The 1,153,433-nt window shown below is 40.7% G+C and overlaps 5 protein-coding genes, 1 non-coding gene and 1 pseudogene across 9 annotated transcripts; 5 read left to right on the top strand and 2 right to left on the bottom strand.

Moving 5' to 3' along the window:
* Window positions 1-966: 966 nt before the first annotated feature.
* On the top strand, window positions 967-93,809 carry GABRA5 (gamma-aminobutyric acid type A receptor subunit alpha5). Of its 2 annotated transcripts, XM_070357985.1 has the most exons (11): window positions 1,066-1,262; window positions 2,602-2,660; window positions 3,027-3,186; window positions 16,466-16,587; window positions 17,379-17,446; window positions 17,539-17,759; window positions 64,405-64,487; window positions 82,190-82,333; window positions 84,704-84,856; window positions 87,437-87,648; window positions 92,539-93,809. In XM_070357985.1, exons 3-11 carry the CDS (start codon window positions 3,101-3,103, stop codon window positions 92,836-92,838), a joined length of 1,389 nt encoding a protein of 462 aa, XP_070214086.1. In that variant the 5' UTR covers window positions 1,066-1,262; window positions 2,602-2,660; window positions 3,027-3,100; the 3' UTR covers window positions 92,839-93,809. The 2 variants fall into 2 exon arrangements, with proteins under 2 accessions (XP_070214087.1, XP_070214086.1); XM_070357986.1 differs by lacking the exons at window positions 1,066-1,262; window positions 2,602-2,660 and adding an exon at window positions 967-996.
* A 38,853-nt stretch (window positions 93,810-132,662) lies between these two features.
* Window positions 132,663-971,903, top strand: GABRG3 (gamma-aminobutyric acid type A receptor subunit gamma3). Of its 2 annotated transcripts, XM_070358244.1 has the most exons (10): window positions 132,672-132,979; window positions 141,287-141,435; window positions 200,237-200,304; window positions 683,687-683,907; window positions 686,322-686,404; window positions 805,268-805,405; window positions 951,598-951,750; window positions 959,265-959,461; window positions 960,171-960,230; window positions 968,212-971,903. In XM_070358244.1, the coding sequence occupies exons 1-10, from the start codon at window positions 132,927-132,929 to the stop codon at window positions 968,491-968,493; spliced, it is 1,404 nt and encodes a 467-aa protein (XP_070214345.1). In that variant the 5' UTR covers window positions 132,672-132,926; the 3' UTR covers window positions 968,494-971,903. The 2 variants fall into 2 exon arrangements, with proteins under 2 accessions (XP_070214346.1, XP_070214345.1); XM_070358245.1 differs by lacking the exons at window positions 951,598-951,750; window positions 959,265-959,461; window positions 960,171-960,230; window positions 968,212-971,903 and adding an exon at window positions 837,428-838,059 and having other exon boundaries at window positions 132,663-132,979.
* On the bottom strand, window positions 207,193-208,331 carry LOC102275851 (small ribosomal subunit protein eS1-like; annotated as a pseudogene).
* LOC138984549 (U6 spliceosomal RNA) lies at window positions 578,483-578,585 on the top strand. The gene has a single exon (XR_011461833.1). It is a non-coding gene; the product is annotated as a U6 spliceosomal RNA (small nuclear RNA).
* Window positions 971,904-1,007,891: 35,988 nt separating the features above from the next.
* On the bottom strand, window positions 1,007,892-1,008,257 carry LOC102281349 (SKA complex subunit 2). The gene has a single exon (XM_005899795.1). The coding sequence runs from the start codon at window positions 1,008,255-1,008,257 to the stop codon at window positions 1,007,892-1,007,894; it is 366 nt and encodes a 121-aa protein (XP_005899857.1).
* Window positions 1,008,258-1,019,039: 10,782 nt separating this feature from the next.
* SELENOS (selenoprotein S) lies at window positions 1,019,040-1,028,148 on the top strand. Of its 2 annotated transcripts, XM_070358142.1 has the most exons (7): window positions 1,019,040-1,019,211; window positions 1,019,849-1,019,983; window positions 1,022,029-1,022,135; window positions 1,025,439-1,025,528; window positions 1,025,630-1,025,708; window positions 1,026,488-1,026,594; window positions 1,027,530-1,028,148. In XM_070358142.1, the coding sequence occupies exons 1-6, from the start codon at window positions 1,019,136-1,019,138 to the stop codon at window positions 1,026,547-1,026,549; spliced, it is 549 nt and encodes a 182-aa protein (XP_070214243.1). In that variant the 5' UTR covers window positions 1,019,040-1,019,135; the 3' UTR covers window positions 1,026,550-1,026,594; window positions 1,027,530-1,028,148. The 2 variants fall into 2 exon arrangements, with proteins under 2 accessions (XP_070214243.1, XP_005899856.1); XM_005899794.3 differs by lacking the exon at window positions 1,026,488-1,026,594 and having other exon boundaries at window positions 1,019,042-1,019,211.
* A 31,053-nt stretch (window positions 1,028,149-1,059,201) lies between these two features.
* Window positions 1,059,202-1,149,310, top strand: CHSY1 (chondroitin sulfate synthase 1). The gene is made up of 3 exons (XM_070357917.1): window positions 1,059,202-1,059,817; window positions 1,075,260-1,075,755; window positions 1,146,407-1,149,310. The coding sequence occupies exons 1-3, from the start codon at window positions 1,059,495-1,059,497 to the stop codon at window positions 1,147,997-1,147,999; spliced, it is 2,412 nt and encodes an 803-aa protein (XP_070214018.1). The 5' UTR covers window positions 1,059,202-1,059,494; the 3' UTR covers window positions 1,148,000-1,149,310.
* The last annotated feature ends 4,123 nt before the right edge of the window (window positions 1,149,311-1,153,433 follow it).

A 1,153,433-nucleotide genomic window follows, 5' to 3' on the forward strand; every position in this document is an offset into this window, starting at 1 on the left:
AATTATTCTGTTAAGAGTGACTGTAAACAATTCAGTCAGAGTCCTTTGACTCTTGACTCTCAAAGTGTTTCTTTGTCTTTTGTCAGAGTATGACAAAAGACATAGAAATGGTAATACACTGCCCATCAGGTTCTTGCTCGGTTTATTTAAATATTGAACATCTCCCCCTGGGTGTTCTCATAGCCAAGAAGCATCCGGTCCGGAGAAAATCAGACGCTGCCATCTTAAAACCACAACTGTGCTTGCTTTGCTTCCCTATCCTGCCCGAGCGTCATTTGTGCCAGCCAGCCTCAGCACTCAGAGTAGGCACGCTGAGGCAGAGACGAACATGACCTCAATAATGAAATTTCACGTGTTCGTGGGTGCGGGAGGTAACGCCCTACAGCAGAATTCAAGTCCGATACCCACTCACAAGTCTGCAGACCCTAAGTCCTCTTGTCACTGACAAGAAGGCTTCTTGTCAAGAAAGGGAACTTCCCAGCCTCCCCAAATGTACAGAGCAATTAGGTAAGCGTTTAATTCTAATTAATCCATTTTACTGACTTTACTTCCCATAGCAATGAATTACAATTCTTTAAAAAGTAGCCTCAGAGGCCAGTTTCTTCCTGTAGAGAGTAGGAGCTGCAGACACAGGGGCCTGCGTGGAGGACTGAGGCAGGACTTAGGCCCGGCCAGAAAGGCGCTCAGGGCTGGTCCTGAGACAGGAAAGCTCTCGGCACCCCGGCCTTCGGCGCCTTGCCTGGACACCCCCTTTCCATCTCAGCCCTAAAAAGAGGGACACGAGGCACCGATACACTCCGGCAGGCTACCAAGAAACTTCATCAGAAACGTGGCCTGTCCCAGAACTGGCCAAGCCGGGGACCCCGAACGCCCCCACTTCCTCGCAGCCGGCCCAGGGCCAGGGCGCGTTTGGTGAGAGTCTGGCGGCCTCTACCGGAGCGCCTCCGCAGAGGAGCGTTTCTCAGAGCCGGAGCCGACATGTAGCGCTCGGGCGAGGTGAGAGCGCGCGCCGGCGCGCCGGGGGCGCCGGGGGCTCTGCAGCGGGGCGGCGCGCGGCCTCGGGCGCGGAGCTGAGCCGCAGGGCGGCGGCGGGAGCGCAGGGGGTGCCCGAGGCGCTCGGCCCGGGAGCACCGGGGAAGTTCGCGCTGGCGGCATGGGGCGGTGACGCCGCACCGGCCTCCGCGCTTGCCAGCCGGGGAGAGCAGACGGGGGAGGAGGATGCGCCCTCGCCGACGGCTCGCCTTCCCGGGCCGGCGCGCGGGGTAAGCCCGGGCGCGCGGGACCGGGGCCGTGGGGTCAGAAGCTGCGGACGGCGGCGGGAGGGCAAGAGGACCCGGCTCGGCCCGCATGCCTCTCCTCGAGGGTGCCTGGCTCAGGGAGGGCGGTGGAGGCAGGCGGGGCCCCGCGGGCGGCCAGGAGCGCAAACTTTCCCCCGGCGACTGCGGAGGCGCAGCCCGCATGAGAGGGCAGGGGCGTCCAGAGCAGCGCGGCGCCGCCGGACGGGGCGCCGGGGCGCAAGACCCACGGACCTGCCGGTAGGAACTGGGGCACGAGGCTCCCGCCGCGGTCACCGGAGCCGAGGGCCGAGAACGCCCCCCGGGGGCCCCGCCAGCCGCCGGGCTCCGAGGCGCGGCGGGCTGGGCGCTTCCTGCAGGGTGGGCGCGGGCTCGGGCTCGAGACTGGGGGCGGGGGCGCGAGCGGGTCGCGCTGGCGGCTCGAGGCCGGGAGACACGGAGCCGACGCTGCACCGCGCGCTCCGGGCCGAGGAGGAAAGCGCCGCGCGGCAGGACGCTCCGCTCGGACCCGGGGCGGCAGCAGGGCAGGTCTGCCGGGGCCAGAAGCGAGCCGGGAGGGTGGGCAAACGGTTGGCGCTGGGCGCGCCGCTGCGGACCGGGCGGGCGGCCGACTCTACCCGGCCGCGGGCGCCCGGGCGCGGAGGCTGCAGCTCTGCAATGCCACCCCCGCGCCCGCGAGCCCCCGCGGCGGTCCCGGGACCGTGGGAGACAGCCTGTCTTTGGGGGTCCCGACTCCCCCAAAGCCTGTCCAGACTGTCACCAGGCTGAGGGCGGCAGGAGGTGCCGCCCGGGTTTCCCGCATGCAGCGCCGCGTGCTCGCCGCCGGGACTCCGGCCCGGGTTTGGAGAGCAGCCCCTGGACGCACCCAGGCAATCCCCGCCCTGCGTTTCTCGACTCGAGGGCCTTGGTTTCGGAGGTGGAAGTACCTGTTGTGTGTTTCTCTCTTCCGGAGTTGGCCTGGGGTCTCCTCGGGAAAATGTTGCTTTTGAACACGCGGTGCTCCTTTATGATGTCTATCCATTTGCGTTATGCGCATATTGAGAAATATATCCCTTCTCTAGGGTTAGTTGCAGAGCCCAGGGATTGTGCCTGCTTGGATTTCAAATGCATTAATTAGGGCCCACCATATAATCCAGAGCCGAGAGACTTTCCAAAATGCAGTGATTACTAAGTTCTTTAGTCATGGGGACAGACTGCTGAGAAAGTGGCAGCCTTCTTTTATAAGCAGTTCTTATATTGTCGTGATCTTGCAGAAGACTTGTTTAAATGTGCCTTTTTCCCCCTCTTTCCACATACTTTCTCATAGCACCTTGCAGAACAAGGAGTAGCTTGCTGGCTTTGACGCGTGGCAAATATTTCAGAAAGGTAAAATTATTGCACTTGTGGATTTGACAGATGTAAAATACAGTTAGATAACTTCAGGCATTGATTCTAATAATAGGACTAGAGGGTCATTTGATCACATGGAAAAAGTAAAACAAAGAATTTGCAACATGGGAAAGATAAATTAGGAGAATGATTCTGCACCCTGAGTAAAGGTGAAAATCAAGCCTACTGTAATTTCTTTTTACACCCCAACTTACTGGCCAGTGAACACAGATAATTCTGATATGGAACCGTGATGGACAAGAACAGCCAGGCTCCTTTATGCATTGTGTATGTTAGCAGTGTGATTTGATTCTAGGAACTGTTTCATGGCAACATTCATGTTTATGTTTTTTCCCCTTTCAGCTTCAAGATCAAGGTGGAGAAAGGAATAGCAATTCTTCCAAATTCATCTGCTTCAGCTGTTTTTCTTACTGGGAATGGACAATGGAATGTTCTCTAGCTTTATCATGATCAAAAACCTCCTTCTCTTTTGTATTTCCATGAACTTAGCCAGTCACTTTGGGTAAGTTATCATCTATGCTTTGATTTTACAATTTTCAGGGCACAAGTACCTTTTAGAAACTTTGTTGAGCAGTGTATCAGCAAACCCTCATTGGCCACCTTTGCAGTCCCACAGACTTATAAGAGTCCTTGCCTTACCCCACGCTTAATTCCGAGCAAGGCTGCTCCAAGTGTAAGGTCTCTGAAGTCAGTCAGAAAAAAGAGGCAGATTATGTTTTCAGAAGTGGAAGCCAAGATGGTTTCAGAGTAAGCTGTGTTTCCTCCCACTCAGGTTAAAGCAGGATTGAAAAGCTGACCTGCATGAAGGACATTTATTGCTTGTTGGACAAAGCAGTGGGCAACATTCTTTGTCGTCCTTAGTTCCAGACAAACTAAGGATTGTTGTCCTTAGTTCCATTCTGTAAAGGAATTTGCCTTTAAAGCCAAGCCTACTGTAGGTGGCACTGACAAGGACTCGCAGTGGTCCTGACTTGAGCCAAAGGCCTTGAACTGTGGCCATCGGAATGCAAACGCAGATACCAGAAACTGCATGTGTCTGATGATCTGCAGGACCCCAGGGCATTTGGTGTTACCAGTGCCTTTAAGTTCTTTCATCTTGGCCTTTAGTATCAGTGTACTGATTCTAATAGTTTTTCATCAAACTAGTGATAACCCAAGTTCCTGACAAACTTCTTATGAGGTGCTGACTCTGTCCTCTTCTTCCCAAAATTGCTCTGGCTAATCACAAGGATTGTAACTTGAAGTTGGTGGTGTGTTTAGTCGATAAGTCATATCCGACTCTTTGCAACCCCTTGGACTATAGCCCGTGAGGCTCCTCTGTCCATGGGATACTCTAGGCAAGAATACTGGAGTAGGTTGCAATTTCCTTCTCCAGGGGATCTTCCCCACCCAGGGACTGAACCTGTGTCTCCTGTCTTGGCAGGCAGGCTCTTTACCCCTGAGCCAGCAGGGAGACCCCAACTTAAAGTTGGTGGAGTGTAATTAAGAAGTTAAATTTTAGGACAAAAGTTGCCAAACACCCCTTATGTGAAAATCAGTGGTGAAGGTTGCCCTTGTGTGAATCATGGAGGCACCTGCAGGGCATAGTGGTTCTGCAATACATCCCCACGAGTCGGCAGGAAGGAGGCCTCTCCAAAGTCCATGACCCTCTCTCTTTGTTCTCAGGTCATTTTCTGTACTTCTGACTTCCCAAGTCTGTACAGACGAGAAAGCAGAGAGAGAGAGGTCTGTGACCACCCCCAGGTGTGTGGCTGGTACATGACGGCATGGGGCTGCGTTCCAGCTCCATCAGAGACTTGTCTGGCCCTCAGCACCGTGAAGGGGACAGAGTGTACGTGCTACCCATGCCTGTGGGACAGCCTCCTAGCCAGTCAGGGCGTTCCCTTGGGACACAGTGTTGGTTGTTATTCTTACCTTGCTGCTCGTCTTGAATGGGTACTTCCCTATTTGTGCCTTTGGTTTCCTTATCTGTTCAGTGAATGTCTTCCCTTCCAAGGGCTCTCCCTGCTGCTAAATCTTCTAGGATTTAACCATAGTGTTCCCACATACATCCTGCATACATCCCTCCTGCATGAGAAGTGTGTTTAGAAGTGAAATCAAACACAATATTTTAAATTTCCAAGTTAATACATTAGGTAGGTAGTTTGCTTACTGATATATTGCATACATTTATCAATATTTCAGATGTAAGAAATATGCTAGGATTGGAAACATGTATTTTTTTCCTAAGATTTTAGTCAAATATATTTCTGTGAATCTGCATATTCTATAGTCAAGAAGGTATTATGCGTACCTGGTGGATAAAAGTCTGAAGTATGAAAAAATGTGCATATGGAGTTTGGCCATTAGAAGCAGCTGTACTTGATTTCTTACTCAATTTGATGACTTTCTGATGTCATCTTCAAAATAGAGAGATAATTCTTAGTTTCTAGAAGCTAATACAGAACAAGTAGTAGAATGCCCCTTAATCTCCTTTACAGTTAGTTGTTGGAGAAGTTTTGAACCTGTCAGATACAAGTTTAATAGTCCATCCTAAAATGATACCTACTAACTGCAGAAATTAATGAGACACAGAATAGGATGTGAAAAAGGAAGATATCCTTAATTCCACCACACAGATACAATCATCCTTCCCATTCTGGTGTGTTTCTTCCTCTTGCTTCTATGCCTAGCTCTATACAGTTGGGATCATACTGTGTTTTCAGTTCTGTAATTTTTGTGCTTTCTTCACACCAATACTTTGTTACCACAAAGTCTTAAAATGTATGACGTAAAATGGACAAGTGTATTGCTGTGCATAAATGCTTTGTCATGGGCTACATCCCTAATTAGGGCTGTTTGCATTGTTTCTGATTGTGTTGTTTTCCTACATATGTGTGAACATATCTGTCCTACAATGGCTTTAAGTATTTGAGTTCATTTCTATTAAAAGATGTTTCTGTAAGTGGACTTTTACGTCAGCCTCCCTGAGTGCTTTTAGCTCTTGGTTTTATGCGTCCAGTTGCTTCTGGGGACCAAGATCTGTAGCAAAGTGGGAAGTCAAGTAGGGTATGGTTTTCAGCAGAAGGCATCTTGACGTCTAGGGGCACAAGGGCCTATCGATTGCCTTTTCATACAAGGCTCCTCTCACTTGGTTATTACTGTAAATGAGCTTAAGAATAATTTTGTCAAATTGCAAAGGGAGTTTCAGAACACTTATTTGATTTAAAATCTTGACAAAATAATATGTATTGCAATATGAAGTGCCTATTGTTACCATGTCTGTTTTAGAAGACACTTATGAGCTGAGCATCGTTAGCCCTGGCTTACAGTCAGGGAGACAAGAGAAAAAGAGGCTACTGGTGGGTTTACCACGCTGGTCGTGCTGGGGTTCTGTCCTCAGCCCTCCTCAGAGGGAACCTGCCGGGTAGTCCTGGGGTTCTCGTCTTGACTTCACATGGTTTGCAGGGAAGGTCTTAGTCAGACTGACCTATAGAGGAAGGGGGCATAATTTTGAAAGGAATTCTCTGCATCAGGGTAGAGAGAATTTTCCGTTCTGAGATTACAGAAAAAAAGAGCTTGGTAAGCTCTGTTATCTTCTTCCAAAGAAAGAGTTTATGTGATTTTGTTCTAAAGAAAGGTGAACAGGGAAGCATGAAAGGCCGTAATTTGCACATTGTGGGACAGAAGAGATGTGGATACCTGTAAATGCATAAAGAAAATCAGACAACTGGTGAAGGGTAAAGAGGGATAGGAAACTGCTCTCAGTCAGAGAGCAGAGGAAAGAGGCAGGACGCTGTGCTTCTGTGCAATACAAAATCATACACTGTTTGCGAAAAACATGTGGATCTGGAATCAGGAAATTTATATGTGATAAGTAAAATGTATTTGGTGATTATATAAGATACAGCGAAATTGCTTTGAAAATATGAGTCTCATGTCTTCTCCCTTTTATTTTCTAAATTTGATCAGAGCCACCAGTAGCTCATTTTCAGTAGCCTTTGTAATTCTTCTGTTAGTTTTAAGTTATATAACAGAGCATGAGTCAAGTGTATAACTGAGCAGAGACATATCTGACTGTCGGCCTTGTGTGATGTCACATTCAGAGGCATGGCATAATTTGAGGCATTATAGTTATTTTAACCAGTAATCACACATACGTGGTATAAAGATGCCAGCACAGAAACAATGTTTGCATCAATGTAGGGTCAAAACATAATTTAATCTGAAGTTACTTTATCATCATCTGAAAAATCATACTTTTCAGACTTGATTAGATCAGTGATAATTGCAAGATAAATTTGAGGATTATCAACTCCATAATATGGTAAAATCTAATTCCATTCATTTAATAATGTTAAACACTGTTTAGAGGTTTATCTATTGGAAAGTAAAAAATGCATTAGAATTTTATCACATGGGAGCTATAATTCAAATAGACTTTGGAAAACAGTACTCTGTAATTGGCAATTATAGGCAGGTTCTTGTAGAAGTAGCTTAAGAAAAGGAACATATCAGGTTCTTTTTTATCTGTCTACACAAGCATGCTAACCGGGACTGTTGGTTTCATGAAGAGGGCCTGTTCATACACGTTCTCAAGGACAGTTCTCTTCTCTTAACTAGAGCAGAAAGTGCACTCTCTCTGAGTCATTCACGTACTCATGATGTCTTTTTAAATGGCAAGAGGGAAATTCCCATATGGAAAGTTCTTCCTGCTTGTTACCACAGATTCAGAAGACCAGGACTGATGGTCATCATGACAATTATAAAACCACAGAGAAGTGCTGTGAAGCAGATAGGACACTCACAGGTGAGGAGGCACTTATGTGGAGGCTGCAGGGATAGCCAGAGACCTTGCATATAGTAAACATTTCAGGTGACTAAGACCCTGTGCTGTGCTGTGCTTAGTCACTCCGTTTTGTCCAACTCTTTGTGACTGCATGGACTGTAACCCACCAGGCTCCTCTGTCCATAGGGATTTTCTAAGCAAGAATATTGGGATGGGTTGCCATTTCCTCCTCCAGGGGATCTTCCCTTCGACCCAGCGGTCAAACCCAAGGGTCCTGCATTGCACGTGGATTCTTTACCATCTGAGCCACCAGAGAAGCCCAAGAATACTGGAAAGGGTAGTCTATCCCTTCTCCAGTGGATCTTCTTGACCCAGAATTGAACTGGGGTCTTCTGCATTCCAGGAAAGCCCGACTAAGACCCTACTACAGAGTAATGCCAACATTTTTTTAAGGCACCAAAACAAAATACTTCCAAATTACCTGCTTCAAAACTTAAAACTGCTAAGCAAAGCTTAGACGGATAGCCAGCCAGAGTCCACCCAGCCAGCCTTTCTCTGGCCATCAGATCCAAGAGGAGTAACTGGCTTGGTTCAAGGGGAGAAGGAGAATGTAGGTTTTTGGATTTTTAAAACAAAGATACAATTGCATAACATGCGTATTTTAATTGGTGTGAAATTTCAAAGGAAAATATTAGAATCAAAAGTAGAATTCTAGTGGCAGCAACAATACTTATAAGTGCTTACATGAGTACTTCTTCATTTCCAGAATGCATTTTCAAAAGAAATGTACTGTTTAATTTTCACAGAGTCCTCTCTCTGTAGGTGAAGAGAGTTAAGGTGATAGAATACAGAGAAACATGTCTAAGTTTCATCATTGAAAAGTAGGAAAGTCAGGGTCCATCTCCAGGGCCTGAGCTCGCACCATCAATGCAGGAGCTTCTCCAGAATGTCTGCATATTTAAGCTGCAACGGAAAGGGATAGAAGGGGGGGGAAATCTGTACATTGAAATCTTCTAACCTAGAACTCAAATAGCACTGCTCTAAAGATAGTATTTCATAGCCTGAATAAAATCAAATACAAAATATATACTATGAAATATGATGTAATAGAGAGGGGACCATCTTATAGGAAAATTAAGATAGACAACGAAACAGACTTTAGCAGTTCATTGAAAATTCTGTTTTATTTGTATTTATTTAACAATTTATCTCAAGATCAAAAGGCAAACCTAAAAATAAATGAAACCCAGGAGCAGTTCATTTTCACTTTTAACCACAGGAAGAAATTGGGCCATCACTCCATAATCAATCTAGTTCCTACTTCAGGGATGTAGGTATCATTTTGACAGGAAAGTGAAGTTGTTTGTTGTGGCAGCAGTTACTAAGCCTGCCTGCAACTCAAGCTTCCTAATCTCCAAGTTAAAGTAATAACAGATCCTATGCCACAGAGTTGATGTGAAGGATAAATGCACGTATGCTAAATGCTGAAACATGGCCAGGTAAGGAGGGAGTGCTAAGTCCAGGCTAGCACTATCCTTCTGGGTGTTGTGACCAAGAAGCGCCAAGGTTTGCTAGACTCATGGGCTGGGCACAGCAAAGTCCACAAGCTTAGTCCCATTGGCAGAGTCTCCCTTCTGTGTAAGGACGCACATTCACAGTTATAGGTTCTGGATCGGGGTTTGGGCATTCTGCAGGATGGTACCCTGCAGCTGCGTCAGGGTCTGTTGAGTCCTTCCTACATGCCAGGCACTGTCCTAGGTGCTGAGATCCTGTGATGGGCAGAGCAAAGCCTGCCTTCCAGGAGGGCTCCTTCTGGTGCAGTAAGTAAACATGTACTTATCAGTTGGGTCACAAGGATTGCTGTGAAGTAATTCAGAGTAGGAGGTAGTGAGTGTGCTGGGAGATGTACTCAAGCAGATGTCTGAAGAATGAGCCTGTCTTGGTGGTGATGATTGGACAGTTGAGAGGAGCAGCAGAGGCAGGGTGACTGAAGAAGCCAGCTTGAGGATGGGGAAGGTTGGTGGGAGGCAGGGCCAGAGAGGCAGCATGGGTGGGGGATAGTCAGATCGTCTGTAGGCCATGCGGGGTAGCATTGGGACAAGCAGTTGGCTGTTGAAGAGTGAAATCTGATCCCACTGAGACCTGCAGTCAGTAAGGCTGACTCTGGCTGTAAGTGGAGAGTAAACTCAGAATCTGGGTGGGGAGGCTTAGTAAAGGAGGTGCCAGGAAAAGGCAGTAAGGAGGCAAAGGTAGTGCCCCAGGGGATGGGCGTTTTGGCCAGCAGGATCTGTTGATGGGCTGCCGTGGACTTGAATGAACACCTGAAAAGGTGATGGGTTCAATAGGCTGTTGTTGAGCTGGAAGAGACAGCAGGGGAGGAGGCCGCTGAGAATTATCAGCACAGTTCTGGACCTGTGCGAGCTTTGTTAGATATCCAAGCGGCCAGGTAGGCCATTGGGCATACAGGTCTGGACTCAGAGAGAGAGAGAGTTTGGGACTGGAGACATGAACTTGAGAGAGATATTTAAAGCCATTAGATTGAATGAGATCAATTAGAGATTGAGTTTAGACTGAAGGAGTGTCTCTAGACAGCCCTGGGAAATGCCAGGTTTAAGGAGAAGAGGCAGGGGAAGATAAGAAGAGACTGTGTCCTGTGCTGTAAGAAGGGGACGGGCTCAGCTGAGGGCTGAGACTGGACCAGCGGGTTTGGCACTGGGAGGAGCAGCCCCAGAGGATTTCACTGGGATCCTGGGTGAGATGGGGGCAAGAGCAGGGCAGAGTGACAGCAGAGACCTTTGAGCAGACAGATCTTCAGTGAGAGGGCCTCTTCAGACGAGAGGCTGAGGATGGAGCAATACCTGAAAGGGAATATAGGGTGAATGAGAGACTTTTCAAAGACCTGATGTAATTACTGATGGGAATGGTTAGGGAGGGAGGGAGACCCACGTGTAATAAGCACCGGGATGATTCATGTGCTTTATAACCACATTTGTGGTGCATCCAGCGTGGCTGGGGGAAAGGAAGGGGATGAGTCTCTGGAAGTCTGGGGTCAGATGACGGGGGTGTGGCCTGTAAGGCAGGCACCTGGGTCCTACCTTGCAGGTTGTAGGATTCTGAACCAGGCTGCAGTCTTGGGGACAAGAGTGGAGCATCTACCTGAAGAGTGGTGTGCAAGGGTGGGGTGGACTTGAGCTCTGTCTGGAGAGGTGATGGGCAGGACCAGGGGCACTTTTGACGTGGAAGCCACCTAAGAGTTCTGGCATAAAGCTTTATGGACACAACTTTATTCACATAAAGCACACGTGCCAATCAGTCCATATTTTCCATCATAAGAGGAAACAATTTAATTGGAAACTCAAGTTTTATTTTCATGTCTGGTTATATCCACCATGGTATTTTAAAATTTTTACCTATTTTAATATAGTTAACTAAAGTGGTGTGTAATGGAAATTTGAGGAAAACATCACAAAACTGCCATTTAGAGGTACTTATTTCGTGAGCTTAAAGTAATGAGTGAATAAACTGAAGATACTTTTCTCAGAAGTAACAATATACTGGAGAAAGAATGCAGAAAGAAATGCAGTTCAAGAAGACAGATAAGCTGTTGCTTAAAAGCAATTCTGTTCAAGTCCCAAAGTAAGTTCACATTAAAGCTGGTCTGCAGATGCAATTATCTATACCATTTTATGGAAATCGAAAATGACTGTCAGCATAAGCAGAGATCACAAGAAATGCATCACATATTGCCATCAATAGCACCATTTGTGGTACGAGACTCAAAAGATTTTTCTTCCCCAGAAATGATGATGTAACTGTTCAACGTGAACCATTTAAAATACTGAAATAAGGAGGCATCATCAAGCATCACTTGGTAAAGTGAAACGCATTTAAAATGGACTCCACTGCATAGTGTTATTATTACCAGCAGAGGCATTCATACTGATAGAAAAGTTACGTTGGAGTAAAGTTTCCTCAGAAACAAAAAGACTCTTAGGTTTGACGCCTAATACAACTCTCCCCTTTCAGAGTAATGCATGGATTCTACTGCAGGTTTCACCCACCTTGATACCTGGTTTTGGAGAAAGCTTTCTTGGGATCCTTGTCTTGCTGCTTTCAGATTGCTCCCTCCCCATTCCTCCCGTCATTCCTTGCTCCCATTCCTCCTCGTCAGAAACCCTGCTGATGGCTTGTCCATCCCACCTCTGCAGCCCTGCTTGGCCTGAACACTGGCCCTCTCCACCTCCAGTCTTGCCTCCGATAAGCCCATCATCCCCAAGGTGCCTGGGGCCACAAGGAAAGACAATGCCCCTGTTGAGGTGCTTTGCTTTCCCACCACCTTCAGGCCAGATCCTGGAGGTGGAGCTTGTCACATGAATATGCCGTGATTTGACCCCCCACAGGGCTCTTCTCACTAGGGTTCTTACATGCCCACTGCAAATGTCAATATTTTTCTTTTTTTTTTTTTAATTTTTATTTGAGTATAGTTGATTTACAATGTTGTGTTTCTGCTGTACAGCAAAGTGAATCAGTTATACATATATCTACTCTTTTATAGATTCTTCTCTCATATAGGTCATCACAGAATATTGAATAGAATTTCCCTTGCTATGCAGTAGGTCCTTATTAGTTATCTGTTTTATATATAATAATGTGTATATATATCAATCCCAATCTACCAATTTTTTTTCCTAGTGCTGCTACTCACAGACTGCTTCCTTTGGCTTGAGACCTGATCTTCATGCTTGAAGGCTCAGGTCTGCTTTCCTTTCTTCTGACCTCATACAAAGCTTGATCCCTCTACTTTCGGGTCCTAGGATGCCCTGCATATGAGACTCCTGAAGCAATCATGTTCTTCAGGAATCCTCTGGGAGCATGGCCCATTCTTTTAGATCCCAAGGTTAGGGATGCCACCTTTATCATTGTCACAGTTCCCGCCACAATGCCAGGCACACAGTCGACACCCACAACGCCTTTGCTGAGCTGAGCTGCTGGGATAGTGAACCTCTGTGAAGATGTGATGAGAGAGGTGCTCTCTGGGGTCATTTGGAGTCACTCTGGCAGCTGGTTCACAGAGCAGCCTGTTTCCGACTTAGCTCTCTAGTCTTAAGACAGTCCCTCTCCCCTCTGACTTCACATGAAGATCACTTGGGGACCTTAAAAAATACCAGTGCCCATTCCTCCTAAGGCCGAGTCTCTAGGGTCTAGAAATCCGGAAGAAGCTAATGCAAAAGTCACAGATTCAAATGCCCTGAAGACACCAGAAGTAAGACCACAGGGACAGGTGGGAAATTTGCACAATTACTAGAGTTGAGCCTTTCTAAAGTCATGCATATTTTTTGTTCTGAAAACTCTGTGTGAAATAAAGCCTTTAGTGGACCACATTTTACGGCTGCCTGTTCCCTACTCCACCTCATCAGAAGTCCCTGAAAGACCCAGACCTTTAGGCCTGGCGGGGGCCAATCACAGAGCGTGAGGAAGTCCTTCCACCACCTGAGCGTCGGGTCCCATTTGGTCCCTGCCCAAGTCCCAGCCATCACCTTCCCTCCTCCGCCTGGAACATGGGGCTCAGCGTTCAAGCTTAGGGATCGAGTCCTTGTGCCTTTTGTATAGAAGATGTAAAACATGAGGATGTTTTAACATGAGTGGTTGGATGTATATTTCCTTTATTGTCCCTTTTCTGGAACATCAGTAATATGAAAATGTTGCAGCTGTTTCACGGGCATTATTTGTAGAAAACATGCACTAACTTTAAGAAAATGGTTCAAATTTTCAGACAACCTAGTTTATTAATCCTGATACTGAAGGGAAAATTACCAAATTTTTCAAGGATTTCTACTTTATATAAAATTGTTCTCAAAAATAATGGCTCTAGTCTTAGTTCACAGAATCTGCTTCCTGCAAGAACAGAGCTTTCAGCTTGCCTTAGAAGTGGCCATGCACTCACAGCTGCCCTGAGGGCCGGCAGAGCTCTTTGGTTTTACTCAGAACCTTAAAGATGCAAGCTGAAGCCTGCTCCCTGTACCCCGGAGGGCTGGGGGGGTCTTGTGTTTCCACCTGGAGGCCTTGTGGATTTGCTCACTGCATGGAACTGCTCACTGAAGGCACAGCCCCATATTGTGTGTCGTTTTGTTTTCCTAGCCCAAATGGAACAAAGCAAGCTGAAGTCACTCTGTATGTTAGAAGCAGTCTGTAAAAATTATACAACTTGATGTGCGTGAGAAAGTTCACCAGGCCACGCTGAGAGTCTCCTGTGTGCTGGCACACTGTTTGCTTTCGGTCATATGGGAAGGCCTTCCTCTCCATAGCTGTGAAGAGAGTGCGTTTTGTAACCACCAGTTACAAAGGAATAGTTTCCTGAAGAGGACTTTCCAGTTGTTCATGAGAGGACCCTCTACTCCTGCCTGCCGTGACAGGCATTTTTAAGGACTTCTAAAGAAACTGTTTGCGACGTCCTAGGGCCTACCTTCAGTAAATACAGAGAAGAAATCATGGCAAATCCGCAGCAGGGCATCTATTTTTTTTTTTAAGTCCACAGATAAATGTAAGAAACAGTTGTAGCAAAAGAGGACAAATGCTGAAATTCCTGCAAGGGTGTCTAGGAGGCAGCGCTTCTGGAGACATGATAGGACTAAGTGGTCTGTGGACATCTCCATGATCTCTATCTCCTGACAGTCAAGGCTATTCAGAGCAATTATAGTTTAAGAGTATTTTCACAACAGATAATGTAATAGTTTTTAAAATGTACTTGAAACATTAAGGTATGCTTTTTCTTTTCTTTTTTTTGATTGTGACTTTTATATTTTTTGTTGATAGAATTGATATGTAACTTTGTGTAAATTTGAGGTATGTACCATGTTGACTTGATACATTTATATACTGCAATGTGATTACCACCTTAGCATTAGCTGACACCTCTGTCATGTCATGTAATTATTAAGTCATTTCCTTTTTGTGATGGAAACAAGATCTAGCCTCTTATTAACTTTGGAGTTTATAACATAGTATTATTAACTAGAATTACTTCGTTGTGCATTAGATTCCCCCAAATTATTTTTGTTCTAGTTGCAGGTTTGTAACCTTAACAGCTCCCAAATTCCATCACCCCAGCCCCTGGTTACTCTCTGTCTCTACGAGTTGGCTTTTTTAGGTTTCACATACAGGTGATAGCTTTTCTTTGCCAGTTTGCATGCTCTCATCTCTCTTCTGTTAAAGAGCCAACCGGGACCTTCCAAAAATTGGACACTTGGACAAAACCTAGAATTGAGTAACCAAAGTGGTTATCGTTGAGAGCTTCACGTGAAGTGGACATTGAGGCCAGACTTAGTTTGAGCAATAGTTGCTCTGTTGTTGCTCAGCTGGGCCCATGCACAGACTTTCTTTCATAAATTTGGAGGACAGTATTAAGGCCCTTCATCCTGACATTAGGTTTCCAAGGCTGAGTGCTTTGTCTTCCTGTGTGAAACTAAAATGGATGTCAGAGAAAAGGGAATTCAGTATTTTAAAATACTAAGTCACAGAGTAAAGAAGAAAAAAAAAAATGTGTCTGTGGACTCCAAAGGTACATAATTCAGTCTTTAACGGGACTGAATTTTAGGTTGTTTGAGCTTCAACTATATGCATTTTAATGGTGATGAGAAAATTAGATCCAAAGAACATTATAGTCGTTCATTCAAAAAGGAGACACTTTAGGCCATTAGAGGATTGATCTGTTAGCTGCCGTCGGTGGAAATGACCGATTTTCGAGAAGCGGGTGGGGCAGGCACACATCTGTGCTGCCCCGAGAACCTCCTGCTGATGGCGAGGTTCAGCTTTCACTCCAGCTACTCTGAGCAGAGTGGGGCCCACCGTGACACTTCAGAGGGGCCCCAGGAGCCCCGTGTTCTCATCCCAAGTACCACGGGTGCTGACTTCATGGAGCCACAGCCGGCTCTCAGCAGGATGAGTTCCCTTTGAAGCCGAGCCAGATGCAGGTCAAGTTCTTGGTAATAACATGCATTTTGCTATTTGCACATCTGAACAGGTAGCAATGGATGGACATTTGAGGTGGAACCCATGTGTCAATCATCTTCTGGACTGTGGCTTTCTTTCCCTGCTGATAACTTCTTTAGCTTTTCCCGTATCTGCTCAGGGCCGATTCTCATTTCCACCTGCTCCGCTGGCATACACTTTTTTTTGACATAGACTTTTGAGGCCTGAGTAAGTTTGTTGCTGAATTGTACAAATTAGACCGTTCTTCCTGTGAACCTCCTGCAAGGTCCCACCTGCTCTTCTCAGCATTTTATTGTAGGTTGACACGTTGGTCACAGAACACTGTGCTCCCTGAGTCTCTGCTCTGGGGCCACATCACGTAAAGTCGAGGTTTTCAGCCTGGGCTTCACAACTCCTGCTGGGCCGGCCTGTGCTCTGACTGAGAGGAGCGTGCCAGCAGAGCTGACGGTGCGGAAGTCCACCGCCATCCCTCACCAGCGATCTGTCCTGGCATAATGCTCACAGCACGAGTGCTCCCAGTCAAGAATGCAGGAAAATGTGGGCACACCAATCTTACTTTCAAATTAGATAGAAGCTCTAATGTCCCCTGGTACCGCAGAGCCCGTTGCAGTGAAGTAACTAACAAAATGAAGGCTCAGTTTCTCTGTATTTGAACCAAACTGCTGAAATGCCCCACAAGTGGGTGAGGCTCTGCCAGTCCCTGTGCAGTGACTAATATGTCTTAAAAATGGCTACTCTATCAACACAAATAGTTCTCCAGAGTCTGGGAGGGATGGAGTTTGCTTTGATGGGTGACCAGCCCAGAGCCAGCATTCTCAGACTGGGCTATTTAAGAATTAAGTCTGTTTAAATTTCAAGAATAAGGATCATGTAAGCAAAACAGCCTGGATAGTACAGGAGATCATTCTTAGATGTCCTGCCTCCAAGACAAGTCAAAATATCATTCCCTGTTTCTCTATTTTGAGAAAAAATTGTAAGAAACAAGAAAGTCTGAACTCTTTCTTTTGTTTCTCTGTTAATAAAGCTTTTCACAAATGCCAACCAGCTCTGTAAAAGCTGAGACCGATGACAACATCACGATATTCACCAGGATCCTGGATGGGCTGCTGGACGGTTACGACAACAGACTGAGGCCCGGGCTCGGAGGTGGGTGTGGGCCCTGGCTGAGGCCCTTGGGCCCAAGGCACATTTCTGCTTAAACCCAGTCTCAAGCTTACGTTTGCTGTGATTCAAACAACTCCTCAAAGGGCTTCCCTGCTAGGAGTTTGACTTGGTGGTGTTGCCAAGGCTGCTGCATGTTGTCATTTTCCAGATGCAAGAGGCCAGGGGAAGTGAAAACTCCTGTTCTCCCCAGATAATGGTAACATCCATTCTGGTCCACTTGAGGAGAAACCACTTCTTAGGTGATACTGAAGCTGAAGTTACCCTATGTTAGGAAATACTTTATCATCAACCTCTTACCCTCCTGTCTCTGCAAGTCCTTTTCAGAAATCCACTATTTAGTGCAAGTCTTCTTTACACATTGCATATTACAGGTTTAATTTTTTACTAGAGCTGTAATTAGTTTTTACTTTGACCCTAAAAAGCTGATGAAACTAAATGAATAGTAAAATATGCTTTCAGGGTACAGCTGGCTTGACTTTGTGCTGGGAATCCCGTGCGTTTCAGGTGTGTGCGGGGCGTGTATATTTGAACCTGCTCCATTGAGTGAGGAGGGACCCCCTAGCAAATCCATTCCCAGAGGAAAATGTTTAGTTCTTCTTCATTATTGGCATTTTTTATCAGGGGCATTTGCTGAAACCATGGGTTGACCCTCTCTACCTCTTTGACAAGAACAGTCCACGTAGGCTCCCTGACCCCATTTTACTGTGCCCTGAGTTATGTCCCTCTGAACTGTGAGCTGAGGCCCTGGCGAGGAACCTGTGTCTGTGTTTCAGAGCGTATCACTCAGGTGAGAACAGACATCTACGTCACCAGCTTCGGCCCCGTGTCCGACACGGAGATGGTGAGTGCGCTTGCGGCCCCGCCGGGACCACTGTAAGCCGTGACGCACCGGCCCAGGGCTGCCCTAACGAGCCTTGCCTCCCTTTGTACTAGGAATATACCATCGACGTATTTTTCCGACAAAGCTGGAAAGACGAAAGGCTTCGGTTTAAAGGGCCCATGCAGCGCCTTCCGCTCAACAATCTCCTCGCCAGCAAAATCTGGACTCCAGACACGTTCTTCCACAATGGGAAGAAGTCCATCGCCCACAACATGACCACGCCCAACAAGCTGCTGCGTCTGGAGGACGACGGCACGCTGCTGTACACCATGCGGTGAGTGCCGCCGGCGGGCGCTGCCGTGCCGAAGCTGGCTAGTCTGAGGGTGTGTGTGTGTGTGAGAGAGAGAGAGAGAGAGATGGGTGCTTTTTACTTTCTGACTTGCCCATACTGATGTCTATGTAGATTATTTCTTTGGGCTACTATGAGTTCATAGTATTTATCTATACTTGCTTATTTGATTCAAGATCAAGGGCATCTTTAGATGCGTGGTAATGTAAGTTAGGGAAACTTTAACAGAGATTTTATTTTAAAAGTAAGGAGACCCCTTTTTTTTATTAAGATTGTGCAGTATTTTGAAGTTTTAAAAGTCTATTTGTTGTGTGATTTGATAACATTTCCAGCACTGAGGTTAAATTTTAGCATTTGTCATTTAAAATGATCATTAGTCATTTTTTTGAAAATTCTGAATTATTCATTGCGTCTGAGTAAATCAATACATTGACCAGTGAGAAAGACTCCTTTATAGCTTTTCAGCTTCCATGGTGGGTCTAAGTAGACTTTAGAAGATATTTTTAAATTAATGAAAAAGAGAAAAGTAAAGAAAAAAGCACAAAAGCCAAGTTTTTAAAAAGGTACATTCATTTAGGTAGCTGTTATAGATATTTTCTTAGTTATAATTATTCACAATAAACTTTATATTTAACAGGATAATTGTAGTGGAAAATAATGTGAATACAGTCATCTTCAAAGACTGCATGTCCTAACGTAATTCTGAGGAACTCTTTGGCCTATTGTGTCCCAAACCTGGTTGACAACTGACCATGATTTTTCTTATACCAGCCCAATAAGAATTCTGATCAGTGATCTGCACACACACCTTGGTGTTTTGTTCCAGTCTTTACTCTTCCTTTTTCCCTACATTGATCTGGAAGGTGTTTCACCCGAAGATGGAGATAGGAGTTGTGAGCATCACATCAATGCCTTCCCCATGCAGAAAGCATGTGGAAAGCTGAGGAATATCTCGAGGACTGATGTTCAGTCCTCGGTCGTCATACTGTGGGATGGAAGGCTGGGGAATATCTCGAGGGCTGACGTTTAGTCCTCGGTTGTCGTGCCGTGGGAAGGAAGGCGAGGGAATATCTCGAGGGCTGATGTTCAGTCCTCGGTCGTCGTGCTGTGGGAAGGAAGGCTGGGCAGTGAGACAGAGCACTGTGCTCAGCCTATGAGCAGGGAGTAGTGTGGAGACGAGTCCCGCATTCTGGCCGGTGCTGGGGTTCCCCCCAGAGGGGGCCCTGAGTGGGCCTGCCGTGCATCTGTGTTCTGTCCCTAGGTTAGACATACCCCAGTCTGCATAGATTCTTATCCTTGATTCACACTTGGCTCCCGTCCTGCAGGGGTCAGTTCGGTCCATCACCTAAGACGATGGGATGCCTTCGTCTTGGGCACAGTTGCATGGACAGGGTGTGAGAGAAGCCTCTTGTCCAGAAGGGGAGGAGGCAGCAGAGGGTCCTTTTACCAAGTGTCTGTATACCAAAAATGTCCCCAATACACACAGTGCTTCAGACCTCCCAGCCAGGGGACAGCATTTCCACCAACCAACAAATAGGCAGAGGCTAGAAATGTTTGGTAATCAGCCCAAGGTCACAGCTATGAAGGGGGTGGTGGCAGCAGGAATTTGGGTTCTGGTATGAGCAATTTCCTTGTTTAACCCACCGCATTTGGAAATCGGAGGGATCCAGCATTATTAGACACGTAATGGCCTTCTTACCTTTAGGAAAGTGTCATGCCCAGAAGGAAGTGGTGAGAACCAGAGCAACTTAGCAGTGATTTATCCTTATTTATGCAGAGGAAGCCTGCTGCTAATGAGTTGCAAAGTTGATAACCAGTTTTCTTTTTCAGTCTTATACAACATATGGAAAGTAGAACTATCTACACTTGAAAGCATTAGGAATTCTAGTATGATGGATCTATAGCTATAATTTGATAGCATTTTAGTCTACAGATTTAGCAGAGATGGTGAGATGGCAATCATAATTAACTGGACAGGGCACAGAGCCCCATCCAGGCCTCACCCCGTCACTGGGCCTTTAGAAGTACAGCCTTTCTGTCTAGCACTTTGGTCACTCCCACCAAATCTTATAAAAGCAGTGATATACTTTGACCCAGTAATTTCTATGTAATGTCCATCTTCAGGAAATAACTAGGAGTAAGGACTAAGCTTTATGCACAAAGGTTTCTACTCTCGTGTTACTTATGATACCAAACACTGGGAAAAATATAAAAATTCTGCACATTTTTTCAACTAAAATTGTATTTAAAAATTTTTATTCAGACTTTGGATCTAATAAAAAAGATGAAACATGAACATGAAGAAGAAATTAGGGTTCACATCCTACACTTTTAACCTGAGATACATATTGAGAAATATTTGAGAAGTACTGTTACCAACTTCTGAAAAGTAACTCTATAGTGATTATTGTACATGGGAGGGATTCATTTATATAACATCCCCACCATGCTCCAGAAATCATTTAAGGTAATATTAGGTATTAAAAGACACACACAATTCAGATGGATGAAATTCCTTAGGTGATTCCAAAGAAGCTAAGGGAACATAAGCTATTGATGTCATTTGCTCCCAAAATGTCTTCTAAAAAGCCTTTGGTGCTTGCCTAGAGCTGATCTACAATTTCAGTTCCGGAGAACTTTCTACCACCTATGCATAATCTGTTTATAGGATCTAATGATAAAAAGGTAAGTCCAAAGAGAGCCATAGACATTTCCTGTTAGACCATCAAAGAGAGGACCCTTAAGACGCTCTGCAGTTTCCTTCAGGATGACCTTGTAGCAAATAAAAGATATAAGTTTTACAGAGCCATACCCAGAGGTGTACTGTGGACGCCAGGCCAGTGGCCCGGCATCGTCAAGGGGACCCTCAGCTTAGCAGTTTCCCTGGGTTGAAGAGGCACAGAATCCAGAGCACGACTTCTGTCCACCCAAGGACTGAATCACTGCCCTTCTGGCCGGCCTCACTAATTGCCTGGGGTTTTTCCCTGGGTGGAACTTTAGGTCACCATTGAGTAGAAGAGAGTTATTTCACTCCCCTGCAAGCTCGGACATGACCACAGGAGGGCATGTGCCATACCTCATGACACATTTTCTTTATAACAGGTAAGCGGGGAGATAGTGACCAGCTCTCATCTCTGTTTCCTGCGTGCCTTCTGAAGGTGCAGACTTGTGAGGACCACACAGGGCTTAGTTTCCTGGTCTTTGGGTCCCTGACGGAAAAGCCAGTCTCTCTAGTCTGTGGTGTAGGAAACTGCAACAAGCAAGAAAGCACTGACAAGGAAGCGGGCTCTGGTAGTATCACATGGTGTCAGAGAACCTGGCTGCTGCTGGACCTAGGATCACTGCGTCCACGCCCATGGGCAGGTGTCTGAGAGTGCCGGTGACTGCCTTCGTGGTCACAGAATGCCCTGCACTAGGAAAAGAGCCCTGAGAAGACCAGAATCACTCTGCAGCCACTCTGGCACACTATGTATTTCCCTGTGCTATTTTTATTTTGAGAAAGGCATATTTTTATGATTGTTTACACCCTGTTTGGATTTTCATTATTAGTAGACATCACTGCTTTGGATTGGAGCTATAGAAAGAGAAAGGAGCATGGATTTTGGAGTTAGCCTCACTTAAGTTCAGATCTTGACTTGATCATTTAGTGGTCATGAACACTTGGCCGTTTTACTTTAATCTCTTAGAACCATTGTTTGTTATTGTTTATTTCTTTCTTTCAGTACAGTGTACCTGCAGGCTCTGAGAATGTCAGTTTGAGAACATCATCATATGTACAGCTGTTCCTTGAATGGCCACTGGGAGGCAACGCAGTCACATTTTTGCATAGTGATTGGCAGCGACCATTTAGTATGATGGTAAAGCTGAAACTCCAGTACTTTGGCCACCTCATGTGAAGAGTTGACTCACTGGAAAAGACCCTGTTGCTGGGAGGGATTGGGGGCAGGAGGAGAAGGGGACGACAGAGGATGAGATGGCTGGATGGCATCACTGACTCGATGGACGTGAGTCTGAGTGAACTCCTGGAGTTGGTGATGGACAGGGAGGCCTGGCGTGCTGTGATTCATGGGGTCGCAAAGAGTCGGACACGACTGAGCGACCGAACTGAACTGAACTGAACTTACTTGAATGAGATTATATACACGTTACATATGTTTGATTTGTGGGTAATATATTTGAAGGAGATCATACATATATAACTAGAAGTTTGTAACTAAGCACTGGTATGTGTTTAAGAGTGTCTACATCCCTACATGTAAACCAGTGTCCTTCATGACACCAGTAGATATATTGGCCAGATCTTGAAATTTTTAAGCTAACATTTATTTTAATGATTAGAATCAATGTATTATTTAAATATTTGTAAAACAAGGCAAATCACCAAATATGGAATACACTTATGACACCGAGACCAAAGAAAATCAATGTTAACGGTTTGGTCTGTATCGCATATACGTGTCCACATGTGTGAGCACACCTGCATACACGTGTGTATATCTGCATGTCTCCACACATACTCTCCTATAGATTTTGAGTGGTCTCATTCTTTGAAAATTGTTTTGTAAATAGCTTTATGATAAAGTATATTGAGCACCTTTTCCCCTCATTAAACATTGTTCTCAAGTTTGTGATCCATTACATCCATCAGGTCGGTATCGTGTCATTATATAGTCTCTAAAGAAATGCATGTCATTTTAATTTTTTTTACTTTATGATAAACACTGTAATCAGTTCAGTTCAGTCGCTCAGTCATGTCCGACTCTTTGCAACTCCATGAACCGCAGCACACCAGGCCTCCATGTCCATCACCAGCTCCCGGAGTCCACCCAAACCCATGTCCGTGGAGTCGGTGATGCCATCCAACCATCTCATCCTCTGTCGTCTCCTTCTCCTCCTGCCCTCAGTCTTTCCCAGCACCAGGGTCTTTTCCAATGAGTGAGCTCTTCGCATCAGGTGGCCAAAGTATTGGAGTTCCAGCTTCAACATCAGTCCTTCCAATGAACACCCAGGACTGATCTCCTTTAGGGTGGACTGGTTGGATCTCCTTGCTGCAAGCACATAATTCTATCCATTGCATAAATTCCAGTATTGGTCAAAAGATAAGCCTTTCAGTACATGTTTCCACGTTACTCACTCCCTCCAACAGGGCAGGAGGGGTGGTCCCTGTTACTTCCTTGCTGACATTTTCCCTGTGGAACTGAAAACAAAGCAGCACCCCTTGGTGCTCCATGGGATGCGATCAGCGACAGAAAAGTGCATGTGTCCCAGTGAGTCTGAGACTTATACTCACACCAGCCTTCTTCTTTCCCTTTGGGAAATGCATCCCACAGAGCAGCTTGTGAACTGAATTGAGCAAAGATGACCTTTCCTCCCGAGTGAGGGCCTGGGCACCTGGCTGCACAGCTCCACTCCCGCCCCCGCCTTCCTGTCAGTGTGCACCTTCAACTTCCCTTGTTTTCCCCTAGCACTGGGCCCCAGACTTCCCCAGATGACCCCCCACAGCCGCCTGCTCTCCAGCTCACTGGCCCCGGCTTATCTCAGAGTCCCCCGCTCACAGCCCCTGAGTAATCTTGCCTGAAGTGTTTACCACCTGCATCTGACATCCCTGTTGAACTTCGGAGCATCTTTGGGGAAGGGCCTATATCTTAATCATGCATGATTCTCTGTGATTTCTTACAGTCCGTGGACTCTAGAGGCCTGGCTCCTGGCCCTCAAGAGGAGTTTATGTTTGTGAAGAGTAAACCATAATGACTGGAGAAGGAAATGGCAACCCACTCAGTATTCTTGCCTGGAGAATCCCATAGACAGAGGAGCCTGGTGGGCTGCAGTCCATGGGGTCACAAAGAGTCAGACACGACTGAGTGACTGACACACACACACAAGCCATGGTGAACAAAACACCTTCCTTAATCTCGCCTACATCACGGCTCAGGCCTTAGTTTGACAGATTTGGAAGGGAGACCTAGAAAATTTCCACAGACATGCTCAGTGCTTGGGTGTCTGCCAGTTTTATACGGATTCAAGTTTATGTGTGGCTAACAAATTGTACTTTGGGGCTACATGAGGCCGTCTTACTACAGGTTTCTTGGCTACTTGGTTTGAAAACGTGACTGGAACGTGATTATCCTGGGTCAATTCACTGCAGTTAGTGTCAATTTTTAGACCATTAGATTGGATTACGTCATCCTTTGCAGATGGACAACTCCAGCACGTTTTTGTCTTCTTAGGTTCTGAACCAACAAAGGCTGTCAGGCACTCCCTTCTAGGCTCCTTCCACTGTGCTCTTATGGGCTGGAGTCTCGGGCTTCCCTGTCCAGGCAGGGACCTTAAGTTCAGGCCACAGCTCCCACAGTCTTGAGGAATCTTTATGGCCTCTCTTTGAAGGCAGTGGGTGGGAGGCGGTGGGCTGCAAGTCCCAGGCAGCTGCTGGCTGGTGACTTGGTCCTAGACCCCATTACCAGCCTCACAAAGGTAGGGCCCAGGCCCTAAGTAATGTTGAGTGGAGAACACCTCTTGACCTGGGCTGCTAATAGCTTTTCAAAAAAAGTATGTAGCCTTTTTTATGTGCCAAATACTTTAGAAATATAAATTCATCTAATCCTCAAATCACCCTAACAGCTTGGTACCATCATTATCCCTGTTCATAGATGAGGCAAATGAAGCAGATGAAAATGAACACACAGGAATTAGCCCATCAATAGAGTTCAAATGCCCAACTCACCCACCTATACCTACTTTAACACCGTGTCTGAGAAGCACGCAGCAGTAGGGTATGCATGCTGTTCCGCCGACCTGCATGAAAAGTCTCCACCAGGTGGCGCCCTATGCACTTGCATTTAGGGGGAATGGGCTCAGGAGTGCCTTATGTGAGACACAAGAGGGAAGCTCTGGTCGCCCTGAAGCTCATTCAGGGAGAGTAAAGTGCTGCATCTCTGAGCAGTGTTGCTGTGAGATGCAGGTGGTGAGTCTGCGACTGGCCTGAGGTTTCTCACAGCCAGGAAGCCTGTCCTAGCACCACTCCCTCGCTGGCACACAGCTGGCCTGTACCTCCTGCCATGCCACTGGGACACCAGGGTGCTGACTCTAGAGCTGAAGGGCTCCTGAAGAAGTGCTTCTGTCTCCTCACCTGGGGAAACATGAAGGGTCCTTCTAGGACGCTGTAATTGGTGGTCTCATCTCAGACGTAACCTGTGCATAATCTCATCTCACGCATAATCTGTCAGATGGCGAAGAATTCGCCTGCAATGCAGGAGACCAGGGTTGGATCCCTGGGTCGAGAACATCCCCTGGAGAAGGAAATGGCAACCCACTCTGGTATTCTTACCTGGAGAATCCCATGGACAGAGGAGCCTGGCGGGCTACAGTCCATGGGGTCACAGAGTCAGACACAACCGAGTGACTAACACTGCCACTTTTCACTTCATAAATGTCAGACAAGTACCTTGCGTATCACATAAATCAGAGAGGTCTTTTAGTTATGTGGATAATGCCCTGAGGGTTTCTGTGTCTGATGTTTATGGAGAAGAATGAAGACACCGAGTCCTCACTGCTGAAAATATTTCCCAAGGGGTGTGGGATCATGAGTTTTGGGTTTTGTTTTTCCTGTAATTGTACTTTCTCATACAGTAGCCACTGCATCTTGTTGTTAATTTTAAGGTTAAATAAAATGGAAAATTCAGCTTCTACATCATACTGGCCATATTTTAAGTGGTCAGTAGCTAGTGTGAAGTAGGGCTTCAGTATCAGACAGCACAAATATAGGCCATTCATATCATCACAGAAAGTTCAGGTGGAAACCCAGCCTAGTCCAACAGAGCTGAAATGTTTCCCAGGGGTCGTATTTTTCCATTGGCCCTGATAGTTGCACACAGCACTGTGGCCAGCATTAGCCAACTTTCTGCTATAACACATACAAAGAAGGGATGACAGAGGATGCCGAGAATCCTCGGACTTAAGTAAAATTTTAGAATAGCTTTGAAAAAGTTAAAGCATTTATGGTACAATATTTTTATAACTGTATTTTTATATAGACAAATATATTTTTTTCTAGTTTTAACAGAATAATTGACATATAATGCTGTGTAAGGTCAAGCCATACAGTGTGTTGACTTGATGCCTTATGTGTTGCAACACGATGACCACCACCATGTTAGTAACACCTGTTGTATCACATAATTACCATATCTTTTTTTTGTGGTGAGAACATTTTAGGTCTACTCTCTTAGCAACTTTCAAATACGTCATGCAGTATTACAACTATAATCACCATCCTTCCACTCTAGATACCTAGAACTGATTCATTCTTAATTAGAAGTTTGTACATTTTTACCAATATCTCCCCAATTCACCCACCCTCCAGCCCTGATCACCACCAGTCTACTCTCATTTCTGGAAGTTTGGAGTTTTAAACTCATACAATATTTGCCTTTTTCTGTCTGACATAATGCCTTGAAGGTTCATCCAAGTTGTTGCAAATAGAAGAATTGTCTTTCTCATGACTGAATAATATTCTCTTGGATGTGTAAATATGAGTATATATCACATTCTTTTTATTCAGTCATCCAGAGATGAATACTTAGATTGTTTTTATAACTTCTCTTTTTTTTTTATAACAGGATTTGTGAAAAATCCTGCAATAAGGATTGCAGGTAGTGCAAGTATCTCTTGTAGTTAGTTTTCATTGGAATTATTCCCCAAAGTTAGATTGCTGGATCATATGGTAGTTCAATTTTTAGTTTTCTGAGGAACTTATATTCTTCTTTTTCTGTAGTGGCTACACCAACTTACATACCCACTATCAGGATAGGAGGACTCCCTTTTTTCCACACCCTCTCCAAACTTTTTATCTCTTATCTTTTTCATGATAGCCATTTTGACAGATGTAAGGTGGCATCTCGTTGTTTTGATTTGTGTTTCCATGGCAACTAGTTGTTGAGCATCTTTTCATGTACCTGTTGGCCATCTGTTTGTCTTCTTTGGGAGAATGTCTTTTCAGTTCCTCTGCCCATTTTAAAAGTTGGATTTTTTTTTTTTTTGCTATTGAGTTGTATGAGTTCTTTATGTTTTTTGGAAAGTAAACCCTTATCAGATATATGCTTTGCAAATATTTTCTCCCATTTTATAGGCTGTGCTTTCACTTTGATGATTATTTCTTTGGATGTGCAGAAGCATTTTAGTTTGTTTGTCTGTTTCTTTGTTTGCTTTTGTTGTTATATCCAAAAAAGGGTTGCCAAGGCCAATGTCAAGGAGCTTTTCCCCTATGTTTTTTCCTAGCAGTTTTTTCTTTTCAGGTTTTGTGTCCAAGTCATTGATCTGTTTTGAGTTAATTTTTATGACTAGTGTGAGATATGGCTCTGATTTCATTCTTATGCATGTGTTTATCCAGTTTTCCCAACACTAGGTATTGAAGAGATTATTCTTTTGCCAGTGAGTATTCTTAGCTCCCATGTGAAACATTAATCGACTGTATGTTAGAAGGTTTATTTCTGGACTCTCAGTTCTGTTCCGTTGGTCCATGTTTCTGTTTTTAAGGCAATGCCATACTGCTTTGATTACTATAGCTTTGTAGTATAATTGAAATCTGGAACCATGATGCTTCCAGCTTTCTTCATCTTTCTCAGGGTTGCTCTAACTATTCAGTGTCTTTTGTGGTTTTATACAAATTTTAGGATTGTTGTATCTCTGTGAAAAATGACTTTTTCAAATTTTGAAAAGGATTACATTGAATATATAGACAATCAGGTAATATGGACATTTTAACAATATTGATTTTTCTGATTCATGAATGTGAAAATTTTCCATTTGTTTGTGTCTTTTTAAATTTCTTTCTTCAAAATCATGTTCTTTTCAGTGAAAAGAACTTTCACCTTCTTGGTTAAATTTATTCCTAAGTATTTTATTGTTTTTTGTGCTATTCAAAATGAGATGTTTTTATTTTTCAGATATTTTGTCATTAATATATAGAATTATAGCTGATTTTTACTTGTGATTTTTGTGTTTTGCAACTTTACTGAATTCATTGATTAGTTCCAATAAGTTTTTGATGGAGTTTTTAGGTCTCTGTATATAAGATCATATCATCTGCACATAAACACAATTTTCATTCTTTCCAATGTGGCGCCTTTTATTTCTTTTTCTTGCCAGATTGTTCTGTATAGGATGTGCAGTAACTATGTCAAATTAGAGTGGTGAGAGAGAGTATTCTTGTCTTATCCCTAATATTAGAGGAAAAGACTTTTAGTCTTTCTCTGTTGAGTGTGAGGCTAGCAGTGGTCTTGTCACATACGTGTGCTAAGTCACTTCAGTTGTGTCTGATTCTTTGCAGTCCTATGGTTCTCTGTCTATGGGATTCTCCAGGCAAGGATACTGGAGTGGGCTGCCATGCCCTCTTCCAGGGGATCTTTCTGACTCAGGGATCAAACCCAGGCCTCTTACGTCTCAAGCACTGGCAAGCAGGTTCTTTACCATTAGCGCCACCTGCCAAGCCCCAGTCTTGTCATATATTCCCTTTATTACATTGAAACATACTGTATACTGAAGTTGTTAAATGTTTTTATCGTGATAGTATCTTATTTTTATCATGAAAGTATAAATTCATCTTCAGTGAATACTTCTATTGAGTTAATTGCAAGATCCTTATCTTTTATTCTATTTACATGATTGTTGTTGTTCAGTCACTCAGTCATGTCCAACTCTTTGCAACCCTGTGGATTTCAGCACACCAGTCTTCCCTGTCCCTCACTATCTCCCAGAGATTTCTCAAACTCATGTCCATTGAACCAGTGGTGCCATCCAACTATCTCATCCTCTGTCACCCTCTTGTCCTCCTGCCCTCAATCTTTCCCAGAATCATGGTCTTTTCCAGTGAGTTGGCTCTTTGCATCAAGTGGTTAAAGTGTTTATGTTATGTATCATATTTAATAATTCCTTGCATCTCTGGAGTAAATCCCACTTGATTATAACGTATGCTCCTTTTAATATGCTGTTGAATTTGGTTTGCTAATATTTTGTTATGAATTTTTGCATCTAGATTAATCCAGGACATTGTCTGTAGTTTTCGTAATAGTATCCTTGTCTGGCTTTGGTATCAAGGTGATGCTGACCTTGTGAAATGAATTTGGGAGTGTTCTTTCCTCTTCAGTTTTTTGGAAGAGTTTGAGAAAGATTGTTTTCATTGTTCTTTCACTGTTTGGTAGCATCCATCAGTGAAACCATCTGGTCTTAACACTTTTCTTTGTTGGAAGATTTTCCATAATGATTAAATTTTCTTGCTAATTTTTCATCTGTTTATACTTTTTATTTTTCCTATAATAGTCTAGGAAGGTTGTATGTTTCTGAGAATTTATACAGCTCTTCTAAGTTATTCAGTTTTTGGCACATACTTGTTTATAGTAGTTTTTTGATTCTTTGTATTTTGTGATATTAGTTATAAAATTTTCTCTTTCATCTCTGGTTTTATTTGAGTCTTTTCTATTTTATTCTTAGGCTAGCTAAAGGTTTGTCAATTTTCCCCCCATTTAAACATAAAACCCATTAGTTCTGTTAATCCTTGTTATTTCCTGGTCTGTCTTTTTAATATTTCTGCTCTGATCTTTATTATTTCATTCTTCTGCAAACTTTGGGCTTACTTTGTTTTTTATCTAGTTCCTTGAGGTATAGAGTTAGGGTATTTATTTGAGATATTTCTTTTTTCTAGTTGAGGCATTTGCACGCTTTCCTCCTAGCACTGCTTTTGCAGCATCCCATAGGATTTTTTTTTTTAATTTATTTTTAATTGGAGGATAACAGCTTTACAAAATTGTGTTGGTCTCTGCCATACATCAGCATGAATCAGTGTTAGATATACATATGTGCCTTTCCTCTTGCACCTCCCTTCCGCCTCCTGCCCCGCCCCACCACTCTCGGTCATCACAGAGCAGCAGCTTGAGCTCCTGTGTCATATAGCAAAGCTTGTGGACCGTCTGTTTTCCCTATGGTAATGTGTGTGTCTCAGTGCTACTCTCAGTCGGTCCTGCCCTCTGCTTCCCCTGCTGTGTCCACAAGTCTATGCTCTATGCCTGTGTCTCCTCTGCTGCTCTACAGATAGATTAATCAGTGCCATCTTTATAGATTCCATATTTATATATATATATATATGCATAGATTATATATAGACTCCATATATATATGCATAGATTATATATAGATTCCATATATATATATGCATTAATGTATGATATGTTTTTCTTTCTGGCTTACTTCACTCTGTATAATAGGATCTAGGTTTATCTGCTTCATTAGAACTGACTCAAATGTGTTCCTTTTTATAGCTCAGTAATAATCCATTATATACAGGTATCACATCTTCTTTATCCATTCATATGTCAGTGGATATCTAGGTTGCTTCCATGTCCTAGCTATTTTAAATAGTGCTGTGATGAACGTTGGGGTATATGTGTCTTCTTCAGTTATGGTTTCCTCAAGACATATGCTCATTCATGAGATTTCTGGGTCGTCTGGTAGTTTTATTCCTAGTTTTTTAAGAAATCTCCTTACTGTTCTCTACAGTGGCTGTATCAGTTTACATTACCACCAGTAGTATGAGAGTTCCCTTTTCTCCAAACCCTCTCCAGCATTTATTATTTGAGGATTTTTTGATAACGGCCATTCTGCCCAGTGTGGGGTACAATACCTCATTGTACTTTTGATTTGCATTTCTCTAATAATTAACAATGTTGAACATCTTTTCATGTGTTTATTAGTGATTTGTATGTCTTCTTTGTAGAAATGTCTGTTTAGGTCTTCTGCCCACTTTTTTTTTTTTTTTCCTGGTGTTGAGTTGCATTTCCTGCATGCATATTTTGGAGATTAATCCTTTGTCAGTTTTTCATTTGCTATTATTTTCTCCCATTCGAAGGGTTGTCTTTTTCACCCTGTTTATAATTTAAAGCTTTTATGTTTAATTGCTGCCTGCCAAGTCGCTTCAGTCGTGTCCGACTGTGTGACCCCATGGACTGCAGCCTACCAGGCTTCTCCATCCATGGGATTCTCCAGGCAAGAACACTGGAGTGGGTTGCCATTTTCTTCTCCAATGTATGAAAGTGGAAAGTGAAAGTGAAGTCACTCAGTCGTGTCTGACTCTTAGCGACTCCATGGACTTCAGCCTACCAGGCTCCTCCATCCATGGGATTTTCTGGGCACCAGTACTGGAGTGGGGTGCCATTGCCTTCTCCCTATGTTTAATTAGGTCCCATTTATTTATTTTTTGTTTTATTTCTATTATTCTAGAAGGTGGGTCAGAAATCATTTGTGCTTTATTTCAAAGGGTGTTTTGACTATATTTTCCTCTAAGAGTTTTATAGTTTCTGGTCTTATATATTTGAGTTTATTTTTTATATATGGTATTAGAAAGTGTTCTAATTTCATTCTTTCACATGTAGCTATCCATTTTCCCCAGCACCACTTATTGAAGAGACTGTCTTTTCTCCATTGTATAGTCTTGCCTCCTTTGTTAAATATCATTTGCCTATAGGTGCATGGGTTTATCTCTGAGCTTTTCCATATAGTAAAGTCTCAGGATTTAATAGTAATACACAGAAATCCATTGCATTCTTATACACTAACACTAAAAAATTAGGAAGAGAAGTTCTAGAAACAATCCCATTCACTATTCCAACAAAAAGATTCAAGTACGTAGGAGCAGTTGGTAAAGAATCTGCATGAGATGCAGGAGACCTGGGTTTGATCCCTGGCTTGAGAAGATCCCCTGGAGAAGGGAATGGCTACCCACTCCAGTATTCTTGCTTGGAGAATCCCATGGATAGAGGAACCTGGCATACTTAGTCCATGGGGGTCACAAAGAATCAGACACAACTGAGCAACTAACACTTTCACTTTAAAACCTATTTAAAGAGACAAAAGACCTGTATGCAAAAAACAAAACAAAACTATAAAACACTGGTGAAAGAAATCAAAGACAACACACACAGATGGAGAGATACACCATGTTCTTGAGTTGAAAAAAAAAATAAATATTGTGAAAATGACTCTACTACCTAAAGCAATGTATAAATTCCATGCAATACCTGTCAAACTACTAAGGGTATTTTTCATGGGACTAGAACAAATGATTTCACAACTTGTGTGTAAACACAAAAGACCCCTAACATCCAAAGCAGTTTTGCAAAAGAAGAATGGAGGTGGATGTGTCAACTTTCCTGCCTTCAGACTGTACTGCAAAGTTATAGTCATCCAGACTGTATGGTACTGGCACAAAAACAGAAATATAGACCGATGAAACCTGTTAGAAAGCCTGTAGGATTTTGTGTGTTATATTTCCATTTTCATTTGCTTCAAGATATTTTTGACCCTCCTTTTGATTTCTTCTTTGACCTCTTGGTCATTGAAGAGAGTGTTATTTAATTTCTATATACTCATGAGTTTCCCAGTTTTCTTCCTGTTGTTGATCTCCAGTTTCATACCATCATGAGAAGAAAGACACTTGGCGTGATTTCAGTCTTCTCAAGTGTGCTAAGACTTGGTGTCCTGTCCTGGAGACTGTTCCATGTGCATCATGGAGAGTGTGTGTCCTGCTGCTCTTGGGTGCTACGTTCTGTATGTGGCTGTCAGGTCCATTGGTCTAAAGTATATTTCTAGTCCAGCTTTCCTTATTCATTTCCTGTCTGGATAGTGAAAGTTGAAGCAATGGTGTTGTTCCAAGTGGGGTATTGAAGTTCCTTACTATTATTGTACTGTCTATTTCTCCCTTCAGGTCTATTAGTATTTGGTCAGTATATTTAGGTATTCTGATATTGGGAGCATATGTTGATGCATTGAGCTGTTATTGTTATATAAAGACCTTGTTTGTTTCTTCTTACAGTTTTGGTTTAAAGTCTGTTTTTTCTGGTATAAGTACAGTTATCTCTGCTTCCTTTCAGTTTCCATTTTCATGGAGTATCTTTTTCTGTGCCTTCACATTGAGCCAGTTTGTGTCCTTAAAGTTAATATGAGTCTCTTACAGGCCACGTATGACTGGGTCGTGTTTCTCTGTCCATCCATGTGTTTTGTACCTTTTGATTGGAAAATTCAGTCGTTTACATTTACATCAAGTAATTGTTGTTGGAAAAGGACTTGACAATTGTGGTGGTTGCCAGAGCTGGTGGTATGCACACACTCAGCTGCAGGGGCCAGCTGCAGACACGTATGTAATGATGGAGGGGCAAGGCCAACCACGGGGACCCTGAATGTCCGTGTGCACTAGTGATTGCTGGATCATGCCATGGGTGTGGCATGACGGCCAGGCTGGGGGCGTGGTGGCACACGGCGGGAAAGAAGGGGCCAGCGGCAGGGGAGTGCAGCGGCATAGGTCAGGGGCAGAAGACAGGGCCCAGTGCGGGCCCACCGGGTGTGGTGGGGCCCTGGCTCTGGTGTGCTCCCCTGTGGCCTCCCTGTAGTGGGGGCTGACAGTGTTCACAGGACTGCTGGGTGGGCTGGCCTCAGTGCGTACATGGTGGTGGGCATCAGTGGTGATGTCTCGGCAGGAACTCATGCAGATGCAGAGGCCTGGGCTGGCTGCTGGTGTGGTGCCCAGGCTCTGGCAGGGACACAGGAGAGGGACTGGGGAAAGACTCAGGTGGCTGGTGTCAGTGAGATGCCTCTGGGGTGAAAGCTGGAGAGGTCTGCAGGGTTTCGACAGTGGCCGCACTGCCTTCGCTTTCCTCTCTGGTGACTGCCAGTTTTGTCTACAGAGCAGGCCAGTGTGAGACCCGGTCATTCCGCTATGTGGCTGCTCCTAGTAGCCCCTGCTTTTCTTCCTGTTTGTAGCCATGTCATACATCAGTTTGGCCAGTCTTCATTGCATGCAAGTGAAATAGGACCTTTGCAAAGTGTTGAGAACAGCTGTGGAACCTTATCGCTCACCCAAATCTTTGTATCCTAAGAAGTGGAGCGTGGGCTCCAGATCTCTCAGGGCTGTTTTTGCTCATGAAGGGCAATTCAGCCCTTGGTCTTTGTGGAGGGAAAGGGCCTGGGCCTTCAACATGATGATGTCACTCCTCTTTTAATAAACTGACGTTTAAAAAAGCATTTAAACATACGAGAAATCAAATAGATTCTAAATATTTTTAAAGGCATCCAACAAAAAATAATAAGCATTGCAGATCTGGTTTTTATTATTGAACCTGTTTTTTTCAACTGAATCCAATTTCTTCCCTACAGTGCTTCAGACAGTACTAATAAGGTCAGTAATGTGTGTGCGCTTAGTTGTTTCTGACTCTTTGCGACCCCATAGACTGTAGCCCGCCAGGCTGCTCTGTCCATGGGATTCTCCAGGCAAGAATGCTGGAGTGGATGGCCATGCCCTCCTCCAGGGCATCTTCCCAGACCCAGGGACCTAACCCATGTCTCCTGTGTCTCCTGCATTGCAAGTGGATTCTTGAACACTGAGCCACCCTGGAAGCTCACACCTTTAATTATAAACCTAGAAAATGTTATTTTCTGTTAGTATTAAAACAGAGAAGAAAAAGAACATGGGAGAGAATAACAGGAAAGACCCCTTAGATTGGGGGTGGGCCCAGGAAAGGCTTCTCTAAGTCACTTTGCAATTGCAGCCAGAAGGACAAGGTGGCACTGGCTTGGTGTCCTGAACCAGCGTTTTAAGGAGTGGAGGAAAGACTGAAGCAGGGAGTGAAGTGCAGAGGTTTAAGCTTAGGTATCTGCTGTCTTGCAAAAAGAACAGGGTTTAGAGGAATCAGACTTCCGAGTGGAATCACACAGTGCTCTTAGGGGGTTTGCCACATCGGGCAGGAGATGAGAACAGATCTTTGGGAGACAAAACCAAAGAAATGAGGTGAAACAGTCATTTTAGAGGAGAACTTGACAGGACTTGCTGGTGGAATTGAAACGGAGAGATACGTGCATGACAAGTGTCAGCAATGACCCCCAGATTTGTCTTGCAAAGCAGCGCTGTTTCAAGGTCATAGTGTGAAGGAATGCATGCATGAAGACATCTGAAGGGCACCAGGGTTTCCTGCAAGGGTCAGAGGAAGGCTGAATTCCATTTTCATTACACTCAGACCGTGTGGCTCTGAGGCTGCACACGAAGATGCGATTGCTCGACATTTTGGTTTGACTTTCAACAGGTTGTTAAACCCTTTCCCGGGGTGCTGATCAGCAGAGGCCATGCCCTGAGCAGTGGGTCTGAAGGGACGGCAGATGACAGAGCTGTCCCGGTGGGGTTCTGCTGGCCTCCCCACCCCTGCACGCAGAGTGATCCTTCCCCACCAAGCGCACAAGCTGTACTCATCCCCCGGCTGGAAAATGGACAGTTGTACAGGCATCTGGAGGTCATTCTCCTCCTCCTCCCCTACTCTCTGTTTTCCTGGTGTGAGACTGAGCTTGCGGAAGGACGCTACAGAGGCTGTCAGTGCCAGAGTCAGAGCAGCGTGTGAGCTTGTGTGGGTGTGTGGGAGGCGGTGAGGGGATGAGCCTTAGTCTTCCAGCTGAAAGTGTATTATTAAACTATTAAACAGGAGGGGGAGGTGAGATGAAGGTCGGTTTCGCTCATCTCCCTGTGTGTTAATTTAAATAAGTAAGCGGTGATCACTGGAGCTGACCTGTCCGCCAGTCTGTCTCCTGCCCTTCACCCCGTGAGCTCTTCGCTGAACCATCCTTTTCTCCCCTTTTTCTCTCAGTTGATGAAGGGATGGAGCAAGAGGGGAGAAAAAGATGGTTCAGTGAAGAGCTCACAGGGTGGAGGGCGGGAGACAGACTGACTGACAGGCCAGCTCCAGTTTAGATGGCGCATAAATAACATCGGTACCCTGGATGTCATGGAGATGGAGGCAGGCGTATTTGGGAACAGGTCCGTGGGGACCTGCCTTGGGCTGGTGGGCAGGAGGCAGGGTTAACAGAGGGAGTGATGGAAGACTGAGCTGAGTTGTGGGGGGACATGGCTGTGTGGGTTGAGGGGGAGATTTGCAAGCGTGCTCTAGACATAGGGACAAAAACGTGCAAAAATATGGAGCTAGGCGTCCAAGTGAAACAGTATTAAAAATGTGTGATGATATCTCAGAAGAATAAAAGGCGGGCAAGGAATGATTCTCTGTATACAAGGCTAGTTCCTTCTACTTTGGGCCCCTGGGAATTCTATGGCAAGAAGCAGAATCTCTCCTGAGCCCTTGACTGGCCAGCCTTCTCCTTTCTCAGATGCCTTGGAGTAGGGACCGCTGCTCTCTGCAGCAGATCAGCAGCATGCCGAGTGCGCGGCTCTAAGCTGTTGCCCTCTGTCACATGTTTATAAAAGCCGGTCCCTGATTGTTGAGGATGAACTGGGTGAGACCCACTTCCCCTCACTGGCCTTCAGCTTAATCCCTTGGCCTCTGGACGCTGCTGCATGATCCCCCTCTGCAGGCATTCACTGTCCTTCTCTGTATAAACCTGTGCTTCCCTGGGCCCTGTGCTCATCAGACTCTTCCTTTCCTCCCACATTCAGTTTAGTTCAGTTCAGTCACTCAGTTGTGTCCGACTCTTTGCGACCCCATGGATCGCAGCACACCAGGCCTCCCTGTCCATCACCAACTCCTGGAGTTCACTCAGAGTCATGTCCATCGAGTCAGTGATGCCATCCAGCCATCTCATCCTCTGTCGTCCCCTTCTCCTCCTGCCCCCAGTCCCTCCCAGCATCAGAGTTTTTTCCAGTGAGTCAACTCTTCGCATCAGGTGGCTAAAGTACTGGAGTTTCAGCTTTAGCATCATTCCTTCCAAAGAAATCCCAGGGCTGATCTCCTTCAGAATGGACTGGTTGGATCTCCGTGCAGCCCAAGGGACTCTCAAGAGTCTTCTCCAACACCACAGTTCAAAAGCATCAATTCTTCAGTGCTCAGCTTTCTTCACAGTCCAACTCACATCCATACATGACCACAGGAAAAACCATAGCCTTGACTAGACAGACCCCACATTAAGAAGATGCTAATACCTGTTATTTTAGCCATTGGAGGTACGTGTGCTCTCCTTTAGAGATGTTAGGTGTATATTCCCCCCTTTTCTGTAGAGCTGAAACAGACCCAGGGACAGCCTGGCCAGCAGAGCATCAGGCCCTTGGGTACTTCGTCTTATTCCCAGGTTTCCTCTCTGAAAATTCTTCTGTTTCCATGGCCCAGCCTGTCTATTTGCTGATGTTCTGTAAAACACAGGCCTTGATTTCATCTTGTGTGGTCCCGCGTTGACCACACAATGATGACCTATAGGACATCTGTCGATGTCCTATATGACAGATGACCTCAGGCTCATCTGTCAAGGTCTGAAATGTGGCCCAGAATTCTTCCCAAATAACAACTGCTTCCCTAGTGTTTTGTTGGGTTTTTTTCAGCCCTGGCTACCAGGGGCTGCCTATTCCTCCTGTCCTGCCCTGCCTGCTCGGTCACGTGGGCCCTTCACCTCCACTGGAATGCTGCCTTGGCACTTGGTTGGCTCCTGGCTCTCAGGGAGTCCTTCTGAATACAGAACCCAAGACAATTTGAAGCACTGAGTGTCTCTTGTTAGGGATACAGAGCTTGTTAACTAACTTGCAAATTCCTGACTTGACGCCAACTTGTGTGCAGACTCTGGAACTATTCCACTTGGGTTGGAATCCTAACTGTGCCACTAACTGTGTGACATGGGAGAGATTTTGTAACTTCATTTGTAAATGGGTATGAGAATAGTACCCGTGTTCTAGGGTTTTTGTAAACACAAGTGAAAAAAGTTTTTTCACAGCATTTCAAAAGCTTTTTTTTTTACTGGGCAGAGGAGAAACTCATTTAGTTGTCAGCCAGGCTGGTCAGGGTGTCTAAGAAAACCAAGCAGACCCTGCTCAGGCTTTCCTATGAAGGGATGGAGGGGCCCCCAACTACCTCCCTTTCATTATATGTTTTTCCTCCAGAGTTATCCATTTACATCCTTCCCACCCTTGGCCATTCCTCGATCTTGAATTTGCTCAGAACCCAGCACTTCTGGGGTCTCCTTCTCTTGAGTCATACAAGAGTAGAAAGGCTATTTGAAATAGATTGCATATAAACTCTGAGGTGTTTCTGGGTATGTGCATTAATTTTGGCCCCAAATGAACCAAAAATTTCTTGGTGTCTCTGCAAAGCAGCCATAAAATAACTGTTCAGAAGATCTCATAAAAGGCATATGAAATGAAACATAATGTCTCACAAATGCCAAATCTTCACCCCCTTTGTAAAGTCACTTTTCAACAATACAAATTCACAAGTTCAGGTAGATTTCCTTATTGTTTTAGTCTGTATGCCATAATTTTTGTTAAGTCAGAAAGGTGGGGGAGGGTGTTGCAGGTAAGAAGCAAGTGATTTCGTTATTGTTGTGGGACAAATTGTGTCCTTCCTGCCAAGTTTATGTGTTAAAGCCCTAAGCCCCAATTCTTCAGAATGTGGCTGGGTTTGGAGATAGGTCCTTTAAAGAGGTAATTAAGTTAAACAGAGGTCTTTGGAATGGATCCTGGCCCACTGTGACTGGTGTCTTTATAAGAAGAGACGGGCACACAGATAGGCACAGAGGCTGTGAGGACACGGGAGAAGAAGGCATCTGTGAGGTGAGGAAAGAGACCTCAGTAGACACCAGCCCGGCTTCGGTCTCACACTTCCAGCCTCCAGATCTGTGAGAAAATTTATTACTGTGGTTTTGCCCTTGAATCTGTGACACTTTGCTTTGGCTCTCTTAGCAAACACACCCAGACATCAATGAAAAGCTACAGCACCGTACAAACCATCCCAACTCACTATGCACGGCTTCCTCACCACACTCTCAATTCCTTACAAACCTGGAGAAGTACAAGTTACTCACTGGTAAAATCTAGAGTTTCAGAATGCATATGTCTTTTATGATAAGTCCGCTAATGGCAGGCAGAACCTCTTGTTACTTTTCCTATTTTATGCTCAGCTTCTGTGCTACACGTTTCTCATTCTCTGCTCTACAAACTTGCATCCTGAAGACCAGTCAGCGTTACTTATAGGCTATTCGCCAGTGTGCTGCGGATAAAAACTAATCCAGAAAGGGACTTTCTGGGCACATTTTATCATACTGTTTTCTAAAAGTAATGCACTTTCCCTAAGTTGATGACACTTGGGGACTGGTAGGCTTGAGCTCAGACATTTAAATGATAGAAAAACCTGAAACTCTTACTGATTCACAGAAACTCCACAAAATATTTGTCTGGCCACTTACTGGAAATGCTAGACTGTCACACAATGAGTTGCCAGAGTAGACAGTAGAGCATTCTGAAATGTGAAGTGAAAAGAAGAGAGTGATGGCCAAAGCACAGTCATGGAAATTGAGAGGAATGATACTGATGGGCAGTTCTGATAGGCAGAAAGTTAGCAGAGAGCGAGGAGAGGCGGCCCCTTCAGCTAACCATCCATTGCCACCTAATCCCTCCAAGTAATTTACCAGCCCCACCCCCAAAGCAGTACTCCAGAGATAGTCAGGGGGCCGGAATAACCCCTGTGGCCAACTGGCAGGACTTTCCCTACTCTAGCACATGTGCAGGCCTCACACTGTCCTGACTAAAGTAACCTTTGGCAGCCGTTGGACTTATTAACTGCTCATAAATATGCCATGAATAAATACATCTAATTATAACAGACTGAGTTATTGGAAGTGCATGTATGGGAGAGCATCCTGTTGTATAACATGCAGCTGTCAATCAGTGACCCCCGTGGACTATGCAAATAACCCTGCATTAAAAGCTCTGCACCCCAGCTCTGCAGGGCCATTTGCCTCCCTTGGCCTGGCGCAGTTCACTCTTAAGGTGTTCTCCCTGTTCTTTCTCTGTGTGTGCTCACTCACTCAGTTGTGTTGGACTCTGTGGCCTGCTCTTTCTTTCGTTTCTGTTAATAAGCTTTCTTGCATCAGGTAAAGGCCTTAGATTCTTCTTTGTGTCCTTAGCAAAAAACAAAGCCCCCAGGAGGAAGGGTCTCCAGACTCTCTTTCCATGAACAATCTAGGAAGAAAATCCCTGAGTCTCTAAGTCTGGACAAAGAAATCCCCACTGTTCAGTGAGGCCAACAGAAAATCTAATAACCCAATCCTCGCTTTAAGGAGGCTGCAGCCACCACTCAGATGGTGCTCAGCTGTCGAGCATCTGCTAGTTTAGCAAGTGTCTCGTCTACTTACCCGCGTGCTCCAACATCACCCTTTCTGTCAGCTCCCCAAAGAAGGATGTGGTCATTATTTGAAAGATTCGGGGTTGTTAAAATGTGTTAAATAACATCATAAATCCTGGTCTAATGTCCATTATTCACAGCATTTAGAATTCTGGAAGAAGAGATTCAGGCATGGAAAACTACAGCATCTGTGGTGGGGAAGACTGGCACTGTGGGCCTCAGTCACTGCACAGTGCACCCTTTGGCTTCTCTGTGAGAAAAGCTGAGATTTTTGTATTTTCTATTTCACTTAGCCAGTTTTTATTATTTCGTTTCTTCAGTTAGCTTTGGGTCTAGTTAGGTCTTCTTTTTCTGGTTCTTTAATATGTAAAATCAGGTTATTGATTTGAAATCTTTCTTTTTTTTAAATGCAGACTATTTGCAGCTCTGAGTTTCACTCTGAGCACTCTTTTTAATGCATCCCGTAAGTTTTCAAATGCTGTGTTTTTGTTTCCATTCATCTCAAAGTTTTATCTCATTTCTCTTATTTATTCTTTGATCCATTTGTTATGTAGGATTGTATTATTTAATTTTCACATATTTGAGAAATTTTCCATTTTTCTTCACTTACTGATTCCTAGTTTCATTCCATTCCATTCCCCATTCCATTCCATTCCATTGGGAAATGCTCTGTATGATTTCAGTAGTTTGAAATTTTTGAGACTTGTTTTGTGGCTGTTTGTGTGGTCTATCTGGGACAGTGTTGTGTGTGCCTTTGAAAAGAGGGCTATTGTTGGATGAAGTTCTCTGTATAAGCCTGGTAGGTCTACTAGGGTTATAGTATAGTTTAACTGTCATCAATCTCTCTGGTTTTCTAACGTTACTGAAAGTGGAACATTGAGATCTCCAAGTATTATTGTGAAACTGTCTATTTTTCCTGAATTTTGTCAGTTTGTGCCTCATATATTTTTGAGATTCATTTTTGTTTATAATTTCTATATATTCTTAACTGATTGAGGTTTTTGTCATTATATAGGGTCCTTCTTCATCTCTTGTAAAAATTTTTACCTTGAGCTGTCTTTTGGCTATGTTTGTTTTTTCCCATCCATTCACTTTCAATTACTGTTAACGTTTTTGGAACTAAAGTGAATCCCTTTGAGACAGTATGTAGTTAGTTCTATTTCTTTATCGATTCTACTCATCTCTTCCTTTTAATTGAAGTGTTTGTTTCCATTTAGATTTCATATAATTACTGACAAGGAAGGACTCAAAATAATGTAGTAAGGGATGTTGTCACAGGCTGAACTGTGTCCTTCCAAATTCGTATGTTGAAGTCCTAATCCTCAGTAGCTCAGCATGTGACTGTATTCGGGGATAGGGTCTTTAAAGAAGTGGCTAAGTTTATTTGCTTTCTTTGTGCCTTAATTTTTGTTTAGTTCCTCAGCTCTTTCATTATTGCTTTCTTGGTATTTAGTTATTTTTTATAACACACTATTTCAGTTCTATCTCACTTCTCTTACTGTATATTTTTTAGTCATTTTCTTAAAGGTGACTCTGGGGACTTACATCAGCCTCTACATTTATGACAATCTAGTTCAAATTCACACTGACTTAGTTTCAATAGTATATAAAAGTTTGATCCTACAGTTCTACCCTCCTCTTATGCTGTTTCTGTCACAAATTGCATCTTTAAATAGAGAGTACCCAGTAACGTGGATTTGTAATTACCATTTTATGCATTGTCTTTAAAATCATCATAGAGAGGTTATGAACCAAAAATACAACTAGTACTGGCTTTTATGTTTTGTTTACCTGTGCCTGTATCAGCACTGACGTTCCTCGTGTTTTCACGTGACTCAGTTACTCCTAGTGCTCTTTTGTTTTCACTTAAAGGACTACCTTTAGTGTTTATAATAGAACAGATCTATCAACAGTGAATGCCCTCACCTTTTGCTTATCTGTGATATCTTAATATCTCCTTCAGTTTTGAAGGAGACTTAGTTTCTTACAGCACTTTGAACATGTCCCTTCACTGCCTCTGACTTCCATGGTTTCTGATGGAAATCAGTTGTTAACCTTAGTTAGGATATCCGGGGCAAGATGAGTTACTTCGACCTTGCTGCTTTCAGAATTCTCTCTTCATCTTTGGCTTTCAGCAGTTAGATGATAAGGTGTCTTAGTGTGGATTGCTTTAAGTTTATCCTACTTGGAGTTTTTTTAACTTTGATGTTGATATTTCTGATTAAATGAAGACATTTTTGGCTATTATTTCTTCAGGTATTCTTTCTGCCCCTTCCTCATTTTGCACTTGTTCTGGGACTCTTATTGTGTGCACTTTGGTATTCTTTTTAAAAATGTCATCAGTTTATTTGTTTGACTGTGCCAGGTCTTGGTCGTGTGAGTGGGATCTTTGATCTTCGTTGTGGTGTGAAGGATCTTAGCTGCAGCATGGGAACTCCTAGCTGCAGTGTGTGGGATTTAGTCCTCAGACCAGGGATTGCACCCAGACCTCCTGCACTGAGAGAACAGAGACCTAGCCTCCGGACCAGCAGGGAAGTCCCTATTTTGATATTTTTGATGGTTTCCCAGAGGTCTCTTGGGCTTTATTCATTTTCATTCCGTCTTTGTCTTTCTTTTCTTGAACTGGATAATTTTACTTGATTTATCTTCAAGTTTGCTGATTCTTCCATCTCATATCTGCTATTGAAACCCTCTTGTGAATTTTTCCTTTCAATTATTGATATTTTTTGACCTGAAGAATTTGTTTGATTCTTATTATACCTTCTCTCTCTTTATTGATATTTTCTCTTTGTTGAGCTGTTGTTCTCTAGGTTTGCTTAATTTCTCTGTCCATTGTTTTCTTTAGCTCCTTGACATTTAAGGCAATTGATTTTTTTTTATCTTTTTTTTTTTTTTGAATTTTATGTAATTTTCTTTTTTTTTTTTTTTGCCAAATATCAAAATGAATCCACCACAGGTATACATGTGTTCCCCATCCTGAACCCTCCTCCCCTCCTCCCTCCCCATACCATCCCTCTGGGTCGTCCCAGTGCACCAGCCCCAAGCATCCAGTATCGTGCATTGAACCTGGAGTGGCATCTCGTTTCATACATGATATTTTACAAGTTTCAATGCCATTCTCCCAAATCTTCCCACCCTCTCCCTCTCCCACAGAGTCCATAAGACTGTTCTATACATCAGTGTCTCTTTGCTGTCTCATATACAGGGTTATCATTACCATCTTTCTAAATTCCATATATATGTTAGTATACTGTATTGGAGTTTTTCCTTCTGGCTTACTTCACTTGTGAATAGGCTCCAGTTTCATCCACCTCATTAGAACTGATTCAAATGTATTCTTTTTAATGGCTGAGTAATACTCCATTGTGTATATGTACCACAGCTTTCTTTATCCATTCATCTGCTGATGGACATCTAGGTTGCTTCCATGTCCTGGCTATTATAAACAGTGCTTTTGGGGTACACGTTCTCTTTCCCTTCTGGTTTCAGTGTGTATGCCCAGCAGTGGGATTGCTGGATCATAAGGCAGTTCTATTTCCAGTTTTTTAAGGAATCTCCACACTGTTCTCCATAGTGGCTGTACTAGTTTGCAAACTCAAAATGGATTAAAGATCTCAACGTAAGACCAGAAACTATAAAACTCCTAGAGGAGAACATAGGCAAAACACTCTCTTACATCACAGCAGGATCCTCTATGACCCACCTCCCAGAATATTGGAAATAAAAGTAAAAATAAACAAATGGGACCTAATTAAACTTAAAAGTTCTGCACATCAAAGGAAACTATTAGCAAGGTGAAAAGACAGCCTTCAGAATGGGAGAAAATAATAGCAAATGAAGCAACTTAATTCAAAATATACAAGCAACTCCTATAGCTCAACTGAAAAATAAATGACCAATCAAAAATGGGCCAAAGATCTAAATAGACATTTTACAGATGGCTAACAAACACATGAAAAGATGCACTTTATCAGAGAAATGCAAATCAAAACCACTATGAGGTACCATTTCACACCAGTCAGAATGGCTGCAATCCAAAAGTCTACAAATAAGGCAATTGATTTAAAGGGATTTTTGGTAAATCCAGTGTCTTTGCTTCCTCAGGGACTACATCTGTTCATTTTTTCTTTCCCTTGTGAATGGGATATCTATTTTTGTGGGGTCTGTTTTTATGCCTCTTAATTTTTTGTTGAAATTGGATGTTTTGATTATCTTAATATAGTAACTCAGGAAATCAGATCCTGCTCCATCAATAGAGTGTCCTGTTTTGCTTTCTGTGGTATTGTTTAGTGAGTTTTCTCAACAACTTTTTAAAGTCTGTATTCTTTGTCATGTGTGGTAACTCATTAGACTAATGGCTAGCAAGTAGTTTGATAGAGATTCCTTAATAACCTGGAGTGAAAAAACAGAAAAACTCTCAGTCTTTGTGAATCGCCTCATGTGTATGTCAGAGTGCTTTTTAAAGCTTAGCCAAGCAGTCTACATCTTTGCCATAGTTTTCACTTCCTGTGTGTTCAGAGCCTGAGGGTCAGCGGGAGATGAGAACTCAGGGTCTTCTCGGGTCTCTTCTGAGCATGTATTCAGTCCTGTGTATGCACATGGCCTTCTAGAATCTCTGGAATATGTGGGCACTTTTCACCTCCTCTTTCCCCAAGTATCTCCTTCCTCAGCTTCTCCTTCCTAGGCTTTGAGTCTGTTTCTTGCTTGCCCCATCTATATCCATTGCCCCTGTGACCATGCCGAATACCTTTACCTGCAGATGTTTTCAACCCAAATACCCTAGGAAGACATCTCTGAGTCAGTTGAAACAAAGGCAAGCCTTTGAGCCAGTCTTTCAGAACCCACAAGACAGATCAAAACAAACAACCAACATTCTGTGAGAATAAGGTCCATATCATTCCTGTTACCAGCAACCTGCACCAGGAATATGAGTTCCTATTTTCAAGACCACTGCAGAGCTGGAGAGGGGGTGCTGGTACCAGGGTAAATTACAGTGCTACAGAACTTGCTTACTGGTTTTCAGGCTTTTTTTTTTTTCTTTACAAAATATTCTCTGGCTACTTTTTATTTTATAGATGCCAGAGTTGCATAAAAAGTTGCTGCTGACCATTTTTGCAGCTTATTCACTGTGTTGTTCCCTAGTCCCTCACTTCTACTGATGTTACCTTTACTTCTCCTCTAGAACTTTCAAAGCATTTACTGTGTGTCAGGCTTTGTACAACACATCTGTATTGGTATTTGGTACGTTGGGACTTAACACTATAAGATAAGCTTTATATCAGTACAATCCTCTTTATAGGGAAATGTGGGCATATGGAGACTGAGCTGAGCTTTGGAGCTGGGTCTGTTCCATTTTACTATCTACTCTCTCCCCCATGACACTGTTGATTGCATTATGCCTTATGATTAGAGATGTACTTGAATTTCACTTTGAGAAAGGAATGTCTTTGCATATCTGTGCTGTTTCTTTTTTGAAGCATTATTTTTATTGCCCAGGCTTGTGTTTATTTTCCTACATTTGATTTATTAAGATGGTTTGTTGCTGGGTGTGTGGATACACATAAAAAATTAACCAAATTTTCCATTCTCACATCAATCATAGTGTTTTCCTGAGAAACACAAGCATTAAAAAAGAAATAGCTATGTTAATCAAAATAGATCAATGAAGCTTATATCCCTTTTTGCTAAGAAATATGACTGTAAAATTGTTACTCATCTACTAGTTTTCCCAAAAGACAGAAGAATTTCTGGCATCTTTCCAACAGCTGAAGGGGAATGATAGTCCTAATGAACAGTGCAAGTTCAGAGAGGATTTTTAGCAGAATAATTCTGATAGCAGGTCCCTTGTACATTCCTATTACATTGAAGAGTACAAAATAAATCAGTTAGCTTTAGGATGACATGAAATGTGTAACTCAAACTGGAAGTAAGTTGTGGAATTTGATTTCATTGCTAAAAGGAAGAGTTTCATTATGTTATTTCAATAACAGGTGTTTTGAAGCATGGAACTTTACAGTTGTAGAAACAAAAACACAGGTCATTTTAGTATAGTATTATTGGAACTTTCAGATAATGCCTGGGTTTTTCTTTCTACAAGGCTGTCCTTCACTGAATTTGAATTCTATTGCCTTTAAACAAGCCATTGCACCCTTTGTTCACTGACTGCTCCCCACCCCTTCCTGGACTGTACCTGCTAAACTTGGTGTCTCTTCTCATCTTTATCACAGACCAAACCCCTTTAGATTTGGTCAGGCCAGGGTAAGTGCTAAGGCGAAGATCCCTCAGGAGGGCAACTTACCAGGACAGGCGTCATGGCCAGACCCTGAATAAAACTAGGCTTGCACTTCTGATTTGGATCAAACACAATTTCAGTAGGTCTACAACAGTTGCCGAAGGGACCAGTGTGCACAGGTTAGTTAGTAGAAGGACAGAGTAGGGGCGACTGCACCTGGCAGTGACCTTTGGGTTCAAACATACATTGCTCCCAATTTGTCAGTGTTTAGATTTTAGAAGTTCTGTTTTTATAGAACTGAGCTTCAGTTTTATATATATCTATATATATGTTTTATATATATGAGCATTAGAGTGTGTTTTCCTCAAAACATTATTATGACTCATATTTAGTTTCTGGGAAAACCAGCAATGCCTAAGTGACAGATCGTGAACACGGTATTTCACTGTTTATCACAACACGCAGAACAGTGATTGTTCACAGGAAGAGAAATGCATCCATGTATTCTTTTATTTACTGAAGAAGCTTGCAGTTCTTCTAAGCATAGGAGTATAAGGGAGAAACCTCCAAAAAATAAGATTTTGACTTTAAGCAGGGCTCATGGGGAAGTTTCTGAAGGAGTAGGGCTATCTGTACCTAGCACCAGTGACTTAATAAATACATAATGTGTGGACATGTAAATAAGCACATATTATACTAATAAAAAGACCGACTGTTTGTAATACCTGAGTAAACCTCTGTTATTTGCCAATCTAGAGGTAAATCAAATATAAGGAAAAGAAGCATATAATCCTCAGTGGTAGGCTTCTTTCAGAGACCTCCCTGTCTCTACCCAGCGCAAAATGTGTTCCTCATGCAGATATGAATCTGCAGCTTTCTGTCTGAGGATGAGACGCAGGTGCAGAGCAAGGAAGAGTCTCCGGAGTGTTGAAGGGGCCCTGCATAGCCCCACCCAGGCAGAAATAACCAGAGCAGCACAGGGGGCCACGGAACAATGATGGTGCTGCATGCAGTAAAGCCAGCTGGCAGTGCCAGACCTCTGCCACCTCCAAACCCAGCAGTGCTTCAGATGGGTGCAGCCACAGTCAATAGAAAGTTGTGTACACTAAGCACTTCTGTGTTCCTTCCAAGGGGCTTCTCAGTTGACACTAGTGGTAAAGAATCTTCCTGCTAATACAGAGATGGGAGTTTGATCCCTAGGTTGGGAAAATCCCCTGGAGGAGGGTATGGCAACCCCACTCCAGTATTTTTGCCTGGACTATCTTATGGACCAAGGAACCTGGTGGGCTAAAGTCCATGGGGTCGCAGAGTCGGACAGAAATGAAGCGACTTAACACACACATGTATGTCCCTTCCGAAAGCTCACTTGGAAACGTATCACAGCCAAATTAAGCCTCGCCTCTTCCCCATAACACCGATCAGTAAGTACTGTGTGAGTAATGAATTTCAAGAGTCCTCAAGTAAATTCCATATATTGCCTGAGAGTCACTGCAGTATCATGATAGGAAGGTGATGCTTCCACTGAGTGACCAGTGGAGGCATATTACTCAGCTGTAAAAAAGAATTAAATAATATTATTTGCAGGAACATGGATGGACCTAGAGATTGTCATACCGAGTGAAATAAGTCAGACAGAGAAAGACAAATACATACGATATCACTTATGTGTGGAATCTAAAATATGACACAAATTATATTTAAGAAACAAAATACACTTAGTGATATAGAGACCAGACTTGTGGCTGCCAAGGAGGAGGAGGAGGGTAGGGGTAAAAAGGGAGGAGGTGCAGCCTGGATGTTAGTCGCTGATCAGGCCAGGGTACTTTGCATGAGGCTCCAGTCCATTTCATTACCCAGGCTGTGATTTTCATGGTAGTGAACACTTTGTGCCAAGGGGACATTTCATGCAAAGATGGGCTCAATAAAGGACAGAAATGGTATGGACCTAACAGAAGCAGAAGATATTAAGTAGCGGTGGCAAGAATATACAGAAGAACTATACAAAAAAGATATTCACAACCCAGATAACCACAATGGAGTGATCACTCACCTAGAGCCAGATATCCTGGAGTGTGAAGTCAAGTGGGCCTTGGGAAGTATCGCTATGAACAAAGCTATTGGAAGTGATGGAATTCCACCTGAGGTATTTCAAATCCTAAAAGATGATGCTGTGAAAGTGCTACACTCAACATGCCAGCAAATTTGGAAAACTCAGCAGTGGCCACAGGACTAGAAAAGGTCAGTTTTCATTCCAAACCTAAAGAATGTTCAAACTACCACACAATTACACTCATCTCAACACCCTAGCAAAGTAATGCTCAAAATTCTCCAAGCTAGGCTTCAAAAGAACATGAACCGAGAACTTGTGGATGTTCAAGCCGAATTTAGAAAAGGCAGAGGAACCAGAGATCAAATTGCCAAAATCTGTTGGATCATAAAAAAGCAAGAGAATTCCAGAAAAACATCTCCTTCTGCTTCTTTGACTACACTAAAGCCTTTGACTGTTGTGGATCACAACAAACTGTGGAAAATGCTTAAAGGATGGGAATACTAGACTACCGTACTTGACTCCAGAGAAATCTGTATGCAAGTCAAGAAACAACAGTTAGAACCTGACATGGAGAATGGACTGGTTCCAAACTGGGAAAGGAGCATGTCAAGGCTGTATGTTGTCACTCTGCTTGCTTAACCTATATGCAGAGTATATCATGTGAAATTCTGGGCTGGATGAAGCATAAACTGAAATCAAGATTGCCAGGAGAAATATCAATAACCTCAGATATGCAGATGATACCACCCTTATGGCAGAAAGCAAAGAGGAACTGAAAAGCCTCTTGATGAAAGTGAAAGAAGAAAGTGAAAAGGCTGGCTTAAAGCTCAACATTCAGAAAACTAAGATCATGGCATCCAATCTCATCACTTAGGACAAATAGAAGGGGAAACAGTGAGAGACTTTTTTTTCTTCTGTTCCAAAATCACTGAAGATGATAACTGCAGCCCTGAAATTAAAAGATGCTTGCTTCTTGGAAGAAAATCTATGGCCAACCTAGATAGCATATTGAAAAACAGAGACATTACTTTGCTAACAAAGGTCCATCTAGTCAAAGGCTTTTCCAATAGTCATGTATGGATGTGAGAATTGGGCCATAAAGAAAGATGACTGACGAACAGTTGATGCTTTTGAATTGTGGTGCTGAAGAAGACTCTTCAGAGTCTCTTGGATGCAAGGAGATCAAACCAGCCAGTCCTAAAGGAAATCAGTCTTGAATGCTCATTGGAATGACCGATGCTGAAGCTGAAGCTCTGATACTTTGACCATGTGATGCGAAGAACTGACTTCTTGGAAAAGACCCTAATGCTGGGTAAGATTGATGGTAGGAGGAGAAGGGTTCAACAGAGGATGAGATGGTCGGATGGCATCACCAACTTGATGGACATGAGTTTGAGCAAGCTCTGGGAGTTGGTGATGGACAGGGAAGCCTGGTGTGTTGCAGTCCATGGGGTCACAAAGAGTCGGACTGAGTGACTGAACTGAACTGAACTGAATTGAACACTTTGTAAACTATTTATAAGTTGACGAAATCAAATTTCTTTTTCAACTTTGTGAAGATCATTTGACAACTGGTTATTGAATTAGTAATATTATTATTATTTTATTTTATTGAAACTAATCTGTTAGTTTCCTGTTGTTGTTGTAACAAATTACCACAAACTTAGTGGCTTAAAACTGTACAAATTAATTATCTCACTGTTCTGGAGACCAGAAGTCTGAAACATGTCTTACATTGGGAGGTTTGTGTCCTTTCCAGATTCTCTAGTGGAAAGTTATTTCCTTACCTTCCCCAACTTCTGGAGGCTGCCTGCATCCCTTTATTCATGTCCTTCATCACTCCTTCCACATCACATCTCCCCCTCCAACTCAGACACTCCTGTCTCCTTATAAGTAGCCTTTGTGCCTACATTGGGCCCACCCAGATAATCAGGGTAATCTCCCCATCCCCAAATCCTTAATTTAATGTCATCTGAAAAGTCCCTTTTGCCATGGTAGGTTTTGTGTTCATAAGTAGGAAGAGGAAGGATTAGGACATGAACATCTTTGGCAAAATCATTGTTTTGCCTACCGCAGTTTATGGTCTGCCCCCGAATTCATGTCTGTCACACATGAAAAAAATATTAATCTCATTCCAGTATCCCCAAGTCTTAAATTATTACAGAAGCAAATTAAAGTCCGTAATCTCAACTAAATTTTATCAGCTCCAAAGTTCCAGGCCCGAATCATCTAAATCAGCTATATGATCTTCCCTGAGGCACAGTTCTTTTTATCTGTGAATTTGTGGAGCTCAAGAAACAAATTTGTTGTTCATTGTCCTCAGTTGCTAAGTCATGTCTGATTCTTTGTGACCCCATGGACTGCAGCACACCAGGCTCCCCTGTCCTTCATTGTCTCCCAGAGTTTGCTCAGAGTCGTGTCCACTGAGTCGGTGATGCTATCTAATTTCTAACCATCTCATCCTCTGTCACCCCCTTCTCCTGCCTTCAACCTTTCCCAGCATCAGGGTCTTTTCCAATGAATTGGCTCTACTGCATCAGGTGGACAAAGTATTGGAGCTTCAGCTTCAGCCCACAAGTTATTACCCACAGAATACAGTGGTGGGACAAGCATAGGATAACAGTTAAAGATATTGCCATTTGAAAGCAAAGAATCTAATAGGACAAAAGGAAGCAGTGTTCCACCCAAATTTCTAAATCCAGGTAGGCAAACAGCAGTCGATTTCAAGGCCTGGGACTAATCACCTGTGACTAAAGTTCTATCCTTGGAGTCATCCTTTCTTTTTCATTAAGGATAGCACATGTTTCCAGTTGAGTGGTTTTTCCCTACCTATTTCCTGCATGTAGAATGTTGGGGTTCAGACAGCCTTCTTTCATTTTGGCTTCTGTCCGTCCTTTTCAGTCTAAGCTGACAGTGTTTCTGCTGGTAAAATTTTTAAGAATCATGTAGGTCTCCTGCATATGTCTCAAGAATTTATACCACTAGACCTCCTCCATATATCTTTCATGAATAATTCATTCCTTATTCCTGGCTTTTGTTAACATGGCTGAGACAATCCATGAATCACACAACTCATTTCCTCAAAGAGTCTGAAGCAGTAGCAGAAGGTTGTCCAACCACACCCTTGGCTTCCTCTTAAGCGTTTGTTTTCCTCACAATGAATCGCCTAATTATAATGTCTTTTGTAACCTGGATAAACTGAGAATTTTCCTAAATCAAGTCCTGGTCCCTTTTTCATTGGCAGTTCTTACCTTAATCTATTTCGTCTCACATTTTGCTGTAAGCAATAGGAAGAGGCCACAACACTTCGCTTGCACTCTCCTCATCTAAGGGTCTAATTTCATTATTGTATCAGTTTCCTGTAGCTACTATAAAAATTTTACCACACACTTGAGGACTTAAAACAACACACATTTATTCTGTTAGATTTCTGGAGACCATGAGTCTGAAATCTGTGTCACTGGGGCAAAATCAAGGCTTTGGCAGGGCTCCGGATGCTCTAGGCCAGAGTCTGTTTACTTGCCTTTTCCAGTCTCCAGAGCTGCATACCTGCATTCCTTGGATCAGGACACCTTCCTGCATCTTCAAAGCCAGCAGCACAGCATCTTCAAATAGCCGTGCTTTCATCCCATCCCATTTTTTTTTGTCTCTGCAGTCTCCTTTGCCTTTCCCTTATAAGTGTCTTTATGATGCATTTAGTGCCCATCTTGTCAGTCTCCCCATCTCAAGACCTTTAACTTAATCACATCTGCAAAGACCCTTTTTCCATATAAGGTAATGTTTCAACTTCCCAGAATTAGGACCTGATATCTTTAAGGGGCATTGTTTAGCTTACTATCATCTTTTATAAGTTCTGCTTTCCACATGAGCCTCTGTCGCTGTATAGCGAGAGTCTTCTGTCCTCCAATTTCCAGTTTCCTGATTTCCTTCTGAGCCCTCATTATTAGGGCCTTTAATGTTCATGTATGGATGTGAGAGTTGGACTGTGAAGAAAGCTGAGCACCGAAGAATTGATGCTTTTGAACTGTGGTGTTGGAGAAGACTCTTGAGAGTCCCTTGGACTGCAAGGAGATCCAACCAGTCCATTCTGAAGGAGATCATCCCTGGGATTTCTTTGGAAGGAATGATACTAAAGCTGAAACTCCAGTACTTTAGCCACCTGATGTGAAGAGTTGACTCACTGGAAAAGACTCTGATGCTGGGAGGGACTGGGGGCAGGAGGACAAGGGGATGACAGAGGATGAGATGGCTGGGTGGCATCACAGACTCGATGGACGTGAGTCTGAGTGAACTCCAGGAGTTGGTGATGGACAGGGAGGCCTGGCGTGCTGCGATTCATGGGGTCGCAAAGAGTCGGACGTGACCGAGCGACTGAACTGAATGTTCATATTGCTAGGAACAGTGTGTTTATTAATATAGGTTTTAACTACCTTGCTTCTCACTACAAATTCTCATTACAGAACCATCAACATTCACATTTCAAGTACTAGTCTGTTCAGTGTAGTCCAGGTGTTTTCTGTGATGAATCTCAGAATTCTTACAGCCTCTTCCTATTGTCCAGTTCCAAATCGTTTCCACATTTTTTAGGTATGTTACAGTAGCATCCTACTTCTAGGTAGCAGATTTTGTATTATTTTCCTATTGATGTTGTAACAAATTATCACAAATTTATTAGCTAAAACACAATTTATCTTAAAGTTCTTTGGATCAAAAGTCCAAAAAGAGGCTAAAAAAGGTCTTAGGCTGAAATCAAGTTGCAGGCAGCAGGACTGTATTCTTTCTGGATTCTCTAGGGGAGAAGCCTTTCCTTGCCTCTTCCAGCTTCAAGAAACCACCTGCATCCCTAGGGTTCATGACGGCAGTCCCATTAAATTCTGCTTTTGTCATCACATCACTTATTTTGGAGGGGAGCAAGTTTCAAGTTGTTTATTAGGAATTAACCTATGAAGAAAGCAAGAAGCAGGTTTGGGCACAAGAAGTCAAACTGCAACATGAGCCTGATAGGGAGTCAGCCAGCCTCATGAACATTCAGAGTGGCCCACGTTGAGCCCAAATGGCCGAGCCTCTCTCTGTCCACTCCTCTGCTTAGTCACAGACACAAACTTCCTTGGGAAGAATATGGCCTTGAGGAAGTTGGCTCCCTGCAGCTCAAGTGGATCCTCCAAGAGCTGACAGCAGGGGCTGTCCGCTGACTGTACCCCTGCAGCAGGGCAGAAGAAGGCCTTCCTTGAGGGGGATCTGGACAGCACAGATCTGCACACACCACATGCTCTCTGAGTTCATACTATGCTGTCATCATCTACTGGTTTTTGTTTTTGTTTTTTTTTCTACTTCAAAAAATAAAACCTCTGTGTACAGAGCTGAGCCTGACCTGGCAGATATCAAAAGCCAGTGTTTGTGAGCAGAGGGAAACTAGCTGGGCTTAGTCAAGTAGGCCTGGATTCTGATGGGTCTTGGAGTAGAAGGAAAGTCTGGATTGGTTATCTGGTACAATACTTTTCTTTCGCTGTAATATAATAACAAATGACCACATGCTTGCTGCTGCTGCTGCTGCTAAGTCAGTTCTGTCCGACTCTATGCGACCCCATAGATGGCAGCCCACCAGGCTCCCCTGTCCCTGGGATTCTCCAGGCAAGAACACTGGAGTGGGTTGCCATTTCCTTCTCCAAAGCATAAAAGTGAAAAGTGAAAGGGAAGTCGCTCAGTCGTGTCCGACTCCTAGCGACCCCATGGACTGCAGCCTACCAGGCTCCTCCATCCATGGGATTTTCCAGGCAAGAGTACTGGAGTGGGGTGCCATTGCCTTCTCCTGACCACATGCTTAGTGGCCTAAAACAGCACAAATTTACTATCTCGTGGTTCTGTAGGTCAGAAATCTAGTTCCTCTGTTTTGGGTCTCCCAGAGCTGAAATCAAGATGTTTGATGATCTGGCCTGTTAGCCAGAGACTGTGGGGGAGAATCTGTTTCCAGCTCACTTGGGTTTGTGGGGAGAGAGCAAATTGGCCAGGATGGCGTGTTCTGCTCTCTCACCCCACGTTTTGTAAATGATGACTAGGTAACAGCTGAGATCATTTATAGCACCACGCATGCACGTCACGAGGTACTCGCTTGCTCACGAGCTACTCTGTGCTATTGGCACATGTGAGCTTCACCTAGAAAACAGCGGCATTACTGCTGCAACACGCCGTTCCTGTGGCTCCTCGAGTTTCCTTCCAGCCTCTTAGATGGCGCCTTGTCTACCTGCCTTCAGCAAACAGTGTAAACAGCAAGACAGTGGGCATCACGAACAGGATCAGCAGTGTAAGGTTGTTGGCAGAATTCAGTTTCTTGTGGTCGCAGTGTTGAGGATGTATTCTTGCTGTCAGCTGGATTCCTCTCTCAGCTCCTTCAGGTCACTTACATTCCTCATCATGTTTCCCTTTATCTTTGAACCAGCAATGATGACGTTGTCTTATGTTTTGAATCACTCTGACTTTCCCTTCTGCTACCTTCTTTAAAAAAAAAAAAAAAACTTTTTATTTTGTATTGGAGTGTAACGGATTAACAATGTTGTTACAGTTTCAAATGGACACCAAAGGGATTCAGCCATCCATATAAATGTGTCCGTTCTCCCCCAAATTCTGCTCCCATCCAGGATGCCACATAACATTGAACAGAGTACAGTAAGTACTCTGCTGTACGGTAAGGAGATCCTTGTTGATTATCCATTTTAAGTGCAGCAGAGTGTACCTGCACATCCAAACTCCCCAACTTTCCCTTCCCCCCAACCGTTTCCCCCTGGCAACCATAAGTTCGTTCTCTAAATCTGTGAGTCTGTTTTATAAATAAGTTAATTTCTATCATGCCTTTTTAGGTTCCACATAAAAGCAATGTCATATGATGTTTCTGCTTTGTCTTATTTCACCGCGTATGCAGTCTCTGCATCCATCCATGTTGCTGGAAATGGCATTATTTCATTCTTTTTTGATGGCTGAGTAATATTAAGTAATATTACACTGTATATATGTACCACATCTTCTTTATCCATTCCTCTGTTGATGGACATTTAGGTTCCTTTCATGTCTTGGCTATTGTAAACAGTGCTGCAATAAATATTGTGGTGCATGTATCCTTTCAGACCAGTTTTTCTCCTCTGGATATATGCCCAAGAGTGAGATTTCAGGGTCATATGATAGCTCTATTTTTAGTTTTTTAAAGAACTTCCGTATTGTTCTCCATAGTGTCTGTACCAGCTCCATTCCCACTGACAGTGTAGGAGGGTTCCCTTCTCCAGCATTTATTGGCCGTGGATTTTTTGATGATAGCCCTTTTGACTGGTGTGAGTTGCTATCTCATTGCAGTTTTGATTTGCATTTCTCTAATTATTAGTGATGTTGAACACTTTTTCATGTGCCTCTTGGCCATCTGTATGTCTTCTTTGGAGAAAGATCTTTTTAGATCTTCTGACCATTTTTTGATTGGCTTGCTTCGTGAGCTGTTTGTAGATTTTGGAGACTAATCCCTCGTCAGTCAAATTATCTGCAGATCTTTTTACCCAGTCTGTGGTTGTCTTTTTGTTTTGGTTGTTGTTTTCTTTGTTGTGCAAAAGCTTTTGAGGTTTTTGAGGTCCCATTTATGTTTGTTTTAATTTCTGTTATTATGGGAGACATTTGAAAAGATATTGCTGTGATTTATGTCAGAGTATTCTTCCTATGTTTTCCTCTAGGAGTTTTAGAGCGTCTGGTTTCACATTTAGGTCTTTTCGGTCTTTAAACATTTTGAGCTTACTTTTGTGTGTGGTGTTAGAGAAGGATATGATTTTGTTTTTTACATACAGCTGTCCAGTTTTCACAGCACCATTTGATGAAGAGACAGTCATTCCAACATTGTGTAGTCTTGCCTCCTTTTCAGAGCTTAATTGACCTTAGATGCATGGCTTTATTTCTGGGCTTTCTACCCTATTCCCTTGATCTATATTTCTATTTCTGTTCCAGTAGTATACTGTTTGGATAACTATATCTTTGTGGTATAATCTGAAGTCAGAGAGCCATTCTGATTCTGCCACTTCTGTTTTTCTTTTTCAAGATTGCTTTGGATACTCAGGGTCTATTGTCTCTCCATACAGTTTTTTCCCCTAATTCTGTTAAAAAATTGCCATTGGTAGTTTGATAAGGATTGCATTGAATATGTAGATTGCTTAGGCTAGTATAGTCATTTTGACAATATTGATTCTTCCATTCCAAGTACACAGTGTATCTTTCCATCTGTTTGAGTCTTCTTCAATTTCTTGTAGTTTTCAGAGTACAGGTCTTTAGTCTCCTTAGGTAGGTTTATTCCTACTGTTTTATTCTTTCCTATGTGATGGTAAATGTAACTGTTTCTTGAATTTCTCCTTCTGGTCTTTTCTTGTTAGTGTATAGAAATGCAGCAGATTTCTCTGTGTTAATTTTGTAACTTGCAGTTCACCATATTCATTGATGAGTTCTGGTCATTTTCTCAGAGCATCTTTAGGATTTTCTGTGTATAGTATCATGTGTGCTATGTTGCTCCTGTCATGTCTGACTCTTTGAGACCCCATGGACTGTAGCCTGCCGGGGTCCTCAGTACATAGGATTCTCTAGGCAAGAATACTGGAGTGGGTTGCCATTTCCTCCTCCCAACGCAGGGATTGAACCCATGTCTCATGTTTTCTGCATTGTCAGGTGGGTTCTTTACCACTGGCGCCACCTGGGAAGCCTGTCATCTGCAAACAATGACAGTTTAACTTCTTTTCCAATTTGGATTCCCTTTACTTCTTTTTCTTCTCTGATTCCCGTAGCTAGGACTTCCAAAACTATGTTGAATAAAAGTGGCAAGAGTGGATTTCCTTGTCTTGTTCCTAATCTTAGAGGAAATGCTTTCAGCTTTGCACCAGTGAATGTGATGTTAGCTGTAGGTTTGTATGGCCTTTATGTGTTGAGGTATGTTCCCTTTATGTTCTTTTAATGTATTGCTAGATTTGGATTGCTACTATTTTATTGATGATTTTTGCATCTATGTTCATCAGTGATATTGGCTTATAATTTTTTAGGTATCTTTGTTTTTGGTATGGGTGATGGTGGCCTCATAGAATAAGTTTGGGAATATTCCTTCCTCTGCAGTTGTTTTTTCTATTTTTATCTTTGTCTTTAATTTTTGCCAGTTTGCTTACTATGTGTCTCAGCGTGTCCCCCCTGGGTTTATCCTGCCTGGGATTCTGCACTTCCTAGACCTGGCTGGCTGTTTCCTTTTCCGTGTTAAACAAGGTTTCAGCTATTATCTCATCAAATATTTTCAGTTCAGTTCAGTCGTTCTGTCATGTCCGACTCTTTGCGACCCCATGAATCGCAGCACTCCAGGCCTCCCTGTCCATCACCAACTCCTGGAGTTCACTTAGTCTCACGTCCATCGAGTCAGTGATGCCACCCAGCCATCTCATCCTCTGTCATCACCTTCTCCTCCTACCCCCAATCCCTCCCAGCATCAGAGTCTTTTCCAATGAGTCAACTCTTCGCATGAGGTGGCCAAAGTACTGGAGTTTCAGCTTTAGCATCATTCCTTCCAAAGAAATCCCAGGCTGATCTCCTTCAGAATGGACTGGTTGGATCTCCTTGCAGTCCAAGGGACTCTCAAGAGTCTTCTCCAACACCACAGTTCAAAAGCATCAATTCTTTGGCGCTCAGCCTTCTTCACAGTCCAACTCTCACATCCATACATGACCACAGGAAAAACCATAGCCTTGACTAGCCGGACCTTTGTTGGCAAAGTAATGTCTCTGCTTTTGAATATGCTATCTAGGTTGGTCATAACTTTCCTTCCAAGGAGTAAGCGTCTTTTAATTTCATGGCTGCAGTCACCATCTGCAGTGATTTTGGAGCCCAGAAAAATAAAGTCTGACACTATTTCCACTGTTTCCCCATCTATTTCCCATGAAGTGATGGAACCGGATGCCATGATCTTTGTTTTCTGAATGTTGAGCTTTAAACCAACTTTTTCACTCTCCACTTTCACTTTCATCAAGAGACTTTTAAGTTCTTTTTCACTTTTTGCCATAAGCATGGTGTCATCTGCATATCTGAGGTTATTGATATTTCTCCCGGCAATCTTGATTCCAGCTTGTGCTTCTTCCAGTCCAGCGTTTCTCATGATGTACTCTGCATATAAGTTAAATAAACAGGGTGACAATACACAGCCTTGACGTACTCATTTTCCTATTTGGAACCAGTCTGTTGTTCCATGTCCAGTTCTAACTGTTGCTTCCTGACCTGCATACAGATTTCTCAAGAGTCAGGTCAGGTGTTCTGGTATTCCCATCTCTTGAAGAATTTTCCACAGTTTATTGTGATCCACACAGTCAAAAGCTTTGGCATAGTCAATAAAGCAGAAATAGATGTTTTTCTGGAACTCTCTTGCTTTTTCCATGATCCAGCGGATGTTGGCAATTTGATCTCTGGTTCCTCTGCCTTTTCTAAAACCAGCTTGAACATCAGGAAGTTCACAGTTCACGTGTTGCTGAAGTCTGGCTTGGAGAATTTTGAGCATTACTTTACTAGCATGTGAGCAAATATTTTATCAGGTCCTTTTTCTCTTCTCCTTCTGGGACCCCCTAGAATGCAAATGTTGGTTTGTTTAATATTGTTCCAGAGACCTGTTAGGCTGTCTTCATTTCTTGTCATTCTTTTTTGTTCATTCTCTTCTGTGGCAGTGATTTCCACCATTCTGTCTTCCCGGTCACCTAGCCATTCTCCTGCCTCAGTTATTCTACTATTGATTCTTTCTTGTGCATTTTTCATTTCAGGTATTATATTGTATTTTTCATCTCTGTTTATTCTTTAGTTCTTCTAGGGCTTTCATAAACATTTCTTGCATCTTTTCAATCTTTGCCTCTATTGCTTCCATTCTTTTTCTGAGATCCTGGATTATTTGCATTATTCTTATTCTGAATTCTTTTTCTGGAAGGTTTCCTACCTCCGCTTCATTTAGTTCATTTAGTTGAAGTGTTCTCTTGTTCCTTCATCTGGGACATAATCCTCTGCCTTGTCATTTTGATTAACTTTCTGTGATTGTGGTTTTCATTCTGAAGGTTCTAGTAATTTGGCCTTGATTCTGCTTTCTGCCCTCTGGTGAATGAAGCTCCTGATGGGACAGACTGACCATGGATAGCACTGGTTCTATCTGGGGGGCAGGACTTTGCTTAGTACAATTTTAATTTAGTTGTTTACTGATGGGTTTGAATTGATCTAAGGCAACCCAGCCCTGGACTCAGCAGGCTTTATTGTAGGGACAATGGTGACAAGCTCCATGAGGGCTCATGCCTACAGGTACATCTGGAACCGCTGCTGCCAGCACCCTTGTCCCCTAAGGGGGCTCTGCCAACCATGCCTCTGCAAGGGATGCTCCAGCACCAGCAGCCAGGTTTGGTTCCATCTCCTGTGGGGTCACTGCTCCTATCCCCTGCGTCCTGGTGCACAAGATTTTGTGTCTGTCCTCCAAGAATGGAATCTGTTTCCCCAGCCCTGTGGAAATCTGCACTCAGATCCTGCTGGCCTTTAACGTCAGATTCCCTGGGGATTTCTAATCCTTTTGCCAGATCCCCAGGCTGGGAGTCGGACCTGGGGCTCAGTACCTTCACAACAGTGGGAGAACCTCTGTGGTGTAATTGTCCTCCAGTCTGTGGGCCGCCCACCCGACGGTTATGGAATTGGATTTTGTTATGGTTGCGCACCTCCTACTCTCTTGTTGCGGCTTTGTCTTTGGGCGTGGGGTATCTCTTTCGGTGGGTTCCAGCACCCCTTGTCGACGAGTGTTTAGTGGTTAGTGGTGATTTCAGTGCTTTCACGGGAGGAGGTGAGCACGCACCCTTCTCCTCTGCTGGCTTGAACCAATCTCCCACTGCATGGCTTCTGACTGACACTCCTGCCTGTACGATTCTGCTGGGCCCATCTGGATAATCCAAGATAATCTCCCATCTCCCAGAGGCCTTCACTTAATCACATCCTCAAAGCCCTTCTGCTATTTAAGGTAACATATTTACAAGTCATGAGGTTTGGGGGATTAGGACATGGACATCTTTGCAGGACCATTATTCTGTCTGCCACAACACCTATTGTATCCACGCAGTATTTTCATGTAAATGAAGAAGGCTTGGCTCTGAAGAGCATATTGGGTAGAAATAGAAATCTCTATTCACACCTATTAACTTTTGTTTTTTTTTTCCCAGAGGATAAAGCAGCTGTTACTATTTTCTTTTCCATTTGGATAAGCTGGATCAGAGAGGTTAGGCAGTTTACAAAGGTCTCACAATTCTTTAATGGCAAAGCTACTCTAGAATTTGGCTATTTTAACATCTTAAAGCATGCTGCACTGTGGGCTGCCCCTGTGCAAGCAAAGAGCTCTCTAGGGAGTTTACATCCAAGTTGAAGCAAACAGCTTAAGTCACAAAATGCCCTTTTCCCGGCCCTAAAATTAAGATATTAAAAATGGATCTTACATTCCAATAAGTTACTGCTTGAATGTCTTTAGAAATTGGAAGCAAAACAGAAATATAACCTTTGGGGAAGAAAACCATATCCTTGGATCTACCAATAATTCACTGAAGTTTTTCCATAAAGACATTCATTAACCTTTTAAGAAAAGTGTTTCTATGAGATGCCCTGGCTAGCTCCTTTGCTATGACAGTCCATATTCTATGGAGTGCTTTGATCTCAATTTTGTGTGAAGGAGGTTGATTATACATTAAGGGACACTACATTTTAAGGATCCCATGAATGGAAGGGTCTCTCTTATCTAGAGATGTTGTTTGAATACTATAAAAGCCTTTTTAAAAAATGTTCAAAGAGATCAAAATTTTTAATGTTCTCTTACTAAGGTTGAAACATTTGCTATTGGGAAATTTATCTACATTGATTCCTTAGAGGAGAGATGCTACCATAAATGAAGTATATTTTTTTGATGTTTGGAATTCTAATTCTAAGGAAATCTATTAAATTGGGGAAACAATCTCAGAGGCTCTAATGATAACACTTATCGAGATGGTAATTGTAGAATCTTTTTTATGTTTTTACTTCTTTTTATGTTTTACTATGTTTTATGTTTTTTCTTCAAAAGAGTTTTATTTTTAGATCCACTTAAATTCTTCCTACCTGTCTCTACCCACACTTTTCTCCTGCTGTATGCCAAAAGCAGACTCCTTGGTATACATTCCTTGCCATTGTAAAATGTCAGTGCAGCAGTCTTGGCCTAGATCTCAGGGCCAAACAGCCAGAATAAAGCAAGACATGAGATGCCAAAACCACAGTTACAGAAGGGATGGCTCCTCACCTCTCTTATAGACACACGCTGTTAGCCAAGAAAAAGGAGTATGTGAAGAAATGGACAAAAAGTCAGGAGTGGGCAGAGTGATAAAGGTGGGAGGCCAAGTCTCCCTGCGGGGGTCTTCTCTGATAAACAGCAGGAATGCAGGTGCCCACCATGGCCATGGACACTGAAGCAGAGAACCAGCTCCAAGCAAGGGGCAGAGGAGTTAACCATGACTCACCACATTGTCAAGAACCCGGCCAACACATGTGGCTCCAGGGCAGCCTCCAGACCCAGTGGGCCGAGGGGTGTTTTCCAAGGGACAGAAGCCCAGTTGTGTGAGCTCCAGCCATGCTAGTGTCTCGAGAGGAGATTCTGCCACAGAAGGACCCTCTCTATGTTACTCTGTGGTGGGAGTGCAGCCAGTAGTTGTTGAGCTGGGTGGGGGCAACGTGACGTCTGCAGCGCTGTGTCTGCTGGTTGGGGTCTGCGAGCCCTGCAGCAGGGCTATGCCAGTCGGTTGCACCTGAAGCACCCCACTCACTGCCCTGCCGCGTTCCCACGGGCTGAGCCCAGCATGTTCCTTACAACAGGGCCATCAGCTGTTGGAACGGAGGCTGCGTGTGAGACAGACTTTCCTGGTCATCAGCATTCTCTGTGCTTCCATACGACCGTTTCTTCATGTGCTTATTTTCACAGTTACTGCGTTGTACATGGCACTGTAGCTTTGTATATGCCTTCTATTTCCCTACTATAAATTTGTTTCTGAAGAAAATTCTAGATTTACTGGGTCATTGTGATTTTATTCTCCAGAACATATTTGACTCACTTAAGTTTTTCTGTCCCACTATCTCTTTTAACAAATGGCTTAAGTTTACTAACAACTGAATAGAGTAACACTGTTTTCTTTTATGTTGGCTGAATGTCCTCCTCACAGGCTGTGGTTTTTAAGTCCTGTTTTCTTAGTTCTACTAAATAAATATTCCTTTACCTTACTTATTTCATGGTCTCTAATAATAATCCATTTTATATAGTTTATGCTTGAAGATGTCCACACATATACAGATATATCTATATCCTACACATACTTACACATCTGCATGCTACAGTTAAATATTGCACCTTTCAAAGTCATGATTCTGTAGAGATTTTAATGATTTGGGGAATACCTCTACTCTAATGTTGGGTAACCAAAAGACTGAATTTTATAAACCAAGAAGAATGAAATGAGAACATATGTACCTGTGAAAAAATCTGGACAACATGCATGAGGTGAAATTATAAGTGAAATGATATGTATTTGTAACTTTTTTACTTATAATTCTTCTGCATTTTCCATATTCTTCTATGAACATAGGTGGCATATAATTTTAAATATCATCTCCCTGCCTGAATGTGAAACTTTTATGGTATATTCTCACCCACCTGCACTCACATCCCTTAGAACTGACCCCATTTGGGGGAGAGTGGTCCCCCCAGACCACCAGAAAATTTCCTCTCTGTGATGGACACACACCTTCCTTCCACTGACACATGTTTTAGCTCCATTCAGAGAATACATGCATTGACCACTCCATCTGGAATTGTCAAGTGTGAATTATGTGCCCAATTAAAGAGCAAAAGGTTAATCTATCTTGAAAGAAGGAAGCAGTAAAGACAAAAATGATTGTATATTTTGACTCTCATCCCAGGCACATAGGCAAGATCCAGACTTAATATAACAAAATAGAATTGTAACATCCATTTTAAAATTGAAAATGGTGCAATTTGGTTTCATTTTAGGTAATTATTTTTCATTTTAAATAATAGAATTAAACATCGAGAAACAGAAGATTAACTCCTAAAGAAATTTAGATTTACTACCTAATTAGTAGCTCTGTAAAAAAAATAAAAGCACCACAGGGACAACTCTGCAAATACAGCCAGCCTCAGGTCACAGAGCCTGTGGGAGGACTTGTCGTTAGGATCTGTGAATTCATGTCCGGATCCCTTAATATCTGTGTCTGACTTTCTTACCTTGAAACTGGGATGATAATAGCAATAAATCATGCTATTCTATAGATGTGTTAATATAGGTGAAGCTCTTAACACAGTGCCTGGCAAAGACCAGCAGTTCTTATGCCCAGTGCTGTTTTAGTCATTAGTGACGGTGGTAGTGGATGGGATTATTATCTGGAAGACCAGACTTGGATTAAAAACAGTAGGAAAGTTGCTATTTCACTTACTCTGAAGTTTCATGGTAGCAGCCCCACACCTGATAATTATAGCCAGCTTTTGGTTAAAGCTTGTTGCTGTTGTTCAGTCACTCAGTGGGTCCGACTCTTTGCAACCCCATGACTGCAGCATGCTAGACTTCTCTGTCTGTCACTATTTCCTCAAGTTTGCTCAAACTCATGTCCATTGAGTCGATGATGCCATCCAACCATCTCATCTTCTGCCACCCCCTTCTCCTCATGCACTCAATCTTTCCCAGCATCAGTCCTTCCAATGAATATTCAGGGGTCAAAATATGGACTGTGCATTTATTCCACATTTATATTTTTGAGCTTATAAATTATTTCTGCAAAAATATATTTTAGGCCTGGTCAAGGGAAGTTTTTTAGATTACTCTTGGTAAGTGATGCGAGAATAAAAGAATAAATTATTTTTAAAGGCATCTCAAATTGCTTTACAAGTGGTAATGTATGTACAGACACATCAAGCCACGTAACTCCTGAGTAGATTTGATTTAAACCTTATTTCTAAATGATATTCACCTACAATGTAATCCTATGTAATTTGATGCAACAGTTTAGACAATTTCATAAAAGACTTTAATTAAAATAATGAGTGGAGTACTTAATATGCCTTTCTGGAACATGGTGTCCAATAAATAGAGTTGACGAGTCATTGAAAGGTCCCCATCTCTTGTTTTTCAGCTTGACCATCTCTGCAGAGTGCCCAATGCAACTTGAAGACTTCCCAATGGATGCCCATGCCTGCCCTCTGAAATTTGGCAGCTGTAAGTTATTTTCACAAGTAAGAACCATGGATATACTTTGGGGTTATTTCCACATTTATTCAGAAGCATTTAGATACTATATGTAAATAAACTCAAGATGCGCTTCAGTGTGCTTGGGAAAGCTGGAGAGGCAGTGGGGCACACACACTTGTCCTTTCAGAATGATTTCCCTGCCTGTAACTGAGAGAAAGCAAGTGAGGGCTTTTGCCCTCTAGGATATGCTCCTGGGGAAACAGCTCCTTACCCCTAGACGTGCACCAGGCGGTTCTTTCTTGTTTTCACTTCTCAGATTCCAGGTCACCTCCTCCAGGAGCCCTTAATGACCCAATTTCCATTACCCACCTCGGAACTCCTTATTTCATGGTAGTCATTGCTATGTTGAGTCACTTTTTCTCAGATGTTCTATATGAACATTTGATTATTTAGATGTGGTTATTTAATTTTTAAACAGTTTGGGATTTTCCTGTTATCGTTCTGTTATTGATTTCTAGTTTAATTCCATTATAATCAGAGGACGCCTTCTATATGATTTCACCTTTCTTACATTTATGGGAGTTTATTTCATGACCCAGAGGATTCATCTTGGTATTTGTTCTTTGAACACTTGAAAATCATGTATATTTTGCAGTTACTTGGTGGAATGCTCTACAAGTAGTAATTAGATCCTGTTGACTATGCTGTTGTGAATTCTATATTGTTTGCTGATTTTCTGTCTACATCAGTTGTTGAGCAAGAGGTGTTGAAGGCTCCAACTAATTGTGCAATTAACTATTCCTACTTTCAGTTCAGTACTTTTTTGTTCCATGTATTTCTCACTTGTTCTTTGGTGCACACACATTCAGGATTATAGTCTCTTCTGGGTGAATCAACCCTTTTTGATTGCATAATATTCCTCTCTGTGGTAATTTTCTTTGTTTTAAAGTCTACTTTACCTGAAATCTATATGGCCACTCCTACTTTCTTTTGATTATATTTGAATGATATATGTGTAGGAGTGAGTTATTTCCATTTGCTTAATCATCATGTTAAAATGAATTTCTTGTAGTTGGTGTATGTTTGGGTCATATTTTTAAATTCGCTTTGCCAGTCTCTATCTTTTATTTGGTGTATTCTCATAATTTACACTTTTTGGAAGGCTTGTCTGCCACTTTATTTGATTTTTTGGCTTTCTGCTCTCTGTTTTCTGTTTCTTTATTTTCCTTTTCCTGACTCCATGTGGGTTAGCAGAACATTTATTATGATTCCGTTTTTTTTTTTTTTTTAATTTATACTGTTTTGTTTGTATCTTCTTGTACATCTTTTAAGTTATTGCTGTAGATATTACTTTATATATACATGACTTATTACAGTTTACTGTTGTTCTTATTTTATCAGTTCATATGAAAGCTATGTTCCTTTATCCTAAAATAGTGAAAATATAGTTGTCTTAAACATTTTGCCTGTATTCACCTAGAATCACGTCAGAGAGTATTGTGGTGTTTATTTGAACCATCAAACTTAATTTTGAAATCTCAAGAGAAAAAGGATATTTTTTTTTCTCTATTTTTGCTTATGGTGTTCTTTTATTGTACTCCCAGTGTCCCAAGATTTCTTCTTTTATAACTAAAAATTATTTTATCATAAAAATAAAATAAAACATTTTGAAATAAATGTTGTATTAAAACTGGGCTTCCCTGGCGGCTCAGATGGTTAAGAATCTGCCTGTGATGCGGGAGACCTGAGTTGTATCCCTGGGTTGGGAAGATCCCCTGCAGGCGGGCATAGCAACCCTACTCCAGTATTTTTGCCTGGAGAATCCCCATGGACAGAGGAGCCTGGAGGGCTACAGGCTCCTTTATAACTGCTTAGCAAACTTCCTTTAACCATTCCTTTAGGATAGACTTCTGGCAATAAATTCTCTTAGTTTTTCTTCATCTGAAAATACCTTGATTTCTCTCTTCATACCTGAAGAACATTTTTAATGAATATAAGATTCTGTTCTGACAGTTCTGTGGCATTTGAAAAATGTGCTACTTTATTCTTGCCTCCATGGTTTCTGATGAGAAATCTGCTGTAATTCAAATCATATCTCTCCTCATAGGTGAGATATCTTTTCTCTTTGTTGCTTTCAGGCTTCTTTTTTTTTGTCTTTAGAGAAGTTTGACTATGATGTGTATTAGTGTGGATTTCTTTGGGTTTATCTGATTTGAGATTTGCTCTACTTTTTGAATCTGTAGGTTTTTGGTCAAATTTAGGAAGTTTGAGCAGTTATTACTTTGAATACTTTTTCTGCCCCATCCTCTTTCTCTTCTTCTTTCCTGATTTCAATGACGTAAATATTAAATCTTTTGTTGTATTCCCACAAGTTCTGAGGCTCTTTGTGTTTTTTTCGGTTGCATCTGTGTGTGGTCAGGCTCCTCAAGATGGCTTTTCTCTTGCTGTCTGTATATCCTCTGCCTGACCAGTGGATATACACCTACACCCTACTCACATGACTGACTTAGATACTTGTCCCAGGCCCCAGCTAACAACTCTTCTAGCTTTAGGTCAGAACTCTCCTCTCTTCTCCTCTTATCAAAGGGTTGGTAAGGACTGGGCCCCTCTGGTGGTCTCCCTGGTAACTGATGAGCCAACTTGGTACCATTTCCCCCTGTAATTGGCAATCTCCCCTACCCCCTGAGCAAAGGTGGCTACCATGTCCTGCCGGCCACCCAGCTAGGACCTTGCTTCAGACGTGTAAGCTCCCTCATCCTTTAAACCATTGACACCTCTGTCACTGACTGTTTCTCCAGTCTAGAGGATGGTTGAGTACAGGCCTCTTAGGCCTAATAGGTGCAACCCAATACTCTATTTTTCAGATAAACTTAATTTTTATTGTTGTATATTTAATTTTACTGATACTTTCTTTTGTTCCCTCCATCTTGCTGATGAACCCATTTAGTGAGCTTCTTATTATGGTTATTAGTTATTATTTTCTTTAATTTTATGTGTCACCTTGACTGGGCCACAGGATGCCTAGAAACTTGTTAAACATTATTCTGGGTTTGCATGTGAGGATATATTTTAATAAGATTAACATTTAGATTGGTTGACTGAATAAAGCAGATTGCCTTCCCTAATGTAGGTGGACCTTGTTCAATCAGTTGAAGACCTGAAATAGAACAGAAGGGCTGACTTTCCCATGGGTAAGAAACCCCTCCTACCTAACTGCCCTGAGCAGGAATGTTGGTCTTTTCCTGCCTTTGGATGCAAACTGAAACAGCTCTTCTTGGGTCTCCAGCCTAACAGTTCTCAAACTGGAACTGCACCATCAGCTCTCCTGGGTCTTCAGCTTACTGACTGCAGATCTTGGGACTTCAGGCTACTATTACTTCATAAGGCAACACCTTATAATAAATCATATACATAACTGTGTATATCTTATAATAAGTTATATATATGTGTGTGTATATATAGAGATGATATACACACACATATCCTATTGTTTCTGTTTCTCTGGAGAACCCTGACTAATTCAGATTTTGGTTATGAGAAGTAGGTGTTACTCTGGCAAAGGCCTGAAAATGTGAATGTGGCTTTAGAACTGGGTAAGGGATAGAGGCTGGAGAGTTTTGTAGTGAATGTTTAAAAAAGCTGAGGTTGCTATGAAGGGACTGTTGTTGGCTGAAATGAGGATATTGAAGATACTGGTTAGGGCTCCAAAAGAAAAAAAAAAAAAGCACTAGAGAGAAAATTTTCATCTTCTTAGAGAATACCCAAATAATCATGAATAGAATGCTGCTTGAAACTTGGATGTTAAAGGTTTTCTGGTGCGGTCTCAGAAAGAAATGTGAAACAGGTTTTTGGAAAATGGTGGAAAGATGCTTCTTGTTATGAATCGGCAAAGCACTTGACTAATTTGTATTCTAGTGTTTTGTAGAAAGTAAACCTTGTGAGTAATGAAATTGGGTACTTAGTTGAGGAAATTTCTAAAGTGCTGGAGGAGTTGTTTGGTTCCTCTTGAGAGGCAACAGATGAATTAAAGAAGGAATTGTTAAGCCAAAACAAAAAAAAATGAAAATAAATTCCAGAACTTAAAGATTTGGGAAATTCTTATATTGCAAAAATGAGGAAGTTTGTTCATGACGGAACACCCAAAAAAAAAAAGGTTACCATGGTGTTATAAGCCATCTCAACAGAAGCAGGAAGAATGAGCCCCAAAGTGGTTCAGAGCTGCCAGTCCTGGCCCAGGTGCAGCGTGCATGGGCCAGGGAGTGAGACGGCCTCTCTTCTGCCATCAGCAGAGTCCTGAGTGCTACTCCCTGCAAGGCAGTGGGTGTGAGGCTGCTCCCCGAACACTGAACCAGAGAGGATTATGTTCGAGCTTTAAGATCTAGTGGAACTTGCCTTGCTAGGTTTTGGACTTGCTTGAGACTTATCAGCCCTTCTTTTCGTTTTGAAAGGGGAATGTCTATCCTATACCCATCCCACCATTATATTTTAGAACAAAATAACTGGTTTCACAAGTTCACAGCTGGAGACAAATTTTGCCTCAGGATGAATTGAATCTAACCAATATCTGATTTAGATGATGTTTAGATGAGACTGGACTTCAGACATTAGAGTTGATGCCTGGAAAGAGTTAAGACTTTGGGACTTACTAGGATGGAATGAATAGATTTTGCATGTGAGAAGGACATGGATTTTGTGGGGGCCAGTGGTAGAATGTTATGAACTGAATTATGCCTCCCAAATTCATATTTTGAAACCCTAATCCTCAGTGTTACTGCATTTGAGCATAGAGCCTTTGTAACTAAATTTAATGGAGGTCGTAAAGGTACAACCCTCATCTGATGGGATTAGTGCCTGTATAAGCAAAGGAAGAGAGATCTCTCTGTCTCCACATGCATGCAACAAGGAGAGGCCATGTGAGTACACAGGGAGAAGGCAGCCCTCTGTAAATCAGGACAAGAGTCCTCACCAGAATCTGCTAACACCTCCATCTTGGACTTGCCAGCCTCCAGAACTGTGAGAAAATAAATTTTGATTTAAGTCGACCAGTCTATAGTACTTTGTTATGGTAGCCCAAGCAGACCAACACAAATACTAAAACTTATGTTTGAGTTTTGTTTGTCTCTTTTATTTCTTTGCTGAGACTTTCTGTTTTTTTTTAATTTGTTTCAAGCATGTTTGTAATTGATCATTGTGGCGTTTTACGGTGGCTGCTTAAAAAACTCTTTGTCAGGTAATTCTAACATCTCTGTCATATCTTCCTTGACATCTATTGATTTTTCAAAAAACCCAGTTTGATCTTCCTGGTTATGATTAGGACACATGTGTTTTTATTGGAACCTGGACATTTCGTGTGTTATATTATGACACTCTAGATTCATTGAAACCTTCTGTTTTAGCTAGACTTAAAATCACTGCTCTGCAGGGAAAGGTGTACCACAGCCTTCTTACTGCCAGGTAGGCTTCCCCTCTGATGCTGGTAAAGATTGAAGGCAGGAGGAGAAGGGGACGACAGAGGATGAGATGGTTGGATGGCATCACTGACTCGATGGACATGAGTCTGAGTAGACTCCAGGAGCTGGTAACGGACAGGGAGGCCTGGCGTGCTGCGGTTCATGGGGTCTTGAGGAGTCAGACACGACTGAGTGACTGAACTGAACTGAACTGAGGCTTCCCCCCAGCTTCCGTTGACAGAGGGGGCCCTGGGTTCTGGCTGCTGCTGGGTAGATACAGGACCTCGAGCTCCGTACCAGTGTCCCCTGACACTGTGTGGGTAGCCTGGCCTTGGGGTGGTAGGAGTCTCAGCTTCCACTGGGCCTCCTTTGACGCAGCCCCAGCAAGTGTCAGGAGGACTGCTTCTGCTCGTCGCTGGGGGTCCAGGCTCCCCTCGCCCTCTCACCCCTGCAGAGAGTGGGTGTCAGTGCTGCCGACATAAGGCCCTGCCCTCAGGCTGGACCTGTCCTCATAGCTGCTGAGGGGAAAGCCTAGCTCCCCACTCTCTTTGTGGGCCTGGGCTGGGGCAGAGCAGCATCTTTTCTGTGGTATTTGACTGGAGTCAAGTGATTATTTTCTATCTTTTTCTTTTTTAAAGAGAAGCCATTCCCTGCATCCAAGTGCCAGCTCCTCTCTGGGTCCCTCCTGCCCTTGTTCACTCTCCGTTGCCTTCAAGGAGTTATTTTTCATGTGGTGTCCAGAGTTAATAGTTATTACCTACTAATAGCCACTCTGCCATTACTGGCAGGGAACTTCCTTTAATTCTGAGGGTTTCCTTAAAATTAATTTCCTTCTTTAATTCCAAAGGGATTTGGGGGATCAGAAGTATGTGTGTGATGAACCAAAATTAAGTTGGATGGGAATAAATCATTTTTTTTCAAATTATGATCTTCAAATGCCATGTAGAGATAACACATACATTTACTTGGGGAAAGTAGTGTCATAGAGAGGGACTCTCACTAGAATTTATTTAAACTCCTACTGCCGTCAGTGGCTGTGCACATCAGTAGTTGGGACAAACCATTCAAAAGGTCCCTGGGGCACCTCATTTAGGAAACACTGAGTCATTATGGCACTTAAAATTATGCCACTCTTTGCACCTGAAAATTACGCTCTTCATTTGATCAAAGGTAGAACGCTAAAAGTCAAAGATTGTTATTTTTCATCATTATCTAAATAAATTCAAGTCAATGTGATGTTCAGATTTAATGGCAGTGGTGTGCAGGGCAGGCAGCACAAAGCAATTTTTGGTGAAATAAAGTATGTGAGCTTTTAAATGGTCTTTATATCATCTCGTATTCAGTGACTCCCCAACTACGGTTATATAATTCAAAGCTAAAAAATTTATCTAATAGGACCTCTTCATTTCTACATTCAGCCAAACAACATCAATTTATATATGTGTGTGTATATATATATATATATAAATTTGTGAATACACAAATGTATGCATTTCTTGAACTTCACAGAGACAAAACCAATATAAACATTTCTTGAACTCAGTAGAGATACAGAACTCTCATACCAAATTTATTTATATCTGCCTGATATTGTAAGATTGGTTTGAAATTGATGCGATCTCTTATTTATGTTTGCTGTTACTATCATTACTATGATATGCAAGGCAGCTTAGAAGATTTTCCTCGTATGTCATGTTTGCATACAATTAACCAAAAGCTAGAAAACCTCATAGACTTCACTTTTCCTCAGCTCCTATGGTTTCAACTCAGGACTAAATAGTTTTAGGAGGAGAAATACTATTCAATGAAGTGTTTTTCTTACTGGTGTTTTATCTTTTGGATTTACTAAAAATAGCTGCTTGGTCAAATAGCTCACTTCTACCCTTGGCATCCAGGGCTGCAGAGGCTAAATGTGATAATATAATGATTTTCAAATTACCCAGTCCAACAACTCTCTGCTATTAGGAGACAAAGCAATGCAGATAGTCATCTTTATTCTGATGAGCCACATACTCTGGCTTCTCTAATGCAGAACTGAATTAACATACATTTCTCTTATTGTTATATCTACTCTCAAGAATTCAGTTATTGAAATCAGCCCTGGCTTCTAGACCTATATTTCCCAGTCTGTAAGGAAATTCCTTAAAGATAATTCAGTTCAGTTCAGTCGCTCAGTCGTGTCCGACTCTTTGCGACCCCATGGACTGCAGCACGCCAGGCCTCCCTGTCCATCACCAACTCCCGGAGTTTACCCAAACTAATGTCCATTGAGTCAGTGATGCCATCCAACCATCTCATCCTCTGTCATCCCCTTCTCCTCCTGCCTTCAATCTTTCCCAGCATCAGGGTCTAATGGCATGGCTTAAATTTGGAAGCAAGTGCTTAAACAAATCAAGACTATTTAGAGAAGGAAATAGTCCTTTTTTTGTTGTTCATTTTATTTGTGAAGTTATGCCTTAAGTGGTAGACCAAGTTTCATGAGAAAACATCTGAATTGATGAGAATATACCCTAAATTAGACGTGAACCCTATTTTGGTGGATCTCCAGTAGACAGAATTTCAGGCCATCATAAGTATCATGAGGTTGAGCTGTTAGAGTGTTCAGACATGTGAGATTACAGCTCTGCTGCTGCCTTGGCCACGCCAGTATGGAGTGACTCTGCTGGTCTGTGGGAGTCTGGAGTGCAGGTTTCAGAGAGCCTGGCATGAGGTCTTGGAGACACGTTGGAGCTCTGTCTGTGTTGTGCGTTGGTTGACCTTGATTATCGTCTGGCGGCTGTGTCAGGGGTGCTCTGCTCTCAGCACCCTGCGAGGTACAGTGGGAAACAGGCATGGCCAGGGTTCCAGGAGCAAATGCTGGGCAGATTAAATAATTCGGTGAAAACCCTTGTGAAACTGAGGGCTGTTTGGGGAAGCTCATGGGGGTCATATTTTGAACTGAGCCTGGAGGATTTGGATGGAAGAAGGCATAACGGATAAAGGATAAAGCACAATCGGCAGGTGGTCAGTTTGTGGAGGCACCGGACTTCCCCCTTTGGGGAAGAGACACGGCAGTGTCACCGTTCAGATGTTGTTATTGTTGTTCAGTCGCTCAGTCATGTCTCTTTGTGACCTCGTGCTGCTGCTGTTGTTGTTATATGTTTTTATTGTTGTTTAGTCACTAAGTCAGTCCCCATGGACTACAGCACACCAGCCTTCTTTGTCCTCCACTGTCTCCCAGAGTTAGCTGAAATTCGTGTTCATTGAGTCAGTGATGCTATCTAACATCTTATTCTCTGCTCCCAGTAGGAAGGGCCTTAAATTCCAAAATGTATAAATAGACAGAGCAGTGATGTGGACTAAGGGGAGGATGTGCTGAAGTCACTGTTTTGGAAGTGAAAACAAGTACTTGGAATGTCACGAAGCAGTGGAGGTGATGAGAGCTGAGAGCAGGGTGGTGGCCGGTATGACAAGTGGATTCTGAGATGGGCTCTGGGCCCATGTATAAGTCAAAGATGGCATCGTGATTTAAGACCAGATGACTTGCAAAATGCTATTTTCTATGAGAAATTGGAAAGTGATTGGAAGGAGCTACTGGTATGAATGTGTAAAAAGCTAATTGGTTTATGAAGGGGACAGAAGAGTATGTGGACGGGTTCGATCCTCATATTTCTGGCCTTTGACTTGCTTCTCATTCTTCTTCACAAAGGAAGCAGCCCTTCTACTTGGAGGGTGACAGTCCTTTGTCTTCTTCCCTGATTTGGTTCCACTTAAGTCTATAGACACAGAGCACGGTCTCTCAACTCTCCCTCAGACCAGCGGGCAGTCAGTGAGCCCATGTAATTTTACAGGGACCCAACTGTGGGGTGGTGATGGGCCATCTGACTAGCAAATCTCAGTCTTCCACTATGGCTTTCTGGGTAACAGAGCAGCAATGTTATCTGTTCATCTCCATCTGCAGAGAGCTGCCCTCACTTCTCAGCTGATTCTGGACAGGGAAAGAGGCCTGGCAAAGCCCCACTGATCTCATTGGTACCTGCTTGATTGAAAGCAGGGATGCGGAGTGTCTCATAGGTCATTAGAGATCATGTATCCACAGACATTTATATTTTACAAAGTTTCTAATTTAGATTATGGAATTGATGTGTCGGGTATTGACTTGGTTTTCAGTTCAGGAGACTGATGGGGCAGTTGAAGGCAGGTGGGTCACACAGGTGATGGTTGGTGAGGTGACCTGGGACAGGTACTCTGCCGATTCCTACCTCAGTTTTAGAAGAAGGAGGAAGACTGGGGACACGGGCATCAGAGAACTAAAATCCTATAGAGTTTGCCAATCATCAAAATTCTGATCACCTCCTAACCTGTATTTCTTCTAACATAGGCAGTGAATGCACAGAGTAGAAGGGGCTTCCTCACTGCCTCATAGCCTGGCACGTAAGATTAAGCAGTGGTTCCCACACACTCTGTTTGCTTTTGACAATTAGAAAGTGAATTCATGTACAAAGATCTTCTCATGAGACTGGATTTGACACCAAACAAAACTTCTGTCCAACCTATGGCTCTGTTCCTCAGTCGCTGTTTACTGAGGATCTACTGTGTATCAGGCACATGGTGAATACTTGGTTGCCATGAGTTCATGTTGCTCTGAGCACCTCCAGGCTGTTCCGCTCAATCTGCAGATGAGAGAGCAGAGCTTAGAGTAGAACAGTGAAGGTCGGGATCATGGCAAAATGTTTCTCTCATCGTTAGACAAAAACTCGCGGCTTCTAAAAGGCCTTGTAAATGAGCGGTTGATGTGCCGTTGTGGCTGTTTATTCAGGATTTGCAGAGCCAGAAGAGGACACATAGGAGGTGTCAGCCTGGGGACAGAGCTGCTCGGAAAGCAGTGATGAATTGCCAAGTTGGCTGTGGGTGAAAATGTTTCAAACCTTCTTGCCTAGCTCTGCTGATGTATAGTTGGAGGAAGGCAAGCGTTATGTTTCTGGAGCTCTAAATCATGACAGATAACGGTGGTATGGCAAACTTGATGGCCTCGTTTACTGTTGTCCCAGCTAAGAGATTGTTTGCCACGCATCTGACACAAAGAGCAGAATTTAGGGCTGCTAAATGTCATTGATATCAACAGGCCATTTAATACTAGCAATTTGAAAAACAAGACGATATGAATGATTAGTGTGCATTGTAGTTGACATTCATACATTACTCTGTGATTTCAAGTAACTTTTATCTGGTTACAATTCTGATTTTCTGGGGTCCTTAATGTTGGATTATGGTGGTCCATAATCCATCCGACCCCATCCCCATCAGCAGTGGAGAAAGAGGCGTGGAGGCTAGTGAGCCTGCAGGTAACAGAGGCAGCCTCTCCTCAGCCTCTGATCCTTGAAGCACAGACAGGCTTTCCTGGTCTGCATGCCACTTGGCCCCAGAACTCAAGGACAGCCACACCCAGTCCCACGGAGAGTCAGGACCGCGTGCCCAGCCACAGCCAGTCCCACGGAGGGTCAGGACCGCGTGCCCAGCCACACCCAGTCCCACGGAGAGTCAGGACCACGTGCCCAGCCACATCCAGTCCCACGGAGGGTCAGGACCGCGTGCCCAGCCACACCCAGTCCCACGGAGGGTCAGGACCGCGTGCCCAGCCACATCCAGTCCCACGGAGGGTCAGGACCGCGTGCCCAGCCACAGCCAGTCCCACGGAGGGTCAGGACCGCGTGCCCAGCCACACCCAGTCCCACAGAGAGAGTCAGGACCGCGTGCCCAGCCACACCCAGCCCCACAGAGAGTCAGGACTACGTGCCCAGCCACACCCAGTCCCACAGAGAGTCAGGACTGCATGCCCAGCCACACCCAGTCCCACAAAGAGTCAGGACTGCATGCCCAGCCACACCCAGTCCCACAGAGAGAGTCAGGACCACGTGCCAGGCACACCCAGTCCCACAGAGAGTCAGGACTGCGTGCCCAGCCACACCCAGTTCCACAGAGAGAGTCAGGACAGGGTTCCCAGCCACACCCAGTCACACAGAGAAAGTCAGGACTGTGTGCCCAGCCACACCCAGTCAGTCCCAGCCACACCCAGTTCCACAGAGAGAGTCAGGACAGCGTTCCCAGCCACACCCAGTCACACAGAGAAAGTCAGGACTGTGTGCCCAGCCACACCCAGTCCCACGGAGAGTCAGGACCGAGTGCCCAGCCACACCCAGTTCCACAGAGAGAGTCAGGACAGCGTTCCCAGCCACACCCAGTCACACAGAGAAAGTCAGGACTGTGTGCCCAGCCACACCCAGTCCCACGGAGAGTCAGGACCTCCTGCCCAGCCATACAGCATTCCCAGCCATACCCAGTCACACAGAAATTCAGGACCTCATGCCCAGGCATACCCAGTCCCATGGAGAGAGTCAGGACTGTGTGCCCAGCCACACCCAGTCCCAGAGAGACTCAGGACCGCGTGCCCAACCACTCCCAGTCCCATGGAGAGTCAGGACCCTGTGCCCAGCCACACCCAGTCCCACAGAGACTCAGGACCACATGCCCAGCCACACCCAGTCCCGCAGAGAGTCACAACTGCATTCCCAGCCACACCCCGTCCCAAGGCAGTCAGGACCGTGTGCCCAGCCACACCCAGTCCACAGAGAGTCAGGACCGTGTGCCCAGCCACACCCAGTCCACAGAGAGTCAGGACCGTGTGCCCAGCCACACCCAGTCCCACAGAGAGTCAGGACCCTGTGCCCAGCCACACCCAGTCCACAGAGAGTCAGGACCGTGTACCCAGCCACACCCAGTCCCACGGGGAGAGTCAGAACCATGTGCCCAGCCACACACAGTCCCACGGGGAGATTCAGAACCGTTTGCCCAGCCACACCCAGTCCCACGAGGAGAGTCAGGACCATGTGCCCAGCGATCCAGTCTGTACCCCACCACGTCTGCACCCCCACCATCCCACAGCTCCCACATGCATGCCTGCATCGTGGTCAGCTTCTCTCCAGGCCACCCAGGCGGGCACCCTCCCCCTCCTGAAAGCCTCATTCTTCCCAAAGGCCCCCCTCTTCCCTGTGCCCCCTGCTCTTTGCCCTCTTCCCATCTTCCTTGAGGACACTGGCATTGAGTAGGTAGCTCCGCAGTTGGGGGAGGAGGGATGGTGCATCGTTTTCTGTGCTCTCTGCTCTGATGCATGTCTCTGCACCCAGTCATTCTTGGCTCTCAGAACCGCCCAGGTCACAGACCTATTGCCCCAAGGTTTGTGCTCCTTTCTGAGCTTTGGGATTCACAGTTCCCAGCTGGCTCACATCTTCCAGGGGTCATGGGGGCCTGCATACTTCTTTGGGCCAGGGGACAGACTCACAGCCCGTGGTGTGTGGATTGGGAGCGGAATGAGGGGTGCTGGTGGGACATGAGCAGCCCTCCTCCCTGTGAACATGGCCAGAGTGGGGCCAGCCTCACAGAGCAGCAGCCTGGCCTGTCCTGGGGCACAGTGGCTGGGGAAGGACGGGGCACAAGACCGCAGGATGCTAGCTGCCTGCGCCAGTCTGGGGACAGCAGGGAGCCTCATCACCGTCCACCACCCACTCCACACTCAGCCCTGGCCAGAACCCGGCGTGGCCACTCTGCTCCAGTCCATGTCTCAGCGCCACAGCCCTGCAGTCTTCGGGGTGCTGTGCTGTGTGAATGATAGAAACAGGGAAATCTCACCTTGTTTGTGGGAAATTCAGGGAGCTGCCAGCACAAGCCTGACTGTCTGTGACCAGACACTTGGAAAGCAGCTTGCCAGGGCGGAGTGCACCGTCAGCCCCCAACACCACCCCAGCCACATCTCCCGTAACAGAGAAGGGAACTTACAGCAGAACACACTTGTGCTGGAGGGCTCCAGTGCAGCCCATGTGCAAACACGCTTCTGCAGTATCTGAGACTTGGAAGGTCATGCTAATTTAAAACCACATGACAAGAACACTCAGCCTCCACTTGCCATGTAATTCAAGTGCAGCATGTGTGGTATCCCATTAACTGGTGAGCACGTCTGCTCTGTTTACATCATTCTGTTTGATATCTTACTGATACAGATGGCACTGGAATCGTGTCACTGATTCTCAGGGTTCTAATGACCCCCTCGCCGAGGAGCCTCCTGAGAAGTAGGGTTCCCAACTCTGGGAGCTGCGGCTTTGCTCAGAGACAGGACACACTGGGTTTTGGAACCGTGTTGACTAACACACGTCTGAGGGGAGAACACCCAGTGAAAGAGGAAAGTGATACGACCTCACCTAGAGATGTGTGCACCTAGAGCACTGTTCTGTGTTGCCCTCAGGTCATCATCAGCCGTCAGACACACACTGTGGCTAGGAATGCTTGGGGTGCCCATCTGGGCCTGTACGAGCCATGGCAGCCCACTCAGACATTCTCTGACGGGAGCCAGTGCTGACGCTGGACAGGCCTTCCTGGTTCCTGTTATGACTGCATGACACACTTGGCAGGAACTGCCAGGAAAAGGGAACTTTGAAAAAACCAGGTTATCACTCAGAGATCTGAGAGGACACATAGCACACCCAGGGCCACGCAGCACAGTCATGGGTGAGGGAAAGAGGAAGACCATAGATGTGGGGCTCTGCCTTTATTGGGGTCCAGGGTGGGGTGCTTAGGGTTTCACCAGTTCAATTTTTATTGGCAAATTCAAAACATAAGAACGGGAATTAGGTGTTCTAACTAGGGAGAATTGGGGTCATCAGGCGGTCAGTTATCTAGGTCACCTTGGGTTTTCTTGAAGGGGAACTGCATGGGTGGGTTGGTCCTTTATCTAGTGGAGTATCTGGGAATATGCTCATGGGAGGTGAATGCCTTTTTAAACAGGTGCCTTGGCAATCAGCAATTGAAAGCCTGATCCCAGGCACTTAACACTACAATTAAAAAAAGCGTATTATCAGTCACTTGCACTCCAGAGACCTACATACACATCATGTCCCTGGTAAAAGGATTCTATACCTAAGATGTGATGTCACCCCAATCTAAATCTGTAGATCCGGTTCAGGTCCAACATAAATCTCGTCAGAGTATTTTGGGGAAAGCCTGATTCTAACATGTGTGTGGGTGAAGATGAAAAGGGGACACCTTGCTCTTCCAGCTGCTGGTGTCTAGAGTTCTGCACTCTGTGTGGTTAAGGCGAGGGGCTTGAAATCGCAATAGAAAAAGGAAGCAGAACAGACAATTCCACAGAGAGAGCCTGTGCCCGCAGGAGACCTTACTTGTCAGAACAGGCCCTGAAAGGATGTGGGTGGGAAGAACGGCTTAATGATTCCTGTGGCAGCACAGAAAATCTCATGGAGAGGGTGCAATTGGATACTTATATAGGAAAATATGTACAGAAGTCAGCTCCTTATATCAAGGCCCTAATGGTTAAAGATGGAGCATTCTAGCTTTGATCAGGAGGGCCTCTGAAATAAGATGCAGAGATTAAAAGGTTGATAACTTTAACTCACTTAAGCTACCATTTATAAATTTTTTTTTAAGTGAGCAAAGTTATATAGGCACAACTTGAAGATGTTTACAACACATGGAACAAAAAAATTATGTATATCAGAATATGTAAAGAATACATGATTCAAACGGGTAAAAAACACAATCAGATTTTATGAAGAAAACAGAAAAAAAAAAAAAAACAACCTGTGTTTAGTGATGTCTGTAAAACTACAGAGCAAACAATGCAGTGATTATGTGATTATTGTTAAGTTTGAAATAGAACCTGTGGGGGGAAAGTGAGTTCACAGAGGGCCTGGAAGTTTCCTCTGTATTAACTCAGTGTTTGCTCTATACTTGTTTGTTTTATTATTTTTCAAATATTAGGAATGCTCTTTCGCACGTAAATGAAGAATAAGGGTAGTGATGTGCACTAGCAGAGAAACTTCCACACTTGGTAGGAAGGAGTACTCATCACTGGCGTGACTCTTCTTCTGGCACCTCTGTGGAGGCCTGTGGCCACACAACACTCCTGCCCGTCTGCGCAGCAGTGGCTGCACCAGGCCCATGAGCCGTGCACCGGGCCCTGCCTGGTGGAGTCCCGGAACCTGCCGCCCCTCCCAGGGACGCCTTCCCTACCAGCCCGCCTGTCTCCTGAGACGCCTGCTGAGGCCTCCCTGTGAGGGCACGCAGCTCTTTGCGCTGGGGGTTGATGCCAGGCGGGGAATCCAGCGCACAGGCTTGTGCAGAAGGCGCTGGGGTCTGGGTGTGGCAGCCGTGCAGATGCTGTAGGTGTGTGGGTTCACCGTCGGGGGCCTCGAGAGACATGAGGAGCACTCCAGCGGGCAGGTTCCTTCATGCCATCCGCTCCCCGGGAGCCGCTCTCCTCAAGCCTGTGACCCAGACCCCCGGAAGCATGCTCACCGTCCCCGCAGTGCAGCGGCCGCCGCGCCAGTGCCTCTGCTGCCTCCTCACCTCTCAGGCCTCACCCTGCGGGCCCCTCCCCTCCACCGACACACACCCCAGCCACTGCTTCCCATGACGTACGTGTGCTGACGCCCCTCGATCTCACCTCCCCAGACTCCCCCACTGCACCTCTCCCCTCGGCAGAGCGTGTGTCTCCCTGTAGCACTCACTGCCACCTCACATATAACATGTTCATGTATATTTGTCTCCCTCCTCTGGGATACAGTCTTCTGTTTATTTTCCATCCACCTGTTCTAGTGTTCTGCTGCCGTGACATGTTATCACAAACTTAGCAATTTAATTGAAACAACATGTTTATTAAGTAGCCTTATTGTAGTCATCATTTTATAATATATACATATATAAAATCATGACATTGTACACCTTAAACTTATACAATGATATGTGTCCATTGTATCTCAATAGTTAAAACATTAAAAAATAGAACAACACTTGTATCGTCTTCTAGTTCTACAGGTCAGACAGTGAATGTGCCTGGTATCCCAGCTCTGGGTTTCCCATGGCCAGAATCGTGGTGTCACCAGGGCTGCCTTCCCTTCTGGAAGCTCTGGGGGCAAGTCCACATCCAGCCCCTCAGGCTGCAGGCAGGATTCAGTTCCCTGATCTGCAGGTTGAAGTCTGTTTCTTGCTGGCTGTCACCAGGAGTCATTCTTGCCCATAAAAGGGCTAACTCCATACCCTGGGTCATGGCCCCTTCCTACACCTCTAAAACCAGCAATAGAAGTTGAGTCCTTTCTTTCTGCTTCACATCTCTCTAAACTGGGTCTCTATGACTGGCCTCAGCTTGAGAAAGTTCTCTGTTTTGAAGGACTAAAGTGGTTATATTGGGTCCACTGGGATCATCTAGGAAATCTCCTGACTTTAAGGCCCATAGCTTTCATTCCATTTGCACGGTGCCTTTTGCTGTGTAAGGTAACAGTCACAGATATGACGCCAGGGTTAAAGTTCCTGCTGCCTGCATCACCTGCCTGCCAGGACAGTGCAGTCAACCAGACAAGTGCCTTCTGCAAAGTGAAACCCTTATAGGAGCTGATGTAGTCAGACGCTGCTGCAAGTTGTTAGAATCACAAACAAATGGAGACCAGACATGAAAACTCACTGAGCAGACAGCCAGTTTCATCCTACAAATGAAGCTTAATTTAGCTTATTTTCTAAGGCTAACTTGACCTGGGTCATTTGCCTCTAAGAATTAGAAGTAAAACTTAAACTGTTTCCTGGGGTTGATATGAGGCAACTACTGACCAATTCCATATCACTTAAGAAAATTCTAATATTGTAACCACTTTGAATAATAAACCATCAACTCTTTCCTGCTATACAAGGTGCTTTATAAGGGTGTACCCCTGAGCCTCAACCCATGCTTTGGTTTGAGAGCTCTCGGTTTGCAAACTGTCTTTTTGGTGTGTGCACAGTGAACTTACTCATTGCTTCTTGTGTACCTCATCGTGTTTACTTTGACTTTTAATGAACCATTGACACCGTGATGGAGCTCTTGTCATGTCCACTGTAATAGTGGACGGCAGACATTGTCACAATCCCGTTCTCAGATAGAAGCACTGAGCACAGAACAGGAGACTTGCCCCAGAGCGTGGAGCTGGGAGAGCCCCAGGCCCTGTGGTCTCGGCCCATGCGACGGTGCACCCTGAAGAGAAGACAGTCCGTGGGAAGCACTGGGCCTGACTTCTGAGGGCTCCGCCCTGTGGAAATGATAAGGGCTTCGACGGTGGAGCTGTCTGCCCTGGTCTGACTGCCCGTGCTTTCTGTAGGTCATTTGATTCTTCAGTCATCTCTCTCACTACTCTCATAAACATGTGTGGTTGTACCAGGCTGCAAACGTTCCCAGGCTTACACTGCCTTCTGTCCCCCGCCGTGCAGACGCATATCCTAATTCCGAAGTCGTCTATGTCTGGACCAACGGCACCGCCAAGTCAGTGGTGGTGGCAGAAGATGGCTCCAGGCTGAACCAGTACCACCTCATGGGGCAGACCGTGGGCACGGAGAACATCAGTACCAGCACAGGTAGCCCTCCTCTCCCGCACCCCGCACGGGCGCACGCCTGGGGGAGCCCCGGCTCTCCTGAGCCGCAAGGAACCGCCACGTCCAGCCCCTCCTCCGGCCGCACACGGAGGCGCAGCTGTGGCATCCCGGGATTAAGGGTCATGAGGGACGTTAATCCGAGGTGCGTTTGCCCCCATGTGAGCATCAGTGACCGCGGGCCCTGCTTATGTAACAGTCCTGCCAAGCACCAAGATGCCAGCAGCAGCCTCTGCAGCCAAGGCAGAGAGCTGCCTACACATTCTCCCATTTACCTGCTCTGCTGTTTCCCTGTTTGACCATTTCAGGGATTCCCCTGGGGTTGAATTTTGGAAAGCACAGCGAGCCGCGTAGAAATCACCACGGCCTTCGAGGGTGCAGTTAACTCCCTCAGGCACAGGGCTGGCTTGAGCCCTCAGGGCAGCACAGTCCTGGCGTCACCCAATGCCAAGTGGGCAGGGTCTTCGAAGGAACCCCCTGGCCTACAGCGACAGGGGGTGTCCACAGACCCCAACCCCAATGGTCACGATCACTAGCTTGGCTGTGAGCAGGGCAGGGTCCTCCAGGGCACCAAATGGCAGGAGAAATGTGGGACAAGGATGGAGTGAGTCCTGCTCGCAGCATGAGTTCTAAGCCCCAGATGGTCCCCCGGTCAGCATCACTCTGTCAGCATCACCACCCCTGGGAGCTGGCTGGAAGCAAGGGATGCACATTGCAGCCTTCCACTCAGTGCCCATCCGCTGGAGAGGGTTGGTGTCCTCAGAAAGGGCCTGGCAGGCCTGGGAAGAGGCTGCTGCAACATACTGTTGCTGCATTCAAGGGAAAGGAAGAGGAAGCAGGCCTGGTTTTATAGGAACAAGTGGGAAGGTGGCATGGCAGATACTTGGGGTTAAGGAGTGCAACACTAATAAACCCTGTTTCATGTCATTCTGTAGACATTTTTAAATGGGATTCTGCCCCTATTTGCATTTTAAAAAATGACCTTTTTTGAATGTTATCTTATATTGCTATCCTCGACTCAAAAATAAAACAGAATGAAAAGAACCATAACAGCAAAAGAATTTATAAGTAGGAGAGTAACTTCAAATCCGAATGCAAAGAAACAGAATGGTGTTTACCCTCCTGGCAAAATCAGATCATGGCAAAGATGTCTTTGCTACTAGCATACCTTCCCCCCTTCTCTGTGTCCCTGTCTCCTTCTATGGGACGGAGCCAAGTCCCTCCTCTTGCCTGCCTGGGGCTGTGGGGAGGGCGTGTTGGCTCTCGGCCCTGCAGGAATTGTGGTCTCCTCTTCTGTAGGGAGCAGGTTTTGCCACACATGATCTTAATTCATGCTGTGAGGAAAGGCACCTAGGGACACATCCGCAGCTGACCTTACTGAGCACTGGGCTTTGATTCCAACAGCAAGCATCCACGCTTTAACCAGTCTCAAACGCCTCAACACTGAGCCCATGCTGCAGTCTGACCACCCTCAAACAGATGGCCCATCTGGGGTCCACTTCAGCAGAGGCCCCCCAACCCACATCCATGGTTCTGCCAGACTCGCTGACCACACCGTCTGATTCTTCCAATCAGTCAAAGGGCTCTTGTCCTCAGATCAACTCAGCTGTGCCTTCACGTCTGGAAGCATCCTTCCCGTCTCCCCAGGGAGAGGCAGACTCATGCAGCAAAGGAGCCCGTCTCACCCCACTGCCCATGTAGCCACCTTGGCTCCTTACCAGTTCACCGTCAGTGCAGCGTCATTCTCCGCAATGAGGGGAAGGTCGGCGCTCGCCTCCCACACCACCAGGCAGATCCAGAGAAGGCACTGGGGCATCGCCAAAGAGATGCCCTCGCTGTCCCTGGAAGGCGCGGGGGCTCGGCGCAGTCAGGACCCGCCGCCTCCTGGGTCTGCTGCTTCTCACCTCCCAGCCGAGGCGGGGCACTGAGCCTGTGGGGGCCTGGAAGCCCACCGCCCCTGCCAGCCCTCTCTGGCTGGGAAGTGAGGAAAACCCCTCCACCCGCGATAGGGCTCTGTGATGTCCTGAGTTATATGTAGAGAGGCTAAATCCTGAAATCCTGAGGGCAGTAGCAGTGAGGGGGGCAGGTGGAGAGTGGCACAGATTGTAACCAGGGATTAGGAAAACACACAAATCTGATTTTCCCCAGAAAAGCATCCCCCCACAGAGGCTCTTCAGAGGCCGGGAGTCAGGAGACTTAACAAAACAACCAGCCTCTCCTTCACCCAAAGAACACAATTGAACGCTTGTGCAGAGGGAAGGTGGGGAGAAGGGAGCTCCCGAGGAGACGGTGACCGGGGCAGGAAGCACAGGGATTCCTTTAGGTGGCTGACTGCACTGATTTGCTTATTTGCAGGTGAATACACAATCATGACAGCTCATTTCCATCTGAAGAGGAAGATTGGCTACTTTGTCATCCAGACCTACCTCCCCTGCATCATGACCGTGATCTTGTCACAAGTGTCCTTTTGGCTGAACCGAGAATCAGTTCCTGCCAGGACAGTGTTTGGTGAGTGTGCCTAACCCAGCCTGCAGACTGTGTTCTGCCTAGTCTAACATCGCAGAAAACAACAGCCTAGAGCTGCCTGTCTATTCTGTGACCTTGAAAACAAATTCAGTCTTAAAGACTAGATTTAGGGCTGCTTTCTGAACCAGGGTTCAGAGCAATTTGATCATCGTTTCCCTCCTGAAAAGCCTTTCACCGGTAGCCTGTTATTTTTTTTCCTTTTTTTGGGGGGAGGGGCAGGGCAGGACAGTGTTTTTAAAATTTCCAGCAATCTGTCTTACATGAGATTTTGCTACAGTATTTTTACAAAAGAGCCTGGCAGGCTAAAGTCCATGGGACCACAGAAATTCGGAAACAACTGAGCGACTGAGCAAGAATAACAAATGTATAAATAAACACATATATGAGATATATGCATGTATGATATGTGTGTATATGTACACATATGTATGATAAGAATCTAGAATATTATCTGACATCCCTGAGACATAAATCAAGTTTAGCCAGATCTAGCTAGCTAGTACCTTGACACAGCAGACATGATCCAATGTTTTACTCTTACTTGGGAGCTCATTTCATCAAATTCAACATTAAAAGTAATTTTATGGGTCAGTTGTAATGGATATTCACATCTTTCTAAACTGTCAAGTACTGTTCCCACCTCAGCTCTTCCTACTGTACTTTTTGTTCAAAGAAGGAAAGGTGCCTTGCATTTCCTGCCAAAACTCCTGTAGGTGGAAGAAGCCGGAGATCCTGGAGATTTCCAGGAAGGGCCCAGGACTGCTTCTGTGCAACCACCTCTCTGCCTCCAACCGCATGCTTCGTCTGCCTCCTCTGATTTAGCATCAGGAAGGTGTGGGGGTTGGCTTGTGGCTAGACAGTGTTCCCCCAGCTGTTTAGGAGAACATTAGTAGGTGGACAAGGAAAAAAAATTTAGTTTGGAGGATGCCTTGTATTCCAGTCTGCTTCCTCGTAGAGATTTTCAACTAGTGTTAGGATGTTAAAAGACTCAAGGAGACAGAAGAAGCCTGTTTAAGGTCATACACAGAGCACTGCTCTCTAGCACAATGATGAACTGGATTTCTAAGAAAAATCAAAGGTGACCACTGATTTCTTTAGCATCAGTTCCATGCATAGTGCCATGTTCGATGAGGGTATGTAAATATCTCTGAAGGATGACACTGAATGAACACTAAGCTGCTATGACGACCAGCAACATTACAGTCTTTTGATGCTGTTTGCTGGGGCTGCCTTAGTACAGTTCCTCCCACTGAGGGCTTAAGCAGTAGAAGTTAACTGCCTGAAGTTAACTGTTCTGGAAGCTCCAAGTCCCAAATCAGCAGAGTTGGTTTTCTCTGAAGGAAGGCTCTGCGTCTGGCCTCTCTCCTAGTTTCTGGTAGTTTCTTGGCGTGTGGCAGCATAATTCTGGGCTTCACATGGGGTTTTCCCTGTGTGTGTGTGTGTGTGTGAGAGAGAGAGAGAGAGAGATACCAGTGATGTTGGATTAAGGCCTACCCTAATAACCTCATTGTAACTTCATTACTTCTGTAAACACCATGTTTCTAAGTAAGATCTGGAAAGTAATACTGAGTTCCAGAGATTAAGACTTCAACCTCTGAATTTGGGGAGGGTGGGACACAGTTCCACTGGAACAGCTGCATTGCACTCACACCCCGTGCATAGACATGCACCCTTATGCAAGCAAAATTATGCTAAGAGGAAGGACAGAGCTTGTGGAAACTACATGGGCTGTAAGTGTTCAGCAGACCTGGGTCTAGTATTGGCTCTCATTTGCCAGCTGGTGAATTTGAGTGCAGTACTATTTTTAAATCTTTAAGCTCCTCACCTGCCAAATGTGAATATTGACACCCATCCAGAATGTAGCTTACATCAGGGGCTGGCCCCTAGCAGACGCCCAGTAAAGGTTCAACAGCTCCCTCTGAGGATCTAGACTTGCTGTATGCTCACTGCAGATTTCCCTAAAAGACAAGGCAGATGGCTACAGGCATCTTACACAGCAGCCTCAAGGTGACCCAGTTCTTTCTTAGAGGGAGTGCCAAGACCTAGATTCAAATGTGGTACTTCTGTTGCACTCGGGTCCTTGGAGTCTGCAGGCTCCGTTAGTCCATGTGAAAACAAGTCTGCTTTATGAGTTTTCTGGAGCCCACAGTTTGTCAGGGGCACCATGAGTCTTTGTGAAGTGCTTCCCCAGAGCCGTGGGAACATCCCTGCCCGTCTCAGCTCGACTTTTCTGAGGAACACAAAGATGCCCCAGTCTTCTAACTTATCTGTGTTGGGCATCCGCTCTCTGCAGGGCTCAGGTCAGGACAACAGGGACACAGGGTGTGTGTACAAATCAGACCCAATCCCTGCCCGCCTCGATCCATATTCTAGCGGAGACAACTGACAAGATAAGGAAACTAAGCAGTGTTTAAAGGAACGTGTTGTGCTATGAGAATCGTAGAGAGAGACCTGGGCTGAGAGACAGTTTCTTTCTGTCTTTGTCTCATGCAGAGGTGTTATCCTGAGGTCCGGTGCTAGAGCTGACTCTTGTTCCATTGTCCTCCCCTTATCGTTGACCAGGGGTGACCACGGTGCTGACCATGACGACCCTCAGCATCAGCGCCCGGAACTCTCTGCCCAAAGTGGCTTATGCAACAGCCATGGACTGGTTCATAGCTGTGTGTTACGCTTTTGTGTTCTCTGCGCTGATCGAGTTTGCTACAGTCAACTATTTCACAAAGAGAGGCTGGGCCTGGGATGGGAAAAAAGCCTTGGAAGCAGCCAAGATCAAGGTACTGACTTCATTTTCCTCCTTACTCCAAAGAAAACGGGCCTGACTTTATGTCCAACTAAAAGCCCAAGTGTTTCTCTTCCCTACATCCCTTCCCCTGAAAAATGATTCCTTCCCTTATATTCACAGACCTTACAAAGTCTTATAACAGGTCCTGTTTTAACTTTATTTTCAATCACTAGCTTCATTCAAGGGAAAGATCTGATTTCATGTTCATGGTTTCGGCTTGTTTATCCTCAGGCCTATTACTTTTGATGAAGTACCTTCTGTCTGTTCAGGGACTACTTACCCAGTTTTGAATTGTACAGTCAATGGTTCTGCTCATTCTTTTGCCACTTCACCATGCAGTGTCTTCTGCAAGGTGGCTGAAGGTCATAAAGGGAGCGTTTGAATTATTGAAAGCAACACAACAGCAAACACACCTAATTCTACTCATGGGATGATCCGGCTTGCTTAAACAAGGCAAGAGTTATCTTGGGAAGCATTTTTCTGTGCAGAGCAATTAAGTGCTGAGTATATAGAAAGAGATTGGTGCCTGAATCTAAAAAATATTTGAAGAAAAAGGTTGTGCAACATTCCAACTTGAACGAGGTCCTTGGGGAAAAGAAAATAACATACATGGAAGTTTTCATTCAACACAGCTGTTCTTTTCTTACGAAAAGTCCAAAGTTCTGACTTGACCTGGCCCATCGGATTTTTCCTACTTTCAAGCACCATGAATCCACTCCCACGCCGAGGTTTCAGTCATACAAGAAAGACCTGCTTCTAGGCCCAGCTCACCTGTATGAAGATGGAGGAAAGCCTAGTGGGCCCGTATCAGGCCCCTGAGGGCAGGAGGGGTGGGGAGAGGTGCCGGGGGAGGTGAGGGTCTTGACAGGCATGACGCTCCCAGACGGGTGTTTCTGTGGGAGGTGACGGGGGCAGGAGCCAGCTGAGCAGAGCCGGTGGTTGGCAGAGAGCTGGGAGAACACTGCAGAAGCAGGGGACTGTCGGACTGGGGGCTCTTGACTGAAGGGTCCCAGTAGGCAGAGCCATGGGGGTGTTTGTACCCCAAAAAATATGAAGTCTGGGGAGAGGAGCTTCCCAGCACCATGTTGCAGGGAAGTAAATGTTTGCTATGGGCCTGGTGATGGTAGACTGGAGGTGGCCCCCTTGAGTGGGACAGCCAGCTGGGAGGTGCAGCAGGAACTGAGGCCATCAGGCTTGTGTCTGTGAGCCTAGGAGGAAGGCGGAGCGGCCCTGAAGTAGTGGGCTATCATCATCGTCAGCCACCTCATTCTCCCGCACGTGGCCTCCCTGTCCTTCCCACTCATCACAGGTCTGAACACAGACCAGAACGGAGAGGAGGGCTTGGAGGTAAAGTAGCTTGTCTCAGTCCAGACTAGCACTGATCTCCTGGAAGACTGTGTGTTGCCCCCAGAGGTTGTGGAGCAGGGGGTCCCATGCCCTCGGCCAGTGAAGGCATCAGGGTATCTGCAGGCATCCCAGCCAGCAAGCCCTACTTTAGTCGTGGTGGTGAGCATGAATGAGGAAGTGTATCATTACTCTTTTTGCATGAACTGGCTTTTACTTACAAGCAGAGAAAACTTGAACACCAAACTGTTTGGCATCATTACCTGTTGGGGTCTTCAGAGTTGGGGCTGCCAGGCAATTTTTAGGGGTGAACACCTGCATAAGGGTACAGAAAAAAGGTTCAGGTTGACTGTGAAGGGAGCAGTCTGCTGGCCTCTGCGCCCTGCGCTGGGCAGCAAGTCTTCCCTGACAGAGCACCAGGGGCCCGTCTCCAACCACTGTGGCGGTCCTAAGGCTTGTGCCCCGCCTGCCCAGAGCAGGACACCTGCGCCTGAGACCACCCTGCTGTCCTCCAGTGTGTGCTCTGCCCTGCTTACCCCAGGATGTGAAGGCTGCATGAGACACTGACAGAGCTAGTCTGTCAGGCTGGTGGCAACCCCGCACAGGTGCGCATGGAGCCACTGGGTCTGCAGAGAGCCCTGCTGCACAGCTGCTCACAGGCCTTGCTCTGCTCTGAGGCTCATGGTCATCCTCGCCGCGGGCCTGAGTTCTCATGCTCCCTGGGTCTGTGCACATGCTCAACCTCGCTTTCCACCACTGCTTCCTGCTCCCTCTCCATGCCCTTCCTCTCTGCTTTTTACCTTTCACATATTTTTAATAGTTAATGTATTTGCTTTTCTTTTTTAAAACTATAGTCACCAGGCTGTGCACTACATTTCCTCATCTTATTTATTTTAAAGCTGGAAGTTTGTACCTTTTGACCACCTTCATCCACTTTGCTCCCCACCCCACCCTGACCTCTGCTGACCACCAATCTGCTCGCTGTATCTATGAGTTCAGCTTTTTGTTTATTTGGATCCTACATATAAGTGAAGTCATACGGTATTTGTCTGATTTATTTCACTTAAAACAGTGCTTTCAAGGTCCATCCCTGTAGGATTTATGGCTGAATAGTATTTCATTGTGTGTGTGTGGTATATGTGTGTGTGTATATAGTATAAGGCTTCCCTGGTGGCTCAGCAGTAGAGAATCCACCTGCAATGTAGGAGACACAGGATCGATCCCTGAGTTGGGAAGATGCCCTGGAGGAGGAAATGGCAACCCACTCCAGTATTCCTGCCTGGGAAATCCCATGGACAGGGGAGCCTGGTGGGCTGCAGTCCATGGGGCTGCAGAAGAGTGGGACACAACTTAGCGACCAAACAGCATTCATATATATATATATATGTGTGTGTGTGTGTGTGTGTGTGTGTGTATGTATAAATGTATATTCATGATCAGTCACTTCAGCTGTGTGTATATGCATATATATATATATATATACACACACATATATGTGCATTTTGTTTAACTATTCATCTATTGATGGATACTTGTTGTTACCAGTCTTTGCTATTGTGAGTAATACTGTCTTGGATGTGAAATTCTAGAACCGGCAAAATAGTTTATGGCATAAAAACTCAGAATAGTGGTTCCTTTTGCTGGGGTGAGGATGCAAATGGGCTTGGAAGGGGCATGGTGACCTTCTGGAGTGCTGATGGTGTTCTGTCTTGATCACCAAGATGGTGATATATTATCTTTAATGTATTCGTGTGTTTTTCTAAATTTAATTCAATGAGACTATGTTAACTTGGTAAAAGAACAGAATTTTCCCCAACATTCTATCATGCGAATTTGCAAGCATGTGGAAATGTTCAAGAATTACACAATGAAAACCTCTTCCATTAACATTTTACTATGCTTGTGTCATCGCTACCTATCTGTCATTTATGTTACCTAGAGATGGGAATACCAGACCACCTGACCTGCCTCTTGAGAAATTTGTATGCAGGTCAGGAAGCAACAGTTAGAACTGGATATGGAACAACAGACTGGTTCCAAATAGGAAAAGGAGTACGTCAAGGCTGTATATTGTCACCCTGCTTGTTTACCTTCTATGCAGAGTACATCATGAGAAACGCTGGACTGGAAGAAGCACAAGCTGGAATCAAGATTGCCAGGAGAAATATCAATAACCTCAGATATGCAGATGACACCACCCTTATGGCAGAAAGTGAAGAGCAACTAAAAAGCCTCTTGATGAAAGTGAAAGTGGAGAGTGAAAAAGTTGGCTTAAAGCTCAACATTCAGAAGACAAAGATCATGGCATCTGGTCCCATCACTTCATGGGAAATAGATGGAGAAACAGTGCAAACAGTGTCAGACTTTATTTTTGGGGGCTCCAAAATCACTGCAGATGGTGACTGCAGCCATGAAGTCAAAAGACGCTTACTCCTTGGAAGGAAAGTTATGACCAACCTAGATAGCATATTCAAAAGCAGAGACATTACTTTGCCAACAAAGGTCCATCTAGTCAAGGCTATGGTTTTTCCTGTGGTCATGTATGGATGTGAGAGTTGGACTGTGAAGAAAGCTGAGTGCCGAAGAATTGATGCTTTTGAACTGTGGTGTTGGAGAAGACTCTTGAGAGTCCCTTGGACTGCAAGGAGATCCAGCCAATCCATTCTAAAGGAGATAAGCCCTGGGATTTCTTTGGAAGGAATGATGCTAAAGCTGAAACTCCAGTACTTTGGCCACCTCATGCGAAGAGTTGATTCATTGGAAAAGACTCTGATGCTGGGAGGGATTGGAGGCAGGAGGAAAAGGGGATGACAGAGGATGAGATGGCTGGATGGCATCACTGACTCGATGGACATGAGTCTGAGTGAACTTCGGGAGTTGGTGATGGACAGGGAGGCCTGCCGTGTCGCGATTCATGGGGTCGCAAAGAGTCAGACACAACTGAGCGACTGAACTGAACTGAACATCTATCTATCCATTCATCCATCCAGCCATCCTCAGTCTGTCAATGCTTCTTAATTCTTGATGGATTCAAAGTAAATAATGCATTTCCCACTAAATAATTCAGCAAGCATATCACTAATTAGAGTTCAATATTTGTTTATTGTTTGATTCTTTTGAAGCAAAAATTTACATAGTATGACGTGCACAAACTCTAAGTGTACCCTTGAGAAGGTTTGACGAACATGCTCACCTGTATCTTGAGAAGGTTTGACGAACATGCTCAGCTATATAACCCAAATCCCTATGACGACAGAGCACGTCGTCACACTCCAGAAGGTCACTGTCCCCCTTCCCAGTCCATTCCTGTCCTCACTGCTCCAAAGGGAACCATTTCCTAACGTTTCTACCGTAAACTATTCTACCTGTTCTAGAATTTCACATCCAAGACTGGCCACGTGGGGTTCTAAGCCTAGAAGTCTGTGGAAGGCTGTCCTCTGCCAGGGATAAGCTGATCCCCCTCTCTGTCTCTGTCTGTTTTGAGAACTGATAGTTGCTTGCAAACATCATGCCCTTACATTCTTCTTGTATTTTGCAGAAAAAGGAGCGTGAGCTTACAATAAATAAGTCAACAAATGCTTATACTACTGGGAAGATGACCCACCCCCCGAACATCCCAAAGGAGCAGACCCCTGCAGGGACCACAAATGCCTCTTCAGCCTCAGTAAAACCTGAAGACAAGGCTTCTGAAAACAAAAAGACTTACAACAGCATCAGCAAGATTGACAAAATGTCCCGAATTATATTCCCACTTCTGTTTGGCACTTTCAACCTAGTCTACTGGGCAACGTATTTGAATAGGGAGCCAGTGATTAAAGGGGCTACCTCTCCAAAATGAGCTTTCATGCTCCCAAACTCCAAGAGAGCCATACGTCAGTGACGGGCACCAAGGAGAGGTTGAACTCGGGGGGCCTCCCTTATCTGGGCACTATCTTTCAGGAAATTTTTGCATGTTTAATTATATGTACAAGTAATATTGCCTTGATGTTTCTATATATAATGTCAGATGTTTCAGAGATGACACATTGATAAATAAATCAAGCCACTTTCTAGAAAAACAGGAGAAATGGCACTGACACTCAGATGCTCAGCACCTTACACTGAGAGTTTACAAACAAGTATATTTTTAACTGTTCCAAGTGTTACCTAACAATGTTTTTTATACTTCAGATGTCATTTCATACAAATTTTCCCAGCAAATAAATATTTTAGGAAATGCTCCATGATTATTACTTGACCAACTCTCACAAGAAACAGATATCACAAAGAGCACATTTTGCATTGAAAAATTCAACTGTGGGCATTTATGTACAAACTAATTGCCTTTGATAATTCTTTGAAATTAAAGAATTTAATTGCTCTGAAATTAAAACTACTGCATGATCTTATGTTAAGAAATAAAATAAATATTTATGCAGACATTTAATAATAGAAGCAGATAGTATGTTAGATTAACAGATAAAATATTTCCCCAAGGAAAAATTTAACTGCTTAAAAATTTTTTTTTTGGTGGAGTGGGAGTGAAACATACTTCTCTCCCTCTGACCACCCACCCCCCACTGACTAACTGAACAATGACCAAGAAAGAAAAGATCTTAAAAAGTAGTGTTATGACAGTCTTGGCATCTGACCTGAGCATACACTGTCTGGAACACTGACCACAATTCACTGCAGCCAGAGTATAGTGCTTCAGTGGTGAGAAATTGTAAATGAGTTATTTTCCATTTTATTTCCCTGTATGTTATTTCATGATTGACTTATTGCTCTGTTAGCTTTTGTATATGAACCTTAAATGTTCATTAAAAAATAAAAACGAAACTGATCTTGTGGAAAATATGTCATTTTCTGAAAATATTTCAAATTTTGGTGGGTGTACTGACTCATTTTCTAAAGATGATATAAAGGAAACCCATCATGAAAGTGCTCGGGAAGAAAGCCTCTTACTTAGCTGTTCATCTCTGCTCTAGTCTGATTCTTCTGGGTAGCATGTAAAGAGAAAGCTGACTTCAACCACAGTGAGGTGAATAGGTGGAACCAGAAGTTCTTTCTGTCACATACATCTCCATGATACAGTGCTCCACTGGTCTCTGCTCAATAGAGTCCTCCCTGAAGGTAAGGTTACTGCTCAGTCCTCCACACCTTTCCTTTTGCTGTTTGTGAAGAGTGATACAAAGAACTGCATGTAGACCATCTACTTACTGTTAGAGTGATAACATGTGTGAAAGAAACAGTTTCTTTTTCCTCTCAAAAGGGATTTTATGACCATTAGCAAATGGTATCAAAGTTCAGTTCAGTGACTCAGTCTTGTCAACTCTTTGTGACCCCATGGACTGCAGCATGCCAGGTGTCCTTGTCAATCACAAACTCCCAGAGTTTACCCAAACTCATGTCCATTGAATCAGTGATGCCATCCAACCATCTCATCCTCTGTTGTCCCCTTCTCCTCCTGCCCTCAATCTTTCCCAGCATCAGGGTCTTTTCAAATGAGTCAGTTCTTCATATCAGGTGGCCAAAGTATTGGACTTGCAGCTTCAACATCAGTCCTTTCAATGAACATCCAGGACTGATCTCCTTTAGGATGGATTGGTTGGATCTCCTTGCAGTCCAAGGGACTCTCAAGACTCTTCTCCAACACCACAGTTCAAAAGCATCAGTTCTTCAGCACTCAGCTTTCTTTCTAGTCCAACTCTCATATCCATACATGACTACTGGAAAAACCCTAGCCTTGACTAGATGAACCTTTGTTGACAAAGTAAGGTCTCTGCTATGCTGTCTAGGTTGGTCATCACTTTCCTTCCAAGGAGTAAGTGTCTTTTAATTTCATGGATGCAATCACCATATGCAGTGATTTTGGAGCCCCCCAAAATAGTCTGACACTGTTTCCACTGTTTCCCCATCAATTTGCCATGAAGTGATGGGATCGGATGCCATGATCTTAGTTTTCTGAATGTTGAGCTTTAAGTCAACTTTTTCACTCTCCTCTTTCACTTTCGTCAAGAGGCTCTTTAGTTCCTCTTCACTTTCTGCCATAAGGGTGGTGTCATCTGCATATCTGAGGTTATTGGTATTTCTCCTGGCAATCTTGATTCCAGCTTGTGATTCTTCCAGCCCAGCGTTTCTCATGATGTACTCTGCATATAAGTTAAATACACAGGGTGACAATATACAGCCTTGACATATTCCTTTTCCTATTTGGAGCAAGTCTGTTGTTCCATGTCCAGTTCTAACTGTTGCTTCCTGACCTGCATACAGGTTTCTCAAGAGGCGGGTCAGGTGGTCTGGTATTCCCATCTCTTTCAGAATTTCCCACAGTTTATTGTGATCCACACAGTCAAAGGCTTTGGCATAGTCCATAAAGCAGAAATAGATGTTTTTCTGGAACTCTCTTGCTTTTTTGATGATCCAGCAGATGCTGGCAATTTGATCTCTGGTTCCTCTGCCTTTTCTAAAACCAGCTTGAACATCTGGAAGTTCACAGTTCACGTATCAAAGTTATACCCGCCTAAACTGACTACTTCATGGAACTTAGTTCTTAAAAACTCATACACCTCAGCATGTTTGATGGACACAGATATGGTCATGGCCATGGACACACATATAAGCACATATTCAGAAGTCCTTTATCTTGAATAACTATATAAATGCCTATAGCATCCACTCACTGAAAACTCCCAAGTACTATTCTGAGAAATCTTTCCACAGGATTCAAGATCAAGTATTATATTTTCCTCTATGGATTTATGGATGTGAAAGTTGGACCATAAGGAAAGCTGAGCATTGAAGAATTGATGCTTTTGAACTGTGGTGTTGGAGAAGACTCTTGAGAGTCACTTGGACTACAAGGAGATCAAACCAGTCCATCCTAAAGGAGATCAGTCCTGAACATTCATTGGAAGGACTGATGCTAAAGCTGAAACTCCAGCTTTGGCCACCTGATGCGAAGAACTGACTCATTGGAAAAGACCCCTGATGCTGGGAAAGATTCAAGGCAGGAAGAGAAGGGGACGACAGAGGATGAGATGGTTGAATGGCATCACCAACTCAATGGACATGAGTTTGAGCAAGCTCTGGGTGTTGGTGATGGACATGGAGGCCTGGCATGCTGCAGTCCATGGGGTTGCAAAGAGTCAGACATGACTGAGAGACTGAACTGAACTGATTATATTTTATCACAGTAGTGTGAGAGATGCACAGAACTACTACATTCTTCAAAAAGACTGGTGCCCATTTATGGCATCCCTGGTTCATTAAATATATAGAGGTTCCATTGCCCCTTCTTTCTCTGCCTTGTTTCAGGATATCATAATAGAAAAGTAAAGGTCAACAAAAAGGATGCTCTTAAAACTTCACACAAGAAGCATTTCTGTTTTGCAAATGGTGGTATATTTGTAGAATTATGTGTGCTTTCCATTATACCCTGATAGCTCAGTTGCTAAAGAATCCACCTGCAATGCAGGAGACCCTGGTTTGACTCCTGGGTCGGGAAGATCTGCTTGAAAAAGGATAGTCTACCCACTGCAGTATCCTTGGGCTTCCCTTGGAGCTCAGCTAATAAAGAATCTGCGTGCAGTGCAGGAGACCTGGGTTCGATCTCTGGGTTGGGAAGATCTCCTGGAGAAGGGAAAGGCTACCCACTCCTGTATTCTGGCCTAGAGAATTCCATGGACTGTATAGTCCATGGGGTCACAAAGAATCAGACACGACTGAGAGACTTTCACTTTCATTTTCATTTTCCATTGTACCACAGCACAAAATCAGCAAAAACCAAAGGCAAATCTGATGCTGACTATGCAACTTTGTTTTTATTTACTGTTTATTTATATTTGTTTATGTAGTCTTCACATTTTAGCTTTGCATTGTAGTTTGGAGAAAAATATAGTATAGGTTGGATCTAAAAGGCTACACACAAGAACTCACTTTAAACATCTCAATCCTAACGGGAAATGTTATCTTCCATATTAGGTTGCATTAATTTTCTTGACAAATTCTAGCCTTTGTTACAGGAAACCATCAGAACCCTGCTAGGGGAATTCCAATTTGAGGATACTGCTGCATTTATATGCTGCTCAGCCTTAAATGTGAGCAAAATTTAGTGGAAAAGATCACATTAGTTTTCTGTTAATTTTGTATTATAGATATTTCAGTGTTTGTTATTTTTAATGAGGATACAATGACGAATCACCTTGGGAAAATGATAATAAGGTAGGAGATAAAAATTTTGAAAATGATTATAAATTACACTGCCCTACTTTTAGAACCAGAGTATTTAACATATCTCTTTTGACATCACCATAAATACAAAGAATATTCTAATAAGTCAGCAATCAGTATTACTTCTGGAGAAGGCAATGGGAACCCACTCCTGTACTCTTGCCTGGAAAACCCCGTGGACAGAGGAGCCTGGTAGGCTGCAGTCCATGGGGTTGCTAAGAGACACAACTGAGTGACTTTACTTTCACTTTTCACTTTCATGCACTGAAGAAGTGGCAACGCATTCCAGTGTTCTTGCCTGGAGAATCCCCGGTATGGGGGAGCCTGGTGGGCTGCCCTCCATGGGGTCGCACAGAGTCGGACATGACTGAAGCAACCTAGCAGCAGCAGCAGCAGTATTACTTCTCTCTTTCTCAGCAAGAGATGGGTCTATTTAGGGCAGGCTGTGGTGAAAGTTGACCTAAATGCTTATGTACAACAATTTGGTTCAGACATTTCTAGAGAAACTATCTAAATTAAAATGGTACAGCAACACTTTGCATTGAATATTGGCAGTTCAGTTCAGTCACTCAGTCGTGTCCGAATCTTTGCAACCCCATGAATCGCGACACGCCAGGCCTCCCTGTCCATCACCAACTCCCGGAGTTCACTCAGACTCACATCCATCCAGTCAGTGATGCCATCCAGCCATCTCATCCTCTGTTGTCCCCTTCTCCTCCTGCCCCCAATCCCTCCCAGCATCAGAGTCTTTTCCAAAGAGTCAACTCTTCGCATGAGGTGGCCAAAGTACTGGAGTTTCAGCTTTAGCATCATTCCTTCCAAAGAAATCCCAGGGCTGATCTCCTTCAGAATGGACTGGTTGGATCTCCTTGCAGTCCAAGGGAATTTCAACAATCTTCTCCAACACCACAGTTCAAAAGCATCAATTCTTTGGCGCTCAGCTTTCTTCACAGTCCAACTCTCACATCCATACATGACCCCTGGAAAAACCATAGCCTTGACTAGAAGGACCTTTGTTGGCAGAGTAATGTCTCTGCTTCTGAATATGCTATCTAGGTTGGTCATAACTTTCCTTCCAAGAAGTAAGCATCTTTTAATTTCAAGGCTGCAGTCACCATCTGCAGTGATTTTGGAGCCCCAAAAAAGAATCTGACACTGTTTCCACTGTTTCCCCATCTATTTTCCATGAAGTGATGGGACCAGATGCCATGATCTTTGTCTTCTGAATGTTGAGCTTTAAGCCAACTTTTTCACTCTCCTCTTTCACTTTCATCAAGAGGCTTTTTAGTTGCTCTTCAGTTTCTGCCATAAGGGTGGTGTCATCTACATATCTGAGGTTATTGATATTTCTCCCGGCAATCTTGATTCCAGCTTGTGCTTCTTCCAGTCCAGCGTTTCTCATGATGTACTATGCATAGAAATTAAATAAGCAAGGTGACAATATACAGCCTTGACATACTACTTTTCCTATTTGGAGCCAGATCGTTGCTCCATGTCCAGTTCTAACTGTTGCTTCCTGACCTGTATACAGGTTTCTCAAGAGGCAGGTCAGGTGGTCTGGTATTCCCATCTCTTTCAGAATTTTCCACAGTTTATTGTGATCCACACAGTCAAAGGCTTTGGCATAGTCAATAAAGCAGAAATAGATGTTTTTCTGGAACTCTCTTGCTTTTTCCATGATCCAGCAGATGTTGGCAATTTGATCTCTGGTTCCTCTGCCTTTTCTAAAACCAGCTTGAACATCTGGAAGTGCACTGTTCACATGTTGCTGAAGCCTGGCTTGGAGAATTTTGAGCATTATTTTACTAGTGTGTGAGATGAGTGCAATTGTGAGGTAGTTTGAGCATTCTTTGGCATTGTCTTTCTTTGGGTTTGGATTGAAAACTGACATTTTCCAGTCTTGTGTCCACTGCTGAGTTTTCCAAATTTGCTGGCATATTGAGTGCAGTGCTTTCACAGCATCATCTTTCAGGATTTGAAATAGCTCAACTGGAATTCCATCACCTCCACTAGCTTTGTTTGTAGTGATGCTTTCTAAGGCCCACTTGACTTCACATTCCAGGATGTCTGGCTCTAGGTCAGTGATCACACCGTCGTGATTATTTTGGTCGTGAAGATCTTTTTTGTACAGTTTTCCTGTGTATTCCTGCCACCTCTGTTTAATATCTTCTGCTTCTGTTAGGTCCATACCATTTCTGTCCTTTATCTAGCCCATCTTTGCATGAAATGTTCCCTTGGTATCTCTAATTTTCTTGAAGAGATCTCTAGTCTTTCCCATTCTGTTGTTTTCCTCTATTTCTTTGCATTGATCCCTGAAGAAGGCTTTCTTATCTCTCCTTGCTATTCTTTGGAACCTTTCATTCAGATGCTTATATCTTTCCTTTTCTCCTTTGCTTTTCTCTTCTCTTCTTTTCACAGCTATTTGTAAGGCCTCCCCAGACAGCCATTTTGCTTTTTTGCATTTTTTTCCATGGGGATGGTCTTGATCCCTGTCTCTTGTACAATGTCACGAACCTCATTCCATAGTTGATCAGGCACTCTATCTATCAGATCTAGGTCCTTAAATCTATTTCTCACTTCCACTGTATAATCATAAGGGATTTGATTTAGGTCATACCTGAATGGTCTAGTGTTTTTCCCTACTTTCTTCAATTTCAGTCTGAATTTGGCAACAAGGAGTTCATGATCTGAGCCACAGTCAGCTCCTGGTCTTGTTTTTGTTGACTGTATAGAGCTTCTCCATCTTTGGCTGCAAAGAATATAATCAATCTGATTTCGGTGTTGACCATCTGGTGATGTCCATGTGTAGAGTCTTCTCTTGTGTTGTTGGAAGAGGGTATTTGCTATGACCAGTGCATTTTCTTGGCAAAACTCTATTAGTCTTTGCCCTACTTCATTCCGTATTCCAAGGCCAAATTTGCCTGTTACTTCAGGTGTTTCTTGACTTCCTACTTTTGCATTCCAGTCCCCTATAATGAAAAGGACATCTTTTGGGGGTGTTAGTTCTAAAAAGTCTTGTGGGTCTTCATAGAACCATTCAACTTCAGCTTCTTCAGCGTTACTGGTTGGGGCATTGACTTGGATTACTGTGATATTGAATGGTTTGCCTTGGAAATGAACAGAGATCATTCTGTCATTTTTGAGATTGCATTCAAGTACTGCCTTTCGAACTGTTTTGTTGACCATGATGTCTACTCCATTTCTTTTGAGGGATTCCTGCCCGCAGTAGTAGATATAATGGTCATCTGAGTTAAATTCACCCATTCCAGTCCATTTTAGTTCGCTGATTCCTAGAATGTTGATGTTCACTCTTGCCATCTCTTGTTTGACCACTTCCAATTTGCCTTGATTCATGGACCTGACATTTCAGGTTCCTATCAGTATTGCTCTTTACAGCATCGGACCTTGCTTCTATCACCAGTCACATCCACAGCTGGGTATTCTTTTTGCTTTGGCTCCATCCCTTCATTCTTTCTGGAGTTATTTCTCCACTGATCTCCAGTGGCATATTGGGCACCTACTGACCTTGGGAGTTCCTCTTTCAGTATCCTATCATTTTGCCTTTTCATACTGTTCATGGGGTTCTCAAGGCAAGAATACTGAAGTGGTTTTCCATTCCCTTCTCCAGTGGACCACATTGTGTCAGACCTCTCCACCATGCTCACCTGTCTTGGGTGGCCCCACGGGCATGGCTTAGTTTCATTGAGTTAGACAAGGCTGTGGTCCTAATGTGATTAGATCGACTAGTTTTCTGTGATTATGGTTTCAGTGTGTTTGCTCTCTGATGCCCTCTTGCAACACCTACTTGGGTTTCTCTTACCTTGGACGTGGGGTATCTCTTCATGGCTGGTCCAGAAAAGCACAGCCACTGCTCCTTACCCTGGATGAAGGATGAGGGGAATATTGGCAAGGATTATGTAAATCTCCTAATATATTTGTTATGTTGATGCTTTAGGAATAAGGCTCTGTGTCTCCTTTGGGATAAGTTAGGGGAAATAGGTAAGGTAAATGAGAAATCTCTATTTTACAAATAAGGATCAGTTCAGTTCAGTCTCTCAGTCATGTCTGACTCTTTGTGAGCCCGTGAACTGCAGCACTCCAGGCTTCCCTGTCCATCACCAACTCCTGAAGCTTGCTCAAACTCATGTCCATCAAGTCAGTTAGAATATTGAAGCTCAAAGAGGATAATCCATTGGCTCAAATCTTATCAAATATTAGGAGAAAATATATTTCAATTCTCATATTTTCTAAATTTGACTTCACAACACCATGCAATTGCTTCCAGGTGGAAGGTGATTTAGAACAAAAATGTAATCTAAATTGGAAAATCTTGCTTTAAGCACTGTTTGAATGATTATCTGATTATCTATTACGAATACTCTGGAGAATATTTTTTTATACTGAAAATGTGACCTTTAAGTCTGTTCCTTCTTATATAAGATTTCTGTGCTTCTGTTATCTTAGAAACTCCTCTTGATAGAATAGACCTGTCATGGTAGCACTCTCCTCACCTGACAGAGAGAGAGAGAGAGAGGAACGAGCAAGGCTGCAGGGAGCAAAGAGAGAGAAGCACTGACTGACTAGAACCCAGTGTCTGGATGTGATTGCTCCTTGCCGAGCACCCGTGCAAATAATTAAGGTGACTGGAGTCGGGGGTGGTGTCTGCTCAAGGGGAAAGCAGAACTATGATGACACAGAGTCTCCAAGCAATACAGCTCCACTGTAAGAACTAGCTTCAAATCACAAAAGAACTTTATTTTTTTTTTAAATTGGAAATGCTATAGTTCTGTCAGTGAAAACAGTATTTTAAATACTAAAAAATTATTCTTAATGTCTCTTCTAAAATACTAGCACATCTGGGACTATCAACACTATAAACAAACATGGTGAATATTTGAATATGAATTACTCTGATCATTGCAATTACTTGCCAGGTTTGCAGTGATGTAAGGTAATGCTTTTGAAGTGTGCAAAAAGGTTCATTTCATCAAAGATTTACATGATTATCTGTTTGTTGATACCATTTTCAATAGATATCTCAACTCCAATCTAAATGGCTCTGTAGCTTGTTTTAAAATGAGCGTGGGTTCTTTATGAAAACTCATGATTGAAAAATATTTACTGCTTGCTGCTGCTGCTAAGTCACTTCAGTCGTGTTTGACTCTGTGCGACCCCATAGATGGCAGGCCACCAGGCTCTGCCGTCCCTGGGATTCTCCAGGCAAGAACACTGGAGTGGGTTGCCATTTCCTTCTCCAGTGCATGAAAGTGAAAAGTAAAAATGAAGTCGGTCAGTCATGTCTGACTCTTCGTGACTCCATGGACTGAAGCCTACCAGGCTCCTCCGTCCATGGAATTTTCCAGGCAAGAGTACTGGAGTGGGTTGCCATTGAGTCTGAAGAAACGGTTTTCCTTAATTTTTCTGAAGTCAAGTTGAAAGACAAGTGAAGGAGAAAGAGATGGTGGGATGGCATCACTGACTCAATGGACATGAGTCTGAGCAAGCTCTGGGAGATGGTGAAGGACAGGGAAGACTGGCATGCTGCAGTCCATGGGGTCACAGAATTGGACACGACTAAGCTTCTGCACAACAACAAAAAGCCAAATATCAGATACTACATTTTCCAGTGAACAGCCTTAAAAGGAAAATCTGTTCTCTGTGACAACCTAGAGGGGATGGGATGGGAAAGAAGGTGGGAAGGAGGTTCAGGAGGGAGGGGACACATGTACACCTTATGGCTGATTCATGTTGATGTATGGCAGAAACCATCACAATATTGTAAAGCAGTTATCCTCCAATTGAAAATAAAATAAAATTTTTTAAAAAGGAAAATTTGAAATTAGTTTAATTGACTCAATATAGTAATTTAAGTCTAATTTATTCTGTATTCTTTGTGTTGTCTCCCTAGCAGGGAACACTATACCAGGCCAGTGACAGGTGCTCAGTGACAGTAAATTGATGAAGGGAAAGAATACCGGAAAGTAGGTGGACTGGATGTGATGAAATCTCTTTGGGTAGGGGTTGTTGTATTCCACCCAAGGAAAATATGTCTGTAAGAGTTTATAAAATAAAACTTTTGAGATTTTTGCTGCTGCTGCTGCTGCTGCTGCTAAGTCACATCAGTCGTGTCCGACTCTGCGCGACCCCATAGACGGCAGCCCAACAGGCTCCTCTGTCCCTGGGATTTTCCAAGCAAGAATACTGGAGTGGGTTGCCATTTCCTTCTCCAATGCATGAAAGTGAAAAGTGAAAGTGAAGTCGCTCAGTCCTGTCCGACTCTTAGTGACCCCATGGACTATAGCCTACCAGGCTCCTCCGTCCATAACCTATTCATATTCCACATAACAACGCTGGGAACACCGCCCCCACTCCCACCCCCACCCCACCCCCCACCCCCGCCCAAACAGCAACAATTGGCTTGGCCTGAGTAGCAGGAAGATGCTTTAGGTAAATGACCATATAATTTACTATGCAGAGGTGAAGCAAGCACCTCAGTAAATCATCTCTCCTCAAAACGCAGTGACAACCCTGGCAAGATTGTTAAAGCAACCATTTCAGAACTCTGGATATTTAGCTAAAGGCACACAACAAATTAAAAGTGTTTATTGAAGAAAACTACTGACCCTCAATGAGAGCAGTGGAGTCTATGACACTTTAACTCGGGGATACTCCTCTCTTCCTGCCAGTTGCTTGTGTGGTCCTGTAGAGACCAGCAGCCAATTTTGACCTGACTTGCAGCTCCACAGAAAAGCTTCATTCCCAGGGTGGTGTTGACAACAATAAAAATCAGTAGCAGTTAGGGAAGGTAAATTGCGCAGGTTCCTAGGGCTGTGATGTAAGCTGGGGCTAAAAAGAGTCCAGCCAAAATTTAAAAAGATAGTGTAGGGATTCACATGTCCATAGTGGACTATGAAAACCTCTTACACATTGCTAGATCTGGAAATCTGTGTGCATGTTCAGGGCTGCATGAACAGTAAAGAAAGAGCACAGAGAGCTATGCTGATCCAGGGAAGACACCTACAACGCCAAAACTAAAAATTAAACAAAATTGAAGTTCATACTACAGGAAATACAAACACTGGTCAAGGGAAATTACTAAACAATAGCAAAAAAAAAAAATTCTAGTTTTCAATAATAAAAAAATACAACAACAACCAGCAGAGCAGAAGGGAGGGGTGACTGGATTTCAAAGTTACTAAAATATGTTAGTATGCCCAGTTTTCAACAAATACTGTGAGAAGCAGGGAAGTATAGCCTATGTATAGGAAAGAAAACGATCCAAAGAAACTAGCCTTGGGATACTCAGATGTTCAGCATAGTAGGCAGCCTTTAAATCAGCTTTTATATATATGTTCAAAGAACTAAAGGACACCAAGGTCATGTATGCACTGTTACACTTAAAATGGATAACCAACAAAAACTATTGTTTAGCACATGGAACTCTGCTCAATGTTATGTGCCAGCCTGGATGGGAGCGGGGTCTGGGGAAGAATGGATACATGAATAGGTATGGTTGAGTCCCTTCACTGTTAACCTGAAACTATCACAACATTGTTAATTGGCTATACCTCAACACAAAATGTTTCTGGTGTTCAAATTTTAAAAAAAATTAAAAATTAAAAAATAAAATAAAAAACCTAAAGAAAAGTAGGACAGCAATGCCTCACAAAATAGATAACAGCAATAAAGAGAAATAACTTTTAAAAAGAACCAACTAGAAACTCTGTAGTTTAAAAGTACAGTAACTGAAATATTCAGTGTTGTTGTTTAGCCACTAAGTCGTGTACAACTCTTTTGGAACCCCATGGACCGTAGCCCACCAGGCTCCTCTGTCCATGGGATTCCCCAGGCAAGAATACTGGAGAGGGTTGCCATTTCCTTCTCCAGGGGATCTTCTGGACGCAGGGATCAAACCCACATCTCTCGCGTCTCCTGCGTTGGCAGGCAGATTCTTTACCACTGTGCACCTGGGGATTTGCAAGATACGTGTAAAACACCATCAAATAGATCAATGTGTGTGAAAGATTAATGAGTCCTAGAAGGAGAAAGGAGAAGGCACTGGCACCCCACTCCAGTACTCTTGTCTGGAAACTCCCATGGACGGAGGAGCCTGGTGGGCTGCAGCCCCTGGGGTCGCAAAGAGTCGGACACGACTGAAGTGACAGCAGCAGCAGCATCAGCAGCAGCAGGATAAAAGAGGTAAAGAAGAAAAATACTGAAGAATAATAGTCAAAGTTTCTAGGGACTTCCCTGGTGGTCCAGTGAGTAAGAACCATGCAGGGGACACAGGTTCCACCCCTGATGGGAACAAAGATCCCACATGCCGTAGAGCAACTAAGCCCATTCACTGCAGCTACTGAGCCCGCACACCACAACTCGAGAGCCTACCACAACTGCCTGCGTGCAGCAACTACAGAGCCCACCTGCTCTGGAGTCTGAATGCCAAGGAAGAGCCCTCGCACCACAACTAAGGTCCGACACAGTCAAAACTAAATAAATATTAAAAAAACTTCTATATCAAGCAAAATTATCCTTCCAAAAGGCAACTGAAGTAAAGACATTCCTGGGTAAATAAAAATGGAGCAATTAATCTTCAATAGACCTATTCAACAAGAAATATCAAAGGAAATATTTCAGGTGGAAAATAAATGTTAGATGGTACTTGAATCCATACAAAGAAAGAAAACCCGTAAAAGTAATTATGTAAGAAAATATAATAGAAAATATGAATATATTTTTAAATAGTTCTCAGCTCATTTTAAAAGGTAGTTATTTGAAACAATCATTATAAAACTGTATTGTTGAGTTTATAAGCAAAAAGTTGTAAGGTAATAATATCACGATGGGGGAAGGACAGAGCCCTATATTGGAACAAAATTTATGTATACTTTTCAAACTAAATTAATAATAATCTGAACTATGTTGTTTTTAGGTAAGATGCATGTTTAATCCCCATGCTCTAAGAAAACAAGTAAAATCAAAAAAGAGTAAAGAATCCAACAAAGAAATTTAAGTGGTGCCCTAGAAAATATCTAGCGGAAAAAGAATAACACAGGAACAAAGAATATATGAGGAAACAAAAAGCAAAACAGGAGATGTAATTCAATCATATCAATGATTATGTTAAAAATGCATCTGGTAGTCCAATCAAAAGGTAGAGATAGTCAGACTAAATTTTTCAAAATGATCCCCCTGTAGGCTGTCAATAAGAGACGGATTTCAGATTCAAAGGCACAAATAGGTTGAAAGCATAAAGATGAAAAAGATACACCATGCATGCATACAGAAACCAAAAGACTGCTGGAATGATTATACCGGTATTAAAAAAAAACACAACTTAAATATAAAAGTATTACTAGAGACAAAAAGGACATTTTATAGCAATAAAACCATCAGTTAGTTCATCAGGAACATCTAAAAATTCAAAGCAGATCCACACCTAAGGACAGAGTCCTAAAATATATGAAACAAAAAATGACCGAACTGAAAGGAGAAATAGACATTTCAACAATAATAGTTGAAAACATTAATGCTCCTCCACTCTCAATAACTGATAGGGCAACCGGACAGAAATTCAGCAAGGAGCCAGAAGACAGGAAGAGCACCACTGGCCAATCTGACTTCCCTGCTATTAACAGAACATTCTACCCAGCAACAGCAGAATACACACACCTTCTTTACAGGTGCACCAGTGCTGTTCTCCAGGATAGGGCGCGTTCTGAGCCATGGAAGAAATCTAAATACACTTTAAAAGATTAAAATCATATCAAGTACGTTCTCAAAACATGACGGGAGTAAATTAGGAATTCATTGTTCAAACTAGGACACTTATAAGAGGACTCAAGACTGATAATTACACCATGAACACAGGCATAAATCAAAACTGACTTAAGCAAATTCAGACTTGTGTTCATTCTGCCTTGAGCTGGGAATCCACCATTGAGTTCCTACAGTTCCCAATCCCTCTGCTAATGCTAACCCTACAGACTTTGTCTGCAGCACCTTTTTTAGACGAGTTTGAACTGGGGTATTTCAGAAAACGTGCACCTTACTTTCAAATGAGTTAATTTTAAATTCCACTATGTCCCATTGCTATTTTAAGCCATTTAAAAAGCATAGTTTGAATCAGAATTTTTTTTTTTCTTGACTCCACATGACAAAAGGTGAGAATGTGGGCTATGGGAACTCTTTAAGAAAAGCTTGGCTATTTTCTTTTGTTGCATACAGCTACTGACCATGTCTTGGCCTTGAGAATACCTCACATTTAAAATGGTTAATTTCTAATCTTAATTTCTTCCTGGAAGTTCCATGCTTTACTAGAAACTATACCAAATCTTCAACATCCTAAAATTTTCACATGGTAAATAAGATAAGGGAAAAGAAATATTTCCCACTTTCCCCACCTGTTGTTTTTGCTTACAGGAGTGAGTCAATAGATCCTGATTGTATGGAGGGGTTTTCTTAGCAAAGTATCTGGGCATCAAAGAGGCAAAGGTAAGGCAGATTCTGGTCATTGGAAACCACTCTTCTGAACTCCTGAGCACTGGCTGTTAGAGGAAGTAGTTTGAATATTTTTGTGACCCCTTTGACATGATTTTATATTCTTCAGCAATAAACCAGAGAAGAAAACCTATAAGAGGTACAGATATAGATTTATAAATATATAGATGTGTGTGACTGACATACATCGGTATTGCTCACACACTGCGGGACCTGGCTAGGCAAGTTCAAAGTCTGCAGAGCGGGCCATTAGGAAGGGACCGTCAGGAGCAGGCTGGGACTCCAGGGACATTGGGCGAGGATGTTGCCCACAGGTGGGAATCTTTTCTCTTTCTCAGTTTCTGTCTCTCTCCAGAAAGTTTCAACCCATTTTTCAGGGCTTTACACCTGATTATATCAAGGCCCACTGAGGAAAATGTCCTTAACTTGAATCAACTGATTAGGGATTTTAATTATGCCTACAAATTCCTTTACAACAGCACCTAGATTTATGCCTGTCTGATTAAATAATTGGGGGCAGTAGCCTAACCTAGCTGACAAATCACAATGCTGCTTACAGTCTTCCCCTCATCAATTTGGCACCCATGTACATCTCTTATACCGTATTTAATCTCCAAATAAAGACAGTAACAAAGCTGTATATCTGCCTAAAATGATGCAACTAACATACCTACATTTTAGTAACGTTGTTACTGTCTTTATTTGGAGATTAAATAAATATGGTTTAAAGAGATGTGTATGATACAACTAACCTACCTACAGAGGCTTCCCAGGTGGCAGAGGAGTAAAGAATCCACCTGCAATGCAAGAGACACAGGTTTAATCCCTGCATCAGGAAGATCCCCTGGAGGAGGAAATGACAATCCACTCGGGTATTCTTGCCTAGAGAATCCCATGAACAGTGGAGCCTGGTGGGCTACAGTCCATGGGGTCACCAAGAGACAGACACGAGTGAGCACACATGTATGTAACATACCTACAACCCAAAACATGCTAACACTTTCTCCAGAAGAGAACATGAAGTCTTTGAGTACTGTTCACTTATCCTTTGGTATCTTATAACCTAAATAATGAGACATAAAATTAACTATTATTAACAGCCTTGTCTAACTCAGTGAAACTAAGTCATGCCCGTGGGGCAACCCAAGACGGGCGGGCATGGTGGAGAGGTCTGACAGAATGTGGTCCACTGGAGAAGGGAATGGCAAACCACTTCAGTATTCTTGCCTTGAGAACCCCATGAACAGTATGAAAAGGCAAAATGATAGGATACTGAAAGAGGAACTCCCCAGGTCTGTAGGTGCCCACTATGCTACTGGAGATCAGTGGAGAAATAACTCCAGAAAGAATGAAGGGATGGACCCAAAGCAAAAAGAATACCCAGCTGTGGATATGACTGGTGATAGCAGTAAGGTCTGATGCTGTAAAGAGCAATATTGCATAGGAACCTGGAATGTCAGGTCCATGAATCAAGGCAAATTGGAAGTGGCCAAACAAGAGATGGCAAGAGTGAATGTCGACATTCTAGGAATCAGTGAACTAAAATGGATGGAATGGGTGAATTTAACTCAGATGACCATTATATCTACTACTGCGGGCAGGAATCCCTCAGAAGAAATGGAGTAGCCATCATGGTTAACAAAAGAGTCCGAAATGCAGTACTTGGATGCCATCTCAAAAATGACAGAATGATCTCTTTTCGTTTCCAAGGCAAACCATTCAATATCACAGTAATCCAAGTCTATGCCCCAACCAGTAACACTGAAGAAGCTGAAGTTGAATGGTTCTATGAAGACCTACAAGACCTTTTAGAACTAACACCTAAAAAAGATGTCCTTTTCATTATAGGGGACTGGAATGCAAAAGTAGGAAGTCAAGAAACACCTGGAGTAACGGGCAAATTTGGTCTTGGAATATGGAATGAAGCAGGGCAAAGACTAATAGAGTTTTGCTAAGAAAATGCACTGGTCATAACAAACACCCTCTTCCAACAACACAAGAGAAGACTCTACACATGGACATCACCAGATGGTCAACACCGAAATCAGATTGATTATATTCTTTGCAGCCAAAGATGGAGAAGCTCTATACAGTCAACAAAAAGAAGACCAGGAGCTGACTGTGGCTCAGACCATGAACTCCTTATTTTCAAATTCAGACTTAAATTGAAGAAAGTAGGGAAAACCACTAGACCATTCACGTATAACCTAAATCAAATCCCTTATGATTATACAGTGGAAGTGAGAAATAGATTTAAGGGACTAGATCTGATAGAGTGCCTGATGAACTATGGAATGAGGTTCGTGACATTGTACAGGAGACAGGGATCAAGACCATCCCCATGGAAAAGAAATGCAAAAAAGCAAAATGGCTGTCTGTGGAGGCCTTACAAATAGCTGTGAAAAGAAGAGAAGGGAAAAGCAAAGGAGAAAAGGAAAGATATAAGCATCAGAATGCAGAGTTCCAAAGAATAGCAAGGAGAGATAAGAAAGCCTTCCTCAGGGATCAATGCAAAGAAATAGAGGAAAACAACAGAATGGGAAAGACTAGAGATCTCTTCAAGAAAATTACAGATACCAAGGGAACAGTTCATGCAAAGATGGGCTCGATAAAGGACAGAAATGGTATGGACCTAACAGAAGCAGAAGATATTAAGCAGAGTGGCAGGAATACACAGAAGAACTGTACAAAAAAGATCTTCACGACCCAGATAATCATGATGGTGTGATCACTCATCTAGAGCCAGACATCCTGGAATGTGAAGTCCAGTGGGCCTTAGAAAGCATCACTACGAACAAAGCTAGTGGAGGTGATAGAATTCCAGTTGAGCTATTTCAAATCCTGAAAGATGATGCTGTGAAAGTGCTGCAGTCAATACGTCAGCAAATTTGGAAAACTCAGCAGTGGCCACAAGACTGGAAAAGGTCAGTTTTCATTCCAATCCCAAAGAAAGGCAATGCCAAAGAATGCTCAAACTACCTCACAATTGCACTCATCTCACATGCTAGTAAAGTAATGCTCAAAATTCTCCAAGCCAGGCTTCAGCAATACATGAACCGTGAACTTCCTGATGTTCAAGCTGGTTTTAGAAAAGGCAGAGGAACAGAGATCAAATTGCCAACATCTGCTGGATCATGGAAAAAGCAAGAGAGTTCCAGAAAAACATCTATTTCTGCTTTATTGACTATGCCAAAGCCTCTGACTATGTGGATCCCAATAAACTGTGGAAAATTCTGAAAGAGATGGGAATACCAGACCATCTGGCCTGCCTCTTGAGAAATCTGTATGCAGGTCAGGAAGCAACAGTTAGAACTGGACATGGAACAACAGACTGGTTCCAAATAGGAAAAGGAGTACGTCAAGGTTGTATATTGTCACCCTGCTTATTTAACTTATATGCAGAGTACATCATGAGAAACGCTGGACTGGAAGAAACACAAGCTGGAATCAAGATTGCCGGGAGAAATATCAATAACCTCAGATATGCAGATGACACCACCCTTATGGCAGAAAGTGAAGAGGAACTCAAAAGCCTCTTGATGAAAGTGAAAGAAGAGAGTGAAAAAGTTGGCTTAAAGCTCAACATTCAGAAAATGAAGATCATGGCATCTGGTCCCATCACTTCATGGGAAATAGATGGGGAAACAGTGTCAGACTTTATTTTTGGGGGCTCCAAAATCACTGCAGATGGTGATTGCAGCCATGAAATTAAAAGACGCTTACTCCTTGGAAGGAAAGTTATGACCAACCTAGATAACATATTCAAAAGCAGAGACATTACTTTGCCAACAAAGGTCCATCTAGTCAAGGCTCTGGTTTTTCCAGTCGTCATGTATGGATGTGAGAGTTGGACTGTGAAGAAGGCTGAGCACTGAAGAATTGATGCTTTTGAACTGTGGTGTTGGAGAAGACTCTTGAGAGTCCCTTGGACTGCAAGGAGATCCAACCAGTCCATTCTGAAGGAGATCAGCCCTGGGATTTCTTTGAAGGGAATGATGCTGAAGCTGAAAGTCCATGTCTTTGGCCACCTCATGCAAAGAGTTGACTGATTGAAAAAGACTCTGATGCTGGGAGGGATTGGGGGCAGGAGAAGAAGGGGACGGCCGAGGATGAGATGGCTGGATGGCATCACCACGTCGATGGATGTGAGTCTGAGTGAACTCCGGGAGTTTGTGATGGACAGGGAGGCCTGGCGTGCTGCAATTCATGGGGCCGCAAAGAGTCGGACAAGACTGAGTGACTGAACCAACTCAACTGAATAGAAGGAAGAAAACAACAATATTTTTATTTACACAAAAGCATGCTGCTGCTGTTGCTAAGTCGCTTCATCTTGTCCGACTCTGTGGGACCCCACTGATGGTAGCCCTTGAGGCTCCCCCATCCCTGGGATTCACCAGGAAAGAATACTGGAGTGGATTGCCATTTCCTTCTCCAGTGCATGAAAGTGAAAAGTGAAAGTGAAGTCACTCTGTCATGTCTGACTCTTAGCGACCCCATGGACTGCAGCCCATCAGGCTCCTCTGTCCATGGAATTTTCCAGGCAAGAGTACTGGAGTGGGGTGCCATTGCTTTCTCCACATAAAAGCATATTTATACCAAAATAAGAAATACTCATACCTGTTAGACTAATTTTTTAAACTGGTCACATCATTATAACTAGTATTTACAAATGCCACCTTCCACTAATCATTTCATAGTCACTTTACCCTCAGCAAACATTTCCGTTGGTGATGGTGGTTTACCTGACAGGCTGACCCAGATGCATTTCGGTGAGTTTCTGCTGAATTGTTGACGTTCTTCATCACAGAACATGAAAATACTAAAAGCCTCCTTAAGAGATCTCCTACATTCCAGACATACTCTTCCTAACCTCTGTTGTGGAGCAGCACTCCAATTCCCCTGTGGTTGTCAGGGTTAATCACCAAGCCAGCAGAGTCGATCTCTCGTTTCGCCTGTAGATCCAGAGGCCTGAGCTCCAAATGGATGGCCAGTCTTATTCTGTTTTCAGCGGAATCCTTGTCATGCCCCCAGGTGGAAGCACTCGCCTCTTTGGAACTGAGACTTCTAGATCAGCAGAGTATAAAATCAGGAGATAGGAACCGAATTTTTTCTAGGTATTGCCACTTGGCTGGTGTCATAGGTGAGTTTTTGAAGGCTGCTGTAACTAATTACCATAGAGTGGGTGGTTGAAACAACAAACATTCCTTTCACAAAATTCTGGAGGATGGCAGGTCCAAGGTCAAGGTAGACCCCGTATCTGACAAGGGCCCGATTTCCAGTCTTCAAATGGTGGTCTTCCTGTTGTATCCTCACACGGGAGAGAGCAGAGACAGAGAAAGCAAGCTCTTAGGAGTCTCTTCCTAAGGGCACTAACCCCATGGTGAGGGCTCCACACTCATGACTCGTTTCACACTCATGTGTCACACTCACGGCACAAAGGCCTGGTTTCCCAATACCATCACAGGGGGACCTTGGCATGCCAATGTATACTTGGGAGAAACATGGATATTCAGCTGAGAACACTATTTCTCTGTTCTATCAAGAAGGCTGCTGGAGGATAAGGGAAAACATAGTAAGACCAGTGAAGTCCATGAGTTGGGCCCATTGTCACACTTTATTTGTCATGAAATGAGTTCCTTGATCAGAGCAATGGTGTGTGGTGCATGGAATAACACTGGGGTGGAAAAGGAATTCTCTAAGTCCATAGAAAGTGGTTTTGGCAGAAGAGTAACTGCATATCCAGAGTAAGCATCTCTTCCATTAAGAGTGAAGTTGCACCCCTTTTGTGATGGAACCACTCCAGTTTAACCGTCTGGCCACCAGGTAGCTGGCTGCTCACCATGAGGAACTGTGCCATTCTGGGGCCTCGGTGTTGCCCTCTGATGCTGGCAGGCTGGGCCCTCAGCAGGGGCCACAGCCAGGCCAGCCATACTGAGGGAAGTCCGCATTGCTAGGCCTAGGCAAAAACTCAGTCCCTGCTACCACGGCCACTTTGCTCATGAGGCCCACTGGGCTATGACAGGGTGGATAAAGAGGCTGACTAGCATCCCAAGCATGGGCCAAACTGTCTAGTTAACTATTAAACCTCATCTCTGCTGAAGTCATTTGTTGGGGAGCATTCATAAAGGACACATCTTCCTTCTGTGCACACAGAAAGGCCTCCCCACATATTCCTTCCTCAGGCCGCCCTTTCACCACCATTCCAACTGTGTTCTCTCCAAAACTTTGACCATCCAGCCACACCACTGGCCAAAGCCCATGACAAAGAATAGACTCATACCTCTAGACTTCTTTCCTTCTAGGCAAAACGGACGAGACATATTGCTTGTAGTTCCGTTGAGTCAAAGGATCCCCCTTCTCCTTGTGCTTCAGGGGTGTCCCAGAGAGTGGTTATAGTGCTTCTGCTCTCTGCTTTCAGGTGCTGCCTACATGGTGTGCAGAATCACCTGGAAACCAGGCTAGGGTCATTTTCCTTCACCCTTCAGTTTGCAGGGAATCGCCAGGAGGCCACAGCTGTGGCTGAGAGGCAGAGTGTAATGTAGCAAGAGCAGGCCATGGCATTTGAGTCACCCCTCTCTTCCGGAAGGGAAAGGTGATCAAGGTTTCTGAGGTGTAAATTATGACACAAGACTAAAGAGTGGATATACCGGGGAGATGGGAGTGTGTGGGTTTGGCTGTAAAAGGGCAACATGACAGACCTTAGCAGTGATGGAACTGTCCGTTGTCTTGATATATCAATGCCAATATCTTGCTTATGATATTGTACCACAGTTTTTTAAGTTGTTACTTTTGGAGGAAATTTAGTAAAAGTTGTGTGGGATTTTTCTGTATCATTTTTACAAGTTTGTGTTGACTCTACAATTCTTTAATTTTTTTTAAAGTTTAATTAAAAGTTACAGTGACTTTCAAAAAAATGCAGAGGGAAGAAAGACCAAAATAAAGTTAAATTGATACCTTCTCCATATCATATGAGAGACCAGAGAACAATGACAACTAAGAGAAAATAACTTTCAAATTGAATTCTATACCTGGGATAACTATATTTTAAGAAGGAAAACACAGTGGTGACATTTTTAGGTTAATAAAAATCTGAGGATGCCAAACGATCCTCATTAAAAGGAATTCTAGACGGTGGAAGGAGATTCTAGAAAGAAGCTTTGATACAAAAGAAAGAAATGTGAGCAAAAATGTTGCAAACATGCTGATAAATCCAAACTCACACTGAACACACAAAGCAATTAAAAATCACCTAGTGTGCATGAATTGGAGAAGGAAATGGCACCCCACTCCAGTGTTCTTCCCTGGAGAATCCCATGGATGGAGAAGCCTGGTAGGTTACAGTCCATGGGGTCGCACAGAGTCAGACACGACTGAAGCGACTAAGCAGTGTGTATGAATAAAATAAAAGATAAACATGAATTCCTGGATATATCAGAAAGCAGCTGCCTGATTAGAGTTAACATATTCTTGTGTGTTATGTTATACATGTAATATAAAATCATATGTTGCTGCTACTGCTGCTAAGTCGCATCAGTCATGTCCGACTCTGTGTGACCCCATAGACGGCAGCCCACCAGGCTCCCCGTCTCTGGGATTCTCCAGGCAAGAACACTGCAGTGGGTTGCCATTTCCTTCTCCAATGCATGAAAGTGAAAGTGAAGTCGCTCAGTCATGTCTGACTCTTAGCGACCCCATGGACTATAGCCTACCAGGCTCCTCTGTCCATGGGATTCTCCAAGCAAAAGTACTGAAGTGGGTTGCCAAATCATATGTTATATAATACTTATTTTTGATGGAGTAAAGCGTTTGTAACTTAATCCTGGCAAGCCTCAGGGAAACTTTAATGTTTAATTGTGGATCCAAAATGAAAAGGCCGGAACGAGGACAGAAGTATAGGGCACAATCTTGAATGCTGTGACAGAGCACAAAGAATTGTGCTGGTAAGCGGAGGAAGGAGAAAATGAAGGGAAAGGGGAAAACAGGGAAGAAGTGGAGAAAGGGGGAAATGAAGCCAGTCCATTGACTGCTGTAGAGACAGCAGGTAAAAGTCAGCATAGGGCATTCAAAACAGACAAACTGCTGAAAGGTTAGACAAGAAAAAGGATTGCAAACACCAGAACAAAACTGCAAAACTTGTTGTGTTCCCAAATGAAATCCAAAACAGCAAAGAAGATATATAGAGAAAGATGAGACCTGGTACCAAATAAAGTCTTATCATAAAAGTGAAGAACTTACCTCTTCTATCAAAAGGAAAATATTTTTAAATAGGTTCATAAAGCAGAACTCAACTCTGCAATACAGAAAAACACACACACAGAACCCAGTGATCCAAAAAGGCTATCGGCAAATATATACCTGGCAAATGAAAACTAGAAGAAAACAGAGCTTGAAATCCTAACATCAGGCATGGTAACATTCAGTTATAAAGAGATTTAACACAGCAAAACATATTTAAAAGCAAAGATATAACAGAACAACTAGAAATACACCAAAAAGTATGGCTATCACCTATACAAAGTAGAAATAACAGAAGATGAAAGGAGACCAATAAATATACATACATATATATATTGTATATATGTATATATACTAATATACATACATATATGTTAAAGATTTTAATATTAGGATAAATAAGGCAAGAGAAGAAAAAGTAAGTAAAGATACAAAAAAATTAAACGGCCTTATGATTATTTTGACATTACATCTCATAATTAAGACTAGACTTCCTTTTCAAATTCACAAGGACCAGTCACAAAATTAATCTCATATTAGTTTATTTAGTAATATTAAGAAATATCAGTATATTTATAAAGTAGATATTTCATAAATAAAGATAAATATCTGATGATAAATCTCTGATGATAAAACTAGAAAATAAAAATAAAATTTAAAAATTCTCTTCTAACAGGAAACTTAAAAATTTTTCTATTAAATAACACAAGGTTGAAGGGAGATGCAAAAATTGTCAAAATTTCTAAAACTCAAAAGTAATATGTAAAATTACACATAAAAATTTATGGTGTGCATTTAAGGCACATCAAAAGAAAATTCATTTTCTTAAACATTTATATCAATACAAATGGAAATTAAAAAATAATTAAATTCCCACTCACAAATCTAGAAGTAGAAAAATGAAACAAACCAAAAGAAAATGCAAGGTAAGTAAAATAAAGATAGAAAGCTAAATTTAATTGTATAGCACATATAAAAACAGTGGAAACAATGAATCAAAAGTCTGGGGATTAACAAAATGAAGTTTATAAGCCACTGAAGAAAAAAGGGGGTAACACACACAAAATAAGAAACAAATTACATAAAACCAAGAAAAGCAAGCAGCAGTCATAAAAGACTACTTAGCACACCTTTGTTCAGTAATATTGAAACATAGATGAAATGGACAGTTTCTTAAGTTTACTAAAATTGACTCTATTATAGATACAAAGTTAAGGAGGTCAAATTGCCATAGAAGAAAAAAAGAGAACTTTATTAAAAGAAACTTCACACATACACACACACACACACAGGTACACACAAAGGGCCCAGATGTCTTCATAGGGGAATTTCACTAACCTTTTGGAGACCTTAGAACTTCATCTTAAATAAATTGTTTAAGAACATGGAAAATGAAAAAAAGTCTCAGTTTATTTTCAATTGTGGAAGAATTCAATATTAGGAAATTTAATAATTTAATTCTGTTATTAATCATCTATGGGAAACATCATTTGATTAACCCCACTGATGCTACATATATGACAAATTTCAATACTAATTTCTGATTTGTTAAAAAAAACACTCAATAATAATTATTTATGGGCGTGTCTTCTTTCCTCTTCTATCTGTTTGTCTCTCTCTCTGTCTCATTAAGAGACCGTAGAGAATTTTTCACTGTGATTTGAAATAAGAAATTTCCTCCACTACTTTCTCTATTCTTTATCATCATACTTAAATTATTAGCTCCTGGAATTAGACAAAAATGAAATACTGAAAGCATAAAATTGGATGACATTGAATTTGTCATTTGTAGATACTGTGATATCTATTTGTAGATACTGTGATTAAAAACTGGAGAACACTAGAGAATCAATGATCAATTAACTCAGACCTCAGGAGAATTCAGAAGCAAGTAGGCTATAAAAGTAATATAAAATAAACATTTATATGCATGAATAATAACTAATTTCTATAATATATGTAGACATTTAGTATATGATAAAGTATTTAAAAATAGTAGGGTGAAGTTGAAATTTTGACTTCCCAGGTGGCTCAGTGGTAAAGAATCCACCTGCCACTGCAGGATATGCAGGAGAATTGAGGTCAATCCCTGGGTCAGGAAGATCCCCTGGAGGAGGAAATGGCAACCGACTCCAGTATTCTTGCCCAGGAAATCCCATGGACAAAGGAGCCAGGGAGGCTAGAGTCCATCGGGTTGCAAAGAGTTGGGCATGACTGAGCAACTGAGCACAAAGTTAAACTTTTGAATGAGTAGTGTGTGGAGATCTGGATAACAAGCTGGAAAATGTCAAAATACAACATGCCTCACATAATACATCTGAATGTGCTCCAAATGGATTAGAGATATGTAAGTGATCAGAATAAATCATGAGTGAATGTTTTTATAACTTGAGTGTATGGGGAAGGTTTCCAACTATTATTTATTTATGTATTTAAATAGAGATGCAATAAAATACTGATAAATCTGACTACAGGAGAACATTTTAAATTTGTAGGATGAGAAAAATACAAACAAATCAAATGAAAAATGACAAATGGGAAGAAATTACTTGCAACATATACTGCAGAAAATCAGAAAATCTCAAAATTTGAGGACAAGATATGAAGAAATCTTACAGAAAAAAGTGCAAAGGGCATGAAAAGATAATTTCCTAAAACAGAAATTAGCCACAAATATTTTAAAATGCTCAATACTACTCATAACAAGAAAAATGAAAATTAGAACTATGTTGAGGTATTTCTCACATCTAAGTTCAAAAAAATGATGTTTTAAAACAATTAAATCTTGTTTTCTAAATATTGTTGTTGCTGTTGTTTAGTTGCTAAGTCTTGTCCGACTCTTTTTGTGATCTCAAGTACTGCAGCATTCCACCTTCCCTGTCCTCCACTATCTCCTGGAGTTTGCTCAAGTTCATGTCCATTGAGTCAATGATGCTATCTAACCATCTTATCCACTGGCACCCTCTTCTTCTTTTGCTTACAATTTTATAAGTATTGTTTTTAATTAAAAATAATAAGTGTTGTTTTTAATTAAAAGAAACCAGGGAGAAAGTATGACTTAAGGGCTGAGAAAAGGAAATTATAAGTCAGCCTGGAAAAACCTCTTGTACAAGAAAGTAAGGATGTGCTCAGAAATAGATACCATCAGAAAATTACTGGAGCTAATCAGTGAATTTAGCAAAATTTCAGGATACAAAATCAATGAATAGAAATCACTTGCATTCCTATATACTAACAATGAAAAATCAGAAACAGAAATTAAGGAATCAATCCATTCACAATTGTAAAAAAAAAAAAAAAGTATAAAATATCTAGGAATAAACCTACCTAAGGAAACAAATTCTTCAAGAGATGGGAATACCACACCACCTTACCTACCTCCTGAGAGCAGGTCAAGAAGCAACAGTTAGAAAAGGACAGGGAACAAGAGACTGGTTCCATAATGGGAAAGGAGTATGTCAAGGCTGTATATTGTCACCCTGCTTATTTAACTTATATGCAAAATACATCATGCGAAATGCTGGGCTGGATGAAGCACAAGCTGGAATCAAGATTGCTGGGAGAAATATCAATAACCTCAGATATGCAGATGACACCACCCTTATGGCAGAAAGAGAAGAGGAACTAAAGAGCCTCTTGATGAAGGCAAAAGAGAAGAGTGAAAAAGCTGGCTTAAAACTCAACATTCAAAAAACTAACATCATGGCATCTGGTCCCATCAGTTCAATACAAATAGATGGGGAAACAATGGAAACAGTGACAGACTTTGTTTTCTTGGGCTCCAAAATCACTGCAGATGGTGACTGCAGCCGTGAAATTGACGCTTGCTCCCTGGTAGAAAGACTATGACCAACCTAGACAGCATATTAAAAAGCAGAGACATTACTTTGCCGACAAAGGTCCGTCTAGTCAAAGCTATGATTTTTCCAGTAGTCATGTATGGATGTGAGAGTTGGACTATAAAGGAAGCTAAGGGCTGAAGAATTGCTGCTTTTGAACTATGGTGTTGGAGAAGACTCTTGAGAGTCCCCTGGACAGCAAGGAGATCCAGCCAGTCCATCCTAAAGGAAATCAGTCCTGAATATTCATTGGAAGGACTGATGCTGAAGCTGAAGCTCCAATAGTTTGGCCATGTAATGTGAAGAACTGACTCATTGGAAAAGATCCCGATGCTGGGAAAGACTGAAGGCAGGAGGAGAAGAGGGTGACAGAGGATGAGATGGTTGGATGGCAACACCGACTCTGTGGACCTGAGTTTGAGAAAGCACTGGGAGTTGCTGATGGACAGGGAGGCCTGGCATGCTGCAGTCCATGGGGTCACAAAAAATCAGACATGACTGAGTGACCGACTTGAACTGAAGGAGACAAAAGAACCATATACAGAAAATTATAAGACACTGATGAGAGAAATCAAAGACAACATAAACAGATGGAGAGATATTCATGTTCCTGGGTAGGAAAAATCAATATTAATAAAATGATTATTCTACCAAATGCAATCTACAGATTCAATGTGATCCCTATCAAATTACCAATGGCATTTTTCACAGAACTAGAACAAAAATTTTCACAATTCATATGGAAACACAAAAGGTCCTGAATAGCCAGAGCAATCTTGAGAAGGAGGAATGGAGCTAGAGGAATCAACCGTCCTGACTTCAGACTATACTACAAAGTTGCAGTCATCAAGATAGTATGGTACTGGTACAGAAACTGAAACATAGACCAATGGAATAAGTGAGTAAGCCCAGAGATAAACCCACACACCTATGAGGAACTTATCTTTGACAAGGCAAGAACATACAATGGAGAAAAGACAGACTCATCAATAAGAGGTGCTGGGAAAACTGAAGAGTCACATATGAAAGAATGAAATTAAAACACCTCCTAACACCATACACCATCCCCAAGAAAAAGAAATGCAAAAAGGCAAAATGGCTGTCTGACAAGGCCTTACAAATAGCTGAGAAAAGAAGAGAAGCTAAAGGCAAAGAGGAAAGGAAAGATGTACCCATTTGAATGCAGAGTTCTAAAGAATAGCAAGGAGAAATAAGAAAGCCTTCTTCAGTGAACAATGAAAAGAAATAGAGGAAAACAAAAGAATGGGAAAGACTAGAGATCTCTTCAAGAAAATCAGAGATACCAAAGGAACATTTCATGCAAAGATGGGCACAATAAAGGACAGAAATGGTATGGACCTAACAGAAGCACAAGATATTAAGAAGAGGTGGCCATAATACACAGAAGAACTGTACAAAAAAGATCTTCACAACCCAGATAAACACGATGGTGTGATCACTCACCCAGAGCCAGACATCCTGGGATGCAAAGTCAAGTGGGCCTTAGGAAGCATCACTACAAACAAAGCTAGTGGAGGTGATGGGAATTCCAGTTGAGCTATTTCAAATCCTAAAAGATGATGCTGTGAAAGTGCTGCACTCAACATGCCAGCAAAGTTGGAAAATGCAGCAGTGGCCACAGGACTGGAAAAGATCAGTTTTTATAAAAGACACTGGCTCCTTGGAAGAAAGGCTATGACCAACCTAGAAAGCATTTTAAAAGGAGACATTACTTTACCTAGACAAAGGTCCGTCTAGCAATATGTGAATCGTGAACTTCCTGATATTCAAGCTGGTTTTAGAAAATGCAGAGGAACCAGAGATCAAATTGCCAACATCCGCTGGATCATGGAAAAAGCAAGAGAGTTCCAGAAAAACATCTATTTCTGCTTTATTGACTATGCCAAAGCCTTTGACTGCGTGGATCACAATAAACTGTGGAAAATTCTGAAAGAGATGGGAATACCAGACCACCTGGCCTGCCTCTTGAGAAACCTGTATGCAGGTCAGGAAGCAACAGTTAGAACTGGACATGGAACAACAGACTGGTTCCAAATAGTAAACGGAATATGTCAAGGCTGTATATTGTCACCCTGCTTATTTAACTTCTATGCAGAGTACATCATGAGAAACGCTGGACTGGAAGAAACACAAGCTGGAATCAAGATTGCCGGGAGAAATATCAATAACCTCAGATATGCAGATAACACCACCCTTATGTCAGAAAGTGAGGAAGAACTAAAGAGCCTCTTGATGAAAGTGAAAGAGGAGAGTGAAAAAGTTGGCTTTAAACTCAACATTCAGAAAACTAAGATCATGGCATCCGGTCCCATCACTTCATGGCAAATAGATGGGAAAACAGTGGAAACAGTGGCTGACTTTATTTTTCTGGGCTCCAGGATCACTGAAGATGATGATTGCAGCCATGAAATTAAAAGATGCTTACTCCTTGGAAGGAAAGTTATGACCAACCTAGATAGCATATTCAAAAGCAGAGACATTACTTTGCCAACAAAGGTCCGGCTAGTCAAGGCTATGATTTTTCCAGTGGTCATGTATGGATGTGAGAATTGGACTGTGAAGAAGGCTGAGCACTGAAGAATTGATGCTTTTGAACTCTGGTGTTGGAGAAGACTCTTGAGAGTCCCTTGGACTGCAAGGAGATCCAACCAGTCCATTCTGAAGGAGATCAGCCCTGGGATTTCTTTGGAAGGAATGATGCTAAAGCTGAAACTCCAGTACTTTGGCCACCTCATGCGAAGAGTTGACTCATTGGAAAAACTCTGATGCTGGGAGAAATTGGGGGCAGGAGGAGAAGGGGACGACAGAGGATGAGATGGCTGGATGGCATCACTGACTCGATGAACGTGAGTCTGAGCGAACTCCAGGAGTTGGTGATGGACAGGGAGGCCTGGCATGCTGTGATCCATGGGGTCGTAGAGTCGGACACGACTGAGCGACTGAACTGAACTGAACTGAGTTAAAGCTATGGTTTTACCAGTAATCATGTATGGATGTGAGAGTTGAACTACAAAGAAAGCTGAGCCCTGAAGAATTAATGCCTTTGAACTGTGGTGTTGGAGAAGACTCTTGAGGGTCCCTTGGACTGCAAGAATATCTAACCAGTCCATCCTATAGGAAATCAGTCCTTAATATTCATTGGAAGGACTGATGCTGAAGCTGAAACTCCAAAACTTTGGCCACCTGATGCGAAAGAACTGACTTATTAGAAAAGACCCTGATGCTGGGAAAGATTGAAGGCAGGAGGAGAAGGGAACGACAGAGGATGAGATGTTTGGATGGCATCACTGATGCAGCAGATATGAGTTTAAGAAGGCTGTGGGAGTTGATGATGGACCTGGAAGGCTGGTGTGTTGCATGTAGTCCATGGGGTTGCAAAGAGTTGGACACAACTGAGCGACTGAACTAATAACACTATACAAAATGATAAACTTAAAATGGATTACAGACCTAAACATAAGATCAGAAACTATAAAACTCTTAGAGGAAAACATAGGCAGAACACTCGATGACATAAATCAAAGCAAGATCCTCTATGACCCATGTTCTAGAATAATGGAAATAAAAACAAAAATAAACAAATGAGACCTAATTAAACTTAAAAGCTTTTGCACAGCAAAGATACTATAAAAAGGTGAAAAGACAACCCTCAGAATGGGAGCAAATAAAAACAAATGAAACAACTGACAATGGATTAATTTCTAAAATATACAAGCAGCTCATACAACTCAATAGCAGAAAAACAATCAACACAGTCAAAAACTGGGGAAAAAGTCCTAAACAGACATTTCTTCAAAGAAGACATACAGATGACTAATAAGCACATGAAAAGATGCTCGATGTCACTCATTATTAAAGAAATGCCAATCAAAACTGTGATGAAACATCACCTCACACCAGTCGGAATGGCCATCTTCAAAAAGTCTACAAACGATAAATGCTGGAGAGGCTGTGGGAAAGGGAACCCTCTTGCACTATTGGTGGGAATGTAAATTGATGCAGCCTCATGGAGAACAGTACGGAGAGTTCTTTAACAAACTAGGAATAAATCCACCATATGACCCTCTAGTAGGCATATCCCTTGAGGAAACCAAAGTTGAAAAAGACACTGTATCCCATTGGAGCACTATTTACAATAGTTAGAACATGGAAGCAACCAACGTAGAGTCCATTGACAGATGAATGGATAAAGAAGCTGTGGTACATATATATAATGGAATATTACTCAGCCATACAAAGGAACACATTTGAGTCAGTTCCAACGAGGTGGATGTGCCGAGAGTGAAGTAAGTCAGAAAGAGAAAGATAAATATTGTATACTAATATGTATATGGAATCTAGGAGGATGATACTGATGAATTTTTTTAAAATTTTATTTTATTTTTAAACTTTACATAATTGTATTAGTTTTGCCAAATATCAAAATGAATCCGCCACAGGTATACATGTGTTCCCCATCCTGAACCCTCCTCCCTCCTCCCTCCCCATACCATCCCTCTGGGTCGTCCCAGTACACCAGCCCCAAGCATCCAGTATCGTGCATCGAACCTGGACTGGCATCTCGTTTCATACATGATATTTTACATGTTTCAATGCCATTCTCCCAAATCTTCCCACCCTCTCCCTCTCGCATAGAGTCCATAAGACTGTTCTATACATCAGTGTCTCTTTTGCTGTCTCATACACAGGGTTATTGTTACCATCTTTCTAAATTCCATATATATGCGTTATTATACTGTATTGGTGTTTTTCCTTCTGGCTTACTTCACTCTGTATAATAGGCTCCAGTTCTGTAGGGTAGCAATGCAGTCATGGACGTGGCAGGGACAGGGGTGGGTGGAGAAGGGAGTTGGTGAGCTGTATGGAGAGAGTAACATGGAACTTACATTACCATGTGTAAAATAGGTAGCCAATAGGAATTTTCTATATGACTCAGGGAACTCAAACAGGAGGTCTGTAACAACCTAGGGTGGTGGGATAGGAAGGGAGATGGGAGGGAGTTTCAAGGGGGAGGGGACATATGTATACCTATGACTGATTCATGCTGATGTTTGGCAGAAACCAACAAAATTCTGGAAAGCAATTATCTTCAACTAAAAAATAAATAAAACAAATACATTGGAGACAAGCTCAAAGGAGCCAGGCGTCAGGTTAAAGAGGCCCCTGCTCTTTAAACCTTGGATACCTTGAGTATAACAATAAATAAGAACAGTGAGAGATTAAAATGCATTGAGTAAGACAAGTCATGAGTTCATATCAAAAACAGTAGTAGAGGAAGCAGGGTAGTGCTTCCTCACCATAAAACACCAATTCATAAATGCAGAAGAAACAATTGAGTTAGCAGTTCTCCATTTTACAGCTAGCAGACAAGAATCATCAATGAAAGCTAAAACTAAAATGCTTAAATATTCTTAAAGAATCCCCTCCAAAGAATATTTAGCAATATAAGAAGGAAAAAGCAGCTTCACAGGGGAGAAGGCTGGCAGATACTAATTTAACCAAGGGATTAACATGACCCGCAGTAGGACAAACCAGCATTACTTGCCCGTGTTATGGTGCTCTGAGAAAAGCAACATTACTTACATCGTATCTCTGCCCAAAATACATAACCTGAATCTGATCATGAGGAAACAGCAGACAGACTCAAACTGAGATGCATTCTATAAAATCACTTGTCACTATGGAAACTGTCATGATGCTATGAAAGGCCAAGCAATTGCCCTAGATTAAAAGCAGACTAAAAGGCATGATAACTGGCAATAATTGTGTTATCCTGTATAGGAATTTGGACCAGTGGGGGGAAAATGATATTGAAGATATAACTGGAACAATTAACAAAATTAGACTGTGGACTGTATAATATATGAAAATTTTCATATGATTCTTACACATTTCTTTTTAAACTTGTGAATATTTCATATTAAGTAGTCTTTTAAGATTTGGGGAAACTTTACAAGCTGACATTCAGAAATGCAGAATGAAGAAGAGCCAAAAGGATAAATTCAGAGTACTAAAAAGTAGATATTAAGAACAATTTTTAAAGTTATACTAATAAAAAAGTGGTAGTGATGCAAGTATAGACAAATAGATCAAGAGAACAGCTAATAAAAATGCATTCATATATGGTCACATGATTTATACAAACTGAGTGGTAAAAAGATAGCATTTTAAATAAGTCACGTTAAATCAATTGGTTATCAGTATGGAAGTAAATAAAATATTGACTCATAAATTAAACCATATATTCAAATTGATTCAAAATGAAGCTTAGACCTAAAAGGAGCTTTCTTCTAAAGCTTCTAGAAGAAAATACAGTAGACTATTTTTATAACCTCTGGATAGGCAATGATTTGCTAACTAGCATGCAAAGCAATAAGGTTATTAAAAGACTATTTGCAGAGAATAAAGGCAAACTATCAACTGACAGAAGATATTCGTCACACACATTGAAAGACTCATATCAAAAATGCCAGAATCTTCTACAAACAAAAAGTAGACAAACAGCCTAGCTTAAAAATGGGAAAGAGACTTGAATGATACTTTCTAAAAGGAGATATTATAGAATCCACCTGCAATTCAGGAGACCCTGGTTTGATTCCTGGGTCAGGAAGATCCACTGTAGAAGGAATAGGCTACACATTCCAGTGTTCTTGGGCTTCCCTCATGGCTCAGCTGGTAAAGAATCCGCCTGCAATGCGGGAGACCTGGGTTCAATCCCTGGGTTGGGAAGATCCCCTGGAGAAGGGAAAGGCTATCCACTCCAGTATCCTGGCCTGGAGAATTCCATGGACTGTATAGTCTCTGGGGTCGCAAAGAGTCGGACACGACTGAGCAACTTTCACGACTTTGAAAGGAGCTCAATGAAATTAAAGCCAGAATGAAATATCAGAATGGCTATAACCAAACAAAACTGATCTCAGAGAGACGGCAGTGAGCATTTCTGAAGGGAGGCCTTAGTTTCCTGCCCAGGAATTGAACCTGGGTAGCCTGGATGAAAACCAGGTATTCTAGCCACGAGACTACCAGGGCTGAGAGGGCAGAAGCAAATTTCCCTGGCTCTTTCCTCCATTTGAAAGCAAGAATGTCTCAAGGAGGTAAAAACTATAAAAACAGGTACAAAGTTTATGATTAGAGGCACAGGACAATGTATGGGAGAGTACACAGAGAGACTATTTATTTAAGACACAAGCAAGGCAGAAATACACACCCAGTGAGGAATGCAGGCATCCTGAATGGGGAGGAACATAACCAGAGAGGAGTGTGGGTGTCCTCAGTGAGGAAGGCACTAAATAGTTGATTTAAATCACTTACATTGGACGGTCCTTCTGGGTCCTGTTTACCTTCGGCCGATTATCTTGTTTTTTTCTTCACATCTCACTAGTCCTAGGACCCTCCGCAAGATGCTTGCACAACTTTTTTCTAAGATGGATTTCAATGTAGAGGCCTGTGGGTACATGTACACACTTATAATAGGGTGGGCCCTCTCCCCTTTTGACCCCGAAGAAGCCTTCCTGCACATGTGCAGACAGGGAAGTCTTCCTGGACCTCAGGAGTGGGCATCTTATTTCTTTAGCAGAACTCAACTTTTGCCACTAGCTTTGTCCTTGAAGTGCTTGGGTGAGAACAAAGGCTTGGTTTTATTCCACTCAAACAAACACCAGGTGCCCAGCTCAGGCGCACATCTATCTCCCACCTCAGGATGAGGAGGTCACATTTTACAGTTATATACGAAGCTCAATGATGCTTTTGAACTGTGGTGTTGGAGAAGACTCTTGAGAGTCCCTTGGACTGCAAGGAGATCCAACCAGTCCATCCTAAAGGAGATCAGTCCTGAGTGTTCATTGGAAAGACTGATGCTGAAGCTGAAACTCTAATAGTTTGGCCCCCTGATGCGAAGAGCGGACTAATTTGAAAAGACCTTAATGCTGGGAAGGATTGAAGGCGGGTGGAGAAGGGGACAATAGATGATGAGATGGTTGAATGGCATCACCAACTCAATGGACATGAGTTTGAGTAACCTCTGGGAGTTGGTGATGGAAGGGGAGGCCTGGGGTGCTGCAGTTCATGGGGTCGCAAAGAGTCGGACATGACTGAGCAACTGAACTGAACTGATGGAGCTCATACACAGACAATGGGTGGTAATGGATACTGCTACTTTTGAAATCTCTAGTAATGTTTATTATCACTAAACAAAAAAGCCCTCCCTGTGATCTAAAAAGTCCATTTAGGTCAGATAGCCAAGAGAAATCAGCACATATGCCAAACCAAAAGACATGCACGAGTATGTTCATGTCAGCTAAATATTGTGTGCCATACTGAATACCACAGTGAAATACCACATGCAGAACAAGAAGTAATGGATGCTTGCTACCTGAGACATTGTGGATACATCCAGAACACATTATGTTGGACGAGAGAGCCAGAGGTAATATAGGACACACTACACAATTCCATGTGAGATTCAAGAGCAGGCAAAACCAGTCCATTGCGATGGAACATGAAATAGTGATTACCAGAGTTAGTGTTGGCAGCAAAGCTAGCTTAGCACTCAGGAGAGGGCTTTGGGAAAATGTTTTTTATCTTACTCTGGGCTATAAACACATGCTATTCTTATACATATGGTATATACATGTGTAAAAATACATTGACCCATACATTTAAGGTGAGTGCATTTTGTTTGTGTGTATTGTTGCTGTTTTTCATTCACTCAGTCATGTCTGACTCATTGAGACCTCATGGACTGCAGCATGCCAGTCTTCCCTGTCCTTCACTATCTCCCAAAATTTGCTCAAATTCATGTCCTTTGAGTCAGTGATGCTACCCAACTGTCTCATCTGGTTGCCCTCTTCAATAAAAACAACCTACAGGGGTAGGGTGGGGAGGGAGGTGGGAGGTAGGGGACTTAGGTATTCCTATGGCTGATTCAGGCCAATGTTTGGCAGAAACCAACACAATACTGTAAAGCAATTGTCCTTCAACTAAAAATAAATTAACAAAATTATTTAAAAGCTGAGCAAGAACTTAAAAAAAAAAACATGAAACATCATAATGCAATTCAGAAGTATACTTTTGAGAGTGTGAGAGATTTTATTCAAAGAGAAAACCCAGAAGCAGTAAAAAATAAGACCAGCTGATGCAGCAGTTCAATTATCCTCCATAGCTGGCCACCTTCTTTGCACCTGTAGGAGGTGGAGTCAGGCTAGGCAAGGGATTCTGAAGTATTTGTTGGAGAAGCTACAAGATGGTCTCAAGTACAGGTAATCCAGTTTCGCCACCATCTAGGGCTCTTCCTTCCAGTCTCCAGCCAGACGCAGCGGCCACCCCAGGTCTTCCCCGGAAGCCTTGAATCTGGATCAGATGCCAACACTTGAAACAGACAGCACGCATCACCGGAGAGTGTTCCATACTCTCAGAAGTGCATGTGCTCCAACCCTTACCTCTCAGGTTACTTTTTATTTCCCCTTTCCTACTAACTAGGGGAATGGAATGCAAATGCTGCTCGCCCAAGTGGAACCGAATTGTCAGCTTCTTTAGAACTGAGGACAGAGAGGGCTGAGGCAATAAAATCCCTACAAAAAACCGGAGAGTGAGCACTGCACATGCTCCGTAAAGCATCTTCGACGCCCCCCTCTCCCGCGGCAACCCCCACCCCCACACCTTTCTCCTTCTCTCACTATCTGCCCCTCCCTTTCCCGCCTGCCCCACCACACGATCCCCTGTCCCCATGCTGATTAAGCTGGGCAAAGCAGGAAAATCAAAGCCAGAAAGATTTTCCTTTGAAGAGTGTAGATTCTTGACCTTGAATTTTGCTTTCACACTTCTGCCCAGGAAGCTTGCTTTGAATTTGCCTTTCCTTAACTCACTTAGCTTTAAAAAAAAAAAAAAAATCTTTTTTCAGACAGCACCATGGAAGGGGGTACTTTCTATGGTAAAATATTCAAGCCTGTCAAGCTGACCGGTTAAGTCTAATAAATGGAGTCAAGAGCCGGAAGAGATCATGATAACAGATTGAAAATATGCAAGAAAGGAAAAGAATAAACAATAAAGAGATGTAAAAAACGCATCACATTTTCTTTTCCACTGTTTGTATTGTAAAAACTTCCCTGGACACTTGCCATTATACTGAAATTTTGCAAATATATTCAAGTATCCGTCTGTTTCTATTACAAACAACTTGAAAGCATCTGTAGTCATGTTCAAATAATACAGAATACAGCAAGGAGTCTGAAATATTGGTCGAAGAACCAAGCAACAAATGTTTACTGAGCTCCTATTCATCTGAGAAGCAGTATGACATAGTGATTAAGAGATGTTGGCATCTGCTGCTGGGGTGTTAACTCCAAGTCCTCAACTTCCTAGCTGTGGAATAACAATTTCTCTGTGTGTTTCATCCATCTTTGAAATGGGTATAGTGTTGTGAGAATTAAAATTAGTTCATTTATCAATGTCTAATAGTTATTTTACTCAAGTTCCTATTACTGTGTTTAAAACTGAGGCATAGATGAATTGTTTCTTTCTACATGCTGTTTTCTCACAGCACACATAAGTATTTGGAGACAACATATTTCAAAAGCAATTAACAAATAGATCATCATCTAACTGATTTCTGAAACACTCAACTTCATTGTTGGATAGAGAAAATGAAATATTAGAGCTGCTGCTGCTGCTGCTGCTGCTAAGTCACTTCAGTTATGTCTGACTCTGTGCGACCCCATAGAGAGCAGCCCACCAGGCTCCCCCGTCCCTGGGATTCTTCAGGCAAGAACACTGGAGTGGGTTGCCATTTCCTTCTCCAATGTATAAAAGTGAAAAGTGAAAGTGAAGTCACTCAGTTGTGTCGGACTTGTAGCGACCCCATGGACTGCAGCCTACCAGGCTTCTCTGCCCATGGGATTTTCCAGGCAAGAGTACTGGAGTGGGTTGCCATTGCCTTCTCCAGAAATATTAGAGTATGATAAATGTTGATATTCCCTTGAAGCTGGAAGAAGTGTTGAAGCTGTTGAAACTGGCAGAATGTAGGAAGATTGGGAGTCTTCTTCGTGTCATGACCTGAGTGAGAAAGATGTGGAAGGCAGTGGGGAATGTCATAAGGACCCTGGGAAATGATGAACTGGAGCAAGCTCAAGGCACAGAGACAGACAGAGATAGGAAGATGACAATGCAAAGAAGGCCAAGGGCTTGACTGTTAAAGTGTATCTGTATACACACTTTATGTAAGTTGCTTCAGTCATGTCTGACTCTCTGCGACCCTATGGACCATAGCCCGCCAGGCTCCATGGGATTCTCTCTGTCCATAGGCTTCTCCAGGCAAGAATACTGGGGTGGGTTGTCATGCCCTCCTCCAGGGGATCTTCTCTGCCCAGGGAGTGAATGGTCTCTTGCATCTCCTTCACTGGCAGGTGGGTTCTTTACCACTAGGTCTACTTGAGAAACTCCCTATATATACCTACATCTGTCTGTCTATTTATCTATGTGTGTGTGCTAAGTTGCTTCAGTCATGTCCAGCTCTTTGCGACCCCATTGACTGTAGCCCACTAGGCTCCTCTGTCCAGATTCTCCAGGCAAGAATCCTGGAGTGGGTTGCCATGCCCTCTTCCAGGGGATCTTCTTGACCCAGGAATTGAACCTACATCTCTTATGTCTCCTGCACTGGTAGGTGGGTTCTTTACCACTATTACCACCCAGGAAGCCCCTATGTATCTATTATATATCTATATATCCTCATTATCAACAACTTTACTCTGTAACCACGTTCATGTTGGTGAACTCAGAAATAAAGAGGAAAAAACCAGGCAATTTCCTACTTGCTGCTGCTGCTGCTAAGTCGCTTCAGTCGTGTCCGACTCTGTGCGACCCCATAGATGGCAGCCCACCAGGCTCCCCCGTCCATGGGATTTTCCAGGCAAGAGTACTGGAGTGGGGTGCCATTTGCCTTTTCCGATTTCCTACTTACCCTTGCATATATCCTATGAACACAGCTGTTTGACAATATATTAAAGAAACATGATATCCTTATAATTCTATGAACAGTAGTTCAGAATTAAAAAAAAATACTTTCTAAGACCTATTTTTTTCTCCAATATAAAAGCCAACTTCTTAGTGAATGTAGTCTAAGGTATGCTGATTTGTAATATGGTGAAAGATTTACATTCTGAATGGTTATTACTAATGAAGGAGGTCTTGGTCTCCAACCTTCAACATTCTCTTTCACTACTGCTGCTCATTGGTATGTATTAGTTGCTCTGTGTGTGAAAGGTACACTCGGGGGTTGCTTTTTTCAAAGTACTGCCCAGCAAGCCACTTTTCCATGCACAATCTCAGCAGTGCGCTGAAGGGGTTCAGTCGATTTAACACGACGGGTTGCTCAGCCGACCATCTCGCGCCTTCGCCAGGGCGCCTAGGTGGGGACGTTCTGGGAGGTCTGGGAGCGCAGAGAACCACAATGCGGTGTTGAAGTGCCTGAAAGAGCGCATCCTTTCGGGACTTCTAAACCAAGGGGTCTTTCTAGACGCAGGGATCTTTCTAAACCCAAGGGGTGCCGATTCTAGGACCCTCTCTTAGGCTCCCGGCGGGATCCCAGAGCCTCCCCGCCCCCTTCCCGGCCTCACGCTCCGGGTCCATTGAAACCTCTCTTGGCCTCGCGAATTGTCGAGCGTGTAATTGGGGGAACTCCTCCCCTCCCAGGCCGCCTCGGAGGCGCTGCCCGCTCGAGGAGCGGCCGCCTCCCCGCCCCACCCCCGGGCGCGGCGGCCGCGCGGCCGGCGTAGAGCCCACCGCCCGGCATCCGCGCGCGGCGCGGTTCTAGCTTCGGGCGCGGTGGGCGGCGCGGGGCCGCGGGTATCCGGGCCGCGAACCGCCCGCGCCCGCCAGCCCGCTGCGCAGACCCGGCGCCGGGGCGCGGGCGGGGCCGGCGTCCCGCGTGGGCCCCGCGGAGGCGCGCGCAGACCCGCCGGCCGTCGGGGGCGCGGCCGCTGCCCGAGTCCGCACTTGTCCCGCCGCAGAGGCCCGGCGCCGTCGGAGGCAGCGAGGGCCAGGAGAAGCCGCGGAGCGGAGGCCCGCGCCCCACAGGGAGCCTCGCTCGGCCTGGGGCCGCCGACCCCGCGCCCCATTCCGCGGCAGCATGGCCCCGAAGCTGCTGCTGCTCCTCTGCCTGCTCTCCGGCTTGCACGCGCGGTGAGTGGCGCCCGGGGTGCGGAGCCTGGCGGGCGGGCGGCGGCGCGCTCTCCGTCGGTCCCCAGTGCCCGGCGCCCCCGGCCATCGTCGTCTGGGCTGCGGCGTCTCCCGCCGGGGCCGAGCGGGCAGGAGACGGGGAGTCGCAGGCGCTTTACCTGTCCCGTCTCCCTCGGCCACGGCCGTCTGCCTCTCCGGGCTAGGCGACCGCAGCCTTCTCTGCAGCCTGAAGCGCGGGGACTCCGAGACTAATGGGCTCTTCTCCTGAACCTTGTAAGGTCTGGTGGGTTTAAGGGATTTCGAAGCCCAGCATCACTGGGGGAAGCCGGTGTCTACCTCTTTATCTCGCTCCTCCCCCTCCCCCAAGTGTTTCAGGGTTCCGCGCGCGCCCCCGGGCGCGCGAATACACACACACAGATACACACCAACATTCTGTATGTTCCACACACACACATCAACGTTCTGTATCGTTTCCCTCCTTGAAATCTCCCGGGACCCCGGAGTCAGGTTTCCGAGCGACCCGGTTTAAACCTGTCTTTATGAGGAGTAGCAGGGTTGGAGGCAGACGGAGGAGGATGGGGGCATGGTGGGCAGCCAGGAGCTCTGCTTCTCGGAAAGGATTCCCCTCCCAGGTTCTGTGAACACACGCACGGTACACATAAGCACCCCTTCCGTATGAGCCATTTTCACATGCAGCAGCATGCACAAACCTCCCCGTATGAAGCAAGCATACTGAAGTTGATAATGAGGTTTCTACCTAATACCTGTGGGAAATTACCTTACCATAGACACCCTTACCCTTCCTCCCAGCACACCAACCGGCTGATGGGAGCTTAAAAGTAATTCAGAAAGAGATGAAGATGACTCATGAGGATGGAAGGACAGTGGGACCAGAAGGGTTAAACCCTGTTGCTGTAAATATAAATGGAGATTCTGGGTTTGGTTCCTTTAATTCTGTCTCGGATTTGATCTCTGGTCAAGAGCCTAGAGATTGCCCCGTGCTTTAAAAATTAGAGCAGCTGCCTTCCTTCTTCTCCCCTCATGACCCCAAGAATCTCCAAGCACCTCAACTCCCCAAACACTTTTGATACCCTCTTCGTTTCCTAGGTCGGGGAGCTTGAGAGCCTTCCTGTGGGTCATAAGCTCTGCAGGTGTCAGCGTGCAGTGCTGGGAAGTCTTGCATGTTCATTCAAATCCGTGAAGTACTGAGGAACTTGTTAAGTCGGGCCTGACTTTTGTGACGCCATGGACTGTAGCCCACTAGGCTCTGTCTGTGCATGGGGTTTCCTAGGCAGATATATTAGAGTGGGTTGTCATTTCCTTCTCCACGGGATCTCCCAGAACCAAGGATTGAACCTGCATCTCTTTCATCAGCAGGCGGGTTCGTCACCACTGAGCCACTGAGGGAAGCCCCCTGAGGACCTAGGAAGGCACATTAACAAATCCTACAAGATGTGAATTTGGAAGGGTTATACTGTGAGGAAGAGAGTCCTGTTCCTTCCTGCCACAAACTGCTGCTCTTTGCAAAGAGTTGAGAGTAAGAAAGGTGAATTGTATGTGCTGGGGAAGGCAGACTCACTGGAAACTCTCTCAGCCAGGCAGCACACTCCTTGGTCCTTCAACTGAAGTTGCTTCCTGTCTAAGGAACGAGCTGGGAAGGAAATGGAAGTGTGCTCTCCGAGGCTCACCCTGCTTGGATGTATCTCTGTTTAGAAACAAACAACACCAGGCGTAATGTAGATGTCCCAGGTCATATCTCAATCTGAGATTATGTCTAATTGAATTTCCTACTGCTACTGACTGGATGAAGTGACCTGCAGTTGCAGGTTAGAAAATCAACTGTTAAGATCTATAGATACTTAATATGTTAGAAGGAAATCTGCTTATTGTTCTCATTACTTTATGTGCTTAGTAGGAAGATACCTGGGTGTCTGAAGCACTCAGGTGTCTAGGGGTTCCTAAAGACACATACAGTCTCTGGGTATTCTTCATTCTTCCATTTTGCAAAGGCAGATGTAACAACTTTAATATATTCTTTGTCTGGGTTGATAATAGATGTTGCATATCCATTGAAAATAATCCAAGTTTTAAACTAATGTTATTGCTATATGCCTCTTCTTTTATCTTTGCTCTTTGAATGGGTTACAGACATGTGAAGTAATCCAGTGACGAGCATCACCTTTCAAATGTTAGTCACTCAGTCCTGTCTGACTCTTTGTGACCCCTTGGACTAAGACCACCAGGCTCCTCTTCTCTATGGAATTCTCTAGGCAAGAATACTGAAGTGGGTTGCCATTCCCTTCTCCAGGGGATCTCTCTGACCCACGGATCGAACCTGTGTCTCCCGCATTGCAGGCAGATTCTTTGCCATCTGAGCCACCAGGGAGCCCTCACTTTTCAAAACTGTTATTAATTCTGAGAGTTGTCATTTGTGCTCTGGCCTGCCTTCCTGGTGTTTAAAAGCCCCAGAGAAAGTTCTGACAGTTGTGCTGTGTGGTGATAGGTTAGCAGCTCTGTGGAGAGCAAAGCACCCCATTCTGACACCCTTGGAAGAGCTTATCCTACATTAAAAACACTCAGTCACACCTGGAGCTTAGTGACACCTTAAGTGAATGCCTAAGTGCCGTCTGAAGTTTAGGAGCTCCTTTTTATCTTTACGGATACATCCAGCTTTGTCTCTGCCCTTGCAGTTGAAGAGAAGGTGTAAGACATGAAAATGCCATCTGAGGGCTGAACTGTAAGTTTGTTGCCGATTTGTTTTTAAGAAAAAGCTAATGATGGCATTTAGGATCCAACAATCCTGATAACAGAACACTCGTGAATATAGCCAACTTGGAATTTAGAACAACAGAACATTTTTGTTTTATTCATATTCTGGTGAGTCCTTGAGATGAGATTGGGTTCTCTACAAAGGGAAGCTTTTCTGTAGGGCTGGTGGTCTGGCCCTAGTGCTGAGAAGCTTTGATTTCCTTTTCTGAAGTCCTGCACAAACTGATGAGGCTTCAGGGTTGGGAGGAGCCCAGTGTTGGCCCAGAGCATCTCAGCCTGTGCCTGCCTGCTCTCCCCCCAACCCAGCCACAGAACTGCAGGTGCCCCATTTCACCTTCTGAAGGGAAGGTGCTGAAGAAGATGTTGCTGTTGTTTTTTTCTTTGTCTCCCCCTTCACCTACCGTGAACCAGGAAGCTTACGCAATTTCAGGAAAACACCCATCACCACTTCACCGCTAGAGGGAGAATTAGTCACATTATAATACCTGTTATTGAAGTAGCTCAAAGTATTTTTCAGAAACCAATGCTGTGCATACAGAGAACTGATGAAGAGTTAGTGTGCTTCTGTGCACATATGAGTGTTGGGGCAAGAGAAGATGCATAGCATGGAAAGCATGGTCTGGTCTGTACTAGTAAGCTGTCTCTGGGGGAGGGCAGGAGGGGAGAGACAGAGAGACCCCAGAGGGGCAGAGGGCTGCACTGTGGGCAACTTGGAAGGAGTCCTGAGGGTGCTACACGTGATCCTGCCCAGGTGAGCTGTCCCTCTGCCCACAGTGTCCCGAGTGCCTTTGCTGTGGACTGAGCTGCCAGGCCTGTGGGCAGTGGTTGGCTCCCAGCAATCCATGTCCTTCTTCAACCCACTTCTTTTAAAGATGATACAATTAATATTCTTGATAAATTAAATATTCTTCTGTAACATTTTAGATTTGATAATGTTATTTATAAAAGTAAAAAGTCTTACCAGTAATTAAATGAAACATATCACTTCTTGAATATCAGTCCCAATTTTTTTAGTTCCTATTGATGGTGAATATTCAGTGCAAAAAATCCATGGCAATTTATAGTTCCTATGGATGATGTATATATTCTAAGCTTTCTGTCAAGAAATAGAATTATAGTTTAATATTGTTGTTATCATTTAGTCACTGAGTTGTGTCCAACTCTTTGTGACCACATGAACTTTAACCTACCAGGTTCCTCTGTGGGATTTTTCCAGGCAAGAGTACTGGAGTGGATTGTCATTTCCTTCTCCAGGGGATCTTAGCCAAGGGAAAAGTTAAATGAATTCAGTCTTCAAGATATATGCCATATACTATTATCAAAACGTCATGTATGTGTATATATTCATACAGAACTAGGCTGATACTGCTCTGATCTATGTTAAAGCTAGTTAACACTCATTAAAAGACTCGTACATACCATATGACATATACATAAGATTTTAAAGATGTTATATATTATAGTTATATTATAATATTATATTATGTTGTTGTTTAGTTGCTAAGTTGTGTCCAACTCTTTTGCAACCCCATGGACTGTAGCCCACCAGGCTGTTCTGTGCATGGGATACCCCAGGCAAGAATACTGGAATGAGTTGCCATTTCCATCTCCAGTGGATCTTCTCAACCCAGGGATCCAACCTGTGTCTTCTGCATTAGAAGGAAGGTTCTTTACCACTAAGCTACCAGGGAAACCTACAGATAATTTAGACTATACTGAAAATTTACATCCAGACATCCTAGAACATAAAGTCAAGACGGCCTTAGGAAACATTACTATGAACAAAGCTAGTGGAGGTGAAGGAATTCCAGCTAAACTATTTCAAATCCTAAAAGGTGATGCTGTTAAAGTGCTGCATTCAATATGCCAACAAATTTGGAAAACCTAACAGTGGCCACAGGACTGGAAAAGGTCAGTTTTCATTCCAATCCCAAAGAAGGGCAATACCAAATAATGTTCAAACTACTGCACAATTGTACTCATTTCACATGCTAGCAAGGTAATGTTCAAAATCCTTCAAGCTAGGCTTCAACAGTACAAGAACTGAGAACAGATACACAAGCTAAATTTAGAAAAGGCAGAGGAAGCAGAGATCAAATGGTGAACATCTGTTGGATCATAAAAAAGCAAGAGAATTCCAGAAAAACATCTGCTTCATTGACTATGCTAAAGCCTTCTGACTGTGGATCACAACAAACTATGGAAAATTCTTAAAGTGATGGGAATACCATACCATCTTACTTGTCCCGTGAGAAACCTGTATGCAGGTCAAGAAGCAACAGTCAGAACCAGATATGGAAAAACGGACTGGTCAAAACTGGGAAAGGAGTACATTCAAGGCTGTACATTGTCACCCTGCTTATTTAACTTATATGCAGAGTGTGTGTGTGTGTGTGTGTGTGTGTGTGTGTGTGTTGCTCAGTTGTGTCCGACTCTTTGTGACCCCATGGACTGCAGCCCATCAGGCTCCTCTGTCCATAGAATTCTCCAGGCAAGAATACTGGAATGGGTTGCCATTTCCTTCTCCAATATGTAGAGTTCATCATGTGAAATGCCAAGCTGGATGAATCTCAAGCTGGTATCAAGATTGCTGGGAGAAATATCAATAAATTCAGATATGTAGATGATACCACCCAAATGGCAGAAAGTGAAAAGGAACTAAAGAGCCTTTTGATGAAGGTGAAAGCAGAGAATGTAAAAGCTGGCTTAAAAATCAACGTGCAAAAAACGAGGATCATGGCATCCAGTCCCATCACTTCATGGCAAATAGATGGGGAGAAAAAGGAGACAGTGACAGATTTTATTTTCTTGGGCTCCAAAATCACTGAAGACAGTGACTGCAGCCTTGAAATTAAAAGATGCTTGCTTCTTGGAATAAGAGCTATGAACAACCTAGACAGCATATTAAAAAGCAGAGATGTCACTTTGCTGACAAAGGTTCGTATAGTCAAAAATATGGTTTCTCCAGTAGTCATGTATGGATTGGAGAGCTGAATTATAAAGAAGGCTGAGAGCTGAAGAATTGATACTTTTGAATTGTGGTGGATAAGACTCTTGAGAGTCCCAAACTCTTGAGAGCTCAAACTGTTGAGAGTTTGAGCTCCCAAGGAGCTCAAACCAGTCAATCCTAAAGGAAATCAACCCCGAATGTTCATTGGAGACTTTGGCCATCTGATGCGAAGAGCTGATTCTTTGGAAAAGACCCCAATATTGGGAAAGATAGTGGGCAGGAGGAGAAGGGGGCAACAGTGGATGAGGTGGTTGGATGGAATCATCAACTCAATGGACATGAGTTTGAACAAACTCCAGGAGACAGTGAAGGACAGGGAAGCCTGGTATGGTGCAGTCCATGGGGTCACAGATAGTTGGACACGACTGAGCGAGTGAACAATGACAAAAATTAACATAAAAATATATGTCCCAGAAGCCAACTGCCTTGTGAGGTTGTTGCCTTTTTAGGTCCCATCTGAAAAGCTAAACAGAAATCAGCTTATACTTAATCAGGACAAATAAACCTCAGTGCAATGTTCTGTTTTCTATTTTGTTATCTTTTGTGAAGGAAGATATGTCATTATGGTGCACACACTGACAAGCCATGAGGGAAGAAGTTTGCTTGTTTTTTTTTTGTGTGTGTGTGTGACAGGCTTTTTTGCATTGGTAAATGGCAGGCCTCCTGGAAGTGCTACTTTGAAGAGGAAACTGTGCTCTTTTCAGGCCCAAATTGCTGAGCTGCTGAGATGGCCTCACTCACTAAAGAAACTACCTTGCCATTTTGAGGCCTTTCCATTCAAGTACACCCGGGAGAGGTGGCTGTCAGGCTCAGCCCTTCTTGGGACAGATTCTGATACTCAGCATTCATTTGGATTCATCTATTAAAGGGCCAGATGCTAAAGACATGTTAGAAAGATTTTAATTTTTGTAATACCAGACCACCTTACTTGCCTCCTGAGAAACCTGTATGTAGGTCAAGAAGCAACAGTAAGAAAAGGACATGGAACACTGGACTGGTTGAAAATTGAGAAAGGAATACGTCAAGGCTGTATGTTGTCAACCTACTTATTTAACTTATATGCAGAGTACATCATGAGAAACGCTGGGCTGGATGAAGCATAAGCTGGAATCAAGATTGCCAGGAGAAATATCAATAGCCTCAGAGATGCAGATGACACCGACCTTATGGCAAAAAGAGAAGAGGAGCTAAAGAGCCTCTTGATGAAGGCTAAAGAGGAGAGTGAAAAAGCTGGCTTAAAACTCAACATTCAAAAAGATGAAGACATGGCATCACTCTATGGCAAATAGATGAGGAGACAATGGAAACAGTGAGAGACCTTATTTTCCTGGGCTCCAAAGTCACTGCAGGTGATGACTACAGCCATGAAGTTGAAAGAGACTTGCTCCTTGGAAGAAAAGCTGTGACAAACCTAGACAGCATATTAAAAAGCAGAGACATTACTTTGCCAACAAAGGTCCATATAGTCAAAGCTATTTTCCAGTAGTCATGTATAGATGTGAGAGTTGGGCCATAAAGAAGACTGAGTGCCAATGAACCGATGCTTTTGAACTGTGGTGTTAGAGAAGACTCTTGAGATTCCCTTAGACTGCAAGGAGATCCAACCAGTCCATCCTAAAGGAAATCAATCCTGAATATGATGCTGAAGTTGAAGCTCCAATACTTTGGCCACCTGATGTGAAGAGCTGACTCGTTAGAAAAGACCTTGATGCTGGGAAAGATTGAAGGCAGGAGGAGAAGGGGATGACAGAGGATGAGATGGTTGGATGGCATCACTGACTCAATGGACATGAGTTTGAGTAAGCTTTGGGAGATGGTGAAGGACAGAGAAGCTTGGTGGGCTGCAGTCCACAGGGTCGTGAAGAGTCGGACACAACTGAGTGACTGAACAATAACAAGCCTACTCTGTACGAGGTGAATCAGTTTGTGTGGTAGGAGGTATGTGAAATCACCAGAGAGTATTTACCAACCAATATCTCTTCCTTGGCATGCCACATGGGTGCTGGCCAAGGATATCATCTCCTTATGTCCCTATGTCTGCCTAGACCAAAGGCGTTCCATGAGAAGCACAGAGTCAGACTCAACTATTTTCAATGAGTGCATTCTGCAGAAGCTGTTCACCTTAAGCTAAAATGAGGTCTTGGAAATGAGAAGTGGAAGCTGCAAGTTGTTTTTGCCTTGACCTTCAGAAGATCTCAAGGTTGATATTAGGAAGGCTGACTCTCTGCTTGTTGGCCTTCATGTATTGGATTACTTATTATGATGTCTATGGTTTAACATGGACTTGGACTTTTTTTATGACATTTAATGAAAGGATCATGTTACGTTAATAGCACTGGCATTCTTCTTATTGGATTCTTTTTTTGTGTGTTTTGTTTTGCTTTTAAGATTTTAGAGGTAATTTTTTGAATGGACTGAGTGTACTGGGGATTTTCTACCTATTTCAGTGGTGCTTGGGTGGGCCAAAGCTTAAGACGTTTCCTGGAATCATTGCTACAACTTACATGTCACACTTTGTGCTGTAATTACAGGACCAGGAAGGTGGAAGAAGATGAATATGAAGATTCATCATCAAACCAGAAGTGGGTCTTGGCTCCGAAATCCCAAGACACAGATGTGACTCTTATTCTGAACAAGTTGCTAAGAGAATATGATAAGAAGCTGAGGCCAGATATTGGAAGTGAGTGATGATGTTTGCTATTTTAGTAGGAAACATAGTGTGATATATTTTTAAAGGTTTTATTTTAAATAATTATGAATTTGCAGGAAGTTGCAAAGGTAGTGCAGAGTCACGCAATTCATGGGTATTGAACTAAGAGTTGACGTTGGGAGAGTGTGTGTACATGGCTCCACATTGTCACATGCGGATCTGTGTAATGATACTATAATTGAGATACAGAACGGTTTCATTACCATGAAGTTTCCCTTCCTGCTCTTGCTTTAGAGTCTCATCTGTTCACTCCTCCAAAATTTCTAACCTGTCAACCACTAATTTAGTCTTTATTTCTATGATTTTGTCATTTTGAGAATGGAGCCTATGTGCAGTCATTTAGTACATGACTTTTTGAGATTGGCTTTTCTTTGCTCAGCAAAGTGATTTTGGGATCCATTCAAGTTGTTGCATGTATCAATAGTTTGTTTTACTTATTGCTAAGTAATCTTCCATGCTATGGATGGATCATAGTTTTTTAATGTTTATTGAGGAACATATTAGTTATTCCCAGTTTTTGTCTATTACAAATAAAATGACTGTGAGTACTCTTGCCTGGAAAACCACATGGACAGAGGAGCCTGTTAGGCTGCAGTCCATGGGGTTGTTAGGAGTTGGACACGACTGAGAGACTTCACTTTCACTTTTTACTTTCATGCATTGGAGAAGGAAATGGCAACCCACTCCAGTGTTCTTGCCTGGAGAATCCCAGGGATGGGGGAGCCTGGTGGGCTGCCGTCTATGGGGTCACAGAGTCGGACATGACTGAAGCGACTTAGCAGCAGTAGTAGCAGTGCATTAGTAAGCACACAGTTCTTTTTCCTCCAATCTATGTATTACTTTTTCACTTCCAAGGTATATTTTGAAATATAAACTCTATGAATTTTAATATAGTTGAACATAATGATCATTTCTTTAAAATATTATCTGCACTAATAACATGAAAATATTTTCTTATGCTTCAGAAGCTTTATTGTTTATTTTTTATTTATTTTATTTGGAGGCTAATTACTTTACAGTATTGTAGTGGTTTTGCCATACATTGACACTAATCAGCCATGGGTGTACATGTGTTCCCCATCTTGAACCCCCCTCCCACCTCTCTCTCCATCCCATTCCTCAGGGTCATCCCAGTGCACCAGCCCTGAGCACCCTGTCTCATTCATTGAACCTGGACTGGCGATCTATTTCACATATGATAATATGCATGTTTCAATGCTATTCTCTCAAATCATCCCACCCTTGCCTTCTCCCACAGAGTCCAAAAGACTGTTCTATACATCTGTGCCTCTTTTGCTGTCTCTCATATAGGGTTATCATTACCATCTTTCTAAATTCCATATATATGCTTTAATATACTGTATTGATATTTTCCTTTCTGGCTTACTTTACTGTGTATAATAGGCTCCAGTTTCATCCACCTCATTAGAACTGATTCAAACGCATTCTTTTCAATGGCTGAGTAATATTCCATTGTGTATATGTACCACAGCTTTCTTATCCAATCATCTGCTGATGGACATCTAGGTTGCTTCCATGTCCTGGCTATTATAAACAGTGCTGCGATGAACCTTGGGGTACATGTATCTCTTTCAGTTCTGGTTTCCTCGGTGTGTATGCCCAGCAGTGGGATTACTGGGTCATATGGCAGTTCTATTTCCAGTTTTTGAAGGAATCTCCACACTGTTCTCCATAGTGGCTGTACTAGTTTGCATTCCCACCAACAGTGTAAGAGGGTTCCCTTTTCTGCATACCCTCTCCAACATTTATTGCTTGTAGACTTTTGGATAGCAGCCATTCTGACTGGCGTGAAATGGTACCTCATTGTGGTTTTGATTTGCATTTCTATGATAATGAGTGATGTTGAGCATCTTTTCATGTGTGTATTAGCCATCTGTATGTCTTCTTTGGAGAAATGTCTGTTTAGTTCTTCGGTCCATTTTTTGATGGGGTTGTTTATTTTTCTGGAATTGAGCTGTAGGAGTTGCTTGTATATTTTGAGATTAGTTCTTTGTCAGTTGCTTCGTTTGCTATTATTTTCTCCCATTCTGAAGGCTGTCTTTTCACCTTGCTTATAATTTCCTTTGTTGTGCAAAAGCTTTTAAGTTTAATTACATACCATTTGTTTATGTTTGCTTTTATTTCCATTACTCTGGGAGGTGGGTCACACATCCTGCTGTGATTTATGTTGGAGAGTGATTTGCCTATGTTTTCCTCTAGGAGTTTTATAGTTTCTGGTCTTATGTTTAGATCTTTAATCCATTTTGAGTTTCTATTTCTGCTTTATTGACTATACCAAAGCCTTTGACTGTGTGAATCACAATAAACTCTGGAAAATTCTTAAAGAGACGGGAATACCAGACCACCAGACTTGCCTCTTGAGAAATTTGTATGCAGATCAGGAAGCAACAGTTAGAACTGGACATGGAACAAGAGACTGGTTCCAAATAGGAAAAGGAATATGTCAAGGCTGTATATTGTCACCCTGCTTATTTAACTCATATGCAGAGTACATCATGAGAAATACTGGGCTGGAGGAAGCACAAGCTGGAATCAAGATTGCTGGGAGAAATATCAGTAACCACAGATATGCAGATAATACCACTCTTATGGCAGAAAGTGAAGAAGAACTAAAGAGCTTCTTGATGAAAGTGAAAGAGGAGAGTGAAAAAGTTGGCTTAAAGCTCAACATTCAGAAAACTAAGATCATGGCATCCGGTCCCATCACTTTATGGGGAAAGAGTGAAAACAGTGTCTGACTTTATTTTTTTGGGCTCCAAAATCACTGCAGATGGTGACTGCAGCCATGAAATTAAAAGACGCTTACTCCTTGGAAGGAAAGTTATTACCAACCTAGATAGCATATTCAAAAGCAGAGACATTACTTTGCCAACAAAGGTCCGTCTAGTCAAGGCGATGGTTTTTCCAGTGGTCATGTATGGACGTGAGAGTTGGACTGTGAAGAAAGCTGAGTGCTGAAGAATTGATGCTTTTGAACTGTGGTGTTGGAGAAGACTCTTGGACTGCAAGTCCCTTGAACTGCAAGGAGATCCAACCAGTCCATTCTGAAGGAGATCAGCCCTGGGATTTCTTTGGAAGGAATGATGCTAAAGCTGAAACTCCAGTACTTTGGCCACCTCATGCGAAGAGTTGACTCATTGGAAAAGACTCTGATGCTGGGAGGGATTGGGGGCAGGAGGAGAAGGGGACGACAGAGGATGAGATGGCTGGATGACATTACTGACTCGATGGACGTGAGTCTGAGTGAACTTCGGGAGTTGGTAATGGACAGGGAGGCCTGGCATGCTGCGATTCATGGGGTCGCAAAGAGTTGGACATGACTGAGCGACTGAACTGAACTGAACTGATGGTGTTAGAAAGTGTTTTAGTTTCATTCTTTTACAAGTGGTTGACCAATTTTCCCAGCACCACTTGTTAAAGAGATTGTCTTTTCTCCATTGTATATTCTTGCCTCCTTGTCAAAGATAAGGTGTCCATAGGTGTGTGGAATTATCTCTGCGGTTTCTATTTTGTTCCATTGATCTATGTATCTGTCTTTGTGCCTGTACCATACTGTCTTGATGACTGTTGCTTTGTAGTAGAGCCTGAAGTCAGGAAGGTTGATTCCTCCAATTCCATTCTTTTTTCTCAAGATTGCTTTGCCTATTTGAGGTTTTTGGTATTTACATACAAATTGTGAAATTATTTGTTCTAGTTATGTGAAAAATACATTTGGTAGTTTGATAGGAATTGCATTGAATCTATAGATTGCTTTGGGTAGTATACTCATTTTCACTATATTGATTTTTCCAATCCATGAACATGGTATATTTCTCCATCTATTTGTATCCTCTTTGATTTCTTTCATCAGTGTTTTATAGTTTTCTATATATAGGTCTTTTGTTTCTTTAGGTAGATATATTCCTAAGTATTTTATTCTTTTCATTGCAGTGGTGAATGGAATTGTTTCCTTAATTTGTCTTTCTGTTTTCTCATTGTTAGTGTATAGGAATGCAAGGGATTTCTGTGTATTAAGTTTATATACTGCAACTTTACTATATTCGTTGATTAGCTCTAGTAATTTTCTGGTGGAATGTTTAGGATTTCTATGTAGAGGATCTAGTCATCTGCAAATAGAGTTTTATTTCTTCTTTTCCAATCCGGATTCCTTTTATTTCTTTTTATGCTCTGATTGCTGTTGCCAAAACTTCCAAAACTGTTGAATAGTAGTGGTGAGAGTGGGCACCCTTGTCTTGTTCCTGAGTTTAGGGGAAATGCTTTCAGTTTTTCACCACTGAGGATAATGTTTGCTGTGGGTTTATCATATATAGCTTTTATTACATTGAAGTATGTTGCTTCTATTCCTGGTATCTATGTGGATGTAAGGTTTTATTCTCTGGGATAAATGCCCAGGAATATGATTGCCAGGTCCTATGATAAATATTGGTTTATTTTTTAAAGAAGCTGTCAAACTCTTTTCTAAAGTTTATATACCATTTTCGAGCCCACCATCAAGGTGTGAGAGATCTAGTTTCTCTGTAACTTCAGCAGCAGGTGGTACTGTCACAGGTTTTTGTTTCAGCTGCTCTACTATGTGTATGTCCAATAGTTTGATATTGCCTTGTTGTCTTGATTTACATTTTCCTGATTGTTAGTGGTATTGAATTCTCTTTATGCACTTATTTGCCAATAGTATATCTTCTTCATCACAATGTCTCCTCATATTAGTTGCTGCCTTAAAAATTGGAGTATTTTGCTTTATTTATTTTTTTCTCCTGCCTTGTTAAGTGTTCTTCCTATAGTCTGGATATGATTCCTTTGCCAGATGAAGTGTTCAGATATTTTTCCCTCTTTGTATGGCTTTTTTCCCCCCATCCTTTTAGTAGGGTCTTGCAAAGAAGAAAAGTTTTTAATATTGAGGAAGTCCAATTTACTTATTTTCTTTTTATGGAATATACTTTTTGTGTGTGCGGCAAGTATTTTTTTGGTTTACTTTTAATTGGAGGATAATTGCTTTACAATATTGCGTTGGTCTCTGCCATACATCAGCATGAATCAGCCATAGGTGTACATATGTGCCTTCCCATCTGAAGCCCGCTCCCACTTCCCACCCTATGCTGTCCCTCTGCTGCTGCTGCTGCTGCTGCTAAGGTGCTTCAGTCGTGTCCGACTCTGTGCGACCCCGGAGACAGCAGCCCACCAGGCTCCCCCGTCCCTGGGATTCTCCAGGCAAGAACACTGGAGTGGGTTGCCATTTCCTTCTCCAGTGCATGAACAGTGAAAAATGAAAGTGAAGTCGCTCAGTCGTGTCCAACTCTACACGACCCTATAGACAGCAGCCTACCATACTGTCCATGATAGGCATGGACAGCAGCCTGTCCCTCTGTCCATGGGATTTTCCAGGCAGGAGTACTGGAGTGGGTTGCCATTGCCTTCTCTGCTGTCCTTCTAGGCTGTCACAAACAGTGCTGCAATGAACATGGGGATATGTATGTCTTTTTAGTTATGGTTTCCTCAGGGTACATGCCAAGTAGTGGGGTTTTGGGGTCGTATGGTAGTTTTAATCCTAGTTTTTAAAGGAATTTCCATACTGTTCTCCATAGTAGCTACATCAGTTTACATTCCCGCCAACAGTGGGAATGTATACTTTTCGAGTAATGTCTAATAGCTCTTCATAAATCCCTAGCTCCTAAAGATTTTTTTCCTCTTTTCTTCTAAAAGTTTTAATATATGTTTTACATTTAATTCATTTTCAGCTTTGAATTAATTGTTATATAGAGCTACGTTTGTTTCTTTTCTTTTTGCTTATGAATCTTCCCTGATGGCTCAGACGGTAAAGCGTCTGTCTACAATTCGGGAAACCTGGGTTCAGTCCCTGGGTCAGGAAGATCCCCTGGAGAAGGAAATGGCAATCCACTCAAGTACTATTGCCTGGAAAATCCCATGGACAGAGGAGCTTGGTAGGCTACAGTCCATGGGGTTGCAAAGAGTCAGACACGACTGAGCGAATTCAATTTCACTTATGAATCTCTAGTTACTTTATTATCACTTGTTGAAAAAAACTATCCTTCCTCTTTGACTTATGTTGCACATTTATCAGAAGTCAGTTGGCTCAACTTCTGTGGGCTGTTTCTGGTTTCTCTAATTTCTTCCGTTTATCTGTCTGTCTATTGTGTCAATCTGCAGTCTTGATTATTGCAGCTATGGATAATAAGTCTTGGAATTGGGTGGAATTAATTCAGTCACTTTATTTTTAAAAATTATTTTAGTACATATTTTCTATATTAATTTTTGAGCTATCTTATCTGTAAGTGCAAAAAAATATCTCATGTTAAGCCTTTATATCAGTTTGGGAAGAATTGACATCTTTATTGTGTTGAGTATTTTAATCCATAAACATGGTATATCTTTCTGTTTATTTAGATCTTGTTTATTTTCTTACATTCAGTGTTTTGCAGATTTTAGTATACAAGTTCTAAAAATATTTTGTTAGATTTTCACCTAAGTGTTTCACAGTGTTGGAGTGCTTGTAAATAGTGCTATATTTTAAAATTTATTTTTCCCTGTGTTCATTGCTAGTATACAGAAATATGGTTATCTTATATAAGTTAATGTTGTGTCCTCTGACTTGCCAAACTCACTTACTAATTTTAGGAAATTTTTTTTTGATAGATTCCTTGAGAATTTCTGTGTACATCATCATATCATCTGCAAATGAGACCTATTTCTTGCTTTCCAATCTGTATGCCTCTTATTACTGTTCTTCTTGCCTTTTTTCACTGGCTAGCACTTCCAATGCTACAGGTATAGTGGTAATGTACGTGGACATCTTGCTTTGTTCCAGTTAGTAGAGGAAAAGTATTCAGTCTTCACAATTAAGTGTGATGTTAGCTGGATATATTTTATGTATATTCTTCACTAAGTTGGGAAAGTTCCATCTCTCTCTAATTTTCTGAAATAATTTTTTTAAAATCAGGAATGGGTGTTCAACTTTGCCAAATGCGTTTTCTGCATTAATTGATACACAGTGTGCTTTTTTTTTTTTTTTAAGGCAGCAAGTCCCCTACCTATGAACAAGTTTCATTCTGAGCGTGTGTTCATAAGCCCAGTTTGTTCATAAGTACAGCAGTATTAGCCTAGGTTCCCAACTAACACAATTGGCTATATAGTACTGTACTGCAATAGATTTATAATACTTTTCACACAAATAATACATAAAAAACAAACACACACACAAATAAAACAATTTTAATCGTACAGTACAGTACAGTACCTTGAGAAGCACAGTAGTTCAGTACAACAGGTGGCATACAGGGCGTGACATCGAGTGAACAGGCAAGAAAACATTACTGCCTGGAGGAGTATGAGAAGCGGGGAGACTGTAGAACTGAAAGATCGTTAGCAACAGAAGACTGAGGGAAAGCTGCAACTTCACATATGCCTAATGTTGATGGAATACACACTTGCATTTTTGAAAGTTCGCAATTTGAAGGTTTATATGTAGGGCTCCTGCTGTGTGGTGAATTACGTTGGTTGGTTTTCAGATATTGAACCAGCCTTGCATCCCTAGGATAAACCCCACCTAGTTATCATGTTTAAGAATAAATATTTTTAAAAACTCTTTTTATATGTTGCTGTATTCTATTTGCTAATCCTTTATAATCCTTTTAATATCAGTGGGGCCAACAATAATATTCCTTGCTTCATTCCTGATACTGGTAATTTGTGTTGTCATTGTTTTCTTTGTCATCTTGCTGGAGGTTGGTTCCACTGACCTTTTTGAAGAACCAACTTTTGTTTCATTATTTTTCTATTTTCATTTTATTACATTTTGCTTTGAATCTTTATTATTTACTTTCTTCTTCTTGCTTGGATTTATTTTGCTCTTCTTCTTTGAGGTAGCATTTAGAGTCTCAACTTGAGACTTCTAATGTAAGCATTTAGTGCTCTAAGCTGCCTGCTCTGTCCTATTTTAGCTGTATCTCACGGGTTTTGATGTTTGTGTTTTCATTTTCATTTAGTTCAATGTATTTTTGACTACCCCTGAGATTTTTTCCCCTTTAATTCATGTACTATTTAGAAGTATATTTTTTATTTCCGAGTGTCTAGAAGTTTTTCTGTTATCTATTACTAATTTCTAGCTTAATTCCATTGTGGTTACAGAACATACTCTTTTTAAGTTAAAAAATTTTTATAATTTGTTGCTATTTAATTTATGACCTGGGATATGTTTTTTTGTGACTGTTCCATGGGTGCTTGTAAAGAATTTGTGTTCTTCTGTTACTGGAGGAATTGAATCTTGTTGTTTAATGGTTTTGTTGAGTTTTATATCTTTGCCAATTTTCTGTCTAGTTTTTCTATCATATTTTTTTTTTTAACAATTGATAGATTAAAAAAGACCAAGACAAGAATAGTGTTCTTGGCCAGGAGAGAGATGCATGCCTGTTGATGGTGATGGTCAGAACGCTGAGGTTGTTGCGGACACATTTTTCGTAGAGTGCATTCTGGACTATGGCCTGTTTCCCTCTTCTCCTTGGAGCTCAGTTTTATTTAGAGCCCTGCAGCTTGCCAGCCCTCATACTACCCTAGCTGCTGTCCCTGTGTTTTTCCAGATTTGAGGCTTACTCTCCAGTTTATCTGTATCAGGACATAGAATTACACCAGTCCCACCCAGTAAGCATAGAATTTCAAAATCCGTATGTTGTAATGTGCAGGGGTCTTGGAGATGCATGTCCTATGCAGTCTTGGAGCTGTCTTACTACCTTCCTGTGTCTCAGTTGCCTCTTCCGTATGATGAAGCAGGGGAACAAAATACTCTTAAACTTCCTTCTTGTTTTAAGGTATTTATTTAGTGAGCAATACATCAAATTACTATTGCATGGGTTCATAAATTCAATTGTGACCACAATTTTCCCATCATAATTACATAAAAGGCCTACCCAGTATGGAAAGTGTGCAGCAATTATGCATTTATATGGAAAGGGAAGACTGAGAAAATGTTACTAATTTCCTCATTAATTTTCAAACTGTGCTTGACCTTAGCACAAGGATAAATAAGACTCACCCTTTGCCCTTCTGGGTAAGTTTAGTCCAATAGTCCTTTGCTTATCTTGTGTTAGAACTCAGCAAAGGGCCTTCCATACATGGTGTTATTCAGTACCACGTTCATCATCTGAGAGGGAAAGTTGGACACGGATAGAAAGTGGGTGAGTTTGGCATCCAACCCAGATCTCTCTGACTGTAGTTAGATCACTGCTGTATTTATAGAAATTGCAAGGCAAGCCCATTCAAAATTGGATTCCCCATTACACACTCATATGACAACACTTTGAAGGGAATATACTAAGACTTTGTCATGTGCAGCAAGCAAGCAGAAATCACAATTAAAAGATTTCATTTTTCCTTTATTACATAAAGAATCATGAATTTTCCAAATGAAACAGCATAATGAAAAGAATGGATATTTCTTTTTTAGAAGGCAGCTCTTCTAAAGCCTCATGTCATTTGGTCCTTGGAAGTCATCTTCATATATGGGAAGAGCTGTGTGGTTTTTGCGTGAAAAAGATTTAAAAAACAACTACATATAAAAACTATATAGCAGATGCTCTTCTTTGGTTTCCTGACTTGAAAGTTCACCATGCACACCGTCATGGCCCTGGGGCAGCAGAGTGACCTGAGAATCTCTGGGTTCCTTAGGACTCCTCTTCCTGTCTCACGTAGATGCTAAATAACATCTGAATGGCAGAATCCAGCAACTCGCTGAGACTCAGTAACTGCCCAGGAACACAATTCCCCTGTAACTCTTTAGTATTCAAAAGATACCGAATTAGACACCATTTTAATTCATGGTTTAGAAGGGCTTTAAGGGATAATGTACTGCAAATATATGAATTTCTCTTCACACTATTTTAATTCACATGCAGAATATTTTGTTTGTTGTAGCCATTGTGTCTCCTTATCAAGGTTCAGTCAGTTTAATCCGTGCAGTGTTGTGCATGGATTTATCAGTTGTTTGTTGTAATTACCAGTTTATTTGCTCCTCTTCCTTATCGCTCCTGCCTCCCTCAGCCAGCCAGCCCACATTTTCTGGGCATCCACTCTGCATGTAGCCCTGGCCTGTGGACAGGTGGGGAGCTGCCCTGACACTGCCTTCACTGAGGTTCTTCTGAGTGGGAGGGGGAGAAGAAGGGGTTCTCAGGTCGCATCTAGGATTGGTAATGTTGTTGCCACTTTGGAGTAAAGCAGGCCTATTAAGGCTCTCCCTGGCTTAAGCTCCTTGAAAATGCCACTTGTTTGTAGGATAAAGTCTAAGCACCTTCAGATGACAGAGCGAGGTAAGCCTCTCTCTGGCCCTTGCCACCACTTTGATGGGTCACACCTCCCATGGACACCTAGCCTCCCGTCTTCTTCATCTGCATTCTCTCTCCAGCCTGTGATTCCCTTACCCGCCTCCTGTTTCCTGTGTGGGGCACATTCCTGCCTCCCTTCCAGCCTTCATGTTTTCATCTATGGCCTACACCCCCTCACCTTCCTGCCAGGCTGGACCAAGTACTTCTCCTTTGATTTCTTCTAGCATCAATTTTTCATCTTTTCAATGGGATTATTAAATTTTGAAGGACTGTCCTGAGGATGGCGTAATGTGGTATAACCGTGAAATACTTTCTGTAACATTTTTGTGTGCTTTTCACAAGTCTGCAGCTGAGAACTGTCCCCTAGGACACAGTTCCTAATTCCTAACTTTAGATGCGTTGGTTTATGTTGCCATCTCCCAGCATACGTAGTCCAACTGCATCAACAAAGATATAACATCAGGAAAAAAATGGCTCAACAGCAAATAGAATCACAGAGGCTCATTTATGTTACATAGAAGTAACATGTCCACATGTTACTGTAATTAGTTTTCATAATACAAATACAATAGTTTTCGTAATACAAATTGTGATCCTTGTGTTTTAAAAATACTATTTTCCCAACTATTGTCTTTCCTCACTTCTCTAAATTGTGGATGTATCTGTTTTAGCTCCACATCTTTAACTATCCATCACTCTAAGTAATACTTCAGCTGTGTCCTTTGCTAGTTCAGGGCTATGCAGGGTGTCATTTATCTCAGCAACAAATCTTGTCAGGTGGCCTCAATAAGGCTGGAGGAGGATAAACCTTTTAATAAGACAATTGTGAAAAAGAAGGTTTAACAACCTCAGTAAAATTTTTCCCCTTCAGGGTTTCAAGAAATTTGAGGCACTCTCCTGAAAATAGATTATTATAGTGTCTTGCTGCTCACACTGGTCACTGAACCCAGGGTGGATAAGGTGTGACCGAGGAAGCTGGAAGAAGACTCAAGGAGCTGTGGGAACTGCAGACATGTTCATTCTCTCTGTGCAGCAGCAGCCAGGAGTCTCCAAAGACTTCTTAAATACTAAGGTGGACAAAAGTGGCCCATGGCCAAGTGGGCACACAGGCCAGTGCGACCAAGGTCAGCAGTGTCATTGTTTACAAGACGTAAGGTATGAGGCCGTGAGAGAGTGGGGCAGGAAGCCTGACTGAGGCAGTGTTGTTAGTTAATTTCTCCACGTGTAGAATACAAATTGCCTCCCTGTCCATAATCTGTCAGTCTGTGCAAAATGGGAAAAATAGAATTGCCTTTGGAAGGTGAATGAACACGATGAAGACATGCACAATGCATAGAGATGACCCACAGGCTTATTTCATTCAGGCAGAACATTTGAGAATTCTCCTCTTGGCTGTGTCCATAGCCAGAGGGATTTATTTTTGTCCCTCTTCTTCAGGTGTTTGCACATCTGGATGTCTTTTCCTTGCTTTCCTAAAGCTTATTTTCTGAGTTTAATGAGAACTTCTTCTAAATGTGGATCGAGGAGCATCTTGTATGAGAAGAAGCTGATGGCATGGGTGAGGACGTGCCTCAGTGGGGGAAGACAGGCCCCCCCAACTGCTCCTGGTTGAGGGTGCCTGTGGGCCCCACTGGGGTCAAAGCCAGAGAGCAGACGCCACTGGCCTTTCTTTCCTTCGGGCTTGTGGAGTGGCTGTGGCAGCCTGGCACCGACTCAGGCACTGCCGTGACCCAGGCAGACTGCGTGGAGCCCTGTATGAGGAGCTGCTGCCCTTGCTGGGGTCATGTTCTCAGTAATGTAGGAAGAAGGGAAATTACTAAATGATGGGAATGTGATCCCCCATGGGATAGCAGTTGGTTCTGTTGCAGAATATCTGTGTTAAAAAACAAAATAAATCATAACTGGACTTTAAAGTATAATTTTTAAAGCAAGCCTTATCATGGTTTTCTTTAATCATCTTTCAGTGAAAAATTATGAGCATAACTGTGTTACCATAGAAATATGAATTGAATATCTCTGAGACAGGCCTGGCTCAGCCCATGAAAAGCCAGAGAAAGTTCCCATCTCTTCCTCCCCTGGTTCCTGGGTTGTGTAAATGCGAAAACTCCTGCCAAGCCCTGCCAAGGCTTTGAGATTGATCACTGAATTTCAGAGAATTTTGAAATGTGTGAGTTTGGTTCAGTCGCTCAGTCATGTCTGACTCTGCGACCCCATGAACTGCAGCACGCCAGGCCTCCCTGTCCATCACCAACTCCCGGAGTCCACCCAAGCCCATGTCCATTGAGTTGGTGATGCCATCCAACCATCTCATCCTGCGTCATCCCCTTCTCCTCCTGCCACTGATCTTTCCCAGCATCAGGGTCTTTTCAAATGAGTCAGCTCTTCACATCAGATGGCCAAAGTATTGGAGTTTCAGCTTCAACATCAGCCCTTCCAATGAATATTCAGGACTGATTTCCTTTAAGATGGACTGGTTGGCTCTCCTTGCAGTCCAAGGGACCCTCAAGAGTCTTCTCCAGCACTACTACAGTTAAAAAGCATCAATTCTTGTGCAGTTAGCTTTCTTTATAGTCCAACTCTCACATCCATACATGACCACTGGAAAAACCATAGCCTTGACTAGACGGAACTTTGTTGGCAAAATAACGTCTCTGCTTTTTAATATGCTGTCTAGGTTGGTCATAACTTTCCTTCCAAGGAGTAAGCGTCTTTTAATTTCATGGCTGCAGTCACCATCTGCAGTGATTTTGGAACCCAGAAAAATAAAGTCTGACACTGTTTCTACTGTTTCCCCATCTACTTGCCATGGAGTGATGGGACCAGATGCCATAATCTTGGTTTTCTGAATGTTGAGCTTTAAGCCAACTCTTTCACTCTCCTCTTTCACTTTCATCAAGAGGCTTTTTAGTTCTTCTTCACTTTCTGCCATAAGGTGGTGTCATCTGCATATCTGAGGTTATTGATATTTCTCCCGGCAATCTTGATTCCAGCTTGTGCTTCTTCCAGCCCAGCATTTCTCATGATGTACTCTGCATATAAGTTAAATAAGCAGGGTGACAATATATAGCCTTGACATACTCCTTTTCCTATTTGGAACCAGTCTGTTTTTCCATGTCCAGTTCTAACTGTTGCTTCCTGACCTGCATACAGATTTCTCAAGAGGCTCGTCAGGTGGTCTGGTATTCTCATGTCTTTCAGAATTTTCCACAGTTTATTGTGATCCACACAGTCAAAGGCTTTGACATAGTCAAATGTGTGAAGGAAATGTGTGAAGGGCCATACAAAAGTTAAATATTTAGGAGTTATGATTTACATTGGTTCTGTAGAATTGTCCCTCATCCTGATGGGTTTTATATTTTAAGAAATTCAGAGGAATGAAGTACGATGTTGATGGGCAGGTGCTTGTATGTCAAAGGCAGAGGGAGTTGGAGGTAGGGTGGGGAATACTTTGAGGTCTCTAAAGCACAGCACACTGGTAGGTCACTGTCTGACTGCCTCACCAGGGCACTGATTTTTGGACGACTGCTCTAACTCAAGCCAAGCTATCTTTTTCCTTTCTTGTGGCACAGCAGATGACTGTCTCAACTGAACATTTAGGTTAGCCTGGGTATTCCTCACCTAAAAAAGCACAGCATACTCTACAGACGGGTGAGTTGTCATTTCCGAGCAATTACTGTGTATCCAGAAAATAATTCAAGTGTATTCACTCCCCTCTCAGCACAGATGTGGGAGGAGAGGAAGCAGGCACTCTTAATTGCTGTGCTTGAAGCAAGAGCTATTACTGTAGCCTTAGCCAACTCTCGCTCACAGAGTTAATTCAAATGCATAAAGGAGGTGGAGAACAAGGTTTCTGGAGAAATTATACCTGTCATCTCCTGGAGAGAATGTTTAGGTATCAGGAGGATGCTGAGTGAAGGGCCATTACCTCACCCCAACGCACGCTGGCAGGCGACCCTTCCCTGTGTGTTCCCCGCCTTCACACACATACCTCACCCCCATGGCACGCTTACCTAAGACTTCATTCTGTGTAAGACAAGACCGTATGCATGCAGTTTGGTAACAATGCTTTTTACTAAGCTGTTTTTTTTTTTTTTCTTATAGAGAACATAGAATGAGGTTTCAATGTATAAGTGTTTCATTTTTTCTCCTGTGTAATTTGCTAAATAACTCAGGTCACATGTCCCTAGGAATAATCTAGTGATTGCACTTGATTTGAATATGCAGTTCAGCTTATAGACTAACAAATTATTTATTTCTTACATTTATTCATTACTACTGCAGGAGTTGAGCAGATTAGCTTCATGTAGATTAGAGAGTGTTTGAGTGAGAAAAAATCTGAATTCAGTGGGTTCTTCTAACAGTTACCAGCAGACTCCCTGACCTCAATGATAGAGGTTTCCATCTCTAAATGGAATAATTAAAATGACATCCGAGTCCTGTTGTAAGAGTTATAGCCTGTAAGTCCTGGCCTGTAGAGAGAACAGAAAGTAACCTGTGCCTTGTGTCCCCAAACCCACACGCTGTCACGACTGTGGTTTCAGCTTGGTCTGTGAGCTGCCCTGTCGTGACAGCCTGTCTTACACTGAGACTTCTGTTGAGTGTCAGCATTGCCTCATTCTGTAACTAATATCCCGATCCAAGAGATCTCACAGACACTCTTATAAAGTATTATTGAGCGATGCTGATGAGGTCATTCACCTACTAACTCACATTTGAGGGCAGATTCAGATGCAATAGTCACAGTTTTCACGTTGATCCCCTTTGCCTGTCTCACTCTCTGCTTGCCTTTGACTCTGGTAACCACTGCTCTGTTTTCAGTATCCACGTGTGTGTGTTTGTGTTGTTTTTTCTGATAATTTATTTATTTTTCTTTTTTATTATGGTTTATTACTGGACATTGAATATAGGACCTTGTTGTTTATTTTACATACAGTACTATTTATCTGCTAATCTCAAACTCCAGATTTACTCCTCTTCCACCCCCTTTTGCCTTTGGTGACAGTAAGTTTGTTTTCTGTGTCTGTGAGTCTGTTTATCTTTTGTGAATAAGCACTTTCGTATCGTATTTTAGACTGCACATGTATGTGGTATCCTGTGGTATTTGTCTTTCTGTCTGACTTGTTTCAGATAATCTCCAGGTCCGTCTGTGTTGTTGCAGATGGCGTCATTGCATGATTTTTGTGGCTGAGGAACATTCTTTTGTATATCTGTGCCACATATGTGTCCATTCATCTGGCAGTGGACATTTAGGTTGTTTCAGTGCCTTGGCTGTTTGTAAATAGTGCTGCTGTGAGCACTAGGGTGCATGCATCTTTTTGAATTAAGAGTTTTCTTCATATATATGACCAGAGTTAGGATTGCTGGATTTTATTGCAACTCTATTTTTTGGTTTTTTGAGGTATCTCCATATTGTTTTTCATAGTGGCTGCACCAATTTACATTCTAACCAGTAGTGTAAGAGGATTCCCTTTTATCCACACTCTCCAGAATTTATTATTTGTAGACTTTATGTTGATGGCCATTCTGATAGATATAAGGGGATACCTCATTGTGATTTTGATTTGCATTTCTCTAATAATTAGCCATGTTGAGCATCTTTTCATGGGCCTGTTGGTCATCTTTGTATCTTCTTTGGAGAAATATCTATTAAGGTGTTCTGCCCATTTTTTCATTGTTTTTTTTTTTTATGTTACTGATTGTATGAACTGTTTGTATATATTAGAAATTAATCCTTTGTTGGTCACAGTGTTTGCAAATATTTTTTCCCATTCTGGTTGCCCTATCATTTTTTTTTTATAGTTTCCTTTGCTGTGCAAAAGATTAAAAGTTTTATTAGGTCTCATTTATTTATTTTTGCTTTTATTTCATTGCCTTAAGAAGCTGACCTAAGAAAGCATTGCTGCGACATATATCAGAGAATGTTCTGTGCATGTTCTCTTCTACAAGTTTAATGATATCATCAGATCAGATCAGATCAGATCAGTCACTCAGTCATGTCCGACTCTTGTGACCCCATGGATCGCAGCACGCCAGGCCTCCCTGTCCATCACCAACTCCCGGAGTTCACTCAGACTCATGTCCATCGAGTCAGTGATGCCATCCAGCCATCTCATCCTCTGTCGTCCCCTTCTCCTCCTGCCCCCAATCCCTCCCAGCATCAGAGTCTTTTCCAATGAGTCAACTCTTCGCATGAGGTGGCCAAAGTACTGGAATTTCAGCTTTAGCATCATTCCTTCCAAAGAAATCCCAGGGCTTCATCTCCATCAGAATGGACTCGTTGGATCTCCTTGCAGTCCAAGGGACTCTCAAGAGTCTTCTCCAACACCACAGTTCAAAAGCATCAATTATTCAACTCTCAGCCCTCTTCACAGTCCAACTCTCACATCCATACATGACCACAGGAAAAACCATAGCCTTGACTAGACGAACCTTGGTTGGCAAAGTAATGTCTCTGCTTTTGAATATGCTATCTAGGTTGGTCATAACTTTTAAGCCATTTTGAGTTTATTTTTGCATATGTATGAAGTGTTCTAACTTCACTGATTTATATGTAGCTTTCAAGCTTTCCCGACACCACTTACTGAAGAGACTGTCTTTTCTCCATTGTACATTCTTGCCTTTTTTGTTGGAGAAGGCAATGGCAACCTACTCCAGTGTTCTTGCCTGGAGAATCCCAGGGACAGGGGAGCCTGGTGGGCTGCCGTCTATGGGATCGCACAGAGTCGGACACGACTGAAGCGACTTAGCAGCAGCAACAGCAGCAGCCTTCTTTGTTGAAGATTGACTGTAGGTGTGAATTTATTTCTGGCATTTGTTTTAAAGATTACAATTATGAGTGAAATCATACAACACTTGTCTTTCTGTCTGACTTATTTCACTAGGCAGAATACCCTCAAGGCCCATCTGTGGTGTCACACATGGAAAGATTTCATCTGTTATTTTGGCTATGCCCTGCAGCTTGTGGGATTTTAGTTCTTTGACCAGGGATTGAACTTGAGTCTGCAGCAGTGACAGCACATTGTCCTAACCACTGGGCTGCCAGAGAATTCCGAGATTTCATCTTTTTTTAAGGCTGAGTAGTATTCCATTGTGTATATGTATATATGTATGTATCCATCTGTATGCACATGCTATATCTTCTTTATCCACCTATCTGTTGATAAGCACTTGTTTCCATATCTTGGCTACTATAAATAATGCTGCAGTGAACACAGTGCATACATTTTTCAATGAGTGCTTTTTGTATTCTTTGGATATATACTTAAGAATGGGATATCTTAGTTTTTTGAGGAATTTCCATACTGTTTTCCATAGTGGCTACAGCAGTTTACATCCCCACCAACACTTTTCTCCATATCCTTGCGAACATTTGTTATTTCTTGCTTAATGATAATGGTCAGTTTAACCATCTAACCAGCATGAGGTGATATCTTCTTGTGGTTTTGCTTTGTATTTCCCCATTAATTCGTGATGTTGAAAATCATGTTGGCCACCTGAATATCTTCTTTGGAAAAATGTTTATTCAGTTCCTCTGCTCATATTTTAATCAAGTTGTTTTTGTTGGTTTTGAATTGTATGAGTTCTTTATATATTTTAGATATTAACACCTTCTTAGATATATGCTTTGGAAATATCTTCCTATTCACTTGTCTTTTTGTTTTGTTGATTATTCCCTGTGCTGTGCCTTTTTAGTTTGATGTAATTCCATTTGTTTATTTTTGCTTTTGTTTCCCTTGCCTGAGGAGACATATCTTGAGAGATTTTACTGAGAATGATGTCAAAGAGCATACCGTCTATGCTTTCTTCTAGTTTTATTATTTCAGGTCTTCCTTTCAAGTCTTTAATTCATTTTGAGTTGATCTCTGTGTATGGTGTGAGATAGCGGTCTCAGTCCATTTTTTTTCTTTTTTTTGTATGTAGCTCTCTAGTTTTCCCAACACTATTTATTGAAGAGATTATCTTTTTCCATTGTATGTTGTTTGCTACTTTGTTGTAAATTAGTTATCCATATACGCCTGGGTTATTTCTGGGCTCTCAGTTCTGTTCTGTAGATTGTTTATCTGTTTTCCTGCCAATACCATGCTGTTTAGACTATGATAACTTGTAGTATAGTTGGAAAACAAGGAGTGTGATAGCTCCAGCTATATTCTTTTTTCTCAGAATTTCTTTGGTTACTCAGAATTTCTTGTATTTCCATGCAATTTTATAATTATTTATTCTAACTTTGTGAAAAATGCGATTGATATTTTGATAGGACTTGCATTAGGTCTGCAGATTACTTTAGGTATATAGACATTTCAGTTATGTTAATTCTTTGAATCTATGGGCATGAAATATCTCTTCGCTTATTTGTCATGTTTCAATTTCATTAAACTTTTCAGTGTGTAGGTCTTTCACTTTCTTTGTTAAATTTCTTTGTATTTTATTCTGTCATGATTGTACGTTGTTTTCTTAATTTCTCCTTCTCATTGTTAGCATATAGAAATAAGACAGATTTTTATATGTTGATCTTGTGCCCTGCAACTTTATTATCTCAGTTTTTTGATGGAGTCTTTGAGATTTCCTATATATAAAATCATGTCATCTACAAATAGTGAGTTTTACTATTCCTTTAGAATTTGGATGCCTTTTTTTCTTTTTCTTGTCTAAGCTCTCTGACTTACTACATTACGTTGAGTAAGAGCGGCAAGAGTGGACATCCTTGTCCTTTTTCTGATTTTAAAGGGATAGCTCTCAGTTTTTCACCATTGAGTGTGGTGTTAGCTGTGGTTTGTCATTGTATGGCTTTTACTATGTTGAAGCTCATTCATTTTATATCCATTTTATTGAGGATTTTTATCATAAATGGATGTTGAATTTTGCCAGACACTTTTCCTGCATCTACTGAGATGATCATCATGTTTTTATTCTTCATTTTTTTGTGTGTGGTGTATCACACTGATAAATGGATGTTGAACCATCTTTGCATTCCTGAAGTAAATTTCACCTTATCATAGTGTATGATCATTTTACTGCATTGTTGTATTCTCTCTGTTAATATTCTACTGAGGATTTTTGCATCTGTGTTCGTCAGAGATACTGGCTTGTAATTTCCTTTTTTAGTTGTTGTCTGTGTCTGCTTTTGGTATCAGGGTAATATTGGCTTTGTAAAATTAGTTAGCATGTATTCCCTGTTCTTCAATTTTGGGGAAGAATTTGAGAACAATAGATATCAAATCTTCCTTGAATGTTTTTTAGAATTCACCTGTGGATCTTATGGTCCTGGACTTTTGTTTTTGGAGGAGGTTTTTTTTTTTTTTTATTTATTTTTCTTTTTTTTTTTTTTAATTTAAATTTATTTTAATTGGAGGCTAATTAATTAGCAATATTGTATTGGTTTTGCCATACATCAACATGAATCCACCATGGGTGTGCAGGTGTTCCCCATCCTGAACCCCCTTCCCACCTCCCTCCCCATACCATCCCTCTGGGTCATCCCGGTGCACCAGCCCCAAGCATCCAGTATCCTGCATCGACACCTGGACTGGTGATCCGTTTCTTATATTATACATGTTTCAATGCCATTCTCCCAAATCATACCACCCTCTCCCTCTCCCACAGAGTCCAAAAGACTGTTCTATACGTCTGTGTCTCTTTTGCTGTCTCACATACAGGGTTATCGTTACCATCTTTCTAAATTCCATATATATGCATTAGTATACTGTATTGGTGTTTTTTCTTTCTAAATTCCATATATATGCATTGGTATACTGTATTGGTGTTTTTCTTTCTGGCTTACTTCACTCTGTATAATAGGCTCCAGTTTCATCCACCTCATTAGAACTGATTCAAATGTATTCTTTTTAATGGCTGAGTAATACTCCATTGTGTATATGTACCACAGCTTTCTTATCCATTTGTCTGCTGATAGACATCTAGGTTGCTTCCATGTCCTGGCTATTAGATCTAAACATAAGACCAGCAACTATAAAACTCCTAGAGGAGAACATAGGCAAAACACTCTCCGACATAAATCACAGCAGGATCCTCTATGACCCACCTCCCAGAATATTGGAAATAAAAGCAAAAATAAACAAATGGGACCTAATTAAAATTAAAAGCTTCTGCACAACAAAGGAAACTATAAACAAGGTGAAAAGACAGCTTTCAGAATGGGAGAAAATAATAGCAAACGAAGCAACTGACAAAGAACTAATCTCAAAATATACAAGCAACTCCTGCAGCTCAATTCCAGAAAAATAAATGACCCAATCAAAAAATGGATGGAAGAACTAAACAGACATTTCTCCAAAGAAGACATAACAGATGGCTAACCAACACATGAAAAGATGCTCAACATCACTCATTATCAGGGAAATGCAAGTCAAAACCACAATGAGGTACCATTTCACGCCAGTCAGAATGGCTGCGATCCAAAAGTCTACAAGCAATAAATGCTGGAGAGGGTGTGGAGAAAAGGGAACTCTCTTACACTGTTGGTGGGAATGCAAACTAGTACAGCCACTACGGAGAACAGTGTGGAGATTCCTTAAAAAACTGGAAATAGAACTGCCATATGACCCAGCAATCCCACTGCTGGGTATACACATCGAGGAAACCAGAATTGATGGAGGAGGTTTTTGATAACTGTTTCAGTCTCTTTGCTAGTGATCAGACTATTCAGATTTTCTATTTCTTTATGATTCAGTCTTAGAAGGTTGTGTAATTCTAATAATTTGTCCATTTCTCCTAGGTTGTTTAATTTATTGGCATGTAGCTGTTCATTATATTCTTTTATATTTTTCTGTATTTCTGTGATATCTATTGTTTCTCTTCTTTCATTTCTGGTTTTATTAGAGCCTTGCCTCTTTTTTGTTACTAAGTCTAGTTAAAGATTTGTCAGTTTTGTTTACCATTTCAAAGAATCAGCTCTTAGTTTCATAGATCTTGTCTGTTGTCTTTTTAGATTGTGTTTCATTTATTTCTGCTCTGATCTTTATTATTTTCTTCCTTCTGCTCAGTCTGGGCTTCCATTCATTCTTATTTTTCTAGCTCCTTTAGGTGAAAGGGTAGATTGTTTATTTGACGTTTTTCTTGTTACTTGAGATAGGTCTGTACTGCTATAAACCTGACTCGTAATACTCTTTTGTTGCATCCTGTAAATATGTTTAATTCTCCATTTTCACTTGCCTTCAAGTATTTTAAATTTCTCCTTTGATTTCTTCTTTGATCCAGGAGTTGTTCAGTAGCAGGTTGTTCATTCTCCACATATTTGTGACTTTTCCGGCTTTCTTCTTATAGTTGATTTCTAGTTTTATACCATTGTGATTAGAAAGATGTTTGAAATGATTTTATTCTCCTTAAATTTATTGAGACTTGTTTGATGTCTTAACATATCTATTTTTGAGGAAGTTCCATGTGAACTTGAGAAGAACGTGCATTCTTTTGCTTTTGTTTTTGTTTTTTTTTCTCCTTTTTTTTTCTTTTGCTTTTGGATGGAATGTTTTGTACAAATCTGTCAAATTTCATCTGGCCTAATGTTTCATGTCAGGCCACCGCTTCCTTGTTGATTTTCTGTCTGGATGATCTACCCATTAGTGGGGTGTTAAAGTTGTGTTGCAGTCAACTTTCCCCTTTGTGTCTGTTAGTAAGTGCTTTATATATTTTGGTGTTCTTATGTTAGTTGCATTTATATTAATAGCTATTATGCCTTCTTGATGAATTGTCCTCTTTATAATTATATACTGTACATCTTTGTCTCTTGTTAGCTTTTTTTGACTTAAAGTCTATTTTGTCTGATTTGAGTATGGCTACCCTGCTTGCCAGCAAAGGTCTGTTTTGTCAAGGCTATGCTTTTTCCAGTGGTTATGTATGGATGCGAGAGTTGGACTGTGAAGAAAGCTGAGCACCAAAGAATTGACGCTTTTGAACTGTGGTGTTGGAGAAGACTCTTGAGAGTCCCTTGGACTGCAAGGAGATCCAACCAGCCCATTCTAAAGGAGATAAGCCCTGGGTGTTCTTTGGAAGGAATAATGCTAAAGCTGAAACTCCAGTACTTTGGCCATCTCATGCGAAGAGGTGACTGATGGGAAAAGACTCTGATGCTGGGAGGGATTGAGGGCAGGAGGAGAAGGGGACGACAGAGGATGAGATGGCTGGATGGCATCACTGACTCGATGGACGTGAGTTTGAGTGAACTCCAGGAGTTGGTGATGGACAGGGAGGCCTGGCGTGCTGCGATTCATGGGGTCGCAAAGAGTCGGACACAACTGAGTGACTGAACTGAACTGAACTGACCCTGCTTGCTTTTGGCTGCAATTTACTTGGAATATCATTTTACATGCCTTTACTTTGAACCTGCAAGGGGTCTCCTAAGTCACAGGCTTGTTTGGGTGGGAGATGGAGGATGGGAGGAGCTGGGTCTAATTTGCCTCTGCCATGTCTGGTGTTGTCAGGTTTATGGGCACCCCCATTGCACTGGTGTGGCCTGGTGTGTTTGCAGAGGTACCTTTATTGAATTGTGAGTTATTGGTTGTAGATTTAAGAAGAGAGACAAAGAGGACATCTCATTACATATACCACGATGCTGATGTAACTCCTGATTTGCTGTATCTTTAGTTTCTTAAAACAGAAGTTGACATCATTACTTTAATATCCTCTTTCCAATTTTAGTGTTTAGTGCTATAAATTTCCTCCTAATTATTGCTATAGCAGCATCTCAGGGATTTCAATATTTTTATTTCATTTACATTCAGTAAAAAAAAAATACCTATTAATTCCCATTTTGATTTTTCCTTTGGAAAATGGTGAAGGAAAGGGAAGCCTGGCATGCTGCAGTCCATGGAGTTGCAAAGAGCTGGACATGACTGAGTGACTGAACAGCAACAACAGCATTTTCCCTTTGATCCATATGTGGTATTCATTTAGACGTGTAGTATTCATTTTTCAAACACTTTAGATTATTCCAGATACCTTTAATATATTGATTTATAATTTATTATCACTGGGGTCACTGAACATACTTTGTATAACTTGAATTCATTTATATTTGAGACTTGTTTTATAGCTCAGAGTATGATCTATATTGATGTACACTTGGAAAGAATGTATATTATGCTATTGTCAGATGGAGGGTTCTTTAATTCAGTTAAGTGAATGAAGTTGGTTGAGACTTTTGAAAAATCCTGCTTGCTGATTTTTTTAAACTATTTTTATCAAATACTGAGAGTAGATGATCAAAGTCTCTGGCAGTAACCATGGATCTGTTGATTTTCTTTTTTAGTTCTGAAAGTGTCTGAATCATTCATTTTGAAATACTGTTATTAGGGGTAAGAGCATTTAGGATATTTATGTCTTCTTGATAAACTTACCAATTTATCTTTTTAAAAATTTTTTAAAATTTATTTATTTTAATTGGGGTCTAATTACTATACAGTTTAGTAGATGAATACCTTTATACTTGGCAATAATTATTTGCTGTGAAATCTACTTTGATATTAAAGTAGACATTTAGCTTTCTTTTGAGTAGTGTTAGCATGGGTTATGTCTTTCTGTCATTTTACTTTTAACCCGTATTTATCATTGGGTTAAAAGTGTGCTTCTTGTAGGCACCCTGTAGGTGGGTCTTGCTTTTTTAATCCAATCTAAGAATATTTCCTTTTTATTAAACTTCTAATTTTACATTGGAGTATAGCAGAAAGTGAAGAGAAACTAAAAAGCCTCTTGATGAAGGTGAAAGAGGAGAGTGAAAAGGTTGACTTAAAGCTCAGCATTCAGAAAACTAAGATCATGGCATCTGGTCCCATCACTTCATGGGAAATAGATGGGGAAACAGTGGAAACAGTGTCAGACTTTATTTTTTTGGGTTCTAAAATCACTGCAGATGGTGATTGCAGCCATGAAATTAAAAGACGCTTACTCCTTGAAAGGAAAGTTATGACCAAGCTAGATAGCATATTGAAAAGCAGAGACATTACTTTGCCAACAAAGGTCCGTCTAGTCAAGGCTATGGTTTTTCCAGTGGTCATGTATGGATGTGAGAGTTGGACTGTGAAGAAAGCTGAGTGCCAAAGAATTGATGCTTTTGAACTGTGGTGTTGGAGAAGACTCTTGAGAGTTCCTTCGACTGCAAGAAGATCCAACCAGCCCATTCTAAAGGAGATCAGTCCTGGGTGTTCATTGGAAGGACTGATGCTGAAGCTGAAATTCCAATACTTTGGCCACCTCATGCGAAGAGTTGACTCATTGGAAAAGACCCTGATGCTGGGAGGGATTGGGGGCAGGAGGAGAAGGGGATGACAGAGGATGAGATGGCTGGATGGCATCACCGACTCAATGGACATGGTTTTGGGTAAATTCCGGGAGTTGGTGATGGACAGGGAGGCCTGGCATGCTGCGATTCATGGGGTCACAAAGAGTCGGACATGCCTGAGCTACTGAACTGAACCGAACTGATAGTTGATTAGGGCTGATTAACAATGCTGTGATAGTTTCAGAGCAACTCAGCCAACATTTAAATATATCCATTCTCCCCCAAACTCCCCTGACATCCAGTGTCACATAACAGTGAGCACAGTTGCCTGTGCTATACAGTAGGCCCTTGTTGATAATCCATTCAAATATAGTAATGTATACATGTCAATCGCAAACTCCCTATCTATCTCTTCCCCCCTGGTAACCATAAGTTCATTCTTTATGTCTGTTTCTGCTTTGTAGATAAGTTCATTTGTATTATTTCTTTTTGAAAGTGAAAGTCGCTCAGTTGTGTCCAACTCTTTGTGACCCCATGGTCTTTATAGTCCATGGAATTCTCCAGGACACCCACTGGAGTGGTATTCTGGAGAAGCCTTTCCCTTCTCCAGGGGATCTTCCCAACTCAGGGATTGAACCTGAGGTTTCCTGCATTGCAGGTGGATTCTTTACCAGCTGAGCCACCAGGGAATCCCAAGAATACTGGAGTGGGTAGCTTATGCCTTCTCCAGTGGATCTTCCTGACCCAGGAATTGAACCAGGGTCTCCTGCATTGCTGGTGGATTCTTTACCAACTGAGCTATGAGGGAAGCCCTATTTCTTTTTAGATTCCCCGTATAAGGAATATCATAGGATATTTTTCTTTCTCTGACTTCACTCAGTATGACAATCTCTAGGTCCATGCATGTTGCTGCAAATGGCATTATTTCATTCTTTTATGGCTGAGTAGTATTCCATTATATATATGCACCATATCTTCTTTATCCATTCCTCTGTCAATGCATATTTACCTTGCTTCCATGTTTTGGCTATTGTAAGCAGTGTTACAGTGAACACTGGGGTGCATGTATTCTTTCAGACCGTGTTTTTCTCTGTATACATGCTCAGGAGTGGGATTGCAGGGTCAAATGGTAGCCCTCTTTTTAATTTTTTAAAGAACTTCCATAGTGTTATCCACCATGGCTGTACCAATTTACATTCCCACCAACAGTGTGTGAAGGTTTCCTTCTCTCCACAACCTCTCTAGCATTTATTGTTTTTGGATTTTTTTATGAGAGTCATTTTGGCTGGTTATATCTCACTGTAGTTTTGGTTTGCACTTTTCTCATAATTAGTTATGTTAAACATATATTCATGTGCCTTTTGGCCACCTACATGTCTTCTTTGAAGAAATGTCTAGGTCTTCTGCCCATTTTTTTTAAGTTGGATTGTTTGTTTTAGTGATATTTAACTTCATGAACTGTTTGTAAATTTTGGAGACCAATTCCTTGTCAGTCACATCATTTGCACATATTTTCTCCCAGTGTGTGAGTTGTCTTTTCATTTTCTTTATGTTTTCCTTTGCTGTACAAAAACTTTTGAATTTTATTAGGTACCATTTGTGTATTTTTGTTTTTATTTTCATTATTCTAGTATATGAATTGAGAAAGATATAGCTACGGTTTATGTCAGAGTGTTCTGCCTATGTTTTCCTCTAGGAGTTTGATACCGTCCAGTCTCACATGTAGTTCTTTAATTCATTTTGAGCTTATTTTTGTATGATGTTAAAGAATGATCTAATTTTATTATTTTTCACATGTAGCTGTCCAGTTTTCCCAGCACCATTTGTTTCAGAGAGTGTCTTTCCACCACAGTGTAGTCATACCTTCTTTGTTACAGATTGACCATCTTGTTGTTGTTCAGTCGGTAGGTCATGTCTGACTCATTTGCAACCCCATGGACTGTAGCCTGCCAGGCTCCTCTGTCCATGAGATTTCCTAGGGAAGAACACTGGAGTGTGTTGACCTTTCCTCCGCTGGGGATCTTCTGAACATAGGGATTGAACTCATAGCTCCTGCACTGGCAGGAGGGTTCTTTACCACTGAGCCACCAGGAAAGCCCATAATTGACCACAGGTATGTGGATTTATTTCTGTGCTTTCTAACCTGTTCCTTTAATCTGTATTTCTGTGTTTGTGCCAGGGTCATATTATTTTGACAATTGTAGCTTTGCAGTATAGTCTGGATTCATAGAACCTGATTCCTCCAGCCCCATGTTTCTTTCTCAAGATTACTCTGGCTATTTGAGGTCTTTGGTGTCTCCATAAAAAATTTAACTGTTTTTGCTCTAGTTCTGTGAAAAATGCCATTGATAATTTGATAAGGATTGAAATGAATTATAGTTTATTATTTAGCCTTCATGGGTTTGTGTTTTCATATAGTTTTTTTTTCCTTGTAGTTTATTCCTAATCTTATAGCACTGTGATTAGAAAATGGGCTTGATATGATTTCAGCTTTCTTAAATTTACCAAGGCTCATTCTGACGCCCAGCATGTTGACAATTCTGAAGAATGTTCTGTGTGCACTTTAGAAGAATGTGTATGTTGCTGCTTTTGGTTGGAATGTTCTATAATGTCAAGTCCATCTGGTCTAATGGGTCATTTAAAGCCTGTTTCCTTATTGATTTTTTTCTAGATGATCTGTCCATTGATGAATTGGGGCATTAAAGTCCCTCACTGTTATTGTGAAGTAACACAAGCTGATTCCTCCTTACTTTCTTCCTTTATGGCTTTTAATATCTGTTTATATATTGAGGTGCTTCTGTGTTAGTTGCATATGTAATTACAGTTGTTATATCTTCTTGGATTGATCCCTTGATCATTATGTAGTGTTCTTCTTTGTCTCTCATAACAGTCTGTTTTAAAGTCTAATTTTTTCCTGATATGAGTATTTCTACTTCGGCTTTCCTTTTATTCCCATTTGTGTGGAATACCTTCTTCCATCCCTTCAATTTAAGTCTGTTCATGTCCATTAAGTCTGAGATGGATTTCTTGTAGACAGCATGTATATGCATCTTCTTTTGTATCCACTCAACCAGTCTTGTCTTTTGGTTGGCCTGTTTAATCCATTTACATTTAAGGTATTTATCAATATATCCCAGTATGTGTATTCCCTTTGCTATTTAAAAAAATTGACTTGGGTTTGTTTTTGTATGTCTTTTATTCCCCTTACTCTTTTGTTCTCCTCTCTTGTGTTTTGATGACCATCTTTAGTGTGTCTTTGGCTTCCCTTTTCTTTTGTGTGTGTATGTATTGTAGTTTTGGGGTTTGCTATTCCATGAGGTTTTGATATAGTAGTCTATATATGTTAAAGATATTTTTTAAGTTACTAGTCTCTTTCCAGCCTGGAGGAGTTCTTTAGCATTTGTTGCAAAGCTGGTCTGGTGTTGCTGAATTCTCTTAGTCTTTGCTTGCCCATAAGGTTTTCTCTGTAAAATCTGAATGAGAGCCTTGCTGGGTAGAATATTTTTGGTTGTATGTCCTTATGACTGAGCGACTGAACTGAACTGAACCTTTCATCACTTTAAATATATTGTGCCACTCCTTTGTGAATGCGGCTCAGCTGGTAATCCACCTGCAATGCGGGAGACCTGGGTTTGATCCTGTGGTTGGGAAGATCCCCTGGAGAAGGCAAAGGCTACCCACTCCAATATTCTGGTCTGGAAAATTCCATGGAATACAGAATTCCATGGATCTCTGCAAGGAGATCCAACCAGTCCATCCTAAAGGAAATCAGTCCTGAATGTTCATTGGAAGGACTAATGTTGAAACTAAAACTTTAATATTTTGGTCATCTGATGCAAAGAACTGACTTACTAGAAAAGACCCTGATGCTGGGAAAGATTGAAGGTGGGAGGAGAAGGGAATGTCAGAGGATGAAATGGTTGGATGGCATCACCGACTCAATGGACATGAGTTTGAGTAAACCCCGGGAGTCGGTAATGGACAGGGAGGCCTGGTGTGCTGCAGTCCATGGGGTTGCAAAGAGTCGGACATGACTGAGCAACTGAACTGAACTGACAGTCCATGGGTGGCAAAGAGTCGGACACGACTGAGCGACTTTCGATTTCAGTTTCTTTGTGAATTTTCTGCTGAGAGATTTGCTCATAACCTTATGGCAGTTCCCTTGTATGTTATTTGTCATTTTCTCCTTGTTGCTTTTAATATTTTTAAATTTTTGTTTAGTTGATAACTATGTGTCTAGGCATGTTCCTCCTTGGGTTTATCCTGCCTGAAACACTCTGTGCTTCTTGAATTTGGTTGACTGTTTCCTGTGTTAGGGAAGTTTTCAGTTATTATTTCTAAAATTATTTTCTCAGGTTCTCTCTTCTTTTTCTGGCACCCTGATATTGTGAATTTTGATGCATTTAGTGTTGTCCCAGAGGTCTCTTAGGATGTTTACATTTCTCTTTTTTTCTGTATTCTGTTCCGTGATAGTGATTTCTTCCATTCTGTCTTCTAGGTCACTTATTTGTTCTTCTGGCTTAGTTATTCTGCCATTGATTTATTCTTTTGTATTTTTCATTTCAGTTATTTTATTGTTCATTTCTGTTTGTTTGTTCTTTAGTTCTTCTCAGTTCAGTTCAGTCGCTCAATCATGTCTCACTCTTTGCGACCCCATGGACTGCAGCATGCCAGGCTTCCCTGTCCATTGCCAACTCCTGGAGTTTACTCAAACTCATGTTCATCGAGTTGGTGATGATATCCAACCATCTCATCCTCTCTTGTCTCCTTCTCCTCATGCCTTCAATCTTTCACAGCATCAGGGTCTTTTCTAATAAGTCAGTTCTTCACTTCAAGTGGCCAAAATATTGGAGTTTCAGCTTCAACACCAGTCCTTCCAATGAATATTCAGGGCTGATTTCCTTTAGGATGGACTGGTTGGATCTCCTTGCAGTTCAAGGGACTCTCGAGAGTCTTCTCCAACACCACAATTCAAAAGCATCAATTCTTCAGTGCTCAGTTTTCTTTATGGTCCAACTCTCATGTCCATACGTGACTACTGGAAAAACCAGAGCTTTGACTAGACGGACCTTTGTCACTAATGTCTCTGCTTTTCAATATGCTGTCTAAGTTGGTCATAGCTTTTCTTCCAAGGAGCAAGTGTCTTTTAATTTCATGGCTGCAGTCACCATCTCAATGATTTTGGAGCTCAAGAAAATAAAGTCTGTCATTGTTTCTATTGTTTCCCCATCTATTTGCCATGAAGTGATGGGACCAGATGCCATGCGTGATCTTAGTTTTTTGAAGGTCTTTTTTAAACATTTCTTGCATCTTCTCAATCTTTACTTCCATTTCCCACCCCCATCCAAAATCCTGGATTATCTTCTCTATCATTATTCTGAATTATTTTTTGGAAGGTTGCCAGTATCCACTTCATTTAGTTGTTTTTCTTGGATTTTATCTTATTCCTTTATCTGGAACATAATCCTCTGCCTATTCATTTTGTCTAACTTTCTGTGATTATGCTTTTCATTCTGTAGACTGCAAGATTGTAGTTCTTGATTCTTCTCTCTGCCTCTGGTGCATGAGGCTAAGAGGATTGTGCACGCTTTCTGATGGGAGGGACTTGTGGTGGGTGGAACTGGACCTTACTCTGGTGACTAGGGCTGTGTTTAGTAAAAGTTTAATCCACTTTTCTGCTGATCATTAGGGCTGTGTTCCCTCCTTGTTCATTGTTTTCCCTGAAGTGAGCCCGCACTGAAGCATACAGGCTGTATGGTGGGGTTAATAGAGGCCTCTGAGAGGGCTCACACCAATTAATGTTTCCCAGAACTGTTTCTGCCTTAACCCTTGTCCTCTGGGTGAACCACAGCAGCCCCCATCCCCTGCAGGACACCCTTCAGTGGTCTAGCAGACAGGTGTGGTTCAGTCTACTGTGGGATCACTACTGCTGGCGAGCACAGGACTTTGTGTGTGCCCTCCAAGAATGGAGTCTTTGTTTTCCTTAGTTCTGTGAAAGTCCTGTGATCGAATCCACTGGCTTTCAAAGTCAGATTCTCCGGGGATTCCTGCTCCCATTGCTGGATCCTCAGGATGGGAGGCCTGACATGGGTCTCAGAACCTTTGCTCCAGTGGGAGAACTGTCGTATAATTGTTCTCCATTTTTGTGGTTTGTCCACCTGGCAGTTACAGGATTTGATTTTATTATGATTGTGCCCCTTTTACTGTCTCATCATGGCTTCTTCTTATTCTCTGGATGTGGGGATTCATTTTTGGTGCATTCCAGAGTCTTCCTGTTGTTCAGCAATTAGTTGTGATTTCAGCGCTCTTCACAATAAAAGGTGAACACGTGTCCTTCTATTTTGCCATCTTGAACCAATCTCTTCAAATATTTGCATTTTAATTGGAGTCTTTAGACAATTTGCATTTAATGTGATTATTGGTGTGGTTAGATTTGTCTGTCATATTTTTATTGATTTGCTGTAGATCCTGTCCCTTGTTGCTTTTCCCCTCTTTCTATGTTTCCATTTTATTTGCTTTATTATTAGCTATAAACTTTTATTTTACTTTTTTAGTGGTTGTATTAAAGATTTGTAGTATACATCTTTAACTTAGTCATAGTCTACCTTCAAGTAATATTAAACTATTTCACACATAGTATAAAAATATTACAGTTACATATTTCTGTCTCTTTTCTAATAGACTTTATGGAGTTGTGGTCATTATTTCACTTAAACATATGTTATGAATGCTACAATATATTGTTGTTATTTTTCCATAAACAGACATTTATCTCTTAAATAGATTAAGTGAGTGAGTGATAGTTGCTCAGTTGTGTCTGACTCTGAGACCCCATGGACTGTAGCTTGCCAGGCTCCTCTGTCCATGGAATTCTCCAAGCAAGAATCCTGGCATAGGTTGCCATTTCCTTCTCCAATAAATAGATTCAATTATATATTAATTACACACTCATATCATTCTTATTTTAAGTGCTTTCCCTTTTTGTGTGTAAATAAGTATTTTTGTCTTTTATCATTTTCCTTCTACTTAAAGGACTTTCTTTAGCTATTCTGTCAATATGAATGTGTTGGTAATGATTTCTTTCAGTATTGTCTGAAAGTGTTTTAGTCTTTGTTCTTACTGTATATAATCCTTACAGCACAAAATCCATCCAATTAAAGTGTATATATAATTTACTGGTTTTTAGATATTCACAGAGATATGTAGCCATGATTTTTTTAGAACATTGTAATCACCCCTAAAAGGAAACAAGTACCTATTAGCAGTCACTCCCCATTGTTCCCACCTCCTGTCCTTGAGCCTGGGCCACCATCAGCCTGTATATCTGTATGGATTATATCTGTTTGGATTTGTCCTTTCTGGAACTTGGATGAAACTCATAAAATACATGGACTTTTGTTTCTGACTTCTCTTACTTAGCGTGATAAAAAACTTATGCTAAGATCTAGTTGTGATACAATATATCAGTATTTAATTTTGTATTGCTGAGTAATATTCTATTGTATGGCTATGCTATATTTTGTTTATCCCTTCATTAATTTATAATAATAAAGTTTAGTAAAGCATTTTGTTTATTTTCACTTTTGGCTAGTCTGAATAATGTTGATATGAATATTTGTGTATTTTGTGTGGACAAATATTTTGATTTCTCACAAATGTACATACAGGATTGGAATTACCGTTGTTTATTTAGTAGTGTATATTTATCAAGATTTTTTTGTTATTTCTGATATATTTCCATTATGATTGGAGAGAGCATACTTTGAATAACTTCATTTCTTCTACATTTGTCAAGGTTTGTTTTATGGTCTAGCTCATACATTATCATTTAGAATGTTCTTTATGCCCTTAAAAATATGTATTCTGCTACTGTTTTATAAAAGTCTGCTGCTGCTGCTGCTGCTAAGTCACTTCAGTCATGTCTGACTCTGTGTGACCCCATAGACGGCAGCCCACCAGGCTCCCCTGTCCCTGGGATTCTCCAGGCAAGAACACTGGAGTGGGTTGCCATTTCCTTCTCCAATGCATGAAAGTGAAAAGTGAAAGTGAAGTCGCTCAGTCGTGTCCGTCCCTCAGCGACCCCATGGACTGCAGCCTACCAGGCTCCTCCGTCCATGGGATTTTCCAGGCAGGAGTACTGGAGTGGGGTGCCATTGCCTTCTCCGAGAAGTCTGCGACATCTTGTGATTTTATAGTGTTATTCAAGTCTTCTGTTACCCTATAGATCTTCTGTGTAGTACTCTTGTTGAATGAAGAGACTTGAAGTCCTCAAGTATATGTTGAATTCTCTGTAACTTCTTTCATTTCCTTCTCTTTCTCTTTTAAATTATCTTTAATTTGATAGTAACATTGATATTTGTGGCTTCAGCCATCATCCCTATGTATTAACATTTCTTTTCCCAAATCTATTACTTTGACCTTGACCACCACTTAGATATATATTTGCAGTTTACTTCTAGATATTTGAGGTTCATGGCTCCGCTGTCAGACTCTAAGTTCACATGGACAGCTTTTAAAATCAGTTCCAACTGGCCTGGTGATTATATATCTGATCCTTATAGTATTTCCATTATAGCCAGAACCATCTGGATAAAATCCATAGTGATGCAGAGCCTTTCCTTGTTTCCTTTGTTAAAAATTCTTAAACGTGAAAGTTAAACTTCTTATTCAGAGAAACATTTATAATAATTTTTATAGTAAGCCTTTCTTCTAACATATCTGCCCTTCTTTCTTTCATGTGTGCTAAATCCCAGTTAAGGATAAGGATCATGTTAATGGCCCCACTCTGTATTTAGTGATTTCTCTACAGCTGTTCCTGCTGTTTGACTGCCTAGGTTACTTGTTTCTGTTACTGTAGCCTCACTTCAAAAGATCATGCTGTACATTGAGCTTTCTCTGCAGACCGTGGTATAAACTCTACAATACACATGTAATTTTAATAAATATATCACTTTCAACTTTGTTCTCTACTCAGACCTATATATCTTATTTTCTTTACTTCATTGTAAGAGTTTCAAAGGCAATTCATCTAACTTCTCCTTATGCTCCCCCTGATATAACATTTTGTCATAGTCAGACCACAGTAGGTTTGGATTGAACTAAATCGTCTGGTAATGACTTTACCAGTTTTGTTCTGGTGTTCCTCATTCCTTCTTTCTGATGTTAAAATTTATTTAATTTTATGAGGAATTTCTTCTAATTTTTTTATAGTGCAGATCTCCAGTGAATAAATTATCCCAGGTTTTGTCTGGCTGAAGACATATTTCAGTTCTGTTTGGTTCAGTTACTCAGTTGTGTCTGACTCTTTGCGACCCCATGGACTGCAACATGCCAGCCTTCCCTGTCCATCACCAACTCCCAGAGCTTGTTCACAGTCATGTCCATCCAATCTGTGATGCCATCCAACCATCTCATGCTCTGTCATTCCCTTCTCTTCCTGCCTTCAATCTTTCCCAACATTAGCGTCTTTTCTAATGAGTCAGTTCTTCACATCAGGTGGCCAGTGTTCTGGAGCTTCAGCTTCAGCATCTTCCAATGAATATTCAGGACTGATTTCCTGTAGGATTGTTGGTTTGATCTTGCAGTCCAAGGGACTCTCAAGAGTCTTCTCCAACACCACAGTTCAAAAGCATCAATTCTTTGGCACTCAACTTTCTTTATGGTCCAATTCTCACATCCATACATGACTACTGGAAAACCATACCTTTGACTAGATGCACCATTGTCGGTAAAGTACTGTCTCTGCTTTTTAATATGCTGTCTAGGTTTGTCATAGCTTTCCTTCTAAGGAGCAAGTGTCTTTTAATTTCATGGCTGCAGTCACCACCTGCAGTGATTTTAGAGTCCAAGAAAATAAATGTCTGTCACTGTTTCCATTGTTTCACCATTTATTTGCCATGAAGTGATTGGGACCGGATGCCGTGATCTTCGTTTTTTGAATGCTGAGTTTTAAGCCAGCTTTTTCACTCTCCTCTTTCACTTTCATCGAGAGGCTCTTCAGTTCCTCTTCACTTACTGCCGTAAGAGTGGTGTCATCTGCATATCTGAGGTTATTGATATTTCTCCCGGCAACCTTGACTTCAGCTTGTGCTTCTTCCAGCCTGGCATTTGCATGATGTACTCTGCATATAAGTTTAATAAGCAGGGTGACGATATACAGTCTTAATGTAATCCTTTCCCAGTTTGGAACCAGTCCATTGTTCCGTGTCCAATTCTAGCTGTTGCTTCTTGACCTGCATACAGATTTCTCAGGAGGCCAGTATGGTGGTGTTGTAATCTTATGTCTTTAAGAAGTTTCCACAGTTTATTGTGATCTACACAGTCAAAGGCTTTGGCATAGTCAATATACAGAAGTAGATGTTTTTCTGAAATTCTCTTGCTTTTCTATGATCCAACGGATGTTGGCAATTTGAAATATCCTCTGAGCAAGACTCTGTTGGACTCTGCCCCTGGCTTTGTCCTCAGTTTCTACTGCAGCTGCTTTGGACATCTACAGAAGTTCCCCAGACACACACTGGGTTGATGTGGCCTCTCCTAGGCACATAAAGAATCCCAGTTATACAGCTTGGGTATTGATAGCAGTCCATAAGCCACAATCCATCAGTGTTGAAATTGAGTGGGTTGGTCTTTGGAATCTGGTTACTTTTCTTCTCAGTTTTGTCCTGTGAAATACCAAGTTGGTTGTGAAAATTAGAAGGTGGTATTCCTACCACCATATTTGAGTTTTATTGAATAATACAGTTAGATGAAAGAACTCTTAGGTGCCAGTAAGTAAGTACATGCCTATACACATCTGATACTTTACTTCCCCTTTATTTTTGAAGAACATTTTTTGTGTATAGAATTATAGGTTAACATTTTTTTTCTTTTAATGCTTTAAAAATCATATACCATTGTTTTCTATCCTCCATTATTTCTTACGATGTAACAGCCATAATTTTCCTTCTGTATATAATTTACCTTTCATTGGCTGCTCTTAAGGTTTTTTTTTTTTTTTCTTTAATGGCTTTCTTTAATTGTTTAGGTAATAGTTTTCTTTATATTTAAGATTCCTGAGTTTTGATGAATTACTTAAATCTATGCTGTGAAGTTTTTCATCAGTTTTGAAAATTTCTTGACTAAAATATCTTCCCAGTCTCTCTTTCTGGAACTCTAAATGTTTATAACTCATTGGATGTAATTGGGCTGTATGCTTATCCGAAACCAGTTCCAGCCAAGGCTGCGTGGCCGTGTGTAGGGTGTAGTGAATCTGGGGGAGGAGCCAGTGTAACTAAGGTGGGCTTCTGTCCCTGCACCACAGTCACTCTTCCTCAGTGCCTGCTTCATTCTGTTCACAGTACTGACCATTATCAAAACATCTGCTTTAGGCATCAGTTTACTTATTTCTTATCTGTTTAACCCACGGAGATTTAAGCTCTATGATGGGAGGAGCTTTATATGTTGATTATGGACTCCTCAACTTCTAGAATCCTATACCGCTTGATAATCTTCTTTTGATTACTTTTTGAATGAATAAAGAGTGATAAGTAGGAAGGCAGGAATAGGTAAATATTAAAAAACCTTTAATTGTAGTACTGGAAAATTGAATTGTAAAAGTAGATTTATTTTTACAAAGGAAAGTGAAATAAATTCAAAATAATTCAGGGAAAAAATGTTTCTATTTAGGCTTAGCCAACTGCAATAGAATCATAAAATTTCACAACTGGCTTTTGACAACTTTAGACGATATTAAAGAGGAATCATACAGTATTTGTCTTTTTGTGACTGGGTTATTTTATTTATTAATATTTTATGGTGATGGAAAGTACAGTGTTTATTGCCTGACTCAATATGGAGTCAGGCAAGGAGAATGGGCAGCTGATGCTCAAAAGACCTGAACTTCCCAGTGACTTTCTGGGAAGAGCATTAAAAAAAAAATTTTTTTTTTTACTTGCTTTACAATTTTGTGCTGGTTTCTGCCATACAACATGAATCAGATATATATATACACACACACATATATGCATATATACGTATATACATATATATGTATGTATGTATATGTACCTCCCTCCTGAGCCTCCATCTCCTCTCCCCATTCCACCACTCTAGTTTATTACAGAGCATCAGACAGGGCTCCCACTGTTTTACACAGGATAGTGTGTATATGGCAATATTGCTTTCTCAATTCGGCCCACCCTCACCTTCAGCTGCTGTGCCCACAAGTCTGTTCTCTACTAGGTTTATCAGTACCATTTTTCTAAATTCCATGTATATGCATTACTATATGATACTTTTTTTTCTCCTTCTGACTTATTTCAGTTTCTGTAAGAGGCTCTAGGTTCATCTACCTCACTACAGCTGACTGAAATTCGTTTCTTTTATGGCTGAGTTAACGTTCGTTTGTATGAGTGTACCATAGCTTCTTTATCCATTCATCTGTAGATGGACATCTACACACTTCCATGTCCTCTGTGTGTGTATGTGTGCGCGCGCGTGCGTGCGCGCTCAGTCGTGTCTGACTCTTTGATCCTCTGTCCATGGAATTTTTCAGGTAAAAATACTGGAGTGGGTTGCCATTTCCTACCCTAGGGGATCTTCCCAACCCAGGGATTGAACGCGTGTCTCTTGCGTCTCCTACATTGGCAGGCAGATTCTTTACTGTGCCACCTGTTCCTGGCTGTTGTAAATATTGCTACAATGAACACTGGGGTACATGTGTCTTTTTTAGAGTTTGGTTTTCTCAAGGTATATGCCCAGTAGTGGGATTGCTGGGTCATGTGGTAGATTTATTCCTAATTTTTTAAGGAATCTCCATACTGTCTTCCATAATGGCTCTGTCAGTTTTTATTCCCACCAACGGTGCAGGAGGTTCCGTTTTTGCCACATCTTCTCCAGCATTTATTATTTGTAGATTTTAACAATGGCCATTCTGACTGGTGTGAAGAGACATATCATTGTAGCTTTGATTTGCATTTCTCTAATAATGAGCAATGTTGAGCATCTTTTAATGTGTTTATTAGCCATCTGTGTATCTTCTTTGGAGAATGTCTTTTTAAATCTTCTGTCCGTTTTTATAAGTGAGTTCTTAGTTTTTCTGATATTTAGCTGCATGAGCTGCTTATATATTTTCAAGATTAACCCTTTGTCAGTTGCTTCATTTGCAGCTATTTTCTCCTGTTCTGAGGCTTGTCTTTTCATCTTGTTTATAGTTTCCTTTGCTGTACAAAACCTTTTAAGTTTTATTAGGTCCCATTTGTTTATTTTTGTTTTCATTTCCATTAATTTAAGAGGTGGGTCAGAGATTATCTTGCTGCAATTTATGTCAAAGAATATACTTCTTTGTTTTCCTTCAAGAGTTTTATAGTTTCTGGCCTTACATATAAGGCTTTAATCCATTTTGAGTTTATTTCGGTGTATGGTATTAGGAAGTGTTCCAGTTTCGTCCATGTACAGGTAGCTGACCAGTTCTCCCAGCACCACTTATTGGAGAGGCTCGTGGTCTTTTCTCTATTGTATATTCTTGCCTCCTTTCTCAAAGATAAGGTGCTCATAGGTGTGGGGGTTTATCTCTGGGTTTTCCGTCTTGTTCTATTAGTCTATATTTCTGTTTGTGTGCCAGTCCCATACTTTCTTGATGACTGTAGCTTCATAGTAAAATTTGAATTTAGGGAGGTTGATTCCTCAAGTTCCATTTTTTTTTTCTTTCTCAGTAATGCTTTTGGTATTCAGGGTCTTTTGTGTTTCATACAAACTGAAATTTTTTGTTCTAGTTCTGTGAAAAATGCCATTGGTAATTTGATAACGATTGCATTGAATCTTTAGATTGTTTTGGATAGTATAGTCATTTCAACAATATTGATTTTTCCAATCCAAGAACATGGTATATCTCCCCATCTGTTTGAGCCATCTGAGATTCTCTCATCAGTGTCTTATAGTTTTCTGCAAATAGATCTTTTGTCTCCTTAGGTAGGCTTATTCCTAGATATTTTGTTCTTTTTGTTGCAGTGGTGAATGGGGTTGTTTCTTTCATTTCTTTCTGATTTTTTCATTGTCATTGTATAGGAATACAAGAGATTTCTGTGCATTAAATTATATCCTACAACTTTACTACACTGATTAATCAGCTCTAGTAGTTGTTGGTAGCTTCTTTTAGGGTTTTCTATGTGTAGTATCATGTCATCTGCAAACAGTGAGAGTTTTACTGTTTGCAGTAAAGGAACAAGGCACCCTTGTCTGGTTCCTGATCTTAGAGGAAATGCTTTCAGTTCTTCACCATTGAGAATAATGTTTGCTATGGGCTTGTTGTATATGGCCCTTATTATGTTGAAGTTGGTTGCTTCTGTGCCAATTTTCTGGAGAGGTTTTATCATAAATAGGCATTTAATTTTGTTGAAAGCTTTCTCTGCATCTATTGAGATGATCATATGGTTTTTGTCTTTCAATTTGTTAATATATTGTAGCACATTGATTAGTTTGCATATATTGAACAATCTTTGCATCCCTGGGATATAACTCACTTGATCATGGTATATGATTCTTTTAATGTGTTGGATTCTGTTTGATAGAACTTTGTTGAAGATTTTTGCATCCATATTCATCAGTGATATTGTAATTTTCTTTTTGTTTGTGGTATCTTTGTCTCTTTTTGATATCAGGGTGATGATGGCCTCATAAAATGAGTTTGGGAGTATTCCCTCCTCTGCAGTTTTTTTAAACAGTTTGAGCGGGATAGCTGTTAGCTCTTTTCTGAACTTTTGATAGAATTTGCACCTGAAGCCATCTGACCATGGACTTTTGTTTATTAGAAGATTTTTATTTTTTAATCACAGTTTCAATTTTTAGTGCTTGTCATTGTTCTGTTCTTATTTTCTACTTCATCCTGGTTCAGTGTTGGAAGATTGTACCTTTCTAAGAATTTGTCCGTTTCTTCCAGGTTATCCTTTTTTTTTTTCCATACAGTTGCTCATAGTAGTCTCTTATGATCCTTTGTATATCTGCGTTGTCTGTTGTAACTTCTTTTTCATTTCTAATTTTATTGATTTGAATATTCTTTTTTTCTTGATGAGTCTGGCTAATGGCTTGTCAATTTTGTATATCATGTCAAAGAACCAGCTTTTAGTTTTATTGATCTTCGCTATTATTTCCTTCATTTCTTTTTCATCTTTTTCTGCTCTGAGGTTTGTGATTTCTTTCTTTCTCCTAACTTGGGATTTTTTTTTGTTGTTGTTCTTGTTTTTCTAGTTGGGTGTAATGTTAGGTTATTTGATGTTTCTCTTGTTTCTAGAGGTAGGCTTGCATTGCTGTAAACTTCCCTCTTAGCACTGCTTTACTGGATCCCATAGGTTTTGAGTTGTGTGACTGGCTCATTTCATTTAACCTAATGTCATCAAGGTTCATCCATGCTGTAGCATATGACAAAATTTCCTTCTTTTCTAAGACTGAGAAATACTCCATTGTATGTGTATACCACACTTTATTCAGTCTTGGTGCATAAATAAAGATCTAATGCAATAAGTTGATGGATGTTTAGGTAACTTGATTATTGTGATTTTTTTTAAGTTTAATGTAATCCCATTTATCTATCTTTGTTGCTATCCCATCTAAGGAATTATTGCCAAATCCAGTGTCATGAATCTTTTCCCACATGGTTTTAAGTCTAGGCATCTTAAAGTTTTGCCTTTCATTAAGATCTTTGATGCATTTTGAGTTAATTTCTCTAAATGAGGTTAGGTAAGAGTCTAACTTCATTCTTTTGCATGTAGATATCTATTTTTCCTCAAATTATTTGTTAAAGAGACTGTCCTTTCCCATTGGAATGATATTGATGGTAGTCTTGACACTATTGTCAGAAATTATCTAGCCATGTACACCAGGGCTTATTTCTGAGTTCTTTATTCTGTTCCATTGGTTTAATATCCATCTTTATGCTGGTACCATGCTGTCTTGGTTATTGTTGCTTTGTAGTTGTTTCAAGTTGAGAAGTGTGAGACAGCTACCTCTTTTTTTTTTTTTTTTTTTTAAGAAAATATCTTTACTCCTCAGAGTTCCTTAAGATGCCATATAAACTTCAGGAGGGGTTTTTCTGTTTCTGCCAAAAATGTCATTGGTATTTTGATAGAGATTACATTGAATCTTAGAACACTTTGGGTAGTAATGGCATCTTAAAAATATTAGGTCATTCCCTCCATCAGCCCAAGATGTCTTTTCATTTATTGGTGTCTTCTTTAATTTTAGTCAGCAATAGTTTGTAGTATTTTCACCCTGCAAGTCCTTTGCCCCCCTTAGCTGAATAATTCAATAAGTATCTTATTTTTTCTGTGCTCTCATAAATGAAACTTTTTATTTAATTTCTTTTACAAATTGTTCATTGTTAATATATGGAGACACAGCAAATTTTTATTGATTCTACATCCCAAAAGTTTGACAAATTTTAAACTAGTGATGTAACACTCTGTGTGTGTGTGTGTGTGGAATCTTTAGAATTTTCAGTTTATAACATAATGTTTCTGTAAGTAATGCATTTTCCTGTAAACTGATAATTTGCAATATAGATGCTTTTTACTTCTTTTCAGGTTAGCTGTGAGGTCTTCTTTTATGGACTTTAATATAATGAGGTAGTTTCCCTCTGTTGCTGGTTTGTTGAATGTTTTTCCTAATGAAATTGAAATTCTATCATGTTTCTTTTTTGAATCAATTGAGATAATCATGGCTTTTTCTTAATTCTGTTACTGTCATGTATTATATTAATTGTTTTTAATATATAGAACCATCTTGCTTTTTCAAGAGTAAATCCTACTTGGTCATGATGTATAATACTTTTAATTTGCTGTTGAATTCTGTTTACTCGCATTTTGTTGAGGATTTTTCATCAGAGATATTGGGTCTGTACTTTGCTTGTCATGTTTTTGTCTAGTGTTAGTACGAGAATCGTGATGCTGACCTTATAGAATGAGTTTAGAAGTGTTCTTCCTCTTTGAATTTTGGAAGAGTTAGGAGAGATTTGTTGTTAATTCTTCTTTTTCTAGAAGTCATCAGTGAAGCTGTCTGATCCTGGGCTCTTCTGTGTTAGGTTTTTATTACTAATTCAGTCTCCTTAGTAGTTAATTGTCCTGACTTTTTATTTCATCATGCTTCAGTCTTAGTAGGTTGAATGTTATTATGAATTTATCCAGTTTCTAGATTATCCAGTTGTTGGTGTATAATTGTTCATATTAGTCTCTTATAATACTTTTTGATTTTGTGATATCAGTTTTTTAAGATTTATTTACTTTTTAAATGAAGGATAATTGCTTTACAGAATTTTGTTGTTTTTGATATCAGTTTTAATGTCCCTGTTTCATTTACAATATTTTTGAGTCTTCTATATTTTTCTCCAAGTACAACTAGGAGGGTTTACCAATTTTGTTGAGATTTTTAAAGAATCATCTCTCTCTTTTTTTTTTTTTTATAATTGAAGTACAGCCGATTAACAATGTTGTGACATTTTCAGGTGCATAGTGAAGGGGTTCAACCATACACATTCATGCATTCTCCCTCTGTCTGTCATAGTTCACTCAGTTTGAAAGTCTCTTGATCCATCCATGTAGCTTTAAATGGCATTATTTCATTCTTTTTAATGGCTGAGTAATGTTCCATTGTATGTATGTACCACAGCTTCTTTATCCATTCATCTGTCAGTGGACATCTAGGATGCTTCCATGTACTAGCTAGTGTAAATAATGCTGCAATGAACTTTGGGGTACATGTGTCTTTTTCAATTTTGGTGTCCTCACAGTACATGCCTAGTGGGGGTCATATGGTAGTTTTATTCCTAGCTTTTTAAGAATTCTCCATAACTTTTTCCATAGTGGCTGTATCACTTTACATTCCCACCAGCAATGCAAGAAGGTTCCCTTTACTCCATACCCTCTCCAGAATTTATTATTTGTAGACTTTTTGATGATGGCCATTTGGACTGGTGTGAGGTAGTATCTCACTCTAGTTTTGATTTGCATTTCTCTAATAATGAATGGAGGAAAACAACAGAATGGGAAAGACTAGAGATCTCTTCAAGAAAATTAGAGATACCAAGGGAACATTTCATGCAAAGATGGGCTTGATAAAGGACAGAAATGGTATGGACCTAACAGAAGCAGAAGATATTAAGAAGAGGTGGCAAGAATACATAGAAGAACTGTACAAAAAAGATCTTCATGACCCAGTTAATCACGATGGTGTGATCACTCATCTAGAGCCAGACATCCTGGAAAGTGAAGTCAAGTGGGCCTTAGGAAGCATCACTATGAACAAAGCTAGTGGAGGTGATGGAATTCCACTGGAGCTATTTCAAATCCTAAAAGGTGATGCTGTGAAAGTGCTGTACTCTATATGTCAGCAAGTTTGGAAAACTCAGCATTGGCCACAGGACTGGAAATGGTCAGTTTTCATTGCAATCCCAAAGAAAGGGAATGCCAAAGAATGCTCAAACTACCACACAATTGCACTCATCTCACATGCTGGTAAAGTAATGCTCAAGATTCTCCAAACTAGGCTTCAGCAATACATGAACCATGAACTTCCAGATGTTCAAGCTGGTTTTAGAAAAGGCAGAGGAACCATAGATCAAATTGCTAACATCTGCTGGATCATCAAAAAAGCAAGAGAGTTCTAGAAAAACATCTATTTCTGCTTTATTGACTATGCCAAAGCCTTTGACTGTGTGGATCACAATAAACTGTGGAAAATTCTGAAAGACATGAGAATACCAGACCACCTGACCTGCCTCTTGAGAAACCTGTATGCAGGTCAGGAAGCAACAGTTAGAACTGGACATGGAACAACAGACTGGTTCCAAATAGGAAAAGGAGTACATCAAGGCTGTATATTGTCACCCTGCTTATTTAACTTCTATGCAGAGTACATCATTGCCGGGGTCCAGCCCCGGTGGATCCAGGGAATTCGAAGCAGGGACGGCATCAGCGAGGATCAGGAAAAATTGCTTAATTAAACGTTAATTAAAGATATAAAGAGTGGTTAAATAAGGATAGCTCAGTGAGGAAATTCAGTGGAGAAAAGAGGCTGAAATAAGGATAGCTCAGTGAGGAAATTCAGTGGAGAAAAGAGGCTGAATAATTCAGCCAGAAGGTGAGAGAAAGAACGACATGGGGAGACCAAGTTTCGGTGAACAAGGCCCGCACTTTATTTTCCAAGTAGTTTTTATACCTTAAGTTATGCATAGAGGATAATGGGGGAAGGGGTAGAGTCATGCAGCAAGCCAGGCTTTCTTCCTGCAAACTTATCATATGCAAAAGTTTAGGTGATTTGCATCATCTTCTGGCCCAGAGGCCTGTTAACATTTTAAGACCCTTTCTTCAGAAAACGTATTTTTCTCTAAAGGTGATTAGTCAAGCGCCACCCTCCAAAAGCATTAGATAAAGTTGCATTCCTATAGCGCAAAGGTGTGGTGGGCTATAACAAGAAAAAGAATTAACTCAAGGGTCCCAGGTTACAAACATTAAAGCTACTACTTTCACCAATTATATTAGTCAATACACTGCCAGGGACACAGCAGGTAAGGGATATGGAAACTTAGCAGCAAACATTGGCCCAACAAGTGAAAAACCCTTCACCAATACAATTTCTAATCAATCTTTTAACTGCTCAAAGGAATATGTATTTAGACAGTTTAGAACATCTCATGCCTCTCACAGTTGGGAGGCTCTGAGCAATCACATGTGGCTGGAAAAACCTATTCAGGCAGGCTAGAGGACTTCCAAAGGAGTTTGTAAGTTGAAACATTATCACACCCAGGAACTTTATTAACCGGAGCTGTAAGTTAACTCTTTTTTCAGAGAGACGTAGTGGGGGACAGCCCCCCGCCGCCATAAAGTCAGAGGGTAGGTGAGAGCACAAAGCAGAAAGTAGGCAGACTCTGATTTTGGGGGTAGATGCTCGAGAATTTCCAGGGGGACTCCTGAGGCTCGATCCCATCTTTGCGTATGCCGAGCCTCCTTCCTCATGACCTTTGCTATGGGTGGAGCTCCTGCTCCTGGCACATCATGAGAAACGCTGGGCTGGAGGAAGCACAAGCTGGAATCAAGTTTGCGGGGAGAAATATCAATAACCTCAGATATGCAGATGACACCACCCTTATGGCAGAAAGTGAAGAGGAACGAAAAAGCCTCTTGATGAAAGTGAAAGAGGAGAGTGAAAAAGTTGGCTTAAAGCTCAACATTCAGAAAACTAAGATCATGGCATCTGGTCCCATCACTTCATGGGAAATAGATGGGGAAATGGGAAACAGTGTCAGACTTTATATTTGGGGCTCCAAAATCACTGCAGATGGTGACTGCAGCCATGAAATTAAAAGACGCTTACTCCTTGGAAGGAAAGTTATGTCCAACCTAGACAGCATATTCAAAAGCAGAGACGTTACTTTGCCAACAAAGGTCCGTCTAGTCAAGGCTATGGTGTTTCCTGTGGTCATGTATGGATGTAAGAGCTGGACTGTGAAGAAAGCTGAGTGCTGAAGACTTGATGTTTTTGAACTGTGGTGTTGGAGAAGACTCTTGAGAGTCTCTTGGACTGCAAGGAGATCCAACCAGTCCATTCTAAAGGAGATCAGTCCTGGGTGTTCTTTGGAAGGACTGATGCTAAAGCTGAAACTCCAGTACTTTGGCCACCTCATGCGAAGAGTTGACTCTTTGGAAAAGACTCTGATGCTGGGAGGGATTGAGGGCAGGAGGAGAAGGGGACGACAGAGGATGAGATGGCTGGATGATATCACTGACTCGATGGACATGAGTCTGAGTGAACTCTGGGAGTTTGTGATGGACAGGGAGGCCTGGCGTGCTGTGATTCATGGGGTCACAAAGCGTCAGACACAACTGAGCGACTGAACTGAACTGAACTGATGGTGGCTTTATTTCTAGTTTTTAAGGAGTCTGTATATATTGTCTTCCATAGTGTTGTATCAGTTTACATTCCCACCAGAAGTGCAAGAGGGTTCTCTTCTTTTCTCCCCATCCTCTCCAGCACTTGTTATTTGTGGATTTTTTTTCATGATATCCATTCTGACTAGTGTGAGGTGACGTCTCATTGTGGTTTTGATTTGCATTTCTCTAATAATGAGCGATGTTGAACATCTTTTCATGTGTTTCTTAGCAATTTATATATCTTCTTTGGGTTTCCCTGGTGGCTTAGAAGGTAAAGCTTCTGCCTGCAATGTGGGAGACCTGGGTTTCATCCCCAGGTTGGGAAGATCCCCTGGAGAAGGAAGTAGCAACCCACTCCAATACTCTTTCTGGGACGATTCCATGGACAGAGGAGTCTGGTAGACTTACAATCCATGGAATCGCAAGGAGTTGCACATGACCGAGCAACTTCACTTCTCGTGAGTAATAAGATATGTCTGTTTAGGTCTTTGGCCACTTTTTGATTGGGTTGTTTGTTTTTCTGGTATTGAATTGTATGAGCTGCTTGTATATTTTGGAGATCATCCTTTGTCAGTTGTTTATTTTGCTATTATTTTCTCCCATTCTGAGGGTTGTCTTTTCACCTTTTTTTATAGTTTCCTTTGCTGTGCAAAAACTTTTAAGCTTAATTAGGTCCCACTTGTTTATTTTTGTTTTTATTTCCATTATTCTAGGAGGTGGGTCATGGAGGATCTTGCTGTGATGTATGTCATACAGTGTTCTGCCTATGTTTTCTTCTAAGAGTTTTATAGATTCTGGTCTTATGTTTAGATGTTTTATCAGTTTTGAGTTTATCTTTGTGTATGGTGTTAGGAAGTGTTCTAATTTCATTCTTTTACACATAGTTGTCCAGTTCTCCCAGCAGCAATTATTGAAGAGACTGTCTTTTTCCCATTGTATTTTCTTGCCTCCTTTGTCAAAAATAAAGTCATTATAGGTACATGGGTTTATCTCTGGGCTTTCTGTCTTGTACCATTGGTCTATATTACTGTTTTTGTGCCAGTCCCAAACTTTCTTGATGACTGTATGTAGTTCTGTAATATACTCTGAAACCAGGTAAGTTGATTCCTCCAACTCCATTCTTCTTTCTCATGATTGCTTCGGCTATTTTGGGTCTCTTGTGTTTCCATACAAATTGTGAAATTTATTATTTTAGTTGTCTTAAGAATGCCATTGGAAATGGACAGATTGTTAGAAAAGTTCAACCTTCCAAGGCTGAAACTCTTCCAGAAAATTGCAGAGAAAGGAACACTTCCAAACTCATTCTATGAGGCTACTATCACCCTGATACTAAAACCAAAAGCATCACAAAAAAAGAAAATTATAGGTCAATATCATTGATGAGCAAAGATTCAAAAATCCTCAACAAAATTTTAGCAAACAGTATTCAACAACACATTAAAAAGATCATACACCATGATCAAGGTGGTTTTGTCCCAGGGATGCAAGTATTCTTCAATATGTGCAAATCAATCAATGTGCTACACCATGTTAACAAAATGAAAGATAAAGAACATGATAATCTCAATAGATGCATAAAAAGCTTTTGACAAGATTCAGCACCAGTTTATGATAAAAACTCTTCAAACAATGGGCATAGAAGGAACCTACCTTAACATAACAGATACCATATAGAGCAAGCCAACAGCAAACATTATTGTCAGTTCTGAGAACCTGAAATCATTCCCTCTAAGATCAGGAACAAGACAAGAGTGCCTACGCTCACCACTATTATTCAACATAGTTTTTTATTTTATTTTATTTTATTTTATTTTTAAACTTTACATAATTGTATTAGTTTTGCCAAATATCAAAATGAATCTGCCACAGGTATACATGTGTTCCCCATCCTGAACCCACCTCCCTCCTCCCTCCCCATACCATCCCTCTGGGTCGTCCCAGTGCTCTAGCCCCAAGCATCCAGTATCGTGCATTGAACCTGGACTGGCATCTCGTTTCATACATGATATTTTACATGTTTCAATGCCATTCTCCCAAATCTTCCCACCCTCTCCCTCTCCCACAGAGTCCATAAGACTGTTCTATACATCAGTGTCTCTTTTGCTGTCTCGTACACAAGGTTATTGTTACCATCTTTCTAAATTCCATATATATGCGTTAGTATACTGTATTGGTGTTTTTCCTTCTGGCTTACTTCACTCTGTATAATAGGCTCCAGTTTCATCCACCTCATTAGAACTGATTCAAATGTATTCTTTTTAATGGCTGAGTAATACTCCATTGTGTACATGTACCATAGCTTTCTTATCCATTCATCTGCTGATGGACATCTAGGTTGCTTCCATGTCCTGGCTATTATAAACAGTGCTGTGATGAACATTGGGGTACATGTGTCTCTTTCCCTTCTGGTTTCCTCAGTGTGTATGCCCAGCAGTGGGATTGCTGGATCATAAGGCAGATCTATTTCCAGTTTTTTAAGGAATCTCCACACTGTTCTCCATAGTGGCTGTACTAGTTTGCATTCCCACCAACAGTGTAAGAGGGTTCCCTTTTCTCCACACCCTCTCCAGCATTTATTATTTGTAGACTTTTGGATTGCAGCCATTCTGACTGGTGTGAAATGGCACCTCATAGTGGTTTTGATTTGCATTTCTCTGATAATGAGTGATGTTGAGCATCTTTTCATGTGTTGAAAGTCCTAGCTATGGCAGTCAGAGAAGAAAAGTAAGTAAAAGTAATCCAGATTGGAATGGAAGAAGCAAAAGTCTAATTGTAGATGAGTATACTTGTATACTGTATCTACAATATTTTTGTATATACAGTATATTTTTATACTGTACATAGGGCTAAACCCTAAAGATACTTTCAGAAAATTATTAGAGCTAATTGGTGAATTTAGTAAAGTTGCAGGATACAAAATCAATACACAGAAATCACTTGTATTCCTAGGTACTAACAATGGAAAAAAGAGAAATTAAGGAATAAACCTCATTTACCATTGCAACAAAAAGACTAAAATACCTCGGAATAAACCTACCTAAGGAGAGTTTGGGTGAACTCCAGGAGTTGGTGATGGACAGGGAGCCCTGGTGTGCTGCAATTCATGGGGTCGCAAAGAGTTGGACATGACTGAGCGACTGAACTGAACTGAACTGAAGGAGACAAAGGAGCTGTATACAAAAAACTATAAGACACTGATGAAAGAAATGAAAAAACCACATAAAAAATGGAGATATTCCATGCTCCTGGTTGGGAAGAATCAATATTGTGAAAATGATTGTGCTACCTAATATAGTCTACAGATTCAGGGTATCAAGCTCTCTGGGCTTCTGTGTGTATCCCGATTCCCTGTCAGACTCGCTGGGCTTCTGTGTGTGATGCAGTTGAAGAGGTTTGCTGATTTGACCCTGGAGTTGCCCCTAGTGTCTGTCTGCCTTACTGCAGACTCTACTGAGCGGCCACACCTATGAATGGCTTTTGTTCTCAGTAGTCCTCAACCTTGTGTCCCTATCCTGTCAGGGCTTAAGTTCAGGCAAGACAGAAACCAGTCCAGGTGGTCCTCCCAGGAGTCAGAACACTGGATGTGTGTTGGTTACACTTCTCTCTTCCCTTCCTCAGGGAGAAGTTGAGACCTGGGCGTTTTCACCCAGTGTTTCTGTCAGTATCAGGGAGCAGGGCCTCCGTGAGAGCATGACCTGAATTTTTCTCCTGGGCCCCCTTGTGGTTGACGTCAAGTCTACCTGGGGTGCTGCAGTCTTTTAATGGCTTTTAGATTCCTTGCAAAGGCAGTTGGTCCAGGTACTGTTAAGTTAACTTCTCTGTGTAGACAAGGATCAGGGCTTCTATTCTGCCATCGTGCTGGTGTCAGTGTTAGGAATTTGACATACAATGAGATCTGCCAAGTATGACCGGAGAAGGCAATGGCACCCCACTCCAGTGCTGTTGCCTGGAGAATCCCATGGACGGAGGAGCCTGGTAGGCTGCAGTCCATGGGGTCGAGAAGAGTCGGACGTGACTAAGCGACTTCACTTTCACTTTTCACTTTCATGTTTGGAGAAGGAAATGGCAACCCACTCTAGTGTTCTTGCCTGGAGAATCCCAGAGACGTGGGAGCCTGTGGGGCTGCCGTCTATGGGGTAGCACAGAGTCAGACACGACTGAAGCAACTTAGCAGCAGCAGCAGCAGCAGCCAAGTATGATGCTCCCATGTCATCCTCAGTCTTTTCACTGTTTAAAGGTGTGGTGCAGCTAGCTTTTCATGTGTGCTACAGACTGAAAACCCTGTTGATAAATGCAGTCTGATATTGCCAGTCAGGTAGTAGAAAGGAGAAAGTGCCATTATGAAGGGAGTCCATAGTGTTATCTTTCCTGTTACAGTCCATGGCTGGAAGGAAAACTTACTTCAAACACTCAGTTTGCAGTGGGGAAAATGAGTTCCAGAAAACTTAAATTACTTTCATAAAGTCATATGACTGCTTCAGAGTCAAATTTGTGACATTATAAGAATTTTTAAGGTACTTTTTCAATTCTCTTATATTCTTATTACCAAACTCTTTTAATAGTTGGAAATGTAGATATGAGCTTTGAAGCACTTACCCATTGGAACTGGTGGTTCTGAACTTTATGGTTCTGAACTTTAACCCCAGTGCTCTTTTCTTTCTTCTGAGAATGTGAATTCTCAAATTGCCTGCTTTAGTAAAACGTTTTATTTGAGTGTATGCAAATGTGGAATCTCACTGTTTACCTTTTTCCATATTACTATCAGGTCTGACAAAGGTCTGAGGTGATGGCAGTTTTTTTCTTGATCTTTGTAAGCTCTGCTTGGCCCTCTTGAGATCACACATCTAAAGGATGATTGAAGAGAAGTGAGAATTTAGAGTTGAATCCATAGTTCTGGGATTAGTGGAGGTGGGATTAGTTCTAAACACTGTAATCAAGTCAGAACTGACCAGGTAGGAACCCTAAGGGAGCTGAAATGGGACCTATAATAGTGACTCATCGTCTAAATTCTCTTGCACTAAGCTATGTCAGATGCTTTTGCATGAACCTAGGGTCTTGGCAAAAATGTAGTATTAACAAGCTTGCACATTCTATGAACCTCTTACCCAAATCCTTTCATCCACCCATCCTTATAACCTAATATTCTCCAAGCTGGAGAAGAGCATTTGAAAACACATCTCCATTGAGATCGTATAGATTAAGTTAATATAAGCCTCGGAGACAGAGTATTTGGACTTTTCAAAGAGCCTGGAAAGATTATTTGTGATAGTAGTGGTGGTGGTGGTAAGCTTGCACTGAAGTCATTGTTCCCCAGAATCCCTTTAAGCTTTATTACCAAAGTTAAGTCTCTGGGAGGTTGAGAGTGAAACTCTGGGAGTTTGTGTCTGTGAGGCTGCAGAATCCTCTGTAAGTCACTTCCTTAATCATGTTTTAGCTTCCTGTCCTTAAATGGAAATAAAAATAGTGTTATATAGTAATTAAATGAAAAATTCTTACTATAGTGCCATTTAATATGTATTAACAAACTTTCGTCTGTGGGCGTCAGCAGAAGGATGGGAGGAAGTACTTACAGGGAAGTTGACGATGGAGTGGGGGAGTCAATCTGCTTCATGCATCACCTTGCCCTGGGAGACTCTCAGTTCAAGTAAAGGAAGTGGGCAGTAAGGTGGAGGGACCAGCAGCAGATGAGCCCCACTCCCTTTCTTCAAAAGCAGAGGAAGACTGGAAGAGATATTCCCAGTATTTGAAGAGCACTTCTATTTAACCTTCGTGGGCATGAGAGTTGGTATTATTTATATCTCTTTTTTCTATTGATTTGTTGCAATGTAAAGTTTTCTATCTGTATATTTAAATTTATGAAAAGTAAAACTTTAAGAGACCAGAATGACATTTAGGCATAAATATTATTTGAAAGAATGACAAATGCAAGATGTTGGCTTTCTTTTGTGTATAATTTTAGAGACCTCCCCCCCAGAAGCCAAAGCAAAAAATTAACTGAGTAACTACTATTTACTTGACAATAGTCCAACCACTCACTCTGAGCCCCCTTCATAAATTGGGTTCTGCCATCGGCTCCTCTTTGATACGGGGGGAGTAAGGCACAGAGATCTTAAGAAGCTTTTCAAGATTATGGAACTGGTTAGAACAGAGCCACTTTTCAGGCTGATGGCCAGGCAGTGTTCTCCCCTGCCTATTGCCCACGTAGCACAACTGCTCAGCGTTCTTTGGGGTCTCCATTCCTCACCCCTACTGTTGCCAGTCTGGAGTAGCTCATTAGGATTGCCTTCTGTGGACAGCTACAGTCACTGCACATCACAGTTCTGTCCCTGTCAACACTGACCAGCTCTATATTCTGCCTAAATTGTGTCTGTCATTGTCTATTTCTTGCTTATTTCTAAGTGAATATGAACGGTGTGTTCTCCCAATGTCACTTTCAGCTTTTCCACTTTCAGTGAACTAATGTAAGTTCTGATATAACAGATGCCTATTTTCAGCAATGTCTTGTCTTAGATGGTCTCTTATCAGCCTTTTGCCCATCTGACCACTTGAGTCAGCCAGTAATGACTGTCAGTTTCCAAGAGACCTTAAAGAATTAGTCTTCTTGTTGCAGTATTTAATTTCATGTGAACATTTAACATGTAAATTCCAAGTAAATATGATAACTTAAAATCATGATTTTCTATATATAGAGTACATGATACTAGGTATAGATAACATTAAGGTTTGCATAAAAACTATTAAACTGATAAATGAATTCAGCTAGGTGGCAGGATATAAGATTAATATACAGAAATCTGTTGCATTTCTTTATACTAACAATGAAACATAGAAAGAGAAATTAAAAAATAATTCTGTTTAAAATTGAACCAATGAAATAACTTCAAGACCTGGAGGAATAAGTCACCCTCCTCCCCACAGATACATCAAAAATTCATCTGCATATGGAGCAACTCCTACAGGACATGTTCAGAACACTGGCAGAAGATCCCAGACTTCCACAAAAGCAAGCCAATCTCCTTAGAATGAGGTAGGGCAAAAGATAAAGATAAAAAAGAGACAATATTCTGAAAGAGTTTCAGAAGGATAGGCATTAGCTCTTCTCTAAATATTTGACAGATTACACCTGTGAAGCCATCTGGCCCTGGGCTTTTGTTTTAGGGGAGATTTTTTTTTTTTTTAATTACAAATTGTTTTGATTTCAGTGCTTGTAATTGGCTTGTTTATAATTTCCATTTCTTCCTGGTTCAGTTTTGGAAGTTTTAATTTTTCTAAGAACCTCTCCATTTCTTCCAGGTTGTCCATTTTATTGGCATATCGTTGCCTGTGGTAGTCTCTTATGATCTTTTGTATATCTCCGTTGTCTGTTCCTCTCTTTTTTGCATTTCTAATTTTGTTGATTTGAGTCTTCTCCCTTTTTTTCTTGATGAGACTGGTTGTTTGTCAATTTTGTTTATCATCTCAGTGAACCAACTTTTAGCTTTATTCATCTTTACTACTGTTTCCTTAATTTATTTCTGCTTTGATCTTCATGATTTCTTTCCTTCTGCTAACTTTGGAGTTTTTTGTTATTCTTTTTGCAGTTGTTTTACGTGTAAAGTTAGGTTGTCTATTTGATGTTTTTCTTGTTTCTTGAGGTAGGATTGTATTGCTATAAACTTCCCTCTTAGAACTGCTTTTGCTGTTTCCCATAGGTTTTGGGTCGTCAGGTATTCATTGTCATTTGTTTCTAGGAATTTTCTTTCCTTTTCTATTTCTTCATTAACCTGTTTGTTATCTATAAAAGTATTTTTTAATCTTCATGTGTTTGTGTTTTTTACAGCTTGTTTTCCTGTTATTGACATCTAGTCTCATAGTGTGGTCAGAAAAAATGCTTTGTATGATTTCAATTTTCTTAAATTTACTGAGGTTTGATTTGTGACACAAGATGTGGTCTATCCTGGAGAATGTCCCATGTGCACTTGAGAAGAAAGTGTATTCTTTGGCATTTGAATGGAATGTTCTATTAGGTCCATCTGGTTTGATATGCCATTTAAGGCTTATGTTTCCCTATTAATTTTCGATTTTGATGATCTGTCCATTGGTGTAAGTGGTGTGTTAATGGAGATTCCTTAAAACAAACAAACAAACAAACAAACTAGGAACAAAGTTATCATATTACCCAGCAATCCCACTACTAGGCATATACCTTGAGGAAGCCAAAGTTGAAAAAGACACATGTACCCCAATGTTCATTGAAGCACTATTTACAGTAGATAGGACATGGAAGCAACCTAGATTGGTCATTGACAGATGAATGGATAAAGAAGCTGTGGTACATATATACAATGGAATATTACTCAGCCATAAAAAGGAACACATTTGAGTCAGTTCTAATGAGGTAGATGAACCTAGATCCTATTATACAGAGTGAAGTAAGTCAGCAAGAGAAAGACAAATATTGTATATTAATGCATATATATGGAGTCTAGAAAGATGATACTGATGAACCTATTTTCAGGGCAGCAGTGAAGATATAGACATAGAGAACAGACTTATGGACACAAGGCAGAGGGAGGAAGGAGAGGATGGGACTAATGGGGAGAGTAGCATGGAAACATATACACTGCCATATGTAAATAGATAGCCAGTGGGGACTTGCTGTATGCCTCAAGTAACTCAAACTGGGGCTCTGTAATGACCTAGAGATGTGGGATGGGTGGAAGGTGGGAGGGAGGTTCACAAGGGAGGGAACATATATATACCTATGGCTGATTCATGTTGATGTATGGCAGAAACCAACACAATATTGTAAAGCAGTTATCCTTCAAATAAAATAAAATACGTTTTTATAAAAAAGGGGAAAAGAGGGGAAAAGAAGAGACAGAGTCTTTCAGGATGAGAACCTGTGCCCTGGGGAGGGAGTTGTGGAGAAGGAGGAAAAGTTTCCATACACTGGGAAAGCCCCTCAAAGGTGAGGACAAGAGGGAGCTTTGGAACCTCAGAGGGGAGCACAACAGTGATTGCCCCGAAGGCAAAATGGAGAGAATTCATCACAGACCTCATTGCTGAACAGCATTTCCTAGCTGAGAAGCAGCTCAGATGCTTGAACCCATGGCAGAAGTTAGGGGCAGGGTGCCAAGGCTCACGCTCAGGTGTCAGACCCCAGGGAGAAGACCAGTATTGGTTGCTTTGAGGATCCTTTAACGGGGCTAGTATGATACAGCTGAGGGAGTCCAGAGAAAAGACTGGGCATCCCAGACAGACAAGATAACATTGTCGACAGGACACTCTAACTCCTTGCATTCAAAGATGGTGGCTGTGCCCCAGAAACTGCCAAAACCTGCAAAACCAGTAGGAGCACCAGCGGTGGAATTAGACTTGACTGTAGTTTAGTGTCCCAGAGTGGGAAGCATAAGCCACTGCTGCTGCTAAGTCGCTTCAGTCACGTCTGACTCTGTGCGACCCCATAGACGGCAGCCCACCAGGCTGCCCCGTCCCTGGGATTCTCCAGGCAAGAACACTGGAGTGGGTTGCCATTTCCTTCTCCATGAGAAGGTTCAGGATTGGGCAAAGAACAGCAACCAAACAAAAATCTGCATTGGTATTGTGGCAGAGGCAAGTAGAAAGTATAGTCCCTGTAATTCCTCTTTGGGTGCCGTCAGTCTTTCGAGGAAACAAATGTGGTTGACTCTTAGCAAAACTTACCCTAGGCAGCTCTGCAGTGTTCATTTATGTTGCACAGGTTATGAGAATGATTCTTCTCAAATATACAAATTCTGAGTTTTTAGGAAATAGTGATTTCCAAATAGAATTGCATGACAGAATTTCCAAATAGATTTCCAAGATAGAAATGAAATGAAAACTTGAAAGCAAATTCATTTTTGAACTAAATGCAGAGGACTCAACTCCATCAGTCCTATTTTATGCTCTTCTTCAATAGAATCTGTTCCTTTTCACTCAGAAAATTGCCATCCCTTCTCCCCTCATTCCTGACTTTCTTGCATCTGTGTAACCCTTCATCCTTCTCCCAACTACCCAGAGCTTAATGTTTTTAAAAAATTTCTGGTAAAATGCACATAAATTTGCGATTTTAACCACTTTCAAGTGTGCAGCTCAGTGGTATTTAGTACATTCAGATTATTGTGCAACTATGACCACCATCCATCTCTAGAGCTCTTCATTTTGTGTAGCTGAAACTGTAGCCTTTAAGCACTGACTTTGCATTGTCTCTGCCTTCCAGCTCTTGGCAGCCCCCATTCTCCCTCCTACCTCTGTGAGTTTGACTACTGTAGTTGCCTCATATAAGTGGAAGCACAGTGTGTCTGTGATTGGCTAATTTATGTTTTTTAAAAATTTAAATAGCAGTCATCATAATGGATACGAAGCTGTTTTGATTTGCCTTTCCCCAGTGACTAATAATGTTAAGTATATTTTCATGTGCCTATTGGTCATTGTTTGTCTCTTTTGCCTTAAGTCCTTTACCCATTTTTAAGTCAGGTTCTTTTGCTTATTTGTTGTTGAGTTTTGGGAGTCTTTTTTATTTTTTGGATATCAAACTTACAACATACATGATTTCCAGATGTTTTTTCCCATTATACAGGTTGCCTGTCCACTGTGTTGGGCTTCCTATGTGACTCAGTGGTAAAGAATCTGCCTGCCAATGCAGGAAATGCAGTTTTGATCCCTGGGTCGGGAAGGTCTCCTGGAGAGGGAAATGGCAAACCACTCTAATATTCTTGTCTGGGAAATGTCATGAATAAAGGAGCTTGGCAGACTACAATCCATGGACCACAGAAGAGTCAGACATGACTTAGCAACCAAACAACAACAACAACAGCAATCCACTATGTTAATTGTGTCCTTTGATGCAAAAAAATATAAACTGAACTTTTTAATCTTGATGTAGTCCAGTTTATCTTTTTCTTTTATTGCCTGTGCTTTTGGTGTCATATATAAGAAATCATTACCAAATTCAGTGTCATTAAGCTTTTCTCCTGTGTTTTCTTCAAAGAATTTTGTAGTTTCAAACCATCCTTTTGGTTTCTGATCCATTTTGAGTTAATTTTTCTATATTGTGTAAGGGTTCGACTTCATTTTTTTGCTTGTGGGTATCCAGTTTACATAACACCATTTGTTGTAAATACTTTTTCCCCACTGAATGGTCTTGACATGCTGTTGAAAATCATTTATTATGGCTTAATCTCTAGTCCTTGAGTTGTAAATCTTGAGCCTCCTGTGGCCGCCCTGTTTCCTGAGTACCACTGTCAGGGCCACATTCCTAGATTCTTTTTACTTTAGCATGACACTGCTTAAAGGAGAAGTTGCTTAAAACAGCTTTTCTCCCAGGTTTTGTGTGTGTGTGTGTGTTTTCCAAACTCTTCTCTTAAAACCTTTATTATACTATTGCACTTAATACTTATTTGATACTTCCCGCTTCAAGTTGTTAAGGCTTTACATCTGTAGATCCTTTTTATTTAATAAGATTAAAAGCTCTGGAAACCTAAAGTCTGGTAAATACCTGAAACAACCAGAAAAAATCTCTTGCAAAAAGTAGGTCCTCAACTGACTGACTTAACACAACCTTTGTATAACATTAATAAGGTTATGCAGCATTTGGAGACAGAATATTTGCTGAATCCAATTAAGTTGAAGAAAGATGCTACTTGCTGTTCAAAGTAGTTAGCAAAGCTCAGTTTAAAATGCTGAATAGTCCTTTAACAAAATTTAAACACTATGTGCATAGTTCATAGAATCATATTGGGGTGTTTTCCAAAATGCCAACAGCTCTGAAGCTAACATGACTTGGTTGTGCTGACAGAATAGTTGACTCCAGTTCATTATCATTATTTTTATTTTCATGAAGGTCTGAATAACATGGCTCAGGCTGCAGACTGCTGGGTATGTAATTGAACAACAGACTTGAGCTGACAGGTGCCACTCATCAATGATTACTTATTTAGCAAAACTGGAGGAAGCTTATTGTAATAATTGCTGATACAAACACTCTTGTTTCCGTAGAAATACCTTGCTTATATGCAGAGGTTCAGGAGTCTTATTTGTGTTCCTCCAGGCCAGAAATGGAGAAAGCAATGGCAACCCACTTCAGTACTCTTGCCTGGAAAATCCCATGGACGGAGGAGCCTGGTAGGCTGCAGTCCATGGGGTCATGAAGAGTCAGACACGACTGAACGACTTCACTTTCACTTTTCACTTTCATGCATTGGAGAAGGAAATGGCAACCCACTCCAGTGTTCTTGCCTGGAGAATTCCAGGGATGGGGGAGCCTGGTGGGCTGCCGTCTATGGGGTGGCACAGAGTCAGACACGACTGAAGCGACTTAGCAGCAGCAGCAGCAGCAGAGCAGAAATACTCTGAAATTGGTGTTCTTCTCCCCATACCAATCAGTTGCTTAGTGCTGGGGAAAGGAAGCCACCTCCTTTCTGGTGGCACAGACCCCTGACTTGGAGTTTGTTTCGGGAATCTCATTACTGGTCTTTCAAGTTCCATTTCTGCCAAGGAGAGGGGAACTGATTTTCTTTAAGGTTAAATGAGCTAATTTTACCTCTGATGCACAGTTAGATATTACAGTTTTTTGTTGTATGAATTTTACTACCTCATAGTTGGAATGGTAATTCCTTGATTTACTGAAGTGTTATTCTTTTCTGAGTTGCAGAATTTGAAATCTGTGATATGCGTATGTGTCTTTACGTAATAATGATAACAATGAACATTTCTTAATCTCTTTTGGTATATGTATTCTCCAGATCTTTGCTTTGAGTTCCACCAAAGTAATGGATAAATAACTTGAATTGTCCCTGATATTACTCATTGTGTGGGTGTGTATTAGTTGCTCAGTCGTGTCTGACTCTTGGTGACTCCATGGACTATAGCCCACCGGGCTTCTCTGTCCATGGAATTCTCCAGGCAAGAATACTGGAGTCGGTTCCCATTTCCTTCTCCAATATTACTCATTACTTAGGTTTGATTTCATAGCATAACTTTGACATTTCTTATGTGATGTCTTATATTTAACCTTTTTATGTTTTCTCTGTCGTATAATCAGCTAAACAAAGACTTTTAGAGTATCATAGTCATCTGTCACTGGCAACTTGCAGTGTATAAATATCCTGTTTTTTCACAATTAAATTTACTAACTGTAAGAATCCTTCATCATTTAAAAATTGTAACTGCCATGCAGATCCCAAAGAAAAATCCACCACTTTTCCGTATGCTGTTGAGCTGTCAGTGTGTGACTCAGAGGAAGTTGAGGCGCTTTCTGGCACAGAGTATTAACTAACATACGTGTGTTTTCTCCACAGTAAAACCCACTGTAATTGATGTTGACATCTATGTTAACAGCATTGGTCCTGTGTCATCGATAAACATGGTAAGAAGCTTCTTTTCTGATCTGACGGTCTTTGTATCAGTTCTTGCTTACGCTCTTATTGTGGATTTCTGTTTGAGATCTATCATGCAAGTTTAAGTTCACAATTGACTTCTTAAATATGTAGCATTTATTGAAAGTTTAAACACTGAAAGTGGTAAAACTCAAGGAATAGAGATTGTGACATCAGTAGTGATTAAAAAGTATCTCATCCCATGTTTTTCTCTGGATATATGCCCAGGAATGGAACTGCAGGGTCTTATGATAGCTCTATGTTTAGTTTTTTAAGGAACGTCGATACTGTTCTCCATAGTGGCTGTACCAGTTTACATTCCCATCCACAGGAGGAGGAGTCTCTTCTCTCCACACCCTCTCCAGATTTACTGTTTGTGGATTTTTTGATGATGGCCGTTCTGGCTGGTGTGAGGTCACACCTCATTGTGGTTTTGATTTGTATTTCTCTAATAACTAGTGATGTTGAACATCTTTTCATGTACCTCTTGGCCATCTGTATGTCTTCTTTGGAGAAATGTCTGTTTAGATCTTCTGCCCATTTTTTGAGTGGGTTGTTTGTTTTGATGCTGTAAGTGTCATGAGCTGTTTGTAAATTTTGGAGACTGATCCTTTATTAGTAACATCATTCACAAATATTTTCTCCCAATTTGTGGGTTGTCTTTTGGTTTTGTTTATTGTTTCCTTTGCTGTGCAAATCTTTTGAGTTTAAGTAGGTCCCATTTAAAATTTTTGTTTGTATTTCCATTATTCTGGGAGATGGATCAAAAAACGTATGTTGCTGTGGTTTATGTCACAGAGCGTTCTGCCTGTGTTCTCCTCTAGCAGTTGTATGGAGTCTAGTCTCACATTTAGGTCTTTAATCCATCGGAGCTTATTTTTGTGTATGGAGTTAAAGAATGATCTATTTTCACTTTTTTACATGTGGCTTTCCAGTTTCCCCAGCACCATTTGTTGAAGAGACTGTCTTTGCACCATTGTGTAGTCTTGCCTCCTTTGTCATAGGTTAATGGACCATTAGTGCATGGTATTATTTTAGGGTTTTCTATCCTATTCCATTGAAATGTTTCCATTTTTGTACCAGAACCGTATTGTCCACCCGCATCTTGTCCACGCGTTGTTTACTGTGTGTAAATTTCCAGGTGATGTTATGTGCAGTTGTGCAGTCATTGGCTATGTCTGACCTCATTAAAACTAGGGATGAATATAAATGACAGTTTTTAAATTTTAGTTCATTTTTTCAAGGACCAAAAGACCTGCCTTTCAGTGTTTCTCAGGAAAGAATCTGAGAATACTCAGCTTATACTTCTGTCTTCCTGGGGGTAAATAAACAAGAAAAATAAAATATGGGGTCAAGTACATGTGTGATTTCCCTGAATAAAATTTTAGTATATTTTCACATACTTATAAGCAAAAAGGCTCCAGAAGTAACTGTTTATAGTGTAGAAGTCCTTTCCTGTACAGAGTGCTTGGCTCTTAGGAAGGTGCTGGAATGTTGGAATTCACTAGTGTCAGGGTCCCCTCACAGGCACCGTGGGCCAGAGCGGGCCTCCCTGACCAGAGTGTGCAGATTCTAGGAGCAGGCCCTTGCTCTGCAGGCCAGTGACCTAATGCTGGGCTCGTCCTGTGCTTCCCTGCTGCACAGTGGCTCCTGGATTCAGGGGATGCATGATGCTGAAGGGGGATTGCATAATGCCAGCTTAAGAAGCCTTCCTTTCATTGCAGAGTTCTGTGGATGGAAATAATCCTTCCAAAATTCATAGCAAAATTGTTTCTTTTCATTGCCCGGTATTAAAAGTGCTCATCTTTTCTCTGATGATAGAAAGGTTCCATGTGGGGCTGAAATTCTATTTATGGGTCACTCAAAAAAAATCCCCTATGTCATCCACACAGTGGAGATGGACCACTAACAAAGAGGGGAAATGAATAAAAGAAGATTCACCCTACACAGATCGTGAAAGGTAAACTGTGACTGCAAACTGTGCCTTTCCCTGATTCAGTAGTCAGTCTCTCAGGGTTTCCTGTTCCGGAATTGTATTTACTTGTATTAGTTCCGTAATGCTTTATTCAGACACTGCTTTATGTGTAACGCTAAAACAGAATGCCTCCAAAGATACATAGTTGTAAAACTGTTTTAGGAACAGTTGCTTGTATTTGCATATCTAGGGATTTTCATGAACTCCTGCCACCTTGAGATCTACTTTGTGCCCGGAATCAGTCTTTGCTGCTGGAATTGATAGACTTTTCTTTGTGAAAATCATAGGCTGCAGAGGAGGCTAAAAATAAGTGACAGGGCTCTGCTAACGGCCAGCACCCCCTTGGAAGGCTCACTGCAGGTGGGTTAGATTTCTCTGATGAGGGCTTTTCTGCCTGAGGTGAAGCTACTAGGCGGGGCTCGGACAAGGTGGGACAGGTGGGAAGTTGGCAGGAAAAAGCAGGATGGCAGATACGTGACGTGACTGGGGACCAACTGACTTGATGTTTGAAGCCATGGGGTGCGTGGGCTAGGAAACTGTGGGGACTGAGACTCGGAGGCCGTGCGTGCTGAGAGCTTCAGCCTTCCCTCAGCTCTGCCCTGGACAGACCCTGCACTGGGGAGCGTGTGGACACTCCCGTTTGAGTAAGTGCAGGTCTGACTTCACGAGAGATTAGCTCAAATCCAGATTCATGAACAAGCCATCCTGATGCCCAGGGGGTCAGAGCAAAGACAGATTCACTTTCCTGAAGGAGGGAATGTGCAAAACCCCTGAGGGAGGTTTCAGAGGCCTCGGGAGGCAAGGGCTTCCTTTTTTTAAATTTAGATTTTTAGTTGTGAAAAGACATTTTTAGGTTCACATCAAAGTTGAGAGGAAGGTGCAGAGATTCCCTATATTCTCCCTGCCTCCATTCATGCATGGCCTCCCCAACTGTGAAAACATTTGTTACAATCAGTAAACCCACATTGATACATCATCATCACCCAGAGCCCATGGTTTACATTAGGAGTCCCTCCTGATATTGTACATCTGTGAGTTTGGACCAATCTGTAACAACATGTTTCAACCATCACAGTATCATGCAGAGTAATTCCACTGCCCTAAACATTCTCTCTGCATCTGCTTCCTGAAGGTTGAGTACTTCCAGCCTTTGTTTTCCTAGCTCTATGCTTAGAAGTCAGAATGACAGAGGGCTTCTTCTCACATTGCCACGTACATCACATTTACCCACTGTATCTATGAAAGCAAATGATACAGTTTCAAAAGTATTATAAAGTGCTTTAATGTGGACCTCATGAAAAAGAAAAGCAATTTAAAAGTAGTGAACTGACTGTTGAAGTGGGAATTGGGGATTGAGTCAGCAATAATAATAGAAAAAAGAATATGAGAGAGACCAAAACAAATTAAAAAACACATTGTGGGAGAAAGGCACAATTTAGAGATGTGTACAGGATTTAACGATGGACATTTTTATTGCAGTTTTGACCATAGCTAAATCCTGATAAATTTATGACTTCCTCTAACTATTCATTTAACACTCAAGGAAAGAGAGAAAACGATTTCTTCCTCTTCTTCCTTTTTTCCTTCCAGCTTTTCTGCTTCTTTTATTGATATTATTCATACTGAAGTTCCAGTCTCAGACATTCTCCTCCCTGCTAAATAAAATGAAGTTGCATTCAGTCACTTCCTTAACAGAGTGTTTTCCATTGTCTTGTCTCTCCTGAAGTTGTTTATGCTTTTTCTAGTTACAGAGATTAGAAGCGATTCAGATGGGTTGAAGAGAACCTTTTTCTATTTTTCTGTAAGCTTCAATCACATCCTCTGTCTTTGTCTTTGTGGCAATTTTAGCATATCTAAATGTGCACAGTTCCTCATAGAATTACCCATGATTTGTTTCAAATAAATCATTTCAAAATTTGTTTCAATTGTTTCCTTGTATGGAAGCTGCATATAAGGGAGCTTGAGAGTTTATTTTTGAGAATATTTACCATAAGAGACCTGACTGGAATGGAACAAAGAAAACTGCTGTTTTGATGCCTCCTCCGTGCTATCAGCCTGTCTTGTGTGATCTTCTGTGAGGTCACGGTAGAGAAGATACTGCCTTTCACACTTATTTGTGAGGAGGAGCTGGAGCTGACCGGATGGAGACCCTGGAGCAGTGTTTCTGACTCCAGCCCACTCTGTCTGTGGTCATCAGAACATGCAGCAGCGACACCTATAGAGCTACAGCTCGGGCTTGAAACTTGAGATGGAAAGGGCTCAAGGGTGAGTCTGATGCTGGGATGATTTTCCTTTTATTAAAAATACTAATAGACTTTGTTTTTAGAGCAGTTTAAAATTCTTCCCAGCTCATTGAGATATAGTTTATGTAAATATTACATAAGTTTAAGGTGATTGTGTGTATATATGTATTGTAGAATAATTGAAACAGTAACATTAGTTCATACTTTCATTGCCACACATGATCATTTTTTTGGTGTGGGTGATAAAAATTTTAAGATCTACTCATTTAGAAACTATTAAGTGTATAATAACCATATTGTTAACTGTAGTCACTGTGCTATATATTCTATCCCTGGGACTCACTTATCTTAATTCTGGAAATTTATACACTTCAACCAACATTTACCCATAAGTACCCCCTGCCATCCCTGGAAACAATGGATCTGCTCTGTTTTTATGATTTCTGGTTTAAAAGATTCTACATATAAGATGATCATAGAGTATTTGTCTTACTCTGACTTATTTCATGTGGCATAATTTTAAATGAGATGGCTGGATGGCATCACTGACTGGATGGACATGGGTTTGGGTGGACTCCAGGAGTTGGTGATGGATAGGGAGGCCTGGTGTGCTGTGGTTCATGGGGTCGCAAAGAGTCGGACATGGCTGAGTGACTGAACAGAACTGAACTGAATTTCTTTTTTTTTAATTCTGAGACAGTTTATTTAAAACCAAGAAATCGAGTAAGACTATTTTTAGAAAGAATATTGGTAAACATAAAAGGCCTAGGGCTCTTCAACACTGAGGCCTGAAACAAACTAGTAAATAGTAGCTAGCAACCTGGGAGGAAGACTTTGAGGTCCAATTCCAGAATACAGTTAAGAAACACAGGAGAAAAGCAACTGTCAATTATCACTGTTACAGAAGTAAAATGAAAGCTAAGGATGAACCACTGGCTTAGCAATGACATCTGTTAATTCTAACAGCAACAGCTTCCTTAACAGTGGAGTGTAAAAAAAAGTGTGAAAGAGAAAAAAGCCCAACTGCGATAGATTCAAGCAAAAGTAAAATTACGTGCAAGAAATATGGCTAACTCTTTTGAGCTTTGCTATAAGCTTGAATAGGGGTGTATCTGGAAGGGCAGAGGACTTACTTGTATGCTGAGACTGGCAGAGGAATAATGAAAAAGGTGAGAACTGATGGAGCCAAGAACAGAGGGTAGAATCTGATGCTTCTATGTCTGACTCTGCGCCCCCACGGACTGCAGCACACCAAGCATCTCTGTCCTTCACTATCTTCCAGAGTTTGTGGATTCATGTCCATTGAGTCAGTGACAGTATCTATCTCATCTGCTGCCACCCCCTTTCTCCTTTTGCCCTCAGTCTTTCCCAGCATGAGGCAGGGTGGAAATAACAGGAAATTCTGAGGTTCTTACTCTCAAGAAGCAAGACCATCAGCTGAACTGAGAATGAAAAATTAGAGATTTGAGCGGAGAAGGTACAGAACAGAATGGGTGAGTGACTAGGAAACACTGGATGGCAGACGAATGCCCACTTAATAGGAGACCAATAACCTGTTTCTCTACTTGTCTAGCCAACTTCAGCTTGACCATTAAGGTTTTCAGGGGGGGGATTTACCTCTAGAGAACAGAAGACAGCATTTATATTTTTATTTTTATTTATTTTTTTTTTTACACTGTTTCCACTGTTTCCCCATCTATTTCCCATGAAGTGGTGGGACCAAATGCCATGATCTTCATTTTCTTTTTTTTTTTTTTTTTTTATACCTCAACTGACTTTTTCACTTAATAACATGTGGACATACTTCCAAGTTCATGTATCTAGATCTAACTCATACTTTTTAATAGCTGTATAATATTCCATAGTTTTTTTCTCCATTCATTCTTTTTTTTATTTTTTTTTTTTATTTAATTTTTATTTTTTTTTTTTTTAATTTTTTATTCCTTTATTTCTCATGTGTTCCCCATCCTGAACCCTCCTCCCTCCTCCCTCCCCATACCATCCCTCTGGGTCGTCCCAGTGCACCAGCCCCAAGCATCCAGCATCGTGCATTGAACCTGGACTGGCATCTCGTTTCATACATAGCATTTATATTTTTAAAAGACAAACCCACAAAAACCTAAATGGCAATATGCTCTTTTCTTTCCACTGCGGGATTTAGGACAGTGGTTCACAAAGTATGGTTCCTTGTCACCAGAGTCACCTGAAAATTTGCAAACTGCAGACTTGCAGACTTCATCCTAGATCTACATCAGAAATTCTGGGAGCAAGGCCCTGCAATGTTTTAATAAGCCTTTCAGAGATTTGAGAACCACCTTGGCTTCCGTGGTGGCTCAGATGGAAAAGACTCTGTCTCCAGTGCAGGAGACCTGGGCTCAGTCCCTGGGTTGGGATTATCCCTAAAGGCTATGGCAACCTATTCCAGTATTCTTGCCAAAGAGTCAGATACGACTGAGTGACTTTTGCGTTCAAAACTTCAACCATGTAAAGAAAGGGTTTCCTTTTATTCACCATCTATAATACTTTCAGACCATTCCTGCTTAAAATAGATCTTAGCCTTTCTTGGCTACTTAGTAACTAAATAAAATACACACAAAAGGTAAGAAAATTTCACCACAAATCAGAACATCTTAAAAAAGCTGTCAGGTTATTTAAAAAGAATGATCAGGGAAAAAAATACCACAATTAAGATCTTTTATTTGTCACCATTAAGAGTCTGCATTTTAAACCGATTCTTGGACTGGTGGCTCGTATCCATCAGCTCGTTCAACTTTAGCACCTGTCTCATCCCCGGTAGCTTTTCCAGAACTACTACCTTCACCATGTAGCTCCATGAGTTTTCCCAATTCAAATTTGGGCTTCTTCAGCATTTTTACTTTTCTAACAAAGACATCATGGAGCGGATAAATAGATTGGCAAGCCTTTTCTATGTCTTTTCCAATGCTATCTGGAATCAATTTATTGACCACCTCTTTAAAGTCATTTGTCTGCACCTCTCAGGTCATGATTTCCATCATCTTCTTGCGGATCTGGTGCACCTGCTGGTGCTGGGCGTAAGAAGTCTTCTGAATCTGATTGTTGCGCTTTTTAGTAAAACCCACACTGAACAGACGAAGCAAGTAACCATCGGTAGTCTTGACATCAATGTGAGCTTCAGTCATGGTCTGCCATCTTTTGACCATGGAGCACATTTTGTCACGGGTAAGATCCATACCCAGAGAAGGCAATGGCACCCCACTCCAGTGCTCTTGCCTGGAAAACGCCATGGATGGAGGAGCCTGGAAGGCTGCAGTCCATGGGGTCACTGAGGGACGGACACGACTGAGCGACTTCACTTTCACCTTTCACTTTCACTCATTGGAGAAGGAAATGGCAACCCACTCCAGTGTTTTTGCCTGGAGAATCCCAGGGACGGGGGAGCCTGGTGGGCTGCTGTCTGTGGGGTCACACAGAGTCGGACACGACTGAAGTGACTTAGCAGCAGCAGATCCATACCATGAAAATTAGTCAGGCAGTTTTTGCCCTGAACATCCTCAGTAATTAGCTTGAATTTTCTAAATGCTACTTCATCATTTTGCAGATCAGCAAGACTCATTTCAAAAACACGACCTTTGAGGCCATCAGATGTGATTTTGGTTCCTTGAGTTCTCGTGACCAATGTTTTCCCACTATTCCTTATATTGAACATAGCTGGTGCTCTCACATCATACCGATCTTTTTTAGAAAATGGGTCAACCAGTTTCTTCTTGGCTCCCTTTTTGCCTCCTTTCGTAAGGCACTTGTTCTTGCTGACCGCCATGGTGCCGCTCAGAGAGCCAAAAGGGGTAAATTTTAAATTTATAAAAAACCGAGTGGGAATCACAGAGAGTTCTCATATACTTCTACATGCACATACACAAACACACATGTTCCTCATATTATTATCTTGCCATTACTGTGGTGCATTTTGTTGTGAGTGATGAATGGATATTGACACATTATTATTATGTGAAGCTCATAGTTTACATGAGGGTTCACTTTGGTGGTGTTCCTTCTTTGGATTTTCACAAATGTATGATGACATGTATAATGTACTCACCATAACTGTATTGTATAGAGTATTTTCACTGCCCTGAATATCCTCTGTTCATCACTACCCTCCATTTCTTTAAATATTGCTTCAGTAACCTTCTATTTCTCTCTTTTCATGTTCTAGGGCTCCAGTCCTGTGACCATTAAGAATTTCTCCCAAGTCCCATTTGTCCCTTATGCTTATGGTTTTATTTCCATCCCTTTGATCTCCATGTTTCAATCAGTGGACACCTTTCAATCTACCTTCAGTTCACTTGAGTCGCTCAGTCACGTCCAACTCTTTGTAACCCCATGGACTGCAGCACGCAGCCTTCCCTGTCCTTCACCAACTCCTGGAGCTTACTCAAACTCATGTTAATTGAGTCGGTGATGCCAAACAACCATCTCATCCTCTGTCGTCCCCTTCTCCTGGTGCCTTCAGTTTTTCCCAGCATCAAAGTCTTTTCAAATGAGTCAGTTCTTCACATCAGGTGGCCAAACTATTGGAGTTTCAGCTTCAGCATCAGTCCTTCCAATGAATATTCAGGACAGATTTCCTTTAGGATGGACTGGTTGGATCTCCTTGCTGTCCAAGGGACTCTCAAGAGTCTTTTCCAACACCACAGTTCAAAAGCATCAGTTCTTTGGTGCTCAGCTGTCTTTGTAGTCCAACTCCCATATCCATACACAAATACTGGAAAAACCATAGCTTTGACTTGATGGGCGTTTGTTGGCAAAGTAATGTCTCTGCTTTTTAATATGCTGTCTAGGTTGCTCATAGCTTTTCTTCCAAGGAGCAAGTGTCTTTCAATTTTATGGCTGCTGTCATCATCTGCAGTGATTTTGGAGCCCCCCAAAATAAGGTCTCTGTTTCCATTGTTTCCCCATCTATTTGCCATGAAGTGATGGGATCAGATGCCATGATCTTGGTTTTTTGAATGTTGCGTTTTAAGCCAGCTTTTTCACTCTCCTCTTTCACTTTCATCAAGAGGCTATTTAGTTCTTCTTTGCTTCCTGCCATAAAGGTAGTGTCATCTGCATATCTGAAGTTATTGATATTTCTCCCAGCAATCTTAATTCCAGCTTGTGGTTCATCCAGCCTGGCATTTCCCATGATGTACTCTGCATATAAGTTAAATAAGCAAGGTGACAATATACAGCCTTGACATACTCCTTTCCCAATTTGGAACCAGTCTGTTGTTCCATGTCCAGTTCTAACTGTTGCTTCTTGACCTGCATACAGATTTCTCAGGAGGCAGGTAAGGTGGTCTGGTATTCCCATCTCTTTCAGAATTTTCCACAGTTTATTGTGATCCACACAGTCAAAGGCTTTCGTGTAGTCAATAAAGCAGGGGTAGATGTTTTTCTGGAACTCACTTGCTTTTTGATGATCCAACAGATGTTGGCAATTTGATCTCTGGTTCTAATTTGACCAGACATCAAAAGGAACCAGAAGAACCAGAAGAGATCAATCTACCTTGCAGCATTGTAAGTCACTCCTCATGTATCCCTTATCTGTTCAAGCCATCTATTGAGTTTTTTATTTCTTGAAATTTTATTTTATAAATTAATATAGAGTGATTTAACTTTTTCAGTATATAGTTTCATGACTTTTAAAATCTGTATAAATTTATGTACCTACAACAGTCAAGATAGAGACTGTTGTAAGTCTCTGTCCCAAAAGCTCCCTCACACTTTCTGTTAACAGTCACAACTGACCCTCACCTAAATACTTGGCAACCACTGGTTTGTTTTCTCACACTTCAGTCTTGTTTTTGAGAATTTTGTGTAAATGGAATCACATAATTAGTGATATTGGTTCCTTTGAAACTGGTTCCTTTCACTCAGTGGATTTAAGATTCATCCTCTTTTAATGCTTTTAGCAGTATTTTTTATATTATTACTGAGATACTGAGTAGTTATGTAGTTATATTAGTCAGGGTTCCAGAGAAATAAAATCAATAGGATATATACGTATATATATATATACGCACACATATATAATCATATCACATCATATTATAATCCCTCAAGGGAAAGGCAACATATTTTACTGAGTCCACCAACTCAAATGTTAATATTTCATCTGAAAACGCTTTCACAGATTCACCTAAGAATAATGTTTAGCTAAAATCTGGGTATCCCATGATACAGTCAGGTTGACACATAAAATTGAACACAAAAGTATTTTTCATTTCTAAAATTTTAGTTTGACAGTTTCTTGTAGATATGCAGTCTCTGATGGATTTCTCCATCTTACAGTCTTTTTGGGGGACAGACTAATCATTAAATTCACAGCTGATGGCTGCAGTATCTGGCCACCTAAGGTGCCATTTCTGTTGTCTCTTTGGTTGCTTGGCCCCGTGTTTTTGTTTCTCCTTGATTATGTACAAAAGTTGTAGAGACTTCAGTCAGCGTTCCCTCTGTGTCTGGAGGTCACTACTGTTGGGGGGGCTATTTTGCTGTCCAGCTGAGGCTCAGCTGGGCTCTGGTTCCAGTCTACCCTGCCCCCAGTCTTAGGGATAGCTCTGCAGGAGTCCCAACTGACGGCTTGGGTTGCTTCCCAAGGCAGCTTCAAAGTGCTCCAAAATTCTAGTTTTTATATTTCTGACAGCATAAAATGGCTGGAAATTCTGCTCTTCTTTTTAAGCCATCTCTTACCGTGCAGCTTAGTCTGTGAGTGTGTTGAGGGAAACCCCCGGCCTTTGGGCCCATTTCTTTGCCATCCCCCCTCTCTGAAGGCTTGCCCCTCCTGGCTGGGCTGCTTGGCTGCCCCAGACTTGGCTTCTGCTCCAGCTCTGCCAGGTCCCGCGCTCCTTGCTGCCACTCCACTGGCTCCTGCTGCCCAGAGGCAAGTTCTAGGGAGAGGGGCTAAGTCCTGGCCCTGCTGCCCCTGCTGTCTTGGTGTTGGACCTCTTCAAATCAGTTTCTAAATGTGTATTTTATCCAGCTTTTCTGTTTTTGCTTTGTGAGAGTATTGGTCTAGGACAAGCTTTCCCATCATAGCCACACACCTTTGATTTAAAATTTTCTTTAGATGGAATAAGGTTTGATTTCTAATAGTTGAAAAGGAAATAATTTGGAGCCATGAGTTAAGCCCAGAGGAAATTTTCATTTTCATCAAGAACTTCATTGAACAACATGTCCACCATTTTGTTCCACTACCTTCTGCCATTTTCAGGCAACTTCATGATTCCATCTTCCCAAAACTTTTAATCTTTTTGAGCAAACAACTGTTCCATGTACTTTTTACAGTCTTCCAGAGGATTGAAATTTTTTTCATTAAGATAATTTGTAAAGACCGAAATAAATGGAAGTCTAAGATGTGATGTCTGGTAAATATGGTGAGTGACTCAGAACTTCCCAGCCAAGCTGTAACAGTTGTTGTCAGGTCAGCAGAGAAACATGCAGTCTTGCGTTATTCCTATGAACGTCTGTGTTTTCTGTTGACTAATTCTGGACGTTTTTCATCAAGTACTGCTTAGAGTTGGTCTGATTGGGTGCAGTACTTGTTGGAATGAAGCATTTGATTTTCCAGAAGGAGCTCATAATAGAGGACTCTCTTCCAGTCTTACCGTATTCCTTCTTTGGATGACGACTGGCCTTCGGTGTAGTTGGTGGTAGTTCATTTCGCTTGCCCCCAATCTCTTCCATTCCACATTATTGTACAGTATCCTCTTTTCATTGCCTGTCCCAATTTGTTTTAAAAGCAGAACATTTTTCTTACACTTAAGTACAGAGTTGCATGTAGAAATACAATCAAGAAGATTTTTTTCACTTAACATATGTAGAACCCAAACATCAAAGCAATTAACAGACTCAAACACGTACAAATGATTTTCAACAGTTGATTTGGATATTCTGAGTTGTGTCAGCTATCTGCTGCATGGTATAATGTTGATTGTTCTCAATTAATATCTAGATTTGATCACTGTCAACTTAAACGGGTCTACCAGGCTGTGGAGCGTTGTCCAACAAGAAATCTCCAGCACGAAACTTTGCAAACCACTTCTGACCCATTCAGTCAGTCAACAGCACCTTTTCTGTATGCTGTACAAATCTATTTTTTGCATTTCAGTTGCATTTTTCCCTTTCTTGAAATAATAAAGCATAATATACCAAAATGTTTCTTTTTTCTTCCCTGTTCAGTATTAAAATGGCTACACAAAAATTCACTAATTTTGATAAGTTTTTTTAAGTGCATGCTGATATGACAGCTGTCATGATAGTCTAACAAAATTGTTTCAAATGAAGTTAAAGACAGCTAAGCACTATAGAGCCATCTTATGGGAAAACCAAGCAAACTTTTTGGCTAACCCCATATTTATATATATTTATAAAGTGTGTGATTTTGAGATTTGGTTCATCACTAGATGTAAAGCCCTTTTCCAGTGTAACAGCAGTAGAAATAATAGTGTGTATCTTAAAATATACACATTATTAAATAAACCAATAGAATATGTTGAAAGAGCCACACAGTATAAGTGGAAAAGATTTCTGAAACTTAAAAAAAATTCCCAAGAATGAGAAAGAAGGTGGTATTTAAAGGCTTTAAAAACTAGTAAAGGCTTTTTAAACCAGAGATCTAGTGAACCTGTCTGTAGCAGGTTCCCATTTTACTGTGAGCCCTTGAAGGCCAACACCTACAGCTCTTTTTGGCCCCCTGGGACTCAGCTGAAAGGCCCTTATGAGTGTCTGTCAAATGAATGAATGAATAAAAATCATCTTCCCTTCTGCCTGTCTACATATGTACCCACTGTGCATCCTTGAGTGTTAATGTGCACATCCTGCATACCCATACGCTTCCCACATCTTAGGTTACATTTTCATTAATGAATAGGTCTTGCTCTAATTGTATTAGTTAACACCTGCCTTGCTCTAATTGTATTAGTTAACAGTTTTTCAGTGCTTCCATTGCTGCAAGAGTTTAATCCTGACAATAAACTTACGGAGGCTATTGATATCTTCAGCCAAGTTTATGGCTAATAGAGCTTAAGGTGTAGGACCCTTACGTCCTGTCTCAAAGACTGCATCTGGAAAGATGATAGAACAGACACCCATACTTTAAAGGAAATCAGTGGGAGCTATGCTAATAGGCATGTGCACGCGAGAGAGTGTGTGTGTGTGCTCAGTCATGTATGAATCTTTGGAACCCCATGGACTAAAGCCCACCAGGCTCCTCTGTCCAGGAAATTTTCCAGGCAAGAATACTGAAGTGGGTTGCTGTTTTCTAATCCAGGGAATCTTCCTGACACAGGGATCAAACCTGGCTGTCTTGTATCTCCTGCATTGGCAGGTGGATTCTTGACCACAGGCCGCTTGGGAAGCCCATGCTAATGGGCTTGTCAGTGTAAAACTAGTGCATTTTAAACAGACTGTTTTTCCTCTTTTGTTTATCCTCCCGTGTCTTGGAACTTTTCACTACTTTATACAGAATGTCTTAAAATGCCTTGTTGCATGGAGCAGTCATGCCCCTTTGTGAGTGAATGTGAACTTTTCAGCAATTCAAGCACACTGCAACAGCTCTCGTAACTTCAAAATTTCTGTTCTTTGTCAATTGCGATCTTGCACACCAACTCCGTCAGATGTGTGGGTAGCTTATTTTTCTTTTCCTCTTGAACTTTTTTCATTCTGCTGGTTATTTCTCAATTGATATTCCTCATTCCCCATAGTATGGGCTATATCATGAACCACTGAAAAGAGCACCATCTTTAAGTTTAATGTAAAAACTGTTTTCTGAAAGGGAGGGCTCCTCAGCCCTGCCAACTCAGAGTCATATGTTGAAGTCTTTCCCCCCATACATTAGAATGTGAACTTATTTGGAAATAGAGTCAATTTAATTAATTAAATTAAGTTTAATTAATTAAGATGAGGTCATACTGGAGAGGGTGGCCCTAAACTGATATGACTGGTGTCTTTATAAAAAGGAGAAGTTTGGAGACAGACATGCGCATGAGAACACCATGTGGAGATGAAGGCAGAGTTCTATGAGCCAAGGAATACCAAAGATGGGCAACAAACCAGCAGCAGCTGGGAGAGAGGCCAGGACTAGATTCTCCCTTATGGCTCAGATGGAGCGAACTCTGCTGACATCTTGATGTTGGACGTCAGCTTCCAGGTTCTAAGATAATAATTTCTGTTGTTCGAACCACTGAGTTTTAGGTGCTTTATTATGATAGCCCTAGCAACCAAACACAGGGCCTGTCCCCTTATTTTGCAGTTCAAGCCATTTTTGGGTCACTTTTCACGTGGCGCTGACCTGATGCTGGATGTAACTCACCCAGGGCCCTCGCCCTTTCCTGGGACTCAGTGGCCGAGCAGGCTCTGCATGCAGGTTAGGGGGACACTCCCTCTTTGTCCGGCTGCTCTGCTGGTTAGGTTCTGTTTCATACTGTTGCCCTAGTCTCAGAACAGCCTGGCAACTGAGGGATTCCTGTTCTGCTTGGAAGCGAGAATGTGAAACGCATCCACACAAAGAGAATGAGTGGAAGCAGAGCTTGAATCCGAGGCTGATCTGGGGCTGTGAATGCCACTTCTTGAATTTCCTGCACTGTTGACTTGTTCTGGAAGGGCCACGCTGGGTCCGTAACCAGGCTGACAGCTGTTTTCAGTTCCCAGTCGGTGAGGCTTCCTCAGTGGTTGTGAGGGCTGTTGAGGAGGAACAGTGAACAGGACCCAGGGCTGGGAAGACCTAATGCAGAAGAGAAAGGAGTGCTCCCTTCCAGGGAGATACCCGCTGGGTCAGGTCCTTCTGACCACTGTACCCCATGTCATGACTAGGGATTGTGAGTCCCAAAGTCAAGATGAGCCCCACATGTGTGAAAAGATGCTGCTGCTGCTGCTAAATCACTTCAGTCGTGTCCGACTCTGTGTGACCCCATAGATGGCAGCCCACCAGGCTCCCCTGTCCCCGGGATTCTCCAGGCAAGAACACTGGAGTGGGTTGCCATTTCCTTCTCCAACGCATGAAAGTGAAAAGTGAAAGTGAAGTTGCTCAGGCAAGTCTGACTCTTTGCGACCCCATGGACTGAAGCCTACCAGGCCCCTCTGTCCATGGGATTTTCCAGGCAAAAGTACTGGAGTGGGTTGCCATTGTTTTCTCCTGAAAAGATGCTAATCATTGTTAATTATTAGAGACATTTAAATCAAAACTGCAATGACCTTACACCAGTCAGAATGGCCGTCATTAAAACGTCTAAAAATAACAAATGGTAGAGAGGGTGTGGAGAAAAGGGAACCCTCCTTCACTGTTGGTAGGAGTGTAAATTGGTTATAGCCACTGTGGAGAGCAGTATGGAAGTTACTTAAAAAACTAAAACTGGAGTTACCATATGATCCAGCATCCTCACTCTTGGGTGTATATCCAGACAGAACTCTAATTTGAAAAGATACACACACCCTGTGTTCATAGCAGCACTGTTTCCAGTAGTCAAGACATGGAAGTAAATGTTCATCAAGAGATGAATAGTTAAAGAAGATGTGTATATATACAACGTAATACTACTCAGTCATAAAAAATGAAACAGGCCATTTGCAACAACATGGATGGACCTAAGGATTATCATACTAAGTGAAGTGAAGCCAGAAAGACAAAAATACCATATGACACCACTTAACATGTGGCATCTAGGATATGACACAGATGAACTTATCTACAGAAACAGACTCATGAAGAAAAGACTTGTGGTTGTTAATGGGGAAGGGGGACATTAGATTGGGAGTTTGGGATTAGCAGTTGCAAGCTATTGTATGTAGAATGGAACAACATGGTTCTAGTGTGTAGCACAGGAAACTATTCAATGGAGAAAGAATATGAAAAAGAATATATACATGTGTATATGAATCACTTTGCTGTGGAGCAGAAATTAACAACATGCTGTAAATCAAATGTACGTCAATGAAACAAGTTCTTAAAAAGAGGAGTGTCACATATTATGGCACCCCCATAACCGCTGTGACCGGGGCACCTCCTCATGAATGATAACCGCTTGTTTCCAACTCTGTACCTCTGAGAATTGTAAGTCGGAGGGCACAGATCAGTGTTCTCTCATCACCTGACCTAGCACAGATGTATGACCCACAGCAGGCTTCCAGTCAAGGCCTGGGGTGCTGAGGACCAAAGAGGAGGGAACGGGGCAATCTGAGAAGCAGCTTAACGGGACTGATGGGAAGCAGTGGAGGTGGAGGTCTTGGGGGCAGGACCTTTAACACCTTGGTCTCTAGCACACCCTGGTGTCTGAACAGCGCTGGGCACAGACAGTGCATGCCTGTGTTGCCTGGACATGCGCACCTTTATTATTTGATTCACATTTGAAAGGCCCATCTTCATAGGGTACTTTCTCACCTCTGTGCCTATTTTTCCTTTCAGTTTTGTTGAGACATAATTGACATACAGCCGTGTATAAGTGTGAGGTGTAGAACATAATGATTTGACTTAATGTACACCATGGAATGATGATCACAGTATATTTCATACACATCCATGTTCTCATACATATACAATTAAAGGAAAAAAAGTTTCCTGTGATGAGAACTCTTAGCATGTAGTCTCAACAACTGTCATATACAACTCACAGCAATGTTAGTTATATTAATCCTGTTGTACATTACATTCCAAATATTTACTTAGCTTATAACAGGAGGTGTGCAATTTTGATCCAGTTCCCTCTTCCCCGCCCACCTCATCTCTGGTAACCAGAGATCTGATCTCTTTTCTGAGTTTATTTCTGAAGTGTATTTGACCTACAATACTATGTTAGTTTCTACTATGCACCCTAGTGAGTTGATATTTCTATACATTACCAAATAATCACCACGATAAGTCTAGTTACTGTCATCATACGTAAATATTAAATTAGTACTGGATGTATTCCCTACTCTCTATGTTTCATCACTGTGGTTCACTTATCTTGTAACTGGAAATTTGTGCCTCTTAATCTCCCTCGCCTATTTCCCTCATCCCCAAGCCCCCTGCTCTCCAGTAACAACCTGTTTGATTTCCATCTATAACTCTGTTTTTTTTTTCTTTTATTTTTTAACTTTACAATATTGTATTGGTTTTGCCATATATCAACATGAGTCCACCACAGGTATACACATGTTCCCCATCCTGAACCCTCCACCCTCTTCCCTCCCCGTACCTTCCCTCTGGGTCATTTGTTTTGTTATGTTTGTTCGTTTCTTTCACTTTTTGAACTCCACATATAAGTGAAATCATACTTGTCTTTCTCTCTTTGACTTATTGCATTTATCATAATATCATATAGGTCCATGTTTCGTGGGCTGGTATGTGATCTATCCTGTAGAATGTTCCATGTATGCTTGAAAAGAATGTGTATTTTTATATTTTGGATGAAATGCTCTATTTATAGCTATTAAATCTATCTGTATAGTTTAAGGCCAATGTTTCCTTATTGTTTTTTTTCTCTGGGTGATTTGCCCATTAATGTTCAGTTCAGTACAGTTCAGTCACTCAATTGTGTCTGACTCTTTGCTACCCCATGAACTGCAGCATGCCAGGCCTCCCAGTCCATCACCAACTCCCGGACTTCACTCAGACTCACGTCCATCGTGTTGGTGATGCCATCCAGCCATCTCATCCCCTGTCGTCCCTTTTTCCTCCTGCCCCCCAATCCCTCCCAGCATCAGGGTCTTTTCCAATGAGTCAACTCTTCGCATGAGGTGGCCAAAGTACTGGAGTTTCAGCTTTAGCATCAGTCCTTCCAAAGAACACCCAGGACTGATTAGTGGAATGTTAAATTCCCCTGCTACTGTGTTACTGTGAATTTCTTCCTTTGTGTCTGTTAAGATTTGCTTTTTGTATTTAGGTGTTCCTATATTGGGTGTGTGTGTGTGTGTGTGTGTGTGTGTGTATACAGTTTTTATATCTTGTTGGATCAGTTAGTCCTTTTTTTTTATTATGTAATGACTTTCCTTGTGTCTTGTGATGGTCTCTATTTTAAGGTCTATTTGGTCTGATACGTCTGGTTTAAAGTCTATGTGGTCTGATATAGCCAGCCCAGCTTTATTTTCATTTCCGTTTGCATGGAATACTTTTTTCTATCTTTTCATTGTCAGCCTATGTGAGTCTTTACTTCTGAAGTGAGTCTCTTATTGGCAGCATATATATGGGTCTTGTATTTTTCATCAATTCAACCTGTCTATGATTTTATTTGGAACAGTTAGTCCATTAACATTTCAACTGATTTTTAATAGATATTTGCTTATTGCCGTTTTGTGAACTTTTTTCAAGTTGTTTTGTATTTCTTTTTTGATTATTTCTTTTTCTTTTGGTCTTTTCCCTGTGATTTGATAGCTATCTTTAGTTTTATGTTTAGATTCCCTTTTCTTTTGTATGTGTAAGTATCTATTATAAATTTTTGGTTTGTGGTTAGCCTGAAGTTCATATATGACGATTATATATATACATTCTCATTTCAACCTGATGATCTCTTACATTCAATTGCATTCTAAGAGCCCTGCGTTTTTACTCATACGTTTAGTGTTTTTGACATCATATTTTTATATTTTTTTGTTTTGTGTAACCCTACCTACTTATTATAGATATATATGATTTTACTATGATTGTTTCTTATCCTTCCTAGTAGCTATATAAGTGGTTGATTTACTACCTTTACTGTATATTTGTCTTTACCAATAGATTTTTCCTTCATAAGTTTAATATTTCTGGTGTTTCCTCTTCTTTTCCACTTAGAGAATTCCTTTTAACTTTTCTTATAAAGTTGGTTTGCTGGTGCTGCACTCTGTTAACTGTTGCTTGTCTGTAAAATTCTTTACCTGTCCTTCAGATATGAATGATAGTTTTACCAGATAAAGTATTTTTGGTTGTAGGTTTTTTCCCCTTTCATTACTTCACACATACTGTGGCACTATCTTCTGGCCTGTAGAATTTCTGCTGAAAGTCAGCCATAGTCTTATGGGAGTTCTCTGTTGCTTCTCCCTTGCTGCTTTTAATTTATTCTCCTTAATTTTTTCCATTTTAATTGCTGTGTGTCTTGGTGTGTTCCTCTTTGGGTTAATCCTGTATGAGATTCTGCACTTCCTGGACTTGGGTGACTTTCCTTTCCCAGATTAGGGGAGTTTTCAGCTATTTTGTCTTCAAATATGTTCTCTTCCTCTTTCTCTCTCTTCTCCTTCTTGGTCCTCTATAATGTAATGTTAGTGCAGTTGATGTTGTCCCAGAGGTTTCTTAAATTGTCTTCAGTTTATAAATTTGTTTTTCTTTGTTCAGCATTAGTGATTTCTGCTCCTCTGTCTTCTAGCTAGCCGATCTGTTCCTCTGTATCATCCAAGGTACTCTCGATTTCTTCTGGTGTATTTTATTTCAATTACTGTATTCTTCCACTCTGTTTCTTTTTCTATTTTTCTAACACTTTGTTAAAATGTCTCACTCTGTTTATCCATTCTTCTCCTGAATTCATTGATGATCTTTATGATTATTACCTTGAAGTCTTTGTCAGGTGAATTGCTTATCTCTACTTCAGTTAGTCCTGGGGTTTCATCTTGTTCCTTTGTTTTGAACATACTCCTTTGTTGCCTCATTTTGCCTGAGTCTCTGTGTGCATTAGGCATGTTGGTTACATTTACCAATCTGGTACTCGTGGCCTCATGGAGGAGATGTCCTACGGGGCCCAGCAACACACTCTCCTCTGGTCTCCAGCGCTGTGTTACCTAGGGATGCCCTCTGGGGCTGTGCGGACCCTCCTCTGTGGCAGGGCTGACCGCTGTGGCTGTGGCTGTGCCCTGGCTGCCTACCTTGTTGGCTGCTAGGCCCTGCCCTCTGTGGAGTCTAACAGCCACTGATGGCCTGGGTGTCGGCATGGCTGGCTGTGGGGCCTTGGGCCCCAGGGGTGGGTGTCGGCCTGCTGGGGGTTGGGGCTGGGTCCTGAGGATCCGCTGCTGGACAGATTCAGATCCCGTCAGTCCCCTGGTGGGTGGCACTTGGTCCCTGTACTGCTGACTGCTTGACTTGGGAGGTCTCAGGACTGGTGCCAACCTGCTGTTGGGAGGATGAGCCCCCAGTACTAATAAGAGAGAGGACTCCAAAGTGGTATTTGCCAGCACCAGCAACCCACTCCAGTATTCTTGCCTGGAGGATCCCAGGGACGGGGGAGCCTTGGTGGGCTGCCGTCTGTGGGGTCGCACAGAGTCGAACAGGACTGAAGCTACTTAAGCAGCAGCAGCAGCAGCAGCAGCAGTGTCCTCATGGTAGAAAGAGCGCCCCCAAGTGGCTGTGCCCACGTCTGTGCTCAGGGTGAGCTCCAGCTGCCTCCTGCCTCTCCAGGAGATTCTCCAAGATCAGCAGGTGGGTCTGACCCAGGCTCCTTGGAAATCACTGCCTCTGCCCTGGGTCCTGGAGCATGTGAGACTTTGCATGTGTGCTGTAAGAGTGAGTCTTTATGTCCCACAGCCCTTCTGAAATTAAGCCCTGTGGGTTTTCAAAGCCAAACATTCTAGAGGTTTGTCTTCCTGGTACAGGATCCTTGGGCTGGGGAGCTTAATGTGGGTCTTGGGCCCCTGGCTCACTGGAGAAAACTCTGCCATGTAATTATTTCCCTGTGTGGTTGCCCACCCAGGGTGTGGGTCTTGACTGTGCCATGTCTCTGCCTTTCCTAGCTGTCCTATTGTGGTTCCTTCTTTACATCTTTACTTTTGGAAAATCTTTTCTGCTAGTCTTCAGGTCATTCTCACAGACAGTTGTTCTGTAAATAGTTCTGTAAATAGTAAATAGTTGTAGTTTGGTGTGCTTGTGGGAGGGACATGAGCCCAGGGTCCCCCTACTCCTCTATCCAGACTACTCCAGTCTGTGCTAGCTCTTTTTAACCAGGTAGATGTGCATGTGCCTTGCCTCACTGAACAAGTTAGAAGGGGTGAATCAACAGCATGCGTAATGTGGAAGAGGATGAAAAGAAATGAATTAATCTGTAGTTCTGTCCAGATGCTGTTTAGTCAGTTCATACTACTGGCGTGGTTTGGGCTTTTGGAAAAGATACAGCAGTTGGGCTTCCCTGGTAGCTCAGCTGGTAAAGAATCCACCTGCAATGCAGGAGACCCCAGTCTGATTCCTGGGTTGGGAAGATCCCCTGAGAAGGGATAGACTACCCACTCCAGTATTCTTGGGCTTCCCTTGTGGCTCAGCTGGTGAAGAATCCGCCTGCAATGCAGGAGACCTGGGTTCGATCCCTGGGTTGGGAGGATCCCCTGGAGAAGGGAAAGGCTACCCCAGTGTTCTGGCCTGGAGACTTCCATGGACTGTATAGTCCATGGGGTCAGAAAAAGTTGGACATGACTGAGCGAGTTTCACTTTCCATTTCACAGCAATTCAAAAGTGAAATCATGTTCCTAACACCTGTTTTAAAGTAATTATCAGACCTCGCGGGCTTGAAGGAGTGCTGACCTTCACACATCTCTCGGGCCACCGCTGACAACGGGTGGTGGTCCGGTGCAGCTGCTGCTAAGGCTCAGGCCAGCCCTGAAGTCCTCTCTTGGAGTTCCCTTGCACTTCTTACTCGCCACTTACCCACGAGATTCTGCTTCTTGTCTTACACCCCCGGGATGTCCGTCCTCACTGGACATTTCCCTCCCTGCCTCTCTGCATCCTCACTTTGTTCAGCTTGGTTCTGCTTTGCTTGTGTCACGCCCTCGCCCTGGCCTTGATGGCTCAGCTGCCCCATTCACGTCCCTGTGCCTGTGTTGTCCCGTTGTTCACGACAGCTGAGCAGGGGTGGGTGTGTGTCCTGGTGGGTTTAGAGTCCCGCTGCTCTGCAGCGGTCTGCTGAGCACATTCCTCAGGCTGCTCCACATCCAGGCTGGGAGGATCCTGAGACACGCTCGAGTCCGCACAAAGCACGCTGCCTGCTGCTTTGTCCCCTGAAGAGCATGTGAAATTCTGTAAGGGGACAGAACTGGAATAAAACAAATGGCTGGGCCTTGCAGGCAGGCAAGTTTTACCTTTCCCATAGTGCAGAGCCACCTGCTCCCAGATTACAGAGCAGAGCCACCTGCTCCCAGGTTATGGAGCTGCCCCATGGACACCGAGGTGCTGGGCACATGGATGTTCTAGGGCAGAAGAAACCTGTACACTGAGGCCTCTCTGGTCTCTTTCAGACCAAATGTCCTATGATTTTAGGACACAGCAGGGAAATTTGATTTTATAAAACTGAAGAAACTTTAAAATGTAATTTCCAATGAAAAATTACTTTTGCCAATGATTTGCAAGATTTGCAATCACTCCTCTTTTGTTTCTAGACTCTCTAATCTGCCCATCCTTCTCTTCCATAATATTGAAGTCTAAAAATATGCTTGTCCTTGAGCTATGCAAAGAAATAAAAATGAGCTGGAGTTATGGAAGAAAGCCGTAAAATACTGTTTTCCTTTATTTTTTTGGCTTCAGAGTTATGTTAGATATTTCAAGAAAGACATTTAAATTAAAAAAAGAAGCAATTAAGTTTTAGGCATCTGAAAGGACTTTACATGAGATAAAAAAATGTGATGCTGTGAATTCAGTTGTCTTTTCTTCTCAAATTGTTCAGCCTTCTTTGAGGCACTCTGTTCTGTTGAAACTGACCAGTCAAAACCCCCTTCTCTGTGAGGAGCTGGCCTTTCTGTAAGGTGCCCTGGTGTGTGAAAGCTCTTCCAGTATGCAGCATTCAGGCAGCATTTGTAGACTATTTGCTGAAAATCTCTCCTCTCCCTTGCTCTCAGCAGGGTTGGACAGGCTAAACACCACTGAAGAGAGAACTTTAGATGTTTATAAGCACGATACATCATGTTCCTTTTTTGAAAATTTCATAATTGGAGTCTCTTCTGTTGTTGTTGTTTTTTTTTTTTTTCCTAAGCTTCAGACATGATTTCTGATGTCTTTCTAGATCTTGTGTAGGCTATCTAGTTACTATTCCTCAGTCAACTAATTCCTAACTGAACATTCTATTTTGGCCATCCAACTTCCCCTTCTTGGTTACCATAAATTTAGCAGCATATTCACTGATGAATCATCCAATCAAAACAACCCTGCAGATAGTCAGAATCATCTTAGATCTGTGTCTTTTACTTTCTCAGTCTGTCTTGTGTCAAGGTGTGCTGGCCCGGTGACTCTAGCATAGTGGAGTAGTGGAGTTTGAGCTCTGCACCTGCAGAAGGACATGGCAGCAGGAGCAATGCTGCTTGTCTCAGGACTTGCCCTCCACAGTCCCCCGGGCAGACTGTCCTGCATCCTGACCTGGTACAGGAGCTCTTCCCGTAGGTCTTCATATCCGTGCAGGAAGGATGGCCCTTGAGGCAGGTCTCCCGTTGTGGGTCTAAATTGGTGGTGTTTGATTTCTTTAGAGGAAACTGAGGTAGAGCAGCGTCGGTGACCTCAATGAGTGCGGGTCCCAAAGACCAGATCTGTTTATGGGGACACAACATCCTGGTGGCCTCACTTGATGCAAAAGACAGCTCTTCTGGGCCCCCTCTGTATCCACACTCTCATCTGTTAATGGAAGATCTCATCCTTCACTGATTTCCTCAGCTGGGTAAAGTGAGTCAGCCTATCTTCTGCTGGAAAAAAATGTTTCCATCTGAGTTTATTTCTGTTTTGAAAATAAATTCATTTGTGTGTGTGTGTGTGTTTTTAGATTATACATATAAGTGATGTCATATATTTTTCTTTCTCTGTCTGAGTTAACTTAGTGTGATAATCTATAGGTTCAGGCATGTTGCTGCAAATGACATTATTTCATTCTTTTTATGACTTAAAGAAGATATATATATCTTCTTTATCCATTCCTCTGTTGAAGTTTATTCCATGCTTGGCTATTGTAAATAGTACTGGTGCATTTATCTTTTCAAATTAGTTTTTCTCTTTTTCAGATATATGCCCAGGAGTGGGATTGCTGGATCATATGGTAGCTGTATTTTTAGTTTTTAAGATTCCTCCATGCTGTTTTCCATAGTGACTGTACCAATTTACATTCCCACCAACAGTGTAGGAGGGTTCCCTTTCCTCCACACCCTCTTCAGCATTTATTATTTGTAGACTTTTTGACGATTAGCATTCTGAGTGGTGTGAGGTGATACCTCATTGTAGTTTTGATTTGCATGTCTCTGATAATTAGTGATGTTCATATTTTCTTTGTCTTCCTGATTTAGTCTTGGGAGATTGTGCATTCCTGGAAATTTACCCATTTTTTACTAAGTTGACCATTTTATTGGTATGTAATTGTAGTAATTTTTTGTGATCCTTTGTATTTCTATGGTGTAAGTCATAACTTTTCCTTTTTTATTCCTAATTTTGTTGATTTGGATCCTCATTTTTTTCTTTATGAGTCTAGCTAAAGGCTTATCAGTTTTGTTTATCTTTTAAAAATCAGCTCTTAATTTCATTGATCTTTACTATTGTTTTTAAATCTCTATTTCACTTATTTCCACTTTGATCTTTGTGATTTCTTTCCTTTTACTAACTTTGGGGTTTCTTTGTTTTTCTTTTTCTAGTTCATTTAGGTGTAAGTGATACCTCTTTGTAGGTTTGATTTGCATTTCTCTGATAATTAGTGATGTTGAACATCTTTTCACTTGCTTTTGGCCATCTATAAGGTAGCATAGTAGCCAAGAATCCACCTGCCAATGCAGGAGATAATGGAGCCATGGATTTGATCCCTGGGTTGGGAAGATCCCCTGGAGAAGGAAACTGCAATTACTCCAGTATTCTTGCCTGGGAAATCCCATGGACAGAGGAGCCTGATGGGCTATAGGCCATGAGTGGGGTTGCAAAGAGTTGTACACACACACACACACATTTTCTTTGGAGAAATATTTCCTAGGTCTTCTGCCCAGTTCTTGAGTTGTTTGTTTATTTTGGAGATTAATTGCATTGTTTGTAAATATTTTCTCCCAGTTCATGGGTTGTATTTTTCTTTATGGTTTCTTTGTGTGTGTGTGTGTGTGTGTAAAAGCTTTCAAGCTTACTTAGGTCTCATTTGCTTATTTTTGCTTTTGTTTCTGTTACTCTAGGAAATGATCCAAAAACTATTTTTGCAGTTTATGTGAGACTATCCTGTCTATATATTCCTCTAAGAGTTTTATAATATATGGTCTTACATTTAGGTTTTTAATCCACTTTGAGTTAATATTTATATATGGTCTTAGAGAATGTTCTAACTTCATTGTTTTACATATTTACACCTTTTACGTGCCCAGTTTCTCAAGAGACTGTTTTTTTCTCTTCCCATTTTATATTCTTGCTGCTTTTGTTGTAGATTAATTAACCACAGGTGCTGGGCTTTGTATCCTGTCCTGTTGATCTGTAAGACTATCTTTGTCCCAGTACCATACTGTTTTGATTACTGTAGCTCTACAGTATTGTCTAAAGTCAGGGAGTGTGATTTCTCCAGCTCCATTCCTTTTCTCAAGATTCAGGATCTTTTTATATTTCCATACAAATTAATTTTTTTTGTTTCAGTTCTATGAAAAATGCCTTGGTAATTTGATAGAAACTACATTGAATCTGTAGGTTACCTTGGGTAGTATGGTCACTTTACTAATATTGATTCTTCCAATCCAAGAACATGGTATATCTTTCCATCTGTTTCTGTTGTCTTCTATTTCTTTTATCAGAAATTTACAGCTTTTGGAGTAAAGGTCTTTTGCCTCCTTAGGTAGGTTTATTACTAGGTATTTTATTCTGTTATGTGATGGTAAATAGGACTGTTTGCTTAATTTCTCTTTCTGAAATTTCATTGTTAGTGTATAGAAATGCAACAGATTTTTGTGTGTGAATTTTGTATCCTAAGACTTTCCCAAATTCATTGATGAGCTCTAGTAGTTTTCTGGTGGTATCTTTTGGATTTTTGTAGTATCATGTTATTTGCAAACAGTGATGGTTTTACTTCTTCTGTCCCAACTTGGATTCCTTTTGTTTTTCTTCTTTGCTTTCTGTGGCTGGAACTTCAAAACTATGCTGAATAAGAGTGGTGAGATTGGGCATCCTTGACTTGTTCCTGACCTTAAAGGGAATGCTTTCAGCTTTTCAACATTGAGTATGGTGTTAGCTGTGAGTTTGTTGTATATGGCCTTTTTAATGTTCCCTCTATGCCTGTTTTCTCTAGTTTTTTTTTTTCATAAATGGATGTTAAATTTTGTCATAAGTGTTTTCTTCATCTGTTTAGATGATTACAGGAATAACAACCTTATTCTTCAGTTTGTTGATGTATCATATTGATTGATTTGGGAATATTGAAAAGTCTTTACATTCCTGGAATAAATCCCACTTGATTATGGTGTATGATGCTTTTAATGTGTTATTGGATTCAGTCTGCTAGAATTTTGTGTCTATTTCCCTCTCAGATATTGGCCTGTAATTTTCTTTGTGGTGTCTTTGTCTGGTTTGGTATCAGGATGATGGTGGCCTCGTGGAATGAATTTAGAAGTACTCCTTCCTTTCATTTTTTGGAATAGTTTTGAAAGAATAGGTTTTGAACATCTTTTGAGGGTGATTCCTTGCCCCCTTCATGTGGCTGTGTGATTGTGGCAGCTCCCCTTCCTTGTCATTGTCCCTGCCCTTCTCTCCCCTTCCTCTAGGCCCAGTGCATCATCACGTATCACTGGCATGGTGCTTTGGGAGGTTCCTTGGCCTGGTGGCTCCTGGTCCCTCCTCCTGGTCACCTGTTCACATCCCCTCAATATTTCTTACAGCTTCGGGGCTCAAATCCAGGCTTCTTGCCATGGACATCAAGCTGTCCACAAGGTATTTGGGACTTTGTCCCGTGGGTCATGCCATTGACTCTGAAGGGAATGCTCAGTTCCTTTTGTCCATGTAACTTACTATTTCTACTATTTTATACATAGCAGTGTGTATCTGTTAATCCCAGATCCTACCCTGGGAAGTTTCCTGCTCTCACTCCAGACTCGGCAGAGGCTGTCTCCTGCTGTGTTAGACACTTAACATACGGCGTTGTTGATTTTCTCTCTGTGCATCTGTGTGTTGGTCTCACTCACAGCCATCCAGGGTGGGGTCCTGATTTGTGCCTGAGCCATAGCATGTGCTCAGTGACTGTCTCGTGCTCTAGCTTCTGCATGCGAGCCCACCCCTAACGGTGGACTTTCTGTCTTTCCAGCCCAACCCTCACATCTACTGGCTCTTCAGTAAATCTTTCTGTAACAAACCCAGGAAGAATTGTTGACTGAACTCAATTTGGTGAATTTCTTTTTCTGCAACTCAGAAAAACACCCTATCTTTTTTCCTGTTGCTTGGATGTAAATATGTGTTTCTCCCTTTGGTTCACAGTATGCAGTGAAGTTATTTGTTATCCCAGCACTCAAGGGCTTAAAGTGACAGATTTTTAAAAATATATGGTACACCAGGGAAGTCGCCTAATTTTCTTTTTAAACAAATTTCACTTTATTTTTAACCATTAAAAATGGATGTATAGTCAATTTACAATGTAGTGTTAGTTTCAGGTATACAGCACCGTGATTCAGTTATGCCTATACATATATTGTATATATGTTTGTTTATATATTTATGGATAGTCTTTTCCAGATTCTTTTCCATTATAGGTTATTACAAAATATTGAATAGTTCCCTGTACTATCCAGTAAATCCTTGTTGTTTATTTTATACACAGTAGTGTGTATCTGTTAATCCCAGACTCCTAATTAACCATTCCTCCTACTCATTTCCCCTTTAGTAAGCATAAGATTGCTTTCTATGTCTGTGAGTCTATTTCTGTTTTGTAAATAAGTTCGTTTTTATCATTTTTTAGATTCTGCTTACAAGTGCACAGTGAGGCATTTCTTATTCACAGTTCACCTGGTTATGTGGGTGTGACGGACCTGGCACCCCTGTTCTAGTGCCTCTTGCAGGCTGCAGATGAGGCTGGGGCTGCGGTCATCTCACAGCTTCACTGGGGCAGAGTCCGCTTCCAGGATCCTCAGGTGGCATCTGCAGGACTCAGTTCCTTGCTGGCTGTTGGGCTGGGTATCTCAGTTCTTTGATGGCCTTTGTCTGGTGCTTCCTAGATCCTGCTACACAGACCTCTCCAGAGGGCAGCTGGTTGTATTAGAGAGAGACTAGAGACAGCCAGCCAGCCAGAGGAGAGGGAAGAGAAGGGAGAAGAGGGGAGGCCTCATGGGCAAGTTTTTATAGTCTAATCTAGAAGGAGTGGCCTGTCACTTCTGTGTTCTCCTCATCAGGAGCACATCGCTGGTTCCAACCCACAGAAAGAGCATCTCCTCATGGGCTGGCGTGTTGGGTAGGGGAGATATTTGGGAACCATTTTAGATGTTGACAACCACATGCATTTTTATGCCAAAGTAGATGTGATTTCTGAGATCAAAGTGATTATCTTGGAAGATCAAATTGTTATTAATTCACATAAACACCAAAATATATTACTACACAAGTTGAGATAGATTGTTTGAAGAAATGGAATGAACAGCTTTGGAGTGATGTCATGACGGAGCTTGGCCTGGATCAGAGATCATCGGAGGATTTCTTGGGGGACTTGTGAAGCTAAGGGGGTGAGTTGAGTCTAACCCAGCAGCAGGTGGCAGAAGACTGATGGGTGGCATTGGGCATCCTGAATAGGAGGGAAAAATAGGTGCAAAGACCTTGTGCTGAGCGCTACTGCGTAGCACATCCCATATATGCAAAGAGGGCAAATATCCCACCAGCTCCGGCCAGAAAATAAACTTTAGGTCAGTGCTTAGAAGATCAGTGCCTTATTCTCCATCCTTATTGATTAGCACACAGGCTCTTCTGTTTCTTCTTTCTGGATGTACCTACTGTCTCCTGCAGGATAAACTATCTAGAATGAATGAAATGATACATGATTTGACAGCAATCAATTTAAGCAGATTTTAGCTACAGCATAAAACCACAAATCTACCAGAATTGCTGGGTATCAAGGAACATTAGCAACTGTACTGCTTTGCTCTAGCAAAAGTATATGTGTGTTCAGTGAAGGAGAAAGAAAGAGGAATTAGCTTCTGCTGAGTTCCCAGGACTTACCAAAGAATTTACCCATATTATCTCATATAGTCCTTACAGAACAGTATGAAGTCAGTATTCTCAGTGTCTTTACAGAGAACTAAGTGCAATTAGATGTGGCCTGAAGCACCTTGTGCTCTACAGGTGGGGTCCTCTTCACTTTGTAGCAAAACCAAATTCCCACCAACCGGCCAATTAATTCCAGTTGCACAGAGAAATCCTGGCTGACTTTGGAGCAGAGTTTTAGCCTCTCCTTCTGCAAATGGTGGTGCTAATTATGTGTGCTGTGTCAGAGCAGGTGGCAGATGTCAACTTGACTTGAGAACTGCAGCAAGTTCCAAGATCAGAGTAATGAGAAGGAGCATCCAGGCTCTTACACGCATCTTAAAATCATTTCTTCTTCCACCGTGGCTCTCTGGTTCATTCCTGTGTTCTCCAGCAGCATGAAAATCACTGTGTTTTGGATTGCCGCAAACCATGCTCCTATATCCTTATGCATGCCCTGGTTCCCTTTTGGTCTTTGATTTGCAGCTCTGTGTTACAGGAGGAACTGGTCCTTTGTACTTCTTTTGCTCTTTAAATTCGTGATAGGAAGTTCTTTGAACTCCAGTTTCACAGTTACCTCATGTTCGTGTTTCATTGCTCTTGCATATGGGAGGCATGTGTTTCGGAGGTCTCAAAGCAGGCACGTGCTTTTAAAATATTAAAGAGTGGAAGAGAACACTCAATACAGTTTTGTCTTACAGCTTTTCTCATTTTGGATTTAGAATATAATCTGGCACATCTGCAACTCACAAACACTTAGAATAATTTGACATCTTGGGGCAAAACCATAGCCAAATGCAACTGTTATCATGGCTACATCAATAGGTCTTGTCTTTCTTGTTTTACATATATTGTTATTTATTTAAATGTCCTGTTAGTGTCTCTTCCCTTTGATACTCTGTGGTGGTGAGAGATGACATCAGATATGTCTGCAGTGGGACATATGGTGTCAGTTGCTTACTCAGCTAGTTGTTGCACAGCTCTTCATGCTTGCTTCCTTTCCAGAGATAAACCACCATATGTTCCTTTAAAATCCAACAAGTTGGGCATCGTTAGGTGGTTGTGTTCTGAAGGAACACTCTGTCAAGTTGTCTTGTCCTCAGTGCTACCTTCCAGTCTTGTGGTTCTTACATCACTGGCATTACTGAGGAGTAAAAAGCCCAACATTATCCTGAGTTGGGTGAGGGATCCATACCTCTCATGGGTCATTACTTTTATAAGAGAATCACTGGAGAACTGTGGGACCCAGTACCTCTGACTCTGTAAGACTTAGGCATGACTGTCACACCCATTGCCTGGCCTAGAGGGAGCCCTAAAAAGACTGTCATGATTAACTATACAAACCAGATGCTGTTACTGAGCCATATTTGAGTCTGCTCACCTGTGCACAGTAAAGCCAGTCTACTGAGACCAGGTTTGTGGTGAAGCGAAGCACAGAGTTTAGTGTAGGGCTCCCAAGACCCAAACACCCCTGCGGCTTTCAGATAAGGGGTTTTAAAGGCAATGTGAGTGAAGGGAGTTGTGGAGTGTGTGATCAGCTTGTGCTCAGTTGTTGAATGGCTGGCATCAGGGTGAAGTTTTAATCATCATCAACCTGGTGGTTTCTACCAGTCTGGGATCTCTGTGCTTGCAGTCAGCAGTTTTCATCTGGTGGGGGTCTTCTTCCTGTAAAAACAGTTTAGGAATGTGTGTTAGGCCTTTATCTGTCTCTCAGGAACTGGGAGTTGAGTGATTCTGCCAGGTGTGATCTGAATTGTTACCGGATTCCAGTCCAAGCACATTTCCTTATCATTAACTCTTGTACTAGTCTTCACAGGGGCTGGTATGTGTTTCAAAATGTGTTCATGATTCTCAGTTCTCATATATCTGTTGCATGTGAAAAAGTTCATCTAAAAGATAAGGTTAGTTCCATTTGTATAGATGTTCCATTTACTGAATAAGGAAAAGGGAATTTTCAGTACTTGAAATGCACTTGGCAATGAAAGTGAAAGTGTTAGTCACTCAGTTGTGTCCGACTCTTGTGACCTTGGGGACTGTAGCCCTCCAGGCTCCTCTGTCTGTGGACTTTTCCTGGCAAGGATACTGGAGTGGGTAGTCATTCCCTTCTCCAGTGGATCTTCCCGACCCAGGGGTCAAACCTGGGTCTACTCTGTTGCAGGCAGATTCTTTACCATCTGAACCACCAAAGAAGCTCAATATTTGGCAATGGACTCTTAAAATTTTTTGTTTTGCAGGCATCCTTATTCTTAGCTTCTGAGAATCATGGTCAGACTCTGTTTTATTTTTTTTTTTAATTAATTTTATTTTATTTTTAAACTTTACATAATTGTATTAGTTTAACAAATTGGAAATAATATTATATTTGCTATCAAGCTGCTAGCAAATTTGGTGGTCAAGGAGAGGCAGAGTGAATTTGTTTGGGGGCTAAAAATGGAGGCAAGATGGATGAACTTAATCTAGGAGGTGATGTTTGTATACTTTATCTTTATTTGGGTCTCCTAGGTTTTAGGATTTTATCTTTCTTTAGGCTTCCCTGGCAGAGAAGGCAATGGCACCCCACTCCAGTGTTCTTGCCTGGAGAATCTCAGGGATGGGGAAGCCTGGTGGGCTGCCATCTATGGGATCACACAGAGTCGGATACGACTGAAGTGACTTAGCAGCAGCAGCAGCAGCAGCAGGCTTCCCTAGTGGCTCAGATGGTAAAGAATCTGCCTGCATTGCAGGAGACCTGGGTTAGATACCTGGGTTGGGAAGATCCTCTGGAGAAGGGAATGGCAGCACACTGCAGTATTCTTGCTTGGAGAATTCCATGAACAGCAGATAGTGGAGGGCCACAGTCCATGGGGTCGCAAAGAGTCAGACATGACTGAGTTACTGACACTTACACTTTTCATTAGGTTTTAATCAAAGTCATTTTGCTAAATGTTTTGAACCCAAATAAGAATTTAATTTGTGAAACAACTGAATTACAGAAAAAAGGAGAATCAGATGAACAGAGGTTCAAGCAAAGGAATTGAGAATAGCTTATTTACGAACTGAGAGGGGGCAAGTTGACACCCTGGAAGGGCCTTTGTGCATTGGGGAGGGGATGGACAGAGGGCTGCATCTGGGAACAAGGGTCTTCCTCCAGCCTGGGAGGAGGCTCTGGCAAGGGGCATGCGAGTCACGGGACAGAAGGGCCCATTCCCCCGTCTCATGTGCTCATTGCTCTGCTGAAGGCCTGGAGGCTCAGTTTCCTCTCTGTTCCTATGGAAGGCCATCAGCACTGTTTCTGGGCCAGCCCACTCTCTGATCCAGAGCTTTTGGACACAGACCAGGTAAATGTCAAAATCTCCAGGGAAACCCATATAAATTCCACGTGCCAAGCCTATAGCTGATATTGTAAGCAGTCACTAGACAGAGGTGTGTTTAGAAAGGCCACAGAGAGTTGATCTGGCCCTTGGCAACTAGGCCCCGGGAATGTGCACAAGACAGTGAAGAGTGTAGCCCCTCTGCGGGGCGTAGCAGGCAGGGTGCCCGGGGCCCTGCTTCTGTTTGCCCCTGCGCCCTATCACAGTGGAGTAACACCTGGATTTTAGATGGTTGAGAAAAAATGCAGGTTTCAGTGTCCTGGGACTGCCATTTATGCTATCAACGTAAAATCAAAGCCTCAGTCAGTTCTCTGAGAACTGGCATCATAATTCTCCTTTAAAAACAAAGATGCCTTCCTCTTAAACAACTGCTTGCAAGTCACCTTTGAAAGCTTTCCTTGGAGATGTGTGAGAGGTTGAATACTGTCACCATGATATGACTTGTGTGCTCAACCACTTGTGGTTCCTCTGGGCTCAGAGTCCTCCAGCCAGGCAGCCAGGCTTAGGATCAGCCCAGAGTGCTGCTTCTGCCCCCCCCTCCCCCCCACAATGCCTGTCTTCACTGAGTGTAACATCCTCCCACCAGCGCCTCTGTTCTGCCACAGCCAGGCACCTCAAGACTGGCTCCTGTCCTTTGCCTGGATTGCACAATGCTTCTGTCATAATCTTCTGAAGATGTTTGCTGAAATGGCCTGTTATTGAGGACTTCCCTGACTGCCATCTCTCTCTCTCATACTCTAAGACGCTTGAGATGTTTAGGGTGCAGACAGTCCCTGACCTTCCTACAGGAGCGCCTGGGCTGCCTCTACCCACTCTATATCACTGCCTGGGCTCCTCAGGACACATGACCTGGTGGAGGAAGTCTACACGCAGACACCAGAGAAAGGGAGAAGCTCTGAGGTCAGAGACTGATGAGGAAATTCCCAGCCAACTTCAGCAGGGTGGCCGCAAAGGCAGGTGTCCAGGCAGCCATGTGGGGCTCTGTAATCCCAAGACCCCACCCCATGGGTTTAAAGCTCTGGTAGTGATGTTTTGTTTTTTCATTCTTAAGTTGTTTCAGAAAGGCTAGCAGCATGTACACAGCCTTTGGTGAATCTCGGGAGTCTTTGTTTTTGTTGTTTAGTCGCAAAGTCGTGTCCGACTCTTTGCGACCCCATGTACTGCAGCATGCCAGGCATTCCCTGTCCTTAACTATCTCCTGGAGTTTGGTCAAACTCATGTCCATTGAGTCAATGATGACATCCAACCATCTCACTATCTGTTGCCCCCTTCTCCTCCTACCCTCAATCCCTCCCAGAATCAGAGTCTTTTCCAGTGAGTTGCTCTTCACATCAGGTGGCCAAAGTATTGGAGCTTCAGCTTTAGCATCAGTCCTCCCAATGAAGATTCAGGGTTGATTTCCTTGATATCTCCAGTTTTCTTGAAAAGATCTCTAGTCTTTCCCATTCTATTGTTTTCTTCTATTTCTTTGCATTGTTCACTTAAGAAGACTTTCTTAACTCTTCTTGCTGTTCTCTGAAACTCTGCATGCAGTTGGTTATATCTTTCCTTTTCTCCTTTGCCTTTCGCTTCTCTTCTCAGCTATTTGTAAGGTCTCCTCAGACAATCGCTTTGCCTGCCTGAATTTCTTTTAGGGATGGTTTTGGTCACCACCTCCTGTACAGTTACAAACCTCCATCCGTAGTTCTTCAGGCACCATGTGAACCAGCTTATCCCTAGAATCTATTCGTCACCTCCACTGTATATTCATAAGCAATTTAATTTAGGTTGTACCTGGATGACCTAGTGGTTTTCCGTGCTTTGTTCAACTTAAGCCTGAATATTGCAATAAGGAACTGATGATCTGAGCTCCAGGTTTTGTTTTTGCTTATAGAGCTTCTCCATCTTTGACCACAAAGAATATACTCAGTCTGATTTCCATATTGAGCATCTGGTGACGTCCATGTGTAGTCATCTCTTGTGTTGTTGAAGAGGGTGTTTGTATGACCAATGTGTTAAATTGGTAATTAATGAGCTCAAAAAGTCACATTTTATGATTCTATACTCCAGAAGAACATGATGAAGAAATATTTATAAATGTTTAAGAATGTGTATTTTAAACAGTTTTCTTTTACTGTATCCTTCAAAGGATGTTAAGATGTGATTTTTTACTGACATACAATTGATATAATATCAGTTTCAGACAAACAACGTGAGTTGATGTTTCTATATATTTTGCAATGCTCACCCCAGTTGCATCTAGTTAACATTCATCTTCATACAGAGTTAAAATTTTTATGATTAAAGCTTTCAAGACCTTCTCTCTTAGCGACTTTCAAATTTGCAATACACTAGTACTAACTATAGCCATCAATCTATGCATTACATCCCCAGGACATTTATCTTATATCTAGAAGTTGCACCTTTTAACTGCCTTTACTCATTTCTACTGTTTCTATTGGAGTCTGTGGCTTGATTTTTTTTTTTTTTCGCATTTCCTTCCAGTGTCTGCATATTGGGTGAGCCAAAAATTTGTTCAGTTTTAATAGCAAAAACACAGTTTTCATTTTCACCAAGAACTTTATTGAACAATGTATTCACTAACTGAATGAACTTTTTGATCCATCCAATATTTTATTTTTAATTGAAGTATAATCAACCTACAACACTACATTGGTTCCAAGTGCACAACATGGTGATTTGATATTTCTGCACATTGCAAAGTGATCAACATGATGTGTCTCGTTAGCATCTGTAAGCATACAAAGACACTGCAGTATAAATAACTGTATTCCACATGCTGTGCATTTCACCCCCGTGACTCGTTTACTTTGTAACTGGAAGTCTGTACCTCTCAGTCTCTCTTCCCTATCACACTATTTCCCTGTTTCATGACCCTCTGATAACCACTGATTTATTCTCTGTATCTCTGAGTCTGTTTCCATTTTGTTACGTTTGTTCATTTATTTTTTAGATTCTATATATGAGTGAAATTACATGGTATTTGTCTTTCTCTTGGTCGACTTATCTCACTTGACCAAATACCCTCCATGTACATCCTTGTCACAAATGGCAAGAAGTAATGCCTGAGTAATGCCTATATGTCTGTGTACATATCTTCTTTACGCATTCATCTGTTGATGAACACTTTTGTTGCTTCCAGATGTTGCCTGTTGTAAATAGCGCTGCAGTGGCTATAAGTGCGTGTAAGTGCTCACTATTTCTGGGCATTTCTTCTGTTCCTGTGATCTATGCATCTGTCTGTGTGCTAGTACCATACTCTTGATGACTATAGCTTTGTGTATAGAAATTTGACAGATTTTTGTATATTAACTTGTGTATTGCAACTTTATTGAATTCATTGATGAGTTCTAGTAGTATTTTGGTAATGTGTTTAGGAACTTTCTATACATAGTGTCATCCATAAACAGGGACAGTTTTAATTCTTTCTTTCCTATTTGGATTCCTTTTTTTCTTCTCTAATTGCTGTGGCTAGGACTTCGAACGCTATGTTGAGTAAAAGTGGTGAGAGTGGACATCCTTGCTTTGTTCCTGATCTTAGAGGAAACACTTTCACTGTTGAGTATGATGTGAGCTGTGGGATTGTCATATATAACCTTTATTATATTGAGATATGTATTCCCTCCCAACCAACTTTGATGAGAGTTTTTTATCATGAATGGATGTTGAATTCTGTCAAATACTTTTCCTACATTTATTGAGATAACTATATGATTTTTCTTCAGTTTGTTAATTTAGTTTATCACGTTGATTGATTTCCAGATATTGAATCATCCTTGCAATCAGTTCAGTTCAGTTCAGTCACTCAGTCGTGTCCGACTCTTTGCAACCCCATGAATCATAGCACGCCAGGCCTCGCTGTCCATCACCAACTCCCGGAGTTCACTCAAACTCATGTCCATTGTATCGGTGATGCCATCCAGCCATCTCATCCTCTGTCGTCCCCTTTTTCTCCTGCCCCCAATCCCTCCCAGCATCAAGGTCTTTTCCAGTGAGTCAGCTCTTCGCATGAGGTGGCCAAAGTATTGGAGTTTCAGCTTCAGCATCAATCCTTCCAATGAACACCCAGGACTGATCTCCTTTAGAATGGACTGGTTGAATCTCCTTGCTGTCCAAGGGGCTCTCAAGAGTCTTCTCGAACACCACAGTTCAAAAGCATCAATTCTTCGGCACTCAGTCTTCTTCACAGTCCAACTCTCACATCCATACGTGACCACAGGAAAAACCATAGCCTTGACTAGACGAACCTTTGTTGGCAAAGTAATGTCTCTGCTTTTGAATATGCTATCTAGGTTGGTCATAACTTTCCTTCCAAGGAGTAAGCGTCTTTTAATTTCATGGCTGCAGTCACCATCAGAACTGATTTTGGAGCCCCCCAAAATAAAGTTTGACACTGTTTCCACTGTTTCCCCATATATTTGCCATGAAGTGATGGGACCAGATGCCATGATCTTAGTTTTCTGAATGTTGAGCTTTAAGCCAACTTTTTAAAAAATATATAAATTTATTTATTTTAATTGGAGGCTAATTGTTTTACAATATTGTATTGGTTTTGCCATACATCAACATGAATCCACCATGGGTGTACATGTGTTCCCCATCCTGAACCCTCCTCCCACCTCCCTCCCCATTCTATCCCTCTGGGTCATCCCAGTGCACCAGCCCCGAGCATCTCTTTGACTTTCACCAAGAGGCTTTTTAGTTCCTCTTCACTTTCTGCCATAAGAGTGGTATCATCTGCATATCTGAGGTTATTGATATTTCTCCTGGCAATCTTGATTCCAGCTTGTGCTTCTTCCAGCCCAGCATTTCTCATGATGTACTCTGCATATAAGTTAAATAAGCAGGGTGACAATATACAGCCTTGACATACTCCTTTTCCTGTTTGGAACCAGTCTGTTGTTCTATGTCCAGGTCTAACTGTTGCTTCCTTGCAATACTGGGATAGAGTCCACTGGATCATGGTGTTGCTCATTGTTGTTCAGTTGCTCAGTCGTGTCCAACTCTTTGCCAACCCCATGGACTGCAGCACACCAGGCTTCCTTGTCCTTCAGTATCCCCTGGAGTTTGTTCCAAGTCACATCCATTGAATCGATGATGTCATTTAACCATCTCATCCTCTGTCATCCCCTTCTCTTCCTGCCTTCAATCTTTCCCAGCACTGAGGTTTTTTCCAGTGAGTTGAATCTTCGCATCAGGTGGCTAAAGTATTGGAGGTTCAGTTTTAGTATCAGTCCTCCCATTGAAGATTCAGGGTTGATTTCATTTAGGATTGACTGGTTGGATCTCCTTGCTGCCCAAGGGACTCTCAAGAGTCTTCTCCAACACCACAGTTCAAAAGTATCAATTCTTCAGTGCTCAGCCTTCTTTATGGTCCAACTCTCATATCTATACATGAGTACTGTAAAAACCATAGCTATGACTATACAGACCTTTGTCAGCAAAGTGATGTCTCTGCTGTTTAATATATTGTTCAGGTTTGTCATAGCTTTTCTTCCGAGGAACAAGCAAGTGTCTTAATTCCATGGCTGCAGTCACCATCCACAGTGATTTTGAAGCCCAAGAAAATAAAGTCTGTCACTGTTTCCATTGTTTCCCCATTTATTTGCCATGGAGTGATGAGATCGGATGCCATGATCTTAGTTTTTTGAGTGTTGAGTTTTAAACCATCTTTTTCAACATCCTCTTTCACCTTCAGGAAAAGACTTTTTAGTTCCTCTTCACTTTCTGCCATTAAGACGGTGTCATCTGCATATCAGAGATTATTGATTTTTCTCCTGGCAATTTTGATTCCAGTTTGTGCTTCATCCAGCCCAGCATTTCACATAATGTACTCTGCACATACGTTAAATAAGCAGGGTGACAATATACAGCCTTGATGTACTCCTTTCCCAATTTGGAACCAGCCCATGTTTCCATATCAGGTTCTAACTGTTGCTTCTTGACCTTCATACAGGTTTCTTAGGAGGCAGGTAAGGTGGTCTTCATGAATTTTCCATAGCTTGTTGTGATCCACACAGTCAAAGGCTTTAGCATAGTCAATGAAGGAGAAGTAGATGTTCTTCTGTAATTTTCTTGCTTTTTCTGTGATTCAACAGATGTTGGCAATTTGATCTCTGGTTCCTCTGTCTTTTCTAAATCTGGCTTGTACATTTGGAAGTTCTCAATTCACATACTGTTGAAGCATAGCTTGAAGGATTTTAAGCACGACCTTGCTAGCATGTGAAATGACTGTTATTGTGCTGTAGTTTGAACATTCTTTGGCATTTTCTTCTTAGGGATTGGAATGAAAACCGACCTTTTCCAGTCCTGTGGCCACTGCTGAGTTTTCCAGATTTGCTGGCATGTTGAGTGTAGGACTTTAAGATCACAATCTTTCAAGTTTTGAAATAGCTCAGCTAGAATTCCATCACCTCCAGTAGCTTTGTTTGTAGAAATGCTCCCTAAGGCCTGCTTGACTTCACACTCCAGGATATCTGGCTCTAGGTGAGTGATCACACAATCATAGTTGTCTAGGTTATTAAGACCTTTTTTGCATAGTTCTCTGTATTTCTCCCAGCTTTTAAAAATACCTTCTGGTTCTATTAGGTCCATAATATTTGTGTCCTTTATTGTGCCAATCTTTGCATGAAATGTTCCCTTGCTATCTATTTTTTATTGAAGAGATCTCTAGTCTTTCCTATTCTATTATTTCCCTCTATTTCTTTGCATTGTTCGCTTAGAAAGCTTTCTTATGTTTCCTTGCTCTTTGAAACTCTTTATTCAGATGGGTATATCTTACTTCTCCTTTGCCTTTTACTTCTCTTCTTTTCACAGCTATATGTAAGGCATCCTCAGACAATTGCTTTGCCTTTTTACATTTCCTTTTCTTGAGGATGGATTTGATCACACCCTTCTGTACAGTGTTACAAACCTCTGTCCATAGTTGTTTGGCCCTCTATCAGATCTAATCCCTTGAATCTATCTGTCATTTCCACTGTTTGGAATTTCCACTGTAAGGAATTTGTTTTAGGTCATACCTGAATAGTCTAGTGGTTTTCTCTACTTTCTTCAATTTAAGTCTGAATTTTGCAATAAGAAATTCATGATCTGAGCCGCAGTCAGCTCCCGGTCTCATTTTTGCTCAGTGTATAGAGCTTCTCCATATTCAACTGCAAACTGGTCAGTTTCATTACTGACAATTAGTCTGTTCCTGTTTTCTATTTCTTCCTGATTCAGTCTTGGGAGGTTGTACATTTCTAGAAGTTCATCTGTTTCTTCTAGGTTTCTTCTTCCATCTTATTGGTGTATAGTAGTTTATGGTAATGTCTTAATTATCCATTGTATTTGTGCGGACATTCTTAATTGTTTTGGTCAGGCATCCTGCACTTCTGTTCTTATGCAGGACCCAACAAATTACATAGGCAGCCTGGCTTCTGGTGAATCTGAGCCTTCCAACTGTGCATTGTTTTCACGTGGTGTGTTTATACAGGCCATAATCCCACAAATTAGAGCATCACTCATACAAACTGTAACACATTTCAAGACACTTTCATAGGGGTTTTGATTTACATTTCCCTCATGATTAAGGATGTTGAGCATCTTTTCATGTGTCTGTTGGCCATCTGTATGTCTTTTGAAACGTTTATTCAGGATCTCTGCCTGTTTTTTTAATCAGATAGTATGTTTTATGATGTTGAGTTCTGTGAGTTCTTCATATATTTTGGGTATCAACCCCTCAGAGACATTGTAAGTGTCTTTTCTCATTCAGTAAGTGACCTGTTTTGTTTTGCTGATATTTTTTTTCACCATGCAGAAGATTTTTACCTTGATTTAGTCCCATTTTGTTTATTTTTGCTGTTGTTTCCCTTGCCTGGGGAAACATAACCAAAAAAATATTGCTGAGACCAATGTAAAAGTGTATACTGCCTATGTTTTCTTCTAGGAGTTTTATGGGTTCTGGGGCTAAATTTAAGTCTTTAATCTGTTTTTAGTTTGTTACATGGTGTGAATGGGGCTTCCCTGGTGGCTCAGCAGTAAAGAAGCTGCCTGCAATGCAGGAGACGCAAGTTTCATCCCTGGGTCCAGAATATCCTCTGGAGGAGGGCATGGCAACCCACTCCAGTACTTTTGCCTAGAGAATCCCACGGACAGGGGAGCTTGGGGGGTTGCAGTCCAAAGGAATGCACAGAGTTAGACAAGACTGAAGTAACTGAGCAGCAGCAGCAGCAACAGCAGCAAGCAGCATGGTGTGAAGAGTCATCTAGTTAGATTCTTTTGTATCTTATGTTACTACACCTGGCAGCTTGTACACCTTCATCTCCTACCCCTATTTTGTTCCTACCCCTCCATCTCCCTGCTGATAACCACTGATTTGTTCTCTGTATCTGGGAGTCTGTTTCTGTTTTGTTATATATGTTTATTTGTTTTATTTTTTATATTCCACATATAAGTGGAAACATACAGTATCTTTCTTTGTCTGACTCATTTCAGCAAAAAGTAGAATACCCTCTAAGTTCATCTATGTTGTTGCAAATGGCAGTATTTCATTCTGTTTTATGGCTGAGTAGTATTCCACTGTGTATGCATACACACCACATGTTCTTTATCCATTCAATTGTTAATGGACACTTATGTTGCTTCACTATTTTGGCTATTGTAACCAATGCTACCGTGAACGTTGGGGTGCATGTATCCTCTGAAATCAGTGCTTTGCTTGCTTCAGATTATATATATATATAATCTGAATATATATGATATATATATATATATATATATATATATATATATATATATATATCCAGGAGTGGAATTGCTGGATCATATGATACGAGATTGTCCCTTTAGTTTTTTGAAGAGCCTCCATATTGTTTTCAATAGTGGCTGCACAAGGTTACATTTCCATCAAAAGTGTATGAGTGTCCCTTTCTCCAAATCCTCACCAATATTTGTCTTTTATAGTCTTTTTGATGATAGCCTTTCTGACAAGTCAGAGAAGGCAATGGCACCCCACTCCAGTACTCCTGCCTGGAAAATCCCATGGATGGAGGAGCCTGGTAGGCTGCAGTCCATGGGGTCGCTAAGAGTCGGACACGACTGAGTGCCTTCACTTTGACTTTTCACTTTCATGCATTGGAGAAGGAAATGGAAACCCACTCCAGTGTTCTTGCCTGGAGAATCCCAGGGATGGGGGAGCCTGGTGGGCTGCCATCTATGGGGTCACACAGAGTTGGACACGACTGAAGCGACTTAGCATAGCATAGCATTTCTGACAAGTATCTCATTGTAGTTTTGATAATTAGCCATGTTAAGCATCTTTTCATGTGTCTGTTTGCCATCTGGATGTCCTCTTTGGAAAAAATGTATTTTTAGGTCTTCTGCCCATTTTTTGATTGGGCTCAATATTTGTTGATGTTGAGGTATATGAACTATTTATATATTCTGGATACTAACTCCTTATATGTCATATCATTTACAAATATTTTCTCCAACTCCATAGTAATAGAACTGTCTTTTCATTTTATGAGAGGTTTCCTTTGCTGTGCAAAACTTTTGTTTAATTAGACCCTATTTTTTTATTTTTGCTTTTATTTCTTTTGCCTTAGGAAATAGATCCAGAAAGATATTTCCAAGATTTTTGTCAAAAAGTGTTCTGTGTTTTCTTCTTGAAGTTTTATGGTTTCTATTCTTACATGTAGGTCATTAATACACTTAAAGTTTATTTTGTAGATATTGTGAGATGTTTTAATTTTATTATTTTACGTCTAGCTGTCCAGGTTTCCAAGTGCCACTTATTGAAGAGATTGTTTTTTCTCCATTGTATAGTCTTGTCCCTTTGTTGTAAATTAATTGACCATGAGTGCCTGGGCTTATTTCTGGGGAGAGCCCATTGATCTTGGTGTCTGATTTTGTGACAATAGCATACTGTTTTGATTTCTGTAGCTTTGCAGTGTAGTTTGAAGTCTGAGAATGTAATACCTTTAGCTCTGTTCTGTTTTCTCAAGGTTCCTTTGGCTATTCAGGGTCATGTAATTTGATATAAATTTTAGGTTTGTTTATTCTAGTTCTGTGAAGAATGTCATTGGCATTTTGATAGGGATCAATTTAAGTCTGAATCACTCTGGGCAGTATTAACATTAATTCTTCTAATCCATGAATGCAGGGTATCTTTCTATTTCTTTGTGTCATCTTCAGTTTCCTTCATCAGTGTTTTATAGTTTTTAGAACATAGGTCTTTCACTACCTTGGCTGTTTATTCCTGATGCATTATTCTTTTGAATGCAATTTCAAATGGGATTGTGTTCCTTGCTTTCTCTTTTTGATAGTTCATTGTTTGTATATAGAAATGCCACCAATTTCTGTATATTAATCTTTTATCCTGCAACTTTACTAAATTCATTTATTTATTAAATAAATGTATTTATTAAATTAATAAATTTATTAAATTCATTTATTCATTTCTGCCTTTTTTTTTTGGTGGGACTTTACTCTTCTCTCTATATGCTGCAAAGTCACTTCAGTCATGTCCGACTCTGTGTGACCCCATAGACGGCAGCCCACCAGGCTCCCCCGTCCCTGGGATTCTCCAGGCAAGAACACTGGAGTAGGTTACCATTTCCTTCTCCAATGCATGAAAGTGAAAAGTCAAAGTGAAATCACTCAGTTGTGTCTGACTCTTCACAACCCCACGGATTGTAGCCCACCAGGCTCCTCTGCCCATGGGATTTTCCAGGCAAGAATACGGGAGTGGGGTGCCATTGCCTTCTCCATCTCTCTATATAATGTTATGTTATTTGCCAATAGTGAGTGTTACTTATTCCTTTCCAACATGAATGACCTGTGTTTCTTTTTCTTGTCATATTGTTGTGAATAGACTTCTAGTACTCTATTAAATAGATGTGTACAGGGTGGGCAACTCTTTTCCATGATTTTAGAGGATATGTTTTCAACTTTTATGTGTTGAATATGTTAGCTATCAGTTTTTAGAAATGGCCTTTATCATGTAGGGATTTGTTCCTTCTTACCAGTTTTGATGGGCCTACCGGTTTTTGGACTTCCCAGGTGGCACTAGTGGTAAAGAACCTGCCTGCCAATGCAGGAGACAGAAGAGATGCAGGTTTGATCCCTGGGTCCGTAAGATCCACTGGAGGAGAAAATGGCAACCCACTTCAGTATTTTTGCCTGGAGAATCACGTGGACAGAGGAGCCTGACTGTAGTCCATAGGGTCACAAATAGTCAGATGTGACTAAAGCAACCTAGCACCAGTTTTGATGAGAGATTTTTTAAATCATAATCATTGTTCAATTTTGACAAATGCTTTTTCTGCATATATTGAGATGAAGATGTGGTTTTTATCATTCCTTTTGTCAATGTCATATATTCCATTGATTGATTTGCATCCCTTGTATAAGTCCCACTTGATGTATGATCTTTTTGATATATTGCTGGATTCATTTTGCTAATATTTTGGTGACAGTTTTTGAATATATATTCATCATAGTTTTTTGCCTGTTATTTTCTTTTTTTATGGTATATTAATCTAGTTTTGCTATCAGGGTAATGGCAGTTGTAAAATGAATCTGGGAATGTTTCTTCCTCTTCAGTTTTTCGGAATAGTTTGAGAAGGATAAGTATTAACTCTTATTTATGTATTTCTTAGAATACCTCTGTGAAGTTGTCTGTTCATGGACTTTGATTTACTAGGATTTTTTTGGTTACTAATTCAATTTCAGTGATGCTGATTAGTCTTTTCAGGTTATCTATTTCTTCCTAATCCGGGTTTGGAAAATGGATTATATATTTCTGGAAATTTATCCATTTCTTCTAAGTTGTCCAGTTTGTTGTTCATTGTCTTATGATTTTGTATTTCTGTTGTATCAATTGTTTTTGCTCCTCTTTCATTTCTTATTTTATTTGGGTCCTCTTCCTTTTTTTGTAGGTAAGCCTGGTTACAAGCTTATCAGTTTCGTTTGTTTATTTTTCCAAAAGCCAGGTCTTAGCTTCATTGATCTTTTCTGGTTTTTCTTTTTGGTCAATTTTATTTTTGTCTATGATATATATGATTTTCTCCTACTGACTTTAAGCTTTGTTCTTAAAGTCAGTTTGTTCTTTTTATATTTTATTTAAGTGATAGGTTAGATTGGTTATTTGAGATTTTTGTTTGCTTGTTTCTTAAACTAATCATGTATCAATATAATCTTCCCTCTTAGAACGGCTTCTGCTGCATCCAAAGGATTTAGAAAGTTGTGTTTTTATTTTCATTTGTCTTGAGCTATTTTATGAATTCATTTTTGATATCTTAAATGACACATTTTTTTTTAGTACTGTGTTGTTTAGTTTCCATGTTTTTTTTTAATTTGTTAATATTTAATTGAAGGATAATTGCTTTACAGAATTTTGTTGGTTTCTGCCAAATATCAACATTAATTAGCCATAGATATACATGTGTCCCCTCCCTCTTGAACTTCCCTCCCACCTTCCTCCCATTTACCCTTCTAGGTTGTTACAGAGCCCTTGTTTGTGTTCCCTGGGTCATACAGCAAATTCCCATTGGCTATCCATTTTACATATGGTAATATAAGCTTCCGTGTTACTCTCTCCATACCTCTCTCCCTCCCCTTCTTCCCCCACCTCGTGGCCATAAGTCTGGACTCTATGTCTGTGTCTCCATTGCCTCCCTGCAGATAATTTTGTCAGCACTATCTTTCTAGATTCCATATATATGCATTAGTATATGATTTTTATCTTTCTTTTTCTGACTTAGGTTCTAGGCTCATCCACCTCATTTGAACGGACTCAAATGTGTTCCTTTTTATGGCTGAGTAATATTCCATTCTATATATGTACCACAGCCTCTTTATCCATTCATCTGTTGATAGACATCTAGGTTATTTCCATGTCTGAGGTACTGTAAATAATGCTGCAGTGAACACTGGGGTACATGTGTCTTTTTCAGTTTTGGTTTCTTCAGGGTATATGCCTAGTAGTGGGTTGGCTGGATCATATAGTGGTTTTATTTTTAGTTTTTTTTAAGGAATCTCCATACTGTCTTCCATAGTGGCTGTTTAAATTTCATTCCCACCAACAATGCAAGAGGATTCCCTTTTCTCCACACCCACTCCAGCATTGATTGTTTGTAGGCTTTTTGATGATGGCCATTCTGACTGATGTGAGGTGATATCTCATTGTAGTTTAGATTTGCATTTCTCTAATAATGAGCGATGTTGAGCATCTTTTCATGTGTTTGTTAGCCATGTGTATATCTTCTTTGGAGAAATGTCTGTTTAGGTCTTTTTCCCACTTTTTGTTAGAGATGTTTGTTTTTCTAGTATTAAGTTGTATGAGCTGCTTGTATATTTTGGAAGTTAATCCTTTGTTGTTTCATTTTCTATTATTTTCTCCCATCTGAGGGTTGTCTTTTCACCTTGTTTATAGTTTCTTTTGCTGTACAAAGCTTTTAAGATTAATTAGGTCCCACTTGTTTATTTTTGTTTTTATTTCCATTACTCTACTGGAGGGGTCATAGAGGATCTTGCTTTGATTTATGTCATTGAGTGTTCTGCCTATGTTTTCCTCTAAGAGTTTGATAGGTTTTACATCTAGGCCTTTATCCATTTTGAGTTTAATCTTTGTGTACGGTGTTAGGAAGTGTTCTAATTTCATTCTTTTATACATAACTGTCCAGTTTTCCCAGCACCACTTACTGAAGAGGCTATCTTTGCCCCTTTTTATATTCTTGCCTTCTTTGTCAAAAATAAGGTCCCCATAAGTGTGAGGATTTATCTCAGGCTTGCTATACTGCTCCATTGATCTATATTTCAATTTTTGTGCCAGTACCACACTGTCTTGATGACTGTAACTTTGTAGGATAGTCTGAAGTCAGATAACGTTGATTCCTCCTGCTCCATTCTTCTTTCTTACGGTTGCTTTGATTATTCAGAGTCTTTTCTGTTTTCATATGAAATGTGAAATTTTTGGTTCTAGTTCTGTAAAAAGTGCCATTGGTATTTGATAGGGATTGCATTGAATTTGTAGATTGCATTTGATAGTTTGGTAATTTTCACAATATTGATTCTTCCAACCCAGGAACATGGAATATCTGTCTATCTGTTTATGTCATCTTTGATTTCTTATAATTTTCTGTATACAGTTATTTTGTCTCCTTTGGTAGGTTTATTCCTAGATATTTTATTCTTTTGTTGCAATGGCAAATGGGACTGATTCCTTAATTTCTTTTTCTGACTTTTCATTGTTAGTATATAGGGATGCAAGTGATTTCTGTGTATTGATTTTGTATCCTGAATTTGTATCCTCTGTTTTTTTTTTTTAAATTTCTATTTTTGTGATTGATTTCTAGTTTCATATCATTTTTTTGGGGGGGGGAAATGCAATATAATTTTTATCCTCCTTTATCTTTTGAGACTTTTTTGTGGCCTAACGTGATCTCCATGGAGGGCATTCCATGTGCACGGGGGAAAATGCAATATAATTTTTATCCTCCTTTATCTTTTGAGACTTTTTTGTGGCCTAACGTGATTTCCATGGAGGGCATTCCATGTGCACTTGAATAGGATGCTCTTTTATTTGGGTACGGTGTCCTGTAGTTATGTAATTCCAGCTGTTCAGTTGTATCATTTAAGATCACTGTTTTCTTACTGAGTTTCTGTCTGGAGAATCTGTCTGTTGATTTAAGTTCATGTATCAAAGTCCCCTACGGTGGTCATATTGTCAGTTCCTCACTTCATATCTACGAATACTTGTACATATAGTTAAGTCACATTCTGAAAGATCTACATTTTTATTCTCCTCCCTCACATTTCGTGTTTCTGGAGTCATATTTTATATCCTTATGTTTATCCCTTCATCATTTGTCATAGCTAAAATTGATTTTACAGTTGTTATCTTTTAATTTTTGTAGTAGCTTATTTGACTGATTGATCCTAAGCCTTTACTCTATATTTGCTTTTACTAGCAGATTTTTCCTTTCTATACTCTATTAGAGGACTGTTTATCATTTCTTTTAGTGTCCATTTAGCATTGATGAACTCTTTTGGTTTGCTTACCTGAGAAGTTCTTTATCCGTCCTTCAATTCTAAATGACAGTCTTGCTGTGTATTCTCGGTTGTAGGTTTTCTGCTTTCACAGCTTTACGTAAACCATGCCACTTTCTTCAGATCTGCAAAGTTTTTGCACAAATATCAGCTGATAGACTTATGGGAGAGTTTCCTTGTATGTGACTCTTTGCTTTTCTCTCTTTGCTTTTATGGTTATCTCTGTTTCTTTAATTTTTGCTGTTTTAATTATGGTATAGCTTGGCATGTGTCTTATTTAGTTCATTTTTGTTTGGAATCCTGTGTGTATCATGGTCTGAATATCTGTTTCCTTCTTTAGGTTTGGGAAGTTTTCAGCCATAAGTTTATCAAATACATTTTCAGCTGTTTTCTCTTTGTCTTCTCCTTCTGGAACCTCTGTAATGCAAATGTTAGTACACTTTGTATTGTCCAAAAAATCCCTTAAACTGTTCTCATTGTTAAAATTTTGTTTTCCTTTTTGTTGTTCTCATTGTGTGATTTCCATTATTCTATCTTCCAGATCACTTATGTGTTCTTCTATTTGACTGCTATTAATTCCTTCCAATGTGTTGTTCATTTCAGTTATTATATATATATATATATATATATATATATTTTATTCTGACTAGACTTTTTATATTTTTTAGTTCCTTGTTAAACTTCTCACTGTGTTCATCCATTCCTTTCTCAAGTTCAGTTGGTGTTCTTATTGCTAATGCCTTGAACTCCTTTTTGTGTTTTCATACTGTTCATGGGGTTCTCATGGAAGAACCCTGCTTGCTCCTTGGAAGAAAAACTATGACAAACATAGACAGCATATTAAAAAGCAGAGATGTTACTTTGCTGAAAAAGGTCCATCTAGTCAAAGCTATGGTTTTTATAGTGGTCTTATATGGATGTGAGAGTTGGACTATAAAGAAAGCTGAGTGCTGAAGAATTGATACTTTTGGACTGTGGTGTTGGGGAAGACTCTTGAGAGTCCCTTGGACTGCAAGGAGATCAAACCAGTCAATCCTAAAGGAAATAAATCCTGAATATTCATTGGAAGAACTGACGCTGAAGCTGAAGCTCCAGTACTTTGGCCACTTGATGCCAAGAACTGACTCATTGGAAAAGACCCTGATGCTGGGAAAGATTGAAGGTGGGAGGAGAAGGGGACGACAGAAGATGAGATGGTTGGATGGCATCACTGACTCAATGGACATGAGTTTGAGTAAACTCTGGGGGTTGGTGATGGATAGGGAGGCCTGGCGTGCTGCAGTCCACAGGATCACAAAGAGTCGGACACGACTGAGTGACTGAACTGACTGACTGACTGAACTCCTTATGTCATAAATTATCTCTGTTTCATTAGTTGTTTTTTCAGGTTTCTTTCCCCCTTGTTTTTTCATTTGTAACTAATTCCTCTGTCTTATTTTGATTAGCTTTCTCTATGAAATTGGGTGAAATGGTCACCCACTTTGGTCTTGAGGGAGTGTCCTTGTGTGGGAATAGCCCTGTGCAGTTTGCATGTGTCCAGTGGCTTTTGTGGGAGAGCTGGATCTGACAGGAGCATGGGGTGATACTTTCCCTGAGTGTGCTAGCGGCTATCATCTTGGTGAGACTGCTCTACTTGGGGCTGGAGATGGAGGGGCCAGAGCCGTATGTGAGCTGAGCTTTTCATTTGCTCAATGGCTGTCACTGTCCCCTGAGGGGTGGTTCAAGCCCCACGATGCTGGAGCAGAAGCACTGAGTGTTGGGTCTGAGCTTACTCCATTCCTGTGTGTGCTCCATCCTCTCCCAGCAATGGTACATATACCCAGAGTAGAATAGCACTGGGAGTAAGAGAGTCTGGACTGTGTATCAGGTGTGGGCCAGAGTGCACACTGGCTGGTCCTGGCACCAGTCAAAGCTCAGTTTAGTTGCTCAGTTGTGTCCGACTCTTTGCAACCCCATGAACCACAGCATGCCAGGCCTCCCTGTCCATTGCCAACTCCTAGAGTTCACTCAAACTTATGTCCATTGAGTCAGTGATGCCATCCAACCATCTCTTACTCTGTTGTCCCCTTCTCCTCCCACCTTCAGTCTTTCTCAGCATCAGGGTCTTTTCCATTGAGTCAGTTCTTGGCATCGGGTGGCCAAAGAATTGGAGTTTCAGATTCAGCGTCAGTCCTTCCAATGAATATTCAAGACTGATTTCCTTTAGGATTGACTGGCTGGGTCTCCTTGCAGTTCAAGGGACTCTCAGGAGTCTTCAACACCACAGTTCACAAGCATCAATTCTTTGGCGCTCAGCTTTCTTTAGGTCTCTCTAAATGCGAGTGATAGCTGCCCTCACCCCATTCAGATGCAGTGCTGGGCCCCATCCCACTCTTTTCCCTCCAGCTGTTCACCTCCCTTGGCAGTGGCAGCCTCTATCCTAGTGTGGAGCCGGGTGCACAGCCTGGGCCAGGGTGTACTGGGGGTGGTCACAGGAAACTGGAGAGAGTCCCAGACAGTTTCAGTCTACTTCCTCTGCTTTGTTTTGAGAGTAAGAAACCATCTGTGCACTCCTCAGGAGTGGAGTCTAGGTTTTTATAGCCTTCCTGTTAGTTCCACTGGTTTTCAAACCAACACCTGGGCATGAAACTAATCAAAGTTCAGTAATTTACAGCCTATGGGCCAGATGGGGCCGAGACTAATTTTTTTAAATTGCCTGTCAGCTAAGAAAAATCTGTACATTTAAAAAACATTGTAAAATAAACAGCAGCAACAGCAAATCTAAAGAAACAAAACAATAATATGTGAGTTTCTATTCCATAAAGCCTGAAATATTTTCTCCCCAGCTCTCTATAGAAAAAAGTTTGCCAACACTCGTTCTAGAACCACCCTAGTTTTCTGTCTTTACAGGCACACCACAGAGGTACTGAATGTTTGATTCCAGACCACCAAAATAAAACAGATATCACAATAAAACAAGTCACATTTTTGTTTCTGTGTGTGGATAGTTATTTTTACATTATACTGCAGTCTGTGATGTGCACAGTTGCACTGTATCTGGAAAAACAATATGTTTACCTTACTTAAGAAATAATTTATTGCTATAAAATACTCATCGTCATTGAGACTTCAGTGAGTTGCAGTGACAACATAAAAGACCACTGATCACAGATCACTTTAACAAATGTGAGGGTGATGAAAAAGTATGAAGTATCGTGAAAGTTGCCAAAATGTGACACAGAGATGCAAAGAGAGCAAATTCTGTTGGAAAAATAATACCTGCTCAATGCAGGGTTGCCACAAACCTTCAGTATGCAAAGCACAGGAAAGCAAAGTGCAATAAAACAAGATGGCCATTTAACAGTTTTTTGAATGTTAAGATCAACTAAGAGTCCCATGGGTATGATGTGGCATAACTTGGAGCTCTTTGTTCTAAAATTGTTTGCTAAGTTTTTTGATTGTTAAGATCAACTAAGAGTCCCATGGGTACGATGTGGCATAACTTGGAGCTCTTTGTTCTAAAATTGTTTGCTAATGATACGATTTTATATTTAGGAGACTGAAAAGAGACGAAACATTAGAACATGATAGAGATTCCTAAAGGTTTGAGAGTAAAGACAAAACTGTTCTCAAAAATGAATAAGAAAAAAATCCGCCATTATCCCAGAAGTACTGGAAAAAATATTTTTGTAAAATGCACAACACAAAAATTAAAAAAAAAAAAATTATTCGTTTGCAAAACCAATACAATATTGTAAAATAATTAACCTCCAATTAAAATAAATAAATTTTTAAAAAGAGGAAAAAAACATTTAAAATGAAGAATCACAAATATAAAATAATGATACAGGGACTTACCTGGTGGTCCAGTGGTTAAGACTCCATGCTTCCACTGCAGGAGTCATGGGTTTGTTCCCTAGTCAGAGAACTAAGTTCCGATATGCTGTGTGTCATGGCCAAAAAAAAAAAGAAGAAGAAAAAATAATTAAAAAAAGAAAATAATGATACAAAACAATTTTTGAATCAGTAATCAAAGAAAGTCACTCATTTAATAAATATCCATGAGCTTCTTCTCTGGGTATGGCATTGTTTTAGGTCCTGAAACAAAATTTAACACCAAAAATTCACTCTGGGAATTGGCAGAGACCTTCTGACAGTGCTGGAAAGGCTGTGGGAAGAGGCCAGAGGATCATCCAGTGTCGGTGAGAGAATAAACCTGGGGTTTGTGGAGCGCAGTTTTGAGAAGGCCTGTCTAGAAGCCTATCATGTCGTGTTTACTGAGTCCATCTCACACAACTGGACGGGAACCCTGAGTCCCCACCACAGTGGCATCCACTGTAGACAAAACCAGTACATGTGCCAGATGGCGAATGAGGTGTTTTTAATTATATTTGTCATATTTATTCTATAATAAATGAAACTCAGTTTTCAAGGAGTCTAGCACATTCCTCTCCATTCCTGCACCGATTCTTCTCAAGACTCAAGACTTTGATCAGGAAAAAGCTGCAAATTAGCCGGTATACAAATGCTGGAACCTTCATCAAAGAAGCACATCATAAACTCACTGTTTATTTCTCCCTTTTACTAGACTCTGTACTCTTTCTTCGGAGAAGGCAATGGCACCCCACTCTAGTACTCTCGCCTGGAAAATCCCATGGATGGAGGAGCCTGGTGGGCTGCAGTCCATGGGATCGCTAAGAGTCGGACACGACTGAGTGACTTCACTTTCACTTTTCACTTTCATGCAATGGAGAAGGAAATGGCAACCCACTCCAGTGTTCTTGCCTGGAGAATCCCAGGGACGGGGGAGCCTGGTGGGCTGCTGTCTATGGGGTCGTACAGAGTCGGACATGACTGAAGTGACTTAGCAGCAGCAGCAGTACTCTTTATTGTTTCAAAGGATTGAGGATCCAAAGACAGAGTCTAGAGTACACAGTTCTTCTGTATCCATTGTTCAGATGGTGGCCAGGAGACCATAATCCTGGCCGTGCTTTGAAACATTAAGTACTTGAGCCCAGTTTTCTGGCCTCCAGATTTTGGGCTTCTGATAATCCCAGGGGCACTTCCTCCTCCTTCCGTGAGAGCACATAGATGTGAGCTGTTCTGCGAGATGCCCTTCAGCTTTCCGTACCCCAAAGTAACTGAGAACTTCAATAAAGACTTTTTCTAATTGGTTTCTTTGCACAAGCTTTGTCAGGACAAGTCATCAGACACACAGTTTTTATGGGATTAAACCATTTTTGCTTTTGTAGTTCCAGTAGAGAATGTTTTTTGAATCTAGTTAAGCAACTTGGATTTAACATCTCTGGTCATTTATGCTTTTGGTTTTTAGGAGAAAATGGCAAATGACAAATAACTAGAGTGTCTGAAATTTATCAAAACCAAAGGATTCCAGAGGATGTGTCTTGTGGGGCCATTGAGCTTTGTCTGTGCCTTTCTCATCGGTGGCGCTGCACACTCCTGGAGGATGCTTCTATGCTGCCTGGACAGATTGGGCGGTAGAGGGTGCTGGTCACGGGGAAAGTCTTAATCACTTAGGGCTCCCACTGCATGCCCTGGATGAGTGCCATGTGTAAAATGTGATGTTTTAAAGGGATTATCCCATGTATTTATTCTTTGGAAAATTACCATCCTGATTGGTAAGGTGTAAGACAACATAGTTTAAAATGTTTTCCATTTACTCTAAAAACAGACCAAACTTAACTTGCCTAAATGAAGCCTGGGGGACAAGGAAATAAAAAAGAAGTCACTGTGTCCATCCAGAGAGTTTCCATATATGTCCAGGTAGAAGATTATTACCTCCAGCTTCCGTTGCAGTACCAGGAGGGCCTTTGCCCTGTGCTGTGCAACCAGACTTGTTGCATGACATGAGAGTGTGTGGGTTCAGCTGGGAAGATGCTTGTTCATTCATGTCATGGTGAACCTTTGGAAGATTTACATGCAGAATTTTACAAATGGTTGCATGAAGAGGCTATGGACTTTTACTGAAGTATGCTAATCTGCTCTATCTGCAAAGACAGGCTTTGAATATAAAGTCTTACCTTATTGAATTCCCATGGTGACTCACAATGATAAGACATCAGACCACACAGATCTTAAATATGCCAGACTAAAATGAGAGAACTGTTGATTTCCCCCAGAAGTCCAGGGTTTCAGGTTTACTATGCATCTGAGAATGGAGCAGATGGTGATAAGAGTTTATATAGCTCCCTCAAGATAGTTGTCTTCAGTTTGGTGTAATTAATAAGTGGCAGAAAAGGGTAACAATTTTTTATGCTTTTAATTTTAAGATTTTTAAAAAACATTTTTTATTGGGGTCTAGGCAATGGCACCCCACTCCAGTACTATTGCCTGGAAAATCCCATGGACGGAGGAGCCTGGAGGGCTGCAGTCCATGGGGTCGCTGAGGGTCGGACATGACTGAGCGACTTCACTTTCACTTTTCACTTTCATGCACTGGAGAAGGAAATGGCAACCCACTCCAGTGTTCTTGCCTGGAGAATCCCAGGGACAGGGGGGCCTGGTGGGCTGCCGTCTATGGGGTCGCACAGAGTCAGACACGACTGAAGTGACTGAGCAGCAGCAGCAGCCGATTAACAATATGATAGTTTCAGGTGAACAGCAAATTGGCTCAGCCATACATATACATGTATCCATTTTCCCCTAGACTCTACTCCCATAACACTGAGCAGAGTTCTCGGGGAAATTCAGTAGACCTTTCTGGTTATTCATTTTAAATATAGCAGTATATACATAGCCATTCCAAATGCCCTTACTATCCCCCCTACCACTGGCAACCATACAGTGGCAACCCACCACTGCCAACCAACTCTAACTCTCTGAGCCTCTTTCTAAGTTCATCTGTATCATATCTTTTAGATTCTGCATATAAGGGTGTCATATGATATTTGTTCTTCTCTGTCTGACTGACTTCACTCAGGATCACAATCTTTAGGCTCATCCGTGGTGCTACAAATAGCATTATTTCATTCTTTTTAATGGTTGGGTAATATTCCACTGTATGTATGTGAGACATTTTCTTTATCCATTCCTCTGTCCATGGACATTTAGGTTGCTTCTACGTGATGGCTATTGTAAACAGTGCTGCAGTGAACATTGGAGTGCATATATTCTTTCAGATCATGTTTTTCTTTAGGTATATGCTCAGGAGTGGGATTGCACAGTCATATGGTAGCTCTATTTTTAGTTTTCTAAGGAACTTCCATACTATTCTTCATAGTGGCTGTATCAATTTACATTCCTACCAACAGTGTAGGAGACTGCTCTTCTCTCCACACCTTCTCTGGCATTGTTTGTGGATGTTTTGGTGATAGCCATTCTGGCTGGTGTGAGGTCGTATCTCATTGCAGTTTTGATTTGCATTTCTCTAATAATTGGTGATGTTGAACATCTTTTCATGTGCCTCTTGGCCACCTGAATGTCTTCTTTGGAGAAATGTCTAGGTCTTCTCCCATTTGTTGAGTGGGTTGCTTGTTTTGATGCTGTTAAGCATCATGAGCTGTTTGTAAATTGTGGAGACTAATCCCTTGTCAGTCACATAATTTGCAAATATTTTCTCTCAGTTTGTGGGTTGCCTTTTCATTTTATTTATTGTTTCCTTTGCTTTGCAAAAGCTTTGGAGTTTAAGGAGGTCCCATTTGTTTATTTTTGTTTCCATTATTCTGGGAGACAGAGTGAAAAAATATGCTATGATTTATGTCAGAGAGTGTTCTGCCTATGTTTTCCTCTGGACGTTTTATAGTGTCTAGTCTCATATATAGGTCTTTAATCCATTTTGAACTTGTTTTTGTGTATGGTGTTAAAGAATGAGCTAATTTCACTTTTTTACATGTAGTTATCCAGCTTTCCCAGTACCATTTGGTGAAAGACTGTCTTTCCAGTATTGTGTAGTCTTGGCTCCTTTGTCATAGATTAATTGACCATAGGTGCATGGACTTATTTCTGGGTTTTCTATCTTCTTTCCTTGATCTATATTTCTATTTTTGTGCCAGTACCATACTGTTTTGATGACTGTAGTTTGTAGTATAGCCCAAAGTCAGGAAGCCTGATTCCTTCAGCTCTGTTTTTCTTTCTCAAGATTACTTTAGCTATTTGGGGTCTTCTGTGTCTCCATACAAATTCTGGGACTTTTTTCCTTCTAGTTCTGTGAAAAATGCCATGGGTAATTTGATGCAGATTGCATTGAATCTTTAGATTGCCTTGGGCAGTATAGTCATTTCAACAACGTTGATTCTTCCAGTCCATGAACATGGCATATCCTTTCCATCAGTTTGTGTCTCCTTCAGTTTCTTTCATCAGCATCTTATAGTTTGGGGATACTGGTTTTTGTCTCTTTAGGTAGGGTTATCATTAGACACTTAATTCTTTTTTATGTGATGGTAAATGGAATTATTTCTTGAATTTCTCTTTCTAATCTTTTGTTGTTACCTTATAGAAATGCAACAGATTTCTGTGTGTTAATTTTGTAACCTACAACTTTACCAAATTTATTGATGAATTCTAATAGCTTTCTGGTAGCATCTGGGATTTTCTATGCATAGTATGATGTCATCTGCAAACAGTGACAGTTTAACTTCATTTCCCATTTGAATTTCCTTTACTTCTTTTGCTTCACCGATTGCTGTAACTAGGACTTCCAAAACCATGTTGAATAAAAGTGGTGAGTGTGGACATCCTTCTCTTGTTTCTGATCTTAGAGGAAGTGCTTTCAGCTTTTCACCATAGTGTATGATGTTAGTTGTAGGTTTGTCCTATATAGTCTTTATTTTGTTGAGGTAAGTTCCCTCTCTGCCCACTTTCTAGGGAGTTTTTATCATAAATGGATGCTGAATTTTCAAAAGCTATTTTTAAATCTATTGAGATGATCATGTGGTTTTATTCTTCACTTTGTTGATCCGATGTATCACATTTATTGATTTGTGGATATTGGAGAATCCTTCCATCCCTGGGATAAATCCCACTTGATCATGGTGTATGATCTTTTTAATATGATTTTGTTGAGGATTTTTGCATCTATGTTTGTCAATGATATTGGCCTGTAATTTTCTTTTTTTCTAGTATCATTGTCTGGTTTTGGTATCAGGGTGCTTGTGGCCTCATAGAATGAGTTTGAAAGTTTTCCTTTCTCTGCAACTTTTGGAAAGAGTTTCAGAAGGATACATGTTAACTGTTTTGTAAATGTTTGATAGAATTAACATGTGAAGCCATCAGCCAAAAGTTTGTTGGGAGTTTTTAAATTATAATTTAAATTTCAGTGCTTGTGATTGGTCTGTTCATATTTTCTATTTCTTCCTGGTTCAATCTTGGGAGACTGTAACTTTCTAAAAATTTGTCCATTTCTTCCCAGTTGTCTATTTTATTGGCATCCAGTTGCTCATAGTAGTCTCTTATGATCCTTTGTATTTCTGTGGAGTCAGTTGTAACATTTCCTTTTTCATTTCTAATTTTATTGATTTGAGTCCTCTCCTTTTTTTTTCTTGATGAGTCTGGCTAAAGGTTTATCAATGTTAACTGTCAGCAAGGTCTGAATCATTTGATTTTTCAATTTGAGTAAGTTTTGAGAAACTTACTAAACAGTACGTTTTATGCGATGCTTATCCAAAGGTCGCAGTATATTTGAATTTGGAAAGTAACATATGTATCTTAAACTTTGTGGCTACACATCTAGTTTCTAGGTTATTGTTTTTGATCTGTTGCTATTTGTCAAAGTACTTAAAAATAAAATTGCCATAATGGAAACTAAGAGCTAGCATTTCATAAATAATCAGAGTAACTGTACAGATGACTGTCTGAATGCATCCTTGTATCCTTGTGGTGCTCAAAACTATTTAGCCCATTAGATTTCAGTAAATTCCTTGAGTTGTTCAGAATTGATAAGTACTAAGTCTGAAACTATGCCATAAAATATAATTGCTGTTAACTGCTGTTGTATTGCAAGAAAGTATGTATTTTCTTTGTTTTTCCAGCTTTATTGAGATATAACTGACAAAATAGTGTTCAATTTAAGGTTTTTGGTGGGTTGGTCTGATACATTTATAAATTGCAAAATGATTGTCATATTTGCTACCACTTCCATTACATCACATCACATAGATACCATTAATTTTTTTTTTTTTTTAAGCTCTTAGGCTAAATGCAGTCATTGTCACCAATAAAAGCACTGGTGAAGTCTACACACAAATGAATTTTGGATCCCATCAGATCAGATCAGTCGCTCAGTCGTGTCCGACTCTTTGCAACCCTATGAATTACAGCACGCCAGGCCTCCCTGTCCGTCACCAACTCCCGGAGTTCACTGAGATTCATGTCCATCGAGTCAGTGATGCCATCCAGCCATCTCATCCTCTGTCGTCCCCTTCTCCTCCTGCCCCCAATCCCTCCCAGCATCAGAGTCTTTTCCAATGAGTCAACTCTTCGCATGAGGTGGCCAAAGTACTAGAGTTTCAGCTTTAGCATCATTCCTTCCAAAGAAATTCCAGGGCTGATCTCCTTCAGAATGGACTGGTTGGATCTCCTTGCAGTCCAAGGGACTCTCAAGAGTCTTCTCCAACACCACAGTTCAAAAGCATCAATTCTTTGGCACTCAGCCTTCTTCACATTCCAACTCTCACATCCATACATGACCACTGGAAAAACCATAGCCTTGACTAGATGGACCTTTGTTGGCAAAGTAATGTCTCTGCTTTTCAATACGCTATCTAGGTTGGTCATAACTTTCCTTCCAAGGAGTAAGCATCTTTTATTTTCACGGCTGCAGTCACCATCTGTAGTGATTTTGGAGCCCAGAAAAATAAAGTCTGACACTGTTTCCACTGTTTCCCCATCTATTTCCCATGAAGTGGTGGGACCGGATGCCATGATCTTCATTTTCTGAATGTTGAGCTTTAAGCCATAGACACTGTTAAAATAATTTCAGACCTCCATTTGTTGGTTAGGGAACACCAAACTGCTGTAAGAAGAAACTCAAGTAATTCAATGATTTGGAGAATATAGACATTTCTTACTAGGGATTCTGAAATGAACATTTTGTGTTGGTAGGCTCCTCTGCCCCTGGGGCATTCGGGGAGGAGGGCTGACAGTGAGTGCCCCATCGTTCCCAGCATGTGACTGCAGAGCCCGGAGGGTACGTCTTACTCTGTTCACATGTCCCTTTGCAAGCTCCACTCTGCCAAGCTCGTTGACTACTTTGTGTGTTTGAAGCTCCAAAGTTTCCTCCTCTCTGTAAAAGGATTGCGATCTTAGGTCTGATCCTTATATTTCTCTCTTTACAGACTTGAAGCTCTGACTCTAGTTTCATTTGTTTCACCTATGTAGTCCTAGTAGGACTTTCATTTCTAAAGAAGATGCTGCTGCTGCTCTTTAGTTGCTGAGTCATGTCCAGCTCTTTGTGACCTCACGGACTGTAGCCTGCCAGGCTTCAGTGCTCATGGGATTTCCCAGACAAGAATACTGGAGTACATTGCTATTTTCTTCTCCGGGGATCTTCCTGACGCAGGAATCGAACCTGCATCTCCTACATTGGTAGTCAGATTCTTAACCACTGAGCCACTTGGGAAGCCCGTGGAAGGCACTAAATGCTGTTAAATATTCTGTAGTTTATACTCAGCAGCAATGCCTCAATACAGTTCAAATGATTGAAGCCATAGATAAAGCATTTTGAGTTTAATAGAGGGGAAGGTCATGATGCAAAGTAGGAATATTATTAGCAATGAGGTAACTTGCTGTTGTTCTGGTGGGTTTAGTTTTTTTTTTTTTTTTTTCCATTAAAGGTAAATAACTTACAGACAAGTGTGTCCATGCTGGCAGGAAATGAAAGGCTACATTATGGAGATGTTATTTTGTACTTTTAATGATGATGGGAGCTTTCACCAAACGTATGCTCTTATATTTCTGGTGCAGTAAACTCCCTAATTTCATTGGTCCCTCAAGGAAGCCCCTGTGTGGCAACATCACACACTTTGATCTCATACCCTATACTGTGCTGGGTGGATGCTAAAGAGTCATTATGCAGCTGAAAGTTTTTTATGTTATGTTTTCCAGTTAAATGATAAAATCTGAAGTTTAATTTTAACAACAGCAACTCTTTAGATATAATCTCATCTCTCCCAATTTTAAACGATGTGCTTATTAGTTATGTCCTTATGTGCCAGTCAGATGCAGCTAAAGATTTAACGTCAGTTCCAAAGAAAATGCTAGGATTTTGATTTATGGAGCCAGATTTGATTGATTTATGGAGCCAGACTCCCTGTCTTCTATTTGTCTGCCTTTACCTCACACCAAAAAATGGAAAAAAAAAAAAAAAAAAAAGGAAAAGAGAGCTGTTTCTCCTTCAAACTAAAACTCCAGCTCTGACCTCAGTTTAGCTGATAACCTCAAGTAACTTGGTTCCCAACAGCAAGCCCATTTTAAGAAGATAACTGGAACTTGGTGAGAGCAGGGAATCAATTCTCCCTGGGCACAAAATGTCAGAAGATCCACCTACTGCCTGCTTTTGCATTTTCACTGGAAGACACTTAGATTTTTGAACAATCCTAATTATGGAAAAGTTCCTCTCATGCAGCTATGATAACGCCTCTTTTACTTCTGTCCTCTAACTGTATTTGCTTTCTGGAGTCTTACAGAACAAGTCTGACCCATCACTCATGGCTGCTTTTCAGACATTTAAGTCAGTCGCTGTGCTCATCTGCCCTGCCCCTGCCCCCAAATGCTGGGGTTTCCCTGCCCCCGAGCACACACCTACTGTCTCTGAACGTCTGTGCACTTGTCTTCATGGGGGTGCGGGGGTGGTGCATGTCATTGAACCTGGCTGTTTTTAAAATACTGGGAATATTTCAGTCTTTAGCTTGAGACTGCTGCTGCTGCTGCTGCTAAGTCGCTTCAGTCATGTCCGACTCTGTGGGACCCCATAGATGGCAGCCCACCAGGCTCTCCCGTCCCTGGGATTCTCCAGGCAAGAACACTGGAGTGGGTTGCCATTTCCTTTTCCAATGCATGAAAGTGAAAAGTGAAAGTGAAGTCTCTCAGTCGTGCCTGACTCTTTGTGACCCAATGGACTGCAGCCTACCAGGCTCCTCCGCCCATGGGATTTTCCAGGCAAGAGTACTGGAGTGGGGTGCCATTGCCTTCTCCGTTAACTTGAGACTAGGAATACATATTTTTGACTGGATACATAGTTTAATTAGGTATTTTATACTTATTGGTAGGCCCCTTAAGGACCAAATATATTGTTAATATTTACTAATGTTTAATTCATGTTTTTTGAACTCAAAAAGGACCTTTTAAAGAAACAATAAACAGTAAAAGAGAAATTTAACAATTACTCTCTTATTTGTACATTTAAGTGGATTCTCCTCAAGTATAGCTATAATCTCTTTAAACTCTAATATTGCTGATGACTTACCTATAAAAGGAACTGATATATTACCATGAGTTTGGTCTCATGAGTAGTTGTATTTTGCACTGCATAATGTAAACAGCAGGTGGGGCCTTACTTTTCTCCCTCATGTGGGACAAACTCAAGGGGTGTAGTCTATACTGTACTGTAATTACTGACTTGCCCACGCCTGCCTAAACTGTTGCAAAGCAAAGGCAGAGTTGGAACCATGGCAAAATGAGAACTTAAAACAAGTTTCATATTTAGATGTCGTTGATGTTTCTGTCACAGCAATGACAGGACGTTAATATGCTGGGAATTGAACTCATTGAAAACGTGCTTTTAGACATACATCTGTACTTTTGAGAGTTTGAAATGATATCAGGGTGTTTCATGGCAGTAGGAAGATATTGGAGGCAGAGTGTCAGGAATGTACAAGTTTTCCTCTGGTAGGTCAGTGGTGTTTATTAGTGGTGAAAACACGGGGCCAACTTCCCTCCTTCCTGTAGATCCCCTGAGAGATACTCTGTGGAACAGGTGGATCTCTGTTCTCTTATTTGTGATGTCCCATGGGTTTGGATCAGCAGTTTAATGTGGATTTGAGAATCAAATCACCTTTTGGTGCTCTTTGTTGCTTTGATGTGTAGTAGAAGATCTTTTCTAGGGAAGTAATGAGAGAAGAGAAGAGGACAAAACAGGACTTAGCTGTCTGCTGAGTAATGATCAGGCAATTGCTGGGGCCAAAATACAGTGTGATAGATCTCAGCAGTTTATGTGTTTTTTTTTTTTTTTTTTTTGAGAAACAGTAGAAAAGGAACCTGAGTGTATTTGAAGCTTTTATCTCCACTGGAATCCTCTGTGGGGACTTTAACTAGACAGCCACAGTATCGTTTGGACTTCTCCTTTCACAGAAATGAAATCCTGGTCAATTTAGGCAAGTCAACTTGGATTTAGATTTTTAAAGGGGAAAGCATTCTCTTTGGGAAGGTGGCTTTTCCTTGCTACGTATTAATACTTTCCAAGAAAATAATTTTGCATGATCACATTTCTATGATGTTGCTCCACAATAGCAGAAATAAAAGAACTAAAGTGATAACAGCTGTTTGCAATAACTAAAGATTAGTTTTCTAGAAAAATCCTTTAGAAAATTGTATTTTAGATTTCCCTAACCTCTGATAGAGCTGGCAGTTCTTGCTGTAATATACATATGTTCACAGGAATCTTGCTTAATACTAACCATGTATCTTTTGAACATCAAATATTTAATCTGTTTCATTTATTCCATCCTTTTCTAAATATTCCTGAAATCATAGTGCCCTTTTATTCTGTGTCTCTGGTTTTTGGACATACAGTAGTGCTTAAATATTGATGCTAAGTGGTCTGGAAGACCATGGGCTCAAACTTTAGGCAAGAAAAAGCATCTCACTAAACTTTTGGAACAGTTGGGACTGCTTTTAATGAAATGCTGATTTCAGCTATGTGTGTTTTCAGCTATGATTCAAATATTCCAGGTAGAAAAAGGAGAGGTGCCACCAGAATGGACGCATTTAAAACTGGACTCAGGCCACTTGAAGGACTTTCGGGAAGGACTAGTGCTGTCCACACTTACATGGAAAGCTTCAATTTCTTGGAAAATCTTAAAATAGTTTTCAGTCTGAAGATCACTCAACTTGAAACTCTTAAGTCTTCCTTCAATGACCCTTCTTATGCCATGCGTTTTCCCAAAACAATCTAAAGAAAAGAGTTTATGACTTCTTATTAGTTGAAAGGAAATCTTTTCCCTTCCTGCTAGTCTGTTTTTCCTACCAGAATTCACTAATCTTGAACGTCTGTAAAATTGAATTTCAAATGCAGAGTACTTGACTTATTTAAATTTTGTTACTGATTTAATTATAGATTGTTTTTGTAAAGACTTTTTTTCCCCTGTCAAAAAAAGCCTTACTTCTATCTGTGTGGAAAACACAGTGAAACAAATCCTTGTTGGGAAAAAAAAGACCCTTTAACCTCGGAGCAGGTATAGTAGGTGTTACAGATGGAGGCGCAGCTGCAGGGGCAGGGAGAAGGAGGGCCAGCTCATGACTCAGGAGGCTGCACCCGGGTCAGTGTTTCTGGACTCCCATTTCCCTTCATCTTGGGAGACAGCACCATTCTCGTGTGTGTGCTTTGAAGATAGTCCCTTTTCTGATTTTATCTTGTTAATTCTACTCTGGTTTTATCCTGTTAATTCTGCACTTCAAGTGAAGAAACTGGTAACATTTATTTAAAATACTGGCATAGCTAAACTCGGAGTACATGCTGAAATGTTGGGAAACAGCATGTCAAGGGCAAGTGAGACAAAGGGAATCAGAAACAAGCAATGAAGAAACACACAGACCTCTTCCATGTGAGTATGACTTTGGGGAATATAGGAACTATATGACTACTAGCGTCTTCCAAGGAAAATGAAACAATTGACATATACATGAATATTGCTAGATTTAAAAATTTCCCAAACACATTGAACGTTTTACAAGCCCCATGGCCTTCCTCTCTTCTGCACTTCTTTCCCAATCAAGGAGGCATATGGTTTGCTCTGCTCCAGTCCTCCCAAGCCAGGGGGTCTGCAGCTTAGTGAGACAGGACATGTTTTGGAATCAGATGGAATTGGGAGGATTCATTCAGATGAAAACAGCAAACAAGGCTTGGAAGTGCTTCAGCTGTTTGCATTTTCCTGCCGTCTCACTCCCGTGTTTCATCTTAAAGCTGCTGTGGCAAGATTGTGGTGACGTCTGCCCCCATTCAGAGGGTGATTCCCTGTGTCTATTTGAGGCTCCTGTTTCTTTCCTTACTTCTCTTATGATGTCTTGGAAGATGCTGCTATTGTGTTGCTGGCTTAGCAACTTTCCAGAGAACATCCCTTGGCTGAATGGAGCCACTCTGCCTGGAGGAGGGCTTGCCAGTGACAGCTAGTGCAAAAGCCTGGCCCTTTTGCCTAGAGGAATAATTCTGTCATTGTGTTTGTGCTCCAGAGTGCCCCCACGGGGGTCAGTCTGCCTCCAGCTAAGACCCTGCTCAGCTCTCCCTCCTGCCCTCCCTTGCTTCCCTGCCTCCCCTACTCCTGGGCACTTCCTGCACATGTTACTGGCCCGTAGCACCTTCCAGGTTCAGCTTTAGGGAGGCTGACCCTGTCAGGCCCTTCCCATCAGCTCTGGCACCTAGAACCCTCCATCTGCCAAGGTCTGTCTCCTTCTGAAGCCTGGCCTCCATGCCTTCCCTCCATCCTGTGAACTGCTGCACCTCCTGCACTGAACCCTCTACGTTCTCAGCTGAGTTAGTATATACTGTCTGCAGCCACAGAACTTTGATGGCTTGGTGCCTGTGTCTGTCAGGTCAGCTCAGGAGAAAGAAACTACAGGGTAGTTTGAGGGGGAAAGTGTATGTGCTGGAAGCTTTAACTTTTGTTTCAGATTCAAAGGATTTCTTAACAAAAGAAACCACTCATTATATACAAATAAATGATTTTAATATTTAATAGGGAATATTTATCATACTTGCAGTAGGCAATCATTAAAGTAAAGAGAAATAGAATAGTAAAGGATAGTAACAGTACATGCATCATAAGATTGGGTTTTGACTGGCATCCAAGCAGCATCTCAGACTCAGACAGCAAACAGCAGTCTGGAGTCCCATTTGGGAAAAGGTCCCAGGCAGCGCCTCTGCTCCACTGTTGAGACTTCAAAATTGCACTTTGGGGGTTCCTGCTTATAATCCCAGGCTGCAAAAAAATTGCAGCTCTGGTTTTATGTTAATCTTTTTTTTTTTTTTTTTTGAACATTGTTATTTGTTTTGTCTTACAAATCTTGAAAAGTTGTTAAGCCCCAGGGCGGCTGGCCAGTTCCCTTGTAGGGGCTCAACAATCCCAGACCCACGTCCTCTCTCATCCGCAGCGCTCCTTGTTTTGCACTCACGGTGGGCACATTTTCAGGTGTGCCTGGTCAGGCAGGTCAGAAGCGAGGTCAGAGGCCTGCTCTGCTTTCTTGTCTCTGAAGCCTGAACAGGACAACTTCCATGTAATTTTCCTAACAGTATAGTACAAAGAATTGCAACTATAACAGAGTTGATGTAAAGGGGATGGGCTAGTATGAAGTACAGAGAACACTGATAAATAAAGTCATAGCATGTAAAAGGAGGATAGCTACCCCAGGAAGAGACCCTGGGCTGAGATGCAGACATTGTCAAAGCGGCTGTGCCCATGGCTCGCTGGACAACAAAGGCGTCACTGTGGTCCTGTACCAGTGGAACTTGCCAGAAACCCACCTTCCAAGCTGCTGGGGAAATCCATTTAACCAAGGAGTCATTCTAGTACAAAACCACCCAGGAAGGGTGCTGTGAAGCTGCTGGCCACTGGGTGCCACTGAATACTGTACACTGTGGAGCTAGGTGCTGCAGGAGCCGGGCACAGGGGTGGGGGGCTGTTCCTCTGGAGCCTGGAGCTCGAAGGGCCCGTGCACCAAAGCAGCTGGGCCCTGGAGATGTGGCGGTGCTATAGCAGCTAGCTCAGGGAGCATTCTGGAGCCCAGAAGCAGAACCTCCACAGTGTCTCTCCAGCATCCCCGATGACAAAACTTACTGTCAGTTGGCCAAGGAATCATTTATAGGGCCCAGCTCCACTTTCATGGATCAGGCAATGGAGAAATTCAGAGCTGAGAGGCAATACATTGATAATTGGCACAATGCCATATTTCCTCATCTGATGCATCAACAGAAGCTTTACTGGTCACAGATAGGATAGGGCATTGTGTGATAAACATGCAGTGGAACTGCAAAATGGCAAGACTCTGAACAGGCTGATTTTAACCCTTTCAAAAAGGAAAGTGAAAAACATTTCCTCAGAGGTGTAGTGAAGACTTTAATGTAATCAGTTCAGTTCACTCGCTCAGTTGTGTCCGAATTTTTGAGACCCCACCCATGGACCACAGCACACCAGGCCTCCCTGTCCATCACCAACTCCTGGAGTCCACCCAAACCCATGTCCATTGAGTCAGTGATGCCATCCAACCATCTCATCCTCTGTTGTCCCCTTCTCCTCCCACCTTCAATCTTTCCCAGCATCAGGGTCTTTTCAAATGAGTCAACTCTTCGCATCAGGTGGCCAAAGTATTGGAGTTTCAGCTTCAACGTCAGTCCTTCCAGTGAACACCCAGGACTGATCTCCTTTAGGATGGACTATTGGATCTCCTTGCAGTCCAAGAGACTCTCAAGAGTCTTCTCCAACACCTCAGTTCAAATCTAATCAGGGCCCCTAATCTCTCACTCTTCCAGACTTTCTGAATCTTCTGAAGTGTCCAGCACTTGGGGGTCTGACTGCCATGTTATTACTGAGTCCAAACTTGTATTGCTCACAGTATGACAGGCCAGTAATCAAGAGATAAGTTGTTGAGGCAAGGAATAACTTTATTTGGAAAACCAGCAAACTGAGAAGATGGTGGGCTCATGCCCCATAGGACCATCTTACCAGAGTTACAATTCAGGCTCCTCTTACACTAAAAGGGGAGGGAATAAAGTGAGACACTTCCTGGTTCCCATCGGCCTCTGGAGGAGGTGTTAATTTCTTCCTTCCTGTAGCCATTCCACAGGTGGACCTGGTCAGGATGTCTTCTGTGAGCTGAACGGTGTTTTAGCTTAAGGCTTATTACCTGGGAAACAGAGTTCCTAGAGATGGGCCATCATGTGAAATATAAGCCTATAGGCAATATCCTTTAAGTGATTAGCTTATAATAGATTACAAAATGTTCTTCCCTACAATTCTCCACTATCAACATCCATTCCACCATCTTGTGGGGAAAGAAAGGAAGGCCATTCTGTTGAATGAGGGTAACGGATATTCCTTAGGACCTTTAGTTAATCCTTTATATTTCATGACTGTTTGAACCCAATGGGACCGCTTAGCATTTTATTTAATTCATAGTTGAACTTAGAGTTTTGGTTCCAGTTCCCCAAAGGTATACTAAATTCCTGCACTATTTATTTGGACAAAATTAAAGAACTATGGATGGAGGTTCGTGACATTGTACCAGAAGCAGTGATCAAGAAAGAAAAAGAAATGCAAAAAGGCAAATAATGTTTGTTTGAGGAGGCCTTATATAGAGGAGAAAAAAAGAGAAGCTAAAGGCAAAGGAGAAAAGGTAAGATATACCCATTTGAATCCAGAGTTCCAAAGAATTGCAAGGAGAGATAAGAAAGCCTTCCTCAGTGATCAATGCAAAGAAATTGAGCAAAAAAATAGAAAGGGAAAGACTAGAGATCTCTTCAAGAAAATTAGAAATATCAAGGGAATATTTCAGGCAAAGATGGTCTCAATAAAGGACAGAAATGATATGGACCTAACAGAAGCAGAAGATATTAAGAAGAGGTGGTAAGAATACATAGAAGAACTATACGAAAAAGCTCTTCATGACCCAGATAACCGGGATGGTATGATCACTCACCTAGAACCAGACAACCTGGAATGCGAAGTCAAGTGGGCCTTAGGAAGCATCACTAGGAACAAAGCTAGTGGAGGTGATGGAATTCCAGTGGAGCTATTTCAAATCCTAAAAGATGATGCTGTTAAAGTGCTGCACTCAGTATACCAGCAAACTTGGAAAACTCAGCAGTGGCCACAGGACTGGAAAAGGTCAGTTTTCATTCCAATCCCAAAGAAAGGCAATACCAAAGAATGTTCAAACTATCTCACAATTGAACACATCTCACACACTAGCAAACTAATGCTCAGAATCCTCAAAGCCAGGCATCAACAGTATGTGAACCATGAATTTCCAGATGTTCAAGCTGGATTTAGAAAAGGCAGAGAAACCAGAGATCAAATTGCCACCATCTGTTGGATCATAGAAAAAGCAAGACAGTTCCAGAAAAACATCTACTTCTGCTTTATTGATTATGCAAAAGCTTTTGACTGTGTGGATTACAACAAACTGTGGAAAATTCTTCAAGAGGTGGGAATACCAGACCACATTACCTGCCTCTTGAGAAATCTGTATGCAGGTCAATAAGCAACAGTTAAACCTGGACATGGAACAACAGATTGGTTCCAAATAGGAAAAGGAGTACGTCAAGGCTGTATATTGTCACCCTGCTTATTTAACTTCTGTGCAGAGTACATCATACAAAATGCTGGGTTGGATGAAGCACAAATTGGAATCAAGACTGCCAGGAGAAATATCAATAACCTCAGATATGCAGATGACACCACCTTATGGCAGAAAGCGAAGAAGAACTAAAGAGCCTCTTGATGAAAGTGAAAGAGGAGAGTCAAAACGTTGGCTTAAAACTCGACATTTAGAAAACTAAGATCATGGCATCTGGTCCCATCACTTCATGGCGAATAGATGGGGAAATAATGGAAACAATGAGAGACTTTAGATTTTGGGGCTCCAAAATCACTGCAGATGGTGACTGCAGCCATGAAATTAAAAGACCCTTGCTCCTTGGAAGACAAGCTATGAGCAACCTATCAGTATACTAAAAAGCAGAGACATTACTTTGCCAACCACGGTCCATCTAGTCAAAGCTATCGTTTTTCCAGTAGTCATGTATGGATGTGAGAATTGGACCATAAAGAAGGCTGAGCACTGAAGAATTGAGGTTTTTGAACTGTGGTGTTGGAGAAGACTCTTGAGAGTCCCTTGGACTGCAAGGAGATACAAACATCCATCCTAAAGGAGATCAGTCCTGAATATTCATCGGAAGGACTGATGTTGAAGCTGAAGCTCCAATCTTTGGCCACCTGATGTGAAGAACTGACTCATTTGAAAAGACCCTGATGCTCAGAAAGATTTAAGGCGAGAGGAGAAGGGGACGACAGAGGACGAGATGGTTGGTTGGCATCACTGACTCAATGGACATGAATTTGAATAAACTCTGGGAGTTGGTGATGGACATGGGGGCCTGTCATGCTGCAGTCCATGGAGTCACAAATAGTCGGACATGACTGAGTGACTGAACTGAAGTGAACCAATTTGGTTACCACTTCTCCAGCTGTAATGAAATTATTATCTACTTGAGTTGTGGCAAACTTATAAATAGTATAGTGCCCAAAAGTTTTAATATAACTGGCAACCTCTAGGTCTTTTAGCATTGATTCTTCTATATGGGTAAAAAAGGAAACAGTGACAGCCTTTATTTTCTTGGGCTCCAAAATCACTGCAGGTGGTGACTGCAGCTGTGAAATTAAAGGACACTTGCTCCTTGGAAGAAAAGCTATGACAAACTTAGACAGCATATTAAAAAGCAGAGACATTGCTTTGCCAACAAAGGTCCATGTAATCAAAGATATGGTCTTTCCAGTAGTCATGTATGGATGTCTGAGTTGGACTATAAAGTAGGCTGAGCACCAAAGAATTGAACTGTGGTGCTCAAGAAGACTCCTGAGAGTCCTCTGGACTACAGAAGATCACACCAGTCAGTCCTAAAGGAAATTAACCCTGAATATTCATTGGAAGGACTGATGCTGAAGCCCCAATACTTTGGCCACTTGATGCAAAGAGCCAACTTATTGGAAAAGACCCTGATGCTGGGAAAGATTGAAGGCAGGAGGAGAAGGAGATGACAGAGGATGAGATGGTTGGATGACATCATCAATTCAATGGACATGAATTTGAACAAACTCCAGGAGAAAGTGAAGGGTAGGGAAGCCAAGTATGCTACAGTCCATGGGTCACAAAGACTTGAACACAGTAGAGCAACTGAACAAGAACAAGTACCTGGGCAGATACCCAGAATACAATATTTTAAAGGGGCTTAATGTAAGCCTGCTTCTGATCTGTAGTGGGCAGTTGGCAAGGTCTTATCCCAAGTTAAATGATTCTTGACATTTTAGTGACATTTCTTTTTAACATATGATTCATTTTCTCAGCTTTTAATATATGATTCGTCTTCCTGTTGATTGTGGTCTGTAGGATGAATGTTGTGTTAACACCTCAGTCCAAAGCTGGATAATTTCCCTAAGTGGAACCACTTCAGAGATTTTACATCCATGTGGTTCGTGCTTCCATCTGTCCTGAAAATGTGTCCATACAAACACTAGCAGGTTAACTGCAATTTTTGCGGTTTGGGCATTTCAGTAAAGCCTATATTTCAGTCCTTTGGACTCTGATTCAAAGTTTTCTGGTGAATAACTTCAGGATGAAGTAATCAGCCCATTCCCCAATGTCAGTTTTACCTGAGGCTTCGGTGGGGAACTAGGTCCCTCAAATCCAAGGGAGCCCCCTGGCCTCTTCATTCAGAGTGTTCCTCTCTCTCTGCCATACATGAGGTTCCTTCATTGTTCTGCTTTAGTCTAGGGGATCTGTTTTCCAGTGTCCCTCCTCCTTATAGTAGGTGCCTTGTTCCTTCCCCACTAGAGCCTTACTTCAAGTTACTTGCCTTTTGGGAATCCAGTGCCGCTGCCAAAAAAGGTGATGTTTTGTCTCGCATCTTCTTTCTTCTATTGCTATCCTCTGTTGAATACTTTAACAGTAACATCTACCAGTTGAGAAGGGTTCATTCCAAATGTACCATCTGATTTTTGCAACTTTCTCCTGATGTCTGAGGCATTTTGCCCACAAAGATCAAATCTACCATCCTAATATTTTTAGGGGCCTCAGGACTTGCATTAGTATGATGTCTGTAGGTCTCATAAAATTCTTTCCAAAAATTCAGAGAGGTCTTCATTTGTTTTGCTAAATTTCTTGAATTTTGTTCAACCACTTTTGCTTGGTTTTCCTTTTCAAGGCCTTGCCACCATGGAAGCCCAACTATTAAAAGAATGTCTTTTTGTTTTGGCATCAACCAAGTGGAATTACAGTGCATGTCAACAGAAATTTGACTACTGCTGTGACAATGGACTTCCCTTGTGGCTCAGCCGGTAAAGAATCTGCCTGCAATGCAGGAGACCCTGATTCGATTCCTGGGTCAGGAAGATCTGCTGGAGAAGGGATAGGCTGCCCACTCCAGTATTCTTGGGCTTCCCTTGTGGTTCACCTGCAATGCGGGAGACCTGGGTTCGATCCCTGAGTTGGGAAGATCCTCTGGAGAAGGGAAAGGCTACCCACTCTGGTATTCAGGTCTGAAGAATTCCACGGACTATCCATGGGGTTGCAAAGAGTCTGACACGACTGAGCAACTTTCACTTCACTGTAAATTATGACTGATCATTTACCAGAATATACCAGAATTCTAGGAATCCCATACAATTTCTAGAATATGTATATTAATAATATATAATACATATATTAATAATGTTTACCCATATGATACAGTCTAAAAAAGTTTTATCACTGATTTGATGATACCTCCCATGCAATTCAACACACTGAACAAACTCAAAGTTTAATATTCCTGAGATGGAGAGAAAACGAATAATTTCAGGTATTGTAGGGGCCCTCTGGAAAGCCTCAAAGTTAGCCAGAGGTCAAATGAACCTCATTTAGAACTAGATAAGTTTGTCAAAAATATCAAAAAATTTTAACCAGGGATAATAAAAGATCTCAATGAGTAAGTGAGAGAGTGAAGTCGCTCAGTTGTGTCTGATTCTTTATGACCCCATGGACTATAGCCTACCAGGCTCCTCTGTCCATGGGATTTTCCAGGCAATAGTACTGGAGTGGGTTGCCATTTCTTTCACCAAGGGATATTCCTGACCCAGGGATTGAACCCAGGTCTCCTCCATTGCAGACAGATGCTTTACCCTCTGAGCCATCAGGGAAGTCCCTACAGATCACTTAAACAAACTCATAATCTTACCAAAAGCAGTTCAATATTTTAAGAAAACTTTGTCCTCTTAGAGAACCAAATTCAGGTTTTATATCACTATATCTTTAAGATTTATTTTCTTAATTAATTTAAATCTTATTTTAGAACTTAGTTTAGCTTCAAGTTTTGAAAATCTGGAGAGGCTGTTCTAGATAATCATTCCCAAAGTATTATCCACATAGAGTTTACCCCAAAACTCTTTGCTTCATTCATCTTTATTTTACTTACTTAAAAACTTTGTCACATTGTTATTTTCCTGTGGACAAACTTTGTAACAGGAATAGCGTATTATGTGGTTTCTAGTCAACCTAGATACAATGGAAGCATTATACTTAATGTTGATGACTCTAAAGAAATCTATATCAACCTGACATGCTTAAGCTATCTTTAGCAATGGATATTAATTCAATATTGAGTATTTCCCAGATCATGTGGACCTGAAACTCATTCTGGCCAGTTTCCTTTAAATTTATGTATTTATAAAAGCAATTTTCTTTAAGGCAATTATATAGAGCTCTTTTACAAATTAATTTTGGCAGTGCCACGCATCTGTAACACACATACGAACAAACACAGGGAACTCATAGTTCCCATTGCAAAAGTTAGCTGTGAATTAGGTACAACAATGTAAAACCCATGAGTTATAAAAGACATTGGATTCAAATTGGGCTTTGGGTAATGGGATGAATCAAGGTCATCTGTCTGCATAGCTAAATCCTTATACTTGTATTTATGGAAAAGACACTTCTATTTCTGCTTGTATGTTTTGGTGATTTTAGGAATGAAGTGAAACCTTTCTGTTGTTCCTTGGACTGTCCCACTTTTGGGCAAGAACAGACTGGTTTTTTTTTTTCCCTATTACCTTCTTCCATCTGATGTCAGTAAAAGTTTGAAGTATCAGAGAACTGATTTGGCTGTGAATGGCGAAATAATACCACATGAAATGAAACAAAAAAGCCAAAGAACAAATAGAAAATTCTAAATAAACCCTCAGGTTTGGTCTTGGGGTTTTAAATATACCAACAGCACAGGAGACCATGAATGGTATAATTAACACAGCAAGAACAGCAGCACATGGTGCACAGGGTCCCAAGATAACCCTTCCTGAACCCCTGTGGGGATCTTCACAGGCACTGTGGCCACATATTGTTATGGTAAGGTATCCTCTTCCTCTCACCTGTGAGTTCAGAGCTATAATCAGGTCCCTTATCCAAAATGTGCCTCAGAGGCCTTTCTTCAGGTGATAGTTGGAGCATTCCGCCCCTTTCAAGACGAAACACAAACACGTGCCAGCTTCCAAAGAAACAAACAGGGCAACAGAATGGGTAGAAGTCCAGCAACTCTTTCCTCTCTCCAATGGGCTACCCCACTCAAAAACAAAACAAATTGGCTTTTTTCCATAGAAAAAGCAGTAAATGAAGAGGAAATAGAGTTCCTGGCTGTACACACCAGAGTGACTTACCCTACTGTATGGAGCCCATTGTCTCCTAAATGATGATTCCTTGTTCCAGCTGCCAAGCGCTGGGACAGCCACTGCTGCATCAGGGAATTTTGGAGGGCAGATCCTCAGTAAAAGTGGTCCTGGTAGCTGCTAAGACCTTACCTGAGAATTCCCCAACTGGGGCAGGCTGACCACAAGCAGCAAGGCTCCTGGCTAGCTTCCCCAAATTTGTTACGGAGTCTAAATTCATACTGCTTGCTGCAAGGCAGGACAATAACCAAGAGACGAGTTGTTGGGGCAAGGAATAATGACTTTATTCAGAAAGTCAGCCAACTGAGAAGATGGTAGGCTTATATCCCAAAGAACTAAATTGCCTGAGTTAAAGGGGAGGAAGTAAAATCAAACACTTCCTGGTTTCCTTCAGCCTCAGGAGGGCAGGTGTTAATTTCTTCCTCTCTGCAGTCTCTCACGGTGGGCCTGTCAGGATGTTTCCCTTGAGCTGAACAAAGGTATTTCTTTTTTTTTTTTTAGTTTAATGCTCTTTACCTAGAAGGGAGGGTTCCCAGAGATGGGCCATTATGTATAGTTTAAGCTTATGGGAACCGTCCCTTTAGTGATTAACTTGTAATCGATTACAAAAGGTTTTTCCCTATTACAATATCCTACTCTTAAAGCAAGGACACAATTCAGGCATCTTGCAGAAACTCCCCACTTTCAAAAATAGGTTGTTTTCCCCCTGGCAAATGGGATTCCCAATCTCAAGGGAAAGTGTTGTCTAAGAGGAGGCCTGGATCAAATTACTTTCAGTCCTGTATCTTTGCTGTCACAGAAACAGCTGAATGGATACAGTGTTCCTTTGAGCCTTGGGTCTGCTCATGGAGCCCCTAAGCAGCTCCAGGCTTTTTAGCAGTGTATCATACTTACGGATTTGTGTTTGTGATATTCCCAAGGTCTAGAGAGTCCCTTGGACTGCAAGGAGATCCAACCAGTCCATTCTGAAGGAGATCAGCCCTGGGATTTATTTGGAAGGAATGATGCTAAAGCTGAAACTCCAGTACTTTGGCCACCTCATGCGAAGAGTTGACTCATTGGAATAGACTCTGATGCTGGGAGGGATTGGGGGCAGGAGGAGAAGGGGACGACAGAGGATGAGATGGCTGGATGGCATCACTGACTCGATGGACGTGAGTCTCAGTGAACTCTGGGAGTTGGTGATGGACAGGGAGGCCTGGCGTGCTGCGATTCATGGGGTCACAAAGAGTCGGACAAAACTGAGTGACTGAACTAAACTGAACTGAGTGTCAAGTTGCAAGGAGACACTTCTCCTTAACTTTCAGGGCCCAGTGGAGAGATCATTGCACTCAGAGGCAGACTGCTTCCCTCCACGGGTAGCTGGGTCATTATGAAAATCCTCTCCCAAGCACCTGTCTCAATTGCTGCATCCATCAAATTGAACGAGTTACCTCAAAAAGTTCTTAATACCAGGTATTCTATAGTTCTTCTGTGTATCAAAGATGTGTACTCAGAGAATACACAGACTGTGTACACATCCATGTCTTCCCTTTCACTTCTCTCTGTGCATATATGTGTGTCTGAGTATATTATATGTAAATAGTGAGGGAAAGACTGACATGGTGTACAGTAGAAGGTTCACTGTAGTTATCCCAGGATTATGGGTGATTTAAATTTCCTTCAGCCTGCTTTACCAAGGCTTCATTCAAAATGTTGCACAATCAGAATGCATCACACTTATAATTGGAAGAAATAAATGTTATTAGAAGTAATACTCACCTAATAATATTGTAGATTACATATACCAGTGCTCAGTTCAGTTTAGTTCAGTTGCTCAGTCATGTCCGACTCTTTGCGACCCCATGGACTGCAGCACATCAGGCCTCCCTGTCCATCACCAACTGCCGGAGTTCACTCAGACTCACGTCCATAGAGTCGGTGATGCCATCCAGCCATCTCATCCTCTGTCATCCCCTTCTCCTCCTGCCCCCAATCCCTCCCAGCATCAGAGTCTTTTCCAATGAGTCAGCTCTTCGCATGAGGTGGCTAAAGTACTGGAGTTTCAGCTTTAGCATCATTCCTTCCAAAGAAAACCCAGGGCTGATCTCTTTCAGAATGGACTGGTTGGATCTCCTTGCAGTCCAAGGGACTCTCAAGAGTCTTCTCCAACACCACAGTTCAAAAGCATCAATTCTTCAGTGCTCAGCTTTCTTCACAGTCCAACTCTCACATCCATACATGACCACTGGAAAAACCAGAGCCTTGACTAGACAGACCTTTGTTGGCAAAGTAATGTCTCTGCTTTTCAATATGCTATCTAGGTTGGTCATAACTTTCCTTCTAAGAAGTAAGCGTCTTTTGATTTCATGGCTGCAATCACCATCTGCAGTAATTTTGGAACCCCCAAAAATAAAGTCTGACACTCTTTCCACTATTTCCCCATCTATTTGCCATGAAGTGATGGGACCAGATATCATGATCTTAGTTTTCTGAATGTTGAGCTCTAAGCCAACTTTTTCACTCTCCTCTTTCACTTTCATTAAGTGGCTTTTTAGTTCCTCTTCACTTTCTGCCATAAGGCTGGTGTCATCTGCATATCTGATGTTATTGATATTCCTCCTGGCAATCTTGACTCCAGCTTGTGCTTCATCCAGTCCAGCGTTTCTCATGATGTACTCTGCATATAAGTTAAATAAGCAGGGTGACAATATACAGCCTTGACATACTCCTTTCCCTATTTGGAACCAGTTTGTTGTTCCATGTCCAGTTCTAACTGTTGCTTACTGACCTGCATATAGGTTTCTCAAGAGGCAGGTCAGGTGGTCTGGTATTCCCATCTCTTTCAGAATTTTCCATAGTTTATTGTGGTCCACACAGTCAAAGGCTTTGGCATAGTCAATAAAGCAGAAATAGATGTTTTTCTGCAACTCTCTTCCTTTTTCTATGATCCAGCAGATGTTGGCAATTTGATCTCTGGTTCCTCTGCCTTTTCCCAAACCAGCTTGAACATCAGGAAGTTCATGGTTCACGTATTGCTGAAGCCTGGCTTGGAGAATTTTGAACATTACTAGTGTGTGAGATGAGTGCAATTGTGTGGTAGTTTGAGCATTCTTTGGCATTTCTTTCTTTGGGATTGGGATGAAAACTGACCTTTTTCAGTCCTGTGGCCACTACTGAGTTTTCCAAATTTGCTAGCATATTGAGCGCAGCACTTTAACAGCATCATCTTTCAGTATTTGAAATAGCTCCAGTGGAATTCCATCACCTCCATTAGCTTTGTTCATAGTGATGCTTTCTAAGGCCCACTTGACTTCACCTTCCAGGATATCTGGCTCTAGATGAGTGGTCACACCATCGTGATTATCTGGGTCATGAAGATCTTTTTTGTACAGTTCTTCTGTGTATTCCTGCCACCTCATCTTAATATCTTCTACTTCTGTTAGGTCCATACCATTTCTGTCCTTTATCGAGCCCATCTTTGCATGAAATATTCCGTTGGTATCTCTAATTTTCTTGAAGAGATCTCTAGTCTTTCTCATTCTGTTGTTTTCCTCTATTTCTTTGCATTGATTGCTGAGGAAGGCTTTCTTATCTCTCCTTGCTCTTCTTTGGAACTCTGCATTCATATGCTTATATCTTTCCTTTTCTCCTTTGCTTTTTGCTTCTCTTCTTTTTCACAGCTATTTGTAAGGCCTCCCCAGACAGCCATTTTGCTTTTTTGCATTTTTTTCCATGAGGATGGTCTTGATCCCTGTCTCCTGTACAATGTCATGAACCTCTGTCCATAGTTCATCAGGCACTCTTATCTATCAGATCTAGTCCCTTAAATCTGTTTCTCACTTCCACTCTATAATCATAAGGGGTTTGATTCAGGTCATACATGAATGGTCTAGTGTTTTCCCTACTTTCTTCAATTTGAGTGTGAATTTGGCAATAAGGAGTTCATGATCTGAGCCACAGTCAGCTCCCTGTCTTTTTTTTTTTGCTGACTGTATAGAGCTTCTCCATCTTTGGCTGCAAAGGATATAATCAATCTGATTTTGGTGTTGACCATCTGGTGATGTCCATGTGTAGAGTCTTCTCTTGTGTTGTTGGAAGAAGGTGTGTTACACATGTGCAAAAATGGACTGCCTGTACAGCTCACACTCACTGCAGAAATGAGCACACAGAGCTTGCATTCTGTGGGTCTGTGCTTTCTTGCAATGCTCTTCTGTCTGCTAGACAGAAGCCTGTTTTCAAACATCCTCAATGGTCTCTGAGCATGGTGATTACTCTATTACTCAAAGATGTTTCAAGCTGCTGTTTCCAGAAAAAGAGGAACAGGTTAGAAGAGGAATAGTTTTCCAAGTATGTTGAGGAAGCAAGAAGGCCAGGAATCAGAGGTTGGAAATGCAGACCCCTGGGCGGAAATCATGCCCATTTGAGGAGGGGGCATCCTGTTTACACTTGTGCCACCTTCTCTGCAAAACAAGTTTCCGACATCCTGAGTGCTTTTTAAATCTTGCTTTGTGTCTTTAGTGCCAATATAAAAAGAGGCAAAAAATCAATTTAGGGTATTGCTTCCTGTTGGTAATTCATCATTGCCTTTGATGTGGCACAGGGATATTCTGGGGCAGTATCGAGTAGTTATGGCCATCTGTCGAGTAGTCAATATCTATTTTTCATCATCGAGAGTGACTTTGGCCCCATAACACCTGTTACTATGCCATCATTTCCTTTTCTGTTCCATTAGACCGCATCCTTCTTAGTGAGTAAAATCGATTTTAAAAGAAAAGTCTTAAAAATATAAGTTTTGCATCCACAAAATGTCCTGCATGTTTGGCAATGGAATTGTCCTTACCAACAGTCTGAAAAATGTGTGGTCAGTTCACATCCTTGTTCTTTCTTGTCTTAGAGATTAAGATTTGATGAAGTTTTAAGGCTCATGATAATTGGTATAAAGGAAGAAGCTGAAACCTGTTCCTGGTTGGCCCTAAACCATCTGGCCCTAAACTCACCCTGGGAAGCCAGGAATGGACTGAACTGGTAGCATATATTTATTTAAGTATTAATAAATAGAAAATTTTGTATTAAGAGCATGAAGCAAATGTCTCAGAGATAAGTGGTTATATTTTATGCTGAGTCTAGAAAAAGAGAACTACCCAATTAATGTTTGTTTGTGTTCAGATAGTTGTTCAATCTCCCACTGTCTGGCTGAAACTGCTTTACTTTGCAAATGCAAATGAATTATGCAAGGCCCTTTCCCACCTCAGGAAGTCCTGAAGTATTGGAGAATCCCCTTGCATATTGCATTCTAATTTTTCTCCACCTAACTAATTTGAAAGATGTCTGATCTTGATTCAGTGTCGGCATTGTTTTTCAAAATCCGAGCTCTCTTGCATCCTAGGCAAGCATTTACAGCACAGGTAATCCAAAGTGGGAGGCTGCTTGTGTGTTTCTGTCATAATCCCTACTCCAGATTAGTAGCAACGACTTTGGTTTTATCGTTTTGACCCTTAGGGTCAGAGCTGCCAATAGCCTGTGGCATTTGGTGGTGCTGCATTGCGCATAGAGGCCAAGGAAGGAACACATCTATGCTTTCACTGCCTGCAGCTTCCCTGCCCTCTTTTCTCTTTAGTTCCGTCTTCTCAGATGGATTTGTGCAGAAGCAAGGAACAAGGAGGGACAGTGCTGATTATACAGTTAGTAATACACAACCCAGTCGCTGCTTTCTGTTCTTACTGCTTCATGCACTGATGACTCTGCAAACTTGAGTGTTGTTAGTTAGGGAAGCCTGTTTATCAGTCATGATTTGGTGCTGTAGCTTGATAAATCTCTGATTTTTAGCCCCATGTCCAGAAAAACAATCTCTCTCCATTTACTGGGCAATGTGCAAACTGTGGGAATGCCAAGACAAACGTATTACATGGCACTGGAATCTCTCCCTTCTGGGGATAGCGTGGCAGGAGTGGGTTCTTCCTCTTAGCAGTCAGGCAGTACCCACTCTAAATATGCTGAAGACCTGTTTCCTGGAAATGCCAAAATTATGTCTACAGTCAGATATGGATAGTTACTCTGAATTTTGGTTTTAAGGTGTAACTGGCTTAATGTCAATCTTAGACCATGAACAGTCTTTTCAGGAGCTCTAGAATAAGTTTTCTGATGAATAGCAATTACTTTTCTCCTTCACAGTTTTGGGAATACAGAAAAATGATCTTGACACTTCCTCTCAGGCTGTACCAATTCATGTAAATAAAAAGTCACAGTTTTCTCTGCCTGTTGGCCAGCCTCAGGGCACAGACAAGAAATCAGGGTCACAGCTAATAAATCAGGACAATAGCTAAGCCATGTGCAAAGCTGGATCTCAGTTAATACTACCTTGCTTTTCTCATCCTACCCTTAGAAACAAGAGCCTTCTGTTACAGCACCTCATTCCCAGTGTTGCTGTTTGTGATGTCAGTCTCTTCTTGTCTATGTCCCTGAAGGCTAGATACTTTCCTTGAAAGCGTTCTTATGATCTGAAGAACCTTATCTGTAAGAAAAGACATTATTTGCTTTAAATTTTATAAATGGAACTCCTGTCCCCAGTCTGTTTTCTAATACTATGAAATAGATTAAGTTGTCTCAGCATCTTACCACCTTATCTTAAAGCACCCTTCTTATTCTAGAAAACTCATTCATAGCCAGCCAGGGATTCATCTTATTTTAGGATTCTACAAGGCAGTCAAAATAGAGTGCTCATCAATCCCAGGGACATTTTTACTCTGTGGAGTGGAAAATGCGGACTTCTGGTGGATGGTTAACTATTTCTGCAGCAATCCACACCTCTCATCACCAGATAATTTTTGAAATGTAGAACAAGGACATCACTGCTGTCCTAAGCAAGCAACTATATTCCTGTCAAAGACTGCATCTAGCTTAACATGCAAAGTGTTTGGCCAATTTGTCTAGTCTGAGGTGACTCCTTGGATCCAGAGATTTATGAGCCCTGCAGTGTCTGTGCACAGAGACATTCATACGTGGTGGAGAAGCAGAGCCAGAACCATTGCATAGAAACCTGCTTCAGGAGAAGAGAAGAAAGGGTGCACACAACCCACAGAACCTAGCCTCAAGAGGTCCCACCTGGCAGAGGAAGCATCTCTGCACTGACAGAGGAGGAAGCCGTGGCATCTGTTCTGCCTTCTGGAGGTTCCACCTTGTCTGTGGTCCACCGAGGCCTCATGTCAGGTGGGTATCAGCAGGTGCCTTCCTTGAGTGCAGTATGTGCTCCCGCTACATGGTGGCTACACTTATTATATGAAACAAACCTTGGTTGTTAAGCTTGTTTTAAAGACAACAGTGTCACCTGATCATCTATGAAGTCCTGAGTCCCCATGTTTGAGAATTATTATTATTATTTTTAAAAGGAAAAAGAAGTGAAAAGATTTTATTTATTCATTGTTTTTTTTTCCTTCTAATTTTATTGAGATATAATTGACATACTTTCCTGGTGGCTCAGCAGAAAAGAATCTGCCTGGAATGCAGGTGATGTGGAAGACGAGGGTTTGATCCCTGGATTGGGAAGATCCCCTGGAGAAGGAAATGGCAACTCACTCCAGTGTTCTTACCTGGAAAATCCCATAGACAGAGGATCCTGGTGGAGTACAGTCTATGGGGTCTCAAAGAGTTTGACATGATTCAGCAACTAAACAATAACAACAGCAAATTGAAATACGGTACTTCTTAAGTTTAAAGTGTACAGCATAATGATTTGACTTAATATGTCATGAATGATTATCACAATAGGGTTAGTGAACGTCCATCACCTCAATGAGATCCAAAATAAACAGGAAAAACTTTTTCGTTGTGTTGAGAACTCTCTTAGAAAGTTTCATATACAAACATACAGCAGTGCTAATTTTATTTGTTATGTTACTTATTATATCACTAGTACTTAATTTATCACATAACTGGAAGTTTGTATCTTTTGAGCACCTTCATCCAGATCCCCCCTCCACACCCAGCATCTGGTAACTGCTAATCTGATTTTTTTTTTTTTCTATGAGTTTGTTTGTTTGCTTCTTTGTTTCTTTGGAGTATAATTGACCTGCAGTACTATGTTAGTTTCTGTTACACAACATAGTCATTTGATATTTCTGTGCATTTAATAATGCTCATCATGATGTCTAGCTATATATCACCATACAAAGATATTACATAGTTGTTGACTATATTCCCCACACTATACATAGCAATCTGTGTATATGTGATTATTTTAAGTTGCTGGTCGTAGATTCCAATGCATTTTAACAAACGTACATTTTTACTCCCTTCCTATGTTTACTGTTTTGTTATCATGTTTTGTATCTTTTATGTTTCCCTTAACTGTTTATTGTGGACAGAGATGATTTTGCTGCTTTCCTCTTTTAACCTTCCTACTAGCTTTATACATTGCAGATTTACTACCTTTACTGTTTATTTGCTTTTAGCAATGAGATTCTTACTTTTGTAGTTTTCATATTTCTTGTTATGGCCTTTTTAAAATTTAAATTTATTTATTTTAATTGGAGGCTAATTACTTTGCAGTATTGTATTGGTTCTGCCACACATCAACATGAATCCGCCATGGGCATACACGTGTTCCCCATCCTGAACCCCTCTCCCACCTCCCTCCCCGTATCATCCCTCTGGATCATCCCAGTTCACCAGCCCCAAGGATCCTGTATTGAACCTGGACTAGTGATTCATTTCTTATATGATATTATACATGTTCCCATGCCATTCCCCCAAATCATCCCACCCTCTCCCTCTCCCACAGAGTTCAAAAGACTGTCCCATACATCTGTGTCTCTTTTGCTTTCTCGCATACAGGGTTATCATTACCATCTTTCTAAATTCCATATATATGCGTTAGTATACTGTATTGGTGTTTTTCTTTCTGGCTTACTTCACTCTGTATAATAGGCTCCAGTTTCATCCACCTCATTAGAACTGATTCAAATGTATTCTTTTTAATGGCTGAGTAATACTCCCACTCCAGTGTTCTTGCCTGGAGAATCCCAGGGTCAGGGTAGCCTGGTGTGCTGCCGTCTCTGGGGTTGCACAGAGTCAGACATGACTGAAGCAACTTAGCAATACTCCATTGTGTATATGTACCACAGCTTTCTTATCCATTCATCTGCTGATGGACATCTAGGTTGCTTCCATGTCCTAGCTATTATAAACAGTGCTGCGATGAACATTGGGGTACATGTGTCTCTTTCAATTCTGGTTTCCTCAGTGTGTATGCCCAGCAGTGGGATTGCTGGGTCATAAGGCAGTTCTATTTCCAGTTTTTAAAGGAATCTCCATACTGTTCTCCATAGTGGCTGTACTAGTTTGCATTCCCACCAACAGTGTAAGAGGGTCCCCTTTTCTCCACATCCTCTCCAGCGTTTATTGCTTGTAGACTTTTGGATTGCAGCCATTCTGACTGGTGTGAAATTGTACCTCATTGTGGTTTTGACTTTCATTTCTCTGATAATGAGTGATGTTGAGCATCTGGTGTGAAATCGTACCTCATTGTGGTTTTGATTTGCATTTCTCTGATAATGAGTGATGTTGAGCATCTTTTCATGTGTTTGTTAGCCATCTGTATGTCTTCTTTGGAGAAATGTCTGTTTAGTTCTTTGGCCCATTTTTTGATGGGGTTGTTTATTTTTCTGGAATTGACCTGCAGGAGTTGCTTGTATATTTTTGAGATTAGTTCTTTGTCAGTTGCTTCATTTGCTATTATTTTCTCCCATTCTGAAGGCTGTCTTTTCACCTTGCTTAAAGTTTCCTTTGTTGTGCAGAAGCTTTTAATTTTAATTAGGTACTATTTGTTTATTTTTGCTTTTATTTCCAGTATTCTGGGAGGTGGGTCATAGAGGATCCTGCTGTGATTTATGTCGAAGAGTGTTTTGCCTATGTTCTCCTCTAGGAGTTTTATAGTTTCTGGTCTTACGTTTAGATCTTTAATCCATTTTGAGTTTATTTTTGTGTATGGTGTTAGAAAGTGTTCTAGTTTCATTCTTTTACACGTGGTTGGCCAGTTTTCCCAGCACCACTTGTTAAAGAGATTGTCTTTAATCCATTGTATATTCTTGCCTCCTTTGTCAAAGATAAAGTGTCCATAGGTGCATGGGTTTATCTCCGGGCTTTCTATTTTGTTCAGTTGATCTATATTTCTGTTTTTGTGCCAGTACCATACTGTCTTGATGACTGTGGCTTTGTAGTAGAGCCTGAAGTCAGGTAGGTTGATTCCTCCAGTTCCATTCTTCTTTCTCAAGATTGCTTTGGTTATTTGAGGTTTTTTGTATTTCCATACAAATTGTGAAATTATTTGTTCTAGCTCTGTGAAAAATATCATTGGTAGCTTGATAGGGATTGCATTGAATCTATAGATTGCTTTGGGTAGTATACTCATTTTCACTATATTGATTATTCCAATCCATGAACATGGTATATTTCTCATCTGTTAGTGTCCTCTTTGATTTCTTTCACCAGTATTTTATAGTTTTCTATATATAGGTCTTTAGTTTCTTTATGTAGATATATTCCTAAGTATTTTATTCTTTTCGTTGCAATGGTGAATGGAATTGTTTCCTTAATTTCTCTTTCTATTTTCTCATTATTAGTGTATAAGAATGCAAGGGATTTCTGTGTGTTGATTTTATATCCTGCAACTTTACTGTATTCATTGATTAGCTCTTCTTTTTTACATAGAGAAGTCTTTTCTTGTAAAGCTGGTTAGGTGGTGCTGAACACTTTAAGCTTTTGTTTGTCTGTAAAATTCTTTTGATTTCTCCATCAAATCTGAACGAAAACTTTGCCAGGTAGAGTATTCTTGGGTGTAGGTATTTCCCTTTCATCACTTTAAATATAGCATTCTACTCCCTTCTGGTCAGCATTTCTGCTGAAAAATCAGTTTATCCCCTTATGGGAATTCCCTTGTATGTAATTTCCCTTTCTGCTTTTAATATTCTCTCTTTATCTGTCATTTTAATTCACTGTATGTCTTGATGTCGTCCTCTTTGGGTTGATCCTGTTTGCAACTGTCAGTGTCTGTGACATTTCAGAAAACCTAGATGGCTGTTTTCTTTACCAGCGGAAGAAAGATTTCAGCAGTTGTATCTTCAAATGTTTTATGCCCCTTTGCCGCCCTCTCTTCATCTTCTGGGACCCCTATAATGTGAATAATAACACTTGATGTTGTCCTCGGGGCTTCCTATATTGTCCTCCTTTATTTGTAGTCCTTTTTCCTCTTTAGGTTCTGCTTGAGTGATTTCCACTTCTCTTACAGCTCACTGATCCATTCCTCTGTATTATTTAATCTATTATTGATTTATTCTAGTATATTTCTCATTTTAGTTACTGTATTTTTCATCTCTGTTTAGTTATTCTTTATATTTTCTAACTCTTTGTTAAAAATTTCTGACGCTTCACCCTCTTCATCCATTCTTCTCCCAAGTTCTTTGATCATGTTTATAGCCATTACATTCTTGGATAGATTGCCTATCTCCACTTCACTTGGTTTTTCTGCTGTTTTTTTTTTTTTTTTTCTTATTTCTTTATTTAGAGAACATCTCTAGTCTGCTCCTGGGTGCTACTGAATCCCAGTGTGGTTGACTGGGAGGCCTGTGGAGTCTTGGGGCTCGTGTTGGCCCGCTGTTGGGTGGGGCTGTTGCCCAGGAGGTCCCAAGGCTGGTTCTGGCTTCCTGTTGTGTAAGACTAGTCCTGGGGCTTGTGCTGAAGGCCTGGTGTGCAGGACCAGGTTCTGAGGGAGCTCATGGGCTCAGGGGGTCTTAGGGCAGCAGGCCTGCTGATAGATAGGGCTGTGTCTCTGCCATGCTGATTTCTTGGCTGAGGCATCCCAGTACTTGTGCTCACAGGCTGGCGGGCGGTTCTGGCTACTGGGACTAATGAACCAGAGGGAAGGTTCCAAAACGGTGCTTGCAAACACCAGTGTCAATGTGGTAGAGAGAGCTCCCAAAATAGCTGCCACCAGTGTCTGTGCCCCCAGGATAAGCTCCAGTTGCCACCTCCCTCTCAAGGAGTTTCTCCAGGATGAGCAGGTGGGTCTGACCCAGGCTCCTTTCAAATCACTGCCCTACCCGAGGTCCTAGAGCAGGTGGGACTTTGTGTGCACCCTTTAAGAGTGAGTCTTTATTTCCCACAGCCCTCTGGCTCTTCTGAAGTTAAGTCCCTCTGGTCTTCAAAGCATGACTTAGCTGGGCTGTCTGCAGGGCTGAGATCAAGGTGTCAGCCAGCATTGTGTTCTCATCTTGTGGCTTGACTGAGGAAGGCTCAGCTCCCAATATCTTGTGGTTATTGTTCATATGCAGTTAAACTGAGGGCCTCAGTTTGTTACTGTGGCCAGAGACTGCCATCAACCTTTGCTGTAAGGAAGGACCCATCCTGTGTAGCTGTTTGCTCCCTCAGAGCCGGCCAAGGAAAGAGTCCCAGCAAGATGAAGACATTACAGGAGTAACATCTGGTCACTTTTCTGTATGTTCTTTGTTAGAAGCAAGTCACTGATCATGCCTATGCTCTGGGAAAATGGATTATACAAGGGCTTGGGAACTAGGAGGTGAGAAAAATTCAGGCTGTCATATAGCCTTTATTGAGGATCTTCTGAATGTGGCACTTACTGTATACAACAAAGTTCAAGGCATCTATTGAAGTTTAGATCAGTTAGTAGCCTGATACTACATGGTACAGCAAGAGATCAAATTTAGTATTTAGTGAAGCACAGTGTGTGTGTGTGTGTGTGTTTGTGGGGTGGCTGGGCAGGGAAATGCAAGGGACAGGTAGAAAGTGGAAGAGACTAGAAGGTGGAGCTCGAAAGACAGGCTGGGGATAGTTTGTAAAGGAAATGAATGTCACACTGAGGCTTCATCCTGCAGTTCCAGGAGTAACCGTTGGGTTCAAAAGGCTGAGATACTATTTACACCCTTTAGGTATTTTTCAGTAATCATCATAGTCATACCTAACAGATTATGCTCAATGTTGACATTCGGAAAAGATGTTTTTGCTGTATCAGTGTGTGAATCTTAAATGATCAGCTTCAAATTAAATCAAGCATAATTTTTATTAATAAAATAATTTTTAAAACTTATATTGGCTATTTTGATTATCATTTCTTCTCATTTGTTTAGAGTAATAACACTTGCTACTAATAGCACTTGAGGTTATGTGAAAAATTATTTACCAGAAAGACTGCCTTCTTTTACTGAGCAAAATATCTTAGAAGTATTTAGGGGGATAAATTTATGTTAATTTTAAGGCATATTCAACTTTGAAGTCGATAGGTTCTGCCTTGACTGAGTTGCATCATGGATCCCTGAGGAAATAAACTGAATTGTGCTTGCTTTGGCAGCCCAGCCCCGAGCATCGTGCCCACTACAGAGTGGGAGCTCAGTGCGGATCTTGAGAAAAAGTGAGTTATATAATTCATCCTCAACCAAGTGTATAAATGAAGGCAGCTCCCAGAAGATGACTGCTTTGGGCAGCCAGTGAAGAGTTTTTACATGGTGTTTGTACAAGAAATCCCTCTACCCTCTGAATAATTCACTGAAGATGAAAGTCAAACCATTTAAAACATGCAAGATGAACTGCAAGCAATGTTCAAAGTTATATAGTTAGACTAATTTTTTAAAGTCACATCACAGGAAAATGTGATCTTTGCTGTCCAAGGAATTTACAAATCATTTTGTTGAGCTTAATTTTCTATGATAAAGCCAGGTTGGCTTCCTGATGGAGGTGATGTTTGTGCTGAAAAAAAGTCCCTTGTCTGTCAGACATTGAGAGTTGCAAAAGATTCCAGTCTAGAGAAACCATAATATGAAGGTCCGGATGCAGGTGATTGCCAGCCAGATACATGTCTGTATTGTCTGCCATCTACAGTCCCTTCAAGAATGCAATGAAACTTGGAGTTTCAGCATTGAATTCTGTGGGTGTTTTATTTTCAGGTGCTGCTTCCCAGTCCTTAGCTTGCTAGTCTTAGACCTCAGATGCCCTTCTTGCAGGCCCTGCACTCGTTTCTTTCTGTCTTGGTTTCACAAGGATGCTGGGACCACAGCACTTGTATTTATTGGTTCAAAGTGTGAGCATCAGATATGTCTTATAGATGATCTCACCTTGCACTTCTGTGAAAGAATGAAGAACATCTCAATAAGAGATATCCATGTTCAATCCCTGGGTTTTGTGAACAATGCCTTATTTGTAAAAGGACTTGTGAATGGGATTAATTTATCAATCCTGAGATGACGTCATCCTGGATTTTCTGGAGATCTTTTAAATCCAGTGAGAAGTGTCCTTATGAGAGGGAAGCAGGGAGGTTTGAGACAAACAGACGGAAAAAGAAAGCAGAGACTAGAGTGTAGTGCCACAAGCCACGGAATGAGACAGCTACCCAAAGCTGGAAGAAGCAAAGAAGGTCTTTCCTAGAGCCTCTGGGGAGAGAGAGTCCCTGCCAAAGTCCGAATTTCAGACTTCTGATCTCTAGAACTGTGAGAGGAAAAAATTCTGTTGATTTAAGCCACCAAATTTGTGATATTCTGTTAAGTCAGCCCAGGAAGCTTCCCTTGATAAATGACAGGATTGACTTGGGAGTGTTCAGATGGTCTGCCCTCCACAGGCCTCCCTCTGGGTAGCCCTGACATAGACCTTTGAGTTTGGATGCTGAAATTCCACCAGGTTTTATACTTGCAGTACTTGTCTTCCTCTGCCACTTTCCAGAACAGACCATCCCGTGAGGCTGGGCACTGGGCAGTCTTAGCCAGATGGTGGCTGGATGTTGGCAAAGCAGCCTCGCCAGAGGGATGTGGTTTCTTGAGTGTGCTCTGCGCTCCCCGCCTCCCCGGGGCAGTCGCTGTGTTGCTGCTGTGTTTGCGGTGTATGTTTTATCAGCCGTACGGTTCCAGTCGTGTGAGCATTGTGCTGTTTCTAACGGGAATTAGGACGAAAAGACCCACATGTCCCCGAGGGCTCATACAGCCACATGCCAGCTCATTAGGCTGCTTCAAGCCCCGCTGCATTTTCCAGGGCAGCTGCTCGCTCATTCTCTCATTTCTCCTCTATTCTGTTCTATTCTGGGGCGCACTAATTTTAGAAATACCAAGACAAATAGGGACTCATTTGCATATGCCCCTCTTGACTTAATGGGTTGTCTCCTAGGCTGACCCTCGTGGGCAGAGGCACCCCGAGGACCATGAGCATCGTCCTTGCCATCTCTGTGAGCCCTCCTCCCCATTGCCTTGTCAGCTTCCTGAGTGTTTTTAGGATACTGGGTAAAGATGAAAGAAATGTCTCCCTGAGATGGCCGGTGATTTTTCAGGCTCTGTTGTGATCAGCTAATCTTTTCTTTTACTCAGCTGAAGGTAGCTCTGAAAACCAAAGGTTTTCTGTGTTTGTTTCTCTCTAGTCCTACACAGCGTTTAGGACTGAGGCCCGTGAGTCGGAGGGAGGGCAAGTTCTAAGGTTGTATCTTCTCTGCAGTGCAACTTTGATCATCACCAGAGCCCAGCACACACTTGTGTTGTACCCTGGCTCACAAAGCAGGGGTTTCCAGTCGGGTCACATCAAGGGCTTAGTCCTTGTTACTATTTATAGTAACACAATAGTCCTTGTTACTATTTATCCAGGCTCTCAGAGATGCTGAGCACATAGAAGGTGGGTTTTCCTTGGTGGTGGTTTAGTCGCTAAGTCATGTCCGACTTTTGCAACCTCATGGACTGTAGCCCTCCAAGGCTCCTCTGTCCATACAATTTTCCAGATGAGAATACTGGAGTGGGTTGCCATTTTATCCTCCAGGGGATCTTACCAACCCAGGGATTGAACCTGGGTCTCCTGCACTACAGGCAGATCCTTTATTGACTGAGCTTGGGTGATGGTTAATTTTATATATCAACTTGAGGGAGCCAGAGGGTGCACAGACATTGGGTAAAACTTTATTCTAGATGTGTCTGTGAGGGTGTTTTTGGATGAGATTAACATTTAAATGAGTGGACAAAGTAAAAGTAGACTGTCTTTCCTAATGTGGGTGACCTTCATCCAATCATTTGAAGGCCTGAGTCAAGCAAAAAGGCTGACCTTCTCTGAGTCAGAGAGACTTTGTCATACCTGGTCACCTTCAAACTGGAACATCGAGTTTTTTCTTTTTTATTCAAACTGAAACACAAAATCTTGATGCCTTGAGTCTGCAGCCTTCAAATAAGAATGCCATCATTGATTCTCTTTACTTTAGCCCCTGAGACATGGACTGGAGCTGCCCACCAGCCCTCCTGGGTCTGCACCTTGCCCATTCATTTTCCAGATCTTGCGACTTGCTCATTATTCCATGAGCCAATTCCTTTAAACAAATCTCTCTCTATATGTCCTATTGGTTTTCTTTCTTTGAAGAACTCCAACTAATACACCTTGTTTCATCTTATCACTTGATATTTTGACCATTTACTCAGTTCTTCTCACAGTATTTCTAAGTTTGGAAAACCAAGGTCTTAGCTCTTGTCTGTGCCGTGGGAAAAACCCCATATTTAGAAAAGGAAAAATAAGCTCTGATTATAACACATTATGAAATCTGTAGAAGTAAAATAAAACTACCATAGTGAAACTGGAACACATGCCATGTATGGAATACTGAAGTGACAGAAGGAAGAATACTCCTTCTAGAGGACATAACTTAGCACCAGCATCACTGGGTCATTGTCCAGGTTCTCCTCATTTGGAGCTGAGAATAATCAGGTGAAATGTGAGGTAGTATGTTAAATTTCAAAGGAGTCGCATCTGTTTGGAAGAAAGTAATCTCTCTAGGAAAGACATGTCTTCTTTGAGTCATCCCAGGCCCTCAAAAGCTACAGGGCTCCTTCTTAATACAGAGATAGTCCAGGGATAGTCATAGTCTCTCCCTGAGGCTGCTTTTGTCAGGATGAAATGTCTTTTGCATGATGACCTTATTATTGGTTCAATAAATAACAGCTGATCTAATAAACAGGTCTTTATTGTTGGATAGTGTCTCCGCAAAATGCATATCCTTCCTAGAACCTCAGAATGTGATCTTATTTTGAAATAGAATTGTTGTAGCTAGTTAAAATATGGTCATAGTATAGTCGATATGCTAAAGATACCATCCTTATGGCAGAAAGCAAAGAGGAACAAAAAGGCCTCTTGATGAAAGTGAAAGAGGAGAGTGAAAAATCTGGCTTAAAACTCAACGTTCAAAAAGCTAAGATCATGGCATATAGTCCCATCACTTAGTGGCAAATAGATGGGGAAATAATGGAAACTGTGACAGACTGTATTTTTTCTTGGGCTCCAGAATCATTGCAGATGGTGACTGCAGCCATGAAATTAAAAGACACTTGCTCCTTGGAAGAAAAGTTATGACGAACCTAGACAGCATATTGAAAAGCAGAGACATTACTTTGCCAACAAAGGTCCATCTAGTCAAAGTTATGGTGTTTCCAGTAGTCATGTATGGATGTGAGAATTGGACCACAAAGAAAGCTGAGCACCAAAGAATTGATGCTTTTGAACTGTGGTGTTGGAGAAGACTCTTGAGAGTCCCTTGGACTGCAAGGAGAGCCAACCTGTCAACCCTAAAGGAAATCATTCCTGAATATTCATTGGAAGGGCTGATGCTGAAGCTGAAGCTTCAGTCTTTAGCCACCTGATGTGAAGAGCTGACTCATTGGAAAAGACCCTGATGCTGGGAAAGATTGAAGGCAGGAGGAGAAGGGGATGACAGAGGATGACATGATTGGATAGCATCACTGACTGGATGGACATGAGTTTGAGCAAGCTCTGGGAGTTGTTGATAGACAGGGAAGCCTAATATGCTGTAGTCCATGGGATTACAAAGAGTCAGACATGACTGAGCAACTGAACTGAATTAATGGTGTAGTAGAGTGGGTCATATTTCAATATGACTGTCATAGCAAGAGGAGAGACAGGTGCATAGAGGCATAAAGGCAGAGGGCTCAGCGGTGATGGAGGCAGAGGTTGGAGTGATGAGTGTATAAGCTAAGGAACACCAGAGGTTGTTGGCAACACCAGAAGCTTGAAAGTCATGGATAGATTCTCCTCTAGGGTTCTCAGAAAGAGCATGGGCCAACCAGAATCTTGATTTTGGGCCATTGGCAAGATCAAGCATGAATATAACCATAGCACCTTTGAGAATTGTGTGTTGAACAGTGAAGACAGTTGTTAATAGTCCCAAAGAACTGGCAATTGCTGAAAGAAAATGCAAAGGCAAAGGGTAGAGAGGCAACAGGAGAGTACTAAATCAGGCACATAGAAAACTCTGTTCTTTTACAAGATGAAGAACTATTGGGAATTACAGTGATACTTTAAAAAAATTAAGTTCTATTTAAAATTGAATGGGAGCAGGGGAGGTGTTTGGAGAAACAGGTCTTCATGATGATTTAAGTACAAAAGCTAGAAATAAATTCAGAAAATAGGGTACCTGTATTGTGAATGGGTAAGATTTCGCTGGAAGCTGAATTTAAATCTTGGCAAGGGCTAACAGTCTGTGGAGTGGCTGGAATAAAAGGGGACAGAATGGTAGTACAGCAGTCTCATGAAAGAGGCCTTGTGGGAGTTTGTCAGTGAACTTGTTTTCTTAGCCTGTGGGACCGGTCCCAGGCATAAACATTATTTTAAAAATAACAAACACTTCCATAACCTTGCTTGAAAGTAAGGTAAATTGAACATATAGCCTCCAACACAATCCCTGAACAGCTCTGAGAACTGGTTCATGCCAGCCCCAGACAGAGCATCATCTGGAACTTTAATGGCAAATGATAGGTTGGTGGAGAATTAAATTAAAAAAGACTCTCACTTTCTCAGACTTACTTCTTTTGGTTATATTCCTAGCAGAATCATGTTTTCACCAGATAATTCCCAGTTCACTTTTGCATGCAGAAGTTGATATTTTAGGGGCTGGCTTTTAGTGAAGATAATCTCTAGGAAACCCACTGGGGAACGAGTGATACATGATAGTGTTTTAAAGTTCAGTGGGCATCTTGAATGCTTGCTTACAGGCAGTGGTTCTAGTTACGCCCCTCTCTGTGTCCACATCCCTCTGCATCTGCAGTGTGAGATTTTAATCTCTGCCATTCAGAGGAGTCTCTTTCTCTATCCTTTGTATCAGGCTTAGACTCACTTTGAACAATAGAAAGAGATAGAAGTTACCTCTCATTTCCAAGCCTGGGAGGCAGGAGGCCTTGTTGTTCTCATTTATTTGCTTGAGACCCTTCCCATCCACCAGGGAAACCAGGTGTGCTGGCCAGGGATGCCAGGTTGCATGGAGTAGGGATGGGCCATTCCAGCTGATGCTGTCCCAGGTGAGACATCTCCTCATGGCACCACCAGTGAGCTCAGCCAAAACGAGCCAAGCTTGACCCAGCTAACCAGGACCACCCAGCTGACGTACAGACTCATGAGAAATAATTAACGGTTGTTGTTTTAAGCCACTAAGTGTCATCTATGGTGAAAGCTAACACTTATAGGCACTAACCTTGACAAACATTCCCCGGTGGCTCAGACAATAAAGCGTCTGCCTGCAATGCAGGAGACTGGGGTTCGATTCCTGGGTTTGGGAGATCCCCTGGAGAAGGAAATGGCAATCCACTCCAGCACTCTTGCCTGGAAAATCCCAGGGACGGAGGAGCCTGATAGGCTACAGTCCATGGGGTTGCAAAGAGTCGGACACGACTGAGTGACTTCACTTTCACTTTCACTTGGCAAACATTTAGTTTGCAAATTAGAAAACTGAGCTCCTGAAGAGTGAGTTCAGGAGTTCAAGAGTTCTGTCATAGTGACAGAACCAGGGGCTACTTATTCTGATGTTAGGTTGAGGGCTTTTCCTATTTAATCAGGGTGTTTGGGTTGGGAAATTTTGGACTTGATCTGAATTGTAACACACACTCTGGTGCAGTTGTTGTTGTTGTTGTTTTTAACTACTTCCCTTTTCTAAAAATAATGCACATAAAATGAATTAAATATTCACTCATTTACTGATTCTAAATTAAAGATAAAAGTATAATCAGTAATCAAGAAATGTACTTACTAGCGTTCTTCACCTCCACAGACATGCCTTGTATGTGTGGACCAGAGGGGGCTAGTCCCCAGACAGGGGTTGGAATACATTGTGTGCAGTGTTCCTTGGGTCTGTGAGCAGGGACGGAAAGAACAGACTGTGAACGTGGAGTGGCTGGGCAGAACTGAGGCCCTCCCATCCTGTTAAGCTACGAGCAGCTCATCTTCTCACAGTCAGTGTCTAATAGCCTGTAACTGAGCCCATCTGCTTAACGGCTGACCCCACTCACTGGGAGAGACGTACTTTGAATGTTCATGGCTTGACCACATGAGTATTAAATAGATTTTTAATATTAAAGAAAAGGCTTTGGGAGCTGTATTGGCTGGTATGGGAGATTCCTCCAGTGGCTATTTACTGGGCCCTTTTGCTTGAATTGAGTTTTAATCCTCAGTGAGAGTTCTCTTTGGAACCCAGAATTTGCATAAGTTATAGCCTTTATCTGAACACATTCTGGTGAATTTTTAGTTTTGAGGCAAGGCAAAGAGTCATACCAAATTACAGATAAAATACCTAGCTGTCATCATGAGAAGCGTTGTTTTTCCTCTCATTATGAAGATTCTCTGTATGGCTGAATCTGGATATGATCTTTATACTTGCTGCCATGTTCTTTGCCAGAATGACAGAAGCACTCTACTCCCTTTCTATGGTGGGTGGTATCAGGCATGAGAAGACTTCTGAAAAGGAAGTTATGGGACATTTGGCTTCTGATCTGGCAGGCTGCACAGTTGTCTGAGGAGGTCTAAGCCACTATTCTGGTTTAGACAAAGGAAATGAAGATGTAGGCATAGGGAAGAATGAACTCAGACACCTTCAATGTATAATCTTTTATTTATTTGGTGAAATACATGAGCTTATATGACATTCATCAGACTCTTAATTGAATTTTCAAAATATTAGAACAGAAAACTGTTGATAGGGTTTCAGATCAGAAATGTTTGTGGAGGAATCCAGATGATTAGGTGCACTGCGTTTGGTGTAACCTGATTCAGAACCACTAACGCAAGGGCTGGGCCTGCTTCTCATTCCTGTGACTGAGGAAGGATGTCACAGAGAATTTAAGATTGCAGGAAACCCATGGCATCATTAGATGGTTGGCAGAACATGTGACTTGTGTGGAAAGGATCAAGAAAGCTTATTTAGCTTGCAAACAGAAGGATGAGAGATGACTCTCAGAAACTGTGAGATGCCTTTTAAAGTTCTCTGTAGTAAGGCTGCTGTAGACCCCTGGCTTGGTGAATGAAGACACTTTGGTGTCTGGACTATGGTGAGCTAGGGAGAGCCCGCCCGAGCAGCACCGGCTTGCAGCATGCCCTGCCTCATCAGCTGGAGTCCCAGCCAGTGCCCTGACCTCTGCGCATCCTGCAGGGTTCTCAGCGCTGAAGGTTTTCCCCAGAAACCCTTTTCTGTGTTTTAGAAAGCCTTTGCATGTATCTATTCCAAATCCTGAAAGACGATGTTGTGAAAGTGCTGCACTCAATATGCCAGCAAATTTGGAAAACTCAGCAGTGGCCACAGGACTGGAAAAGGTCCATTTTCATTTCAGTCCCAAAGAAAGGCAATGCCAAAGAATGCTCAAACTACCGCACAATTGCACTCATCTCACATGCTAGTAAAGTAATGCTCAAATTTCTCCAAGCCAGGCTTCAGCAATATGTCAACCGTGAACTTCCTTTTAGAAAAGGCAGAGGAACCAGAGATCAAATTGCCAACATCCACTGGATCATTGAAAAAGCAAGAGAGTTCCAGAGAAACATCTATTTCTGCTTTCTTGACTATGCCAAAGCCTTTGACTGTGTGGATCACAATAAACTGTGGAAAATTCTGAAAGAGATGGGAATACCAGACCACCTGATCTGCCTCTTGAGAAATTTGTATGCAGGTCAGGAAGCAACAGTTAGAACTGGACATGAAACAACAGACTGGTTCCAAATGGAAAAGGAGTACATCAAGGCTGTATATTGTCACCCTGCTTATTTAACTTATATGCAGAGTACATCATGAGAAATGCTGGACTGGAAGAAACACAAACTGGAATCAAGATTGCCGGGAGAAATATCAATAACCTCAGATGTGCAGATGACACCACCCTTATGGCAGAAAGTGAAGAGGAACTCAAAAGCCTCTTGATGAAAGTGAAAGTGGAGAGTGAAAAAGTTGGCTTAAAGCTCAACATTCAGAAAACAAAGATCATGGCATCTGGTCCCACCACTTCATGGGAAATAGATGGGGAAACAGTGGAAACAGTGTCAGACTTTATTTTTCTGGGCTCCAAAATCACTGCAGATGGTGATTGCAGCCATGAAATTAAAAGACGCTTACTCCTTGGAAGGAAAGTTATGACCAACCTAGATATCATATTCAAAAGCAGAGACATTAATTTGCCAACAAAGGTTCGTCTAGTCAAGGCTATGGTTTTTCCTGTGGTCATGTATGGATGTGAGAGTTGGACTGTGAAGAAGGCTGAGTGCCAAAGAATTGATGCTTTTGAACTGTGGTGTTGGAGAAGACTCTTGAGAGTCCCTTGGACTGCAAGGAGATCCAAGCAGTCCATTCTGAAGGAGATCAGCCCTGGGATTTCTTTGGAAGGAATGATGCTAAAGCTGAAACTCCAGTACTTTGGCCACCTCATGTGAAGAGTTGACTCATTGGAAAAGACTCTGATGCTGGCAGGGATTGGGGGCAGGAGGAGAAGGGGATGACAGAGGATGAGATGGCTGGATGGCATTGCTGACTCGATGGACATGAGTCTCTTGAACTCCGGGAGTTGGTGATGGACAGGGAGGCCTGGCGTGCTGCGGTTCATGGGGTCGCAAAGAGTCGGACACGACTGAGCGACTGATCTAATGTGACCTGATAGTGTAACTTAGTTTTTATTTTGATATTTTATAAGGAAGTGGTCAAATGAATTTAATTATATAAGGTATATCTTTCATGGCTTTTAAAATTAATTTATTTTTTTATTGAAGGATAATTACAGAATTCTGTTTTCTGTCAAACCTCAACATGATTCAGCCATAGGTATACATATGTCCCCTCTTTTGAACTTCCCTCCCATCTCCCTCCCCATCCCACCCCTCTAGGTTGGTACAGAGCCGCTGTTTGAGTTTCCTGAGACATGCAGCAAATTCCCATTGGCTGTCTGTTTTACATATGGTAATGTAAGTTTCCATGTTACTGTCTCCATACATCTCACCCTCTCCTCCCCTCTCCCCATGTCCATAAGTCTATTGTCTCTCTGTTTCTCCATTGTTGCCCTGTAAATAAATTCTTCAGTACCATTTTTCTAGATTCCATATATAACTGTTAGAATATGGTATTTATCTTTCTCTTTCTGACTCACTTCACTCTATATAATAGGTTTTAGGTTCATTCACCTCATTAGAACTGACTCAAAATTGTTCCTTTTTACGGCTGAGTAATCTTTCATGTTTTTAATGGGAAATTACAAGCTGGCTTAGCATAACGTAAATGAGGCAGGGAAAAATAAAAGACAGTTTTCATTACTAAAATAGCACTTGTAGGCAAGCAAGCTAACTCCCATCAACAAAGGCCAAGATCATTTTTTTTTTTTTTTTATTCACAACAGAGGCTAGATAAAAATTTTAGTCATCTGAACTGATGGCAAAATTTGATTACTGAAAAAAAGACCTATTGATTATTTTTAAAAGAAAGTTTTGTTACTTCCAAATTCTTTCAGTTAAATGCAAAAGCAAACAAGCATGGCCTCAGCAAGGGTGAGTGATGTCACTCAGTCGTGTCCGACTCTGCGACCACATGGACTGTATGTAGCCTACCACGCTCCTCCGTCCAGGGGATTTTCCAGGCAAGAGTACTGGAGTGGGTTGCCATTTCCTTCTCCAGAGGATCTTCCCGACCCAGGGATTGAACCCGGGTCTTCCGCATTATCAGCAGACGCTTTACCGTCTGAGCCACCAGGGAAGTCTCCCCCAAACACATATCGGAGTCTAGCTATGCATGCTCTCCAAGTGGCGTCACAAGTTTCAGGCTCTGTGTGCAGTGTCATTTCACTGTGGATGTGGAACAAAGGTGCTTTAAAGCTCTGAAAATGTTTGTTTTCTAGAGTTTCTACATTGTATTTATACAACAAGCCTTGCTTTTAAAAACATGGTGTGAAAGTAAACTGCTGACCTTTTTCTGTACACCATCACGAATCTACTTAATGATTTGTATATTAGACTGTCCACAGGCAAAGAGGATGTGGGATTTCTGAGTCAAGGCTGACTTGGTTTCTGAGCTAGGAGGGCAGTGGAGAGATTAATTAAGCTTCTGTCCCTAACTGCATGAGGACCCTGGATCCCAGCAGGACCATGTTTTATCTGGCCCACCCTGTCTTGCCTCAGCCACTCTGTTGATGCTCCCCTCAAAACCCATCCAAGTACACCAGTCTCCCCGAAAATGTTCATTCTTTTGTGCAAATCCAAATGCTGCCTTGTCCTTAAGCCTGTCTGCGTTACCCTCAATGTCTCTGGATTCATGCAGTCTTTTGTGTCTCTCTTAGACCTTTTCTTGCAACTTCTATTTTTTTCTTAGTTTTCCATGCATGTTTCTCATTCGCTGTCTCTAGGTAACACAAAATACAGGGAATAACCCTGAATATCCATGTCTCCAAGGCATTGTCAGATGCTTTCCACATCCTTTCAGAATGGGAATCTATGTCTGTTCTGCCCTGGCACTGCCATACGACATTGGAGTATAATAGAGACTATCTCCATCTTTAACCCAAGGAGTTTTTGTAGTGAGAAAAGTCAGGAGACACTTAGAAGACAGGGCCCTAGTACAACAGTAAACATGAAAGCCCTTTAGATTAGCCTGGGCCTGGGGGTGCCAGAGTCAGGGAAACTTCTGAGAAGTTTAAGGTATACTGATAATAGCTTATCAGCCAGTCAGTTCGTTGTGTCTGTTTTAGATCATGGAAATCAAATAATTAGTTAACAAATTGTATACACATGGGCAAAAAAGCTTTGGTTTTATGGAACAGACACTAAACTAGTTACAGCTAAACTAAATAAGCAGCTCTGTCCATCACTGGTGAAGTCACAAAGCCTGAGCCATTTCAAGGAGAGGGCCTTACTCTGAAGAACTCATTTCTTTGCTTCCTGAGCAAACAGGGTTACCATAGAATATGATTCTTGTTTTGATGTTGGTGTTTTCTAATTGTCTGTCTGACTAGGCAGCACTTGGGTCTCTTTCACAGCAAAGGGGCTCTCTGAGCAATTCACAGATGTGCTGCATGTTGACAACTACTTCAAAGTTATTGCATACTTCATAGGTGTGGGATTGAATGAGACCAGGACACGCTGCATGAGAAGGCAAGTAAATACTTTATTTCCAGGCTGATTTGATGGTCAGTATCACATGATTCTGAGAATCCTGAAGGAGAAGTTGGAGGTGAGTGGGATGCCACATCTCTTGGCGGTAATTTTGTTTTCTGTAATTTTTTTGCACCAAATGATTTTTAAACCTCATTTGGTTGTAAGAATAATAGATCATCTTTTACATAAAGTTAATAGATGTGCTCCATTCTATTTGGTGAAAAATATTCCTCATTGTGGCTCCATGGCCTATTTTTTAACTAGTATGCTCTTGATGGTGTCTCTAGTTTTTCCCTAAACAAATTAGTTGAAAAGAAGTTGCTTTTCTCTAGGTCTGTTCTCTAGGTTTAATTTGTGTGTGTGTGTGTGCTAAGTCGCTTTAGTCATGTCCGATTCTTTGTGATCCTATAGACTGTAACCTACCAGGCTCCTCTGTCCATGAGATTCTCTAGGCAAGAATACTGGAGTGGGTTGTCATGCCCTCCTCCAGGGGATCTTCAATCAACTCAGGGATTGAACTTGCATTTCCTGCATTGGCATGTGGGTTGCTTACTACTAGTGCCATCTGGGAAGCCCTTAATTTGCATAGTTATTGCCAAAGTTCACTTGAAAAAAAGCTTAAAATCTTGTCCAAAATTACTACCATCAATACAAGGTTGTTTTTTTTTTCCCCACTTGCAAGCACTGGATACTATGCATTTAACTTAAAATCTGCTAATGTAATGATTAGTGACAGTTTTTAAAAATTATGTACGATAGGGAGAGATGGAGTAAGGGAGCATTTATGTGTATATATTAGTGGGAGTGGCAGCAAGCCTCAGTTAATTTTAAAATATTAATTTGAATATATAATAGAAATTCTTTGGTTTATTTTTGTGCCTGGCATATTAACAGTGAAAGGCCTTCCTATCATGTGTAAACTTTACAACTTACTCTCCTCTTATAAATCTAAAGTTAAAAATTATACTCTTTGAATATATGATGCTTTTGAGATGGAAGATAGTGACTCATGCACTGTAGAGTCACCAACAATAAACATTTTATGGAAGAGCTTAAAACTAACTCTAAATGGTTAATGTTGTTGTTGTTCAGTCACTAAACTGTGCCCAATTCTTTGCAATCCCGTGGACTGTAGCTTGCCAGACTCCTCTGTCCTCCACTATCCCCTGGAGTTTGCTCAAATTCATATTCATTGAGTCAGTGATGATATCTAACCATCTCATCCTCCGCCACCCCTTCTCCTCCTGCCCTCAATCTTTCCCAGCATCAGGGTCTTTCCCAGTGTGTTGACTCTTCACATCAGGTGGCCAGAGTACTGGAGCTTCAGCTTTAGCATCAGTACTTCCAATGAATATTCAGGGTCAATTTCCTTTAGGATTGACTGGTTTGATCTCCTTGCAGTCCAAAATAGCATCATTCAAACTAACAGCTGATTGTTCTCTCAGTTTTTTCATCCTCTAACTCTTTTAAAATTTTCTTTTACTGTGATCAGAACACTTGACATGAGTATACCTTCTTAACAAAATTTTAAGGATGCAATGCAGTTACTGAAAGTTTTGGAATTTTGACAGTTCCCTTTTTTTCCATAAAGATCATGGAGGTGGGGAGTCAGATAAACGAATGTTTGTGGACCTGTCGATGCTGGTCGCCACTCTAGGCCACACTTTATGAAATGCTTCCTGTTGGGGGAGTGGAGAGACCGTGTCCCCTGTGGTGGGAGGACCCCCCCTCCAAAGTGCAGTGGGCTCCTGTTGGGAGTGGGGCAGGGCAGAGCTCCACAGGGCTGGTCAGAAGTCGGCACTAGACTGAGGCCTGGACAGGCATCATGAGCGAACTGAGCTCGAGGCCCTGCTTCTTCCTCTGAGAACGTGGGCAGTAATGATGACCCTGTCAGTCTCACCCGGATTTACTGAAATCACAGGAATAACCTGTGTAAAAGCATGTTTCATATTGGAAAGTCCTATACAATGTAAAGGTATTGAAAATGTAGTACATTTTAACTTGAAAAGTGATTTAACAAACATTATACTGTTATATTAACAGCTTTTTCATATATCTGCCCAAGTTTGTGGGCAGACAAATACCTTCTCAATGGACAGTTTATTTAAATCTCTACTTCCTAAGTAAAGCATGAAAAAAATACTGAGGTTTATTGGGATTTGCTGACTTATTTTTGACATATTTAGCATGCAGCCTTTGCACAGGCTTCTTGTTGCTGTGTTGGGACTCTGGCAGCCCCCAGGTCTGTGCTAGGTTCTTAGGGCTGTTTGACTGACATACTTGTTTCCACACCATCCCTGCAGATTTCTGTCCAGACCCAGGTATCCAGGACAGATGGAGGGCCTCGGGATCTTCCACCCCTTCAGGAAGCCAGAGCCTCCATTCCCAGACAGAGTCCACAGGCCCAAGGAAGCTAGCAGGTGACTGAGCCATTGCTGTGGGTGCGTGGCCCAACAGGAGCACTGGGCCCTCCAGCTGCTCCCATGGCACCTCCAGGCTATTTGTGGCAGACGCAGCTTAGGTGACCTCAGACACCTCTCACCCCGAGTGACACAGCTGGAGCCAAACACATTTACACTTGACCCCAGGTGAAGCTGCAGTTCAGTGGAGCAGAATGGACATCAGGCATGAGACCTTGCTATGGTGAGAGTTGGACTCTGCAGACTGAGGTCAAGGATACCTGGTCACATCCTAGCCTCAGCACTTCCTGACCTGGGCCAGAATTCTTTTATTCTTAGCTCTATCATGTTTACTTACTCAGTAAATATTTACTGGAGACCTAGTTGTACTAAACACCTCCCAGGGGTGCTCGGAACATAGCAGTGAATAAACAATCTCGTTGTGCTCTGGGATCTTACATTCCAAGGTGTGGGATGAGGCAGTTACAAAGAAAATGGCATAAAGTGAAGAGGAACTAAAAAGCCTCTTGATGAAAGTGAAAGTGGAGTGAAAAAATTGGCTTAAAGCTCAACATTCAGAAAACGAAGATCATGGCATGTGGTCCCATCACTTCATGGGAAATAGATGGGGAAACAGTGGAAACAGTGTCAGACTTTATTTTTTGGGGCTCCAAGATCACTGCAGATGGTGACTACAGCCATGAAATTAAAAGTCGTTTACGGAAGAAAAGTTATGACCAACCTAGATAGCATATTGAAAAGCAGAGGCATTACTTTGCCAACAAAGGTCCATCTAGTCAAGACTATGGTTTTTCCAGTGGTCATATATGGATGTGAGAGTTGGATTGTGAAGAAAGCTGAGCACCGAAGAATTGATGCTTTTGAACTGTGGTGTTGGAGAAGACTCTTGGGAGTCCCTTGGACTGCAAGGAGATCCAACCAGTCCATTCTAAAGGAGATCAGTCCTGGATGTTCTTTGGAAGGAATGATGCTGAAGCTGAAACTCCAGTACTTTGGCCACCTCATGCGAAGAATTGACTCATTGGAAAAGACTCTGATGCTTGGAGGGATTGGGGGCAGGAGGAGAAGGGGACGACAGAGGATGAGATGGCTGGATGGCATCACTGACTCGATGGACATGAGTCTGAGTGAACCTCGGGAGTTGGTGATGGACAGGGAGGCCTGGCATGCTGCGATTCATGGGGTCGCGAAGAGCTGGACACGACTGAATGGCTGAACTGAACTGAATCTGACAAATAGTGATAAATTCTATGCAGAAAAGTAAAGCAGGGAAGGGGAATAAGGAGGGCCTGCTGTGTCTCTGTATGTGATTGTGTTGGTACAAGTGTGCTTGTGTGTGCTTGTGAGCGTATGTGTGTGTCTGTGTCTATGAGGTGTGTGTATGTATGTGTGTGTGTGAGTGGAGAGACCTGTAGTGGCTGAGGGGCAGCTGTGTGACTCTGAAAAAAATGGCATTCCAGTGGGGAACAGTTTTCAGAGGCAGAAGAACTCTGGAAAGTTCTATAGCAGCAAGGAGACTCATGCAAGTGGGGGAAAGGGAAAGGGAGCAGGACACACATGGTTAGAGGATCCACCCTCATCCCGGGGCCTCCAGGGCCCAGGCAAAGACCTGAGAGAAGACACAGTGTGCCCTGTCTAGGAGAAAAGATGTTCCGTGGGCAGGCGGGTGGTGGGGGTCTGCTGAAGGAGGGGATTTTCCCCTAGCCATGTGGGGTGCAGTGTGCAGGACAGGAGAGGAGCAGACACTTGTATCCTGCGATGCAGCATGGAGATAGAGAGCGGGGCATGTGGTTAAAGAGGACTCAGTGGAGAGAGGCCCTGAATTCTACTTCAGAGGGGGGAAAATTATGTCCAAGTGGGGTCCGGGGCAGTGAAGGCCAATGAACAGACTGGAGGGCTTGTGAGGTGGGGGTGGGGGCAGGACACAAGCTAATTTACTGTCCTTTCTCCATTTATCATCTTAAAACCCACGTCAAAAATAATTTGCCAGTATATCTGTTGTTTTTCAATTGCTTAGTCATGTCCAACTCTATGTGACCCCATGGACTGCAGCACACCAGGCTTCCCTGTCTTTGCTATCTCCCTGAATTTGCTCTAACTCATGTCCATTGAGTCAATGATGCCATCCAACCATCTCATCCTTTATTGCCCCCTTCCTCTCCTGCCCTCAGTCTTTCTCAGCATCAGGGTCTTTTCCAGTAAGTCAACTCTTCACATCAGGTGCCCAAAGTATTAGAGCTTCAGCTTCAGTATCAGTCCTTTCAATGAATATTCAAGGTTGATTTCCTTTAAGATTGACTGTTTGATTTCCTTACTGTTCAGGGGACTCTCAAGAGTCTTCTCCAGCACCATGGTTCGAAAGCATCAGTTCTTCAGTGCTCACCTTTCTTTGTGGTCCAACTCTCATGTCCATACGTGACTACTGAAAAAACAAAAGCTTTGACTAGATGGAGCTTTGTCAACAAAGTGATATCTCTGCTTTTTAATACACTGTCTAGTTTTGCCATAGCTTTTCTTCCAAGGAACAAGCATCTACTAATTTCATGGCTGCCGTCACTGTCCACATGATTTTGGAGCCCAAGAAAATAAAGTCTGTCACTGTTTCCACTGTTTTCCCATTTATTTGCCATGAAGTTATGGGGCCAGATGCCATGATCTTCGTTTTTTGAATGATAAATTTTAAGCTGACTTTTTCATTCCTCTTTCACCTTCATCAAGAGCCTCTATATGGAATTTAGAAAGATGGTAACAATAACCCTGTATACGAGACAGCAAAAGAGACACTGATGTATAGAACAGTCTTTTGGACGCTGTGGGACAGGGAGAGGGTGGGATGATATGGGAGAATGGCATTGAAATACATATAATATCATATGTGAAACGAGTCACCAGTCCAGGTTTGATGCACGATACTGGATGCTTGGAGCTGGTGCACTGGGACGACCCAGAGGGATGGTATGGGGAGGGAGGAGGGAGGAGGGTTCAGGATGGGGAACACATGTATACCTGTGGCGGATTCATTTTAATATTTGGCAAAACCAATACAATATTGTAAAGTTTAAAAATAAAATAAAATTTAAAAAAAGAAAAAAAAGAGTCTCTTTAGTTCCTCTTTGCTTTCTGCCATAAGGGTTTTAGCGATATTTCTCCTGGCAATCTTGATTCCAGCTTGTGCTTCATCCAGCCCAGCGTTTCTCATGATGTACTCTGCATATAAGTTAAATAAGCAGGGTGACAATATACAGTCTTGATGTACTCCTTTCCAAATTTTGAACCAGTCCATTGTTCCATGTCCAGTTCTAATAGTTTCTTCTTGACCTGCATACAGGTTTCTCAGGAGGCAGGTAAGGTGGTCTGGTATTCCCATCTCTTTAAGAAATTTTCAGTTTGTTGTGATCCACACAGTCAAAGGATTTAGTGTAGTCAATGAAGCAGATGTAGGTGATTTTCTGGAATTCTCTTCCTTTTTCTGTGATCCACGGATGTTGGCAATCTGATCTCTGGTTCCTCTGGCTTTTCTAAATTCAGCTTGTATATATGGAAATTCTTGGTTCATGTACTGTTGAAGCCTAGCTAGGATGATTTTGAGCATTACCTTGCTAGCATGTAAAATGAGTGCAATTGTGCAGTAGTTTTGAACATTCTTTCTCATTGCCTTTCTTTGGGATTGGAATGAAAACCAACCTTTTCCAGTCCTGTGGTCACTGCTGAGTTTTCCTAATTCACTGGCATATTGAGTGCAGCACTTTCACAGCATTGTCTTTTAGGATTTGAAATAGCTCAGCTGAAATTCCATCATCTCCACTAGCTTTGTTCATAGTAATGCTTCCTAAGGTCCACTTGACTTCACACCCCAGGTTTTCTGGCTCTAGGTGAGTGACCACACCAGAGTGGTCATCCGGATCATTAAGAACTTTTTTTGTGTAGCTCTGTGTACTCTTACCAACTCTTCTTAGTATCTTCTGCTTCTGTTAGATGCACACTGTTTCTGTCCTTTATTGTGCCCATCTTTGCATGAAATGTTCCCTTGGTATCTCTAACTTTCTTGAAGAGATCTCTAGTATTTCCTATTCTATTGTTTTCCTCTATTTCTTTTCCACTGTTCAGTTAAGAAGGCTTTTTTTTATCTCTCCTTGCTGTACTTTGGGACATTGCCTTCAGATGGGTATATCTTTCCTTTTCCTCTTTGCCTTTTGCTTCTCTTCTTTTCTTAGCTATTTGTGAGACCTCCTCAAACAACCATTTTGCCTTTTTGCATTTCCTTTTCTTGGGAATGGTTTTGATCACCACCATCTGTACAGTCAGAGAAGGCAATGGCACCCCACTCCAGTACTCTTGCCTGGAAAATCCCATGGATGGAGGAGCCTGGTAGGCTGCAGTCCATGGGGTCACTAAGAGTCAGACACGACTGAGCGACTTCACTTTCACTTTTCACTTTCATGCATTGGAGAAGGAAATGGCAACCCACTCCAGTATTCTTGCCTGGAGAATCCCAGCGACGGGGGAGCCTGTTGGGCTGCCATCTATGGGATTGCACAGAGTCGGACATGACTGAAGTGACTTAGCAGCAGCATCTGTACAGTGTTATGAACATCCATCCATAGTTCTTCAGGCACTGTGTCTATCAGATCTAATCCCTTGTATCTATTTGTCTTTTTACATTGTAAAATGCAGTTATGTTATACATCATTTTAATGAACATTTCTCACTTTATGTTTTTTTTTCTAATGAATTATTACTTGCTGTTTAATTTATATTTATTTTAGGCTATAGAAATGATGTTAGACAAAGAGCAAATACAAGCTATTTTTTTTTATTCAAGTTCAAAATTGGTTGTAAAGCAGGGAGACAACTTGCAATGTCAGTAACATATTTGCTCCAGGAACTACTAACAAATGTGCAGCTGAGGGTGGTTCAAGAAGTTTTGCAAAGGAGAAGAGAGCCTTGATGATGAGGAGCATAGTGGCCGGCCATTAGAAGTTGACAACAACAGTTGAGAGCCATCATCAAAGCTGATCCTCTTAGAACTACACAAGATGCTGCCCAAGAACTCATTGTCAACCGTTCTACAGTCATTTCGATTTGAAGCAAATTGTAAAGATGCCAAAGCTCAATAAAACCTTTAAAAATCATTGTTTTGAAGTGCTATCTTCTCTTATTCTGCACAACACCAAACCATTTCTCAATCAAATTGTGAAACCTGACAAAAAAGTGGATTTTATATGACAGCCAGCAGTGACTTGATCAGTTGTTGGACTGAAAAGAAGCTCCAAAGCACTTCCCAAAGCCAAACTTGCACCAGAAAAAAGTCATGGTCACTGTTTGGTGGTCTGCTGCCAGTCTGATCCACTACAGGTTTCTGAATCCCAGCAAGAGCATTGTATAAGAAGTGTGCTCAGCAAGTCGATGAGATGCACTAAAAAGTGCAATGCCTGCAGCCGGCATTGGTCAACTGAATGAGCCCAATTTTTCTCCATGACAGTGCCCAACCACACATCATCTAGCCAACACTTCAAAAGTTGAATGAATTGAGCTCCAAAGTTTAGTCTCATCTGCCATATTCACCCGACCTCTCGCCAGTGGACTACCCCTTCCTTCAAGCATCTCAAAATCTTTTTGCAGGGAAAACATTTCCACAACCAGCAGGAGGCAGAAAATGCTTTCTAAGAGTTCATCAAATCTCCAAGCACAGATTGATACTATTGATACTAAAGTACTATTGATACACTATAGGAATAAACAAACTTATTTTTCATTGGCAAAAATGTGTTGATTGTAATGGTTCCTATTTTAATTAATACAGTGTTACAGCCTAGTTATAATGATTTAAAATTCAGGGTCCAAACCACAGTTACATTTGCACCAACCTGATAGTTTTTTTCAGAGAAAAAGTAGAGGCCAACGGGAAGGGAACTTTGGGGGATCAGAGGATAGGGGAGGGGAGGAGCTCAGCTAGTGTGTCCTCCACCCACTCAGGCCTGGACCTGATCCTACATTCTCCAAGGAGGCCAGAGAAACTCTGGGGCCCCTCAGCACAGGCTGACCCTAAGCCCCAGGCCCCCAACCCTCCAGGGCCTTTTCTGGATGCCTGTGTCCTGAGCATAGGCCTAAACCCTGCCTAAACCCCGCTCCACCTGAGCCACATCCCAAAGTCTTCTCTGGCTTTTTTGAAATCACCATTGTGTTTCTGTTTTACCTCTCAGTTGTTTCATCTACATCTTTATTTCTTCTGATATATCTGTTAGTGTTCTGATTTTTTTAAAAAATTGTTCTGTTAATTGTTCTGCTCACTTTTTTGGGGGGGAGGGGAGTGCTACAAGGCTCATGTTTTATATTTTCTGCTCTTACATTTAGGTATTTAATCCATTTTGAGTTTATTCTTGGATATGGTGTTAGAAAGTGTTCTGGTTTCATTCTTTTATGCATAGTTGACGTTTCCCCAACAAAACTTGTTGAGGAGACTTTTTCTCCATTGTACATTTCTTGCCTCCTTTGTCAAAGAAAATGCATCCAGCAGTTCATGGATTTATCTCTGGCCTTTCTGTTTTGTTCCGTTGATCTATATTTCTGTTTTTGTGCCAGTACCATACTGTCTTGATGACTATAGCTTTGTAGTATAGTCTGAAGTCAGGAAGATTAATTCCTCCAGTTCCATTCTTCTTTCTCAAGATTACTTTGGCTATTTGGGGTCTTTTGTGTTTCTATACAAATTGTGAAATTATTTGTTCTAGTTCTGTGAAAAATACCTTTGGCAGTTTGATAGGGATTGTGTTGAATATATAGATTGCTTAGGGTAGTATAGTTATTTTCACAATATTGATTCTTCCAATCCAAGAATATGATAGATCACTCCATGTATCTGTGTCATTTGATTTCTTTCATTAGTGTTTTATAGTTTTCTGTGTACAGATCTTTTATTGCTTTAGCTAAATTTATTCCTAAATGTTTTATTCTTTTTGTTGCAATGGAGAATGCAATTGTTTCCTTCATTTCTTTCTGTTTATTCATTGTTAGTTTACAGTAATTCAAGGAATTTCTGTGTATTAATTTTATATCACAACTTTACTGTATTTATTAGCTCTAGTAATTTTCTGGTGGCATCTTTAGGGTTTTCTATGTAGATAATCATGTCATCTGCAAACAGTGAGAGATTTATTTCTTCTTTTCTGATCTGGCTTCCTTTTATTTCTTTTTCTTCTCTGATTACTATGGCTAGGACTTCCAAAACTATGTTGAATAGTAGCAGTTAGAGTGAGCACGTTTCATGCATTGGAGAAGGAAATGGCAACCCACTCCAGTGTTCTTGCCTGGGGAATCCCAGAGATGGGGGAGCCTGGTGGGCTGCCATCTACAGGGTCACACAGAATCGGACACAACTGAAGTGACTTAGCAGCAGCAGCAGCAGCAGAGTGAGCACCCTTGTCTATTTCTGATATTAGAGGAAATGCATTCATTTTTTTTGCCATTGATGATGATGTTTACTCTGGGTCTGTCATATATGACTTTTATTATGTTGAGGTATGTTCCTTCTATGTCCAGTTTCTGGGGAGTTTTTAATCATAAATGGGTGTTAAATTTTGTCAAATGCTTTCTCTGCATCTGTTGAAATAATCATATGGTTTTTATCTTTCAGTTTGTTAATATTGTGTATCTCATTGATTGATTTACGTGTACTGAGGAATTCTTGCATCCTGGTGCAAAAGCCCACTTGATAATAATGTATGATCTTTTTAATATGTTGTTGGATTCTGTTTGCTAGAATTTTGTTGAAGATTTTGCATCCATGTTCATCAGTGACATTGGCCTATAATTTTCTTTTTTGCGGCATCATTGTTTTTGGTACCAAGTTGATGGTGGCCTTGTAATGAGTTAGCCTTGGGAGTTAGCCTTCATCTGCAGTGTTTTTGAAAGAGTTTGAGCAGGATAGGTGTTTGGTGGTTAGAGTAATCTTGGTTATAGGCTTTCCCCTTCTACCACTTTATATCTGCCATTCCCTCTGGCCTTCAGAGTTAGTGTTGAAAGATCAGCTGTTGTCTTTATGGTGAATCCTCTTGTTTGTTATTTGTTGCTTTTCCCTCGCTGCTTTCCATATTTGTTCTTTGTGTTTAATTTTTATTAGTTTGATTAATATGTGTCTTGGTGTGTTTCTTCTTGGGTTTATTCTGTATGGGACTGTCTGGGGTTCTTAGACTTGGGTGGCTATTTCCTTCCCATCTTAGGAAAATTTTAACTACTATCTCGTCAGATATTTTCTCATGTTATTTCCTTTTGTCTTCTTCCTCTGGGATGCCTCTGATTCAAATGTTGGCTACTTAACATTGCCCCAGAAGTCTCTGTCTCTTAGGCTGTCATCATTTCTTTTTATTCTTTTTTTCTTTATTCCGGTTCTGAGTCATTTATTTCCACTATTATCTCTCTGGAGGGCAGAGCAGTGTCCATTAGTGAGTTTTGGTGTCTGTGGGTTTGGTATGACTTTGGGCAGCTGCTATGACTTTGGGCAGCTTCTTTACTAATGTGCAGGGTTGCCTGTTTTGCTAAAGAATTGATGTGGAGTGTCTTGCATTGCTTGCTGGCTCTTGGATGGAGCTTGGTCTCAGTGTAGGTAAGGAGGCTTTGGGGTAGGCTCTCATCTATTAATGTTCCCTGGGGTCAAGAATTTTCTGATGGTCCAAAATCTGGATTTGAGCCACCTGCCTCTAGATTTCAGTCCTGACCTCTTACAGTAGCATCAAGACTTCTCTGCTCACACAGTACAGAAGGCAAAACCCCTAGGTTAATTGTGAAACAACTCTCCACAGCCATAAACACCCAAAAAGATTCACAGAGTTATATAGAGAAGAGAATAAGGAAGAAGGAGAAAGAGATGACAGGAGGGGAAAAAGGAGAATCAAGAGAGAAGAGAGCAATCAATTAAATAATCACATCCCTAAGTAAAATAGATACTAAAAATCAGAGTTTCAAAGATGTAAAATTAACAACAAAAGATCAAAAAGCAAAAACCTGGAATAAAAATTAGACTCTCAAAAGTACAATATAAAAAAAAACAGAAACAAAAATATGAAATTTATTTTTAAAAAAAGGTTTTTTAGAAAGGTAAGAGTAGGCAGCAAGATGAAAAATTAAAGGAGTAATGAAGTATGCTAGTATAGTATGAACGAATAAAGAAAAAAAAAGAAGGAAGATAGAAAAAAAAAAAAAATTAAAAAATTTAAATTAAAAAGTAATAAAATAAAAATTAAAAAAATGATAAAGAAAACTTTTATAGGAGGCAGGAAATGTGTATGTGTGTGTATATATATATATATATATATATATATATTTATATGGTCATAATGTGATGAATGTTCATGTGATTCCTCCGTTTTCCTGCTTCAGTCGAGTTGCCTACTCAGAAGGTCCTCCAATATATCTAGGAAGGTGTCTGGACCTGTTGTGTGCAGTGTGGAATCAGTTCAGTTACAGATAGTCCCTTGCTCTGGCTTGCACTTCTTCTCAAAGTCTACAGTTGCTCCTAAAGTGCACAATCTCAGTTTAATGAAAGGATTTTATTCTGTTGCACCTGCCACTTCCAGAGAAGCTCCCCCTTCATTGCTCTGCTCACCTGGCCCGCCTCTGCTTCCAAGTTTTTCTTCAGTGTCTGATCTCTGCCCTGACATGAGAGGGGCGAGAGTGGCCTCTCATTTGGGCTCACTTGCTCAACTGTGTTGTGGAGAGAGAGGGACATTGCAAGTGCCGCTGGCACGTGTGGGGTGCCCTCAGTGGCTGGACCACACATGGTTGCAGGGCCAAGCTGCTTGGGCTCCTGGTGAGCTGTGAAGGCAGAGTCCCAGGTGGGCATGCATCTCCCCAGGGTAGCTGGGCTCAGGCTGTGACTCTCCTGGCAGAGCTGGGCTGTCCATGATCCCAGGAAGACGTGGGTGAGACTGTGGGCCATCCACTCAGAGTTTGGGGGCGGATGCTGTCGCTGGGGCTGGCACTGCAGTGGCCCCTTGCCTTCCATCTCTGGCTGTTGCATGCCTGCTTCTCTGCCTCTGAGACCACAGGTGGCAGCCAGCTTGACCCTCTTTGATATTTGCTGGTCGTGATTCTTTGTTCTGTGAGTGTGCCTGGGCTCAGAGTGCGGCGTTAGAACCTTCCTGCAGGAATGTTCCATTGTTTCTCTGGTGATTCCATGGTTTTCCCCATTCTGTCTGTGCTGTGTGGCATAGCCACCTCAGAATGTTCTGGCCTTCAACCCCGGTCCTTTCCCTGAGGACCCATGACACAGCCCGAGCCAGCATACCCAGCTCCCACTCACTGCAGGCAGACCCCAGCATGAGAGCCACTTCCTGCTGGTAACTGCCATTCGGCACGATCTCTGTGGTGAATTTTCTTGGTTGTGCTTCCCTCTGAGCTTCCTAAGCTTCACACTGACCCTGCTTGTGAGAGGAGTTCCTATTGTGTGGAAACTTCTCCTCCTTCATGACTCCCTTCACAGGACAGGTCCCCATCCCCAAATCCTATGTCTCCCTTTTTGTCTTTATTCTTTGCCCTGTCTCATTCCTAGGAGATTGGTTTGCCTTTCTGGACATCTGGGGTCCTCTGCCAGCATTCAGCATTTGTTCTGTGGAAGTTGCTCCTCATGCAGATGATATTTTGATGTATATTTGGGAGGGAGAAAGTGGTCTCCCCATCCTGTTCCTCTGCCATCTGGGGACTGTCCCCTTTTCCACTGGTTGTTTTAAAGTGTGTTATTTAATTTTTACAATTTTGTGAATTTTTTTTTCATTTTTTTCTGTTATTGATTTGAAATTTCATTCCGCTGTGCCTGGAGATGCTATTATGTATGATAAGTTATCTTTTTTAAATCTACTGATACTTGGTTATGATCTAACATCAAGTTTATCCTTGCAAATGTCTTGTGTGTCCTTGAGAAGAATGTGTACGCTACTGGTGTCATCATGTAGAGGGTTCTGTGTATGTCTGTCAGATGAAGGTGGGTTAATGTGTTTTTTAAGTCCTCTATTCTGCTTTCTTTCTTACCTTCTCTCTAATTATTCTATCCATTATTGTGAGTGGATTTGAAGTGCCCAACTATTATTCTAAAACTCTACTTCTCTCTTTAGTTCTATTAGTTTTTGTTTCATGTATTTTCATGGTCTGTTATTAGGTGCATAAATGGTTATATCACGTTTCTTTATTAAAATTTTTATTAATGTATAATGTCCTTCCTTGCCTCTTATAATCTTTTTTTACTTAATGTTTGGTCTGATGTTAGTATAACCACCCCTACTCTCTTTTGTTTATGTTTTGTATATAATACTTTTTCCATCTTTTCACTTTCAATCTACTTCTGTCTTTGTACAAGTGCATCTCTTAGAGATAGCGTATAGTTGAGTCAGGTGTTTACTCATTTTGGCAATCTCTGTCTCTTGTTGAGTTTAAAGTAACTACTGATTTGCATTTAAAGTAACTACTGATAAGGAGGAATTTACTTCTGTCACTTTGCTACTGTTTCCTGTAGCTTTTTGACCCTCATTTTCTTCATTACTGTTTTTATTTGTGTTTTTAGTTTATTTTTTTCCTACGGAAATGTTTAAATTACTTTCTCATCTCTTTTTGTGTATATTCTATAGCTATTTTGTTTTTAGTTATCTTGATGATTACAGGTAACATCCTAAAGTTATAATACTCTAATTTGAATTTATATCTGCTTATTGTCAGTAGAATGCAAAAATTTACTCCTTTACACTTTATTCACAACTTTTTATTCTTTATATAACAATTGCCCATTTATTTGCCTTTGTTGAGATTTGTATTTATACAACTTCAAGTTACTGTGTACTGTCTTTTCATTTTACCTTTCGGGACTCCTGTGAGCATTTCCTATAGCCAGGTCTAAAGGTAGCAAACTCCCTCAGCTTGTTTATTTGGGAAAGTTTTAATTTTCTCCTCATGTGTTTTCCTCAGTTTATTGATATATAATTGACATACTACTACTGTATTAGTTTTAAGTGCATTCTTGATCACTTTCGAGAGACAGGTTTACCAGATACAGAATTCTTTCTTAACAGTTATTTTCTTCTAGCACTTTGACTGTATTAACACATTACCTCTGGCCTCCAAAGTTTCTGTTAAGAAATGTGGTAATCTCATTGAGGATGCTTTATGTGTGATGATATCACTTTTGTCTTGCTTTTTTTTAAAATTATTTTTTACTAGTGTATAGTTGTTTTACAGTGTTGTGTTAATTTCTACTTAACAGCAAAATGAATCAGCTCTGTATACATTTCTCTAATCTGTTCTGTAGTTCCTTCTCATGTAGGTCACCACGGAGCATTGAGTAGAATTCCCTGTGCTATACAGTAGAGTCTTATTAGTTATCTTTTTTATACATAATGTCAATAGTTTATATATGTTTACCCCAGTCTCCCAATTCATCCCACCACTCCCTCTATCCCCCTTGGTTTCCATACGTTTGTTCTCTATGTCTGTGTCTCTATTTCTGCTCTGTAGGTAAGATCACCTCCACCATTTTTTTTTTCAGATTCCACATATATATTAATATACAATAATTGTTTTTTTCTTTCTAACTTGCTTCACTCTCTATGACAGTTTCTAGGTCCATCTATGTCTCTACAAATGATCCAATTTTGTTCCTTTTATGACTGAGTAATATCCCATATTAAAATCAAATTGACTATGTTCTTTAGTCTTGTTCTTTGTAGCCAAAGATGGAGAAGTTCTATACAGTCAGCAAAGTAAAAACCTGGAACTGACTGTGGTTTCAGATCATGAGCTCCTTATTATAAAATTCAGTCTTAAATTTAACAAAATAAGGAAGACCATTAGGCCATGAAGATATGACATCAATCAAACAGCTTATGGTTACACAGTGGAGGTGATGAACAGATTCAGGATATTAGATCTGTTAGGCAGAGCGCCTGAAGAACTATGGATGGAGGTTTGTGACATTGTATGGGAGGCAGTGACCAAAGCCATCCCAAAGAAAAAGAAATTCAAGAAGGCAAAGTAGTTGTCTGAGGAGGCTTTACAAGTAACTGAGGAAAGATGATAAGGGAAAGGGAAGGAAGAAAGGGAAAGATATACTCAACTGAAGGCAGAGCTCCAGAGATCAACAGGGAAAGAAAGATAAGAAAGCCTTCTTAAGTGAACAATGCAGAGAAATAGAGGAAAATAATAGAATTGGAAACACTAGATGTCCCTTCAAGAAAGTTGAAGAAAACAAGGGAACATTTCATGAAAGGATAGGCACAATAAAGGACAAAAATGATAAGGACCTAACATAAGCAGAAGAAATTAAAGAGGTGGCAAGAACACACAGTAGAACTCTATAAAAAAGGTCTTAATGAACCAGATAACCATGATGTTGTGGTCACTTACATAGAGCCAGACACCCTGGAGTGTGAAGTCAAGTAGACTTTACAAAGCATTACTACAAACAAAGCTAGTGGAAGTGATGGAATTCCAGCTGAGCTGTTTAAAATTCTAAAAGATGATGCTGTTAAAGTGTTGCAGTCAATATTGCAGCAAATTTGGAAATCTCAACAGTGGCCACAGGACTGGAAAAAGTCAGCTTTCATTCCAATCCCAAAGAATGATCAAAATACTATATAATTGCACTCATTTAAAATGCTAGCCAAGTTATGCTCAAAATTCTTCATTATAGACCCACTAATACATGAACCGAGAACTCCCAGATGTACAAGCTGGGTTTAGAAAAGGCAGAGGAACCAGAGATCAAATTGCCAACATTCCTTTGATCATGGATAAAGCAAAGGAGTTCCAGAAAAAACATCTACTTCTGCTTCTCTGTCTATACTAAAGCCTTTGGACTGTGTGCATCACAAAAAACTGCGAAAAACTCTTAAAGAGATGGAAGTATCAGAACCCCTTACCTGTCTCCTCAGAAACCTGTATGCTCATTAACAAGCAACAGTTAAAACTGGACATGAAACAACTGACTAATTCAAAATTGGGAAAGGAGTGTGTCAATACTGTATATTGTCACCCTGCTTATTTAACTTACATGCAGAGTATATCATGCGAAATTTTGGGCTAGATGAATTGGAAGCTGGAATCAAGGTTACTGGGAGAAATATCAACAGCCTCAGATATGTAGATGCTACCACTCTAATGGAAAAAGTGAAGAGGAACTAAGGAGCCTCTTGATGAGGGCTCAGCATTAAAAAAATGAAAATCATGCATCTGGCCCATCACTTCATCACAAATAGAAGGGGAAAATGTGGAAGCAGTTATAAACTGTATTTTCTTAGGCTCCAAAATCTGTGGATGGTGACTGCAGCCATGAAATTAAAAGATGCTAGCTCTTTGGAAGGAAATCTATGACAAACCTAGATAGTGTATTAAAAAGCAGAGACATCACTTTGCTGACAAAGGTCAATATTCTCAAAGCTCCAATACATGACTCCAATAGTCATGTATGGATGTGAGAGTTGGACCCTAAAGAAAGCTGAACGCTGAAGGATTGATTCTTTCGAATTGTGGTGTTGGAGAAGACTCTTGAGAGTCCCTTGGACTGGAAAGAGATCAAACCAGTCAGTTCTAAAGTAAATCAACCCTGAATATTCAGTGGAAAGTCTATTGCTGAAGCTGAAGCTCCAGTACTTTGGCCATCTGACACGAAGAGCCGACTCACTGGAAGAGACCCTGCTCTATGAAAGACTGAAGGCAAAAGGAGAAGGAGGCAGCTGAGGATGAGACGGTTAGATGACATCACCAACTCAATGGACATGAATCTGAGAAAGCTCCATTAGACAGTGAAGGATGGGGAAGCCTGTTATGGTGCAGTCCATGGAGTTGCAGAGTCGGACATGACTTAGCAACTGAACACCAACAACAAAATATTCCATTTTATATATGTACTACATCTTATTTTTCCATTCCTCTCTTGATGGACATTTAGGATTGTTTCCATGTCCTGGCTATGGTAAATATTGCTGCAGTGAACACTGGGAATTATGATTTTCTCTGGGTATTTCCTCAGTAGTGGGATTGCTGGGTCACGTGGTAGTTCTATGTATAGTTTTTTAAGGAACCTCCATACTGTTCTCCATAGTGTCTGTATCAATTTACATTCCCATGAACAGTATGAGAGGGTTCCCTTTTCTCCACACCCTCTCCAGCATGTATTGTTTGTAGATTTTATGAAGATGTTCAGTCATACACATGGCCAGCAAACACATGAAAAGATGTTCAATATCACTAATTATTAAAGAAATGCAAATCTTGCTGCTTTCAATATTCTCCCTTTTTCTGGTGTCTTGAAAGTTTGTCTATGTTTCTCAATGTGGGTGTCTTTGAGTTCATCTTACCTGAATTCACTGAGTTTCTTGGAAATGTAGACTCATGATTTTCATCAGATTTGGAAATTTTGAACCATTATTTCTTCATATATACCCTCTGTTCCTTCCCCCATTTCTTCTAGGATGTATTTGTATTTTCTTAATGAGTAATGATATTGAGTATCTTTTCATGTGCTTTCTGGCTATTTATATATCTTCTTTGGAGAAATATCTATCAAATCCTGTGATAATTTTTAAAATTAGGTTGTCTTTTTAATGTTGCATTTAAGAGCTTTTTAATATATATATTCTGGACACTAGAACTTTATCAAAATCATGATTTGAAAATATTTTCTCTTACCTTTGTCTTGTCTTTTATCTCTCTTGTTAAATGTTCTTTGATGCACAAGTTTTTCATTTTGATAAAGCCAGATTTACGTATTTTTCTTTTGTTGCTTGTGCTTTCAATATTATTTAAGAAACTATTGGTGAATCAGAGGTTGTGAAAATATACCTCTATATTTTCTTCTAAAAGTTTGATAGTTATGGACCTTACATTTAAGATCTGGTTCATTTTGAGTTATGTTTTGCATGTGGTGTAAGATAAGGGTAAAATTTCTTTCTTTCCCATGTGTATTCAGTTGTCCCAGCACAATTTGTTGAAGACTGTTCTTTCCCCATTGAATGGTCTTGCAACACTTGTTTAAAACAAATTGACCATAGATATACGGGTTTTAGAGAAGGAAATGGCAACCCACTCCTGTATTCTTGCCTGGAAAATCCCATGGACAGAGGAGCCTGGTGGGTTGCAGTCCATGGGTTTGCAAAGAGTTGGACACGACTGAGCACGCACACCGTGTGGATTTGTTTCTGGACTCCCAGTTCTGTTCTGTTGATCTGTATGTCTGTCCTTATGCCAGTGGTACACTGTTTCAATTGCTGTACTTTTTAGTAAGTTTTCAAATCAGGAAGTTTCAGACCTCCAAATTTGTTCTTCTTTTACAAGATTGTTTTGGCTGTTTGGGGTCCCTTGAAATTCCATATATATTTCCAGGCCGCATTTTGTATTTTTGCAAAAAAGCTCTTGGGATTTTGGTAAAAACTGCATTGAACCTGTAGATTGTTCTGGATAATATTGCCATCTTATCAATATTAAGTGTTATATGTGCATATAGGATACACCCTGTACATCCTGTATGTATACACCCTATACATGCCTATAGATGCCTTTTCAATTCTTGTGTCTTCTTCATTTCAGCAGTGTTTTATAGTTTTCAGTACACAAGACTTCCATCTACTTGATGAAATTTATTCCTGAGTATTTTATTTTTATGCTATCAAGTGGAATTCTCTTTTTAATTCCCTGTTCAGGTTATTTATTACTAGTGTAGAGAAATACACTAATTTTTCATGAGTTGGTCTTATATCCTGCAACACTGATTTTGAAATTGTTTATTCACTCTAACACTGTGTGTGTGTGTGTGTGTGTATTTAGAATCTTCTACATGCAAAATCAGGTTACTGTAAATAGAGATATTTTGACTTATTTCTTTCTTATTTGGATGTATTTTGCTTACTTTGTTGCCTCATTGCTCTAGCTATAACTTCCAGTACAATGTTGATTGAAGTGGCAAAATAGGGCTTCCTTTATCTTAATGGTTTCATGATCTTAGGAAGAAAGCTTTTAGCATTTTGTCATTAAGTCTGATGTTAGATGTGGGGTTTTCAATTATGCCTTTTATAACTTTGAGGATAGCCTCTTCTGCTTCTAGTTTATTGAGTGGTTTTATTATGAAAAGCTACTGCATTTTGGCAGTTGGCTTTTGCTGGATCAGTTGAGTTGCTCGTGTAGATTATTTTCTTTATTTCCTTAATCTGGTGTATTATCTTAAGTTTTATATGTTAAACTTTCATTGCATTCCTGAGATAAATCCCACTTGGTCATGAGATATAATCCCTTTAATATACTGCTGCAATCAGTGTACTAGTATTTCGTTAAGAACTTTTGCTTATATATGTGATATTGTGCTATGGTTTTCTTTTCCTGTGATGTCTTTAGCTGACTTTATAATGATGACCTTGTAGGAGTTAGGAAATATTCCCTCCTCTTTTATTTTTGGAAAAGTTTGATAAAGAGTGATTTTAATTCTTTAAATATTTGGTGGAATTTATCAGTGAAACCATCTGCTCCTGGGCTTTTCTTTGCTGGAAGGTTTTGCCTGTTGATTCAGTCTCTTCAGTTGTTATGAGTTTATTCAGATTTTCTACTTTCTTTGTGAATAGATCCCTTGTATTAGCCCCTGACAGGTCAAAACCAACAAACACAATTTTCTGGGAATTAGGTCTGCTCTGCTCTCCCTAGCACCAAGTATTCATAAGGGAACATTGGCTAGTATCTTCAAGACTAATGCTGCTTTGGGTGGGAGGGTTGACCTTGATGAATTAAAACACCACGGAACTGTCCAGGACTGTTTCTGTGGACTTTCTCTTGGCTCACTTGGTTCTTGCAAATCTTTCACTACCTTTGAGAATTTTGATAAGGTTGATTCTGGTAATCTTTGCCAAGTTTTTCTAGGAAAGGATGCTCCAATGGTCTGTATTCTGGTATTTTTTATGATGCTAATACTGTCAAATACTTTTTAATACATAATCACATTGTCCTCAAACATTAACTTTTTTAATCTGAAATTTTAAGCATCCTCATCATTTTTCTGTCTTATGTAAAGCCCTCTATTACATTCATTAACCCATGGCTTCTGTCTGGGTCACATTATACCAGCTATTAAACCAGTCATTGTAATCTTCACGACTTGGTTTACCAGCTTTTCCCTTCTTCTATGACAGAAATGGGGACCCTTTACTTTAGGGAACTCTGTTGTTCATATTTAAACCTTATTAAGAATGTTTTATGTGTGGAAGTTTTCAGTATATTTGCAGGTGTGGCACAGAAATCCTTCTTACTTGATTTCCTTGTTACCTTATTTTCACAAGATCCTGGAGCATGCAGGTACAGTTTTCTGCTTTTCCCTTCCGTTTTCTGAGATGTCATTCTGCCTCAACATGCCTGCTTTTGTCAGCTGCTACTAACCAATAGCCACTATGTAAGGACCCATGACACTCTCAATGGTTTTTCTTGTCTCACCAGAAACCGGCGTTCTAGAGGCTCAGAATAGGGAACCCCAGTCCACGTGGGCTGGTTATACTCAGTCTCTGAAGATTTAATACTGGCAAAAACAACAGATAGGCTTGCCATCAAAGAGAGATGTGCTTACTAAATATTTGTTTCCCTTGCCTGCAAGTTGAATTACAGAATTTTCAGAACAGAAAGGGACCTTTGATATGATCTATTCAGTGTCCTCATTTTACAGATTCGGGAAAGAATTCACAAAAGTTTCTCATCTAACAGAACCCTCCTCTCCAGAATGTACCCTCTGCTGTACCATACAATTGTTTGTGTCTGTATCTAGAAGTTCTTCTCCATGAGGCCTCTCTGGTAACTGGAATTTCAGATTCCTGTGTAGTACAATTTAAAGGCAACTGAGCAAGTTCCTCCTTTCCTAGTATGTTTCCTTGTATCTTTTTCCAGTCCTGGAAATGCTGCTGCTATCCGTTCCTCTACACCTGTAGTGGTCAGTGTGAATGAGGGCACATCCTCAGGAGGGATGGCTGATGCAGTGCATCAGTGCCTGAAGACAAAGCTCTGGTGCTGAGGCTGAGGCAGGAGAGGAAGGGACTGCAAGCAAAGAGGGACAAACCCAAGTCAAGTGTAGCCAGGCTGCTGAGCCAGAGGTGGGAGAGCAGTGATAGCCTGGGAGGGCTGGCCAAGTGGATTGGGTTACACCGTGGCTTTGCCGTTACTGTGTGTCTTTGGGCAGAACACCCAAATATGTTGCACCTCAGTTTCCCCACCAGTACAATGGGAATAGCAAGTGATAGACGTTGTTGGTGAGAAAAAGTATAAAGCACCTCAGATGGTACATTAAGTAGCTTGAGTGTGAACTGGGATCTTCATAATTGCCATGCGTGGCATGTGTTGGGCGATGCAGCTCCCTGGTGAGTTTAGGGAGTCTGCTTTCCAGTGTGCACATGTTCCACCCTGGGTGCCTTCTCTTTAGCTCTACTGTGGACTCTTCTATTGGATGTACAGAAAGACTACGTATGCTGATACCCAGGATGTTTTTGTGAGAAGAAATTTCTTTGCAATTTTCAATCTTTTTAATTAAAAAATACTATGCTGGAGAATTTTGGCAACAGTGCCTGAGCACTCAATCTCAAAACCCAGTTTTCCATAATATAGAGGAAATGTCAGAGTAGGAAGGGCCCTAACAAGGAACTCGAGATGGTATTGACACTACTATACCTTTTGAATGTGGAGGGCCCCTCAGCATGTTAATGAATTTGTTAATCTCTTGCTTTATGTGAGGAGATGACAGAACATAGTGGCTCAAATTGGGTCATATTACCTGATTTCAAGGCTAACTCCATGGAGTCATGAGCGAGTGTGTGATCTTGCTCATTTAAAAAGTGCCTCATTTACAAAGTGAACATAATAATGCAATCCCCCCAAAATGTTCTGACAGGTACAGCGGATTTCATGCGTGCAAATCACACAGCAAAGTACCTGGCACTTAGCAGACATACACAGTTAGCATTGTTGATGGCGGCAGATATTCACCGAGTAGAGTCCTCAGGTCTTTGTTAAGCGGGCTGTTTTCATTTGCTCTACCAGGGGGCTCTGAGCCAAGCATTAGGCACTGGCCTTTCCCATTTCAGCTGAATCATCAATTATTCAGGGGCTGCATTGTTTACTGCTATTTCCTTGCTATTGTTTTGGAAACCAGGTCTCAGAGAAACTAAGAACATTGCTCAAAGCATGCAGGGGACTGAGGATTCCAAATAAGAGCTGTCAGACTCCAGAGCTTTTCGTATCACCACATTACCTTAATGAAAAGTTGTCTGCCCTGATGTTTGTAACGTGCTTCGTCCATAAGGCAGTGTCCCCCAGTCTGAACCAAAGAAAATAGATATTAGATTGCAGTCATATGTGATTGCCCTTTCTGGGTTCTAAGGAAAGCCTCTGGCCATGGGAAGAGAGTGCCCAGATTCTAGGTACCCAGAGCACATAGGTAGATGACAATAGTTCTGCAATTTGCGGGAAATGGCAGGTGTCTTATCTTGATGCAGTAGGGCCTAAGAACATTTCTATTCCCTGTGATTATTGTACACACCAAAGATAATTTGAAAAAACCTACCACGAAGATTTTTCTCTGATCACAAAAGTATTAGATATTTACTGTTGAGATTCAAAAATATAGACAAGCACAGAGAAGGAAAAATTCTAAATATCACCATTTACATTTTAGAATATAATTTTCCAAATATATACATGGTGACAACATATATACTCACTTATACATGGACAGTTTATGATGAAAATAGCATTTTACAAACTGCTTTTTACATGAACACATCGTAAATACCTGTGTCATTAACATCTACACCATGGTTTCTTTTTTTTTAAACACTTTAGTTTAGCTTAGCTCATATTGCTACTTCAAAGCTTTCTCCAGAGCATGACACCTTTTAAAAACTATTTTATCTATTTATTTAGGACTGTGCTGGGTCTTTGTTTCTGTGCGCAGACTTTCTCTAGTTGTGAAGAGCCAGGCCCATGCTAGTTGCAGTATGCGGGCTTTTCATTGCAGTGGCTTCTCTTGTCGAGCATGGGCTCTAGGGCATGCAGGCTTCCATAGTTGCTGCACGTAGGCCCATAGTTGTGGCTTGTGGGCCTCAGAGCACTGGCTCAGTAGTTGTGGCACACAGGCCTATTTGCCTCATAGCCCCTGGGGGCCTCCTGGACCAGGGATCGAACCAGTGTCCCTTGCATTGTGAGGCAGATTTCTCAGCCACTGGGCTACCAAGGAAGCCCTGCATCATGGTTTCTTATAGTCATAGGTCAAATTTTTTATCTCTATATAGGAACTTAACTCAGTCTCAACTGAGAGGCAGAGGTCTCTGCACACAAGTAATAAAAGTCACATTGATGTCTCCCACTATAAATTAAAAAGTAAAATAAAAATGTCAGTTAACAAATTCACCACTTGACCAGACTTAGCCTGTCTTTTCATCATCATTTCAAGAGTGTCTGGCTCATACGTCTTTGTAGCTGGTTGTCACAACTCTATGGAATGAAGGCATCAACACAGTTGTCTTGACTGATGGGCGTGGATTTTATTGAATTTCGTAGGACAGATATGCAGACACCATGCACACACCTTCCATAATGGCAAGGGAGGGTTCTTGGTATGAAGACTCAGCCCATAACCACATCCGCAGGCTCTGTCTCAGCTTCTCTCCTGCCTCTTTCCTACCACAGATGTGAGGGATATAAGCTTCCTCATTGGAAATGATCTTCTTTGTCTAGACCTCTGTCTTCCTTTAGATATTTGGTGATGTGCTGGAGTGTGGTGATATCTGACAGTGGAATCCCTTCCTTCCGTGATCACATGGAGGTGCTTCCCATTACAGTTCACAAAACTTCCCCAGACTTCTCACAAACAAGTTTATACTAATCTCTTGCCAGCAGAGAATGATGCCAAAGCTGGAGAGGGGAGACAAATGTCACCTGCCCCCATCTTTCATTGATTTTATGTTTCCCTTGGGATGCTTTGCTCTGTGGAACAAGTGTTTGGCAATTTAGCGTCTTCGAAGAGGAGCCTCTAGGGCCTACCACGACGACAGAACCCAAACCCTTGTGTCTTTCCACCGTCTGAAGCGAAAGGGGCATTCAGCCCCCTGGATCTCTCTGCCCTCTGGTTTCCCTCTTCACACCATTCTAGTCTTTGGAGAGGCGCCCTATAAGTGTCTTCCCGACTCTGAGTCCGAATTCCTCCTGACGGCAAAATTTCCCAGGGGGCCTGCCTTCCCCTTTTATGTGCTCTTAACAGCTCTTAAGTTTCCAGTAGTTGCGCTTGACCTGGATTATCACATCTGATAAACAAACACCATATGGTCAGCCTGGAAGGCTGCAGATTATTACATTCAGAAATGCTCTAATTCACTAGGTATTGCTCTCAGCAAAATATTGACAGTCAGCTTGTCCTAAATCTTGACAAGTTGTTCTTCCACAGATTCACAATAGATGCTGTCATGCAAAGCAGGGTTCTAGTTTACTTGTGTTTTTTTCATCCGGTCTGTCATTCAATTTAACAAATACTTATTGAGAACGACTGTATAGAGGCCCTGGACTTGGCGCTGTTGAGGAAACAGGTTGGTCAGAGAAAGTCTTGCCCTTAGGGAATATCTAGTGTGATGAGTGACTAAAATGTGCATATATGAAACGTGAATAATTGGGGAAGCTTCACTGGAAAAGCCTGGAATGATGACACAAAGTGATTTGAAGCAAGGGGTACGTGCTAGTGTGAATCTTGGCTATATGAGGCTTTGGGACATATATACCTGGGGCATAAGGACATAAGTGGAAATAGTTGGGAAGAAAGAGCATCTCTCCTGTAGATACAGCTTGTCTCTTTCACAGTTTTTCCGAAGGCATGGAGATTTTTTTTTCCAGTTAGTTTTATCTTTTCTTCCTTTCCTTTCCCCCTCATTCCCTCCCTCCTCCCCTCTTTCCATCTACCCGTCTCAAATTTTTCTTCTTTTAGTGCTTCAGATTTAATTACGATATTCTCTAAACTATCAGTTCAGTTTAGTCACTCAGTCGTGTCCAACTCTTTGCGACCCCTTGAACTGCAGCACGCCAGGCCTCCCTGTCCATCACCAACTCCTGGAGCTTACTCAAACTCATGTCCATTGAGACAGTGATGCCATCCAACCATCTCATCCTCTGTCATCTCCTTCTCCACCTGCCTTCAATCTTTCTCAGCATCAGGGTCCTTTCCAATAACTCAGTTCTTCACCTCAGGTGGCTAAAGTATTGGAGTTTCAGCTTCATGATCAGTCCTTCCAATGAACACCCAGGACTGATCTCTTTTAGGATGGACGGGTTGGATTTCCTTGCAGTCCAAGGGACCCTCAAGAGTCTTCTCCAACACCACAGTTAAAAAACATAAATTCTTTAGTGCTCAGCTTTCTTTATGGTCCAACTCTCACATCCATACATGACCACTAGAAAAACCAAAGCTTTGACTAGACAGATCTTTGTTGGCAAAGTAATGTCTCTGCTTTTTAATATGCTGTCTAGGTTGGTCATAACTTTTCTTCCAAGGACCAAGTGTCTTTTAATTTCATGGCTGCAATCACCATCTACAATGATTTTGGAGCCCCAAAACAAAAAAGTCTCTCACTGTTTCCATTGTTTCCCAATCTATTTGCCATGAAGTTATGGGACCAGATGCCATGATCTTAGTTTTCTGAATGTTAAGCTTTAAGCCAACTTATTGACTCTCCTCTTTCACTTTCATCAAGAGCCTCTTTAGTTTTTCACTTTCTGCCATTAGGGTGGTATCATCTGCATATATGAGGTTATTGATATTTCTACTGGTAAACTTAATTCCAGCTTGTGCTTCATCCATTCCAGCATTTCTCATTATGTACTCTGCATATAAGTTAAATAAGCATGGTGACAATATACAGGCTTGACGTACTCCTTTCACAATTTGGAACCAATCTGTTGTTCCATGTCCAGTTCTAACTATTACTTCTTGACCTGAATAAAGATTTCCCAGGAGTCAGAACAGGTGGTCTGGTATTCACATCTCTTTCAGGATTTTCCACAGTTTGTTGTGATCCACACAGTCAAAGGCTTTGGTATAGTCAATAAAGCACAAATAGATGGTTTTCTGGAACTCTCACACTTTTTCGATGATCCAGTGGATGTTGGCAATTTGATTTCTGGTTCCTCTGCCTTTTCTAAATCCAGCAGAAACATCTGGAGGTTCATAGTTCACATACTGTTGAAGCTTGGCTTGGAGAATTTTGAGCATTACTTTGCTAGCATGTGAGATGAGTGCAATTGTGCAGTAGTTTGAGCATTCTTTGGCATTGCCTTTCTTTGGGACTGCAACAAAAACTCATCTTTTTCAGTCCTGTAGCCACTGCTCATGAAGATCTTTTTTGTACAGTTCTTCTGTGTATTCTTGCCATCTCTTCTTAATATCTTCTGCTTCTGTTAGGTCCATACCATTTCTGTCCTTTATTGTGACCATCTTTGCATGAAATGTTCCCCTGGTATCTCTAATTTTTTGAAGAGATCTCTAGTCTTTCCCAGTCTATTGTTTTCCTCTCTTTCTTTGCATTGATCACTGAGGAAGGCTTTCTTATCTCTCCTTGCTATTCTTTGGAACTCTGCGTTCAGATGGGTATATCTTTCCTTTTCTCCTTTGCCTTTCACTTCTCTTTTCTCAGTTATTTGTAAGGCCTCCTCAGACAATCATTTTGCCCTTTTGAATTTCTTTTTTTGGGGGATGGTCTTGATCACTGCCTCCTGTACAATGTCATGAACTTCTGTCCATAGTTCATCAGGCACTCTGTCTGTCAGATCTATTTCCTTGAATCTATTTGTCACTTCTATTGTATAATCGTAAGAGATTTGATTTAGGTCATACCTGAAGGGTCTAGTGGTTTTCCCTACTTTCTTGGATTTAAGTCTGAATTTGGCAATAAGGAGTTCATGATCTGTGTCACAGTCAGCTCCCAGTCTTGTTTTTGCTGACTGTATAGAGCTTCTCCATCTTTGGCTACAAAGAATATAATCAATCTGATTTTGGTATTGACCATCTGGTGATGTCCATGTGTAGAGTCTTCTCTTGTGTTTTTGGAAGAGGGTATTTGTTATGACCAGTGCGTTCTCTTGACAGAACTCTGTTAACCTTTGCCCTGCTTCCTTCTGTACTCCAAGGCCAAATGCCTGTTACTCTTAAGTATTTCTTGACTTCCTACTTTTGCATTCCAGTCCCCTATAATGAAAAGGACATCTTTTGGGGGTGTTAGTTCTAGAAGGTCTTGTAGGTCTTCATAGAACCATTCAACTTCTTCAGCATTACTGGTCCAGGCATAGACTTGGATTACTGTGGTACTGAATGGTTTGCCTTGGAAATGAACAAAGATCATTTTTGGGATTGCATCCAAGTACTGTATTTTGGACTCTTTTGTTGACTATGATGGCAACTCTATTTCTTCTAAGGGATTCTTGCCCACAAGTATGTGAATTATATAATGATCATCTGAATTAAATTCACCCATTACAGTCCACTGATTCCTAAAATGTTGATGTTCACGCTTACCATCTCCTATTTGACCACTTCCAATTTGCCTTGATTCATGGACCTAACATTCCATGCAATATTGTTCTTTCCATCACCAGTCACATCCGCAACTGGGTTTGTTTTTTCTTTGGCTTTGTCTCTTCATTCTTTCTGGAGTTATTTCTCCACTGATCTCCAGTAGCATATTGGACAGCTTACCAACCTGAGTAGTTCATCTTTCAGTGTCCTATCTTTTTGAGTTTTCATACTGTTCTAAATTATCTGTTCACCCTAAAACAGTTATAATCAACCAGGGTAATTTTTCAACCCCTACTCCAACATATACACACAAGCAACAGTGTCAATGTTTTAGGATGGTTTTGTTGGTGCAGACTGTGCTTTTTGCATTTGGTGGGTAGAGGCCAGGCAGACCTTAAATACCCTACAGTGAACAGGAATGTCCCCCACCTCAATAAAGAATTATCTCACCCAAAAGTCAATAGTGTAAAAAAAATTTGAGAAACTCTACCCTCAGTTCTGGAGAAGGCAATGGCACCCCACTCCAGTACTCTTGCCTGGAAAGTCCCATGGATGGAGGAGCCTGGTAGGCTGCAGTCCATGGGGTCGCTAAGAGTTGGATACGACTGACCAACTTCACTTTCACTTTTCCCTTTCATGCATTGGAGAAGGAAATGGCAACCCACTCCAGTGTTCTTGCCTGGAGAATCCCAGGGACGGTGGAGCCTGATGGGCTGCCGTCTATGGGGTCGCACAGAGTCAGACACAACTGAAGTGACTTAGCAGCAGCATCAGCCCTCAGTTCAGTTCAGTTCAGTCACTCAGTTATGTTCAACTCTTTGTGACCCCATGAATTGCAGCACGCCAGACCTCCCTGTCCATCACCAACTCCCGGAGTTCACCCAAACCCACGTCAATTGAGTCGGTGATGCCATCCAGCCATCTCATCCTCTGTCATCCCCTTCTCCTCCTGCCCTCAATCCCTCCCAGCATCAGAGTCTTTTCCAATGAGTCAACTCTTCACATGAGGTGGCCAAAGTACTGGAGTTTCAGCTTTAGCATCAGTCCTTCCAAAGAACACCCAGGACTGATCTCTTTAGAATGGACTGGTTGGATCTCCTTGCAGTCCATGGTACTCTCAAGAGTCTTCTCCAACACCACAGTTCAAAAGCATCAATTCTTCAGCATTCAGCTTTCTTCACAGTCCAACTCTCGCATCCATACATGACTACTGGAAAAACCATAGCCTTGACCAGACAGACCTTTGTTGGCAAAGTAATGTCTCTGCTTTTTAATATGCTGTTTAGGTTGGTCATAACTTTCCTTCCAAGGAGTAAACGTCTTTTAATTTCATGGCTGCAATCACCATCTGCAATGATTTTGGAGCCCCCCAAAATAAAGTCTGACACTGTTTCCACTGTTTCCCCCTCTGTTTGCCAAAACTCTGCCCTAGAGAATCAGAATATCTAGGATAAGGACATCATGATTATACTCCAAACCTATTATCGTTATTAGCTAATAGTTCTTTTCATCTTACTCCATTTTTCTTTTCTATCAGAGATGTTACAAGGAGATGTAGTGGAATTAAAGGTAACAATAACATTGAATTCATGGGTAACACAGAGATAGTATCAGGACTCAATTATTTGGAATTGTCACAATTTTAGTATGTTGAATTTTTGTAATTATCTCCTGAGAATACATGAAGAGAAGATTTGAGCCCTTAGAATTAATGAATGTTAATGTCATGGGGCCTAACTTAGAAAATACTCTGCTTTTATTTTTTTTTAAAGCAGCCTGACTTGTACATTAGGGAGAGAAAGTACTTTGTTAGATTTTAAATAAGAAATCTGATATAGTTTTCATTAAGATTATTATTTAAATAATGTACGTCTTTCTCATGTCTGTTTCCAAGATTTAGAGCTAGAAATCTCCCAAGTCCAACAGACAAGCAGAGTCTCTACTCATTAAAGTAAATCAGAAAATCTTATAAAATTCAGATAGGGCAAATTTCCATATGGAAAATGATAAAAAGAAATGATCAAAAAATAGATACACTCATGGCATCAGACAGAATGTTTAAAAATGATGAAGTTCTCATCAAAGGGGAGCAACATCATTGTTCTCGCGTCCTTCCTTTGAGGACTAAAAGTCGCTGGACATAACACAGCAATCCAGCATAGAAATACGCAAGATGGTAAGAAGAAGGCAAACTGCCTAGGGCCTTTAGAACAAGGAATAATATAGCAGTGAGTTAGCCCCAGTGCCATAAGATGATTTCCTAGCTGCCACAGATAGAACCAACACTCATTCCTCATACAATGAAACAGTAAAATCAAATAGGAATGAGAAAATAAATCGATGCCAACATCAAGATAAATAAGAATGTAGTATAGAGAGGGGATACTTAGAGAATCATGTTTTAAAAGTGGTGGCTCAGTGGTGAAGAATCTGCCTGCCAATGCAAGAGACATGGGTTTGATCCCTAATCTGGGAAGGTCCTACATGCCACAGAGCAGCTAAGCCCATGTGCCACAGCTATCGAGTCTGTGCTCTAGAGTTTGGGAGCTGCAACTGCTGCAGCCATCTGCTTCTCGGAAGCGCACGTGCCCTAGAGCCTATGCTCTGCAAGAAGAGAGGCCAGCATAGTGAGAAGTCTGTGCACTGCAACCAGAGAGTGTCCCCAGCTCACCACATCTAGAGAAAAGTCTGTGCAGCAATGGAGACCTATCACAGCTGTAAACAAATACATAGAAATTATTGGTTTAAAAAAGGTGGGGAAGGTAAAAGGACCTAAAGAGAAGAGTTCTCTCTACCTCTGACAAAGTGATACCATGTCAGTACCAGGAGACTATGGCATGGCACTGCATCAGTGTGCTAGGACTACCATAACAAAGTACCACAGGTTGGGTGGCTTAAACAAGAGCTTTCTTTTCTTTCAGTTCTGGAGGCTAGAAGACCAAGGTCAAGGTATATGCAGGCTTGATTTCTCCTGAGGTCTCTCTCCATGGCTTGTGGATGGCTTTCTTTTCTCTGTGTCTTCATGCGGCCTTCCTTCTGTGCATGTGTGTGTCCCACCCACCTTCTTATACGGACACTAGTATGGATTAGGGCAAACTCTAATGACCTCTTTTTATTACTTAATTACCTTTTTAAAGACTGTATCTCTAACCATAGTCATATTCTGAGGTTACGACTCCAATATATGAATTTTAGGTGGGACAAAATTTAGCACATTACAGTTGCCTGTGCATGTTATAGTATAAACAGAGGAAAAAATTGAATGGGAAAGACTATAGATCTCAAGAAAATTAGAGATACCAAGGGATATTTCAGGCAAACATGGGCACAATAAAGGACAGAAACAGTATGGATCTAAGAGAAGCTGAAGAGATTAAGAAGAGGTGCCAATAATACACAGAAGAACTATACAAAAAAGATCTTAATGACCCAGACAACCACGATTGTGTGATCACTTACCTAGAGCCAGACGTCCTGGAGCATGAAGTCAAGTGGCCCTTAGGAAGCATTACTACAAACAAAACTAGTGGAGGTGATGGAATTCCAGCTGAGCTGTTTCAAGTCCTAAAAGATGATGTTGTGAAAGTACTGCACTCATTATGCCAGCAAATTAGGAAACCTCAACAGAGGCCACAGGAATGGAAAATGGAAAAGGTCAGTTTTCATCCCAGCCCCACAGAAGGGCAATGCCAAGGAATGTTGATATTGCTACACAATTGCACTCATTTCAAAGTCTAGCAAGGTAATGCTCAAAATCCTCGAAGCTAGGCTTCAATAATACCTGAACCAAGAACTTCCAGATGGTCAAGCTGGATTTAGCAAAGGCAGAGGAACCAGACATCAAATTGCCAACATTTGTTGGATCATAGAACATGGCAGGTGAATTTTAAAACATCTACTTTTGCTTAATTGACTATGCCTTGACTATGTGGATCAAACCAAACTGTAAAAATTCTTAAAGGGATGGGAATACCAGACCATCTAACCTGTCTTCTGAGAAACCTGTATGCAGTTCAAAAAGCAGCAGTTAGAACCAGACGTGGAAAAATGGACTGGTTCCAAATCGGGAAAGGAGCCTGTTAAGGCTGTATATTGTCATTCTGCTTATTTAACTTATATTCAGAGTACATCATGAGAAATGCTGGGCTTGAGGAAGCACAAGCTGGAATCAAGATTGCTGGGAGAAATATCAATAACCTCAGATATGCAGATTACACCAACCATTTGGCAGAAAGCAAACAGGAACTAAAGAGCCTCTTGATGAAAGTGAAAGAGGAGAGTGAAGAAACTGGCTTAAAACTCAATATTCATATATGATATTATACATGTTTCAACGCCATTCTCCCAAATCATCCCACCCTCTCCCTCTCCCACAGAGTCCAAAAGACTGTTCTATACATCAGTGTCTCTTTTGCTCTCTCGTATGGATGCTTGGGGCTGGTGCACTGGGATGACTCAGAGGGATGGTACGGGGAGGGAAAAGGGAGGAGGGTTCAGGATGGGGAACATGTGTATACCTGTGGCAGATCATGTTGATATATGGCAAAACCAATACAATATTGTAAAGTTAGAAAATAAAATTAAATTAAAAAAAAACAACACTCAATATTCAGAAAAGAAAAATCATGGCTCCTGGTCCCATCACTTCATGGCAAATAGATGGGGAAAATGGAAACTGACAGACTTTATTTTCTTGAACTCCAAATCATAGTGGATGGTGACTGCAGCCATGAAATTAAAAGATTCTTGCTCTGTGGGAGAAAAGCTATGAAAAATTTCAATAGCATATAAAAAACAGAAATATCACTTTGCTGATAGAGGTCCATGTAGTCAAAGCTATGATTTTTCCAGTAGTCATGTCTGGATGTGAGATTTGGACCGTAAATAAGGCTTTTTTTGCTGAAGAATTGATGGTTTTGAACTGTTTTGCTGGAGAGGATTCTTGAGATTCCCTTGGACAGCAAGGAGATCAAACCAGTCAATCCTAAAGGGAAGCTACTCTGAATATTCATTGAAAAAGACTGATGCTGAAAGCTGAAGCTCCAGCTCCAATACTTTAGCTTCCTGATACAAAGAGCCAACTCATTGGAAAAGATTCTGATGCTGGGAAAGATTGAAGGCGGGAGTAGAAGAGGGCAACAGAGGGTGAGATAATTGATGGCATCACTGACTCAGTGGACATAAGTTTGACCAGGCTCTGGGAGATAGTGAAGGACAGAGAAGCCTATTTTGCTGCAGTCCATGTGGTCATAAAGAGTCAGACACAACCGAGTGATTGAACTCTGCTTTATACTGTATTGTACACTAACAGAAATAAAAGCACAACCACTTATCGAGGATTCACACATGTAGCACTCTAAGCCAGTCACATGAACTAATTTACATGATTTGACAATGGAGCAAATGTTAGCATCTTTGAAAGTTTGCACCTTGAAAGATAGATTTTGTGTAGAGGACTTACTGTATTAATAGAAATTTCACACAGTCTCTTCCAGAAAATAGAAAAACAGGGAACACCCTTCTGGTGTTTTTATGAAGCTAATGTTATCTGATAGCAAAACCTGATAAAGGCAGTGTACTAAACTGTAGTTTAGATTCTTTCATGAACTTAAATGCAAAGAACTTCAACAAATATTAGCAAATAGAATCCAGAAAGGATAAAGGAACTATACACTATGACCAAGTCAGATTTATACCAGATATGTAAGGCTGGTTCAACTTGATTTCAAAATCAACCAATGCAATCCACTAAAGCAATAAACTAAAGAAAAAAATCATGTGATCATATTGTTTGATGTATGAAATGTATTTGATAAAACCAATACCTATGTATGATTAAAAGCTCTCAGCAAACTAGGGATAAGAAGAAGCTTCTTTAGATTGATATAGGAAGCATTTAAAATATTCAAACAAAGAAAACCTGCAGCTAACCTTAGACTTAATGGTGAAAGACTGAGAATCAGAAACAAGGCAAGGGTGTATGCTTTCACAGCTCTTGTTCAACATGGTGGTTCAAGCCACTGCAATATACCCAAAATAAAAAAAGGCTTTATTGGAAAAATAAAATTCTTTATTGGAAAGAATAAAATAAAAGCCTGTCAATTTACAGGTAACCTGATCGTCTTGTAAAAATTATAAGGAATCTGTAAAAGACACTTAGAATTAATGAATTTAGCAAGGTCTCAGGATAAAAGATCATCACATAAATTTAGTTATATTTATATACAATAATAAAGAATATATAGAATTAAAAACATAATAGCATTTGTGATTGCTCAAAAAATGAAATTCTTAGGTATATATCTAACAAAATATGTATGAATTCTCTATGCTAAAAATTATACGATGCTGGTAAAAGAAATTAGAGAAGCCCTAAATAAATACAGAAGTATTTCGTTCCTACATTGGAAGACTCAACAAAATAAAGATGTCAGTTTTCTCCTATGTAGTATATTTAATGTAATTCCTATCAAAATAGCACAAGGTTTTGTTGGATATAAGACAAACTTATTTAAAATTTATATGGAGTTTTATAAGATCTAAAATAGCTGGAACAATTTTGAAAAAGGAGAATAAAGTTAGGGGAATTAGCCTTCCTGATTTTAGGGCTTTTAATATAGCAACACTAATAATAAAGTGTAATCTGGCCAAGGAATAAACAGATAATTCCATGAAACAGAATGGAGAATCCAGAAATAGACCCACACAGTTATGCTTAGCTGATTTTTGACACAGGCAAACAAACAAGCAGCTCTTTATTTTTAAAATGGAGAAGTTCTCAGGATCTAAGTCTAGTAAAAATAAATTTTAGGCTTGACCAAGATTCATAAAGATCAACAACTACAAAATGGTAAGCTGATCTCATTACAATTAAGACCCTGCCAAAGACCTTTTAAAGAGGATGAAATTACAGTTTACAAATTGAGAGAAAATATTTCCAAACCACATACCCAACAATACACTAAGGTCTAGAACTTAAAAAGGAGTCTCCAACTTAAATGTAAAAAACTGAACCACTAAACCATCCAGTTACAATATGGGCAAAAAGCATGAAGTGACATTTCACCAAAAGAAGACAAACGAATGACAAATAAAAGTTGTTTAACATTGTTGGCCATTAGAAAAATACAAATTAAAACCACAGAAAGATATGAGTGCAGACCTATCAGAATGACTAAAACAAAAAAATAGTGATAATGCCAAATGCTGACATTTGGAGCTAGAATGTGGAGAATTCAGAATACTTATATATGTCTGGTAAGAATGTAAGATAGAACAGTTACTGTTGAAAGTAGTTTGGCATTTTCTTACAAAGCTTTGCATGTGTTTATTATCTAGTCCATTTCATCCTTGGGCATTTGTCACTAAGAAATGAAAGCTTATGTCTACGTAAGAGCATGTACAAACCTGTTCATAACAGGTTTATGTATAATTCCAACTCTGGAAAGAGCCAAATCTTTTTCAGTTGACAAGAATGGTTAAACAACCTGTGATACATTCTACCATGGAATACTCCTCAACTTTGAAAAGGAATTAACTATTGACATACAGAACAATTTGAATGGTTCTCAAGGGAATCAAGCTGAATAAAGAAACCTACTCAGAAGATTATATACTATATGATTGCCTTTATGTAATATTGAGATGATGAAATTATAGCAACAGAGACTGATTTAGTGGCTGCCAGATGTTGGGGGATAAGTGGGGAGGCAAAAGAAAGATAATTATGGATAAGGAAGAGTTGCATGAGAGATCCTTGTAATGGAGTAGCTCTGTCTTCACTGCGATGGAGGTGATATGAGTCTACATGTGATAAAATAGCATAGAACTAAGTTCACACACATATACATTATCCACAAACACAATACACTATTCATCAACTTTATTCAGACTGTGCAGGCAAACTGGTACAATCTGAATAAAGTTGATGGATCCTGTTTGTTAATTTGTTATATGGTTTTGCAAGATGTTGTCATTGGGGAAAACTAGGTGAAGGGCATGGGTAGTGTTTGCATCATTTCTTAATACTGAATGTGAACCTTAATGATCTCAAAATGAAAGTTAAAATGCATGTTTTTTGCATGTATCTGGATGTGTTAAGAAAGATTTGGACATTATTGTATTCAATGAAGATTTCTGGTCTGAGGCTCTTCACGGCAGGCACCACTGCGTGTGTAATTTGTGTTTCGAGAACCCACACAGCCTTGCTGCTAGCAGGCCACTCGAGTGTGAACAAGGCCTCCTTCTGTCAGAGCTCTTCAAAACTAGGTCTGCCTCTTGGGCTTGGCTTAGCAAGGGCCACGTGTGCAGTTAAATACGTTGGCTGCTATCATTATTAGATGCTTTTGAAGCCAGTTAAGTCATTTTCATCTTAAAAATGTAAGATCCTGGAAACTGCCATTGTCCACACAGTTTTGGAAATGAAAGTTTTTGTTTTTTTGTTATGACTTGCTTCTTTATTCCTAGTGATCTGATTATTTGAGGATTTTGGAATAACTAATCAGAGGAGTTAGAAACACAAATTTGGCCCTAAAAATGATTTAAAGGCATAGTTCTTTCCCTGGTGGGCTATCAGATAAATGGCCTGGCTTAATAATAATAATAATAGGTTTTCTAGGAGATGGGGATTTCACATGGTGGGAGACTTTATTATTAAAAAATATTTGCATCAATTTAGAAAATATTTGGGCTTCCCTGGTGGCTCAGACAGTAAGAAGTCTGCCTGCAATGCAGTAGACTCGAGGGTTTGATCCCTAGGTTAGGAAGATCCTCTGGAGAAGGAAATGGCAACCCACTCGAGTATTCTTGCCTGGGAAATCCCATGGACAGAGGATATGATGCTATGAATTAAATCACAGAATTTCCCCCACACTAACTAATGAGCTCAATTCTCCCAGTAAAAGTGTCAACAGGGAATAATTTTAGTATTTAAATTTAGTATGTGTGTTTGCCAGTATCTGATTTCTCAACATAAATATGTGATCTGAGTGTGTTTGTATTTTTTCTTCCACAGCCCAAGGGTACTACCCTTATTAAAAATTAACCATGTGTCAAATGTTGAAAATCCTGGGAAAAACAAAACTGCCATTGATAGAAATAATGCAGCATAATTTCTAGCTAATATCTTTACAGTGTTTTTCTTTAAAAAGTTAAAAATACTGATTGTGCCAAGCATTTAGATTGGTGAATTATGAAATGAGTAATAGTCATTGTACAAGAAAAACACTCCTCTGTTTCTCTTTTACTCTCCCGTACTCACACCATTTCTGGCAGCAGATGTGGGACTTTTCCCACACTAAACAATTCTGTGACACCAGCTCAGTGTCCTGCAGTTTAACTCAATTCTGACTCTGTCTACCTGGAGAGAGCTTCAGATTCCACATTGAAGGACTCAGTCCCATAAGAAAATCTCTACCTCAGATGCTAATCACCAGTCTGAGGTTGTCATCTATACTTCTGACCAATCAGCTATAAATCAAGGTACCCTTCCTTGGGTTGGATGATTTGCTAGGCTGACTCACAGAACTCAGAGATATACTTATGTTTACTAGCTTCTTATATCAATATAATAAAGGCCACCATAGAGGATACAGATGAACAGCCAGATGAAGAGATACATAGCATAAGGTTTGGGAGGGTCCCAACCATAGGAACTTCTATTCCCATGGAGTGGGGGTGTATCACCCTTTTGGCACAGGGATATGTTTCTTAACTTGGAAGCTAGTGGGATTTTTATGGGGGCTTCATCATATAAGCCTAATCAATGATTAACTTCAGTCCCACCCTTCTCCCCTTCCTGGAGTGTGGGGTGGGAGCTGTGCCTGAAAACTGTAATATTCTAATCTTGACCTCACCTTTCTGGTGGCCAGACCCCATCCTGAATCTCTCAGGTGCCTACCAAGAGTTGTCTTAATATTACAAAAACCTTTTTTATCACCTAGGAAATTCCAAGGGATTTAGGAGCTCTGTGTCTGAAGTTGGGTCAAAGGTCAAATATTAGAACAAAAGATGTTAATGCTCTTATCACTTAGGAAATTGCAAGGTTTTAGACGCTCTGTTCCAGGAACCAGGGACAGAAACCAATATATGCATATATATTATTTTATAGTCATATTCATTCGAGAAGGCGATGGCACCCCACTCCAGTACTCTTGCCTGGAGAATCCCACGGACAGAGGAGCCTTGTAGGCTGCAGTCCATGGAGTCATGAAGAGTTGGACACGACTGATTGACTTCCCTTTCACTTTTCACTTTCATGCAATGGAGAAGAAAATAGCAACCCATTCCAGTGTTCTTGCCTGGAGAATCCCAGGGACGGAGGAGCCTGGTGGGCTGCTGTCTGTCGGGTCACCCAGAGTCGGACATGACTGAAGTGACTTAGCAACAGCAGCAGCATAGTCATATTTATAATCTTTCTCACCTTAAATGAGTGTGGAAAATTTAACAGTTGTGTGTGCCCTGTCTTCATCACATGGTAATACCCTCAGTGACACCTCACAACTAGCCTTGGGAGGTTCCAGGCTTCCTGGAGTCCTTGTCTCTTCCTTGGAATGGACCCCCTTGCTTCAAGTGTTGGTGAAGCCATGTTCAGTTCAGTTCAGTTCAGTCGCTCAGTCGTGTCTAATGCTTAAAGTTAACTCCTCTGGTGTCAAAGGTCCCCATTCAGGCATACATGGGAGCCGCTGCCCCCTGGGGGCTCAGAGCAGGGCCTGTTGGGATGAGACAGGGATGCCCTGCGGGAGAGGGAATCAGAAGCAACAGGACCAGTGTTTCCACCAAAGGATGGTCAGGCAGCTCCTGAGAGGAGAAGGGTATAAAGGAATTACTTTCCCTTTAAGTCTTTATTCGTTAGCTCTTACAAGTAACAACACAACAGTGTATTAAAAGCAGTTAACTCCCCTTTCTGTTCTCTGTTTTCTTCCCACTTGCTTGAGGTGACAAAACATCAATAGCTTAGGATACATATGCCCACAGGTTTCTCTCGGCTTTTAAGAGTGCTCAGATACAGAATACATGCCTTTTAAAGGATCCTTTGACATAGCTGCTTTTCATGGTCAGAACTTTCTTTAATGATTAGTGAGGAAAAAATTAAGCACTGGTTTTAAGGAACAAAAGGCAACCTCAGCCAGAACCTTGTGGAACTGTGGAGCTCAGTATGTGTAAATTACCAAGTTGAAACAGTTTCACTGCAATATACATGCATACAATAGTCACAGAAAATGAACATCCCTTGCTTTATTGTGTTTGGGAAAGGAAAAAACCTACTTCTAATGAAATGTGAAGTCACATGAAAAATAACTATTCTTAGCTCTTATTTGTAGAAGGTTCAGCTATATTTTCTATTTCAAAACAAAGATTTCAGTAATTTTCTATGATATCTTTTCTAACTTTTTGCCCATGGCATTTGACTGCATCAAATGTGTAAGCGAGGATAGACTAATTCATCCTGGCAGAGCGCTCCTGCTTTCCAGAGGCTTTTGTAGGGTCACAGGCATGGCCCGCTAAAAGCCAAGATGTCCTGGCTTTTGAGAATGAATGTGGGTGCTGCTCATTCAGGGAGCTGTGAATTTTGAGAGTACTTTAATGTTTGCCAGCTGGTTTGTAGTTTTGTTTATAGATTGCATTAAGTCTTTTCTGTCACTTATTTACCCACTGAGGAAACATTGAAGGCTGCCTAGACCTTTGGCATAAAGGTCTAGGTGGTGCTGTTTTAAAAACGGCTGGTGCTGTATTTTGCATTTGTTATACAGACATTACTTATGTTTCCTGTGAGATGGTAAACTGCATTAAATAGGCATTTCAACATAGCTTTTTTCTCATAACTGGGTTACTCTGTCTGGGTAGGAACAAAAGCCTGCTGCTGCTGATAAGTCACTTCAGTCATGTCCGACTCTGTGCAACCCCAGAGATGGCAGCCCACCAGGATCCTCTGTCCCTGGGATTCTCCAGGCAAGAACACTGGAGTGGGTTGCCATTTCCTTCTCCAATGCATGAAAGTGAAAAGTGAAAGTGAAGTCGCTCTGTCGTGTCTGACTCTTAGCGACCCCATGGACTGCAGCCTACCAGGCTCCTCCGTCCATGGGATTTTCCAGGCAGGAGTACTGGAGTGGGATACCATTCCCTTCTCTGGAACGAAAACCTAGTTGTCCTCCATCTCCTTGTTTGAACAGTATATGAAAAATGCAATACACTGAAATACAAGTAAATGAAACCACAAGAAAGTCATTATAACAAATTGCATTATTTCTTGCCAGTGCTATCTATGTGTAACTATAAATTTTTTAGATTTGAAAAGTACAATTAAGGGAGCCAGAGAGAACAAATAGTGATATTTAATATTAAGTGACAGACTTATGCTCTAATATATCAATTGTTGTTGTTGTTCAGTTCCTAAGTCATGTCCAGCTCTTTGTGACCCCATGGACTACAGCACAACAGGCTTCCCTGCCCTTCACCATCTCCCAGGTTTGCTCAAACTCGTGTCCATTGAGTCAGTGATGCCATCCAACCATCTCATCATCTGTTGACCCCTTCTACTCCTGCCTTCAATCTTTCCCAGCATCAGGGTCTTTTACAATGAGTTGGCTCTTCACATCAGGTGGACAAAGTATTGGAGCTCAGCTTCAGCATCAGTCCTTCCAATGAGTATTCAGCATGGATTTCCTTTAGGATTGACTGGTTTGATCTCCTTTCTGTCCAAGGGACTCTCAAGAGTCTTCTCCAACACACATCAATAATGATATTAAAATGTAAATGGCCAAAATACACCAATTAAAAGATAGGGACTTCCTGTTGGTCCAGTGGCCAAGACTCTATGCTTGCAATGCAGGGGGCCGGGGTTTGATCCTGATCAGAGAACTATTTCCCACATGCTGCAACTAGGAGTTCCCATGATGCAACTAGAAAGATTCCACATGTTGCAACTAAGTAAGACCAAGCACACCCAAATAAATGAATATTTTTTTAAGAAGACAGAGATAGGCAAACCCACTCCAGTATTGCTTGGAAAATCCCATGGATGGAGGAGCCTGGTAGGCTGCAGTCCATGGGGTCACTAAGAGTCGGACACGACTGAGTGACTTCCCTTTCACTTTTTACTTTCATGCATTAGAGAAGGAAATGGCATCCCACTCCAGTATTCTTGCCTGGAGAATCACAGGGATGGGGGAGCCTGGTGGGCTGCCGTCTCTGGGGTTGCACAGAGTTGGACACGACTGAAGTGACTTAGCAGCAGTAGCAGGCAGAGTAGATTAAGAATTTAAAAATAAATGTAAATAATTCAACCATATGCTGTTTATTTTTATTTTTTTTTTCTCTTTTTGGAGACTTGGAAAATACAGAACAAGGTCACATATAGTTTCACTATGTATTACAATTATTTTTAACTAGATTAATTAAGATTTTTAGTTGGGAGTTTCAATATCTAACTCTCAAAAATTAATTGAATGAATGTACAAAAAACTAGAAGGCTATAGTAGACTTGAAAAGCATTATGAACCAATTCAACATAATTAAGCTTTATACAATTTTCACACAACAGTAGGATACAGATTCTATTCAAATTCTCATAGACTATAAACTGGGAGACACTGGAACATAAAACATATCCAGGGACATAAAAAAGGTGCAAAAATTTTGTGGTGTAAAGGTATTGAAATCATACAGAATATATTCTCTTATCATTGTGGAATTATGTTAAAAATCAGTATCAAAAGATACTTGAAAATAACCCACATATTTTCAAGTGCATTGTAACATTTACCAACAGAGATTTTTGACTTAGCCAATGAATGCCTCAATAAAGTTAGAAGACTGAAAAAACAGAGAGTGATTGCAGAGAAGAAAGCATTTAAGTGGGAAATTAATATAAAGATGGGAAGTTAATATCAAAGATACTTCAAAAACCTGATGTATTTGTAAATTAAATGTCTACTTTTAAATAATGGGTATATCTGAGAAGGGGCTTCCCTTGTGACTCAGCTGTTAAAGAATACCAGCAATGCGGGAGACCTTGGTTCCATCCCTGGGTTGCGAAGATCCCCTGGAGAAGGGAAAGGATACACATTCCAGTATTCTAGCCTGGAGAATTCCATGGACTGTATAGTTTATGGGGTCAAAAAAATTGGACACGACTGAGTGACTTAAGAAAAGGAAAGATATACCCATCTGAGTGCAGCGTTCCAAAGAATATCAAGGAGAGATAAGAAAAACTTCCCCAATGATCAATCCAAAGAAATAGAGGAAGACAATACAATGGGAAAGACTAGAGATTTCTTCAAGAAAATCAGAGATACCAAGGGAACATTTCATGTAAAGATGGGCACAATAAAGGACAGAAATGGTATGGACCTAACAGAGGCAGAAGATATTAAGAAGAGGTGGCAACAATACACAGAAGAACTATACAAAAGAGATCTTCATGACCCAGATAATCACGATGGTGTGATCACTGACCTAGAACCAGACATCCTGGAATGCAAAGTCAAGTGGGCCTTAGCAAGCATCACTACAAACAAAGCTAGTGGAGGTGATGGAATTTCAGCGAGGTATTTCAAAACCTAAAAGATGATGCTGTTAAAGTGCTGCACTCTATATGCCAGCAAATTTGGAAAACTCAGCAGTGGGTACAGGACTGGAAAAGCTCAGTTTTCATTCCAATCCCAAAGAAAGGCAATGACAAAGAATGTTCAAAGTACCACACAATTGCACTCATCTCACATGCTAGCAAAGTAATGCTCAAAATTCTCCAAGCCAGGCTTCAACAGTATGTGAACTATGAACTTGCAGATGTTCATGCTGGATTTAGAAAAGGCAGAAGAACCAGAGATCAAATTGCCAACATCTGCTGGATTATCAAATAAGTGAGACTTCCAGAGAAGCGTCTACTTGTGCTTTATTGGCTATGCCAAAGCCTTTGACTGTGTGGATCACAACAAACTGGAAAATTTTTCAAGAGGTGGAATACCAGATCACCTATGTGCCCCCTAAGAAATCTGTATGCAGGTCAAGAAGGAATAGTTAGAATCAGACATGGAAAAATGGACTGGCTGCAAATTGGGAAAGGAGTATGTCAAGATTATATATGGTCACCCTGCTTAATTAACTTCTATGCAGAGTTAATGAGAAACATGAGAAATGCTGGGCTGAAATCAAAATTGCTGGGATAAATATGAATAACCTCAGAAACACAGATGACACCACCCTTATGGCAGAAAGTGAACAAGAACTAAAGAGCTTCTTGATGAAAGTGAGCAAGGAGAATGAAAAATCTGGCTTAAAACTCAACATTCATAAAACTAAGATCATGGCAACAGTCCTGTCACTTCATGACAAATAGATGGGGAAACAATGGAAACAGTGAGAGACCTTATTTTGGGGGGCTACAAAATCACTGCAGATGGCGACTGCAACCAAGAAATTAAAAGATGCTTCTTGGAAGAAAGGCTATGACCAACCTAGACAGCATATTAAAAAGCAGAGACATCACTTTGCTGATAAAGGTCCATCTAGTCAAATCTATGGTTTTCCCAGTAGTAGTGTATGGATGTGAATGTTGGACTATAAAGAAAACTGAGTGGTGAAGAATTGATGCTTTTGAACTGTGGTGTTGGAGAAGAGTCTTGAGAATCCTTTGGACTGTAAGGAGCTCAAACCAGTCAATCCTAAAGGAAATTAGTTCTGAATATTCATTGGAAGGACTAATGCTGAAGCTGAAGCTCCAGTAGTTTGGCCATCTGATGTGAAGAGTTGACTCATTTTAAAAGACCCTGATGCTGGGAAAGATTGAAGGCAGGAGGAAAATGGGAGAACAGAGGATGATGTGGTTGGGTGGCATCACCAACTCGATGGACATGAGTCTGAGCAAGTTCTTGGAGTTGGTGATGGATAAGGGAAGCCTGGCATGCTGCAATCCATGAGGTTGCAACAAGTCAGACATGATTGAGCAACTGAACTGAAGTAGACATAGGAAGGAAAATTAGAAAATATTTGTAACAATAAAAATGAAAAGAGAATTTATCAGAATTTGTTTCATGAGGCTGAAGCTGCTCAATTCAACTAAATACAATGTGGAATCTTGAATAAGATATGAAACAAAATATGGATAGTAGCATATAATTTCGGAGAAGAAAATGACAACCCACTCCAGTACTCTTGCTTGGAAAATCCCATGGATGGAGGAGCCTGGTAGGCTGCAGTCCATGGGGTCGCTAAGAGTCAGACATGACTGAGTGACTTCACTTTCACTTTTCACTTTCATGCATTGGAGGAGGAAATGGCAAAGCCACTCCAGTGTTCTTGCCTGGAGAATCCCAGGGACGGCAGGGCCTGGTGGGCTGCTGTCTGTGGGGTCACACAGAGTCGGACACGACTGAAGCGACTTAGCAGCAGCAGCAGCAGCATATAATTTTGTCAAGTTTGAACAAAATCGGTACTTTGGTTAATAATACTGTATCACATGTTAATTTCCTTTTTTTTTTTTTAACAGCATACCGTTTCTTTATATTCTCAGAGTTAGAAGTTTTAAGCTTCATTCAATTTTTTTAAAATCACGTAAATAATAAATTTTCTAGATTTTTAGCAGTAATACTGGATGCCAAAATACATGGAAATATATCAAAGTTTTAAGTGAGTATAAATTAGAAATCTAGCATTCTATTTATAGTAAGTCAAACAAGTGGAATCAAAATGTCATAGATTTTTTAGCTAGGCAAACGTTCATAGATTTTCTAAAATATATATATATGTATATAAAATACATTACTTATATATATGTGTACAAAAAAGCTTTTCTACTATGCTTGATAAAGTCTTGAGAAAGAAGAGCAACAATAACAAAGTAAGAGCTGAAGAAATTAGAACACATAAACTACATGAAATGGCAGCACTGAATATGAAACAGGAAAAGTAAAGCTAGAAAAAGGTAAAATATCATCATATAATCCAGTTGTTTTTAAACATGGCTGCTCATTAGAAACACATCTAGAGTTTTGGAGGAAAAGACCAATACCTGGGCATTTATAGTTTTCAAAAATTCAAAGATAAATCTGATACACATCTGGATTTTAAAAAGTGATTACAAGTTTTTCTATTAAATGGTAGAGTTAGTGATATATAATTCTATTATTTTCTGTTGATGAATCATGATGCAGTAGTATTAAGCTAATAATAGTTATGTAACCACAATAGTAAAAGATGTTTCTCAGTATTCACAATCAATAGCCAGACAAAAAAAATAAATAAAAGATAATTACAATTGTAAGCCATACTAGAAACATGATTAACCTAACAATATAAAATAATTGGATATAATTTAGTGGGTTAAGTAGAGTGATCTGGTGCAGCAGACCAGAGTTTGATTTCTGGGTTGGGAAGATCCCTTGGAGGAGGGCTTGTCAACCCACTCCAGTATTCTTGCCTGGAGAAGCCAATGGATAGAGGAACCTGGTGGGATACAATCCATAGGGTCACAAAGAATCAGACACGATTCTTTTGGGGATTCTGAAGGGATTGAGCACACATGCAAGTGTGGTCCTATTACCATTTTCTTTTTTTCTTTTTTTTTTTAAACTTTACAATATTGTGTTAGTTTTGCCAAATATCGAAATGAATCCGCCACAGGTATACCTGTGTTCCCCATCTTGAACCCTCCTCCCTCCTCCCTCCCCATACCCTCCCTCTGGGTCGTCCCAGTGCACCAGCCCCAAGCATCCAGTATCGTGCATCGAACCTGGACTGACGACTCATTTCATACATGATATTATACATGTTTCAATGCCATTCTCTCAAATCTCCCCACCCTCTCCCTCTCCCACAGAGTCCATAAGACTTAATTGCTTTGGGTTTGTGTTTCCTGCCTAGAGAAGTTCCTTTACTGTTTGTTGTAAAGATGGTTTTGTGGTGCTGAATTCTCTTAACTTCGCTTGTATGGAAAGCTTTTGATTTCTCCATCAACTCTGAATGCGAGTCTTGCTGGGTAGAGTATTCTCGACTGTAGGTTCTTCCCTTTCATCACTTTAAATATATTGTGCGTTCCCTTCTGGCTTGTAGAATTTCTGTTGAGAAATAAGCTGGTAACCTGATGGGAGTTCCCATATATATTATTTGTAGTTTTACCCTTGATGCTTTTAATATTTTATCTTTGTCTTTAGTTTTCATCATTTTGTTTACTGTGTGTCCTGGTGTGTTCCTCCTTGGGTTTATCCGGCCTGGAACTCTCTGTACTTCTTGGACTTTGTTGACTGTTTTCTTCCCCATGTTAGGGAAGTTTTCAGCTATTATTTCTTCAGATATTTTCTCAGATCCTTTCTGTCTCTCTTCTCCTTCTGGGATACTTATAATGTGAATGTTAATGCATTTAATATTGTCTCAAAGGTCTCTTAGGTGGTCTTCATTTTTTTGTTCATTGTTTTTTCTATATTCTGTTCTGCAGTAGAGATTTCCACCACTCTGTCTTCCAGGTGACTTGTCCATTCTTCTGCTTCAGTTATTCTGCTATTGATTCCTTCTAGTGTGTAGTTCACCTGTTTGTTCTTTACTTCTTCTAGGTCTTTGGTAAATATTTCTCTCCCAGATCCTGAATCATGTTCACTGTCATTATTCTGAATTCTTTTCCTGGAACATTGCCTATCTCCACTTCATTTAGTTGTTTTTCTGGGATTTTGTCTTATCCCTTCATCTGGACATAACCCCCTGCTTTTTCATTCTGATGATCATTCTGTAATGTGGTTTTCATTCTGGCTGCTGTGGTGATTGCAGCTCTCTTGCTGCTTCTGGCTGACTCTGGTAAATGAGGCTAAGAGGCTTGTGTAAGCCTCCTGATGGGAGGGCCTGGTAGGTGGAAAAGCAGGGTCTTGCCTGGTGGGCTGGGCTGGGCTCAGTAAAACTTTAATCCAGTTATCTCCTGATGGGAAGGGTTGTGCTCCCTCCCTGTTTGTTGTTTCATCTGAGGGGACCCAGCCCTGAAGTCTATGGGCCCTATGGTAGGGTTAATTGTAACCTCCAAGAGGAATTTTTCCAGGGGGCACCTTCCAGAAGTGCTGCAGCCAGTGTTGCTTTCCCTGTGGTGAGCCACTGCCTACCCACACCTCCACAGGAGATCCTCCAACACTAGCAGGTAGGTCTGATCCAGTCTCCTGTGGAGTCACTGCTCTTCTCCCTGGGTCCTGGTGCAAGCCAGAGTTTGTGTGTGTCCTGCCCCCACCGTCCAAGAGTGGAGTCTCTGTTTCCCCCAGTCCTGTGGAAGTCCTATAATAAACTCCCATTGGTTTACAAAGTCAGATTCCTTAGGAATTCCCAGTCCCTTTCCCAGATTGCCAGGCTGGGGAGCCCGACATGAGGCTCAGAACCTTCACAACTCAGGAAGGATTTCTTTGGTATTATTGTTCTCCAGTTTGTGGGTCACCTACCTTGTGGGTTTGGGATTTGATTTTATCATGTCTGTGCCCCTCCTACAGTCTTGTCGCCGCTTCTTCTTTGTTTTTGGACATGGAGTATCTTTTTTTGGTGGGTTCCAGTGCTATGGTTGTTCAACAGCTACTTGCAATTTTCATGCTCTCGCAGGAGGAGATAAGTGTATGTCCTTATATTCCACCATCCTGAAGCAGAAGGCTCAACTATGAGCTGTTTAAAAGAAGTTCATTTCAAATTCAACAATATAGGTAGGTTGAAAGTAGAAGAATGGAAACTGTATGCTATAAAAATAGTAAATTAAAATTTAAAAAGCAGGAAAGATATGTTAATATCTGATGAAATAGAATTTAGTACAAAGAATTTAGTACCAGAGATAAAGAGGGCCTTTACATAATGTTAAAAGGGTCAATCCACCAGAAAGATATAATGATCTGAAATGTGTGTATAAACCAATAGAACCTCAAAATACATGAAGCAAAAACAAACAAAGCTGAAATATATGAATTCAAAATTATACTTGGGAAGTATATAATAATTTTGATCAGCAAAATCAAGCAACAGGATCTGGTTTACATGTATTGAACACTCTACCAACAGCAGAATACACATTTTATTCAAGTGTTCATAGAACATTTACCAAGAGGGATGATTTACTCAATCACAAAGCAAACCTCAACAAATTTAAGAGAATTTAAGTCATACAGAGTTTGTGGTGTGATCCTAAGGTGAACTAGAAATCAGTAGCAGAAAATACAAGAAAATCTCTAAGCAAATGGAAATGACACATTTCTAAATAATCCATACACCAAAATATTTGAGAACTTTCAAATAAATAATATACAGAGTAAAAATGAAAATATATCAAAGTATGTGTAAGAAAGTGTAAGTCATTCAGTCGTGTCTGACTCTTTCCATCCCCATGGACTATACACTGCCAAGCTTCTCTGTCCATGGAATTCTCCAGGCCAGAATGCTGGGGTGGTTAGCCGTTCCCTTCTCCAGGGGATCTTCCCAGGGATTGAACCCAGGTCTCCTGCATTGCAGACAGATTCTTTACTGTCTGAGCCAACAGGGAAGACCAAGAACACTAGAGTGGGTAGCCTATCCCTTCTCCAGAGGATCTTCCCAACCCAGGGATAGAACTGGTGTCTCCTGTGTTGCAGGTGGATTCTTTACCAGCTGAGATACGGGAAGCCCCTAAAATATGAGAGAGAGGAACTAAAGAGCTACTTCTTTAGTTGAGAAAGGAAGGAGCTTCTTCTTTAGGTGAGAAAGGAAAATGAAAAGCTGGCTTAAAACTCAACATTCAAATTACTAAGATCATGGCAACTGGTCCCATCACTTCATAGCAAATAGAAGGGGAAAATGTGGAAGCAGTGGTAGATTTTATTTTCTTCAGCTTGAAAGTCACTGTGGATGGTGACTGCAGCCACGAAAAGACAATTGCTCCTTGGAAGGAAAGCTATGAAAAACCTAGACAGTGTATTAAAAAGCAGAGACATCCCTTTGCTGACAAAGGTTTGTATAGTCATAGCAATGATCTTTCCAGGAGTCATATAGAATTGTGAGAGTTGGACCATAAAGAAGGCTGAGTGCCAAATAAACTGATGCTTTTGAGAGTCCCTTAGACTGCAAAGTAATCAAGTCAGTCAATTCTACAGGAAATCAACCCTGAATACTCATGGGAAGAATTGCTGCAGAAGCTGAAGCTCCAATATTTTGGCCACCTGATGCAAAGAGCCAACTCACTGGAAAAGTTCCTGATGCTAGGAAAGACTGAAGGCTAATGGAGCCTGGGGCAGCAGAGGGTGAGATGATCAGATAGCATCACTGACTCAATGGACATGAATCTGAGCAAACTCTGGGAGACAGTGGAGGACAGGGGAACCTGATGTGCTATAGTCCATGGGGTTGGCAACTGAACGACAAGAACAACAACAAATATTCCCCTGTATATATGTACCACATCTTCTTTATTCATTCAACTGTTGATAGACATTTAGGTTTCTTCCATGTTTTGGCTATTGTAAATAGTACTGCTATGAACATTGGGATGCATGTATCTTTTTGAATTAGAGTTTTGTCCAGATAAATTCCCAGGAGTGGGATTGCTGGATCATATGGCAACACTATTTTTAGATTTTTGAGTAACTTTCATACTGTTTTCCATAATGGCTGCACCAATTTGCATTCCCGCCAACAGAGTAGAGTAGGAGAGTTCCTTTTCTCCACATCATTCCAGCATTTTTGTATTTGTAGATTTTTAAACTATGGCTATTCTGACCGGCGTGTGATTTTGATTTGCATTTCTTTAACAGTTAGCAATGTTGAGCATCTTTTCATGTCTTTGTTGGCCATCTATATGTCTTCCTTTCAGAAATGTCTGATTAGGGCTTCTGCCCTTTTCTTGATTGGGTTGTTTGTTTTTTGTTATTAAATTTTGTGAGCCGTTTGTGTATTTTGGAAGTTAACCCCTTCTTGGTCATATCATTTGGAAATATTTCTCCAGTCATTAGATTGTCTTCTCCAGGCGTGCCACTTGTCCAGCATCTCCACCTGGAAGCTCTCCAGACAGCCTTTGGGGTTTCTCTGGAAGTTACTTTACTTAGCCATGATTGATCAAATTACTGACCATTAGTCTTTGATTCACCCTCCAGCTCTTCTCATTTCTGAGGAGATCTGAGGACAGGGAATATGGCACTGAATGTTCTAACCCTCTAGTCACATGGGTATTTCTCCTTGCAACCAGGCCCCATGCTTCCATGTGGTCGAAAGTCAGCTCATTCACGTAACAAAAGACTACTTAGTTGCTCTCCAACAAATGTTCCCACAGTTTTAGGAGATCTGCACCAGAAAAGGGGATGAAATCCAAATATGCTTTCTTATTATAAATCACAATATCATAGAATCTGAGGTGGGGGTGGATTCCTGAGAGAAAATCCAAGGAAGCTTGGGGTGTCACTTATTGCAGGCACATGGGGCTTTCTCATTGTCATGCTGGTCTTCACTCAGGCTCCATTGAATCAGCATGTGATTCTTCCCAGGGATCAACCCAGCTCTCCTGCCCTGCAGATGGATTATTTACCATCTGAGTCACTAGGGAAGCCCATGGCAGAGGAATCAGAGATCAAATTGCCAACATCTGTTGGATCACAAGAAAAGCTAGAGAGTTCCAGAAAAACGTCTACCATCTACTTCTGCTTCATTGGCTATGCTAAAGCCTTTGACTGTGTGGATCACAACAAACTATGGGAAATTCTTAAAGAGATGGGAATACCACACCACCTTAACTGTCTTCTGAGAAACCTGTATGCAGGTTTCTAACTGTTAACAACAGTTAGAACCAGACATGGAACAATGGAGTGGTTCCAGATTGGGAAAGGAGTACGTCAAGACTGTATATTATTACCCTGTTTATTTAACTTATATGTAGAGTACATCATGCGAAATGCTGGGCTGGATGACTCACAAGCTGGAATCAAGATTGTCAGGAGAAATATCAACAACCTCAGATATGCAGATGATACCACTCTAATGGCAGAAAGTGAAGAGGAACTAAAGAGCCTCTTTGTTGCGGTCTTTTACAGACTGGGACCTGGGGACTGGAGTCGACGAAAAGAAAGAAAGAGAGAAAGAGCAATATCCCTCAGGTTACGTGGAAAGCCAATAAAGCCCATACACAAGACTTGTACCGCTCACGAAGGCACAGGGCGTCATTTCAAGGAGGTCTTGAAAACCCGGGCGAGAAAGAGAGCTCAGTAGGCCTCCACACTCCAAAGAATTTGCCAGAGACAAAAGAATTGCAGGGGACCCAAGTCTCTAGTTGAACAAGGTATTTTATTAGCATAAATGCATGCTTATATATCTTCAGTAAAATGATTACTCAGCCATTAAAAATAATGAAATTCCACCAGTTGCAACAAAATGGATAGTCTATTAAGTACAAGATCACTGAAGAGAATCACTGAAGGGAGTCACTGAAGGGAATCCAAGCAGGTGCTCTTTCCCATGATCTCAGTCCTGAGAACTGCATGCAGCTCTACTCATTCCTGTATTCCAGGAACTGATAAGGAACAGAGAGTCCTTGAAAAATGGCACACAAAGGAAGAAAATGCAACACACTAAATCCCTTAAAGTTGAACGTCCCCTGACAATTCCCCCTTTTTATTTTTTCATAATTGGGGGTGACTGTAGATACTTTTGTGAAAAAGGCCCTGACCAAATGAGTTTGTTTAGTTTGAACAATTTTAGGTGAAAGGCATCAGTATACTACAAATATAATCATCAGGATAATTATTAGCATTATAGCTCCAGATCCAATACCGTGTGTAATACTTTGAAACCATCCTTGAGGGTCTGGCCCAGATAAATTCATCAGCTAGCTGTTCAGCTAAGGTTTCCAGATTGTTGGAAGAGGGTAGACTCTTAGAGAAAGTTTCAAAGATTTCCTTTTGTAATAATTGTACAATTAAGGAAGCATTATCATGTAAGTCTTGCAAATGAAATTTGATTTGTTCCCAGTTGTAGGCACTATAGTTGAACTGAACAGGGGTAATACAAAATTGAGTAGAATTCCAGTCACATTTTAGTATAACTTGTTTTTGTAAATCTACTAATTGATCTCTGACCCATTGGATGGCTGTTTTTATTTCCTGTATTTCATCTTGAACTTCCTCATTTATCTGAGCCTGAGTGGTCCACATAGTATGAGCATCTTTGGTCCAATTTTGAATAAAGTTGTGTGTTAGAACTGAGGTTTGTAAAGCAATGTCTGCAACAGTGGCAGTAGTGCAAATGGCTATTAATCCCCAAATGCCAAGAATTAACCATCCAGTGAATCGTTTAGATTGCCAAAGTAATTTAGTAAGTAGCTGGGGGGCAACTCCTGCTATGGGACCCTCCTCCCAGGGTCATTGGAGATCTACTGGCAACCACAGATTATGTCGAGATCGAAGAATCAAAAGGGATTCGTTTTTCAAAGAAACAGAGAAATTAAGACAAGTGTACAATTTGTAATCTATACAAGTCACAGAATGTAAAGTCTTATTAAACTGCAAGTTCCCTATAGCTATAAAAAAAGGAAGGGGAACACAAGCTTGTATGAAATATGAATGATTATAACTAAAGGAATAGTTACTGACTACAACTGGTCCCCATAAAATATCCAGTTCAAGTTCCAAGTTCTTCGGTGCTCGCAGCAAGTTTCCAGATGTCCCATTGTTCAGGCCCAATCTGTTTATTGAGGATGATTTGAGGGCGAGGGGTTGCCATTCCACCGTCAAGCCAGCCAAGAAGTCCTTTGTCATGGTAATGTTCCATCATAGTATTAGTAACCTATGCTAGTTGAGAAGCATAATCACATACAGTGCTGTTAATATCATCTGTGTAGTTAGATAACCACATACCATGGGGTCCCCAATCAACAGTGGTGTAATTGGCCACAAACATTAATTTCCCTGATTTAGCTTGACATCTGTCCCAATGAACAGGAGTATATTTAAAGTTCTTATATATAAACCCTTTGCATAATTATTTTTGTCCTTTTCCTAGAGTTTCAGTAGTGTTGACATGGTTCTTATAGAAAGAAAGGGCAGTAAACTTTCTAAGCAATGTCCGAAAGTTCTTCTTTGGAGGTAGAACGAAAGCCCATGTTTGTCGGCTAAGGTTAATGCATAATTCTGTTGGACCCGTGCATAGAGGAAGGACTTCATACCCTAGAGAAATATTAGTCTTCCTTCTTCCTCAGGATGAAAGGGCCCCTCCAAGTTCCAAGGAGGAGGCATATGTACTGAGTTATTAGTGGATATGATTGGTCCTATATCTGTACATTTTACAACCTGCAATAAAGGAGGGTTAGGTATATAAGCCCAATAAGTGTGATTAATCAAGTCAGCCTGAGCAGGGGGAAGCAAAAGCAAGCAAAGCAAGCATAGTGACAAAATATTTACAGGATTCTGAGGCATTCCCTGTTGAAAAACCAGATTTTCAGCTTGATTAGTAAGGGTTTTCATCTGTCCCCAAGTAGGGAGATCATAAGTTTGGTGACGTTGAGTGCAGCTTTTCTTGGAAATTTTTAAAGCCACCATGGCTTGTACTGGAATCTCCTCCTCTTGGGGATTTCACTGTTTCTTCTCTGTCTTGAATGCTGGTGACTCCCTTGGGGCAGATCTTCTGAAGAGGGAGCCAGCTGATTTCGTTGGATCCATCTGGAGAAATACAAGCATACCTCTTTCTCTGTAATATTAATTTTCCAGATTTCCGTTGTTTAGTCAAGCCGTCTTGATACCAAATGGGCAGAGGAAGGGAAGTATCCTTCAATGCCTGGAGATGTTTTTCTGCTTTTGTCAAAATATCTCCTTGTGTTAAGTTTAAAAAATTTAAAACAAATAAAGCTGTATTAGCAATAGTTATAGGATTAAAGAATATTAATTGGAATCTAGTAAAGTCTGCTCTGGATAGGAAGATAGAAGTGTTCCTGTGTATTGCCCCTTAAAAAATTTTTTTTTTGTAGTTTCAGCATGTGATGTGTTTGTATATGGGTCTTATAAATGGGGGAAGTGTGGTTCCTAATAAGAGACTGTAGTTCGAGAAAAAGTTGTTGTTGAATAATAGGTTGATTGGAGTTTATAGTGGAAGTTTCTATATTTCTTAATATAAAAACTGAATATAAGGAGTCAGAAATTATATTAATGGAGTAAGGATGTAGGTGAATAATTTGAATAAGAGTATACAATTCGTTTTGTTGAGTAGAATGAAATTTAGTATAAAAGATTTTATATTCTTTGAGAGACCAGAATGAGGCTTTGGAGGTTTTAGTCCTATCTATATAGAAAATATCAGCTTGAGGTATAGGTTGTGAGCTGATAATGTGAGAGATAATAAATTCAGTATTTTTAAAGAGATTCCAGAGTTTGTTGGAAGGATAATGAAATGAAATTTCTTTAAAATATTCCAGAAAGGCTCTTTGGAAATCGGTAGAAGTTTGTAGTGCATTCTGGAATTGAGATTTATTAATAGGTATTACAATTTTATGAGGATCACAGCCAATTAGAATCTCAGTTTTATTTCTCCCATTGATAATTATTAGAGCGATCAAATCAAGATAGGGCATAAGTGACCTTGTCCTTCTAAAATGGGTATAGATCCATTCTATTGGATGTTCTTGTTGGGCAAGAAGTCCTGTGGGGGAATGGAGAGAGGGGAGTATAAATAACTCTAGAGGTAAATCAAGTCTAATACGAGTAAGAAACTGTTTTTGCAATTTATTTTGTATTAAACAGAGTTCCTCTCGTGCCTCTTGTGAAAGCGAACGAGGGCTATTTAAATCAGGATCTCTTTTTAAAGTGTTAAATGGATTAGTCAGTTGATAATTTGCAATGCCGAAAGAGGGTCTAATCCAGTTTATATCACCTAAAAGTTTTTGAAAATCATTCAAGGCTGAAAATTTATTGGTATGAATCTGTGTTAGTTGAGGAGTAATACGTTGTCTATTAACAACAAATCCTGAGTAATGGTAAGGTGTAGAGGTTTGAATCTTTTTAGGGGCAATGATTAATCCAGAGTCTTTTAAGTATTGTTGAGCTATGTCAAACATTTGTTGAGTTTCTAAAACAGATGGAGCAGAAAAAAAATATCATCCATATAACGAATGAAAAGAAAGTTAGGAAATTGTATTTATTCTTACAGGTTTAAGGGCTTTGGTTACATAGTATTGGCACTTGGTGGGAGAATTCATCATTCGTTGAGGTAGTACAGTCCATTGGTACTGTTTATGAGGCCAGGTGTGATTAGGATAAGGAAGAGAGAAAGCAAATCTCTCTCAGTTTAGGGAGTGTAAAGGTATAGTAAAAAAGCAATCTTGTAAAACTATAATAATAATATGTCAGTTTTGAGGAATAGTGGTAGGTGATGGAATTCCTAGTTGCAATGCATTTATAGGTTTCATAGATGCATTAACTTTTTTAAGGTCTGTTAAGAGATGCCACTTGTTAGATTTCTTTCTTGTAACAAAAATGGGAGAGTTCCCAGGAGAATAAGATTCCTCAATATGTTTTAATTCCAATTGTGTTGTTATGAGTTCCTTAGTAGCCTCCAATTTCTCTTTTGTAAGGGGCCACTGCTTTGTCCAAATAGACTCATCATTCTTTCAAATTACTTTAATAATTGCATTGTTTGTCAAATGAGCACTGGCCCCTAGGAAACATGTGGAATATATATTTGAGTTTGCCATTGCATAAATAAATCTCTTCCTATTAGATTAAGGAGTGCATCTATCACATAAGGTTGTAATGTTGTAGGCTGGCCTTCTGGTCCCTCATAAGGATAAATTTGAATATTTTGATAGATTTATTATATTTTGGTTTGAGAAATTCCTGTAATTTGGCAAGAAATTCTCTGTATAGTCCAAGATTTGGGCCATAAACGTTTGGAAATAATAGTAATATCAGATCCAGTATCAAGGAGACCAGAAAATCTTTTGCCATTAATTTTGATATATATATTTGGTCATGCATATTCAGATATTATCGATGTCCATAAGGATTGTTTTTGATGTGTATTGCTAAATCCATCTGTCTGTATGTCATTAGAGGAGTTAATAGAAATGTAAGGTAAAAGAAGTAATAGGGCAATTTTGTCCCCTTTTTTGACTTGCCATAGTATCTGAGATGACATCATAATTTGAATTTCTCTTATAATCTGAATCAATTATTCCAGGGTGAACAGTAATTCCCTTAGAAGTCAAGTTGAATTGGCCAAGTAAAAGGCTGAAGGTTTGTGGAGGTAGGGGTCCAAAAAGTCCAGTAGGTATTCTAGGCTTGAGGGAAAAGAAAATCACTTAGGGCTGGTATATCGATGGCAGCACTGCTGGATGTTGAGGGTTTGAGGGAAAAGATGGAGTTTGTCCCTGGGTTTTGTTGATGGGGACCCGGGGAGTCCCCAGCTTGCAGTTTCCTGAAATAGGCTTCCCTTCAATATCATATTGATATTGATATCATTAGATCCACATTCCCTGGCCCAATGTATCCTTTTATGCACGAAGGCATATTCCTGGAGGTTTTTTTTAACAGTTTTAACTTTTTCTGTGTGCCTTTTACGGAAATCCCTTTGTAAATGGGTCTTGTCCCCACATGTAAAATATCCTTCATTTCCATTTTAAAAGCAGCCGCCATTGTTTTAGCTAATATTTGCATTTTCTGAGTTTCTGATCCTAAATTGTGATAAGCCTTCAAATAATCAATAACAGTCCCAGTCTCATGAATTGGAGTGATAGCTCCTTGATATTCCTGATTTGCATTTTCATAAGTAAGTAGTTTTCCTAGTTGCATTATGGCCTCTTCTCAAATAACACTATAGGAAATAGCAACTTCCAATCTAGCCAAAAAATCAGCATAGGCTTCATTCAGATCAGATCAGATCAGATCAGTCGCTCAGTCGTGTCCGACTCTTTGCGACCCCATGAATCGCAGCATGCCAGGCCTCCCTGTCCAACACCAACTCCCAGAGTTCACTCAGACTCACGTCCGTTGAGTCAGTGATGCCATCCAGCCATCTCATCCTCTGTCGTCCTCTTCTCCTCCTGCCCCAATCCCTCCCAGCATCAGAATCTTTTCCAGTGAGTCAACTCTTCACATGAGGTGGCCAAAGTATTGAAGTTTCAGCTTTAGCATCATTCCGTCCAAAGAAATCCCAGGGATGATCTCCTTCAGAATGGACTGGTTGGCTCTCCTTGCAGTCCAAGGGACTCTCAAGAGTCTTCTCCAACACCACAGTTCAAAAGCATCAATTCTTCAGCGCTCAGCCTTCTTCACAGTCCAACTCTCACATCCATACATGACCACAGGAAAAACCATAGCCTTGACTAGACGGACCCTTGTTGGCAAAGTAATGTCTCTGCTTTTGAATATGCTATCTAGGTTAGTCATAACTTTCCTTCCAAGGAGTAAGCATCTTTTAATTTCATGGCTGAAGTCACCATCTGCAGTGATTTTGGAGCCCAGAAAAATAAAGTTTGACACTGTTTCCACTATTTCCCCATCTATTTGCCATGAAGTGATGGAAACGGATGCCATGATCTTCATTTTCTGAATGTTAAGCTTTAAGCCAACTTTTTCACTCTCCACTTTCACTTTCATCAAGAGGCTTTTGAGTTCCTCTTCACTTTCTGCCATAAGGGTGGTGTCATCTGCATATCTGAGGTTATTGATATTTCTCCCGGCAATCTTGATTCCAGTTTGTGTTTCTTCCAGTCCAGCATTTCTCATGATGTACTCTGCATATAAGTTAAATAAACAGGGTGACAATATACAGCCTTGATGTACTCCTTTTCCTATTTGGAACCAGTCTGTTGTTCCATGTCCAGCTCTAACTGTTGCTTCCTGACCTGCATACACATTTCTCAAGAGGCAGGTCAGGTGGTCTGGTATTCCCATCTCTTTCAAAATTTCCCACAATTTATTGTGATCCACACAGGCTTCATTAGGCGCTTAGAATATCTTTGTATAGCTGCCTTTAGGCTCCCCTTGAGGAGCAATTCTATCCCAGTCTTCAAGGGCAACTTCTTTCAATTGCTGGATGAGCCCCCAAGATGATAGCTTACCGAGTGAAGCTATCATCTGCCAGATTCGTGGTCTCTGAAGGAGAGTTAACTCTGGGACCAAAGATAGGTCTCAGTCATTCAGAGTTTTGTGTGCAAAATTTTATTTAAAGTGACAGAACAGAGAAAGCTTCTGACATAGACATCAGAAGGGGGTAGAAAGAGTATCTGCCTCACTAGTTTAAGTGGGACCTTATATATTTCTCAACTAGCTGCTAAGCATAGATAAAAAGAATACCTCAATGTTGTAAGAGTTCCATTAGGCCCTTTCCCAAGACATTCATCCTGAGATAACTTTGGCACAAGATTAGCCAGGGAGAACAAGTTCCAGACAACATCTCTGGGCAAGATATACTCTTGCTGTGTTATCAGGGGTACAAGTCTTGAGATACAGGTTCCCAGGCAAGATTTTTTATAATTATAATTATTAACATAGAGCCGAAGAAAAGCATTTCCATGAGTAAGACATTGTGCTGTGTAATCATTAGTTCTGGACCTAAAGAAAAGGTCAGTTTTCTGGCAAGATACAGTGTTGCACAAGGCTTAAGGAAAGCATGAGTGAGAATGTTTGCTTCCTCTTTATAGGGCACTGAATTATCTGCCTAAGCTTTAACTCTTTCATTTTCTCCTGCTTTTAGGAGAATATGGTTGCCAGAGAAAGGGGTGGATAGTATTTTCTCATAAATATGAGTGTGTGCCAAAGGCATATCATTGTCATCAAGAAAAGTATTGTCAGTCTTAGTGTCAAAAAGAGCCTCAGAAGAATCATCTTCAGGGTCATCTTGTTCTTGAATTGAGGGGACTTTCGGTTTTGGCCTGTTGCAAGAGGAGGAGGAGGAGCACTTGGGGCAGGGCTGGTGGGAAAATTTTGAAATATTTTATGTTGTTCTAATTGAGCCTTTTGTAAAGTTTCATCATCTAATTCATATTCATGTAACAAGTGTTCTGCCTGTTGTTAAATATGAGGTGGGGGTGGCTCTAGAATTACCTTGAAATGGCAGAATCACAGCTTTAACAAAACGGATAGTCTCTTAAGTACAAGGTCGCTGAAGGGAATCACTGAAGGGAGTCACTGAAGGGAATTCAAGCAGGTGCTCTTTCCCCCACGATCTCAGTCCTGAGAACTGCGTGCAGCTCTGCTCATTCCTGTATTCCAGGAACTGATAAGGAACAGAGAGTCCTTGAGAAACGGCACACAAAGGAAGAAAATGCAACACACTGGATCCCTTAAAGTTGAACATCCCCTGACATCTCTTGACGAGGATGAGAGAGGAGAATGAAAAATCTGGCTTAAAACTCAATATTCAAAAAGTGAAGATCATGGCATCTGGTCCCATTTCCTCATGGCAAACAGATGAGGAAAAAGTGGAAACAGTGACAGATTTTATTTTTGGGGCTCCAAAATCTCTACAGATGGTGACTGTAGCCAAAAATTTAAAAGACGCTTGCTCCTTGGGGGGAAAACTACCAAATCTAGGCAGCATATTAAAAAGCAGAGACATCACTTTGCCAACAAAGGTGCATATAGTCAAACCTATGTTTTTTCCAGTAGTCAAGTATGGGTGTGAGAGTTGGACCATAAAGAAGGTTCAGCACTGAAGAACTAATGCTTTTAAATTGTACTGGAGAAGATGCTTGAGAGACTTTTGGAGAGAGAGCAAGGAGATCAAACCAGTTAACCCTAGTTAACCAGGGAAATCAACCCTGACTATTCATTGGAAGGATTGCTCTTGAAGCTGAAGCTCCAATACTTTGGTGACCTGCACCATCTACACATTGCTGCGGATGCTTCTTGCAGAGGTTTCAAAAATATCTGAAGATGTGATTCATAGAAATGTGAGGATAGCTGCTGATTCAATATTAAATAGAAAAACTATACTAAACACTTAATCTTTTTTGATGATTCAAAAAGTAGAGTCACTCTGCATGTGGAAATGTACTTGGTGTTTTGCGTGCTTTGAGATGACAGTCTCAGGTACCTTAGAAATATTTAGACAGACATTGGGAATCATAGGGCCTTACCAGCACAGTCACAGAAGGTGGGAGTGTCCAGAAATCAGACATTGGTCTAGGATCAGTGGTAAGAATAGTCTGTTTATAACCTGGAACCATGACACCACTTAGATGGGAATGAAGTTCCCTCAGGCAGCTCCAGCTGACAGGAAAAGACTTCCCCATTCAGGAAGGCTCAAGCAGGGAAGTTGTTATTTTAAAGTCTAAAAGCAGCTTGCCTTCTTCTTGCTTCCTTCTACACTCAGTATAAAGGCCTGACCCCTTCTTTTGGATGTCTCATGTGATAGCTTGTTTTTTAAGGGCCAAACACAAGAAGGGAAAGGGTCCCAGTGGAAATGTGGCCAGATGAGCACCTGTGCCTCTGGACCAAGGGGAGAGTAAGATGTCAGCCAAGAGCATTCAGACTTAAAGCTAAGGAAGACTTTCCGAATGGCGAATGGCAAGTTTTGGAAATTCTCGGTGGTCGAGGGGAGAGACTTCCTTTCTTATGAGCTTTCCACATGGATCAGTTTCTCTTGTCTGGAATATTAGTATAACCAAGATGACTTTAGAATTTTTTCTTTAAGAGATCCAAAGATTGCAGAATTAATTCTTTTATAGGGTGATATTCCCAGTACTGCTGTTTTGTTGTATTGTAGTATCATTTATTGTGAAAGCTTCAAACAAGACAGAAAAGTATGAAAGCAGGAATATCTCCTAAAATACCACCATCCAGAGCTAACCTTTGTATTCTACAGAACTCTTTTCTAGATACTCAAACTAACCTAGAGGAACTTTTTGGCTTAAGTAACTGAAAAGTCCAAGGATATCCCTTGCTTCAGGTATGACTAAGTGTCAGTGTTCAGATTATGCTTTAAAGAATCTCCCTGTCCTCTGTCTGAGCTTCTTTCTCAGGCAGGCTCTCTCTTCTTGGACCAAAGGTGGCCCCCAACAGGACCAAGTCTCCATGGGCTCAACCACCTGCTATTTCAGGAGATTAAATTGTCTTTCTTGACAGTTTCAGCAAAAGTCTTGTTGTCAAATGCACTTGGAGAGGAACATAAGGTACCAACAACTGCAAATGAACCATACGAATTGATGAAGGGAAAATTTTTTGTTTTGATTTCTGTGTTTTATATTAATTAATTATTTTCAAGTTGAAGTTTAGCTGATTTACAATATTGTATTAGTTTTGGGTGTGCAACCTAGTGATTCATACTTTATAGATTGTACTCCATTTAAAGTTGTTATAAAGTAATGGCTATATCCTCTCTCTTCATTGTATACTTTTAGCTTATTTATTTCCTACATGGTAGTTTGTATCTCTTTATCCCCTATCCCTGTTTTACCATTCCTCCCTTCTGTCTCCCCACTAGTAATCACTAGTTTGTTCTTTGTATCTGTGACTCTGATTTTGTTGTTATATATTCATTTTTTTTTCTTATATCTTATATTTCACGTATGAGTGATACCATACGGTATTTGTCTTTCTCTGTCTGACTTTTTTTGCTAAACGTAATACCCTCCAAGTCCATCCATATTATGGCAAAATTTCATTCTTTTGTATGGCTGAGTAATTTTGCATTATATATATATACATAAACATATATATATACACACACATGCACCATGTACCACATCTTTTTGATTGAAGTACAGTTAATTTACAGTATTGTGTCAGTTTCAAGTATATAGCAAAATGATTGTTATATATATATTTTTTCTTTTTCAGAGTCTTTTGCATTTATAGGTTATTGCAAAACATTGAATATAGTTGACTGTGCTATTCAGTAGGTCTCTATTGTTTATCTCTTTTATGTACAGTGATGTGTGTTTGTTAAACATAAATTTCTAATTTATTCATGACCCTATTTTCCCTTTGATAACTGTTTAGTTTGTTTTCTATGTCTGTGAGTTGGCTTCTGTTTTATAAATAAGTTCATTTGTATCATTTCTTTAGATTTCACAAATAAGTGATATCATATGGTATTTGTCTTTGTCTGACTTACTTGGCTTAGTGTAATACTCTGTAGCTCCATCCATGTTGCTGCAAATTGCATTATTTCATTCTTTTATGGCTGAGGAATATTCCATTGTGTATACACATATATACCACATCTTTATGTCTCAGTGAACACATACTTTGTTTTCATGTCTTGGCTATTGTAAGTAGTGCTGTGTGAACATTGTGCTACATGTATCTTTTAGAATTTGAGTTTTCTCAAGATATATGTGCAAAAGTGGGACTGCAGGATTGGGTTGTTGATTTGTTTGTTTTTTTAAAATATTAAGCTGTATGAGCTATTTGTCTATTTTGGAAATTACATCCTTGTCAGTTGCATCATTTGCAGATATTTTCTCCAATCCCTTAGGTGGTTTTATCTGTTATTTTGCTGTGCAAAAGCTTTTGAGTTTACTTAGGTTCTATTCATTTTAGTTTTATTTCTCTAGGATACAGATCCAAAAATATATTGCTGTGATTTTTTGTCAGACTGTTCTGCCTATGTTTTCCTCTAGGAATTTTATGGTATCTAGTCTTAAATTTACATATTTAATCCATTTTGAGTTTATTTTTGTAAATGTTGTGAGGATACATTCTACTTTCTTTCTTTTACATGTAGTTGTCCAGTTTTCCTAGTGCTATTTATTGAAGAGATTGTCCTTTCTCCCTTGTTTACTTTTGTCTCCTTTTTTGTAGATTAAATTATCATGAGTGTGTGGGTTTTTTTCTGGGCTCTCTGTCCTATTCCATAGGTCTGTGTCTGTTTTTGTGCCAGTATCACATTCTTGATACTGTAGCTTTGTAATATAGTCTGAAGTCAGAGAGCATGATTCAACCAGCTCTATAATTTTTTCTCAAGATTATTTTTTGGCTATTCAGAGTCTTTTCTATTTCTATACTAATTAAAAAAATTTCTGTCCCAGTTCTGAAAAATGCCACTGATAATTTAATAGGGACTGCCTTATGGCGGGGTAGTATGATCTCTTTAACAATGTACTGACTCTTCTATTCTAACAATATGATATATATTTCCATCTGTCTGTGTCATCTTCAGTTTCTTGCATTAGCATCTTAAAGTTTTCACAGTACAGATTATTTTTGTCTCCTCTGATAGGTTTATTCCTAGGTATTTTATTCTTTCTGATGTCATGGTGAATGAGATTGTTCCCTTAATTTCTATTTCTGATGTTTTGTTGTTAGTGTAGAGAAAGAAAACAAGTTTCTGTATTAAGTTTGTATCCAGGAATTTGCTGAATTTATTGGAGCACTCTAGTAGTTTTTGGTAGTGTCTTGAGGGTTTTCTATGTTATGGCATCATGTCATTTATAAACAGTGACACTTCTTCTTCCATTGCAATTTGGATTTCTTTTATTTATTTTTATTCTCTGATTTCCGTGAGTAGGACTTGCAAAACTATGTTGAATAAAGGTGGTGATAGTTGGCATCCTTGTCTTGTTCCTGATCTTAGAAGAAATGCTTTAAGCATTTCACCTTTGAATGTGATGTTAGCTATGTGTCATCATATATGACCTTTACTATCTTGAGGTACATTATCTCTCTATGCCCACTTTCTGAAGATTTTTTTTTATCATAAATGGATTTTGAATTTCATCAAAGCTTTTTTTTCCCATTTATTGAGATGATTGCATGACTTTTATTCTTTAATTCGTTAATGTGGCATATCATACTGATTCATTTGCAGACATTTTTACCTATTAATCTATTCATGGGCCCTTAAGTTACTTTCATATATGATAATGTAAATAATACTACTATAAACCTTTGAGTATATGCATTTTTTCCAGTTAAGTGTTTCATTTTCTTCCAATATACTCTAGGAGTAGAAATGCTGGATCATATGATACATCTATTTTTAGTTTTTAAGGAAACTCTGTACTGTTTTTCATTGTGGTTACACCAAAGACTAGAGATCTCTTCAAGAAGATTAAAGATACCAAGGGAACATTTCATGCAAAGGTGGACTCAATAAAGGACAGAAATGGTATGGACCTAACAGAAGCAGAAGATATTAGGAAGTGGCAAGAATACACAGAACTGTATGTCTTCATAACCCAGATAATCATGATGGTGTGATCACTCACCTAGAGCCAGACATCCTGGAATATGAAGTCAAGTGGGCCTTAGGAAGCATCACTATGAGCAAAGCTAGTGGAGGTCATGGAATTCCAGTTGAGCTCTTTCAAATACTGAAAGATGATGCTGTGAAAGTGCTGCACTCAATATGCCAGCAAATTTGGAAAACTCAGCAGTGGCCACAGAACTGGAAAAGGTCAGTTTTCATTCCAATCCCAAAGAAAGACAATGCCAAAGAATGCTCAGACTACCACACAATTGCACTCATCTCACATGCTAGTAAGGTAATGCTCAAAATTCTCCAAGCCAGGCTTCAGCAATACGTGAACCGTGAACTTCCAGATGTTCAAGCTGGTTTTAGAGAAGGCAGAGGAACCAGAGATCAAATTGCCAACATCTGCTGGATCATTGAAAAAGCAAGAGAGTTCCAGAAAAACCATCTATTTCTGCCTTATTGACTATGCCAAAGCCTTTGACTGTGTGGATCACAACAAGCTGTGGAAAATTCTGAAAGAGATGGGAATACCAGACCACCTGACCTGCCTCTTGAGAAATCTGTATGCAGGTCAAGAAGCAACAGTTAGAACTGGACATGGAACAACAGACTGGTTCCAGATAGGAAAAGGAGTATGTCAAGGCTGTATATTGTCACCCTGCTTATTTAACTTATGCACAGAGTACATCGTGAGAAATGCTGGACTGGATGAAGCACAAGCTGGAATCAAGATTGCCAGGAGAAATATCAATAACCTTAAATATGCAGATTACACCACCCTTATAGCAGAAAGCGAAATGATGAAGTTAAAGAAATCAATCCTGAATATTCATTAGAAGGACTGATGCTTAAGCTGAAGCTCCAATCCTTTGGCAACCTGATTCAAAGAGGTGACTCACTGGTGACCCTGATGGTGGGAAAGATTGAGGGCAGGAGGAGAAGGAGATATCAGATAATGAGATGGTTGGATGACATCACCGTTTCAATGGACATGCATTTGAGCAGGTTCTGGGGGATTGTGAAGGACAGGGAAGTCTCATATGCTGCAGTCCATGGGGTTGCAAAAAGTTGGACAAGACTGAGCTACTGAACAACAACAATCATGTTATCTACAAATAGTGACAGTCTTATTTTTCCCCTTCTAGTTTGAATGATGTTTGTTTCTTTTCTTGTTTGATTACAGTGTCTCAGATCTCTGCTACAATGTTTCATTCTTTTATAAGTAGTTGTTCTGTTTTTCTAGCAACACTTATTGAAAAGAGTATCTTTCACTTTTGTATATTCTTGCCTCCTTTGTTGTGGGGTAATTGACCATAAGTTATGCATTTGTTTCTGAGATCTCTATTTCATTTTTCAAATTTATTGATCTGTGTGTCTTTTTTTTTTTTTTTACCAGTACCATACTTTTTTGATCACTGCAACTTTGTAGTGCAGTCTGATATTTCAGAGAGTGACACCTCCAACTTTATTCTTTTCTCTTAATGTTACTTTGACTATTTGGGACCATTTCTGCTTCACTATAAATCTTAAGAATTATTTTCTTTAATTCTGTGAGAAATATAGGTATTTTGATAGGGACTGCATTCAATCTGTAGATTGCTTTGGTTAGTATGTAAGAACAATATTAATTCTTACAATGCATGAATATGGTATTTTTTCCATTTTTTTGTATCAGCTTTAATTTCCTTCATCAGTGTCATATAGTTTTCTTATATTTTCATCTCAAAGGTTAATTTTTTACTAGATATTTTATTCTTTTTGGTGCAATTTTGATTGGGACTTTTTTCTTGCATTCTCTTCCTGATAGTTCATTTCGATATTTGGCAAAACTAATACAATATTGTAAAGTTTAAAAATAAAATAAAATAAATAAAAAAAAAGAAATGCAATAGATTTCTCTGTGTGTGTGTGTGTATACCAATCTTGTATGCTACAACTTTAATTATTTATTTAATAGTTCTAAAGTGTTTTGCTGGTGACTTTAGGCTTTTCTATATGTAGTATCATGTCATCTGCAAATAGTGATAGTCTTACTTTTTCCCTTCTAGTTTGGATGTTTATTTCTTTTCCTTGTCTCAGACCTCCAGTGCAATATGGAATAAACGTGGAAGTAGTCAATATTCTTTTTTTCTTTGTTCCTGATTTTAGAGGAAATTCTATTAGTTTTTCACCATTGACTGTGATGTTAGCTGTGGTTTTGGCATATATGGCCTTATTATGTTGATATATGTCTCCCCGTACCAACTTTAATGAATATTTTTTCACAAATGGATGCTGAATTTTGTCAAGTACTTTTTCTGCATCTGTCAATATATCATGATTTTTATCCTTCCTTTTTTAAATATGCTGTATTACATTATGTAATTTGTGGATATTGAACCATCTTTGCATCCCTAAAATAACTCCCACTTGATCATGGTATTTGATCTTTTTATGTATTGTTGAATTTGGTTTGCTGGTGTTAATATTTTCTTGGATTTTTGCACCTTATTGAACAGTGATTCAATTAATTTTTTTATAGTGTCTTTGTCTGTTTGGTTTTAAGGGTGATGGTACCCTGGTAGAATGAATTTGGAATGCTCCATCCTCCTCAAGTTTTTGGAATAGTTTGACAAGGATTGGTATTATCTCTTCTTTGTCTGTTTTGTAGAATTCTCCCATAAAGTCATCTGGTCCTGGACTGTTTTTTGCTGACAGTTTTTTTTATTACTTATTTAATTTCAGTGGAAATGATTGTTCTGTTCTGTTTTGATAATTTATTTCTTCCTGATTCAGTTTTGTAAGAGTTTGTGTTTCTAGAAATTTTTCCAGGGCTTCTGGGTTCTTCAAATTTTTGACATATAACTCCTCTTGGTATACTGTTATGATTTTTCATTTATCTATGATATCAGTTGTAATTTTTTCTCTTTCATTTCTTATTTTGTTTGTTTTGGTTTTCTCTATTTTTTTAAATTTTTGGTAAGCCTGGCTAAAGGTTTGTAAGTTTTGTTTTTATTTTTGAAAATTCAGCTATTGGTTTCACTAATCTATTTTATTTTTTTGGTCTTTATTTTATTTATTTCTTATTTGAGCTTTAGTATTTCTTTCCTTCTATTTTCTTTGGGCTTTGTTGCTCTTTCTTTTTGTAGTTCCTTTAAATGATAGGCTAGCTATTTATTTGAGATTGTTCTTTTGTCTTTGAAGTACGATAGCATCATTATAACTTTCCCTTTAGAACTGCTTATGCTCAATGCTATACATTTTGGAAAGTTGTGTTTCCATTTTTCTATGATTTGACATATTCTCTGATTTCTTTCTTGAAGAACTGTTTTATTTTTTTCCTTTTAGTAGCTTATTATTTTGTCTCCACACGTTTGTGTTTTATTGCTGTTTTCTTCCAGTAGTCGATTCCTAGTTTCATACCATTGTGGTCAGAAGTAAATGCTTGATATAATTTCTATCCTCTTAAAAATGTTAGGACTTACTTTGTGTCCCATAACATATGATCCACCTGTAGAACATTCCATGTGAATTTGAAAGGAATGTATAATCTGCTGATTTTAGATTGAATATCCTCTGTTATCTGTTTAGTCTGTCTTGTCTAATGTGTCATTTAAGATGACTGTTGCCTTATTTTCTGTCCGGATATTTTATCCATTGATTTAACTGGGATGTTAAAATCCCTTACTATTGTATTTTGTATTTTTCCTTATATGTCTGTTAATGTTTGTTTTATAGTATTTCAGTTCAGTTCAGGTCAGTTGCTCAGTTGTGTCCGACTCTTTACGACCCCATGAATTGCAGCACACCAGGCCTCCCTATCCATCGCCAACTCCCAGAGTTCACTCAAACTCACGTCCATCGAGTCAGTGATGCCATCCAGCAGTCTCATCCTCTGTCATCCCCTTCTCCTCCTGCCCCCAATCCCTCCCAGCATCAGAGTCTTTTCCAATGAGTCAACTCTTTGCATGAGGTGGCCAAAGTACTGAGTTTCAGCTTTAGCATCATTCCTTCCAAAGAACACCCAGGGGCTGATCTCCTTTAGAATGGACTGGTTGGATCTCCTTGCAGTTCAAGGGACTCTCAAGAGTTTTCTCCAACACGACAGTATTTAGATATTCCTGAATTAGGTATATATATAAATGAATGTTATATCCTTTCTGTATTCATCCATTTATTGATATAGTGATAATGCCTTTCTTTCTCTTGTAGTAGCCTTCATATTAAAGTCTGCTTTGTCTAATATGAGTATTACTACCCCAGATTTCTTTCTGTTTTCACTTGCATAAGATATCTTTTTCTGTCCTCTCACTCTTTGTATCTTTAGTTCTAAAGTGTGTTGCTTGTAAGCAATATATGGATGGATTCTATTTTTTAACCTCAAAAGCTACCCTACTTTTTTTTTTTTTTTTTTTCAAATTTTAATTGTGGTATAATTGATTTAAAGTGTGTTAGTTTCAAATATACTGTGTGTGTGTATATATATATATATATGTGTGTGTGTGTATATATATATATATATATATATATATATATATATATATATATACTTTTCCAGATTTTAGATTTTTTTCCCATATAGGCAATTAAGGAGTAGTAAGTAGAGTTCCCTGTGCTATTGATTAGATCTTATTAGTTATCTGTATATTATATGGTTGTGTGCATGTGTCAATTCCAATCTTCCAATTTATCCCTCACTCCCCCTTACTCTCTGGTAATTGTAAGTTTATTTTCTACATCTGTAACTCTATTTCTATTTTGGAAATAAGTTCATTTATAACCTTTTTCTTAAGATTCCACATATAAGTGATGTCATGTGATATTTGTCTTTATTTGGCTAGCTTAATTCACTCAGTTTGAGAATGTCTAGGTCCACCCATGTTGCTGCAAATGGCATTATTTTTTATTTTTAATGGCTGAGTAATATTCCATTGGGAAAAAAATATATATATATAACACATCTTTCTTATGATGATGCTTTTTAATTTCAACCATAAACAAGATTAGAATATATACAACTTATTATACAAAAGGTGTTTTAAAACTCTGTGGGAAGAAACAGACTGTTTCTTGGTTTTGTTTTGTTTTTATTGGAGGATAATTGCTTCACAGTGTTGAGTTAGTTTCTTTACAAAACATGAATCAGCTGTAAGTGTACATATACCCCCTACATGTTCAGCCTCCCTTCCACCCCTCAATGTGCCACCCCTCTAGGTCACCACCAGCACCAACCTGACCTCTCTGTGTTACACAGCAGCTTCCCACTAGCTATTTATTTTACACATGGTGTCTTATATATATCAATGCTGCTCTATCAATTCATCCTCCCTCTTCCCCTGCTGTGTCCACAAATCCATTCTCTATGTCTTCATCTCTATTGCTGCTGCTAAGTCACTTCAGTCATGTCCGACTCTGTGCGACCCCATAGATGGCAGCCCACCAGGTTCCGCCGTCCCTGGGATTCTCCAGGCGAGAACACTGGAGTGGGTTGCCATTTCCTTCTCCAATGCATGAAAGTGAAAAGTGAAAGGGAAGTTGCTCAGTCATATCTGACTCTTCGCAACCCCATGGACTGCAGCCTACCAGGCTCCTCTGTCCATGGGATTTACCAAGCAAGAGTACTAGAGTGGGGTGTCATTGCCTTCTCCATCAGTAACATTTTTCTATATCCCATATATATGCATTAATATAGGTTATTTGTTTTTTTCTTTCTGATTTACTTCATTCTGTATGACAGACACTAGATCCATCCACATCATTGCAAATGACCCAATTTCATTATTTATATGGCTTAGTAATATTCCATTGTATATATGTACTACATGTTCTTTAAACATTCCACTGCTGATGGGAGTTTAGGTTGCTTCCGTGTTTTGGCAATTGTAAATAGTCCTGCAGTAAACACTGGGATGCATATATTTTTTCAAATTATGGTTTTCTTTGGACATATGCCAAGGAGTAGGATCATATGATAGGTCTATTTTCAATTTTTTAAGAAACCTCCATACTGTTCTCCATAGTGGCTGTATCAGTTTGCATTCCCACCAACAGGGTAATAGTGTTCCCTTTTCTCTACATCCCTCCAGCATTTATCACTTGTAGATTTTTTTGGTGATGACCACTCTGACCCTTGTGAAGTGATACTTTATTATAGTTTTTATTTGTATTTCTCTAGTAATAAGTACTCTTGCCTGGAAAATCCCATGGACGGAGGAGCCTGGTAGGCTACAGTCCATGAGGTCGCTAAGAGTCGGACACGACTGAGCTACTTCACTTTCACTTTTCACTTTCATGCATTGGAGAAGGACATGGCAACCCACTCCAGTGTTCTTGCCTGGAGAATCCCAGGGATGGGGAGCCTGGTGGGCTGCCATCTTTGGGGTCGCACAGAGTCGGACTCGACTGAAGCGACTTAGCAGCAGCAGCAGTAATAAGTGATGCTGAGCTCATTTGTATCTGATTTTAACCATTTTCTTTGAATAATTGTATATTTAGAACTTCTGCCCATTTTTTGATTGAGTTGTTTGTTTATTGATATTGACCTTCATTAATTGTTTGTATATTTTAGAGTTTAATTCCATGTCAGTTCTAATTCTGTGAAAAATGTCATCACTGATTTGATAGGGATTGTACTGAATCTGTAGATTGCTTTGGGCGGTATAGACATTTTCACAATATTTTCATCTTCCAATCTAAAGAACATGGTATATCTCTGCATCTGTTTGTGTCTTCTTTTATAATATATCCTTCATCAGTTTCTTACAGTTTTCTGAGTACAAGTCTTGCCTCCTTTGGTCAGTTTATTCCTAGGTATTTTATTATTTTCATTGTAATGATACATAGGATGATTTCCTTAAACTTTTTTCTTATCTTTCATTGTTTGTATATAGGAATGCAAGAGCTTCCTGTGACTTAATATTGTACCCTAGAAATTAATAAAATTCACTGACATTTACATCCTCTTTTTTTATTTGAATTCCATTTATTTCTTTTTCTTCTCTGCCATATTGAAAACTCCTTGCATCCCTGGGATTACTCCCCTTGATATGATGTATGATGATCATGATGTAAGATGGTGATTTTAATATGGTGTTGGATTCAGTTTGCTAACATCTTATTGAGGAATTTTACATCTATATTCATCAATGATATTGGCCAGCAGTTTTCTTTTTTTGTGATTTTTTTTTTCTGGTTTTGGTATCAGTGTGATGGTAGATTTGTGCAATGAACTTGGGAGTGTTCCTTACTCTGCAATTTTCTAGAACAGTTTCAGAAGGGTAGGTGTTATTTCTTCTCTTAAGTTATTTCTTCTCTTAATTTGATAGAATTTCATTGTGAATCCATCTTGTCCTGGACTTCTGTTTGTTGGAAGGTTTGAAATCTCAATTTCAATTTAAGTACTTGTGATTCGTCTGTTTATATTCTCTAGTTCTTCCTGGTTCAATCTTGTAAGGTTGTATCTTTCTAAGAATATGTCCATTTGTTCTAGGTTGTCTGTTTTATTAGAATTTAGTTGTTTGTGATCTTTTGTATTTCTGTAGAGTCAGCTGTAACTTTTCTTTTTTCATTTCTAATTTTATGAATTTGGATAACCTCTGTATTTTTATTGATGAGTCTGACTAAAAGGTTATCATTTCTTAATTGTCTCAAAGATTCATCTTTTAGTTTCATTGATCTTTGCTATTTTTTTGTCTCTGTTTCATTTATTTCTGCTCTTCCCTTTATGATTCCTTGCCTTCTATGAATTTTGGGTTTTGGTTCTTTCTGTAGTTGGTTAGGTGTAAGATTAGATTAATTTGAGATGTTTTTATTTTCTGAGGTGAGATTGTGTTGCATATATAAATTTCTTTAAGTTTCTTACAAGTAGCTTTTGCTGTGTCCCACAGGTTTTTGAGTCTTGTATTTTCATTGTCATTTGTTTCTAGGTTTTTTGATCTTTGATTTCTTCAGTGATCCATTGACTATTTAGTAACCTATTGTTTAGCCTTTACAAGCTTGTGTTTTTTACAGTATTTTTTTCTGTAATTGATATCTAATCTTATAGTGTGATTGGAAAATATGTTTGATACCACTTCAGTTTTCTTAAATTTATCAAGAGTTGATTTCTGACCCAAGATGTGATCTATCATGGAGAATGTTCCATGTACAATTGAGAATATAGTGTATTCTGCTACTGTCAAGTGGAATATCCCATAAATATTAATTATATCTAGATCGTGGCATCCAGTCCCATCACTTCATGGGAAATAGATGGGGAAACAGTGGAAACAGTGTCAGACTTTATTTTTTTGGGCTCCAAAATCACTGCAGATGGTGACTGCAGCCATGAAATTAGAAGACGCTTAACTCCTTGGAAGGAAAGTTATGACCAACATAGATAGCATATTCAAAAGCAGAGACATTACTTTGCCAACAAAGGTCTGTCTAGTCAAGGCTATGGTTTTTCCTGTGGTCATGTATGGATGTGAGAGTTTGACTGTGAAGAAGGCTGAGTGCCGAAGAATTGATGCTTTTGAACTGTGGTGTTGGAGAAGACTCTTGAGAGTCCCTTGGACTGCAAGGAGATCCAACCAGTCCATTCTGAAGGAGATCAGCCCTGGGATTTCTTTGGAGGGAATGATGCTGAAGCTGAAACTCCAGTACTTTGGCCACCTCATGCGAAGAGTTGACTCATTGGAAAAGACTGTGATGCTGGGAGGGATTGGGGGCAGGAGGAGAAGGGGACGACAGAGGATGAGATGGCTGGATGGCATCACTGACTCGATGGACGTGAGTCTGAGTGAACTCTGGGAGTTGGTGATGGACAGGGAGGCCTGGTGTGCTGTGATTCATGGGATTGCAAAGAGTCAGACACAACTGAGCAACTGAACTGAACTGAGTGTAATGTGTCCCTTAAGAGTTGTATTTCATTGTTAATCTTCTGTCTGGATGATCTATCCATTGGTGGAGGTGGCATGTTAAAGTCCCCCCACTATTATTACATTACTGTCAGTTTTCCCTGTTAAGTCTATAGCATTATATATTGAGGTGCTCCTATTTTGTGTGCATGTATATTTACAATTGTTATTTCTTTGTTTTGGATTTTATATAGTGTCTTTCCTTGTGTGTTGTAAGAGTTTATTTTAAAGTCTATTTGGGGTGATATGAGTATTTCTACTCTAGCTTTTTGATTTTTATTTGCTTGGAATGTCTTTTTTCATCCCCTCACTTTGAGTCTGTGTGTGTCCTTAGGTCTGAATAGAGCCTCTTGAAGACAGCATATGTATGAGTCTTGTTTTTGGGTCCATTTGCCTAGTTTGTGTCTTTTTGTTGGACCATTAAATCCATTTACATTTAAGGTAATTGTTGATTTATATGTTTCTGTTGCCATTTTCTTAATTGTTTTGAGTTTGTTTTTTAGGTCTTTAAAATTTTTTTTTCCAGTTGTGTTTCCTGCCTAGAGAAGTTCCTTTAGTTTTGGTTGTAAAGTTGGTTTTGTGGTGTTGAACTCCTTTTGCTTTTGTTTTTCTGTAAAGCTTTAGTTTTCTCCATCAAATCTCAACAAGAGCCTTTTTGTGTATATTATTCTTGGTTATAGAGTTTTCCTTTTCATTGCTTTAAATATATTTGCCACTGACTTCTGGCCTGCCGAGTTTCTGCTGAAAATTCAGCAGATAACCTTAATTGGATTCTCTTGTATATTACTTGATGTTTTTCTGTTGCTGCCTTTTATGTTCTTTTGCTTGTGTTGAATTATTATGTTTTTGTTTTAGTTTGATTTGTATGTGTCTCAGCATTTCTCCTTTGTTTATCCTATATGGGAGTCTCTGCACTTCCTGGACTTTGTTGACTTTTCTTTCCCATTTTAGGAAAGTTTTTGACTGTAATCTTTTTGAATACTTTTTCAGACCCTTTCTCTTTCTCTTATCCTGGGACACCTCTCATTCAAATGTTGGTGGATTGAATGTTGTCCTAGAGGTCTCTGAGACTGTCCTCGCTTTCTTTCTGTCCTTTTGTTTGGTTGTTTTCTGTTCCATGGCAGTTATTTCCACCATTCGATATTCCAGCTCTCTCGTTTGTTCTTCTGCCTTACTTATTCTGCTGTTGATCCATTCTTTTGTATTTCCATTTCAGTTATTGTGTTGCTCATCACTGTTTCTTTGTTCTTTTTTTTAAATATAAATTTATTTATTTTAATTGGAGGTTAATTACTTTACAATATTGTGTTGGTTTTGCCATACATCAACATGAATCCACCACGGGTGTACAAGTGTTCCCCATCCTGAACCACCCCCCACTTCCCTCCCCGTACCTTCCCTCTGGGTCATCCCAGTGCACCAGTCCCAAACATCCTGTATCCTGCATCGAACCTGGACTAGCGATTCGTTTCATATATAATATTATACATGTTTCAATGCCATTCTCCCAAATCATCCCACCCTCTCCCTCTCCCACAGAGTCCAAAAGACTGTTCTATACATCTGTGTCTCTTTTGCTGTCTCGTACACAGGGTTCACTGATTCCTAAAATGTCGATATTCACTCTTACCATGTCCTGTTTGACCACTTCCAATTTACCTTGATTCATGGACCTAACATTCTAGGTTCCTATGCAGTATTGCTCTTTACAACATCAGACTTGACTTCTATCACCAATCCCATCCACAACTGGGCATTGTTTTTGCTTTGGCTCCATCTCTCCGTTCTTTTTGGAGTTATTTCTCCACTGATCTCCAGTAGCATATTGGGCACCTACCAACCTGGTGAGTTCATCTTTCAGTGTCCTATCTTTGTGCCTTTTCATACTGTTCATGGAGTTCTCAAGGCAAGAATGCTGAAGTGATTTGCTATTACTTTCTCCAGTGGATCACATTTTGTCAGTACTCTCCACCATGACCCATCCATCTTGGGCGGCCCTACGTGGCATGGCTCATAGTTTCATGGAGTTAGACAAGGCTGTGATCCATGTGATCAGTTTGGTTAGTTTTCTGTGACTGTGGTTTTCATTCTGTCTGCCATCTGATGAATAAGGTTAAGCTGCTTATGGAAGCTTTCTGATGGGAGAGACTGACTGTGGGGGAAACTTGATCTTGTTCTGAATGGTGAATCATGCTCAGTAAGTCTTTTTTTTTAAATATTAATTTATTTATGTTAATTGGAGGCTAATTGCTTTATAATATTGTGGTTATTTTCGCCATACATTGACATGAATTAGACACAGGTGTACATGTGTTCCCCCATCCTGAACTCCCCTCCCACCTCCCTTCCCATCCCATCCCTCTGAGTTATCCCAGTGCACTGGCTTTAAGTGCCTTGTTTCATGCATTGAACTTGGACTGGTCATCTGTTTCAGACATGGTAATATGCATGCTTCAGTGCTATTCTCTCAAATCATTCCACCCTCACCTTCTTGCACAGAGTCTGAAAGTCTGTTCTTTATATCTGTGTCTCTTCTACTGTGTCAAATATAGGGTTATCATTACCATCTTTCTAAATCCATATATATAATGTATTTGTGTTTTTCTTTCTGACTTACTTCACTCTGTTATAATATGCTCCAGTTTCATCCACCTCATTAGAACTGACTGAGGTGCATTCTTTTTAGTAGCTAACTAATATTCCATTGTTTATATGTATCACAGCTTTCTTATCCATTAATCTGCTGATGGACATCTAGGTTGCTTCCATGTCCTGGCTATTATAAACAGTGCTGCAGTGAACATTGGGATACATGTGTCTCTTTCAATTTTGGTTTCCTCGGTGTGTATGCTCAGCAGTGGGATTGCTGGGTCATATGGCAGTTCTATTTGCAGTTTTTAAAGGAATCTCCACACTGTTCTCCATAGTGGCTGTACTAGTTTGTATTCCTACCAACAGTGTAAGAGGGTTCCCTTTTCTCCTCACCCTCTCCAGCATTTACTATTTGTAGACTTTTTGACAGCAGCCATTCTGACTGGCATGAGATGATACCTCATTGTGGTTTTGGTTTGCATTTCTCTAATAATGAGTGACATTGAGCATCTTTTCATGTGTTTGTTAGCCATCTGTATGTCTTCTTTGGAGAAATGTCTGTTTAGTTCTTTGGTCCATTTTTTGATTGGGTCATTTATTTATCTGTTATTGAGCTGCATGAGCTGCTTATATATTTTTGAGATTAATTCTTTGTCAGTTGCTTCATTTTGCTATTATTTTCTCCCATTCTGAGTGCTGTCTTTTCACCTTTCTTATAGTTTCCTTCGTTGTGCAAAAGCTTTTAAGTTTAATTAGATCCCATTTGATTATTTTTGCTCTTATTTCCATTACTCTGGGAGGTGGGTCATAGAGAATCTTGCTGTGATTTATATCAGAGAGTGTTCTGCCTATATTTTTCTCTAGGAGTTTTATAGTTTCTGGTTTTATATTTATATCTTTAATCCATTTTGAGTTTGTTTTTGTGTGTGGTGTTAGAAAGTGTTCTAGTTTTATTCTTTTACAGGTGGTTGACCAATTTTCTCAGCACCACTTGTTAAAGAGATTGTCTTTTCTACATTGTGGCTCAGAGGTTAAAGCATCTGCCTACAATGCGGGAATCTTGGGTTCGATCCCTGGGTTGGGAAGATCCCCCAGAGAAGGAAATGGTAACCCAGTCCAGTATTCTTGCCTGGAGAATCCCATGGATGGACGAGCCTGGCGGGCTACAGTCCGAGGGGTCACAAACAGTCAGACATGACTGAGCGACTTCACTTTTCTGCATTGTATATTTTTGCCTCCTTTGTCAAAGGTAAGTTGTCTGTAGGTGCTTGGGTTTATCTCTGGGCTTTCTATTTTGTTCCATTGATCTATATTTCTGTCTTAGTGCCAGCACCATACTGTCTTGATGACTGTAGCTTTGCACTATAGTCTGAAGTCAGGCAGCTTGATTCTTTCAGTTCCATTCTTCTTTCTCAAGATTGCTTTAGCTATTTGAGGATTTTTGTGTTTTCATACAAATTGTGAAATCATTTGTTCTAGTTCTGTGAAAAATACCCTTGGTAGCTTGATAGCAATTGCTTTGAGTCCATAGATTGCTTTGGGTAGTATACTCATTTTCACTATATTGATTCTTCTGATCTATGAACATGGTATATTTCTCCATCTATTTGTGTCATCTTTGATTTCTTTCATCAGTGTTTTATTGTTTTCTGTATACAAGTATTTTGTATGTTTAGGCGAATTTATTCCAAATATTTTATTCTTTTCATTGCAAAGGTGAATGGGATTGTTTCCTTAATTTCTGTTTCTGATTTTTCATTGTTAGCATATAGGAATGTAAGGGATTTCTGTGTATTAACCCTGTGACTTTACTATATTCATTGGTTAGCTCTAGTAAATTTCTGGTGGTGTCTTTAAGGTTTTCTGTGTAGAGGATCATATAATCTGCAGTGAGAGTTTTACTTTTTCTTTGCCAAACTGGATTCCCTTTATTTACTTTTCATCTCTAATTACTGTGGCTAGGACTTCCAGAATTATGTTGAATAGCAGTGGTGAAAGTGAGCACCCTTGTATTGTTCCTGATTTTAGAGGCAATACTTTCAATCTTTGCCATTGAAAATAATGTTTGCTTTGGGTTTGTGGTATATGGCTTTTGTTAGGTGGAGGTATGTTACTTTTATGCCTACTTTCTGGAGAGTTTTTATCATAAATGGATGCTGAATTTTATTAAAGACTTCCTGTTCATCTATTAGAATAATGATATGTTTTCATCTTTTAATTTGTTAATGTGGTGTATCACATTGATTGATTAGTGAATATTGTAGAATCCTTGTATCCCTGGAACAAAGCCCCATTTGATAATTATATATGATCTTTTTAATATGTTGTTGGATTCCATTTGGTAGAATTTTGTTGAGGGTTTTTGCATATGTTCATCAGTGATATTGGCCTGTAGTTTTTGTTTGTTTTTATATTGTTTTTTGTGGCATCCTTGTCTAGTTTTGGTGTCAGGGCAATCAATGGTGGCCTCATAGAATGAGTTTGGGAGTTTTCCTTCCTCTGGAAATTTCTAGAAGAGTTTGAGTAGAGTTGTTGTTAGCTCTTCTCTAAGTTTTTGGTAAAATTCATCTGTGATGTCATCTGGTTCTGGGCTTTTTTTTTTTTTTTTTGGACAATTTTTTATTACAATTTTGATTTCCAAACTTGTGATTAGTCTGTTTATATTTTCTATTTCTTCCTGGTTCGGCTTTGAAAGATCATACTTTTCTAAGAATTTATACATTTCTTCCAAGTTGTCCATTGTATTGGTATATAGTTGTTCATAGTATTCTCTTATGATCTCTTGTCCTTCTATGTTGTCTGCTGTAATTTCTCCATTTTTGTTTCTAATTTTACTGATTTGAGTCTTCTCCCTTTTTTTCTTGATGAGTCTGGCTAATGGTTTGTCTATTTTGTTTATCTTATCAAAGTCCCAGCCTTTAGTTTTATTGATCATTACAACAGTCCCCTTCATTTCTTTTTCATTTATTTCTGCTCTGATTTTTATGATTTCTTTTCTTCTATTAACTTTGGGGGTTTTGGTTCTTCTTTTTCTAGAAGTTTTAGGTGAAAGGTTAGATTATTTATCTGATATTTTTCTTGTTTCTTAAGATAGTTTTGTATTGCTGTGAACTTCCCTCTTAGCACTACTTTGACTGAATCCCATAGGTTTTGGGTTGTCATGCTTTCATTATCATTTGTTTCTATGTATATTTTGATTTCCTTTTTTGTTTTTTCAGTGATCTGTTGGTTATTCAGAAGCATGCTGGTTAGCCTCCATTGTTTGTGTTTTTTTTGTGTGTGTGTGGCTTTTTCCCCTGTGGTTGATATCTAATCTTACAGCACTGTGATCAGAAAATATGCTTGAAATGATTTCCATTTTTTAAAATTTACCAAGGCTTTATTTGTGACCCAGGATGTGATCTATTATGGAGAATGTTCCATGTGCACTTAAGAAGGTGAAATCCATTGTTTTTGTGTGAAATGTCCTTGTGATATCATTTAGTTCCAGCTGTTCCAGTGTATCCTTTAAGGCTGGTGTTTCCTTATTAATGTTCTGTCTGGATGATCTCTCCATTGGTGTGAGTGGGTATTAAAGTTCCCCACTATTGTGTTACTGTCAATTTCCCCTTTAATAGTTTAGCATTTGCCTTATGTATTGAGTTGCTCCTATGTGGGTGCATATATGTTTATAACTGTTATATCTTCTTCTTGATTTTACCCCTTGATCATTATTTAGTGTTCTACTTGTCTCTTTTAATGCTCTTTATTTTAAAGTCTATTTTATATTATATAAGTATTGCTACTCCCACTTTCTTTTGGTCTCCATTTGCATGAAATATATTTTTCAAGCACCTCACTTTCAGTCTGTATATGTCCCTAGGTTTGAGGTGGGTCCTTTGTAGACAGCACATGGGGGATCTTGTTTTTGTTATCTGATTGGAGTATTTAACTCATTTATATTTAAGGTAATTTTTGATAAATATGACCCCATTACCACTTACTTTATTGTTTTGGGCTCACTTTTATAATCTTTTTCTGTTTCCTGTCTAGACAAAATCTTTAGCATTTGTTGAAGAGGTATCTTGTTGGTGCTGAATTCTCTTAGCTTTTGTTTGTCTGTATAGCTTTTGATTTCTCCTTTGAATCTTAACAAGATCCTTGCTGGGTAGAGTAATCTTGGTTGTAGCTTTTTCCTTTTCATCACTTTATTTATATCCTGCCATTCCTCCCTGGCCTGCAGAGTTTCTGTTGAAAGATCAGCTTTTATCCTTATGGGGATCCCCTTGTATGTTTTTTGTTGCTTTTCCCTTGCTGCTTTTAATATTTGTTTTTTGTGTGTGTGTGTTTAATTTTTGTTAGTTTTATTAATATGTGTCTTGTGTTTTTCCTTGAGTTTATCCTGTATTGGACCCTCTGGGCTTTTTGGACTTGGATGGCTATTTCCTTCCCCATTTTAGGGAAGTTTTTGGCTGTTACCTCCTCAAATATTTTTTCAGGCTCTTTCCTTTTGTCTTCTTCTGAGACACTTAACATTCAGATACTCGGGTGCTTAACATCATCCCAGAAGTCTCTGAGGTTGTCTTCATTTATTTTTATTCTTTTTTCTTTTTTCCACTCTGCATCATTTATTTCCACCGTTTTATCTTGCAGCTCACTTATCTGTTCTTCTGCCTCAGTTACTCTACTGTTAGTTCTCTCCAGAGTATTTTTAATCACAGTTATTCCGTTGCTCATTGGTGACTGACTGTTCTTTATTTCTTCTAGTCTCTTGTTCAACGTTTCTTGTGTCTTCTCAATCCGTGTCTCCAGTCTATATATCTATATCTCCATTTTGTTTTCAAGATTTTGGATCATCTTTGCAATCATTGTTCTGAATTCTTTTTCAGATAGATTCCCTATCGCCTGTTCTTTCGTTTCATCTGGTGGGTTTTTATCATGTTCCTTCACATGCTGGATATTTCTCTGTCTTTTCATTTTGTTTAGTTTGCTGTGTTTGGGGTCTCCTTTCTACAGGCTGAAGAGTTGTATTTCCTCTTAGTTGTGGAGTCTGCTCCTTGCAGGTGAGGTTGGACCAGTTTTTTGTTAATCTTTCTTGGTTGGGAGAACTGTGTCTGTGTTCTGGTGGATGGAGCTTGATCTCATATCTCTGAAGGGCAATGCAGTGTCCAGTAGTGACTTTTGCGGTGTCTATGGATTTGAAATGGCTTTGGACAGCTTGTTTATTAATGTACAGGGTTGTGTTCCTATTTTCCTGGAGGATTAGTGTGGGGTGTCTTGCACTGGGCATGACGACTCTTGGGTCAATCTTGGTCTCAGTGTAGGTACAGAGGCTTTTGGGTGGGCTGTCATCTATTAATGTTTCCTGGTGTTGAGAATTGTCTGATGGTCCAAAATTCTGGAGTTGAGCCTCCTGCCTCTGGGTTTCAGTCCCAGTGTCTTACAGTAGTAACAAGACTTCTCCACCCACACAACACAGAAGACAAAACCCCTAGGTTAATGGTAAACAACTCTCCACAGCCAGGAACACTCAAGAGGATTCACAGAGTCATATAGAAAAGAGAAGAGGGTGGAAGGAGAAAGAGGTGACCAGGAGGAGAAAATGGAGAGTCAAAACTGGAGAGATCAATCAAGTCAATAGTCAAATCCCTAAGTGAAAATGGATGCTAAAAATTAGACTCTTAATGATACAAAATTAATTACAAAAGATTAGAAAACAAAAATTTTAAAAACCTGAATAAAAGTAAGACTCTCAAAAGTAGAGTATAAAAAGAAACAAAGTTTTTTTTTTTTTTTTTAATCTGGAGTTTATTTAAAAAATAAGTTTTTTTTTGAAAGGTAAAATGTGGTGTAAAAAATAAAAGGTAAAGGGGTAATAAAGAACCATGTTAAGGCACCATGAAGGAAAAAAAGAAAAAGAAGAGAGGAAAGAAAGAAAAAAAAAAAAGAAAAAGATTAAAAGAAATTTTAAAATAGTAAAACTAAAAAATATTAACAATAATAATAAAGGAAAAAACTGTGTGATTCCTCTATTTTCCTGCTTCAGTTGCGATGCCTACTCAGAAGGTCCTCTGGTATATCTAGAAACATCTTTGGCATTGTGGGGAGTGTGGAGTCAATTCTGTGTAAGATATTCCCTTGTTCCAGCTTGTATTTGTTCTCAAAGTCTATAGTTGCCCCTCAAATGCACAGTCTCTAACTGGAGGATTTTAATCTGCTGTACCTGCCCTTTTGAGGCAGTTCTCTTTTCTTTTGTTTGCCTAGGTTGGCCTCCTCTGCTTGCAAGTCTCTCTTCAGTGTCTGATCTCTGACCTGCACGAGGGGGTGAAAGTGACCACTTATTCGGGCCCACTTGCTCAGTTGTGCTGTGGACAGGGAGGGACACTGCAAACAAGCACCACTGGCATGTGTGGGAGCACTTGCAATGGATGGATCACATGGGGTTGCCACAGCCCAAGGCAACATGCACCTCCCAGATCCAAGCATCTGAGGTTCCTTGGTGTGCTGTGAGAGCACAATTCCAGGTGGGCCGTGCATCTCCTTATGGGAACTGGTCTCTGGTGTGACACTCCTGGCAGATATGAACTGTCCAGGATCCCAGGAAGGTGTGGTTAGTGACTGGCAGCCCACTCATAGCTGGTGGGAAATGCAGTCTCTGGGGCCGAGTTTGCAGTGGCCCCTTGCCTTCCACCTCTGGCTGCCATGCACCTGTGCTCTGCCTCCAAGTAGGGCTGCAAATGGCAGCTGACTCACCCTTGTCTGGTATTCTCTAGGGCAGGATCCTTTGTTCTGTGAGCGTGCCAGGGGTCACAGTGCAGCAGTAGAGCCTTCCCACAGGAAAGTTCCTTTGTTTTTCTTTCTTTCCCTGGTGTTCCCATGGTTGGGGTTTTCCTGGTTCTTTCTGTGTTCTGTCACATTAATCCCCTCAGTGTCCTCACGGCATTCAAACCTATCCTTTCCCTAAGGACCAACGATGCGCACGTGTTCTGCACCCAGCCCCCATTCACTGTGGGTGGGACGCGAGCATGTGAGCTGCTTCTTGGCTGGTAATTGCCATTCGGCCTGATTTCTGTGATGAAATTTTTCAGTTATGCTGCCCTCTGAGGTTCCTAAGTTCCCAACTGACCCCACCTGTGAGAGAGTATCCTATTGTGTGGAAACTTCTCCTCCTCAGACATTCTCCCCAGGACAGGTCTCCATTCTCAAATCCTTTGTCCCCCTTTTAATTTTGTCTTTTGTCCTACCTCATGCCTAAGAGATTGGTTTGCTTTTCTGGGTATCTGGGGTCCTCTGCTAACGTTCAAAAGTTATTCCATGGGAGTTGCTCCACATGCAGATGATCTTTTAATGTATTTATTGGAGACAGAGTGGTCTTCCCGTCCTATTTCTCTGCCATCTTCCATTTTGTGAATTCTGATATGGGTTTTGTGAATTAACTTTATCAGCCTTTGCAGTTTGCCTGTTGATAATATTTCACCATATATGTGCCTAGAATATATAATACTCCTGCAACTCTATCTTAAGTTCCTTAAAAACAAGACAAACAAAGAACACCTTGAAATATTTACTGTTTGCTTGCATTATACAAGGAAGAACCTGCCCTTCAGAAGTACAAACTGCCTGGGGAAGGAGACAGAGACCATCCCAGGGAAAGTAATAGAAGGCAGAAGAAATGAATAAAATCAGACCAAACAAGTTGCCCTTCCTTCCAGGTTCTCTCCACCGTTTAACGATGGAGGGCGTGGAGGTAGAGGGCACACCTAGGGCCATTCTTTGGACACCCAAACTCAGCCTCCTTCAAGGACACCCAAACAAGACAATCTGTTCTTTGTGGAGGGGGTAGATGAAAGGGCTATTGGCCTAACCACAAGGTCCAGTGGGGTGTTTGAAGGGGCTCAGTTTGAGTCTGGATGGAAACTGGGCTGAGGAACCTTTCTATTCTTTTGCTAATAGAAGAATAATGTTAATGATAATAACACTAATCACTAATGCATATTAGGGCTTCCTGGTGATTAAAGAAGGATTCTAAAAAAATAATATGAATACTGCCATTTCTACTACTACTATTTCTGCTACTACTAAGAAAAATGGAGAGAAGTATAGCTACCATTTGTGTGTAAAGCTATTCTAAATATTTTACACATACTAATTTATTTAAGTCTCACAACTCAATGAGATAGGTAGTATTGCTCTCTTACTTTTAGATAAGACAAATCAAGGCAGAAGGAAATTAAACACTAACTCAAGGTCACAAAAGTAGTAATGTATGGAGACAGAATTTAAGCCAAAACATTTTGGCATTAGAGCCCAATGTTTGTTTAAATTCCCTTTAAGTCTCACTTCACTGAAGTATTTCCCTTAAAACTTTACTCTCCCTGGAAGTCTAACCTATGTTAATTTCTCTGTCATCCCCCTGAGATGAGGTGTGGATTTCAGTTTGGAATCTTTTCTGAATCAAATAATACTCTAGAGATTTCTCAGATGCAAATATTAACAGAGAGATGTTTTCTTCCTGTTCTTAATAAAGCTATACACTTGCATTTTTCCAAACATGTAAAAGTGGTCCTCCTGTTACATTTTGGAGTGTATTTGGATCAAAGGGATCACTTGAATTGAATGACTGAAAGAAATTAAAGATACTTTAACATGAGCTGTCTCTAAAAAAATCATAGAGGATTATTTGAAAATTTCCATGGATGGGTTCTTCTTTACATCTAAAATTTCATTTCTAATTTGGGGCTGCTCAGATAACTCTTAAGTTCTTTATGGAGAACCAGTCTCCTTTCCTGTAGCTTCTATGCACTGATAATATTTCTGACCTCTGGAACTCTGGAATGACTTAGGGTAGGCCTACTTCTAACTAACCTTTTTGCCAATAGAAGAATAATGTTAATGATAATAATGCTAATCACTAATGCATACTAGGGCTTCCCTGGTGGCTCAGACAGTAAAGAATCTGCCTGCAGTGCAGGAGACCCAGCTTTGATCCCTTGGTCGAGAAGATCCCCTGGAGAAGGGAATGAAAACCCACTCCAGTATTCCTGCCTGGAAAATCCCATGGATCGAGGAGTGGTGGACTATAGTCCATGAGGTTGCAAAGAGTCGGACATGAGTGACTGAATGACTAAACAACAACGACAGTGCATACTAAGTGCTGCTTACTATGTGCCATACTTTTTTCAAGACTTCGGCAATGTGCTAGTATGCTTTCTCTTCTTGAAAACCCTCTTGAAATGGGTGCTGGTATTCCAATCTTCATTTTACAAATAAGAAAACTTAAGTTTAAATGGGATAGATGGCATTGAAGCAGGTGTAGGAGTTGAATTTGAACCTAAATCATCTAGTTCCTGTGTCTGTGTACTAAACTAGTGTTGGGAATGACAAAGTTTTCCTTGACTCTCATAGGGTCCCCCTCTAGTCTGAAAAATAAACTGACAAAGACAGTTTAACAGGAGAACAGCATACAAGTTTATTTAATATAAGATTTATGTGATATGGAGTTTCATAAGGAAATAAAGACCTGATGAAATAGTTAAAGCTGAGTGGTTTTGTGCTAGGTTTGTTGAAGAGAGGAAACATAGAAACATGTGATAGCAGAAAGGACATAAGCTAATGGTAGTGAACCGTAGAAACTTAGCAAGGCCTGTTCCTTTAGATTCTGCAAGGGCCTCTCTCATGGGAGGGTTTATGACTTGCTTCAAGGAAAGATCAGAAAGACTTTTCTACACATGCCATTTCTGAAACTCTTTCAGCCTGAGCTATTCAATATGCCAAGGTGCCATATTTTGGGGCAGCATGTCCTGCAGCCTGTCACAAGCATGCCGTGATCACAAACTGTAACCCCGCAATGTAGTTTCCTACTAGTTTGAATGCTTCATTTTTTTTCAGATTTTCTCAAGGCTTTAGTTTAAAGATTATTGTCACTCAATTCATAATGTTGTAATTCAGTAGACATTTATTGAGTATCAATCATGTATCATGTGCCATGCTGCTGTGATGGTTTGACTCCTTTAAATGGGCTCAGTTGATGATACTTGTCAAAATGAAACAGGATCTCCAAGGCCTGAAATTGAGATGGAAGGAAATACGAGTAGCCTGACTCATGTGTATGTTTATTATACAATAAATGCAGTAACAATAGTGGGATTAACTAATATGGTATTTTTTTCAATTCATAATAAATGTGCATGAAGCCCAAGAATTCAGCCTTTGCATTTCTGCTACCATATATACCACATTTTATGTATTTTGAGTTTATGCTTTTCACCCTAAATTGAGAGTTTTAAATTTATAGATCATTAGAGTTGGTACATCATTCTGACCTTTTGAGTCTATATTGTTCTGTTTTTCAACTCACTTACTTTCTGTTCAAAGAACAATATCACTTGTGAATTTGCTATCCAGACCTTCTGTGTTGTTCTTAGTTACTAATCCTGATGTTGTAGAAGCACAGCACTAGCCCCTGAGGCATGCCAGGGTGAGGCATGCCAGGGTAGCACTTGACATTTAAATTCCATTTGTGTGTTCATTTAATATATGATTATTGTGTATCTAGTTCTGCTCTAAATGTTGTTTGGTGAGTCACTCAGTCCCTAAAGAATCTAACTCTGAAGCTAATTGTGTTATTACTTAGGCCACAATGGATCAGTAAAAATGATAAAAGTCTGTGTGATAGCAAAATTCAGGGTTATGTCTCAGTCATCCTCTCGATTGACTATTGAGGAAAATTAAGTAGGAAAAACTCAGCTTGCATGTAGTATGTTGATACTTAGGGCTTTGAACTCTCAGCCTAGATAGTCATAATCCTGGCAAATATTGATGCCAGGTTTAATGGAATATAGCAGATGCTGTTAACTGATCATGGGGAATTATGTCCTTTAGATGTGATTTGTTCTTTTGCATTGTGAATTTATTAGTTACATACTGTTATGTAACAAATGAGTACAAACTAGTGACTTAAAATGCACACATTTATTATTTTGTAATCTTTGTGGGTCATGAGTCTAGATATGGCTTAACTGGGTCCTTTGCTTAGGGTCTAAGAAGTCTGAAATCTAAGTGTCCTCTGAAGGTGTTCTCATCTGGAGGCTCAGCTGGGTAAGAATTTGCTTCCACGATTACTCAGGTTGTTTATAGAGGCCACCCTAAGCTCCTGGAGTCCACCCTTGGGAAAGCCTGAGATCCCTGGCATATAGGCTCTCCCTGCTTGTCTGCTCACTTCATCTGTCCACAACAAGGGTCTCTAGACCCTTATACAATGTCACAGAATCGTTGGAATGATGTCCTGTTACCTCTCCACGTTTTCATGGATATAAGCAAGATGTAGTTTCTGCTCACGCAGAAAAAGGAGATTAAACAAAAATGTGAACACCAGGGGTTGGGGATCGTGGAGGACCACCTTCAAGTCTGTTTGTGATACATGATGTTTAAACAGTTAAATCCATTGCTACTATTTAAATGTTAGGAAATTATATGTTAAAAAACAGGTGTTTCCAGATTTCAAAAAGCCTAATACACTAGGTATGTTTTTACATGGCAAGTTTGCTATGAACTGAGGAGTAGCTGCTCCCTTTCAACAGGTCGATTGCTCCTTCTCTTATCCCTGTCCCCACTTCTCTGTATTGCATGTTACCCTTCATCATCATGCAGATATAGTTCTTTTTCTTACATCTAACCTAGCTGACCTCCACTGGCATTTTTATTCTGAGCTTTTTATTTTGTATTGGGATGTAGCCAATTGACAAAGTCCTGACAGTTTCAGGTGAACAGCAACGGGGGACTCAGCCATACGTATACATGTATCCATTCTCCCGCAAACCCCTCTCCAAGCAAGGCTGCCACATAACATTGTGTCATTTATTTTGAGATTCCACATTTAAGGCATTTCATATGACATTTCTCCTTCACTGTGTAACTTCACTCAGCATGACGCTCTATAGGCCCACCCACATTGCTGCAAATGGCATTATTTCATTCTTTTTAATAGCTGAGTGATATTCCATTATATATATGCACCGCATCTGCTTTATCCATTCCTCTGTCAATGCAGGTTTAAACAGTGCTGCACTGAATGTTGGGGTGCTTGGATACTTTCAGATCATGTTTTTCTCCAGAAATATGCCCAGTAATGGGATTGCACAGTCATATGTAGCTCTTTTTTAGTTTTTTAAGGAACCTCCATACTGTTCTACATAGTGGCTGTACTAATTTACAATTCCACCAAAAATGTAGGAGGATTCTCTTCTCTCTAAACCCTCTCCAGCATTTACTGTTTGTGGACTTTTTGTTGATGGCCATTCTGGCTGATGTGGGGGTATCTCCTTGTAGTTTTGGTTAGCATGTCTCTAATAATTAGTGATATTGAACATCTTTTCATGTGCCTGTTGGCCATCTGTATGTCTTCTTTGCAGAGATGTTTATTTAGGTCTTTTGCCCATTTTTTTGAGTGGGTAGTTTGTTTTGATGCTGTTAAGCATTGTGAGTTATTTGTATATTTTGGGAAGTAATCCCTATCAGTCACATTATTTGCAAATATTTTTCCCAGTCTGTAGGTTGTCTTTTTGTTTTGTTTATTGTTTCCTTTTCTGTGCAAAATCTTCTGTGTTTCAGTCAGTCTCGTTTGTATATTTTTGTTTTTATTTCCAGTATTCTGGGAAATGCATCAAAAAAGATGTTGCTGTGATTTATGTCAGAGAGTGTCTTGCTTATGTTTTCCTCTAGAAGTTTTATAGTGTCCAGTCTCACATTTTGGTCTTTAATCCATTTTGGGCTTATTTTTGTGTATGCTGTAAAAATATGAGCTAACTTCATTTTTCTACATGTAGCTGTCCAGTTTTCCCAGCACCTTTTGTTGAAGAGACTGTCTGTCAGACACTGTATTGTCTTGGCTCCTTTGTCATACATTAATTGCTCATAAGTGCATGGTGTTATTTCAGTGTTTTCTGTGCTGTTCCATTGATCTATATTTCTATGTTTGTGCCAGTACCATACATTTTGATGAGTATAACTTTGTAGTATAGTTTGAAGTCAGGCAGCCTGATTCTTCCAGCTCTCCTTTTCTTTCTCAAGACTGCTGTGGCTATTTGGGGTCTTTTGTGTCTCCATACAAATTTTGAGGTTATTTGTTCTAGTTTTGTGGAAAAAAAAAAAACAAAACAAAACACAAGGGCTTCCCTTGCAGCTCAGTTGGTAAAGAATCCGCCTGCAATGCAGGAGACCTGGGTTTGATCCCTGGATTGGGAAGATCCCCATATATTGCAGGTGTATTCTTTACCAGCTGGGCCACAAGGTAAACCCAAGAATACTGGATTGGGTAGCCTATCCCTTCTCCAGTGGATCTTTCTGACCCAGTAATCAAACCGGGGTCTCCTGCATTGCAGGCGGATTCTTTACCAGCTGAGCTATGAGGGATGATATAGATACAAACGTTTATGAGCCAGACACTGTACTAAGTGTTTCATATACAGTACTCCACTTGAGTTTTAGAACCACATTGTGAAATAAGATATATTGTTATTGTTTTCTTTTTTCTTGTATAAAGAAACAGAGGCACAGAAAGGTGATGTAACTTGTTCAAATTCCCACAGCTAGAAGTGGATTCAAACCCAATATCTGCATTATTAAGGAATTATTATTCAGCATGTAGAGGAATTTACTGGAGAAGGCAATGGCACCCCACACCAGTACTCTTGCCTGGAAAATCCCATGGATGGAGGAGCCTGGTAGGCTGCAGTCCATGGGGTCGCTAAGAGTTGGATACGACTGAGCGACTTCACTTTGACTTTTTACTTTCATGCATTGGAGAAGGAAATGGCAACCCATTCCCAGTGTTCTTGCCTGTAGAATCCCAGGGATGGGAGCCTGGTGGGCTGCTGTCTATGGGGTCGCACAGAGTCGGACACGACTGAAGTGACTTAGCATTAGCAGCAGAGGAATTTACTTATGTGTGTGGCCCTGCACTGAATCTGGTAAAACAGCATAAAGGAAAACAAATTGAAGAGAAAGCCAAAGCAGCATCATTTCAGAGTAACTTTTTGCTACTGTCTGCAGGTACAGACAGCCTGTGCTTTGGAGAAGGTACCACTGCACATACTGCTGGCCTGGTTCCCCAGTCCTACCTCAGTCCATTAGGCCTGGGTGCTAGGAGGTGACTGTTTAGCAAGATATCCACCATTAAACAAAGTAGATAATAAGCTGATGATTATACTTGAAGCTCAGTAAAGCAGTATACCTTCTGCACCTAAGTAGTTTAATTCATACCCCCTCCCTGCCACTCATTTTGGTATTTGGAAGACTATGTTTACCATTTCAGGAAAGCTGGGGAGTTGTTTCAGTAACATCAGTGTGGTCCCAAATGTCAGTCTAGCCCACTTCTAATAAGATGTTGGGCACAAATGGGCCTGGCTCACAGCCATGACTTGGAGTTCCTTTCTCTCTACTTTCCAAACTTCTAAGAACCATGTTAACCCCACATATTGATTTGCCTAATAAGGGATCTACGGAATCTTTTTTCTTTATATGTGAGTAAAACGTTTATTGAGAGTTGTAATATGCTAATGAATAAAGTAGATGTGCTAATGTGTTCATGAAAAAGATAGTTTTCATCCTTTTAGATGTCAACTATCTTTTGTCTGATTGAACATCTTGGCACATTTTCTTTGCCATTGTCTACAGTGAGGCAACAGATATTTATTAAGCACCATCCATGTGCAGTCGGAGAAATAGAGATAACTTATATTCAACCTCTGCTCTCAAACAACTTAGTGTCTTGTTGACGAGAAATATATCTACAAAATAGATAACTTACAGTTTGAACAGGACCCCAAAGACTGAATGTACACAGAAGAGTACAGCGAGGTCACTTGAAGTGACTGTGATCATTGAAGGGGTATGATCCATCCATTCATCCACTTGTTTAATCTGCCTGTCCATCTATCCACATACATTTGCCAAACACCCACTTTTCTGTGGACATAGACCTGCCTGGGAAGCTTACATTTTAGTGGGTGAATTAAAATCCAGATTGAATTAAAATTTGTATTGTGTGAGTTATTTAGAGGTCAGGAGAGAGGAGGCCAACCTTTGGAGCAGTTTGACTCTCATAAAATCATGGTGGAATGGCCTGTGTTTGTATCTTTTTAGGATTTGGGAATAATTTGCCAAGCCTATTATAATTTCTACTGAGCATGAAAGTGAAAAGTGAAAGGGAAGTCACTCAGTCATGTCCGACTCTTAGCGACCCCATGGACTACAGCCTACCAGGCCCCTCCATCCATGGGATTTTCCAGGCAAGAGTACTGGAGTGGGGTGCCATTGCCTTCTGTGACTGAGATAGTTATATACAGTTTTGGATGTTGTAAAACTAAAGTTTACCCACTAAACACAACTAGTAGAATGGGATTGTTGAAACAACTGTGGTAAAAAAAAAAAAAAAAAGTATGTAGACACACACTTATCCCATTTGTGTCTAGTTTACTGGCACTTTATCTCCTGTTCTCATGGCAGCCCTATGAGTTTTTATCCACCTAACAGGTAAGGAAATGGGGCTTTGAGGGTAGATTGGACTGAACCAAACCAAAAGCCCAGTGGACTGGGCTGAACACAGCTAAGCTATTCTGTCTCCATCATGTTTCTGTATAGACCAGACAGATGGTCTTGCTCTATGGTGTGATGGGGGAGTGGATGGAGAAATGCGCATGCCATAGCCTTGACTGTGGTCATCACTGAAGTCCTGTCACCCTTGATTAATATCCATGGGCTTTGTTGGTTTTGTCTCTCATTAAAGGGAAATCATCCCCAGAAATGTGGCCATGTGTGTATCACATTTCCACACTTCAGTGTGTGAATAAACACCTCATTTTGGATAACGGCTCTCAAAGGGGAGGAGAAGAGTAGAAAGAGATACAGATAACTCTCTGGTGGGAGCAGCTGTGAGTCTCTGAGTAAACTCCACCCAGCACACATGCCAATGCCTTGCCTTAAAGAAGCTCCAGCTTCTCTCCACACTTGCAGAATCCTGGAAGAGCTGTTCTGGTTCTGTTGGGAAAAAAGGTACACATTGAAAGCTTACCCTGCTTTTGCTTTTTCTGTTTCAGAAATGTTGATAAAATTCCTTCTCTTTCAAAAATAGGTCTTTGATGCCTCATAATTACATTTTTGTTTTAATTATAGCTACTGCTTTCTAGAAAACTCAGTTCCTCCCAATATGATTCTAAATGCTTGCTTTTTAGTCATTGTGGGCCTGTTGTTCCTCAAATGTTCATCAGACATTGGCTTTTAATGACAACAATTTCCAAAACATTTTCATTTAATTATACTACTTTTTTTTATCCCAAAGAGTTTCAGTGTGACCATATGCCAAAGGACTTTTTTTTTTTTTTTTTGAGGGGAAAAAAAAAGCTGAAATCTTTCACTGATGGATAGATTCAGCAACCACTGTTGTGTAATGAAACATAATTCAAACGTATGTAAAGAAATAGCTTTGCTAGCTGGAGTTCTGTGTTCCAGAGAGGGAGATGGGTTCTCAAAGTAAAGCATGGTGCCAAACATCCAACCTGCATTCTCCACAGGGTTAGGTTTTGTGGATTGTGTGCCAGTATCCCAGAGCCTACTTCAGATTGTCATCAACAACAAAAGCAACATCAGATATAGTGTTGTGTTGAATGCCCCTTAATGGAATTCAAGACAAATAACAATAAGATGTAGGGGCTTTCCAGGTGGCTCAGTGGTAAAGAACCCACATGCCAATGTAAGAGACGTGGGTTTTATCCCTGGATCAGGAAGATCCTCTGGAGTAGGAAATGGCAACTCACTCCAGTATTCTTGCCTGGGAAATCCCATGGACAGAGGCACCTTGTGGGCTAGTTCATGGGTTACAACAGACAGACATGACTGAGCACACACACACACACAACACACAATGATAAGGTATATTAGGTGCTTTAAAATGCATGGTACAGTAAAAAGAACCATCCTAAGTGACACAGCAGATGTGATTATAGATGGTTGTCACTGATGACAGTGGAAAGAAAGGTGCCTCTTCTTAGGCAAAATCTGCTGGGAGAAGCAAGACTTCACACTGCTATAGCAGCCAGGGGCACAACAGAAGACCAGTGGGCAGCAAGTTGAGAGAGGACAGGGTAGGACAGGGTTTTCGTTTTACCCACTATTTACACACATTATCCTATTGAAGCCTCATAGATATCCTGCTGCTGCTGCTGCTGCTAAGTCGCTTCAGTCGTGTCCAACTCTGTGCGACCCCATAGATGGCAGCCCACCAGGCTCCCCCATCCCTGGGATTCTCCAGGCAAGAACACTGGAGTGGGTTGCCATTTCCTTCTCCAATGCAAAGTGAAAGTGAAGTCGCTCAGTCATGTCCAACTCTTGGTGACCACATGGACTGCAGCCTACCAGGCTCCTCCACCCATGGGATTTTCCAGGCACGAGTACTGGAGTGGGGTGCCATTGCCTTCTCCGCATAGATATCCTAGAGGTACATATTGTTACAGTTTACAGATGAGAAAATTGGGGAGTCTAAGGGACTTCCCTGATGGCTCAGAGGGTAAAGTGTCTGCCTGCAATGCAGGAGACCCAGGTTTGATCCCTGCGTTGGGAAGATCCCCTGGAGAAGGAAATGGCAACCCACTCCAGTATTCTTGCCTGGAAAATCCCATGGACAGAAGAGCCTGGTAGGCTACAGTCCACAGGGTCACAAAGAGTTGGACACGACTGAATGACTTCACTTTCTTTCAAGGGACTTGGTAGTGGGTAAGGTCATGAATTTTCGGCAGAAGCAATGCATGTCAGTCCCAGACCCGAGCATTGAAAGGCAAGTACAAGACCCTTCTGAGCTGTCTCGCCCCTCCCTATGTGTGAGTCAGACCCTTAATGAAGCAAATCCAGCATGAAGATGACACAGCGCTATGCCCACCAACCTGCTATGGACACTGCAAAGCAAGAGAATAAACATTTGTTGCTCCGGGCCACTGAAAATGTGGGGTTGTCTTTTGTGATAGTGTAGTATAGCCCATCATGATGGAATCAGAAATTAGTACCAGGAATGGATGACATAATAACCAAAAACCTAAAATATGCAGCACTGATTTTGGGGCTCAGTGGGTAGCAGGGAAGCTATCTCTGGGGCTGACAGCACCTTGATCTGTGTTAGGCAGTGATATAGCATTTGGTTTTGATAGGTAGCAACTTAGAAGGAAGATAAAGTCCTACTGGTCTAGTGACTGGGAGACAGATTGGAAAAAAATTTTCAAAGGTACATGTTCAAGATGTTGTACATCTTTTTATCTGTTTGTTGATCATCTGCATGTCTTCTTTGAAGAAATGTCTTTTTAGGTCTTCTGACCACCTTTTGACTGGGTTATTTGTTTTTCTGCTACTGAGCTGCATGAACCACTTGTATATTTTGGAGATTAATCCTTTGTTGGACTAATCCTTTGTTTTAGTTGCAATTATTTTTTTTTAATTCTGAGGGTTGTCTTTTCATCTTGTTTATATGAAACAAAGGAAAATTTAATAATGTCCCACATATTAATTTTTGTTTTCTTTTCCATTATTCTAGGAGGTAGGTCAAAGAGGATTTTGCTGTGATTTATGTCAAAAAGTGGTTTGCCTGTGCTTTCCTCTGAATTTTATAGTTTCAGGCATTATATTCTGGTCTTTAATCTGGTGTGTGTGTGTGTGTGTGGTATTAGGAAGTATTCTAATTTCATTCTTTTGCATGTAGCTGTTCAGTTTCCCCAGCATTTACTGAAAAGTCTGTCTTTTCTCCATTGCATATCCTTGCCTTCTTTGTTAAAAATAAGGTGCCCATACATGTGTGGGTTTATCTCAGGACTTTATTTTTCTATTGATCTATCTTTTTTTTTGCACCAACTCTGTACTATTTTGTTGACTGTAGCTTTGTAGTATAGTCTGAAACCAGGAAGTTTGATTCCTCCAGCTCCATTTTTCTTTCTCAAGATTTTTTGACTATTTGGCATCTTTTGAGTTTCTATGCAAATTTTGAAATGTTTTGCTCTACTTCTGTGAAAAATTCCATTGGTAATTTGATAGAGAGTGCACTGAATCTGTAGATTGCTTTGGGAAGTATAGTCTTTTTCACAGTATTGATGCTTCCATTGAAGAACATAATGTATCTCTCCATCTGTTTGTCATCTTTAATTTCTTTCATCAGTGTCTTATAGTTTTGTGTATGAAGGTCTTTCGTTTCCATTGGTATTCAGTTCAGTTCAGTCGCTCAGTCATGTCCGACTCTTTGTGACCCGTGAATCGCAGCATGCCAGGCCTCCCTGTCCATCACCAACTCCCAGAGTTCACTCAGACTCACGTCCATCGAGTCAGTGATGCCATCCAGCCATCTCATCCTCTGTCGTCCCTTTGTCCTCCTGCCCCCAATCCCTCCCAGCATCAGAATCTTTTCCAATGAGTCAACTCTTCACATGAGGTGGCCAGAGTACTGGAGTTTCAGCTTTAGCATCATTCCTTCCAAAGAAATCCCAGGGCTGATCTCCTTCAGAATGGACTGGCTGGATCTCCTTGCAGTCCAAGGGACTCTCAAGAGTCTTCTCCAACACCATGGTGCAAAAGCATCAATTCTTCAGTGCTGAGCTTTCTTTATGGTCCAACTCTCATATCAACGCATGACCACTGGAAAAACCATAGCCTTGACTAGACGGACCTTTGCTGGCAAAGTAATGTCTCTGCTTTCTAATATGCAGTCTAGGTTGGTCATAGCTTTACTTCCAAGGAGCAATCATCTTAACTTCATGACTGCAGTCACCATCTACAGTGTTTTTGGAGTCCAAGAAAATAAAGTCTGTTGCTGTTTCCATTTTCTCCCATCAATTTCCAATGAAATGATGGGACCCTATGCCATGATCGTCGTTTTTTGAGTGTTGAGATTTAGGCCAGCTTTTTCAGTTTCCTCTTTCACCTTCATCAAGATCTTCTTTAGTTCCTCTTTGGTTTCTGCCATAAGGGTGGTGTCACCTGAATATCTGAGGTTATTGATGTTTCTCCCAGTGAACTTGATTCCAGCTTATGCTTCATCCAGCCTGGCAGTTCTCATGATGTGCTCTGCATGTAAGTTAAATAAGAAGGGTAACAATATATAGCTCGATATAGTCGTTTCCAATTTTGAACCAGTATGTTGTTCCATGTCCAGTTCTAACTGTTGCTTCTTGACCTGCATACAGGTTTCTCAGGAGGCAGGTGAGGAGGTCTGGTATTCCCATATCTTTAAGAATTTTCCAGAGTTTCTTTAGATCTATATAGTCAAAGGCTTTAGTAGGGTCAATGAAGCAGAAGTATATAATTTTCTGGAATTCTCTAGCTTTTTCTATGATCCAACAAATGTTGGCAATTTGCTCTCTGTTTCCTTGGCCTTTTCTAAATCCAGTTTGAACATCTGGAAGTTCTTGGTTCATGCACTGTTGAAGCCTAGATTGGAGAATTTGGAACATTACATTGCTAGCATGTGAAATGAGTGGAATGACGTGGTAATTTTAACATTCTTTAGCACTGCCTTTCTTTGTGATTGAAATAAAAATTGACCTGTTCCAGTCCTGTGGCCACTGCTGAGTTTTCCAAATTTGCTGGCCTATTGAGTGAAGCACTCTATGAGCATCGTCATTTAGGATTTGAAATAGGTCAGCTGGAATTCCATCACCTCCACTAACTTTGTTTGTAGTGGTGCTTCCTGAGGACCACTTGACTTCACATTCCAGGATGTCTGGCTCTAGGTGAGGAATCATACCATCGTGGTTATCTGGGTCATGAAGATCTTTTTTTGTATAGTTCTGTGTATTGTTGCCACCTCTTCTTAATATCTTCTGCTTCTGTTAGGTCCATACCATTTCTGTCCTTTATTGAGCCCATCTTTGCATGAAATGTTCCTTTGGTATCTCTGATTTTCTTGTAGACATCTCTAGTCTTTCCCATTCTATTGTTTTCCTCTATTTCTTTGCATTGTTCTCTTGGGATAGCTTTCTGTCTCTCTCTGCTCTCCTTTGGAACTTTGCATTCAGATGAATATATCTTTTCTCATTTGCCTTTACCTTCTCGTATTTTTTCAGCTGTATGTAAGTTCTCCTCAGACAACCGTTTTGCCTTTTTGCATTTCTTTTTCTTGGGGATAGCCTCCTCATTCATACAATGTCATGAACTTCTGTCCATAGTTCTTCAGGCACTCTGTTATATCTAATCTCTTGAATCTATTTGTCACTTCCACTGTATATTGTAAGGGGTTTGTTTTAGGTCATACCTGAATGGTCTAGTAGTTTTTCCTACTTTCTTCAATTTAAGTCTGAATTTTGCAATAAGGAGTTCATGAGCTGAGCCACAGTTAACTCCTTGTCTTGTTTTTGCTGACTGTATAGAGCTTCTCCATTTTTGGCTGCAAAGAATATCAGTTCAGTCGCTCAGTCACGTCCAACTTTTGCGACCCATGAACTGCAACACACCAGGCCTCCCTGTCCATTACCAACTCCTGGAGTTTACACAGACTCATGTCCATTGAGTCGGTGGTGCCATCCAACCATCTCATCCTCTGTTGTCCCCTTCTTCTCCTGCCCTCAATCTTTCCCAGCATCAGGGTCTTTTCAAATGAGTCAGCTCTTCACATCAGGTGGCCAAAGTATTGGAGTTTCAGCTTCAACATCAGTCCTTCCAATGAACACTTAGGACTGATATCCTTTAGGATGGACCAGTTGGATCTCCTTGAAGTCCAAGGGACTCTCGAGAATCTTCTCCAACACCAGAGTTCAAAAGCATCAATTCTTCGGTGCTCAGCTTTCTTTATAGTCCAACTCACATCCATACATGACTACTGGAAAAATCATAGCCTTGACTAGATGGACCTTTGTTGGCAAAGTAATGTCTCTGCTTTTTAATGTGCTGGCTAGGTTGGTCGTAACTTTCCTTCCAAGGAGTAAGCATCTTTTAATTTCATGGCTGCAATCACTATCTGCAGTGATTTTGGAATCCCCCAAAATAAAGTCTGTCACTGTTTCCACTGTTTCCCCATCTATTTGCCATGAAGTGATGAGACCAGATGCCATGATCTTAGTTTTCTGAATGTTGAGTTTTAAGCCAACTTTTTCATTCTCCTCTTTCACTGTCATCAAGAGGCAAAGAATATAATCAATCTGAATTTGGTATTGAGCGTTTTGTGATGTCCATGTGTAGAGTTGTCTCTTGTGTTGTTGAAAGAGGGTGTTTGCTATGACCAGTGCATTCTCCTGGCAAAACTCAGTTAACCTTTGCTCTGCTTCATTTTGTACTCCAAGGCCAAACTTGTCTGTTACTCCAGGTATCTCTTGACTTCTTACTTTTGCATTACAGTCCTCTGTGATGAAAAGAACATCTTTTTTGGTATTAGCTCTAAAAGGTCTTGTAGGTCCTCATATGTCGACATTCTAGGAATCAGCGAACTAAAATGGACTGGAATTGGTGAATTTAACTCAGATGACCATTATATCTACTACTGTGGGCAGGAATCCCTCAGAAGAAATGGAGTAGCCATCATGGTCAACAAAAGAGTCCAAAATGCAGTACTTGGGTGCAATCTCAAAAACAACAAAAGGATCTCTGTTCGTTTCCAAGGCAAACCATTCAATATCACAGTAATCCAAGTCTATGCCCCAACCAGTAACACTGAAGAAGCTGTAACAGTTCTATGAAGACCTACAAGACCTTTTAGAACTAACACCCAAAACAGATATCCTTTTCATTATAGGGGACTGGAATGCAAAAGTAGGAAGTCAAGAAACACCTGGAGTAACAGGCAAATTTGTCCTTGGAATACGGAATGAAGCAGGGCAAAGACTAATAGAGTTTTGCCAAGAAAATGAAATAATCATAAAAAACACCCTCTTCCAACAACACAAGAGAAAACTCTACACATGGACATCACCAGATGGTCACATCGAAATCAGATTGATTATATTCTTTGCAGCCAAAGATGGAGAAGCTCTATACAGTCAGCAAAAACAAGACCAGGAGCCGACTGTGGCTCAGACCATAAACTCCTTATTGCCAAATTCAGACTTAAATTGGAGAAAGTAGGGAAAACCACTAGAGCATTCACGTATGACCTAAATCAAATCCCTTATGATTATACAGTGGAAGTGAGAAATAGATTTAAGGGACTAGATCTGATAGAGTGCCTGATGAACTATGGACTGAGGTTCGTGACATTGTACAGGAGACAGGGATCAAGACCATCCCCATGGAAAATAAATGCAAAAAAGCAAAATGGCTGTCTGGGGAGGCCTTACAAATAGCTGTGAAAAGAAAAGAAGCGAAAAGCAAAGGAGCAAAGGAAAGATATAAGCATCTGAATGCAGAGTTCCAAAGAATAGCAAGAAGAGATAAGAAAGCCTTCCTCAGCAATCAATGCAAAGAAATAGAGGAAAACAACAGAATGGGGAAGACTAGAGATCTCTTAAAGAAAATTAGAGATACCAAGGGAACATTTCATGCAAAAATGGGTACAATAAAGGACAGAAATGGTATGGACCTAACAGAAGCAGAAGATATTAGGAAGAGATGGCAAGAATACACAGAAGAACTGTACAAAAAAGATCTTCATGACTCAGATAATCATGATGGTGTGATCACTGACCTAGAGCCAGACATCCTGGAATTTGAAGTCAAGTGGACCTTAGAAAGCATCAATACGAACAAAGCTAGTGGAGGTGATGGAATTCCAGTTGAGCTCTTTCAAATCCTAAAAGATGATGCTGTGAAAGTGCTGCACTCAATATGCCAGCAAATTTTGAAAACTCAGCAGTGGCCACAGAACTGGAAAAGGTCACTTTTCATTCCAATCTCAAAGAAAGGCAATACCAAAGAATGCTCAAACTACGACACAATTGCACTCATCTCACATGCTAGTAAAGTAATGCTCAAAATTCTCCAAGCCAGGCTTCAGCAATATGTGAACCATGAACTTCCTGATGTTCAAGCTGGTTTTAGAAAAGGCAGAGGAACCAGAGATCAAATTGCCAATATCCGCTGGATCATGGAAAAAGCAAGAGAGCTCCAGAAAAACATCTATTTCTGCTTTATTGACTATGCCAAAGCCTTTGACTGTGTGGATGACAATCAACCTGTGGAAAATTCTGAAAGAGATGGGAATACCAGACCACCTGATCTGCCTCTTGAGAAATTTGTATGCAGATCAGGAAGCAACAGTTAGAACTGGACATGGAACATCAGACTGGTTCCAAATAGGAAAAGGAGTACGTTAAGGCTGTATATTGTCACCCTGCTTATTTAACTTATATGCAGAGTACATCATGAGAAACGCTGGACTGGAAGAAGCACAAGCTGGAATCAAGATTGCCGGGAGAAATATCAATAACCTCAGATATGCAGATGACACCCTAATGGCAGAAAGTGAAGAGGACCTCAAAAGCCTCTTGATGAAAGTGAAAGTGGAGAGTGAAAAAGTAGGCTTAAATCTCAACATTCAGAAAATGAAGATCATGGCATCTGGTCCCATCACTTCGTGGGAAATAGATGGGGAAACAGTGGAAACAGTGTCAGACTTTACTTTTTTGGGCTCCAAAATCACTGCAGATCGTGACTGCAGCCATGAAATTAAAAGACGCTTACTCCTTGGAAGGAAAGTTATGACCAACCTAGATAGCATATTCTAAAGCAGAGACATTACTTTGCCAACAAAGGTGCGTCTAGTCAAGGCTATGGTTTTTCCTGTGGTCATGTATGGATGTGAGAGTTGGACTGTCAAGAAGGCTGAGCACAGAAGAATTGATGCTTTTGAACAGTGGTATTGGAGAAGACTCTTGAGAGTCCCTTGGACTGCAAGGAGATCCAGCCAGTCCATTCTGAAGGAGATCAGCCCTGGGATTTCTTTGGAAGGAATGATGCTAAAGCTGAAACTCCAGTACTTTGGCCACCTCATGCAAAGAGTTGACTCATTGGAAAAGACTCTGATGCTGGGAGGGATTGAGGGCAGGAGGAGAAGGGGACGACAGAGGATGAAATGGCTGGATGGCATCACTGACTCGATGGACGTGAGTCTGGGTGAACTCTGGGATTTGGTGATGGACAGGGAGGTCTGGAGTGCTGCGATTCATGGGGTCGCATAGAGTCGGACAGAGGCAGTCTGACTGAGCGGCTGAACTGAACTGAGGTCCTCATAGATCCGTTCAACTTCATGTTCTTCACCATTAGTGGATTACTCTGATATTGAATGGTTTGTGATGGAAATGAATAGAGATCATTCTGTCATTTTTGAGATTCTACCCAAGTACTGCATTTTGGACTCTTTGGTTGACTCTAAGGGCTACACCATTTCTTCTAAAGGATTCTTGCCCACAATAGAATATATAATGGTCATCTGAATTAAATTCACCCATTCTGTTCTATTAGTTCACTGATTCCTAAAATGTCAATGTTCACTCTTGCCATCTGCTGTTTGACTACTTCCAATTTACCTAGATTCATGGACCTAATATTCGACGTTCCTCAATATTGTTGTTTATAGCACCACACTTTTTTTCCACCAGACACATCCACAAGGCTAGGACACATCATCCAAGTCTGTGCCCCAACCACTAATGCTGAAGAAGATGAAGTTGAACGGATCTGTGAGGACCTACAAGACATTTTAGAAGTAACACTAAAAAAAGGATGTTATTTTTTTTATCACAGAGGACTGGAATGTGAAAGTAAGAAGTTAAGAGATACCTGGAGTAACAGACAAGTTTGGCCTTGAACATAGTAGCTTATGTCCCCATAAATGGAAACAGTGCAATAGCACTTTGAAAATGTGTGTACTTTCCTAAATTTCATTTTGTGTTAATTTAACTTGTTTTTCCTATCCTTATATTATTTGTGAATAATTTAAACATGACAAAAATCATGTCTGTCTTCTCAATCCTATTTCCAGACCAGAGGTAACAACTTTCACCTTTTTAAGCTGTAATTTTCTGATACTTATCTCTCTTTATCAGTAATCTGGGTATTGTACTTCTTTGATTTAATTTTAGACACAAATGATTGACTTTGTATAGTCGTTGCTGAGTATTGTGAGTACCTTACAGCCCCTGTCCAGAACCTTGACCCTAACTGTGTAAATGCATCTCAATTGGGTAAACACATATGAGAGAGTTTTCATTCTTTTAACCATGTAAATTCTCTTCATTGTTAGGCTAGTGTCATTTCTCATCTAACTCTTTGTTTTTCCTTAAAGTCAAAATTGACTTTTCTGCTGCAGGTTCAGTTTAATTTTTAGAGTGTATCACTAAAAGTTCCTGTACTCTCAACAGTTTGTAATACACCTCTCATAAGAATTTTCTATGCAGTCAGTTCTGTCTGATGATTTATATAATAAATGTCCATCTGGATTACAGCATTTTATGTAGACCTAAGAGAAGCCTCGTAGGCTGCAGTCCATGGGGTTGCTAAGAGTCGGACACGACTGAACGACTTCACTTTCACTTTTCCCTTTCTTGCATTGGAGAAGGAAATGGCAACCCACTCCAGTGTTCTTGCCTGGAGAATCCCAGGGATGGCAGAGCCTGGTGGGCTGCTGTCTGTGGGATTGCACAGAGTTGGACATGACTGAAGCGACAGCAGCAGCAGCAAGAAAGCTATAATCCTGATGGACATCTGTCATATAAGAATTTTCCTTGAAGAACTCCACCTCCCTCTGGCATTGGACCCCTTTATCCAAGATCCCAGACCTTCTTCATCCTTGATTAAACTCCACTGTGGGATTGAAAATCATTTTCCTCAGGATTATGAAGGCATTATTCCATTTCTTCAATTTTGCTTATTAAAATTTTTAATATCATTCTGATTAATTATGCTTTGTAATGTTTTTCTTCTTTCTGGATGCTTTGGGAAATTTCGTTTATTCCTGGTGCTCTGAAATTTTACCATCTATTAAAATCAATATAGAGGAACAACTGAATCTTAGATATTTGCAATGAATGATCTGAAAATTAAAGAATATTCCATTTGCAGTAGTATCAAAAAGAACATAATATTAGGAATAAACTTAGCAAAATAAATGACTAGTATACTCTATACTATAAATCATTGTTGAAAGACATTAAAAACCTAAAGCAGATGGAAAGACAATGCATGTTTGTAGATTGGATGACTTAACATTCTGAAATGGATTTTTTTTTAAATTTAGTATCTTCAGAATTTCAGGGTATGGGAGGGGAAATAGGAAAATGTTGTTCAGTGAGTATAAACTTATAATTATATAAGATGAATAAATTTTAGAGATCTACTGTACAACATGGAACCTATAATTAATGATACTATGTTGTGCACTTAAACACTTGAGGGTGAATCTCATTAAGTGTTCTCACGCCACCAAAAACAGGCAAAAAGGCACAAGAACTATTTTGGAGGTGATGAATGCATTTATTACCTTGTTTGTGGTAGTTATTGGCATATAATTGCTGATAGTAGTCTCTTATGATCCTTTGTATTTCTGTGTTGTCTGTTGTGATCTCTCCATTTTCATTTCTGATTTTATTGATTTGATTTTTCTCCCTTTGTTTTTTGATGAGTCTGGCTAATCGTTTGTCAATTTTATTTATCCTTTCAAAGAACCATCTTTTGGCTTTGTTGATTTTTGCTATGGTCTCTTTTGTTTCTTTTGCATTTATTTCTGCCCTAATTTTTAAGATTTCTTTCCTTCTAACAACCCTGGGGTTCTTCATTTCTTCCTTTTCTAGTTGCTTTAGGTGTAGAGTTAGGTTATTTATTTGACTTTTTTCTTGTTTCTTGAGGTATGCCTGTATTGCTATGAACTTTCCCCTTAGGACTGCTTTTAAAGTGTCCCACAGGTTTTGGGTTGTTGTGTTTTCATTTTCATTCGTTTCTATGCAAATTTTGATTTCATTTTTGATTTCTTCTGTGATTTGTTGGTTATTCAGCAGCGTGTTGTTCAGCCTCCATATGTTGGAATTTTTAATAGTTTTTCTCCTATAATTCAGTCTAATCTTACTGCATTGTGGTCAGAAAAGATGCTTGGAATGATTTCAATTTTTTGAATTTACTGAGGCTAGATTTATGGCCCAGGATGTGATCTATCCTGGAGAAGATTCCGTGTGCACTTGAGAAAAAGGCAAAATTCATTGTTTTGGGATGAAATGTCCTATCAGATCAGATCAGATCAGATCAGTCGCTCAGTCGTGTCCATCTCTTTGCGACCCCATGAACTGCAGCACGCCAGGTCTCCCTGTCCATCACCAACACCTGGAGTTCACCCAGACTCACGTCCATCGAGTCAGTGATGCCATCCAGCCATCTCATCCTCTGTCGTCCCCTTCTCCTCCTGCCCCCAATCCCTCCCAGCATCAGAGTCTTTTCCAATGAGTCAACTCTTTGCATGAGGTGGCCAAAGTACTGGAGTTTCAGCTTTAGCATCATTCCTTCCAAAGAAATCCCAGGGCTGATCTCCTTCAGAATGGACTGGTTGGATCTCCTTGCAGTCCAAGGGACTCTCAAGAGTCTTCTCCAACACCACAGTTCAAAAGCATCAATTCTTCGGCACTCAGCCTTCTTCACAGTCCAACTCTCACATCCATACATGACCACAGGAAAAACCATAGCCTTGACTAGACGCACCTTTGTTGGCAAAGTAATGTCTCTGCTTTTGAATATGCTATCTAGGTTGGTATAGATATCAATTAGATCTAACTGGTCTATTGTATCATTTAAAGTTTGTGTTTCCTTTTTAATTTTCTGTTTAGTTGATCTATCCATAGGTGTGAGTGGGGTATTAAAGTCTCCCACTATTATTGTATTATTGTTAATTTCTCCTTTCATAGTTGTTAGCATTTGTCTTACATATTGCAGTGCTCCCATGTTGGGTGCATATATATTTATAATTGTTATATCTTCTTCTTGGATTGATCCTTTGATCATTATGTAGTGACTGTCTTTGTCTCTTTTCACAGCCTTTGTTTTAAAGTCTATTTTATCTGATATGAGTATTGCTACTCCTGCTTTCTTTTGGTCCCTATTTGCATGGAAAATCTTTTTCCAGCCCTTCACTTTCAGTCTGTATGTGTCCCCTGTTTTGAGGTGGGTCTCTTGTAGACAACATATGTAGGGGTCTTGTTTTTGTATCCATTCATCCAGTCTTTGTCTTTTGGTTGGGCATTCAACCCATTTACATTTAGGGTAATTATTGATAAGTATGATCCCATTGCCATTTACTTTATTGTTTTGGGTTTGAGTTTATACACCATTTTTTTGTCTCCTGTCTAGAGAATATCCTTTAGCATTTGTTGGAGAGCTGGTTTGGTGGTGCTGAATTCTCTCAGCTTTTGCTTGTCTGTTAAGCTTTTGATTTCTCCTTCATATTTGAATGAGATCCTCTCTGGGTACAGTAATCTGGGCTGTAGGTTATTTTCTTTCATCACTTTAAGTATGTCTTGCCATTCCCTCCTGGCTTGAAGAGTTTCTATTGAAAGATCAGCTGTTATCCTTATGAGAATCCCCTTGTGTATTATTTGTTGTTTTTCCCTTGCTGCTTTTAATATTTGTTTTTTGTGTTTGATCTTTGTTAATTTGATCAATATGTGTCTTGGGGTGTTTCGCCTTGGGTTTATCCTGTTTGGGACTCTCTGGGCTTCTTGGACTTGGGTGATTATTTCCCTCCCCATTTTAGGGATATTTTCAACTATTATCTCCTCAAGTATTTTCTCATGGTCTTTCTTTTTGTCTTCTTCTTCTGGGACTCCTATGATTCGAATGTTGGAGCGTTTAATATTGTCCTGGAGGTCTCTGAGATTGTCCTCATTTCTTTTAATTCATTTTTCTTTTTTCCTCTCTGATTCATTTCTTTCTACCATTCTATCTTCTACTTCACTAATCCTATCTTCTGCCTCCATTATTCTATTATTTGTTGCCTCCAGAGTGTTTTTGATCTCATTTATTGCATTATTCATTATATATTGACTTTTTATTTCTTCTAGGTCCTTGTTAAACCTTTCTTGCATGTTCTCAGTTTTGTCTCCAGGCTATTTATCTGTGATTTCATTTTGATTTCAAGATTTTGGATCATTTTCACTATCATTATTCAGAATTCTTTATCAGGTAGATTCCCTATATCTTCCTCTTTTGTTTGGTTTGGTGGGCATTTATCCTGTTCCTTTACCTGCTGGGTATTCCTCTGTCTCTTCATCTTGTTTATATTGCTGAGTTTGGGGTGGCCTTTCTGTATTCTGATAGTTTGTGGAGTTCTCTTTATTATGGAGTTTCCTCGCTGTGGGTGGGGCTGTATAGGTGTCTTGTCAAGTTTTCTTGGTTAGGGAAGCTTGTGTTGGTGTTCTGGTGGGTGGAGCTGGATTTCTTCTCTCTGGAGTGCAATGAAGTGTCTAATAACGAGTTATGAGATGTCAGTGGTTTTGGAGTAACTTTGGGCAGCCTGTATATTGAAGCTCAGGGCTGTGTTCCTGTGTTGCTGGAGAATTTGTGTGGTATGTCTTGCTCTGGAACTTGTTGGCCCTTGGGTGGTGCTTGGTTTCAGTGTAAGTATGGAGGCGTTTGATGAGCTCCTATGGATTAATGGTCCCTGAAGTCAGAAGTTCTCTGGTGTTCTCGGGATTTGGACTTAAGCCCCCTGCTTCTGGTTTTCAGTCTTATTTTTACAGTAGTTTCAAGACTTCTCCTTCTATATAGCACCATTGATAAAACATCTAGGTTAAAGATGAAAAGTTTCTCCACAGTAAGGGATACCCAGAGAGGTTCACAGAGTTACATGGAGAAGAAAAGAGGGAGGAGGGATTTAGAGGTGACCCGAATGAGATGAGGTGGCATCATAAGAGAGAGCAAGCTAGCCAGCAATCTCTTCCTTATGTGCGCTCCACAGTCTGGACCACTCAGAGATATTCATGGAGTTATACAGAGAAGAGAAGAGGGAGGAAGGTGACAGAGGTGACCAGGAGGATAAAAGAGGGGAATGAAAAGGAGAGAGAGAGAGATCCAGCCAGTAATCAGTTCCCTAAGTGTTCTCCACTTTCTGGAACACACAGATATTCAGAGTTGGGTAGAGAAGAGAAGGGGGAGGGAGGAGACAGAGGCGACCTGGTGGAGAAAAAGGAGAGTCCAAAGAGGGAGAGAGCAGTCAAGACAGTAATCTCGCTCCCAAGTAAAAATGGGTACTGAAGATTGGGTTCTTAAAGGGACAAAATTGATAACAAATACCAAAAAGCAAAGATTAAAATTCTAGAGTAGAGATTGAATTTTCAAAAATACAATATTAAAGAAAAGAAGAAGAAAAAGACAAAGTCAAAAAAATTAAAAAAAATATATATATATGATGTTTGCTTTAAAAAATAGTCTTTTTTTAAAGTAATAATAGGTTATAAAAATCAAAAATTAAAGGAGTAATAGAGGACTTAAAATTTTTTAAAAAGTTAAAAAAAAAGAATGATGGTAAAAATATATCTAGGACTTTCTCTGGTGGTGTTGTGGGCAGTGTGGGGTAAGTTCATTTTCAGATAGTTCGTTGGTCCAGCTTATATTTCTCAAGATCTATAGGCCCCTTCCTATGTAGATACTAACTACAGTATCAGCTATAGTTAGTTTTTATCTATTGCACCTGTCACTTCCAACACGGTTCCCTCGGTTTTAGCTTCTTCTGTTTGCTGGCCTCTTCAGTATCTGATTTCCACCCTGACAAAAGGGGTGCAGTGGCAGACACTTTTTTTTTTGGGGGGGGCTCACTTGTTCAGTCGCGCTGTGGGGAGGGAGGGACGCTGCAAACAAATAACACTGGTGTGTGCTCGCAGTGCCTCAGCCACACTGGGCCTGCCCCCGCTCACGGCCGGTGCACCCTCCCTGCCCACACAGCTCAGGCTCTAGGTTGCTCCGCTGGGAACCGTCTGAGGCTGGCCCTGGTCTGCATGCACCTCCCAGGTCTAAGCCTCTCAGATTCAGGCACTCAGGTAGTCCTCAGAGGCGCAGACTCCGTTGGGCCTGCGTTTTGTGCCCTTCCCAGCTCTGAGCAGCTTGGGTGATGAGGTGTTTGGCGAGTGTGGCCCTTTTTATCACCTCTCCCGTCCCTGCCTCTCAGTTTTCTGGGTGTACAACCAGCGCACCTTCTCAGGAGGATGATTACTGTCCAGAACCCCAAGAAGTCTTAGTTAGCAAAGAAGCCTGCTTGCAGTTCGGTAGATAATGTCTCTCTGGGGCTGCGATTGCCCCCTTCTGGCTCTGGCTGCCAGTCACTGGAGGGGGGATGGTCTGCAGCCGGCTAGTTCTGTTAGCCCTTTGTTCTGTGCGCGGGCCTGGCGGTGTCTTAGGGCTTTTCCCGTGATAGCTCTTCCACAGTCTGGTTTGCTAGCCCAAATTAGTTCTCTCTGATTACCCTTGGGGCATTCAGGCCGGATCCTTACTCTAAGCAATGCAGCCCGTGCCTCCCTGCCCAGCCCCTGCTTGCTAGTGGCGGATGCAGGCGTTTGTGCTGCTTCTCCCCTGGGGGGAGTTACCGTTGGGCTTGTAATCTGTGGGTTTTAATTATTTACTTATTTTTCCTCCCTATTGTGTTGTCCTCTGTGCTTCCAAGGCTCACCACAGACTCAGCAGTGAGAGTGTTCCCTGGTGTTTGGAAACTTCTCTCTTTTTAAGACTCCCTTCCTGGGACAGAGCTCTGTCCCTACCTCTTTTGTCTCTTTTTTTTGTCTTTTATATTTTTCCTCCCTCCTTTCGAAGACAATAGGCTGCTTTTCTCGGTGCCTGATGTCCTCTGCTGGCATTCAGAAGTTGTTTTGTGGAATTTACTCAGCGTTTAAATGTTCTTTTGATGAATTTGTGGGGGAGAAAGTGGTCTCCCCGTCCTATTCCTCTGCCATCTTAGGACCGCCCTCCCCATAAAATGCATTTAGAAGTATTCCTTCCTTTTCTATTTCCTTGAAGTCGTTCTCTATAAATGATGTTGATTAGTTTAAAATATTTGGCAGAATTTCCAGTGAAACTACCTGACCCTTCAGTTTTCTTTTTGGGAAAATTTGAAATTAAAAATCCAATGTTCTTAATAATTACAGAGATGTTCAGTTGATCTGTTTCATTTTGTATTAGTTGTAGTAAAGTGTATTTTGTTTCTGAACAACTTATCTAATTTATCAAGAACAATTTAATTTATCAAGTACTTATCTAACATTTGTAAAGTACTTTTCAAACATTTATGTAATTTGTCAAGTACTTATATGAAGAGTTGTTCATAGTATTGTCTTGTTATGTTTTTGTGTATGCAGGATCTATAATGAAAATCCCCATTTTTGTAATCTGTATTTTTTAAAATCAAAGTTGTCCCTTTCCCTCAGACAGTAAAACACCTGCCTGCAATGTGGGAGACTCATCAGTCCCTGGGTGAGGAAGATCCCCTGGACAAAGGAATGGCTGCCAATGCCAGTATTCTTGCCTGGAGAATTCCATGGACAGAAATTCCTGGTGGGCTACAGTCCATGGACTCACAGAGTGAGACATGACTGAGCAACTAACTTTCACTTTTGTCATTTTCCTTATCTTTTCAGAGTTTTTAATTTCAATTCATTTTTTAAAATTTAATTGATTTCTGCTCTTGTTTTCTTCCTTTTGCTTACTTTGTGCTTATTTTTCTTCTCTTTCTAGATTTTTAATTTGGAATTGTAGACACTTGATTTTATTGTTCTTCTCTATGCATTTAATACTATAAATTTCCTCTCAGACCTATTTTAACTTCATCTCACAGATTCTGATGTTTTATTTTTGTTTGTATAAATGTGTCCTTTTTAAAAATTTCACTCAGACTATTTTGTCCCCTGGACTATTTAGCTGTGAATTGTTTAGTTTCTAAGTGTTTGAAGTTCATTCTGTTATTAATATCTAGTTTAATAGAAAATACTCTATATGATTTCTAGTTTTTTTTCCTCCCAAAAACAAGTTTTGTTTTATCAAAAACATATGGTCTCTCTTGGTATATATTCTGTGGGTACTTGAAAGAATGTATATTCTTTTTATGTTGAGTAGTTTATTCCATAATGATGATCAGATCATGTTGGCTGATAACACTGGTGAGTTAGTCTGTATCCTTGCTGATGTTCTGCCTAGTGGTTTCATCACTTGTTGAGAGAGGGGTGTTGAAGTCATTAAATGTAACAGTGAATTTATTTTTGCTTTCAGTTCTGTCAGTTTTACTTCATGTATTTTATAGCTCTGTTGTTTGGTACATTCATATTTTCAATTGTTATGTCTTCTTGGTGGATTTAAACTTTCACCATTATGTCCTAATTTACACTGAAGTCTGCTCTAAGTCTGCTGCTACAATGGTTAATTGTAACCATTTCTACTTTTTATTTTCTCTGCACTACACACACACACACACACACACACACACACATATGCACACACACACCTTTTCTGTCCTTTTTAAATGTACCTATGTTGTTGAAATATTTTAAGTGAAACCTAGTTGGTTCATGTTTTTTAATCCACTCTGCCAGTATTTATCTTTGAATGATGTTATTAGACCATTTGCTTTTCATGTCATTTTCAACATGATAAGATTTAAGTCTGCACTTTGTGTTTTGTTTTCTATTTGATCTTGATTTTTGTTTTCCATTTTCTGCATTTTTTCAGGTTACTTGATCTTTTGTAGAATTCTATTCTTGTTTACCTATAGGGTTCATGTGTATTGATTTTTTTATGTATTAAGTGGTTGCTCTAAATCTTACATTGCTGCTACTGCTGCTGCTAAGTCGCTTCAGTCGTGTCTGACTCTGTGCTACCCCATAGATGGCAGCCCACCAGGCTCCCTTGTCCCTGGAGTGGGTTGCCGTTTCCTTCCCCAGTGCATGAAAGGAAAAGTGAAAGTGAAGTCGCTCAGTGGTGTCCGACTCTGTGCAACCCCATGGACTGCAGCCTACCAGGCTCCTCCATCCATGGGATTTTCCAGGCAATAGTATTGGAGTGGCTTGCCATTGCCTTCTCCCAATCTTACATTATATATGTATAAGCTATCACAATTTACTTGTATCATAATTTTACCAGTTTAAGTGGAATATTGATAACTGTACCTTATTTACATCCCTAGTTTATAATAAAATTGTTTTAATATTCCAAGAGCATCATTTGGGACTACATAAAACAGAAGCATAATTTCTGCGTCCACTATCAAACATAGAAAGCTAAAGAGGAAATGGAAAATCAATTATATTTTTCATATTTTTACCAAATGTGTGCTTCCTTTCTGATGTTCTAAGATTTCCTTTTCAGTGGTTTTCTTCCTGTTTAGAGATGTCCCTTTAGGATAGGTCTGCCAGTGACAGATGTTCTTAGATTTTCTTCATTTGAAGTCTTTATTCCCTCTTTATTCCTAAAGATTACTTTTGCTGAATGCAGGATTATACAATTCCTTTTATTCAGTATTTGAAAAATTTGTACCACTTGCATGTAACCACCTTGATTTATGATGAGAGATTCACTGTCGCTCAAATTCTTTTTTTCCCATTGATAAGGTTTTCATTTCATTTTCACTGTTTTTAAAGTATAAAATATATTTTGTCAGAAATTTTACTATGATGCGTCATATACATTTTTTTTCCTTTTTTGGCTGTAGTTTATGTTTTTCACTTGTTCTGCTTTTGGTTTGCTTAGCTTATTCTGTAGGTTTATGTCTTTTGGCAACTTAAGAGATTATCAGCCAATATTTTAAAGTAATTTTTCACCACCACTCTGCTTCTCAGACTCCAATGACATGAACATGCGTTTTTTATTATAGTCTCAGAGGTCGATGAAAATCTGATCATTTTTCTGGTCTGTCTCCTCTCTGTCTTTTCAGATTGTGTGATGTCCATTGCTCTCCATTCTCTTTGATGATTCTTCCCTCTGTCCTCTCCTTTCTGTTGTTGAACCCAATCAAAGAGTTTTCTTTTCAATTTTAGATATTTCAGATTTCCCTGGTGACTCAGCTGGTAAAGAATTTGCCTGCAAGGTGGGAGACCTGAATTTGATCCCTGGGGTAGAAAGACCCCCTGGAGAAGGAAATGGCTACCCACTCCGATATTCTGGCCTGGAAAATTCCATGGACTGTATAGTCCATAGGGTCACAAAGAGTCGGACACGACTGAGTAGCTTCCACTTTCACTTAGGTTCTAAGCCATTCATTTGTCTTCTATATATCTTCTACTGAGTCTCTCCATTTATTTATGTTTTTATTTTTGCATTTGTCACAGGTATACAGATAATTGCTCAATGAAGCATTTTTATGATGACTGCTTTCACCTGACAAAATCTTTGTCAGATAATTCTAACAACTGTCTTCTGAGTTTTGGCATCTATTGATTGTCTTTTTTCTTTCAGTTTGAGATCTTCGTGGTTTTGGTATGGTGAGTGTTTTTTAACTGAAACCTGGATTTCTAGGTACTGTATTATGAAACTGTGTAATTAAACTTTTCATTTTAGCTGGCTTTCTGTGACACCACTCCAACAGAGGAAGGGTTGAGGTGTCACCTCATTTTTTTGAAGTGGTAGAAGTCTTGGTTTTTTATTTCACATTCCTTCATACCTGAAGGCTGAGCTTTCTAATTACTGATGGGACGTTCTGAATTTCCAGTTGAAGGCATAGAAGTGCCTACTTGCTGTGTCATCTCCAATCATTCCATCGTGAGAAGTTCATTACCGTGTGATGGAAATGGAAGTCCTGTCTCTCTACTCAGCCTTCCCTGACATCACCTTAATCAAGGTGTTGAGGGCTGGGTCATATTATGATAGCCTGGCAAAATTGGATGTTAAGGCACCCTACTTATCTTTGTTAACGTGGGTCAGGCTAAGTCCACAGTTTATCTCTTGTGTTTGACTGAAATAGAGCAATTATTGGTAAAAAAAAAAAAAAAAAAAGTATGCTAGCTTCCCATTTTTTGGTCCTTTAGCTAAAAAGAATAGAGTTTTGTGGTATATATAAAGTTTTTGAGTTGCTGGCTTCTTCACCTCTGTGTCTGGCTACATCACCCCAGTGAATTCAACACTGAGTCTTTCCTTGGGTCCTGATGCCCTGGGGGTCTGCCTTCTTCTCTCCACTTTTCACAGTCTTCTTATGTATGTTTTATAGATAATATGCAGGAGTTTCTAAAGAAATATGGATAAGTATGTCGCTTGCATCTTCCCAGCAGTGGAAGTCTTTGAAATGCATTTTTTTTTCAGTTCACTCTTTTCACATCGAGACAACTTTGGGTTTTAGTAGAAGATGGTTTTGTTTTCCTGTTTTCACTGTAAGTGACCAGAGACATATTTTTGTTCAAGGATAGGGCTATGTACATTTGGAACTGTGGGCTACAGATGAAATTAAATGGTATGGAGTGTTTTCTTTTCTATTATAGGTTTAAGTAGTTTGTCCATTAAGGAAGTCCACACTTGACAAGTAATTCCATCCTACCATTTTCTATCCTCCTCTTATGCAAGTGTATAATGTACATATAATGAATGAGATTCTTTTCCAAGTACAGAAGCTATGTATGACAGAGTCTCACTTCCTTACTCTCTACTTCAATAGAAAAAGAATCATATTTCTGGAGTGGAACACAAGCAAAGACAAGCATTTATTATTGGCAAAATTGCTTGCACTTTTGGTTAGGTATATTACACTATAAAAAATAAAAATGATTTTGCTAATAATATATGCTTCTTTTCAACTTCAGAAATATGATAATTAGGATCCAATTACTGCATGATTAGAGTTCAGTTCAGTTCAGTCGCTCAGTCATGTCTGACTCTTTGCGACCCCATGGACTACAGTATGCCAGGCTTCCCTGTCTGTTACCAACTCCTGGAGCTTGCTCAAACTCCCATCCATCAAGTTGGTGATGCCATCCAACCATCTCATCCTCTGTCATTCCCTTCTCTTCCTGCCTTCAATCTTTCCCATCATCAGAGTCTTTCCCAGTGAGTCAGTTTTTCACATCATGTGGCCAGAGTATTGGAGCTTGAAGCATCTATCAGTCCTTCCAATGAATATTCAGGACTTATTTCCTTTAGGATTGACTGGTTTGATCTCCTTGCAGTCCAAGGAATCCTCAAGAATCTTCTCCAACACCACAGTTCAAAAGCATCAATTCTTCAGAGCTCAGCTTTCCTTAGGGTCCAACTCTCACATCCATACATGACTACTGGAAAAACCATAGCTTTGACTAGATGGAACTTTGTTGGCAAAGTAATGTCCCTGCTCTTTAGTATGCTGTCTGGGTTCGTCATAGCTTTTCTTCCAAGGAGCAAGCGTCTTTTGATTTCATGGCTATAGTCACCATCTGCAGTGATTTTGGAGCCCAAGAAGATAAAGTCTGTCACTGTTTTTATTGTTTCCCCATCTATTTGCCATGAAGTGATGGGACCAGATGCCATGATCTTTAAGTTTCCTATTAGACATTAGAGCACATTTTTTCCCTTGTGATGACTCTCCTACAAGGTAGATCTTTTGCCACCATTTAGAACACAGGTAAAGAGTCATGAGAAATGGTTAGAGAGCTCATGGGGCATTTCAGAGAGCAATATTTCTAACACTTTTGTCCTGAGCAGTGTGACAAGGATATTTTTTCAAGTTCTTAGAATTTTCTTAAGAGCTGAATAATTCTTCTTTATCCTTATTATTAAACTAAATCTTTATACTTCACCCTTCCTATCCCCTTTCCTTTCTTCAACTGGTATCTTCACTCCCATTCATATTTTTCTCTCAGAAACTCTTTTTATTTCTGAGTACATCTTTAACTCTTCTTTATCTACTTATTTTTATAAATGGATAAAAAAATCCTCTCCCCTTGCTTTTAATATTAATACATATATTTGAATATTATTTGAATAATGTGTTGAGGAAGATCCGTTTAAAAAAAAAAAAAGTGAATTCACAATCCTTTTTTCTTTACATCTCTGTGACACTTGAATTTTCTTTTTCCTTTTGATTAGTAATTTTCATTTTTGAGAGAATAGATAATGATTTTTTTACCCTGAAAACAATGTTTCTGGTTAAACAGGTGTCTTTATGTAATTATATATAAGATTTTAAGTAACTATATACATTGATACTTGCTGAATACCTACTATGTAGACATAGCTACTTCTTGTGAGTCCCACTAGAAGTCAGAGATTATCATAAATGCTGCATTTATTGTCTTCAGTTCTGACATTCACTTCAAACATAAGAAGAAACATGGGAAAACCACTTGTTTTATAGATGAAGAAACGCAGAATTAGGGAAATTATTACTCAGAAAGTACAAGACTGAGAGTCAGCAGAGCACAGCTTCAACCCAGTAATGGCTGAGTCTAAACCTCCTCCAGCCAGGAATACTAAAGTGTGGCTGAGGGAGCAGAAGATCTTGAGGCTGGACCAGGGCTCCCTGGCTCCTGTGTTTGACTTTTGGACAGTATATAAAAGTTTGCATGACTGAGTCTAAACCTCCTCCAGCCAGGGAATAGTAAAGTGTGGCTGAGGGAGCAGAAGATCTTGAAGCTGGACCAGGGCTCCCTGGGTCCTGTGGGAGTTCTGTAAAGCACAGTTTATATTAGAAGGAACGTAGTATGTTATAAGACAGACTGCTGATTTTTCACTATTTTTAAAACTATGATGACTTAAAAGCCATCAGGGCAGCAACACTTTTGGGGTTTCTTATGAATCTTTAAAACTTAATTTTGAAATAACTATGAAAATATATTCTAATGAATAATTATTTGAAAAAATAAACAGATTTATTTTGAAATGATGATAGGAAGATACAAATGTGGTATAGAGAAGTCCCATGTACCCCTTCCCCAGTTTCCCCCAGTCATTCCCCTTATGTATCAAACTGGAAAAGACTTTTGGACAGTATATAAAAGTTTGCATGGTTTTCTTCAAGGCCATCTTATCTCATGTGTACATTTCTATAACCACCCTTCAGTTAAGATACAGAATTATCCCATCACCACAGAGATCCCTCTCCTGCTGTTCTTTTATAGTCACTCCCAACATCCCTAACCCCTAGCAACTATGAATCAGTTTTCAGTCTTTATACTTTTATTCTTTGCAAAAATGTTATATGAATGGAGCCATATAGTATATGATCTTATGAGTTTTATTCACTTTACCCATTGTCCTTAAGAGCCATCAATTTGTGGTGTAAATCAATAGTTCATTGCTTTTTTCTTCTGAGTAATATTCTGTGTAGCTTGGTTAACCACTCACTTACTGAGAGAAGTTTTACTTGTGTCTAGTTTGGGGCTATTACAAATTAAGCAACTATGAATGTTAGAGTATTAGCCTACTAAGATTTCCACAACAAAAGGCCACAGATTGGGTGACATTTATTTTCTCATGGTTTAGGAGTTGGGGAGTTCCAGTTCAAGATGCTCTGGGGTTGGTTTCCAGTGAAATCTCTTTCTGACTTGCAGATAGCACCTTTTTGTCTTCTCACTATGACCTCACGTGGCCTTTCGAGACTGTGCACTTGGGGACAGGTGTAGGGAAAGAGAGAGAGAGAAGCAAGCATGTTCCTGTATCTCTTCCTCTCCTTATGGTAACACCAGTCCTAAAGGATTAGGGCCCCATCCTAGTGACCTCATATAACCTTAATTACACTCTTGAAAGACCTATCTCTAAATATGGTCACATTGGAGATTAGGAGTTCAATATATGGCTTGAGTTCATAGCAATTAGTGTAGAGAATTTTTGTGGTCATAAATTTTCGTTTCTAGGAGTTTAATTGCAGAGTCGTATGCGAGTGCATGTTTAGTTTTATGAGAAAGTGCCAAAACTGCTTTCCAGAGTAGCTGTATCTTTGTAGACTCTCACAGCAATCTATGACAGATGCAGTTTCTCCACAACCTCACAGATTTTATCACTATTTTTACTTTAGCCATCTGATTGGTGTGTAATTTTGGTCTAAATTTGCATTTCCCTAATGATCTGTGATGCTGAACATCTTTTTTACATGCTCATTTGCTATCCAAATATCTTCTGTGGAAAATCTCTCTTTTTTTTTTTTTAACCCGATTGCTCAGCTGGTAAAGAATCTGCCTGCAATTCAGGAGACCTGGGTTCAATCCCTGGGTTGGGAAGATCACCTGGAGAAGGGAAGCACTACCCCTTCTGGCCTGGAGGATTCCATGGACTGTATAGTCCATGGGGTTGCAAAGAGTTGGACACGACTGAGTGACTTTCAGTGATCTGTGATGCTGAACATCTGTTTTACATGCTTATTTGCCATCCAAATAGCTTCTGTGGAAAAATCTCATTTTTTAAAACCAACTTTCTAATAGGATTGCTTTAAATGTGATCATGTATCTTAGAAATGCCTGTTTTGCTTTTTGAAATAGTGAAAACATTCAAGCATTTCTCTTTATATCATCCCTTCAGAAGGGGGCCAGCCTTCCTTGATGACAGGAATAGACATAGTGCTGGGTAGAAGGATAGAGGACTTTGTTTCCCTTCTCAGAATGTCTTTCTGTCCATAAATTAAAGGGGTATAAAAATGTATGTTTTCAGGGTAGTTTCACAGATGTTATTCTGGGGTTCCTCACATATGATCCTGAAACTGAAAAAGAGGCAATGAAGTGGCTTCATGGGAACCAGAAGTCGAAAGCCAATACAGGAACCCAGACTCACAAGCTTTTCTTGAGACTTACGGGGGAACACCAACATGTTATATCATTGCTTCCTGTTCATGAGTAAGCTGTAAGTCATTATCTTTGGAAGAGAAATGGACCAGGCTCTTCAGTGGTTCCCTTGCTACTTGGGAAGTCAGTCTTCATCCTCAGTTACAGGCATGATATGTTACCAAGCCTAAGCTCATTCTACTTGATGCATGACAGGTCAGTAAATTGGGAGATGAATTGTTGGAACAAGGAATAACAATTTTCATTGAAAAGCTACCTGACTGAAAAGATGGTAAGCTAGGATCTAAAAAAAAAAAAAAAAACATGTTATCTCAGTCCAAGTTTTGGCTCCTTTTATATACAACAGAGGGAGGGGGGGGCTCCTCTCTGGCTAAGTGAGACCACTAATGGCCATGCAGAGGAGGTGGTTGATGCACCCTTTACTGGGATCTCTGTCTGAGGCATGGGTGCCATAGACTCAGCCCGCCTCTGGCTCCTCTCCGGCTGGGGAGACTATTACAGTGGCAGCAGTAGGAATTCAGAAGGAACTCGCATCAATCAACATAGGAATTTTTAATGGGCATTTAAAAAAACTATGCTATGTTGCTTCATATACTTTTGTGAAATACTGCCTAAAAATCTGAGTTCAATAATTGCTTTTATATATTTTTATACTATCTGGCATCTTTTGTTTCTTTCCTTCCATCAGTGTATCAATTATTTTTTATTTTTGTTTCAAAAAAGAGACATATAATTACCAGTTAGCTGGAGGCATCTTTTGTCCTAGAAATGTGGAAACTGATTTTCTCCCCTGCACTGTCTTGAGAACAGATGCTCTGTTTATTTTACACTTCTATCTCTGTTACCTAGAACAAAGCCTCATTCATAGATGAGGGGTTCATTGACAACTGTGAGAATATTCTAAATCCTTGTTTTCTACAGAACTGATAGATCCATCAATTACAAAAGGGAAGATAAGAGATGACTAAAAAGAAGTACAGATGATGAAGGACCAATTAATAGAATAAGATGGGAGAAATAGTTCCAAGCATAAAAATGTTTAAAATAGAAATACATAAAATTCTCCAAGTAGAAGAAAACAGTTTTGAAAAACCAGATACAAATATTTGCTGTTTAACACTGACACATGAAAAAAGCATTAGGGAATGCAAAAAACTGAAAACATAAGGATGAATAAAATATAGCAAGACAAGTCCTAACTAGAGAAAGCTAGAGAGACTGTGTTAATTTCACTAATTAAATGGACTTTAAAGACTAAAATAAGGCAAAATTTTTCAAATTTTTGCATCCTTTGATCTCCCATTCCTATCATGTAGATGTTACCCATGTTTACTTATGGTGTATTATAGATATATTTCTCTTTTTAACACAACGAACTATTGAGGCTTTTTTGGTCATGCATCTTACATGGAAACTCCTTGATTGTCTTTCCACCTTTTCTAAGTACTTATCTAAGTAGGTACTTTACCTAAACACAGTTATCAATGTGGGTCTTCCTATGGCACATCTTCCCAGGAAGAATACTGGAGTGGCTTGCCATTTCCTTCTCCAAGGAATCTTCCTGACCTAGAGACTGAACCCATGTCTTCTGCATTAGCAGGCAGATTCTTTGTCACGGAGCCACCAGGGAAGCCCAAACGCTGTTACTTTGAGGGATGGGATGGGGAGGGAGGTTGGAGGGGGCTTCAGAATGGAGAACACATGTACACCCATGGCTGATTCATGTCAATGTATGGCAAAAACCACTACAATATTGTAAAGTAATTAGCCTCCAATTTAAAAAAAATATTGAAAATACTACCCAAATATCTTTTTGTAGCCAATGTAATGTCATTTTGATTCATTTCCTTTGTATGTGCTCTGGCATTTTTCTGTTTCAGAAAATTCAGTGTTCCTTTTGTGTTTCTCCTTTACTCTCACAATAAGTTGTTGGGAGGTTATTTGCGTATCAAGCAATCCCTCATCCCTAGCTGGGTGTCTTACAGTTTAACTCAGTTCTGACGGTGTTACCTGGAGATAGTGTCAGATCCCACAGGTTAAGGGCTCAGTCCCACAAGACTGCCCCTCCTCCAACTTCAGTGCCAGTTGCAAGTAGTAGATCCCCAGGTTGGGCTTCCCACTAGTGGGCACTAGTGGTAAAGAACCCTCCTGCCAGTGCAGAAAATCTAAGAGATGTGAGTTCAATCCAAGGTTCAGGAACATCCCCTGGAAGAGGGTACAGCAACCCATTCCAGTATTCTTGCCTGGAGAATCCCATGAACAGAGGAGTCTGTTGGGCTACAGTCTATGGGGTCGCAAAGAGTCAGACACAACTGAAGCAACTGTGTGTACACAGGTCCCTAGGTTACCAGAACTTCTGTTTGATTTGGCTACAGTTAGAGGTTCCCATGACTCCTTCCCCTTGGGATTCAGTTATTTTTGCTTCCCTGGTATCTCAGCTGGTAAAGAATCCACCTGCAGTTGCAACAGACCCCCGTTCAATTCTGAGTCAGGAAGATCCCCTTGAGAAGGGATAGGCTACCCACTCCAGTATTCTTGGGCTTCCCTCGTGGTTTGGTAAAGAATCCTCCTGCAATGCAGGATACCTGGGTTTTATCACTGGGTTGGGAAGATCCCCTGGAGGAGGGCATGCAACCCACTCCAGTATTCTTGCCTGGAGAACCCCATGGAAAGATGAGCCTAGCAGGCTACAGTCTAAGGGGTCACAAAGAGTCAGACATGACTGAGCAACTAAGCACAGCATAGCACACATGACATCATCCCCTTGGGATTCAGTCATTTTTGCTAGAATAGCTCACAGAACTCAGGGACACACTTACCTCTTCTAGTCTATAAAAGGATATGGATAAACAGCCAGATGAAGAGACACTTTATCAGAAATCTGGGAAGGTCCCATGTACAGGAGCTTCTGTCCCTGTGGAGTTGGGGTATATCACACGCTGGTATGTGGATGTGTTCACCAACCTGGAAACTTCCTGAATCCCATATTATTGGGATTTTTATAGAGTCCTCATCATATAAGGGTGGTTAGTAACTCTGTTGCCAGACCCTCTCCCTTCTCTAGAGAATGAGAGGTGGAGCTGAAAGTTCTAAGCTTTGATAATGGCTTGATCTTCCAGTCACCCTCCAGGTGCCCATTCAGTCAACTCATTAGAGCAAAGACTCTCCTATTACCCAGGGAGTTCCAAGGGATTTAGGAGCTCTGTGTAGGAACCAGGATTAAAGACCAAATATTAGTACAAAAGATTCCTAGTGCTTTTACTTCTTAGGGATTTTCAAGGGCTTCACAGCTTTGTGCTGAGAACTGGGGTCAAAGACTAAGTATTGTTACAAAAGTTTTTCTTACCCACCTCTATTTACAAGGGATTCAGAAGCCTTATTTTGGGAACTGGGGGCAAACACCTGAAATATCTTTGATTCTCCATAGGTCATTTCAGTTGAAGGTTTTTCTTGAATTTTTAAAATTCTTTAACTTCCCTCTTTCTTTACCTATTTCTCACAACCTGCTTTCATGTTTGTCTCTTTTTAGGACTTCTGTTATCTGGATGATGGCACTTCAGCCTGTGTCTTGAATAGGTCTTAACTTTCCATTTATCTTTCACATGACTGTGTTTTCTTATCCACTGGCATTTACTCAATCTAGTCTTTGAATTTTAAGTTGATCCTCAGCTATATCTATTCAGTTAGTTATCCTGATTAATATCTTATTTTAATGTTTTATATCAGATATTACTAATATAGTTCATTAATTTTTAGTGTTTATCAGGCCAATATAAAATTTTAAATTAATTAATTCTCATGTGTTTTTTATAGAATCTGCCATCTAATGTTATTTTTTTAGCCTGTTAGGTAATACTCCTTTTTTAAATTGTGAAAAAAAATATTTTTAATGTACAAAAGGACTTACTAGTTGAATATGTCATCTCAATTAATAGCATGTAAAAAATAATCTAAAAATGTTGTGGAGATATAAGTCTTACCATATGGTGCTGCTGCTGCTGCTAAGTTGCTTCAGTCGTATCCGACTCTGTGTGACCCCATAGATGGCAGCCCACCAGGCTCCCCCATCCCTGGGATTCTCCAGGCAAGAACACTGGAGTGGGTTGCCATTCCCTTCTCCAACCATATGATGCACTACAGTATTTTCAGGGATGCTTTATTCTGTACAGACCATATACAGGCTGGCAATAGCTAGTGAAATCCTAGTGCAGGGAAAGAATGTGCACCACACCTCAGATCCTTGGAGATGTCCCGCAGCTGTCATTTGAAGTCGAACTTGTCTTTGGACCCTGATACAGCATTTGCTTTTCTAGGATGTAGAGGCCCAGGTGAGGATTTAGGCAATGTCCTGGCTGCAACCAGTATCATAGTCAGTGTCAAGTTCATAGTGATGCAGGTGGATTTGGCAAGGTTGCCACAAATCCAACCTGAGAAACGTGTGAGGTGTTTGTATATGTGTGTGGTGGGGAGAATGCAACCATTCATCCTACCATATGTTGGAGAACAATATGGTGTTCAATATGGAGAACAATATGGAGAACAACTGGTGTTCTTCTGACAGCAGTTCAAATTCCATTTCTGAGTGGGGCTTGGTCAACACTATATGGTTATTTAAGATGGCATAGTAGAACAATGTGCACTCATTTTCTCCTGTGAGAACTCCAAACTTGCAACTCACTGCTGAACAACCATCAGCAGGAGAATGTTGGATCCTACCAAAAAAGGACACCCCACATCTAAGGGAAAAGGAGAAGTCCCAACAAGATGGTAGGAGGGGCAAAATCACATTTAGAATCAAACCCCATATCCACCAGCAATGCTCAGAGGGCTCAAACAGAATCTTGTGTGCACCAGAAACCAGATACACCACAGAGACTGAACCAAACCGCCTTTGAGTGTTTGAGTGTCTCCTGCAGAAGCATGGGTCAGCAGTGGCCTGCCATGGGTACAAGGGCTCTGGCTGCAGCAAACCTGGGAGGCTCGGTGTGTGGTGTAAGTCCTCTTGGAGAAGGTCACCATCAGCCCTACCACAGAGCCACCGAGCAGACGACCCACAAACTGGAGAACAATTATACCAGTGAAGTTCTCGAACTTATTTCCCAACAGATTTCCCAACCTAGGGATCTGGCAAAGGGACTGAGAACCTCTAGGGAATTTGACTTTGGAGCCCAATAGGATTTGATTACAGAATTTCCACAGAACTGGGGAAATGGACTCTTGGAGTGCCCCAGGACATTGTGAACACCAGGACATTGTGTGCACCAGGACCCAGGAGAAAGGAGCAGTGATCCCACAAGAGACTGGGCCAAACTTGTCTGTGAGTGTCCAGGAATCTCCGGTGGAAGCATGAGTTGACAGTGTTCTGCTGTGGGGTCAGGGGCACTGAAAATAACAGGGCTGGCATAAGTCCTTTTGAAGGAGATCACCATTACCACCTTTACCCCTACCATAGTTTGGTCTCAGGCCAAAAAACAGGGAGGGAACATATCCCCACCCATCAACAAAAATTTTGATTAAAGATTTACTGATCATGGCCCCGCCCATCAGAACAAGATCCAGATTCCCCCATCAGGAAGCTTCCACAAGCCTCTTAACTTTATCCGTCAGAGGGCAGACAGAATGAAAACCACAATCACAGAAAACTAATCAAACTTATCACATGGATCCCAGCCTTGTCTAATTCAATGAAACTGTGAGCCATGCCATGTAGGGCCACCCAAGAAGGATGAGTCATGGTGCAGAGTTCTGACAAAATGTGGTTCACTGGAGAAGGGAATGGCAAACCACTTCTTGCTTTGCCACTTCTTGCCTTGAGAACCCCATGAGAATGAAAATACAAAAAGATATGACACTGAAAGATGAACTCCCCAGTTGGTAGGTGCCCAATATGCTACTGAGAAGAGTGGAGCAACAAGTCCAGGAAGAATGAAGAGAAAGAGCCAAAGCGAAAACAATGCCTAGTTGTGCATGTGACTGGTGATGGAAGTACAGTTTAGTGCTGTAAAGAACAATATTGCATAGGATTCTAGAACGTGAGGGCCATGAATCCAGGTAAATTAGCAGTGGTCAAACAGGAGATGGCAAGAGTGAACACGACAATTTAAGAATCAGTGAACTAAAATAAACCAGAATGGGAGAATTAAATTCAGATGACCAGTACATCTACTACTGTGGGCAAGTAATCCCTTAGAAGAAATGGAGTATTTAAGGGATCTCCACACTGGTCTCCATAGTGGCTGTACTAGTTTGAATTCCCACCAACAGTGTAAGAGGGTTCCCTTTTCTCCACACCCTCTCCAGCATTTATTGCTTGTAGACTTTTGGATCGCAGCCATTCTGACTGGCGTGAAATGGTACCTCATAGTGGTTTTGATCTGCATTTCTCTGATAATGAGTGATGTTGAGCATCTTCATGTGTTTGTTAGCCATCTGTATGTCTTCTTTGGAGAAATGTCTATTTAGTTCTTTGGCCCATTTTTTGATTGGGTCATTTATTTTTCTGGAGTTGAGCTGTAGGAGTTGCTTGTATATTTTTAAGATTAGTTGTTTGTCAGTTGCTTCATTTGCTATTATTTTCTCCCATTCTGAAGGCTGCCTTTTCACCTTGCTAATAGTTTCCTTTGTTGTGCAGAAGCTTTTAAGGTTAATTAGGTCCCATTTGTTTATTCTTGCTTTTATTTCCAATATAGATGCCCATCAGCAGATGAATGGATAAGAAAGCTATGGTACATATACACAATGCAGTATTACTCAGCCATTAAAAAGAATACATTTGAATCAGTTCTAATGAGGTGGATGAAACTGGAGCCTATTATACAGAGTGAAGTAAGCCAGAAAGAAAAACACCAATACAGTATACTAACGCATATATATGGAATTTAGAAAGATGGTATTAATAACCCTGTGTACGAGACAGCAAAAGAGACACTGATGTATAGAACAGTCTTATGGACTCTGTGGGAGAGGGAGAGGGTGGGGAGATTTGGGAGAATGGCATTGAAATATGTATAATATCATGTATGAAACGAGTCACCAGTCCAGGTTCGATGCACGGTACTGGATGCTTGGGGCTGGTGCACTGGGATGACCCAGAGGGATGGTATGGGGAGGGAGGAGGGAGGAGGGTTCAGGATGGGGAACACAGATATACCTGTGGTGGATTCATTTCGATATTTGGCAAAACTAATACAATATTGTAAAGTTTAAAAATAAAATAAAATTAAAAAAAAAAAATGGAGTAGCCCTCATAGTCAATAGAAGAGCCTGAAATGCAGTACTTGGGTACAGTCTCAAAAATGACAGAATGATCTCTGTTTGCTTCCAAGGCAAACCATTCAGTATCGCAGAAATCCAAGTCTATGCCCAACCACTAATGCTGAAGAAGCTGAAGTTTTGCAGTTCTATGATGACTTAAAAGACCTTCTGGGACTAACACCTAAAAAAGATGTCCTTTTCACCATAGGGGACAGAAATGGAAATGTAGGAAATCAAGTGCCTGGAGTAACAGGCATTTTGGCCATGGAATGCAAAATTAAGCAGGACAAAGGCTCTGATAGACAGAGTGCCTGAAGAACTATAGGTGGAGTTTCGTAACATTGTACAGGAGGTGGTGATCAAAACCATACTCAAGAAAAAGAAATGCAAAATGATATCTGAAGAGACCTTACAAATAGCTGAGTAAAGAAGACAAGTGAGAGGCAAAGGCGATAAGGAAGGATATAGCCATCTGAATTCAGAATTCCAAAGAACAGCAAGGAGAGAGAAGAAAGCCTTCCTAAGTGAACAATGCAAAGAAATAGAGGAAAACAATAGAATGGGCAAGACTAGAGATCTCCTCAAGAAAATTAAAGATACCAAGGGAATATTTTATGCAAAGATTGGTACAATAAAGGACAGAAACGGCAGTAATACACAGAATAACTATACAAAGAAGATATTCATGACCCAGATAACCACAGTGGTGTGGTCACTCACCTAGAGCCAAACATCCTGGAATGCGAAAAGTCAAGTGGGCTTTAGGAAGCATCACACAAACAAAGCTAGTGAAGGTGATGGAATTACAGCTAAGCTATTCTAAACTTTAAAAGATGATGCTGTGAAAATGCTGCACTCAATATGCCAGCAAATTTGGAAAACTTGGCAGTGGCCGCAGGACTGGAAAAGGTTAGTTTTCATTCCAGTCCCAAAGAAAGGCAATGCCAATGAATGTTCAAACTACTGCACAATTGCACTCATCTTACATGCTAGCAAAACAATGCTCAAAATTCTCCAAGCCAGGCTTCAGCAATACATGAACCGTGAACTTCCAGATGTTCAAGCTGGTTTAGAAAAGGCAGAGAAACCAGAGATCAAATTGCCAACATCTGCTGAATCATTGAAAAAACAAGACAGTTCCAGAAAAATATCTGCTTTATTGACTATGCCAAAGCCTTTTACTATGTGGATCACAACAAACTGTGGAAAATTCTTAAAGATATGGGAATACCAGACCACCATGGAGAAGGCAGTGGCACCCCACTCCAGTACTGTTGCCTGGAAAATCCCATGGATGGAGGAGCCTGGTAAGCTGCAGTCCATGGGGTCGCTAAGAGTCAGGCACGACTGAAGTGACTTAGCAGCAGCAGCAAACCACCTTACCTGCCTCCCGAGAAACCTGTGTACAGGTCAAGAAGCAGCAGTTAGAACTGGACATGGAACAATGAACTGGTTCCAAATCGGGAAAGGAGTATGTCAAGGCTGTATATTGTCACCCTGCCTATTTAACTTATATGCAGAATACATCATGCGAAATGCCAGGCTGGATGAATCACAAGCTGAAATCAGGATTGTCTGAAGAATTATCAATAACCTCAGATATACAGATGACACCACCCTTATGGCAGAAAGCAAAAAGGAGCTAAAGAGTCTCTTGATAAAAGTGAAAGAGGAGAGTGAAAACGCTGACTTAAAACTCAACATTTAAAAAATGAAGATCATGGCATCCGGTCCCATTACTTCATGGCAAATAGATGCAGAAACAATCGAAACACTGAGAGGTTTTATTTTCTTGAGCTCCAAAATCACTACAGAAGGTGACTACAGCCATGAAATTAAAAGATGCTTGCTCTTTAAAAGAAAAGTTATGACAAACCTAGACTGCATATTAAAAAGCAGAGACATTACCTTACTGGCAAAGGTCTGTATAGTCAAAGCTATGGTTTTTCCAGTAGTCATGTATAGATGTGAGAGTTGTAACATAAAGAAAGCTGAGCACTGAAAAATTGATGCTTTTGAACTGTGGTGTTGGAGAAAACTCTTGAGAGGCTCTTGGACTGCAAGGAGATCAAACCAGTCGATCCTATAGGAAATCAATCTTGAATATTTGTTGGAAGGACTGATGCTGAAGCTGAATCTCCAGTACTTTGCCCACCTGATGTGAAAAACTGACTCATCAGAAAAGACCCTGCTACTGGGAAAGATTGAATGCAGAAGGAGAAGGGGATGACAGAGAATGAGATGTTTGGATAGCATCACTGACTCACTGGACATGAGCAAACTCCAGGAGTTGTTGATGTACAGTGAAGCCGGGTGTGCTTCAGTCCATGTGGTCACAAAGAGTTGGACATGACTGATAGACTGAACTGAACTGAACTGATCAGCACTGAATAGGAAAATTCAATGATGGTCTCTCAGAGTCCCAAGAATCAACCCCTTCACAAAACCACCCCTGCCAAAAACACCATGCTTCTCATCACTGTCTGCAAAGTGAGGACGGAAGAATGAGAGATCAGAAAAATAGCAGGACTGCATATTGCAGTTTGGGTTCATTCATTGGGCACCTGTGAGGAACATGGACAAAGATAGCCAGCGAGCCCTTCCATTTTCCAAGGGAAATTGGGTGGACAATGCATTGACAGAGTCAGTAAAGATGTAGTCACATGTTTCCTCTTCCAGTGGAAGACCTCCAGGGTGGCCTGAGGCTGGGCCCCAGTATGCTCACTTTACCCAGGAGTATACTCACTTCATCGCAACTCAGCTCTCCTTGGTCTATCCCTAACCCCCAGCAGCTCCAAAATCTTTAGAAATATGTTTTGTTTTGTTTTGTTTTTCCCAGAAAGGGCTGCATTCTACATGCATTAACACTATAAACATGGTCTGGAGAGACTATGGCAGCTTCTGGGCTTTCCCTGAGTGTTATAATGTTTTCTTTCCTTTAAAATATAAAATTTTAAATTAATTTATATGTCTGTTTCTTATTGAATCTGTCATCTTTTTCTTTTTGGCCTATTAGGTAATAGTCCTTTATGTGTATGCATGAGTTTGCCAAAGGATGTCTGTGTGGAAGGCCAAGTCCCATTATATGACAGCCCCAAAGTGTGAACAAAGGTAGATTGGGGCTTCAGAAAGCTACCAGTTGTTCCTCAAAAGGAAAACAATTCAGACCTTATCTTTTCCTCCTTTGGGCAGAGACCATAGGATTGTAATTCATTTGCCCATCTTGTTTTATTTTGGTTTGGAGTGGGGGAAATGCCTTGTTAGTTAGTCCCCATCTGTTTTTCTCAGTTCTGGTGACTGAGGCCAATGTCCAGGTTGCCTCAGGTGTGGTCAACACAGTGTCTCAGTCAGAGATGAGACAGAAAAAAACAGCTGAACTCATTTTACCCTTCCGTCACTAAATTGGTTTGTCTTCCTCAAACCCAAACCACCATACACACAACTCAATTAAGTCTCAGACTTTCTTACAACTATCAGGGCCTTTTTGCTACCTTTACTGTCTTCTTTCTCAGAAAAGGAGGCAGTCATAGTTCTGGTTCTGTGCCTTGGTAGGACTTCCTAAACCACATTAATCCCACAACTTGTAGTTTTGAAAGATCTGTGCTGATTTCCTGTTTTGGCAATGCAGAAGTTAAGTGTCATGCTGACCTTCTCACCATTAAATAACTATGTAATTGGATGAAATACATGAAATGATTGTTTTTAGATGTTGGGCAGGAGGAAGCACAGAACCATCTTCTTGGAGAGCAGGGAAACTCAAGAGGTGAGCCTCATTGTCACCTAACTTTCTACTTAGAAAGAAAGAAAGAAAGTGAAGTTGCTCAGTCATGTCCGACTCTTTGCAACCCCATGGACTGTGGCCTACCAGGTTCCCCCATTCATGGGATTTTCCAGGCTAGAATACTGTGTTGGGTTGCCATTTCCTTCTCCAGGAGATCTTCCTGACCCAGGAATTGAACCCAGGTCTCCCGCATTTTAGGCAGATGCTTTACCATCTGAGCCACCAGGGAAGCCCTTCTGCTTAGAAGTGCTCTCCAATCTTGGGGCAAGGAGATGGAGCCCAGGCAGAATGTTTTAGCCTCATTCAGCTGAGGAGACGGGGATGAGAGTTCTGTGACGCTGATGTGGCTGGAAATGCAGGAAGAAAATCAGAGAAGATGGAACTGTGGTTCAGAAAGAACAGCTTCAGAAATCTGACCAAAATAATAAACTATGAGGAAGTGTTCACCAAATCTGGCAGGGAACAATTATTGGGAAGCTTCAAGTTGAATGGTAGTTTGGAAATTTTACAGAATTTAAAGACATTAGAATTCAGATCTTCCAAAGACAGACATTAAGCATTTATTTGAAACTAAATGAAGCTAATGCTTTAGAAATAGGGCTAGTCTGACCCAAAAGTAAGAAATTCTATACCTACTCAAAAACATTAAAAAGAAGCTTCAAAAGGAACAAGCTGAATTAACTAATTACTGGAACAAAATTCAATGTACTTGAAAGAAGACAACAAAATCTAGACACTAATAGCTTGCATCCAGTGTCATAATACAGTTAAAAATTATTAGATATGCAAAGAAATAAGAAAATATGGTAATAGTCAAGAGAAAATTCAATCTTCACAGAAAAGACTCAGAAGTGATACTAATGGTGGAAATAATAGACAAGGGCATTAGAGAGCTATTATAAATATTCTCAAAGATTTGAAGGGAAATGGGAAGATAATGAAAGAAGACAAGGGAAATCTCAGTAGAGCATGAAAACTATGAATAAAATCAAATGAAAATTCTAGACCTAAAAAAAATAAATAAAAACTGTCTAAAATTTAAAAAAATAATATGTGGCCTTAACAAGAAATTTAATATTGGATATATTGCAGAAGAAAAGATCAGTGAACTTGAAGACTGTATCTTCGATAGAAAACATTTAAGCTGAAATACTGAAGGAAAAGTGCTGAAAGAATGATCAGATCCTGAGTGATCTCTGAGAAAATGTAAAGTCATCAAGTGGTCTCAAGTATGTATAATAGCAGCCCCAGAAGGAGAGAAGAATTGGGAGAAGATAGTTAGATAAATAATGGCTGAATGTTTTCCAAGTTCACCTGAGAAATAAAAGTCTTTAGGACAAAGAAACTTAACCAATCCTAGGCAGAAAATTCATACCCAGGAAAATTATAATTAAATTGCTGCAACAAAAAAGAAAAAAAAATTAAGCAAACGTAGGGAGAAGCAGCACATTACACAGATGGTTGATTAAAATATGCTAACTTTGCATATGAAATAATGCAAACTAAAAATAACAATGAAAAAAAGAGAAGAATCAAATCAACAAAATTAGAAATGAAAAAGGAGAGGTTATAACAGACAATGCAAAAATGTAGAGGATCATAAGAGAGTATTACAAACAACTATATGCCAATAAAATGGAAAACCTGGAAGAAATGAACAGATTCTTAGAAAAGCTCAATCTACCAAGACTGAACCAAGATGAAATAGAAATCATGAACAATCCAATTACAAGCACTGAAATTGAAGATGTGGAAAAAAAAAAAAAAAAAACTCCCAAGAAACAAAAGCCCAGGGCCAGATGACTTCACAGTGGAATTATATCAAACATTTAGAGAAGATCTAATCCTTATCCTTCTAAAATTCTTCCAAAAAATTGCTGAGGAAGGAACACTTACAACTCCTATGAGGCCACCATCACCCTGATATCAAAACCAGACTAAGACACCACACAAAAAAGAAAATTACAGGTCAGTATCACTGATGAACATAGATGCAAAAATCCTCAACAAAATTCTAGCAAACAGAATTCAACAGCACATTAAAAAGATCAAGCACCATGATCAAGTTGGGTTTATTCCAGGGATGCAAGGATTCTTCAGAATATGCAAATCAATCAATGTGATACACCATATTAACAAATTAAAAGATAAAAACCATTTGATAACCTCAATAGATGCAGAAAAAGCTTTCAACAAAATACAACACCCATTTATTATATATGTAAAAAAAAAAAAACCTCTTCAGAAAATGGGCATAGAAGGAACCTAGCTCAATATAATAAAGGCCGTATATGATAAACACACAGAAAACATTATTCTTGATGAAAAACTGAAAGCATTCCCTCTAAGATCAGGAACAAGACAAGGTTGTCCACGCTAACCACTATTATTCAACATATTTTTGGAAGTGCTAGCTATGGCAATCAGAGAAGAAAAAGAAGCAAAAGGAATCTAGATTGTAAAACAAGAAGTAAAACTCTCACTGTTTGCAGATGATATGATATTAGACATCAGATCAGATCAGATCAGTCACTCAGTCGTGTCTGACTCTTTGTGACCCCATGAATTGCAGCATGCCAGGCCTCCCTGTCCAACACCAACTCCCGGAGTTCACTGAGACTCACGTCCATCGAGTCAGTGATATTAGACATAGAAATCCCTAAAATGAGGCAGTCCTAAAATGGCTGAGGAATATGAAAGGGAACCACTTTCTCCCCTACAAATTCATTAAAAGGTCATTTGAATGTGGAGCAACTTCCACAAAATGACATTTGAATGCTGGCAAAGGACACCAGACACCCAGAAGCCAACCTAATCCCTTCAAAAGGAGGTAGGACAAAATACAAAAGACAAAAACAGAGACAAAGGATTTAGTAATGGAGACATCCTGGGGAAATCCCGGGGAAAGAGTCATGAAGGAGAAGAAGTTTCCACATACTAGGAAACCCTATTATAGGTGGGTCATTGGGGAACTTTGGAATCTCAGAGGGGAACGTAACCAGAAAAAAAAGAAAAAAACAAAAACAAAAAACAGAATATGCGCCTAACAGTAATTAGCAGCAGAGAAATGGCTCAGACACTCACTTCCAGCAGCAGTGAGTTGGGGCTGGGAAAGGAGGTGCAGGCTGTATCGTATGTAGGTTCTTAGGGTAAGAACCAGGCTTGAATGCCCTGAGGACAATCTGAAGGGGCTAATGTGACCTAGAAAGTAGCAATCTGAATAATGGAATCACCAGAGAGACCAAAAAAAAAAAAAAAGAATAAAAGGACCTTTCCTGTCAGAAGGCTCTAACACTGCATGGTGACCCTGGCATGGCTCACAGCACAAAGGAGTGTGCCATAGCAAATACAAAAGGAGAGCAAGCCAGCTGCCATTTAGGGTCTTCCCTCCCCAGAGGCAGAGAGGCAGATGTTCAGCACCTAAAGGCAGAAGGCCAGAGGCCACTGCAATCTCACCCTAGACACCGCATCACCCACTGAACTGTGAGCAGGCTGCAGGTTGCCAATCACATCATCCTGGGACCCTGGATGGTTCACATCAGCCAGGAGTGTCACAGCCTGAGATCAGTTCCCCAGAGGAGACACACCTGGGACTGTTCCCCTGCAGCGCACCGGGGAAATTGAGCACCCGGGACCAGGGAAGTACATAAGACTCATGGTCCACCTGGGACAGCGCACTAGTCAAACACCCTGTTGCCTGAGTAACTTGGACACAGGAAGTGCAAAACCGCACAGCCAATCTGGGTCTGGGCCCTTATGGAGTACCCAAGAGCCTGAGAAGCTTATACCAGGGAAGTGCACGAAATGCAGGGCCCACTTGAGACGGTGCCCTTGCAGAGCACCCTGGAGCCTGAGCAGTGTGGACCAGGGAGTACACGCTGCCTTAGGCTGTGGCAAACCCAGTGTGGTCCCTTTACTGGGAGCACTCCCACACATGCCAGCGGTATGTCTTAGCAGTGTCTCTCCCTTGCCACAGCACAACTGAACAAGTGAGCATGAATAAGCGCCCACCTTCACCCTCTCATCTCAGGTTAGAAATTAGACCCTGAAGAGACTTGCGAACAGAGGGATCCAAAATAAACAAAGAAGGGGAACCACCCCAGAAGTGAAATGTGCAACAGATTGAAAAGCTGCAGTTAATGCTGAGACTGCATTGGAGGGGCAATATAGACCTTGAGAAGAAGTAGAAGCCAGAATAAGGGATGATCTGACACTGAACTGACCCACACTGCCCACAACATCTCCAGAGAAATTCCTATATATATATTCTTACTATTACTACTTTTTAATTAAATAAAATTCATTCTTTATTACTCCTTTAACTTTTATTTTTATAGCCTATTACTTTTCTTAAAAGAAAAAAACTCTATGTTTCTAAAACAAATTCCCTATATATATATATTTAATTTTTGTAATTGATTTTGTTTTGTACTTTTTAGATTGTATTTTTGAGAAAACTATTCTAGGTTTCTAATCTTTGCTTTTTAATATTTGTTATCAATTTTTTACCTTTAAAATCCAATTTTCAGTATCCATTTTCACTTAGGGATTTGACTACTGGCTTGATTGCTCTTGATTCCCTGTTAGCTCAGTTGGTAAAGAATCCACCTACCATTCAGGAGACCCCAGTTCAATTCCTGGGTCAGGAAGATCCACTGAAGAAGGGATAGGCTATCTACTCCAGTATTCTTGGGCTTCCCTTGTGGCTCAGCTATTAAAGAATCTGCTTGCAGTGCAGGAGACCTGGGTTCAGTCCCTGGATTGAGAAGATCCTCTGGAGAAGTGAGAGGCAACACACACCAGAATTCTGGCCTAGATAATTCCATGGACTGTATAGTCCATGAGGTAACAAAGAGTCGGACACGACTAAGTGACTTTCACTTTCACTTGATTGCTCTCTCCCCTTTTGACTCTCCCTTTTCTCCTCCTGGTCACCTCTATCTCATTCCTCCCTCTTCTCTTCTCTATATAACTCTGTGAATTTCTCTGGGTGTTCCTGGCTGTGGAGAGTTATTTCACCATTAACCTAGGGGTTTTATCTTCTGTGCTATATGGATGGAGAAGTCTTGAGGCTACTGTAAGAGGGGGACTGAAATCAAGGGGCAGGAGGCTCAACTCCAGTACTTTATAACATCAGAGAACTCCTGAGCTCAGGTAACATTAATAGACAAGTTCCCACCCAGCAGTCCATACCTACAAAGAAGCCAAGGTCCACCCAAGAACCAACAAGTTCTGGTGCAAGACACACCACACTAAACAGCAAACACTTCTCCAGCAAAACAGAAACACAACCATGAACATTAAAATGTGGGCTGCCTAAAGCCATACCAAATCCACAGACACCCCAAAACTCACTACTGTACACTTAATTCCACTCCAGAGAGAAGAGATCCAGCTCCACCCACCAGAACACAGACAAAAAGTTTACCCAACCAAGCCACTGGTCCATTCCCACCCACAGGGAGAAGACTCCACAATTATGAGGAACCATAACCTTCCATCCTGAAGAAATGGCACCCAAAACACAGCAACTCAACAAAATGAAAAGGCACAGAAATATCCAGCAGGTTAAGGAACATGATTTGGAAAAAAAAAAAAAAACAGCAAACCAAACAAAGAGGAGTAAACAGGGAGTCTACCTGAAAAAGTATTGAGAATAATAATAGTAAAGATGATTCAATATCTTGATAACAAAATGGAGATACAGATAAATAGACTAGAGACACGGATTGAGAAGATAGAAGAAGTGTTTAACAAGGACCTAGAAGAAATAAAAAAAGTTAATCAATAATGAATAATGTAATAACTGAGATTAAAAACACTCTGAAAGGAACAAATAGTAGAATAATTGAGGCAGAAGAAAGGATAAATGAAGTGGAAGATAGAATGGTGGAAATAAATGAAGCAGAGAGGAAAAAGGCAGAAGAAATGAGGATAACCTCAGAGACCTCTGGGACAATGTTAAATGCCCCAGCATTCAAATCTTCTGTCCCAGAAGAAGACAGAAAAGATAGTGCATGAGAAAATATTTGAGGAGATAATAGTAGAAAACTTCCCTCAAATGGAGAAGGAAATAGCCATCCAAGTCCAAGAAGCCCAAAGGGTCCCAAACAGGATAAACCCAAGGTGAAACACACAAGAGACATATTAATAAATTAATTAAAAGACCCTTACTCCTTGGAATAAAAGTTATGACCAACCTAGATAGCATATTCAAAAACAGAGACATTACTTTGCCAACTAAGGTCCGTCTAGTCAAGGCTATGGTTTTTCCAGTGGTCATGTATGGATGTGAGAGTTGGACTGTGAAGAAGGCTGAGCGCCAAAGAATTGATGCTTTTGAACTGTGGTGTTGGAGAAGACTCTTGAGAGTCCCTTGGACTGCAAGGAGATCCAACCAGTCCATTCTGAAAGAGATCAGCCCTGGGATTTCTTTGGAAGGAATGATGCTAAAGCTGAAACTCCAGTACTTTGGCCACCTCATGTGAAGAGTTGATTCATTGGAAAAGACTCTGATGCTGGGAGGGATTGGGGGCAGGAGGAGAAGGGGACGACAGAGGATGAGATGGCTGGATGGCATCACTGACTCAATGGACATGAGTCTGAGTGAACTCTGGGAGTTAGTGATGGATAGGGAGGCCTGGCGTGCTGCAATTCTTGGGGTCACAAAGAGTCAGACACGACTGAGCAACTGAACTGAACTGAACAAAAATTAAACACACAAAAAATATAAAAAGTAGCAAGGGAAAAGCAACAAATAGCATACAAGGGGATCCTCATAAGGATTACAGCTGATCTTTTAATAGAAACTCTTTAGGCTAGAAAGAAATGGCAGGACAGACTTAAAGTGATGAAAGAGAAAAACCTCCAACCAAGATTACTCTACCCAGTAAGGATCTCATTCAGATATGAAGGAGAAATCAAAAGCTTTACAGACAAGCAAAAGCTAAGAGAATTCAGCTCTCCAACAAATGCTGAAGGATCTTCTCTAGACAAGAAAAACAGAAAAGGTTTATAAAAACAAACCCCAAACAACAAGTAAATGGTAACAGATCCATACTTATCAGTAATTACATTAAATGTAAATGAGTTAAATGCTCCAACCAAAAGACAAAGACTGGCCAAATGGATAGTAAAACAAAACCTATATATATGCTGTCTACAAGAGACCCACCTCAAACCTAGAGACACATACAGACTGAAAGTGAGGGGCTGAAAAATCATTTCATGCAAATGGAGACCAAAAGAATGTGAAAGTAGCAATACTCATATCAGATAAAATAGATTTTGAAATAAAGACCGTGATAAGAGACAAAGAAGGACACTACATAATGATCAAGGGATCAATCCAAGAAGAAGATATAACAATTGTTAGTATATATGCACCCAACATAGAAGCAACTCAATGTATAAGCTAAATGCTAACAATTATGAAAGGGAAAATTAACTAACACAATAATAGCGGGGAATTTTAATACCCTACTAATGCCAGTGAATAGATTAACCAAACAGAAAATTAACAAGGAAACACAAGTTTTAAATGATACAAAGTATGAAATAGATATCTATAGGGCATTTCACCCAAAAGCATTTCACCTTTTCTTCAAATGCACATGGAACATTCTCCAGGATAGATCACATCATGGGCCACTAATCTAGCCGTGGTAAATTCAAAAAAGTTGTAATCATTTCAAGTATCTTTTCTGATCAGAATGTGGCAAGATTAGATATCAACTACAGGAAAAAAAAAATATAAAAAATAACAAACATATGGAGGCTAAACAGCATGCTCTGAACACCCAGAAAATCATGAAAGAAATTAAAAAAAGGCATAGAAACATGTGATAATGGAAACATGACAACCTCAAACCCATGGAATTCAGTAAAAGCAGTGCTAAGAGGGAAATACAAGCCTACCTCAAGAAACTAGAGAAACTAAATAAACAACCTAGCTTTACACCTAAAGCAAACAGGAAAAGAAGAAAAAAAAAAAAAAAAAAAAAAAGTTAGTAGAAGGAAAAAAGTCATAAAAATCAGAGCAGAAATAAATGAAAAGGAGACAAAGGAGACTAGCAAAAATCAACAACACTAGAAGCTGGTTCTTTGAGAAGATAAACAATATAGAAAAACTGTTAAAAGTGAAAATGGAGAAATCACAGTAGACAACAGAGAAACATAAAGATTCTAAGAGATTACTATGAGCGACTATGTGCCAATAAAATGTACAACTTGGAAGAAATGGACAAATTCTTAGAAAAGTATAACCTTCCAAAACTGAACCAGGAAAAATAGAAAATATGAACAGACCAATCTCAAGCACAGAAATTAGAACTGTAATAAAAATTTTTCCAAGAAACAAAAGCCTGGGAGCAGATGAATTCACACGTGAATTGTACCAAAAATTTAGAGGAGAGCTAACACAAACTCTTCCAGAAAATTGCAGAGAAAGGCAAACTCCCAAAATGATTCTATGAGGCCACCATCACCCTGATACCAAACTAGACAAAGATGCCAGAAAAAAAAATAAATAAAACTACAGGCCAATATCACTGATGAACATCGATGCAAAATTCCTCAATAAAATTCTAGCAAACAGAATAAAAAAACATATTTATAATATTATACATCCTGACCAAATGGGCTTTATTCCAGGGATGCAAGGATTCTTCAGTATTTGAAAATCAATGTGATACACCATATTAACAAACTGAAATATAAAAACCATATGATTATCTCAATAGATGCAGAGAAAGCCTTTGACAGAATTAAACACACTTGTATGATAAAAACTCTCCAGCAATCAGGCATAGAAGGAACATACCTCAGCATAATAAAAAGCATATATGACAAACCCACAGCAGACATTATCCTCAATGCCAAAAAATGGAAAGCATTTCCTCTAAAGTCCAGAACACGACAAGGCTGCCCACTCTCACCACTACTATTCCACATAGTTTTGGAAGTCCTAGCAATAAGTCCACAGCAATAAGAGAAGAAAAAGAAATAAAAGGAATCCAGATTGGAAAAGAAAAAGTAAAATTCTCACTATTTGTGGAGGACATGATCTTCTGCATAGAAAACCCTAAAGATACCACCAGAAAACTACTAGCACTAATCAATGAATATAGTAAACTTGCAGGATATAAAATCAATACACAGAAATTCTTTGCATGCCTATACACTAGCAATGAAAACACAGAAGGAGAAATTAAGGAAAGAATCTCATTCACCATTGCAAAGAAAAGAATAAATAGTAATAAATATACCTAAAGAAAAAAAAACTATATATAGAAAACTATAAAACCTAATGAAATAAATCAAAGATGACACAAATAGATGGAAAAATATACCGTGTTCATGGATAGAAAGAATCAATATAGTGAAAATGAGTATACTACCCAAAGCAATCCATAGATTCAAGGCAATCCCTATCAAGCTATCAGCAGTATTTTTCACAGAACTAGAACAAATAATTTCACAGTTTGTATGGAAACACACACACACACACAGAAAAAAACTCAAATAGATAAAACAATCTTGAGAAACAAAAATGGAACTGGAGGAATCAACCTTCCTGACTTCAGACTGTACTGTAAAGCTACAGTCATCAGGACAGTATGGTAATGGCACAGAGGCAGAAATATAGTTCAGTGGAACCAAATAGAAAGCCCAGAGATAAATCTGTGCACTTACAGACCCCTTATCTTTGAAAAAGAAGGCAAAAATATACAATGGAGAGAAGACAATCTCTTTAACAAGTGGTACTGGGAAAACTGGTCAACCATGTATAACAGAATGAAACTTTCTAACACCATACACAAAAATAAACTCAAAATGGATTAAAGATCTAAATGAAAGACCAGGAAGTATAAAACTCTTACAGAAAAACATAGGCAGAACACTCTTTGACATAAATCACAGCAGGATCCTCTATGACCCACCTCCCAGAGTATTGGAAATAAAAACAAAAATAAACAAACGGGACCAAATTAAACTTAAAAGCTTTTGCACAACAAAAGAAACTATAAGCTAGGTGAACAGGCAGCCTTCAAAATGGGAGAAAATAGCAAACAAAACAAATGACAAAGAATTAATCTCCAACATATACAAGGAGCTCATGCAGCTTAACACCAGAAAAATAACCCCATCAAAAAGTGGGCAAAACACCTAAACAGACGTTGCTCCAAAGGAGACATGCAGATGGCTAATAAACATCTGAAAAGATGCTCAACATCACTCATTATTATAGAAATGCAAATCTAAACCACAATGAGGTATCATCTCATGTCAGTCAGAATGGTCATCATCAAAAAGTCTATAAACAGTAAATGCTGCAGGGGGTGTGTAAAAAGGGAACACTCTTACACTGTTTTGGGGAATGCAAACTGGTATCACCACTATGGAAAACAGTGTGGAGATTCCTTAAAAAAACTGGAAATAGAACTGCTATATGACCCAGCAATCCCACTGCTGGGCACACACACTGAGGATACCAGAATTTAAGGAGACGCATGTACCACAGTGTTCACTGCAGCACGTTTGCAATAGCTAGGACATGGGAACAACCGAGATGTCCATTGGCAGATGAATATACTGCACACACACACACACATACATACATACATATACACACATATATATACATACATATATATATATACACACACATATATACATACACACACACACACACACACACACACACAATGGAAGTTGTAGTATATATATACAATGGAATGTTGCTGCTGCTGCTGCTGCTAAGTCACTTCAGTCGTGTCCAACTCTGTGCGACCCCATAGACGGCAGCCCACCAGGTTCCCCCATCCCTGGGATTCTCCAGGAAAGAACACTGGAGTGGGTTGCCATTTCCTTCTCCAATGCATGAAAGTGAAAAAATAAAGTGAAGTCGCTCAGTCGTGTCCAACGCCTAGCGATCCCATGGATTGCAGCCCACCAGGCCCCTCCGTCCATGGGATTTTCCAGGCAAGAGTGCTGGAGTGGGTTGCCATTGCCTTCTCTGACAATGGAATGTTACTCAGCTATAAAAAGTAACACATTTGAGTCAGTTTACTGAGGTGGGTAAAACTGGAGCCTATTACACAGATTGAAGTAAGTCAGAAATAGAAACACAAATGCTGTATATTAAAGCATATATATGGAATTTAGAAAGATGGCAATGATGATCCTGTATTCCAAGCAGCAAAAGAAACACAGATATAAAGAACAGACCTTTGGACTTTGTAGGAGAAAGCGAAGGTGGGATGATTTGAGAGAAGCATTGAAACTTGTATATTACTGTATGTAAAATAGATGACCAGTGCAAGTTCAATGCATGAAGCATGACACTCAAAGCCCTCTCTCTGAGTCAACCCAGAGAGATGGGGTGAGGAGGGAGTGGAGTTCAGGAAGGGGCCAAATGTGTGCCTATGGCTTATTGATGTCAATGTATGGCAAAAACCATCACAATAGTGTAAAGTTGTGAAGCCATGAAATTAAAAGACGCTTACTCCTTGGAAGGAAAGTTATAACCAACCTAGATAGCATATTCAAAAGCAGAGACATTACTTTGCCAACAAAGGTTCGTCTAGTCAAGGCTATGGTTTTTCCTGTGGTCATATATGGATGTGAGAGTTAGACTGTGAAGAAGGCTGAGTGCCGAAGAATTGATGCTTTTGAACTGTGGTGTTGGAGAAGACTCTTGAGAGTCCCTTGGACTGCAAGGAGATCCGCCCTGGGATTTCTTTGGAAGGAATGATGCTAAAGCTGAAACTCCGGTACTTTGGCCACCTCATGCGAAGAGCTGACTTATTGGAAAAGACTCTGATGCTGGGAGGGATTGGGGGCAGGAGGAGAAGGGGATGACAGAGGATGAGATGGCTGGATGGCATCACTGACTCGATGGACGTGAGTCTGAGTGAACTCCGGGAGTTGGTGATGGACAGGGAGGCCTGGCGTGCTGCAATTCATGGGGTCGCAAAGAGTCAGACATGACTGAGTGACTGATCTGATCTGATCTGATCTGATTATCCTCTGATTAAAATAAATTAATTAATTTAAAAAAGAAAACCCTAAATATACCATCAGAAAATTGCCACAGGTACTCTGTGAATTTAACAAAGTGGTAGGACACAAAATCAATACAGAAATTACTTATATTCCTATACACTAACAGTGAAATATCAGAAAGAGAGATGCAGGAATCAATCCCATTTACCACTGCAACAAAAAGAATAAAATACCTAGGAATAAACCTACCTAAGGAGACAAAAGAGCTGTATACAGAAAAGTATAAGACAGTGTTGAAAGAAATCAAAGACAACATAAACAGATGGAGAGATATCCCTTGTTCCTGGGTTGGAAAGAATCAATATTGTGAAAATGACTATACTACCAAATGTAATCTACACATTCAATACAATACTTATCAAATTACCATAGCATTTTTCAGAAAACTAGAGTAAAACAATCTCACAATTCATAGGGAAACACAGAAGACCCCGGATAGCCAAAGCAATCTTGAGAAGGAAGAATTGAGCTGGTGGAATCAAACTTCCAGGCTTCAGACTATAGTACAATGCTATAGTCATCAAAACAGTATGGTACTAGCACAAAAACAGAAATATAGACCAATGGAACAAGACAGAAAGCCCAGAGATAATCTTAGACACCTATGGATAACTTATTTTTGACAGAGGAGCAAGAATATACAATGGGGAAAGGTAAAGCCTCTTCAATAAGTGATGTTGGGAAAACTGGACAGCTATGGTGAAAAGAATGAAATTAGAATATTTCCTAACACCATACACAAAAATAAACTCAAAATGGATTAAAGACAAGAAACTATAAAACTCCTAGAGGAAAACATAGGCAGAACACTCTATGTCATAAATCATAGCAGGATCCTCTGTGACCCATCTCCTACAGTAATGTAAACAAAAACAAAAATAAACAAGTAGGACCTAATTAAACTTAGGCTTCCAGGTAAGAATACCAGAGTGGGTTGCCTTTCCCTTTTCCAGGGGATCTTCTCAACTCAGTGATCAAACCCTACTTTCCCACATTGCAGGGAGATTCTTTACCATCTGAGCTCCCAGGAAATACCCTAATCAAACTTAAAAGCTTTTGCACAGCAAGGGAATCTATAACAAGGTGAAAAGATAGCCCTCAGAATGGGAAAACATAATAGCAACTGAAACAAATGACAAAAGATTAATTTCAAAAATATACAAGCAGCTCATAGAAGTCAATTGGAGAAGAAATGGCAACCCAGTTTTGCCTGGAGAATTCCGTGGGCAGAGGAGCCTGGTGGGCTGTTGTCCATGGTGTCACACAGAATTGGACACGACTGAAGCAACTTAGCATGCATGCATGCATTGGAGAAGGAAATGGCAACTCCAGTATTCTTGCCTAGAGAATCCCAGGGACAGAGGAGCCCGGTGGGCTGCCATCTATGGGGTTGCACAGAATCGGACATGACTGAAGTGACTTAGCAGCAGCATAGAAGTCAATACCAGAAAAACACACAACCCAATCAAAAAATGGAAAAAAGATCTAAACAGACATTTCTCCAAGAAAACATACAGATGTCTAAAAACACATGAAAAGATGCTCAACATCATTCATTATTACAGAAATGCAAATCAAAACTACAATGAGATATCACCACACACTGGTTAGAATGGCCATCATCAAAAAAATCTGCAACCAATAAATGCTGGACAGAGTGTGGAAAAAATGGAACCCTCTTACACTGTGGCTGGGAATGCATATCGACACAGCCACTATGGAGAACAGTATTGAGATTCCTTTAAAAACTAGTAATAAAACCGCCATATGACCCAGAAATCCCACTACTAGGCATATACCCTGAGGAAACCAAAATTGATAAAGACACATGTAACCGACTGTTTATTGCAGCTGTATTTACAATAGCTAAGACATGGAAGTGACCTAGATGTTCATCAACAGATGAATGGGTAAAGAAGCAATGGAACACATATACAATGGAATATTACTCAGCCATACAAAGGAACACATTTGAGTCTGTTGTAATATGGTGGATGAACCTAGAGTCTTTATACAGAGTGAAGAAAGTCAAAAAGAGAAAAGCAATTATCATATACTAATGCATATATATGTGTGTGTGTGTATATATATATATATATATATATAATCTAGAAAGATGGTACTGATGAGCCTATTTGCAGAGCAGCAATGGAGACACTGGCATAGAGAACAGAACTATCGCCATGGGGGCAGGGGGACGAAGGAGAAGGAGAGATGTATGGAGAGAGTAACATGGAAACTTACATTACCATCTGTAAAATAGATAGCCAATGGGGATTTGCTGTTTTACTCAGGGAACTCAAACCATGACTCAGTAACAACGCAGAGGGGTGGGATGGGGAGAGAGGTGGTAGGGATGTTCAGGTGGGAGGAGACAGGGGTAAACCTATGGCTGATTCATGTTGATGTTTGGTAGAAGCCAGTGCAATACTGTAAAGCAATTATCCTTCCATTAATAATTAAAAAAAATAACAATGGATTAACATCTCCAAAGGAGAGGAAGAAAGAGAGAAAGATATAGTAAAAATTTATATTTCCAAGGGAAATATCCTTTAAAATGTGTATTGAAAAAAATTGTTAATGAGAGAGAGAATCCGTCACCAGCAGAAGAGTGCTGGGCTACCTGATACATTGTGGCAGATTCATGTTGATATATGGCAAAACCAATACAATATTGTAAAGTTAAAAAATAAAATAAAATATTTAAAAAAAAAAAGTGTTTCTTCAGGCTGAAGGACAATTACACCAAATGGAAACTTGGGTCTATTGAAGGATTGAAGATCTCAGATAAGTGGAAATAGATAAGCAAATTTAAAAGACTTTCTCATTTCTTAATTTCTTCAAAAGACGATTAACCATTTAAAGCAAAACATAATACAATATATGGGCAAGTTTGTATGTGGAAAGAACATTAGACAGTAGTAGCACAAAGGAGGGGAGAGAGGAGTTGAATGTAGACAGCTGTAAGTATCATATGACAGGTAAATAATATAATATTATAGTAGACATTGATAAAATATGCATATTATAAACTATAGAGCCACCATTAAATGTAACACAAAGTATCACTTAGTAAAGGAACTATAGTAGAATACTAAAACACATTTTAGTTTATCAAAAAGAATACAGAAAAGAAAAATACAAAGAACAAAGAATATTGTGACAAATAGAAAAAAAAATGCAAGATAGAAAGCAAACAAAAACATATCAATAAAATTGCCTTATATATAAATGTACTAAATACTGCATTAGTAGCCCGATATGTCATTTTTTCAATCACTTTATTAGTGTTCTTAATAATTTTGAAATCATGACACTGTAATCATGTGAAGAATGCAGCAAATAAGGCGTGTGCAAGAAATAAGATTTCATTTTTTATTTCATTGGCATTTTGTTGCTAGTTTTCCCAAATGAGTGTTTAAAAGCGGAAGGTTGATGTGCCAGTTATCAGTGTATCATTATTCATTCCCCAAATAGATTTTGAATCTCTCAACTCAAGCAATTTTAAATTGAAAATATATAATTACTACTTTCAAGGCTGTCCCTTTTAGATTGTGCTTTTAGCTCTTGCTCTGTAGATGACTCAGACTGTTCATTAGGCAGCGGCAAAAATGCTGGAGCTGATCTGGTGCTAGGTGAGCAGGAAGCGGGCGGACAGAGGGCCAGTATCTCGGAGTGCCGATCATGGGTTATGTTGCTTGCATCTGGCTGGATGAGTTTGATGTTACAGCCAAATCATCAAGCATTTCTCCTAAAAATACAGAACACAATCTGTTAGAATCCATGCTCAAAAATTAAGAAGTAAATTAGAGCTTTGAGAATCTGCAACAAATCTTAAATCATGAAACCCCTTCACTTAACTGTGTCTTTTAATCTTAAATAAAATTATTATTCTTTTCCTTGGGCTTCCAACATAAAAGCTAGAAAGAAAGGAACATTGGTGCACACAGATGTTCTCCTCAAATCATTACCCATAGTGGGAGTGCCCAAAGGTTCTTGCCATGCCTTTTGCTCTTCATCCCAAATTGTATGTGTTGTGTGTGTTTAGTATATGAAGAGAGAGAGACATATTATACTGACAATTAGGAAAATCATAATAAACAGAAATAAAATTATTCTCTCCCTAGCCACCTAGAAAAGAAGTTTTGTCTTTCTGTCTAGTGCTTGGGCACGTTCTGTGGTGTGTTACAGAGGTTCTAGGTCAACCAAAACTCATGCTTGCATTGAACATTGTTGTTCTAGGTGCAGTGAAGAGATGCAAATAAGGGTGATCTTAGCTTCCAAGGTGCCCAAAGGAGAACCATGTAAGCAGAACAAAAATTATAGGGTGACAGGGATAGAGCAGCATGGCCAGGTGTGTGGGAGGAATTGTTGGCTCTGAGTAATGAAGCTTCCCTGGAATCCATGGAGTTGTGCCTGGGAAGTCATGGGAGACTCTTTAGTCCTCAGCATGGTGGCTCCCCAGACTGTAGAGTGTCCCTGGGTATCATTAGGGCTGGGTTCTCCACTGGCCTCACCCTCACTCTGCTTTTCTCCTTTGAATTCTGTAGCTTGGCATCGTGGGTTTCTAAGACTTAGATTATTTATTTCCAAGTTACTATCCTGCACTTCAGCATGTTGAACTCCTCTCTGACACTCTTCTTACCACTTACCCAGGATTGCCTCTGTCCTTCTCCATCCCTGAGGTTCAGAAGGAAAGTCAGACCTGAGTATTGACCTCTTGCAGGATCGCCTCATCTAGTGAATGCATGCAGCACATGTACAACTGCAGCCTCAGACTTCCATGAGCCAGAAATGTTCCTTGAATCTTTTTTGCCAAGTTAAGTATGACTGCAAGCCCCATCACCCAGTTTAAATTAATCCAAATCATTACGGGCTGGGACCTTCCTCCCCTTGAGGGGTCCTTGGATTCCCATGGTATTCTGACCTCAGAGAAGGGTCTCCATTGCCCATACAGCCTTAACAGTCCAAGTCTCTGCACCTGGAAAAACTGTGGCCTCAGGATTAGCTAGTGAGTCTGAGAGCTAAGCAAAGCATCCAGATGCCCTGCATGTACCATGCAGATAATGGTTCCGTCAGGATGCTAACAACAATTTGTAGTCCATTGTCATTAAAGTGACCTGAATCTCACTCATCCATCTGTGAATGCACCTAGGAATTGCTCTTTCTGCTTTTAAGCCACACTCTGGGACTAGCAGAGCAACACCCCTTTGAACAGTTGGCCTCATCTCTTGTGACAGAAGCATATAATGCTTCATTCTGAAAGCCTATAATCATTTGCTGACTATAAAGTTGAAATGTCAGGGCTTTCTTCTTGTTGCATTGTAACTACCTACTTCATTTGAAAATGTTCTGGATGTGGGCCTCTTTATTGATGTAGGGAAATGGAGTTTGCAGTTAAGGTCCCATTAGCAGTTCAGCAGGGAGCTGGATGCTCTGGCAGTGCTGGGAAGATAACCCACACACATGCCCGTTAGTCTGTTCCTTCAGTTGGCAGTTCCAAGCCATCTGGACACAGGTTGGTGTGGTTTTATGAGTGAGAAGGAGGGAGAATGGGGAGGGGCTGGGCTAAGAGGGATGGGGAGAGGTGGGGAGGAACCTAGAGGGAAGATTCTGAATAGAATTTCCTGCTTCAGATACTTTATCTTTTAATAGTAGTTAATTTAGAAAGATGGTAACAATAACCCTGTGTACGAGACAGCAAAAGAGACACTGATGTATAGAACAGTCTTATGGACTCTGTGGGAGAGGGAGAGGGTGGGGAGATTTGGGAGAATGGCATTGAAACTGTAAAATACCATGTATGAAACGAGTCACCAGTCCAGGTTCGATGCACGATACTGGATGCTTGGGGCTAGTGCACTGGGACGACCCAGAGGGATGGAATGGGGAGGGAGGAGGGAGGAGGGTTCAGGATGGGGAACACATGTGTACCTGTGGCGGATTCATTTTGATATTTGGCAAAACTAATACAATTATGTAAAGTTTAAAAATAAATTAAAAAAAAAAAGAAGGTAATAGTAGTTAATTATAAATATGTTTATTTAGGTGCCTTTTCCCTCACAATATATGTAGGGAAATTTTTTTGTGATATGTTTAAACACATACCAAACTATAGAGAATAGTTTACCCTGTATGCTCATCATCTGAATCAATAATTATCAAGATTTCCCCAAATTTTTGTTATGTTTGATGGTGAAATATTTAAATTCAAACTCAGACCTCTCATCATTTCCCGCTACATACTTGAGAATTCTTTGCTAAAAGATATGGACTTTTAAAACTGAACAATATTATTATTATATTACCAACAAAATCCCCAGTGCTTCCCTGGCGTCGTATAATGCGCAAACCATACCCAGTCATATTTGTGTGGCTGCCTTGTTAAAGCAGCTTCAGGCTATCCACACCTACATTTGGTCTGTCCACATGTCTGATGGTGTCCTTTCTTCTCCAGCAGAACATCCATGTGCGTGCTTTTCTATTCATTGATGTGTTGAAGAGACTGGCTGCCTTCTTTCTTCTGGAGCTATTTATTCTCTGCCCACAGTTCCTGCATTTCATATGTTGTATCACATTAGGCACAGTTTCTTCCACTTTAATAGAATCCTTCGGTACAAAACCACTGTCCCTCATCAATTAAGAGCTATTTGGTTGCCCAGGTACATTACACACGGGAGAGGGAGAATCAGTGCTTAAATCCGTCCCTTTAATTGCCAGTTGGCAGAGTGAAGGTGCTGTGGGCATCCCAGTGCTGACCAGTGGCTGTTATCTCTCCTCTTCTCCCCCTTCCACCCCTCCCCTCCCATCTCTTCCCTTTCCCTCCGCTCCCTCACTCACATGCTTTATTAAATGTTGTTATAAGCCCATACATCCTTATATATTCAATATATTTTTATTTTAAATATAGTTGGTTTACTATATTTTCAGGTATACAGTATTTCAGGAATACAGTTAAGTGTTTCAGGTATACAGTAAAGGGATTCAGTTATACATACATATATACATATATTTTTCAGATTCTTTTACATTATAGGTTATTGTAAGATATCAAGAATAGTTCCCTATACTACACAGTAGGTTCTTGTTGCTTGCCTATTTTATGTAGAGTAGTGTTTGTGGTTAATCCCAAACTCCAAACTTATCCCTTCCATATACCCTTTGGTAATCATGCTTGTTTTCTATGTCTGTCAGTCTATTTGTTAAAAGGTTCATTTGTATCATTTTTTTTTAGGTTCTACATATGAGTAATATCCTATATTTGTCTTTCTCTGTCTGACTTCATTTAGTATGATAATCTCTACGTCCATCTATGGTTGCTGCAAATAGCATTATTTCATTCTTTTTTATGTCTGAGTAGTATTCCATTGTATATGTGTGCCACATAGTCTTTATCCTTTTATCTGTTGATGGACATTTAGGTTGCTTCCATGTCCTGAAATTCTAAATAGTGCTGCTGTGAACACTGGGGTGCATGTATCTTTTATAGTAGTTACTTTTTTGATTCTCACATTTTCCTGTCTTTGGTGAATGGAAACCCCTTCAGATTGGTTTCTGTGACTTTTGACATGACCCTCCTCAGGTGTCACATGACGTCCCAGAATCTCTTTGTATGCTTCTTTCCCAAGTTATGGAATTCATTTCTGTGGGGCTCTGCCCCCACTCAATAGAGAATGGTATTTCGAAAATGCTATCTGGCTTCCCTCATAACTCATTTGGTAAAGAATCTGCCTGCATTGCAGGAGACCCAGGTTCTATTCCTGGGTCAGGAAGATCCCCTAGAAAAGGAAATGGCAACTCACTCCAGTATTCTCACCTGGAAAGTCCCATGGACAGAGAAGCCTGGCAGGCTACAGATCGCAAGAGTTGGACACAACTTAGTGACTAAACCACCACCACCACCATCTGGCACTTAGGGATGGACATTGCTATCGGTTTGTCACAGTTCCTAGAAATGTCCATCATTCAGAACTAGGAAGTACATAGTATTTAAAGAAACCATTAGGACCAAGGACCAGCCGCATGTTCACTGGCCTTCCAGTGGGCCTTCCTCTGGGGATGGTGGGCTTTTGTCTCTCTGTGTCTCTGCAGTCTGGTTTGCTGCAACCCCCTCAGCAGAGTGGCCTGGGGGAAGCCTTGCAGCATAAAAGGCTTAAGAGACTCAGCTCTTAGCAACCTTATATTAAAAGGGCATGGAGCAAAAGCTGGTATTGGGAAATTTCTTCTGGCTTACATAAAAAGGTATGCCAAAAAAGTAACAAGTAAAAAATACTTTCTGTAGCTCCAATTTGACTGCTAATTAAAATTAAACATTTTCCTTTTTTAAATTTAAGAGATCAACACAGCCTTCAGCATGCTGATGTGCATACATTTCTTAGAGAGCTAACAGTAAGCATTTCCCAAGTATATATTACTGCCCAGCCCTTTTATTCCTATAATCTGACAGTTAAATTCTATCTCTTTCTAAACCTGTGCTTCCAGGGAACACAGGTATTGAACGCATTACAGGGGCTAAAATGCTTACTAGCACCAAAAAACTACTGTGGGCTTAGAAAAGGTAATGATACTCATTCTTTAATCACTTGTTTATGAACCAATGTTTATAGAATAGCTTGGTGTTATTCTTGGTTATGCTAGTTATGCCAAAGGACCTACACTTACCTTCCTGCTGTCAAAGAGGAAAGAGGGTACTAAATCATTCTAACAAGATGTGTCTAGTTCAGCAGTTGTGGAGTTTGAGGAGCTGTTAAGTAGAGGGCAAGTAATCTCTGTACTAAGAGTAGTTCAGTTCTTACTTTAAGCAGTACTCTTGCCTGGAAAATCCCATGGGAGGAGCTTGGTAGGCTGCAGTCCATGGGGTTGCTAAGAGTCGGACACAACTGAGCGGCTTCACTTTCACTTTTCACTTTCATGCATTGGAGAAGGAAATGGCAACCCACTCCAGTGTTCTTGCCTGGAGAATCCCAGAGATGGGGAGCCTGGTGGGCTGCCGTCTATGGGGTCGCACAGAGTCAGACACAACTGAAGCGACTTAGCAGCAGCAGCAGTGTTAAAAGATAAACTGAAACATTAAAACTTTTAAGAGTTTATTTGAGCTACATCAATTAGAGTTGGGTAGTACCAAGCTAAAAATGGTTAGGAGCACTCTACCAACAGGAGCTGGGCGTACGGCTTTTATAGAGCAGAGTGTGTACGTGTGTGCTCATTTGCTTCAGTTGTATCTGACTCTTTGAGACCCCATGGACCATAGCCCTCCATAGTTCATGGGCTTTTCCTGGCAAAAAATACTGGAGTGAGTTGCCATGCTCTCCTTCAAGAGATCTTTTGGACCTGGGGATCAAACCTGCAAATCCTGCATCTCCTGCATTGTGGGTGGATTGTTTTTTACCACTGAGTCACTGAGGAAGCCCTTTTTTGAACAGTGTGAGTGCCAAGTCACTTCAGTCATGCCCAACTCTTTGCAACCCTATGGACTGTAGCCCACCAAGCTCCTCTGCCCATGGGATTCTCCAGGTAAGAATACTGAAGTGGGTTACCATGCCCTCCTTCAGGGGATCTTTCTGACCCAGGGATTGAACCCATGTCTCTTATGTCTCCTGCACTGCAGGTGGATTCTTTACCACTGAGCCACTGGGAAAGCCCTTTTTTGAGCAGATGGGAAAGCAAAGCAAGATATTTATTTGATTGATTATAGATTAAGCAGTTTTCTTACTCGGGAAAGCCTAGGTGGCTATTTATGATGGGTTGTTCTTAAATTTCATTTTCTGGGATACCATTGCATTTATAGGAACTGACTTTGGTTTAGGTTTTGGTTTGCTTATGCAGGCAGTTACCAGGATTTTAGAGAAACTTTGGACTAATGGTCTCCTTAACTAGTTATTTTAACACTAGAGTTTGACTCAGAGAAGGCGATGACACCCCACTCCAGTACTTGTGCCTAGAAAATCCCATGGATGGAGGAGCCTAGTAGGCTGCAGTCCATGGAGTTGCGAAGAGTCGGACACAACTGAGCGACTTCCCTTTCACTTTTCACTTTAATGCATTGGAGAAGGAAATGGCAACCCACTCCAGTGTTCTTGCCTGGAGAATCCCAGGGCTGGGGGAGCCTGGTGGGCTGCCATCTCTGGGGTCGCACAGAGTCGGACACGACTGAAGCAACTTAGCAGCAGCAGCAGCAGAGGTTGACTCTGCTCTTAAAAGTCAGGCATGCTTCCCAGAAGAGGGTTCAAATCCAGAAACTTGCATGGTGGAGTGCTAAAAGAGTTGGAAATTTCCAGACTGGTTGTGTCAAGTTCCCATTGTGTCCTTTGCTACTGGAAGGAGAGCTTGGAAAATGCCAGAGATGCGATGCTGAACTCAATGCCTGATTATAAAGAGGTAGTGAAGAGCATCAGTGACAGTGCCCAAGTCATGACTCTCTGATTAATGGGGAAAGAGTTAGTGGTTTGGCTCGTGTGTGTCACACCTACCTGGATGTCTCACGTCTGTAGTTAATAGCAGGGGAATGCCCTGAACTACTCCAACGTGCATTTCAATTTCTTAGAAACTTTGCAGGGATGCCCAGGATACTATCTTAGACAAACCAGCTTTTCATAGATGCTTCAAGTATTGATGAATATTACTGATTCATTCAATACTGGCTTGTGGTTTAAAAAAAAAAAAACCCAAAGTCACACAAGCCTGAAAGTCAGAAATTGTGAAAATTCCTTTTCAGGAATTCAGATCAATGTCAGAATCAGAAATATGACTTTATTTTTAAATGAAAATAATAGCATCATTGAAGTACAGTGATTTACATTTTAAAACATGTCCAGTTTAGCAATCTAGTGATACAGTATTGTCAGCCTTCCCTCCAAGGATGTGTTGCAAAGCAAAGCTGCATGCACTGTCCCGTGTCCCATACAATGCAGTACACAGTGTCACTTTGCATTCATTTTATCTCCAAGATAATAGTGCATTAGCTACATCCAAAATAAGATCCTTTGTGCATTTTCTACTTTTGTTGATAATGGTGGTAATTGCTTGTTTTCAGTCTATAAATTCTTTGTATAACAATTTCCTTTGATTTAGGTGGATAAGATTCTGATAGCTTTATGCTTAGTCTAACTGTATGATATTTATCATGTTTCCCTGTGCTATAGTATGAAAACTTTAAGCAGGAACTACATAAGTGGGCAGTTTCCAGTTTCAGAATGTTTAGAATTCATACATTCCTAGAATACAAAGGAAAAGAACATCCTAGGATTCTATTGCCTGTCAGGGAACCTTGAGTTTTTAGAACTTTAGTTTGATTCCTGATTTCTTGTCATCTGTTACTTATTTTCTCATGATATTAATTTCAAAACCTACAGTAAATGGAGGCCAGAAGAAGAACTGAGTGTTTGGAAAGGGAAACAGTTATCCGAGGTGAGAAAGGGGAGAATCACCTCTTCAGCTTTGTATGCCTTCAGACTGTGGCTCTTTCCTCCCTGTTGCAAAACTGTATTGGTTCACAGTAAGTTCATTCCCTCTTTGATGTGACTGAAGTCAGCTCCGAGGAGTCTGAGCAGTTCTGTCTCATGGTGTATCTTGCATGCTATCATCTGCATGGATTGCAGACTTCCTGATGAACAGTCAAGGGTCTTCAGCTTTCCCAGGAAATGCTGGGATCAGGCACTTGTTTTCCTCATTGCAATGCTCACAGAGGTGTTGGTTAGTACTTGGGGCAGGAGAGAGAAATCGGGCAGAGAAACAGAGAAATGCTGTTTCAGAAGTACCTTATTAGCACTGTCTAAGTATGTAAAGGCTTGAGAACTACTGGTTGAGAATATTGAATAGATTCCCTGCTGGCTTAGATAGTAAATAATCTGCCTGCAACTCAGGATACCCAGGTTCACTCCCTGGGTCAGGAAGATCCACTGGAGAAGGGAATGGCAACACACTCCAGTGTTCTTGCCTGGAGAACTCCATGGACAGAGGAGCCTGATGAGTCCTTGAGGTCACAAAGAGTTGGACATAACTGAGCTACTAACACACACCACACACATATCTTTCAACAGCAACTCTGAATAGATGGGCAAATGGCTTGAGTGAAAGGACAAAAAAAATGACCCTCAACAAGATAGCAACTGTAAAATTCTTCCAGATCATTTATTTTCAGTCAATTTTGGTGGTGTTTCCATCCACAAATGGCTCAGTGCCTCCCTGATGGTTCAGTAGACACTCCTTGTCTGCATAGCCTTCATTTACCTTCCATGGTTCACGGTCACCCCACTGCCCTGAGCCAGGTTCCATTCCTCTTTTACTCTCTGCTTCCTGCAGGGCTGCACCCATGAATCACTTACACAGTTAACAGTACTCTGACCTGGATCCCTTTTCTAAAATCTATACAGTGTGTGTGTGTGTGTGTGTGTAGCCAGGGTCAGTTCCAGGGATAATGGAAATACACCATGACCACCAGCACTGTTTTCTTTTATTGTTCTTATGTTTTCTCCTTGGTCCTTTCTGGGCCCAAATCAACTGGTGAGTGCTCTTACCATTCACATTTTGTCACTGTTAGAATATGCCCTCATCATGGCCACTTAAAATTGTCTATCTTATACCTACTTAGGACTCAAGATTTGGACTAACCAACCTAATACGCAAAATTGTTTTGGCTTAGTATTTTAGGGTTTATTTTAGTCTGTTTTAACAGAATATGTAGACTGGTTGACTTAAAAACAGAAATTTATTTCTCAGTTTTGGATGCCACAAGTCTGAGATTGATCTGGTAGCTGGTAAGAATCTGCTTCCTGGCTTGCAGGTGGGACCTCCTCTGTGTACATAGTGAACACTAATCATATAAAGACACTAATCTTCTCAGGGTCTTCTATGACTTCATTTAGCCTTAATTACTTCTATAAAGGCCTAATCTCCAAATGTAATCACATTGGGAGCTAGGGCCTCAACAGACAAATTTGGAGGGACCTAATTCAGTCCATAGCAGTGTTGGAAATTCCTCTCTCACGTCAGTTGCTATTATAGACTGTACTGTCTCTACTTACAAGAGCCCCAGTTTCAACCTTCATGACATGGAGCATTTCAGTAAGCATCTAAGAAACTGAAGGGCTAAAATTAAATAAATATCTCACCACCATCAAATCTACCTATCTCTCAACATTTCATGGTGGAGAATTGTGAGCAGGCGCCTGGCAGGAGGATGTTTTATTAAGAGCAGCCTCTGTTCAGGGTCTCGGGGGAAGGGCCACTAAGAGCTGCCCATACCACGTGGGCATTTACAGGGTGTTATCATTAGGGAATCTCAAGTCAGCACACCTGTCCTACTGACAGCTTATGGTGAATGGTGTCAGATTCCTGATCTCCAAAGAAGAAAATTTAGCTTCAGGACCAGAGACTAGGCTTGATCGCTCAGAGCTTTTGTGCAGAAGAGTTTTATTACAGTGTAAAAGGGACAGAGAAAGCGTCTGACACAGACATCAGAAGTGGGCAGAGAGTGCCCGACTTGTTAGTTATCAAGGCCTTATATACTTTTTCAGTTGGTTACTAAAAATAGAAAGGTCTTACCAGACCCACTCCCATAACATGCATCTTAAGATAAAAGGATTAGAACTAACAATAGAAAAGTCTTACCAGAAAAGGATTAGTCAGAAGGTTCTTGTTAAGAATGAGAAATATGTCCTTGAGCAAGATACATTGTTGTTATATAATCATTAGTACAGAGTTTAAGGAAACACATACCGTTGAGCAAGATGAGTTGTTTTGTTGTGCAGTCATTAGCTCTGGGATTAAAGAAATTTAAGTCTTAAAGAAAGTTAGTCTTAATGCATGTTGATGTATGGCAAAACCAATACAATATTTTAAAGTAAAAAAAAAAAAATAATAATAAAATAAAAGATTGTTGTCATAAGAACTCAGAGTTTAAGAAAAAAATGTCTTATGCGACTAAGATGAAGGAGTGTAGAGAAAAAGGTTTAGCCCTTTTTCCTCCTCAAGAGCCTGGGACTCCTTATCAACCTACCTAAGAAAACTCTCTCACTACCCCCAGAGTTCTTCATTTTAGATTTTATCCATCAGGAAGGGAAAAACAGAAGACAGGCCTCTTTACCATTCACGTCCTTGGTTACTACTACAAGTCTTATCTAGACTCCCATCTTAGGCCAGATTTGTGTGACAAGCATATTGTAATGCAAATACCTGGGGATGCAACAAATGAGGCAAACTGTGTTACAAATGTGTGACCACTCAGAGCATCCACTGAAAGGATCAGGCTGAGGTTAGGGCCAGAAACAGAGTCCATGATTTCTGTCTGAATGAATTTCTAGTTCTGTCTCTTCTATGCTGATGACTATCATGTGTATACCATCTGACCACACATGTGCATCCCCACCACATCTTTGAGGATGCAATTTTCCCTTTTTCTGTTACATGATACACCAATAGTAAGTGATTATTCATTCACTTTCATATGCATATTGAGCATCATACTTCTGTAAACACTCCTTGAAGTGTTAAGTGAAAGTTAAAGTGTTAGTTGCTGAGTCATGTCTAACTCTTGTGATCCCATGGACTGTAGCTCGCCAGGCTTTTCTGTCCTTAAGATTCTCCAGGCAAGAATACTGGAGTGGGTTGCCGTTCCCTTCTCCAGGGGATCTTCCTGACCCAGGGATCGAACACTGCATCTCCTGCATTGCAGGCAAATCCTGTATCATCTGAGCCACCAGGAAAGCCCTAGGTAAGCAGCAGTAAACCAAAGACTGCAGCACTCAAAAGTGGCACTCTCTGGTCATATTCAGATTCTAGTTAAGATATTACTTGACTTTTTTTTTTTCTACCAGACTATACTAGATACTTAGTTAGCAATTTTATCTATCTAGTTCTGCGCATGAGAAAACATAGCGAGTTCCCCAATCTAACAAATGCCATTGTAGCATAGCATTTTTCCTGTGACATGAAGTTGAATGTAACTGAAAAAATATATGGGACGCCTATTGAAAGTTAGTAGGAAGTAGAAAGCAACAAAACTGAATGCAGAATAAACATTAGAAATATTTATTAGAATATTAGAATAACATGGAAAACCCAGTAGAAGTGCAGATTCTGCGGCACCTTGAACGTCAGCTCTGGGGATGGTCCCCCACTACATGTATTTTCTAGAGATTATCTTGCTGGTTTTTGGACTGTAGGCTCTATGCTGGATTGCACACTAGAGCCTGTAAAGCAGGGGTGGCTGGAACCTAAGCAATTCACTCCCATGAACTAGTCTTAATAGCCTTAATCAAATGTATCTTTATTCAAAGTTATGGATTATACAATGTCATGGATTGAAGTTTTTCTCCAATACTCAAGACTTTGAGTAGTCAAATCTACAAATTGTATGTGCTTTGCTGTTGCTGTTTAGTTGCTAAGTTGTGTCAGACTCTCTTGTGACTCCACAACTGTAACCTGCCCTGCTTCTCCTTCCAAGAGATTTCCCAGGCATGAATACTAGAGTGGGTTGCCATTTCCTTCCTTAGGGGTCTTCCCAACCCCAGGGATTGAACCTGCTTCTCCTGCTTGGAAGGCATATTCTTTACCACTGAGCCACCTGGGAAGCCTCATTGTATGCATTTTACTGGGCAGCAATATCGTTTTTCATAAATGATATTTAAGAGGATGTACTCAGGAATCAGAAAGACTGTATTCTGTATCTGGATTCACCACATAAGAATTGCAGGACCTGATGCCTGGAGACCCCTGGGCTTCCGCTCCACAATGGAGACTTCCCTGGTAGCTCAGACGGTAAAGCGTCTTCCTACAATGCGGGCAACCCGGGTTCAATCCCTGTGTTGGGAAGGTCTCCTGGAGAAGGAAATGGCAGCCCGCTCCAGTATTCTTGCCTGGAAAATGCCATGGACGGAGGAACCTGGTGGGCTATAGTCCATGGGATCGCAAAGAGTCAGACACGACTGAGCGACTTCACTTAGATTTTAGACTCAGGATTCAGAAAGACTGTGTTCTGTATCTGGATTCACATAAGAATCACAGGGCCTGGTGCCTGGAAACCACTGGGCTTCCACTCCACAATGGAGGTAGCAGTTCCTACTCACTGAGAGTTGAAAGAGATGACTTGAGGACGGCATTTAGCTGAGAGGTTGGAATAAAGAGCTTCCCACACAGCTACCAGCCAGACACATTTGTACTAAAGTCTAGTGGTCACATTGAACATCCAGCTGTTCATGTGAATCTGAAGCTGCTGGGAATCAGAGCAGCCCTGCTGAGAGACCCGGCAGTGTGCATGCTTACCAGCCTCATTAACAGGATGCCCACTTGACAGAAATGAGCCACTGCTGGTTCAGGCAGCTGATGGGCAGCTGATGCTTACAGGAATCCTAAAAAGACATGCCCTCATAACCAAGGATGCCGTCTTACGGTGGTGTTAAGCTAAATAGAAGAAAAACAGCAAAAAAATAAAACTTGTGATTTTATGATTTATTTTTAGTTTTCAATGAGGAATGACCAGTTCATCTCAGAAGAGGCTTAGGTGGTGGATTTTTTTAAATCCTTGATTTCCACTTTGGGAAATATTATTTTACAGATGACAAATGTTTGTCTCTTTTCTTTCAGTTTTGTTTTTTTTTAAAGATGAGCCATGAAATGATCAGCTGGAGTTTTAAGTGTATGGCAAACATGCTTCATTTTCTAATATGTATCTGATCATGTGGCCATAAGTCTGAATGCTAAGGTATAAATAACCTATCTTAGTCTCCCCTGGGACAATAGAAAGACTAGAAGGAGAAAAAAAACAAAAACCAAAACATTGGGTTTGACTTTGCACCACTCTTTTAGCTCCTGCTGTGAGATGGTGGTGATGAGAACCCAGTGATGAAGCAGGTGCCCAGGATGCACCACAAAGGCGAGAGGAGAGCTGGGTACAAAGCCAGTACTTTGGATCCCAACTCCCTGATGTTATCCAGCACGCTGCACATTTAATTACCAGAAGTGCTATTTTGAAGGAGGTGAAGAAGTGATTGAAATGGCTCTGGGCCTTGAAAAACTGTCAAAGTATGGCTTTTTCCCCAACTTAATCTAGATATAGTTGACGTATAAATTGTATTAGTTTTTGGTGTACAGCATGGTGACTTGATATATTTTTTTTTCAAAATAATTACTGCAGTAAGATTAATGAATGTCTATCACCTCATATGGTTACAATGATTTTCCTTATGACAACTTTTAAGACCTACTGTTTTTACAATCAATATTGTTAATTGTTACTATCAAATCATGCTATATATTACACACTCAGATCTTATTGATTGTATAGCTGGAAATTTTTCCCTTTTGGCCACCTTCACCCATTTTCCCACTTCCACAGCCCCCACCTCTGGCAACACCAAGCTATTCTCTGAATTTATGATTTTAGAGTCTGCATATAAGTGCGATCATACAGTACATCTGTCTGACTTAATCTCACTTAGCATAGAGCCCTTAAGAGTTCATATATGTTGTTGCAAATGGCAGGGCTTCCTTTTTTATAGCTAAACAATATTCCATTCTCTATATACACCACATTTTCTTTATCCATTCATTCATTAATGGACACAGGTTAACTCCGTGTCTTGACTATTGTGAATAATGCTAATGATATAATGGATATTGGGCTGCAGATAACTCTTTTAGACAATGATTTTATTTCTTTGAATAGCCAGGAATGTGGCTGTTGGATAATATTTTAATTTTTTTAAGGAGTCAACATATTGTTTTCTACAGTGACTGTGTCAATGTACCTTCCCTCCAAAAGTGCAAAAAGTATTCCCTTTCCTTCTTAAAAAACTGCTTCACATCAGTTAAGCCAGTTGCTCTGTAGTGTCCGACTCTTGATGACCCCATGAATCGCAGCACACCAGGCCTCCCTGTCCATCACCAATTCCTGGAGTTCACTCAGACTCACATCCATCGAGTAAGCGATGCCATCCAGCCATCTCATCCTCTGTCATACCCTTCTCCTTCTGCCTCCAAACCCTCCCAGCATCAGAGTCTTTTCCAGGGAGTCAACTCTTTGCATGAGGTGGCCAAAGTACTGGAGTTTCCGCTGTAGCATCATTCCTTCCAAAGAAATCGCAGGGCTGATCTCCTTCAGAATGGACTGGTTGGATCTCCTTGCAGTCCAAGGGACTCTCAAGAGTCTTCTCCAACACCACAGTTCAAAAGCATCAATTCTTTGGCGCTCAGCTTTCTTCACAGTCCAAATCTCACATCCATACATGACCACTGGAAAAACCATAGCCTTGACTAGACGGACCTTTGTTGGCAAAGTAATGTCTCTGCTTTTGAATATGCTATCTAGGTTGGTCATAACTTTTCTTGCAAGGAGTAAGCATCTTTTAATTTCATGGCTGCAGTCACCATCTACAGTGATTTTGGAGCCCCCCAAAATAAAGTCTGACACTGTTTCCACTGTTTCCCCATCTATTTGCCATGAAGTGATGGGACCAGATGCCATGATCTTCATTTTCTGAATGTTGAGCTTTAAGCCAACTTTTGCACTCTCCTCTTTCACTTTCATCAAGAGGCTTTTGAGTTCCTCTTCACTTTCTGCCATAAGGGTGGTGTCATCTGCATATCTGAGGTTATTGATATTTCTCCCAGCAATCTTGATTCCGTCTTGTGCTTCTTCCAGTCCAACGTTTCTCATGATGTGCTCTGCGTATAAGTTAAATAAGCAGGGTGACAATATACAGCCTTGATGTATTCCTTTTCCTATTTGAAACCAGTCTGTTATTCCATGTCCAGTTCTAACTGTTGCTTCCAGACCTGCATACAAATTACTCAAGAGGCAGGTCAGGTGGTCTGGTATTCCCATCTCTTTCAGAATTTTCCGCAGTTTATTGTGATCCACAGAGTCAAAGACTTTGGCATAGTCAATAAAGCAAAAATAGATGTTTTTCTGGAACTCTCTTGCTTTTTCGATGATCCAGCGGATGTTGGCAATTTGATCTCTGGTCCCTCTGCCTTTTCTAAAACTAGCTTGAACATCTGGAAGTTCATGGTTCACATATTACTGAAGCCTGGCTTGGAGAATTTTGAGCATTACTTTACTAGTGTGTGAGATTGAGTGCAATTGTGTGGTAGTTTGAGCATTCTTTGGCATTGCCTTTCTTTGGGAGTGGAATGAAAACTGACCTTTTCCAGGCCTGTGGCCACTGCTGAGTTTTCCAAATTTGCTGGCATATTGACTGCAGCATTTTCACAGCATCATCTTTCAGGATTTGAAATAGCTCAACTGGTATTCCATCATCTCCACTAGCTTTGTTCGTAGTGATGCTTTCTAAGGCCCACTTGACTTCACATTCTAGGATATCTGACTGTAGGTGAGGGGTCACATCATCGTGATTATCTGGGTCATGAAGATATTTTTTGTACTGTTCTGTGTATTCTTGCCACCTCTTCTTAATATCTTCTGCTTCTGTTAGGTCTGTACCATTTCTATCCTTTAACGAGCCCATCTTTGCATGAAATGTTCCCTTGGTAGCTCTAATTTTCTTGACAAGATCTCTAGTCTTTCCCATTCTGTTGTTTTCCTCTATTTCTTTGCATTGATTGCTAAAGAAGGCTTTCTTATCTCTTCTTGCTATTCTTTGGAACTCTGCATTCAGATGCTTATATCTTTCCTTTTCTCCTTTGCTTTTCGCTTCTCTTCTTTTCACAGCTATTTGTAAGGCCTCCCCAGACATCCATTTTGCTTTTTTGCATTTCTTTTCCATGGGGATAGTCTTGATCCCTGTCTCCTGTACAATGTCACGAACCTCAGTCCATAGTTCATCAGGCACTCTATCTATCAGATCTAGTCCCTTAAATCGATTTCTCACTTCCACTGTGTAATCATAAGGGATTTGATTTAGGTCATACCTGAATGGTCTAGTGGTTTTCCCTACTTTCTTCAATTTAAGTCTGAATTTGGCAATAAGGAGTTCATGATCTGAGCCACAGTCAGCTGCTGGTCTTGTTTTTGTTGACTTGTACAGAGCTTCTCCATCTTTGGCTGCAAAGAATATAATCAATCTGATTTCGGTGTTGCCCATCTGGTGATGTCCATGTATAGAGTCTTCTCTTGTGTAGTTGGAAGAGGGTGTTTGCAATGACAGTGCATTTTCTTGGCAAAACTCTACTAGTCTTTGCCCTGCTTCATTCCGTATTCCAAGGCCAATTTTGCCTGTTACTCCAGGTGTTTCTTGACTTCCTACTTTTGCATTCCAGTCCCCTATACTGAAAAGGACATCTTTTTTGGGTGTTAGTTCTAAAAGGTCTTGTAGATCTTCATAGAACCATTCAACTTCAGCTTCTTCAGCGTTACTGGTTGAGGCATAGACTTGGATTACTGTGATATTGAATGGTTTGCCTTGGAAACGAACAGAGATCTCTCGGTCGTTTTTGAGATGGCATCCAAGTACTGCATTTCTGACTCTTCTGTTGACCATGATGGCTACTCCATTTCTTCTGAGGGATTCCTGCCTGCAGTAGTAGGTATAATGGTCATCTGAGTTAAATTCACCCATTCCAGTCCATTTCAGTTCTCTGATTCCTAGAATGTCAACATTCACTCTTGCCATCTCTTGTTTGACCACTTCCAATTTGCCTTGATTCATGGACCTGACATTCCAGGTTCCTATGCAATATTGCTCTTTACAGCATTGGACCTTGCTTCTATCACCAGTCACATCCACACCTGGGTATTGTTTTTGCTTTGGGTCCATCCCTTCATTCTTTCTGGAGTTATTTCTCCACTGATCTCCAGTAGCATATTGGGCACCTACTGACCTGGGGAGTTCCTCTTTCAGTATCCTATCATTTTGCCTTTTCATACTGTTCATGGGGTTCCCAAGGCAAGAATACTGAAGTGGTTTGCCATTCCCTTCTCCAGTGGACCACATTCTGTCAGACCTCTCCACCATGACCCACCCATGTTGGGTGGCCCCACAGGCATGGCTTAGTTTCATTGAGTTAGACAAGGCTGTGGTCCTAGTGTAATTAGATTGACTAGTTTTCTGTGAGTATGGTTTCAGTGTTTCTGCCCTCTGATGCCCTCTTGCAACATCTACTGTCTTAGTTGGGTTTCTCTTACCCTGGACGTGGGGTATCTCTTCATGGCTGCTCCAGCAAAGGGCAGCTGCTGCTCCTTACCTTGGATGAGAGGTATTTCCTCACCGCCTCCCCTTCTGACCTTGAACATGGAATAGCTCCTCTAGGCCCTCCTGTGCTCGCGCAGCCACCACTCCTTGGAGGTGGGGTTACTCCCCCCGGCCGCAGCCCCTGGCCTTGGGCATGGGGTAGGTCCTCCAGGCTGCCACTCCTAACCTCGGACTCATGGTAGCTCCTCTCGCCTGCTGCCCCTGACCTTGGACGTGGGGTGGCTCCTTTCGGCCATGCTAAATGCGCCAGTCACAGCCGCCGGCGCTAAATGCCCCGGTCGCAGCCACCCGCGCTAATACATTTTATTTAAACACTAAAACATGCATTATTTTCTTCCTTGGTTTACTTAAAAAAATCTTTGGTTTCCAAGAGCAATGCATGAACATATGCTCCGAATGAAAAATAACTGTATAGATTAGAGAAATATATTGTGTAAAAAGGAATTATCCAACCATTCACCACATAGTCCTGCTCCTGTCCCTAGGGGCAAACACAGGCAATAATTTGAATTTATATCAATCAGATGACTTTAATATATGTATTTTATATTAACACGTATATGCCCATTGGGCTTCCCAGGTGGCTCAGTAGTAAAAAATCTGCCTGCCAATGCAGAAGATCTGTGTTTTATCTCTGGAGAAGGAAATGGCAACCCACTTCAATATTCTTGCCTGAGAAATTCCATGGACAGAGGAGCCTGGCAGGCTACAATCCATGGGGTCACAAAGAGTCATACATGACTTAATGAAAAACAACAACAATAACCACACCTATTACTCTACAGTATTCTCTGGGGGATTTTCCTCTGCATGGTTATTCATTCACCTCGCTATTTGCTAATCACTTACTCTATCCCAGGTGTTTTGCTTATTACTAAAAATATAAATGTTCATGACCCAGACAATCGTGATGGTGTGATCACTCACCTAGAGCCAGACATCCTGGAATGCAAAGTCAAGTGGACCTTAGGAAGCATCACTACGAACAAAGCCAATGGAGGTGATGGAATTCCAGTTGAGCTATTTCAAATCCTAAAAAATGATCTGTGAAAGTGCTGCACTCAATAAGCCAGAAAATTTGGAAAACTCAGCAGTGGCCACAGGACTGGAAAAGGCCAGATTTCATTCCACTCCCAAAGAAAGGCAATGCCAAAGAATGCTCAAACTACCGCACAATTGCACTCATCTCACATGCTAGTAAAGTAATGCTCAAAATTCTCCAAGACAGGCTTCAGCAATACATGAACCATGAATTTCCAGATGTTCAAGCTGGTTTTAGAAAAGGCAGAGGGACCAGAGATCAAATTGCCAACATCTGCTGGATCATCGAAAAAGGAAGAGAGTTCCAAAAAGGATCTATTTCTGCTTCATTGAGTATGCCAAAGCTTTTGACTGTGTGGATGACAATAAACTGTGGGAAATTCTGAAAGAGATGGACCACCTGACCTGCCTCTTGAGAAACCTGTATGCAGGTCAGGAAACAACAGTTAGAATGGGACATGGAACAACAGACTGGTTCCAAATAGGAAAAGGAGTATGTCAAGGCTGTATATTGTCACCCTACTTATTTAACTTATATGCAGAGTACATCATGAGAAAAGCTGGGCTGGATGAAGCACAAGCTGGAATCAAGACTGCCAGGAGAAATATAAATCACTTCAGATATGCTAATGACACCACCCTTATGGAAGAAAGTGAAAAAGAACTAAAGAGCCTCTTGATGAAAGTGAAAGAGGAGGGTCAAAAAGTTGGCTTAAAGCTCAACATTCAGAAAACTAAGATAATGGCCTCCAGTCCCATCACTTCATGGCAAATAGATGGGAAAACAGTGGAAACAATGGCAGACTTTATTTTTGGGGGGCTCCAAAATCACAGCAGATGGTGATTGCAGCCATGAAATTAAAAGGCACTTACTCCTTGGAAGGAAAGTTATGACCAGCCTAGACAGGATATTAAAAAGCAGAGACATTACTTTGCCAACAAAGGTCCATCTAGTCAAGGCTATGGTTTTTCCAGTAGTCATGTATGGATGTGAGAGTTGGACTGTGAAGAAAGCTGAGTGCCGAAGAAATGATGCTTTTGAACTGTGGTGTTGGAGAAGACACTTGAGAGTCCCTTGGACTGCAAGGAGATCCATCCAGTCCATCATAAAGGAGATCAGTCCTGGGTGTTCATTGGAAGGACTGATGTTGAAGCTGAAACTCCAATACTTTGGCCACCTGATGCAAAGAACTGACTCATTTGAAAAGACCGTGAGCTGGGAAGGATTGAAGGTGGGAGCAGAAGGGGATGACAGAGGATGAGATGATTGGATGGCATCACCAACTCAATAGAAATGGATTTGGGTGGACTCTGGGAGTTGGTGATGGACAGGGAGGCCTGGCATGCTGCAGTTCATGGGAAGCAAAGAGTCAGACATGACTGACTGAACTGAGTGACTGAAAAATATAAATATGATCATTGCTTTCAGGAAGCTTATACTCCAAACACAAATAATGGAAGGAATCATATAAAATTGGGGTTAATTATATTTGAAATGTGGGTAAAATTCTCCAGTGATACCATCTGGGTCTGAAGATTTATTTGGGGGGAGCTTTTAAATTATAAATATAATTTATTAAAAGGTAAAATACAGTTCAGGTTGTCTATTTGATCTAAGTTGAATTTTGACAGGTTATAGATTTTGAGAAATTGACCCATCTTTTCCTAATTATCAAATTTGAGTGTATTGTTGTTCATAGTATCCACCATTTCTTGTTAAGGGCTGGAAGGTCTGTAGGAATATCCTCTGTCTCACTCCTGATATTGGTGATTTGTGCCTTTTCTCTACTTTGTCCTTCTAGTTAGAGGTTTATCACTTTTATTGACTTGAAAATTGTTTTTTTGTATCTTTGTTTTTATCTATTGTTTTCCTATTTTCAACTCCATTAATTTCTGCTCTTATCTTTATTATTTCATTTCTTTAGCTGGCTTTGTGTTTATTTTGCCTTTTTTTTAAATTTTTATTTTATTTTTAAACTTTACATAATTGTATTAATTTTGCCAAATATCAAAATGAATCCGCCACAGGTATACATGTGTTCCCCATCCTGAACCCTCCTCCCTCCTCCCTCCCCATACCATCCCTCTGGGTCATCCCAGTGCACTAGCCCCAAGCATCCAGTATTTTGCCTTTTTTAAGTTAATAATTTAGATTACTGAATTTTGTTCTTTTTTCTAATGTAAACCATTCAGTGCTATAAATTTCCCTTGCAGCACTGCTTTAACTTCATTCCACATATTTTGATATATTGCATTTTCACTTTAATTCAGTTTTATGCATTTAAAATTTTTTTCTTTGATATATAAGCTTCACCTATAAATTATGTAAAATATGTTGTGATTTTCTTGTTGTCCTCTCCTTTTTTATTTCTATTTTTATTTCCTTTTTATCAGAGAACAAATTCTGGATGTTTCCAATTACTTTAAATTTCTTCAAGTTTATTGTATGGCCTAGGATATGGTCTATCTTGGTAAATTCTTCAAAAGTATTGGGTTAAAAATGTTTACTCTTCTGTTTTAGGTTGGAGTTTTTCTACGTGTGTGAATTATTTTACAGGTTCTGTTTGTAGACTGATTTGTTCAATTCTTCTGTGTCCTCGATTATCTTCTGTCTAATAGTTCTATCAATGGTTTGAATGGGGTTTTGAATCTCCAATGATAGTTGTGAATTTTGTATATCTATCAGTTTTTGCTTTATGCACTTTGATGTTCGTAGCATATTGCTGTTATATTTTCTTGAAGAGATGATCTGTCTATCATTATGTAATGTCTCTTTGTGTCATTAGTAATTTTCTTTTCTCTGAAGTCTGCTTCATGATATATTAATATAGCTATTCCTCCATTTTCTTAAAATTAATATTTTATGGTATCTTTCTCCATTAAAAATATTTTTAATTGGTGGGTAATTGCTTTACAATATTGTGTTGGTTTCAGCCATACTTCAAGACCAGAACGGCATCTAACCCACCCTGGAGCGTGTGTGTTTTTGTGTGGAAGGAGGGTGGGGAGAGAGGGAGGAGGGAATACGGAGGAGAGAGAGGAAGATACCAGGGAGAAGGAAGAAGGGAGAGAGGAATCTAGGCCAAGGAAAGAACAGCCATTCTGAGCCATAAGCAGGTGGCCGCATGCCCTAGGATGTTTCCAAACACCCTGTTGGGTCACAGTTTTTGTAAATACTGGGAACAGATTTGGTCCACAAATCTGTTGTGGTCTCCACAGTTTTGGCCCATAAGACCAGCCTAGAATCCTTAGGGCCTGGAGTCATGTGTCAGAGCTAACATTTGCATGTCACTAAGTCGAATCCGACTCTTTGTGACCCCATGGACCATACCCTGCCAGGCTCCTCTGTCCATGGGAGAGAATACTGGAGAATAGAATACTGGAGTGGGTTGCCAAGCAAGAATACCGGAGTGGGTTGCCATTTCCTCCTCCAGAGGATCTTCCCAACCCAGGAGATTGAACCATATCTCCTGCGTTGCCAGGTCGATTCTTTACCACTGAGGGTAGGATGGGAAGAAGGCCTAGCACGTGTTCATGGGCTCTGTCTGAAGCTAGGTTCCTCTCTGGCTCAAGCATCATGCCTGTGTGGCTGAGGACAGGCCAGCTCTGCACAGAAGGCCCCTTGCTGAAGACCAGTGGAGCCAGACTATGAGCCCAGGAAGGGGACAGAGTTGAGGACAGGATCCCTTCCTCTCTCCTCAACTGCCAAAAACACCTGTAATTCTCGCTGAATTTGCCTCTCCCCATTGCAGACCACATAGATGGTCTCTCATTCATGAAAACTATTTAAAAAGTGAATGTAGGAAGAAGAGTATTCATGTTCAGTTTCTCCCCCAATGGAGATGTTCAACTTTCTGGGTCCCATCGTACAGTGGTGTGTCCCTCTGTCCCTCTCCTACCCTTCCCAGCCAGGGCCTCTGAGCTGTGGTCTTCTTGACACGTCTGCATCCTTCCTCTGCTCCATCTGTGCACACACAAACATTTGAACATACATGCACACCCTACACTCAACCTCTAACCTGCTGTAGAGAACTGCCAGCTATGAGCCGACACTCTTGATTCCCCTGGTGATGTCTAAGTGTGATGGAGAATATTCCAAACACTTAGTGCTTGAGAACACTAGGGAATACGGTGGCAGCAAACTGTGGCTTGAACATTCAAATATTGCCATTTTAGAAGTTAATTGCTAGCAGAGTAGGAGGAGAAGCACTTCTGTCTCCAGAACCCAGCAGATCCTACAGACGCTTCTAAGGACACAGAGGGGAGCAAAGTGGGGACAGCCCTGGCCTGAGAGCCTTGCTGGAGGAGGGTCTTCATCTGAGCAGGCGGAGGCTATGTTCCTGGGAACATATTCCTCACTGTCTCACCCTAGTCTCTCCAGATCCCTAGGAAACCCCTGATCAAGATGTCTCCTTAATGACCATCTTCTTATCAGAAGGTAGAAATAAAATAAAGGTTAGAGAAATACCACAGGCCATCTTTGAGTCCCAGGGAATATGTTTTTATTACTTTCTGACCCAGAGGGAAAAGACGCTGAAGGGTGTGAGCCCATGAAGGATACTGGGACACGGGCTTTCAGTCACACAGGCCTGCATGTGAGCTGAGCAGGCCCAGCTGTGGTGTCCTGGTGGCTCCCCTGCTGACCGGCCGCTGTGTGCAGGCAGGGCTTATGGGGACAGCAGCATCTTGCCTGCCTTCCTTCTTCTCTTTGTGAGCGGGAGCCTTCCACAGGAACCCAGGGAACACTCCCTGTGTCCAGAGTCACAAGGAACCAGTCAGCACATGCAAATAGACATTATCCCCAAGCCACATTGACAGGTTTAATTACACCTTTTGGTAGCACTCTTTCTAAAACATATTTTGCAATTCTGCCTTCTCAAAGACAGTTAATTGGCTATAAACTGCTCTGTGGTCCTTGGCTCGAGGGCTTGCTGGGGCTCAGTGGTGACCCTCGGTGCCAAGAAAGCCCTCCAGTGGCTGTGGCACTGGCCACAGGCCCCGGTTCCAGAGGCCAGTGCTCTCTGACAGCTTGTGACTGTTTCCTTTCATTTCATCTTGTCTCTCCCGTGCTCTGACACTCTCATAACATTTGGATGCTGTCAGCAGAATGTCCGTTGCAATTCTCTCCATTTCTTATTGGTGTTTCTCAGCTTCCAGCAGCTTGAAACTCAGAAAGCAAATCTTAAAGTAAATCAGAACTTGAGGAATTTAGGTTCACAGAAGTTTCAGCTTACACCCAGCTACTTGGACATTTTCATGGGTGGACCTTTCATCTATGCTAGATATAATGATGAGAACTATGTTAGTCGAGGTCCACATGGACTTCATGTGAGACCCTCGCAGATCCTTCAAGGGAGGAGCTATTAGGAGACTGTTCTTGCAAAGGATAAGATTGAGGCTCAGTGTGCCTGAGAGACCCAAGGCTTTCCAGGAGAGAGTCTGCTTCTACATCCCTGTTCCTTGCCACCTGGTCACTAGATCACGGGAGCAGTGATATGACATTTTTTAAAGAACCTACGAAAAATTAATGTAAAAATGAGTCACTTCAACCATAAATGGAAAGTTATTTATTGTGTGATAAACAAGACTTTTGACGTAAGAAATATTGCAAAGAAAACAAACAAAATGTGAAACATGGAGATGTCCTGTCTTAAAACAAACACACTCCAGAGAGTTTATATTCTCTGAAACTAGAATCCAGTTTTTAAAATGTATCATTTTATAGTGTAGTCATGTTCAGTTAAGTCTGAAAGTTCAGAAGTGTTCAGTTGCTCATTTGTGTCTGACTCTTTGGGACCCCTTGTCCATCACCAACTCCCAGAGCTTGCTCAAACTCATGGCCATTGAGTCAATGATGCCATCCAACCATCTCATTCTCTATCATCCCTTGTCCTCATGCCTTCCATCTTTCCCAGCATCAGGGTCTTTTTTAATGAGTCAGTTCTTGGGCATCAGGTGGCCAAAGTATCCGAGCTTCAGCTCCAGCATCAGTCCTTCAAATGAATATTCAGGACTGATTTCCTTTAGGATGGACTGGTTTCATCTCCTTGCAGTCCAAGGGACTCTCAAGAGTCTTCTCCAAAACCACAGTTCAAAAGCATCCGTTCTTTTGCACTCAGCTTCCTTCATATTGCAACTCTTACATCCATACATGACTACTGGAAAAACCATAGCTTTGATTAAATGGATATTTGTTGGCAAATAATGTCTCTGCTTTTTAATATGCTATCTAGCTTTGTCATAGCTTTTCTTCCAAGAGCAAGCATCTTTTAATTTCATGGATGCAGTTACCATCTGCAGTGATTTTGCAGCCCAAGAAAATAAAGTCTCTGTTTCCATTGTTTCCCCATCTATTTGCCATGAAGCAATAGAACCAGATGCCATGATCTTAGTTTTTTGAATGTTGAGTTTTAAGCCAATTTTTTTCACTCTCCTCTTTCATCTTCATCAAGAGGCTCTTTAATTCCTCTTCACTTTCTGCCATAAGGGTGATGTCATCTTCATTGATTATTATTGATATTTCTCCCATCAAACTTGATTTCAGCTTGTGATTCATCCTGTTCAGCATTTTGCATGGTGTATACTGCATATAAGTTAAATAAACAGGGTGACAATATGCAGCCTTGACATACTTCTTTCCCAATTTGGAACCATTCCATTGTTTCATGTCCAGTTCTAACTGTTGCTTCTTGACCTGCATACAGATTTCTCAGGAGGCAAGTAAGGTGGTCTGGTATTCCCATCTCTTTAAGAATTTTCTGCAGTTTGTTGTGATCAACACAGTCAAAGGCTTCAGCATAATCAATAAAGAAGAATTAGATACTTTTCTGGAACTCTCTGACTTTTTCTGTGATCCAATTTTATCAGCAATTTGATCTCTGGTATCTCTGCCTTTTCTGAATCCGGCTTGTACATGTGGAAGTTTTCCATTTACGTACTAATGAAGCCTAGCTTAGATAATTTTGAGCATTACTTTGCTAGCATGAGAGATAAGTGCGATTGTGCAGGTGTTTGAACATTCTTTGGCATTGCCTTTCTTTGAGATTGGAATGAAAACTGACTTTTTCCAGTCCTGTGGCCACTGCTGAGTTTTCCCAATTTTCTGGCATATTGAGTACAGCACTTTGACAGTATCATCTTTTAGGATTTGGAATAACTCAGCTGGAATTCCATCACCTCCACTAGTTTTGTTCATAGTGATGCTTCATAAGGCCCACTTGACTTTGCACTCTAGGATGTCTGGCTGTAGGTGAGTGATCAAACCATCATGGTTATCTGGGGTATTAAGATCTTTTTTGTATAGTTCTTCTATGTATTATTGCCATCTCTTCTTAATCTCTTCTGCTTCTGGTAGGTCCATACCACTTCTGTCCTTTATTGTGCCCATTTTTGCATGAAATATTCCCTTGGTATCTTGAATTTTCTTGAAGATAGCTCTAGTCTTTCCCATTCTGTTGTTTTTCTCTATTTGCATTGATCACTGAGGAGGGCTTTCTTGTCTCTCCTTGCTTTTGTTTGGAACTGTGCATTCAAATGGGTATATCTTTCCTTTTCCCCTTTGCCTTTTGCTTCTCTTCTTTTCTTAGCTATTTGTAAAGCCTCCTCAGACAACCATTTTGCCTTTTTGCATTTCTTTTTCTTGGGGATGATTTTGATCACTGCCTCCTGTACAATGTCATAAACCTACAATCCATAGTTCTTCAGGCACTCTATCAGAAATAATCCCTTGAATCTATTTGTCACTTCTACTGTATAATTGTAAGGGATTTGATTTAGGTCTTACCCTAATGGTCTAGTGATTTTCCCTACTTTCTTCAATTTAAGTCTGAGTTTTGCAATAAGGGGGCTTCTCTTGTGGCTCAGCTGATAAAGAATCCACCTGCAATGCTGGAGACCTGGGTTTGATCCCTGGGTCAGGAAAATTCCCCTGGAGAAGGGAAAGGCTACCCACTCAAGTAGTCTGGTCTGGAGAATTCCATGGACTGTATGGTCCATGGGGTCACAAAGAGTCAGACACAACTGAGCGACATTCACTTTCACTTTGCAACAAGGAGTTCATGATCTGAGCCACAGTCAGCCCCTGGTCTTGTTTTTGCTGACTGTATAGAGCTTCTCCATCTTTGACTGCAAAGAATATAATCGATCTGATTTCGGTATTGACCATCTGGTGATGTCCATGTGTAGAGTCGTCACTTGTGTTGTTGGAAGACGGTGTGATCTATGACCAGTATGTTTTCTTGGCAAAATTCTGTTAGCCTTTGCCCTGCTTCATTTTGTATTCAAAGGTCAAACTTGCCTGTTACTCCAGGTATCTCTTGACTTCCTACTTTTGCATTCCAGTCCCCTATGATGAAAAGGACATCTTTTTTGGTGTTATTTCTAGAAGGTCTTATAGGTATCATAGAACCATTCAACTTCACCTTCTTCAGCATTAGTGTTTGGGGTATAGACTTGGATTACTGTGATATTGATGGTTTGCCTTGGAACGAACAGAAATCATCCTGTCATTTTTGAGACTGCACCCAAGTACTGTATTTTGGACTCTTTTGTTAAGTATGAGGGCTACTCCATTTCTTCTAAGGAATTCTTGCCCACAGTAATAGATATAAGGGCCATCTGAATTAAATTCACCCATCATGACCATTTTAGTTCACTGATTCCTAAAATGTTGATGTTCACTCTTTCCATCTTTTTTTTGGCCACTTCCAGTTTACCTTGATTCATGAACCTAACATTCCAGATTCCTATGCAATATTGTTCTTCACAGCATGGGACTTTATTTCCATCACTAGTCACATCCACAACTGGGTATTGTTTTCGATTTGGCTCTGTCTCTTCATTCTTTGTGGAGTTATTTCTCCACTATTCTCCAGGTAGCATACTGGACATCTACTGACCTGGGTAGTTCATCTTTCAGTTTCATATATTTTTGCCTTTTCATCCTGTTCAGTATTTGTGTGCATGCATGCTAATTTCCTTCCTTTGTGTCCAACTCTTTGTGACCTATGGACTGTGGTCTGTCACACTCCTCTGTCCATGGGATTCTCCAGGCAAGAATACTGGAGTGGGTTGTCATGCCCTCCTCCAGGGGATCTTCCAGACCCAGGGATTGAACCCAGTTTTCCTTCGTCTCCTGCATTGCAGGTGGATTCTTTACCACTGAGCCTTGGGAATCCTGGTCTACAGTACATGCTGTGGCAAAGAATCAGACATGTCTGAGCACAACAGAACAACAAAGTCTTCATTAAAATTAAAAACTTGTTCTCTAGGAAAGATTTCAAGAGAAGATTAGAAACAAACTGGAAGAAAATGTTTGTAAAAGACACATATGATAAAGGACTTTTTCCAAAATACAATATATGAAAAACTCTTAAAATTCATCAGTAAGGAAAACAGCTTGGCTAAAAATAGGTCAAAGACCTTTAAAAAATACCTCATCAAAGAAGATGGTGAGTAAGCATATGTAGATGCTCCACATCATGTGAGATCATGGAAATGCAAACTAAAACAATGAGGTACTACTTACTACACACTTATTAAAACATCCAAAATTTAGAGCACTGACAATACCAAATGCTGGTGATGATGTGGAGAAATGGGAACTCTTATTCACTGTTGTGAGAATGCAAAATGATACAGCCACTTGGCAAGACACCTGGGCAGTTTCTTACTGAACAAAACATACTCTTACCATATGATTCAGCAGTTGTGCTCCTTGGCATTTATCCAAAGGATCTGAACACTTATGTCCACATAATAACCTTCACACAGATATTCATAGCACTTCTATTCATAATTGCCAAAACTTATAAGCAATCAATGGAGAAGGCAACAGCACCCCACTCCAGTAATCTTGCCTGGAAAATCCCATGGACGGAGGAGCCTGGTGGGCTGCAGTCCATGGGGTCGCTAAGAGTCGGACATGACTGAGCAGCTTCACTTTCACTTTTCACTTTCATGCATTGGAGAAGGAAATGGCAACCCATTCCAGTGTTCTTGCCCACTCCAGTGTTCTTGCCTGGAGAATCCCAGGGACGGGGGAGCCTGGTGGGCTGCCGTCTATGGGATCGCACAGAGTTGGACACGACTGAAGCGACTTAGCATCAGTAGCATAAGCAATCAAGATGCCCTTCAGTAGGTGAATGGATAAATAAACTGTGGATTATCTAGACAATCAAATACTACTTTGCACTAAAAAGAAAAGACAAACCATAGAAAGACATATTACCATAAAAATGCATATTACCAAGTTAAATGAGTCAATCAGAAAAGGCTATCTGCTTCTGATTCCAACTAAATATTCTGGGAAAGGCAAAACTATGGAGACAACAGAAGGATCAGTAGTTGCCAGAGTTTAGGGGAGCATAGAGGGTAATAAGGGCTTCCCATGTGGTACTGGTGATAAAGAACCTGCCTACCATTGCAGGAGATGTAGGAGACGTGGGTTCAGTCCTAAGGTCAGGAAGATCCCCTGGAGAAGCAAGTGATAACCCACTCCAGCGTTTTTGCCTGGAGAATCCCATGAACAGAGGAGCTTGACAGGGTACAGTATATATGATCACAGAGTCAGACACTAAAGCAACATAGCATGCATGCAGGGAGAAATGAACAGGCAGAGGATTTTTAGAATACTGAAACTATTCTGTGTAATATATAATGGTGAATACATATCATTTATTTGTTCAAACCCATAGACTATACAGGGCTTTCCTGGTGGCTCTTTGGTGAAGAATCCACCTGCCAGGGAAATGGCAACCCACCCCAGTATTCTTGCCTGGGAAATCCCATGGACTGTGGAGGCTGGTGGGCTATAGTCCATGGGATTGCAAAGAGTCATTCAGGGCTGAGCACACACACACACAACATGCAATAATAAGGTGTATTAGGAGCTTTAAAATGGCATGGTACAGTAAAAAGAAAGGACCTTCCTAAGTGACACCGCAGACATAACTAGAGATGGTTGTCACTGACCACAGTGGGATGAAAGGTGCCTCTTATTAGGCCAAATCCATTCTGAGAAGTAGAACCTCACACTCCTGTAGCAGCCAGGGCACAACAGAAGACCAGTGGGCAACAGTTGAGAGAGGACAGGATAGTGACTGAACAGCAACAACAACATAGACTATACAAAACCAAGAGTAAATCCTCATGTAAACTGCAGACTTTGGATGATGATGGTGATGCCCGTTGAGGTTCATCAACCTCTGTAGGTTCATCAGCTGTAACAAGTGCACCATTTTGTGTGCCATTTGCTCAGTCATGTGTGACTTTTTGTGACCCCGTGGACTGTAGCCCGCCAAGCTCCTCTGTCCATGGGATTTTCCAGGCAATAATATTGGAAGGGGTTGCCATTTCCTTCTCCAGGGGATCTTCCAATCCAGGAACTGAACCTGGATCTCCTGAATTGCATGCAGATTCTTTATCATTTGAGCCACCAGGGAAGCCCTACACCACTTTGGTGGGAGGTATTGGTAGTGAAATTAAAAGACGTTTGCTCTTTGGAAGGAAAGCTATGACAAACCTAGACAGAGTATTAAAAACTAGAGACATCACTTTGCCTACAAAGGTCTGTATAGTCAATGGTATGGGTTTTTCAAGTCACGTACAAATGTGAGAGTTGGACCACAAGGAAGGCTGAGCACCGAAGAATTGATGTTTTCGAATTGTTGTGCTGGAGAAGACTCTTGAGGACCCATTGGACTGCACGGAGATCAAACCAACCAATCCTAAAGGAAATCAGTCCTGAATATTCATTGGAAGGACTGATGCTGAAGCTTAAGCTACAGTACTTTGACTACTTGATGTGAAAAGCCAACTCATTGGGAACACCCTGATGCTTGGAAAGAATTGAGGGCAGGAGGAAAAGGGGGCAGCAGAGGATGAGATGGTTAAACAGATGATGCTCACTGAGCACTACCAGCTCAGTGGACATGAATTTGAGCAAATTCTAGCAGAGAGTGGAGGACAGGGGAACCTGGCATGCTGCAGTCCTCGGGGTCGCAGGGTAGGACTTAGCGACCTAACAAAAACCACAGCTGGTAGTGGGGGAGGCTGTGCATACATGGGGCAAGGGGTGTGTGGGAACCTCTGTGCCTTCCTGTCAGTTTTTCTGTGAACCTTAAACTGCTCAAAAATATTAATTAAAAAAGGAATATTGTCTACTTTATAGGTAAATTAATTAGAAGATGAAACTCAGGCTCTTCTGCCTTTAAATGAGCTTCATTTATTCCAAAATTTCCCAAGCAGATTTAACATTGACTTCAACTGAAACATTCCCACCCAGAAAACACTTGCCTTATTTCATCAAATAGCTTTTGAAAACCCTGGTCACTGGCATGCATGCCCCTGCCTTCCTTCTGAGGAAGCAGGAGTAGGCAATTAGAGAGCTTCAGGGGGGACTAAGTACCCGTTCTGCCTGCTACCTTGTATGACAACAAAGCAAATGTCCAAATGCTGTGTTCAGATAGTAGAATGAATTGTATTTAACTGTAGCTATATTCATTATGTCATTAATGTCTGAAAATACATGCACATTGGTGGGAGGAAGATCTCGGATTTAGGTTTTGAATTTCTTCTCACTTGTTTCATTTTTCTGTCCTAGATATTCTGCCAGACTTCTCCTTGCTAACACTTAGGCTATGTTATATGTAGTTGATACCAATATTCCTTTAAAAAGAAGTAGCCAGAATTTTAAGGCAACTCCTTGCAGGGAGAGTTTGGGAATCTAGAAGGAGGAAGAGGGGTCAGCATAGCTGCTTGGCAGCTGGCTTGGGACCCTGTAGGTTCAGGGTGGCCTCTGAGCTCCCCAGCCTCTTTTTCTCTCTCTAGCTCCTTTCTGAGTCCTCTCTCTGACTTTGCTGTTCGTGAAAAGTCACCCTAGATAAGGCCTGATGCAACTCAGCATGTTGGGAATGTGAGATATGCCCCACCCAGTGTTGGATTCCAGAAAGCTCTGTGGGGAGGGCTGCACACAGCCTGGGCAGAAGGATCATGGATGTGCCTCTGTCTGCCTTCCTTACTCTTTCTTCCCCTCCTGCTTGGCCTTCTAAACCTAAGTCCTTCTCATGCACCTTGCATCCTAAGGGCCATGATTAGAAGGAGGCATGTGTCCCTCCTGGCTACACCTCATTCTTGCCATCTAACATTTCCTGTGCTTCCCTGCAGTTCAGCATTCTGTAAGCTTTGATCCTATTCAGGTCCTAAGTCCAATCTTAATAGATTCTTCTAATATCCTCCCATACTTGGCAAGGATCTTAGAACCCTTATTTTTATTAGCTGGTAAAAGCTCAGTTTGCCTCTTCTTAGGTGATCCTCTGTTATTAAACATAAATGCAAAACTTTTGTGAGAGAATTGGTATCAAATTTCAGGCGTGAATCACAGGCAAAGACACTCATGTTCTGAGTCACTTGGGTCAGTTTTGTGGATGTATAATGATTGGTCCATGACGGATGACTGCAGGCAGTGACCCTCTGTGAAGCCATGTGTCATATAGCTTTTCTGGTCCTAGGGATGTTTCTTCTGGGTCACAGTCTCACTTTTCTAGTTTTTTTTTTTTTTTTTTTTTTTTTCTGGGCACTGCACTTGGTTACCTAGGATTATGGGTGCAAATTAAAAATGATTTTTAAGTGTGTTTTCCTGCACTGACCTTCCTGACCTCAGAAGAGATGGAAACGTGTCTTTGGTCATGTTACACGCAGCTTGATGCCCTGAGGACTCAGTGAGGATAAGCCTGCACTGCACTGAGGAAATTACCTGCAGATCTCTGCTTTACAGATGTCCTCACATAGCGTTCTCTCATTCAGCATGTTAGGAATAAGACAGGCAGAGCCTGGCTGTTTGGTGTCTGTAAGAACTAGTGGGGGCAGAGGCTGCCTCCAGGGCACTGCAGACCATTCTTGGACTCAGACCCTGCACAGCAGTGGATAGTGGGTGGGTGGCAGATGAGCTCTGGAATCGGTGACAATTAGATTTACAAAGATTAAGTTTACCTAGACTTGAAAGGGAAGACAGAAAGGTCTGCAACAAGCAGAAACCTTTGGAGATAGTGAAAATTAGAGAGAGGACACCAGCTCAGTCCTGCCACCTGGGGTCACAGGGTGTCTCCTTGAAGCAGTCAGAGCCACATGGCAACTGCACTCGGTACCATCTTGGGGGCAGAAGCTTCTTCGTGACTCCAGATCACCTACTCTGACCTCCATCGTGTTTCCAAGGAGACTCCACCACATAATTGTCCAAACCTGCTCCTGGGCCTGAGTTGTTAAGCACCAGTGCTCAGCAGGACCCCGAGTGGGGCTCATGCTGACTATTTCTGCAGGGGTGATCACCCCAGCTTTAAACTGGCCATTGTGTTTGATCAATTCTTTTAAATTGAGAGATGTTTGAGTATCTGCTGTGGCTATAGTAATGCTGTCAGTTGACGAAGTGAGTGCCCAGCTGCCACAGCTCTATGTCATGACCAGAGCTCCATGTCTCTGAGCTCCTCATCATTCATGGGTGTCGGTCTGAGAGACAACCACAGAGCTGAGCAATGCCACTGCCCTGAAGACCTCCCAGACCCATCCTAGGACCTTTAGAATGGCCTTTATACCCCAGGCTCCAGAAATGTAAGACTCTGTCCCTACTATCAGGAGTCTCCAGGACCTACATTGGCTGTTAAAAGGCTGCATCTTACCCCTGCCTGTAGCACCTGGAGCTTGTGCAGGGGAGTGTTTTATAAAAGGTCACATCTCACTTTCATTTGCCATTCAGTGTGTCATGCTCCTCAGAGGGACATAGAGATGGGCCAAGCGTTCTGCTCTCGAGATAGACACATAACACCAGAAAGAGGGCTTGGCCAGTCTCTCCTTTCAGGGCAGTCTAGGGGCTCCTCTGGGAGGCCAGGCATGTCTTCCAGGAGGCAGAGCCTCTTGCTAAAGTGGGTGCTGAGAGGGAGTGTGGACCCACAGACACCCAGCCCCAGGACTGGGTGGAAGGAGTACAGGAGTCGGGGCAGGTCTCCTGGTGTTCTGAGGTAGCCTTGCCATTGCTCATGGCTACTTCTCTTGAGATGGGCGTGTGGCAGGGTAAGCAGAGGGGTTCTCTGTCTTCCTGGAATCAGGTGTGCAGGGTTGTAGCCCCACTTCCTCTTCCTGAAGCAGCAGCTCTTCTTAGGTTCAGTGTTACTGTAGCCTTGCAAATTGAACTGATAGAAGACCTGATTAACAAGATAAAAATATTTTATATGAGATGGCCAGCCTCATAGAAACAAAATGAAAACCCCAAAGAGTAGTCAGACCTAGAGACAGTAATTTGTGGAGAAATAACAAGACAAAGAAAAAGGGTTTTGAACTTCTAGGGGTAATAAATTTTGAGCAGGTAAGTATATGGGACACTAATGGAAGATAAGGGTTATTTAGTGATGTTTGTACCCATTTTGGTGCTGGCATTCCCTCTTCTTCCTGGAGAGGGGATTTACAGTGCTCATTCTTCAAAAGTTTCTGCTCTTAATCAGATGGGAGAAGCTCTGACAAAGTCTATTTCTTCATCTATTAATTCAAAATACTCCATAGCCAAAGTGGCATACTTTGGGTTGGCATGCCTGCTTCCCTCACTCAGCAGTGATGAATGCTTCATTCAGGGCTCCACTCCCTGCATTTCAGACTCCTCCACATCCCCACCCAGCCCCTGCCTATCTGACTTGGTCAAGCATGCCAGCCCTGCTTGAATGTCTCCTCTTTCAACTCTAAGACCAAGTGCTGAGTATGAATTTCATGTCAATCTTACCTTCAATGCAAATCTCATCAGTTCAGTTCAGTCACTCAGTCGTATCCGACTCTTTGTGACCCCATAGACTGCAGCACGTCAGGCTTCCTTGTCCATCACCAAATCCTGGAGTTTACTCAAACTCATGTCCATCAAGTTGGTGATGCCATCCAACCATCTCATCCTCTGTTGTCCCCTTCTGTCCTCCTACCTTCAATCTTTCCCAGCATCAGGGTATTTTCCAATGAGTCCGTTCTTTGCATCAGGTGGCCAAAGTACTGGAGCTTCACCTTCAGCGTCAGTCCTTCCAATGGATATTCAGAACTGATTTCCTTTAGGATTGAAGGGTTGGATCGTCTTGCAGTCCAAAGGACTCTCAGGTCTTCTCCAATGCAAGATTTCAAAAGTATCAATCTTATAGCCTGTGTGTTCCACAGAAGAAAGCAGGGTTTAAAACAGGACTCAGAAGTCAGACATTACTGGTTCTGAACCACTGGGATTGATGCTAACAGGAAGCTGACCTTGGCCAGGTCACCTTCAGTGAGTCTCTATTTCTCTACCTGCAGAGTAAGATAAAGATTCCATGTGCATCCACTTCACACAGAGAAAGGCAGCTATGGTTATTCTGATTCTTGGAGTGATGAGTAATGAATACAAACCCTACAGAGGACCCTGACCACTCTCTCAGTTTACCCATGCCCTGCTCTGATCTGGAGCTTCTTTTGACTACAGATCAAGTGCTAACTCCCTCCCTTGAGATTCTGGAATCCTTACTGTAGCTTCCCCTTCATTGGTTTTTAATCACTTTTTCTTTCCTAAATTTTAAGCTGCTCTGGTGGCTCAGATGGTAAAGAATATGCTTGCCATGCAGGATACCTGGGTTTGATCCCTGGGTTGGGAAGATCTCCTGGAGGAGGGCATGACAACCCACTCCTGTATTCTTGCTGGAGAATCCCCCTGGACGGAGGAGCCTGGCGGGCTACAGTGCATGGGGTCATGAAGAGTCGCAAATGAGTGAGCAACTAAGCACAGGGACAGTGAGGGCCCGAGGGGACCATATGCCATAGCTTTCCGTGTTTCCTGTAGATGGTATTGCTCTACATATGGGCACAGACACCAGTTTTGTCTGTGCGTCACTCCTGGCCTTGTAGTGAGCATGGGTTTCAGTTTGGGACAATGGCTGGTTCTCCTCCAGCTCTTATAGTATTGCCCCCAGTTGTAGGAAAGAGTCCAATTTGGGTGAAACCCCTTCCCCAGTATTAGGCACATAGGATCTGAGAGAAGTGCTGTCCTAAATTGTAAAGCTGACAGCAACTTCCATGGTTCTGCCCCCACCCACAGCAGGTGACAGGAGACTGCAAGATAGACCCGAGTGATGGATGTGCTCTTGTCTATGGGTCCTGTTGCCTGGGAGCTTGAATGTGGACCCTCACCACTCCACTCTCCATCCTGCTGGCCTCTGTCCTGCAGCTGTGTGCATAGCAGCCAAAAGCACCCACCTGCAGACTGCATCCCCCAGGGTCGTGCTGACTGCACACTGCTGTGCTTGGCTCCAGGAGCTAGAAAGCTGAAGGGCACAGCCTCAGCGAAACTTGATTCCTGCTTCCTCTTTTCTTTGAAGTAAAACCTGCTCTTTAATTAATATAATTTACTTCAAACAGATTTTCAGAATTATAAACACTGGGTCAAAGTCTGTTTTTACCATTACTTATATAAGTCTTTCCAACAAATTTCCCAATTACATGCTCACTAGCATTAACAGTAAAAGGTAGTTTTACTACTTTCTTCTTTTCATTAATCTATGATCAACAATCATAGATCAGGAATTCATTTCAGTCTTTAAAGTTGACAATAATTTATACACAAAATATTATTTAACCTTTCAGTTGGTTGAATGTGGACCTATTTACTTTTTCTTTTCTTTTTCCTCTCACTCAGCAAACAGTGAGGTACATGTCCTAAGTTACATTCAGTGAAGAGAACTGCTCTGGGTAACGTGGAATAATTAAAGGGAATTAGTGCATGATAAGTATATGACCACCTTACCAGACCACCTTACCTGCCTCCTGAGAAATCACTCAGGAGAGAGATTTCTATGCAGGTCAAGAAGCAACAGTTAGGAACAAGACATGGAACAACAGGCTGTTTTAAAATTAGGAAAGGAGTACATCAAGATTCCATATTGTCACCCTGCTTATTTTAACTTACGTGCAGAGCACATCATGTGAAACGTTGGGCTGGATGAAGCACAAGCTGGAATCAAGATTGCCAGGAGAAGTATCAATAACCTCAGATATGTAGATGATACCATTTTAATGGCAGAAAGTGAAGAGGAACTAAAGAGCCCTTTATTGAAGGTGAAAGAGGAGAGTGAAAAAGTTAGCTTAAACTCAACATTCAAAAAATGAAGGTCAAGGCATCCAGTCCAATCACTTAATGGTAAATAGATGGGAAACAATGGAAACAGTGACAGGCTTTATTTTCTTGGGCTCCCAAATCACTGCAGATGGTGACTGCAGCCATAAAATTAAAAGACACTTGCTCCTTGGAAGAAAAACTATGACAAACTAGACCACATATTAAAAAGCAGATATATTATTTTACCAACAAAGATCCACCTAGTCAAAGCTGTGGCTTTCCAGTGGTCATATATGGATATCACAGTTGCACCATAAAGAAGCCTGAACACTAAAGAATTGATGGTTTTGAACTGTGGTGTTGGGGAAGACCCTTGAGAGTCCCTTGGACTGTAAGGAAATCCAACCAGTCTATCCTAAAGGAAATCAGTCCTGAATATTCATTGGAAGGACTGATGCTGAAGCAGAAACTCTAATATTTTGGCCACCTGATATGAAGAGCTGACTCATTGGAAAAGACTCTGATACTGGAAAAGATTGAAGGTGGGAAGAGAAGGGCATGACAGAGGATGAGATATTTGGATGGCATCACTGACTCAATGGACATGAGTTTGAGCAAGGTCAGGGAGATGGTGAAGGACAGGGAGGCCTGGTGTGCTTCAGGCCATGGGATCGCAAAGATTTGGACATGAGTGAGTGACTGAATGACAACAATACATAGATGAAACCTTTTATTAAACAGATGGTTAAAATCGTATAAGACATTTAAGGGAGTTTTGTCTGCTGATGGATACAGCTATGTGATTTTTCTCCTTCTTTTACTGACCTCTGCTTTTGGATGTTTGCTCTGCTCCCAATGCAAGCTGTACAAAGAAGCCTCCTTCTCCTCCTATTTATTTGAAGAAGAGTCTGAAGACCACTGGTATAAATCCTGACATAATATTACTTTACATTATAGCACTTTACATCCTTAAATTAAAAGTCAATGACTACAAGAGTTGAGGCATTATAAAATCAAAACAAGCAGAAACAAACAAAACCAAGATTAAGGCAGAGTGACTGAGTAGATGCTAATTTTTTAAGTACTCATAAAAATAGTCTTATGTAAGTGACATGGTTTTGGGGGTGCCATTTTAGAAGGCTCTGTGGAACCTAGAGAATCTCTTGTGTGTACACAGGTTACAGGGGCCCCTGCAGGATAACATCACAAGTTTGACTTAAATTACATTTCCAGGTGATTCTGTAATTTTTTGCCTTATTACAACCAAGAAGATGTTTTCAAGAATGTCTAAATGGCCCTTAATTTCTTCTGTGTGTGTTGTCTGGGTAAATGTAACTTGTTCTAGCTTCATAAAATGTTGCTTCCCTCTGTTTCTCAGCTAATCAAAATTTGGGGTCAGGAAACTGACCTTCCCTGTCCAGATGGCAAATAAAGATGATGTAGATGCTGTTTTATCTCTTATTTTTTTCTTTTTAGTAAAGTACTAGGTATTTTTTATGATTGCCCAGTTAAGTTACATGATTGAAATACATTTAGCTTGAGGACAGCAGGTACTCTGTTTTTCTTGAGCTGGCTCATAATCGTTTTTTAAAAAAACTCTTTCTAAGGTAATCTTTCTGCATTCCAAATAAAGATTTCCCTATAGTTTTGGCCTCAACTCTTCTCCCTTCTCATTCTCTTCCTGGGGAACCTCAGCGAATCTTAGGGCTCCAGCACATTCTTCAGCAGAAAGCACCGTACTTTTTGAGTACTGCCCTCCAGTTGGAATCAGATTCCTTTGATACTGAGAGTTACAGCAGGAGAGGGCCAGCCAGGGATGGAAGGCTTGGGTCTGGGCTCCCTAGTTTTCTGGCTATGTCCCTTCAAGGCAGGGTGCCTCCACAAGTGAAATGGGGGCCATAGAAGAGCCTACCTCAGAGATATTAGGGGATCTCCTGAAAAATGCATGGGAGAGCGCCTGAGAGAAAATTTATGCCAAAGAAGTCTCTGCTGTGGTTGTTACTGATGTGCTTCCTGTCCAACCTACTTCTTCCCTTGAGTTTCTTGCTGCAGTGTCCAAGCCTAAGATCTGAAAAGCAAAGTCCTAATTTCCTAAGGTAATTTAGTGGAGGGCGTGGAATTTGGGGTCCTGAAGTACTTGAATACAATGTGAGTGCACATGGCAGGAACACAAGAGTTACTCAGTGTAACCAGAGGTCTAAGAATTAAAGGTGTCAGATGACAGAACCCTACCCCACAAGGCAGGAGCTCCCCAGCCCCGAATGTGTTTAAGGCCTTAAGGTAAGAGCTGTTTGCAGTGAATTCTGGTATTCAGTTAGATGCACTCCATGATCTCTTCAGAACCTTGACAGTGGCTAGGCCGTCCTGGAATATTACAACCAAGCACTCGGAGCAGGGGCCTCTCTTTCAGTCTCTCTTTAGACTCCCTGCTGCCCTTGGGCACCCAGAGCCTGGATCAGAGTTAAAAGCAGTCCTGCCAACCTGAAGAGATTGTTGCACTTTCCTCCATTTGTTTACCTCTTCTGGTTGGTTTTTACTTACTTCCTTGAGGGGTAGATTTGAAACAATTAAAATTTGTGATTTATTCTATATAAAAGCACAAAAGGGGACTGTGAATAATTTAAAGATGGAACATCCATTTGTATCTTTATAGCATTTCTTTTCAATCCAACATTGATGTGAGGTGCCCTGAAGGAATTGTTATTATTATTATTTTTTACTTCTCTAAAAATTTTTTAAATATAAATTTATTTATTTTAGTTGGAGGCTAATTACTTTACAATATTGTATTGGTTTTGCCATACATCAACATGAATCTGCCACGGGTATACACGTGTTCCTCATCCTGAACCCCCTCCCACTGCCCTCCCCGTACCATCCCTCTGGGTCGTCCCAGTGCACCAGCCCCAAGCATCCAGTATCATGCATCAAACCTGGACTGGCGACTCGTTTCATATATGATATTATACATGTTTCAATGCCATTCTCCCAAATCATCCCATCCTCTCCCTCTCCCAGAGTCCAAAAGACTGTTCCGTACATCTGTGTCTCTTTTGCTGTCTCACATACAGGGTTATCGTTACCATCTTTCTAAATTCCATATATATGCATTAATATAACATATTGGTGTTTTTCTTTTTGGCTTATTTCTAACCCTAATAGGCTCCAGTTTCATCCACCTCATTAGAACTGATTCAAATGTACTCTTTTTAATGGCTGAGTGATACTCCATTGTGTATATGTACCACAGCGTTCTTATCCATCCATCTGCTGATGGGCATCTAGGTTGCTTCCATGTCCTGGCTATTCTAAACAGTGCTGCAATGAACATTGGAGTACACATGTCTCTTTCAATTCTGGTTTCCTCGGTGTGTATGCCCAGCAGTGGGATTGGTGGGTCATAAGGCGGTTCTATTTCCAGTTTTTTAAGGAATCTCCACACTGTTCTCCATAGTGGCAGTACTAGTTTGCATTCCTACCAACAGTGTAAGAGGGTTCCCTTTTCTCCACACCCTCTCCAGCATTTATTGCTTGTAGACTTTTGGATTGCAGCCATTCTGACTGGCGTGAAATGATACCTCATTGTGGCTTTGATTTGCATTTCTCTGATAATGAGTGATGTTGAGCATCTTTTCATGTGTGTATTAGCCATCTGTAAGTCTTCTTTGGAGAAATGTCTATTTAGTTCTTTGGCCCATTTTTTGATTGGGTCGTTTATTTTTCTGGAATTGAGCTGCAGGAGTTGCTTGTATATTTTGGAGATTAGTTGTTTGTCAGTTGCTTCATTTGCTATTATTTTCTCCCATTCTGAAGGCTGTCTTTTCACCTTGCTTATAGTTTCCTTTGTTGTGCAAAAGGTTTTAATTTTAATTAGGTCCTGTTTGTTTATTTTTGCTTTTATTTCCAATATTCTGGGAGGTGGGTCATAGAGGATCCTCCTGTGATTTATGTCAGAGAGGGTTTTGCCTATGTTCTCCTCTAGGAGTGTTATAGTTTCTGGTCTTACGTTTAGATCTTTAATCAATTTTGAGTTTATTTTTGGGTATGGTGTTAGAAAGTGTTATAGTTTCATTCTTTTACAAGTAGTTGACCAGTTTTCCCAGCACCACTTGTTAAAGAGATTGTCTTTAATCCATTCTTGCCTCCTTTGTCAAAGATAAGGTGTCCATAGGTGTGTGGATTTATCTCTGGGCTTTCTATTTTGTTCCATTGATCAATATTTCTGTCTTTGTGCCAGTACCATACTGTCTTGATGACTGTGGCTTTGTAGCAGAGCCTGAAGTCAGGCAGGTTGATTCCTCCAGTTCCATTCTTCTTTCTCAAGATAGCTTTGGCTATTCGAGGTTTTTTGTATTTCTATACAAATTGTGAAATTATTTGTTCTAGCTCTTTGAAAAATACCATTGGTAGCTTGATAGGTATTGATTGAATCTATAGATTGCTTTGGGTAGTATACTCATTTTCATTATATTGATTCTTCTGATCCATGAACACGGTATATTTCTCCATTTATTAGTGTTCTCTTTGATTTCTTTCACCAGTGTTTTATAGTTTTCTATATATAGGTCTTTAGTTTCTTTAGGTAGATATATTCCTAAGTATTTTATTCTTTCCATTGCAATGGTGAATGGAATTTTTTCCTTAATTTCTCTTTCTATTTTCTCATTATTATTGTATAAGAATGCAAGGGCTTTCTGTGTGTTGATTTTATATCCTGCAACTTTACTATATTCATTGATTAGCTCTAGTAATTTTCTGGTGTAGTCTTTAGGATTTTATTTGTAGAGGATCATGTCATCTGCAAACAGTGAGAGTTTTATTCTTCTTTTCCAATTTGAATTCCTTTTAATTCTTTTTCTGCTGTGATTGCTGTGGCCAAAACTTTGAAAACTATATTGAAAAGTAGTGGTGAAAGTGGGCACCCTTGTCTTGTTCCTGACTTTAGAGGAAATGCTTTCAATTTTTCACCATTGAGGATAATGTTTGCTGTGGGTTTGTCATATATAGCTTTTATTATGTTGAGGTATGTTCCTTCTATTCCTGCTTTCTGGAGAGTTCTTATCATAAATGGATGTTGAATTTTGTCAAAGGCTTTCTCTGCATCTATTGAGATAATCATATGGTTTTTATTTTTCAATTTGTTAATGTGGTGTATTACATTGATTGATTTGCAGATATTGAAGAATCCTTGCATCCCTGGGATAAAGCCCACTTGGTCATGGTGTATGATCTTTTTAATGTGTTGTTGGATTCTGATTGCTAGAATTTTGTTAAGGATTTTTGCATCTATGTTCATCAGTGATATTGGCTGTTAGTTTTCTTTTTTTGTGGGATCTTTGTCAGGTTTTGGTATTAGGGTGTTGGTGGCCTCATAGAATGAGTTTGGAAGTTTGCCTTCCTCTGCAATTTTCTGGAGGAGTTTGAGTAGGATAGATGTTAGCTCTTCTCTAAGTTTTTGGTAGAATTCAGCTGTGAAGCCATCTGGACCTGAGCTTTTGTTTGCTGGAAGATTTCTGATTGCAGTTTCAATTTCCATGCTTGTGATGGGTCTGTTAAGATTTCCTATTTCTTCCTGGTCCAGTTTTGGAAAGTTGTACTTTTCTAAGAATTTGTCCATTTCTTCCATGTTGTCCATTTTATTGGCATATAGGTGCTGATAGTAGTCTCTTTTGATCCTTTGTATTTCTGTGTTGTCTGTTGTGATCTCTCCATTTTCATTTCTAATTTTATTGATTTGATTTTTCTCCCTTTGTTTCTTGATGAGTCTGGCTAATGGTTTGTCAATTTTATTTATCCTCTCAAAGAACCAGCTGTTCACTTTGTTGATTTTTGCTATGGTCTCCTTTGTTTCTCTTTCATTTATTTCTGCCCTAATTTTTAAGATTTCTTTCCTTCTACTAACCATGGGGTTCTTTATTTCTTCCTTTTCTAGTTGCTTTAGGTGTAGAGTTAGGTTATTTATTTGTCTTTTTCTTGTTTCTTGAGGTATGCCTGTATTGCTATGAACTTTCCCCTTAGCACTGCTTTTACAGTGTCGCACAGGTTTTGGGTTGTTGTGTTTTCATTTTCATTCATTTCTATACATATTTTGATTTCTTTTTTGATTTGTTCTGTGACTTGTTGGTTATCCAGCAGCGTGTTGTTCAGCGTCCGTATGTTGGGATTTTTAATAGTTTTTCTCCTGTAATTGAGATCTAATCTTACTGCATTGTGGTCAAAAAAGATGCTTGGAATGATTTCAATTTTTTTGAATTTACCAAGGCTAGATTTATGGCCCAGCATGTGATCTATCTTGGAGAAGGTTCCGTGTGCACTTGAGAAAAAGGTGAAATTCATTGCTTTAGGGGTGAAATGTCCTATAGACATCAGTTAGGTCTAACTGATCTATTGTATCGTTTAAAGTTTGTGTTTCCTTGTTAATTTCCTGTTTAGTTGATCTATCCATAAGTATGAGTAGGGTATTAAAGTCTCCCACTATTATTGTGTTATTGTTAATTTCCCCTTTCGTATTTGTTAGCATTAGTCTTACATATTGCAGTGCTCCTATGTTGGGTGCATATATATTTATAATTGTTATATCTTCTTCTTGGATTGATCCTTTGATCATTATGCAGTGTCCTTCTTTGTCTCTTTTCACAGCCTTTGTTTTAAAGTCTATTTTATCTGATATGAGTATTGCTACTCCTGTTTTCTTTTGGTCTCTATTTTCATGGAATATCTTTTTCCAACTTTTCACTTTCAGTCTGTATGTGTCCCCTGTTTTGAGTTGGGTCTCTTGTAAACAACCTATATAGGGGTCTTGTTTTTGTATCCATTCATCCAGTCTTTGTCTTTTGGTTGGGGCATTCAACCCATTTACGTTTAAGGTAATTATTGATAAGTATGATCCCATTGCCATTTACTTTATTGTTTTGGGTTCTAGTTTATACACCCTTTTTGTGTTTCCTGTCTAGAGAAGATCCTTTAGCATTTGTTGGAGAGCTGGTTTGGCGGTGCTGAATTCTCTCGGCTTTTGCTTGTCTGTAAAGCTTTTGATTTCTTCTTCATATTTGAATGAGATCCTTGTTGGGTACAGTAATCTGGGCTGTAGGTTATTTTCTTTCATCACTTTAAGTATGTCTTGCCATTCCCTCCTGGCCTGAAGAGTTTCTATTGAAAGATCAGCTGTTATCCTTATGGGAATCCCCTTGTGTGTTATTTGTTGTTTTTCCCTTGCTGCTTTTAATATTTGTTCTTTGTGTTTGATCTTTGTTAATTTGATTAATATGTGTCTTGGGGAGTTTCACCTTGGGTTTATCCTGTTTAGGACTCTCTGGGTTTCTTGGCCTTGGGTGATTATTTCCTTCCCCATTTTAGGGAAGTTTTCAACTATTATCTCCTCACGTATTTTCTCATGGTCTTTCCTTTTTTCTTCTTCTTCTAGGACTCCTATGATTTGAATGTTGGAGCATTTAATATTCTCCTGGAGGTCTCTGAGATTGTCCTCATTTCTTTTAATTCGTTTTTCTTTTTTCCTCTCTGATTCATTTCTTTCTACCATTCTATCTTCTACTTCACTAATCCTATCTTCTGCCTCCATTATTCTATTATTTGTTGCCTCCAGAGTGTTTTTAATCTCATTTATTGCATTATTCATTATATATTGACTCTTTTATTTCTTCTAGGTCCTTGTTAACCTTTCTTACATCTTCTCAATCCTTGTCTCCAGGCTATTTATCTGTCATTCCTTTTTGATTTCAAGATTTTGGATCATTTTCACTATCATTATTTGGAATTCTTTATCAGGTAGATTCCCTATCTCTTCCTCTTTTGTTTGGTTTTGTGGGCATTTATCCTGTTCCTTTACCTGCTGGGTATTCCTCTGTCTCTTCATCTTGTTTATATTGCTGAGTTTGGGGTGGCCTTTCTGTATTCTGGCAGTTTGTGGAGTTCTCTTTATTATGGAGTTTCCTCACTGTGAGTGGGGTTGTACAGGTGGCTTGTCAAGGTTTCCTGGTTAGGGAAGCTTGTGTTGGTGTTCTGGTGGGTGGAGCTGGATTTCTTCTCTCTGGAGTGCAATGAAGTGTCCAGTAATGAGATGTCAGTGGTTTTGGAGTAACTTTGGGCAGCCTGTATATTGAAGCTTAGGGCTGTGTTCCTGTGTTGCTGGAGAATTTGCATGGTATGTTTTGCTCTGGAACTTGTTGGCCTTTGGGTGGTGCTTGGTTTCAGTGTAGGTATGGAGGTGTTTGATGAACTCCTGTCGATTAATGTTCCCTGGAGTCAGGAGTTCTCTGGTGTCCTCAGGATTTGGACTTAAGCCTCCTGCTTCTGGTTTTCAGTCTTATTTTTACAGTAGTCTCAAGACTTCTCCTTCTATACAGCACCACTGATAAAACATCTAGGTTAAAGGTGAAGTGTTTCTCCACAGTGAGGGACACCCAGAGAGGTTCACAGAGTTACATGGAGAAGAGAAGAGGGAGGAGGGAGTTAGAGGTGACCCAAATGAGATGAGGTTGAATCGAAAGAGAAGAGAGCAAGCTAGCCAGTAATCACTTCCTTATGTGCAATCCACAACTGGACTGATCAGAGATGTTCATGGAGTTATACAGAGAAGAGAAGAGGGAGGAAGGAGACAGAGGTGGCCATGAGGATAAAAGGGGGAATCAAAAGGAGAAAGAGAGATCCAGCCAGTAATCAGTTCCCTAAGTGTTCTCCACCATCTGGAACACACAGAGATTCACAGAGTTGGGTAGAGAAGAGAAGGGGGAGGGAGGAGACAGAGGCGACCTTGTGGAGAAAAAGGAGAGTCCAAAGGGGGAGAGAGCAGTCAAGCCAGTAATCTCGCTCCCAAGTAAAAATGGGTACTGAAGATTGGGTTCTTAAAGGTAAAAAAATGATAACAAATACAAAAAATGTGAAGATTAAAAATCTAGAGTAGAGGTTGGAATTTCAAAAATACAATATTAAAGAAAAAAAGTCATGAAAATTATTAAAAAAATATATATATATGAAGTTGGCTTTAAAAAAGAGTCTTTTTTTTTGTTTGCAAAATAATAGTAGGTTATAAAAGTGAAAATTAAAAGGAATAATAGAGAACTTAAAAAAAAAGAATGATCATAAAAATAGTAAAAATATATCTAGGACTTTTTCTGGTGGTGTTGTGGGCAGTGTGGGCTCAGTTCATTTTCAGATAGTTCCTTGGTCCAGCTTATATTTCTCAAGATCTATAGGCCCCTTCCTATGTAGTTGGTACTAAGGACAGGGTTTTAATCTATTGCACCTGTCACTTCCAAGGCGGTTCACTGTGTTTTAGCTTCTTCTGTTTGCCGGTCTCTTCAGTGTCTGATTTCCGCCCTGACGCAAAGCGGGTGGTGCTAGACACTTTCTTTTAGGCTCGCTTGTTCAGTTGCACTGTGGGGACGGAGGGATGCTGCAAACAGATAATATTGGTGTGTGCTCGCATTGTCTCAGCCACACTGGGCCTGCCCCTGCTTATAGCATGTGTGCCCTTCCTGCCCACACTGCTCAGGCTATAGGTTGCTCCACCGGGAACCGTCCGAGGCCAGCCCTGGGCTGCATGCACCTCCTAGGTCTAAGCCGCTCGGGTTCAGGCACTCAGGTAGTCCTCAGAGCCGCAGACTCAGTTGGGCCTGTGTTTTGTGCCCTTCCCAAGTCTGAGCAGCTCAGGTGATGAGGTGTTTGGTGAGTGTGGTCGCTGTGCCTTATCACCTCTCCCATCCCTGCCACTCGGTTTTCTGGGTGTACAACCGGTGCACCTTGTCAGGCGGATGTTGACTCTCCAGAACCCCAAAAAGTCTTAGTTAGCAGAGAAGCCTGCTTGCAGTTTGGTAGATAATGTCTCTCTGGGGCTGTGATTGCCCCCTTCTGGCTCTGGCTGTCAGTCATTGGAGGGGGATGGTCTGCAGCCGGCTAGTTCTGTTCAGTCCTTTGTTTTGTGCGTGGGCCTGGCGGTGTCTTAGGTTAAGGCTTTGCACATGGTAGCTATCGCACAGTCTGGATTGCTAACCCAAGTTAGTTCCCTCAGATTGCCCTCGGGGCCAGTAAGGCCCAGTCCTTACTGTAATCAATGCAGCCTGCGCCTCCTTGCTCAGCCCTTGCTTGCTAGTGGCGGGTGCAGGTGTCTGCACTGCTTTTCCCTCGGGGAGTTACCATTGGGCTCGTAATCTGTGGGTTTTATTTATTTATGTATTTTTCCTCACTGTTATGTTGCCTTCTGTGGTTTCAAGGCTCACCACAGACTCGGCAGTGAGAGTGTTTCCTGGTATTTGGAAACATCTTTCTTTTTAAGACTCCCTTTCCGGATGGAGCTCCGTCCCTACCTCTTTTGTCTTTTTTTTTTTTTTTTTGTCTTTTATATTTTTTCCTACCTCCTTTTGAAGACAATGGGCTGCTTTTCTGGGTGCCTGATGTCCTCTGCCGGCATTCAGAAGTTGTTTTGTGAAATTCACTCTGCATTTAAATGTTCTTTTGATGAATTTTTGGGGGAGAAAATGGTCTCCCCATCCTATTCCTCCACCATCTTAGGACCACCCTCTCAGAATTATTTTATAAATAACTAAAACATGTATTTTTAGTGTGCTGAAATTTGAGACCAGCTTATAATTAAATGATTTTCTTCTTACTAAAGTAATAGAAATGCATTTCAAAACATTGAAATAAAAAGAAAAAATTTTAAATATCCACCTTCAGCATTTTGGTAGTTTTTTTTTTTTTTTAATGTTCAAAATACTAGATAGATAGATTGAAATGGATGTTGTATCTTTATATGTGTGTGTGACTATATATATATAGAGAGAGAGTTATTATGTTACCATATTACTGCCATTATAGTACTTAATACTACCATATTAAGAGGTAGCTAGGTAGATGGACAGGGAAGCCTGGCATGCTGCAATCCATTGGGTTGCAAAGAGTCGGACACAAGTGAGTGACTGAACTGAGATAGATGTAAAGGATATCGCATGTTTGCCCACCTCCAGATGCTGCCGTCAGGAGTCCTGCTCCACTGGATGACGCTCAGTCACGTCCAGGTAATGACTGCACCCACATCTGCCACCTACTTCTTCATGGGAGGACATGATGGTTGCCCTCCTTTTCCTGTGACAATACGCTCCTATATACAATGTCTTCTATGTTTACAGACGTTTCCTTTAGATAAATTTCCAGAACCTACCAGGGTTTAAGATTGGATATTTCTTAAAAATTTAACCTGCTTCATCTTTATTACGTTCCTCTCTGTTGGGGTTGGGCATCAAGCGTGGAGTTCACAGAGTCAGAGCTCAGAATATTCCCTGCGCTCCCACTGCTGATCCCCATCTCCCGTAGAATTAGTGTTAGTTTCCGAGTTGTGTCTGACTCTGCAACCCCATGGACTGTAGCCCTCCACACTCCTCTGTCCTTGGAATTCTCCAGGCAAGAATGCTGGAGTGGGTTACCAGTACTGTTCTCCAGGGGATCTTCCCAACCCCAGGATCAAACCCAGGTCTCCTGCATTGCAGGCAGATTCTTTACTGTCTGAGCCACCAGGAAAGCATAGTGAATAGTTAAGTGCATCTTGTGGAGGAAAGGGACTCAGTAGTGTCCCGTGTTTGCATCCCTACTTTGCTATCACTGAGAAAACTAAAACACAGAAAAAAATAAAGTTTCAGCAAAGCTGTTAAATTCAAACTGGGATTTTAGTGTCTCTATGTACAGAATCATTTTCTTAGAAACCTTGAAATATTGAGCTGTGTTAACCCACTTAACCAACTGCTTAGGAAGTAGTTTTTGTTTCTTTTTGATGAGAATCATTTTTAAAGTCTTTATTGAACTTGTCACAATATTATTTCTGTTTTATATTTTGGTTTTTTGGCTACAAGGCAGGTGGGAGCTTAGCTCCCCGACCAGGGATCAAACCCACACCTCCTGCATTGGAAGACAGAATCCTAATCACAAACCCACACCCCGTGCACTGGAAGGTGAGGTCTTAACCTCTGGTGCATCATGGAAGTCTCAGAAGTAGTTTTTCAAGAACCTCAATAAGGCATAGTTTTACCCACCCTCACCCTCCCTGGGAAGTGGGTAATCATCGGGGCCTGACATTTTTCTGGCCCATACTGACAGAGCTCGCCCACGAGGCAGCATCCAGTTCAGTTCATTTCAGTTCAGTCGCTCAGTCATGTCCAACTCTTTGCAACCCTATGAATCGTAGCACGCCAGGCCTCTCTGTCCATCACCAACTCCCGGAGTTCACCCAAACTCATGTCCATCAAGTCAGTGATGCCATCCAGCCATCTCATCCTCTGTCATCCCCTTCTCCTCCTGCCCCAAATCCCTTCCAGCATCAGGATTTTTTCAAGAGTAAACTCTTTGCATGATGTGGCCAAAGTATTGGAGTTTCAGCCTCAGCATCAGTCCTTCCAATGAACACACAAGACTGGTATTTAGGATGGACTGGTTGGATCTCCTTGCAGTCCAAGGGACTCTCAAGAGTCTTCTCCAACACCACAGTTCAAAAGCATCAATTCTTCGGTGCTCAGCTTTCTTCACAGTCCAACTCTCACATCCATACATGATCACTGGTAAAACCATAGCCTTGACTAGACGTACCTTTGTTGGCAAACTAATATCTCTGCTTTTCAATGTGCTATCTAGGTTGGTCATAACTTTCCTTCCAAGGAGTAAGCGTCTTTTAATTTCATGGCTGCAATCACCATCTGCAGTGATTTTGGAGCCCCAAATATAAAGTCTGACACTGTTTCCCCTGTTTCCCCATCTATTTCCCATGAAGTGATGGGACCAGATGCCATGATCTTCATTTTCTGAATGTTGAGCTTTAAGCCAACTTTTGCACTCTCCTCTTTCACTTTCATCAATAGGGTCTTTAGTTCCTCTTCACTTTCTGCCATAAGGGTGGTGTCATCTGCATATCTGAGGTTATTGATATTTCTCCAAGCAATCTTGATTCCAGCTTGTGTTTCTTCCAGCCCAGCGTTTCTCATGATGCCCTCTGCATATAAGTTAAATAAGCAGGATAACAATATACAGCCTTGATGTACTCCTTTTCCTATTTGGAACCAGTCTGATGTTCCATGTCCAGTTCTAACTGTTGCTTCCTGACCTGCATATAGGTTTCTCAAGAGGTAAGTCAGATGGTCTCGTATTCCCATCTCTTTCAGAATTTTCCACAGCTTATTGTCATCCACACAGTCAAAGGCTTTGGCATAGTCAATAAAACAGAAATAGATGTTTTTCTGGAACTCTTTTGCTTTTTCCATGATCCAGCGGATGTTGGCAATTTGATCTCTGGTTCCTCTGCCTTTTCTAAAACCAGCTTGAACATCTGGAAGTTCATGGTTCACGTATTGCTGAAGCCTTGCTTGGAGAATTTTGAGCATTACTTTACTAGCGTGTGAGATGAGTGCAGTTGTGCGATAGTTTGAGCATTCTTTGGCATTGTCTTTCTTTGGGATTGGAATGCAATCTGACCTTTTCCAGTCCTGCAGCCATTACTGAGGTTTCCAAATTTGCTTGCATATTGAGTGCAGCACTTTCACAGCATCATCTTTCAGGATTTGAAATAGCTCAACTGGAATTCCATCACCTCCACTAGCTTTGTTTGTAGTGGTGCTTTCTAATGCCCACTTGACTTCACATCCTAGGATGTCTGGCTCTAGGTGAGTGATCACACTATCATGATTATCTGGGTCTTGAAGATCTTTTTGTACAGTTACTCTGTGTATTCTTGCCATCTGTTCTTAATATCTTCTGGTTCTGTTAGGTCCATACCATTTCTGTCCTTTGTCAAGCCCATCTTTGCATGAAATGTTCCCTTGGTATCTCTGATTTTCTTTAAGAGATCTCTAGTCTTTCCCATTCTCTTGTTTTCCTCTATTTCTTTGCATTGAATCCTGAGGAAGGCTTTCTTTTCTCTCCTTGCTGTTCTTTGGAACTCTGCATTCAAATGGGAATATCTTTCATTTGTCCTTTGCTTTTTGCTTCTCTTCTTTTCCACAGCTATTTGTAAGGCCTCCTCATACAGTCATTTTGCTTTTTTACATTTCTTTTCCATAGGGAATGTCTTGATCCCTGTTTCCTGTACAGTGTCACGAACCTCTGTCCATAGTTCATCAGGCACTCTATCAGATCTAGTCCCTTAAAGCTATTTCCCACTTCCACTGTATAATCATAAGGGATTTGATTGAGGTTATACCTGAATGGTCTAGTAGTTTTCCCTACTTTCTTCAATTTAAGTCTGAATTTGGCAATAAGGAGTTCGTGATCTGGGCCACTGTCAGCTCCCGGTCTTGTTTTTGCTGACTGTACAGAGCTTCTCCATCTTTGGCTGCAAAGAATATAATCAATCTGATTTCGGTGTTGACCATCTGGTGATGTCCATGTGTAGAGTCTTCTCTTGTATTGTTGGAAGAGAGTGTTTGCTATGACCAGTGTGTTCTCTTGACAAAACTCTATTAGCCTTTGCCCTGCTTCATTCCATATTCCAAGGCCAATTTTGCCTGTTACTCAAAGTATTTCTTGACTTCCTACATTTGCATTCCAATCCCCTATAATGAAAAGGACATCTTTTTTTAGTGTTAGTTCTAAAAGGTATTGTAGGTCTTCATAGGACTGATAAACTTCAGCTTCTTCAGCATTACTGGTTGGGGCATGGACTTGGATTACCGTGATATTGAATGGTTTGTCTTGGAAACGAACAGAGATCATTCTGTCGTTTTTGAGATTGCATCCAAGTACTGCATTCGGACTCTTTTGTTGACCATGATGGGTACTCCATTTCTTCTAAGGGATTCTTGCCCACAGTAGTAGATATAATGGTCATCTGAGTTAAATTCACCCATTCCAGTCCATTTTAGTTCCCTGATTCCTAGAATGTTGACATTCACTCTTGCCATCTCCTGTTTGACCACTTCCAATTTGCCTTGATTCATGGACCTAACATTCCATGTTCATATGCATTATTGCTCTTTACAGCATTGGACCTTGCTTCTATCACCAGTCACATCCACAACTGGGTATTGTTTTTGCTTTGGCTTCTTCCCTTCATTATTTCTGGAGTTATTTCTCCACTGATCTCCTGTAGCATATTGGGCACCTACCTACCTGGGGAGTTCCTCTTTCAGTATCCTATCATTTTGCCTTTTCATACTGTCCATGGTCTTTTCAAGCAATAATACTGAAGTGGTTTGCCATTCCCTTCTCCAGTGGACCACATTCTGTCAGACCTCTCCACCATGACACATCCATCTTGGGTGGCCCCACATGGCATGGCTTACTTTCACTGAGTTAGACAAGGCTGTGGTCTGTGTGATCAGATTGGCTAGTTTTCTCTCATTATGGTTTTAGTGTGTCTGGCCTTTGATGCCCTCTCACAACACGTACCCTCTTACTTGGGTTTCTCTTACCTTAGACGTGGAGTATCTCTTCACGGCTGCTCCAGCAAAGTGCAGCTGCTGCTCCTTACCTTTGATGAGGTCTCCCTTCCTGACCTTGAACGTGGAGTAGCTCCTCTCAGCCCTCACACAGCCGCTAGTCCTTGGACGTGGGGTCCAAGTAGTTTCTCTTAAAGCCTAAGGTAACCCAGCAAGGACCTACCTCCCTGTGTGCCTCAGTTTCCTCACCTTAATGGGACTGGACTAGACATCAATAGTTACTGCAGTGCCTTTCCATGACCTCACAAAGAATCTCCACAAAGATGTTTATGATGAGAATGTATTTTTTCACAGCTTTATAGATAAAAATGATATAACTGTGTAATTTTAGGGTGTACAAAATGTTGATTTGAGCTATGTTACAAAATGATTACAACCAAAGCATTAGCCAACACCTTCATCTCATCACATATTTACCATTTCTTTTTTGTGGTGAGAACGATTAAGATCCGTTCTTTTAGCGATATTCAACTCTATAATACAATATTCCTAAGTATAGTCACCATGCCCTACGTTAGATCCCTAGAACTTATTCATCATGTACCCGTTGACCATCTTCCATTTCTGCCAACCCCCAGCCCCTGACAACAACTACTTTACTCTCTGTTGTGATCAGAACGTATTCCATTTCCAAGGTATTTAAGATGGGAGAAAGAAAAGGCTAAGAAGTAACAGATGAGATTATTCCTAAATCCCTACAAGTGTAACATTTGCTCATGCTGTGGATTTAGGAGTGATTTTAGTAGATTCCATATATTACTTTAGCAGTGCTATTCATGAGCTTAATGCAGCTCCTTTTCCATTCAGAAAGTACAGCTTTTCATAGCCATCTCTGGAGGAAGCATTATTCAATACGATGATACATTTCCTTTATAAAGGAAAAAAATTCTCCTGTAGGCTCTGTGATTCTATAACCTGCAGGGCAGTGTCTTTCAGAATTGGAAATGGCCATCCAGCCACAGCATTAACTCCCTGTGTGGGGACCAGGGCAGCCATTCTCCCACCCCTGGGAGCCCTCACCCCACTCCTTTCTTGAAAGAAAGATCAATAACACTTTTTCTTTCATCCTCCAGGGTATGCTCACCAGCACATACTCAGAATCAAATGTTTTACTCTTATTTCTTTCATCTTACTTCCACTGTTTTAATCATGTCTAAGCTTACAGGCTAATATAAAAATATTTTGAATTAGAAACAATAGATATGTCTGAAATCCCCTCCTGTCTTTCCTGTGTCAGTGTCTATGTCTTACAGCATGGGGGCCCTGGCTTCTGGGACACTGCCCTACAGGTTGTAGAATCATAGCCCCTGCCAGGAGAATTTGGGCATGTAGGAGTCCCGCCTTTACCCACCACCCAATGCTTCATTCTAAGATTTTACTTAGATACGTTGTAAAATTTGGTTTTCATTCCTACCTGAGGAAGAATAATCTAAATCAAATGCTGGACTTGTGCACTGTGAAGATTCTCTCCATTTTTGCAACCATTTGTGTCCTGTCCAGAGGGATGAAGATTAAAATATGGTAACCTTCAATCTTCCGACTAACACCACTTTGTGGAGGACTGCCAAGTTCCAACAATAACACTTCAGAAACAGCGTGATGGATTTTACAGCCTGTCTGGTAAAATGCACCTGGAATTGCCATTGCACTTTACCTGGCTTGCTTTACTGCTCAAGGTGTTAAAGAAGCCCTCCCTCAGAATGTGGCTGGGAGAGGTTTTTGGGAGTCACAGGATACCTGTGGAGTGCTGTGAGTGCAGAAGAGGTCTGGAGCAAGAGCGCTGGAGCTTCTAGGAGACAGAGCGGAGCCTGGAGGAAAGGGCAGAGGCAGAGCCTATGCCTAAGGCTGTTAGCTGATTTAGTGCTCCGTTTGGTGCTTATGAGCACTTCTGAGAATTTATTTTCTTTAGAAGAGGCCAGCAGACAGGCACAGGCACAGAGATGGAAGTGTGGATGCATTCAGTCCTGGGAATGTGCTGCTGGGTGTGAGTCCTGGAAAACCCGGCACCAGGGGTGAAAGCCCTAGCAGAGCGGGGCTGAAAGAGTCAGCTGCAGTGGCCTGAGCTGATGGAGGGGGAAGACAGGGGGCCAGAGAACAGGACTCTGCCCCAGGGCTTGGAGACGTGAGCCCTCAGGACGTAGCTGGAGGTGTGTGTCAGGAAGTGAGCTGTGGGTGTGAGCTGCCCACTCCAGCCCTCAGGGATTTGAGGAACAGGTTCGGTGATGCCATGGGCTGAGGTGGATGCACTCTCAGGGACTAAGCACGCCAAGGGAGGACAACATGAGCCTTGTGCTTGGTTGCAGCCACTGCCAGACCTTGCTGCTTGGGGCAGGAGGTGGGAGCTCACCAAGTTCATGGCCGGCCTGACTGGCAGTGCCACCCATGCTGATGCAAGAGCGCTGGCAGGACTTGTGCATAAGGAGAGGCTTGGTGAGTGTCCAACTCTTGCCCCAGCATGTGCCACCCTACATGGCAGGCTAACAGGCTGCCATCTGGCACTCAGAGCTCCAGTTGGTGAATTTCCCTGCATAGGAGTGTTGTGCAGGGGAGTTTGCTTCCATTTTTAGCTAATGTACTCTACCAGGGAAACCTTTCAAGTGCAAGGAGCACCAAGTCTGCAATTTCTCTTTTGACCTGCAATCATGTTCCCTCTACTGTTGGGGAGATGAGGACAGGAGCATGCTCACCCAATTTGTCCTGGGCACCTTGGCCATTTACTCGTAGTCAGCATCTTCCCTTACACTCTTGCTTTATCACCTGGGAAAACGGGTCCCAAGGGAGGCCAAGGGATGGGTACACAGCCCCTCAGTGTCAGAAAAGAAAGGAAAGTCAAGGCCTGTGCCTCCCCAAGGAAATTCTTATCCTTATTTTAAAAGATGTCAATTACAAAAAACAAAGTAAAATAAAAGAAAGCAAAGGGAAGAAAGGAAGGAAAGAAGGAAAAGATAAAAGATTCATGTTGATGTATGGCAAAACCAATACAATATTGTAAAGTAATTAGCCTCCAGTTAAAATAAATAAATTTATATTAAAAATTAAAAAAAGAAGAGAGATCAATTAAAAAAAAAAAAAAAAAAAAGGATGTTCCAGGTAAGTTGCAAACACATCCAAAGACCCATTTGGCAAAAATTCTAAGGGTCTCTAAGTATTAACTGAATTAAAAGCTTATTGAATTAACAATAAGGTATCAAGTTTATTAACAAAAATAAGAAAATATGGTAACTTCACAGTTACTGAATAGATCAAAGCAACCATGGAAATGTCTTTTACAAAGGGAGAAAAATTAACTACTACTTTCAACAATGAAGTAAGGAAATTTTATCAAGTATTTATTAAAGAAGACTTTTAGAGTATCTGTGCTTGAAAAGTAATCTAGATGTTGAGGCAATTGTTTTATAATTCCAGTCTACCAGATATATTTTTCTTTGTGATTTTGATATGCCATATGTAACTTTTTTTTAATTTAATTTAATTTTTTTATTTATTTTTTTAATTAATTTTATTTTTTTAAACTTTACATAATTGTATTAGTTTTGCCAAATATCAAAATGAATCCACCAAGGTATACATGTGTTCCCCATCCTGAACCCTCCTCCTCCTCCTCCTCCCCATACCATCCCTCTGGGTCGTCCCAGTGCACCAGCCCCAAGCATCCAGTATCGTGCATTGAACCTGGACTGGCATCTCGTTTCATACATGATATTTTACATGTTTCAATGCCAAATTTAATGCCATTCTCCCAAATCTTCCCACCCTCTCCTCCAAATCTTCCCACCCTCTCCCTCTGTGGGAGGGAGAGGGTGGGAAGATTTGGGAGAATGGCATTAAATTTTATTTTTAAACTTTACAATATTGTATTAGTTTTGCCAAACATCGAAATGAATCCACCACAGGTATATCTGTGTTCCCCATCCTGAATCCTCCTCCCTCCTCCCACCCCATACCCTCCCTCTGGGTCGTCCCAGTGCACCAGCCCCAAGCATCCAGTATCGTGCATTGAACCTGGACTGGCGACTTGTTTCATACATGATATTATACATGTTTCAATGCCATTCTCCCACATCTCCTCACCCTCTCCCTCTCCCACAGAGTCCATAAGACTGAGCTATACATCAGTGTCTCTTTTGCTGTCTCATACACAGGGTTATTGTTACCATCTTTCTAAATTCCATATATATGCGTTAGTATACTGTATTGGTGTTTTTCTTTCTGACTTACTTCACTCTGTATAATAGGTTCCAGTTTCTTCCATCTCATTAGAACTGATTCAAATGTATTCTTTTTAATGGCAGAGTAATACTCCATTGTGTATATGTACTACAGCTTTCTTATCCATTCATCTGCTGATGGGCATCTAGGTTGCTTCCATGTCCTGGCTGTTATAAACAGTGCTGCGATGAACATTGGGGTACACGTGTCTCTTTCCCTGCTGGTTTCCTCAGTGTTTATGCCCAGCAGTGGGATTGCTGGATCATAAGGCAGTTCTATTTCCAGTTTTTTAAGGAATCTCCACACTGTTCTCCATAGTGGCTATACTAGTTTGCATTCCCACCAACAGTGTAAGAGAGTTCCCTTTTCTCCACACCCTCTCCAGCATTTATTGCTTGTAGACTTTTGGATCGCAGCCATTCTGACTGGTGTGAAATGGTACCTCATAGTGGTTTTGATGTGCATTTCTCTGATAATGAGTGATGTTGAGCATCTTTTCATGTGTTTGTTAGCCATCTGTATGTCTTCTTTGGAGATATGTCTATTTAGTTCTTTGGCCCATTTTTTGATTGGGTCATTTATTTTTTTGGAGTTGAGCTGTAGGAGTTGCTTGTATATTTTGGGAGATTAGTTGTTTGTCAGTTGCTTCATTTGCTATTATTTTCTCCCATTCTGAAGGCTGCCTTTTCACCTTGCTAATAGTTTCCTTTGTTGTGCAGAAGCTTTTAAGTTTAATTAGGTCCCATTTGTTTATTTTTGCTTTTATTTCCAATATTCTGGGAGGTGGGTCATAGAGGATCCTGCTGTGATGTATGTCAGAGAGTGTTTTGCCTATGTTCTCCTCTAGGAGTATTATAGTTTCTGGTCTTACATTGAGATCTTTAATCCATTTTGAGTTTATTTTTGTGTATGTATTAGAAAGTGTTCTAGTTTCATTCTTTTACAAGTGGTTGACCAGTTTTCCCAGCACCACTTGTTAAAGAGATTGTCTTTAATCCATTGTATATTCTTGCCTCCTTTGTCAAAGATAAGGTGTCCATAGGTGTGTGGATTTATCTCTGGGCTTTCTATTTTGTTCCATTGATCAATATTTCTGTCTTTGTGCCAGTACCATACTGTCTTGATAACTGTGGCTTTGTAGTAGAGCCTGAAGTCAGGTAGGTTGATTCCTCCAGTTCCATTCTTCTTTCTCAAGATAGCTTTGGCTATTCGAGGTTTTTTGTATTTCTGTGCAAATTGTGAAATTATTTGTTCTAGCTCTGTGAAGAATACCATTGGTAGCTTGATAGGGATTGCATTGAATCTATAAATTGCTTTGGGTAGTATACTCATTTTTACTATGTTGATTCTTCCAATCCATGAACATGGTATATTTCTCCATCTATTAGTGTCCTCTTTGATTTCTTTCACCAGTGTTTTATAGTTTTCTATATATAGGTCTTTAGTTTCTTTAGGTAGATATATTCCTAAGTATTTTATTCTTTCCATTGCGATGGTGAATGGAATTGTTTCCTTAATTTCTCTTTCAGTTTTCTCATTATTAGTGTATAGGAATGCAAGGGATTTCTGTGTGTTGATTTTATATCTTGGAACTTTACTATAATCATTGATTAGTTCTAGTAATTTTCTGGTGGAGTCTTTAGGGTTTTCTATGTAGAGGATCATGCCATCTGCAAATAGTGAGAGTTTTACTTCTTCTTTTCCAATTTGGATTCCTTTTATTTCTTTTTCTGCTTTGATTGCTGTGGCCAAAACTTCCAAAACTATGTTGAATAGTAATGGTGAAAGTGGGCACCCTTGTCTTGTTCCTGACTTTAGAGGAAATGCTTTCAATTTTTCACCATTGAGGATAATGTTTGCTGTGGGTTTGTCATATATAGCTTTTATTATGTTGAGGTATGTTCCTTCTATTCCTGCTTTCTGGAGAGTTCTTATCATAAATGGATGTTGAATTTTGTCAAAGGCTTTCTCTGCATCTATTGAGATAATCATATGGTTTTTATTTTTCAATTTGTTAATGTGGTGTATTACATTGATTGATTTGCAGATATTGAAGAATCCTTGCATCCCTGGGATAAAGCCCACTTGGTCATGGTGTATGATCTTTTTAATGTGTTGTTGGATTCTGATTGCTAGAATTTTGTTAAGGATTTTTGCATCTATGTTCATCAGTGATATTGGCCTTTAGTTTTCTTTTTTTGTGGGATCTTTGTCAGGTTTTGGTATAAGGGTGATGGTGGCCTCATAGAATGAGTTTGGAAGTTTACCTTCCTCTGCAATTTTCTGGAAGAGTTTGAGCAGGATAGGTGTTAGCTGTTCTCTAAATTTTTGGTAGAATTCAGCTGTGAAGCCGTCTTTTATGTATAAAAGTATGATTAAGAATAAATACTTTGTTTTAGAAGTGATCATAAGTTTTATTTTTTATTATTTTTAAAATTAAAAAAATTTTTACTTTACAATATTGTATTGGTGTATTTAAGTATTTAATTAATCATTTAATATAATTTATTTTATTTAATTCTGTAAAAGTATTTAATTAATAAATACTTTTGATACATACTTTTATAGTTTTAAATGCTCAAACAGATTAACTAACTGCAATATTTACTATCTTTTTACAAATAAATAAAACATTTTAGCACCAATTAAAATACATTGTAATACAGAATTCTGAACTTACTATACATCAATTCTGTAGAATAAATATGAGATGCATTATGATGATAATCATTGAACAAGAAGTACAGCTCAAATGAACTAGGTTTTATACTATATAGTTATTTCCATATGTATTTATTGTCCTCTACCTGTTAGAATGTCATTCTACATCTGAAAAGAATGTACGTGCACAACCCTGAAATGGATGGCTATCCATAGTCAATATCCTTAGTTTGTTCTGGATGTTAATCCTCTCATTATGAACTGTTTTTAATTGTACATTTTTTCCCCTAGAAATTCTTGTTCCACATGAAAAATGAAGCATAGGCTCTTATAATTTCTGGTGTTTATATAGTTTGCCTATGTTTTCTTGAAGCTATTTACTATTGTTTTTCTTGGTTTTGTTTTTGTTTGTTGCTAGTGACATTTTGTGTGTGTATGTACGGGTGTGTATGAATAGATGTCCTCTTCCTCATTTCATTATTTTTTTTTTTTTTACATTTTTACTTATATGTATTTATTAACTAATTTAATCTGGACATCTTTAATACCTTGAATCGATCTAGGAATGCAAACCTAGCGTTAGTTCTCTCTCTGCCTCTTGACGAGCTTTGTCTCTCCTTTAATTTAATATTTATCTTATTACTCCTAGTACATACAGATTTTCTTTCAATCATTTATTTATATAGAGGAAAATTGATTTTCAATGTTGTGTTGGTTTCTGCCATACAACAGCACAAATCAGTCATAATTACACACACACACACACACACACACACACACACACACACATATTTCTCCTCCCTTTTAAGCCTCCCTCCCCTCCCCAACACCCCACCCTCTAGGTCATCACAGAGCACCAAGCTGAGCTCCTGGTGTTCTATGGCAGCTTCCCACTAGCTATCTATTTTACACATAATAGTGTATATATATCAATGCTACTTTCTCAGTTCTACCCACCCTCTCCTTTCCCTGCTCTGTCCATAAGTCCATTCTATATGTCTGTGTCTCCATTCCTTCCCTGCAAATAGGTTCATCAGTATTTCTAGATTCCATATATATGCATTAATGTATGATACTTGTTTTTCTCTTTCTGACTTACTTCACTGTGTATAGCAGGCTCTAGGTTCATCCACCTCACTACAACTGACGCAAATGTGTTCCTTATATGACTGAGTAATATTCCGTTGTATATGTGTACCAGATCTTCTTTAGCCATTCATCTGTCAATGGACATCTAGGTTACTTCCAAGTCCTGGCTATTATAAATATTGATGCAGTGAACACTGGGGCACATGTGTCTTTTTGAATTGTGGTTTTCCCAGGGTAATGTCCAGTAGTGGGATTGCTGGGTAAAATGGTAGTTTTATTCCTAGTTTGTTAAGGAATCTCCATGCTGTTTTCCACTATAGCTGCATCAGTTTACATTCCCATCAACAGTGCAGGAGGGTTCCCATTTCTCCACATCCTCTCCAGCATTCATTGTTTGTAGATTTTTTAATGATGACCATTCTGATTGTTGTGAGGTAATACCTCATTGTTTTGATTTGCTTTTCTCTAATAATGAGCAATGTTGAGCATCTTTTCATGTGTTTGTTGGCCATCTGGGAGTCTTCTTTGGAGAAATGTCTGTTTAGGTTTGCTGTCCATTTTTTGAATGGGTTGTTCATTTTCTGAGCTGTATGAGCTGCTTATATATTTTGGAGATTAAGCCTTTTTCAATTGCTTCATTTGCAATTATTTTCTCCCATTCTGAGGGATATCTCTTCATCTATCTTTTCATTGCTGTGCAAAAGCTTTTAAGTTTAATTAGGAACCATATATTTATTATCGTTTTTACTTCTGTTACTGTAGGAGGTTCAGGATCTTGCTGCAATTTATTTTGAAGAGTGTATTGCCTATATTTTCCTCTATGAGCTTTATAATGTCTCACCTCATATTTAATTCTTTAATCAATTTTGAGTTTATTTTATGTAAGGTGTTAGAAAGTGTTCTAATTTCATTCCTTTTAAATGTAGCTCTCCAGTTTTCCCAGCACACTTATGGAAGAGGCAGTCTTTTCTCCATTGTATATTCTTGCCTTTTCTCCATTGCATATAAGGTGTCCATAAGCACGTGAGTTTATCTCTTGGCTTTCTGTCTTATTCCATTGATCTATATTTCAATTTTTATGCAAATACCAGACTCTCTTGATAATTGAAGCTTTGCAGTGTATTTTGAAATCTGGTTGTCTGAGGCCTTTCAAATAGCTAAGAAAAGAAGAGAAGTGAAAGGCAAAGGAGAAAAGGAAAGATAAACCCATTTGAATGCAGAGTTCCAAAGAATAGCACAGACAGATAAGAAAGCCTTCCTCAGTGATCAATGCAAAGAAATAGAGGAAAACAATAGAATGGGAAAGACTAGAGATCTCTTCAACCAATTAGTGAACATTTCATGCAAAGATGGGCACAATAAAGGACAGAAATGGTATGGACCTAACGAAAGTAGAAGATATTAAGAAGAGGTGGCAAAAATACACAGAAGACCTGTACAAAAAGATCTTCATGACCCAGATAACCATGATGGTGTGATCACTCACCTACAGCCAGACATCCTGGAATGTGAAGTCAAGTGGGCCTTAGGAAGCATCACTACAAACAAAGCTAGTGGAGGTGATGGAATTCCAATTGAGCTATTTCAAATCCTAAAAGATGATGCTGTGAAAGTGCTACACTCAATGTGTCAGCAGTGGCCACAGGACTGGAAAAGGTGTTTTCATTCCAATCCCAAAGAAAGGCAATGCCAAAGAATGTTCAAACTACCGCACAATTGAATTCATCTCACACCCTAGCAAAGTAATGCTCAAAATTCTCCAAGCCAACCTTCAACAGGACATGAACTGTGAACTTCCAGATGTTCAAGCTGGATTTAGAAAAGGCAGAGGAACCAGAGATCAAATTGCCAAAATCTATTGGATCATTGAAAAAGCAGGAGAGTTCCAGAAAAACATCTACTTCTCCTTCATTGACTATGCCAAAGCCTTTGACTGTGTGGTTCACCACAAACTGTGGAAAATTCTTAGAGAGATGGGAATACCAGACCACCTTACCTGCCTCCTGAGAATTCTGTATGCAGGTCAAGTAGCAACAGTTAGAACTGGACATGGAACAACAGACTGGTTCCAAATCGGGAAAGGAATATGTGAAGGTTATCTATTGTTACCTTGCTTATTTAAATTATATGCAGAGTATATCATGCAAAATGCAGGGCTGGATGAAGCACAAGCTGGAATCAAGGACAGCTTGAATTACCAGGACAAATATCAATAACCTCAGATAGGCAGATGATACCACCCTTATGACAGAAAGCAAAGAAGAACTAAAGAACCTCCTGATGAAAGTGAAAGAGGAGAGTGAAAAAGTTGGCTTAAATTCAACATTCAAAAAACTAAGATCATGGCAAATAGATGGGGAGACAATGAAAACAGTGAGAGACTTTATTTTACGATTCCAAAATCACTGCAGATAGTGACTGCAGCCATGAAATTAAAGAACTCTTGCTCCTTGGAAGAAAAGCTATGACAAAGCTAGACAGCGTATTAAAAAGCAGAGACATCACTTTGCCACCAAAAGTCCATCTAGTCAAAACTATGGTTTTTCCAGTAGTCGTGTATGGATGTGAGAGTTGGACTATAAAGAAAGCTTAGCACTGAAAAACTGATGCTTTTGAACTGTGGTGTTGTAGAAAACTCTTGAGAGTCCCTTGGACTGCAAGGAGATCCAACCAGTCAATCCTAGAAGAAATCAGTGCTGAATATTCATTGGAAGGACTAATTCTGAAGCTCCAATACTTTGGCCACTTGATGCAAAGAAGTGATTTGGAAACTTCCCTGATGCTGGGAAGGATTGAAGGCAGGAGGAGAAGAGTACAACAGAGAATGAGATGGTTGGGCGGCATCACCAACTCAATGGACATGAGTTTGAGCAAACTTCGGGAGTTGGTGATGGACAGAGAAGCCTGGCATGCTCCAGTGCTGCTGCTGCTGCTGCTAAGTCACTTTGGTCCTGTCCAACTCTGTGTGACCCCATAGATGGCAGCCCACCAGGCTCCCCCATCCCTGGGATTCTCCAGGCAAGAACACTGGAGGGGTTGCCATTTCCTTCTCCAATGTGTGAAAGTGAAGTCGCTCAGTCGTGTCCGACTCTTCGCGACTCCATGGACTGCAGCCTACCAGGCTCCTCTGTCCAGTGCATGGGATCGCAAAGAGTCAGACACGACTGAATGACTGAACTGAACTGAACTGAACTGAAGTCAGGAGGATTGATTTCTGCAGCTCTGTTTTTCTTTCTCAACTTTGCTTTGGCTATTTGGTGTCTTTTGTGTTTCCATACAAATTATAAAATTCTTTGTTCTAGTTCTGTGAAAAATGTCATTGGTAATTTAATAGGGATTGCATTGTATCTGTAGACTGCTTTGAGTAGATTAGTCATTTTCACAATATTGGTTTTTCTAACCCATGAACATGGTGTATCTCTCCATCTGTTTGTGTCATTTTTTATTTCTTTCATCAGTGACTTAACAGTTTTCTGCATACAACCGTTTGTCCTTTTAGGCAGGCTTTTATTCCTAGCTATTTTACTCTTTCTGTTTTGAATGGGATTCTTTTATTTCTCTTTCTGATTTTTCATTGTTAGTGTTTAGGAATGCAAGGTATTTCTTTATATTGATTTTGTATCCTGCTACTTTATTAAATTTATTGATTAGTTCTAGTTATTTTATGATGGAATTTTTAGGATTTTCTATTTTTGTATCATGTCATCTGCAAACAGGGAGAGTTTTCCTTCTTCTTTTCCAATCTGAATTCCTTTTATTTCTTTTTCTTCTCGGATTGACATGGCTGGGACTTCTAAAGCTCTATTGAATATTAGTGATGAGAGTTGACACACTTATCTGGTTCTTGATCTTAGAGGAAATGCTTTCACTTTTTCACAATTGAGAATAATGTTTGCTATGGGTTTCTCCTATATGGCATTTATTATAGTGAGATAGATTATTTCAATGCTGATTAACTGGAGAATTTTTATTGTAATGGGTGTTGAATTTTGTTTAAAGCATTCTCTGCATCTGTTGAGATGATTGTATGGTTTTCATCTTTCAGTTTGTTAATGGGGTGTATCACATTGATTGATTTGTATATATTGAAGAATCCTTGGATCCCTGGGATAAATCCCTGTTGATCATGGTGTATGATTCTTTTAATGTGTTGTTGGATTTTGTTTTCTAGAATTTTGTTGAGGATTTTTTGTGTCTATATTCCTCAGAGATACTGCCTGTAACTTTTGTGTGTGATATCTTTGTCTGGTTTTGGTATCAGGGTGATGGTGGCCTCATAGAACGAGTTTGAGAGGTTTCATCCCTCTGCAATTTCTGGAAGAATTTGAGCAGAATAAGTGTTAACTCTTGTCCAAATATTTGATAGAATGTGCCTTTGAAGCAATCTGGCCATGGGCTTTTGGTTATTGAAAAAAAATTTTTTTATCGTAGCTTCAATTTCAGTGCTTGTAATTTGGTCTGTTCATATTTTCTGTTTCTTCCTGATTCAGTATTGGAAGGTTTTACTTTTCTAAGAATTTATCCATTTCTTCCAGTTTGTCCATTTTGAGGGGCATATACTTGCTTGTACTAGAATCCTTCTGTGGCCCAGATGCTAACAAATCTGTCTGTAATGCAGGAGACCCAGGATCAATCCCTGCATCAGGATGATCCCTTAGAGAAGAGAATGGCTGCTCTCTAGTATTCTTGCCTGGAGAATTCTATGGACAGAGATGCCTGCTGGACTACAGTCATAAAGAGTCAAACACGACTGAGTGACAAACACTGCTTGTTATAGTGTCTCATGATCCTTTGTATTTCTGCATCGTATGTTATAACTTCTTTTCCATTTCCAATTATATTGATTTGAGTCTTTCCCCTTTTTTTCTTGATGAGTGTAGTTAATGGTTTGTAATTTTGTTTACCTTCTCAAAGAACCAACTTGTAGTTTTGTTGATCTTTGCTATTGTCTCCTTCATTTCTTTTTCATTTATTTCGGCTCTGATTTTTGTGATTTCTTTGCTTCTACTAACTTTGGATTTTTTTTCTTCATCTTTTCCTAGTTGCTTTATGTATATGATGATTTTACTTCCTGGTTTTCTCATTGAGGTAGATTTGTATTGCTGTAAACGCTCCTCTTAGCAATGCCTTTGCTGCATCCCATAGGCTTTGAGTTCTCATGTTTTAATTGTCATTTGTTTCTAGTTACTTTTTTATTTTCTCTTTGATTTCTTCAGTGACCTCTTGGTTATTCAGAGATGTATTATTTAGCCTCCATGTGTTCGTGTTTTTTACAAGTTCTTTTCCTGTAAGTGATTTCCAATCTACCGTATTGTGGTCAGAAAAAATGCTTGATAATATTTCAATTTCTTAAATTTACCAAGGTTTGATTTGTCATGTGAAATATGGTCTATCTTGGAAATCGTTCCATGTGCACATGAAAAAAAAAAATGTTTTCTAATGTTTTTGAATGAATTTCCTGTAGATATCAACTAAGTTCATCTGGTCACATGTGTCATTTAGAGATGCATGCGTGTCCTTATTAATTTTCTATCTGGATGATCTGTCCATTGGTGTCAGTGGGGTGTTAAAGTCCCTGAATGTTATTGTGTTATATTTGATTTCCCCTTTTATAGTTGTTAGCATAATCCCAGGGATGAGGGAGCCTGGTGGGCCACCGTCTATGGGGTCGCACAGAGTCGGACACCACTGAAGCGACTTAGCAGCAGCAGCAGCAGCATTTGCCTTATATATTGAAGTGCTTCTTTTTTTTTTTTTTTTTGGTGAATATATATTTATAATCATTACATCTTTTTCTTGGATAGATCCCTTGATCATTATATGGTATCTTTCCTTATTTCTTGTAATGGTCTTTATTTTAAAGTCTACTTTATCTGATATGAGTATTGCTACTCCCACTTTCTTTTGACTCTATTTGCATGGAATATCTTTTCCAGCATCTTACTTTCAGTCTGTATGTGTCTCTAGGTCTGAAGTAGGTCTCTCGTAGAAAGCACATATAAGGGTCTTGTGTTTGTAACCATTCAGCCAGTCTGTATCTTTTGGTTGGAGCATTTAATCCATTTACATTGAAGGTAATTACTGATATGTATGGTCCTGTTACAGTTTATTGCTTTGGGATTTTTTTGTATCCCTTTTCTTTCACTTGTTTTTCTTATATAGAAAATTCCCTTTAGAATTTGTTGTAAATCTATTTTGGTGATGCTGAACTCACTTAACTTTTGCTTATCTATGGAGTTTTTGATTTCTCTGTCTAATACGAATGATATCCTTGCTATGTAGAGAAATACTGATTATAGGTGTTTTCCTCCCCTCCCCCCCCCCCCCTTTTATTGCTGTACGTATATCCTGTCACTCCTTTCTGGCCTGCAAAGTTTCTGCTGAAACATCAGGTGTTAACCTTAAGGGAATTTACTTATGTTACTTGTTACTCTTCTCTTGCTGCTTTTAATATTTGTTCTTTGTGTTTAATTTTTATTAGTTTGATTAATGTGTCTTGGCATGTTTCTCTTTGGGTTTATCATATATGGGACCCTCTGGGCTTCCTGGATTTGGATGACTATTTCCTTTCTGATATTAGGGAAGTTTTCAATGATTCTCCTCCAATGTTTTCTCAAACACGTTCCTTTCCTCTTCTTCTTCTGGGAAACCTATAATTCAGATATTAGAATGGTAATTGGTGTTCCACAAGTCTCTGAGACTGTCATTTTTTTCTTTTCATTCTTTTTTCTTTATTCTACTCTGCTTTACTTATGTCCACCATTCTATCTTCCAGGTCATTTACCATTCTTCTGCCCCAGTTATTCTGCTATCGGTTCCCTCTAGTGTGTTTTTTATTTCACTTATTGTGTTGTCCGTTACTAATCATCTGTTCTTTGTTTCTTCTGTTGTTCAGTCACTGAGTCACATCTGAATTTTTGTGACCCCATTGACTGAAATACTCCAGGCTTCCCTGTCTTTCACTATCTCCCAGAGGTTGCTCAAATTCATGTCCATTGAGTCAGTGACTCTATCTAATCATCGCCTCTTCTGCTACCCTCTTCTTCTTTTGCCTTCAGGCTTTCCAAGCATCAGGGTCTTTTCCAGTGAGTCAGCTCTTTGCATCAGATGGCCAAAGTATTGGAGCTTCAGCTTCAGAAAAAGTTCTTCACATGAGTGTTCAGAGTTTATTTCATTTAAGATTTGATTGTTTCGATCTCTTTGCACTCCAACAGACTCTCAAGAGTATCTTCCAGTACCCAAATTTGAAAGCACCAATTCTTTGGTGCTTAGCATTCTTTATGGTCCAACTCTTGTATCTGTACATGAATACTGGTAAAACCATAACTTTGACTATGTGGACCTTCGTTAGCAAATTTATCTCTGCTTTTGAGTATGCTGTTTAAGTTTGTCATAGCTTTCCTTCCAAGGAGCAAGTGTCTTTTGATTTCAGCCTTTGGTAACCATCCACAGTGGGTTTGGAGCCAAAGAAAATGAAATCTGTCACTGTTTCCAATTTTTCCCCCATCTATTTGCCTTGAAATGGTGGTGCTGGATGCCATGGTCTTAGTTTTTGAATGATGAGTTTTAAACCAGAGAGTTTTCACTCTCTTTCACCTTCCTCATGAGGCTCTTTAGTTACTCTTCACCTCCTACCATTAGAGTTGTATCATCTGCATATCTAAGGTTGTTGATATTTCTCCTGGCAATCTTGATCCCAACTTGTGATTCATCCAGCTCTGTATAACGCATGATGGACTCTGCATATGAGTTAAATAAGTAGGGTGACAATATACAGCCTTGTCATACTCTTTTCCCTATTTTGAACCAGTCCATTGTTCCATGATTGGTTCTAATTGTTGCTTCTGACCTACATACAAGTTTCTCAGGAGAGAGGTAAGGTGGTCTGGTATTCCCATCTCTTTAATCATATTCCACAGTTTGTTGTGATCTACACAGTCGAAGGCTTTAGCATAGGCAATGAAGCAGAAGTGGATTTTTTTTTTGAATTCTTTTGCTTTCTCTATGATCCAACAAATGTTGCCAATTTGATCTCTGGTTCTTCTGTCTTTTCTAAACCTAGATTATGCATTGGAATACCTCAGCTCACATACTGCTGAAGCCTAGCTTGAAGGACTTTGAGCAAAATCTTGTAGCATGTGAAATGAGAACAATGGAACGGTAGTTTGAACATCCTTGGCATTGTCCTTCTTTGGATTTGGGTTGAAAACTGACATTTTCCAGTCCTGGAGCCACTGCTGCGGTTTCCAAATTTGCTGGTATATTGAGTGCAGCACCTTTACAGCATCATCTTTTAGGATTTGAAATAGCTCAGCTGGAATTCCCTTACCTCCACTAGCTTTGTTCATAGTGATGCTTCCAAAGGCCCCCTTGACTTCACACTCAAGGATGTCTGGCTCTCAGTGAGTGATCACATCATTGTGGTTATCCAGGTCATTAAGATTTTTTTTTTTTTTTTGTATAGTTCTTCTGTGCATTCTTGCCACCTCTTCTTAATCTCTTTTCTTTCTATTATGTCCATTTCTGTCCTTTGATATCTCCAGTTTTCTTGAGGAGATTTCTAGTTTTCCCATTATGTTGTTTTCCTCTATTTCTTTGCATTGTTCCTATTAAAAAGGGCTACTCATCTCACCTTCCTATTCTCTAACTCTTCATTCAGTTGGGCATATCTTTCCCTTCTTCCTTGCCTTTCCTCCTCTTCTTCTCTCAGCTGTTTGTAAAGCCTCCTCAGACACTCATTTTGCCTTCTAGCATTTCTTTTTCTTTGATATGGTTTTTGTCACTGCCTACTGAACAATTACGAACCTCCATCCAGTGCCTGAAGACAGAGTTCTTCAGGCACTCTGTCTACCAAATCTGATCCCTTGAATCTATTTATCACCTCCATTGTATAATCACATGGGATTTGATTTAAGTCATACCTGAATGTCCTAGAGGATTTCCCTACTTTGTTCAATTTAAAGCTGAATTTTACAATATGTAGCTGATAATCTGAGCCACAGTTAGCTCCAGGTCTTAATTTTGCTATGTTCAGATTCTCCATTTTCAGCTGCAAAGAATATAATCAGTCTGATTTTGGTACTGAGCATCTAGTGACATCCATGAGTAGATTCATCTCTTGTGTTCTTGGAAGTGGGTGTTTGCTATGACCAGTGCATTCTCTTGGCAAAATGTTAGACTTTGCCCTGCTTCATTTTGTACTGCAAGGCCAAACTTGCCTGTTACTCCAGGTATCTCCTGACTTCCTACTTTTGCATTCCAATCCCCTTTGATGAAAATCACCAGTTCCTATTCATTTCAGTTCAGTGATTTCTTAGGTATCTTTTTTGGTGTTAGTTCTTGAAAGTCTTGTAGGTCTTCATAGAACTGGTCAACTTCAGCTTCTTCATCGTAAGTGCTTGGTGCATAGACCTGAATTACTCTGATGTTGAATAGCTTGCCTTGGAAATGAACTGAGATCATTCTGTCATTTTTGAGACTGCACCCAAGTACTGCATTTCAAACTCTTTTGTTGACTATGAGGGCTACTCTTTTTTTTCTTAGGGATTCTTGCCCACAATTGTAGATATAATGGTCATCTGAATTCCTGTCCTAAAATGGAATGTTCATGAAAACTAAAATGTTTACTGATTTCATTCAATTTTGCCATCTCCCACTTGACCATGTCCAATTTACCTTGATTCATGGACCTAACATTCCAAGTTGCTATGCAACATTGTTCTTTACATCATCAGAATTTACTTTCATTGTAGGACACATTCACAACTGAGTGTTATTTTCACTTTGGCCCTGTTGCTTCATTCTTTCTGGTGCTCTTAGTAATTAATTGCTGTCTGTTCTTTCCTTATTGGACACCTTCCAATCTGCGGAGCTCTTCTTCCGGTGTCATAAATTTTTGCCTTTGCGTGCTGTTCATGGGGTTCTCACAGCAAGAATACCGGAGTGGTTTGCCATTCTCTCCTCCAGTGGACCACGTTTTGTCAGAACTCTCCACTATGACCCGTCCATTTTGGGTGGCCCTGTATGGCATGGCTCAGAGCTTCATTGAGTTACACAGGCCCCTTCACCATGACAAGGCTGTGATCCATGAAGAGGTTGTTTCTTTTAGGTCTCTGTTAAACTTTTTTTTTTTAATGTTCTCAACCCGTGCCTCCATTCTATTTATCTGTGGCTCTTATTTTATTTCTAAGATTTTGGATCATCTTTACTGTCATTCCTCTGAATTCTCCTTCAGGTAGAGTGCCTATATTTTTTTAATTTGTTTGGTCTTGTGAGTTTTTACCGTGCTCCTTCATCTGCTCCGTGTTTCTCTGTCTTATCATTTTGTTTAATTTACTATGTTTGCAGTCTCCTTTCTACAGGCTGCAATGTTTCTTTTCCTCTTTCTTGTGCAGTCTGTGCTTGTGTAAGTTTGGGCCAGTTCCTTGTGAAGGTTTCCTGGTGGGAGGGACTGATGCAGGTGTTGTAGTGGGTGTTGCTGAATCTTATCTCTCTGAAGGGCAGTATCTCACCCAGTGGTGTGTTTTGGGGCATCTGTGAGCTTCCTATGGCTTCAAGTAGACTGTCTTCTAATGGGTAGATCTGTTTTCCTCTTTTGCTAACTGTTTGGAGTGAAGCGTCTGGCAGTGTAGTTTGCTGGCCTTTGGCTGTGACCAGGTCTTAAGGTTGAAATGGAGGCCTTAGGCAGACATCTTCAGATTAATATTCAGTATTGGGAATTGTCTAGTGATCCAATGTCCTTAATTCAGGTCTCCCATCTTGGGAGTTCAGTCCCAACCCCTTACTCTAGCACCAAGACTCCACAAGCCACACAGCACAGGAGAGAAAAAGAAAGAAAGTGATAGGGAAAAAAAAAAAAAAATCAAACAACATACAAACAAAAACAGAATGGATAGACAAAATGTAAATAGACAAAATGTCTTGTACCCAAGACAAATGGTAAAAGCAACATTAAACAGTTAGGAACACACAAAGAAACTCACATACTCACACTCACAAAAAGGAAAGAGAAGAACGAATAAAAAGAGGAGTCCAAAAAAAGGGAGCAATGATACCAATAAAGAAACCCATAAATGAAAACAAACTAAAAACTAGACAAGCAAATATACAAACTGAAATCATGGTTTAAAAAAAAAAAAGTACTGTAGAAATAGTAAAACAATAAAATAGGATAAATTTATTTTAAAAATATTTTTTAAAGTAAAAAAACAATTAAAGGAGTAATTTTAAAAGAACATAAATAAAGCAAAATGAAAAAGAAAAACAGAGAGAAAGTGGTAACAAGAAGAATATTTTTCTATGACCTTAGTTGTCAGTGTCCTCACTATACAGTGAGCTCCAGCCAATCTGCCTACTCAGGAAGTCCTCCATATTTCTGGGAAGGTCTCTGGATCTGCTATGGACACTGTGGGGTCTGGTCAGACTCAGATTTGGCCTTACTCCAGCTTTTACTTGCTTCCAAAGTCCAAAATGACCCCCAAGGCCCCCAGCCTCTCGCCAACTACAGGGATTTAATCTACTACTCAAATCTCCTTCCTCTTCTTTGGTGACACAGCTTTTGGTGCTCAGTTCTGGTTTTGGCCCCACGTTTGTTTGTAGGCTGCCCTCCAGAGTCTGTTCTTAACCTAGACAAGAGGGGTCTAAAGCAGAGCCTGAGTATGGCTTCCTTGCTTAGTCAGGTTAGGGAGAGGGAAGGATATGGCAGACACAATTCCTATGTGCAGAGAGTTCCTGCAGTGGCATAGGCCTGTGGGAAATCGGTGCCACCTGAGATGGTCTTGTGCTCTCCTGGGGGACTTGGCCCCAGGTCGTGGGTCACTTGGCAGTGCCAGGTTGCACAGGCTCCCAGGAAGGTGTGGGCAGTGACTTGTTCCTGCTCACAGCTTGGCCAGTGGCTCCAAAAGCCACTGCGCCTACTTCTGGGTTCAGAGACTGCAGCCACAACCTGCCCCACCTTTGGCACTCAAACAGGCAGAGGCTGTAGCCAGCATGAGCACCTCTGGGGTTGTTGACTGCAGCTGCAGCTCTTCCCACCTATGATGGCGCTCATGAAGGTGGCGTCCTGCTGTCTGCGATCTCATGGAGTTAGTGGGTCCTGCAAAAAGGATCTCTTGCCTCTCTGGCAAGTCCAGGCTCTTCCCTGGACTCCCTCAGCTGTGCAGTACTAGACTCCTCAGACTATCTTCATGGCAGTCAACCCAAGTTCTCTCTCTGGGTCTGACCTCTGAAGCCTGAGCCTCAGCACTCAGCCCCCAGTGCCGTGGAAGGCATGCAGACAAGCGTCTCAGGCTAAGTGCTGGTCATCACTGATCTCTGTTCTGAATTCTCTCGGGGCTTTGCATCCATGCACCTGTTGCTTTGCTCTCTCTGGGTTTCCATAACTTCCCCCTGTGCTTGTCCATGAGATGATTTTTGAGTGTGCAACAAGTTTTCCTCCATGTCTCTCTTCCAGAGGTGCAGGTCCCATCCCGATTCCTTTGTCTCTTTTTTCTTATTTCATTTGCCTTACTCTGTTACGTGACAATTATCTTGCCTTTTTGGAAGTCTGAGGTCTCCTGCTAGTGTTCAGTAGGTGTTCTGTATTAGTTGTTCCACATTCAGATGTAATTTGGTTGCATTTGTGGGGTAGAGAATGATCTCCACATCTTACTCCTCTGGCATCTTGGAAGTCCCCTTTCATTCTTTAATAGTAAAGAAAATAATCATCCCATCCCTTTTTGGAAATTGCCATTTGAAAATAAGAAAGACTTGTGTTGTGGTCTTATTTAATTTTACTTTTGGTATTAAGCTATTAAATGACTTAGTACTGTATTTTGTGTGTATCATAAAAATGAATTTTACAAATTGCAGGCCTGAACCCACCATGCTGTTGTATTTGTCTCTAACAATGGCAAAGTGCTGTGAAGGAGGCATTAGAGGTCAATTCTAGGTCATTATTTTAGTCCTTTACATAGTGAATATAGTTTTAAAACTGTATTTTCAGTGATTGGACCAAATTTAAATGTTAAAATATCAGTGTGAGTGTGTATTTATGTGCTTTCTTCTTAATATTAAACAGAATTCAAGAAAATACAGAAGCCTTTAAGGTACCTAAATATTCTGCATGAAATATCAAGTATCCAAGTCTCATAGCAGTGTTTCCACATTATGTGCACAACAGCACTACATGTATTTCTATAAATAAGCCAAGAACTTTAAAGTACCTTTATATTTTAAGTATTTTTTCAAAGCATCTAAATTTTTAAGTCCTGTGTGGGAAAAAAAAAAAAAACATGTATGTTCACTACTATATGCTCAAGAGAACAGTATAATTATAGTTAAACTAATAGTAATAATAATAAAATAACTAGACTCCAAAAAAAAGACTTAAAATCATATGGAGCCATGAGGCCATACCCTTTCTTGATAACTTTGGAGGCTAAATGAGCAGTATACAGTTGTCCCTCAGTCCATGGGAGATGAGTTCCAGGACCCTCCCCTCCTGTGGATCCTCACATCTGAGGATGCACAAGTCTTTTATATAAAATGATTTTTATAGAATTTGCACCTAACCTACACATATAGAATTGCACATGTAGAATTTGCACCTAACCTACACATATCCTGCTATTTACTTTAAATAGTCTCTGGATTATCTAGTATGCCTAGTGCAATATAATGTAATTCCCTGTAAATAGTTATAAATACAATGTACATATTATGTGAATTGTTGCCAGCATGGGGCAAATTTGAGTTTTGCTCTTTAAAGCTTTCTGGATTTTTTTTTCTAATATTTGCTGTCGGTTGGTTGAATCTGTGTATGTGGAAACCTGTGGATATGGAGGGCTGACTATATTTTCCTTTAAGAACACTTTATGAAGTTCACCTGCTGAAGGTATTATGAAATGGGAAAGGAAAATGACTTTAGAGGCAGAAGAGGTGGGCATGGAGATGTTCAACTTTAATGAAATCAACTGTGAATTTCTAAATGCTATTGCTATATTTCATGAATGGGAGCTTGAAAACTCAATTTTGGTAATTTAAATCTTTTGGCCAAAAAAGGCAGGGGCTGGTCAAGGTTGCCATCCTAGAATAGAACCCTCCTTAATATCCTGGATGCTGACATGAAAATAAGAGTTTCAAACTTACTGTCATTTTCTTTTAAAATAATTCATTTGCTTGATATGGTAACACTTTCATGTTTTCCTTGATAGGCAGAGAATATCTAAATTGTATTGACTCTCCCACAGTTATATGAAGGAAATAATAATCCAATTATCTAATTATCTAAACTGTGCAAAATTATCTAATAATCCAATTATCTAAACTGTGCAAAACATGTTAAAATTTTTTAATCTTTGCAAAGATTCTTTCTACTTCATTAATTGATCTAAATATTAGATGGGAAAACTTTAATACCACTCTTGTTTACCTGAGGTTCACAATAATTTCTCTGTACAAAAATTTAATTTTTGTGCTGATAAATAATAAAGCTGACTACACAATATATTATAGTGGATCTCTTAAAACTGAGGTAAAAAAAAAACTGAGGTAAAAATAAATTTAAAGTGAAAATGAACTATAAAAAGTGAAACAATTTTAGATTCATTTGTCTCAGGGAAAATGGAAGCACGGTTTATGATAATAATTGTTGCTGTGTTAAATGAAGTTAAAAGCCAATTTTGTTGCAGGAAACCATGTATGTCATAATTCTAACTTTAAGCTTGGAAATGGTGTTCAGCCATATGAAATATGAATTGAGGGCAGCTTCTTCAAACTTAAAATGATTCTTTAAAATAATAGAGAATAAATCTGACTTATGTTAAAAATTCAACAGGACTTGAATAATCCATTCATTTCATGCCTCTGGCCTGAAATGCAGTGGAGTGTGGTCCGAACAGCTGTCGTTTCATCTGGATCTACCTGGAGGCTCCTTTCTGCCTTATTCAAAAGCTGAAATGTTCTTGTACACATGGCCGCTTACCTGGCAGGATCACAGTCCTTCTGGACTGTGGTTGGGGAGTAAAAGGACAACTGGGCAATGCAGTGGACCAAGGATGAGACCCAGAGAACACCAGTGGTGACTCTGCCTTTGGTATGAATTGTGCCAGCTGTTTTGTAAGATCACGTTCTAAGTGCTAAGACTATAGAGAATATCTGAAAATTCTGCTTATGACCATTCAACCTTGACTTGGAGGCAGGAGGCAAGGAGGTATAGATGAAAGGGAAAGGCCATTCTCTTTCATTCAATGAATGTATTTTACACACATTATGAGTCTGAATTATTCTTTACAAAGAAACATTTTCAGTGCAAAATGATGCAATATATTAATTATTCCTTCCTGAAAAAACTGGACTAGTTAGGTCTATGGTGGTTAAGCTCACTCTCTCTCTCCCTACACCCTAGAAGTAGTGAGTTGATGAGAAGTCTGTTTTCTCCCTTCTGAGGCACTGGCCGTGGAGGAGAGTGCTGTGTCGGTCAGCAGGACTGAAGAGAAAACACAGCAGGAAGCAGACAGCCCTCTGTGAGCATCTGTTCATGTGAGTGATGCCTAGCCCTGCAGCAGCTCCTCTCACCCCTGGAGTGGGGGCAGTGGGACCTGAGCTGAGGAGGAGCAGTGAGGTGTGGTGGCTTGCCCGGAAGTGTGAGAGCCTTTCTCTCTGGCTGTGGTGAAGACTGGGGGCTTCTGGCTAAGGGGGTGCATTTACTTTTTGCTTTATACCCACACACCTGTGAGACAGGCTTCCATTAAAAAGAATCCTTGTTTTATTTAGCTGAACCTTGAGAGCAAGCATGGAGAAGTGGAATAGGGTGTATATGTCAGTCAGCTTGGGTTGCTGTAACAGGATATCATAGGCTTTCACAACCAACATTTATGTCTCGCAGTTCTGTAGGCTGGAAGTATGGTGTATGAAATCAGGGTGCCAGCATAGTCAGGTTCTAGTAAGGGCCCTTTTCCTGGTTAGATGGCCACCTTCTCACTGCGCTCACATAGTGGAGAGACATCTCATATCTCTTTCTCTTTATATAATGGCACTACTCTTATCTTGAAGACATCACCCTCATGACCTCATGTAATATCTCAAAGGCCCCACCTTCACATATCATTGTATTGGGAATTAGAGTTTCAACATATGACTTTGGGAAGAATGATCATTTAGTGCACAGAGGTACACATCCATCAGTGCACCCACGCCATGAACATGTTTCTGCAGAATTCACCAGATACATTCACAGTCACTACAGAGCGTGACTCAGGATGCTGAAAGACGGTGGGCTTAAACGTTGCCCCCATTCAGACTTTTATGTTTCATAAAATCATGAAGCTGTTAGACAAAATGTGAAAATACACATTCTATATAAAGTGTCATTTTGTATACCCAGTTAAATGAGTAAAATTTTTTCAATTTACAATATCTATATTGTACAACATGAGGAATATAGCAAATATTTTATAATAACTATAAGTGGAATGTAATCTTTAAAAATTATAATAGCATATAATATTGTACATCAATTGTACTTCAATATTTTTTTTAAATTTACAGTATCATTTTCCCCTTCTTTATATATTATGAGCCAAGAACTTGTAATTCAGAGAAACCCCTTCTGTGGTCTGGAGGAATATCCTAGTATCTTTCCTTTTTTCCCCACTAGTCTGACAAGATGAAAAATAAGGAATAAAAATTTATAAGTATGCCAAAAAAGAAACTAAAGTTTATTTAGAATCAGCTATTCCTAATTCCATTCTGTTCTATTGTGTCTAGTCCTGTGATATTTGGTTGATGGAATACTGTACTGAGAAAGCTTATAATTATATTCCAACAAAAACAGTCTTCCTAGGCCTCACAGAAACCCATGCCACTTTCTCTCTGAGCCCAGCCTCACACTGTAGCACAACAAGGATTTGGCCCAGGGCCACCGTCTGAGACCTGCCATAGCCTTACTGTGTGACCTCTGCAGATGTCTTAGCTTCTCTGGGGCTCAGTTTCCTTATTCCTCAAATGGAAATGCCTTCTACCCAAGGTTGCTATGAGAAGTAGATGTGTTAGTGCCTTTAAAGCCTAGCTTCTACTTGATTAGTAACACGCATGCCTTGTTGGTGTGCCTGTATCCTCCTCTTCCTGGAGTATTAACCTGAGGAAGGCAAGGTTGTGCCCTTGGGTCCAGAACCATTATTCTCTGAGTCAGTGATGCTGGGAGGATATGCTGTGGAGTAATCAGCTTCTAGTTACTAAGTTGGTGTGTCACTTTCAGAGAATTTTCCACTTGGTCAATGTGAAGTCTTTACTTGAGACTTTTCAGCTTATGTCAATGATGAATAAAAATTCAGACCCATGTATACAGTGGAGCTCCCTTGTGAGTAATGTAACCACTAGGTAAATGACCCATTCCAAAGAATGCTTGTATCATTAATGCCTGCTTCCAGGACCCTGAGGGAGGTGACCTGAGCTCCAGCCACTGGAATCTCAACCCCTTTTTGAGACAAGCCATAAATCCAGCCTTTGGGCATAATCCAATCAGGAAGTGCCAAGATTTTTGTTTTATCTTAGAAATTTATCAAAATTTTAAAATCTAACTTAAACTGCTTCTACATTTGTTGAAAGAAATAAATGTCCCCCAAATCTTTGCAAGATTGAGATTCCAGAAGCAGGTCTAGTTATGTGTACCAGCCCCAGCATAGCTGATGGGGTTTGTCTTTGAGAGAAAGCCCACACCTCACTGCCCATCAGTTCTGTGGGTCCCCTTAAATGCTTGGGGCTGATTCTCAGGTTATCTCTCAGTAACTCTATTTACTCCACATAAGTTGGTGTATTTCTGAGATTGTGTATTTATCCTTAAAAGTCATAAATTCAATTTAGACATTTCATTAAACTGGCATGTGTAAAGCTGAAGTGTGGGTGGGCATTTTTTCTTCCTAGACTGGAAGACTTAGAAAAAAATATAAAAACAATTTTGTCTTTCTTATGCGGATGTAGTAAATGAATTCTGTATGGCAAAAGCATCAGACAGAATGCTTTTGAACATTTATCAGAACATTTATCATTTCTATGTTAATTCAGATTAAGACAAAAAGTCAAACACAAGCCCTTTGGTTCTTACATAGGGATAGTACTTGATGTTCGGATACATGATCCCTTGAAACAATTTCTACAGGCAATTCCCTCTTCTTACATAATCTAATGGTGTTGTATTTCTAATGAGGTAAGAGCTCCTCCTGGGATTATGTGGAAAATACAATGCTAGTCACATACTACCATGGTGCTTCTTTGCATTATTATATGACATTTTTCCTTGAGTCTTTCACTCTGATTTGTTGTGAATCACTTTCAACTTCCTCTGAACTATAAAGACATTTCCTTGATCCAGGGTGAGATCCAGGTTGTGTCAGGCATGCAATTTATTAAATTTGCTTCCACTTTAGGACAGATTCCACTCTAAGATTTTATGAAGTACATACCATGCAGACATACTGGTGTGATTCTTCAGGCTGTAAGGAGGTGCCCAGTGGGAATGAGAGATTGCTGCTCATGCCACACAGGTCAATGCCCACTGCTTAGATTTCAGAAGGGCTCATTCCACAGTCATTGCTGGCCCATTCTGTAATCTCTAGCATGGTCACATGTCTCTTGCCTGCTAGTGAGGAGTTGAAACCAAGACAGTCTTATTTAAGCTGCAGTGGCACATTCTTCTCTGTGAAAACCCTATAAATACAAGTCTTGTAACTATTTGTAATTACTGCATATTTTTCTTAGCTTTTCTTTTCTATCAACTATGCTTTATGTTGGCCTAGCACTTCTCATATCACCTTTAAAGTTTCAGCCCTCTACAAAGTTGACACTCTAGGTTGCAAGTCAAACAGTGGTGAAAGAAAAGCTCTGAAACAGGAGGATCCTAGACCCAAATCACTCAGTGAGCCTCTGCCGATCTGTTGTGAATCTGGAATGTCTTTTTACCAGTGGAAGAGCCTCTGATTTCCTTACAGGGGTTGTCTGAACTCTGCTGTTGGTTTCTACTAGGAGACAGCTTGAAATATCCACTCTGTCCTCAGAGTGTCCTCAGAGCACTCTGTATGCACTCGCTGTGGTTGTTTCATCCATAGCTCTTCAGAGTCCATAGTTGTACAACCCCTTCTGCATTGATGCTGGACTTGATTGTGTGGTCACTTTGTATGGAACCAAACTTAAGTCCCCTCACATGCACAGTTTAGCCATCTACTGACACCGAATCATGGTGAAGACAGTGTAACATTTTAATGAAAGACACCAGACAAGGAAACCAGGGCAGCTAACGCTTAAAAAACCCTTAACTCTCTCCAGTTGTTTTCTGAGAGCAATTTTTATAGTCAAAATTTGTGGAGAGGTGTGCAGGGTATGGTTTCCAGGTGGCAGTAGTGGTAAAGAACCCTCCTGCCAATGCAGGAGATACAAGAGACTTGGTTTCAATCCCTGGGTAGGGAAGATCCCCTGGAGAAGGGCATGGCAACCCATTCCAGTATTCTTGCCTGGAGAATCCCATGGCCAGAAGAGCCTGGCAGGTTACCGTCCACGGTGTAGCAAAGAGTCAGACACAACTGAAGCAACTTAGCATATGTGTGCGCATGGTATGTGGCTTTCCTCTGGCTGGTTGTGGGGGAGGTAACAGCAATGTCAGCCTTCTGGTTCCAACGAGTCAGGAGTCTATGTGCTTGATTCAGCCTGAAGTTACCGTCTTCTGCCTGGTGGGGTCCCTAGTTCCTATAGAGTAATTGAAAGATTTGTATCGGCTTGATATGTATACCCCTTGAGGAGTAACCCAGACACTGCCAGATGATGAACTGTTGTTTCCTGACTTCCTTTCCTTCCTCTCTGCATTCCCTCACTCCTCTAATTAGTGACTGTTTGAATCTACCCTTTGTAACTCCAGGAAGGTCTAGGAAGCTGAAACCTTTTTCCTACAAAAAAGAAGTGGGGGTTATGGAAGGGCTTTGGTATCAGTAAGATCCTGCTGGGTTTCAACTTTGGTCACTGGATCCTAAGCAAATCTGACATGGGCAGATCCTTGATATCTGCTGTGTGTGGAACACGGCCACCATGCTAATACGCTCATCTAAACTTCTTGAGACTTAAGACTGCACAGAGGAAATTGTCTAGCTCCCTCAGCCTGCAGCCCAGCTCATGAAAGTGAGCTCACAAAAAAGAGCAACAGGGCCTATTCTCTTTCAACCCATGGAATCAATAAAACTAGTACCTAGTTGTTCCTGTAAGCCTAAATTTCGAGGTGTTTTACTACACAGTAGATGTTTGACATCCTTTTGGAAAGCATATTCCACTGTCCATTCAACAGAGAGATAATATTTATGCTTAAGAGTTAGAAAACATTTTATATCAGTTCTTAATTCAACTAATGAAGTTTTTCTCTACAATTATTAGTGTAACTCTAATGAAGCTATTTTTATAAACTCTGAATTATATTTAACATAAGCTTTACAACTGTAATGAAAGAAAATTCATAGATTGGTTGCACTTGTATATAATATACAAACTAATCTGTGGGTTATTTTTACTTTTTAATATGTAAAATTTCATTATCTAAAAATGATTTGTGTTTTCCATTCCAATCCTAATATTTCATAGTTTTCTTTCTTGATCTGGCATCTGGTACAATTCTTAGTATCTTACAATTCTTAGTATTATTGTTAGTAGACATTGCTATCTTTTCTCTCTTCAAAAAGAAAGCTTTCATTATTTCATCATTCATTATGATTTCTGCTACAGTTTTTTTCAATTACTTGTGTTTAAAAAGATTCCTTATATTCTTTGTTAAGAACTTTTGTTATGAATTTTTCCTATCAATTGCTATCATCTTATGATTACTTTCTTCTAATGTTCTAATATGATATAGATGGAAGCATGAAGCTCAAGCTTCATGGGTACAAATGATGTTAATAAGAAACTAATTTATTTCTATGCATGTAAGAAATGGCAAAGGGAATTATATATATAAGATACCATTTGAAAGTGCAGCAGGACTGCATTATATAATTCTCTATGTTAGTGTCTGTTGTGTCTTCTTTAGATTTGCTCAAAGGTAGCTAATATATTTTTGATACACTTTTAAATGATATCTTATATATAATTTCCTTTGCCATTTCTTACATGCATATAGAAATAAAGTAGTTTTGCATTAACATCAGTTGTATCCATGTCAAGTAGACACCGACTCTAAATCTTACATGGATTTACTGTAACAATTTTGTGGAATTATTCTGCTAAAGACCAAAAATAGTCAAAACTGATGAAGAAAATAAAAATCACTGTGTGCCCTTGGCCTGACATTTATCAAGACTTGTTATCAAGCTTTAGTAATTATGGTATATAAAATTGGTGTGGAAATACACAGGGAAATCAAAGGAAGAGAAACAGACCTATGTATAGATATTTGCATATATGATCTTAGAAATACATCAAAGGTAGGATTTTAGATTCATGGTTGAGCAGACTTTTGGAGCTGGTTTTTGGACATGAGTTAACCATCTCCTCAGGTTGCCATCCTTCTGAATACAGCAACTACCCCATTTCTGTCAGCACTTGTCTCTGGAGTATTAGCTTTTGAATGTGAGCAGCTAAATCTGAGTTTGGTTAGCAATCAGGTACTAATTGAAGTCTTTTCAGTAATAACAACAGAAACTTTATTCAAATTTTATTCAAGATGAAACCGAGCAGGACCTTGTGGGGTTGCTGGGCATGAAAGCCTTTCCATGACCCCCATTTATCTCATAGGAAATAGACTCCAATTTTCATGACCTTCCCTGATTTCTAAAGGGCAGATTCAAACAGTTGCTGCTGAGAGATAGGAGGATGTGCAGAGACAAGACAGGATCAGCCAAGAAATAAGAGTGCAGTCTTGGGGCAGGGTCCTAATTTTGCCTCAAGGGAGCATTGTTCAGTCCTGTCCAACTCTGTGACCCCATGGACTGCAGCATGCTAGGCTTCTCTGTCCTTCACCATCTCCTGGAGCTTGCTCAAACTCATGTCCGTTGAGTCAGTAATGCCATCCAACCATCTCATCCTTTGTCATCCCCTTCTCCTTCTGTCCTCAATCTTTTCCAGCATCAGGGTCTTTTCTAATGAAATGAGTCAATTCTTCACATCAAGTGGCCAAAGTATTGGAGCTTCAGCATCAGTCCTTCCAATAAATATTCAAGATTGATTTCCTTTAGGATGGACTGGTTTGATCTCCTTTCAATCCAAGGGACTCTCAAGAGTCTTCTCCAACACTACAGTTCAAAAGCATCAATTCTTCAGTGCTCAGCCTTCTTTATGGTCCAACTCTCACATTCATACATGACTACTGGGAAAACCACAGCTTTAACTAGATGGACCATTGTTGGCAAAGTAGTGTCTCTGCTTTTTAATATACCCTCTAGGGTTGTCATAGCTTTTCTTCCAAGGAGCAAGTGTCTTAATTTCATGGCTGCAGTCACCATCTGCAGTGATTTTGGAGCCCAAGAAAATAAAGTTTGTCACTGTTTACATTGTTTCTTCATCTATTCACCATGAAGTGATGGGACCAGATGCTGTAATCCTAGTTTTTCAAATGCCGAGATTTATCCCTCAAGGAATACACACAGCAATATCTTTAAGCTCTTTACAGAACTAAAGTCTCGAACAAATGGAGGATGTTAGCATTTTTTATTTCAGATTAAAGGAACCAGAGAAAAGAAACTATCTGAGGCCATATTAAAGGAACCACAGAAACTCATCAGATTACCTGAGACTAGATGAAAGAAGTGCAGGCCTTGCATACGCCATGATCCTGACCATCAACCCCACCCTTGAAAGCTTCTCACCAAGTCCTGGGACGCATACTTTTGACAGACCTGCTGTATCTCCCTTTGTCTGGCAAAGCAACAGAGCTATTCTTTTATTTTTCATCCAAAACTCTTTCTCTGAGATTTGATTCAACAGCAGTGCACAGAGGCCGAGTTTTCAGCACCAAACACTGTTGCAAATAGGGGAGAGAGACTGGACTTAAATTCCAGTACAACAGGGAGCAACGTGAATTTATAGATAGTGGGGAGAGTAACAGGTCAGTGTTTGGAAACTTACTAAGAGACATTGGTTGGGTATCAAGCGTGGAGGTATCCTTGCTGATGGCAAGTCAGGAGGTCTACATCAGACATGGGGATGAGGATCTTGAACAGATATTAAGATAGGTAGGGTGCAGAAGTGGGGTCACTTATTGAATAACTGACTTAGAATTCTTGCTAGTGGAGACTGAGATTCAGAGTATTACCAAGAGTCCAAGCTCACTCTGCTCACTGAATGATAGGCTGATAAATCCAGTAGATGAGGTGTTGAGACAAAGAATATGACCTTATTCAGAGAGCTGACTGACCAAAAAGATGACAGACTAACATCTCAAAATAACCATCTTGTTGGGACCAGATGTCAGGTTCTTTTAGTGATCAGAGATTAGGGGAGTTGAGGAAACAAAAAGACCATTTAATTCTTGCAAATATCTCCTAGAATGGCAAGCCTCAGGCAGGCAGATGTGCTAGTTTCACTTCCTCACAGTCATTTCACAGTTGGTGTGAAATGGAATATCTTGATTCCTGTGTCCCCACATGTGGATTTCTGAGCCAGGCTGGCAAGCAGCAGACAATGCCATTTCCCACACAAAGAACTCAAGAATGCCACAGTCCTTCACAGCTGTACAGGGTCAAGTTATCTCCCTGTGAGCTAAACAAAGGCACTTTAGTTTAAGGATTAGACAGAGGGGAGCAGGGTTCCCTGAGGCAGACCATTATGTATGCTATAATAACAAAAGAAGCAAAAAACAGGATTTAACAGTCACAGAAACAGATCTGATATGGGATCAAAATTAATTCTCCTCGGTTACAAGAAAAGCCTGGCTAAAGTTGGTTGAGGAGGGACTCTTTGTCGCTTGTACTAACCTAAGGTGTCATAGGTTTGTGATGTTTCCACCAAAGAGTCTATAAACATTTTGAAGGATCGTATTACAGGTTTCCCTAGGGCTTCTCAGGTGGCACTATTGGTAAAGAACCAGTGGTAAAGAACTCTCCTGCCAATGCAGGAGACGTAAGAAATGCATGTTTGATCCTTGGGTCAGGAAGAAGCCCTGGAGGAGGGCATGGCAACCCACTCCAGTATTCTTCCCTGGAGAATCCCCTGGACAGAGGAGCCTGGTGGGCTGCAGTCCATGGGGTCGCAAAGAGTCTGACATGACTGACCAACTGTGCATACACACACGCAAACATGTGTGGGCTGGTGATTCCTGTACCACACTGCAGAGTAGTAAGTGACTGAATGCAAGGGAAGAAGAGGATGCTTGTTAGTGATTTACTTATTTTTAGCTCTATTTTGTTTTAAAATTCTATTGCACTTTTGTTTTTTTAAAAAGGGTAGAGGTATTCAGACAGAGGCCTGATGAATGCTGTTTAAGATTTTTGCTGGGAAAAAAAAAATCTGCTATCCATTGCTGAGAAACTAATGTTTAAAGTAAACTTTTTCATGTAAGGGAGGGATAATCTCGTTCCCAGCCCTCTTTGTCTCCCCCAACACCTCTTACATTTGTTTCCTTCTTCCCAGTTACTGGTGGCTCAGATTGTAAAGTGTATGCCTACAATGTGGGAGACCTGGGTTCAATCCCTGGGTTGGGAAGATCTCTTGGAGAAGGAAATGGCAACCCACTCCAGTATTCTTGCCTGGAAAATCCCATGGACGGAAGAAGCTGGTAGGCTACAGTCCATGGGATCTCAGAGTCAGACAGGACTGAGTGACTTCAATTTCACTTTCACTTTCCCAGTTACTGTGTATGTGACTTTCAAAATTGCTGCAGTTGACCAAATGCTCCCCAAGATGAAACATTTGAAAGGTGATCCCATTTTATGTGTATTTCAGGATGTTCATTAAGACCAGTAGGGAGCACTGGAAACTGAGCAGGACCCTATGGGACCCTCCAGGTATAAATATTTTCCATGTCCCCTATTTCTTGTTGTAAGAAATAGGCTTCATTCATCTTCCTTGAACTTCCCGCAGTTCCTAAGTGCAGATTCAAACAGCTTCTCATCAGGGAAAGGAAGGGATCTGGAAATAAGGGAGGAGCAGTCAAGAAACAATAGTGCAGCCTTGAGATAGGGTTCCCCCTTAAGAAACATACATAACTGTATCTCTGAGTTCTTCAGAAGGGACTAAGGCCCTCACCCAGGTGAAGGTGGTAACTTCAGGCGGAGCATGAGTTTGCTGGAGCACTGCCCTGTTACCTTACCACCAACCAATCAGAAGAAAAGTGCATACCCTGCAGCCCTCATCCCAGATTTTGCTGTAAAAACTTTTCCCTCAAAGCCATCAGAGAGTTTGGAGTCATTGAGCACAGGCCATCTATCCTCCCTGCCTGGTCCTACAATAAACCTTTCTCTGCTCCAAACTCCAACACTGAGGGTTGTTTAGCCTCACTGTGCCTTGGGCACATGAACTTGCATTTGGTAATACACTCGTATTCTGAACATGTCTTCTCCATTCTTCCGAACACACGCTTTTTCATAGGAACATTCTCATGCTTGCTAAGAGTGCAGGCACCTCTTCAACTGTTTAGAAAAAGACTGCTGCTGCTGCTGCTGCTTCGTCGCTTTAGTCGTGTCCGACTCTGTGCGACCCCATAGACGGCAGCCAACCAGGCTTCCCGTCCCTGGGATTCTCCAGGCAAGAACGCTGGAGTGGGTTGCCATTTCCTTCTCCAATGCATGAAAGTGAAAAGTGAAAGTGAAGTCGCTCAGTCGTGTCCGACTCTAGCGACCCCATGGACTGCAGCCTACCAGGCTCCTCCGTCCATGGGATTTTCTAGGCAAAAGTACTGGAGTGGGGTGCCATTGCCTTCCCCGAGAAAAAGACTAGGATTATTTAAAAATAAGTTACTGTGCCCTCTCTACCTGGGCTCTTTCAGAATGCCTGGGGCTGTACCTTTTTTCAAAGGAGAACTCAGAGGACAGGAATTAGGGCTCTGGCTGTTGGCAAATTACTCCTATTACAGGCAAATTGTTGATAAGAGGCAGAGGACGTGAAAGGCCATTGTGAAGAGAAGGTATTTAACAGGAGGCTGCGTTCAGGGGCTGAATGTTTGTATTATAATGGGTTTGAAATCCACCTGGCACCAGCTCCTTTCCTTGGCTACAGTTCAATCTTAAAAATGCAAGGATTTAAACACCGCTTTTGGGTGAAGCGGCAGCTTGTTGTGTTGTTTTGCTTCAATCGGTGGTGTGACAGGTGAAAAGAAAAAAAAAATGCAAGGATTTAATGTTTTGGGTTGTTGGAATTTATAGCTTGAAATTTTATGTTATTTTGGTTTTTTTTACTAAAACAATTCAAAAAACTGAATTCTTTTACAACCAGGTACCATTCTACTTTAGTGTCCAGTCAACCCTCCAGTGTTTATCACTGTTATGTTATTTCTACATGCTCTGCATTTGGAATGGTCTCCCTGTGAAGTGATCAGAGTCACACCATATTAAATGTAAACTAAACGTTTTTATAAAATCATTGAGTCCTGGTGACTGTACCCATATATTTTTGTTGGAGAAAATCAGCCAGGTCTTTGAAGTTTTCTAATTCAGATATCCATAAGGAAATGTATAGAATCCTCTCCCCCTACTTCATTATGTAATCATAATATTTATAACAGAAGATAGATAGTTTTAAATCAAATGATTATTTCAGAATTTCCGAGAAAAGAAAAAAAAAAAGTCACTGATTCTGTAACTCACTGCTTCTGGAGTCTGCTGGGACCCTCAGAGACTGCCGCTTAATGCCCACCCTGTTTTGTCCCAATCAGGGGTGCACTGCGCACTGATCAATCCTACTCCTCTTCCCTTACAGGTCATTGTTACCAAAGGAGAATGAAAGAAGCTCCTCTTTGCAAAGAGTACCTGTTCTGGTTACCAAATGCCAGTGCACATGCCCAACATGCAGGGAGGCCAAACAAACTGAAATGGTGATGTTTTGAGTAGAGAAAGATTTATTGCAGGGCCAAGCGAGCAGAGTGGGTGGCTAATGTTCAAAGATCCAAAACTCTCTCATGGCTTTTGGGGAAAAAACATGTTTATAGGCATAATTTGAGGTGAATGCTGTCAGGTAAGTGACTTTCTTCCAATTGGGTGGTGGTGAGGTAACAGTGGTACTCCAGGAATCTTGCTCAGCCTAAAGTTACCATCCTTCACCTGGATGGGGGCTTCAGTTCTTACAAAAGAATTCAAAAGTTCTCTTAAGGAAGAACCAGGACCCTGCCCCATAGCTCAATTACTGTTTCTTGACTGCTCCTCCTTTATTTTTGCATCCTCTCCCTTCCCTCATTAGCAACTATTTGAACCTTCCCTTTGGAACTCTGGGAAGGTCAAGGAGGCTGAATGAGCCTATTTCCTACAAACAAGAAACAGGGGGCAAGGAAAGGATTTGTCCCTGAGAGGGCTCCTCAGAGTCTTGCTGTTTCATGCTTACTGATTTTTCCTATCATGTCTTCCTATTAAAATTATAAACCCAGTGGGAGCTGACATTTGATCAAATATTTGTGTTGTTTGTCTAACAGATTTTAGCACAACTAGCTTCTAAGCATACCAAAGGTACTTGAAAAATGCATATTAAGATGATTGCTGAATTAAATGATTTTTCTATTAGAAACTAACATAATTCATGAAAGTTAATGATACACTCAGATGAAATTGAATCTATGGAACTAATGGGAAGTATATAGTGGCAGTGAAGAGGAAAAATTAACATTTTACATAACCTCATGCTCATTCTGCCTCTGTAACTCAGCTTGCTCCTTGCAAAGTCTGGATCACATAGGTCACGTAGTCTCGGAAAGTGGGGACTTCCAATACTAGGAACTGGAGCTTATCTCACTCACCCTTGTCCTGCTCTTTGCAATTGCCCAGCCCCTGGAATCGTGCTTAATCATGCCTGTCCGTGTAAAGGTCAGGCACCCCGCTTCCTGTCCTGACTGCTGTTCCCACGCTCATGAAACCCCTTAGTTTAAACAAACATATTACAGCTAGTATTGCCCACTATAGTCTGTCTATAAAAACTCTGTAACCCCTTTGTTGGGGGCTCTGAATTGGAGTGGTAACTTCTCTGGGCCCACTGGCATAATAAACCTGAGTTCTCTAACTTTCCAAGTGTGGTGCTTGGTTTCTCAATTACTGGTTTCTGCAATAGCAGGACCAGTGCTGGCAAATTCCTAATCACAGGGCTGAGTGTCAAGAAGCAGCTTTCAGATGAATACCACCCTTTCCCTGGGCTGAATCATGATGATTTGATCACCTGAACAGTGTCATTGTAGTGTGCTTTATGAAGATCCTGGTGAATGAGAAAGGGAAGTCTACAAGCCAGAAAGAGGGTTCTCACCAGAACCTGACCAGCCTGGCATCTGATCTCAGACCTCCAGCCTCCAGAACTGGAAAAATAAGTGTCAGTTGTTTGCAAGCCACCCAGCCTCTCATATTTTGATATAGCAGCCTGAATGGAAAGATGCCCTGGTCCATTCAAGTAAATTTTCAACCAACTAAGTAGATTCTTCATCTGTAAAGTGAAGATACTGCAGCAAATTTAAAGGGTCTCTGTGAGGTCTAGGTGAATTATGTGAGTCTGTGTGTGTTTAATTTTATTTCCACCTGTTGTGCATAGACTGTGAACACTGGGACCTTGTAATTACATCTGGAGGGAGGGGGAGGGGGAGAAGTGTTAACTCAGATGCTGTATCAGTTCCACACTTAGGAGATGAAGCATTTGTTCTGCACTGGACATAATATGGTAGAATCACCCTGGGACTCCACAGCCCAGTTGTGGTGGGTTTACCACTTCTTTTTTTTCTTTTTTTGATTCCTTATTAGTTTTGTGATGAACGAGACTGCAGGAATCTCAGAATGTATGCTTCATGAAGAAGCAGTAGCCGAACTTACATTTCTTTAATGTGTTTGAATTAGTGAAGTCTGAGAGAGACAGTGTTCTGTGGCGTTGGTTTTCAGGACACCCACTGGCAGGGAGAGTGAAGCTTCTGCCTGTTTGCCATCCCCCAACCCCCTCCTTCCCCCTCAGTGCTGCCTGAGGGTTCAGGCAGGAGCATATCTCATCAATCTCGTGTACACTGGGTGACAACACGGGAAGACACGAAAGACATCGTGACATTATGGAGATCTGGATGAGAATTTTTTTTAATTATTTTGCTTCCCATAAGGACAAGTAAAATCCTCTAGCATTAAGAGGTAATCAACAAATATGGATTTAATTCACTTGAAAGAACAGGCAGCATCACTGCTGTACTATTAATACTAACCTAGAGGGTATGCTGCCTGCAATGTGGGAGAACTGGGTTCGATCCCTGGGTTCGGAAGATCCCCTGGAGAAGGCTACCCATTCCAGTATTCTTGTCTGGAGCATCCCATGGACAGAGGAACCTGGCAGGCTTCAGTTCATAGGGTCGCAGAGTCGGACACAACTGAGTGACTTTCACAGAGGGGTTAGAATTACTTCAAATGCTTCCAAATCTGTCATGATTGTTTGAATCCCAATAGTCAAACAAAAATGAAACTTCAGAATTTTACAACAATGTTTGTTAAATATTGATTATTTCAAAAGCAGCAAAAGCTGTTGGAAATAAAATTAAAGTTTATGATTGCTTTCTCATTTTCTAGACTTGTATATCTAAACATTTATATAATTTAAAATAAAAGTATGTGCTTGAATTTTATATGCTAATTTAAAGTATTTATTTAAACTTGCAACACATGTGTAATGAATAAATGCATATTGAAAGTTTGTAAGATTGTTCAGAAATCATGTGTCTTATCAATGAAAAATGTGCCTAGGTTGAACAATCTCCCCAGCTGATAAATATATTGATTATTTCCTATAAGTTGTTTAAAACAACTTTCTCAAATATCTTCAAAACTATATGGTAGTCTTTAGTCATTCATAACCTGCTCTCATATAAGAATTTTCATTACCCCAAGCATTCACACCTACTATTAAGATTTCTTAACATTATAAGATAGTAGTAATTGGATGCTTAGACATTTAGGTTCTTTTCATGTCCTGGATATTGTAGATAGTGCTGCAGTGAACATGGGGGGGTCCATGTGCCATTTTTTTTTTTGTTTTTTTTTTTTAATTTAATTTGATTTTTAAACTTTACAATATTGTATTGGTTTTGCCAAATATTGAAATGAATCTGCCACAGGTATACATGTGTTCCCATCCTGAACCCTCCTCCTCCTCCCTCCCCATACCATCCCTCTGGGTCAGTGCACCAGCCCCAAGCATCCAGTATCGTGCATCGAACCTGGACTGGCATTTATATTCATTGATATTATACATGTTTCAATGTCATTCTCCCAAATCTTCCCACCCTCTCCCACTCCCACAGAGTCCATAAGACTGTTCTATACAACAGTGTTTCTTTTGCTGTCTCGTACACAGGGTTATTGTTACCATCTTTCTAAATTCCAATTAGTATACTGTATTGGTGTTTTTCTTTCTGGCTTACTTCACTCTGTATAATAGGTTCCAGTTTCATCCATCTCATTAGAACTGATTCAAATGTATTCTTTTTAATGGCTGAGTAATACTCCATTGTGTATATGTACCACAGCTTTCTTATCCATTCATCTGCTGATGGACATCTAGGTTGCTTCATGTCCTGGCTATTATAAACAGTGCTGCAATGAACACTGGGGTACACATGTCTCTTTCCCTTCTGGTTTCCATGCTCAGTAGTGGGATTGCTGGATCATAAGGCAGTTCTATTTCCAGTTTTTTAAGGAATCTCCACACTGTTCTCCATAGTGGCTGTACTAGTTTGCATTCCCACCAACAGTGTAAGAGGGTTCCCTTTTCTCCACCCCTCTCCAGCATTTATTGCTTGTAGACTTTTGGATGGCAGCCATTCTGACTGGTGTGAAATGGTACCTCATAGTGGTTTTGATTTGCATTTCTCTGATAATGAGTGATGTTGAGCATCTTTTCATGTGGTGGTCCATGTGCCATTTTGAACTATGGTTTTCTCAGGGCATATGCCTAGTAATGGGATTGCTAGGTCATACGGTGCATCTAGTCAAGGCTATGTTTTTTCCAGTGGTCATGTATGGATGCGAGAGTTGGACTGTGAAGAAAGCTGAGTGTCATACATGCTTTTGAACTGTGGTGTTGAGAAGACTCTTGAGAGTCCCTTGGACTGCAAGGAGATCCAACCAGTCCATTCTAAAGGAGATCAGCCCTGGGTGTTCTTTGGAAGAAATGATGCTAAAGCTGAAACTCCAGTACTTGGCCATTTCATGCAAGAGTTGACTCATTGGAAAAGACTCTAATGCTGGGAGGGGTGGGGCAGGAGGAGAAGGGGACAACAAAGGATGAGATGGCTGGATGGCATCATGGACCCAATGGACGTGAGTCTGAGTGAACTCTGGGAGTTGGTGATGGACAGGAAGGCCTGGCGTTCTGTGATTCATGGGGTCGCAAGGAGTCAGACATGGCTGAGCGACTTATCTGATCTCATCTGATGGTGCTTTTATTTCTAGTTAATTGGTGGCTCAGCAGTAAGAATCTGCCTGCAATGCAGGAGACATGAGTTCAGTCCCTCGATTGGGAAGATCCCTGAAGGAGGAAATGGCAAGCCACTCCAGATTCTTGCTTGGAAAATTCCATGGACAGAGAAGCCTGATAGGCTACAGTCTGTGGGATCACAAAGAGTTGAACACTACTGAGCACTCACTTACTTACTTAAGGAGTCTTAATGCTGTTCTTCATAGTGGTTGTATCAATTTGCATTCCCGCTAAGAGTGTCAAAGAGTTCTCTTTTCTCCATGTGCCCTCCAGAACTTATTGTTTGTAGATTTTTTTGATGAGGCTATTCTGACCAGTGTGATGTGATTGATACCTCACTGTGGTTTTTACTTTTTTTTTTTTTTTTTATAATGAGCATTGTGAGCATTTTTTCATGTGTTCTTTGGCCATCTGTATGTCTTCCTTGGAGAATTGGTTGTTTAGGTTTTCCCCTCATTTTTTGAGTGCTTTTTTTTTTTTTTTTTTTTTATTGAGCTGCACGAGCTGCTTGTATATTTTCGAGATTAACCCTTTGTCAGTTCCTTCCTTTGCAAATATTTCCTTCAGTTCTGAAGGTTGCATTTTGTCTTATGTTTTGCTTTATTGTGCAAAACTTTTAAGTTTAATTAGGTCTCATTTGTTAATTTTTGTTTTATTTTCATTACTCTAGCAGGTGGATCCAAAAGGGTCTTGATGCTATTTATGTTAAATAGTGTTCTGCCAATGTTTTCTTCTAAGAATTTTATACTTCATTTTTAATCCATTTTGAGTTTATTTTTGTGTGCATTGTTAGGAAGTATTTTAATTTCACTCTTTAACATGTGACTGTCTAGTTTTCCCAGCACCACCTATTGAAGAGGCTATCTTTTATGCATTGTATATTCCTGCTCCCTTTGTTAAAGATAAGGTGACCATGGGTGTGTGGCTTTATTTCTGGGCATTCTGTCTTGTGCCATTGATCTGTATTTCAGTTTTTGTGCTAGTATCATACTGTCTTGATAACTGTAGTGTTGTAGTATAGTCTGAAATCAGGGAGCTTGATTCCTTCAGCTCCATTTTTCCTGACTCAGGATTGTTTTGGCTATACACAGTCTTTTGTAATTCCACACAAATTAAAAAATTTTTGTTCTAGTTATATGAAAAATGCCATTGGTAATTTGATGGGGATTGCACTGAATCTGTAGATTGCTTTTGATGGTATAGTCATTTTCACAATATTAATTCTTCCAGTCCAGGAACATTGTAATATCTGTTTGTGTCATCTTTGATTTCATTCTTCAGTGTCTTATACTTATCTGTGTAGAGGACACTAGTGTCTGGAGACACTAGTCTCCATTGTAGATTTAGTCCTAGCTATCTTATTCTTTTGTTGCAGTGGTGAATGGGATTGTTTCCTTAATTTCTCCTGATTTTCCACTTGTAGTGTGTAGGAATGCCAGGAATTTATTTTTTTTAACTTCATATTCATTTGCAGGTTCAATGTAATCCCAATCAAAATATATTTTGCACTATTGAAAGAAGGTTGTAGACAGGATGCTCCATTAGCACTAAATATTTTTTATAAATGTATATATTTTATTGAATTATAGTTGACTTAAAATGTTTCAGGTACACAGCAAGGTGTTTCAGTTATATAGATACACATACATATTTTCAAAATTACTTTCCATTATAGATTATGATAAGACATTCCCTGTGCTATATTGTACACTTTTGTTGCTTGTTGCATATCTAATTTTTTTAAATTAGAAGTCTAGCATTCTATCCATACTAGATCAAGCAAGTGGAATCAAAATGCCATAAATGTTTTAGTTAGGCAAAAATCCATACGTTTTCTAATATATATATATATATATATATATATATAATACATACTATTTATATATATATATAGAAAAGCTTTTCTACTATGCTTGATAAAGGCTTAAGAAAGAACATTAAAAAGAAGGAAGGAAAACGAAGAGATGGAGAAATTGGAAAACCAACTAACTGAAATGGGAGCACTGAAAATGAAATAGAAAAGTGAAGCAAACTAGGTAAAAGCAAAGGATCGTCATATAGCCCAGGTGTTTTAAAACATGGCAGCTCATTGGAAACATATCTGGAGCCTTAGAGAAAAAAAAGCAATACCTTGGCATTTGTATTTTTCAAGATAATTCTGATATGCATCTGGGTTTTAGAAATTGATTATAGAATTTTCTATTAAATTATAGTTTTGGTGATAAGAGAATTTTATTATTTTTCTTTTGGCCAGTCATGATACAATGGTACTAAGTGAGTAATAGTTACATAATTACAATAGTAAAAGATATTTATCAGTTTTTACAATCAATAGCCACACAAAAACTAAAAGATAATTACCATTGCAAGCCATGATTAATCTAACAATATAAAATAATTGCATACAATTTGGGGGGTCAAAGCAGAGTGATGTGGTAAGTGGAATTGCATACTTACAGAAGTTTTCATCTGCCCAGCCAGTTTATGTCTTTTGGTTGGCGCATTTAACCCATTTACATTAAGGTAATTATCGATATGTATGATCCTATTACCATTTTCTTAATTGTTCATGGTTTATTTTCTGTAGGTCTTTGCCTTCTATTGTGTTTCCTGCCTAGGGAAGTTTCTTTAGCATTTGTTGTAAAGATGGTTTGGTGGTGCTAAATTCTCTCAACTTTTGCTTGTCTGGAAAGCTTTTGATTTCTCCATCAAATCTGAATGAGAGTCTTGCTAGATAGAGTATTCTTGATTGTAGGTTCTTCCCTTTCATCACTTTAAATATATCATGCCATTCCTGTCCAGCTTCTAGAGTTTCTTTGAGAAATCAGCTGATAACCTGATGGTAGTTCCCTTTTATTTTATCTGTCATTTTCCCCTTGTTGCTTCTAATGTTTTATCTTTGTCTTGAATTTTTGTCAATTTGATTACTATGTGTCTTGATGTGTTTCTCCTTGGGTTTATCCTGCCTGGAACACTCTGTGCTTCCTGTACTTGGTTGACTATTTCCTTTCCCATTTGGGGGAAGTTGTCAGCTCTTATCTCTTCAAATATTTTCTTGGGTTCTTTCTCTGTTTGTTCTCCTTCTGGGACCACAATAATGTGAATGTTAGTGCATTTAATGTTGTCCCAGAGGTCTCTTAGTCTGTCTTCATTTTTTTTTTCCATTCTTTTTTCTATGTTCTGTGTCAGTGATTTCCACCATTCTGTCCTCCAGGTCATTTATCTAACAATAAACTGTGGAAAATTATGAAAGAGATGGGAATACCAGACCACCTGACCTGCCTCTTGAGAAACCTATATATGCAGGTCAGGAAGCAACAGTTAGAACTGGACATGGAACAACAGACTGGTTCCAAATAGGAAAAGGAGTACATCAAGACTGTATATTGTCACCCTGCTTATTTAACTTCTATGCAGAGTACATCATGAGAAACGCTGGGCTGGAAGAAACACAAGCTGGAATCAAGATTTCCAAGAGAAATACCAATAACCTCAGATATGCAGATGACACAACCCTTATGGCAGAAAGTGAAGAGGAACTAAAAAGCCTCTTGATGAAAGTGAAAGTGGAGAGTGAAACAGTTGGCTTAAAGCTCAACATTCAGAAAACAAAGATCATGGCATCTGGTCCCATCACTTCGTGGGAAATAGATGGGGGAAACAGTGGAAACAGTGTCAGACTTTATTTTTCTGGGCTCCAAAATCACTGCAGATGGTGACTGCAGCCATGAAATTAAAAGATGCTTACCCCTTGGAAGAAAAGTTATAACTAACCTAGATAGCATATTGAAAAGCAGAGACATTACTTTGCCAACAAAGGTCCGTCTAGTCAAGGCTATGGTTTTTCCAGTGGTCATGTATGGATGTGAGAGTTGGACTGTGAAGAAAACTGAGCACCGAAGAATTGATGCTTTTGAACTATGGTGTTGGAGAAGACTCTTGAGAGTCCCTTGGACTGCAAGGAGATCCAACCAGTCCATCCTAAAGGAGACCAGTCCTGGGTGTTCATTTGAAGGACTGATGCTGAGGCTGAAACTCCAATACTTTAGCCATCTCATGCAAAGATTGACTCATTGGAAAAGACCCTGATACTGGGAGGGATTGGGGGCAGGAGGAGAAGGGGAAGGCAGAGGATGAGATGGCTGGATGGCATCACCGACTTGATGGACATGAGTGGGTAAACTCCAGAAGTTGGTGGTGAACAGGGAGGCTTGGCGTGCTGCGATTCATGGAGTCGCAAAGAGTCGACACGACTGAGTGAACTGAACTGATGTTATTGATTCCTTTTAGTGTCTTTTTGTCTCTGTTTGTTTGTTGTTTAGTTCTTCTAGGTCTTTGGTAAACATTTCTTGCATCTTCTCCATTGTTTTCCTAAGATCCTGGATCATCTTCACTTCCATTATTCTGAATTCTTTTTCTGGAGGGTTAACCTGTCTCCACTTCGTTTAGTTGTTTTGCTGGAATTTTATCATGTCGCTCCATCTGGGACATGACTTTCTTCTTTTTCATCCTGATTAACTTTCTGTGATGTGGTTTTGGTTCTAGCCACTGTGGGATTGTGATTCTTCTTTCTTCTTCTGTCTGCCTTCTGAAGGAGGAGGCTAAAAGACTTGTGTAATCTTCCTGATGGGAAGGGCTGGCAGTGGAAAAAACTGGGTCTTAATCTGATGGTCAGGATGTTGCTCAGTAAAGTTTTAATCCAATTATCTGCTGGTGGGTGGGGTCGTGGTCCCTCCCTCGTAGTTGTTTGTTCTGAGGTGACCCATCCCTGGGGTCTGTGGGTTCTATGGTAGCGTTAATGGAGAACTCCAAGAGGGCTTACACCAAGGGCAACATTCATGGCCTACTGCTGCTAGTCCCCCTGTCCCTGTGGTGAGCCCCTGCCAATTCACACCTCCAAAGGAGTCCCTCAACACTATCAGGTGGTTTTGGTTCAGACTCCTGTGGGGTCACTACTTCTTTCCTCTGGGTCTTGGTGTTTGTGCTCTCCAAGACTGGAGTCTCTGTTTCCCCCAGGCCTGTGGAAATCCTACAGTAAAATCCTGCTGGTCTTCGAGGTCAGATTCCTGGGGATTCCTAGTCTCTTTATTGGATCCCCATGCTGGAAAGCCTGGTGTGGTGTCAGGACCTTCACAACAGTTGGAGAAATTCTTAGGTATGGTTCTCCAGTTTGTGGGTCATGGACCTAGAGTGTATGGGATTTTATTTTTTCGTGATTGTGCCCCTCCTACCATCTCGCTGCAGCTTCCTCTTTATATTTGGATGTGGGTATATTTTTTGGTGGGTTCCAGTATTCTCTTGTGATGGTTGTGCAATTGCTGGATGTGCTTTTGGTGCTTTTGCAGGAGGAGATGAGCACACGTCCTTTTACTCTGCCATCTTGAACCTGAAGCCTATTTATATATTTTTATTTTGGGTTGTGCTGCATCTTCATTGCTGCGCAGGATTTTCTCTAATTGCAGTGAATGGAGGCTATTCTCTAGTTGTGCTGTACAGGCCTCTTACTGCAGTGATTTCTGTTGACTGGAGCAGGGGCACTAGGGCACATAGGCTTCAGTAGTTGTGGCATATGATTTCAATAGTTGCAATTCTGGTTCCTGGGCTCTAAAGCACAGGCTCAATAGTTGTGGTGCAGGGGCTCAGTTGCTCTGCAGCATGTGACATCTTCCCCAGTCATGGATTGAACCCATGTCTCCTTCACTGGTAGGTAGCTTCCTTCCCCATCGGGGAAGCCAAGAAGCCATTAACATAATGAAACATTATCTATAAACGTTTGCTTTTAAGGAAACTACCTAGTAAGACTTTCTGAACTTTTAATTTTTATTTATTTTTAAAAATTAATTTATTTATTCTAATTGGAGGCTAATTACTTTACAATATTGTAGCGGCTTTTTGCCATACATTGATATGAATCAGCCATGGGTGTACATGTCTCCCTCATTCTGAAACCCCTCCCACCTCCCTCCCCATCCATCCCTCAGGGTCATCCCAGTGAACTGGCCCTGAGCACCCTGTCTCATGCATTGAACCTGGACTGGCAATCTATTTCGAATATAATAATATACATGTTTCAATGCTATTCTCTCAAACATCCCAACCTTGCCTTCTTCCACAGAGTCCAAAAGTCTCTTCTTTATGTCTCTTTGGCTGTCTCGCATATAGGGTCATTGTTACCACCTTTCTAAATTCCATATATATGCATTAATATATGTATTGGTGTTTTTCTTTCTGACTTAACTTCACTCTGTATAAAAGGCTCCACTTTCATCTACCTCATTAGAACTGATTCAAATGTGTTATTTTTAATAGCTGAGTAATACTCCATTGTGTATATGTACCACAGCTTTCTTATCCATTCCTCTGCCAATGAACATCTAGGTTACTTCCATACCCTAGCTATAGTAAACAGTGATGCAATGAACACTGGGGTACATGTGTCTCTTTCACTTCTGGTTTTCTCGGTGTGTATGCCCAGCAGTGGGATTGCTGGGTCATATGGCAGTTCTATTTCCAGTTTTTTAAGGAATCTCCACACTGTTCTCCATAGTGGCTGTACTAGTTTGCATTCCCACCAACAGTGTAAGAGGATTCCCTTTTCTCCACACCCTCTCTAGAATTTATTGCTTGTAAACTTTTGGATAGCAGCCATTCTGATCACCATGAAATGGTACCTCATTGTGATTTTTATTTGCATTTCTCTGATAATGAGTGATATTGAGCATCTTTTCATGTGTTTGTTAGGCATATGTGTGTCTTCTTTGGAGAAATGTCTGTTTATTTCTTTGGCCCATTTTTTTGATTGGGTCATTTATTTTTCTAGAATTGAGCTTCATGAGCTGCTTGTATATTTTTGAGATTAGTTCTTTGTCAGTTGCTTTGTTTGCTATTATTTTCTCCCATTCTGAAGGCTGTCTTTTCACCTTGCTTATAATTTCCTTCATTGTACAAAAGCTTTAAGTTTAATTAGGTCCAATTTGTTTATTTTTGCTTTTATTTCCATTACTCTGGGAGGTGGGTCATAGAGGATCCTGCTGTGATTTATATCAGAGAGTGTTTTGCCTATGTTTTCCTCTAGGAGTTTTATAGTTTCTGGTCTTACATTTAGATCTTTAATCCATTTTGAGTTTATTTTTGGGTATGATGTTAGAAAGAGTTCTAGTTTCATTCTGGTGCTGGCCAGATTTCCCAGCACCACTTGTTAAAGAGATTTTCTTTAATCCATTGTATATTCTTGCCTCCTTTGTCAAGATAAGGTGTAGGTGTGTGGATTTATCTCTGGGCTTTCTAAATTGTTCCATTGATCTATGTTTCTGTCTTTGTGCCAATACCATACTGTCTTGATGACTGTATCTTTGTAGTTTAACCTGAAGTCAGGCAGGTTGATTCCTCCGGTTCTATTCTTCTTTCTCAAGATTGCTTTGGCTATTTGAGGTTTTTTGTATTTCCATACAAACTGTGAAATTATTTGTTCTAGTTCTTAGAAAAATACTGGTGATAGCTTGATAGGGATTGCATTGAATCTATAGATTGCTTTGGGTTGTATACTCATTTTCACTATATTGATTCTTCCAATCCATGAATATGGTATATTTCTCCATCTATTTCTGTCATCTTTGATTACTTTCATCAGTGTTTCATAGTTTTCTATATATAGGTCTTTTGATTCTTTAAGTAGATTTATTCTTGAGTACTTTTTTCTTTTCTTTGCAATGGTGAATGGAATTGTTTCCTTAATTTCTCTTTCTATTTTCTCATTGTTAGTACATAGGAATGCAAGGGATTTCTGTGTTTTAGTTTTATATACTGCAACTTTACTATATTCATTGATTAGCTCTAGTAATTTTCTGGTGGTGTCTTTAGGGTTTTCTATGTAGAGGATCATGTCATCTGCAAACAGTGAGAGTTTTACTTCTTTTCCAATCTGGATTCATTTTATTTATTTATTTTTTTTCTTCTCTGATTGCTGTGGCCAAAACTTCCAAAACTATATTGAATAGTAGTGGTGAGAGTGGGTACCCTTGTCTTGTTCCTCACTTTAGGGGAAATGCTTTCAAATTTTCACCATTGAGGATGTTTACTGTGGGTTTATCATATATTGCTTTTATTGTGTTGAGATATGTTCCTTTTATTCCTGTTTCCTGGAGGGTTTTTATCATAAATGGATGTTTAATTATGTCACAGGCTTTCTCTGCATCTATTGAGATAATCATATGGTTTTTATCTTTAAATTTGTTAATGTGATGTATCACATTGATTGATTTGTGAATACTGAAGAATCCTTGCATCCCTGGGATAAAGCCCACTTGGTCATGATGTATGTTCTTTTTAATATGTTGTTGGATTCCGTTTGCTAGAATTTTGTTAAGGATTTTTGCATCTGTGTTCATCAGTGATATTGACCTATAGTTCTCTCTTTTTTTTTTTTTTTGGTGGCATTTTTGTCTGGTTTTGGTATTAGGGCGATGGTGGCTTCATAGAATGAGTTTGGAAGTTTTCCTTCCTCTGCAATTTTCTGGAAGAGTTTGAGTACGGTAGGTGTTAGCTCTTCTCTAAATTTTGGTAAAATTCACCTGTGAAGCCATCTGGTCTTGAGCTTTTGTTTGTTGGAAGATTTTTTATTACAGTTTTGATATCCATGCTTGTGATGGATCTGTTAAGATTTCTATTTCTTCCTCATTCAGTTTTAGAAGGTTATATTTTTCTAAGAATTTGTCTATTTCTTCCAAGTTGTTCATTTTATTGGCATATAGTTGCTGATAGTAGTGTTTTATGATCCTTTGCATTTCTGTGTTGTCTGTTGTGATTTCTCCATTTTCATATCTAATTTTGTTGATTTGATTCTTCTCCCTTTTTTTCTTGATGAGTTTGGCTAATGGTTTGTGTATTTTATTTATCTTCTCAAGAACCAGCTTTTAGTTTTGTTGATTTTTGCTATAGTGTCCTTTGTTTCTTTTGCATTTATTTCTGTCCTAATTTTTATCATTTCTTTCCTTCTGCTAACTCTGAGACTCTTCCTTTCTTCTTTTTCTAGATACTTTAGGTGTAGAGTTAGGTTATTTATTTGATTTTTCTCTTGTTTCTTGTGGTAAGCTTGTATTGCTATGAACCTTCCCTTTAGGAGGCTTTTACTGAACCCCATAGGTTTTGGGTTGTTGTGTTTTCATTTTCATTCATTTCTATGCATATTTTGATTTCTTTTTTGATTTTTTGTGATTTGCTGGTTATTCAGAATCATGTTATTTAGGCTCAATGTTTGTATTTTTTTTCCTGTAGTTGACATCTAATCTTACTGCATTGTGATCAGAAAAGATACTTGAAATGATTTTGATTTTTTTGAATTTACCAAGGCTAGATTTATGGCCCAGGATGTGATCTGTCCTGGAGAAGGTTCTGTGTGCACCTTAGAAAAAGCTGAAACTCATTGTTTTGGAGTGAAATGTCCTATAGATATCAATTAGGTCTGACTGGTCCATTGTATCATTTAAAGTTTGTGTTTCCTTGCTAATTTTCTGTTTAGTTGATCTATCCATAGGTGTGAATGGGATATTAAACTCTCCCATTTCTGTGTTACCATTAATTTCCCTTTACAAACTTGTTAGCATTTGTCTTACATATTGCACTGCTCCTATGTTGGGTGCATATATATTTATAATTGTTACATCTTCTTCTTGGATTGATCCTTTGCTCCTTATGTAGTGTCTTTCTGTGTCTCTTTTCTTGGCCTTTATTTCAAAGTCTATTTTATCTGATATGCATATTGCTACTTCTGCTTTGTTTTGTTTTCCATTTGTGTGAAATATCTTTTCCAGCCCTTCACTTTCAGTCTGTATGTGTCCCTTATTTTTGAGGTTGGTCTCTTGTAGACAGCATATATAGGGGTCTTGTTTTTGTATCCATTCAGCCAGTCTTTGTCTTTTGGTTGGGACATTCAACCCATTTACATTTAAAGTAATTGTTGATGAGTATGATCCCATTGCCATTTACTTTGTTGTTTTGGATTTGAGTTTATAAACCTTTTCTGTGTTTCCTGTCTAGATAAGATTCTTCAGCATTTGATGAAGAGCTGGTTTGGTGGTGCTAAATTCTCTGAGGTTTTGCTTGTCTGTAAAGCTTTTGATTTCTCCTTCATATTTCAGTGAGATCCTTGCTGGGTGCAGTAATCTCGGTTGTAGGTTTTTCTTTTTCATCACTTTAAGTATCTCCTGCCATTCCCTTCTGGCCTGAAGAGTTTCTATTGAAAGATCAGCTGTTACCCTGATGGGAATCCCCTTGTGTGTTATTTGTTGCTTTTCCCTTGCTGCTTTTAACATTTGCTCTTTGTGTTTGATCTTCATTAATTTGACTAATATGTGTCTTGGGGTGTTTCACTTTGGGTTTATCCTGTCTTGGACTCTCTGAATTTCATGGACTTCGGTGGCTATTTCCTTCCCCATTAGGGAAGCTTTCAACTATTATCTCCTCAAGTATTTTCTCATGACCTTTCTTTTTCTTTTCTTCTGGGACTCCTATGATTCGAATGTTGGGACGTTTAACATTGTCCCAGAGGTCTCTGAGGTTGTCCTCATTTCTTTTAATTACTTTTTCTTTTTTCCTCTCTGCTTCATTTATTTCCACCATTCTATCTTCTACCTCGCTTATCCTATCTTCTGCCTCAATTATTCTACTGTTGGCTCCCTCCAGAGTGCTTTTGATCACAGTTATTGCATTATTCATTATTGATTGACTCTTTTTTATTTCTTCTAGGTCCTTAATAAACATTTCTTGCATCTTTTCAATCCTTGTCTCCAGTCTATTTATCTGTGACTCCATTTTATTTTCAAAATTTTGGATCATCTTTACTATCATTATTCTGAATTCTTTTTCAGGTAGACTCCCTATCTCCTCTTTTGTTTGGTTTGGGGAGCATATATCATGTTCCTTTACCTGCTGAATGTTTCTCTGCCTTTTCATTTTGTTTAGATTGCTGTGTTTGGGGTGGCCTTTTTGTATGCTGGAAGTTTGTGTTTCCTCTTTATTTTGGAGGTTCCTCCTTGTTGGTGTGGTCGGACGAGTGGCTTATCAAGATTTCCTGATTAGGGAAGCGTGCATCTGTGTTCTGGTTGGTGGAGCTGGAACTTTTCTCTCTGGAGTGCAATGAAGTGTCCAGTAGTGAGTTTTGAGGTCTGTGGGTTTTGTGTGACTTTTGGCTGCCTATATTTTAATGCTCAGGGTTATGTTCCTGCATTGTTGGAGAATTAGCTTGGTATGTCTTGCTCTGAAACTTGTTGCTCTTTGATGGAGCCTGGTTTCAGTGTAGGTATGGAGGCTTTTGGATGAGCTTTTGTCGATTAATGTTCCCTGGAGTCAGGAATTTTCTGGTGTCCTCAAGTTTTGGATTTAAGCCTCCTGCCTCTGGCATTCAGTCTTATTCTTACAGTAGCCTCCAGACTTCTCCATCCATACAGCACCAATGACAAACATCTAGGTTAATGGTAAAAAGATTCTGCAGAGTGAGGGACACCCAGAGAGGTTCACAGAGTTATAAGGAGGAAAGAAGAGGGAGGAGGGAGGTAGAGGTGACTAGGAGGGAAAGAGGGGGAATCAAAAGGGGAGCTAGCAATCTAGCCAGTAATCAATTCCCTATGTGCTCTCCACAGTCTGGAACACTTAGGTTCACGGAGTTATATAGAGAAGAGAAGAAGGAGAAGAGAGGTAGAGCTGACCAGGAGGAGAAAAGCGGGAGTCAAAAGGGGAGAGACCAATCTAGCCAGTGATCAGTTATCTAAGTGTTCTCCGCAGCCTGGAACACCCACAGAGATTCACAGAGTTGGGTAGAGAAGAGAAGGGGGAGGGAGGAGATAGAGGTGACCTGGGGGAGAAAAAGGAGAGTCAAAAGGGGAGAGAGTAATCAAGCCAGTAATCACACCCATAAGTAAAAATGGATACTGAAGATTAGATTTTTAAAGGTGCAAACTTGATAACAAATACCAAAATGCAAAGATTAAAAATCTAAAGTAGAGGTTAGACTCTCAAAAATACAATATTAGAGAAACAAAACAAAATCACAAAATTATTATTATTATATATATATATATATATATGAAATTTGCTTTAAAAAATAGGTATTTTTTGGCAAGGTAATAGGTTATAAAAATGAAAATTAAAGAAGTAATAAAGAACTTAAAAATTTAAAAATGATAGTAGTAAAATATATCTAGGAATTTCTCTGGAGCTGTTGAGGGCAGTGTAGGGTCAGTTCAATTTCAGATAGTTCCTGTTCCAGCTTATACTTCTTCTCAAGGTCATACAGGCCCCTTCCAATGCTTAGTCAGTGTTAACTACAGGGCTTTAATCGGTTGCACCTGTCACTTCCAAAGTGGTTCCCTCTTCTTTGTTTATTTTGACTTCCTCTGTTTGCAAGTCTGTTTAGTGTCTAATTTCTGCCTTGATGCAAGGGGATGAAGGTGGTCACTTACTTAGGCTCATTTGTTCAGTTGTGCTGTGGGGAGGGAGGAACACTGCAAACAAATATCACTGGCATGTGTGGGGAGTGCTCGCAGTGTCCAGGCCAAACTGGGTTTGCCCCCGCTCAGGGCGTGTGTGCTTTCCCAGTCTACACTGCTCAGGCTCCAGGTTGCTCTGCAGGGGAACTGTACAAAGCGGGCTCTGGGTTGCATGCACCTCCCAAGTCTAAGCCACTCAGGTTCAGGTTTTCGGGTACTCCACAAAGGCACAGACTCAGTTGGGCCTGCGTTTTGTGCACTTCCAGGTCCAAGCAGCTCAGGCTACCAGGTGCTTGGTGAGTGCACTCTCCCCAGGTGGTGGTGGTGGGGGTGGGTGGGTGCGTCTTATCTCCTCCCCGTCCCAGCTGCTTGTTTTCCTGAGTGCACAGTGGGAGTGCCGTGTCAGGTGTGCCGTGTGTCTCCTCTGGGGAGCTGATCGCTGGCTGCAACCCTCCTGGCAGATGTCATCTGTCCAGGATCCCAGGAAGACTTGGTTAACGACTGGGAGCCTGCTCACAGTTTGGTAGGGGATGCCATCTCTGGGACTGTGCTTGCCCCTCACCTTCTGGCTCTGGCTGCCGCCAACCTGCCTCTCTGCCTCTGTACGGGGGTGGACCGGTCGGCTACAGGCTAACTCTCCTCTCATATTCGCTCAATTCTTTGTTCTGTGAGCAGGCCCAGCAGTGCCTTAGGTTAGAGCTTTTTGCTGCAAAGTTCTGTCTCTATTTTTTTTTTTCTTTCTCTCTGGCTATCCAACAGTTTGGGTTGCTGTCTCACATTAGCTCCCTCAGATTGTCCTTAGGGCATTCAGGCCCAGTCCTTACCCTAAACATGCAACTGCACCTCTTTGTGCAGTCCCCATTGGCAGACGTGAGCATCTGGGCTACTTCTCTGCTGGGAGTTGCAGTTAGGCACATATTCTATGGTGTTTCCCACCCACCCCCCCACCCCCGGTTATGTTGTCCTCTGAGATTCCAAAACTCCCCTCAGGCCTGCCAGTGAGAGTGTTTCCTGGTGTTTGGAAACTTCTCCTCCTTCATGACTCCCTCCCTGGGGTGGGTCTCTGTCCCTAACTCTTTTGTCTCTCTTTTTGCCTTTTATATTTTTTTCATAGCTCCTTTCAAAGAGAACGGGCTGGCTTGCTGGGTGCCTGGTGTCCTCTGCCAGCATTCAGAAGTTGTTTTGTGGAAGTTTCTCTGCGTTCAAATGATCTTTTGATGAATTTTTGGGAGAGAAAGTACTCTCCCATTCCTATTCCTCTGCCATTTTAGGACCTCCCCTCTGAATTTTTTATTTTTAAATTGACTCTAGTAATATTAAATTTGGACAAATTCTCTAATTAAGGCCCAAGTCTCAAAGCAGTAGGATGCTGGCAGTAGGATGCTGAATCTAGCATCTTTAGTTGCCTTGAATTAAAATAATGACAGACCTAATTAGATAAATGTTGTGGTTTTCATGGTCTGATATTTTAGCAGCAATTTGCAAAGACCTGCCATGAAAGAACATTTCTTTTGGTTTTATTAATATTGAATAAAATGTTTTTGTATTTTATTCAATATTCAGTCAGTTCAGCCACTCAGTCATGTCTGACTCTTTGCAACCCCATGGACTGTAGCATGCCAGGCCTCCCTGTCCATCACCAACTCCCAGAACTTGCTCAAACTCATATCCATTGAGTCAGGGATGCCATCCAACCATCTCATCCTCTGTCATCCCCTCCTCCTCCTGTCATTCTCTTCACCAATATTAGTAAGAGATTAAGAGATATTTTGAGAGATATTTTTGTATCTCTCAAACACAGTGTGACCTGATTTGAGAGAGATTTTTGTATCTCTCAGAAACAGTGTGACCTAAATATAAGATGATGTTAAGCAGCATTGCAATTTACAGATGTTTCTTTTGTTTGGTTATATTTTTTGTATGTATGCTTCTATGCAAATAAATGTATACACATACATAATCCTGTCTTTTAAATGATCTCATGTTTACTAATCTCCTCATGAGCCCTTTCCTCGAATTCTCAGTCCTACTGTTCCTGTCACTTCCTTCAGCCGACACATTCCCTCTGCAGACTTACTTCCTTGAACACACAGGCTACTACTGTTGATTTCACTTTTCACTCAGAACCTTCATGAAGATGATTTCCACCTGATGTGGACTTACCATCAGAACCTTACCATCCTCTGTAAGGATGCCTTCTGATCTGATACTGATGCCTTCTGATACTGAAAACCTCTGACTTTGATTCCTATGCTAAAGTTTAAACATAGTACCCCATCCCTGACATTAAAGAAAAAATTAAGAGAAAAGAACATACCCCCCACTGAAAACTGTTACGTGGTTACACGGGAGCAGATAATTACTAAACAAAGCCTGAAACACACACAGAACATAGACAAGAGTTATTCCAGTGTCCTTTGTATGCTTTTGTGTTAAAGGAATCCATTAACTTCATGTATGTGAAAAACATGTTTCTGCCTCCCTGTTCTCTGACTGTTGGTCATCATTTTTGAAGGCCTTCAGACAGGTGTCCTGTCCATCCAGTCTTGCCACATCAAGCAGCAGGTGAAGCCCATGCTCCAAATTCTCTGTTAGTCTCACTGCTTTTAAAACATTCTGTCCACCCAGGAATGGGTCCCATGGCTGCCTTGGTGGGCTCCTGCTGTCCTTCTCTGTTGAATCACCAGTTGGTCTGCTGTGATCTCTGGGAAAATGGGCCAGCAGCCTGCTCTTCCTACCTAGTATTATCTTACTACAGAGTCAGAGGTAAGTCCACACTGTGAAGTGAATGGGTTATTACTCATCCTACTGATATCAAAGATTGAGGAATCTGTTCCCATCTCCTCATGGCAAATAGATGGGGAAAATGTGGACACAGTGTCAGAGTTCATATTCTTGGGCTCTGAAATCAATCCAGACAGTGACCACAGCCACAAAATTAAAAGATGCTTGCTCCTTGGAAGAAAAGCTATGACAAACAGAGAGAGTATATTAAAAAGCAGAGACATCACTTTGCCTACAAAGGTCCATATAGTCAAAGCTATGGTTTTTCCAGTAGTCATGTACAGGTATGAGAACTGGACCATAAAGAATGCTGAGTGCTGAATAATTGATGCTTTCGAACTGTAATGTTAAAGAGACTCTTGAGAGTCCCTTGGACAGCAAGGAGATCAGACAAGTCAATCCTAAAGGAAATCAACCCTTAATTAATATTCATTGGAAGGACTAATGCTGAAGCTGAAGCTCCAATACTTTGGCCAACTGATGTGAATAGCTGACTCATTGGGAAAGATCCTGATGCTGGGGAAGATTGAGGGCAGGAGAAGGGGATGACAGAGGATGAGATGGTTGGATGGCATCACTAACTCAATGGACAAGAGTTTGAGCAAACTCCGGGAGATAGTGAAGGACAGGGAAGCCTAGCGTGCTGCAGTTCCTGGTGTTGCAAAGAGTCACTGAACAACAACTTATATCAAAGGGCAAGGCAAATAACTGAAGTATAATTCCAGAAAAGAGCACACAATCCAACAAAGAAAACAGGAGTATTACCCAGCATCTGCAATAGTACACAATTAATCCTACCTCAGTGTCTGTGTCTGAGCTGTACTGTCACATACAAGTGTGGCAGGTGGGTCCATTGGCAATGTTGGCACTAAGAAGGGTTCAAGGTCATCCATATTCAGATTCGTGATCAGTAAAGTGTTTTGATGATCCCAGTCATGACACCTGGAAAAGGAAATGGCAACCCATTCCAGTATTCTTGTCTGGAAAATACCATGGACAGAGGAGTCTGGCAGGCTACATTCCATGTGGCTACAAAGAGGCAGACATGACTGATCAACTCAGCACAGAATATCATGAAACATAAAATTGAAAGAGTTTTAAGAATGAAGGGAGATACAAGGGAGAATGGCTTCTGTAGTTCTAGTAAAAAGGAAGGACTGTTGGAACCTGAGGGGCCCTGTGTTTCTACCATCAAGGATCATGTCAGTGAAACAGTGAACCATCGCAATTTTGAAGATGGACAGATAGTCTACAGCCTGGGTGGTATATCAGTTGAGGGACAGGTGGGGCTTGCCTTCAAGGAGTGGCAACATAGGATGGAATTTGAGAGTTGAAATAACTAGAAAGAACACAGAAGGAAGAATACTTGGGACATGTGATGGATGTGAGATGGGTTATGAAACTGATCATGACCACCAATGTCTCCAGGTAGACACATTTGGGGAGAAGTTCAGGTGAGATGCTTGAAATCTCTTAAAAGATGCTTGACACTTCCGTGAAATCTTAAGGTAAGTCCAGTTTCAGTACCAAACACAGAGCACAGGGAAGACTTTTGCTTTGATTGTCATCTAGAGTTGAACTGGGAGGTGCTCAGCCCCACATCTCAGGGTGTCAGGCCCTCCAGGAGCAGCACACACTTGAATGCCTGCAGGTTGGTAAGCTTTCTGCCAGGTGTCTGCTGAAAGGTGCTCACAGCCTCCGAAGGGCACTTTGTTAATATCCTTTGTGTTGCGCATATGACATAGGTGCCTGACCTGTCCCACCTCAGCCTCAGGGCCTGTTGACCATCTCTGAATCCTTCCTTCCTTTCTGTGGCTCTGCTGAAGCGTCCCCTCATCAGGGAGGCCTTCCCTGTTCACCCCTGTGATGCATTGTCCAGCTTGATTTGATGCAGGTTACCCTACAACCTTCCTTGCTGTGTCCCTCGTAGAATTAAATAGAGACTGTTGTGGCCCCAACATCTTCAACCACGTGGCACTGTGAGTTCAACCACAAAGTTAGATGAGTGGTGAAGTGAAAGTTGCTTATTTGTGTCTGACTCTTTGCAACCCCATGGACTATACATTTCATGGAATTCTCCAGGCCAGAATACTGGAGTGGGTAGCCTTTCCCTTCTTCAGGATATCATCCCAACCCAGAGTTCGGACCCAGGTCTCCCACATTGCAGGCGGATTCTTTACCAACTGAGCCACAAGGGAAGCCAAAGAATACTGGAGTGGGTAGCCTATCCCTTCTCCAGTGAATCTTTCCGACCCAGGAATCGAACTGGGGTCTCCTGCATTGCAGGCGGATTCTTTACCACTGGGGTATCAGGGAAGCATGCATTGATTAAATAATGTGACTTTAAAGGATATTACATGATCATTCATTCCAACTCTTTCAAACCGAGCTGCAAAACATTTTACCAGACACCGTGAGGGAAGAGTGGCAAAAAAGAAAAGGAGGCTTCACTTAGTAAGCCATCCAGAAAGAAGTTTATGCGTAATTCTATTTTATGCATTACATTATGACATTTTTATAATGTGTAGAAGCTGAGCCAATTGAGTGTTGAAGGACAAGGTGGGCTGGGAGCCTCAGATCTGATCTTGAGTCCAAGGCAGTGCTGATGCTCGCTGCCAGGTGGGAGTGGACGACAGCTGAAGTACGTATTTAGTTTCCTCCCTTTATGTCCTCTCTGCATCCTCCTCTGTTTCTTCTACACTGTCAAACCTTCCCTTCTAACCCTACCACATCTGCATCACCTCTGCTGGGCTGACCTGATTGGCTACTCTGAGCTTAAGAAGAGGGATGTCTGGGTCACTGGCCACAGAGCGTCTATCAGGCATCCAGCCACATTCCCCCACCTTACCTCATGGAACAGCATCTTTCTATTTTACCCCTGGAACGACATCTGCTCAGAGACCTATGTTTCTACCATCAAGGATCATGTCAATGAAACAGTGAACCATCGCAACTGAAGATGGACAGATAATAGTCTACAGTCTGGGTTGTATATCAACTGAGGTCTCCTCCCTGCCTTGCAGCAGAAGCTCTGACTACCTGCAGACCCCTGCTGCCCAGTACCTTTGCCAGTGGTCCCAAGAAGCTGTTGACATTTAGATTAGTGAAAAGTAAATAAAGTTAAACTTTGCTTCCTCAGTGGCACTGGCCACATTTAAGTGCTGAATTGTCACACTGTTTTATAGGAACGCTTCTAGCATTGCAGAAAGTTCTACTTTAGACAGTGTCCATGACAAGAGCTATGCATTTCATCATATTTTCTAGTCCAATAGTAAGTTTATAGGTGGGAAGAGTACAAATGTCAGGCTACTCAGAGTGAAGAATAGTGCAGGGCACCCACAAGGTTGCAGCTGGCACTGTGCGTCTCAGCAGACCCCAGGGCCAGGGCCTGGGACTCCAGGCCTTCTCTGGCTGTCATTTCTGATTTTCTTGTCTTGCCTTCAGAAGGCCTGAGGAGAAATGAGTCTTCAGGCACAATTCACAAACCAGAGACCACAGCCTCACAATGTAGTTCACTTCTGCAGGGGAAGAGTTCTGAAGCAGTCAACAAGCCTTTCCTATTTTTCCCTCACATATTCTTTTACCAATAGGCTAGTTATTGGAAAGATAAACTCTCTCCTATAGCTATTTTCAAGTGCTGATTCATAAAGTGTTTCTGTGTTTTGCATTACAAAATTCTGCTCTGAGCAGTTTGTATTTCTGATTGCTGAGGTGAGAAACAATGAGGGTTCCCTAGGACAAATTAAAAGAAGAGAGGTGCTCCTTCAGAGCCAGTGCCACCCCCCACCCTCTACCCTACTCCAAGCCAAGAGAATAAGGGAAACTTGGAAAAACTGGAATATTTGGAAAGTAAAAATTTTTGTGCATCTGTTTACATTTTTGTCTCCTTTCATTGGTCACTTATTTTTTAAAATGTTATTCTGAATAAATATAAGTTGTAACACTTTTTCCTGCCCTATACTATTGTAGTGATCTCAGTTAGGCAGCAGTGAGCAGTGGCATGAAGAGAGATCTTAATCCCCTGCCCAAGACTTGAACCTGGGTAGCCCAGATGAAAACCAGAAATCCTAGCCACCAAATCAGCAAGGGCTAGAGGCTAGAAGCTAATTTCCCTGGATCTTTGCCCCCAGTGAAAAATGCACTTGTCAGAGGTAGAAACTATAAATGCAGGTACAAAGTTTCTTATTAGAGACACAGCAGAACAAGGGGAGAGCACAGAGAGAAACTGTTTAGTTGAGACAGAAGCAAGGCAGAGAAGCACGCCTGAAGAGAAAGGCTGTGCTCATCCTCCCTAGTGAGGAGGAGCCCAGGAAAGAAGCGGTTAAGGCATTTGTAAGGCAGTTCTCCCAGGTCTTTGTCTTCCTTCAGGCTAGTTATCTAGTTTCTTTTTCCACACCTGAACTACCCTGGGACCCTCCGCTGGGGTGCATACGCACCCCTCACCCAAAATGGATCTCAAAGTGAAGGCTTCTGGGAGGAGCCAGACTCATTATGGGCTGGAGTTGTCCTGACTTTTGACACCAAGGAGCCTTTCTGTGCGTGTGTCGTGTCTCCCTTGTCCTTTACTTAGAAGGGACTTTGCGTCTCTTTGTGTTTGCCTCTCTCAGTTATTCCCTTGAGGTGTTAACAAGAGACAAAGACTGGCTATTTACCCTGTTTCTATTGTTACTTCTATTTCTGAGAGCAAATGGGGAGCTCATTGTCCATTCCTCAACTGGAGCCCACCTATCTCTTATCACAGGAAATGCAAAGAGAAGACTGGCTGATTGTAAATGTCCAACCTGAAGCCCATCTGTCTCCTACCTCAGAGATAGTCTGAGATATGAGGTTGAATTATTAAGTATGAATGCATCTAAGTCATTTCCTCCTTCCTGGGATTAGAAGGGTGTCACCAAGCTCTTTTTGGAGTTCTAAAATTCTAGTTCAGTTCAGTTTAGTTGCTTAGTCGTGTCCAATTCTTTGCAACCCCATGAACTGCATCACACCAGACCTCCCTGTCCATCACCATCTCCCAGAGTTTACTCAAACTCATGTCCATTGAGTCGTTGATGCCATCCAACCATCTCATCCTCTGTCGTCCCTTTCTCCTCCTGTTTTCAAAATTTTCCAGCATCAGGGTCTTTTCCAAAGAGTCAGTTCTTCACATCACATAGCCAAAGTATTAGAGCTTCAGCTTCAGCATCGGTCCTTCCAATGAATATTCAGGACTGATTTCCTTTAAGATTGACTGGTTTGATCTCCTTGGAGTCCGAGTGACTCTCAAGAGTCTTCTCCAACACCACAATTTAAAAGCATCGGTTCTTTGGCACTCAGCTTTCTTTATGGTCCAGCGTACACATCCATATGTGACTACTGGAAAAATCATAGCCTTGACTAGACAGACCTTTGTTGGCAAAGTAATGTTTCTGTTTTTTAATCTGCTGTCTAGGTTGATCATAACTTTTCTTCCAAGGAGCAAGTATCTTTTAATTTCACAGCTGCAATCACCATCTGCAATGATTTTGGAGTCCAAAAAAATAAAGTCTGACACTGTTTCTACTGTTTCCCCATCTATTTGCCATGAAGTGATGGGACTGGATGCCATGATCTTAGTTTTTTGAATGTGGAGTTTTAAGCCAGTTTTTTCACTCTCCTCTTTTAGTTTCATCAAGAGGCTCGTTAGTTCCTCTTCACTTTCTGCCATAAAAGTGGTGTCATCTGCATATCTGAGGTTTCTGATATTTTTCCCGGCAATCTTGATTCCAGCTTGTGCTTCATTCAGCCCAGCATTCCACATGATGTACTCTGCATATAAGTTAAATAAGGAAGGTGACAATATACAGCCTTGTCATACTCCTTTCCCAATTTGGAACCAGTCTGTTATTCCATGTCTGGTTCTAATTGTTGCTTCTTGACCTGCATGCAGATTTCTCAGGAGGCAGGTAAGGTGGTCTGGTATTTTCATCTTTAAGAATTTTCCACAATTTGTTGTGATCTACACAGTCAAAAGCTTTAGTGTAGAAGCTTATTTATTTAAGTCAACCTTAAATAAATAAACTAGAAGTAGATGTTTTTCTGGAACTCTCTTGCTTTTTCTATGATCCAGCATATGTTTGAAATTTGATCTCTGGTTCCTCTGCCTTTTTAAATCCAGCTTGAACATCTGGAAGTTCTCAGTTCTGTTGAAGTTCTCAGTACTGTTGAAGCTGCTGAAGCTTAGCTTGGAGAATTTTGAGCATTACTTTGCTAATGTGTGAAATGAGAGCAATTGTGCAGTAGTTTGAACATTCTTTTGCATTGCCTTTCTTTGGGATTGGAATGAATACTGACCTTTTCCAGTCCTGTGGCCACTGCTGAGATTTCCAAATTTGTTGGCATTTTGAGTGCAGCACTTTGTCTTTTGAGTGCAGATTTTTGAGTTCATCTTTTAGGATTTGAAATAGCTCTACTGGAATTCCATCACCTCCACTAGCTTTGTTCTTAGTGATGCTTCCTAAGGCCCGCTTGACTTTGCACTCCAGGATGTCTGGTTTTAGGTCAGTGATCACACCATTGTGGTTCTCTAGGTAATGAAGATTTTTTTTTTTTATATAGTTCTGCTGTGTATTTTTGCCACCTCTTCTTAATATCGTCTGCTTCTGTTAGGTCCATATCATTTCTGTCCTTTATTGTGCTCATCTTTGCATGAAATATTCCCTTGGTATCTCTTAATTTCCAACTCACCCCTTAACTTCCATCCCTCCTACTCTCTCTCAACACCCTCTTTCTCTACCTGTTGGCAAAGGTCTTTCTTGATCCATCCATACTTGACAGTTCAGTTGGGTTCTACTCTTCTACTTTGTCCATGCTGTACCCCCATTTTGGGAGCCTCATCACTGGGGAGAATGGGGATAGTAAGGATATAAGTGGGGTAGGAAGCATTGGGGAAGTTTTGTAGTATAAGCAGAAGTGCATTTTAGGGAAGTGACAAGATTCCCAAGGAGAAGGAGTTCCAACCTTGTCTGGTGGATGAGAAAGCATATTTATTTTTCACTGAACAGTATTTAAAAATAAAAAGTATTTTCACAATACAGTATTTATCAAAGTATCCAAATGACAAAAAGGTAGTAACATTTTGATTTAAAACCTAGGCATAAATTAGTTTTTAAAATAAATGTAGTAAAGTATGAAATATGAAGTATTTAATGTAAATTTTTCAAAATTAAATATTGTTTAGGATTATTAAATGTGTTTTTTTTTCATAACTTGAGCATTTGTGTGAAGTTCTGATTGATTCTTAGAAGGTAACTGAAGATTCCCTTTCTTTAGTTCACAAATAGAGGTGATTCTCCAGCAAGGAGTCCAGATAAAAGGCAAAGCTGGTGGGGGCAAAATTGGCTGCAGGCTTCCCTTTGCCATGTCCCACTACCCCTAACCTTGCCATCGATATCCTACCGCCTGGAGTCTGGGTCTGTGTGGCCAACAACCGTGGCTTCCCATGAAAGGCTAGTGAGTGTAGGCCCTGAGAACTTAGGGCCCCTGTACCCACCAGAGCTCGGCAAGTTGAAATGACTCCTGCAAACCCAGTATGGATGAGCCTCCTTGAAAAAGATGTGCACTGAGGAAATGTGTGATTGCCAAAGCGATCCTTGCCATCTCCCTCCCCACCTCCCACCCCTCCACCCTCACCGCAGGCCACCCCCACATTCCTAGTGCCTCCATCACTAATCATCTGATGTGGATGATATGGCTGTTTGCTCAGCCAGTGGATGGGAGAGGGCTGGTGAGAAGTCAGAGAGTGGCTATGGGGACAGACCTCCTCCTCACCTTCCTCTGCCTTTCTCTCCCCCTTGCCTTGGGTTTTGCATTGTTCTGAGAAGGTGGCTCTTGGACCCCTCAGAACTACATTCCTCAGCCCAGGCCTGGCTCCCCTGGGTCCTCACCAGCCCCAGACCTTGGGCTGGGCAGGCACTCTGTGTCAATATGAGACTACTTTCCTGGCTCCCAATGGAGTCATCCTATCCTGTGTGTGAACCCCAGGAGAGGACACTTGTTTATAGGCACTGAATGCTCAACACAGATGTGATTGCCCCTAGTCAGCCAGAACTAAGCTGCCTCCATCCCTCCCTTTGCCAGGGGAAACTGGGGCCATATGCTTCTTAGGCAAGCCTATTAGACCTTCTTCAACCTGAGACTTTATGCAGTAGTGTAGCTGGGAAGGGTTAGTTTTAAATTTACACTGGATCTGCCCCTGTGACTAACCCTTTTTTGTTATTATAAACATACATAATGGCCTGCCCCAGGGAGATAACCTGAGCTGCCCACCTGTGAAGGACTGTAAGGAAGTTACACTAACACATTCCCCTGCCTGAGACCTGCCGTTCTAGGGGACATTTGCAAGGATTGAATAGTCTTTTTACTTTGTTTCCTCCCCACCAAGTCTCTGACCCATAAAAGAACTTGACAACCAGGCCCTGACAAGATGGTTATTTTGAGGCTCTAGCCTTCCATCTTCATGGTCGGCTGGCTCCCAAATAAGGTCCCTTCCTGATCCCAACACCTCATCTCATGTTCATTGACCAGTCTTGCAGCAAGCAGAGTGAGCTTGGACTTGGTAACAGCAGTGGAAATTAAAGACACTGGCAGGAAAGTGTGGGGCAGGATCTTTGGGAGAATTCGACTCCCTGAGAGAGGACACCTCCCCACCGATCCCTGTAAACCTGACACCAGGCGAGGCAGATGGAATATTACATCCAGAAGAGTTTTCCGAAGTAATCCAACCATATTACCATGCAAATAAAAATCTCAGAATCTGAAGTGTCCCTGTTCAGAGGATTTTGTTATAAATAATAGCACAACATTCTGTCTAGCAGTTTAAACTTTTAATCTGAAATTTTTTGTCTCTGACACCTGCTCTGTATTAACCTGGTCATGTGTTTTCCCAAGGGTTTCCTGCCTCTGTGTGCACTGATTCCTTTTGCTGTTAGAAAAATGCAATTTTAAAGATAGGAAGTTCTATCTGGTATAAGTTTCTTCTAGGAAGACCATGAAGTGCCCTGGTGTCCCTGCTCAGAGCCTCAGGGGACACAGCAGGACAGTGAGTCCACAAGCTTATCTCTGGCAAGGAAGGCAGCAACTCACTGATCTTGCTGCACTCAGGACTTAATCTGCCCTGTGCAATATAATCGAATGGGAAGGATAATTCCCATTCTACCTTGAGCTGAGTTTTGGTTCTTTTACTTTTAGCTTCTCTAAATAACTCAGTTTTTCTTTGGGGAGAGGAGTAAATGACTGGCTAGTGAAATTTTAAATCTCCTGCTTTAAACAGGGTCATTCATAAAGGTTGTGTCACTCTCTAATGTACCTTATTTTCCCCTCTCTAATGAGAGAATTGATTTAACCTAACGCTTGAAATTAATTTTCCAGATTCTTGACCATAATCACCTTGCTTTGAAGAACCTTAAGGTTTCCCTGGAGAATTTGATTTTCTGCAGTTTTCCAGTTCTTCTAATAACTGCAGAGACCCTGCCCCAGAGTGCACAGGGGACCATGCAATTCCCTGGATACTCAGCACACTAACCAGAACCGATGGAAATTGTGAGTCAGGTGGGGATAAAGAATGGGAAAGAGAAGACCAGGGTGAGGGGGTGTGAGTGAGTGAGACGGGGTTATATTGGGAAGGGTCTCTCTGAGAGGCTGCCTTCAGGCAGAGACTACATGTGAGAGGGGTTGCACACAGAGCTGGAGGGCAGAGAAGGGCCAGGGGCCCAGAGCAGGAAGGAGTTCAGGGCATGAGGGACCCTCAAAGAGGCAGGGCATCAGAGCACAGTGGAGCCACCCTCTAAGATGAAGCAATCACATAGGAGGGTTCTTGAATGTTATTCTAGGTTTCTGTGTTATTTTAATCAAGGAAATTTCACTGTCTGGTTTACACTTGAAGATCTTTTCTGTGGTCACATCCCTATCCTCAGAGTCAGCCCTGCTCTGGTCCCACCTGGCCAAACACCACCGAGGGCCACTCCAGGCCTCCAAACCATCACCCCTCCCACAACCTGCTTCTCTATCTTTGACTGCTTGCCCAGGCCCAGCCTGAAAAGGGACCAGCTCTGGGCAGGCTGCAATGGCTCCCAGCAGCAAAAATCCATAGCTCCCATGTCCTGCTTGGCTTTTTGAATGATGCTGATCTGCACAGGTGTATCTTGCCCCATGACTGATCCTCTGCACAGGCAGGAGCAGAGGCTTATACCTCATACCTTAGGGACTGGGATTCCTCCTTGGAAATGTTCTGTGAAACCAAGAGCCAAGAGCTCCAGACACCAGCTTCGGCTGGCAGTCTGCATGGGAACACATGTCTCTTGTCCTTCTTAACTTAAAAACCTATGTACAACATGAGAGTTTTTTCTGGGGCAAAATGAGGACGATAGCCTGGGAAACAGTATGTCAGATAGCTCTGAGAAACTGCTCCAAAGAAGTAACAGGGAAGGTCAGCATATATGTGATTTTGATGAAGGGGGAGTACAAAGCAATCAAACACATATTTTCTTTGCAGAAAGTTTCTTCTAGTCACAAGGAACAAATGTCACCATGAAAGATTTCAGGGCTTTTCTAGGTATGAGGAGATACAAGAACTGAGCTCATAAAATCGGTTCCTGAAAATATCCAACTATCTTAAGACTGTTCTGCCAGTTTTTCCCGGAGCACAGGGTGCCTCATTTCTGCTCTCTACCCTGAACTTCTTTCAGGGAGTGTCGAGAGTCAGCATATACAGAGAGTCAGCACATGATTTAAATCTTCTAGAGGTAGATGGCAAGTGCCGATGGGCAAGTGCCAGTTTGTAGTTGACACCTCTCAGGTTACTTCCTCCAGTAGAGAGACAATAGCCCGTGGAACCTTTGCAGTGTGATGCTTTGAGGAAGTCAGACCATGGATAATGATCAGTTCAGAATCATCCAACTTTGTTTCAATTGTCAAAATCCAGAAATAGCAACATGACCAGATAATAAAACAGTAGTTAATAAGAGTTAACATAAAAATGTAAAAACAGTTGGTGAACTGGGAGGTTTCAACTCCAAAGCTGGTATGAAGCTCAGAGGCATGAAATTGTAGGTAGCTTATCAAGAGACCTTGAGAGTGGGATGGTGCCTGAGCCAGCAGTCACCTAAGGGGCTCCCTCCTAAGGGGCAGAGCCAGGCTGAGATTCAGGTCTGGAGTTTTCAAGTTGAAGAGGTTCAGGTCTCCCTAGCATCCTTTCTTCTAAATTGGCTCTGAAGATGCCAAAATTCCCCAGAAAATAACAAGTATTTGGTTATATTTTATAGGTTGTTAGTGAATGTGGAAGGCAGAGTAATGGGCCCCTTCCTTCCACCAAAGATGTCCATATCCTAATGCCTATAACTTATGAATGTATTATGTTACATGGAAGAAAGGACTATGCAGCTGTAATACATAAGGGACCTTGAGGTGCAAGGTATATTAGATTATCCAGGTGGACCCCAGGTAATCACAGGCTTCTTCGTATAAGATGGAGGCAGGAAGGTTGGATAAGATGTGAGGATGGAAACAGGTGGGAGAGATGCAGTCCACAGGCCAAGGAATGAAGTTTCCTTTTAGAATCCTGGAAAGGCTGGGAACAGATTCTCTGCTGGATCCTCCAGAAGGAAAAAGACCTGCAGACCTCTGACCTTCAGATAAAAATTTGTCTTCTTTTCAGCCAAATTTGGCATAATCTGCCACAGCAGCAATAAGAAATGAATACAATGAGCCAGTTTTCTTTTAGACTGGCTCTTTATACAAAATCATATTTCAATTGGCCAGATTGTGTTGTTTTCAAGGATTTTTTTTTTTTTACTGCTGATGAACATTTAGAATAGTATGTGAAACACTAGCATATCAGTTCATCTTTCTCTTTATCTATAGACAATTTGACCCAAAACACTGAGGGCTTTTTAAATTCAGTAAATAAAGTAAAACGATCTTACAGTTCAAAAGGGAAAATGATAATCATATTTTGAAACAAATTATTGTTAACTGTTTAAATAACAAGAGTCCTACTGTGTGCTCCATAGCAGGTTTTCAAATGCCCTTTTGTCCTTGGCTCAGTGGAAGCATGGACCTAGAGCAGCCAATTTCTCAGGACAGAGATTATCTATGACGGAACACAAGGAAAAAGTTGAATTGTCTTAGAGTTTTCCAAATGCTGGGGTGACTTAAGAGATGCATATTGGGCTTTATGTGTAAATGTTGTTGTTGTTAGTCACTAATTGTATCCTACTCTTTGCGACCCCCTGGCCTGTGTCAGGCTCCCCTGTCCTTTACAGCCTCCCAGAGTCTGTTCAGATTAATGTTCATTGAGTCAGTAATACTATCTAAGTATCTCATCCTCTGCCTCCCCCATTCTCCTTTTGCCTTCAATCTTTCCCAGCATCAGGGTCTTTTCCAAAGAATCAGCTCCTCACATCAGGTGGCCAAAGTGTTGGAGCTACAGCTACAGCATCAGTCCTTCCAATGAATAATCAGGGTTGATTTCTGTTAAGACTGATTGGCTTGATCTTGTTTCAGTCCAAGAGAATCTCAAGAGTCTTCTCTAGCATCATAATTCAAAAGCATTAATTTTCAGCACTCAGCCTTTCTTATGGTCCAACTCTCACATCCATACATGACTACTGGAAAAACCATAGCTTTGACTATATAGACCTTTGTCGGCAAAGTGATGTCTTTGCTTTTTCAGTATACTGGCTAGGTTAGTCATAACTTCCCTTCCAAGGAGCAAATGTCCTTTAATTTCATGACTGCAATTACCATCCAAAGTTATTTTGGAGACCAAGAAAATAAAATCCGTCACTGCTTTCACTTTTCCCCCTTCTGTTAACCAGGAAGTCTATGGGACCAGATGCCATGATCTTAGTTTTTTAAACATTGAGTTTTAAACCAGCTTTTTCACTCTCATCATTCACCATCATCAAGAACTCTTTAGTTTCTTTTCACTTTCTACCATTAGAGTGGTATCATCTGCTTATCTGAAGTTGTTGATATTTCTCCTGGCAATCTTGATTACAGCTTGTAATTCATCCATCCTGACATTTCACATGATGAACTCTGCATTTAATTTAAATGAGCAGGATGACAATATACACCCTTGTCAAACTCCTTTCCCAATTCTGAAGCAGCCTGTTGTTCCACGTTCAGTTCTACCTGTTGCTTCTTGACCTACATATAAGTTTCTCAGAAGACAAGTAAGGTGATCTGGTACCCCCATCTCTTAAGAATTTTCCACACTTTGTTGTGATCCACACGCCAAAGGCTTAGTATAGTCAATGAAGCACAAGTAGATGTTTTTCTGGAAATCTCTTGTTTTTTCTATGATCCAACAAATGTTGGCAACTTGATCTCTGGTTCCACTGCCCTTTCTAAACCCAGCTTCTCCATCTGGAAGTTCTCAGTTCACGTACTACTGAAGCCTAGTTGAAGGATTTTGATCAGAACCCTACTAGCATGTGAAATGAACATAATTGTACAATAGTTTGAACATTCTTTGGATTGGAATGAAAATTGACCTTTTCCAGCCTTATGGCCACTGCTGAGTTTTCCAAATTTGCTGATATATTGATTGCATCATTTTAATAGCATCATCTTTATTTGATAGCCTGTGGTGAACAATGTTGGGTGTGTGATCTCCAAAGAAAAAGATTTAGCTTCAGGATCAGGGACCAGGTTTGATCGCTAAGAGCTTTTGTGTGCAGAAGTTTTATTACAGTGAAAAACGACAGAAAAATCTGACACAGATATCAGAAGGGGGAAGAGAGTGCCCCACTCACTAGTCTCATCAAGGCCTTATATACTTTTACCAGACCCACTCCCACAACATTTGTTTTAATATAAGAGAATTAGTCAGAAGGTTCTTGTTAAGAAGGAGAAACAAGTCCTTGGATAAGATACATTGTTGTTATATAATCATTAGTTCAGAGTTTAAGGAAAAACATACCCTTGAGCAAGATGAGTTGTTTAGTTGTGTAATCATTAGCTCTGGGATTAAAGAAAGTTAGTCTTAAAAACCATTGTCATAACAATTCAGAGTTTAAGAAAAATCATCTTATGTGAGGAAGACAAAGCAATGTAGAAAAATAAAATTGTCCTTTTCTCCTCCTTGAGAACCCCAGACCCCTTTCTCCTCTTCAAGGGCCCTGGACCCCTTCCTTCTTGAGGACCCCAGACTCCTTATCAGTCTACCTAAGAATTAGCTTTTTCATTTGAAATAACTCAGCTGGAATTCCATCACCACCACCAAACACCTTTGTTCATAGCAATGCTTTGTAAGTGCTACTTGACTTCACAATCCACTATGTCTGACTCTAGGTGAGTGATCACATCATGTGGTTATCCAGATGATTATGACCTTTATACTTCTTCTGTTATTTTTGCCACCTCTTCTTAATCTCTTCTGCTTCTGTTAGGTCCATACTCTGTCTTTCATCATACCCATCCTCGCATGAAATGTTCCTCAAAATCTCGTTTTCTTGAAGAGATCTCTAGTCTTTCCCTTTCTGTTGTTTTCCTCTATTTCTTTGCATTGTTCATTGAAGAAGGCCTTCTTTTCTCTCCTTGCTATTCTCTAGAACTCTGCATTCAGTTGGGTATATCTTTTCCTTTCTCTCTTGCCTTTCACTTGTCTTCTTTCCTCAGCTATTTGTAAAGCCTCCTCAGATAACTACTTTGATTCTTGCACTTCTTTTGCTTTGAGATGATTTTAGTCACCACCTCCTATATAGTATTACAAACCTCTGTCCATTGTTCTTCAGGCATTCTGTCTACGAGACCCAATCCCTTGAATCTATTAATTACCTACATTGTATAATCATAAGAGATTTGATTTAGGCCATACCTGAGTGGCCTATTGCTTTTCCCTACTTTCTTCAATTTAAGCCTGAGTTTTACAATAAGGAGCTCATGATCTAAGCCACAGTCCGATTCAGGTCTTTTTTTGCTGACTATACACAGCTTCTACATCTTCCTCTGCAAAGAATATAATCAATCTGATTTTGGTATTGACCATTTGGCGACGTGCATGTGTAGAATCATCTCTTGCATTGTTGGAAAACACTGTTTGCTATGACCAATGTGTTCTCTTGATAAAACTGTTAGCCTTTGTCCTGCTTCATTTTTTACTCCAAGCCCAAACCTGCCTGTTACTCCAGGTATCTCTTAACTTTCTACTTTTGCATTCCAATCCCCTGTGATGAAAAGGGCATCTTTTTTGATGCTATTTCTAGAAGGTCTTCTAAGTCTTCATAGAATGAGTCAACTTCGGCTTCTTCAGTATCAGTAGTTGGGGTATAGACTTGGATTATTGTGATGTTGAGTGCTTTGCCTTGGAAACAAACTGAGATCATTCTGTCATTTTTGAGATTGCACCCAAGTACTGCATTTTAGACTCTTATTAACTATGAGGGCTACTCCATTTCTTCTAGAGGGTTTTTGCCTACAATAGTAGATATAATAGTCATCTGAATTAAACTTGCCCATTCCCACCCATTTTAGTTTATGGATTCCTAAGATGTTCAAGCTGGTTTTAGAAAAGGCAGAGGAACCAGAGATCAAATTGCCAGCATCCACTGCATCATCGAAAAAGCAAGAGAGTTCCAGAAAAACATCTATTTCTGCTTTATTGACTATGCCAAAGCCTTTGACTGTGTGGATCACAATAAACTGTGGAAAATTCTCCTTTTTTTTTTTTAATTAATTTTATTTTATTTTTTATTTTTATTTATGGTATGGGGAGGGAGGAGGGAGGAGGGTTCAGGATGGGGAACACATGTATACCTGTGGTGGATTCATTTTGATATTTGGCAAAAAAAAAAAAAAAAAAAAAAATTCTGAAAGAGATGGGAATACCAGACCACCTGACCTACCTCTTGAGAAACCTATATGCAGGTCAGGAAGCAACAGTTAGAACTGGACATGGAACAACAGAATGGTTCCAAATAGGAAAAGGAGTACGTCAAGGCTGTATATTGTCACCCTGCTTATTGAACTTCTATGCAGAGTACATCATGAGAAACACTGAGCTGGAAGAAGCACAAGCTGTAATCAAGATTGCTGGGAGAAATATCAATAACCTCAGATATGCAGATGACACCACCCTTATGGCAGAAAGTGAAGAGGAACTAAAAAGCCTCTTGATGAAAGTGAAAGAGGAGAGTAAAAAAGTTGGCTTAAAGCTCAACATTCAGAAAACTAAGATCATGGCATCCGGTCCCATCACTTCATGGGAAATAGATGGGGAAACAGCGGAAGCAGTGTCAGACTTTATTTGTGGGGGCTCCAAAATCACTGCAGATGGTGACTGCAGCCATGAAATTAAAAGATGCTTACTCCTTGGAAGGAAAATTATGACCAACCTAGATAGCATATTAAAAAGCAGAGACATTACTTTTCCAACAAAGGTGCGTCAAGTCAAGGCTATGGTTTTTCCAGTGGTCATGTATGGATGTGAGAGTTGGAGTGTGAAGAAAGCTGAGTGCCGAAGAATTGATGCTTTTGAACTGCAGTGTTGGAGAAGACTCTTAAGAGTCCCTTGGACTGCAAGGAGATCCAACCAGTGCATTCTAAAGATCAGCCCTGGGTGTTCTTTGGAAGGAATGATGCTAAAGCTGAAACTTCAGTATTTTGGCCACCTCATGCGAAGAGTTGACTCATTGGAAAAGACTCTGATGCTGAGAGGGATTGGGGGCAAGAGGAAAAGAGGATGACAGAGGATGAGATGGCTAGATGGCATCACTGACTCGATGGACATGAATGTGAGTGAACTCCGGGAGTTGGTGATGGACAGGGAGGCCTGGCGTGCTGCAATTCATGGGGTCTTAAAGAGTCGGACACGACTGAGTGACTGAACTGAACTGAACTGAAGATGTTGATGTTTACTTTTGTCTCTTCTTGACCACTTGTAAATAGGATTAGTCATAAAAATATATGCTTTATCTCAGTATCATAACACTTGTAATGCCCAATGCAAAATTTTAAACTGAACACATGGTCTTTTTATCGAGATACCGTTGACACATAACACTGTGTGTAAGTTTAGGGTGTGCAGCATGCTTATTTCATACATGTATATATTGCAGTACCATTACCACTGTAGCATTAGCCAACACCTCTATCACTTCAAATAATAATTATTTCTTTTGTGTGGTGAACACAATTAAGATCTAGCCTCTTAGCGACTTTGAAGTTTATAGCCCAGTACTGTTGACTGTAATCACTCTGCTGTGCATTAGGTCCCCAGAATTTCTTCCTCTTCTAGTTGTAGGTTTGTACCCTTTGACCACCATCTCCTGAATTCCCTCACTCCCCATCACCTGGTAACCACCATTCTACTCTTTTACTGAGTTGGCTTTTTTAGATTTTGTAAGTGATATTATTCAGTATTTGTCTTTCTTTGACTTACTTAGCAAATGAGGCTCAAGGTCCACCTGCACCACTGCAAATGGCCAGATTTCCTTCTTCTTCATGGCTGAATTGACATTCTCTTTATCCACTCATCCCTTGAACCAAAGGAAATGAAAACAGGTTACAAAAGCTGTATCTGCAGTCCCACATTTATTAAAGCAGTGTTAACAATAGTCAAGATGAACTTAAATGTTCATCAAATTATGACATTTAAAACACTATCTCTCCAGTCTCCTGCATCACTATGTCCACAGGCTGAGAGCTGTTTCATTTATAGCTCCAAACTGTGAGTGACCACTCTGCACACTGGACAGTGTTCTGGAGTCTGTAAACACTGGGAGGGGCTGGACACCTCCTGCTGGCTATCAATAGGGAGGGTTGCCATGTTCCAGCACACAGGTTGGCTGGCACCTAGTCAGAAGGATACCCCTTTCTTTTTAAATTTTCTGAACATCTCAGTCCTCTAGGAGGTTTTGCCTTCCTCATACTTCCTACTTCCCACTCTGCTACCAAATGCCTGGTGCATCTTTGCTGTTTCTTCCTTCTCTCTCTCTCTCTCCCCACTTCCCCCTACCCCCAACACTTCTTTTTGCTCTATTCCAATATATCCTTGGATATCCTGAGTGAAACAGACAGCTTTCTGAAAAGCCTTGTTTTTTATATTTATTATAGTTGGTAGTGGGCTTCCCTGATGGCTCAGCAGGTAAAGAACTCACCTGAAATGCAGGAGGTGCATGTTTGATCCGTGGGTCAGGAAGATCCCCTGGAGGAAGGCATGGCAACCCACTCCTGTATTCTTGCTGGGAAAATCCCAGAGATGGTTCCTAGTGGGCTATGGTTCCTAGTGGGCTATGGTTCATGGGATCACAAAGAGTTGGACATGACTAAAGCGACTGAGCACATGTAGTTGGGAGTTACCTTTCCAGCATCTCCTAATGTTCCAAGGCCTTGGGAATACACCTACATGTATTCCCATGAAACATGGGAATGTTTCATGACATGAAACAACAGACTGGTTCCAAATAGGAAAAGGAGTACGTCAAGGCTGTATATTGTCACCCTGCTTATTTAACTTATATGCAGAGAGCATCATGAGAAACGCTGGGCTGGAGGAAGCACAAGCTGGAATCAAGATTGCCAGGAGAAATATCAATAACCTCAGATATGCAGATGACACCACCCTTATGGCAGAAAGTGAAGAGGAACTCAAAAGCCTCTTGATGAAAGTGAAAGAAGAGAGTGAAAAAGTTGGCTTAAAGCTCAACATTCAGAAAACTAAGATAATGGCATCTGGTCCCATCACTTCATGGGAAATAGATGGGGAAACAGTGGAAACAGTGGCTGACTTTATTTTTGTGTGTTCCAAAATCACTGCAGATGGTGACTTCAGCCATGAAATTAAAAGACGCTTGCTGCTTGGAAGGAAAGTTATGACCAACCTAGACAGCATATTAAAAAGCAGAGACATTACTTTGCCAACAAAGGTCCATCTAGTCAAGGCTATGGTTTCTCCAGTAGTCATGTATGGATGTGAGAGTTGGACTGTAAAGAAAGCTGAGCACTGAAGAATTGATGCTTTTGACTTGTGGTGTTGGAGAAGATTCTTAAGAGTCCCTTGGACTGCAAGGAGATCCAACCAGTCCATCCTAAAGATTAGTCCTGAGTGTTCACTGGAAGGACTGATGTTGAAGCTGAAACTCCAATACTTTGGCCACCTGATGCGAAGATCTTATTCATTTGAAAAGACCCCGATGCTGGAAAAGACTGAGGATAGGAGGAGAAGGGGACGACAGAGGATGAGATGGTTGGATGGCATCACCAACACAATGGACATGGGTTTGGATGGACTCTGGGAGTTGGTGATGGACAGGGAGGCCTGGCTTGCTGCGATTCATGGGGTCGCAAAGAGTCAGACACGACTGAGCGACTGAACTGAAGTGAACTGACACCACAAAGACTCCTCTCTTTACTCTCCTAAGTTCTATCTAAGACAGTGTAGTACACTCTCCCCAAGCCTCCAACTCCTCAAAGTGACAAGTTCAGACACTCCTATTTGCCTTCTGGGGCAACTCATCAGCAGTCTCTTTCCCTGGGACAGGTTGGGAAGTGCACATTCATTCCCTGCTCCCGTTTCCATGGTAGTGAGAAAGTGAAGAGCACTCAGCAACTACAGTGAGGACCAGAGAAGGCGGATCATCATTGTGAGTGATGAGGGACGTCTCACCGAGAGTGGGGAACCAGAGTTCGGGAGGCCACTCAGAGATCACTGGGTCCTTCAGCACATAAAGAGGCCCAAGTCTAGAGATGTGGGCTGGGAAACAATAGCCTCATAGATAGAGGATGACTTTCCCTGTCCTGAGGATCACACTGCAAGTCATGTGTTCCCCCAGAAAATACCCCAAAGTTCTTCTTCAGGAGAGTTGAACAGGCAGGTAGTTGAGGGGAGAGGGTCCCTGAGATATTCCTGAGTTCACCCTCCCTGTCTGTAGCCTTGCACCTACTTAAGCAGCAGCTTTTCTATATCTAAGACCTAAGATCATGGATAACCATGATCATCACAAAGTAAAAGGAAACCTGAGATGTAAACATGAAACATCTTCATTAAAAAAAAAAAAAAAAAAAAAGATTAGCTAATAGTCCAGAGGAGAAAATTTAGGAAACAGATAACTTCAAACAAAACACTCTGATTAGCATGGCTGGAGTGAGATTTTAAACATGGCAACTGTTAAAAAAAAATACAACAAAACAGGATCTTATGATGGGTTAAGAACTGGGGAATAATTATAAAGGTTCTTTATATTAGGAAAATATAAAAGTTGGTTAAAAAATGAGAGAAAGCACGAGAAATTTCTTTTTAAAATAAAGCTTCTTTGTTTTTCTCTTTATGACTTATTTCATTCTGTATAACAGGCTCTAGGTTCATCCACCTCAGTTCAACTGACTGAAATTTGTTTCTTTATATGGTTGAGTAATATTCCATTGTGTATATCCAGCTTCTTTATCCATTCACCTGTTGATGAACATCTAAGTTTCTTCCATGTCCTAGCTATTGTAAATAGTGCTGCAGTGAACATTGGGGTACATGTGTCTTTTGTGGTTTTCTTAGGGTATATGCCCAGTAGTGAGGTTGCTGGGTCATATTGTAGCTTTATTCCTAGTTTTTTAAGGAAACTCCATATTGTTCTACATAGTGGCTGTGTCAATTTACATTCTCATCAACAGTGAGCAAGAAGGTTCCCCTTTCTCCACATCCTTTCCAGCATTAAAAGTTTGTAGATTTTTTGATGATGGCCATTCTGACTGGTATGAGGTGATACCTCATTGTGGTTTTGATTTGCATTTCTATAATAGTGAGCAATGTTGAGCGACTTTTCAAGTGTTCCTGGTCCATCTGTATGTCTTCTTTGGAGAAATGTTTGTTTAGATCTTCTGCCCATTTTTTGATTGAGTTATTTGTTTTTCTGATATTGAGCTGCAATTGCATATTAACACATATATATGGAATCTAGAAAAAATGTGCTGGTGAACCTATTTGTAGGGCAGGCACAGAGACACAGATGAAGAGAATAGACTTGTGAACACAGCAAGGGAAGAAGAGGCTGGGATGAATTGAGAAAGTGGCATTGAAATATATACATTAACATTTGTAAAACAGGTAACTAGTAGGAAGTTGCATAAAACAAAGGAAGCTCAGCCTAGTGTTCTGTGATGACAAAGAGGGATGAGATGGGGGAGTTGGGCAAGGAGGCTCAAGAGGGAGGAGATATATGTATACTTACAGCTGATTCACAGTGTTGTAAGACAAAAACCAACACAAAACTGTAAAGCAATTATCCTCCAATTAAAAATAAAAATTAAAAAAGTAGAACATGAAAGCATAGTAAATATGAGTGTAAAGAAAAGAAGGAGTATTTCTTAAAAAAAAAAAAAAAAAAAAATCCAGAATCCAGCCTAATAGAAGTTTTAGGAAGAGATCACAGAGTGAGTAGAGTTAATAAAACTATGAAATAAATAACTTAAAAATTCCTCAGTGGAAAATAAGTATTTATATTGGAAAGGAAATCAAATGCCAAGTACCATGACTAGAAAAATAAGAGATTTTTCTCTTCAATACCAATCTGTAAAATTTTGGAATACCAGGAATAGAGGTCAGCTGTGAATAGAAAGAAAATTATGATGGTTTCAGAATCTCATCAGTGACACTGGATGCTGAAACACAAAGGAGCTTTGAGAGGATGTGTTCAAACTTCTTGGGGAAAATAATTTTGTGTCTTAATTCCCATACCCAGCACTCAAATATATGTGATATGCTGTGTTAGTCAGCTAGGGCTTCCATAACCAAATAGCACAGATTGCATGGCTCAAACCACAGAAATTTATCTTCTCGCAGTTCTGGAGGCTGGGAGTCTGAGCTCAAAATGTTGGCATGGTTGGTTCCTCATAAAGCCTCTCTCCTTGATGTGCAAACGACTGTGTTCTCACTGTGTCCTATGCAGACTTTTCTCTGAGCGTACCTCCTTGACATCTCTCCCTCTTCTTACAAGGCCAGAGTCTTACTGGATCAGGATCCTACTCTGACCTCATTTAACCTTAATTATACCTCTTTAAAGGCCCTATCTCCAAACAGTCACATTGGAGGAATTTTGGAGAAATATTAGTCCATAACATGTGTGATAGTAAAATAAAGACATTAATATATATCAAGGGCTAAGACAGCTTGCCTCCTTCAAGAAAAAAGGTAAATAAACCAAATGTGAAGAAAGATACTAGATCCAAGAGACAGGGAACCCAATGTAGGAGATAGATGAAGGGAGTTCCAGGGCAATGCTCTGTAGATTACACTAGCTGAAATGGACTGAACTGGTCGAAGGTCAGGAGGAAGAGCATTGGACAAAGTAGGTATGCATCAGATGATGTAACATGGGCCAATAACACACGAATAAAAGAAAAACACCTGCATGCTTTCTGAGCAACTGCTCAGTCATGCCTGACTCTTTGCAACCCTGTGGACTGTAGGCAGCTCCTCTGTCCCTGGGATTAGCCAGGCAAGAATATTCGAGTGGGTTACCACTTCTTCCTCCAGGAGATCTTCCTGACCCAGGGATCAAACCCACAGCTCCTATATCTCCTGCATTGTCAGGCAGATTCTTGACCACTGAACCACTAGAGAAGCCCAAGAGAAAGACATTCATAAGAAAAAAAGTAAGACATGCATAAATAAAATAGCACAGTGCTGCTCTACCTATCTCTGTGGTAACAATGGAACAAAATAGAAAGCCCAGAGATAAATCCATGCACCTATGGATACCTTATCTTTGACAAAGGAAGTAAGAATACACAATGGAAAAAGATAATCTCTTTAACAAGTGGTGCTGGGAAAACTGGTCAACCACTTATAAAAGAATGAAACTAGAACACTTTCTAACACCATACACAAAAATAAACTCAAAATGGATTAAAGATCTAAACATAAGACCAGAAACTATAAAATTCTTAGAAGAGAACATAGGCAAAACACTCTCTGACATAAATCACAGCAGGATCCTCTATGACCCACCTCCCAGAATATTGGAAATAAAAGCAAAAATAAACAAACAGGACCTAATTAAAATTAAAAGCTTCTGCACAACAAAGGAAACTATAAGCAAGGTGAAAAGACAGCCTTCAGAATAGGAGAAAATAATAGCAAATGAAGTAACTGACAAAGAACTAATCTCAAAAATATACAAGCAACTCCTGCAGCTCAATTTCAGAAAAATAAACGACCCAATCAAAAAATGGGCCAAAGAACTAAACAGATATTTCTCCAAAGAAGACATACAGATGGCTAACAAACACATGAAAAGATGCTCAACATCACTCATCATCAGAGAAATGCAAATCAAAACCACAATGAGGTACCATTTCACGCCAGTCAGAATGGCTGCGATCCAAAAGTCCACAAGCAATAATGCTGGAGGGGGTGTGGAGAAAAGGGAACCCTCTTACACTGTTGGTGGGAATGCAAACTAGTACAGCCACTATGGAGAACAGTGTGGAGATTCCTTGAAAAACTGCAAATAGAACTGCCATATGACCCAGCAATCCCACTGCTGGGCATACACACAGAGGAAACCAGAATTGAGAGACATGTGTACCCCAATGTTCATTGCAGCACTGTTTATAATAGCCAGGACATGGAAGCAACCTAGATGTCCATCAGCAGATGAATGGATAAGAAAGCTGTGGTACATATACACAATGGAGTATTACATAGCCATTACAAAGAATACATTTGAATCAGTTCTAATGAGGTGGATGATACTGGAGTCCATTATACAGAGTGAAGTAAGCCAGAAAGAAAAACACCAATACAGTGCTAAGTCACTTCAGTCGTGTCTGACTCTGTGTGACCCCATAGACGGCAGCCCACCAGGCTCCCCTGTCCCTGGGATTCTCCAGGCAAGAACACTGGAGTGGGTTGCCATTTCCTTCTCCAATACAGTATACTAATGCATATATATGGAATTTAGAAAGATGATAACAATAACCCTATATGTGAGACAGCAAAAGAGACACAGATGTATAGAACACTCTTTTGGACTCTGTGTGAGAGGGAGAGGGTGGAATGATTTGGGAGAATGGCATTGAAACATGTATAATATCATATATGAAACGAATCACCAGTCCAGGTTCTATGCAGGGTACAGGATGCTTGCGGCTGGTGCACTGGGATGAGCTGGAGGGATGGTATGGGGAGGGAGGTGGGAGGGGATTCAGGATGGGGAACACGTGTACGCCAGTGGCGGATTCATGTTTATGTGTGGCAGAACCAATACAATATTGTAAAGTAAATAGCCTCCAATTAAAATAAATAAATTTAAATTTAAAATAAAATAAAAAACAGTCCTGCATTAAAAGGTGAGATTACAACTAAAAAAATTAATAAAATAAAATTTTCAACTTCTAGAAACTTTAGACATGGAAACTTTGTTTGTAGATGAAATTAGAAACTGAGAAATGGGACAAAAAGTCAGCTTACTGTGTGACACTGTGAATCAAGATTTATCTCCAGAAGAAGGAAGCAGTTGGGAGCAGACGATTTAAAGTTGCAAAGGTAACCAATATGGGAACCAGTCTTAGAGCCATATTGAGAGAGTTGATTTTCATATACTGGAGTCTAAAATTGGAAAATTAATACGTGTTCCAGTGGCAAAGCATTATCTAGAGAACTGACATTAAACATTAGAGTGAGAATCAGTGGAAAGAACTGATTTCCCCACCATTTGCCTCTGCTCAGGATAGAGGGATTTGGGTTGGTAAGATGGGCGAGGAGATGTCACTCTGCATCACATACCCTCCTGGTACTAGTCTATCTTTTCTCATATATGTGTTTAATTATATAAGTATATCAAATGCATGTAATTATACATATGTGTTGTTTATCACACTGACATTGTACTTGACAGAGAATTATAAATAGAACCTACAGAGGTAGGTTCCTTCCTTTCCCCTTTATATAAACCTTTCCTGGTGCATATTTCTATCCTCAGGGAGTAACTTTCTAACTTGCAAAATTATTGAAAAACTTATTTCACTTCAAGTCATGCTATTGAATTTCCACATTTCTATCTTTTAAAAAAGCCTCCGTTCTATGAGTTCACTTTTTTCATTCTTCAATTTTATGTATTAAGAATTGAGGCCAATAATATTATTTATTTCCTTATTTTTCCCTGTAAATCACTACATCCCACCTCTACTACCCAACAGCTCTTTATAAAATGTATGTGCTCTTTATTGTCACTTTCTCCTTTCTTTCCAACAGATCTCTGAGCAGAGTCCAACTTGCCTTTCTATTCTGACTATATGACAAATCAGAGCTCATTTTCAAGACTAGCCATTCTCTCTCAAATTCTTTTCTTTCTGAACATATTATATTAGAATAGAAGACAATGATCCATATTTGTGCATCTTATTTGGTCAGGAGCAAGAGACCTGAGTGTCTTTGAGGGAGGGAAAATACACTGTATGCATTGTGAGAGAACAGAACATCTCACAGTTTAGAGGGACACTTTTGTATTTCCTTTCATTAGTTATCATCTGTTTTTCCTTTTGTGATCAAAGCTGGAGGTAGTTGGTGGACTTTACTTTCCAGTCATGCTGGGCACCTTAAACCAGAGTCATCTCCATAATGCTTTCTTTTCTTTTTTTTTTTTAAATTTTATTTTATTTTTAAGCTTTACATAATTGTATTAGTTTTGCCAAATATCAAAATGAATCCACCACAGGTATACATGTGTTCCCCATCCTGAACCCTCCTCCCTCCTCCCTCCCCATACCATCCCTCTGGGTCGTCCCAGTGCACTAGCCCCATAATGCTTTCTTGTAAGAATACTATTTTCAAAGTAGGGATGCAAAGAGATATGTTGATCTATAATGAGTCATAGTGGTTCTTTTCTACATCTCCATATCTCCTATTAAATGAATGATTTCTTTTTGGGATCCAGTTTTACCTTACCAAAGATGTGACATCTTAATCCCTTCCTCCCTCTGCCCTGTCTTCCACACTGAATAACCACTGGAATTTTGAGGATGTTTGTAAGGTTTTTTTTTTTTTTTTCCCCCTTTTTTCTTTTTATGTTTGTAAGTTTTACTAACATATTTTTCATTCTTAATTATTTGTGGTGAGACAAATATCCTTACCTGATTTAAGCACTGCCTTCAGCAATTTGAGAACTTTCTGCCGCTGCTGCTGCTAAGTCGTTTCAGTCGTGTCTGACTCTGTGCGACCCCATAGACGTCAGCCCACCAGGTTCTGCCGTCCCTGGGATTCTCCAGGCAAGAACACTGGAGTGGGTTGCCATTTCCTTCTCCAATGCATGAAGTGAAAAGTGAAAGGGAAGTCGCTCAGTGGTGTCCGACTCTTAGCGACCTCATGGACTGCAGCCTACCAGGCTCCTCCGTCCATGGGATTTTCCAGGCAAGAGTACTGGAGTGAGGTGCCGTTGCCTTCTCCGTGAGAACTTTCTAGGGATGCATATTTAGAACCAAAAGACAGTTAAATGACTTATCAAGAAGTCATTTAAGGTTTTCTTTTAATTAGCAAATAATTTTGAGAAAATAGAGTCCACTGAACTATAGGCTTTTTCTCCCTTCATTATGCCTAGTGCTATTTTCTACACAAAAGAAACACAGGTTTCCTCCACTGATTATTGTATCAGTTTGGCACAAGTGAGAGCCATTAGTTTTGAATCACCTGGGCTCTCATTTCCATCACAGCCAAAGATAACTGGTAAATGAATTCCTCTTTAGAAATAGAGTCATCAGAGCCCACTTGCATCAAACCCAGGGGCTATCACAGATAGCACAGAATGCCAGGATTGCATCCAGATTATAGAGAATGTAAATTTCCCTGAAAGAGTATCTACTTACTACTAGGATTTATAGTGGAGAAATTAGAAATAACTTAAATTCAACAGTGAAATGCAGTATCATAGCCACAATTTCTTTTTTAAGAGTTTAGTGATACGTCAATCTCAACCCCAGTGGTCAGTCATCTGTAAACTGTACTGAGTCCCAAGAAAATCCACCTGAAATGTGTGACACTGTTTTGCTTAAGTCACCAGATCCTGATTCCTGTAACCATTCATTCTATAACAGAAATGATGCTGTGACTGATATTTGTATAGTTCCCCAAATTAAGAGATTTGAACCTGTCACTTTTTCAAACGAGCAAATGAATCCTATTAATAGCTGCTTCTAGGAGCAGATGGGAATATTTGATGCACAGATGGAAACCAAAATATTTAAAACTTTCATTTTCTTTCCATCTATCTGTGGGAATCATTTTTGTTTTAAACTTATCAACCAAAAAGCCTGTGCCTAGAATTCATTCTGCCAAGTCAACTGTGTTCAGTTGTGATTGTTCAAACAAATATTTGTAAATACTTTTATTTGTCGGGCCATGCCTCTTACTGAGACAATGGGCATTGTCCTCATGTTGAGTAGACAAACATTAAGCTGACCACTATTTTTAAAAAGCCACGGTGGTAATACATACTGGGAAAGAGGAGCACAGAATTCTGGGGGAATCCATGACCGCATCTCCTGGAGGGTCAAGAAGGGAATCTTGAGGGGCATGATGTTTGAGCTGACACCTGAGAGGTGAGCAAGGCACTGTTTGGCAAGGAAGGGGCACAGAGATGAGGAAGTATCCTATTTGGAGGTAACATCAGAGGGAGGACCCAGTGGTGTAGAGAAACATAGACACGGTTGCCTCTGGAGGAACTGAGGAAGGCCAGAAAACTTAAAGCTCTCATGCCTGAGAAACAGCAGGAGAAACTTGCTGGGGATGACCAAGGCCTTCAGGAGTCTGGGGAAGTGTTGGACGCTCTACAGGGTGTTATGTGAATGGACATGCATTTTAAAGAGCCATTCTGGCCAATATTAGGAGAAAAGATTTCAGAGAGCAAAAGTGAGTACTTTTGTTTTGGGTACATGCCCTTTATCAAATACGTTCATTGCAAGTGCTTTTTCCTAGTCTGCACTTGTCATTCATTTTCTTAACTGTGTCTTTTGAAGAACAGATATTTTCAATTTTGATGAAATCCAGTTTATCAATTTTTTTCCATGGATCATGCTTTTGTAGTTTTATGTAAAATTTATCAGCAAATCTAAGATTTTCTCCTATGTTTTCTTCTAAAAGTTTTTAAGGTTTAAGGTTTATATTTAGATCAGCAACCCATTTTGAGATAATAATTGTATGCAGTGTAAAATATGCATCAGAATTTATTTTTTTCATATGGATAGATAATCTTTACACACTATTTGTTGAAAGGATCATTCTGTGTTGTCTTCTTACATTTGTCAAAAATCAGTTATCCCTGTGTGCATCAATCCCTATCTGGACTCAATCCTAACCACTTATTTGTCTTTATCACACTGTCTGGATTTACTGCATCTCTAAACTAAACCTTGAAATTGGATCTGTAGTTCTGCACCTTTGGTATTATTCTCTTTCAAAATTGTACTGGCTACTATGGGTGCTTTGCAGTCCCATATTTTAGAAATAGTTTGTCAACTACTAAAATAAAATCCGACTATATTTACATTATTATTGTCTAGTCACTAAGTCATGTCTGACTCTTTTGCAACCCCATTAACTGTAGCCTGCCAGGCTCCTCTGTCCATAGGATTTCCCAGGCAACAATACTGGAGTGGGTTGCCATTTCCATATCCAGGGGACATTCCCAACCCAGGCATCAAACCTCTGTCTCTTGATTTGGCAAGCAGATTCTTTACCACTGAGCCACCAGGGAAGCCTGTAGTTTTATTAAGAATACATAAATAGGGCTTGCTTCAGCAGCACATATACTAAAATTGGAATGATACAGAGAAGATTAGCATGGCCCCTCGGCAGGGATGACATGCAAATTTGTGGAGCATTCCATATTTGTAATGGATCAGTGAGCTGGAAGATAAAATCGTGGAAATAACTGCTGAAGAGCAGAATAAAGTAAAAAGAGTGAAAAGAACTGAGGATAGTCTAAGAGACCTCTGGGACAATTAAACTCACCAGTATTCGAATTATAGTGGTCCCAGAAGAAGAGAAAAAGAAAGGGTATGAGAAAATTTTTGAAGAAATTATAGTTGAAAAGTTCTCCAACATGGCAAGGGAAATAGTCATTTAAGTCCAAAAGGCACAAAGAGTCCCATACAGGATAAACTCAAGGAGAAACTCGCCAAGGCACATACTAATCAGACAAAGATTAAACACAAAGACAATTAAAAGCAGCAAGGGAAAAGCAAGAAGTAACATACAAAGCAAGCCCCATATGTCTAACAGCTGATCTTGCAGAAGAAACTCTGCAAGCCAGAAGGGAATGGCAGGATATATTTAAAGTACTGAAAGGGAAAAATCTACAACCAAGACTACTCCAGATCTGGCAAGCATCTCATTCAAAATTGATTGAGAAATAAAAAGCTTTTCAAACAAGCAAACATTAAGACAATTCATTACCAGCAAACCAGCTTTACAATAAATGTTAAAAGGACTTATATAGTCAGGAAATACAAGAGAAGAAAAAGATCTACAAAATCAAACCCCAAACAATTAAGAAAATGGCAATAGGAACATATGTACCAATAATTACTTTACATATAAATTAATTAAATGCTCCAACCAAAAGACATAGACTGGCTGAATGGATACTAAAACAATACCTATATATATGCTGTCTACAAGAAAACCACTTCAGCCCTAAATATTGAAAGTGAGAGGATGAAAAATATATTCCATGCAAATGGGAAGCAAAAGAAAGCTGGAGTAGCAATCCTCATATCAGACAAAATAGACCTTAAAATAAAGAAGATTACAAGACATAAGAAAGGACACCACATGATGATCAAGGGATCAATCCAAGAGGAAGACATAACATTGTAAATATCTGTGCATCCAACACAGGAGCACCTCAATACATAAGACAAACACTAACAGACATAAAAGGAGAAATTGACAATGAACAATAACAGTAGTAGATTTAACACCCCACTTACAGCAATGGGCAGATAATCAAAACAGAAAATTAATAAGGAAACATGTCTTAAATGATACATTAGATGAGCAGACCTCATTGATATCTTCAGGACATTCCATCCAAATGCAGAATACAACTTCTCAAGTGCACATGGAACATTCTCCAGGAGAGACCACATCTTGGGTCACAAATCAAACCTCAGTAAATTCAAGAAAATTGAAATCATATCAAGCAACATTTCCAACAACAATGCTATGAGGCTAGATATCACTTACAAGAAAAACACTGTAAAAAGTCACAAACACATAGGGATTAAACAATACATTTCTAAATAATGAAAAGGTTACTAAAGAAATCAAAAAGGAAATCAAAAAAATACTAGAAATGAATGACAATGAAAACAAGACAACTCAGTACCTATGGGATGCAGCAAAAGCAGTTCTAAGAGGGAAGTTTATAGCAATAAAACCCTACCTCAACAAACAAGAAAAACATCAAATAGACAATATAACTTTACACCTAAAACAACTGGAAAAAGAAGAACAAAAAATCCCCCAAAGTCAGCATAAGGAAAGAAATCATGATCAGAGCAGAAATAAGTGAAAAGAAATGAAAGAAACAATAGTAAAGATTAATAAAACTAAAAGCTGGTTCTTTGAGAAGACAATAAAACTGACATATGTTGTCATTATAGACATGCCTGAACCAGCTAAGTCTGTTCCTGCCCCTAAAAAGGGCTCTAAAAAAGCTGTGACCAAGGCCCAGAAGAAGGACGGCAAGAAACACAAGCACAGCCACAAGGAGAGCTACTCCGTGTACATGTACAAGGTGCTGAAGCAAGTTCATCTGGACACTGGCATCTCGTCCAAGGCCATGGGAATCATGAACTCCTTCATCAACGGCATTTTTGAGCACATCACTGGCAAGGCATCGCACCTGGCACATTACAACAAGAGCTCAACTATCACATCCAGGGAGATCCAGACCGCCGTGCGCTTGCTGCTACCTGGGGACCTGGCCAAGCACGCCATGTCTGAGGGCACTAAGGCTGTCACCAAGTATACCAGCTCCAAGTAAATATAATATGCCTAGCTGCTGTTAACAGAGAAGGCAATGGCACCCCACTCCAGTACTCTTGACTGGAAAATCCCATGGACGGAGGGCCTGCTGGGCTGTAGTCCATGGAGTCATTAAGAGTTGGACACGACTGAACGACTTCACTTCCACTTTATCCAGACTCATCAGGAGAAAAGAGAGAAGAATCAAATCAACAAAATTAGAAATGAAAAAGAAAGAGGTTGCAAGAGGCAAGGCAGAAAAACAAAGTATTATAAGACTTTTATGAAAAAAAAGGCAATAAAATGGATAACCTGGAAGAAAAAGACAGATTCTTATAATTCAATCTTCTAAGACTGGACCCAGATGAAACATAAATTATGAGCAACCCAGTTATAAGCACTGAAATCAAAACTTTGATCAAAAAAACAAAAGTCCAGGACCAGATGGCTTCACAGGTAAATTCTATCAAACATTTAGAGGATCTAATGCCTATCCTTCTAAACTATTTCAAAGATTTCAGAGGAAGAAACACTTCCAAACTCATTCTACAAGGCCACTGTCACTCTGATACCAAAACCAGGCAAAGACAACACAAAAATAGAAAAGTACAGGCCAATATCACTGATGAACATAGATGCAAAACACTCAACAAACTTTTAGCTAACAGAATTCAACAACACATTAAAAAGCTCATACACCATGATCAAGTTGGGGTTATTCTAGGAATGAAAGGATTCTTCAGTTCAGTTCAATCATTCTGTCATGTCCAGCTCTTTGTGACCCCATGGACTACAGCACGCCAGGCTTCCCTGTCCATCACCAACTCCCAGAGCTTACTCAAACTCATGTCCATTGAGTCGGTGATGCCATCCAACCATCTCATCCTTCTCCTCCCACCTTCAATCTTTCCCAACGTCAGGGTCTTTTCCAACGGTTCAATATACACAAATCAATCAATGCGAAGCACCATATTAACAAATTGAAAGATAAAAATGTATGATAATCTCAATAGATGCAGAAAAAGCCTTTGACAAAATTCAGCACCCATTTATGATAATAACTCTTCAAAAAATTGGCATAGAAGGCAACTATCTCAACATAGTAAAGACCATATATGATAAGCACACGTCAAACATTATTCTCAGTGGTGAAAAACTGAAAACATTCCCTCTAAGATCAGGAACAAGACAAGGGTGTCTACTGTTACCACTATTATTCAACATAGTTTTGGAAGTCCTAGCTACAGCAATCAGAGAAAAAAAGAAATAAAAGGAATCAAGATAGGAATAGAAGAAGTAAAGCTCTCACTGTTTGCAGATGACATGATAATATATATAAAAAACCCTAAAGATATTATCAAAAATTACTAGAGCTAATCAGTGAATTTAGCAAAGTCGCATGATACAAAATCAATACACAGAAATCACTTGCATTCCTTTATACTAACAATGAAATAAGAAAGTGAAATTAAGGGATCAATACCATACAACACTGCAACAAAAAGTATAAAATATCTAGAAATAAACTTACCTAAGGAGACAAAAGAACTGTATACAGAAAATTATAAGACACTGATATAAGAAATCAAAGACAACATAAACAGATGGAGAGATATTCCATGTTCCTGGGTAGGAAGAATCAACATTGTGAAAATGACTATGCTACCAAATACATTCTACAGATTCAATGCAGTTCCTATCAAATTACCAATGTCATTTTTTACAGAACTAGAACAAAAAATTTCACAGTTCATGTGGAAACACAAAAGGCCCTGAATAGCCAAAGCAGTCTTGAAACAGAAGAATGGAGCTGGAGGAATCAACCTTCCTGACTTCAGATTATAATAAAAAGCTACAGTCATCAAGACAGTATGGTACTGGCACAAAACAGAACTATAGACCAATGGAATAAGATAGAAAGCCCAGAAATAAACCCATGCACCTGTGGGTACCTTATTTTTTACAAAGGAGGCAAGAATATACAATGGAGTAAAGACAACCTCTTCAATAAGTGATGCTGGGAAAACTGGACATCTACATGTAAAAGAATGAAATTAGAACACTTCCTAACACCATACACAGTGATAAACTCAAAATGGATTAAAGACATAAATGTAAGACCATAAACTATAAATCTCTTAGAGGAAAACAATAGACATTGTTCTATATCAACAGAAAACTTGTTGATATAAATCAAATCAAGATCCTCTATGAACCACCTCCTAGAGTAATAGAAATAAAAACAAAATTAAACAAGTGGGACCTGATGAAATGTAAAAGCTTTTGCGCAGCTAAGGAAACTATATAAACAAGGTGGAAAGACAACCCTTGGAATGGGAGAATATAACAGCAAATGAAACAACTGACAAAGGATTAATTTCCAAAATATACAATCAGTTCCAATATACAACTCAATATCAGAGAAAACAAACAACCCAATAAAAAAGTGGGAAAAAGACCTAAACAGCCATTTCTCCAAAGAAGACATACAGAAGGCTAACAAACACATGAAAAGATGCTCATGTCGCTGATTATTAGAGAAATGCAAATCAAAACTACAGTGAGATATCACCTCACACCAGTCAGAGTGGCCATCATCAAAAAGTCTACAAATAATAAATGCTGGGGAAGGTGTGGAGAAAAGGGAATATTCTTGCACTGTTGGTGGGAATATAAATTGATACAGGCACTATGGAAGATGATAGGGGAATCCTTAAAAGACCAGGAATAAAACCACCATATGGCCCAGCAATCCAACTCCTAGGCACATACCCTGAAGAAACCAAAATTGAAAAAGTCATATGTACCCCAATGTTCATTGCAACACTATTTACAATAGTTAGAACATGGAAGCAACCTAGATGTCCACTGACAGATGAATGTATCAAGAAGTTGTGGTATATACATATATATATACACACACACACACACACACACACACACAATGGAATATTCAGTTCAGTTCAGTCGCTCAGTCATGTCCAACTCTTTGCGACGCCAGGCCTCCCGCTCCATCATGAACTCTCAGAGCTTACCCAAACACATGTCTATTGTGTCGGTGGTGCATCCAACCATCTCATCATCTGTCGTCCCCTTCTCCTCCTGCCCTCAATCTTTCCCAACATCAGGGTCTTTTCCAATGAGTCAGCTCTCCGCATCAGGTGGCCAAAGTATTGGAGTTTCAGCTTCAACATCAGTCACTCCAATGAATACCCAGGACTTATCTCCTTTAGGATGGACTGGTTGGATCTCCTTGCAGTCCAAGGGACTCTCAAGAGGCTTCTCCAACACCACAGTTCAAAAGCATCAATTCTTTGGCCCTCAGCTTACTTTATAGTCCAACTCTCACATCCACACATGACCACTGGAAAAACCATAGCCTTGACTAGACAGACTTTGTTGGCAAAGTAATGTCTCTGCTTCTCAATATGCTGTCCAGGTTGGTAATAACTTTCCTTTCAAGGAGCAAGCATCTTTTAATTTCATGGCTGCAATCACCATCTGCAGTGATTTTGGAGCCCAGAAAAATAGTCAGCCACTGTTTCCCATCTATTTCCCATGAAGTGATGGGACCAGATGCCATGATCTTAGTTTTCTGAATATTGAGCTTTAAGCCAACTTTTTCACTCTCCTCTTTCACTTTCATCAATAGGGTCTTTAGTTCCTCTTCACTTTCTGCCATAAAGGTGGTGTCATCTGCATATCTGAGGTTATTGATATTTCTCCCAGCAATCTTGATTCCAGCTTGTGCTTCTTCCAGCCCAGTGTTTCTCATGATGTACTCTGCATATAAGTTAAATAAGCAGGGTGACAATATACAGCCTTGACGTACTCCTTTTCCTGTTTGGAACCAGTCTGTTGTCCCATGTCCAGTTCTAACTGTTGCTTCCTGACCTGCATATAGGTTTCTCAAGAGGCAGGTCAGGTGGTCTGGTATTCCCATCTCTTGAAGAATTTTCCACAGTTGATTGTGATCCACACAGTCAAAGGCTTTGGCATAGTCAATAAAGCAGAAATAGATGTTTTTCTGGAACTCTCTTGCTTTTTTGAGGATCCAGCAGATGTTGGCAATTTGATCTCTGGTTCCTCTGCCTTTTCTAAAACCAGTTTGAACATCTGGAAGTTCACTGTTCACGTATTGCTGAAGCCTGGCTTGCAGAATTCTGAGCATTACTTTACTAGCATGTGAGATGAGTGCAATTGTGTGGTAGTTTGAGCATTCTTTGGCATTGCCTTTCTTTGGGATTGGAATGAAAACTGACCTTTTCCAGTCCTGTGGCCATTGCTGAGTTTCCCAAATTTGCTGGCCTATTGAGTGCAGCACTTTCACAGCATCATCTTTCAGGATTTGAAATAGCTCAACTGGAATTCCATCACCTCCACTAGCTTTGTTCGTTTTAATGCTTTCTAAGGCCCACTTGACTTCACATTCCAGGATGTACAGGTAAGTGATCACACCATCGTGATTATCTGGGTCGTGAAGCTCTTTTTTGTATAGTTCTCCTGTGTCTTCTTGCCACCTCTTCTTAATATCTTCTGCTTCTGTTAGCTATAATCCTAAATGCAGTGGAAAATTGTTTTGAAGCATCTAATAATTACAGTCTTTTACAGTAGGAAATTCTTACTAACAAAATTCATAGAAACTCAAAAGAAATTACCTGAAAGGATGCTATAAATAGAAAAGAATGATGAATATTCCAAGTAGGATCCAAAATAGAAATGATATAGGGCAATATAAGGGCTTCCCAGGTGGTGCTGGTGCTGGTGGTGGTGGTTGTTTAGTCACTAAGTTGTGTCCGACTCTTGAGACCCCAAAGACTGTAGCCTGCCAGGCTCCTCTGTCCATGGGATTCTCCAGGCAAGAATACTGGAGTGGGTTACCATTTCCTTCTCCACAGGTGGTCTAGTGGTAAAGAACCCATCTGCCAATGCAGGAGACATAAGAGATGCAGGTTCAATACCTGGGTTGAGAAGATCCCCTGGAGGAGGGCATGGCAACCCACTCCAGTATTCTTGCCTGAAGGATCCTATGCACAGAGGAGCCTGGTGGGCTATAGTCCTTAAGGTCACAAAGAATTGGATATGAATGAAGCAACTTGGCACACACACAAAGCAATATAAAACAGAATGAAAATTGAAAAACCAAAAACCACTCTTAGAAAAATGGACCAGAGAATTCTTGGTCCAATGGTTAGGATTCAGTGCTTTCACTGCTGTGGGCCTGGGTTTAATCCCTGGTCCTGAAAGATCCTGATAGCCATGTGTCATGGCCAAATAAATAAATAATCTGAGGAAGGTAGAAATTAAAAGGAAGAAAAATGAATCAAATTTTTCTCTATTAATATAATGAATGATCTGTGTTTGCACTTTAGGCCTAGAAATGTCTCACTTACAAGAGGGAAAGCCCACGAAGAGAAGGTATGCAAATGCCTAGCAGTTGAATTTTCTCTTCTGCCTTTAAGGCACAAAACACAGGTGCAGGAGTATAGTTTGGCCACCCCAGTTTTGTTTGGCAGAGTCTGTTGGCACCTGGTTATGCAGGCCTACTTGTTCAATACAGAAATCATAGCCAAGTATATTTAAAGGAAAACTATCATTTATAAATGGTATATCTTAAATTCACAATCCAATACCAAAACATGTGAGGAGAATGGTTTAACTCAGCTAATCTTTGACAGTGATGGAAGCCAAGAGCTGTTCCAGAAAGAATTGGCAGGGGAACTTAAAGGGGTGAATTCAGGGTCCTGGGTGATGAGAATCATTATTTGTTATTATTTTATTATAATTCTACATGCTGTGAATACTGAGATTGAGCCTGAGCAGATATGTGAAGCACTGAACCTTCAGGAATTTAGCTTTGCCCTCCTTTAGTGCTCCAAGTCTTCCAGATATCAGGGCCAGATGAGAAAGCAGAAAAGGCTCCTCCACACAGATAGAGCTTTCTTGCTTGCCCTTCCCCCTGGGCTTATTGTCCTTACATCTCTTACATCTGAGCTTTATGTCCTTACATCTCCAGGCCAATTGTGCAAGCTTTGGAGATATGCTTGTCTCCTGCAGCAGAAATGCCTGCATGTGTGTGCCTCTCTCTTCCATTACCCAGGCTCCCAGCCACTTGCTGTTGGCCTGGGTCATGCCATGTTCCAGGCGCTGGAGCTGGAGGTAAAGGATGTCCAGGCCTTTCCATCAGAGTGGCCACCTCCAGGATGGTTGGGAGGAGGTAGGAGGAATGTGGCTGTTGTGTTATGTATCAGTCACAATCATGGTAAGAAAATCACACACACTCTGTATTCATCTGCTAGAAACTGTGTGTTGGAGTGGGACTGTGTAGGGGGCTAGGGAATCCACCAGAGTGAAACCAGCTCCTGCATCTTAGGGGATCAAGAGGAAAGAGAGAGAGGACATATATGTACAGGCTTCAGGGACATCTTGAGGAAATGTGTGCATGAAAAATTTGTCAGTAAAGCCTACCTTTTCATCATAGTAACTGGGTTTGAAGTTTCTATAAACCTTCACAGGTATATTTCAATTTACATAAGGATTCTCTCTGCATGTTTTCAAAAACCTAGGCAAAAAGATTCATCTATGATTGGCCTGCTCTGAACTCTTCAAAAGAATCTTTTGTTTGAATCAGGGCGGAATCACACACCCAAGGATGGGGAAGACCTGCTAGAGCAGGTGTGGGCCATGGTGCAACATTCAGCCACCTCTGTGTCTGTAACTGAGCACACAAGGGGGCATACTTCAGGAGGAAGGGTGCATACCAAAAAGGGAGTACAATTAAGGTATTGCTGCCGTTTATGTCAGAGAATGTTCCTCCTATGCTTTCCATTAAGAGTTTTATAATATCCAGGCTTACATTTAGGTCTTTAATCAATATTGAGTTTACATCGTTTTATAGTGTTACAGGGTGTCCTAATTTCATTCACTTGCATGTAGCTTTCCGGTTTTCCCAGACCACTGATTGATGGAACTGTCTTTTCCCCGTTGTGTATTCTTGCATCTTTGGTCATAGATTAGTTGACCATAGTTGTATGAGTTTGTCTCTGGACTTCCTATCCTGTTCCATAGATTTACATTTCTCTTTTTGTGGTTGTGCCATAGTGCTTTGACTACTGTAGCTTTGTAGTATACTTTGAAGTCAGGAAGGCTGATTCCTCCAACTCCGTTGTTTTTCTTTCTCAAGATTGCCATAGCAATCTTGCCAAAGATTTATTTGGGGTCTTTCCTGTTCCCACACAGTTTATAAAATTTGTTGTTCTAATTTTGTGAAAAATGCCTTTGGTAATTTGATAGGGATTGTATTGAATCTGTAGATTGCTTTGGGTAGTGTAGTTATTTTGACAATATTAATTTTTCTAATCTAAGAGGATGGTATATCTCACCATCTGTTTATATCATCTTTGATATCTTTCATCAGTATTTTATAGTTTTCTGAGTACAGGTTTTCTGGTTCATTTCCTAGAGTAGTGGAAATAAAAACAAAAATAAACTAATAAGACCTAATTAAATTTAAATGCTTTTGTACAGCAAAGGAAACTATAAACAAAACAAAAAGAAAACTCACAGAATGGGAGAAAATATTTGCAAACAGAGCGACTGACAAAGGGTCCAAAATATGCAAATAGCTAATGCAACCCAATATCAGAAAACAACCCAATCATAAAATGGGCTGAAAATATAAATAAATATCTCTCCAAAAAAGGCATTAGATAGCCAAAATAGACATGAAAAGATGCTCAACATCACTAATTTTTAGAGAAATGGAAATTATAATGTAATATCACTTCACATCAAGCAGAATGGCCATCATTTACCTACACTGTTGGTAGGAGTATAAATTGGTACAGCCACTGTGGAGAACAGTATGGAGGTTCCTTAAAAACCTAAAAATAGAATTATCATATAATCCAGCAATCCCACTTCTGGGCATATATCTAGAGAAAACCATAAGTCAAAAGGACATATGTACCCCAATACTATATACAATAACCAGAATATGGAAGCAATCTAAATGCCCATTGACAAATGAATGGACAAAGACAATGTGGTACATATACTCAATGGAGTATTACTCAGCCATTAAAAAGAACTAAATAATGCTGTTTTCAGCAACACAGATGAACGTAGAAGTTTCATACTGAGTGAAGTAAGTCAGATATTGAAAGAAAAACATCATATGATATTTCTTATGTTGTTGTTTAGTCACTAAGCTGTGTCTGACACTTTTGCTACCCTATGGACTGTAGCTTGCCAGGCTTCTCTCTGTCCATGGGATTTCCCAGGAAAGAATACTGGAGTGCGTTTCCATTTCCTTCTCCAGGGGATCTTCCTGATGCAGGGATCAAACCCACATCTCCCTCATTGGCAGGCAGATTTTTTTTACCACTGAGCTGCCTGGAAAGCCCAAGATATTGCTTATATTCAAATCTAAAAAAAAAAAAAAAAGAGTACAAATTAACCTAGTTATAAACAGAAATAGTTATATATATAAATATAATAGATAACTAGTAAGGACCTACTGTGTAGCACAAGGAACTCTACTCAATATTCATAATAATATATATGGAGAAGAATCTCAAAAGGGATGGATATATGTATATACATATATATTTTCACTTTCACTTTAGGGTACACCTGAAAATAACATAACATTGTAAATCAGTTGTACTCATTTTAAAAAAAAAGCTGTATATTTTCTTTTTCCCTTTTTCTTCTGTAAAATAACAGCAGAAACTCAATTCTTGGGGATCTGAATTAGAATCAGGGCAAGTGAATTTTTAGAAACTGTGGTTTTTAATAATGAGGCAGTAGTAAAGTGTTTGACAGAGTATTCAATTGAAACATGTCTTCTATAGCAGCAGTTTCCAATCTTTTTGGCACCAGGGACCAGTTCATGGAAAATAATTTTTCCACAGAAGAGGGCTGGGATATTGGTTTTGGGATGATTCAAGCACATTACACTTATTGTTCACTTTATTTCTATTATTACATTGTGATATATAGTGAAATGATTATACAACACACCATTATGCAGAATTATTGGGAACCCTGAGCTTGTTTTCCTACAACTAGACAGTCCCATCTGGGCGTGATGGGAGACAGTGACACCTGAAACATGTAGCTTATGTCCAAGTCTCCTCCAATATCTTGTTTTGGTTGCTATTACTGCAAACAAACCTGCTTCAAAAAGATAGGATCTTGATAATGGAAGCAGGCGTTTGAGTGCTTTTGTGGCAACATCAGGATATTTCTCCTTGACTATAATTAAGAACATATGGAGATTTGAAGTTGTCTCAAACATTTTAAAAATTAATTTTTTTTCCTTTTGTGAATTATATTTTTACATTTTAATATAAGCTGAATGAGATCTTTATTCAAAAGGAAATTTAATTATTTGTCTGTAACATTTGATTGCAAGTATTTTTCCTAGTTGTACATTTATTTTATTTTTATATAATTAAAATTATTTTTAGTTGAAAGATAATTGCTCTGCAATATTGTGCTGGTTTCTGCCAAACATCAACATGAATCAGCCATAAGTATACTTATGTGCCTTCCCTTTAAACCTCCCTCCTATCTCCCTCCCAGTCTCATTCCTCTTAAGTTGTTACAGAGGAAATTCCCATTGACTATCAGTTTTACATATGGTAATGTGTATGAGTCCTTGTTACCCTCTCCACATATCCCACCCTCTCTTTCCTCCCCTCACCAAACCCCTGTCCATATCTATTCTTGATGTCTGTGTATCCATTGTGTGCTAAGTCACTTCAGTTGTGTCTGGCTCTTTGCAACGCTATGGATGTAGCCTACCAAGCTCCTCTGCCCATGAGATTATCCAGGCAAGAATACTGGAGGGGGTTACCATGCCCTCCTGCAGAGGATCTTCCCAAACCAGGGCTTGAACTGGCATCTCTTGATCTTTCTAACCCAAGGACAAACATGTCTTTTACATCTCCTGCATTGGCAGGCAGGTTCTTTATCAGTAGTTCCATGTAGGAAGCACACGCTACCCTGCAAATAGATTCATCAGTATGATCATTATAGATCCCATGCATATGCATTAACATACTATATTTGTTTTTCTTTTTCTGACTTACTTCACTCTGCAAAATAGGCTCAAGGTTCATCCACCTCATTAGAACTGACTCAAATGGGCTCCTTTTTGGCTATTATGGGCTCCTATTATGGCTGAGTAGTGTTCCATTGCATACATGTACCACAACTTCTTTACCCATTCATCTGATGATGGACATTTAGGATGCTTCCATGTCCTGGTGGTGGTTTAGTCACTAAGTCATGTCTGGCTTTTGTGACCCCATGGACTGTAGTCTGCCAGCTCCTCTGTCCATGGGATTCTTCAGGCAAGAATACTGCCATTTCCTTCTCCAGGGGATCTTCTCAACCCAGGAATTGAACCCAGGTCGCCTGCATTGCAGGCAGATTCTTTTTACCAACTGAGCTACAAAAGAAGCTCAGTCCTAGCTATTGTAAATACTGCTGTATCAATTTATATTCCATCCAACAGTGGAAGAGGGTTCCCTTTTCTCCACACCGTGTGGAGTATTTATTTGTAGATTTCTTGATGATAGCCATTCTGACTGGTGTAAGATGATATCTCATGTGGTTTTGATTTTCATTTGTCTAGTAATGAGCTATGTTGAGCATCTTTTCATGTGTTTATTAGCCATCTGTATGTCTTTTGATAAATGTCTGTTTAGGTCTTTTGCCTATTTTTTGATTGGACTGTTTGTTTTATGGGTAATGAGTTGTGTGAACTGCTTGTATGTTTTGGAAATTAATCCTTTGTCAGTTGTTTCATTTGCTATTATTTTTTCCCATTCTGAAGGCTGTCTTTTCACCATGTTTATACTTTCCTTTGATGTGCAAAAGCTTTCGGTTTAATTAGGTCCCACTTGTTTGTTCTTGTTATTTCCATTGGAGGTGGATCATGGAGGATCTTGCTGTGATTTATGTCATAGAGTGTTATGCCTGTGTTTTCCTCAAAGAGTTTTATAGTTTCTGGTCTTACCAGAACTAGTTTAAGTCTTTAACCCATTTTGTGTTTAATTTTGTGTATGGTGTTAGGAAGTATTCCAATTTTATTTTTTTACATGTAGTTGTCCAGTTTCCAAGCAGCATTAATTGAAGAGGATATCTTTGGCCCATAGTATGTTATTCCTTTGTAAAAATAAGTTACCCCTTGGCGGGTAGGTTTCTCTCAAGATGGCTTTGGTTATTCAGGTCTTTTGTGCTTCCATATGAATTGTGATATTTTGGTCATATTTCTGTGTGAAAAGTGCCACTGGTAATTAGATAAGGATAGCATTGAATCTGTAAATTGCATTTTGTAGTATAATCATTTTGACAATATTGAGTCTTCCAACCCAGGAACGTGGAATATCTCTCCATTTCTTTATGTCATCCTTGATTTCTTTCACCAGTGTCTTATAGTTTTCTGGATACAGCTCTTTTGTCTCCTTGTTGTTGTTGTTTAGTCACTAACATGTGCTCAACTCTTTGCAACCCCATGAACCCAAATACATCAGGTTTCTCTGTCCTTCACTATCTCCCTGAGTTTGCTCAAACTCATGTCCATTGAGTCAGTGATGCTATCCAACCACTTCAACCTCTGTCGCTCCCTTCTCTTGTCCTCAATCTTTCCCAGAATCAGGGTCTTTCCCAATGAGTTGGCTCTTCACATCAGATAGCCAAAGTACTGGAGTTTCAGCTAGAGCACTAGTCCTTCCAATGAATATTCAGGGTTGATTTCCTTTAGGATTGACTGGTTTGATTTCCTGGGGACTTTCAAGAGTCTTCCCCAGCACCACATTTCAAAACTATCAATTCTTCAGTGCTCAACCTTCTTTATACTCCAACTCTCACATCCCTACTTGACTCCTGGAAAAACCATAGCTTTGACTTTACATAGCTTTGACTCCTGAGACATCTGTATGCAGGTCAGGAAGCAACAGTTAGAACTGGACATGAAACAACAGACTGGTTCCAAAAAAGGAAAAGGAGTGCATCAAGGCTGTATATTGTCACCTTCCTTATTTAACTTATATGCAGAGTGCATCATGAGAAACGCTGGGCTGGAAGAAGCACAAGCTGGAATCAAGATTCACAGGAGAAATATCAATAACCTCAGATATACAGATGACACCACTGTTATGGCAAAAAGCGAAGAAGAACTAAAGAGCCTCTTGATGAAATTGAAAGAGGAGAGTGAAAAAGTTAGCTTAAAGCTCAAAATTCAGAAAATTAAGATTACGCCATCACTTCATGGCAAATAGATGGGGAAACAGTGGCTGACTTTATTTTTGGGGGCTCCAAAATCACTGCAGATGGTGATTGCAGCCATGAAATTAAAAGACGCTTGCTCCTTGGAAGGAAAGTTATGACCAACCTAGATAGCATATTCAAAAGCAAAGACATTACTTTGCCAACGAAGGTCCATCTAGTCAATGCTATGGTTTTTCCAGTAGTCATGTATGGATATGAGAGTTAGACTATACAGGAAGTTGAGCACCAAAGAATTGATGCTTTTGAACTGTGGTGTTGGAGAAGACTCTTGAGAGTCCCTTGGACTGCAAGGAGATCCAGCAAGTCCATCTTAAAGGAAATCAGTCCTGAGTGTTCATTGGAAGGACTGATGTTGAAGCTGAAACTCCAATACTTTGGCCACCTGATGCAAAGAACTGACTCATTTGAAAAGACCCTGATGCTGGGAAAGATTGATGGTGGAAGGAGAAGGGGACCTCAGAAGATGAGATGGTTGGGTGGTATCACCAACTCAGTGGACATAAGTTTGGGTAAGCTCTGGGAGTTAGTGATGGACAGGGAGGCCTGGCATGCTGCCTAAGAGTCGGACATGACTGAGCGACTGAACTGAACTGACTATACAGACCTTTATCAACAAACTGATGTTTCTATTTTGTAATACACTGTTTAGTTTTATCATAGCTTTTCTTCCAAGGAGCATGTGTCTTTTAATTTCATGGCTATAGTCACCATCCACATTGATTTTGGAGCTCGAGGAAATGAAATCTGACACGGTTTTCACTTTTACCCCATCTGTTTGCTATGAAGTGTTGGGACCAGTTGCCATGATCTTCGTTTTTTGAACACTGAGTTTTAAGTCACATTTTACATTCCCCTGTTTTACCTTCATCAAGAGATTCTTTAGTTCCTCTTCACTTTCTGCCACTAAAATGATATCATCTGCATATCTGAGGTTGTTGATATTTTTCCTGGCAATCTTGATTCCAGCTTGTGAGTCATCCAGCCCAGCATTTTGTATGATGTACTCTGTATAAAACTTAAATAAGCCAGGGTGACTATATGAAGCCTTGACATACTCCTTTCCCAATTTTGAGCCAATCCATTGTTCCATGTCCGGCTCTAGCTGTTGCTTCTTGACCTGTACACAGGTTTCTCAGGAGGCAGGTAAGGTGGTCTGGTTTTCCCATCTCTTCAAGAATATTCCACAGTTTGTTGTGATCCACGGAGTCAATAGCTTTAGCATAGTCAAGGAAGCAAAAATAGATGTTGTTTTGGAATTCTTTTGCTTTTTCTTTGTTTCAGCAAATGATGACAATTTGATTTCTGGTTTCTCAACCTTTTCTAAATCCAGATTGTACATCTGGAAGTTCTCATTTCAGGTACTGCTGAAGCCTAGTTTGAAGGATTTTGACCATTACCTTGCCAGCATTTGAAATAATTGTAATTGTGTGAATATTTGAACATTCTTTGGCATTGCCTTTCTTTGGGATTGGAGTGAAAACTGATGTTTTCCAGTCCTGTGGTCACTACTTAGTTTTCCAAATCCGCTGGCATATTGAGAACAGTGCTTTAATAGCATCATCTTTTAGGTTTTGAAATAGCTCAGATGGCATTCCATCACCTCCACTAGTTTGTTTGTAGCAATACATAGAATTTTTAGGTAGGTTTCAGTTCAGTTCAGTCACTCAGTCGTGTCCAACTCTTTGCGACCCCATGAATCGCAGCACACCAGGCCTCCCTGTCCATCACCAACTCCTGGAGTTCACTCAGACTCATGTCCATCGAGTCAGTGATGCCATCCAGCCATCTCATCCTCTGTCGTCCCCTTCTCCTCCTGCCCCCAATCCCTCCCAGCATCAGAGCCTTTTGCAATGAGTCAACTCTACGCATGAGGTGCCCAAAGTACTGGAGTTTCAGCTTTAACATCATTCCTTCCAAAGAAATCCCAGGACTGATCTCCTTCAGAATGGACTGGTCGGATCTCCTTGCAGTCCAAGGGACTCTCAAGAGTCTTCTCTAACACCACAGTTCAAAAGCATAAATTCTCCAGCGTTCAGCTTTCTTCACAGTCCAACTCTCACATCCATACATGACCACTGGAAAAACCATAGCCTTGACTAGATGGACCTTTGTTGGCAAAGAAATGTCTCTGCTTTTCAATATGCTATCTAGCTTGGAGTAAATGTCTTTTAATTTCATGGCTGCAGTCACCATCTGCACTGATTTTGGAGCCCCAAAAAACAAAGTCTGACACTGTTTCCACTGTTTCCCCATCTATTTCCCATGAAGTGATGGGACCAGATGCCATGATCTTCGTTTTCTGAATGTTGAGTTTTAAGCCAACATTTTCACTCTCCTCTTTCACCTTCATCAAGAGGCTTTTTAGTTCTCCTTCACTTTCTGCCATAAGGGTGGTGTCATCTGCATATCTGAGGTTATTGATATTTCTCCCAGCAATCTTGATTCCAGCTTGTGTTTCTTCCAGCCCAGCATTTCTCATGATGTACTCTGCATAGAAGTTAAATAAGCAGGGTGACAATATACAGCCTTAACATACTCCTTTTCCTATTTGGAACCAGTCTGTTGTCCCATGTCCAGTTCTAACTGTTGCTTCCTGATCTGCATACAAATTTCTCAAGAGGCAGGTCAGGTGGTCTTGTATTCCCATATCTTTCAGAATTTTCCACAGTTTATTGTGATCCACACAGTCAAAGGCTTTGTAATAGTCAATAAAGCAGAAATAGATGTTTTTCTGGAACTCTCTTGCTTTTTTGATGATCCAGCAGGTGTTGACAATTTGATCTCTGGTTCCTCTGCCTTTTCTAGTAGTAGATATCTTTTTCATTTTATTGCTATGGTAAATAGGTTGATTTCTTAATTTGTCTTTCTGATTTTTCACTGTTAGTGTATAAGAATGCAAATGATTTCTGTGTGTTGATTTTGTATCCAGTGACTTTGCTAAATTCACTGATTATTTCTAGTAATTTTCTGATAGTATTTTTAGAGTTTTCTATATAGTGTCACATCATATGCAAACAGTGAGAGTTTTACTTCTTTTCCAATCTGGATTCATTTTATTTCTTTTTCTTCTCTGATTGCCATAGCTAGGACTTCCAGAACTATGTTGGGCAATAGTTATGAGAATTGGTACCCTTCTCTTGTTCTTGATTTTAGGAGGAATGCTTTCAGCTTTTGACCATTGAGAATAACGTTCGCTGTGAGTTTTTTATATGTGGCCTTTCTTGTGTTGAGGTAAGATTCCCTCTTATGACCGATTTTTGAGGAGTTATTATTATAAATGCATGCTGAATTTTGTTGAAGGTTTTCCTACTATCTGTTGAGATTATCATATGCTCTTAGCTTTGAATTTTTAATATGGTGAAGCACATTAATTGATTTGAGTATATTGAAAAATCCTTGCATCCCTGTGATAAACCCTTGGAAGAAAAGTTAAGACCAACCTAGGCAGCATATTAAAAAGACATTACTTTGCCAACAAAGGTCCATCTAGTCAAGGCTATGATTTTTCCAGTAGTCATGTATGGATGTGAGAGTTGGACTATAAAGAAAGCTGAGTGCCAAAGAATTGATGCTTTTGAACTGTGGTGTTGGAGAAAACTCTTGAGAGTCCCTTGGACTGCAAGGAGGTCCAACCAGTCCTTCCTGAAGGAGATCAGTCACTTGTTCATTGGAAGGACTGATGTTGAAGCTGAAACTCAGTACTTTGGCCACCTGATACAAAGAACTGACTCATTTGAAAAGACCCTGATGCTGAGAAAGATTGAAGGTGAGAGGAGAAGGGGACAACAGAAGATGAGATGGTTGGATGGCATCACCAAGTCAATGGACATGAATTTGAATAAACTCTGGGAGTTAGTGATGGACAGGGAGGCCTGGCATGCTGCTGTCCATGGGCTCGCAAAGAGTTGAACACCACTGAGTGAGAGCTGAAATGAACTGAACTGATGACAGTATGTGATCTTTTTAATGTATTCTTGAATTCTGTTTGCTAGGAGTTTGTTGAAGATTTCACATCTATGTTCATCAGTGATATTGGCCTGTAATTTTCTTTTCCTGTGTGCTGTCTTTGTCTGGTTTTGGTATCAGCATGATGGTGGCCTTGTTGAATGAGTCTGGAAGTGTTCCTTGCTCTACAATTTTTTGAAAGAGTTTGGGCTTTTGTTTGTTGGAAGTGTTTTGATCACAGTTTCTATGTCAGTGATTTCAATGCTTGTATCCAGCTTGTTCATAATTTCTATTTCACCCTGGTTCAGTCTTGAAGGTTGAACTTTCAAAGAAATCAATCCATTTCTTTTAAGTTACCCAATTTATTGGCATGTATTGCTTTTCTCTTGTGCCTTCTACTTTTTTCATTTATAATTTTGTTGATTTGATTTTTCTCAGTTTTTTTCTTGGTCAATCTAGCTAATGATTTGTCAATTTTGTTTGTCTTCTCAGAGAACCAGCTTTTAGTTTTAAGTTTTTACTACTGTTTCCTTCATTTCTTTTTCATTTATTTCTGCTCTGATTTTTATGATTTCTTTCCGACTAAATTTGGAGTTTTCTTGTTCTTCTTTTTTCAGTTGTTTTAGGTGTAAAGTTAGGTTGCCTATTTGATATTTTTCTTGTGTCTTAAGGTAGGATTGTATTGCTATAAACTTCCCTTAGAAATGCTTTTGTTGCATCCCATAGATTTTGAGTTGCTGTGTTTTCATTGTCATTTGTTTCTAGGAATTTTTTTCTTTTGATTTCTTCAATAACCTGTTCATTATTTAGAAATGTATTGTTATTCTCCACGTGTTTTTTTTTTTTTAACATATTTTCCCCCCTGTAATTGGTATCTAGTCTCATAGCATTATGGTCAGAAAAGATGGTTGATCACAATTTCAGTTTTCTTAAACTTACTAAGTTTTGATTTATGACCCAAAGTGTGATCTATCCTGGAGAATATTCCATGTGCACTTGAGAAGAAAGTGTATTCTTCTCCATTTGGATGGAATGTTCTAAAGATATCAATTAGTTCCATCTGGTCTAATATATCATTGAAGGCTTATGTTTCCTTATTAATTTTCTGTTTTGATGATCCACTATCCATTGGTGTAAGTGGGTTATAAGTTATCCTACTATTATTGTGTTACAGTCAATTTCTCATTTATGTCTGTTAGTGTCTGTCTAATGTAGTGAGATGCTTCTATGTTGGGTACATAAATATTTGCAATTGTTATGTCTTCCTCTGGGATTGATCCCTTGATCATTATGTAGTATCCTTCCTTATCTCTTATAATATTCTTTATTTTAAGGCCTATTTTGTTTGATATGAGAATTGCTACTCTGGCTTTCTTTTGATTTCCATTTGTGTGGAATATCTTTTTCCATCCCCCACTTTCACTGTGTATGCATCTCTAGGTCCAAAGTGGGTCTCTTGTAAACAGAATATTTATAGGTCTCATTTTATATCCATTTAGCTATTCTGTCTTTTGGGTGGAGGATTTAATCCATTTCCTTTAAAAGTAATTATTATATATATATGTTCCTATTGCAATTTTCTTAATAGTTTGTAGTTTGTTTTTGGAGGTCTTTTCCTTCTCTTGTGTTCTTTATCCATTTAAGTATCTTTAACATGTGTTGTAAAGCTGCTTTGGTGGTACTAAATGCTCTTAAATTTTGCTTCTCTGTAAAGCTTATTATTTCTCCATCAATTTTGCTGGGTAGAGTAATCTGTTTGTAAATTTTTCCCTTTAAGTACTGTAAATATATCCTGCCATTCCCTTTTGGATTACAGAATTTCTGCTGAAAGATCAGCTATTAATCAATGGGATTTCTTTTGTATGTTACTTGCTGCTTTTCCTTTGCTGCTTTTAAAAGTCTTTGTATTTAATCTTTGTTAGTTGATTAGTATATATCTCAGCATGATCCTCTTTGGATTTATCCTATACCGGAATTTCCTATGTTGGGGAACTTTTTTACTGTAATCTCTTCAAAACATTTTTCACACCGTTTCTTTTTCTCTTCTTCTTCTGGGACCTCTATAATTCAAATATTGGTGCATTTAATTTTGTTCCAGAGGTCTCTGAGACTATCCTCAGTTCTTCTTATTCCTTTTCCTTTATTCTGCTCTTTGACAGTTATCTGCAACCATCCTGTCTTCCAGCTCACTTATCAGTTCTTCTGTCTCAGATATTCTGCCATTGATTCCTTCTAATGTATTTTTTATTTCAGTAATTGTGTTATTTGTCTCTGTTTATTCTTTATTTCTTCTAGATCCTTGTTAAATGTGTTAATTGATTCTTGCATTTTATCCATTCTATTTCCAAGGTTTTGGATCATCTTAACTATCATTACTCTGAATTATTTTTCAAATAGTTTGCCAGTTTCCTTTATGTTTATTTAGTCTTAGGTGCTTTTGGCTTGTTCCTTCATTTGCACATTTTCTCTGCCTTTTCCTTTTTTTCTTTTTAACTTATTGTTTTTGAGGTATCCTTTTCCCAGCCTTCAAGGTCAAATTTCTTCTTCCCTTTTGTTTCTGCCTTTGATGGGTGAGGTTGGTCCAGTGGTTTGTGTGGACTTTGTGTTGGCTGTGACTTGTGCTTGTATTTTGGTGGGAAGAGGTGGCCCCATTTCCCCCTCTGTTGGGCAGGGCTGTGTGAGGTGGTAATCCTGCTTCTGTTGCTTGGATTTGTGCTTCTATTTTGTTTTTTGTTAGGGTGAGGTGTCCTACACGGAGTACTGCCAACAGTTGGGTGATACCAAGTCTTGTATACAGGTGGAGGCCTCCGTGAGAGTTCTCAGTAATTAATACTCTCTGGGGTTAGGAGTTTTCTGGCAGCCTTGGGTCTTGAAGTCAGCGCTCCCACTCCAAAGGCTCAGGGCCTGATCTATGGCTGGGAAACTGAGATTCCACAAGTGGTTTGTTATGGCATTAAAGGGAATTAAAACAAACACACAAAACCAAAAAACAAAACAAAAAACAAAAGACAAACCCAGACAAATGGCAAATATAAAATCAGGCAAATAATAACAAAAATAATGGAATATACACAAATATATACACACATAAACAAAACGAAAAGAGTCCAAAACAGAAAGTACAAGAGATAGACCACCCAAAATGATATCAACCAGTTTAAAAAAGAAAAAAAAAACTAACTTTTTCTAAAGTGAAAACTGGAAAATAAAACCAAAGCACAGTGCCAACTAGGGGATAAAGCAACAAATATGAATCAGACTAACAAACATGGTGAGAAAAAAAAAAAAAAGAAAGAAAGAAAGAATAAAAAAGCAAAGTTAAATAGAAGTAGATAAAAAGATTTATGTATATTAAAAATAACTACAAGAAAAGCAAACAAAAGAATAAATATTAAGAAAATAATGAATTTAAAAAATAATAAAACCCTCCACAGAACCACATAAGGCCAACGTAGAGGCAGAAGTATATAAAGGAAATTAAAGAAAAGTGAAAGTCATGTCTGACTCTTTGCAACCCCTTGGTCTATACAGTCCATGGGATTCCAGGCCAGAATACTGGAGTGGGTAGCCATTCCCTTCTCCAGGGGATCTTCCCAACCCAGATCAAACCCAGGTCTCCCACATCACAGGCAGATTCTTTACCAGCTGAGCCACCAGGAAAACCCAAGAATACTGGAATGGGTAGCCTATCCTTTCTCCAGCAGATCTTCCTGACCCAGGAATTGAACCAGGGTCTTCTGCATTGCAGGTGGATTCTTTACCAGCTGAGCTACCAGGGAAACAAGAAAATTAAAAAATTAAAAGTGTGATATAAAAAATTCTCAAAACCTATAGATTTAATAGTTCTAATAAATCAACAACTACAGCAACAGAGAGGAAAAAAGAAAAGTAAAAAATCGATAAGCAACTACAGAACAACTCAAAAGAGAATAATTATAAAGATTTTTCTTGGTTCTCAGCTGTCAGGTTCCTTTCCCTTGCTGTGGGTCACAGTCTATTTCACCTCTGTAGGCTATTCTCCAACACTGAGCTGATCTCTGGACCTGCTGTGGGTGCAGCTCAGACTCTAATCTGGTCTTACTCCTGCATTTTCTTTCCTCCAATGTCTATAACTGCCAGAGCTAGTGCACTTCCTTTTATGAGAACTCTCATTGACCTTTTATATATTCCATAAACACAGAGTCTTCCTAGTTGATCATATGAATTTAATCTGTAGTTTGTGCAGCTGGTGGGAAGGTTTTGCGTCCTCTTCTTTAGCCACATGGCCCCTGGGTTTCAGTTGTGTTTTTATCTCCACTTCTGCATGTGAGTCGCCCACAGAGGTTTGGTCATGAGGCTGCTCTGGAGGACTTGGATCTGCCCCAGTGAGGACTAGGTATGAGGGTGGTGCAACTGCTTGGATCGCAGAGACCCTGGCAGCACCAGGTACTTAGGGGAGCTGTTGGCTAGGGAAGCATGAAACAATGTGCTCTTGGGGCTTTTTCTAGCCTCTGGTAGCTCTATCACAGTGGGGATCAAGCGTGGAGGTGGCATGGTTGCTTGGATCATGGGGACCCTGGCAATGCCAGGTACACAGGGGTGACAGCAGCTACTGTCACAGGAGATATGATGATATTAAATTTTTTTCTAGCCTCTGGCAGCTCTGCCCCAATGAGAATTGAGCATGGAGGTGATGCAGCTGCTTGGATTGCAGGGACCCTGGCAAAACCAAGTGTGCAGGGATACCGACTGCCTCAGCCACAGGAGCTATGACCCTATTCGAGTATTTTCTAACCTCTGGCAACTTGCAATCAGAAGGCCTCTTTGGCTGGTGCCTCTCTGTTGCTTGGCCCATTCAGATAAAGCACTCAAAGAGCTCTTCTCTATTGCTCAGCATGTCAGGCACTTAAATGGCCACCCTGAGAGTGTCCTTCTCTACTGCTCCAAACAATAGAGACCAGCCTTTCTGGGGTCTTTCAATGTTTTTCAGCTGCCAGTGATGGCATGTGGGGAGAGATTACAGTGATGGCTCCACCCCCTGTTTGTGACTCAGCAACATTGTCTTGCCTCCTTGGCTGCCTGGTTTTCCTCCATAGGCATTTCTCATGACAATCTCCTCCCTCACGTTCTCTTGGGCCATCTCCCCATAATTAACAAAACACCTCACCCTGGGATTGTTCCCAGCTGCTGCACTTTCTAGAGGACTTGTGTCCCTGTCCAGGGTATGTACAGCTACCCAAGGATGGTCTGTGTGATTCTCATTCCATTCAGACTGTCACAGATCAGCTGCTTCCCTCTCCAACAGCCTCAAATATTTCTCCTTTGTCCTAAACAATTGCCCTGATGTGGGGATCTCACCCCTGCTTCAGTTCCCCCACCTCCCAGGTGCAGGTCTAATCCTTTTCACTCTCCTCTTTCTCTCCATCCTTCCTTCACACAAATGAGTTAAGCTTGCTTCTATATATTCTTTTCCAGTAGTCAGGTACTGCTACACTAAGTTGGTGTTTTGCAAGATCTTCTTTGTCTGAAGGTATATTCCTGATGTATCCGTGGAGAGAGATGTACTCCATGTCCACCTACTCCTCCGTCATCTGGTTCTTCTAAATTTATTTATTTTTGATTGGAGGATAATTGCTTTACAATATTGTGTTGGTCTCTGTCATATATCAACATGATATATGACATAGGTTTACATATGTCCCCCACCTCTTGAACCTCCACACCATTTTCCACTCCATCTCACCCTCTAGGTTGTCACAGAGCACCAGATTTGAGCTCCCTGCATCATACAACAAATTTCCACTGGCTATTATTTTACATTGGCAATGTATGTTTCCATGTTACTCTCTCAATTCGTCTTACCCTCTCCTTCCCCCACAGTGTCCATAATACTGTTCTCTATGTCTGCATCTCCATTGCTGCCCTGCAAATAGGTTCATTAGCACCATCTTTCTAGGCTCCATATATATGCATTAAATCCGATATTTGTTTTCTCTTTCTGACTTACTTCATTTGTATAACAGGCTCTAGGTTCATCCACCTCATTAGGATTGACTCAAATATGTTCTTTTTATGGCTGAGTAATATTCCACTGTGTATATGTACCACAACTTCTTTATCCATTTATCTGTTGATGGACATCTAGGTTGCTTCCATGTCCAAGTCATTGTAAATAGTGCTGCAACAAACATTGGGGTACTTGCATTTCTTTCAATTATTGTTTCCTTAGGATATATGCCCAGTTGTAGGATTGTTGGGTCATATGATAGTTTTATTTTCAGTGTTTCAAGGAACCTCCACAATGGCTGTACCAATTTACATTCCCACCAACAGTACAAGAGTTCCCTTTTCTCCACAAGTTCTGCAGGATTTATTGTTTGTGGATTTTTTCATGATGGTGGGAGGAGAAGCGGACGACAACAGATGAGATGGTTGGATGGCATCACTGACTTAATGAACATGAGTTTGAGTAACCCCGGGAGTTGGTGATGGACAGGAAGGCCTGGTGTGCTGCAGTCCATGGGGTCACAAAGAGTCGGACACAACTGAGGAACTGAACTGAACTGAACGGAATTATCAAACTCCTTTGAAAGCTTAGTTAGTTGATCATGCACCTGAAGGAAGAAAGAGGGTGCTAGCTCAGTCTCTTTCAAAATCTCTGCTAATGTTTGAAACATGTCAAAAATCCCAATGTTCATCTGTTACTTCTCTACTTCCAGTTTGGATTTGAATGCAGTCATTTTTTCTGCTGACTTGAACACAGTTGTTTTTCTGCCCTGAGGTGACAGTTTGAGCTTATTGAACATGTTGAATATGTCACATAAGTAGGCAAGTTGTGCAGCCCATTCTGTGTCACTGAAGTATGCTGCCAGTGGTGACTTTCTTTCTAAAAGAAATCTCTGGAGCAGCTCTCATAACTCCAAAACTCTGACCAGTGATCGACCTTTCAAAGTCATCTCACTTCTTTGTATCTCACATCTCACAGAAAATGTGTATACTGTGTCCATCTCCTCAGAGAGTTGTGCAAATAGACATGAGTTAAGGGTATGTAGTCTTATGTGGTTGATGACGTTAATCACATCCTGAAAACGCTGTTAAGTTAAGGTGACAATTTTCTGTTAGCCAAGATTTCTCTATGGATGACACAGTGTGTAGATTCACGTTCAGAAGCACCTCTTTGACCTGAGTAGTAAAACCAGAAATCCATCCAGTCATGGCAGCCACTCTGTGCATATACTGACCACAAATGACCCATCCAGTTTTCCTCATATGTAATCATTCAAACACTTGAGTAGTTCTGCAGCTGTGGTATTGATTGGCAACAAAAGTGCACATAACATAGTCTCATGCACACCATCCTGAACATTTATGGCACAAGAACAAGCATTATTGCCTTGTTGTCAGCATCAGTAAATTCGTCAATCTGGTTTGTGTACCATGACGACTCATTAATTTTAACAACTGTGCCTCAGTATCTTCTGCTTTTTCATTAATTCATTTTGTTATGGTGCTAGATGAAAGAGGAATGTGTGCCACTTTTTAAACTTCAGCCTTTCCTAAAAGTTCACAACAGATGTCTTCAGCAGCAGGCAGGATCAACTCTTCATCGATTGTAAAGGTCTTCTTAGCTTTAGCAATACAGTTAGCCAATGAATATGCCCTCAGTGCAGACACATTTGATGAAGTGGTAGCCTTCAGTAATTGCTTCTGTTCTTCATGTTCACATTTTTTTTTCTTTTGAAAAACTCCAAAGGCTTATTGTTTAATGCAGGGTGCTTGGCCTGGCAAAGCAGTTTCAAAGGTTTCATGCTCAGTTGGATAGCCAGTCATCACATATTACACACAGCAGGCTTAGAGAATGTGAATCACCTGTTGCAATAAACCCATAATTTAAGTAGGACTCTTAATATTTTCTTTTAAATACATTTTTTTGTTGTCAGTCTTCTGTTATCTCATCATTGAGTCTTTCCCCTTTTCAAAGATGCACTCCAGTTACCTTTAGTTTTTACTCATTTTGGTTTGGGTTAGTTTGTGAGCATTCCAAAACTGTGACTAATACAAGTATCCAGTGTGGGAAAGAGGCATAGATGGAAGTGGCAAATAAAATAGTGGGAAGGCCAGGCACAGACTAAAATAAGTGTTGGATTCTGACTTAAAGCCTGCCAGATGCAGCTGTACTATTGAAGTTCATCAACTCACTTACCACTGTATCACCTGCCACCAGTTTAATTATCATTTGGCACTCACCGATGGGGTTTTGATATGAGTCTCCAAGCATTTATTTTGGTCTCTGTGAAGCCAAACCTCTCTGCTAATAATTTGTGCTTACAACTACTCTTCATCCTAGCATCACCACCTCAGCTCCACCTCAGATCATCAGGCGTTAGATTCTCATAAGGAGCTCACAACCTAGATCCCTTACATGCACAGTTCTCAGTAGGGTTTGAGCTCCTGTGAGAATCTTAATTCCACAGCTGATCTGTCAAGAGGTGGAGCTCAGGTGGTGATGTTAGCCATGGGGATGGGGAGAAGCTATAATACAGATGAAACTTTGCTCACCTGCTGCTCACCTCCTGCTGTGAGGCTCGGTTCCTAACAAGCTGTACTGTACTAGTATATGGCTCAGGGGTTGAGGACTGCTGCTCTAGAGCAAGGGTTGAAAAGCTTTTCATGTAAAGCACCAGAGAGTAAATATTTTGGGCCAGTGAGTCAGATGATGTGTTGCAACCATTCATTTCTGAAGTTGCAGTTTCAAAAGCAGCCACAGACTGCTTGTAACTAGATGAGTGTGGTTGTGCCCCAATAACACTTCATTTATAGAATCAGGTCATCTTTGCTGACCCTTAAGACTTGGCCTACAATGATAAAAATAGACAAAGAGCAAGAAAAGGAGAGTAATGAAAAGTTGCTGCTGCAAGCCATGTGCTACTACAGGATTCATGACCTCCAGAGGAGAATATTTTGATCTGGGCCCAGAGACCAGGCTTGACCACTGGAGCATTTTGTGTAACAGAATTTCATTAAATTATAAGACAGATAGAGAAAGCTTCTGACACAGATATCAGAAGAGGGCAGAAAGAATGCCCCCTTGCTAGTTTTCAGCAAGTTGATTTATGTCTGTTCAGCCAGTTCAGTTCAGTCACTCAGTCATGTCTGACTCTGTGCAACCCCATGAATTGCAGCACACCAGGCCTCCCTGTCCATCACCAACTCCCAGAGTTCACCCAAATCCATGTCCATCGAGTCGGTGATGCCATCCAGCCATCTCATCCTCTTTTGTCCCCTTTTCCTCCTGCCCCCAATCCCTCCCAGGATCAGAGACTTTTCCAATGAGTCAATTCTTCTCATGAGGTGGCCAAAGTACTGGAGTTTCAGCTTTAGCATCATTCCTTCCAAAGAAATCCCAGGACTGATCTTTTAAAATGGACTGATTGGATCTCCTTGCAGTCCATGGGACTCTCAAGAATCTTCTCCAACACTACAGTTCAAAAGCACCAATTCTTCAGTGCTCAGCTTTCTTCACAGTCCAACTCTCACATCCATACATGACTACTGGAAAAACCATAGCCTTGACTAGGCGGACCTTTGTTGGCAAAGTAATATCTCTGCTTTTAAATGTGCCATCTAGGTTGGTCATAACTTTCCTTCCAAGGAGCAAGTGTCTTTTAATTTCATGGCTGCAGTCACCATCTGCACTGATTTTAGAGCCCCCAAAAATAAAGTCTGACACTGTTTCCACTGTTTCCCCATCTATTTCCCATGAAGTGACGGGACCAGATACAATGATCTTAGTTTTCTGAATTTTGAGCTTTAAGCCAACTTTTTTACTCTCCTCTTGTCCTCTTTGACTTTCATCAAGAGGCTTTTTAGTTCCTCTTCACTTTCTGCCATAAGGGTAGTGTCATCTGCATATCTGAGGTTATTGATATTTCTCCCAGCAATCTCGATTCCAGCTTGTGCTTCTTCCAGCTCAGTGTTTCTCATGATGTACTCTGCATGTAAGTTAAATAAGCAGGGTGACAATATACTGCCTTGACGTACTCCTTTTCCTGTTTGGAACCAGTCTGTTGTCCCATGTCCAGTTCTAACTGTTGCTTCCTGACCTGCATATAGGTTTCTCAAGAGACAGGTCAGGTGGTCTGGTATTCCCATCTCTTGTCTGTTAGCAAGCTATTAATCAGATAAGAGACACACCTCAAGGCTGAAGGAGTTACACCAGGCCCCTCTCCCATAATATGCATTTTTGAGGTAGAATGGCATGTGATGTGTCATCCCTGGCCATAAAAATGGGTTTGTTGAGCCTTTATCAGCCCAAGGTTTGAGAAAAGAAGAAAAGATAGTTTTAGGTAAACCATTATGAGGATAGGCAGATTCCAAAGCAAATACATGGTCTCATTAACATAGCTTAAGAAAAACATTTCCATAAGAAAAACACATTGGATAGCTCAAGGTGGAGAAGGCAATGGCAACCCACTCCAGTACTCTCACCTGGAAAATCCCATGGATGGAGGAGCCTGGTGGGCTGCAGTCCATGGGATCGCTAAGAGTCAAACACGACTGAGTGACTTCACTTTCACTTTTCCTTTCATGCATTGGAGAAAGAAATGGCAACCCACTCCAGTGTTCTTGCTTGGAGAATTCCAGGGACAGAGGAGCCTGGTGGGCTGCCATCTATGGGGTCGCACAGAGTCAGACATGACTGAAGTGACTTAGCAGCAGCAGCAGCAGCAGCAGCTGAAGGCAGAACCAGGTGTTGTCAACACAGAATTAAAAGAAGTCTTTTTAAATTTTGTGTAGAGAAGGATAATCATGATCAGGCATCTACAGCCAGACATCCTGGAATACGAAGTCCAGTAGGCCTTAGGAAGCATCACTAAGAAGAAAACTAGTGGAGGTGGTGGAATTCCAGTTGAGCTATTTCAAATCTTAAAAGATGATGCTGTGAAAGTGCTGCACTCAATATGTCAGCAAATTTGGAAAACTCAGCAGTGACCACAGGACTGGAAAAGGTCAGTTTTCATTCCAATCCCAAAGACAGGCAATGCCAAAGAATGCTCAAACTACTCCACAATTGCACTCATCTCACACGCTAGTAAAGTAATGCTCAAAATTCTCCAAGACATGCTTCAATAATACATAAACCATTAACTTCCAGATGTTCAAGCTGGTTTTAGAAAAGGCAGAAGAACCAGAGATCAAATTGCCAACATTTGTTGGATTATCAAAAAAGCAAGAGAATTCCAGAAAAAAACATCTACTTCTGCTTTTTTGACTATGCCAAAACCTTTGATGGTGTGGATCACCACAAACTATGGAAAATTCTGAAAGAGATGGGAATACCAGACCATCTGACCTGTCTCTTGAAAAATCTGTATGCAGGTTAGGAAGCAACAGTTAGAACTGGACATCGAACAACAGACTTGTTCCAAATAGGGAAAAGAGTACGTCAAGGCTATATATTGTCACCCTACTTATTTAACTTATATGCAGAGTTCAGTTCAGTTCAGTTGCTCAGTCGTGTCCGACTCTTTGCAACCCCATGCAGGCCTCCCTGTCCATCACAACTCCCGGAGTTCACTCAAACTGATGTCCATCGAGTCAGTGATGCCATCCAGCCATCTCATCCTCTGTCGTCCCCTTTTCCTCCTGCTCCCAATCCCTCCAAGCATCAGGGTCTTTTCCAATGAGTCAACTCTTCGCATGAGGTGGCCAAAATATTGGAGTTTAAGTTTCAGCATCAGTCCCTCCAATGAACACCCAGGACTGATCTCCTTTAGGATGAACTGGTTGGATCTCCTTGCAGTCTAAAGGACTCTCAAGAGTCTTCTCCAACACCATAGTTCAAAAGCATCGATTCTTCAGCGCTCAGCTTTCTTCACAGTCCAACTCTCACATCCATACATGACCACAGGAAAAACCATAGCCTTGACTAGACGGACCTTTGTTGGCAAAGTAATATTGCTGCTTTTGAATATGCTGTCTAGGTTGGTCATAACTTTCCTTCCAAGGAGTAACTGTCTTTTAATTTCTTAGCTGCAATCAGCATCTGCAGTGATTTTGGAGCCCAAAAAAATAAAGTCTGACACTGTTTCCCCTGTTTCCCCATCTACCTGCCATGAAATGATGGGACCAGACGCCATGATCTTAGTTTTCTGAATGTTGAGCTTTAAGCCAACTTTTTTACTCTCCTCTTGTCCTCTTTCACTTTCATCAAGAGGCTTTTTAGTTCCTCTTCACTTTCTGCCATAAGGGTGGTGTCATCTGCATATCTGAAGTTATTGATATTTCTCCCAGCAATCTTGATTCCAACTTGTGTTTCTTCCAGCCCAGTGTTTCTCATGATGTACTCTGCATAGAAGTTAAATAAGTAGGGTGACAATATACAGCCTTGACGTACTCCTTTTCCTATTTGGAACCAGTCTGTTGTCCCATGTCCAGTTCTAACTGTTGCTTCCTGACCTGCATATAGGTTTCTCAAGAGGCAGGTCAGGTGGGCTAGAGGCAGGTCAGGTGGTCTGGTATTCCCATCTCTTTCAGAATTTCCCACAGTTTATTGTCACCCACACAGTCAAAGGCTTTGGCATAGTCAATAAAGCAGAAATAGATGTTTTTCTGGAACTCTCTTGCTTTTCAATGACCCAGCAGGTGTTGGCAATTTGATCTCCGGTTCTTCTGCCTTTCCTAAAACCAGCTTGAACATCTGGAAGTTCACGGTTCATGTATTGCTGAGGCCTGGCTTGGAGAATTCTGAGCATTACTTTACTAGCATGTGAGATGTGTGCAATTGTGTGGTAGTTTGAGCATTCTTTGGCATTGCCTTTCTTTGGGATTGGAATGAAAACTGACCTTTTCCAGTCCTGTGGCCACTACTGAGTTTTCCAAATTTGCTGACATATTGAGTGCAGCACTTTCACAGCATCATCTTTCAGGATTTGAAATAGCATCATGGGAAATGCTGGGCTGGAAGAAACACAAGCTGGAATCAAGATTGCTGGGAGAAATTTCAATAACCTCAGATATGCAGATGACACCACCCTTATGGCAGAAAGAGAAGAACTAAAGAGCCACTTGATAAAAGTGAAAGAAGAGAGTGAAAAAGTTGGTTTGAAGTTCAACATTCAGAAAAATAAGATCATGGCATCCGGTCCCATTACTTCATTGCAAATAGATGGGGAAACAGTCGAAACAGTGACAGACTTTTTTTTGTGAGGGGGCTCCAAAATCACTGCAGATGGTGCAGCCATGAAATTAAAAGATGCTTAATCCTTGGAAGAAAAGCTATGACCAACATAGACAGCATATTAAAAAGCAGAGACATTACTTTGTCAACAAAGATCTGTCTAGTCAGGGCTATGGTTTTTCCAGTAATCATGTGTGGATGTGAAATTGGACTGTAAAAAAGCTGAGCATTGAAGAATTGATACTTTTGAACTCTGGTGTTACAGAAGACTCTTGAGAGAATTTTGGACTCCAAAGAGATCCAACCCATCTATCCTAAACGATATCAGTCCTGAGTGTTCATTGGAAGGACTGATGTTGGAGCTGAAACTCCAATACTTTGGCCACCTGATGCAAATAACTGACTCATTTGAAAAGACCCTGATGCTGGGAAAGATTGCAGGCAGGAGGAGAAGGGGACAACAGAGAATGAGATGGTTGGATGGCATCACCAAGTCAAAGGACGTGAGTTTGAGTAAAATTCGGGAGTTCGTAATGGGCAGGGAGGCCTGGCGTGCTGCAGTCCATGGGTCACAAAGAGTAAGACACCACTGAGCGACTAAACTGAACTGAACTGAGAGAGGGGAAAAAAAGAAGTTGCCACTTGCAGTGTATTTCCCTGTTTCTGGGGTACCTCTGGCCTTCCTACCTGTTACCCTCTCAGTATGAGGAAGAGAAATGTGTCTCCTAAACCCAAAATAGAATTATTTCAGTTGTTGGTTGATACTTGATCAATAGTTCTTTTCTTTTTTTGGAGTAACTAAGGTCAGAGCAACCTGGCAGGCTATAGTCCATAGGATTGCAAAGAGTTGAACACAACTGAAGCCGCTTAGCACATACATGAATATTTTAGGTAAACTATGTAATTAATACACTATTCTTTTATTATAAATTGCATGAATAAGGTCCAGTCTATATTACCATAACAAAGAAAAATAAAAGTCAAGAGTTTAAAAAAATGGAAGTTTATCTTTATTCCCCCTTCATGTAATCCCTGTCTTGAACCATCAGGTCAATGGGGTGACCCTGCCCTGTGTAATCACTCAGGGACCCAAGTTCCTTCCATATTTTGATTCATCACATCCATGGGTGATAGTGTTTTACACAGTTAGCGATAGGCCACTATTTATTTACATTTCAGGTGGTAGCATGAAAAAAGGGATCATAGAGGAAGGAGCTAATGGTCCTAGACACAGAAGTTGCATGAGCTGCTTACAGTCATTGGTGAGAATCAGTACCGCTTCCACACTGTGTTGCACAGGTTACTGGGAAGTGGTATCAGTGGGGGACCAGCTTCAAGTAAAGTGACTGTAGACATGAGAGAGTCTAAAGGACAAATAATAGACAGTTGAATATTCAAGGTAGAGGAAGGGACTGCGTGTTTAATTCAGTTTTGTATCTCAGTGTCCAGTTCATAATATTCAGTTCAGTTCAATTCAGTCGCTCAGTCGTGTCTGACTCTTTGTGACCCCATAGACTGCAGCATGCCAGGCTTCCGTGTCCATCACCAACTCCCAGAGCTTGCTCAAACTCATATCCATTGAGTCAGTGATGCCATCCAACCATCTCATCCTCTGTCGTCCCCTTCTCCTCCTGCCTTCAATCTTTCCCAGGATCAGGGTCTTTTCTAATAAGTCAGTTCTTCACATCAGGTGGCCAAAGTATTGGAGTTCTAGCTTCAGCATCAGTCCTTCTAATGAATATTCAAGACTGCTTTCCTTTAGGATTGACTGGTTGGATCTCCTTGTAGTCCAAGGGACTCTCAAGAGTCTTCTCTGACAGCACAGTCCAAGAGAATCAATTCTTCAATGTTCAGGTTTCTTTCTTTTTTTTTTTTTTTAATTTCATATGATTTTCTTTTTTTTTTATTTTTTTTTTTTTACTTTACAATATTGTATTGGTTTTATGGCATTAAAACATGTATAATTTCAGGTTTCTTTGTGGTCCAACTCTAACATCCATACATGACAACTGGAAAAACCACAGCTTTGACTAATGGACCTTTGTTGGCAAAATAATATTAGTATAATTCATATGTTTGATTGAATGAATGAGGGTGTCCCTATGGTAAAACCCAAAATGTTATATTCCCAGGTTTCTCAATTATCAAATTATCTATTGCTACATAACCAATTGCCTCCAAACTTAGCAACTTTAAAAAACCCAACATTTAATATCTCACCACTTCTGAGGATCAAGAGTCCATGAGGGGCTGAGCTTGGTTATTCTGGCTCAAGGTTATTCTCTCCAGAGTTTGCAGCCAAGCAGTCTTCTGAAGGCCCCACTGAAGGAAGATCATCTTCCAAGGTCACTCATGTGACTGTTGGAATGAGGCCTCAGCTCCTCACAGAATGGACCCTTCATAGGCTCCCAGACATTCTTCCCAACATGGCAGCCAGCTAGCCCCAGGGCAAGAGTCCCCAGAAAGAGCAATCCAAGATGGCAGCCACAGCCATTTGTAGTAAATACAGCACTTCTGCCATATTCAGTTGGTCACCCAGGCCAGCTCTGATAGAATGCAGAAAGGGACTACAAAAGGCTGTAAATGAACAAAATCTAGACTCAATGGTTTCCTCGGTGTGTATGCCCAGTAGTGGGACTGCTGGGTCATAAGGCAGTTCTATTTCCAGTTTTTTAAGGAATCTCCACACTGTTCTCCATAGTGGCTGTACTAGTTTGCATTCCCACCAACAGTGTAAGAGGTGAAGTAAGCCAGAAAGAAAAACACCAATACAGTATACTAACGCATCTATAAAGAATTTAGAAGGATGGTAATGATAACCCTGTATGCAAGACAGCAAAAGAGACACAGATGTATAGAACACTCTTTTGGACTCTGTGGCAGAGGGAGAGGGTAGGATGATTTGGGAGAATGGCATTGAAACATGTGTAGTATCATATATGAAATGAATCTCCAGTCCAGGTTCGATGCCGGATGCTTGGGGCTGGTGCACTGGGATGACCCAGAGGGATGGTATGGGGAGGGAGGTGGGAGGGAGGTTCAGGATGGGGAACATGTGTACACCTGTGGCGGATTCATGTTGATGTATGGCAAAACCAATACAATATTGTAAAGTAATTAGCCTCCAATTAAAATAAATAAATTTATATAAAAAGAGACTCAATGGGGGCCTACTTACTGCTTCTAGTCCTGTGTCATATAGCTCCACACATCACAGATTGGCGTCAAGTATAGAAGATCTGAATCAAACTTGTGGCTGATGAGAAGAGTTTACATGTGAAAATATTTGTCAAACACTAAAATAAACAAGGTTAAACTTTTTATTTGCTTTGTAATCTCAGGAATTCTCAGAGCCTTTGATAAAGTTCATTATGAATCTCAGCAGGATTGCAGCATAAAGTTATTATCACACCATTTTCATGGAACTTCTGTTAACATTTCATAGAAATTATTTCAGTGGATGCTTCAGAGAAACACTGCTTGCTGAAAGAGACAAAAACTCTTTGGGAGGACAGAGGCCCCAGTGTATATAAGATCAAGGACACAATAATCCTCTGAAGTGAGAATTCATTTGCTTTACATGGTATATCTACTTGTCATTCTGGTTAGCTTCACAAAAAATGCAGTGCCAACTCTTAAATGCTCACCTACTCTTCCAGTGGACTATTTCCATCCTCACCTTATTTACCATTCTTCCTTCTACCTTCATTTTTCTTCTTCCTTCTTACCATCTTTCTTTCTAAAACACAAATCTTAGATATGCGTAGTACTTTGTTTACAAGCCATCCTACTTAAAACAACACAGGTATTTATCAGGATGTAAAATATCTTGTACCTGCTTTATGATATGTAGTAGTGACCGTGCTTTATCAGATCTGTTTATAATGACGTTATTATAGAATGTTTTCTTTCCAGATGATGATTGAGAAACGTAATTAAAAAATGGTGCCAGGTACCACAACAGTAACAGAACTTAGCTGTTTTCTGAGGTTTTGTTTTTTTACTTTTTTTTTTTTTAATGGAGTGTGCTGGATGTCTCTATAATTTTGTTCAGATGACTGCAGAACTTGGAAAAGCTGTTGCTGCTATTGATGCATAACATACTGCTATTGGTCTTTTTATATAAATAAATAAATAAATATATATATATATATATATATATATATATAATTTGAATTTTTGAAACTTTAGCTGTGCTGTCAACTTTGGAAAAAGTATCCCAGTTGTACCGTGTTGTGTTGGCATTGTACAGAAATTAACAGCCATATTGGTCTAGAAACGTTAAACATAATTTTTTCCATTTGTACAGGGGTAACACACTGTATTAAATATGTAAGGTCTTATCTACATGGGTTTGATTACAGAAACTAATAAAGTATTCTCTAAATAAAAAAAAAAGAATAAATTAGTTTTCAAGGCCTCATCCTTTTATCAAAATATTGTATTTTCCCACAAGTCCTTGAATTATTTAATATTTATGGTGGGCATGAAGTTAAAAATTATAGAAATGCCTAGTATTATGAACTGATGTTTAACAAGAGAAAGAGGATCAAGTTGTTGTTCAGTCGCATCGTTGTGTCCAACTCTTTGTGACCCCATGGACTGCAGCACACCAAGCTTCTCTGTCCTTCACTGTCTTCTGGAGTTTGCTCAAACTCATGTGCATTGAGTTAGTGATACCATCCAACCATCTCATCCTCTGTCGTCCCCTTCTCCTCTTGCCCTCAATCTTTCCCAGCATCAGGGTCTTTTCCAACAAGTCAGCTCTTCTCATCAGGTGGCCAAAGAACTAGAGCTTCAGCATCAGTCCTTCCAATAAATATTCAGGGGTGATCTCCTTTAGAATGGACTGGTTGGATCTCCTTGCTGTCCAAGGGACTCTCAAGAGTCTTCTCCAACACCACAGTTCAAAAGTGTCAATTCTTTGGCCCTTAGCCTTATTTATGGCCCAACTCTCACATCCAAACATGAATACTGGGAAAATCATATCTTTGACTATAAGGACCTTAGTATTATTTTAAGGATCCTAAAATAATAAGATTTTTAATATTTTTAGTATCTTAAGCAATGTGTAGAGATGAAGCTTTATAATTGGTCCTATAAAATCAGAGGACCTTTATGAATTGCATTGAGGAAATTGTGTTTATGAGCAATAATCAAGAAAGCCCATTCCCTCTGTTGGGATACCTGCCTTAGCTAGAACAGCCAAGTCTATTTCCACTGTGATAGTGTTATCTGACAATTCTCAATGCTTATTATTCCTCCCCTGCCTCTTGAAACATAAAAGAAAATGTACCTCCTAACTGGCTCTACCAGGCAAAACATCAGTTGTCCTCATTGTATGTCCCAGTAGTAGTATCACTTTTCTTATGACAAGTAGAAAAACCCTGAAATTTTAAACTAGGTTGTCAATAGAAGTGCAATTTTAGCCACTAATTTCTGTGATTGCAGGGCTGATAAAGAAGCTCAAGGTATCCTTTAATAATAAAAGCAGATAAATATGAGCACAGAGATGACAAAGGAAATAAGAGGTCTGAGACTGAGTGATAGCGACATTAAACTGGCATACTAATAATCAAACTTGTGTTCACCCTAGGTGACACTCTCTACATTTGCAAATCATGCAGATGATCTTGCTGGATTTTAGGACTTGTGGAAACAAACAGGACCACTCAGAGGCTATTTATTCAGAGCTTACTATATCAAGGGAGTCAGCCAGCATTACTTATATTTGGCAGATACTCAAAAGCAGGCAGAAGAATGTGAAAGCTTTATAGTAGAAGAAAAGGATGGCTCTAGGTGTACTATGATTGGAGGTTGTTTACACATGAAAGTTGGAGCATCTTATGTGATTGGGTAAGGGTGCATATTTGACCTTCTCTGGTAGGCCCTGAGTTTGAAGTGGGAGTGAAATTTAGGGAAGCTTTCAATCATCCATCAAGTCCTGACCATTCTTAGCTGATGGTTGCAGAGGTTATGGTTTAGATCCCTGGGTTATTGGCTTCAGAGGTTGTGATAAAAAATTCTATTGTCATATGTGGTCTAATCATTGTACATCTGTATATTCAGCCTTTCAGAGTGGGTATGGCATGAATTAAATGAGATGTTGCTAAGCACCTGGCACGGGACTTCATGCGTGGTCAAATTTCAATGAACTACATTATAATTTTAAACTATTAAGAGATAAGCCTGGGCTTAATTACCAGGAGACCTGAGTATGGAAATGATGAGTTTTGTTTTAGGAATTTTGTTATGCAGTATAATGCAGAGTTGATTAAAGGGTGCAAGAATGACTTGATGCAGGCCTGCATGGCCACTTTGATAATAGCATCTCAGAACAGGAATTGCCTGTTCTACAAAATGTGTTAAAGTATTAAAAAACAACAACAACAACCCTTTGACAAAGCAAAGATGAAGCAGGCTCTGAATTCAGATCAGGAAACACGTATTTTATACATCACCCTGCAGCTGTCATTCCATGTTATTAGAATTACATGTTTTGCTGGGATTGTACTTACATTTCCTATACCATCTCCCCCCTAGCTAAAATAGAAACAAAAGTTTGATTGACTGGCTATCTCAGAAAAGTTTGCACTTTGCTCACATAAAAGAGAAGGGAGGGTTTAGGTTTTAGCAACTAGTAAGACACTCAAGAAAGGAAGGCTAGGGTGAGGCAAAACTCTTGAGGCCAAGGACTTAGGTCACCATCTGTCCCAGGGAAGGAGGTGATTTCTCTTATTGGGGAAGATAGAGGGTCCAGGTTCACACCAGCAAGGAAGCAGAAATGCACTGCATTTTCTTTTATTTTCTTTTTCTTTTGTGGTGAAGTCCATAAAGGCAGTTCTCTGAGGAACATAGTAAAGGAAATGCTTACAGAAGAGGATACTGTGAGTTGGTTATGGAAAGTATGATGAATGGCTGGCTACCTGTTGTTTTAAAACCTTCTTGTACTTATCCACATTTTGCATTGTTGTAGTTTTTTTCTATTCACCATGCAATATTACAGAGTATGGATATCTGAGTATATATTAGTTCATAATATATAATGATTGAGACAGAGATTAAAATTAGTCATCATAAATTCCTTGAATGTTTCTGACAATCAGTCCAGGTGCCTAACTAGAGGAGATTGATAGCATAATTAGAGGGATCAGTACAAAAATATTCCTTGACTTTCATTGTTTAAGTACATAGAAACTCATATAATCATATATTGGTAACTTGATATGGTTTGTCTATTGCATTTAGCCCTTTTCTCTGCTTTTTCCCCTCATTTTTGCTTTACAACACTAGTAATAAAGATTATGAAGGATTTTCATCTTAACTACTATAAATCTGTATAATTGAAATCTAAATTTACTACTGTTTAACAGTAAAAAGAAGAAATTTAGAATCACTGGAGCCATTATTTTAATTTTTTTAACAATTTTATTTTGAGATTATGATAAATTAAGAAGAAACCACAAAAATCATACAGAAAGAACTAAGTATCCTTTACCTTGTTTCCCCAAGAGTTTACATCTTACAGAACTGTATGACAACAGAAAAAACACTGACATTGGTGCAATCTACAGACCTTATTCAGATTTCACTGCTTTGACACTCACTCATTTGTGTGCCTTTTTATGGCTCCATACACTTTTGTTACACGTATGCTGCTGCTGCTGCTAAGTCGCTTCAGTCGTGTCCAACTCTGTGCGACCCCATAGACGGCAGCCCACCAGGCTCCCCCGTCCCTAGGATTCTCCAGGCAAGAACACTGGAGTGGGTTGCCATTTCCTTTTCCAGTGCATGAAAGTGAAAGTGAAGTCACTCAGTTGTGTCCAACTATTTGTAACCCCATGGACTGCAGCCTACCAGGCTACTCCATCCATGGGAGTTTCCAGGCAAAAGTACTGGAGGCGGGTGCCATTGCTTTCTCTGTGTTACATGTGTAGGTGCCTGTAATTGCCACCATAGGAGAGACAGAGGACTGTTCCCATCTGGGAAGAATCTCAGAGGACATGTCCTCCATTCTTTCTTGGTAGGCACACACATCCCCCACCCATCTATAACTTCTGGAAACCACTAATCTGTTCTCCAAGAAAGTTTTATGCATTGAATCCTACAAAATGTAAACATGCAATCTTTGCTGCTTTTTCTTTTTTCACTCAGCATAATTCTCTTGAGACTGATCCAACTTCATCAATAGTTTGTTTCTTTTTATTCCTGACCAATATTTCATTGTATGAATGTATCACAGTTAGTTAAATCAGTCACTCATTGAAGGATATTTGAATTATTTCCAGTTTTTTGACATAAGAAAGAAAGCTACTATGATCTTTTTTTTTTTTTTTTTGGCAGATTTTACTGTGAGCCTAAATTTTCATTCCTCTCAGAGAAAAGGCCAGGGTTGCTATTTGCACATAACATAGTAAGGGTATATTTAGTTTTTAAAAAACTTTTTAAACAAAACCACCAAACTATTTCCCAGAGTAGTTGTACCATTTTACATTCCCATCATCAGTGTAAAAGAAATCTATTTTCTCTGCCTCCACTGCAGCCTTTGTGATGTTACTTTAAAAAAAAAAAAAAAAGCTATTTTATTAAGGTATTGATATCTCATCATGGCTTTAATTTGCCTTTCCCTAGTGGTTAATGATGTTGAACGTCTTTTCATGTGCTTATTTGCCATCTATATCTCCTTTGTAGTAAAATGTCTGTTAGTATCTTTTGCCCATTTTCTAGTTAGATTGTTCTGTATTCTTGTTTTGATACTTCTTCATATATTCAGATAGGAATCTTTTGTGAGATATATAGCTTACAAATATTTTCTCTTTCTCTAAGTCTATAAATCATCATTCTAGTTTCCTAAAATGTTTTAAATTTTGGTAATGTACAATTTATTTTTTTAATTTTATTGATTGTGCTTTTGGTGTCATCTATAAGACTCCTTATCTTGCTTTAGGTTTTGAAGATTCTTAGTTTTTCTTCTGTTTTGTAGCTTTATATTTTCTTTTAAATTCACGATCAGTTTCTAATTAATTTTTGTATAAAGTCTGAGATTTTGCTTTAGTCTCATTTTTTCCCCCCTATGGATATCCTTTGCTCTAGCACCATGAACTCAAAAGTTACCTTTTCTCAAATTAATTGTCTTTGCATTTTTGTACAAAGTCAATTGGTCATACCCTTGGGGGTTTTTGTGTAGCTTCTCTATGCTTCTCCCTTGATCTGTATTTCTGTTCTTCTGCCAGTACCACTTTGTCTTGAGTACTGTAGGTGTATAGTAAGTCTTTAAATCAGGTAAAATAATTTCTTCAATTATTCTTTAATTTTAAAAATGCTTTAACTGTTCTTATTTATTTGTCTTTCCATATAAATTTAGAAGGGGCTTCCCAGGTGGCACTTTGTAACCTGCCTGCCAATGCAGATAGATGTAAGAGGTTTGATCCCTAGTTTGGGAAGATCCCCTAGAAGAAGGCATGGCAACCCACTCCAGTATTCTTTCCTAGAGAATCCCATGGACAGAAAAGCCTTGTAGGCTGCAGTCCATAGGGTTGCACAGAGTCAGATATGACTGAAGCTACTTAGCATGCATGCATATACACTTAGAATAAACTTTTCTATACCTGTAGGATTTTGATAAGTATTATATTAAACTTATAAATCAATGTGAAGATAATTGGCATCTGAAAATACTGAAACTTTAATTCATGAATGCAGTGTGGCTTCCTTTTATTTGGAGCTTTGATTTCTTTAACCAGTGTATTGCAGTTTTAAATGTATAAGTGCTGTGTAGATTTTATTAGATTTGTACCTATGTACTTCATTTTTAGTGATTATAAATTGCAATGTCCTTTTAGTTTACACTGCATTTCTGAAATAAAATTTTCATGGTTGTGGTGTGTAATTATTTTATATATTGCTGAATTTGATTTGCTAGTATTTTGTTGACTCATTGGAAAAGACTCTGATGCTGGGAGGGATTGGGGGCAGGAGGAGAAGGGGACGACAGAGGATGAGATGGCTTGATGGCATCACTGACTCAATGGACATGAGTCTGGGTGAACTCCGGGAGTTGGTGATGGACAGGGAGGCCTGGCGTGCTGATTCATGGGATTGCAAAGAGTCGGACAAGACTGAGCGACTGAACTGATTATATTTATGATCATGAAGGATATTTTTTTTTTTTTTTTTCCTTTTTGTGCTGTCTGGTTTTGGTATTAGGTAATACATGACTTGGAAAGAATTCTACACTCTTCTGTCATCTGGAAGAGTTTGGGTAGAGTTAATCTTAATTCTTTGAATATTTGGTAAAATTTCCTACTGCAGCCGCATAGACTGCATAGCCACATAGAGATATTTTTCCCTTACAAATCTTTAAACCATAAATTTAATTCCTTTAATAGTTGTAAGGCTATATACATCATCTATTTAATGTTAGTTGATTTTTGATATTTTGTGCTTTTTGAGGAAATGGTCCATTTTATTTAAGTTGTTGATGTGTGTAGAGTTCTAAGTCTGTTCTTTATGTCTGTGTTTCCATTGCTATCCTGTAAATAATTTCATCCATACTATTTTTCTAGATTCCATATATATGTATTAATATACAATATTTGGTTTTCTCTTTCTGACTTACTTCACTCTGTATAATAGGCTCTAGGTTCATCCACCTCATTAGAACTGACTTAAATGTTTTCCTTTTTATGGCTGAGTAATATTCCATTGTGTATATACCACAGATTCTTTATCCATTCATTTGTCAATGGTCATCTAGGTTGTTTCCATGTTCTAGCTATTGTAAATAATACTGCAGTGAACATTGGGGTACATGTGTCTTTCTCAATTTTGGTTTCCTCAGGGTATATGCCTAGTAGTGGGTTGGCTGGATCATATAGTGGTTTTATTTCTAGATTTTTTAAGGAATCTCCACACTGTCTTCCATAGTAGCTGTATAAATTTCCTTCCCACCAACAATGCAAGAGGATTCCCTTTTCTCCACACCCTCTCCAGGATTTATTGTTTGTATTGGTGATGGCCATTCTGACTGGTGTGAGGTGGTATCTCATTGTAGTTTTGATTTGCATTTCTCTAATAATAAGTGATATTGAGCATCATTTCATGTGTTTGTTATCCATCTGTATGTTTTCTTTGGAGAAATATCTGTTTAGGTCTTTTGCCTATTTTTTTAATTGGGTTGTTTGTTTTTCTGGTATTGAGTTGTATGAGCTGCTTGTATATTTTGGAAATTAATCTTTTGTCATTTGTTTCATTTGCTATTATTTTCTCCCATTCCAAGGGTTGTCTTTTCACCTTGTTTATAGTTTCCTTTGCTGTGCAAAAGTTTGTAAGTTTAATTAGGTCCCACTTGTTTATTTTTGTTTTTATTTCCATTAATATAGGAGGTGGGTCATGCAGGATTTTGCTGTAATTGATGTCATAAAGTGTTCTGCCTATGTTTTCATCTAATAGATTTATAGTTTCTGGTCGTACATATATGTCTTTAACCCGTTTTGAGTTTATCTTTGTGTATGGTATTAAGAAGTGTTCTAATTTCATTCTTTCACCTGTAGCTGTCCAGTTTTCCCAACACCACTTATTGAAGAGGCTATCTTTGCCACATTCTATGTCTTGTCTCCTTGTAAAAAATAAGGTACTGAGAGGTGCAGGAGTTTATTTCTGGGCTTTCTATCTTGTTCCATTGGTCTTTATTTCTGGTTTTGTGCCAATACCATACTGTCTTGATGACTGTAACTTTGTAATATGGTCTGAATTCAAGAAGACTGATTCCTCTAGCTCCATTCTTCTTTCTCAAGATTGCTTTGGCTAATTGTGTCTTTTGTGTTTCCATATGAATTGTGACTTATTTGTTCTAGTTCTGTGAAAAATGTCATTGGTAATATGATAGGGATTGCATTTAATCTGTAGATTGCATTTGGTAGCATAGTCATGTTCACAATATTGATTCTTCCAACCTAGGAGCATGGAATATCTCTCCATCTGTTTATGCCATCTTTGATTTCTTTCATCAGTGTCTTATACTTTCTGTATACAGTTCTTTTGTCTACATTGGTAGGTTTATTCCCAGATATTTTATTCTTTTTGTTGCAATGGTGAATGGGATTGATTCCTTAATTTCTCTTTCTGATTTTTCATTATTAGTTTATAAGAATGTGCGTGATCTTTGTGTATTGATTTGGTATCCTGCAACTCTGCTAAATTCACTGATTAGCTCTAGTAATTTTCTGATACTATCCTAGAGTTTTCTACGTATAGTACCATGTCATCTGCAAACAGTGAGAGCTTTACTTCTTTTCTGCTCTGAATTCCTTTTATTTTTTTTCTTCTCTGATTGCCATCGCTAGGACTTCCAAAATGATGTTGAATGATAGTGTTGAGAGTAGGCACCCTTATCTTTTTCTGATCTTAGAAAGAATGCTTTCAGTTTTTCACCATTGAGAATAACGTTTGCTGTGGGTTTATCATATATGGCCTTTACTATGCTGAGGTAGGTTCCTTCTATGCCCATTTTTTAAAGAGTTATTATCATAAATGGGTACTGAATTCTTTGAAAGGTTTTTTTCTGCATCTGTTGAGATACTTATATGAAGACCTTTCCTCTTTTTTATTGTAAACATTTTGTGCTATAAATGTCCTTCTCAGTGGTGCTTAAGCCACATCCTACAAATCTACATATATATAAATGTATATATTTATGGGGTTTCCATATATATATATATCAGAGAAGGCAATGGCAACCCACTCCAGTACTCTTGCCTGGAAAATCCCATGGACGGAGGAGCCTGGTGGGCTGCAGTCCATGGGGTCGTGAAGAGTCGGGCATGACTGAGCTACTTCACTTTCACTTTTCACTTTCATGCATTGGAGAAGGAAATGGCAACCTACTCCAGTGTTCTTGCCTGGAGAATCCCAGGGACAGAGGAGCCTGGTAGGAGGCCATCTATGGGGTCACGAGAGAATCGGACATGACTGAAGCGACTTAGCAGTAGCAGCATGTATGTATATATATATATATATATATATATATATATATATATATGGCTTCCCAGGTGGTGCAGTGGTAAAGAATCCACCTACCCATGCAAGAGATGTGGGTTTGCTCCCGGGGTGGGGAAGATCCCCTGTAGTAGGAAATGACATCCTACTCCAGCATTCTTGCCTGGAAAATTCCATATATAGAGTAACCTGATGGGCTGTAGTCCATGGGGTCACAAAAAGTCTGAGAAGACTGAGTACACACACACACACACACACACACACACATCATGGAAAGACACAGAAGGAGATCAGATCTCTAAGTCTGTTCCATCTAATCCAAAATTAGAAGTTCTAAATCAAGTCAAGGAAAGTGCAAACAAAATGACCTTTGCATTAAAGTTTCATTTACTTGTCAAGCGTTTCCTAAAATCTTCCATTGAATCAACCTGATATGCATGCAATATCTATCTCTTATATGTTGGGTACTATTATTCTTTCTTTAGATTATAGAAAATCAAATAAAATAGTCATTCTTCTCAAGCATGAAACTGGTGATGTTTCAGCCTTGTTGAAGCTCCTGATGTTTGGACCGTTTTCTTTCTCTGCTGCTGGCTAGTTTGTCTCACTACTTTTCATTTGTAAAACTCCAAACAGCTTCATTGTCTTCTGACAAGGGTTGTTATAGAGACATGCTCCTTGAGGATATGCCTTGAAGTAGGGATAGAGACAATGGTAAGTCTACTAAGTGTGAGGTGAAAACAGTGATAGAAGAGAAGGTAACTGTTTTTATGAATTAAATATTCTCAATAATAAGAAGAATCTGGTAGAAATGGCTTCAGATGGAAATGGTGTGGTCTGTATTTTCAGTGTTTGAAGAAAATAAAAAACAAACTTCAATAATTCAAGGAGTCCAGAGAGCTCAAGTGCTTTTAGGAAATATCTTCCTAAGTGACCACTCATAAATATGAAACCCCACACCAAGTAAAGAAATACAGAATTTCCTTGGAAAAGAACAAAAATGATGTGATGTGTTTTAATCTGTGGATCAAGTATTTATTTATGTAAGAGAGAGTCCTTCCTTTGGAGGCTGATCCTCACTCCAATGTCCATCTCTCATCTTTCCCATAGATAAGCAGCTACTGGCCTGAGAGCTGTTGTGCTACCTCCCATTGGATCGTTCCTCATGGTCATTCTAAAACTAAGCATGTATATGCAACTAAATTAGCAATGGCTCCATGAAACAGGACTCAACTACATTGTATTCTGAAGTTGTTGGGAGGAGTGTCCTATAAATGCCAGTTACATCTTGTTCACTGATGTTATTGTTCAGTTTTTCTATATCTTCATCATTTTTCTGCCTTGTAGATCTATGAGTTTTTGAGAGTGGGGTGGTGAAGTCCTCAACTTTCTCTACTTATTTTTCTAGCCCTTTTAGTTGTGTATATTTTGCAGTTCTCTTGTTCGTTACATGTAAAAATCACTGTCTTTTGGTGGGTTGATCATTTTTAAATCATTGCATAAAATCTTTCTTTGTTTCTGATAATTATTTTTTCTCTCAAGTTTCATTTTATCCATTTTAAAGAATAATTCTCTGTAAATCTCTCTGGTTTGCTGGAATAAAGCAGCTCCATTTCTGCATCTTTCAGAAAGGTGCAGTGGCTCTGTCCTGCACTCAGGGAAGCCTCTGTAGTTAGTGTGTTGACCAAAGGGAAGAGAGAGGAAGAAGAGAAAGCTGGTGTCACAGAATGACTGACAGTACCTACTGTTTTTACCTGCAAGATTCCTTTACCCAAGAAAGAGATGGTAGAGGGAGGGCATCTTGCAGAGAGCTGGAAATCTTACAGGAGTTGGACAAGTAAGACAGAAACATAAGAGAGATTTTTCTTAGTGTGACCTGAGGAAATATGGACTGAGTGTGGAAATGAAGTAATTCATAGATTGCTTTTTTTCTTTCTTTCATTTTACACACAGTCATTCTCCTTGGAGACTCTGATATCTCTGGTAGTTATATTTTCAAAAAAATCTAAAAGCTTTGATGTAAAACTATGGATGGATAAAAAAGTTGCATCAATTTGACCAATAAGTAAACAAACAGATCTCTTATAATATAAATCAGGAGTTCAAGCTTCACTTTTAGATATGAAAGTTTAATTTAATAAATTGCATATTTTCTTCAATTTAGTAATTGCATTTTTTGTTTTTGCATCAATGCTTTCAAGAAAAAATCATTCAGTATTTAATGGAGTTAAAGTTAATGAATTTGCTCTGCCTTCAGGAAATCAAGATAAATTGATCATCAGCTGTATTCTGTATTTATATATCATTACTACTGAAAGTAATAAAGTGAGTTAGCCTCACATCATAAATAATTATATTGGGATAATCAATTAGAGAATGAAAATGGTAAGTCTGAAATTAATCTTTGAAGTTGACTTGTTCAGCCCTTAGTTTTATAGAAGTGGAGCCTGTGCCCAAGGAGGGGAACTGACTTAGAAGGGACAGATGGGGCAGGGCATCTTAACCCTGAAAAATTCCTCCTAGGGAAAATACAAGGAGAATCTTAATTTCCTTTTACTTTTGTTTCTCTTTAAAGTAATATTTTTAATAAAGTGATGAATTTTACCATTCTGTAGACTAAGAAACTTTGATAGATAATTTGATACAAAGGAATAGAATGAACTAAATTCTAAAAGAGTATATTGGGGAAAGTTATTAAAAGGATAAAAATCAAGTTTTATTTCTCCCCTATGCAAAATTTTTAAAAATACTACCACCAAAGAAGATAAATAGAGGGAAAAAATTGAATGAGCAGAATCACCTTTTAAAATTGCATTTATAAGAACTTTATGATAAATAGTTTGACTTTTAATCATGAAGCTAAATTTTTTATGAAGGTTAATAGATTAGATTGCATATTATCTATCAATAAACAGCTTTTGATTTGTTCAAGTAACTGAACACAGAGACGGTTCCTGTAAGTCAGTCTATACTATTTACTGAGTCAGATCAGATCAGATCAGTTGCTCAGTCATGTCCGACTCTTTGCGACCCCATGAATCGCAGCACACCAGGCCTCCCTGTCCATCACCAACTGCCGGAGTTCACTGAGACTCACGTCCATCGAGTCAGTGATGCCATCCAGCCATCTCATCCTCTGTCGTCCCCTTCTCCTCCTGCCCCCAATCCCTCCCAGCATCAGAGTCTTTTCCAATGAGTCAACTCTTCGCATGAGGTGGCCAAAGTACTGGAGTTTCAGCTTTAGCATCATTCCTTCCAAAGAAATCCCAGGGCTGATCTCCTTCAGAATGGACCGATTGGATCTCCTTGCAGTCCAAGAGACTCTCAAGAGTCTTCTCCAACACCACAGTTCAAAAGCATCAATTCTTCAGCGCTCAGCCTTCTTCACAGTCCAACTCTCATATCCATACATGACCACAGGAAAAACCATAGCCTTGACTAGACGAACCTTTGTTGGCAAAGTAATGTCTCTGCTACTGAGTAGATCTCTTGAATTTGAGAATTCGAATAACTTCTTTCTGCAAGCAACAGGAAGTATTTTAATTCTACCTCTGGAATATACAAAACTATACAAAAAAGACTCTTAATGACCCAGATAACCATGATAATGTGATCACTCACCTAGAGCCAGACATCCTTGAGTGTGAAGTCAAGTGGTCCTAAGGAAGTATCACTATAAACAAAGCTAGTGAAAGTGATGGAATTTCAGCTGAGCTATTTTAAATCTTAAAAGATGATGGTGTTAAAGTGCAGCAATCAATCGATATGGCAACAAATTTGGAAAACACAGCAGTGGCCACAGGACTGGAAAAGGTCACTTTTCATGCAATCCCAAAGAAGGGCAGTGTCAAAGAATGTTCAGACTACCACACAATTGCACTCATTTCACACAGTAGCAAAATAATGCTCAAAATCCTTCAAGGAAGGCTTCAACAGTAAGTGACCTCAGAACTTCTGGATGCACAAGTTGGATTTAGAAAAGACAGGGGAACTAGAGGTCAAATTGCCAACAAATGTTGGAACATAGAAAAAGCAAGAGAATTCCAGAAAAACATCAACTTCTGCATCATTGACTACGCTAAAGCCTTTGACTGTGTGGATCACAACAAACTGTGGAAAATACTTAAAGAGATGAGAATACTAGACCACCTTACCTGCCTCAGGAAAAAACCTTTATGTAGGTCAAGAAGCAGCAGTTAGAACCAGACATGGAGCAACACCGGTTCAAAATTTGGAAAGGAGTACATCAAAGCTATTTATTGTCATCCTAATTATTTAATTTTATACAGAGTACATCATGCAAAATGCCAGGCTGGATGAATCACAAGCTGGAATCAAGATTGCTGGGAGACATATCAACAAACTCGGACATTGAGATGATGCCACTCTAATGGCAGAAAGTGAAGAGAAACTAAAGGGCCTCTTGATGATGGTGAAAGAGGAGCGTGAGAAAGCTGGCTTAAAACTCAGCATTCAAAAACTAAGATCTTGGCATCTGGTTCCATCACTTCATGGCAAATTGATGTGGAAAAAGTGGAAATGGTGGCAGGTTTTATTTTCTGGGGCTCTACTGTGGATGGTGACTGCAGCCATGAAATTAAAAGATACTTTTTCTTTGGAAGAAAAACTATGGCAATCGTAGATAACATACTAAAAAGCAGAGACATCACTTTGCTGACAAAGGTCTGTAGAGTCAACAGTATGGTTTTTCCAGAAATCATATATGAATGTGAGAGCTGGACCATAAGGAAAGCTGAGCACCAAAGAATTGATGCTTTGGAACTGTGGTGTTGGAGAAGACTCTTGAGAGTCCCTTGAGCTGCAAGGAGATTAGACCGTCAATCTAAAGGAAATCAGTTCTGAATATTCACTGAAAGGACTGATGCTGAAGCTCCAGGTCACCTGATGGGAAGAAAGATTAGAAAAGACCCTGATGCTAGGAAAGATTGAAGGCAAGAGGAGAAGAAGAGGGCACAGGATAAGATGGTTGGATGGCATCACTGACTTGATGGACATGAGTTTGAGCAAGCCCTGGGAGTTGGTGGTGGACAAGGAAGCCTGGTGTGCTGCAGTCCATGGGGTCACAAAGAGTCAGACATAACTGAGCAACTGAACTGAACTGAAAATATATAGCTTAAAACTTGGGTAAATAGAATAGACTTGTTTATCTTTTAATTTGGGGGGCCAGTAGAGGGTCCTTCTTGGCTCATTAATAGGTGAAAGTGGAAGTGTTAATCACTCAGTCGTGTCTGACTCTTTTTGACCCCATAGACTGTAGCCTTCCAGGCTCACTGCCAGGCTCTTGCCTTGGAATTCTCCAGCGAGAAATCTGACACCCATTGCCATTCCCTTCTTTGGGGATTTTTCAGAACCCAAGGATCAAACCTGAGTGTCCTGCATTGGGAGGCAGATTCCTTATAACCTGAGCCACCAGGAAAGCCAACTTTTGGTAGTGTAGTAATATCAGAGCTTGTTTTAATCACATCAATGTATATTTTGTTTATCCCATTCTAAATAATCATCCAAAGAATTTTTTTAATTCATTTGTGGTAATTTCTTTTTTAGTAGAAAAAATTTTTTACCTCAATGAAATAATAGCTAGACCTTTTTTTTTTTTTTTTTTTCCAAGTTTTTTGTTAATATTATTAATTTCTCTTATTAGCATCTATAACGCCCATTGAGAAGTCCTCATTGAAGCTTCCTAAACTGGTTTTTCTCCTTCAAAATAGTTGTTAGGTTAATTTGACTTTGTTTTACAGGAACCAACAAAACAGTTGTTTATAATGATAGCACTCTAGATTTAATAATTTGTTAGTTTCTTTAATTTTAAAAGGATCCATCATTTGGCCATCAATTAAGAAAGCAAAAAGCCCTCTTATAGGCCTAATATAAATAAACACACAACAGAACAACTATAAACACAAAATAGAACAAAAATACACACACACACACACACACACACAAACACAAAATAGAACAATAGAAGATCAGCTAGGACATTTACCTCTCAAAGACACAAAGAAATCTGAGCTTCCACCTAGAAGGCTTGCTTAAGATTTTACCAAACCAGTTCTTAATTTTTAACTGCATTAAAGAGTCCCCTTAATATTTAGGATGAGATTTAATTTCTCCAGTTAACTACATACTTGCAAGTATGAGCTCGTTCCTTATGCCTTTGTACAATGGAGCCACCTCGGTGTCTTTCAATGCAACCCTGAGTATTTCTGTCTTAAAATGGAGCCTACCCCCACCTGTGCCTTTCCACTGATAGGTATTTTCTCAGAATGTTTCAACTGAGCCCTGGGTGTCCTTAATTGGCTCCCTCCCTCTCCTAGTGTCTTTCAACTGGGTGGGAATTCTCTAGGTATCTTCCAACTGAGCCCTACCCAGTATCTAGACCCTGGGTGGGTATTTCCCGGTGTCTTTTCACTGCCCACCCCCACCCAGGACCTTACTGAGAGGGAGCAGGTACCTGCTATGCCCCATGAAATAAAAATTCAGGATCTCAATCAGTGTGGGAGATCTGAGGACCAGGAGAGACTTACTCAAATCTGTCTGGAACTCCTGAGGAAGCAGATGGCACAAGGGGCCTAGGCTGGTACCATGGCTCTGGTTTCTCATAGAGTTCAGCAGAGGAGACATTTGCTCTGTGTCCCTTCGCGTTGGTCACCAAAACTTTTGACACACAAAAAAATATAGTCAGAACCTTAAAGTAGAGAGTTATTTTATTTGGTGGGAATGTTTAGGACTCTGGGCCCAGGAAACAGTATCTCAGTAGCTCTGAGAAAGCATTTCCAAGGAGGCAGGGTGGAAGTCAGGCTATATAAATTTGCAACAAAGGGAAGAGGCAGTCTGAACGTCAAAGATCAGGTATCAAGTTAAGGAATTCAGCCTTCTATGTATGGGAAGATGCAAGCCTCTGGGCTTACTGAACTCATTCCTTTCATATGCACTTCAGCTATCTTTGGCCAATCCTGTTTCCTTGCTCACCCTGCTTTTTACATTCCCCCAGCTCCTCAGCAATCATTGTGAGGGTAGCAGTACCCTCTGGATCATAGTTTTGGGAGCCCTCATTCATACTTGGAGATGAGAAATCAGTGATGGCTGTGGCATTTCTTGTTGATTAATATGGCAGGAGATAGTTTCATTTCACATCTGTGTATCTCAAGTTCTTGATATTTCTCCCAGCAATCGTGATTCCAGCTTGTAACTCATATAGCCTCGCACTTTGCATGATATGCTCTGTTCAGTTCAGTTAGTCGTGTCCGAATCTTTGCAACCCCATGAACTGCGGCATTCCATCCATCACCAACTCCCAGAGCTTGCTCAAATTTATGCCATCTGAACATCTCATCTTCTGTTGTCCCCTTCTCCTCCTGCCTTCAATCTTTCCCAGCAACAGGGTCTTTTCCAATGAGTCAGTTCTATGCATCAGGTGGCCAAAGTATTGGAGTTTCATCTTCAACATCAGCTCTTCCAATGAATATTGGGACTGATTTCCATTAGAATTGACTGGTTAGATCTCCTTGCAGTCCAAGGGACTCTCAAGAGTCTTCTCCAACACTACTGTTCAAAAGCATCAATTCTTTGGTGCTCAGCTTTCTTTATAGTCCAGCACTCACATCCATACGTGACTACTAGAAAAACCATAGCTTTGACTAGACAGACTTTTATCTGCAAAGCAAAAGATATGATACTGAAAGATGAATTCCCCAGGTCAGTAGGTGCCCAATATGCTACTGGAGAAGACTGGAGAAATAACTCCAGAAACAATGAAGACACGGAGCCAAAGTGAAAACAATGCCCAGTTGTGAATGTGACTGGCGATGGAAGTAAAGTCCAATGCTGTAAAGAACAATACTGCACATTGCATGGAAACCTGGAATGTTAGGTCCATGAATCCAGGTAAACTGGAAGTGGTCAAAAAACAGATGGCAAGAGTGAATATCAACATTTTAGGAGTCAGTGAACTAAAATGGGCTGTAATGGGTGAATGTAATTCAGATGACCATTATATCTACTACTGTGGGCAAGAATCCCTTAGGAGAAATGGAGTAGCCATAATAGTCAATGAAAGAATCTGAAATGCAGTATTTGAATGCAGTTTCAAAAATGATAGAATGATCTCTGTTCATTTCCAAGGCAAACCATTCAATACCATCATAATCCAAGTCTATGCCCCAACAAGTAATGCTGAAGAAGCTTAAGTTGAATAGTTCCATGAAGATCTATAAGACCTTCTGGAACTAACACCCACAAAAGATGTCCTTTTCCTCATAGGGGACTGGAATGCAAAAGTAGGAAGTGAAGGGATACCTGGAGTAACTGGCAAGTTTGGCCTTGGAGTACAAAATGAAGCAGGGCAAAGGCTAGCAGAATTTTGCTAAGAGAACGCACTGGTCATAGCAAACACCCTCTTCCAACAACACAAGAGAAGACTCTACACATGGATATCACCAGATGGTCAATACCGAAATCAGATTGATATGCCCGTAGTACAAGTTAAATAAATAGGATGACAATAAACAGCCTTGTTGTACCCCTTTCTCAGTCCTGAACCAGTCAGTTGTTCTATACAGGGTTCTAACTGTTGCTTCTTGACCTGCATACAGCTTTCTCAGGAGACAGGTAAGATGGTCTGGTAGTCCCATCTCTTTAAGAGTTTTCCACAGTTTGTTATTATCCACATGTTGTAGGAAGGGAGACCTGTTTCAGCACTGTAGTGTGTACTCTTTTCTAACACTCGGATATGAATTGTCCAAAGAGACACATGTGCTGACAAAGCATGAAATTTTATTGGGAAGAGGTGCCCAGGTGGAGAGCAGGAGGGTAAGGAACCCCAGGAGAACTGCTCTGCCATGAGGCTCACAGTCTCAGGTTTTATGGTGATGGGATTAGTAGCTGGGTTGTCTTTGGCCAGTCATCCTGACTCAGAGTCCTTCCTTGCGGTGCATGCATTGCTCAGCCAAGATAGATGCCAGCAAGAAGGCTTCTGGGAGGTGGTTGAACATGTAGTGTCTTCTTTTGACCTTTCCTGAACATGTTAGTGTCTTCTTTCCATGACCTTTCACAAAACAACTCATGCAAATGTTACTGGGTGCCTGGCCAGGGTGGGCAGTTCCATGTGTCTCCCTTAACAGGACCTCCTGTCACAAAACAACTCATATTTCAAATTCCCTTCTTTTCTTTATGGTGCCAGTGAATGTTGGCAGGGTGGTTCCTCTGTTTTCCAAACAGTGTCTGAAAGTTCATTTCTTATAATTCACACATAGTCAATAACCTTTAACATAGATCAGTGAAACAGTCCAGTAGTTTGAACATTTCTTCTGGAATTCCCTTCTTTTCTTTATGATCCAGTGAATGTTGGCAATTTGGTTCCTCTGCCTTTTCCAAACCCAGGTTGAACATCTGAAAGTTCATGGTTCTTATAATTCTGTAGCCTAGCTTGGAGGATTTTGAGCATAACCTTACTAACATGGGAGATGAGTGCAATTGTCCAGTAGTTTGAACATTCTTTAGTATGCCCTTCTTGGAAATTGGGATGAGGATTGACCTTTTTCAGTCCTGGAGCTGCTACTGTGTTTTCCAAATTTGCTGACTTATTAAGTACAGCACTTTAATAGTATTTTCTTTTTGGATTTTAAATAGCTCTCCTGGAATTCCATCACCTCCACTGTCTTTACCAGCAGCCATGCTTCCAAAGGCCCCTTCGACTTTACACTCTAGAATAGCTGGCTCTGAGTGAGAGACTACACCACTGTGGTTATCCAGGTCATTAAGATCTTCTTTGTACAGTTCTGCTGTGTATTCTTTCCATCTCTTCTTGATCTCTTCTTTATCATTTCTGTCTTTTATTGTGCCCATCTTTGGATGAAATGTCCTTTGATATTTCCAATTTTCTTGAAGAGAATTCTAGTCTTACCCTTTCTGTTGTTTTCCTCTATTTCTTTGCATTGCTCATGGAAGAAGGTCTTGTCTCTCCTGACTTTTCTCTGGAACTCTGCATTTAGTTGGGTGTACCTTTCCCTTTCTCCCTTGCTTTTCACTGCTCTTCCTTCCTCAGCTATTTGTAATGCCTTTTCAGACAACCACTTTGTCTTCTTGCATCTTTTTTCCTTTGGGATGGTTTTCTTCATTGTCTCCTATACATTGTGGACCTCTGTCCATAGTTCTTCAGGCACTCTGTTCACTAGATCTAATCCCTTGAATCTATTCATCACCTCCACTGTATATTCATAGGGAATTTGATTTAAGTCATACCTGACTGACCTAGTGATTCTCCCTGATGTCTTTAGTTTAAGCCTGAATTTTGTTATGAATAGCTGATGATCTGAGCCACAGTCAGCTCTGTGTCTTGTTTTTGCTGACTGTATACACCTTTTCCATCTTCAGCAACAAAGAAGGTAATCAATCTGGTTTCCATATTGACCATTTTGTGATGACCATGTGTAAAAGTCGTTTCTTGTGTTGTTGAAAAAAGGTGTTTGCTATTGCCAGTGCATTCTCTTGGCAGAATTCTGTTAGCCTTCGCCCTGCTTCATTTTGTGCTCCAAAGTCTAACTTGTCTGTTACTGCAAGTATCTCTTGACTTCCTACTTTTCCGTTCCAGTTCTTTATGATTAATAGAACATCTTTTCTTTTGGTGTTAGTTATATGAGGTCTTCTAGGTCTTCATAGAATTGATCAATGTCAGCTTCTTCAGCATTGGTGGTTAGGGCATAGACTTGGATTACAGTGACATTGAGTGGTTTTCCTTGGAAAGGAACCAAGATCATTCTGTCATTTTTAAGGTTGCACTGCATTTCAGACTCTTGTTTATTTTGAGGACTTCTCCATTTCTTCTAAGGGATTCTTGCCCACAGTAGTAGAAATAATGGTCATCTGAATTAAATTCACTCATTCCCGTTCATTTTAGTTTACTGATTCCTAAAATGTTGATGTTTACTCCTGCCATCTCCTGCTGGACCACATCCAATATACCTTGATTCATGGACCTAACATTCGAGGTTCCTATGTAATACTGTTCTTTATAGCATTGGATTTTACTTTCATCTCCAGACACATCCACATCTGAGTGTCATTTCTACTTTGGCCCAGATGCTTTCTTTCTGGAGCTATTAGTAGTTGCTGTCTGCCCTTCCCTGTAGCATATTGGATACCTTCCAACCTGGAGAGCTCATCTTTCAGTGTCATATCTTTTTGCCTTTAAATACAGTTCATGAGGTTCTCAAAGCTAGTATACTCGAGTGGTTTGCCATTCCCTCCTCCAGTGGATCAAGTTTAGTCAGAACTCTCCACCATGACACATTCATCTTGGGTGGCCCTACACAGCATGGCTCATAGTTTCATTGAGTTACACAAGCCCCTTTGCCACAACAAAGCAGTGATCCGTGAAGGGGTCCTTTGATATGCACCTCAGCTTTCTGGGGCCAGTATCCTGTTTTCACATCCTGAGTTCCAACGGCCCACCATAGGGAGTGGCTGTAGTCTAATGGCTGCTCGATGGCAGACATTTGCCCCTTCCTGAATTCACTAGGGTTCACTGGCTCACACTGGAGGGCTACAATGGATGATGACTTGTGACATCCTTGTTTATTCATATGGCAGAAAATAGTCTTTTCCTCACCTTCTAATTTCTACCATGTAATCAAATCCTAGTGAAATCAATCAACATGGCAGCAATTGGGCTCATTTTAGTTTTTATTTAACTACAAGATCAAACATTTGAATTATGGAATTCATCCAAAAAGATTTTTAGTTAATGAAAACATTCTAGAGAAAATGATTTTGTGTCCTTTTGGAATATCCCAAATTTTGTCAAAATCATTGAATTCCTTCCAGGTGAATTGTATGCCTGGAGTTGAAATTGTGATCTCAATTCATTCTGCTATGTACAAATGGATCCATGCACTGAGGGGCAGCCTTCCATTAGAAGAATCTACATTCTTCCTTTTTCATTGTCCTCCTTATTTATGTGTGTGAGTGAGAAAAAGATGGATGCAGTGGTGTTTTCCCATGGTAACTGGCATCTCAGAAGTCTTTGAGGAGTATTTGTATACTGATATTAGAACAGGTTATCTGACCCTAATTATTTCCTAGATAATAATCCATGTCAATTAGCTGAATTAAGGACTGTGTCCTGGTGTGCAGAGATTGGAGAGAAGCAACAATGTGAAAATCAACTTTCTGCAACTGTTACTATAGTTACCAGGATTTCTATAACAGCAGGAAACAGAAGTGCTTTCAGAGAATGGAGAAAGGGAAAAGAAACTGGAGCTATTTCCATAGCAACAGAGATTTACTGATGTGGATAAATTATCATTTTCTCTACCTGATAATATTGATATTGGTCATAAATAATTTTATGGGAGTAGAAATATAGAAAACTCTGATCCTGAACTAAGGATTTAAAGCACAAGACATCAAAACTGCTTTCATTGAAAACATCATTAAAGTTCAGGAATGATGCTGTGAATTGGATGACTGACACTTTGTGAAGCAAAGGGATTACTGACTGCTACTAATGTTGCCATTTTTGGTTGCAAAATTCAGAGAAAATTCCTTTGATCTATTTGTACTAAAGACTGTGTGTGGGATGGGTGCAAGATATAGAATAAGTAGACATTAGAGAAGTGATGTAAATGGAATTAGATTTAGAATGTATGAAGGGAATCTGAAAAGATTTGCAACATTACATAGCAAAGATAAAAAAGAGAAAAATACAACTGATGCAGAACCAAAATGTGCTCACTGTAAGTAAATGCTGGAGGGAAAGGAGAAAGATTGGAGTGCTGGAAGTTGCTTTAGGGTGATACATGGCCAATTTGCAAATAAAATGTTAAAAGGCATTCATTCTTGTGTTTATTTATTGAGTCTTTACTATATGTCAGATACTATTTTGCATAAGTACACCAGTGGTTTAAACAGACAAGAATCCCTATTTCTGTAGAACTACATTCTCAATGGAAAACAGACAATATAAAGATGATAAATAAGAAAATTGTGTGTGTGACAAGTGCTATAAAGTAAAGAAACATGAGCAAGATGCAGGTGTGGAGGTAAAGTTGCAATTCAAGATAAAGTGTCAAGGTTGGCCTCATTGAAAAGGCAATATTTGAGAGAGTTAGCCAAGCTAATATCTGTGAAATGGAGTAACTCCTGCCGTGTCAGTAAAGAAGAATGTCACAGTCATCAGAGATTTCAGGCCTCCAAATATGAATTTCTGAGCCTGGAGTTTCCCCCCCCCCCGCCCCCACTGAAGGGAGAACATTGCCTGCGATGCAGTAACTGTGATATGCCCCTTGCTCCCCCACAGTGAGCACTGAGAAACAGGGGGCAGGGTGATGTGAGAAATCAAGAAGCAGGATGCTCGTCCCAGATAGCTGAGATGCATGTGAAAGAAATGATTTCACTGAGCCCAGACACTTGCAACTTCCTGTACATAGAAGAGTGCTAAATTCTTTGAGATATCTGATTTTCTTTAACTAACAATAATCTTTGATTTTCAGACTGCATGCTCCCTGTCTTACAAACTTCAATATAACCTGACTCCTTCCCCTGCCTCCTTGGAGCAGTTTCTCAGGGCTACCTGAGATGCTGCCTCCTGAGCTTCAGGTTCTAAAAATTTCGCACTGAATAAAACACTCTTTACTTTCAGGTGTAGCATATTTTTTTTTTTTCTTTGATCGATGTATCTTAGATAAAAGCATCCTAGTAAGAAAGATGAGCACTGTCTTGGCACTATCACATACCTAGATAATGGCAGATGAGGATCAGAATCCAGGGCTCTGTCCCCTGTATCTTATTGTCTTTTCTATATCTCAACTTTAAACAATTGTCAACAATATAATTTTCTGTTCAATTGCTCTAATGAAGAGACTCTCAAGGGGTTGTCCTCTGGACCAGGAACATCAGCATCAACTGGAAATTGTTAGAAATGCAAAATTTTCAGGGCCCACTCAAAGACCTACTGAATTGAACACTCTGGATATAGGGCTTTGTGTTTCTAACATGCCTCCAGCTAATTCTGACAGCTGCTTCTCCTAATACCTTCACATTGTCTTCAGTGCCTACCTTCACTTCTGACTCTGGGTTCTGTAAAATCTCTCATTAATAAATCCCAACTTGTCAACCACTATTCTAGTCCCCCAACATCCTAGTACTTTTTTAAGAAGAAAATATTCAACAGTGGTTGTTTCAGAATGGAGAAGAGATACTTACAGTGTAGCCAGTGAGGACAGAGTGGGTGCTCAGAGATGAAGGCCTAGCTAGGCGCTGTCCTTAAAAGGATGAACACAGAGATAGTCAGTCAGGAGACACCAGCTCACCCAATTTTAAGAAAATTATGAGTGAAAGAATCTACTTTTGGAGAAACTTGAGGATTTTCTAGAACCAGTCTGAAAGCAATGTGGCCCTGAAGAGAGAGATCTATCAGAAAAGTCTTGTTGGGTCAATTTTCACCAAAATGTGGGACAGCATGTGTTCTACATTTAATTTTTTTTTTTTAATTTAAAATTTTATTTTATTTATTTTTTCTATTTTTTAAAATTTTATTTTATTTTTAAACTTTACATAATTGTATCAGTTTTGCCAAATATCGAAATGAATCCACCACAGTTATACATGTGTTCCCCATCCTGAACCCTCCTCCCTCCTCCCTCCTCCCTCCCCATACCATCCCTCTGGGTCATCCCAGTGCACTAGCCCCAAGCATCCAGTATCGTGCATCGAACCTGGACTGGCATCTCGTTTCATACATGATACTTTACATGTTTCAATGCCATTCTCCTATATCTTCCCACCCTCTCCCTCTCCCTCTCCCACAGAGTCCATAAGACTGTTCTATACATCAGTGTCTCTTTTGCTGTCTCGTACACAGGGTTATTGTTACCATCTTTCTAAATTCCATATATATGCGTTAGTATACTGTATTGGTGTTTTTCCTTCTGGCTTACTTCACTCTGTATAATAGGCTCCAGTTTCATCCACCTCATTAGAACTGATTCAAATGTTTTCTTTTTAATGGCTGAGTAATACTCCATCGTGTATATGGACCACTGCTTTCTTATCCATTCATCTGCTGATGGACATCTAGGTTGCTTCCATGTCCTGGCTATTATAAACAGTGCTGCGATGAACATTGGGGTACACGTGTCTCTTTCCCTTCTGGTTTCCTCAGTGTGTATGCTCAGCAGTGGGATTGCTGGATCATAAGGCAGTTCTATTTCCAGTTTTTTAAGGAATCTCCACACTGTTCTCCATAGTGGCTGTACTAGTTTGCATTCCCACCAACAGTGTAAGAGGGTTCCCTTTTCTCCACACCCTCTCCAGCATTTATTATTTGTAGACTTTTGGATCACAGACATTCTGACTGGTGTGAAATGGTACCTCACAGTGGTTTTGATTTGCATTTCTCTTATAATGAGTGATGTTGAGCATCTTTTCATGTGTTTGTTAGCCATCTGTATGTCTTCTTTGGAGAAATGTCTATTTAGTTCTTTGGCCCATTTTTTGATTGGGTCATTTATTTTTCTGGAGTTGAGCTGTAGGAGTTGCTTGTATATTTTTGAGATTAGTTGTTTGTCAGTTGCTTCATTTGCTATTATTTTCTCCCATTCTGAAGGTTGTCTTTTCACCTTGCTAACACTGGTGAAAGAAATCAAAGAGGACACTAATAGATGGAGAAATATACCATGTTCATGGATTGGAAGAATCAATATAGTGAAAATGAGTTTACTACCCAAAGCAATTTATAGATTCAATGCAATCCCTATCAAGCTACCAACAGTATTCTTCAAAGAGCTAGAACAAATAATTTCACAATTTGTATGGAAATACAAAAAACCTCGAATAGCCAAAGCGATCCTGAAAAAGAAGAATGGAACTGGAAGAATCAACCTACCTGACATCAGGCTCTACTACAAAGCCACAGTTATCAAGACAATATGGTACTGGCACAAAGACAGAAATATAGATCAATGGAACAAAACAGAAAGCCCAGAGATAAATCCATGCACATATGGACACCTTATCTTTGACAAAGGAGGCAAGAATATACAATGGATTAAAGACAATCTCTTTAACAAGTGGTGATGGGAAATCTGGTCAACCACTTGTAAAAGAATGAAACTAGAACACTTTCTAACACCATACACAAAAATAAACTCAAAATGGATTAAAGATCTAAACATAAGACCAGAAACTATAAAACTCCTAGAGGAGAACATAGGCAAAACACTCTGTGACATACATCACAGCAGGATCCTCTATGACCCACCTCCCAGAATATTGGAAATAAAAGCAAAAATAAACAAATGGGACCTAATTAACCTACATTTAATTTTATTATCTTCCTTGCTAATTATACTCCAAGTTGAGGTGGATAGGTACAAGAAGGCCTTATATCCTTCTACTTCTCTCACTTCAGCTTATTAGTAGCCATTAGGTTTTGAACTGTGTTGGACCTCAAGTCTATTTTCTGTAACCATTTCAAAAGCAAGGGCTGGACTTCTGCTTCTAATAATGATGGATAAAGGTGAACAGAACAACTCACCCACTAGAAATTACCATAAGAGCTGATCAAAATATGAAAATTCTGTTTGAAAGTGTCAGAAATATAGCATCATGGCTGGAAAAACTTTTGGAACAAAGATTCAAGTGATAAAGGAATTTGGCAGTGAGTAGTCAGACAGTTATGACTGTGTTACTTTAAGGAACATCTGCATTTTGGAACAAGCTGTTGACAGAGACTGATTCTAGTCAGCCTTGTTGTCCTGGGGACAAAAATCAGAGTCTTGTGCCCTCCAAGAGAAAGTCTTGTGTAATGGGAAAACTTTGGGTTACAAATCCCACAGGTAAAGAGTAAAAGTGGGAAAAAAATAGACCCACTCTGAATCCAACTCCTTTAATGGGGAAAATGTAAGGAGCAAATACAACTGTCTTTATTTGCAGATAATTAGAGATGCAGACCTGTCTTATGAAATGACAAGCTCAGCAGTTCTTCTCCTGACAAAACAACTGCAGAAAATAATTAACACACAAACACACACCACATAATCATTAAAGTTTCTACAGCTCATTCTGAGTGCATGCATTCAAGAAATCTACTAAGTCTCAGTAAGAACCACAATGTTGCTCAACCAGACTTGGCTCTGCTCACTGGCTCACAGTAAAGCCAATTGACTGATACTTGGTTGTTGTGAAAGAAAGTGCAGCATTTATTGCAAGTGCAAACAAGGACTCTGGGGCAGGTAATGCTCAAAAAACCCGAACTCCCCAGTGGATTTCAGGGAAACATTTTTAAAGGCAAGGTGAAGGAGGGACATATTGGGGTATGTGATCAACTTGTGCACAATTCTCTAATTGGTTGATGGTGAGGTCACAGGGTAATGTCACAGAGCTAATATTATCAGTCATCAGGCTCCAATAGGCCTGAGGGCTACACACTTATTTTCATCAAGTAGTTCACATCTTCCATTTGGTGGGGGTTTTAGCATCTATAAAATAACCCAGGACTGAGTTGAGAACTTCCAGATGTAAAATGAACCAGAGAACAAATTGCCAACATTTGTTGGATCATAGAGAAAGCAGGGGAATTAAAAAAAAAAAAATCTGCTTCATTGATTATGCTAAAGCCATCAACTCTGTGGATCACAACAAACTGTGAAAAATTCTTGAAGAGGTAGGAGTACAGGAGCACCCTACCCGTCTCCTGAGAAACCTGTATGCTGGTCAAGAAGTAACAGAACTGGACATGAAACAACGGACTGGTTCAAAATTGGGAATGGAGTACCACAAGGTTGTACACTGTCACCCTGCTTCCTTAATTTATATGCAGAGTACTTCATGTGAATTGTGAGGCTGGATGAGTTACAAGCTGGAATCAAAATTTCTGGGAGAAATATCAACAACCTCAGATATACAGATAATAACACTCTAATGGCAGAAAGTGAAGAGGAACTAAAGAGCCTTTTGATGAAGGTGAAACAGGAGAGTGAAAAAGCTGGCTTAAAACTCAATATTCAAAAAAATGAAGATCATGGCATCTGGTCCCATCACTTTATGGAAAATTGATGGGGAAAAAATTGGAAACGGGGGCAGGTTTTATTTTCTTGAGCTCCAAAATTACTGTGGATGATGACTGCAGGCATTACATTAAAAGACGTTTGCTCCTTGGACAGAAAGACATGACAAATCTAAAGAGCATATTAAAAAGTAGAGACATCATTTTGCAAAACAAAGGTCCATATAGTTAAAAGCTGTAGTTAAAGCTACAATTTTTACAGTAGTCATGTATGGATGTAAGAGTTGGACCATAAAGAAAGCTGAATGCCAAAGAATTGATGCTTTTGGACTGTTATGCTGGAGAAGACTCTTGAGAGTCCCTTCCCTTGGACAGCAAGAAGTCAAACAATTCAATCCTGAAGAAAATCAAACCTAAATATTCATTGGAAGTACACTGGTGCTGTAGCTGAAGCTCCAATACTTTGGCCACCTGATGTGAAGAACCAACTCATTGTAAATGACCCTGATGCTGGGAGAGATTGAGGGCAAGAGGAGAAGAGAGAGAGAGAGGATGATGGTTGAATGGCATCACTGATTCAATGGACATGAGTTTGAGCAAACTCCAGGAGGTAGTGAAGGATAGGGAAGCCTGATGTGCTGCAGTTCATGGGGTCACAGAGTTGGACATGACTTAGTGACTGAACAACAACTGGGAGAGAGTGAAGGACAGGGAACCCTGTCGTGCTTCAGCCCATGCAATTGCGAAGAGTTGAACACTACGTAGTGACTGAACCACAAATGCATCAGACACTGTTATTTATGTCCTTTAAGAAGGAACTAAAGATTCTGTGACTGCTATATGGCTGATTTATAGCTTATATTCTTACGAGGTCTCCTGCCCTAAACTGCTGCTTTTGTTTACTTTCTTTTAATTGTTGATTCTTGAGCCAAGATTTTGTGACTTAGAGGGAGACTTGGGAGATTTTCTACAAATAATAGACAGTCAGAGGACACGGGAGGCTGGATCTATCCTCAGGAGACCCCGTAGGGTCCTGTTCAATTACAGCAGGAGTCTATGGCTTTTGCTTGCTCCCCATGCTGCCCCCAATTCTAGCTTCATTTTATGGAAGCTCTTATGCAGGTCCTGTATTCTAGACAGGTACAGCCAACAAAATAGGGGCTCCCTTTCTCCCTAGATCCCATTGTTATTTAAATCACATCTGGTTAATTACCACTTGAAAATCAATACCCCCAAAAGAGGCAGGTCTTGGTACAACAGAAAATTGCTTTTAATCAGAATGCTGGAAATCTATGGAGATGTGGACTCAGTGTCCCAAAATCATATCCAAAGATTCTGTTCGGCCATGAATCACTTTAAAGGGAAAAAGGGAAGTAATCTTAGTTAATCATTGAGATGGGGATCAGAGTCACCACCATGCCCCACTGGAGGCCTGCCAACTTCTAATAATTCTTTAGATGCTATCTTGTCCACATAGTTTGTTCATGAGAGTAGTAGGGGCTTCCCTGATAGCTCTATTGGTAAAGAATTCACCTGCAATACAGGAGACCCTGGTTCGATTCATGGGTCAGGAAGATCCCCTGGAGAAGGGATACGCTACCTGTCTGTATTCTTGGGATTCTCTTGTGGCTCAGCTGGCAAAGAATCTGCCTGCAATGTCAGAGACATGGGTTTTATCCCTGTGCTGGGAAGATCCCCTGGAGAAGGCAAAGACTACCCACTCCAGTATTCTGGCCTAGAGAATTCCATGCACTGCATAGTACATAGGGTTGTAGAGTCGGACACAACTGACACACTGAAGGGGAAGCTAGGAAAGAGATCTGGTCATCTGTTAATCACTTATTCTTCATTTCTACTTCTTTCATTGATGGAAAGAACCAACAAATTAGGCAAGCTATTGTGTGATCAAAAGATTTGAAAGGTGTGGTTGGGCTGGAGATGATTAGAGCACAGGCATGACTTGTTCAAGTTTAGCAACAATATAGCTCTGCTAAAGTAACAAGAAAAAGGGGATTCCTTCTGGGAAGGACCTTCCCAGTTCTCCTAAAGTGTGTCATCATCTGGCTGTTCGTCCATATCCTTTTATAAACTAGCAGAGGTAAGTGTGTCTCTGAGTTCTGTGAGCAATTCTAGCAAAAATAACCGAATCCCAGGGGAACGAGGCATATGTGAAGTGCTGTGCCTAGTTTCTAAGTCGTGTCTGACTCTTTGTGACCCCATGGACTGTAACCCAACAGGCACCTCTGTCCATGGGGACGCTTCGGGCAATAATATTAGAGTGGGTTGCATGTCCTCCTCCTGGGGATTTTCCCAACCCAGTGATAAAACCCAGATCTCCTGCACTGTGGGCAGATTCTTTACCAGCTGAGGTACCAGGGAAGCTTGTGTTTGCTAAGTCGTTTTAGTCATGTCCAACTCTTTGCTACCCTATGGGCTGTAGCCGGCCAGGCTCCGTTGTCCACGGGATTCTCCAGACAAGAATACTGCAGTGGGTTGCTATGCCCTGCTCCAGAGGATCTTCCTGACCCAGGGATCAAACCCATCTCTCTTATGTCTCCTGCATTTGCAGGCAGGTTCTTTGCCACCAGCCCCCTCTGGGAAGCCCAAGCAGCCATAATTACTGGAACTCAAATGTTATATTAGAAAATGTGTGCTTAATACAAAAGAAGTAAACAAAGAGAAAAAGAATAAAAAGACATAAACAATACAAAAACAAAAAGCAAATCATAGATGTAAATCCAAACATACCAATAACATTAAACATGAATTGATTAAACAATTAAAGGCAGAAATTGTCAGATTGGATAAAAAGAAAAATATATGCTGTCTACATAAGACTTTATGATATTCTTTATTGATTTGAAACCAAAAGGATGGAAAAAGATATATCATGCAAATATCTGACACTAGATTGCTGTAAAGACTATCAGTTCAGTTCAGCCACTCAAAAGTGTCTGACTCTTTGCAACCCCATGGACTGCAGCATGCCAGAATTCTCTATCACCATCTCCCAGAACATGTTCAAACTCATGTCCGTTGAGTCAGTGATTCCATTCAACCATTTCATCCTCTGTCATCCCCTTCTCCTCCTGCCTTCAGCCTTTCCCAGCATCAGGGTCTTTTCCAGTGAGTCAGATCTTCGAATCAGGTGACCAAAATATTGGATCTTCAGCTTCAGCATCAGTCTTTCCAGTGAATATTCAGGACTGATTTCCTTTAGGACTGACTAGTTGGATCTTACAGTCCAAGGGACTCTCAAGAGTCTTCTCCAACACCACAGTTCAAAAGCATCAATTCTTTGGCACTCAGCTTTATGGTCCAAATCTACATCCATACATGACTATTGGAAAAACCATAGATTTGACTATACAGATCTTTGTCTGCAAAGTAAGGTCTCTGCTTTTAATATGCTGTCTAAGTTTGTCAAAGCTTTTCTTCCAAGGAGCAAGTGTCTTTTAATTTCATGGCTGGAATCATCATCCACAGTACTTTTGGAGCCCAAGGAAATAAAGTCTGTCACTTTTTCAATTGTTTCCCCGTCTATTTGCCATGAAGTGATGGGACCAGATGCCATGGCCTTCGTTTTTCGAATTTTGAGTTTAAAGCCAGCTTTTTCACTCTCATCCAGAGGCTCTTTAGTTCCTCTTCCCTTTCTGCCATAAGGGTGGTGTCATCTGCATATCTGAGGTTATTGATATTTTTCCCAGCAATTTTGATTCCAGCTTGTGCTTCTTCCAGCCCGGTATTTCATATGATGTATTCTGCATAGAAGTTAAATAAGCAGGGTGACAATATACAGCCATGAAGTACTCCTTTCCCAACTTGGAACAGGTCTGTTTTTCCACTTCTAGTTCTAACTGTTGCTTCTTGACCTTCATATAGATTTCTCAGGAGGCAGGTAAGGTGGTTTGCTATTCTCACGTTTTAAAGAATTTTCCACAGTTTGTTGTGATCCACACAGCCAAAGGCTTTAGCGTAGTCAATGAAGCAGAAGTAGATGTTTTTGTGGAATTCTCTTGCTTTTTCTATGATCCAACGAATATTGGCAATTTTATCTTTGCTTCCTCTGCCTTTTCCAAATCCAGCTTGAACTTCTGGAAATTCTCAGTTCATGTACTGTTGAAGCCTCAGTTGGGGAATTTTGATCATTACTTTGCTAGCATGTGAGATGAGTGCAACTGTGTGGTAGCATTGCCTTTCTTTGGGATTGGAATGAAAAACGACCTTTTCCAGTCCTGTGGCCACTGCTGAGTTTTCCAAATTTGCTGTCATATTGAATGCAGCACTTTATTAGCATCATCTTTTAGCATTTGACATAGCTCAGCTGGAATCCCATTACCTTCACTAGCTTTGTTCATTGGGATGCTTCCTAAGGCCCACCTGACCTTGCACTCCAGGATGTCTGGCTCCAAGTGAGTGATCAAACCATCATGGCTATCTGGGTCATTAAGATCTTTTTTGTATAGTTTTTCTGTGTATTCTTGCCACCTCTTCTTAATATCTTCTGCTTCTGTTAAGTCCATACCATTTCTGTCCTTTTTTGTGCCCATCTTTGCATGAACTGTCCCCTTGGTATCTCTGATTTTCTTGAAGAGATCTCTAGTCTTTCCCATTCTATTGTTTTCCTCTATTTCTTTGCATTGATCAGTTAGGAAGGCTTTCTTACCTCTCCTTGCTATTCTTTGGAACTCTGCATTCAGGTGGACACATCTTTCCTTTTCTCCTTTGCTTTTTGCATTTCTTTTCCTTCGTAGTGACTATGCTAGTATCAAATGTAAAAATGACTTTAAGAAAAACTAATGTTGCTAGAGAAAACAAGGGTATTACATAATGAGGAATGAGTCAACCTATCAGGATGGTATAAACATATATGAACCTAACAACAGAGCACCTAAATATATTAAGCAAATGCTGAGAGAACTGATAGAAGAATACAGTTCAACAATCATATCTGGAGACTTCAGTTCCACTTTCAGTCATGATAGAACAAATAGAAACCTTCAGGGAAATAGAAGTCTTGAGCAACACTATAAATCAGCTAAGCCTAACAATCCTCTCTACAGCACTCATCTAACAAGAGCAAAATGCACATTTTTCTCATGTGCACATGGAACATTCTCCAGGAAAGACAGCATACTTAGTCATTAAAGAAGACTTAATAAACTTAACAAGATTGAAATCATGCAATGTATAGTGTCCACAATAGAATTAAATTAGAAACCAAAATTGTGTCATGTATTCATGGCTCTTCGCCATGAGGTCAATATTTCAAAATCAACTATTTTTATATACCAGCAAAAAAAAAAAAAAAAAAAAAAAAAAAACAGAAAATTAAAATTTCATAAAGATACAACTTGTAAGTTCCTGTGTGCGATAAGATCAAGATGATTCACTCTTTACCAACTCATAAAAGCATAATACATGATCAGAATGGCTGGAACAAATATTTGAAGACACATAAAATTAAATAGTAAATGGATTGGGAAAGAACATCAGAATTTGAAGTACCACAAAATGGTCAAGGAATTTTCCCTTGTTTTTCCTCCAGAGTCTCTTGGCTTGAATTTAACACTGCTTGAAATCTGGAAATCAGCTCTGTTTTTCAGAAAGTGAGATTCTAGAATAAACTCTCTTATCTTGCTTGATGTGTTGGCAAAAAACTCCTGATTCTTAGGTAGAAATATCATTTAGGTGATAATTATGGCAACTTTTGGAACCCAGAAGTTTCAAAACTCTGATAAAGAGAGGGAGACTTCCTCTTTATTTGGTGGGGCTCTTGATACCTCACTTTTTTCCTCTCCCTATCCTATTTACAGAAAAAGTGCAGAATTGTCTAACATCATGTGGTTATGATTCTGCTAAACCTAAGACTAAATTAAAAGCAAACCGGGGATTTGATGTGCAAAAGGCTGTTCAAACTTTAGCAAGAAATGTTAAATGTAATAAAAATTAAACTGTATGGTTTAAAAAAAGGAAAGAAAGAAGGAAAAAGTACAGGATAGATTGCAGAAAGGGAAATGGTCAGGAAAATGATCTCAAAATATTGTTTATATATTCCATCTTGGACATGGATGGAAGGATCATAGGCATGGATCTAATCATAATTAGCATATCAAAGATTTTTAGGAGTGGACTAATTGCTAGTCCATTACCTAGGTTCTAGACACATGTGGAATATATCTGAAGAGAACTACAGATATATAGTAGTATATATCTGAGAGTTCCAACATATAGATACACTTAGAACTCTCACATACAACTGATAGTGGAGCCACAGAACACAGAAAACAGCTTGTAACTTATAGCTTGTAACTTGCAGCTTAAACCAGGTAAATTGTCTGATCAAAGTATCAACTTTTTCTATGGAATTTAAGACTTGGAGTCTCACAAAATAAAATTTAAAATATGAAGACTATGATCAAAAAATCCCATGGCAAATAAAGAACCATTTTAAAGCTTACTATAATACTAGAGTAATCTATGCACTGTGGCAGTGGCAAAGGGCTAACTAAATGGTTCAAAAGAAGAACATAGAGACTATACACACACACAGAAGTCACTCAGTCATGTCCGACTCTTTGCGACCCCATGGATTGTAGCCCACCAGGCTCCTTGGTCCGTGGGATTTTCCAGGCATGAATACTGGAGTGGGTTGCTGTTTCCTTCTCCATAGAAGACTATACAAATGTGGCCAAATGATTTTTTTTTCCAAATGTGCCAAAGAAATTTGATGGAGGAAGGAGAATGGTGTTGGAACAATGACATATTCATAAGGAAAAAATGAACCTTGCATAAATACCTTAAACATAAATAAAATAACTTTAAGTGGGTCATAGATCATCATGTGAAAAAAAACTACAAAACTTTTTAAAGAAACTGCAGGAGAAAACCTAAAAAGTCTAAGGTTTGGGGTGAGTTGTTAAACACAGTTCCCAAAATATGGAACATGGAAGAACAAATGAAAAAACAACACCAATGACAACAACCTACAGAATGGTAGGGAGTATTTACAGATCGCCCAGCTGACAAGGAATGTGGAATTGCTCCACATTCCTTGCTATTGTCAGCCTTTTAAAAAGTTTACCATTCTATAGTTAGAATAGTTTAAATAGGTTTATGGTATTATCTTATCAACTTAAGGATATTGAACATCTTTTAATGCATCTGTTTGCTCTCTTTATATCCTCTTTGGTGAAGTGTCAGTTCACATATTTTACCCATTGAAAATATTTTTTTCTTAATCTTGAGTTTGAAGAATGTTTTTACAAACAGTAAATACTAGTCTTTTGTCAGTTGTTCAGTTCAGTCACTCAGTCATGTCCGACTCTTTGCGACCCCATAGACTGCAGAACACCAGGCTTCCCTGTCCATCACCAACTCCTGGAGCTTTCTCAAATTCATGCCATCCAAACGTCTCATCCTCTGTCATCCAATTCCCCTGCCTTAAGGCTTTCCAAGCATCAGGGTCTTTTCCAATAAGTCAGTTCTTCCCATCAGGTGACCAAAGTATTGGAGGTTCAGCTGCAAGATCAGTGCTTCCAATGAATATTCAGGACTGATTTCCTTTAGGATTGACTGGTTTGATCTCCTTTCAGTCCAAGGAATTCAAGAGTCTTCTCCAACACCACAGTTAAAAAGCATCAATTCTTCGGTGCTCAGCTTTCTTTATGGTCCAACTCTCACATCTATACATGACTATTGGAAAAACCATAGCTTTGACTAGTGGACTTTTGTCGGTAAAGTAATGTCTCTGCTTTTTAATATGCTGTCATAACTTTTCTTCCAAGGAGCAAGCATCTTTTAATTTCACGGCTGCTGTCACCATCTGCAGTGATTTTGAAAGTTTCTCACTGTTTCCATGTTTCCATTTCTATTTGCATGAAGTAATGGGACTGGATGCCATAAAATTTTTCTGAATGTTGACTTTTAAGCCAGCTTTTTCTCTTTTTTTAAAGTTTTAAATGAAAGATAATTGCTGTACAGAATTTTGCAGTTTTCTATTATACATCAAACGGAGAAGGCAATGGCACCCCACTCCAGTACTCTGGCCTGGAAAATCCATGGACGGAGGAGCCTGGTGGGCTGCAGTCCATGGGGTCACTAAGAGTCGAACACGACTGAGTGACTTCACTTTCAGTTTTTACTTTCATGCATTGGAGAAGGAAATGGCAACCCACTCCAGTGTTCTTGCCTGGAGAATCCCAGGGATGAGGGAGCCTGGTTGGCTGCTGTCTATGGGGTCGCACAGAGTCGGACATGACTGAAGCAACTTAGCAGCAGCATTATACATCAATATGAATCAGCTATATGTACATCCATGTCCCCTCCCTCCAAACCTCCCTCCCATCTCCCTCCCCATCCCACCCTCAGCCGGTCACAGAGCCCCTGTTTGAGTTCCCTGTGTCATAGAGCAAATTCCCATTGGATATCTATTTTAAATATGGTATTGTAAATGTCCATGTTACTCTCTCCATACATCCCCCTTATCCCTTCTCCCTTCTCCTCATGTCCATAGGTCTGTTCTCTATGTCTGTTTCTCCATTGCTGCCCTGAAAGTAAATCAATCAGTGCCATCTTTTCAGATTCCACATATATGTGTCTCTATATGATATTTATGTTTCTCTTTCTGACTTAACTTCACTCTGTATAATACTCTCTAGGTTTGTCCACCTCATTAGAACTGATTCAAATGTGTTCCTTTTTATAGCTGAGTAGTATTCCATTGTATATATATACTACAACTTCTTTATCCAGTCATCTGTCAATGGACATCTAGGTTGTGTCCATGTTCTAGCTATTGTAAATAGTGCTGCAATGAACATTGGAGTACATTTTTTTTTTCAATTTTGATTTCCTCAGGGTATATGCCTAGGAGTGGGATTGCTGAATCATAATGTGGTTTTATCCCTACCTTTTTAAGGATTTTCCATACCATTTTCCATAGTGGCTTTATCATTCTACATTCCCACCAGCAATGCAAGAGTGTTCCCATTTCCCTATACCCTCTCCAGCATTTATTGTTTGTTGAGTTTTTCATGATGGCCATTCTGATTGGTGTGAGGTAGTAATCTCATTGTAGTTTTGATTTGCATTTCTCTAATAATGAGTGATGTTGAGCATCTTTTCATGTCCTTGTTAGCCATCTGTATGTCTTCTTTGGAGAAATGTTTCTTCAGGTCCCTTTCAGAATTTTTGATTGGGTTATTTGCTTTTCTGGTATTGAGTTGTATGACCTCCTTGTATATTTTGGAAATTAATTATTTGTCAATTGTTTCCTTTGCTATAATTTTCTCCCATTCTGAAAGTTGAGGTTTTTTTCACCTTGTTTGTAGTATCTTTTGCTGTGCAAAAGCTTGTAAATTTAACTAGATTACACTTGTTTATTTCTGTTTTTATTTCCATTACTTTAAGATGTGGGTCATAGAATATCTTGCTTTGATTTATCTCATTGAGTGTTCTACCTTGCTTTCTTCTAAGAGTTTTATAGTTTATGGTCTTGCATTTAGGTCATTAATCTTTTTTGAGTTTATCTTTCTGTAGTATTATAATGTCATTTTTTTACATGCATATGTCCAGTTTTCCTAGAACCATTTATTGAAGAGGCTATCTTTGCCCCATTGTATATTCTTGCCTTATTAAAAAAAAAAAATAGGACTTCCTTGGTGGCTCAGATGGTAATGATTCTGCCTGCAGTTCAGGAGACTCAGCTTCCATCCCTAGGTCAGGAAGTTCCCCTGGAGAAGGAAATGGCAACCCACTCCATTATTCTTGCCTGGAAAATCCCACGGACAGAAGAGCCTGGCAGGCTACAGTCCATGGAGTCACAAAGAGTTCAATACAACTGAGCGAATTCACTTTGTCAAAAATAAGGTACCCATAGGTGCATGGGTTTATCTCTTGGTTCTCTGTCTTGTTCCATTGGTCTATATTTCTGTTTTTGTGCCAGTACCATTCTGTCTTAATGAGTGTAGCTTTATAGTATAGATTGACATCAGGAAGATTGATTCCTTCGGCTCCATTCTTCTTTCTCAAGATTGCTTTAGCTATTTGAGGTCTTCCCTGATTCCATATAAATAGTGAAATTTTTTGTTCTAGTTTTTTGAAAAATGCCACTGGTAATTTGGTAGGTGTCACATTGAATCTGTAGATTGCATCTGGTAGTATAGTTATTTTCACAATGTTGATTCTTCCTATCCAGAAACATGGACTATCTCTCCATCTGTTTATGTCATCTTGGTTTCTTTCATCAGCGTCTTATAATCTTCTGTATACAGATCTTTTCTCTCCTTAGGTAGGTTTATTCTCAGTTGTTTTATTCTTTTTGTTGCAATGATGAATGGGATTGATTCCTTAATTTTTCTTTCTGATTTTTCATAATTTTTTGTATATAGGAATGCAAGTGATTTCTGTGATTGGCCTTGTATCCTGTGACTTTGCTGAATTCACTGATTAGCTCTAGTAATTTTCTGATAGTTTCTTTTGGATTTTCTTTGTATAGTATCATGTCATCTGCAAACAGTGAGAGTTTTGCTTCTTCTTTCCCAATCTATATTCCTTTTATTACTTTTTCTTCTCTGATTGCTGTAGCTAGGGCTTCCAAAACTATGTTGAATAATAGTGATGAGAGTGGACACCTTTGTCTTGTTCCTGATCATAGAGAGAATGCTTTTAATTTTTCAACATTGAGAATAATGTTCGCTGTGGGCTTTTCTTACATGGCCTTTACTATGTTTTGGCAGGTTCCTTCTATGCCAATTTTCTGAAGTGTTTTTATCATAAATGGATGCTGAATTTTGTCAAAGGCTTTTTCTGCATCTATTGAGATGATCATATGGTTTTTATTTTTCAATGTGTTAATGTGGTGTATTGCGCTGATTGATTTGCATATATTGAAGAATCCTTGCATCCTTGGAATAAACCCAACTTGATCATGGTATACGAGCTTTTTAATGTTGTTGAATTCTGTTTGCTAGAATTCTGTTGAGAATTTTTGCATCTATGTTCATCAGTGATATGGGCCTGTAGTTTGCTTGTGTTGTCTTTGCTTGGTTTTGGTATCAGGGTGATTGTAGCCTCTAAGAATGAGTTTGGAAGTGTTCCTCCCTTTGCAATTTTTTGGAAGAGTTTCAGGAAAGTAGACATTAGCTATTCTCTAAATGTTTCAAAGAATTCCCTTGTGAAGCCATCTGGCTTTGGGCTTTTGTTTTTTGGGAGATTTTAGATCACTTTTTTGATTTCAGTGTTTGCAATTGGGTTGTTCATAATTTCTATTTCTTCCTGGTTCAGTCTTGGGTGGTTGAACTTTCCTAAGAATCTGTCCATTTCCTCTAGGTTGTCCATTTTATTAGCATATAGCTACTAATAATATTCTCTTATGATCCTTTGTATTTCTGTGTTGTCTTTTGTAACCTTTCCTTGTTCATTTCTAATTTTGTTGATTTGATTTTTCTCCCTTTATTTCTTGATGAGTCCAGCTAGTGTTTATCAATTTTGTTTTTCTCTCAAAGAACCAGCTTTCAGTTTTATTCATCTTTGCTATTGTTTCCTTCATTTCTTTTTCAATTATTTCTGCTCTGATTTTTATGCTTCCTTTCATTCTGTTGACTTTGGAGTTTTTTGTTCTTCTTTTTCATGCTGTTTTAGATGTAGACTTAGATTGTCTATTCAATTCTTTTCTTGTTTCTTGAGGTATGATTGTATAGCTATAAACTTCTAATTAGCCTCTAATTAAAATAAGTAAATTTAAATTAAAAAAAAAACTTCCCTCTTAGAACTTCTTTTGCTGAATCCCATAGGCTTTGGGTCATCATGTTTTTATTGTCATTTGTTTCCAGGAATCTTTTGATTTCCTTTCTTATTTCCTCAACAACCTCTTTGTTTTTTAGTAATGTATTGATTAATCTCCACGAGTTTTCAGTTTTTTGCATTTTTTCCCCCTGTAGTTGATATCTAGTCTCATAGCATTGTGGTAAGAGAAGATACTTGATACAATTTCAATTTTCTTAAATTTCCTGAGGCTTGATTTGTGGCCCAAGATGTGATCTATCTTGGAGAATGTTCCATGTGCACTTGAGAAGAAAGTGTATTCTTCTGCATTTGGGTGGAAAGTCCTGAAGATATCAATTAGGTCCATTTGGTCTGATGTTTCATTTAAGGTTTGTGTTTCCTTATTGATTCTCTTTTTTGATGATCTTGCTGTGTATTTCCTCTCTTATGCTTATTAGTATTTGCCTTATATGTTGAGATGCTTCTATGTTGGATGCATAAATATTTACAATTGTAGTGTCTTCTTCTTAAATTGATCCCTTGATCATTATGTAGTGTCCTTCTTTGTTTCTTATAATATCCTTTCATATAAGCCTATTTTGTCTAAAATAAATATTGCCACTCTGGCTTTCTTTTGTTTTCCATTCACATGGAATATCATTTTCCATCCTTTTACCTTCAGACTGTATGTGTATCTAGGTCTAAAGTGGGTCTCCTGTAGGCAGCATATATATGGGTCTTGTTTCTGTATCCATTCAGTCATTCTATATCTTTTGGTTGGTGCATTTAATCCCTTCGCATTTAAGGTAATTATTGATATATATGTTCCTATTGGCATTTTCTTGATTGTTTTGGGTTTGTTTTTGTATTTCTTTCCTTTCTCTTGTGTTTACTGGCTATGTAAGTCCCTTTATTATTTGTTACAAGGCTGGTTTGGTGGTACTGAACTCTCAACTTCTACTTGACTGTGAAGACATGATTTCTCCATCAATTTTGAATGAGATCTTTGTTGAGATCTAGTAATCTTGTAATGAGATCTAGTGATATTGGTTGCAGATTTTTCACTTTCTGTACTTTAAATATATCCCTTCTGGCCTGCAGAGTTTCTGTTGAAAGACCCACTGTTAATGGTATGGGCTTTCCCTTGTATGTTACTTATTGTTTTTCCCTTGCTTATTTTAACATTCTTTCTTTGTGCTTAATCTCTGTTGGCTTGATTAATATGTGTCTTAATGTGTTTCTCCTTGGGTTTATCCTGTAATGGACTCTCTGTGCTTCTTGATTGACTATTTCCTTTCCCATTTGGAGGGAGTTTTCAACTATAATCTCTTCAAAAATTTTCTCAGTGCCTTTTTTTATTTTTCCTCTGGGACCCCTATAACTTGAATGTTGGTGCATTTCATATTGTCCCAAAGGTCTCTGAGGATATCCTCAATTTTTTTCATTCCTTTCCCTTTTTTCTGCTCTTCAGCAGTTATTTCCACCATTCTATTCTCCAACTCTCTTATCCATTCCTCTGCCTCAGTTATTCTGCTACTGGTTCCTTTTAGAGTATTTTTAATTTCAGTGATTGTTTTATTCATCTCTGTTTGCTTATTCTTTATTTCTTCTATGTCCTTGGTGATTGTATTAACTGTGTTCAATGTTTCTTGCATTTTTCCATTCTATTTTCAAGACTTTGAAGCACCTTTAACATCATTAGTCTGAATTCTCTTTCAGAGAATCTTTATTTCCTCTTCATTTATTTGGTCTTGTGAGTTTCTGCCTTGCTTTTTCATTTGTGCTGTATTTCTGTCTTTTCATCATTCTTTTTCCCTAACTTGCTCCACTTGAAGTCTCCTTTTCTCAGGCTTTAGGGTTGTATTCCTTCTTCCTTTTGGTTTTTTGCCTTCAGAGGGAAATGTTGGTTGGGTGATTTGTGTTGATTTCTTGTTAGGGGTGACTTGTACCTGTTCTAGTGGGAGGAGATCAAGCAGGTAATTACAGAGACATATACACACACTTCCACACACACAGTTATAACCAAAGTGCTATAAAGAAAAGAGTACAGGAAATTGACTTGGTGAACAAGGCAAATAAAAAGTGATATCAGCCAATTAAAAGCAGAACTAGCTCATGCTTAGTCTGGAAAACTGCATGAGCAGAGGGCCAACTGGGGAATACAGAAAAGAGAGCCCAGCAGTTCAACCTGCTTGGGGAAAAAAGAGAGTGAATCTAACAAGGGAGAAAAAGAGAGGTTAAAAAAACAGAAGAGAAGGAAGGGAAAGAGAAAACGAGGGGGTGGAAAAGAGGTTAAAAGAGAGAGAGAACAGAAAAAGTAGAAAAGCAAAGATGAAAGACGTATGTGGAAAAGATTTCTATATATTCAGGAATCGCTACAGCTGGTAAAGAACTGTAGGAAAAGCAGTTGAATATATCAACAATAAAATTTAAAAACTCATTTTAAAAAAAGGTGAAAAAGAGAAAAAAAGAAAAAAGACATCTTAAAATGATTTTTTTTAATGACAAGATACACAAAGAGGAAAACTCCACAGCACCACAAAAGGCTAATGTGAATGTAGAACTATGTAGGGGCAATAGACGGTGTGATTTATAAGAAAAAAGGAAAAAAATCTCAAAATGATTTTTTTAAATCAGTTAAGTCCAAGAGGAAAACTCCACAGCACTGAAAAGGGCTAATGTGAAGGTGGAAATATGTAGGAGGAATAAACATTGTGATTTATAAGAAAAAAAGGGGGAAAAAATGGTTCTCAAGGTCATATTTCTTCTTGATTGTGGGGTCTGCCCCCATGCATGAGGTTGGGTTAGTGTCCTGTGATGTTTCCTGGTTGGGGGAGCTCGTGCCTGTGTTTTGGTCGATGGAGCTGGATCTTGTCTCTCTGAAGGGCAGTGCAGTGTCCAGTAGTAAATTTTTGAGTGTCTATGTGTTCAGAATGCCTTCTGGCTTTGGCAGTGTTAAATACGTCTATCTCCGCAGCCGCCTCAAAGTGGCCCTCTCCTCCTGTCTTCCCTGCTGCCAACCCCCGACTTGTGCCTGGGATCCTGGCCCCTGCTTCTCCACCCTGCGCCGCTGGCTGAAGCTTACTGGGTCGGGGAGTGTGTGGATCTCTTCCTGCCCTCTGCGTGGTGGAGACTTGTGTGGGCTCCCCTCTGCCCCTGAGCTCCTCTCTGTGTCACGGGGCTTGTGGCGCTTGTCTTGGCTTCTGGGGCCCGCCCTCTGCTTCTCGGGGCTTGTGTGCACTTGTTTCAGCTCCCCAGGCCTGGCCTCTGCGTCCTGCGTCTAGCGTGGACTTGTCTGGGCTCCCTCTGCCCGCCCTCTGCGTCGTGAGGTTTGTGTGCACTTGTTTCCTCTCACCGCCTGCCCTCTTTCTTGTGGAGCTTATGTGTTTCACACTTCTTTCAGCTGTGCTGCGAGGGTTGTGTGTGCTGCCCAAGTTTGTATGCCTCCCTTGTCTTGGCACCCCGGGCCTGCCCTTTGTACCACAAGGGTTGTGCGGGCTCCTGGGGTTTGTGTGTTGTGCCTCACTCAGCTACCTGTGCCCGCCCTCTGTGTTGAAGGGGTTGTGTGCGCTGGCTAGGTTTGTATGCCTCCCCGAGGCATACTCTCAATGCCTGAGCCTACTGTCTGGTTGGGGCCACAATCCAGGAGCTGTTAACAGGCTGAGAAGTTCAACTTTCTCTGTTTACCGCCCTCTTAAGTCCCTGCTTTGCCCGTTTTCCAAGACTCTGCAGCTCCCCCTTGCGCCCATCTTTGGGGGAGCATCCCTGTGCCTGGGAACGCTTCCTGTTTCAGGACCCACTCCCTTCCTCAGCACACAAGTTCCTGCCCAAGTTCTCCATCTTTTCACTTTTTAATGTCTCCATCCTCTCTCCTACCTCATTTCAGGGAGCTTACCCTGTCCCCCTGGAGGTCTGGGGTCTGCTGCTGTCACCTAGAGATTTCTTTATAGGAGTTGATCTTTTTTGTACAGTTTTTCTGTGTCTTCTTGCCATCTCTTCTTAATACCTTCTGTTTCTGTTAGGTCCCTACCATTTCTGTCCTTTATTGAGCCCATCTTTGCAGGAAATGTCCTCTTGGTATCTCTAATTTTCTTGAAGAGATCTCTAGTCTTTCCCATTCTATTGTTTTCCTCTATTTCTTTGCACTGATCACTTAGGAAGTCTTTCTTGTCACTCCTTGCTATTCTTTGGAACCCTGCATTCAGATGGGTGTATCTTTCCTTTTCTCCTTTGCTTTTTGCTCCTCCTCTCTTCTCAGCTATTTGTAAGGTCTCCTCAGACAACCATTAGGCCTTTTTGCACTTCTTTTTCTTGGTGATGGTTTTGGTCACCACCTCCTGCACAATGTCATGAACCTCCATCCATAGTTCTTCAGGCACTCTGTCTATCAGATCTAATCATTGTAATCTATTTTTCACTTCCATTGTACACATGTATAAGTGTATAAGGGGTTTGAATAGGTCATACCTGAATGGTCTAGTGGTTTTCCCTACTTTCTTCAATTTCAGTCTGAATTTCGCAATAAGGAGTTCATGATCTGAGCCACAGTCAGCTCCTGATCTTGTTTTTACTGACTGTATAGAGCCTCTCTATCTTTGGCTGCAGAGAATATAATCAATTTGATTTCGGTTTTGACCTTCTGGTGATGTGCATTTGTAGAGTCATCTCTTGTGTTGAAAGGGCATGTTTACTCTGATCAGTGCATTCTCTTGGCAAAATATTTAAAAAGGAATTCTTCATTCTGAGGATTAAATGTGATTTGACTGTGAACTTGGATCAGGAATGGTCACTAACCATTGATCATATGGCAAAACTTAAACCATTTTCTCATGGAAAGATCAAACATTTTTGAGCTCAAAACAAAACAAAACCTAATTGAAAAGACTCATTTGGATAGGGCATCTTTTTCCTGATTTAGAGACTGAGGCAAGATAGGAACTAAATGTTTTTACTACAAAATAAATTGGTTATTATGTGAAGCAATGAGGATTTCAGCTGATGCAATGGTGGTAATCATTTACAATATATAGATATAACAAATCAACACATTGTACACCCTGAAATTACACAATGTTATACGTCAATTGTATTTCAATAAATCTGAAGGGAAATGGAACCTCAGCACGCCTTTTCCTCAAACAATATAGGTGATCACTGTTAACATATCTTGTAATACCCACCATGTAACACCCATGTAATGATACCCACTTCTAACACCCACCATGTTAAGAACAAAAACACTGTCAAATGTAGAATCCTGATCCTTAAAGTTTCTGATAGGTTAAAGAGCCCAAGCCAGTTCTTCAAGGGTAAAAACCAAGTAACACAAAATAAAACTTATGCTTACGTAAGCACCTGATACAGCTTCCGCTACAAAGTATTACTAACTCATTTTACATTCTGACATTCTCATGATTCCCTTTTGGATGGTGACAAGTACTTCAGAACAGTGCCTAAAGGGAAAGTAATTTATTATTCTGAGAGAAAACTCAAAGCAGATGTCTTGGACACCCATCTTTTAAAATATTTAATTTTAAATGTAACTCAGTACAGAATTACAAGACTTTTCTTCGGGCACAGGGAAGCTACATTACATTTTTCAGCCTCCACTGTTAGCTTTATGGGGCCTCTTGTAAATAAATGTCCCAAAGGGGAGATTTACATCTTTTAATTCATTTTTAATGCTGAAGGTCCCCTAGGGTAACAGATGTACTCTGCTGGAAAGGGGAGGGAAAATGCTATGAAGTCCCACTTCCTTCTTAGGCAGCTATCTCGAACATTATGTGGATTCTCTAAATCCCTAATGAGGTCCCAGGAGCTAAAAAGGCTTCTCATTCAAGTCAGAAATTCCCATTCGTCCCTTACCATGATGATGCCTGAGGAATGCTGCAGAATACCTTGTCAAATTGTGATTCAGTTCATTTAATGTTACTCTGGACTTCCCTGGTGTCTGAGATGATAAAGAATCAGCCTGAGATTCCTTTCGATCCTTGGGTTGGGAAGATCCCCTGGAGGAGGGCCTGGCAACCCACTCCAGTATTCTTGCCTGGAGAATCCCATGGACAGAGGAGCCTGGTGGGCTACAGTCCATGGTGTTGCAAAGTGTTGGACAGGACTGAGCGACTAAGCACAGCAGAGCACAATGTTACTTTGCCCGAAGGAACTTCAGATCTGTGGAATGTATACTTCTCCTCATAAATTTAGCTTTGCCTGTTGGAAGACAGCTTACTGGAATGGGGCTGGCACCAAAAGTGTATGTCCCACTTCCAGCCTCTTGACTAAGGTTCTGGGGAGCTAAGAGGAGCCCCTCACTATTGCTGAGCACAGTTGTGAAAAAGACATTTAAAAACAACATGAGCTTCAACAAAGCTCCATCACTGATTGGGTGGATGACTCCCAGATCCTTTAGTTCCTGTCTGTAAAATGGGATATTGATATGTTGTGAACTTTCAGCAAAGTGAGGGCATGTTGATCATGATCATTTAGATAATGGACAGAGATGTAGAAGTTTGTAACCAGTGTCACCCACTTTCTTTAGACATAGGCATTGTGGTGATGACATCTGTCATCACTGTGGCAGGGACCTTGGAGGTCACCTTATTTATTGGCAAAGACACTGGGCACACATGGGCTGAGGTGCTCAGAGCCATACCCAGAGCTCAGACCTCTTTTCTTATCTCCTGTTCAAGATGTTATACTATGCCAAGCCTCCCAGTGGAAGCTCGCTAACTATTTAAAAATTTAACTTAGGGAATGGATTATTTCTGAAGGGTATGGTGCCCAGCCCACGCCCTGGGCTTGCTGGGCATCATCCTCCAGATCCCTTGCATACATCAGGTCTGTCTTGGCATCAGTGAATGCTGACTCAACTTTCTGCACTGGGAAGTTATCCCTGTGTAGATGAGACAGCACTTGGAAGAAACACTTCCAGAGAAATGTTCCTGAATCTTTGGGGAATAAGTGTTGTCCAGTATACAAACTAGAGAGAAGAAAAGGGAAGTATCATTTGCTACTGACATTTAACTTCCTGGAACTACCTAAAACTTTTATTTTATTACATATAATAACACAAAAAAAAAGATTCTATCTGAAAAGAAAACATACTAGGAAAGTGATGGACAGATGTTCTAGAAGAAATTCATGTTAACAAAGTCATTTAATTTTCTTTTTTTTAATTGAAGCATAGTTGGTCAACAATGTTGGGTTAGTTTCAGGTATACAGCAAAGTTATTCAGTTATCAGATAAGATCAGATCAGATCAGTCGCTCAGTCGTGTCCGACTCTTTGTGACCCCATGAATCGCAGCACGTCAGGCCTCCCTTCCCATCACCACCTCTCGGAGTTCACTCAGACTCACGTCCATCGAGTCAGTGATGCCATCCAGACATCTCATCCTCTGGCATCCCCTTCTCCTCCTGCCCCCAATCCCTCCCAGCATCAGAGTCTTTTCCAATGAGTCAACTCTTCACATGAGGTGGCCAAAGTACTGGAGTTTCAGCTTTAGCATCATTCCTTCCAAAGAAATCCCAGGGCTGAACTCATTCAGAATGGACTGGTTGGCTCTCCTTGCAGTCCAAGGGACTCTCAAGAGTCTTCTCCAACACCACAGTTCAAAAGCATCAATTCTTCAGCCCTCAGCCTTCTTCACAATCCAACTCTCACATCCATACATGACCACAGGAAAAACCATAGCCTTGACTCCGCAGACGTTTGTTGGCAAAGTAATGTCTCTACTTTTGAATATGCTATCTAGGTTGGTCATAACTTTCCTTCCAAGGAGTAAGCGTCTTTTAATTTCATGGCAGCATTCACCATCTGCAGTGATTTTGGAGCCCAGAAAAATAAAGTCTGACACTGTTTCCACTGTTTCCCCATCTATTTCCCATGAAGTGATGGGACCGGATGCCATGATCTTCGTTTTCTGAATGTTGAGCTTTAAGCCAACTTTTTCACTCTCCATTTTCACTTTCATTAAGAGGGTTTTGAGTTCCTCTTCACTTTCTGCCATAAGGGTGGTGTCATCTGCATATCTGAGGTTATTGATATTTCTCCCAGCAATCTTGATTCCAGCTTGTGCTTCTTCCAGCCCAGCATTTCTCATGACGTACTCTGCATATAAGTTAAATAAGCAGGGTGACAATATCAATATACAGCCTTGACGTACTCCTTTTCCTATTTGGAACCAGTCTGTTGTTCCATGTCCAGTTCTAACTCTTGCTTCCTGACCTGCATACAGATTTCTCAAGAGGCAGGTCAGGTGGTCTGATATTCCCATCTCTTTCAGAATTTTCCACAGTTTATTGTGATCCACACAGTCAAAGGCTTTGGCATAGTCAATAAAGCAGAAATAGATGCTTTTCTGGGACTCTCTTGCTTTTTCCATGATCCAGCAGATGTTGGCGATTTGATCTCTGGTTCCTCTGCCTTTTCTAAAACCAGCTTGAACATCGGGAAGTTCACGGTTCACATATTGCTGAAGCCTGGCTAGGAGAATTTTGAGCATTACTTTACTAGCATGTGAAATGGGTAGTTTGAACATTCTTTGGCATTGCCTTTCTTTGGGATTGAAATGAAAACTGACCTTTTCCAGTCCTGTGGCCACTGCTGAGTTTTCCAAATTGGCTGGCATATTGAGTGCAGCACTTTCACAGCATCCTCTTTCAGGATTTGGAATAGCTCAACTGGAATTCCATCACCTCCACTAGCTTTGTTTGTAGTGATGCTTTCTAAGGCCCACTTGACTTCACATTCCAGGATGTCTGGCTCTAGGTCGGTGGTCACACCATCGTGATTATCTGGGTCGTGAAGATCTTTTTTGTACAGTTCTTCTGTGTATTTGTGCCATCTCTTCTTAATGTCTTCTGCTTCTGTTAGGTCCATCCCATTTCTGTCCTTTATCGAGCCCATCTTTGCATGAAATGTTCCCTTGGTATCTCTAATTTTCTTGAAGAGATCTCTAATCTTTCCCATTCTGTTGTTTTCCTCTATTTCTTTGCATTGATCGCTGAAGAAGGCTTTCTTATCTCTTCTTGCTATTCTTTGGAACTCTGCCTTCAGATGTCTATATCTTTCCTTTTCTCCTTTGCTTTTTGCTTCTCTTCTTTTCGCAGCTATTTGTAAGGCCTCCTCAGACAGCCATTTTGCTTTTTTGCATTTCTTTTCCATGGTGATGGTCTTGATCCCTGTCTCCTGTACAATGTCACGAACCTCATTCCATAGTTCATCAGGCACTCTATCAGATCTAGTCCCTTAAATCTATTTGTCACTTCCACTGTATAATCATAAGGGATTTGATTTAGGTCATACCTGAATGGTCTAGTGGTTTTCCCTACTTTCTTCAATTTAAGTCTGAATTTGGCAATAAGGAGTTCATGGTCTGAGCCACAGTCAGCTCCTGGTCTTGTTTTTGCTGACTGTATAGAGCTTCTCCATCTTTGGCTGCAAAGAATATAATCAATCTGATTTCGGTGTTGACCATCTGGTGATGTCCATGTGTAGAGTCTTGTCTTGTGTTGTTGGAAGAGGGTGTTTGTTATGACCAGTACATTTTCTTGGCAAAACTCTATTAGTCTTTTCCCTGCTTTATTCCGTATTCCAAGGCCAAGTTTGACTGTTACTCCAGGTGTCTGGGGTCAGTGCTTATCAGGGGAGCTCCTAATGGGGCCAGTGCTCATGGTGGGGGAGCGCCTAGTGGGGTCAGTGCTCATGGGGGGGTGAGCGCCTAGTGGGGTCAGTGCTCATAGGCGGAGCACCTAGTGGGGTCAGTGCTCACAGTGGGGGGAACGCCTAGTGGGGTTAGTGCTCATGGGGGAGCACCTAGTGGGGTCAGTGCTCATAGGGGGAGCACCTAGTGTGGTCAGTGCTCATCGGGGGAGTGCCTAGTGGAGTCAGTTCCATGGAGGGGTGCCTAGTGGGGTCAGTGCTCATGGGGGGGGGGGAGCACCTAGTGGGGTCAGTGCTCATGGTGGGGGGGGGAGCACCTAGTGGGATCAGTGCTCATGGGAGGGGACCGCCCAGTGGGACCAGTGCTCATGGGGGTAAAGTGCCTAATGGGTTCATTGCTTATGGTGGCAGGCTCCTAGTGAGTTCAGTGCTCATGAGGGGAGTGTCTAGTGGGGCCAGTGCTCATGAGGGGAGTGCCTAGTGTGGCCAGTGCTCATGAGGGGAGCACATAGTGGGGTCAGTGCTCATTGGGGGAGCACCTAGTGGGGTCAGTGCTCATGGGGGGAGCACCTCGTGGGGTCAGTGCTCATGGTGGGGGGAGCACATAGTGGGGTCAGTGCTCATGGGATGGGGGTGGTGCGCCTAGTGGGGTCAGTGCCCATCAGGATGTGCCTAGTGGGATCAGTCCTCATGGGGGGAGCACCTAGTGGGGTCAGTACTCATGAAGGGAGCACCTAGTGGGATCAGGGCTCATGGGGGGAGCACTTAGTGAGGTCAGTGCTCATGGTGGGGGGAGCACCTAGTGGGATCAGTGCTCATGAGAGGAGACCGCCTAGTGGGACCAGTGCTCATGGGGGTAAGCGCCTAATGGGTTCAGTGCTCATAGTGGCTGAGCACCTAGTGGATTTAGTGCTCATGAGGGAAACGCCTAGTGGGGCCAGTGCTCATGGGGGACAGCACCTAGTGGGGTCAGTGCTCATGGGGGACAGCACCTAGTGGGATTAGTGCTCATGGGGGGAGCACCTAGTGGGGTCAGTGCTCATGGGGGACAGCACCTAGTGGGATTAGTGCTCATGGGGGGGGCACCTAGTGGGGTCAGTGCTCATGGGGAGCACCTGGGGGGTCAGTGCTCATGGGGGCACCTGGTGGGGTCCAGTGCTCATGGGGGTGCCTAGTGGGGTCAGTGCTCATGGGGGTGTAGCGCCTAGTGGGGCAGTGTTCATGGGGGGAGCACCTAGTGGGGTCAGTGCTCATGGGGGGAGTGCCTAGTGAGGTTAGTGCTCATGGGGATGTAGCGCCTAGTGGGGTCAGTGCTCATGGTGGGAGCACCTAGTGGGGTCAGTGCTCATGGGGGGAGCACCTGGTGGGCAGTGCTCATGGGGAGTGCCTAGTGAGGTCAGTGCTCATGGGGTGTAGCGCCTAGGGGCAGTGCTCATGGGGGTGTAGCGCCTAGGGGGGTCAGTGCTCATGGGGGGAGCGCCTAGTGGGGTCAGTGCTCATGGGGGGAGCACCTAGTGGCGTCAGTGCTCATGGGGGGAGTGCCTAGTGAGGTCAGTGCTCATGGGGGTGTAGCGCCTAGTGGGGCAGTGCTCATGGGGAGCACCTAGTGGGGTCAGTGCTCATGGGGGGAGTGCCTAGTGAGGTTAGTGCTCATGGAGGTGTAGGGCCTAGTGAGGTCAGTGCTAATGGGGGGAGCACCTAGTGGGGTCAGTGCTCATGGGGGCACAACCTAGTGGGGTCAGTGCTCATGGGGGGAGCACCTAGTGGGGTCAGTGCTCATGGGGGTGTAGCGCCTAGTGGGGTCAGTGCTCATGGGGGTGTAGCGCCTAGTGGGGTCAGTGCTCATGGGGGGAGTGCCTAGTGAGGTCAGTGCTCATGGGGGTGTAGCGCCTAGTGGGGCAGTGCTCATGGGGGGAGCACCTAGTGGGGTCAGTGCTCATGGGGGGAGCACCTAGTGGGGTCAGTGCTCATGGGGGGAGCACCTAGTGGGGTCAGTGCTCATGGGGAGTGCCTAGTGAAGTCAGTGCTCATGGGGGTGTAGCGCCTAGTGAGGTCAGTGCTCATGGGGGTGTAGCGCCTAGTGGGGTCAGTGCTCATGGGGGTGTAGCGCCTAGTGGGGTCAGTGCTCATGGCAGGGGGGAGCTTCCAGTGTCTGCTGCCTGTGCTTTTCACATTAGCCTTCCCCACCTCCCGCTCCTCAACACTAACCTTGGGAAGTGGGAGTGGTTGATGGCTGCCGTAAAGCAGACCTGTTCTTCCTGGACTCAGAAATTCACATTTGGTTGACTGGAATCTTTGATGGCTGTGACATCCTTGTTTATTAATATGGCAGGAAATACTCCTTTTCACAGTATACATACCCATGTAATAATTTCTCAAGTTCTTTAAATTAGGACTATTTGAAGATAACTACATAATTTATTAAGGATGAAAAGTGGAAATGATTAATCAGTTGTGTCTGACTGTCTACAACCCCATGGACTGTAGCTTGCCAGGCTCCTCTGTCTGTGGAATTCTCCACGCAGAATAGTGGAGTGGGTTACATCTTCCCAACCCAGGGATTGAACCTGGGTCTCCTGCATTGCAGGCATATTCTTTATCATATGAGCCACCAGAGAAGCCTTTCTTAAGTATAAATGGCCCCATTTATCAAACTGAACTGAACTGAAGCAACTTCATGATTAGGAATGCCAGGAACCAGGAGATATCCTGGCCCAGGTCTCATCTTCCATATGAGACTTGCTCCTAAAGTTAGAGTTGCAAAGAAAGGCCACTGCACTTGTTTTTCCTTCCACTTCTAATTCCAGTATGTCCTGAGAAATGTCCAAAGTAAAAGGAGTTCTTATGCTGTTTTTGCAAATAACTCACCATAACCACATACTTTCACCCAGAATCACCTACACTTAAAAGTTTTTCTGATGGGCACATAGAGATTCAGGGCTTCCCAGGTGGCACTAGTGGTAAAGAATTCACCTGCCAATGCAGGACTCATAAGAGATGCAGGTACAATTCCTGGGCCAGGAAGATCCCCTGGAGGACAGCATGGCAACCTACTCCAGTATTCTTGCTTAGAGAATCCCATGAACAGAGGAGCCTGGTGGGCTACAGTCCATAGGGTTGCAAAGAGTTAGACATGACTGAAGCGACTTAGCATGCATGCACACACGTAGAGATTCAAGATACAGTAAGTCTCCTACATATAAACCTTCAAGTTTCCAACTTCAGAGGTGCAAATGTGCATTTGCATGTCCAGATATGTAAGTTAGTTTGTGTGTCTGACATACATTATCATGTGTATGCATCCTTTATATGTGGTTATGTTTTGGGGTACTTTGCTGTACAGTACTATATAGAGTACAGTAGTACAGTGTCTTTCTTTCAAGCCCAGAAGGTCTGGAAGCAAGCATAAAAGCAGCAGTGATATAACTGGTACTGCTAAGATGAGAGTCACAACACAGGGGATGGCAAAGGGGTTTTCTTATTTGAGGAGGCACTGTTGGTTTTGAGGTACAGGATCTGAATGTAGGACAGCACCTGAAAGCTGTGGCCGCCATTCAGAATGCAACCCAGTACTGCCTTGTCGTCTATGATGAGGACAAAAGAGATACTACCCAGACATCGCTGGACCATTTTTTCAAGAAGGTAGATAGAATTGAATCCAGCAAGGAACCAGAACCAGTGCCATCAGCGTCAGGCGCGAATGAAATCACAGGGTGCCCTCTGTCTCCTGTTGTTGATGATCCTTCAGCTCTACCATCTCCCCTTCCTCTCCCTCCTGCAGTCAGTAACTCTTATCTGTTCACTCGATCCCAGCCCCTGTATGCCAGCTGTTGTGCTGTACTACTGTACTATTCAAGGTACTGAACTGTAAGATTAAAAATGTTTTCTTTATCTTTTGTGTTTGGTTTTTATGCATTATTTTTGTGAAAAGTATTATGAATCTATTACAGTGCAGTACTGTGTAGCCAATTTTGTTAGTTGGGTACTTAGGCTAACTTTGTTGGACTTAAATGGACATATGAATGCTCTCAGTATGGAACTCATTTGTATGTAGGGAACTTACTGTGAGATTTTCCACTTGAAGTAAACTTGGATAAAAACGTTTGTGAACTGTTAAAGTGAGTATTCAGACAGAGAAAGTTTGAATGCAAAGGATAGGTGTATTTATAAGTGAAAAACTTGAAAGTGGCAGCAACTGTGTTTAAGAACAAATGTTATGAACATCTTTGGGTAACTTTGTATTTTCCTTTGGACACGTTCAACTCCTCTGAGGCATTTTACGTCAAAGTGTGCAACCCCATGGACTATACAGTCCATGGAATTCTCCAGGCCACAATACTGGAGTGAGTAGCCTTTCCCTTCTCCAGGGGAATCTTCCCAACTCAGGGATTGAACCCAGGTCTCCCACATTGCAAGCAGATTCTTTACCAGCTGAGCCACAAGGGAAGCCCAAGAATGCTGCAGTGGGTAGACTATCCCTTCTCCAGCATATATTCCTGACCCAGGAATCAAACTGGGATCTCCCTCATTGCAGGCAGATTCTTTACCAACTGAGCTATGAGGGAAGCCCATAATGAGTTTATTTAGTCTTAATTTGGCCTCTATATTAGTTTGCTAGGGCTATCACAAGAAAGTACCACACGGACCCAGTGGCTTAAAGAACAGAAACATAATTTCTCCTTGTCTGGGGGCTAGAAGTCCAAGATACAGGTATTGCCAGGGTTGGTTTCTCCTGAGGCCTCTCTTCTTGGCTGGCAGATGGCCACTTTCTCCATGCGTATCTTGCTTTTGTTCTTGCTTTTGTGTATGTCTCTCTTCTCAAAAAGACACCAGTCAGAACTGGATTAGGGCCCACCCATATGACTTATTTTAATTTAATCATCTTTGAGAAGTCCTGTCTCCAACTAGTCACATTCTGAGGCACCAGGCATTAGGACTTCAGTATGTGAATTTGAGGGGAACACGCAACTCAGCTTATAAGCATCTCCTTGAGCTTTCTGCAGCCGCCTCTGCACACACCTCTGTGTTGAGCTCCTACCAAGTTGAAAAGGAAACAGGACAATGGATTTTCCCCTTAGAATGAGAAAGTAGTCACAAAAGGACCTAGACTTCAACAGTGTGGTTGAAGCAAAAATATTCTCTGTGGCCTCCTAAGCTGTGGAGGTGGGAAGAGAAGATTTGCAGGCTGATGTGGGCACATCAGCTGGGGCAGAGAAGGAGCGGGGTCCTGGAAGCCTGCGGTGTCTCAGGGGCAGGGCATTGTCTTGGTGTGTGCACAGGTTGGAAAATAATTTCCAGGCATGAGGCAGGATGAGAGGCGAATAGAGTTTATTAGAATGGGAGACACTGTTAGAACAGCAGGCTGGCTTAAGGGAGAGCCAGCCCCTTTCATGGGCTTGTGGCCACTTATTATAGTCTCAGGACAAAGAAAATTCCTATGGAGAGGGGTCGTGTTAGTCACTGATCAGGATTCTATATGGTGCATATATTACTTAATATGGAGACAGCAGCTGGTTGTTTAGGAACAAGATGGCTCATGACAGTAGTTGCCATGGAGCCTGGCTAATTCTGGTGATGTTTTCTTATGACCTCAGTACAGTGCTCCACAGGTGTGACCTGGTCTGCTTGGAGGAGATGCTCAGCAGCTGCCCTGGGGCACACTGACCAAGCAGTGCTTTGTGACCACTCTGGAGAGGGGAGGGAGAGTGGGTCCTTTCTGTATTTGGGGACCCCGTGGGTTGTCTTGCATGGGCACACACTGAAAGGGCACAGGCATTTGGAGGTTGAGCCCCCAGACACAAGTCCCCACCTCATACTTAAAAGTATATGGTAGGTGAGCAGCAAGCCATCCATGTAGTGAGTGGCACGAGCTAGCAGCCCAGGCCACAGAACTGTAGTTATGGTTTAACAGGTAGCTTTATAATTAAGGCCTCAGATCTCTGCTAATTGGTGGGACTCTCTAGTGGTCAAGAAAGTGCTCTTAAATGATGCTGGGGCGAGGTGGGGCAAGGAAGTGTTAGTGCCATAGACAGGGATCAAGGGACCATGTGACATGGTGTGACCATGTGACAGTGTTACATGGTTCAGCCTGAAAACAGTTGTGAGCTATTCCAGAGAAAAATGCAAGGCATTCACATCAGGAGAAGAAAGTGATGAGTGATACTATGAAGAAGGACTGGCTGCAGTCAAACATTTGAAGCTAAGGAGCCATACCTCAGGGGACTGGGAGATGAGAGGACTGAGGAGATGACATGAGGGCCTCTAGGCTTGGGGACAGCACCAATGGGACAGGGAGGATGCGGGTGTGTGCAGGGTGTCATGTCACATCGGGGAGCAGATTGTGGTGGTAAGGGATGTGTTTACAAGCAAGCAGATGGTCAATTGGATTATAAAGCAAAAAGTCCTGCGTATCATGCATGCATACATGCTAAGTTGCTTCAGTAGTGTCCAACTCTGTGCGACCCCATGGACAGCAGCCCACCAGGCTCCTCTGTCCACAGGATTCTCCAGGCAAGAACATTGGAGTGGGTTTCCATTTCCTTCTCCAGAGTGTCATGCAAAGGAGTTTAAATTCAATTCTTAGACTTTGAGTAGCCACTGTATGCTTTTGGGTAGCAGTGATCATTGGAGAATATAACATCCAATGGAATGCTTTAATCTGAAAGACAAATGATATGAAAGCAGTTAATGAGTAGCTGAAATTCAGAGGAAGGACATCCATTCAAGGAAGGGAGTATTAAAAAGGCGAGCAAGGGAATGAGGAAAATGTTCATGGGTGTAACTGGGGAGCCAGCTTACTGATGGGTGCTCTTCCCACCCTCCCGTGCCCCTGATGATTCTCTATCTATTTCCCATCCTCCCCTGCACTGCTCCCCATCATACGGGCTGACCCCACAGCCTGCCTTTCCAGGCCTGGTCATCTGGCCTCCTGCTGGAATTCACCAGTCTGAGGCACTTGGGAGATAAGGACAGAAGGGAGGGAGATTTTCCTTCTATTCTCTTGACTGCTAGCATCATCCCCAGCAACAGCTGTGTTTCCTCCAGACCCTTGCTTATCCTGAATTGGGTGTACCTGACATCCACAAGCAAATCCTGGTCCAGATGCATGAACACCACCTGATCCTTTGCTCTTCCCAATTTACATGATGCTTGCAAAATTTAAGCCTCAGAGCTCCACACTTGCAGAAACTCCTCCCAGGCCCCTGGGAAGGTCCTAGCAGCATGTGAAATTTCCAACTGCAAAGCATTTAAGATAATACTGCTATCTCTTTCTCCTCTGATTCCTCCATTACAAGTTCCTCTTGTTGGGAGCAGGTACTTGTAGACCTTAAGAGGAGGTGGGGCTGGGGAAGCTTTCAGGCTGTGGTTAATGGGATGGGGTTCCCTGCAACCTTGGTATATGATGATCTTCATGGCATGAGCCACTCCCAGTCTCTATCCCAGTATGATTGTTTCTTAAGGTCCAGTTACCCTGAAGTGTAAGTGACTTGGAGGAAAATCTTAGAATCCAAAGTTCACATGTAGAAGCCCCAAACTTTATATAAAAGAAACTTGAGGTTTCCCCAATATAGTATCCCAAACATGCAGATATTTCTGATAATGAACTGTGAGTTAAGTAAATTTTTCTTTAAAAAAAAAAAACTATTAATAATAAAATATTTTGTTTCACTATACTAGAGGAAATAATCATTTTTATTCTCTCCCTCTAAATAACTAGCATCATAAGACATTGTCATAGTGACCAGAGAGCAAGCAGGCAAAACATAGAGGATGTGTGAGTATGGTGAAGGCAAGCCAGTTAGCAAATAAAAACAAAATCTGCTTTTCCTGAATTTTGTGGCATTTGAAACTTAAGTATTTATGTTTTTTCTCATTTAAAGTAAGTGTTGTTGTTGTGCAGTCACCCAGTTGTGTCTGACTCTTTGCGACCCCATGGACTGCAGCACTCCAGGCCTCCCTGTCTCTCATCATCTCCCAGAGCTTGCCCAAGTTCTCGTTCATTGAACCATTCATGTTCAAGTTCATACCATACAGCTGTCTCATCCTCTGATGCCCTCTTTTCCTTCTGCCTTCGATCTTCCCCAGCATCAGGGACTTTTCCAATGAGCTGTCTGTTCACATCAGATGACCAAAATACTGGACCTTCATCTCCAGCATCAGTCCCTCCAGTGAATATTCAGGGTTGATCTCCCTTAAGATTGACTGATTCGATCTCCTTGCTCTCCAACGGACTTTCAGGAGTCTTCTTCAACACCACAGTTTGAAGGCATCAATTCTTCAGTGCTCTGCTTATTTCACAGTCCAGCTCTCACAACCATACATTACCACTGGGAAGACCATAGCCTTAACTATTCGGACCTTTGTTAGCTGAGTAATGTCTCTGCTTTTCAACATGCTGTATATGTTTGTCATCTCTTTCCTGCCAAGAAGCAATCATCTTCTGATTTCATGGCTGCAGTCACCATCTGCAATGATTTTGTAACCGAAGGAGAGGAAATCTGTCACTACTCCCACCTTTCCCCTTTCTATTTGCCATGAAGTAGTGGGGCTGGATGCCATGATCTTGGTTTTCTAATATTTAATCTTAAGCCAGCTCCTTCACTCTCCTCCTTCACTCTCATCAAGAGACTCTTTAGTTCCTCTTTGCTTTCTGCTATTAGGGTGGCATCATCCTCATATCTGAGGATCATTATTGATGTTTCTCCTGCCTGTCTTGATTCTGCTTTGTAGATCATCCAGCCTGGCATTTCTCATGATTTGCTCTGCATATAGATTAAACAAACAGACAGCCTATTGCCACCTTTCTGTCAGCCTGACATACTCCTTTCTCAATCTTGAACCAGTTGATCTTAAATCAGTTGTTCCATACCGGGTTTGAACTGTTGCTTCTTGGCCCACATACAGGTTTCTCGGGAGACAGGTAAGATGGTCTGGTATTCCCATCTCTCTAAGAACTTTCCACAGTTTGTTATGATCCATAGAGTCAAAGGCTTTAGCACAGTTGGTGAAACAGAGATAGATGGGGTTTTTTTCTGAAATTCCCTTGCTTACTCTATAATCCAGTGAATGTTGCACTTAGATCTCTAGTTCCTCCTCCTTTTCTAAACCCAACTTGGATATCTGGAAGTTCTTGGTTCACATAATGTTGAAGCCTTGCATGCAAGATTTTAAGCATGTCCTTACCAGCACAGGAAATGAGTGCAATTATCCGACAGTTAGCACATTCTTTGGTACTACCCTTCTTGAGAGTTGAGATAAGGATTGACCCTTCCCAGCCGTGTGGCCACTGCTCTGTCTTCCAGACTTGCTGACATAATGAATGCAAAATCTTGTATTCATTAAGTGTACTGTTGACTAAAAAAAGATGCACAATGTGAGAGTTGTAAATTAAGTTTTATTTGGGACAAAATGAAGACTGGAGTCCAGGAGACAGCACCTCAGACAGCTCCAAGAGACTGCCCTAAAGAGGCAGTGGGGGAAGGTCAATATATAAGATTTTGGTGAAGGAAGAGTTCAGTGCAATCAAGTGCTTACTTTACAAAAGATTTTCTGCTAGGCACAAGGAGCTGACGACACCATGAAGGGATTTAGTGATTTTCTAAATATGAAGAGATGCAAGGATTGGGATCATGAACTCAGTTTCTGAAAATCTCTCTCTCTAAAGACCACACAGAAATTAAAAGATGCTTTCTCCTTGGAAGAAAAACTATGACCAGCTTTGTTCAGTCACTGGCAAATACTCTTGGCAAGTACCAATTTATAGTTGACAAGCAAGTGCCAATTTGTAATTGAAAGTATATTTTTATTTAATATTTTATTTATATTTTTATATCCTTTCATTAAAGGGGGCCTTAGGTTGCATTAGTATCAGGTGACAAGTCCTGGACCTGCTTAGAAAGGCAGCATATTCCCCTGTTGTATCTTGAGGTCACCTGGTTTTCGAATGCTCCTACAGGGCACCCTTGTAGCAAATACTTTTCACAACTCACCATACCTGAAGCAGTCTCACTCCTCTCAGCTCTGTTACAGCCCTCCCTGACTGATACACCCATCAACTGTCTACTTTCTGTCCAGTAGTTCTAGGATCAGATGGGAGGCATGGTCCATGAAGAACTCCCTGCACTACCCAGGTGGGCCTCTTTGGCTTCCTGGAGGCTGCCCTCACCTTGCCTGTGTTCCAGGTGGGGCACCACACTCTCTCCATGTGCTTTGGGCCCAAGCTTCTTCATGCAGGGATGTTGCATCTGTCTTTATATAAACCTAACCTCATGCTGAGCACAGAGTAGGGCTCACATGGTGGAGTTTGTCAGTGGCTTCCAAAGACTGGAGGAGCTTTGGGTAGGTGGGGAGAATTTTCAAGGGGCTCAGGAGTCTGAGCAGGGCAGGTGTGGCCCCTGGAGGCTGCACAGCTGGAGGCAGGGCTGGGGCAGGTCTCTGGGGGAGAGATGGAGGCAAGCTGCAAAGCCTCGTTTCCTAGGAAAATTTGAATAACTAATACCAAAAATATATGTTATGCTCCCATACCTGATAAGAAATAAAAACGATTTCATTCTAATTGTCACTATATATTATACATTTTTAGTTGAGGCATTTAAACAACCTCTAATTGGCATGCACCTGTGATTACCATATTGTAAAGAAAACTACCAGTAACTTCTGAGAAATGGAATATTTCCTGCCAATATTTATCAGTAAACAAAGATGTCAAAGTCACCAGCGATTGCAGCCATCATGGATAGTGAGCTTGTGAGCCCTGAGGGAACTCAAGAAGGAAAGAATACCTGCCATCTAGCAGCCATCCGACTGCAGCCACTCCCTATGGTGAGCCCTCAGCATGTGAAAACACAGGATACTGGCCCCAGATAGCTAGGATGATATCAAAGGAATGATTTCAGTAAGCCCTGACTTGTTTCTTCCCATACATAGAAAAGTGCTAAATTCTTTAACTTGGATTATCTGGTTTTCTTTCATTAACAAAAGTCTTTTGATGTTCAGACTACCTGCCCTTTATTGCAAAACTTCTATATAATCTGGTTCCTCCCCTCATCTCCTTAGAACAGTTCTCTCAAGGTTACTTGAGATGCTGTCTCCCAGGCTTGAAATCCTAAAAATTCCCATAAAGCATAATTCTCAACTATTAGGTTGTGAATATTCTTAAGTTGAAGGCAATGGCACCCTACTCCAGCACTCTTGCCTGGAAAATCCCATCAATGGAGGAGCCTGGTAGGCTGCAGTCCACGGGGTCGCTAAGAGTCAGACATGACTGAGCGACTTCACTTTCACTTTTCACTTTCATTCATTGGAGAAGGAAATTGCAACCCACTCCAGTGTTCTTGCCTTGAGAATCCCAGGGACCGGGGAGCCTGGTGGGCTGCCATCTATGGGGTTACATGGAGTTGGACACGACTGAAGCAACTTAGCAGCAGCAGCAGCATTCTTAAGTTGACATTTCCAACATTTAAAGATTTGTCCAACACTTTCCAGGTGAGGTCCTGACATGCTAGAAGCAAGAGAGTGCCTGTGCCTGGGAGTGTGTTTCCTGAAACCTCCAATCTCCAAGCCCTGTCCTTTATTAATCTATCATCTTTCAATGTGGCCCTCTTCTTTGGTAAAGGGAAGGAGAAAACCATTATAAAATGACTTTCTAGTATTTTAGAAGCTACAGAGAGAGAACATGAAGAATTATAACTTTTATTCTGTTTTGTTAATATGCTCCAAGTGCTGCTGGCCTTGGAGGAATCATTAAGCCACCCTCCGATTATTAAAATAAATTATCAGCACAGGCTCTCCACAAGCATGAAGGTTTAAATTGGAGATGTTGCACATTTGTCAGCTGTTACATTAACTAGTATTTCAGACACATTAATTTCATAACTGTGTGTGCTTCATCACTCAGTTGTGTCCAACTCTTTGATCCCATGGATTGCAGCCCACCAGGCTCATCTGTCCTTGGGGACTCTCTAGCAAGAATACTGGAGTGTCTTGCCATGCCCTCCTCTAGGGGTTCTTCCCAACCCAGAGATCAAACCCAGGTCTCCTGCATTGCAGGTGGATTCTTTACCTACTGAGCCACCAGGGAAGGCCAATTTCATAGCTATTTATGAACAATATAAAATGTTGTTTTAGATAGACCTTGTAAAAGTGACTTTTTTCCCTTAATGCAGTTACAAAGCAACTTTATGAGAGACATAATGTTACTTTGTGGGTGGGAATGTTTCTCCAACATTATCTTAAAAGTGCTTATAATAAAACATCCACATCGGGCACCACACACACCATCCACACCCCACCCTCTTGAGTTGGAGTTTGTGCCAAGGCTTCAGAAGACAAAGAGAACACTCTCGAAGCTTTCAGCTCTCTCCCCAGTGCATCATGGTGTGATCCCTTTTCTTATAGGGAAATGGTGCACCCTACAGAAAACTTGCTTTTACCAATGAAAGGTTAACTCCATGTTTTCAGAAATACAAAATGTTAAAGGTGGAAGGTTCTTATATTTAATCTAACTGAACTCTCCCATTTTAGAGATAAAGAATCACAGGCTGAGGAACGTGAATAATTTCACACAGTTTGCAAACAGGGCAGAAGTGGAGTGGACGCCCACACTGGGGTTATTTCTTCACCACACAGTGGTGGTTCCCACATCTGGCAACTAGACTGCAGCTTTGGCCAACTGCTCACACTCAGATTCAGGGAAGCAGAGTTTTAAAAAAGTTTTATTGATATGTAGTTGATTTACAGTGTTGTCTTAGTTTCAGGTGTAGAGCAAAGTAATTCAGATATACATATATATATATATACATATATATACATTTTTTGCATTCTCTTCTATTATAGGTTATTACAAGATATTGAGTATAGTTCCCCATGCTATACAGTAGGTCCTTATGGTTTATCTGTTTTATATTAGTTTGTATATGCTAATCCCAACCTCCTAATTTATGCCCCCCCTACCACTTTTGTAACCATAAGTTCGTTTTCTATGTCTGTGAGTCTATTTCTGTTTTGTAAGTAAGTTCATTTGTATCATTTTTTAGATTCCACATATAAGTGATATCATATGATATTTGTCTTTCTCTATCTGGTTTACTTCATTTAATATGAAAATGTCCAAGTTCATTCATGTTGCTGCAAATGGGATTATTTCATTCTTTTTATGGCTGAATGATAGTCCATTGTATATTTATATATATATATATATACACACACACACACATACATGTATATGCATATATAAAAATATATTTATATATGTTATATATATATAAAACATGGTGTATATATATATATATATATATATATATACCATGTCTTCTTTATCCATTAATCTGTCAATGGATGTTTTTCCATGTATTGGCTATTGTAAATAATACTGCAGTGAACACTGGGGTGCATGTATCCTTTTGTCTTTTTTTTTTTTTAAAGAAACTTTGAATTTTGTATAGGAGTATAACCTATTAATAATGTTGTGATAGTTTCAGGTGAATAGCTAAGGGACTCAGTCATACATATACATGTTTCTATTCTCCAAACTCCTCTCCCATCCAGGTTGCCACATAACATTGAGCAGAGTTCCATTTCCTCTACAGTAGATCCTTTGTTCGTTATCCATTTTAAATATAGCATTGTGTACAGGTCCATCCTTAACTCCCTCACTATCCCTTCCCCCCATCCTTGGCCCTGGCAACCATAAGTCTGTTCTCTAAGCCTGTGAGTGTTAAAGGAAATTAAATGGAGATAGTTTTGTTCAGGCTTCAGAGACAAGAAAGCAGAGCAGGGCTCTAACCTCACTTCAGATCTGCCTGGACACTGCCCTGACTTCATGGCTGCTGGCAAGTGCACCAGTTGTCATCAGTAAGCTGAGCAGCACCATAGGTGAGATTCAGAGTGAACCTCGGAATTTTCCTGAGCCCTTTGGGTCCAGCCAATCCCAAGGGGTCTGGAGAAACTCATCACTCACAAGATAAAACAAACAGCATTGTAGAAAGATGAACGTGAAACCAGAGCTGCAATTTGCTTGCAAACTGATGATGGTATCAGTTTGCAGCCTAGCATTATAAGCAGGAACCCCCAAAACTGCAATTCAAAGTCTCATAGGTGGAGTGGATGCACTGCCTTGGACCGACCCTTTCTCAATTGGGATTCCAGACTACTGTTACATGGGCCTTCCCAGCACTGAGTCTGGGTGTTAGTTGGTCCAACTGAATGACATATGTGCTGTTTCTCTCCTCTAGTATTTATATTTCTCTTTTAACAATTATATATTGAAAGTAAGTTTGATAAGTCTTTATTAAATATTGAATTTGCATATTTCTGTATAATAAGTGATTTCTTTTGTTAATAAATCTTTTGAACCTGATGGGGTTTCCCTGATAGCTCAGTTAGTAAAGAATCCACCTGCAGTGAAGGAAACCCTGGTTCAATTCCTGGGTCAGGAAGATCCACTGGAAAAGGGATAGGCTATCCACTCCAGTATTCTTGGACTTCCCTTGTGGCTCAAGCTGGTAAAGAATCTGCCTGAAATGTGGGACACCTGGGTTTGATCCCTGGGTTGGGAAGATCCCCTGGAGAAGGGAAAGGCTATCCACTCCAGTATTCTGACCTGGAGAATTCCATGCTCTGTATAGTCCATGGGGTTGCAAAGAGTTGGACACGACTGAGCGACTTTCACTTTGAACCTGAAGCAAAAGTTAAAACTTTCACCAAAACATCAAGTGAGTCTATTTCTATTTTGTAAGTAATTTCATTTGTATCATTTATTTTTAGATTCCATGTATAAGAGATGTCCTATGATATTTTTGCTTCTCTGTCTGACTTACTTCCCTCAATATGACAATCTCTAGGTCCATCCATCTTGCTGCAAATGGCATTACTTCATTCTTTTTGATGGTTAAGTAATATTCTATTGTTGCTCAGTTGTGTGGAATTCTTTAGGCAAGAATACTGGAGTGGGTAGCCATTTCCTTTGCCAGGGAATCTTTCTGACTCAGGGACTGAACTTGGGAGGGGTTTCCCTGGTGGCTCAGATGGTAAATAATCTGCCTACAATGTGGGAGGCTGGGGTTCGATCCCTGAATCAGGAGGATCTCCTGGAGAAGGGAATGGCAACTCATTCCAGTATTCTTACCTGGATAATTCCATGGACAGAGGAACCTGATGGGCTACAGTCCATGTGGCTGCAAAGAGTTGGACATGACTGAGCAGCTAACACACTTAATATTCTATTGCATATATGTCCCATATCTTCTTTATCCATTTGTCGATGGACATTTAGGTTGCTTCTATGTCCTGACTATTGTAAATAGTGCCACAATGAACACTGAGATAAATGTGTCTTTTTAAATTATGGTTTTCTTCAGACATAGGCCCAGGAGGAGGATTGCTGGTCATATGTAGCTTTATTTTTAGTTTTTAAAGCAAGCTCCATTCTGTTCTCCATAGTGGCTGTTGTTGTTCAGTCACTCAGTTGTGTTGACTCTTAGTGACCCCGTGGACAGCAGAACACCAGGCGTCCCTGTCCTTCACCAGAATGTGCTCAAACTCATGGCCATTGAGTCGGTGATACCATCCAACCATCTCAACTTCTGTCATCCCCTTCTCCTTCTGTCCTCAATCTTTCCCAGCAGCAGGGTCTTTTCCATTTGAGTCAGCTGTTTTCATCAGGTGGCCAGAGTATTGGAGCTTCAGCTTCAGCAACAATCCTTCCAAAGAATATTCGGGGTTGATTTCCTTTAGGATTGACTGGTTTGATCTCCTTGCTGTCCACGGGACTCTCAAGGATTTTCTCCAGCGCCACAGTTTGAAAACATCAATTATTTGGTGGTCAGCCTTCTTTATGGTCCAACTCTCACATCTGTGCATGACTACTAGAAAAACCATAGCTTTGACTATATGTATCTCTGTCAGCAAAGTGATATCACTGCTCTTTAATACGCTTTCTAGGTTTGTCATAGCTTTTCTTCCAAGAAGCAAGCATCTTTTAATGGCTGTACCAATTTACATTCCCACCAACAGTGTAGGAGAGTTACCTTTTATCATGGGAAGCAAATTTTGACTTGATGAAAGTTACTTAACCTCTCAGGCCTTGGTTTACCCTCTAGGAGAAAATCGTTATTGTCTCTATTTCAATAATCAGTGACTGGTGGGTACAGAAGGCTCATGCCTATCTTGCTATTTACCCATCTCAGATCTGCATTTTAAAATGTATTGTGAAGGGCCATAAATGGGGATGGAAAGCAGAGATGATAAGGAGAGAAAAGACCTCAAGAGGAGGACTATTTGGTTAGCAGGAGACTTTTGTTTTTCCATTTTTAAAAAAAAATCAATTTACTTTTTATTGGAGGATAATTGTATTTTTTTTTCTAATTTTATTTTATTTTTAAACTTTACATAATTGTATTAGTTTTGCCAAATATCAAAATGAATCCGCCACAGGTATACATGTGTTCCCCATCCTGAACCCTCCTTCCTCCTCCCTCCCCATACCATCCCTCTGGGTCGTCCCAGTGCACTAGCCCCAAGCATCCAGTATCGTGCATCGAACCTGGACTGGCAACTCGTTTCTTACATGATATTTTACATGTTTCAATGCCATTCTCCCAAATCTTCCCACCCTCTCCCAATTCCCACTTGGGAATTTTTACTTGGAATCTTTGGAAACTTTGGTAAAATTGTTGAAGTTTTCTTTGTTTCAATATCCCTGATATAATATTGGGATTAAAAGTATCTGAATAGTTTTAGATTCTTTCCAAAATACACTCAGGGCCTTTATTGGCTACGGAAAACCAGTCCTGAATATTCATTGGAAGGACTAATGTTGAAGCTGAAGCTCCAATACTTTAGACTCCTAGTGCAAAGAACTGACTCATTAGAAAAGACTCTGATTCTGGGAAAGATTGAAGGTAGGAGGAGAAGGGGAACACAGAGCATGAGATGGTTGGATGGCATCACTGACTTGATGGACATGAGTTTGAGCAAGCTCTGGGAGTTGGTGATGAACAGGGAAGCCTGGCATGCTGCAGTCCACGGGGTCACAAAAAGTGGGACACGACTGAGTGACTGAACTGAACTGAACTGTCCACATCATTGGTGAACTTTGTCTCTTTAGTGAGAGCATCTTCATCCTCTCCTCTTTTCTTTACCTAATAAACTGGTGTTAAAGGGAAGAAGGAATTAATTAATATGGGTACCTATATGTGCCATACTGGCCATTCTCACATCCTGAATTTTATTTAAAGTTTTGAGTGTGTTCTCATGTTCTCTGTGCAAATATAGGCTATTTCATAGTCAGCAATCATCATTGTTAGGCTAAAATTCTGCCATCAAGGAAGTAAGGGGTCTGTTTCCTGGCCCCACTGGGATGATTCTGTACACTACATTGTTCCTGCTTCTTAGGAATGTCTTTGACCTTCCTGCTTTCTGTGTTCAGGGCCCCTGCAAGGGAGCCATCTCTCTGCCAAGCTCACTCTGCACCTCACTGAGGTCTTGGTTCCAAGTCACCTTCTCAGTGAGGACTGCAGGCCCCACCCCTGCATCCCACTCTCCCTTCTACCTTTTGCACCTACAATATGTATCTGGTGTGAATCAGGTGGGCTCTGCTTCACACAGTCTCTCAGGGCCTGAAAGGGAAGTGTGTGACTCTACCATATGCCTGCAAGTAGGAGTGCTGTGGTACTGGTGGATTGCACCAGTGACCACCATGATCTGTCTCTAGCTGCCAGATGTTTTGTCTGTCTCGCACTCATTAGGCGGAGAAGGCAATGGCACCCCACTCCAGTACTCTTGCCTGGAAAATCCCATGGACGGAGGAGCCTGGTAGGCTGCAGTCCTTGGTGTCGCTAAGAGTCGGGGACAACTGAGAGACTTCATTTTCACTTTTCACTTTCATGCATTGGCAGACACACTCTTCCTTTCTTCAAATGAAGCAACCCAAAAGATCCACCCAGTCCCATCCCCAACACTGGGGCTGCCTGTATATACCACATCAAGATGTACATGGCTCTCCTCGATCCACTGACCTCTAAACTGAAGAGAAAGCTATCTAACCCACAGCCACGTGTACAGTATAGCTAAAAGATGGAGAAGAGCCAGGATGATCACAATCAGCACTGATTTATAGCAATTCTGAGACCCCAGTGGGCAGATCCTGAGTGGAATCTTATTCCCTGTAAGGAGAATATCTTTCATATTCTAGAGTTAAGTCTGGATTAACTCTACTCCCAGAGTTGGGCTCCCAGAGACTCTTATTGGATCTTGACTCCATTGTCTGGGAGTTTCCTTTTTCCATTAACTGTTCCAGCTGTGGAAATATTGGCATTGAAGAATAAGCCTCCTTTTGGATCCAGATTTTCCAGGCTACAATTTATCATTACAAAAAGAAAGGCAACAGTAAATCTAAGTCTCAAATAGTCACAGACTTTTTTCCTGACTTGAGGTTCCGAATCTAAAAGGTGGCACTGATGAATTTATTTTCAGGGCAGCAATGGGGAAACAGACATACAGAACAGACCTGTGGACACAGGGGGGATGGGAGGAGGGGGAGGGTGAGCTGCATGGAGAGAGTAACATGGAAACTTACAATTCCATGTGTAAAATAGATAGCCAATGGGAATTTGGTATATGACTCAGGCAATTCAAACAGGGGCTCTGTGACAATAGAAGGGTGGGATGGGGAGTCAGATGGGAGGGAGGGGACATGGGTGTACCCATGGCTGATTCTTGTTGCTGTATGACTGAAAACCACAAAATAATGTAAAGCAGTTATCCTTCAATTAAAAAAAAAAAGCCTAGCCAGTCTCTTACTTGATAGACCAATTTCACGTGTGCATAGATCTTGTGTCAAAACAATTCCAAGATCCCTGCTATGCCTTTGTTTCAAATGCCATTGCCTCTACCCAACCCTTTGCTTTCACTTTCACTTTACTCTTTCTCTTAAATTAAGTACAGATACCTTGGCCCTATCACCTTTCAGTGGAAAAGTCATGTATTAGTCTTTTGTCCTTGGAGCCAAATTTGCACAGTGACAACCTATTTAGAGATTTTTAGCAATAGGTCTGAATTATTTCTGCAAAGCTGAGTTTCAATAGGCTTTTAACACTCTAAGCATTTCTTGATCCTATGATTCACTGATAGGGATGAGAAGCATTTGTTTCTTCCATTCCTACAAGAATCAGTATTTGTTTTATCTTTCTTTTCTCTTTTGTCAACTAAAGAAAAACACACAACCTAAAAGTTGCAACTTAAGTATTATTTGGGGATCTTACTGAGGACTTAGGCTCAGTGGTAAAGAATCTACCTGACAATGCAGGTAGCTGAGTTTGACCCCTGGGTTGAGAAGATTCCCTGGAGAAGGGAAGCCTGGTGGGCTATAGTCCATGGGATCACAGAAGAGTCAGACATGATTTAGAGACTAAACAACAGCAACAACAGCTGAGAACTTAGGCCTAGGATGCAGCCTCTCGGCTCTAAGGAACTGCTCTGAAGAGTTAAGAAGGAAGCCAGGATATAGCGTTTTTGCTGGGAAAAAAATGCAGTCAAACATCAAAAGATCACTGATAATTACAAAGAGGTACCGCAAGTTAATGATTTTGATGCTTTTCTATGTATGAGAAGATGTAAGAATCAAGGTTCGTTGAAATTGTCCCTTAGGCATTTATCTTAAATATCTAGGGCCAGTTTCCAAACCACAAAATGCTTCCCCCTTGTTTTTCCCCATCCTGAATTTCCCTCAGGGCACACCACTGGGGGTGTGTGGAGGGGGCCACTGGAGTGGCTGATGGCTTGTTCCTTGTAGAACTGGAAATTTTGGCAAAAACCTCTGTTTACTGGAATGGCGGGCAACAGTCCCTGTTCATACTTTCATAACTGCTTCCAAACTGGCCATTTATCCTCTGAGGTAATTCGTTTCTTGTGTTAACTTACCAAGCATAGTCAATAGCAGTTATGGCTTGTATTTTCCACCTTAATTTTCTAAGGCCTGTCTTCCCTGATTGGAATATAAGCCTCATGGAGGCAGAGACTTTTCCTGTTGGCACAGTTCTGGGCCTTCAGTGGTTTGCAGGGCCTGACATAGTGCAACAAAGATGATAAATGAGGGAATTAGTTAATAAAAGGTCAGACTGGTCTGTTGAATTACGTCTCAGAAAGGTTCTTTAACCAGAAACTCAATGAAAAGTATAAATATGAGATTTGTTGAGAATTACTGAACTCTGTAAAAACAATTCATTTATAATATCTAATATGGAAGAAAACTATGAAAGATATTAAGATCACTGACCATATAGATCCTCTTTATTGTGGACCTAAAGATAATCCTTTAAACTGTGACTGGGGGAAGAGCCCCAGAGGTGGTCCAGACTTGAGACATTTCTCTGGGTCTCACAGTAACATCAACCCCATCCTGTATCTAATGTACTGTGCATATTGGGATTACTTCCAGTTACAGAAAAAATTTGCCCCTTCAGCCCTCTGTTGGAATCGGCATTTGACTTGGGTGGCTGTCAGCCCTATTTTTTGTTGTTGTTGCTGCTGCTTGTTTTTTGCTTTTCTGTTTGATTTGGGTTGATCTGTGATTTGAGAAAGCTTTTGGATGAAAATGATCATTTTTATTAGTATATAAGCTAATACTCTCTGGATAATTTGTGTTGTGCCGGGCACTAGAGCTTTTTATTTAATCATTTCTTTTCATATAACTCCTTTAAGAAGTAGATAGACACTACTATTCTATTCATTTTATAGACTACAGTTGGGTAATGCTGAGCGACTGAACGGAGAAAATGCTAGATTTTTCTACCTGCCAGAGCTTGGACTTAGGAATATAGGAAGGTCTGCGTCTATGTTCTGAATCATTTTCTACTAACTCTTGGCCTCTCACTACACTTTATGTATTTATTACAATTTACTATTTACAGAGCATTGTCATGTGTTATCTCACAGTTGACTAATGATATTGGTTACCTTTGTTAAGTGTCTGCCATGTTGATCCAGGCACGATGTTAAGTGCTAACAGGTGAAGATGAAACCATGAGCAGAACCAAACTCCTGAGAAAGAAAGCAAAACCTGCAGAAAATCCACCAACAGAAATGTCTTTCCCCTCCTTTTGCTCTGTTTCAGGAATATCAAATCGATATATTTTTTGCTCAGACCTGGACTGACAGTCGCCTTAGGTTCAACAGCACAATGAAAATACTTACTCTGAACAGCAACATGGTGGGGTTAATATGGATTCCAGATACGATCTTCCGAAATTCCAAAACTGCAGAGGCTCACTGGATCACCACCCCCAATCAACTCCTCAGAATTTGGAATGATGGGAAAATCCTTTATACTTTAAGGTGAGATGCTAGTGAATATTTAATCCCACTAGTAGTCTGACACTGGGGACTTTAGATCACTGTAGGAATGGGACCCTATTTTCATTGCTGAGTTCTATCACTTCTCATGTTCAGCATGCTACTGGGTCTTGAAGAAGTTTTTCCTAATCCCACATGTGCAAAACTGCTGTTGCTGCTGCTGCTAAGTCACTTCAGTCGTGTCCGACTCTGCGACCCCATAGACGGAAACCCACCAGGCTTCCCCATACCTGGGATTCTCTAGGCAAGAAAACTGGAGTGGGCCGCCATTTCCTTCTCCAATGCATGAAAGGGAAAAGTGACTGAAGTCACTCAGTCGTGTCCGACTCTTAGTGACCCCATGGACTGCAGCCTACCAGGGTCCACCATCCATGGGATTTTCCAGGCAAGAGTACTGGACTGGGGTGCCCTTGCCTTCTCCATGTACAAAACTAACATCATACAAATAATCTTTAATAAATATAAACTCCTTCCTTAATTAGTATCCATTTCTGCTAGAAGTGGGCTGTGGAAATTACCTTTAATATATTTAACCCACAGGTCCATTCAACTAAGAAATAAAGATGTCTTGGTGTACTAATTGACAAATCTAATTATAGCCAAATTTGAGACCACAAGGAACAAAAGAGCACAGAGGGCGTTCTCTAATGCATCCTTAATGGAAGTGACAGCCACCTTGTAATCAGTCCTCCTGGGGCCAGGCTGTCCTCACAGAAACCCAGTAAGGTAATAGTGGCTGGATTTAAAAGAACGTGAGCTCACTTGCCTGCCCAAAGTCTCCATTGGGAACTAATATTACCTGAGTTTGAACCTGGGTCTGTATCTCTCAAGAGTCTCTCCTGTAGGGTGACCTGAGTCTGACTGAATGCATGACTGCAACATACACGGAATGTATGGTGGGCAGCTACACCAGTCTTCCTGCTCATCCAGCCCTGGGATCAGGGAGGCTGCCCTCCCAGTCCCTGAGGCCTTTCTGGAGCACTGGCCTGACTGCCTTGTGCCGATGGTCGCTTTCTCACTGGCTTTGCTGCTCCTCGGCTGCTTCCTGCACCTCCCGTCCAGCTGCTAACACGGCACCTCCTCATTCTGCTGCTCCTGTCTTAGGATTTTACCCAATTTCCACTTTCCTGCTGACTTAGCTCATCCATTCCTAAGGCTTTAAAAGCCATATCCATGCTGAGGATTCATCCCACGAGTTATTTCCAATCCCTAATGTCCCTTCTGGGCACCAGATTCTTGGAGCTACCTGCCCACGTGATATTTCCTCATGAAATCCCAAAGGGCATTTAATTCAGCATGCTACCGGGGAAGGTGATTGCTCTAATACCTCTGACCATGTCCCTCTGTCCTCCTGCTTGGTGAATACCACTGCCAAGCCCTGAACACAGCTTCCTCCCCCTATATCCATTATAAGAAGCTTTTAACTGCAAGTGATTTGTGGTCATAAGGAAAAATCTGTAACTCATATATTAAATAAGTATTTGTCACATAGATAAAGGCACATATTGGCATCAAAATAAGCAAAACAGTTAAGAATTTTAAAGTTTCAGGGAAATTATAATGTTGGCAGACTGGGAACAGCAACAACAAAAATGCTGCAGGAAATTCTACTGATGTTACATTTGGAAAACAGGATTTTTTAATAGCTATTTCCTCATCAATTCTTAAAAGAATATAAATGAGACTGAAATGAATGTGAGCTTCAGCAAATCATAATAGAGACATGGCCAGTCCTGGGATCCTTTACAAAAACTCAAACCCCAGGAATGCCTGCTTTGAAAAGATGCCATACACACATTTAGTGCAGTCACCACCTGCCTATTCAAGTGGGGAGGCTGGCCAAATATGAAATCTTCCTTACAAGTGGATGAACTTGGCATTATACCTAACTAGGCAAATAAATCAGTTTCAAAATGGAGAAAGGATTTAATTCAGTCAAGCAAATTAAAAACAAAGATATGTGACAGCAAGGACACATATTGTTTCAATTTGTTTCCTCTCTTACTTGGCTTGTATTTCTAGACACAGGGAGTTCACTAATGGACATTCCCTTTGATTCTGATAGTTAAAAGTAAAGCAAAGTGACACGACACACGAGGAGGGAGGAGGGTTAAGGATGGGGAACACGTGTATACCTGTGGCAGATTCATGTTGATATATGGCAAAACCAATACAATATTGTAAAGTTAAAAAATAAATAAATAAATTGAAGGAAAAAAAAAACAAAAACAAATGGTGTACTGAATGGATAGTGCCCTTGCCAAGACTAGATTCCATGTGGCCACCCCAGCCCCCTGCCCCCTGTGTTGTAGTAATGTGACTGCCCTGACCTTGCTTAAGGCCTTTGCTGGTTTGCTCCTGGCTGACCTCAAGAGTGACATTTGGCTCCCCCACAGGCTCACCATAAATGCAGAATGCCAGCTGCAGCTGCACAACTTCCCCATGGATGAGCACTCCTGCCCGCTGATATTCTCCAGCTGTGAGTACTGACTTGGGGTATGACTGCTGTGGAAATGACTGTCTAGCCTATGCTGATTTATAGTAAACAGTCATATGACTGATTATAGCATCACTGTACTACCAGAGAAAACAGATAACAGTTTTGGTCTGGACCACCTGAGGATATTCACTCTAGACTTTGTTACATAGAACCCGTGTTGCAAAATATGTAGCTTTGATAAATCCTTGAGCAACTTAAACCTTTTGTCTTAATAGTAAAGAACTGAGAAATTGATGAACTGTTGACTTACCAAAGACCCTTCTGCTAATAAACTGTGTGTACTATTTGAATGTATACAGAATTTCTTTGCAATAATTTTAGGTTTAATATCATCTTCAGTCAGGTGGTTTCTCTTCAAAATAAAAAGATAGAGTTTTTGCTTAAATATATTTATATTTGTCTCATTATGCTATAGATGGATGTAATTTTTCATAGTGTTTTATTTAGTCCAGTTTTTACATAGGATTGATGCTAGAGCTAACAAGTACTCATTTACTAATTCTTAAAGACTGTGTCTAATGCTAAGTATAGCAATACAAGTAAAAGGAAATATCAAATTTATTTGATTATGAAGTTTCAGAGTAAAGGCCAGTATGGAAATAAACTTGCAGAATTTATGATGGCTCATTTAAAACATAATGACCACAATACTTAAGTATGACTCATAAGAATTCAGCTAAGTTTATTGACTATCTTTAAAATTGCATATGGGATATGACATGCAAATGTGATGAATTCTCAGGCAGAAGGTTTTGTGGCTTTCTTCGCTAGACATTTTAGTGAAAAGACAAAGTGAAATAATGGATAAACACATTGTACAGTTCATTTTAAATTCAGAAAAAGACAAGATAGAAAGCAAAATTTCGCCTAAGGATAGATGTAACCAAGGAGGCCAAAGCCATCTTGAGAAAGAAGAATAAAGCTGAAAATGCCAGTCACTAATTTAAAACTATACTACAAAGCTATAGTTACCAAAATGTGTGACACTAGCATAAAAACGGACAGATAGCTCAGTGTAATAGAACAGAGAGCCCAGAAATAAACTCACATGTATGTGGTCATTAATTTATGACAAGGGAGACAAGAATATATGCAATGAAGAAAGGACAATCCCTTCAATAAATGGTGTTGGGAAAACAGGTCAGCTACATGCAAGAGAATTAAATTCAACCACTGTCTTACACTATACACAATAATTAACTAAAATTATATCAAAAATTGAACATAAGACTTGACACCATAAAACTTCTGTACAGCAAAGAAAACCATCAACAGAATGGGAAGGCTGCCTACTTAATGGATAAAATATTTGTAAATCATAAGAGAGTAATATCCAAAATATGTAAAGAACTCATTCACCTCAACAGCAAAGAAAATTTTTATTAAAAATGGGCAGAAAAGGTAAACAAACATTTTTTCTGAAGAAGACATACAGATGGCCAATAGGTATATGGAAAGATGTTCAACATCACTAATAAGCGGGGAAATGCAAATCAAAACCACAATGAGATATCATTTCACACCTATCAAAATGGCTATTATCAAAAGCACAAGAAGTACTGGAAAGGATCTGGAGAAAAGGAAACTTTCTGCACTGATGGTGTGAATTAAGTTGGTGCGGCCATTGTGGAAAATGGTATGGATATTTCTCGAAATATGTAAAATAGGGCTACTGTTTGGTCCAGCAAGGAGAGATAAGAAGGCCTTCTTCAAAGCTTCTTAACAAAGCTAATGGAGGTGATGGAATTCTAGCTGAGCTATTTCAAATACTAAAAGGTGATTATGATAAAGTGTTGTACTCAATATGTCAGCAAATTTGGAAACCTCAGCAGTGGCCACAGGACTGGAAAATGTCAGTTTTCTTTCTAATCCAAAAGAAATGTAATGTCAAAGAATGTTCAAACTACCATACAATTGTATTCAATTTACCTGCTAGCAAGGTAATGCATAAAATACTTCAAGCTAGGTTTCCACAGTATGTGAACTAAGAACTTTCAGATGTACGAGCTGGATTTTAAAAAGGCAGAGGATCCAAAAATCAAATAGCCAACATTTGCTGGATCATAGAAAAAGCAAGGGAATAAAAAAAAATAAAAATAAAAAACCCAGACATCTACTTGTGCTTTATTGACAATGTTAAAGCTTTTGACTGTGAGGATCACAACAAACTGTGGAAAATTCTTAAAGAGATGGGAATACCGGACCACCTTACCTGCCTCCTGAGAAACCTGTATGCTGGTCAAGGAGCAACAGTTAGAACTGGACATGGAACAATGGACTGGTTCCAAATTGGGAAAGGAGTACGTCAAGGCTGTATATTGTCACCCTGCTTATTTAACTTCTTTGCAGAGTACATCATGCTAAAGAGATGATGAAGCTCAAGCTGAAATCAAGATTACCAGGAGAAATAACAGCAACCTCAGATACAAAGATGATACAACTTAAATGGTAGAAAGTGAAGAGGAACTAAACAGCCTCTTGATAAAACTGAAAGAGGAGCGTGAAAACACTGTCTTAAACTCAGCTTTTAATAAATGAAGATCATGACATGCAGTCCCATTACTTCATGGCAAATGGATGGGGGGGAAAAAGTGGAAATGGTGACAGATTTTATTTTCTTGGGCTCCAAAATCACTGCGGTCAATGATTATAGCCATGATATTAAAAGAGGCTTGCTCCTTGGAAGAAAAGCTATGACAAACCTAGACAGCATATTAAAAAGCAGAGACATCACTTTGTCGACAAAGGTCCATCTTCATAACCGGTGTACATCTTAAACAGAGACAAAGTTGTCCGTTCCCTGCCTGCTGTCCCAGTGCATTAACCGAGTTGGGCCCTCTTCAAGGTGGAATGTCCTGGCAAACAGGACTTTTGCTTGGCAGGAAAGGAACCACACAGCTCCTTGAAAGTCCTTTATCTCTTGGATGAGAGAGAAATAGCAGATGCTGTGAAATGGCAGCAGTGGTCCTGTGTATTGTGAAGCAAGTGCTCAGGTACAAAATTTCCAAAAGGAAGCCTGTCTTCCAAGAAGAGAGCAATTGTTCACTTGGCTGGTCTCAGAGATGCCCAGATAGTTGCTAAAACAGTGTTTCTGAGTGTGTCTGTGACGGTGCCTATAGGAGTCATTAGAGTAGTACAGTAGTCAGAGTTTGAGTCAGTAGACTGGGGAAAGAAGATAGCCCTCACCAGTGTGGATGGGGTAGATGGAGTTATCCGGTCCTCTGAGGACCAAATGCAGGCATACCTCCTCTTATTGCATTTCATGTTATTGTGCTTCACAGATCCTGCATTTTGTTTTACAAATTTAAATCTATGACATCCCTTCTTAAACAGCCTTGTTTTTTAATTAAGGCATTAACCTTTTCTTTTTTTAATATGTAATGCTATTGCATACTTTTTAAATACAGTTCATGTTGTTCTCACAGCAAGAATATTGGAGTGGTTGTTTTTCAGGGACGCCTGGCATGCTACAGTCCATGCAGTCACAGAGTCGCACACAGCTTGGTGACTGAACAACAGCAACAACAACTTTGCATACTTAATAGACAATTGCATAAAGTAAACAAAATTTATACGCTCTGGGAAATTCTGTGTGACTTGCTTTGTTGCCGTGTTTCTTTATTGTGATGACCTGGACCTGAACCCCCAATATCTCCAAGGTCTGTCTGTAGAAGAAACAGGTGAATGACAGTGGCATTTGCTCTTTGCTTGAGCTGGGACGTGCATCTTCAGTTCTCAGATATCGGTGGCTCCTGGTTCCCAGGCCTCAGACTTGGATCAGGACTTAAAACCTCAGTCTCCTGATTCTGAGGCCTTTCAACTCAGACAGAAGTACACCACCAGCTTTCCTGAGTCTTCAGTTTTTAGAGGACAGACTGTAGAACTTCTCAGCTCCCATATTGTATGAACCAATTCCTATAATGTATGATCTCTTATATCTTTATCTCTATCTATCTCTGCATCTATACTTACCTTATTGGTTCTGTTTCTCTGGAGAACACTTACTAATACAGGAAGGGAAGTTCTCACCCACGTATAAAATACGTGGACTCCAAGGTCCCCAAAATGTTCTTGTGTTCACTTGAGCTCACCTGCTTTGGGTGTTGCCAAAGGGTGTTTTTTGGTATGTCTGAGAGAGGGGGGAGTCCTGTAGCCTGGAGCTGAGAGTGAGAATCAAGGCATTGCCCTGGGAAGCAGGTTCCCCATCAGGGACCACACCAGGCAGACCAGTGTGGAGGGTGAGGGGCATTTTGCCAGCTTGTCTCTTTGCCTGACCTGTACTCCTTGAGATGCTCACCTTTCACCAGATGGCTAGGTCATCTTCCCACATGCTGTCCAAGTCATCTTCCTACATGTTTCTGGATCACTGGCCTCCCCAGATCTTCCCTGACCAAGCCACCTCACTGCTGAGGACACTCACACATTGGGGAGTGGGAGGGTGCTGTCGATGCGGACAGTGATGCCTGTAGCAGAAGGGATGGAGCTTTGAGGTCTCCTCCCATGAACTGTTATGGTAGAAACCACTGCTACTGATGATTGCACTGGCTCTGCTGTCCAGTCTTGAAGGCAGGTTGCTTTTCTTCTGGTTCTGAGTGAAATAAGTTGTTGAAAGAGCTTAGGGGCCAGGTCATGGCAGAGGAAGAATTCCTGACTGTAGCTTACCAGGGTCCTCTGTCCATGTTATTCTTGAATCAAGAATACTAGAGTAGTTTGCCATTCCCTTCTCTAGAGGATTTTTTCAACCTAGGGATCGAACCCAGGTGTCCTGTGTTGCAGGCAGATTCTTTACTGTCTGAGCAACAGAGAAGTCATGGACTTTGGGCCATTATGATGCATCAATGCAGGTTTATCAAATATCCACTCTTGATAATGGGGGAGGCTATGCATGCCAGGGGGATGATATGTAAAAATCTTTTCATTTTGCTGTGAACTTAAACTGCTCTAAAAGTAGTCTCAAATTTTGAAATCATAAAAATAAGTCTTTCTCCTTGCAGTCCAAGGGACCCTCAAGAGTCTTCTCCAGCAATGCAGTTCAAAAGCATCAAGTCTTCAGTGCTCAGCTTTCTTTTATAGTCCAACTCTCACATCCATATGTGACTACTGGAAAAACCATAGCTTTGACTAGACAGACATTTGTTGGCAAAGTAATGTCTCTGCTTTTTAATATGCTGTCTAGGTTGGTCATAGCTTTTCTTCCAAGGAGGAAGCGTCTTTTAATTTTGTGGCTGAAGTCACCATCTGCAGTGATTTTGGAGCCCAAGAAAATAAAATCTCTCACTGTTTCCATTTTTTCCCCCATCTATTTGCCATGAAGTGATGGGGCTGGATCTTTGCTGTTTGAATGTCAAGTTTTAAGCCAGCTTTTTCAGTCTTCTCTTTCACTTTCATCAAGAAATTCCTTCGTTTCTCTTCACCTTCTGCTATAAGAGTGGTGTCATCTGCATATCTGAAGTTTTTGATATTTCTCCTGGCAGTCTTGATTCCAGCTTTCCAGGAATCAAGCCCAGCATTTTGCATGATGTACTCTGCATATAAGTTAAATAAGCAGGGTGACAATATAGCCTTGATGTACTCCTTTCTCAGTTCGGAACCAGTCCAGTCTTCCATGACCTATTTTAACAATTGCTTCTTGACCTGCATACAGATTTTTCAAGAGGCAGATATGGTAATCTGTTATTCCCATCTCCTTAAGAATTTTACACAGTTTGTTATGATCCTCACAGTCAAAGGCTTTGGCACAGTCAATAAAGCAGAAGTAGATATATTTCTGGAACTCTCCTGCTTTTTCTATGATCCAACGCATGTTGGCAATTTGATCTGTGGTTTCTCTACCTCTTCTAAATCCAACCTGAACATCTGGAAGTTCTCGGTTCATGTACTATTGAAGCCTGACTCGGAGAATCTTGAGCATTACTTTGCTGGTGTGTGAGATGAGTGCAGTTATGTCGTATTTTGAACATTCTTTCATAGCCTTTTTTGGGATTGGAATAAAGATTGACTTTTCCAGTCCTGTGGCCACTGCTGAGTTTTCCAAATTTACTGAGTGCAGCACTTTCACAGCATCTTCTTTTAGGATTTGAAATAGCTCAGTTGGAATCCCATCACCTCTACTAGCTTTGTCCGTAGTGATGCTTCTTAAGGCCCACTTTACTTCGTACTCCACGATGTCTGGCGCTAGGTCAGTGATCACACCATCATGGTTATCTGGGTCATTCAGACCTTTTTGTGCAGTTATTCTGTGTATTCTTGCTATCTCTTAATATTTTCTACTCTGTTAGTTCTATGCCATTTCTGTCCTTTATTGAGCCCATCTTTGCCTGAAATGTTCCCTTGGTATCTCTAATTTTATTTATGAGATCTCTAGTCTTTCCCTTTCTATTGTTTTCCTCTGTTTCTTTGCATTGATTGCTGAGGAAGGCTTTCTTATCTCTCCTTGCTATTCTTTGGAACTCTGCATTCAGATGGGTATCTCTTTTCTTTTCTCCTTTGCCTTTTGCTTCTTTTCTTTTCTCAGCTATCTGCAAGGCGTCCTCAGACAGCCATTTTGCCTTTTGCGTTTCTCTTCCTTGGGGGAGGTCTTGCTCCTTCCCTCCTGCACAATGTCACGCACCAGTGTTCACTTAGCATAGTGCCTTCAAGATCCATTCGTGTTGTTGCAAATGGCAGCGTTTCTTTTTGAGGCTGAGTAATATTTCACTACTTGTGTGCTCAGTTTCTTCAGTCGTGTCTGACTCTTTCATCATGCAGAACTTATGGACTATAGCCCACCAGGTTCCATGAGATTCTCCAGGCAGGAACACTGGAGTGAAATATTACTCAGCCTCAAAAAGAAAACACTGCCATTTGCAACAACACGAATGGATCGTGAAGGCAGTATGCTAAGTGAACACTGGTGCTTGACACTGTGCAGGAGGGAGGGAGCAAGACCACCCGCAAGGAAGAGAAACACAAAAGGCAAAACTGCTCTCTGAGGATGCCTTACAGATAGCTAAGAAAATAAGCAAAAGGCAAAGGAGAAAAGGAAAGATATACCCATTTGAATGCAGAGTTCCAAAGAATAGCCATATATATATATATATATATATATATATATATATATATATAATGTCTGTACACTACATTTGGAGAAGGAAATGGCAACCCACTCCAGTGTTCTTGCCTGGAGAATCTCATGGACAGAGGAGCTTGGCAGGTACAGTCTGTGGGGCTGCAAAGAGTTGGACACAACTGAGCAACTAACAAACACTATACATATACATGTACATATACATATAGTATATATGAGTTTTTATTTGGTGGGGCATAGCAGGTGCCTGCCCCCTCTTGGTAAGGTACTCGGGACAGATGGGGGAAGACACCGGGGTCTAGATATTGGGTGTGGCTTGGTTGAAAGATACTGAGAGAATTCTCACCTGGTTGAAAGACACTGGGAGGTGGAGGGAGTTGATTAAGTACATCCAGGGCTCCGTTGAAACATACTGAGAAAATATCTACCCATGGAAGACACGGGTGGTGGCAGAGTCAGTTTTTACCGAGAAATAACCGGGGCTCAGTTTAAAGACACTGAGGTGGCTCTGTTGTAGAAAGACATAAGGAATGGAGCTCATACTTGCAAGTACCTACTTAACTGGGGAAATTAAATCTCACCCTAAATTTTGAGGGAGCTCATAAATGCATATGCAGTTAAAAATTAAGAGCTGGCTTGGTAGAACCTTAAGCAAGGCCTTCTAGGGGGAAGCTCAGATTTGCCTGTGTCTTTGAGATGTAAATATGCTATCTGATCTTACTAAGGTTTTGTATCGTATGTTTGTTTATATTAGACCCATAAGAGGTCTTTTTGTGTTCTTAATAGGTGGCCAAATGATGGATCCTTTTAAAATTAGAGAAACTTACAAATTATTAAATCTAGAGCACTCTGATTGTAAGCAACTGTTTTGTTGGTGTCTATAAGGCACCAGGGCTTCCCTGGTGGCTCAGATGGTAAAGAATCTTCCTGCAATGCAGGGGGCCAGAGTTGGATCTCTGGATCAAGAAGATCCCCTGGAGAAGGGGCTGGCAAACCACTCCAGTATTCTTGCCTGGAGAATCCCATGAACAGAGGAGCCTGATAGGCTACAGTACATGGGATCACAATTGGTCACAATTGAGCAATTACACTACTACTACATATAGTGAATTTACACACATATATATACGTCACTGCCATCCAATCATCTGTGGATGGATACTTAGTTTATTTCCTTGTCTTGGCTGTTGTGAATAATGCCGATGTAAGCATTGGATGCAGATGGAGATTTTGTTTCCTTTGGATTCATATCCAGATGTGGAATGCTGGATCACATGGCAGTTCTGATTTTTTACGTTTTCCTCTACACTGTTTTCTATAACAGCTATAACAATTTACATTCCCACCAACAGTATACTTGGGTTCCCTTTTCTCCACAATCTCACCAACACATGTGATCTCTTGTCATTTTGATGAAGCCATTGTGACAATGAGGGGTGATATTTCATTGTGTTCCTGACTTGGATTTTCCTGATGATGGAGCACCTTTTCATGTACTTGTTGGCAATCTGTATGTCTTTTTCAGAAAAGTGCCTGTTCAGGTCCTTTACCATATTTTAATCGGGTTATTTGTTGTTTTCTATTGACTTGTATGAGTTCTTTATGTAGTTTGGATATTAGCCCCTTGTCAAATATATGATTTGCAAACATTTTCTCTCATTCTGTACATTGCTTTTTGGTTGTGGTGGTGGTTTAGTCACTCAGTCGTGTCCGACTCTTACATTTTCCTTTTTTGTGCAGAAGCTTTTTGTTTGATGACATCCGTCTGTAGCCAGATGACCTGGGTGAATTGCTGGAGGTTTTGAGTCCCTTTCTTAGCAGCAGATGGAGAGAGGTAGGATGGTGCAGTGGCAGGAAGGTTGCAGAGGTGCTGGAGCAGGTGACCTTTCAGTGTCTCGGATCTTCTTACATAGGGGCACCACCTCTCCTCTTGGCAGACGATGGTTTTGTAGGTGCTGGGTCACCTGGAGAAGAGTGTGCTCCGGAGGGTGCACAGATGACATTCACGCCTCCTGAACACCAAGCACCTGAAAACCAGCACAAAGGAAGTGCTGGGGGCCAGAGTCAAACAAGAGTGAGAGCTCATCCCTATGTCCGCACGTCTCACTGCCTAGGTATTTGCAGATTGCTTAAATTCTTCGAGACTTAGCTTTCTCTTAATATGCACCTCATCTGTCTCTGTGAAGATTCAGTTAAATAATGGAATGTGCATGTGATGGGACACTCCTGCTCAGGGTTCCCTCTTTGATCAGAAGGGAGTCATCTGATTGTCATCACTGTGGATACCCTTGTGACTGCAGAGAGTGTTGCTGGGGGCAGGGGAAGCCTGAGAGGGAAGGACCAAGGCTGTGAAGCAAGGCTTCCTGGGCTGGAATCCCAGGTGCCTGCTTGCTTCACCACAGAACATTGGGGAACTTTCTTCACCTCTGTAAATCCCACTGGGTCTTCCTTCCCCCATCTGTAAAGTGGGAATGGCAGCAAGCTGAAAAACAATGGAAAGGATTAGAGGCATACCCTTTATATATTCCTAGTTTATTTAGCCAAGATGTGGACTTGAGGAAAGCTAGGTGACAGGAGTAAGTATGAGAGATGTTTGCACATTTCTCTCTTACTGTTAGGTTCCCCAAGGATGCACAGCTGTGTTGGACATAATCTGCACATGAAAGCTTCTAGGGGAGAGAAAATATCCAAACCCTCATTAGTCATTAGCCATGCTAGGCTCAATTTCATCAGTTTGAAAGAATCTACCCAACTATGGACACATTTCTGTATAAAGGTAGCCTGCAGACAGTGGGCTCTGCAACTGTGTTAAAATAAAGCCAAGGATGCTAAAGCAGAAACTCCAGTACTTTGGCCACCTCACGCGAAGAGTTGACCCATTGGAAAAGACTCTGATGCTGGGAGGGATTTGGGACAGGAGGAGAAGGGGACGACAGAGGATGAGACGGCTGGATGGCATCACCGACTCGATGGACGTGAGTTTGAGTGAATTCCGGGGGTTGGTGATGGACAGGAAGGCCTGGCGTGCTGCAATTCATGGGGTCACAAAGAGTCGGACACAACTGAGGGACTGAACTGAACTGAAGCTGGCCACTCTTCTTTCCCTAGACCTTATAAATGGCATGCTCACTACATTGGTTTTTGTCAGTGCAGTGATTTTGAAGAGTTTAGAGAAATCAGGGTTTCCACCTGAGAACACAGAGATGAGTGCATTTTTGGCAACTGATGGGAAATTCTATCCATCCAGTGCTAGTTCAGCTCCCTGTGTTCCAGTGGGAGCAGCAAGCACTTCTGAGGATTAAGATAGGACCTCACTGTACTGTCCTACTTGGGGAAAACATCAGCCTGCTGATTGTGCTGCCGGCCAAGCCATTCACTTTCACTCCATCGCGTGCTGTCACGTCCACATGAGCACGGAGACCAGAGACAGCCAATGTGAGCACCAGAGCAACAGCGTGCAGCTGATCCTGCCCAGGTTCAAAGCCATAACACAAGTAGACTTGACAGGGAAACTAATGGATGCTTGATGCATTAAAGGCAAATTTTGTGAAAATAACAAGGTTGGAAAACCTTCATGTTTCTCACATCTTGCAAAAATTGAAGTCATTGAAGATGAAACCAAAATTTCATCAGCAACAACTGGGAATCTAATCACAAGGTCATTGCCTCCTTGGTTTACGGTAAGAGACCTTTTCCACCATTCATCCAACACAATCCTACAAGTGCTGTCTTACTCATGGAGCAGATGAACAAACCCTGAAGAGTGTACAAAAAAAAATCTTTCAAAGAAAAGACTACTTGGCTATGAAGAAAAGACTCCTTCCCTACATCTTTCAGAGTTCTGTTACATATGTTTGTGCAGTATTTCTGTTTTGAAAATTAGTTCACAGGAATAGAGACAGAGATATAAGCATTTCTGCTCTGGGATGTGTTTTGGAGGGAAAAAAGGGCAGGATGACTGTAGCACAATATTGAGAAATGGAGAGAAAGGCTTCAAAATGCCTAAACAATTACCTAAGCAGCTGAGTGGTTACCTAGGTTAACAACTCTATCAAGCATTTACCATTCAGATTAGGGTCTTTGTTTTGTTTTTTATGTGTGACTTTCCAGAGGAAACTTAATCACTGTAATAGAGTGGGGATCAGGGGAGACATTTAACAGTTACTTTCACTATTTTATGAAAAAAAAAATCTTTGCCTTTAAAATGTTTCCCCCATTCAAAGGCTTGATAGTAAACATTATTTGGGGGAGCAGAAATGAGTCGGACACAACTGAAGCGACTTAGCAGCAGCAGCAGCAGAAATAGTGAAATCTCTAGCTTCTTTGTGTGTTTCTATTGTTTTATATAATGTATGTATTCACTGAAATAAAGTTTAGAAAGCTTTTTGAAACATGACAAAGTGTGAACCCTATTGAGCATCTGGGAGCCTCTGGACTAGCCCCTTGCCTGCTTGGAAAGCCACTCGCAGGCCATTGTGTCCACACAGTGACCCTGAGGAGCCCTGTTTCCCTCCGTGCCTTCCACAGCCAAGGTCATGCAGCGTGGGCTGGGGAGGCCTTCTGCTTGCATCACCCTGGAGAGCGAGGGCAGCTGCGTCTCAACAAAACGGAATGGCTGTTGAGTCTGCACTCTTGATTATTATTACAACTGTTGTTTTTGTTCTTATTACAAGAGGACAGGTGGAGCAGAATCAGACACTTAGGCCTCAAGGTGTGAAATGTATGAGATGTACTTTGTTGCGGCATTGCTCCTCCCCTCTAAACCATTCACCATGAAAAAAAAACAACACAGCAACACTTTTATGCACTTTATCTTTGACACCTGTGCCAGCTGTAACTGTACTCTATCTTGAGAAATTATCAAGGAAATGCCATTGCAGTTATGGTGATACTGACGATGTCTGAGAAAGTTGGCTGATATTCAGAGTTTTAAAAGGCAATGCTACTTTTCCCCAAAATAATTAATTTGAAAGTGGAGTAAACGCCAGGTAGCAAATCTCTGTCAGCAGATGTGGGTCTTGCCACTGCATGGTTACAATAGTCCCAAGCACACGTCTGGTTTTCTCTCTGGCTGGCACCAGGTGTGGCCAGAGAATAGTGATGATCTCTCATCTATGTGTATGTTTCCTGCCAGAGTGCAGGGCAGCACATTCAGCCCTCCATTCCCACCGCCATCCCCCCTTCACAGATGAGAAAACTGAGTCATAGAGAAGGAATGCAGTGTGGGATCATATAACTGGTACATGGTACAGCAATAGTGTGAATTTGGCTCTTGCTTCCCCAAATCCAGGTTCTTCTCTCCATCCCAGCCTTTATTGTTTTTGTTTTTAGCTAAAGAGTCCCAGTGTCAAGGCAAAAGAACCCGTGTATGGCCTTCTAGAAATTTGCTTTTTCTATCACTTCCATCTGTACTCTGACCATTGCCTCCTCACTCAGTGATCAAAAAACATGGGCCTGCATGCAAGACATGACAGAGCCACTGCTTCCTTCCTGCCAAATGAAGGTGAAAATGAAAATTCTCATGGGATTCCTAAGGAAGGCATGCATCTTTCAGGGAAGAAACTGGCATATTCTTCATCAAAGCATTGCAGACATGTTCATAACCAGCTTAATAAAGTATACTAGGAATTTGGTGGAGAAGGCAGTGGCACCCCACTCCAGTACTCTTGCCTGGAAAATCCCATGGATAGAGGAGCCTGGTAGGCTGCAGTCCATGGGGTCGCCAGGAGTCGGACACAACTGAGCGACTTCACTTTCACTTTTCACTTTCATGCATTGGAGAAGGAAATGGCAACCCACTCCAGTGTTCTTGCCTAGAGAATCCCAGGGACAGGGGAGCCTGGTGGGCTGCCGTCTATGGGGTCACACAGAGTCGGACACGACTAAAGCGACTTAGCAGAAATTTTGGAGCATCTCCCCTTTTGCCTTTTCCACTAAATGAACCAAGTAGGAGAGGGGAGCCTGCCTCCTGGATCCTGATTCCGAGGCTTCTGCCTGAGCCAGGTGAGCCCTGGACATAGAACAACGCTCCTGATTCCCCTGTTTCCGGGCTGTGGTCTGGGCTCTTAGGAAGCTTCGCATTGTTCCCCACTCTGTTGGGAAACAACAGGAAGGCAGAAGAAAAGCACACCCAACCAGGAAGAAGTCTGAGCCTTTCTGTTTCTTTCCTATGACAATGCTTAACGTTGTGCTAGTTGAAAAGTGAAGTGCTAAAGGCATCCAGCTCTGTTATCAGAGACCAGGTGAAAAAGAGTGAAATGGAACCTGAAAGGCGATATATTCATAATGTATATAACTGCCAAATGCATATTATTTTAAGCATATCTTGGATTTGTGTATTAATTCCTTTCCTTCTCTCATTGTAATTCTTTAAACTTCCATCCCTACCCAGATTTAAAATCTACTCTCCATTGACTCAGCTAAATGACCTACCTAAACAGGAATTCTGAATCACTCTTCTTAAAAGTCTTCAAAGCTTGTTCATTTATTGTGTTCATTCACAAATAAATTCCAAACTTTTTTATCCAGAAGAAAAAAAAAAGAAATTAAGGGAGAAAGGGAGGAAAAAGAAAGGAAGGAAGAAGGAAAGTTGTGGCGCATTCTTAATTGGTTTCCATTACCTGGGAATAGAGCTGGAACAATCCAGTTATTCTTTGTGGGATCATGAAAGCAGACTTGGTAATGTTTAAATGTTGCAGGGGACTCGCATTTCTCACTTTTAGACACATTTCCTCTCTTTGGATGACTAAGAGCTGGAGAAAATAGATAACTGTGTATTTTCATCCATTTTATTGGAGCCATGCCAGTCATGCGGAGGTGATGGCTTTGAGGATGATGCATATCCTTTGAACATGAATTAGGAAAACAGTTGTGGTGAATGGGAGCCACCTCTTGTCAGGACTCTTTATTTGACACAGAGCTTACATCAAGTGGCATATTTCCTCTGCACTTAGTGTGCTGGGGCCTTAGGTTGTCACCTGTGAACGCATGATCTGTTCTGAGGGCACTGGGGGTGAGAAGCGTCACTCTGTTAGGTTGTTCTGATGTAATGCACACCCTTGTGTCAGTGTGCTTGGGGTGATGGGGACTCCAGGCCTGGTTTAGATGAGGGGTTTCCTTAGTATTCTTAATACCTTAGCAATGGGAGGTGATGATTTGTTTTTATTCTTATAGGTCTGATGCAGACCTCAAACGTCAATACAGATGTGCTTTGCTATTTAGTATGTCTCTTAAAGCTCTCATTCCATTTCTAGTTTTTCTGAAGAAATTTCATAAAAGGAGCCCTGTAATGAAAAGTTAATATTGGACAGAATTGAGTATTTGAAACAATTTCTCAGTTTAGCTGAATTAAATGCTGTTGACCTTTGAAAGACTGTATCATTTTATGATAGAATTACTTTGAACATTATATCAAATTTTAGAAACATTTATTCAGAAATTTCAAGACAAAATTGATGCTTTCTTTGATCATAGATTTATTGATTAATTGGGAAATTACCAATTGATAAAACATTGGGTTATTTTTAGATTTTGAGTCTTATTTTTGCCATTTAATACCTAAGTAAATTTCTGTATTTACTGAGAAATGGTGGGGGGTGCTTCCCAGGTGGTTCCCTGGTAAAAATCAGCCTGCAGGAGATCAGGAGATGCAGGTTTGATCCCTAGGTCCGGAAGATACCCTGTGGGAGGAAATGGCAACCCACTCCAGTAGTCTTGCCAGGAAAATCCCTTGGAGAGAGGAATCTGGCGGGCGACAGTCCATGGAGTCACAAAGAGTCCAACACAACTGAGCAACTGAGCACACACACTGAGAGATGGGTGCTGAGGTCCCCAACTGCAGTGTTGTTGTTCAGTCGCCCAGTCATGTTGGACTCTTTGTGACCCCATGGACTGCAGCATGGCAGGTCTCCCTGTCCCTCACCATCTCCTGAAGTTCTCCCAAGTTCATATTCATTGCATTGGTGATGCCATCCAGCCTTCATATCCTCTGATGCCCTCTTCTCTTTCTGCCCTCAGTCTTGCCAGCATCAGGGACTTGTCAAATGAGTCAGCTATTTGCATCAGATGACCAAAATACTGGACCTGCAGCATCAGTCCCTCTAACTAGTATTCAGTGTTGATTTCCCTTAAGATTAACTGCTTGGATCTCCTTGCTGTCCAAGGGACTCTCAGGAGTCTTCTCCAACACCACAGTTTGACAGCATCTGTTCTTTGGCACTCTGCCTTCTTTACAGTCCAGCTCTCACAACCATACGTGACCACTGGAAAGATCGTAGGTTGACTATATGGACCTTTGTCAGCACAGTAATGTCTCTGCTTTTCAGCACACTGTCTATATTTCTCTTGGCTTTTCTGCCAATAAGCAATCATCTTCTGATTTCATGGCTGCAGTCACCATCTGCAATGATTTTAGAGCCAAAGAAGAGGAAATCTGTCACTGCTTTCACCTTTTCCCCTAACCATAATAGTGGATTTATTTTTCAGTTATTTTAGTCTTCCCTCATATATTTTGATGTTGACTTATTAGGTACATACACATCTAAGATTTCTTTATCTTCTTGGGAAATTACCGCCTCTACATGTCAGCATGGATTTTTAAAAAGACCCGTATGTCATCTACGAGAAACCCACTTTAAACATAAAGACTTCTATAAGTTACTATCAAAGGCAAGAAGAAAGATATAGTAACACTAACCAAAGGAAAAAACTAACTAATTTCAGACAAAGCTGGCCCAAGAATGCAGATGTTAATCAGTGGCATTTTTTCCATTACAACCAAGAACATATTAATGGTAGTCATTTAAAAGTGCTTGTCTGATAATTCCAGTACCTGTGGCATCTATGCGTATGGTTTTTGTGACGTCTTTGCCTCTCCAGATGGTTTTGTGTTTGTTTGTTTGTTGTCTTTTGACATGCCTTATCCTTGTTTGTTGTTGAAATCCAGACTAGTTACCTTGGATAATGTAGTAGTAGTGTCACAAGTGCACTAAGTCACGCCTGACTCTGTGCAACCCTATAGACTATAGCCCGCCAGGCTCCTCTGTCCATTGGATTTCATAGGCAAGCATACTGGAGTGTGTTGTCATTTCCTTCTCCAGGGGATCTTCCTGACCCAGGGATCGAACACACATCTCCTGCTTGGCAGGCGGATTACTTACCAGTTGAACCACAAGGGAAGCCCAAGAATATTGGAGTGGGTAGCCTATCCCTTCTCCAGTGGGTCTTCCCACCCCAGGAACTCAACCAAGGCCTCCTGCATTGCAGGCAGATTCTTTACCAACTGAACTCTCAGGGAAGCCCATATTGGTTAATATGTTCTTGTAAATACAGCTTTAGAGTTAAACTTTATGTTAATCTGGCTTGGAGTTAGGCTGTGCATCATGTTTGCTGCAACTATAGGTTCTAGAGGCTAAAAATTGCTTCAGTGCCCTAGTGTTTGTTTCTCTTCTTGATTTGGGCTTCCTGGGTGTGCCTCCTTGGAGAGGGTCTAGGTCTTGTAGCTCTTTTGGCTGTAATCCACTGTTCTTATACTGGAGTCTTGTTAATTTGGAGTGAAATGTTGGAGACAGGGGGCTTTCTGTAATCTTATGATTATACCTCAGTCTTTTTATGGGTCCGTGTTTCTGGGCTGTGACCTTCACAAGTATTTCTCCAGTGGAATAGGTTTCCCTCTAACTCTTATTCCCTTGCCCAACTTCTGTGTTCCCAATCTATTTCCTTGAATCTGTAGTCCTTTTTGACTTTGTTCTAACCCCCAATGTGGAACAAGAAGACTAGAGAGGAGCAGAGTGCAAGGATGCCTTTCTTTTATATGGGATAAGGCCCTGGGAAAGTCTTTTCCCTTCTAGAGTAGGTCTTCATTATGGCAAATGCTAGGGTATATCTTACAATGTTAAGTCTACCCCTGTCAGAGGAAGAAAAGGGATTTTTCTTGGACCTTCACATTAAGAACCTTATAAGACTCATGGAGGTAAAACCCATGAAAAATTTCAGGGCCCCCTGAGGTTGTTAAACCCCAAGTTTTTTGGTCTCATATTACTCACACAGCCTCCGGCAAACACCAAATTTATTACCTAAGTGTTTCTGCGAGTTTGGGACTTCAGTCACTTCTCCTCCACATGAATAGACTCCAAATTGACTCTCCATGTTTCCTTGTTTCTGCAGATTTCTGGGTGTTGATTGCTCTGCAGCCCTCAGTTCTCTGATGGGTCCAAGACTAGTCAGTATCTTTCAGTTAGTCCAGCCTTTTCTTATGGTAAAGATGGATGTGATGCCTTCCAAGCTCTGTTCATGTTGGAGCTGGACCTGGAAATCCCTTCATATGGCATTTCAGTTCCAGTCAATAGCTAAGAGTTAGGAATTTTCAAAGGTAGATACTCTTGAAATTTGAAATGAAAGATTGCAGAGCTAAATAAATGTCATATGCTGCCGTTATTACTGGAACGAGTGAGAACCTCAATGCTGGTGCCGTGAAGCACTCGGTGTGCTTGATCCTTGTCTTCCAGGAGGTTGACACAGTCATGCATCTAACCAAGAGGTATAAATACTTATATGTGCACATGTGCTAAGTCGCTTCAGTCGTGTCTGACTCTTTGTGACCTCATGGACTGTAGCCATAGGACAGGCTTCTCTGTCAATGGGATTCTCCAGGCAAGAATACTGGAATGGGTTACCATTTCGTCTTCCAGGGGATCATCCCAACCCAGGGATCAAACCCATGTCTCTTACATCTCCTGCATTGGCAGGCAGGTTCTTTATCACTAGTACCATCTAGGAAGTCCAAATATCTATATATTTAGAGGTATATAAACCTGTACTTTTTTTTTTTTTACTAATTTCTAAATTTATTAAACATGTATTTATTTATTACAAATAAATTAAAGGTATATTTATAATTGTATAAATAACCAGGAGTTATAGCATTTACTGAGCACCTACTCTGTATGAAATGCTGCTTTGACTGCTATATTCATATATTAATTAATTAATTAAACCCTTAAGAAAACGTAGTGTGATACATATATTGTTCTCTTCTTTTTTTTTTTTTTTGGTATAAAGACACTGAAGATCAAGCTGTTTAAGTTAACTTGCTCAAGGTCACATGACTCAAAATTCTGAAACAAGTGCCAGACCTCATGCTCTTAACCACTGTGCTTTGCTTCTCTCTATTATATTGCAGATAATACATTGATACTAATTCATAATAATTCAGGGAAGGGAAGTAAAATGTCTTCTGGGTTGTGGGGGTGGGGAGGTTATTCCTGTCATGGGAAATCAGGGAAGATTGTCATTTTAGTTATTAAAGTAGGGTTTAACAAGGAGTTGTGTTAGGAGCAGTTTGGGGAACAGAGAAAAGGATGGGAAGGCCCAGGAATTTGTAAACAATGTGCCTTGAAAAATGAGACAGATACCTAGAAGGGAACATCAGACTGGGAGAGCTGAACTGCTTTCTGAATGTTTAGAGCTTTTGAATTAAACAAATGACAGGGTCACCAGTGTGTCTGAGAAAGATTGATGTAGCAGAACATAAGGAGAGTTGCAGAGAGAGATGAGATAGAGCTGTGAGGTGGGCAGGGCAGAATGTGCCAGGATTGATGATGATGCCTGAGGCTCAGGGTATGCAGGCAGGGAGGGGGAGAAATCAAAAGTGACTTAACATTTGTGTGCCTGGACCTTGATGCTTTAGGTTGCTAAAAGCCAGACTATATATATACACATATATGTACACACAGGGGTTTACCAGGTAGCTCTGTGATAAGGGAGGAGACACCAGTTCAATCCCTGGGTTTGGAAGAGCCCCTGAAGAAGGAAATGGCAACCCACTCCAGTATTCTTTCCTGGGAAATCCCATGGACAGAGGAGACTAGCAGGCTACAGTCCATGGGGTCGCACAAGAATTGGACATAATCTAGCGACTGGACTATACAGACATGTGTATGTGGCCTTTTAAATGAGATTGGAGCCATTAGCGGAGCACCCCTCTAAGGCTCTAGCCCCCTGGGTTGTTATCATTGGCTGGGCTTAAACGTAACTTGCAGGGTGACTTTTCCAGTGGCAGAAGAACAAAGGGAAGTCATGTCTGCAGTAACTTCCTCAGAAGACAGCGGTCATTTCTTCAGATGAGACACACTTCTACTAAGTTTAACCTATAAAGAGAATGTATTTACCTCAAAGGGAACAGTAGGAATGACAAAGGATGATGTCCTTAGCTTCTACTCCCACTAGCAACTTACAGACTTGTCAAGGTTAACCTTTGAAATCTTCCGGCTTTGGAATATGTCAACCAAACACTGGGTTTGTTTTTCTCTCCTTGCAGCCCTTCTAAGGGTGTTTCTTAACCATCTGATTGTAATAACAAAACCTTGCCTGCTTTCTGACCTTTGTGAAGAGTTTTCCACAGTCCACAGTTTATCAGGTTATTAGAGGAGAGAACAGAGATACCTTAAAACTTTGTGCTTTAGAATAACAAGTTTTTTAATGGGAAGGTTGAGCCACATTCTTTCTTCTAGAAATATAGCTTTGGGGCTCCCTATAGACTTGCAGACCATGTTTATTCTTTTGATCATATCTGACTGCTTACTTTACTGCCCTATTTTTTTCCTTTAGTGACAGTAATAAAAATCATTTCCCTTCAGTACTTATTTTTGACAACTTAAGCAGCAACTTAAGCAAAACCAGAGGGTTACAATTTTCTCCTTTGTACACGCAATAAACTATTCAGAGAAACCATTCTTGTCACAGGCTTTTTCTTCTCTCCAAATCACTTTCCAGTGATTAGCCTTCAGGATTTCTCTCCATATACATCAGAGACATTTAAAAATTTCCAGCTTGCAGATGTCTTACAGATAATCTCATGTGTGACTTTCATTCCATTCATGAAGAGCCAGGGCCCGGAAACATTACCCGTGCTTCTGTCAAGCACGCAGTTGGCCTATGATACATGCAAGATATACATACATGCAAGATGATACATACATCCAAGTCTCCCTGGTGGCTCAGAGGGCAAAACGTCTGCCTTCAAGGCAGAAGACCTGGGTTCAATCCCTGGGTTGGGAAGATCCCCAGAAAAGGAAATGGCAACTCACTCTGGTACTCTTGCCTGGAAAATCCCATGGACGGAGGAGCCTGGTGCAGGCTATATTTCATAGGGTTGCAAAGAGTTGGACATGACTAAATGACTTCACTTTCACTTTCACAGGCAAGATGAGAAATCATGTCTTCTGACTTTTGGTCTAGTTGTCTCACTACTCAAAGATGGGAGGAATTATAGGGGGTAAAGTCCAAAATCAATTCAATAACCTTCAGCTGTCTTTTTTTTGGAAATTTTCTAGTGATCAATAAACAGAAATACTAGACATAGATTTATATAAACATTTATAAAGCACGATCCTGTCTTAGGGAGTTTGCAGGGTAGTTGCAGACAGGGTAGATAAGATTAATAAAGTGATTCAGAGAGAATTATGTGAATTATGGTAGCACTATGCCTCACCAGGGACTTCCCTCATAGCTCAGTTGGTAAAGAATCTGCCTGCAATGCAGGAGACCTGGATTCGAGCCCTGGGTCGGGAAAAGCCCCTGGAGAAGGAAAGGGCAACCCACTCCAATATTCTTGCCTAGATAATCTCATGGACAGAGGAGACTGGCAGGCTACAGTCGATGGGGTTGCAAGAGTTGGACACAACTTAGCAACTGAACCACCACCACCATGCCTCACCATAGGATCTACTTTAAAAATTTCGCATTTAGTTAAGGTTCACTGCAGAATTTCATTACATAGGTGACACATGCAGTTAAAGCATGATTCCGTTATTTTGCATGTGCACTCAGTTGCTCAGTCATGTCTGGCTCTTTGCAATGCTGTGGACTGTAGCCTACCAGGCTCCTCTGCATATGGGATTTTCCCAGCAAGAATACTGTAGTGGATTGCCATTTCCTCTACCTGGGTAGCCCAAGTCCATTATTACTCAGCTACTGAAAAGAATGAAATAATTCTGTTTGCAACAATGTGCGTGGATCTAGAGAGTATTATGCTTAGTGAAGTAAGTCAGAGAAAGACAAATACTCTATGTTATTTATATGTGGAATCTAAAAAAAAAAAAAAAATGAATGAACACAACAGAAGCAGACTCACAGCTACAGAGAACAGACTAGTGGTTACCAGTAGGGAGAGGGAAGTGGGGTGGGGCAATATTGGGAAAGAGAGTAAGAGGGACAATCTACCGTTCATGAAATAGGTAATCAGCAAGGCTGTACTCTATGGTGTTGCACAAGGAAATGTAACTACTATTTCATAACAACTTTAAATGGAGTACAGTCTATAAAATACTGAATTACCTAAGTATTAAGCATGATTCTATTCCCAAAGTCTCAATATGTAACGTGGGTTTATGGAAGACTTTCACTGACAAGGTCAGAACTCCCAGAGGTCAGTGGCTGCACCTGCTGTTTTCAGTGCTACATGTCTTGAGTGCAGCTTGAGTGAGGCACAATCTGTATTACTGAGTTTTTAAAGACTTTTTATGATTTAAAATTTTAAGACTACTTTTAGAGCAGTTTAAGGTTCACAGCAAAATGAAAAGATTTTTCCATATTATCCCCCTGGCACGCATAGCCTCTCCCATTACCAACAACCACTACAAGAGTGGGATATTTGATAAACCTGCATTGATGCATCATAATGGCCCAAAGTCCATGACTTCCCTGTTGCTCAGACGGTAAAGAACCTGCCTGCAACACAGGAGACCTGGGTTGGGAAGATCCCCTGGAGAAGGGAATGGCAAACTACTCTAGTATTCTTGCCTCAAAAATAACATGCACAGAGGACCCTGGTACGCTAAAGTCCATGGGGTCACAAAGAGTCAGACATGACCAAGGGACTAACACTGCTGCTACTAATGGCCCAAAGTCCATAGTTTACATTCTTGGTATTGTTTCTTTTTTGGGGTTTGAACAAATGTGTAATATATATTCATCATTATTGTATACATAGTATTTTCACTGCCCCCCACCTATTCATTCCTCCTCACCCTTGGCAACCACTAATCTCTTTACTGCCTATAGTTTTATCTTTTCCAGAATGTCATGGAGTTGATATCACATGGAATTTAGTCTTTATGGTTGATTTCCTTCACTTAATAATATGCAATTAAGTTGTTGTTCAGTAGCTCAGTTGTGTCTGGTTATTTGCAACCCCGTGGACTGCAGCATGCCAGGCTTCCCAGTTCCTCACTATTTGCTCAAACTCATGTTGACTGAATCAGTGATGCCATGCAACCATCTCATCCTCTGTCACCCCATTCTCCTCTTGCCCTCAATCTTTCCCAGCATCAGGGTCTTTTCCAATGAGTCAGCTCTTCTCATCAGGTGGACAAAGCATTGGAAGTTCAGCTGCAACACTGGTCCTTCCAATGAACATTCAGGGTTGATTTCCTTCAGGCTTGACAGGTTTGATTTCCCTGCTGTCCAAAGAACCATCAATAGTCTTCTCTAGCACCACAGTTCGAAAGCATCAATTCCTTGGCACTCAGCCTTTTTCATGGTCCGATTCTTACATCTGTACATGACTGCTGGAAAAAAACACAGCTTCAACTATGTGGATGTTTGTCAGCAAAGTGACGTCTCTGCCTTTTCTTCCAAGGAGCAAGTGTCTTTTAATTTCATGGCTGCAGTCACTGTTGGCAGTGGTACTGAAGCCCAAGAAAATAAACTTGGTCAATGTTTCCATTTTATCCCCATGTATTTGCCATGGTGTTATGGGACCAGATGCCATGATCTTCATTTTTTGAATGTTGAGCTTTAAGTCAGCTTTTGCACTCTCCTCTTTCACCTTCGTCAAGAGGCTCATTAGTTCCTCTTCCCTTTCTGCCATAGGGGTGGTGTCATCTGCATGTCTGAGGTTATTGATATTTCTTCTGGCAATCTTGATTCCAGCTTGTACTTCATCCAGCCGAGCATTCTGCATAATGTTCTCTGCGTATAAATTAAATAAGCAGGGTGACAATATACAGCCTTGATGTACTCCTTTCCCAATTTTGAACCAGTCCATTGTTCCATATCCAGTTCTAACTGTTATTTCTTAACCTGCATACAGGTTTCTCAGGAGGCAAGTAAAGTAGTTTGGTATGCCCATCTCTAATAATTTTCCACAGTTTGTTGTGATCCACACAGTCAAAGGCTTTGGCATAGTCAGTGAAACAGAAGTAGAAGTTTTTTCTGGAATTCCTTTGCTTTTTCTATGATCCAATGGATGTTGGCAATTTGATCTCTGGTTTTTCTGCCTTTTCTAAATCCACTTTGTACATCTGAACTTTCTCAGTTCACATACTCTTGAAGCCTAGCTTGCAAGATTTTGAGCGTTACCTTGCTTGCATGTGAAATAAGTGCAATTTTCTGGCACTTTGAACATTTTTTGGCAGTGCACGTCTTTGGGATTGGAATCAAAACTGACCTTTTCCAGTTCTGTGGCCACTGTTAAGTTTTCCAAATTTGCTGGCATATTGAATGAAGCAGTTTAATAACATCATCTTTTAGGATTTGAAATAGCTCAAATGGAATTTAAATTATAAGTTTCCTCTATGTATTTTCATGGCTTAATAGGGAAAGGTTGCTGCTACAAGCCATGAACGATGCTGAGATTCATGGCCTCGGGAAGAGAGGAATTCAATCCAGGGCCAGTGACTTGGCTTGATCACTCAGAGCTTTTTGTGTAGCAAAGTTTTATTAATGTATAAAAGAGATAGTGAAAGCTTCTTGCATAGACATCGGAAGGGGAAAGAAAGTGCCCCCTTGCTAGTTTTTACCAAGGGGTTATATGGCTATTAGCAAGCTGCTAATTAGAGAAAGGAAACACCTCAAAACTGGGAGAAGAGCACCAGGCCCCTCACCCACAACACGCATTTTGAGATAGCACTGGCACAAGGTGTCATCCCGGGTCATAAAACAATTGATGTGAATCTTGATGAAATACAGATTTCTCATCAAATACGTCGTTCATTAACATAGCTTAAGATCTCTTCAAAAAAATTAGAGATACCAAGGGAATATTTCAGGCAAAGATGGGCACAATAAAGGACAGAAATATTATGGACCTAACAGAAGCAGAAAACATTAAGAAGAGGTGGCAAGAATACACAGAAGAACTATACAAAAAAGATTTTCATGACCCAGATAACTACGATGGTGTGGTCACTCACCTAGAGCTGGACATCCTGGAATATGAAGTCAAGTGGGCCTTAGGAGGCATCACTATGAACAAAGTTAGTGGAGGTGATGGGATTCCAGTTGAGCTACTTCAAATCCTAAAAGATGATGCTGTGAAAGTGCTGCATTCAATATGCCAGCAAATTTGGAAAGCTCAGCAGTGGCCACAGGGCTGGAAAATTAATGTATAATTTTACACATTAATAAATGGAATATCAGTTTTCATTCCAATCCCAAAGAAAGGCAATGACAAAGAATGTTCAAAATAGTGCACAATTGCACTCATCTTACACACTAGCAAAGTAATGCTCAAAATTCTCCAAGCGAAGCTTCAGCAGTACGTGAGCCATGAACTTCCAGATGTTCAAGCTGTGCAAGAACTTCTAGATGTTCAAGAAAGGGCAGAGGAACCAGAGATCAAATTGCCCACATCCGTTGTATCATCAAAAGCAAGAGAGTTCCAGTAAAACATCTACTTCTGCTTTATTGACTATACCAAAGCTTTTGATTGTGTGGATCACAACAAACTGTGGAAAATTCTTAAAGAGATGGGCATACAAATCCACCTTGCCTGCCTCCTGAGAAATCTGTATGCAGGTCAAGAAGCAACAGTTACAACTGGACATGGAACAACAGACTCCTTCCAAATTGGGAAAAGAGTATGTCAAGGCTGTATATGTCATCCTGCTTATTTAACCTCTATGCAGACTACATCATGTGAAATGCCAGGCTAGATGAAGCAAAGCTGGAATCAGGATTGCCAGAAGAAATATCAATAACTTCAGATATGCAGATGATACCACCCTTATGGCAGAAAGCAAAGAACTAAAGAGCATCTTGATGAAATTGAAAGAGGAGAGTGAAAAAATTGGCTTAAAATGCAACATTCAGAAAATTGAGATCATGGCATCTGGCCCCATCTCTTCATGACAAATAGATGGAGAGAAAATGGAAACAGTGTGAGACTTTATTTTCTTGGGCTCCAAAGTCACTGCAGATGATGACTGCAGCCATGAAATGAAAAGACGCTTGCTCCTTGGAAGGAAAGCTATGACCAACCTAGACAGCATATTAAAAAGCAGAGACATTACTTTGCTGACAAAGGTCCATCTAATCAAAGTTATGGTTTTTCCAGTAGTTGCATATGGATGTGAGAGTTTCACCATGAAGAAAGGTGAGCACCAAAGAACTGATACTTTTGAGATCTGGTGTTGGAGAAGACTCTTGAGAGTTCCCTGGACTGCAAGGTGATCGAACTAGTCAATCCTCAAGGAAATCAGTCTTGAATATTCATTGGAAGGACTGACGCTGAATCTGAAACTCCAATACTTTGGCCACCTGATGCAAAGACCTGACTCATTGGAAAAGATCCTGATGCTGGGAAAGATTGAAGGCAGGAGGAGAGGGGACGATGGAGGATGAGATGGTTGGATGCATCACCCACTCGATGGACATGAGTTTGAGCAAGCTCTGGCAGATGATGATGGACTGGGAAGCCTTATGTTTGCAAAGAGTCACACACTACTGAGTGACTCAACTGAACTGAAAGCAAACATTTCCATAAGAAAAATGCACTGGTTAGTTCAAGGTTTGAGAGAAAGTAAAGTTCAGTGGGAACCAAATGTCACCATGACAGCACAGAATTAGAAGAGAAAATTTAAAATAAAGTCTGCCACCTGCAGTTTATTTTCTCCTGCCCTTTGTGGACCTCTGACCTCCCTACCAAGGCTGTTTACACTCTCTCCCCCCTTTTCATTCAGGAGAATTATGTTGCCAAGGGAAAGGGATGGCTTTCTCAGTCTATAACTGCTTCTGTGCTGGTAAGCGGTGTCATCCCTAAATTGTTGATTCAACATATTTTCCTAACTCTCATGTTGAGGGTCTCTGATTCAGATGCCCCAAGTAATAGTTGGAGGAGGCTGTGGCACTTGTAGGAGCTTTGAACTGTGGTGTTGGAGAAGACTCTTGAGAGTCCCTTGGACTGCAAGGAGATCCAACCAGTCCATTCTAAAGGAGATCAGCCCTGGGTGTTCTTTGGAGGGAATGATGCTAAAGCTGAAGCTCCAGTACTTTGGCCACCTCATGCGAAGAGTTGACTCATTGGAAAAGACTCTGATGCTGGGAGGGAGGGATTGGGGGCAGGAGGAGAAGGGATGAGCTGGCTGGATGGCATCACTGACTCGATGGATGTGAGTTTGAGTGAACTCTGGGAGTTGGTGATGGACAGTGAGGCCTGCTGCTGCTACTGTTGCCAAGTCACTTCACTCGTGTCCAACTCTGTGTGACCCCATAGATGGCAGCCCACCAGGCTCCTCTGTCCTTGGGATTCTCCAAGCAAGAATACTGGAGTGCGTTGCCATTTCCTTCTCCAATGCGTGAAAAGTGAAAATGAAGTCACTCAGTCATGTCTGACTTTTAGCGACCCCATGGACTGCAGCCTACCAAGCTCCTCCGTCCATGGGATTTTCCAGACAAGGGTACTGGAGTGGGTTGCCATTGCCTGGCATGCTGCAATTCATGGGGTCACAAAGAGTCAGACAGGACTGATCGACTGAACTGAACTGAACTGAACAGAACAACCATCTGTAACTAAAAAGCCTTCATAAGGCTAGAAACAAATCCAGCTACAGTTACAGATGTAGGGAGCAAACAGCAAAACCAGAGCAATCAGCAAAGTTAAAAGTCACATTGTGTCCATAGTTAAGGTACAAAGTGTTGCATTCGTCCATTTTAGGATGGTTAAATGTCATCAGATTAAGACGAGGCATTGCATGTGATTTTTGTTTGTGATGGTAGTTGCAGACTTAGAGAAGTCCTTTCCTTGAAGTGGAAACACCCACCATGGGAAGCCTTCCATTGATGAGGATGGGAGTGTTCCACAGACCCATTAATTAGACTGATTGTGGAATGTGGCATAGGAATGAGCCCAGGACAGGAAGATGTTGTCTTGAGAGTCAAACAGCAGACTCGGGAATTTTGGAGTCAGCAGAAGCAGGCCCTCATAGATTATCAGGCCTATCTCAAAAGTTAAAAAGTAAAAGCATAGAGAATAAAGACATAAAATGACATCACTTAGTTTGGGTCAAGGTGCACCCATGAATCAATTGCTCATGCCTTGACAGCTGTTGCAGAAGGAAGAATAATCTGGTAAGGGCCTCCCCAGAGGGGCTTGAGAGGTTGTCCCTAAGGTCCCAATGTCTTTATCAGGACCTCAGTTCCTGGGTCAAACAGCGTCTTGCTTGACTCAAAGGCTGGGTCAGGAGTCACCTCCTGGAGTTCCTGCAATGTCTGCTGAAAAGCTGAAAGTTGAGTTACATAGTTAATTAATTCCAAGGCTTTAGGAAAATCTGGTGCAAGCCTTTAAGAATTTTTCACTGAGAATTTTCAGGAATTATTAATTGTCTGTCCTTAGACTGTAACCATCCTTTGTCAGTAATCTTTGCTCTTTTCTATATCTTTTTAATTCTTCCTCAGTATATTGTGGTTTTTCCTGTTCAGCAGAACCTGTCCAGACCATTGGCATCTGTAGTGAAGGGGGTTCCTAAAGTGTCAATTTTCTCAGTTGGCAGTCAGCAAGCTGATAACCCTAGGCTACTTTACTCCTGTTCCTTCCGTGCCCTTTGTAATGTATAACAGCTACTTTTTTAGGGCAATACATAGCCATCAAAAGTCTTTCAATCTCTTTGAAATGCTCAGTAGTTTCTCTTGTTGCTGTTTTAAACTTTCTTTTCATATTGCAGCATGAGCATGTAATCTCAAGCCTATTTAGAATCAGTTTAGGTATTTAACTCACTGCCCTTTGCTTAACTCTGAAGCTTGGGTCAGAGCCAGCAGAGCTTGGCTGAATACTCATTCCTGGGGAGAATGACTTTGCTTTTAAAACCTGTTCAGCCATCACCACCCGGTAACCCGTTTTCCACTTCCCATCCCAAACAAAAGAACTGTCATACATAAATATTTCCATGTTAGAATTTTCTAATGGAGTATCCATTAAGTCTTTATGAGCTGTATAATTTAAGGTTAAGGTTAGAAATTGGGAACAATCATGATGGGGTGTTTCATTTTTCTTCTCAGGAAGGAAAATGGCAGTATTTAAGTTCCCACAAACTTTAAGTTTAGCTATTGGTCCTTCTAACAACAATGTCTGATATTTAAGAAGCTGATGGTCTGTCATCCAAATATTAACTTTAGAGTTTAAGATTTCACTGACATTATGAGAAGTCAGTACAGTAATATTTTGTCCATTAATGAACTTAAGAGCTTTAGGCATTAGCAAAACAATACCAGCAATTACCCTTAAGAAATATAGCCATAGGATTTTTTTTTTTTTTTTTTCAGTAACAAACTAAACTCTGATCCTGTGGGCAAGCTCAAAGTGGAAGCCTGCAGGAGAGCAGTTTGAAGAGCCTTAAAAGCCTCTTAAGTCTCTGGAGCCCAAACCAGCTTGTCGGTTTTGGCCTGTTGAGTTTCAGTTACAAGTTTATATAAAGGCTGGGCAAGCTCCCCATAATCTGGAATCCAAATGTGGCAATAGGCTTGGATGCTCAAAAATCCTCTCAATTGTCTTAAAGTCATAGGTAAGGGCTGGTTTAGTATAAGCATAATTCTCTTGGGGTGTATGGCCCTCATCCTTTAAAAAAAAAAAAGAAAGAAAATCAATGACTGAAAACTACTTGACTTGTTCAGAAATTTCAGACAATAGAGTATAAGGATTAGGCACCATGGGATGTAAAGAACCACAGTCTCATTTATTATTCATAAATCTTGAACTAGTCTACATTTATCATTTAACATTTTTTTTTAATGCCCAAAATAGAAGTGTTGCATGGACTGTTACAGGGAATTGATAGCCCCTGCTCCTTTAAATTCCTAATGGTGGATTTTAACCCTTTCTTAACCTTGGGTTTCAGTGGATACTGCTTCTGATGTGAAAATATCTGAGGGTCTTTGAGCGTGACAGTGACAGAAATAGCATTCTGTGCTCAAATCACAGTTTTTCCATCAGGCCACATTGTAGGATTTACATTTTGTTTAATTAATGGGAGAGAAAGAGAGTGCTCCATATTCATGAAAACAGAGACACGGACCTCGCTTAGTATATCCCTTCCCAAAAGGGTGAGGGAGACTCTGGACGATGAGAAACTTGTGAAAACAGCACAGAGTCTCAGTTGCAGCTTAGAAGACAACTGAAATAATAACATTTGGCTCATCTAGACAGTCCAGTTATGGAAATGAATAGAGGAGAAAGTCAGCCAGGGGCTTCAGTAAGCACAGAATAAGTAACCAGTGTCTAAAAGGAAATCAACTGATTGGTCCCCACAGTTATCAATACTCAGGGTTCCTCAGGTGTAATTAGGATGGGAGCTTGTGTGGGGACTCCTAGGCACCTTCAGTCCCGATTATCTTGAGAGTTGGTTTCCCTGCAGCCTACACCTCTGAGGACAGTCTCTTCTCAAGCATGGTCATTTTCAGACCAGACATGGAGCTGGGGGTGGCTTAGATATCTGACAGCAATTCTGCTTGAGGGGTCCCCCCTTTCCACAGTAACAGCAAGTCTGTCCCTTTTCACCTGGGTCCCTCTGGGCACTTTTACCCCAGACTGTTTCAAAGCAGATCTGAGAACCATCGCTGGGACTTTGGTTTTTCCTGGTCTTTTTCTGCCTCTTCTCTTTTTCCTCCCTGCCATAGTAAACTGTCTGAGCAAGTTTCAACAGGTTCAGTTCAGTTCAGTCACTCAGTCGTGTCTGACTCTTTGTGACCCCATGAATCACAGCACGCCAGGCCTCCCTGTCCATCACCAACTCCTGGAGTTCACTCAGACTCATGTCCATTGAGTCAGTGATGCCATCCAGACATCTCATCCTCTGTCGTCCCCTTCTCCTCCTGCCCCCAATCCCTCCCACATTCAGAGTCTTTTCCAATGAGTCAGTTCTTCACATGAGGTGGCCAAAGTACTGGAGTTTCAGCTTTAGCATCATTCCTTCCAAAGAAATCCCAGGGCTGAACTCATTCAGAATGGACTGGTTGGATCTCCTTGCAGTCCAAGGGACTCTCAAGAGTCTTCTCCAACACCACAGTTCAAAAGCATCAATTCTTCAGCGCTCAGCTTTCTTCACAGTCCAACTCTCACATCCATACATGACCACAGGAAAAACCATAGCCTTGACTAGACAGACCTTTGTTGGCAAAGCAATGTCTCTGCTTTTCAATATGCTATCTAGGTTGGTCATAACTTTTCTTCCAAGGACTAAGCGTCTTTTAATTTCATGGCTGCAGTCACCATCTGCAGTGATTTTGGAGCCCTAAAAATAAAGTCTGACACTGTTTCCACTGTTTCCCCATCTATTTCCCATGAAGTGATGGGACCAGATGCAATGATCTTCATTTTCTGAATGTTGAGTTTTAAGCCAACGTTTTCACTCTCCTCTTTCACCTTCATCAAGAGGCTTTTGAGTTCCTCTTCACTTTCTGCCATAAGGGTGGTATCATCTGCATATCTGAGGTTATTGATATTTCTCCCGGCAATATTGATTCCAGCTTGTGCTTCTTCCAGCCCAGGGTTTCTCATGATATACTCTGCATAGAAGTTAAATAAGCAGGGTGACAATATACAACCTTGACGTACTCCTTTTCCTATTTGGAACCAGTCTGTTGTTCCATGTCCAGTTCTAACTGTTGCTTCCTGACCTGTATACAGATTTCTCAAGACGCAGGTCAGGTGGTCTGGTATTCCCATCTCTTTCAGAATTTTCCACAGTTTATTGTGATCCACACAGTCAAAGGCTTTGGCATAATCAATAAAGCAGAAATAGATGTTTTTCTGGAACTCTCTTGCTTTTTCCATGATCCAGTGAATGTAGGCAATTTGATCTCTGGTTCCTCTGCCTTTTCTAAAACCAGCTTGAACATCTGAAAGTTCACGGTTCACGTATTGCTGAAGCCTGGCTTGGAGAATTTTGAGCATTACTTTACTAGCGTGTGAGATAGCGTGTGAGATAGCGTGTGAGATGAGTGCAATTGTGCGGTAGTTTGAGCATTCTTTGGCATTGCCTTTCTTTGGGATTGGAATAAAAACTGACCTTTTCCAGTCCTGTGGCCACTGCTGAGTTTTCCAAATTGGCTGGCATATTGAGTGCAGCACTTTCACAGCACCATCTTTCAGGATTTGAAATAGCTCAACTGGAATGCCATCACCTCCACTATCTTTGTTCCTAGGGATGCTTTCTAAGGCCCACTTGACTTCACATTCCAGGATGTCTGGCTCTAGGTCAGTGATCACACCATCGTGATTATCTGGGTCGTGAAGATCTTTTCTGTACAGTTCTTCTGTGTATTCTTGCCACCTCTTCTTAATATCTTCTGCTTCTGTTAGGTCCATACCATTTCTGTCCTTTATCGAGCTCATCTTTGCATGAAATGTTCCCTTGGTATCTCCAATTTTCTTGAAGGAATCTCTAGTCTTTCCCATTCTGTTGTTTTCCTCTGTTTCTTTGCATTGATCGCTGAGGAAGGCTTTCTTACCTCTTCTTGCTATTCTTTGGAACTCTGCCTTCAGATGCTTATATCTTTCCTTTTCTCCTTTGCTTTTCTCTTCTCTTCTCTTTGCAGCTATTTGTAAGGCCTCCTCAGACAGCCATTTTGCTTTTTTGCATTTCTTTTTCTTGGGGATGGTCTTGATCCCTGTCCCCTGTACAATGTCACGAACCTCATTCTATAGTTCATCAGGCACTCTATCTATCAGATCTAGCCCCTTAAATCTATTTGTCACTTCCACTGTATAATCATAAGGGATTTGATTTAGGTCATACCTGAATGGTCTAGTGGTTTTCCCTACTTTCTTCAATTTAAGTCTGAATTTGGCAATAAGGAGTTCATGATCTGAGCCACAGTCAGCTCCTGGTCTTGTTTTTGCTGCCTGTATAGAGCTTCTCCATCTTTGACTGCAAAGAATATAATCAATCTGATTTCGGTGTTGACCATCTGGTGATGTCCATGTGTAGAGTCTTCTCTACACACCTGTTACTCCAGGTGTTCCTTGACTTCCTACATTTGCATTCCAGTCCCCTATAATGAAAAGGACATCTTTTGGGGATGTTAGTTCTAAAAGGTCTTGTAGGTCTTCATAGAACCGTTCAACTTCAGGTTTTTCAGCGTTACTGGTTGGGGCATGGACTTGAATTACTGTGATATTGAATGGTTTGCCTTGGAAACAAACAGAGATCATTCTGCCATTTTTGAGATTGCATCCAAGTACTGCATTTTGGACTCTTGTTGACCATGATGGCCACTCCATTTCTTCTGAGGGATTCCTGCCCGCAGTAGTAGATATAATGGTCATCTGAGTTAAATTCACCCATTTCAGTCTATTTTAGTTTGCTGATTCCTAGAATGTCGATGTTCATTCTTGCCATCTCTTGTTTGACCACTTCCAATTTGCCTTGATTCATGGACCTGACATTCCAGGTTCCTATGCAATATTTCTCTTTACAGCATCAGACCTTGCTTCTATCACCAGGCACATCCACAACTGGGTATTGTTTTTGCTTTGGCTCCATCCCCTCATTCTTTCTGGAGTTATTTCTCCACTGATCTCCAGTAGCATACTGGGCACCTACTGACCTAGGGAGTTCCTCTCAGTATCGTATCATTTTGCCTTTCATACTGTTCATGGGGTTCTCAAGGCAAGAATACTGAAGTGGTTTGCCATTCCCTTCTCCAGTGGACCACATTCTGTCAGAGCTTTCCACCATGACCTGCCCGTCTTGGGTGGCCCCACGGGCATGGCTTAGTTTCATTGAGTTAAACAAGGCTGTGGTCCTAGTGTGATTAGATTGACTAGTTTTCTCTGAGTATGGTTTCAGTGTGTCTGCCCTCTGATGCCCTCTTGCAACACCTACCATCCTACTTGGGTTTCTCTTACCTTGGACGTGGGGTATCTCTTCACGGCTGCTCCAGCAAAGCGCCGCCGCTGCTCCTTATCTTGGACGAGGGGTATCTTCTCACCGCCGCCCCTTCTGACCTTGAACATGGAATAGCTCCTCTAGTCCCTCTTGCGCCCGCGCAGCCACCGCTCCTTGGAGGTGGGTTGGTCCTCCCGGCCACTGCCCCTAGCCTCGGACGTGGGGTAGCTCCTCTCGGCCGTTCCTGCACCATCGCAGCCTGGCATTCTCGTCCGCTGCCCCTGACCTCAGACATGGAGTAACTTCTCTTGGCCGCCTCCTCTCGGGCATGGGGTCCTCCCAGCTTCTGCCCCTGACCTCGGACGTGGGGCAGCCGCCCACGCTAAATGCACCGGTCACAGCCGCCCGCGCCTGCAACAGGTTATCTAAGACTAATTTGGTCCATATGCCTGTTTTAATAGCTTATGGTGGATATTTGGAGTTGATTGAGAAATCTATCGTTTAAGTTCATTCCTCCCTTCACATTTTTGGGATCAATCTCAGTGAATCTGTGAAGGGCCTCCTGTAGTCTGTCTAGGAATTTACCAGGAGCTTCCTTCTATTCTTGTTTCATGTTTGCCAGTTTGGCATAGTAAAAGTCTTAACGTGCACCTGCTTGAGTCCTGACAAAGTGGTTATAATCCTATCTTCCTTAAGCCGTGATATAGTCCAAGTCTGACTCTGGTGTTGGAACTGTCTGATTCCCAGTAGGGAAGGAGGCTATCTCACCCTCCCATTTTTTGCTAATTCATCACCAAGCCATTTTGTCTCCATAGGCAACAGCTTTTCCCCAAACTCAAGTTTTTGAGTCAGGAGTTAGCATCTGTTCCAGGATATATTATATCTCTAAGTAAAGTTAAGCTCTGGGGATTGAACTTATCCCAATTTCTCAAAATACATTTTAAAGAGGTGGTTCTGGAACTGCCAGCCTCCATCTGTAAGAGAAAAAAGCAGTGTCCAGTGCTCTTTTCTACTGGAGGCATTCTTCCCTGCTCTAGATGGGGGTGGAGACAGACTTTCCACCAAAGCTTTCCCTTCCTGGTCAGACTTAGTCTGTCCCTTACTGATGCAGGCAGCTTACTCGTCCCTCTAGGTTCTACCACCAAGGCAGGGTGGAGATGCACCAGGGGTAGACCTGATGGCATCCCAGATTGATGTTCGGCTCTTTACCATTAAAACCTTTGTCTGATTTCTGCTTCTCCTCTGATGCTACCCAGAGTGCAATAGAGTAGCCTTCTGGGATGCCTCCCAAGCTAAGACCACTAGGGGAAGAACCATCCATCTTCCACGTGTCTATGCACATTCCTGAGTACAGTCCTGACAACAGCAGAAGTGGTGAGTCATAGAGGGATGAATATAAAACCCAAGATGTTCCTTCTGAGTGTCACTGCACCAGTATATGTGGTAGTAAAAAAGGTGATGAAGGGCTGACCAGCAAGGGAAAAGTGATTTTTGTCCTTAAGCTATTAGAGGCAATCCTTCCAGTTTATTCCCACAGATTTCACAGAAAGAACATCTAAGGAGTTGAGACAGAAGCCACTGGAGAGCTCCTCTGGTCCACTAAGAGCTTGCATTACCAGAGGAAGAAGCCCATTGCACTTGCAGTCTGACTAGATCCTGGGATTCCTGATCTGTGTCCTTACAAACCTCATGGTCACCAGCAGTGCTTCTATCCACATAGATCCGAGGCACAGCCATGACAAAGATGTACTTTCAGGTTGCTGCCCTCAGAGGCAGGCAGCCAAAAGGCAGGCAGCGACCTCTAGCCTGAGAGACATTCCTGGAGCTAGAACCCGATCTCGCTCCTGAACGTGCTCTTGAAACTTTCTGCTCCTAGCAAGGCTGCTACTGCTACTGCTGCTGCTGCTGCTGCTGCTGCTGCTAAGTTGTTTCAGTCGTGTCTGACTCTGTGTGACCCCAGAGATGGCAGCCCACCAGGCTCCACCGTCCCCAGGATTCTGCAGGCAAGAACACTGGAGTGGGTTGTCATTTCGTTCTCCAATGCATGAAAATGAAAAGTGAAAGTGAAGTCGTTCAGTCGTGTCTGACTCTTCACAACCCCATGGACTGCAGCCTACCAGGCTCCTCCGTCCATGGAATTTTCCAGGCAAGAGTACTGGAGTGGTGTGCCATTGCCTTCTCTGCCTAGCAAGGCTAGGCTCTTCCAAACTTGGGGTATACGTAAAAGTACATAGTAACAGCATGGATCACAAATCCCTTGAAAACCTGTGATCCAACAGATGAGGTTAGTGGTTTCAACTACCAAGCAGTTACAAAATGGTCAACAAGACCAGGAAAGTTTGACTGGGAAAGGAGAGTTTGGTCCACATGCTTCATCCGTCTCTGGCTGCTCCCCCCAGAGGAGACATCTGGTGCCTCTCAACTTTAGCAGGCCAGTATAATCCCCTGAAAGGGTTTCTGCCATAATATGAGGTCATCATGGAACCGCAGATTAGGATGCAGCTATTGCTTCGCACCTTTATGCGTCTCACATTTTTAATCAATCACACACACACAGGCACACTGTAGAGTTAGTAAAGTAAAGCAGAAAACATGTTTAATAAGAAAACAAAGAACTAGAGCTCCGAGTGTCCTTACCTTGTCCTGAAGACTCCTGGGCAAGCCCCTAAAATGAAAGGTTGCTGCTATGAGTTGTGAATGATGCCAGGATTTGTGGCCTCCAGAGGAGAAGCATTTAATCCAGGGCCAGTGACGAGGCTTAATCACACAGAGCTTTTTGTGTAGCAAAGTAAGTATAAATGAGATAGTGAAAGCTTCTCACATAGACATCAGAAGGAGACAGAAAGTGCCCTCTTGCTAGTTTTTTGCAAGGAGTTATATACCTATTAGCAAGCTGCTAATTAGAGAAAGGAAACACCTCCAAACTGAGAGAGTTGCACCAGGCACCTCACTCACAACATGCATTTTGAGATAGCATTGGCGCAAGGTGTCATCCTGTCAAACAATTGACATGAATCTTGAAGAAAGATTTCCCATCAAATACATAGTTCATTAACATAGCTTACAAAAACATTTCCATAAGAAAAACACATTAATTTTCTCAAGGTTTGAGATAGTTAAGTTCAGGGGGAACAAGGTGTCACCATGACAACACAGGGTGAGAAGAGAAAAGAAAAAAAAAAGGTCTGCCACTTGCAGTTTATCTCTTCCTGCCACTTGGGGCCCTCTGGCCTCCCTACCAAGGCTATTTACACTCTCAATAGCTTATTGCTCTTTAGAACTGAATATCAGTCCATTTTCTAACTATACCATAGCTTCTTTATTCAGTCCCCTAATGAAGGACATCTTGATTGCTTCCAAATTCTGGTGGTTATAAATAAAGTTGTCATAAATAACTGTGTACAGGCATTTAGGTGAACCCAAGTGTTCAACTCTTTTGAGTAATACCAAGGATCCTGGTTGCTGGATCATATGGTAAGAAAAATTTTAATTTTGCAATAAACTGTCAAACTGTCTTTGAAAGTGGTTGTACTCTTTTGCGTTCTAAACAACAATGAATGAGTGTTCCTGTTGTTTCACATCCTTACAGCATTTGGTGTTGCCAGTGTTCCAGATTTTGGCCATTTTAGATGTGTGTTTCATAGTCTTGATTTCTACTTCTGTGATGACATATAAATATTTTTTCATATGCTTATTTTTAAAATTCACTTTTTTCCTTTTTTTTTTAAACTTTATAATATTGTATTGGTTTTGCCAAATATCGAAGTGAATCCGCCACAGGTATACATGTGTTCCCCATCCTGAACCCTCCTCCCTCCTCCCTCCCCATACCATCCTTCTGGGTCGTCCCAGTGCACCAGCCCCAAGCATCCAGTATCGTGCATCGAACCTGGACCAGCGACTCATTTCATACATGATCTTATACATGTTTCAATGCCATTCTCCCAAATCTCCCCACCCTCTCCCTCTCCCACAGAGTCCATAAGACTGATCTATACATCAGTGTCTCTTTTGCTGTCTCATATACAGGGTTATTGTTACCATCTTTCTAAATTCCATGTATATGTGTTAGCATACTGTATTGGTGTTTTTCTTTCTGGCTTACTTCACTCTGTATAATAGGCTCCAGTTTCATCCACCTCATTAGAACTGATTCAAATATATTCTTTTTAATGGCTGAGTAATACTCCATTGTGTATATGTACCACTGCTTTCTTATCCATTCATCTGCTGATGGACATCTAGGTTGCTTCCATGTCCTGGCTGTTATAAACAGTGCTGCGATGGACATTGGGGTACACGTGTCTCTTTCCCTTCTGGTTTCCTCGGTGTGTATGCCCAGCAGTGGGATTGCTGGATCATAAGGCAGTTCTATTTCCAGTTTTTTAAGGAATCTCCACACTGTTCTCCATAGTGGCTGTACTAGTTTGCATTCCCACCAACAGTGTAAGAGGGTTCCCTTTTCTCCACACCCTCTCCAGCATTTATTGCTTGTAGACTTTTGGATTGCAGCCATTCTGACTGGCATGAAATGGTACCTCATAGTGGTTTTGATCTGCATTTCTCTGATAGTGAGTGATGTTGAGCATCTTTTCATGTGTTTGTTAGCCATCTGTATGTCTTCTTTGGAGAAATGTCTATTTAGTTCTTTGGCCCATTTTTTGATTGGGTCATTTATTTTTCTGGAATTGAGGTGTAGGAGTTGCTTGTATATTTTTGAGATTAGTTGTTTGTCAGTTGCTTCATTTGCTATTATTTTTCTCCCATTCTGAAGGCTGTCTTTTCACCTTGCTAATAGTTGCCTTTGTTGTGCAGAAGCTTATTAATCAAATTAACAAAGATCAAACACAAAGAACAAATATTAAAAGCAGCAAGGGAAAAACAACAAATAACACACAAGGGAATTCCCATAAGGATAACAGCTGATCTTTCAATAAAATTCACTTTTAATTGGATGATCATTTCTTTGCAATACTGTGTTGGTTTCTGCTATACAACAATGTAATCAGCCATAGTATACATTTATCCCCTCCCTCTTGAACCTCCATCCCCACTCATCTTAATCCTGTAGGTTGTCACAGAGCACCTGATTGAGTTCCATTTTATAAAGCAACTTTCCACTAGCTATCTATTTTACATATGGTAATGTATATGTTTCAATGCTACTCTCTCAATTCATCCCACCCTCTCCTTCCCACACTGTGGCCACATCTGCTTTCTATATCTGTGTCTCCATTCCTGCCTTGCAAATAGGTTCATCAGTACAATTTTTCTAGATTCCATATATAGGCATTAATATATGCATTTGTTTTCCTCTTTCTGACTTACTTCATTCTTTATATCAGGCTCTAGGTTCATCCACCTCAGTTCAACTGACTCACCTTCATTCCTTTTTTATGGCTGAGTAATATTCCATTGTATATATGTACCACTTCTTCTTTATCCATTTATCTGTCGATGCACATCTAGATTGCTTCCATGCCCTGGCTATTGTAAATAGTGCTTCAGTGAACATTAAAGTATATGTGTCTTTTTCAATTATGGTTTTCTCAGGGTATATGCCCAGTATTGGGATTGCTGGGTCATATGGTAGTTTTATTCCTAGATTTTAAGGAATCTCCATACTGTTCTCTATAGTGGCTGTATCAATTTACATTCCCCCAACCTAACAGTGTAAGAGGATTCACTTTTCTCCATATCCTCTCCAGTATACATTCTTTGTAGATTTTTTGATCATGGCCAATCTTACCACTGTGTGGTGATACCTTATGGTAGTTTTGATTTGCATTTCTCTAACAATGTGTGATGTTGAGCATCTTTTCATGTTTATTGACCATCTCTATGTCTTCTTTGAAGAAATGTCTATTTAGGTCTTCTGCCCATTCTTTGTTTGTTTTTCTTATATTGAGCTATATGAGCTGCTTGCATACTTTAGCTTTACTTGCAGTTGGAGAAGGAAATGGCAATCCCCTCCAATATTCTTGCCTGGAAAATCCCATGGGTGGAGGAGTCTGGTGGGCTACAGTCCACGGGGTCACATAGAGTAGGACATGACTGAGTGAATAACATTTCAGTTGCAATTGGGCTTCCCTGGTGGCTCAGACAGTAAAGAATCTGCCTACAGTGCAGGAGACCTGGGTTCAACCCCCAGATTGGGAAGATCCCCTGGAGAAGGGAATGTCTACCTACTCCAGTATTCTTGCCTGGAGAATTCCATGGAGAGGAGCTTAGCAGGCTACAGTCCATAGGCTCGAAAAACATCAGACACAACTTAGTGAATATCACTTTTCACTTTCACTTGAGATTATTTTCTCCCATTCTAAAAGGGTTCTCTTTACATCCTGTTTATAGTTTACTTTGTTGTGTAAAAATTTTTACATTTAATTAGGTCCCAATTGTTTACTTTTGTTTTTATTTCCATTACTGTAGGACATGAGTCAAAGACGATCTTGCTGTGATTTATGTAAAAGTGTATTCTGCCTGTTTTCCTATAGGAGTTTTATAGATTCTGACCTTACATTTAAGTCTTAAATCCTTTTTGAGCTTATTTTTGTGTATCCTGTTAGGAACTCTTCTAACTTCATTCTTTTATAATTAGTTCTCCTGTTATCCCAGCACCAATTATTGAAGAGGTTATCTTTTCTCCATAGTATATTCGGTCCTCCTTTATCAAAGATGAGGTGTCCATAGATACGTGGATTTATCTCTGGGCTTTCTGTCTTGTTCCCTCGATGTATATTTCTGTTTTTGTGCCAGTACCATTCTAACTTAATTACTGTAGCTTTATAGTATAGTTTAGAGTCAGGAAGGTTGATTTCTCATTACTGAATTTTTTAAATGAGCTTTTGATGATGCAAGTAGCTCTTGCATGTTATGTGATCTGTTCTAATGAGAAGTTTTGAGAGGGAAAGAGCACTATTGATAATTATGAGAGAAAAACAGAACTAAACTGTACTGTGCCAGGAAAACTCAGGGTGTTCAGGGTTTCATATTCAATAGGGAAAGGTCTGTCTCCATTAGTGTTCATTGTGAGTTGTAATATATTTGTCTCCTACAAATAGGAGTCTCCTGTGTCTCAAAATCTGATACCAGCTGGGAGTTACTTAGTGAACCTCACTCTGTAATCTGTTCTCCTGTGTGTAAAGGAAAGAGATCATGAGAATAGGAGCCTGCATATGTACAACTGAACAATAAAAAGACAAAATTGTCAATTAAAGATGCTCAAAGAATCATAATAGACATTACTCCAGAGAAGATATACAAATACACAATCAGTACAGGAAATCATACTTAATATCATTGAAGTGAAATGAAGTTGCTCAGTCATGTCCGACTCTTCACGACCCCGTGACTGCAGCCTACCAGGCTCCTCTGCCCATGGAATTTTCCAGGCAAGAGTACTAGGAAACTGCAAATCAAAGCCATGATGAGATACCATCTTGCTCCCACCAGAATGGATATATCACACACACACACACAAAAAAAAATCATAACAATTGTTGGCTATGATATGGAGAATTTAGAACCCTTGTACATTGCTGGTGGGAAGGTAAAATGGTGCATCTATTTTGCAAAACAGTTTGGCAGTCCCTCAAATAGCTGAACATTCAGTCAACGTTGATTCATCATTTCCATACCCAAGAGAAATTAAAATATACATTCATGCAAAAACTTTCACATGAATACTCATAGCAGCATTGCCCATAGTATACAAAAATGGGGGGGGAACCCTCAAATGTCCACAAACTGATAAATATATATAGAACAGATGTGGTATATCTACACAGTGGAATATTATTCAGCAATAAAAAGATATGGACTATTGGAGGTACACTACAATATGGATAAAACTTGGAAGCATTTTACTAAATGAAAGAAACTAGAAGCAAAAGGACAAATATTTGTATGATTTCACTTATATGACAAATTTATAGAGACAAAAATATATTAGTGGATGCCACAGGCTGGGATTAGGAAAGAATGAGTTGTGATAGCTATAAAAGGCATAGAGAGGGTTTCTTGGAGTGAAAAAATGTTCTGGAATTAGATATTGATAACCAATGCATTGGTAATCAATTTTTGAATATATTAAAAACCACCACTGACTTGTTTGTTCTTAAAGGGTGATTTTTATGGCATGTGACTCATAGTTTGATACAGCTGTGTTTTTTTAAGAACTCCAGTGATTTATAAACAGTATTAACCATAATGAATTTGGCAATTACGTAATAAAAGATATATTTCACTTTTTATTTCTGTGAGAATTTGAAAAGGCACCCCTAACTGGAGAGTGGGGAGTGAGGAAAGAGCAGGGGGAGGAGGGAAGTCTCAGCGTGCAACCAAACTTGACCTCTCCACAACTCTATCTGTGATTTTCATTCTTCCAGTCAGAGACTCCAGAAATAAATCTGCTCCCACTGTGCTTCATCGTTTAGTTATTCATATCTTCACTATTTATTGAGGACTAACTATTAGGCAGGATATCTGAAAGGAACAACTTGCTCCCTCAATCCTTCTTGTCCTCAAACTAAATTTACATTTTCTTGGACATCTGTGTATAAACTTAGCTTGCAAACAAGGATGTTTTAAAAATTGCCGCAGAACACACCAGAAACCCTGGAATGTTCATTTACTGAAAAATAGTAATTGTTGGACTTTATCTTAAAGAAATAAAGGATCGTTGTTATAAAAAACCATGTCCATTTCCACTTTTCTCACATATGAGTTTAACCAATGCCAATATTCCATAATCTGAGATATGTTAAATAAATTCTGCTATTCTATAAAAGAAGAACATGGGGCACAGTTGATTTTTTTTTAAGCTTTATGTTTTTTATTGGAATATAATTGCTTTACAAAGTTGTGTTAGTTTGTGCTGTATAACATCATGGATCAAGCATATGTATAAAATATCCCTTCCTTCTTGAGCCTCCCTCCCACTTTACCATTCCACTCCTCTGTGTCATCACAGGGCACTGAAGCTGATCTCCCTGTGCTATACAGCAGCTTCCCACTAAGTATCTCTTTCACACATGGTAGTGTAGATATGCCAATGCTACTCTCTCAATTCAGTCTCCCCTACTGTGTCAGCAAGCCTGTTCTCCATGTCTGCACCTCTAATCATGCGCTGAAAATAGGTTCATCAGTACCATTTTTCTAGATTTCATATATGTATGTGTATATATATATATATATATATATGTCTTAATATACAATATTCATTTTTCTCTTTCTGACCTTCATTCTGTATAACATGCTCTATGTTAATCTGCATCACTTCAACTGACTCAATTTCATTTCTTTTTATGGCTGAGAAATATTCCATTGCATATATGTATCATATCTTCTTTATCCATTCATCTATTAATGAATATCTAGGTTCCTTGTCCTGACTACTATAAATAGTTTTGCAATGAATATTGGGGTACATGTTTCTCTTTCAGTTATGTTTTCAATTGTGGGAATGTGCCCAGTAGTGGGATTGCTGGGTCATATGATAGTTCTTTTCATTGCGTTCATGGAATTCTCAAGGCAAGAATACCAAAGTGGTTTTCCATCCCCTTCTCCAATGGACCACGTTTTGTCAGGCCTGACTAGTAGGAACATGCCCTTCAGCTGTTCCGGGTAGCCTGACAATACATCTGGCACCCTGGTTGTCCCATTTCTGTAGGCTTCAGCGGTACATGAACTTAGTACTTCTAGAGGTACAAGCTGGACTTAGAAAAGGCAGAGGATCCAGGGGTCAAATTGCCAGCACTCACTGGATCACAGAAAAGCAAGAGGATTCCAAAAAAAATCTACTTCCACTTCACTGACGATGCTAAAGCCTTTGACTATGTGAATCACAACAAACTGTGGAAAATTATTAAAGGGATGGGGATACCATACCACCTTACCTGTCACCTGAGAAACCTGTATGCAGGAGAAAAAGCAGCAGTTAGAACCAAACATGGAACAATGGACTGGCTCAAAATTGGGAAAATAATATGTCAAGACTGTATATTGTCACTTTGCTTATTTAACTTATATGCAGAATACATAATGTGAAATGCCGGGCTGGGTGAGTCACAAGCTGGAATAAAGATTGCTGGGAGAAACATCAACAACATCAGATGCAGATGACACCACATTAATGGCAGAAAGTAAAGAGGAACTAAAGAGCATCTTGATGAAGTTGAAAGAGGTGCATTAAAAAGCTGGCTTAACATTCAACATTCAGAAAATGAAGATCATGGTATTTGGTTCCAAGACTGAATGGCAAACGGATGGGGGGAAAGTGGAAACAGTAAGAGACTTCATTTTCTTGGGCTCCAAAATCACTGCAGACAGTGACTGCTGCCATGAAAGTAAAAGACGCTTGCTCCTTGGAAGAAAAACTATAACAAACCTATCAGCTCAGTTCAGTTCAGTCACTCAGTCGTGTCTGACTCTTTGCAACCCCATGAATCGTAGCATGCCAGGCCTCCCTGTCCATCACCAACTCCCAGAGTTCACTCAAACGCATGTCCATCGAGTTGGTGATGCCATCCAGCCATCTCATCCTCTGTTATCCCCTTCTCCTCCTGCCCCTCAATCCCTCCCAGCATCAGGGTCTTTTCAAATGAGTCAACTCTTTGCATGAGGTGATCAAAATATTGGAGTTTCAGCTTCAGCATCATTCCTTCCAAAGAACACCCAGGGCTGATCTCCTTTAGGATGGACTGGTTGGATCTCCTTGCAGTCCAAGGGACTCTCAGGAGTCTTCTCCAACACCACAGTTCAAAAGCATCAATTCTTCGGCGCTCAGCTTTCTTCACAGTCCAACTCTCACATCCATACATGACCACAGGAAAAACCATAGCCTTAACTAGACGGACCTTTGTTGGCAAAGTAATGTCTCTGCTTTTGAATATGCTATCTAGGTTGGTCATAACTTTCCTTCCAAGGAGTAAGCATCTTTTAATTTCATGGCTGCAAACCTATACAGTGTACTAAAAAGCAGGGACATTCCTTTGTCAGCAAAGGCCTGTATAGTCAAAGCTATGGTTTTTCCAGTAGACATGTATGGATGTGAGAGTTGGACCTTAAAGAAAGCTGAGTGTGGAAGAATTGATGCTTTTGAACTGTGGTGCTGGAGAAGACTCTTGAGAGTCCCTTGGACTACAAGGAGATCCAACCAGTCAATCCTAAAGGAAATCAGTCCTTAATATTCATTGGAATGACTGATGCTGAAGCTGAAGCTCCAGTACATTGGCCACCTGATGTGAAGAGCTGACTCATTTGAAGAGACCCTGATGCTGGGAAAGATTGAGGGCAAAAGGAGAAGGGGGCAACAGAGGATAAAATGGTTGGATGGCATCATTTTGACTCAATGGACATGAATATGAGCAAGCTCCAGAAGATGGTGAAAGACAGGGGAGCCTGGCATGCTGCAGTCCATGGGGTTATAAAGAGTTGGACATGACTTACAGACTGAACAACAACAAAATTATTCAAAACTCAAGGATTTTGTGAGAATTTAGTGACACCACTTTACATTTTTGCAGACCTTTATAATGCCTGGCTTAATGAAAGGCAGATGATTTTAATATCTGCTTCTGCATTCAATATTTTGTAGTATGTAAATATAGTTGAAGAAAATCAAGCCAGAGTCAGATCTGTAGTTCAGATCTGTAGTTCAAAATATTTTATTAGACTTTTCAGATAATCATGGATATTCTCCTTTGATGTCACATAAAATTTAACAAGTAGTAATTTCTTAGAATTTAGACGTAATGTAAACTGATAGGGTATCAATGAACTATTCATACTCTGCTGCCTGTTACTTCATTGGTCTGTATTGTACTTGAAATATACCCTTTACCCATGCTTGATTTTGAACATCATGCATTGGTCCTTTGGAAAATATTGGTTCACAAAGTTATGCAGATCATCCAAATGCTGATATGATATCATGGTAGCAAAGCAAACAATAAGTCCTGAGGGTGAGATAAGAGGAGATAGACCCTCAATGTCCCTCAAGTGGGAAGCTGAACCCTGAACTATCCTGAGGCATACAGATCTAGAGAAGAGGTGTTGGAGCACAGGATTTGTGATAAATAAGATGGTGGGTGAACATTTAAAGAATGCAAATAAAAAGTACTGCATAAATATTATTTATTCTATATTCAAACTCATTCGTCAAGAGCCTGCTATGGATGAAATGTGCAATTTTTTAAGAAGGTTTTTTGAAATATTTTATTTTTCTCTTGAAGTACATAGAAATGTAGGCGACTCTGGTTGCAGCAATGTCTGGGAGCTTATGAGTTTATAGTTATGCTGTGCAGAAGGCCACTTCTCAGAGGTCCTGGTCAGAGGGTCTTGCACTGGAGCTACTCCTTGGGAGGGCACAAACCTTCTTAGATCCAAGAGCTGCAGTTACAGCTTCTGGTGGGTAAGAGGCACTGCACGCTCTTTGTGAACACAGATGTTTGGAGAGGAAGCAGCAGAGAGGTACACTGGGTAGAGGGGTGGACACAAGGTCCCTCCCTTCCAGGACAGCTCAGGCTGAACAGCAGTTCACACAGGTGCCCCAGACACATGGGCAGGTACGTGCCCAGTCTCCCAGCGAGCCAGCCCTCACAGTCAGAGCTGCTGTGTCTAAAATGTTGTGAAATTGTAAACAAAACGTCTTCCTTTTCATTGTTATAACTCCCTCTTGGCCATTTTTTTGCAGTATGTTCAATTTTAATTAGGCTTTTAATATTTTCCACAGAGGCCTGTAGTTAAATTTTGATTTAATGAGAAGAGAGTTATTTATTTAGTTCTTTATTTTATAAGAAATCAAATTAATTACAAAACAAAAGCTAGGGTAAGCAAAGCAACTATATATTAGCCAGAATACTATAAATTTTCCTTTGAAGCTGAGGAAACAAACATTTGTGGCCTATCCCATCCCCATGGTTAAAAACATAGTATTACAGTACAATATAAAATAAAAGGCTGTCTTTATGGCTAGATATACTACATATAAGCATTCCCAACTAAATGTTTTGTAAACTTTTCTGTATAGGAAAATGATATGTTGCATTTTTTGAACATTTATTAAATGATTTCTCATATTATTATCCATATTTATATTAAACTGCCATCTAGGCTTTTTTTTTTTTTTTTTTTTTCTGGTAAGATTCAAAGCAGAGGCTAATGTAAACCAGGAAGGCTATACTAAGGTTATCTGAATATCTTTCTAAAACCTTCAGGCTCTCTGATTTAGTTCTAATACAAAAGTTCTCATATGTGTTTTTCTTCTGCTTTTTAGATGAAGGTGTTGTAGCTTATTTACTTTGTTCCTCAGTTTACCAGTTTTTGGGTGCCACTCTGTTCTAGGGTCTGAGGGTGGGGGAACCTGCCACTCTGCCTGAGGCAGTGGGACCTGGGCATGCCCTGACTACAGTTCACTGTGTCAGAAGTGGTACCCAAGGGGAGCAGATACTCGGGGGCTCACCAAACCCTCCTGACCTTGGAGAGGAGGTGACAGGAGGCAGCACTGAGATAGCTGTGGCAGTACAGGCACGTCTTTCTGATGACTATGGGGGTGAATACAGACTAGATTTAAACTTGTTGCTTTGCCTCAGGCAGCCTGGGGGGTGCAATTTCAAAAAGAAATAGAAGGGAGGATCTGCAGAAACTGTTTCTGATGGAACATGATCTGGGCTTGTGTCAGAGCCCCGGGGCAAAAAGACCTAGCATTCCTTTGCATTGATGTTAAACTACTCCAGTTGGAAAATATTTATTTGGGAAAATTCCTCCTCAGAATGTGTGCTTGCTTCAGTGAGAATGTACCAAAAGATTTTATTAACATGAAGTGCCAGTGGAGAGTAATTCTAGTAGACAGCTTGTGGCCATCTGTCCAGGCCAGATGTGTGTCCTGGAGGAGGACTTCTCTGCTCTGCCTGTGGGTGTGCCAGAGGGCTGCTGCATCTTTCTTGCCCATGCACAGCTCCCTCTGCAGCTATCACACAAAGGACAGACCCTTTCTGCCAAAAGGAGATACCCCTGCTGTAGAGATGATGCCTTCAGTGTTAAAGAGTTTGCTTCAACTCCTGCTGCTCCTGGGATGAGGAGCCCACTTGTCTTTGGCTCCCAGAAGAGTGTGTGGAATGCTCCCTCCCTCATTGTGAAAGGGTACCCTCCATACTTCCAGAGGATGCTTTGTGGCCAGCTGGACAACCCTGGAGTCCAGCTTCTGTATTGAGAGCTAAGCTCCACCTCTCCTTAGCAGCATGAGCTTGTACTACTTGTTCTAGGAGTGACTCAACTGAGGGGAAAAGATGTTATTTATCATCTCAGTGGGACCTGGCCAGGGTGAAATAGTTAGCTTTGTAAATGCTGTAGCACCAGTGCCAAGCAAACAGCAAGTCAATACCTGTGGTCTGTTGTGACTGTGGCCTCTCCCAGACCATGCCAGAGAGCAAGGTCTTCTCCTTGACTAGGGCTCCAGAGCTCTGAAGCAATATGTTATGTAACATGTTGGGCTAGCAGGTTCAGCAGAACGCCTGGAATTGTAGCATCATCTAGCAGGGCACTTGAAGAGAGCTTCCCCAGGGATCCTCACCTCCTCTGGGGACAGCCCCTTTCTGGGTCTTAGGTGCTGACGTCTGCTCACCAAAGTGGTGCCCTATAGGCAGGAAAGGGCCAATGCAATGTGTTAGTTTTCCGAAATAACTTCTCAGGATGATGCTAATGCACTGAAACTGGGGACTGGGTAGGTGCTCTCCCCAAACATCTCTCTATTCTGGAGGAAAAGACAGAGGGAAGAACATTACTTCCCAGCTCAACATCTAAGACATTGAATTTAGCAACCACCAGAAGACTGAGATGTGTGGTCTGCTTTTACCCTCACAAACTCTCATGCAGGAGAAGACAAGCGGACCTCTTCTCCCAGGGGAGAGACTAGCCTTTTATGAGCATGAAGGGCCAACAGACTGCATGGATGCAAGTGAGGGCAGATATTCTGGGCTAGTCTGTTCTTACATAAATGTAACTTCAGTTCAGTTCAGTCGCTCAGTTGTGTCTGACTCTTTGTGACCCCATGGATCACAGCACACCAGGCCTCCCTGTCCATCACCAACTCCTGGAGTTCACTCAAATCACATCCATTGACTCGGTGATGCCATCCAGCCATCTATCCCATCCTCTGTCGTTCCCTTCTCCTCCTGCCCCCAATCCTTCCCAGCATCAGAGTCTTTTCCAATGAGTCAACTCTTCGCATGAGGTGGCCAAAGTACTGGAGTTTCAGCTTTAGCATCATTCTTTCCAAAGAAATCCCAGGACTGATCTCCTTTAGAATGGACTGGTTGGATCTCCTTGCAGTCCAAGGGATGCTCAAGAGTGTTCTCCAACACCACAGTTCAAAAGCATCAATTCTTGGGCCCTCAGCTTTCTTCACAGTCCAACTCTCACATCCATATATGACCACTGGACAAACCATAGTCTTGACTAGATGGACCTTTGTTGACAATGTAATGTCTCTGCTTTTGAATATGCCATCTAGGTTGGTCATAACTTTCCTTCCAAGGAATACACGTCTTTTAATTTCACCCTCTGCAGTGACTCGAGCCCAAAAAAATAAAGTCTGACACTGTTTCCACTGTTTCCCCATCTATTTCCCATGAAGTGATGGGACTAGATGCCATGATCTTGGTTTTCTGAATGTTGAGCTTTAAGCCAACTTTTTCACTCTCCTCTTTCACTTTCATCAAGAGGCTTTTTAGTTCCTCTACACTTTCTGCCGTTAGGGTGGTGTCATCTGCATATCTGAGGTTATTGATATTTCTCCTGGCAATCTTGATTCCAGCTTGTGCTTCCTCCAGCCCAGCATTTCTCATGATGTACTCTGCATATAAGTTAAATAAGCAGGGTGACAATATACAGCCTTGACGTACTCCTTTTCCTATTTGGAACCAGTCTGTTTTTCCATGTCCAGTTCTAACTGTTGCTTCCTGACCTGCATATAGGTTGCTCAAGAGGCAGGTCAGGTGGTCTGGTATTCCCATCTCTTTCAGAATTTCCCACAGTTTATTGTGATCCACACAGTCAAAGGCTTTGGCATAGTCAATAAAGCAGAAATAGATGTTGCTTGCTTTGTGTCAGATTTCTGAAACTAGGTATCAGCTCGGAGAAGGCAATGGCACCCCACTCCAGTACTCTTGCCTGGAAAATCCCATGGATGAAGGAGCCTGGTGGACTGCAGTCCATAGGGTCACTAACAGTCGGGCACGACTGAGCTACTTCACTTTCACTTTTCACTTTCATGCATTGGAGAAGGAAATGGCAACCCACTCCAGTGTTCTTGCCTGGAGAATCCCAGGGACAGGGGAGCCTGGTGGGCTGCCGTCTATGGGGTCACACAGAGTCGGACACGACTGAAGTGACTTAGCAGCAGAGCAGCTATCAGCTAACAGAAGATGATGTGTCAATTAACTCAAATTATAAAATTTCACATTCAATCTGTTATTTCAACATTTCCAAGATGACTGTAATCCTGCATCAACATATTAGGGTTTATTTAGCTGATGATGTTCAGTAGCCCCTTTGAGGATATTCCAACCCCCGTTTTATTTACTTTTGAGAAAATGTCAGGTTAAAAAATTAACATACACATGTGTATTTTACACACACACACACACACACATTTAGATAATTTTCTTAGCTTTGGAGTCTTCCTATTTAATGATGATTACTGGCTGTGCTTTGCTGGAACAGCTTTGAAGAGATACCCCAGGCCCAAGGTAAGAGAAACCCAAGTAAGACAGTAGGTGTTGCAAGAGGGCATCAGAGGGCAAACACATTGAAACCATACTCACAGAAAATTAGTCAATCTAATCACACTAGGACCACAGCCTTGTCTAACTCAATGAAACTAAGCCATGCCCCTGGGGCAACCCAACACGGGAGGGTCATAGTGGAGAGATTTGACAGAATGTGATCCACTGGAGAAGGGAAGGGCAAACCACTTCAGTATTTTTGCCCTGAGAACCCCATAAACACTATGAAAAAGCAAAATGATAGGATACTGAAAGAAAAACTCCCCAGGTCAGTAGATGCCCAATATGCTACTGGAGATCAGTGGAGAAATAACTCCAGAAAGAATGAAGGGATGGAGCCAAAGCAAGAACAATACCCAGGTGTGGATGTGACTGGTGATAGAAGCAAGGTCCGACTGTAAAGAGAAATATTGCATAGGAACCTGGAATGTCAGGTCCATAAATCAAGGCAATTTGGAAGTGGTCAAAAAAGAGATGGCAAGAGTGAACGTCGACGTTCTAGGAATCAGCAAACTAAAATGGACTGGAATGGGTGAATTTAACTCAGATGACCATTATATCTACTACTGCGGGCAGGACTCCCTCAGAAGAAATGGAGTAGCCATCATGGTCAACAAAAGAGTCCGAAATGCAGTACTTGGATGCAATCTCAAAAACGACAGAATGATCTCTGTTTGTTTCCAAGGCAAACCATTCAATATCACAGTAATCCAAGTCTATGCCCCAACCAGTAACGCTAAAGAAGCTGAAGTTAAACGGTTCTATGAAGACCTACAAGACCTTTTAGAACTAACACACAAAAAAGATGTCCTTTTCATTATAGGGGACTGGAATGCAAAAGTAGGAAGTCAAGAAACACCTGAAGCAACAGGCAAATTTGGCCTTGGAATACGGAATGAAGCAGGGCAAAGACTAATAGAGTTTTGCCAAGAAAATGCACTGGTCACAACAAACACCCTCTTCCAACAACACAAGACAAGACTCTACACATGGACATCACCAGATGGTCATCACTGAAATCAGATTGATTATATTCTTTGCAGCCAAAGATGGAGAAGCTCTATACAGGCAGCAAAAACAAGACCAGGAGCTGACTGTGGCTCAGACCATGAACTCCTTATTGCCAAATTCAGACTGAAATTGAAGAAAGTAGGGAAAACCACTAGACCATTCAGGTATGACCTAAATCAAATCCCTTATGATTATACAGTGGAAGTGAGAAATAGATTTAAGGGCCTAGATCTGATAGATAGAGTGCCTGATGAACTATGGAATGCGGTTCGTGACATTGTACAGGGGACAGGGATCAAGACCATTCCCATAGAAAAGAAATGCAAAAAAGCAAAATGGCTGTCTGGGGAGGTCTTACAAATAGCTGTGAAAAGAAGAGAAGCAAAAAACAAAGGAGAAAAGAAAGATATAAACATCTGAATGCAGAGTTCCAAAGAATAGCAAGAAGAGGTAAGAAAGCCTTCCTCAGTGATCAATGCAAAGAAATAGAGGAAAACAACAGAATGGGAAAGACTAGGGATCTCTTCAAGAAAATCAGAGATACCAAAGGAATAGTTCGTGCAAAGATGAGCTCGATAAAGAACAGAAATGGTATGGACCTAACAGAAGCAGAAGATATTAAGAAGAGATGGCAAGAATACACAGAAGAACTGTACAAAAAAGATCTTCATGACCCAGATAATCACGATGGTGTGATCACTGACATCCTGGAATGTGAAGTCAAGTGGGTCTTAGGAAGCATCACTATGAACAAAGCTAGTGGAGGTAATGGAATTCTAGTTGAGCTATTCCAAATCCTGAAAGATGATGCTGTGAAAGTGCTGCAGTCAATATGCCAGCGAATTTGGAAAACTCAGCAGTGGCCACAGGACTGGAAAAGGTCCGTTTTCATTCCAATCCCAAAGAAAGGCAATGCCAAATAATGCTCAAATTACCGCACTTTTGCACTCATCTCACACACTAGTAAAGTAATGCTCAAAATTCTCCAAGCCAGGCTTCAGAAATATGTGAACCGTGAACTTCCTGATGTCAAGCTGGTTTTAGAAAAGGCAGAGGAACCAGAGATCAAATTGCCAACATCTGCTGGATCATGGAAAAAGCAAGAGAGTTCCTGAAAAACATCTATTTCTGCTTTCTTGACCATGCCAAAGCCTTTGATTGTGTGGATCACGATCAACTGTGGAAAATTCTGAAAGAGATGGAAACACCAGAACACCTGATCTGCCTCTTGAGAAATTTGTATGCAGGTCAGGAAGCAACAGTTAGAACTGGACATGGAACAACAGACTGGTTCCAAATAGGAAAAGGAGTACGTCAAGGCTGTATATTGTCACCCTGTATATTTAACTTATATGCAGAGTACATCATGAGAAACGCTGGACCGGAAAAAACACAAGCTGGAATCAAGATTGCCGGGAGAAATATCAATCACCTCAGATATGCAGATGACACCACCCTAATGGCAGAAAGTGAAGAGAAACTCAAAAGCCTCTTGATGAAAGTGAAAGTGAAGAGTGAAAAAGTTGGCTTAAAGCTCAACATACAGAAAACAAAGATCATGGCATCTGGTCCCACCACTTCATGGGAAATAGATGGGGAAACAGTGGAAACAGTGTCAGACTTTATTTTTCTGGGCTCCAAAATCACTGCAGATGGTGATTGCAGCCTAAAAGACACTTACTCCTTGGAAGGAAAGTTATGACCAACCTAGATAGCATATTCAAAAGCAGAGACATTACTTTGCCACAAAGGTTCGTCTAGTCAAGGCTATGGTTTTTTCTGTGGTCATGTATGGATGTGAGAGCTGGACTGTGAAGAAGGCTGAGGGCTGAAGAATTGATGCTTTTGAACTGTGGTGTTGGAGAAGACTCTTGAGAGTCCCTTGGACTGCAAGGAGATCCAACCAGTCCATTCTGAAGATCAGCCCTGGGATTTCTTTGGAAGGAATGATGCTAAAGCTGAAACTCCAGTACTTTGGCCACTTCATGGGAAGAGTTGACTCATTGGAAAAGACTGTGATGCCGGGAGGGATTTGGGGCAGGAGGAGAAGGGGACGACAGAGGATGAGATGGCTGGATGGCATCACTGACTCGATGGACTTGAGTCTGGGTGAACTCCGGGAGTTGGTGATGGACAGGGAGGCCTGGCGTGCTGCGATTCATGGGGTCACAAAGAGTCGGACACGACTGAGCGACTGATCTGATCTCTGATCTGATCTGACTACAATTGGTAATCACACAAAAATGATTTACTTTTTTGCTCACGTGTGTTTAGTGTTAGATTGCATGCTCCTCGATGCTATTGACTGTCTTTCAGGAGTTCAGATTGGCTCAATTAAATGTACATATGGAATACTATGAAGTGCAGGAGCAAAAGTGGCAAAACATCTTTTACCATCACCTTCTGTCTTGTTCTTTATCAGGAACACCCAAGAGTTAGTTTCACTTCAATGACAAAATTAGTTAAAATGTAAAATCTAGATAGTGAATTCCATCAAGAGAGAATGTTTGCACATGCAAACATGTTTGCATGACATTCAGTCATTAATTTAAACACTGACCTGGAGAATTTCATGGACTGTATAGGCCATGGGGTCACAAAGAGTCAGACACGACTGAGCAACTTTCACTTTCAAAGATTATGTTTAAGTTTGAATCAGTTTGTCAAGGTATTCTCTGGAAGAAGTCAAGAATGAATATTTTAAAATGTTGTAATCTTATAATTCTGTAAAAGGTGCCAGGGAAGCTCTGTAAAAATAGAGGTTTTCAAAGGACTGGTTTCTGGCAAAGACAGTAGTAAAAACTGGTTAATGCCTATTTTAATCATTAACATTTTTTGTGGTTTTATTTTTCAGTGTACATTATGAGCTCCTTGAGGTAGCATTTTATATCTGGTGTTTTAAAGTATGAAAAGCAGACACATGGTGAACACGTTTCCTTTTGTGTGATTTCACCATGCGATAGGAAATGGAAGTTTTACCAACAGGGCATTGCTCTGTATGCCTTGACATTCAGCTAGATGCCTTTTATTGATTCCAACATCCATGTTCTGCTCCAGGTCATTGTTGCTGCTTCAATTAGCTTGGGCTAACCATTGTATTTAAGACTTGAGAGCAGATATTGGTATTTTGGGGCCAGGTGGTACCAGTGGTAAAGACAAAATGGTAAAAATTCAGGAGCCTTAAGAGATGTGGGTTTTATCCCTGGATAAGAAAGATCCCCAGAAGAGGGATTGGCAACCCCCTCCAGTATTCTTGCTTAGGGAGAAACCCATGGACAGAGGAGCCTGGTGGGCTACAGTCCACAGAGTCACAAAGAGTCGGACATGACTTAGCAGGCATGCATTGGTGTTTCAAACAAGCATCTCTCCAAAATAATCATGTGTCAGAAGTTGTTAAACTGCCAAAAATAATACTCTCCTGTGTTTCCAGGGACTAGAAAGTACATAAGAGTAAAGCAATAAATTATTCTGGGGGGCTTCCCAGGTGATGCTAGTGGTAAAGAACCCACCTGCCAATGCAGGAGACACTGGTTTGATCCCTGGGTTAGAAAGATACCCTGGAGGAAGGCATGCAACCCCTCCAGCATTCTTCCCTGGAGAATACTTTGGACAGAGGAGTCTGCCAGACTACAGTCCATAGAGTCACAAAGAGTTGGACATGACTGAAGCAAGTTAGCAAGCAAGCACAAACTTCAGCTTATGAAAATAATGTGAAATTGTATATTGCTACAGATATAGAAACACTGGCAACAACTCCAGTTTTAAGGACTTATAAACTGGTATATAATTCATTAAATTTTTTGTTCTCCTCAGTTTTTTATTTAAACCTTTCTGGCCACCATCAAAGGCTGTGTCCACTAATGGGAGAAGACTACATTTCCACATTTCAGACCTCCTTCACATTTCCATTTAGCATGAAGGGATCTTCTCTTCTTACAAGATGAAATGAGCAGGAGTGCATTGAATTTCTCCTGGTATATACTTTGATAAGATTTCTATATATTTAGGGGTGAAAATGTGGAGGAAGTCTGGTCCCTTCCACCACAAAGCCCTGTCCAGGATTCCAGGTTGAGCCAAGCACAAGATATCACCCAAAGCTTAAAACTAGGATAAAAAAAAAAAAAAAAAGGGAACTTAACAGGATCAAAAATCGAAGCAAAAAGAGTGTATAGCTAAAGGGACAGAGTTGAGTTACATAAAGTTCCCTGAAAATAGGCAGAGCTGGGGAGTTCCAAGCAAAATGCAAATGAGGAGTGCTCCCAGCTGCTGCTGCTGTTGCTAAGTCACTTCAGTTCTGTCCGACTCTGTTAGCCCTTAAAGAATTGAGGAAGGATTCAGTTCAGTTCAGTAGTTCAGTCATTTCCAACTCCTTGCGACCCCATGAATCGCAGCACACCAGGCCTCCCTGTCCATCACCAACTCCCGGAGTTCACTCAGACTCACGTCCATCGAGTCAGTGACGCCATCCAGCCATCTTATCCTCTGTCATCCCCTTCTCCTCCTGTCCCTAATCCCTCCCAGCATCAGAGTCTTTTCCAATGAGTCAACTCTTCCCATGAAGTGGCCAAAGTACTGGAGTTTCAGCTTTAGCATCATTCCTTCCAAAGAAATCCCAGGGCTGATCTCCTTCAGAATGGACTGATTGGATCTCCTTGCAGTCCAAGGGACTCTCAAGAGTCTTCTCCAACACCACAGTTCAAAAGCATCAATTCTTTGGCACTCAGCTTTCTTCACAGTCCAACTCTCACATCCGTATATGGCCACGGGAAAAACCATAGCCTTGACTAGACAAACCTTTTTGGCAAAGTAATGTCTCTGCTTTTCAATATACTATCTAGGTTGGTCATAACTTTCCTTCCAAGGAGTAACTGTCTCTTAATTTCATGGCTGAAGTCACCATCTGCAGTGATTTTGGAGCCCAAAAAATAGTGTCTGACACTCTTTCCCCATCTATTTCCCATGAAGTGATGGGACTAGATGCCATGATCTTCATTTTCTGAATGTTGAACTTTAAGCCAACTTTTTCACTCTCCTCTTTCACTTTCATCAAGAAGCTTTTTAGTTCCTCTTCACTTTCTGCCACAAGGGTGGTGTCATCTGCATGTCTGAAGTTATTGATATTTCTCCCGGCAATCTTGATTCCAGCGTGTGCTTCTTCCAGCCCAGCGTTTCTCATGATGTACTCTGCATAGAAGTTAAATAAGCAGGGTGACAATATACAGCCTTGACGTACTCCTTTTCCTATTTGAAACCAGTCTGTTGTTCCATATCCAGTTCTAACTGTTGCTTCCTGACCTGTATACAGATTTCTCAAGAGGCAGGTCAGGTGCTCTGGTATTCCTATGTTTTTCAGAATTTTCCTCAGTTTATTGTGATCCACACAGTCAAAGGCTTTGGCATAGTCAATAAAACGGAAATAGATGTTTTTCTGGAACTCTCCTGCTTTTTCTATGATCCAGCGGATGTTGGCAATTTGGTCTCTTAGTAAAGAGAAAACCTGACTCATACTGTGTTTGCCAATGGGAGCTCTGGAGCTGGGACAGCCCTTCAGTTCAGTTCAGTCGCTCATTCGTGTCCGACTCTTTGCAACCCCATGAATCATGGCACACCAGGCCTCCCTGTCCATCACCAACTCCCGGAGTTCACCCAGACTCATGTCCATCGAGTCGGTGATGCCATCCAGCCATCTCATCCTCTGTCGTCCCCTTCTCCTCCTGTCCCCAATCCCTCCCAGCATCAGAGTCTTTTCCAATGAGTCAACTCTTCCCATGAAGTGGCCAAAGTACTGGAGTTTCAGCTTTAGCATCATTTCTTCCACAGAAATCCCAGGGCTGATCTCCTTCAGAATGGACTGCTTGGATCTCCTTGCAGTCCAAGGGACTCTCAAGAGTCTTCTCCAATAACTGTTGAATATTCTTGAGAGATGGGAATACCAGACCACTTTACCTGCCTTCTGAGAAATCTTCAAAAGCCTTCTCCAACACCTTCTGAGAGTTTTCAAAAGCATCAATTCTTCCGCGCTCAGCCTTCTTCACAGTCCAACTCTCACATCCATACATGACCACAGGAAAAACCATAGCCTTGACTAGAAGAACCTTTGTTGGCAAAGTAATGTCTCTGCTTTTGAATATGCTATTTAGGTTGGTCATAACTTTCCTTCCAAGGAGTAAGTGTCTTTTAATTTCATGGCTGCAAGAAGTGTCCAAAGTTGCAGCAACAGAGCCAAATCTTTATATATCCATATCAGTACTGGCTGATATGGAGGTCATTGGCTATGGGGTCCCCAAGGAGGGGGCATAACTAAGGCAAGCCACTCTCTGCAACTGCGGGTGATTCTCAGTGCAAGGTGCAGCCATGAACTGACATTCTCAGCAGCTGGGCATCCTGTGCATCCATTCTGAAGGGCTTTGGGATGGAGCAGCAGTGTGTCTACTGTGCTAAGAGAATGTGAAAGACCTGGATACACTCACTCAGCACACAAGTGTTAAGTGCTAGCTATTCATCTATCCCCAGTAAGATGCAAAAAGGCAAAATAGTTGTCTGGGGAGGCCTTACAAATAGCTGAGAAAAAAAGAGAAGCAAAAGGCAAAGGAGAAAAGGAAAAATACACCCATCTAGATGCAGAGTTCAAAAGAATAGCAAGGAGAGATAAGAAAGCCCTCCTCAGTGATCAATGTGAAGAAATAGAGGAAAACAATAGAATAGGAAAGACTAGAGATCTCTTCAAGAAAACTAGAGATACCAAGGGAACATTTCATGCAAGTTCAGTTACTCTGTCGGGTCCAACTCTGCAATCCCATGGACTCCTGGAGCTTGCTCAAACTCATGTGCATCGAGTCGGTGATGCCATCCAACCATCTCATCCTCTGTTGTCCTCTTCTCCTCCAGTCTTCTATCTTTCCCAGGATCACGGTCTTTTCCAGTAAGTCGGTTCTTCATATCAGGTGGCCAAAGTACTAGAGCTTCAGCTTCAGCATCAGTCCTTCCAATGAATATTCAGGACTGATTTCCTTTAGGATTGACTGGTTTGATCTCCTTGCTGTCCAAGGGGCTCTCAAGAGTCTTCTTCAACACCACAGTTCAAAAGCATCAATTCTTCCATGCTCAGCCCTCTTTATGGTCCATAGCTTTGACTAGATGGACCTTTGATGGCAAAGTAATGTCTCTGCTTTTTAATATGCTGTCTAGGTTAGTCACAGTTTTTCTTCCAAGGAGCAAGCATCTTTTAATTCCATGGCTGCAGTCACCATCTACAGTGGTTTTGGAACCCCCAGAAATAAAGCCTTTGACTGTGTGTATCACAAAAAACTGTGGAATATTCTTCGAGAGATGGGAATACCAGACCACTTCACCTGCCTTCTGAGAAATCTGTATCCAGGTCAAGAAGCGACAGTTATAACTGGACATGTAACAGGACTGGTTCCAAATTGGAAAAGGAGTATATCAAGGCTGTATACTGACATCCTGCATATTTAACTTATATGCAGAGTACATCATGCAAAACGCAGCCCTGGATGGATTTGAGAGGTGGACCATAAAGAAGGCTAAGAGCTGAAGAATTGATGCTTTAGAACTGTGAAGTTGGAGAAGACTCTTGAGAGTCCCTTGGACTGCAAGGAGATCTAACCAGTCAATCCTCAAGGAAATCAGTCCTGAGTAATCATTGGAAGGACCGATGCTGAAGCTGAAGCTCCAATACTTTCACCACCTGATGCAAAGAACTGACTACTTGGAAAAGACCCTGATGCTGGGAAAGATTGAATTCAGGAGGAGAAGAGGATGACAGAGGATGGGATGGCTGGATGACATCACTGACTCGATAGTCATGAGTTTGAGCAAGCTCAGGGAAGCCTGGCATTCTGCAGTCCATGGGGTCACAAAGAGTCGGACACGAGTGAGCAACTGAATTGAACTGAACTGATGCTTCTATCAAGGTTCTCAATAAGGGGTGAACTGAGGTGAATGTGGCTGATACAGAACTGGATCTCACCATCACAGCCTTCTAGGAAGGGGCGGCAGACTGCCAGAAATGAGACAAAGAAAGAAGAAAACTGATTTAGAAAAATTAAAATTTCAGGAAAAGATAGATACTCTGAAGAAAATTAGGTAATGCCTTGTGGGAGTATGCAAGGCTTGGTAGTCAGGGAGCCCTTTTTGAGGGGTGACAAGTGAACTGACGTGAGAGTTAGGGAAGTAGGACCTCTGTGAAGACCTGGAGATGAGTGCTACAGCTACAGGGCTGGGCGAGATGGGGCAAATTTTCAGGTCATTGGCTGGAGGACCTTTGCCCCAGTCATGGAGTGACTTTAAGGATTAAGGAAGCTAGTTCTGTCTAACAAAAAAGACTACAAATATAGTTAAATTGGGATAATGTTCTCTAAACTAAGGGACCTAGATTCTTATTCTGAGTATCACTGCATAGTTTCCTTTATTTCAGGCAGGTCTGTGAGGTAGCGATGGCCACTCAGAGATCCTACTCATCCTTTGCTCTTAAGGCCTATGACTATTTGTCTATATCAGCTGATCCAAAAACCAGTGCCTAGTATGGGGCCTGGGAAGGACCATTTTCCTTATGGACACTGGCTCTGAGGGAGCAGATGTTCCAGTCAGGGGAGGAAACTGGGTCAGACAAAGATGGCCAAAGGCAACCAGAATTGTGACTTTATTCACAGAAGGTCCCCACAGAGGCAGTGTCCTTCTAGATGTTTCAGAAGCCTCTAGTGACTATCTTTGCGAATGATTGCAGATACTTAAGATACAGTGAGAATGGTACTTTGAAGAAGCTTTAGAATAAAAGCAGAGATATCCATGCTAGGAGAGAAGTAGGTTATGGCACTTACTCTAGAAAAAAAGGGACAAAAAAGCAAGCTGTGTTTGCAAACCTGAAGTAGGTCATGAGAGTAAGGAAGAAGGGTTGGAAACTTGGGGTGGTGCTAATGTGTACTTTTTTAGTCAATGAGGGCTCCTGTAACAGTACTGTGAGCACAGGATGGAGTGAGGATTGAGACCAAAGGGAAGCCTTTGGTAAGGGAGCCATAATGACATTTCATGAAAGCCTAGAGAGGGGCAGCGCTCTGCACATCAGAAGTAAGGTCATTTTTACACCATTTTCTCACCCTCTGGGATTTGGCTTTGATTCTAAACAGTCTGAAGACTTGAGTTGGTTCTGGCAGAGGTCCTGGTCAGTGTCTGTCATTCTTTAGAGGGCAGCCGCCTCTGTGCCATGGTGAGGACAGCATACACCTGCCTCTCCCTGCGGCAGCAGAATGCCTCTTTTTGCTGGATACATCAGTTAGAGCCTGGCCACACAGAAGGGACTGTATCTTTTGAGGACAAGCACATGGTCAGCGGCAACCTCCCTCTCTGTCTGACGTAACCCCCCAACTGATAAATGAAGCATTATATTTTCGCTGTCTCCACGGATTTCCCATATTGAAGGGACATTTACTCTACCCCTCTTTGCCGTTTATAGACCAAGCCAACAACCAAACCAGTTACAATATGTGAGCTATCATTAGTTCTTTTAAGGCATGTAAGCTACTGAATCTCTGACCAAGACTTAAATGGAAGGAGCTGAACAACCTGTGAGGTTTCAGATGAAAGAAAATGGAGAGGGGGGCCAGTAAGGCTGCCATGATGACAGAACACCTCTCAGGAAGACTTACCACATGAGCCAGCCTGATGTTCAGCCTGTCCTCTGGAGCCTTTCTGTTTGGGCATGCAGCTGTGGGATCTGATGGGTTACATGTGTTGGATTTAAATGACCAAAGCAACCTTTCTTTAGAAGAGCAAGTAACTAATGTCTGTACTAAAAAGAGAGGAGTAGTGACAGAATGGTCACCGCATAAGCACAGGCACCTTGGTGTGGACATATATTGTGCATGAAAACCATGCTCAGGGGACCTCAGGAAACATTGAAAAACCTGGGTTTCTGTTATTACATCAAGTTTTCATTATTAAAAGCTTTTTGTGGTTTTACATTCCAAGAGAAAAATGAAATAGACAGCCTCCAATTAAAGGCATGTGGTGTTGTCTCTAGTTAATTCAACTTGTATGGCAGACAGCTCAATTATATGCAGGTACTGTGTGGATATGCCCCTTTGGGTATTTATATGATCTCCTAGGGCAAATTGTACTTCTGTATGTCCTGAGGAGGCCAAAGTTTGCATATTGATGTTGCCTGGACAAGAGGTTGTCTGGGAGGAAGAAATGTTGCTCTGTCCTTCCAGCTTCTTCTGGTTCATCTAAGAATTCAAATGACAGATTATAAGGAGAAAATTGAACAAAGTTTAATAACTTGTATCCATGGATGAGATGCAGGAAAACTGAGGAACTCCCAAAATGGCTAAAATCTTCACCTTAATTCAGCTAAAGACAAAAGAGGATGTTGGGTAGAGGTTCACGACTTTGAAGGGAAAGGAGACAATTCAGATACAGATTAAAAACCAAATGTTTGGTAAATAAATGTTTGCCGTGTCAGCAGAGACAATGGGATACAGAGTGGACTCTAATCTCTAAGAGATCAGAGGGAGGAAGCTCCTAGATTCTTCCTGAGTGTTTCAGGACTTGATTGCATTCAGTTTAAAATAATCCAAATGGTGGAGACATCTTAGGGTGGCAACTTTCACACCCCTACAAAGTGCTCCAGTCATGAGGGAAAAGTGTGCTTGGAGGAACTGACAGGTGTGGCATCTCGTGATGTGGCTGTCCACGGAGATACTGTCCAAGTACCACTGGAGAGGCCTGGAGAGGCTGAGCTAAGAGAAAGGTACACAAGCATCCCTGTTGTGAGTAGATGAGTACACAGTTCTATACTGACCCTAAGAATGGTCTCTTTAGAAGTTCCCAGACAGCAATGGCAATGGCACCCCACTCCAGTACTCTTGCCTGGCAAATCCCATGGACAGAAGAGCCTGGTAGGCTGCAGTCCATGGGGTCGCTAGGAGTCAGACACAAATGAGTGACTTCACTTTCACTTTTCACTTTCATGCATTGGAGAAGGAAATGGCAATCCACTCCAGTACTCTTGCCTGGAGGATCCCAGGGGCAGGGGAGCCTGGTGGGCTGCCTTCTATGGGGTTGCACAGAGTTGGACACGACTGAAGCAACTTAGCAGCAGCATCAGCAGACAGCAATGGAGGGGAGGAGAGTGTAGCCATTCACAGGACTAGTTTTTGCCAGATTCCTTGAAGTATGATTTGCTTAGAATGGATTGTAGAGAAAAAGACCTTCTTTATAACTTTATAACTTGGCTACACCATGACCATGTAGCCCATTTCCAGACTGTTTACCAACCTACTGGAAGGTAACCACAACATAGTAATGTAAGTAGCATGAAATATAGTATGTAGTATTGCTACACTGCCAAATTAAAATTTTTCATATGCTTTATCATATTTTTAGCCTTTTTATTTTGAAATAATTTCAGGATTACAGGAAAGTTTCAAGGATAGGAAAAATAATTTTTATATACCCTTCACTCACATTCCCCAAATTTTAAAGTTTTACCACATTTACTTAATTATTCTCTCTTTCTACAAGCACACAGTTTTGTTTTGTTTAGCTGATCCATTTGAGATCTAGTTACAGATATATTGCCTTTCACTCCTAAATAAATTAACATGTATTTCCTAAAAACCAAGATATACTTTTATATAATCAGAGTAAATTTATAACAATAAGGGCATTGTATTGATACATTACTACTATCTAATCTACAAGCCTTACTTAAATTTCATCAGTTGTCCAGAATGACATTTACAGCTAAAGAACACACATACATAAACACACTAACCCTTCCTCCTCCTAGTCCAAGACCCAGTCTAAAACAACAAGCCGTGCTTTCCTTTTCTGTCATTTTGGTCTCCTTTAATCTGGGCTGGTTCTTCAGCCTTCTTAAGAAAGTGGCATTGCTGTAACGGGCACACCAGCAATTTTACAGAACCTCCCTCCACTGGGATCTGTGTGCTGTTTATTTGTGGTTAGAGTTGTGTCATGCATTTGGGCAGGAGCACCGCAGTCAGCTGTGCCTCATGTGGGGGCACATGGTACCCCTGTCACTAGCTAGTGAGGTTCACTTTGATTACTTGTTAAGACAGATCACCAGATTTATTTGCTATATAGCTATTTTTCTCTCTGTAATTTGTTATTCCTATGAAGGCTGTCTGCAAAACGTTTTGAGAATGGAATTCTTACTCTTATTAAAAATAAAAACTCAGAGGCTCAGAAACTGCCCAACTTGTCCAAGTCACATATTCTGTTGGAGGTGCAGAGCCAGGTCACATGCCAAAGTATACTCTGCTATGAAAGAAAGCATAAAATAAAGGAAAATATTCCATTTGTATACTGATTTGCTAATAACCAGACTTGAGTTTTGTAGGCCTAGATGGAAGAAGTCTCCTCTTGAAGGCAGTTTTGGTAGAGTCAGAGAACAGGAAGAGAAAAGGGAAACAGGAGCATGTAATGACCTCCTTTCCCTCTGCCAGTCCTGGGAAAGCAGGACGTAAAGCTCCTTTCAGGTTTAGGTATCAGAGCCCAAAGACAACCATAGGAATATTTCAGTTCAGTTCAGTCGCTCATTCATGTCCGACTCTTTGCAACCCCATGAACCACAACACCACAGGCCTCCTTGTCCACACCAACTCCTGGAGTTTACCCAAACCCATGTCCATTGACTTGGTGATGCCATCCAACCATCTCATCCTCTGTCATCCCCTTCTCCTCTTGCCCTCAATCTTCCCAGCATCAGGATCTTTTCAAATGAGTCAACTCTTCGCATCAGGTGGCCAAAGTATTGGAGTTTCAGCTTCAGCCTCAGTTCTTCCAATGAACACCCAGGACTGATCTCATTTAGGATGGACTGGTTGGATCTCCTTGCAGTCCAAGGAACTCTCAAGAGTCTTCTCCAACACCACATTCAAAAATATCAATTCTTCAGTGCTCAGCTTTCTTCACAGTCCAACTCTCACATCCATACATGACCACTGGAAAAACCATAGTCTTGACTAGACGGACCTTTGTTGGCAAAGTAATGTCTCTGATTTTTAATATGCTGTCTAGGTTGGTCATAACTTTCCTTCCAAGGAGTAAGCGTCTTTTAATTTCGTGGCTGCAGTCACCATCTGCAGTGATTTTGGAGCTCCAAAAAATAAAGTCAGACACTGTTTCCCATCTATTTCCCATGAAGTGATGGGACCGGATGCCATGATCTTAGTTTTCTGAATGTTGAGCTTTAAGCCAACTTTTTTACTCTTCTCTTTCACTTTCATCAAGAGGCTCTTTAGTTCTTCTTCACTTTCTGCCATAAGAGTGGTGTCATCTGCATATAAGTTTATTGATATTTCTCCCGGCAATCTTGATTCCAGGATGTGCTTCCTACAGCCCAGCATTTCTCATGATGTACTCTGCATAGAAGTTAAAGAAGCAGGGTGACAATATGCAGCCTTGATGTACACCTTTTCCTATTTGGAACCAGTCTGTTGTTCCATGTCCAGTCCTAACTGTTGCTTCATGACCCGCATATAGGTTTCTCAAGAGGCAGGTCGGGTGGTCTGGTATTCCCATCTCTTTCAGAATTTTCCACAGTTTATTGTGATCCACACAGTCAAAGGCTTTGGCATAGTCAATAAAGCAGAAAGAGATGGTTTTTTGGAACTCTCTTCCTTTTTCCATGATCCAGCAGATGTTGGCAATTTGATCTCTAGTTCCTCTGCCTTTTCTAAAACCAGCCTGAACATCTGGAAGTTCATGGTTTCACATATTGCTGAAGCCTGGCTTGGAGAATTTTGAGCTTTACTTTACTAGTGTGTGAGGTGAATGCAATTGTGCGATAGTTTGAGCATTCTTTGGCATTGCCTTTCTTTGGGATTGGGATGAAAACTGACCTTTCCCAGTCCTGTGGCCACTGCTGAGTTTTCCAAATTTGCTGGCATATTGAGTGAAGCACTTTCACAGCATCATCTTTCAGGATTTGAAATAGCTCAACTGGAATTCTATCACCTCCACTAGCTTTGTTCATACTGATGCTTCCTAAGACCCACTTGACTTCACATTCCAGGATGTCTGGCTTTAGGTGAGTGTGAGTGAGCACACCATCATGATTATCTGGGTTATGAAGATCTTTTTTGTATAGTTCTTCTGTGTATTCTTGCCACCTCTTCTTAATATCTTCTGCTTCTGTTAGGTCCATACCATTTCTGTAATGTAGAAACATTACAATTAGATATAAATTATTTTTACAGCTAAAATAAAGGGTATGCAGTCCTTTAAAATTGGGGAATAACAGAGGAGGAAGAGCCATAGGCTGTAGAAGAGGAAATGGCTGTGGATACAGACAGGGTTATATGATAGGTTCATGCAGTCAGCTGAGCTATAGCTGTGCCAGGAGTCTATGATTTCGGATTTCCAACCCCATATCATTTTCCTGCATAATATGCAGAAAAATCTTGGGAGCAAGATAAAAATGTATCCCCTAAAATTCCAGGGTGTTTTGTAGGACTAAATCCTTCATATGGCCTCAGTCTCGTTGAGTTCCATGTACTAGGGACAGGTCTTGTAAATTTATGCCACCTGTGTTATAGAGCCATCTTATTCTGCTTTAACTGTCTGCCTTGGGAAAATGGCTCAGTCTTTCCAGGTCTTTCTCCCAGCCCTGTTCTCAAGGTAAAGGTGTATCTGTGCACAGCCTGATCTTCACACAGCTCCTAGGGCACGAGTTCTTGGCTTATCTCTGCAGCAATAACCTTTTCTTCACCTTATCACAAGACTTCTCCTGCATCTGTCTATTACCTGCATGGCTGCTAAAACCTGTAATCTGCCAGAAAAGAACCTTGTTTCCTTGTCCTTACTAATTTGACCCTTGCTGTTTCTATGCATGGCATATCTCTGCAAATCCACACCTGCAGCTGCCACTCATGTATGAAGAGGATGCAGAAAGAGAGATAAAGAGAGAGAGAAATAAGCTGGTCAGGAGAGAGTGTACAGAATGGAGGGAGGGAGGGAGAGACAGGCAGAAAGAGAAACAGAGAGAGGGAGAGAGAGACAGAGAATTGGGAAGAAGCTGTACTTTCAAAAAAAACCTTTAAAATGCTTCAAATATGGGGCGAGTGTTTGTAAATATTACAGCAAAATCATTTCATACACAACATATGTGACAACCTTTCTAAACTGTATGTGACTTGTTTATTATTTAAATGTTAGTCAACTAATTACTGGTCCTCAATCACTGTCCTCACTGGCTAACCTTCATGGGTTGCCCTTGTCTTCTGTGGTAAACAGATTCCAGATGTAGGAAAGGAGAATCAGATCCATTGTAATAAGGAAAGTTTTCATAGAAGAAATGGAAAGAGATCAGGAAAACTGTGGGTCCTGCTCTTAGATGTCTCTGTGTATCCATTTTCTGAGCGTGCTGTCCTTTCTCCCCTCCCTTCCTTGCATCCAGGTACTTCTAGGTGGGGATCATTACCACCTCATGAGGCCCTGACCAGAGATGGAATTGGTCATTCAGCTTTAGGTCTTAGAGAGAAGTACTCTTTCTTTTCTTCATTTAACTCTTATTGTGGAATAAGATCAAAAGTCGATGACTATCTCATGATTTTCAAGGAATGGAGACCAGTACAAACACTTTGGTGTAGGTTGCAAACTCATTTCTGAGGCTTACTACTAGAAAACCTGATGGGGGTATAAGGGCCAAAGTGCCTGGACACACACACACACACACACACCACACACACACACACACCACACACGACATGCCAGGGTAGCTGGTCAAAAATGTTGCTGTATGAAGAATAAGAAAAGAGACGTGGGAGTGACCTCATAGTACCCACTGTCTCTCTCAGAAAACAGTTACATGTTGATAACAGACAGTGCCCTCGTGCTGTACCATTGTCTCGTTTACCACTCACGGCACATATGGATCCGTTCTGTTATCATCACCTCCAGTTTGATAGGATACCAAAGCACAGGAGTGTAGAATTACTCACCCCACATCACAGAGGGTCAAACTCAGGCACCCTCTAAAGCTGGCACTTACCCCCTCAGTTACTTAAAATGAGGAACAGAAGCTCTGGAGAAGGAACGTATACACCTGCTTAGGAGTCTGGGAGACTGAGTAGCAGACGCTGAGTAAATGGAGACTTGAAGGGTATGGGAGATGTGGATGAAAAGTGTCACCTATCACTTCAGTAAACAGAGGGTGTTGCAGCCATCAAGTCAGTAGCTCCAGCGATGTACCCTAAGGGGATTCAGGATGAAGAAAAACAAGATAGAAGAAATGTGAGAAGCGGAAAATATGTGAGAAATGGAATATTTCTTGCCATATCAGCAAACAAGGATGACACAATCATCAGCAACTGCAGTCACCACAGTGTGAGCTGGTGAGCCCTGAGGGAACTCAGGAAGAAAGAATACTGCCAGCTAGCAGCCATTAGACTGCAGCCACTCCCTAAGGTGAGCCCTGAAAAAAGGAAACTCTGAGTGTGAAAATGGGATACTGGACCCAGACAGCTGAGGTGCATATCAAAGGAACCATTTCAGTGAGCCCAGACTCTTGCAACTTCCCACACTTAGAACGAACGTGAACATGAAGTCACTCAGTCGTGTCCGACTCTTTGCGACCCCATGGACTGTAGCCTACCAGGCTCCTCTGTCCATGGGATTTTCCAGGCAACAGTACTGGAGTGGATTGCCATTTCCTTCTCCACACTTAGAAAAGCACTAAATTCCTCAATTTGGGTTATCTGGTTTTCTTTAATTAACAAATAACCTTTTGATGGTCAGACTACCTGCCCTTTGTTGCAAAATCTCTATCTAACCTGGCTCCTCTCCTCACCCCCGCCTCCTCAGAGCACTTCTCTCAGGGTTGCTTGAGATGCTGTCTCCCAGGCTTGCTGCTGCTGCTGCTAAGTCACTTCAGTCATGTCCGACTCTGTGCAACTCCAAAGACAGCAACCTACCAGGCTACCCCATCCCTGGGATTCTCCAGGCAAGAACAATGGAGTGGGTTGCCATTTCCTTCTCCAATGCATGAAAGTGAAAAATGAAAGTGAAGTTGCTCAGTCGTGTCCGACGCTTAGCGACCCCATGCTTGAAGCCCTAAAAATTCCCACCGAGTGAAACAGAACTCTCAACTTTTAGTTTGTGAATACTTTTTAAGTCCACAGTTATGTATCAAAGGAATTATTTCAGTAAGTCCAGACTGTTGCATCTTCCCATGCATAGAAAAATGTTAAACTCATTAACCTGAATGTCCAATTTCTCTTTAATTAACATTAATCTTTGGTTGCTCTGAGCACCTGTTTTTTGGGTTTTTTCACAAAACTCCTCTGTAATCTTGACTTTTCCCTTACCTCTTCGGAGCAGTCCCTCAGGGCTACCTGAGAAGCTGCCTCCCAGATTTAAGTCCTCAGTTTGTCTACTGAATAAAACATTATTCTAAACTTTTAGGTTGTGCATTTTTCCCAGGCAACAGAGGAAAGGCAGTAAGGGAATAGAAGGAAGGAGGGACACTGACAAAGCCAGCATGAAGGGAAAACTTAGTATTTGGTGACCTAAGGTCTCTACTGATGAAATTCAAAGTTGAAGGAGCCCGGCATCTTGAAATGATCTTAAATATGTATGCAAGAGTCAAATAATAAATTATTTACATTTTCTAAGACTTGACTTTTGACATGCATACAGAAGCATGTCCTAGGAATCATTAACTTGTTGAACTCACTGGGCAGGATATGGGTCTCATTCCACATTGTTTTTTTGTTTGGGGGCTTGTCTTATACTTTTATTGTATGCATGGTCAGTTGTTCAGTCATGTCCGACTCTTTGCAAACCCATGGACTGTGTAGCCTACCAGGCTTCTCTGTCCATGGGATTTTCCAGGCAAGAATAGTGGACTGGGTTGCTGTTTCCTTCTCTAGGGGATCTTCCCAACCCAGGGGTCAAACCCACATCTCTTGCATCTCCTGCACTGGCAGGCAGATTCTTTACCACTGAGCCACCTGGGAAGCCCTCCTTTAGGTTACTTGCTTTCAATGCTGCTACCAGAAGAGCTTTCTGGTTCCCCTTTCTGGTTTCAATACTGCTTTCCCTTTCCCATTTCCTTGCTTCTGTCATTGTTCCCTGCTATTGAATACTTTAAAAAGAGCATCTACTAATTGAGAAGGATTCATTTCAAATACACCATTTGGTTTCTATAATTGTCTAATCTCTGGGGCACTTTGCCTGATGGAGGTCATATTTATCATCCTTACATTCTCAGGACCTCAAAGTCTGAATCTGTGTTGTGCCTATAAGCTTGATAAATCCTTTCTATAAACTCTGATGGATACTCAGTTGGTTTTTGTTTTATCTCTTGAATTTTGTTTAAGCTCTTTTGTCTAGGCAGCCGGTTGGGTTTTCTGTCAGACACTGTACCAAAAGGTGGTAGTCCTCTGACTCCTTTTACTCTTGATACAATAGGATAAATGCTTCTACATATTGAATCTCATCTCTTTTCCCTGCTCTGTTGCAAACACCTAACTGTGAGATTGCATAATAGTTGAATGAGCCATTCAGGGGCCATTGCTCTTCTGTTCCTAACATATATTGGGTCCACACCCTATTGCAATAGCATTGTCATAGGCTCACAACTGTATTTTGCCCATTTACATGGTTTTGTTGCTACGCTAGCCTGCTTGGTTTCATGGGTAAGCAAACCTGCTTTCTTGAGTGATCACTAACTTACAGGAGTTTCCCATACTTTTCCCTTTAACTATGATCCCCTAGTGGGATTACCTATTTAACCATCTACTTTGTCCCTCTTCTCTGTCCCTATGAAAAGAATACAAAAAGAGATACCCCAGGCGAGGTGTCATTTATAGGACCTTTCAGTTAATGGACATTAGAAGCATAACTGGGAAAATTGCCTGACCTCTAAGATCTGTTGGGAATGATGATGGAACAAATATGTAGACACTGCTAGTATACAGCTGCCTCAACACAAAATGATTCAGCTATTCAATTGCATGAGATTCTAGGAATATCTTCAGTACTTGAACACAGATCCTCCTGCTATGAAGTAATGGTGTAAAAGAAAACCTTTCAGATGTGGGTATTGACAAAGTCTCCCCAGTCCTGTTCTTGAGTCACATGGAGGCCAATGGTGGGGTGTTCCTTCTGCCTTCTTACTCTTAAGATAAGCATGTGAGGCCCATGCTGGAAACCTAATAATATCCATTATATGCTGATTGCATACTACTTCAGCACATCCCAACCAATTAAAACTGATGTATAGAACAGTCTTTTGGACTCTGTGGGAGAGGGAGAGGGTGGGATGATTGGGGAGAATGGCATTGAAACATGTATAATATCATATGAATCGAGTCACCAGTCCAGGTTCAATGCACGATACTGGATGCTTGGGGCTGGTGCACTGGAATGACCCAGAGGGATGGTATGGGGAGGGAGGAGGGAGGAGGGTTCAGGATGGGGAATACATGTATACCTGTGGCAGATTCATGTTGCTATATGGCAAAACCAATACAATATTGTAAAGCTAAAAAATAAAAAAAAAATTTTTTTAAATAAAAAAGAAATGCTAAAAAACTTCAGCTCTTAAAAAAGCAAAGCCATTCTTTTAAAAGAAGCCTTTAATGGAAGTCAATGGCCACTTATTGCTTAAGTGGAACTAAACAGTGAAATAGTCACTTATCATTCAAGGTCCTCAGTCTTCTCCTCTGTTAACTAAAGTATTTGCCTGGGTGATCTTGCATCATCTTTCTACTTTGAGAGCCATAAGAACTGCACTGGGGGCACTTAGCTGAAGGCAATGGCACCCCACTCCAGTACTCTTGCCTGGAAAATCCCATGGATGGAGGAGCCTGGTAGGCTGCAGTCCATGGGGTCGCACAGAGTCGGACACGACTGAAGTGACTTAGCATAGCATAGCTGAATATAGGGAAATGTAAAGAGAAGAATGCAATGTATACATCTCCAGGAAAAATTTGCTAACCACATGGCCAGCTAGCCACTTATGCTATTCAAACAATAGCTTGGAGAAAGCAGTTTGCAGCTTTTTCTTGCTTTCTTTTTGCAGTCAACATCAGATGATCTATAGTGGCCAATATCCTACATGTTTGGATAATCTCCAGATTGCTTTGCAAAGTGTTTCTGCCACTTCTCTTGAGATCTTAGTCACCAAGTCTGGGACCACCCATGTTGCTTGGTCCAGCACACTTCAGGCATTATGACATGGACTGGTTTTTCACCCTTGAAATCCCAGAAGGCCACCTCAGAGGAGGACCAGGTATCTCCTGCTTTGTTAGTTGCTTGTTTAAAGCAGTTGAATGATCTTTACCTCATCAGCTGCACTTCAATGACACAAAGCCACATTGAATTTTTTTTTCATTGAATTTTAATTGTTTGGAAGGTAAATAAGAATGGCAAAATGAAGCAACAACTCTGGCACATTACTTTCCTGCTGTATTTAATATAGCAAACATTGGTTTCTTGTGTGTGGAAGTGTTACCAGTGGCTACTGGAAAAATATTAGTTGCTATTCTAGCAGCCAAAAAATGGGTGCAAATCCATGAATTTTATCAACACTGACAATTTGCCAGTGGTGCTGCACAACACAGCTGTGACACTCATTGCTCTCCTGAAGTTCTTTCTCAATCAGGAAGTTAAGGTAATGAAAAAGAAAAACAAACCAGCAATGGCACCCCACTCCAGTATTCTTGCCTGGAAAATCCCATGGACGGAGAAGCCTGGTAGGCTGCAGTCCATGGGGTCGCTAAGAGTTGGGCACAACTGAGGGACTTCACTTTCACTTTTCACTTGCATGCATTGGAGAAGGAAATGGCAACCCACTCCAGTGTTCTTGGCTGGAGAATCCCAGGGACGGGGGACCTGGTGGGCTGCCGTCTATGGGGTCACACAGAGTCGGACACGACTGAAACGACTTAGCAGCAGCAGTAGCAGCACAGTTGTTTCTGCTGTTGAGCTTTGAAGTGAGGCAGGTGCTTTCATTTTTCTGCATAGTTTGTGATTGCCCCATATTAACTAGCTGTTATGGCCAGTGCACCAAGTTCCACTTTCTAAAACTGCTAATAGAGAATATTTTGTGAGAAAAGATATTCTCATCAGACCATATACTTGTGGTAATGATGTTGATGACAGCTACTTAATAATCCAAATCACAACACAAGAATACCCTTTACAGTTAAAGTTAAATGATTTTCAATGATTATGTGCAGGAGGCAAGCTGCAAATGCAAATTAATGTGTCACTATAAAATATATTCTTCATGTTTCTTTATTTTGTTATTTCTTTTTTCATTTCAGATGGGATGACCAAGGCTTCTTGTATTCTTTGGATTTCATAAATAACATTTAAATTATTTTTGTCAAAAAGAGTTCAACCTGATGTTTCCCAGAATTTTCTATTAATATATTTCCTTTTGAAATCTAAGTATCCATCTTATATTTTGCTTATGTTCAAGTTTGCTTCTTTTATTTATAAACAAATATTTTACACATACAACTTGGTTGTATGTCTGTGGACTTCCATTGTCTCAAGGTGGGTTTGTTGTTGTTACTCAGCTGCTAAGTTGTATCCAACTCTTTGTGATTCCATGGGCTGCAGCATGCCCGGCCCCCCTATCCTTCATTATCTCCTGGAATTTTCACAACTGAGAAACTAACATTTTCACTTTTTTCACTTCGCTCACATCTGTACATGACTACTGGAAAAACCATAGTTTTGACTATATGGACCTTTGTCCACAAAGTGATATCTCTGCTTTTAAAATATGCTGCCTAGGTTTGTCATAGCTTTCCTTTCAAGGAGCAATTGTCTTTTTATGTCAAGGCTGCATTCCATAGTGATTTTATATTATTTTATTTTTTAACTTTACAATATTGTATTGGTTTTGCCATATATCAAAATGAATCCACCACAGGTATACATGTGTTCCCCATCCTGAACCCTCCTCCCACCTCCTCCCCATACCATCCCTCTGGGTTGTCCCAGTGCACCAGCCCCAAGCATCCAGTATCATGCATCGAACCTGGACTGGTGACTCATTTCATATATGATATTATACATGTTTCAATGCCATTCTCCCAAATCATCCCACCCTCTCCCTCTCCCTCTCCCACAGAGTCCAAAAGACTGTTCTATACATCAGTGTCTCTTTTGCTGTCTCGTATACAGGGTTATTGTTACTATCTTTCTAAATTCCATATAGATGCGTTAGTATACTGTACTGGTGTTTTTCTTTCTGGCTTACTTCACTCTGTATAATAGGCTCCAGTTTCATCCACCTCATTAGAACTGATTCAAATGTATTATTTTAAATGGCTGAGTAATACTCCATTGTGTATATGTACCATACAATCTGTCACTGCTTCCAATTTTCCCACTTCTATTTGCAATGAAATGATGGTACTGGATGCCATGATATTAGTTATTTTTTAAATGTTGAGTTTCAAGCTAGCTTTTTCACTCTTCTCTTTCAGGTGGGTTTGCTCAGCAGCAAAGCCTGTAACAAATGGTACATTAGACGATTTGGAGGGAGATGTCATGAAATATTGGCAGGGGTACAGAAGTCAGGCAGCCATTCAAAGTTGTGTGTAGAGCCACTGTGGTGCCTAGGGTGTAACACACCTCAAGGTTATCTTGACTGGGAATAAGGAAGCTAGGAGTTTATCCTTCAACTCCATCCATCACTGGCTAAGTTCCTGTCACTGGCAGTTGGAGGAAGACTTGTAGGAGGTGCTGTGGGATGCAGACTGGAGCTGTGAGTGCCAAATGACTGACACCGTCCATGTGACACATCACTGATGGTGCCTCAGGTGCACATGGCTGTTTGTAACCAACGGAATTTTTGAAATAACATCTAGTACTCATTTTGTATGTCTCATTTAGACAAAGTTTAGTTGGCCTGTATTCATTTCAAAATACCTTTTGAAGATGTTTCTACTAGAACAAGATGTGGAGAATTTCAACATCAGTTAATTTAAACATTCTTGACAGATGTAAGTAATTAGGAAAGGGGCTTTGGAAACCACTTAGTGTACCCTTTAACTTTACAGATGATTGAGTAAATTGTCCCCAAATAGTTGCTAAGTGGTAAACTCTTATGCCATGCATGATATCTTTCCTTAAAAAAAAAAAGACTGTTATATCTATGATATCAGCATAAGCCTCAGGAAAAACTTATGAGGTAGGAAAATTAGCTGGTATTCTTCTACTTCATTTCACACAACTGATGATCTGTTGCTTCCCAGCCTTCCCCAAAACTTCTGATATCCTCCTTAGTTCCTCCTCTGGGCTACAGAAGGCCCAAAGATAGTGTGGTTGGATTTGACTAGTTTTCCTAGATCCTCTGTTAGATAATGAGGACTTTAATATCTTTTAGAAGTGACCAATGGTAATTAATTTATAGTTGCATCTTCAGCAATAACAAAGTGACCCAGTGAGAGAACTTCTTGCTAATGAAGTAAACCTTACTTGGGATAGATGAGAACACTTTTATTATAAGTATATGAGTCAGGTGTGAATCTTTGGAAACTTCACAGTTTTGCAGTTAGGTAAGTCACCTAATATGGAGTGCATGTTTAAAGCTCTGCTGCTGCTGCTGCTGCTGCTAAGTCACTTCAGTCATGTCTGACTCTGTGAGACCCCATAGACGGCAGCCCACTAGGCTCCTCCATCCATGGGATTTTCCAGGCAAGAGTACTGGAGTGGGTTGCCATTGCCTTCTCCATTTAAAGCTCAAGTGTAGTTATTTCTGACCCACATTCTGAGCCTGTAGTTTATTTGTCTAATGACTTGACTATTGATATATTTAAATCATTATAAACGATCAGAGTACTAACATTTAAGCTATGGCAGCAATTCAACTTATTTTAGAAAAAAAGAGTTTATCTCATTGGAAAAGATGTAATCAGACTCCTTTATTTTCTGGAGTTGGTGTGTAAAGAAACCTAAGTTAATTGTGAACAGATTGGAGAGTGGATTATGGGCTGAAAAGAAAGGAATTGGATGAAGTAGGCCTTCTCTGAATGCCTTCTGCAGAAAGAGCAAACCATTGTGTTTGTATTAGGAGAAGTGTTTTGCTTTGTGTCCCTATGCATGTATGAATATGTTTATGTGCATGTGTGTGCTCCTTATGTTTCTAAGTAGTCCCATTCATCCAGTTCTAAAAAGCATAGAACCTGAAGAAGTAAATCAAATGGGCCATAGGATGCATCACTATGAACAAAAGCTATGGAGGTGATGGAATTTCAGTTGAACTGTTTCAAATCCTAAAAGATCATGCTGTTAAAGTGATGCACTCACTATGCCAACAAATTAGGACAACTCAGCAATGGCCACAGGACTGGAAAAGTTAGCCTTCATCCCAATCCCAAAGAAAGACAATGCCAAAGAATGTTTAAAATACTGCACAATTGCACTCATCTCACATGCCAGCAAAGTAATGCTCAAAATTCTCCAAGTCAGGCTTCAATTGTACATGAACTGAGAACTTCCAGATATTGAAGCTGGATTTAGAGAAGGTAGAGGAAGAAGAGATCAAATTGCCAACATCTGATGGATAATAGAAAAAGCAAGAGAGTTCCAGAAAAACATCTACTTTTGCTTTATTGACTATGCCAAAGCCTTTGACTGTATATGGATCACAACAAACTGTGGAAAATTCTTCCAGATGGGAATACCAGAACACCTTACCTACCTCCTGAGAAATCTATATGCAGGTCAAGAAACAACAGTAAGAACTGGACTTGGAAGAAAAGTTGGTTCCAAATTGGGAAAGGAGTACATCAAGGCTGTGTATTGTCACCCTGTTTATTTAACTTGAATGCAGGGTACATCATGCAATATGCCAGCCTGGATGAGGCACAAGCTGGAATCAAGATTGGTGGGAGAAATATCAATAAACTCAGATAAGCAGATGACACCATCCTTATGGCAGAAAGCGAAGAAGAACTAAAGAACCTCTTGATACAAGTGAAAGAGGAGAGTAAAAATGTTGGTTTAAAACTCAACATTCAAAAACTAAGATCATGGCATCCAGTCCCATCATTTCATGGCAAATAGATGGGGAAACATTGGAAACAGTGAGAGACTACGTTTTTGGGCAGCCATGAAATCAAAAGACACTTGCTCCTTGAAAGAAAATCTATGACCAACCTAGACAATGTATTAAAAAGCAGAGACATTATTTTGCCAAGAAAGGTCTGACTAGTCAAAGCTATGGTTTTTCCAGTAGTCAATTGTAGATGTGAGAGTTGGGATATAAAGAAAGCTGAGCACCGAAGAACTGATGCTTTTGAACTGTGGTGTTGGAGAAGACTCTTGAGAGTCCCTTGGACTGCAAGGGGATCCAACCAGTCAATCCTAAAGGGAATCAGTCTTGAATTTTCATTGGAAAGACTGATGCTGAATGAAGAACTGACTGATTGGAAAAGACCCTGATGCTGGGATAGATGAAGGTCAGGAGGAGAAGAGGATAACAGAGAATGAGATGGTTCTATGGCATCACCGACTCAATGGACATGAGTTTGGGCTAGCTCTGTGAGTTGGTGATGGACAGGGAGGACTGGCCTGCTGCAGTCCATGGGGTCACAAAAAGTCGCACATGACTGGGAGACTAACTGAACTGAGCTAAAGTTAAATTGCTTACTCTGTTTCATCCATTCCTTTCTATGGAAGACACAATAAAGACTCTTGCTCACAGATCCCCCCTTTTCCCCTGCTTTCTGATTAACTCTGGTGCTTCTGTGTGGCCCCCTGTGGTATGGCATACCCCCTCTTCTTGGGAACTGTCTTTTCAAGGTCAATTGATTCCTCTTCTGTTAGTATCATCAATCTGAATAATAAAGCTTGCATTTTAAAACACATGTATACCTGTGGTGGATTCATTTTGATATTTGGCAAAACTAATACAAATATGTAAAGTTTAAAAATAAAATAAAATTAGAAAATAAAAGAAAATAAAACAATTTTACATTCAAATTCCTCACAATGCTAAAGCAATAGCCTTATGATTTCTGTCACTAAAAATTACTGTTGTCTTTGAGTTTTAAGAATTTTACTATCATGTTTGTGGGTATGGATCTCTTTGTGTTTACTCTACTTGGAGTTTGTTGAGCTTATTGGACATGCAGATTGTATGCATCAAAATTTGGAAGTTTTCACAATTATTTTTCCAAATAGATTTCCTATTCCTTTATCTCTCCTCTCTCCTGGCACTATGAGTACAGGTATGTTGGAGTGCTAATTGATGTCCCACAAGTCTGTTAGGATCTTATTTTTCTTCATTATTTTTTTTTCTAGTGTTTCTAGAGTAAATAGTGTTTCTTGATCTTTCTTTAAGTTCACTAGTTCTTTCCTCTGTCAATTCAAATCCACTACGAATTCCCTCTAGAAAATTTTTTTCATTTATTGTCATTTCAAATATTAAAAGTTCATTATGTATTTGTTGTCTCTAATTGGTTAATTATTATTATACTTTGATTCTTTAAACAGTTTTCCATTACTTCTTTGAACAGATTTATAATATCATCTTTGTAGCCTTTGTCTGCTGGTTAAACATCTGTACCCCCTCAATGAGAATTTCTATTGATGATCTTTCCTTCTTATGAGTCATAGTTTCCTGTTTCTTCTAATGTCTCATAATTTTTGTTGAAACTGGACATTTACATATTAGAGCAAATCTGTATTCTCATACAACAATACCTATTGTTGCAGATTTTTGTTTATTGATTTACCTGGACTATTTCTGTAGTATCTGTTAGCCTCACAGAAAAGGTGTCTGATGTTTTTCTTTAAAAAAAAAAAAATTATGTCTGACTCCAAAATGTTTTCAATGGATCAGTAACTAAGTGAGGACAATTGATTACTCAGAGGTTGTGTTTAAAACCCTTGAGTGAGTTATGTTTCCACACTTTGCTGTAAAGCTGAGAAACCTAACAAGTTTGACCTATGTTCAGTCGGATGCTTTTGGGTCCAGAAAGTGATAGTAGCTCAGTCATGTCTGACTCTTTGGGACCCCATGGACTGTAGCCCACCAGGCTTCTCTATGGAATTCTCTGTGCATGAATACTGGAGTGGGTAGACATTCTCTTCTCCAGGGGATCCTCATAACCCAGGGATCGAACCTGGGTCTCCTGCATTGCAGGCAGATTTTTTACCATCTGAGCCACAGAGGGCCTCAACAATCTCTTCTGAGTGCATGCAGGATATGGGAAATCTTAACAAGGCCTTCTTTGGATGGATCTATGTGTTTGATTTCTGGTTGGTCGGTAACTTTCCTCAACTAATATCACTAATTAATATTAACAACTAATATCATTGTTAGCCTTTTATTTGCTACTAAAATTTCTATTGTTTTGCCAATGCCCCTCAATTTTGCCATGGGATTTTGGTATCTTAATGAGATTCTTTCATGCTATGCACCAAATAAAATAGCCCTGTGTGGCTGTGCAATGAAACTGCCAGTATACATGAAACACCCTATCCTTCCAGGCATGGATCCAATACATGAATCTGGGGGTGGCTGAAACAGTACCTGGCTAAAATGACACAGATTGACATTATTTATATCTAGCCCAATAGCTTTTATTAAATAAATTATTCTCATTTCTTTGTGTCCTTCAGCCAACATTTAGTTACTTAAAATCACAATTTTTGAGAACATTCTCACTTTCATCATTGCTTTTTTGGAGAAGAATTAACAAAACTCCTCACAAAGACACTTTGCTACCACAGATTTCTTTTGTTTTTTTCTTGGATTTCAGAAAAACGGAATCATAGAGTATGCAGTTGTGTGTACATGTACATATAAGTGTATATGCATGTGTGTGTTTGTATCTGGTAACTTTTAACAGCTAAAATTTCTTCCATGTTATTGCTTGTATAAGTGGTTTTTCTAGTTAAAGTTCTTTCTACTTTCTAAATAATTTTCCCTTATGAAACTTCAGATATAGTACAGAAAAAACTTGTATACTCTTTACCCAATATCTCCTAATATAATATCACCAGAGCAAGAAAATTAACATAAATATAAAATATTAATTAAGCTTTGAGTTTTATTTGGATAGTACCAGTTTTATATGTACTGCATGTATCTATGGAAATTTATCATGTTGCTAAGTTTATGTAACCTTTACTAATCATGATGCAGAAGTTTTATATATATATATATATGTATATATATATATGTATGTATATATATATAATGAAGGGCAAGGCCAAGCATGTTCAAACTGCCATATAATTGTGTTCATTTCACATGATAGCAAGGTAATGATCAAAATCCTTCAAGTTAGGCTTCAACAGTACATGAAGTGAGAACTTCCATATATACAAGCTGGATTTAGGAAAGCCAGAGGAACTGGAGATCAAATTGCCAAATTCACTGGATCATAGAAAAAGCAAAAGAATTCCAGAAACACATCTACCTCTGCTTTATTGACTACACTAAAGCTTTTGACTGTGTGGATGACAACTGTGGAAAATTCTTAAAGATGTGGGAATACCAGACTACCTTACCTGCCTTCTGAGAATCATGTATGCAGGACAAGAAGCAAAAGTTAGAACCAGACGTGGAAGAACTAACTGGTTAAAAATTGGGAAAGGAGTACATCAAGGCTGTATATTGTCACCCTGCTTATTTAACTTATATGCAGAACACACTATGTGAAATGCCAGACTGGATGAGTCACAAGCTGGAATCAAGATTGTCGCAAGAAATATCAGCAAGCTTTTATGGCAGAAAGTGAAGAGAAACTAAAAGACTTATTGATGAAGGTGAAAGAGAAGAGAGAAAAAAGCTGATTTGAAACTCAACATTCAAAAAAAGAAAATCATTACTCAGAAATCAGAAAATTCGTCCCATCACTTCATGGCAAATAGATGGAGGAAAAATGGAAACAGTGACAGACTTTATTTTCTTGGGCTCCAAAAATCAATGTGGACAATAACTGCAGCCATGATATTACAAGATGCTCTCTCCTTGGAAGAAAAACTATGGCAAACCTAGACAACATATTATAAAGCAGAGACATTACTTTTCTGACAAAAGTCCATATAGTCAAAGCTATGGTTTTACCAGTAGTCATGTATGGATGTGATAGATGGACCATAAAGAAGGCTGAGAACTGAAGAATGGATACTTTCAAACTGTGGTGCTGGAGAAGACACTTAAGAATCCATTGGACAGCAAGAAGATCAAAGCAGTCAATCCTAAAGGAAATCAACTCTCAATATTCATTGGAAAGACTGATGCTGAAGCTCCAATATTTTGGCTACCTGATGCAAAGAACTGACTTCTTGGAAAAGACTCTGATGCTGGGAAAGATTGAAGGCAGGAGAAGAGGGGATGACAGAGGATGAGTTGGTTGGATGGCATCACCGACTCAGTGGGCATGAGTTTAAGCAAACTCTGGAAGACAGTGAAGGACAGGGAAGCCTGGCATACTGCAGTCCACGGGGTCACAAAGAGTTGAACACGACTTGTTGTTCAGCAACTGAATTCTACTCAAATCTAATGAATCACAACCACTAATGTGTTCTCCATAGTTGTTTTTCTAATCCAAAAATGTTATGTAAATAGAACCATAGCAGATGTAAACTTGTTGAACTGTCTTTTTCATTCAAACCAATGTCATCCATTGAGTCAGTGATGCCATCCAACCATCTCATCCTCTGTCGTTCCTTTGTCCTCCTACCTTCAATCTTTCCCAGCACAAGGGTCTTTTCCAATGAGTTGACTCTTCACATCAGGTGGCCAAAGTATTGGAGTTTCAGCATCAGTCCTTCCAATGAATATTCAGTGTTGATTTCCTTTAGGATTGACTAGTTTGTTCTCCTTGAAGTCCAAGGGAGTCTAAGAGTCTTATCCAACACCACAGTTTAAAGCATCAATTCATTGACACTCAGCCTTCTCTTTGGCCCAACTCTCACATCTGTACATGACTACTGAAAAAACCATAGCTTTAACTATATGAACCTTTGTCAGAAAAGTAATAACTCTGCTTTTTAATACACTGTCAAGGTTTGTATGGCTTTTCTTTCAAGGAGCAAGTATCCTAATATCATGGCTGCAGTCACCATCCACAGTGATTTTGGAGCCCAAGAAAATAAATTCTGTCACTATTTCCATTTTTCCCTATCTTCAATTAAGTTCAGTCACTCAGTCGTGTCTAATACTTTGTGACCCCATGAACTGCAGCACACCAGGCTACCCTGTCCATCACCAACACCCAGAGCTTGGTCAAACTCGTGTCCATCAAGTCAGTGATGCCATCTCATTCTCTGCTGTACTCTTCCCCTCCTGCCATCAACCTTTCCCAACATTAGGGTCTTATCCAATGAGTCAATTCTTCATTCAGCATCAGTCCTTCCAATGAGTATTCAGGACAGATTTCATTGAGGATTAACTGGTTTGATCTCCTTGCAGTCTAAGGGACTCTCAAGAGTCTTCTCCAATACCACATTTCAAATTCATCAATTCTTTGGTGCTTAGCTTTTTTTCTGGTCCAACACTCACATCCATAATTGACTACCGGAAAAACCTAGTTTGACTAGAAGGACCTTTGTTGGCAAAGTAATGTCTCTGCTTTTTAATATGCTGCTTAGGTTTGTCATAGATTTTCTTCAAATGAGTAAGCATCTTTCAATTTCATGGCTGCAGTAATCATCTGCAGTGATTTTGGAGCCCAAAAATATAGTCTTGCAATGTTTCCATTATCTATTTGCCATGAAGTGCTGGAACTGGATGCCATGATCTTAGTTTTCCTAATGTTGAGTTTTAAGCCAACTTGTTCGCTCTCCTCTTTCACTTTCATCAAAAGGCTCTTTAGTTCTTCTTTGCTTTCTGCCATAAGGGTGGTGTCATCTGCATATCTGAGGTTATTGATATTTCTCCCATCAATCTTGATTCCAGTTTGTGCTTCATCCAGCCTGGCACTTCACATAATGTACACTGAATATAAGTTAAATAAGCAGGGTGTCAATATCCACCCTTGATATACTCGTTTTCCCAATTTGGAACCAGTCAGTTGTTCCATGTCCAGTTCTAACTGTTGATTCTTGACATGCATACAGATTTCTCAGGAGGCAGGTAAGGTGTCCTGGTACTCGCATCTCTTTAAGAATTTTCCACACTTTGTTGTGATCCACACAGTCAAGGGCTTTGGCATAGTCAATAAAGCGTAAGTAGATGTTTTACTGAGACTCTCTTGCTTTTTTGATGTTTGTTAGCAACTTGATCTCTGGTTTCTCTGCCTTTTCTAACTCCAGCGTGGACATCTGATAAGTCACAGTTCATGTACTGTTGAAGCCTGGCTTGGAGAATTTTGAACATTACTTTGATAGCGTGTGAGGTGAGTGCAATTGTGTGGTATTTTGAACATCCTTTCATTGCCTTTCTTTGGGATTGGAATGAAAGCTGACTTTTCCATTCCTTTGGCCACTGCTGAGTTTTCCAAATTTGCTGGCATACTGAGTGCAGCACTTTCACAGCATCATCTTTTAGAACTTGACATACCTTAGCTGGAATCCCATCACCTCTACTAGCTTTGTTCATAGTGATGCTTTCTAAGGTCCACCTGACTTCACCCTCCAGGATCTGGCTCTAGGTGAATGATCACACCCTCATGGTTATCTGGGTCATTTTGTACAGTTCTTCTGTGTATTTTTACCACCTCTTCTTAATATCTTCTGCTTCTGTTAGGTCCATACCGTTTCTGTCTTTTTTTTTTTTTTTTTTTTTTTGGCGGTGGGGGGGGCGCATTTTTGCATGAAAATTTACCTTGGTATCTCCAATTTTCTTGAAGAGATCTCTAGTCTTTCCCATTCTATTGTTTTCCTCTATTTCTTTGCACTGATCACTGAGGAAGCCTTTCTTATCTCTCCTTGCTATTCTTTGAAACTCTGCATTCAGATGGATGTTATCTTTCCTTTTCTCCTTTGCCTTTAGCTTGTATTCTTTTCTCAGTTATTTGTAAGTCCTCCTCAGATAACCATTTTGCCTTTTCGCATTTGTGTTTGTGGGAATCGTCTTGACCTTGGCCTTTACAATGTCATGAAACCTCTGTCCACAGTTCTGTAGCGACTCTATCAGATCTAATCCCTGGAATCTATTTGTCACTTCCACTGTATAATCATAAGAGATTTGATTTAGGTCATATCTGAATGGTCTAGTGGTTTTCCCTACTTTCTTCAATTTAAGCCTGAATTTGTCAATAAGAAGTTCATGATCTGAGCCACAGTCAGCTCCCAGTCTTGTTTTTGCTGACTGTATAGAGCTTCTCCATCTTTGGCTGCAAAGAATATAACCACTCTGATTTCGGTATTGACCATCTGGTGATGTCCATGTGCAAAGTCCTCTCATGTGTTGTTGGAAGAGGTTGTTTGCTATGACCAATATGTTCTCTTGGCAAAACTCAGTTAGCCTTTGCCCTGCTTCATTTTGTACTCCAAGGCCAAACTTGCCTGTTACTCCAGGTATCTCTTAATTTCCTCTACTTCCATAGCAATCTCCTATGCCCCCTATGATGAAAAGGGCACTTTTTGTGTGTTATTTCTAGGTCTTGTAGGTCATCATAGAATCGTTCAACTTCAGCTTCTTAGGCCTTAGTGGTGGGCGCATAGGGTTGGATCACTGTGATATTGAATAGTTTGCCTTGGAAATGAACAGAAATCATTCTATCATTTTTGAGATTGCACCCAACTACTGCATTTTGTACTCTTTTGTTGACTATGAGGGCTTCTTCATTTTTCTAAAGGATTCTTACCCACAATAGTAGATATAATGGTCATTTGAATTAAATTCACCCATCTCAGTCCATTTTACTCCACTGATTCTTAAAATATCGATGTTCACTCTCGCCAATTGCCTGTTTGACAATTTCCAATTTACCTTGATTCGTGGACCTAACATTCCAAGTTCCACTGGACTTTGCTTCCATCACCAGTCACATCCACAACTGGGCATTGTTTTCACTTTGGCTCCATCTCTTCATTCTTATTTCCCTACTGTTCTCCAGTAGCATAATGGGCACCAGCATTTAAAATTTTTTAGTCATTCTGCTTTAACTTGAATTTGCCTATTGACTAATAATGTTGAAGATATTTTCAGTGCTTTTCACCACCTGTGTAGCTTCTTTGGTGAACTGTTTACCCATTTTCTAATTTTTCTGTTTTTGTGTTACTATTGAATTTTGAAAAGTCTTTGCATATTTTTAATAGATGTTTAATTTCTTAAATATGTCATTTGTAAATATTTCCTCACAGTATGTGGTTTACATTGTTCTTCTGTTAAGTGTTTTTCACTGAGCTGAACATTTTTAGTTTTATGAAATTCAATTTACCAACTTTTTCTTTAATGGATCTTGATTTTGTGTCAAATCTTAGATCTCTCCCATTAGTCCTAGATCAGTTAAGTTTTCAGATGATATTTTCTAAAATTATTATACTTGTGTTTTGCATTTTCATCTATGATTCATTTGATTTTATATTTGCATTCTATATGGTGTAAGGTTCAATTTGGCCTGTTTTAACATGGTGAGCTGAAATAACTGTCAATTCTCTTTTGAATTATTTTTGCATGTTTGCCAAAAATTAGTTGGCTAAACTTGTCTAAATCTGTTTCTGCCCTTTCCATTTTGTTTAATTGATCTGTGTTTATCTTTATGCTAATTCCACACTATATTTATCATTATATCTATAAATATTCATTATATTTTTAAATTAGGTAGTATGCATTCCTCTAACTTTATTATTCTTTTTCAAAATTGTCTTATCTCATGTAGTTCATTCCCTGTATGTGTAAGATTTTTAAATATCTCTTTTTATCTTCTTGGGATCCTGATCAGAATTATATAGCGTTAGTGAATGTTCTGGGAATTATAGTCTACATATTTAACTTATCAGAGTTCACTAATGTCAACATTTTGCTACGTGAATTGTAGAACCCTTACAAGTTCAAGTTCTTAATTCCTTTATTTACACCTCTCCCTTTTATGATATAATTGTTTTACATCATTTATGTCTACTCTAAGCTTTGAGATCTACATCAGAAGAGTTATTTTTTATTCAACCATCAAAAAATTTTTTAAAACTTCAGAGAAAAATAGTATGTTATAATAAATCATGATGTTCCATGTTTCCTTCTGTCGTCATTTCCTTCTGTTTAAATAAGTTCCTTTAGCAATTCTTTTTTTAAAAGAAATTTCCCATTTTTATTTTATTTATTTTTTAAAACCTTTTTTATTTTGCATTTGGGTATAGCCAATTAACAATATGTGAGAGTTTCAGGTGAACAGCAAAGGGACTCAACCATACATATACATATATCCATTCTCCTCCACTGGTCATGTATGGATGTGAGAGTTGGACCATAAGGAGCTGAGCACTGAAGAATTGATGCTTTTGAACTGTGGTGTTGGAGAAGACTCTTGAGAATCTCTTGGACTGCAAGAAAATCAGACCAGTCAATCCTAAAGGATATCAGTCTTGAATATTCATTGGAAGAACTGATGCTGAAGCCGAAGCTCCAATTCTTTGGCCACCTGATGTGAAGAACTGACTCATTGGAAAAGACCCTGATGCTGGGAGAGATTGAGGGCAGGAGGAGAAGGGGGCATACATAGGATGAGATGGTTGGATGCCATTACCAACTTGATGGACATGAGTTTGAGCAAGCTCTGAAAATTGGTGATGGACAGGGAGGCCTGGCGTGCTGCAGTCCATGGGGTCGCAAACAGTCAGACACAACTGAGTGACTGCATGGACTGATTCTCCTCCAAACTCCCCTCCCATGCAGGCTTCCATGTAACAGTGAGCAGAAGTCCATGTGCTGTATAGTATATCCTTGTTGGTTATCCATTTTAAATGTAGCAGTGTGTATATGTTCATCCCAAAGTCCCTAAATATCCCTCCCCTCCTACCCCAGGCAACCATAAGCTCTTCTTTTAGAGTGTATCTGATAGCAACAAGTCTTCCTAGTTTTCCTTCATCCAAGAATGTCCTTCTAATTTTGATTCCTGAGCAATATATTTTGTAGATATAGAATTCTGGGTTGACAGTCTTCTTTCATCATGTGGCAAATTTTGTGCCATTTCCTTTTGACCTCTGTGATTTCTGATGAAAAACATGTTGCCATCTGAATAGTTTTTCCTCTGTAGCAGTGCTCCATGTCTTTTTGACTGCTCTTGAGGTTTTTTTAAATGTCTTTGTTCTATTTTTTAAAAATCTCAGAAATTTAATCATGATGTGTTTGCATATGGATTTCGTTAGTCGCTCAGTCATGTCTGACTCTTTGCGACCACATAGCCTGTAGCCTGCCAGGCTCCTCTTTCCATGGACTTCTCCAGGTGAGAATACTGGAGTGGGTAGCCGTTCACTTCTCCAGGGAATCTTCCTGAACTGGGGATCGAGCCCGGGCCTCCTGCATCACAGGCAGATTCTTTACTGTCTAAGCTACCAGGGAAGGCCATATGGATTTGGGGGATGTATATTTTGGGGAGGATTTCTTAGTTTCTTTAGTCTGGAAGTTTACATTTTCACCAATATTGGGAATTTTTCATCCATTATGTTTTCAAAACTTTTTACACACCACACTTTATTTCTCCCATTCTGGAACTTCTATAACATAAATATTAGCTCTCTTTTTATATCTCACAGGTCTCTGAGGATCTGTTCTTATTTTTACAATTGATTTTATTCTTTTTTTGTTCAGATTTGAAATTTTTTATTCTTCTATCTTCAAATCCACTTATTTGTTTCTTCTGTCATCTCTATTTCATTCTTGAGCCCATTGATTAAATGTTTTATTCTAATTACTGCAGCTTTTATTTCTACAATTTTCATTTAGTTCTTTTATATTGTCTATATACCAAGACTTCCTATTTTCCCATATGTTTAAAACGCATTTTAAATCCCTGCTTTAAAATCTTTGTTAAAGAAGTTCACCACATATGTTTCCTTGGTATTTATATCTTTTGATTGTCTTTTCTCATTTGAATTGTGATTTCACTGTTTTTGATATAATTAGTATTTTCAGATTGTATTCTAGACAGTTTGAGTATGAAATTATGAGATTTCTGTACTTATTTAAATCTATTGTTTCAGCAAAAACAAATAAATCAGTTTATTTCCAGATGCCCATTCTGGCTCACATTTGTGGGATGTAATTTGAATGTTAATTTTATTTTCAAATTGTATTCAGCACTATTCTAGCTTGTCCTGCTTTGTACTACCCAAGGACATTTATAATGACATTTTCCATATTCTAGTTTACTCTTAAAACTTTCTCTGTTAATTCTGGTTGTTTTCATTATGCACCATTTTGGTTGTGTGTCTTGGACTTAATACATAGATGTAATGTATTTTTTACTTTATCTTCTCTTTAGGTGGAAGAGTTGGAAAGCCAACATTTTGTGTTATTTACTTCATGCGTGGTGGGGATGAATGACAGGTCTTTATCTCTCAGTCTCCACAGACTCAAGTGAGGAGTGGAAAGAACACTGCTTGTGCTCACGATGGTGAAGAGTTGATGAATTTTACAGTGCTTTACCCCACAATCCCTACAGCACCTATTGGGGAAGATTAAGAGCACAGTTTCTTTCATGCTGTTCATCTGGAGTAGGGATGGTGTAGCCCAAAGGGGCCATCCTCTTCTTTATTTCAAGTAGGGACCATATGTTGTGTGTGTGTGTCCCCATGCACTTGTGAACATAGACACATGTGTGCATATGTGTGTATCTGTGTCACTGGCATTTTCAAGTTACAGGTTGCTCAATTTCCCAGGCCAGCACATATAAGAAATATAAATTCAAAATACCTGAAACTCACTACCTAGTCATCTCTTGAAGTATTAAATTTCTTAGCCATTCTAACCTCTTTCTTCAGCTTTTAGTCTTTTGAGAGTTGGTTTATACTTATTACCAGGGTTTTTAGTTATGATTAGAAATAGGACTATGCTTGAATATACCTATTCCATCTTATCTGAAATTTTTTCATGAGTATTACTGTGTTGCATGAATAATACTACAATGAAAAAACAAATTTTATTTTCCCTTCTCATTAATGTGCATTTGGGTTGTTTCTCATTTTATTTTTATTGTTATTAAAAGGTTATTATAAACATTCTTGTGTAATCTTTCAAGCCTATATTTCATTTCTCTTAGATAAATTGATCATAAGGAGTATATGTTTCTAACTTGAGTCAGAACAGTCAAGGAATGCTGAATAATAAGGGCTCTTCCTTGCATTTTTGGAGATTCAGACCTAGGTTAGAGAAAGTAGATCCCCTGGAGATGGGAAAAGCTACCCACTCCAGTATATTGTCCTGGAGAATTCCATGGACTATATAGTCCATGGGGTCGCAAAGAGTTGGACACAACTGAGCAACTTTCACTTTTTTAAAAAAGAAGCATTCTTGTGTAATCTGTCAAGTCTATATTTCATTTCTCTTAGATAAATTGATCATAAGAAATATATATTTTTAACTTGAGTCAGAACAGTCAAGGGATGATGAATAATAAGGGATTTTCCTTGCATTTTTGGAGATTCAGACTGAGGTTAGAGAAAATAGCAATAGTTTGAATAAAATAATGATATTTTTAATTCAAAATGACTGACTTGGGATAGCATTTACTTCTCTTCTATTCCATAATCCCACCAGCATTACAAAAACATAAAAGAATAAGTTTCTAATATCACAGAAAATCCAGGAAGTGTTTCTTTTTTCATTTTTTTATTTTATACTGGAGTATAGGTAACTATCAATGTTGTGTGATTTTCAGGTGTACACCAAAGTGATTCTGGTATATACATACATGTATCACTAGGATTACATTGAATTTGTAGATTACCTTGAGTAGTAAGTCATTTTGACAATATTCATTCTACTAACTCAAGAACATGGTGTAACTTTTCATCTGCTTGTGTTGCCTTCATTTTATTTTATCAGTGTCTTAAATTTTTCAGAGTGCATGTCTTTTATCTCTTTAGGTAGGTTTATTCCTAGGTATTTTATTCTTTTTGATGCTACATAAATGGATTTTTTTCTTTAAATTTCCCTTTCTGATCTTTCATTGTTAGCATATAGAAGTGCAAGATTTCAATGTATTGATTTTGTATCCTGCAACTTTGCCAAATTCATTAATGAGCTCTAGTAGTTTTCTAGTAGCATGGTACCACAGTTGAACACTATGAAAACAAGGATCTGCAGTAAAGTGTGCTGAATAACAGTGGAGTCTTAGCAAAGTCTGGAAAGCACACCAACTGGATATCATGTACTCCATGAGAACAGAGTTGGGGCACAAAATAGAAAAACCTTAGAAAATTAATAATTAGATCATTAATCTCAGAGAGACTCAAGTACCTGATATGTCCCTAAAGAAGTAGAAGATAATATATATAGTAACTCTGTAGAGTTAAATATTTGAATGCTAAACTTTCAAGAATTAAGATTCATTAAATGGATAGACTAGAGCTTCCCTGATAGCTCAGCTGGTAAAGAATCCACCTGCAATGCAGGACACCCCAGTACAGTTCCTGGGTTGAGAAGATCTGCTGGAGAGCAGATAGGCTACCCACTCCAATATTCTTGGGCTTTTCTTGTGACTCAGCTGGTAAAGAATCCACCTGCAATGCAGGAGACCTTGGTTCAACCCCTGTGTTGGAAAGATCCCCTGGAGAAGGGAAAGGCTAGTAATTAGACAACAAACGGATAGACTAGTAATTAGACAACACTGTGATCTGATAAATGAAATTGAAAAACTTACAGAATATGGAGAAAAATGCAATACTAATGAAAGAGAGAATTAGCATCAGAAAATAAAAACTGAAGTCACAGAGAGAGTGATAGATACAGAGAGATGAGGAGAATAATGGAAAGGGAAGAGACCATAGAGTTTGTAGGGAAATAAGACTTTTAAAATAAACAGTTAGAAGAAATTTTCTTTGAGTAGATGATCTCTATAAATGTCTTCAGTGTTCCTCTAGGGCTATCTATTTGGGCCCTTCTGCAAACCTGAACTCTACAATAATATGCAGTCATAACATTTATAGAATCCAAGAATGAAATAAATTTTTTTCACATTTCACAGGAAAATAAGTGGACAAAAGAATGTTCCTTATTGATGTAAACCTTGATACTTTCAAGATTCTCCCTCTGTATTTGGATTTCAACAGTTTGATTATGTGTCTCCATGTGGGTATCCATGATTTATCCTACTTCATTGCTTGTCTGCTACTTGTATACCCATGTCTTTGCTCAAATTTGAGAAGTTTTCATCCATTGTTTCTTCAAATAACTTCTCTAATCTTTTCTTTTATTCCCTTATCCTTCTGAGATTCTCTAAATGCTTGTATTGGTTGATTTCATAGTTTTCCATAGGTTCCTTATATACTCTGCCCACTTTACTTTTTTCCTGCTCCTCAGACTCCATCATTTCAAATGACATGTTTTCATATTTACTGATATTTTTGCCTGATAGAATCTGCTGTAGTGAATTTTTCAAATAGTTACTATAGTTTTTAACTCCAGATTTCCTTTGGTTCTATTTTACAATTTCTATCTCTAGATTCTCATTTTGTTCATAAACAACTTCCATGATTTTTTAGTTCTTTGTTCATTTTTTCCTTTAATTCTTTGAGAATACTTAAAACAGGTTTTCAAGTCTTTATTTAGTAAGAACAATGTGTGTACTTCCTTCAGTGACTGTTTCTGAAAATCATGGCATCTGGTCCCATCACTTCATGGCAAGTAGATGGGGAAAGAGTGGAAACAGTGTCAGACTTTATTTTCTGGGGCTCCAAAATCACTGCAGATGGTGATTGCAGCCATGAAATTAAAAGACGCTTACTCCTTGGAAGGAAAGTTATGACCAACCTAGACAGCATATTGAAAAGCAGACAATACTTTGCCAACAAAGGTCCATCTAGTCAAGGCTGTGGTTTTTCCAGTAGTCATGTATGGATGTGAGAGTTGGACTGTGAAGAAAGCTGAGTGCTGAAGAATTGATGCTTTTGAACTGTGGTGTTGGAGAAGACTCTTGAGAGTCCCTTGGACTGCAACTGGTTGGAGATCCAACCAGTCCATTCTAAAGGACATCAGTCCTGGGTGTTCATTGGAAGGACTGATGCTAAAGCTGAAACTCCAGTACTTTGGCCACCTCATGCGAAGAGTTGACTCATTGGAAAAGACCCTGATGCTGGGAGGGATTGGGAGGAGGAGGAGAAGGGGCCAACAGAAGATAAGATGGCTGGATGGCATCACCAACTCGATGGACATGAGTTTGAGTAAACTCCAGGAGCTGGTGATGGACAGGGAGGCCTGGAGTGCTGCAGTTCATGGGGTAGCAAAGAGTCGGACACAACTGAGCGACTGAACTGTACTGATGTAGACAATCATGTCACCTGCAAAAAGTGTGAGTTTTACTTCTTTTCCAAGCTGCTGCTGCTGCTGCTAAGTCACTTCAGTCGTGTCCAATTCTGTGCGACCCCATAGATGGCAGCCCACCAGGTTCCCCCGTCCCTGGGATTCTCCAGGCAAGAACACTGGAGTGGGTTACCATTTCCTTCTCCAATGCAGGAAAGTGAAAAGTGGAAGTGAAGTTGCTCAGTCATGTCCGATTCTTCACGACCCCATGGACTGCAGCCTACCAGGCTCCTCCGTCCATCGGATTTTCCAGGCAAGAGTACTGGAGTGGATTGCTATTGCCTTCTCCATTTCCAAGCTGGATTTCTTTTATTTCTTTTTCTTCTCTGATTTCCGTGGCTAAGATTTCCAAAACTATGTTGGGATAGTATAAGTCTTTATTGTGTCTTTCATAGAAAGGAATGGATGAAACAGAGTAAGCAATTTAACTTTAGCTCAGTTCAGTTAGTCTCTCAGTCACGTGCGACTTTTTGTGACCCCATGGACTGCAGCAGGCCAGTCCTCCCTGTCCATCACCAACTCACAGAGCTAGCCCAAATTCATGTCCATTGAGTCAGTGATGTCATCCAACCATCTCATCCTCTGTCATCCCTTTCTCCTCCTGCCCTCAATCTTTTCCAGCATCAGGGTCTTTTCAAATGAGTCAGCTCTTCGCATCAGGTGGCCAAAGTTCTGGAGTTTCAGCCTCAGCATCAGTCCTTCCAAAGAACACCCAGGACTGATCTCCTTTAGAATGGACTGGTTGGACTTCCTTGCAGTCCAAGGGACTCTCAAGAGTCTTCTCCAACACCACAGTTCAAAAGCATCAATTCTTTGGTGCTCAGCTTTCTTCACAGTCCAACTCTCACATCCATGCATGACCACTGGAAGAACCATAGCCTTGACTAGATGGGCCTTTGGACTGCAAGGAGATCCAACCAGTCCATTCTGAAGGAGATCAGCCCTGGGATTTCTTTGGAAGGAATGATGCTAAAGCTGAAACTCCAGTACTTTGGCCACCTCGTGCAGAGAGTTGACTCATTGGAAAAGACTCTGATGCTGGGATGGATTGGGGGAAGGAGAAGAAGGGGACAACAGAGGATGAGATGGCTGGATGGCATCACTGACTCGATGGACTTGAGTCTGAGTGAACTCCGGGAGCTGGTGACGGACAGGGAGGCCTGGAGTGTGGCGATTCGTGGGATCGCAAAGAGTCAGACACGACTGAGCGACTGAACTGAACTGAACTGAAGCCTAAATAGAAACATTCTTCACTGCCATTTCCTTCACCAGAGGATCTTCCCGACTCAGGAATCGAACCCAGGTCTCTGATTGAGCTACGAGGGAAACCCCCATACTCTCTTATTACACTTTTAACAAATATATATATATATATAATTTGTTGAGTGTAATCCTTAGAGTTCTTACCACAAAGAGGAAAACACAACTGATAACACTTGGTGTGGTTTCAATTTTTCCAGATAACAGAAATGACTTCAGAACACTTTAACCTCATTTATTCTTCTTCACTTTATATGGTATTGTGCTTGCACACTTTAATTCTATATACATTTCAATTACCATAGTGCATTATTATTATGTCAGTGTTACCAACGTATTTACCCTTTTTCCTGATGTCATTTCTCACTGCATTTTAATGTGTCCCTCTAAGATAATTTCAGTCTCAGTTCAGTTCAGTCGCTCAGTCATGTCCGACTCTTTGCGACCCCATGAATCGCAGCACACCAGGCCTCCCTGTCCATCACTGACTCCCGGAGTTCACTCAAACTCATGTCCATCGAGTCAGTGATGCCATCCAGCCATCTCATCCCCTGTCGTCCCCTTCTCCTGCCCCCAATCCCTCCCACATTCAGAGTCTTTTCCAATGAGGCAACTCTTCACATGAGGTGGCCAAAGTACTGGAGTTTCAGCTTTAGCATCATTCCTTCCAATGAACACCCAGGGCTGATCTCCTTTAGAATGGACTGGTTAGATCTCCTTGCAGTCCAAGGGACTCTCAAGAGTCTTCTCCAACACCACAGTTCAAAAGCATCAATTCTTCGGCTCTCAGCTTTCTTCACAGTCCAACTCTTGCATCCATACATGACTACTGGAAAAACCATAGCCTTGACTAAATGGACCTTTGTTGGCAAAGTGATATCTTTGTTTTACAATATGCTATCTAGGTTGGTCATAACTTTCCTTCCAAGGAATAAGTGTCTTTTAATCTCATGGCTGCAGTCACCATCTGCAGTGATTTTGGAGTCCAAAAAGATAAAGTCTGACACTGTTTCCACTGTTTCCCCATCTATTTGCCATGAAGTGATGGGACCAGATGCCATGATCTTCGTTTTCTGAATGTTGAGCTTTAAGCCAACTTTTTCACTCTTCTCTTTCACTGTCAGATACACTGATGATAAATTTTCTTGGTTTTTGTTTGCCTGAAAGTATCTCTACTTCATTTTTTGTAGGATACTTTGCTTGGCATAGAGTTCTAAGTTTAGAGATAATTTCTCCCATCTCTTTGAAGATTTTATACAACTGTATTTTGATTTCATTTTTCTGTTAAGAAGTCAATTGCCAATCTAGTTGCTGCTGCTTTGAAAGAATCGTTTTCTCTAACTGATTTTGGGACTTTGTCGTTTGTTTTAAACAGCTGTGTTATGATATATCTATATGTGGCTTTCATATTTATCTATCAATATTACTTTTATAACTTCCTTAATCTATGGTTTTAAACATTTCTATAGTGTTAGAAAATTCTTAACCTTCTTATTTCAAGTATTGCTTCTTTCCCATCCTTGTGTTTTCTTCCTTGAATCCCAAATACATGCATGTTAGATTCAGTGTTGCTCCCATTACTTTGTTAGTCCTATCACCCTTGGTTCTCAGTGATTAATTCTGGAAACTTTTTCTGAGCTATGGTCTAGTTCAGTATTGCATTATTCAACCATATTCGATCGTCTATTGAACCTATCCACTGAGTTGTTAATTTTGAATTTATGTTTCTTAGTCCTATCATTTTTTGTGTATATAACTTCCAGTACTTTACCAAAACTGTTACTCTTATTATCTGCCTTCTTAAATGTATTAAAGATAAGCTAAGCCTTAATTTGTGGCTGATAGTTTCATTATTTAGGATTGATCTTTTCCTGTTTTCTGCTGTATCTTTTCATTTCAATTACATTTTCCCACATGTATCTTATAATTTATTTGTTTATAATAGTTTTATTTAGATATAATTGGTGTGCCGTATGACTTACTCTTTTAATATGAGTAATTCAATAATGCTTATCATCATCACAGAACTATGCAACCATCACCTCAATCAGTTTTAGAAAAATTTCATCATCCCCAAACCCCAGTTTATCAGCAATTACTCTCCAATACCCCCAGCCCCTCAACTCTTGAAAAAATATTAATACAAAACAAGTACTATTTACATCTCTATAAATTTTCCTCTTCTGGACATTTCACATGAGTGAATTTACTTGATATATGGTATTGTTGTGATTGGCTTCTTTTACTTAGTGTGTTTTCAGGATTTGTCCATGTGTATTTCATTTCTGCACTTCATTCCATTGCTAAATGATGTTCCATTGTACAGATATAACACATTTTTAAAATCCATTTATCAGCTGATGTACATTTCCCAGCACAGTTTTTATCCTATCATAAATAAGGCTGCTATAAGAATTTATATACAAAACTTTTCATAGACATGTTTTCATTTCACTTTTGTATATAGCTAAGATTGAAATTGTTGGGTCATATAGTCTGTCTGTTAAACCTGTTGAGGAACTGCCAGAGTGTTTTCCATTCCAGTTAATGTGGATTAAGGATTTGCAATCCCGTTGTATTATTATAAAATTCACATTATACTTGCTAAAGCTGTGCTATCGTCTGGGTATTTGTGTCCCATTAAACTCATATGTTGAAATCCTAATTCATAAAAGTAATGGTATTAGTAGGAGGCTTCCCTGGTGGCTCAGTGGCAAAGAATCTGCCTACCAGTGCAGGAGATGCAGGAGACTTGGGTTGGATTCCTGGATCTGGAAAATCCCCTGGAGGAAGAAATAGCAACCCACTCCAGTATTCTTGCCTGGATAATCTAATGGACAGATCCAACCTCTCGCTGAGTCACTAAGTTGCTGATGACCTCTTTGGACTCCTCTTCTACCTTCTCAGATCCATGAAAATCATGAATGGGAAAAAGTTCTTCCAAATGCCATTCATGGTGATGGCTGAAACCTCATACCAAGCAAAGTCAATGTGTTTTGTGGCCTTCTATTGTTTGCTTTGTCTCTATTTCATTGATTTCTGATTTGATCATTATGAATTCCTTATTTCTGCTAACTTTGGGTTTCATTTATTCTTCTTTCTCTGGTTGCTTAAGGTATAAGTTTAAGTTGTTTATTTGGGATTTTTCTTGTTTACTGAGGTAAGATTGTATTGCTATACACTTCCATCTTACAACTGCCTTTGCTGCATCCCATAGGTTTGAATCACCATAGTTTCATTTTCATGTATCTCTAGGTATTTTTTGACTTCCTCTCCCATGTCACTTTCTCTTTTTAATTTAATTTTAATTGGAGGATATTTGCTTTACAGTGTTGTGCTAGTTTTTGCAATAACAACAACATGGTTCATCTATAATTATACCTATATGCCCTCCTTGAGCCTGCCTTCCCCATCTCATCCTCTAGGTCATCACAGAGCACAGGGCTGAGTTCCCTGTGTTTTACAGCAAAATCCCACTAGCTATCTGTTTTACACATGGTGGTGTATATATATGTTAGTTGCTCAGTCATGTTTGACTCGTTGTGACCCTATGGACTGTAGCTACTCTCTCAATTTGTCCAATCCTCTCCTTACTACACTGTGTTCACAAGTCCATTTTCTACACCTGTGCCTCTATTGCTACATACAAATAGATTCATCAGTACCATTTTTATAGATTCTATATGTGTGTGTGTGTGTTAATATACAATATTTGTTTTGCATTTCTGACTTACTTCAGTCTGTGTAACAGGCTCTAGGTTCACCCACCTCAGTTCAACTGATTCACATTCATTCCTTTTTATGGCTGAGTAATATTCTACTGTATATATGCATGACACTTCTTTAGTTTTATTTTAAATTTATTTTTTATATGGAGGAAAATTGCTTTACAATGTTATGCTGGTTTCTGCCATACAAAACACCAATCAGACATAGTTATACATATACCACCACCCTCTTGAGCATTCCTCCCCTCCTCCCATCCCACCCATCTACTTCATCTCAGGGTACCAGGCTGGGCTCCCTGTGTTGTACAGCAACTTCCCACTGGCTATTTTACACTTCTCAGTGTATATATATCCCAGCTACTGTCTTGGTTCATCCCACTCTTTCCTTCCAAGGAGAAAGTGTCTTTTATTTCATGGCTGCAGTCACTATCCAGAGTGATTTAGGAGGCTAAGAAAATAAAATTTGTCACTGTTTCCATTGTTTCCCTATCTATTTGCCACGAAGTGATGGGACTGGATGCCATGATCTTAGTTTTTTGAATGTTGAGTTTTAAGCCTTCTTTTTCACACCCCTCTTTCACCTTCATCAACAGGCTCTTTAGTTCCTCTTCACTTTCTGCCATTAGGGTAGTGTCATCTGCATATCTGAGGTTAACAATATTTCTTCTGGCAGGCTTGATTCCAGCTTGAGGTTCATCTAGCCTGGAATTTCGCATGATGTACTCTTCCTGACCCAGGGATAGAGCCTGGATCTCCCACATTTCAGACAGATCCTTTATCATCTGAGAGACCAGAGAAGCTATATATAAATATACATATGTATATATATGTATATGTATATATAAGGCAATGGCACCCCACTCCAGTACTCTTGCCTGGAAAATCCCATGGACGGAGGAGGCTGGTAGGCTGCAGTCCATGGGGTCGCGAAGAGTTGGACATGACTGAGCGACTTCCCTTTCACTTTTCACTTTCATGCATTGGAGAAGGAAATGGCAGCCTACTCCAGTGTTCTTGCCTGGAGAATCCTAGGGACGGGGGGAGCCTGGTGGGCTGCCATCTATGGGGTCACACAGAGTCGGACATGACTGAACTGACTTAGCAACAAAATGCATATATATGGAGAAGGCAATGGCACCCCACTCCAGTACTCTTGCCTGGAAAATCCCATGGACAGAGGAACTTGGTGGGCTGCAGTCCATGGGGTCGCTAAGAGTCGGACACGACTGAGCGACTTCACTTTCACTTTTCACTTTCATGCATTGGAGAAGGAAATGGCAACCCACTCCAGTGTTCTTGCCTGGAGAATCCCAGGGACGGGGGAGCCTGGTGTGCTGCAGTCTATAGGGTCACACAGAGTCAGACACGACTGAAGTGACTTAGCAACAGCATTTATATATATTTACATATATATATATATATAGTTATATATAAATAAATATATATTATATATATATATATACACACACATATATGCCATATATGTATATATATATGTAAATATACTATATTCATTTGTCTCTTTCTCACTTAACTTACTTCACTCTGCATAACAAGCTCTAGGATCACACACCTCATTAGAACTGATTCAAAGCATTCCTTTTCATGGCTAAGTAATATTCCATTGTTTATACGTACCACAGCTTCTTTATCCATTCATCTGTCAATGGGCATCTATGAACAGGTTGCTTCCGTGTTGTACCTATTGATAATAGTGCTGCCATGAACATTGTGGTATGTGTGTCATATGCCCAGTAGTGGGTTCACTTATCTTCTTTTCTCAGCTATTTATAAGGATCCTCAGAAAACCAGCAAAAGGCAAAGAAGAAAGAGAATGATATACTCAGGTGAATGCAGAGTTCTGGAGAAAAACAAGGAGAGATAAGTGGACAATGCAGAAAAACAGAGGAAAACAATATAATGGGAAAGACTAGAGATCTCTTCAAGAAAACTGTAGATACCAAGGCAATATTTTATGCAAAGATAGGTGCAATAAAGAACAGAAACAGCAAGGAACTAACAGAAGCAGATGAAATTAAGAAGATGTGGCAAGAATACACAGAAGAATTTGGAAAAAAACAGGTTTTAATGACCCAGATAACCAAGATGAGACTTCCCTGGTGGCTCAGATGGTAAAGCGTCTGCCTACAGTGCACAAGACCTGGGTTCAATCCCTAGGTTGGGAAGATCCCCCTGGAGAAGGAAATGGCAACCCATTTCAGTACTCTTGCCTAGAAAATCCCATGGATGGAGAAGCCTGGTAGGCTACAGTCCATGGGGTCACAAAGAGTCAGACACGACTGAGCAACTTCACTTTCTTTCTAATTTCTTTCTTTCTTTAACGAAGATGATGTGGTCCCTCACTTAGAGTCATACATCCTGGAGTGTGAAATCAAGTGGGCCTTTGGAAGCATTACTACAAACAAAATTAATGGAGGTGATGAAATTCCAGTTAAGCTATTTCAAATCCTAAAAGATGATGCTTTTAAGGTGGTGTACTCAATAGTCAAGAAATTTGGAAAATACAGCAGTGACCACAGAAATGGAAAAGGTCAGTTTTCATTCCAATCCCAAAGAAAGGCAATGCCAAAGAATGTTCAAACTACCACACAGTTGCACTCATTTCACATGCTAGCAAATTTATGCTCAAAATCCTTCAAGCTGGGCTTAGCAGTATTGAACTCAAATTTCCAGATGTACAAGCTGGATTTACAGAAATGCAAAGGAATCAGATTTCAAATTTCCAACATTAGTTGGATCTTAGAAAAAGCAAGGGAATTTCAGAAAAACATCTACCTGTGCTTCATTGACTATGCTAAAGCTGTTGGCCGTTGGATCATAACAAACTGTGGAAAATTCTTTAAGAGATGGGAATACCAGACCACCTTACCTGCCTCCTAAGAAACCTCTCTGTGGGTGAAGAAGCAACAGTTAGAATCAGACATGGAACAATGAACTGGTTCAAAACTGGGAAAGGAGTATGTCAAGGTTGCATATAGTCAACCTGCTTATTTAACTTATATGCAGAGTTCACTTCAGTACACTTCAGTCACTCAGTCGTGTCCAACTGTATGCGACCCCATGGACTGCAGCACACCAGGCTTCTTTGCCCATCACTACTAAAATCCTGAAAGATGATGCTGTGAAAGTGTTGCACTCAATATGCCAGCAAATTTGGAAAACTCAGCAGTGGCCACAGGACTGGAAAAGTCAGTTTTCATTCCAATCCCAAAGAAAGGCAATGCCAAAGAATGCTCAAACTACTGCATAATTGCAATCATCTCACACGCTAGTAAAGTAAAGCTCAAAATTCTCCAAGCCAGGCTTCAGCAATATGTAAACTGTGAACCTCCAGATGTTCAAGCTGATTTTTGAAAAGGCAGAGGAACCAGAGATCAAATTGCCAACATCCACTGGATCATGGAAAAAGCAACAGAGTTCCAGAAAAACATCTGTTCCTGCTTTATTGACTATGCCAAAGCCTTTGACTGTGTGGATCACAATAAACTGTGGGAAATTCTTCAAGAGATGGGAGTACCAAACCACCTGACCTGCCTCTTGAGAAACCTATATGCAGGTCAAGAAGCAACAGTTAGAACTGGACATGGAACATCAGACTGGTTCCAAATGGAAAAGGAATACATCAAGGCTGTATATTGTCACCCTGCTTATTTAACTACTATGCAGAGTACAGCATGTGAAACGCTGGACTGGAAGAAGCACAAGCTGGAATCAAGATTGCCGGGAGAAATATCAATAACCTCAGATATGCAGATGACACCACCCTTATGGCAGAAAGTGAAGAGGAACTAAAAAGCCTCTTGATGAAAGTGAAAGTGGAGAGTGAAAAAGTTGGCTTAAAGCTCAACACTCAGAAAACTAAGATCATGGCATCTAGTCCCATCACTTTATGGGAAATAGATGGGGAAACAGTGGAAACAGTGTCAGGCTTTATTTTTCTGGGCTCCAAAATCACTGCAGATGGTGACTGCAGCCTAAGATTAAAAGACACTTACTCCTTGGAAGGAAAGTTATGACCAACCTGGATAGCATATTCAAAAGCAGAGACATTACTTTGCCAACAAATGTCTGTCTAGTCAAGGCTATGGTTTTTCCAGTAGTCATGTATGGATGTGAGAACTGGACTGTGAAGAAGGCTGAGCACCAAAGAATTGATGTCTTTGAACTGTGGTGTTGGAGAAGACTCTTGAGAGTCCCTTGGACTGCAAGGAGATCCAACCAGTCCATTCTAAAGGAGATGAGTCCTGGGTGTTCATTGGAAGGACAGATGCTGAGGCTGAAACTCCAGTACTTTGGCCACCTCATGCAAAGAGTTGCCTCATTGGAAAAGACTCTGATGCTGGGAGGGATTGGGGGCAGGAGGAGAAGGGGATGACAGAGGATGAGATGGCTGGATGGCATCACCGCCTCGATGGACATGAGTTTGAGTGAACTCCAGGAGTTGGTGATGGACAGGGAGGCCTGGCATGCTGCAATTCATGGGGTCGCAAAGAGTCAGACATGACTGAGCAACTGAACTGAACTGACTAACTCCTGGAGTTTTCTCAAACTCATGTGCATTGAGTCAATGATAACATCCAACCATCTCATCCTCTGTCATGCCCTTCTTCTCCTGCCTTCAATCTTTCCCAGCATCAAGGTCTTTCCAGTGAGTCAGTTCCTCACATCAGGTTGTCAAAGTATATCAATATACATACATTTACATTGTGTATGCAGAGTACATCAAGTGAAATGTCAGGTTGGATGAATGACAAGCTGGAATCAAGATTGCCAGGAGAAATATCAACAATGTGAACATGCAGATTATACCATTCTAATGGCAGAAAGAGAAGAGAAACTAAAGAGCCTCTTGATGAAGATGAAAGAGAGTGAGAATGCTGATGTAATACTCAACATACAGAAAACTAAGATCATGGCAACAGGACCCATCACTTCGTGGCCAATAGATGGGAAAAAAGTGGAAGAAGTGAGGGATTTTATTTTCTTGGGCTCAAAAACTCACTGCAGACTATGACTGCAGCCACAAAATTAAAAGATGCTTACTCCTTGTAAGGAAAGGTATGACAAATAGACTGTGTTTTAAAAAGCAGAAAGCAATGGCAACCCACTCCAGTACTTTTGCCTGGAAAATCCCATGGATGGAGGAGCCCGGTAGGCTGCAGTCCATGAGGTCACTAAAAGTCGGGCATGACTGAGCGACTTCACTTTCGCTTTCACTTTAAAAAGCAGTCATCAGTTTATCATCAGTTTACCAACAAATGTCCATATAGTCAAAGCTATCATTTTTCCAGTAATCATGTATGGATGTGGGAATTGTAATCTAAAGAAGACTGAGCCCTGAAGAATTGATGCTTTCAGATTGTGGTGCTAGAGAAGACTCTGAGAGTCCCTTGGGCTGCCAGGAGATCAAACTAATCAATCCTAAAGGAAATCAACCCTGAATATTCATTGGAAGGACTGATGCTGAAGCTTCAATACTTTGGCCACCTGATGCAAAGAGGTGACTCACTGGTAAAGCTCTTGATACTGGGAAAGATTGAGGGCAGGAGGAGAAGGGGGCAACAGAGAATGAGATGGTTGGATGGCATAATTGACTCAAGGGACATGAGTTTGAGCAAACTCTGGGAGATAGTGAATGACAGCAAATCCTGGTGTGCTGCAGTCCATGCAGTCTCAAAGAGTTGGGTACAACTGAGCAAGAACAACTTAGGTTGTGAGCAGGAGGACAAGGGGTGACAGGAGGATAAGATGGTTGGATGGCATCATCAATCAATGGACATGAGTTTGAGCACACTCTGGGAGATACTAAAGGACAGGGAAGCTTGGGAAGCTATAGTCCATGCACTCTCAAAGAGTAGTACATGACTGAGCAACTGAACAGCAACTGAAATACTGTAAAGTTACTAATACTTTAATACTGTGATATAAAGTCAATATATCTTATGTTATCTTTTAGAGAATAAGAGAAAAATATTTGCTACAGAAACATATAAGAAAATAAGGAAGAATACTCAAGACAATTACAGCCTTCTTTATTGTAATAGTATTCATTGCTGATATTTATAATGACCTTCTTCTATTACATATTCCCTTTGACTTTAGCAAATATCTAAGATAGTTATCGTTCTTTAGTTGGTGGAGTGACCCAAAGCTTCTCTCACAAAGTACTGAGCCATTAGTAGCCCTGCTAGTGTTGGACTGTTTTTCATTAACCTCCACCAAAGAGCATGGTAATACTGAGATGTCCTAGGGGATCCAGAATACCCTTGTATTCCAGTCATACAGTTCCTTAATTCCACTGTGGAGTGATATCATCCACTTTCTCCTCAGCAGTCAGAATCAATTACTCCAGCCAGTAATTTCCTTCCTTGCCTGATGATTCAGAAGTATGGAAAACCAAAGTGGCTGGATGGCCATCTAAACCTCCAATTCAATGGAATCATAGGTCTCACCTGTGGAAGATAAATCTCTAGACCTGCAGAATATAAGTCATGAGAACTAGAAGCAAAAATTTCACTAGTGGGTCACTAAGGATAATAATGATAGTACCATTCCCATCTCCATCTCTTGATTTCTGAAGCTGTAAACTTACCATCAGAGAAATACCACCATCTACTGGATGATGATTCAAACTATATGCAACCTCCTGGAGAACCTTGCATTTATCCTGAAAAGTATTGCCACCTACGTGGCACTGCACCTGCGTTTTCAAAAAGTCATTTCCACCATCCATCAAGCCAATGGGACATTGGAAAACCAATGAATTCCAAGAGCATGGGTATTTTATCACAGTTCTTTGCTGATACATATTGGACACTGGCCTGAGGCACCCAAAATGTCTGCCCAACCCAGGTGTCATTCTCAGGGCAAACAAATGCAGATCATGACCAGTCCACTGGAAGGCAAGTTTTAGTAGAAACGTCTCTCTTATTCTTCAACTGCAACTAAATGGCTCATAATTTGATCATGCCTCATGTTTCTGAATCACATTGACATTCATGCTGTTTGTGTTTACTACAATTTGTAGGAAAACACCGCACGACCATTTAATAATAGTATTTTTGACAGTCACATGCATTTTTCTAACCAATTCTCTCCGTGATTGAAATGGAAATAGTTTAATTTAATACAGCGTTGGTTGTTGGGAATGCAGTCCTTTTCCCCTAAGATTGTATCCCCATTCACATGCTTATTCTCTTGAGCAATGTTCCACAGTTGTCTCGTGATTTGAGAAAATGCAAACTCCATCTCATTATCTTGCTGAGAAGCAATCAACATCAGAGATTCTGTGGCAATGTAATGTGCCTCTCATGGGAGTCAGTGTGAACTGAACAGGACTCACTCTCTTCCTACGCCTCTTACCCGCCCCTCCCCCCCTCCCTCCCGCCCCACCCCCCGCCTCCAAATCACCAAAAGAAAAATAATCCAAGCTTTTCTATTGGAAGTTATTTTTTTTTATTTTTGCCTTTTGACCCCCTTCACCCATTTGTCCTACACTTTGCCCTCCGCCTATGGCAGCCACCAATTGTTTCTTTATATCTATGACCTTGCTTTGTTTTGTATTGTTTTTCAGGTTCAACATATAAGAGTGATCATAGGGTATTTGTTTTTTTCAGAGATTATTTCTATGTGAGCTAAATTGATGCAAATTGTTACATGTAAACTACAGCAAAGGATGCATTGATGAGCATTTAGACTGCACACATTCTTTTAGAGGATCTCTTGATTCATGTGGCTCTCAGGCATGGGAGAGTGAATCAAAAGGAGGGAGCAGCAAGTGTTGCCTCCCCAGGACCTCAGTTCTCTTTGACTCTCCTATTTCTACAATATTTCTGCCCCTCCCTTCTGGTCCCAATGTCCACAACATCCTCCCCATACTCTCTCCATCATGGCTTCTCTTATAAGATTTTTTTTTCCTTCTGGTCAATCATACCCCTCCACCCAGCACACATCCATGAATCTCAAAAGCTCTTGTTCCTTACTCTGTGTCTCAAGAATTTTTAGGTGTAATATGGGATGACCACTGGAAATGTATCAATATAAAAATATGAAAGGGGACTGTTTTCTTTCAGAAAATGCCATTCTCCCAGAGCCAGCCACCATACAGTAGTGGCTGCTCTCCTTTTGACCCAGTCTCACATCCTCGTATCTGCTGTGAGTCCCTGGAACATCAATGTGAGCACATGTGATGAGCTGTGAGACAAGGACAGATTATGTCATGCGACACAGGTGACAACATGGGAGCTTTCCAAAAGGATGGTAAAACCCCTTCAAAAAGATTTGTCAAATGAAAGATGTCATCCTCCAAAAAGAAATTAGAAAACAAATTACAGTTAGCATAGTAAAGTTTGAAAAGTCATGGTGATAATTTGAATGTTGCTCTCTGGAAAGTCCTTTGCAATTTCATGGTTATTTTTGAGTTTTTTCCCCCAGAGTTTTTCTAATTGGCTGTTTCTGAATTACAGGGAGTGAGAGAAATGTAATTATGACTGGTTGAATCACAGGAAGTCAAAAATCACTGAATGTAGGTCCATTCTGTGGAATTAGACCATGTGCTATTATTATGATTACCCAGTGACCATACCTCTGAAGTTGCAGCTATATCCAAGAATATTTGAACTTACTAACTGAATTAACATTTGGGCAAATTTAGGTATTATAATAGTATTGAATAAGTGTGAGTATTTGAATATTATTAATACTATTGGATAAATTTGGGTATTATTATCATAACTTTAAAAATTAAAAAAAAATTACCATCGCTAATAATTTGCCCACAATTTTCTCAAATGCACTGTTTAATTTGACTTATTTTTAGTTTCAACTTTTCCATATTATGCTATGCTATGCTAAGTCACTTCAGTCGTGTCCGACTCTCTGTGACCCCATAGACGGCAGCCTACCAGGCTCCCCTGTCCCTGGGATTCTCCAGGCAAGAACACTGGAGTGGGTTGCCATGTCCTTCTCCAATGCATGAAAGTGAAAAGTGAAAGTGAAGTCACTCAGTCATGTCCGACTCTTAGCGACCCCATGGACTGCAGCCTACCAGGCCCCTCCGTCCATGGGATTTTCCAGGCAAGAGTACTGGAGTGGGGTGCCATTGCCTTCTCCTTTCCATATTAGGCAAACACAAACAAAAACAGTATTTTGTCGTGACTTTTTGGTGATGAGTTGCATGCTTCAATAATTTTTAAACTGTCTTGAGTAAAGAAAAAAACATTACAGAATTCCTCATGCCATCTAGAACCTTGCTTAACCCTGAGCTGTGGAGACTGCTTCCAAATAGGAAAAGGAGTACGTCAAGGCTTTATACTGTCACCACGCTTATTTAATTTCTGTGCAGAGTACATCATGAGAAACGCTGGGCTGGAAGAAGCACAGGCTGGAATCAAGATTGCCAGGAGAAATATCAATAACCTCAGATATGCAGATGACACCACCCTTATGGCAGAAAGTGAAGAGGAACTAAAAAGCCTCTTGATGAAAGTGAAAGAGGAGAGTGAAAAAGTTGACTTAAAGCTCAACATTCAGAAAACGAAGATCATGGCATCTGGTCCCATCACTTCATGGCAAATAGATGGGGAAACAGTGGAAACAGTGTCAGGCTTTATTTTGGGGGCTCCAAAATCACTGCAGATGGTGACTGCAGCCATGAAATTAAAAGATGCTTACTCCTTGGAAGGAAGTTATGAACAACCTAGATAGCATATTCAAAAGCAGAGACATTACTTTGCCATCAAAGGTCTGTCTAGTCAAGGCTATGGTTTTTCCAGTAGTCATGTATGGATGTCAGAGTTGGAGTGTGAAGAAAGCTGAACATCGAAGAATTGATGCTTTTGAACTGTGGTGTTGGAGAAGATTCTTGAGAATCCCTTGGACTGCAAGGAGATCCAACCAGTCCATTCTGAAGGAGATCAGCCCTGGGATTTCTTTGGAAGGAATGATGCTAAAGCTGAAACTCCAGTACTTTGGCCACCTCACGTGAAGAGTTGACCCATTGGAAAAGACTGTGATGCTGGGAGGGATTGGGGGCAGGAGGAAAGGGGATGACAGAGGATGAGATGCCTGGATGGCATCACTGACTCGATGGAAGTGAGTTTGAGTGAACTCAGGGAGACGGTGATGGACAGGTAGGCCTGGCCTGCTGTGATTCATGGGGTCCCAAAGAGTCGGACACGACTGAGCGACTGAACTGAACTGAACTGAATGAAACTAGAAATCAACTATAAGAAACAAAACCTGAAACAAACACAAAGATGTACGAAGATGTGGAGTCTGAACAATATGGTACCAAGCAACCAGTGGATCATGGAATATATTTTAAAAACACGAAAGCAAACAAAAAAACCCACAGCTACCAAAAACTTATGGGAAGCAGCAAAAGCAATTCTAAGAGGGGATTTTATAGTGATACAAGCTTATCTGGGGTGGGAGTGGGGGAGAAAAATCTCAAATAAACAACCTAAGCTAACATGTAAAGGAACTAGAAAAAGAAAAACAAGCAAAACCCAAAGTCAGTGAAAGTATGAAATCATAAAAATTAAAAAATAGAAAAGATTAATGAAACTACGTGTTGGCTCTTTGAAAAGGTTGAGGAAAAAATTCGTTTAGCCAGACTCATCAAGAGAAAAAAGGGCCAAGATCAATAAAATCGGAAATGAAAAAGAAGTTACAACCAACATCACAGAAGTACCAAAGATCATAAGAGACTATTCCAAACAACTATACTCTAACCTGGAAGAAATTAACGAATTCTTAGCAATCTACAATCTCTGAAGAAAGAACCAACAAGAAATAAAATGTGTGAACAGACCAGTCAATGAGATTGAATCAGTAACTTAAAAACTCCCAACAAACAAAAATCCAGGACCACATGGATTTCCAGGTCAATATTACCAAATATTTAGAGAAGAGTTAGCACATATCCTTCTGAAACTTACAAAAATTTGCAGAGGAAGGACAGCTCACAAACTTAACGTATGAGGCCAGCATCACCCTGAAATCAAAAGCAGACAATACAAAAAAAAAAAAAAAAAAGATTATAGGTCATTATCACTGATGAACATAGATGTGAAAATCCTCAATAAAATAATAGCAAACTAAATCCAGCATTACATTTAAAGGACCCTACATAAAAGCAGAGACATTACTTTGCCAACAAAGGTTCGTCTAGTCAAGGCTATGGTTTTTCCTGTGGTCATGTATGAATGTGAGAGTTGGACTGTGAAGAAGGCTGAGCGCTGAAGAATTGATGCTTTTGAACTGTGGTGTTGGAGAAGACTCTTGAGAATCCCTTGGACTGCAAGGAGATCCAACCAGTCCATTCTGAAGGAGATCAGCCCTGGGATTTCTTTGGAAGGAATGATGCTAAAGCTGAAACTCCAGTACTTTGGCCACCTCATGTGAAGAGTTGACTCATTGGAAAAGACTCTGAGGGATTGGGGGCAAGAGGAGAAGGGGACGGCAGAGGATGAGATGGCTGGATGGCATCACTAACTCGATGGACGTGAGTCTCAGTGAACTCGGGGAGTTGGTGATGGACAGGGTGGCCTGGCGTGCTTCGATTCATGGGGTTGCAAAGAGTCAGACACGACTGAGCGACTGATCTGATCTGACACTATGATCAAATGACATTTATCCCAGGGATGCAATGATGGTTCATTATCAACAAATCAATTAATGTGATACACCACATTAGGAAGTGATCATGTCAATAAATACTGGAAAACTTTTGACAAAATTCAACATTAATTTATGGTTTAAAAGGTATGAGGAAATGTACCTCAACATATAAAAACCATATATGATAGCCCCACAGCTAAAACATGATATTCAACAGTGAAAAGCTGAAAGCATTTTCTCTAAGATCAGGAAGAAGATAAAGAGTCTTACTTTCACCACTTTTATACAATATGCTGTTGGAAGTTCTTGCCATAGCAATCAGACAAGCAAAAGAAATAAAAGGCACAAAAATTCAAAAGAAAGAAGTAAAACTATCACTGTTTGCAGAAACTGTCACTGTTTGCAGATGACATGATACTATACATAGAAACACTAAATACAGCACCAAAGAACTACTACTATCACTGAATTTGGTAAAGTTGCAGGATACAAAATTAATACACAGAAATCTGTTGTATTTCTATACATTAACAATGAACTCTCAGAAAGAGAAGTTTGAAAAGAAATCCCAATGACAATTGCATAAGAAAGATTAAAATACTTAGGAATTGGCCTAACTTAAGAAGTAAATGACCCTCACTTCAAAAATTTGGCTTCCCAGGCTCAGTGGACAAAGGATCTGTCTGCAATGCAGGAGATATAGGTTTGATCTCTGAATAGGGAAAATCCTCTGGAGTATGGAATAGCAACCCACTCCAGTATTCTTACCTGGAGAATCCCATGGACAGAGGAGCCTGGAAGGCTACAGTCCAGAGGGTCACAAAAAGTTGGACATGACTGAAGTGACTGAGCACACACACACACTCCAAAAATTATGAGACATTAGTAAAAAAAAAAAAAAATGAAGATAACACAAAAAGATGGAAAATTAACTCGGTTGATGAATAAAAGAATTAATATTTTGATATGACCATACTATCCAAGGTAATCTACAGATTAAATGCAATCCCTATCAAAATACCAATGGCATTTTTCACAGAACTGGAAAAAATCATTTTGAAAATTGTATGGAAATGCAAAAGATCTTGGATAGCCAAAGCATTCTTGAGAAATTAGAATTGAGCTGGAGGTATCATGGACCCTGACTTCAGACTATATTATGAAGCTGCAGTAATCAAACCAGCATGGTATTGGCACAAAAACTGACACACAGATTAATGGAACAGAATAGAGAGCCCAGAAATACACGCATGCACTTATGATCAATTAATCAATAACAAAAGAAGCAATAATATATTTTGGAAAAGACAGTCTCTTCAATAAATAGTGCTGGGAGACCAGGAAAGCTACATGGGAAAAATGAAGTTACAATATTTTATCCTACCACATACAAAATAAACTCAAACTGGAATATAGATGCAAATGCAAGATAGGAAATCTTAAAACTCCTAGGAGAAAATACAGGCAAGATACTTTTTGACAAAAAACGCAGCAATACTTTTTAAATCTATCCCCTAAGGCAAATAAAGCAAGAGCAAAAAATAAACAAGTTGGAACTAATAAAACTATAAAGATTTTCACAGAAAAGGAAACTATTAACAAAACGAAAAGACAGTCTACTGAATGGGAGAACTTAGTTTTAAGTGATATGACTTGGGAGATAAGGGATTAATATCCAAAAATATAAATAGCTCATATAATGTCAGAAAACATACACTGTGATTTTTAAAAAGGGCAATAGACATGAATAGGCATTTTTCCAAAGAAGCTATACAGATGCTATATAGAGATGCTAAAGAAGCTACATAGAGATGGCAAAAGTCTCATGAGAAGATATTCAACATAGTTAATCATCAGAGATGTGCAAATCAAAACTGCAGTAAGAAACCTCATACACATCAGTATGACTATCATTAAATAGAAGACACATATCAAATGTTGGCTAGTGTGGGGAGAAAAGGGATCCCTTGTACACTGTTTGTGAGAATATTAATTGGTATACCCACTTAAAGATTATGGAGTTTACTCAAAAACTAAAAAATAGTTTCCTATGATGCAGAACTTCCACTCCTGGGCCTATATTCAAAGATAATGAAAACTCTAATTCAAAAATACACATGAACCCTAATGTTTGTGACAGCTTTATTCACAGTAGCCAAAATATGAAAGTAACCTAAGTTTTCATGAACAAATGAATGGAGAAGGAAAATTATATATATATATATACATATATATACATGTATATATATATATACATATATACACACACCCACACACACACACATGTATACATACACACTCACAATGGAATCTTAGTCATACAAAAGAATGAAATTTTGAAAGTTGCAACAATATGTATTATGCTTAGTGAAATATGTCAGAGAAAGACAAACATAAGTTACATGTAGAATCTAAAAAATAAAGTAAATGAACTTATAAAACAACAACAAAAATATAGACTAATAGATATTCAGAACTAAGTAATAGTTACCAATGGGGAGGGGGGAAGGAGGGACAAGATAGGTATATGGGATTAAGAGAAACAGACTATTATATATAAAATAAATAAGGTTCTAGGATATATAGTACTGCACAGAGAACATACCCATTATTATAAATAACTTTAAGTATAATCTATAAAAATTTTGAGTCACAATGTTGTACACCTAAAATTAATACAATATTATAAGTCAACTATAACTCAATAAAAAATAAGTGAAGGGAACATTTAATAACATAAATATCTCTGGAAATTTTCAAATATTTTCAAATGAGATAATACACTTTAAAAGCACTTATGAATTGGAGACTTTTGTTTCTGGGAAGATATAGTTGATATCTTTACCTTATTTCTCCTACTAAATACAAAACTCCTGAAAATTATGTGAAACACATATTTTAAAATTTGTAAGGAAAAAAAATTTGTAAGAGTGATGAGAAGATGGAACAGCTGTGGAAAGAAGATAAGTTATTTTACATTAATTCTAACTCAACAGAAAATCAATGAAAAGAAAAGGAAAGAGGAAAAAAAAAAGTTGACATCATGTAGTATACATTAACATCACACACTCATGCACACACACACACTGATTGCATAGAAATGTGACAAGTAGAAAACCCTTGACCAAAATAATTTCAAAATGACTATTAATTGAAATATATAATAAAACTATAAAATAATTAGATTTAAAATTTGAAAGTATTTATCTGGGTATGCTTTAAGGAATGATTAAACATAAATACAAAATAAATATGAAATGACTAATGGGATTAATAATATAAAATTTTCAATTTCAGTATGTCAAATATATAAAAAATGCCAACAGAGAGGAAACAATTGGGAATGGGAGGCTTTCTCTAGTCATTCAGTATTACTCAAAAACAGTTACGGTGCCCTTCCAAGGATTTTAGAAGAACCTCTATGTATAGGTCTCCATGATAGCAACTACAGTGTAGTGCAATAAGTGAGAAGATAGAGATCCTAAAGTCAGAAAATCTAAGTTTTTATTCTGGCTCTGTCATAGGTACATGACTCAGAATCTCTGTGCTTCAACTTTCTCATCTGTAAGATGGAGACAGCAATACCTATGCCACCAGGATTGTTGTGAGACTTAGCACATTGAAAGTCTTGAAGTATTGCCTGGTGCCTCATTACAGAAAGCAATATGATGATGATGGTGGTGGTGATGATGATGATATGGTGATAGTGATAATGATGATTACTATGGTAAAGAAGAAGAAGATAGTGAAAGTAGTGGTGGTTGTAATTAACAGGAAGAAGAGGCATAGGAAGAGGACTGAATGGCTAAGAAAATTACTGAAATTTTCCTCCCAAATTCACATGCCCTCTGAAACTCCAACTACTTTTGTTCTTTCAAGTTAATGCATGCATCTTCAGAAGAGTATGGTTAATTTAAATGTAAATATTTAAATATGTTTATAGAAAATATTTGTTGTTGTTCAGTCACCAACTTGTGTCTGACCCTTTGTGACCCCTGGGCTTCAGCATGTCAGGCTTCCCTGTCCCACACCATCTCCCAGAGTTTGCCCAAATTAATGCCCATTGAATCAGTGATGCCATCCAATCATCTCATCCTCTTTTGCCCTTTTTTCCTTCTGCCTTCAATCTTTCCCAGCATAAAGGTCTTTTGCAATGAGTTGGGTGTTTGCATCAGGTAGCCAAATTATTGGAGTTTCAGCTTTGACATCAGTACTTCCAATGAATATTCAAGGTTGATTTCCTTTAAGAGTGTCTGGTTTGATCTTCTTGCTGTCCAAGGGAATCTCAAGAGTCTTATCCAGCATCACAGTCTGAAGGCATCAGTTCTTTGGTACTCTGCCTTCTTTATGGTCCAGCTCTCACATTTGTACATGACTACTGGAAAGACCATAGCCTTGACAATATGGAACTTTGTTGGCAAAGTGATATATTTGCTTTTTAACACACTGTCTATGTTTGTCATAGCTTTCCTGCCAAGAAGCAATCATCTTCTAATTTCAAGGCTGCAGTTACCATCCACATTGATTTTAGAACCCAAGAAGAGGAAATCAGTCAATGTTTCCACATTTTCCCCATCTACTTGCTGAAGTGATGGGACTGGATGCCATAATCTTAGTTTTTTTAATATCAAGTTTTAATCTGGCTTATTTACTCTTCTCCTTTACCCTCATCATGAGGTTCTTTGTTCCTCTTCATGTTCTGCCATTGTATCATCTGCATCTGAGGTTGTTGATATTTCCCCAGGCAAACTTGATCCCAGTTTGTAACTCATTCAGCCTGGCATTTCCCAAGATGCCCTCTGTGTATAAGTTAAATAAACAGGGTGACAAAAAACAGCGATGTTGTACTCCTTGGTATGCATTTTCATAAGAGGATTTTCAGCAGTATTTTACAGAATTGATTCAGTATTCAACCCTGATTTTGGAAAATATTTTAAAAAGCTGTTAGGAAAGCTTTAAATACATACATATATGTATGTATATGTATATGGCCATGAACATTACTGGGATAGTAAGGCTCAAATACAAAATTACTTGAACAAACTTTTAGAGCAGAGAGAAATGAATATTTCAGAGGTATCAATAGTGGCAGGCATATAGAGTGTGAAGTTCTAGACATACCTATTCGGATTTGGGGGATATGCTCTTTTTATAATTAGTTTGACATTTCACAAGCTCATGTTACAAATTCTTTCCTAAAGTTTATATAAGTTCATTGAATATTTTGAAATCTGGCATGATGAAGATACTAGCTATATGTAGTCAAAGTCACACAATGCTAAAGAGTGTAGAGTAAGGTAACAAAGTTAACTTTTCCACAAACCAAGCCTGTATCTTGGATTGTCTTTTAGATTATATCTTGTTATCCAAACTGACTGTTTATATATTTTATATATTTCTTTTGGACTTGAAATTCCAAAAGAAATCAATAAAATATTCTTCTGAAAGATTTGTAAAACTCTTAAACAGAAATTTCATTTCATATTAAACTATAACATTTATAAATAACTTAGCAAAAATAGCCTTTTAATTATTAAATGTAGTTAAAATTAGAGCTTTTTTGTGTGTGTTTTGGTCAACATCAGTTTAGTATAAGACATTGATTCTAGATGATAAAAGATGAAATGAGAGCTATATTGAGAAATATCTGGTAAGATGTAAGTTAGTGGCCATGTTTCCCTGTCCATGACCTAAAAAGACAGAGTTGAATTTCTTTTGAGATCATAATTTAGGTGCTATAAAATGCAAACATTTTCACATTTGTAACCTACATGCAATCATCACCAAAAACAAGATAGAAAATCTGTATTTTCCCCATCTCAGTGAGTTCATTCATGTCTCTTTCTGCTCTCCAGGCCCACATTAGGGTGATTAGTTTTTAAAATGAGTACATTTGTTCATACTTTGTTCTCTGAACTGTTGAAAGTGAAGCAATTTAGCATAGTAACAACTGTAGTATTTTCCAAATTTCTTTTTACAGCTATAACATAAGATGCAGATTACTTTCATATTTTACATGAGCATGTGAAACTTAAATTTTGTAGATGGTACTCAAAAGGGACTGAAAACCCCTTTGATCTTGGAGGCCAGGGGGACCTGATTACAGAACTTCCACAGGACTGGTGAAACAGACTCTTGGAGGGCACAAACAAAACCTTGTGTGCACTGGGAGCCAGGAGAAAGGAACAGTATCTCCACAGAGACTGAGTCAGACTTGTCGATGAGTGTCCAGGAATCTCCGGTGGAGGCAGGGATAGAGTGGCCTGCTGCAGGGTCAGAGGCACTGAATACAAGGATGCCTGAACAAGTCCTTATGAAGGAGGTTACCATTAGCTTCAGTATCCCTACCATAGTTTGGTTCAGGCCAAAAAAAGGGAGGGAACACAAAATTGGATTAAAGATTTACTGATCATGGCCACACCCATCAAAACAAGACCTAGTTTGCCCCAAAGTAATTCTCTCCCATCAGGAAGCTTCCATAAGTCTCTTATCCTTATCCATCAGAGGGCAGACAGAATGAAAACCACAATCACAGAAAACTAATCAAACTGATCACATGGACCACAGCCTTGTCTAACTCAAAGAAACTATGAGCCATGCCACATAGGGCCACCCAAGATGGATGGGTCAAAGTGGAGAGTTTTGACAAAACATGGTCCACTGGAGAAGGGAATGGCAAACCACTTCAGCATTCTTGCTTTCAGAGCACCGTGAACAGTATGAAAAGGCAAAAAGGTATGAAAATGAAAGATGAACTCACTAGGTTGGTAGGTGCCCAATATGTTACTGGAGAAGAGTGGATAAATAACTCCAAAAAGAATGAAGAGATGGAGTCAAAGCCAAAACAGCACCCAGCTGTGGATGTGACTGGTGATGGAAGTAAAGTCCAATGCTATAAAGAACAATATTGCATAGAAACCAGGAATGTTACGTCCATGAATCAAGGTAAATTGGAAGTGGTAAAACAGGAGATGACAAGAGTGAACACTGACTATTTAGGAATAAGTGAACTAAAGGACTAGAACAGGAAAATTTAATTCAGATGACCATTATATCTACTACTGTAGACAAGAATCCCTTAGAAGAAATGGAATAACTCTCACAGTCAACAAAAGAGTCCAAAATGCAGTACTTGGGTGCATTGACCAAAATGACAGCATGATCTCTGTTCATTTCCAAGGCAAACCATTCAATATCAGAGTTATCCAAGTCTATGCATCAAACAATAATGCCAAAGAAGCTGAAGTTGAATGGTTCCATGAAGACTTACAAGACCTTCTAGAACTAACAGCCAAAAAAAATGTCCTTTTCATCATAGGGGACTGGAATGCAGAAGTAGGAAGTCAAGAGATACCTGGAGTAACAGTCAAGTTTGGCCTTGGAGTATGAAATGAAGCAGGGCAAAGGCCAACAGTATTTTGCCAAGAGAACACTCTGGTCATAGCAAACACCCTCTTCCAACAACACAAAAGATGACCCTACACATGGCATCACCAGATGGTCAATACCAAAATCAGACTGATTAGATTCTTTGCAGCTAAAGATGGAGAAGTTCTATACAGTCAGCAAAAAGAAGAACAGGAGCTGACTGTGGCTCAGATCACGAACTCCTTATGGCCAAATTCAGACTTATATTGAAGAAAGTAGGGAAAACCACTAGACCACTCAGGTATGAGCTAAGTCAAATCCCTTACGATTATACAGTGGAGGTGACAAATAGATTCCAGGGATTAGATCTGATATAGTGCCTGAAGAGCTATGGACAGAGATTTGTGACATTGTACATAAGGCAGTGATTAAGACTATCCCCAAGAAAAAAATGCAAAAGGGCAAAATGGTTGCCTGAGGAGGCCTTACAAATAGCTGAGAAAAGAAGAGGAGTGAAAGGCAAAAGAGAAAAGGAAAGGTATACCTATTTGAATGCAGAGTTCCAAAGAATAGCAAGGAGAGATAAGAAGCCTTCCTCAGTGATCAACACAAAGAAATAGAGGAAAACAATAGAATGGGAAAGACTAGAGATCTCTTCAAGAAAATTAGAGATACCAAGGGAACATTTCATGCAAAGACAGGCATAAAAAAGGACAGAAATGTTATGGACCTAACAGAAGCAGAATATATTAAGAAGAGGTGCCAAGAATAAACAGAAGAATTATACAAAAAAGTTTTTGTTGTTGTTGTTGTTGTTGTTTTTGCAGTCCATGGGGTCGCAAAGAGTCAGACACAACTGAGTGACTGAAGGCTGTATATTATTAACCTGCTTATTTAACTTATATGCAGAGCACATTATGTGAAATGCCGGGCTGGATGAAGCACAAGCTGGAATCAAAATTGCTGGGAGAAATATCAATAACCTCAGATATGCAGGCGACACCACCCTTATGGCAGAAAGTGAACAGAAACTTAAGAGCCTCCTGATTAAAGTGAAAGAGGAGAGTGAAAAAGGTGGCTTAAAACTCAACATTTAAAAAACTAAGATCATGGCATCCGTTCCCATCATTTCATGGCAAATAGATGGGGAACCAATGGAAACAGTGACAGACTTTATTCTCTTGGGATCCAAAATCACGGCAGATGGGGACTGTAGCCACTAAATTAAAAGATGCATGCTCCTTGGAATAAAAGCTATGACCAGCCTAGACAGCATAATAAAAAGCAGAGACAGTACTTTGTGACAAGTCTATCTAGTCAAAGCTATGGTTTTTCCAGTAGTCATGTATGGATGTGAGAGTTGGACCATAAAGAAAGCTGAGCACTGAAGAATTGATGCTTTTGAACTGTGGTGGTGTTGGAGAAGACTCTTCAGTGTTCCTTAGACTGCAAGGAGATCAAACTTGTCAATCCTAAAGGAAATCAGTTCTGAATATTCATTGGAAGGACTGATGCTGAAGCTGGAGCTCCAATACTTATGCAACCTCATGTAAATAACTGACTCATTGGAAAAGACCCTGATGCTGGGGAAGATTGAAGGAAGGAGGAGAAGGGGATGACAGAGGATGAGATGCTTAGACGGCGTCACCAACTCGATGGACATGAGTTTGAGTATGCTTCAGGAGTTGGTGATGGACAGGGAAGCCTGGCATGTTGCAGTCCATGGGGTTGCAAAGAGTCAGGCACGACTGAGCAACTGAACTCAGCAAATTAATCACAAGCACAGAAGTCAGAGCTGTAATAAAAAATCTTCTGACAAACAAAAGCCCAGTGATAGCTGACGTCACAGGTGAATTCTTCTAAAAGTTAGAGATGAGTTAACACCTATCCTGCTCAAACCCTTCCAGAAAATTGCAGAAGATGGAAAACTCTCAATCCCATTCTATGAGGCCACCATTACTAATACAAAAACCAGATAAAGATATCACAATAAAGAAAATGCAGGCCAATATCACCCATAAACATAGATGCAAACATCCTCAACAAAATTCTACCAAACAGAATCCAACAACACATTAAAAGGATCATACATCAAGATCAAGTGGGAGTTATCCCAGTGATGCAAGGACTCTTCAGTATATGTAAATCAACCGATGTGATAGACCATATTAATAAGTTGAAAGACAAAAAAACATATGATCTTCTCAACAGATGCAGAAAAAGCTTTAACAAAATTCAACACTGGTTAATGATAAAGACTCTCCATAAAGTAGGCATGGAAGGAACATACCTCAACATAATAAAGGCCGTATACAACAAATCCACAGCAAACATTATTCTCAACAGTGAGAAAATGAATGCATTTGGTGCAAGAGGAGCAAGAGCAAGGTCACTGCAGCCACGAAATTAAAAGATGCTTGCTCCTTGGAAGGAAAGCTATGACCAACTGAGACAGCATATTAAAAAGCAGAGACATTACTTAGCAAACAAAGGTCTATCTAGTCAAAGCTATAGTTTTTCCAGTAGTCATGTATGGATGTGAGAGTTGGACTCTAAAGAAAGCTGAGTGCCGAAGAATTGATGCTTTTGAACTGTGGTGTTGGAAAAGATTCTTGGGAGTCCCTTGGACTGCAGGGAGATCCAACCAGTCCATCCTAAAGGAAATCAGTCCTGAATATTCATTGGAAGGACTGATGCTGAAGCTGAAACTCCAGTAATTTGTCCACCTGATGTGAAGAACTGATTCCCTGGAAAAGACCCTGATGCTGGGAAAGATTGAAAGCAGGAGGAGAAAGGTTTGACACAGGATGAGATGGTTGAATGGCATCACCGACTTGATGGACATGAGTTTGAGCAAGCTCTGGGAGTTGGTGATGGACAGGGAAGCTTGGCATGCTGCAGTCCATGGGGTCGCAAACAGTTGGACAAAACTTGGCCACTGAACAACAACAACAAATTACATAATATTGTACATCAACTACGCTTCAATAATAATAATAAATGTAAATATGTAATAAATAATAAAAGCTATATATATATATAATAAAGTTTATAATAAAAAGTAAATTTGTCTTTCCTGAGATCTAGACAGACTCAGCTCTGGAAAAGTTTTGAAGGTCTGGTGAGAGTGAGCCAGGAAGTTAGATAAGGTCTATACTTTGAATGTCAACTACAACCAAGCCTTCCACACTGAGAGATATATTCTATGTTCACACAGACATGGCATGTGGTTGTTCACATTTTGTTGATCGTGAAGATCTGCAGCAAAAATCTTCTGGGTTAAGTAGCCACTTCCCATTCATTTTTGGAGTTTCTATGCATATGAGGAAAAGTTAATGATTAAATATGGACTAAAATGTCAACTCCTATTAAGTGATCAGAATTATAATTTTGACTTTGATGTGTTACAATCCTATGTCTTCAAGCACTAATATTTGTTTTGCATTTTTAGATGGCTACCCCAAAGAAGAAATGATTTATAGATGGAGAAAAAACTCAGTTGAGGCAGCTGATCAGAAATCCTGGCGGCTTTATCAGTTTGATTTCATGGGCCTCAGAAACACCACGGAAATTGTGCAAACATCAGCAGGTAAGAGATAACTTAAAGAAGTGTAATTCTCAAAAAAAAAAAAAAAAAAAAAACACCTCTGACTTTTTCCCTTGATGCCTAAGGCATACCTTTCATGTAGAATTCCTTCCTGTGTGTGTTTTAGCTAATTATACTCAGGCAGCCATGATTCCTAAGTGATATTTGAGGCAAAACAGCTGATCTAAAAGTCAAAAATGTTCAATGTTTTAATTGCAATGGGGAAAGGGTGATTAGAATTGTCTTATACTTTTAAATTGAGACCATGTTGGCATTATGTCCATAAATCCTCTCATCACTGACCAGATTTATATAAACCAATTTCACTAATGGCAAGAGTTCTACAGCTTTCCACATACATGATGAACATGAGATACTATACATAATATACAAAACAAAAAGCTGATGTGAAATGTCCTTTGAATTTCAGTTTCTAGCTTCTTCCTTTCCTTCAAACTTTGTGTCTTTTTTCAATATATTGAGCCCAATAATTATCCACCAATTTCATTTTAAGTGAACATTATATGCATATTATAACACATGTATTTAGATGAAAGAGATGCTTCACCTATTAATGTCTTTAAATATATTTTTTTGTTTTATGGATGTTTATTATTTGTTTTCTGGTAATTCCCAAATAAGGATCTATGGTTCACTATTTTGCAATTCATTTTTTTCTAACAGGATTTGGGGAGTAGATTGGTTTCAAGTCAGTTTTTCTTCTGATCTAGTTATTTGCTAATATAAATAATTTATTGACTTTTAAAACACCATAATAATTTGCTTCATATGACTAGATTAAGATGTGAATTTTAATAATTAGTAGTAAATATCTTTAGTTCATCAGGCACTCTGTCTATCAGAGCTAGTCCATTAAATCTATTTTTCGCTTCCACTGTATAATCATAAGGGATTTAATTTAGGTCATACCTAAATGGTCTAGTGGTTTTCCCCACTTTCTTCAATTTAAGTCTGAATTTGGCAATAAGGAGCTCATGATCTGAGCCACAGTCAGCTCCTGGTCTTCTTTTTCCTGACTGTATAGAGCTTCTCCATCTTTGGCTGCAAAGTATATAATCAATCTGATTTCAGTGTTGACCATCTGGTGATGTCCATGTGTAGAGTCTTCTCTTGTGTTGTTGGAAGAGGGTGTTTGCTATGACCAGTGCATTCTCTTGCCAAAACTCTATTAGCCTTTGCCGTGCTTCATTCTGTACTCCAAGGCCAAATTTGCCTGTTACTCCAGGTGTTTCTTGATTTCCTACTTTTGCATTCCAGTCCCCTATGATGAAAAGGACATCTTTTTTGGGTGTTAGTTCTAAAAGGTCTTGTGGGTCTTCATAGAACCGTTCAACTTCAGCTTCTTCAGCATTACTGGTTGGAGCATAGGCTTGGATTACTGTGATATTGAATGGTTTGCCTTGGAAACGAACAGAGATCATTCTGTCGTTTTTGAGATTGCATCCAAGTACTGCATTTCACACTCTTTTGTTGACCATGGTGGCTACTCCATTTCTTCTAAGGGATTTCTGCCCACCAGTAGATATAATGGTCATCTGAGTTAAATTCATCCATTTTAGTTCCCTGATTCCTAGAATGTTGACATTCACTCTTGGCATCTCTTGTTTGACCACTTCCAATTTGCCTTGATTCATGGACCTGACATTCCAAGTTCCTATGCAATATTGCTCTTTACAGCATCGGACCTTGCTTCTATCACCAGGCACATCCACAACTGGGTATTGTTTTTGCTTTGGCTCCATCCCTTCATTCTTTCTGGAGTTATTTCTCCACTGATCTCCAGTAGCATATTGGGCACTTCCTGGGGAGTTCCTCTTTCAGTATCCTAACATTTTGCCTGTTCCTACTGTTCATGGGGTTCTCAAGGCAAGAATACTGAAGTGGTTTGCCATTCCCTCTCCCATTGATGACATTGTGTCAGACCTCTCCACCATGACCCATCCGTCTTGGGTGGCCCCACATGGCATGGCTTAGTTTAATTGAGTTAGACAAGGCTGTGGTCCATGTGATCAGATTGGCTAGTTTTCTGTGATTATGGTTTCAGTGTGTCTGCCCTCTGATGCCCTCTCACAACACTTATGGATGTAAGAGTTGGACTGTGAAAAAAGTTGAGTGCTGAAGAACTGATGCTTTTGAACTGTGGTGTTGGAGAAGACTCTTGAGAGTCCCTTGGATTGCAAGGAGATCCAACCAGTCCGTTCTAAAGGAGATCAGTCCTGGATGTTCAGTGGAAAGACTGATGCTTAAGCTGAAATTCCAATACTTTGGCCACCTCATGTGAAGAGTTGACTCATTGGAAAAGACCCTGATGCTGGGAGGTATTGGGAGCAGGAAGAGAAGGGGACGACAGAGGATGAGATGGCTGGATGGCATCACTGACTCGATGGACATGACTTTGAGTAAACTCCAGTAGTTGGTGATGGACAGGGAGGCCTGGCATTCTGTGATTCCTGGGGTCGCAAAGAGTTGGACACGATTGAGAAACTGAACTGAACTGAACTGAGTAAATATCCTTAAAGAACAGTCTGAGTTTTTTTAACTTGTTATTTTGTATTAGGGTATAGCCAATTGACAATGTTCTAATAGTTTGAGGTGAGCAGCAAAGAGACTCATTCATAAATATACATGAATACATTCTTCCCCAAACTCCTCTCCTGTACAGTCTGCCACATAACACTGAGAAGAGGTCCATGTGCTATACAGTAGGCCCTTGTTTGTTATCCATTTTAAATATAACAGTGTGTACATTCCCATTCCTAACTCTCTATCCCTTTCCCCCATCTTTCCCCCCAGCAACTATAAGTTCATTCTCTATATCTGTGAGTCTTTTCCTCTTTTGTAAGTATAAGTTCATTATATCATTTCTTTTTAGATTCCACATACAAGGGATGTTGCATGATATTTCTCCTTCTCTGTCTGACTTCACTCCATATGACAGTCTCTAGGTCCTTCCATGTTGCTGCAAATGACATTCTTTCATTCTTTTTAATGGCTAATATTCATTGCCTATATGTACCAGATCTTATTTGTCCATTCTTCTGTTGACAGGCTTTTAGGTTACTTCCTAAAAGAAGTAACCTAAAAGAATTCTAAAATAGAATTCCATGTCTTGGCTCTTATAAACAGTGCTGCATTGGGGTGCATGCATCCTTTTGGAACATGTCCTTCTCTGGATATATGCCCAGGAGTGGAATTGCAGGGTCATATGATAGCTCTATTTTTAGTTTGTTTGTTTGTTTGTTTTTAAGGAACTTCCATCTGTTCTCCATATCGACTGTATCAATTTACATTCTCATCAACAGTGTAGGAGGGGTCCCTTCTCTCCACACCCTCTCCAGTATTTATTGCTTGTGGGTTTTTTGATGATAGCCATTTTTGACTGGTGTGAGGTGATATCTCATTGTAGTTTTTATTTGCATTTCTGTAATAATTAGAGATGTTGAACATCTTTGCATGTGCCTCTTGACCATCTGTATGCTTTCTTTGGTGAAATTTCTATTTAAGTCTTCTGCCCTATTTTTTATTGGGTTGATTGTTTTGATACTGTTAAGTGTCATGAGCTGTTGTAAATTTTAGAGATTAATTCCTTGTTGCTCACCCCATTTGCAAATAATTTCTGCCATTCTGTGAGTTGTCTTTTCCTTTTGTTTGTTTTTTTCACTGTGCAAAAGCTTTTGAGTTTAAAAAAAAAGGAAGTCATTCAGTCATGTCAGTCATGTCCAACTATTTGTGACCCCATGGACTGTACAGTCCATGGAATTCTCCACGCCAGAATACTGGAGTGGGTAGCCTTTGCCTTCTCCAGGGGATCTTCCCAACCCAGGGATTGAACTCAGTTATCCCACATTGCAGGCAAATTCTTTACCAGCTGAGCCATAAGGGAAGCCCTTTGAGTTTAAGTAGGACCCAACTGTTTACTTTTGTTTTTATTTCCATTATTCTGGGAATAATAGATTGAAAAATATATTGCTGAGATTTATTTCAGAGAATGTTCTGCCTATGTTTTCCTCTAGGAATTTCACAATGTCTGGTTCTCAAGATTGTTTTGGCTATTCAGGGTCTTTTGTTTCTCCATACAAATTTTAAGATTTTTTTGTTCTAGCTCTGTGAAAAAATGCCATTGCAAATTAGATAGGGATTGCAATGAATCTGTAGATCACCTTGGGTAGTATAGTCATTTTGACAATATTGATTCTTCTGATCCAAGAACATGATATATCTTACCATTTGCTTATGTCTTCTTCTATTTCTTTCATCAGGCTCTTATAGTTTTCAGAGTACAGTTCTTTTGTCATCTTGTGTGTGTGTGATAGCCAATCAGTAGTGTTCAACTCTTTTGTACCCCATGGACTGTAGCCTGCCAGGCTCCTCTGGTCCATGAAATTCTCCAGGCAAAATTACTGGAGTGGGTAGCCATTCCCTTCTCCAGGGGATCTTCCTGACCCAGGGATCACACCTGGATGTCCTGTGTTGCAGGCAGAGTTCTTTACCGCTGAGCCACTGGGAAAGCCCCCTTTGTCTCCTGGACAGGTTTATTTTGAGGTATTTTATTCTTTTTAATGAGATGATAAATGGAATTGTTTCTTGAATTTCTCTTTCTGATCTTTTGTTAGTGTATAGAAATGCAACAGATTTCTGGGTGTTAATTTTGTAACCTGAAACTACTAAATTCATTGAAGAGCTCTATTAATTTTAAGAACAGTCTGAATTTTTTGATAGAATTCTAAAATAGATAACTGAAGTTGCTACTTTGTATCCATGGGGATTGATTCCCACATCCCTAAAGGTATCAATATACCAGATGCTCAACCCCACTACATAAAATGGCCTAATGCCTGCATTTAACATACATCCTTCTATATATTTTAAATTATCTCTAAATTACTTATAATACCTAATATATTGTAAATGCTATGTAAATAGTTGTGAATACAATGTAAATATTATTCAAATACAATTGACCCTTAAGCAACTCAGTTTAAACTGTACAAGTTCACTGAAATTTTGATTTTTTTACTGTAGTAAATACTACAGTACTATGCAACCCCAGTTGGCTGAATCCCTGTATGCAGAACCTTGGATATGAAAAAATTAGAGAACTACACATACTGAGGACCATTTACATTAAAACCTTGTGGGCACCAGGATCCACAGACTCTACAAGAGATTGAACCAGATCTGCCTTTGAGTGTTTGAGTGTATCCTGTGGAGGCATGGCTCAGCAGTGGCTGTCTCAGGCACAGGGACTCTGGCTGCAACAAACCTGGGAGGCACTGTCACATAAATCCTCATGGAGGAGGTCACCATTAGCCCCACCATAGAGCCACTGGGTATAGAGCCACAAGCTGGATAACAATTATATCAAAGAAGTTCTCACACTGCTGCAAAAGTTCTAGGGCCCACAACAAATTCCCCAACCTGGGGATCTGAGAACGGGATGGAGAACCCTCAGGAACTTGACTTCAAAGACCTGTGGGATTTGATTACAGAATTTCCACAGGTGTGAGGAAACAGATTCTCGGAGGGCACAAACAAAATTTTGTGCAACCAGGACCCGGGAGAAAGGAGCAGTGACACCACAAGAGAGTAAGCCAGACTTGCCTGTGAGTGTCCAAGAGTCTCTGGCAGAGGCAGGGCCTATTGTGGGGTCAAGGACACTGAACACAATCCTGGCAGAACCCTAGCAGCAGGGTGGTGCTGGTATAAGTCTTTTTGAAGGACTTACTTTTGAAGGAATACTTCAGTATTCCTGCCTTGAGAACCCCATGAACCGTATGAAAAGGCAAAAAGATTTGACACTGAAAGATGAACTCTCCAGATTGGTAGGTGCCCAATATGCAACTAGAGAAGAGCAGAGAACTAGCTCAGGAAATATGAAGAGGCTCAGCCAAAGAAAAAACAACACCCAGTTATGGATATGATTGGTGATAAAAGCAAAGTCCGATGCTGTAAAGAACATTATTGCATAGAACTGGAATGTTTGCTCTGTGAATCAGGGTAAATTAGATGTGGTCAAACAGGAGAGGGGAAGAGTGAACATTGATATTTTAGGAGTCAGTGAACTAAAATGGATGTGAATGGGAGAATTTAATTCAGAAGACCAACTGTGGGCTGTCAATCCCTTAGAAGAAATGGAGTAGCCCTCATAGTCAATAAAACAGGCCAGAATGCAGTACTTGGGTGTAATCTCAAAAACGATGAATGATCTCTGTTTATTTCCAAGACAACCATTCAATATCACAGTAATCCAAGTCTATGCCCCTACCACTAATGCCGAAGAAGCTGAAGTTGAACAATTCGATGATGACCTACAAGATCTTCTAGAAATAACACCATAAAAAGATGTTCTTTTCATCATAAGAAAGTGGAATGCATAGGAAGGTAGTAAAGAGATACCTGGAGTAACAGACAAGTGTGGCCTTGGAGTACAAAATTAAGCAAGGCAAAGGCTAACAGTTTTGCCAAGAGAATGCACTGGTCATAGAAAACACCCTCTTCCAACAACACAAGAGAAGACTCTACACATGGACATCACCAGATGGTCAATACTGAAATTAGATTGATTATATTCTTTGCAGCCAAAGTTGGAGAAGCTCTATACAGTCAGCAAAAACAAGACCAGGAGCTGACTGGGGCTCAGATAATGAACTCCTCATTGCCAAATGCAGGCTTAAATTGAAGAAAGTAGAGAAAAGCACTAGACCATTCAGGTATGACTTAAATCAAATTCCTTATGATTGAACAGTGGAAGCAAAAAATAGATTCAAGGGATTAGATGTGATAGAGTGCCTGAAGAACTATGGACTGAGGTTCATGACATTGTACAGAAGACAATAATCAAGATCATCCCCAAGAAAAAAAAAAAGGCAAAAATGCAGAATCGTTGACTGAGGAGGTCTTACAAATATCTGAGAAAAGAAGAGAAGCAAAAGGCAAAGGAGAAAAGGAAAGATATATCCATCTGAATGTGCAGAATAGTATGGAAAGATAAGAAAGCCTTCCTCAGTGATCAATGCAAAGAAATAGATGAAAACAATAGAATGGGAAAGACTAGAGATCTCTTCAAGAAAATTAGAGACACCAAGAGAACATTTCATGCAAAGAGGGGCACAGTAAAAGACAGAAAATGTATGGGCTTAACAGAAGCAGAGCATATTAATAAGAGGTGGCAAGAATAAACAGAAGAACTACACAAAAAAGATGTTAATGCCCCAGATAACCATGATTGTGTGATCACTCACCTAGAGCCAGACATCTTGGTTGTGAGGTCAAGTGGATCTTAGGAAGCATCACTAGGACCAAAGCTAGTGGAAGTGATGGAATTCCAGCTGACTTATTTCAAATCCTAAAAGATGAGGCTGTTAAAGTGCTGCACTCAATATGCCAGCAAATTAGGAAAACTCAGCAGTGGCCACAGAACTGCAAAATGTCCGTTTTCATTCCAATCCCAAAGAAAGTCAATGCCAAAGAATGCTCAAACTACCACACGATTGCAGTCATCTCATATGCTAACAAAGTAATGCTCAAAATTCTCCAAACTGGGCTTCAACAGTATGTGAACCGAGAACTTCCAAATGTTCAAGCTGGATTTAGAAAAGGCAGAGGAACCAGAGATCAAATTGCCAACATCTGTTGGATCATAGAAAAAGCAAGAGAATTCCAGAAAAACATCTACTGCTGTTTCATTGACTACACTAAAGCCTTTGGCTGTGTGGATCGCAACAAACTGTGGAAAATTCTTCATAGATGGAAATCCCAGACCACCTTACTTGCCTCCTGAGAAATATGTATGCAGGTCAAGATGCAATAGTTAGAACTGGACATGGAATAATGGACTGGTTCCAAATTGGGAAAGGAATACAACAAGGCTGCATATTGTTTTACTGCTTATTTAACTTCTATGCAGAGTACATCATGCAAAATGCTGGGCTGGATGAAGCACATGCTGGAATCAAGATTGCCGGGAGAAATATCAATAACCTCAGATATGCAAATGACACCACTCTTATGGCAAAAAGCAAAAAGGAACTAAAGAGTCTTTTGATGAAAGTGAAAAAGCTGGCTTAAAACTCAATATTCAAAAACTGAAGATCATGGCATCTGTTCCCATCACTTCGTGACAAATAGATGCAGAAACAATGGAAACAGTGACAAACTTTATTTTCTTGGGCTCCAAAATCACTGCAGACTGTGACTGTAGCCACGAAATCAAAAGACACTTGCTCCTTGAAAGAAAAGCAATGACCAACCTAGACAGCATATAAAAAGCAAAGACATTACTTTGCCAACAAAGGTCCATCTAGTCAAGGCTATAATTTTGCCAGTAGTCCTGTATGCATGTGAGAGTTGGACCATAAAGCAAGCTGAGACCCAAAGAATTAAAGGTTTTGAACCGTGATGTTGGAGAGGACTCTTTCTTGCGAGTCCCTTGGACTGCAAGGAGATCAAACCAGTCCATCCTGAGGGAAATCAGTCCTGAATGTTCATTGGAAGGACTGATGCTGAAGCCCTAATACTCTGGCTACCTGATACAAAGAACTGACTCATTGGAAAAGACCCTGATGCTGGGCAGGATTCAAGGCAGGAGGAGAAAGGGATGACAGAGTATGAGATGGTTGCATGACATCATGGACTCGTTGGACATGAGTTTGAGCAAGCTCCAGGAGCAGCTGATGGACCGTGAAGCATGGCGTGCTGCAGTTCATGGAGTCACAAAGAGTCAGACATGACTGAGTGACTGATTTATATGCAGATTTTCAAATTATATGTGAATTTTCAATTTATATGTGTATTTTCAACTTATATGTAGATGTTCAGCTGTGTAGAGTGTTGGTGCCCATGTTTTTCAATATTCAAGTGTCCTTTTCATGCGTGTCAAATTCAAGTTTGTTTTTCCTAACTTTCTGGAAAAAAAAATTGTTTCAAATATTGTCAGTCCACAGTTGGTTAAATCTAAGTATGTGGAACCTGTTGCTTTGGAAGGCTTACTGCATTTCACATGAAGAAAGGTCTTAAAAACTATCTAATCAACAGACAAAAGCAAAACTTCTCCACAGATTTCATGGTGGTAAAGGTGAAAAATGACATCTGCGTTTAAATATTAAATGTTGATAAGGTTAAAAGAATGAAAGATCATAATCATTAAATAAATCATGGAGAAAGCATATAATGGGGAATGTTTGGGAAGCATTTACCCAAATTTGAGTCACTTACATTAATAATATAATTACATTCTGAGAGTTTATAATAAACCAGCAGATCTTTGTGGCAGCCCAATGGAAGGTAACTAAATGGGATGATTGTTCTAGTATTTAAATGCCAAGTATTAATGCTGTTCTTTCTTTCCTGGTATTCTGGGCAAAATGATATTAAACAAAAGGAAATGTGAAGGTAGGTTGAACACAACTGGTTTTAAAATATGCAATAAGATCACTGCTATATTTAAAATAAATAATCAACAAGAACCTACTGTATAGCACATAGAATTCTGCTAAATGTTAGGTGGGAACCTGGATGGAAGTGGAGTTTGGGGGAGAACGGATACCTGTATATGTATGGCTAAGTACCTGTGCCATTCGCCTGAGACTATCACAGCACTGTTTGTTAACTGGCTATTAGTTCAGTTCAGTTCAGTCACACAGTCGTGTCTGACTCTTTGCGACCCCATGAATCGCAGCACGCCAGGCCTCCGTGTCCAGAAACAACTCCCGGAGTTCACTCAGACTCATGGTCATCGAGTCAGTGATGCCATCCAGCCATCTCATCGTCTGTCATCCCTGCTCCTCCTGCCCCCAATCCCTCACAGCATCAGAGTCTTTTCCAATGAGTCAACTCTTCACATAAGGTGGCCAAAGTACTGGAGTTTCAGCTTTAGCATCATTCCTTCCAAAGAAATCCCAGGGCTGATCTCCTTCAGAATGGACTGCTTGGATCTCCTTGCAGACCAAGGGACTCTCAAGAGTCTTCTCCAACACCACAGGTCAAAAGCATCAATTCTTCGGCACTCAGCCTTCTTCACAGTCCAACTCTCACATCCATACATGACCACAGGAAAAACCATAGCCTTGACTAGCCGGACCTTTGTTGGCAAAGTAATGTCTCTGCTTTTGAATATGCTATCCAGGTTGGTCATAACTTTCCTTCCAAGGAGTAAGCGTCTTTTAATTTCATGGCTGCAGTCACCATCTGCAGTGATTTTGGAGCCCCAAAAAATAAAGTTTGACACTGTTTCCACTGTTTGCCCATCTATTTGCCATGAAATGATGGGACCAGATGCCATGATCTTCGTTTTCTGAATGTTGAGCTGTAAGCCAACTTTTTCACTCTCCACTTTCACTTTCATCAAGAGGCTTTTTAGTTCCTCTTCACTTTCTGCTATAAGGGTGGTGTCATCTGCATATCTGAGGTGATTGATATTTCTCCCAGCAATCTTGATTCCAGCTTGTGTTTCCTCCACTCCAGTGTTTCTCATGATGTACTCTTCTTATAAGTTAAATAAGCAGGGTGACAATATACAGCCTTGATGTACTCCTTTTCTTATTTGGAAACAGTCTGTTGTTCCATGTCCAGTTCTCACTGTTGCTTCCTGACCTGCATACAGATTTCTCAAGAGGCAAGTCAGGTGGTCTGGTACTCCCACCTCTTTCAGAATTTTCCACAGTTTCTTGTGATCTACACAGTCAAAGGCTTTGGCATAGTCAAGAAAGCAGAAATAGATGTTTTTCTGGAACTCTTTTGCTTTTTCCATGATCCAGTGGATGTTGGCTATTTGATCTCTGGCTCCTCTGCCTTTTCTAAAATCAGCTTGAACATCAGGAAGTTCAGGGTTCATGTATTGCTGAAGCCTGGCTTGGAGAATTTTGAGCATTACTTTATTAGTGTGTGAGATGAGTGCAATTGTGCGGTAATTTGAGCATTCTTTGGCATTGCCTTTCTTTGGGATTGGAATGAAAACTGACCTTTCCCAGTCCTGTGGCCACTGCTGAGTTTTTCAAATTGGCTGGCATATTGAGTGCAGCACTTTCACAGCATCATCTTTCAGGATTTGAAATAGCTCAACTGGAATTCCATGACCTCCACTAGCTTTGTTTGTAGGGATGCTTTCTAAGGCCCACTTGACTTCACATTCCAGGATGTCTGGCTCTAGGTCAGTGATAACACCATCGTGAATATCTGGGTCATGAAGATCTTTTTTGTACAGTTCTTCTGTGTATTCTTGCCATCTCTTCTTAATATCTTCTGTTAGGTCCATTTCTGTCCTTTATCGAGCTCATCTTTGCATGAAATGTTCTCTTGGTATCTCTAATTTTCTTGAAGAGATCTCTCGTCTTTCCCATTCTGTTGTTTTCCTCTATTTCTTTGCATTGATCGCTGAGGAAGGCTTTCTTATCTCTTCTTGCTATTCTTTGGAACTCTGTATTCAGATGCTTATATCTTTCCTTTTTCTTTTGCTTTTTGCTTCTCTTCTTTTCACAGCTATTTTTAAGGCCTCCCCATACAGCCATTTTGCTTTTTTGCATTTCTTTTCCATGGGGATGGTCTTGATCCCTGTCTCCTGTACAATGTCACAAGCCACATTCCATAGTTCATCAGGCACTCTATCTATCAGATCTAGGCCCTTAAATCTATTTCTCACTTCCACTGTATAATCATAAGGGATTTGATTTAGGTCATACCTGAATGGTCTAGTGGTTTTCCCTACTTTCTTCAATTTCAGTCTGAATTTGGTAATAAGGAGTTCATGATCTGAGCCACAGTCAGCTCCTGGTCTTGTTTTTGTTGAGTGTATAGAGCTTCTCCATCTTTGGCTGCAAAATATAAAATCAATCTGATTTCAGTGTTGACCATCTGGTGATGTCCATGTGTAGAGTCTTCTCTTGTGTTGTTGGAAGAGGGTGTTTGCTATGACCAGTGCATTTTCTTGGTAAAACTCTATTAGTCTTTGCCCTGCTTCATTCTGTATTCCAAGGCCAAATTTGCCTGTTACTCCAGGTGTTTCTTGATTTCCTACTTTTGCATTCCAGTCCCCTATGATGAAAAGGACATCTTTTTTGGGTGTTAGTTCTAAAAGGTCTTGTAGGTCTTCATAGAACCGTTCAGCTTCAGCTTCTTCAGCGTTACTGGTTAGGGCATAGGCTTGGATTACTGTGATATTAAATGGTTTGCCTTGGAAATGAACAGAGATCATTCTGTCGTTTTTGAGATTGCATCCAAGTACTGCATTTCACACTCTTTTGTTGACCATGATGGCTACTCCATTTCTTCTGAGGGATTCCTGCCCACAGTAGTAGATATAATGGTAATCTGAGTTAAATTCGCCCATTCCAGTCCATTTTAGTTTGCTGATTCCTAGAATGTCGACGTTCACTCTTGGCATCTCTTGTTTGACCACTTCCAATTTGCCTTGATTCATGGACCTGACATTCCAAGTTCCTATGCAATATTGCTTGTTACAGCATCGGACCCTGCTTCTACCACCAGTCACATCCACAGCTGGGTATTGTTTTTGCTTCGGCTCCATCCCTTCATTCTTTCTGGAGTTATTTCTCCACTGATCTCCAGTCGCATGTTGGACACCTACTGACCTGGAGAGTTCCTCTTTCAGTATCCTATTATTTGCCTTTTCATACCGTTCATGGGGTTCTCAAGGCAATAATACTAAGTGATTTGCCATTCCCTTCTCCAGTGGACCACATTCTGTCAGACCTCTCCACCATGACCCGCCCATCTTGGGTTGCCCCAGGGGCATGGCTTAGTTTCCTTGAGTTAGACAAGGCTGTGTCCTAGTGTGATTAGATTGACTAGTTTCCTGTGAGTATGGTTTCAGTGTGTCTGCCCTCTGATGCCCTCTTGCAACACCTACCATCCTACTTGGGTTTCTCTTACCTTGGGCGTGGGGTATCTCTTCACGGCTGCTCCAGCAAAGCCAGCCGCTCCTCCTTACCTTGGACGAGGGGTATCTCCTCACCGCCACCCTTCCTAACCTTCAACGTGGGATAGCTCCTCTACGCCCTCCTGTGCCCACGCAGCCACCGCTCCTTGGACATGGGGTTGGTCCTCCCTGCTGCCGCCCCTGGCCTCAGGCATGGGGTTGCTTCTCCCGGATGCTGCCCCTGGCCTCGGGTATGGGGTAGCACCTCCCAGCCGCCGCCCCTGACCTCGGACGTGGGGTAGCTCCTCTCGGCTGCCATCCCTGACCTCGGATTTGGGTAGCTCTTCTTGGCAGTTCCTGCACCATTGCAGCCTGGCACTCTCAGCTGCTGCCCCTGACCTCGGACGTGGGGTAACTCCTCTTGGCCGCTGCCCTTGGGGCATGGGGTCCTCCTGGCTTCTGCCCCTGACCTCGGATGTGGGGTAGCTCCTCTCTGCCATGCTTAGTGCGCTGGTCGCAGCCGCCTGCGCTACAAATACACACAGAACTTAGTTATGGGGAGAAAGCTGGCTGTAAGACAATACTAACACAAGGAAGGTGCAAATGGAGAGAGTCATAGAGTTGAGGTAGTAGTCTGATTTTTTTGTGTGCTATTATGGGTTAAAAAAAAAAAAAAAGTATGAAAAACATTCACAACAGATAGGAGCTTTCAGTCTCACTAGAAAAACATGCTAGACATGAAAGTTTATTGAGTAAATTAGGAATTATGTATCAACATTACAAATAGAAATTATATTGAACTCAATTGCTTGGAAGACAGAAGAAATTGGGACTTTTTTATGAATAGAAAATTAGTATCTCCCCAAAATTCTTTACCCACTCACGGCAAACAGAGTCTTCCCATGAAATCAAGAATGTGTTGGCATGATAGAAGAATGTTCTCCATCTGTTCTTAGATATTGTTCCTGTTTATATATGAAACTTCATGTCATGTTAAATATTTTCACTGTGTATCCTTTAGAAAATAAGCCAAAAGTGTATTGTAAATAAGTAAATTTACATTAAAAATCAAACTCACTTTTCTTCAACAAATCAGAAGCTGTTTTAAAGATAAGAGTGAGTGGGCTCCAGAGAGGCACCACTTCCTCCCATGCCTGTCTGCAATAGCTCAGAATGTCCTAAGTCTTATTTCCTGCTGGAAGGTCCTTGATCAGTCATTTATGGTCCCTCTTTTGCACAGTCCTTCAGTTCTCTTTCCCCTTTCTCTTGCATGAAACACAACCCTAGTTAATCCAGCTCTCTGCCCACTCTACACTTGGGCCCAAACAGCATTATGGGGCAAAAAATAAATAAATAGAAACATACCACTTCCATGACCTATCTCAATTTAAGTCCTTGGCCATGAATTTCAAGTGAGCCTTAAGGTAATCATATTGTATTTTGCTAGTCCAAAGTTTTTCAAACTTTACTCATTATATTTTATTCATTGTATATTTTTAAACATTTTTCCATTATTATGTCCCTTGGAATATTAATACTACAGATATTCTGACATAGCTTTTTATGTTCCATGGCCTTTTGGAGGGCTACATATGGTATCCAAGATTTTTCATCTCCCTCCAAAAGCAAAATTTTCCTCCCTTAGGTGTAATATCACTTCAATTAAAATGCAAACTCTAGTCTATTTATTCTCCTGCACTCCTTGATGGCTAGTTCCTATTTTGCTCTTAGTTTCAACCTCTGACATCTCTACCTTCTTTCTGATTTTCCACTGGTGATCTTGCCACTAATTCTCCCTAAAATGCTAAAGCAATCAGATAACATCCAACATATTTGCTTACCTGTTCATGCAGGGTATTGCAGATGAACACCCATTGCTTATCCATATGTACACTAGGTCTTGCTCCTTCTACCCTACACAAGGGATTACTCCAATATATCTCCCTCTCTCTTCTGCCACATTTTTACTCTCTACAGTGTCATTATCTCTAAAACTTAAAAAACAAGCTGCTGTTTCACAAAAAGTGAAAGAAAAAAAAAAAAAAAAAGTTTGTTCCAGTTGGGTCTCCAGTAGGCAACAAAGGACACATGCAAAGTGGGTAACTAGGAAGAATTTAATAAAAGGAAGGAGCTATTTGCTGCTGGCTGCTGCTGCTGCTGCTGCTGCTAAGTCGCTTCAATCATGTCCGACTCTGTGCGACCCTATAGATGGCAACCTACCCGGCTCCCCCATCCCTGGGATTCTCTAGGCAAGAACACTGGAGTGGGTTGCCATGTCCTTCTCCAATGCATAAAAGTGAAAAGTGAAAGTGAAGTCGCTCAGTCGTTTCCGACTCTTCGGGACCCCACGGACTGCAGCCTACCAGGCACCTCTGCCCATGGGATTTTCCAGGCAAGAGTACTGGAGTGGGGTGCCATTGCCTTCTCCGATTTGCTGCTGGCAGATCTTAGCATATATTTCAATAAGACATTATGGCAGGAAGACTAACAGCTTCCAAAAAGGTCTATGTTTAATCCCACAAATCTGTGAATACATCGTGTTACATGGTAAACGGCATTAAGGTTGCAGATGGAATTAAGGTTTCTTCCCAGCTGACTTTCAGATGGAGATGCATCCTAGATTAGGGCCCAGTGTGACGAGGTTGGCAGAAGAGAGTCAGACAGAGATACAACTCCCGAAGAAAAGCATAGAGAGTTACAAAGCTGCTTGCTTTGAAGTTGGTGTAACCGGGGCACCAGCCAAGTAACGTAGGTGGATTTAGAAGATGTAAAGAGCAAGAAAATGCATTCTAGAGCTTCTGGAAAGGAACACAATCCTACTGATTTTAGCCAAGCAAACTACATGCCAGACTTCTAAAGAACTATAAACCCAATAATTTTTGCTGCTTTAAACCACTAAGTGGTTATTTGTTACAACAGCAATAGGAATATATAGGCATATTGCTGTAATCTTGAATTAGTGATACTGAGGGACAGTTACCACTTCATGACTGAAGGAAGAAGAAGAGAGAGTGGTTACTGGAATTTTTCATGAAAGGATTTCAGCATTTGTTGCTTTGGCAGAATATCCATCCAACCTGCAGCCCTGAGGCAGGTAAGCTAAGAATAAATGCCACAACCTCTTTCTCCTCACAGTATCTGTTCCTTCCCCACAGTTGTCAAACTCAACCAGAAGCTGAAGCTTGAAAAACATCCAGTGTGGTCCAGGCAGCCCAGCATGTTATGCATAAAGCTGGTAGAAATAGTAGAAGGAAGATTTGAAGGGGCAACAGATGCCCAACACAATGTTATTCCCATTCTGCTTCCTCCACATGCTACTGTCCTATTTGTGCCCTTTGAAGCAAATCCTTCTAAAGAATTGTGTAGTCTCACTGACTCCAGGGCTTATACTTAAGCCTACGTCAGTGGGCTTTCATTCTAAACTTCTTAACCAGCACTGTTCTCAGCACCTGCCAGAGACTTCTAAAATGCTTCTCTCACCATTATTCATCTTTCTCTCTTTTTTCCCTTCTCTTGTCTCCTAGGATTCCTCTCTTGAATATTCTCCTGCTGCTGTCTCTTTGCATTTTTATGTTGTGCCTTTGCTTTCTCCACATTATAGTCCTTTAGAAGTGCCCCAGGTCTCTGTTTTCTATCTATACTCACTTCCCCCTGAGTCCCATCTATACTTCCACAGTGTTAACACACAAAATTACATATGCAGCCCTAGATCAAATATCTCAGAAATTCCAGCCTTGTGGATCCAATTGCTTGTTCTTTACATGTCCCAAATCAGTACCATTAAGTATTTCCCATGTAGTCTTCCCCTGTCAGATGGTGGCTCCCCCATCAGTGATGTGGTTAATCCAAAACCCTCAAGGTCATCATTAACTCACCTCTTTTTCTTACATTTCATAACTAATGTATCAGAAAATGCTGTTGACTGTATTTTTTTCTCTTTTATTTTATTTTATGTTTTTTGCTTAACATTTTTTTAAAATTTTAGATTTATTTATTTTAGTTGGAGGCTAATTACTTTACAATATTGTATTGGTTTTGCCATACATCAACATGAATCCTCAATGGCTGTACATGTGTTCCCCATCCTGAACCCCTCTCCCACCTCTTTCCGTGTACCATCCCTCTGGGTCATCCCAGTGCACCAGCCCTAAGCTTCCTGTATCCTGCATCAAACCTGGACTGGCGATTCGTTTCTTATATGATATTATACACGTTTGAATGCCATTCTCCCAAATCATCCCACCCTCGGCCCTCTCCCACAGAGTCCAGAAGACTGTTCGATACATCTGTGTCTCTTTTGCTGTCTCGCATATAGTGTTATCATTACCATCTTTCTAAATTCCATATATATGCGTTAGTATACTGTATTGGTGTTTTTCTTTCTGGCTTACTTCACTATGTATAATAAGCTCCAGTTTCATCCACCTCATTAGAACTGATTCAAATGTATCCTTTATAATGGCTGAGTAATACTCCATTGTGTATATGGACCACTGCTTTCTTATCCATTCATCTGCTGATGGACATCTAGGTTGCTTCCATGTCCTGGCTATTATAAACAGTGCTGCAATGAACATTGGGGCACATGTGTCTCTTTCAGTTCTGGTTTCCTCAGTGTGTATGCCCAGCAGTGGGATTGCTGGGTCATAAAGCAGTTTTACTTCCAGTTTGTTAAGGAATCTCCACACTGTTCTCCATAATGGCTGTACTAGTTTGCATTCCCACCAACAGTGTAGGAGGGTTCCCTTTTCTCCACACCCTCTCCAACATTTATTGCTTGTAGACTTTTGGATTGCAGCCATTCTAACTGCCGTGAAATAGTATCTCATAGTGGTTTTGATTTTCTTTCTTTCTTTTTTTTTTTTTTATTTTCTCTGATAATGAGTGATGTTGAGCATCTTTTCATGTGTTTGTTAGCCATCTGTATGTCTTCTTTGGAGAAGTGTCTACTTAGTTCTTTGGCCCAGTTTTTGATTGGGTCATTTATTTTTCTGGAATTGAGCTGCAGGAGTGCTTGTATATTTTTGAGATTAGCTGTTTGTCAGTTGCTTCATTTGCTATTATTTTGGCCCATTCTGAAGGCTGTATTTTCACCTTGCCTATAGTTTCCTTTGTTGTGCAGAAGCTTTTAATTTTAATTAGGTCCCATTTGTTTATTTTTGCTTTTATTTCCAATATTCTGGGAGGTGGGTCATAGAGGATCCTGCTGTGATTTATGTCGGAGAGTGTTTTGCCTATGTTCTCCTCTAGGAGTTTTATAGTTTCTGGTCTTACATTTAGATCTTTAATCCATTTTGAGTTTATTTTTGTGTATGGTGTTAGAAAGTGTTCTAGTTTCATTCTTTTACAAGTGATTGACCAGTTTTCCCAGCACCACTTGTTAAAGAGATTGTCTTTAATCCATTGTATATTCTTGCATCCTTTGTCAAAGATAAGGTGTCCATAAGTGCGTGGACTTATCTCTGGGCTTTGTATTTTGTTCCATTGATCTATATTTCTGTCTTTGTGCCAGTACCATACTGTCTTGATAACTGTGGCTTTGTAGTAGAGCCTGAAGTCAGGCAGTTTGACTCCTCCAGTTCCGTTCTTCTTTCTCAAGATTGCTTTGGCTATTCTAGGTTATTTTGTGTTTCCATACAAATTGTGAAATTATTTGTTCTAGCTCTGTGAAAAATACCATTGGTAGCTTGATAGGGATTGCATTCAATCTATAGATTGCTTTGGGAAGTATATTCATTTTCACTATATTGATTCTTCTGATCCATGAGCACGGTATATTTCTCCATCTATTAGTGTCCTTTTTGATTTCTTTCACCAGTGTTTTATAGTTTTCTATATATAGGTCTTTAGTTTATTTAGGTTGATATATTCCTAAGTATTTTATTCTTTCCATTGCAATGGTGAATGGAATTGTTTCCTTAATTTCTCTATTTTCTCATTATTAGTGTATAGGAATGCAAGGGATTTCTGTGTGTTGATTTTATATCCTGCAACTTTACTATATTCGTTTATTAGTTCTAGTAATTTTCTGGTGGAGTCTTTAGGGTTTTCTATGTAAAGGATCATGTCATCTACAAACAATGAGAGTTTTACTTCTTCTTTTCTATTTGGATTCCTTTTATTTCTTTTTATGCTTTGATTGCTGTGGCCAAAACTTCCAAAACTATGTTGAATAGTAGTGGTGAAAGTGGGCACCCTTGTCTTGTTCCTGACTTTAGAGGAAATGCTTTCAATTTTTTACCATTTATGAAAATGTTTGCTGTGGGTTTGTCATATATAGCTTTTATTATGTTGAGATATGTTCCTTCTATTCCTGTTTTCTGGAGAGTTTTTATCATAAATGGGTGTTGAATTTTGTCAAATGCTTTCTCTGCCTCTATTGAGATAATCATATGGCTTTTATTTTTCAATTTGTTAATGTGGTGTATTACATTGATTGATTCACAAGAATCTTTGCATCCCTGTGACTGAAGAATCCTTGAATCCCTGGGATAAAGCCCACTTGGTCATGGTGTATGATCTTTTTAATGTGTTGTTGGATTCTGATTGCTAGAATTTTGTTAAGGATTTTTGCATCTATGTTCATCAGTGATATTGGCCTGTAGTTTTCTTTTTTTGTGGCATCTTTGTCAGGTTTTGGTATTAGGGTGATGGTGGCCTCATAGAATGAGTTTGGAAGTTTACTTTCCTCTGCAATTTTCTGGAAGATTTTGAGTAGGATAGGTGTTAGCTTTTCTCTAAATTTTTGGTAGAATTCAGCTGTGAAGCCATCTGGACCTGGGCTTTTGTTTGCTGGAAGATTTCTGATTACAGTTTCAATTTCTGTGCTTGTGATGGGTCTGTTAAGATTTTCTATTTCTTCCTGGTTCAGTTTTCGAAAGTTATACTTTACTAAGAATTTGTCCATTTCTTCTACATTGTCCATTTTATTGGCATATAATTGCTGATAGTAGTCTCTTATGATCCTTTGTATTTCTGTGTTTTCTGTTGTGATTTCCCCATTTCATTTCTAATTTTATTGATTTGATTTTTCTCCCTTTGTTTCTTGATAAGTCTGGCTAATGGTTTGTCAATTTTATTCATCCTTTCAAAGAACCAGCTTTTGGCTTTGTTGATTTTTGCTATGGTCTCTTTTGTTTCTTTTGCATTTATTTCTGCCCTAATTTTTAAGATTTCTTTCCTTCTACTAACTCTGGGGTTTTTCATTTCTTCCTTTTATAGTTGCTTTAGGTTTAGAGCTAGGTTATTTATTTGACTTTTTTCTTGTTTCTTGAGGTATGCCTATATTGCTATGAACTTTCCCCTTAGCACTGCTTTTACTGTGTCCCACAGGTTTTGGGTTGTTGTGTTTTCATTTTAATTCGTTTCTATGCATATTTTGATTTCTCTTTTGATTTCTTCTTTGATTTGTTGGTTATTCAGCAGCGTGTGGTTCAGCCTCCATATGTTGAAACTTTTAACAGTTTTTCTCCTGTAACTGAGATCTAATCTTACTGCATTGTGGTCAGAAAAGATGTTTGGAATGATTTCAGTTTTTTTTTTTTAATTTACCAAGGCTAGATTTATGGCCCAGGATGTGATCTATCCTGGAGAAGGTTTCGTGTGCGCTTGAGAAAAAGGTGAAATTCAATGTTTTGGGGTGAAATGTCCTATAGATATCAATTATGTCTAACTGGTCTATTGTATCATTTAAAGTTTGTGTTTCCTTGTTAATTTTCTGTTTAGTTGATCTATCCATAGGTGTGAGTGGGGTATTAAAGTCTCCCACTATTATTGTGTTATTGTTAATGTCCCCTTTCATACTTGTTAGCATTTGCCTTACATATTGCCGTGCTCCTATGTTGGGTGTATATATATTTATAATTGTTATCTCTTCTTTTTGGATTGATCCTTTGATCATTATGTAGTGTCCTTCTTTGTCTCTTTTCAAAGCCTTTGTTTTAAAGTCTATTTGATCTAATATGAGTATTGCTACCCCTACTTTCTTTTGGTCTCTATTTGCATGGAATATCTTTTTCCAGCCCTTCACTTTCAGTCTGTATGTGTCCCCTGTTTTGAGGTGGGTCTCTTGTAGACAACATATGTAGGTGTCTTGTTTTTGTATCCATTCAGCTAGTCTTTGTCTTTTGGTTGGGGCATTCAGCCCATTTACGTTTAAGGTAATTATTGATAAGTATGATCCCGTTGCCATTTACTTTATTGTGTTGGGCTTGAGTTTTTACACCCTTTTTGTGTTTCCTGTCTAGAGAAGATCCTTTAGCATTTGTTGGACAGCTGGTTTGGTGGTGCTGAATTCTCTCAGCTTTTGCTGATCTGTCTCCTTCATATTTGAATGAGATCTTTGCTGGGTACAGTAATCTGGGCTGTAGGTTATTTTCTTTCATCATTTTAAGTATGTCTTGCCATTCCCTCCTGGCCTGAAGAGTTTCTGTTGAAAGATCAGCTGTTATCCTTATGGGAATCTGCTTGTGTGTTATTTGTGTTTTTTCCCTTGCTGCTTTTAATATTTGTTCTTTGTGTTTGATCTTTGTTAATTTGATTAATATGTGCCTTGGGTTTATCCTGTTTGGGACTCTCTGGGTTTCTTGGACTTGGGTGATTATTTCCTTCCCCATTTTAGGGAAGTTTTCAACTATTATCTCTTCAAGTATTTTCTCATGGTCTTTCTTTTTGTCTTCTTCTTCTGGGACTCCTATGATTTGAATGTTGTGGCATTTAATATTGTCCTGGAGATCTCTGAGAGTGTCCTCATTTCTTTTAATTCATTTTTCTTTTTTCCTCTCTGATTCATTAATTTCTACAATTTTATCTTCTACTTCACTAATCCTATCTTCTGCTTCTGTTATTCTATTTGTTGCCTCCAGAGTGTTTTTGATCTCATTTATTGCATTATTCAATATATATTGACTCTTTTTTACTTCTTCGAGGTCCTTGTTAAACCTTTCTTGCATCTTCTCAATCCTTGTCTCCAGGCTATTTATCTGTGATTCCATTTTGATTTCAAGATTTTGGATCATTTTCACTATCATTATTCAGAATTCTTTATCAGATAGATTCCTGATTTCTTCCTCTTTTGTTTGGTTTGGGGGTCATTTATCCTGTTCCTTTACCTGCTGGGTATTCCTCTGTCTCTTTATCTTGTTTATATTGCTGAGTTTGGGGTGGCCTTTCTGTATTCTGGCAGTTTGTGGAGTTCTCTTTATTGTGGAGTTTCCTCACTGTGGGTGGGGTTGTATGGGTGGCTTGTCAAGGTTTCTTGGTTAGGGAAGCTTGTGTCGGTGTTCTGGTGGGTGCAGCTGGATTTCTTCTCTCTGGAGTGCAATGAAGTGTCCAGTAATGAGTTATGAGATGTCAGTGGTTTGGGAGTAACCTTTGGCAGCCTGTATATTGAAGCTCAGGGCTGGGTTCCTGTGTTGCTGGAGAATTTGTGTGGTATGTCTTGCTCTGGAACTTGTTGGCCCTTGGGTGGTGCTTGGTTTCAGTGTAGGTATGGAGGTGTTTGACGAGCTCCTGTCGATTAATGTTCACTGGAGTCAGGAGTTCTCTGGTGTTCTCAGGATTTGGACTTAAGCCTCCTGTTTCTGGTTTTCTGTCTTATTTTTACAGTAGTCTCAAGACTTCTTCTATACAGCACTGTTGATAAAACATCTAGGTTAAAGATGAAAAGTTTCTCCACAGTGAGGGACACCCAGAGAGGTTCACAGAGTTACATGGAGTAGAGAATAGGGAGGAGGGAGTTAGAGGTGACTCAAATGAGATGAGGTGGAATCAAAAGAGGAGAGAGCAAGCTAGCCAGTAATCACTTCCTTATGTGCACTCCATAGTCTGGACTGCTCAGAGATGTTCACAGAATTATACAAAGAAGAGAAGATGGAGGAAGGAGACAGAGGTGGCCAGGAGGATAAAAGGGGGGAGTCAAAAGGAGAGAGACAGATCCAGCCAGTAATCAGTTCCCTAAGTGTTCTCCACCATCCGGAACACACAAAGAGATTCACAGAGTTGGGTAGAGAAGAGAAGGGGGAGGGAGGAGACAGAGGTGACCTGGTGGAGAAAAAGGAGAGCCCAAAGGGGGAGAGAGCAATCAAGCCAGTAATCTCGCTCCCAAGTAAAAATGGGTGCTGAAGATTGGGTTCTTAAAGGTACAAAATTGACAACAAATACCAAAAAACAAAGATTAAAAATCTAGAGTAAAGGTTGGATTTTCAAAAATACAATATTAAAGAAAAGAAGAAAAAAAAAGTCACAAAAATTATAAAATATGTGTGTGTGTGTATATATATATAAATATATATATATTTTTATATATATATATATATATATATATAAATATATATAAAAATGAAAATTAAAGGAGTAATAGGGGACTTAAAAAATTTTTTTAATCATAAAAATAGTAAAAATATATCTAGGACTTTCTCTGGTGTTGTTGTGGGCAGTGTGGGGTCAGTTCAATTTTGGCTTATATTTCTCAATGTTTATAGGCCCCTTCCTATGTAGTCGGTACTAACTACAGGGTTTTATTCTATTGCACCTGTCACTTCCAAGGTGGTTCCCTCTGTTTTAGCTTCTGTTCGCTGGTTTCTTCAGTGTCTGATTTCCACCCTGACACAAGGGGGGCGGTGGAGGACACATTTTTAGGCTCACTTGTTCAGTCACACTGTGGGGAGGGAGGGATGCTGCAAACAAATAACACCAGTGTGTGCTCGCAGTGTCTCCACCACACTGGGCCTACCCCTGCTCACAGCACGTGTGTCCTCCATGCCCACACTGCTCAGGCTCTAGGTTGTAGGTTGCTCCACTGGGAACCATCCAAGGCCGGCCCTGGGTTGCATGCACCTCCCAGGTCTAAGCTGCTCGGGTTCAGGCACTCGGGTAGTCCTCAGAGGCACAGACTCGGTTGGGCCTGCTTTTTGTGCCCTTCTCAGGTCCGAGCAGCTCAGGTGATGAGGTGTTTGGCAAGCGCGGTCATTGCGACTTATCACCTCCCCTGTCCCTGCCACTCGGTTTTCTGGGTGTACAACCCGTGCACCTTGTCAGGTGGATGTTGACCGTCCAAAATCCCAAGAAGTCTTAGTTAGCAAAGAAGCCTGCTTGCAGTTTGGTAGATAATGTCTCTCTGGGGCTGCAATTTCCCCCTTCCGGCTCTGGCTGCCTGTCACCGAAGGGAGATGTTCTGCAGCTGGCTAGTTCTGTTCAGTCCTTTGTTCTGTGCCAGGCCTGGCAGTGTCTTAGGTTAGGGCTTTTCGCGTGGTAGCTATCCCACAGTCTGGTTTGCTAGCCCAAGTTAGTTCCCTCAGATTGCCCTCGGGGCATTCAGGCCCGATCCTTACTCTAAGCAATGCAGCCTACACCTCCCCGCCCAGCCCCTGCTTGCTAGTGGCAGGTGCAGGTGTCTGCGCTGCTTCTCCGCTGGGGGAGTTACCATTGGGCTGGTAATCTGTGGGTTTTAATTATTTATTTATTTTTCCTCCCTGTTATGTTGTCCTCTGTGCTTCCAAGGCTCGCCACAGACTCGGTAGTGAGTCTGTGTTTGGAAACTTCTCTCTTTTTAAGACTCCCTTCCTGGGACAGAGCTCCATCCCTACCTCTTTTGTCTCTTTTTTTGTCTTTTATATTTTTTCCTACCTCCTTTCGAAGACAATGGCTGCTTTTCTGGGTGCCTGATGTCCTCTGCCGACATCCAGAAGTTGTTTTGTGGAATTTACTCAGCACTCAAATGTTCTTTTGATGAATTTTGGGGGGAGAAAGTGGCCTCCCCGTCCTATTCCTCCACCATCTTAGGACCGCCTCCTTGACTGTATTTTATATATGATGATTTTCTGCCAATTTTACTGATCTGAGTCACCATAAACTCTTACCTCAATTATAACATTAATCTCCTAATTTGTCCCTTTGGTTCTAGCTTTGACCACCTGCTGCTACTGCTACTGCTACTGCTAAGTTGCTTCAGTCATGTCCGACTCTGTGCGACCCTATAGACAGCAGCCCACCAGGCTCCTCTGTCCCTGGGATTCTCCAGGCAAGAATACTGGACTGGGTTGCCATTTCCTTCTCCAATGCCATGAAAGTGAAAAGTGAAAGTGAAGTCACTCAGTCGTGTCTGACTCTTAGTGACCCCATGGACTGGAGCCTACCAGGCTCCTCCGTCCATGGGATTTTCCAGGCAAGAGTACTGGATTGGGGTGCCATTGCTTCTCTGAGCTTTGACCACCTACAGTACATCAAAAGATGATTCTTCATTACTGAAGTTGACATTTCTCTGCTCAGAACCTTCCATGACCACCCCCCCCCAACCCCGCCTTCTGCTTAGGGCAAATGCCAGAGTCTTTACAATGCACTATACAGCTGTACATGATCTAGCCCATGATGGTTCCCCACAAGTCACCCACCACCTTCTCTCTGACTCTGCTCCAACCTTACCAATCATGGTCTCACTGTATGGTTTTGGACAAGCTATTTTCTATCTGTGCAATAGACACCCTTCCTCGGGGTTTCTGCCTGACAAACTGCATCATGCTTTTTTAAAAAATCTAGTCTCAGGAAATATCGTCTCATTGATTCCTATCCTGACTACTTTATTAGCACTCTCAACATTCACAAGCTGATCTTATCTACCATATAACTGTATGTATTTATTGCATTTATGTTTTGGTCTTATTCCATGTAGGGGACATTGTCCATGTCATTAACTGATTTATATGAAGTACATATATGGGGCTTGACTCCTACTGATACACTCCTAAATGAACTGGAGACAAAAGTATTTGAGTTAAGGAGATCATTTAGGAGGGATGATATAAGAAATCATGAGATTTGAGTCAGAAAGAGGCAATGGGAAGAGAAAGAAAGTAATATATTTAAAAGACTTTCTGTCAGTCAAATGAACAAGTCTTGTAAGTGGTACGGTATATGGGTTAAACAGATTTCAAAAGCAAAAAGGGAAAGAACTAAGGCCTTTGGAACAATATGTGAGCAGATAAGTAAAATAATATTGGGCACAAGTTGGAGAGAATCATGGTATTTGTACCAGATTCTGGAGGAAAATTCTTATTTAGGTTGTTGTCTTTCAATCTCTAAGTCATGTCTGACTCTTTGCAACCCCATGGACTGCAGCACACCAGGCTCCTCTATCCACCATTATCTCCCAGACTGTGCTAAAATTCATATCCATTGAGTAGGTGATGCTATCTATCCATCTCCTCCTCTGCCACTTCCCTTTCAATCTTTCCCAGCGTAAGAGTCTTTTCCAGTGAGTTGGCTCTTCTCATCAAGTGGCCAAAGTACTGGAGCTTCAGCTTCATAAACAGACCTTCTAATGAATATTCAGGGTTGATTTCCTTTAGGATTGACTTATCTGATCTCCTTGCAGCCCAAGGAAGCCTCAAGAGTCTTCCCTAACACCACAATTTGAAACCATCAATTCTTTGGCACTCATCCTTCTTTATGGTCCTACTATCACATCCATACATAACTACTGAAAATATCACATGTCTGTTAGTTGCTCAGTCATGTCCAACTCTTTGGGACCCTATGGACTGTAGCCTGCCTGGCTTCTCTGTCCATGGAGTTATCCAGGCAAGAATACTGGAGTGGGTTGCCATTCCCTTCTCCAGGGGATCTTCCTGAGCCAGGAATCAAACCCAGGTCTTCTGCATTGCAGGCAGAATCTTTACAATTGGAGCCACCAGGGAACCCTGTGGGGAAAACCATAGCTTTGACTATATGGACCTTTGTCTACAAAGTGATGTCTCTGCTTTTTAATATGGTGTCTAGGTTGGTCATAACTTTCCTTCCAAGGAACAAGCATCTTTTAATTTCATTGCAGTATTATTCCCAGTTATTTTGGAGCCCAAGAAAAGAATATGCTACTGCTCACATTTTTTCCCCTTGTATTTGCTATGAAGTGAGAGGACTGGATACCATGATCTTAGTTTTTTGAATGCTGAGTTTTAAGCCAGTTTTTCTACTCTCTTCTTTTACCATCATTAAGAGGCTCTTTAGTTCCTCTTCAGTTTTGGCCATTAAAGTGGCACATCTGAGGCTTTTGATATTTCTCCTTGGCAATCTTGATTCCAGCTTGTGATTCATCCAGCCTGGCATTTCACATGACATACTCTGCATATAAAGTAGATAAGCAGAGTGACAATATACAGCCCTTTTGTACTCCTTTCCCAATTTTGCATCAGTCACTTGTTCCATGTCAGGTTCTAACTTCTGGTTCTTGACCCACATATAGATTTCTCAGTAGACAGGTAATGTGGCCTGCTATTCCCATCTCTTTAAGAATTTTCCAGTTTGTTGGGATCAACATAATCCTACTCTTTAGCATAGTCAATGAAGCCAAAGTAGATGTTTTTTAGGGGGACTCCCTTGCTTTCTCCATGACCCAATGGATTTTGGCAATTTGATCTCTGGTTTTTCTGTTTCTTCCAAACCCAGTTTGTACTTCTGAAAGTTCTTGGTTCATGTACTACTGAAGTCTAGCTTGAAGGATTTTGAGCATGATCTTGCTAGCATGTGTAATGAGCACAATTGTACAGTAGTTTGAGTATTCTTTGGCATTGCCCTTCTTTGAGATTGGAATGAAAACTGACATTTTCCAATCCTGTGGCCACTGCTGAGTTTTCAAAATTGGCCAGCACAATGAGTGCCCCACTTAACAACATCATCTTTTAGGATTTTAAATAGCTTAGTTGGAATTCCATCACCTCAACTAGTTTTGTTCATTGTAATGCTTCCTAAGGCCCATGTGACTTTACACTCCAGGATATCCAGCTCTGGGTGAGTGATTACACAGTCATGGTTATCTGAGTCATTAAAACCTTTCTTGCATAGATCTGTGTATTCTGCCACCTCTTCTTAATCTCTTCTGCTTCAGTTAGTTCCCTACTGTTTCTGTCCTTTATCATGCCCAAGCTTGTGTAAAACGTTCCCTTGATATCTCCAGTTTCTTTGAAAAGGTCTCTAGTTTTCCCATTCTACTGTTTTCCTCTATTTCTTTGCATTGTTTATTTGAGAAGGCTTTATTTCTCCTTACTATTCTCTGGAAGTCTGCATTCCATTGATTATATCTTTCCCTTTCTCCCTTGCCTTTCACTTATCTTCTTCCCTCAGCTATTTGTAAAGCCTCATCAGATGACCACTTTGCCTTCTTGCATTTCTTCTTCTTAGGAATAGTTTTGACCACTGGCTCCTCTATATTGTTATGAACCTCAGTTTATAGTTCTTTAGGCACTGTGTCTTCCAGATCTAATCTTGAGTCTGTTCATCATCTCCACTGTATAGTTATAAGGGTTTTGATTTAGGTCATACCTGTATGGCATAATGGTTTTCCATAGTTTCTTCAACTTAAGCCTGAATTTTACAATAAGGAGCTAGTGATCTAAGCCACTGTCAGCTCCAGATCTTGATGTTACTGACTGTATAGAGCTTCTCCATCTTTGGCTGCAAAGAACATAATCAGTCTGATTTTGATATTGAGCATCTGGAGATACCCATGTGTAGATTCATTTCTTGGGTTGTTGAAAAGGATGTTTGCTATGACCAGTGTGTTATCGTGCCCAAACTGTTCACCTTTGCCCTGCTTCATTTTGTATTCCAAGGCCAAACTTGCCTGTTATTCCAGGTATCTTTTGACTTCCTACTTTCACATTCCAATCCTCTACGATGAAAAGGATATCTTTTCTGGTGTTACTTCTATAAGGTGTTGTAGGTCTACATAGAACTGATCAACCTCAGCTTCTTCTGCATCAGTGTTTTGGGCATAGACTTGGATTACTGTGATATGGAATGGTTTGCTTTGGAAATGATTAAGATCATGCTATCATTTTTGAGGTTGCCCCCAAGTATTGCATTTCAGGCTCTTTTATTGATTATGAGGGCTACTCCATTTCTTCTAAGGTTTTCTTGCCTGCTGTGGTAGGTATAACAGTCATCTGAATTAAATTCACCCAGGCCCATCCGTTTAAGTTCACTGATTCCTAAGATGTCGATGTTCAGTCCTGTCATGTTCTGCTTGACCACATCGAATTTACTTTGATTCATGGAACTAACATTTCAGATTCCTATACAATACTGTTCTTTCATCATTGGACATTAATATCACCATCAGATATATCCAAATTGCATGTCATTTTCACTTTGGCCCATACGCTTCATTCTTTTTGGTGCTATTATTAATAGTAATTGCCCTCTACTCGGGAGAAGGCACTGGCAACCCACTCCAGTACTCTTGCCTGGAAAATCCCATGGACGGAGAAGCCTTGTAGGCTGCAGTCCATGAAGTCGTGAAGAGTCAGACCCAACTGAGAGACTTCACTTTCACTTTCATGCATTGGAGAAGGAAATGGCAACCCACTCATGTGTTCTTGCCTGGAGAATCCCAGGGATGGCGGAGCCTGGTGGACTACCATCTATGGGGTCACACAGAGTCAGACACGACTGAAGCAACTTAGCAGCAGCAGCCCTCTGCTCTTCCCCAGTAGTATAATGGACACCTTCCAGCCTGGGAGGCTCATCTTCCAATGTCATATATTTTTGCCTTTTCATACTGTACATAGGGTTCTCCAGACAAGAAGACCAGAGTTGGTTGCCATTACCTCCTCCAGTGGACCATATTTTGTCAGGAATCTTTACTATGACCCGTTCTTAGGTGATCTTGCATGTCATGGCTCATGGTTTCATTTAGTTATGCAACCCATTCATCACAACAAAGCTCTGACTCATGAAGGGGTTGCAAAATGGTAAATATTACTACAAGTCTAGTAGGTTCTTGTCCTGCTCTTTTAACTTACATGCAGAATACATCATGCGAAATGCTGGGCTGGGTGAAGCACAAGCTGGAATAAAGATTGCTAGGACAAATATCAATAACCTCAGGTATGCAGATGACACCACACCACCCTTATGGCAGAAAGTGAAGAGAAATTAAAGAGCCTCCTGATGAAGGTGAAAGAGGACAGTGAAAAGGGTGGCTTAAATTTTAACATTAAAAAAACTAAGATCATGGCATCTTATCTCATCATTTCATGGCCAATAGATGGGGAGATAATGGAAACAGTGACAGACTTTATTCTTTTGGCCTCCAAAATCACTGCAGATGGTGACTGCAGTCATGAAATTAAAAGATGCTTGCTCCTTGGAAAAAAAGCTATGGAAAACCTAGATGGCATGTTAAAAAGCAGAGACATTACTTTGCCAACAAAGATTCATATAGTCAAAGCTGTGGTTTTTCCATTAGTCATGTATGAATGTGAGAGTTGGCCCAAAAAGAAGGCTAAGCACCGAAGAATTGATGTTTTTGAACTGTGGTATTTGAGAAGACTCTTGAGAGTCCCTTGGCTGCAAAGAGATCAAACCAGTCAATCTAAAGGAAATCAATCCTGAATCATTGGAAAGACTGATGCTGAAGCTGAAGCTCCAGTACTTTGGCCACCTGATGCAAAGAGCTGACTCATTAGAAAAGCCCCTGATGCTGGGAAAGATTGAAGGCAGGAGGAGAAGGGGATGACAGGATGAGAGTGTTGGATGGCATCACCGACTCGATGGACATGAGTTCAAGCAAGCTCCAGGAGATGGTGAAGGACAGGGAAACCTGGCATGCTGCAGTCCATGAGGTTGCAAAAAGCTGGACATGACTGAGTGACTGAACAACAACAATTAGTAGGTTCATCAACCATCTCCAAAATGGAGCTGAATAAGTTGATATCATTAGTATGTCATAGAATCATGCTAACAGGGTCCTTAAAGCCAGGAATACCCAGAGAGTGAGACCTGTCAGAACAGACCTAGATAAAGCAGGTTTTATAATAATGCCTGCCTGAATCTGGATCCCTCCCTTCATTGTTTCAAGCCTGTGAATATTTTTTGCCTTAAGGAAATACAGGTAATAGACTGCACCTGCATTTCCAGAGAGATTCATGGAATCTTGCAGGATATGAGTTTCAGTAAACTCCGGGAGTTGGTGATGGAGACCTGGCGTGCTGCCGTCCATGGGGTCACAAAGAGTCAGACACGACTAAGCAACTGAACTGAACTGATTCTTAGATTCAATTATCTATTAATTCATTTAGTTGCAAAAAATGTTTCATGGAAAAGTTAGAATGTGTTGGACACTTCTTGACCCTAGAGAGCTTCCAGACTACAGCACAGAAGACAAGGAATTAGAATTTACTGAGATATCAATATAAATGTGTCCCAACAATTGCTGCAGAAGCACAGAAAGGAGGAGGGCTCCATTCTGGCACCCTATGGAAGAAATCACAATGATCAGGATTCTTAGCATTTCTCTACTTCTGTAGGTCACAGTATCCTAATGAGGTACCAAAATTGGTGTTAGCAGAACTGTCTTCTAATCACAGCAGTCAATAGAAAACATGCATATGGCACACTCCTGAAGATATCCAGTGTCCCTAAACACAAGAAAGAATTGTGTTGAATAAATCTGTGTTTAAAACAGCACTCCTCAAATTCCTTTTACCAGAAAATACTTATTTCATGGAATATCAACAATGGCATTATTAGTCTATAAAACATCACTCTGAGCATTTCATTTATGAATGATAATACTGTTTTATGGATTTAGAAGGCATATTGAGTATTCCAGTCATAGCTGAGGATAAAATGAAAAAAAAAAAAAAGCCTTACAAAATTAGCATACTAGTCAATAATTAAGTCTATATTTGATTTAAGTACAATATTTATACATAAATTCCACATGTATCCTGATAGAGGAAAAGAATTTCATTCTGCCACAGAGAATTTTTCAAATTTATTTCTCGTAATACATTTTATTGGAAAAGGCAATGGCAACCCCCTCCAGTACTCTTGCCTGGAAAATCCCATGGACGGAGGAGCCTGGTGGGCTTCCATCTATGGGGTTGCACAGAGTTGGATACAACTGAAGCGACTTAGCAGCAGCAGCAGCAGCAGCAATACATTTTATTATGGAAATTATTTTTTTTCAAATTAGTTTATTTATTTTTACCAATATTATGGCCCATAAAAAATTAATAATTAAAAGACTCTTGTTACTTGTAACAAAAGCCATGACAAACCTAAACAACATATTAAAAGGCAGAGAAATCACTTTGCCAACAAAGGTCTGTATAATCTGTATAATATGTCTTTTCCAGTAGTCATGTACGGATGTGAGACTTGGACCACAAAGAAGGCTGAGCACCAAAGAATTGATGCTTTTGAACTGTGGTGCTGGAAGAGTCTTGAGAGTCCCTTGGGATGCAAGGAAAGCAAACCACTCAATCCTGAAGAAAATCACCCTGAATATTCATTGGAAGGACTGATGCTGAAGCTGTAGCTCCAATTCTTTGGCCACCTGATATGAAGATCTGACTCATTGGAAAAGACCCTGATGCTGGGAAGGATTGAGGGCAGGAAGAGAAGGGGGCAACAGAGGAAAAATGGTGGGATGGCATCATTGACACAATGGACAAGAATTTGAGCAAACTCCAGGATTTGGTGAAGGACAAGGAAGCCTGGAATGCTGCAGTCTATAAGCAGGTTGTGAAGAGTTGGACATGACTTATGACTGAACAACAACAACAACAATTTTTAAAAGCTTTACAACCATCGTCAGTCTTTGTATTACTGCATTTGTAAAGAAAACATCCTTTTGGATCATTAAAAAGTCCAATTTATATGCTTACAAATTAATAGTCTTTACATTCACTGCCAGCCATTGATGGGCATTAACTACAAAACAATTCTCACAAGCTGGCAGTTGTTGATTATTGACATAATCTGGATTATGTTAATCAAGGAATGGTTTTATTAGTAGAATGTGTTTCTACAAAATAAATAACATAAAAATAAACTCTTTTCGAGATTTCTTTATTTGGTGATCACTTTTTATGTTTTAATATCTCTACGTATGAAAACAAGACAAGTCCCTATTCTTACAGGAGTTAATCTACTGATAAAAAAAATGTTTGGCTTTTATACTCTTTAAGACCAACATAATTCAAATGGGTTACACATCATTCAATATGCTTCCTCATATCATTCTTAGCCTCCATCTATATAAAATCTTTAGAGTGGCCTCACAAATATCATTTCAGTTTTCAGAGATCTGATCTGATAGCACACTTAGGGAATTCCAAGTTATCATAGTCTTCTTCCTGTAGAAACTCAAAGTTAATAGGATTCATGTCCAGAACTAATGGATCTGAAAAAGAGGTTCTATAATCCCCTTAAAATCCTAAAGTAACATCATGGCAAATGTTCAACTTCGCCTTGTTGATAAGCTTCTTCATAATTCTTTTTAAGTAAACAAAGCATTTTTATTATAGCCATTCATTTATTCATTTAGCCAAAATCAATTTTGCAGAGAAAACTTAGCCTCTGGTGACAATTAAGGCTTTCAGGAAGGTGCATCAGGAATGAATGAGATTATTTCTAATACATAGAAATTGAGTCCATTGCTGTGGACTCAAGATAGAGTGAGATGGGTAGAGTGGGACTGGAGCCCACAAAGAGCTCAAAGTCATGACATGCCTACACACATGTCTATATGTTGTTCTATATGTGTTTTTTTTTTTTTTTGTCATATCCAGCATGAATTAGGCGTCAACATTTAAGACTATTTGATAAGTATTCATAAAACACAACTGTGCTTTATAGCATTTCACAATGTGAAAGGTCATCCACAGCATTCTGATGGCATTTAAGAGGATCCTTGTTAAATAACTTTCTTTTCTTTTTTTTTAATATAATTATTTGCTTTTTTCTTTTTATTCATTTATTTTAATTGGAGGTTAATTACAATATTGTATTGGTTTTGCCATACATCAACATGAATCCACCACAGGTATACACATAAACAAGTGTTATTCCTTGTTTTCAGTTTCCTAACTCAATCTGCTGCTGCTGCTGCTAAGTCTCTTCAGTCGTGTCTGACTCTGTGCGACCCCATAGATGGCAGCCTACCAGGCTCCTCCATCCGCAGGATTCTCCAGGCGAGAACACTGGAGTAGGTTGCCATTGCCTTCTCCAATGCATGAAAGTAAAGAGTGAAAGTGAAGTCACTCAGTCGTGTCTGACTCTTTGCAACCCCATAGACTGCAGCCTACCAGGCTTCTCCATCCATGGGACTTTTCAGGCAAGAGTACTGGAGTGGGTTGCCATTGCCTTCTCCATAACTCAATCTAATGATGTCAATAATATGTACTCCTTTTTTCCCAAGGATATTAAAGCAATCGATGTATTATCTTTCTTGCTGGCTCTCACAAATCATTGTGAGATATTATTACTCCAAGTTTTTAAAAGGGGGTATATATTATTATTTAAAGAGGTTAGATATTATTATTTCATGTTTTTAAACAAATATAAATCTACTATGGAACTTATTTGTGAAATAGAAAAGCATTGAAAAACTTGAGAAGCATGAGGCAAGGTGTCTAATCTCTAGATATATGCCAACACCAGGTACTTTGAGATGGACTATCTTCATTTCTGCCTCACACCATCACAGAGTCTGTGTAAGAATTTTCATCAGGAAATTCTGAAAGAGATGGGAATACCAGACCACCTGACCTGCCTCTTGAGAAACCTATATGCAGGTCAGGAAGCAACAGTTAGAACTGGACATCGAACAACAGACTGGTTCCAAATAGGAAAAGGAGTACGTCAAGGCTGTATACTGTCACCCTGCTTCTTTAACTTATATGCAGAATACATCATGAGAAACGCTGGGCTGGAAGAAGCACAAGCTGGAATCAAGATTGCCAGGAGAAAGATCAATAACCTCAGATATGCAGATGACACCACCCTTATGGCAGAAAGTGAAGAGGAACTAAAAGGCCTCTTGATGAAAGTGAAAGTGGAGAGTGAAAAAGTTGGCTTAAAGCTCAACATTCAGAAAACTAAGATCATGGCGTCTGGTCCCCTCACTTCATGGGAAATAGATGGGGAAACAGTGGAAACAGTGTCAGACTTTATTTTTCTGGGCTCCAAAATCACTGCAGATGGTGACTGCAGCCATGAAATTAAAAGAGGCTTACTCCTTGGAAGGAAAGTTATGACCAAACTAGATAGCATATTCAAAAGCAGAGACATTACTTTGCCATCAAAGGTCTGTCTAGTCAAGGCTATGGTTTTTCCAGTAGTCATGTATGGATGTGAGAGTTGGACTGTGAAGAAAATTGAGCTCCAAAGAATTGATGCTTTTGAATTGTGGTGTTGGAGAAGACTCTTGACAGTCCCTTGGACTGCAAGGAGATCCAACCAGTCCATTCTAAAGGAGATCAGCCCTGGGTGTTCTTTGGAAGGAATGATGCTAAAGCTGAAACTCCAAAACTTTGGCCACCTCATGCGAAGAGTTGACTCATTGGAAAAGACTCTGATGCTGGGAGGGATTGGGGGCAGGAGGAAAAGAGGACGACAGAGGATGAGATGGCTGGATGGCCTCACTGACTCGACGCATGTGAGTTTGAGTGAACTCCGGGAGTTGATGATGGACAGGGAGTCCTGGTGTGCTGCGATTCATGGGGTCGCAAAAATCAGACATGACTGAGCAACTGAACTGAACTGAACCCTTACCTCCTTTGGATGTGACCCTGGGAAACCACTTTTATTTAACTGGTTCTACTTTTCTCTGCTGGGAAATATATAAAAGTATTATTTATATCAATATCAGACTTTTACATAATATAATGAATATGTCTATATATTTAAAATTCATAAATACCGTTCAACAGCATGAGTGACTGCATGAGTTTCCTGGGGCGGCCCAAACAGTCCCACAAACCAGATGGCTAAACAACAGAAATTTATTCTCAGTTTTGTTTTTTTTTTTAATTTTTCTCTTGCTTTATGTATTTTTTTTTTTTTTTTTAATTAATTTTATTTTATTTTTAAACTTTACATAATTGTATTAGTTTTGCCAAATATCAAAATGAATCCACCACAGGTATACATGTGTTCCCCATCCTGAACTGTCCTCCCTCCTCCCTCCCCATACCATCCCTCTGGGTCGTCCCAGTGCACTAGCCCCAAGCATCCAGTATCGTGCATTGAACCTGGACTGGCATCTCGTTTCATACATGATATTTTACATGTTTCAATGCCATTCTCCCAAATCTTCCCACCCTCTCCCTCTCCCACAAAGTCCATAAGACTGTTCTATACATCAGTGTCTCTTTTGCTGTCTCGTATACAGGGTTATCGTTACCATCTTTCTAAATTCCATATATATGCGTTAGTATACTGTATTGGTGTTTTTCCTTCTGGCTTACTTCACTCTGTATAATAGGCTCCAGTTTCATCCACCTCATTAGAACTGATTCAAATGTATTCTTTTTAATGGCTGAGTAATACTCCATTGTGTATATGTGCCACAGCTTTCTTATCCATTCATCTGCTGATGGACATCTAGGTTGCTTCCATGTCCTGGCTATTATAAACAGTGCTGCGATGAACATAGGCTGGGAGCCCAAATTCAAGTGCCACCAGGTTGAACACCTTGAAGCAAATATCTGACCTGGACCTCTCTTCTTGGCTTACAGATAGCATTCTTTCTGTGTCCGTGTTGGTGTCCAAATTTCACCTTTTGTATAAAGACACCAGTCATATTGGATTAAGGCTCACCCTACCTTAGTTTGACTTCACTGATTACATCTGCAATGACTGCATTTCCAATTAAGGTGACACTCTGTAGTACTGGGTGTTAAAACTCCAATATTTTAAAAAATAAAATAAAACTTTAAAAAACCAAGAGTGGCCTTATGATTGCAACTGAACCTTGACTACCTGGGAGGCCAAAGGTAGTCTAGCAGTTTCCCATGCTTGTTCAGCTGGGGCAGCAAGAAGGGACACTCTTCCAGGTGTTCCACGACCTCATCAAGCAGCCCTTCTTGTTTCATTTCAAGTATCTGAGGAGCCTCAGGCCCTGGTGGATGGAAGTGACCTTTCGTACCAGCAAAAACACACCCAGCACAGGCAGAATATGTGCTGCAGACCCTGCTTCACATTAATCAGTGGGACCAGTTGGTGAGGGTGAGATCTTGATATCTGGTTGGCCTTATACATCCTTAACAGATAGATATATTCAAGAGGATCATGAATTTGGCTATCATTGCTAACTCTGGCTCAAAGTTTGGGGCCTGGGACAAACAAAAGCTCTGAGAAGATACTAGCCTCAGCTGGGACCCAGTAGAGCCTCCTCGACCCCATGCATTTCAACCCATAACAGTAACCTAGAAAATATCACACACCATGAGGGTTAGTGTTTCAGGTGCATTTTGAAGTAAGACTTTCTCTTTATCCTGAATACGCTCTTCATACTTGGATTCTCTAGTGGCATTCAAGATCAAAGTCCTCTCCCAAGAGGACCTCTTGCATTTACTGTGAACAGTACAGGGCACAGGCCAGTGCTTCTGAGCATGTGGGTGGCCTGCTGACTGGCAGCTTTGGTATCACTTGAGAGCTAGTGGCTTCCCTGGTGGCTCAGATGGCAAAGCTTCTGCCCACAATGCGGGAGACCCGGGTTCGATTCCTTGGTCAGGAAGATCCCCTGGAGAAGGAAATGGCAATCCACTCCAGCACTTTTGCCTGGAAAATCCCATGGACAGAGGAACCTGATAGGCTACAGTCCATGGGGTCACAAAGAGTCAGACATGACTGAGCGACTTCACTTGGGAGCTAGTAAGAAATTGAGACTCCTGGACCTCATCTCAAACCTTTTGGATCAGAATCTCTCAGGGAGGCACCAAGGATTCTGGATTTCACAATTCTAATGATACCAAATTTTGGCATGCTGGATGAGGCAGACCAGACTGTATCTAATGTATGGAATAAAAATCACATTCCTGTAGGATCACATCCAGTGAAAAATAATCTTCTGTTATGACTTCTGGCTGTCTCAATAATGTTATGTATTGTTTAGGTTACTGATGCTCTTGAACAGTCTTTGTATAGTCTTCCTGCCTTCCTCCACTATTCCCCCAAAGATGATTACAGAAGGCCTTTCCTTTGTAATAGCCAAAAGCCATGTTGCATATTGAAAATTGGAAATTTTAAATCTTTCATCTTTCTATCATCTGTCTATCTATCTACCTATCAAATCCACAAAGTATAACAAGAAATACCTCTACTAGACTATTATTCTGACCATTTTAAATGTGTATATCAATACCTTCACTGAGTATAAACCTGCAGGGAATTCAAGAAAAGTATATTTTGGAATTATTCAAAATATATCAGTGGCAAGATATATGATCTGGGTTTTTTATAAGTTTTATTTATTTAAAAGAAACCAAATATTTATAGATATGTGTATATGCACAAGTTAGTATATATGCATCTATTTCCTTGCTCAGTCAGCTGAGAATTCCTAAAAGCAGATAGCCCAGCATCAATGATTCAAATATTGGTTTTCAATACCATTCTCCAATAAAAAGAACCAAAAATCATTGAATAAATAGCTATTTGTAGGACTGAGGCAAGAAATATAGATAAGCCTGTAGCATCTTGTAGTGCAAGGAAGAAAGAAAATGCTAACACACACATACAAACAAAACGATGGTGGTATGTCAAAGGGACATATGAGCCAACTAAAAGACATTGCAATTATCAAAGTTGAAAAATTTGAGCAAGATAATTTATTTTTATTATTTAATTTATCTTATTTATTTAATCTAATTATTTTATAATAAAGTATGTTATTATAACCCACATAAAATACATATGCATGCATCTCCACTATACAAATGTGATTAAATAAATAAATAGGAGAAAGGACAAATTTTCTGTGCATAAGAATTCCAAGTAATTTATGCAGATATTAATGCCCAGGCATTATTCTTCTACTCCTCAGGTGTGGGCTACTTTTAATGACTTCTTTCCAATGAATACAGAGTAAAATGGAAGGCAGAAGGTAATTTTACAGAACAGACATAGGACAGATACATCTTCAACCAGGAGATGGAGATAAACATTAACAGTCCTACAATGTTGGTGATACATATTCTTGATATAATGTGATGAAAATGGGATTGCACCTCTGATGTCTTCCTCCAAAAATCAAATATCCTCAGACTAATAAAGAAGAAAACATCAGAAATTCACAATCAAGGAATAGTCTACATAACTTACCAATACTTCTTGAAACTGTCAGTTCAGTTCAGTCGCTCAGTCGTGTCTGACTCTTTGCGATCCAATGAATTGCAGCACGCCAGGCCTCCCTGTCCATCACCAACTCCCGGAGTTCACCCAAACTCATGCCCATCAAGTCGGTGATGCCATCCAGCCATCTCATCCTCTGTCGTCCCCTTCTCCTCCTGCCCCCAATCCCTCCCAGCAACAGAGTCTTTTCCAATGAGTCAACTCTTCGCATGAGGTGGCCAAAGTTTTGGAGTTTCAGCTTTAGCATCATTCCTTCCAATGAACACCCAGGACTGATCTCCTTTAGAATAGATTGGTTGGATCTCCTTGCAGTCCAAGGGACTGTCAAGAGTCTTCTCCAACACCACAGTTCAAAAGCATCAATTCTTCAGTGCTCAGCTTTCTTCACACTCCAATTCTCACATCCCTACATGACTACTGGAAAAACCACAGCCTTGACTAGATGGACCTTTGTTGGCAGAGTAATGTCTCTACTTTTGAATATGCTATCTAGGTTGGTCATAACTTTCCTTCCAAGGAGTAAGCTTCTTTTAAATTCATGGCTTCAATCACCACCTGCAGTGATTTTGGAGCCCCAAAAAATAAAGTCTGACACTGTTCCCACTGTTTCCCCATCTATTTCCCATGAAGTGATGGAACCAGATGCCATGATCTTAGTTTCCTGAATGTTGAGCTTTAAGCCAACTTTTTCACTCTCTTTCACTTTCATCAAGGGGCTTTCCTTGAGTTACCCTAATCCATGATATTGAAGTGATTAGCCCCAAACTTGTTGATCAAAAATAAAAAGAGTGAATTGTCTTTGAAATATGATTTTTAAAAAACATAGTATTTTCATCACAAAGTGTGCACCATTGTCAAATAAGCAAAACCCATTAGAAAAATAATAGGGTATTGACACAGTTCTACAGGTCATTAAGACACTGGAGTTAACCATCAAAGACTTTAGTATGAAAATAACTAATATTTTTAAGAGAAGAGAAAAAATAATAAATGAAAATATAGATAATGTCACCAGAAAACAACTTTAAAAATTTTTCAATAGATTTTTTTTAATATCAAAAAAATTTTTTTGCTCAAAACACCTCACATTTATTATCTTTGTTTTTCATTTATTTTTTATTGAAGGATAATTGCTTTACAGAATTTTGCTCTTTTCTGTCAAACCTCAACATGAATCAGCCATAGGTATACATATATCCCTTCCTTTTTGAAACTCCTTCCCATCTCTCTCCCCATCCCACCTTTTAAGTTGATACAGAGACCCTGTTTGAGTTTCCTGAGCCATATAGAAAATTCCTGTTGGCTATCTATTTTACATATGGTAATGCAAATTTCCATGTTACTCTTTTCATACAGCTCACCCTCTCCTCCCCTTTCCCCTTGTCCATAAGTCTATTCTCTATGTCTGTTTCTCCGTTGGTGCCCTGTAAATAAGTTCTTCAGTACCATTCTTCTAGATTCCATATATATGTGTTAGAATATGATATTTATCTTTCTTTTTCTGACTCACTTCAGTCTGTATAATAGGTTCTAGGTTCATCCATCTGACCAGGACTGACTCAAATGCCTTCATTTTAATGGCTGAGCAATATTCTACTGTGTATATGTACCACAATTTCATCCATTCCTCTGTCGATGGACATCTAGGTTGCTTCCATGTTCTAGCTATTGTAAATAGTGCTGCAATGAACAATGGGATACATGTGTCTTTTTAAATTTTGGTTTCCTCAGGGTATATGCCTAGGAGTGGGATTGCTGGGTCATATGTTGGTTTTATTTCTAATTGTTTAAGGAATCTCCATACCGTCTTCCCTCATAACTTCCCTTGTACCTCAGTCTTCATACTGTCTCCCCTCATAGCTCAGTCAGTAAAGAATATGGCTGCAACGCAGGAGACCCAGGTTCAATTCCTGGGTTGGGAAGATCCCCTGGAGAAGGAAATGGTCACCCACTCCAATATTCTTGCCTGGAGAATCTCAAGAACAGAGAAGTCTGGCCATGGGGCCGCAAGAGTTGGACACAACTTAGCGACTACGCCACCACCACCATCATACCGTCTTCAGGAATTTTAATTACAAATACAAAAGATAGGGGAGTTCCAAGAAGGTTGAGGAGTAGGTGGATGTGGCTCCATGGCTGCATCAGAAATACATCTCTACTTGCAACAATACTCACAGAACACTGGCTGAACATTACCAGGAGACCTGATCACCAGAAAGGACCATATAGATCCACATGTAACTAAGTGGAAGGAGGAGAGAAAGCAGCACCTGATTTGCACCCTGGGGTGAAGAAGGGAAGCACTTGAGGCTGTCAGAAGAGAATGAAGCAGCTGATCTGTGAGTCTGGATGAAGTGAGAACCACACAATCCATGTACATGCCCAACATACCCTGGCCTGGGATGCATTCTCATTGTTGTGCATGGTCCTGGGAGATGGAGCCTATGAATTGGAAAGCAATCCCAAAAAGAGCACTGCTACCAGCTGTGGGAAGACAGCCTGCAGGAAGAGGAGGGAGGAAATATGCAAGATGGAATGCCTTTGGAGGAAAACTAGACTGCCATGGAACCAGGGCACTACTGTTGAGTCACATGCAGGGAGTGGAACCACCCTGTAGCCTCCCTCTCCCCACATGCCATCAGCTGCCATCAGAAGGACTAGTCAACACTGCACATTGAGTGCCTGACACTGGAGACAAGAAAAGGCTCCCAGTAGGGTAATATCTCCTGCACCCATGGCCATTGACTTCCCTGCTCACCTTGCCCCATGGGTGTTCCCCAGATTTAAGCAGTTATGCCATCTCCACACCCTGTCCCCACTGGAGCAGACCCAAGTCCTCCAGGGCCGCCTCAGAAGCAGACTTTTGTGAGTAGCCCACATGCAGAGGTCAACTGGTTTTCATGTGAAACAGATAATAACTGTAAATGTAAGTAACTGGCTTTTTATAATTTTAATGTGCACACACTGCTAGATACACAAATGCACACTTTAACCAGTTGCAGCCTGGCTATGATTCTGTACTGACTTTCCCTGTTATTAGTGCTTTGTAACCTAGATAGATTTACAGAAAATAAAAACTGCCCAAAGTTCCAAAACAAACAAACAAAAAATACAATGAGTGTCCCCACAAAAGAAAACTCTCTACTTCTGATACCTATGGACATTGAGGGTAAGCAAATGAGGAAGCAGCACCAGGTGCCCTCACAGAGCCTACAGCCAGTCCAGAACCCAGCCCCCACCCAGCATTGAAGGGCCTCTGAGCAGGCACAGGTAGACTGTGGCTCATGGTGGGAACAAGGACACTGAGAGCTGAGACCCTGGGAAAACATTTATTTTTTTTTTTTATGCTTTGACTCACTATGTTTTTGGTTCTGTTTTCGTTTTTGGTTTTCTTATTTCTTTATTCTCTGTTGTTATGGTTGTTGTTTTGTTATTATTATTTAATCTTTTGGGATACTTTTAGTCACAGGTCCTATTTTTCATATACTTCTGCTTTCATTGGGTTTTCTGTTGTTCTGGGCTTTTCTGGTTTTCTTTCATTCCTTTTTCACTTTTTTCTTTGCTTTTAAAATATATATCAGTTCAGTTCAGTCTCACAGTCATGTCTGACTCTTTGTGACCCCATGGACTGCAGCACGTCAGGCATCCCTATTCATCACCAACTTCTGGAGCTTGCTCAACTTCATGTTCATAGAGTCAGTGATGCCATCCAACCATCTCATTATCTGTCATCCCCTTCTTCTCCTGCCTTCAGTCTTTCCCAGCATCAGAGTCTTTTCCAATGAGTCAGTTCCTTGCATCAGGTGGCCAAAGTATTGGGGTTTCAGCTTCAGCATCAGTCCTTCCAATGAATATTCAGGACTGATTTCCTTTAGAATTGACTGGTTTGATCTCCTTGCAGTCCAAGGAGCTCTCAAAAGTCTTCTCCACCACCACCACAGTTCAAAAGCATCAATTCTTTCTTTATAATCCAACTCCCACATCCATAATTGACTAATGGAAAAACTATATCTTTGATTAGAAGGACAATTGTTGGCAAAGTAATGTCTTGGCTTTTTAATGTGCTCTCTGGGTTGGTCATAGCTTTTCTTCCAAGGAGGAAAAGTCTTTTAATTTCATGGCTGCAGTCACCATCTCCAGTAATTCTGGAGCCCCCAAAATAAAGTCTGTCACTATTTCTATTATTTCCCCATCTATTTGCCATGAAGTGATGGGGCCAGATGCCATGGTCTTACTTTTCTGAATGTTGAGTTTTAACCCAGCTTTTTCACTCTCTCCTTTCACTTTTAGTAAGAGGCTCTTTAGTTCTTCTTTGCTTTCTGCTATAAGGATGGTGTCATCTGCATATCTGAGGTTATTGGTATTTCTTCTGGCAATCTTGACTCCAGCTTGCACTTCATCTAGCCCAGCATTTCACAGGATGTACTCTGCATATAGATTAAATAAGCCGGGTGACAATACACAACCTTGATGTACTCCTTTCCCGATTTGGAACCAGTCTGTTCTTCCAGTTCTAACTGTTGCTTCTTGACTTGCATACAGACTTCTAAGGAGGCAGGTAAGGTGGTCTGGTGTTCTCATCTCTTGAAGAATTTTCCTCAATTTGTTGTGACCCATATAGTCAAAGGCTTTGGCATAGTCAATAAAACAGAAATAGATGTTTTTCTGGAACTCTCTTGTTTTTTTCAATGATCCAACAGATGTTGGCAATTTGACCTTTGGTTCCTCTATCTTTTCTAAATCCAGCTTGGACATCTGGAAGTTCACAGAGCACATACTTTTGAACCCTGGCTTGGAGAATTTTGAGCATTACTTTGCTAGCATGTGCGATGAGTGCAATTGTGCAGTAGTTTGAACATTCCTTGCCATTGCCTTTCTTTGGGATTGGAATGAAAACTGACCTTTTACAGTCCTGTGGACACTGCTGAGTTTTCCAAATTTGCTGGCATAGTGAGTGCAGCACTTTAATAGAATCATCGTTTAGAATTTGAAATAGCTCCACTGGAATTCCATCACCACCACTAGCTTTGTTTGTCATAATGCTTCCTAAGGCCCACTTGATTTCACATTCCAGGATAAGTGATCCTGAAATGTGATCACATTCTAGGTGAGTGATCACACCAGAGTGGTTATCTGGGTCGTGAAAATCTTTTTTCTTTTTTTTTTTTTTTTTCTGTATAGTTCCTGTGTATTTTTGCCACCTCTTCTTAATATCTTTTGCTTCTGTTAATTCCATACCATTTCTGTCCTTTATTGTGCCCATCTTTGCATGAAATGTTCCCTTGGTGTGTCTAATCTTCTTTATGAGATCTCTAAGTCTTTCCCATTCTATTGTTTTCCTCTATTTCTTTGCATTCATCGCTGAGGAAGGCTTCCTTATCTCTCCTTGCTAGTCTTTGAAAGTCTGCATCCAAATGAGTATATCTTTCCTTTTCTCCTTTGCCTTTCACTCCTCTTCTTTTCTCAGCTGTTTGTAAGGCCTCCTCAGGCAACCATTTTTCACTTTTGCATTTCTTTTTCTTGGGGATGGTCTTGACCACTGCCTCCTGTACAATGTCACTCACCTCTGTCCATAGTTCTTCAGGCACTTTGTCTATCACATCTAATCCCTTGAATCTATTTGTCCCTTCCACTGTATAATCATAAGGGATTTGATTTAGGTCATACCTGAATGTTCTGGTGGTTTTCCCCACTTTCTTCCATTTAAGTCTGAATTTGGCAACAAGGAGTTCATGAGAAGTTCATGATCTGTGCCACAGTCAGCTTCTGTTCTTGTTTTTGCCCACTGTCAGACTTTTGAGAGTACCTTTGACTGAAAGGAGATCCAACCAGTCCATCGTAAAGGAGTGTTCCTTGAAAGGACTGATGTTGAAGCTGAAACTCCAGTACTTTGGCCACGTCATGCAAAGACTGACTTATTGGAAAGGACCCTGATGCTGGGAAAGATTAAAGGCAAGAGGAGAAGGGGACGACCGAGGATGAGATGGTTGGATGACATCACTGAGTCAATGGACATGAGTTTGTGTAAACTCCGGGAGTTGGTGATGGACAGGGAGGCCTGGCTTGCTGCAGTCCACGGGGTCACAAGGAGTTGGACATAACTGAGTGACTGAACTGAACTGTACTGAACTGTCAGAGCTTCTCCATCTTTGACTGCAAAGAATGTGATCAATCTGATTTTGGTATTGAACATCTGGTAATGTCCAGATGTAGAGGCTTCTCTTGTGTCATTGGAAGAGTGTGTTTGCTATTACCAGTGCATTCTCTTGGCAAAACTCTGTTAGCCTTTGCCCTGCTTCATTTTGTATTCCAAGGCCAATCTTCTCTGTTATTCCAGGTATCTCTTGACTTCCTACTTTTGCATTCCAGTCCCCTATGATGAAAAGGACATCTTTTTGGGTGTTAGTTCTAGAAGGTCTTGTAGGTCCTCATAGAACCATTCAACTTCAGCTTCTTCACCTTTACTGATTGGGGTATAGACTTGGATTACTGTGATACTGAATGGTTTGCCTTGGAAACAAACAGAGATCATTCTGTCATTTTTGAGATTGCACCCAAGAACTGCATTTTGGATTCTTCTGTTGACTATGACTAAAGTGTATATAGATCTTTTAAATATAGTTTTAACTTTGATTCTCTGTTGTTCTTTTTTTTCTTACCATTTTCATGTTTTAATTTTCTTTGCTTTATTTTTCAGTTGGCACTCTGCCCCAGTTTTTTTGTTTTGTTTTGTTTTGTTTTTCCTGTTTGATTCTTCTTTTTTGTTTTTAATTTGTGGATTTCTTTTTTTTATTTCTTTTGCTTGGTTAGTTGCTGTCTTGTACTTTGCTTTCTTTGCTTCTGTTTTGACTTCTTGTGTGTGTGTGTGTATTCCTTTGTTCTTGTTTCTCTTTGTTTGATTTTACATTTATCATTTGTCTTCTTTAAGTCTTTTTTCTTTTGTTGTTGTTTTGTTTTCCTTTTTTTAAAACAATTCCCCTTTATTGCTGTGATGAATGATTTGTGCTGTCTTTGTTCCCAGACCAAAGATCAGGCCTGAGGCTCTAGGGTGAGAACAAGTCCAAGACAGTGGACAGTCAGTAAGTCTTGGCCCCTGGGAATATTAATTGGTGACAGCTCCCATTACACCATCAAAATCAATGTCTTGATTCCACCCAACTGCCTGGAGCACACAGTGCCAGACTCCTATGCCAAACCACAAGCAAGACAGGTACACAAACCCTACCATTAGCAAACAAGCCTAATAAAGTCATACTAAGCCCATAGATACCCCACATTACACCTCTGACATGTCCCTACCCATCAGTGGGAAAAAATTCAGGTCCACCCACCAGAACCCAGGAACCAATCCCTCCTACCATGAAACTTTCACAAGAAACTAGACCAACTTCACTCAATGAGGGCAGAAACCAGAAACAAGATAAACAACTCTGCAACCTGAGAAAAAGAGAGACCTCAAACACAGTAAGCTAGACAAAATAAAAAGAAAATTATCATTAGGATGACACGAAGTATTAGTTGCTCATTCATATCCAACTCTTTGCAATCCCATGGACTATAGCCTTCCAGGCTCCTGTGTTCATGGACTTCTTCAGGCAAGAATACTGGAGTGAGTTGCCTTTCCCTTCTGCAGGGGAACTTCTCAACCCAGGGATTGAAAAAGTGTCTCCAGCATTGCAGGCAGATTCTTTACCATCTAAGCCACCAGGGAAGCCCCCATTAGGATGAAAAAGCAAGACAAAAACCTACAAGACCAAATAAATAAAGAGTAAGTAGGTAATATATCTGAAAATGAATTCAGAGTAATGATAATAAAAATTATCCAAAATCTTGAAAATAAAATTGGGAAAAAGGCAAGAAACATTTAATAATTGTCTAGAACAATTATAGAATAAGCAAACAATGATGATTCACACAATAACTGAAATTGAAACTACTCTAGGAAGAATCAATAGAAAAATACACTGGGGCAGAAGAATAGTTAAGTGAGCTACAAGACAGAATGGTGGAAATAACTGCTAAGGAATAGAATAAAGAAAAATGAATGAAAAGAATTGGGGACAGTCTCAGAGACCTCTGGGGCAATATCAAATGCATCAACATTTGAATTAGGAGGATCCCAGAAGAAGAAAATGAGGAGAGTCTGAGAAAATATTCAAAGAGATTATAGTTGAAAGGTTTCCTAACATGGGAAAGAAAATAACCAAGTTCAGGAAGTACAGAATCTCATACAGGAGAAACCCTAGAGAAATATTAAACACGAAGAAAAAAATATTAAAAGCAAGGGGAAAGCAACAAATAACATACAAGAGGATCTGCACAAGACTGACAGCTTATCTTTTAGCCGAAACTCTGCATGCCAGAAAAGAATGGTAAATATTCAAAGTAATGAAAGAGGAAAAAACCTACAACCAAGATTACCAAGGAAGGATCCCTTTCAGATTCAACAGAGAAATCAAGAGCTTTAAAGATATTTCAAGAGAATTTATGGGAATTCAGCACCACCAAACCAGCTATACAACAAATCCTAAAGGAAATTCTCTAGGCAGGTAAAACAAGAGAATAAAAAGACTTACAAAAACAAACCAAAAACAATTAAGAAAATGGTAATAGGAACATACATATTTATAATCATCTTAAATGTAAATGGATATTATGCTCCAACCAAAAGACCAAAACTGGCTAAATGTGGTCTCTAATAGACCCACTTCAGACCTAGGGAGACATAGAAACTGAAAGTGAAGGGATAGAAGATCATATTCCATGCAAATTGAAATCAAAAGAAAACCGAGGTAGCAATACTCTTATTAGATAAAATAGAATTTAAAATAAGGAATATTAAGAGAGACAAGGATGGACACTATATAATGATCAAGAGATGAATCCAAGAAAAAGACATAACAATTGTAAATATTATGCAAGCAACAAAGGAGCACCTCAATATATAAAACAAATGCTAACAGCCACAGAAGGGGAAACTGACAGCAACACAATAAGAGTGGGGACACTAACATTTCACTTAATCAATGGACAGATTACTCAGGCAGAAAATTATATGATGAAAAGACAGTCTCCTCAATAAGTAGACTGCTGCATATAAAAGAATGGAATTAGAACACTTTCTAACACCATACACAGAAATATTCAAAACAGATTAAAAACCTAAATGTAAGGCCATCTATGGGCTTACCTTGTGACTCAGTTGATAAAGAATAGGCCTGCAATATGGGAGACCTGGGTTCGATCCTTTGGTTGGGAAGATCCCCTGGAGAAGGGAAAGGCTACCCACTCCAGTATTCTGACCTGGAGAATTCCATGGACTCTATAGTCCATGCGGCAAAGAGCCATCTATATAAAACCCTTAGAGGAAAACATTGGCAGAACACTCTTCAACATAAATCACAACAAGGTCTTTTTGACCCACCTCATAGCTTAATGGAAATAAAAACAAAAGTAAAACACATGGGACTTATTTAATCCTAAAGCCTTTTGAAGAGCAAAGGAAACCATAAACAACATGAAGAGACAACCCTCAGTATGGGAGCTAATAATTGCAAATGAAGCAACTGACAAAGGATAATATCCAAAATATACATAAAGCTCATGCAGCTCAATATTAGGAAAACAAACAACTCAATCAAAAAATGGTTGAAAGACCTAAGCAAACATTTATCCAAAGACATAGGATGGCCAACAAATACAGGAAAAGATGATCAACATCACTCATTATTAGAGAAATGCAAATCAAATCTACAATGAAGCATCACCTCACACTGATCAGAATGGCTATCATCAGAAACTACAAAAAATAAATGCTGGAGAAGATGTAGAGGAAAGGAAGCCCTCTTTTACTGTTGGTGAGAATATACACTAATACAACCAGTATGGAGAACAGTATGGAGATTCCTTTGGAAACTAGAAACAAAACTCTCATATGACCCAGAAATGCCATGTAGAAAAATGGTACAATGAACCTATTTTGTAGAACAGAAATAAAGACACAGACATAGAAAAAGGACGTGTGGTCACAGCAGGGAAAGGAGAGGTTGTGATGAATTGAGAGGGTACCGTTGCATATATACACTACTGTATGTAAGATATATAGCTAATGGGAAGCTCCTGTATAACAGAGGGAGCTCAACGTGGTGCTCTTTGATGACCTAGAGGGGTTGGATGAGGGTGGGAAGGAAGCTCAAATGGCAGGGGATATATGTATACTTATAGCTGATTCGTGTTGTATAGCAGAAACAAGCATAACATTGTAAAGCAATTATCCTCCAATTAAAAATATACAAAAGTTGCATCTAATAAAAGTAATTTGTTATATAAAAGTAGGTTAAAGAAAAAATATGACTAACCACAAAGTGATTAGATAGAAAATAATCAAAACAAGAAAAATTAGAGACAAAACAATAAATATGTTGAGGGCAAAAATTATATGAAATATGGCATATATTTCTAATATAAATGTAATTGATAAAGAAAAAAATTGAAATTGGAATTATAGAGAATTGGTTAGATGCAATATCTGAATAAACAATGTCTTAAAATTACCCTAGATAACTGAAAACATGAAATCACACACTTAAGAATAATTGTGAACTCCAAAGAAAACCTTTGAACTTCTAAAGACTGAAGGCAGAAAGTATGTCTTTTAACATCTTAAGAAACACACACACACACACACACACATTACTTACTTTCACAGGAACAAAATTAACACAGACATCTGACTCCTCACCAGAAATCATAGAAACCAAAGACAATGGAGAAAATTGAGAAGGGAGAAAGAGAGATGATTTTGTGATCACTATAACAAGTTTCTTCTGTCTCTTGTATAAAACCTCTAAGAAATTTGCATGCTAGTCTATTTCTTGGCCATACCAAGGCTACCCATGCAGTCCATTTGAACCTTGGTCCAATTGTCTAAAATTACTTGGATAGGACACACAGCATTTTTTTTTATCCTAAGAATGAAGACATCTATAGCAAGCTTTGTGAAATTGAGCTAAGTACATGAAATACACTCTGCAAAGGACATACTTAGGACAAGCTTAGGGCATGCCTAGAGCATACTTAGAAGTGGTTCTGTAGTATAGGCAGTTCTAGCAAAAGTCTCCTGACCTGAAGAGATCATTGGTAGCCTAGATCCATAATTAACCTAACTAGAAGCTTTTCCTTGGTGCCTCTTTTATTTTATTTGTATTTTTTAAAGAGGTAAAATTAATTTTAATGAAATACTGAATTCACTCATAAATAAAAAGTAGTATTTCAACACCCAATGAACATAAAAATTATTAATGAAATATTTTACATTTTTTATCCATAGTAAGTCTTTGAAAACAGGTGTGTTAGTGACACAGCATATCCCACTTTAGACCCACTATACTTTGAGCCAGTACCTATTTTATTACAAAGACCCAAACAACCCCTCTCAGAGAATAAATTTGTTATAGTCGAAGTAATCATGGGAAAGAGCTGTTTTTCCATGACTATGGCAAAAGCCACACAGCTTGATGTGAATATCTAACACTTTTAAAAGTTTATTTAAGCTTTACGTTTAGCCATGTTCTGTAAAATTCTCTAAACTACAAGCAAAGTATTCTGTATATGAAGTTTTATATATGGTCTGTGTTTAATAAGTTGTTCATGTTCCAACCGATTTTTAAAAAGTGTTTTCTCCGTTAGTGCTCACGGTGAAGAGTGAGTAGAGATTAAGAGCACTAGAGTCACACCATCTAGGTCTTACTGCTTTGGCACCACTCACCTGCTAGCTGTCCTTGATCAACTTCTGTAATCCACTCATGAAGGACATTACCTTCTCCTTTATATGGCTGTTGTGAATTTAAGTGAATGAACACGTAAAGCACATAATTGCCAATGAAATATATATATGTGTGTATATATATACATATATACATTATCTATTATTATTGCCTTTATATGCTCCTTGTGAGGGAGAACTGTGAAATTTGCACTTTGGCTTTTATTTAATAAATGACCCATTAAGTTGGCTGTTAGAATTTTATTCAATGAGACGTGCTTCTACAGAGTAAAATTTGTGAGATTTATATCTTGAATGAAGAAAGGAATGTATATATTTAAAATTGCCCCAAAAGAAGAAACTTTTTTAATATAAATTTATTTATTTTAATTGGAGGTTAATTACTTTACAATATTGTATTGGTTTTGCCATACATCAACATGAATCCGCCACAGGTATACACGTGTTCCCCATCTTGAACCCCCCTCCCTCCTCCCTCCCCGTACCATCCCTCTGGGTCGTCTCAGTGCACCAGCCCCAAGCATCCAGTATCATGCATCAGACCTGGACTGGCGACTCTTAAAGTGAGTTCTTCTTGACTTTTTGTCATATTTGTCCAAGTGAAATGTGAGTAATAAATCCATCTGACTTTTAGAATCAGAACTTTAAAAATAGTGACAGTGTCATTGTCCACAAGATTGAGTGAAAAGTCTTTCAAACTGATTATGAGTCATCCTCCTCTAATTCAGAGAGGAAATATGGGAAAGCCACTGCTTGGTTGAATGAACTGCTCATCTGCTAAGAAAATTGAAATCATATGATACAAATCACATCTGACTTTCTTCTTTTACGTATCAGATTTAATTAATAACTCTTTCAAAGCAAAGAGTTTTGCTGTCTTTCATGAGACCTGTCTTTCCATGAGACCTGAACAAATTCTAGTATTTAGTATACAGTGACAGTGGTATTTTTAAATATCCTACGTTAAGTATAGTTTTTCATTTGCTGCTCATCTTGCACTTTGAGGAAGGTAGGGTGTGTGCCACTACCTCTATTATCCAACAGTGGACACAATCAGAAGAACCACAGCAACATACACAATATGTACTGCAGCTGACTTTAGACCCTCCCACTGTGAGACTAGTGGCTCTTCCATTTACTTTTTGTAGCTAACTTTCAGTTTTCAGAACATTTTACTTTATCTAAACCAGTGTTAGGTTAGGTTTCATTTTTTTGGTATATTCCCTTGCATGAATGATATTATATATCCTTTTTTTCCCACTATGGAGTTACATTATTTCTTTTAATTATTTGATCAGAAGAAAAATCTTCAATTTGTACACTGGTATAAGAGAGTATGATCATTTTAAACTATATTATATTCTTTAAAAATAATTATGTTATTGAAATTTAGAGCTCTGGCAAGGAATGCTATAGTATATTTCCATGTTTCAAATGCTAGTTAACTTTTATTGTTTTATATGCTTCTTTGATGCTACTATATAATCTACCTTTTATTTGTGTGTGTGTGATTTTATTTATTTTTTAATATAAATTTATGTCTTTTAATTTATTTATTTTAATTACTTTACAATATCATCTGCTGCTGCTAAGTCGCTTCAGTCGGGTCCGACTCTGTTCAACCCCATAGACAGCAGCCCACCAGGCTCCCCCATCCCTGGGATTCTCCAGGCAAGAACACTGGACTGGGTTGCCATTTCCTTCTCCAATGCATGAAAGTGAAAAGTGAAAGTGAAGTCCCTCAGTCGTGTCTGACTCTTGGCGACCCCATGGACTGCAGCCTTCCAGGCTCCTCCGTCCATGGGATTTTCCAGGCAAGAGTACTGGAGTGGGGTGCCATTGCCTTCTCTGACAGTATCATCTACCTTTTAAAATAGTTGTGCTCAAGTGCAGTTCCAAGGTGGCGGAGGAATGGGATGGGGAGGCCACTTTCTCCCCCACGAATTCCTCAAAAATCATTTGAATGTTGAGCAACTTCCACAAAACAACTTCTGAATGCTGGCAAAGGACACCAGGTACCCAGAAAGGCAGCCCATTCTCTTCAAAAGGAGGTAGAACAAAATGCAAAAGACAGAGAGAGAAAAGATTTAGGGATGGAGACCTGTCCTGGGGAAGGAGTCGTGAAGGAGGAGAAGTTTCCACACATTAGGAACTCCGTTCACAGGCGGGTCTGTGGGGAGTTTTGGAATCTCAGAGGGCAACATAACTGGGGAAAACAAAACACAGAATATGTGCCTAACCTCAACTGCCAATGGAGAATTAGCCCAGAAGCTCACGACCGCTACCGGCGAGTGGGGGCTGGGCAGGGAGGTGTAGGCTGCATCATCAGACCTTAGGGTAAGGTCTTGAATGCCTTGAATGCCCTGAGAACAATATGAGGGAGCTAACATGAGATAATAACCCAAACCTTGGGATCTCCAAAGAGAGAAATGGAATTTAAAAAAAAAAAAGAACTTTCCCATGAAAGGCTCTAACATGCAGCCTGGTGCACTCACAGAACAAAGGATTGAGGAATACCAAAGGAATACCAAAGGCTGCATATAAACCCCTCCCTGCTGGAGGCAGACAGGCAGGCATGCAACAGCCAGAGCTGGAAGGCAAGAGGCTGCTGCAATCTCAGCCCCAGAGATGGCATCTTCCACCAAACTGTGAGCAGGCTCCGAGTTGCTAATCACATCTTCCTGGGATCCTGGACAATTGACACTGCCAGTAGGGTTGCAGCCTGAAATCAGCTCCCCAGAGACACATGGCACACCTAAGACAGTGCTCTTGTTGAACACCTGGGAAACTGAGCAGCCGGGACCAGGGAGATGAATAAGATGAACAGCTCACCTGGGACAGTGCGCTCGGCAAGCACCTGGTCGCCTGAGCTGCTCGGGCCTGGGAAGGGCACAAAACACATGCCCAGCCAGGTCTGTGCCTGCGTGGAGCACCCAAGAACCTGAGTGGCTTAGACCTGGGAAGTGCATGAAACCCAGGGCCCACTTGGGATAGTGCCCTTGCAGAGCACTCTGGAGCCTGAACAGTGTGGACCCAGGAAGCACATGCCACCTTGGGCTGTGGAAAACCCAGTGTGGTCCATACACTTTGGGCACTCCCCAGTGCCAAAGTGATATTTGTTTGCAGTGTGATATTCTATAAAAATAATTATGCTATTATTGAAATTTAGAGCTCTGGCAAGGAATGCTATAGTATATTTCCATGTTTCAAATGCTAGTTAACTTTTATTTGTTTGCAGTGTCCCTCCCTCTACACAGCACAACTGAACAAGTGAGCCTAAATTAGTAACCACCTTTGTCCCCCCCTCCCCGTGTCAGGGAGGAAATTAGACTTGCAAAAAGAGGAAGCCAAAATAAACAAGAGGGAACTGCTCTGAAAGTGACAGCTGCAACAGATTAAAACCCTGCAGTTAATATTGATTAAGCATTGGAGGAGGCCTATAGACCTTGAGAACAAGTACAAGCTGGAATAAGGAACTATCTGTAACTGAACTGACCCCACACTGCCTACAACAGCTCCAGAGAAATGTATATATATATATAATTTTTTTTACTGTTATCACTTTTTAATTTTTTTAACTTTTAAGTTATTACTCCTTTAATTTTCATTTTTATACCCTACTATTACCTTGCAAAGAAGACCCTATTTTTAAAGTAAATTTCATATATATCTTTTTGTGTGTGTGATTGATTTTGTTTTGTATTTTTTATAGTCTAACCTCTATTCTAGATTTTTAATCTCTGCTTTTTGACATTTGTTATCAATTCTGTACCTTTAAGAATCTAATCTTCAGTATCATTTTCACTTAGGGATGTAATAACTGGCTTGATTGCTCTCACCCCTTTTGACTCCCCTCTTCTCCTCCTCTCTCTGGGTGTTCCAGGCTATGGAGAGTACTTAGGGAATTGATTACTGGTTAGACTGATCCCTCCCCTTTTGACTCCCCCTCTTCTCCTCCTGGTCACCTCTATCTCCCTCCTCCACCTCTATCTCCCTCCTCCCTCTTCTCTTTTCTATGTAACTCTGTGAATCTCTCTGGGTGTCCCTTGCTGTGGAGAATTGTTTCACCATTAACCTAGATGTTTTATCATCTGTGCTGTATGGATGGAGAAGTCTTGAGGATACTGTAAGAGAAGGACCAAAAGTCAGAGGGAGGAGACTTAACTCCAAAATTTGAGAACATCAGAGAACTCCTGACTCCAGGGAACATTAGTAGGCAAGAGCTCACCCCAAAGTCTCCATATCTACACTGAAACCAAACTCCACCCAAGAGCCAACAAATGCCAGTGCAAGACATACCACACTAATTCTCCAGCAAAGCAGAAACACAACTCTGAGCACTAAACGACAGGCTGCCAAAAGCCATGGCAAACCCATAGACACCCCAAAACTCACTACTGGACACACCAGAGAGAAGAGATCCAGCTCCAACCACAAGAATACAGGCATAATCACCCCCAACCGGGAAACCTTGACAAGCCACTAGTCCAATCCCACCCACAGGGAGTAGGCTGCACAATAAAGAAAAAACACAAACTTCCAGCCTACAGAAAGGGCACCTCAAACACAGCAATGTAAACAAAATGAAAATGCAGGGAAATATTCAGCAGGTAAAGGAACATGATAAATATCCACCAAACCAAACCAAAGAGAAGATGATAGGGGGTCTTCCTGAAAAAGAATTCAGAATAATGATACTAACAATGATCCAAAAATTGAAAACAAAATGGACTTGCAGATAAACAGACTAGAGAGAAGAATTGAGAAGATGCAAAAAATGTTTAACAAAGACCTAGAAGAAATAAAAAAGAATCAATCAATAATGAATAATGCAATAACTGAGATCAAAAGCACTCTGGAGGGAACCAACAGTAGAATAACAGGCAGAAGGGAGGATAAGTGAGGTGGAAGAAAGAATGGTGGAAGTAAATGAAGCAAAGAGGAAAAAAGAAAAAAGAATTAAAAGAAATGAGGACAACCTCAGAGACCTCTGGGACAATGTTAAATGCCCCAACATTCAAATCATAGGTGTTCCAGAAGAAGACAAAAAGAAAGAGCATGAAAATATACTTGAGGAGATAATAGTTGAAAGCTTCCTTAAAATGGGGAAGGAAATAGCCACCCAAGTCCAAGAAATCCAGAGAGTCCCAAACAGGATAAATCCAAGGCAAAACACCCCATGGCACATATTAATCAAACTATCAAAGATCAAACACAAACAGCAAATATTAAAAGCAGCCGAGGCAAAGCAGTAACTAACACACAAAGGGATCCACATAAGGATAACAGCTGATCTTTCAATAGAAACTCTTCAGGCCAGAAGGGAATGGTAGGACATACTTAAAGTGATGAAAGAGAAAAACCCACAACCAAGATTACTGTACCCAGCAAGGATCTCATTCAGATATGAAGGAGAAATCAAAAGCTTTATAGACAAGCAAAAGCTGAGAGAATTCAGCACCACCAAACCAACTCTTCAACAAATGCAAAAGGGTCCACTCTAGATAGGAAACATAAAAAAGGTTTATAGCATTGAAACATGTATATTACCATATGTGAAATAGATCACCAGTCCAAGTTCAATGCATGAAACAGGGTACTCAAAGCCAGTGCACTTGGACAATCCTGAGGGATGGGATGAGGAAGGAGGTGGGAGGGGGGTTCAGGATGAGGGACACATGTACACCCATGGCTGATTCATGTCAACGTATGGCAAAAACCACCACAATATTGTAAAGTAATTTAGCCTCCAATTAAATAAATTGATTTTTTAAAATCGAACCCCAAACAACAAAGTAAATGGCAATGGGATCACACTTATCAATAATTACCTTAAATGTAAATGGGTTGAATGTCCCAACCAAAAGACAAAGACAGGCTGAATGGATACAAAAACAAGACCCCTATATATGCTGTCTACAACAGACCCACCTCAAACCAAGGTACACATACAGGCTGAAAGTGAAGGACTGGAAAAAGATATTTCATGCAAATGGAGACCAAAAGAAAGCAGGAGTAGAAATACTCACATCAGATAAAATAGACTTTGTAATAAAGACCATGAAAAGAGACAAAGAAAGACACTACATAATGATCAAAGGATCAATCCCAGCAGAAGAAACAACAATTATAAATACATACGCACCCAACATAGGAGCACCTCAATACATAAGGCAAATGCTAACAAGCATGAAAGGGGAAATTAACAGTAACACAATAATAGTGGGAGACTTTAATACCACACTCACACCTATGTATATAAACCAAACAGATAATTAACAAGGAAACACAAGTCTAAATGATACAATAGACCAGTTAGACCTAATTGATATCTATAGGACATTTCACCCCAAAGCAATGAATTTCACTTTTTTCTCAAGTACACACGGAACCTTCTTCAGGATAGATCACATCCTGGGCCATAAATCTAGCCTTGGTAAATTTTTTAAAAAATGAAATCATTTCAAGCATCTTTTCTGATCACAATGCCGTAAGATTAGCTGTCAACTACAGGAAAAAAAAAAACTATTAAAAATACAAACATATAGAAGCTAAATAACACACTTTGAATAACCAACAGATCATGGAAAAAATCAAAAAGGAAACAAAAATATACATAGAAACAAATGAAAATGAAAACACAACAACCCAAAACCTACTGGACTCAGTAAAAGCAGTGCTAAGGGGAAGGTTCATAGCAATACAAGCCTACCTCAAGAAACAAGAGAAACATCAAATAAATAACCTAACTCTGCACCTAAAGCAACTAGAAAAAGAAGAAATGAAGAATCTCAAAGTTAGTAGAGGGAAAGAAATCCTAAAAATCAGAGAAGAAATACATGAAAAAGAAACAAAGGAGACTATAGCAAAAGGCAACAAAACTAAAAGTTGGTTCTTTGAGAAGATAAATAAAATAGACAAACCACTAGCCAGACTCATCAAGAAAAAAAAGGGAGAAGAATCAAGTCAACAAAATTAGAAATGAAAATGGAGAAATCACAACAGACAACACAGAAACACAAAGGATCATAGAGACTACTATCAGCAACTATATGCCAATAAAATAGATAACTTGGAAGAAATAGATGAATTCTTAGAAAAGAATAACTTTCCAAATCTGGACCAGGAAGAAATATAAAATCTTAACAGACCCATCACAAACACAGAAATTGAAACTATAATAAAAAATCTTCCAACAAACAAAAGCCCAGGACCAGATGGCTTCACAGGTGAATTCTACCAAAAATTTAGAGAAGAGCTAACACCTATCCTATTCAAACTCTTCCAGAAAATTGCAGAGGAAGATAAACTCCCAAACTCATTCTATGAGGCCACCATTACCTTGATACCAAAATCAAAGATGCCACACACACACAAAGAAAACTACAGGCCAATATCACTGATGAACATAGATGCAAAAATCCTTAACAAAATTCTAGCAAACAGAATCCAACAACATATTAAAAAGATTGTACATCATGATCAAGTGGGCTTTACTCCAGAGATGCAAGGATTCTTCAATATTCACAAATCAATCAATGTGATATACCACATTAACAAATTGAAATATAAAAACCATATGATTATGTAAATAGATGCACAGAGAGCCTTTGACAAAATTCAGCACCCATTTATGACAAAAACTCTCCAGAAAGCAAGTATGGAAAGAACATACCTCAGCATAATAAAAGCCATATATGACAAACCCACAGCAAACATTATCCTCAAGGGCGAAAAATTGAAAGCATTTTCCTCTAAAGTCAGGAATAAGACAAGGGTGCCCACTCTCACCACTATTCAACATAGTTTTGGACGTTTTAGCCACAGCAATCAGAGAAGGAAAAGAAAGAAAAGGAATCCAGATTGGAAAACAAAAAGTAAAACTCTCATTGTTTGCAGATGACATGATCCTCTACATTGAAAACCCTAAAGACACCACCAGAAAATCACTACGGTTTATCAATGAATATAGTAAAGTTGCAGGATATAAAATTAATACACAGAAATCTCTTGCATTCCTATACACTAACAATGAGAAAACAGAAAGAAAAGGAAACAATCCCATTCACCACTGCAACAAAAAGAATAAAATACTTAGGAATAAATTTACCTAAAGAAACAAAAGACCTATATATAGAAAACTCTAAAATACTGATGAAAGAAATCAAAGATGACACAAACAGATGGAGAAATATACCATGTTCATGGATTGGAAGATTCAATACAGTGAAAGTGAGTATACTACCCAAAGCAATCTATAGATTCAGTGCAATCCCTATCAAGCTACCAATGGTATTTTTCACAGGACTAGAACAAATAATTTCACAATTTGTATGGAAGCACAAAAAAACCTCAAATAGCCAAAGAAATATTGAGAGAGAACAATGGAACTAGAGGAATCAATCTGCCTGACTGTGGACTATACTACAAAACTATAGTCATCAAGACAGGACGGTACTGGCACATAGACAGAAATACAGATCAATGGAACAAAATAGAAAGTTCAGAGATAAAATTCACATTCCTATGGACACCTTGTCTTTGACAAAGGAGGCAAAAATATACAATGGAGAAAAGACAGTCTCCTCAACAAGTGGTGTTGGGAAAAATGGTCAACTATGTGTAAAAGAATGAAACTAGAACATTTTCTAACACCATACATAAAAATAAACTCAAAATGGATTAAAGATCTAAATGTAAGACCAGGAACTATAAAACTCCTAGAGGAAAACATATGCAGAACACTGTCGGACATAAATCACAGCAATATCCTCTATGACCCATCTCCCAGAGTAATGGGGAAAAAAGCAAAAATAAACAAATGAGGCCTAATTAAACTTAAAAGCTTTTGCACAATGAAAGAAACTATAAGCAAGGTGAAAAGACAACCTTCAGAATGAGAGAAAATAATAACAAATGAAGCAACAGACAAAGAATTAATCTTAAAAATATACAAGAAGCTCATGCAGCTCAATACCAGAAAAATAAATGACCCAATCAAAAAATGGGCCAAAGAACTAAACAGACATTTCTCCAAAGAAGACATACAGATGGCTAACAAACACATAAAAAGATGCTCAACATCACTCATTATTAGAGAAATGCAAGTCAAAACCACAATGAGGTACCATCTCACGCCAGTCAGAATGACTCCTATCAAAACATCTACAAATAAAGGCTGGAGAGGGTGTGGACAGAAGGGAACCCTCTTACACTGTTGAGGGGAATGCAACTTAGTACAGCCACTATGGAGAACAGTGTGGAGATTCCTTGAAAAACTGCAAATATAACTGTCATATGACCCAGCAATCCCAGTGCTATGAATACACACCTAGGAAACCAGAATTGAAAGAGATATGTGTACCCCAATGTTCATCACAGCACTGTTTACAATAGCTAGGACATGGAAGCAACCTAGATGTCCATCAGCAGACAAATGGATAAGAAATTTGTGGTACATATACACAATGGAATATTACTCAGCTATAAAAAGAATGCATCTGAGTCGGTTCTAATGAGGTGGATGAAACTGGAGCCTATTATACAGAGTGAAGTCAGAAAGAAAAACACCAATACAGTATATTAACGCATATATATGGAATTTAGAAAGATAGTAACAATGACCCTATATACAAGAGAGCAAAAAAGTCACAGATATAAAAAACAGACTTTTGAATTCTGTGGGAGAAGGCAAGGGTGGGCTGATTTGAGAGAACAGCACTGAAGCATGTATATTACCATATTTGAAATAGATGACCAGTCCAAGTTTGATGTATGAAACAGGGCACTCAAAGCTGGTGCACTGGAACAACCCAGAGGGATGAGATGCGGAGGGAGGTGAGAGGGGTTTGGGGACAGGGGTCACATGTACAGCTGCAGCTGATTCATGTCAATGTATGGCACAAAAAAAAAAAAAACCACAATACTGTTAAGTAATTAGCCTCCAATCAAAATAAATTCATTTTAAAAATATGATAGTTATGCTCTTATTCCCATTATACAGATGGCAAACCTGAGTCTTAAAAATATCCTTATTTGTAAAAATCATTGGCAAGGCATCCTGGGATAGCCTCAATCTCCTATGGAGTGCATCTCTATAGAAAGTGCTAGGAGAGACCTGCAGGGGATAAAAGTCAAACAACTCTTCCAGTCTTATGCCAAAGCCACCTGGAAAACTGGTTTCTGTCTGCAACCTAAAAATTACTTCCTACCACACTCCTCCCTGTTCTCTCCACACCAACCTGGTTAACTTTCATAGTTCTTAAGCACTGCCATCTTTCAGCCAGGAACCATATTTCACTCTCTCAAAGACTAGGTTAAGTAGGGCAGCCATTTACTTCCATCATGCCCTGACCTTGCCCCAGGGTAGCATTTATCACACTGCATTGTATGCTGATTATAATCAAAGAAGAAATATGACCCACAGTTGAGAACAGAACTTTGCAGCCATTCTGTCCAGGTTTAAATTCCAAGCCTAAACTTACAAATTGTGTTTTTATCTTGGACAGTGATCTTACTTTTCTGAGACTCAGTGTTCTCTTCTATAAAACGGGAGGACAATATGAATGCCTACCTCACAGATAAGAATCTTCTGAGGATTAAATAATCTTGAAAGAAGCCAGTAATTATTATCTAGCATTAATATTATGTGTGCTCCCCTATAGATTGACCTATTTGTTTCCCAGGGATCTAGCAAATTAATTGGTTCAAAGAAAGCATTTGATAGTTATACCAATGTTTGGAAAAGAAAACAACCAATAATTTGATTGGCAAACAAGTCAAAAACATTTATATTTTACTTTACTGACATTTAGTTGTTATATTAGGAATACTAGCAAGAGAATATTAAGGTGATACAGTAATAAGAGGGGGCTTCCCTGGTACCTCAGCTGGTAAAGAATTCGCCTGCAATGCAGGACACCCTGGTTCAATTCCTGGGTTGGGAAGATCCCCTGGAGAAGAGATAGGCTACCCACTCCAGTATTCTTGGGCTTTCCTGGTGGTTCAGATGGTAAAGAATCCACCTGCAATGTGGATTGGGAAGGTCCCCTGGAGAAGGGTGTGTGGCAACCCACTCCAGTATTCTTGCCTGGAGACTTTCATAACTGAGAAGCCTGGCAGGCTACAGTCCATGGTGTTACAAAGAGTCCATTCAGAAGATAAAGCATCCTACTCACTTGAAGATTTTGGTTTAACGTCCATGTTCTGGCTTAAGATAGAATCTGGGAAATTCAGGCCTATTTCTCTAAATAACTAAATTGTTGCCTGCCACTGCCAATCTTCTTTTATAATGTGATGAGATGTTATTAGCCCAGTAAGCCATCAGTTAGACAACCTGGACAACATTTCCATTCATCCAATGATATACTTTCTGTTGGTTCTATTTCTCCTGGTTTCCACAGAAGACACTTCAGTGCAAGAAGTTTCTTATAGATACCAATGTTCTCTAGACAGTAACCTTGTTCTTTGGATGTTTCTTCCACTTCCACTGTCCTCTCCACGATTCACTGAGAGAGGAGAATGAGAGTGCTTGCTGCAGTGCCACTTCCAGCTCTTCACCTATCCCCTTCCCTGTCATCTCTTCATAGTGCCTTTGGCTCATCCTTATACTTGTCTTAGTTGCCATTGAAGAGGTCTGAGGTCGGAGTCAGGCCTCTTTAAGTTGAGTTCTTCCACTTCTTTTGATTTGCTTTTAAACAAGAGGAGACTTATTCAACTTAATCAAAACATTATACAGTTACTACAGCAGGAGTGTTCTTGGCAGTACCCCCTTTGCTGTACTCCTTTGCCCAAATGATCTACTTGGAAAATCCATGTGACCTCAGGACTACTCTGCTCTGAATGACACGAGCTTCTCACTGTAGCCCATGTGACTGATTCCTTGTTGACCCGGCACCAATCTTCTTAAAATGCCTACAAATTATTACTTAGTCAACCTGATTACTCTTCCTAAGGAGGGAAACATAATTTAATAAGACAAACAGTCTGAGGATAAGCTTGCTGCTGCTGCTAAGTCGCTTCAATCATGTCCAACTCTGTGTGACTCCATAGACAGCAGCCCACCAGGCTCCCCCGTCCCTGGGATTCTCCAGACACGAATACTGGAGTGGGTTGCCATTTCCTTCTCCAATGCATGAAAGTGAAAAGTGAAAGTAAAGTCACTCAGTTGTGTCCAACTCTTAGCAACCCCATGGACTGCAGCCTACCAGGCTCCTCTGTCCATGGGATTTTCCAGGCAAGACTGGGTTGCCATTGCCTTCTCCAGAAGAAAAGCTTACCCTGAGGTAATAATGACAATGACACTTAGAAGTTGTAGGCTTCCCTGGTGGCTCAGATAGTAAAGAAGCCGCCTGCCAATGCAGGAGATAAAAAAGATGTAGGATTGATCCCTGGGTTGGGAAGATCCCCCGGAGAAGGGAATGGCAACCCACTTCAGTATTCTTACCTGGAGAATCCCATGTGGGCAGATGAGCCTGGCAGGCTACAGTCCATGGGATTGCAAAGAGTCAGACACAGCTGAGCAACTAACAGAAGTTACTGTTTTATTTCCTGTCTTCTTATTTCAAAAGCATGGCTTCCCTGCTGGCCCAGATGGTAAAGAATCCAGCTACAATACTGGAGACCCAGGTTCTATCCCTGGGTCTGGAAGATCCCCTGGAGATGGGACTGGCTACCCACTCCAGTATTTATGCCTGGAGAATTCCATGGACAGAGGAGCCTGGAGGGCAGTGGTCCACTGAGTCGCAGAGTCAGACACAACTGAGCAACTAACACTTTCTATTTCAGATGCATGTCAGTATTGGAAATTTACATACTTTAAAATTTTCTTCTCCATTACCCCTAGATACCAATGCTATCATATTTCCTTCTTTATGATTTTTTTTAAACTATCTCTTATGACTTGTGCAATTTTGTTACTGAGTCCAAGCTTGTACTGCACACTGTAAGATAGACCAATAAATCAGGTAATGAGGTACTGGGGCAAGGAAGAGTGACTTTAGCTAAAAAGCCAGAAAACCAAGAAGATGGCAGACTGATGTTAAAGGATAATCTTGCTGGGGGTCTGCGTTCTAGTTTCCTTTATAAAAGAAAGAGGGGGAAGGTGAAGAAGTAAAATAAAGAGGTCATAAATTGTTGCAAATATTTCCTGTTTTCAGCCAGACCCCAGAGAGAATGTGTTAATTCCTTCTTTTTCGCAGTAGGTGGGCTAGATTAGGATGTTTCCTGTGAGCTCAACAAAGGTATTTTACCTTAACATTCAGGCAAGGCAAACAGGGTTCCCAGTGATGGGCCATTATGCATACTTTAAGCTTATGGGCAGCATCCCTTTAGTAATTAATTTGTAGCCAAGACAGTAGAATACAAAGATTAAGTAAAGAAACACATTGTATAGAATAAGACTTGTTCCTCCCTATTACAATTTTGTTCATCAAACTTCATTATCAAATCATGTTGGAATAATTTACTGATTCTTTGTAACAAAAGCCTTTATCAATAAATAGCTTTAGAGGTTTGGACTTTAGAATCACAACGGCATGACTTTCTCATTTGCCAGGACTGATTATGCTGAAATTAAAAAAAAAAAAAGAAAAGCTAGTATCAGGGAGGGAGAAATTTCACCTTCCACCTCCCCTGAGTTCTTGTGGCTGAACTAATAATAAAATTGACACCCCCCCCAAAAAAAAAAACACAAATTTTAATTCATGCTCATGGAGGTCTCATAGAAATGGAACTTAAGAAGTAACTGAAATAGGCAGCTTTTATATTTTTTAGACAAAGAAATTATAAATTTTTGAGTAATTAATCAGACAAAGAAACAGGTTTTGAGTGTTTAATTGGTAAGGTATCTAAACAGAGTTTGGGGCTTGGGTAAATGAAAGAAATAACAAGGTTAATTTATTTAGGATTTTCAGCTAGAATTTCCTATCTTTGGTGGTAAAGGTGTCTTTCTGTCCCCAATGCAGGACGGGCAACTTTCATGTCAGAGGTTGGTTTGCTGCTTTCAGAGAGACAGAAAGGAGGATCAGAGTGTCCTTTTGTGTTGACCATTTCTTATTTTAATTCAAAGTAAACAGTTGAGGCACATTTGGGGGAGGCCCCCCTTGTGCCCCAAAACTAGCAAGCCCTCAGTTTGGGGAATCAAATAGACAAACTTGGCTAAGAATTCACCATAGCTCCCGATCCTTACTGTCATAAGTAAAATGATAGTATACATTTCAAAAGCTTTTTATTTCTTCTGTAATAAAACTACAGATAAAAGGAGTAAAAACCATGCTTTGGTTTTGTTCTAAATCTCCCTTCAAAAGACTTTGAGGGTGTGAATGTAGTGCTGCTGATTCCTAGAATATCACTGGGTGGTTAATCTTATGGTGCAAGTTGGATCTCATTTGATGAGGGAAGGTGAGACTGGAGTAGACAGAACTGCTGTACTAAGATGCCCCTCCCACTCCCTTCCTGGTACAGAGTTTCTTTTTCTTCTTTCCATTTTTATTATACTGAAGGCCAGGATGTTTTCTAGGGAATTAATCTTCAAAGTAATACCTGGATTGAACAGACTGATATTGTTTGTTTTATAAAGACATTTGTCTGACTGAAAGGGAACAGCTATTTATTTAAGACTGATGTTTATATCATTTCTTTGTATAAGTGAAAGAACCACTGGCGAAAATACATCTGTGCATTTACTTTTCCATATAAAGGGTGGCCTTTGGCATTGCATCTGCTATTTGAAGTGCCATTATCAATCTGTGCCTTCAATTCATAAACCATTCAATGGTTTAAAGAAGAGGGGTAATTTGTAATGAATAGGAAGACTGCAAAAGAATTAGTTATTTTTAACAAGGAAAATGCTTAGAATAGAATGTTTGGGGAAATAATTGTATGAAATCTGATATGACCTTTGATGTGCTTGTTGGGATGTAATTGTGAAGTGGAATCAAATTTAACAAAATCATAATAATGGTTTTGCTTTCATCTCTGAAAAGTTTTTCTTTTCATTCTAAATTATTTATGCATATTCCATATATTTTAAAATATTACTATTTTTGAAAACTTTAAAATAGCAGGAAAAACATATAAAAGAATAAATCTTCCTCCATCAAATGTTAATATCATGCTAAATGTGTTTTTAAAGTTTTTTAACATAAGATATATTCTTTTTCATGTAATAGATTTGCTGTTGATTGAAAACACCCTCAAAAGTAGACAAAAGTACAGAGGACCACCACAGCCAGCCACATGAGAATCCAGTCCATTTACCAGCAGGCCACCACCAGCAATGTGACACCGTGAGCCCCTCAGCCAGCTGTGTCAGAAGCTGGCCCCCCTCCGCAGTGTGCCAACACCAGCTGTAGGACCATAAGTGCTTTGCAACCAGAGTTTTCAGGATCTAGCTCTGCCCACTAGTGGGCCAGCACTAGCCCTGGGCTCTGAAGATCCAGACTTACAAAGTCTAGGACCACCAGAAGGCTAACAACAGCTCTGAGACACCTTGGATTCCTTAGTCAGCTGCCCCATGAGCCATCCCCACTCACCACAATGCAGAAACAAGTTTTGGTATAGACTGGAACCCACAGCCAGCTGTTTCATGAACCAGTCCTGCCCAGCAATAGACTGACATTTGATTTGGGACCTCTGGGATCACACTGCATACACAATATATGGCTCTACTCCTTAGTGGGCCACTACTTACCCTGGGACCCCACAGAGCTGCACAACTAGTGGCCTTGGGACCCAGCCCCACTCACCAGTGACTGGCAGTCCCTGCACAAGGCAGGTCCTGGCAACCAAACAGACAAGAGGTCAACCATACCTACCAGACCAAGATAAAATACCAGAAGTATAATTAAGTAAATTAAAGCTAGGCAATCGACCCAATAAAGAGTTCAAGGTAATAACTGTAAAGATCCTCAAAGTAATCGGGAGAATATTCAATTAAAAAAGTGAGAATTTTTAAGTTTTTAACGAAAATAAACTATAAAGAATCAAACAGAGATGAAGAACACTGTAACTGGAAACTTAAAAAACACACAACAAGGAATCAACAGTAGGTTATATGGTGCAGAGAAACCGGTCAGGGAGCTGAAAGTCAGAATAGTAGTGGCTCAGTCGTGCTATCCCATGGACTATACAGTCCGTGGAATTCTCCAGGCCAGAATACTGAAGCGGGTAGCCTTTCCCTTCTCCAGGGGATCTTCCCAACCCAGGGATTGAAGCCAGGTCTCCCACATTGCAGGCAGATTCTTTACCAGCTGAACCACAAGGGAAGCCTGTAGTGGAAATTACTGAAGCCAAATAGAAAAAAATAAAAAATGAGATCAGGACAGTTTAAGAGAACTGTACTCAGAAATGTAAGATACTGATGCTGAAACCTGGCCTCCATACACTGGTACTGGATTAAATCTTGAAAACAGAATTTTGGGTGAAAGTGAAAGTGAAGTCACTCAGTCGTGTCTGACTCTTTGTGACCCCATGGACACGAGGCTCCTCTGTCTATGGGATTTTCTAGGCAAGAATACTGGAGTGGGTTGCTTTTTACTTCTCCAGGGAACTTCCCAACCTAGGGATCAAACCCAGGTCTCCCGCATTGTAGACAGACGCTTTACCGTCTGAGCCACCAGGGAAGTCTCAAATAACTTTATTGCTTTGTCAGGCAAAGGGGTCCTCAGCAAGCCAATGCTGTCAAAAGTGTGGCTCCCAACCTGGAGGATGTAGTGAGGAGTTTTATAGTAATGGTTCAAAGTGTAGGCATGATTAGCTTATGGATATACTTCTGTTTGCATTCAGTTCAGTTCTGTTCAGTCACTCAGTTGTGTTCGACTCTTTGCGACCCCATGAATCACAGCACTCCAGGCCTCCCTGTCCATCACCAACTCCCGGAGTTCACTCAGACTCACGTCCATCAAGTCAGTGATGCCATCTATCCATCTCATCCTCTGTCATCCCCTTTTCCTCCTGCCCCCAATCCCTCCCAGCATCAGAGTCTTTTCCAATGAGTCAACTCTTTGCATGAAGTGGCCAAAGTATTGGAGTTTCAGCTTTAGCATCATTCCTTCCAATGAACACCCAGGACTGATCACCTTTAGAATGGACTGGTTGGATCTCCTTGCAGTCCATGGGACTCTCAAGAGTCTTCTCTTAACACCACAGTTCAAAAGCACCAATTCTTCAGTGCTCAACTTTCATCACAGTCCAACTCTCACATCCATACAAGACCACTGGAAAAACCATAGCTGTGACTAGACAGACCTTTGTTGGCAAAGTAATGTCTCTGCTTTTCAATATTCTATCTAGGTTGGTCATAACTTTTCTTCCAAGGAGTAAGTGCCTTTTAATTTCATGGCTGCAGTCACCATCTGCAGTGATTTTGGAGCCCCCCAAAATAAAGTCTGACACAGTTTCTCCATCTATTTCCCATGAAGTGATGGGACCAGATGCCATGATCTTCGTTTTCTGAATGTTGAGCTTTAAGCCAACTTTTTCACTCTCTTCTTTCACTTTCATCAAGAGGCTTTTTAGTTCCTCTTCACTTTCTGCCATAAGGGTGGTGTCATCTGCATATCTTAGGTTATTGATATTTCTATTGGCAATCTTGATTCCAGCTTGTGTTTCTTCCAGCCCAGCGTTTCTCATGATGTACTCTGCATAGAAGTTAAATAAGCAGGGTGACAATATACAGCCTTGACGTACTCCTTTTCCTATTTGGAACCAGTCTGTTGTTCGATGTCCAGTTCTAACTGTTGCTTCCTGACCTGCATGTAGGTTTCTCAAGAGGGAGGTCAGGTGGTCTGGTATTCCCATCTCTTTCAGAATTTTCCACAGTTTATTGGGATCCACATAGTCAAAGGCTTTGGCATAGTCAATTGTGATGAGGTAATGGGGAGTCAGCATCATCAACTTTTTGTTTCCAAACAGTCTGGAGTCTATGCACTTTGGGCAGCAAACAGTTAATTTATTCCACCTGGTGGTAGTTTCCATATCTATAATCCATCTCAAAGGACATGGCTCAGAATATTATCTCTAGTCCTCAAGGAAGAATTAAAGTCCTTGACTTTGTTTAATGGATAAAGTAGTAGTATTTTGTCTTGCTTGACTGTTTTCCTTTCTTTCTGCATTTTTTCACTCTTCTGATTAAGTTTATTCTTTATTCAAAGTTTTGTGGTTTTTTCTACAGACAAAAGGCAAGTGGAGGATATGGCTGAGAGTTTATTCTTGGAAGGTTTTATAGGGGCCTGCTCTGTAACAATTCTGATGAAAGAAATTCAAAATGGAGCAGATAGAAAAATAGAATGTGTTCATGGAGTGAAAGATTTAATGTTGTTAGAAACACTGTATCACCCAAGGTGATCTACAGATTCAGTGAAGTCCCTATCAAAGCACCCATACTCAAACAAATGCTTCTCACATTTATATGGAAACACAAGGACCCTAAAGAGTCAAAACAGTCCTGAGGAAGAAGAACAAAGCTGGAGGTATTGAACTCCCAATTTCAAAGTATTCTACAAAGCAACAGTCATCAAAACAGTACAGTTCTGGCAGTGAAACAGATAAGAGAGCCCAGACGTTAACTGCCTTATATGACAATTAATCCGTGATAAAGGACACAAGAATATACATTAGGGAAAAGACAGTATCTTCAACAAATGATGTTAGGAAATTTGGACAGCTGTACACAAAAGATTCTAACTGGACCACTCTCTGACACTATTCACAAAAATAAACTCAAAATGGTTTAAATAGTTAAATATAAAACTATAAATATGGAACCTCACCCACAGTGAAACAGGGTTCCCTTTCCTTTTCTCCACACCTTCTCCAGGATTTATTGTTTGCAGATTTTTTAATGATTGCATCCTGACCAGAGTCAGATGATACTTTGCTGTAGTTTTGATTTGCATTTCTCTAATAATGAGTGATGCTAATAAAGTAATGCTCAAAATTCTTCAAGCCAGGCTTCAGCAATATGTGAACCATGAACTTCCTGATGTTCAAGCTGGTTTTAGAAAAGGCAGAGGAACTAGAGATCAAATTGCCAACATCTGCTGGATCATGGAAAAAGCAAGAGAGTTCCAGAAAAACATCTATTTCTGCTTTATTGACTATGCTAAAGCCTTTGACTGTGTGGATCACAATAAACTGTGGAAAATTCTGAAAGAGATGGGAATACCAAACCACCTGACCTGCCTCTTGAGAAATGTGTATGCAGGTCAGGAAGCAAGAGTTAGAACTGGACATGGAACAACAGACTGGTTCCAAATAGGCAAAAGAGTATGTCAAGGCTGTATATTATCACCCTGCTTATTTAATTTATATGCAGAGTATGTCATGAGAAACGCTGGGCTGGAAGAAACACAAGCTGGAATCAAGATTGCCAATAGAAATATCAATAACCTAAGATATGCAGATGACACCACCCTTATGGCAGAAAGTGAAGAGGAACTAAAGAGCCTCTTGATGAAAGTGAAAGAGGAGAGTGAAAAAGTTGGCTTAAAGCTCAACATTCAGAAAATGAAGATCATGGCATCCTGTCCCATCACTTCATGGGAAACAGATGGAGAAACAGTGGAAGCAGTGTCAGACTTTATCTTTTTGGGCTCCAAAATCACTGCAGATGGTGACTGCAGCCATGAAATTAAAAGGCGCTTACTCCTTGGAAGAAAAGTTATGACCAACCTAGATAGAATATTGAAAAGCAGAGACATTACTTTGCCAACAAAGGTCTGTCTAGTCAAGGCTATGGTTTTTCCAGTGGTCATGTATGGATGTGAGAGTTGGACTGTGAAGAAGGCTGAGTGCCGAAGAATTGATGCTTTTGAACTGTGGTGTTGGAGAAGCCTCTTGAGAGTCCCTTGGACTGCAAGGAGATCCAACCAGTCCATTCTGAAGGAGATCAGCCCTGGGATTTCTTTGGAAGGAATGAATCTGAAGCTGAAACTCCAGTACTTTGGCCACCTCATGCGAAGAGTTGACTCATTGGAAAAGACTCTAATGCTGGGAGGGATTGGGGGCAGGAGGAAAAGGGGACGACAGAGGATGAGATGGCTGGATGGCATCACTGACTCGATGGATGTGAGTCTGAGTGAACTCCGGGAGTTGGTGATGGACAGGGAGGCCTGGCGTGCTGCAGTTCATGGGGTCACAAAGTGTCAGACAGGACTGAGTGACTGAACTGAACTGAACTGAATAATGAGTGATGTTTAGCATCTTTTTTTTGTGCTTCTTAGCCATCTGTATGTCTTCATTGGAGAAGTGTCTGTTTAGGTCTTCTGCCCATTTTATAATTGGGTAGTTTGTTTTCCAGATAATGAGCTGCATAAGCTGCTTGAAAGAAGCTATATGCTCATCTTCAGGGGAATAGATAAAGAAGTTGTGGAATGGATTATTAGTTATAGAAAGGAATGAAATTGAGTAAGTTCTAGTGAGGTGGATGAACCTAGAATCTGTAATACAGAGCAAAGTAAGTCAGAAAGAGTAAAACAAATACCATGTAATTAACACATATATATGGAATCTAGAGAAATGGTACTGACAAACCTATTTGCAGGGCAGGAATAGAGGCACAGACATAGAGAACAGACTTGTGGACACAGCAGGAGAAGAGATTTGGATGAAGTGAGAGAGTATTGACATGTATCCGCTACCATGTGAAGCTACTGTGTAAAACAGGGAGCTCATTTAGGTGCTCTGTGATGACTTAGAAGGGTGGGATGAGGGAGTGGGGGGAGGCTTAAGAGAAAGAGGTTATATGTATACTTATAGCTGATTCATGTTGTACCGCAGAAATTAACACAGAATTATAAAGCCATTATCCTCCAATTAAAAAAGGTTAATTTCAATGACGTAAAATTTGTCTGGGTCAAAGGATGCAGATTTATGTTTGTAAGATGAATAGTGCTGGGGATCTTATGTACAGCGTGGTGATTATAGTTAACACTATATTATAAACCTGAAACAGTAGATCTTAAAAAGAAAAAACAAATGGCAATTATGTTGCATGATGATACTTTTGGTTCAAGCTAAAGTGATAATCATTTTATAATGTACACATATATCAATCAACACATGTACACCTTCAACTTACTATGTCCTATGTCAATCATATTTCAATAAAGCTGGAATTTTTTTGTCAAAAAGATTTTTTTAAAAAAGAGCAGAGGGTCTGAATAGACATTTTTCCAAAATAGACTTACAGATACCCAACAGGTACGTGGAAATACACCTCATCATCACTAATGATCAGGGAAATGCAAGTCAAAACCTCACATCCATCAGAATGACTATTAACAAGAAGACAATAAATAATAGGTGTTGGTGAGGATGTAGAGAAAACATAGAAATGTACATGTGTTTTATAACAATTTTATATTATCAATGCTATTTTCAAAGTTAATAAGTGTATTTATGTTCCTAGATTCTAATAGAATAAAGGAAATTAAAGAGGAAACACATAAATTACAACTTCAAAAAGATGTTTTTTCATTAACAAATATGTTACTTCCTAAAGGTTCCCCTAAAGTTAAGAAAACCTTTATAGACTTTACAGTTAGAATAATTATTTGCTATATGGTCCAATTTTAGATAGAATTAAAAGTCTTGACACTATAGATGAGTTGGTGGCCATATCCTCGAGCTGGAGATAGTCAGAGATGCACCAACAGCTGAACAAGTTGGGATTATTACTTGTTGCAGTGAGGGAGAACACACACTGTGAGAACCATGGGGCATCTTAGTACAGGGAGATCAAGGAACAGATCTTGGGAGTAGAGTGTGGCTCTGATTTTGGTTGCTGCCACATGCCTATCTGTTCAGTTCAGTTCAGTTCAGTCGCTCAGTCGTGTCCGACTCTTCGCGACCCCATGAATCGCAGCACGCCAGGCCTCCCTGTCCATCACCAACTCCCAGAGTTCACTGAGACTCACGTCCATGGAGTCGGTGATGCCATCCAGCCATCTCATCCTCTGTCGTACCCTTCTCCTCCTGCCTTATCTGTTAGTGTCAAGTCAATACCCAGCAGTAAAGAGCTTTGGCCAGTAGTGCTAGGTCAGGTCCCAGATGTGAGAGACTGTTTCTCTTTCTCAGAGACAGTATTATTTGAATGTATTCTCTCTTTGATATCATACATGGCTACTTATTACATACATTGTGATTTTTTTACACTGTTAGATTCTGTAAATTTTAGTGTATATACTTGTATGGTATTTTCCAAAGTTGTTTTGCATTTGTTCTATGTTAAAGTGGTTTCAATGGTTTCCAGGCTTCCAGGTAATATTCCCTTACTCCTTGAGCTCTTAATTTGAGCCAATACTTAATTGGGTGGATTTTATTTTAAAGTTATTTCTTCCATGAAAGATCAATGAATGTTGTATTCCCTGATTTTTTTCATGTTTCAGAATGTCTACTAATGCCTTTATTCTTTAATTGTATCTTGCCTGAGTCACCGTTTCTTTCCTTCAGAAATTTGTAGACATAGTTCTATTGTCTTCTCGCATTGACTGCTGTTTTAGAGAAATCTAAGGCCAACCCACTCCAGTACTCTTCCCTGGAGAATCCCATGGACGGAGGAGTCTGGTGGCCTGCAGTCCATGGGGTTACCAAGAGTCAGACACGACTGAGCAACTTCAATTTCACTTTTCACTTTCACGCATTGGAGAAGGAAATGGCAACCCACTCCAGTGTTCTTGCCTGGAGAATCCCAGGGATTGGGAGCCTGGTAGGCTGCCATCTGTGGGGTCACACAGAGTCAGACACGACTGAAGCAACTTAGCAACAGCAAGGCCAATATAATGCTTTCACCTTGGAAGCATACATCATATCTGAAAGAAGAAAGCTTTACAATTTTCATTTTCCATTTTCACATGACTTGCCTACTAATTAATATTATAAACACGTGTACACCTGTGGTAGATGCATGTTGATGTATGCCAAATCCAATACAATATTGTAAAGTAAAAAATAATAATAATAATTTTTAAAAAATAAAAAAAATAAACACCATTTTTTGATTAAAAAAAAAAAACTGCTGCTAAGTCACTTCAGTCATGTCTGACTCTGTGTGACCCCATAGACAGCAGCCCACCAGGCTCCCCCATCCCTGGGATTCTCCAAGCAAGAATACTGGAGTGGGTTGCCATTTACTTCTCCAATTCATGAAAGTGAAAAGTGAAGGTGAAGTCGCTCAGTCGTATCTGACTCTTAGCGACCGCATGGACTGCAGCCTACCAGGCTCCTCCGTCCATGGGATTTTCCAGGCAAGAGTACTGGAGTGGGGTGCCATTGCCTTCTCTGTAAAAAAAAAAAAAAAAAAAAAAAAAAACTAGATAAAAAATAAATTTCATCATATAGTCCAGTGTTTTTACCACAAAATTCACCCTTTTATTTTTAAAAAAATTGTGTTGAACTATAGCTGATTCACAATATCATCAGTTCCTGTTGTACAGTAAAGTGATTGTTATAAGTATGCATACTCTTTAAAATTCACCCTTTTAATGTATACAATTTAGTGGGTTGTTTTTAGTTTTTTGTATATTCACAAAGTTGTGTAACCATTATCATGTAAAATTCTAGAATATTTCCATCACCCCCAAAAGAAGTTCTCTAACCATTAGTAGCTACACACATTCCCCCCTCCATCCGCTCTCTGTAACCCACTAACCTACCTCTGTCTCTATGAGTCGCTTATTCCAGACATTACACGTAAATGGACTCATACAAAATGTGGTCTTTTGTGTCTGACTTCTTTTGCTTAGCACAAAGTTTTCAAGGTTCATCCATGTTGTGGCAGAATGAATCACAGTATTTCATTCATTTTTATGGTTATGTTATTGATTTCTATTTCACAGTATGAATATACAGTATTTTCTTAATTCATCAGTTGAGAGGTATTTGGGTTGTTTCCAACTTGGAGCTATGATAAAAAATGCTACTATGAAAATGTAATAAGTAAATATGAAATATTTACATAAAGTTTGGAGGGTTAAGTAGAGTGATGTGGTATGTGGAAGTACATACATGCACATGTTTTCATCTGTCCATCAAGTCTGTGTCTTCCAGGCACATTTAATCCATTTACATTTAAGATAATTATTAATATGCGTGATCCTGGACCATTTTCTTAATTGTTCTGTGTTTATTTTGTTTAGGTCTTTCCCTTCTCTTGTGTTTCCTTCCTAGGGAAGTTCCTTTAGCATTTATTATAAAGCTGGTTAGGTGGTGTTGAATTCTCCTGACGTTTGCCTGTCTTGAAATCTTTTGATTTACCATCAAATCTGAATGAGGTTCTTGTTGGGTATAGTATTCTTGGTTTCAGGTTCTTCCCTTTTCATCACTTTAAATATATTATGCTATTCCTTCTGGCTTGTAGAGCTTCTTCTGAGAAGTCAGCTTATAACATTATGGGAGTTACCTTGCATGTTATTTGTCCTTTTCTCCTTGTTACTTTTAGTATCTTATCTTTGTCTTCAGTTTTCTGTGGTTTGATTACTGTATGTCTCCTTGTGCTCCTCCTTGGGATTATCCTGTCTGGGACTCTCAGTGCTTTCTGGACATGGTTGAGTATTTCCTTTCCCCTTTAGGGAAGTTTCCATCTATTATCTCTTCAAATATTTTCTCAGGTCCTTTCTCTCTCTGTTCTTCTTCTGGGGCCCATATAATGAAACTGTTGGTGTGTTTAATGTTGTCTCAGAGGTCTCTTAGGCTGTCTTCACTTTTTTCATTCTTTTTTTCTATATTCTGTTTTGCAGCAATAATTTCCACCATTCTGTCTTCCAGACCACTTACTCATTTTTCTGCCTCAGTTATTCTGCTATTGATTCCTTCTAGTGTTTTATTCATCTTTGTTTGTCTGTTCTTTAGTTCTTCTAGGTCTTTGGTAAATATTTCTTGCATCTTCTCCATTCTTTTTCTGAGATCCTGATCCTGAACCATCTTCACTATCATTATTCTGAATTATTTTCTGGAAGGTTGACTATCTCCACTTCAATTAGTTGATTTTCTGATGTTTATCTTATCCCTTCATCTGGGACATAACTCTCTGCTTTATCCTTCTGATTAACTTTCTGTGATATGGTTTTCAGTTTAGTCACTGCAGGATCTTCTTGCTTCTTCTGTCAGCCCCTCTGATGAAGGAGGCTAAGATGCTTGTGTAACTTTCCTGATGGGAGGGACTGGTAGTGGGGAAAACTGGGTCTCCCTCTAGTGAGCAGGGCTGTGGTCAGTAAAACTTTAATCCAATTGTCTGCTGATGGGTGGGGTTACACTCCCTCCCTCTTAGTTGTTTGGCCTGATGCCACTTAGCCCTGGGGTCTACCAGCTCTATGGTAGGGTTAATGGTGACTTCTAAGAGGGCTTATGCCAAGGCAATTCCAGAATTCTGCTACTAGTGCACCTACCCTTATGGCGAACCTCTGCAGACACATGTCACCACAGGAAAGCCTCCAACACTAGTGGGTAGATCTGATTCAGTCTTCTATGGGGTCAATGATTATTTCCCCTGGGTCTTGGTGCACACAAAATTTAGTTTATGCCCTCCAAGAGTGGAGTCTCTGTTTCCCAAAGTCTTACAGAATTCTTGTAATCAAATCCCATTGGCCTTCAAAATCAGATTTCCTGGGAATTCCCAATCCCTATGCCAGATCCCTAGGCTGGGAAGCCAGACATGGGACTCAGAACTTTCACAATAGTAGGAGAATTTCTTTGATATTCTTGTATGGGTTGTGGGTCACCCACCCAGCAGAAATAGGATTTGATTTTATCCTGACTGCACTTCCTACCATCTCATGTGGCTTTTTCCTTGTATTTGGACGTAGGTTATCTTTTTTTGGTGGGTTCCAAAGCCCTCCTATCAATGGTTGTTCAACAGCTAGTTGCAATTTTGGTGCTCTCATGGGAGGAGATGAGTACACATTTTTCTACTCTGCCATCTCGAACCCCATACTTTAAAACACAGCTGACATGTGCTGACAGCCTCCTTCTGGTAGCCCTTGTTCTGAGGGATTTACATTTATTAACTTAGTTAATCCTATTGCCATTGCCAGTATTGTTGGCAATCTGTTTCACAGATGAGGAAGATGAGCACACAAAAAAATGAACCAGCTGGGCTGAAACCCAGACAGTACAGTTTCTATAGCTGTGCTTTTAAATACTGCACTGTATTGCTTCTGTACAAAATAGGAATTCTAATGATGGATGAGAAAATATGCTTATCAGTCATTCTGATAAGCACAGGGAATAAAAACTATTGTATTTGAGCCTATAAAGCTCATCAGAAAGTTGGCAGGTGCTTAAAATATGACCCAAAGAGAGAGCTCACTGAAATCCCTTCCTTTGCAATATTTTACTTAACATACTAGTCCATTTGGCTTTAGTTTAAAACAGCAACTGGAATTTTATTCTTTTATTGGCTGGTGTCTCTAGTAATCATCTGCTATGACTAATGTCTCTTGCTAAGTATTGGGAATGAAATAGTGAGTGACAGAAGCACAAGTCCAGCTCTCATGGAGTTTATAGTCTTGTAGGAAAGATAGATATTAATCAGCAGTGTCACAGAGAAGTATGAAATCACAACTGTGATGAATAGAGGTCAAATGGTCACAATTCTCTGTAAGCAGACAGGAACAGGAGAGCATGACCTAGACCCATTGATCAGGAAGGCAAACTTGAAACTGAGAACTAAAGGACAATGTGGTACTCAACAGGCAAAGGGTGGTACTCAACAGGCAATGTGGTACTCAACAGGCAAAATTTGATGAGAAGAAGGTGACTCTAAGCTGCCAGGCTGTTGAATGGAACACAGTATGTCTCTACTACTGAAAGAGGGTCCAGTGTCTGGAAAACACAGTGCAAATACTCACAGAAGATATAAACTTAGAGAAGCAAGCATACTTCTTTCTGTATGAGAAATATGCCTTAAATATCAGCTGACTTGAACTTATCAAGTAGTAAATACAAAAACAAAAGATGGAGATAAATTCAGGGAATTGGTGAGACAATGATTGAAGGACAAAGAAGATAAATTTGGGATAGTGAAACAACCCAGAGATGGGTAAGGATGGAAGACCCTATACCCCCAGGTTAGTGGAACTAAGAAGGGAGTTTGTGAGTAGTTTCTTGAAAGTCCAATTCATAGCAGCCTTATAGAAGCTAGTGGGTTCTACATCCCTGGGAAACAGGCCAAAATAGACAAGAAGGGGAAAATACCTTAGTTTCTTCCATTCTCTGCTCTGCCACATACCTTTCCCATTAGCAACATTTAATCCAGTCACCGAGGAGCTGGTGATATAGCCACGGCTGTCAGCATCCATGAGGCACAGAGTAAGGCTGGGAAGGGACAGGGATAGATCTATGTACAGAAGTTCAGGGCCAGCACAGACATAACATAATGTGCACTGAATAAAGGAGCTCTTAAAATTTCTACTCCCTAAAACCTGCCTTATCTGTTAAGGCTCATCTTTCAACTTGAAATCCTAAAAATCTACCTACCTTACTCCACGATCTCACTTATTTTTATTTCATATATGTTCACTCTAATATCAAATTAGGGTTTTTATTGTTGTTCAGTCACTAAGTCATGTTTGACTCTTTGTGACCGCATGAACTGCAGCATGCCAGGGTTCCATGTTCTTCACTATCTCCCTGAGTTTGCTCAAACACATGCCATTGATTCAGTGATGCCATCCAGTCATCTCATCCTCTGTCATTCCCTTCTCCTTCTTGCCCTCAATCTTTCCCAACATCAGTGCTTTTCCAATAAGTCAGTTCTTCACATCAGGTGGACGAAGTATTGGAGCTTCATCTTAAGTATCAGTCCATCCAATGAATATTCAGGGTTGATTTCCATTAGGATTGACTGGTTTGATCTCCTTGCTGTCCAAGGGACTCTCAAAGGTCTTCTCCAGCAGCACATTTCTGAAACATTAATTCAGCCCTCAGTCTTCTTTGTGGTCCAACTCTCAGATCCATACATGACTACTGGAAAGCCCATAGCTTTGACTATAAAGATTTTGTCAACAAAGTGATGTCTCTGCTTTTTAATACAACATCTAGGTTTTCCACAGCTTTTCTTCCAAAGAGCAAGCATTTTTTAAATTTTGTGACTGCAGTCACTGTCTTCAGCGAGTTTGGAGGCCAAGAAAGTGAAATCTGACACTTTCCACTTTTCCCCCATCTATTTGCCATGAAGTGATGGGAATGGATGCCATGATCTTCGTTTCTTGAATGTTGAGTTTTAACATTCACTTTTTCACTCTCCTCTTTCACACTCATCAAGAGGCTCTTTAGTTCCTCTTCACTTTCTGCCATTAGAGTGGTATAATATGCATATCTGAGGTTGTTGATATTTCTCCCGGGAGTCTTGATTCCAGCTTATGAGTCATCCAGCCCAGCATTTCATGTGATATACTCTGCATATAATTTAAATGAGCAGGGTGACAATGTACAGTCTTGATATACTCCTTTCCCAATTTTGAACCAGTCCATTGTTCCATGCCCAGTTCTAACTATTGCTTAACTTGTCCTGCATAGAGGTTTCTCATGAGACAAGTAAGGTGGTGTGGTATTTCCACTTCTTCAAGAATATTCCACAGTTTTTTGTGATACACACAGTCAAAGGATTTAGCATAGCCAATGAAGCAGAAGATGTTTTCTTGGAACTCTCTTGCTTTTTCTATGATCCAGCAGATGTTGGTAATTTGATCTCTGGTTCCTCTGCCTTTTCTAAATCGAGTGCATCGATTTAGAAATGCACTAAATTTCTAAATCGGTAGTACACAAATTGGACTACTGATTTCAGTTTGTGTACTACTGAAGTCAAGCTTGAAGGATTTTGAGCATAATCTTGCTAGCATTTGAAATTATTGAAACTGAATGGTAGTTTGAACATTCTTTGCTATTGCATTTCTTTGGGATTGAAATGAAAACTGACCATTTCCAGTCCTGTGGCCACTGCTGAGTTTTCCAAATTTACTAGCATATTGAGTACAGCACTTTAACAGTATCATCTTTTGAATGTGAAATAGCTCAGCTGGAATTCCATCACCTCCACCAGCTTTGTTCATAGCAATGCTTCCTAAGGCCCACTTGACTTCACACTCCAGGATGTCTGGCTCTAGGTGAGTGACCACACCATTGTGGTTATCTGGGTCACTAAGACCTTTTTGTACAGTTCTTCTGTGTATTCTTGCCACCTCTTAATCTCTTCTGCTTCTGTTAGGTCCTTGCCATTTTTGTCCTTTATTGTGTCCATCTTTCATGAAATGTTCTACTGGTATCTCCAATTTTCTTAAAGAGATCTCTAGTCTTTCTCATTCTATTGTTTTCCTCTGTTTCATTGCACTGTACACTTAACAAGGCTTTCTTATCTCTCTTTGCTCTTCTCTGAAGCTCTGCACTCAGTGGGGTATATCTTTCCCTTTCTCCTTTGCTTTTTGCTTCTCTTCTTTTCTCAGTTATTTGTAAGGTATCCTCAGACAACCACTCCACCTTCTTGCATTTTTTCCCCTTGAAGATTGTTTTGATCATGACCTCCTGTACAATGTCACAAACCTTCACCCACGTTCTTCAGGCACTCTCTCTACCAGATCTAGTTCTTTGAATCTATTTGTCACTTCCACTGTATAATCATAAGGGATTTGATTTGACTCATACCTAAATGACCTAGTGGTTTCCCCTGTACTGTACTGTGCTTAGTCGTTCAGTCATGTCCAACTCTTTGTGACCCCAAGCACTGTCACCCACCAGAATCCTCTGTCCATGGGGGATTCTCCAGGCAAGAATACTGGAGTGGCTTGCCATGTCCTCCTCCAGGGGATCTTCCCAGCCCAGGGATCAAACCCAGGTCTTTTGCATTACAGGTGGATTCTTTACCATCGGACCACCACGAAAGCCCAATAGTAGCCCAATTTCCCTAATTTCTTCAGTTTGAGTCTGAATTTTGCAATAAAGAGCTGATGATTTGAACCACAGTCAGCTCAAGGTCTTGTTTTTGCTGACTGTATAGAGCTTATCCACCTTCAGCTGCAAAGACTATAATAAGATTTCAGTATTAACCATCTAGCGATGCCCATGTGTAGAGTCATCTATTGTGTTGGAAGAGGGTGTTTTCTATGACCAATTTGTTCTCTTGGCAAAGCTCTGTTAGCCTTTGCCCTGCTTCATTTTGTATTTCAAGGTCAAGCTTGCCTTTTTCTCCAGGTATCTCTTGACTTCCTACTTTTGCATTCCAGGCCCCTATGATGAAAAAAAGTGTTTTGTTTTTTTTTTTTTTCTTTTGTTTTGTTTTGGTTCTAGGAGGTCTTGTAGGTCTTCACAGAATCATTCAACTTCATTTTCTTCAGCGTTAGTGGTTGGGGCATAGACTTGGATTGCTGTGATGTTGAATGATTTGCCTTGGAAATGAACTGAGATCATTCTGTCATTTTGAGATTGCAACTAAGTACTGCATTTTGAACTCTTTTGTTGACAATGAGAGCTCCATTCCTTCTAAGGGATCATTGCCACAGAATCTAAATTAAATTCACCCATTTCTGTCCATTTTAGTTCACTGATTGCTAAAATTTTAATGTTCACTCTTGCCATCTCCTGTTTGATCACATGTAGTTTATCTTTATTCATGGACCTCATGTTCCAGGTTCTTATGCAGTAGTGTTCTTTACAGCATCGGACTTCACCACAAGACACACTCACAACTGGGCATCACTTCTACTTTGGGTCAGCTGCTTCATTCTTTCTGTAGCTATTTCTATGCACTTTCCCAGTAATATATTGGACATCTACTGACCTGCAGAGCTTATTTTTCAGTGTTATATCTTTTTGCCTTTTCACTGGAGAAGAGAATGGCAAACCACTTCAGTATTCTTGCCTTGAGAACCCCATGAACATTATGAAAAGGCAAGTTAGGGAAGTGGACTGCAAAATCTATGGTACCACATGTAATATGATAATCTTTGTTAAAAATATCACTAAATGTCCATTATTTTTCATAATTTTCAGGCATCCTCTGTTATTATCAGAAAATTTTAGTAAAAAATTAATATATTAATCTTATAATAAGGGAGAATGGATGAGACAACGACTGGGAGAATAAGGGAGAATGAAAATGTGAAATATGACCTTAGATTTAGCCTGGAGACTATCTGATCAAAAAAGAACCTATTCCATTTCTAAATTTGACATGGGTGGTAGAAGCAGATTAGTAGGTTTGTTCCTAGAGAACAGACATTAATCACAATATTGTGCTGGGAGCAGAGATTCTCTCTGTCAAAGCATGCCTCAGAAACCTACCTGAAATTTTCCTTGCAGAGATTTAGCAACAGAGAGGCTACTCCTCTGTTTAAAAAAAAAAAAAAAAAAAGTTCATATTAGAGTACAGTTGTTTAACAATGTTGTGTTAGTTTCAGGTGTACAATAAAGTGATTCAGTTATACATATGCATATATCTATCCTTTTTCAAATTATTTTCCAGTTTAGGTTATTACAGAGTATTGTGCAGAACTCCCTGTGCTATACAGTAAGTTCTTGCTGGTTGTCTATTTTAAATAAAATGGAGTTTACATGTCAATCCCAAACTCATTTTCTAAGCCCTTTAGTCTGTTTCTATTTTGTACATAAGTTCATTTGTATTTTTTTTTTTAGATTCTGCATATAAACAATATCATATGATATTTCTCTTTATCTGTCTGAGATATTTCAACTAGTATAATCTCCAAGTCCATCCATGTTGTTGCAAAAGACAATATTTCATTCTGTTTAATGACTATTAGTAATATTCCATTACATATATGTACCACATCTTCTTTATCCATTTCTCTGTAGATGGACGTTTAGGTTGGTGATTATAAACAGTGCTTCAAGGAACACAGAGGTGCATGTATCCTTCTGAACCATGTTTTCTCTGGATATATGCCCAGGATTGGGATTGCAGTATTATATGGTAGCTGTAATTTTAGTTTTTTAAGCAATCTAAATTCTCTTATCCATTGAGGCTATACCAATTTACATTCCCACCAACAGTGTAGGAGGGTTACCTTTTCTGTACACTCTCTCCAGCAGATTTTTTGACAAGGCCATTTTGACTGGTGTGGGGTGACATCCCATTGTGATTTATTTGCAGTTTTTTTATTTGCTCAAAAAATGATATTGAACATTTTTTTTCATATACTTCTTGGCCATCTATATATCTTTTCTAGAGAATGGTGATTTATTCTTCTGCCAATTTTTTGATCAGGTTATTTGCTTTTTGGATATTAAGCCCTGTGAGTTTGTGAATTTAAATATTTTCTCCCATTCAGTGTGCCCTTTTCTTATTTTTTTATGGTTTTCTTTGTTATACAAAGCTCTTGAAAATAATTAGGCACCATTTGTTTATTTTTGTTCTTATTTTCTTTACTCTAGGAAATAAATAGAAAGTGATTTTGCTGCAATTTACATCAAAGAGCATTCTGCCTATATTTTCCATTAAGAGTTTTATACTTTCCAGTCTTACATTTACATTTATAATCCATTTTTGAGCTTCTTTTTATGTATGGTATTAAATAATGTTTTGATTTTTACATGTAACTTTAGTTTTCCAAATACCATTTATCGAAGAGAATGTCTTCTGCATTGCATAGCCTTGCTTCCTTTGTCATAGATTAATTAAACCTGGTAGTATGGGATTATTTCTGGGTGTTCAATGCTGTTCCATTGACCTATAGTTCTGTTTTTGTCTCAGCACCATATTTTGATTGATTCTAGCTTTGTAGTATAGTCTGAAGTAAGGGAGCAATATTCCTCTCTCAAGCTCCATTTTTCTTTTTCAAGATTGCTCTGGCTATTCAAGATCTTTGTTTCTCCATACAAATTTTAGGATATTTCGTTCTACTTGTCTGAGAAACACCATTGGTAATTTGATAGAGATTGTGCTGAATCTGTAGATTGCCTGTGTAGTATAGTCATTTTGACAATAATTGATTCTTCCAATTTAAAAGCATGGTATAGCTTTCCATCTGCTTTTGTCATCTTTGATTTCTTTCCTCAGCATCTTATAGTTTTCAGAGTACAGGTTTTTTGTCTCCTTTGATAGGTTTGTTTCTAGGTATTTTATTCTTTTTGAAATAATAGTAAATGATATTTTTTCTTGGACTTCTCTTTCTGAATATTTGTTGTTAGTGTAAGAGATGCAGCAGACTTCTATGTATTAATATTTTATCCAGCAAATTTACTAAATTCATTGATGAGCTCTAGTATTTTTCTGATAGCATTTTTAGAATTTTCTATGTATAGTATCAAGTCATCTGCAAACAGTGATGATTTTAAAACTTCTTTTTCATTTTGATTTGGTTTACTTCTTTTTCTTCTCTGTTTGCTGTGTTTAGGACTTCCCAAACTATGTTAAATAAAAGTAGTGTGAGTGGACATCCTTGTCTTGCTCCTCAAGGGCATAAGTTCCCTCTATGCCCACTTTCTGGAGAGTTTTTATCATAAATGGGTGCTGAATTTTGTCAAAACCTTTTTCTGTATCTATTGAGATGATCATAAGGCTTTTATTTTTCAACATTGATACATTGTATCACAGTGACTGATTTGTGGATTTTGAAAAATTCTTACATCCTTGGGATAAATCACACTTGGTCATGTTATATAATCTTTTAAATGTATTATTGGATCTGGTTTGCTAGCATTTTGTTGAGGATTTTTATGTCTATGTTCATCAGTGATATTGGCCTGTAATTTTCACAGGTTTTTTTCCTTAGGTCTCTTTGTTTAATTTTGGTAACAGAGTGATGCTGACCTCATAAAATGAATTTGGGTATGCTCCTTTCTCTGAGTATTTTTGGAATAATTTCAGAAGGATAGATGTTAACTCTTCTTTAAATATTTGATAGACTTTGCCTGTGAAATCATCTCCTCCTGAACTTTTGTTTCTTGGAAGATATTAATCACAGTTTCAATTTCAGTACTTTTGATTGGTCTGCTCTTAGTTTCTATTTCTTCCTGGTTCAGTCTTTGAAGATTGTACCTTTCTAAAAATTTGTTCATTTCTTCTATGTTGTCCATTTTATTGACATATGGTTAGATGTAGTAGTCTCTTATGATCTTTTTGTATTTTTGTGGTGTCTGTTGTAACCTCTCCTTTTTCATTTTGAATATTTTTGATTTGAGACCTCTCACTTTTTTTTTTTTTTTATGAATCTGGCTAAAACTTTATCAATTTTGTTTATCTTTTCAAAGAACTAGCTTTTAGTTTTATTGATCTTTTCTATTGCTTGCTTTGTCTCTATTTCATTGCTTTCTGCCCTTTTCATTATGATTTCCTTCCTTCCACTAACTGTGAGTGCTTTGCTTTTTTTTTTTTTTTTTCTCTCTCTAGATGTTTTGTTGTAATGTTAGGCTTTTTACTTCAGATTTTCCTGGTGAAATGAGGTAAGATTGTACTGGTATAATTTTCCCTCTTACAACTGCTTTTGCTGCATCCATAAGTTTTGGGTAATTGTATTTTTGTTTTCATTTATCTCTAGGTAATTTTTTATTTCCTCCTTGATTTTTTTGATGGTTCATTGCTTCATTAGTTGCATGTTGTTTAGCCTCCATGTGTTTGTATCTTTTACATTTCTTTTCCTTGTAGTTAGTTTCTAACATGATAGTGTTGTTTACAGAAAGATGCTTGATATGATTTCAAATTTCTTTTATTTTGAGGCTTTCTTTGTGGCCCAGCATATGATCAGTCCTGGAGAAAGTTCCATATGCACTTGAGAGGAATGAGTATTCTGCTTTTGGGTGGAGTGCTTTATAAATATTAAGTTCATCTGGTCTAATGCATCTTTTAAGGTCTGTATTTCCTTACTGATTTTCTGACTGAATGATATGACATCTTTCTTTCATCTCTCCATAGATAAAGTGGGATCTTATATTTTCCCACTGTTATTATGTTACTGTCAAATTCTCCTTTAATGGATGTCAGCATTTACCTTGTAAATTGAGGTGCTTTATGTTGGGTACATATATATTTGCAGTTGTTTTATCTCTTTTTGGATTGATCCCTGATCATTAAGTATTCTGCCTCTTTTCTTTTGTAACAGTCTTTATTTAAAGTGTATTTTGTCTGATATGAGTATTGCTACTCAAGCTTTCTTTTGATTTTCACTTGTGTGGGACACATTTTCCCATGTGTTTTCAGTCTATGTGTCCAAAGATCTGAAGTGTATCTCTTGCAGACAGCAAATGTATGAGCCTTGCTTTTGTATCCATGCAGCCAGTCTATGTTTTTTGGTTGAAATATTTAATCCATTTGTATGGGTAATTATCAATATATGTGTTCTTTTGCCATTTTATTAATTGTGCTGAATTTGTTTTGTTGGTGGTTTTTCTTCCCTTTCTCTTTTCTTTTCTTTTGTGATTTGATAACTAATTTTACTGTTATATTTGGATTCCTTCTTCTTTGTATGTGTGTATCTATTGTACAGTTTCAGTTTGTGGTTATCATGAGGTCTTCATATAGCAGTCTATATGTAAACAAGATTAAGTGGATGGTTTTTTATATTTCAAATGCTTTCCCAAGATCCTACATTTGTGTCCTCCTTTTTCTCAGAATTGCTGAGTTTGATATCATATTTATATGTAGATTATTTCATACTTTTACTGTAAGTTTGCCTTTACCAGTGACTCTTTCCATTCATAACTTTCTTGTTTTCAGTTGTGGCCTTTTTTCCCTCTTCTGTTGACATTCCTTTAGCATTTGTTGCAAAGTTAGTCTGGTGGTGCTAGATTCTTTAAGTTTTTGCTTGTCTATAATAATTTGATTTCTCTGTCAAATTTGAATGAGAACCATGCAGGTTAGAGTATTCCTGGTTGTAGATTCTTCTTCTTTTCATCACTTTGAATATATAATGCCACTCCTTTCAGAACTGTGGAGTTTCTGCTGAAAAATTAGCGAATAACCTCCGGAGGATTCCCTTGTCTGTTATGTGGCATTTTTCCTTATTGCTTTCAGTAATGTTTCTGTAGCTTCAATTTTTATTTATTCTATTGCTATGTGTCTTTGTGTGTTCTTACTTGGGTTTATCCTGCCTGGGATTCTCTGAACTTCCTAGTCTTCAGTGACTGTTTGCTTTCACACGTTAGAGAATTTTTCAGCTGTTATCTCTTTAAATATTTTCTCAAGACCTTTCTCTCTGTCTTCTCTTTCAGGAACCCCTAGAACACAAATGTTTGTGGGTTTAATGTTTTCCCAGGGTTCTCTTAGACAGTCCACATTTTATTTCATTATATTTTTCTTTGCAGTAAATCCCTTCCATCTGAATGAGTTCCCTTCTGAAAGTGAGCTTGTAAGTCCATGCAATTTATTTTTAAGTCCAACAAAGTTAGCTTAGGTACCTAACGCAGTTGGCTATATAGTACTGCACTGCAATAGGTTTATAATACTTTTCACACAGATAGTACTAAAAACAAATTAACACAAAAAATAAAGAAAACATTTTTTATCTTCCAGTGCAGTACCTTGAAAAATACAATAGTACAGTACACTAGCTGGCACACAGGGGTGGCATTGAGTGAACATGCAGAAGAGATATTGACTGGAGGTGGGAGATGGTAAAGCTGAAGGATTGTCAGCAATAGGAGACAGAGGAAAAGCTACAATTCACTCATTAATGATATTGATGGAACACATGCTCATATTTTTGAAAGTTCATAACTTGAAGGTTTGATGTGGGGACTACTATATTTTTACTATATATATATATATATGATGGCATTGATTTTCACCATTCTGTTTTCCAGATCAATTATCTATTCTTTTCCCTCAGTTATTTTGCTATTGATCCCTTTCAATGTATTTTTTTTTTAGTTATTGTATTATTTATTTCTGTTTGTTCTTTAATTCTCTAGGGCTTTGTTAAACATTTCTTGTATCATCTCAGTCTGTGCCTCTAATTTTTCCCTGAGATCTTAAATCATCTTTACTATCATTACTCCAAATTCTTTTTCAAGTAGATTACCTATCTCCACTTCACTTAGTTGTCCTTGTAGAGTTTTATTTTGTTCCTTCCTCTGAGACATATTATTTTGCTATCTCATTTTCTCTAAATTTCTGTGATTGTGATTTCTTTCTGCAGGCGTCTTCTCTACCCTCTGGTGGATGAGGCTCTAAGTGGCTTGTGTGGGTTTCCTGGTTAGAGGAAATTGTAGCTGCCCACTAGTGGGTGGAGCTGGAGTTTGTCCCTCTGGTGGGCAGGGCCTTGTCAGGGGGTGTGTTTACCAGTCCACTCTTTATTCAGGGGATTTTAAGCAGTGTGTCTGCTGATAGGTGGGACTGTGTTCCCACCCTGTTTGTTTTTTGATTTGGAATGAACCAGCACTGGAGCCTGTACACTGTTGGGGTGGAATCAGGTCCTGGTGAAAAAACTCCACACTCTCCTAGAGGGTCCACATCAATAAGCACTCACCAGAACTGCTATTATCAATGTCCCTATCTCCACAATGAGCCACAGACACAACCCCTGCCTCTACAGTATACCCTCCAACACTAGCACTTAAGTCTGGCTCAGTCTCTTATGAGGTCACTGCTTTTTTCCCTGGGTTCTGGTGGCATGAGATCTTGTGTGCCCTCCAAGAGTGGAGTTTCTGTTTCTGTCAGACCTGTGGAATTCCTGTGATCAAGACTTACTGCCCTTCAAAGTCACACTCTATAGGGGCTCTTCTCCCCATTGCCAAGCCTCAAGGATGGGAAGCCTGATGTGTTACTCATAACTTTCACTCCTGTGGAACAAATACCATGGTATAATTGCTCTCTAGTTTGTGGGTTGCCCACCCAGCATGTATGAGATTTGATTTTACTGGGGTTACATCCCTCCTACCATCTCACTGTAGCTTCTGGCTTTTTCTTTGTTTGAGTGTTGGGTATCTTTTTTGGTAGGTTCCAATGTTTTTTGTTGGTGGTTGCTCAGCAGTTGTGATTTTGGTGTGTATGAAAGGAGTCATATCACATCCTTCTACTTTGCCATCTTGCCTCCTGCAATTTATGAGACTACTCCTTGAGGATGCTTTTTAGAGTTTCAAAATCAGTCAACTCAAAGCCATTCTAAACCTTCACTGCACATGTAATGTGTTCTACCCCCAAAGAGGCTCATTCTTCTGTTTCCTATTTGAAGCAGGCTTCCTAACCGACAGTTCATCTCTTACACTGATTTTAAAGAGATTCCTTCAGATGTGAAAAATTCCAAAGCCTTAAGACACAAGATTTGAACAGGTTTTGTGCAAAGTAAAATATGGACTATCCTAGCTTAACATTCCTCATCTGTGCATTCTTCAGGCATTTATAGCTGTGCCCAAATTGTGTTTGGATTACTAATATGAAGGCATCTTTGAACACCTGAGGATAAGCTAGGACTTTTAATTTTAGTTATTTCTTTGATTTACTACAATATAGTCAAGAACATGTAAAAGAATAGAGAGTGATAGTTGAGAAAATGCCAACTTTTAGAAGATGACACTTGTTTTATTACCTGTGAATCTTTTATGCTGCTGTTGCTTAGTCACTTCAGTCATGTCCGACTATGTGCAACCTCATGGACTATAGCCCACCAGGCCCCTCTGTCCATGGGATTCTCCAGGCAAGAATACTGGAGTGGGTTGCCATGCTCTCCTCCAAGGGATCTTCCTGATCCAGGGATTGAACCCTGGTCTCCTGCATTGCATGTGGATTCTGTACCATCTGAACCACAAGGGAAGTCCAAGAATACTGAAGTGGGTAGCCTACCCCTTCTCCAGGGATTATCCTGACCCAGGAATCAAACTGAGGTCTCCTGTATTTCAGGTGGATTCTTTACAAACTGAGCTACCAGCGAAGCCTGAGTCTTGTATACCCACACTGAAACATTCAGAGACATTGGCTTTATGCTTCCCAGGTGGCACAGTAGTAAAGAATCCACCTGCCGATGCAGGAGACATAAGAGATACAGGTTGTTGCCTGGAAATTTTCATAGACAGAGGAGCCTGGTGGGCTACAGTCCGAAGGGTCACAAAGAGTGGGAAATGACTGAGCCACTGAGCACACATACATCCACAAGACAACTAACAACTAGGAAGGCAATACAGAACTGATGACACAATTACTAAAAACAGAGTACTCTAAAATAAAGACCAAGCTCAAAGTAGGGAGAGTACATGACTTTATTCAATAAAAATTGGATAGCTTAGGTAAACTAAGCCAATCAAATTTGTCACAACTAACTCAGAATCATTGATAATTTTTACTAAGTTCAATTTCATTCAATTTTACACTCAATAATATTTTCTTTTAGTGAAAAATACTAATTTATATTTTTATTTATTCTTTGATTTTAAGGTGCTTTTCAGTACAGTCAGTTCAGTCACTCAGTTGTGTCTGACTCCCTGTGACCTCATGAACTGCAGCACACCAGACCTCCCTGTCCATCACCAACTCCCAGAGGTAACCCAAACTCACGTCCATCGAGTTGGTGATGCCATTCAGCCATCTCATCCTCTGTCATCCCCTTCTCCTCCTGCCCCCAATCCCTCCCAGCATCAGGGTCTTTCTTAATGAGTCAACTCTTCACATGAGGTGGCCAAAATTTTGGAGTTTCAGCCCTAGGATCATTCTTTCCAAAGAAATCCCAGGGTTGATCTCCTTCAGAATGGACTGGTTGGATCTCCTTGCAGTCCAAGGGACTCTCAAGAGGCTTCTCCAACACCACAGTTCAAAAGCATCAATTCTTCAGTGCTCAGCTTTCTTCACAGTCCAAATCTCACATCCATACATGACCACTGGAAAAACCATAGCCTTGACTAGATGGACCTTTGTTGGCAAAGTAATGTCTCTGCTTTTCAATATGCTATCTAGTTTGGTCATAAGTTTCCTTCCAAGGAGTAAGCGTCTTTTATTTTCATGGCTGCAGTCACCATCTGCAGTGATTTTGGAGCCCCCCCCCCAAAAAAAAATAAAGTCTGACACTGTTTCCCCATATATTTCCCATGAAGTGATGGGACCAGATGCCATGATCTTCGTTTTCTGAATGTTGAGCTTTAAGCCAACTTTTTCACTCTCTTCTTTCACTTTCATCAAGAGGCTTTTTAGTTCCTCTTCACTTTCTGCCTTAAGGGTGGTGTCATCTGCATATCTCAGGTGATTTATGCTTTTCCCAGCAATCTTGATTCGAGCTTATGCTTCTTCCAGCCCAGCGTTTCTCATGATGTACTCTGCATAGAAATTAAATAAGCAGGGTGACAATATACAGCCTTGACGTACTCCTTTTCCTATTTGGAACCAGTCTGTTGTTCCATGTCCAGTTCTAACTGTTGCTTCCTGACCTGCATACAGGTTTCTCAAGAGGCAGGTCAGGTGGTCTAGTACTCCCATCTCTTTCAGAATTTTCCACAGTTTATTATGATCCACACAGTCAAAGGCTTTGGCATATTCAATAAAGCAGAAATAGATGTTTTTCTGGAACTCTCTTGCTTTTCTATGATCCAGCAAATGTTGGCAATTTGATCTCTGGTTCCTCTGCCTTTTCTAAGACCACCTTGAACATATGGAAGTTCACAGTTCACGAATTGCTGAAGCCTGGCTTGGGGAATTTTGAGCATTACTTTACTAGCATGTGAGATGAGTGCAATTGTGCTGTCGTTTGAGCATTCTTTGGCATTGCCTTTCTTTCGGATTGGAATGAAAACTGACCTTTTCCAGTCCTGTGTCCACTGCTGAGTTTTCCAAATTTGCTGGCATATTGAGTGCAGCACTTTCACAGCATCATCTTTCAGGATTTGAAATAGCTCAACTAGAATGCCATCACCTCCACTAGCTTTGGCCATGCTCAGTATATCTTTAATCCAATTTTCTGTTGATGGGTGGGGCTGTGTCCCCTCCCTGTTGTTTTACCTAAGACCAAACTATGGTGGACATGATGAAGAAAATGGTGATCTCCTTTAAAAGGTTCTATACGTGAACTGCCACACTCAGTGCCCCTGAACCTGCAGCAGGTCACCGCTGACCCATGCCTCTGCCGGAGACCTGGACACTCACAAGCAAATCTGGGTCCATCTCCTATGGGGTCACTGCTCCTTTCTCCTGCGTCCTGGTGCACTCAAGGTTCTGTTTGTGCCCTCCAAGAGTCTGTTTCCTCAGTCCTGTTTAAGTTCTGGTGGCTCTATGGTGGGTTAAAGGCAACCTCCTCCAAGAGGGCTTATGCCACACCCAGGTCTGCTGCACCCAGAGCCCCTGCCCCTGTGGCAGGCCACTCATCACCCATCCCTCCACACTCAAACATTCAAAGATGGGTCTTCCTCAGTCTCTGTGAGGTCTTCTGGTGCACAAAGATTTTGTTTGAGTCCTCTAAGCGTCTCTGGTGGGTATGGGGTTTGATTCTAAATGTAATTTTTCCCCTCCTGCCATCTTTCTGGGGTCTCTCCTTTGCCCTTGGATGTGGGGTATATTTTTTTTACTGGCACCCAACATTCTCCTGTCAATCGTTCTTCAGCAGTGAGTTTTAATTTGGGAGTTCTTTCAGGAGAGGATGAGCCCACGTCCTTCTACTCCATCATCTTGAAACCATTTAATATTACAGTAATCCAAGTCTATGCCCCAACCAGTAATGCTGAAGAAGCTGAAGTTGAACGGTTCTATGAAGACCTACAAGATCTTCTAGAACTAACACCCAGAAAAAGATGTCTTTTTCATTGTAGGGGACTGGAATGCAAAAGTAGGAAGTCAAGAGATACCTGGAGTGACACATGAATTTGGCCTTGGAGTACAAAATGAAGCAGGACAAAGCCTGAAAGAGTTTTGACAAGAGAATGCACTGATCATAGCAAATACCCTCTTCCAACAACACAAGAGAACACTCTACACATGGACATCACCAGATGGTCAATGCCAAAATCAGATTGATTGTATTCTTTGAAGCTGAAGATGGAGAAACTCTATACAGTCAAAACAGGCCTGGGAACTTACTGTGGCTCAGATCATGAACTCCTTATTGCCAAATTCAGACTTAAATTGAAGAAAGCAGGGAAAACCACTAGACCATTCAGGTATGACCTAAATCAAATCCCCTACAATTATACAGTGAACCATGAACTTCCAGATGTTCAAGCTGGATTTAGAAAAGGCAGACGAATGAGTGATCAAATTGCCAACATCCACTGGATCATCAAAAAAGCAAGAGAGTTCAAGAAAAGCATCTATTTCTGTTTTATTGACTATGCCAAAGTCTTTGATTGTGTGGATCACAAGAAACTGTGGGAAATTCTTAAAGAGATGGGAATACCAGACCACCTGGTCTGCCTCCTGAGAAATGTGTATGCAGGTCAAGAAACAGTTAGAACTGGACATGGAACAACAGACTGGTTCCAAAAAGAAAAGGAGTATGTCAAGGCTGTATATTGTCACCCTGCTTATTTGACTCATATACAGAGTACATCCTGTGAAATACCGGGCTGGATGAAGCACAAGCTGGAATCAAGATTGCCGGGAGAAATATCAATAACCTCAGATATGCAGATGACACCACCCTTATGGCAGAAAGTGAAGAAGAACTAAAGAGCCTGTTGATGAAAGTGAAAGTGGAGAGTGAAAAAGCTGGCTTAAAACTCAACATTCAGAAAATGAAGATCATGGCATCCAGTCCTATCATAATGAAAACAGTAACAGACTTTGTATTTTTGGGCTGCAAAATCACTGCAGATGGTAACTGCAGCCATGAAATTAAAAGTCACTTGCTGCTTGGAAGAAAAGCTATGACTAACGTAGACAGCATATTAAAAAGCAGGGACTTTAATTTGCCAACAAAGGTCTTGTAGTCAAAGCTATGGTTTTTACAGTAGTCATGTGTGGATGTGAGAGTTGGACTCAAAAGGTAGCTGAGTGCTGAAGAATTGATGCTTTTGAAATGTGGTGTTGGAGAATACTCTTGAGAGTCCCTTTTACTGAAAAGAGATGCTACCAGTCCATTCTAAAGGAAATCAATCCTGAATATTCATTGCAAGCACTGATGCTGAAGCTGAAACTCCAGTATTTTGGCCACCTGATATGAAGAACTGACTCAATAGAAAAACCCTGATGCTGGGAAAGATTGAAGGCAGGAGGAGAAGGGATGACAGAGGATGAGATGGTTGGATGGCATCACCGAATTGATGGGCATGAGTTTGAGTAAACTCTGGGAGTTGGTGAAGGACAGGGAAGCCTGGCATGCTGCAGTCCATGGGGTCGCAAAGAGTCAGGCACAACTAAGCAACCAAACTGAACTGATTAACTGAAATGCAATTGCAAGCAATAATATAGAGATCTTAAGTACTCTTCACTAATTTAATGATATGGTAATGTTTTGAAAATACAAGTGTATCACAGTTTGGTACTATAGTCAAGATTTCCACGTTGCCCTTTTTTGTCTATGCTATTTCCTTCCCACTCTCACTCCTTCCAAATTCTTTGGCAGACATTAATCTGCTCTCTATTTCTATTTTACCATTTCTATTTTACCAAGAATGCTATATAAGTGAAATAATACAAAATTAAACTCTGGATTTTTTAAAATTCAGTATAATTCTCTATTGATTCATCCAATTTGCTGAGTATACAATAGTATTATTACTAAGTAAATACTTTAACTATTCATCCATTTAAGGAAATAAAATATTGAAGACTTTGACTATTACAAATAAAGCTATTGTAAGCAGAGGTGTACAAGTTTTGTGTGAACATACATTTCCATTTCTCTATTTCTCTGGAGTAATTAGTAAGAGTGCAAGTACTAGGTTATATGGATGCTAGTTAGATATTTAATTTTCTCTTTTCTCTTTTAAGTAACTACAAAATTATAGACCTCTAGAACTTCTTTTCCCACTAGATCTAGTTTCAACTAGACCTTTTGTTATAATCACACAAATTGTTAAGGCTCTATTTACTTTTATTTTTCAGTACTAGTTCAGATTGAAAAATTCCTCTTCTTTATCACCCAATTAACTAATTACTTATCTGTCATCTCCCTTCTGAAGTCAAGCTCAATCACTGATCTTTTCATTTTAGTTGTTGGGCTTAGTTATAAAAATTTGCATTTAGTTCTTATTTATATCTGTTCATTCTTTGGTGTGGATTTCCATTTTTTGCTTGTTTCTATATGTTCATAATTATTCATTTAAACAATTTTACAATGGTTGCTTTATAAATAAATCTAATATGTCTGCTATTTTGATGTTATCATGTATTGATTGACTTTTCAGTTTGAGATATCCCTTGTTTTGGGAAATGATTTTCAGTTTAAATCTGAACATGGTATGATGTTATGGGACAGAATCCTATTTAAATTTCTGTTTTAGCTGACACCTAACTTCTTCTGACACCTAACTTAATAGGGTTATAGGCTGATATCAGTTCATTATGGCAAGGTGAGAATATAAGCCCAGATTCTCTGCTTGGCCTCTTTTGGCACCTAATGAGGATTGCCTCCTTGTTACTCCTGAAAGCATTGAGCAAGAGTAGTGCCCATTTATCAGGGCAGGAATAGGAGTCAAGGCTCTACACATGGTCTCCACTGGCACCACATGGGTGGAGGAGCTTGCAACTACCCTGAAGGGGTAAAAGTTCTGACTCCTTACTTGATGTTCTCTGTAACTCCCACAGTGGATGGGTTGGGGTGCCTCCATATAGTGAGTCAAGGCCTGGAAGTCTAGGAAACCACTCAAGCTTGCTGGTATAAGAAAGGCTGGATCCCCAGTGGTTTCCACAGTGACTGACTGAAGGTTTTCTAAAGAAACAATAAATCAAGTTCCAAACATCCATTGGACCATAGAAAAAGCAAGGGATTCCAGAAAAACATCTACTGCTTCATTGACTACTTAAAATACTTTGACTCTGTGTATCACAACAAACTGGGAAATTCTTAAAGAGTTGGGAATACCAGACCACCTTATCTGTCTCCTGAGAACAACAACAAACAGTGAAACATAAACAGACTCATAGACTTAGAGACTCATAGACTTATAGAGAATGAACTCATATAAGGTTGCCAGTGGGGAAGAATGGGAGAAAGAGGTAATGAGGGAGTTTGGGAATCAACATGAACAGTCTGCTATATTTAAACTTGTCAACCAACAAGACCCTACTCTATAACACAGGGAATTCTGATCAATTTTATGTGGCAGCTTTGATGGAAGAGGAATTTGGATGAGAATGGATACATGGATATGCATGGCTAAGTCCTTTTACAGTCCACCTGAAACTATCATAATATTGTCAGTTGGCTGCTGTTGTTGTTGTTCAATTGCTAAGTCATGTGCAACTCTTTGTGACCCCATGGACTCCAGCACACCAGGCTTCCTTGTCTTTCACTGTCTCCTGGAGTTTTCTCAAACTTATGTCCATTCAGTCGGTGATGCTATCCAACCATCTCACCCTCTGTCACCCCCATTCTCCTCCTGCCTTCAATCTTTCCCCACATCAGGGTCTTTTCCAGTGAGTCAGCCCTTTGAATCAGGTGGCCAAAGCATTAGAGCTTCAGCTTCATCATCAATCCTTCCAATGAATGTCAGGATTGATTTCCATTAGCATTGACTGCTTTGATCTCTTGTTGTCCAAGAGATTCTCAAGAGTTGTCTCCTATATTCCCATATTAAAAATAGTTTACAGATGTATGGGACAGTCTTTTGGACTCTGTGGGAGGGGGTGAGGTGGGATGATTTGGGAGAATGGCACTTGAAACATGTATAATATCATATGTGAGACGAATCACCAGTCCAGGTTCGATGCATGATACTGGATGCTTGGGGCTGGTGCACTGGGACAACCCAGAGGGATGGTACAGGGAGGGAGGAAAAAGGGGGGTTCAGGATGGGGAACACGTGTATACCTGTGGTGGATTCATGTTGATGTATGGCAAAGCCAATACAATATTGTAAAGTAATTAACATCCAATTAAAATAAATAAATTTAAAAAAATAAAATAAGTAAATAAAGTCATATAGTCTTGAATGCATAAAAAATAAAATAAAATAAAAATAGTTTAAATTGAAAAAACCCAGATCACTCACCTTTGTGTTTTTCCATGATATCCTTTGTCTTCACCTACTCTATCTTCTTCTCATGTTTTACAAAATTTTAAGTTTATGTTTTATATATAATTTTCAGGAGTTTTAGTTGTATTTATTGGGCACACTGGAAAAGATATACTGACTATATTTTCCCAGAAGCAGAAATATCCAATCCATTTTTATTAAGGTATGTTGCTGCTGCTGCTAAGTCGCTTCAGTCATGTCCAACTCTGTGCGACCCCAGAGACGGCAGCCCACCAGGCTCCGCCGTCCCTGGGATTCTCCAGGCAAGAACACTGGAGTGGGTTGCCATTTCCTTCTCCAATGCATGAAAGAGAAAAGTGAAAGTGAAGTCGCTCAGTCGTGTCTGACTCCTAGCGACCACATGGACTGTAGCCCACCAGGCTCCTCCATCCATGGATTTTCCAGGCAAGAGTACTGGAGTGGGGTGCCATTGCCTTCTCCTTTATTAAGGTATAGTCAATTTAAAATATTATATTAGACTCAAGTGTACAACATAGTGATTCAAAATTTTTCTATATTTTGCTCAATTTAAAGTTATTATGAAAATATAAACTTTAACAACTCACTAGTACTGATGGACAAATCATCAAAACAGAAAATTAATAAAGAAACGCAAACCTTAAGTGATATATTAGATGAATCTAATTCACATCTTCTGGGCATTTCATTCAAATGCAGAAGAATTCATATTCTTCTCAGGTGGCACATGGAACATTCTTCAGGACAGACCACCTCTTTGTTAAAGTTCCCTAATATTATTGTGTTGCTGCTCATTTTCCCTTTTATGTCTGTTAGTGTTTGCCTTATGCATTGAGGTGCTCCTACATTGTCCATATATATATTTACAATTGTTATATCTTCTTCTCAGATTGCTTTCTCTTGATCATTATGTAGTATCCATCTTTATCTCTTGTAATATTCTTTATTTTAAGGTCTGTTTTGTCTGATATAAGAAATGTCATTCCTGTGTTCTTTTGATTTTCATTTGTGTGAAATATTTTTTCCCATCCTCTCACTTTCAGTCTGTTTGTGTCTCTGGGTCTGAAGTGGGTGTCTTGTGACAGAAAAATATATGGGTCTTTTTTGTGTGTGTCCATTTAACCAGTCTATGTCTTTTGTTTGGAGTGTTTACTCCATTTACATTTAAAGTAATTATCGATATGTATGTTCCTGTTTGCATTTTCTTTTTTTTTTTCATTTTTTATTTTTTTAATATAAAATTATTTATTTTAATTGGAGGCTAATTACTTTACAATATTGTATTGGTTTTGCCTTACATCAACATGAATCTGCCACGGGTGTACACGTGTTCCCCATCCTGAACCCCCTCCCTGTACCATCCCTCTGGGTCATCCCAGTGCACTGGCCCCGAGCATCCTGTATCATGCATTGAGCCTGGTCTGGCGATTCATTTCACATATGATATTATACATGTTTCAATGCCATTCTCCCAAATCATCCCACCCTCTCCCTCTCCCACAGAGACCAAAACACTGTTCTATACATCTGTGTCTCTTTTGCAGTCTCGCATACAGGGTTATTGTTGCCATCTTTCTAAATTCCATATATATGCGTTAGTATACAGTATTGGTATTTTTCTTTCTGGCTTACTTCACTATGTATAATAGGCTCCAGTTTCATCCACCTCATTAGAACTGATTCAAATGTATTCTTTTTAATGGCTGAGTAAATACTCCATTGTGTATATGTACCATAGCTTTCTTATCCATTCATCTGCTGATGGACATCTAGGTGGCTTCCATATCTTGGCTATTATAAACAGTGCTGCGATGAACATTGGGGTACACGTGTCTCTTTCAATTCTGGTTTCCTCGGTGTGTATGCCCAGCAGTGGGATTCCTGGGTCATATGGCAGTTCTACTTGCAGTTTTTGAAGGAATCTCCACACTATTCTCCATAGTGGCTGTACTAGTTTGCATTCCCACCAACAGTGTAAGAGGGTTCCCTTTTCTCCACACCCTCTCCAGCATTTATTGTTTGTAGACTTTTGGATAGCACCCATTCTGACTGGCATGAAATGGTACCTCATTGTGGTTTTGATTTGCATTTCTCTGATAGTGAGTGATGTCAAGCATCTTTTCATGTGTTTGTTAGCCATCTGTATGTCTTTTTTGGAGAAATGTCTGTTTAGTTCTTTGGCCCATTTTTTGATTGGGTCATTTATTTTTCTGGAATTGAGCTGCAGGAGTTGCTTGTATATTTTTGAGATTAATTCTTTGTCAGTTGCTTCATTTGCTATTATTTTCTCCCATTCTGAAGGCTGCAGAAGCTTTTAATTTTAATTAGGCCCCATTTGTTTATTTTTGCTTTTATTTCCAATATTCTAGGAGGTGGGTCATAGAGGATCCTGCTGTGATGTATGTTGGAGAGTATGTTCTCCTCTAGCAGTTTTATAGATTCTGGTCTTACATTTAGATATTTAATCCATTTTGAGTTTATTTTTGTGTATGGTGTTAGAAAGTGTTCTAGTTTCACTCTTTTACAAGTGGTTGACCAGTTTTCCCAGCACAAATTGTTAAAGAGATTGTCTTCTCCATTGTATATTCTTGCCTCCTTTGTCAAAGATAAGGTGTCCATAGGTGCATGAACTTCCAGATGTTCAAGCTAGTTTTAGAAAAGCAGAGGAACCAGAGATCAATTTGCTAACATCTGCTGGATCATCGAAAAAGCAAGAGAATTTCAGAAAAACATATATTTCTGCTTTATTGAATATGCCAAAGCCTTTGACTGTGTGGATCACAATAAACTGTGGAAAATTCTGAAAGAGATGGGAATACCAGACCACCTGACCTGCCTCTTGAGAAACCTATATGCAGGTCAGGAGCAACAGTTAGAAATGGACATGGAACAACAGACTGGTTCCAAATAGGAAAAGGAGTATGTCAAGGCTGTATATTGTCACCCTGCTTATTTAACTTCTATGCAGGGTACATCATGAGAAACGCTGGACTGGAAGAAGCACAAACTGGAATCAAGATTGCTGGGAGAAATATCAATAACCTCAGATATGCAGATGACACCACCCTTAAGGCAGAAAGTGAAGAGGAACTAAAAAGCTTCTTGATGAAAGTGAAAGTGGAGAGTGAAAAAGTTGGCTTAAAGCTCAACATTCAAAAAACTAACATCATGGCATCTGGTCCCATCACTTCACAGGAAATAGATGGGGAAACAGTGGAAACAGTGTCAGACTTTATTTTTCTGGGCTCCAAAATCACTGCAGATGGTGATTGCAGTCATGAAATTAAAAGACGCTTACTCCTTGGAAGGAAAGTTATGACCAACATAGATAGCATATTCAAAAGCAGAGACATTACTTTGCCAACAAAGGTCTGCTGGTCAAGGCTATGGTTTTTCCAGTGGTCATGTATAGATGTGAAAGTTGGACTGTGAAGAAAGCTGAGCTCCGAAGAATTGATGCTTTTGAACTGTGGTGTTGGAGAAGACTCTTGAGAGTCCCTTGGACTGCAAGGAGATCCAACCAGTCCATCCTAAAGGAGATCAGTTCTGGGTGTTCTTTGGAAGGACTGATGCTAAAGCTGAAACTCCAGTACTTTGGCCATCTCATGAGAAGAGTTAACTCTTTGGAAAAAACTCTGATGCTGGGAGGAATTGGGGGCAGGAGGAGATGGGGACAACAGAGGATGAGATGGCTGGATGGTGTCACCGACTTGATGGGCATGAGTTTGGGTGAACTCCGGGAGCTGGTGATGGACAGGGAGGCCCGGTGTGCTGCAGTTCATGGGGTCACAAAGAGTCGGACATGACTGAGAGATTGAACTGACTGAACTGAGGTGTGCGGATTTATCTCTGGGCTTTCTATTTTGTTCCATTTATCTATATTTCTGTCTTTGTGCCAGTACCATACTATCTTGATGACTGTGGCTTTGTATTAGAGCCTGAAGTCAGGCAGGTTGATTCCTCCAGTTCCATTCTTCTTTCTCAAGATTGCTTTGGCTATTCGAGGTATTTTGTATTTCCATACAAATTGTGAAATTATTTGTTCTAGCTCTGTGAAACATACCGTTGGTAATTTGATAGGGATAGCATTGAATCTATAGATTGCTTTGGGTAGTATACTCATTTTCAATATATTGATTCTTCTGATCCATGAACACGGTATATTTCTCCATCTATTAGTGTCCTCTTTGATTTCTTTCACCAGTGTTTTATAGTTTTCTATATATAGGTCTTTAGTTTCTTTAGGTTGATAAAATAAGTATTTTATTCTTTTCGTTGCAATGGTGAATGGAATTGTTTCCTTAATTTCTCTATTTTCTCATTATTAGTGTATAGGAATGCAAGGGATTTCTATGTGTTGATTTTATATCCTGCAACTTTACTATATTCATTGATTATCTCTAGTAATTTTCTGGTGGAGTCTTTAGGATTTTCTGTGTAGAGGATCATGTCATCTGCAAACAGTGAGAGTTTTACTTTTTCTTTTCCAATTTGGATTCCTTTTATTTCTTTTTCTGCTTTGATTGCTGTGGCCAAAATTCCAAAACTATGTTGAATAGTAGTGGTGAAAGTGGGCACCCTTGTCTTGTTCTGACTTCAGGGGAAATGCTTTCAATTTTTCACCATTGAGGATAATGTTTGCTGTGGGTTTGTCATATATAGCCTTTATTATGTTGAGGTATGTTCCCTCTATTCCTGCTTTCTGGAGAGTTTTTTTTATCATAAATGGAGGTTGAATTTTGTCAAAAGCTTTCTCTGCATCTATTGAGATAATCATATGGCTTTTACTTTTCAATGTGTTAGTGTGGTGTATTACATTGATTGATTTGCAGATATTGAAGAATCCTTGCATCCCTGGGATAAAGCCCACTTGGTCATGATGTATGATCTTTTTAATGTGTTGTTGGATTCTGACTCCTAGAATTTTGTTAAGGATTTTTGCATCTATGTTCATCAGTGATATTGGCCTGTAGTTTTCTTTTTTTGTGGCATCTTTGTCAGGTTTTGGTATTAGGGTGATGGTGGCCTCATAGAATGAGTTTGGAAGTTTACTTTCCTCTGCAGTTTTCTGGAAGAGTTTGAGTAGGATAGGTGTTAGCTCTTCTCTAAATTTTTGGTAGAATTCAGCTGTGAAGCCATCTGGACCTGGGCTTTTGTTTGCTGGAAGATTTCAGATTACTGTTTCAATTTCCTTGCTTGTGATGGGTCTGTTAAGATTTTCTATTTCTTCCTGCTTCACTTTTGGAAAGTTGTACTTTTCTAAGAATTTGTCCATTTCTTCCAAGTTGTCCATTTTATTGGCATATAATTGCTGATAGTAGTCTCCTATGATCCTTTGTATTTCTGTGTTGTCTCTTGTGAGCTCTCCATTTTCATTTCTAATTTTATTGATTTGATTTTTCTCCTTTTGTTTCTTGATGAGTCTGGCTAATGGTTTGTCAATTTTATTTATCCTCTCAAAGAACCAGCTTTTGGCTTTGTTGATTTTTGCTATGGTCTCTTTTGTTTCTTTTGCATTTATTTCTGCCCTAATTTTTAAGATTTCTTTCCTTCTACTAACCCTGGGGTTCTTCATTTCTTCCTTTTCTAGTTGCTTTAGGTGTAGAGTTAACTTATTTATTTAACTTTTTTCTGTTCCTTGAGGTATGCCTGTATTGCTATGAACCTTCCTCTTACCACTGCTTTTACAGTGTTCCACAGGTTTGGGGTTGTTTTGTTTTCATTTTCATTCATTTCTATGCATATTTTGATTTCTTTTTTTATTTCTTCTGTGATTTGTTGGTTATTCAGCAGAGTGTTTTTCAGCCTCCATATGTTGGAATTTTTAATAGCTTTTCTCCTGTTGCTGCTGCTGCTGCTAAGTCGCTTCAGTCGTGTTTGACTCTGTGCGACCCCATAGATGGAAGCCCACCAGGCTCCCCCGTCCCTGGGATTCTCCAGGCAAGAACACTGGAGTGGGTTGCCATTTCCTTCTCCAATGCATGAAATTGAAAAGTGAAAGTGAAGTTGCTCAGTCGTGTCCAACTCTTAGTGACCCAATGGACTACAGCCTACCAGGCTCCTCCATCCATGGGATTTTCCAGGCAAGAGTACTGGAGTGGGGTGCCATTGCCTTCTCCTGTAATTGAGATCTAATCTTACTGCATTGCAGTCAGAAAAGATGCTTGGAATGATTTCAATTTTTTTGGATTTACCTAAGCTAGATTTATGTCCCAAGATGTGATCTATCCTGGGGAAGGTTCCGTGTGCACTTGAGAAAAAGGTGAAATTCATTGTTTAGGGGTGAAATGTCCTATAGATATCAATTAGGTCTAACTGGTCTATTGTATCATTTAAAGTTTGTGTTTCTTTGTTAATTTTCTGTTTAGCTGATCTATCCAGAGGTGTGAGTGGGGTATTAAAGTCTCCCACTATTTTTATTATTATTATCATTGTGTTATTGTTATTATTGTGTTATTATTAATTATTATTAATTAATAATATTATTAATTATTATTGTGTTATTGTTAATTTCCCCTTTCATACTTGTTAGCATTTGTCTTACACATTGTGGTGCTCCTATGTTGGGTGCATATATATTTATAATTGTTATATCTTCTTTTGGGATTGATCCTTTGATCATTATGTAGTGTCCTTCTTTGTCTCTTTTCAAAGCCTTTGTTTTAAAGTCTATTTTTTCTGATATGAGTATTACTACTCCTGCTTTCTTTTGGTCTCTATTTGTGTGGAATATCTTTTTCCAGCCCTTCACTTTCAGTCTCTATGTGTCCCTTGTTTTGAGGTGGGTCTCTTGTAGACAACATATATAGGGGTCTTGTTTATGTATCCATTCAGCCAGTCTTTATCTTTTGGTTGGGGCATTCAGCCCATTTACTTTTAAGGTAATTATTGATAAGTATGATCCCATTGCCATTTACTTTATTGTTTTGGGTTCGAGTTTATACACCCCTTTTGTGTTTCCCGTCTAGAGAAGATCCTTTAGCATTTGTTGGAGAGCTGGTTTGGTGGTGCTGAATTCTCTCAGCTTTTGCTTGTCTGTAAAGCTTTTGATTTCTCCTTCATATTTGAATGAGGTCCTTGCTGGGTACAGTAATCTGGGCTGTAGGTTATTTTCTTTCATCACTTTAAGTATGTCCTGCCATTCCCTCCTGGCTTGGAGAGTTTCTATTGAAAGATCAGCTGTCATCCTTATGGGAATCCCCTTGTGTGTTATTTGTTGTTTTTCCCTCGCTGCTTTTAATATTTGTTCTTTGTGTTTGATCTTTGTTAATTTGATTAATATGTGTCTTGGGGTGTTTTGCCTTGGGTTTATCCTGTTTGGGACTCTCTGGGTTTCTGACTTGGGTGATTATTCCTTTCCCTATTTTAAGGAAGTTATTTAAGTTCAACTATTATCTCCTCAAGCATTTTCTCATGGTCTTTCTTTTTGTCTTCTTCTACTGGGACCCCTATGATTTGAATGTTGGGGCATTTAACATTGTCCCAGAGATCTCTGAGACTGTCCTCATTTCTTTTAATTCGTTTTTCTTTTTTCCTCTCTGATTCATTTATTTCTACCATTCTATCTTCTACCTCACTAATCCTATCTTCTGCCTCCATTATTCTACTATTTGTTCCCTCCAGAATGTTTTTGATCTCATTTATTGCATTATTCATTATATATTGACTCTTTTTTATTTATTATATGTCCTTGTTAAACCTTTCTTGCATCTTCTCAATCCTTGTCTCCAGGCTATTTATCTGTGATTCCATTTTGTTTTCAAGATTTTGGATCATTTTCACTGTCATTCTTCAGAATTCTTTATCAGGTAGATTCCCTATCTCTTCCTCTTTTGTTTGGTTTGGTGGGCATTTATCCTGTTCCTTTACCTCCTGGGCATTCCTCTGTCTCTTCATCTTGTTTATATTGCTGTGTTTGTGGTGGCCTTTCTGTATTCTGGCAGTTTGTGGAGTTCTCTTTATTGTGGAGTTTCCTCACTGTGGGTGGAGTTGCACAGGTGGCTTGTCAAGGTTTTCTGGTTAGGGAAGCTTGTGTTGGTGTTCTGGTGGGTTCAGCTGGATTTCTTCTCTCTGGAGTGCACTGAAGTGTCCAGTAATGAGTTATGAGATGTCTATGGATTTGGAGTAACTTTGGGCAGCCTGTATATTGAAGCTCAGGGCTGGGTTCCTGTGTTGCTGGAGAATTTGTGTGGTATATCTTGCTCTGGAACTTGTTGGCCCTTGGGTGGTGCTTGGTTTCAGTGTAGGTATGGAGGTGTTTGATGAGCTCCTGTCGATTAATGTTCTTTGGAGTCAGGAGTTCTCTGGTGTTCTCAGGATTTGGACTTAAGCCTCCTGTTTCTGGTTTTTACTCTTATTTTTACAGTAGCCTCAAGACTTCTCCATCTATATAGCACTGTTGATAAAACATCTAGGTTAAAGATGAAAAGTTTCTCCACAGTGAGGGACACCCAGAGAGGTTCACAGAGTTACATGGAGAAGAGAAGAGGGAAGAGGGAGATAGAGGTGACCCAGATGAGATGAGGTAGAATCAAAAGAGGAAGGAGCAAGCTAGCCAGTAATCACTTCCTTGTGTGCACTCCACAATCTGGACCACTCCGAGATGTTCACGGAGTTACACAGAGAAGAGAAGAGGAAGGAAGGAGACAGAGGTGGCCAGGAGGATAAAGGGGGGAATCAAAAGGAGAGAGACAGATCCAACCAGTAATCAGTTCCCTAAGTGTTCTCCACCGTCCAGAACACACAAAGAGATTCACAGAGTTGGGTAGAGAAGAGAAGGGGGAGGGAGGAGATAGAGGCGACCTGATGGAGAAAAAGGAGAGTCCAAAGCGGAAGAGAGCAGTCAAACCAGTAATCTCGCTCCCAAGTAAAAATGGGTACTGAAGATTGGGTTCTTAAAGGTACAAAATTGATAACAAATACCAAAAGCAAAGATTAAAAATCTAGAGTAGAGGTTGGATTTTCAAAAATACAATATTAAAGGAAAAAAAGTCACAAAAATTATAAATATATATATATATATATATGAAGTTTGCTTTAAAAAAATAGTTTCTCTCTTTTTTTTTTTTTTGCAAACTAATAGTAGGTTATAAAAATGAAAATTAAAGGAGCAATAGAGGACTTAAAATTTTTTTTATTAAAAAAAAAAAGAATGATAGTAAAAATATATCTAGGACTTTCTCTGGTGTGGTTGTGGCCAGTGTGGGGTCAGTTCAGTTTCAGATAGTTCCTTGATCTGCTTTATATTTCTCAAGACCTATGGGCCCCTTCCTATGTATTTGGTACTAACTACAGGGGTTTTAATCTGTTGCACCTGTCACGTCCAAGGAGGTTCCCTCTGTTTTAGCTTCTTCTGTTTGCTGGTCTCTAGTGTCTAATTTCTGCCCTGACACAAGGAGGTGGTGGGGATACTTTTTTAGGCTCACTTGTTCAGTCGTGCTGTGGGGATGGAGGGACTCTGCCAACAGATAACACTGGTGTGTGCTCGCAGTGACTTGGCCACACTGGGTTTGCCCCCACTCACAGCGTGTGCATTTTGCCTGTCTACAAACTGCTTAGGCTCTAGGTTGCTCTGCTGGGAACTGTCTGAGGCTGGCCCTGGGTTGTGTGCACTTCCTAGATCTAAGCCACTCAGGTTCAGGTACTCAGGTAGTCCTCAGAGGCGCAGACTCGGTTGGACCTGCGTTGTGTGCCCTTCCCAGGTCCGAGCAGCTCAGATGACCAGGTGTTTGGCAAGTGACCACGATCCCTGCAACTTATTGCCTCCCGCGTCCCTGCCACTCGGTTTCCTGGGTGTACAACTGGCTCACCTTCTCAGGCAAATGTTGACCATCCAGAATCCCAAGAAGTCTTAGTTAGCAATGAAGTCTGCTTGCAGTTTGGTAGATAATGCCTCTCGGGGGCCGCGATTGTCCCTTTCCGGCTCTGGCTGCCTGTCACCAGAGGGGGATGGTCTGCAGCCGGCTAGCTCTAATCAGTCCTTTGTTCTGTGAGCAGGTCTGGCGGTGTCTTAGGTTAGGGCTTTTCATGTGGTAGCTATCCCACAGTCTGGTTTGCTAGCCCAAGTTAGTTCCCTCAGATTGCCCTCGGGGCATTCAGGCCCCATCCTTACTCTAAGCAATGCAGCCCGCACCTCCCTGCCCAGCCCCTGCTTGCTAGTGGAGAATGCAGGCATCTGCGCTGCTTCTCCGCTGGGGGAGTTACCGCTGGGCACGTAATCTGTGGGTTTTAATTATTTACTTATTTTTCCTCCCGGTTATGTTGCCCTCTGTGCTTCCAAGGCTCGCCACAGACTCAGCAGTGAGAGTGTTTCCTGGTGTTTGGAAACTTCTCTTTTTTAAGACTCCCTTCCCGGGATGGAGCTCCATCCCTACCTCTTTTGTCTCTCTTTTTGTCTTTTATATTTTTTCCTACCTCCTTTCAAAGACAATGGGCTTTTTTTCTGGGTGCCTGATATCCTCTGCCGGCATTCAGAAGTTGTTTTGTGGAATTTACTCAGCGTTCAAATGTTCTTTTGATGAATTTGTGGGGAGAAAGTGTTCTCCCTGTACTATTCCTCCACCATCTTAGGATCACCTCCTATTTGCATTTTCCTAATTGCTTTAGGTTTGTTTTTGTGGTTCTTTTCCTCCTCTTTTATTTCCTGCCTATAGAAGTCCCTTTGACATTTGTTTTAAAGGTGGTTTGGTGGTGCTAAATCCTCTTAACTTTTGTTTGTAAAGCTTTTTATTTCTGCATCTAATTTGAATGAGATCCTTGCCAAGTAGATTATTTGGCTGTAGATTTTCTTTCTTTCAGTACTTTAAATATATCCTGCCATTCCCTTCTAGCCTGCAGTTTCTGCTGAAAGATCAGCTGTTAATTGTATGGGTTTTCCTGTATGTTACTTGTTGCTTTTAATATTCTTTCTTTGTGTTTAATCTTTGTTAGTCTGATTGTATGTCTTGCTGTGTTTTCCTTGGTTTAACATGTATGGGACTCTCTGTGCTTTTTGCACTTGTTTAACTATTTCCTTTCCCATATTAAGGAAATTTTTGGCTATAATCTCTTCAAAATTTTTCTCATATTTTTTCTTTTATTCTTCTGGGACCCAGAAAATGCAAAAGTTGGTGCATTTAATATTGTCCCAGAGGTCTCTGAGACTATCCTGAATTTTTTGCATTCTTTTTCATTTATTCTGCTACTCTTATGTGTTACTGTTAATGTCTTCCTTTATGTCTGTTAATATATGCATCATGTATTTAGGTTGGCCAATGAGGAAGAAATGGCAACCCACTCCAGTATTCTTACCTGAAACATCCCATGGACACAGGAGCCTGACAGGCTACAGTCCAATCAGTCAAAAAGTTGGAAATGACTGAGTGATTAAGCACGTTAGGTGAATATATACTTAAAATTGTTACATCTTCTTCTTGGATTGATCCCTTGTGTTGATCTCAATGCTCTTTTTTGTCTCTGTGACAGTCTTTGTTTTAGTGTATATTTTGTGTGATAAAAGTGTTGCTACTCCAACTTTCTTTAATTTGCATTTACATGGAGTGTTTTTTCCATCCCTTTACTTTGTTTCTTTATTAATAGATCTGCAGTGATTTTCTTGTAGGCAGCACATATAAAGGTTTTGCATTTGTATTTGTTCAGTTATTCTATGTCTTTTGATTGGAGTATTTAATGTTTATACTTTAAGTAATTATTGGTAGGTGTGTATTTATTGCCATTTTTTCCATTGTTTGGGGATTTGGGGGTAATTTTTTCACTCTTTTATTCTTCTTTTGCTCTGGTTCCTTTAGTGTCTTTAGCTTTATGTTTGAATTTTTTCTCTCTTTTCTCTGTGAATCTGTTATAGATTTCTGATTCATGATTACTATGAGGCTTATATACAGCAATCTGTATATAAGCATGATTATTTTAGGATGTTCATATTTTAACTTTGAATGAATTGTGTTTTTTTTTTTAATTTCCAGTTCCTTTTCCTTTTATTTTTTTAAATTTTATTTTATTTTTAAACTTTACAATATTGTATTAGTTTTGCCATATATCAAAATGAATCCGCCAACAACATTGAATTTTTATTCTACCCCAATTACCTTTTTATCATAATATTTTACATATTAATTGTGAGTATAAAGGATTTTACTATGCTTGTCTCTTAACCTTCCTAATAGCTTTATATATGGGTGATTTAACTACTTTATATTTGTTCATATTTCTCACTGTTTGTTTTTTGCTTATAGAATGCCCTGTAACATTTCTTATAAAGCTGTTTTGGTGGTGCTGAATTCTTAGCTTTTTATTCTCTGCAATGCTTACAATCTCTCCATCAAATTTGAATGAAAGCCTTACTCGATGGAGCATAATTCTTTTGTAGCTTTGTAGTTTTCTCCTTTCATCACTTAAAATGTAGCATGCTTCTTCTTTTTGGTGAACAATTTTGCTTAAAAGTCAGCTAATAGCCTTATGGGAGTTCCCTTTTACATAACTTGTTGCTTTTCCTCTATTCCTTTTAATTTTCTCCATCATTCACTTTTGCCATTTTAATTACAATGTGTCTTGGCTTGGTCCTCTTTGAGATGATCCTATTTGGAACTCACTATGCTACTGGTCCTAGATGTCTGTTTCCTGACCCAGGTTGTGGAAATTTTCAGCTCTTATGTCTTCAAATATGATCTCTCTCTCTTCTCCTTCTGGGACCCCTATGATGTGAATGTTAGTACTCAATGTCATCTCAGAAGTCTCTTAAACTATTCTCATTTCTTTTCATTTTTTTTTTTTTTTTTTCTGTTCAGCTTACATTATTTATACTACTCTATCTTCCAGCTCCCTGACTTGTTCCTCAGCATCATCTAACCTATTGTTAATTCTTTCTAGGGTGTTTTTATTTCATTTATTATTATATTCATCTCTGGTTATTCTTTATATTTTCTAACTCTAAAAACATCTAACTTCTTACTCTGTTCATTCAATATTCTCTTAATTTATTTGAGAATGTTTATGATTATTACTTTGAACTCTTTCTCTTTACTGGGTAGATTGCCCATCTCCACTTCACTTAATTCTTCTAGTTTTTTATCTTATTCCTTCATTTGAAACATATTTATTTGTAACTTACTTTTTCCTAATTTGCTGTTTTTATTTCCTTATATGTGGTAGGTTAGTCATATTTTCTGACCTTTGAGTAGTGGCCTTTTATGGGAGAGGTCCCCTCTGGACACCTGAAGTATGTGATCTAGGGGTTATTATATATGTTGGCTGTGTGCATCCTTTTGTTTTATTGTGCTGACTACTGTGGGTAGATTGGTAGGCCTAGCTGACCCCTGCTTGGTTTGATTACCAGGCCCTATCTTATTCAGAGACAGCTGTCCAAGAGCTGTCAGGGCCATGTCATGAGGCTGCTGGCTTCAAAAACTGGGAAGTCTTGGAGTTAGTGCTGGCTCACTCATAATCAAAGGCAAATTATAGAGTGTGTGGTTTGGGATTCCCAGATCTAGTGTCCACCTGCCTGTGGATGTGGCCAGTCCTTGACATGGCTGGCTATGGGTTCTGTGGTATCCCAAAGCTGGTTCTGGCCTGCTGGTGCATGGGGCCATATCCCAGAGTGGCTGGCCTAGGAGCCCAAGGAGTCCCAGATCTGGTACTGCTTATTGGTGGAGCCAGGACCCAGTGGGTCCCATGGCTGGAAAAAGCTGATGATAGGTGGAAATGATGGTAGGTGCAGAATGTCTATCTGAAGGGCCCTGGAATTTCTGTTTCTAGTGCCAAAACAGTTTTGTTGGGAAAGTTCCTAGGCTATGTGGGCTCAAGGGGTCTTAAGGCCACCAGCCTACTGGTGAGTGGGCCTGTGTCCCTGTCAAGGTATTCATTGGCCTGAGGCATTCCAGTAGTACTGCTGACAGGCTGGTGGGCAGGAGTGAGGCTGGGTACTGAGGCTAATGACCTAGAGGGAAGATCTAGCATTAGTGTCTGTATGGTAGAATAAGGTCCAGAATGGCTGTCATCAGTGTCTATGTCCCCAGAGTGAGCTCCATTGCATTCTCTCACATTACCAGGAGGTTTTCCAAGATAAGCAAGTGAGCCTGACCCAGATGCCTTTCAAATAAATACTTCTGTCCTGGGTCCTTGGGAGGTTTTCTGTGTGTCCTTTAAGAGTGGAGACTCTATTTCTCACTACTATCTTTGTCTCCCCAAAATAAGACCTGTTGGCTATCAACTCCAATCATCCCAAGGCCTTTTTTTTTCCTCAATGAGGAAACCTTGGACTTGGGAACCTAATGTGTCCAAACTCCTGATTTCTTGGGGAGAACCTCTGCAATTATAATATTCTCCTGTTCAAGGATCACTCATATGGCATGTAGATCTTAAGTATACACCTATATCCACCCTTCCTATCTGTCTCATTGTGGTTACTTCTTTAGATTTTTAGTTGTTAGGAGATTTTCCTGGTAGGTTCTGGTCTTTCTCACTAATATTTGCTCTGTAAATAGTTGTAAATTCAATGTGTCTGTGAAAGATGAATTCAGTGTCTCTCTACTCTGCCATCTTGGCCAAAATCTCTCTGTTACTGACTTTTAATTTAATTTCATTTGAGAATAGAACTTACTTTTTATGACTTGAACTCATTTAAATTTATTAAAACTCACCTTATGTATGTGTGTGAAAGTTATTGTGTCCAACCCTTTGTAACCCCATGGACTATACAGTCCATGGAATTCTCCAGGCCTTATGGAGTGGGCAGCTATTCCCTTCTCCAGGGGATCTTCCTAGCCCAGGGATCGAACCAATATCTCCCACATTTCAAATGGAGTCTCTACCATCTAAGTCACCAGGGAAGCCCAAGAATACTGGAGTGGATAGCCTATCCCTTCACCAGTAGATCTTCCCAACCCAGGAGTAGAACTGGAGTATCCTACATTGCAGGTGGATTCTTTACCAGCTGAGTTACCAGGGAAGCCCCCAAACTCACCTCAGTGTTCATAATATAATCCATTTTGGCAAATGGCTTATGTATATTTGGAAAGTATGTATATTCTATTGACATAGAGAGGAGTGTTATATAAATGTGAATCAGGTCACGCTGGTTGGTAGTACTGTTCAGATCTTTTATACCTACTTATTTTCTGTCTGCATGTTCAAGCATTTATTGAGAGAGTAGTACTGAAATCCCTGATCATAATTATAGATTCAGCCATTTCTTCTAGCAAAAATCTATTTGTTTATACTTTCTATATTTCAAAGCTCTTTTATTAGGCCCATACACATTTAATATGACTGCTTCTTTTTGGAACTGACATGTTATTTCTTATTAAATAAGCCTATTTATTTCTAGTAATATGTTTTTGTTTTAAAATCTACTTTGTCTGATATTATATAATAACTTGATCTTTCTTTGATCAGTACCAGCATAGTATACATTTTTCTTTTACTTTTAACCTATTTTTCTTTATATTTAGTGTTTCTTGTAGGCAGCCTATAGTTGGGTCTTGCTTATTTATCCAAGCTGACAAATTGGTGTATTTAAACCACTTACCTTTAGTGTGATTGTTGACATGTTTATTTTTAAATTTATCATCCTACTCTTTTGTTGTGTTTGTCGAATATGTTTTTGTTCACTTTTTTTTTCTTATTTTATCTGCTCCTTGAATATATTTTGTGATTCCATTTTATCTTCACTGCTAAGTTTTTAGATAAAATGTTTTGATTTGTTTTAGCAGTTCCCTTTATGTTTTATAGTATATATCTTGAAATTATAACAGACTACTGCTAGCAAAGTTTTGCTTAAAATCCTTCAAACTGGTCTTCAGCAGTACATGAACAAAAAACTTCCAGATGTACAAGCTGGGTTTATAAAAGGCAGAGAAATCAAAGATCAAATTGTCAACATTCATTGTATCATGGAGAAAGCAAAGGAGTTCCAGAAAAACACCTACTTTGGCTTCATTGAGTATGCTAAAGCCTTTGACTGTGGGAATCACAACAAATTGTGGAAAATTCTTAAAGAAATGAGGGGTACCAGACCACCTTACCTGTCTCCTGAGATATCTGTATGCAGGTCAAGATGCAACAGTTAGAACCGGACATGAAATAACTGACTGGTTCAGAATTGGGAAAGGAATACAACAAGGCTATAAATTGAACTTAAATGCAGAGGACATCATACAAAATGCATGATGAATCACAAACTCGAATCACTGCTGCTGCTAAGTCGCTTCAGTCGTGTCTGACTCTGTGTGACCCCATAGACAGCCTCCCAAAAGGCTCCCCGGATTCTCCAGGTAAGAACACTGGAGTGGGTTGCAATTTCCTTCTCCAATGCATGAAAGTGAAAAGTGAAAGTGAAGTCGCTCAGTCCTGTCCGACTCTCAGCGACCCCATGGACTGCAGCCTACCAGGCTCCTCCGTCCATGGGATTTTCCAGGCAAGAGTACTGCAGTGGGGTGCCATCGCCTTCTCCACTGAGTCAGTAATTCTTGTTAAATATAAGTCTAAAGCCCATCACTTCATGGGAAATAGATGGGGAAACAGTGGAAACAGTGTCAGACTTTATTTTTCTGGGCTCCAAAATCACTGCAGATGGTGACTGCAGCCATGAAATTAAAAGACGCTTACTCCTTGGAAGGAAAGTTATGACCAACCTAGATAGCGTATTCAAAAGCAGAGACATTACTTTGCCAACAAAGGTCCATCTAGTCAAAGCTATGGTTTTTCCAGTAGTCATGTATGGATGTGAAAGTTGGACTGTGAAGAAAGCTGAGCACAAAAGAATTGATGCTTTTGAACTGTAGTATTGGAGAAGACTCTTGAGAGTCCCTTGGACTGCAAGGAGATCCAACCAGTCCATTCTAGAGGAGATCAGTCCTGGGTGTTCTTTGGAAGGAATGATGCTAAAGCTGAAACTCCAGTACTTTGGCCACCTCATGTGAAGAGTTGACTCATTGGAAAAGACTCTGATGCTGGGAGGGATTGGGGGCAGGAGGCGAAAGGGACGACAGAGGATAAGATGGCTGGATGGCATCACCTACTCGATGGACGTGAGTTTGAGTGAATTCTGGGAGTTGGTGATGGACAGGGAGGCCTGGTATGCTGCAATTCATGGGGTCACAAAGAGTCGGATATGACTGAGTGACTGAACTGAACTGAACTGAAAGTGAAGTTGCTCAGTCATGTCCGACTCTTTGGGACCCCATGGACTGTAGCCTACCAGGCTACTCTGTCCATTGGAATTTTCCAAACAGGGGTCTGGAAAGGGCTGCCATTTCCTTCTCCAGGAGATCTTCCCAACCCAAGGATCAAACCCAGGTCTCCTGCACTGTAGGCAGACGCTTTACCATCTGAGCCACCAGGGAAATCCTAAATATAAGTCTAGCCTATATTTTACTAGAGAAAATTATGCAGCTGAGTTAATAGATAAATGAACTTCTCTTCTCTCCCTAGTTTTCTGATTTTTGTTATTGGTAAATCTGATCTCATATAATGATTTGAGAAAGTTTACTTTTGTTCTATTTTCTAGTAATGATTGTGTAGAATTGGTTCTCGTTCAACTCTGATTTCAATAAACTTAGCTTGATTATTTACACAACTGTAACAAGAAGAGCCAGAGAAGACAATGGCACCCCACGCCAGTACTCTTGCCTGGAAAATTCCATGGACGGAGGAGCCTGGTAGGCTGCAGTCCATGGGGTCACTAAGAGTCAGACATGACTGAACGACTTCACTTTCACTTTTCACTTTTATGCATTGGAGAAAGAAATGGCAACCCACTCCAGTGTTCTTGCCTGGAGAATCCCAGGAATGGGGGAGCCTGGTGGGCTGCCATCTATGGGGTCGCACAGAGTTGAACACGACTGAAGTGACTTAGCAGTAGCAGCAGCAACAAGAAGAGCAATTGATAATTTCTTTTAAGTTGGCAAACCTGGAACTTTTCATAAAGAATCTCAGAATATTTAAGAGACCACTCAAGACCTCTCAGTGCCAAGGACTTATGATCAGATTTTCCCTGCAATACCTTCAGATTTAGGTGACTCCTTCTTTTCTTGAGGTCCTCAAAATATTGTGAGGTTCTTGCATCTGCCAGGAAATGGCTTTCCTTACTCACATAGTAAGGCTGATGGAAACCCTGTAAGCAGTAATCAGGGCATTTTTCCAAAGGGATTTTTGGCAGTATATTGTCCACCTTGGTTCTTTAAATTCACCTAGTCATATGTGAGTCTACGGATGTTTCTTTCATATATGTGTTTACAGTCAAAACCTTGATAATATAACCAATGTTCCCAATTTTGTCCTTTTTATGAGGAGAACAAATTCGTATTAATGTTATATAATAATATTTCCACAAAAACAAGAATATTCACTAAGACTTTGCAAATTCTGGAGGTAGAGCAGAAAAGATAAATGTTTTCTCTTTGTTTACAAAGTTGTGCTTCGTCAAATTGCTGCATGTGATAGCTGGCTTAAAGGGAAAGGTTTTCTCACAAGTGGAAAACAAGACTAAAAAGCCAGTAATATTTTGAACAAAAAAAATGTATGAATATGTTGAGTCATATTCATCAATTCACTAAATCCTATGTAACTAATTCTTGTTGAAATTTATCTTTAATTAGCAGTTTATAAAACCAACAAGTTTTCCGCTAGAGTTCTGTAATTTCTTATCAAGCTCAGTGGTGTAATCTAAAAGGTAGCAGGAACCTATATTTGTCAAAAAATCATTTTGTGAAATTCTTGAAGATATTAATTTTTGTAAATGCTGCAGAACAAAATAATCACGCTATAAATGATAAAAACCTAAAATTGAATGGTTAAAGATCTGATAACAATGAAATTAACAAAGAAATTTGATTATTTCTGCAACATACAAGAATTGGAATCATAACATTATATCAGGATATATCCAGATTTTAGGGACTTCAAATTATTTTTAGAACATTTATAATAATAACATTTACCATGCAACATAGCCTGAGAATGCTTATCATCACTCATTTGATAATGCTTCCCATGTAATTTAACATACCAAATAAGCCTAATCAGTTGAATGTCCCTTTGAGATGTTTCAGAAGTCCTCTGAAGCACCTTGAAGTTAGTTAGAAGTCAAAAGAACTTCGTTTAGAGTCTGACTTGGGACAGTTTGAGAATTTTAGACACTGGTCAAATAAGATCAAGGTCATTGTGAAAAAATACTTTTCACTTAACCAAAGTGATAGTAAAAGATTTCAAAGGCAAATACACAAATTTACAACAGGTTACCTAAAAGGTAAAGAACTTCAAAATCTGCTATCAGAAACAGATCAATATCCTAAGAAAACTTTGTTCTCTTAAGGGTGAGAGAAGACCAAACTCTAGTTTTGCTAAACTAGAGTTTATTACTCTAGTTTTAGAGTAATACTAAAATTTTTATTACTAAAATTTATTTACTTAATTTTATTACTAAAATTTTTATTTTTTAAATTTTATTTTTATTTTATTACTAAACTGTATTTACTTAATTAATTTTATTACTAAAATTTATTTACTTAATTAAATATACTCTAAATTTAGCCAATCTGACCATGCATAAAATTCTTTTTTTCAGGTTGCTTTTTCATAAATCTTTTATGCCTTTCTTATTTTAACTTCAGATTTTGCCTTATGTTTGCCCCATCCTTCCCACCCCCTCACCCCGCTTTTTTTCTTAGTATCTCTTTAGGACAAAATTACTTTCTTTTAGCAAAATGCATTACCATTCTTAGATCTCTCTCTCTCTCTCTCTCTCTTTTTTTCCTGCATACTAAGATGTGTTCCTTATTATTTTATTTTTATTACTTTTAGCAGTTTTAATTACATAATGTAGATTTCTTAATCTTTGAAAATCTTACTTTCTTGTGAAAGTTACAAAGTAAGCAATTATGAACTGTTTTTACACTAGCATTTTTTAGATTGGCAAACACATTATTGTTGCTGTTCAGTTGCTAAGTCATGTCCAACTCTTTGTGACCTCATGAACTGCAGCACACCAGCTTCCCTATTCTTTACCATCTCCTGGAGTTTGCTCAAATTCAACTCCATTGAGTCAGTGATGCCGTCTAACTATCACATCTTCTGTTGCCTCCTCTTCTTGCCCTCAATCTTTCCCAGCATCAGGGTCTTTTCCAGTGAGTCAGCTGTTCACATCGGGTGGCCAAATTATTGGAACTTCAGCATCAGGCAAACATATAGATACTATTTATAATTTCTAAACATATGTACATTTTTACAGAAAATTTATCAGTGTGACATCAAACATTTTATTAATAGTTCCAAATATCTTTAGTTTCTCTCCACAAGGAAGCCTGTGTTCAGTAATTAATGGTTCAAAATTTTATCTTTTTGGAAATGAGCTAGAAATTCAATACATTTTTCTATTTAACTTTAGCAAAACTCTAAAGTTTCAAGTTACAAAAGAATTTGGAGCAGATAATTTTAAGTTGACATATCATAAATCATGATATTCTTAAATAATTCACCTAAAAACTTTACCTCATTTGCATTTAATTTACTTATCAAAATATCATCATACCAAATACTTCTTGCTGAAAATTTTATAACAAAGATAATAAGATCTTATTTGAATAGGAACAATAAAAGTGTTATATGTAGTGCAAACGACTCTAAAGATATATATATGCTAGTTAAACCAACAAACATCAACTCACTTTAACATCAAATATTTTTTTATTTTTTAAATTATGAAAGTATGATAACACACCTACAGTAGACTTGGAAAATACAGGACAAAGTTACATATAGCTCCACTATATAATATAATTATTTTTAAGTACATAAATAGAGATTTTTTTATTTGGAGTTTCAATATCATTCTCTCAAATTTTAATAGAATGAATAAACAGAAAACTAGAAGGATATAGTAGACCTGAAAAACACTTTGACCTAGTTAAGATTCAGATTCAGATAATTTTGTTTGTTTGTTTGTTTGTTAAGGTCAAAAAAATTTGACCTAGTTAAGATTCAGATTCAGATAATTTTCACACAACAGTGGGATACAAATTCTATTGAGGTTTTCATAGACTATAAATCTGGAGATATTGGAACATATCCAGAGACATAAAACAATGCTCAAAAATTTCATGGTCTAAAGGTATTGAAATCATACAGAGTCTAATCTCTTATCACTGTGGAATTATGTTAGAAATCAATATGAAATGATATTTGAAAATAACCCACGTATTTTCAAGTGCAAAGTGACAATTTCTAAGAGACATCTCTGACTAAGCTATTGAAATCTTCAATAAAGTTAAAAGACTGAAAAAACACAGAGGGTGATTGCAGATAAGAAAGAATTTGAATGAGAAATCAGTATCAAAATGAGAAATTAAAATGTCAAAGATTCTTTGGAGGAAAAAACAATACCTGGGCATTTGGGTATTTCAAAATTTTCCAAGATAATTCTAATGTGCTTCTGGATTTTAAAAAGTGCTTACAAGTTTTTTTCTATTAAATGGTAGGTTTAGTGATATAAAATTTCATTATTTTCTGATGACCAATCATGATCGGTTTACTTCAGTCACTAGGTCGTGTCTGTCTTTTTGAGACCCCATGAACAGCAGCATGCCAGGCTTCACTGTCCTTCACTATGTCCCATAGTTTGCTCAAACTCATGTTCATTGAATTAGTGGCGACATCCAATCATCTCAACTTCTGTTGTGCCCCTCTACTCTTGCCTCCAATCTTTCCCAGAATCAGGGTCTTTTCCAATGAGTTGGCTTATCAGGTCCACAAAATATTGGAGGGCTTTCCTGATAGCTCAGTTGGTAAAGAATCCACCTGCAATGCAGGAGACTCCAGTTCCATCCCTGGGTTGGGAAGACTGACTGGAGAAGGGAAAGGCTACCCACTCCAGTATTCTGGCCTGGAGAATTCCATGGACTGTATAATCCGTGGGATCACAGAGTCAGACACGACTGAGCACCTGTCACTTTCACTGTCAAGTACTGGAGTTTCAGCTTCAGCATCAGTCCTTCTGATGAATATTCTGGGTTGATTTCCTTCAGAATTGACTGGTTTGATCTCCTTGCTGTCCAAGGGAATCTCAAGAGTTTTCTCCAGCACCACAGTTGGAAAGCATCAACTCTTCAGTGCTCAGCATTCTTTATTTATGGTCAAACTCTCACATTTGTAAGTGATTAATAGTTACATAATCACAATAGTAAAAGTTATTTATCAGTTTTCACAATCAATAGCCAGAATGAAATCAAAAGATAATTACAAGTGCAAGCCATAATGGAAATATGATTAACCTAACAATATAAAATAATTACATACAGTTTGAGGGGTTAAGTAGAGTGATGGGGTAAGTGGATATGCATGCACATACATGTTTTCATCTGCCCAGCCAGTCTATGTCTTTTGGTTGATGCACTTAATCCAGTTACATTTAAGGTAATTATCAATACCTTAAATGTATAATCATATTACTGTTTTCTTAATTGTTTTGGGTTATTTTGTATAGGTCTTTTCCTTTTCTTGTCTTTCCTGTCTAGAGAAGTTCCTTTAGCACATGTTATAGAACTGGTTTGGTGATGCTGAATTCTCTTAACTTTTACTTGTTTGTAAAGCTTTTGATTTCATCATAAATCTCAACAAGAGTCCTACTGGGTTGTAGGTTCTTCCCTTTCATCACTTTAAATATATCGTGCCATTCCCGTCTGGCTTGTTGAGTTTCTTTGAGAAATCAGCTGATAACCTTACGGGAGTTCCCTTGCATGTTATTGCTTTTTTTTCCCTTGTTGCTTTTAATATTTTATCTCTTTCTTCAATTTTTGTCAGTTTGATTACTATATGTCTCACTATGTTCTTCCTTGGGTTTTTCCTGCCTGGGACTCTGCACTTCCTGAATACGGTTGACTATTTCCCATTTTGGGGAAGTTTTCAGCCTGCTATCCTTTCAAATGTTTTCTCAGGTAGTTCACTCTCTCTTCTTCTGAGACTCCTATAATGAGAATGTTGGTGCATTTAATGTTGTCTCAGAGGTCTCTTACTTCATTTTTTCCATTCTTTTTTTCTATATTTTCTCTTGCAGCAGTGATTTCTACCATGTTGTCTTCCAGGTCCCTTATTCATTCTTCTGCCTCAGTTTTTCTACTATTCATTCTTTCTAGTGTATTGCTCATCTCTTTCTGTTTGTTCTTTGGTTCTTCTAGGTTTTTGGTAAACCTGTCTTGCATCTTCTCCATTCTTTTCCTGATATCATGGATCATCTTCACTATCATTATTCTATATTCTTTTTCTGGAAGGTTGACTATCTCCTCTTCATTTAGTTGTCTTTCAGAGGTTTATATTGTCCCTTTGTCTTGGACATAACCCTTTTCTGTTTCCTATTGATTAAACTTCTGTGATGTGGCTTCCATTCTAGAAGCTATGGCATTTCATCTTGCTTTTTATATCTGCCTTCTAAGATGGGAGTAACTGGTGGTGGGAAATCCTGGGTCTTACTCTGGTAGGTATATTCATGCTCAGTAAAATTTTGATCCAATTGGGGTCAAATTGGATGGGACTAATGGGTGGGGCTGAGTTCCCTCTCTATTACCTGTTTGGCCTGAGGTGACCCAGCCCTGGAGTCTACAGGCTCTATGGTAGGGCTAGTGGTGACCTTCAAGAGATCTTATGCCAAGAAGTACTTCTCAAGACTGCTGCTGCCAAAGCCCCCTTCCCTGAGACAGGCCACTGATGACCCATGCCTCCCCAGGAGACCATCCAACACTAGCAGTTAGGTCTGGTTCTGTCTCCTGTGGGGTCACTGCTCCTTCCTTTGGTTCTTGGTACAAGTAAGATTTTTTTGTGTCATCCAAGAATAGAGTCTCTGTTTCTCCCAGTCCTTTTGAAGTCCTGCAATCAAATCCCACTGGCCTGCAAAGTCAGATTCCCTGGGGATTCCCAGTCCCTATGCTGGATTTCCAAGCTGGGAAACCTGACGTGGGGCTAAGAACCTTCACAACAAGGAGAGGAATTATTTGGTATTAGTGTTCTCCACTTTTGTGGTCACCCACTCGGAGAGTATGGGATTTGATTTTATAATTATTGCACCCTTCCTACCATCTGGTTGTGGCTTCTCCTTTGGATATGGGGTATCTGTTTTGGTGGTTCTAGTGTCTTCCTGTTAATGATTCTTCAATAGCTAGTTGCTCTTTTTCTGTTCTCACAGTAGGAGATGAACACAGATACTTCTACCCCTCCATCTAAAACCAATTTCCCAAATAATAATTTAATAGTGCATTTTTTCTAGATCTCATGAACCTGATATTTATTTGGGTTAGTTTTTTATATTTCAGAGAACTTATATAAGTTCTTAATTTCTTTAGGCAAATTAAATAGAACATATTTATAAATTAATTTTGTTCATGCCATTTAGAGATAGAATATATGATGTTTATCACATACATACCTAGATATACACACATCCATATAAACACAGACAGAAATCTCTTAATCTTCATTTTAAAATTTAACATTTGATCTATATGTCTATTTTTGTGACAGTACCATGCAATTTTCATTACTCTAGATGCTTATAACAGCCTGAAGTCAGGAAAATGTATTCCATTAGGTCTGTTCTTTCTCAAGATTGTTTTGGCTATTCAGGGTCTTTTGTGTTTCCACACAGTTTTTTCTTCTTCTTCTTCTTTTTTTTTCAATTATTTATTTTTTTATTGAAGGATAATTGCTTTACAGAATTTTGTTGTTTTCTGCCAAACCTCACATGAATCACCCATAGGTATACAAATATCCCCGCCCTTTTGAACCTCCCTCCCATCTCCCTCCCCATCCCACCCCTCTAGGTTGATACAGAGACCCTGTTTGAGTTTCCTGAGCCATACAGCAAATTCCCATTGGCTATCTGTTTTACACATGGTAATGTAAGTTCCATGTTACTCTTTCCATACATCTCACCCTCTCTTCCCCTCTCCCTATGTCCATAAGTCTATTCTCTATGTCTGTTTTCTCCATTGCTGCCCTGTAAATAAGTTCTTCAGTACCATTCTTCCAGATTCTGTATATATGTGTCAGAATATGGTATTTATTTTTCTCTTTCTGACTCACTTCACTCTGTATAATAGGTTTTAGGTTCATCCATCTCATCAGAACTGACTCAAATGCCTTACTTTTAATGGCTGAGTAATATTCCACTGATGAATTATGGTGTTGGAAAAGACTCTTGAGACTGCAAGGAGATTCAACCAGTCCATCCTAAAGCAAATCAGTCCTGAATATTCATTGGAAGGAATGATTTTTAAGCTGAAACTCCAATACTTTGGCTACCTGATGCAAAAACTGACTCACTTGAAAAGACCCTGATACTGGGAAAGATTGAAGTCAGGAGGAGAAGGGGATGACAGAGAATGAGGTGACTGGATGGCATCAGCAACTCAATGGACATGAGTTTGGGTAAACTCTGGGAGTTGGTGATAGACAGGGAGGCCTGGCATGCTGCAGTCCACGGGGTCACAAAGAGTCAGACACGCCTGATCAACTGAACTGAACTGAACTAAAAAACATGCTCAGCATCCCTAGTCATCAGGGAAATGTAAATCAAAACCACAGTGAGAGATATCACCTCACACCTGTCAGAAAGGCCATTATCAAAAAGAACACAAAGAACAAATGTTGGCAAGGATGTAAAGAAAAGGGAACACTGTATGCTGTTTTGGAGAATGTAAATTGGTACAACCAGTGTGGAAAATGGTATGGAGTTTTCTCAAAAAATTTAAAACTGGAACTACCATAGGACCCAGTCAATTCCACCCCAAAAACCCTGAACACACTAATTTGAAATATACATGCATCCCAGTGTTCATAGCAGCATTATTTACAGTTGCCAAGATATGTATGCAACCTAGGTGTCCATCAAAAGATGCATTGATAAAGAAGTATCCATACCTCACCTCTTTTATACACACACACACACACACACACACACACACACAGAGGCACATACACAGAATGGTATACTACTCAGCAATTAAAAAGGATGAAAATTTGCCACTAGCTGCAACATGGATGGGCTTGGAGGGAATAATGCTAATTGAAATGAATCAGACAGAGAAATAAAAATACTGTATCACTTATATGTGGAAAAATATTGTATCACTTATATGTGGAATCTAAAAACTACATGAACTAGTGAATATAACAGAAAAGAAGCAGACTCCTAGATCCAGAGAACAAACTACTGGTTACCAATAGGGAGAGGGAAGCTGGGAGGAGCAATTAAAAGTAGGAGGTAAGAGTTACAAACTATTAGGTATACGGATATATTTATTGTACAATACAGAGTATTTAGCCAATATCTATAAATGGAATATTTATAACCTTTAAAAAATCCTTAAAAATTGTGAACCATTAAATTGTTACCTGTAACATATAATACTGTGCATAAAACATACTTCAATTAAAAAATAAAAAACAGGAGAAGGCCAGAAAATACTGATTAAAATTGTTTGAAAAATGAATTTGAAAAAAAGAATGTTTGTGGTTTATCTCAGGCCTGGATGTGAGCCAGCTTTCTGCAGTGCACCCACTATCCATCTCCTAAAGCTTGCTCTTGCCACTGTTGGGAGCATACACAGGGAGCTAGCTGCAGGTTGCAGGGGGGATATCACATGTAGAGTCCTAGAAGTGCCTATAGGCCATTTGGGGAAATCCACAGGTGAGGCGCCCTCAGTAACTTGTGGGCACACCTTCTGATTGAATCCCTGGAGCACTTGATAGAATCTTTGTCCTTTGTTAAGGTCCATTACAAGCTCTAAGTGCTCACCACCCCTCAGGTTGCCACTCAGGATTCAGTGCTCTGGGTGAGGGAAGAGAAAAGTGGGTGTCATTAGCAGCATCTCTCACACCAGGGAAAACAGGCATTCACTTTTGTGCTTTCAGTTCCTTCTATGGGAGAAATCACACGTGAGGAAAATCTCTTGGCTCAGAGCTGTACTGCCTTGGGGGAAGAGGTGATGTGGGTAAAGTCTAATCTTGATTTATTTGCTCTAATAGTGAAACTTTTTCACTAGACTCCTGGATTCCCACAAAGTCTATCTCATCTGTAGGTGATTGTTTAAATCAGTGTTTTCAGAAGCTCCCTGACCACAGCTAAGAAGGGCAGGAGCTGATTCATGGACCACTTCATGGCCCACCGCTGGGTTCTGTATACCTAATAGCCAACACACAGTGGGTGTGACTCCTCATAGGTTCCTAGGCATATGGTGTTGCTGACAGAACCAAAGTCAAACAGGACTGTAGCTGAATTCTAATACAATCAGAGTTGTTTCTAGGTCTGTAGCTGTGACTGCAATGAGTCAGTCATCTGGGTATAAATCTGTTTTCTCAGTGGGTCTCTCTTTATTCTTCAACAGCATCATTTTTTCACAGTCTCCTAGCTGAATCCCACATCTCCCACAAAGGCACTTTTATCCATGGATAAATGCAAGAGATGGGAATACCAGACCACCTGACCTGCATCTTGAGAAATCTATGCAGGTCAGGAAGCAACAGTTAGAACTGGACATGGAACAATAGACTGGTTCCCAATAGGAAAAGGAGTACACCAAGACTATATATTGTCACCCTGCTTATTTAACTTCTATGCAGGGTACATCATGAGAAACTCTGGGCTAAATGAAGCACAAGCTGGAATCAAGATTGCCGGGAGAAAGATCAATAACCTCAGATATGCAGATGACACCAACCTTATGGCAGAAAGTGAAGAAGAACTAAAGAGCCATTTGATGAAAGTGAAAGAGAAGAGTGAAAAAGTTGAGCTTACAGCTTAGAGCTCAACATTCAGAAAACGAAGATCGTGGCATCCGGTCCCATCACTTCATGGGAAATAGATGGGGAAACAGTGGAAACAGTGGCTGACTTTATTTTGAGGGGGTCCAAAATCACTGCAGATGGTGACTGCAGCCATGAAATTAAAAGATGCTTACTCCTTGGAAGGAAAGTTATGACCAACCTAGACACTGTATTAAAAAGCAGAGACATTACTTTGCCCAAAAAGGTCTGTCTAGTCAAGGCTATGGTTTTTCCAGTGGTCGTGTATGGATGTGTGAGTTGGACTGTGAAGAAAGCTGGGCACTGAAGAATTGATACTTTTGAACTATGGTGTTGGAGAAGACTCTTGAGAGTCCCTTGGACTGCAAGGAGATCCAACCAGTCCATTCTAGAGGAGATCAGTCCTGGTTGTTCACTGGAAGGACTGATGTTGAGGCTGAAACTCCAATACTTTGGCCACCTCATGAAAAGAGCTGACTCATTTGAAAAGACACTGATGCTGGGAAAGATTGAGGGCAGGAGGAGAAGGGACAACAGAGGATGAGATGGTTGGATGGCATCACTGACTCAGTGGACATGAGTTTGGGTAAACTCTGGAAGTTGGTGATGGACAGGGAGGCCTGGCATGCTGCAGTCCATGGGGTTGCAAAGAGTCAGACATGACTGAGCGACTGAACTGAACTGAACTGAACTGGAGGGAGCAACATGTTTAAGGGACCTTTGGTTTGGCCACTGTGCTGATGTTATTCTCCTTTATTTTCCATTTCTTTGTAACACATTACCAGCAATTTTGTGGCTTAAGACAAAATCAACATAATTCAACAGTTTCTGCAAGAAGTATGGGTGTGGCTTATCTCAGTCCTTTGTCTAGGCTCTCATAAGGCTGTGATTGAGCCTGAGCTTAACTTTCATCTGCAATCTTGATTGGGGAAAAATTTACTTCTAAACTCATTAGGCTGTTGGAAGAATTCATTGTTTGTAACTGTAGAGCTGATGGCAGCTCACTTCTTCAAGACTAGAAGAATTTTTCATCATGAAAGACTCAGTTCTTTTAAGGATTTTCTTCTGATTAAGTCAGGCCCACCCACAATAATCTTTCTTTGGATCAAACCTGAAATTAACAGATCTACAAAATCCATGCTAAAACCAAATCACATGTTCTACCCAGGTTCTCAAGAGGAGAGAGTCATACAAGTGTGTGACTAATTGGAAGTCATTTTAGGGTATGTCTGCCAGGTATGTTTTTGGTGTCTTGAGGAGAAATAAAGAAATGAAGATATCCATGACATTGAGTAAATAATGATTTATAATAGTATTCTCTGGGAACAGTGAAAATTATGTAAGATATAGCTAGTGTTTAATCTTCAGGGAACATTCTGTATGTTGCTAATCTTTATATCTCATGGAACACAGTACTAGCTTAACAAACTTTTATTGTATAAGTAATATCAACAGGCTGTTCTATGCTGTTGTCCTAAAAAGTAACAATTCACCTGCTCTCCGAAAAAGTCTTCAGTATAACTTTTCCTTACCTTGGCTCGGAAAAAAGTCACAAAAATGAGCAATTAGCAAAAGGTAAATTCTTCTTACAGTTCCACTGACCCAAGATGACTTGTCTATCTTGATAAATCAGAGAAATTTCTCACTCCCTCTCCAACTTTTTCCATTCTATCTTCCCCTGGGAAATGGGCATCAGGCGCATTTCATGGCAGACTCTGATGACCTTTAAGGATTCTAGAATCACTGAACCCTGTTATCTGTCATAAAAGTTAATTGGAAACTCAAGTGTCTGATTTAGAAAGAACTAAAGCTGAAACTCCAGTACTTTGGCCACCTCGTCTGAAGAGTTGACTCATTGGAAAAGACTCTGATGCTGGGAGGGATTGGGGGCAAGAGGAAAAGGGGATGACAGAGGACGAGATGGCTGGATGGCATCACCGACTTGATGGACATGAGCCTGAGTGAACTCCGGGAGTTGGTGATGGACAGGGAGGCCTGGTGTGCTGCAATTCATGGGGTCGCAAAGAGTCAGACCCGAATGAGCGACTGAACTGAACTGAATCACAATAAAACAAAATCTCTGCAATTTAGTTCATGAATTGTATTAGGGAGGCTGCACAATTATCAGAGTAAACAGCTAAAACACCTCAGAGAAGGAATTAAGACCTCTAAAAAAGCATGTACTTGGAGAGGAGACTTCATACTCAAGTTGGAGCTTGCCAGGTCCCTGAGTATGTGTCTGTGTGTTCATAACATGCATGTGTGCAGGTATGTGAACACTTGCAGAGGGGAAGCACATAGAATAAACATTTCTTTTTCAGTCACCAGTCCTAGAACTAATGACAAATATAACTAGGAATGCACCTGGCCTTATCTGAGAAACTGCACGTGTGGTGTTCAATCACTCAGTCGTGTCCGACTCTTTGAAACCCTATGGACTTACCCCACTATGCTCCTCTGCCCATGGGATTGTCCAGGTGAGAATACTGGAGTGGGTTGCCATTTTCTCCTCCAGGGGATCTTCCCAACCTAGGGATTGAACCCATGTCTCCTGTGTCTCTTACATTGGCAGGTGAATTCATTACCAGTGAGCTACCTGGGAATACCTGAGAAACTTAATAGGCACATGTTTTCAGAAATAAGGAAATGGTTTGCCTCCTATGAAGATATGTTTTAACTTAAGCCTAGACAAATAAATTATGTACAGAAACATGGTATTTCTGAAAATGAGAGCCCTATGCCCTCTTCCTTCCAATTTGGGGTGATTGGCACATTGGCTTTGTATTGGTCTTCCTGTCTGAGACAGTGAAGCTGGAACCACAATTCCTCCTGCTACTGCTTCTCCAGATGTTTGTTCCCGTGGAAGCTGGAAACAGAGAACCAGGGTTCTCTGGAACCACTTTTTAGGTTGTGTCCCAGAACCTCACCAAGAGCCAACTGAGTTATAGAACCAAGCCCCAGAATGTGGCCCTGACACCCCCTTCTCACTTTCACATCTAACAGTGGGACGTTCAGGCAGACTCATGAGTTAGGCAAAGGGGTATTCTGAACACAGGCTATCACGGAATCTGTTCACCTCAGGTTGGTGCAAGTTAGATGAATTTGTTAAAATGAATCTGCTCTGGAGTTGTCCCTCTGTTTTCCTCACTGAGGAAATTACAATGGTGGTTGAAGAAATTATTCAACATGTGGAATATTCCACTGAGATTGTGTTCATAACTGGTAGGGTGTTTTATTATGTTTTGCTTTTCTATTTTCTGCTCAGTTTTTATTGAAATTTTATGTAAATATTAATAGACCTTTAAATGTCACACATAAATAATAATATTTCCCCAGGAAATGATATAACTTGACCTTCATATTACTTAGAAAAATATGTTTGTGTTTTTTATTGCTTCAGGGTAATCATTCTCCTTCCTTTGTACTGAAATACTAATTTGCTAAAAATGTTTAATGTTTCTTGGGAAATAATCTCCAAATTGATGTTTCTATTGGCCATCCTGAGTATTGCTACAACAGAACACCATATTTTGCAAAAAATATTCTAATTTGTTGAAAGGCATAATTTTACATGGGCTTCATATAGTCTGCTTGTGAATATTTTAAGTAAAAATGGGACTTTGGGACTTTTTTCATAGAAGAAACATTTCTTTTTCAGTCACCAGTCCTAGAACGAATGACAAATATAACTAGGGATGGACCTGGCCTTATCTGAGAAACTGCACATGTGGTGTTCAATCGCTTGATCGTGTCTGACTCTGCAACCATGAAGATCTTTTTTTTTAAACAAGTACCAGCTGATTGCTTATCAAGTAACATTGATAAACAAGGCATATATTCTAAAACTCAACTAGTTTATTGGTTTTGAGTCTAATATTTTATTAGAATTATAGAAATAAATTAGTCACAGTTGTTAGAAACAATTAGAGAGTGCTTCCTGGACTAAATGATTTCTAAGCTGAGCTTCAAAGTTGAGTGTGAACTATTTGGATGCAGGTGAAAGGAAGCACATCCTACATGAAAAGAAGATATGTAGCAACCACTGGGAAGGATCTTGGCACATCTGAGGACCTGGGGAAGTGCAAAGAATACAGGGTCAAGGGGGCATTTCATTCAGAATGATGCAGACTGTTGGAGAGGGGGAAATTCCCCCCACCCTCCACCCGTCTTGAGTTATTATGGCTGGACTAATATTAATGATAAAATTGACATTATGCAGATTAACAAGAGAAAAAGAAACAAAATTTGATTCATACACAAGGAGGTCTCATAAAAATGGGAAGTGCCCAAAATGTAGCTTTTATACTTTTTAGACCAAAAAGAACAATACATCTGTGAGGAATTAATAGGATAAAGAACTTGGGTTTTGAGTACTTAATTAGTGAGAAATCAATTAAAGAAGGGAAAAGGTTTGTTTATACAGGCTTCCTGGCAATAAGGATGACCTACCTCTAGACGTGGGGAGTACACCTTTCACATGAGAGATTGTTTTCCTACTTCTGTAGACAAATAGGAGGGTCAGAGTAGATATCTCTTGCATTGGTCATTTCTTAAGTAACTTTAATTCAAAGTAATCACTATGCCATTGAGGCATATTTTGGTAGCTTACCTGGGCCCCAGAAAGACCATAATAAAGTATTTTTCCCTTTTTTAAAATTTTCTTTATTTATTTATTTTTTGAATCAAAGGATAATTGCTTAACAGAAATTTGTTGTTTTCTACCAAATATCAACATAAATCAATCATAGGTATACATATGTCCCTCCTTCTTACTCTCCTATGTCCATAAGTCTATTCTCTATGTCTGTTTTCCATTGCTGCCCTGTAAATAAGTTCTTCAGTACCATTCTTCCAGATTCTGTATATATGTGTCAGAATATGGTATTTATTTTCTCTTTCTGACTCACTTCACTCTGTATAATAGGTTTTAGGTTCATCCATCTCATCAGAACTGACTCAAATGCCTTACTTTTTTAATGGCTGAGTAATATTCCACTGATGAATTATGGTGTTGGAAAAGACTCTTGAGACTGCAAGGAGATTCAACAGTCCATCCTAAAGCAAATCAGTCCTGAATATTCATTGGAAGGAATGATTTTTAAGCTGAAACTCCAATACTTTGGCTACCTGATGCAAAAACTGACTCACTTGAAAAGACCCTGATACTGGGAAAGATTGAAGTCAGGAGGAGAAGGGGATGACAGAGAATGAGGTGACTGGATGGCATCAGCAACTCAATGGACATGAGTTTGGGTAAACTCTGGGAGTTGGTGATAGACAGGGAGGCCTGGCATGCTGCAGTCCACGGGGTCACAAAGAGTCAGACACGCCTGATCAACTGAACTGAACTGAACTAAAAAACATGCTCAGCATCCCTAGTCATCAGGGAAATGTAAATCAAAACCACAGTGAGAGATATCACCTCACACCTGTCAGAAAGGCCATTATCAAAAAGAACACAAAGAACAAATGTTGGCAAGGATGTAAAGAAAAGGAACACTGTATGCTGTTTTGGAGAATGTAAATTGGTACAACCAGTGTGGAAAATGGTATGGAGTTTTCTCAAAAATTTAAAACTGGAACTACCATAGGACCCAGTCAATTCCACCCCAAAACCCTGAACACACTAATTTGAAATATACATGCATCCCAGTGTTCATAGCAGCATTATTTACAGTTGCCAAGATATGTATGCAACCTAGGTGTCCATCAAAAGATGCACTGATAAAGAAGTATCCATACCTCACCTCTTTTATATACACACACACACACACACACACACACACACACACACAGAGGCACATACACAGAATGGTATACTACTCAGCAATTAAAAAGGATGAAAATTTGCCACTAGCTGCAACATGGATGGGCTTGGAGGGAATAATGCTAATTGAAATGAATCAGACAGAGAAATAAAAATACTGTATCACTTATATGTGGAAAAAATATTGTATCACTTATATGTGGAATCTAAAAACTACATGAACTAGTGAATATAACAGAAAAGAAGCAGACTCCTAGATCCAGAGAACAAACTACTGGTTACCAATAGGGAGAGGGAAGCTGGGAGGAGCAATTAAAAGTAGGAGGTAAGAGTTACAAACTATTAGGTATACGGATATATTTATTGTACAATACAGAGTATTTAGCCAATATCTATAAATGGAATATTTATAACCTTTAAAAATCCTTAAAAATTGTGAACCATTAAATTGTTACCTGTAACATATAATACTGTGCATAAAACATACTTCAATTAAAAAATAAAAAAACAGGAGAAGGCCAGAAAATACTGATTAAAATTGTTTGAAAAATGAATTTGAAAAAAAGAATGTTTGTGGTTTATCTCAGGCCTGGATGTGAGCCCGCTTTCTGCAGTGCACCCACTATCCATCTCCTAAAGCTTGCTCTTGCCACTGTTGGGAGCATACACAGGAGCTAGCTGCAGGTTGCAGGGGATATCACATGTAGAGTCCTAGAAGTGCCTATAGGCCATTTGGGAAATCCACAGGTGAGCGCCCTCAGTAACTTGTGGGCACACCTTCTGATTGAATCCCTGGAGCACTTGATAGAATCTTTGTCCTTTGTTAAGGTCCATTACAAGCTCTAAGTGCTCACCACCCCTCAGGTTGCCACTCAGGATTCAGTGCTCTGGGTGAGGGAAGAGAAAAGTGGGTGTCATTAGCAGCATCTCTCACACCAGGGAAAACAGGCATTCACTTTTGTGCTTTCAGTTCCTTCTATGGGAGAAATCACACGTGAGGAAAATCTCTTGGCTCAGAGCTGTACTGCCTTGGGGGAAGAGGTGATGTGGGTAAAGTCTAATCTTGATTTATTTGCTCTAATAGTGAAACTTTTTCACTAGACTCCTGGATTCCCACAAAGTCTATCTCATCTGTAGGTGATTGTTTAAATCAGTGTTTTCAGAAGCTCCCTGACCACAGCTAAGAAGGGCAGGAGCTGATTCATGGACCACTTCATGGCCCACCGCTGGGTTCTGTATACCTAATAGCCAACACACAGTGGGTGTGACTCCTCATAGGTTCCTAGGCATATGGTGTTGCTGACAGAACCAAAGTCAAACAGGACTGTAGCTGAATTCTAATACAATCAGAGTTGTTTCTAGGTCTGTAGCTGTGACTGCAATGAGTCAGTCATCTGGGTATAAATCTGTTTTCTCAGTGGGTCTCTCTTTATTCTTCAACAGCATCATTTTTTCACAGTCTCCTAGCTGAATCCCACATCTCCCACAAAGGCACTTTTATCCATGGATAAATGCAAGAGATGGGAATACCAGACCACCTGACCTGCATCTTGAGAAATCTATGCAGGTCAGGAAGCAACAGTTAGAACTGGACATGGAACAATAGACTGGTTCCCAATAGGAAAAGGAGTACACCAAGACTATATATTGTCACCCTGCTTATTTAACTTCTATGCAGGGTACATCATGAGAAACTCTGGGCTAAATGAAGCACAAGCTGGAATCAAGATTGCCGGGAGAAAGATCAATAACCTCAGATATGCAGATGACACCAACCTTATGGCAGAAAGTGAAGAAGAACTAAAGAGCCATTTGATGAAAGTGAAAGAGAAGAGTGAAAAAGTTGAGCTTACAGCTTAGAGCTCAACATTCAGAAAACGCAGATCGTGGCATCTGGTCCCATCACTTCATAGGAAATAGATGGGGAAACAGTGGAAACAGTGGCTGACTTTATTTTGAGGGGGTCCAAAATCACTGCAGATGGTGACTGCAGCCATGAAATTAAAAGATGCTTACTCCTTGGAAGGAAAGTTATGACCAACCTAGACACTGTATTAAAAAGCAGAGACATTACTTTGCCCAAAAAGGTCTGTCTAGTCAAGGCTATGGTTTTTCCAGTGGTCGTGTATGGATGTGTGAGTTGGACTGTGAAGAAAGCTGGGCACTGAAGAATTGATACTTTTGAACTATGGTGTTGGAGAAGACTCTTGAGAGTCCCTTGGACTGCAAGGAGATCCAACCAGTCCATTCTAGAGGAGATCAGTCCTGGTTGTTCACTGGAAGGACTGATGTTGAGGCTGAAACTCCAATATTTTGGCCACCTCATGAAAAGAGCTGACTCATTTGAAAAGACACTGATGCTGGGAAAGATTGAGGGCAGGAGGAGAAGGGACAACAGAGGATGAGATGGTTGGATGGCATCACTGACTCAGTGGACATGAGTTTGGGTAAACTCTGGAAGTTGGTGATGGACAGGGAGGCCTGGCATGCTGCAGTCCATGGGGTTGCAAAGAGTCAGACATGACTGAGCGACTGAACTGAACTGAACTGAACTGGAGGGAGCAACATGTTTAAGGGACCTTTGGTTTGGCCACTGTGCTGATGTTATTCTCCTTTATTTTTCCATTTCTTTGTAACATATTACCAGCAATTTTGTGGCTTAAGACAAAATCAACATAATTCAACAGTTTCTGCAAGAAGTATGGGTGTGGCTTATCTCAGTCCTTTGTCTAGGCTCTCATAAGGCTGTGATTGAGCCTGAGCTTAACTTTCATCTGCAATCTTGACTGGGGAAAAATTTACTTCTAAACTCATTAGGCTGTTGGAAGAATTCATTGTTTGTAACTGTAGAGCTGATGGCAGCTCACTTCTTCAAGACTAGAAGAATTTTTCATCATGAAAGACTCAGTTCTTTTAAGGATTTTCTTCTGATTAAGTCAGGCCCACCCAATAATCTTTCTTTGGATCAAACCTGAAATTAACAGATCTACAAAATCCATGCTAAAACCAAATCACATGTTCTACCCAGGTTCTCAAGAGGAGAGAGTCATACAAGTGTGTGACTAATTGGAAGTCATTTTAGGGTATGTCTGCCAGGTATGTTTTTGGTGTCTTGAGGAGAAATAAAAAAATGAAGATATCCATGACATTGAGTAAATAATGATTTATAATAGTATTCTCTGGGAACAGTGAAAATTATGTAAGATATAGCTAGTGTTTAATCTTCAGGGAACATTCTGTATGTTGCTAATCTTTATATCTCATGGAACACAGTACTAGCTTAACAAACTTTTATTGTATAAGTAATATCAACAGGCTGTTCTATGCTGTTGTCCTAAAAAGTAACAATTCACCTGCTCTCGAAAAAGTCTTCAGTATAACTTTTCCTTACCTTGGCTCGGAAAAAAGTCACAAAAATGAGCAATTAGCAAAAGGTAAATTCTTCTTACAGTTCCACTGACCCAAGATGACTTGTCTATCTTGATAAATCAGAGAAATTTCTCACTCCCTCTCCAACTTTTTCCATTCTATCTTCCCCTGGAAAAATGGGCATCAGGCGCATTTCATGGCAGACTCTGATGACCTTTAAGGATTCTAGAATCACTGAACCCTGTTATCTGTCATAAAGTTAATTGGAAACTCAAGTGTCTGATTTAGAAAGAACTAAAGCTGAAACTCCAGTACTTTGGCCACCTCGTCTGAAGAGTTGACTCATTGGAAAAGACTCTGATGCTGGGAGGGATTGGGGGCAAGAGGAAAAGGGGATGACAGAGGGGCAGAGATGGCTGGATGGCATCACCGACTTGATGGACATGAGCCTGAGTGAACTCCGGGAGTTGGTGATGGACAGGAGGCCTGGTGTGCTGCAATTCATGGGGTCGCAAAGAGTCAGACCCGAATGAGCGACTGAACTGAACTGAATCACAATAAAACAAAATCTCTGCAATTTAGTTCATGAATTGTATTAGGGAGGCTGCACAATTATCAGAGTAAACAGCTAAAACACCTCAGAGAAGGAATTAAGACCTCTAAAAAAGCATGTACTTGGAGAGGAGACTTCATACTCAAGTTGGAGCTTGCAGGTCCCTGAGTATGTGTCTGTGTGTTCATAACATGCATGTGTGCAGGTATGTGAACACTTGCAGAGGGGAAGCACATAGAATAAACATTTCTTTTTCAGTCACCAGTCCTAGAACTAATGACAAATATAACTAGGAATGCACCTGGCCTTATCTGAGAAACTGCACGTGTGGTGTTCAATCACTCAGTCGTGTCCGACTCTTTGAAACCCTATGGACTTACCCCACTATGCTCCTCTGCCCATGGGATTGTCCAGGTGAGAATACTGGAGTGGGTTGCCATTTTCTCCTCCAGGGGATCTTCCCAACCTAGGGATTGAACCCATGTCTCCTGTGTCTCTTACATTGGCAGGTGAATTCATTACCAGTGAGCTACCTGGGAATACCTGAGAAACTTAATAGGCACATGTTTTCAGAAATAAGGAAATGGTTTGCCTCCTATGAAGATATGTTTTAACTTAAGCCTAGACAAATAAATTATGTACAGAAACATGGTATTTCTGAAAATGAGAGCCCTATGCCCTCTTCCTTCCAATTTGGGGTGATTGGCACATTGGCTTTGTATTGGTCTTCCTGTCTGAGACAGTGAAGCTGGAACCCACAATTCCTCCTGCTACTGCTTCTCCAGATGTTTGTTCCCCGTGGAAGCTGGAAACAGAGAACCAGGGGTTCTCTGGAACCACTTTTTAGGTTGTGTCCCAGAACCTCACCAAGAGCCAACTGAGTTATAGAACCAAGCCCCAGAATGTGGCCCTGACACCCCCTTCTCACTTTCACATCTAACAGTGGGACGTTCAGGCAGACTCATGAGTTAGGCAAAGGGGTATTCTGAACACAGGCTATGCGGAATCTGTTCACCTCAGGTTGGTGCAAGTTAGATGAATTTGTTAAAATGAATCTGCTCTGGAGTTGTCCCTCTGTTTTCCTCACTGAGGAAATTACAATGGTGGTTGAAGAAATTATTCAACATGTGGAATATTCCACTGAGATTGTGTTCATAACTGGTAGGGTGTTTTATTATGTTTTGCTTTTCTATTTTCTGCTCAGTTTTTATTGAAATTTTATGTAAATATTAATAGACCTTTAAATGTCACACATAAATAATAATATTTCCCCAGGAAATGATATAACTTGACCTTCATATTACTTAGAAAAATATGTTTGTGTTTTTTATTGCTTCAGGGTAATCATTCTCCTTCCTTTGTACTGAAATACTAATTTGCTAAAAATGTTTAATGTTTCTTGGGAAATAATCTCCAAATTGATGTTTCTATTGGCCATCCTGAGTATTGCTACAACAGAACACCATATTTTGCAAAAAATATTCTAATTTGTTGAAAGGCATAATTTTACATGGGCTTCATATAGTCTGCTTGTGAATATTTTAAGTAAAAATGGGACTTTGGGACTTTTTCATAGAAGAAACATTTCTTTTTTCAGTCACCAGTCCTAGAACGAATGACAAATATAACTAGGGATGGACCTGGCCTTATCTGAGAAACTGCACATGTGGTGTTCAATCGCTTGATCGTGTCTGACTCTGCAACCATGAAGATCTTTTTTTTTAAACAAGTACCAGCTGATTGCTTATCAAGTAACATTGATAAACAAGGCATATATTCTAAAACTCAACTAGTTTATTGGTTTTGAGTCTAATATTTTATTAGAATTATAGAAATAAATTAGTCACAGTTGTTAGAAACAATTAGAGAGTGCTTCCTGGACTAAATGATTTCTAAGCTGAGCTTCAAAGTTGAGTGTGAACTATTTGGATGCAGGTGAAAGGAAGCACATCCTACGCAGAAAAGAAGATATGTAGCAACCACTGGGGAAGGATCTTGGCACATCTGAGGACCTGGGGAAGTGCAAAGAATACAGGGTCAAGGGGGCATTTCATTCAGAATGATGCAGACTGTTGGAGAGGGGGAAATTCCCCCCACCCTCCACCCGTCTTGAGTTATTATGGCTGGACTAATATTAATGATAAAATTGACATTATGCAGATTAACAAGAGAAAAAGAAACAAAATTTGATTCATACACAAGGAGGTCTCATAAAAATGGGAAGTGCCCAAAATGTAGCTTTTATACTTTTTAGACCAAAAAGAACAATACATCTGTGAGGAATTAATAGGATAAAGAACTTGGGTTTTGAGTACTTAATTAGTGAGAAATCAATTAAAGAAGGGAAAAGGTTTGTTTATACAGGCTTCCTGGCAATAAGGATGACCTACCTCTAGACGTGGGGAGTACACCTTTCACATGAGAGATTGTTTTCCTACTTCTGTAGACAAATAGGAGGGTCAGAGTAGATATCTCTTGCATTGGTCATTTCTTAAGTAACTTTAATTCAAAGTAATCACTATGCCATTGAGGCATATTTTGGGGTAGCTTACCCTGGGCCCCAGAAAGACCATAATAAAGTATTTTTCCCTTTTTTAAAATTTTCTTTATTTATTTATTTTTTGAATCAAAGGATAATTGCTTAACAGAAATTTGTTGTTTTCTACCAAATATCAACATAAATCAATCATAGGTATACATATGTCCCCTCCTTCTTAAACGTCCCTCCCAACCCCCTCCCATCCCACCACTCTAGGTTGTTACAAAGCCCCTTTTTGAGTTCCCTGAGTCATACAGCAAATTTCCATTGGCTATCTATTTTACTTATGGTAATGTAAGTTTCTATGTTACTCTCTCCATACATTTACCCTCTCCTTCCTCCCCCTGCCCCATGTCCATAAGTCTGTTCTCTACGTCTGTTTCTCCATTGCTGCCCTGCAGATAAATGCATTGGTACAATCTTTCTAGTTTCCAAATATATGTGTTAATACATGATATTTATCTTTCTCTTTCTGATTTACTTCACTCTGTATAATAGGCTATCCATTCATCCACCTCATTATAATGTAGACTCAAATGCATCCCTTTTGTGGCTGAGTAATATTTCATTGTATATATGTACCACAGCTTCTTTATCCATTCATCTGCCAATGGACATCTAGGTGGCTTCCATGTTCTAGCTGTTGTAAATTGTGCTGCAGTGAACATTGGGGGACATGTATCTTTTTCAATTTATATTTCCTCAGGTATATGCCTAGTAGTAGGATTGTTGGGTCATATGGTGGTTTTAGTCCTAGTTTTTTAAGGAATCTCCATAGTGTCTGTATCATTTTACATTTTAACCAACACTCCAAGAGGGTTCGCTTTTCCCACACCCTCTCCAGCATTTATTGTTTGTAGACTTTTTGATGTTGGTCATTCTGTTTGGTGTGGGGTGATATCTCATTGTAATTTGGTTTGTATTTTTCTGATAATGAACTATATTGAGCATCTTTTCATGTGTCTGTTAGCCATCTGTATGTCTTCTTTGGAGAAGTGTCTGTTTAGTTTCTTTGGCCCACTTACTGATTGAGTTGTTTATTTTACCAATATTGAGCTACATGAGCTGCTTCTATATTTTAGAGATTAATTCTTTGTCAGTTGTTTCATTTGCTATTATTTCCTCCCATTCTGAAGGCTGCCTCTTCATCTTGCTTATAGTTTCCTTCATTGTCCAAAAGCTTTTAAGTTTAATTAGGTTCCATTTGTTTATTTTCATTTTTATTTCCATTTCTCTGGGAGGTGGGTCGTAGAGGACCTGGCTGTGATTTATCTCAGAGAATGTTCCACCTATGTTTTCCTCTAGAGTTTTATAGTTTTTGGTCTTACATTTAGGTCTGTAATCTATTCTGACTTTATCTTCATATATGGTGTTAGGAACTGTTCTAATTTCATTCTTTTGCATGTAGCTGTCCAGTTTTACCAGCACCACATATTGAAGAGGCTATCTTTGCCCCATTGTATATTCTTGATTCCTCTGTGAAAAATAAGGTACCCATAGATGCATGGGTTTATTTTTGGGATTTTTATCTTGTTCCATTGGTCTATATTTCTGTTTTTGTGCCAGGACCATTCTGTCTTGATGACTGTAGTTTTGTAGTATAATCTGAAGTCAGGAAGATTGATTCCTCAAGCTCCATTCTTCTTTCCCAAGACTGCTTTGGTTATTCAGGGTCTTTTGTGTTTCTATATGAATTGAGAAATTTTTTGTTCTAGTTCTGTGAAAAATACCATTGGTAATTTGATAGGAATTGCATTGAATCTGCAGATTGCATTTGGCAGTATAGTCATTTTCACATTTTATAATCATTTTCACATATTGATCCTTCTTGCATAGGAACGTGAAATATCTCTCCATCTGTTTATGTCATCTTCTATTTCTTTCATCAGTGTCTTATAATTTTTTACATACCATTCTTTTGTCTCCTTATGTAGGTTTATCCCTAGCTATTTTATTCTTATAGTTGCAATGGTGAATGGGATTGATTCCTTAATTTCTCTTTCTGATTTTTCATTGTTAGTATATGGGAATGCAAATGATTTCTGTGTATTGGTTTGTATTCTGTGACTGCTAAATTCACTGATGAGTTCTAGTAATCTTCTGATAGTATCTTTAGGGTTTTCTATGTATAGTATCATGTCATCTGCAAACAGTGACTACTTTACTTCTTTTCTGGTCTGGATTCCTTTTATTTCTTTTTCTTCTCTGATTGCTGTAGCTAGGACTTCCAAAACTACATTGAATAATAGTGGTGAGAGTGGACACCCTTGTCTTGTTCCCCAGCAGGATAAACTGTGGGTTTATCATATATGGCCTTTACTATTTTGAGGTAGGTTCCTTCTAGGCCCTCTTTTTTTTTTCTTTTAAATTTTAATCATAAGTATGTGCTGAATTTTGTCAAAGGCTTTTTCTGCATCTATTGAGATTGCAATATGGTTTAATCTTTCAATTTGTTAATATGGTGTATCACACTGATTTGGATATATTGAAGAATCTTTGCATCTATGGAATAAACCCAATTTGATCATGGTGTACGAGCTTTTCAATGTTTGTTGAATTCTGTTTGCTAGAATTTTGTTGAGGATTTTTGCATCTATATTCATCAGTGATATTGGCCTGTAATTTCCATTTATTGTGTTGTCTTTGCCTGGTTTTGGTATCAGGGTGATCGTGGCCTCTTAGAATGGGTCTGGAAGTGTTCCTTCCTCTGCAATTTTTTGAAAGAGTTTTAGAAGGCTAGGCATTAGGTTTTCTCTAAATGTTTGAGAGAATTCACCTGTGAAGCCATCTGGCCCTGGGCTTTTGTTTTGGGGGAGAATTTTGATCACAGTTTCAATTTCACTGCTTGTAATTGAGTTGTTCATAATTTCTTTCTTCCTGGTTCAGTCTTAGAAAATTGAACTTTTCTAGGAATCTGCCCATTTCTTTCAGGTTGTCCATTTTATTTCCATATAGTTGCTTATAATAGTTTTTTATAATCCTTTATATTTCTGCACTATCTGTTGTAACCTCTCCTTTTTCATTTCTAATTTTTTTGATTTGGTTCTTCTCTCTCTTTTTTCTTGATGAGTCTGGCTAAAGGTTTGTCAATTTTGTTTATCTTCTCAAAGAACCAGCTTTTAGTTTTATTAATCTTTACTATTGTTTCGTTCATTTCATTTTCATTTATTTCTGTTCCGATCCTTATGATATCTTTCCTTCTACTGATTTTGGGGTTTTTGTTGTTCTTCTTCTTCTTTTCCAGTTGTTTTAGTGTAAAGTTAGATTTTCTATTCAATGATTTTCTTGTTTCTTTAGGTAAGATTGTATTGCTATAAACTTCCCTCTTAGAACAGCTTTTGCTACATCCCATAGGTTTTGAATTGTTTTATTTTCATTGTCATTTGTTTCTAAGACTTTTTTTTATTTCCCTTTTGATTTCTTCAGTAACCTGCTCATTATTTAGAAACATATTGTTTATCTCTATGTGTCTGTGTTTTTTATAGTTATTTGCTTGTAATTGATATCTAGTTTTGTGGTCATAAAAGATGCTTTATATGATTTCAATTTTCTTAAATTTACTGAGGTTTGATTTGTGACCCAAGATGTGGTCTGTCCTGGAGAATGTTCCATGTGCACTTGAAAAAAAAGTGCATTCTTCTGCATTTGAATGGAATGCCCTGAAGACATCAATAAGATCCATCTGTTCTAATGTGTCATTTAAGATTGTGTTTCCTTTTTAATTTTCTTTTTGATAATCTGACCATTGGTGTAAGTGGGATGTTAAAGTCTCCTACTATTATTGCGTTACTGTCAATTTCTCCTTTTTTGTCTGTTAGTGTTTGTCTTATGTATTGAGGTGCTCCTATGTTGGGTGCATAGATATTTACAACATCTATTCCTATGTCTTCCTCTTGGATTGATCCCTTGATCATTATGTAGTATCCTTCCTTATCTCTTGTAATATATTTTATTTTATTTTAAGATCTATTTTTTATGATATGAGGATTGCTACTCCAGCATTCTTTTGATTTCCATTTGAGTGGAATATATCTTTCCATCCTCTCATTTGCAGTCTATATGTGTCTTTAGGTCTGAAGTGGGTTTCTTATAGACAGTATACATGTGGGTTTTGTTTTTGTATCCATTCAACCATTTTGTCTCTTTTGGATGGAGAATTTAATCCATTTACATTTAAAGTAATTATTGATATATATGTTCCTATTGCCATTTTCTTAATTGTTTGGGGTTTATTTTTGTAGATCTTTTTCTTCTCTTGTATTTCCTGACTATATAAGTCCCTTTAACATTTGTTGTAAAGCTGATTTTGTGGTACTAAATTCTCTTAACTTTTGCCTGTCTGTAAAGCTTTTGATTTCTCCATCAATTTTGAATGAGATTTTTACCAGGTAGAATAATCTTGGTTACAGATTTTTTTCCCATTCAGTACTTTAAATATATCCTGACATTCCCTTCTGGCCTGAAGAGTTTCTGCCAGCAGATTAGCTGTTAAATGTATGGGGTTTCCTATGTATGTTACTTGTTGTTTTTCTCTTGCTGTTTTTAGTATTCTTTCTTTGTGTTTAATCTTTGTTGCTTTGATTAGTATGTGTCTTGGTGTGTTTCTCCTTGGGTTTATCCTGTATGGAATACTTTATGCTCCTTGGACTTGATTGACTATTTCCTTTCCCAATTTGGGGAAATTTTCAACTATAATCTCTTCAAAAATTTTCTCATACCCTTTCTTTTTCTCTTCTTCTACTGGGACCCCTATAATTTGATTGTTGATGCATTTAATATTGTCCCAGAGGTCTCTGAAACTATCCTCTTTGAGACTAACTGATAGTCTTCATTCTTTTTACTTTACTCTGCTCTTCAGGAGTTATTTCCACCATTCTATCATCCAGCTTACTTTTCCATTCTTCTGCCTCAGGTATTCTACTAGTGATTCCTTCAAGAGTATTTTTAATTTCAGTAATTGTGCTGTTTGTCTCTGTATGTTTATTCTTTTATTTCAATAGGTCTTTGTTAATTGATACTTGCATTTTCTCCATTTTATTTTTTGAAGTTTTGGCTCATCTTTACTATCATTATTCTGAATTCTTTTTCAGGTAGTCTGCCTATTTCCTCTTTGTTTATTTGGACTTATATGTTTCTAGATTGTTCTTTCATTTGCACATTATTTCTCTACTTTTCATTATTTATTTATTTATTTTTAACTTATTGTGTTTGAGGCCTCCTTTTCCCAGGCTTTGAGGTTGAATTCTTTCTTCCTTTTGGTTTCTGCCCCCATTAGGTTGGTCCAGTGGTTTGTGTAAGTTTCAAGTAGGCTGTGACTTATGCTTGTGTTCCTGTTGGAGGAGGTGAGTTTTTTCCCCTCTGATGGGCATGGCTGAGTGAGGTGGTAATCCTGTCTGCTGATGATTGGGTTTGTATTTTTGTCTTATTTTTTGTTTGAATGAGGCATCCTGCACAGGGTGCTACTGGCAGTTGGGTGGTGCCAGGTCTTTCACACAAATGGTTGCCTTTGTTGGTGTTCTCAATATTTGATATTCCCTAGGGTTAGGAGTTCTCTGGTAATCTAGGGACTTGGAGTCAGTGCACCCACTCCAAAGTCTCAGGGCCTGGGCTCTGGCCAGGAACAGAGATTCACAGGTGGTTTGTTATGGCATTAAATGGTATTAAAACAAACACACAAAAGTGAGAAACAAAAGGTGCATCCCAGATAAATGGCAATTACAAAATCAGGTAAATAATAACTAAAATAATGGAATATACACACATATATGTACACCCAGAAGCAAAACCAAAAGTCCAAAAAAGATAAAGTATAATAGATTGACCTTGCAAACAAAGGAAATCAAAAATTATATCCACCAATTAAGATTAAAACTAACTAAAGTGCAAACTGGAAAACAGAACTAAAGCAAGGTGCCAACTGGGGAATAAAACAACAAAAACAAAATAAACTGACATATATGGTGAGAAAAAGAAACAAAGAATATAAATGCAAAGTTAAGCAGAAGTAGATAAAGAGGATTTATATACAATAAAGATTAACTACAATGGGAAAAGAACAGTAGGAAAAACAAACAAAGGAATAAATGTAGAAAAAATAACAATAAATTTTTTAATTTTTTAAAAAGAGATAACAAGAAAAAAAAAAAAAAAGGAAAACCCCACAGAACTGCAAAAGGCCAATACAGAGGCAGTATATAATAGAAATAAAAAGTGCAATTTTAAAAAATTCTCTGGGTTTCTTCCTTGTCCTGGCTATTGACCACCCAGAGGGATGGTATGGGGAGGGAGGAGGGAGGGGTGTTCAGGATGGGGAACACGTGTATACTTGTGGTGGATTCATGTTGATGTATGGCAAAACCAATACAATATTGTAAAGTAATTAACCTCCAATTAAAATAAATAAATTTATATTTTAAAAATTCTCTAAAGTTTAAATAGATTTAATAGTGCTGGTAAAAACCATCAACTACAACAACAGAGTGAAAGGGGATGGGGGGAACATCCAGAAGCAACTACAGAACAAGTCAAAAGATAAGAAATGTTCTCTTGAGTCTCTGCTGTCAGCATCCATTCCCTCACCAGGAGTCACAGTCCACCTCACCTCCCTAGGATGCCGTTCAACACTGGGCTGGTGTCTGGACCTGCTGTGGGATCTGCTCAGACTCTAATCTGGTACTCTTCCTGTGTGTTCTTGCCTTCAATGTCCACAGGTGTCAGAACTAGTACATTTTCTTTTGTGAGAACTCTCGTTGTCCTTTTAAATATTCCATAAACACAGTCTTCCTAGTTGATTGTGTGGATTTAATCTAGTTTGTACAGTGGGTGGGAAGGTTTTGGGTATTCTTCCTTAGCCACACTGCCCCTGGGTTTCAACTGTAGCTTTATCTCTACCTCTGGATGTGGGTCATCCAGACGGGTTTGCTCATGAGGATGCCCTGGAGGACTTGGTTCTGCGCCAGTGAGGGCCAGCTGTGGAGGTGGTACAGCTGCTTAGGTCACAGGGGCCCTGGCAGCACCAGGTACTCAAGGGAGCTGGCAGCAGGAAGTATCGTGCTCTAGAAGGGTATGGCAACCCACTCCAGTATTCCTGCCAGGAGAATCTCCTAGGCAGAAAAGCCTGCAGACCACAGTCCACAGGGTCTTAAAGAGTTTGATGTGACCAAAGTGACCCCGTTTGCATAGATACAGGACTCTTTCTAGCTTCTGGCAGTTCTTTCCCAGTAGGGATCGTGCATGGAGGTGGCGCAGTTGCTTGGATCACAGGAACACTGGCTATGCAGGAGCACTAATGTCTATTGTCACAGGAGACATGGTTTTATTAGGGCTTTTTCTAGTCTGTGGCAGCTCTGCCCCAGTGAGGACTGAGCATGAAGGTGGCACAGCGGCACCAAGTGTGCAGGGACACAGACTGCCTCAACTACAGGAGCTATGGCCCTATCAGAGTCTTTTTCCAGCCTCTGGTAGCTGGTGATCTTCGGTGAGACCTCCTCCATTGCCCCACCCATTCAGGCCTTTAGAGGGCTCCCCTGACTTGGGTCCTTCTCTGTTGCTCAGCACTGCCAGGTGCTTGAAGGGCCAGCCTCTCTGTTGTTCAGCTGCTGGTGCTGGCCTGTGGGAGAGAGAGGCTAAAGTGATGGCCCCATCCCTACACGCAGCAGTATCACCTTGCCTCCAAGGCTGCCTAGCTTTCCTCCACAGGCATTTCCTACCACAATCTCCTCCCGCATGTCCCCTAGGGCCATCTCCCCACCATCAACCACAGACCTCATCCTGGATTCCTCCACAATCCCTGCACTCCAGCCCCCAGCTGCTGTGCCTTCTAAGGGACCCATGTCCCTGACTGGGGTATGTATGGCTGTGGCAAGGATTTTCTGTGTGATTATTATTCCGTTTAGACTGTCACAGATCAGCTGCTTCACTCTCAGCCTCAACTATCTCTCCTCTGTCCCAAACAGTTGCCCCAGTGTGGAGGTCAAACCCCTGCTCAGTTCCCCCGCCTGCCAGAGGCAGGTCCAGTGCTACTAATGCTTCTCTTTTTTTCCCTACTTCTTTCATTCTACAGAGTTTTATGTGGTTCTATATATTCTTTTCCACTGGTCAGGAGCTCCTGCCCACTCTCAGCTGGTGTTCTGCACATGCTTCTGTGTCTGAAGGTGTATTCCTGATGTATCCATGGAGAGAGATGCACTCCATGTCCACCTACTGCTCCACCATCTTATTCTCTCCATCATAAAGTTTTGACAGTTGTACAGGAGAAACAAGATGCTGTGTTCTGGAAAGATCCTTTTGGTGACAGGACGCAGAATGATCCAGAGTACTGAAGGTTGTTATGAGACAAGCCAGGGGCTTTGGTAAATAGTACATGGGCCAGGTAGGAAGAGGAATTGGAGGAAATAGAGAAGTTGAAGAAGGGAAAATGAATCAGAAATGGTTGTCTAGATTCCCACCTTGGATAAATGAAAGGAGGACCTAAGCTAAGAGAAGGTATTGGTGTGATAGAGGCTCATTTCTGGTCATCGTGAATTTCAGGTGCCAGAAGGTTGAATCCAGCAAGTTGAAGGATGGAGGTCAAATGGGAGGAAGGAGAGAGACACAGTTCTGCAAAAGATCACCTAGAAAAGACATGGGTAGAGGCGACTTTGGAATAAAATAAACAACGTATTAGGCATGCACACTCTCCCAGTCCCTCATGGAATCTTATGAGATTTCCAGTAACATCTCTATTAATCCCAACTCGTTTATGTGTGGCTTTGCTTTAGTAAAGAGGAAGTAGTGTCCATAAAATGATTTATTCTGTTTGTTTTCTGAGTAATCATGAAAGGATAAAATAAATATAAAAATATTATGCAAAACATTATAGTAAGTGATTGATAAGCTTAAATTCATACTACAAAAATGGAAATATAAATTTGTTACTGAAGTTTAGATATAAAAGTTTATGTATAAGTCTGTTACTATTGAAAAAGCAAACTGAGAATAGAGTTACTTGAGGGATGAGTTTTTTCTTATTCTTGGTTTTAAACATGTAACATACAGCTAGACAGAAGTGATAATAGCTCATTGAGTAATGGCCTGAATAAATGGTGTAGAATAATGGCATAGAATAAATGTGCACATCTATCACACATATCAAGTAATGTGTATTTTTTTTGTGTCTTTTATAGTAAAATACTTCATGCAGCCATGGATATAATAAAAATTAAGTTTCAGAGCCCCAGAATTCTGACTCTTTCTCCAAGTTGATAAATGCTGTACTTGAATACTTTTATCAAGTCATTCATTTAACAAAATAAGTTATAAATTATTTCCTTGAATTATTTTAACACAAGAAAGTTGGTTAATTTTGGCAATACTTCATTACAGGTGACTATGTTGTCATGACTATATATTTTGAATTGAGTAGAAGAATGGGATACTTCACTATTCAAACATATATTCCTTGTATACTGACTGTGGTTTTGTCCTGGGTATCATTCTGGATCAAAAAAGATGCTACACCAGCAAGAACAGCATTAGGTGAGTTTCAAAAAAGTCTCCTACCATTTTTTGTAATTTTAATATAGAACTATATTCATAAAAATACTTTCAATGAAAAAGTTCAAATGTAACTGATCTAATTTGAGGGCTACTTGATTATTTTATTTATTTTTAAGTAGACAAGTTAGATTTTTCTTCCTGACAATAGAATTCCCTGTGTACCACTTAAGTTGAAGTCAGGTATTCAAAATAAATCAATTGCATCATTCTGTACTGTGCTCTACGGATGATGTCATTAAAAATGTAGTCATGTTCTGAAACCTGCCACACTCAAAAGTCTCATTATGTCAGTGAATGGAAATAGAACAGTGTATGGAAATAGAATCTTTGAGGATTGGTGACCAAATCAGTAAAACAGTCTTTCAATAAAAGAAGTACTGCTTGGCTAGAGCAAATTTACCAGCAAACAAGAAAATGATTATTCTTTTCAGTTATAATTTACACATTAATGCTCAAAGTCTTTTCATAAATTTTTCTCTGATACCCAAAGTTCTGTTAATAAAACATTAAATTTCAATGGTTTTAGAATTGTAGTGCATGTTTTATATCAGTTTTTCTTTATGGTGGGAATTTTGCCTAACTTTCTATATTTTTATTTGTTAATAATGTATGATATATAGTTCTTTCCACCAGCACTCTCACAATTTCTTTTGGAAATCAAGCTACCTCAATACAAAAAAAAAAAAAAAACAAAATCTTGTATATTACATTGCACCACTTCTGTTGGTTTTTTAATTCTTGTTTGTTTAACAGCACAGTACTTTTTGAACAAGGTAAATTAGCCTTTAATATCCTCTGTCCTGTGGAAATATCCTCTGTCCTGTGGAAAAGATGAGAATACCAGACCACCTTACCTGCCTCCTGAGAAATCTGTATGCAGGTCAAGAAGAAACAGTTAGAACCAGACATGGAACAAAGGACTGATTGCAAATTGGGAAAAGAGTATGTTAAGGCTGTATATTGTCACCCTGCTTATTTAACTTCTATGCAGAGTACATCATGTGAAATGCCAGGTTGGATGAAGCACAAGCTGGAATCAAGATTGCCAGGAGAAACGTCAATAGCCTCAGATATGCAGACAACACCACCCTTATGTCAGAGAAGGCGATGGCACCCCACTCCAGTACTTTTGCATGGAAAATCCCATGGACGGAGGAGCCTGGTAGGCTGCAGTCCATGGGGTTGTGAAGAGTTGGATACGACTGAGCTACTTCACTTTCACTTTTCACGTTCATGCATTGGAGAAGGAAATGGCAACCCACTCCAGTGTTCTTGCCTGGAGAATCCCAGGGACAGGGGAGACTAGTGGGCTGCCATCTATGGGGTCGCACAGAGTCAGACACGACTGAAGCAACTTAGCAGTAGCATGGCAGAAAGCAAAGAAGAACTAAAGAGCCTCTTGATGAAAGTGAAAGAGAAGAGTGAAAAAGCTGGCTTTAAATGCAGCATTCAGGGGGAGGCGCCAAGATGGCGGAGGAGTAGGACGGGGAAAACACTTTCTCCCCCACAAATTCATCAAAAGAGCATTTAAACGTCGAGTAAATTCCACAAAACAACTTCTGAATGCCGGCAGAGGACATCAGGCACCCAGAAAAGCAACCCAACTCTTCGAAAGGAGCGCGACTGAACAAAGAGAAGAAATACAGCTCCACCCACCAGAACACCGACACAAGCTTCCCTAACCAGGAAACCTTGACAAGCCACCTCTACATACCCACACACAGCGAGGAAACGCCACAATAAAGAGAACTCCACAAACTGCCAGAATACAGAAAGAACTCCCAAACTCAGCAATTTAAACAAGATGAAGAGACAGAGGAATACCCAGCAGATAAAGGAACAGGATAAATGCCCACCAAACCAAACAAAAGAGGAAGAGATAGGGAATCTACCTGATAAAGAATTCCAAATAATGATGGTGAAATTGATCCAAAATCTTGAAATTAAAATGGAATCACAGATAAATAGCCTGGAGACAAGGATTGAGAAGATGCAAGAAAGGTTTAACAAGGACCTAGAAGAAATAAAAAGAGTCAATATATAATGAATAATGCAATAAATGAAATTAAAAACACTCTGGAGGCAACAAATAGTAGAATAACAGAGGCAGAAGATAGGATTAGTGAATTAGAAGATAGAATGGTAGAAATAAATGAATCAGAGAGGATAAAAGAAAAACGAATTAAAAGAAATGAGGACAATCTCAGAGACCTCCAGGACAATATTAAACGCTACAACATTGAATCATAGGGTTCCAGAAGAAGAAGACAAAAAGAAAGACCATGAGAAATATTTGAGGAGATAATAGTTGAAAACTTCCTAAAATGGGGAAGGAAATAATCACCCAAGTCCAAGAAACTCAGAGAGTCCCAAACAGGATAAACCCAAGGAGAAACACCCCAAGACACATATTAATCAAATTAACAAAGATCAAACACAAAGAACAAATATTAAAAGCAGCAAGGGAAAAACAACAAATAACACACAAGGGAATTCCCATAAGGATAACAGCTGATCTTTCAATAGAAACTCTTCAAGCCAGGAGGGAATGGCAAGACATCCTTAAAATGATGAAAGAAAATAACCTACAGCCCAGATTATCGTACCCAGCAAGGATCTCATTCAAGTATGAAGGAGAAATCAAAAGCTTTTCAGACAAGCAAAAGCTGAGAGAATTCTGCACCACCACACCAGCTCTCCAACAAATACTAAAGGATATTCTGTAGACAGGAAACACAAAAATGGTGTATAAACTCAATAAAATAAATGGCAACGGGATCATACTTATCAGTAATTACCTTAAACGTAAATGGGTTGAATGCCCCAACCAAAAGACAAAGACTGGCTGAATGGATACAAAAACAAGACCCCTACATATGTTGTCTACAAGAGACCCACCTCAAAACAGGGGACACATACAGACTGAAAGTGAAGGGCTGGAAAAAGATTTTCCATGCAAATAGGGACTAAAAGAAAGCAGGAGTCACAATACTCGTATCAGATAAATTAGACTTTAAAACAAAGGCTGTGAAAAGAGACAAAGAAGGTCACTACATAATGATCAAAGGATCAATCCAAGAAGAAGATATAACAATTATAAATATCTATGCACCCAAAATAGGAGCACCATAATATGTAAGACAAATGCTAACAAGTATGAAAGGAGAAATTAACAATAACACTATAATAGTTGGAGACTTTAATACCCCACTCACACCTATGGATAGATCAACTAAACAGAAAATTAACAAGGGAAAAAAAAAAAAAGAGGTGTGTAAGGCAACTGGAAATTTAAACATCACTGGATATTTGATGATATTAAGAATTTATTCTTAAAAAAAAAAAAACCAATATTCATTGCAATACTATTTACAATAGCCAAGAAATGAAAGCATGAATAAAGAAGATGTGGTACATGTATACAATGAAATATTACTCAACATTAAAAGGAGTGAAATAATGCCATTTGCAGCGACATGGATAGACCTAAAGATGATCATACTAAGTGAACAAAGTCAGAGAAAGACAAATACATATGATATCACATATGTGAAATCTTAAAAAATGATATAAATGAACTTATTTACAAAACGGACAGACCCAAAGACATAGAAAACAAACTTATGGTTCCCAAAGAGGAAAGAGGGAGAGGGATAAATTAGGGATATTAGATTAATAGATACACTCCTATATATAAATCAGAAAAGCAACAAAGTCCTACTGTATAGCACAGGGAACTCTACTCAGTATTCTGTAATAACCTATAAGGGAAAGAATCTGAAAATAATATGTGTAACTGAATCATTTTGGTGTATACCTGAAACTAAAGAACACTGTGAATCAATTATATTTCAATTAAAAAAAAATAAATGCAGCATTCAAAAAAAGAAGATCATGGCATTGGGTTCCATCACTTCATTGCAAATAGATGGGGAAACAATGGAAACAGTGATAGACTTTCTTTTCTTGGGCTCCAAAATCACTACAGATGGTAACTGCAGCCATGAAATTAAAAGACACTTGTTCCTTGGAAGAAAAGCTATGACCAACTGAGACAGCATATTAAAAAGCAGAGACATTACTTAACCAAGAAAGGTCCGTCTAGTCAAAGCTATGGTTTTTCCAGAAGTCATGTATGGATGTGAGAGTTGTACCAAAAAGAAAGTTGAGCTCCAAGAAATTTATGCTTTTGAACTGTGGTGTTGGAGAACACTCTTGAGAGTCCCTTGGACTGCAAGGAGATCAAACCAGTCAATCCTAAAGTAAATCAGTCCTGAATATTCATTGGAAGGACTGATGCTGAAGCTGAAGCTCCTACTTTGGCCACCTGATGCAAAGAGGTGACTCATTGGAAAGTACCCTGATGCTGGGAAAGATTGAAGGCAGGAGGAGAAGGGGGTGACAGAGGATGAAATGGATGGATGGCATCACCAACTCAATGAGCATGAGTTTGAAAAAGCTCTGGAAATTGGTGATGGACAGGGAAGCCTGGCGTGCTGCCGTCCTTGGGGCTGTAAAGAGTTGGACACTACTGAGTGAACTGAACTGAACTGACCCCTCTGCCCAGTATTGGTTTTGCATTCTTATATAAAATACATGATAAATCAGCTGACAAAGGCATAACATAAATTTAGCAACTATTCTTCAAGTTCTGACCTCACAATGACAAATTCAGAGGTCATAGTGAGTATAACTTTAAAGATCAGCTTCAAAACAGAGTAATATTTCTGCACAACTTGAAACTATGCAAGTCCTATCGAAGAGTAGCCATCATGGTGTTAAGAGGACAGGGATACTAAAAATATATCATTCTTGCAGGTAATAGATTTGCTGACCAGAAGAGTGGAGAAATCTCAACACTAGCATATTTAATTGAGACACCTGAAGGGCTCTGCTTAATAAAGCAATTCTCTAGACTTCCCCTAAATGAAACAAATCATGCCATGACAAATCAAGCAAAACCACCAGTAAATCAACTATTTATTACAAGGAAGAATTCAACATTCTTTTAAAAAAATTACATAGTCCATCATGTATCATCTACAATATTGTATATACAGTAAAAAATTACTAGGCTTTCTAAGAAGCAGATAATTGTGAGCCATGATCAAGAAAAAAAGTCAACATTAAAATGCAACTTTGATGTTGAATCAGCAGATATGGGCTTTAAAGCAGCTATTATAACGGTGTTCAAGGATTTAAAAGAAAATACAATGTTAGTGAATGACAAGATGGATAATATCAACAAATACCTTTCTTAAAAATGAAGTTCTAGAATAAGATGTATAATAGTCAAATTGAAAATAATCAGTAAATGAGCTTAAGAGCAGATTGAAAGTTCCTTGGAAGCAAAGTTATGACCAACCTAGACAGCATACTAAAAAACAGAGACATTACATTGTCAACAAAGTTCCATCTAGTCAAGGCTATGGTTTTTCCAGTGGTCATGTATGGATGTGAGAGTTGGACTATAAAGAAATCTGAGCTCCGAAGAATTGATGCTTTTGAACTGTGGTGTTGGAGAAGACTCTAGAGAGTCCCTTGGACTGCAAGGAGATCCAATCAGTCCATGCTAAAGGAGATCAGTCCTGGGTGTTCATTGGAAGGACTGATGTTGAAGCTGAAACTCCAGTACTTTGGCCACCTGATGTGAAGAGCTGACTCATTTGAAAAGACCCTGATGCTGGGAAAGATTGAGGACAGGAGGAGAAGGGGACGACAGAGGATGAGATGGTTGGATGGCATCACCAACTTGATGGACATGGGTTTGAGTGAACTCTGGGAGTTGGTGATGGACAGGGAGGCCTGGCATGTTGCAGTTCATGGGGTCACAAAGAGTCGGACATGTCTGAGCGACTGAACTGAAGTGAACTAAACTGAACAGAGCCTCAGTGATCTGTGGGGCTATATAGAGATGTATAACACAACTTCAACTGGTACTCCGAAATGAAAAGAGAAGAAGAATCAACTTTAAAATTTTTTGAAGAAATTTAGTAAAAATACGCAAATTTCTTGAAAATGAAAGTCAAAGTGAAGTTGCTCAGTTGTGTCTGACTGTTGCAAGCTCGTGGACTGTAGACTACCAGCGTCCTCTGTTCATGGGATTTTCCAGGCAAGGATACTGGAGTGGGCTGTCGTTTCCTTCTCCAGGAGATCTTCCCAACCCAGGGATCAAACCCGGGTCTCCCACATTGCGGGCAGACACTTTACCATCTGAGCCACCAGGGAAGCCCTACCTACAAATTCTTTAGACATAACATGGTCACCACATTTTGAAAATGTTAAATTGAACATTTATTACAAAATCTATATTTTTCATAAAAATTTACCTGCCATCAGTGTATACTTTTCAAATTTACAATGCATTTTTACAAAATGTATCACAACTTTCCCACCTGCAATAAGGACAGCCTGACATTCTGTTTTCACTGTACTGATTAAAGAAACTGATTCAAAGAGGGTAAGTGGCTTTATCTGACCAAATGTTGAGAAGGCCCAGAGCAAGGCTGAAGGCTTTGACTTCTAGTTCAATATCATGTACACCTGACCATGCTGTGCATGCTGTTCTATTTGACTTATTCTACAATTTCTTGCTGATTGACAGACCAGGGAGGCACTAAACAAGAGCTGTGATACTACTGTAAAGATAGGAACTAATGTGCATTCATCTGTCATGTCTACCTGATCTTTCTATCACATATACATCTCTTAAATTTGCTCCACAGTCTTTGATTAAATCTTTAGTGTTGGCCAACATATATGAAATAAAGTCAGATTAATACTGTGATTAGTTAACTAATTAACCAATGAATCAATGCACTCATAAAAAGCATTTACTGAAATAGTTAGAATGCTAGACATGGTGCTATGTAATGGGCAAGAAAGGATGAGCAAGATATAGTTTTGCTTTTAAAGATCACACATTCTATGCAGGGAGGCAGACCACAAAGACATAAGCAACTCTCTGTGACCATGCAAAAAATGAGGCACGTAGAATGTATAGGAATAGTGAAGATGTGTGTATTATCAGCTCTGCCTGGAGTACTATAAAGTGATTTGCCTCAGAAAAAGTGGTGTTTCTGCTGAGTCTTCAAAAAAAGGTGAGTTTACAAATTGTATACAAAAGGAGAAGTAAGACAGGAACTAGTTTACCTGGCCAGAAGAAAAGTGTGAGATGAGGAACAGACAAAGTATAGGGGACTGCAAATCTCACTTTCATTAAAAATATATTTTTAAAAAATGTCAAACAATACAAAAATTACTGAATAAATGGGATGATATCAACTTAATTCATATATTTTAATATTGTGAAGACTATAATAAAATGTATTATGGAAATGTTGCTTATAATATTATATGTACATTACAATGAAAAGTATTATTACGTTTACGCAATGCCAAGAAGGAGGATTCACATAAAAATAAAGCAGCGTGTGGAATGGAGGGATTCTGTCTGGCGTCTCTTACAGCTTGCCGTGTGTCTCCCCGTGCAGGCATCACCACGGTGCTGACCATGACCACACTCAGCACCATAGCCAGGAACTCCTTGCCCCGGGTGTCCTATGTGACTGCCATGGACCTTTTCGTGACTGTGTGCTTCTTATTTGTCTTTGCTGCTCTGATGGAGTATGCTACCCTCAACTACTATTCAAGTTGCAGAAAACCACCTACCACTAAGAAAAAAACATCGGTGAGTTCCAGTAGCAAGGATTTTCTCCGTATATATATGGAATTTAGAAAGATGGTAACGATAACCCTGTATGCGAGACAGCAAAAGAGACACAGATGTATAGAACAGTCTTTTGGACTCTGTGGGAGAGGGAGGTGGGGGATGATTTGGGAGAATGGCATTGAAACATGTATAATATCATATAAGAAACGAATTGCCAGTCCAGGTTTGATGCAGGATACAGGGTGCTTGGGGCTGGTGCACTGGGATGACCCAGAGGGATGGTATGGGGAGGGAGGTGGGAGGGGGGTTCAGGATTGGGAACACGTGTACACCCGTGGTGGATTCATGTTGATGTATGGCAAAACCAATACAATATTGTAAAGTAATTAGCCTCTAATTAAAATAAATAAATTTTTTAAAAAAGAAAAAAATGCAAAAAAAAATTTTAAAAAAAGATTTTCTCAGAAGGTAGTAGAAGAATATTTTGAGGTAAATGATTCTTATTCATAAGGATTTTATACATGATATAAATAGTTAATTTAATAAGGCTTTTTAAAAACAAGATAGGTATTCAGAAGATATGAATGTGACTGTCAAGCAGTCTTCAGCTTCACCTACCAGTGGCATGGACTGATGTAATCACATCTTAAAGATTATTCATTATCAGAGTGTTCTGTAATACAGATTCCATGGCAGTTTTCAATGGCTTTTTCTGCTTTCCTTGTAGTTACTACATGCAGATTCCTCAAGATGGATTCATGAAAGGATAAGCCTACAAGCACCGTCTGTACGTATAGCATTGCAAGTGTAAATATTTCTGAGAACGTTGTGTAAACTACAATTGAAAAATATTGTTGTTTACAAATGCATCTATTGAAGACCAAAGAGTAATGCATGTACTCCCTTAAAAAAATGTATTTACAAAGAAATGTTCAACTTAGAAAATTTGGAAAATGAAGGGAAAAAAATCACTTCTACTCAGGGATTAGTGTATAGCATACATATTTCTGTAACTCAAAATTATGTTCTGAATGCACTTCTTGGTCAAAATATTAATTTGTAGGATCATTTTCATGATTGATGCACACACAGATGATCTTGGCTGGACACTGGGCTAATCCACAACTTTTCACTTTTAAACATATTTTTATCACTACAGTTTTGTACATACTTGTGACTATTGTCTTAGTATTAATTCCTAGAAGCAGAATGCCTGGGCCAAAGAATTGCATGTTTTTTTCCAAACCACAGTCCACCAGTTTTGTTAGCAATGTGAGTCACTCACTGCTCAATGTGGGTCACTCTCCCTGCATTTAGTTGAATAGTTGAATATACAAACAACTCCTACAAACTATTCCTATTGGCATTGCTTTGATTATTGATAAAGCTTAATATATTTTTTACTTGTTTTTGATTTTCACATATTCCTGTGAATTGCTTTTTCTGTCCATTAATTTTTATAAAAGTTTTTGTACAATTTTGATAACATTTTTATCCTTTAAGTTTTTTAAAGTAGCATGCTATCTGCCAGTTATATTTATTGCATTTATACAATGTAAAATTTATATAATCACATATAGAATATATTAGGGATATTAGTCTGGTTTTGTATGTAGTTTTTATTCAGATTTCATTAGTAATGCTGTCACTGCAATTTCTTGAGCTTTTTTCCACATGCAGTGTCTTCAATCTCCTCTTGTCAAATCTATCAGCATTTCCTTTTGTGGTATCGGCCTCTTGTGTCCTGCTTGGAAGTTCTTTCCTATCTTCAGAATGACATAGCTCTCCCTGACTTTCTTTTGAGTGCTAACTCTGTTTGGCAACATATTCTAAGTACTTTCATTTATCAACTCATTCTATCTTCACAAAAACCCACTCTACTGACAAGGACACTAAGATGTGGAAAAGTAAAGTCCTATAAGTATTGACTGAATCTTCACAATTTAAAAAATTGTTGTATTTAATTATTAGTGTTACCTGAATTTGTAGTATATAGCTTAATGTAAGACTCTATTGAAAAATTGAGAAACATGTCTTTAAATCACTGATTGTGAGCTACCACTTTTACCATATGACAACTTTTACTTTAATTATTTTTATCCCTTTGTACATAAGAAGTCACAAATTGCACTGAATGTTTTATGCCCACCTGTACACAATAAGTGGTTTTCTAGCTGCTAATCAGCATCTTATGTTCAGTTCATTTCAGTCAATTTCATCAGGAGATTGTATAATTATCTATACTCTGCAAGTATGTATCATTATAGTTCTGACAGAAGTGAAGCCATTTTTCTAGCTGTGGGAAGCCACAGTGGATATAGATTTTGCCAGCAAATGCTGCCAAATAGCAACAGACTGAAAGGTAATGGGAAGGGGTGGAAGTAGAGGATGCTAAATAACAGAGACAAGTCAGAACAAATAGTCTGAGGCCCAGAAAATACATTATCACACACATCCAGGGGGCTAAGAGTGGAGGAAGAAATATTGACATCTTCAGTATAGAAATAATACAGTCAAAAGTAATAAAGAATGTTTAACATAGAGGGAAAAAAATAGCCACAAAACTGGAAGAAATTTTTAAGCTGGAAAATGTAATGACCCTAAAGAAATACATACAAAAACAATTCACAGAAAGGGCTCCAGGCCAGTTGATGCTGCTGCTGCTGCTGAGCCGCTTCAGTCGTGTCTGACTCTGCACGACCCCATAGATGGCAGCCCACCAGGCTCCCCCGTCCCTGGGATTCTCCAGGCAAGAACACTGGACTGGGTTGCCATTTCCTTCTCCAATGCATGAAAGTGAAAAGTGAAAGGGAAGTCGCTCAGTCGTGTCTGACTCTGCGCGACCCCATGGACTGCAGCCTACCAGGCTCCTCCATCCATGGGATTTTGCAGGCAAGAGTACTGGAGTGGGGTGCCAGGCCAGCTAGCATGACATAATCAGAGAGTCCTCAACAGGAGTTCAGAAGACAAAAAAAAAAAAAGGGTTTTTCAACTGTTGGATGATAATGTCTTCAGTTCTATTCTGAAATATCTAGTGTGAGGTTAGTTAAGGGGCCACTCTCCTCAAAAAGGAAAAGCAGAGATGAACAGCCTCTCACTAACCAGGGACAGGAGCTGGCCCCCTGAGGGTCATATGTTGCTTTGGGGGTAAGTCATCCAAACTGTTCTGTGCCTCAGTTACCTAACCTTATAAAAGGCTAGTCCACTCTGAGTATGCAGTAGTACTTGCTGCCCAGGAAGTGCAGTGGTTCTGAAGAAGTCAAGGAACTGCATTATACAAAGAAGCAAAACAGGTGTGAGTCAGGCAGGGACTAGCTGGGCTGAAGATGACCCTAGAGATTCATTAATTAAAATCTCTGTTTGGGGCATAGTTGAAATTATCTTGACAAATGGGGGGGGGACTGAATTTAAAGAAGTACTTAAACAATTTAACATATGGCTATTTACAGTTCTTAACATTATAAGTTTTATTTCTATATTGTAATATGTCATTTTACAACAGTGAGCTATAAAGATATAACTAGAGATCTCTTATTATTTGTTTCAGTGATCATGGATTTTAGTTCTCTAAATGAAGAAGTGAGGTATATAATTCTCTCTTGTCCTCAGAAATCATACTTTTTAGCATGTTACCTTGTTGGGCATCCTTTTAATCTCTAGTGAGCTGTCTCCATCCCTGCAGAGACTTCTGATGCCCATTTTGAGTCAGCTCCTCATGTTGGTCCTGCCTGCTTGTAATGGCTGGACATCTTTGTGTGACACTGCACAGTTAAAAAGGTTGAAGAAATAAAAGGATGAAAATCTGACTGAACACTGTCAAAACACATGTACAATTGTTATTTAATAAAAGCAGATTTTTCTAATTGGAAATAAAAAAAAAAAAAAAAATTCCTCAAATGAACCAGAGTCAAAGTCAGGAATTTGCTTTTCTCAGCAAACTTCCAGGTGAAATTTACAGCCACTCAGGTTTAAGAACCATTAACCTGGAGAACATGCACCCACACTAGAACCTGAGGGACACCAAGGTTTTTATTTCTTCCGATTGCCTAGAATTGTAGAAGAAAGTAGGCAGCTGCACCATGGCCCCCTGACTGGCTATTGGCCCAGAGCATCTTGATTTAGGTTAGTCCTCACACAGACATTTCCCAATTAAAAGCATGCCCCAAAGGCTACCAGTAGTGACACTGAATCCTCTACCACAGAGCTAGAAAAATATCCAATCAATGTAATATCCAGAAGTAGAAGGAAAAAGGTGCCATATTTCCTTGTAATTATGGGTTTTAGTTTTATATAAATATATAATATATATGACGGCAGCCCACCAGGCTCCACCGTCCCCGGGATTCTCCAGGCAAGAACACTGGAGTGGGTTACCATTTCCTTCTCCAATGCATCAAAGTGGAAAGTGAAAGTGGGATCACTAAGAGTCGGATACAACTGAGGGTGTCCGACTCTTAGTGACCCCATGGACTGCAGCCAACCAGGCTCCTCCATCCATGGGATTCTCCAGGCGAGAGTACTGGGTGGGGTGCCATTGCCTTCACCATTATAATATATAATAGATATCAATTAATATGTGTAAATAATATATATTATAATATAAATAATATAATAAGGTATAATATAATATAATTGATATACATTTTATATATATTTATTATACATGTTATATATTATATAATAATATTGTATATTATATATTATGTAACTATACAGATTATATATAATAATGTATATTATATATATTATATGAAACAGATTATATCATTTATATTATAATATATACAATTGTATATTATTATTCATGTATACATGTATATATGTATGCAATATATACATTGTATATATACACAATATACATATTGTATATGTATATATATTATATATATTATATAATTATATAACATATATAATATGATTATATAATATATCTAATATATTAATATATAATATACATATTAAATATATTATATATATATAATATTGTATGTATGTTATATTGTAGATTATATATAGTATATTATATACATCATATAATATTATATTTTATTATATATATAATATATAAAATATATAATGATAATATATTATATATTTGATATATAATATTTATATTTATATGATATATATAATATATACATTTATTATATATAATATTATATAATATATATAATTATATGCATATAGTATATATTATGATATATAATATATATCATATAATAATATAATATATAATATACAATTATATATATGATATATTATACATATAATATATTTATTATTATATTATATTATTTATTTATTATTTATTATATATGTGGTATTATATATAATATATTTATTATTATATGATATGTTTATTATTTATTACTGGTATTATATTATGTATTATATTATATTATTGTTATTATATTATTATTATTATTGATATTGTATTTATAGTACTATCAGATCAGATCAGATCAGATCAGTCACTCAGTCGTGTCCGAGTTTTGTGACCCCATGAATTGCAGCACGCCAGGCCTCCCTGTCCAGAAACAACTCCCGGAGTTCACTCAGACTCACGTCCATCGAGTCAGTGATGCCATCCAGCCATCTCATCCTCTGGCGTCCCCTTCTCCTCCTGCCCCAATCCCTCCCAGCATCAGAGTCTTTTCCAATGAGTCAACTCTTCACATGAGGTGGCCAAAGTACTGGAGTTTCAGCTTTAGCATCATTCCTTCCAAAGAAATCCCAGGGCTGATCTCCTTCAGAATGGACTGGTTGGATCTCCTTGCAGTCAAGGGACTCTCAAGAGTCTTCTCCAACACCACAGTTCAAAAGCATCAATTCTTCGGCGCTCAGCCTTCTTCACAGTCCAACTCTCATATCCATACATGACCACAGGAAAAACCATAGTCTTGACTAGACGAACATTTGTTGGCAAAGTAATGTCTCTGCTTTTGAATATGCTATCTAGGTTGGTCATAACTTTCCTTCCAAGGAGTAAGCATCTTTTAATTTCATGGCTGCAGTCACCATCTGCAGTGATTTTGGAGCCCAGAAAAATAAAGTCTGACACTGTTTCCACTGTTTCCCCATCTATTTCCCATGAAGTGATGGGACCAGCTGCCATGATCTTCGTCTTCTGAATGTTGAGCTCTAAGCCAACTTTTTCACTCTCCACTTTCACTTTCATCAAGAGGCTTTTGAGTTCCTCTTCACTTTCTGCCATAAGGGTGGTGTCATCTGCATATCTGAGGTGATTGATATTTCTCCCGACAATCTTGATTCCAGCTTGTGTTTCTTCCAGTCCAGTCCAGCGTTTCTCATGATGTACTCTGCATATAAGTTAAATAAACAGGGTGACAATATACAGCCTTGACGTACTCCTTTTCCTATTTGGAACCAGTCTGTTGTTCCATGTCCAGTTCTAACTCTTGCTTCCTGACCTGCATACACATTTCTCAAGAGGCAGGTCAGGTGATCTGGTATTCCCATCTCTTGAAGAATTTTCCACAGTTTATTGTGATCCACACAGTCAAAGGCTTTGGCATATTCAATAAAGCAGAAATAGATGCTTTTCTGGAACTCTCTTGTTTTTTCCATGATCCAGCGGATGTTGGTAATTTGATCTCTGGTTCCTCTGCCTTTTCTAAAACCAGCTTGAACATCTGGATGTTCACGGTTCACATATTGCTGAAGCCTGGCTTGGAGAATTTTGAGCATTACTTTACTAGCATGTGAGATGAGTGCAATTGTGCAGTAGTTTGAGCATTCTTTGGCATTGCCTTTCTTTGGGATTGGAATGAAAACTGACCTTTTCCAGTCCTGCGGCCACTGCTGAGCTTTCCAAATTTGCTGGCCTATTGAGTGCAGCACTTTCACAGCATCATCTTTCAGGGTTTGGAATAGCTCAACTGGAATTCTATGACCTCCACTACCTTTGTTCATAGTGATGCTTTCTAAGGCCCACTTGACTTCACATTCCAGGATGTCTGGCTCTAGGTCAGTGATCACACCATCGTGATTATCTGGGTCATGAAGATCTTTTTTGTACAGTTCTTCTGTGTATTCTTGCCACCTCTTCTTAATATCTTCTGCTTCTGTTAGGTCCATACCATTTCTGTCCTTTATCAAGCCCATCTTTGCATGAAATGTTCCTTTGGTATCTCTGATTTTCTTGAAGAGATCTCTAGTCTTTCCCATTCTGTTGTTTTCCTCTATTTCTTTGCATTGATTGCTGAAGAAGGCTTTCTTATCTCTTCTTGCTAATGTAATATATTATATTATATATATGTATATTATATAATGATATATATTATGTATCATGTATTATACATAATTATATCATATATATTATATACATATACAATATTGTATATATATTACAAATAATATAATATAATAATATATTACAATATTGCAATAATTACAATATCACAATTTTACAATATTGTAATTAATAAATTGTAATTACTTGTTGTATATTATATAATATACTATGTAGACAGTATAGTATACAATATAATTTATTGTATATTATATTAATAATTGTAATTAATTATTGTAATCAATATATTACAATATTATATATTGTCTATACAATGTACAATATTGTATATGTATATATACATAATATATATGATATTATTTTATATATATTATATAATATATGTATTAATAAAATATATGTAATAATATATATAATAAACATATATATATAGTATTCATGATGAATTCTGAAAGACCTCTCCTCCAGCATTAAGCAAAGGACTTGTGTGCCTCCCTCTCCCTTGATTTCAGCCTCCACTGACATATACAGTTTCCTTTGACACTTCAGATCCTCAGTTCCTGCAGCATAAATAAAATTAGAACAGAAAGACAACCATGGCTTTTAGTTTTCATATGTTATTCAGTCAAACTTAGAAATTTGTCCTCTATAAATGGACAGGGAAGCCTGGTGTGCTGCAGTCTGTGGGGTTGCAAGAGTTAGACGTGACTGAGTGAATGAGTGACTGAACTGAACTGAACTGATCCTCTCTAAAAACTTCAATTTAGTACACAGTTTTAGTTGTATGGGAGAGTTCTTCAACTGCCTGAAGAATTGACAAGTCTATTTGAAGCCATTACTCAAGGTTAAGAATGATTCCTCTCATTTATGAGTGACTGTAAGTCATCCCCTCCCCTTATCTGCCCAAATATTGACTTCTCCACATCAGGAAGAGAGCTTGTGAAGTAGAAAACAAAACATTCCAATTGTATACAATTTTTGACTGTCAAGAGATGACAAGCAATGTCTGGTGTTCACTGAAAGCTCATTTTGTAACCTGAATTACATGGAACAAGAAGATTCTCTCTTATCGTTCCTACACACCATAGCTTTTTTACTGTCTGCTAATTAGAAAGAAAAGAAATCTGTTTCTCCACAAGTTTATATAAGTATTGTTTAACATTTGAAGAATTGTATACAATGTGTGTGCATATATGCTCCAAATCAGCAAAGAAGTAGGCAGAACAGGGACTTGAAATGTCTAGTACACATTTGAAAAAATGCTGAATCTCCCTTATCAGTCATCTGAGAAACACAAGTTTTGAAAACTGAACTCTAGTGTTTTGTTTTTCCATTAGATTTGCAGAGATTGAACTCTCCACAGCAGGGATGGGGGAGCAGGCATGGGGCACAGCATTATTGTGGACAGGCATAATCTATGCTTATTGCTTGATTCATCTCGAGCTGTCCTTGATGCATTTCATGATGATTTTTGTGTTGTTCTTGTTGTCTGCAGAACTATTCTCTCCTTGACATGAGGCCACCACCACCTGTAACAGTTACTCTAAACAATTCCGTGTACTGGCAGGAATTAGAAGATACCTGTGTCTATGAGTGTTTGGATGGCAAAGACTGTCAGAGTTTCTTCTGCTGCTATGAAGAATGCAAATCAGGATCTTGGAGAAAAGGACATATTCACATAGACATCTTGGAACTGGACTCATACTCACGGGTCTTTTTCCCTACATCATTCCTGCTCTTCAACTTGGTTTATTGGGTGGGATACCTCTATCTCTAACTCTTCTTCCAGGTGATAAGTGAAGAGCATTAGACTCTCCTCTAAACTTTCATCGTCCCCAGACCAGTAGTGACTAACTGGAGTAGCAAGAAAAGACACTGCTCAGTTTATCTGAAATACATCACTTTTGAGCAGTGTAGGAATATGTGGCAGATATTTCTATTACGTATTTCAAACCCACAGATATATGCGTGTGCACACACAAGTTAACTGAGTGTTAAAGTGATCTTCTTGCTAATCCTTTGCTGAATCTGTAGCTTGGTGATATTTATAAATGTGTTTTGGATACTGGAAGCAGTTCCCAATTTTCTTTTGTGAAGAAATCTGTGAAACGTACAAGCAAATATCTGAGAAGCTCTCTCAGACTCCACCCTTTCTGTATTTTTACTTGGGCCCTCGGCAGCACTGGCGCCCAGCTGCACAGAGTCGCTGTTGACTGAGACACTCATGCTGACGTCAGCCACCGGCAGCCTGAGTTCAAGTGTGAACTGCAGTGAGTTACCACCCAGTTCCTCTCTCTGTGGCCTCTTTGCTCTGTCACCACCTTCACTGGTTGGTGTACTTTTATCTAATAACCTCACCCTAAGTTTGGAAAGGTTATATCTGTTTCATCCACAAGTGTTCAGTTGAGGAAACAGTCTGATTTTCAAAATTCTCATGTTGCTGAAGTCAAAGAGGTTTACTATCTCTGAACATCATAAGTTCAACATTTTATCCTAAGAATTGTGTTTTACTAGACCAAGAGGCAACCCCAGAGTATACTCTATTATAGGTTCAATGATTATCTTTACCTTGCAAAGAAAGGTATATAGCATTCACAAGCTTTGGTTTTGAAATTGTTTTCCAGAGTGTGAAAGAAATGTAGATAGAATTTTTACAAATTTTTCTTAGTGAATATTAACTTTCAAGTCAAATCAATTTTAGATGCAAAACAATGGGTCATGGCTATCATCAATGATATATTTTGATGAAAAAAATTATTTTATATTTTCGAATAAGGATAGGTAGCAAGATGCTAAAGGAAAAGAAACCTTGAAATTATTACTCTTTTGATATTTTTATAACACAAAGCAAAACTTGCTTATTGATATTAGTTCTTTGTTATAACTGGATGCTAGTATGTACTTCACAAGACTCTTCAGAAGCTTTCCACCATAGATAGGGGGAAAAAGTCTTACCATTAGTTTAACAGATGCTTTGCCATTATTAAAATTTTGGTACTAACTCTGCTTCTCATCTTTATCACATAGAAAATTGAATTTGTTTTATTGGAAACCATATAATTTTATTTTAATTATGTATTGTGCATACTATTATTATTCAGAAAAAAAGGTAAAACATTATGCAGGAAAAGTATATAAAAGTGCTAATTCATACAATTTAATGAATGCAGACCAGACACAGAAGACATGGGAATGGAAGAGACCAGAAGAGTTGAAATTAGATGAGTCAATTTTTATGAACATCAAGTGAATGCAAATATATTGATCTTTATCACCCGATTTTCAAGGAAAAGTCTATATAATGTGAGACATTGAGTTACTTCCTGTCAACTCCTTCCATGCCTTTTGATTTGATACTTATTACATAGGCCACAAACCAATTGGTTTTTATTTTGAAAGTCCAATTTAAAACACAAAAAACAGTAAGTATTTGTGGAGAAACAGGTTGAATCTATTAGCCCAACAGAAATTTCTGTGCTATTGGAGACTTGTACCTACTAGCAGTCTCGTCCTATCTCTCAGGCATCAACCTCCCACTCACTCAACAGCAGGGAGGGGTTCTGGAGGTGCCCTGACCACATCCCACCAGAGGAACTAAACACCCAGGGAGAGCATCCCAAGGTTCTTCTACAAACACAATTCTCAACTTTATAGCAATATGAAAATTTCAATTCATTATTTCTTTTTTTAAAAAGTTCTGGAAGGAGCTGAATTTTTCAGTGAAATTCTTGGCAGAAAAATAACTTAAAAACATTTTTATCGCATATATTAAGTCCAACTTTACCTTAAAAATTTTTTACTGAGGCCTCTTATTTCAAGGCCATTCAATAATTGAGCATCATTGGCAACTCTTATGAAATTTTAAGTATAGGATCATCTGTGTTTTCTGAATCCAACCAATCTCTCCCTCCCAGTATCAGTCATTCTGCTGATCTAAACACACTGGTTTATGGTTCCTTTTCCATGAAACAGAACATTCACCTCAAGAGAGTGTAACAGATCACAGAGCCTAAACTGGATTTCTGCACATCTATCCACTACGGGATCTTACTAAGAAGAACAAAAGCATTCCCTGAGAACACACCAATGCCTGCTTCTCTGCAGCTTGCCCATTTAAGTTCTCCTTATTGATCCCAGCTCCCCAGATAAACCATTTCAGTCTTCAATAAAGGAAATTGGTATGTACCTCACACAGGTGCAGAGCTCAGGGGCATGCTTTTAAGTAGGTATGAGTTTACTTTATGGAAGAAGGAAGAGGATGAGCACTGGGATAGTGTGAAGGGACTGTATCACTCTTTAACTGAAGGACTCTCTTTCACCAGTATGCTTGGTTAGTAGGGTATGTATGGTGAGCATTGTGCAAGACTGTTCACAGATACTACATCCTTACAGCTCCACCCAGATTGCTTTGCATGTAGAATGGGGAGTGATATTTGGTGGCTAGATGGCAGCTGTAGGGAAGTTGAGTGACCTGCATTTCAAAAGTGCTACTGTGCTCCTCACTTTTAGAAATGCTAAATTAAGGAAATGACTGTTCCACATTTTGACAAAAAATTCTAATTTCTGACCACCATACCTCATACTTACAACTGTGACTGTCTCTATTAAGCTGCATCTAGGCTGGACAGAGAAAAAAGAAATTTAACACCAATGGAATTAGAGCAAAATGCATCTTCGGATCTTAGAAAGTTTCAGTTTCTGCAAAGTCTGAATACCACAGGCCAGAACACAGACTGTCACATACATGACTGAGAAGGACAATATAGCTATAACTTACTCTGGACCCAGTCAATACTGTCCCTAATTTACCCAGCATATGCCTTAAAATAACACATAAATCTTAAATTACATATATCATGTAGATTTTTCATGTCCTGTGATCATATATATCTCATGCCAGATTTTACTTATCATTTATGAATGGTGAAGACAAGATTTCTTTATGTGCCCAACAGTTTTATCCTTAATTATATTATCAAATCAATTAAAAACTAAATTTTTGTGGACTCTTTAATTGAAGCAATGCCTTTCCTTTATGACAAAGCATTTTCAGGCTACATATGAGAAATCGGGGCCAATCTAAGAGTCAGTGCAATTTGCGCTTGAGATAGAATGTGAGTGTTCACTTAGAACCTTCACACCAAGTCTTTTTACCTGGTCACAGCTTGCTGTAGTAAAAAGGTATAGACAGATTTTTTTGTTCCTCTGCAAAATATCACACTCTGGAAGCAAGAATGGTAATTGATAACCCTATTTTGCATTCATGGATACTTGCCACAACAGGGCATTCTTTATTAAAAGGGCTACGACTCAAAACAAATACAAACCTCATTTTTATCCATTTATCTTGGCTGCCAATAACTGAAAACTTTCTGTGGTTTCCTTTGAAGACTTTAAGGACTCTAACTAGTCTCCAGGCCATTATACTTGCTATACCAAACCAGTGCTCTCAAAATACAAACATTTTTAATTCTCTCCACGATCTTGCTACTGTCTGATGTGTTCTGAAATTTATATACATATGAAATTTCATCCTCAATTTCTGTAAAAAGACAAAATGTGAGTGACGAGATAAGGATAATCTGATGCAAATGCACGCTGAAATATTTACTATTAGACTTCAGAACACCATCACATTTAAAAATATTCAGAAAGATGTCTGTAAATAAGAAAGAAAGAATTAGATAGTAAACACACTGTAATGTGAAACTCAAAATTTTCTGTTGAAGTCCTCTTCAAATTTCCCAAAACTGAGGTAGTGTGTAATCTATACATTTTTCCCCTCAAATTTGCCTGTAGAAAACCTTCAGATTCACGCAACTTAACAGTACTGCCACAGTGTATAATCATATCCAAAGACCAAAAGTAAAAGTTCAGGCTAAACGACCCCTTCTCAAATTCTTTGTTAACTTACCTTTTACTGTAAAAACAGATTTCTATGATTATGGGGATAAAACACCGTAAAAGACAGAAATAAGAGTTGAGATAATAGGTAAACAACTTAGCCAGTCATATCTATGGAAAATAAAACTTTGGCTTTTAAAATAAAATATCTGGTAATCTTTGAAGAGCAGCCATTAGACATTCTCACTCCTTCTTTTACAATTTCTTCTGATTAAAACTTAGCAATTCCAGGATATAAACCTAGCCTAGTTCTATTTACAGAGAAGGCAATGGGACCCCACTCCAGTACTCCTTCCTGGAAAATCCCATGGACGGAGGAGCCTGGTGGGCTGCCGTCTATGGGGTCGCACAGAGTCGGACACGACTGAAGCGACTTAGCAGCAGTTCTATTTAGATCAAAAGAGAATGTTTCCTACTTTCTTTTCAAAATGTCTAGTTAAATGATGCTTTCGTTTTTAATGTTGTCAATGAAACATCTTAAATCTCATTGCTCTGCTCACAGAAAAACCAAAGTTTAGACTGGTTTATATCAGTCCTACGGAGAAGGCAATGGCACCCCACTCGAGTACTCGTGCCTGGAAAATCCCATGGATGGAGGAGCCTGGTAGGCTGCAATCCATGGGGTTGCTTAGAGTCGGACACAACTGAACGACTTCACTTTCACGCATTGGAGAAGGAAATGGCAACCCACTCCAATGTTCTTGCCTGGAGAATCCCAGGGACGGGGAGCCTGGTTGGCTGCTGTCTATGGGGTCACACAGAGTCGGACACAACAGAAGCGACTTAGCAGCAGCAGCATATCAGTCCTAAGAGAGTAGTACATTTACTAACAAGTCTTCAATGTTTTGAGTTAACTAAGCCAGTTTTTAAAATTGTATTATACAGAAACATGAGCTAGAAAACAATTAGGTAGATATAACACAGGAGCATGCACACAATGCCCATGTACACTCACACATAAAGCAACATATTTGAATGTGCCATTCAGGTAATGAGAGGGAAATGTAAAGTTGTTTTTCTTGAATTAATCAGATCATCACCTACCTCTACCACCTTGAGGTTTGTTTTGTTTTGGGTTTTTTTTTTTTTTTTTTGGCATTTATAAGCCCAACGCAACATTTTCTCAGCCCAGTGGACTGTTCTACAATGTGAGGATGATAGTGGTTTCTGCAGGGAAGGATGGTCTCTAACTGCTGAACAGTTTAAACTGTGCAGGTTGGAAAGTACAGTGAAGATTGATTGCCAATAATGAAATCCCCCAGACTGAGAAGGTGGCTGTTATATTTTCTCCTTTTCCAGCTCTTTGAGATTCTTTCTTTTTCCCAATAACCACTTTTCCACAAAAAGTATTAAAGCTCTTATTTTCCATTAAAAAGCAGAACTCAGTGCCAGACTGATTTTCAGGAACAAATGATGAGCACTTTAATTTGGTTCTTGTTTACTACAGCAGATTTTGTTTTCATTGGCTGTTTACAAAAGGAAGGATTTAGGGTGTCAGCTTTGTCAATTGACAGGTGAAAGCCACTCAATACACAGAGAAGCACTTCAGTCACTTTGTTGAGATTAGAACACCTCATCACCCTAACTAGCTGTGGCAGTTCCAGTCAATGCATCCACCACTCAGCTAACTTGCCCCGTTTACCGATTTCACACACTGGTTAGGGCAGGGTGACCCTGGAAGCTACAGCGAGTTTAAAGAAAAAAAAAAAACAAACTTCATTCTGAAGTGACTTTCAATGAAATTAAATGATATATATTGACAGAAAGCTTATTTAACTTGCTGACCAAATTTTTAAGTTGGCAGCTGAATATGACAGGATTTTAGAAGTAAATTATGCTGCATTGCCATTATCATCATCATCATCACTACTGTCATAACCATCACCACCACCACCACCTCCACCACCACCATCATCATCATCATCATTATCATCATCATCTATGTATCCTTTTCCAGGTTCCACACTAGTGCTGGGCTTCTGAGGTGGTGCTTGTGGTAAGGAACCCACTAGCCAATGCAGGAGATGCAAGAGATATGAGTTTGACCTTGGGGTCAGGAAGATCCTCTGGAGAAGGAAATGGCAACCCACTCCAGTGTTCTTGCCTGGAAATTTCCATGGACAGAGGAACCTGGTGGGCTACAGTTCATGAGTCACAAAGAGTCAGACATGACTGAACACACACACACACACACACACACACACACACGCTTACTAGTGCTTTGGGGCTTCCTGGGTTTCACAGTTGTAAAGAATCTGCCTGTCAATGCAGGAGACACAAGAGACATAGGTTTGATCTCTGGATCAGGAAGATCCCCTGAGAAGGAAATGTCAACCCACTCCAGTATTCTTGCCTGGAGAAGTCCATGGACAGAGGAGCCTGGTGGGCTACAGTCCATGGGTCACAAAGAGTCGGACACTGCTGAGCATACATGTATGCATCCTAGAGCTTAACTATTCATGCAACATGAAAGTTCAATTTCTTTTCCAAACTAAAACAAAATTAGAACTTAAAAGAGAAAATAAAAAAGTTTTATTTCAGTTTAAATATTAAATACACAGTTCAAATATTTGCTTTCCTAGAAACATTTCCAGAACTGTACTTTGTCCCAGAGGTCCTGTTTGTCTACCTTGCCTCAATCAGAATTTGAAATTATTCCTTAGGCGAATATTCCACCTAATTGCTTTTTGGTGGCTTGTGGATTTGTGTTTTTGTTTCTTATTTTGTCTTGGTTTGGTTTTTGTTGTTTTTATGGTGCTTGATGTTTTTTATTCCTTTTCAAGAAGTTAACATTTAAATTGGCTAAGAACTATCTATCATTTTTCCCTAAAATGAATGCTTCTATGTACACTTCAGATTTCTGTTAGCCCCAACGGACAATCAATATGCTTCTTATTATATAATTTGGGTCTAACCTTTGACTCTTTCTAATATATCTTGAGATTTTTACTTTTGGATAGAAATAGACACAAGTAAAACATATTCATGAAATTTACAGTATTTATTATTATATTAGCTGTTTAGACTAATTCTATGAAAACACTTAAAAGGAAACTTTCGATCATTCTTGACCTTCAAAATGATTAATTTTGTGCTAGTGAACAATGTTTACAAGCATATGTTTGTGCAACTACATGACATGTTTTTCCTTATAAGCAGCTCCTGAACTAAGTGAGAGATTCATTCCTCATGAATGAATTCTCTGGGGAAAGTTGACAAAGAGCAACAATTTTCAGGGATTAGGCCTGGATTGTTTTATGAGGAGTAAGGGGCCATCTTGTGTTTACATGCAGTGACATGTGTGTTTATATCCTTATGTACAGTGGTAAAACTGGAACAACTTATTAGCGTGTGTATTACTCTACCTACCACCCTAAACATAGTTGAAACAAGTAGAAAGGAGCACAGTTTCCTAATGAAAGCATATTAGCTTCTCAAGCTTTTTCTTTTTATGGAAAAAAAAGAAAGAAACAGATAGAACTATCTTTTTATTTCCTGAAAACGTGGGGCCACATTTTTTCTTTAAAAAGAAAATCAAGCTTAAATAACTGATCAGAAATTGTTTTGAAGTCCAAATGAGGCTGCCTTTTACTGAAAGCAGACCATCACATTTTCACTAGGGCACACTTAAGTTACTTCTTGGTCATTTGTGCATAGTGGTCTATTTTAACTGATAAGCCAAAAGTAGTTCTTCAAGATATAGGTGGCAAATAGCCTCTGTAACACTTGTTTAGGACACAGATTTCATGTATATTGTGAGAAAGTACCAGGTTTAGTGTGAACTGTGCCACATGTAAGAGTTAATCATAATATGTAGTCGTCTCTTTTTGAAACATGTGTATAAAGGAAAACCGTCAGGTGCCCTAGGAGATGCTCCAGGCAGAAAGGCAGAGAAGATTTGCATATCTGCTCTCTGCATGGATGGAATCCTTCCTGCCTGTGGATTCATCTCCTCCAAGTGGGAGAGAGGAGAAGGATTGCAGAATGTGAGGGTTTCTTGGAATCTGCATTGAGCACTCAGTGTAGAGGCTCAGTGTAGAGAGCTGGTCCTGAGAGGTGACCTGCCCTGGACAAATGTGTGCTCTGGTCCCTTTCCAGGCAAGTGGGTTGAGGGCCAAACCAGGGTCCCTGCCTTCATCAAGTGGCATCCAACAGCCCCTGCTCTACTGTCATCCCACGAGGGCCTGAAGGCTCTGGCTCTGGGTCCGAGGTCCTGCCATCCTCCTCCTCTCTGTCAAGGATGTGACTCTCTGTTAGCTGTGCGGCTCGTGATTTCCTAGAGAAAAGTGGGCACACTTGTGTCCAACGTGCCTTGGCAACGCGGGCAGCACTGAGACATGGGAGGCACTACACCTTGCTTCGCCAGTCTGGTCCCACTGTGCCCTGCTCGGGGTGGGCTAGGCTGCCCTCTGTATTTGTATTTGGATTCCTATGTTTGTACTTCTAATACAAATAAATGCACATGTTGTCAGAAATATTTGAGCCAAGAGTAGGTATCTTTCTTGTTTTGAATGGCCAAACAGGAGGCTGGGAAAAGGCATGGGCTTTCAGGTCCACATGGTGGGGGCCTTCCCACCGGCGGGAGTGTAACATCAACTGCCCCTCTCGGAGGCTCACCCTTCTGCTAACACTACCCAGAGGCAGATTCTGCAAATGTTAAGAAAGAGGGGGGAGGTTACAAGTGACTTATGTTCAAAGCATGTGCCCTTCTCCACTCTTGATGAAGCCCAGAAACAGAGACTCCCCTACAAGCCCAAACAACACACCCACCCCTGCCCATGGAGAGCTTGAAATCCCACTCTGGCCAAGCAAGGAGGCAAGTGTCAGTCTCCAGGGCCTCACCTACAGCTCAGGTGTGATTAAATACTATGAGCAGGGTTCTGAGTTTCTGACCCTCCACTATCCATGAATGTGAAAGGGAGAACTGATTACTCTTAAAGTCTGAATAGCCACTCTGTGAGAAAGGGCTGCAGCCCCAAACTAAAGTAAAAGCCTAGCTTAGTAAACATGATCATAAACCAATGGCCACCATTGAGGACAGACAGACTTTACACTCCACTTTGGTCAACTTGAACTGAACACATTTTACTGAAAACAAGCATCAGGTCTCCTAGCTCACCTATTATGACTTCAGTAAGACAGCCCAGCCTGCTCCTAGATGGGTGCTCCACTGACGGAATGGAGCGGGCCAGCTATGAGACATTTTCTTCTGCCTCTGCCAGCTTCCACTTCTTCTCCAAGACTTAGCACAGGCTTCTGAACCTGACATAAGGTTTTCAGATGTCAGCTGGATGCGTCAGAAGTATATAGTTTGGTATTTCCAGAAATTACTTCTGGATTACTTCAATCTATGTTTGAATGATGGTGAACATTTCATTTTCATTAATCTCTCCCTCTTACCAGAATCATCAAGTTGTCCCTGGTCTGTGACCAGTTCTACAGGCCTCTTCATAGATAGATTACAATCACAGCTGTCTTTTATGCAGGACTATGTGCTAAGAACTTTGCACACGATGAATCATTCAGTCCTTCTAGTACTCCGTGAAGGAGGTACTGTTGTTATCACCTTTATACTGATAAGAAAGTTTAGGCTTTCCCAATGTTAAAGACCTGGGAAAATGTGGAAAGAGTTCAAGGGCTGGAAATATGACTTTATGTACTTCAGAATTTCTGTGCTTAAGTGTTACACTCTGCAGCTAGTGTCTTGAAAACTTGGACATTATGGAGTGAATTTCTAAGAACTTTTTTTTTACTAAGGCCAAAATTTACTTTTTAATTAATTTAAGCATGTTTTTCTTTGGAAAGGAATATTTTTTTTCAAAAGGGCATGGGGAATGTAAATTGGTACAACCACTATGGAGAACAGTATGTAAGTTCCTTGAGAAAATAAAATAGTTTCACATGATCCAGCAATCGCACTCCTGGGCAAATATCTGTAGAAAAACATGCATCAAAAGGATACATGCACCCCAATGTTCATTGCAGCACTGTTTGCAATAACCAAGAGATGGCAGCAACCTAAATGTTCATCAACAGGTGAATGGATAAAGATGTGGTACATATATGCAATAGAATATTAGTCAAGCATTAAAAAGAAAAAACTAATGCCATTTGCAGCAATATGGATGGACCTAGAGATTATTATGGGCTTTCCTGGTGGCTCAGTGGTAAAGAATTCGCCTACAATGCAGAAGATAGTGGATTCAGTTCCTGAGTTGGGAAGATCCTGTGGAGATGGAGATGGCAACCGACTCCAGTACACTTGCCTGAGAAATCCCATGGACAGAGGAGCCTGGCAGACTACAATCCAAGGGGGTCACAAAAGAGTCGGACACAATTTAGCAACTAAATAACATCAACAAAAAGTAGTAAGCCAACTAAGTGAAGTAAGCCAGACAAAGACAAATAATCATGTGTTATCACTTACATGTGGAATCTAAAAAAATATAAGTGAACTTATTTATAAAGCAAAGACTCATAGAGAATGAACTTATGGTTAGCAGGGAGAAGGGTGGAGTGAAGGGAAAGAGTGGGAGTTTGTATTTGATATGGACACACTACTATATTTAAAATTGATAACCAACAAGAACCTGCTGTATAGCACAAGGAACTCTGCACAATATTCTGTAATAACCTAAATGGGAAAAGAATTTGAAAGATAATAGATTAGTATATATGTTAAAATACTAATAATTTTAAATAAAATTTAAGAAAAATAAAAGGGCATCTAAAGAATGTGCTAAAATGGTACAATGAGGTCAGTAGTGTTTAGTAGGGATCCACAGAAATCAATCACAGTTGTTCTCAGCTCAAAAGTAATATACACAATGTCCTCTCACTTGATTACTTGACTTATGGCAGAAAGTGAAGAGGAACTAAAAAACCTCTTGATGAAAGTGAAAGACGAGAGTGAAAAAGTTGGCTTAAAGCTCAACATTCAGAAAACTAAGATCATGGCATCTCGTCCCATCACTTCATGGAAAATAGATGGGGAAACAGTGGAAACAGTGTCAGACTTTATTTTTGGGGCTCCAAAATCACTGCAGATGGCGACTGCAGCCATGAAATTAAAAAAACTCTTGCTCCTTGGAAGGAAAGTTATGACCAACCTAGATAGCATATTCAAAAGCAGAGACATTACTTTGCCAACAAAGGTTCATCTAGTCAAGGTCATGGTTTTTCCAGTGGTCATGTATGGATGTGAGAGTTGGACTGTGAAGAAAGCTGAGGGCTGAAGCATTGATGCTTTTGAACTGTGGTGTTGGAGAAGACTCCTGAGAGTCCCTCGGACTGCAAGGAGATCCAACCTGTCCATTCTAAGGGAGATCAGCCCTGGGTGTTCTTTGGAAGGAATGATGCTAAAGCTGAAACTCCAGTACTTTGACAACCTCATGCGAAGGGTTGACTCATTGGAAAAGACTCTGATGCTGGGAGGGATTGGGGGCAGGAGGAGAAGGGGATGACAAAGGATGAGATGGCTGGATGGTATCACCAACTTGATGGACGTGAGTTTGAGTGAACTCCAGGAGTTGGTGATGGACAGGGAGGCCTGGCGTGCTGCAATTCATGGGGTCGCAAAGAATCAGACAGGACTGAGCGACTGAACTGAACTGAAAGTAAGAACAGATTTTATTACCAGACTCTGTACTGGTTGCAGAGTGGAAATTATAAGGAAAGTGAGAGAGTCAATTCTTAAGTAGGTTGATAAGGAGTCCAGAACCCTCAAGGAGGAGGAGGAAGAGACAAACATTTTTTTTCTACATGGCTTTGCCTTAGCCACATAAGACGTTTTTTCTTAAGCTCTGAGTTGCCACGGCAACAATCTATTTTGCCTAAGACTAACTGTCCTGAAGCCCAGAGCTAATGATTACACAACAAAACAATGCATCTTGTTCAAGGGTATGTTTCTCATTAAGCTCTGTGCTAATGATTATATAACAACAATGGATCTTGCTTGAGGACATGTCTCTCCTTAACAGGAACCCATTCCTCCCCGCTAACCTTGTTATCTTAAGATATATGTTGAGGGAGCCAGTCTGGAAAGACCTTTACAACCTTGAGACATTCTTTTATCTATTGTTAGTAACCAATTGAAAAAGTATAAATGACTAGCGACCAGCAAGAGGGGCACTCTTTCTGCCCCCTTCTGATGTCTGTCAGAAGATTTCTCTGTCCCTTCTCACTTTAATAAAACTTAGGCCTCAAGAAGCTCTGAGTGACTGAAGCAGCATCATTGGTTCTGAAGCAAAATTTTCTCCTTTGAAGATTATGAATCTGACACCATTTACTGTAAGCTATCAAAAGGAAATCCTTCACATTGTCATGATTTAGGACCCTGAGATTTGGAGTGGCATGTTTGAATCTCCTACCCGACACCAGACTAGCTTTTGTTTTCTAAAAGCTGTTCAGTGGCTCCTCCTGGGTCAGTTGAGTCTCAGAGGATGCTCTTCTCATTGTCTCAGGCCCAAAACAAAGTGACATCCAAGCACAGCCCAGGAGAACCTCAAGTTCTATTACCCAGGGAGGTTGCAGACACGCTTGAGAGACCGCAGCATCTTGAATATTTGTAGTTGGCAGGAGTCTGTGAAGCCTGCCTGTGAGTTATGTTAAGGACATTAGAACCAGAAAGGACCAGTTATAACACTGGACTGACTGTCTTTATAAATGAGGGGATTAAACAGTACCAACAATTCATTTTAAAGCCTTACAGTGAAACTATTTCAGTAAAATGACTTGAAATCTGGATTCACAGTGGCCTTCAGCCAAAGACATTGAAATGCTGGCACTTCCCTCATATACTATAAAGGAAAAAGCCCAAGTTTTTAAGAGGTGGAAATTTTGGAGTAGATTCATCATGTGCAATTAATCCACTCATAATCTAGCCATAAGTAGGAATACTCAGGGATAACTCCCTGACCTAGATACTTAGAAAGGCACCAGGGAAACAGTTCCAGCATCCATGGATGTTCACAGTAAACGATGGTTGAAGATGCCACCGTGAACTCTTGGAGTACCAAGATCAGATGGCTTGACTTAACCTACAGAGACAGTGGATTCAATGACCATGATAAGCCCTAGTCAGTTCAGTATCAATTCAGTTGCTCAGTTGTATCCAACTTCTTGAGACCCCATGAATCGCAGCACGCCAGGCCTCCCTGTCCATCACCAACTCCCAGAATGTACCCAAACCCATGTCCATCGAGTCAGTGAGGCCATCCAGCCATCTCATCCTCTGTCATCCCCTTTTCCTCCTGCTGCCAATCCTTCCCAGTATCAGGGTCCCTTCCAATGAGTCAACCCTTTGCATGAGGTGGCCAAAGTATTGCAGTTTCAGCTTTAGCATCAGTCCTTCCAATGAACACCTAGGACTGGTCTCCTTTAGGATGGACTGATTGGATCTTCTTGCAGTCCAAGGGACTCTCAAGAGTCTTCTCCAACACCACAGTTCAAAAGCATCAATTCTTCGGCCCTCAGCTTTCTTCACAGTCCAACTCTCACATCCATACATGACTACTGGAAAAACCATGACCTTGACTAGATGGACTTTTGTTGGCAAAGTATTGTCTCTGCTTTTGAATATGCTATCTAGGTTTGTCATAACTTTCCTTCCAAGGAGTAAGCGTCTTTCAATTTCATGGCTGCAGTCACCATCTGCAGTGATTTTGGAGCCCAAAAAAATGTCTGACACTGTTTCCACTGTTTCCCTATCTATTTCTCATGAAGTGATGGGACCAGATACCATGATCTTAGTTTTCTGAGTGTTGAGTTTTAAGCCAACTTGTTCACTCTCCTCTTTCACTTTCATCAACAGGCTTTTTAGTTCCTCTTCACTTTCTGCCTTAAGGGTGGTGTCATCTGCGTACCTGAGGTTATTGATAGTTCTCCCAGCAATCTTGATTCCAGTTTGTGCTTCTTCCAGCCCAGCGTTTCTCATGATGTACTCTGCGTAGAAGTTAAATAAGCAGGGTGACAATATACAGCCTTGACGTACTCCTTTTCCTATTTGGAACCAGTCTGTTGTTCCATGTCCAGTTCTAACTGCTGCTTCCTGACCTGCATACAGGTTTCTCAAGAGGCAGGTCAGGTGGTCTGGTATTCCCATCTCTTTCAGAATTTTATACAGTATATTGTGATCCACACAGTCAAAGGGTTTGGCATAGTCCATAAAGCAGAAATAGATGTTTTTCTGGAACTCTCTTGCTTTTTCTATGATCCAGTGGATGTTGGCAATTTGATCTCTGGTTCCTCTGCCTTTTCTAAAACCAGCTTGAATATCTAAGCCCTAGTAATGGTAGGTAAATCAAAGCAATTTGATGCACAGCATCTGAGACAATGAACAATTGATCCTGAGGTCTGTATCAATGACACAGATGCAAAATCTATGAAGGCTATGCTTGGTATATATAACTTGGGAAGGACTAGCGATGGCACCCCACTCCAGTACTCTTGCCTGGAAAATTGCATGGACAGAGGAGCCTGGTGGGCTGCAGTCCAGGGGTCGATAAGAGTTGGACACAACCGAGTGACTTCCCTTTCACTATTCACTTTCATGCATTAGAGAAGGACATGGCAACCCACTCCAGTGTTTTTGCCTGGAGAATCCCAGGGATGGGGGAGCCTGGTGGGCTGCCGTCTATGGGGTCACACAGAGTCAGACATGACTGAAGTGACTTAGCAGTAGCAGCAGCAGCAGGGAGTAGTAGCACATGTAAGCATAAAGGACTCTTTTAAACTAGAGTCAGAGTACCTTTGTTAATCATATTTCATTGAAAGGATCCCTGCATTATGGCTACCAGTCTATACTGTGATTCTTCCTCAAAGTCTTTCCCAGAGAAAAGAAGCTATTCACCAGACTGACTGTGTCCAGAGGAAAGAAAAATAATCAGAATTTCTAGATCTATTTCATTCTGGCTAGAATTTTTAAAATTCCCTTGGGACATAAAATGACATTAGGGTCTAAAATCAGAGGGGGATATGGAAATCAGGGAATAAGCAGTCTTGTTTACCTTGCTCATCTTCTAGGAGCCCAGAATAATAATTGGATATGTAAGGAAGGGTCAGTAAAACGTTTTGGTTCATCTCTAAACTTGGTAAACTCTGTGCTTTCTGTCATAATATTAATCTATCCTGCCTAAATGATTTTTTAAATAAGTTTATTTATTTTTAATTGAAGGATAATTGCTTTAAAATATTGATTTCATTTCTGCCATACATCAACATGAATTAACCATAGGTATACATCTGTCCTGGAGAAGGCAATGGCAACCCACTCCAGTACTCTTGCCTGGCAAATCCCATGGACAGAGGAGCCTAGTAGGCTGCAGTCCGTGGGGTCTCTAGAAGTTGGACACCACTGAGCAACTTCACTTTCACTTTTCACTTTCATGCATTGGAGAAGGAAATGGCAACCCACTCCAGTGTTCTTGCCTGGAGAATCCCAGGGATGGGGAGCCTGGTGGGCTGCCGTCTCTGGGGTCGCACAGAGTCAGACACAACTGAAGTGAGTTAGCAGCAGCAGCAGCATACATCTGTCCCTACCCTCTTGAACCTCACTCCCACCTCCCACCTTTTCTCATCGTTCTAGGTGTTAAGCCACAATTTGAGTTCCTGAATCATACAGCAAATATCCATTGGCTAACTATTTTACATATGGTAACATATATGCTTCCATACAACTCTCTGTATTTGTCTCACCCTCTCCTTTGCCCCTGCCCATATCCAAAATTCTGTTCTCTGTGTCTGTATCTCCATTGTTGCCCTCAAATAGGTTCATCAATACCAGCTTTCTACATTATCCATATGTTCATTAATATTTTTTCTTTGTTTAGTTCACATTTTTTAATAAATTTATTTATTTTAATTGGAGGCTAATAGGCTCTAGGTTCATCCACCTCATTAAAACTGACTCAAATGCATTCCTTTTTATGAATGAGTAGTTTTCGGAGAAGGCGATGGCACCCCACTCCAGTACTCTTGCCTGGAAAATCCCATGGATGGAGGAGCCTGGTGGGCTGCAGTTCATGGGGTCGCTAAGAGTTGGACACGACGAGCGACTTCCTTTTCACTTTTCACTTTCATGCATTGGAGAAGGAAATGGCAACCCACTCCAGTGTTGTTGCCTGGAGAATCCCAGGGACGGGGGAGCCAGGTGGGCTGCCGTCTATGGGGTCGCACAGAGTCGGACAGGACTGAAGTGACTTGGCAGTATTAGATTTATATATGTACCACAACTTCTTTATCCATTCATCTGTCGATGGAACTAGGTTGCTTCCATGTCCTAGCTATTGTAAATAGTGCTTCAATGAACAATGGGGTACACATGTCTTTTTTCAATTTTGGTTTCCTAAGGTTTTAGAAAAGGCAGAGAAACCAGAGACCAAATTGCCAACATCCTCTGGATCATCAGAAAAGCAAGAGGGTGCCAGAAAAACATCTATTTCTGTTTATTGACTATGCCAAAGCCTTTGACTGTGGAAAATTCTGAAAGAGATGGGAATACCAGACCACCTGACCTGCCTCTTGAGAAACTTATATGCAGGTCAGGAAGCAACAGTTAGAATTGGACATGGAACAACAGACTGGTTCCAAATAGGAAAAGGAGTACATCAAGGCTGTATATTGTCACCCTGCTTATTTAACTTCTATGCAGAGTACATCATGAGAAACACTGGGCTGGAAGAAGCACAAGCTGGAATCAAGATTGCCAGTAGAACTATCAATAACTTCAGGTATGCAGTCAACACCACCCTTAAGGCAGAAAGTGAAGAGGAACCAAAAACCCTGTTGATGAAAGTGAAAGAGGAGAGTGAAAAAGTTGGCTTAAAGCTCAACATTCAGAAAACTAAGATCATGGCATCTGGTCCCATCACTTCATGGGAAATAGATGGGGAAACAGTGGAAACAGTGTCAGACTTTACTTTTTGGGGCTCCTAAATCACTGCAGATGGTGACTGCAGCCATGAATTAAAAGACACTCCTTGGAAGAAAAGTTATGACCGAACTAGATAGCATATTCAAAAGCAGAGACATTACTTTGCCAACAAAGGTCCGTCTAGTCAAGGCTATGGTTTTTCCAGTGGTCATGTATGGATGTGAGAGTTGGACTGTGAAGAAAGGTGAGGACTGAAGAACTGATGCTTTTGAACTGTGGTGTTGGAGAAGACTCCTGAGAGTCCCTCGGACTGCAAGGAGATCCAACCTGTCCATTCTAAAGGAGATCAGTCCTGGGTGTTCTTTGGAAGGAATGATGCTAAAGCTGAAATGCCAATACTTTGGCCACCTCATGTGAAGAGTTGACTCATTGGAAAAGACTCTGATGCTGGGAGGGATTGGGGGCAGGAGGAGAAGGGGATGACAGAAGATGAGATGGCTGGATGGCATCACCGACTTGATGAACATGGGTTTGGGTCCTCCCATTCTGAGAGCTTTCTTTTCACCTTGGTTATAGTCTCTTCTGCTGTGCAAAAGCTTTTAAGTTTAATTAGGTCCCACTCCTTTATATTTGTATTTATTTCCATTATTCAAGGAGATGGGTCAAAGAGGATCTTGCTTTGATTTATGTCATCAAGTGTTCTGTCTATGTTTTCCTCTAAGAGTTTTATAGTTTCTGGTCTTAAATTTCAGTCTTTAATCCATTTTGAGTTTATGTTTGTGTATGGTGTTAGGAAGTGTCCTAATTTCATCCTTTTACACATAGTTGTAGTTCTCTCATCACCATTACTGAAGATGCTATCTTTGCCCTATTGTATATTCTTGCCTCCTTTGTCAAAGATAAGTTGACTGTACGTATGTGGGTTTATCTCTGGGCTTTATAATTTGTTCCATTGGTTTATATTTCTGATTTTGTGCCACTTCTGTAGTATAGTCTGAACACAAGAAAGTTGATTCCTACTCTAGCTCCATTCTTCTTTTTCTAGATTGTTTTGGCTATTCAGAATCTTTTGTGTTTCCATACAAATTCTGAAATGTATTGCTCTAGTTCTGTGAAAAAATGCCTTTGATAATTTGATAGGGATTACGTTGAGTCTGTAGATTGCATTTGGTAGTATAGCCATTTTCACAATATTGATTCTTCAAACCCAGGAGCATGGAATATCTCTCCATATGTTTGTGTCTTCTTTGGTTTATTTCATCACTGTCTTGTAGTTTTCTGTAGGTTTATTCCTATGTATTTTATTGTTTTTGTTTCAATGGTAAGTGGGATTGATTCCTAAATTTCTCTTTTGATGTTTCCTTGTTAGTGTATAGGAATATAAGTTACTTCTGTGCATTTATTTTGTATCCTGCAAATATATGAAATTCACTGCTTAGGTCTAATAATTTTCTGATAGTATCATTAGGGTTTTGCATATACAGTATCATGTCATCTGCAAATAGTGAAAGCTTTACTTCTTCCTTTCCAATCTGGATTCCTGTTATATCTTTGTCTTTTCTGATTTCTGTAGCTAAAACTTCCAAGACTGTGTTGAATAACAGAAGCAAGAGTGGGTACCCTTGTCTTGTTCCTGTTCTTAGAGGAAATGCTTTCAGATTTTCACCATTGAGAATAATGTGAGCTGTCGGTTTCTTGTATATAGCCATAATTTTCTCAGAAAAAATGCAGCTGTTTGACCAAGGAGGTTGTGGCTATGACTAGCAGGAAAGAAATCCAATTATTTTTCCAGGCAACTTTCTGGCTGTCATGCTTTTGCATTCATATGGCAAAAACACTGCAATTTGCCAAAAGGATCAAATTTCCAGCTTCACTTCAAGCTGTTTTATCTGCCTTTTCCAAGAAGTTGAAGAACACACACAGAGCACACTGCACGTTTTTATGGGAAAACTAGTTTGGGGAGAGTGCTCTGGGAGTACTGAGTACCCTGTGATTAGGTTACCCTGACTAGGTGACTATGTACTGCATGCTGAGCTCCTAGGCAAGTAGATACCACCAGCCAGTCTCTCTCAGGAAACGCAGTTGTTTGACCAAATATGTTGCAGAAAAAGCATAAAGAAATCTAATGGTGTTTCAGGCAGCTTTGTGCTGCCATCCCATCATGTTCTGAGTGCACACACAGTTCAAGTAGCGAAAAAAAAAAAAAAACAACTTTCCAGGTTCACACCTACAAGTTTCCCCTGCCCTTTCCAAGCATTTGAAGAACACCCCTAGAGCACACTGAAGATGTACCAGGAATGTACCAGAAAACTTATTTCATGGGAGTGCTCTGGTGGTACTGAGTCCATGATGGTTGGTTTTTCCTGAATAGGTGAAACTGTGCTGTGAGCTGAGCTCCTAGGCAAGTAGGTTCCACCAGCCAGTTTCTCTCAGAAAATGAGATGGTTTGACCAAAGATGTTGCAGCAATGACTAGCAGAAAAGAAGTTCAATGCTTTTTCCAGGCGGCTTTCAGGCTGCCCTCCATCAGCGTGCCAAGTGAGAACACACTGCAATTCATGATAAGAACGGACTTTCCAGGCTCACACCTAGCAGGTTTCCCTGCCCTTTGCAGGCAGTTATATAACACATACTTAGAAGCACACTGCAACCTTCCACGAGAGAACCTGTTTGGAAATATGATCCTTATGCCAAAAGCAATATTTTTCCCATGTGAATGCTAATTAGTTGCAACCTCTAAGATGCCTGAAAAACACTCTGATTGCTTTGTTCTATTCACTGCAGCATATCTATTGTAGGTCAAGTGAGTTTTTAGAAACATCTCAGGGTGCTCACAGCTCTTTGCTACTAGCTCTCCTAGAGAACATTTAGGCCCAACACTAACTAACTACTATCTCAGTTATATATTCACCGCATGTGGAACATTTTCTGCACGTTTTCTTCATGGATGTGTTCTGTGTTTTCCAGGTGTGTGTTTTTCCTGGTATAAAGAACCAGAGAGATCATGTTTGTCACTTTGGAAATTGGACTTTGAGAAATATTTTTCCTCTGAAAAAGCTAGATTAGCTGCACTCTCTAAAAGTGTCTGAAAAACACTTTGGTTGCTTGTGTTCAATTCACTGCATCAATAACTTTTCATGGACAAGTGAGTTTTTAAGTAGAAACTCCTTGCTAGTAGCCCTCTGAAAGAACACCTAGGTCTAACTCAGTCCTATATCGGATACGCACACATCTCATGCAGAATATTCCGTGTGTACAGTTTTCTTCATGGAAGGTCTCAGTGTGTCTTCAGGTTTGTGTTTTTACTTGTTGGAATTTGCAAGGAAAGATGCTGTTTGTCTCCTTGGCAATTGGGGCCAATTGATAAAAGCAATATCTTCCCCTCTGGTATACAGTTGTGGCCTCTAAGTTGCCTAAGAAACACACTGGCTGCCTTTGTTCTATTCACTACAGCAATTTCTGTCTGTGGACAAGTGAGTTTTCAGAATAAACAGGGTATTTGCAATGCCTTGCTAGTAACTCTCTAAGAGAAACACCTATGCCTTATTAGGCACTAGCTCAGTACACATTTGCCATATGCAAAACCGTTAGTGAACACGAGTTTTTTCATGGAAGGATTCACTGCGTGTCAGGTGTTTGTTTTTACTTGGAAACGTCAGGGAAAGACGCTGCCCTGTGAAAGATAGGTAACTGTGGCCCCTTTGCTGCCTGAAATACTCTCTGGCTGTTTGTGTCTTATTCACTGCAGTGATGTCTCTCATTGAACAAGTGAGTTTTTAGGGAAAAAAAAACTGGATGCTTGCGATTCTTTGCATGTAGATGTCTAAGAGAACACCTAGACCTTACTAGGTGCATCAGGTGTGCATTCAAGTAATGGTTCCAGGTATGCATTCACAGAAAGGATACTGTGTATCCTTTCAAATACTTCATAATTGAAAGCTACTGTCAAAAGCAGTATTTTTCCATTGTGAAAGCTAGAAATTTGTGGCCTCTAAGTTGCCTGAAAAACACTTTGGTTGCTTGTGTTCATTCATTGCAGCAATGTCTCTGTTTCAGCAAGTGAGTTTTTAGGAAGAAATACGGGCTTCTCTGGTGGCTCAGATGGTAAAGCATCTGCCTACAATGAAGGAAACCTGGGTTTGATCCCTGGGTTGGGAAGATCCCCTGGAGAAGGAAATGGCAACCCACTCCAGTATTCTTGCCTGGAAAATTCCATGGACAGAGGAGCCTGGTAGGCTACAATCCATGGGGTCGCAAAGAGTCGGACATAACTGAGCGACTTCACTTTCACTTTCATGGTGTTTGTAGTTCCTTGCTTGGAGCCCTCATATAGAACAAGGTACCAAGGTAATAACCTATGTATTCATCACACACAGAGCATTCTGTACACTCAAGATTTTTAATGGAAAGGTTCAGTGTGTCTTGGGTGATTGCTTTCACTGGTTTGAAACTGCAAGGAAAGATTCTGTTTTTTACCTTTTAAACTGGAGCCTGCTGGTACAAGGAGTATTTCCTTCTGTGAAATCTATGTAGTTGCAGCATCAAAGCAACTCTGGTTGCTTGTGTTATATTCACTACAACAGTGTCTCATTAAACAAGTGAGTTTTAGAAGGGTGTTTGCAATTCCTTGCTGGTAGTTCTCTAAGAGAATACCTAGGCCCAGAAGATACTAACTCTGGTATGCATTCACCACATGCAAAACACTCTGTGTATACAAGTTTCTTCGTGAAAGTATTCAATGTGTCTCACATATGTATTTTTGCTAGTCAAAAACTGCAGAAAAGATGCTGTTTGTCACCTAGGAAATTGGGGCCTACTGGCATACCGGTATTTCACCCTGGTGAAAGCTAGGTAGTTGCAGGCTCAAAGCTGCAGAAAAACACTTGAGCTGCTTGTGTTCTATTCAGCGGCATAGTCTCTTGTTGGACAAGTGAGTTTTTAGAAATAAACGAGGTTCTTACAATTCCTCGCAATTAGCTCTGTAAGAGAACACCTTGGCCTACTGGGTACTAACCCTGGTTTGCATTCACCACATGCAGAACACTGTGTACACACAAATTTATTCATGGAATGGATCAGTGTTTCTCAGGTGTGTGTTCTTGCTTCTCAGAAACTGCTTTTCCCCCTTGAAGTTATGCAATTGGGGCTTCAAAGCTGTCTGAAAAGCACTCTGGTTTATTGTGTTCTATTCTCTTCAGCTATGTTTTTAGACAAGTAATTTTTTAGTTTAGAAACAAACTGAGTTCTTGCAACTCTGTGTTAAGAAGTTCTCTGAAAGAACAGCTAAGCCTAACAGGTAATAACAGATATGCATTCACCAGATGCAGAACACTCGGCACATACAAGATTCTTCCTTAAAGATCAGTGTGGATAAGGCAAGTGTTTAGCTGGTTGAAAGCTGCAGAGCATGTGCTGTTTGTCACCTTAAAAACTGGGGCCTGATGGCAAAAGCAGTATTTTCTTCCTGTGAAAGCTGGGTATGTGAAGTTTCAAAGCTGCCTGAAAAACCCTGTTTGCATGTTTTCTATTCACTGCAGCAATATCACTCTATGACAAGTGAGAAAGAAACATACTGCCAGCAACTCTTTGCTAATACCCTTCTAAGAGAACTCTTAGTCTTAACCAGGTACTAATTATGTATATTCACTACACGAGGAACACTGCCTACACAAGTTTCTTCATGGAATGATTCAGTGTGTCACTGGTGTGTGTTTTATATCCTATAACTTTACTACTTTCATTGATTAGCTCTTATAGCCTTTGGTGGTGTTGTAGGGTTTTCTAAAGCTAAAGACAAATGAAAAAAGGAAAGATATACCCATCTGAATGCAGAGTTCCAATGAAGAGCAAGGAGAGATAAGAAAGACTTCCTCAGTGATCAACGCAAAGAAATAGGAGAAAACAATAGAATGGGGAAGACTAGAGATCTCTTCAAGAAAATTAAAGATACCAAGGGAACATTTCATGCAAAGAGGTGCACAAAAAAGGACAGAAATACTATGGACCTAAAGGAAGCAGAGACATTAAGAAGAGGTGGCAAGAATACACAAAAAATCTATACAAAAAAGATCTTCATGACCCAGACAACCATGATGGTGTGATCACTCACCTAGAACCAGACATCCTGGAATGTGAAGTCAAGTGGGCCTTAGAAAGCATCATTACAAACAAAGCTAGTGGAGGTGATGGAATTCCAGTGGAGCTATTTCAAATCCTAGAAGATGATGCTGTGAAAGTGTTGCACTCAATATGCCAGCAAATTTTGAAAACTCAACAATGGCCACAAGACTGGAAAAGGTCAGTTTTCATTCCAATCCCAAAGAAAGGCAATGGCAAGGAATGCTCAAACTATCTCACAATTGCACTCATCTCACATGCTAGCAAAGTAATGCTCAAAATTCTCCAAGCGAGGCTTCAACAGTATGTGAACCAAGAACTTCCAGATCTTCAAGCTGGATTTAGAAAAGGAAGAGGAACTAGAGATTAAATTTCCAACATCCGATGAATCACAGAAAAAGGAAGAGAGGTCCAGAGGAACATCTACTTCTGCTTTATTAACTATGCCAAATCCTTCACCTGTGTGGATCACAGCAAACTGTGGAAAATTCTTAAAGAGATGGGAATACCAGACTGCCTTACCTAACTTCCTCCTGGGGAATCTGTATGCAGGTAAAGAAGCCAAAGTTAGAACTGGACTTGGAACAATTGACTGATTCCAAATTGAGAAAGGCGTAATTCAAAAAGCTGTATATTGTCACCTTGCCTATTTAACTTATATGCAGAGTACATCCTGCCAAATGCCAGGAAGCAAGATTTCTGGGAGAAATACCGATAACCTCATATATGCAGATGACACCACCTTTATGGCAGAAAGGGAAGAGGAACTAAAGAGCTTCTCGAAGAAAGTGAAAGAGGAGAGTGAAAAAGCTGGCTTAATACTCAACATTAAGAAAACTAACATCATGGCATCCAGTCCCATCACTTCATGGCAAATAGATGGGGAAACAATGGAACAGTGAGAGGTTTTACTTTGGGGGGCTCCAAAATCACTGCAGATGGTGACTGCAGCCATGAAATTAAAAGATGCTTACTCCTTGGAAGAAAAGCTATGACCAACCTAGACAGCATATTAACAAGTAGAGACATTACTTTGTTGACAAAGGTCTGTCTAGTCAAGGCTATGGTTTTTCCAGTAGCCATGTATGGATGTGAGAGTTGGACCATAAATAAGACTGAGCATTGAAGAACTGATCCTTTTGAACTGTGGTGTTGCAGAAGACTCTTGAGAGTCCCTTGGACTGCAAGGAGATCAAACCAGGCAATCCTAAAGGAGATCAGTCCTGAGTGTTCATTGGAAGGACTGATGCTGAAGCTGAAGCCCCAATACTTTGGCCACCTGATGCAAAGAACTGATTCATTGAAAAAGACCCTGAAGCTGGGAAAGATTGAAGACAGGAGGAGAAGGGGATGACAGAGGATGAGATGGTTGGATGGCATCACTGACTCGATGGACATGAGCTTGAGCAAGCTCCAGTAGCTGGTGGTGAACAGGGAAGCCTGGCATGCTGCAGTCCAAACTGAACTGAACCGAAGCTATAGTATTATGTTATCTGCAAACAATGAATATTTTATTTATTCTCCAATCTGAATTCCTTTTATTTCCTTTTCTTCTCTGAATCCCATAGTTAGAATTTCCAGAACTGTGTTGAATAATAGTTATGAGAGTGGGCACTATTGTCTTGTTCCTGATCTTACAGGAAATACTTTCAGCTTTTCAACATTGAGAATAATGTTTGCTGTTAGTTTGTCATATATGACCTTTATTATGTTGAGGTAGTTTCTGTCTATGCCGATCTTCTGGAAAATTTTTATCATGAATGAGGTTTGAATTTTGTCAAAAGTTTTATCTACATCTATTGAGATGATCATGTTTTTCTCTTTCAATTTGCTAACATGATATATCAAATTGATTTGCATATATTGAAGAATCCTTAAATCAGTGGGATAAACCCCACTTGATGATGTATATAATTCTTTTAATGTGTTGTTGGATTCTGTTTTCTAGAACTTTGTTGAGGAATTTTGCCTCTACACTCATCAGTGACATTAACTCAAAATTTTATTTTTGTGATATCTTTGTCTAGTTTTGGTATCAGGGTGATGGAGGCATCAGAGAAAGAGTTTGAGTGTTTTCCTCCCTCTCTAAATTTTAAGAATAGTTTGAGCAGGATAGTGCTAATTCTTCTTGAACTTTTGATAATCTCCTGTGAAGACATCTGGTCCTGGGCTTATGTTTGTTGGAAGATTTTTGATCACAGTGTCAGTTTCAGCATTTGTGATTCAGTTCAGTTTAGTTCAGTCGCTCAGTCATGTCTTACTCTTTGCAACCCCATGAACTGCAGCATGCCAGGCCTCCCTGTCCATCTCCCTGTCCAACTCCCAGAGTTTACCCAAAGTCATGTCCATTGAGTCGCTGATGCCATCCAACCATCTCATCCTCTGTCATCCTCTTCTCCTCCTGCCCTCAATCTTTTCCAGAATCAGGGTCTTTTCAAATGAGCAGCTTTTTGCATAAAGTAGCCAAAGTATTGGAGTTTCAGCTTCAACATTAGTTCTTCCAATGAACACCCAGGACAGATCTCCTTTAAGATGGACTGGCTGGATCTCCTTGCAGTCCAAGGGACTCTGAAGGGTCTTCTTCAACACCACAATTCAAAAACATCAATTCTTCGGCCCTGAGCTTTCTTTATAGTCCAACTCTCACAATTTGTTCATATTTTCTACTTCTTCTTCTTTCAGTCTTATAAAGTTGTACTTTACAGAGAATTTATCCATTTTTTCCCCAGGTTGTCTATTTTATTGTCATATAATTGCTCATAATAGTCTCTTATGATAATTTGCATTTCTGCATTGTCCTTCTTTTTTGTTTCTAATTTTGTTGATTTGTCCCTTCTCCTTTCTTTTGATGAGTCTGGGTAATGGTACTGCTGCTACCGCTAAGTCACTTCAGTCATGTCCGACTCTGTGTGCAACCCCATAAACAGCAGCCCACTAGGCTCCCCCGTCCCTGGGATTCTCCAGGCAACAACACTGGAGTGGATTGCCATTTCCTTCTCCAGTGCATGAAAGTGAAAAGTGAAAGTGAAGTTGCTCAGTCACGTCCAACTCCTAGCGACCCCATGGACTGCAGCCTACCAGTAGCTCCTCCATCCATGGGATTTTCCAAGCAAGAGTACCCGAGTGGGGTGCCATTGCCTTCTCCAGGTTAATGGTATGTCAATTTTATTTTCTCAAAGAACCAATTTTTAGTTTTATTGATCTTTGCTATTGTTTCTCTCATTTCTTTTTCATTTATTTCTGTCCTGATCTATATGATTTCTTTCCTTCTACTGATGTTTAGGTTTTCTTGTTGCTTTTCTAGTTGCTTTAAGTGTAATGTTAGTTAGATTTGTAATGTTGATTGGTTTAATGTTGGTTGATTTTTAATTTGATGTTTTTCTCATTACTTGAAGTAAGCTTGTACTGTTATAAACTTTCCTCTTAACACTACTTCTAACTGCATCCCATAGGTTTTGAGTTGTCATATTTTCATTGTCATTTGTTTCTAGATTTTTTTTAATTTCTTCTTTGATTTATTCAGTGTCCTCTTTGCTATTTAGATGTGTATTGTTTAGCCTACACGTGTTTCTGTCTTTTACAGATTTTTTTCCTGTAATTGATATCTAATGTTATAGCTTTGTAGTGAGACAAAAAGTTTGATACAATTTCAGTTTTCTTAAATTTACCAAGACTTGATTTGTGACCCACAATGTGATCTATCCTGGAGAATGTTCCATGTGTACTTGGGGGAAAAATGTATTATTTTCAGTTTGTATGTGCTCCTAGGTCTGAAGTGAGTGTCTTATAGACAGCATATACAGGGATCTTTTTGTACCTACTCAGGCATACTTTTTCTTCTGGATAGAGCATTTAAACTATTTATGTTTAAAGGTAATTTTGGTATATATGATCCTATTACCATTTACTTTATTGATTTGGGTTTGTTTTGGTAGGCCTTTTCTTTCTCTTGTGCTTCTTATCTAGAGAAGTTCCTTTAGCATTTGTTGTAAAGCTGGTTTTGTGGTGCTGAATTCTCTTAACTCTTGATTATCTGTAAAGTTTTTGATTTCTCCATCAGTCTGAATGAGATCCTCACTGGGTAGAGTAAGCTTGATTATAGGTTTTTTTTGTTTTTTTTTCCTTGTTTTATCCCTTTACATATATCCTGACACTCCCTTCTAGTCTTCAGAGTTTCTGCTGAAAGATCAGTTGTTAACCTTATGATGATTCCCTTATGAGGATGATACTTATTCTTTTTCTCTTGCTTTTAATGTTTATTCTTTGTGTTTAATTTTCATTAGTTTGATTAATATATGTCTTTGTGTGTCTGTTTTTGGATTTATCCTACATGGACTCTCTGGGCTTCCTGGACTTGGGTGGCTATTTCCTTTCTCATGTTAGGGAATTTTTTGAATACAATCTCCTCAAGTGTTTTCTCATACCCTTTCTTTTTCTCTCTTTTTTTTTTTTTCTGAGACCCCTATAATATGAATGTTGGTGTGCTTATTATTGTCCCAGAGTTCTCTGAGACTGTCCTCATTTCTTTTCATTCTTTTTTCTTTATTCTGCTCTGCTTCAGTAATTTACACCATTCTACCTTTCAGCTCATTTATCCATTCTTCCACCTCAGTTATTCTGTTATTGATTACCTCTATTGTATTTTTTCTCTAGTAGCTCAGTTGGTAAAGAATCTGTCTGCAGTTCAGGAGACCAGGGTTCAATCCCTGGGTCAAGAAGATCCCCTGGAGGAGGAAATGGCAACCCACTCCAGTATTCTTGCCTGGAAAATCCCATGGGCGGAAAAGCCTGGCAGACTACAGCCCATGGGATCGCAAGAGTTGGACACAACTTAGCAACTAAACCACCACCATTGTATTTTTATTTCAATTATATTGTTCATTATTAATTGTCCATTTTTTATTTCCTCTGTGTGTGTGTGCTAAGTCGTTTCAGCCATGTCTGAGTCTCTGTGACCCTATGGACTGTAGCTTGCCAGTCTCCTCTGTCCATGGGGATTCTCCAGGCAAGAATACTGGAGTGGGTTGCCATTTCCTTCTCCAATGCATGAAAGTGAAAGTGAAAGTGAAGTCGCTCAGTCGTGTCCGACTCTTAGCGACCCCATGGACTGCAGCCTACCAGGCTCCTCAGTCCATGGGATTTTCCAGGCAAGAGTACTGGAGTGGGGTGCCATTGCCTTCTCTGTCCTCTGTCCATAGCATTTTCCAAAACTTAAGACTAATGGTAAAAGCAATTTTAATCTGATGGGAACCTAAAAAGAAACTCACAAACTCACACTCACAAAAAGAAAAAAAAGAAAGGATAATGAGAAGAACCAAAAAAGAAGAGAGCAATCAAGCCAGGAAACAAACCCATAAATGAAAACAGATTCTAAAATCTAGAGTAGCAAAAATACAAAACCAAAGACATGAGGAAAATAGAATACAATGAAAGGATGTTGTACAAATAGGGGGAAGTGAATGTATTTAAAATTAAAAGAATTAAGAAAGGAAAAAGTAAATAAAAATAAAAATTAAGGATTAATAAAAGGAACAATAGAACAAAATGAAAGAAAACATTTTTATATTAAAGAAAAATATGCTTTTCATTTTGTTCTATTATATATATATATATATATATATATATATATATATATATATAGTGGTATTAAGAAGAATATGGACTTCCCTGGTAACCCAGATGGTAAAGAATCCCTCTGCAATGCAAGAGATGCAGGTGACCCAGGTTCCATCCCTGGGTTGGGAAGATCCCCTGGAGAATGGAATGGCTACCCATTCCAGTATTCTTGCCTGGAAAATTCCATGGACAGACGAACCTGGTGGGGTCCAGGGTCACAAAGAGTCAGACATGACTGAGCAACTAACACTTTTTACTTTAAGAGGAATATTATCCTATGGTGTCAGTTGTTCTCACCACACAGTGAGCCCAAGTCGATCTGCCTACCCAGAAACCCCTCTAACATTTCTAGAAAGATCTCTGGGCCTGCTGTGGGCACTGTAGGGTCTACTCCTACTCAGATCTGACCTTACTCCAGCTTGTCCTTGCTTCCAAAGTCCGCAATGCCCCAAAGTCCAGTTTCAAGTTAGTTGCGGGGATTTAATCCACTGAACCTGCCATTGTGGGAATGAATTCCCTTCCTCTTCTTTGGTCACACAGCCCCTGGCACTCTGCTTTGGTTTTGGCCCCACCTCTGCTGGTAGACCACCCTTTGGCATCTGATACCTGCCCAGACAAGAAGACGATGATCTCTTGCTTCCCTGGCAGGCCGAGACTTTCCCCTGAACTCCTCAGATGTACAGGATTAGGCATATTAGAGTATCTTCGCAGCAGTCAACCCCAGTCATCTCCCTGGGAAACCTGAGACTTGGCACCCAGTCTTCTTCCTGTCGCTGTGGCAGGCATGCAAACAAGTGTTTCCAGCTGGGAAGTGCTGGTCAGCAAACATCTCTGTGGTGAATTCTGTTTTGTCTTACTATCTGCTGCTGTATTCCCCTCTGAGGTTCCAAAACTTCCCCCATCCCTGCCTATGAGGAGGTTTCCAAGTGTGTGGAAACTTTTCCTCCTTCATAGCTCCCTCCCCAAGGTGCAGTTTCTTGTCCCAATTCCTTTGTCTCCTTTTTTTTTCTTTTATCTTTTGCCCTGCTTAGTTCTGTGGAGATTAGCTTGCCTTTTTGGAAGTCTGAGCTCTTCTGCCAGAGTTCAGAAGGTGTTCTGTAGGAGTTGTTCCACATGCAGGTGTGTTTTTGATGTATGTGTGGGGAGGAAGGTAATCTCCATGTCTTACTCCACCATCTTTAAAGTCTCCCCAGTACGTGTATTCTTAATCTAAACACCCTTGCCTTCCGCCTAGTTCTTATTAGCCCTTGATGCTTTATAAAATGAATTCTTGGGATATTTAGGCACCCAGGAAGTAAAACAAATATATAATAGATGGGATTATAAATTTTACAGTTAATTTCAGAAAAAGATAACGTCTTTGGTGTCTGCAATTCAGGTTCTATCTATCCCCTCACCAAGTTTCCCTTTGAGATTAGGATTTTGCTACATGAACATAAGTCAGAACTGAAGGACTACGGGTGGGGACGTCTTAGGATCTAATTCTTCCCGAGCTGGATTAGAATTTAGCTCCCACATTTTTCATGACATGTGCTAGTAAGGACTTTTCTACCTCCATACAGCCTTCCTGGTAATGCAAGTTCACTTGTTGTTTCTGCTTCTGATAGGACATTGAAAATTATTCTGGCATTTTTTTTTTCCTACATTTAGGACCCAGAGACACTCTCTCTGCAATTTTCAAGAGGCTTCCTGCTCCCATCCTTTGTGAGCCACCTCACTGAGTGGAACTCCGGAACTCTGATCAATAGCCTCATAAATAACAAGTTGGTTGCAGTTAACTTTTTTTTGATCACGTTCCTTACCTCAAAAGAGTACCTTCCTTTGGGTTCTGGGTTTGGCTGTTGTGCAGCACTTAACAATAACATGAGACTTCAATGTCATTTCCTGAGTTAATGTGGGCTGAATAGGATTGCTTTGGCATCAAACAATTTAATGACACAGGCTTAAAAATTTAAGGGCTAGTGAGAAAAAAGGGTAAAAAAAGAAACTTGTAACATTATTTATACCCTTGTCCCAAGTGAAAATTTAGCAAAAATTTGATGAGAGGAAAGTGAGGGCTTCTATGCTCAGAGCTCAACCTCCATTTGTGTATCTTGGGACCAGAAAAATTAGCGCTACTTGAAGCCATTTTTTTCCCAGAAGTCCAATATTTTCAGTGTGCAATTTTTCATAACATGGGGTTCACTCAGGATAACTTGTATCAAGTTATAGCAGAAACTTTTATACCAGTGACACAGTCATGCAACACTCGAAAGGACTTAGCTTCTGTGGAACTATATTAAAATGTTGATTTGAATATGTATGTATTTGTATGTAATCAGTAAATGCCCTTGTTCTGAGGGTGTAAGAATATGAATTTAAGAGATATATATCTATTTTTGTTGTTGTTCAGTCACCTGGTCATGTCCGACCCTTTGCGACCCGTAGAAAGCAGCATTCCAGGCCTCCCTGTCCCTCACTATCTCCTGAAGTTTGCCCAAGTTCAAGTCCTTTACATGGGTGATGCCATCCAACCATCTCATCCTCTGACAACCTCAATCTTCTCCTTCTGCCCTAAATCTTTCCCAGCATCAGGGAATTTTCTGTTGAGTTGGCTGTTTGCAGCAGATGACCAAAATACTGGAGTTTCGTCTTCAGCATCAGTCCTTCAGATGAGTATTCAGGGTTAATTTCCCTTAAGATTGACTGGTTTGATCTTCTTGCTGTCCAAGGAACTTTCAGGAATCTTCTTCAGCACCACAGTTCAAACACATCAATTCTTTAGCATTCTGCCTTCTTTACAGTCTAGCTCTCACAACTGTATGTGACTCACTGGGAAGACCATAGCCTTGACTGTATGGACCTTTGTCAGCAGAGTAATGTCTCTGCCTTTCCAAACACTGTCTAGGTTTGTTATGGCTTCTTTTTCTTCTTCTTCAGGAAATAACTTCTCTTTAGGAAAATTGGAAATATCAAGGGAGCATTTCATCCAAAGATGGACACAATAAAGAACAGAAATGGTAGAGACCTAGTAGATGCTGAAGAGATCAAAAAGAGGTAGAAAGAATACACTGAAGAACTATACAAAAAATATCTTAATGAACTGGATTACTAAAGTCAGTCACATTGCTGTTAATAAAGCTTGTGGATGCAATGGAATCCCAATAGAGCTATTCAACATTCTAAAGGATGATGCCATCAGGGTATTGTTTTTGATATGTCAGCAAATCTTGAAGACCCAGCAGTGGTCATAGGACTGGAAAAGGTCAATTCTCACCCCACTTCCCAAGAAGGATATAACTAAAGCATGTGCTAACCACACCAGACAATTGCACTCATATCTAGTTTTACCTATGTGCATATTTAACATATTTTAAAGGCCACACTTGGGGGTCTACAAGAATGTCATTTAAACAGAGATCTTTGTATTATTCAAGTCTGAGAAACACTATTGTTTGATTGCCATCTCTGCAATCTCCTTAGCTACCAACTCCTTTAGTCCTGTTTTGCTGCATACACTTTTGTGAAAAGCTGAGATTTCACAATTTATCAGCTACTGCCACAATAATCTTCATAGTAGCACTATTTACAATAGCCAAGACATGGAAACAACCTAAATGTCTATCAACAGATGAATGGATATGTGGTATGTATACACAATGGACTACTACTCAGCCATAAAGGAGAATGAAAAATGCTATTTTCAGCAAAATGGATGGATCTAGACATTATCATACTAGTTGAAGTAAGTCATGAAGGAAATACAAATGCCATATGACGTCACTTAGATGTGCAATCTAAAATATGATACAAATGAACTTATCTATGAAACACAAGCAGACTGACAGATATAGAGACCCCCTTGTGGTCAGCAAGGGGGTAGGGGTTGAAGAGGGGTTGTATTGGGAGTTTGGAATTAGCAGGTGCAAACTATTATACAGAGAATGGATAAACAACAAGGTCCTACACAAGAAACTATACTCTATATCTTGTAATAAATCATATGGAAAAGAACAATGTGTGTGTATATACACACACACACACACACACACACATATATATATATATATATATATATCAGTCAGTGCTCAGTTTAGTCACTCAGTCGTGTCGGGCTCTTTGTGACCCCATGGACTAAAGCATGCCAGGCTTCCCTGTCCATCATCAACTCCTAGAGTTTACTCAGGAGAAGGCAATGGCACTCCACTCCAGTACTTTTTCCTGGAAAATCCCATGGACGGAGGAGTCTGGTAGGCTACAGTCCATGGGGTCACTAGAGTCAGACACGACTGAGTGACTTCCCTTTCACTTTTCACTTTCATGCATTGGAGAAGGAAATAGCAACCCACTCCAGTGTTCTTGACTGGAGAATCCCAGGGACGGGGGAGCCTGTTGGGCTGCTGTCTATGGGGTTGCACAGAGTCAGGCACAACTAAAGCGACTTACTAGCAGCAGCAGCAGCAGACTTTACTCAAACTCATGTCCATTGAGTTGGTGATGCCATCCAACCATCCCATCCTCTATCATCCCCTTCTCCTCCCACCTTCAATCTTTCCCAGCATCAGGGTCTTTTCCAATGAGTCAGTTCTTTGCATCAGGTGGCCAAAGTATTGGAATATCAGCTTCAGCAGTAGTCCTTCAAATGAATATTATATATTATTATATATAATTATTATATTATATATTATATTATATGTTATATTATATATTATAATATTATATTATATATTAAATGTAATATATTATAATATAAATTATATATTATAATATATTATATTATAAATTATATATATTATAATACAATATATTGTTTATTATATAAATAAATTATATAAAATAATAATTATATTTATTATATAATCTATAATATGTTATATATTATATTATATATAATATATTGTATTATATATATAATTATATATAATATAATTATATTTAAATATATAATTATATATAATATAATATAATGTATTACATAATATATAATACATGCTGTGTTGTTTTTAGTTGCTCATTCATGTCTGAATCTTTGCAACCCCATGGACTGTAGTCCTCTGGTCTTTTCTGTCCATGGGGATTCTCCAGGCCAGAATACTGGAATGGGTTGCCACACACTCCTCCAGGGCATCTTCCCAACCCAGGGATCAAACCCAGGTGTCCCACATTGCAGGTGGATTCTTTACCATCTGAGCCACCAGGGAAGCTCAAGAATACTGGAGTGGATAGCCTATCCCTTCTCCAGGGGATCTTCCCATTCCAGGAATAAAACTGGGATCTCCCACATTACAGGCAGATTCTTTACCAGCTGAGTTACCAGGGAAGCCTATATATATGCCTATATATATCATATATCTATATATAAAGCGATTTTGATGTACAGTAGAAATTAACACATTATTATAAATCAATTATACTTTAATAATTTTTTTAAATGCTGCATAACAAACCATTCCAAAACTTATTTTAAGCAACAGTCACCATTTTCTCTTATAGCTGGCTCTGTTTTTCACTTCACATCTATGGATTAATTATTGTGGTTCAGCTTTACATATTTTTCTCCATTTTCCTGGACAACCAGGCAAAGGCACAAAAAGGAAAGAGTAGAGGCTTTTTCGGAGAAGGCAATGGCACCCCACTCCAGTACTCTTGGCTGGAAAATCCCATGGACGAAGGAGCCTGGTAGGCTGCAATCCATGGGGTCGCTAAGAGTCGGACACGACTGAGCGACTTCACTTTGACTTTTCACTTTCATGCATTGGAGAAGGAAATGGTAACCCACCCCAGTACTCGTGCCTGGAGAATCCCAGGGACCGGGGAGCCTGGTGGGCTGCCGTCTCTCTGGTGTCGCACAGAGTCGGACATGACATGCCAAGTCAAGCAACTTAGCAGCAGCAGCAGAGGCTTCTTAAGACCTACACTCAAAACTGACACGTTATTACTTTTGCCTACTTGGCATTAACCAAAACAAGCAGTCTGACCAAGTTCAAAGTCAAAGTATGGGGAAATACATTCCTCCCACCTTGAGACTATGGCAAGGGTATTGTTGCAAGGAGTGATGGATTAGGGCCAATCATTTACTTTACCATTGTCAGTGACCGGATGGGAATCCTGGATACTACCTTTGTTCTGTTTTTGTTAATAACACCTGAGCAGTTATATTGAGCGCAATGTTTGCTGAAATAACTTTATGGTTCTGGACAAGCTAGGTGAGATGATATACTGATTAACAGGACAAAGGTAACATATACGCCTAGCCAAGAAGAATGAGGAACCTCTATCAGTGAGACCATAAGAATAGCAACATATTAGGAACTGAAAACAAATCACCCATGCTCTGAAATCAGTTTCTTAAATTTCTGTTGAATATAGTCTTTATCACTATACATGTATACATATGTATGTATACATACAAATACACTGCAGTTCACAATAGTATATGAGACGCTTTGTTCTTGTAAATGTTTAATTGTACATTATTTTCCTGACTCTTGTGCTCATTTCTATTCTATATCACAAAGTCTTGAGTGACAAGCATTGTTCACTACTTTTGTTTATATAATAGAAACTAAATGTTACAAATTTATTCCATCTTCGTGATTGCAAACATTACAGGGCAAGGTGGGTAAACAAGACTAATAAAGCAGTCTCTTTTCTTCTGTTTAACCAGATGCAGCATTTTGACACTTTTATGATATGCAAGTTGTCTTAATTCATTGATGACTCATTGACTTACTATGAAGGCCAGCAACAGCAAATCTTTGCAATGTGGGATCTTTCTCCATACCTACTCCAAGTATCTTAATTCCTGAACTACACCATGAACTCAGAAATGATATTCACTGAAACATTCTTGAAGCTTCCACATCTTTATCTGACACCTCTTACTAAGGCAGGGAACTGTCTGATAAAGACTGTTTTCCTTTAATTTAATTTATTAATTTTTGGCTGTGTTGGATCTTTCCTGCTGCATGGGCTTTTCTCTAGTTGTGGCAAGCCGGGTCTGCTCTCTAGTTAGAGCACAGGCTATCAGGCTAGCAGGCTTCTGCAGTGGCAGCTCCCAGATTCCAGAGCACAGGCTCAATTGTGGTGCATGGGTTTAGCTGCTCTGAAGCATGTGGGATCCTCCTGGATGAGGGATCAAACCCTTGTCTCCTGCATTGGCGGGTGGATTCCTCACCACTGAGCAACCAGGGAAGCCCAAGACTGTCCGCTTAGCTAACCTGAGCCACCAGTAATCTTAACCATTAAGTTAATATATAAAAATAAACTGCTCTTGATAAATACTGCCTGCCATATCAGTAAACAGTGTCACAGTCATCAGTGGTTGCAGCCAAGCAGCCACCACCAAAGGTGTGCTAGTGAGCTGGTGAATCATCTGGGAACTCAGGAAGGAAGCAAAGAATACCTGCCTTCTAGCAGCCGTCAGACTGCAGCCACTCCCTAAGGTCAGCCCTGAGTTTCCTCAGGATGTGAAAACACGCAATATTGGCCCCACACAGATGAGATGCCTATCAGAGGAAGGCTTTCAGTGAGCCCAGACTCTTGCACCTTCCCATATATAGAAAGGCACTAAATTCCTTAACTTGGGATATCTGGTTTTGTATAATTAACCAGAATCGTTTGTTGTCCTGCCCTTTGTCACCAACTCCTATATCCTATGCATCCTAGCTTCTTCTTCATCTCCTCAGAGCAGTTCTCTCAGGGACACTTGAGATGCTGCCTCATGGGCTTGATGTTCTAAAAATTCCCACTGAATAAAACATAATTCTCAACTTTCAGGTTATGAATAAATTTTTAGTGGGCACTCCCAAACATTGACTGAAGCTGTTGTGCCAGATCAATGTTCAGAACACTAATTCCCTGAAAGAGAAATCATAACCAGCTGCTTCCATGAACAGTGACCCCCCAGTACAGTGTAACTAGTGTCCAGAGTATAACCAAAAACCAGCTAGAGCTAGTCATCCTGAGTGGTTCATTGGTATTTACATACGAGTATATGTTAAGCCAAGTATTGCATCTGTAATCCCAAGAAGTCATTCAATTTTAACACATTGAGTTCCTGCAAGATGCCAGACTAAGTGAGAATTCATTTCAAAGCAAAGAGTTCATCATCTTTTACAGATAATAACTTTGGATTCACACAGCAGTAGCTTATAGTAAGCAGCAGCTGAAAATGAGAACTTAGTTCCCTGACTGGGAATCAAAACTGGGAATCAAACTTAGTTCCCTGACTGGTTGCCTGGGTGGAAACCAGGAATCCTAACTTCTAGAACACAGGGGTCAGTGTGTAGAATCTAAGTCCCTAGTCTTTGCCTAGGGACTTTGTTTCTTTGTAAGAAAAAATTCAGACAAGGAGTCGGAAGCTATAGAGCAAAGAAAGTATTAGAAAAGCAGAGTACGTGTGGAAAGACGCATGGGCAAGCAGTTGCTAGAGTCGTGTGTTTGGGAATTTTAAACTCTTTGTAAGAGGACAGTCTTTTGGGTCTTTGTCTTCTTCTTGGCCAGTCATCTTACTTTGACTCCTACTGGTTAATTTATCTTAGGGCCATCCCCTGGGTGGGGATGCACCCCTTAGTCGAGGTGGATTTTATGTGTGAGGGATAGCAAGATTTATTATGGTCTGGCATCCCCTGCCTCTGTAGTTGTTGCAGGGAAGGGCCAATTTTGACTCCATTATGAATCTATATGACTATAACCTTTGCTTTTTATTGCTTTTGTTATTATGTGAGTGTGTTAGTCGCTCAGTTGTGTCCAACTCTTTGCTACCCCATGGACTGTAGCCCACCAGCCTCCTCTGTCCATGTAATTCTTCAGGCAAAAATACAGGAGTGGGTTGCCATTCCCTTCTCCAGGGGATCTTCCTGACCCAGTGATCAAACCCCATGCCTGCTTGCATGCTAAGTCGTTTCAGTTGTGTCCGACTCTGTGCGACCCTATGGACAGCAGCCCCCAGGCTCCTCTGTCCACAGGATTCTCTAGGCAAGAATACTGGAGTGGGTTGCCATTTCCTTCTCCAGTCTCCTGCATTGCAGGCAGATTCTTTACTATCTGAGCCACAGGGAAGCCCACTTTTGTTATAATCATACATAATGACCTGTCTCAGGGAACCCTGCCCCTCTACCTGAAGACATTAACACTTAGGCAGGCAGTCCAAGGCCCTTTAAGGAGGAGGCGAACATTCTCGCTCATGCTTTCCTTAAGCCTTGTGCAACAATGTATCTTGCCCAGGAATTGGCCTTTCTTTTTTTTTTTTCAAAGAAATAAAACATTTTTAATCTGAAAGTACAGTATCTTGAAAAGCACAGTAGTACAGAACAACAGGGGCTGGCATTGAGTGAACAAGAAGAGTTACTGACTGCAGAGGGATGGGGGTTGGGAGATGGTAGAACTGGAGGGTCATCAGCAACAGGAGACAGAGGGCAAGCTGTGATTCCATACCTGCAGCCAATGGCACAGGTTCTGGCTCCTTGCTGGATTCAATTCTGTCTACCTTCTTGAAAGAACAATCCAGTAATGTCTGAGTGGTAGCTCTTTTTTTCTCATCATAGATGCCATGGTAGCACTGGATTACATTCTGAATGGCTGCTGCAACCTTCATGTACCATCCAACATTCGGGGCCTGTGCCTCAAAACCCAACAGTGCCTCCTCAAACAGAGCTAACTTATGTGATTTGAGGGGAAAACACACGTTTACGTCTTCAAACGTTCACAACTTGAAGGTTCATATATAGAGATTTACAGCAGAATGAACTGAACAAGTACAGTAATACAGACTAGAGGAGAACAAAGGTATACTTCAGGTCCCTGAAATATGACAGGGACAATCTGAAACAGCATTAGAAAGCAGAGCTCATGCTCAACATTGGCAGGCAGAAGGAATAGGACAAAAATAAAAGTGAAGCTGTCACAGAAAAGCCAGCTTTCTACTAAGTTAGGTATTGTGGGAGACTGTTAAGTCACATATTAGCAGTCTCACCAATAATGTGACCACATGTGCGATCAGAATTTTCAACAATAAAATTATTTACATATGTATGAAAGTGAAAGTGAAGTCGCTCAGTCGTGTCCAACTCTTAGCAACCCCATGGACTGCAGCCTACCAGGCTCCTCCGTCCATGGAATTTTCCAGGCAATAGTACTGGAGTGGGTTGCCATTTCCTTCTCCAGAGGATCTTCCCTACCCAGGGATCAAACCCGGGTCTCCCGCATTGCAGGCAGACACTTTACCATCTGAGCCACCAAGGAAGCCTATTTACATATGTATAATATAGTACAAATATTATTCTAACTTTTAATTTCCCAAGCATGTTCATTCACATCTGACTGACTGATAGTACATAATATTATTTTGCAATAGGTCAGTTAGGACATCTATGTTATCCCAGTTATACAAAACCAGACACAAAATGGTGTTGGGACTTCCTTGCCTGAAATTATTAAGCATGTGTCCATATATTTTTAAAATCTCTTTATTTCCATTCTGCCCCTTTGGCTAAATTTTATTAATACAATATCTACCCTTCTCTCGTATCCCCCTCTCCTGTGGAAGGCATCACTAACCAGTCACCCAAGCCAAATCTCCTTTTCATCTCCCGACCAATAGTCATCAATGTTGACAAGACGTCTTCCTAAATTTCTGGGATTGATTTCTTCCCCATTAGAGTTCGTTTTTGCAAGTCCATTTCTTCCTCATAAGTTTGACATGTGAGCTCTTAATTGCTCTGCCGCAGTTTTCTCTTCTTCAGTCAGCAGTAACAGCTCCAGGTCTGTTTCCTTCTGCAGTTCTTGTATCAAGGTCATAGTCTTACTGAAAGTAGCACAAATGCGGCTCTCAGTCTCTTTCCGCTCCACAGCAATTGGTTTAAAGCGAACAGGCAAAGTTTGATATCGAGACTTTATTGCTGACAATTCCTTTAAAAGTGTAACTGGATTTTTCTTGCCTGCTGAATCAGGATAATTAGTCTTGATTTCATATTCCGGCCTGTACTGAATATAGTCCAGATCAGAGTCGGCTTTCTGGAACATTAGTTCCAGCTTACCGACCTCCGCCTCCATGTTGAATAGTTCAGACCTGGCCTTTCTTTAGGAGCAAATGAATACACAGAACAAAGCTTACTCATGGAAATACTTTTCTTAGACTCTATGTTAATGATTATAATTGTAACAAATCTCGCCTGTGAATCTGTTTCTTAAAACAATGTATCTTATGCAGAAAAGCGTTGCCTGGAACACTTCCTTCAGGATTCCTTCTGGTTAATCTTGTGGAGAAGGCAATGGCACCCCACTCCAGTACTCTTGCCTGCAAAATCCCACGGATGGAGGAGCCTGGTAGGCTGCAGTCCATGGGATTACTAAGAGTCAGACACGACTGAGTGACTTCACTTTCACTTTTCACTTTCATGCATTGGAGAAGGAAATGGCAACCCACTCCAGTGTTCTTGCCTGGAGAATCCCAGGGAGGGGGGAGCCTGGTGGGCTGCTGTCTATGGGGTCACACAGAGTCGGAAACGACTGAAGTGACTTAGCAGCAGCAATCTTGTACTGAAGCTATCTCAGGATATAAGCCTTGGGAAAGGGCCCAGTGGAACTCTTACAACCTCGAGGTATTCTTATCTATCCTCAGCAGCTGTTGAAAAGTATATAATGCTCTGCATGAAACAGTGAGGTGGGTACTCTTTTACCCACTTCTGATATCTATGTCAGAAGCTTTCTCTGTCCTGTCACTTTAAATAAAACTTTGTTACACAAAGCTCTGATCGACTGAGATCTTGTCTTTTGGTCTCAGAGTAAAATTTTCTCCTTCAGAGACCATGGATACCTGCACCATTCACAGTAAGTTATCAACAACCCATCCCCAATGGCCTGCCTCCGGGATCCCTGCCCCCTGCGTGTTTTTGTTCAGTTGCTCAGTCATGTATGACTCTTTGTGAACCCATGGACTGCAGCATGCCAAGTTTCCCTGTCCTTCTCAATCTCCTGAGGCTTGCTCAAACTCATGTCCATTGAGTCAGTGAGCATCCAACCATCTAAACCAGTGTCAACCCATCAGGGTCTTTTCCAATGAGTCGGCTCTTTTCATCATGTGGTCAAAGTATTGGACCTTCGGCATCAGCCCTTCCAATGAATATTCAGGGTTAATTTCCTTTAGGATTGACTGGTTTGATCTCCTTGCAGTCCAAAGGACTCTCAAGAGTCTATCCAGCCCCGCAGTTAGAAAGAATCAGTTCTTCAGCACCCAGTCTTCTTTATGGTTTAAGACTCACATCTATACACGACTACTGGAAAAACCATAGCTTTGACTATGTGGACTTTTTTCAGCAAAGTGATGTCTCTACTTTTTAATACACTGTCTACATTTGTCATAGCTTTTCTTCCAAGGAGTAAGCGTCTTTTAATTTCATAGCTGCAGTTACCATTCACAGTGATTTTGGAGCCCAAGAAAATAAAGTCTGTCACTGTTTCCATTGTTCCTATATCTATTGGCCATGAAGTGATGGGATTGGATGCCATGATCTTAGCTTTTTTGAATGTTGAGTTTTAAGTTGGTTTTTTCACTCAACTCTTTCACTTTCATCAAGAGGCTCTTTAATCCCTTTTCACTTTCTGCCATAAGGGTGGTGGCATCTGCATATCTGAGGTAATTGATATTTCTTCCATAAATCTTGATTCCAGCTTGTGCTTCATCCAGCCTGGCATTTCACATGATGTGCTCTTCATATAAATTAAATAAACAGGGTGATAATATACAGCCTTGATGTCTCTTTTCCCAGTTTGGAACCAGTCCATTGTTCCATGTCCAGTTCTGTCTCTTCTTGACCTGCATACAGGTTTCTCAGGAGGCAGGTAAGGTGGTCTGGTATTCAGTTTTTCACAGTTTGTTATGATCTACACAGTCAAAGGTTTTATCATAGTCAGTGAAGCAGAAGTTTTTCTGTAATTCTCTAGCTTTTTCTATGATCCAACGGATGTTGGCAATTTGATCTCTGGTTCCTCTGCCTTTTCTAAATCCAGCTTGAACATCTGGAAGTTCTCAGTTCACACACTATTAAAGCCTAGTTTGAAGTATTTTGAGTTATTACCTTGCTAGCATGTGAAATGGGTGCAATTGTGTGGTAGTTTGAACATTCTTTGGCATTGCCTTTCTTTGGGACTGGAATGAAAACTGACCTTTTCCAGTCCTGTCGCCACTGCTGAGTCTTCCAAATTTGCTGGCATATTGAGTGCAGCACATTCACAGCATCATCTTTTAGGATTTGAAATAGCTCCACTGCAATTCCATCACCTCCACTAGCTTTGTTCATAGTGATGTCCCTAAGGCCCACTTGACTTTGCATAGCAGAATGTCTGGCTCTAGGTGAGTGATCACACCATCATAGTTATTTGGATCGCTAAGATCTTTTTTGTATAGTTCTGTGTATTCTTGCCACGTCTTCTTAGTATCTTCTGTTTCTGTTAGATCCATACTGTTTTTGTCCTTTATTGTGCCCATCTTTGCATGAAATGTTCCCTTGGTATCTCTGATTTTCTTGAAGAGATTTCTGGTCTTTCCCATTTTATTATTTTCCTCTGTTTCCTTGCATTGTTCACTTAGGAAGGCTTTTTTATCTCTCCTTGCTATTCTTTGGAACCCTGCATTCCAATGGGTATATCTTTCCTTTTCCCCTTTGCCTTTGGCTTCTTCTCTTTTCTCAGCTATTTGTGAGGCCTCTTCAGACAACCATTTTGCCTTTTGGCATTTCTTTTTCTTGGAGATGGTTTAGATCACCACCTCCTGTACAATGTCACTCACCTCTGTCCATAGTTCTTCAGGCACTCTGTCTATCATATCTAATCCCTTGAATCTATTTCTCACTTCCACTTTATAATCGTAAGGAATTTGATTTAGGTCATACCTGAATGGTCTAGTGGTTCCCCTACTTTCTTCAATCTAAGTCTGAATTTTGCATTAAGGAGTTCATGATCTGTGCCACAGCTAGTTCCCGGTCATGTTTTTGCTAACTGTATAGAGCTTTTCCATCTTTGGCTGTAAAGAATAAAATCAATCTGATTTAGATAATGACCATCTGGTGGTGTCTCTGTGTTGAGTCATCTCTTGTGTTGTTGGAAGAGGGTGTTTGCTATGACCAGTGCGTTCTTTTGCCAAAACTCTGTTAGCCTTTGCCCTGCTTCATTTTTTACTCCAAGGCCAAATTTGCCTGTTACGCCAGTTATCTCTTAACTTCCTACTTTTGCATTCCAGTACTCTACGATGAAAAGGACATCTTTTTTTGTGTGTGTGCGTGTTAGTTCTAGAAAGTCTTATAGGTCTTCATAGAACCATTCAACTTCAGCTTCTTCGGCATTCATGACTGAGGCATAGACTTGGATTACTTTGACATTGACTGATTTGCCTTGGAAATGAAATGAGATCATTCTGTTGTTTTTGAAATTGCACCCAAATAACTGCATCTCAGATTCTTTTGTTGACAATGAGGGCTACCCCATTTCTTATAAGGTATTCTTGCTCCCAGCAATAGATATAATGGTTATCTCAATTAAATTCACCTATTTTGGTCCATTTTAGTTCACTGATTCCTAAAATGGCAATCTTCACTTTTGCCATCTCCTGTTTGACCACTTCCAATTTACCTTGATTCATGGACCTAACATTCCAGGATCCTATGCAATATTTTTCTTTACAGCATTGGACTTTACTTTCACCACCAGACACCTTCACATCTGGGCACTGTTTCCACTTTGGCTCAGCCTCTTCATTTCTTCTGGAGCTGTTTCTCCACTCTTCTCCAGTAGCATATTGGGCACCTACTGACCTGGGGAGTTCATCTTTCAGTGTCATATCTTTTTGTCATTTCATACTGTTCATGGGGTTCTCAAAGCAAGAATGCTGAAGTGGTTTGCCATTCCCTTCTCCAGTGGACCACGTTTTGTCAGAACTCTCTACCATGACCCATCTGTCTACATGGCTGTCCTACATGGCCCAGCTCACAGTTTCATTGAGTTACACAAGGTTGTGATCCATATTATCAACTTGGTTAGTTTTCATTCATTGTGGCTTTCTCTGCCTGTGAGAGATTAAAACTTTCCCTCCCTAAGGTTGGCCATTTCAGGAGATATTTGCAAGATAAGGTCTTTACTTCCTCAACTCCTCTCCTTCTCTGCTCTATAAAAGAACTTAGTATCCAGACCCCCCACTCTCCCATGATGGTTATTCTTCTGGGTAAGGCAAAAGTATGAACAGGGGGCCAGTTGTAAATGTCAAGCCTGAAGACCATCTATGTCCTGCTTCAATAAGAGGAGAAACAGCAAGGACAGGGGGAATAAAATTCCTACTTCTGTTGTATTAAGGGAGACCCCCTCCAGGGCCCCAAAAGTGGGCCGTTGTCTCACCAGAAAAGAATTGTCTGAGGAGAAATGTGCTGATAGAAGGAAGAGACTTTATTGGAATTGGCACCCAGGTGGAGAGCAGCAGGGTAAGGGAACCCAGGAGAACTGCTCTGCCACGTGGCTTGCAGTTTTGGGTTTATGGTGATGGGATCCATCTCCAGGTTGTCTTTGGCCAATCATTCTGACTCAAGAGTCCTTCCTGGTGGTGCATTCATTGCTCAGCCAAGACGGATGCCAGCAACAAAGATTCTGGGAAGTGGTCAGACATGTGGTGTCTCCTTTTGACTTTTCCCCAACTCCTCCAGTTGGTGGTGGCTTATTAGTTCCATGTTCCTTACCAGGACCTCCTGTCAAAAGACAATCCATGCAAGTGGTTACTATGGTGCCTGGCCAGGATGGGCGGTTTCAGTCAGCGTGCTTCCCCTAACAACTCCCCCCTGAGAGACTTCAAACTCAAGATACTTCTTGGGAATTGGGGCAGAGGTCTCTTTCTTCTGTAAATTTTTCCTGCTGTGCATGGGCATAGACCTGCCTAGCAGAGCAGAAGTCTCTCTCTACCTGATCTAAGTTGAGGTGTTCTGTATCTGAAACCCTTGTAGTAACATCAGTTTGGTTTGGAACTGTTGGAACCTGTTGGGAGATAAACTTTGTAAGGAGTTGGAGTATACAGGGGCTCAATAGGAGTCCTAATAAGATAGTTATCGCTGGACCCAGAAATGGCAGGAGCCAAGAAGGGAAAGAAGGAGAACTCCATACACCTGTTGAGTTTATATCCAAGATTTCTGTGGCCTGTTCCAAAAGCCCCTTGATATCTTCTTGGACCCACCCAGACTGGTTATAATAAAAACAGCATTCTTCCTTTAGATAGAGACAAGTGCCACTCTGCCCTGCAGTCAGTAAATCCAGAGTCCAAAGATTTTGTAGGACCATTGTGGCTAGGGACCCTAACCAGGATTGTAGATGTTGGAGGGTCCTTGTAGCTTTTTCTATGGACACAGCAGTGTTGGTAGAAAGCTGCTGAAATTTATATAGAGCAGTTCCCTCAGTGGCAGCTCCTGTCAAACCAGAAGTCAGCCCTAATGCCAAAAAAGGGGGCTAAGTACCACTGCATGACATAACCTCTAGTGGGTAATAGTGGTGGAGGCAAGGAGGTATTATTCCAGGCCAGATCTATGTACAGCATGTACAACACACCCCAGAGGGCAAGCTCCTGTCCAAAAAGGTGGCAGGGATAAACAAGCTTTATCCCCACATATGAAGTAGACACTATGACTGGATTCAAGCTGGGCAACAAAACAACCTTACCAAAGAGGGACAGGGTTTCCATCTGCCTTACAACTAGAACAAGGGCAGTCCTTTAGCAGCTGGGAGGAGACCATCACAATACTTGCTGCAAAACCACAGCAGTGAGGGCATTTAGGAAGGGGTTCAAGTGTTGTGAGGCATCCTGGGATCTGTCCTCAAGGTAGAGAGTATTTTGTTTAGGTTCCCACCATAGGGTTATGTTTTCAGCTGTGGGGACCCCTACAAGGGAATGACAGGGGTCAGAGTTACCTGTCTGATTTAGAAATTAGAATGATCAGGTGTGGTTTTTGGTTGTCCAGAACAAAACATGGCTTTTTGAGACTGGTTAATGGCAACTGAGGAGAGCCTCATGCTCATGGATAGGTATAGCATGTCAGTTCTGCCAGAACTTCTAATCCCCAGGCTTTGGGCTAAATCATAATACCCTAGAGCAATTCCTAGATCCCAGTTTTCTCCATCAGTTCTGACACTGAAGGTTATCCCACATTGTGAGTTGTCCAGATTTCCCACAGACACCCCTGTTGGGGAGTCACTTTTAAGACAGACAGGGAAGGTCACTTGGGGAATGTCAGTCAAGAGAGAAAATAAGGGCCTGAGTGGGATTGCAGATGTTATCATGGGAGTAAATAAAAACAGCTGTTGCTGATACCAAGGCATGAAGTTTTTCTCCCCTTTTACCCAAAAGGCCATGCGATGACCAGATGGGGTACACTGGGTGACAGCATGTAGCTGGGCTGGAATGGTGGGCCAATGATACCCTGGGATAGGTTGGACATATCCCCAACTTCTGCTGCTAATGCAGATTCAGCAAGGGGCAGTTACACTGAGTCAAGAAGCAGTGTGGTTTTCAAGCATATATGCATCATTAAGGGAGAAGTTAATAGCTGTGCAGGAAGGCATGATAAGAAAGAGGAGAAACATCATAAGATGCATTGACTTACCTGAGGGAGATTTGATGGTGTTCCACGTGAACAGCAGTCTTCAACAGGTTCACAGGAATAGTTGTCCTCTGCTTTTAGAGTCCCAGTCCCCATCTCTCCCTCCTGTAAGGCCATAGGGTTTTATTCTAGAATTGTGGACCCAGGCAGATAGACCCTTCACTTTTACAGCAGTTGAGGTTACTAGGACAACTTGATATGGCCCTGTCCAATTCTCAGACATCTGGCTTGGACTCCCTTTCTCTTGCCAGGTCTTTACTAATACTTGGTCCCCCAGCTCTACTTGGGGTTTGTTTAAGTCCTCCTGTGGTCTAGGAAGACCTTTATCCATATCACAGTTCTTGTTGAAACCTTCCCAGGTCAATTGCATGTTTTAGGAGTTCATTGGTGTCCTCATTAAAAAAAAAAAAAAAAAAATCAGAAGTTAAGAATGGACGTCTATATATCATTTCATAAGGGCTTAATAGTGGCCATTTAGGGGCTGCCTGTACCCTCATGAGGGCTATTGGTAGGATATGGGTCCATTTATTACGTGTTTCTTGACATAATGCAGCCATAGCCCTTTTAAGAGTCTGGTTGGCTCTCTTCACCTTCCCTGAGAGGAGGGCATGGCAACCCACTCCAGTATTCTTGCCTGGAGAATCCCTATGGACAGAGGAGCCTGAAGGACTACAGTCCATGGGGTCGCAAAGAGTTGGACATGACTGAGTGACTAAGCACAGCATACCTTCCCTGAGGCTTGAGGCTGCCATGATGTGTGGAGGTGATATTTCATTCCTAAGCATATGGCCAGGTTCTGGGATATCATGGCTGTAAATGAGGGCCCATTGTCCCTCTGAAGTGATCAAGGCAGCCCAAAGGTAGGCACTATTTCCTTTAGCAGAGCTTTACAGACTTCTGCAGCTCTCTATGTCCTGGTAGGGAATGCTTCAATCCATCCTGTGAATGTGTCATTAAAGGCTAGCAAATAAGAGAACCTATGACCTAAATCATACCCCTTGCAATAATACAGAGGAAATGACAAATAGATTCAATGGATTTGATCTGATAGAGTGTCAGAAGAACTATGGATGGAGGTTAGTGACATTGTAGAGGAAGCAGTGATCAAGACCATCCCCAAGAAAAAGAAATGCAAAAAAGGCAAAATGGTGGTCTGAGGAGGCCTTATAAATAGCTGAGAAAATAAGAGAAGTGAAAGGCAAAGGAGAAAAGGAAAGATATACCCACTGGAATGCAGAGTTCCAAAGAATAGCAAGGAGAAAGAAGAAAGCCCTCCTCAGTGATCAGTGCAAAGAAATAGAGAAAAACAATAGAATGGGAAATACTAGAGATCTCTTCAAGAAAATTAGAGCTACCAAGGGAACATATCATTATGGATTGTGGATTATGGATCTAACAGAAGCAGAAGATACTAAGAAGATGTGGCAAGAATTATATAAGAAGAACTATACAAAAAAAGATCTTCAAGACCCAGATAATCATGATGGTGTGATCGCTCACCTAGAGCCAGACATCCTGGAATGCAAAGTCAAGTGGACCTTCGGAAGGAAGCATCACTATGAACAAAGCTAGTGGAGGTGATGGAATTCCAGTTGAGCTATTTCAAATCCTAAAGATGATGTTGTGAAACTGTTGTACTCAATATGCCAGCAAATTTGGAAAACTCAGCAGTGGCCACAAGACTGGAAGAGATCAGTTTCCATTTCAACCCCAAAGAAAGGCAATGCCAAAGAATGCTCAAACTACTGCACAATTGCACTCATCTCACACACTAGCAAAGTAATGCTCAAAATTCTCCAAACCAGACTTCAACAGTACATGAACCATGAACGTCCAGATGTTCAAGCTGGATTTAGAAAAGGCAGAGGAACCAGAGATCAAATTGCTGACATCCTTTGGATCATTGAAAAAGCAAGAGAGTTCCAGAAAAACATCTACTTCTGCTTTATGACTATGCCAAAGCCTTTGACTGTGTAGATCACAACAAACTATGGAAAATTCTTCAAGAGATGGGAATACCAGACTGCCTGACCTGGCTCCTAAAAAATCAGTATGCAGGTCAAGAAGCAACAGTTAGAACTGAACATGGAACAACAGAAGGGTTCCAAATCGGGAAAGGACTATGTAAAGGCTGTATGTTGTTACCCTGCTTATTTAACTTATATGTAGGGTACATCATGTGAAATGTCGGGCTGGATGAAACACAAGCTGGAATCAAGATCGCCAGGAGAAATATCAATAACCTCAGATATGCAGATGATACCACACTTATGGCAGAAAGCAACAAAGAACTAAAGAGCCTCTTTATGAAAATAAAAGAGGAGAGTGAACATGTTGTCTTAAAACTCAACATTCAGAAAACTAAGATCACGGCATCTGGTTCCATCACTTCACAGCAAATAGATGGGGAAACAGTGGAAACAGTGACTTTATTTTGGGGGGCTCCAAAATCACTGCAGATGGTGACTGCAGCCATGAAGTTAAAAGATGCTTGCTCCTTGGAATAAAAGTTATGACCAACCTAGACAGCGTATTAAAAAGCAGAGACATTACTTTGCCAACAAAGGTCTGTCTAGCCAAAGTTATGGTTTTTCCAGTAGTCATGTATGGATGTGAGAGTTGGACTATAAAGAAAGCTGAGCACTGAAGAATTAAGGCTTTTGAACTGTGGTGTTGAAGAAAACTCTTGAGAGTCCCTTGGACAGCAAGGAGATCCAACCAGACCATCCTAAAGCAAATCAGTCCTGAATATTCATTGGAAGGACTGATGCTGAAGCTAACTCTCCAATACTTTGGCCACATGATGTGAAGAACTTAGTTGTTTGAAAAGACCCTGATGCTGGGAAAGATTGAAGGTGGGAGCAGAAGAGGACAACAGAGGATGAGATGGTTGGATGGCCTCACCTAATCTACGGACAAGAGTTTGAATAAACTCCAGGAATTGGTGATGGACAGGGAGGTCTGGCGTGCTGCAATCCATGGGGTCACAAAGAGTCGGAGATGACTGAGTGACTGAACTGAACTGAACAGGCAGATGGGATTCATTTCCAGGTTGTCTTTGGCCAAGCATTCTGATTCAGAGCCCTTCCTGGTTGCACTCTCATTGCTCAGCAAGATGGATGGCAGCGACAACGATTCTGGGAGGTAGTCGTACACATGGTGTCTCCTTTTGACGTTTCCCAAACTCTTCCCGTTGGTGATGACTTCTTAGTTCCATGTTCTTTACCAGGATCTCCGGTCATAAAACAACTCATGAAAATTGTTGCTATGGTGCCTGGCCAGGGTTGGCAGTTTCAATCAGTGGGCTTCCCCTACACTTCTAAAGGCAAATCAATGGGTCTTCACAGTCTTAATTGATAAAATCCAGAGTCCTCAATTTCCCAATTTTCTCCAGAAGCCCATTTCTCTTCTCCTGTTTTCTGACACAAGCCTGAAATTGTCGTTCTGTGAGTCTTTTGAGAAACTGCTAGTGAAACCAGCGGTGGAATCCCCCAAGGATACCCCAGGCTCTTGTCTGTGCTCACCAAGGTGGCAGAGCACTCTGAATCAGTCATTATCTGCTCATTATTCTCTTCCTAATCCTCAACCCTTCTTTTGAGACACAGCGGAGTATTTTCACTTTAAATCCTCCTCCAAAATACGCTCAAGGTCAAATTCCATAGAGGGTGCTTAAGGTAGGGCTCCAAGAGAGGGGTGGAAGGGTGTGGAGGAGGGCATCGCAGGCAGAGAAAAGACAAAACATTGTTATAAATAATTGTAATGTCGTATAATACTTAGTAATTATTGATTCAAGGCGTGTTGGAGCCATTGTTAACGCTAATTCTTTCCCAAGAGGTTTTGATTCTGGAGGAGAGAACGGCGGGGGGGTTAGCGGGGACTTTCCCAACTCTGAAAGGTAACAGAGGCAGCGGAAGGGGTACGCTGGAACCCGCAACAGCAGGGAGTTGCCAATCTGCGAAGTCCCAGTTGCTTAAGGTGCCAGCGAGCACGGGAGTGGACGCAAATCCTATTTGCCCAAGGTAACGTCTTGAGACCTCGGTGTCCAATCAGTACGAGAGTAAATATCCGACGCGGCGCAGGGTGTAAGGCGCCCCTCGGGCTCCCGGTGCCGCCCCGGAGGGCTCAGCCCGCCTCGGCCACGCCCTCGAGGCGTTTCCAGGCGTCCGGGCCGGTTAGCCACCCGATTGGCCGGGAGGCCGGAAACCCGGCCCCGGGCGCCACGTGTACTAGGGGCCTGCCGGAAGGCGAAGGCCGGCGCTGACTCGGCGGGCGTGTGCGGCGCGGGTCTGGCCGGGGCTGCGTCGCCATGGAGCGGGACGGGGATCAGCTGTCCGCGCGGCCCACCCTCGAGACCGAGGGGCTGCGTTTCCTTCACGTCACGGGTGAGTGGGCGCGCGCCGCGGGCCGCGGGGCCGCGTCCTCATCGCCGGCTCGTCGCCATGTTCAGTGAGTAGTTCTCCACGGCGCTGTGGGCTGGGCCGGCCGGAGGCCAGACGCGGCCGGTACCAGCAGGCCTGGGCGGTGGGCCGAAGGCGCGCGCGGAGGCTCGCCCGGAGCCCGGCTTCCCTGGGCTTTGCTGTCGGCCCTTGTTTGCCCGAGTCCTTTATCTCGCGCGACACAGGCGGTTCAAGCCCTTCCGGGTCGCGGTTTACTGGGCTCACAGGGTCCTTGACGTTTGCCGCCAAGCCGCGCTTCCCCCACCACCGCGCCCTTGCGCACGCCCCCAAACTCTGCCCTGTGCCAGCCCCCCGCGGCTACCCTTTTCCGTACGTTGCCTGGATCGTTAAAGCCCTTCCCTTCCTGATTCGGACACACTCCGTCATCCTTCAAAACCCGGCTGACGTGCCCCGCCTGCCCCGGGGTTGCCCCTCCGATTCCCCAGAGGGCTGAGAAGCACCTTCTAAGGGATCCCTGGATTGTACTTCTCGCTGCTTTAACTACCTTCTTAGGAAGTCTTCCGCTAGGAAAGCTCGGTGGAAGTGTCATTTTTAGTTTCTTGAAAACTTTTATTTTTTTCAGTGGGCTCCCTGCTGGCCACTTACGGCTGGTACATCGTCTTCAGCTGCATCCTTCTCTACGTGGTGTTTCAGAAGCTTTCCACCCGGTTGAGGGCCTTGAGGCAGAGGCACTTAGATCAAGCTGCCGCTGCTCTGGGTTAGTATGTGTGTGTTTGTGTGTATGAGCATGTGCGCGCGTGTACACTCAGTTGTGTCCGAGTCTTTGGGGCCATGGACTGTAGCCTGCCAAGCTCCTCTGTCCATGGGATTTTCCAGGGAAGAGGACTGAAGGCGTGGCTTTACCCGTACTTATTGTAGTATTTATAAGTTAGTCTATTGTTACGAGTAAGAGGTATCAGTCTAATCCGTGTGGGAGGTAAACTGAAGTTGATTTTGGTGAATTGCAGTAGTGTGTTTTTTTTTAATTTCAGAGTTTTTGATGGGGTGAAAAACCTGCTTAATGATGTGTAGAACACCCTCTGCTTGCATCATTCTTTATTTACAGGAGAGAGTAAAATGAAAACGTCAAAGCTTCTGCATACTTATGGGTGTGCCTACTAACTCTCAGTTATCTCTAGAACCCTAGTGAGTGACAGGAAACTCAGCCTTAGTTCCTCACATCCACTGCATTCTGCTTTTCAAAACTTACTCATCAGACCTGATGGCAGATTTATACATGGCTGTTTAAAAAACTCATTCCCTCTAAAACAGCCTTTTAACTTGTTAGAAGTTACAGTTTCTGAGAACATAGTCAAAAGAAATGTTCAGTATTTTGATAATAGTAGTATAATTAAATAAATGCTAATCGTCAGTGATCCGAGTCACCACAGTTATGAAGCTGGGGAAGAAACAAACATCATAACATAATAGTAGTCATTAGCAGAAGGACCTAAAAAATTCCTTTACTCTCCTCTCCCATGAAACCCTGTGGTCCTTCCATCATCTCAGTATTTTTGGTTGTTGGCTGTATATCCCAAAAAACAAAGTACAATTGTAAATCTTGCTTAAGTTGTGGGATAATGTGACGTGGGTGAGGTTAGAGAACAGCTTCAGTCACCTGGTACAGCCGTTGCTGTCACTGTGATCTGCTGACAGCTGAGGAGTGGATTTATAATATAATGGGATGGGCGTCTCAGAAGAGTTTGTTTTAAGGAAGCGTTGCACAAAGTAAATGTGCAGTGAAAGGTGTACTTTGTGTTGTACAATTTTGTTAGGAAAATTAGGTTTAAAAAATCCACACATAATTTCTTTTTTTCTAAGAATAAAACAGCAATTTCAAATGTTGTTACAATTCACATTTCTATAAAGTAGAACTATAGTTTCATTTTTAAAAGTAAAGCTCTGTTCGTCTCTGCCACCACACAAACCCACACCCACCCAGCCATACCTATTTTGTGTTCTGTTGTACGTGCATTCAGTTAAATGACCTTTTTTCCATTGCTTTTTACTGTCTGTAGGTAATGGTGATCCCATATCCTTTGGATGGTGCTGGTGTGAACATAGTAGTTGTAGTTTGTTTCTTTGTTTAGAAAATTAGTCACACTACTGTGTAGTTCCCCTTAGTGCTCCTTAAACACAGTGGTCTGCATAAAACAGAAAACTTGATTGTGTTTTTGGGTAATTTGCTTTGTTGTATAAACCAGATAAAAATAAATATCTGGGGCGGTCATTTCTATTAACGCTAGTTGGCAGAATTTTTCTTTTCTGTAGAAACAAGAATAGAATACCTAAATACCTTTCCCTTTTTCTGGTATATATCTAGACTAATTAGGTGATAGCTAATGATCAGAAAACTTGCTTTCCCTTGGTTATTTCTAGAATTCTGGTCAGTCTAGAGGCTGGGAGTTAGGAGGTATCCTGGATGTGAAATCAAATTTCGCTGTGGCTGCCGCACCACTTATATTTGAATCATAGGGCCCAGGCCAGATTCTCTGAATTGGGATTGCTCAGAGAGCCCAGAAATCTGTTGTGAACAGAGATTTCTGATGCTGTAAGTATTTTAACAAGGACTCTGAACTGAGGCTATGTGATAGTCTCCTTCCCCTTTAGGCAGTAATTAAATACATGCAGAAGGATAGACTTACTCATGTTAAAAAAGGTTTTTGTATTGTTTGATTTCTGTACACTTCTAATATAGATCTCAAGAGTTTCCATTTTATATTTTACAAAGTGCTTTATTCCAATTTTTTTCTGCCTTTTCAGAACCTGATATTGTTGTTAAACGACAGGAGGCTTTAGCAGCTGCTCGTTTGAAAATGCAAGAAGAATTAAATGCACAAGTTGAAAAGCATAAAGAGAAATTAAGACAGGTATGTACTGGTTTTAATTTGAGTACATGATATTTGAGGTTTAGTTGGTAAAAGTGTGTATGTGTGTGCATGCACTCACATTATGGTGGGTAAAGGGAACAGTTTTAGGCTGAATCATTTCCACTTAGCTAAGTATTGCTCAGCATGTTTTACTTGTGTAATTTCTTAATGTTCAGGGGTGAAATGCTCTTAAATAATTACTCTTAAATACTCTTGTATTTATGTTTTTACTTTTAAGTGGTTCCCTTATAGCAGTATTTTGCCCATAAAACCGTGTGCTATGTGCAGGAGCCGTACCACCAGACACAGAACACACATTCAGCATCTTGCTTCATGGTTGGTTTCAAGCTTTGCATCTCACAGGACCTGACTTGGTGGGGCCACTCTTCAGTGGATTAAAGAAGAGCCAGGGGAGGGTGGCAATGGACTCCACCTAGGGTAGAGATGGAGAGCAGAAGATGGAGTTCTGAAAGACTTTTGTTAAACACATGGTTTGGTTGTGGGAGTGATGGGCAGTTCTGGAGGTGATGGGGAGGAAGAACCAGGGGCTACTGTTGAAGTGACCTGAGCAGCCAGGTGGGTTGTGCTGCTCTTCACAGGCGTGAAGTCACACTTACTGTGTTGGCCCCAGTCTGTGTAACTGAAGCAACTAAGTGTAGGCTCCGCTTTCTGGTTTTATTACAGATGTTTCTGGGCCCCTCTTTATCCCCTTATAAGGAAACCAGAGAAGTTGGTCTTCCTGCTGGTCTTGCCTGTGTCTCTGGTATTTCCAGAAAGGAATGCCTTTCTGCCACCGCTGGTGGCTTTTGTTTTCTGCATGGTCATTAGTGCATGGTTGGTATCCACATCGTGGCTGGAGCCCAGAGTGAAAGGACAGAGCGAAGTATTTTAGGTATTTTTCCAGAAATATTTTATTCATATATAAACGCATGCTTATATCATTTTTCCATAGAAATGGCAGCATAATACACATAGATGCTATATTTAAGCAGTTTTATTTTTTGTTTGTTTCTAAAAAAAACTTTAGCAAGTGTTTTAAAGTTTTTAAGAAATATTTAATTGTTTTGTTTCTAGAGCCCAAGAGTAAGTTCAGTTCCTGCTACGTGTCAAAATTAATGACTTGAGGGTCTGACTTTTTTGCGTTAGTAAAACAGCCTGATCATTTACCCAGTTTGCTGATGTAGCTGGGGGGAAAAGCTTTTAAAAGATTGTTTTTAAAAACTGTAATGTGAGCCTCCTAAAATTGGAGAAAGGATAGAAGGCTGTGTTGAGTTTTAAAGTTGTGGTTCTGTATTGTTTGTTCAGTCTCTCAGTCGTGTGTCTGGCTCTTTGCGGCCCCATGGACTGCAGCACGCCAGGCTTCCCTGTCCTTCACCATCTCTGGGAGTTTGCTCAAACTCATGTCTGTTGAGTCAGTGATGCCATCCAACCATCTCATCCTCTGTCGTCCGTTTCCTCCTACCTTCAATCTTTCCCAGCATCAGAGTCTTTTCCAGTGAGTCAGTTCTTCGCATCAGGTGGCCAAAGTATTGGAGCTTCAGCTTCAGCATCAGTCCTTCCAATGAATATTCAGGACTGATTACCTTTAGGATTGACTGGTTTGTTCTCCTTGCTGTCCACAGGACTCAGAAGAGTCTTCTCCAGCACCACAGTTTGAAAGCATCTATTCTTTGCTACTCAGCCAATTTTATTGTCCAACTCACATCCGTACATGACTGCTGGAAAAAGCATAGCTTTGATTATGGACCTTTGTTGGCAAAGGAATCTCTCTGCTCTGAAATACACTGGCTAGGTTGGTCAAAGCTTTTCTTTCAGGGAGCAAGCATCTTTTCATTTCATGGATACAGTCACTGTCCACAGTGTTTTCGGAGCCCACGAAAATACGGTCTATTACTGTTTCCATTGTTTTCCCATCTGTTTGCCATGAAGTGATGGGACTGGATGCCATGATCTTCGTTTTTCAGTGTTAAGTTTTAAGCCAGCTTTTTCACTGTCCTCTTTCACCTTCATCAAGAGGCTCTTGATGCTTTCTGCCATTAGGGTGGTGTTATCTGCATATATGAGGTTATTGATATTTCTCCTGGCAATCTTGATTCCAGCTTGTGCTTATTCAGCCTAGCATTTCCCATGATGTACTTTGCATAGAAATTAAATAAGCGGGGTGACGTATCTCCTTGATGTACTCCTGTCCCAGTTTTGGACCAGACCATTGTTTATGTCTGATTCTATCTTTCTTGACCTGCATACAGGCTTTACAGGACGCAGGTAAGGTGGTCTGGTATTCCCGTCTCTTTAAGAATTTTCCAGTTTGTGATCTGCACAGTCACAGACTTTAGTGTAGTCAACGTGGTTCTGTATACTTAAGAAAAGTAACAGTCTTCCTGTCTCATAGTTCAGTCAGCTCTCTTGTATGTGGTCTCAGAATTTGTCACTGATGTACCATTCTGGTGTTTTCCATGTTGGCTATAAACATAAAACAGCTTTCAGATTAAGAAGCAGTTTCTTCCTTAACCTCCTGTACTTGCTGACAGTGAAGGCATGAAGGGACAGGCATTTGGGTTTAGCAGTGATGGACCCTGAACCATTGAGAAATTTCTGGATATGTGCTTTCTAAGGCATCCTCTTGCATATCTTTGTGGCATCGCAGTTTAATCGGAACCAGAATGAACTGAAGCTTGGGTTTGGATTGCATCAGGAACTGAGAGAGTTAGTGACCTTTGTGCACTCGTGAGTTGCAGTACCCAGTTGTTCAAGGAGTGGGAAGCAAAGGTGAAGACTTCGGGCGCTGTATTTCCCTCCTGTTCACTGCTCAAGGTTTCTCAGGTGCTCATTGTTGGACATAGTTTTCTACTGAGATTAGTTTTCTCTTATGCTCCCATAGTACCTTACTTGCAGAGAATTCTCAAATTTGCTCTCATTGGTTCCTCACAGCCTTCCAAGTTGAAGGGTTAAGTAACTTTCCTCAGGTGACACAACCAAATAGCAGCAAAGCACACCTGCCAGCCACACCGACCCTTTTCAAGTCAGTGTTCTTCAACATGACCAGAAATGTCTAGTTTAAAAGAAGAATCTGTATTCTTTCTTCTGTGACACTTTTTGCTTTCCTTAATAGTATGGAAAAGCAAAGGATTCTGTATCTGAATTAAACTCACACACCACTAGATGACAGCTACTTTATTAACTGAAGAAAGTGCAGGTGAAACTTTGAAGAACATTTAAATTACAGATTATCAAAAGTATATTTTCTTTGAGAAGGATGACAGCTTATGAATTCATTTTGTATCATGTGCGATTCTTCCTCAGCTTGAAGAAGAAAAAAGGAGACAGAAGATTGAAATGTGGGATAGCATGCAAGAAGGAAAAAGTTATAAAGGAAATACAAGAAAGCCTCAGGTGATGTAGCCTTCAACCTAGTGGACTTATGTTCAAGTAGGTGAAGATTCCTGGAGTAGAATGTCTTAACTAGATTCTTAAGGCTGTATATGTTCAAGCAGGAAGAAGACAGTCCTGGGCCTTCTACTTCATCAGTCATCCCAAAACGAAAATCTGACAGAAAGCCTTTGCGAGGAGGAGGTAAGTATGAAACATTAAAGCATTCTGAACAATAATTGGCTAAATTTACCTGAAACAGGATTCTCTTTTCTTGATTCATTGCCTATAAACTGAGACTAATTCCTAAGTATAGGTTATGAAGATTAAATAAAAGAAACAGATGTAAAACAGCCTTCAGCGGCTAGAAATGACCAGCCTGCTGAACCCTTTATTGCCGCTGACCCTCCAGCAAGGACGTGGGTGCATGTCCTTTTTCCAGGAGGCCTCTGACCTCCTTGGCCTCACAAAAGTTAGCATTTGATAAGCAGTGAAAAAGGAGGTCACTCGAGGCTCTCGGGAAATAATTGGGATGGTTGCAGTTGTATTTTAGTGTTTTTCACTTGATCCCACAGTCCTGTAAGGGGTAAGTTAAGTGAGGCAAGGAGTAGTTTGCCTGTTTTGCATATGAGTGGGTCAAGGGGCCTAGGACACGGGTTTTGGCCTTTCCAGCCAGAGCTGCCTTGTTTCTTACAAATAACTCCTTCAAGGAGGCATGAACAGATAGATATTCATTAAGAGACCTTCTTTGTGCAGTACCCCCAAGCACTCTAGGTGGTACCATAGCAGTGTGTACCATCCCATCCTTGAGGACTTTCACATACTTTTGGGAAGATGGGACTCCCACACAACTGAAAATAAATAACCCTTTGTGATGTGCCAGGAGTTCCTCCTCCATCTGGAGAGAGGGGAGGGCAAAAGCATTAGAATGATTTGGGAAGAAACCAGTTCTAGGCTGAAGATACTTTTTTCTATCTGGGAAGAGGGGTTTTCTCTGGCTAGGTGCCACAGAGGCAGAGGTGTGGCCAACCTCTTAGACGACTGAGGGGAGTCTGTGAAGCCTGCGAGCTCTCTGAAGCCAGGACACAAGGTGGGTTGCCCTTAAAGGCTGGGTTCTGATCTCTTCCTTTGTGTTAGGAACTCAGAGCTGGCTTGTATAGGGGAGTGGTATGTCTGAAAAGAAAATGCTTTTTTAAATCTTTTTCTTGCTTCAGCAAGAAATAATCTTCTAAGGCCATTATGCAGAGCAACAAGTGGTAGTATTCAGGGGACGATTGTAGAAAATGGAATGTATGGTGTGCTGTGTGCATGCCTCTAACATTGCTAGCAATCCAGAGCTGGGGGCTTCGAATGGCCTGTCTTTATAGGCCTTAAAGAACCTGAGGCACAGGGAGTTGGTGACCAAAGATTCTACAGTAAGGAACAAAACCACCTCATTTAAGGTCTTGCTGACTCTAGAGCCTGAGCAGAATGGTCGCCAAATGTCTATTAACTTTAGGAAGTTAATGAGTGGGCAAGGATGAGTGTGGCGGCTGGGGCATGTGGATTTCCCAGTTCTTACTGGTGAAAGCAACCACAAGTTCCATTCGGTTTTGATTTTTATAATTTATTTTCTGTAACTTGAGCAGTTCTTACTTGAATGTACTCGTCTTATTAAGGACTACAGTTAGAAACCTTTATATACTTAAATTTAGCCATCTTGAGAGGCTTTGGGGGCAGATTTTTTGTGTATTTGGTGGAGATTTTCATGTTTTGATAGTTAAAACAGAAGCTGAATGGCTTGTTTTATTCAAGTCAGTTCAGACTGCAATCACATTATAGAAAGTCAGATTAGTATATACAATGCAATATAATGCAGTCACATTATAAAGTTTTTTTGGTCATGTGGTTGCTTAAAGTTTTCTGAAAATGTTTATGAGAGTTTATGAGATTGTATCTCTGCAGTGCTTTGCATATCAGGCTTACGGTCCTCTGTTTGATGTGAAATGTTTCCAACACTGTTTTGCTTCCTTTATCTCATCACAGGTTACAATCCTTTGTCTGGTGAAGGTGGTGGAACCTGTTCCTGGAGACCTGGACGCAGAGGACCCTCATCTGGTGGATGAGGCTAAGAATCTTGTTAGTGTCACTTTTGACATTAGCAAGATGAATCCTTAACCCTCAACTCAATTGTCTTACGCACGCTTTTCACAGTGATTAGCCAGGGGGAGGGGCTTTCTTTCTGTTCTTAACTACACTGATGACTTCAAGGGTTGAAGGCAGCATAGGGTGTGGACATGGCCACTAGGCAGTATTGCAGTTAGTCACGCTGCACTGAAGCCGTCACTGTTCATTGATTTCACAGGTCTTTGTTAGTTGGTAGCTAAGGGCTTCCAGGTGATTGGTGATCTTGGTAAAAGAGACCTGGCAATGATCCTTCAAGTTAAGAGGTCCTGGCTGGTAGGACAGTCTCTGTGACAGCTTGCGTTGAATGATGTCTTCCTTGTAAATGGTGAGCCCACCAGCAAGGATTACTGATGCAGACAGTTGATGGGGTTGTTCTGTAAATTTATATGTACAGAACTGTTTAAAAAAAGAGAGACTGTAAATATTAAAAAAAAAAAAAATTTTCAGTATCTTTATTAAATTTAAAGAAATTTCTTTATGCACTTGAATTTGTCTGTCTAACATAATACAGCTTTTTATCATTCATAACCTCCCGTTAATAAAATTTACTTTCTCTTCTCATTATTGCTCACCTCAGTGAGCATGAAAAGTGGGACAGCTGCAGTGGTTTTCAGAGCTGGAGGGCTCCTGGGGGTTTATCCACAAAACCGGACACTTGGAGTTGAGTTTCTGCATTAATAGGGCAAAGAAACATCTTGCCTGTAAGTACCTCAGGGGTCATTGGGGTTTTTGGAAGCCCTGTGAGTCCTCTGTCTCACACTCATTTCTTACGTCCTTATGCAGAGTCTCTGTGAAGTATGTTATAAAGGGCCAGGTAGTAAAGATTTTAGGCTTGACAGGCGGCACAGTCTATATTTTTTAATTTTTAAAGAATTATTAAATACATTTAAAAATATTTATCTTACGGGCTAGATTTGTCCTGCCACCTGTAATTTGTTGATCCCTGCTTCATGTCAAGATGATGAGAAAGAATAATGGAAAGTTTTAGACTGGGTTAAAATATTTCATCTAGGTCTGTTAATTTATGTCCAGAGAGATTGATTCCCTGTAGGATATAAATGAACTTTTAAGAGTTCTTCCTTTAAACTATTTTCCTGTAGTTGAAAATACCTAGTTAAGCAGCTATCAACTGTTCATTTTAGAAATAGAAGGCATGTTTCAGTATACTATTAGCTGTGACTTTTCCCTCAAACCTCCTTTTTTCCCCTATAAATTAAGGAAGAAAGGAAGAAACACATAGGAAGAAACGCTGAGTTGTATATACCCACCTTGCATCTGGCAGTATGACTGGTGGTGGAGAGGTGGTGCCATGTGAGTAATTGATCGGGAGATAATAGAAGAGGGAAGGAAACTAACTTGTGTAATAGAGTTTGAAGAGCACTTGCTGTGTGCCGAGCACATACATTTATAGTTAATCCTCACTACAGTCCCGTGAGGTAGGTACTTCTAGTTAACCTTGGTTTTTAGAAACTGTAGCTTAGAGGGTCAACTGGTGCAAGACCCTGATCACTGTAGTCTGTTTTGTCCTTGTGTTCCTGATAGCCAAAGACTGTACAGCCAGGGTCATAGAAAACCAAGCTTGATGTATCTAATGAGACAGCTACCATGTGGCAAAGTGAATACTTATCAAGTGTTGTGTGCTACAAGTCAAGAGCAGTAAATATTTCAGAAGGGTGGACTGAAGTTGCCAGAGGAGATGGGTCCTGTGCTCCTCTTGAAAGAAGTGGTGTAGAATCTGAGGCCCATGGGGAAGAAGGGATGGGTCAGAAGATAGCTGAACCAGGCAGAACACTGCCTCATGCTGCAGTGGGGGGGCTGCAACTTGGAACTGATGGCAGTAGTCGTGTATTTAAATGATGCATAACCCAGTCCATCCTGATCATGGAGTAACGTTAGTAAGTGGACAAAAGACACACAAACCTTCAGTTGAAACTTTCTGGTGCCTAGAGTTGTGGCCTTGGCCAAAGGCAACTGCTTCTGTTGGAAAGAGGAACTACACCCTCCTCGAGGACCACTCTTACCTATCTTCCTGTTCTCCCCTGTGCTGTTTCTGTTAGCTGCTTCTCAAATATGTCAAGTCTTTATCATAATATAAGCACAAAGCCACATCACATTCACAGAACCCTGATTCCGGCTGGTGCTCTTTGCTATGGAACGAGCTTTGAGTTGTCTCCATTCATCATCTGTTTCTGCCCACCCTCTGCTTAATGCTGCAGATGCTCTTCCTGGATCATCCCGTTTCACACTTCAGTGGAGTTTTTCGTTTCATCTTATTTGACCTGCCAGCAATTGGCCCTTCTTGCAGTTTTCCCTTCTCTTGCCTTCTGAAACACCACACTCTGGGTCTTTACTCCCAAGACAGCTCATCTTCTCTCCTGTGCCAACCCTGCCCAGCACTTCTAGTCTTATTGAATAATTTCCTATACTCTTTCCAATTTCTCTTCCTCCATTTGCTGTTATATTTGGTTCACTAAAGCTCTTCAAGGTGACATGTATCTGATGGATCATTCTTGGCTTTCATCATTTGCAGTAATTGTACACTCCTTGAAAAACTATTCTCAAATTCTGGGGCTCTGCACTTGTCTGGTGTTTTCCTACCTTTCTTGTCAATCTTCTGCTGCTTTTCCTCAACTTTCTGAGCTCTAAATGCTGATATTGAAGTTACAAAAGGCAAAAAGGTAATCAATGTGAGTAGTCCTTGCAGAAACCACAAATGTCTGATGGAGTGATTAGGCAAATTGGTGTTTGTAGCTTGAAACAAAATGTCAGCATAGCGTACCCCAATTCAAATACTGTGTATCAGAAGAACTTGGGAAATGATGTGCTCTGGAAAACTAAAGTCTCAGTCATACCAGTCTGGCACTGAAGAAGATATGATAAACAGCACAGAAATATGTCCTGCCCTCATGGGCCATTCTATCTGTTGGAGGGAGATGAACATCACACAGTTGTTAATACAAAAATAAATGACTGAAGACAGCAAAGGATGGTGGGGTAGAAGGACAAGAGTTCATTCCTTCTTAACAAAAAAAAAAAATACCAACTAACTGCTGAACAGCCATGATTAATGCTGGAACCTACCAAAAAAGATAACCTACATGCAAAGACAAGCCACAAAATGATACGAGGGGTGCAGTTGCGATAAATCCCATACCCAAAGGGTGGGTAACCCACAACTGGAAAACAGTTGTACCATAGAAGTTCTCCCACTAGAGTGAAAGGTCTGAATCCCACATCAGGATTCTCAGCCTGGGGATCTGGCAATGGAAGCAGGAGCTTCCAGAGAATCTGACTTTGAAGGTCAGCATGCTGTGTCTCAGGGATTCCACAGGACTGAGGGAAACAGAAATTCTACTCTTGGAGGGCACCGAGAGTCTAGTGTGCACCAGAACTTAGGGGAAAAGGAGTGACCGCATAAGAGGCTGGGCCAAGATCTCCAATCTGCTAGTTTTGGAGGGTTTGGAGCAGAGGCAGGGGACAGCTAGGAATAAGAAACTTACAAGTGGAAAGGCTCACTGCTCAGTTCAGTTCAGTTATGTCTGACTCCTTGTGACCCTATGGACTGCAGCATGCCAGGCTTCCCTATCTATCACCAACTCTTGGACCTTGCTCAAACTCATGTCCATTGAGTCAGTGATGGCATCCAACCATTTCATCCTCTGTCGTCCCCTTCTCCTGCCTTCAATCTTTCCCAGCATCAGGATATTTTCTAGTGAGTCAGCTCTTCACATCACATGGCCAAAGTATTGGAGATTCAGCTTCAGCCTCAGTCCTTCCAATGGATATTCAGGACTGATTTCCTTTAGGATTGACTGCTTTGATTTCCTTGCAGTTCAAGGGACTCTCAAGAGTCTTCAACAGTCCAAAACAGATTGCAACACCACAGTTCAAAAGCATCAATTCTTAAGCGCTCAGCTTTCTTTATGGTTCAGCTTTCACATCCATACATGACTACTAGAAAAACGATAGCCTTGACTAGGCGGACCTTTGTTGACAAAGTAATGTCTCTGCTTTTTAATACGCTGTCTAGGTTGGTCATGGCTTTTCTTCCAAGGAATAGGTGTCTTAGTTTCAGGGCTGCAGTCACCATCTGCAGTGGTTTTGGAGTCCAAGAAAATAAAAGTCTTGTCACTGTTTCCCCATCTATTTGCCATGAAGTGATGGGACTGGATGCCATGATGTTAGTTTCCTGAATGTTGAGTATTAAGCCAGTTTTTTAACTCTCCTCTTTAACTTTCACCAAGAGGCTCTTTAGTCCCTTTTTGCTTTCTGCCATAAGGGTGGTGTCATCTGCATATCTGAGGTTATTAATATTTCTCCCCTCAATCTTGATTCCAGCATGTGCTTCGTCCAGCCCGGCAATTCACATCATGTACTCTGCATATAAGTTAAATAAGCAGGGTGACCATATACAGCCTTGACATATTCCTTTCCCAATTTGGATCAGTTCCATGTTCAGTTCTAACTGTTGCCTCTTGACCTGCATACAGGTTTCTCAGGAGGCAGTTAAGGTGGTTTGGTGTTCCCATCTCTTTAAGAATTTTCCACAGAAAATTTGATGTGTGTGATGTGTGTGTGATCCACACAGTCAAAGGCTTTAGCGTAGTCAATAGAAGAGAAGTTTTTCTGGAACTCTTTTGCTTTTTCTATGATCAAACAGATGTTGGCAATTTGATCTCTGGTTCCTCTGCCTTTTTTTTTTTTAATTTTATTTTATATTTTAACTTTACAATATTGTATTCGTCAACAGTCTCTGGCTGTCTCGTATACAGGGTTATTGTTACCATCTTTCTAAATTCCATATATATGCGTTAGTATACTGTATTGGTGTTTTTCTTTCTGGCTTGCTTCACTCTGTATAATAGGCTCCAGTTTCATCCACCTCATCAGAACTGATTCAAATGTATTATTTTTAATGGCTGAGTAATACTCCATTGTGTATATGTACCACAGCTTTCTTATCCATTCATCTGCTGATGGACATCTAGGTTGCTTCCATGTCCTGGCTATTATAAACAGTGCTGCAATGAACATTGGGGTACATGTGTCTCTTTCAATTCTGGTTTCCTCAGTATGTATGCCCAGCAGTGGGATTGCTGGATCATAAGGCAGTTCTATTTCCAGTTTTTTAAGGAATCTCCACTGCCTTTTCTAAATCCAGCTGACCATCTGGAAGTTCTTGGTTCATGTACTGTTAAAACCTTGCTTGGAGAACTTTGAGCATTACTTTGCTAGTGTGTGAGATGAGTACAGTTGTGTGGTAATTTGAACATTCTTTGGCATTGCCTTTCTTTGGGATTGGAATGAAAACTGAGCTTTTCCAGTCCTGTGGCCACTACTGAGTTTTCCAAATTTGCTGGCATACTGAGTGCAGCACTTTAACAGCATCAACTTTTAGGATTTGAAATAGTTCAGCTGGAATTTCATCACCTCCATTAGCTTTGTTCGTGGTGATGCTTCCTAAGGCCCACTTGACTTCACATTCCAGGTGGTCTGGCTCTAGGTGAGTGATCACACCATCGTGGTTCCCCTCACATTGCTGCTGCTGCTGCTGCTAAGTCACGTCAGGCATGTCCGACTCTGTGCAACCCCATAGATGGCAGCCCACCAGGCTCCTCCGTCCCTAGGATTCTCCAGGCAAGAACACTGGAGTGGGTTGCCATTTCCTTCTCCAAAGCATGAAAGTGAAAAGTGAAAATGAAGTTGCTCAGTCATGTCCAACTCTTAGTGACCCCATGGACTGCAGCCCACCAGGCTCCTCCGTCTGGGATTTTCCAGGCGAGAGTACTGGAGTGGGGTGCCGTCGCCTTCTCCCCATCACACTGCTAGTTCTGATATCTGTATGAGATGATTTCCTGCCTTTATGTTTGCCTTCACCAGTGATCACACCGAGGCAAACATAAAGGCAGGAAATCATCTCATACAGATATCAAAACTAGCAGTGTGAGGAGAGCACAAATACAGGATATTGGAAAACATTTGAAGTTAAACAACCAGCAACTTAAAACAATCTTATTTACATATAGTCCGCTATACCAAATCCTCATGGTCACTGCAAATCAAAAGTCTGAAAGTTACATAGAGAAAAATGATTTCAAACACAACACTAAATCATCAAATCACAAGAGAACAGAGTGAAAAAGGAAGGGAAAAAGACCTATAAAAACAAATCCAAATAAGAAAATGACAGTAGGAACACACACTGAAAATTACCTTAAATGTAAGTGAATTAAAGGCTCCAACCAAAAGACATAGACTGGCTGCATGGATGCAAAAACAAGACCCACATATGTGCTATCTACAAGAGACCCACTTTAGATCTAGGGACAGATACAGACTGAAAGTGAGGGAAGGAAAAAGGCATTCCATGCAAATGGAAATCCCAAGAAAGCTGGAATAGCAATACTCAGATAAAATATACTAGAATGAAGATGTTACAAGAGATAAACAAAGACACTATATAATGATCAAGAAATCAATCCAAGAAGATGATATATCAATCAATATATGCACCCAACATAAAAGCACCCCAAAATATAAGGCAAATACTAAGCCGTAAAAGGAGAAATCAACAGTAAGACAGTAATAGTGGGAACTTAAACATCCTACTTTTCGTCAATGGACAGATCATCTAGACAGAAAATCAATAAGGAAGTGCAAGCCTTAAATGGCACATTGTTCTACCACATTCTGTGTTGGGTATGGGTCTGTAGTCTTCCAAGGAAAAAATTCTCTCTGGGACCAAAGGAACAGTTGCTCAGGTCTTTGCAGGAGTGTAAAGCTTTAGTAAAAGTCAGGAAGTATAGGGACAGCTTCTAGCCCAGACACCAGAAGGGTAGGAAGAGACCCACATACAGCTTTTAAGATGTTCTATATACCTTTTGACCTGTTATACTACAAATAGTTTTGGCATAAGATTCATTAGGTCAGTTTGTCTCCCTTAGATCTTGTGACAAAGGCCGGTCACCTGACAACATCCAGTAACTTTTTCCTATGACTCCAATGTTACAAATTAACCAGCTCCCTAGCTCCTATTTCTGATGTGGGTGAATGGCCGTAAATTCGAAACAGCCATAAATTCTAGGATATGTATGACTACATGACTGGGCCTGTGGACTCCTTATCCACCTGCCTAAGAAATTCTATCAAGGTTAGACTAGATAGACTAATTGATACTTATAAAGCATTCTGTCCAAAAGCAGCAGAATGCACATACTTCTCAAATGCACATAGAACAGTCTCCAGAATTGACCACATGCTGAGCACAAAGCTAGTGTCAGTAAATTTAAGAAAATTGAAATCCCACCAAGCGACTTTTCCAACCACAAGATTAAACTACAAGAAAAAAAAAACCACACAAACATGTGAAGGCTAAACAATACGATTAAACAACCAATGAGTCAAAGAAAGAGGAAATAAAAAGTACCTAGAGACAAATGAAAATAAAAGTATAATGATCCAAGCTTATGGGATGTGGCAAAAGCAGTTCTAAGAGGAAAGTTTATAGCAATGTAATCTTAACTCTGGAAACAAGAAAAATCACAAACAACCTAATCTTACACTTAAGCAACTAGAAAGATGAATAAACAAAACTCCAAGTTAGAAGAAGAAAGCATAAAGATCAGACCAGAAATAAATAGAAATGACCAAAAAAAGATAGAAAAAATCAATGAAAGTGAGACCAGGTTATTTGAAAACAAACAAAACTGATAAACATTTAGGAAGACTCATAAAGAAAATAAAGGAAGAGGGCTCAAATCAACATAATTAGAAATTAAAAGAAGTTACAATTGACACCACAGAAATGCAAAGGATCATAAGAGATCACTACGGGCAAATATGCCAATAAAAGGACAACCTTGAAGATATGGGAAAATTCTTAGAAAGGTAGTCTCCCAAGACTGAAGAAATAGAAAATATGTACAGACCACAAATACTGAAATTGAAACCGTGATTAAAAACTCCCAATAAATAAAAGTTCAAGACTAGATGGCTTTAGAGGTGAATTCTAACAAACATTTGTTGTTGTCACTCAGTGTGTCTGACGCTGTGACCCCATGGACTGCAGCACACCAGGCTTCCCTGTTTTTCAGTATCTCCTGGAATTAGCTCAAACTCATGTCCATTGAATTGATGATGCCATCGGACTATCTCATCCTCTGTTGTCTCCTTTTCCTACTGCTATATATCTTTCCCAGCATCAGGGTCTTTTCCCATGAGTTTGGCTCTTCACATCAGGTGGCCAAAGTATTGGAGCTTCAGCTTCAGCATCAGTCCTTCCAATGAATATTCAGGGTTGATTTCCTTTAGAATTGACTGCTTTGATCTCCTTGCTGTCCAAGGGACTCAATAGAGTCTCTTCCAGCACCACAGTTTGAAAGCCTCAATTCTTTAGTGCTTAACCGTCTTTATGGTCCAACTGTCAATGTCTGTACACGACTTCTGAAAAAGCATAGCTTTGACTATATGGAGCTTTTGTCAGCAAACTAATGCTTCTGTTTTTAATATGCTGTCTAGGTTTGTCATAGCTTTTATTCCAAGGAGCAAGTATCTTAATTCATGGCTGCAGTCACCATCCACAGTGATTTTGGAGCCCAAGTAAATAAAGTCTGTCACTGTTTCCATTGTTTCCCTATCTATATGCCATGAAATGATGGGACCAGATACCATGATCTTTGTTTTCTGAATGTTGAGTTTTAAGCCAGCTTTTTCACTCCTCTGTCACCTTCATCAAGAGGCTCTTTAGTTCCTCTTCCCTTTCTGCAGTTAGGGTGGTATCTACATATCTGAGGTTATTGATATTTCTCCTGGCAATCTTGATTCCAGCTTGAGCCTCATCCAGCCTGGCATTTTGCATGATGTACTCTGCATGTAAGTTAAATAAGCAGGGTGACATTATACAGCCTTAATGTCCTCCTTTCCCAATTTCGAACCAGTCTGTTCTGTGTCCGTTCTAACTGTTGCTTCTTGACCTGCATACAGGTTTCTCAGGATGTATATAAGGTGGTCTGATATTCCTATCTCTTTAAGAATTTTCCAGTTTCTTGTGATGTACATAGTCAAAGGATTTAGCATAGTCAATGAAGCAGAAGTAGATTGTTTTTCTGGAATCCTCTTGCTTTTTTGATGATCCAGTGAATGTTGGCAATTTGATCTCTCATTCCTCTGCCTTTTCTAAATCCAGCTTGAACATCTGGAAGTTCACAGTTCACATACTGGTAAAGCCTCACTTGGAGAATTTTGAGCATTACTTTGCTAGCATCTGAAATGAGTACAATTGTGTGGAAGTTTGAACATTCTTTGGCATTGCCCTTCTTTGGGACTGAGATGAAAACTGACTTTTTTCAGTCCTGTGGCCACTTCTGAGTCTTCCAAGTTTGCTGGCATACTGAGTGCAGCACTTTAACAGCATCATCTTTTAGGATTTTGAAATAGCTCAGCTGGAATTCCATCATCTCCAGTAGCTTTGTTTGTAGTGATGCTTCCTAAGGCCCACTTGACCTCACTCCAAGATGTCTAACTCCGGGTGAAAGATCACACCATCGTGGTTATCCAGGTCATTAAGATCTTTTGAGTATAGTTCTTCTGTGTATTCTTGCCACCTTTTCTTAGTATCTTCTGCTTCTCTTAGATCCATACTGTTTCTGTCCTTTATTGTGCCTGTATTTGCATGAAAATCTTCCTTTGTTGTCTCTAATTTTCTTGAAGAGATCTCTAGTCTTTGCCATTCTATTGTTTTCCTCTTTTTCTTTGCATTGTCATTTAGGAAGACTCTCCTTGCTGTTCATTGAAACTCTCCATTCAGATGGGTATATCTATCTCTTTCTCCTTTGCTTTTGACTTCTCTTCTCGTCTTAGCTACTTATAAGGCCTCCTTAGATGACCATTTTGCCTGTTGGCATTTCTTTTTCTTGGAGATGATTTTGATCATTGCCTTTTATACAATGTCATGAACCTCAGTCCATAGTTCATCAGGCACTCTATCAGACCTAATCCCTTGAATCTATTTCTCACTTCCACTGTATAATCATAAGGGATTTGATTTAGGTCAGAACTGAATGGACAAGTGGTTTTCCCTACTTTCTTCAATTTAAGACTGAATTTTTCAGTAAGGAGCTGATGATCTGAGCCACAGTCAGCTCCCAGTCTTGTTTTTGTTGACTTCTCCATCTTTGGCTCAAAGAATATTATTGGTCTGATTTCCGCATTGATCATCTGATGATGTCCATGTGTAGAGTCTTCTCTTGTGTTGTTGGAAGGTGTTTGCTATGACCGTGCATTCTCTTGGCAAAACTCTGTTAGCCTTTTTCCTGCTTCATTTTGTACTTCAAGGCCTAACTTGCCTGTTATTCCAGGTATCTCTTGACTACCTACTTGTACATTCCAGTCCCCTATGACATCTGTTTTTTGTTTTGTTTTGTTTTAGTTCTAGAAAGTCTTGTAGATCTTCGTAGAACCATTCAACTTCAGCTTCTTTGGCCTTAGTGGTTGAGGCATAGACTTGGATTACTGTGATGTTTAGTGGATTTGCCTTGTAAATGAGCTGAAATCATTCTGTTGTTTTTGAGAGTGCACCCAAGTATTCCATTTTGGACTCTTGTTAACTATGAGGGCTACTCCATTTCTTCTAAGGGATCCACAGTAGTAGATAAAATGGTCATCTGAATTAAATTCACACATCCTGGTGTATTTTAGTTCACTGATGCCTAAAAGTTGGAGAAGACTCTTGAGAGTCCCTTGGACTTCAAGGAGATCCAACCAGTCCATCCTAAAGATCAGTCCTGGGTGTTCGTTGGTAGGACTGATGTTGAAGCTGAAACTCCAGTACTTTGGTCGCCTGATGCGAAGAGCTGACTCATTGGAAAAGACCCTGATGCTGGGAAAGATTGAGGGCAGGAGGAGAAGGGGACGACAGAGGATGAGGTGGTTGGATGGCATCACCGACTCGATGGACATAGGTTTGGGTAGACTCCAGGAGTTGGTGATGGACAGGGAGGCCTGGCATGCTGCGGTTCATGGGGTCACAAAGAGTCAGACACGACTGAGCAACTGAACTGAACTGATGCCTAAAATGCCAGTGTTCACTCTTACCATCTCCTGTTTGACCACTTCCAATTTACCTTGATTCATGGACTTAACATTGCAGTTTCCTATGCAATATTTTTCTTTTTTTCCACAATAGTAAAAGATATTTATCAGTTTCACAATCAATAACCAGACAAAAATTAAAAGGCAATTACAATTGTAAGCCATAATGAGAACATGATTAACTTAACAATATAAAATAACTACATACAATTTGGGAGAGTCAAGCAGAGTGATGTGGTAAGTGGAAGTGGATATGTGCATGTTTTCATCCACCCAGCCAGTCTGTCTTTTGGTTGGTGCATTTAACCCATTTACATTCAAGGTAATGATTGGTATGTGTGATCCTATTAGTGTATTCTTAATTGTTTTGTGTTTATTTTCTATAGATCTTTTTCTTTGCCTCTGTTTCCTGCCTAGAGAAGTTCCTTTAGCACTTGTTGTAAAGCTGGTTTGGTGGTGCTGAATTCTCTTAACTTTTGCTTGTCTGGAAAGCTTTTGAGTCTTGCTTGATAGAGTATTCTAGCATGCCATTCCCTTCTGGCTTGTAGAGTTTTCTGTTGAGAAATGAGCTGATAGCCTGATGGGAGTTCTCTTGTATGTTATTTGTCATTTTTCCCTTGCTGCTTTTAATATTTTACCTTTGTCTTCAATTTTTATCAGTTTGATTACTATGTGTCTCAATGTGTTCCTCTGTGGGTTTATCCTGCCTGGGACTCTCTATGCTTCCTGGACTTGGTTGCTTATATCCTTTCCCATGTTTGGGAAGTTTTCAGCTATTATCTCTTCAGATATTTTCTCAGGTCTTTTCTCTGTCTCTTCTCTTTCTGGGACCCCTATAATGCAAGTGTTGGTGCGTTTAATATCCCAGAGGTCTCTTAGGCTGTTTTCAGTTCTTTTTTCTATATTCTGTTCTGCGGCAGTGATTTCCACCATTCTGTCCTCCAGGTCATTTATCTGCGCTTCTGCCTCTGTTATTCTCCTACTGATTCCTTCTAGTGTATTATTCATCTCTGTTTGTTTGTTCCTTAGTTCTTGTAGATCTTTGGTAAACATTTCTTGCATCTTCTCAATTTTTGCCTCTATTCTTTTCCTGAGACCCTGGATCATCTTCACTATCACTTTTGTAAATTCTTCTGGAAGGCTGCCTATCTCTACTTCATTTAGTTGTTTTTTGGGGTTTTATCTTGTCCCTTCATCTGGGACATAACTTTCTGCTTTTTCATCGTGATTAACTTTCTGTAATGTGTTTTTTGTTTTAGCCACTGTGAGATTGTGCTGCCTTCTTGCTTCTTCTGTCTGCACTCTGATGGCTGAGGCTAAGGCTTGTGTGAGCTTCTTGATGGGAGGGACTGGCAACAGGAAATATGGGTCTTGCTCTGGTGGGCATGGCCTTGCTGACTAAAGCTTTAATCCAATTATATACTGATGGGTGAGGTTACACTCCCTCCAGTAGTTGTTTGGCCTGAAGCGACCCAACCCTGGGGTCTGCGGGCTTTATGGTAGGGTTAGTGGCAAACTCCAGGAGGGTTTCCACCGAGGGGGACCTTCCAGTGCCCCTGTCCCTGTGGTGAGCCTCTGCCAACCCGTGCTTCCACAGGAGGCTCTGCAACACTAGCAGGTCGTTTTGGTTCAGTCTTCTGTAGGGTCAGTGCTCCTCTCCTCTGGGTCTTATGCATGCAAAATTTTGTTTGTGCCCTCCAAGACTGGAGTCTGTTTCCCCCAGTCCTCTGGGGGACTCCTTTCTCCTGGGTCCTGGTGCACACAAGGTTTTGTTTGTGTCCTCCAGGAGTCTCTGTTTCCCCAGTCCTGTGGAAGTTCTGAGATCAAATCCAGCTGGCCTTCATATTCAAATTCCCTAGGGGTTCCCAGTCCCTTTGTCAGATCCACAGACTGGGAAGCCTGACATGGGGTTCAGAATGTTCACAACAGTGTGAGAACTTCTTTGGTATTATTATTCTCCAGTCTGTGTCACCCACCTGGCCGGTATAGGATTTAATTCTATCGTGATTGCACCCCTCCTGTTGTCTCACTGCTGCTGCTGCTTTGTCTTTTGATGTGGGATAGCTTTTTTTGGTGGGTTCCAGCATCCTCCTGCCGATGGTTGTTCAAAAGCTAGTTGCAATTTGGGTGCTCTTGCAGCAGGAGATGAGTACACACCCTTCTACTCTGCCATCTTGAACCAAATGCAATATTGTTCTTTCTAGCATCAGACTACTTTCACCACCAGATACATCCACAACTGCGTGTTGTTTCTGCGGCTTTGGCTCAGCCTCTTCATTCCTTCTGGACCTATTTTCCACTCTTCTCTAATAGCATATTTGACACCTACCTACATGGGGAGTTCATCTTTCAGTGTCATATCTTTTTGCCTTTTCGTGCTGTTCATGGGCTTCTCAAGGCAAGAATGCTGAAGTAGTTTGCCATTCCCTTCTCCAGTGGATCATGTTTTGTCAGAACTCTCCACTATGACCCATCCATCTTGAGTGGCCGTACATGGCATGGCTCATAGTTTCATTGAGTTAGACAAGGCTGTGACCCATGTGATCAGTTTGGTTAGTTTTCTGTGATTGTGGTTTTTATTCTGTCTGCTTTCTGATAGATAAGGATAAGAGGCTTGTGGAAGTTTCCTGATGGGAGGGACTGGCTGTGGGGGAATCTGGGTCTTGCTCTGATGGGCAAGACCAGGCTCAGTAAACCTTTAATCCAATTTTCTGCTATGGGTTGGGCTGTGTTCCTGCCCTGTAGTTTGGTCTAAGACCAAACTATGGTAGGGGTAGTGGAGGTAATGGTGACCTCTTCCAAAGGACTTATGCAAGCATGCTTCACCTTCCAGAACTGCTATACTCAGTGCCCCTGACCCCGCAGCAGGCCACTGTCAACCCATGCCTCCACCAGAGACTCCTGAACAATCACAGGCAAGTCTGGATCCGTCTCTTGGGGGGTCACTGCTTCTTTCTCTTGGGTCCTGGTGTGCACAAGGTTTTGTTTGTGCCCTCCAAGAGTCTCTGTTTCTCCAGCCCTGTGGAAACTCTGCAATCAAATTCTGCTGACCTGCAAATTCAAAGTCCCTGAGAGTTTTCAGTCCATTTGTCAGATCCCCAGGTTGGGAAATCTGTTGTGCGGCCTAGAAGTTTCACAGCAGTGCAAGAACTTCTTTGGTATAATTGTTCTCCAGTTTGTGGATCGCCCACCTGGTGGTTGTATAGTGGGGCTAATGGTGACCTCCTTCAAGAGGACTTAGGCCACGTACTGCAACTCCCAGGACTGGTGCTACTAGAGCCCCTGTCCCCGTGGCTGGCCACTGCTGACCCACGCCTCCACAGGAGACACTCACAGGCAGGTCTGGCTCAGTCTCTTGTGGGGGTCATTGCTCCTCTCCCTGGGTCCTGCTGTGCACAAGGTTTTATTTGCACCCTCTGAGCATCTCTGGTGGGTCTGAGGTTTGATTTTAAATGTGATTGCACCCCTCTTACTGTCTTCTTGTGGCTTCTCCTTTGCCCTTGAATGTGAATATCTTTTTTTTTTTGGTGGGTTCCAACATTCTCTTGTCAATGGTGTTCAGCAGCTAGTTGTGATTTTTGTGTTCTCGCAGGAGAAGATGAGCACACGTCCTTCTACTCTGCCATCTTACTGAGTGTAAGTAAGTTTGAGCCTAGCTTTTTATGTGTTTTCTTGCCACCTTTTCTTAATATCTTCTGCTTCTGTTAGGTCCATACCATTTCTTTCGTTTATAGTACCCATCTTTGCATGAAATGTTTTCCTTGATCTCTCCAATTTTCTTGAAGAGATCTCTAGTCTTTCCCATTCTATTGTTTTCCTCTAATTCTTTGCACTGTTCACTTAAGAAGTCTTTCTTATCTCTCCTTAATATTCTCAGGAACTCTGCATTCAGTTGGATATATCTTTTCCTTTCTTCTTTGCCTTTTGCCTCTCTTCTTTTCTCAGCTATGTGAAAGGTCTCCTCAGACAACCACTTTGCCTTTTTGCATTTCTTCTTCTTTGGGATGGTTTTGGTTACCACCTCCTGTACAGTGTTAGGAACCTCTGTCCATAGTCCTTGAGGCACTCTGTGTAGCAATATCTAATCCCTTGAGTCTATTCATCACCTCCACTGTGTATTCATAAGGGATTTTATTTAAGTCATACCTGAACGACCTAGTGCTTATCTCTAATTTAAACCTAAATTTTTCAATAAGGAGCTGATGATCAGAGCCACAGTCAGCTCCAGGTCCTGTATTTTCTGACTCTGTAGAGCTTCTCCATCTTTGTCTGCAATAAGTATAATCAATCTGATTTCAGTATTGACCATCTGGTGACATCCATGTGTAGAGTCATCTCTTGTGTTGTCGGAAGAGCATGTTTGCTGGACCAGTGTGTTCTCCTGGCAAAACTCTGTTAGCCTTTGCCCTGCTTCACTTTGTTCTCCAAGACCAAACTTGCCTGTTACTCCAAGTATGTCTTGACTTGCTACTTTTGCATTCCAGTCCCCTATGGTGAAAAGTGTTATGGATCTTCATAGAACTGTTCAACTTCTGCTTCTTTAGCATTATGGTTGGGGCAAAGACTTGGATCACTGTGATGTTGAATGGTTTGCCTTGGAAATGAACTGAGATCATTCTCTTGCTTTTGAGGCTGTGCCCAAGTACTGCATTTCAGACTCTTGACTATGACAGCTACTCCATTTCTTCTAAGCCTTTCTTGCCCACAATAGTAGATATAATGGTCATTTGAATTAAATTAACCCATTTTTGTCCATTTTAGTTAACTGATTCCTAAAATGTTAATGTTCATGCTTGCCATCTCCTGCTTGACCAAGTTCAACTTACCTTGATTCATGGACCTAACATTAGATCTCTATGAAATGTTGTTCTTCACTGCATCAGACTTTACTTTCACCACCAGACACATCCACAATTGAGCATCATTTCTGCCTTGGTCCACCCTCTTCATTCTTTCTAGAACTATTTCTCTGCTTTGCCCCAGTAACATACTGGACACCTACCAACCTGGGGGGCTCATCTTCCGGTGTCATATCTTTTTGCTCTTTCATATTGTTTCACAGAGTTCTAGAAGTAAGAATACTGGAGTGGTTTGCCATTCCCTTCTCCAGTGGACCATGTTTTGTCAGAACTGTCCACCATGACCTGTCCATCTTGGGTGGCCCTGCACGGCCATGGCTTACAGCTTCATTGAGTTAGACAAGGCTGTGATCCATATGATCATTTGGCTAGCTTTCTGTGATTGTGGTTTTCATCCTAGAGACTGTGGGATTGTAGTTCTTACTTCTTCTGTCTGCCCTCTGATGGCTGAGGATAAGAGGCCTGTGCAGATTTCCCAATGAGAAGGACTGGCTGTGGGGAAAATTGGGTCTTACTCTGGTGGGTAGGAGAAGGCAATGGCAGCTCACTCCAGCACTCTTGCCTGGAAAATCCCATGGATGGAGGAGCCTGGTGGGCTGCAGTCCATGGGGTCGCTAGGAGTCGGACATGACTGAGTGACTTCCCTTTCACTTTTCACTTTCATGCATTGGAGAAGGAAATGGCAACCCACTCCAGTGTTCTTGCCTGGAGAATCCCAGGGACGGCAGAGCCTGGTGGGCTGCTGTCTATGGGATCGCACAGAGTTGGACATGACTGAAGTGACTTAGCAGCTGGTGGGTAGGGCCACGCTCAGTAAATCTCTAATCCAATTGTCTTCCGATTGATAGGGCTCTGCTCCCTCTCTGTTTGTTTGGCTTGAGGCCTCCCAGCCCTGGAGTCTACAGGCTCTATGGTAGGGCTCTAGTGAACCCTCCAGAGGGTTCACCAGCACACACCTCCCAGGACTGCTGCTGCCAGTGCCCCTGTCCCAGAGGCTGGCCACCGCTGACCCACACTTCTGCAGGAGACCCTCAGACACTCACAGGCAGGCCTGGCTCAGTCTCTGTGGTGCTACTGCTCCTCTCCCCTGGTTCCTGGTGCACACAAGTTTGTGCCCTCCAAGAATCTCTGTTTCCCCCAGCCCTGTGGAAGTTCTATAATCAAATCCCTATGGCCTTCAAGATCAGTTTCCCTGGGGACTCCATTCCCTCTTGCCGGATTGCCAGGCTGTGGGGCCTGGAACCTTCATAGCCTTCCTTCAGTAACTGATGGAAAATGTAGACTCAGCAAGGATGTTTTAGATCAACTTGATCCAACTGACATTTACAGAGCACTCCTCCCCAACTCAGGAGAACATACATTCTTTTTTCAAGTGTTCATAGAACATTTCCAAAGGTAGATAATACTCTAGCCATAAAATAAATGTTGAAAAGTGTTTAAAGATTCAAGTCATACAACATTTTTTTTTTTTCTGGCTGTCATGGAATTAAATTAGAAATCAGTAACAGAAAGATATCTGGGAAAATCCATTTCTCAAATATTTGGAAACATCTAACTAATCCATGAGTCAAAAAATAAAGGGAAAATAAGCATTTTTAACTAAATATAAAAATACAACACTCAAAATTTGTGGGATGCTGGTAACATAGTACTTGGCGGAACATTTATAGAATTAAACACCTATATCACAAAAGAAAAAGGCTCAAATCAGTTACCACCTCTCCGATTTCAAAAAACAAGAAAAATAAAAGCAGATTAATCCCAAAGTAACTAGAACAAAGGAAAAAATAATGATCAGAGCAGGAATCATTGAAAAAGGAAACAATAGAGAAAATCAATAAAACCAAAAGCTGGTTCTTTGATTTAAAAAATCAATAAAATTGAAAAATCTGTAACCAAACTAATCTGGTAGGGGGAAGAAAAGATACGAATTACCAATATTCGAATTGAGGAAGATAATATCACTATGGATTCTGTAGATATTAAAAGGATAAAGGGGAAATACTACAAACTTTATGCCAAGAAATTTGATAATTTAGAGGAAAAGGATAAATTTCTTGGAAGACACAGACTACCGAAGATTATTTAAGAAAAACAGAAAACCCAGGTGGTGCAGTGGTAAAGAATCTGCCTGCCAATGCAGGAGACGCAAGAGACATGGGTTCAATCCCTGGGTTGAAAAGATCCCCTGGAAAGGAAATGGCAACCCACTCCAGTGTTCTTGCCTGGGAAATCCCATGCACAGAGGAGCCTGGTGGGCTACAGTCCATGGTGTTGCAAAGAGTTGGACATGATTGAGCATGTATGCACACACAGATAATCTAAATAGTCCTATATCTATTAATGAAATTGAATCTATAGTTTAAAAGTTTTCCACAAGGAAAACTCCAGGCTCAGATGGCTCCCCTGGTACATTCTACCAAACATGTAAGAAAGATATAATACAAATTCTACACAAACTCTTGCAGAAAATCAAAGAAGAGAGAACTTTCTGACTCATTCTATAAGGATACCATTACCTCAATATGAAAATCATGCAAACACCTTACCAAAAAAAGGAACTAAAATTTAACATTTCCCAAGACATCTCCCATGAACATAAATGCATAAATTCTAAATCAAAATTGATAAAGTCCTATAATTTACAAAAAGAATAAAGAGGTCATGACATAATGATGAAGTGTGGGTTGTTTTAACATTGAAAACCAGTCAGTATAATTCAATGTATTAAAAAACTAGGAAACACCATATGATCTCAATAGGCACAGAAAAAACATTTAACAAAACTTAACACCAATTCCTAATAAAACTCAGTGAACTAGGACTAGAAAGGAATGTCCTCAACTTGATAAAGGGCATCTACCAAAAACGACCAGTTGTATCCATACCGGAAAGGAAAGTAAAACTATTATGTGCAGATGATCTGACCATCTATGTAGAAAATCTGATAGAATTTACAAAATGTTATCTGAACCTTTGAATTTAGCATGGTTGTGTGATTGGTCAGTATGCAGATTTCAATTGCATTTCCGTATACTAGCTATCTAATATAAACAATAGGAAACTAAAACCTTAAAATGATATTCTCATTATCACCAAAAACAAGAAATGCTTAAATCTGAAAAATATGTAAAAGATCTGTGTATTGAAAACTATAAATCTTTGGTGAGGGAAATTTAAAAAACATAAATTATATTTAAAAAAGATATATAAACAATATATTTATTTATGAGTTGCAAGATTTCATATTGTTAAGACAACATTTTTCCCCAAATTGATCTAAAGACTCTATGCAGTATCAATCAGAATTTCAGCAGGCATTTTCATAGAAATTGAGAAGGCAATTCTAAAATTCACAAAGGATGTAAAGTATTCAGAATATCAGAATCAGATCAGATCAGATCAGTCGCTCAGTTGTGTCCGACTCTTTGCGACCCCATGAATCGCAGCACACCAGGCCTCCCTATCCATCACCAACTCCCGGAGTTCACTCAGACTCGTGTCCATCGAGTCAGTGATGCCATCCAGCCATCTCATCCTCTGTTGTCCCCTTCTCCTCCTGCCCCCAATTCCTCCCAGCATCAGAGTCTTTTTCCAATGAGTCAACTCTTCACATGAAGTGGCCAAAGTACTGGAGTTTCAGCTTCAGCATCATTCCTTCCAAAGAACGCCCAGGGCTGATCTCCTTCAGAATGGACTGGTTGGATCTCCTTGCAGTCCAAGGGACTCTCAAGAATATCAGAATAGTCAACGTCAAAAAAGAAGTAAGTTGGAGGCCTCATGTTACCTGATTTCAAGACTTACAAAGCTACAGTACCAAGACATTGTATAGGAGGCAGTGATCAAGACCATCCCCAAGAAAAAGATGCCAAAAGGCAACATGGTTGTCGGAGGAGGTCTTACAAGTAGCTGAGAAAAGAAGAGAGGCGAAAGGCAAAGGAGAAAAGGAAAGATATACCCATTTGAATGCAGAGCTCTAAAGAATAGCAAGGAGAGAGAAAGCCTTCCTCAGTGATCAATGCAAAAAAATATAAGAAAACAATAAAATGGGAAAGGCTAGAGATCTCTTCAAGAATATTAGAGATACCAAGGGAACATTTCATGCAAAGATGGGCTCAATAAAGGACAGAAATGGTATGGACCAAACAGAAGCAGAAGATAGTAAGAAGAGGTGGCAAGAATACACAGAAGAACTATACAAAAAAGATCTTCATGACCCAGATAACCACGATGGTGTGATCACTCACCTAGAGCCAGACATCCGGAATGTGCAGTCAAATGGGCCTTAGGAAGGATCACTAGGATCAAAGGTAGTGGAGGTGATAGAATTCCAGTTGAGCTATTTCAAATCCTAAAAGACCATGCTGTGAAAGTGTTGCACTCAATATGCCAGCAAATTTGGAAAACTCAGCAGTGGCCACAGGACTGGAAAAGGTCAGTTTTCATTCCAATCCCAAAGAAAGGCAATGCCAAAGAATGCTGAAAGTACCACACAATTGCACTCATTTTACACGTTAGCAAAGTAATGCTCAAAATTCTCCAAGCCAGGCTTGAACAGTACATGAACCATGAACTTCCAGATTTTCAAGCTGGATTTAACAAAGGCAGAGGAACCATAGATCAAATTGCCAGCATCTACTGGATCATTGAAAAGGCAAGAGAGTTCCAGAAAAACATTTACTTCTGCTTTATTGACTATGCCAAAACTTTTGACTGTGTGGATCACAACAAACTGGAAAATTCTTAAAGAGATGGGAATACCAGACCACCTGCCCTGCCTCCTGAGAAGTCTGCATGCAGGTCAAGAAGTAATAGTTAGAACCAGACATGGAGCAACAGACTGGTTCCAAATTGGGAAAGGCATATGTGAAGGCTGTATATGGTCACCCTACTTATTTAACTTCTATGCAGAGTACATCATGCAAAATACTGGGCTGGATGAAGCACAAGCTGGAATTAAGATTGCCAGGAGAAATATCAATAACCTCAGATATGCAGATGCCACCACCCTTATGGCAGAAAGCGAAGAACTAAAGAGCCTCTTGATGAAAGTGAAAGAGGAGAGTGAAAAGTTGACTTAAAACTCAGCATTCAGAAAACTGCAAAGATCATGGCATCCAGTCCCATCACTTAATGGCAAATAGATGGGGAAACAATGGGAACAGTGAGAGACTATTATTTTCTGTGCTCCAAAATCACTGCAGATGGTGACTGCAGCCATGAAATTAAAAGACGTTTACCCTTTGGAAGAAAAACTATGACCAACCTAGACAGCATATTAAAAAGCAGAGACATTACTTTGCCAACAAAGGTCCATCTAGTTAAAGCTATGGTTTTTCCAGTAGTCATGTATGGATGTGAGAGTTGGACTATAAAGAAAGCTGAGCACCAAAGAATTGATGCTTTTGAACTGTGGTGTTGGAGAAGACTCTTTTTTCTTTTTTTGGCTTTTTTTTTCTTACATATATTATCAAGTTCTTACATATCATAGTTCTTTTTAACATAGTTCCCTAGGCTCACCTTTAATCAACGTGCATAGATAATCAAAGTGAAATTGATTTATGCTCTGGTCATATACCCAGGCTCATTAGAATTTAAGAAACAGCAGAGAAGACTCTTGAGAATCCCTTGGACTGAAAGGAGATCCAACCAGTCCATCCTAAAGGAGACCAGCCCTGGGTGTTCATTGGAAGGACTGATGCTGAAGCTGAAGCTCCAGTGCTTTGGCCACATGATGTGAAGAACTTTCTCATTGGGAAACACCCTGATGCTGGGAAAGATTGAAGGTGGGAGGAGAAGGGGATGACAGAAAATGAGATGGTTGGATGGCATCAGCGACTCAATGGACATGAGTTTGAGTAAACTCCTCGAGTTGGTGATGGACATGGAGGCCTGGCATGCTGCAGTCCATGGGGTTACAAAGAGTTGGACACGACTGAGTGACTGAACTGAACTATTTTTTTAAGTGTGCAGTTCAGCAGCGTTAAGAATATTGACATTTTTATACAGCAGCTCTCTAGGTTCACCTTTCAAAATAGGAACCTTACAGATTAAACAACTATTCCCTCTTACTCTCTGCCACCTTCTGGCACCCAGCAGTCTACTTTCAGTCTCTATGAATTTGACTGCTTTAACCTCATATAAGTGGAATCACACAGTTTTTGTCCTTATGTGATCTACTCATTTCACTTCACATAATGCCCTCAAGGTTCATGCGAGTTGCAGCAGGATGATCCATGTGTGACAGGATTTCCTACCTTTTTTGAAAAAACTGAAGTATAGTTGGTTTACAATTCTGTGGCAGTTCCTGCTGCACTGCAAAGTAACATATGTGTGTGTGTGTGTGTGTGTGTATTTTTTTCTATTTTTTAAAAGTGAACAAAAGCATTGAACAGACAGTTCACCAAAATGACATACAGATAGCTTTTCATGAGAAAGTCCTCAGCGTCATTAGTCATTAGGAAAAAGCAGTTAAAACCACCATGAGGTTCTACTACATACTTATTAAAAAGGTTATTAAAGATGACTCACTATTCCAAGTGTTGATGAAGATGTGAAAGAGCTGAAATTCACTGCTAGAAGAAAAAAAAAAAAAGAAAACGTTTGACAGTTCCTAAGTTGAGGGCTTCCCTGGTGGCTCAGATGGTAAAGAATCCGCCTGCAATGCATGAGACCTGGACAAGTGAATGGCTGCTACCCACTCCAGTATTCTTGCCTGGAGAATTCCATGGACAGAGGAGCCTGTCAGGCTACAGTCCATGGGGTCACAAAGAATCGAACACGACTGAGCAATTTTCACTTTCAAAAGTTAAATCACGTACTCTACAATCCAGTCATTCCTCTCCTAAGTATTTGCCTAAGGGGAATGAAAGCATGTGTTCATATGAAGACTTCCACATGAATGTTCATAGCAGCTTTGCATGTAACAGCCTAAGTCAAAATCAATACAAATGTCCATCAGTAGGTGAATGCTGGTATGTTCATAGAATTCAGTGCTACTCAGCAGTAAAGTGGAATGAACTCTTGATACATGCAACAACATGAATGGACTCCAAAATAATGTACATGAAAGAAGCCAGATTTTTAAAAGTAGGTACTCTATAATTCCATTTATGCAAAACTATAGAAAATGCACACTAGTCTATGGTGATCAGTGTCCCCGAGATGGAGGTTGGGGCAGGGAAGGAGTAACTTTTGGGAATGACGGATGAGTTCATGTTATTGATCATGGTTGTCTCAGTCTGTTCAGGCTGATATAACAAAATACAACAGACTAGGTGGCTTATAAACAACAGAAATGTATTTCTCACATGAAATCTGGAAGCCTGAGATGAGGGTGTCAGCACAGTTGGATGAGGGTCCCCTTCCAGGTCTCAGACTTATTGTGTCCTGACATAGTGGGAAGGGCTAGAGAACTGTATGGGTCCCTTTATAAAGACGCTAGTCTCATTCATGAGGGGTCTCCATCGCAAGGGCCCTACTTCCTGATGCCGTCACCTCAGAGTTTAGGATTTCAGCATATAAGAACTGGGAGGGGGACACAAACATTCAGCTTATAGCAGTGGTGGTGTTTTCACAGATGCATACTTGTATAAAAAATTAACAAATTGTACATTTGAAATGTGTGCAGTTTATTGTAAATCAATTAGATCTCAATAAAACTTAAAATCTTTCTGTTCAAATGACTGGCAAGGTTTCTGTCCCCTGACTAGACTCTGATGGCACAGGTGGTACTGATGGGGGTGTCAGAGCTCTCTGTGGGATCTGTGAGTCTGTGTCAGTTTTGCTGTCTTGACAGCATGAAATCTCACCAAGGACTGAAGCAGAGGTGGTTTGGGCCTGGCATTGTCCCAGGTGTGTCATGCACAGTTCCCACATCTGAGCCGAAGTAACACAGCTTCTCATCCTTCTGATGTTCACTCACTTGTAACTTGGCTTCATTACTATGAAATATTTATAAATAAAAAATGTTTTGCAGTGACATAAATGCTCATTTCTCAGTAAACCAAATAAAACAGAGATTGGAAAGTATCATAAAATCCAGAAAATATAGAGCAGAGACCAATTATACTAGTTTAGTTAATTTCCTTCTGTTCACTTCAACATCACTGAAATGTTCGGCATCAGGGCCAGGTGTGTCGAGGGCCACTTTTAGTTTGTGGTAATGAAAGCATGTTAGTGATGAGATTTTTCTTGTGTTTGCTAGGCAAGAGGGCACATGTGCAGGGCGCCCTCTGAATTCAGGTGTGGGTCGAAACTGGTGCCCTCCTTGCGGGGAGCAAAACCAAAGCAAACGCTGTGTGCAGTTGACCACACCACCAGCAGTTTAATCAGAAGGATTAAAGGTGGCTTTTTGAGAAGAATCGCAAAGAAAACATTTGGAGCTCTGGGGCCCGCAGACAGCCTCTCCAATGTGAACCCCTTTGCAGCTGTGAATCTGAACAGTTGCAGGAGGAATCTGCTCCCATATACAATCAATTTACACTGGCTGACACTTTTCATATATTGAGGAAATCAGCCTATTTTCCACAAGAAAGCAGATATCCATGGCTCTCAAAACTATTTGGGTATCAGAGTCATGAAGGGGAAGTGAGCGCTAAACCTATACTCCCCCAGAGTGTCTCACTCAATTTCAAAATATAAGGAAGGGATAGTTTCTAGCTGACTGAGCTCAATTCCTCTCATTTTTACAGTATCATCAGCTGCTGCTGCTGCTAAGTCGCTTCAGTCGTGTTCGACTCTGTGCGACCCCATAGACGGCAGCCCACCAGGCTCCCCCATCTCTGGGATTCTCCAGGCAAGAACACTGGAGTGGGTTGCCATTTCCTTCTCCAATACATGAAAGTGAAAAGTGAAAGTGAAGTCGTGTCTGACTCTTAGCGACACCCCATGGATTGCAGCCCACCAGGCTCCTCCGTCCATGGGATTTTCCAGGCAAGAGTACTGGAGTGGGGTGCCACTGCCTTCTCTGTATCCTGAGCTAGTTAGTCACAAATCCAAGTCCAGGATATCACTTGGGCAAATGCTGGTAAAGTGGAGCCATAAAATAAAATACTCGACATTATTCTCTTTTGAGTCCAAGAGTACAGGCCTTCTGGTGACAGAAATAACTACACACCATAAGAGGGCGCCATTGTCCCAAAGTTCTAGAGCTGCTCCAGACTTTCTTTTGTGTAGTGTTCCAAGAGTCCAAGAGTTTTGAAAGATGGATTTTTTTTTAAGTGGGGGGAAAAGATGTGGCAAGAGCTCCTAAAATTATGAGAGATCCAAAAATTAAGTCCGAGGAGGAGCCACTACAAAACAAATGGAGAAAGAGATTCTGAAATGAGTACTGCTGCTGCTGCGGCTGCTAAGTCGCTTCAGTCGTGTCCAACTCTGTGCGACCCCATAGACGGCAGCCCCCCAGGTTCCCCCGTCCCTGGGATTCTCCAGGCAAGAACACTGGAGTGGGTTGCCATTTCCTTCTCCAATGCATGAAAGTGAAAAGTGAAAGTGAAGTCGCTCAGTCGTGTCTGACTCTTCACAACCCCATGGACTGCAGCCTACCAGATTTTCCAGGCAAGAGTACTGGAGTGGGTTGCCATTGCCTTCTCCCTGAAATGAGTACAGGCATGTCCATTTTGATGGTTTGAGAAGGCTCTTAATATTTCCATAGCTGGAAGAACACTTATAATGATATGCGAAATAAACGGGAAAGTAAAAGTAATTAGACCTCAGAAATTAGACCTCATTTTAACCAGTTCCTAGGGGGCGAGAGACAAAGCTTGAAAGAAGATATTTGGGGGATTCTTGCTTACAGTCTGCGGCATTCCGGCCCAGAAGGCAGACTGACTGGTTTGGTGGCAGCTCTCACCATGCTAACTGGCGCCAATTTCCACTTCTGTTAAACAAGAGCAGTGGAAGCAAATAAGTTGTCAGAATCTATGGTCTTAATGGTCAATGATCTGCTAATAGCATTTTAGGGCTTCAACTTGTAGGAAATGGGTACTTTTTTTGGAGAGGTGGATAGATAATACAGTCACACACTAAAAAATCAGAAGGGTATTTAAAAGTACCCATTGGGAACTACTGGCTTATGTCTCTCCTTTCAACCAGCCCCACCACCCACCCCAGGTTTCATGTCATTTCGTGTGTATTCTTCTAGTGTTCTGTTGTAAAGACCTGAGCAAAATTCTTATTCTCTCTGCTTTTTGTCCTAACGGAATGGCAGTCTCTCAATCAAAGAAAGGAGAGGGTTTCCTCACCCTGTTTTACATCTGCAGAATATCTCATTCTCTGATGGATACAGAGTTGTTTACTTCCTCACTCCCCTGTAAATGGACACAGGTCTAATCGTTTACTATCAAACACGGGTGGCAGAGAATAATCCAGTACAAGTGTCATTCTGTACTGGTATGACTGGAGGAAAAATTCTCAGCAGTGAGGATGCTGAGTCAAAAGTAAATTCATTAGTAATTTGCAACTGTGATGAAATTGCCGTCCAGACGAGTTGCAGGACTTGGCTCTCCCAGCCGGTTTCAGAGCCTCTTTCTCCAGACTCCCCAGCAGAATGTCTCATCTCACTGTGTTTATTTTAAACTCGGGTAGAGGCCTTACTACCATGACTGATAACAATTTTATCACCCATCACTGGGTGATAGAAGTCTTTATGACCCTAGCCTGAGCAGAGCGTGATAGCATGACAACAAGGTGTACAAATAAATGATCAATGCAGTGAGGTCATTTATCCAGTTTTATGGTGTTAAAATTTTATCCTTGCATTGCCCTTTATGTGTTTGTGGATCTGAATTTCTGCTGCCTCAGTTTGAAGCTTAAATCTTCTGCAGCTTGAATTCCACTCCACCACCCCAGGCAATTTTATGCTTCATTAGGCCTTGAGTAAAGCAAAGAGAGTTTGAGTTGCACATCTGGAACATTTCCACGAGACTCCCAGGCCTGACCACCACTGTGTGCGGCCCTCAGGTGGCAAGGCGGCAGGCCAGCTGACCAGTGTCTGGGGGTGGGGAGGCACTCCTTCCCTCTTGAGAAATGGAAGCTTTGTCTTTGTGCAAACTCTCCAGCTGTGGAAACTCCAGCACGGCTTTAAAGATTAATGGCATTACTTGGCAATGAATGGGAAAGGCAAACTGCTCTGCTACACAAGGATTAAGTCCTAGACTAGGAGCAAACTGTCGCCAGCCTTTGCAGTGAGGTTATCTCCCAGAGAACATTCAGGCAGTTTCCTGGTGCTGGCAGCCACCAGCGTTTTCTAGTTAGTAAGATTACATCCCGTCCGGACAGCACACAGAGTGGCGCTCAGTTCCTCATCCCGTCCGGACAGCACACAGAGTGGCGCTCAGTTCCTCGTCTCTCCCTCCCACACACAAACACTTGCACTTGTGTGAGAAACACACACACGCGGACTCAGTGTCTGACAGAAGAATGGACAGAGCTGATAAGCAGAACAAGGAAGCATAAAGTACATTCTAGCACACCAGCGTCGCAACCATTAGCGTGTGGAAGCCTGAAGGCATATCAGTTGCCGTTTCCTGCATCTGGCTGGAAATGCTGCAAATACAAGGGAAACAGGGAGCAAAATTCATTAGCTAATGAGGACCTTAAATGTCAGTTTAATAGCAGCATTAATAATAAAGCAAAGTTTTATTGGGTTAATAGAGGTTAAGTGGTAATATTAGTAAAATGGTCATTATAGATTTTCTTCTTTGCAGGCAATGAACAGAGCCTTCTGAAAGCACAGATTATAACTCCCTCCTCTGCATTTGCTTTTTCTTAAAAGAGGCATTTCTAAAGGTTTTAAAAATTATGACCACTTTTTGCATTGCCCCCTGTTTGAGGCAGGAGTCTAGTAGCTGTGTCTTTAAAGAAGCCCTTACAGGGAACTCTGTCAGTTGTTCAAGGCTTGCTGCCAACAAACAATTGAGGTATTTACCAAGGGTTTCCAAGAAATTGCTGCAAATTATATGAAATATTATACCTGTAACAGGCATTCAATGTATTAGGAACAGGGAAAAAATGTAACATGTGTGGGAACAGTGTTGCAATTTGTGAGAAAGTGTTCAGTAATGTAGGTAGAGATGAATCACACTCATGAAAACAGAAAGGAAGTTGGATGATGTGGCACTTTTGAACAAATTTTTCATCATCTGTCTAGAATCACTGAGGAGAAACTTCTAACATGAACTAGTGGAAAGGCTCACAAGGAAACTAAGACACTGAGGTGTCTGCAGATGCTTGTCTGGGGGGATACCCTCCACGCAGAAGGAAGCTGAGACCCCAACACTCGATGGGAGGCCCCGATTCAGCCCAGGCTGCCTCATGGGTGGGGTGTGCCTTTAGGAGTCTTCCTCACTGAATACCTCTATCTGATTATGGTTAACACCATTCCTTTTTTAAATGAGAAAGACCGTTAATGACTTCAACTTAACAAAGAGGGCTCCTAGAACAGCTCCTTGGAGGAAAGTTTTTTCCTCAGTTTCCTGAGGTGAAACGGCCAGGAAATCTGATAAACCGACTTCCTCACCTTTGCAAATAAATAAAGGAAAAGAAGACACAGGGGCAGCCTTGAGGGAGTTCCGGGGAGGGGGCACGTGTGTGCAGGGCAGGGGTCTCAGAGGCGCGCCCTGCCACAGATCCCTGCTGGTGTCAGCTGTATCTGCGGTGGGGCCAGTCTCTGGATGGACCTCGTGCTGGGCTTATTTGTCTGGCCCCTGGGGCCTCTGGCTGTTCCTGAAGTCTTTGGTTCTGGGCACTTGCCTCCAGCTGTGAAATCCTCCCACACAGGAGAGTTCTGCCTCCTGATGCAGACCTCTGAGGAGGCCCTTGTGTCCTCACTTCTGGGTCCCTCCCCAGAACTGTCTTAGCCAGACCGTCCAGCTGTGCAGGAGCTTCCTCTCTGCTTCCCCACCTGCAACGTGCAGGCTCTTGGAGACCCTGGCCTGCACCTACATGACCCCGCCCTCCCTAGTCTCCTGCTTGCTCCTGGCCTAGCATCACCCCATTGTCCCGAGCACTTGACCTGTGTAGTATTTCCCTTGACCCAGGTGCTCTGAACCTTCAGGCTCAATCTTTATGGAAAATAGGTTACTTTCTCTACATTAAGAAACACGCACTCCTGTTGAGCCTACAGGTGTGCAGCTAAGGCTGCTGACCTAGGAACTGACGGGGACCTAGGAGCCAGGAAATGGAGGGGGACAAAACATAATTCAAAAAGCTAAGATCGTGACATCCAGTCCCATCACTTCATGGCAAACAGATGCGGAAAAAATGGAAACAGTGACAGACTTTATTTTCTTGGGCTCCAAAATCACCGCGGATAGTGACTGCAGCCATGAAATTAAAAGATGCTTGCTCCTTGGAAGAAAAGCTATGATGAACTTTGACGGCGTATTAAAAAGCAGACATCACTTTGCCAACAAAGGTCCATTCAGTCAAAGCTATGGTTTTTCCGATAGTCACGTATGGGTGTTAGAATTGGACCATAAAGAAAGCTGAGCGCTGAAGAATTGATGCTTTTGCATTGTGGTGCTGGGGAAGAAGACACTTGAGAAGCTGGTTCTCAAAACCTGTCAAGAAATCCGTGGCACTTCTATGTATGTGAAGACCCAACTCATTGGAAAAAGACCCTGATGCTGGGAAAGTTTGAAGGTAGGAGGAGAAGGGGATGGCAGAGGATGAGATGGTTGGATGGCATCATTGACTCAATGAATGAGTCTGAGCAAGCTCCAGGAGCTAGTGAAGGACAAAGAAGCCTGGCATGCTGCAGTCCACAGGGTTGCAAAGAGTTGAACATGACTGAGTGACTGAACAACAACACACCATTTATGTGCTTTTTAAATCAGATTTTAGTCTAGATGAGGAAACAGAGACATTTAAAGCAAGTTAGAAAATATTGAAATCATTATGTCAAAAAATTGAACATCTGTACCTAGCTAGATTTGTGCTTTATGGACATCATTGTGAATTATGAGGCTGTTGCTGAATTTGGGGGAACTTGGCATTTGTGGCTTATGGTCTTACTGGAAACCCCTTTGGCTGATTTTTGAGTCTGTAATTCATGGTTATGAATTCTGCATTTTTTCTCAAGACCACTGTTGGAATCCTGTGTTCACTGTATAATGAGTATTTTATTTTTAGATGTGGATCACCTACCCAGGGAGCCTGTGGGAAGGTGGGTAACGAACTATATCTGGCACAATTCACAAGTGCCAGAGAAAGTGCTGATATCCAAAGAAACCAAGAGTGACCACTATTTAACTGCAGAGATGATCTCTCTCCTGTAAGATGGCACTTTAAATTGTGTATATTTTATCATTTGGTCATCTCAGCAATGAACAAAGATCCAAGGTTTACCCAAGCATGCTTATTTTCTGTCCCTAATTCTTGGGTTCATTTGTTTAAATGACGGGAACCTGTCAGGCCAAGGGAATTACTGTGCTGTCTGGGAGTTTCATTTAAAAAAAAACTCCAACACACTGGCGACTAAATAATAATACTGTTTACACAAATATTTGTTGTGTGGTCATTTCATCAGCTTTTGTTACCTTATCTGTTTTAAGAAGAAGTGCATAAAATTCAAAATCCATCATAGAGAAGCCGATTATCAAAAGCTGTCTTTAGAAATCCACGGCACTTTTACGGATAGATTATGTTAAAAAAAAAAAAAAAGACTCAGGTTAGAGATACTAACTGATGAGTTTCTACATAGAATATATTTAAAAAAGCATATTAACACCATCTACCATTTCTTCAACATCCTTTAAATGCTGCTAGTGTTAGAAGGTTGGACACTGAGTATAGCTTTCTTTTTCTTTCTTTTTTTAGCTTAGAAACTAGTAGCAGAGAACAAGGTAGCTGAATTCACGGTTCATTCTGCAGTCATGCACGTTTCAAACGGCTCCTGAGCTGTTTATGCTACACATGCTCGCTCGTACCCACAGAGCTGCGGGAACAAAGATACAGTGTGAATCGGAAGGACGCAGGGAAGGTGGCCGGAGAGGTCCGCCCGGCTGGAGGGCTGGGCATGGGGAGGCGAGTGTGTCTGAGGACAGTGTGTGCAGGAGGAACGCGCGGTTCGTCCCCCACGAGTGCAGTGTTCGACGACCAAGAAGCCCCTTCTTAGAAATCCCTGATAAGATCCACGCTGGCGCAGCGTCTCGCGGCAGCCGGAGGCCGGGCGGGACAGCCTCGGGGCAGCGCCGCGCGCCGCGGCAGGGATGCCCGGCGCGAGCCGGCGGGGCGGGTAACGGGCGGCCGGGCGCCTTGCTCCCAGCCCCAGGCGGCGCCGAGCCCGACCCACGCCCCCTCCGCCCGGGGCCGCCGCAGACCGCGAGGGCGGGGCCCCGAGCTGGGCTTTCTTTTTTGGGCAAACTTTCGCCACGTGAACCGCCCCCCATTCACTGCTGCGCCAATCGCGCGGCGCGGACGGATCCCGAGCGGGGCCACAGCGCACCGCCCCCTGCGCGCCGTGCGTGACGTGCGGCGATGGCGCGCGGAGCCGGACGATGAGCAGCGGCCGCGCCGGCGCCGGCCACGGACATCAGCGCGCCGCGCGCAGCGCCAGCGGAGCCGAGCGCCCGGGGGGCGCCGCGCGGGGAGCCGAGCCGGCCGGGGGGCGCGGGGCGCGGGGCGCGGCCGGGGAGCCGCGGCCGGCGCGCGCCGAGCATGCTGCGCCCCTGAAGGCGGGGGCGCGCGAGCGGGGACCGAGCGCCGGCGCGGGGCCTGCGGACGGCCCGCGCTCCGCGATGGGCACGGCGGGCCCGCCGCAGCCGCGGCGCTGCCCGGGCGGGGGCCGCGTAGGGCGGGCTGGCCTCGGCGGGCGGGCTGAGGGCGCGCGGAGCGGCGGCGGCGGCGGCGGCCCGGCGGGCGGAGCGGCGCGGGCATGGCCGTGCGCGGCCGGCGCGCCTGGCTCAGCGTGCTGCTCGGGCTCGTGCTGGGTTTCGTGCTGGCCTCGCGGCTCGTGCTGCCCCGCGCCTCCGAGTTGAAGCGGGCGGGCCCGCGGCGCCGCGCCAGCCCCGAGGCTTGCCGGCCCGGGCAGGCGGCCGCGGTGCCCCTGGCCGGCGGGGCGCGCGGGGATGCGCGCGGGCAGCGGCTCTGGCCCCATGGCGAGGCCCAGGATGGCGTCCCGCGCGACAGGAACTTTCTCTTCGTGGGAGTCATGACTGCACAGAAGTACCTGCAGACCCGCGCGGTGGCGGCCTTCAGGTGAGTCCCCGCTCCCGGGCGGCGTCCAGCATCCGAGCGCGCTGCCCCGCGGCCCGCCTGCGGCGCGCGTCTTTGCCTGCTTCCCAGACCCGGTGCTCGCTGGGCTTCCGTGGGGCCGCTGTGCCCCGCGGGGCGTGCCGGGCGTTGGCAGCGGGCTCAGGGGCGGTATAGCGAGCGCAACGCTCAAAAGCAGGGGCTTTGGGGTCCAGTGGACCAGCTTGGCCCCTCTGGGTGTAGTCTTCACGCGAACTTTGTGCTCCGCGCTTCATCTTTTCTTGTCCAAGTCCTTTCTTTTGTTGAAAAAGCACGACTGAACATTTCCAAACACCCATAAGAGTGTTTGGAAAACTCAGCACAATGCTGGTGATAGTGGTGGCAGCGGGGTTATTATTCGAGTCTCTGAAAGCTGCACTTTTGGCCTTGCAGAACTAGAGCCTGTGTAAGTTAATTTGGTTAGAGGCCTTCCACTTGCAGTTTTCACTGCTGGAACCATTCTGGTAAATGGAAGGGGTACACGCTGCACACTCAACCCCACCAGACTGGAAAAAGAACCTTTGGGAAAAGCAGTTCTTGGCTCATGGTAGATTTGTTAACTAGCCCAATTTAGTGACGTGTGTGTTATCCGGTATCTGGGTCCTAGTTGGCCATATGAGTCAGAAAAGTGGCTGGAATCATGTTCAGGATTAACAAAGGGATTAGCCAAAGTAATCTTTAGAAGAGTGAAAGAGAGATGATATTGGAATGAATTTGAGGTAGAAGAAGGATGTATTAATAGATTCAGTAAAGAGATTTAATGGAAACCTTATATGTGTGAAGTACAGAAACGCTTACTCTACAGATAAGATTTGGTATTCATCCAACCACAGAGCAAACCAACCTGAGAGGTCTGCTGGGAATGGACTCTTAGAGCAGTCATTACTGAGCGAGGCCAAGCTGGTTGTTGTTGGTTCTTAATTTATAACCATCACCTTTATAACTTCAGCTTTTAACTGTAGTCCTGGACTAAATTTTCAGGCATTAGATGTTGTGAGGAGAAAAGCATATTTGGGTCTCCGTTGCTCTAGAGGAGGAGGTAAAGGGTTGAAAAGGAAGGTAGAGAGCAGGAGAGAATGTCTGCCTTTTCAGTGCATTGATTCCCCATTCCTGTATATTTCCACTGGATCTTGTTTAAGTCCATGACCTAGGTTCTGCCAGAAGGAGACTGAGTGCCTGAAAAGGTTAGAAAAGGTAGCATAAATTTGACTAAGATCATGACTTGGGAACAAACATGCAGATCATGTTTTTCTCCCAGATCTGTTGAATTAGGTGGAGTTGTGCTTTTTGTTGTTTTGTGGGTTTTTTTTTTTTTTTTCCTTTGAAGTATAGTTGATTTACAGTGTTTTAGGTGTACATCAAAAAAGCATTTGATTTTTGGGAAAAAAAAAAGGAATATATAATCAGAAATTGAGGGTGAGCTGTATACATTGTTTACAGTGTGGTTTTTAAAGTAAATCTATATGACTCCAATTCGGTGACAAGTTTTTTGAAATCACAAGTTTGGGACAGTTACCAAAAGTGGTTTGTTCAAATAGGGGACATGTAACTCCCTGCCCCCCAAGCAAATACTTTTTCATAGATACAAAATCACAAACTAGAAGGGGTCCTGGTAACACCAGCAGTACTCAGAAAATGGTTTGCAAACTGGATACTATTTAACACTTGGAAATGATCTTCCCCAAACCCATGCTTGAGGCTCTATGCTTGGCCTCCTTTCCAAATCTCCTACCTCATCTTTCTTGGATGTAGGATTTTATCTCATTGTTTATTTTCTTTAAGGCAGCTAGGGAAAAGTAAAAACATAATTTGTCCTCTGGCCCTTCTTTGTGGAAGCTCTGCCTTTTTGATAAAACCCTTACCAGGAAACGGTATATTCTGTTCAGTCATTCTGTCAGCTTTCCTGCATACTTCTTCTTGTATCTCTCTGATCTTAAGTAGTCACATTAGTTGGAGCCTGGGGGTGGACCCAGCCTTTCTGGTTAAGGTCCTCTCCTCCTCAGCCTGTCAACATTGTGATTAGACTGGCTGTAGGAGATGACACAAGACGATTTTAGCCTTAAGGAACTTTTGGGGAAAGCCAAAATTGGGATGGAGGTTATAGGATGTAACTTATAATTATGGCTTTGCTGTGCTTTGCAGCCTGGGCCAAAAGTCCACACTCAGCTTTTAAACTGGAAATTTCACGCGGTATAAAAGTTGGCTTGAATCTTCTAGCACAGGGTAGAACTCTAGTTTGGCACTGAGTTCTACATTTCCGCTGAAAGGTGAATACGTTCTTTACCTTAGGAAAAAAAGTCAATGTTTTTATTTTTGTTTATTAAAGTAAAATTTTTGTTCGGTTTATAGGTCAAAGGAGATGGCAGTGTTTTTAGAAAGATGACACTATGGTGTACTTTTATGCTAGGACGTTGACAGTGTCAGAATTCAGATTTAGGGACTACTAACTGTCTGAGATTCAGAAAGGAGCTATAAAAGCCTTTGAAAAATTCAAGGAGATACACTTGTCTGCACTGAAGTTGGTACACTTATGTGATGGGAGAGCACCATCATTACCAACTCTTCAGCTCTGCCATATGCTTCCAGTGAGGAGAGGGAGCACCAATAGATGTTAGCAGTGCTGCTACTGCTGCTGCTGCTAAGTTGCTTCAGTCGTGTCCGACTCTGTGCGACCCCACAGACGGCAGCCCACCAGGCTGCCCTGTCCCTGGGATTCACAGGCAAGAATACTGGAGTGGGTTGCCATTTCCTTCTCCAATGCATGAAGGTGAAAAGTGAAAGTGAAGTAGCTCAGTCCTGTCCGACTCTGAACAACCCCATGGACTGCAGCCTACCGGGCTCCTCCGTGCATGGGATTTTCCAGGCATGAGTATTGGAGTGGGGTGCCATCGCCTTCTCCGGTTAGCAGTACAGCGACAGCTGAAAGCAGGCGAAGCAAAACTCAGAGTGTAATCTTCAGACAGGCCAGCAGTAGCGCTCCTTCACAGGCTCCGAGCAGATATCATAGCCTTATGTTCACGGGAGTGATCTTGGCTCATCAAAATGATCCCATACACTTAGGATTCATCCCTTTGTTCAACAAATAATGTGCATGGTGCCTTGGGCCTGGACTCTGAATGTTTGGAAGCACAAAAGTGAAGATGCTTGTTCTCATGGAGCTTCTGCTCTAGTGAGAGGGACAGATACTTAAAAAGAGGGCTTCAGCTAGTGATGGTACTGTGGAACAAATAGAGCAGGGTAAAGGCAGGGTGAGGGGATGTCCTCTCTCTGTTAGATGTTTGGGGAACATCTCCGAGAATGTGGTGTTTGGGCTGAGATCTGGGAATGTCATTGATGAGTGTGCTTGGCAGAGGGAAGAGCTGGTAAATTATAAGACAGAAATCAGTTTGAAACTTGAAGAAGATCAATAAAAGAAAGAAGATGTGTGTCTGGTGTCATGGAATTTTACTCTAAGTGAATTAGAAAGCCTTTGGAGGTTTTGGGCTTCCCTGATAGCTCCGTTGGTAGGGAATCTGCCTGCAATGCAGGAGACCCTGGTTCGATTCCTGGGTCGGGAAGATCTACTGGAGAAGGGATAGGCTACCCACTCCAGTATTCTTGAGCATCCCTTGCGGCTCAGCTGGTAAAGAATCTGCCTGCAATGCGGGAGTGTGGGTTCAATTCCTGGGTTGGGAAGATGCCCTGGAGGAGGGAAAAGCTACCCGCTCCAGTATTCTGGCCTAGAGAATTCCACGGACTCTATGGTCCATGGGGTTCTAAAGAGCAGGACACAACTGAGCGGCTTTCACTTGGATGGTTTAGATGGGAAAGGGAGGGGCTTGCATTATATTCTGAAAAGTTAATTCATGCTATTGTGTGAATAGGTTGTGGGGGAGCAAGGAGCTATTAGGTGGTCTAGGTGAAGATGGTTGGGATGGAGAGAGGAGCATGGCCCAACGATATATGCAGGAGCCAAAGTTGGGGACGTGTTGACAAAATGCTTTAGAGGCCGTGAAGCAGAGAGAAATTCAGGATAATTTCTAGGATTTTGCCTTGAAAGAAAGGGTGGGTGGCGGTGTCATTTATTGAGATGGGGAAAACTAAAGGAGGAATGAATTTAGGGGGAAGGAGGTTAAGTCAGCAGAAATCTGGTTTTGTACAGGAGCAGGTGGATGTATCCTTAGTTTTATAAATATAATGAATTTTAAAAGGAATTGAGAACAGGTTTATATCTGAAGTGATTACAGTGTTGGAACTCTGAAGCTGTCTTAAAGTAAAATTCCCTTAGGGTTCTGGATAGCGTGGTGTTCTACAAGTCAATATGTAAGATTTTTTTTTTCTTTCACTCATCTGCAAAGTATTTGTATTCTAGGTAATTTCACTTTAAAATGGTTCTGTGATTCTTCTAAAGTAATTTAGTGTGCTGGTTAGTGATAGTTCATTGGAGTCTCCGGCTGGGTTCATTATGTTTTACTGTTACTAGATGCAATTTTTTTTTCCATGTTTTTCTTCGTTACATCATTTGATATGCCGAAGTTAGATGTTCATGTCGTTCAGTCTCTTCCTTTCAGGAAGCGCAGAAAGTTTATTGCCCTGGAGAGAGTTTTTTTTTTTTTTTGACCGTGCTTCTCAGCTTGTGGGATCTTAGTTCCCCAATCAGGGATCACAGCTACTCCCCCTGCATTGGAAGCGTGCAGTCTTAACTGGTGGACAACCAGTGAAGTCCCAAGATTTTTTTTAAGGAACATTTTTCTCATTTTAGAAGGGGTACAAATCATCTCACCATCATTTTCACTCCAAAGGATACATTGTCTCAGCACCACCTGTTAAATAAGCTCCCATTTCCCTACCAATTTGAAATGCCATCTTCATCATACTCAAGATTCTTGGGTATGTTTTTGGACTTCCTGTTTTGTTTCATTGATCTTTCTGTCTGTTCTTGTTCCAGTACCACCCACTGAAATTATTGAAGATTGAATAATATTTTAATATCCGGTAGACAAGTCCCCTTTGTTACTCTTCTGTTTCAAACATTACTTGGCTACACTTACCTGTTCTTGCTGAGAGAGTTTTGGTGTGCTTTGGATTTTTTTTTTTAATTAATGGTTTGATTTAAAAAAAATTGTATTTAGATTCAGTCCATTTTTATGCCCTGAACACTAAACTAATACAACACTATCTGTTTATCCTGACTCTTGCTTCCCCTGAGCTGAACATGGGGAACTGATTTGTTCTTTTTCTCAGAATAGAGAGGTGGCTGGTTTCCCTTCTTTGCCCCAAGAGTGATAAAGGGCGCTCTTAAATATTAGCGTCCGTTTATAGGGAATTATGGGAAGAAAGATCGAGAAACACTAGCTTTAGATACAAGAATCTTATTGCAAGATGTTTTATCAATTAATGGCCTCTTCCTAATGTTTTAAATGAAGGCAGACTGTTCCTTTTACCAGTCTCCATGAGCAGATCTCAGAGTTCCTTCTTTTTTGAATGCTGTAAACCATGTTTATCTTGAAACAGTTTAGAGTAGTGCTTGCTTTCTCAGAAGTCAATTTGGCAAAAAATTACTGAAAGCCTTCTATAGTCAAAATAATTAACATGTAAGTGAACTTTTGGGGGCACAACCCATTTCACATTATAAATTACCTGTATAAGAATACTGATGAAAATTACAGTCCTGAAAATTAGTTTAATGTTATATATCATGGTTCCAGATCTCGATGTCTTCAAACAGAATATTCCAAGGATGGTTTGGTTTTCAATAGAAGATATACACAATTGTGTTTTTGTTGCATTGGCAATTTCATTTTTCCCCATTCGTTAGTTAAGCTGCAGTTTTTGAAAGTAGATTAATAATTCCATTCTTGTGGAATTAATTGTCTAGGGAAGGAAGCAAGCAAATGCTACCACTGAATGATAGGGCTCGCAAGGTGCCTGGACTTGTTACTGTGTGGGTGCAGAAGAGAGAGGTCTGCATTGACTTACGAAGGGGATTGAGGAAGGTCTCCCTCGTCTTACCCCTCTTCCCTTGCATAGTCTTGAAGGATGAGCTGGAGTTTCTGGGGCAGACAACAGGTTCCTGGAAACTTGAAATAGCAGGAGGTAGTGAAGGGATGATGAGAAAGAACAGTTCATGGGACTGGGAGCTGAGACCTAGCAATTCTACTAGGGATGCTTCCGAGGGAATTTAAAAATGTGCTCAAGTATGTATTCTATGAAGTGGGAATTACACGAAACTTTGGTGTCCTGCATTAGGAACTATGGACCATGATTGATTTCTCTAGTTTGTCCATTTTGTGATCTGCTTCTCTAATCTTTAAAAATACTGTGGCTGAAATATGTTTATTGGAATGAAGAAAAGTTCATAATATATCTAAATGAGAGTAGGTTTTAAAACTGTATGCCAAGTATGAGACCATTTTTAAAAACAAATGAAATGTTTCTTTTTCTGTGATATAGAAAAGAAAGTATAAAAGATATACATACCGTGATGCTGAATGATTTTTCATATTCTTGGCACTTTCTGTATTTTTGAGTTTTTCTGCAGTGAGAACTTATTTTATAGTGAAGCTACATAACTACAAGTTTTTAAAAAACAGAGAGGTGACAGCTCTTGGGAGGAAGTATGAATGCAGTTTTGAGTGTGTTAATTGCTGGTACCTGCAGGACTGCTGGGCACAGGGGGCATGTTGGCTGGGGCTTGAAGTCAGGGCCATTCTTGTTTCAGTAAATGACAATCATTCCTGCCCCCAAATGTAGGGATAACACGTTTATGTGGAGTTACTATAACTGTATGTCATCAGTTACTGTATCTGTACACTTCCAGATGATACTGAGGAGAGTCAGGTGACAGCATTTTTAATGTGAGGGCTTTTGTGTATTCATAGTATTCTCTTCCTCCGTCTTCTGGTTCTGGATGAAATTGAAGGAATGAGAAACTTAGTTATGATGTAAAAGAAGCGGAACTGGGGCTTCGCTGGTGGTCCAGTGGTAAAGCATCCGCTTTACAACGCAGGGGACACCGGTTTGATCCCTGTTCTGGAAAGATCCTCCATACCATGGAGCACCTGAGCCCGAGCCTCCGCAGTGGAAGCCACGGCGGTGAGAAGCCTGTGCCCCGCGACAGAGAGCCGCCCCTGCTTGCCACAGCTGGAGGAAACCTGTGTGTAGCAACAAAGACCCTCCACAACCAAACGATAAATAAATCTTTTTAGAACAAGGTAGTGAAACTGTTCACCTCACCTTAATTGTCATGAACTGAAGCGTTCGTGGCTACTATATTTGTTCTGTAGTTAAGTATTTTTCTGTGGATGATTAAAAATGAGGTGGTCTGCTCTGATTTGATGTCAACTCTGGGCTTGCAAAGCCTGAGGATGATTGAAAATGTAGCTATTAATGCCATTAAAATGATTGCTTTGTAATTGAACCTAGATGCAACCTAATACTAGAAAATAATTGGGCAGGATTTGGAGTGACAGAGGGACCCAAAGACAGAATGAAAGTTTCAGGAAGTTAGTTTTGAATGAAGTCTTCTGGCATTTGAAATCAGCCCAAACTACGAAGGTATCCTTCGATGGGCAGGTCTTAGCCAGGCAGACAGATAACATGGCAGGCAGTGACTGAAACGGGTATAAGGCTGCTTCTCCCTATCTGTGATGCCTGTTTTCTCAGCTGGGGCTTCCCTGGTGGCTCAGATGGTAAGGAATCTGCCTGCAATGCTGGAGACCTGGGTTCAATCCCTGGGTTGGGAAGATCCCCTGGAGAAGGACATGGCAACCCACTCTAGTATTCTTGCCTGGAGAATCCCCATGGACCGAAGAGTCTGGCGAACTGCAGTCCATGGGGTCGCAAAAAGTTGGACCCGACTGAGCGACTAAGCACACGCACACAGCAGAGGAGGAGGGACTGCAGAAGTGTGAGTGATGACCTGGGAGAGCAGTGTGAGATGAGCAAGGCAGCGAACGTGTTAGAGTCAGACCTCACTGGTGGCCTGGCTTCCACGTTTTTAGCTGTGTGATCTTGGGCAACTTACTTACCTGGCTCTGAGCCTGAGTCTCCTCTGTAAAATGTGGGTCTCAGTACCTCTCGCATCTCGTGGCGTTGTTGTAAGGTCGAGTGTCTGATGCCCTCAGCATGCACTGCCCCTTACGCCGTAACTGTTGCGTTGTTGATGATTGTGAGGCAGGCTTGATGCCAGGGAGCACTCCAGCAGAAGACGACGACTGGCTTCACAGGAGTTGGCTGTGGGTTCAGGGTAGTTTCAAACAACACTGATTTTTTTTTTTTTCCTTAAAATTACATTTGAAAACTTAATTTTGTTTATGCATGGTTAAGAATTAGTTGTGTGTTTACCCTTTTTAAGTGTAAGCAGCAAAATATAAACTTATAGCTTTCTAAAAGTAGCTAAGACTTGAAGCTTGGAAATGGACCACAGGATCAGAATTTATCTTCTGCTATTAACACTCCAAATTTTAATTCTTGTGTTTCATGGATGGCGTATTTGTGGTCTCTGTTGGTAAGTGTTTCTGTTGTTTGCTGTGAACCTAGGCTCAAAGGGCAGATTGCTCTTAATACCGTGGTGCTGCCTCCTGGGCTTCTGCCCAGGCTATTGTTGAGGTGGGAAGCTGTCACCCACCCTCCAACAGCTTTATTGAGTGGGGGAGCTCTTTAATGTTTGCTTTTAGCTTAAGTCTGGTTTTCAGGATTAATGGTCAGTGGTCTAATTTGATTTTTCCTTTAAAAAATTTTCCCAACATTTGTGATCCCTGTTATATACTTCCCCACCCGCTTCCAAAAAGACTTTGAGATTGCTCATGTCATACGGTCATAGCAGCGAGGCAGTTAAACATTTAAAAATAGGAAGCCACATACCCGGAAACCACATGCATAGAAGAGGGAAGCTGCAGCTCAGTACTCTGACTGCAGTGCTCCTGGAGGTAATGGGCTGAATAGGCTTGTGGTCTCCTGCCAGGGACATTCCTTCAGTTCCAGGAGAGGCTGTGAGTCCTCACTGGGTAGCCTGCCTGGGAAGCCCTCCTTGTTCTCCAGGCCCCTGTCTGCTCTGACTGGCAGTCTAGAACTGTCCTTTGTGGACTCTCTTGGGAGGTTGAACTAAGGCTGCTGCTCCATCGCGTTGTGCCTCCTGTAAGGGTGCTCTGTTCCTTTGCTCCATTTCTTTGCCGTAGACACAGGGGAGAAACTTCCTTGGGGTCTTAGTATCTAGAACCATTATCTCACTTGACCCTGAACAGTGGGGCCCAGTCTTGTGACTCCTCTTGGTTGCCTGCTGAAAGGCTTACAACTAAATTTGGCGCCGTGTTAGCAGACATAGAGGACGTGTGACAACTGATAAGGTCTCGCCCCTTGAGCTCACTGGGTAATCATGGTCCGGTACTGAGGTGGGCAGGCAGCCCTGACCCTGATTTTGTCCTCTCTGCTACAGGTACCACCTTCATGCCTTGCTCCAACTTTCCTACTTTTGTTTTTCTTTTGCCTAATTTTCTTGATTATTCTTTTCATCTTGTATGCATTTTGGTTAAGTTGTCTTAAATCCTTTCTGTAATAGGGAAGAATATAAATGTGTACATTTAATTACACAAGCATAATTACAGGAGCCAAACATCCTGGAGTGTGAAGTCAAGTGGGCTTTAGGAAGCATTACTACAAACAGAAAACTAGTGGAGGTGATGAAATTTCAGCTGAACTGTTTCAAATCCTGAAAGATGATGCGGTTAAAGTGCTGTACTCAGCATGCCAGCAAATTTGGGAAACTCAGCAGGGGCCACAGGACTGGAAAAGATCAGTTTTCATTCTAGTTCCAAAGAAGGGCAATGCCAGAGAATGTTCAAACTACTTCACAGTTGCACTTATTTCACGTACTAGCAAGGTAATGCTCAAAAATCCTTAAGCTAGGCTTCAGCAGTATATGAACTGAGAACTTCCAGATGTCCAAGCTGGATTTAGAAAAGGCAGAGGAACCAGAGATCAAATTGCCAACATCTGTTGGATCACAGAAAAAGCAAGAGAATTCCAGAAAAACATCTGCTTCTGCTTCCTCGATTAGAATACCTTACCTGCCTCCTGCGAAACCTGTATGCAGATCAAGAAGCAACAGTTAGAACCAGGCATGGAATAACAAGCTGCTTCAAAATCGTGAAAGGAGTACGTCAAGGCTGTATATTGTCACCCTGCTTGTTTAACTTCTGTGCAGAGTGCATCATGTGAAATGCCAAGCTAGATGAATCACAACCTGGAATCAAAATTGCTGGGAGAAATATCAATAACCTCAGATATGCGCATGACACCACCTTTATGGCAGAAAGTGAAGAGGAATTGAAGAGCCTCTTGATGAAAGTGAGAGGAGAGCAAAAAGCTGGCTTAAAACTCAACATTCAGAAAACTAAGATCATGGCATCTGGTCCCATCACTTCATGGCAAATAGATGGGGAAATGATGGAAACAGTGACAGACTTTATTTTCTTGGGCTCCAAAATCACTGGATGGTGACTCCAGCCATGAAATTAAAAGACTCTTGCTTCTTAGAAGACAAGCCATGACCAACCTAGACAAACAGCATTAAAAAGCAGAGGTATCACTTTGCTAACAAAGGTCCATCTAGTCAGAGCTATGGATTTTCCAGTAGTCATGTATGGATGTGAGAGTTGGACCATAAAGAAGGCTGAGCGCTGAAGAACTGATGCTTTTGAACTGTGGTATTGGAGAAGACTCTTTGAGAGTCCCTTGGACTCTCAAGGAGCTCCAACCAGTCCATCCTAAAGGAAATCAACCCTGAATATTCATTGGAAGGATGGACTGATGCTGAAGCTCCAATACTTTGCCCACCTCATGCAAAAAGCCAGCTCGTTGGAGAAGACTTTGATGCTAGGGACTACAGAGGGTGAGATGGTTGGATGGCATCACTGACTCAGTGAACATGAATTTGAGCAAACTCAGGGAGAGAGTGAAGGACAGGGAAGCCTGGCATGCTGCAGTCCATGGGGTTGCAAAGAATCGGACATGACTGAGGGACTAAACAAACAAACAAACCTATCAATTCGTAGGGGAAAACTGTATTCTCCCTTCCTTCCTTGACTAGAAATTACAAAGTGATTTGATCATGAGTCCTTTCAAACTTACACTGTAACCATCAAACCACATATGTAATAATGATTCGGGGCAACTCACAGAAAATCTCCACTTATTTATAAAACTTAATATAACTTTTAAAGCCTAGAAAATGTGAAAGTACTCAATCTTACTCCATTTTTCTCTTAGTTTTTTTCCCATTAAATAGAGTAAAAAGTATCACACAAGTAAAATTATCTCATGTCAAGTTCTATTTCTTTGGATGCTTTTTAGTTTGAAGCTTTCCCTTGGACTTAAAATTTTTTTTCTGTAACTGTATTTGTTGTAGAAAACATGAAGAAAAGTAAATCCCTTCTGATCCTCTATCCAAAAATAACTATTGTAAACACTTTGGGGTAGAGTTGTTCATTATTTTACTTTGTGTGTGTACTTTTGTTCCCCTGTTACTCCATATCACAAGTATTCTATTGCTTGCTTTTAAACTTAGCTACATGAATGTGTACCCAGGACAGTACTCATGCTGTAGATGTGGTTTTGTACAGAAATGTATTTTATGTAGTTTTTCTTAAAGTGACATAAATAGAGATGGAAACTGTTATTAAATCCCAATTCAGCAAAGGCATTCCTCAGCGAAGCTAATGTTGTGCAGCTGCGTGACCTCACTGTGATTTAACTCGGTATAGGGGTAGGGTTTAGAAGCCTGGAGGAAAGGAGGATTATTGGCTTGGCATTCGCAGATTTCAGTTATCTTGTCTGCTTTAGCAAGAGTTGGTTATCAGCTCATTGGAAAGTGAGCTTTCTGGCAGGGACCCATTCAGATGTTCTGTGGTTTGAATTAAGTAGGAGCTCTTTCCCCTCAGTTACAAATGTGTTGATGGCAAAGTTGATGTTTGCTTATGAAAATTAAGGATGCTAACCTGTTTCTGTCTCAGAAAGGGGAGGGCAGTTTGCTTCTTCAGTAGCATTTTCTTCATTTCTTTGGAATTATGGATGCCCTCACCTTGGTTCCCCGAGGGTGATGAATCATGATTTGTGTTCCAGAACTCTTTAACTTTATGGAGCTAGTTAAGCTAAAGGTATCCTAAGTTAAAAGATCGTAATTTATCGAGATTAAAGGATTTACAACAACTCCATATTGAGAGATTTCCCTCAAATCACCAGCCATCTAAGCAAAAGGGCAGCATGAGATTCCATGGGTTACCTGAGGAAAAGATAATAATGGTTGGTGTTACCTTAAACTGCAGAGAGGCTTTCAAAGATGGTTTGAAGTTAGATTGTCTGTTTTTAAAATTAATTGCTTGCTCTTCCTGGACACATTAACGCCATTTCAGGTTACAGTTCAAGTGTTAATCACTTCACTGATGGTTGTGCCGCTAGGGCTTCCATCTCTGTATTCTCTGTGGGGCAGCCATGGGAAGCAGAGCCAGACCAAATGGGTTTTTATTCTGTTTAGTATGAAGGATTGCGGTGTTTTAAGTGAGAGCGCTTTTAAAGTTTAGTCTTTTTAGACTTGCACCCTGATGTTGTCTTGAGGTTCATAATATGATAGAACTTGTCCTATAGCTTCAGTGTCCGGTTTTTAGCCAGAAACAAGAGAAGCAGCATTCATCTCCCTGCTTTCACTTTGGGGTGTAATCTTGAGACCGACTATTCTAAATTCAGCCCACAGTTTCCTCTCTCTCTCATTTTTATTTCAGTACCTTATTTTATTTGCAAACTCTTGTCTTCCCTAATGAGTCACACCTGCATACTTGCTTATCTCACGCCAGGCTGGCGTTTTTAGGTATAATAATCCACTTAACCCTCACCCCAACCCTACAAAGCAGATATTTTTTATTATCTCCGGTTCACAGATAAGGATAGTGAGCCACAGAATATTTTGCCCAAAGTGAAGGCAGGATTTTCATCCCAGCAGCCTGAATCCTGAGTCCACGCTTTTAGCCGTCACACACCATATTGTGTCTCGAGAACAGGTTTTTCCTGTGGAGGTGGACGTTGTCTTACAGCCCCTGTATTCCAGATAATCCCATGATGCTTTAGTATTTTAATGGCTTGTGGAATTGACTACTTTAGTACTACTTTGAACTTGGTCTGTGTTGTTAATCACAGAAGCATTTGGGTGGAAGCTAAAGCTAAATTGATTTTATTCATTACCCTTTTAAAATCAGCTGTGAGATACTACAGACTATTTAGCTTTAAATTGCATTTCAGAAGTAGCATGAATGGTAGTATATTTCAACTCAAGTATCATGTGGATTTTACCTCTTAATAATTGTATTCTGGTTGTGTTTTGATAAAATTGGTTTCTTTGTGCACATAGGAATATTAATGTGGCTCTCTTGGAAATTTTTCAAAGATAAGAAACAAATGGTTTCTTCCCTTTAGCATGCCCACACATGTACAAAGGTATCTTTCAGTCACTTACTTCACACGGCTGAGCAGTGTTTACTGAACACTATTACATGCCAGGGACTGATATATGAGTTATATTTTGTGTAGATTGGGGCTCATTCCCATTTTAAAATGGGCTTTTTCTTTATGAGAGGGTTGATTTCTCTTTAAATTAATTTCCTCATTCCTGCTATGTTTGCATACTTTTCAGGAGCATATCATTTGTAAAAATGTAGTAACCTGGTATATTTTCTATAGTCCAGTCAGGTTTCATTTATGCCAAATTCTTTGTTAAGGGTTCTATAACTGGCGTAAGACCTATAGGTCCATTTTAAATCCATAGGCATTAAGGGAAAAGCACGATCAGGTGGCGCTAGTGGTAAAGAACATGCCAGTGCAGGAGACAGAAGAGGTGCAAATTCGATCCCTGGGTTGGAAAGATCCCCTGGAGGAGGGCATGGCAACCCACTCCAGTATTCTTTCCTGGAGAATCTGGTGGGCTGCAGTCCATAGGGTTGCAAAGAGTTGGACACAGCTGACGCGACTTAGCACTTGTTACAACTACTATACTATATACATTCTAAGATGGGCATTGTTTTCACATTTTAGCATCTCTGAAGTGAAGATGCATTTTACAGTGGCTGGCATTATGTGATTACAACTGGCAGTATAGGCATATCTCATAGTTAACACTGGAAATTTGTAGCTGCTGCAGAAAAACAAGTATCACAAGAATGCAAGGCACACAATTTTTTTTTTTCTTCCCACTGCATATGAAAGTTATGTTTATGCTATACTGTGGTCTTTTAAGTGTGCATATCACTATGTTTAAAAACCAATGTACATATGCTAATTTAAAAATATTTTATTGCTAAAAATGCTAACCATTATCTGAGCCTACAGAGAGCATAAATGTTTTTCGTTGATCTTTCAGTTGTTTTTCACTATAATAAATATAATTGTAACAGTTACCTACAATAAGACTATATTGGAAAGAACATCATTTGGAAAGTAGGCTTTTTGACTGTATTAAGGCTAAATGTACGGTTTCATTTATTCTCTATGATGTTTTTTCTAGAAGTCGTTTGTATATAAATGTATTTTTGTAGCTAGACTACTTCAACTCTTAATATGTAGCATAAAGAAAGCATAAGGAAAAATGTAATCTGATGGCCTTAAATCTGTTGTTTGGCAGCAGAATTCGTCACTGTTTTCTCTTAATTGACCCCTAATGTTTCCTCTGGCAGGGAATGAGCAGTTTCCTATGAAAGGCATGTGTTCCAGAGCTCAGGGCCCTTCACCTTGACTCCAGCGGCTTCCTGCTGTTTTAAAGCATAAAGGCCCCCTCGCTGGGGGGCTGTCAGGCCCTGCACTCTTCCCCTGCTCTCCCCCAAGACTGCCCCTGCCCCTGGGTCTGCTGCACCCTTGATGTTCCCCTGCCACGAGGGAAGCAGTCCCTCCTCCGCTCTGGTTCGCATCCTTCTGCTTGGAGAGAGATGCACTTCAGCTGGAGGATCTGTGTTTTGCTCACCACTGCATCCCTGTGGCCTAGCACATAGTTGGCATTTGATGAGCGTTCCAAGAAAATGTGTTGAATGAACAATTTTATTTTTTAATCTTTTGTTTTATAGAGCAGAGGGTTTTATAGGTGGGGAGTCGGTAGTATCAGAAAATTAACCTGAATATCTAGACTTCGATTTTCCAGCCTTAGCCAAAACATAGTTATCTGGGAAATATTTTAATATTCATCATTCTTTTTCGTTGGGATTCCTTTGAAAACAAGTTAGAACTTTGCAGTACCCGGTAGTGTGGGCTTCTGTTAAGGAGAAGCAAGCATATCAAGTAGCTTTTTATCATCCTTTTGAATGTACAGTGATTCAACATGAGTCGATATGGGAATTTATAGAAATGGGAAGCTTGGAATGAACTGTTCTCTCACTGATGTTTACTTTAATTCCAGGACGTGGTCCAAGACAATTCCTGGGAAAGTTGAATTCTTCTCTAGTGAGGGTTCAGACACGTCGATCTCGATCCCAGTAGTACCACTGCGGGGCGTGGATGACTCCTACCCACCCCAGAAGAAGTCTTTCATGATGCTCAAGTACATGCATGACCACTACTTGGACAAATACGAATGGTTTATGAGAGCAGATGATGATGTTTACATCAAAGGAGACCGTCTGGAGAGTTTTCTGAGGAGTTTGAACAGCAGTGAACCCCTCTTTCTTGGGCAGACGGGACTGGGCACCACGGAAGAAATGGGGAAGCTTGCTCTGGAACCTGGCGAGAACTTCTGTATGGGGGGGCCTGGTGTGATCATGAGCCGGGAAGTTCTCCGGAGAATGGTCCCACACATCGGCAAGTGCCTCCGGGAAATGTATACGACCCACGAGGACGTCGAGGTGGGAAGGTGCGTCCGAAGGTTTGCGGGGGTGCAGTGCGTCTGGTCTTACGAGGTAAGAAAAAGAAGAAAAGCTGTTGATTTTGTCGTTAGTTCTGGACCACCATAGGAAACCGTGATAATGTCCTTCTTAACGCTTAACAATTGGTACTAAGTTATTATATATTTTTACCTTAGTTCTTTTGAGTTCTCTCTCATTACCTTTTCTCTTAGCTTTTAAATTTTCCTTCGTACTCTGGTCCTGAAATTTTAGTTAATGATGGCGTTTGGGACCCAAAGAAAAGGGTTAATACAGGTCACGGTGATACTTTCATGATTTTCCCGAAGATTCATTTACTCTGACTTCTGATTCTGCAGATGTGATTTGCAAGAGTGGCCTTTTTCTTCCAAAGGCCTGACGCCTCTCATCTGGTCATGCTGACCGCATAGTTTAGAGACTTACATGTTTTGAATTCATAAAATGAGTAATAATGTAAAACAACCGACAGTATTTGGGTTTGCATTTATTTTAAACCTTGACTTTCTTACAGTTACTAAGATCTGGAAGTTTGCAATACAGTTTTCCTTTCAGAATAGGCAGTTTATGAGTTATATTGATACATAAGTGCAATTTTTTGAAGGAAACCTACTTGGAGATGTTTTCTTTTTAATAGTTCTGGAGAATATGAGTTAGCTTTTGACTTTTCTGTGTTTATTGGCAGATGTTCACCTCTTGCCTGCAGTTGCAGGATGTGATATTAGTCAGAATGGAAAAAATTATTTAGGTTGTGTTGTGTTTAGATGGATAAACTACTGATAGTTGTGAGGCACAGAGGGGATTGCTAGACCTTTGCCCAAGAAAAAGAAACGCAGCTTCAGATGTAAACTGTTAGCCTGTCTTCAGAGTTAATTTTCTAAAGTGCTTATGTGAAGAAATGGTGTTCTTGCCTGTACTTGTCTTTTCCCTGGACTTCTTTTGAAATGTCTCCTAATCATACTGTTTCTTTTGTTTGAACTTTTAGCTAAGTGGACACTTTCAAGTATACAGGCAGCAGCCTTCCTGCAGTTTCCAAATACAAAAGATGCCTTTTGAATCAGAATGCCATCTGAGTGAACCCTGTCATCTCTGTCTCTTCCCGTGCCCCTCCATCCACCAGCTCTTGCTCCCTGGATTGAGGGGAGGTTCTGTTTTCACAGATTTTTGCTGCTAGGAAAGCTATTTGGGAATTTCGTGGAGTTTTAAACAAAATACAGCTACTGTATTCTTGCATTTTCCTCATGCTTAATTAAGTAGTTTTAACTTGAACATGTTTCATCATGTTTAAAATGTGTAATGCCCTCTGTGTTTTGGAGTGGTTTATACTGCCCCTGAACGCTGAGGCGCTAGCCTCCTTGCTAGAAATGTCGAGGATAGGCCCGCCTTTGAGGTGCGTGCCAAGTCACTCCCGTCCTGTGTGACTCTCTGCGACCCTACGGGCTGTAGTGCACCAGGCTCCTCTCTTCATGAGGTTCTCCAGGCAAGAGTACCAGAGTGGGTTGCTATGCCCTCCTCCAGGGGACCTTCCCAGCGCAGGCATTGAACTGTCTCCTGCGTTGGTGGGCGGGTTCTTGACCGCTAACACCGCCTGTTAAGCAAGCCCGTCTCAGTGTTGTCGCACTGTTAGACCTTACACGCTGCTAGGTAGGCACCAACGCTCAGTGGACTGAGTTATCAAGAACTTAGACCTAACATTAATGCCGAGATAGAGGGAGGAAGTATTATCCTGAGGTTGTAGGACTTGGGAGCCAGTTTGAGGGGCTATTTTTCTTTTCACGATGTGAGCGCCAAAGTTTTGTAAGGCCTGAAGTGAGGGTGCTGGAATCATCCCATCTGTATACTTGGAACTGCTGGTTAGACTTCATGGGTCTGGTAAATGACCTTATTAAAAAAAGGGCCTGGTTGGGGAGGAAGCTCCCTTCACTGCTTGTGTGACCCGTCACTGCTTGTGTGACCGTGTCCCTGCCCAGGAGCTCCTGAGTCACCTTGGATGCAGGCCCCACTCCTCTGCATTTCTCTAAAGCCTGATGACAGTTTTTTCTAGATACTGCTGGCTTGGCCTCCACAAGACTTATACCAGATGACTTTCCTTCTGTGGGAGAATATCTTTTACCTGGGCCTTCCCCAGAGGCTCAGAGGTAGGGAATCTACCTGCCAGTGCAGGAAACTTGCCTTAGATCCCTGGGTTGGAAAGATCCCCTGGAGGAGGAAACAGCAACCCGCTCCAGTATCCTTGCCTGGGAAATCCCACGGACAGAGGAGCCTGGCGGGCCACAGTCCATGGGGTCCAAAGAGTCGGACCTGACTGAGCAGCTGAACGACAGCAGCAGTCTTTTACTGCAGTGAAGCTTGTCTTTTCACTGTAAATATGGGATTTCTAATATATGCAAGTTATGAATTTAAGTGTAGTCTAATTCATCATTCTTTCTCTGTGTGGTTTGTGCTTTTTTTTATGTCTTAAGAAGTTCTTCCCTTCCTTGGGTCACAGGAACTTTATATATATATTTCTTTGTAAATTTAATTTTCACGTAGAGTTTTTCACTGTCATTTTTAAGAACTCTATTGAGGCATTCACCACTTTGTTAGACTTTTGATTTCTTTTCTCTTTCCCTTTATGTAGGGCTTTAAGCAGTTCTAACCTGAAAAGTCATTAGAATTTATTATTATGTTCACCATAATCCCCTCATGTGGATGAGGAACTTTTATTAAACTTTCTGTAAAATCTAGCTTCTCTGTTAAGGCTCACATTATGAGAAATTATTGAGGTGGAGTCTTATATTAAAGACAGCTATGTTAAGCTTTGGATCTTGGAAGGTACTGTTATAAACGTAGCCAGAAGGTTTTTTTTTTTCCTTTTTGCAAGTCCCAAGTAACGCCTTGGGATTACACTTACATAATTAAAGTGGCTCCTCAGAAGCAACTGTCATAAGCAAAATTCAGATTCATTTCTACACTTGTTTTGACTTTTTTTTTTTGCCATGCCATGCAGCACATGGGGATCTTAGTTCCCTGATTGAACTTGTGACCCCCTGCATTTGAAGCGTGAAGTCTTAACCACTGTACCACCAGAGAAGTCCCTGTTTTGTCTATTAATAGTGGCTGATTCTTAATACATGACTTTAAAAACTTTATTTGGCAGTCATTTTAATTTTATAGGAACATTACAGGAATTAAAAAAAAAATGCAAGCCTACACTCAGTGTAACCTGTTAGTGTTTTATCCATTTGTGCCATCATTTGCTTGTATTCCCACTTGCCCCCCCTTTCCTTCCAGTACAGAGACATAGACATACTCAGCCACCATTTAAGGGTAGCTTTCTTTGTGGCCCTTTACTTTAAACAGTGTCAGTGTATTTTGACTACAAATATACAAATTCTCTTACACCACCACAGTACAGCTTAAGTAAATGAAACATAATGTCTGTAGACTCAGTAAAGCCCCAGCAACATCTCCTCCTTCTCCATTACAGCCTCCATCCTGGGGTCAGGCATTACATTTGATTGTCATGTCTCTTTAATCTGGGGTGTTTGCATAGCCTCTTTCTTTGTTTTTCACGACCTTGGCATTTTTAAAACATGATTTTCATATTGAAAATAAGTGACTTAAATATAGTAAACCATTAGATGGTTTTTAGTAATGCTCTTCAAGGTTTGTTAAAACCTCCCATGAGAGCACCTCTCAGCACAGTGTGGGCCTTGAGACTGTTAATGCTGGTCAGAAAGTCAGGAGGAGCTCGCAAGCCTGATTCTCCCTTGTCACATAGGATCAGTATCACTACCTCACATTCTTTTCTTAAGAAACATTATTGAACAGTTCGAAACAGTAATTTATTTAGGCAAATATATGACATATTATACCACACACTACTCTTTTAATAGGAGGGACAAAAACGAAAGTTGAGCCAAGTAACCCATGCATCTTCATTTCTTACTGAAGTGTATTTATGCCTCTGGAAAAGTGCACAGATCATACCTAAGTGCAGAGCTCAGTGGGTTTTGGCAAACTGGACACAGCTGGGTAACCAGCATTCAGATCTTTCTTGTATGATTTTAACTCAGTGTTGGACTAATAATGAATGTGTTTGGGGTAGAAAATAATCATTACCAGTGAAAGTCAGTAACAGGAATAGATACAGCAACTTAAAGTGAAAGTCGCTCAGTCGTGTCCGACTCTTTGCGACCCCATGGACTATACAGTTCATGGAATTCTCCAGGCCAGAATACTGGAGTAGCTTTTCCCTTCTCCAGGGGATCTTCCCAACCCAGGGATCAAACCCAGGTCTCCTGCATTGCAGGCGAATTCTTTACCAGCTGAGCCACAAGGGAAGCCCATTTTTAGCAACTTAAAGATCTTTTTAATAGTTAATGCTGTCACGTGGTTCAAAATTCGTACGGGCAAAGGGCTTACAAAGATAAGTCCTCCCACCATTATCTCCAGCCACTGGGTTCCCCCGAAAGTCAGTCACCGTGGTCCACCTTTACAGTTGCACTCTATGCATTGTTTCTTGTTTTTCAGGCCCTAAGTCATTTCTGACTCACGACCCCATGGACTGCAGCATGCCAGGCTCCTCTGTCCTGTATATAAGCAGTTACGTTTGTGTATCTTCCCCCTTTTTATACAGATGGCAGCATGCTTTACATACTATGCCCATCTTGCTAGTCTACACTTATATGGATTGGAAGATTTTCAATTTGATACAGAAAGAGTGTTACCGTTTTCATGGCATTCAGGCTATTTCTAGTTTTTTCCAGCCGTGTTTCTAACCAGTGATGCGTCCTAATGTTTCCCAGTCTTTTACATCATGGCACACGGCAGCTGCCTCCAGAGGGCTCCTGCTACCCCAGTCCTTAACGCTCTACCCGCCCCGTCCAGACCCAAAAGGGTGGTTATTTGGCACATCCTGAACTGTTTGGGGATACATCAGTACACCAAGTGGAGAAGGCAATGGCACCCCACTCCAGTACTCTTGCCTGGCAAATCCCACGGACGGGGGAGCCTGGTGGGCTGCAGTCCAAGGGGTCGCTAAGGGTCGGACATGACTGAGCAACTTCACTTTCACTGTTCACTTGCATGCATTGGAGAAGGAAATGGCAACCCACTCCAGTGTTCTTGCCTGGAGAATCCCAGGGACGGGGGAGCCTGGTGGGCTGCCCCGCACAGAGGTTGAACATGACTGAAGCGACTTAGCAGCAGCAGCAGCAGTATACCAAGACCATCAGTGGTGATGTCTGAGTTAACTGGTAAGTGTTTGTTAAGGGAAATTGGTAGGAAATTGCCAAAGAAGGATGAAAGAAAAATGGCCTTTTTCTGTCTCAGAGACTTTAGTTAAGGAGATAAAAATATATATGTTCATGAAATAGTTGGAAAAAACTTAGAAGTGTTCAACCTTGTGATGCTGATTTTAAAAATATAAAACAGGGAAAGGTAAGATCTATTCAGTTCAGTCTTTCAGTCATGTCTGACTTTTTGCGCAGCACGCCAGGCCTCCCTGTCCATCACCAACTCCTGGAGTCCACCCAAACCCATGTCCATCGAGTTGGTGATGCCATCCAACCATCTCATCCTCTGTCGTCCCCTTCTCCTCCTGCCCTCAATCTTTCCCAGCATCAGGGTCTTTGCAAATGAGTCAGCTCTTCACATCAGGTGGCCAAAGTATTGGAGTTCAGCTTCAACATCAGTCCTTCCAATGAACACCCAGGACTGATTTCCTTTAGGATGGACTGGTTTGATCTCCTTGCAGTCCAAGGGACTCTCAAGAGTCTTCTCCAACACCACAGTTCAAAAGCATCGATTCTTCGGTGCCATACGTGACCACTGGAAAAACCATAGCCTCGTCGGTAAGATCTATGACGTTCTTTTTTTAGAAAGGCGTATCACCAAGGGAGATTGGAGTTTAGAGCAAAATACATGAAAAGAGAAGTTCTTCTGTGTTAGTCTGACTGGTTTTTAAAGGAATATTGAACATCCTTACGTCAGAAGTCTGAGTTTTTTTCCTTTAATGACAGAAGAAATAATATTTCTTAATGCTAATTGTTGTAGAGCTGGTTTGTGTTATATGGGGATGCCTTCCTCGTTCCTTTAGGCTGCCCCTTAACCTTTCCTGCCCAAGACCCAGGCAGGCTTCTACAGGCTAGATGCTCAAATACTGAGCACTAGTGTGCCTGCTTCTTCAAGGCAGAACCCCTGTGGTCTTCTACTGAGTCTTTTTCTTTTGTTCTGGCAGTTTGGTGGTTCACTTTCCAAGCCCTAATAGATTACCTTCTAATCTGTGAGCACCTACGGTATAAGGACTGTGTCAGTTGTAAGTGGGAAGGGCATGAAAGGAAGTGAAAAATAAAAGAAAATGCAGCTATGACCTGCACAATAGTCTTGAGACCAAATATTATCTTACTGATTTCTTTCTAGTTTCATTCAATATGGTTGGAAAACATACTTTGTATTTCCAGTTTTTAAAAATTGCTAAATCTTTTTTATGGTGTCACATGTGGTATACCCTGGAGAATGTTCCACATGCACTGGAGAAAAATGTGTATTCTGCTCTTGTTGTGTGGGCTGTTGTCTGTTAAATCTAGTTGGTTTTTATGTTGATCAAGTCTGTTTCTGTCTTTGTCTGGCTAGTTTTTCTGTCCATAACTGAAAGTCAGATATTGAAATCTCCAATATTATTGTTGAATTGTCTATATTTCTCCCTTTTATTATGTCAGTTTTTGCCTAATACATTTTGGGCCTCTCTTGTTATGTGCAGTTATGTTTCAGTTCAGTTCAGTTGCTCAGTCGTGTCCGACTCTCTGCGACCCCATGAATCGCAGCATTTATGTTTATAACTCTTATATTTTCACAATGAATGACTCCTTTTATCAGTATAAAATTTCTTCTTTTATCTTTAGTAACAATTTTTGTCTTGGTTCAGTCCCTCAGTTGGTTCCAACTCTTCTTGATACCATGGACTACAGCACGTGAGGCTTCCCTGTCCATCACCAGCTCCCGGAGTTTGCTCAAACTCAAGTCCATCGAGTTAGTCATGTCATCGAACCATCTCATCATTTGTTGTTCCTTTCTCCTGCTGCCTTCAATCTTTTGAGCATCAGGGTCTTTTAAAATGAGTCAGGTCTACATATTACGTGGCCAGAGTTTTAGAGCTTCACCGTCAGTCCTTCCAATGAATATTCAGGACTGATTTCCTTTAGGATTGACTGGTTTGATCTCCTTGCACTCCAAGGGACTCTCAGGAGTCTTCTGTAGCACCACAGTTCAAAAGCATCAATTCTTTGGTGCTCAGCTTTCGTCGCAGTCCAACTCTCACATCCATATATGACTACTGGAAAAACCATAGCTTTGACTAGACGGACCTCTGTCGGCAAAGTAATGCCTCTGCTTTTTAATATGCTGTCTAGGTTGGTCATAACTTTCCTTCCAAGGAGTAAGCATCTTTTAATTTCATGGCTGCAGTCACCATCTGCACTGATTTTGGAGCCCCAAAAAATAAAGTCTGTCACTGTTTCCATTGTTTCCCCATCTGTTTGACATGAAGTGATGGGACCAGATGCCATGATCTTAGTTTTCAGAATGTTGAGTTTTAAGCCAACTTTTTCACTCTCCTCTTTCACTTTCATCAAGAGGCTCCTTAGTTCTTCACTTTCTACCATAAGGATGGTATCATCTGTGTGTCAGAGGTTATTGATATTTCTCCCGGGCGATCCTGATTCCAGCTTGTGCTTCATCCAGCCCTGCATTTTGCGTGATGTACTCTGCATATAAGTTAAATAAGCAGGGTGACCATATACAGCCTTGATGTACTCCTTTCCCAATTTGGAACAAATCATGTTCCATGTCTGGTTCTACCTGTTGTTTCTTGACCTGCATGCAGATTTCTCAGGAGGCAAGGAAGGTGGTCTAGTATTCCTATCTTTTGAAGAATTTTCCACAGTTTGTTATAATCCACAATAAAGAAGTAGATGTTTTTCTGGAACTCCCTTGCTTTTTCAGTGATCCAGTGGATGTTGGCAATTTGATCTCTCATTTCTCTGCCTTTTCTAAATCCAGCTTGAACATTTGGAAGTTCATAGTTCACATACTGTTGAAGTCTGAGTTGGAGAATTTTGAGCATTATTTTGCTAGCGTGTAAAATGAGTGCAATTATGCTGTGGTTTGAGCATTCTTTGGCATTGCCTTTCTTTGGGATTGGAATGAAAACTGACGTTTTCCAGACCCATGGCTCCTGCTGAGTTTTCCCAATTTGCTGGCATATTGAGTGTAGCACTTTAACAGCATCATTTTTTATCATTTGAGATAGCTCAACTGGAGTTTCATCACCTCCGCTAGCTTTGTTTGTAGTGATGCTTCCTAAGGCCCACTTGACTTCACATTCCAGGATGTCTGGCTTTAGGTGAGTGATCACATCATTGTGGTTATCCAGGTCATGATGACCTTTTTTGTATAGTTCTTCCATGTATTGTTGCCACCTCTTCTTAATATCTTCTGCTTCTGTTAGGTTCATACCATTTCTGTCTTTTATTGTGGCCCATCTTTGCATGAAATGTTCCCTTGGTATCTTTAATTTTTTTGAAGAGATCTCTAGTCTTTCCCTTTCTATTGTTTTCCTCTATTCCTTTGCATTGATCACTGAGGAAGGCTTTATTATCTCTCCTTGCTGTTCTTTGGAACTCTGCATCGAAATGGGTGTATCTTTCCTTTTCTCCTTTGCCTTTCACTTCTCTTCTTTTCTCAGCTATCTATCTGTAAGGCCTCCTCAGACAACCATTCTGCCTTTTGGCATTTTTTTTTCTTGGGGATGGTCTTGATCACTGCCTCCTGTACAATGTCACGAACCTCCGTCCGTAGTTCTTCAAGCGCTCTGTCTATCAGATCTAATCCCTTGAATCTATTTCTCATTTCCGCTGTATAATCAAGGGATTTGATTTAGGTCATACCTTCATGGTCTAGTGGTTTTCCCTACTTTCTTCAACTTAAGTCTGAATTTGGCAATAAGGAGTTCATGATCTAAGCCACAGTCAGCTTCTGGTCTTGTTTTTGCTGACTTTATAGAGCTTCTTCATCTTTGGCTGCAAAAAACATATCAGTCTGATTTCGGTATTGACCATCTGGTGATGTCCATGTGTAGAGTTTTCTCTTGTGTTGTTGTAAGAGGGTGTTTGCTATGACCACTGCATTCTCTTGGCAAAATGGTCAGCCTTTGCCCTGCTTCATTTTGTACTCCAAGGTCAGATTTGCCTGTTACTCCAGGTATCTTTTGATTTCCAACTTTTGGATTACAGTCCTTTACGATGAAAAGGACATGTTTTTGGGATGTTAGTTGTAGTTCTTCATATAACCGTTCAACTTCAGCTTCATCAGCATTGCTGGTTGGGGCATAGACTTGGATTACTGTGATATTGAATGATTTGCCTTGTAAACGAACAGAGATCATTTTGTCATTTTTGAAGTTGCATCCAAGTACTGCATTTTGGACTCTTTGTTGACTTTGAGGGCCACTCCATTTATTCTAAGGGTTTCTTGCCCACAGTAGTAGATACAATTGTCATCTGAATTAAATTCACCCATTCCAGTCCATTTTACTTCACTGATTCCTAAAATGTGAATGTTCACTCTTGCCATCTCCTCTTTGACCACTTCCAATTTACCTTGATTCGTGGACCTAACATTCTAGGACTAACATTCCTAAGCCATATTGCTCTTTACAGCATCAGACTTTACTTCCATCACCAGTCACATCCACAGCTGGGCGTTGTTTTTGCTTTGGCTCCATCTCTCCATTCTTTCTAGAGTTATTTCTCCACTCTTCTCCAGTAGCATATTTGGCACCTACCAACCTGGGGAGTTCATCTTTCAGAGTCATATCTTTTTGCCTTTTCATACTGTTCTTGGGATTCTCAAAGCAAAAATACTGAAGTGGTTTACCATTCCCTTCTCCTGTGGACCACATTTTGTCAGAGCTCTCCACCGTGACCCATTCGTCTTGGGTAGCCCTACAAGGCATGGCTTGTAGTTTCACTGAGTTAGACAGTGCTGTCGTCCATGTGATCAGTTTGATTAGTTTTCTGTTTTTGTGGTTTTCATTCTGTCTGCCCTCTGATGGAGAAGGATTAGAGGCTTATGGGAGAGGTTCCTGATGGGAGAGACTGACTGAGGGGGAAACTGGGTCTTGTTCTGATGGGTGGGCCATGCTCAGTAGATCTTTAATCCAATTTTCTGTTGATGGGCTGTGTTCCCTCCCTGTTGTTTGACCTGAGACTAAACTATGGTGGAGGTGATGAAGATAGGGCAACCTCCTTCCAAAGATCCCGTGGAGGCACTGCCGCAGTCAGTGTCCCCAGCCCGCAGCAGGCCCCCACCAACCCATGCCTCCACCAGAGACTCCTGGACACTCACGCGCAAGTCTCTTATGGGCTCACTGCCCCTTTCTCCTGGGTCCTGGTGTGCACAAGGTTTTGTTTGTGCCCTCCAAGAGTCTACTTCCCCAGTCCTGTGGAAGTTCTGTAATCAAAACCCATTGGCCTCCAAGTCAAATTCCCTGGGGGTTCTCAGTCCCTTTGCCAGATCCCCAGGTTGGGAAATCTGTTGTGTGTCCTAGAATTTATTTGGTATAATTGTTCTGCAGTTTGTGGGTCATCTGCTCGGTGGCTCTATGGTCGCGTTAGTGGCGACCTCCTCCAAAAGGGCTTATGCCACGTGCTGTGACCCAGGTCTGCACCCAGAGCCCCTGCCCCTGCGGCAGGCCACTGCTGACCTGTACCTCCGTAGGAGACACTCAAACACGCAAAGGCAGGTCTGGCTCAGTCTCTGTGAGGTCTCTGGGTCCTGGTGTGCACAAGATTTTGTTTGTCCTCTGAGCATCTCTGGTGAGTATGGGGTTTGATTCTAAATGCGAGTTCGCCCTTCCTTCCATCTTGCGGGGGCTTCTCCATTGCCCTTTGTGGGGCATCTTTTTTTTGGTGGGATCCAACATTCTCCTGTCAAAGGTTGTTAAGCAGCGAGTTGTAATTTTGGAGTAAGATGAACGCAGGTCCTTCTACTCCACCATCTAAAAGTCTGTCTTATCTGATGTTAGTATAACCACTCCATCTCTTTTGCATGGTACCTTTTGTTCCATCCTTGCTCTTTCATCCTGTTTGAGTCTTTGACTCTAAAGTATATCTCCTTTATGGTTAGCCAACGGAAGGATAGGGGAAGGGGTGGTTAGAGAGTTTGGGATTGGACATGGACAGATATAGACAGACTACTCTATTTTAAATGGATAACTGACAGGGACTACTACATAGCACACACAACTCTGCTCAGTGTTACATGGCAGCCTGGATGGAAGGGGAGTTTTCCGGGAGGATGGATACTTATGTATGTATGGCTGAGTCCCTTTGCTGTACACCTGGAACTATCACAACAGTGTTAATTGGCTAGACCCCATACAAAATAAAAGTTTGAAAAAACAGTGTATCTAGTAGAAACCATATAGTTGGATCATTTTTTAACACATTTTGCCATTCTGCTTTTTGATTGAAGTGTTTAACCTCTTTATATTTAATATTACTGATACAGTGAACTACTGCACAATTGCACACATCTCACACACTATCAAAGTAATGCTCAAAATTCTTTAAGCCAGGCTTCAACAGTACGTGAACTGTGAACTTCCAGATGTTAAAACCAGATTTAGAAAAGTCAGAGGAACCAGAAATCAGATTGTCAACATCCTTTGAATCATTGAAAAAGCAAGAGAGTTCAGAAGAACATCTGCTTCTGCTTTATTGACTACGCCAAAGCTTTTGACTGTGTGAATCACAACAAACTGTGGAAAATTTTTAAAGAGATGGGAATACCAGAGCACCTGACCTGCCTCCTGAGAAATCAGTATGCAGGTCAAGAAGCAACAGTTAAAACTGGACATGGAACAACAGACTGGTTCCAAATCGGAAAAGGAGTACATGAAAGCTGTAAATGGTCACCCTGCTTATTTAACTTATATGCAGAGTACATCATGTGAAATGCTGGGCTGGATGAAGTACAAGCTGGAATCAAGATTGCCAGGAGAAATATCAGTAACCTTAGAGATTCAGATAACACCACCCTTATGGCAGAAAGTGAAAAAGAATAAAGAACCTTTTGAGTGAAGGTGAAAGAGGAGAGTGAAAAAGTTGGCTTAAAGCTCAACATTCAGAAAACTAAGATCATGGCATCTGGTCCCATCACTTCATGGGAAATAGATGGGGAAACAACAGAAACAGTGACACTATTTTGGGGGGCTCTAAAACACTGCAGATGGTGACTGCAGCCATGAAATTAAAAGATGCTTGCTCCTTGGAAGAAAAGTTACGACCAACCTAGACAGCATATTAAAAAGCAAAGACATTACTTTGCCAACAAAGGTCCATCTAGTCAAGGCTATGATTTTTCCAGTAGTCATGTATGGATGTGAGAGTTGGACTATAAAGAAAGCTGAGCCCTGAAGAACTGATGCTTTTGAACTGTGATGTTGAAGAAGACTCTTGAGAGCCCCTTGAGCTGCAAAGAGATCCAACCAGTCAATCCTAAAGGAAATCAGTCCTGAATATTCATTGGAAGGACTGATGCTGAGGCATTGAAACTCCAATACTTTGGCCACCTGATGCGAAGAGCTGACTCATTTGAAAAGACCCTGATGCTGGGAAAGATCGAAGGCGGGAGGAGACGGGGACAACAGAGGATGAGATGGTTGGATGGCATCAGCAACTCAATGGACGTGAGTTTGAGTAAACTCCGGGAGTTGGAGATGGACAGGGAGTCCTGGCGTGCTGCAGTCCATGGAGTTGCAAAGAGTCAGACACGACTGAGTGACTGAACTGACTGAACTGAGGATTTATGTCTCTCATTTTGCTATGTTTTTTATATGTCATGTCTTTTTTTTGTTCCTCCTTGCCACTTTCTTTTGTGTTAAATACACATTTTCTATACATTTTCACTCTTGTCATTTCTTTTTTTATTTTTTGTTATTTTCTTAGAAGTCACTCTGAGTGTTAAAATTAACGTATTAACTGATAAAAACCTTGATCAAATTAATTCCAGCTTAATAGCAGTAATATACAAAATCTTTGCTTCTGTATACCTAATTCTCCCCTCAGTCCTTCATGCTGTTATTATATGGAAATTATATATCTCTGTATAATTATGTATGCCCACTGAGGTGCATTTATAATTATTGCTTTATGCAATTGTCTTTTAAATCACGATAGAGAAAGAAAGACTTAGAATTTTAAAAAATGCACTTATAGTATTTTTTGTATTTAGCTATATGGTTACTCTTAGTGGACTTCTTATTCGTGTGTATCTGTGTTACTGCCCAGTATCTCTCCATTTCGGTGTGAAAGACTTCAGTATTCCTTGGGGTGGTTCGGGCGGAGTGCCGGGCGCTGCCGCAGTGGGAGGCCCATGCGCCACCACAAAGAAGAGCCCCGCTCAGTGCCGCTGGAGAGAGCCCGCACCCAGCACAACCGAAAACAAAAAAGACGTTCTTACAAGTGTGGTCTCCTCGGGCACCACTGGGCAGGTCGGGTGACAATGGTTCTCTGGGAACGGGACTGCGAAGGACGTGCAGCCCCATCCTGCCTCCTTCCATGGCTGCCATGCCGCTGGTTTTCACCGTGATGGTGAGCTAGTGATTTTCAAATTTAACATATTGCTAGGACTGTGGGAAGGGAAATAGGGCAAGTAATAATGTCACAAAACCCAATGTTCTTACCAAAATTTCAGTTATTCTTGTAGAAATGCTTCCTGAATTACTGCAGACCTTTGACTAATATTCAGAGTCCTGAAAAAAGTGTCTGAAAAAATTTGGGGGGCATATGTCTTTGTGACGGCTTCCAAGGTGGCACGAGTGTGAAGAGCCTGCCTGCTCGTGCAGGAGTCGTGAGAGATGCAGGTTCAGTCCCTGAGTCCTGAAGATCCTTGCCGGGGAAATCCCATGGACAGAGGAGCCTTGCAGGCTGTGGTCCACGGTGTAACAGAGTCGACATGACTGAAGCGACTTAGCATGCATGTACCCAGGTGGCTCAGTGGTAAAGAATCTGCCTGCAAATGCAGGAGATGTGGGTTCAGGAGATCCCCAGATCAGGAAGATCCTCTGGAGGAGAAAATGGCAACCCACTCCAGTATCCTTGCCAGGAAAATCCCAGGGAAAGGAGTCTGGTGGGCTACAGTTGATGGGGTCACAAAGAGTCAGACACGACTAAACAACTAACACTTTGTAATAACAGTGTTTTCTTGGAATCTCTGTTTTCTTTTATAATTTTGAGAATACTGTTCCGATGGAACAAATCACAGTTTACCTGAAATGAAGAAGTCCATTGCTTTGGACCTGCAATTATTTTTGTGGCAAGATGAAACCTCCTATAGGTACTTAAACACTTCTGAAACGGTTTCAGTGTTTGATATAGCAGAGTCTTGTGGTTGTGAGGTGTGGGTCTAAGGCAAATAGATACGTCTTCATGAGGTTCATATTTGGTAGGAGTGTGTTAAAGGTATTCTAGGCTTTATATCAGAGAAGGCAGTGGCACCCCACTCCAGCACTCTTGCCTGGAAAATCCCATGGATGGAGGAGCCTGGTGGGCCGCAGTCCATGAGGTTGCTAAGAGTTGGACAAGACTCAGCGACTTCTTTCACTTTTCACTTTGATACATTGGAGAAGGAAATGGCAACCCACTCCAGTGTTCTTGCCTGTAGAATCCCAGGGACGAGGGAGCCTGGGGGCTGCCGTCTATGGGGTCGCACAGAGTTGGACACGACTGAAGCCACTTAGCAGCAGCAGCAGCAGCAGCAGCAGCAGCAGGCTTTATATATTAACCACCTTTCTTACTGGGAACTCATAACAAGGCATATTTAACTTAATGTTCAGTTGACAGGAAAGGGCTCCTAGCAACATTATCAGGAGATGGGCTCCATGCATCCTTTTCTTTATCTTACAGTACAGCAGAAGAGCATTTCCTGTATAGTTGAGAAGATTGAGATCATAAAGGTCATCACCCCAATTCTTGTAATAAACTGACAGTCTATCTTCTAAATTATCTCAGTATTCAAAGTGCTTTACAAGCCATTGTAAAATGAGCTGTGAAACTTACTATCACCATGTGAAAATGGACTAATCTATGCGAAAAATGCTTCATTACCTAATACTACTAATAATAAGCCATCAGTAAACCAGAGCAAATAGTGTGAACCACACAGGAAAATGTGGCGGGCCTGTGGAACAGTTAGGGTGAGGCAAGATGACTTGGGGGACAGTGTGGAGGGGGCTTTCCCGGTCTGTGCCACCACCTTCTCTGAAGATGGCTGGGTCTCCGGACTGTTGGGAGCAGTTAGGAAGCTGTCTTGTCACGTCCGGGTGAGGTCTCCGGGTGGCAACAGCAAAGGTTTCTAAAGCTGTCAATTCCGGGAATCTCCCCGGTCACCCCACTCCCATTGCCCCTGCCCCCGCCATTTCTCGTGTTTGTTCTCTGCATCTGTGTTTCTGTTCCTGCCACACTAGCAGGTTCCTCTGTACCACTTTGGGGGGCTTCCCTGGTGGCTTCGACAGTAAAGCATCCGCCTACAATGCAGGGGACCTGGGTTCTTTCCTGGATCAGGAAGATCCCCTGGAGGAGGGAATGGCTATCCTCTCCAGGATTCTTGCCTGGAGAATCCCATGGACAGAGGAGCCTGGCGGGTTGTAGTTCATGCGATCACAAAGAGTCCCACATATATGTGTTAATATATGATATTTGGGGTTTTTTTCTGACTTACTTCACTCTGTATGATAGATTCTAGATCCATCCGAATCTCCACAGATGACCCAATTTCATTTATTTTTCTGGTTGAGTAATATTCCAGTGAACATTGGGTTACATGTGTCTTTTTGAATTATGGTTTTCTCAGGGTATATGCCTAGCAGCAGGATTGCTGGATCATATGGTAGTTCTGTTTTTAGTTTTTTAAGAAACCTTCATAGTGTTTTCCACAGTGGCTGTATCCATTTACATTCCCCCCAACAGTCCAAGAGGGTTCCTTTCTCTCCACACCCTCTCCAGCATTTGTTGTTTGTGGATTTTTTTGATGATGGCCATTCTGGTTGGTGTGAGGTGTTAACTTCATGGTAGTTTTGATTTGCATTTCTCTAATAATGACTGATGTTGAACATCTTTTTTCATGTGCCTCTTGGCCATCTGTATGTCTTCTTCAGTGAAACGTATATTTAGGTCTTCTGCTCACTTTTTGGTTGGGCTATTTGTTTGTTTTTTTTTTACATTAAGCTGCATTACCTGTTTGTGTATTTTGGAAATTAATCCTTTGTCCACTACTTTGTTTGAAAATATTTTCTCCCATTTTGTGGGTTATTATCTCCTCATACGGTTATGGTTTCCTCTGCTATGCAAAAACTTTTGAGTTTAATTAGATTCCATTGCTTATTTTTGTTTTTATTTTCATTAATCTAGGAGATGGGTCATAAAAGACCTTGCTGTGATTTATGTCAAAGAGTGTTTTTTCCTATGTGTTCCTCTAAAAGTTCCATAGTGTCCAGTCTTCCCTTTAGGTCTTTAATCTATCTTGAGCTTATTTTTGTGTATGGAGTTAGGTAGTGCCCTAGTTTCATTCTTTTACATGTAGTTGTCCAGTTTTCCCATCTCCCTGTATTGAAGAGGTTGTCTTTTCTTCATTATATATTCTTGCCTCTTTTGTCAGATTAAGTGACTGTTGGTGTGTGGGTTTATCTCTGGGCTTTCTAACCTGTACTGTCATCTGTATTTCTGTTTTTGTGCCAGTACCATACTGTTGATTACTGTAGCTTTGTGTTATAATCTGATGCTGGGGAGCCTGGTTCCTCCAGCTTTGTTTTTCTTTCTCAAGATTGCTTTGGTTATTCAGTGTCTTTTGTGTTTCCATACAAATTTTAAGATTTTTTTGTTCTAATTCTGTCGAAACTGGTGTTGTTGATTTAATAGGAATTGCATTGAGCCTGTAGATTGCTTTGGATAATATGGTAATTTTCAAAATGTTGATTCTTCCAATCCAGGAGCATGGCATATCTCTCCATCTGTTTGTGGCCTCTTTGATTTCTTTCAGTGTTTTATAGATTTCTGAGTACAGGTCTTTGGCCTCGTTAGGTAGATTTAGTCCTAGGTATTTTACTCATTTTGTTGCAGTGGTAAGTGGTAATTACATTGCTTGTCTGTAAACCGTGTGATTTCTCTATCAGATCTTAGGATCAACGCCTCTGGGTTGTAGGTTTTTCCCTTTCATCGCTTTAAACGTGTCCTGCCACTCCTTTCTGGCCTGCCGAGTTTCTACTGAAAAATCAGCTGACAGCCTTACAGGGATTCCTTTGTATATTGTTTGTTGCTTTTCTCTTGCTGCCTATAATATTTTTCTTTGAATTTAATTTTTGTTAGTTTGATTAAAGTGCGTCTTGATGTGTTTCTCCTAGAGTTTATCCTATATGGGACTCTCTGCACTTCCTGAAAGTGAGTAGCTATTTCCTTTCTGATGTTAGGGAAATTTTCAACTATAATCTCTTAAAATATTTCCTTAAAGCTGGTTTTTTTTGTTTTATTCTTGTAGGACCCCTATAATTTGAATATTGATACGTTTAATGTTGTCCCAGAGATCTCTGAGAGTGTCCTCCGTTCTTGTCTCTTTATTCTGCTCCTTGGTAGTTATTCCCACCATTCTGTCTTCCAGCTCACTTATTTGCCCTTCTGCATCAGTTATTCTACTGTTGGTTCCTCCTAGTGTTTTTCATTTCAGGTTTTATGTTGTTCATCTCTCTTTGTTCTTTAGTTCTTCGAGGTCCTTGTTAAACATTTCTTGTATTTTCTCAATTCTTGCCTCCATTCTGTTCCAAGATTTTGTATCATTTTTACTGTCATTACTCTGAACTCTATTTGAGGTAGGTTGCCTGTTTGCTCTTCATTTATTTGGTCTTGTTGGTTTTTACCTTGCTCCTTTGTCTGTAGCATACTTCTTGGTTGTCTCTCTTTTTTGATGGGTTAGGGTTGTTTGCCATGACGTTTCTAACACTGGCGTTTGCAGCCAGTTTGGTACAGCCAGGTCTCGGTACCTAGATGGGACCTCACTCTAATTAATATTCCAGGGGGTTTGAGATTCTGTTAGCTCAGTGGTTTGGACTTGGCATCCTCACCACAGGAGCTCAAGCCTGACCCCCAGCCTGGGGACCAAGATCCTACAAGCTGCATGATGTGGCAAAAGAAAAGAAAGGACAGTACAATAACAAAAGAATAGAAAACAAAATAAAGTTGTAAAACTTAAAAATATATTAGGAAAAGTAAAAATGTAAGTGAAGCAACTACAGCAAGGTAAAACAGACGAACAGCAGAAAAAAGGAAAAGGGGGCAGGGGAAACAAGCCAGAAGTAACCTAGCAATAACAAAGTGTAAGGAGTAAAAGTGAAAAAAATTATTAGAAATAAAAACATAAATGAAACAACAAGGTAAAACAGAACCACAACCCCAAAAAAGAAAGGCCAGAAAGGCCTTTGCTGTAGGGGGTCTTAGAGTAGCTGAGAAAAGAAGAGAAATGAAAGGCAAAGGAGAAAAGGAAATGTATACTCATCTGAATGCAGAGTTCCAAAGAATAGTAAGGAGAGGTAAGAAAGCCTTCTTAAGTGAACAATGCAAAGAAATAGAGGAAAGCAATAGAATGGGAAAGACTAGAGATCTCTTCAAGAAAATTAGATACCAAGAGAACATTTCATGCAAAGATGAGTACAATAAAGGACAGAAATGGTATGAACCTAACAGAAGCAGAAGATACTAAGATGAGATGGCAAGAATCCATAGAAGAGCTATACAAAAAAAGATCTTAATGACCTGGATAACCATGATGGTGTGGTCACTCTCCTAAAGCCAGACATCCTGGAGTGTGAACTCAAGTGGGCCTTAGGAATCATTACTAAGAACAAAGCTAGTGGAGGTGATGGAATTCTAGTTGGGCTATTTCAAATCCTTAAAAAATGATGCTGTTAAAGTGTTGGACTCATATGCCAGCAAATTTAGAAAACTCAGCAGTGGCCACAGGACTGGAAAAACTCAGTTTTCATTCCAATCCCAAAGAAGGACAATTGCAGAGAGTACTCAAACTACCACACAACTGTGTTCATTTCACATGCTAGCAAGGTAACGTTCAAAATCCAAGCTAGGCTTCAATAATATGTTAATCGTGAACTTCCAGATGTTCAAGCTGGATTTAGAAAAGGCAGAGGAACCAGAGATCAAATTGCCAGCATTCATTGGTTCAGAAAAAGCAAGAGAATTCCAGAAAAACAATCTACTTCTGCTTCGTTGACTATGCTAAATCCTTTGTGTGGATCACAACAAACTGGAAAATTCATTAAGTGATAGGTATACCAGACCACTTTACCTGCCTCCTGAGAAGCATGTATGCAGGTAGGTCAAGAAGCAACAGTTAGAACGGGACATGGAACAATTCACTGGACTGGTTCAAAATTGGGAAAGGGGTACCTCAAGGGGGTATATTGTCACCCTTGCTCATTTAACTTATATGCAGAGGACATCATGTGAAATGCCAGGCTGGATGAAGCACAAGCTGGAATCAAGATTGCCAGGAGAAATATCAATAACCTCAGATATGTAGATGACACCACCCTAATGGCAGAAAGTGAAGAGGAACTGAAGAGCCTTTTGATGAAAGTGAAAGAGGAGAGTGAAAAAAAAAAAAAAAAGCCAGCTTAAGACTCAAAATTCAAAAAATGAAGATTGTGATATCTAGTCCCATCATTTCATGGCAAATAGATGGGGAAACAGTGACAGACTTTATTTTCTTGGGCTCCATAATCACTGCAGATGGTGACTGCAGCTGTGAAATTAAAAGACACTTGTTCCTTGGAAGAAAGCTATGAAGAACCTAGGCAGCATATTTAAAAGCAGAGACATCACTTTGCCAACAAAGGTCCATATAGTCAAAGCTATGGTTTTTCCATTAATCATGTATGGATGTGAGAGTTGGGCCATAAAGAAGGCTGAGTGCCGGAAAATTGATACTTTCAAACTGTGGTGCTAGAGAAACTCTTCTTGGTCCCTTGGACAGCAAGGAGATCAAACCCGTCAATCCTCAATGAAGTCAACCCTGAATATTCACTGGAAGGACTGATGCTGAAGCTGAAGCTCCGGTACTTGTGCCACCTGATAGGAAGCACCGACTCATTGGAAAGACCCTGATGCTGGTAAAGATTGAAGGCAGGAGGAGAAGGGGACAACAGAGGATGAGATGGTTGGATGGCATCACCGAGTCAATAGACATGAGTTTGAGTAAACTCTGGGAGTTAGTGATGAACAGGGGGGCCTCGCATGCTGCAGTCCATGGGGTCACAAAGAGTCAGACATGACTGAGAGACTGAACTGACTTAGAAGGTGGAGATTAGGCAACTCAGGACTTAGGTATAGGCAGGGTTTAGAATGTGTTTGGGGCGTAGACTCAGGACCCACAGGGCCAAAGAGGGCCTCAGAGGGTGAAGATTAGGTCCAAGACCTCAGCAGGCTCCCCGGGACCCAAGTGGGAAGAGGAGACACTGACCAAGTTCCTCTGCTGTCTTCTGCCCTCCCAAGGGTCTTCCCCTCACCACTGGTACCCTCCGTGCTGGTGGGCCCCTCTTGGGGTGGACACCCCTCCCCAGCTGCCCCTCAGGGGCACAGGTCCCCTCCCTGGCCTCCCCACCCACATCCTACCCAGTGGCTCTGGGGTCCCCCCATCCCATTAGGTGCCTGTGCTTCACAGCCAGTGCCTGGGAGGCGCCCGAGTCATGCAGAGATGGGAAGTCCGCATCCTCCTAGTCTTCCACCATCTTCTGTTAATTGTTTTCCTTTTTCATGTTTAAGAACTATCAATGCCATTTATTTACCCTTAAAACATTTCTCCTGAGCCAGTAAGTTTTGAAACTGAGTAGAGACCTAGTTGTTTTGATTAATTGGCATCATCTCCTTTAACCCCTGTGGAGAGCTTTGCCCTGGGTAGTGGAGAGCAAGGAAGAGGAGTTTAGACTTTGGCCTTTCCAGTAAGGAAATTACAGTCCAGTTGGTAGGGAAGCCAAACTTGGCACACAATATCCTCTCATTTATGTTTGGCAGGCTTATGGTTTATATATATATATATTTTTTTTTTTTTTTTTTCCCTTTCTTCCCTTTTCTAAGCCATGTTAATTGCGGTCTGACAGATAAAAAAGTCAGTGACGATGAGTGCTGGTCAGCAGTAAATCCTGAGTAAATGCATCTCTGTTAGATGCAGTGATGAAAATAAAGAACTTTTGGGCAGAGATTAAATGGACAAACACTTTAAAGCTACAAGTCAGTGATATTTTAAAATAGCATTATTTGTCTCTGCAATTTTTGATTTCACAAATATCTATGTGTTCTGGTTATAAATCTTTCTCAAGGCTCAAGCTTGCTTCTTCTTTTTTTTTTCCCCCTATTTTAAGCCTCAACCTTTGTTAGTTGCTGTGAACCATAACTTGAGATTTGTTTATCAAACAAATTTCAGTTTAAAAAAGTAGTTACAAAGTATTTATTCATCACTGTGGTGGTTTGGGGCTTCCCAGGTGGTGCTAGTGGTAAAGAACCCTCGGGCCCATACAGGAGACTCAGGTTCGACATCTGTGTCGGAAAGATCCCCTGGAGGAGGGCATGGCAACCCACTCCAGTATTCTTGCCTGGAGAATCCAATGAACAGAGTCTGACGGGCTATGATCTATAGGGTTGCCAAGAGTTGGACACGACTGAAGCGACTTAGCACACATGCATGGTGGGTTTAACAGTCACAGATTATTTGATAACCTTCCCTCCTGGAGGTGGAACTTACTTTCCCTCCCCTTGCCATGTGGACTGAACTTGGTGACTCATGTTTAAATGAATGGAATAGGGAATAGAAAAAATAGTAACTTCATAGTAGAAACCCGTGGCACACCAGGGGGTGGGATATGAGGAGAAAGCTCTTCACGTCTGCCTTAGTCCTCCGTCAGTTACGAGAAAACATCAGACAGACCGAGCTGAGGAACATATTGTAAAATACTTGGCCACGGTCATGAAGAGTGAGGAAATACTGAGGCACCGTCCCAGCATGGAGGGGACAAAGGAGACATGGCAGCTGAATGCAGCGTGGGTTCCTTGGTTGGAAGAGAAAAGGGACATTGGTGGGAAAACTAGTGAAATCTAACGCCTGTGGTTTAGATAATAGTGTATTAATGTTACTTTCTTAGTTCTAGTATGTGTTGAATAGTTCCATAAGATGCTAACACTAGAGGAAGCAGGGTGAAGACATGGGAACTCTCTCCACTGCCTTTATAACTGTGCTGTAATTCTGAAATGATTTCAAAATAAAAAGCAATGAGAACCCATTGATGATTTATTTGGACACAGAAGTGAGGTCGCCGTCTCTGCCACTCTGTCGAATTGACTGCCCAGTGCCTTGGGGAACCGGGTAAAGTCATAGAAGACCTTCTGTGAGTCTTAAGTATCAGGCAGGATGTGATTTTTAGCTTATTGACTTCTAGGAAATCCAAGACAGAAAGACCTTTGTTTGAGAGGACTGCAGACTTTTAACCCTCATAAAGAGCTTATCATTGGAGCAAGCTTATAATGCACTGTGTTATTACTGTAAGAAATTTGTAATGGTACCGTTACAGCAGAACTTTTCCCTGGCTTAAAGGAATCTTTCAGCATTCACTCAACAGTTTAACGCTAGCACCCTGGCTGATGTCATCATGTTTAACCCTATAATGTTCTGCTTCTGTGTTTCTGTTTGTGGACCTTTGCTGGGATTAAATCAGTACAAAATTATTTTCTTTGATGTCTGTCATCATTATTTTCAAAGGTTTTTTTTTTAATTCTTTCAAAACAATTTTTTCTTTTGATAAATACTGTAGGTACTACTTTTCCTTTCATGTTAACATCTATGTATTTCTCTTCAGGGGGAACACTCATTTAAAGACATGAGGCTTATTTTTATTTACAACAATACAGTTTATTTAAGGCAGAAAGATGAGTCCATTCTTAATTCTTTCTTACCACCCAAAGAACACTTCTGTTTGCTTTTGAAGGTTTTTATATGTCGTTTCTATAATCATTTAGAATTCTGGTTGTTTTATTAGGATCAGGTGGGTGTGAGATCCCGGATGATACAAGCATACTTAAATTTTTTTTAGTGGTTAATTCATTAGAAAACTACCTGCACGCCCATTGTGTGGCAGGCCCTGTTCTAGACGCTGGGATTGCAGCAGTGAGTCCAGCAGCACACTCGTGACACATTTACTCCTGTGTGGGAACATCAGAGAATAAGGAGACAGATACATAGTGTCAGGTGGTGCTAAGCCCTCTGGAAAAATACAGGCATGAGAAGGGGATAGAGTGATGGAGGGGTGGGGGAATGCTAGTCCCGCTGAAGGAGTAAGAAGCAGGCCTTGTTATGTATGGGGTAGGTCATCTCCAGCAGAGGGAATGGGGTGTGCAAAGCCCTGGGGCAAAGGATGTTGCATGGTTAGGTCTAGTGGCTGGAGCGCATGCGTGAGAGGCCGGGTCCTGTAAGGCCTGCCCACGGTTAGGGCTCTGGGTTCCATGCTGAGTGATCTGGGACGGTCCTCTGGGTTGTGGGGAGAGGAGTGCAGCTTGTCGGTATTTCAAAAGGACTCCCCTGGTTTGTGGAGGAAGAAACTGCAGGGGAGCAAGTGTGGGAGCAGGAAGATTGGTGAGCCAGACAGGCAGCCCCTGTTGGGGTTGGGAAGGGTAGTGGGAGCCCAAGGAGGGAACAGTAAGAGTGAGGAGAAGTGGTTAGATGGTGGGTGGATTTCAGAGGTGTCGCTAGTAGGGTTTGTTGAGGGATGAGATGTGGGGAGAGGAAAGTTGCTTGAACAGGTAGAGAGAGAGGATTAAGGTGGTGGGAGAGACTGGAGAAATTCTGTGAGTCATCTGCATCTAGACATTTTTTAAAGCCAGAGGACAAATAACATCTCCCAGGGAGTTAGTAGAGATAGAAACAGGGCTGTAAGGCTGAGTCCTGGGGTTGCCAGGGGTTAGAAGTTAGAGGTGGAAAGGATCCAGGGAGACTGGGCAGGGGAGGCTGGTGAAATAAGAGGAAGCTCTTACCTTTGATTGATGTTTGCTTAGTTTGAACTTGCAGTGTTTGAACACCCGCCATTGAGGTACTTGTTATAGTTGATTTAAAATTTAATAATGTGGGAGGTGTTTTTTTTTTTAAGCAAAAGTGATTATTTTCTTCTTTAAAATGAATTTCCTGATATGGGTAGGCAAGGTGGGAGGTGTGCTGGCATAATGTTGAGGAGCTTTTTTTAATCAGCTAATGACTAGTGTGTGGGAATACTTCTGTTGTTTAGTTGCTGAGTTGTGTTCTACTCTTTTGCACCCCTGTGGACTGTAACCCGCCAGGCTTCTCTGTCCATGGGATTTCCCAGGCAAGAATACTGGAGTGGGTTGCCATTTCCTTCTCCAGGGGATCTTTCCGACCCAGGGATTGAACTCGCGTCTCCTGCATTGACACGCGGGTGCTTTGCTGCTGAGCTCTCAGGGAAGCCTGTGAGAACTACTTGAAACTAACAAATCTCAGGGCAACCTGAAGACCAGTGGACCACAGACGGCTGGTGGTCAGCCCCGAACAGAAGCCAGAACATTGTTTGCTTGGAGTGGTAAGCACTGAGGCTTGTGCACCTGTGTTGTAGAGGTTTTACTTATCATGAAATTTAACACTTACTTTTATTGATTTTTGAATGACATGGTTTTGCTTATTTTTAAAAAGATAAGCCACTCATAGTATTGCATGCATTGATCATGGAATCGCTGCACAACCTTTACTAATTGATAGAGAAATGTAGCAGGGGCTCAGCCTTTCTAATTTTTGGCTTATAAAACTCCTACTAATCAATGGAAAGCCTGTTTATCACCAAGTGATCTAAGTTGTTTTGTAATAGTTATGGTAGATCCGTAGTATTTCCCAGTGGGCATTTAACTTAGAAGGCAGAAATCACTATTAATTTCAGGAGAGAACTTTAATTGAGCATTATTCAGTTAAGCCATTGTAACAGTTTGTTTTTGGAGAGGGGTGAGGTTTAGAGGACATTTTATGCTCTAAGCTCTGGTCTCCAAGTCTGTGAATACAGGGTTACTTAACTCATCCAGGGTACAAAAGGTTAAGTGCTTGATTCTGAATTTGAATCCAGGCAGTCTAACTGCAGATCCTGCAATTCTAACTCGGATGAAATTACATTTTCTTTTTCTTTATAATGCACTGCACTCTGCCTTTTTACTGTAAATATTGCCAGTATTCATTTGAAAAGAATAAAGTTCAGTTGTCAGGAATCTGAAAAGAGGGGAAGATTTTTGTGGTCCTTACATTTCTTTATTTGGCAGCATATTTTCAGTACGCTCATGTAATACTAAGATAATGTTTAATGGATAGCAGTTAGACGTAATAGTACTCTGTCGGTTTTCTTTGAGACTCCTGCCAAGCCAGTGGAAATGACTTGTTTAAAGCAGTGATGTAATGGGTGTAAAGTGCTGGACCTCAACCTAAGAACAAACAAAGGGGAGTTTGATTTTCAATCCCTAGATTTATTCTTAGGAAATTTTCATTGTAAAAGCAGCAGAACAAACATTCCTAGATCAGTTTCTTGAGAAATTTTTAAGCTAGTCCTAAAAATTTCCCAAAAGTCTTTAAAGATCAGAATCATCTTGAACAAGTTCTTTGAATTCTCCAGCCTTGAACAAGGTGTTTATTAACTGTAAGTTGAATTTTTGATAGTTTAAAAGACGGCAGTATTTCACATTTGTAGTTGATTTTGTATGGTATTGTGTGGTCATGCCTATAGAAAGAAAAAAGCTGAAAGATCCTTGATTAGAAATCTTCATTCTCTGCTATAATTTTGTAGGAGAAATCCATTAGATTAGCATCCTGTCTTACAATATGTGTAGTAGGTTGAATAATCACCACCCAAAGGCATCAAGTCCCCATCCCTCAAATTGGTAAAATTTGGAATATGGTCTTTGCAGATGTATTTAAGCTAAGGATTTTCAGATAAGGAGATTCCAGTTGGGTCCTAAATGCCATCCTAAGTGTTTTTGTAGGAGAGAAACAGAGGGAATTAACACGGATACACAGAGGAGACAGGCAGAGATTGGAACCATGTGGCCAAGAGCCCGGAATACTCGCAGCCAGGGGAAGCTGGGAGAAGGCAGGGCGGCGCCTTCTCCATGGGGTGCTAGATCTCCCCTGCTAGATTTCAGACTTCTGGCCTCCAGAGCTGCTCCTGTTGTGTTAAACCACCCAGTCTGTGGTAATTTGTTATAGCTGGCCAGGAGATGAATACAGTGTGTTGCCCAGAAATGCTGCCCCAGGAGAGTGTAGGACAGAGGTTCCCCAGTCCCGTTGTGTGATTATTCGGCCAAGGAGAAGCACTGTCTTGATCTGCAGTGGGTGTGGTGAAACCTTTCTCACAGGTGTGTTGCTGTAAGTACCTGCAAGCACCCAGTAATGGCCACTCTTACTGCTTGGTTTTTGTAAATCAGAGATTTTCAGAAGTGTGCTCCCAGACCTGTAGCCTAAGCATCATCTGGTTCTCAGGTCCTGCTCACTTCTGGTATAAGAAATCAGAGCCCCTGGGCAGACTTGAGCATGTATCATTGTCACCTGAGGGGCTTTTTTGAAAACACAATTGCTGAGCCCCATCCCCTGACGGGAATCAGTAGACCTAGGGTGGGGCCTGAAAATTCACTTTTCTCACAAGTTTCCAGGGGATTCTGATGCTGGTCCAGGGACTGCACTTTGACAACCACTGGGGTAAGGTTTGATTGTGAGTAGAAGGAGATTTTGGTTTGTTTCATTGTGTTTTAAAATAAATTTTTGACTTTAGAACAGTTTTGGATTTACAGAAAAATTACAAATAAAATGCTAAATCAGATGTCCATAGTTTCTACCAGCATCTTTTTCCTATCGTCACCTCTCCTTATGCTCCTCTGCTCTGTAATGGTTTCTTAAACCTTCTTTGTTTTTGATGACCTTGACAGTTTCCAGTCAGGCATTTTGAAAGTGTCCCTCTCCTAAGATTTATCTGTCGTTTATCTCATGATTTGGCCGGAGTTGGGGTTGTGTAAAGGAGGACCACAAAGGTGAAGTGTTGTTCTTATCACATATCCCCAGGTGACTTATCACCATTGAGGCTGACCTTGATTACCTGGCTGAGGGAGTGTTAGGTTTCTCCACTGTAAAAATTCTCTCTCATTTCCACACTGCGCTATTTGGAAGGAAATCACTATGCACAGCCCCACCCTTAAGGAGTGAGGGCTTATGCTCCCCTGGTTCTTAAGCTTGGAGTATCTGCATATATCACAAAGGAGTCGGACAAGGCTTAGCAACGAAACAACAGCAGCAATCTGCATATATTACTTAGATACTTAGGATTCTGCATGGATTTGTCTCTTCTTTCCCGTTTAATTGCTCAATTTTTTTTTTTATATCACCTATGGACTCATGGATATTTATATTTGGGGTTATACACTACTTGATTTGGTTGCTAGAATTGTTCCAGGTTTGGCCATTGCGGCTTCTTTCAGTTGGATTCCCTGCCCATCTCCCCAATACTCCCTGGCAGTAGAATAAGCTGCAGGCTCGTCTTATAAATTTTTCTGCCCCGGTCTTAGAGTCAGCCGTTTCTTCAGGAAGGCCAGCCAGGCTCCTTCTCTTGGAGGAGAGTGTTAGAAACCAAGATCTGGGTGCTGGGTGTGCTCGTTGCTGTTGGGGTATCATTTGCTCCTGGGTGCCCCTTCATACTGACATCTGTGTATGTGTACTGACCTGTATACATAAACATGTCCATAAATATTTCTATATGTAATCACCTGTATGTCAGACTACATCTGTATGAAACTAAATACGAGCTAGTACTGATGTCTCCAGCTGGAATCAGTACGACATGCACCACTCTCACCACTGTTTTTGCTTAACTACAACCTTTCCACTACAGCAGTGAAAAGCATGGCTCTCAACATCCACTGTCCCTTGGCCTAACTGCTCAGGTCCTTTGCCTTTCCTCTCAAATAACTTCATTTTTTATTTTTAATTTCTTGGGTGGGCTGCACTGCATGGCATGTGGGAATCTGCGTTCCCTGACTGGGGATCAAACCTGTACCCCCTGCAGTGGAAGTGCAGAGTCTTAACCACTGGACCACCAGTCCCTTCAGTGACTTTCAGTTCAGTTCAGTTCAGTCGCTCAGTCATGTCCGACTTTCTGCGACCCCATGAATCGCAGCACGCCAGGCCTCCCTGTCCATCACCAACTCTCAGAGTTCATTCAGACTCACGTCCATCGAGTCAGTGATGCCATCCAGCCATCTCATCCTCTGTCGTCCCCTTCTCCTCCTGCCCCCAATCCCTCCCAGCATCAGAGTCTTTTCCAATGAGTCAACTCTTCGCATGAGGTGGCCAAAGTACTGGAGTTTCAGCTTTAGCATCAGTCCTTCCAAAGAACACCCAGGGCTGATCTCCTTCAGAATGGACTGGTTGGATCTCCTTGCAGTCCAAGGGACTCTCAAGAGTCTTCTCCAACACCACAGTTCAAAAGCATCAATTCTTCAGCGCTCAGCTTTCTTCACAGTCCAACTCTCACATCCGTACGTGACCACTGGAAAAATCATAGCCTTGACTAGATGAACCTTTGTTGGCAAAGTAATGTCTCTGCTTTTCAATATTCTGTCTAGGTTGGTCATAACTTTTCTTCCAAGGAGTAAGCATCTTTTAATTTCATGGCTGCAGTCATCATCTGCAGTGATTTTGGAGCCCTAAAAAATAAAGTCTGACACTGTTTCCCCATCTATTTCCCATGAAGTGATGGGACCAGATGCCATGATCTTCGTTTTCTGAATGTTGAGCTTTAAGCCAACTTTTTCACTCTCCACTTTCACTTTCATCAAGAGGCTTTTGAGTTCCTTTTCACTTTCTGCCATAAGGGTGGTGTCATCTGCATATCTGAGGTTATTGATATTTCTCCCAGCAATCTTGATTCCAGCTTGTGCTTTTTCCAGCCCAGCGTTTCTCATGATGTACTCTACATATAAGTTAAATAAGCAGGGTGACAATATACAGCCTTGATGTACCCCTTTTCCTATTTGAAACCAGTCTGTTGTTCCATGTCCAGTTCTAACTGTTGCTTCCTGACCTGCATATAGGTTTCTCAACAGGCAGGTCAGGTGGTCTGGTATTCCCATCTCTTTCAGAATTTCCCACAGTTTATTGTGATTTACACAGTTAAAGGCTTTGGCATAGTCAGTAAAGCAGAAATAGATGTTTTTCTGGAACTCTCTTGCTTTTTCCATGATCCAGTGGATGTTGGCAATTTGATCTCTGGTTCCTCTGCCTTTTCTAAAACCAGCTTGAACATCAGGAAGTTCACGGTTCATGTATTGCTGAAGCCTGGCTTGGAGAATTTTGAGCATTACTTTACTAGTGTGTGAGATGAGTGCAATTGTGCGGTAGTTTGAGCATTCTTTGGCATTGCCTTTCTTTGGGATTGGAATGAAAACTGACCTTTTCCAGTCCTGTGGCCACTGCTGAGTTTTCCAAATTTGCTGGCATATTGAGTGCAGCACTTTCACAGCATCATCTTCCAGGATTTGAAATAGCTCAACTGGAATTCTGTCACCTCCACTAGCCTTGTTCATAGTGATGCTTTCTAAGGCCCACTTGACTTCATATTCCAGGATGTCTGGCTCTAGCTGAGTGATCACACCATCGTGATTTCTTGGTCATGAAGATCTTTTTTGTACAGTTCTTCTGTGTATTCCTGCCACCTCTTCTTAATATCTTCTGCTTCTGTTAGGTCATACCACTTCTGTCCTTTATCAGTGACTTTCAATGACTTTAAATGCTGTAAAGTTCCATGGGTTTTGACAGATACGTACATAGTGTTTTACGTCCATATCACAACTTCATATTACATCAGAATTCCGACTGGATGGACATGAATTTGAGCAAACTCCAGGAGTTGGTAATCGGTAGGGAAGCCTGGCTGCAGTCCGTGGGGTCTCAGAGAGGCGGACAAGACTGAGCGACTGAACTGACTGACCCTCAGAGGTCCCTGTGCTTCACCCGTCCACTGCTCCTCCCTCTTCCCTTCACCCTGTGAGCCCTTGGCAATCACTCCTCTTTTTACCAGCTGTATAGTTTAACTTTTTCCAGAATGTCATATAGTTGGAATCATGCACGGTGTAGCTTTTTCTGACTGGCTTCTTCACTTAGGAAGAAATGATTGGTTTAAGATTCATCCGTGTCTTTTGTGGCTTGGTAGCTTATTTCTCTGTATTACTGATAGACAAATGGATGGTCTTTTTGTACCGTAGTTAATCTGTTCATCCATTGAAGGACAATTTGATTGTTTTTAGTTTGGGTGATTATGAACAAAGTGGCTGTAAAACTTTTGTCTGCATGACTTTGTATAGATATAAGTTCTTAAATTGGTTGGGTAAATTCTGAAAGTGTGATCGCTGGATGATATGGTAAAACTGTGTTTAGCTCTGTAAGAAGCTGCCAAGCTGTCTTCCACAGTGGCTGGCCCAGTTTGCATCCCCACCAGCAATGAGAGAGGTTTTTGTTGCTCTCATCTCTCCAGCAGTTGGATTTGTCAGTGATTTGGATTTTAGCTGTTCTAGTAGGTGTCTCCTAATGTCTTACTGTTGTTTTCAGAGATTTTTAGTACCCTGTTTATGGCCAGTCCCGGCTGGTGTACCTTTTTTTGGTTCTGTATTTCTGTTTGTAATTTGGGCTAGGTTCAGGTGGGGAGGGGCAAGCAAGGCGGCAGGTTGAGGGTAGTCACGTGATAGTCTGGGAATGTACAGTCATCAACTCTCTTTTGATGTTTTCCCCCAGCAGAGATAAATTGTATGCCTTATATCCCATCCTTTTCCCCTCAAAGGCAAATAAAATGCCAGTGATATAACTGAAGGCACATCATGCAGACACTGGATTTTTTTAGATGACATTTTTACCATCTGATAGAAGCAGTACAGACTGATAGAAGGATTTTAAGCAGGCATGCGGAGGATCAAAGATGAGTAAGACTGGACCCCACTGTCAAGGAGCCTGTGGTCCTGCAGGGGAGAAAGCATGTAAACTCATGTCTCAGTGGGAAGTGCTGGCAGAGCCAGGAACAGGGTGTTCTGGGAAACCAGACAGACTGGGGTGGAGGAGTGGGGTGGGAGAGAGAAGCCCGTATTGGAGGACAGGTACCCAGAACCTTACTGGATGGTCCCAACCTCACAGGGCTGAGGTAGCAGTAAGTCCCATGAATATGGGATAGTCTGATCTGCAATGAAAGAAAGCTGAGCGCTGAAGAATTGATGCTTTTGAACTCTGGTGTTGGAGAAGAGTCCCATGGACTGCAAGGAGATCAAACCAGTCCATCCTAAAGGAAATCAGTCCTGAATATTCATTGGAAGGACTGATGTTGAAGCTGAAACTCCAATACTTTGGCCACCTGATGGGAAGAACTGACTCGTTGGAAAAGACCCTAATGCTGGGGAAGATTGAAGGCAGGAGAAGAAGGGGACAACAGATGATGAGGTGGTTGGATGGCATAACCGACTGGATGGACATGAGTTTGAGCAAGCTCCAGGAATTGGTGATGGACAGGGAAGCCTGGCATGCTGCAGTCCATGGGGTTGCAAAGACTCGGACACAACTGAGCAACTGAACTGATCTGCTGTGAAAACTACATGTGTCTTAGTGTAATGGGTTGGTAGGAAATTAGACTGGAAAGATGGATGAACCAAAGTGGTTAGATCTTATTTTAGAGGATAAGGGTATCGAACAAGCACCCTGTTCTTTGCATACTGCCTTGATGTGTCAACGAAAGTCTTTTTCCTGATTAGGTAACAAACAAGTAAACTAACAGACCTTTGTATAGAAAAGCTGAACTTTGTATAACTGATAAAGTAATTACAATGAAGAGATTAAAGATTTCCACAGTTTGTTCAGAGGGAGTTGAATATACCCAGCTTACTTTGCCTGATTCCTCCAAGGGAACTTATGCGAATCAGAATTATCCCATGTTGTGACAAGGGAAGGACTCTTAAAGTGTCCCCAGATCCTGATTACAAAACTACATGGGACAAATCAAGGCGGAATAAAATGTGTTTTAGTGTAGCTGTGTTGTAGTCCTACTGAAGATGTTTACTGAGCTGCTTCTGCTCTAAGACAGGAAGACCATAGACTCTACCTCTTAACCTTAACTTCCTATGGCCAAATGTGTGAAAAAATCTGACCGATTTTAAGGTAATATATAATCTCAAACCATGTAATGGGTAGTTACTATCAAATCTTGTATCAAGGTTAATAAGAGATCTTTTGAGCTTACCTTTCCATACTTTTTACTTAAAGCATTTGGGAAGTTTTACCAGGGTGAGTGAGTGGGTGGTAGGATAGATGCTGGACTGAAAGTTGAAGACAGGGACTTTGAGAAACTTGATCAGTATTTTAACAGTGCTGGCTCCAGAGTGATCTTAAAAGACTAAAGTACAAAGTTGGAGGCACTTTTTACACATTCTGTATTGAACTTGCTATTTAAATTACCTTCTACTGTAGGTCAGTCCCATACTGGTAGACTTTAACACATGGTTATAGCCATTCCCTTCCAGTCAACTGACACGTGTGTAAGCAGATACCTCCATGGGTAGGTACAGTTTCTGGCTTGACTGTTTGTGTATCCTCTCCTAGAAGTTTAACATAGAAAACAGAGAAAGGTTCGTTTTTGCTGCCTTTTTGTTGTTTACTCCTTTGTTGACTTCACGCAAACGCATCCCATTATTGCTGCAGAGCAACTGACTGTAATTTTTATTTAGCACCTTTTTTTAATATGGAACTTTGAGTTTGTATAACAGTTTCCAGTCTCTCAAGTATCAGTGATCAAAGTTTTTACTTAGCCCCTTTCCCTTAAAACAGAAAAAGCTTCATGGCACACAGGTGTGCTTCTCTTTGTCATTTTTCTATAAATCTGTGTAAATTGAAATTTTATTAGAATAGGTAGCATTTTAAGTGCTCTGAGTGTTGTGTCCCTTTGATCTGAAGTAGGTCCTCAGGCTTCTTGAGTTTTAGACCTTGATGCTTTTGGAGAGCATAGACTGGTGAAGTGTTCATCAGTTTGGACTTGCTTATTGTTTCCTCCCAGTTAGATTAAAGTTATGCCTTTGGGGCAGGAATATGACAGAAATAATGCTATGTTCTTATATTTTTAAGTGCATGGTTTTGATTTGTTCTGTTACTGGTGGTATTAACACTGATCACATGATCAAGGTGTTGTCCACTATAAAGTTACTTGCTCTTTTTTTTAATTAAAAAAAGTTATTGAAACATAGTTACTTTACAATATTGTGTTAGTTTCAGGTGCACAGCAAAATCATTCCGTTATATAGAGATTTTCTTCATATTCTTTTCCATTATAGGTTATTATACGGCATTGAATATAGTTACCTGTGCTTTACAGTAAATCCTTGTTTATTTTATATATAGTAGTATGTATCTCGGAGAAGGCAATGGCACCCCACTCCAGTACTCTTGCCTGGAAAATCCCATGGATGGAGGAGCCTGGTGGGCTGCAGTCCATGGGGTCACTAAGAGTCAGACACGACTGCACGACTTCACTTTCACTTTTCACTTTCATGCATTGGAGAAGGAAATGGCAACCCACTCCAGTGTTCTTGCCTGGAGAATCCCAGGGACTGGGGAGCCTGATGGGCTGCCATCTCTGGGGTCGCACAGAGTCGGACACGACTGAATCGACTTAGCAGCAGCAGCAGTATGTATCTATTAATTCCAAACTCATAATTTATCTATCCTCACCCCTTTCCCCTTTAGTAACCATAAGTTTCTTTCTATGTCTATGAATGTGTTTCTGTTTTGTAAATAAGTTCGTTTGTATTGCTTTTTAGATTTCACATATAAGTGATATCATATGGTATTTATCTTTTCATGTCTGACTTGCTTCACTCAGTATCAAAATCTCTGGTTCCATCAATGTTTCTACAAGTGTCACTGTGTTATTTATTATGGCTGAGTAATTTTCTCTGTGTGAGTGTGTATATTTGTGTGTTTATATATACATCTTTATCCATTTATCTGTCCATGGACACATAGCTTGCTTCCATGTCTTGGTTACTGTAAATGGTGCCACTATGAAAATTGGGGTGCATGACTTTTTTTGTAATTAGTGTCATTATGGAGAGGAACGTTCAGGCTCTGTAAATTCCTCATCAAACTCATACGCACTAGTTTTAATAGCCATCAGCGATTTTTAGCTGAATAAATCATCACAAATGATCGCCGAATGATGCTTGTCTAGTTACAGTCATTGTCTGTACTTTATTAGTGGAGACTAGATAGAGCTCGCTCTTCCAGCTGTCTGTCCATGTATGTGTCTGCATGAGGAAGGGTCTTCTAGTGGGTGATGATCTTTTACTATTATGCTTTTCTGTGTTTAAATATTCCCCGACTTGTCCAGTGGCCGTCTTTTATTGTTGGCTTCTGGGTCTTTTTGACTTGTATCTGTCTTTATTTTGAGTAGTTTCTCGCTTTCTGGCACAATAAGATCTTCCAAGCTCTTATTTTTTTCCCTGCTATTTCTCTGCAGTCTGCCGTATCTCAGACCCTGGATCGTTTTCATGGGAAATATTTAGAAGCCAAGAAAGTGGAAAAGTGAAAGTGTTAGTCGCTCAATTGTGTCTGACTCTTTGCAACCCCATGGACAGTAGCCTGCCAGGCTCCTCTGTCCATGGAATTCTCCAGGCAAGAATATTGGAGTGGATAGCCATTCCCTTCTCCAGGGGATATTGCCGACCCAGAGGTCGAACCTGGGTCTCCTGCATTGTAGGCAGATTTTTTACCAGCTGAGTCACTAGGAAAGAGACCTCGGCTCTAAATGTGCCCATTGCTATTGGGGTGTTGCCACTCTCAGGCCTGTTCAGTGAACTGAACCACAAAGTAAGTGTGTGTGTGTGTGTGTGTGTGTGTGTGTGTGTGTATCCGTGAGTTTACACTGGGGTGTTGTCACTCTCAGGCCTGTTCAGTAAACTGAACCACAAAGTGTGTGTGTGTGTGTGTCTGTATCCATGAATTTACATTGGTACCCAGAATCCCATTTCAACACTAAAGGATTCATTGTAATTTTCTTCTTTTCCATATTTGTGTCTTTCTTTGACAGTTGAAGAATCTAGCTTCCACTACCCTCAGAAATAGATACTCGCTGGGTCAATTCCACTGTATGTGGTTAACGGGACATCTTTGTGTAGCTTGTTCAGGCTCTGATACTCCACCTTTGGTGCTACCTGCCTCCCGTTAGGGACCTTGCCTTGCCTGGTGTCATTGATGGTTTTACTTCAGGAAAAGGGTACAGAATGAGCAGGAAGCCTGCTGCTGCTTCTCCTAAGTCGCTTCAGTCATGTCTGACTCTGTGCGACCCCATAGACGGCAGCCCACAAGGCTCCCCCATCCCTGGGATTCTCCAGGCAAGAACACTGGAGTGGGTTGCCATTCCCTTCTCCAATGCATGAAAGTGGAAAGTGAAAGTGAAGTCTCGCAGTCGTGTCCGACTCTTAGCGACCCCATGGACTGCAGCCCACCAGGCCCTCCGTCCATGGGATTTTCCAGGCAAGAGTACTGGAATGGGGTGCCATTGCCTTCTCCGAGCAGGAAGCCTAAATCCATCTTTTTTCCTTTTCATAATATTTATATTTTGTGGAAGTACAGTTGACTTATAATATTTCAGCTGCACAGCAAGGTGATTGAGTTATACATATATGCATATATTATTTTTGAGGTTTTTTCCATTATAGGTTATTACAAGATATTGACTATAGTTCCCTGTGCTGTATACAGTAAATCTGTGTTGCTTGTTGCATTTTTTTTTTTAAATTAGAAATAGAGCATTCTAGTCATACTAAGTCAAACAAATAGAGTTTAGTTAGGCAAAAATTAATGAATTTTCTAAGATATATATTATGCATACTATTTATATATATGTATACAAAAGCTTTTCTACTATGCTTGATAAAGGCTTGAGAAAGAACATCCGAAAAAAAAGAGAGATGAAGAAATTGGGAAACATAAACTAAAAGATTAAATGGGAGCACTGAATACGAAATAGAAAAAGTGAAACAAACTGGATGAAAGAAAAAAATCATATAGTCCGGTTGTTTTTAAATATGGCTGCTCATTAGAAACATATCTGGAGCTCTGGAGGACAAAAGCAATAACTGGGCATTTGTATTTTTCAAAAAATTCCAAGATAATTCTGATATGCATCTGGATTTTTAAAAAGTGACTATAGGTTTTTCTATTAAATGGTAGTTTTGGTGATACAGAATTCTGTTATTTTTCTTTTGACCAATCATGATACAATGATAATTGACTAATAGTTACATAATCACAATAGAAAAGATGTTTATCAGTTTTAACAATCAATAACCAGACAAAAAATAAAAGAAAATTACAATTATAAGGTTAATGGAAACGTGATTAATGATATAAAATGATTATGAACAGTTTGGGAGGGTCAAACAGAGTGGTGTGGTAAGTGGAAGTGCGTATATGCTGCGCATGTTTTCATCTGCCCAGCTAGCCTGTGGTTTTTTTTGGTGCATTTAAGCCATTAACATTTAAGGTAATGATTGATATGTATGCTCCTGTTACCTGTTTCTCAGGTTTTTGGGTTTATTTTCTGTAGATCTTTTCCTTCTGTTGTGCTTCCTGCCTGCAGAAGTTCCTTTAGCATTTGTCATAAAGCTGGTTTGATGGTGCTGAGTTCTTTTAACTTTTGCCTGTCTGGAAAGCTTTGATTTCTCCATCAAATCTGAAGGAGAGGCTTGCTGGGTAGAGTATTTTTGGTTGTAAGTTCTTCTCTTTCATCATTTTAAATATATCATGCCATTCCCTTCTGGCTTGTAGAGTTTTCTGTTGAGAAATGAGCCGATAGCCTGATGGGAGTTCCCTTGTATGTTATTTGTCATTTTTCCCTTGTTGCTTTTAATATTTTATCTGTCTTTACTTTCTGTCAGTTTGATTACTCTGTGTCTCGGTGTGTTCCTCCTTGGGTTTATCCTCTCTGGGGCTCTCTGTACTTCCTGGACTTGGTTGACTATTTCCTTTCCCATGTTTGGGAAGTTTTCAGCTATTATATCTTCAAATATTTTCTCAGGTCCTCTGTCTCTCTTTTCTCCTTCTTGGACCCCTATAATGTGAATATTGGTGTGTTTAGGCCTCTTAGGCTGTCTTTATTTTTTTCCTTTCTTTTTCCAGTATTCTGTTCTGCGGCAGTGATTTCCACCATTCTGTCCTCCAGGTCACTTATCTGTTCTTCTGCCTCAGTTATTCTGCTATTGATTCCATCTCTATTTGTCCTTTAGTTCTTATAGGTCTTTGGTAAATGTTTTTTGCATCTTTCCCATTCTTCACTCTCATTATTCTAAATTCCTTTTCTGGAAGGTTGACTGTCTCTACTTCATTTAGTTGTTTTTCTGGTGTTTTATCTTGTCATCTGGGACAAGATAACTTCACCTGGGACATAACTTTCTGCTTTTTCATCCTGATTAGCTTTCTCTAATGTGGTTTTATTCTAGCTGTGGGATTGTGGTTCTTCTTGCTTCTTCTGTCTGTCCTCTGATGGAGGAGGCTATGAGGCTTGTACAAGCTTCCTGATGGGAGGAACTGGCAGTGGGAAAAACTGGGTCTTGCTCTGCAAAGCTTTAATCCAGTTATCTGCTGATGGGTGGGGTTGGCTCGAGGCAGCCCAGCCCTGGGATCTGAGGGGCTGATGGTAGGTTAATGGCGACCTCAGAGAGGGCTTACGCTGTGGGGGGCCTTCCAGGGTTGCTGCCGCCAGTGCCCTGTCCCTGTGGGGAGCCCTGCTGACCCACGCCTCCGCAGGAGACCCTCCAGCACCAGCGAGTAGGTCTGGTTCAGCCTCGGGTGGGATCACTGCTCCTCTCCTCTGGGGCGTGGTGTGTGCAGTATTCTCTGTGCTCTCCAGGACTGGAGTCTGTTTCCCCAGTCCTGTGGAAGTCCTGTAGTCAAATCCCACTGGCCGGCAAGGTCAGGTTCCCTGGGGATTCCCAGTGCCTTTATTGAACCCCCAGGCTGGGAAGCCTCACGTGGGGTTCAGAACCTTCACATCAGCAGGAGGGCTGCGTTGGTGTTACTGCCCTCCAGTTTGTGGGTTGCCCACCTGGCCAGTACGGGATGTGATTGTGTCGTGGCTGTGCCCCTGCTGCTTTCTCGGTGTGGCCGCTTGGTCTTTGGACGGGGGCGCCTTTTTCTGGTGCGTTCCCGCGTCCTCCTGTCAGTGGTTGTACCACAGCCAGTTGTGGTTTCCATGCTCTCACAGGAGATGAGCAGCGTCCTTCTGCTCGATCGTCTTGAACCAGAGCCCTTAAATCCATCTTCATACAGGCTTTTGTAGTTTTAGTTACCTGAGTCTAGGTAATACCTGACTGTGTCACATAGCAACGTAGCCCTCCTCTTATGATCCTATTGATAAATTTACCAAAACAGTATTTGTTTTCATAGTATGTTCTCTTGAAGATCTGCTTTCTCTCGGTGTGACTTTGAATCAAATTTTCTACTTTGTTTTTTTCCTGGTAAATTGGGTCTTAACCATTTCTTTATTCCTCTTAGAGGCCTAACATATTATACACTTTATGTGTTTGATAAATTAGCATTTATAGGTAATATGATAAAGTTACCTTGAGTTTTTTTTTAATGATCTGTTAAAATTGAAATAAAATATTATATAAAGTATTAGACTATATAGCTATTAGCCAGCCAGCAAAGTGAATTGTGTTGTAAAAACCAGAATGAATAATTTCTAAAATACCATTATTACTTGGCAAAGTCGAGAAGTACTTGGTGATACTAATTCTTCCCATTCTGAAGTTTTATATGGGTATAACTCTTTCCTCTTCTTTTAGCCAAAGTTTTTTGTTTGTTTGTTTCAAGAAATGAGGTGTAGAAGAAAGCCTTTCTCATTTTAGGTAGTGAGTTTTCTTTTTTTGGCTGGCTATGCTGTATTAATATAGAAAATATTTATCGTGAGTGGGCTTTTTTCCTGACTAGACAAGATGTGTTTCAGACATCCCACTAAAATTCTCCCCCGTTAAGTTTTATTTCTTTGCTGTTGGTTTTGTTTTCTTTCGTCTGGTCTTATTTCTCTTAAATAAAATTCTAGTTTTAGAACCAGGCTTTTCCAAAAGGGTTCCCAAGTGCGTGCTCCTAGGTTGGGGAAAAATGAGTAGCCAGAGGATAACCATGGAAGCTTGGGCTCCCTGGGCGGCTCAGTGCTGAAGAGTCTGCCTGCCAGTGCCGGAGATGCAGGTTTGTCCCTGGGTCAGGAAGGGGTTTAAGATTGAAAGTGGAAAAAGAAATTTAGTATTTATTGGAGGACTGCTTTAGACTATGCCCTCCAAACTGCAGGAGTACTCATCTTTTCTTCTCTGCCATTAAGGTACTTCTGCGTGCAAAAAAAAAAAAAAAATAAATGCATTTATGCCAGTACAGCAACTAAGACCCAGAACAACAAAAAATAAATAAAACTATTTTTTTTAAATACATTTGTTTTCTCACAGGCTAGATCGTCTCTTTTACCCTGTTCTTTTCTGTAACAAATTTATTGATGTTGTGTAATGCTCCTCTCTTTTCTGACTTCCCTAGTTTACTTATATAACACCATATTCTTGCAGTGAATAATGATTTGTTATCCGTTCCTTTATTTTCTCAAGTGTTACTTGTATGAAATGAATGTACATAAACCTACTCTGAGCCACTTCCACAGGAAACAGGTCTCAGTTGTGACCATAGCATTTAGCATTCTGCGGTCTTCAGAGCCCCATAAACCAACTGCTCCTCCCTGTCCCACCCCCGCACCATCTCAGAGGCTTAGTTGCTTCTCTAACGGACTGTTGTTCAGTCACTAAGTTGTGTCCAACTCTTTGCGACCCCATGGACTGCAGGCTCCCCTGCCCTTTGCTATCATGTCAGAGTTTCTCAGTGGATCATTATGACTCTTTAAAAACAAACACTTGGGAATTGGCTCTTCTGCTGCTTTGTCTAACCTCACACCTGGCACAAGAGCCAGATCTGCCCATATGGCCTCAGTCCATTTCCTAGACCCTACCTGTTTGCTCAGACTGCCCCAGGTGGGAGAGAAAGGAATGTAGGCTTGTGTTTGGATTTTAAATTAAAAAGAATACATTTGAATCAGTTCTAATGAGATGGATGAAACTGGAACCTATTATACAGAGTGAAGTAAGCCAGAAAGAAAAACACCAATACAGTATACTAACGCATATATATGGAATTTAGAAAGATGGTAACAATAACCCTGTGTACGAGACTTCAAAAGAGACACCGATGTATAGATCAGTCTTATGGACTCTGTGGGAGAGGGAGAGGGTGGGGAGATTTGGGAGAATAGCATTGAAACATGTATATTATCATGTATGAAACGAGTCGCCAGTCCAGGTTCGATACACGGTACTGGATGCTTGGGCCTGGTACACTGGGAGGACCCAGAGGGAGGGTAGGGGAGGGAGGAGGGAGGAGGGTTCAGGATGGGGAACGCGGGTATACCTGTGGCGGATTCATTTCGATATTTGGCAAAACTAATACAATATTGTAAAGTTTAAAAATAAAATAAAATTAAAAAAAAAAAAAAAAAGAAATTAAACTTCGCATTTGGTCATACACTGTGTAATATTCATCAAAAATCAAAGACCCTTAGTTTAAGGATGGAACGTTTCCCTACCTACATGCACTTGAAATATTAGGTTGGTGCAAACATAATTGCAGTTTGGGACTGTGAATTTTCAGTCATTATAACTAGGCTCAAACACATCTTTATTAATCTACGCAGAAACCATTGCAATCAACACACTTTAGCCAACAAGAAGTAAGTTTATTTGGTAGCATAAAAATAGGTGCATTGGGATTCTGTGAACTCTTGGAAAGCACTTTCTGCTTCCTGCTGGTCGTGGAAGTGTTTTCCCTGCAAAAAGTTGCTGAGATGCTTGAAGGAAGTGGTAGCCAGTTGGCGAGAAGTCAGGTGAATATGGTGGATGAGGCAAAGCTTTGTAACCCAATTCGTTCAACTTTTGAAGCATTGATTGTGCGACATACATTTGGACGTTGTTGTGGAGGACAGTTTAGCCCTTCTGTTGACCAATACCTGCTGCAGGCATTGCAGTTTTCAGTGCATCTCCTCAGTTTGCTGAGTGTACTTCTCAGATGTAATGGCTTCACCAGGGTTCAGAAAGCTGTAGTGGATCACACTGCAGCAGACCACCAAACAGTGACCATGACTTTTTTTTGGTGCTAGCTTGGCTTTGAAAAGTGCTTTGAGCTTCTTCTCATTCCAGACATTGAACTGGTCATCGCCGGTTGTCATATAAAATCTACTTTTCATCACATGTCACAGACCAATTGAGAAATGGTTCATTGGTGATTCACAGAATAAGAGAAGACAACACTTCAAAATGACCAGTTTTAAAATATTCAGTCAGTTCACAAGGCACCCACTCACCCAGCTTTCTTCACCTTTCCTGTTTGCTGCTAATGCTGAATGACTGTAGAATTGTTAACACTGAACTCTTCGGCAGCTTCTCGTGTAGTTGTAAGAGGAACAGCACTAGTGACTGCCCTCAGTCATTATCAGCTTCTGATGGCTGGCCACTACATTCTTCATCTTCAAGGCTTTCGTCTCCTTTGCAAGACTTCTTGAACCTCCACGGCTTTACAACCCCCTTTTGAACTCGAATAAGAAAATTGACTGAATTTGTCTGACATCATTTCCCTAGTCTAAAATAAATAGATAATAAACAATAAGTCATTAGCAAAAAAACGCAAAGCAAAGAAATGTGCATCAAAATGACATGTAACATAACCACATTTATTTAAGAATGTATTCCAGTATCAAAAGGCAAATTTAAAAAATCCAAAACCGCAATTACTTTTGCACCAACCTGATAGAAATCCATACCATACCGAGGAGCATGGGAGATAGAGCAAATTATTAAACCATCTTCAAAATCAACGTTTTCCACTTTGAGCAGTTTAAGTGTGTATGGGTTTGTGTGTCCCAGTGTCAGAATGGCTAGTACAGATAGTCATCGATTGAAACGTCAAATTCATAAGAGTTTTATAATACCATTTAGGTTTGCATATGTGTCTTTCAGCAAGTGGTATAAAGATCTGGTAGAGCTGTATATTTTCTTTGATTATCAGAAAGTTTATAGAACATATATAGATTAATGCCTACTTTTTTTATGTTAAGGGGACTACAAAGACTTAAGCTTTTTCCTAACTGATGAGTATACAGGTTCTAGTAGTACATGCTAAGTCCCCCCACCCCCCACCATGAATCATCAGTGTGTATGGTGGTAATTTAGTAACTAGGAGGCACTGTAAATTATTGGGTATAATAAATTGATGTCATGCCCACAGCACAGCAGCAAAAAGGATGAATTAGAGACAGAAATAGTAACAAGTTTTTGTCCAGGAAACCTCAAAGAATATAATGAGGTGTTGCCATGTTGATTACTTTAAAAAAAAAAAGAGTGGAAAATAGATCCAAAAGATGAAATACTGAAACTTTAGGTTGAATAAAAGCTGTTACAGATCAAAAGCATCTTGCTTTATACTTCTGAAAACATCTTTGAACATCTGGAGAACCTTTTAGAAATACTTACTGTCATTCATGATTTCTTTGTTGGTGAATGGACTATTACAGAAAAAGACCATGGTCATTTTTAACCTCTCTTTTTGGTGGTGTTTTTTTTTTTTTTTTTCATTTTGAAATAACTTTAGACAGGATAATTTCGAGAATAATGCAAAGAACTCCTATACCCTTTCATCCAGATTTCCTGGTTGTTTACCACATTTGCCGTATCATTTTCTATGTATATATATTTTTTCTGACCCATTTGAGAATAAGTTGCAAATATTATACACTTTTTTCTCCTTACATATATTTTCTAAGAATAAGGACATAATAGGAACATGTGATGTCAATGTGACCCCCCAACGAGCAGGACTAACTATGACTGCTTCTGTTTTCCCCTTTGTAATTAATAGATACTTATTTTATAGGGAGATATTTTGAGACCATGAGCTGTCCTATTCCTCCTCTACTGCCATCTACTAATTTTAGCATCCATTCATGATTCTTCCCTGAATTAATGACTCTGATGTTTGTCAAATGGTGATATTCTTTACCAGATGCTAGTTTATATGTCTGGCAACTTTATAATGGAGCTTTTTGGTAATTGTTTACTTTCCTAGAAGTAGTTTGAGTGACTAAATATGCTAAGTGTTTGTGTTGAAATTAAACAGTGTCTCCCTTGTCCTCTGTCACCTTGTACTTGTGAGTGTTAGCCTTGACCTGTGCAGTGAGTGGCCCAAGGGGAGAAGGTGTGGGGCCTGTGGGAATTTTGGACAGGACCTACTGAGTACTCTCTGGGTGCCTGGGCTGTCTTGTAGTCTTCATTCCCCTTTCAGAGGCTTGTGGATTCTGGAACTCAGCATATTCCACTTTAAAGCTTGGTTTTAGGTCTAAACAGTTCTTAATAAAAATTGATATGTGGTGGTCTTATTTCATTTTGGAGAAGGAAATGGCAACCCACTCCAGTATTCTTGCCTGAAGAATCCCACGGACAGAGGAGCCTGGTGGGCTACAGTCCATGGGGTCACAGAGTCGGACTGAGTGACTAACACTGTTTCATTTACTTGGAGATAGCTGTTACTGAATCTTGCTATCACAGTTTTAAAAAATTATATATATATTTTTTTTAATTTTATTTATTATTTTATTTTATTTTTAAACTTTACAATATTGTATTGGTTTTTCCAAATATTGAAATGAATCCGCCACAGGTATACATTTGTTCCCCATCCTGAACCCTTCTCCCTCCCCATACCATCCCTCTGGGTCGTCCCAGTGCACCAGCCCCAAGCATCCAGTATCGTGCATCGAACCTGGACTGGCGACTCGTTTCATACATGATATTATACATGTTTCAATGTCATTCTCCCAAATCTTCCCACCCTCTCCCTCTCCCACAGAGTCCATAAGACTGTTCTATACATCAGTGTCTCTTTTGCTGTCTCATATACAGGGTTATTGTTACCATCTTTCTAAATTCCATATATATGCGTTAGTATACTGTATTGGTGTTTTTCTTTCTGGCTTACTTCACTCTGTATAATAGGCTCCAGTTTCATCCACTTCATTAGAACTGATTCAAATGTATTGTTTTTAATGGCTGAGTAATACTCCATTGTGTATATGTACCATAGCTTTCTTATCCATTCATCTGCTGATGGGCATCTAGGTTGCTTCCATGTCCTGGCTATTATAAACAGTGCTGCGATGAACATTGGGGTACACGTGTCTCTTTCCCTTCTGGTTTCCTCAGTGTATATGTTAACTGATGGTATTAATGTTTTCTTCTAGAAACAAGTGACCTTTTTATAGCAGGTCAAAATGGATTTGGGAAGAAAAAAGAAATCTTGGTCTACATATAAGCCCGAAGATACTGACGTTCCCCCCCAAATTACAGCTGGTTCAGGCTGGTAGGGAAAAAGCCTTCTAAAACACAATTTATCTCACCGATATTTGGAGGTTTTTTTCTTTGTATGTTTTCCATTAAATAGATCTCTTTTAATTATTGGTTCTCATTTTATGATTTTTTATCCTTCAGTCTTAACTACCTTCCCAAAATTTCTAAACATGCAAACTACTATTTATCAGTCAGCCTTTTTAAAGTTAAAAAAAGGAAGAAAAAGCCCACCACACTAAGTTGGGGTTACCTCGTCCCAGCTAGTGAGTGCTGCTAGCAGTCCCACATGCCTTGATCCCCCACCGCCCTTCTTTCCGGAGCCCAGGTCCTCTTGCAGGCCTGCCCCTCCCCTGCCTCTCTGGCAGGCTGGCTAGGATGAGAGCTTGTCTCAGCAGCCTCTAAAGCTGCTCAGGACATGCAGTCTGACCCATCAGCGTTAGCTCAGATTGAAAGCTCTGGTGCAGTCAGAGAGTTGAGGGTTGTCTCTATCTGGCGATGGCCTTGGCTCAGGTGCTACTAACCTCAGATCACTTCTTGCCCCTCCGGTCACTTCTCGGCATGAAGGCAGTGTCCAGTGCTTGCTCGGTCTCAGTTCAGGAATGGTGGAAGGCTACAGTCTTCCTTTCCTTCTGTTCCATCTGGCTAGCCTGGTCTCCTTGAGAAAGGGAGACCTCAGAAAGACGTGAGCGGCCCTCCCTGTCGCAGGGCCCCAGAGCTGCCAGGGAGCGCCTGTCTGCGTTTCCTCCCTGCCACCGCTCTTCTGGCCGCTTGGCCCCTCTCCACGCAGTGGCTCACAGCTGCGCTTCTCAGTAAAGATTGAGCCCCTGTGACTCCTGTTTGCTTGCCCAGCGTCCTGCTGGATGAAGAGCCACTGCTCTACCCGTTAAACACAGCAAATTAGCCCCAAGAAGACATGAAGGAGTGAGCTGAGGACTGCTAACCAGCTCCTGCCCATTTTTTGGCATCTTTCTTATGAAGTTTTTTCTGGCTTATCCATTTGTCCCGCACCTTTGTGCCACAGGATTTGAGAGATGATCCTTCCTGCCAGAGTGCCTTCATGTTGATACTCATGGGCAGGGCACATGTGAGGTAATAGGCACCGGTCCTTAAGGGCCCCTTTCTCTGACTCCAGCCTCATTAGATTCTTTATAGAGTGAGTTTCGCCAGGAGCGTGCATCAGAATCTCAGTTGATTCTGCCATGTTCTCCTCGTGGAGAATCACTGTTCTATAAGAAGACTTTTATCTTCTGTTTGGCCTCAAACTACCCACCCCCACCCCCCACCCCAGTCACCCACACACCTGTGAGCACACCCCAGGACATCCTGGGAGGCAGGGCTCAGAATCAGGCAGCGCGAGATCATGTGGCAGAAAGTGCCCAGGTTCCTGGAGCCGCAGATTTTGGCTCAGGAAAAGACTGAGTCCCAGGGGGACAGGGCGATTGGTACGCACGGTATGGGGTGGCTGCCAGCTCCAGAAGTGCCTCGGAATTGGGCCTAGTGGAGATGGTTGGAATGTGAGGAGACCTCGGGGTTACATACAGCAGCTCTTTTGGGTGGATCTGATTACTCCCAGCAAGCAAGAAGCATGATGTATTTGAAAGGTCACCCCGACAGGTTTAGAGGAAGATGAGGCTTGGGGCAGGGAAGACAGAAGAGATTTCCGCAGCAGCCCGGTGAGACAGGATGAAGGTCAGCGGTAACCAGGACCCTTGCTGCGGGCTGCGGAGGAGGGGCGTCTCAGCAGCACCTTGGCTGCACTGCCAGTTTGGTGGCGGACCGATTTCGGGGGTGCAGGTTGGAGGCAGAGGATAACCAGGCATCCTTGTCAGTGCCTGTCTGTGTTGTCTTGGAGAGCAGTGTTTGAATGGGCCCCCTTATCCTGTTCATACTATTAGTTTACCCTGAATTGTAACCCTGGAAGGGACTTTCATTATTTCCCAATTGCTTTATTTCACAATTAAGCTGAGACTTGTTTGAGAACACATAGCCTGTGAGGAGCTAAACAGGTTCTGGGATCTCAGCCTCATCTTCACAGCACATGTACCAGTCACATAGATCAGACCTTCATAATTTTCTTTACAGCTGGCAGTTTGTGGCAGGAGGAGTCAAAACTTCTCTTTTTTTTTTTTAACCTTGAAACACATAAGAATGAAAATTTAAAAGTCTAGAAGTAAATCGGCTCATTAAATGACTGCAGATGGTGATTGTGTTTTGTCTTAATCTGTATTGTCACGTAGATGACAAGTACTTGAAAAATATTTACTTCATGCTTTAGAGTACTGGGTGACTCTACACCTCTGCCTGATACATAGTAGGTGTTCAAAAAATATTTGTTGTGAAAAACAAATATTTCCATTTGTTGTGAAATGAATTGTGTAGATGAAGTCACTTTTTCTCATACCTTATTCAGACTGATGCTTCTGGGAGCTTTTGTGACTCATTCATATCCAGTTGCTCGTGCAACTCCAATGCTGGTTAGAAACAGGGATAAAATGAACAGAAGTCTGCTGTTCGTGGTCTTTGAGGGTTCTATTTCAGGGAGTGTTATGTCATGGTTTTGTGTCTTGAAACGGCCTTTATGGACAAAACCAAAGCAAATGAATATATACCACAAAGTATAAAGTATGCAGAATTTGATGCATTGAGTTTCTGCTTCTGGTGTTACTATTTTCAGACTTTTAATTTCCCTTGAATCAAGTATTTATTTTAAGCAACTTACATAAAGTTTTTAATTTTGAAATTGCTTTTTTTTAAGAGCTGTATAGATAGCGTCAAGAAGGTCAGAAGCCAGAGCTGTGACTTCCATGGGTGTAATGGAGCGCCTTGTGTGAGGGAGACACAGCCCGGCCCTAGTCAAGAGTGGTGGGTTTGGGGGCAGGAACACAGGGCTGCGGACAGGGAGGTGAGCCGTGGGGAGGGCCCCGCACCAGGCACAGTCTCTGCATGCCTGGCTTGGCCCTGGTGAGCAGAGGCACTGTGACAGCATGCGGTTCCAGACCAGGGGTCAGTGGACTTTTCCTGTCAAGGGCCAGACAGTAAATACTCTAGGCTTTGTGGGCTGTAAGGTGTCTGTCCCAACAAAAGCAGCCATAGACAATAGTTAGGCAAATGAGCGTGAGAAGCAGGACTTGCCATGAACGTGCTGGTCTCTGCTCCAGTTAAGACACAGGCGTTCAGACGTCAGCTCTGCCGTTACTCGCTGGTCTCCTTGTCGGCTCAGCTGGTTTCCTGAAGCTGTTTGTCTTCTTCTGTTAAATGGGAATGATCCCCAGGACTGGCATGAGATCACACGAACTATGTAAAATCCTGCTCAGAAAATAGTTGCTACATAATTTTTGAGAGATGTCATCCTACAGAGTTACATATGACTTAGAAGAGGGCTGAACACCGTCACAGCCACCTGAGAAATGCAGTGGAGATGGACGTTAATTTCTTTCTGGGTAGGCGTGTATTCCAGGAAGGAAGGGACTCTGCTCCTCACAGTCATTTAGGGACCTGAACGGGTCTGTATGTAGTTTCGTTTCTCCGCGTTGTCTGGTGGCCTTGTCCTCAGCTGCACGGTTGTGGTGCTCTGGGTACGTGCACAGGAGGAGACCAGGGCCTGGGGAGACAGTCGGGCTTGAAAAGATACTAGCCAGCAGGGGAACATTTGGAAATCATGGCAATGTACCAGGGTCAGATGTTATAGTTGCACAGTCCCATTTAATTGACTTTTAGCTTAAAAAGCTAATATGAGATCTGAATGGGAAATAGGTTTCTATCAAGCATTTCCATTGGCAAGAATCATTGACTGTTAGGAACTGGTCATCAATACATTGTAGTTCTGTTACAAGATCCAACCAGTCCATCCTAAAGGAAATCAACTCTGAATATTCATTGGAAGGACTGATGTTGAAGCTGAAACTCCAATATTTTGGCCACCTGATGAGAAGAACTGACTCATTGGAAAAGATCCTGATGCTGGGAAAGATTCAAGGCGGGAGGAGAAGGGATGACAGAGGATGAAATGGTTGGATGGCATCACCCACTCAATGGACATGAGTTTTAGTGAGCTCTGGGAGTTGGTGATGGACAGTGAGGCCTGGCGTGCTGCAGTCCATGGGGTCACAAAGAGTCAGACTCGACTGAGGGACTGAACTGAACTACTTGAACAAGCTTGAGTCCATGAGCAGCAAAGCCAGTCAGTCTGCTGACACCAGGTTGTGGTGAAGAAAAGTGCAGCATTTATTTGCAGGGTGCCATTTGCAGGGCTTCCCTGGTGGCTCAGGAAGTAAAGAATCCGCCAGCCATGTGGGAGACCTGGGTTCGATCCCTGGGTTAGGCAGACCCCGTGGAGGAGGGCATGGCAACCTACTCCTGTGTTCTTGCCTGGAAAATCCCCATGGACAGAGGAGCCTGGCGGGCTGCTGTCCATGGGATCGTAAAGAGTTGGACTCGACTGAGCCACTAAACACAAACAAAGAAGCACAAAGCATGGAGAACAGGCAGCTCATACTCAGTAGACCTGAACTTCCTGATGGCTTTCAGGGAGGGGCTTTTAGAGGCAGCATTTGGGGTGAGGGGTGCAGGGCAAGGATTTCTTCTGACAGGCTGGCGGTAAGGTAGCAGCGTGGCGTTTTGGGAATCTTAATCATGCATGAACCTTCTGGTTCCAAGCAGTCTGGGGTCTGCATTTGTCGTCACCATCCTCCACCTGGGTGGGAGTCTTAGTTTCTGTAGAACAACGCGAAGATGTGCATGAGATTGTTCAGCCATCATGACTTCTTGCCTGACTGCTCTTCCTTTGTTCTGCAGTCTCTCACTTTCCTAATTAGTTACTAATTGAGTCTGCTTTCTGTTAACTCAGGGAAGGCCTTAGGAGACTAAAGACTTTTTCCTGCAAACAAGAAACGGGAAGTGGAGGGGGCTTTTGTACCAGGGCAGGCTTGGCAGGGTCCCGCTGGGTTTCAGTATTATCCTGTTTACTTTGATAGCCTCAGTCCTGAGGGGAACAGAAAAGGGACTTGAAAGGAAATACTGGTTCAGATAGAAAGGTTAATGATAAGCTTGCAGGGAAGCTCAGTTCTGTGGGGGGCTTCCTTTCATTCGTGGTTTCGGTTTTATTATATGTAGTATGTTTTTTTGGTATTAATTAATTAACTTTATATAAGCACCATAATTTAGGGTGCCCTTAGATACTGCCCCTGAGTTTTCCTCTCATGGAAAAACAGTGGCTGTAATAGTAGGATGTAATGTAAGGCTTAGGAATATTCTCAAGTTATAGTGTGAAACTAGCAAATCAGTCCAGCTGGGAGTTTCCCTTGGGGTATCTGCTATGTGTCTTTTAACTTTACCCCTACTCTTAACACTGAGACTGGGAATTCATTTGTGATTAAACTTCCATTTGGGGAGCATGGAAATGCTTTATTACTATTATCAGAGCTTAAAGAAAATATAATGGGTTTGTCGACTGAAAAAAGATGCACAATGTAAGGGTTGTGAGTTAAGCTTTATTTGGGGCAAAATGAGGACTGCAGCTCAGGAGTCAGCACCTCAGATAGCTCTGAGACTGCTCTGAAGAGGCAGAGGGGAACGGTCAGTATATATGTGATTCTGGTGAAGGGGGAATACGTACAGTCAAGCACGTATCTTTCCAGAAGGTTTCCACTAGTCTCATGGAGCTTTGCTGGTCATGAGGAACAGTCGTCACTATGAAGGATTTTAGTGCTTTTCTAGTTATGGGGAGATACAAGACTTGGGCTCTTAAAATCAAACTATCTGACTATCTGAGGGTCTGCTTTCCAGCCCCCTGCCCCTCCCGGCCCCCCCCCCCACCCCAGCACAGAGCACCTCATGTCTGCTCCACCCTGAACTCCTTTCAGCAGGGATTGAGGATCAGCAGTTGCAGCAGCATGATCTAATTGTTGTAGATGACAGGTGCCAATTTGTGATTGTCAGGTTTGAGGGAAAATAGATTAATACAACCTTTTTTTTGGAGGAAGAAATGGCAACCCACTCCAGTATTCTTGCCTGGAGAATCCCTTGAACAGAGGAGCCTGGTGGGCTGCCATCCACGGGGTCACAAAGAGTGGACATGACTGAGCTCACATAGCACCACCTTTGGGAAGAAATAAAGCAAAATCTGTGATTCTTAAGTATTTGCGTTGTGCTTGCTTGCATGCATGCGAAGTTGCTTTAGTCCTGTTTGCCTCTTGGTGCCCCTGTGGACTGTAGCCCACCAGGCCCCTCTGTCCATGGGGTTCGCCAGGCAAGAATACTGGAGTGGATTGCTGTGCCCTCCTCCAGGGCATCTTCCTGAACCAGACATTGAACCTGCATCTCTTAAATCTCGTGCATTGTCAGGCAGACTCTTCACCACTGGCACCACGGGAAAACCCTTACATTTATTATACTTGAAAGTAATGTACAACAAAGATTAAAGTAATTAAAACTAAATATATGTTGCTCCTTTGTATTCTAGGAATGTGTCTGTAGTTCATGGTGGATTACTTCACAACTTTAAACCCTTTGAGGGAAAACCTGTTTTTATTCATAAGCCATTGCCCCATCAGCACTTGCTGAATAAATGAACATCATTTCTCACATCACACAAATGAGGACAGAAAGATTAATCACTTAACAGTAAGTGGCTCCAGACAATATTTAAACATAACAAGGAAAAAGCAGCACCAGCTTAGAAATCATTGGAAGGACTGATGCTGAAGCTGAAGCTCCAGTACTCTGGCCACCTGATACGAAGAACTGACTCATTAGAAAACACCCTGATGCTGGGGAAGATTGAAGACAGGAGGAGAAGGGGACAACAGGATGAGATGGTTGGATCACATCACCGACTCAATGGACATGAGTTTGAGCAAGCTCTGGGAGTTGCTAATGGACAGGGAGGCCTGGTGTGCATAAGAGTCGGACACGATTGAGCAACTGAACTGAACTTGGGTCAACATAATATGTAACTTGAATTCGATTCTAAATCTTTATGAAATTCTATTCAGTTGATACTCTTCCCCCACCAAACTTTTTTTTTAATGAAAGAAGTTTGTACTTCTAGCCTTTGGTTGATGTATGACTTATTCCTTTACTTTTAACCTTTCAGCTTTCTTGCTTCTGTGAAATTTTTGCTTTCCTCATGGCTTATAATTTTAGTGACCCTTTTTCTTTGCGTAAAGTCCTGATAGCTTGATTTTATTTAGCAGTCACTGTTGTTTCAAGAAACAACACTGTTTCAAGAAAATAAGATGGTCAAAAGTAGAATTATTACTCAGGTGTGGTGTGTTTATAAAATAAGTATATACACACTACCTAATTTACCAAGTATAATTTGGTTTTGTTGCTGAAGCCTAATCTGGCCTCTGTACCCAACTCCAAATTAAATCTCGGAGAAAGAGTTTTGAGTGAAGTACAAAAGAAGAGCATTATTGCTTTGCCAGGCTAGGCCACAGCAGGTTTGTGTGATTAAATACCACTTCATTTGGTGTTTAGAAGCAGTTATCCCATTTTCTTTCTGTGCTGTGCTTAGTCACTCAGTCCCGTCTGACTCTTGGTGACCTCGAGGACTGTAGCCCACCAGGCTCTGTCCATGAGGATTCTCCAGGCAAGAGTACTGGAGTGGGTAGCCTATGCCTTCTCCGGGTGATCTGGAGGCAGATTCTTGACCAGCTTAGCAACCAGGGAAGCCCATTCTGTTTCTAGTACTTGATTATTAGTTATATTAGGTTGGCTAAAAACTTTGTTTGGGTTTTTCATAAAGCTTTATGGAAAACCTGAACTTTTTGGCCAACCCAGTATGTAAAGGTGCAGAATATTAGGTAGGAAGCAAGGGAGGGCCATAAGGGCAAGATTGATAGCTCGAGAGTTGTATTGGCCACAGAACTTAGAGGAAAATTAATTTAGAAGTTATCATTTAAAATGCATTCATTAAAATATATTATTTTGAAATGTTACCTAGCCTGCTTAACTGTATCTCAGAGATCCACCATGTGAAATGTGTTGATATGTGAACAGGCTAAGAAACAGGAGGGTAAACAAAGAATCCAAAATGCAAAAAAAAAAAAAAAAAAAAAACACGAATCCAAAATGCAGTACTTGGATGCAATCTCAAAAACAACAGAATGATTTCTCTTCATTTCCAAGGCAAACCATTCAAAATCACGGTAATCCAAGCCTATGCCCCAACCAGTAACACTGAAGAAGCTGAAGTTGAACGGTTCTATGATGACCTACAAGACCTTTTAGAACTAACACCCAAAAAAGATGTCCTTTTCATTATAGGGGACTGGAATACAAAAGTAGGAAGTCAAGAAACACCTGGAGTAACAGGCAAATTTGCCCTTGGGGTACAGAATGAAGCAGGGCAAAGGCTAATAGAGTTTTGCCAAGGAAGCGCACTGGTCATAGCAAGCACCCTCTTCCAACAACACAAGAGAAGACTCTACACGTGGACATCACCAGATGGTCAACACCGAAATCAGATTGATTATATTCTTTGCAACCAAAGATGGAAAAGCTCTATACAGTCAGCAAAAACAAGACCAGGAGCTGACTGTGGCTCAGATCATGAACTTATTGCCAAATTCAGACTTAAATTGAAGAAAGTAGGGAAAACCACTAGACCATTCAAGTATGACCTAAATCAAATCCCTTATGATTATACAGTGGAAGTGAGAAATGATTTAAGGGATTAGATCTTACAGACAGAGTGCCTGATGAACTATGGACTGAGGTTCATGACACTGTACAGGAGATAGGAATCAAGACCATCCCCATGGAAAAGAAATGCAAAAAAGTAAAATGGCTGTCTGAGGAGGCCTTACAAATAGCAGTGAAAAGAAGAAAAGCGAAAAGCAAAGGAGAAAATGAAAGATATAAGCATCTGAAGGCAGAGTTCCAAGAATAGCAAGAAGAGATAAGAAAGCCTTCCTCAGCGACCAATGCAAAGAAATAGAGGAAAACAACAGAATGGGAAAGACTAGAGATCTCTTCAAGAAAATTAGAGCTACCAAGGAAACATTTCATGCAAAGATGGGCTCAATAAAGGACAGAAATGGTATGGACCTAACAGAAGCAGAAGATATTAAGAAGAGGTGGCAAGAATACCCAGAAGAACTGTACAAAAAAAGAGTTTACAACCCAGATAATCACAATGGTGTGATCACTGACCTAGAGCCAGACATCCTGGAATATGAACTCAAGTGGGCCTTAGAAAGCATCACTACAAACAAAGCTAGTGGAGGTGATGGAATTCCAGTTGAGCTATTTCAAATCCTGAAAGATGATGCTGTGAAAGTGCTGCACTCAATATGCCAGCAAATTTGGAAAACTCAGCAGTGGCCACAGGACTGGAAAAGGTCAGTTTTCATTCCAATCCCAAAGAAAGGCAATGCCAAAGAATGCTCAAACTACCGCACAATTGCGCTCATCTCACATGCTGGTAAAGTAATGCTCAAAATTCTCCAAGCCAGGCTTCAGCAATACGTGAACCATGAACTTCCACATGTTCAAGCTGGTTTTAGAAAAGGCAGAGGAACCAGAGATCAAATTGCCAACATCTGCTGGATCATGGAAAAAGCAAGAGAGTTCCAGAAAAACATCTATTTCTGCTTTATTGACTATGCCAAAGCCTTTGACTGTGTGGATCACAAGAAACTGTGGGAAATTCTGAAAGAGATGGGAATACCAGACCACCTGACCTGCCTCTTGAGAAACCTATATGCAGATCAGGAAGCAACAGTTAGAACTGGACATGGAACAACAGACTGGTTCCAAATAGGAAAAGGAGTATGTCAAGGCTGTATATTGTCACCCTGTTTATTTAACTTACATGCAGAGTACATCATGAGAAACGCTGGGCTGGAGGAAGCAGAAGCTGGAGTCAAGATTGCCGGGATAAATATCAATAACCCCAGATATGCAGATGATACCACCCTTATGGCAGAAAGTGAAGAGGAACTAAAAAGCCTCTTGATGAAAGTGAAAGAGGAGAGTGAAAAAGTTGGCTTAAAACTCAACATTCAGAAAACAAAGATCATGGCATCTGGTCCCATCACTTCATGGGAAATAGATGGGGAAACAGTGGAAACAGTGTCAGACTTTATTTGGGGGGGCTCCAAAATCACTGCAGATGGTGATTGCAGCCATGAAATTAAAACACGCTTACTCCTTGAAAGAAAAGTTATGACCAACCTAGATAGCATATTGAAAAGCAGAGACATTACTTTACCAACAAAGGTCCGTCTAGTCGATGGTTTTTCCGGTGGTCATGTATGGATGTTAGTTGGACTGTGAAGAAAGCTGAGCACTGAAGAATTGATGCTTTTGAACTGTGGTGTTGGAGAAGACTCTTGAGAGTCCCTTGGACTGCAAGCAGGTCCAACCAGTCCATTCTGAAGGAGATCAGTCCTGGGATTTCTTTGGAAGGAATGATGAAGCTAAAGCTGGAACTCCAGTACTTTGGCCACCTCATGCAAAGAGTTGACTCATTGGAAAAGACCCTGATGCTGGGAGGGATTGGGGGCAGGAGGAGAAGGGGACGACAGAGGATGAGATGGCTGGATGGCATCACCGACTCGATGGACATAAGTTTGAGTGAACTCCAGGAGTTGGTGATGGACAGGGAGGCCTGGCTTGCTGCGATTCATGGGGTTGCAAAGAGTCGGACGCGACTGAGTGACTGAACTGAACTGAAATTCTTAATTAGTGGAGATAGCTTTACCAGGAATGAAGTTTCTCATCATTCTGTTTCCTTTCAATTTAGAGTACCCCCGGCCCATATGTAAATAAACGTTAGTGATAAAATAAAAGTTACCCTTTCTTGTTTTACAGCCAGTTTTCTTTTCAGTTTTCTGACTTAGAAATTCCTTAACTCCTGTTGCTAATAATGGCTTTGCTGTCCAAGACTCAGTCACTCCATCCATAGGGCACTGAGGGAAAGTTGCTTAGTACTTTTGAGCCACTTCTGCTGTAAAGACAACTGGGCTGGCATTTGGATCCTACTTGGTTCTGGTGCTGGGCCAGGGCTGGCGGCTATGGATGCCTCTAAGCAGCTTCAAGAAGGAAGGAAGTGGATGGAGAGGGAGGTATGGGGATCTGTGCCAAGTGCAAGTGGCACTGTCCCTGAAGAGGTCCCCCTCTCCCGGCACGCCCCCGGTGCTGAGACTCAGTGCCCCCAGCTGCTCCCCGCTGACACTCGGTGCCCCTGGTGCTGACACTTAGTGCCCTCGGCTGCTCCCTGCTGAGACTCAGTGCCCCCGGTGCTGAGACTCAGTGCCCCCAGCTGCTCCCCACTGACACTAAGTACCCCCGGTGCTGAGACTCAGTGCCCTCTGCTGCTCCCTGCTGAGACTCAGTGCCCACTGGTGCTGACACTCAGTGCCCTCAGCTGCTCCCTGCTGAGACTCAGTGCCCACTGGTGCTGAGACTCAGTGCCCACTGGTGCTGAGACCCAGTGCCCCCTGGTGCTAAGACTCAGAGCCCCCGGCTGCTCCCTGCTGACACTCAGTACCCCCTGGTGCTGAGACTCTGTGCCCCCAGCAGCTCCCTGGTAAGAGGCATCGCACGTATGGCCGACACAGCATCAGTCCCATTCCAGCAGGGCGGGGCATTGCTGCTGGCCCCACCCCCTCTTCCTTGGTGCCAGGATGTTTGTGTTGTGCTCACATCAAAAAGGGGCTTCTTCATTCTTGTCTTTGCTCTTATACTGTCTGACAAATTTTGGTCCCACTGTGTGTGTGTGTGTGTGCATGTATATGTATATGTTAAGTCACTTTAGTCCGACTCTTTGTGACCCCATGGACTGTAGCCTGCCGGGCTCCTCTGTCCATGGGATTCTCCAGGCAAGGGTACTGGAGTGAGTTACCATTCCCTCCTCTAGGGGATCTTCATGACCCTGGGATCAAACCTCCTGCATTGCAGGCAGACTGTTTACCACTAGTGCCACCTGGCAAGCCCCATTTGTGTACAGACACACACTTATTCAGAAAGTTCGGGGTAGTCATTTCCTCCTTTTAAACCTTTGATAAGATTATGCTGTTAAAATTCTGTCCATCTCCCTCCCCTCCCCGCCTTCTGTTCACAGAGGTACACACACACACTGTTATGTAACTAACTTATCATTGGCCCCACAGCCACATGAACATGCCTTGCTGTGAGCCGGCCTGGAGGGACTGTAGTAGCACCTTGGGCCCCTTGGGCCGCGGAGCTCAGGGGAGCCAGCCACGGTCTGCTTCTGGCAGGTAGGGTGAGCGTGGAGTGGACGGACGCCAGCTCTCGGGAGCGCGTCGTCGTCTCCTGTCTGACCTGCTGTGCCCTCTGCAGCACTTCCCTTCCCAGTTGCTTCCGACCGGGCTTGGCTCTGACAGCCCCTGCCTGAGCGCCTTCCCTTCCTGAGTCTGCAGAGCTCCCCTCTGTCCAGTCTCCCACCTTCTGGTCCTCAGCCTCCTGTGTCAGCTGGTCTTCCTACACTGCATGTTCTGGCCCTGGAGGGTGAACGCCCCGAGAGCAGGGCCCACCCCGCCCCTGGGGTCCCTGGGTAGCTGATGATGGTCTGCACACACCCCCGACATCCCCCACCCGTGTGTGAGATGCGTGGGGCAGCAGGACCCCCACGGCCTCACACGTGAGCCCATGCTGAGTGCTGCACAGACCCTCCCAGAGGTGCTGCTTACTAATGCCTGCCTGCCTTTCTGGGTTCGAGGTGAGAAGCCTTTGTTACAAAGTCCAGTACCCTTGAAGAACCCTTTGGAGGAAAAGACCTGCGTTCTCACGGGTAACTTCTAATAACAGTCCCGTTGAATGGTTGTATGAGGGAGGTAGGTTGTCTTGGAATTTATGTTATTAAAATATAGTTGATTTCACAATGTAGTCTTAGTTTTTGGTATAGAGTGGAGTGATTCAGTTGTGTGTTTATATACATAATGTGTGTGTGTGTATGTGTGTATATGTATTTTCTTTTTCATCTTTTACAGTATAGGTTATGACATGATACTGAGTAGAGTTCCCTGCACTGTACAGTAGGTACTTTGTTGTTTATTTTGTATATAATACTTTGTATCTACCAATCTCAAACTCCTAATTTATGCCACCCCCACCCCCGCCACACTTTCCCCTTTATACCCATAGGTTTGTTTTCTGTGAGGCTGTTTCTGTTTTGTAAATGAGCTCATTTGTATCATACCTTAGATTTCACATATGATATTTGTCTTTCTCTGACTTTACTTAGTATGATAATCTCTAGTTTTGGCAATTGAGTCATATTCCATTGTGTGTGTGTGCGCGCATATGACATCTTCTTTATCCACTCATCGGTTAATAGACATCTGGGTTGCTTACATGTCTTGGCTATTGTAAACAGTGCTGCCATGAACTTGAGGCACATGTATCATTTTCAATTAGAGTTTTCTTTGGATATATGGCAAGGAGTGGGATTGCTGATTCATTTGGTGGTTCTACTTTTAGTTTTTTGAGGAACCCCCATGTTATTCTCCATAGTGGCTGCACCGGTTTACATTCCCACTAATGGTTATAGGACGATTCCCTTGTCTCTGCATCATCTCCAGCATTTATCCAACTGGTATGATGTGATCAGTTCAATTCAGTTATCGGTTGCTCAGTTGTGTCCGACTCTTTGCAACCCCATGGACTGCAGCACGCCAGGCCTCCCTGTCCATCAGCAACTCCCGAAGCTTGCTCAGACTCACGCCCACCGAGTCAGTGATGCCATCCAACCATCTCATCCTCGGCCATCCCCTTCAGTCTTTCCCAGCATCAGGGTCTTTTCCAGTGAGTCAGTTCTTCACATCAGGTGGCCAGAGTATTGGAGCTTCAGCTTCAGCATCAGTCCTTCCAATGATTTCTAAGCTGGTGCTGCTTTTTCCTTGTTATGTTTAAATATTGTCTGGAGCCACTTACTGTTAAGTGATTCAGCTTTCTGTCCTCATTTGTGTGGTGTGAGAAATGATGTTCATTTATTCAGCAAGTGCTGATGGGGCAATGGCTTATGAATAAAAACAGGTTTTCCCTCAAAGGGTTTAAAGTTGTGAAGAATGTGTGCATTTGTGGAGAGAATCAAAGGGAGAGAAGCATGATGTCTCATAGTAGATGGTCAGATGCTCAAACTATTTCTTCTCTTTCTATAAGGCTTTTTAGTTTGGATTACTGTCGTAAAGGACAAAAGATTATATCCATTGTGATAGTAAATCACTTGCATTTTTATTTTCACTTACCTCTTTTCACAAAGCATCTGAAATTTAAAGTATTTTATGTATTTATCTAAATGGTTTGTTTTGTCTAGAGCAGTGAGTGGATGGATGAACAAAGGAAGGGTGAAAGAACTGATCATAAATAACAATCCAGAGAAAAAAGATTTACTATTTTCCCCTAGAATCTGTCTTAATTAACATAAATATTTTGAGGACTTTTTTCCCTAGTGGGTGGCCTGTATTTTTTGTTTTTTTGTTTTAAGTAATAAGCTCCATTTTTTGTAGTTTTAGTTTCAAAGCAAAATGTACCAAGTTCCATATACCCCAGCCCTCCCACCCCACCACACACAGCCACCGCATTATCAACATCCCTCACCAAGTGGTACATTTATTATAATCTGTGAACCTGCATCATAATTATCCAGAGTCCATAGTCCACCTTAGGTTCCGTCTTGGTGTTGAACACTCCCTGGGTTCTGACAAGTGCGTGATGCCCCGTGGCCCCCACTGTAGTACCATGCAGATTCGTTTCCCGCCCTGGAAATCCCCTGTGCCTCACCTGGTCATCCCTCTCCTACCCGCTAACAACACTGGTCTTTTTATTGCTCCTAGTTTTGCCTTTTCCAGAATGTGATACAGTTGATATTGCAATAGTATGTAGCTTTTTCAGGTTGGCTTCTTTCACTTAATAGTATGCACTTACAGTTCTTCCATGTTTTTCATGGCTTTATAACCATTTCTTTTTAGTTCTGAATAGTATTCCATTTTCTGGATGTATCACAATTTATCCATTCACCTACTGAAGGACATTGGAGAAGAGAATAGCAACCCACTCCAGTATTCTTGGGCTTCCCTTGTGGCCCAGGTGGTAAAGAATCCACCTGCCATGTGGGAGACCTGGGTTCAATCCCTGGATTGGGAAGATCCCCTGGAGAAAGGAAAGACTACCCACTCCGGTATTCTGGCCTGGAGAATTCCATAGACTGTATAGTCCGTGGGGTCGCAAAGAGTCGGACACAGCGACTTTTCCTTTCACTTTCCAGTATTCTTGCCTGGAGAATTCTGTGGACAGAGGAGCCTGGAGGGCTACAGTCCATGGGGTCGCAAGAAATCGGACACAACTGAGCACCTAACACACTCTGAAGGACATCTTGGCTGATTGCAGGATTTGGCAGTTATGATCATCCATGTGCAGGTTTTTTTGTGGATACAAGTTTTCAGTTCAGTTTGGTAAATACCAAGAAGTGCAATTGTTAGATCATACAGTAAGAATACATTTAGTTTTATAAGAAATTGCCAAAATGTCTTCCAACAAAGTTTTTCTTATAATCTTTTGTGAAAGAAAACTTTTAAGAATTCAAGGGTTTGTGTGATAGTTGTGCATTGAGAATCCCTTCTCAGACTTAACACAGTCTGAGTCTTAACACAGACTTAAACTCTGTTTTAACCCCACAGAGTTCATTAAACCTGAGTATCCCAAGCCCACTATTGATCCACTAATTCAAGTGCATATTCCTCAGCGCTGTGTACTTGGCTAAAATACTGACTTTAATGTGTGAAACAAATCTGTAATACACACCATCGGTTCTAAAGTGGTTGCTGTGCTTTATGAGACGTTCAGGGTCTCATAAATGCAGGGTAATCGAGCTGTGCTTTCCCCACTGCCCCCTCCCCCAGTTTGCTTGCTGCCTTCACCTGATGGCCTTATCTCGTGACTGCAGCTCTCGTCATTCATAGTCCTTCATAATTTAAAGGCCGCTTGAATCTTTACGGGGTGGGCTTTGGTGAGATACTGCTTGATAAACGTGGAAAGTTAAATGGTACAGGGACTTACCTGGCAGTCCAGTGGTTAATAAGACTTTGCCTTCCAACACAGCAGGTGCAGGTTCGATCCCTCTTCAGAGAGCTAAGACTCCAGGTGTCTTGTGTCCAAAAGTGATACTGTAACAAATTCAGCTTTAAAATAAATAAAACATTTTAAAATAAAATATTAATGGTACAAAATATCTTTAGACAGAATGAGATTCCATAACAAATCAGGAATAGACTTTTAAAAAATCCTAGAAGGAGATGAACTTATAGGCCATATTTGACCCACAGACTTATTTTGGCCTGTGTTTCTTTTTCTCGTTTGAAATGGTTGCTGAGATTTAAAAGGTAGAAGATTCTACACAAAACAGTCAGATTTCTAGCTTCTCTTTAAAAATCTGGCCTCACAGGGCTATATTCCTATATATCCTGCTCTCCTGACTCCCTCTTGCTTAGTTTTATTTTTGTTCTGCTTTGTTTTTTGGTGATCTAGACCACAGCTTAACTCAGTTTGTCACAAAGACTTTTGGTCAGGTGTGAGAGCTGTGTGTCGCTTGTTGACTGGAGCTTCTTTCCGGTTCTGTGAGTGATGGATCAGCAGAGGCCAGTGGGGGCTGGACCCAAGTACCTGCTGTGAGCCGAGTTTCAGAGGGAGCCCCTCACTGGTGTCCTGTGTCAGGCTATTCAGTGCTGGGCTCGGTTGCATATCAGAGAGAGCGAGAGTGTGTGTGTGTGTGTGTATGTGTGTGTGTACACATGCTCACGCATCCTTTTGTTAGGTAGGTAGAATAGGGAAAAGGAGTCCAAAATGGCGGTGGCTAAAAGACAAGGAAGGTCAAAGGAAGGTCCGAGGACCAGAGTGAAGACTTCGAGCAGAACAAACAGCACTCCTGGCTAAGCCCAATTTGCATAGGGCAGGCCCAGGTGGAGGAAAAAACATAAAAGGAGGAGCCAAAGCATTTTCTCAGGGACTCTCTCCCCCATGCGTGTGCGTGCTCACTCTCTCTCTCTCTCTCTCCTGCTATCTTCTAAATAAAATAGAGCTGTAATACTGATTTGCTTAAGAGCTGTAGCACGGTTTGTCCAAGACCCAAGAGCTGTGATGCGCTGAGGGCTTTAATGTCCGTTGCTCCAAATCTTTGTTGTGACGAGACAAAGGACCGAGGAACATACACTCACGTGACACTTTGTATGTGGCCGGGTGTGTTTGTGTGTACATGTGCTTGCATATCCTGTCTTTATACGTGGCCTTGTGAATTTTCCCTGCATGGTACAATGCCTTTAATGTGAATGTTCAGTCAAGTATTTGGTGCTGTATTTGCATAAGACTTTGGTCATTTAAAGATAGTTCTGCATATACTTTTATTGTCTGATGTAGAAGTCCTAAATTACTACCAACAGTTTTCCTTTACTTTGCCAAGATTAATTCTCAATTATTTTGAAATGTGTCAGGCTTTTTTAAAAGGTTGTTTTTAGATTTCAAAATTTAACACTAACCATTCAAGACACGCATATAGTTCTTTTTTTTTTTTTTTTTTTTACCATTAAAGACCCAGCTTAATTCCCATGGAAAACTTACTTTCTTGAATAGAGTCTTTAAAACACTAAGCACCTAATCCTTGAACTTAATTGGATGAAAATTGGCAAAGCCTACACAAAACTAATTAGAAGAGACCTAATAGGGACATGTAGAGTAACCATATGTGTTGAGAGCTGGGAACAGGCCCAGTTTGTATCAGTGATCTTGACCTGATAATCAACAGATTTCCTCTTTCATCTCAGAAGATCCTGCTTCAGGCAATAAACTTTCTGGAAACCCTACCTGCAGGTTTATGACATTGTTATTTTAAGTATTTAAAACTTGTGAATATAGTTATTTTGAAACTACCACTAGTTATGGTCTCCTGACATTTACACAATCCATATTTTCTTTAAATCAGTTCTTAGGACAAAAGGGTAAGAAGAATTCTGTGCAGTGAATTAAAACACTGCATAAATCACAGTTAGAAATAGCTGTCCATCTGGAGCAGTGATAATCTGTTGATATTGCTGAGTACTTAATGATGACATTAATGTAAACAGTTAATGGGAAGAGTCTTGACTTAATGAGAATGTTGATGTTCATTGCAGAGGACAAGAAGGACATTTGCTAATGAAGACCATTGAAGTATTTGTTAACTAAAGATTAGGCATGGGTAGTTGATAGTTATTCCCAGCTGGTTAGAAGTTCTGGGAATAGAGTGACCTTGCTATTTATTAACCCCTTTCAGATTTACAATAGAATGACTCAGAGTCTTGAAACATCTCCCAGAAAAGAGATAGATTTTCTGGAATCCAAGATTATGGGGCTGCTTTTTAGATCAAAGATTAAGGGCTGTTTTATGGACACTGGAAATTAACTTCAAACCTTCAGTGGTACTCCATCTTGAAAAGCCTTTAGAGAGTTTTCAACAAGGTATTCCTTGTGATTATTAGATAACCTATATGCATTTATTTGTGTTTTCTTCTGCAGTGCTTTTCAGCTTTGCTTTTTATAATATCTTTCCAAAGAATGTGTACTTGTTAATAATAAATCCTTGCTCTAAATTTGGTACTATGCAAAATACATATTCTTTATTACCAAAAACTTGGATATTTGTTACCTCTAGTGTTACTAAAATGAACTATTATGAGTCTCATGTTCTTAACTCTTTTCATTTATAACATAATTGGAGGTTTGTTTTTATGAGATGGAAACAGTTCCTTGGGATGTGTTGTTACCCTTTAATACAGTTTGATATGGTAAAGGTAGAATCCTATAACATCCTGATGTTACACCTTCAACCATATCAGGATGGATGGGTTGAAGAACATCAGGGCATGACTATGGGACTGGTTCTACAGTTAGCACATAAGAGCTTAGAATTCTTCACTTTGAAGGAACCTCTGTACAATCATTTTATAAATGAGAAAACTTGAGGCCCAAGAAATTCAAATGACTTGTCTGAGGTCTTATTGGTAGCATAAAAGCAGTAAGTGTCAGTATGTAGTCTTATTTTTTTAACCTTTATACTTTGTCGTTATATTCTAAATTTTCTTTAAGAGAAATGATAGTTTTATTTCTGTTATTAGAAAATTGCCAAGTTTTCTTAATGATACGGTTATTCCTCTAAGAGACTGAAAACTTCGTTCCTGTTGAATCCAGAAAATTCTCTGGAGTTCAGAAATTAAATCTTACCTGCATTTCACCTGCTTAATGGGGAACGTTGTAGTAAGCAGTGGAATTAGCTATCGTATGAGGGAAAGAGGGACAACGGATAGTGATATAGATGGTCAGCTTAACGATGCAGTTATTTCTCATTCAAGTGCCTAAGAGCAAAATGGTTTAATTTCATCCCACCCACAACATGCCTTCTTAATGCAACCGGACAGCTTCAGAGAAAAGTAAAAGGTAGGAAAAACCTGAATAACAGCAGAGAACTAGTCAAGGTAAAAACAAAGATAGCTTGAGGAGAGCTTTGCCAGAGATTCCAAAATCAAATGCAGCCTGAACTACTACAAAGGCAGAAATGAGACCTCCGAGTGCTGAGGTGGGCTCGGGCGAGCCGTGGACAGGGCGACGAGGGGTGGAGTGCTGGGGGGTAAATGCGGGGGGCCCTGACCGCTCCCCCCCACCAGGGCCGCCCTGCAGGCCTGGGCAGGTGGGGTAGGAGGGCCATGTCTAAGCACGGGCTGCTTCTCCAGGACCTCCCTCCAGCCCCCGCCTCCTTTTCAGGTTCAAGTCACAGAGCATTCTCGAGCCTTCTTCCCTAACCTGGCCTTCATATCTCACTGACATCTTTACTTGGAATTATGCTTTATTTTTCTGTTCTTAATTTGGAAGTTCATTTGTTGTATGTATTTCTCTCTTCAAAAGTTTCCCTGAAATCTGAATTTTCCCTCCTCTCCCATTGTGCCACATTGAGGGTGAGAAGAAAATGATTTCTTGCCTCTGCACGGTATAAGGCTTTGTATAGAAGTTGAGGGAGATTGCTAGATGTGCTAAATGACCATGAGGTGCCAAGGGCAGCCGATTCAGGCAGGGTCTGAATATTGCCATTAACACCCTTCTGCGGAGCTGCCCATGCTCACCTGTTACACTGTGTCTACTTCTCTGTGAAGTACTTGCACCTGCATTTGCCCTTTTAGAAACGGAGCTGTTTCACTGGCATTTATTTAGACTTTTCTTAGGATCCTAGTAGGTACGTTACTCCATCCTGTGTGCCAAGTGAGCGGCTTCTTTGTCTAAAACATTTGTCTTGTGGCAGTGTTAGTGGGCTAAGTCAGTCGCTTGGAGCGAATTGAGGAGGGGAGGCACTAGCTAGTGTAGGTATAGATTTGACCTTTGTTATAAAATAAGTGCTTCCTCCACTAAACACACACATGCACGCACAAATGTGCATACACAGTTCTGTCTTGCAACAGATTTCTTCTCAGTAAAAGAAAGAAGGAATATAATACAACATTTCTTTCAGCCAAACTTTAGCCAGCAGCTTTACTACAGCTTGAAATTCTCAGTCTGCAACAGTTCCAGGGGATCAGAAGCCTGCTGGTCAGTCATTTTCTCTTCTCTGTATTTATTCCTTCAGCACCCTGAAACTCCGCGTTTCAGGTAAAGCTGGTCTCTACTTCAGTCACTATGAAAGTAATGGCCATGGACCGCTTCTGAAACATTCTGAGAAATGTTTCCCTGAAAGTGTTTGGAAACATGATGTCATATTGAGTCTAAGAATTACCAGTCACACGTGAAGACCTGCTTTCACAGAGGACTCCTGATGGGCCTTGCTCTCCTCATGCAGGGTTTTGATAGCCAAGAATAAAACTCACAGTAGTATACTGGTGTCTGGGGAGTGAAAACCAAATGACAGCTATATCCTTCGATGGTATGTATTCTCTTTCAAGACACGCTGCTGATTTTTACGTTTTGGAGTGTATCCTGGTCAGTGGAGCACAGCTATATTGTATTGTGTCTATCCGCATCAGCTGTGGTCGTTCAGTTTCTTGATACTTGCTATGCTTCAGGACCACTGTTAATCATTAATTCAAGTTGAGTATCTTGCAGTGTGTCAAGCACCGAGCTGGACTCTGGAGATGCAAGCAGTGAGCCGTCTGTGCCGTTTTCCGTATGCACTGGTACCCTCAGCCTGCTGCAGAGCTCTTTGTCTAGTCTGTTCCAGCTGCTAGAACAAAAATTCTGTAGACTGGGTGGCTTAAACAGCAGCAGTTTTCACAGTTCTGGAGGCTGGAAGTCCAGGATCCGAGTGTCAGCATTGTGGGTTCGGTAGGACTGTCTAGGGGGTTTGCACACAGCCGCCTTCCTGCTGTGTCCTCTCCTGGTACTCCGTCCCCTTGTGAGTGAGGTCCCCTGTCTCACTGGGGGCCCTACTCTCACGGCCTGTCTAAGCTCAGGCACCTTCCAGAGGCCCTCCCTCCCGACTCACGAGTCTGGGGGACACAAACCTGCAATCCACAGTACTGTTCTGGGCGGACTTCCTGGCACTGTCATTCTGGGCTCTCTTCTTCCTTCTGTGTTTTCCCCTTGCTTCCTGGATCCTGTGTCATCTTTCCAGACTTATCCCCGTATTCTGGATGGGCACTTCCTCTAGGAGCTTCCTGGGAAAGAATGGATGCAGGGTGAAATTGGGGTTGTTGAGTACCTGAAACTGTTTCTTCCCTCTTACTTGATGGATAGTTTGGTTGGGAAGACACTTGTATATGAAGAAATAATTTTCACTCTTCCCACTTTTGAAGGCGGTATTCTTTAGTTTTGTGTATGTTTAGTGCCACTCCAGTTTCTGAATTATTTATATGCAGCCTTTTTTCTCCTCTAATAGTTTTACCTGTAGCATTCCCAGTCTGTACTCTGTTCTGGGCACTTAGGATTCAATCCAGGCATCTGAACACTTTCATTTTAGACCCTTTTTTGGTATTTTCTTCCCCATGTGCTTTCTCTTTCTAGAATGAATATGTTTCTCTCCTGTGTTTTGTTTTTGTTTCTCTATTTTCTGGTGTATTCTTCAGTTTTATCTTTGAACTCTATTCTTTTGTTTTGCTATTTTATTTTAATTTCAAGAGCTTATTTGTTTTCTGGTTGTTCTTTTTTATAGTATTCTATTTTTGTTGCACAGAGACAGTAGCTTCTCTTTGAATACCTGGTAGTTTTTGTTTTGGTTGTAGAGTTTTTCTTGTCATTTCACTGTTTGCGTTTTCACCAAGCTTTTTGTTTCTTTGTCTCCATCTTTCCCATTGGAACCCTCTCCAGTTGCCTGATGGTCTTTGCTGTTGATTGTCACTTGAGACTGAAGCATTGAAAAACTAAGTGGAATCTCTGTAGGCAAGATTTTTTTAAAAACCAGTATCTTTGCTGTCTCCCTGGTAGTTCAGATGGTAAAGAATCTGCCTGCAATGTGGGAGACCTGGGTTCGATCCCTGGGTTGGAAAGATCCCCTGGAGAAGGAAACAGATACCCACTCCAGTATTCTTGCCTAGAGAATTCCATGGACAGAGGACCCTGGCAAGCTACAGTTCATGGGGTGCCAAAGAGTTGGACACGACTGAGCAACTTCACTTCACTTCCCCCTGTTGTCAGCTTTGAACTCACCTCTACGCAGGTGTTCACATTTCATTTTTGGAGAGATTGAACTTAAGGCTTATGTGCTTATCAGTGAAGTAACCCCAGAGGAATAAAGAAAGATAACCTATAAACAGGGACATTCAGGAATAACTACTGTGAATGATTTCTGCATTAAGAAACCGCCAGTATTTGCTACTCACAGTGCTAGTTTAGTTGCAACAGTCGACAGGCAACCTACATGAATTCTGGCAAAAGACCCATCGTCTAAATGGCAGAGTGACTGGGAGCGTGTTTCTAAAGATGTTGGGCGTCTCCTACCAATGGCCTCCCTCGGCTCCTGAGATGTTCTGTGGGAGGAGCCGTGGGGCTCGCCCTGCTCCCTATTCCCAGTTCCTCCACTCTCCCTGCTTCATATTCCCAGCACCTCCACTCTCCCTGCTTCATATTCCCAGCTCCTCCACTCTCCCTGTGTTCAGCCCTGGAGCTCCCCAACCCACTAGCTTTTGCAACACCAGTATCTTTTCCCAGGGGTTCTCAGGATTAAATAAATTGGCTCACTCTTCAGAGCAGTCTGTTTGGTTTCAACTTCCTTCATGCTCCATTTTCTAAGAATTTGGGGACATTTCCTGTCTACTGTGTCTGTGTCTGTGACCCCATTCTCTTGGTCCTTACGAGTTTATTCTTTTTGCATTTCTTTCTTCTCTTTTAAGAGCATTTGGGAAGGAGACTCATGTGGGTTCTACCACGCATATTTTAGCCTTAAGCCTCTGATATATATTTTAAGAAGACTGGTTTTGGTACTGTGCAGAATTGAGGAAAGAACAGAATTCTGCAAGGAGACCCATTGGGAGACGGAGACATCAGCCAGCAGGCTGGGAGCAGAGCAAAGTTGAGACGCCTGTGCAGACGGAATTGGCAGCACAGGGCGAGGAAGGAGCCTGCCTGCTTCAGAGCATCTTCAGAGTTGGAAAGCAGCATTTACGGCCAGGCTGATGGCTGGCTGTGTCTGTATTCTTGAAGATGTAAAAGGGACCTTTCCAAAACAGTCGTGGTTCTTCGCGCTCATTTTCAAAACTTTGAAAGTTATAAGCAGACAAAATGGAAATAATTTGTAATTATAACAGATATTTAAACTCTGCCAAAATCGTTAGGAAACCTTCCATCATATGGCTTACAGTGGTGATTGTACTTTTCCCTGACCTCAGAGCATTGGGTTTTGCCGAGTTCTTTGCTCTGATGAGGATGTTGCTGACCTTTGAGTGACTCTTCTCACACAGTAGAGTCTTCAGGAGGAGAAAGCGGGGTCAGGTGGCTTGCCTAGCTAATTTGATGGATGTTGTAAAGGCTGAGTTTGTTAAAACTGGAAGAATGACCTCAAGTTGTTGGGGTATATAGGGGTTAGGGTCAGAAGAAGGAAATGATGGTATTGAAGGTATTTGTTTCATATCTTTAGCATCTGCAAAGGGTTTTCCCCAGTGTTTCTTCGTGGTTTTGAATCCTCAGAGGACACTCACTTGTCACCTTGGAGCCAGGTACTTCTTCCCCAGAAATCAGCCCAGCTAGAAAATGAATGGTGAAAATACTTTCGATAGGAATTCCATTAAAGTTTTTTGTTGTGACCTGTCTAAAGAGTGAACTTAAAAGAAAGGTAAATTCCTACGGTCCTTACGACCATCATCCAAGCCTTGTCACTTTTCTTATTTACCATCCTGTGGCCTGTCCGTCCGGGGCTGGAGGAATTAACGCATCAGTTACTGAAGGCCCTCTCAGCAAATCAGGTCATTTACTAAGTGGGGTGTTTTAAGGAGTTAAGTGCTGTTTGTGCTAAGAGTAACAGTGAGTGGGCACTTGCACACAGGTGGGTGAGCACCCCACGTGCCTGCTGCCGAGAGAAGGGTGGTGCTCTCTCCAACGGTAGAGACACTCTCTCTGCTTCCTTTTCTTTTCTTTCTTTTTTTTTTTTTTTTGCTTGACTACCTGTTCCACCTAACTGTAACATTTGGAAATTATTTCAGTGGATAATTCCATGTGCACACGTGCCTTGTATGTTGATTATAGATGATTTGGAGAGCAAAGTCGGAAATGATGAGTTCCAGGCTGGCTTGCTCTTCCAAGGACAGGACGTAGGTGGTCAGTGTTCAGCAGACTCACGGCTCCAGGGATTGAGCCAGTGGGTGTGCTCACAGCCCCTGCTCACCACCAGTAGCATTACATGTGTGCCTTTTTATTTTTCTACTTAAGCCATTCTTTGAAAGCATTTCTCTTCTTTTTGCTCTTACTGGCTTCATTTATTGTAGCCTATGGTAATTGTATAGAAAAAGAAAATGTGGTGTAAAAATATTAATCTGTATTTTTCTATTATTACAACTTTAGTGGCTCGAGGAAAAAAAAAAGTCAAAAATATGACTGCCCAGAGGCAAATAAACTACTTGATCCAAATCCATGTACCCTTGTCAAGAGTTAGTTTTTACTAACGTGTTCAGAAAGACAAAGTTGAGCCACAAATGAAACAAAGACTAGGTTATCAGATACCAGCTGTAAACCTTATTTTTACTAAAACATTTTTTGCAAATTTTTAAATTCTTCATTCTTATAGAGGTCATCATTCTGTTGCGTGACTGTACTGGATAATTAAGTATATTCCCTATCTAGCTTGAGGCAACAGACCCTGTTTTGGCTGAAGGACCTCAAACTTTTGTTTGCCCAACCAGTGTCCTAAGACAGGGAGAGCGAATGGGGTGATGAACCCCCTTGCCTTGCCTGCCCTTCAGCTCTGCCCTGGCGCTTGAGAGCTGGTGGCTAGCGAGCAGGCCCTCTCCTGCCTGCCTAGGAACACACAGATGGTTAAGGGACTCTCAGAGTGTGGTCCTGGCAACCTTGCTGACCCTTGATTTTACCTACAGCGTGCCCTGCCAAGTGGCAGGCCTCTTTCTGCGTGTGGCTGGATGGTTTTCTTTTGCTCAGCTCCCTGGAAGCAGCATTTGTCTGTGTTCAGCTCATTCTCCTGGAGTTCTCCTTTTCACCCCACTGATAATGGTTTATTCCTGTTTAGACGGCAGCTCCTTGTGGGTGCCAGTCTTCAGGGAGGGGACCTTGGCTCTCCAGTCCCCTTCCCAGGTTTGTTGGGCGCTAAAGGTGGCATTCTCTTCCAGGTATGCTGAGTTGGTGCACTGTGAGCTCAAGATTATACTTTTACTTTATGGGAAAACTTTTTTTCATAGTTCTATTTGCCTACAGAATTGTATTGACCAACTTGATTATTGATGAAGTCTTGTTTCTATAAGCAGTTTACAGTTACTCTACTATCACTGGACTGCTGTATTTCAAGCTTTACCTAGAATCTTAGGTATGCTCTGACTCATTTAGAAAGATTTGTAATAGAGTATGCAGATATATAAGGAAGTACAAGAGGGGGGACACTCACCCACATATTACTAATAGAAATCTTACTTATTTCTTCACAGATGCAGCAGCTTTTTTATGAGAACTATGAACAGAACAAGAAGGGGTACATTAGGGATCTCCATAACAGTAAAATTCACCGCGCCATCACCCTGCACCCGAACAAAAACCCACCCTACCAGTACAGGCTTCACAGCTACATGCTCAGCCGCAAGATCGCTGAGCTTCGCCACCGCACCATCCAGCTGCACCGCGAGATTGTCCTGATGAGCAAATACAGCAACACCGAGGTTCATAAAGAAGACCTGCAGCTGGGAATCCCTCCTTCCTTCATGAGGTTCCAGCCTCGCCAACGAGAAGAGATTCTGGAATGGGAGTTTCTGACTGGGAAATACTTGTATTCAGCCGCTGACAGCCAGCCCCCTCGAAGAGGGATGGACTCTGCGCAGCGCGAGGCCTTGGATGACATTGTCATGCAGGTCATGGAGATGATCAATGCCAACGCCAAGACCAGAGGGCGCATAATTGATTTTAAGGAGATACAGTACGGCTATCGCCGAGTGAACCCCGTGTATGGGGCTGAGTACATTCTGGACTTGCTGCTTCTGTACAGAAAGCACAAAGGGAAGAAGATGACGGTCCCTGTGCGGAGGCATGCGTATTTACAGCAGACCTTCAGCAAGATCCAGTTTGTGGAGCACGAGGAGCTGGACGCAGAGGAATTGGCCAACAAAATCAACCAAGAATCCGGATCCTTGTCCTTTCTCTCAAATTCCCTGAAGAAGCTTGTTCCCTTTCAGCTTCCTGGGTCCAAGAATGAGCACAAAGAACCCAAAGAGAAAAAGATCAATATATTGATTCCTTTGTCTGGACGGTTTGACATGTTTGTGAGATTTATGGGGAACTTTGAGAAGACGTGCCTCATTCCGAATCAGAACGTCAAGCTCGTTGTTCTGCTCTTCAATTCTGACTCCAACCCCGACAAGGCCAAGCAGGTTGAACTCATGAGAGACTACCGCATTAAGTACCCTAAAGCTGACATGCAGATTTTGCCTGTGTCTGGAGAATTTTCAAGAGCTCTGGCCCTAGAAGTGGGATCATCCCAGTTTAATAATGAATCTTTGCTCTTCTTTTGTGACGTTGACCTTGTATTTACTGCAGAATTTCTCCAGCGATGTCGAGCAAATACGGTTCTGGGCCAACAAATATATTTTCCAATCATCTTTAGCCAGTACGATCCAAAGATTGTTTATAGTGGGAAGGTTCCCAGTGACAGCCATTTTGCCTTTACTCAGAAAACTGGCTTCTGGAGGAACTATGGGTTTGGCATCACTTGTATTTATAAGGGAGATCTCGTCCGAGTAGGCGGCTTTGATGTTTCTATCCAAGGCTGGGGGCTTGAGGATGTTGACCTTTTCAACAAGGTTGTCCAGGCAGGTTTGAAGACATTTAGGAGCCAAGAAGTAGGAGTAGTCCATGTCCACCACCCTGTGTTTTGTGATCCCAACCTTGATCCCAAACAGTACAAAATGTGCTTGGGGTCCAAAGCGTCAACATATGGGTCCACACGTCAGTTGGCTGAAATGTGGCTAGAGAAAAATGACCCAAATTACAGTAAAAGCAGCAATAATAATGGCTCAGTGAGGACAGCCTAATGTCCAGCTTTGCTGGAAAGGACATTTTTAATTAATTTATTTTTCAAAAATTTTTTTGTACGATCAGTTTTTGAAGTCCATACAAGGGGATATATTTTACACATGGTTTTCTTACAAAGGACTCCTTGAAGATTGAGCTTTTTAAACAAAAATGTGATCATGTTTGCCTTTTGAACACATTTTCTTGCTAAACATTATGTAGCAGACGTGCTTAATTATGACTTGAAATGTACCTGAGGAGCAAAACTTTTTTTTAATATTTCTTTTTCAGACCTCTTTGCTATAGTCCTATGGCAGAAAACATGAACGTTACTGCAAAGTATTATTGTAACAAAACACTGTAACTCTGATAAATGTTTTGTTTTGACTGTTAACTTTGCACAGATTCTACCTTTTGTCTTTTTTACAACAGTTTTTTTAAAGCCATTTCATGTTCCAGTTGTCAAATAAGGAAATGTGACAGTAGCTATGTCGTCATCCTTGAGCTTTCCAAAGGTGATTGTTTCCCCAAAACTTGTCTCATTTTTCAAAACAAGGGGAGCAGGAAAGCATAGTAAGATAGATGGCTGTTCTTACTGCAATTAGTGTGGCCTGACGGACCTGGCATTAGATTTCAAGAAGAGTCTGACACTTTCTCCTCTCCAGACCCTTCTTTTTAAAAGATAAAATATTAATATTTAGAACGGCAAAGAAGAATTATTGCCATAAATGTAATGTATGCAAGGTTAAACAAAATAAACAAAACCTAACCCTAATGAAAGAATTAGGGGAAAATGTATCCGATTTTGTTCACTTCCTCCTATCTGTGTTATGTTGACAGAGATGGGTGTCTCATTTTTAATTACTGTTTTGTTCTATCCTTTGTATCTGAAATACCTTTAATTTATTTAATATCCGTTGTTTAGAGCTCTACCATTTCCCAAGTTCTGTTAGTTATTAGTATTTATGTGTATAAGGAGTGTTTAGTATATTTTATTTGCAGTAAACTGATCTCCAAAGATTTCTTTTTGAAAACTCTTCCCTATCCTCAATTTTTACATTCCTTACTGTTTTACTAAATATTGAGTGTTCTTTGATAAATCCTGGTGCTCATGTGTTTTGGGGACAAAAGTGAAATGAATCTGTCATTACACCAGAAAGTTTGTTTTAGACTCACAGAACAAATGTGCCTTAATAAATTTTTTTTTCATTTAGATTTCAAACAGTAATAGTTTTGTCGTTTTAATATACATCATTGGAGGTCTGCTTATTTGTAAATAGCCTATTGCTCATTTGGAAAAATAAACCAGTGGACAATATTTTTCTATTGTACTTTGCAAAACCATTTTGTTCTCAGTACTCCTGTTTTAGCTGAAGAATTTTATTACATTTGGAGAGTAAAAATCTTAAACACTGATTCATAAGGTTTTTCAAGTTATTTGAGGGAATATCTATGTGCACTACAGTTGGAAATGAAATGAAACTTTCAAGTGCCTCTTTCCTCTTTTTTTTTTTTTTTTTTTGCTGGAATGAATGCGTCATCTTATGTTTGTTCTTCTTAAAGAACTTGCTGAATCTGTGTTTTATAGAACAAAGGTCTTCAAACCAGGTCCAAGCCCCCTCTGGCTTCTTGATACAATTGTATCTTTCAGGGCCCCTTAGTGAACCTGCTAGGCCCCTTAGAATCTGCATTTTCACAAGTGTCCACTTGCTGGTACTGTGTGCATCAATGTGCTCAGGATTTTAGGGTGGATCTAGCTACAGAATAAATTGCCCACAGTTGCCATATAATCTAAGAATCAAACAAAGTAAGATCTTTGACGCCAAAGCAGCAAGCTTTGTGGATGTGAATTACACTCCCAGGACAGGTATTTACCATGTAATGACAGTGAAGATCCAGGATAATGACATCGTGCTCACAGTAGGAATTGCTGTCCTTCAGCCTAATTGCCATTTACTTTGTGGGAGTAGTTAGTTTTTCCTTGGAAAAAAGCACAGACGTTTTTATTCTTCAGTAAGGAAGAGCATAGTATACATCCTGATGACAAAGTCAGTTAACTTCTCTCCTGTTTATCATAATAGGGAACCATAGGACAGAGCGTGAGCAATTGCTTTGTTGAGCCTCAGTAGCCATCAGGTGTCCCAGTGATCCTTTCACACCAGCCCCTTCCTTCCCTAATCTCATTCTTGCCCACGTCTGCTCCTCTTCCTGACATCAGTGTTGATGATGGAAGGGCTGCCCTCTCTTCATCAAGACTCTGGCTCCAGAGATGCCGTTGGAGCCCTTCACTCGCCTGGCATTGCCATGCCTGAACTCGGTACCCCTGGCCTGTGGGCTTATGCTCCAGTTGGACACTCATTCTTCCTAAAGCACCCCTCCAAATCAGCAGCTCTGGTTCCCCCTGCTGCCCAGAAAGAAGACTCTGTAGGACCCACAGGGTGCCACCCAGCCGAACAGACTCTTCGTTCATGAGGACGTCAAGTCTCTATCCGCCTGTGCTTTCCCTCTGCCTGGAGCACTCTCCCTGCCTCACCACTGACTCGTCTTCCAGGAGACCCTGAAACTCCCCCGTGTCCACCCTGGTGTCATTTCAGGCCCTCCCAGTGTGGATGTGACACAGGTGGATAGTCTCCCTAGACCGCAGTCCTGGGTCTCTCCTAGGTGATGACCACGCACACCAGGCCTGTGTCTGCAGAAGCCTGCAGTACCCCATGCTGCCCGGCCCTGCATCCGTGCTCCAGTCACGGAGCCCACCCCACACGCCTCTCGGCAGATGAAGCCCCATCCTGCCTGCCCACTGCACGGCCTCCCATACTCATGACCTACAGATGAGTCCTTCCCTTAAACTTGGAACGCTTTCTGGTTAGAACTCTGTTTTGCTTGTTACTTTAGACTTTCTCTTAGCCTGTGTAACTTTAAATACAGAGAAGAATTCAACTGAAATGGCCCATAAACCCCAAACCAGATAACTCCTGTTAAAAATTAAGGATAATATGTGAAAGTGGTGAAGAGGGGCAATCACAACGCACAAAGACACGCACAGCCCCCCTCCTTCCTCCAGCCAGCCTTCAGGCCCTTCCCGCCAAGAACCACCAGGTGTGTGGGGTTCTGGTACGGAAGGCGGGATGAATTGTGTAATAGGCTGACTTGGTAGCATTTTAAAACTTCACTGAAATGGATAAGGGAGGGCACATGCTTGCTTGGATCTGTGTCAGCCTCTGTTGCCATGAGCAGACTTACAGACTTGTGTTTGGAGGAAAGCAGGCTGGGTGGGCTGCCCATGTGGGAGGTCTGCCTGAGTGGAGGCTGGAGAGCCTGTCTCAGGTCAGACAGTGCAGCTCGTTACTTTTGGAGGGCCCCATCGCGTTCCCAGCACTGTTCTCTGAGCCAGCGTGAGAACGTGCACGACAGATCTTAGCATGCAGGACTTCGGCTGGAGACAGGCCACGTGGCGCATAGTGTGGGCCATGTGGCAGCCCTCTTGGCACAAGGGAAGTGCCATCACTCTCAGAGTCTGAGAGCAGAAGGGCTGGGTGGTACTCCCCTCCAGGGCCCTTTCTGAGCCCAGACACAGAAGGAGCCACGACCCTCAGGAGCTGGTCTGTGTCCCACTGCCCCAGACACCATCAGCCCAGTGGCCAAGTTCCTGATAGCCGCGGGCAAGTCTGCCTTCCCCTCCTTTCTGCCCAGCGCTCTGACCACATCCTGTTTCACAAGGCCAACCGCATCCTGATGCAAGTGGAGCAGAGCAAAACATGCAGCGCAGACAGCAGACTGGGGGCCTTGGCTAATGCCTCCTAGCACAACCTTTGTCACGATGTGTGACCAGGCTAAGTGACAAGTCATGTTTCACCTCAGTTCTCAGCACTTGAAAGGTCACTGAGGCTCTGGTGGTGTCTGCAGCCACCTTCATGTGTTACTCAGTGTTTCCATGGGGTACCAGCGAGATGTGGTCTCCACACCACCTCCCGAGGATAGTGGTCAGGTTAAGAGAACGGTGGGTCTACAGAAGCTTTTCTCGCCTTACAAGTCCTTCCTCCAGGAAGATGACACTTTGGGCACTGCCTACCCGCTGGACGGATTGCCAGTGGCTGAGGGGCTCCACCCAGTCCCAGACTTCCAAGATCTCTCCTTATGCTTCCTTGTCATGGCAGGAAGCAGGTGCCAGCCCTCCCTGGGGGGTTTCAACTGCATTGCTGCGTGTGATCTGCTATAATCTCCGCTGCAAAGGAACTTATTGCCACAGTGATGGGAGCCAGCAAGGGATCTGTCTCATGAAGTGGCTCCACACAGCTGCCTCGAGGGGTCCCACTGTACTTTCCCAGTCCTCAAAGAATGTCCCTGTTCCACTGAAGGAAAAGGCCAGCTCACACCAAATATGCTTAGTCTTGTTATAAATACAATGAAACATAAGTGTTGCCATGCAGAGGAGCAAATTAAATCAACTCATTTTGTGTGACTTTATGTAGAAGTGTTGCTATGTTTCAGGGTTCTGTTTGTTTTTTACAGAGGTGTACGTGGAGGAGGTTGTTGTTTAGTTGGTAAGTCGTATCCAACTCTTCTGTGACCCAGTAGACTCTAGCCCACCAGGCTTCTCTGTCCATGGAATTTCCCAGACAAGCATATCGAGTGCTTGCCATTTCCTTCTCCTTGGGATCTTTCCAACCCAAGGATTGAACCTGTGTCTCCTGCATTGGCAGGCAGATGCTTATTTAACTTACATGCAGAGTACATCATGTGAAATGCTGGACTGGATGAAGCTCAAGCTGGAATCAAGATTGCTGGGAGAAATATCAATAACCTCAGAAATGCAGATGACACCACCCTAATGGCAGAAAGTGAAGAGGGACTAAAAAGCCTCTTGATAAAGGTGAAAGACGAGAGTGAAAAAGCCAGTTTTAAACTCAACATTTAAAAAACAGAGCATGGCATCCAGGCCTGGGCCTCCCTTGTGGCTCAGCTGGTTAAGAATCCTCCTGCAATGTGGGAGACTTGGGTTTTATCCCTGGGTTCAGAAGATCCCCTGGAGAAGGGAAAGGCTACCCACTCCAATATTCTAGCCTAGAGAATTCCATGGACTGTATAGTCTGTGGGGTCGAAAAGAGTTGGACATGACTGAGTGACTTTCCCTTTCACTTTCTTCCAGTCCTATCACTTCATGGTAAATAGATGGGGAAACAGTGACAGACTTTATTTTCTCGGGCTCCAAAATCACTGCAAATGGTGACTGCAACCATGAGATTAAAAGATGCTTGCTCCCTGGAAGAAAAGCTATAACCAACCTAGACAGCATATTAAAAAGCAGAGACATCACTTTGCTGACAAAGGTACATATAGTCAAAGCTATGGTTTTTCCAGTAGTCATGTATGGATATGAGAGTTGGATTATAAAGAAAGCTGAGCAGTGAAGAATTGATGCTTTTGAACTGTGGTGCCTCTTGAGAGTCCCTTGGG

The sequence above is a fragment of the Bos mutus genome, chromosome 21 (assembly GCF_027580195.1).
Source record: "Bos mutus isolate GX-2022 chromosome 21, NWIPB_WYAK_1.1, whole genome shotgun sequence".
NCBI lineage: Eukaryota > Metazoa > Chordata > Mammalia > Artiodactyla > Bovidae > Bos > Bos mutus.

Excerpts from the sequence above, each read along its gene's own strand:
- CHSY1 (XM_070357917.1), top strand. The coding sequence starts at position 1,059,495 with ATGGCCGTGCGCGGCCGGCGCGCCTGGCTCAGCGTGCTGCTCGGGCTC. Across the intron at positions 1,059,818-1,075,259 it reads CGCGCGGTGGCGGCCTTCAG|GACGTGGTCCAAGACAATTC; the intron begins GTGAGTCCCCGC and ends CTTTAATTCCAG. Across the intron at positions 1,075,756-1,146,406 it reads AGTGCGTCTGGTCTTACGAG|ATGCAGCAGCTTTTTTATGA; the intron begins GTAAGAAAAAGA and ends ATTTCTTCACAG.
- GABRA5 (XM_070357986.1), top strand. The coding sequence starts at position 3,101 with ATGGACAATGGAATGTTCTCTAGCTTTATCATGATCAAAAACCTCCTT. Across the intron at positions 64,488-82,189 it reads CCCTCTGAAATTTGGCAGCT|ACGCATATCCTAATTCCGAA; the intron begins GTAAGTTATTTT and ends CCCGCCGTGCAG. Across the intron at positions 82,334-84,703 it reads GAACATCAGTACCAGCACAG|GTGAATACACAATCATGACA; the intron begins GTAGCCCTCCTC and ends GCTTATTTGCAG.
- LOC102281349 (XM_005899795.1), bottom strand. The coding sequence starts at position 1,008,257 with ATGGAGGCGGAGGTCGGTAAGCTGGAACTAATGTTCCAGAAAGCCGAC.
- SELENOS (XM_005899794.3), top strand. The coding sequence starts at position 1,019,136 with ATGGAGCGGGACGGGGATCAGCTGTCCGCGCGGCCCACCCTCGAGACC. Across the intron at positions 1,019,212-1,019,848 it reads GCGTTTCCTTCACGTCACGG|TGGGCTCCCTGCTGGCCACT; the intron begins GTGAGTGGGCGC and ends TATTTTTTTCAG. Across the intron at positions 1,019,984-1,022,028 it reads TCAAGCTGCCGCTGCTCTGG|AACCTGATATTGTTGTTAAA; the intron begins GTTAGTATGTGT and ends CTGCCTTTTCAG.
- GABRG3 (XM_070358244.1), top strand. The coding sequence starts at position 132,927 with ATGGCCCCGAAGCTGCTGCTGCTCCTCTGCCTGCTCTCCGGCTTGCAC. Across the intron at positions 805,406-951,597 it reads AATTGTGCAAACATCAGCAG|GTGACTATGTTGTCATGACT; the intron begins GTAAGAGATAAC and ends ACTTCATTACAG. Across the intron at positions 960,231-968,211 it reads TAAGCCTACAAGCACCGTCT|AACTATTCTCTCCTTGACAT; the intron begins GTACGTATAGCA and ends TGTTGTCTGCAG.